The sequence below is a fragment of the Ambystoma mexicanum genome, chromosome 10 (genome assembly GCF_040938575.1).
Source record: "Ambystoma mexicanum isolate Mex_15411 chromosome 10, UKY_AmexF1_1, whole genome shotgun sequence".
NCBI lineage: Eukaryota > Metazoa > Chordata > Amphibia > Caudata > Ambystomatidae > Ambystoma > Ambystoma mexicanum.
The window spans coordinates 1,174,027,953-1,175,181,385 of record NC_090932.1 but is presented as its reverse complement, the minus strand read 5'-3'; the positions used below and the strand labels follow the sequence as shown (position 1 = coordinate 1,175,181,385).

General features: G+C 46.1%; 2 protein-coding genes across 4 annotated transcripts; one reads left to right on the top strand and one right to left on the bottom strand.

Moving 5' to 3' along the window:
* Positions 1-248,238: 248,238 nt before the first annotated feature.
* LZTR1 (leucine zipper like post translational regulator 1) lies at positions 248,239-940,732 on the bottom strand. The gene is made up of 20 exons (XM_069619129.1): positions 940,122-940,732; positions 905,537-905,599; positions 904,578-904,634; positions 886,253-886,332; positions 842,437-842,545; positions 783,433-783,516; positions 724,907-724,964; positions 693,599-693,738; positions 663,389-663,590; positions 639,422-639,532; positions 615,642-615,734; positions 586,198-586,293; positions 585,132-585,318; positions 577,940-578,109; positions 509,530-509,686; positions 478,204-478,330; positions 350,527-350,676; positions 347,139-347,244; positions 273,647-273,727; positions 248,239-250,316 (listed from the first exon to the last, which is right to left on the bottom strand). The coding sequence occupies exons 1-20, from the start codon at positions 940,268-940,270 to the stop codon at positions 250,200-250,202; spliced, it is 2,337 nt and encodes a 778-aa protein (XP_069475230.1). The 5' UTR covers positions 940,271-940,732; the 3' UTR covers positions 248,239-250,199.
* Positions 940,733-941,147: 415 nt separating this feature from the next.
* Positions 941,148-1,130,177, top strand: LOC138492139 (protein DGCR6-like). 3 transcript variants are annotated; one of them, XR_011276147.1, is made up of 6 exons: positions 941,204-941,450; positions 977,505-977,665; positions 982,181-982,281; positions 1,030,890-1,031,030; positions 1,060,765-1,060,866; positions 1,129,574-1,129,703. XR_011276147.1 is itself a non-coding variant. In XM_069619130.1 (5 exons), exons 1-5 carry the CDS (start codon positions 941,341-941,343, stop codon positions 1,129,655-1,129,657), a joined length of 597 nt encoding a protein of 198 aa, XP_069475231.1. In that variant the 5' UTR covers positions 941,148-941,340; the 3' UTR covers positions 1,129,658-1,130,177. The 3 variants fall into 3 exon arrangements, 2 of the variants coding, with proteins under 2 accessions (XP_069475231.1, XP_069475232.1); XM_069619130.1 differs by lacking the exon at positions 1,060,765-1,060,866 and having other exon boundaries at positions 941,148-941,450; positions 1,129,574-1,130,177; XM_069619131.1 differs by lacking the exon at positions 1,060,765-1,060,866 and having other exon boundaries at positions 941,171-941,450; positions 977,505-977,653; positions 1,129,574-1,130,177.
* The last annotated feature ends 23,256 nt before the right edge of the window (positions 1,130,178-1,153,433 follow it).

Genomic DNA, 1,153,433 nt, shown 5'->3' with positions numbered 1-1,153,433 from the left:
TTGCTCGCGTATGCGATTAATTATTTGACCTTGTCATGCTTTTGGTACAATACCACTGTTAGGCAAGTATCTGTGAACCCTGTCTCCCAGAAGAACTCTTTGTTCTTTATGGGGTAAGCCAAACAAGGAACATGAGAAAGGCTTCTTTTCAGTTGTTTAACTGCCTTGGATTGTTTTGGACCCCACTCCCACTTGACTCTGGCCTTTAATAAATGTACCAAGGGTTGAGTGAGCTCTGCGTAGACTTCAATGAACTTTCAACTAAAATTATTAAGTCCAAGAAGGCTTCTTAATTCTTGGAGAGTGGTAGGGTCTTTTCATTTTAATAAGGCTTCCACCTTCTTCGCCTGGGGATTAAAACCCTCAGGTGTGATCTCGTGCCCGAAGAAGTTCACTCGGGCTTGCTGAAAGGACAGTTTTGCTCTGGCCTTCTGCAACTGGGTAAGAATATAGCAGACCTCTGCTATGTGTTCCTCCACAGTTGAGCTCTTGATCAAAACATCACCCACATAGGCTAGGTTTCCCCTTTTGCCCAAATCGGGCATGGCCTTATGTAGGAAGATGTTGATCTCATTGCTGGAGTTTATGTATCCAAAGCGGGTTCGGGTCCACGTGTACTGCTGCCCCCCAAAGGAAAAAGGCAAGCTTGTACTGGTCTTCCTACTCATGGGTACTGTCCAGTAACCGTTGGTCAGGTCAATGGCAGTGTACACCTTTGACCCTTGGATATGGGCCTGTCCCTGATCGATGTAGGGAAGGGGCCATCTTGACATGTGTACCCGTTTGTTCAACTCCCTCAGGTCTGCACATAGTCTCCATTGGCCGTTTGGTTTGAGGATCCTCAGTACCGGGGTGTTAAAGTTACTGTTGATTGGATGAATTATCCCACGGTATTGTACATTCTTAATAATCTGTGTGAGCGACTCCATGGATGCGAAAGGTAACCAGTATTGTTTCACAAATTCAGGAGCCATCTCGCGGTCCTTGGGAATGGTGGTTGAATCAATGGATGTGCGTCCACAGTCATATGAGTCCACTGAAAATATATCTTGGAATTCCAGGAAGACCTGTTTTAGCTTTTGTCTTTGCTCTTCGCTCTCACAGGCATCAGCCAGATTGATCCTTTCCTTGACCATCTGCCTGAAACCTGAAAAACCTCAGGCTTGGCAATTTCAGCGGTATCCTCCAGTTGGGTGGAGAGATCCCTTTTGATGGTATTGACCTGGACAGGGGATTCGAGGTAGTGGTCCTTGACTCTGAATGCTACCTCCACCATCCTAATGTCACAGGTCACCTCTTCCACACCGTAGGGGCAGGAAGAGTACACCAGCAAAATCCCCCCCATGCCTAGTAAAAATCTTTCCTGGAGGAATACCGTTGCTGATGTCGAATCAGTCGTTTGGGATTGGTCCCATGATAATTACCTAAATCAATAGAATAATGTTCTGCATCAACCACCAATCTAATAAAGGTGTCTGGCCCCAAAGTGATACTTCGAGGGTCTCTGTTATCCAGCAATATTTGAATGGTGTTGTGTTGTAGGTCTACTAGAGGTGTCAGATTTAAATATAAACCTTGTTATTGGAGATGGCACTTTATATTTATATATGCGTCCTGATGTTTGTTATGTTAATTGTACTTGTTGAGCGCACGTACACCCGAGGGCATATTGGCGCTAAAGGAGGAAATGAGGGGAATTTACAGGCCGCAGTTATTTAGAGAATCTGTCCTCGCTTAATTTTGAGGGGAAGAGTAAATTGTCGCTCCTATCATGGAATGGTAACCTCTTCTTGCACTTGAAGTTCAACCGCATAATGCAGCAATTGAGTTGACCGGAATGTTTTTTCAATGTTGTCAAAGCCCATGGCGTTACTCCCCAGTTGGGACCAGGCTTTATTATTAATTAGATACAAATTGATTGTGAATCGGTTGAGAATGTCACTTCCCAGATAAAAGGTGGAAGGGACATCTCTCACGACCCAACAATTATGGTCTATACTTTTGTTGCCAATGGAAATCTTTACCATAAACCTGCTGGGCAGGAGATATTTGGGGTTTCCAAACCTACTTCCCATTTGTCAATCAATTTAAATGTGGGAATGGTATGATCTTTCGGGAGTTTCCCGAATAATTCTTTGCTGATGAAGCTCCTTTAATTATTCAGGCATACTGTGGCGAGCACTGGTTCCTCCCCCTCATTTAACAACTGCTTGCCCTTTTTCTGCATATCTGTCAGACTTTGAGCAGATTCTTCCTTGTCTGGATTCACAGGACTCAAGGTTTCTTCTGATTTTGGACTGGGGTAAAATTTTAGGGTGTTCCCTTCCAGTGTGGATTGCCACTTAAAACTGTGAGGAAGGTTGATTTTCAAGAACGGAGAAGGGTTCTCATCACCAGTGTCACAATGCCTGCCCCCGGAAAGCCAGACCAGGCCCAGCAACCCCGGAAGCAGGCATCATGCCACTTGAAGCATGCCCAAAAACCCCAGTTAGTGGCTCTTTGGCTACAGTCCTGGCGCCTATGGCGCCAGGCTCATAAGAATAAAGTCAGTCCTGGCACCATGGGCGCCAGGCTCACTACAGAAATCTTACCTGTTGCAGACCACGCTGCATACCTACCTGATGCAGACCATGCTGCACGAAGCCACAAGCCAAATGAGGCTTAAAGGGACTACTTTACCTCAGGCAGTCCTTTCCTCTCGGGTGGGGCTGTGGAAGAATACTTACCTGGGACTTCTTCCAAGGCTATTTAAGCCACACCCGGACAGCCACACGTGCTTCGCGTTATTCTGCTTGCTGCAGCGTAACGCTCACTGTGTCTTCAGCAGCTCCAGTCTTCAGCCACGCCCGCTTCAGCCCTGGAACACCTGGAACAAGAAAAGGAGAAGGATAAGAGGTCAGAACAAAACCCTTCCCTGAATCCTTGATCCAGCACATCGTCGATCTGGAAGAGAGAAGCCTTCTCAGGTGCATTGCCACGCACCTCGCAGCGCCGCGCTGAACTCACCAACCGAGGCTGCATTCCTTTACTCCATCGCGAATCCAGCATCTCCAGGCCATTCTTCAACACCTGAGGGAGACAAGAACAGATAGGTGAGCAAGGGCAATACAAACTACCCCCAAAGACTTACCTGATTTACCACAGGGGGGTACTGACCTCATCTCGGGACGGCGCAGTCAATTTCGCATCACCGCCGCACCCCGGCCCCTAAGGGGAAAAAACAAGGACAATACAACCTAACCCCAAAGACTTACCTGATTTACCACAGGGGGGTACTCACCTCATTTCGGGTCGGCGCAGTTAATTCTGCATCATCGCTGTACCCTGGCCCCAAAGGGGAGAACCACAATAGACCTACCAGGATCTTACCAATTGCCACTTGGAACTCTTCTGGTGGTTTAAATCCACAACCTGCAAGGAATCTGGCAGAGTGAAGATCAGACTTTTGAACTCTTACGGACAATTGGACTTAGAGTCAATACTGGAACTCACCAATTCCTCCACGCCAGTGAAGTGACTGGTCGTCTACGCGCCCCTGCGCCCGACGCAGGATGGAGAGCTCATCTTTCCAAATCTTCAGGTGAGATTAAGAGGGAACTTCAGGAGTGTTCTGTGGGCAGACAAGGGGAGTGGGAAGGCGGGTTAACGCTCAGATTACGGGAGGTTAATTCCCTTTCTCCATTGCAGAAAGATATTCGTACGAGTCCAACAAACGAAGCTAAGTGGGTCTGTCCAGTCTGTCATCTCGGCTCTACGTGTTACTCTGGTGGAAGCAACAGCGGGCCAGTCCAGATCGACGCCCCTGTGGGAATCAGGTGAGCGTAACAGAACGCGAAGCCTACCCACAAATACCCACCTGGGCGTCATGGAGACCTCGGAAACCGATCAGTTGGCCCAATTATTAGGGGAACTAAGGGCCAAAGTGCATTCCGCCCGCCAGGAAACCAATGCCCTCAGGAGGGAATTGATAGTGTCAAAAGAACGAACTGATGATTTGGCCAGACAGTTATTGCAAAGCCAGGCTGGACAAACACCTCTACCTGGACTCGGGGCCAGCCCAGCTCCGGTGCCACCGAGTAACCCTGTGCAGATAAACCTTCCTGGAGCCGTTCCCTTGGCTCCGCCTGAACGCTTTGCCGGAGACCCTAAAAGGTTTGCTATATTCATGAATCAATGTCGCTTACACTTTTTATGTAGACCTGGAGCTTTCCTAAACGATCAAGCCAAGGTAGCTTTCGTACTGTCATATCTCAGCGGCAGTGCAGCGGACTGGTCCATTCCGCTAGTAAATCAGGATGACCCGATTCTTCGAGATTTCCAAGGTTTTCGAACTAGCATGGAAAGACTGTTCGCTCGACATTCCCAAGGACAGGCTTTGGATAACAAACTTTTATCCTTACGGCAAGGTAATCAGGATCTTTTATCTTACATTGCAACTTTCAATAGATTAGTTGTGGAAACCGAATGGCCTGAAGCCAAGCGAATTACATTATTCCATCGAGGGCTTCGGGGAGAACTCAAGGATGTTTTAGCCCAAGTCGTGAACCCGCCTTTAGACTGTGCTGAATATATAGATTTTGTGGTCCAGTTAGATCACAGACTTCAAACCAGAAAGGCTGATCGAACCAAGTTTGAAAACAAGGTCTTGGTTAAAACCTACGTACTCTCGAAGGGGGTAGATGCCTCAGAACCCATGCAAATCGGGGGGGTTAGAGGACCCTTAACCCAGAAGGAAAGGGAAAGAAGACGGCAACAGCAATTATGTTTATATTGCGGAGCTACTGGTCATTTCCTTCGGAACTGCCCTGTAAAACCACCCAAGAAAACTATAGGAGCAGCAGACGAAAACCACTTGAAACCTGACTCGGGAAACGATCACGCCCGGCAAGCGTAGAGGTCAGCTTGCCGAGCTTAAAGAAGGACACTCTGACCTCGCATTTCACCATACCCATGATCCTTATAGATCCAGAGCAGCCATCACGCATGCACGCAGTAAAGGCGTACGTAGATAGTGGAGCCATAGGAAACTATTTGGACTACGGATTGGTTTCCAGGGTGAATCTACCTGTCACCCGAAAGACCACTACCGATGTCGTCACCACTGTTGATGGAACTGAAATTGCCTCTGGGCCCGTAACTCATTCCACTGCAGAGATGACTTTGCTGGCTCAGGATGGACACCGAGAGGTTATGGTGTTTGATTTAATCAAGGCTCCACAGTTTCAACTGATACTGGGAATCCCTTGGTTGGAAAAACACAATCCCTATATTGATTGGCGAGAGAAGAGACTAACCTTCCCAGAATGTGCTAACACCTGTTACCCAAAGAGAACTCTAAATTCAGTACTGGCCCCAATAATCCCAGCTGCCATACAATTACCTGCTGAATACCAAGACTTTCAGGATGTCTTTCAAAAGGAGCAGGCAAACACCTTACCACCGCACAGATCGTATGATTGTCAAATAGATCTCATACCAGGAGCACAACCACCTTGTAGCAGAATCTATGCCCTCACAGAACCTGAAAATCTCATCTGCGCCAGTACCTAGACCAGTATCTTGCTAATGGCTTCATCCGCCCGTCCAAGTCCCCTGCATCTTCCGCTTTGTTCTTCGTGCCAAAAAAGGAAGGCGACCTTAGAACATGCATTGACTACCGCGCGCTGAATCAGATAACTATCAAGAATCGGTACCCATTGCCTTTGATCCCTGAACTACTAGACCAGGTAAAGAACGCTGGTATATACACAAAACTAGACCTTCGGGGGGCATATCATCTGGTACGCATCAAAGAGGGTGACGAATGGAAGACTGCTTTTCGCACCAAGTACGGATTATTTGAGTACCAGGTGACGCCTTTCGGACTGTGTAACGCACCAGCAGCCTTCCAGTTCTTCATGAACGATGTCTTCGGAGAGCTCATCGATGTTTGTGTAGTCGTTTACATCGACGATATCTTAGTATACTCCCTATCAGAATCCGATCATGTAAATCACGTCCGAGCAGTCCTAGAAAATTTACGCCAGTATAAGTTATACGCTAAACTGGAAAAGTGCATTTTTCACACTAAGGAAGTAGAGTTTCTTGGATTTATTCTGACCCCGAAAGGAATCCGGATGGATACACGGAAGGTGGACGCAATTCTTAATTGGCCTTCGCCAAGCTCAGTCAAAGGAGTGCAAAGCATGCTCAGCTTTGCCAATTTCTACCGCAGGTTTATCCCGGACTTCTCACACATTGTACATCCCATTACAACACTATTGCGAAAGAATAAACGCTTTACATGGACAGAAGAAGCCGAGAACGCCTTCCAAGAGTTAAAAAAGAAATTCACGTCCGCTCCTGTATTATGACACCCGCGCCCAGAGCTTCCCTACATAGTGGAAACAGATGCATCCAGTTCAGCTATGGGAGCAGTGCTCTCCCAAAAGGATCCCGAAACTAACCAGCTGCATCCAGTGGCGTTTTGGTCAAGAAAGTTTTCGGCTCCCGAATTAAATTATGCTATAACCGACAAGGAACTGTTGGCCATCAAGTCCGCCTTCAAGGCTTGGCGGCACTATCTGCTGGGCGCCAGGCATACCATTACGGTCATCACTGATCACCGCAACTTACAATACCTAAAGGTAGCCAAGGCCCAATCTTCATGCCAACTCCGTTGGGCATTGTTCTTCGCAGAGTTTGGTTTTGTAATAACCTATCGACCAGGTTGTAAAAATGGAAAAGCTGACGCCCTGTCCCGAATAGGAATGGGAGAAACAGAAAGAGCTTTAGAACCTGTACCCATAAGTCCTGAACAGAGGATCCTTGGTCTGACATCCATACACTCTCTGGAGGACATTCAAGAAAAGGTCCATCAACTCTTTGATTCCGATGCCTTACAGGGCTGGGCAAGGAAAGGCCCAGAGTATTCTGTCACCAACAATCTACCTTATTACCAAGGCCGGCTATTTTTGCCACTAGAGGAACTACAGAAACTTGTCATTTCTCATTACCACGACACCTTGATGGAAGGACATCCTGGCATTGCTAAAACTGAAGCCAAAATCAAGAAACAGTTTTGGTGGCCCACCTGGCGAAAAGATGTCAAGTTGTTTGTCATGTCTTGTGGCATTTGCGCTCAAAATAAAGGGGAAAAGAAAAAACCTGCTGGATTATTACAACCGTTAGACATACCACCTACTCCTTGGCATACCTTGTCATTAGACTTTATCATGGATTTACCCCCGTGCAAAGGTTATAACACCATTCTAGTTATTGTAGATCTTTTTTCTAAAATGGCCCATTTCATTCCTTTAAAAGGAATACCTTCAGCTTCAATCCTGGCCAAGGAGTTCCTTGAAAATGTTGTCCGTCTACATGGTTTTCCTTCCGTGTTAATTTCAGACCGGGGAAGTCAATTTATTTCACATTTTTGGAGGAAGTGCTGCCAGCTGGCACAAATTGATGTTAGGCTTTCAACCAGCCACCATCCCCAGACCGACGGTCAAACTAAGAGAACCAACCAGACTCTTGAGCAATACCTACGTTGTATGCTACATCAATCTGAGGAGGATTGGAAAGACATTCTTTGGATCGCCGAGTATGCATACAATAATTCTGTACACTCAGGAACTAAACAAAGCCCTTTTTTTTACCATATATGGTCACCATCCTCGAACCTCAGACTTAGATTCTCCCCAGCATTTAGAGATGCCTGCGGTGGACCATCTCCACGCTGTTATCACACAAGCCTTTAAAGAAGCGACTGCACATTTACAAAAGGCTAAGGATAAATACAAGAAGGATGCTGATCAACACCGGAGTGAAGCACCGCAATACCAGGTAGGGGACCAAGTATGGTTAGCCACCAAGTACTTACCACTCAAGGGAACACAGACTTTTAACCCCAGGTACTTGGGACCTTGTTCTATTAAGGCTATTATTAACCCAGCGGCCGGCAAGTTGGACCTGCCTGGTCATATGCGTGTTCATCCTGTTTTTCACGTGTCTCTTTTGAAGCCTGTGCAACCAGGAACTAGACTAACCACCCCACCTGAACCTATCCTCATAGACGGGGAACCCGAATTCGAAGTCAAGAATATTTTGGACTCTAAAAGGGTGAGATCAAAACTCTTCTATCTTATTGATTGGAAAGGGTATGGTCCACAAGAAAGATCTTGGGAGCATAGTGACCATGTGCATGCACCTCAATCAGTGAAAAGGTTCCACCAAGAATTCCCAGACAAAACAAGGCCGAGAGGGAGAACAGCTTTAGGAAGGGCCTTGAGGGGGAGTGCTGTCACGATGCCTGCCCCCGGAAAGCCAGACCAGGCCCAGCAACCCCGGAAGCAGGCATCATGCCACTTGAAGCATGCCCAAAAACCCCAGTTAGGGGCTCTTTGGCTACAGTCCTGGCGCCTATGGCGCCAGGCTCATAAGAATAAAGTCAGTCCTGGCGACATAGGCGCCAGGCTCATTACAGAAATCTTACCTGTTGCAGACCATGCTGCATACCTACCTGATGCAGACCATGCTGCACAAAGCCACATGAGGCTTAAAGGGACTACTTTACCACAGGGACTCCTTTCCTCTCGGGTGGGGCTGTGGAAGAATACTTACCTGGGACTTCTTCTAAGGCTATTTAAGCCACACCCGGACAGCCACACGTGCTTCGCGTTATTCTGCTTGCTACAGCGTAACGCTCACTGTGTCTTCAGCAGCTCCAGTCTTCAGCCACGCCCGCTTCAGCCCTGGAACACCTGGAACAAGAAAAGGAGAAGGAGAAGAGGTCAGAACAAAACCCTTACCTGAATCCTTGATCCAGCACATCGTCGATCTGGAAGAGAGAAGCCTTCTCAGGTGCATTGCCACGCACCTCGCAGCGCCGCACTGAACTCACCAACCGAGGCTGCATTCCTTTACTCCATCGCGAATCCAGCATCTCCAGGCCATTCTTCAACACATGGGGGAGACAAGAACAGATAGGTGAGCAAGGGCAATACAAACTACCCCCAAAGACTTGCCTGATTTACCACAGGGGGGTACTCATCTGGGTCGGCGTAGTCAATTCTGCATCACCGCCGCACCCCGGCCCCTAAGGGGAAAAAACAAGGACAATACAAATCACCCCCAAAGACTTACCTGATAACCACAGGGGGGTACTCACCTCATCTCGGGTCAGCGCAGTCAATTCCGCATCACCGCCGCACCCCGGCCCCTAAGGGGAAAAAACAAGGACAATACAACCTAACCCCAAAGACTTACCTGATTTACCACAGGGGGGTACTCACCTCATTTCGGGTCGGCGCAGTTAATTCTGCATCATCGCTGTACCCCGGTCCCAAAGGGGAGAACCACAATAGACCTACCAGGATCTTACCAATTGCCACTTGGAACTCTTCTGGTGGTTTAAATCCACAACCTGCAAGGAATCGGGCAGAGTGAAGATCAGACTTTTGAACTCTTACGAACAATTGGACTTAGAGTCATTACTGGAACTCACCAATTCCTCCACGCCAGTGAAGTGACTGGTCGTCTACGCGCCCCTGCGCCCGACGCAGGTTGGAGAGCTCATCTTTCCAAATCTTCAGGTGAGATTAAGAGGGAACTTCAGGAGTGTTCTGTGGGCAGACAAGGGGAGTGGGAAGGCGGGTTAACGCTCATATTACGGGAGGTTAATTCCCTTTCTCCATTGCAGAAAGATATTCGTACGAGTCCAACAAACGAAGCTAAGTGGGTCTGTCCAGTCTGTCATCTCGTCTCTACATGTTACTCTGGTGGAAGCAACAGCGGGCAGTCCAGATCGACGCCCCCGTGGGAATCAGGTGTGCGTAACAACCAGTTTGTTCTCCTAAAGAGATGACAGTGATGTCTGGAACTTATTTATTTTTAAAATGGAACTCTACATTCTCAGATCGTTGATGAATTACGTGACAGGTACCATTCAGGCCTACATAATTGGTACTCACTTTTAATTTGATAGGGTGGTTATTCTGTGTCCAAAGGACCTTGTTTACACAGTCGATCAGAGATGTTAACCTCCTCAGGAGATCGTTCCCCAGTAAAAAAGGTGTGCCCTCTGGAGTCACAATGATCATGTTTCAACCAGTGCCGTCAACTTTGTATGTCCAGATCCGCAGTCTCTTTCGACGGAAATATCCTTCCCGTCGAAATTTTGGAGTTGTCCAGAAGTGGTGTGAGTGGAATTTGGTGGCCCTGCCCCGTCCTGAGTTTAGTTGGTCAACGGCCCTTTTTGACAGGAGGGTGGCTTGGGATCCAGTATCCACCAGAGCTGATAATTCACACTGACTTTGCATCTTAACTGGTGCATAAAATCATCCTTCTTTCTCTTCCAAGGTGCAAAGAAAGTGTGAGTTATTTGACAGCCTAGTGGTCATTTTCTTAATATTGAACTCCGACACAGTGTGATCTTAGGCAGTTTTCTGGGTCAGAGTTCGGGAAACTGTACAAAAAACTTTGCAACTCGCAATGGGTGTTGTTGGGGAATCCTCTTTTTCACCGGCTCCTTAGCTGTCCCCCGTTACCTGGCAACAGTTCTCAGAACCTGTTTGGAGAAAGACACCCCCTCCGTTTCACTTCTGTTTGGCTCACATGTTTGGGGTTGAATAGTTTCTGGTTCTGTGTCGGTCTCCATGCTGGTTTTTTGGGACCCATTTTTATTTGGGAGGGATCCCCCTGTTTTTGAAAGAGAAGGTCTGCCTACCTGAATCTTCCAGGGATTCTTCTCTTTCAAAGGGGATAATCCAGAGTTCTTCCACAAAGTGGGTTCTTTTTTGGCCTCTCCTACTTACCCTTTGCTCTTTGGGTTCTAACATTTTGGGGGTAGAAGAGACTCTTTCAGGCTGAGAGGTTTTTAGGGGTTCTGTTTGGGTGAGAAAGGAAACTTCCCAAGGGCTTGACATCTCCCCTCCACCCGGGCCCCCTCCTACAGAACCTGTGGTTTGCAGGAGGTATCCACCTGTCATTTCCCCCCTGGGACATCAGACCTGGGTGTTGGGGAATTCTGGGAAGCAGGGTTAGGTTGAGAGTTGGACTTAGCCCTCAGAATGCGCCCCAGATCACTGGTCAGTTGCTGGACCTGTTTCTTCAGTTGCAAGACCTTGTCTGGGTGGTAGGGAGGTCTCAAGTCATACCTCTGCTGTTCCTGAAAGGGGTAACTGTCCCTAATCCCGGAGTAGCTCGGGTACTGGAAATTCCCCCCATAATTTTCCATCCTGAATCTCCCTTCTCACAGGTTCAGGAATCTAGTGTCCTGGAACCGGGGAGAAAGAGGAGGATTGTTTTGGAAGTTCTGGTTTGGGGGATATCTGGGGGAAAAGTTCAGATTGGGAGGTGGAGTGATACTTCTCTCCCGAGAGCACTTTAGAGAGAAGTTTCCCAGGGCAGTACTGACCTGATTAGTCCCGCCTCCTTTGGCCGTGGGAGTATATACATATCCCAGGATTTGTTGAGTACCCTTGTACCTAGGACCTATATAGGTGGCAGGGTCAGAGGGATCATTGTTCTGGGCCTCCGCCTGACTACCTTTCGATTGGGCCAGGTTGGGGGGGTTCTTTCTGCTTTCCATTTTGCTTGTTGGTCGGAGGGTTCATTTTAGGCCCCCGTCTCCAGATCCAAAGGAGGGGTAGTTTCTACCTCTGCCGCCTTTGTAGCAGCAGGGGCATTAGATGGTTTGGGGGTTTTTACAGTATTTTTACTCTCAGCAGGCTTTTGGACCTCATAAATCCTGGTGGCCTGTTCAATCACCCAATCCAGGGTCCTATGCTGGTGAAAGTCATGCACCAAATGAGTCATTATGTATTTGGGTAGAGCATGGAAATATGTCGTTATGAACTCCCTACTATGGGTGTTCACCTGCCGGGAAGTGTGAGCAAATGTGTGCTTTAGCTCCTGCACAAACTCCCTCGGCGCCTGATCTTCCCCACGCTGCAAGTTATATGCAGCCTTACAGGCCTCTTGTGGGTTCCTATGTGTGGAAAAATGTTTCAATATGTCTGCCTTATAAGTGGACCATTAACTGGTCCTCCAGTCCGGCAAAGAAGATGGAGTACTCGGGTGAGAACGTTAATTTAGCAAATGCTATACAATGATCTGGAATGATGCTATCATCTGCTCATAAAATTCCAGGTGTGCCCATACCGAATACTTGGCGTTCTTGTGATATGGGGTCAGGAAGCTCTTTATGGCTTTGATTTCTTTTATTTGGTCTTTCACAAAACCTTTGCTCTGCTTTGCTTTCTTTTTCGTCCTCTGCACCCGAGTCCATTCACCTTCTGACTCATAGCTGCTAGTGGTACTCCCTTCCCGGTCTTCTAGGCGCTCCCTATCTATAGGACACTGAGAATATCTCCCAGAGCCACGGGATCTGGACTCCTCTCGCCTGGACCAAAGTGAACTCTCAGGGTCACTCTCCCTGGAGATCCTTTTAGGCCCAGGATAGAACCCAGTTTCCACATTCCTCATACCAGGGAGTCTGGGGAATTTCCCCATTTCCACTGAATATACAGAGGTTTTTAGAATGCCCTTCCTAGGCTGAGGGTCTGGCTTTTCTCCCTCAGCAAAGCAGCAAGCTGGTCTTTTTGTAGTCACATCTTCAGCCAATCTAAATCCCTGACTTTCTCCTCATAAGTGTTTTCATGGTCTGAAGTACTTACTGTACTCTTCCTTACTTCCCAGGACACACTGGTCCGGCCTGTGTGGTAGAGATGAATACTCACCAATATCAAACAGGGACTGGCCTTTTTGATCGATTGGACTAGGCATGGGTAAGTCTAACTGTCTCATGTCACCCTGTTCTTGATAGGTGGCATTCATGAGGTTGGTTCCCATTTGTACATGAGAGGTTGTAAATGACTAGCACGAGGCCCCTGTTGGGCCTTATCCCATATCCTGATTGGTCAGGGTGCCTCAGGTCCTGTTTATAATTTTCAATTTCCTTGATGAGGCTCTCACACTGGTTTCTCTATTTATTTGCTGTTGATAGTCGGAGAGCTGGCTTTTTTAATTCTGACACTAAGGCCTGATTAATCTCATTTACCCTGCTCTGAACTACCAACCAATCCTTTGTTTGCTGCACCTCCTGATGAAGGGAGTCATTCTCCCTCTCTCAGCCGTGTAAACTGCATGCATATTCATGGCACTTTTCCTTTAGGAGACACATTTTTGTTTCTCTTGTTCAGCCCTACATTTTGCTGCCTCTAATGGTTCAGCTTCTATTTGCCTCACTCGCTCTACAAGCTCATTCCTTTCTTCTCTAATTCTGGTCAGTTCCTAAGACCCTGACTGTTCCTTTTCTACCTCCATTTTCAACTGATTTATCCAGTGTAACAGGACGCCGTTAACCTGATTCAAGAGGTCTTTTCCCTGAGCTCGCTGCGTCCTCGGTTGTTTCAGAGTACTTACCTGCTGATGTATCTGATCAAAGTCATTTTGGGAATCAACCCCTTTAATAATTAATTGACTATTTTCAGTTTTCAATTGTTTTATTTCTGCGAGAATGTCCTCCAAAAAGACTCTATTACGAGCACACTGGGCATTTAGCTTGTGTTGCAGTGTGCTCAGATTTTCTACACACTCTTCATGTGCATTCTTCCGTGAAAAAAACTGGGTTTCACACTCTGCACTCTCTTGCTGCATTGTTTTTAACTCAGCTTTGAGTTGTTGAACAAGATCCTGGGCCTGTGACAGGTATCCAGCCAGATTCATCCTGCTAGCCTCACTATTTTGCCAACATTCTTCTAGTAAAAGCAAGTGAAAATATAACTGAGCAGTTAGCTGAGCCATTTGTATCTGTTCATCACGAGCAGTTGTGGTTATATAAAATGCTTCAAGTGCTTTATGCAATATCCCGGCTTCAAGCCAAGTATTGCTTACTGAGTTAACCTCCCGCACAATTCGGGTTTTGCCAGTTTCCTGCGTCGTCCTCAACCCATTCTCCTTTCAGAAATGATTTAGTTAGGAGAAACTCCCGGGCAGTGGCACCCCCAGACATTTTTTATAGGGGTTGCCTGATGAGGCCACAGGAAATCTTGGGGTGGCACACCAAAACAAACACATAACTGAATTTCAGGAAATCTATTATGCCGATGTAGTCTATAGTCCACTTGAAAACTATGTATATACGAGAGTTAAGGAATTGCATATTGATATAGTTCCATTTATTATTTAAAAGTTAACTAATTAATTTATCTGATGCACATAAGACTAATACAAGTGACTTAGGGATATTCCAGGACGAAGGAAGGAGAGACAGTTATAGCATGTTCTAGAGATAGGATCACGGGTGGGATCTGATAACTGTGCGCGACTGCCCGGAGGAGAGCGAATAGACCTATTCACTGATGTTAGGGTTGACTGCTAGGGGTGGCTATCATCACTGGCAACTCCATTTAGAGGTGAGACTGCTAGGTGGTTAAAACATGGATGGCGAATAAAGTTGGGTGCTGTGTGAAACAATGACAGCAAGCAGGTGATCACATTATGCATTTTCTATGACTGTTTCTTTCAGCCTTGATCAGTTGTAAACCCCAGAGGTGATTAGTTTACAGTCACATGCACGCATGCTGCTAATTGTATCCTTCCATTTAGGCTAGGGAAAAATAAAGCTCCAATCACACCGTTTTTGCTCAATATATTAATGCAATGATTTACATATTGTTAGGTTGGCTTATTAAAAGAGTGTTATTTTAGCCCTATATTGTTACAAGCATATCACTTGCATTACAGGACTCCGTCGCTAGCCCTGTTCCCATCGCTCTGGCCACTGCCCCACCCCACACCCTGACAGGAGGAGGTGGGCTCCTAGAGTCTTTTATTCACCATTTCCAGCATCAGGGGTGAAAGGAACAATGATGTGCACAGGAGAGAAGAGCGATAGGTCGTGTAGTAGAATGATGGGCATAGGAGGAGCAAGGGAGTGCAATGCTGGGTAGAGGTAACAGGAGAAGCGTTGAGGACAGCACTGGGAACAGGGTTCAAGAAGACATTTACATTCCTCGACAGAGGAGGGCCGGGCAGAGCAGTGTTGCGTGGTTGAAGACATCTCACAGTGTTGGTTGCAGACGACAAGAAGTGGGTGCCATGCTGGACTAAGAAAACAATGGCAGGCATAGGAAACAAGAGGGGGGGGAGAAGACAGCAGCGCGCTATATCCAGAAGAAAGGACAGGGGTACAGGTACCTGAAACCACGATGAGAAAGTACCATTCAGGAAGCAGGGGAAAAGAAAGGGGAATACAATGCAGCATAGAAGAAAAGAGAGTACAGAAAAAAGAAAAACATGCCTGAACTCTGGAAGTAATGGATTGATGGGTGCACATCGAGACAGGGACTACACTGCATTGCCGAGCGCAGGGTGCGATGGACAGGGAGTATAATTCTCGATATAAGCGATACCAGTCAAACGAGATAGAAAGTACAATACTGGAAGCATATGACAAAAAGAATATGTTGTGCAACGCAGGTGCTGCATAGAAGGCGAGATGGAACATCGATTAAAGGGAAGGGGACGGGCGCACGAGATACTGTGCTGTATACAAGAGGCTAAATGGACAGGAGGTGCAGGAAAAGGGGGGCGGCCGCCCTTGGAGCACTACCTCTGGCCACAGAAGAAAGAAAACTCCTTCCTCCCTCCCTGTCTGTTCTCTGATGGTAATAGGCTACACACAGACACACCCTGCTTACCTCAGCTCTGTCTGGTGGAATATCTCAGCGCCGCAGGCAGCAGTGCAGCCCACGACAGTAGTGCCACCAAAGGCACAAATCCAAAAATATTGTCAGCGCTGCATGTGTGAACAACACAGTATGTGCTGTACACGGCACAACCTACAGCCTGAATTTTGGAAACCCGGAAATAAACACAGCCTGTGAAGCGCGAGCCAATTGCCAAAGCAGAAATGCACGCCTCCAGGTTCAGGCTGAATTTATTTCCGGGTCCGTCCGCTCCTGACTCCTCCAGTACATCACGGCCTGCGGCAAACCGTGGCAAAAAAGCAAAAGCAAAAAAAAAAAAAACACACTGAGCTGGGCATGGTAATTTCCATGCACAGTTCAGTGCACACAAAAAAAGGTATTTCATTTTTTTGCTTTTCAAATTTCGTGGGGTGGCCAGCATTTTTATATGGGTGGCCGTGGCCCCCCTTGGCCACCCCTTGGCAGCGCCCCTGCTCCCTGGCTCGCCCAATTCGTACAGTAGCCATTTTCACAATAAAACTTTCTTTATGCAGGGGCAAACTCACCCTGTTCCTGCTTGATTTCCTCACCCAAATACATTCTTACACACTCTTAGTTTTTTACCTATACACCTCGCTCGAACTCAGGAGTCCAGTCCTAGCGGCACTTTAACAAAACAAAGATGACTTTCCCTCCACCTTAAGGCAATTGCATCAAAATGAATAGACTGTCACAATGTACTTATCATAGGTCAGGAATAGGAAGCTTAATCCAGGCCCGAGCCCCCAATTTGTAATGATTTATTGAGCAGCCACCCTCAAAACGGGGAGTTCCTTCCCTCCCCACTCAAGTGGTTATTCAACAAACGGTTTAACAGATTCTTTTTTTAGCCCTATCTCAGACACATATCATGCCCCTTGGATCTCTCTCCCCTGAGCTAACAATGGGCAAAGAACTAGGCCGGTGTATGGGAAATATATTGGTATTTAAATTAACAGTAATAGAAATTAGCATGAAAATATAGAAAACAGCACTTTATCCATGGCATAACACAATCAACTTCTCTCAGCATAAATACATCACAAAAGTGAGTTAAAATGGAACACAATCACAATTGTATGCTTTCTGCCAATTTCACTTCACAAAATAATTACACTGATCAATAATATAATTTTGCCCAAACCTTTGGTTTAAAACAAACACAGGGTGATTTATCACTTTGTTTCTCAGACCCCCCCCCACCGCCGCTTTGGTATATGTTGGGAAGTCTGACAGAAAATTGGAATGCTTTGGGGAATTTTGTATTTCAGACCCCCTTACTGAAAGGCCTCTGTTGGGGAAGCTAGATAAAAAGGTTGGACAAAGACACACCTCTTCATTAAAGGTCGGGGTCAGCTGGACAATAAGCATAACCCAATTAAATGATAGGCTATAGTTTTCAGTGCACAATGGAAAGTAAGCTTTGTTAATTTGGAATTTTAACAAAATTCACCCCGTAGTGTTCTGCCAAATGGGGAATTAATTAAATTGATATTTTTAGTTACATAGGCTAAGGATCTACACAGTTTTGCCACCCCTCCCACTATAAAGTAAAATGATTCAAGACAAGCACACTCCCCCACCTTTTGGTTTTCCAGGGCTTAGTTCTACTTACACAGCAAGCCTCTGTTTAAGGTTCAGGAAAGCCAGCTGCATCTCTGGTCACTCTGGAACGATAGGGCTGGGATCTGGTCACTCCACTCTCAAAGATGGCCTCCCGCTCTCCACCACAGGACCCAGTCAGCTTTGAGGCCTTCCTAGAAATAGACAGCACCACCCAGATGCACTCTCAGCAATCTCCTGTGGTGTCTCCTTACAGCTGTCAGATGGTAGGTTTCAGCAGCCTTCCTGATGGTCTGTCTCTTCTCTCTGTCCTCCTGTCGTCTCTGTCCTCCTGTCGTTCTCCCTTTTCTGCCTGACTGGTTTCTGTGTGTCTCCTGTCCTAGTGCAGTCCCGCTTATATAGCAGCAATGACATCAACAATTTTACAATCTTGGGTAAGAACCCTGCAATAATCCCTGCCACTAGGATCGGACAGTTGCCCACTCTCTCCTCCCAACCCCGCCTCCAAGTCAGGATTGGTTTAGGGGTCTGGAGCACCATGTGGCAATTCCCATTTGTAATCGCCCCTTTGCTCTCCTTTAAACTTTTTTGCAAAAACTAGTTATGTATCACAACTTCATAATTTTACTAGCAACTGCCATACTAAACATATTTTCTTATTTCAATAATCATGGAGAATTAGATAAGCCGACCACCAAATCCGTTTGATGTAGCATGGCCATATGGCACATTTCTGCTGTTTCCATAAAAAGCACAACAGTTATGAAGATGTAAGTTATTAAGCATATCCCTAATTTCATGTTCCACCCGCTCACCAACTCTCACATTTGAATGTTCAGATCAATCAGAAACCTAGTATAACAACTGGCCATTACAGTTCCCAGAGTCAAAGGTGGATGCATTTTAGATTCCCAAAATTGCCTGGAAATTACATTAAAAAATTGTACAAAAATGAAATCAATCCACATTACGGTTGCTGAGAAAAAGGCCTAAATGATGATAGTCCTTTTAAATTAATTGTAATTGTTCATGTGGGACAAATTGCAGTGTCTGCCTTCCAGCCATTTGTTTTCACTGGGCCAGCCTGTAACTTCATCAATCTTCTTTGTGTTGGAAGCTTGCTCTTTGACGTGGGTGCCCCCATTTTCACACATAATAGTCGTGCTCCAGCCAAGGGTGAATTTCCTTGAAATCCCTGCTTTCATAGCCAGCAGGTCTGGAGAACATCAAATGTTGACGCCTTTAACAGCACATTTTCATTGCGGGTGGTCATTAGATCGGAAATGTGACATGCAGGCTGGAAGTGTGAGTTTTCCTTTGTGAAGTCTTGCCGACAGCCAGAAACAGGGTCTGCCTTGGGCTGACATTTTCCATGAAGACAAATTGGCTCTTCAAATGTCACTGGAGCTTTGTAGGTGAAATATAATATAGATTGCTTTTGTCAACACACACATCTTTTTTTATTGTGTATTCAGGTATAAAACATTTGCACAAATCCACATAAAATGTACACATATATATCATCCAATTAAAAAAAAATTAGACAGTCACTTCATTTACAAAATATAAAAGCATCCAAATGTACATACATATGAAAAAAAAGCACCAATTAAAAAAAACACCAATTAAAAAAAGCATGTCATAAATTAAGATACAATACAAGAACACTAATTGAATTCATCTAAATACAGACTATCGTGGTGTGTCATAGGCTTTGACGCAGCTTTTGTGTAATTCACATTTACAAATAAGGCTACAGAATAATCATAACAAACACAAAAAAGGTAGGTAACTATCACAACACTGCCAGAGGAACGAAGAATTAGAGATCTGAAAGCAATTTTACTTCCTCTACAAATTTCATCAGATACTTGTTAACACTGTTCCACTCCTGTGTAATGGCGATTGTAAGGCCCCGGCTATAGCCCGACAAACACCTAAACCAGAACAATTTGCTGGTAATGCAGTCAAGATTTGCCAAATAATTAGTGAGGTAGCATTCATATACCGGCCTCATGGTTGGACGGCTTGTCAGGACATGTCTGGTAGACTCAACTGTGTGTCTATCAAGGCAGATTCTACACATCCTTTCTTCTACCGGGATACCCATTCAGGCACCCTTAATCTCTAGAATATCCAAGCGATTTAATCTTATATTTAAGAATATTCTATGTGTGGCCAAAGAGGGCAATACCTTTAGATAGGTTAGAGGATGTTTATACTTAAAAAAACATTGTAGAGAAAGATTTCAAGGACCTCACGCTAGCAACCTTTTCATGGCTCTTCACCCAGTCCCATTTCTCCACACAATTTTTAGGCATGGCCCCTTCTCCATGCTCCCAACAGGGTGACCAGCCTATTTTTTCAAAGAATGCATCGTTAGTTTCCCTGAATTTATAAAATACAGAGCGGTTCCCACCCTCCAATGAGGGTTGAAGGATGAACAAGAGAGAGCTAAGTCCAGCATATTTGATCTTAATAAACAGCTTAGCTCTATTAAACTCTATAAGGGCGGACAGAGAGATCAGTCCAATCTCTAGTCCAACTGCTTCAATCAGTGTATAGTTAGATAACCCCAGTGTTCTTCTCCAAATAAGACCTTTTATTAGATCAGCCCAGAAGGACCAATCTGAATAGGATGCATCTAGTGCATACAGGAAGGCTGCAGATAATTTCTGTTTGTGTATGTTAAGAATACAGAGAAGAATATATCAGGCAGTCCGCTTCGAGAAAGACATAAAAGCCGCCATAGTTGATAAAACCTTTGCTCTCTTATTTTGCTGTAGTAGCTCATTTGGTCTTGTTTTTCCTGAGGTTACCTCATGGCCCAAATACTTATACCAGGAGACCCTTATGATGTTACCCAAAAGGACACAATATTATAGTCTTTTTACAGCACTTACAACCCACAGCCATAAATTGAGATTTCCCAAGATTTATTTTCAGGCCATTTAACTCAGCATAAGCACAGACCGCTTTAATACTGTGGCAGATACCCATGTAAGTGTTATCAAATATAACCAAATTATCGGCATAGCCGATCCAGCCTACTTCATTATTTCCAATTTTTTGGAATGCATTCAGTTTATCAATAGAGATGCCCCCTAAGTCGGCCATAAACAGATTAAACAGTATAGGTGCTAATGCAAACCCCTGCCTGACACCTTTTCTGACCATGATCAGACCATTTATCAGACCTTAGTTATGCAGCCTGACCCTAGACGTATTGTCTTCATACATCATAGGAGGTGTTCGGGCATGCCCATCCTTTCCAATTTTACACATAATTTGGTTCTGTCAACCATGTCAAATGCAGATGAGAAGTCCACGAATAGCAGGTACACAGGGAGATCGTCACTGCAGTTTGCTTGCTCAGAGTGTTTACCAAAAAGATGTTATCGTTGGTAGAACATCCCTTTCGGAACCCCGACTGTGCTCTGTCGAGGATATTATCTCGGGCTATCCAAGCATTGATCTCTTTAAGGATCAGAGTGCAAAAGATTTTACTAGGCACATCCGTAAGGGCCAATAGACGATAGTTCTCCGGTAGATTACGTTGGCCGTTTTTGAACACCGGTATGATGTTAGATGTACTCCACGAACTGGGAATCACACTGGTCGCTACTATTTTGGCAAAAATTGTTGCAAGAATATCAGCCCAGATTTCAGGGTTGTCCTTGTTAACAACATTACACAGGCCGTCGGGGCCAGGGTCTCTGGAAGATTTCAATTGCTTGATAATAGCAGGTATGTCATCACGGTCAATTATCAAGTTGGAGATAGTCTTTTTGTCAAGGCAGGTCACCTCCCCTTTAAACTTATCAGAGAGAAATGTAACTCATGTTGCACCATCAATACTACAAATAAGGTCATGCTTAGCACTATTGGTAACAGACTTGTAGTTGGCCCAGAATGTTTTGGTGTCACCATCGAGTAATATACGTACCATATGTTGCCAATTAGCATTGTTGTCAGAGGCACGATATCTACGAATCCAATTCCTACCTGTACATATTTTTTATCTTACGCTTCTCGGTGATGAGTACATCAGAGGGTAAGTTACTGCGATCTTGAGTTCTCTACGCAATATGTTCTTTTCCCTACATATCACCTTATTAAATGGACTCTGGGTATGCAATTCCTGCTTAAGCAGAAGATATTTTTCCCCCATTGGCATCATACTGTGCATACACGACGATATCCAAAAGATGTTCTCTTCGGCAGAAAGCGTAGACATATATTCATCATATAGACCTCTACTCCATGCACTAGCCTTGGCCAGGTTCCTGTCCAACCACCCTAATCTATTGCCTTTAATAGTTACAACTACTTCACCAATATTGTCGTAAACCTGCCGCTCCTTTTTCTCTAATATGAGAATGCAGACCATCATTGCATGGTCACTAAAGGAGTTTACAAGGATTTGAAAGTTGGCTAAAAGGGCGAAGATCTGGTCACTAAGGCAAAAATAGTCCAGGGTAGAGGAATATGGACCATTGGCCCATGTAGTACCAGTATATGGCTTAGTGTTACCCAATTTATTCACCACCTGCAGTTCAAGATCAGTAATAAATGTTTTCCACCTCTCAGTTTTTGAATGGCTGCGGCTAAGGGTGTCAGCACTAGTGCTGATCAACTGAGTATCTCTAATGATATTCACATTAAGATCTCCCCCTATGATAGCATTGACATTACCACACACTGCATATTTATCAGTTAGACATTCAAAGATGTTCAGTTGAATAGCCACAGTACAGTCATCCCCGGGGGGGCCAGGTACGTTGATCAGTAAAATTTTGCAGTCCCCCTTCAGCTGTATTTCAACCATGAGAACATAAGGATTGCTCGTCAAGGGGATATATTTGGTAGAGTAAATATCGCTCATAACCAAAATGGCCAATCCTCCATTAGGCCTACCCTTTTCACCTTCTTTTGCATGATTAAAATAGGTGGTATAGCCATCAAAGTAAGTAAAGTGGAGGAGCCAAGTCTCCTGTAGGAATATCATTTCAGTTTTGCAAAGGAGACTATAAGAGCCAGAGGGCCCAAAATATGACGATGGCCAAGATATTATAGTTAAATTACTTAAGCACCTTAAGGTTGAAAGTTAAGACAGGTCTCACCCCCGTCCCACAGCCTCTCCTTGTTACTTTTCGCACAGGGGTTTGATAGAGATTATAGTACTTTCAAGGGTAGTATTAGTACAATCAGTGGAGCTTGTACTAGAGTCATCATCCGTGACTTATGGTACTTTTAGAGGGCAGATTGAGCCTAGCTTTTTGTCTTGATGACCCAAGCAACCATGATGTGTGGTTGCCAGTTTTAAGGACTGCCCTTTTTGCTCTTCTGGCCGCCTCTTTCTTGCACATTTAGAAATACGTTGTTTGTTTTGGGCTACCAGGGGATCAGTTTTTCACCAACCATCAGATTTTGAAATTGCTTTGCCATCAAGTCAGAATCTAATTTCTGCTTCCTTCTCCGCTCTCTATTTGACAAATGACACTCATAATTTCCATCATGGTCACTCCCTGCCAGAATCTCAACTAGTGTAGATTCTAGGTTTATGGGTTCAGAAACAGCTTGATTACTTTTGGGTGGCACATTGGAGTTAGGTATCGGGGGTTCTGCAGTACTACCCACAGTATTACCCTTCAACATGGCTTTCAACATCACAGCATTCTCCTCCACTTGACAAGCTATACTCTGTGACAGTTTCAACATAAAAATTGTAGCAGTGTTGTGCGCATCGAGTTCTTCGAACTTGTTGCTAACGGTGCAATTCACACTCATGATTGTTAAGTGCTATTGGCTTTTAGCACTTATACCAATAGTACCATCAGCCAGACCTAGCAGACAAGGTGAACAGGACAATCTCTCTGAGGCAGGTATGTTAACATTTGCAGATAGATCAACAGGAGCACATGGCTCAATATTAGGAGCAGAAGTATAACATAATGTAGCCTCTGCCGGTCATGCACGCTCTATATTGGAGATTTGACCTTCTAATCTGTAACATAGGTTCAAAAGCAAATTATTATTGTCAAATTCAACCGAGGTAGAGGCGGCCTCATTAAAAGGGACTGCAAGGGCCGCTGGCTCCTCATGTATTTCAGCCATAGCCTGTTGCCTGGGAAAGAACTCAGTGATCTTATTTTCTTTCACGGTCATCATTTCAGTACTCACTTCACCAGTGTCCACAGTACCGTTACCAGACCCCTTCTTTTTTATTCCCTTTCAGTTTGCGGCGAAGTTTCATTATAGGTAGCAATGGACCCAATTAGAGGCCGAGTCTTCTGCCTCAAGATAGTACACCCAAATGGCTCAAAGATAAAATCTGCAGTCACCAGAAGGGGTACAGCACATTAAGAGTCAAAGAGTACAGATATTAAATAAATACCCAAATGGCTCAAAGATACAAGATCAACAGTCACCAGATGGGTAAAGTAGCCGCAAGGACCTAGGAATGATATGATATGATTGGTTATTTATAACACGCTTAATACCCAGAGGTTTCTAAGCACCGACCCGGAGATCAAACCTGTGTTTCTAAGCACGTTGCCCTTGAGCTATCCTCCCGAGACTGGAGGTGTTCGCTCACGATTCACCCAAGTGGCTCAAAGATATAGATCATCAGTCACCAAATGGGGTAAGGTATTAGTAGGTTCAGTGGTTGTGAATATTCAATGAAGTTTCCAAAAGTGTATGCAGTCACTTGCCACTTGTACAGGTTAACAAGTATCCGACTGGGCAGAACAGTCTGTACACCAACCACTTCGACTCAGAGTTAATCTTCCACATATGCTGCATAGGACTTAGCACAGCGTTATAGAGCATGAGTCTTCTGGTCAACACCATGCATATTAAAAGGGGCTCGGGCTAAGGTAGCAGTAGGCACATAAAAACGGAATCTTCCGCAATGTCGGGGCACCCTTATCGCGAGCCGCTCTTTGGGCCCCATTACACGGAAGGCGGTGAGCCATGGCGCTATTAGCGCCATGGCTCATGCCGGTAAAATACCGGCCCCGCCTTGGCGGAAAGGGGATTTACCACCCCATTCCAAGGTTGGAGGGGCGGTAAATCCCCCTTCCGCCATTGCCCTTCCCCATTCCCATTTCTGCCCCATAGGGCTCTATGGGAATGGGGAAGGCGCTAATTACGGCACCGCAATTTTGCGGTGCCGTAATTAGCTCCGAGGTCCCTTAGCGGGTTGGATTTTAACGCCTGCAAAAAGCAGGCGTTAAATCCCCCAACACGCTAAGGGACCTCGTAGTAAGGCGGTAGTGATTTACCGGTACCGGTATTTTACCGGTACCGGTAAATCCCTAACGCCATCCGTGTAATGAGGCCCTTTGTCAGCGATCATCACCAGTATTAAGTTGCTAAGCAGCCCATTCGCATTGTGTGTTGAAAAGCTGGGTAGGGGCAGTGATCTTACCAATAAAGTCTCTGCTCACTGCCACTGTACGCCGAACACCAAACACACTACTTGCACACCGCGCAGCGCTCCGTGCATGTGCAGTGCTTTATTGGGAAATCCTTTGGTTCAGCAAAGCAAAAAGAGGACTGCAGCAAATCCTTCGGGCACTGGAGTTTAGCAAGAGATCCCATGGACAAGACCAGTCTCCACTACTCCACCAATCACACTACTTGCAGACCGTGCAGTGCTCCGCGCATGCGCAGTGTGTTTATTGGAAAATCCTTTGGTTCAGCAAAGAAAAAAGAGGACTGCAACAAATCCTTCGAGCACTGGAATTTAGCAGGAGATCTCACGGACAAGACCTCATATTTTGTTTTCCTGACATTGTTCTGTGAGCAGTGATATTCTTTCCACTTTTGCTTTTTAAAGCCGTTTGTATTTCCACACAAACATGTGTTGGCCGTTTTTGATTTCAATGTTTAAAAATCCTATTTTACATGGAACAGGGATCTTTGATTCCTCCTCCTTTTGTAAATCAGAATGCTGCTTGTCCATTGGTAATGACAGATAGGCCCCTTTCCACGTGGCTCTTTAACTTTACTTGAAAAAGAAAAAACAAAAGCCAGGCCGTTTTCATTTCAATGTTTAAAATCTTGATTTTCTGTTTGGGGCCTTTAAATGCACCTTACAATAATATATACATAAGCGCTGAGTACTTGAGGGCAGAAGGCATAGATGCACCCGCTCTCCTTGCCATGCTCATCTAAATCACTGGTTGTAGCAGGGTTTCGTTCTCCTCTCCTGCTGGGTTCGGGCTTGGTGAATCACTTCAATATTGCAAAGTAGCCTCATTAATGGACCACCTGACCTTTCAATGGAGGGGTGGCCAGGCCAAACCTGCTTTGCGGGTGTAGCATGGGATCTTAGCAGAATGCTGCAAAGACAATTCAGCAGGCAAGGTAACTGTTGCTGAGATGTTATATGTTTAGACCTGCCTGTAAATCATATGGCTTTGTTTCTATTCCCGTTGTAAAATGTGTTTTCAACCTGGGGATGGGTACAACTCCAGCAAAGATGGGGTAGGGGAGGCTCAACTGGTTATGTATGGCGGCAGTGCATGCCAATTCTAAAAAATATTTCATGGTGTAAAGGGTTGTAAAGATAATGTACGTAGTAAAATGTAAAAAGACTTCAGGTGCAGCTGGGAATCTCAAGGCCACTCGGGATCCAAGATAAAGGGACACAAAACACACACTGGACGTTGCCGACCAGTAACCCATGGCTGCACTCCCAACGGGATAGAAATCCCAGGTCAAATATCACAACTGAAGGGACTTGACCAGCTCCTCTGTGGAGTCCGTCATCTCCGGTAGTTGGGAAAGATCAATTGTAATCTTTCTAGCAAATAATGCATACTCATACTGTCATTGTGTTCAACACAAACATAACTTTTACATTGTTCAATATTTCTGTCTGCCGGCTAGAATATAGTAAGGAAAAGAACTAAACTGACTCAAAACAGGTTGAACAGGTAAAAAACAATTGTTTATATAACCAAGTCACGTAAAGACGCACTGTTTGTCGCACAGTGCGGTATGTAAATTATAAAAATAGTTTTAAAAAAAGGCGTTTCAAGCACCAGTAGTTCAATTGAGCTGCAAAGACACTCAGGTTAAACCAAAGAAGAGAATCAGCAAAAATATATACAGTTATATGACAATTTCATCATTGATCATAACTTTAGAATTTTTAACATAGGAAAACACTCCCAAGGAATGATAGGTGTCAACGCGTTTCGGATTAAATTAATACATCTTCAGGGCAAGGTGCGTTAGGCTTTCATGCTTTTTTCATGTTTCATTTTCTTGGTGAGTCCTAAGAGGACCAAAAAACAGGACTCTTGGATTTTAGTTAGGTCCGGAAGATAGTTTCCTCAAGACCAGACAGTACTGATGTGATGGCGGGAAGCAGCCCCCTTTCTTTTCAGACATCTATTTATGATGGCAGCGATGAAGATTGGAAATGGTACAACTCCCTCACATCACTCAGTTTGGGAATCTCTGCCCCCATTCATATATTCACAGTAAGTGAAATAACCACATTTAGTTCAATTGACCTTTCCCTTTAGAAGAAAGTGCACAAGACAAATGCACATTTGCCTGTAAAAAAAAAAGTAATCAACACTGGAAAACTAACCTGAGAGAGGAGAATTTCCAATAACTATGCTGGCAAAGTCTAAAAGGTGTCCACCTTTTAAAACCAACAATTTATAATGAAATATTTCAAGGAAAACAAAATCCAAACAGGAGACGCGTGCTCCGATGACAATTTTATGTGGTCTTGTGGGTCAGCACCTGCACTGGAAGCTTGACAACCTGGGGTGAAATCCCAGTGGCCGAACATGTGAGCGAGCAAACTTTTAAAAAACATTTTTAATTTTTTATTGTGCCTTCGTGAAGCAAAAAACCTTTTAGCCACACGCATAGAAAAAAATAATAAATGAAAAGGAAAACAAAAGATATTAATACATTACAATTTCTCTAAATCACAATTAATTTCATAATAATATCATATTGAAAACAGAAGTTTAGCAATGCTAAAATGTGTCTAAAAAAGGTGGTCATTCATTATAAAATATAAAGATTAAGACTGTTTGAAGAGGTTTTGGGCTTCTTTCCATACAGAAAATGATGCTGCAGTAATTACAGCAGATTCTGCTCCGTAGAGACTGCTCCATAACTGGTCACCCTCAATTGGACCAGAATTGTTGACAAGCTTCGAGTAGTCCTTCTGATAAATCTTTCTTAATTTCGGGCAACAGGTTAAAATATGCTGAGAGTCCTCTACTGTCATCTCACATAACCTGCACAATCTGCCATTGTACAGTGTTTTTACCCACCTTCCTAAATGCTCTTGGGTGGGGAGAATATTGAAGCGCAAATAAGTAATGTACCTTATGAGTTGTGCTGATCCCAACTTTATTAAATAGGTGGCAGGGGATTGAGGTCTAAAACTTTGAGTACTGTAAAGATGGTAGTTCTTTTTATTAGCTAGCTTGTTTAGATTATTATCTATATCCCACGCTCTTATTTTATTTTTAAAACATCTCTGCATTAGGTAAATTCTCTAAGCACTCTATTGTGAGGAACAATCCCTTCAAATATGTTATGACAGAGGAATTTAATTCAGATGAGAATGCACTGTGTTGTGTAAAAGTTAGTTGCTTTGCAAGCAAACCTACTAGTGTATTTGTGTGCAAATGAGGGAATAAAATAGATTAAAGAAGCTTTATGCGCTGCAGTAGCCATATAGCGACTGCAGGGATGTAAGATTTAGTTCACATCGCAAGGCCTCCACAGGTATGCAAATTGGTACATCTAAAATAGTACGTAAAGGTTTATCTTCTAATTTCTCCAACTATTGGATCCGAGTATTGGAAGCACAGCTAGTCCTTACTATATACCAGGTGTTATGCAAGTTTTGTAAATTTTCAGAAGTTCCTCAATATTATAACCTCCTCTTTCCCTAATGAACTTCTTTATCACACCCCATTTTCTCAGTATTTTTGGACCAATTAAATCTTAATGGCTATTGTTATATATGTGGGAGCTGATGACACTTCCAAGATCTTAACTATTTCCAGCAGTTTTTCAGATATAGAGCAGCTATAGGGGGCTTTAGTTTTCCTAGGGCCTATGATATCAATTTCTGTTTCTGAGATGTTGATTTTCCAAATAATTTGCCTCTGCATACATGGCCAAAGCAGCAATAGAACGTTTTAGTCCAATCGGCGTATAATCCAATGAAACAATGTTGTCCACATAGCCAAACCATCGGACCGACGTACCGCTGATGGAAGGAGGATGACTCCTAGCTTGCCTTAGCGCCATGTCTAGGTCCGCAAGATATAAATTACAAAGTATAGGTGCAAGTACACAGCCTTGCTTGATGCCATTGTTAGTAGCTATTAAATCAGTAACTGTACCTTCTTGGTAAGTGCAGATAATAACTGAAGTATTAGGGTAAAGTTCTTTAATAAAATGCAGTAGATATGAGTCCATTCCCCATCGATTAAGCTTGCACCAAAGTTGAGATAAGGACGCCGACTTAAATTCTTTAGCCAAATCGATAAAGCAACGATACATATTTTCGTGCCTAGAGCCCTTAGTCTTGGCTATCGCATAGTGTAGTGCAAGTAGATTATGTATTGTGCCATGTCCTTTTTGCGAAAGCCGATATGCAATTTGTGTACGAGACCCTTGCTCTCTGTCCATTCATTGATCTTTTTTAGTAGAATGGAAAAGAACATTTTCTGGCTCGTATCCAACATAGCTAGGGGCTAATAATTGTTTGTGTTATTACAATCCCCTTTCTTAAAAACAGGTATCAAAATAGAATTGTGCCAGCTCTCAGGGATCTTGCCAGTTTCTAATACTTCATTAAACATCTGCTCCAATAATGTGGCCCATAGGGCAGGATTATCCTTCATCACAATATTTGATTTACCATCAGGTCCTGGTGCTCGGGAGCTCTTTAGCATCTTTATTACCGATAATATGTCTTCTAAGGCAAAGCCCGTATAGTCTCTGCTCAGATTATCTTTAAAATCAATCTCACATGTCATGACATTGTCCGCGTGATAAAGGTCGGTTATCGCTTTACGCCATGTGCCTTCAGTTATGTAATTTAAATTGTGATTTCATTGTCCTGCCATATAATGTCTGATTTGTGACTAACATATTTTGTTATCATGGCTTTGTAATAATCTGTACAACAGTTTCCAGCGGGCACTGGAGGTGGATGCCTTTCAGCCCATTATCCAGTTCTTGTAGCTGGTGGATAATCGGGATAGTTGTCGATTTTTTTCATTAGGATTGTTTGATTCTTTGATATAGCGTTCTTTGCACGCCGATATGCTTTCTTTTCCCTGTCTATAATAACATCAAACAGTTGTTCTGGGATCTTGGACTAAAAAGATTCCCATATTTGGCCATCATATCTTTAAGGCTCCATTTATTTACTGCCAGCCAGCTGTCAATCGCCGGCCAGTTGGAGGACATGTATCTATTCAGGCGAGCAGTATTTGCAGCTGACCATATAATATGATTGCCAGTATTAGTGACTGAAATTTCTGCATTAACATATCTGGTTTTTCGAGCGAAATCTAGCCATAAGGACCACCTGAGCAATGAATGATCACTCGTCCCGGACTCCATTATGGCCAGGGAACTGCACCGCGTCCATAATTCTGAATTAATAAAAACATAATCGGGGGATGAGCAAGATTTGCCATTCATCCAGGTAATGCGCTGTGAGCAATTTGTTCGACTCTTGTTATTGGGACAGATCAGGTCATATGAACTAATGAATTGTAACCAAAGGGAATTACCTTCAATAGAGGGGTCATTAATGCAAACATATGTTTCAAGTGTGTTAATTTCATTATGAGCTAAGAGTCTAGCAGATAACTGTGAGTCATTCTGGTCACCTGCAATAATTACATTGGATCAGTTAGCTGTATTATGCCAATTTGTTGGTAGTTTATCCACAGTGGATTGTATAATCTTAGTCCTCACACTGTCAGGGGGTGGGGGAGTCGTAGATATTCACTATAAGTATATATGAGGTAGGGTACTCTAAGTCATATACCATAGCACCTAATACATAAGGAGCATTCACAGAAAGCAACACAGGTTTTATTTCGAACTGAGTGCGTACGCCTATGGCTAACCCACCACTTGGCCGACCCTTATTATACTTAATCGCGGGGAGACATAAGACAAGGTAACCATATATATTAAAAGGCTACACTGCCCATGTTTCTTGCAAAAGGAATATATCACTGGTTTTAATATGCTAGCTCCCACAGGAATGACACAAAAACGACATATAGCCTCTGGTATTCCAACACAGCCATTGGATATGCTTTTTGGATTGCAAACATCAGTCTATGTTGCCCTGCAAAGTTTTGGGGACCCAATGTGCAATTTCCATTTGCCTCCTTGCTACATTTACTTGCTGCGATATAGAGGACAATAGGGTAGTCCTTTCCTCAGCCATAGAGGCTTGCAGAGCTGAGGGATTAGTACCTCCGTCAAAGTAATTAAAGGTGGTGCTAATCAGGAAATGTGTTACTTTCTCTCTGCACAATGTCAGTTGAAGTCCCAGGGATTTTAATGTTAATACACATGTGCCCAGCAGAGATGCTGCTGCGGGATTTGCTAATTCCACAAGTGGCCAATTGGTAAAACTCTCAACTTTGGGTAGTTCTACATGCAAGATGTCAGCCATGCAAATTGCTCTTAATGGAATTGCACAGAATACTTCTAGTAGCAGTGAATGGTTAAAACAGGGGTTTTCATAACTAGTATCAATCTCCTTTATTTTGACCCACTTGCCAAGGTGCTTGGTACCCAAAGATTCAAACTGTGTACCTCCATTATCATGAGATTAGTCTTGCAATACTTTATCTAGAAGCTTATATGGAGGATCCAGTCCTTGGTCATGAGATGATATGTGTTCAAAGCTGGCCGTGGCAAGTTTCGTACAATGCAGTAGATCGTAATTTGTAGGTTGTCTGTCATTAGCAATAGGGTCTGTTGAGCTTAGACAGCTACCAATAGCTGAGTATTTCTTCAGGTGGAGCCATTGTAGTGTGAGAGGAAGGCGACACCTCGGAAGAAAACCATTTGTCAAGTGGACCACGCAGGTGAACCTGTCTCACTGTGCCATCTTCCTGTTTCCTAATAATTATTGTTTTCCCAATATTCGTTATTGAGCTGCATTCAGGATTATCTTCCATGTTTGCTTTTCCATGCGCCTCCATGGTGGACAATTTCAAGTAGTTTAGTCCTGGCCACAAGGTGCCTTGGTCGCCTTCTTTTCAATTTTTTTGAGGGCAACGTAGGTTATGTGTTTGTTTATGTGAGCAATTCCAAGGGGCCATGTACCAGGGTTTCAGTCAGCGCAATCAAACTAGAGCCTTGCTGATGTTGCTGTGTAGATTGCTTGTTATTTGAATTTGGTCCAGGTTCTTGCGAGAATATCTCAATTATTTCATGAGGGGTATTATCAAACCCTTCGTCATGAGCTGTTAGATGGTCAAAGTACTGCGAGTTGCAGCCAAGAAGTACATCTACCACTTTTGCTAGGATAGATTTTGTCTCTCTCTGTTCTTCTGCCATCCTAGAGCAGAGAGAGAATAGAGCATCAAGAGTCGCTGCCATCCCATTTAAAGTGATTACCGATGATGTGCCTTTATCAGCCTCTGATAGTAGAGAGGCCTCCATCTCAGATAGATCCTCCGAATCACTGTCACAATTCCAAGAGTCAATGGAGGAGAGCAGTTGCCGCAGATTGGGGCTAGCAGACAGGTTTGTTCCAATAATGTTGTCAAAACACTGTTCTGTGTTTGGAAGCTCTTCCGCACCCCCCAATGATTTTCGTTGTAATCTTAAACATAGATTGAGCAAAGAATTATTATTGATGCACGGAGAGCTGTCACTAGCTTCATCTCGGTTGCTGCCAGGGCTACTAGAAGGGAAAGGTAGAGCATCCTCAGGCCTGCTCGCCTTATTGTGGCACTTTTTAAATAATAGAAGCCAGTTATCTTTGGTTGAGCCTCACTATTGATATCCTGTTTGTCTCTTTTAGGGCTGGGTGCTCCCTTATTGTTCCCATTCAACATGGCAGGACTTCGACTACTTTTACTCGCATGGTGCAATGTGCTCCTTAATCCATATTTGCGCTGCTTTGCATTCTTAGAGTTTTTCATATTGGGACCACTCAGTCAAGATGTGTAAAATTGTCTCTCCTGCTATTTCCAGAAATGAAGCGGTATGGCTCCCTTTGGAGTCAGTATGGGAGGTGAGAAAGTTCCCCAGGCACGCAGGTCCTAGACAGCCAACTCAGCGACCCGGTCGAAGTCCCGCCTCCTTCCTCTCCAGTCCACTACCGATCAGACATACCGCACACTTTGCTGATAAGTGAACAGCACTCATCAAAGTACTCTTATAATGCACGGCAGGAAAGTAGGAAGGTTCATGCACTCACCAAAACTTCCCTCCAGTACGCTACCAGTGTCCAAAGAGTTCTTGCAGATGGTCTTCAATGTGGCTGGTTCATAAGAAACGTTCCAAGAAGTTTTCAGGAGCACCAGGCCGAAAGACGTGAAGACCCGCAACACGTAAACACACAGCTTGCACACTGCGCATGTTCTGTGTGTTCGGTGTGTATTTATGTCTTGTGCTGATGCTTCCTCCTCTCGAACACCAGCAAGAAAGAAAATACTTCCATAGCCCAATAATGCAGAGCTCAACACGGGTAACACAGAAACACATAGCTTACACACCGCCAAATAATTTTTAATGCTGGCATCAAAAACACCTAACAGGGGATGCGCCTCTGTACTGCAAACAGTGGGAGGACCCTGCCCACCTACATGTATCCTCGACATGTATCCTGAAAGTCAGCACAGGACCGGAACCAAAGGAAATAACCCCTCCAGTCTCCAGGTTTGCAACCCCTCTTGCCACATCATAGACATATAGTCATGACTCACTTGCCCTCTCATCTGGAACATGGGCTGGGCCTGGGTGAAAGTGGAAAATATAAGGACGCTCAGCCGGAGGGACTGCAATCAACCTTCTTTTATTAATTTCTTACTACAACTGGCGCAACAGGTGTCGGAACACCTCCCTTAACCCCATCATTTGTCGCCACCCAATAGGCGGCAAAGCCTCTCTTAAAGAGACAGCGGCTGGTAACAGTACCCCCGGACGAATGTTCAAACATCAGGCTCAACATTCTTCGACCCATCGCAACAGTCTCTTGGTCACCCATTACGGTCTGCTGTTGGTCATCCATTCCTTCTCCAGCCAGCGGAACGCCAAGAGTGTCCGGTTGATCCACATCTCCTCCAGGCAGGACCCACAATTCGTCCCTTGGCTCGTGAGGTGTCGGGTCTGTTGCCGGAGAGGGAGACTCACACTCTTCTCTCTTTACATAGTGTTTGAAAAGGGAGCTGTTTCTTGTAACAGCCCTATCTCTGTCCGGGGCCGTCACCATCGTCCCTTTTACGGCTGTGACTTGGAGCGAAACGCGGGTCAGTCTTCCTCACCATTGGCTGCTGGACCAAGACTTCGTTCCCAATCTGGAAATCCTTGGGTGTTGCTTTCCACCTGGCGTCTGACTCATGTTTCGTTCTCTCCTTCAACTCTGCATCTTGTTGTATCACCTCGGCATCCATTTCTCCCAGAGTCGAGGATCCTTGCACGATGCGTGTATGTACATCATACCGGACCATCAGTTCTGCTGGGGTTTTGTTCGTAGCCTCATGTGGGGTATTTTGATAGTCCCTTATGAGCCGGCATAAAGCCTGGTGTGGATTGGTGGCTTCAATGCGGGCCCGCTGTAGAGTTGTCTTTATGGAAGCCATGAACCTCTCTGCCATGCCGTTCGCTTGCGGCCAGTGAGGCGTTATCTTCCGATGTTTGAAACCTAGATGTCTTGCCAGAGCTGCAAACTTGTGGCCGTTGAATGGTGGCCCGTTGTCGGACTTGATCACTCTGGGTATACCCATTCGCTGAGCACTTCATCTAGGGTGGCTGCCACTTGTGGGAATGCTGTGGTGGCTAGTCTTTTAACAATGGGAAATCTGGAGTATTCGTCAATCATGAGGAGGAAGTACTCTCCCGATTCCATCTGTCCGTAGAAATCGACCGCTACTCTTTCCCAGGGGCGATCAGGAATTTGTGTAGGTTGGAGGGGCTGGAGGGGTGAAAGTGTAAAATATAAGGACGCTCAGCCGGAGGGACTGCAATCAACCTTCTTTTATTAACTTCTTACTACAACTGGTGCAACAGGTGCCAGATCACCTCCCTTAACCCCAATGTCATTTGTCGCCACCCAATAGGCGACAAAGCTTCTCTTCAAGAGACAGTGGCCGGTAACATCATCCTTACATTGGCCTTCCTACCCCAACATTTGGCTTTAAACAATAGTCTGTTTTACAAAGAGAACTTGAAAAGTACAAATAAGAAATAAACACAATAATCAAAAACGCAATACAGAATTTAATGGGGTGATGGTTTGGCCTGCAGGAGAGTACTCCAGCGTGCAATTGGGGATCCATACGGATGCTGCGTGCAGTGTAGGTTTTGGGGCCATTATTGGTAACATATAGTGCAGGGCTCGTGGGCTGGGGGATGGTTCAAATGGGGTTTGGTGCATAATGTAACACACCTGGAATGCTTCCCGATAGTGATGGCCATCACGATCTGGGAGGGTGAGTTGCAGGCAAAAGAGGATGATCTTCTGGCCCGACAGTATGTCCGTGGTGCATACCATCAACAGTCAGGGTGCGGCTTGTCCCATGGTATTATGGTTGTTGAAACGGCTGGTGTTGCTGTGTTTGAAATCAAACATTCATGTTTGTGCTAGACATATGCCAGGTGTGGCTAATAATGCTGCTGATACTTTATCTTGTTTCAAGAAGCAGGAATTTTGGCTGTGGTTTCTAGGAGCGAGCAGAGGACGACTGCATTCCCAGAGATTCTGTGGAGGCTTTGTGCCCAGTCCCCGCCCCTATGATTGCGGGCTCCTTGGCAGAAAAATCAAAGAGGACACACGAAAACATGTTCAAGGGGGTCTGCAGGGAACAGGGATCCTTACCTAATTTTCAAAGGGACTCACTCATCCCTTTTTTTGCAGGTTTGCAAGGGGTGGCAAGTCCATCAGCGGCCTTTGCTGTGCAGAAGGTCATGTCAGGGTGGAAGAGGATGCAATGGTAACAAAAGAACGGTAGGAGATCCCTGGATCCTGCAAAATGGAGGCTTATCATGAAGAGTTTGAGGTTGGTTTACCGGTACAGTTATGAGGAAAGATTTTTCAGGGCTGCATTTTTTGACGTTTAGGATTGGCGAGCTTGTCGGGTCTTCCACCGCTGATCATGAAGGGAGATTGTTGCAAGCGGATGTGTCAGTCATTAATGGCACATCAGTTCACCTGTAGATTAGGTGTTCAAAAACCGATCAGGAGGGAACGGTTGCAAGAGTAACATTGCATGGGCACGACAATACATGGATCTCCCTGGTATAAGCTACATCTGACCTCTTGGCAATATGGGGGAGGGTGCAGGGCCATTGTTTCTGCACTGGGATGGTTCCAGCTTGTCCCATTTCCAGTTTAGAACCACTTTTGAGAGGGCGCTGGTGGCAGCAGGGCTGGGCTTCTCGGGTTAGCTCCCACTTTTAGGATAAGAACAGCCACCACAGATGCCGGCATGTGCTTGGATAAGGATTTAATTGTGAAGCTGGGACTATGGATATGTAAAAAGGGGTACATATTCCCGCATTTGGCATGTTGAGGTGTGCGGGGTGGCAATGGGGGCATAGGGGCGCTTGGACTGGTTGTTGCTATTTGGGGGAGATGGGGTACAGGGTCTATACTAATGTTATGTTTTCTCTTTGTTTCACTGTAGTGAATGTCAGCACTGAAAGTGGTGTGGGCCATCGGCCATTCATCTATCACAAGGGTAGAGTGGTGGGTTCACCCTCAACCACCTCCTCTGGTGAACGCTGGAGTCTCTATCGTTTCAATTGCAATGTGTGTGTCTGCGGATGTAGCAGGGTGTACAAGGTGTTAGATGAGGAGAGCGTGCCACGGCGGCTGCCGGACGCGGACCTGGTGATTGGTGCACATTGGGGGCAACGATTTGGTTCATGTGGCGAGGAAAGAACTGAGGGAGGGATTGGTGTCCCTCTTCTCTTGGGGGGGCCAGATACTGCCTGTGGGTGATTGTGGCTTGGTCACAGATCGTCCCGCGATCTGGGTGGGAATCAGACAAGGAATCTCGCCCCACCACGGGCGCTTGCAGACTATTGCCAATTAACTGGTGAGGGGTGCATTGTATTTTCACCAGGATGGGGTGCATCTGTCTGAACTGGGAACAGTACTCTTGTGGAAGAACTTTATGGCTTTTAGGAATTTGGCTTAGGTTAGGGGGAGTGCACCACACCAGTAGATCCTGATCCCTGTGGCGGATGGTGGCGGTCCAGGAGGACAGTGAGTTACCCTTTCGGGGGACCTGGTGCCGGAATCGTCCGGTGGTGAAGGCAGGCGGCCTCTCACAGGGGGTTTCGGCCCGGTAGGGGTCATGGGACTGGGGTGGGCAGGATCAGGAGGCAGTCGGTATAGATATGGTGTATGGGGCCTCCTAGTACTACCCCCAAGAAAGGGCATGACAGTGGGCCAGGGGAGTGGCTCACCATCATGCACGGCCCATGTGGGGCAAATGGACCACTCGATACAGGGTGACGAAATTCATGCCAATGTTGTTTTGTTGTTTTATTTGAAATCTATAAGTGATTGCATAACTTTCTTCAGTCATATTTGTGAGTTTGTGTTTACTGTGATTAAATTGCGTGCTGCCTCTGCTCTGCCCAGAGGTCAGTACCCTCTGACTGGGGATAACCCGGTTGGATGGGCTGGGGTAGCAGAAACGGAGGAACAATGGCTTCCCTGCCGCCCCCCCGTCTGGTGCCTCCCCCCTTCCTACGCAGCGCACAATGATGGTGTCCTGACATCATGACCTCAGCATCTGGGTGTGCCATAGGAGGAGGCAGTAGGGGGGGGGGTGGCCAGGGAGGCGGGACTGACTTCCTCAGGCTTGACGGGGGCAGAAGGGACCGTTGGCACAAGGAACCACCCTTTAAGGGTGACCCAAGGAGGTTGAGGTCGGGAGCCCTGCCACCGGTCCTGCACCTCGCCGTGCACGCTGAGGTCTGTCAAAAAGCACTTTTTCCATCCCATCCGCCCTACAATTTCTAAGTTTCGGAGTGGGAGGTGGTGGAGGTCCAGGAGGACGGGGGATTTCAGGCCAGCAGGGGTCATAGGGCTTGGGGGGGCAGGATCAGGAGGCAGTTGGTATACATACAGTGTATGGGGCCTCTCGTCAACACCTCCAAAAAAGGGCATGACGTGGAGGCTGGGGGGCACCTCACCATCATGCAACGCCTATGTGGGGTGGATGGACCACTCGCTGCAGGGTGATGGAATTCATGCCAATGTTGTTTTGTTGTTTTCATTTGAAATGTTTAAGTGATTGTAACTGTGTCGTGGGTCACATTTGTGGGTTGGCATTTGCTGTGAATAAAAGTGGCCTGTTATGTCCAAAATGGACTCAGTGTGTTCCTCTGCTCTTGCGTGTTGCCCCCTACCCAGCCCGCCAATTGCAACTGCATGTGCCTCTTTAACCAGGGGTAGCAGAGGCACTACCAGGTATAAACCCCAAACCTTTCCCCCTGAAAGTGACTGACCATGTAAACTGTCTAGCAGGCCCCCACCGCTGATATGCTCCTAGTTCTTTCAGCTCAAGGATACTGTTAGTTGAATGTTAGTGCTTTACGGGTGTGAATAAACAGAAAAAGAAAAGGTGTGGTGAAGTTATTGTCAGGGGGTAGGAACCCCTACCACTTGCAGTTTCCACTGGATGTCCATGTGAACACATCTCTACCATTACAAACTTGTGGGAACTGCCAGCCCCCTAAACTGCTTCCAGATACCGACATTTTAAGATCATATTGGGCTTGCGTTACACATTCATGGCTCAGTTAATGCCCATGCCTGCCCCCCTCCCCCCACTGGATGTTCTCTTTCTACATACTTCCGCTGTGTTAATAGAAGTCGATTTGCAGTCACTGCTTCTCTTCATCTGGACCCAAGCAACTCAGTCCCTTATTGAGCCACTTTCAACCATTTTAAATCTTTTTGTCTTCCTCTATTTTATACCTTCTCCCTGAAAGATTGACCTGCATTCCATTACAAAAGTTAGAAAGTAAGACAGTGCGCTTAGGTCACTAATTATTCTCAGTATGGGCCTAATGTGTCGAGGTTCAACCCTTGAACAATTAGCACATTAGACTGTATGAGATCAATTTTACCAATTTGTATTCCCAAATACGAAAATAATAATTAAGAATACATACCAGGGTCATGGTTCGGTCACAGGAGAAGGAAACAAACAAAAACATGTTAGAAAACTAGCATTAGAAACACAATTACAACTAAGTATTACTACAAACGATTGTCAAACTTGCTACTAATGTTTCAATTAGCCCACCTAGTTGAGCATTGCAGGTAATAAGTGACCAATTGTTGTTGGCAACCAATAAAACTAAGGTGAACCACCCAAAATCCCTTTAAAATAAGTGTACCAAAGTTGGTTTAACATAAGGTTGGTATTGCAACCATCCAAGGTGCCTAAGCCCTGAAAGGGACTGAAATAGTTAATGGTGACTAATGGCTATTGTGTATTGTGATGGTGACACCCTCAAAGGGAGTGGGGGTATCCCTAACCTCACTTTTAAAAACAAAATACGTTCCTCCTTGTCTTGAATGCAGGATAGGTGTTTTACTTGGCCAAACAAGTGTTTCAGCTCAAGATATTTCGCTTTCATATCTACAAAGCCAATCTCCCAAAATGGTACCCTGTAGTACCAATCCTTGTACTTTTGGTTGATGCAGTCTTTCAAACGATCTTGGTTGTTAAGAGCAAACATTGGGGGGAAACCAAGTTTCCTACTTAAATTAAATACATAATTGACCCTCTGGCCCCATCTTGTGCCAACATGTCCAAAAGAGGTTCTTTGTAGGTTTCGAGGGTGGGAGAAGTACTCAGTTTATAATAATACAATAAGGGGCGCAGCTTGGCATCAAAGACCACTGAGTTCACCCATAACTCTAATTCTAGAGGAAGAGATGGGGTGCTCCTTGAGAGAGAAAGGAGCTCTTTCAACATAGCCATTTCCTTCTGGTCCATCCTCCTAAGATCAGAGTGACCCCAAATCTGTGCTCCATAAATTAGCACCAGCCCTCAAAACCCCCAGAGTGGGAAGTACTGCATTCCCACCATAGTAATTCATGAAGCCTCGCACAGCCACCCCTTGCCTTGTATAATTGAGTAGGGACTTTTCAATATGTTTCCCCCAGTGACCCCTTTCATCAAGACAAAAACCAATAGTGATACCGCTCATAAAGTTGAAACAGGCACAGCCAGACAGGTGTGCCTCCTTCTCCTTTATGAGGTAGCATGGGCTGAGTGAAGGATATGTACTTCAGGAGGCATGTGAACTGGCACAGAAGCAATCCAAACAACAATAGTACTAGGGTACCAAATAAAAGAATGTCAAATCAAGGTTCTATAAAAAATACAAAACGTTAATCAAACTAAAAGGACACATAGCTAATAACACTACTTACCCACCCCTCTAAGAAGGAACAAGGAGAACGCAGACTTTTCAACAAAATGGGTGCACTCTGGGCCTTGAATACAGGGGCAAACGTGCAAGAATTTAAGTAGCAATTTCAGATTCAATAGAAGATGTATTTAAAAAGGTAGGGAGTTGGATATTAAATGTCACAAGGGCCCTTTAAGGCAGGCCAGGGGACCAGAACCATATTGCTTGTTCTAGGTGCCATGTCCAACTCGATACAGGCTTCTAAGTTCTTTTCCACACTGAAGATGTTGTCTGGATGGCTCTAGTAGGACTTCCCAAGGAGCCGTGTCACTGACCAAGACAGGGCAAGATAATGAGTTCCAATGGGTCAGGTCTGCATTGCAAGACAGGTCGAAACAGTGGCTTTGGTGTATCGAGTCAGCTAATAAAACAATAGCTTACATTGGGTCGAGCTGGCATTCGAGGTGTGTCGAGCCAGTGTCAAGATGTCGCAAAGCGTGTAAAAGCAAATCTAAATGTCTAGAGGGCCAAAGGAAGCACAGCAGTTCCTGTGGCAACTTGAAGTGAGCTGAGCATGGTCGAGCCTGCTCAAAAACATCTGGACAGAGTAGACCGGGGTTTGGGCCGCTTCTTGGTTTCAGAGATACTGAGAGACCCAATTTAGGGTCTCCAGGGCAAGGAGCGTGCTTTGTTCTGCACTTCCAAACCAGCAAGGTTGCCAAGGAGCCCCTGTAGGCGTCTTACACCTCCAATGAAAAGGACCATTGTTCCAGTGTTCAGGTAGCAGATATGCCTTGGTTCTCAGCAGTAACCCAAATTGCCCATGGGTTGGTTTTCAGAAAGAGCTTGCCACTTTCTTCTGAACCTGGGGCTTCAACTCTATGGCAGAGGACTTGGGAGCAGACTGTACTTTCAATGATGTACAACATTAATTCTTCTTCCTGAGTAGTCCAAGCCTATTGGACCATTCCAAGACATCTTTAATCGGCAAATCCATGCTGCTGTAACAAGAGTACTTTGCTTTCGTATGCCATACCTAGAGTGCTATGTCTGCAGGAGGTGGGTTGGGGCACAGCAGGTTTAGGAGCCCTAGTATGAATGAAACAAGGGCACACAATAGATACTACTTTGTATTCAAAGAGCACACCAATGACATGCTGCTTTGGATACAATGAGGAAGTGGCATGCTGCTTTGGATACAACCAGAACATACATAAATGCATGTTGTTTTTGAGGCCGGTCATCTGCTTTCAACTCCTCTGGTGGGGTCTCTCCTTTTCGGAAAGTACGTACTCTTTTGTATAACTCGGGCCCCTGCAGTTAACAGTGGTGAATATGAAGTGTGGTGTGCCTGGACAGGGCTCGAGTCGAGGATGCACACGGTCCGCCCAGGTATTTTAGAGGTAGTGTGTAAAACAAGGACCATTGACTGTCTTTTTTATACCGACCTTGGGCAGTCACCAGGTTCGCAGGCCTTGCACTTCACCACTGCACCACATAACCTGATGACACATGTAAGGGTGTCCCTCATTACGCTCACACCAGAATGAATACAACCCTAAGGAATAAGGCAAAAAGGTAATCTTGTAAGGATAACAAGTTAAACTTTACAAATGAGGATGGCAGCAAAGAACTCTGCTGCCTGAACGGTCTTCTCCTGTCCCTCTCCTCGTTCCTTCCTGCCAAAGTGGTTTCAGGCAGGGGTTTATATAGACCTGGCTTCCTGTGGTGGTGTCAGTGGATTTGGATCATGGCTTCATCCCAATCTATCCTTTTTCCATAAAAGGGATGCTCCAAAGCCTTCTTTCTTCGTTGTCAGCAGTTTTGTCTGAGCATGCTGTTCTACATTTTGCTAGTTATGCAAAACACACTGTAGCTCATGCTTTCCCCATTTCCCTAGCTATGCAAAAACACACTGCAGCTTTGCAGACATAGACATTTACAAACCTTGAGGCCCAGCCCAAGGAAAAACTAAACATTTTTATGTACAAACAATTTTCATTCATTCTATCCATATTTCACTCCTACTGCTAACGTTATCTGGGTCCTGTAGTGTCCTCCACACGTAATATTTATAATTTTTATTTCTTGTTTGACTCATATAGAGCACTAAGATTTTACAATGCCTAGAATCTGCCATTAAAAATCTATCCAGCTAATAGTTAATTGTGCCTTATATTTAGCCAATAACTACCTTCTTCAGTGCTTAAGTATGTCTGTTTATGTGATTATGTTTGTATGAGAGAGTCTTCCCAGTGCCCCTCCTCCCCAGTAGTCCATTATAGCATCTTAAAGAGATCTTTCCTAACTCTAAAGCGCTTGAGGGTTCGGGAGGACCCTGGTTCCTTCCCAACAGTTCCCCCTTTTGTTACTTCTACAGTAACAAACTCATCCCCACCCAACATATCCACAACCCCAAAAGTATCAGTTTTAGTTTTTCTGTTTATTGTATGGCAAGGTGCATTAGAACCCCCAATTGATACCATCATCTTTGCACTACTAGGTACTACATTGACACAACATCAGAGACCCAATTGACACGTGCAGAAAAGGACCAAGAAGATCATGATAAAAGGCACCAATATTTGTACTGCTGCCCCCAGCCATGATGGGACGCAATCAAAGGCAAGCAATAGCCAATCCGTGTTCTGATCTCCACCTTCTTTCTTTATTTGAACACCTAGATTGTGCACCGCCTCAATGATGTTGTATAGTGACCCATTCTCTACATCCTCCAGGGGTGCAAAAGTGCAGCAGCTGCTTCCCAACTTTTTTACACACTCCGTCTATGGCTATAGCTGGACTAGCTCCCATTGGATGATCTGAACCCTCTTGGCGTTAGCAGCAGATTGTACCCCAGGAGCCAAAAAAGATGAAAAGAAAGTCTCTGCTGAGCTAAAAAGTCGATACTCGTTATTCCTCTAAGCAGTGCGGAAGAGTCTTTTCAGATACAGTTCGATCTCTTCTTTCTTTTCAGCTGTTGAAATCATTCTTTTTCTCGCAAAATACGAAATTCTTGTGTGATCTGCAAGTCTCTCTCTACTTCTTTAGGTGCTGGAGTGGCTGTTGGCACCTTGACAGGCAGTTATTTTCCCTTCAGGTGTTCTTACGGGATTACTAGTAGTACTGAGTGCAGGGTGGCCAATGAACACCTGCCCCTCCAGGATGATGGGAGGTGAAAGTAGGCTTGTCAGCTACAAACCCAGTAGTAATCCATCACTAATGCTGTAACGTTTTGTCATATCAGGGATCACAAGAGTGCGGTTGCACTGTGTGTTTGTACCAATAGGAACTGTTCCTTCATTGCTAAAACAAAGTTCATAGTCCATGTCTCTATGTATTCACACTGGCTTCTCCATTGCTGCAGTCCATGTCAACCTTGTGATACATTGAGACCATGTTTGCGCACACATAGGGCCTCATCACGATTTTGGCAGTAACGCTTAAATGTGGTGGTAATGCTATTACCACTGCAATTAAGGGTCCGCCAAATCATGGGTTTGGCAGGATTTACCCCCAGCTCTGAGCTGGGGGTAAATCTGCCGCAATTCTGCCGATTTTTGGCACTATTACCGCACGCTAAAACCGCTGGTGGTAGTAGCACTGAAAATTCCCCATTGGGCCCAATGGGGAATGGGGAATTCCTGAATGGGCCCAATGGGGAATGGGGACTTACCGTTCTGCCAAACCCGTGATCCGGCACTAATAGCACCAGGGGGTTTGGCGGTAACGCTAATAGCCCCGGCGGTAATACCGCCAGGGATCCTACCCAACTCGTGATGAGGCCCATAGTCTCTACATTGGCTGTTACTTCTTTGCTGTACTCAATCAGTCCATCTGTCGAGCATGTCACTGTGGTACCCTGCCATTTGTTGTTGACATGTGAGCGACCTCCAAATGAAAAAAAGGTGTTTGTAGACACTTGCTGTATTTCGTTCAGCCATTGGATAGCGCTGGGTATAGATCGATGCTCCTCAACTGCACGCTGTGTGCCTGGAATGTGTCCTTTATCCTACATAGTGCAAGATGTACCAGGTATTGTGCCTCTATAATTGGGACTGGACGTGGAACTAAAACCTTAGGAGCCCCTGACACATGCGGGATGAGTGCACACATGTAACAGCTTTTATTCATCCCATTCCTTCCCACAGTACGCATATCAGAGTACCAGATATTAGAAGAGTCTGAATGCGGAATGTCAGAAATGGCGTCAAAGCCTAACCTCTTATATAAATCATACATCATTCGTACTTCCCGTTTCATTCGTCTAAGAACATCTGTGGCGGTGGCTGACAAAAAGTGAGACATTGGTTGATTCTTATTTATCATAGACATATTCATACTAGCATTATTATCCTTTCTATGTAACTGTCCGCCCCCCTTTATATGGCCACCCCATATAACAGACATACCCTCATACACTCTGACAACAACAACCAGTGTCACACAAAACAATAGAATACCAAGAAAGCATAATGCAGAATTCCTAGAACAAATTATATTCAGTTTATCATTATCCCTACATAACAGAGAGGATTGAATGCGTCAGTCAGGGAAAGAAAGAAAGAAAGCAAGAAAGAAAGAAAGAAAGAAAGAAAGAAAGAAAGAAAGAAAGAAAGAAAGAAAGAAAGAAAGAAAGAAAGAAAGAAAGAAAGAAAGAAAGAAAGAAAGAAAACCTTTTCCTTCCAGGGCCGACCAGTGTTCTAGACCTTCAAAAATTTAAAAATCAAAACATTGAAAATAAAACAGCAATACAAAAATTAAAAAAGATCAGTTATCAGTTATGTCCTTGATCCGTCAATCGACCTTTGCATGCTCTCAATGCCTTGATGAGAGCGACAAGTTCCACTGCCTGGCCTGAATAGTGCATGGGTAATCTTTTCATGATCAGAACTTCATGCTCCCCCCTCTTTACCGCGCACCACTGCCGCCTCTGTGTGCCTCCGTTCCATCTCCTTGTCAATTGTTAATGACCCATCAACATATAGTATATCTCCTTCCGTCAATGCACTGTCTCTAGCTTTAGATTTATCCTCCTCTTCACCCTCGTATGTAGCACAGTCATGCGTTTTCAGGTCATCATCAATGGATGCCTTTGTCAAAAATGTGGCAGGATTCGCCATCCTGCACCTTACTATAGGAATATGAGGTTTGGATATCATAATCTCATATGCAGAGGACTTCTGAGTCGTCAAGTTCGATTTAGACTTTTCGAAAATAGTGAATAGTGAATGTTCCACAAACAAGGTAACAGAGCACCCCATGACAATCTTGGAACTTTTCTCTGTTGCAAATGTAGGCACTGCAAATGTTTGTTCGCACGTGAACTGTCCCTGCATGACTGAGTCAAGCGTCCCACGATAATAAGAAAATGGCTTGTGGCCCATTGTGCTTATTGAGTCAATACTGCAGTCATGAACCGTCCATCAGAGTGGGAAAATAAATACAAATCCTGTGTATAATCCAGAGTTTCTAAAACAGGGGCCGTGCATATAGCTTCTTTCAAGTCCTCAAATTGTCTATTCATTTCTTCAGTCCATTCCAATTTACTGTTTTCTGTCTTCTATCCTTCTCTGACACTTTGGGCCTCATTAGGACCCAGGCGGTAAGGGGTTTACGGCGGCGTAAACAGCGCCGACCCTTACCGCCTGATTCCGAGGTCCCTTAGCGCCATGGAGGTTTTAACACCTGCTTTTAGCAGGTGTTAAAATCCATGGCGCTAAGGGACCTTGTTGTTAATTACGCCACCGTAATTTACGGTGGCGTAATTAACGCCTTCCCCACTCCCATTATGCCCTATGGGGCAAAAATGGGAATGGGGAAGGGTAGAATGGGAAATGGGGATTTACCGCCCCACTCACCTTGGAATGGGGCGGTAAATCCGCCAACCACCATGGCGTAAACGTAGTTTACGCCATGGTGGTAAGGGTACGACCCAGGCGGTAACTTACCGCCTGGGTCGTAATGAGGCCCTTTGTAACAGCGGCCTTGTGTAGGTTGCGTAGTCTAGGATCCATGCGCTACAATAATTACATAATCCCAAAAACTGCTGGATTTCCTTGACAGTACTGGGCCTAGGGGTGGTGTGTACTGTCTCAGCCCTATCTGGTAGTATTTCTTTCCCATTTGCAGAGATAAGTTGCCCCAAATATAGTACCTCCTGTTGACAGTATTGTAGCTTCTTTTTATCTGCCTTGTACCCTTTGTGAGCCAGACATTGTAATAATGCAATAGAATCATCCCTCCTGCACTGCTGTTCATTTTCACTACAAACCAGCAGATCATCCACATACTGGATGATAGTGCTAGACACCTGAATATTTCCCAAGTCGCTATGCAGCACTCTATTGAAAATACTCATACTTTCACAGTACCCTTGAGGCAATCTCATGTACTCGAACCGCCGTTGACCATGCGTAAACGCAGTGAGATACCATGAATCAGGGTGGAGTGGGATTGAGAAGAACGCATTCTTCAGATCCACCACTGTGAAGTACATCGCTGTCTTGGGAATGCTACATAGGATTGTTGCAGGATTTGGAACTACCGGAAACTCCTTCTGCACCACGTCATTAAGAGGATGTAGATCCTGGATCATCCTCCAACTATCCCCTGTTGCTTTCTTGACTGTGTATATGGCCGTATTACATGGGGATGTGGATGCGACAACAATCCTTTGCTCTAAAAGAGGCTGAATAGTGCCTTTTATCCCTTCATCTGCTTCCCTTGACAACGGGTACTGGCGCACCCTTGGGAGAACTGCTCTTCACTTCAAAGTAATCTGTACTCGGGTCACATCTCTCAGTAGACCAACATCATGCGGATTAACAGTTCATAATTGTGTTGGCACATATCGCATGTTCTCCTCAAATAATTAAGACGGGGTCACCCCTGCCATCAGGCGGCACTGTACCTTCCTATACTGCACCATGATATCACAGGGGATGCAGATTTCCAAATTATCTCCCCATTTTGCTACTGTCCTCAAATAACTCCTCATCAGTCATTGTACTGTCGGGTCTACACATAGTACTGTGCGCACTCGCACCCGTCCTGATCTATTCCAATCAGGAGTACTCTTTTGTCTGACACTACTAGTCCTTGCAAATCCAATGACAATATTGTCCCTGCCACCACCTCAGGTGGCACCATGGGTCGGAAAATAAAATCTGTGGGCACTCGCCAACATTTTGTCACAATTTGAGGCACTGCTTTTGCTAGTACCTTGATGCCTAGACAAATATGTCCAGGACCACAGGAACTCCACAAACTACTGACTTTGTTGCCATTGCATTGATTATTACCATTGCTCGAGCTACACACATCCCCAGAGTGGAACACACTAGCCCTTTATCTGTGAATGATATAGTTCTTTTAGTTCACTGAGCAGATACCTCCCCAGCAAGTTAACAGGTGAACTCTCTGAATATAACAAGGGGGCTCGTACTACCTTTCCTCCCACTTTTATATCCAGCTCCTCAGTGTATGGAACCATAGAAATAGCCCCAGTGAATCCCTGCATGTCAAGAGTTTTACCTGATAATATAATGGGAGGTTCCCCTCCATAATGCATAATGCATAATGCATGATTTAGTTGCACCTGAATCTACATGAATTGCTTTTTTCCTGTTTCCGCCTCCACCAAGGGCTCCTGTTCAGGGTGTGCGGTTGTCAATAGGATTGGACACGCAAGTGCTCCCTGTGGGCTGTACTAGTTGCAATAAGTATTTGTCCCGGGGAATGAAAAGGGGGTGCCCCCCGCCATTGTAACTCCTTGGAATGGGGCGTCCGTTTTCTCTGCCGTCCTGTTAAACTGTGTTCCCTCAGCCTGCTGCAGTTGTTGCCCATGTTGCCCTTGCCTGTCAGCCCCATAAGGTAACTGATTTTGCCCCCTAGCCCAAATTGCGGGTGTCCCATTCCTTGAGGCCCTTGGAATTCCAGCCCTGGAGGTGATGGTACATAATTAAATCCCACCCCAGGCCCGTTCCTGCATTCCCTTGCAAAATGCCCTCATCTCCAGCAATACCAGCACTGTGATGTTCCCAATCCTCCTTCCCGGAGCCCTATCGCCCCAAAGCCTCCTGCTCTTGCTTCTCGAAATCCCCCTCTTCCCCTTGGTGCTCCTTCATACTGCTACTGTGGGTTGGGGTACTGTCCCCCTAGCCCATTGTCCCTGTCCTTCTTTGGCTGATAGTGGCGCAATTGTGGCATTCACAATCTGCTGAGTGTCTCCTGTACTTTTATCACTGGTGCTTGGACGACAAACTTATTTTGTTTCTTTTCCACAAGTTTTGCCTCATCCATTTGCCGCTTCTGGGGGGTCTCCCTGTCCCGCTCCTTGATTCTCTTACAGTGGTAGACTGTTATACTTTGTATCTCTGCCCACCCTTTGGCTTCAACTCCCACAATTGTATCTAGCACCTTCTGGACCTCATTTGATAATCCCCTATTTACCATAAAGTAGAAAAATTGTACTGAATGGTCCCATTGCCCTCCTGTCTCAACTCTCCACATCTCCTGTAACTTAAGAATAAACCTAACTGGGTCCTCATCATCACCCATTGTGCACTGCATTAAAGAATGTAAAACAGGGGTATCTGGGTACATCTTTCATAGGGCATCCCATACCCTTGCCCTTACTTCATTAAAGGCTGCTCCATCATGTTCATTATTTGCAAGAATTATCCCAGGGTACGCAGCCCTTACCCATATGTCCCCAACCTGGTCTCGAACTATGGCGACCACTAAATTCTTAAGTTCTTCTAGTGCTAAGGCTACCCCTGCTGTTTGTTTCTCAAATTCATAGATTAATTTACTGGCTCCGGCTGTAAACTGGGGGAGAGCTTTAATCAAAATATTTTTGTCCATTTGAGGCCATGGCACATACTGAGTTATTCCTACTCCTTTATGAATAAAATGCATCTGAATGTCTATTTCATTTTCAACACTTTTTTTTGTATTTTTCTGATCTTGTACTAACAGCATTAAATCTGATCTATTTCTCGGTCTATCCCTTCCTTCTGCCTCTTGCGGCAGGGATAGGTTTCTTGCCCCTTCCTCTCCTAGATCTCTTTCTTCCCCTGTCACTTCATTATTTCTGCCATCTTGATCTTCCCATACATTTTGACTCACTGGTTCGACTTCTTGTCCAAGAACTGTCAATACCCTCTCCCCATCATCTTTTTCAACACGAACATTTCTTTTTGCCCCAGGGTTGAATCTAACCAAAAAATCTCCTGTCTTCCATTTCCTATTTCATGCACCAGTACCCTTATTTCTGGTGGTACTTCTCCAGGTTCTTTTACCCAGACCAACCTTTACCGCAATGCTATTAAACCCTCCGTTCATATCTGCTTGTGAACCCCTTGGGTACAGAGATGTTATGGGCATGTCAGCGCGTGTGGATGGGTTATATGGAGGTGGAGCTGCAAAAGCTCTTGAGTTCTCCTCCCCTTGTTGCTGATCCTGATGATACCACTGGAGGCTTATAGACTGTATTTGTATTGTAACGCTCACCTGATTCCCAATGAGGCGCAGGTCTGGCTTCGAGTGCTGATGCTTCTTCAATGGTGAAGCGCAGGACTCTGAAGATGGACAGGAAGGGCCCTCTACTCTGGCTTCTCCGGCTCGCAGGAATATTCCCCTGTGCATGAAAAGGGAGTATTACCTACAGACTGAGTTATGCTCAAGCCTCCCACTCTCTTCCAACCCTCCACGATACCCTTCCACGATTCCCCGTGAAGTCTCACCTTAGGGTCTGAAAGGACGAGCTCTCCATCCTGCTTCTGATGCAGGGGCGCGTTGAACCCAGTTACTTCACTGGATTGAGGTTGGATGGGAGTTCAGGTAAGCTTTATTATACTGGTAAGGCGCTGTAAAAGTTCTGTTGCAAGTTCAAAAGTTCAAGCTTTAAATAATAATGTTCATTGTCTTTTTTTAGGTGATGAATGAAGATTCCTTTGGAGACTTCTTGCAACAAAGCGCTGATGTTGATGTCTTTTCCCCATAGGGGCCGGGGTTCGGAATGCCGGAGATATGGCGCCGACCCGAAGTGAAACGTGCAGTTCCAGTAAAGATCTGGTAAGTCCTAGATGAGCGCTCAGGTAATGTTTTTGCATTCGCTCATCTAATGTCTTTGTCTTTTTTCCCCATAGGGGCCGGGGTCCTGCTTGGAAGCAGCAAGACCCGAAATGAAATGGGAATGACCCAACAGGGAAGTCTTAGAAGGAAACTGAGCTTTTCCTATTCCCTTCCTTCTCTCACCTCTTATTCTTGTCTTTTTCTCTAGGCTCTGGGAAGTGGCTGTGTATCCGGATGATCGCTGCTGAAGATGGAGGAACCCAGGAAAGGTGAGTGAAATGCAGCGCTGCAGCGATCGTAACGAAATGCTTTTAAAAATGATGTCTTCCCTTTCAGGATCGTCGGTGATGTCTCCGTGGTACAGATTAGCTGGTAGGTCTCTTGTCTCCCTTTGCAGGTGACCCAGGATGCTGACAGGCGTGGCTGAAGTCTAGATGCCGGAGCTGACACGGTGAGCGTCCAGCTGCGAGGAGCAGAACAACGCGAAGCGTGAGTAGCTGATCGGGTGTGGTTTAAATAGCTTTGGAAGAAGTTCCAAGTGCGTATCCTTCCTCCGATCAGGTATGTATCCTTCCCCGACCACACCCGGGTGGAAAGTAGTCCCACAGGTAAAGTACTTCCTATTCAGGCCTCAAGAGGGCCTGGATGTGGCAGCATGGTCTGCATCAGGTAAGTGCACATTAAAACACTTGAACACATGTCTAGACAGAGGTCCAACATGAGCCTGGCGCCCAAGGCGCCAGGACTGCGTCCAAAGGGCCCCAGCTTGGGCCTGCTGGCACTTCTCTGGGGGAAATGATGCCTGCCTCTGGGGTTGCTGGGTCGGACCTGGCTCCTTGGAGGTAGGCATCATGACATGTATACCCTACAGCAGGTTTAGGCATTACGGGGTATATCCCTTACAATGGATCTCTTTTTTTTATCTTCCAGATTTTCCATATCCTCGAATAACTGCCAGAGTTCTAAAATCTCTTTCTTTTTTGTAACTTCTTTCCCTTATATTTTGCTGCTAAAAAGATGGACATTTTTTCTAGTGTGTTTTCTTCTGTTATTGGAGCCCTGATCTGGCAAGGAGCAGGACATCCCCCCTTCCTTTGTTTCAAAAAACATTATCTGCGATATGTTTCTATGCTATCACAGTGCAGTGGCAGGGCCCTATGAATGTGACTTATTTTTTTTCTTCCCCCATAATATTGCACGCAACCCTGATGCTTCATTCAGACCTTATTGCTATGCTGCGCACGCTGCTGCTTGTTACACAAAAATACAGATCAACCCAATTTTCCCCCACAATTTTATTCCCACTTTTTCACACACACACCGCAACTCATCCACCTTCCCTTTTTTACCACAAAAGACAGCAAGAGAAAATATGCAAAAATAATTGACTTAAATCCATGCCCATTCCTTATACTGAGCCACTACTTATTTTTTCCTTATATCCTCGTAGTACCACCTTCTCAGCTTTTTTTACATGCTGAGGATCCCATTGCTTTTATCATCAATGAAAGAATTCCGCGTGGCACTAACTTCCCAAACTATTATGGCTGAGGATCCCTTACCTCCCAGTCTTTACACGCTGAGGCTCCCTTTTTCCATTATAAAAAAGTAGAAAAATAGAAATACGCAACAATTTCAATACATAACCCACCTCCTATCCAATCTATACTTTAACACATCACCTGAAATCCTATCCACTTTGTCATTGACCTCATACTTCATCCATTCACACCTCACATACTGTCATACACATATGTCCCCTTCTTGTTATCTCTTACAAGAGTCTGCTTACATGTGCGTGTTCACTTGTGTTTCCTCCCTTACGGGGTCCATTACTGGCCTGCCCTTCTCTTTGGAGCCATGCCCCGCTTCAGAGAGCTGAGAGGATTTCTATTAAAATGGCTCCTTCTAAAACATCTCAGGAAACACGTGTTTTTTGATTTGGGGGAACGGTCGCTGTAGGTGGGTGTGGGTCTTTCCTGGAGAAGTAGCCTCTGCAAAGTACAGGGAGAAATGGGATAATGTTGGGATAGTCACCACAGGTGAGGGTGTCCCTAATAACACTCACACCAGAATGAATGCACCCCTCTAAGGAAATAAGGCAAAAAGGCGACCTTGTAAGGATAACAAGTTTAATCTTTACAAATGAGGATGGTAGTAAAGGACTCTGCTGCCTGAACGGTCTTCTCCTGATCCTCTCCTCGTTCCTTCCTGCCAAAGTGATTTCAGGCAGGGGTTTATATAGGTCTGGCTTGCTGTGGTGGCGTCACTGGATCTGGATCATGGCTTCATCCCAATCCACCCTTTTTCCATAATAGGGATGCTCCAAAACCATCTTTCTTCATTTTCAGCGGTTTTGTCAGAGCATGCTGTTCTACATTTCTCAAACAACTTTCATTCATTCTATCCATATTTCACTCCTCTTGCTAACGTTATTTGGGTCCTGTAGTTTCCTCCACACTTAATACTTATTTTTTTTATTTCTAAATGCACTTTATCGTACAAAACATGCTGGTCCTATTTTTAACATGCATGGACCCTTGATGGGCAGTGGACACCTGGAGAGGTAGTTCGTGCTGGCCATGGTGACGAACACTGCACACTTAAGCTCCTGAGGTCTATTTTAGATCCCACAGGTGGCATTCCTTCTGGGAAGGAGGGGGAGTTTGACTGATAGACAGCACTAAGATTTTACAATGCCTAGAATCTGACATTACAAATCTATCCAGCTAATAGTTAATTGTGCCTTATATTTAGACAATCACTACCTTCTTCAGTGCTTGCATATGTCTGTGTATGTGATTATGTTTGCATGAGAGAGCCTTCCCAGTGCCCTTCCTCCCCCCTAGTCTATTATAGCGCCTTAAAGAGGCCTTGCCTAACTCTAAAGTGCTTGGGGGTACTGGAGGACCCTGGTTCCTTCCCAACACACACACCGACACACAACTAAAGGTGAAATGTCACATTTTGGAACTGCATGTTCCATGGAAAACATTGGTAGTGGTTTTTGGAGTGTAAAACAGGCAAACCTTTTAATGTTTTCAAAACACTATTAGAAGAAAATTGCCTCCCTTGGTTTTTTGTGTGTGTTGATTTTATTAAAGGCAAATGCCATTCACCCTCTGCAGTTTGTATGGTTATGCAAAGCCAATTGAATGAAATGTGCATATTTCACCTTTATATGCTGATTTCTGGTAATTGTACATTCCACTGGTATAATAATGAGTTCCTCCACTTTTATTTTAGGACTTGACCCTACGCTGTTGCTCCTTTTTGGTTTTAGTGTATTTGGTGGTGCTAGCACCAACTAATGCCAAAACATTGGTACTGTAAGTACTCTAAGAGAGAAAGGGGAGTTAGGTAGCAGTCTCTCGTGTTTGCATGGCAACTGGTGGACGCTTACGGGATGAGGCACAGCCGGGCCTTGATTTGCTTCTAGGAGGGATGTGCTTCTGCCATTTCATCCTGTAAGTGAATATAAGGCTGTAAACGTACTTGTCAGAGACTCAAGCTGGAGCTTAGAAACAGGAAGACCGGAGAGGCAAGGCTAGCCGGAGTGGAGACGGTGGACGCGTTTGGGGAAGGAATCAAAGCACGGGACATGTAGGGAAGACTGGACTGAAAGTGGAGACAAGCAAGAGCAGGCATATGGGCACTGACTAGGAATGGTCGGGTCGGAGAAACCAAGGGTCAGAGGGAATGAAAGTACTGCGTTCTAAATGAGGTGATTGTGATCTGCACGCAGAGAGACAGGGATGGATTTAAAAAATTGGCAGCCTGTTTTTTTGACCCAGGGCAGCACATAGTGCGTCATGTGTAATTATGCATTATGCTCATAGAAGTTCAATAACCTCAATCTTCTGTTCCTGGATGACGAAGCATCACTTTGCGGCCGTTTCAGTTTAATAAAATAAGGTCCACTCCAACAGGGAGTTAAATATTTCCTTCCTACCCAATGCGAGGTGGTATCGCCTGCTCCGCAGTCACGCAGTTGGGAGGGGCTTGAATCTTGGTGTTACCAGTGGCTTCAACTGTTTCTCTCGGGGGCTCCATGCAGCCTGCCTCCATTTCCTGCACCGATGGCAGAGGCAGCACCCGTGGCTGACGAAACCTCATATATCCGAACGTATACACCCTTGGGACCCAGCTCGTATTCCGCTGCCCTGGCAGTGATGTTGCAAACGAGTCTGGTGGAACAGCCTTGCGGCTGCACTGGGGGGGGGGAGGGCCCAGGAAACTCGGGTTACTAGAAAGCTTGGGCGTACTCCCACTGTAGCAATTCTTTCTGATGTGCAACTTTAAAGTAGGCAACAGTTGGTGCCAGTGCACCACTTTTCACCCATACAGGGGTTATCAACATTTGTAATTCACTTTGGTTTCCTCTCACAGTTGAAGGAGTTGGTGCTGGACAACTGCCGTTTAGATGACGGAAAGATTACAGGCCTCACGACAGAGTTTGATCATTTGGTTTTTTTAGCATAATCAACAGCAAAACGTTATTCTGGCCGGATTGGTTTTTGGGTGGTGTCAGTTGGATAGATGATCTATTTAAAGAGGGAAAATGGATGAGTGCTAGAGACTTACAACAACAATTTAATATTGAAAATTTCAGATTTTCAGATTACAGGAAATTGAAGCTTGCTGCTGGTGAGATGGATTTCCAGGCTGGGTTGAATCTGGGTTTTCTTAAAAGAGAGTCATTGGTAGGAGAAGGTAGCTTGTCTAGCCGGGTATACAAGCAGATTGTCAATGAATATAAAGGCAACGATTTGCTGAGAGATGAATGGAGTCGAAGGATAGGCTCTGACATTACAGTGGAGACTTGGACAAAGATGTGTGCAAATGTCAAACTTTGTTCCTTGGGTTTAACTGAAAGAACAAGACACATTAAGATCCTAAACAGGGTTTATTGGACCCCTGAAAGATTATGGAAGAGAGGTTTGAAGGATGATCCGGAATGTTGGGCTTGTGTTCATGAAAGCAGTACACTGGAACACATGATGTGGGATTGCAGAAAGGTGCAAGGATTTTGGCGAGAAATTGGTGTCATTTTGGAGAAGGTCTTGAATGAGTCGATTGGTTTTGACTTTGAAACATTGATATTGGGTAACGATGTTACCTTGGAGCTGCTCACTCAATGCCAAAAGAAGTGGTTATTTAGGGGTGCGATGGTGGGGAAAAAATCATCCTTACGAATTGGAAATCTGATATTACTTTAGAAAATAAGGTCTGGTTAAAGGAAATGCATAACCTGGCGAATGTGGAAAGGTTTTTATATAGGAAACAAGGCAAGAATGGGTTATTTATGAAGATTTGGGGTACATTTCTAGCATTGTATTGAATCTGACAATTGTATAATACATGATGTGAACCATATGACTATGGGGGTGGGGGGTTTATACTGTTTTGTAATTATGTATATAGTTTGTGTAATCTTATTCACATTTCATGTATTGTTGTTATATTAAAATTGTAAATAAAGTTTTAAAAAAACAGAAATCTGTTGTCAGTTGCTAACCTCCAAAAACGTGTTAAATTAAGGAAGGTATGTCGAGTATTTTAGCTTTGAGTGGAATCTATAAGTTGGTGTATGTGCCGTAAATCAGAGGCATATGGTCTGTTCTATAGTGCTGGGTATTAACATTTCATTTCACATGTTTCTAATTAAGGGAGGTAAAGCCTGCAGGGTGCGAGTATGCATAGGTGACGGCAAGGGAAGTAGGATTCTAAAATATTTACCTTCCTCCTTGGCCCTTGATAAGTAGCTAATCATCAGTTTAGAGGGACATGGGTAAATCAGTTAAAGTTAGTACCTGATTAAAGCGCTCTTATACAGAATTATTTGTACCCATGGCATACTAGTTTGACATGCAAGCAAAAAAAGTTTGCTTTATGTGGATGGTCAAATATTCCTGACGTCCGGTTTAACAATGAGCTGGAGGTTTGTGACGATGGATCTCCATATCTTAATTTATTACACACATTGTAGTGTGTCTTAAAGTGGCAAATGAACAGAGGTGCAAAATACGAGAGGTTTATGCTTGCATTATGATAATGGCCATAATATTCAATCTCACTCTGACTTAACTACACACAAGTGCTCAAAAGTTCTCTACTCAACTGTACCCCCTTTCTCTTTACCCCCAGGATGCATGCTACCTCCTTCTCCCTAGCACCACCCACCTTACCCTCTCTCCGTAGCCCCTCTCATCCTTCCCCACACACTCGCTTTGTTTGTTACCCTCTCACTCTCGCCCTTTCTTGCTCATATTTCCTCTTACTCATTATCGATGGCACCCTCTAGGAATTGCTTCCTCCCTTGCTATATTCCCCTTCTCATTCTATTTCACACCTGCAGACCTTATCGCATCCTCCTTTAAAACGTTGCATTCTCTGCCTTGCACCCTGGTGCTTATAAATGCAAAGAACAGTAGTAAACGCCAACACTATTGGCATTGCCAATGCTTGTTTAATGTGTATCTAGCTCCCCTTGGACCTCTGATCAGCTCCTTTGGTCTCGTCTACCATTCGCATGCAGAAATGTTCATCACAATCAATCACAGGCCTGTCCAATTCAATGTCCTTGCAGCCTGGCTTGGAGCCAATTAACATTGTGGGTTTCATTATGAGTATGCCCAGAAGGGTGACACCATTCTGTATTTTTTAATACCTACTGTGTTTAAAATATCACCTAATTTTGAGTTGGCATCACGTGGGATATTTACCTAATGGGGGAATGTAAAGTATTGCATTAAATACCCCATGCAGTACATTCTATGCACAATCCAATAAACATCTCATGAGAGCTCGATTTGCAATTAGGTGATGTTTTAAAAATGAGAGGTATTTAAAATGCCACGTTTTTACCGGCACCACCATATTCATAAACAAGCCCTATATATGCGGGTGTATTTGTTGTTCAACATGGGGCAGAACAAAGATATTCTCTTCGGCGTAACCAGTGCCCTCTTAGGGGTCTGCAACCTGTGGCCCTCCAGAGTGTTTGCACTACAACTGTCAATAGCCCGCCACATTGACTATGCTGACTAGGGCCGACGGGAGTTGTAGTCCAAATCATCTGGAGAGTCAAATGGTCTCGTACTCAGCCGCCATTACCATAAAGCACATTTGAAAATCTGAGGGTGTGGTATGCTGAAAGCTCATGGGAGTGCCTCAGCAAAAGGAGTGTGCATCAGAAGCTGAGATCCGTTCTCCCCTGTCTGCTCATGCTTGGTTGGGTGCTGGTGGTAGTAGCACGTTGCGTCTGAGCTTGTGGCGTGCTGCATACATGAGCAGAGCCAGGTCAGCTGAAGTCAGAGTATTTGAACTCTGGCGCACATGTTAGTGAACAGCCTGTCCTTCCTTATCCAGCACGGCTGGCGTTCCCTTCCCAGGGACACGCGTTAATGAACTGATAAGCAATTTGTAACTAGCTGAGCCTTTATTCCCCACCCCCTCTCACCATACTGCTGACCTTGCTATGCTGAACTCACTACAACAATCAACAGAGGTGCATAATCATTTGTGGAGCCAGACAGAAAGAACGGAGGGCGGAGTTTGGGGGCTGATAGTGGAATATTCTAAACACTTAACATGTAGGAGATTCGAACATGGAACAGCCACATGCAAGCAACAATGTGAGAGCTCACCTTAGACACACACAAGTGAACATGTTTGGGGACCTTTTACATTCTCTTAAGTGCAGACTAGTTCATTACAGCGAATGTGGAAGTGTACGAAAAGAAGTAGTGGAACTATGTTCTCTGCTGGCCGCCCCACTCCCAACAAACTGCATCACCACGCCCCCTCCCATGCACAAAACAAATCCCATCCCTGGCTCCCACCTTTCCTCCATTCCACCCCCACCACTGTGTAAAGTCTGAAAGAAACACCGTGAAACAGAAATGCAAAATGCATTTGAAAGGACCCTCATTAGCTTTATTCATTGTCCCCCACAGCATGCAGCTTTTGCACACACTGCCCTTTCTAATCACCCACCATTTGCACATTTTAACGGGCATGCTAAAGATTAAAGCCACCCCTCCCACCTACCCATTAATTGCACTTACAGCTGTGCCTTCAGTATTTTCACATTAAGTTGTTTAAATGGAAAAGAACGATTCAGTTTACTACAGGAGCAGGGCTATGAAGCTTGGGAATGGACTTTGTCCCAAGCAGGGCACTGAAAAAATAACAGCAACTCAGCAGTTCTATGATAGTTCACTGTGATGTGAGGTTGGAGGCTTGGAGCTGATAGAACATGATCCCAGGCTCGAATCCCCACTGAGGTGATAGCAAAATACAAACGCCCTCCGTTTAACGTTGTACCTCTGTCAGCATGCCCCCCCAATGAAGAGCACGTTTCAACTTCCCCCTACACTTATGATTTAAAATCATTTCGGAACGGTTTCTTTTTAAAATAAAAGTATAGGAACAGTGAAACTTAATAAAAGAAAGTAAAGGAGCAACATTCACAACCGCTCCCGGCCACTTCAACCACAGCTTCCACATTTCTGTAAACGGTTGATTTCAGACCTGCTGTTTCATCAACTGGAAATTGGAGATAGCTGTACCCTAAAATTGCACAGCTCAGGACCGCACAGATGACATCGCCTATCGCACCAGATATTACCTCACTGGTGGCATCACTATCCAAATGACTTCCCTGATGCCCTCTCACTGGTGTTACTGCTCCTCCCTATCTTGCAGCAAACTCGCACAGCACGTCTGATCAGCTCATCCCCATGCTTTGAAAGACTGAGATATGAACTTTTCTACATAGTCGGGGCAACATCCAAATAGGTATGGGATACACGCTGAAGGCCAAAGCATCAGTAAACTAATATTTTCCCTCCTCAACATAGTAGACTGGTTGTGTGTGTGAGAAACCTGAAGGTGTCTCCCTAACTAGTCCCCGGGGATCTGTCATCCAGGTGGCCAGGACACAGCCATTGCTACTGGATCCAGTTCCTGGGGGCGGACCAGTGTGGGAGGATCACCTGGATGGGGGTCCTCAGGGAGTTTAGTAGGAACACCGGCGGGGGAGATGCAGTATTCCCCTTCTCATATCCCCTCTTCCTTATCCTACTAAATAGGATACTCAACCTCTCTACCCCCCTTTTCTAACATGAACACTTTCGCACACCACGAAAGACAACGGAAATACACCAGAGCCGTTTACCTGACATGTCCCAACGCAAGGGTCAGGCAAAGTCAGACAATTGACCAGAATCACACACACCTGACAGCCCTTTCCCTTTCCCAGAGGGATAAAAGGTGGAATACAAGAGCACAAAACAGGCAAGGCAAACCGCACAACGAGAGAGCTAACCGAGCACGGCAGTTCAAGAAGAGGAAAAAAGGCCTCGAGAACCGAGGTGGTGAAAAGGAGAGAAGCAACCTTACTCTTCCTGACCCAGACTCACGATTCCTCTGTGGAAGAAATCGTAAGACCGCAAACAAAAGCTAACGTGTGCTGCAGCAGATGTCAAAGGTACACGAAGCGCCTTCGTTGATAAGCAGGAGAACAGAAGGCACTTGCTACTGTGGTACTGTCCTTGACTCCAGATACAAGGATAGCCAAGAGGTTCATCACAGCTGGTGAATCAACAGGAGAACCGATAATAAACCGAACTGTGTTGAATGAAAGTTGCAAGTTGTAACACTCACCTTGTATCCACAGGGACGCCACCCGACTTGGCTGGATCGCTTCTGAGTTGGATTCACCTCCCCCGGGGACTCACGCTGTCATGGATCTATTCTGGAAGACAGGAGTTCTGTTTTAGCCACAATCACCTTCTCTCAGGGCCCGCTTCCCAAGTGCCCCCCTAGACACCCCCTTAGAGCCTTCCTCACCTTGTATTTCAATATGGAGCGCTCTCCATCCTGCTGTTCTGTGCAGGGGCGCGTTGCGGCTGGGCACCGTACAGCCAAGTTACTTCACTGGCATGGGCCTGGGAGTCCAGGGCTGCTGCGACTCCGCTCTTGAGTAAGTCTTAAGTTCTTAAAGAGTGTGTGTGTCCGTAATAGTAGTTGCCCTGTTAACCTCCTCCTTCACTCGTAGGTGCAGAAGAGATGATGGAGATGTCGAGCTGATGGAGAGGGCGGTGCTCGAGAAGGTAAGAGAATGCGTGGAGCGCGGCGCTATGAGCGTCTTTTGAATCAGGATAACCTGTTTTATTCTTCCTTGCAGGTCGCCAAGAAGTTCCTGGAATAAATGCGGCCAAATGGAAGTGGAACGTAGAGTGGAAGATGTCCAGACTGTTGTTGAATCCAGGAGGCTTTGGTAGGTAAGCATGAGTTGAAAGGCGTTGGAATCGGAAGACAAACGCTTACTTACTAAATTGTCCTCTTCTTTTTTCTTCTCCCTAGGATGTTGCTTGCTGGTGAGGTCGAGCTACAGGGAAGACTTTGGAGCGATTGAGGAGCTGGTTGCTGAACAGGTAAGGAGGAATAATGGTGTTCTTCTTGTTCTCCCCTTGTAGATGCAGGCCAGGGATGCTGCAAGCAGGTCTGGGTGAACGTCACGCTGCGAGTGCAGAACAACGCAAAGCGCGTGCCTCAGCTCGGGCATGGCTTAAATAGCCTGCAGGTATCCCAGGTGTATCCAGGGTGGACCACGCCCTAGACGCCCTAGATGCTAGTCTGTATGGTGCAGTTCCATACTGAACCTTGTGGGGCAGCCATGTTGGTCCATTCCCCAATGGAAACTCCACCTGCCATTGGAGCCTGGCGCCAAAGGCGCCAGGACTGGCTCCAGGACAGCTTAGGGGGCATGATTGGACCCCGAGTCCCAAGGCCAGGGGCTATGGTTGTGACACAAGTTGGGGAAAGTTCAAACAACTGTAAAGGTTGCAGGGGAAAGCCAGCTGAAAGGGTCCGGCATCACATGGGTGCTCGGCAAGAGACTCTAGATGGTTCCCCATCTTTGTCGTAACTGCCAATACCAGAGGCTGTGCGAGGGCTGTGAGAAGAATGTCAAAGTGGTCATACAGAGGTCTAGCAAAATCCACTGTACAGTTGAAAGTCTTTGACCAGCAAGTAATGGAAAGCTAAGGAAAACAAATCCTTCATGGTGAGAGAAAAGATTGGCAAGAGTGAACCCGGCGGAGGGATGCCAATAAAAAGGGCTCAGCCTGATGCTTGTTACGCTCACCTGGTCTCTGCGGAGGGGTTGGGGCATGGTTGCAGCCCTCCCGGGGATGAGGTCGCTCGGATTCGACTTCGCCCTCTGTGCTTATGTGGTGACTGGTGGTAATAGGTGGTGCTGCTCGGGTTTGCTCCTGCGTGGAGAATAGGGGGCGTGAGTATGCCAGCTTGTGCGCCTGATCCCCTTCCAGACCCCTTCTCCCAAACCATGGTACCCGTTGAATGCGCTGTCCCTGGAAAGCTCACCTGTTGATTTGGTTTGGCGAGCACTCCGTCCTACTGCTTCTGGCAGGGGCGCTTGTATGATCTGGACCGAGTTCCTTCACTGGTCCCTTGCACATGGTAGTCCAGTCCTGCTGCGACTAAGCCACTATACTTCAGGAAAGTGTTCCTGTTTGCCTTTGTCTTTCCTCATCTGTTTTTGTTGTATTGTAATGTTCGTTGTCTTGTATTGCTGTCCGTTCCACTTTTGATGTTTCCTCTTTTGCTTTCTTCCCTTGCAAGTGATGTTGCCGGCCCGGCAGAAGCTGTGCAGCTTGAGGCGGCAGCCGGAGGGAATGAGGAACGAAGCTGCATCGGTAAAGTAGCTGGTAAATTGTTAACTAGGGGGCGCGCAGGGTTCAAATGTGGCGCGGCCCTAGGACGGATGTTCTAACCTTGTCTTTCTTCTTCTTCACAGGGTTCGAGTTTGTGGATGCGGAGTGCGGTGCTGCGGCATCAGGATCAAGATCACTGGGTGTCAGGAGATGAGTCTGCAGATGAAGTGATGAAGCACCGGTTTCCTGGAGGTGAGTATGCAGGAGAACACCTGGTTTCAAAGGTAAGTAACTAGTCCAAGCGGCAGTGAGCGTCACGTTGCCTGCGAGTGCACAGTAACACGAAGCACCGGCCTTAAGGATGGAGCAGCTTATATAGCTGAGATTCTGAAGCCATGCTGCCCACCAGGTTCAACCTGCCTGCCACACCCTGCCACACCCAATGAGTCAGCACATGAAGACCAGGCCTAGGGAGTCATACCCGATGAGTCAGCGCATGAGGACGTTCTCTGGAATTAAGGCTTTCAGCTCCTGGAAAGATCTTGTAAAATAAAAACACTCCTACACTGAAATAAAAAACGCTACCTGGTCATTGAACTTCGATAGAGAAGACATTCAAATACTGATCAAAAAATGAAGCTCTTCCAGGGCTGCTGGTCCAGACGGCGTCTCCAACAAAATGTTAAAAGAAAGCATGGAAGGCTGGTCAGACCTAATTTACGCACTTTTCAAACAAGTAGCGAGAACCAAACAAATTCCAACTACGTGGACGGAGGCCTACATCGTGCCTATTTTTAAAAAAGGTGACCGCGGTAATCCTAGAAATTACAGGCCAATTGCGCTACTAGACTCCATTGGCAAGCTCTTTGCCTCCATCCTCTTACGGGATTTAAAGAACTGGGCAGCTCAAGCCGGAATTCTGGACGAGAGACAAACTGCTTTCGTGAGTGGAGTGGGCACCTGCCTTAACCTGTTCCTGATCAATATATTAAAAGCAAAGGCCCTAAAAGGAAAAACAACGATCTACTTGGCCTTTATAGATCTCGAACAGGCGTTCGATGGAATAAATAGAGAACGGCTGTGGGCAAAACTGAGCAGTTGGGGATGCCCTGTGGACCTATTGGAGGCAATCCAGGCACTGTATACCGATACCTCGATCCAGGTTCAAATTACTGCAAATGGAGGTCTATCAAGGCGGATGAAGATCATCCCGAGGCATCAAGCAGGGATGTGCCCTCGCCCCTTTTCTCTTCATACTCTACATGGCTGATATGAAGTCTTCACAAGATCAGATCCGGCCCTTCCCACCGAAGGTAAATGGCATAGAGATACCCTGGATGCTATATGCGGATGACGCAGTGTTCATAGACCAGACGCCGATAGGTCTTCAGCGCAGGATTGAGGCTTTTAATGATTATCTTAAAGCCAATGACATGAAAGTAAACGCAAAAAAATCTATGATTTTGACTATGAAATCAAGCCGCGGAAAGAAATTAGCAGGGAAAATACAGACTTGGTCATTGGAAAAAGAAAAACTGGCAGCAGTCGATACTACGATCTACCTCGGGATAAGAATTAATAGGAACTGTAATGAGCAGGCCCATTATACCCTGATCAGGGAAAAACTAAAAAGTCTGGTTAACCAAGGGCTACTTCTACATCGTAGATACGGGAAATTTTCTCTGTTGCCGATTACAACCTTCTATAAGCAAAAGGTAGTGGCCGTCATTACATATGGAGCCGAGGCCCTTCTAGCCCTAAGATGGGAGGTCTGGAACCTATGCGAAGCCTATTTCTGGCGAAAGATCTTGCGCCTTCCAAATTCGCTACCCTTGGAATTTATAAGATCGGAACTAAGACTGCAATCCATCACTTCAATCATGACGTGGAAATCACTATCGCTTTATAGAAAGTGTATTTTGGACAATCCACCCGTGCCATTCAGAATCCTAGCAAAGCCAGGGGTTTCCAGTAGTGATTCAATTCTCCAAGACTGGAAAATGAGATGTGAAGAAACTTTAAAATACCTGGCGATCTCTGAAGACACCCTGAAAAATAACCCAGATAAGGCTAAAAGAACAAATCGGGAAAAAGACTGGGAGGAAACTCAGGAAAAGAAATTAACACGAGACCTATGTCATAATGTCATCTGGGAACGCAAAGCTCTGAACATGTTACCTCCATATTTGATGAAATTTCCCTCACAGCACTACCGAGATCTGCTTAGGCGCTGTAGATTTAACATCTGGCACTCGAGAGAAATAAGGTGGCGAAGAAGGCAAATTGACAAATCACTAGCATACTGTAGATTTTGCAGAAAGAAGGACCAACTGGAAACTATAAGGCATGTGATGCTAACTTGTCCGAACCTGATATTGAATCGCCTGATGTACATGGGAAATTATACGAGCCTGATCTCGGGGGAGAATGAAGAAGAGTATTGGGAAAGGCTCATCACAGCTGAGAAAGTGGGCCGTACTTTGGACGCATTGAAATTTGTTGAATCCTTAAAACTGGAGCCGGAGGAGGGGGAGTCTGAGGTGGACGCCACCCAAACAACTGGTGATTCTGGCCTAGGGGCGATCATTTAGGGATTTTTTGAACTTGACCCTAATTTGGGGGGCCTCCACCTCTTTGAGGAGGGATTGCTAAAGGAATGTTAAAGGTTTAACTTTGTTTAACCAATAAAACAAAAAAAAAATAAATAAAAATAAAATAAAAGCACTCCTGCACAGAAATAAAGTGTTTCTGCTCACATCTCTATATGAGCCTAGCGCCAAAGGCACCAGGACTGAGTCCAGCCAGGGCCCCTGTGTTTATAGGTCCCAAAGGGACATAAGTGAGTCAAGTGACCCATTACCCCCATCACTAGATGGTGTGGGTTTTGTGTTCTGGGGCCTCTGGCCATGACAGCACTCCCCCTCAAGGCCCCTCTCATGGGTGGTTCCCCCCCTGGCCCTGGTTTAGTGGGGTTATTGCAGTGGAACTGCCTGATTAATTGTGGAGCGTGGAAATGCTCACTGGGTTCCCAGGTCTGATCTCGGGGTCCATAACCTTTCCAGTCTATAAGGTAGTATAACTTGGACCGGACCATCTTCGAGTCTAGGATCCTTTTAACTTCATATTCTGGTTCTCCTTCAACTATTTCGGGATCCGGTGGAGTATCGATCCATGTACCTGGTCTCAATGGTTTTAGGAGGGAGACATGAAAAACCGGGTGGATCTGCATGTGGTCCGGTAATTCTAATTTCATTGCCGCAGGGTTGATCACAGCCTTGATAGTGTAGGGTCTCAGATATCTGGGACGGAACACCCATGGTCCTTTCAGGGGAATGTTTTTGGATGCTCACCAAACCTTGTATCCGACTTAGTAGTTGGGAGCTTCCATTCAGTGTCGGTCCGCTCACAGATTCTGTTTCTCTTTGGATCTGGCAAGATGCTCTGCTGCTTCCTTAAAAACCTGGGTGATGGTTTTGTGTAAGGTCGTTACAGCGGGCATTTCTAATGATTCGAGTGGGTCAAAAACGGATGTCCATGGATGTCGACCATACACTATGTAGAATGGGCTTTGTCCCATACTGGTGTGAATGGAGTTGTTATATGCATATTCTGCTAACCAAAGTATGTCCTTCCAGGTATCCTCGGTTTGTTGCAGCATATACCTTATGTATTGCTTGAGGGTCTAGTTAGTCTGTTCGGTCTGGCCGTCGGTTTGGGGTTGATGGCTTGTAGATAACCGGAGGTCGATTTTGGCAATTTTACAACACCTTTCCCAGAATGCAGAGACAAACTGAGTTCCTCGGTCTGATATCAATATTAATGGGAACCTGTGTAGCCGGACGATCTGTTCCAAAAACATGGTAGCCAGAGTAGAAGCAGTTGGGAGACCTTTCAGGGGAATAAAGTGGGCCATTTTGGAAAACAGATCTACGACGACTAAGATGGTATTGTATCTGTTACAGGAGGGAAGGTCTGTAATAAAATCCATTGATAACATATGCAAGGTGCTGGGGGTACTTCTAAAGGACATAGCAGACCTGCAGCACTTTGTTTTTGGGACTTGTGTTGTGCACAGGTGCCACAGATTGCGATGAACTGGACAATGATCTTTCGCCAAGTTGGCCACCATTAATGTTCTTTATTTTAGCTTGGGTTTTGGCTATTCCTGGATGCCCTTCTACTAATGAATCATGATATTTTGCGATGATTTGATTCTGTAATTTCTTATCCGGGATGTACAATCGTCCTTGGTAGTATGGTAGGTTGTCCACGATCGTATACCGCTCTCCCTTCCCTAGCCATTCCTGTTGCGCTGGTGGACTCATCAAGTGTTGCAGGCCAAATTTTAAGTTGTCTAGAATGGTGTTTGTGGCAATCATGCCTTGGATTCGTCCTTCAGAGATGATGGCCACGGGGTCTGGTGTAGTGAATGCCTCTTCTCCCTCACTCATGCGAGACAGGGCAACCGCCTTTCCATTGCGTACTCCAGGTGTATAGGTGATGATGAAGTCTTATTCCACAAAGAAGAGAGCCCAGCAGAGTTGGCGTGATAATTGCACTTTTGCGGTCTTCAGTTATTGTACATTGCGATGATCCGTGTCAACGGTGACTGTATGTCTAGCTCCAAGAAGATAATGTCTCCAGGCTTTGAAGGCTGCCTTAATTGCTAGCAGTTCTTTATCAGTGATTGCATAATTCAATTCAGGGGCTGAAAACGTGTGAGACCAGAATGCCACGGGATGCCACTGACCTGTATCCGGGTCTCGTTTTGACAGGACTGCTCCCCTTGCTATGTTGCAAGCATCAGTTTCAACCACGTATGGTAGTTCTGGTCGAGGATGCCGTAGAATTGGTGCTGTGGTAAATGCTTGTTTTAACTCCTGGAAGGCTTTCTCTGCCTCTGCGGACCAATTAAATTGTTTATTTTTCCATAGTAAAGAGGTGATTGGGTGGATGATCTGGGAGAACCCGGGAATGAACCGGCGATAAAAGTTGGCGAACCCGAGTACACTCTGTACTCCCTTTATGGATGTAGGTGAGGGCCAGTTAAGGATAGCGTCTACCTTGCGCATGTCCATGCGTACGCCCCATGGTGTGAGAATAAAGCTGAGGAATTCTACCTCTGTCACATGAAAGAAACATTTCTCCAATGTGGCATATAGCCGGTGTTGCCGCAGTTTCTCCAAAACTGCCTGGACATGGTTGACGTGGTCCTCCCTGGTGGTCGAATAGATAAGAATGTCATCAATATAGACAAGAGCGCAGACATCCAACAGTTCGCGGAGCACGTCATTCATGAAAAATTAGAATGCTGCTGGGACATTACATAGTCCAAAGGTCATAACCTGATATTCATAAAGGCCATGTTTCGTGCGAAAGGCCGTCTTCCACTCTTACTAGATGGTAGGCCCCTCGTAAGTCTAGTTTTGTATATATCTAAGCGTTTTTGACTTGATCAAAGAGCTCGGGGTTAAGCAGTAACGGGTACTGTTTTTTTTACCGTGATCTGGTTAAAGGATAGTTCCGGGATTTTTTTTTTATTGTCCCTACGGTTCGGCCATGTGTTTTTAAGCATAACTCGGTAGATCGTAGAAAACTTTCCTATGGACCTTACCCGACTTTTCGTCCATTAACGCACTCGAAATCAGCCGCCATTTTCTGATAATCCTATCATTTCCCCCCATCGCCCTGGCTCACCTGCTTTTGCGGCACTAAATCAAATCCCCCGCCCCTGAGCCTGACATCAGCAGACGCGTACCACCCATTTCCCAACGCCAAAGCACGTTTCGTGTCAACAATCGCTGCGCCTCAGCTAATGAAGTGTCGCCATGGAAATGGCAGGACGCCTCTTTCCTCAATAAGTATAAACAGACCGTTTCACAACACACAGCAGCAGATTTTCGATTCCATTCCTCTGTCTGTGTTACTTTGAGTATTCTGTGACTCGTTTCTGTGCTCTGGTCAGCTACCTTTGCCGCTTCTAGGCCTTGTGAACACCTGTACCATCTCTGTAAATTATTTTACTTTCTTTACCACACAATGGCTACAATAATGCCGTATATGTACGAGCCCGAGTACACCGAGGAGGAACTACTGGAAAGGCAAGCACGCGAAAACGATGGGGATTCGGACGGCAGTTGGGAGGACCAGTCAACGGATGAAGAGCCTGGACCATGTCGCATGGACGGCGTCTCCACCTGGTGCACGTGCAATCGGTGCGAGCTAATGCCAACTGAGGAGGAGAACTGCTGCTGCCGTGAAAATTCCGGGTGCTTGGCCTACATTTCGGAAGGCGAGCCAAGTCCGCAATGCATCACTGAGCTGCCAGAGTTCAGGGAAGCCTGCCTCTCACGGACCGTGTTGAGGATGATGATGGTGCTTATGCACGAACTTCGCGGCACTGTTCGTCCGCGTAATCCGAGTTACGAGTAAGAATACTCTGGTTGTGATGTCAGTGATGCCACTACTATTTCATGGTCATCTCCCACATATAAAATTACATCTACATATCATTCGAACGCATGTAAATTGGTTCCATATTGTGCATTTTCTAGATAGAAATTTTTTCAAAGCAGAATGACATTTTTTACCTGAATCGACAGTGATAAGAAAGTTTTGTCATTTTAATACAGTTTGCATCTTTCGTTTTCACAGGTGGAACAGGCTGGTGGCCTATCGTTGCTTCACTTGGTGGCTTCACGGGAGGCTCGGACACCGCGTTCGGAGAGTAATACCTGCCTGTGCGGTACTTGCCATTAGACAACATTTCCCCAGCGACAGTGGACAATACCGCGGATTTTCCCTGGATGTGCTGCAACCGGAACTTTACAATGTGTAATGTTTATTATTTATGTTCAATTGAAATTAAGATCTAAAATAAAACCCAACATATATTTTAACAATGGTTGTTTTGATTTTTTAAATGAATCTAGTGTGTCTCCACTTTGTTCAAGCGTTGGCAATAAAAGGAAGGCCGTTGGATTTTATTGATACAAAACATGGTTATAGGTAAATAATCAATATGGTTGATCATAATAAATCATCCTTTTGGGCACCGGGTACAGAGATGACCCCCTCTGGCCCGTGCCGCCTTGCCACCACAGGCCAGCCTGCTGCTGACTAACTGCCTAGGCATCCAGGGTCTCCATGGTGAACTGCACCCATATATTCTCCTGGGAGGGTGAGGTATTTATAAACTCACCCCCTGCCTTCCATGTACTAGATCCTGCAGCCTGCCTCTTACATGCAGTTAGATGGCCTCTCCTTGGTGAGGCCCTGCGGCAAACGAGTCTTGTCTGCACGACCACCGCCCCAATCCACCCCCCGCCCTATCAAAGGCAGTTCGCACCGGGCTACTTGTGCTGGCAAGTGGAGCTGTCAGGGAGCGATAAAGGCCAAGAGGTGCCAAATAGCATGTACACTTCAAAGTGGTCTATAGAGCATGGGTTGTTGTTCCCATGTCTACCTCCAGACCCCGTGTCTCCTGCCAAGCATCCCCCCTCACGCTGGACGGCCCCCTGCAATCCACATAAGTGTATCTCCATTCACAAGTCTTCCTGTGTCTTGTCTGCACGACCACCGCCCCAATCCACCCCCCGCCCTATCAAAGGCATTTCACACCGGGGTACTTGTGCTGGCAAGTGGAGCTGTCAGGGAGCGATAAAGGCCTAGAGGTGCCAAAGACCATGTACACTTCAAAGTGGTCTATAGAGCATGGGTTGTTGTTCCCATGTCTACCTCCAGACCCTGTGTCTCCTGCCAAGCATCCCCCCTCATGCTGGACGACCCCCTGCAAACCGCATAATGCCACGACATATACACGTCATTCATTCACAAACACACCCCTGTTTCGAATTCTTTATAACCCACTTCATATTTCTAATGAGCACTTCTTTGCGCTTTGCTAGTCAACCCGTGAAGGTGCTGGTTATCTGCTCTTCGTCTCTGTGAACTTCCGTGACCACTTCGAGGAAACTCGTCAGTTTGCAACCTGTGAACTGCTCCCTGTTCTACGACAAGAAACTACTCTGATCCCTGCATCTAACTGTTTGTTCGTCAAGGTAAGGCCATGTACCATAATCATTTTGCGTCCAATTTCTTTTCGTTCAAGACAGTACATGCAAGGAACTAGTCACATGTTCTGAGTTTACATTGGTATTCATAGAGAATTGTTGATCTTTACTTTTCAGAACTTTCCACAATGCCTGCCTGTTCCATTGGCGGTTGCCCTTCGAAGACCCATAATAAATCTACTATAATGCATGTTTTCCCTAAGACAATAGATCAGATAAGAGAATGGGTCCGATATTGCGGATATCCACCGTCTGAGCTTGAAAGTAGAGTCCTAGAAGTCTTTGCGGACAAGAGGGGTGATCGATACCGCATCTGCAGCAGGCACTTTACCTCTGACATGTACTCCACATCATTGCTAATAAAGAAGAACACACCGCGAGCGAGGCGAAAATTGCTCTCAACCGCTATTCCCACTCTATTCGTCCACATCCCTCCACTGGTGAGTCAAGTTTACGTATTTATCTCTCGGCCTTGCGGTAGTGTGTAGCATTAGCTAACAATAATTTCCCCATTTATGTATCCACTCAATATGAAGGCGGAAGATTCTCCATCCGTGTCGTTATTGCAGTCATCAGCCACTTCAAGCGCCTATCGGGTAATCTTACTTGGCTATTCTGCCACTGACTTGTTTTAGGCATGTAAATCAATAGTTTTAATTTATCGTGTAATTATTTTACCTAATGGTACACCCTTGTACTCGTCCTCTAGTCTTTGTTTTCAGTTATAATTATTGTTATCCAAAATAATGCAAGTACTGTCTTTCAGGGAGATGCTGAGGAGTCCAACGTATTGACGACTACCGTTGATGTCACTCAGATGCTCGAGGTACGTTTCCGGACAGTTCCATCGATGGAGATCATCAGATCTTGCATTCTTGTAGCGTGATTGTTACACACAATGTTTCTTTCGTTTTTAGCCATTGATATGTCCTTCTGTCGTCGCCCTCCTATGTGTCTTCATTTTTCAATATTGTGTTCATTACTAATGAAAGTCCTATGTTTCAGGGAGTCGATGGAGCATTAGTCCAAGAAGAAGGGGGAGCATGCAGTTACGGGTCGGCGCAACAGCTTGCAGAAGTGTGCACCGCAGTTACATCGTCCCTTGATGTTCTTATACATTTCGAGGTATGGATACTGACAGTTCGATCAAGCGAAATCATATGACGTGATTACATCCGCTATACTTCCTTCTTTATTAACGCAAGTACTATGTTTCAGGGAGATGACGGAGCTTCTTCTACAAGAACATCACCCCTAGTAGTTGATGCAGATCTCTGGGTGGTGACACTTCCAACGATCGAGCAAATCGAATCATATTTACATATACATTATTTATTTTAGACAACTGATCATTTGTGCAGGTCTATTTAGATGAGCCGTTGACGCCTGCACAAAGTTTATGTTCTTTTTAACAAAATAGAAAACCATACTAATGCAATTACTGTGTTTCAGGGAGTTACTGAAGCATCATCTTCAATAATATCATCAATGGAAGTCTATGAGGAGCCCCAGGTATGGATCTTGACAGTTCCTTCTAACTAGATCAACAATGCGTGAATAATTGTCATTTGAATGTTCTACACAAAGCGTTCATTCGTGTTTTGCTATTGAGATGTACGTGTGTATTGGTCCCCAAGTACATTTTGTGTTTTCAATATTATTATACATACTAATGAAAGTTCTATGTTTCAGGGAGTCGATGGAGCGTCAGTGCGTGATGGATGTGCTTATCATGAAAATATAGTCGTTGCAGCGCAAGAGGAAGTGGAGACATGCACACACGAGTCGGAGCAACAGCGTCCTGATGTTGAAGTTCGAGGCAAGAAAGTTTCAAAGAAAAGAAAGCAAAAGAAGGTTAGTGTCCTGGTCACTATATTATGTTGTTTTTCACTGTTAATAGTTCAATACTGTAAGTTGTGTTTAAACTGAACATCCCTTTTCCAATCTGTCCTCTAGTTGCGAGTGGGTGTACGAACTAGATCTACACAGACAGTGAAGCGAACGAGAGATGTTGCTTGTCAAACCTTTTGGCAGGGACTTGCGACTGGAGATGCATCGTGCCAATGGGAAGAATATGAAGTGATTGACAACGGAGCTATACCACCACCAGCCATTGATAGTGAATGTCCTCCTGGTAGTTCGGATGCAGTCGGAGATCAATTCACAGAATCCACACCCGCAAAAACTAAGACCGCGAGAAAGTTGAAGAAATTGTTTTATTCACCCATCGCCGGAGAAGGAACAGATGTTGCAATGGAAGAGAATGAAGTGGACGACAATGAAACACCATCAATATCACTGAACATAGCGGAAGACGATATCAGAGATTCTACCTTTCATGTGAGTGACATGTCCTCAACGTTACAGGCCGAACCAGCTGGGATGCAGAGTGACAGTATAAGGAAAGAGGCCAAATTCATTGTATTCGATAGTTGTTTGATTGATATTATTATTCGGATGAAATGTGGGCATTCGGTTGGTGGGGAAGTATGTGGGGAGCCATTGACTAATGTGACTCGTGCAATTCGAGGCACTAACCTTAAAATACATGCCACCTGTACAAAATATCATCCTTTCTCATGGTCTGCACAACCCATGCTGGGGCAACTGCCAGCAGGCAATCTACTTTGTGCAGCGGCTGCACTTTTTAGTGGTTCAAGTTTTTAAAAGTTAGTGTCTTTTTTTCAGTTTGTGGGAATCCATTTCATTGCGAAAACTCACTTCTACAAATACCAAACCGATTATCTATTTCCAGCCATTAGCGAAGCTTGGAGAATGGAAAAAATGTCTATTGATAGTACATTCGCGGGCAAACGGTTCAGGCTAGCCGGTGATGGACAGTGCGACAGCCCAGGATTTTCAGCCAAGTACTGCACCTACCACTTTCAGGACATGGAAAGTAAGAAAATTGTGAGTTCGGTGGTCGTGCAGGTGTCACAAAGTACATCCTCAGTGGCCATGGAGAAAGTTGGCTTTGTAGCATCATTGCAAGAACTACAATCGCTGGGCATGGTTATCGACCTGATAGCCACGGACAGACACGTTTCAATTGCCAAGACAATGAGAGAAGAGTACAAAAATATAAATCACCAATTTGACGTTTGGCATCTTGCAAAAACAATCAATAAAAAAATGTCGGCTGCAGGTAAAAAAAAAGATATGCAAGGTATTTCACAGTGGTCCAAGTCAATCAGCAACCATCTTTGGTGGAGCTCAAAAACATGTGGAGGGTTGTTGGAAATTCTACTGGAAAAATGGCGGTCAGTAATGCTACACTGTACCAACGTTCACCGTTGGAACACAAACCAACATTTCCACAATTGTGAACATGGCCATTTGTCCACAGAGGAGGCACGGAAGAAGAAGTGGTTGATTCCTTCATCACCCACTCACAAAGCCATTGAAAAGATTGTATTTGATAAAACTATAACAAGAGATTTGAGGGGACTCACGGAATTCTGCCACACAGGAGATTTGGAGGTGTTCCACAATATGTGCCTAAAGTACAGGCCAAAACGATTGCATTTTGGCATGGAGGGCATGATAAATCGGACTCTTCTAGCGGTCTTGGCACATAACCATAATGTTGGCCGTCAACAAAGTAGGACGACCGGAACTTTAGGGACGCTTCACTACAATAAGGCCTTCACTAAAAGAAGTAAACAATGGATTATCAAACCAGTGTTTGAGGATATGCAATATGACTTTATTGAGAGACTTATTGTTGATGTCCTAGATAGGCACATACATGGAGTTGTGAACGAACCTGTGCAGGGGACAACTGCATTGCCACCCAACATTGCCTCTGTTCCATGTCCACCTAAAGAAGAGCTCATTGAGAAATACACATCACGGTTTAAATGATTGTAATTTGATTGTCTGTTCTCTCGAGTCTCCTCATGTCGCAGGCCCATTGAATATGTGTATCTATGTAATGTGTAAATAAAAGTGATTGCTCAGTGTACATGCAATGTGTCTCTCCACCGTTGCCCCTCCCTTCACCGTGCAGTAGTGCGAACCACCCGGGTGTCACCTGTGACTTTGCTCTCGAGTCTCCTCATGTCGCAGGCCCATTGAATATGTGTAGCTATGTATTGTGTAAATAAAAGTGATTGCTCAGTGTACATGCAATGTGTCTCTCCAACCTTGTTCATTTGCGCATTGAATTAAACCAAACAGTAATATAAATCATTTTTCAAAATATATAGAATGTCTCCGTATTTATGGTTCTCTGGGGCTGCAAATACACGCACACAAAATGCAAAGATGGAGTGTAAATTTCAAGTCCTGTGAGATGGCCTTACACTGAATGTAGCTAACTAGGAATGTGTGCTCGTTCAAAGTGAAGGTCAGCTGCTTTGATTTTTTGCTCGGGTGCCGGAATGGCCCACGACTCAGTATAAGGTTCTATTGTTATTTGACCTTGACAGGCCGGGACCATCCCGAAATACTTCTTTTTGGGTGTGTGGTGCAATAACGTAAACGATAATGAATATAATTTCAGAAACGAAAGCCATTTAATGTTCGTTCATTAGAAGAAATAACGTCGGCATAGAAGGAGTGGTATTTCGTGGCTGCCCTACGCACAGACACAATGGAAAATGCAAATATAATGTAAGTAACTCTTTAGATGAGTTTATACAACAATTTAATTACTTCTATGTGGCATATTGTTTTGTACCGCGCACTATCTTGAGGAGAACCATCTCCTTTTGCGGAAGCACCTCAAAACCTTCCTCTTTGCTTCTGCTTTCTCTCTCCCTCTCCCCTGCTACAACTGGTCCACTGTCTGCGACCTCGGTCCTGGGCCCTTCCACTCTCCACCTGCACTGCCTCCCTGTCAACCCATGCACTGGGGGACTCTCTCAGTATCCTACAGCCCCCCCTTGACGTATAATACCCAGTTGCACTGTCCTAGCTATGAAATAATTTCCCGACCTAATATATAAAATGAATAATTTTAATAAAGATCTGATGGTGAGACTAATTTCATTTTTTATGTTTTTCAAACAGGTACATCATCCATTATTGTATGTGTCACGAGTACCAGACACCGGCGGATGGCTTCTACAACCGCCAGTTGCTTCTCCGCGTGAACAACGTTACAACCCTGACCATTTTATGGGACGATCGCCAAGTACAAGTATGCCCTTACGCGGTACTAACGGCTAGATGCAACATACAGACCGTTGTGGTGGCCTAGTGCCTCGTTGTTGGAACAGCCATGCGATTATCAGTGCGACCGAAGAGTTTATTTTATCGTAAACCAACACCCTGTATACTGCACACGAACATCGCGTGCCTCAAGACAAACTATTTTGGATCGAGAGCAAAGAAAAATGCAAATCGCAGAATATTCTCAAAACATTTGATGTCAAATAAATGTACTTTGCCAAATGTACAATCTTGCCGTTTGCTTTTAAACCACAGTTTCATATTCCGAATTGTGGCGCTGTATTGTGAGATGATCTAAGACCCTGTGTACAGCAAAGGAACATCGCGTGCCTCAAAACAAACTTTTTGGAACGTGAGCAAATAAAAATGCAAATCGCTGAATATTCTCAAAACATTTGATGTCAAATAAATGTACTTTACCAAATTTACAATCTTGCGGTTTAATTTAAAAGTACAGTTTCATATTCCCAATTGTGGCGCGCTGTGTTGTGAGCTGATCTGTGTTGGTTTCCGGGTTCTGTGTGTAGTCGCGTAGAAGACGCCTGGGCGCGTTTGCCTACGCAGCTCAGTCACGTCACGGATAGAGGCGGGGAATATGAATGTTTTGATAAAGTCTGTTTCAGGGGTGGGGGATTTGATTTAGTGCCGCAAAAGCAGGTGAGCCAGGGCGATGGGGGGAAATGATAGGATTATCAGAAAATGGCGGCTGATTTCGAGTGCGTTAATGGACGAAAAGTCGGGTAAGGTCCATAGGAAAGTTTTCTACGATCTACGGAGTTATGCTTAAAAACACATGGCCGAACCGTAGGGACAATAAAAAAAAAATCCCGGAACTATCCTTTAAGTGCTCTGTAGTCAATGCAAGTTCTCGGGTCTCCCTCCTTTTCATGCACAAAAAAGAGGGGCGAGGATGCAGGGGACTTAGACGGAGGAATGAAGCCATTTGCCAGATACTGATCGAGGCAGGTTTTCGGATGCTGGTTTTCCTGTTCTGTTAGGGCTTAAATCCGGCTGCAGGGAACTTGAGCTCCAGGTACCAGATCAATTTGGCAGTCATACGGTCTGTGCAGAGGTAGGGTGTTTGCTTGCTCTTTTTGAAAGACATCTTGGTAATTCAGGTATTCAGGTGGTAGTGAACAGGTGAGGGCCAGTATGGTTTCTTTCTTCGACAAACCTTTCTTTTAATGAGAATCCCTTGCTATAACAGGTGTCAGCACAGTCTTGGGGAAAGGTCAGAACTCGTTTACGCCAGTCAATCCTGGGATTGTGGGTCTCCAGCCAGAGTATTCCCAATATCATCTGGAACTGAGGAGCGCCAATGAGATCGAAGCTAATGTCCTCTTGGTGACCATCCTGACACAGAAACGTGACCTTCTCAGTGTAATGCGTCACTGGGCTGGATGATAGCTGAGATCCATCAACTGCTTTGACGTTTTCCGAGACCTCCTTCTGTCGGAGAGGAAGACCTATCCGGGTAGCCAGATCTTGGCCCATGTAATTTCCCACAGCCTCACTGTCAATGTATGCCTCAAAGGCATGTATTTCCGACAGTTGATTGTGGTTTACAAGGAGCACAGGGATGACTATATGTGAGGTCTGTATACGTTCCTTTTCACCGCTCGACAAGTGGACCCCTACCATTGCCGGGCGTTGGAGTTTCCCGAGTCCTGTTCTTCTTCTACACCCTTGTCAGTAGCTCCAACTGCTTTCCTGAGTGGTTTCACCGGGCATTCTCGGAGATAGTGACCTGCCTTACCACAGTACAAACAAAGCTGCTGCTGTCTCCTTTTCTCGCTTTCTGCCTTGGTGAGTGGGCTCCGCAAGCCTCCAATTTGCATTGTCTTGGACTGATCGTGTGATTTGGTTTGATTCTCACGGGGCCGCACGTAGACCGACCGCCCCTCGGCCTTGGCCCAATCCATCTTCCGATCCTGCAATCTGTGATCGAGCTGCACTGTCAGGTCGATGTATTCAGCACATCTTTCCGGGGGAATTTAGTACTTGGGCTTATACGTCCTTGAGTTCCCCTCGCAAGCCTTGGTAAAAGAGCGTAGTTCTTTTCTCCTATGGCCAGTTAGTTTGTGCTATCAGACGATTGAAGGAAGTGATATATATTAGTAAGTCTTGATTACCCTGCCGTAGTGATAACAGTTAATTGTCCAGAGCACGCCCTTGAGTATGCCATGCAAATAGTTTCTCCATTTCACGCTGGAAACCTCCGAAGTCTCGAAGCAAAGGATCATCCTGGTTTACCAAGGGTATTGACCAGTCCGCTGCGCTACCTCCCAAATATGAGAGTACAAATGCCACTTGATCATTGGGGAATGCCCCAGGTCCGCACAAGAAATGTAGGCGACATTGATTCATAAAGATGGTGTACTTATTTGGATCGCCTGTGAAGCGTTCTGGTGGGGCCAGGGGAACCCCCCTGCAAGAACCACTTGTACTGGCGTGGGCTGTGGAGGCGCAGCAGGAGGGGCATACCCCGGCAGTGGGACCCGGCCTTCCTGTGCCTGGAGCATTTGCCTTGCTAGTTCATCTGTCGGCTCCCAGTTCCCTCCTTAGGGCATTGGTTGCCTGACTTGAGGCATGAACTTCATCCCGTAACTCTCCCAGTAATCAGGCCAACTGGTCCGTTTCAGAAGTTTCCATAATGCCCAAGCAGATATTCAAAGAGGCTTCGCGTTCTGTTAAGCTCACCTGGTCTCTGCGGAGGCGTTGGGGCATGGTTGCAGCCCTCCCAGGGGTGAGGTCGCTCGGATCCGACTTTGCCCTCTGCGCTTATGTGGTGACTGGTGGTAATATGTGATGCTGCTTGGGACTGCTCCTGTGTGGAGAATAGGGGGCGTGAGTATGCCAGCTTGTGCGCCTGATCCCCTTCCAGACCCCTTCTCCCAAACCTTGGTACCCGTGGAATGCGCTGTCCCTGGAAAACTCACCTGTTGATTAGTCTTGGCGAGCACTCTGTCCTGCTGCTTCTGGCAGGGGCGCTTGTATGATCTGTACCAAGTTCCTTCACTGGTCTCTTGCACATGGTAGTCCAGTCTTGCTGCGACTAAACCACTATACTTCAGGTATGTGTTCCTGTTTGCCTTTGTCTTTCCTTGTCTGTTTTTGTTGTATCGTAAAGTTTGTTGTCTTGTATTGCTGTCCGTTCCACTTTTGATGTTTGCTCTTTTGCTTTCTTCCCTTGCAGGTGATGTTGCCGGCCTGGCAGAAGCTGCGGACCTCGAAGCGGCAGCCGGAGGGAATGAGCAACGAAGCTGCAGTGGTACAGTAGCTGGTAAATTGTTAACAAAGGGGCGCGCAGGGTTCAAATGCGGCACGGCCCTATGACGGATGTTCAAACATTGTCTTTCTTCTTCTTCACAGGGTTCGAATTCGTGGATGCCGAGTGCAGTGCTGCGGCGTCGGGATCAAGATCACTGGATGTCAGGAGATGAGTCTTCAGTTGAAGCGATGAAGCACCGGTTTCCTGGAGGTGAGTATTCAGGAGAACGCCTGGTTTCAAAGGTAAGTAAACTGGTCTAAGTGGCGGTGAGCGTCACGTTGCACGCGAGTGCGCAGTAACACGAAGCACCAGCCTTAACGATGGAGCAGCTTATATAGATCATCTTATGAAGCCACGCCCACCAGGTTCAGCCTGCCTGCCACACCCTGCCACACCTGATGAGTCAGCACATGAGGACCAGTCCTAGGGATCCACACCCGATGAGTCAGCACTTGAGGATGTTCTCTGGAATAAAGGCTTTCAGCTCATGGAAAGTTCTTGTAGCACTCCTGCACTGAAATAAAGTAAAAGCACTCCTGCACTGAAATAAAGTTTTCCTGCTAACATCTCTATATGAGCCTGGCGACACAGGCGCCAGGATTGAGTTCAGCCAGGGCCCCTGTGTTTATGGGTGCCAAAGGGACATAAGTGAGTCAAGTGACCCATTGCCCCCATCACTAGATGGGTCACCAGCCCTGGCTGGTTCTGGTGGCCTTATCTTTTTCTCATAATTGGGTTAGGCTGCCTACAACCCTTTCTCCACCCAAACCAGGCTAGTTCTGGGTGAGCTCTCCAATTCCTCACCTCCCATGGCTGGTTCTGCCCCATCACTCTTATCCAACTTTCTGAATTGGCTCTGGGTGCCTCCACACCTTCTACCCCACCTCTACTGGCTGGTTCTGGGTATCTTCAACCTCTCCTACACACAACCTCCTCTGGCTGGTCCTGTGTGCCTCCACTCTCCCCTATCCCTCTCATCTTGAACACATTAATTTGTGTTACCCTCTCTCTAAACCATTCCCTTCTTAGACTTTGTAACATAGCAGATACATGAGATGAAGAAGGGCATCAGTACAAGACACTGTAAGTTCAACACATTATTTGGGAAGTGCATACAGTTTGGGCCAACGGTAAATGCAAAACAGAGATCTCCTCAGCAGAAAACAATTAAACAATGATGGCCTTCTCTGAATATCTCTTTCTCTTTGTCTTTCTTACACTCACATTAGTGGTTAGATCTTAAGTCATCTGTTACCACAGATTTTGACAAGGTAGTTCACGAAAGGGCTTAGTTTGAATATTCCCAAGGGGTTACATCACCTTCTCTGGTATTACGGCCTCATTGGTGACCTGAATCCTTTTGCTGCTCATGACAGCAAGGGTTTCTGAGGTCCCATAACCCAGGTCTAACTAACTCTCTAATGTTCTGTCCAGCTCTCTGCATCACCTGGAAGACACAGCCAGGAAAGAGGCAGACGGATGAGTCACTATTCAGCCAAGGGAGTCTGTGTTTCCCTTCGGTTTCCTCACTGATGTACTACTAAACTCCCTGGCCCCCTGGATGGAACCTCCTCTCTCCACCTTCGCCTGCCTAGGGCCTGACCCGATCCTCTACATCCTTACCCTTCTGACTCACTGCCCTCTTCCTGGCTGTTCACCTTACTCAGCATCTCTTCAATAAAAGCCTGGTCTTATAATACTAAGGGCCTCATTACACAGATGGCGGTAAGGATTTACCGGTAACAGTATTTTACCGGTACCGGTAAATCCTTACCGCCTTACTACGAGGTCCCTTTGCGGGTGGGGGAATTTAACGCCTGCTTTTTGCAGGCGTTAAAAACCAACCCGCAAAGGGACCCAGGGAGCTAATTACGGTACCGCAATTTGCGGTACCATAATTAGCGCCTTCCCCATTCCCATTATGACCTATGGGGCAAAAATGGGAATGGGGAAGGGCAATGATGGAAGGGGGAATTACCGCCCCGCCAACCTTGGAATGGGGCGGTAATTCCCCTTTCCACCAAGGCCGTACCAGTATTTTACCGGCAGGAACCATGGCGCCATGGTTCTCCGCCATCCGTGTAATGAGGCCCTAAGTCTCTATTATGTCTCCTTCACCTCTCCTCACTGCTAGACAGCTCTTCCTCCTCACTCCCCTCACCCCCAACTTGCTCATTGTAATGTTATTCCTACTCACACTGATATTCTTTACTCCAGAACCTTTTGTCTGGAAAGATATATTCTCCAACCTCTTTTCAATCAACCACCTTCTTTGCCTTCAAAGCCACCTCCTCCTCTGTGATAGCCTGGCTCCTAACAATGTCCTTGTCTGTGTTTCAGTGGAACAATCACTGATTGCAGCTCTTTGCAGTCTGGCTGTGCTGCAAGACTTGACATACAAGTCTGAGAAGGAGGTGTGGTCCAAGAAACATTGTAAGTTATGGACAGAATCTTTGTGGTACTCTCTCAGTGATCACCTAGTAGCTCTGACACTGCTTCTTCCTTTTCTTGCCAGAAGGGCACTTTCAGAAGCACACTCTGGAAAGGAGCAATGATTGCCATTGTGAATTGGGACTGGTTCACACCTTATTTGCCCACAGCAGTTCAAAATGACTGTAATAACTGTTGTTTGGGCTTGGCACAAAATGTGGCGAAAGCTGTAAAGACTTTGCTGTCTGCACATCTGGCTCAGAAGGGCCCTTTTCTCAATGTGCAAATCGACTTTATGCAGCTCCCCAAATGTCTTAAATTAGAATTTCGTTTAGTCATTGTATAGTTTTTAACCAGTGGGGCTGAAGCCTATCCCTTTTGAAAAGATGAGAATTACTGTGGCTAAGGAATTCCTCACAGAATTCATGCCCAGATTTGGTCTCTCTTCTATTATTAATAGTGATAGAGTCCCCCATTTCAGTGTGTAGGTGGTTATGGATATCTGTAATGCTCTTAATATTTTTCAGCAATTTCATTCTGCTTAACACCCTAATCTAGTGGAGTAGTTGACAGCCATAACGGGGATATTAAGCTCCACCTTCTCCAAGTGTGCCAAGAGATTGGACTCAGATGATCCAAGGCTTAACTCATTCATAATGCTTTATTTTGACAACAATGTGAAGGCGGAGGTCCAAGTGTGCCCCTCGTGACCCCCACCTAACTTGCAGCCTGAAGGCAGAGACATGATAGGTGTACATCAATCTTGGACCCTTCACCACCATCGTCAATGTATCGCATATGTGAAAAACGTTACTTGCTCATTCAAACCACACCTGACTGACGATGTGGGGGAGATAGAGTTGTCATCAATCGAACAAGTTGACTGACTACAACCTTGAAAACTAATGATGTCATCACTGTCATTACTGATTTCACAATGTAGGTGCATGCAGACATGAAGCACATAGGTATCCATGCACAAAGCTACAGCAACAAACATTAGTTTATCGCAGATAGACACGAAACAAATGCTTATGACTCATGCAGATAGATGACTGACACACACACACATATATATAAAAACAATAAAAACATATCAAATTCAGTGGAAATACTTTGTTAAAGGGACGTTATGGTTAAGTTGCACTAATAAAAACATATCAAATTTAGTGGAAAAACTTAATTAAAGGGATATTATGGTTACAAGTAAAATCAAAATCCCCCAGAAATTCACCAATAATGGTAAGCTAAGGAACCATAACTTGCGCCACCACTGTGCACTGCTAACACTAACACCCAGGACATCAAAGATGAAATCACAAATGTCATTGATGACATCACTGATGACATCACATGTGAAATTTATTTTTATGAAAAGTCCTTACAAGGGGTTGTGATTATAATGTTGGTAAAACGATGTTGGGGTGATTGGGAGACCTATCATGAACTACTTCATGTATTAAAGAATGTACTTATTTATTTATTTATTTTATTTATGTGGTACACCAAACCCAGAGGTATCTAGGCGCTTATGCTTAAGAAATTGGTTACAGTGTTTATGGTTACAGTTCAGGATGAGCACAAAGTAATTACAACATAGAGAGCAGAAAGTTGAAGTGGTTACAGTAGTTAGATTACAAGTACGAGCAAACAGAAGGTAATTACATCACAAAAGTGCAGTTACCTCATATTTCAAGAATTCCAAAAAGGTTGAGAATAAAAAGAAAACATACCACACAACAGGTTTTCAGATGTAGAGTAGCAACGTCATGGCCAGATTAACAAGAGAAAAACAACTTAAAAACAAATTAATGGCTTATTCCTACATCAAAAAATAAATGTTCATGGTTAGTGAATGTGTTCGAAATAGCAGCAGACACATTCTACATCAAAAGGTGTGTGAGTTTGATTGCTCAGTAATACCGACCAGTCCTTGTTAAGTAAGTTAAAACACTTTTGCATGGTGAGTCGAGTTAAATTGATTGGACACCAACATGTCCAGACCAAGGCAAATCAGCACTCAGAATACAGGGTGAGACCTGTCTATCTAATTCGACTGCACAGGGCTTCTTCTAACATTGGGTGCGCACATGTTTTAGTCAATAGAATCACCCATTTAGTATGGATTTGTGGATGCACTTTTAATCTTCAAGGACACCATCAGGTGTCCAATCAATTTAACTCGACTCACCATGGAAAAGTGTTTTAACTTACTTAACAAGGACTGGTCGGTATTACTGAGCACTCAAATTCACACATCTTTTGATATAGGATGTTTCTGCCGCTATTTGGAACACATTCACTAACCATGAAAAAATGTTGATGTAGGAATAAGCCATTCATTTGTTTTGAAATTGTTTTTCTCTTGTTAAACTGACCATGATGTTGCAACTCTACATCCGAAAACCTGTTGTGTGGTATGTTTGATTTTTATTCTCAACCTTTTCAGAATTCTTGAAATATGATGTAACTGATTATTTTGTTTTGAATATGGTAACATTTATGATTTATATGAATTGTGTGACCATGTACAGCCCTGAGAACGACCAGGGTGGTCGAAACAGGTGTCGGCTGTCGTTTTGACACACAATAAAACAGGCCAACTTGAGCCGGGAAAACTGTGTATCAAATATTCTTTGGAATCCATTTTTGACATTTAAAGAATCCATCATATGGACATTTCCTGAGCACGAGTGGTTATCCATAGAACATAATTCAGATTTATTTATGATACAAACCCTAGTGGGAGGGTTTTGTTTTTAGAATCCTCGCTGCCGGAACATCACCTGCAAATACTCATTTTGTCAATCTTACTGTAATATGGTCCATAGCGCACGGTAAAGGTATCATTCCCACTACTCATTAACTAGCTAACATTTGAAGACTTACTACACACTTGTGCTAGTACAAACAATACATATGAAGACCCACCATGCATACAAATCAGAGGCACAAACAGGGAAACTAAACTAAGGAAGAAAGAAACAGGATCACCAGAAAATATTACTAACATAAAATGTTATCTTTATGTATACAACTGAATTGTATTTGTGAGGCCTGCTTTGTCGCTCTATATATGTGCACCATGAGCTAAGACCAAACCCTAAGGAAAGTACTTTAAGAACATACGACAAGGTTAACATCTAGATATGTAGGAACTTTTGAATTTGAATATTCTGACTGGTACTGCAAAAAAGCACCTGACCTAGATATGTTAGTGAACAAAAACAAGTGGCCTAGATATGTGATGTCATCAATGACATTTGTGATGTCATCTTTGATATCCTGGGTGTTAGTCTTAGCAGTGCACGGTGATGGCGCAAGTTATGGTTGCTTAGCTTACCATAACTGGCACATTTCTGGGGAGTTTTGATTTTACTTGTAACCATAATATCCCTTTAATAAGGTTTTTCCACTGAATTTGATAGGTTTTTATTAGTGCAACTTAACCATAACGTCCCTTTAACAAAGTTTTTTCACTGAATTTCATGGTTTTTTACCAGGATACCCTTAACGTTTCTACATGTCCCTTACATAATAGTGAACCCCTGCCCCCCCCCAACATGATAGCCACAGAGTCCGCGGACTGAGCAACTGTCTGTGGACCTCGGGCAGCATTCACACTGCCGAAAAGCACAGGGGTTACCTTACATTATTATATCCTGCAGAAAACAAATGCATGTAGTCTAAAGTACAACAGATATATGTAGCACATACAGAATTAAATGTATATACAAATTCTGTACTCATGAAACCAGAAGTACAATTTCATAGGTTGCGCAACATAATGGAATGCACCAAGCACAAAAGTGAACTGTGCATCTAACAATATTACCTCAGTGCAACCTTGCGTACACACTCACAAGCAACTCTCAGAAGCAACTCCAAGCTACTCAGAAAAACCCTTAGAAAAAGTAGTAAGTACACTATATTTCTTCCTATAACAGTCAAGTTTGTTGTATCTACATGACTTGTAAGAAATAGCAGTATTATTTTCTTTATAAAGAAATGGCAAGCACCCTGGAGTGGTTGGAAGAAAATTTCCACCATGATGAAATGAGTGATGGAACTAAATCTAATGGTACAGAATACAATTTTTAAAGTGGAAAAACTGATGTAAATTGTTTCACATGTCACTAAAACATGGTTTTCTGTTTAACAGTACATAGTGCAAATGAAGAAAGTGGCCCCGAATTACCACCAAATGAGCGGGAAGATGGCCACAGAGAGCCCCAAAGTCCAAATGCTGCACATGAACTGTTAAATCTGTCTGCTAAAATGGATGAACTGAATGCTAATTTTGCACAGTTAATGACATTTGTGCAAAGGAATATTACAGACAATATTTGCTACCACTGCCCCACCGGTACCTGTGCCCCTTCCCCCTGTCCCAGTCAATCATCCCACCAAATTCCTTCAATCAACGACGCTATGATGAAACATCAATCCCTTCCTCCCATCATGAACAATGTGTAAACAACCCCAATTCCCCCATATATGTTTCCCATTCTGCTACCCCTTACCTTTCCTAATCAAGTCTATTTCTGTGTGCAAATAAATATCTATGGACCTCATTACGAGTCCGGCAGTAACCGAGCCGGAAAAACCGGCAGGTTACAGCTGGACCCGTATTACCATTCCGCCTCGTGATTCCCAGAATCACCGGGGCATTACGACCCCGGTGACCCGGGAATTACAGAGGCGGAATTGTGTAATTCCGCATTCCCATGGAGCCCCATAGGACTCCATGGGGATGGGAACAATGGAAACACTGGTTCCGTCTATGACAGAGCCGGTGTTTCCATGTCCGCCTGCAGGCGGGTGGTGTTAAACCCGCCAGGTCAGACCTAGCGGGAGTGACACCTCCCGCTTGCAGGACTCTTAATCAGCCGGTCTGGAAAGAACAGTGGCAGCGGCTTTACCACCACCGTTCTTTCCGGACCGGCAGGGTCATAATGAGGCCCTATGTGTTTACTGTTGGTGTGTGTGTGTTTTTAAAAAAAAATGTAAAGCCCCGACTGTCTGGGCTGTCCATAACCAAAATGGAGGAACCCCCGAACAGCACACCTGTCCGGACATGTTATGATGCACCTTTATATAGTTTGGGCCCATGCACATCTGATCCCCTGTGCCCTCCGAACGATGCATGTGTCCAGAGATGTCCGTCAAGTCGTGACGCCCTTTTAATTAGTTTGGGGGTCCTATCCCTGTTCTACAGACACCTGGGCACATGCACATCTGATCCCCTGTGCCCTCCGAACATTGCGCCTTTCCGGAACTGTCCGCTGCATGTGTCGCACTTTTAATTAGTTCTGGGGACCCACACCGGTCTGGCGGAAACCTGGGCGCATGCGCACAATGCATCCCGTGCAATAGGTGTCCTATGGACAGCTGTCCTATTCGCGGACGTCTGGGGACGTCACCATGTGACTGCACTTGCGCTGAGCATCAGGAGTATCTGCAGACACTCTCCTTAACCCTGAACTGTTATAAAGTGTATTTCTGGCCAATCCAGGGTGTTTTAATGTGAAACTTCACCCTTGCAGAGGTCCTAGACTATGTCCTGGTCGATCTAGTGACTTTTGCAACATTTTGAGCCCTATCTGGGGCACGAAGTGCCCATGGGACTTGTGACAGTCTGCGGAGAGCGTCCCTATAAAAGGCCATACCCCACTGCTGCTCCTCATTTTGTTGCTGGCTGACCAGGACTGAGCACTTGCTGGAGATTGGTGTTTCTGGATTCCTGTTTTTGCTATACAATGGCATCCATGGCTGCTGAAGGTACCTCATCAGCACCTCCAGCACCACCACCATCTGGAGGGCCTGGAGAGGGGAACAGGGATGGTGATGCAGAGGGGGATCTAGAAGACGAAGAGGATGAGGTAGTGGACATCCCTGTAACCAGCTGCCAGCGTGAGTCTTGGGTGTGGAGGTTGTTTACCACCTTTGGTGTGGTACCCAAGGCATGTGTGGCCACGGTTCGATGCACTGAGTCATGGAAAGCCTGGGCTGTATAGCTACGGACCACCTCCATGCGGTGACACCTAAGGTCTAACCACAAGGCAGCAGTTCAGAGGGTCATCCCTTTCGAAGGCAGTAGCAGGTTGTCTGGTCCTGTCTTGAATCTTTTTGCAGGAGTGATGCTGGTCCACCAGACCCCCAAAGTATGCCTGCTCAATAATCTCTTAGTAGATAAAACTACCAAGCTGGCAAAGCCCACGGGAAAGGGGAATGGAGGAGAAAATAACAACTGCAGATCTTCCCTGGCTCTTAGACACTGGCTTCCAAATAGTTAGACACTGCTAGATGTTTTACTTCTCTGGAACTGGATGGATGGAAGTTTCATCAGTATGAAGTGTCTGTGAAAATCTAAACAACCTGATAATTAGGTTCTTTCCGACGCTTTCTGTCTGCAACTCTTTTGTAAATTAATTTACTCTTTTCCAAAGCCTGAACTGCTCTTCTCAGATTTTGTTCCATAGCTACCAACCTACTTTCAACATCTGGGACCTCAATTTCATTCAACACCACCCCTCTCAAGAAACGTGGATGGAAACCTTGATTTAAAAAAAATGGAGACATAGAAGTTGAATTCTTTGTAGAGTTATTATAGCAGAACTCTGCCAACCAAAGTAATTCCAACCACCCCTGACAAGCCCCAAGATAACATTGTATATACTTCTCTAATTCTTGATTCACTCTCTCGGTTTGACCGTTACCCTCAGGATGATAACTTGTTGTTAAATTAATCTCTATTTTCAACTCTTTGCAAAATGCCTCCAAAATCTAGAGACAAATTGAGATCCTCGATCTGAAATTACTTGACAAGGTAAAGCATGTAAATTTACAACATTTTGCAAGAAGGCCTGAGCTAAAGAAGTTGCTGTAGCCGCTCCTTTGATATGAATAAAGTGACCAGCCTTAGAAAACACATCCACTACCACAAGAATAGTTGTACAACCCTTGTCAGGCGGTAAATCCACAATATAATCCATTGACACAGTATGCCGCGGACGAGGTGGAATCGGAAGTGGAACTAACAATCCTGCTGCTTTTTGATGATCTGACTTAGAACAAATACAAACATCACAAGTTCTAACATAATTCTCTGAATCTTCTTTCATTTCCTTCCACCAAAACTCTCTTTGAAGTAAATCAAAGGTTTTCTTAATTCCAGGATGACCAGCCAAAGGTGAATCATGACAGTTCTTTAATGCCTCTATTCTCAACTCTTCAGAAGGTAAATACAACTGTTTTCCAACAAAAGGTAACCCATCTTTAATGTAACGTTCAGAGTCTTCTGCTGCCCAAACCAAAAGATCTTCTTCAGTAAAAAACTGTAAAATTGACTCACGAAAATCCTGAACCTTTTCAACTCCAGCAATTACAACATTTTTTTCCGCAAGTTAAGGCATAGGTGTACAAAGATCATTCTTTAAACTTCCAGGAATGCACCGAGACAAAGCATCTGCTTTTCCTTTCTGACACCCTGGTTTAAATAAAATAACAAAGTCATATTCCGCAAAAAATAATGACCAACGCAATTGTCTTGGTGTTAAAGTTCTTGCTTATCGAAGAGAAGTCAAATTCCTATGATCAGTCAAAACAGTGACTCGATGTCTGGCACCTAAAAGATAGTGTCTCCATTCAACAAAATCTGCCTTAATTGCTAACAATTCACGATCAGAAATTGTATAATTTCTTTCAGCGGGTGAAAACTTTTTAGAAAAGAAGGCTACCGGATGAAGCTGTCCAGTAACACGATGACGTTGTGATAAGACAGCACCCATTGCACAATCCGAAGCATCAGCTTCTAAGAAAAAAGGTTGTTCAACATCTGGATGTAATAAAATAGGTCCAGTAATAAACTTATCTTTCAAAGAATTAAAAGCTTTCTCAGCTTCTTCACTCCATTCAAATTTTACTTCCTTCTTTAACAATTTTGTTATAGGGGAAATAATGTGTGAAAAATTTTGTATGAATCTACGATAAAAATTAGCAAAACCAATAAAACTTTGCAAATCTTTTACTGTAGTTGGCTGTGGCCAATCTCGTACAGCTTTCACCTTAGCAGAATCCATTTCCAACCCTTCTGGGGATAAAACAAAACCTAAAAATTCCACTTTATCAGTGTGAAATTGACTTTTCTCAAGCTTTGCAAACAACTGATTTTCCCTTAACTTAATCAACACCTTCCGAACATGCTCTCTGTGTTCATTCAATTCTTTAGAGAATATTAAGATGTCATCTATATATACAACAACAAATACATCCAAATATTCTTGAAGAACTTGATTGATGAAAAATTGAAATGCAGCAGGAGCATTACAAAGACCGAATGGCATGACCTGGTACTCAAACAATCCATAACGGGTCCTAAATGCTGTTTTCCATTCGTCTCCCTCTCTCACTCTCACTAAATGATAAGCTCCTCTAAGATCCAATTTAGAGAATATTTTAGCTCCTTGAATTCTGTCCAACATAACTGATATTAAAGGTAAAGGATATCTGTTTTTTCCCGTGATTTTATTCAAGGCCCTATAATCAATACATGTTCTCAAGGTCTTATCTTTTTCGGGCACGAAAAATAATGGTGATGCTGCCCGGGACTGTGAATGTCTAATAAACCCTTTGGCTAAATTTTCATCAAGATATTCTTTTAAATGTTCGTTTTCCTTTTCTGCTAATGCATAAACCCTTCCACAAGGTATAGGTGCTCCATCTTCTAGATCAATTTTACAATCAAATGAACAATGTGGGGGTAATTCATTAGCCACTTGTTTATCAAAAACATCCTTAAAATCTTGATAACAATCTGGCAAAATTCCAGACACAGCTCCTATTATATATTAAGAAAATATTTTCTTGATTCCATTCCTGAGAAAACAAAGAACATTGTTCCTTACAAAACTCTGACTTAAACTCAACCGTTCTCCTACCCCAATCAATGTATGGATTGTGTAAAGTCAACCATGGCATTCCTAATATTATTTGCAACTGTGGTGCATCAATTAACTCAAATACAATTTCCTCACCATGTTTTTCACCAATCCTCATTCTCAAAACACATGTCATCTTAGTAATCAAACCAGATGTTAATTGTGTACCATCAACCGCTCTCACTTGTTCTGGTACTTCCTTAGTTACCACATGCACTCTCAATCTTTCTGCTAAAGTCAAATCCATAAAATTTCCAGTAGCTCCACAATCAATCACACATGGACCTCCACACCTTAATTTACCTTCCCAATATAAGGATACATTAAGAGTGATATGTGGTATAGTTGTCTGAATGGCATTTGCTACAACTTGTCCCTTTCCAGGAAAAGAAGGAAATCTTTTAGGAGCACATGGGCATCTTCCTACAAAATGTGTTCCATCTCCACAATACAAACATAACTTCTCCTTGCGTCTTCTCTCTTTCTCTTCTTTAGTTAAAGGACCTCTGATTTGATTCTGACTTATTTGTACTTTAACTTCTTTTCCAGAATTTTGTTCTATTTTAGGTCGTTCACTCCTACTCCAAGTTCTATTTTCAGAAAAATGTCTCCTCTTTTCTGACCTTCTCTCCAATAATCTTAAATCTAAATGAATTACTAAAGAAATTAAATCTTCACAAACAGTGGGTCTCTCTACAATTGTTGCTAGTGCATCTTTAATTCTTCTCTTAAACCTCTATAAAAGATGGAAGCTCTCTTCTCCTCTGGCCACTCACTCTCTTGCACAAGTGATCTAAAGTGTGTAATATAAGCTACTAACTCTCTATTTCCTTGTCGTAACTCTAATAATTCTCCATCCACACTTAGAGATGAAGTTCTTTTGTCAAACATCTTACGGAATTAATCTTTAAACAGGTTCCAATCCCTAAGTTCTCTTGCATCTCTTTCAACAAATGGAACTGACCATGCTGATGCCTCCCCTGTAAGATAAGAAATTAAAAATGCCATCCTTGCCGTTCCTGTAGGAAATGCTTCAGGCCTACACAAATAATGTAATTCATATTGCATTAAAAATGTCTTTAGTTTTCTATGGTCTCCACTAAATCTTTCTGGTGGCACTAAAGGAGTTGATATCAAAGAAATTCCTGGTGTTAAATGTATGGTCTTCTTATCTTTTTTCTCTTCTATCTCAGGTGTTGGCCATTTAAAATCTGACTCTGGATGCAAAACTGGTGGTTCTTGTTCAAAACATGTCTTTGCCATAGTAGTTCCTGGAGTCTCTGATCTATGGACATAACTATTTAATTCTTCCATTCGTACTCTCAAATGTATTGTCTCCTTTTTTGCTAACTTCAAATCTTCTTTAATCTCCATTAACATTTTTCCTATGGCCCCCAAACTCAACTCTGACTCTGGGTCCATCATCACTCAGGCAAGATTTAAATACGTGGGCCTTTCATTCTGTCAGGTCCTGTCTTGAATCTTCTTGCAGGAGTGATGCTGGCCTACCAGACCCCCAAAGTATGCCTGCTCAATAATCTCTTAGTAGATAAAACTACCAAGCTGGCAAACCCCAGGGGAAAGGGGAATGGAGGAGAAAATAACAACTGCAGATCTTCACTGGCTCTTAGACACTGGCTTCCAAATAGTTAGACACTGCTAGATGTTTTACTTCTCTGGAACTGGATGGATGGAAGTTTCATCAGTATGAAGTGTCTGTGAAAATCTAAACACATAAGTACATAAATTAATATAACTCTTTCTATATATTAACTATTTCTATCGCTATTATTAAACCTATAATCTTATACCTGCTGCATATGCTTGATTGCTGATATGCATCAATATTAAGAGATATTCTTCTTTATTTCTTCTAAGTAATATATAATTCAAAATTATTTTATTCTTGAAAACTTGGTTATTTCTTTTAGCTTAATATGTAGCAGAAAATCTGAATAGGACTTGCTTGTAGATATAAATTCATTAAACCTTCTGAAGAATATGTTTTGCTTTATAATTGAAGTCACTTGTAGTCTTTTCACTTTTCCTTTCTTTTCAGATGAATAAACATATGGAATAAATATTTGGTCTAGTAATGTTCCATAAGTCACAAAAATATTAAAAGCTCAACAGATATATTGCTTCAACTTTCTTACTTGTGATTCTCATTTGAAGGAGAAAATGTTTATAAATATATCCTTGTTTAATTCTGAAGAATTCCGAAGCTTTAAGTATGAATTTGATGACTTGACGATGACTTGGCGCTCTGGAAACAAAATATCAGCTGACCAGATGAACCCGACGCTACGTGCAACCAGAACGAAGTTGAAAAAATAAAGACGCAAAGCGGAAATAACCGCGCTTCCGGAAATAGATATACTAGTTTTTAAACACAGCTCAATGAAAAGCGCACACAAAAGATGCCGACACTCCGACACAACGCCACCAGAAAACGTTAGTACGCAGTACGCCTAACCAGGAAATAAATAACTCAAGAATTGGAACGCACGCAACTCACGCAAGCAGGTCCTTTCCTCAAAATATAACGTATTACTAAAACGAAAGAAACGGAGTACCTGCAATCGAAACAAATTCTAAACAATTAAAGTAAAATCTAAAGCAAATCTTATTCACAAATAACTATATTAAATAACTAGATACCAAACCAGCATCTTTCAATAATATTTCACACAAGCATCCGCGAGTGAAAAATAAAACGTATATTAGTTTCAATAACACGCGCAGTTTAACACAAATAAAGTTCTTTTAAAGTTTGCAGAAAAATACAGTTTTTTAGTCTTTAAGAATTAACTTATTCTTGAGTTAAAATCAAAAGTATTAGCATTGCACATTAAAACTTAGCTTGCTTCATCTGTATGTAGTCCTTGAAGAAATAATGATGACTTCTTCTTAAATGAATTTACTGTAGTAACTCTTCTCTCTAGATTTTCTTCACATAAATGATTACTAAATATTCTTATACTAAAATATCATAGAGCTATGAAAACTGCAACCTTCCTCAATGGAAACTGGAATGAAAGGCAGTTTAGAATCTTGGTGAAAGTTCCAAACTACCTCACAACACTTCTCCTCCAATCACTGTTGTTGAACTGAACCTCCATCTTGGCTTGGGGAAATAGGCACTTCCTGAATAGTTTATCATTAAGGAAACTTATATAGATTGTAACATGTTTAATTCAGAACCAACACTCAAACATCACTCAAACATTACTCCTACATATATATGATATGATGAAATCTCCTAAATGGAAGTTTTCTAGAGTAATGTTTCTTTGAAAATCTGGAAATGTACCATGGGATCCTGACACAGGTTGACATCCACTGTTGCATCCTCAATATCTGCTCCTGCCACCACAAGAGACACTGCTGTGGGGCAGAGGATCCCAGAAGATGCCTTGCAGGCCATACATGATGCAGTTGACCCTTACCTTTTGAGGGTCACTGTACGCTTAAGTACTCTTCGTCCCATTGGTTGCTGCTCCTTCCCTATCCTCTCTTGCCTTGCCTCCCTTGTGTGCCCTGTTTAAAAAAGCCAAAAAAGTCATAAAACACAAAAAATTAAAATATAAATAGTTCTTTTCAGAGCCACCTTTCACAGTATAAAAATAGAAATACCAAAAAAAGGTGCAGGCCCCTGCGCAACCTGCGAGGCCTGCAGACAGCACGGTAGTCCGCGGACATCTAAAAAAACAGTGTGGGGGCAGCATCTAAACCATTGCATTCTTTTGCGTGAGAAAGTGGTGGCTCTGAAAAGAGCCTTTTTTGTTTTTAAAACTGTTTTTCAAGTTGTAAGGTAAAGTAGGCAACACCTACTGTAAAATGCTTGCTATATTTGCAAAAAGGTCTGCAAAGCATTTAGGATATTTTGCAATAAAAAGCTGATTACCAGCATCAGTAAGCTGTGCTCCATCTCTGCGAAAAATATTTGTGCTTTCATTATTGAAAGTCATCATGCCAACATCTCTCAAAAATGCACAAACAGCCTTGTTGACATTGCGCCTTGCTTTCTCCATTTGCGGAACAAATGAACTGGAGCGCAGCCACATCTGTCTCTAGGCAATGCAAGAAAGAATTACTCAGGAGTTTGGGAACATGTCCATCATTTTCCCAAATGTCTCCTTCATTGCAAACTGCAGTGAAATTCCAGTTTCATTCCAGTTACATGGCCTAAACTGTTCATTCCACAATGAACAATAATAATGGCTGGATGTTGGAGTGTGACCAAAGTGCACTCCATCCCACTTGACATCAACATGATCGAGTCCAAGATGTGCAGCCACTCCACAGCAGTGGATCCACACATGCACACCTGTAACCAATGGATCCATGAGTCCCCCAAAATCCACACACTATGCTTCCTGAAAAACACAGCCACAGCCATCTGCACTCCTCTCAGCAAACAGACCTTCTGCCACACTCTCTCCTTGCATACCACACCCAGGAAACCTTATTGGCCAACCCCCTGGGCTCCACAGTCCCATTTCCATGGCTGCCATCCTCAAAAGCCCCAGATGTGGCATGTGCTGTCCGCGAAGTACCGCAGTGTCTGTGGACAGGTCGTCCAAATCAAAAGGGTACTGAGAGAAATGTAACCCAGGGTAGGAGATTTTCCCTATAGTGGTGGCTCTGAAAAGAGCCTTTTTTTAAGGGGTTTGTAAACAAACACCTTTGTTTTTTAGGTATGACATCCTTTCATAGCCTGCATTTCCATCCCCTGGCATTTTAACGTGCACAATCAATCGAAAATGCTCATAAGTCTTTTTAGGGGGGTGGGAAAGGGCAGATAAGAGTTTGGGTGGGTAGGCAATAGCCAACAATAAGTGTGGGACGGGGGCTTGGGGGCAGGAACCCCCCACCCCAAAAAAAACCCCCAAAAAATGATGAGCATTTTTGATGGAATGTGCACGTTAAAATGACAGGGGATGAAATTACAGGCGATGAAATGACATGGAACCGTGTCTTCTTTTTTTGGGCTTTTCTCTTGTTTTTTTCCTTACGGGCTTACATGAACCTCTTCAGAGCATTCCTTACATTATAAAGCAAAATGGAATTTCCAATGTTTGACACATAAATGCCATCTGCACTAAAGTAATTCACACTCTAAGAATGAATGGTCTCATTCTCAAAAGAGAACCTCCCAACACTACACAAAAAATAAGCTATGCCTCTGTTCACAAGACACCTTTCTGCATCTTGCTGAGGACAGAAGACGTTCGGGCAGTGCCATGGTGCTCTAGGTGGTATGTGTGAAAATAGCACCTTTGCACTTGGAAAAAGCATCATTAGTGCCTTTAGCAAGTCCTTCAGTGCACTCTGCAAACTTACTGCACTCTTGTACCCCAAATGCAGTCCTGCACAGTGCACCACAAGAACATCTGGAGTATTGAAAGTGGCTATATCTCTATAAAGTGCAAACACACCTTGCAAATTGCGGCCAGGCACACCACACCACCAAACCTCTACTCCCTCAAATCCAAGGGTGGCAGAAATGCCAGTTATCTCTGCATACCTCTGCATATTGATAATGAAACAATCTCCCACCATCCACACACTGAGTCTCTCCATTCCTCCAATCACAGCCATCTCTACTACACACAGCAATGAAAAAAAGTATTACACTCTTCCTATAAAGCACAACTTGAACACCTGATTGGCTAATCCCCACAGTTCCATTTTCATGCCAGGCATCCTGAGAAGACCCGGATGTGGAACGCGGTGTCTGTGGACCCCGTAACACAGGGCAGCCCTTCTTCCCTTTCCACTTCACACTTTGCAGTACTTCCTCATTGGCTACTGTTAAGCAGTCACACACCTATACACCAATCACATCCAAGAACTCTACATCTAGCTCTGTCATCTCAGTTCAACACTTCAGATGTTCTGTTCAACAGTACAGGTCTCCTGTTATTCCCAAGCACCTGCATGTAAATAACTACTGTAAAACTCTCCAAGATTTCTACTTCCAGATTCATCCACATTTGCATCCATCAACACAAACTACAGGTATGCATATATTGTGTAAAGTACATTTCCAGTTCTTTTACAAATGCATATCAACAGGGTTCCTGCCACTTACCCTGCATAACCTACTCAGTAATCATTCTCTCATTCGTCCCATCTCCTGACATCAAGTGGCAGTTACCTACAATGCTATGTGCTTGGAAAGTTTTGTTTTAATGAGCACTTTCATAACAGTTTCAAAGCACATATTTAAATTTCAGCAGCACTCTGCAGCACTCTCTGTGATTTATTTGTAAAAGAAAAGAAAACCACATTGGAAACGTTTCCACAGCATGTTTAATTGCCAGATCCTATGTGACACTTCAATATATTACCACCACATGCATGCTTTCCCACATCACCCATTCTAATGTGCAAACTGTTATTTTCTTCTTTTTTCTTCTTTCATTCTGTCACTTTTAAAACCACTTCTCCCACTGACAAACCTACACTAAAACTCCCACAATGCACACTCGAAATGAAAACTGAATGTATGTTACTAAAGCATGCCATGTGCATGGATTGACAAAATCCAATCCATTTAAAACTATTCATTGCAACACCATTTGAGGGAAACCAAATAAATGCATATGTACATTTATAGCAGTGCTGTGTGCAATCTTTATAAAAATGAATGAAAGAAAATGGAAACAATTTCTCCAACATATTGCAATAGCACTCACATACCAAGCATGCATGTGTGGGAAAGTTAATAAAATTGCACACACTAATATTCTCCTTTCAAATCTGTACATGCTTCTTGGCCTCTCCATTTTTCTCAGCATGCTAGTGCAGGTCACCATACTGCTTACTTTAAAAAAGGGTGTGGTTGGCTTGAATGCAATGACACTTCCATTACTCTAAAACACAGATTACCAGCAAATCTAACAACTGCCTACTTAATATTAATATTCCTTAAGCCAAAATGTAGTCACTGACCTGTAAAACTATCATTAGTTAGTGCATGATAGACACCAACAGGTATCCAAGTAGCATACACCAACTGGTATGTAACTACATCCATAGCGCTACAATGCTGTTTGTAAAATGGAAAACACTTTCAACATGCCAACAGATGTACATGTTGTACATTTTTCATAATGCTCTACAGTTTTTCCACAATGACCCAATGATTATGCACAAAGAAACAACAAATGTTCAAAAACACACACTAATGTTGTTTCACCCATAGTACTCAAAATGTACTGATTATGAGGGTCTACAAACTTTATTCACTAACATGTAAAACTATCAACCGTTCGAATATGCCAACTGCTGTCTAACTGCACTCATAACACTGCAATGTTACTTTCCAATAGTGTAATAGTTGGAATCCACCCTCCCGAATGGAACTGCTTCAGAACATACCCTTCTAAAGTATAAAACGATCAACAGTTAGAATACACCAACTGGTATCTAACTGCACCCATAATACTGCAATATTAGTTTCCAATAGTGAACACATTTCAATCCCTCAGCATAAATGAAAGTGCTTTCTGCCATACCCTACAAAACTATAAAAGTAGTATCAGTTAGAAAATGCAACTGGTATGTAACTGCACCCATAATACTGCAATATCAATTTCCAATAGTGAAAGACTTAAAATCCACCAACAGGAATGAAAGTGCTTCAAAACATACCCTGTAAAACTGTAAAACTTCCAACAGTTAGAATACAGCAACTGGTATCTAACTGCATCCATAATGCTGCAATATTAGTTTCCAATAGTGGAAAAGTTAAAATCCACCATCAAGAATGAAAGTGCTTCAAAACATACCCTTCAAGACTCTTAAGCTATCAACAGTCACAATATGCTAACTGGTATCTGACTACACCCATAGTACTGCAATATTATTTCCAATAGTGAAACAGTTAAAATCCATAAACAAATTAAAACTATTTGGTGCATGCCCGTATTATGCTGTGGTGGTTGTGGCCAGTCCCTAGACTCTTGGGTATATGGCCTCTGACCTATGGCCTCCGGCCATCCACCCAAGAGTCTAGGGACTGGCCAAAACCATCACAACATAATACGGCCATGCACCCAAGAATCTGGCCACTGGCCACAACCAACACACAACAATTTGCCCTTAACTTCCCAATTCAAACACCATCTGCAGATATCAAAACAGACCGCCAACCCTATTTTCCATCAATGGCAATATCACCATATCATCTAGATTTCACTCCCCTACTCTAACAAGCCCTCTTGCAGTCACCAAATAACCCCAAACACATTTCTCCAACTGCCCACCAAACACTACCTACTGCAATAGTTGTGGGCAAATTCTTGGTTGCAAGGCCGTATGATACTGCAGTAGTTGTGCCAGTGCATAGATTCTTGGGTGCATGGCCTATTTTTAGCCTTTGCAAACATCCTCATATCATCTACATTCCACTTCCCTGACAAAGCATGCCTGTAGTCACACATAAGCCAACCACCCAAGGCCCTGTCCGCAGACTACTGCGGTGTCCGTGGACCGCTGCACCCCTCATGCTCTTATTCCATCTAAACAAATACATGATAGCAACCATCTTTCACTCCCCCATCCTTTCCAGCCCCTCTTCCCAACACCAAATGCCCCAAAACAAGTTTCCCAACCCTGTTCCCCACCACGCTGTCCGCGGACAGCCGCAGATATCCGTGGATAGAACATGGCAGGCGTTTCAGAAAAATATGACGCACATCACACTTTTCACCAACCAATCAGCGGGCGTGTTGAGTTGCCCACGGACAACATCTGCCCCCCGGACCAATCGGAGTCCTGTCTGTGGAGCGAACAGGGAATTGGGTCCACAGAGTGGACCCACGTATCACTCATTTTTTGGGACCTACATTTTGCCTGTTTTAATGATAACTACTGGATGAATGTACACCAAATTTACAAAAACACGCTTTTGAGACCAAGCTGCCACTCCTGCCGCAGATTTGGTGAAAATCCATCCAGCGGTTTGGGTTGTAGGCGTGAGCAAAACTTTTTTCTATTGCTTCTATGGAAAGAAAATGTAGGACCCCCCCATAAATTTGCCCCCCTTGACAAAACCTCACCAAACTTGCCAAATTCAGAGCGGGCCACATACTATTTTTGCAAAGTTTGGTAAGGATTCGTCCAGGGGGAGCGAAGTTATAAGACGCCCAAAAAGTGCTCTTCCTATGAATTGAACAACTTAAACATAACTTGCTACCGCATGCCGTGTAGTATATGTATGTATATATGTATATATCCTTTTTTAAAGCGGAAACAGCAAGATGACAAGAATAAATGTATACAGCTTGCACATGCTTAATTGCGTCTAACATGGAAAGCCATAAGAACAAAGATGGTAGCAATAGGTGCACTGATGTGAATGGGGAAGATGAGACAGACTTCGAATACATGGAAAGGCTGACAGCCTGATTAAGCTAAAGGCAGGCAGACAGAGCTTCCAGGGCAGACATAGTGCACATACTAGTCAAGGACGAGCAGAGACAGAAGTATGCAGTTTACCAAGTAGATAATACACCTGCAGGGAATGCATAATTACAAGCAGGAGAGCTTCATTTTGTGGTCTCTACACATGTCAACTGGAAGAACACGATAATGTTTATTCACTCGAGGAAGATGGAGGAAAGCTGTTCCCATCGAACCAGAGGTGGAAAGATACAATTACTACACAGGTTCAAAACTGAATGTACTCTCTCAGGGCTTAGGGGATCAGAGGTGGCGGCATGATGGGAACACACAGCACCTTCATGATTGTTCCCATCGCCTTGAAAAGGTACCCTCAGCCTGGTAGCTGTCCATGCTTCCAAGGCTGGGAAGACATGTTTTATACAATCCTTAGCTACCGTTCATATTAAGGTACATTATGTTGCAGTGGCCAATAGTTTCTCCACTTTACTGCAACTTTGTATTTGTTACATTTAGAGGTGGTGCTAGGAGGAGCCACCAGATATGGTGATTCAATAACCAGACTAACCCCTATGCATTGTATATGTAGTTTCCCATAACTGACCAATCCCCATCCCTGATAGGATTTAGGGGATGTGGCATGTCTTTGTGACGTCACTTATGGTATAAACGGTGTGACACATGATTAGAGGACAAAAGGTCTAGAAACAATATGCTGTTTCAGTGTGATCCCTGTCATTTTGTTGGATAATAAAGACAGTACATTTTGCCCTATGGTTGAGTCCTCCGTTCTTGCGGTGGGGAATTTGTCAGGCCCAAGTACCCTCTTGCTGGTAATTGGGGTAGCTGCCAAGAGTGTCCCTGCTGCTCCTTTTCAAATGTCATTAAAGCCAACATTTCATCATATAACAATAAAAAAGGCAACATTGTCAATTAATCTGTACCTTTATCTGTCATGCACTCCAGGCCCACACAAGGTATTTGTAGGCAGCATACACTGCAAACACATTGCTAGAGTTGGTACAAATATTCATGGCCTCAGCAATCGTACAACAACCTTGGGCCTTCAATAATGGCCTTAAAAGGCGTTTTCTTTATGATAATGTGGCAGGATATAACATTAAAAAATGGGGCATGTTTTCAGTCATGCAACAACATAGCGGACAAGATGAGGATACGTTATTGTTCCATTTATGTCATAAACTCACAATCGGTAAAGTCCCAAAATGGAGTTTCATGAACAGCGCTCTTTCATACTTTGGGTCTACGTAGTACAAATAGACCTCATAGCCCTCGCTAACCTTTATGGTCCAATAGTGTGTCAGAACTGACGATTCTGTTACCTTGATGCGATTGTCACAGTCTGCCTTATGTAGGGATGCTACCTTGATTTCCGCCTTGACACAATTGGTTATAGTGCTTGAATTAATCAAAGACTCTACCCTTAGTACTATTACATATGGGCAATAAACCTAACAAAAGGCATGTACTGAACATCATTACATTCTAACACAATGCTCTATGCATCTGGGCACATCCCCTCCTGTGGCAGCACATTTTTGAACATTCAGTTGGAGGATGAAAGGATTCTAGATTATTGCAAGTCCCTTGTCAGGTGGATGTGAGGTTTCAGAGGCATTCAACCTGGGTCCATGTCTCCAACTTCCAGCTGGATAACATGTTATCTCCACCAGAAGAATCGGAAACAACTTCATTGCCTTCCATGTCCAATCCTTAAGCCACTATTGGAGTAGGGGCGTCAGCCAGCTCCTCCAAGTCCTCCACTATGCACATAACCACCACTACTGAGACAAAACCCAGAGCTGCTCTGCCTCTTCAAGATCATTTTGCTCCTTCTGAGTTGGCTTTGCGGGCAGCTCCAGCAAATATTGGAATCACACTGCCAGTAAGTGCTAAAATAATATCAATAGGAGAACAGCTACAGCCTGTTTCTGCTCTCAAAGTTTCTGATTTGCAAGTTTATAGTAGATTCAACTTCTGTCCACGCAGAGGACAATGCTGAGACTGAATGTCGCAAAGAGGTTTGACAGTTTTTGTCTCAATTCAATGCATTATGACTCCTCTAGCTTGTGAGGAAATTGGAGGGGACTCACAGGAAAATTACAAAAACATTGTTTGTTCGAAAATCTTACAGCTTTCCATCAACGACTCAGTTATTGGACTGTTTTTGTTGTTGCTGACCTCGTAATTCTTATTTAGTTATATGGTCTCCTCTAACTCTGCCAGAACAGAAAAATCTTTCATCCTAAACGGTTACCTGTCTAAAATGACAACACTGTTGTTGTACAGTGACTTCATTGGTTCTTTCCCCTTTATCTTTGTATTCAGTGTACCAGTCTTTGAGAAATTTTGAGAGCTGATTGACTTTTTAAATTTGCCTGCCAGCATTTAATTTTCTGAAAGCTATCAAATTATACAATAATAAGATTCATGAACTGGTCAAAGACATTGATGATGTTTTTACACTTTTTGATACTACCTTTTACAATTAGCGTTTTCACCTTCAACACCTCTTGCCACGAATCACAAGCTCCAGATTCACATATGTGGACTGAAAGTAAAAATACCTTTTTTCACGTAACATGGCAGCATGCCTGCATTTAGAATGTTTCTGATTTCTGGATCTGTGCTCACCTCCCACAAGATTGAGCTTTGGCATTTCCTGTGGCTCCTGTTCCTTTTAGTTAGCTGGTGTGACATCTGTAGTGATCTTAGATTGTTTTCTGAAAAAAAGAAGAGATAGAAGCCCAAAGAATGAAAGTACATAGGTTACAAAGAAGCCGAGACGAAGATGAATTGAGGGAGAAGAGGAGAAGAGAAGAAGAAATTAATAGGAGCAGGGGATTAAAAGACAACAAGATAGAATATTTATGTCATAGAAGCATAGTGCCAATCTATGCACAAGACCGATTGGAGGAAGAGGGGGGGAGCTGCAAGGAATGCCAAGATCAGCATGGGCTGATGGGCAGGATACAGAAGATATAGTGCAAAGACGTGGGAATTTATACAGACAAATAAGGGATAAAGACAGATATAAAACCCAAGAGAACGTAGAAGGATCTCTATCAAGGGAAACTGAAGGTAGGTCAGATCACGTCATAACAGACGAGTACGGAATTCTGTCTTTAAACAGATTAGATCTCGATGATGCGGAGAAGGACAACAGCCATACAAGCTGGAGCATAGTGATGCCAGAAAAAGAAAGGGAGAATGAGAGGGCGCGAAGAGAGGGCGCATGCAGGTTTTCAAAAGAGTCAAGTGTAGAAAAAGGGGTAAAATGGTCAGATTTAGAGGACCCTAAAGAAAAAACACCAAAACCGATACTATATACTGGGCGACCACAAGCACGATCGCGCAGTATTGGGGATGTATTCCCGCCTTATGTAAGCATGTTAAGGTCATTATCAGGAAGGAGACAAACAGGCAAGAATTGTTCTGCCTGGAAAACAAAAAGTATAGGCAGGTATGATTATGGACTGGAATTTTCACAATTCCCATTATTCGAGAAGCGAGGAGGAAGAACACAATATATACCGTGGCCACAGATGGATGAAGACAATTTAAGATATAAATTGACGAGTTTGACTTCTGGTGTGGGAAAATTAATTTATGAGTTAGAGAGAATGACAACAGGAATTATGCTAGCTATAGGTGACATAAAAGGCTTGCTAGCAGCCATCCTAGGGCAAAAGGCTGATGACATTTGGAAACAAGCAGGATACGCAGATGTGACTGCACAGAAAACGACACATGATGGAGCGCCATTTAATAATTGTTGAGCAGACGTATGGCGGGTGCAAAGAGTGCAACAGCCCGATACAGCAGTTATGGGTGCGATTATGAGTAGGAAAATGGGAGAGGATGAAGATCCTGTTGCTTATATTCAAGATATTCAAGACAGATGGCGGCAGGTAACTCGTGAACTGTGGGATAAAACGGTAGCAGTATTTTACCACATTTTGTGTCAGACACTGCCTGAGGCAGTGAAATGGCAAATGAAAAAACAGGTGGGATTGGAAGCGAAGCCATGGCCAGAAATACAATTGACAATCATGCATCACTTCCGATTACTGCAAGAGAAGAATAAAGAGAAAGCTGAGAATAGTAAATAGGAGAAAGCAAAGTTAGCCCAGAAGAAGGTGTCGAGAATAGCCATAGAGGAAGTATTATTGACGAGTAATAGAGGAGGTGTGACACAGCAGATGCAGTCAGGGCTGCAAAACAATGTAGGCTATCCCAAGAATCAGAGTGGGTACAACCCTTGGCCAAGGGGAAGAGGGAATGGGCCTAGAGGAGTAAATCTCAGGGAAGAAGAGGTTTTAATGGTGGACAGCTGCAACAATGTTGGAATGGCAGAAAGATTTGACATATAGCTAGAACATGCAGAAGCAAAGGAGGCATGAAACAGAATTGGCAAGTTCCAACAGCAGGGATGGGTTATGCTTCACAATATAATACAGAACCAGAGGAATATTAGGCCCAAGATCACACGCAGGCTCAGACATATCACTGCAACTCCAACAAATGCAGCCAGTGCCGCTGCAAATGCAATTACCACAAGGACAACCACAGCAAGTACTCATGCAAACACAACATGTACAAATGCAGCAAGCACAGGCACAGCAGGCTATGTTAACACAATGGAACATGACGCCAGGAGCCCAATAAGCACCCACACCCAAATTGGGGAGTGTGACTGTGATAGAAGAAAATCCATTCACAGGTACAGGGATGAATTTATATCCATGATAGGACAGTCCACAAGCAACCTAATGTGTTCAGTACTATTAGTGACACTCGACCCACAAGAGGAGCCAAGGGTCAGGGAAATGATAGGAGGCAAGACATTTTCATTTCATTGTAGACACTGGAGCCACTCATTCCTGTGTCCGCGAGGGAGAATATCCAATGCCAGGTAGTGACATGAATGCTCAGGGATTTTCTGGGATGATGAGTTTAGTGCCTTTTACAAGCGAATTACAAATCTCTATAGGAGAACACGATATGTCAATGCCATTATTATATTCTAGGCAGATGCCAGTTAACATATTAGGACGTGACTCGGTGACAAAGCTTAAAATGACAATGGGCCTCATTACAAGTAGGGCGGTAAGGGTTAACGGTCACCGGTAACGAGACCAGTGCCATTAAACCCTTACCTCCCTACTACGAGTTCCCTTTGCGGGTTCTTCCATAATGCCTGCTTTTAGCGGGCTTTAAAGACGGAACCTGCAAAGGGACTTTAGAGCTAATAACGGTACCGTAATTTACGGTACCGTTATTAGAGTCTTCCCCATTCCCATTGAGCCCTATGGGGGCTCAAATGGGAATGGGGAAGGGCCCTGGTGAATGGGGAATTACCGGTCCCGCCAACCTTGGAATGGACCTGTAATTGCTCCATTCACCAGGGCGGAATCGGAACGAGTTTGGAGGCTGCAAATAGCCGCGTGGTTACCTCCAAACTCGGAATGAGGCCCAATATCCTTTACCGACTTAGGAATAGTGTGTCCTACTCCAGGGCTACACTATATGAATGTGGGAGAGTTTATATTAAACTTTACAGGCCAGAAGGCATTGTGAGGAGTTCCTTTAGATCTAGAGGTATTTTTGTATGGAGTAACGGTTTTATTATCATGGTTACACAGACTGGTAGACAAAATACTAAGAATACTTGTAGCCGCAAAGAAAACATAATGAGACAATGCAGCAAAGAACCATCCCCGCTGCAGGGGTCAGGATGCAATGCCTGTTTGCCATGGTTGGGAGGCGGCTGCTGAATAGAGGCCCCCAAGCTCCAGGCAGGCAACTCCTGCCAGTATGGCTTTGCACACAGCATGCAACGGCTGGTTGAGGCTCCAGCTCAGTGTGGCTCCTGAGCTGCGGCTCACGACTGCTGCTTCCGGTGTTAGTCTCCCAGCACTGCCAACGGAAACCATGGATTCGCTACCATCACACCTCTGTGAAGGGCTTAATTTACCAAAATCTTTCAAGAAAGGCTTATTGCCATCTGTCCTCTGTGCAAAGTGCGGCTGGCAAATACCTCTGTGAAGGTCCCTCTTCTACCACTGCACTCCGTCCTGCAGACGACAGAAAAATGCCACGTAAAACGCAGGACAAAGCTTGACCAGAAGCATGGGGGTCGGCAAGGAGAAGGAGCGTGTCCTTCTCCGTCTTGCAAACAGATCACACAGACACATGACATGTGACAGTACTCTTGATTAGGTCAAAATACGTTACACAAGCCACTATAGGAATACATCCTTGTAGTACAACACAAATGTACATTTTCTGTTGCCATGCCAACCACAAACACTGCTTCTATACTGTAGGAATGGTGTTGGTGATATTTTGGCCTATGCCAAAATGCACCAACACCAAAAAGGGATGGCTACATTGCCTGCCCCATGGCCTATATGCCCTAAGAATCAGCCTGCCTCAGAACACCATCTAACTCCTCATGAGTTGGTGATTGTATGCTGTATGAGTGCCCCACTTGCTCCTCCAACTAGTGTAAGAACTGATGCCCACAGTATAGTGAATACATTAGGTGATGAGATGCACGATTACCTAACAACAATGAATGCAAGTATTTCTGTCTCAACAGATCAAGAACGGAAGGGAGGGGTCAATAAGAAGCAATAAAGATAATCAACCTCTTGAAACAGAAGAATTGCTAAAACCCCCAAGTCTGTATCCAGGTGATCAGGTGCTGGTGCACAAATGTGTACGGACCTGGAGGGGCCATATGAAGTGGAAGAAGTTAGCCCCACAGCGGTGAAACTGTTGCACCTACATGAGATCAAACCTTATAAAGGCGATACATTGAACCCTCCTGCAGCTGCCCACAGTGAAGCAAGAGAAGTAGTTCCGCGCATGCTGACTCGTTCGATGACCAGAAGCAAGGAAATTAAAATAATGAGCATATTAGTACTTTAAATTAGGGATTCACGTTTTCCAATTTTCCAAATTCAATAAAGAAAAATAGACCTGAAGCTATCCTGGAACTTTTTTAGATAGGATAAAAGAGACAATGTGAAGAAAATCCAGTGTTTGAAAAAAGAAGAGTATTGTCCATCATTTATGGTACCTATTACGGTGACAATACACCCTTTTGTATGCTATTTTTTCCTACATATTACAGTCTTATCCAGCCCTAATATAAAGAGGAGTAAACATTATTATGTTTTTCGGGGATCCCAAGAAAAATTGTATTATTTGGAGAGTAATAATCGCAATCATATTGCAGTTTCTGATATAAAAGTAATTCAAAAGGAGATAACAGATTTGTATATTGAAGTAAATACAAAATTGAAAGGTTCCAAAATTTCAGATTCATTACCATCCAGAAAGTCAATAGGTTTTCATGGAATATTGATGGTGATATCGTTTGGTATTATGATTTGTGTTTTTCTCATTATTATGGCATTCAGAAATTTTATAAATGATAAAGTAGACATGGTAAATGACAATGAGATATCTATGCAGATTGTCAATGAGACATCTATTATTGTTCCGGAGAGAGAGAGGAGATTTACAATATAACGGGGGGTCTATTTCTATTTAAAAGGGATGTTGAGGAGAACCATGAAAATATAAATAATAATCTATGTTATTAGCACATGAAAAAGGTAGAGAGAAGAACGTCAGATGAAAGCGGTTATGTGTGTTCCCTTATACCTTATGCTCTGGGAACATCTAAAATATTCATAGCAATAGAAGAATCAGTGAAAAAGCCACATTGCCTGACACACCTTGCCCTTTGCCTGACAAGAGGGCAATTACAAGGTAGAACAGCATCCATAGTATGGGTGAATAAAAAGATGTCCCAAAGAGAAGACAATTATGTGCAAGATATAAAGGGCCTGATCACGAGTTGGGCGGTATGCCGACTGTGATATCGCTCAACTTATTAGCGTTAGTGCCCACTCGTCCAGCGGTATTACCGCCGGATCACGGGTTGGGCTCTGTTAGTCCCCATTCCCCATTTCCCATTGGGTTCATTGGACCCAATGGGGAATTTTCGGCGCAATTGGGCATTTTTCCAGCGCGGACCCTTAAATATGGTGGTAACACTGTTACCGATGCATTTAAGGGCTACCAGCCAACTCGTGATCAGCCCCAAAGCCAAGAGAAAACCAAGAGACAAAGCACTGAATAATAAAATATGAACAGGCTGGAATAAAAGGAGCAGGAATCAAGATAGAAGAAAATAAGATGCTCCAATGTGAAGACAAGATTGGGGAAGAAAGACAAGAATGCTGGGAAAGAGTCCAGCTACAAATCAAAGGAGCAGTGCTCAATCCTGAAGGATGGGCTGATGGATTGGTTGCGTGTAAAACACTAGCATTAACAGGACAATGAGAAGAAGTTGTGATGAACGCAGAGAAAGAATGCAAGGACCAATGGCCTAAGACTGCAAGATTGTTAACATGGGTCAACGATGAGGGGGGATTCTTGCAAATATGACCCCTGAAGAATTAGTCCCTATGTTCCAGGAACAATGGCACAATCAAAGTTGGGGAAAACCTCAAGTTTGGCCAGGTTTTTGACGTCCCAGGAATGAAGGAAGGAACAGCAGTTCTTATGGATCACTATTGGGCCTGTGAATCAAGAGCATATATTAAATTATCGCCAAAATGGGGAGGAGTGTGTTCATTGGTACTGATAAGTATACCAGCCTTGGTAGTAACCACAAAGTGACTTGCAGATAATACATTTTCCGAAAATGGATGCACATCTGTGGAATAACAGGTTGTTTAGCAAACACAGACAAAAGAGAGAATAACTTCCCAGCAAAATCAGTAGAAGCATATTATGCTATTCCAGATGAGCATAAGCTGTTCAGCAGAAAAGCAGTGATATTTACAGCCATCTTCATGCCAGGAATTCAGACTGTAGTGAATGCCAAGTGGTTGCAGATCACCAGATAGGAGCTGATGCAGATGATAAGCTCGACAATAAAAGGATTTAATGTAATTAGAGAAGAAATAAGGGTGATCAGGCTTATGGCCCTCCAGAACATGTATGTCCTGGACTTAATCACAGCAATGGAAGGAGGCGTGGGGGCGCCATGATCGGATTTTCTTGCTGTACGTTTCATATCTACCCATAATGAAGAAAATGGGACGCTGACAGAAGCAATAACGATGTTGCCAACTTTGCACACAAAGATGGTGGAGGAAGTAGAGCAAATTGAGAATGATGATTGGTTTACATCTCTGTTTTCGTGAGCTCCAACCTGGTTGTTGAATGCCTTCAAGGTACTTGGAGCAATTTTAGTGTTTGCATTGCTAGGATTTTATCTTATCAGCATCATCTTGGAAAAATGCCAGAAGACAGCCAAAAAAGCTATTGGGATGAAGATCATAATTGATATAGGGCCTCATTGCAAGCATGCCGTTCTGGTAACAATGGTGCCGGTAAGCCTAGCGGCACCATTGATACCGGACCAGCACACTCCGAGTCTGCGGGTGGTTGCTGTCCCGGCCGCCAAGTCCCGCCCGCTGGCACCTGCATGCAGACTTTCCAGGAAGCACCGGCACCGTTGTTAACGGTGTCGGTGCTTCCGTCATCCCCATTGAGCCCTATTGGACTCAAATGGCAATGGGGATTAACCTTTTTTCTGGTCCCTGACTTCCAGGAACACCGCAGTCGTAATCCCCCGGTGTTTCCGTGTCCGGTGGCAGCCTGCCGGTTTTACTGGCACGGCCACCACCGGACTCGCAATGAGGCCCATAGACTCTAGAACGGGGGCGAGCAGATGCATAATGAAGCCAGTACCCATTATATTATAAAGAAAAGTACTCTAGCACCTCCAGGAACAAAGTTTTACTATCCTAAGGATCATAAAAAATATGTAGGACTTTGGATTCCATCATCAGGAGATTGTTGCCACATGACCTGGAGTGTAGATGAACATATAACGGATGCAGGTCACCTGGGGGGGTGACAAAGATATGGATTTCAATGAAACGATTGTATGAAGAAATGATAAAGGAGAATGAAAAAGAGAATGAAGAGAGGAATGTGGATGAGGATTTAACCAGAAGGGGGACTATAGAGGAGCAGGTGGACACAGTTTTCCTAGCAACCGTCCCCTCACCACTGTCATACTGGAACAGCAGGAGAAGGGTTACATGTGGAACACCATGTGTTATGCCTATACTGCATCAAGTGTATGAGAGACATTATGCATTCAGACAGCCATATCAAATGTACCCTCGCACTGAAAATGTGGAATGATGCCGCATGGAAGGATGTAAGCATGCATCTATGGGCATCATGGAATATTAAGTGAAATCTGACGAGGGCAGAGTGATTTCATGAAGAAGATATATGAACCTATGCTGAAACAAAATGAAAATACTTAAGAGTGACAATGTAACTGAAGCACCAAGAGAAATATGTAACTAAGGCTAAAGTAATCATGGAAATAAAGGTTCAACTTACTGGCCAATAACTGTAAATACGCAGTAACGCAAGATAGATGAGACATGTAGGGACTTGCTATAGAGGAATATGTAACGTGTCAAGGATGGCCATGATAGGAACTCAACCAAGCTACCTCAGAAACAGACCAAGGCTGCAGAATCCAGAGAGGCTGGGAATCCCCTTGTGTAGAACAACAAGAATGCTACGTTGGCCTAGGATCAAGGATAACTGTTTTAAGAAATAATTGCAAGTCGCAAGGGGAGTTCCACAGATAAACTGTGAATGTGAGACATTCCTCTTAGATTGAGGAAGAAGAAAACATCTTTAACAGCTGTTGGGAAGGGGGCAGCCCCCCCCTAGGTGCTTTAAAGTAAGGCGAGATGCATTTGAGGCACTGTGATGAGCCAGGGGGAAGAGGGGTCAGTGAGAGGGACGCCTTTCCGTCCAGCAGGACCCCACATAAGTATAACCAATTATAGTTTTATTACATGGTGTGGCCCAAGGCGCGGGCGGCATCACCATTTTGCATAGATATTAGTAATCCTAGCTAGAAGGAAAGACTTGCGCAGTAAATGCAGCATTACACGCACTAGGCCCACTAGGCCCAAATCCAAGAGGTCACAGAACTCTCCAGTCATGCCCGAGCTCCAAAGAGGACAGTTCACACCCCAACCCACCACACTGTTTAATTGTTCTTGAAAGTGTTGCAAAGATGTGTTTTTCACCCAAGAGCGATCAGAGACTGGCGCACAGCATGACCTGACCGGTTCCCTGTTACCACGGGTTACAGCCCATATAACTGACTAAACCTTAAAATCCCTGAATTCTATGACACCAGGTGCCCTTTGAACACCAACCCCAAAGTAACAAGTCCTGAAATGTTCAAAGAGGATGGACAGGGCATATGGTTGAAGCGACAATTGTGTTATTTGTATAGGGAGGTGCTGGGAGGGATAAAAAAACGCGGGTGGAGACCTTGGAGATGGATGGCGCAGGGGGAGTGAGTGAAATGTGTGTGTGAAGGTTAGAGTGCGCCAGAACCTCCTGTGTGTCCGTCTTGAGGCCTGCCAAGTGCACAGTATGAGTGATAAAACAAACTGTATGGTAAGAGTATAATTAATTTGTTTTCTGACCTTCGACGTGAGAAGAAGATGAGCCCCGCAGCACCCACGTGATGGATGACGGATGGACTAGGCTGGGACCAATAAACTGCCATCCCTTAATGAATAAAGGTGGTACCTGAATAGGGTCCATCCAGTCAGCCGGGCAGGTTTTCACTGTATGTATTGCATCATCTATGATGATGGTTTCCTTTATAAAATTCTGCTTGTACTACTTTTCAGCAAAACTTTCTTAGCCGCAGAGTTCTTTGCTGTTGCTCTCATCTGCGTGTGACATTAAAATGTTTTATCCTTACAAGATCAACTTGGGCCTTTCTTCCCTAGCGTGTTGTATTCTCTCTGGCGTGACCGTTCAGGGACTTGCCTTCACAGCCAAAGTATTGGATAATTAAAAGTGTATGAAGACCATGCACAGTAGAGTGAGCAAGTATCTAGAGGCCAAGAGGAGCAACAGCATCCTGTATAATTGAATCAAATAACAGTAAATAAGAGGCTGAAATTGACACATTTGTGGTTTCTTCACATGTGACTCAGAAGTTGAAGACAAGGGCAATTCTTTAGCATCTCAGACGATGATATTGGTGTGCTCACACTCGCTCAAATGTTCCAGGTCAGTGAGCAGGCTGCAAAGTCAACTACAGATGGAAGACTTTGGCTTATGGCCAATCGATGAGGGATGATGGATTAATTGGGAGAACGGGATAGTATACCAACCAATCGGTGGGTCTAAGGGGCAACCTGCTATACAATGTTGCATAGACCAATCAGCTGGTATTCTGTCCACTATAAATCAGTATGATACGAATTTAGAGGTAGTTTGAGGCGTGTCCTACAGCTAAGGGACAGCCAATGATGTACTAATTGTTATATGTTCCACATGTAGACATGTCGCCTTAACCAATCCCTTCCTTCAATAGGTTTATGATTTGCAACAAAGTTTGACGTCATAGATGACGCATATTGGCTTATAAGACATCTACGTAATCAAGCTACTGTGTGAGTGTGCATGCATCAGTCCCATGCCTGTCAGTTCTCCCTGCTTTATTAAATGAGAATAAAGTAGTACTTTGCCACATTCCTTGAGTTGGTCTGGCTATTTGGTCACAGTCGTTTATATGTAATTCCATCTAGCACAAAAGACGCTTCAAGGTGCTAAAGCACAGAATGTTTCGGGGAACCTTGATGGATAGCTTATTAATGAAGACCCTATGAAAATAATTGGGAAACAAGAAAAGCATCCTTAAATGAAGTAATACATTCTTTAATGCGCACCTAATTTTCAGGGTATTAGGAAACATATGCAAAGTGAGACACAGTGGACGGGGACTCAGGTTTGCGGCTCTGTGTGAAATGATCTTGTCTGATGTCTATTGCTGCATTACTTTCTGCTTTGCTGCTATTAAACGTGTAATTAATCCACCTCATCAAAATGAAAATCCAAGTCAGAGTCTTTTCCTCATCTCTCGGAAAATGAAAAAACATTTTCCGCTGAAGTTTCAAACTCATGTGGCAAGCAGATGACATGGCCCCATCCGAATACCACATTTGTTGAAGTTTTGGGAACATTTCTGTGGGGAAATAGAAAGTTGAATAAAAGCTGCTATTTATGTATTGGGTTTCCAATTGACCCTAAAAAAACCACACTTTCAGAGCACAGATCTAGAAATTCTCTTGTTTAAATGTTCAAGAGTTTGGCATACACCTAACCCTTACATTTAACTGGTTCACACCACAAACATTTTGAAAATCTGATTAGCCAAACTTGTGTTGAGAGGCAGATGAATAAGTCATCCATACCGTCTGCCCTTCCCCCAGCCCAATACTGCACAGGTGAGAAAGGTTACTCACTAAGGCAACCGTACCACCCATATCACAGGAAGGTACAGCAGGAGACGGACAAAATCGAAGCTCAAGATGGCAAGAGTAAATAAACTGACAGAGTTACAATACATGTACATTAATTTGACATGAAGCAAATGTGCACTCAACATGACGAGCACATACACAAGGTAACATATGCATTTGTACATGAAGGAAATCAACAGCATCTGTCAGACATAAAGAATACTAACATAAGCAAATGTATAACTGAATGCAACACGAACGACATGCGAATATAGCACACTAACCAAAATGGAAGCACCATTTTTTGAATTAAACAAAAGGCCTCAAGGCTTCATGAGAACTCAAGATGCTGAAATCACAGAAATACAGCTCCATGCAGAGCTCAGGCAGTAGCTGCTGACCAGAGCCAAGGTTACCGGGGAAAACAAGGGAGGGTCATAACCTTGCAGAGAACGCATGAGATAGCAATTCCCAGGATGCAGAGGTATACTCCCAGATTAATGTTTAGAAGTGCACAACTGACCATTGTTAGCCGGGTGAACACAAACTATAAGCAAAGTAAGGTCCACGTAGAATAACTCAACAGTGTCCCCAGTGGTAAAAGAAACCATAACACTCCCATTAATATTAGCTAAAATCCTAATGAATGCAGGGTAAAATAAGCGTCTACTGGTGGAAACACTTTCGAGCCTGTGACCCGTGCAGCAGCAGCCTTTAGCCCTCATTTTTACTCGCAATACGAGCCGCCTGAGGCTCTTGCATCTACGGACTTCCTACACGCTTCCTGGAGGAGGCGTGCACTACACCACGTGACTGCATCACGTGACTTGGTGCAACTTGAAAGGCCGGAGGCTACCACCCTTGTGGCTGTAAGCCCGGTGGAAATAAGCCCACCGGCTGTTATACGGCTGTTGTCCGCTGGTGGCGTGTTAAGTGGGCGGGAGACTGCGGAGGCGTTGCCTCTTTGATCCCGGCCCGCGGCGAGTCCTGTCTGTACCGGGACCCGCACTGACGCTCCAGCGCCTCAGTGGACCAACTATAGTTCGGCTATTATCCACCCCCGATGACGCTAATAGCAGAAGGACCTCAGACTAGAAAGAAAACTCTCCAACATCGCCGAATGCTTAACCCATGAACAGGGATGAAATCAACAGCCAGCACAAAGGTAAGCAAAACTGCTGGCCGAGTCTTGCTTGCATCTCTCACCCTACCAGCAGCCTTATCCGAGGCCCACTTAGAACAGCCCTCTGACTGTCATCTACCTAATCCATGCCATGAAGCTTTGAGACACGAATGCATAAACGAAGATCGACCTCCCAGGCGCTCCTGTTCCAAAGATGACGTCTCGAATGCCAACCTAGCCACTGTCACTGCAGTAAATTTACTTGCGAAGCAAATCCATCAGGGAAGGCACAGGCAATTAGAACACTCACTGAGTCAAGATCATCTTGACGCTACCAGTAATGATGTACCAGAGGCTCCCGTGCCGGCTACCTCCCCTCCTGTCCCTGTTGACACTCTGCTGCCTCTTCAACCAACCAACAATAGGGGCGAAGATCCGGCAGTTGAGCCTGCCAGTCCTCCTCTTGTTGTGCCAGCGCATTTTATGCTGAGCACAGCTGCGGCCGCAGCACACTTAACCTCGGACACGACTTGTGATCCCTCGAATCATCTAGCTCCTACAGCGCCTGACGCACCAGCTTCCCAACTCCGGCAGGACTTTATGGTGAGCGACGATGAACTCTTAAATCTGCCAAATGACGAGGCCGTGCTACGCTCTTCATCTTGCATATACGCTGTGAATCCAACAGCTCTATTGGCACAGGAGAAATCTTTGACAACGGCTTCCACAAAAAACCTGTTTCAAACTTTACACTCCTCAAGACCTGTATCTAGCCATTTTATCTCTCTGCCCTCACCTCACTTGGCAGCGACGTCTGCTAAACGCTCAACACAGCTCGCGGGTCAAGGAAACTGTAGTAGCTATGCATGCCAAGCACCTGAAGATCCAGCAACGCTGAGACCTCCGAATGGACTCCACCCAACCTTGTCTTTACCAGTAACAATACACAAGCCATCCGGCTTGGAATCTAGTTCGCTTGCTAGAGCAAGACGCCTACAACGAATTGCAGAATTAAAGTCAAACCTTCAACAACCGTCACCACTACAAGATCAGCAAACTGCTCAAGCAAGCACTCCATTTTCTACAAACAAGTCTTCTCATGGCGAAATTTTACAATCTACTCTACCTCGAACTCTGTCTCCTATCAATTCTAAGTTTCATTTGGATTGCTCCATTTCATCTTCAAATGAACAAGATGCCACTTCAGCAAACATCTTGCACGCGAAGCTATTATGCAAATCCACAATAACGTCCTTGCGGCATCTGCAGTTGCGTTGGCGCCCTTTACCAAACTATATGAAACTTTACAAGGCCAAATATCTGACCAAGGAGCGATGATTCAGACTCTGGTCAAACAAGTAGACAAATTCGATCGCTTTACAGTCTTTCTCCAAACGCAAATGGAGAAAAATGCTGACCAGACAACAAGATGGCAAGAGCGGCTCGGCGACTTGGCCGCCAGACACCACTGTCAAAATGACACTCTTACAGAAGGCCTGTTAGACGCAGTGAAATGGATGAGGAAAAACGCCAACTCGAACTCCATATTGCATACAATACCATCGTGTTCAAAAAGTTCCTCTTCGGTCTTAAAGGATGTCGGACATCAGCCCGACGAGCCAATCCCTGTGACAACCAACGCGAACACCCTTTCAAAACCTGACATCTTTGCCCCAATCCAACTGACGCAACTTACTTACGAGCAACAGAGCGACCAACTAAGATACACTTGTAATGCAAACCCTCTAGGAAAAGACGCCTCTCTCCTGACGAGTCTTGCAGCAAACGCTGAGGAATCACTTGCTCTAGTGAGTTTTCGACCTTCCTCATTTAATATTTTTAGCGCTCCTGCTAAAACGATTACTACAACGAATCCAATCAAGAAAGGCTCAATCATCGCCAAAAAGAAATGTTCTGAAGGCGGTCAAAAAGAATCCCAACAAAAAAATACACGTCAGAATGTAAAAAAATTCATAAGAATTCTGACCACCACAAAAAAAAATGGTTTGTTTGAACGCAAAACTGTTCATCAACAATCAACCTCTTTACAAACCCAAGCGCCCGCCCGGCAAAAAGATCAGAACAAAGTCATGCTTAAACAAACAGCAAAACGCCGACGCATAGACTCAAATATTGAGAGTCCGGACCGTTCGGCTAACGAATCTTCTGTAGATCTATGCGATCTCTCTACATATTTAACTGGAAGTGAAACAAACAACTCCTCCTCTTACGAAGCCACGCCAGCAAAGGTTGCTAACAACCTGGCAGTAAAACAAACTTCAGTGAATGAAAAACTGCACAATCGACGTTCCTGTGAAATTTTAAAAAAGGACTTTTCAAATGCTGAAAAGACTTTGCCTGCATCTGTCAGCTCAAGACTAAATCCAAAGCTAACAACAAACCAGAGAAAAATCGATTCACACTTTCGTTCTAGAGTTCATGGTGATACGTCAAAACCTGTAGCGACCTCATGGAAACTCCGACTTCAAAACATTTTATCTGATGAACACGAATTAAACTTAAATAGAGCTAACGTTCTAAAACTGTTCGCTTGTGTTCCTCAACTTCGGACTATAACGACAGACGATATCAAAATTGTTGAGTACGCAACGGAAAAATCCACCGACCAAGTGCTGCTACATTTAACCTCCTGTGCTGCAAAAAACACCTTATTGCAAGCTGCTGAAGAGTTGCTAGTCTTTGGTTTTGACATTACCTTGGAACCAGATTTGATAAATCAAAACAGAAATCTGACCAGGAAGACCAACGTAAATAAACCTGAAAGAAATATCAGTCGAACGCCCCTACGGAAATTATTATCGCTTCCATTTAGATCTCGACAAGAGCTGGTTCTCAAAACAGGAAACGATGGAGGCAGACAAGAAGTCAGCAGAAGAAACGACCAAAACCACTGACAATGAGTGACACAGACAAAGCTCTGTCTGATCTCCTGGAACACCCGTGGCTTTATGCACTTGTTCAACGATTTTGTGGAACCCTTAGATGAGGTTTTCATGATCTGCCTCCAAGAAACATGGCTTCGCGAAGCACCAACTAAAGATGGATTCAGTATCTTCTTGAATCCCGCGGAAAAAAACTCCAAAGGTCGTCCTTTTTCAGGCCTACTAACCCTGGTTAAAATCTTTAACTGGATGACCCCAATTGTTGCAGTTAATCCGAATACTTTTGTGCAAGGAACGATTATCCGATGTGACACGAAAACTCCCAAGAGCTACAGTCATTTACTTGTAATTAACAGCTATTGGAATCCAGCAAAGATCTCCACCGCAAACTTTATTGCTTCAGTCACAACTCTAATTGACGATGCCTTCCTTAATTTTACTGACCTATCAGTGATTATATGTGGTGACCTGAACTGCAGTTGGTTTCAATTCAATCCTCACAATATGGAGAACAACCCTATACCTGAAGCCGAAGTATCTGAACGAGGTCAACTTTGGTCTCGTGCGCTTTCCTCACGAAATTGTCAGATGGTTAACGGCAACACAAAGGGCGACCAACCCTGCAAGACAACCTGGAAGCGACTCCAATGCAGGAAAACCCTGGACTATATTTGGGCCTCTCAAAATATATTCGAAAGGGTGGAATCACTCGAGGTAATCTCGAAGGCCGCTAGTTATCACGACATGTTATGTTTATCATTACATCATGAGACCTCCTTTCTGTCTGAGACTTATGAAATACCTCTGTCAATAAATGCTGCTGGAAATCGGCTCAAAACCAACGGCCCGAAAATCTTGAAACTAGTCTCTGACCTTGATGATTCTAATGACGTTGAATATGTTCCCCTGCTGGCCGCGTTCTTGCCAAAACACTCGAATTCAAGAGTCTATGGCAACACTACAAAACATCTCTTCAGCAATAAAATAGCTGCAGAAAAAAAATCATTAAGGAAAGACATACGGCTGATAAGAAAGTCCAAACACGATCAGAACGACATACAAAAGGAGATACAAGCACGTCGCCAGGCCTATAGAAACTGGCTTGAATCTCACTCGGTGATCATCGAACAAGACAGAGCCGAAACTATGCTAAACTTAATAATCACCAAAAACTCCCGCGACATATGGGCTATACTAAATAAAGGAATTACAAAAACGAATCCAAACATGTCAAATGAAATTCCTAGCGCGAAGTGGGTCGACTACTTTACAAAAGCATATGAACAGCCGCTCCAAGACACCCAAGACTTTTCCTCTGCCTCCTCCAAAGCCTGGGAAATAACACCCTCACATGAGGATCTGGCACTAGCAATTGGAAACCTAAAAAACTCAAGTGCAGCCGGACCTGACCACATCTCCAACATTACATTAAAAAAACATAAACATCATTGGGCCAAATTTATGGAAACTCTATTCCGACAAATTTCAAAGTCTAGAAAAATGCCTGCATCATGGGCCAAGGCTATAGTGGTACCAATCTATAAGAAAGGAAGTCGAGATGAGCCTTCGAATTATCGGCCCATTGCCCTGCTGGACACGATGGGGAAAATATTCGGATCGTTTCTTCGCTTGAAACTGACGGCTTGGGCTGCCAAAGAAAAACAAACAGATTGTCGACAAACAGGTTTCGCTGAACAAGTAGGTGTTGATGTGAATCTCACCCTGTTATCCATTCTAAAACTAGAAGCCCTAAAAGCGAAGAAAAAAATATTTTTTGCATTTGTCGACCTCAGACAAGCGTTTCATGCAATAAACCGCGGCAAACTTTGGTCTAAATTACGAGGATGGAACTGTCCAGCGCAACTTCTTGACCCCCTCATAGCGTTGCACACTAACACAACAATACAAGTGAAGGTGAACGCTCAAGGTACACTCACAGAGCCGATTCCTACGCATTATTCAAACTCTTCATTTCTGACTTACCGAACTGGCTTGAAACGGTCCATTGTTTCTCTCCAAAGATAAACGGATCCTCCATTAAATGTCTTGTATACGCCGACGACATTGTGTTGATCGACCTAACTCAGATTGGCCTACAACATCTACTACTTAGTTTGAACAAGTACTTAGAGGCCAACGACCTGCAACTAAATACAGACAAAACAAAGATTATGTGTATTGGAAAAAGCTTATCGAGAAAAGATAACAACTTTAAATGGGTAATTGAAAAAACAGAACTAAATATCGTATCATCTATTAGATACCTGGGCATTTTGGTCAACAATTCCATCTGCGAATCTGCATGGACAAGCGATCTTCTAGAAAAAGCAGACAAATTAGGCCGACAAGGAGCCAAAATCAATAAAGATTTTGGAAAATTCTCAATAGCCCCACTATTAACATTCTACCAGCAGAAGTGTATCCCCACCATAACTTTTGGTGGGGCGACAGGGTGGAACATCGAGCATTCTCTGTGGCAACAACTCGAAGGGAGGTTCTGGAGACGAGCTTTGAGTCTTCCAAAATACATTTCAACTGTAGCTCTGAGATATGAATTGACGCAGAACTCTCTATACATGACAATACTATGGCAATCCTTATCGTTTATGAGGAAAATGCTACTTGGTCCACAAATTCCAGCATATGAAATTTTTGCAAAGGAGTCCGAACACTCACAATCAACCATACTTCAAACATGGAAGTTAAAAATAAAAACCATCATGGAAGCCGCCAACATATCCATAGATGAGCTGATCAATCGACCTCAGCACGCAAAAAAAAAACTCGAAACCTGGGACTGGATATCAACTCACGAACTTCGTGTAACTCGTAAAGCCACTCTCCCAGATTTGACGAGTATGCTGAAATTACATTCCCCCCGAAGTATCTTACAACTTGTCCATCACGTTACCACAGGAATCAATTCCTGAAATTCAGACTGAATGTTCTGAATAATAGAGAATCATTATGTCAACGTCGATCTAAAGTCACTCCCTCAGATAAATGCAGGTTTTGCAACTCAGGTGAAGTGGAATCATTAAAACATCTAATAACATCCTGTACAGAGCTTACCATTACCCGAGAATTACATCTGCACTCCTACAAACCCAATCTATATGATGCAGATGAGTGGTGGGAAACAGTTGCGGCTGGGCAAAACATCAAACTCACATGCAGTATAATAAACTTCCTAGACGCAATCCTGAGCACAGATCAAACCTGAGGATACGAGACAAGATTTTATTATGTGTGAGGAAAAAGGAAAAAGAAATAAAGGGAGTGGAAACGACAACGTCAATTTAGCTTTGATTGGTGCATAACAGCTAAAGTGGGAAATTCTTGTAACAAAAGTTTGATACACGTATTAAACGGTAGCTTTACAATAAAATAAAAAAATAAAAAAAATAATAATAATTCCAAACACGGTCCCATCACACATGACCCATGATTAATGAACACTGTTTATTCATTAGAAACCAACACAGATAGGACACCTGCCATACTCCCTGCACGCACACCCAAACACGAGACCGCATACAAGGCCAAGTACAAAGAAATCACCCTGGCTCATGGCATAGGAATAAGATTTGGCAGCCCCTGGACCTCTCTCCCCCTACTCCTGTCTGGCTCATGCTTAGATGACCTGATCATTGTAAAGGGTTGGTTAGCAGAACTCCAACCAATTTGACTGTCCTGTGCCAGGCACTCCTACTAGCTATGTGGAAAACAATAATCTGGTTTAGCGATGATGTGTTTTATTTTTTTATCAATTTTGAGGTGGTCCCAGATGAAGCCATCAGATTGTTATAACCCAATGTTTTATACTTATAGAGTCTATATGTAGCCAGTTCCCTTAACTAATCACCAGTCCCTGTAGGCTTTGTATAACGATAACGTCAGCAATGATGAGTTTTGAGTATTTAATACTTTGTTTTGTACTGAATTATTTGAGAGCTCCAAGATTTTGATGCTTGTATGCTGTCCCTGCTTTAATACGGATGTCAATAAAGCTGGGTTTTTGCCTTGCACTCTGTCTACTTCCATTATTTAGTCTGGTTTTGAAGGTCTCATATCCTCTGAGTAATCCAGGACTTTCCTGGGCTATTTTACCACTTGAGATGAACATTTTCTTTAAATTATGTATAGATATATCCATACATGCACAGGTGGTCCAGAGTAACACCACTCTGCATCTTGAGGATGTGAGATGGGCCAAAAAATGGGAGCAATCAGGACACACCATGGATGGAAAAAGAAATCTTACAAGCATGCATGGAGGAAGAGCACCTTATATATACCTTTATCTTACCAGCATGTAATTGCCCTACCCCAGTTATCAGCTTAAACCCGCCCTGTCTGCAGGCGTACACTCACAATTTTTGAAATGTTGCCCAGGTCCCCCGCTGCTGAAATAATTGGATGATGCTCTAGGCCTTTTCTCACGTTAACAGCTGTCACCAAGACCATGCACATAATAAAAAAGTCAGACGGTGCTCTAGGCTCTCTCTTATACCTAAAGCTGTCACAAAGGTGATGTCTGTGATAATAAATGTGTCTGGGACACTCGTCACCAGCACCTCAAGAATAACAAATAACTTTGCGCATTTTGTTGTGTGACAATATTTAGGCGATTGGAACTTTACATGGATAAGTTTAAACCAGTGTTGTCTGATATTTAAATACATAGGGCCTCATTACACGGATGGCGGTACCGGTAAATCCTTACCACCTTACTACGAGGTCCCTTTGCGGGTTGGGGGATTTAACGCCTGCTTTTTGCCAACCCGCAAAGGGACCCAGGGAGCTAATTACGGTACCGCAATTGCGGTACCGTAATTAGCGCCTTCCCCATTCCCATTGAGCCCTATGGGGCAAAAATGGGAATGGGGAAGGGCAATGGTGGAAGGGGGAATTACCGCCCGCCAACCTTGGAATGGGGCGGTAATTCCCCTTTCCGCCAAGGCGGTGCCGGTATTTTACCGGCAAGAACCATGGCGCTAATAGCGCCATGGTTCTCCGCCATCCGTGTAATGAGGCCCATAGTTTTGGGTTGACATTTGCATTATTTATCCTAATGCATAATACACGCTACACATCTGTGTTAAGAAATGAATGTAGGCAGGTGACTATCATGCAGTTTATTTTGTTGTGTGCCTTTTAGTCCTGAAAGTACAGTTGTAGAACACAGAGCAGATGTTTCGGGCTCACTTTACTTTGGATTCAGGCTTATATAGGCTTCCATTCAGGATGTGAAAATTAAGATACGCGCATATCTTTTTGCTTAACACGTTTCTATGAAGGTTTTTTATATTATCAGGTTGCTTTATTAGGTGACTTGTGCACTTTGCAAGTACAGTATTAATTTATAGTTCCCAGAAATCAAAACTTAACAAATATTTGTACCAGCTGTATCTTGGGAGGTATCTGGTCAAATGCCTCAATTGTAAAGGGGGTTCAAATCATGGCATCACCACTCAGATAAAGTGTGCCATCCTGAGAAAAGCTTTTAATCTCACTGAATCTTATTTGCAAAAATCAAGAGTCCCTACAAGTGGTATAGTTGACAAACGGTATAGTATTCCAAAAATACCCTCCCTCATGGTTCGAGAGACTAAAGTGCTGGTTCATTTATAATCATATTAGTAACCCTTCATAGTTATTTTTCTCTTTGTTTACAAGCTTACACGCTACCAACCCATCAGAAACTTTTGATGCGGCTCAGCACTCCTCCTTGTGATCTCCCTTTCAATTCCACCAGAGTTGGAGGATGCTCCTTCTCTGTCCAAGCTCCCACCATGTGGAGCTCCCTTCCGCTGAACATCCACCGCAATGAGGACTACCTCTTGCTTCCTGGATTTCCCGGCAGCAACCTAATGAACTTCCCTCTCTCACTTACCTCATGACATGTAGGCATGGTCACAGTCTGTGTTTACACAGTTTGCTTTACAGAGCAAGGTAAAGTGCAATTCTTGGAGCAGACTGGGATACTCAGAACACTCTGTCACTCCAAACGCAATGCTCCGTTCTGAGCCTCAAGGTACGTAGGCAAGCAGCACTCAGGTGGATACCAGCCACAGGCACGGCTACCCACTCGCACTCATTTGCATCCATACACTAGACTAATACATGAAGCACAACATCTCTGCCATCAGAATGCAGCGACGACCTACAGAAATATGTGGTCTAGCTGGACACAAAAGGAGTCTCTTGCACTCACGCACTATCCTGACCAGCCCCCCAGCACCCAGACACATTCCTGACCATCATGGGTAGCTTTCTGGGTCACGGGCCTCCCATCTAACTCCTTATCTCGGCCTATTGCGCACACGCATAATATCCCTTATGAGAAATCGCATACCTTGGACACCGGTCTCCTGAGGGCTTTCTCCCCCACAAGCACGTTGGGGCCACACTAATGGTATATAGGCACTATATAAATAACAAACTACTACTACTACTACTCATGACAACTCCACTTGAACACTTTATCCATCTTCTAAATGTAAAGTGAAATTAATGCTTTAGCACACTGTTTCCGGAACCTTTGTTTTAGATGTATTTATACTTAGACATAATTGTTACTCTTGGCCGTCCACCATTGTTGGCTGGTAGTCCCTAGATGTTTCTTATTCCTCTTCTGTGCTTCCCGTAAAACAGAAAATTGGCAGATGTGAGTCAGGAAGTTACTATCCATTGATGACTGTAGAACAGGTACCAATTTTGTATGGAAGTCCAAGGACCTGCCTATGGAGGGCCGACAGAAGGCTCAGGGGTAACAAGGAAGGTCACCCTACCCCCAAAGGGATTGGGGCACTACGCATGGACTCTCCTTTGCAATGCAATCCTCAAACAGCTCCTGTGATGCCAGAGAGGGTTGACAGGGTCAAAGGGTCAAAGTCCTGTCATGTCACCTCTGATATTCAGACCTACCTCTACCCTTCCAGTGGATATAAAAGGGCGCGTACTATGGGTTTGATTCATGGAATACTTTGCACGGATTTCACGCATTCTCAGCATGGCTCTGCGATTGGCTGAGCACGAGACTCCACGCAGCGGGTGGGAGTGACCTGGGCAGAGCCCAGAGTAGGGGGTGGAAAATTCAAAATGAGGAAGAACAAGGGAAAAAGTGGCCGTTAGGAGGGACGGGTCGCAGGCAGTCCATAGTACTCCCAAAAATGCACACGAGAAAGCGTATTCATGGATGTTAGCGCGCAACATCTCGCCTGCGCACTTTTCCATGAATTGGGCCCTATGTCTTATATCAAGTAGGGTTTCAGGTTCTGTGGAAACATGGAACATGAACTATTATGAAAGCAACCGTATAGCGGAGTACAAAGAGGAGGCAGAAGGAAGTGCAAAGGCTGCTGCAGTGCAAATGTTTGTCAAATAAGCAGAGAAGTAGCAGGAAAGCCAGCACTGGAAAATTGCTTCATTTCTGTAGTAACGGTACAGCAGAAACAGCCTCATTGCAAGCTTCACTCAAACATTACAAGCAGAGGCAGTACCAATGAAAGCTTCCCTAAATACCCAGGCCAGGTGCCCTCTCGCACATAGAGAAAGCACTGTTGGGGCAGCTTGCATAGCAAGGGCCTTTTCAGTACAAGCTTCCCAGAAGTATAGGGAACAGGTACAGCACATGTAGCAGTGCAGAATTTCATTGGATGCACAGCAAAGCTTTGGTAAGGGGTATACCCTCGATGTTGTGTGGTGGTCTAGTGTTTTCTTGTATGTGAGCGTCATGACTATGTCATGACGCTCCTTTAATAAAATGGGCTCTGCTAACACGAGGAGGGCAGTGCAGCAGAGCCCCAGGAAGCGGCAACTCTTGTCTGTGTGTCGTTCTTGGGGCCGGGGATACGCCATGTGATCGCGGCCTACTTCTGGTGATCAGACCTTGGGTGCCTCCAAGGCCGACCCCACCGAGTGCTGGGTGCCCCTAGCACCTACATCTGATCCAGTGACCTGGATCGTGCGTGGTGATCCCCGCACCAAATCTACTGCGTGTCCGCAGTCTGTGAACCGTGTTGGGTGGTCCCGACACTTGGTGTGGCCCGCCCCGGTGACCGGAGGTGGGCCACCACATTGGCGAAGAGGCGGTCCGGGTCATGTGCACCCTGCAGTCGCCAGGCGCCTCTGAGCAGGCGAGTGAGGAGCCCACGTGGGCAGAGACTTGTGCCCACGCGACCCCCGTGTTGTGGGGGACCCACCAACGCCCGGCCCCGGCCATCGAGAGGGCTTATCAGAGGGGTGGAGCCGCACGCAGTGAGGGGGTGTGGCCCCAGCAGGCCCGGCGGCGGCCAACAAAGTAAAGGGGCGTGGCCCCAGTGGGTGGGCCAATCAACAGGAAAGCCGTGCTGTTTGCGACCCGGGACCCTTGGCTGCGTGGCTCGTCTGGTGCCGGCACATTCTGCCCGTTGAGGAAGACACTTCGGCGGCAGCGGGGGCCGCATGAAGGCGGCGCATGCTGAGTGAGTCCCCGGCCCCAAAACAAAAAGAAAAGGGGAGGGCGTTGCGGTGCTGGCCCAGTAGCAGTGGGGGTTTGGCCCACGTGGCTCGTGGCCCGGGGGGGCCTCGTGCAGGAGAGAGGCACGGGTCACCTGGTGCTGGCGTGGCCTAGCGGACCCAGCGGCGGCCCAACAGCGACCCCAGCGGCGGCCTGAAAAGGAAAAAGGGCGTGGCCCCAGCGCCGGCCTGGCCCCCAAGGACAAAGCAAAGGGGCAGAACCTAGTTGTCCGGGCTCGCCGCAGGGATCAGCGAGAACGTCCCACTCGGGGCGGATGATAAGAGGAAATCCCTCGAGCCCCGGGCCGCAACTGGGTGAAAATTAAGAACTAGGAAAAAAAAAAAAACTGGCTGTGGTGGTGAAGAGCCTGGGCTGGTCCACAGTGCATGAGGGCCCATCAACATCCGGGCCTGAAAAAAAAAATAATAAAAGGTTTTTCTTCAAAAAGTGGATCTCGAGGCCGGCAGAGCAGCCTAAAAAAAAAAGGGGGTCTGGTTTCAACATGGGAAGCCCATATAAAGAAGAGGAGTGTCATCAAAACCCCCCTCTGAGTTCAGTACACTGCCCAGGCTCGGGGGTAGCGGCTCTATCTGGAGTGCTCATGTGCCCTACGGGATCCCGGCACATGAGGGCCAGGGAACATTGTGTGCGTCATCCACACCAACCGATTACCACATCCCAAGGGTAGCGGCTCCCCAAGGAGCACTTGTGCACCCGCCAAGACGTCCATAAAGGGATAGGCACCCCAAGACCCACCTCCGGTAGCCACGTAGTGTGTCCGACCAGTGGTCATCATGGTGGAGGACGACAATGAAGGGGTATGTCAGGGACAGCTTGCGCCACTACAGCACTTTGACGTGGTGGGTGCGCCGGCCAGTCTGGGAGCCCGGTGGACAGCCTGGGTAGAGAACCTAGAGCTGTACTTCGAGGCGGTAGAGATGAAGGACATCGGCAAGTGCCCGACCCTCCTGTACTCCGCCGGATTTGCTGTTCAAAGGCTATTTAAGACATTAAGGCCCGCCGATAAGTCCTATGATGCGGCCATCACTGTCCTGAACGAATACTTCCGTCCCATGGTCAACAGGGACTACGAACGGTTCCTGATGAGGTGCGCGAAGCAAGAAGAAGGGGAGAGCCTCGATGCGTTCCAAGGGAAGCTGCGTGGCATTGCACTGTCCTATGCCCTGGGTAATTTTGAGGAGGACAAAATCAGGGCGCAGATCATCTACGGCTGCAATTCCTCAAAGCTGCGTAAGCAGGTCCTGAGGGGCCCAGCGTTGACGCCCAAACAAATCCTAGACCTGGGCCGTGCCCAGGAGCTGGCAGAGGTACGTGCCTCTGTCATGGACTCGTCCAGACCACACCTCAAATTGGAGGTCCTCATGCAGCGGGTTAAGCTGGAGAAGGTGTCGCCATCGGCAAGTGGCAAGGAGGAAAGCCGGTGAGGCGGGGAGACTGGCCCAGGAGAGACCCCAATGCCAAGCTATGCCATCAGTGCGGGTGGGATCTTCCACACCCGCAGGACTGCCCGGCGAAAGGACACATCTGTGGGAGGTGTGGGAAGGTGGATCACAATGCTCGGGTGTGCCTCGCTGACACCAGCCAGCATGGCGGGGACTTCGCAGGGGAGTGAGTCGAGGAGGAAAAGGACCCCTAGAGTGGCTGCAGTCCAAGCGGTGGAGGATCAAGGGGGAAGGCAGTATGATGCGGGAGAGGAGGCCGATGAAGAGAACATATTCTTTCTGTCCTGCAGCAGCGCCACAGGCCAATTCGATCCTGGGATCTTCTGAACTTCAACTGCCCACTGATGGGCCCGTGGTGTGCGGACTGGAACACACCTGGTTGTTTTGAAGTGTTAAACAGTGAAGTTTATGAGTAGATATTAGGTGGTGCGCGGACTGGAATGCACCCTATGTTTGCAGTGATGAGGTAAGAACCCAAGGGGTGCTCGGACTAGAATGCACCAAGTTAGACCCCGTTGAGGGTTGCGGTTTGTTTGCAGTGGGTGGTGGTTTTTTATTTGTTATAATAAAGGAGGGATGTTGTGTGGTGGTCTAGTGTTTTCTTGTACGTGAGCGTCATGACTGTGTCATGACGCTCCTTTAACAAAAGGGGCTCTGCTGGCACAGGGAGGACAGTGCAGCAGAGCCCCAGGAAGCGGCAACTCTTGTCTGTGTGTCGTTCTTGGGGCCGGGGATACGCCACGTGATCACGGCCTCCTTCTGGTGACCAGAACTTGGGTGCCCCCAAGGCCGACCCCACCGAGTGCTGGGTGCCCCTAGCACCTACATCTGATCCAGTGACTTGGATCGTGCGTGGTGATCCCCGCACCCAATCTACTGTGTGTCCGCAGTCTGTGTACCGTGTCGGGTGGTCCCGACACTTGGTGTGGCCCGCCCCGGTGACCGGAGGCGGGCCACCACACTCAGTACAAGCGTCACCCAAATGCACATAGCAAGCAAAGAGTCAGTGCAAGCTTCCCCTAACTCACAGGGGATAAGCAGCATGACCCCCTGCTACAAGTTGATATCTCTGCAATGAAAATGTATGCTAGAAGCAGTAAAAGCCAGTGGTAGAAGTGTACCGAAAAAAGTAGTGGAACTGTGGTCTCGGCAGGGGCGAGGGTAGGCAGAAGCATAGTGCAGCATGTCACAAGGTGTTGCAGCCAGGGCATTGCAATAGTTTAAGTGACTAGTAACTAAGGCTCCTATAACAACTTTACACTTGCACAGGGACATGAATGGAGAATATGGTAGTAAAAAGTAGAGGAATAGTAAACAGGAAAAAATAAAAGTAGTGGAACCCTGTGACTTCGATCACTGGTAAAAAAAAAAAAAACACACACACCCACTCGCGCGTGCGCGAACACACACGTGACAAAGACGTCCACTGGTCCTGTGCAATTTCAATGGCATGCTGATGGCAGAAGCTGCTGTGAGCATTAGTTGCAGCAGCGCTCTCCTGGGTGTGCGCACAGTCAAGCAAGCAGAGCAGATCCTTCTCATCTCAGCCTGGGGTTTCCATCGTCACAGTGCACCCAGCCCCAGAACTACAGGACAGGCATCAGTGCCGCCTATTTGCAGAGCCATATGACAGCGACTAAAGCAGCGTTGGTCAGCGCTAGCAGCAGCACAGACCCCTGGCAGGACTCGACTTATCTGCAGAGGCTTCACTAATGACGCAGTGCCAGTTGTGGGCATGTGGCTTTGGATTGAACCTGCACCGTACTAATTAATCATGCCGCATACTGACATTGCTTAGGTTTCTAAGACTCCAGCCCTTGCAAGCCCTCATTGGCAATACAGAACCAGGGCCCGGGCACCTGTTTTTTTTTTATAGTAGCTGCTCCCTCCCAATCGCAACCACTGCAACATCCACAAACGAACGCCCACCACCGCTGCCTACTGGGCATTCCCGGTTACCATCCCAGTCCCGGCCACCTCTGTGAGGATAAGTGTTGGGGTGAAAGGTAACTGCCCTGATGCTAGTGCTGTTTGGCATGTATGGGGGTGTCAGGGCAACTATTCAGTGGCACTTCGCGGTTTCAGCTCTTCGTGTCTAAGCAAATAGCAATACTGCAGACTCTTGGCTGTCTAGATGGGCTTTCCTTGCATCTGGGGTCAGGACTCTGTTGTGTTGGCTCAGACTTGGTCAGTCCTGCTTCCTGAGAGTCCAGAGGATCTTCCTGGAGCTCTGGGCCAACTCACACACAATTTGGTGTTCCTCTCCCTGGCTATTCAGTTCCAGCACCAACGGCAGTGGAGATTCAACCAGCTCTGAGAGGATGTCCTGGTGGCTTACTTTGGAGTTGTTTGGTCCCACCAACTCAAGGGGAGAAGTCATCCTTGCAGGCCTTCTCTAGTCGAGGCGAATTTCGAGCTTCAGCACAGAAGCTGGGCTTCACCAGGCAAACCAACGGTCCGGGATTTGCAGCAGGCGTCTCTTCCGAGTTCTTTTTCGGATTCCTTTGTACAGTGGTCGACTATGCTTTCCAAGCCAAAAAGCCTTGCCTTTTATGCAGGTTGCTCCCATTCATTCCAGCCTAGCTGTCAGTCACCCAGGAGTGCATTCCTGTCTCCTAGGAGTCTAAGCACAGGGAGGTTTGGGCACCTCCCTCGCTTCCTGCCCCCACCAGATACCCTAGAGCCAGAGGTGGGCTTCACTCGCGAATCCTGCAAAAGTTTGGCACGCAGAGTAAATCTCCAGAAGGACCTTTCCACAAAGAAATGGCGAAAAAAGAAGACAGATACCATTTTGACAAAAATGGCACCATTGGGTGCTTTACCACAACTGCAAACGTAGCCTGCGGTAAAAGCACACCACGGTAGTTAAAAGTAAACGACTGCTACCAGCCATTCATCGAGGAAAGGGTAACATAAAATTGTTACATGAGAAGCTAGACAAAGGGGATACTAAGTAACCCTTCCAGCACCCTATTGTAAGATAGTGTGTGCTGGGTCTAGAAAGTTAAAAGTGTAAGTAAAGTCAATTTCACTTCAATGCTCATGGAAACAGTAGTTTATCCAAGAGAAAGTATTTAAACCTTGGGGAAATCTGAAAGACTTCCCAGTGCCACTGCACTGAAGGTGCCTTGTGACACAATGTAAACGATGATGCCTATGGAGTTTGTCACATTAAAAGTACAAGAGAGGGTGGGAAAAAGGGTCTCACTCTCTCCAGGTAAAAAATTCAAGTCCTCAAAATCCAGCAAATTTGCTCGGGGTCTCTAAGGTAGAGAGGAATTAGAACATTTCTGAAATTCTCCGTGACATTTCTATACCAGAAATTGGGGCAAGAATTTTGCCACTGGGAATATTGTTCGCAGCGCATCTTCCAGGAATGTTTCCAGAGGGACGTTAAGGGTTTTCTCGACCGAACGCACCACTATGATGTTGTTTGGGCGTGAACCGGACTCCAAATCTTCACACTTCACCCAGACTGTCTTTAAATCCTTCTTAACTTCCTCAATACCTTTACCGTGTATGGACACTGCATCTTCTAGTTCCCCAACCCTGTTTTCCGCAGCTGTGATCCGAACGCTTTCCTTCTTCAGGCCTGCTCTTAACGAGGATATATTGGTGCCTATGTCATCCAGTTTATTGTTCACCACGGCAAACCCCGCCTGCATTACCACCATGTAAGAGTCAAAATCTTTGTCAATGAGGGCCTGTGTCTACGTGTGGGGGTCCTGGGAGGCGGCAGTGCCCTTTTCAGGTCATGGCATGTTGGTATATACGTCCATTGGCCCCTTTTTTCCTCCTTTTGCGCCTCCTCGGGTCATATCTGGGGGGTGGACGGTGTTTCTGAAGGATTACTGCGCTCTACTGGTGTGGAGACTTTAGCCTTGTTACAGTTCACGTGTCTTTGGCGCCCTTTCACTTGTGTGTTCTGTCAATATTCCTTAATTGGATTCCCTCTCCCTTCCTGAAGGCAGCAGATTGTAATGATCGCCTCTTCACAGCATTCACACACACTGTGTATCAAGGATGTTGGCGATGTGGCGAATATCCTATGAGGGACAGCTGTTTTAAAAAAACATTTGTTCGGTGCCGGGGGCCTTATCCAGTGCTTGCCACCTGGATCATGTGGCGGGGCACTTTCTGTGTTCTGGATAGGGGTCTCTGCAGGGGTGCAGTCACCTACTTGGCTCCTCTGCGATCTAATGGCGGCTGCAGACTCCCTCTGAGCGGCCGCCGGTAGATATCACAGTATTGTTGGATTCCGCGTGAAGTGACCGTCCTGTGACTCAGGAGGCCCGCGGAGAGTCACGCAGCCTGGATGGGCCTCACCGCAGTTGTCCCCCTGTACGTGGTGTCCTGATCCACACTACGTTCCTCTAGGGCCGGCCTGTCTTCTTTTGGCGCATGTTCAGACACACAGCCGTTGCAAGGGAGATAGCTGCCATGCTCAATCTTTGTGCTACGGGCCCGTAGCGCCACAGGTATGAATCAGATGAGGGTAGTAACATTCCAATGGCTATCTGTAATGTTTTTTCATAACCTCGGTCCATCAGTTCACAGGGTTTTATCATCAGGATCTCATGTAGTGCGGAGCTCCGCAAAAAGGCGGCCATTTTCGCCAGCGCACAACAGCGCCCTTTCCCCCACTTTCTTCACTTAGTTAAGGAGAGGTATAACTAGACAGGCACTTCACTAGTGTCAAAATGTACAGTTTTACATTTCCAGTCAATTCTTATTTCTGTTGCAAGTAACTTTAATGTTATTTCAGAGACAGTTTGCCTAGGCATTTCACACAAGCCTATCGTGGTAAGGTTCATTGACCACATTAATGGCACAGAGTGGACCTTTGTTTGCACTTTTCTGCAAAAGGCCCACTCAGTTCAATTTTCCTTATTTCTCCTACGTGGTAGAACAATGCGGCGAAGAACATACGCAACATTGCCTTTACTCTTCACTTTTCCACCACATTGGATTCCTATGGAACCCACCTGCTTTTACCAGCTGTTAATTTCAGTCGGACTCCACAGGATTACATTTCATTAACTCTACCATGAATGAAAATCCATGCTGGTATTAATGCACACCCATTTGTAAGGTGGGCCAGGAAATGGTGCAGACATTGTATGTCCCAAACTCTGCCTTACAAATTTGGCAAAATGAGGCAGAAAGGAAAAATTGTGGTAGACACATTTACCACCATTTATTCTATCTGCTTCACCTGGAAAATGTGCCCCAATTTTACTTTGTTACCATAGTATTTCCCAAATGCACCTTCGCTTTTCATCATATTGACTTTAACTAAAATGGCAGCCATCATGTGAAGGAGCTATTCATTTTACATTACAAACTGGATTTTATCGGAAAACCATTAATAAAGAGCTATCTGTAAGAAACATGCTGGTTTACATCTTGGTTAGTAAGAGGCAAATACACGCATGTAAAACAGCATTTTGAATTGGAAAGAGTGCCAAGGAAACATGCAAAAAGAAGGGGCACTCAAGGAAAAGGAGCCCAAGCACACAGAGGCATGGAGTGGTTGGGCAAAAGGGAGCACTAAGAGGTAAAGGAGCATTGGAGGGGAAGCACATACCTGGACATTCTGGTCAGTTCGTGTAATTGTCAGGAGACCCCAGGACCGCAAAGGAATGAATGGGAGGGAAAGGGCCTGATGCAATGGGCCACCGAAAAGCAATTGCTGCACCAAGGAGCAAAACACTTCTGCAATAGTCAAATGCTGTTGGTATTCTTGTTCAGAAGGGAATTGCCATAGCATTTCAGTGCTGGACTGCCCGTGTGGGTGTGACAAAGACTGATATTCAAATTGGAATTTCCCATATGTGAAAGGTACAGTGAGTTAAAGTGTGGTTGCGGACTCGGGTGGGTACCTTCCCATAGAACAGGTCAATGGGCCTTGTTCGTTCTCGCAGAGGGGCGCCTATGGACTATTTTATTATTTTTTAAGGGACTTAGGTTTAGTCACCCTAAGTTTCCTAGAGTCATCCAGACCTGCATCTGTCATATTCTGGCATGTGTGGAATGTTGTTCTACTTCGTAGATCAACATTCCAGGCGTGTCAGCTTTAGTTGTTGCTGAGGCCTTGCCGGTTCTGTATTCCGGGGTCCAGAATAAAACCCTTTACACCTACCTGTGTTTGGATTTCTTCACTGGTGATGAGGAATTCTGGACCCCCTGCCACACGTGCAGTGGTCGGCGTCTCCCGGCAGGGCTTGGCTGCTTGGTTCTTCGTGCCCCCAACTATCATCAAGAAAATAGAGAGTTCCGAGTGGTTGTTCCCCATGGTACTTGTTAAGAAGAGTGATGGGGGGCTGAGGATGTGTGTGGACCTCCGAGAGTTAAATGCCAGTATTTGGGTGGATCGCCATCCATTACCCAATATCAATGAGTTACTTTTGACCCTGGGCAGAGCAACATGTTTTTCAACGTTTGACTTATCTGCTGCTTACCACCAGATTGATTTACATGTGGACTCAAGACCTCTTACTTCATTTAGAACTCCTTTTTTTAATAAAACATTTTATTGCTTTCCATAACAAGGTCGAAACAACCACAAAACAAGAAAGCAAAAACAAACAAAAAGGACAGCAAAAGCATTACAGAACAGCATCCCCCGTCAAAGCTCTGCCAAATATTAATGTCACCGGCCACCTTCTTTCCTCCCCCCAGGCCTGTTCTCAAGCCAGTCATACGATGACTACCAGCGTCCAGCCCTCAGGGCCCGTATTCTTCCCATTTCCCCCATATTTTGGATGCTTTTGTTGGGCATCCTCTCATACTGTAGATCCGTCGTTCCATCATGGCACACGAGTCCATATCCAGTACCCACCGCTCCAGTATTGGGGGGTCCGGGGTGCCCCATTTTTGTGCAATGTTATGTTTCATTAGGGCTCCCGCAGTATTCAAAAGCAGTTTCTCCCATTTGTTGGAATCAGATTCATCAGGTACCCCAAGGACAAGGACCCGTGGGTCCAGTTCAATAGAGCGATTGTGCACCCTGGACAGTTCTGTGCAGCAAGCATTCCAAAAGATGTGTATCTGGGGGCAAGACTGAAGGATATGAAAAAACGTTCCTTCATCCTCTCCACATCGGAGACTGTTCGGGATTGTTGCCCTCCCCCAGCCGTGCAGGGTGGTTCTAGGGTAGTACACCCTGTGCAGAATCTTAAGCTGAACAAGCCTCAACCTGGACGAGATGGCCACCTCCCGCGGATGCATTAGAACCTGTACCCAGTCCTGTGGAGCTATTTCACCCACATCCCTTTCCCATTTGGTCTTTAGTCGCAGTAATTCGGGGGTAGCAAAGAATGTGATGGCATTATAAAAGATGGATGTGCATTTGGCGGGGATGTTGGCTGGGAGTATATTACGTTCTATGGGTGTGTAGTTGGGGACTACCTCCCCCAGAGGTATGTGGGTTCGCAGGGCATGAATCAGTTGCATAAAGTGGTATTGTTCGGTATTTGGCAATTGGAATTTATCCCGTAAGTCATAGAACAAGATTAACTTCCCGTCCCTCAGGATGTCTTCTACCCTCAAGATTCCCGCTCTCACCCAGCGTGGCAATGGTTCAAGCTTCTCTATTTCTTTCAGGTTTCTGTTATACCATAGGTGTTGTGCTGAGGTAATCTTGTTTGCCCACCCCACAAACACGTGTGCCTGCCTCCAGACGGTGGTGGTGTGCAACCCAATCGTCGGAAGAGAGGGCCGCTGTGGGGATTGGTATAATAGGTGTATTGGATCTGTACCTTGCATGGCATCCAAATCAGCCTTGATGTGAGGCAGTGCCCGGTCCCTGTGAAGCAGGTCATTGACCACTACGAGTTGTGAGGCCCAGTAGTAGGTTTGGAGGCGGGGTACTCCTATCCCTCCCTCCCAGATGGATCTCTGCAGAGTGCTCAGAGCTATACGTGACTGGCCTCCCCCCAGATGAGTTCCCTAAGGAGGGTATTTATCCGGCTGAATTCGGAGGTGGGAATCGTAAGTGGCGCGTTCTGCAGGACATAGAGATATCGTGGGAGTGCCATCATTTTAAAGAGTGCCGCTCTGCCCATGAGAGTTAGGGGGAGAAGCCTCCAATGGCGGACGTCGGCAGCAAATCGGTCAGTGATCGGCTGGAGATTGTGCCTTGTGTAGGTGGTAAGATCACTCGTTATCCAGATTCCCAGGTATTTAAAGCCCTGCCTTTCCAGCTGATACGGGCAGCCTGGCGGGATGGCCTGTTCCTCCCCCTTCACCGGGAAGAGAACGGATTTCTTACAGTTAATTTTCAACCCGCTAAACTCCCCATAGTCCACGAGCATCTGGGTTACCAGCAGGCAGCTCCGAGGCGGTTCAGCCAGATACAACAGAAGGTTGTCAGCGTAAAGGGATATTCGGTCTTCGTGTCCCTCAGGCCATCTGAATCCCGTCCATGCCCCACTCTGGCAGAGCCAGAGAGCCAACGGTTCAATTGCAAGGGAAAAGAGGAGGGGGGAAAGGAGACACCCCTGTCGTGTACCCTTGCCCAGGGGGAAGGATCGGGAAGTCCACCTGTTCACTCTGACCTCTGCCTGTATGTTCGTGTATAGCAGTTTTACCCAGCCCAGAAAGCCCTCTCCAAACCCCATGCGTACCATAATTTCCCAAAGGCTATCCCACCGTATTGAAACAAATGCCTTTTCAAAATCAATTGCTAAGAGGGCCAGTGGAGTATCAAGGATAGGAGCCCGTTCCATCGCCAGGTGGAGTCGGCGCAGGTTCATTCGGGTAGATTTATGAGGCATGAAGCCACACTGATCTGGGTGTATCAGGGTGTCCGCCACTGGTTGGAGTCGGTTGGCTAGGAGCTTGGCTAAGACTTTGGCCTCGCCATTAATTAATGAGATCGGCCTATACGAGGCACATATCTCCGGGGGTTTGTCCGGTTTAGGAATGACTACAATGGTAGCCTTGCAAAGGTCCTGTGGGAGGGAACCCTGATCTCAGGCGTTCAACAGCATCTGGTGCAGGGGAGGTGCTATGTTATTACTTCCTAACTTCTGCCAGATTTCGATCGGGAACCCATTATGCCCCGGGGTTTTCCCCGATTGCAGTTGCGCTAGGGCCTCTGCTACTTCGGCTTCCGTGAGCTTGGAGTCAAGTACCTCCTTCTGTTGCTCCGACAGGGTAGGGATTCCTATGTTATCAAGAAGGGTTGGGTCAAGGGGCAGAATCGGAGCCTGATACAATTCCGCATAGAATTGGGCGAAGGCCTCTGCTATGTCAGTGTCTGACTGGCATCTCTCTCCCTTTGGGGTGAGGATCTCCCGGACACATCGCTGTCCTTCGTCTCGCCTCTCCAGCCAGGCCAGCAGTTTCCCAGCCTTGTCCCCAACCTCATATATCCTTGCTCTGGATTCCCAGTGGGCTTGTTTGGCGTTGTCTAGCATAAGGTTCCGGAGGCATTCGGTGGCCCGTGTGATGGAAGTGTGGGTCTGGGGGGTTGGATCAAGGATATGGTCGTTCTCCCGGTGGGTCGCCTCTTTCTCCGCCTCATCTATCTTCTGAAGCCTTTCCCTTTTCCTATTCGCCGTCCAGGAGATTATTTCACCTCGCAGCACGGTCTTATAGGCCTCCCATATCACCACTGGGTCGCTTTCGCCAGTATCGTTATCTCGAAATACTCTGTCGAGATTTCCGTGAGGCGATCCACCAATTCCGGACATCCCAGATAATAATTGTTCAGCGGCCACGTCCTGGGGGGGATCGTACCTTGCAGCCGCGTCTCCACCACCAGAGGCGAGTGGTCAGAGATTCCCCTGGGAAGTAAATCTGCCGAGATTACTCTGAAAAGTTCAGTGTGCGGAACAAATAGATAGTCGAGCCTAGAAAGGGAGCCGTGGGTGCCCGAGTGGAATGAGAACCCTCTGGTTTCCCGGTGCAGTTCCTGCCACACATCACAGGGACCCAAGGCGGATGCAAAGTTGGATAGTCCCGTGGGAGCATCCGGGTTGCAGTGTCTACGGTGTTACACATCACATCATTAAAGTCTCCACCCAGAAACCACTTATCGGGTTGATACTTGCCCAACAGGGTGGTCAGTTCCACCAGAAGCTCCTGCCCCAGACCCGGTGAGGAGTATACCGAGACGAACCCAACGCTCCCCCCCCCCCCCCCGAGTGTCCCAAGGACCAGCACATAACGACCCCGGGGTCCCTCTCCACTTCATGCGAGGCAAATGGGACGCACTTATGTATAAGAACAAGGGTGCCCCTGGATCCCATGGTGTACCCCGAGTGAAAGGCGGCCCTATAGTTGGTCCGCAGGAAGAAGTTGCAGTGTGAGCCTGCAAGATGTGTCTTGGTAAGCAGGGCCATATCGGGCGAACATCTCTTGAGCAGTTGTTTAACTAAGTGTCGCTTAATCGCGGACCCCATCCCGTTCACATTCCAGGTGAGGACCTTAAGGGATTTGGGACGTGTAGTCACCGGGAGTTGAGATTGGTCAGGTGCCATCTAGCAAGGGCATAAGAAGGGTTGGCGAGTGAAATATGGGGGGTGGAATCCCGGTGTGTGCCGGTATGGTGTAGAATCAACAGTGACTGGTGACTGAAATGCTGTTTGAGCGTGCTACGGTCCCAACTGGGCAGGTACCCTGTCACTCCTTGAAGCCTACAGGATTAAAGTGACCCTGGGGTAACTAAAAACTCTTCCCAACTGTTCCCACCCTCCCCCTCCCCATACTCCACCCCAACTCAAAGTACATGTCACCCTAACCTTGCTGACATTCAAAAACAGTTTGGTTCCAGCACTAAGAGTCCCAACTGTAGTTCAACAAAAAACAAGAGTTTGGAGGGGGGGTGGCACCCAGACGCAAGGGTATCAGTCCCCCGCTTACCGCCCTGTGGATATGTAAAACGCTGTGTGTGGGTGACCGAGGACCTCCCGCGGTGTCGTCCATCAAGTGACCGCTTGCCGGCTGGAGGGTAAAGCCACCTCATGGATCAGGGAGGGCTCCCTCATCCCAATCTTTCGGTTGGTCGAGCGGTGGTGGCTGGTCTGGTATTCGACGCTGCTCCGGTGGTGGTCCAGGGTTTCTGTCTTTAGGGCCTCGGGATGTCGACCAGTCTCCTCCGATGTGTTGCTCCGCCCAGCGCCATGCCTCCCCGGGGTCATTAAAGTGGACCGTTGTCCCTTTGTGATACATTTTCAGCTGTGCCGGGAAAAGCAAGCCATACTTAACACCAAGCGTTTGCAATTGTTTTTTAAGCTTTCCAAAGGATTGCCTCGCCTTTCTGTCTTTAGGGCCTCGGGATGTCGACCAGTCTCCTTCGATGTGTTGCTCCGCCCAGCGCCATGCCTCCCCGGGGTCATTAAAGTGGACCGTTGTCCCTTTGTGATACCATTTCAGCTGTGCCGGGAAAAGCAAGCCATACTTAACACCAAGCGTTTGCAATTGTTTTTTAAGCTTTCCAAAGGATTGCCTCGCCTTCTGTACCTCCCTTGTGTAGTCGGGGAAAAAGGCCAGCCTGGACCCGTTGAAAGTGATCGTGCCCTTCCAGCGTGCCAGTTGTAACAGTGCATCCCGATCTCGGTAGTTTAAGAACCTTGCAATCACCGTGCGTGGAGGAGCACCAGGCAGCGGTCGTCCCGTAGGCATCCAGTGTGCTCTTTCTATAGAGAATTTTTTTTATAAGGATTGCAGGTCAAACAGGTCCGTTAGTAGTTGTTCCAGAAACAGTTCCATGCACGGTCCCTCCTCCTTTTCGGGGATGCCGAGTATGCGAACGTTATTCCGCCAGGATCTTCTTTCGCCCTCTTCCACCCTTGCCTCCAGAGACTTGAGTTTAGTCGAGACGTTGAGCTTAGTCGAGACGCTCTGGAGCTGTTGTTGGTTGGTATGTAAGCCATCTTCTGTATTTGAGATGCGATGTTCTGCTTCTCCAGTACGTGCGGACAGTTTCTGTAAGTCATGCCTGAGGAGGGACACATCCAGGCTTATTCGGTCTATCTTCTGCTCCATAGATGAGCGAGAGTCGGCTATGGCCGCCATGACGTCTTTAAGGGAGAGCGTATGCGTGGGTTCAGTGTCTCCAGAGGGCTGAGGTTGGGAGTCGGCGGGCAGCGATGGAGGTACGGTGTATTGCTCAATCCTGTTTTGCAAGGTGGGTTTCTTCATTTTTTCTTTATCCATGGTTGCCACTCTGACGCACCCAAAAGACCACTGGGTACTGCGGGTCGCGGCTGTGGTGAGCCGCGCAGCGGAGGAGGGCTGCGGCGGGTGTGCCAATTCCCAGCCCTCGTCACCCCCTGCAGCCCAGTCAGTTCCAATTCGGTTCCAAACAGAAAGCACCGAGGGCGGTCTCCGCTCCAGTCGACGGATTGCACCTCACAGCCGGGACGGGGTCGCGGCTCCAGATCTCCTCCAGCCGGGTCTCCCAGCCCAGATCGTTGGCGCGAAGATCAGTTGGTGGCCATCTTGGGCCGAGGGCACCGCTCGCATCCCAAATTTTGACCCGCCAGGATTCAGGACTGCCGGCACGTTCAGCCGTCAAACTTCCTGTGTGTACACGGCGGAGCCTCAGCTTTCAGAAGGTCTGTTTGTTATACTGCTGGCGATCATAAAACAGGTTGTAAATGCAGGATGTATAGAGCGGTGGCGGGAGCCGAGGAGACTCACGTCCGCATTGCCCCGCAGTTGGCCACGCCCCCCCGTTTAGAACTCCTTTTGGTGCCTACCGATTTCACTGCATGCCGTTTGGCTTGGCATCAGCATCTGCTGTGTTTCAACGCCTAATGCAGGAATTGTTTAGTGGGGTGGCTGGTGTGAGTTATTTTCAGGATGACATTCTGGTTTGGGGCAGTTGTCGCAAGGAACATGATGACAGAGTACATGAAGTGATGAGGGTGCTGAGTAAAAAGGGTCTCACGGTGAAATTATCGAAGTGCCAAATTGGGGTGCCTAGTGTGTCGTATTTAGGGCATACTCTGAGTGCTGGTGGCGTCAGTCCGAAACCAGAGTTGCTCCAAGTCATGAGGGATATGCCTGTTCCTATAAACAAAGATCAGTTGAGATCATCCCTAGGTCTAACAGAGTATTACGTGAAATGTATTCCTAATTATGCAGAAAAGACGGCGTGTATGAGAGGGTTGCTCAAGAGATGCGTTAAATTTGAATGGTCAAGCAAGTGTCAGGAAGAGTTTGATTTGGTGAAGGATGAAGTGGACCATGCACCGTGTTTGAGATAGTTTGATCCAAAGAATAAAACAATTCTCACTGTGGATGCGAGTGAATTGGGGCTGGGTGCTGTGTTGGAGCAGTGTTGTGATGGGGAGCATGGTCCTGTGGCATTTGCTTACAGAGCATTGAGGGATGCTGAGGTTAGGTACTCGGTGATTGAACGGGAGGCTCTAGCAGTGACATGGGCCTCCAAGCATTTTAGAACATTTTTATGTGGCATTCCCTATGTGGTTAGGACAGACCATAAACCATTGGTACATGTATTTTCCACCTGGGGTATTGCATCTGTTGCTCCAAGAATAACCAAGATGGGTTGTGAAATTACAAGAGTACAATTTCACTGTGGAATATTTGCCAGGGAGTAAAAACGTTGTGGCCGATTGTTTATCTCATTTACCGGCTGCTATATCGGATTGTTCACAAAGGGAAACTACTGGAGAGGCAAATATGCTAGTGTTATTCCCACAATTCATAAGGATGAGTGGGAATTGGAGAGTGAAAAGGATGCTGAATTAGAGTGGATTAAGGAAGGTCTGCTCAAGGGCTGGGAGGTGGTCAGAGGTAGGGCAGAAGGAAAAGGTTATGTCCAGGTGTTGGATGAGCTAGCTGTGGGGCCGTGGGGCGTTTTGAGAGCTGAGAGATTAATTCCGCCGGTGAGTGTAAGAAGTAAGTTGGTGGCGTTGGTCATGAAGGGCACTTAGGTCGATCTTTGACCAAAAGAAGGTTGCGGGAGGAATATTGGTGGCCATCTATGGATCGGGAAGTTGAAATAATGGTTAATGATTGCGGTGCGTGTGCACTCAGTGATAAGAGTAAAGTGACACATCCCCAGCCTATTTTTCCAGTAGAGGTTCCGAAGGAAGTTTGGTCCAAGGTGGCTTTGGACATCATGGGTCCGTTTGAGTGTTTACAACCGGAGTGTAGGTTTATACTAGTGTTAGTTGATTATACTTCCCGGTGGGTGGAAGTGGCAGCTTTCGGCAGAGTGACAACGGAGTGCGTTATTGCATTTCTTAAAAAGATGGTATACCTGCAAGTTTAGTGACAGACAATGGGGTTCAATTTGTGTTCAAACTGATGAAGGAGTTCTTGGAGCAATTTGGTGTGGAGCATCATCATACTGCTCTGTATAATCCGAGTGCCAATGGATTGGTAGAAAGGGTAAATGGCATAATTAAAGGTGCCATCCAACTTGCTCTTGCCAATGGTCTTGACTGGGAAGATGTACTCACGGAATATTTGTCTACGTATCGTAGGACCCCGTCTGTGGCCACAGGAAAGACACCTTTTGAGTTAATGAGAGGTAGTAAAGCAGGGTCGAGGTTAAGGTCTATGGCATTGGGGGGAGGTGGTCCGTCTCACATGGATCTCAGTGGCGTGCAGCAGAGAGTGTTGGCACGGCAGGAGGTTGTGAGGATGATTCAAGAAAGGAAAAAGGAGTTATGTATAAATGTGGGTGATGTGGTCAGTGTTAAGAATCCCAGATTTGTTCTAAAGGGCAGGAGTGTATTTTTGCCTCCTATGAGAGTTACGAAGTGTGGGGTGGGGTATGTCCAGTTGGAAGATGGTTCAAGGTGGAGTAAAAAACACTTTGTGGTATTGGATGGTGGCAATGGTAGTGTGTTGGTGGGTAACCTTCGAGATACTGAGTTCGAAGGATCAATGTTGAATTTTCATCCTGGTCCACACAGAGCTCAAGGGAGTGTGTCCTCAGAGAAAGTGGTGCGGGTGAGAGAGGTGGTGTCTGATGATTGTGTTGCAGCAAGGGCCGATGGGAATGGGTCATCTGATGAAGGAGCATGTGATAGCAATTATGTGCTCAATGATGCTGTTCAATATGGTTATGGTCGCCCTATTAGGAGGTGTGATCCTCCAATCAAACTCAGAGACTATATACGTTAGTAAAGTTGTTCTTGTTATTTTTACATTTCTACCAAAGTTAGTTGACATGATTGCTAATTTATGTTATTGTTTTCCTAACTTTATTTGTTTTCTGATGGATGTTGTAAGATGTATAAGTGTTAAGAGGGGAAGATTTGTCGTATTCTGGCATGTGTGGAATGTTGTTCTACTTCGTAGATCAACAGTCCAGGCGTGTCAGCTTTAGTTATTGCTGAAGTCTTGCCGGTTCTGTATTCTGGGGTCCAGAATAAAACCCTTTATACCTACCTGTGTTTGGATTTCTTCAGAATCCCTTGCTCATTGTGCTCAGAGAGACACAACTCCACCTCACTGATGAGGCCCAACAAGGCTGAAACACGTGTTTGGGGTTGCTGTTGGTACTTTTGTTCAGAAGGGAATTGCCATAGCATTTCAGTGGTGGACTGCCCATGTAGGTGGGACAAAGACTGATATGCAAATGGAATTTCCCATCTGTGAAAGGTACAGTGAGCCAAAGTGTGGCTGTGGACTCTCGAGTGGGTACCTTCCCACAGAACAGCTCAATGGGCGATGTTCATTCTCGCAGAGGGATGGCTAGGGACTATTTTCTGATTCTTTAAGGGACTTAGGTTTAGTTATCCTAAGTTTCCTAGGGTCATCCAGACATGGACCCCCATGCTCACTGTGCTCAGAGAGGCACAGCTCTATCTCACTGATGAGGCCCAACAAGGCTGAAAAATGTGTATTGGGTTGCTGTTGGTGCTCTTGTTCAGAAGGGAATTGCCATAGCATTTCAGTGCTGGACTGCCCATGTGGGTGTGACAAAGACTTTTATGCAAATGGAATTTTCCCATCTGTGAAAGGTACAGTGAGCTAAAGTGTGGCTGCGGACTCTCAAGTGGGTACCTTCCCATAGAACAGGCCAATGGGCCGTATTCGTTCTCGGAGAGGGGCGCCTATGGACTATTTATTTTTTAAGGGACTTAGGTTTAGTCACCCTAGGTTTCCTAGGGTCATCCAGACGTGGACAACTTGCTCACTATGCTCAGAGAGGCACAGCTCCACCTCACTGATGAGGCCCAACAAGGCTGAAACAGGTGTATGGGTTGCTGTTGGTTCTCTTGTTTAGAAGGAAATTGTCATAGCATTTCAGTGCTGGACTGCCCAAGTGGGTGGGACAAAGACTGATATGCAAATGGGAATTTCCCATCTGTGAAAGGTACAGTGAGCTAAAGTGTGGCTGTGGACTCTCGAGTGGGTACCTTCCCACAGAACAGGTCAATGGGCCGTGTTCCTTCTCGCAGAGGGGTGCCTAGGGACTATTTTTTTATGTCACTGCTGCAATAGCCCTGGGAAGAGCTCAAGCTTTCTTTGGCTAGACCTAAGGATGGAACATCATTTTGCCAGCATGTGTCTGTCAGCATAAATGCACATACTGCAAGTATTATGGGACTTTGTTTGGCAAAAGAAAAATATATGTTCGTCAAGCGTTGCATTATTTTTAGGGGGTACATGGGCAAAACAGTTTCAAAGCCCACCACAATTCCTCAAAACAGTGCCTAAACATTGGTAAACACAATTGTTTTTGACAAAAGAACGAGAACGATGTCATTTAAGTTTTGCAACATGTGCTTTCTGCAATCAGATCTCGATGTCACTAAAGTGAAAGGCTTGTGGGCATAAATACACTATTTCATGCATTTTTTTATTTTTTTTTTATAAAGTCCTACATTGAAATCAAGTTTCTTCAAAGAGAAGCGAAGTTGGGAGAGGACGGGACAATCATAAGTCATTCACAACTAAACCAGTGGCATAGCACAAACTGTGGCCCCCCTGCGAGCCACAGGGAATCCCCTCAGCCCCCCCACACAAGCTCCTCAAAAAAGTATGGGCCATGCCACAGACTCCCAGGCCCACCTGGACCATCACGCATGCGCAGTAAGCATGATGATCGTACTGTTGCAGGGGCACACTGTACAAGGTGAAGGATATAAATATGATTTTTAATCTCTTTCAGCTAGCATAGAAATAAGGGGGCAGTTCCATGAACTCACCTAACAATACAAGAGTAAGGTATGGGAAACTATGAAGTACAAACCAAAACAACATGAAACAACAATGGACCCAGAAACTAAGAGCACACAAAAACAAATATACAGGGGAGGGGATGGTAGGGGCAAGAGTGCAGCATCCTTTATGTCCCCTGTGCAGCTAAAGATGTGGAATTCCTGCCTGCAATTCATGTTCAATGGAGGGGTGAGTCACAGGCCCTTATTTCGAGAGAAAACACATGGGTTAGTCTAGGAATGTTCAAGCAAGTGCAGAATATCTACTGTGGATGGTATAAGAAGCATGGTTCAAATGTCACAGGCATGTCGGTCCCAAAGGATTCTGGGTGATGTTGAGAGGAAGGTAGCCTGGTGAGTGCACAAGGAGGCTTAATTTGATGTTCCCTGCCTTGTTGCAGGGACCCCTGGCGAGGCCTCTCTGTTCTCACTGTAACTGTTCAATGCAAGGCCAGACCACATGGGTGGCAGCGAGTCAATGCAGTGCTGCCTTCCTCAGCCATAGGGGAGGATGGCAGATAGAAGGGGCTCCTTTTCAGGTTGATGGTTTAAGGGACTTTTCCTATGCTGCGCGATCTTCGGTTTGGTAGGAGGAAGGTCCCTGGCAATTGTCTCCTTTTCAGAGTTATTTTCTGTTTCTCCTTAATTTAGCAGGTCTCCCTTTTCAACCTTAGCAGATGATTTAGTTCTGGGTCTAGGAATGGGGAAAACAGACAGGATACAGTGGCACATTCCTCATTTCCTGGAACTGGCAGTGCTTCGTGTGGTCCTATGAGTTGCTGGCAGCCCGTCTAGGGCTGCATTATTCGGCTTCAGGTGAAGCAGGGAGGTAAAAGGGGTCCCCCGCAATATGATGTTGGTAGTTGGAGGGATCTGTTCTGCAATGGTCACCATCTTTAGCTCAGAGCAGAATCGTTCCAGCATATTCTCCTTCTCAGGGAGATTTGCTGATTGCAGGTCTCCCTCCATAACTTTAGTAGATGTTCTTGCCTACGGATGACGGGTCGCCAGAAGAATATTGGTCAGTGGTAAATAGGTATTTTTGGAATAGTTTTGAACCATTCTGCTCACACATGATCAGTTTCTTGGTGCGTAACCTGCAACTCTAAATATTTATTACAAAGCTGGGTTGATTTCTGGAATCCTCTTTCTCTCCTAAAAACCTTTTTTAAAGCTTGCTCCAAAGTTTTTATACATAAGCAACACATATTTTGAACTATTTTGTTCTTTACCTTTAACTAAGCAAGTGGTGACGCGTCAATCGTGCCTTTCATTACACATATGATAGCCTGAGCACCTCTTGTACCACTCATGTAGCAATAGAATACACCCACATGTCATTATTAACATACTTTTCATTCACATGTGCACATATTTCAAGCTTCCTCCCAAATTCTCTTTTCTTACTTTTGCTCCCTATCTTTTTAATTCAATAATCCTTCCCTTATTTTCATTTTCCACCAGCAGACTACGTTTGGTAATCCCAACCGGGGACACAATACGCCCTAAAGCTTGGAAAAGGATAGGCACTTTGAGACCACTACAATGGTGAGTCGGTACATTGTAAAAGCTTACTAATTAATTTCAGAGCCCATTTATTTAGGTGAGCAAAGACACAAATGGCTCCATATTTCTATCACAAATCCAAACGGTAACCCAGAGCACTGTTATTTGCTACAATGATGTAATCTCCTTTTATAGCATGTTTCTTGTATTATCAGATTTACAATGCCATTAAAGCAAATGGCCTGGACACAAGTAAACTTGCAGCAAAAATGATGTATTGTCAATTATGTTCAACACAAAAAAAAAATCAATGCTTAGGGGGATTATTTAGGTATTGTGGTATGATTTGACCTGTTTTGGAGGCCATAGATTTACATTATTATTATTATTATTTGTTTATTTGTATTGCGCCGAACTGCTCGCAAGCATCGGGGCGTATACGTGAAGACACGGACAGACAATGAAAGACAAAACAGTATACGGGACAATTCAGTGCATAGATGGATTAAGCCAGCAGAAGATGGAGAATCTAATCTAGGATTACTTAAAGAGCATGGTTTTAAGTTTTTTGTGGAAAGAGTGTAGATTAGTTTCCAGTCTGAGACATGTCGGTAGTTTGTTCCAGAAAGCTGCTGCACGGGTGGGGAAGGCTCTTCCTAGACCTAGTTCTTTTTAGAATTTTGGAGTTGTTATCAGGCCCTTGGCTTCAGATCTTAATGTTCTGGTAGGGTTGTAGGGTGTAAGTTTGGTCTTAAGGTAGGCAGGTGCTTTTCCATAAAGGCATTTATGGGTTAGACACAAGGACTTGAATTGTATGCGGTCTTCCATTTTCAACCAATTTAGGTCGCGTCTGGCTTTGCTAATATGATCTCTCCTTGATTTTTGTTTGATAAATCTTATCGCCTGATTTTAAATCAGTTGGTACTTGTGTAAGCTTTGCTTGCTGGCACCAGCGAGGAGTGCGTTACCATAGTCCAAACGCGATAAAATAGTGGCTCTGGCAATAGTGGTGCAATTCTTTTCATTGAGAAGGGGTCTAATTGCTTTGAGGAGTCTAATGTAGTAGTTGCAGTTTTTGCTGACGTACATGGCTTGAGCGTCCGCATTGAGTGTTGCTTCCAGAGTCATGCCAAGTGTTTTAACCTTACCAACTACTTCAATGCAAGATTCCTTGATTTGAAATGCCTTGTAGTCAGATGTCAGTTTGGCGCGAGCCTGGGTGGATCCAAATACCATTAACTCGGTCTTGTTGCTGTTAAGGCACATCCAGTTATTGTTCATCCACTCTTTGATATTCTTGTAAAGGGTGTTCAATGTAATACTGTCCTTGACATAGTCACCACTCAATTCCATAACTAGCTGGGTGTCGCCAGCGTAGTTAGTAAAGAACACCTGAAGTTGTTCTAGTAATTCACACAGGAGGCGTATGTTTTCATGATACCTGCCCCCTGGAAGACCAGACCAGGCCCAGCAGCCCCGGAAGCAGGCATCATGCCACTTGGAGCATGCCCAAAAGCCCCAGTTAGGGGCTATTTGGGTGCAGTCCTGGCGCCTATGGCGCCAGGCTCATAAAGATAAAGTCAGTCCTGGCGCCATGGGCGCCAGGCTCATTATTGATAACTTACCTGAAGCAGACCATGCTGCATACTCACCTGAGGCAGACCATGCTGCATGAAGACTCAAGCCAAATGAGGCTTAGGAGGGACTATTTTACTGAAGGAAATATTTTGTTACTTGGGTGGGGCTGTGGAAGAATACTTACCTGGATCTTCTTCCAAGGCTATTTAAACCACGCCCGGACAGCCACACGTGCTTCGCGTTATTCTGCTTGCTGCAGCGTAACGCTCACCGTGTTTTCAGCAGCTCCAGTCTTAAGCCACGCCCGCTTCAGTCCTGGGACTCCTGAAACAAGAAGAAAAGAAGGATAAAGGTTACAGCAGGAGTTTTAACTTTAATCCTTACCTGAATCCTGATCCATTTCGCCACGGAACTGAAAGACAGAAGTCTTTGAAGCATCGCTTCGCATTCCTACGGCGCCGCGCTGAACTCACCTGCTTGGCGGTACTTCAGCATTCCGTCACGCTCTCTCCATCTCGCGCCGCCCTCCGACACCTAAGGAGACAAAGACAGCAAGGTGAGCATGGGGACTCTCTAATGCTATACAAGCTACCCCCAAGGACTTACCTGATTTACCACAGGAGGTACTCACCTCATCTCGGGTCGGCGCAGTCAACTCTGCTTCATCGCCGTACCCCGGCCCCTAAGGGGAGAAAGCAAAGACAATACCAGTTACCCCCCACAAAACTTACCTGATTTACCACGGGGGTCTCACCTCATCTCGGGTCGGCACAGTCAACTCAGCTTCATCGCCGTAACCCGGCCCCTAAGGGGAAAACCACAATAGACTTACCTGAATCTTACCAATTGCCATTTGGAAATCTTCGAGTGGATTAATCGGCAACCTGCAAGGAATCAGACAGAGTGAAGATCAGACATTTGAACTCTTATGAACAATTGGACTTTAGAGTCAATACTGGAACTCACCAATTCCTCTACGCCAGTGAAGTAACTGGTCATCAACGCGCCCCTGCGGTCGACGCAGTATGGAGAGCTCATCCTTCCAAACCATCAGGTGAGACTAAGGAGGGGACATCAAGAGTGATCTGTGGGAAGACAACGGGAGTGGGGAAGGTGGGTTGACACTCAATTCCACGGGTGGTTAATTCCTCTTCTCCTTTGCAGAAGAATATTCTTGCGAGCCAGACAAACTAGGCTGAGCGGGCCAGTCCAGTCAGTCATCTCGGCGCTACACGTCACGCTGGTGGGAACAACAGCGGCCCAGTTCCGGTCGACGCCCCCGTGGGAACCAGGTGAGCGTAACATATGTAGATGTTAAAGAGCAGTGGTGACAGGCTGGCTCCTTGAGGAACACCACACGAGATGTTATGTTCGGTTGAAAATGTGTCTCCCCAATGGACACATGAAATTCTGTTCTTAAAGAAGGAGGTGAGCTAGCTTATTGCTTCATTGGAGCAATTTGCAGTTTTGGCTAGTGCTTGTTGTAATAGCTGGTGGTCTAACAACTTAGGTCTAAAAGCACTAGTAATCCGGTTTTGCCTTTGTCCATAATTTCCAGCATTTTCATTTGTAAATCTAGCATTGCTGTCTCTGTGCTATGTACGGCTCTAAACCCGGATTGTTGTGGATGTAGTAACTCATTTTTATCTACGTATTCCTGTAGTTGAGTTGTAGCGATTTTGTCCATAACCTTAAGGGTGAAGTTGCAATTCGTAATGGGCCTCAAGTTGTTAGGGTCGCGTTGGTCTAAGTTGTTTTTTTTACAAGTGGGGTAATGGTGACTTTTTTTATGTTAACTGGCACTGTTTTATCTCAGAATGACGAATTTACAATTTTTGTAAATAGCGGAGCGAAAATGTCAGGGTGTTCAAGAATAATTTTAGGTGGAAGCTTGTTTTCCACGCAGGACGATGGTTTTATAGATGCCAGTGTTTTCTGCATGGTATCGATGGAAATTTGTTGAAATTGGAATTTCTCTTTCCTCTTGTCAGTCATCAGTTCGACTGAGGGGTTAGGTTGAGGCTTGGTCTCAAGGGCAGATGCAATTTGTTCTCTCGCTTTGGTGATTTTATTAGCGAAAGCTGCCTGAGTGTTATCACATTCTTGTTGAGAAGGATTGAAATTGGGGACCAGAGCCTGAGGTTTGTCAATAGATTTCAGTATGTCCACGAGTTTGCTTGCTGAACTCGCGGATGCTTCAATTTGACTATTGAAGTAGTTCCTTTTGGCTTCATTAATGCAGTTCTTATATGATTTTTCTAGTGACATGACCAAAACTATTTAAAATGGCTCAAAACCTGCCATAATTCCACTACTACCCTTTGAGCCTTGAAATATGTTTTGAACTGAAAAAGATGCTGTTCAAGGTCATATTCTTTTTTTTTAATTTCTTTTTTTTTTTCTCATACAGGTCCTACACTTTATTTGATATATTCTTCATTCAAATCATCAACACAAGTTAATTCACTTAGTGTTATTTCTGTTTTGTTCCACATTCATCAGTATGACAAGTTATTCCATTCAATATATTCTTCTGCGACTTTAGTGGTGACTTTTTTAGTGATAGATGCGTTAATCCTTATATAGAGCATTCATGACAGTATGAATTGTGTTTTTTTACAAAAAACATTTGTGGCAACATTTCTTTGCATGTGCTACTGTTTCGCCCTTTCTTTTTTTTCAACTTTATTTAATAATTATACAGAAAATAATACAACTGAGTAACAACAGAATGGGAACAAGAGATTACTCCATATACATCAGTGAAACAAAATGCAAATTACTACTAAATTAACAGCTATTCAAAAGGAAATCCGAAAACATCCCCACCCACCTATCTCATGGCAAGACGTGACAACACAAAACACAAAAAAACAACAACAACAGGACAAAACATATACCCCTACCAACCCCCAAACCTCAATATCCACAAAATAAACCAAAGCCTACACCTCATCCAAATAAATCACTGAATGACCCCCATCTCTCCTCGTACTCAGTTTCCCGATGTTGTCGAATTGCCTGAGTCTTCTCATACCAAGAGAGTGTCCACATATCTGACACCCAGTTCTCGCAATGTGGCTTCTTCCTGGATTTCCACACCTTCATTGTTTGTTTTATGGCCATCAACAACGCTCTGTCAATCCATTCCGAACAATCCCACATCTCCCCACTTCGACTATCAGTTGAAAGGAAAATCACTGACAGAAAAGTACGAGGCAGTGTCATACTAGTTACCATATCAATGCAATCCAAAACCTCGCTCCAAAAGTCCAGTTCTTGACCTCCCCCTCTTCAACCTACCACATTGAACTTACACAGTAACACTGGGTTCCATAAAATGGCCCTACATAAACAGAGCAGTCACCTGATGTACTCTCTAGTTTCAGGGAGATTTCATGCTCTTCAATGTTGCTGTTTTCCCTCTTCAAATCAGCAGATGTTCTGCATTGGGGGCAAGGGAGGTATTTATTCAGCTATTTTGGAGGCCAGGGATTTACATCACAAAAATTCAAACACAAACCTACCAACATAACCGCTCAGCATTGACATTTTTGTAGGAAAAATATAAGTTTCTCTTAAGGGCAATATTTTTCAACTCTAATCCCACCCGATTTACAAGTACAGCCTGGCCTCTATAAAATGGCTGACCCTCGAACAGAAGAGACTTGCTATAATTCACTCCCGAGTCCTTTTCCTTTCTTATCATTTTCCTCTGTGTTGGCGCTCACCCTCTTTATCTTTAGCATATGTTCTAGTTGGAAGAGCGGGAAAGTATGGTCAGTGGTGGTGACTATGTGATTTTATTCAGAGTTTGTGGACATAGGAGACAGGAGCGGACTTGATCTTTTTTCCCCCTTTCCATACTCAACACAAGGAAGAGGAGGAGTGCCACTACATAGCCACACTTACAGCACGTAGCGCCCGCGGAACTGCAGGCAAGTGTGATAAGCATTGATGTGTGGAGGACCGGTGGGATCGGAGAAAATAAGCCCGTAGTGAGTATAACTGTGCCTCTCTCTGCGCGAATGAGGAACGGACCAAGTCACGTACGTCCTGTTACAATTGCTCCCGGAATTGCAATTCTCTAATCGGTGAACATCCTCTTCTCTTTAGAGGTTAGTTGTTTTACACTACGGTCAAATTGTAATAAGGAACTCTACATTTATTCTATGTCGGCACTGACCGTTTCAGTATACAACTGCACAGCAATAACAATATGGTTAGTACAAACTTAGGCTTTCTTACTTCCGTGAGAGATACAGATAGTATTTAAATTATGTAACAGCTGTCAATAGTTGATCCTCCACCGAAAAAAGAAACAAGTTATAATCACAAACATTTATCAATCGATGGAAACACTACAGGACAGGCCGCAAGAGAAGCCATCTAATGAAAATACTGCTCAAATACACAAGGAACAGGAGGATTCTATCGTTTTAGACAAATCCTTCATCCGCATGTGCTGCGATTTGGAGTACACACCAATATTGCATAGTTGTTTTGAAACTGGGGGAAATACCTTGGAACAGCAGTTCAACCAAGATGAGCTGAAATCCAAATCTAGTGAACCACCTTGTTCAAATGATTTCTTTACCCCTAGAAATGTTCATTTGCACAACGATTCGAACATACTTCCCACAGGGTCCCTCTTTTATATCTGCACTCCATCTGGTCCTAGAATCAATATTAAGGCTGTATGACAACTGTGAAGGTGCGGAGATAGGAGACAAGCACAGGGTAGGCCATTTGCTTAACAGCCACTTTTAATGAAAGTAAAGTAAGGTGGGGTTGGGGAAATTCCTAACTTTTCCTAATCCTAGAAGGGGTTTACCTGCCTCAGCAAAATGAACTAATGTGGATGTCGACTGTCCAAAATAAAAGTTCTCCGTCCTGTGTCCAAAAACCTAATCAACCTCTCACAGGCTAAATTCAATATAATGTGAAAAGGGAAAACATGTCTCTTGGCTGCTTAATTGAAGCATCACTTGCCATTCAAAATTACAAGTTCCAAATCAATGTTCCAACAGAATAAGGTGCTCAAACAAAGTTCCAATTCACCAGGTTGGGATCTGCTTCACTCTTCTTATTTGTTCAGTCTTAAAGGACACTTCTACTTTCCTTGATTGTCACCAATAATCGTCTTGGGGCGGTTCTCCACTTCCCCTATGTATCGTCACAGTTCAGTAAACTTGGTTTACTCGCCTGGCAAGTGTTACCTGTGTTTTCCCAATTCACTGGTAATTCACGTATATCCAGATTATTTCTAATTTTCTATTGGTTTTGCTTCTTTTCCAGAGTGGGTTTACTCTCCTGTCCACTTTGCAAGCTACTTCTCAATTATGATATTAATTTGTTATAGGGAAGCTATCTTCTGGTTCCCAACATTTATTCCACCTCTGCAGGGTCACTGTCTTCTCTCGTCCCCAGAGTCCCTTTTCGCGCAGACAAATACCTTTATTACCTTAGTTTGGTCACTTGCCTGGTCTCTTGTTGGCTTCACAACTCCTCATGCCTCCTTAGTTCGATGCCGACCTTCGTGACCAAGCCATGTCGGGAAAGGCTTTCTGGGGTCTTGGACCAGTTTCCGCCTTGGCAGCTACTTTGTCTCAGTGAACAAGTCACATAGGGAAATGCTACCCACGCATACTTGCCAACCCTACAGATTTAGGCAGTAGGCTACTGCTTTTTAAGCAGTCCTACCACCTATAGATTTCAGTGACAGATCCTACTGCTTTTTATAGTGGCAAGTAATTTATGTGACTATAAGGCAAGCTCCAGGACAAAGCATGCAATACATTAATTAGTCTGTCTGTACAGTGGACTGGTAGGTGATTACTTTGATTGCGCTCAGACCAATCCACTGACCTGACAGCTACGTGACTGTCCTGGACTCTGGCCGGGACAACCCTTAGGTGAACCACCAGCGAAGGCAAGTGGCAGAGTGTAACACCTTCACACAACATCTACCTATCAGACTAAGGCGGGTATCAGTCACCATGTCATTCAGTGTTCAACTTGCAATAAATATGTACTGCCTGGGCTGCTGCTACAGAGCAGTGGTAAACGTTGCCCACCAGCTCTGTGTAATTACCTTCTGTGAAGTTAGCTAATTGAATTTGGTGTTAAGTCACCATTCAGAATTATACATTTTTAACATTTGAACATCTTTCCATATTCTGCTGTTTGATGGGTTGTGCATTTTAGAATACTTCGATGGTGCCAACAATGTATGTTATGTTTTTCCAGTGATGTCATTGTTATGGGAATTATACATTTTTGAAACTTCAAAAATCCTAAATCTTTTTGGTCACAGAATGTTGGCAAGTATGACCACGTCATTAGACTGGCATCTGGTTCAGCAGCTGCTTTGCCCTGAGGTGGTGTAATGGCATGTCCCTGCCACATCTCAACAAGGTGAGAGCTGCACCACACAACAAAGCTGATCTTAGGACCACCTCTCGGGTTCCTATACAGGCCACTTCGCACAAGCCCACTTTCAGAGTGCCCGACCTCATGGGACTTCCGTTGACTAGCCACCTCCGTCTTGACCATCGATCGATGTGCACTTCATAGTTTGTTGCCGGGATTCGGTTTCTCCATCTCTCTCTCTTACCACTCCACTTCTGCTATTTCTTCTGCTCCGACTACAACTTCTCTTCTTCACTCTGCCTCTAGTTCTTCCCTGCTCCAGACCACTGCTGCTACTACCACTACTCCCGGAGTCACGTCCATCTTTCGTTTTTATTCCCCGTCCATTTGATTTTCCACAGTGTTAAACAACTAGAACGTTGAATACAGTTCTTGTGGTTGTTCTGTACATCCATCTGGGGCCTCCTCGTCTTCCTCGTTACAGTATTATGTGGCCTTGGGAATACTTCCATTCTACACATATACATTGGTTGGAGGGTTATATGAGTATTTAGAACAAGGAAAGTGGTAAAAACCTTTTGGCCATGGTGTGGTTACAGGGGTGTTGCTAGGTTTGGAAAAGATCCAGGGCTATGCTAATGTTGGGACTGTTGGGACCAGGGGCTAGCTATAGCCTTTTGGTTGCATCCCCAAAGGTTCTATCCGGGGCTACAACCAAAAGACCTGTGGCTATAGCCCCCTCAGCCCCCCACTAGCAACGCCTCTGACTGGAGCAGTGTTTGTTTGCTTGCTAACAGGGACTTTATCCTTGGATTCACGACACAACATTAAAGACATAGTTCAAGAAAATTCCACAAATTTGAATCCGTGGATGTTAAGATCAACACGTTATTGGAAACTCCTGTGAAAATTAACACAGAAATATCTTAGGGTGGGGCATTACATTTGGACAGATCGATCAATGAGGTTGAACAGGAAACCAGAGTAAACAGTTCATCTCTATTGTTAGAATGTGAAACTAGGCTAAGTTTATGCCAGTTTTGTTTTCGTCAGGTGAAACTGAGGACTCAATGCCAGTAGCTATGACTGAGCAGGTAACCAGAATGGAACATGAAACAACTATGATAGAAGGCCAAGAAAACAAAGAAAGAAATGGGTTACGACTCAGCAGAGGGAAAAACTAAGAACTTGCCTAACAACAATAATAATAGAAGGAAATCCTCAAAGAAGTTTTTTCATTTATTGCACCTGGAAAATAAAATAATAGATCTTAACACTCAATCAGAAGAAACGGTGGAGGGTGATGAACTTGGGGGGGTGCAGCTGCCTCTGAACCTGTTAAAAGCAAAATGGTATGCGCAGAACAAACAAAGAATACCACCACGTTTTTAGTGCCAAAAAATAACAGTGATTGAACTGTGGCATAAGTTGATCTAGGAAAGGATACAAACTTAGTGAAGAGATACAAAGTGTATTCTAACTCTAAGGCGACCAAGCGTATACACGCTCCTTCAGAGGAGCCTTGTTCAGTGCCTAATGTTGAACAAGATAAAAAACAAGGCGATTGATACATCCGCTGGTTTGCTAAAAACGAAACCTGAATTGCCTGCGAGTATTAGCCTAAATGACGTACGAGTAACAGGCCTGGAAAATATTGTGCAGGTCAAGGCTGATCTCCATTTGAACAGAACTATACCTCTCAACATATTTGCTAAAATTCCTGCCGTAAGATTGCTGCATACTGGTGACATTGGCTTGGTTTCTTTACTGGATAACGCAATCAACAGAACAGCCTGGTAGTTTATTTCCATTCCAGCATAGTGGTGAGACTGGTCTGGGAAAAGCTGGATATATTTAGGAACATGGGATTTGATTTAATTGAATTTAACAACTGGGAGAACACCAACTTCTTTTTAGCCTCAAATCCAATTAACAACTCTAAGATTTTGCAGCAACACCCACCCTTAACGATTAAGAGGGTCTTTGCATCCAAAACCTGCTGTGTTACGTACACATGTGCTCAAACAGATTTTGATTCCCTTAAAGATGACTGTTCATGGCTGGCGGCATACTAAAACTAGAGTTTCTTTTTCTAATTTTTTCATGGAATTTATGTGGACATAATCATCTTTTTTAATGCTTCCCAAATATCCTAATTGTTGGATCAGCATATTTTATTGTTACAGGACACAATGGGCCTCATTACGAGGTCGGCGGTAACCCGCCAGTGTGACCGCCGGGTTGCCGGCCACCTCGTAACACCGTTTATGACACCTAGCTTCCTGGTGCCACCAGACCATTGCAAGCTCTGGCTGGTCTCGGTATGCTTACCGGCACCCTTGTTTCTGGACCCCCACACTCTGAGTCTGCCTGCCGGGGCCGCTGCGCCCGACAGGTCTGACCCTGGCCATTGCTCTAAATCTAAATCCGAAAATGGAAACTTTTGAAATCTGCACAACCAATGACACTCTGCTGGTCATAGGCCTGGGTTTGTGGCACAGTCAGTGCCAGGTTTTGATCATTAATCTGTACTGGAACCCTGGAAGAATCTTATGAAAGGACTGTCAATTATCAATAGGAGACATTATAGAAGATTGGTTGAGCAAGCAATGGATTTGAAAATAATTTTATAATTAGAGGAGATTTTAATTCTGAGTGTGCAAAGCGATCAATGGTTGAGCAACGTTTTGGGATTAACAGGAGAGCAGTTTCATTGAGGCTAAAGACAGAGGGAGACTGTGGCATCTATTCACTTGTGTACAGGCGAGTTATCAATGCCAAATCATATCATTCATGGAAGACTGTGATTTGAAGATTTGTCTTCCCTTAAACTGGTCTTCAGGCGACATTAGAAGTATTTGGCAGAGAGGTACTAGATCCTCTTGCCTCGATCACATGTATTTCTTATTAATTCTCAAAGCCTTACGCTTGCCTTTAACCATAATACATACAGACCTAAGTGATCATTCAAATTTAATTTTCAATGTCTGTCTTTCATTTGGTGCTCATGAGCTGAACACTCTACTAGCTATGTTAGTACCTGATGGGGAGGCGTCTGATCAAATGGAACATGGCATATTGTACCAAATTTACAGCCACAATTAAATATTTATACGAACGCATCGATCATATTCATGATATCTCCTCTTTCTGACTCTTCAATTAAACTGTTCTATGCTGTTTAAAAAAAATGTTGGGGAAAGGCCATCTATCAGTTCTCAAGAAAAGTAGGCATCAGTATGATTTGTGCATTGCTGAAGTCAAGAAAGAGAAACAGAGAGCACTTAGGCAGCTCATCCGAGACCAGTTAAATGATTTGAATGCTGCTATGTATAACAAGCTCAAAATCTTGCCTGAAATATAAGAACTACTTAAAAATGATTAAATATCAATTGTATGTCAACGATAACCAGGCAGTGTTAGAGACTTTAAAGTCAGCTAACACTTTCAAGTTCTGGGGAATGACTAATAGTATGACAGGTAATGACGGTCTGGCAATAGCGAGCTGCATCATGGAATCCTCATCCGTATATTTTTATGATGTGAAATGTGCGAAGCCTCACATAGATTCGAAACTTATTTTTCAGAAACAGGCATATATGGAAGCAGTGGGTTTAAACTGGTCACAAGAAGACGTTATTTGGGCTATTACTAAAGCTAAACCATCTAGTGCCCTTGGACCAAATTATTTATCCCGATATGACCAATGCTTTGATTGGGTCGATAGAAGGAAGCTTTGGTGTAAACTTCTTTCCTGGAAAATACCTTTACCATTAGTCCAAATTCTCTGGGCCTCATTACGACCCTGGCGGAAATCGTGGCGCCAAATGCACCATGGAGCACGGCGGAAAGCTGCCGATAGCGCCATGGGGGTTGGCGGATTTACCGCCCCATTCCGACCTTGGCGGGGCGGTAAATCCCCATTCCCCATTTTACCCTTCCCCATTCCCATTTTTGCCCCATAGGGTATAATGGGAGTGGGGAAGGCGTTAATTACGCCACCGTACAATACGGTGGCGTAATTAACAACAGGGTCCCGTAGCGCCATGGATTTCTCCGCCCGGAAAAACCAGGCGGAAAACGCTCCATGGCGCTACGGGAACTCGTAGTAGGGCGGACGGGTCCGCCGCGAATACCGCTGGCGTAAACCCACTCCGCCAGGGTCGTAATGAGGCCCTCTGTCTTTTACGTCGAGATACATCTGTTCAAATTAGACTCACTAAAGAGGGGTTGTTGAGCAGGCCTATTAACATTGACCTTGAGCAGAGCTGTGTACTGGCCCCTGCTCTTTTTAATCCTTATATGTTGGGTGTTGAGAACATATGGTCCCCAGGGAACACCTATCCAGATAAGTTAGGACAAACTCATGTAAACTGGCAGGCCTTTGCGGATGATCTTGTCTTTTTTGATCAGATACCCATAGGCCTCCAAAGAAAGCTGAATGTATTCATGACTTATGAAATGGACCATAACCTATATGTTTATATGTGATCCTACTGACTACAATAACAGAGTGTACATTTAATTGCAGACAAAATACTGAAAACCCCCTAATTATTGTTTGTTTTAATTTGGGGTGATGTCCCCCGCAAGCCTCCTGTTTTTGTACCCTTATAATGCCACCCCAACCCCATTTCAACCCATTTTAACCCCTTTACCCCACTACCCTTTATTTATTTAATTAATTTTTGCTTGGGGTTTTTTGGTGCTATGGTCCACTCTGAAATGTACCACTCTGTAATGTTTTAGATATAATGAGTGGATACCTTAGTGAACGGTCCCAAGTCAAAAACCGTAATTTACACCACTAAAACTAAAACTATGATCTGGAAGGTGGGGGCACCATTGGATGGAAAGGGTCCCTGCATTATGGTTTTTCGTTTATACCATCTCAAACCGATTCTCAGCTACTGACATCAAGGACAGATTGCGAGCCAGGACACAGACTTTGCTGGCTCAGTTTAAAATAATTTGTTAAAACATTTGCAAATATTCCCTGCTTCCTTTATTGCGTTTCCATCTTGCGAACATAGACCCATCCATTGCATATGGCCTAGACATGGCGATGATTCATTTGACTACTTATTTTAATAAAATTTAAGGTATACTATGGAAAGAAAACGTTCAAACTCTCCTTGGCGATCCTGAATGTCGCTATTTGATATGAGATGGGTTATTTCACTTAGCACAGAAACAACTTTCTATTTTTATTTTTAAATTATCGATCCTCCTTCCAATTTATTGTATGAACATTTACATATTGCCTTGAAAGAACACTCTGTTGCCTCTATTAACAGCAGGATGTATACTATTCTTGCAAAAGCTGATTCCGCTGTTGAAGAGCTAATTGCTAATCCGCTCAAAATAAAAGGTAAACGTTACACCACAGATTGGAGGGAAACTATTGAACAGTTGAAACTTTACAAACTTTATAGGGAATATGCAACCTTTGCAAGAAAGTGACAGAACATATCCAAATAGATACGTTTATTTCCTTGTAACCATGTAGGTTACATATATACACGCTTTAAGTTGAATCAACTTCCGACCTGCAAATACTTATGTCCAAGAATTAGTTGGGAAGGAAGCAGCACAGCTTGTAGACTTTGCCATTCTGAGAACGGACAGAAAACTTTTAAACACTTGGTCATATATTGTACTGCTGTGAACGAAAGACAAACTTATATTTTTAGTTAATGTGTTTATGCCTATTATAATTTGATGGGTGAATCATTGTGATCATTGATGATGCAAGGTAATTATTATAGCACTATACAGATACCTGACAAAGATTTATGATCTTTTAAAGATCAAATATGAAATAGGGGAATATTGAATATTTCAGCTTGTATTCTAAACTGGACTTTTATGGAATATTTTAAGATCATTTTGAATTTTATATAGCGGAGTTTGTAATAAAGAATTGACTAGCTTTGCTAAATGTGAAAATCCTTAATTAAGGAATTTTATTGAAGTAATTTGTAAATTATTTATTCATATTTCTGTTCATACCATATTTTTTATGTTTTTCTTTTTGATGTATTGCTCTACTATGTGAAAGGTTAAACTAATAAAGCATAACGCAATGAAAAAAAAGATGTTCTAGTTTGGGGTGGAGGCAGGGCTGTTGCAGTTGTTTCTCCCCAAAACATTACTTGTCAGTGTTTGCCATGCATCATAAAGCAGAATGCTAATTTTTCAAAAAACATATAAATGCAGCACATAGGTGGCAGAAAATAAATCCATGGACTGGGCAGAGTAGACCAAAGGAGCTCTTACAGGCAACATTGTACAACTCATCCCAAACCTACACAGTAGCCCAGGCTTAAACAGAAGGGCAGATCCTAAAACAGAACGTACACCATGATACACATTGGCATATAGCAGCTGATTTTACCCAGGGTGCCTCAAAACGCTGCTCCTGCAAGATCTCTGGCAGAGAGCTTAAGTTCTCTCTGGCAAGACAAAAACGTGAGGTATAGAAGTACATGCAGAGCCTTGACATGATGCACTCCCAAACCTTCTGCTCTTTTTCAGGGAGATTTCATCCTTTTCCTCTGTGTTGACACTCCTCCTTTTTTTAGCTGATGTTCTAGGTGAAAGCAGTTTTTTGGTCAGAATATTGTAATTATTCGGGACATATCTTTAGGTGCTCAGCAGTGCTGAAAGACATACGGCCAAAATCCTGCCATCTCTTGACTGCAGACAGGACTGTCAAAGCAAACAAACTCCAATTTCCAATGCAGGTGTTCTAGCAGGTCATTTTAATTGCAATTGAAGGAAATAATCTGTATGGGCTCCTGTCTGTAACAGTAAGCCCCAGAGCAAGGAAAGCAGTCTGCTTTTGTACCCTTTTAAAATATTTGAAGTAGCCTCATGAACCAGCAACAGTTTATTAAATCGGACATGTTGCAATTTCTCACAACTTGGTACATATTTCCAATCTAGGGAGAGAACCGTATCACGTTTACACATCTTTGTTGCATTTGGCCATGTTTATCATCCTCACTCTGTCTGGGCACAGTTTTATATCGCTGGTTTATTGCACCGGGACATCCTTTAATGCATTGGGACAATTGGAGCAACACATGTGCTAGCAGACCACATCGATTATCCTGTCTGGCACGGTTGTTTGAATCTGGCTTCGGCTTACCTTACTCTACTTTGGTGCCCTGGTGCCCCTTAAATATTAATTAATTACTATCGATTTATTATTAAGTGGTCTGTTGTTTCACAATTGCTGTGTTATTGCTTACTATCAAGTGTGCAGTTGTCTTACACTGCTGGATTATTGCACCAGGACATATTTTTGACTGCATTGCGATGTTTTGAAGCTGTGGGTTTGAAGGATTAAAGCAATGCATTGACCCGAGCACTACGCCGTTAATCCCGCTTGTCCTAAAAGTGGGCATTGAAATTGGACATTTTATTCTCAACAAGCCTGTTGACTGTTACCTTCCCTGTGTACAACGAGGACGATGGGAGGCCTCAGACTATGCGTGCCCACTCGCTCTACATTCAGTTTGGTCATTTTATGGATTTTTTAAAATCTTTTTTAACTCCTCATCATGGTATTCTTATCATTGTGCGATTCTGTGATCAAATTTGGTTTTGAAATTGCTCCCAAACTGATACTGCTTCATATGCACAGAATGAAGTGACTTAACAACTCTGCTTGTTGCAACAGCTGGCAATGGATTGATAGCTCGTTTGCAACAGATCGTTTAATACTATAACTGCTTTTAATTCCGTTATTTAAAACAGTTACTTTTGTGACAGGAATGTTTACAAGAAAAGCCCCTCAGTCCATTTTGCCAAAAGGTGGCAGTAAAAATGACTAGTTACTCACCGTAGTGACTAACGTACTCTTAGCCCATAGTCCCCTTTCCTTCATACTGCATGGGCGTCCCTCCCTACAGACGGGAGATGGAACCTTCTTCCCCTTTAAATTTAGAGGCGCACAGGGGTGTGGGCCTGGGAACATGCGCTCCCCTGACTCCGCCCACAAGCGTCATCCTTCAGTCCCCATTGACGCATAGACAATATTTAACATTGCCTAATGACACCAGTATTATTAGGGTGGAGGATGGTGGGACGTATGGAGGAAAGGGGACTATGGACTAAGTACAGGGTGGAAAGGAGACCCTCTTTAAGCAAATAGGTTCCTTAGAACCGCCTGACCAAAGGCCGGCATCCAAAGAGTAATGCTTACAGAAAGCCAAAGGGGTGGCCCAGGTGGCCACCCTGCTGATGACCTGCCACAGAACAGATAGAATTTCAGAGCGCGCCTGACATCCAGACAGTGCAAGACTCTCTGAGCCTCGTCCTTGATGTCAACAAAAAACATTTCCTCGTTTAGATGGAAAGCAGAGGGTACCTTAGGTAGGAACGCAGGGTGAGTCTGCAGGACCACCTTATCCCTGTGAAAAGTGGTATTGGGTTCTGAGGCCACTGGAGCCGTTGAAAGAGGAGAATACCTCCTCCTCCGACTTTCTGTAGGCCCCTATGGCTGAAAGTGGCCCGTTCCCCTTGATGCAGAAAAGGGGACTGGCGAGTGGCACCGGTGGGACGGAGGCAGGGCTGCACCCCCGCGCGCCTCTAAATTTATAGGGAAAGAAGGTTTTTCTGGTGAAAAAGGTTCTGTCTCCCGTCATTAGGAAGGGACGCCCATGCAGTATGGAGGAAAGGGGACGGGACACAAGAGTAGGGTCTATACATTATATGAACCCATTATGGGCGTTAAAGTCCTAGTAACAGAGATCAAGGGTCTGTTAAGTAATATAGATGGGACCAATGCTTACAACGTTAGTAAAGTGGCCCTTAAGCAGCAAACAAATGTCTTATCTAACTGTGTGACTGTGTCAGAGACTGATGAGATTACACCAGCTGACCGCATTGCAATTAACACCAAATTAAAGTTCCATGGGCGAAAGGGGGGCAGAAACTTTGTTATCCCAGTTATAACACCAGGCATTAGAGGGTGATCAAATTGTAGAGTTTCATCAAAACCAACCTGGTGAATCAGCACCAAATTCTCCAGTTTTGAGTCTGTTTATTTCTGATGGAAATGTTGAAGTTAAATCACCAAGTTCCCATAGGGTAGAGTTGTCTGCTAATTTTACAAGGAACATAACTTGCATTGATGCAGACCTAGCTAAAGTGGTTTAAATTAACATACCATCCGCCAATAGATTTCAGGTTTAGGGAGAGGAGCCTGGATCTAATTCAAATTTGGGCAAACTAGATAAGAAAGCACAAATATCTCCCTTAAGGGAATTAAGGAATCACTATGAGGACCCCGATGGATGGTATGGGTGAGCCAAACCTCGGGTTTGATATGGATGGAAGATGAAGGCCCTGAGGTACTTCAAGGCGGAAGGACTTTGATGCATCTTTTAGATCTCCGGAAATGTCAGTCAGAAAACGTATGTCATTTGTGCCAATAGAAATAGAAGTTAATGAGATAAATCTATTAATACCCTCTTGATCAACAAAATCATACCAAATTGTGTGGGAAGATCTAGACTGAATATAGGAAGCCAGAGTGTACATGAGTCACAGGACCGCCAAAAATTCACCCACCAAAGGCAAACTCAGTCAACTCCATTCCACTGGGGCATGGAAACTTTACTACATCCGTGAACAATAAGGTCATATCAAATTGCGTAGGAAGAACTGGACAGAATACAGCAGGCCAGAGTCTACATGAGTCACAAGACTAAATTATCCGCTCACCAAAGGCAAATTCAGTTAACTCCATACCATTGGGACATAGAAACCTCACTATATCATGGAATACACTGATTCCTCCATGCTCAAATCTAAGTGGGCAAATCACATCTCAGGCTATGGTGATACTTCCATCCATAACCTTATATAATGCCCCCAGACTACCCAATGGAACTAATGGTAACATGGAAATATTACTTAACACATGCATACATTATTTTCGACATACAAGATGTTGTGTTTCAATTATCAGGGTTGACATTGTGAGGTGTGTGAAACAGAGAATGTTGGATTGTGATGATAGGATTCTGGTTTTTATGAAAAATGCTTTTTTGGTGGAAGGGTTGTTATCCATCGAGTTTCGTACCTATCCACCTATCGCCTCTAAAATCACAATCAGGCCAACCTCTATTTCAAAAGTACCAGAGTATGGCACTAATCAATATAGGCCTACTCGATCTAATCCATTAATGCCAAGAAAAAGTACCCCTGAATCCAGAACCCATGGTTGTTTGGAGAATAACACTCTAGATGTGGTTGCCTGACCCCCGCCATGAAGCCTGCGAGCTCTTCAAAGTCTCATAAAATGATCTTAGTAACATTGCAGGATTACATAAATATCTAGAAGATCCTGTTTGGTGCGACTTCACTCGGGAGTACAATGTAGTTTGCTTCCAAGAAACTTGGGCCCTGGAGCAATTTCATTTCCAGGGTTATGACATTTTTCACATACCCACTGCTAAGGGCCCAAAAAATAGACGACCTTACGGGGCATGGCCACTTGGATTAATGTTGCTCTTGATTGGCTCATAGAAATGTATGAACCTAGGTCCCCAGATCTTCAATATCTAAAACTTGATCCACCTAATGAACAACCTATATTACATTTTAATATCTATAACCAGCCTAATAGGAATCAAGCCTTTAATGTAGTTGTGTTGGCAAAGAAATGTATAAAAGATAGGCAAGCCCAAGTTAGGTATGATCCACATGTAGCACTGCTTGGTGACTATAAACTGCAAATCGAACCATTGAAAGATATGGAGGGCATCTGGGGTGATGACAAGGTTTGGGATACCCCTACATTGATTGCTGCTCCAGCGAAGAGGACTCAGCCCTGTATTTTGGATTTAGCTAGAACCCTATTTGGGCTGAAATTGAGGCCATGTAATGGGCCTTTCACGAAAGATCAGCCTGCAAAAGCAACTTGTGATTGTGTATCTCAGAGCGGGAGCCACTAATTTTGCCTTGTAACTACAGCTCTGGAATAAAAATCGTAGGACAGGCCTGCAGGGCAGTTAAATGGGCCACCCTTGATTCACCCACATTTAAAATCAATACATATCATTCATTGCTGTTTGCTCTCAAAAATCTTACGGTTATGGATCTTCCGGATCATGATATTCTAGATATATTTAATAACCTGGTTATTCATATTCAACCATTCATCACCAAACCTAGGCACCTCATAAAGAGGCGTGCTATTAGAACAGACAAGTGGTGTGATGAAGAATGTAAATTAGCAAATTTCCATCTTTTGCACTGCCTGAAAGGCAGCCGGACTGTTAATAAAGAAGATCTTCAGTATTTGAGAGTCAATTACAAATCCTTAAATAAGAACAAAAAATAGACTTCTGTTCGAATCAAGTGGGAGAATTTGCAGGAAGCAACCATTTCTGGTGATATGCGTACATTCTGGGAAAGTGGTGAGGATGGGAAAAATTAAATAGTTTCCAGCATCACCACGAGTACTTGGAAAAACCACTTTTTAAATGTATATGGCCCTGTAGAAATTACATCTATTCCTGGGGCTCCCATCTGGATCCCAAAACAATTCTTCCTGCGACCGTATGTAATATCATCCCTATCCAACTTAGCTATTTGGAAGTTGAGAAGGCCATAAAGTCACAACGAGGTGGAAAGCTTCCAGTCCGGATTACATCTTGATAGATCTTTATCAAGATTCATTTATTGGTTGGGCCCCTATTCTGTGGAGGTACTTTAATGTGGTGCTAAGGATTAACAAGGTGCTCACCTGCTGGCAAAACACTATAATTGTCCCCATCTATAAGAAAGGCGGGAGGGACAATGCAGGGAATTATAGGATTCGGTAGAAATTACCGATAAAAAAGGTTCGACCAATACAAAAAGGTCGAAAATGCATACCACCAAAGGTTCGAACACCAAAAGTTCGAAACTTTGGTGGCATGCATTTGAAAAAAAACACTGTGGTGGCTGCGTGGGTGACCACGCAGCACAGCTAAAAAAAAAAGGGGGCTGCAGGTGTGTCCCCAGCAATACCCCGTTCACTATACTATACAGTATAGTGAGTGGGTGCTTCAGGGGGAAATCCCTGCAGCTGCATGAAAAAAAAGAAGTAGACGGTGCCGGTTCCCGTTGACAAAAGTGAAAGGGAACTGGCAAGGCAAGTAGGGTGTGCGAGGGGGGTGTTGGGGGTGTGTGGGAGTGTGGGTTTTGTCGGGTTATTAATATGTTTGCTCGGGAAATGTACGAACATTTTGTGTTCGTGCATTTCTCATGCAAAGTTTTCGGTCACAAACAAAGCAGCCGCGGTCGGATCACCCAGATCCGAATTATAGGGCCATCTCCCTGCTAGATAGTGTTGGGAAAATGTTTGCTAAAGCAATCTACGAACATCTCTAGGATTGGGTGTTGGACCACCTACAGGCGGGCTTTCAACCCAAGACAAGTACTGTGGACCAGTGATTTAGTTTATCATTGATTGTACAAAAGTATACTGCACTTAGGAAGATTAAACTTTTTTCCATGTTCGTCGACCTCAGAACTGCTATTGATGGGGTACCGTGCAAGCAGTTATGGTTGGTACTGTCTAGAAGGGGGGTCCCGCACAATGTATTAAATATTTTGGAGCAAATTTAGTCAGACAGTAGGGCATCTGTGCCTTGGGGACTAGGAGGCGACCTCACCGATCCCTTCCCTGTGACTAGAGGGTGAAGCAAGGTTGTGCCCTCGCCCCTCTACTGTTTTTAATATACATAGATGAAGTCATCAGTAAGCTGTGGATGAATTGTTTAGATCAGTCAAAGTTGGGGTCCAAATCGATTCCCACACAACACTGTGCTTCTGGCCACATCAAAAAAAGGTTTGGAAACAACTGTGTGTGCATTTATGAATGAATGCTCTGAACTCCAATTGGAGGCCAATGCGGGGAAAGCAAAAAGTTTGGTTGTCCGACATAAATTCAGTAAATACAAAAAGTTTACACTGAATGTTAATGGCCTAGCCCTGGACCAAGTTTCCCATTACAATTACTTGGGTATCAGATTTAATGATTACGGGCAGTGGCCAACCCAGATGCTCAAGTCTCACTCTTCACTTGATAAATATGGAGGGGCAATATTGAGGTTCCTTAATACCCATGGAAGAGCCCCCATGACCACCGCTGTTAAGATGTATAGAGAACAGGCAAAGTCAACGTTCCTATACGGGGCAGAACTATGGGGATATGCAAATAACAACAACCTCTGCCTGGCGGAGAGTGCCTTTCTCAAGCGTATGCTAGGACTGGCCTCTGCTTGGCCGAATCCCTTGCTTTACCTGGAGCTGGGCTTGAGGCCCATAGATGGAGATGTGGGCCTCCGCTTACTTCTATATTGGCTGACAATAGGGACAGTTCAGGAGCTTGTCAATTACTACGTTGCAATGAAGCATATCCTAAGCCTGGAGTGTGGGAAGTGACTCCCGTGGTTTGCACACGTTAACATGTTTTTGCGTGATCTAAACTTAAGCGACCTATGGGATGATCTATCCAGGATTCCAAAAGGTAGTGTGGAAGTGGCTAAGACATTGGCCCTTGAACTGGCAGATGTCAAACCTATTGACGCCTGCAGTGCCCTAAACACCAGCGAATTGTACCTATCTGGAAATTACTCATTAGGATTTCAAACATATTTGATGTTGTGTGTCCACCCTGGCGCAATGCCTGTATTTGAAAATGAGATTAAATATACTGAATACAGCGAGTTATACCTGTGCCTGGACAGTGGACGGAAGCGACTTGTGCCCTATGTGCGGGTTAACAAGAGAAGCAACATGTCATTTTCTGGTCTTCTGTGAGGTGCAGTGCTTAAAGTGGGCCGGGGCCTACCGGGGCCGGGCCCCGGCAGTCTCCAAAAAGTGGGACTGAGCCGGGGCCCTGCCGGGGCCCCCGTCCTACCGCAACATTGGCGGGAATCGCGGGATGCATTATCCCGTCGCGGCTGACAAAAGTGGCAGCCAGCCACAGCGACGCTGTGACTGGCTGCCACTTCCGTCAGTCATAGTAACTGCGTCTGGTGACCACTCGGTCGAGAATTCACCAGAGGCAGTTACTGTCCCTTTGTTTCCCCAGGTCGCCTTTAACCCTCGGTGAACCTGGGGATTCCTCAACATTTTTCGAGGTTATTGCCGATGGACAATTTTGTCCGTAGTCAAAGCTTTATAAAAGATGGCTTGAATTGTGTACTTTCAAAGCCATCTTTTATAAACCCGAAATGTTTAAAAAAGATGGCCTGAAAACTAGGCAAACCGTAGGGAATACACACAAATATATATAAATGTTATATATTTGTGTGCGTACCTTACTATGGTTTGTGTACTATGCAAGCCATCTTTTCTAAACATAGAAATATGTTACTTTGGCTTGCATAGTACACAAACCATAGTAAGGTACACGCACAAATATATAACATTTATATATATTTGTGTGTATACCCTACGATTTGCGTACTTTTAGGCCACGCCCCCAAATGAGGGCCCCTCCTCGATTTCTTACCCCACTTAAAGCCCTGATGAGGTGTATAGAATACTCCGCGCCAGGCTCTTGAAACCGATGTTTAATGCCCACAATGTATGCTATGTTAACCAAGCCCTATCGCTGGTAAGGTAGACAAGCGATTATAAAAAGACATATTGTGTAGCTAATGATGTCCATCAAGCTTTTCTCAAAAGGACTAGATCAATGAGAGGAGACCCGTGTATGGGGGAACTACACAATGCATTCCGATATGCCAGCATCTGTAGAAACAAGTATTGCGGGACTCGGCACTTTGCCATTTTCCACAGTTCGCACTGATTGGAATGTTTACATCTATTGCCTATCTTACACCTTCAACATTGTTTGCACTTTGGCCTTTGGGGTATTCTTTGTACTGCATATGTAAGTGCATAAGTATGTCGTTTTAATGTCGGATTTATGCATCATGTGTTATATTTTTAATGTCATTTCATGTTTGCTAAAACTATTGCCTGTTTCTACACGTAACTTATGATTGCATTTTACGAATGTATTTTATATGTATTTTGGCAAATCACTAATAGTGGAATAAAAAGCCTGGATGAGGAATGCTATGTAGGCCTTACCGCTTTCCAGTGCCAACCAACAGGTCTATCCATGTAACATTTTAGAAATGGCTGTTCATACGACATTCGCCTTACACAGTCCCACTTTTGATCTTTGAGCACAACCATTAATCATAATGAACATTACATGTCTTTATGTTCAATGTTTACAAAAGTTCTTAACTGGATGAAATGACGATATTTTCTGAACCTGCCTGCTCATAGTTTTGCTAATATAATTTGATACAGTGACATTTATCATTCCACATCTTTTGATCTTCAAAATTCAGGGAGTTCTCTTTAATATCATGGATCTTTTTCATTTCTTTATGTAGCCCTATTTACTAAAACGGTCTGCAGTATAGTGTGAAGGGACAGGCGCTATGTACTTGTAAGTGATATGTGGGTACAATACAGCACCTTACTGAAACGACATGTGAAGCAATATTAACACCCTTCTGCACATGACAATAAAACATGCCAAAAGCAACCTGTGTGATGTGCAGGAGATGGATTCACTGCCAAAGTAGAGATGACATTCTGTTCAAATCAGGTGGGTGAGGCTGGATGTTGTGGAGTATGACTGTTTGCAGGAAGGGAGATGCTATGTTTTGAGTTAGTCTTGTTCAGTCTCACTGGCCATGAATGCATGCAGATAGAATGTTTGTGTATGTATGATCGAGAGCTCCGGGGAATGTTGAGTGAATACGATGTGTGGGTGTTTATTGAATGTCAGTTGGGGGCCTGAGCTGGATGTGAGAGGATGGCCGGTGGTTGTCTCTTTGGCCACTTGATTTATGTCTATATCTACCTACCCATGTATCCTGTAAATACCTGCAAGTAACTGGAGATGTATACAAGTACATATGTACAATAAAGCAACCTGGACTAACTGCTATGGCTCCACAGCTGGTCTGTGTGTGGACATTGATATTCACTCCAGGGTATTTATGACACTGCAGTGTTCCTGGGCGGAAAATAAAGTGGCATCCAGAAAACCAGTAATAATAATATTTAGAACCCATGGCCATGTATCCTGAAAATTATAAAAATGGTTTAAGGTATATACCAATGCACTGAAATCATATCATACATGGCAGCCTGTAAATAATGTTTTTATTTCAAACTATTTGTGACATCGCTTCTGACCTTAATAGGAAAATGGCCTCACTACTGCTCTGTAATCAGTTATTACACTTCAGTGATGACCTCACAATGTGTGATTTTTGAGCAAGCATAGAGGCAGAATTCCAGCTACCACTGCAGCACTTAGAGCCATGACAAACGTTACACATTCGTTTTCTATAAAATAGCTTTCTGTGACTTTTTACAGACATGAACTGATAAAAGACTGTTTAAAGGTAGTAGGGGTCATTACGACCCTGGCGCTAAGGGGTTAATGGCGCCGTAAAAGGCTGCAGCGCCGTTAACCCCTTAGCGCCTTACTACGAGGTCCCTTTGCGGGACCCGACCTGAACGGCTGGTCTGGACCAGCAGTTAAAGTTGGGAGCCGCAAAGGGACCTTGATGGCAATTACGGTAACGCAATTTGCGGTACCGTAATTGCCGCCTTCCCCTTTCCCATTGAGCCCTATGGGGCAAAAATGGGAATGGGGAAGGGCCATGGAGAAAGGGGGAATTACCGCCCCGCCAACGTTGGAATGGGGTGGTAATTCCCCCTTTCTCCATGGCGGACTACGGCATGGACCATGGTGCTAATAGCACCATGGTTTAGGGCCAGAGTCCTAATGAGTGCCAGTGTGTTGTAATTGGTTTTTAGGGAGTGTTCCATCTTGTGGTGTTTAAGGTTTCTTCCTTTTGAGGTTGCTGTTGTTAAGCTATTGAAGGAAGGGAGGTGTGTTATAATTGGATATGTGGTTTTGGTGGGTGATGTCATTTGGAGTGTGGAGTGATGTCACTGAAGGTGGAGTGTTGATGTATGTGCTGGGTGTGAGGCTCCACGGATGACAGTTGAACCTGATGAGGCTCCACGGATGACAGTTGAACCTGATGAGCTGGGTGGATGTCCCAGTGCTTTCTTCTCTACATCTGAACTAGAGAATAAACATACTTGTAAACTTACCTTCTGGTTCCTGGCATATGTGGGAAGGTGACCTTGTTTACATCATAGTACGTTTGTTTTGTGCTCTGTTGGAGTTTAACATTAAAGCAAGAATCTGCATGCTGTTGCTTATTTTAAATGACAAAACAAACGTTCTTTTTAGATGCATTGTATTAAACTGTTTAAACTATTTTTCTGAAGCACATTGAGATTTAATCATCAAATTGTAAGACAACAAACATTAAAATGGGTGGGGGGGGGGCAATCCAGTGGGAGGTAATCTGTAATTAATCAATAGAGCAAACATTTCAAAACATCCCAACATTGTCATAAATAAACGTAATATCCCATCCCTCTTAAAGGATAGTTCCGGGACTTTTTTTTTATTGTTCCTACGGTCCGGCCATGTGTTTTTAAGCATAAATCGGTAGATCGTAGAAAACTTTCCTTTGGACCTTACCCGACTTTTCGTCCATTAACGCACTCGAAATCAGCCGCCATTTTGTGATAATCCTATCATTTCCCCCCATCGACCTGGCTCACCTGCGTTTGCGGCACTAAATCATATCCCCCGCCCCTGAAACAGACTTTATCAAAACATTCATATTCCCCGCCTCTATCCGTGACGTGACTGTGCTGCGTAGGCAAACGCGCCCAGGCGTCTTCTACGCGACTCCACACAGAACCCGGAAACCAACACAGATCAGCTCACAACACAGCGCGCCACAATTCGGAATATGAAACTGTACTTTTAAATCAAACCGCAAGATTGTAAATTTGGTAAAGTACATTTATTTGACATCAAATGTTTAGAGAATATTCAGCGATTTGCATTTTTCTTTGCTCTCGATCCAAAATAGTTCGTCTTGAGGCAAGCGATGTTCGTGTGCAGTACACAGGGTGTTGGTTTACGATAAAATAAGCTCTTCGGTCGCACTGATAATCGCATGGCTGTTCCAACAACGAGGCACTAGGCCACCACAACGGTATGTATGTTGCATCTAGCCATTAGTACCGCGTTAGGGCATACTTGTACTTGGCGATCGTCCCATAAAATGGTCAGGGTGGTAACGTTGTTCACGCGGAGAAGCAGCTGGCGGTTGTAAAAGCCATCCGCCGGTGTCTGGTACTCGTGACACATACAATAATGAAGGATGTACCTGTTTTAAAAACATAAAAAATGAAATTAGTCTCACCATCAGATCTTTATTAAAATTATTCATTTTATATATTAGGTCGGGAAATTATTTCATAGCTAGGACAGTGCAACTGGGTATTATACGTCATTTCCAGTAACCCACCCCCTCTCCTCCGCCTTTTTCAGAGCCGCCTGAGCGCCAGTGGACCACTTCGTCATTGATATGATATAATATGGCATTTGCAACGCGCCTATACACAAGTGTTTCAAGGCGTGGCGAGGCAGGGAGGGGGGGGGAACAAGGAGAAGACAGACAACGATCCTACTAGGCCAGGTGTCATTCAGATTGCGCAAGTGCAGGGGTAGGGGGAAGGTAAAAGTGCAAGGGGAAGGGGAAGGGGGGAAGTGGAGTACAAGGTAAGTAGCATAAAATAATAAATACATAGGGCCAGCTGGTGGCGAGTGCAAGGTAAGTGCAGAACAAGTGCTGGGAAGGGGGGGCTGTAGGATACTGAGACAGTCCCCCAGTGCAGGGGTTGACAGGGAGGCAGTGCAGGTGGAGAGTGGAAGGGCCCAGGACCGAGGTCGCAGACAGTGGACCAGTTGTAGCAGGGGAGAGGGAGAGAGAAAGCAGAAGCAAAGAGGAAGGTTTTGAGGTGCTTCCGTAAAAGGAGATGGTTCTCCTCAAGATAGTGCGCGGTACAAAACAATATGCCACATAGAACGAACAAGTACAACTGAACCCGTCTTTAAAGCTACTGTATAGTAATTAAATTGCGGTATAAACTCATCTAAAGAGTTACTTACATTATATTTGCATTTTCCATTGTGTCTGTGCGTAGGGCAGCCCCGAAATACCACTCCTTCTATGCCGACGTTATTTCTTCTAATGAACGAACATTAAATGGCTTTCGTTTCTGAAATTATATTCATTATCGTTTACGTTATTGCACCACACCCCCAAAAAGAAGTCTTTCGGGATGGTCCCGGCCTGTCAAGGTCAAATAACAATAGAACCTTATACTGAGTCGTGGGCCATTCCGGCACCCGAGCAAAAAATCAAAGCAGCTGACCTTCACTTTGAACGAGCACACATTCCTAGTTAGCTACATTCAGTGTAAGGCCATCTCACAGGACTTGAAATTTACACTCCATCTTTGCATTTTGTCTGCGTGCATTTGCAGCCCCAGAGAACCATAAATACGGAGACATTCTATATTTTTTGAAAAATGATTTATATTACTGTTTGGTTTAATTTAATGCGCAAATGAACAAGGTTGGATAGACACATTGCATGTACATTGAGCAATCACTTTTATTTACACAATACATAGCTACACATATTCAATGGGCCTGCGACATGAGGAGACTCCAGAGCAAAGTCACAGGTGACACCCGGGTGGTTCGCACAACTGCACGGTGAAGGGAGGGGCAACGGTGGAGAGACACATTGCATGTACACTGAGCAATCACTTTTATTTACACATTACATAGATACACATATTCAATGGGCCTGCAACATGAGGAGACTCGAGAGAACAGACAATCAAATTACAATCATTTAAACCGTGATGTGTATTTCTCAATGAGCTCTGCTTTAGGTGGACATGGAACAGAGGCAATGTTGGGTGGCAATGCAGTTGTCCCCTGCACAGGTTCGTTCACAACTCCATGTATGTGCCTATCTAGGACATCAACAATAAGTCTCTCAATAAACTCATATTGCATATCCTGAAACACTGGTTTGATCACCCATTGTTTACTTCTTTTAGTGAAGGCCTTATTGTAGCGAAGCGTCCCTAAAGTTCCGGTCGTCCTACTTTGTTGACGGCCAACATTATGGTTATGTGCCAAGAGCGCTAGAAGAGTCCGATTTATCATGCCCTCCATGCCAAAATGCAATCGTTTTGGCCTGTACTTTAGGCACATATTGTGGAACACCTCCAAATCTCCTGTGTGGCAGAATTCCGTGAGTCCCCTCAAATCTCTTGTTATAGTTTTATCAAATACAATCTTTTCAATGGCTTTGTGAGTGGGTGATGAAGGAATCAACCACTTCTTCTTCCGTGCCTCCTCTGTGGACAAATGGCCATGTTCACAATTGTGGAAATGTTGGTTTGTGGTCCAGCGGTGAACGTTGCTACAGTGTAGCATTACTGACCGCCATTTTTCCAGTAGAATTTCCAACGACCCTCCACATGTTTTTGAGCTCCACCAAAGATGGTTGCCGATTGACTTGGACCACTGTGAAATACCTTGCATATCTTTTTTTTTACCTGCAGCCGACATTTTTTTATTGATTGTTTTTGCAAGATGACATACGTCAAATTGGTGATTTATATTTTTGTACTCTTCTCTCATTGTCTTGGCAATTGAAACGTGTCTGTCCGTGGCTATCAGGTCGATCACCATTCCCCGCGATTGTAGTTCTTGCAATGATGCTACAAAGCCAACTTTCTCCATGGCCACTGAGGATGTACTTTGTGACACCTGCACGACCACCGAACTCACAATTTTCTTACTTTCCATGTCCTGAAAGTGGTAGGTGCAGTACTTGGCTGAAAATGCTGGGCTGTCGCACTGTCCATCACCGGCTAGCCTGAACCGTTTGCCCGCGAATGTACTATCAATAGACATTTTTTCCATTCTCCAAGCTTCGCTAATGGCTGGAAATAGATAATCGATTTGGTATTTGTAGAACTGAGTTTTCGCAATGAAATGGATTCCCACAAACTGAAAGAAATACTCTAACTTTTTAAAACTTGAACCACTAAAAAGTGCGGCCGCTGCACAAAGTAGATTGCCTGCTGGCAGTTGCCCCAGCATGGGTTGTGCAGACCATGAGAAAGGATGATATTTTGTACAGGTGGCATGTATTTTAAGGTTAGTGCCTCGAATTGCACGAGTCACATTAATCAATGGCTCCCCACATACTTCCCCACCAACCGAATGCCCACATTTCATCCTAATAATAATATCAATCAAACAACTATCGAATACAATGAATTTGGCCTCTTTCCTTATACTGTCACTCTGCATCCCAGCTGGTTCGGCCTGTAACGTTGAGGACATGTCACTCACATGAAAGGTAGAATCTCTGATATCGTCTTCCGCTATGTTCAGTGATATTGATGGTGTTTCATTGTCGTCCACTTCATTCTCTTCCATTTCAACATCTGTTCCTTCTCCGGCGATGGGTGAATAAAACAATTTCTTCAACTTTCTCGCGGTCTTAGTTTTTGCGGGTGTGGATTCTGTGAATTGATCTCCGACTGCATCCGAACTACCAGGAGGACATTCACTATCAATGGCTGGTGGTGGTATAGCTCCGTTGTCAATCACTTCATATTCTTCCCATTGGCACGATGCATCTCCAGTCTCAAGTCCCTGCCAAAAGGTTTGACAAGCAACATCTCTCGTTCGCTTCACTGTCTGTGTAGATCTAGTTCGTACACCCACTCGCAACTAGAGGACAGATTGGAAAAGGGATGTTCAGTTTAAACACAACTTACAGTATTGAACTATTAACAGTGAAAAACAACATAATATAGTGACCAGGACACTAACCTTCTTTTGCTTTCTTTTCTTTGAAACTTTCTTGCCTCGAACTTCAACATCAGGACGCTGTTGCTCCGACTCGTGTGTGCATGTCTCCACTTCCTCTTGCGCTGCAATGACTATATTTTCATGATAAGCACATCCATCACGCACTGACGCTCCATCGACTCCCTGAAACATAGAACTTTCATTAGTATGTATAATAATATTGAAAACACTAAATGTACTTGGGGACCAATACCCACGTACATCTCAATAGCAAAACACGAATGAACGCATTGTGTAGAAAATTCAAACGACAATTATTCACGCATTGTTGATCTAGTTAGATGGAACTGTCAAGATCCATACCTCGGGCTCCGCATAGACTTCCATTGATGATATTATTGAAGATGTCGCTTCAGCAACTCCCTGAAACACAGTAATTGCATTAGTATGGTTTTCTATTTTGTTAAAAATAACATAAACTTTGTGCAGGCATCAACGGCTCATCTAAATAGACCTGCACAAATGATCAGTTGTCTAAAATAAGTAATGGATATCTAAATATGATTCGATTTGCTCGATCGTTGGAAGTGTCACCACCCAGAGATCTGCATCAACTACTAGGGGTGATGTTCTTGTAGAACATTGCGCCGACCCGTAACTGCATGCTCCCCCTTCTTCTTGGCCTAATGCTCCATCGACTCCCTGAAACATAGGACTTTCATTAGTAATGAACACAATATTGAAAAAAGAAGACACATAGGAGGGCGACGACAGAAGGACATATCAATGGCTAAAAACGAAAGAAACATTGTGTGTAACAATCACGCTACAAGAATGCAAGATCTGATGATCGCCATCGATGGAACTGTCCGGAAACGTACCTCGAGCATCTGAGTGACATCAACGGTTTTCATCAATGCGTTGGACTCCTCAGCATCTCCCTGAAAGACAGTACTTGCATTATTTTGGATAACAATAATTATAACTGAAAACAAAGACTAGAGGACGAGTACTAGGGTGTACCATTAGGTAAAATAATTACACGATAAATTAAAACTATTGATTTACATGCCTAAAACAAGTCAGTGGCAGAATAGCTAAGTAAGATTACCCGATAGGCGCTTGAAGTGGCTGATGACTGCAATAACGACACGGATGGAGAATCTTCCGCCTTCATATTGAGTGGATACATAAATGGGGAAATTATTGTTAGCTAATGCTACACACTACCGCAAGGCCGAGAGCTAAATCCGTAAACTTGACTCACCAGTGGAGGGATGTGGACGAATAGAGTGGGAATAGCGGTTGAGAGCAATTTTAGCTTCGCTCGCGGTGTGTTCTTCTTTATTAGCAATGATGTGGAGTACATGTCTGAGCTAAAGTGCCTGCTGCAGACGCGGTATCGATCACCCCTCTTGTCCGCAAAGACTTCTTGGACTCTACTTTCAAGCTCAGACGGTGGATATCCGCAATATCGGACCCATTCTCTTATCTGATCTATTGTCTTAGGGAAAACATGCATTATAGTACCTTCAGAATTATTATGGGTCTTCGAAGGGCAACCGCCAATGGAACAGGCAGGCATTGTGGAAAGTTCTGAAAAGTAAAGATCAACAATTCTCTATGAATACCAATGTGTTGAAAATTAAATGACACATAAAAGGTTCAATGCAAGGTTCGTTTTGGTTCTTGGAACTATACACGTTATTCACATGCGGATAAGTATTTGAATAACTTTAAAAAAATAGAAAAATAATTTGACTAAACTCAGAACATGTGACTAGTTCCTTGCATGTACTGTCTTGAACGAAAAGAAAACATGGATGCAATTTGATGACTACTAGCAAATAGATATAAATTAAAAAATTGGACGCAAAATGATTATGGTACATGGCCTTACCTTGACGAACAAACAGTTAGATGCAGGGATCAGGGAGCAGTTCACAGGTTGCAAACTGACGAGTTTGCTCGAAGTGGTCACGGAAGTTCACAGAGACGAAGAGCAGATAACCAGCACCTTCACGGGTTGACTAGCATAGCGCAAAGAAGTTCTCATTAGAAATATGAAGTGGGTTATAAAGAATTCGAAACAGGGGTGTGTTTGTGAATGAATGACGTGAATATGTCGTGGCATTATGCGGTTTGCAGGGGGGCGTCCAGCGTGAGGGGGGATGCTTGGCAGGAGACACGGGGTCTGGAGGTAGACATGGGAACAACAACCCATGCTCTATAGACCACTTTGAAGTGTACATGGTCTTTGGCACCTTTTGGCCTTTATCGCTCCCTGACAGCTCCACTTGCCAGCGCAAGTACCCCGGTGCGAACTGCCTTTGATAGGGCGGGGGGGGTGGATTGGGGTGGTGGTCGTGCAGACAAGACACAGGAAGACTCGTGAATGGAGACACACTTATGTGGATTGCAGGGGGGCGTCCAGCGTGAGGGGGGATGCTTGGCAGGAGACACGGGGTCTGGAGGTAGACATGGGAACAACACCCCATGCTCTATAGACCACTTTGAAGTGTACATGGTCTTTGGCACCTTTTGGCCTTTATCGCTCCCTGACAGCTCCACTTGCCAGCGCAAGTACCCCGGTGCGAACTGCCTTTGATAGGGCGGGGGGTGGATTGGGGCGGTGGTCGTGCAGACAAGACTCGTTTGCCGCAGGGCCTCACCAAGGAGAGGCCATCTAACTGCATGTAAGAGGCAGGCTGCAGGATCTAGTACATGGAAGGCAGGGGGGTGAGTTTATAAATACCTCACCCTCCCAGGAGAATATATGGGTGCAGTTCACCCTGGAGACCCTGGATGCCTAGGCAGTTAGTCAGCAGCAGGCTGGCCTGTGGTGGCAAGGCGGCACGGGCCAGAGGGGGTCATCTCTGTACCCGGTGCCCAAAAGGATGATTTATTATGATCAACCATATTGATTATTTACCTATAACCATGTTTTGTATTAGAAATTAACTCCTAACCCCTTTGTGCTGACGGCCATAATTCTGCCCCCTGGCCCTAACGTAAAAAGACTGGTACACCCGTCCAGTCCTGAGTTCACCCGGATCACTTCACAAATTGTACGCCTTGACTCTGCAGCACGTCGAACAACTCACGACTTGAAGATGGCTGCCAGGAACAAGGGGAAGTCAGTTACTATGGACTCGTATGTTTCCACTAAATCTAAAACCCCTACGTACACTTGCCCTCTCACCCCGGACCCGGCACAGGCAACAGAGGGTGAAAAAGCTGACAACCATACCCAAGTAATGGAGGCTATAGCTTCGCTGAGAACACACATAGACACTAAAATGGATGAATTCAGATCCGACATCCAACTCATACACCAAGATGCCAGAAACTTGACTGAGAGAGTGAAAAACGCCGAGACAACCATTTGTGAAACGACTGAAGACACCGTAGCCCTGAAAGCCAAAGTCATAGACCTGGAGAGGAAGGTGGCGGCACTAGAGACAAGATCTGAGGAAGCCGAGGGTCGGGCCAGAAGGGGAAACATCAGAATACTGGGAGTGCCTGAGGGAAGCGAGGGCCCGAATCCAACGGCCTACACTGAGTCTCTGATACTACAGGAGATAGGCGCAGAGAAGCTAACCCAAGGATTCTCAGTCGAAAGGGCTCATCGGTCCCTCCAAAAGAGGCCCCCACCTGGTTCGCACCCTCGCCCCATAATTGCCAAAATACTCAACTTTCAAGACAGAGAGACCATCCTGAGGTACTCCAGAGAGGAAGGTCCAATAGAACGGGGCAACTCTAAAATCGCTATCTACCCTGACTATACCCAGAAAGTACAGAGGGAAAGAAACTCGTTTGTACCAGTGAAAGCAAGACTAAGACAGCTTAACTTGAAATACATGCTCCTTTACCCCTCGAGATTGAAGGTCATCTTCAAGGGACGGGCGATATTTCTGGAAAATCCAACAGCCGCCAACATGTGGCTGGAAGATAACAACCTCGCGGAAGGGACGGACGCTCCCCAGACCGCATGAGACACGACCCCATATAAGGACACGTCAACCACAAGCGGCCGGACCATGGAAGGTAATCCAATTAACAGTCAGCTACACAGAAACGGCCCTCGTTCGGCCTCGCCGCCAGACACCAGCCCTATCCCCCGCGAACAACTTAGGTCGGGCCGACCACCCGCCCAACCTACCTCACGCCCGATACCCAGATGGGTCTAGACGGCTTGAGAGCACCTGAGCACCACAATGACGATGTAGTCGCTGGGCGCAACAGTTTAAGTTTTGTTAATTGTTTTGTTAGTTACACAGTCTACATATCACTGACGCCGAAAAAGGGCAAGAAGGATGTATGCTACGACTCGGAGGGTGTGGACCCGGACCACCTTCGCCTGCTGTACCATAACTCACGACCAGGATCGACCCAGACTCCCGCCGGGGGGTGGCCTGCCGGGCATGAACCACTGCTCCGATGGCGTCACATCTTAAAGTAATGACGTGGAATGTGAGGGGGATGAACTCATACCTGAGGCGGAATCGAATACAGTCCTACCTCCACAGGAAGAAAATATCGATTGCAATGTTGCAAGAGACACATCTCACGGAAGAAGCCATGTCTAAGCTAGCGGACAAATGGGCTGGGACCGGGAGAGGATCACCTTACTCCAAATACTCGAGGGGAGTATTCACCTGGGTGAACCCGAATGTACCCTTCCAATTACAAGGGTTCGAATCTGACAAGGAAGGAAGGTACGTAATAATGTGGGGCACTATTGAACAGACTCCAATTTGCTTAGTCAATTCGTACTTTCCGCAACATGGAATACCTTCGCACCTCAAGGCAATATGCTCACGGATGGCGCACCATCGAAACAAGACCTTCATATGGGGAGGGGACTTTAATTGTGTAATTGATGGTTCTAAAGACAGGTCTACACCACCCCCCCACCCAAGCAACCCCGCGACGTCTGCTTTGGCGGACGCGCTGGAACACCTAGACTTGGTCGACATCTGGAGGGAGCAGCATCCCGAACGAAAGGAATTACTCCTACTATTCGGCCCCACACAAGGTCTACACAAGAATCGACCACTTGTTTGTCGACAGAGAACTAGCCTCACTGGTTGGAACCACAATGTACTTGGGAAGATCAATCTCTGACCATTCCCCATTGCTAATGCTATGGCAAGTCAGGAGGCCTAGACCTCCAATCCCCATGTGGAGAATGCCCACGGCGACCCTCGCCGACCCTGTGTTTAGAGAGGACCTCGCCGAAAAACTTGAGGAATACATTGACATTAACAAAGGCTCAGTATCCACCTGGAGCACACTATGGGAGGCCATGAAGGTTGTAGTCAGAGGAGAAATAATATCCAAAGCTGGGGGCACTCGTAGGCAACTGAGGGCCGAGCTCGAAGCACAGGAAAAGGAGATCTTCCGACTGGAATCCACCTCATGCACTACACCGGAAGTTGAAGGGAGACTGAAGGAAGCTCGAGAGAAATGCCGATCTTCCTGGGAAAGACTGGAGAAGTTTGATTTTGCAACATACACCGCTAAATCCCACAGGGAGTCCGACAAACCCGGAAGACTGCTGGCCTGGTTGTGCAAGCGAGAACACCCCAAACACCTCCCTATGGAGATACTCGATGAAAAAGGGACACGGCACAGGACACAACTGGGTATTAATGAGGCATTTGCCGAATTCTACTCCACGTTATACTCCCATGACACACAAATATCCAGGGAGGATATTAGAGACACACTTGAAGAGATAGGCCTCCCTAGGATATCCAGCGAACAAAGAGAAGCATTAGAATTGGAAATCACGGCCGAGGATGTGACAGCAGCAATCAGATCACTGGCCACCTGTAAGACCCCAGGAAGCGACGGCCTTCCGCCCGAATTCTACAAAACTTATGAAACCACTCTCACCCCGATTCTCCACGGGGTCTATCAGGAGGCTTATGAAAATGGGGTCCTACCTAACACCATGAAAGAGACGATAATAATTCCCATGCTTAAACCGAACTGTCACGATCTTGGCCTTGCGCGGAGGTAGCACGTACACCTACCTCCCCGTTGGGTCTTGGGGCCTGGGAGTGTTTACAACACAGGCTTCCGCGACCCTCCGGGGAAAGAGGGTTAGGGTCCGCTGGTTGGTTAGGTTGGGGTGATTAGGAAAACCGGGTAACAAGGTAGGGAAAGGAAGAGGAGGGATAAGGGAAAGCTGAATGATTAGATGTGTTGCCCCTCCGGGGGTTCTGCTTAAGCAATTAACACTGCACACACTAAGAAACACGCTATCTAGCAGTTTGCATATTACCCACTGATCTACAGAACATATGAGCACCACACATAGGAATCACAATGCCATAAGGTAACAAGGGAAAGCACTTAGCTTCGGGTGTCAGCAGGAGACTCGGGGTTAATTCTCCAGTGTTCTTTCTTGCTGAGCGAACAACGGAACTCCGCTACAAGAACCAAAAAACAGGAGTGAGCACACATACGCTTAAAATATGGAGCGCTCTTGACATGACATACCGCCGGAACCCGGCATAAACATTAGCCACGTTACAGGTACACAAATACAAATAACTCGTGTCTGATAAATGTTAGCCACAGTTAGATCTAACACGAGTGACTGAGCTCCGGCTCGCAATGTAGCGAATGAGCCATGCCGGCGCTCCGTTCGTGAATTAGCTGTGCCGGAGTTCCGGCCGTAAGGACTGCAAGGGTTAAAGTCGGGAAGCCCGACTCCGCGCTTCGCTACTTGGCGTGGAGCTGTGCGGCTTCAAATATCACAATGCCGCCGGACTCCGAAACGCCACTGACTACAAGCGTAATGCACACGGAACGAGTGTCAAGAATTAAATGCACTTATCTGTAGGACTCAGCGGGGCCTGCAGAGTTCGCAGGCGGGGTGTGGCCCCGCTGATAGCTGCCTGCAGGAGCCCGCTGGAAACACGTCTTGCCTCTTCGAATTCCGTAGCGCAAGCAGTGCTCCACGTGTTTCGGGCGCGCATGCGCGTTTGTACTGGGCGGGGTCCAGAAGCCTTCCAGTGTCTCTCCTGCACGCGAGGCTGCTGGGAAATGTAGTCCGGTGCCTCTTTTCCTTGTTTTGGAAGGGCTAGGGGGCTGGTTTGTCCACGCCTAGCCCCTTGCCTGCAAAGGACACAAAGCAAGGTCCTAAAATAAAGGGGTTTTAACCTCTTGCCACCACTTACAGTACTTTGGTGCTGCATGCTCCCTCCAACCACCTGGGGTATCCTGACACGAACAAACCACCCAACAATTGTGACTCCTATCGCCCTTTGGCAATGTTAAATTACGACAGTAAGATTCTTACCACCATACTGGCCTGCAGACTTGCTAGGGTGGTTGGGTCCCTAATACACGAAGATCAGAATGGCTTTGTTCCAGGACGCAATACTACGGCTAACCTGAGACGACTTCAGCATGTCATGGCCGAAACCTGCGAGAGCAAAGAGGACCTAGCGATCTTATCGCTCGTCGCCATTAAGGCCTTTGATTCCATCTTCTGGGAGTGGCTTGTCGAGGTACTGAGAGAGTTTGGGTTTGGCGAAGGCTTCATCAGATGGATCACAGTGCTTTATACTTCTCCCGTAGCAAGAGTAAAGACCGGCGGAATGGTGTCCGAACCCTGGAAAATACAGAGGGGCACCAGACAAGGGTGCCCGCTATCGCCCATGCTATATATATTGGGCCTGGAGCCGATTGCCATAAACTTTAGGAAGCAGTTTTTTGATGCAGGCATCACGGTAGGCAACGAACACAATATAATATCCCTGTACGCGGATGATGTGCTACTATACTTGAAGGACCCCCAAGCCAACGCACCAATCATACTGGAAGTACTGGACAACTTTGCGAAATACTCCGGGATCAAATTCAGCAGACTGAAATCCTCAGCTTTCCCTTTGGCCAGCTTGAGAGGCCTAGACGAGGCAGAACTCCCGAATATAGGGGTGGAGTGGCAAATCGACAAGTTCCGGTACTTAGGAATCAAGGTGGGCCACACCCCGGAGATCACACACGACTATAATACTGAAGCAGCAATAACCAACCTCCGCAGATCTATGAAATTCTGGTCAAGACTCCCACTTGCGATGGTAGGAAGAGCAGCAATTATCAAGATGATAGTTCTCCCCCGTTTTCTATATTTCTTTGCCAACATATGCCACTACGTCAGACCGCCCTTCTTTAAGAAACTGGAGTCACTCATCAGGGACTTCCTGTGGGGCCCTACCAGGCACAAATTGTCTTCAGCTACCCTATCCCTACCGCATAAGGAAGGAGGAATACAACTCCCAGACCTCCAGCTATATTATCTCGCGGCACAGCTCAGCCACGTGACTAAATGGATCTCGGACGAGCCATCGGCTGAACTGGGACTGATACGACAAGCTTCCTCCAAAGTACTCCCCAGAGAAACGCTTTGGAACCCCTTGCAACAGAAATCCGGTGCCCCCAGGATTGTCGAACTGGGAAGGCAGATCTGGTCCAGAACTTGCTACATTAGGCGAGTGAAACACCCCTACTCTCCAGACAACCCCATCCTGGTTGACATATGCAAGACACAAACGGATCTCTCAATAGCCAGGAGATGGGAGGACGTTGGAATTTACACGTGGGGAGATATGTTTGAGGATGGCGAGTTCAGGGACTTCGAATCTTTACGGACCAACGAAGGGCTATCGAGCGGCCAATTTCTCTGGTATCATCGCATCAGACAAATCGCTAAGAAGAACTGGAGCAGCTGGCCAGAGGAACCCACCCCGGACCCACTGTTGCAAGAAATGCACGACCTTACGGATGGCTGGAAACCTGTCTCTCGACTATATAAAAGACTCAACGACAAGCCTAATCCCAAAAGCTCGGCGCTAAAGGCAAAGTGGGAAGTAGATCTCGGAACTGCACTCACAGACAAAGAATGGGAGAGAGTACTTTTATGCCCCAAGAAGGTCTCGAGGAACTCTAGATTTGGCCAGATACAACTAAATGTTCTATACCGGACGTACATGACCCCGCACAGGGTGGCTTCCTTTAACAAACAGGCCTCCTCAGCATGCCCATGGTGTGGGACCGACAAGGCTGATCTCATCCACATGTTCTGGACTTGCACCAAGGCAATGGCGTTGTGGTCCAGAGTACAACAGACCTGCACAGACGCCGGAGTACGCAGATATGCGTGGACACCCAGAGAATGCCTATTAGGGACTTACCCTAGGCCGAGCAAATACAAACACGTCATAAAGCTGATGGATATCGCATGTATACTGGCGAAGAGAGCCATAGCCATGGCATGGAAGACACCAGGAGGTCCGAGGCATGAACGCTGGTTGAGAGAATTAGAAAGATGGACCACGGCCGAAACCAGAGCCTGGCAAGATGGAATCACCCCAGGAGGAGACATGACGAGTGGCACCCTTGACTCTTGGAAGGCCCTCCTGAGAGACATACACTTCAGCGCAGATCATAAGTCCCCCTGAAGAACTTCACCATCATTACTATACCTGAACCCGAGCATTGAAACAGAGACGATCTCATCTCGACCATTGCCCCCCTCACTTCCCGATAAATGGAACTCTTACCGGTGGCATACCCATCTGAGCCGGACAATCCTTCCATATGTAGACTGTCGTTGTTTAGTTTTGGAAGTTTTATTCTTGGTAACTTCATACATTTATAAGTACCTAATACAAAAGCTACAGGAATGCGTTACGAAATTACCCTACTCTAAGGGGATGTAAACTAATATGACGATACGCATTTGGAAACAGTTACTGTTGGTTATTGTTTGGTTTTATTGTTCTTAAATTTGTGTTATATGCTGCGTGTTGGCATCTATGTATATTGATGGTGCCCTGTTAATTTAAGAAATGCCAATAAAAACATTTTAAAATAAATAAAAATAAATAACCATGTTTTGTATCAATAAAATCCAACGGCCTTTTATTGCCAACGCTTGAACAAAGTGGTGTGGTAAGTATTTTTGGGGGAGGAGGCAAGGCCGGGAGGCTTGATGCCAACCCGCAAAATAACATATGTATGTCTGCTGCATATGGGTTCAACGGTTATGTGGATTGAAGGTGGGCGGCCAGCGTGAGGGAGGATGCTGGCCGGAGACATGTGGTGTGACAAGACAAGGCACAGGAAGACTATTCAATGGAGACACACTAGATTCATTTAAAAAATCAAAACAACCATTGTTAAAATATATGTTGGGTTTTATTTTAGATCTTAATTTCAATTGAACATAAATAATAAACATTACACATTGTAAAGTTCCGGTTGCAGCACATCCAGGGAAAATCCGCGGTATTGTCCACTGTCGCTGGGGAAATGTTGTCTAATGGCAAGTACCGCACAGGCAGGTATTACTCTCTGAACGCGGTGTCCGAGCCTCCCGTGAAGCCACCAAGTGAAGCAACGATAGGCCACCAGCCTGTACCACCGGTGAAAAAGAAAGATGCAAACGGTATTAAAATGACAAAACTTTCTTATCAATGTCGATGAAGGTAAAAAATGTCATTCTGCTTTGAAAAAAATTCTATCTAGAAAATGCACAATATGGAACCAATTTACATGCGTTCGAATGATATGTAGATGTAATTTTATATGTGGGAGACGACCATGAAATAGTAGGGGCATCACTGACATCACAACCAGAGTATACTTACTCGTTACTCGGATTACGCGGACGAACAGTGCCGCGAAGTTCGTGCATAAGCTCCATCATCATCCTCAACACGGTCCGTGAGAGGCAGGCTTCCCTGAACTCTGGCAGCTCGGTGATGCATTGCGGACTTGGCTCGCCTTCCGAAATGTAGGCCAAGCACCCGGAATTTTCACGGCAGCAGCAGTTCTCCTCCTCAGTTGGCATTAGCTCGCACCGATTGCACGTGCACCAGGTGGAGACGCCGTCCATGCGACATGGTCCAGGCTCTTCATCCGTTGACTGGTCCTCCCAACTGCCGTCCGAATACCCATCGTTTTCGCGTGCTTGCCTTTCCAGTAGTTCCTCCTCGGTGTACTCGGGCTCGTACATATACGGCATTATTGTAGCCATTGTGTGGTAAAGAAAGTAAAATAATTTACAGAGATGGTACAGGTGTTCACAAGGCCTAGAAGCGGCGAAGCTAGCTGACCAGAGCACAGAAACGAGTCACAGAATACTCAAAGTAACACAGAGAGAGTAATGGAATCGAAAATCTGCTGCTGTGTGTTGTGAAACGGTGTGTTTATACTTATTGAGGAAAGAGGCGTCCTGCCATTTCCATGGCGACACTTCATTAGCTGAGGCGCAGCGATTGTTGACACGAAACGTGCTTTGGCGTTGGGAAATGGGCGGTACGCGTCTGCTGATGTCAGGCTCAGGGGCGGGGGATATGATTTAGTGCCGCAAACGCAGGTGAGCCAGGTCGATGGGGGGAAATGATAGGATTATCACAAAATGGCGGCTGATTTCGAGTGCGTTAATGGACGAAAAGTCGGGTAAGGTCCATAGGAAAGTTTTCTACGATCTACCGATTTATGCTTAAAAACACATGGCCGAACCGTAGGAACAATAAAAAAAAAGTCCCGGAACTATCCTTTAAGCATCTGTAACCATCAACATAAACATTTACACAACTCACAAGGAAAACAGGACAGACATAAGTCACGAGACAAGGGTGGGTGAAGGGTAAGTAATAGGGGTGACACAAACTATCAGGTTCTAGATCGCACACATACTATTAGAAATCAACATTAATGAGCGTATACATATAAATTGTTGAAAGCTTCCCAAATCAATCTATAGTCCTCAATCAAATCTAACATATGACTTTCTTTCCCTAGCTGACAATAGTGACATACTTTGGAGCCTTTCCTCAAGTTGGAGCTTTCCACTAGATTTCCACTTCTTAGGAATCCGTAATAAAGCTTTGTATGTCCAATTTTTGGCTCCAGTAGATATCTTTGAGTCATTCAGAAATAAACCCAGAATAATGGAGTATGTGGTAAAGCTGACTGAGTCACCAACTCCATCCGGCACAGGGCTTCATCCACTACTGACCGATTTTCCCACAAGACCAAAACATATGCGTTTTGGAGCCTGTTTCCTTTTTACAAATATCTGATTGCAGCAGTTTACATACTTTCATCCTCCACTGTGACCAGTACAGACAGTGGATTATTTTCTGCTGTGTGTGGCACAAGTCTAGATCCAACTTAAATCTTTTCACACTTTTGCATATTGCCAACCAGTCAGATCAGATATCGTCATTCTCATCTCCGATTCCCATGATTTCCATTCTGGTCCTTCCGACGGTAATTTAGAGGATTCAGCGAGGAGTCTCTAAAGTACAGATGAAGGGAGAGGGCAGTTCTTTGCCATTAAATGTAAGTAGGTAGGGGCATGAATTTTGAATTTAGTGGAGAGAGGATGGAAGTTACAATTCCCTGTATTAATAGGAACTTTGATCTTACAATATTTCATAATTTGTACTTAAATTTCAAGAAGCCAAGTCTACCAATGCACCATTAACAAGGATATGTTTCAGTTTCCAAATACGTGGCATTGCCAGGTGACCCACTGCATTATCTTATTGTCAGTCGTAATGGCTAGATTCTTCCAAATACATGCCTTCAAAGATAACAGGCATTTTGATCCAGAAATGTGATTTGCATATCTTCATTCTGATACAACTTGTCATACTACAGGGGAAACTTTATCTTGCTGAAGTTAACAGTTTATTGTATGGAGAGAATCCAGCGGTATAGGCAAAACTGATTCCTTTTCTACACACGCACCCATGCAGGAGCAGTCTCTGATGTGTCATTGATCTAGTGTTGCAGGCTTCTCAGAGAAAAAGTAGTAGGATATTTTCTTACATCCGGAAAGCCAAATCTTCCTTCTACTGGCCATAAAAGGATGGACATTGGAACTTTCAGCTGCACTCCCCTCCCCCATAACAAAATCTCTAAACACGTTCCTAATTTCCTTTAGTAAGGCTTGTGAAGAGGCAGAGGCAGCATGATAAACAAATATAGAATCTTTGGAAGCATCTTAATCGTGCCAACTTTCCTCCATACTGTGAAATTGATCATGGACTAACTTTTACAGTCAGAAATCATATCATTGAGCTTAATACAGATGTTGTGTTCTAGCATATGAACAATTTCGCGAGAGACAGAAATGTCTAAATGTACAAAACCATCTTTAGCCCAGCGGAACTCCTTACCAGGAATACAACTTTTGTAACACGTCTGGGTGATTGGAAAAAATTCCGGCTTAGACTTGTTAACTTTAAAATTTGATATTGTATCAAATCTATGAAATAGCTCCAACACATTCTGAAATTAGTGATTCAGATTTGAAAGAAACAGAAGCAAGTCATCTGCATACAGCAATACCATGGACACATAGACGTCACAGTTAATACCCTAAATGTTATTATTTATCCTAATTGCGGCTGCCAAGTGCTCAATAAATATGCTAAACAAGAGAGGGGATAAGGACCAGCCCTGAATGGTTCCATGTTGGATGTTAAAGACAGCAGGCCTGGATCCATTCACCAAAATCTGTACCCTTGCCTGACTATATAATGCATGAAAGAATCACATAAAAACAGGACCAAAGTGGAGTTTTCACAATATACATTTTAAAAGTCTAATTTGCATGATCAAACACCTTCTCTGCGTCTACACTCACAGCCATTAATGGCTCCTGTCAATTTTTATTCTGATGAATAGCATTTATAACTTTGCGCATATTGTCATAGCTAAACTGACCCAACATATAACCAGACTGATTACCATGAATAATTCGAGGCAATATTAAACTCAGTCTGGTAGCATAGATTTTTGCCAAAAGCCTAACATCCACATTAAGCAGTGAGATGGGCCTATAATTAGCACATTTCATGTTATCTCAATCCAGTTTTGGAATGAGTGTGATCAGGGCTAATCAAACTAACTTTGGTAATAAAAATCGCTCAGTAATTGCCAAATAGACATCTAATAGAATGGGGCATAATAAATTACTAAATTCGCTGTAAAATCCAATGGGAACCGGACAGGACCAGGGTTTTTATTTCTTCCTTAATTCCTTATTGCTCCCAGCAGTTCCTCTTCAGTATGCTTTGCATCTAAGGTTTCAGTGTCACATAGAAAAGGTAAGTCAATTCCTTGCATAAACTCCAAATTGATATTATCATACAATGGGGCCATGGTGGTGCCCATAGAGGCTATCTGGGTTCAGTCCTGGCGCCTTAGGCGCCAGGCTCATAGTAGAAATCAGTCCTGGCTCCTAAGGCGCTGGCTCATAGTCATTACTTACCTCAGGCAGACCATGCTGCAAATGACTCCAATCCAACATGAAGACTGAAAGGGACTATTTTTCTACAGGGACTATTTTTTACTCGGGTGTGGTTCTAGGGACTTCTTACCTGGGACTACTTTTGAGGCTATTTAAACCACGCCCGACCAGGAACACACGCTTCGCGTTATTCTGCATCCAGCAGCGTAACGCTCACCGTGCCTGCAGCCTGCATCCAGTCTTCTGCCACGCCCGCCTCGAATCCGGAGCTCCTAAAACAAAGAGGAAAGAAAGGGACAAGGTTAGAAAACAAACTTATTTCTATTCCACACCTGATTCTGGATCCATCTCTTCTCCGGACTTGTAAAGAACATAATTTCTGCATGCGCCGCACCTCCAGCTGCAACGCCACGCCATACTCACCAGTCTTCACAGCATCCTTCGGGTCGGCACTGCCTCCATCATTTCTTTGCCGAACTTCGTCACCTAGGAGACAAAAGAAAACCACAAGGTGAGCCGAGGGAACCAACAGATATAATTCTTACCACCATAGACTTACCTGATTTACCACCGGAGGCATCCTTTTGTGACTCTCCATATTTTCACGTGCCGCATCTGTAAAGAGAGACAAAACAACACGTTTTCCACGTGCAACATTTACCGGACAGCGCCGGGTAATACAGACTCTTACCTGAGCGCCACCAGTTGCCACAAGAGCATCTTTTCACGAGCCAGCTGCAAGACAAGAAAGGAAGGGGGGAACAAGAGTGAACATCTGACATATTGAACTCTATGAACTTAATACTTACTGGTCCTCACCAGGAACCTCAGAGTCAATACTCTCCGGAACTCTCCCGAGCCTTCAAACCAGTGAAGTAACTGGAATCGACGCGCCCCTGCAAATCCACGCAGGATGGAGAGCTCATCTTTCAAGAATATAAGGTGAGATTGCTGTGAGGGCATTTCGGAGGTGATTAGTTGGGGAGGACTGTGTGGGTGCCATCACTTTAATCCACAAGTGGCTAAATCCATCTCTCCACTTGCAGGAGAATATTTCTACGGGTTAAGCAGACAAGATTAGGAGGGCAGATCCAGTCAGTCATCGCTGCACTACGCATCACGTGGGTGGAGACCACAGCTGTCCGGGTCCGACCGACGCCCCTGTGATAGCCAGGTGAGCGTAACACCATCATTGGGAATAATCTCCATCACAGGCTCAGTTTTCATCCTCCCAGTGTCATTAAGAATCTCATGTGTAGTCAACTTTGGAGGGTACGTAGAATAGTGATAGTGAAAACAGCAAGGTCGAACTCATGACCAACAACTTCAGACAATGAACGGAAGTGATCCCTCACAAAGATAAGGTAAGTGCCATTGCAAGAGAACATACCCTGGTCAAAAACAACAGTAAAGAGGGGCATAATCTTACTTACATCTCTACATTATCTGTTCAAAGCAATCACATTAAGAAAATTATCTGTAAACATTGGAGTGTGATTACTACTTACACAATCAATGTTTGCTGAGCCTCAGGGTTTCACTTATAGATGGAATTAAAACCTCAGAAACTTGTTGGCAGATACCAAAGGTGGCACTACTGCTTATCTTAACTCTACAAAACGATTATACACGTTCCCATGCTTATATTGCTCCAATTGTAATACTCCAAAAAGTGTTCCTTGAGCTTAATCAAGGAAATCACAGTGTACTCTCAAGAGTAAACTTTATAAATTGTTAACAGAAATACTCACACTTAACGCATATTAGAGTAGTAGTTCATGAGCAATAGGTCAAATATACCATTGCTTTTAAATAAGTTCATTCAAGTAATAAGTAATTTGTTAAGAAACACTTTTACTGGACACAACACGATTGTATAACCGAATTATTTTAGTCAATCAACATTCTGCTGTAAGTGAAAAGCAATTAATCTCCATTGTAATTCACTTTATAAACATTCAACAAATTACAGTACTCCTGAGCAAAGGGTAATTATTGTAATAATGTCATACCATGTGAGTATTGGAGCTAAAATTAAGCTGTTAAGTTATGCTACCTGTGACATTGCTTGTATTATTTATGCCATCAAATGTCTGTGTTATATATATATGTAAAAGAACAGCAAATGTGCGATGTAGTGAACACAGCTTGAATATATGGACTGGCAATCATTATTCACCAGTATCAAGACACTTCCAGGAACATTGGCATACACTCTCACAAAGAAGGTTTCAAATTCTGTAGGTGAGTCTATGTCATCTTCATGAAGACCTCCACAACAAGCTCAATCGAAGAGAAGCTTTTTGGATCCACCGCATTGACTCTCTTGCTCCAGGGGGGATGAATGAGGAATTTGTTTTAACCTGTTTTTGGTAAATGTAAACAGCTGTACTGACTTTCTTTGAGCCTAACAGACCCGTTATTGTGTATTTTAGTTTTAGATCATTCTAGTGTGATTTATTCTTCCATGTTCCTTCAATTTCACACATTGTTTTCAGCCTTTCACTCACTGTTCATCAATGGGATTAACTGCATCATTGTTTCCTAAGTGTTGCTTTACCCTAAATCATTTTTTGAGGGCTTACATTCATTTCTACGTATGTGCATTTTTTTTTGACAGTTTTCACTGACATGCTTTACAGTGTATTGTTAACTCTCCTCCTTTGTACTGCCCTTGATAGTTATTTTAATTTAATTTTAATTTTTTCCTATTTTGTACGCACACCTACATTTGACCGTTCTTTTTCTTTACTCTTGACCATAGAAGGGGTCAAATTACATCTTCTTTACTTCAATTTCCCTTTTTGTGACCTTTTTCTATTTCAGTCACTGCTCATGATTTTGGTCACATGATGCAGAGACGTCTTTATGTCACCTTTCTCTCTTTTCAGCTTCTATATCTATTTATCAGCGGTGCTGCCATGAGGCATTTTCTTGATCTACTGTGTTCGCTCCGATCATCACTCTTGCTGCCTTCATCTTAGCTGTTAAGCACCATTCTTGGACTATGCGGCAAGCGACTTGCTTGATTTCGCCGTACCATGGACTTCATGTTTTCTATTCATCCTTTTTCCTCCTTTCTTTGTTTAGTTGCATTCTGTGTTCATGTTTGTCCACCTCACAGAATGCTTTTTTGGCAATCTTTCTTTTGTTTTGTTGTGATATCTTTGGGATTTATAATTGTTCTTTGTGTACATATTTTTTACTTTGCCAGAGGTTCACCCCTTCGTGTAGCACAGCAGAGAGTGTGATTGTTAGAAAACAGATACTTCTGTCTCAATAATTGTATCTCTGTTCTTTACTTTGTGTCTCATGTACCATTTCTTCTTGAATGGTCTGCATTGTTCTATTAGTATTTTTCTATGTATCACCACATAATTCTTCCACTTGTTTGTGCTTATTGTTAAGGTGGGTCTTTTGACAAATGTTTTTGAGTTGACTGTATGCAGCTTGACATACATCCGCATGTAACGTGATTCACTGGATTTAAGGATGGTGGGATTTTGTTTTCTTGATCTGGAGATTCTGAGTCACTGGGCCTCATTACGACCCTGGCGGAAGGAATGGGTTAACGGGTGCCGCTAACGGATGCGGACCCGTTAAACCCATTCCGAGTGATTACGAGGTCGTAATCGGCACTTTGTTGGCCATATTGTTTTCCTCTGGTTTTACCTATTTATGTATTGGTTTAACCATTAAAAGTGGTTATTGATGTCATAATTTGAAAGCATGTTATTTTCTGATCAGTAACATATCTGAATGTTAGGTACTATGCCGAGAGCGCAGAAGATGTGTGAGCACAGTCTGTTAGCATCGCTCTTTATATGCTCTGAATTCCTTTTCCAGCATTTGGGACAATAATATAAAAGAAATATTGGAAACAATATTAATCTCAACTAAATGGCCCATAGGGAATGTGTAGGATGTTGAACTGTTTTGGCTGCAAACACAGGTATCACTAGATGTGCGTAGGGTGGTAGTTCTGTATGCTGTTTGGAAAGCTCCTTTCTTTTCCCCAGTGTTGTTGGTATTCTGTAGCACATGTGTCTGTTTTAGTAGATCTGCAACCGTATCCATTTCTGGTAGAAGTCAAAGAAAACATTGGGGTACTGAGGTGGTACAATTAAATGGGATGTCATAGCTTATAATTACTTTTCTGTTTTTGTCAGCTGTTCACAAAATGGCGTGTTACTTAAATCGATTGTTCAGTGTGACGTTCATGACACATGCAATAGTACACTGACACATATGAATCTATAATTTCAATGTAATAATCTCTTTCCATCTAGGGAGAAACCTCTGCCTTCTCCTTCCCTGCATGCCGTATCACTGACCATTACTATCTGACCTGGACTAAGTTTACTCATATGTTGCAGCTGTGGTAGTTCCATTGGTCGTAGTTTCCTCTGGTTGCCTACTCTCAGACAGACATCGGGCATTATCATCCTTGGGGCACTTGCAACAAACTTGCTTGCTCCTCAGTAAGTCCGTTTTTGCCAAATGTCACAGTGACTAGCCCAGCCTATAGACATCCTACCCATGAGCCTGGCAATGTTTCGTAAATCAGGTTCCACACTCCTTAAACATACCTGTAAGCTTGAATTTATCATTGTGAATCCTTGCATTGCCATCCAAAGAACCTCCGGAGGAATCCACCAGGCCACAGATTGGCGATATTCGAGTCATTTGAAAAATCTTTCAGCCAAGCTTGGTGCTCGGTATCTTCATTGATAGGCCACAGGTGGTCTTTCAAAAAATCCTGCAACCCTGTCACTTTTGATCTATTCACCTGCAGATGTGATATTCAAAAACCAAGTTCATTGGCAAGCCTTTTGTCATAGTACTGAAACCTTGCCAAGATTCACTACATTAGTCGGTTATGCCCCAGTAATACGAACTGTTGCCTTTTCAAACATGGGAAACACCAGTTATACTATTCTGGTCCCCAACCACCAGCATAATAAATTATACTACTGATAAGCCACTTTGACTTAAAAGGCACTTGTGAAGCGCGGCATCCGAAAAAAGGCATCCTGGCGCTACTAGCAGGAAAAAGGAAAACCAAAAGAGAAGGGTTTTCAAAGCTTTACGAAAGGCCAAGTGGTTGACAGTAGATCTAAGAGGATGTGTAAGGGCATTCCAAAGACCAGCCGCTACCACAGAAAAGGAACGACCCCCAATACAGTTACATTTCACTGTAGGGACGGCCAGAAGGCAGACATCGGACGAGCGCAAGGTCCGTGCTGGGACATGGGGGTGAAACGTAGCCTGCAGATATTCTGCTCCTTGTACTTAAAAGGCCTGCTGAACCACGTACAATGCTTTGAAGCAAATACGCTTAGCCACAGGAAGCTGTAGTGTGGGGATTCAACGATGGACACTACACGGAGTGAGTGGATAAGTAAGATGCTATTTATTATAGATATAATATAAATAGGCGGACACCGGCCCAAATAGCATCCTCTTGAATTGGTAAAGCCCATCCGGCGTAATGAATGCAGTGAGATTCCTGGAACACTTATGTAATTTAATCTGGTGGTATGCAGAAGTCAGATCCAAAGTGGAAAAGAACTTTGAAGGTCTGATTGTGGAGACTATTTCTTGTATGTTGGGCAGAGGATGTCAATCAGGAACAACACACTTATTCAATTCCTGCATATCTACACACATTCTAAGTTTACCAGATTTCTTCCTTATGACAAGTGGCGACACCCATTCACTAGCATCAATGCTTTCAATAATCCCCATTTCCTCCATCTTTCTTATCTCCTTTCTGACTTCATCTCGCATGGACAACGGAATGTTTCTCAATTTCTGGGCTACTGGTTTATGATTTGGTCTCAACCGTATTTGATGTACATAACCCTGAAGACATCCCACACCATCTCGAAAAACAGCTTGCATGATCTCTGTGTTGTTCACTTTATTCGTGACACAAGCCTTACTCGGTTTACTTCCATCATTACTTATGGCAAACACAGAGTCTTCAATGGTAGAGTCTAGCTTGAACATGCAATTTACTCTAATGAGTCCAATTTAGGAGTGGTGTCCTGCCAAGATTGGTGATGTAAATTTTACCTTTAGCTCTTCTTTCTGTAAACTTCAATTTTCCCCAATACCACCCTATGGTTTCTATTTTCACTCCACCATAAGCTCTGGGGTTTATATCGGTCTCATGTAGATACTCATGTTTCTCCTTGTTCCATAGATGACGTGGCAACAATGTGTACTTGGCACCGGTATCAATCATCATATTTAATTCTACACCATCAACTGAAACCATGGCCTTGGGACTCTCCAGAATTTCCTCATCATCATCACCAGAAATGACAAATATGCATTCTTCACCTTCTTCTCCACCACTATGGCCACTATCCGAATTGCCTCCTATCCAATTCGTAGAGCTATTACGGATTCTGCAGCACTTTGAATAATGACCTTTCCCTTTGCACTTGCTGCAAATAATCTTCAAAGCCGGACAATCTGGATCATCGGCCCAGTGATTGACACTATCACATCTGTAACACCTTCCTTGGCATCTCCTTCTAGAGTTCATGGATTGCTTGTCGGGACTATCTTTCCTGTTTGCGATCACTAACAGCCCCTTTATGACTAGACTTGTATCTCCCTTTATCCGGTTGTGATGACCCATATTGTCTATTAGGTACTTTCCGCCTGACAGGAGTATTGTTGATCATAGATATGGATTAATTTTCTTCAGCAACATTACTTGCCACTTTTACAGACCTGCTGTTAGAATTCTCAATTTTCATATGTTTCATTTTATTTTCTGATTCTTTCACACATTCCTCGGTATGTTCCACTTCCTTCGCCACACGAAGTACTGTGTCCGAGGGTGGGTCATTTTCTGACCAAAGTTTTTCTCTCACTTTGGCACTGTGGCATTCCAGCATAAACTGGTCCCTTAGCCTTTCATCAAGCTGCTCATTAAAGTTACACGATTTAGCTAACTTCCTCAGGGCAGTAATGAATTTCTCAACACTTTCTCCCTCCTCTTGTGTTCTCTTCCCAAATTTATACCTTTCCAAAATAATGCTTATTTTTTTTTCAAAGTGTTTGTTAATCATCTTGACAGCACGCTCATATTCATTGATATCGACACTTTCTTCAATTGACAGTTCTGGCAGGGTTTCATATTTCTCTTGACCAGCTGGGCCCAAACAATGTAACAACAATGACTTCCTTTTCTCTGCACTGCAATTTGGACCACATACAACCCCAGCATAATGCTCAAATGACTTTATCCATCTTTTCCATGGAATTCTGGGTTCATCAGTGCTTGGCATAAAAAAAAAACAGGTGGAGGAACACTGCTGAAAGCCATGATACGCTAATGCTAAAGGCGATGAATGCACTAGGTGCTGACTTGTAGAATGTTGTGTCCCAGTGTCCTTTAAATTGATTAAATGATGTTCATTACAAACAACACTTGAAACTGTCTTGTGTATTACAGTGTACCATTCACGCCTGAATGATGCTATTAACAATAACACTCCATGCTTTTGTAACATAAATTACTGGGCTGGTATGGCAATTTCCTTGAAAGAGTCTTCACTCAGTAGTGCAACCTGTACAGATTGCCTGTGTAGCTTTATACAAATATTGTCACTTAAATGCTTCTATTCCATTCCGCCGGCGTGCAGTTCGTCATTCACTCTTACTTGCATGTATTAAAAACGTGCCTGTGTCTTTAAAAGTCATTGACTTCCGATGGGAAGCCAAAGAAGCAATGCGCATGCGCGCGTGACAAAACAGGAAGATGAGATGAAAACAGTTGCCGGGCGTCGGCTTTGTAACAGCACGCAGGACATCAATCGTAATACATATTCATTACGCCTTCGACCATGAAACAATCGCGCAGGGTAACCGTGTTACCTTCAGGATCACACTCGGGGCCGCTACAACGCTCGGGCATGAGCGGAGCGGCTCCGTGCAAACAGCTGGCCGGCAGGAAACAGAGAAATCCTTGTCGCCAAATGTAGTGTGGGGATTCAAGGATGGACACTACACGGAGTGAGTGGATAAGTAAGATGCTATTTATTATAGATATGATATAAATACGCTTATATATAAATAAGTAATAATGATCGGGAAGAAAGGAGGGAGACTGCCCATGTCACACGAAGCTGGAAACTGTTACTCTTCAACCCGGGTTCCACATTCCATGACACGACCAAAGGGCTTGTGTTACTCCTCCACCAATGGGCTGACCAACAGTAACCATGGTTGAGTCAAGCATGTCTCTCTTCCGCCAGGCAAGCCTCCTGTCATTTAGTTGAGATGTTACAGAAGCCAATGTAACTTAAGCAAGATAGGAGAGATAGGAGAGCAGTGGGAGGAAGACGTAGCCAGCCGTGCAGCCGACTTTTGTAGAATCTGAAGGCGTTTTATCAAGTAAAACGGTTGGGCAAAAAAGAGGGAATTGCAGTAATCAATAGAAGAGAAAACTAGAGCAGACACCGCCAGAGTGTAAAGGTGAGAAGTGATATAGGTAGAAACGCAGGGAAGAAACAAACTGGAAGTAGGCCCACTGACAGACTGCACTGACATGAGGTTCCGTAGAGAGTGAATAAGAGAGTTTCACTCCCAGATCTTTCACTATAGGAACTGGTAAGGGAAAAGAGCCCAAGGAAAAAGGCCAAAAATCACTAGTCCAGAACGAAGAAGCCGAGGGAGGGCCAACCACCAATACCTCAGTCTTTTCACCATTCAACTTGAGCCAGTTGTTGTTCTTCCATTCCCCCATGGCCTCTAAAAAGACACAGAACCTGTCTGTCACCTCCGGGATGGAGAGTTCTAGACATACTAGGATCTGCATGTCGTCCACATAAGAGTAACAGAGGAAGCCGTGAGAAAAGATCAGTTTGGTCAGAAGTTGAATGTAGGTGTTAAAACAGGAGAGATGGCAGACCCTTGAGCAATGCCATAAGTGAGTTCCACCACCTGAGATAGAAAAGGAGGAAGAGAGAGAGTTTGACACTGATTAGTGAAAAAGAAGAGAACCAGGCCAAGACGGTGCCCCAAAGGCCTGATCCCTGGTCAGGGGATACAGCGGGACCCCATGATCGATGGTGTAGGGGGGCGGCTGAAAGAACAAGCAGCAGCAAGGCGCTGATGCCGCCCTTGTCAAGGGTCCGTTCCAGATCATCCATGACAGAGACCAGGACACTCTTAGCCCCACGCCCCGGGCGAAAACCAGATTGGGAGGAAAGGAAGAAAGAGGAGTCTTCCAAAAAGGCAGTAAGCAGGGGACAAACTAAAGATTCCAGAAGCTTCATGGAGAAAGGAGGAGCGAAATGGGCCAGAAATGGGATGGAATAAGAGGATCCAATGTAGGTTTTAACAATGCAATGACCATAACATGCTTATTTATTTATTAATTTATTATTAAGTTGTTTTCAGTTCATAAAACTTTACAACTTTACATACATTCATATCAATCACATATTAACTCATTATACAATATTAGCACAATAACTATTAAATACTCACTCGTTCACACTATAATACAAAAGTGCACTACAAAAATACAATACACTGAGGTGATAATGACCTTAAATCATGGTTATCACATGTTGTCACCAATTTATCATTGACATTTTCATTATTTCTAGGCGGAAATGTTTTCCATATAATCGTATATAGACTGCCTCGGATTGCACATTCAGGCTCCATCTCCAAAATTCCTCCGACTGTATATAACTCATGTTATGGACAAAACGACCATAATTCAACAAGTAGTGATTTCGTCTTTCTGGGCATGAAGTTAGTACATGCCTAATAGTCTCACATTCATCCATATCCAGACACATTCGACAGTATCTCTCTTTTTCAGGAATCTTCCACTGAGAACCAAAGGTAGACTTCACTGGAAGTTGATTGGTGCGCATTAATAATCTAAAATTTTGTACCAGAGGATCAGGACAACGTATTAAGTATCTTTGAGGCATATAATACTCATGTTTAAGAGTGGCAGGGATAATTGCAGCGCTATGGTTTTCATAATGCTAAGGGGGATAGGGCCCCAAGGGAAAGATGACTTAAGTTTGGCAACTGCAGCAGCCACGTCACAAGGTGAAAAAGAAGGAAAAATAGACCAAGTGGCTGCAACTTGCAAATACATAGAGGGCAAAGAGGGAATAGACACAGCAGGGAGTGTGGACATAATATTGGACCTGATTGTGTTAATTTTCTCCATGAAAAATGATAAGGAATCACACAAGTCCTGGGTAGATGGAACCGGATCTGGTGCTGTAGAAGCGAGACCACAAATAACTTTAAAAATTGCCATGGGATGGTGGACAGAGGTCTCAGTAAGTGAGGCATTGTAAGATTGTCTAGCACTGATAACAGCGCAACGGTACTGCATAGTAACTTGAGATAATGCACGTTTTGCAGAGAGAGGGTAGGAAAGTCTCCATTTAGGTTTTAATTTCCTCCGTTTTAGACAATGAGACAAAAAGGTCATCAGTAAACCACAGCTGCGTGGGCCATGCTGAAAGACTCATCCTTTTGGAAGGGGCCAGCTGGTCTGCTAACACTTTCAGGGTGTCAGTCCGTGCACCAAAATCGTCAGGAGAAGTTTCAGGATGACAAGCGCAAACACGTGCAATAGTATCATCAAGTGAGACAGAGTGCCGACCCCACTGAAAAAAAGTGGGAGGATGGAAGACTGGCTACGGAGTCCTAATGCTCCAAAGAAATCGGACAACTAGATGGTCAGTCCAAGTCACTGGGAAGGTGGGGTAAGTCACAGCCTCAGTAGTACGAGGAAGAATTAGGGCTAATGTGTTACCAAACCTATGAGTGGGGCCAGTGACTTGTTACACAAACAGGACTTCTTCCATTGCGGAAGTTGTGGTGAAACACGTATCAAGGATTAAGAGGATTAAGGACATGAGAACTAAAGAATTTGTTACAGGACTAGGGATTTATTAAAAGAATGACAGACTTGCAAACCTAGTATGTATCAAATACGAAGGATCCATGAATAGAGAATATAATTTTACAAAGTGATTAAAAGTTTAAAGACTTCATAGACAACCAAGATCTACAAGAGGATTATGGACTTTCACTCAATAAGAAGATAAAAAGATTAACAAAGTAATTTTCTGTGAAATTAATATAATGAATAAAAAAATGTTTTGTTGGTGCAATGTTTCCTCAACATTTTCGCCATCATTGTTATATACTGAGCAGATTTTCTGATTGAAGCACCAAATGCGACAATAACATTTAAATAATATCGAACCATTTGGGGTGGAGCACTCTGAAGGTAAAACGGTTCTGCAATTTTAAATGTACATGTTTATTAAGAAGCCTTTGGTCATAGTACTGAAATCTGTGACAATGTGTAGTTTGCCAAGACTCACATTAGTCAGTTATGCCCCAGTAACAAGACCTGTTGCCTTTTCAAATTTTCCCAATAGCACCATCCAACGCATTTCCTTCTAAATCTTGCCACCTTCTTGTGAAAACCATAATTCTCTGTTGGTCTAGATGAATAGCATCACTCTTTGAACAACTGGGAAAATGAGAGATCTAGAACCCTGACAAGGATAACAAAGCCATCCCTAGGAGCACCCAATAAGGTCAATCTATGCCCTATGATATCGTCTTTGGTCAGAGTCACTAAACACCGTTGTTGGGCAACTACAGTAGTAATATATTTTACATCCAGAGTATGGGAAAAGGTATATTGGAACAGTGTGCAAGTCACATCAGAATCTGGTAGTATTTCAATGCGTGAAATATGAAGACTTTAGCAATGACACCCCAGTTGGGGGCATACATGGGCGGTACCGGCCCGCCAGCCCGGGCCTAGGCAGCGCTGAGTGAAGCGAATGTGGGGAGGCAACAGGGAGATGCTCCATGGTGCTACACCACATTAAACAAAGACGACACAAAAAAAGATGGTGCCACCCGGGTATGGGCCTCGGGTGTCTAGAAACAGCGAGCGGTACACTGTGCATTCTCAACAACTGTTCTAGCCACCTGATTGCGTGAGCGTCATTCCCCTGGTGCACATGTTGGAACATACTCTCTCAGTAGAAGATTCAGTATTAGATGTATGATCAGAAAATAATAGGGCCACTCTTGATCATCATTTTCACAGTAATGAGGGGTAGCAACCATATATGCCGTTCTAAGAGTGGGGTGGAACGATAATCCTCTCTTGAAAATGTTTCATTGGATGTTATGGCATATACACTGGTTTGTAACTTACCATGTGCTATTGGATCCGCCTCAGATACTTTAAAAAATATAAAGTGTTAGTATAATAAAATATCAACTTACTCATGTGAGGGTTATCTTGACAATTGATTTCATCTGCATATACTATAGAAGTGTAAGGGGTGGTAGGGTCTTTAGGTGGCAATTACTTAGGCAGGTTAGGCTTAGTTTTAGAACACACTGTTTAATACTTTTCATCAGAAACCCACTTAAGAAGGGCGTAGCATGGTGGGGAACTTTTCCAAAAGCACACTCGGCTTCCCCTAGAAGAAAAGAAAACTCAAATAATATTGTACTCTGCAATACCATGAAGCACTCCCACAGTTACCCCAAGCCATACAACAAGGCTATGTTTCTCGCTCCATTGCCAATCTTCTCACTTCTTTTGATGTTACCATGTGCAGCGTATTGGCAGTGTGACGATTTATTTTAAGGCAAGTCCTTGCACCAGGGTTTTGAAATATTTACCTGCATTTCCATATTTAGTCACATCACCTGGTCTGGTAATGACCAATAATGCAAACGGAACAATAGCAGACAGTGGAAGGTGAAAGATCCTTAGATGTCCTCTTGCGGTTTGACACATGTATCCAGGTGTGCAGCCCTTGGCACTTAATAGCATTGAGTTCAGGGTCATCAGGACCTGGTAGGGCACCTTCCAGCGTGGTGTAACAGAGGTGTTTTGTTGATGTACTTTTACATAGATTCATTGTCCAGGCTCCAATGAGTGACATGCTTGTTGTGAGTCCTTTGGTAGAGTTTGCTTGACCTGTGAATGTATAAGTCTGACACATTTCATAGTTCATTATTATGTCAACAGTTAGATGAACTTTCATCTGCGTTAAAGCTAGTGGCGGAGATGAAGTAAGGCACATTTGACGATGCATGAATTTTTCATGTGGGTTAAACTCGGATTTCCTGTTATATGGGACTTGGTACTCATGAGAGCTAATGGTAGTATATCTGATCATTTATGTTAAGTCTCAGTACATATTTTCACAAGGAACTAGTTCTTGCATCAGAAATGTTTCTTTTATCACAACCTTATACACATCACTCTTACCTGGGGAGAAAACAGTCTCCCACTTACACAGCTTCGATTAACTTGGTCACATGTATCACCTCTCACTCACACATCTTTGCTCCATCTGGTTATGGGTTATAAATCACGCTATACACCATATCTACAGTTCCTTATGGGCCCTTCCATTTCTGATCACAATGACTTGTTAATTTCCAGTTCCAACAAACAGGTCTACGCTTGTAATATATTAGATAGGGTTGTTCATATGATATCATGCTTCCCCATGATCCGGTGGCACAGTCAGCAATGCAGAACCACAGCAATGGCAAGATTGTTGTGCTGTGTCATGCCTGCATTAAGTGGCCTGAATAGACAATTGAAGAAACAGGTACACAATGTTTGAAAGACACTTTGAAACAGGGTGTGTGCATCAAGGGTTCCCTACCCTCCAGACTACAGGTCAAGGCATTTAACTTCAAAATCTGAAATCACTGACTTAAATACATGGCCGTATGGCACCAGAACTTTTATTCCAAAGTATCACTGAACCTTCACAAGTGCGCTAGAGACGACAGCACCCAGAATGAAAAGAACTTAAGTTTGGCCCTAACTTCATTTACAGACCGACTAACTGGTAGCTTTAGAGATTGCTCTGTGCTTGATGTTGCAGTGAAGGGGTCAAGGTCTGTGTTTGAAGTGCATCTCAAGTAGGGTATCCAGTCATTCCAACAAATTAAAAACCATCGAATGGCATACTAATGGTGAGTATTTGGGTTAGGGTTGGGGCTTGGGTTCGTTTAGGGGTTAAATTAGGGTTAGGGTTGGGGCTAGGGTTTAGGGTTTGTTTAAGTGTTAAAATAGGGTTAGGGTTGGGGTTTGAGTTAGTTTAAGGGTTACATTAGGGTTAGGGTTGGGGCATGGGCTAGGGTTGGAGCTTGGGTTAGGGCTGGGGGATGGGGGTTGTCGTGGGGGTTGGACAGGGTTTGTGGGACACCTCCCCCAATATACACAAAAACTTAAAAACGTTACAAGGGGCTGGCCAGTGCTGAAATTTCAGCACTGGACAGCTCCGTGTAATGTTTTAAAGTTACAAAAAAGCATTTAAATGCTACTTTTAACATGCAAAAGTGCATTTCCTTTGAAATCAGTCCATGTCTATTGTCGATGGATTGGTTTCGAGGGAAATTAAATATAGGTTTTCAATGTTTTTTGTTCGATACTTTGGTTTCAATGGTTTAGTGATTCGATGCTTCTAATTCAATGGAATCACTATAAACCCTCAAGTAGGGTTCAACATGGACTCGATAATATAGAATCTGCATCTGTCTTGTGTGTTAGTTGCTGTAGTGGATCCATTTGCATTATTTCTGGATTTGGGAGACTCGGAAAAGGGTCTGGATATTGGGCAGTTCTATTGTCTGCCTAGAGCAGTGAGGAGGTAAAGGGTCTAGCAACTTAGCAAAAGGTGCATAAGTGGGTGCAAAGTACAGTCCCAGAGAAGAAAAAGGATTCTGGGCAAGGCTTGACCAAACAATAGCTGTAGTCGCAAAACACAGGGAGGAGAAAGTAACACGGAATAATGGGAAAGGCGCAATCTGCTTTCTGAATTTAGATAAGGAAAATGTTAATATTGTTGCTCGATGCTAAGTAATTGGAATAAAGGTTCATGTTTTACTCCATTCCTGTCTGGACTGAGGTTGATATAAGCAGGACGATAAATGGCAGGAGTACATTTTGTGTTGCCCCGAGAGAAGCAGTTCCATGTCTGCCTAGATTACCAAATTGAATGTGGATAGATTTTTTGAATGTTTTCTTCTAAATACATGTTAAAACATGGAAGGCATCAATGTTTCATAAATTGGTTGTCACAACCAGGACATGGATCAAAAGATGAGACAAAGTCGGGTTTTTCTTTTCTATATTCTTTATATGTTTTTTTGTGGTTTTCTGTGAACGTACTAACATTTCAGTGATCAATTCATCAATAGAGCGTTGCCCACTAACCCTAGTTGTGGGCATCTGGACATGAAGATTGGGAACATTGCACTTGTCGCAGATAACTGTCTGGATGACCATATGGTTTGAATCATTGTATTTGTGTTTAGTTCTCACTTACGTTCTTGAACCACTAACCTGCTCAAACCGTGTGCCAGGCAACAGTCACAATGAATTCCCTGAACATGTTGTGCTTGTCCTTCTTTAGGCTCCAATGCCAGATTGTAGGGAGATTTGTGACAATGTTGGGGTGTGTGTTCTGCTTTGTTTGTTGATTGCAAAGTGTGTGCTTTAGAGCCAACAATTGCAGTGCATTTATATGAAGGGTGGCGACACCTACCCTGTATTGTAAATGACTGGTAATGAGCTCCTCACCATAACATTGGTGCATCTCTTGCACAGATGGCTCTCAAAAGAGCAGCCCCTCAGCATGCCTGAGGGAGTTCAGCACTTTAGGGCCAATATGCCCTTTAGTTATAATACCACTAGATGGTCCCAGTTGCCTGTAGCTTGTGAACACTGAGCTGCAAGCCACTCTCGGAGAGGGTGCATGTGCAGACTCTGAAACAGAATGAGCCAAGTTCAGGTAAATGCAGGAAGCCATCATTCCCAGAAGTTTCATTACCTTATGCACTGTTATGGGCAGGTGAGGATGATAAAAAGAAAGCTTTGCAAGAAAAGCTAACTCTCTTTCCTGCAATGGGAAAGCCATCGACTCAGGAGTGTTTAGTTTGGTATCCCTACAAAATATCCCCACCAAAAATATCGCCATAGGCAATATTTTTGGGGAGGATATTTTGTGGGAGCAGGGGCTGTGGGGGTGTCTCCTGCACATTTTAAAATAATGCAGGGTTTGCAGGGTCCATGAGTCAATATCGCCGCAAAAGTATGGCGATATTTTTGTATCGCAATATTTTTGCGGGGATATTAACACATGGAACCTTTAGTTTTGCTACCAGAAATCTCTCGACGTGGCTGGTACCTAGACTCTACTTTTGTGTATTTATAGAGAAAGGTGATTATTCGTTGGGTGTTCAGACAGCACTCGGAGGCACTGCTCACTGTTATGAGCCAATCATCCAGGCAGGGGTACACCTGCTTGCACTTGTGTACGACAACCATGGATAGGACCTTTATGAATACACATGGTGCCGATGCTATTCCAAAAGGAAGGTCTGTTAATTGAAAATTAATTTTTCTCACCCTGAACCAGAGGTAACAGTGATTGCTGCGGGACATGGAATTATGAAAGGCTGCATTTTTCAGGTATATGTTTGTTATGTAGGTGTACTGTTTTAACAGTGGAATGAACTCCGGAAGGTTGGTCATGAGGAACATTTGAGGTGTGACAAGCTTGTTTGCTGGTCCTATGCCTAATACTGGTCTCATATTTCAATATTTGTTTAAACCAGAAAATACACCCAGTAAATACCTGTGTTTCTCTTATGAGATGACATGCCCTCAATGGTCTCCTTTTGCAGAAGCCTGGTGACTTCAAAGGAGCTGGACGTGTTATGCTGGTAACTGACTAAGTCTGGGTGATACGCTGTACAGCTTTAAGAGTAGCTGAATGCAAAACAACCATTGCAGTGTCCAACACCCTCTTGATGGCGATTCTCCTAGCACACATAGGCAGGTAATTTATCACGCTCTCTGTGGAAGTAACATGGGAGGGGACCTTTATTGTGGAGTCATTGTTCAGAGGAAGCACCCTTTGTGGGTGTTCCTCTTCCACAGCGCTGAGGTCTAACCTAGGCTTGATAGGTGGCTGGTAGGAAAGCATTTGTAAACCTTGTCCCCAATTTCCCTGGGTGGTTTGGGAGACCTGCTGGGGCATACTATAACCCTGTGGCAGTTTACTCCGCAAAGGCCATTGTGCAGATGAAGCCCCTCGGCATTAATGGTGTCCTGTTAGTAGACATAGGATGTTTAAGGTCTCAAACTCCTCCTTGACTTCCGTCCAAGGCATCCTCCAGTGATTTGCCAAATAAGAGTGATTCTTCTAGTGAGTTGTAAAATACTGTGGCCTGGATTTCTGGGGAGAAACCTGCACAATGTAGCCAGGAGTCTCTCTTCAGGACTGCAGCCCCTACTACCAACCGACCTGCTGTCAGTCACATCAATTTCTTTAATACAATTCTTTTGATATCAAACAAGTGGGAGAAAGAAATACAGACATCAGCATATCAATCTCAACATTACTATTTGCTCCAATGAATAAAAAGCATACCGTAATGCCCCCATAAATCACCACTGCCTTCCTTTCCTCCTCACTTAGACAAAATAGAACTCAAACCCCTATAATTCACTGCAGCACCAATTCCTCCTATCCATTTTGTAGACACATTACCCTAACAAAGCAAGTTGAGAAATGTCTATTTGGATTGCTTCCATGAATAGTTACACTTTTGCCAATCCCCCTGGATCTTAACTTTCGTGGGGCACCTTTGTGGTTTAAAATTCCATTGACCTGTCCAATGCCACTCTCCATTCTGTTATCCTGTGTACCTTTTTCACCCTCATGTCTTGGCAAGGTAGTGATGAATGACGTTTCGTACTTATGCTATGTCAGATCACCCCATTTCCTCAGCAACGCCTGTTTGGCGTCCATGCTCAGTTGACAATCCACTGCCCTGCTAATTTCTGTTAATATCTAAGCCCAGTGAGGTTGGAGCTTGGCATACGGCAATAAAGAGTGTAAGAATTTAGCAATTCGCACAGTCTGCACTTTTCCTTTCCCAGCTTTTTCAAACTGTCTGGCGAATAATGGACCATATGTATTTTCTTGAGTTGGACCAGTCTGAACCTATAGCTGATCTCTATCTCCCTGACAACAGCAAGTGACTCTGATCAGACGGTATCATCCAACACTCTCAGGCCTGTTTACAAAGTCTCACTGAGCCAGCTCAGCTGTTCTGCAGAATTGTTCATAATTGCTTGATACACTATAGAGATTGCTTTGTTAGGGGTCACACCACTTGCCTCCCACCTACCCAAGGGAGAAGTCCCCTAGAAGAATGTATATTCCCTTTAATTGTGCACCCATCAGATTTAGGAACGGAAGGTACTGGTTAAATACTCTGCATTTCATTTGAAACACTTACCTTAATATTGCAAATGTTTTTTTGCTGGTCATCCTGAATAACCTCCCCATGTATTCCATTATCTGCCCAGTGTTAACACAATTATAGTTTACACAGCTCTTACAGGGAAGCATTAGACCATAAAAGAGGCATTAATGCAATGCCTGTTATCCCACAACATTTCCCCGCTCAGATCTTTCCATGTGTAAATCGCCAATCTTCCACCTGAAGGAGTACACACAAAATACATTTTTCATGCATGTCTTGAATTCAGGCATGCTATCCCATTCTTTATCACTCCAGTGTGATAGCAGGCCTGTCTCTCTCCACAAAGATCCCCTCATTTGCTGCTGTCATGTGCATCCCCAAGACATGGCAGGCCACAGCTCCCTCCCATACTGACTTGGAAAGCCTTCTAAGCGCTATTCTAGGGACACTGCTTCTATAGTAACTTGCTTTCCATCTCAAGCCTGTTAAGATCTGCCTTCGGGACACTACATGGTATTGATACGATTACATATAAAAACACTGGAAAACTATAACCTTGAAAAGGACAAACCTATCAATCAAGGGAAGTGGTTAGGTTGCCAATCTCTCCCCATTGATGAGGAACCTTTTCAGCAGCATCTCCCAATTTAAGCAGACAAAACCCACCTTATTCCTTGTTATGTGTTCCCAAAATATTTGATGGACACTGTTGCCATCTCTTAACTCAGTCAGGTCTTCATGATCATGCAACACACAGATGTATCCCAATTCACCCAAATTATATGATATATGTCATTTATAACATGACTGTACACAAATGGTCTCCATATTTCTAAATAATATCCATTGTCCTTGCGCCAGAGATGATAAGTTGCTCAGATATAGCAAGAGATCATTGGGATACAAAGACATCCTATCTTCCAAAACTAGCCTGCTGCCAAAACCCTGTTAACACTAGATCCCTCCTGACACCTTCCAACAGAGCTTCAACAGCAAGTGAGAAAAGTGGAGGGGACAGAGTCACACCTTCTCATGCCTCTACTCAAGAAAACCTTTATGGACATGTTTGTTCACCATAACCCCAACAACAGGTCTTGCATATAACATATCTGGCTTAGAATGTTGGGGGACAAAGCCCATTTTTGTAAGCACTGCCAAAAAAGGACCATTCAACAAAGTCAAACTCCTTATGTGACTATAGTAACAATATCACCTGTGATGGGTCTGTGTAATAAAAATTAAATAAAAAATAAAATCTCAAATTCATACTCGTGGATCTGCCTGGTATAAAGCTGATATGCACCGATTCCATTTGACCACAATTCATCTGTCATCTTCTACTTCAACCTTTCTATGTCGACATTTTCTAGGTGTGTGTATATACGGGTAGTATGGGGCAGGTGGAGTGGGGTAGCAGCAGCCAGTTACAGACAGTTTAGAGAATGTTAAAGAGTATTGCCCTGCCTTGAAGCAGGACTTTGAGCCTTGCCGAAAAGAGCAGCTTATCCTCTCTACATTCAAGAACATTTTTAATGGGTTCATGTGTCTGTTGTCGACTTTGACGTGCTACTGTAATCCAGTTATAGAAACACGTTTGATCCATCTGGCTTCTTGTAGAAGTGCACCCCTGACTCTAAAGTTGAAGATGTGGGTTTCCACCACCAGTAGAGGCAAGCCCATAGGGGGTGCCCTGGATGAGACCACGTGAAATATGCAGACAAACCTTTCTTGCTTAATCGTTCCACAAACTATGTTTCAAGAAAAAGTTCCATGGAATTGTTTTCCATCTGTTCCAGTAGCCCCATAAGTCTTATGTTGTTACATCGGCGCGATGGTCCTCTACAGTTATTGCACTTGTCCTTTTAAGGTCCTGTGTCCTCGGTATTACCCAAATTGACCTTTTACAATTGACCTTTTGCACAATTGACCTAATTATAGTGGTCCTAATTGACCTTCTGCACAATTGCCCTTTATATTATTTTAGTTATTTTATATATGTATTGGGTTGGTTTTGGATTATAAATAATATAAGGGGATTGGGTGGGGGGTTGCAGGGGTTTTTGGATTGGGTGGGGGGGTTGCAGGGGGTTTCCCCCCGCATATATATCCTAATTAACCTTTTAAATTAGGTCAATTCTACCAAGGTCAATTGTGAAAAGGTCAATTAGTATACAACCGTGTCCTCTAGGGTGGAAATTCTTTCTTCTGTGGCTGAGGTTCTATCTAACATCTTCCTCATGCCGCAGCCTTAGTACTTTTGAGTTATGTCATCCAGCCAGCATTTGTTCCTCTTGCTAGTGCCTGTGCCGAGATCAATGGAGTCGGAAGACAGATTAGCAGAGGCCCTTGCTGGAAGAGGATGCCACAACAACCTAGAATACATGTGACCTTTGCCCTGTAATAAAACACAAGCTAATTGTACGAGGCTTTCCCAAGTCTATCTGCCTGCGTGGTTAGATGTCTGTGAAGTAGATTAGTGATTGAGAGTGTGGGTGGAGACACTTGAACCAAGGAAGAGGTTCAGGTAGAGAACAGCAGGCTGAATAGGGAAACATAACAAACATCAATGATCAGTGGTGCAAACAAATGTCTGCTCTAATAATGTTTCCAATAGTAAATGGGGTAAAAAGGATAGTTACCCACTGTAGTGACTACTGTTATCCTAGTCCATAGTCCCTTTCCCTCCATACTGATGGGCTATCTGTCCCACTAAGATGGGGCCGTAGCCTTTCTTCCAACTCCAATATAAAACGTTCCCTTTAATTTAATGCATGAAGGGCGTGCCCGCCCACTCTGACTCCACCAACATACCTCATTCGTCAGTCCTTTTCCTGCTCGCCAGCCAACATCATCTAATTGAAGCAATTTCATGGGGATGGAGGGAGGGATGTACGTACGGAGGGAAGGGGACTATAGACTAAGTACAGTAGTCATTACATTGAGTAACTGCTCCTTACCCCTACGTCCTGTCCTATTTCCTCCATACTTATGGGAGATTTTGGTAACTAGTGATTATGTAGCAGAAAAAAATAAAGAGAAAAATGGAAGGTGTAAAAACAACGAATTTCGGAAATAAAGAGGGTAAAAAAACATTGAATTGATGTGAAAATAATGAATTGCAGGGAATAATGCAGTATTACATGTTGAAAAACCAAGAAAAGGCCACAGTTACGAAAGGAAAAAACAGGAGGCACTAAAGGAAGGATTCAGGTACTTTTAAGGTTAGGTGTAGCTAGAAAGCATGTTACGTTAATTAAAATAAATAACTTTAGAAATGTTTATAGAGATGGAATCGTAACAATGTCAAATCCACTAAATTGCACTGTCAGACCATAGAAACTAACTGTATGTAGATAATAGGCACAGTGAAAAGGGACTTGTGATATTTGTTACACCTTTATCTGTGGCTCGTTAAAAATCCATCTCAAGCTGTCTAACTAGGAGCAAACTAATTCTGCAAGACTGCATGGCAAAACCTGGCGGCAGCCCTGGAGCTGCTACCCCTACAATAATGCTTGCAAAAGACGACTGTGTGGACCATGGAGCAGCCCTGCTGATGGCATCCCGTGGGATGTGTCTCTGGAAAGCCACTGCAGTACACTTAGCTCTCACTGCATTCGCATGCATACCCCCAGGTGGTGTCCGTTTCTGTGAGGAATAGCAATGGTTCACTGCCAACACAAGCCATGGAGCAATTGTGGGTTTGGATGCTTGAGAGCCTGAGCTGTGTCCCCCAAAGGTGACAAAGAGGGCATCAGATTTTCTGAACTGTCTGGTCCTGTGTATGTAAAACCTGAGAGCCCTGCGGACATCTAAATAGTGCAGGACAGAGTCTGCAGCTGACTGGGGTTCCAGAGAAAATGTTGGAAGAATAACCTCCTCTTTAATATGAAGGAGAACAACACTTTTGGCAGAAATGCCGGTTGTGTCTGCAGGGCGACCTTGCCCTTGTGAAAGAAAGTATAAGGTCCGGATGCCATGAAGGCCTCAGAATCTTCACTCTCCAGTCGGACTGAGGGCGACTAACAGGGTCACCTTCCAAGAGAGGAACTTAAGATCTGTAGTAACCAATGGCTCAAAGGCAGTGGCGTCACCAGGGGCACAGAGTGGGCCAAAGACGAAAGTAGGGGGGGCACAGACAAAAGTAGGGGGGCGCCTATGAAAGGTAATGAGTGACGCAGTGGCGCAACACAAAATGTGGGGGCCCTCCTGCGAGCCATGATGAGGGCCCCCCCCCTACTCGGCAACAAATCACGGCTCGCACCACACTCTAGGCCGGCCTAGATTATCACGCTTGCACAATACGCACAAGCGTGCTGCTGAAGGGGTATGCCGCACACTGCACTAGGAGAAAGATATAAATGTGTTTTTAATGCAATATACAACACAATTTTATGAAAACATTTGGCTATGAAGCCATAGTGTGTGCAATTGTTTTGTAGCGTAACACCAATCCAATACGTGCAAGTCACCAGCAGTGCACAGGAATATTAATTCTTTGCTATTAAAAATGCCATGCCACAATCAAAACACGTCCAACTGACTGCACAATGTAGACCAGTGTAGACACGTAATAACATTACAGTAAAGCATTCCAGGCCACATTTAGACATACCTCGACTGTTTGCACCAAAATGCCAGTCGAAGCAATAACACTCATCAAGAAGAGAGCAAACATTAAAGCCTGCGTCTCCACGGCCTCTAACAACACGGCCAAACTCTTTACAATCTGGAAGGAAATGGTCAATACTGTTGCAGTCTCTACCTCTCCTGTTCCCTCCCAGGCCCTCTGTACATCTCTGGCCTCACACTAAATCTCAGGACATCCTGTCCGCTATCTCCTGTTCCTCTCCCTCTCTCGGCCTCCTTTGGCCATCTCTACCTCTTATCCTACTTTTTCCTCTTTCTCTCTGACAACACCTGAAAAGGTTTCTAGACAAGTCAGATCTATGAACATTTCATCCAAACAGGTGCTCCTCTGCTCCTCCAGAACCATCAAGGACCATATTGACACCCTCTCTCCAGCCTTGGGCGATTTCTGTAATCACTCTTTTGCCACTGGAACATTCCCCTCTCCTCTTAAGCACTCCCTTGTGCACCTACACCTCAAGAAGCCGTCTGCCGATCCTAACTGCCCGGCAAACTATCGGCCATTCTCCATTACCTCTTTCCTGGGCAAATTCTTGGAAAAGCTTGCCATCTCTCAGCTTACTCTCCACAATGAATCTGTTGGTTGTCGCCATGACCATCAGTCTGGCTTCAGAGCTGCCAGAGGCACGGAAAATGCTCTCCTGAAAACCTGTGAAGATCTGCTCACTAACCGTGATTCAAGCATTCCTTCTGTCCTTATCCTCCTTCTTTCCTCAGCTTTCGACATGGTCAACCACGCCATCCTGATCAATCGACTCCGTGAGAACCTGGGCATCACGGATCAGGCCCTGTAGTGAGTGATCGCCTTCGTATTGGACCACCCCTCCCCTCTCAGGTCCAACTTGGTTCCTTTCTCTCCGCCACCTCTCCCCACCTGTGGCATTCCCCATGGGTCTATCCTCTCACCCTGGTTTTTCAACCTCTACTGGACACTTTGTCTCACCTGATCTCTGCCTTCTCCTCTAACTTTCAGTGTTATGCGGATGACTCAGCTTTCCTTTAGGCTCCCCTCAGCCTCCTCTCCTCTCTCGCTCATTCCTGTCTGTCTATCTACGGTTCAAGGTTGGTGCACCTCCAACGATCTCTACCTTAATGCCATGAGATCCGTCTCATTGGGACCCCTGCCCCTGCTTTCCCTCTCTCACTCTGGCCTCCCACCTTGGGCCCCCTTCCTTCGCCTTCCTGAGAGGCAAAAATCCTTGGTGTTATCTTGGACACCACTCTCTCTTTCTCTCCTCACGTCTCCGAAGTCGCCAAGATGTCCCGCTAGCAGCTGCTCCTCCTCAAAGGGGCTCTTCCCTTTCTTACTTTCCACCAGAGGCTCACTGTATCCAGAGCACTGGCTCTCTCTAGGCTGGACTAATGCAACAGCCTCTTTCTCAATCTGCCTGCCTCTACTCTCCGTCATCTGCAACTAATCCAGAACAAGACTGCAAGTTTTATCCTTGGCCTCAAGCCCAGGGATCATATCTCTTCAGCCTGAAATCTCTCCATTGGCTCGCAGTGGCGGCAAGGATCGAGTTCAAGACCCTTTGCAAGGATTTCTGGGGCCATGGCCCGCACTACATCCAATGCTCTCTTCCAAAATCCCTTCCTTCTCGAGCCCTTCGCTCAGCTACCTCCAACTCTCTAAGGGTTAGACCCTTCTCCAGGCAGATAGTGGGGGGTATATCTCTCAACTCTGCAAGTGCCTCCCTCTGGAATGGCCTCCCTGCTCCTCTCAAACTTGAGGCAGACCACCTGATGTTTCGGAAGCAGCTCAAAACGTTCCTCTTCTCCTCTGCTTTCTCTCTCTCCCTCCCCTGCTGACCTACCTGTCTGCTGTACCGACTGGTTGCTTGGCTACCCTCAGAGTCTCTCTGAGTCCAGGCACTTTCTTGATCGGTTACCCTTTCACTGCCTCCGGGCCTACCATGCACTTAGGGGCTGTAACTGTAACCCTGAAATCCCTTGTTCTCCTTGCACTACCCAGAGCCGTGCTGCCCTGGCTGCACCTACTCAGAGCATTGCTGCCCTGTTTTTCCCTCCCCTCCTCCCTTTCCCCTTGCACTTCTCGTTCTCGCACTTGCACCATCTGAATGACACATGGCCTAGTAAGATTGTTTGTCTTGTCCTCCGTCTATCTTCCCTCTCTTGTCTTTTCACGCCTTATGTACGGGCGCGTTATAAATGACTTATATCATACCATTTTATCACAGATGCCCAGAAAAATATGAAATGCGGCAGTAAGAAATTACTAGACTGGCAGCACTGAAATGCCAATCTATCCCGGTAATTACACTTAGCAGGACTGCTTTATCAGAAATGCCCAGTTAAAAGAAAGTCATACCAAACTGAGGAATGACTAGACTGGCTGCACCACAATGCCTCACTAGCCACTAATGCCACATATCATGCCTGCTTAGCCTGGACATGGACAACCATTATGATTTATCACACAATCCCGCCCCTCCAAACCTCCCCTCTCCCACCCCCTACCCCAACCTCCAAAATCAGCTCCTTGGCCCAGAATTACCTCCACGTCCCTTGTTCTTGTCCAAGAGCTTACGTATGAGGCTCTTTGCCTCATAGGTAAGTACTGGGGTGAGGAAGAGTGGGACTAGGAGTAATGAAGATTACAGGTAGCTAAGCCAGACATTACCACCATGTACCTCTTCCTCACCCCAGTATTTGTGTATGAGGCAGAGTGCCTCAAACACAAGTACTGCCTCATGCATAAGTACTGGGATGAGGAAGAAAAGGGCTAGGAGTAATGAAGATTACCAATAAGTAATCGATGCATTAAACACAAGTAGTAGTGCAACACCATTGAGTTGACTGTGCTTCCGCACCCCCCCTGAAATTTTGCGCTATGTTGACTCGACCTGGCTGACCTTTAGAGCAGCTGCTGGACAGAATAGGACTCAGATGTTAAACGGCACCTGGGTTTCACTGTTAACAAGGGCCCAGAAATTACCAATGTAAAGCATTTCACTGTTAGTACCTGCCTTCAAACGCCACATTTTTTAGGCAATTGAAATTGTGATGTGGGATTAGTACTTGCATGCCAGGGGAGTGATTGGTAGGGTGGAGAGGGAACAGGAGACCGCTCATTCTCACAGTAGTCCATAGCTGGGTGCTTTTAGACTTAAAGGAGAGAGTTAACTGCTTGTAACATTGAAACTGCATTAGAGTAGTCTCATTAAAATGCGTAAAGAAGTTAGATGCCCCCACACAAATACGTTTTCCCCTCTCCACCGCTTGTGAAGTTAGTGCCTCTACCAACATTTGAAGGATTAGCCCACCCAAAATGTAGGTTTTGTTGCACCCCTGAACATAAGCAAAGGCACCCTTCACCATATACACACCCGCACACCCAGCCATCCATACATTTAAGTGTGCACCCTTTCACCATACAGGCACACTCAGGCAGCCACCCATACATTTAAGTGTGCACCCTTTCACCATACACTCACACAGGCTGCCACCTATACATTTAAGTGTGCATCGTTTCACCATACAGGCACACTCAGGCAGCCACCCATACATTTAAGTGTGCGCCCTTTCACTATACAAGCAAACACGCGCAGCCAGCCACCCATACATTTAAGTGTGCGTCCTTTCACTATACAAGCATACACGCGCAGCCACCTATACATTTAAGTGTGCACCCTTTCATCATACATTCTCAAACGCACACGTCATGGGGTTGACGGGAGCCCTATTACTTCAAAAAGAAATGTTTGTTTTTTTTAAGTCACTCTGACTTCATTAAGAAATGATTTCCGGTAAGGACCGAACCATAACGGAAATAATTTCTTTATGAAGGCAGAGTGACGTCAAAAATAAATATTGGGCCTCATTCTGAGTCCGGTGATAACCGTGCTGTTGCCACAGGAGGATTGCCGCCAGACTCGGAATGATTTACAGCGCCCGACTTCCCAGTGCCACTGGGAGATTACAACCCCGGCAGCCCAGAAAGTCAGGCGCCGGTAAAATGTTTTGCCCTATTCCCATAGGACTCAGTTAATTGTTAATGGTGCTGGTGCTTGCATGGCGGTCTGCCTACCATGGCTGCTGTGCTGGGCAGGGTCAGACCTGCCGGCACGGTGGCTATGGCAGGCAGACCTGTAATATGCTGGTCCGGAAACAACGGTGCCGGTAAACTTACCAGCACCGTTGTTTCCAGACCGGCATAGCTGTAATGAGTCCCTATTTCTTTTTGAAGTCATAGGGATCCCCCCGACCCCATGACATGGAAGCCTCGAGCCTAGGGTCTACCATGTCATGGGGTGGGGGAGGAGAGGGAGGGCAGACTTCAAAAAGAACATTTCTTTTTGTAGTCACTCTGCCTTAATAAAGAAATGAGTTTTGTTAAAGAAATCATTTCTTTATGAATGTAGAGTGATTTCAAAAAGAAACAAAACTTTTTTTTTGGGGGGAGGAATGTTTCATTTTTTTTCTCAAAGTGGGACCCACTCCCAGGGGCCCCCTGAACCGTGGGGGCTGCAGGGGCCCTCGGTATGCCAGTGGTGGCGTCACAAGCACTCCTGCAGAGAGGCTTTTGTGCACACCAACTACCCACACCCCACGCAGCTCCCCTCCCTCCCATCAAAATGCAGGTACGAAACAATTCAGTGACTAATGGCCCATCATTAGCAGTTTCATGGCTACATTCTGATGGGAGGGGCTGCAAGCTGCTCGAGCACTACTCGCTTTGAGACAAAAGGAGTATTGCCGTGTGATATGCAGACATTTGCCTCAGTGAGTGTCACAAAACCACGAACAGAGAACATAGTCACTGCGCGCCTTAGGTAGGGGGGGCACAAGGGGGGGCACAGGACTTCAGAGGGGGGGCACTGGCCCCCCTAGCTCCCCCCTAGCGACACCACTGCTCAAAGGGCTTGCCAGTGAGTGCAGACAAAACAATGTTCAATTCCAACACAGGGTGAGGACTTTTAATTGGTGGATGCAACCCAAGGAGGCCCCCCAGATGTCTCTGGATAACTGGATGTACTGTGGAGAGGGTAGTCTCCCCGATGTTCTCCAGGTAAGTGTGGCAGGAGTCGACTGAAGCCTGAGGATGGCAGGTGCAAAACAAAGGATAGCATGCCGTCCAAGGCACTGGTCAGAGGGTTGATGCTTTTCCCCAAAGCCCAATGACAAATCCTCACCCACTTACTCATGTATTGGGATCATGTTGATTGGTTTCTGGCAGCCTGAATGATCTTCATGTTCTCCGAGGATAATCCCAAGTGATTTAGAGTCAAGTCCTCAGGAGCCAGGGTGCTAAATTGAGCAATTGAAAGCAAGGATGCAGAATGTTTCCTTGCTGTCAAACCAGGAGGTTGTGCCATTGTGGAAGAGGAAGTGGACCTATCCCGCTTAGACCTGTGCAGTATTTTTATGCACGCCACTGCGCCACACTGTACCCCTTTGCCAATGGGGAAAGATCACTGCTCAAAATGGAGGCGATGACCCCTGCGTGCACCAAATAAAAAAACTGTGCACGGTCCAGAACCTGCAAAGAGCTCCACACAGACAAAGTGGTGTAAAAGCAGGAATCACTGCTGTCATCTGTAATCTGTCACTTGAAACAAGGCCACAGAAGGGCTAAAATTCGAAAATGCTCTTAAACACAGCTTCCTAATCAATGGCAATCTTCAAAGTGCTCTTTTGGTGCCAAATTCAGTTATTTTCCCCAGTGAATTATTGAAAGGAAAGTGTGCGGAAATCATGGATTTTCCAGGCAGTCAGAGGAATCCAGGCATCACTTTCTTGAAAAATTTCAAAATCCACTATTTCAAGCATGTTTGTGAAGGGCTAATTATTTAAAAAATGTTTAAATCCTTTATACACTGTGCTTATATTTTATATTTGAAATGAAGACTTTAATGTCAAAGAGCCCCGTCTGGGACCAATTCACTATGTAATTCTGATCTGACAGCCTGGCCTGGGAAAACTGACATCTCTGCTTGACACTCCCATGCCACAGGAAGGCTTGAGTGATGCTAATGGTTCTCACATAATGAAAACAAAGAAAACCTCAGACATTTGTCTGCTGGCTGACATAAGGACAAAGGAAGGCTTGAACACCCTTCCTCCTAAAGGAGGAACAGGATGTGAAGGAGGTTTCTCAGTGAGCTTCAAAGGACTGGATAGCTGCTGCCTGAAAAGGGGAGGTTAGAGAGGAGGACTCCATATCCATAAGAGGAGGAAATCCATATTTTGATTAAAAATTGAAAACTCTTTAACTGAACAACCTACAGAGAGATAAAATTGAAACTTGGTAGACATTAAACTAATTTCAGCCTTGTGATTTGAAGACATTAATGAGACTCGCACCATGCAAGGGACCAAAGTTATGACAAATGTCTGATTGTGGCAAAACTATTAATGTTGCAAACTTACAATTATATGTACACGATCCACTGATAAGCGCCCAGAGATGTATCAAATTAGAAATGATTAATCCAAAGTGTTATGGGTAAAATTGATAGAAATCCATAGAATGACTAATACAGCGCTCATAAATATGGGAAGTGAATGTAATTGTGGACAATCAAATATATGTGTCCAATTTTATGAGGGTAAATAATGTTAGAAATGTACATTTGTGCAAAAGTGTGTTTTAGGTACAAAACCAGGTGGGACTTCCTCAATCCTGTCATAAAATTACAGTTCTGTTCAGGCTGCTAACCATAACAAAGCACATGCCTGTAGCCACTTACAACCATGGGGGTGTGTTTTGAAGTTCTGCCCATGCCATAAACTTTGTAATGGATAAATATAGGAGTTCACTACACATAGGGCACACTGCTTCCAGGACACAATGATTCCAGAACCCATCCAGATGTCCACGCAGCACCTTATTGCAGAAATCTCCATCTTGTAGCTGACTCCAGAATTCTTTGAAAGATCTAGATTTCGTTGCAGAATCCAGACTCTAGCATTGCAAAATGATTGCTAGCCTGACCTAATTGCAAACATCCCAAACTTGAAGGGATTTATTTCTGATTAGCTTGGCTTGCCACCCTTAAGGCTTGCCTGCTAAACTTGTATCCTGTAATCTGCCGGTCCAGTAACCAGAAGGGTCCTTCCAAATCCAGTCTGAGGTGCAGTCCAAATTGACCAGAACCGCCTTGCTGATCCAATCCCGCTAGAGGTGCCCTGCTACCGGTAGACCAGATCCAATTCATTGACCAGAGCTGACGGTCCAATTTAACTTCTTCTGTAAGTATTAATAGGAAGAACAGTGACCCATAATATATCTGCATTGTATGATCCCAATCTCAAACCCATCCCATCTTTAATTCAGAACTCCAGGATTGCTAGAACCTTTCTTGCGCTAATTGTCTCATCTGTGTTTCAAAACCATAACTCCCTAGTGATTTTGAATAACTAAAGTAAATCCCAGGAAGAAGTAGAGTATCCACAACGGGACAGGTTACGCTGAACACGTGACTGTAAGATCCATATGTGGCATTCTCTTTTTACTAGTCATAATATAGTGTAATCAAACCCATCTGTCATTTTCAAAAGCGCATTTCTGTTTTCATTTCCGCGCTTATTTTGCAAAAACGTCCCTCACTAAAACCTCTATAACTCATTCAGTTTTAAAGATAGAAATGGAATTCCAACTCTCACTAATACCTAAGACCCTTAGCTACACACACAACTAAACACTGCATCGGAACAGTGTAGTTGACCCGTTTTTCTTCAATATCGCATAGTAAAAGTTTGCCGCAAATTCAGCCAAAGTACACGTACACGTGTCTTTTGCCCATTTCAAAGTGCTTTTTCCATCCCATTCTGATCAAAAGTGTGTATTATTGTGTTTATATTATAGCTCTGGTATGTTAGGACCCGTTAAGTGTTGCTTTCTTTTGAATTTCTATCTATTTATGCCTTTTTTCATCCTTTTGTAATATTTCACATAGCCCTTTTCACCTGTCATTTTCAAAGCGTCCTTTGCCAAAATAAGGTTTCTCTCTTGAGTGGGAGAGGGGATTGCCTATAACTCTAGACATTGTATTTCATTCGTGAAAACCTGCTGATTACTCACATTGGGGTATGATTGCTCATTTGTATTTAAACAAAACTTTGCAAGGGGATCATTAACCTAAACGCTATCTGTGCACAAAACAAAACTGTTCTTTTTCCCTGTGTTTTCTATTTTGCCTCCTTGTAAGTAAATTCAATTGCTTTGCTTATTTCTGAATTGTATTGTCACCCTTTGGGCGATTGCTGCCATATATATATATATATATATATATATATATATATATATATATATATATATATATATAGTAAACCTATGTGTGATTTGAATATTAAACTAAATAAATATTTACCTTTGCAAACTAGCCTGATTCCTGGTTCAATGTGACCTGGGGGGTATTTTGAGAAGGGTGTGATATGAGTGGTATATCATTCAGAATATTGAACTTATAGACAAAAATAAATAAGGGTTTGATTTGCGCACTGCATGCTAGGCGAGACTTGGGTGTGTGTCTTATTGAAATCCCTTACAGACTCACCAATTTGGAGTACCAAAAGTGGCTGGTCACTGTGGAATTATTAGTATGATCTTGCAGTCCACTGATTCCTTCAGCTTGGTTAATACTCTGGTAATTAGCAGAAAGGTGTAGAGGAACTCTCCCCACCCAGGGGACGTTTGGTGCATCACCCAGGGTCTCTGCATCCACGCCCCCCGTCGCCCAAGATGTGTACTGGAGACACTTTTTGTTCTGAAGATCGGTTTTTCAAACAGATCAGTCTTGGGGAGACCACACTCTTGGAACCTGGGCATAACACTGATTGATTGATCTCCCACTCGTGGTTGGAATGTCGCAGTTTGCTGAGGAGATCTGCTTCCCCTTTCAGAACTCCGGACTAATGGAACGCCCTGAGAAGAATGTTGCAAGACCGGACCCATTTCTAGATAGAGATGGCCAGCTGAAATAGAGGGAGCACCTTGTTCGTTTATATAGAACATCGGAGTGTGGCTGTCCATCTGTACAAGGACGAACTTCCTGCAGATATTCGGGAGCATTGTACGCAGCACGTGAAAGACAACTTGCAGTTCCAGGGCATTTGTATTTTGCATTTTCTCCTGATCAGACCACAATCTTTGTAACTTGATGCCTCCCAAAGTGGCACCAGAGCCGCTGAGGGGCAAGTCTGTGGTGATAACATTTGTCTGAGGATCCTTAAAAGGAACACCTGCAAGAGATTGCACTGCTTCACCCCTCACTGGATATACTGTTGCAGGGAGGCTGGCACTGGGATGTACTGCAACACTTTGTCCATAGCCTGCAACCATGAGCTGATCAGGTGGAGCTGCAGGGGCCTCATCTTTAACCTGGCATGCGAAACACAGAGGACGAATGCTGCCATGAGGGCCAATATCCTCTGGCACCACCATGCCGAAAGCACTTTCATGAATCAAAATTGCGCTGTCAGGTAAATATCCAAGATGCGCTTGGATGAAGGGAAAATCTTTCCCAATCTCGAGTCCCACAAAAACCCCAGGAACGTCAGCCTTTGGGCATCAGTGAGCGAGGACTTGCCAAAGTTCACTGAAAGCCCAAGACTGAACAACAGGATGTTGGCTACTTCCAGGACCTCCTGGCTTGACGAAGCCTGGACAGGGAGCTGGCCACAGTGCTCATCAGCTTGTTGAATTCTCTCAGGCTGCATTGAGTCCATAAGGCAGGGTCCGATGTTGGTATTGGTGCCTGCCAATCGAAAACCAGAGGAGATTTCCTAGTGGTACCCATATTGGTGCGTGTAGGTAGGCGTCCTTTAGGTCCACTGCACAAAAACAATCGTTCATCATAACTGAGCCAAGAATCTGAGGTGGAGTGATCATCTTGAACCTCTCACTGACGAGATGGAGATTGAAGCTAGAGAGGTTCAAGATCACCCGCAGACCAGTCTGGTTCTTTGTGATGAAGAAGATTCTCGAATATAACTGCTTCAGTTGTGGAGGCGGGAGGGGACAGGTTCTATGGCCTGCATGTCACACCGTTTGCAGATTTCCTGCAATAGGAGGGTGGAACCAATTTGTATCATAGGTGGAGATACAAGAGGAAGGGGGAGGAAGAATGACGTCTCCATCAAACCAGACTGAGGAGGACCAGACCTGGAGTGTCATTGCTTTTTTCCATCGGTGGTGGCAGCAGCAGTGTGGGCAGAAAAGAATCCCTTGGGGGAGGGTCTTATCTGTTTAATCCTATGGCTACTTGGGGAGTGATCCACATGTCGCATCTTCCTGTCTTGGTAGCCACAAAATCCTCTGAAAGACATTTGTCTGGAGTCCTTAACGAAGAAGGACTGATGAAAGAGCCACTGGCTTGGCTTGGTAGGGAGGGTCAGTAACTTGGCAGTCTGAGTGGATGTCTTGCACTTATTGAACTCCTCATCGGTGGAGGAGTGGAAGCAGTCCTGGCAGTCAAACGAAAGTTTAAGGGTGTGATCCTTGACCTCCTGTGTAAATTTGGTAGAGTGCATCTACGTAATCCTCTGCATGTCTTCACCCATCGCCATTCCACGATTGGCCATGTCAATATGATGGAGGGAGGATACCAGTAGATCCTGAACCACTAGCTTAGCCTCTGCCAACCAAGACCCAAAAGCCTTCTACCTATCAAGAAAATCTGCCAATTCTCTCCTGAGTTTATGATTTCCCCCTTCTAGCACAGCATCAGCATTGGCCTGCCTCAAATGCAGATAGGCGTTAGAGTGGATCTTCTTCTCGTACGCAGTGAGAAGTCTGTCCTCTTTTTCCAGGATGGTAGACAATGCTGTGGTGCCTGAGCCCACAGGCTTTCAGAACAAGGATGCTGACACCACCACTGACTAATGTGGCTGTGGCCGAGAGGCGAGGGAAGGCTTTTCTAATGTGAGAAGCCAGTATTTGGAATCCAATTTTTTGTTTGTCAGCTTCACGGAGTGAGGCTTCTATCAGTGCCTCCATCAGACATTTTTCTGAATTGGTAAGCCCAACCTATTTGAGGAATGGAGGGCCAACACCAGTACACCAGTCTCAAGTTGCGCCCCTTCCTCCAGTAGTACGCCTATGATGTCAGCCAAATAAAGCATTCTCTAGTGAAATTCCTTGGGGGAGAGAAGGATGTCCTGCTCCAAGTCGGTATTCATCCATGTGTCCTGCATGTCTTGGGCTACAGTGTCCTAAGGTGCAGGGACCCCCTCCATTGGCAGAGCAGATGGGGGAACCGCAGGTGGAAGCTCCTGTGGCGGGGCTTGCTGAGGTTGTGGCAGCACTGCAGGCAGCCTTGCGAATGGAGGCACTGCTGCAGGCTGTGGAGACGGGGTGGGCCCAGGCTTAGACATGGCAGAGCCATAGCCTGCATATCCATAAAGGACGCAGTGGCTGTAGTGGCATTGCTGGAGTAGGTACTATGGGTTGATGCATCAGCTCCTTTATAAACCCCTTCAAATAGTCTGCCATTGTTCGCAACCTAGAAGAACCAGTCCTCTAGCGATTGTGAATGAACTGCGACAGGAGTCGAGGTCAGGGCTGTCCACATGTGGGTCACTGTAAGGGGAGCAGGCATGCGATTACTTGAAAGTACCACAGGAATGAGGGCACAGAGGGGTATGCTGGGTAAGCAGTGCTCCGCTACGCCAAATTCCATGCAGTCCGTGCAATGAAGATTTGCGTGAGACCTTTGGCGGCAAGGAAACTGGAGACTCTTGCCCCTTGGAGGTAGCAGCTCACCTGGGGAAGAAGATGTGGGAGACCAACCTTCCACCTCCCCCCCGTTTATGGTCTGGCATGAGAGTCGATGAAGAACGTTCCGCGGCCCCAGATTTTTCCAGCCCATAGGGTGCCAATTTCTTGGATTCACCCATCTTAGTTTTCATATATTCAACCTGGCTCTCTGCCATCTTAGGGCTGAGCACATATATTCACTTTATTTATTTATTTCAATACTTGTATACAGCGCCACATGAACCTCAGAGCGCCTAGAGAAACAAGATAAAAGACAGATGCATGCATCAAAAGAAAAACCCAAGAAACTGCAAGGACATGAATAAAAAACTACTCAAAACCTTAATTAAAAAGATATGTTTTCAGAGCTTTTTAAAAATGGGAGGGACAAGTGGTATCCTGAAACGACGATGGAAGAACATTGCACGCACTTGGTGCCCAGGAGTCAAAACTCAGGACCACCACAAATTGATAATTTAAAGCAGAGCTGACAGAGCAGAATGCCATCGTTGGAGCTCAGTGTTTTTGTGATTAGCTTGATTTGCAGTCGGTCAGAGAGGTATCGAGGGGCAATGCCCAGTATACACTTGTGCGTTAATGTTAGGACCTCATGCATAATCCTATGCTTAACAGGGAGCCAATGCAACAACCGTCTGGCATTCCTGCAGTTGCAAATGTCCAGAATCCTTATCAGGAAAGGGACATGTGTTATAAAACTAACATTACTAGCAACTGCAGGGTCCAGGTTATCCTTCTTGAGGATGGGGGGAGGGGGGGAATCCAGGCTTCTTTTGGTATGGACACAAAGGCTCTTTCCTTGGAGCCCAGAGGCAAAAGTCTTAAGTGACCCTTGGGATCGTGCACAGTGACCGGAGCTCATGGAGTCAGGAAGAGCCGTCCAGAAGATACAGCCGTATCCTTGTTGGCAAAGCCACCGATAACTCATGCCCCCTTAAATAATGAATTCTTATTTTGTAATGCGCTTAAAACCAGAGAACTCGAAGCGCGGGACTGTAATATAAAGCTGTGTTGCTCTGCGCTGTCCTGCTTCCAAGACAAATGTGTTGCCCCCGAGCTATCCACCCTTAGGCATTTGCCTGGTGCTACACCCCATAGGGCCCTAGACCGAGGGGTCGATAACAGCCTCAACAGACCTTGTAGAGCCCTCGAACCGTAGGTCGGTAAGAGCCTCCATAAAGCCCCCAATCGGGAGGTCGGTAACAGCCTTGATGGCCTCTGGGCCACACCCAGTGGCTCTAGGAGGATCAAATGGATCCCTTCCATCCAAATGACCCCTGGGAAGGAATCACCTGGGCAGCGTGCCTGGAAAAGAATATGGCCTACCTCTCTCCAGGACACACTGCATCTAGATGGAAGGGACCAGTTATGTTCAGGTCCCAATCAGTAGTCGAACCATACATTTTTTTAATTGCATTGGTTGATAAAATCAATCTTTACAAAAATATATTACATCCAAACAACAAATTAGCTACAAATCCCAACAGTATTATTGTCAATACAAAACACAAATATGCTTTCACCCTCACATTCTACAAAATTCAAAATGCCTAGCCCCTTACTTGATTATAACAATTTGATCAATGACAAACTTCACAACAGCAATGTTGAGCAGGGTCCAAGTTCCGCTCAACAACCAATTCCCAAAATGTTATCAATCTACACAGTCAACTCTTTTCACAAACTAAATAAAATACAAAATCTGCTGATTATTTAATTCCAGACATTCTAAAAATATATGTTTCAATGATTCCATTTCCTCAATATTTTTACAAAAGCGACAATAAGCTTGGTTCCGAGGCACGATTTCATCATTAAAGAGGAAGATAGACATTTAAAAGGAAACTTCTTTAGCTATACGGCCAGGATACCTTATTTCTTGTGATCCTGTCGGAGCTGTTCGAACAGGGGTTCAACCCAATCCAGTTCATAAACAGCCTTTTTAATCGTATCCGGGTGATCAATAAAAAATTCCTTTAATTCAAAGAGTAAGGACTCACATTGTGTGACAAAATCGGTGAGCACATTGTTGCCCCTCGTCTGAGTTATGGCCTTTAAGTTCTCATACAGTGTACTTGCGGCGGGTGCCCGGATCTTCATATAAACACCCAGTCTCTGGCCACTGCCAGCAAGGATCTAGTCCTGAGCTCATAACGGATAATGGACCCCAGAACACAATTAGGTAGTTTGAAGACAACGCCATAATCTGGACTTTTTACCAAATAAATCAAGCATGGAAGACTGAATTAACTCAATACCATAAATCACTTTAGGGCTGACTTTCTGCTTAGTCAAGGAGTAAACTTTCCAAACTTGTTTACTTTACACATCTGAGCAGCCAAAGCGTCCACTTTGTCCTGCAGATGTTTCCGCTTTCCTAGATCTCCCAAGGCGATAAGTCAGTCATTCGAGTGCATCCTCTGTTGGGGTTAGCATAATACCATTGGGAAGGACCTGACTGGTGGCATTCTTTGAGTGCAATAGGCAAAGCAATTAAATAGACATTGCTACCTATGGTTTAAGGCCAATGGTATCATTTCCCGTCCCCAAAGAAAGGACTGCCTGTGCACCATGCCCCTCCACCCCTGGGCACCTTGACTAAGGAGACCACAGCAGTGGAAACACAATTAGCTTTGAGGTAAAACAGCAGGCGAAAGTAATTAGGCTCCAGACGACACAGCTGTGGAAATGCACCTAGACCTTTGGGTACAAAGCAGGCAAAAAAGCACCCAGATAAAAGGAAGCAGAGTTGTGGAGATGCAACTGGAATCAAGTAAATAGAGAAACACCTACATCTGACATGCTTGAGCAGTGGGAGAAACGCCTACATTTGGGACACTGCAGCAAATGGAGACCCATCCGAAATTGGAACAGCAGTAAATGGGCAAACGCCTACATTTGAGATACTTTAGCAGTGGGAGAATGCCTATATTTGAGAGACAGCAGTACTGGCTGGATAACAGACTATGATGCTAAACGGTAATGAACAAACTTAATTTGCAAAATAAGGTTTGAGTGACAAAAATGTAACCAAGCACTGAGAAAGAAGCACCTCTATTCCATGTGTAACTCATAGGCATACCCCCACTTATGTTATTTTTTTGCTGGCGATGAAAAATATCAGCAAAGGCAGACGACTTCATTCCGTCACAGATGTTTTCCTCACTTGGTTTCATTTGATTATTCCCAAATAAAGTGGAGAAGCATTGCATATTCACAGAGCAATACGAGTTTAAATCTCCTGCCAACACAAAATCCCATGACTGGGACTCGGCTTCCAATCGCATAATACTCCATGTTATTGCTCCAAGAATGAATCCAAAGCCATGATCCCCTTATTGCAATATATGTTTACAATGAAAGTTCTTTCAACCATCGAGCCGTATTGGAAATCCGCTATAACACAGAAAGCACCCTTGATATTCACATTAGCCCTTTTGGCTGTCAGACCAATAGTAGGCTTGATGGCCGTAAGTAGGCCTCCAAAAGGACAGCCCTTCTCACCCTTTTCGGCTAGTTGATCGAATGCCACATAACCATCTGTAATGAAAGGCTGTAATAACCAGGATTCTTGTATTAATATAATGTCATGGTGTCTCATGTGACTACCTACTTCAGGGTTGCAGCATAGTTGGGTGGAACCACAAGAATTCCAACTAAGAAGTTTTAAGATGGGTGTGTCCTATCCGGACCACCCACCCCTGTAGCTCCTATGTGTGGCCCATTCAAAACACCAGACACCCATGACCCATCAACATTGGCTGACGGCTGATTGCTATTAGTAAACAGGACCTGTCGTTTCGCCTCCCTTCTTCCACCCACACTTCTGTCATAGGTCCCACTAGTTTTATACTACACTGAGGGACAACTGGATTTCCAGTTTTGCTGTAATCAGGTGTGAGATCGTAGCCTAACAGCCTTAAGGGACCAGCTTCATGTGAGATGGTCTCATATACTAAACTAAACGGTATAATCAAAGAAACAATGTCCATTTGTTGATCACCACAAAAGTCCACCAGTTCAATGTCCTGACTCAAGATGGAACACAAGTTGGGTACTTCAGAAAATAATTACAGGATATTCAATCAATTTAACAATACAGTGTCCTCATCATGAAGTAATCATTCCAGTCTTAATCTCTTAAAGGATTTTTTAAAGGGGGTGTGGTTACCAACCACACCAACTTCGACTCTACCAACTTCTGCCACCGTGACAGTTAATGGGACATTCGAGGCACACCCCGGTGCCACTTGTCAGTTACTCCCTTAGGCACATGCGGTGCCCCTCAAGACACTGTATGCTGGTTTCTGTCCTGTAGCTGGGCAATTCTTTAGGCCAGGTCTTTTCCAGTACATGATGTTAGTGATTGGGAGAGGCCCCATTGTCGGGGCACAGCTGTTCGAGCCAGACGTTGCAGAACTCCCCTCGCCAGAGGTGTGAGGGAACTTGATGATCGATGGTATAGGGTGCCACAACCCCTCATCATGATCATTATTATTGTTCAATTGCCCTAAAATCACAGTTGAAATTGAGGGTGCATCTGCAACATGGCTGGGTGTCAACAACGCTAATGTAGTCTGACAACCCACAGTTGTCAACTCGGTGGAGTAGCAGGAATATATTCAACTACCACAACGGACCCATCATCTTCTTGTGTGGTAGGGTGATCTTTTTTCTTTTTACCACCTTTCTTCTTACTACATTTTGGGGCAAATTGTATGCGTTCCGCCTGAACATCCACCCCTACCTTAAAATTCCTAAGAAATGTACATGAGGATTTCACCTGCTTCTTCCTGCTCTACACATTTTTGTTTTTCTTTGTTTGAGTCTTGCCCTCTCCATTATGGGGGCCCCTTACAGGGGCCCGTATATATCGATCTGACATCCCGAAAGCTGTAAGTATTTCATCACTCTCAGTAATAACTCATCTGTCATGCGCATCAGTAGGGTGTTTGCCTCTGACTCCTGCCATTCACTGGGATGACTTTTGACAGACGTGAGATCTACCGCCTGAGAGTCGAGGATTATCACCTGCATTTGAGCTACCTTTGTTTTTTTATTTATTTACTGCATTTAAATTGTACAACTATTGTTTAGCAATTTACTTTGAATTAGTGTATACAACAACATTTAAAACAGTTTCTTAACTCAGGATCAAAAAATTAAATAAATTCAGACTAAGTTCAAATTCAGGTCACTGGGCCTGTCTCAAGAGGAATTTCATCAAGGAATTCAACTAGTGCGATTACATTTTTAATTCGAGTTCCTTGTATTAGCAAGTTCCACCATGCCAGAGTATCCAAAGATATAAATTCGGACAACAGATGTCTGAAATATTTAGTGCGCAAGTCTTTCAACTCAGGGCATCCCATCACAATGTGAACAAGGGTTTCAATCTCATTGGTATTGCTCAAAAATCGGCAATGGTTATCTTTAGCCAGACCCCTGATTGCCTAGATCTCGTTTGCAGGGTATAAGCTCAGGCGAACTCGCAGGAATTGGCCCCTTACTCTTTTGTCCAGGAATTGTTTCAGGTATGGTCAAAGTTCAATTTCCAACCTTCTGGAGGCAAATGAGTTACCAGTCGGTGACACTGGCAGTATCCAAGGTTTGAATCCAATCATGAGTTTTAAGCTTGACTTTCACTCGTGTATGATTTGTCGCCAGTTGGTCGAGACAGCTCCCAATGTCATCCAGGCATGTTATGTTCACAGACCAACCCCACAGAAATGGATTGTCAACCTGTTTTGTTACAATATAGATTAGATCCAGTATTGGAGGTCTCGAAGTGGCAAAACATTTACCAAAAAGAGCCAGTCTGTTCCAGGTAACAGTACATCTCAACGATGGGAGACCCAATTCCCGACGAAGAATGGCAATCGGGGTACATTGTGGGACACCCAACACCCGTTTCCAAAAGACACCCTTGAGGCACGTCCACAGGGGCTCTGAGAAGTTAAACATAGCATCGGCTCCGTAAGTTACTGCCGGGATGACTTTTGCCTTATAAAATCGAACAACAGGAAAATAGAAAAAAAGCCAACATTTTCTATTTATTGCGCGGGCCTGGGTAGTTAGTGATTTCATTTTTTCAAAAAGGTGGGATAACATGGGAGCTTCAGATCTTAAGTTTCTTAACCAAACACCCAAGTATTTGAAGGATTCAACATGTTGGATCTTCTCACCACCAAAATGCCATATTGGGCGGTTCTTGGACTCAACAGCTAAGCCAAAGCTCTTGGTTTTTGCCTTTCTTTTGTTGATCTCCAGTCCATTTTGGACGATGTAATTTTGGAGGATTTTGAGTTGCGCATGTCGTCATCGGCGTATAACAAACGGGATAGGTGAACGCCACCCACCTTAGGTGGGACAGATCTTATGAACTGAAAGGCATCAGGCATATCTTCCAAGTAGAAGTTAAAAAGCCCTGGGGCCACTGGACACCCGTTTCACACCTCTCAAGGTCTTAATTCCTTTGGACAGGAGCCCAGCTTGACTTAGTCTGACTCGCAGAAAGGTGTCCGAGTGCATGGCCTTGATGGGGTCCAAAATGGTCGTGGGGCAGTTCTTCTTAATTTCTGACCAGAGCAGACCTCCGTCTACCTGGTCAAAAGCTTGTACCAAATCCATGAATACCATATAGGTTTTAGTATTCCGTCTTCATGAGGTTTCCTCCAGGATTTGCATTAGTAAGATGTTAACAGCCGTACCCAAACCCTTCACAAACCCAGATTCAAAAGGGTCGAGGCTTTCAGTGGATCAGCATCAACTGTGGAAATGGTCCAGAAGGATCGTGCCAAAGAGTTTCCTGATGATGTAGAGCAGAGCAATAGTTCTTTGGGTCATTCTGATCCCTTTTTTTGTGAATCGGCACCACTATCGCTCTCCTCCATGAGCTGGGCACTTGATGACTTTAAGCAATTTGCCCAAACAAAATTGCTATAAAGATAGCCCAGTCTTCTGGGTATTCCCTGACCATAACATTCGTGAGCCCATCAAGGCCTTGAGCACGAGAGATCTTCAACTTCTTAATTCGTTCGATGATTTCGTTGATATTGGTGTTCGTAATCCATGGCCCAGAGTTCTTAGAGTGGACCTCAACGGCCCCTGGAACCATAGTCGAAGTGCAAAGCCTGACAAAATGGGCGATCCAATCTCCTCACTTATAGAGTTAAATTGGTCAGCGTTTGGAGAAGACACGCCCATTTTTATTAAGGACCAAAAAGCTTGTGGATCCTTGCCAGCTAAGGTTTTCAGCATGGACTCATCATTCTGGTATCGTTGATATTTGGATGCGCGGACAAAGTTTTTATAGCTAGAATGAGCCAACCTAGCTTCGCCAGAATCCTTCGCTAGATTCGATTTCTTTGCAATTCGGCACAATTTTTCGAATTAGTCTTCTCTTCGCCAACAAGACTGGATTGAAAGCATGGTTACAGGTCTTAACCGGAGGACCATTCATTTTGCGGTTGTAACTGAACTCCTCTAGTAGTGGTGAGTATTCGACCATAGAAACAGTTTTCTCAAAATTATGGGTTAGGGCTCTGATTTTGTTCGCTGACATCCTAAAACATAATCCCTTGTTACATGAGACAACCGTAGTGGGCGTATAGTCGCCAACAATGGAACCAGATGATCGCCATTCTAATAAGAGGGGATTATGGTCACTCTGGGGTTTTTTAATCACAGGAAAGCTCTGGACTAGGGGAAGAAAATTGGCAGACACATAAATGTAATCCAATATGGAAGAGCAACCCATATTTTGCTATGTCGATTCCACATATCCCGTCTCAAAGGTCTAGGATCGTCGTAGTTCCAAGTTTGTGCCCGATTTGTTTGCACAAGGTCAGGGATATTGAGGTCTCCACAGATGATGATATAAGTTGACTCCTGATTTATGTAGACATCATCCAGATAGGTGGAAATCTGGGCTATAAATGAGTCATTAGAGATCAATGCTGGGTTCCAGTATACCTTTATAATTGAAATCTTGCTAGTTGTACCACCGCCGACCATAAAAGGGTCAGTTACCCATTCAATCACTGCCTTTTGTATTTGTAACGCCCACCTGGTTCCCACAGGGGCGCTGATCTAGTCTGGATTACTGCGGCCTCTTCTAGCGTGATGCGCAGTACCCGGAACACCGATTGGACAGGACCTCCAAATCGTGCTTCCTTGGCCCGTAGGAATATCCGTCTGTAGATGAGAAAGGGGATTAACAGTCTGCAGAATGGTGTGCTAGCTCCCCCCTTCCCCCCTCCGTTCCTCTCTATTCCTCCAAACCCGGTTTAAGCTCACCTTATGGTTTGGAAGGTTGAACTCTCCATCCTGCTTCTGGTGCAGGGGCGCGCGTTCGTCCAGTTACTTCACTGGTTTTCAGAATGGCGCTGGCAAAATCCACTTGACTTTCCTGAGCGATGCGCCGTAAGTATGAAAGTTCAAAGTTCAAGTGAGGCCCCCTTTATGCTGTCTTTCTCACCTGTGATCTGTCCTTTATTTCAGGTGCAGAATGAAGGCGATGCGTTGAGGGGTTAACCTGCCGAGGTGAGTAGTAATGAGGGCGATCCCTCTAGATGTCCTTATCATTCCTCTGAAATGTCTCTAGTCCTTTCCCCATAGGGGCCGGGGTACGGTACCTGCCAACGGGGCGGCGCCGACCCGAAATGTGGAAGAAAAGCCGGTAAGTATATGGCTGTTAATCAGGCTTTCCTTCTGTGTGTCCTTCTGCTCACCTTTTGTTTCTTCCTCTCTCCCCTAGGTGCAGAGATGTGGTGTCCGATGCTGACAGCAGCGAGGGAGCCGGGAGATGTCTCGAGGACAGGACAGGTGAGTGAAGCGTGGCGCTGCAGCGAGCAACGCGATGCTTTTAAATTGAAGTCTTCCTTCAGGGATGCTGGCGAGAAAATTCCGGATGCAGGTAAGAAGCTTGAAATAATCCTTGGTTTTCACCTTTCTCTTCTCTCCCTTCCTTCCTTGCAGGTCTTCCAGGTTCAAGACGGGTGTGGCTGTAATCCAGGAGCAGGAGCTGACACGGTGAGCGTTAAGCTGCAGGAAGCAGAACAACGCGAAGCATGAGCTGCTGTCTGGGCGTGGCTTGAATAGCCTCCAAAGAAGTCCCAGGTATGTATCCTTCCCCAACTAGGTATGTATCCTTCCCTGGCCACGCCCGATGGAAAAAATAGTCCCTATGAAAAAATAGTCCCTTTCAGGTCTCAGGGAGGCCTGAAGCGTGCAGCATGGTCTGCATCAGGTAAGTGCACAAAACACCTCCCTTTATGAGCATGGCGCCTATGGCGCCAGGACTGATGTCCAATATGAGCCTGGCGCCAAAGGCGCCAGGACTGAGTCCAAAGAGTCCCTATAAGGGGCCGCTGGGCTTTTACCCGAGGGCATGATGCCTGTTTCCGGGGGTGCTGGGCCTGGCCTGATGACCCGGGGGTAGGCATCATGACAGCACTCCCCCCCCAAGGCCCCTCCCAAGGTCGTTCCTTCTGGAGGTTTCGGTTTGTTCGGGAAATTCCGATGGAACCTTTTTACCAGCCGAGGTGCATGTACGTGATCACTGGGTTCCCAAGACCTTTCCTGAGGCCCGTACCCTTTCCAATCAATTAGATAGAAAAGCTTTGATTTTAAGATTTTGGAATCCAAAATGTTCTTTACTTCGAATTCTGGCTCTCCATCTATCAGGATTGGGTCTGGTTCCTGGTTGTACTGGTTTCAAAAGTGACACATGAAAAACGGGGTGAATCCGCATGTTGGCTGGTAGATCGAGCTTGACTGCTACTGGGTTAATTATAGCTTTGATTGAGTAAGGGCCTAAATACCTTGGATTAAAAGTTTGAGGTCCCTTGAGCGATAAGTGTTTGGTAGCCAACCATACTTGATCCCCAATTTGGTACGGAGGCGCCTCCTTTCGATGTAGATCCGCATTCTTTTTGTATTTCTCTTTCGCATGTTGCAAATGTGCAGTTGCATCCTTGAAGGCTTGAGTTATCGTAGAATGCAAATGATCCACTGCGGGCATTTCAAGGCTCGAAGGTGAGTCCAAGTCTGAAGTATGAGGGTGATGTCCATATAGGGTAAAAAAGGGGCTCTGACCCGTTCCAGAGTGTATTGAGTTATTATAAGCATATTCAGCCACCCACAGAATATCCTTCCAATTACCCTCCGATTGGTGCAACATACATCGTAAAAATTGTTCAAGGGTCTGGTTCGTTCTCTCCGTCTGACCATCGGTCTGTGGGTGGTGGCTGGTCGAGTCTTACGTCGATTTGTGCCAGCTGACAACACTTTTTCCAAAAATGAGAAATAAACTGGCTAGTATGGACGGGAATCCATGCAAACGGATGATATTCTCGAGGAATTCCTTGGCAAGAACAAAGGCTGAAGGTAATCCTTTCAACGGAATAAAGTGGGCCATTTTGGAAAATAAATCCACCACGACCAGAATAGTATTGTAACCATTACAAGAGGGCAGGTCCGTGATAAAATCTAGTGACAGGGTGTGCCAAGGCGCTGGTGGAATGTCTAAGGGCAGAAGAAGACCGGCGGGTCTTGTCTTTTGACCTTTGTTTTGGGCACAAACTCCACAGGACATCACGAAAGATTTAATATCCTTTCGCCAGGAAGGCCACCAGAATTGTCGTCTAACCTTTTCCTCAGTTTTGGCAATGCCAGGATGTCCTTCCATCAGGGTGTCATGATGACGGGAAATAACCAGTTCTTGCAATTCCTTTTCTGGCAAAAATAAGCGTCCTTGGAAGTAAGGTAAGCCATCCTTGACTGAAAAGTTAGACCCCTTTTTGATCCAATCCTGCAAGGCTGAAGAGTCCAGGACTTGTTTTACTCGTGCTTGAATGTCTTCAAGGGTTTGTAAAGTGGTTATTCCCAAAATTTTTTGTTCGGGAATTATCGGCACAGGTTCTGAGTTTGTGTCTATTTCTTCCATTCCAATTCGGGATAGAGCGTCCGCCTTACCATTCTTAGAACCGGGGCGGTAGGTGATTACAAAATCGAACTCAGCAAAGAACAAAGCCCATCGGAGCTGTCGAGATGATTGGGCCTTGGCAGTTTTTAAATATTGTAAATTTCGGTGATCAGTGATCACGGTTATGGTATGCCGGGCGCCGAGGAGATAATGCTGCCAAGCCTTAAAGGCGGACTTAATGGCTAATAGTTCCTTATCGGTAATCGCATAATTTATCTCCGGCGGTGAGAACTTTCTGGACCAAAATGCTACGGGGTGCAGTTGGTTGGTTTCAGGGTCTCTCTGAGACAGGACAGCTCACATGGCTAAGCTGGACGCGTCGGTTTCGACTATATATGGGAGATCAGGACGCAGGTGCTTCAAAATAGGTGCGGACGTGAACTTAGCTTTCAACTCCTGAAAGGCCTGTTCGGCTTCCTCGGTCCATTCAAAACGTTTATTTTTTCGCAAGAGTGCAGTGATGGGTTGCACCACACGTGAAAACTCCGGGATAAACCTGCGATAAAAGTTGGCAAAACCAAGCATGCTTTGGACACCTTTCACTGAACTAGGTGATGGCCATTTGAGGATGGCATCCACTTTCCGTGAATCCATTCGGACCCCTTTAGGTGTCAGGATGAATCCGAGAAACTCAACCTCGGTGGTATGGAAAACACATTTTTCCAGCTTGGCAAACAGTTTGTGCTGGTGCAGTTTCTCTAGGACGGCCCTGACATGTTTTCTGTGATCAGATTCCGAAGAGGAGTACACAAGAATGTCATCGATATACACGATAACACAGACATCGATGAGTTCCCGAAGGACATCATTCATGAAGAATTGGAAGGCAGCAGGCGCGTTGCACAACCCGAAAGGCATCACCTGGTATTCGAATAGTCCATATTTTGTACGGAAGGCCGTTTTCCATTCGTCGCCTTCTTTTACTCGTACCAGATGATAAGCCCCTCGGAGATCTAACTTGGTGTATATGCAAGCGTCCTTCACCTGGTCAAGGAGTTCAGGGATCAGAGGCAGAGGGTAACGATTTTTAACAGTTATCTGGTTCAATGCGCGGTAATCGATACAAGTCCTAAGGTCGCCCTCTTTTTAAGGCACGAAGAACAAAGCTGAAGATGCCGGGGACTTTGACGGGCGAATGAAACCATTGGCGAGGTATTGATCTAAATATTGACTCAAATGCAGATTCTCAGGTTCAGTAAGGGCATAAATCCTGCTACAAGGGGGTTTTGCACCGGGCACCAAATCGATTTGGCAATCGTACGATCTGTGGGGAGGTAACGTGTTGGCCTGTTCCTTTTGGAAGACGTCCTGAAAGTCTTGGTACTCTGGAGGTAGTTGCACGGGGACATAGGTTACTGATGCTAGATTAATCTTTGGATTTTCTGGGTAGCAGGTTTGTGCACAATCCGGGAAGGTTATTTTCTTCGCTCGCCAATCAATTTGAGGATTATGTGTCTCTAACCAATGGACTCCGAGAATAAGCTGAAACTGTGGAGCCTTGATCGCATCAAACACAACTGCCTCCCGATGGCCATCCGGACCTACAAGTGTCACCTCAGCTGTGGAATGTGTTACCGGTCCAGAGGCAATTTCGGTTCCATCTACAGTGGTGATGACATCTTTGCTGGTTTTAGGATGCAGAGGGAGGTTTATCCTAGAGACCAATTCTCGATCCACATAGTTTCCTATAGCCCCGCTATCGATGTATGCCTTTATAGCATACAACCGTTTTGGCTGTTCCGGATCTATGAGGACCATTGGCACAATGAAATGCGAGGTCTGAGAGCTAGTTTTCAAGCTCGGCAAGCAGACCCCTACGCTTGCCGGGCGTGGTCGTTTCTCGATACAGAGTTTCCATGGATTTTATCAGCGGCTCCTTCCACCTTCCTGGCCGGCTTAACCGGGCAATCTCGTAGAAAGTGTCCTGAGGACCCACAATAAAGGCATAATTGCATCTGTCGTCTTCTTTCCCGTTCTTTTTGAGTTAGGGGTCCTTTAACTCCTCCGATTTGCATAGGCTCCGAGGCATCAGCCCCCTTGGGGTTAGCGTGGGTTTTGGCCCACAACCGGGTTTCAAACTTGGACCGATCTGCTTTTCTGTTTTGCAGCCTGTGATCCAACTGGACCACTAAGTCTATATATTCAGTGCATTCTTGGGGCAGATTTACAACTTGTGCCAGGACATCTTTAAGTTCTCTGCGTAGACCTTGATAGAATAACGTGATTCTTTTATCCTCTGGCCAACCAGTTTCCACAATTAGTCTATTGAAGGTTGCAATGTAGGATAGAAGGTCTTGATTGCCCTGTCGCAGAGATAGAAGTTCGTCATCCAGAGCCTGTCCCTGGGAATGTCGAGCAAATAACCTTTCCATGCTTGTTTGAAATCCTTGAAAATCACGAAGAATCGGGTCATCTTGAGTTACCAGTGGGACTGACCAATCGGCAGCACAGCCGCTGAGATATGACAACACAAAGGCTACCTTAGTCTGATCATTAGGGAAGGCCCCGGGTTTGCATAGGAAGTGCAAACAACACTGATTCATGAATACGGCGAATCGTTTGGGGTCCCCAGCAAAGCGTTCGGGTGGGGCCAGCGGCATGCTTGCAGGTAGATTAATCAGCAGAGGGTTACTGGAAACCACAAGAGTGGGGTTCCCCCCGGAACCGGGTAAAGGAGTTTGTCCAGCTTGACCTTGCAAAAGCTGTCTAGCCAGGTCATCAGTCCTTTCCCTTGTTACAATCACTTCTCTTCTGAGGGCATTAGTCTCCTGACGAGCGGCGTGTACCTCGGCCCGTAATTCCCCCAGTAGTTGGGCCAGTTGGTCAGTCTCAGAAGTTTCCATAGCGCCTGGGTGGGAATTTGTAGGGAGTCTTCACGTTCTGTAACGCCCACCTGGTTCCCACGGGGGCGCTGATCTAGTCTGGATTACTGCGGCCTCTTCTAGCGTGATGCGCAGTACCCGGAACACCGATTGGACAGGACCTCCAAATCGTGCTCCCTTGGCCCGTAGGAATATCCTTCTGCAGATGAGAAAGGGGATTAACAGTCTGCAGAATGGTGTGCTAGCTCCCCCCTTCCACCCTCCGTTCCTCTCTATTCCTCCAAACCCGGTTTAAGCTCACCTTATGGTTTGGAAGGTTGAACTCTCCATCCTGCTTCTGGTGCAGGGGCGCGCGTTCGTCCATTTACTTCCCTGGTTTTCAGAATGGCGCTGGCAAAATCCACTTGACTTTCCTGAGCGATGCGCCGTAAGTATGAAAGTTCAAAGTTCAAGTGAGGCCCCCTTTATGCTGTCTTTCTCACCTGTGATCTGTCCTTTATTTCAGGTGCAGAATGAAGGCGATGCGTCGAGGGGTTAACCTGCCGAGGTGAGTAGTAATGAAGGCGATCCCTCTAGATGTCCTTACCATTCCTCTGAAATGTCTCTAGTCCTTTCCCCATAGGGGCCGGGGTACGGTACCTGCCAACGGGTCGGCGCCGACCCGAAATGTGGAAGAAAAGCCGGTAAGTATATGGCTGTTAATCAGGCTTTCCTTCTGTGTGTCCTTCTGCTCACCTTTTGTTTCTTCCTCTCTCCCCTAGGTGCAGAGATGTGGCGTCCGATGCTGACAGCCGCGAGGGGGCCGGGAGATGTCTCGAGGACAGGACAGGTGAGTGAAGCGTGGCGCTGCAGCGAGCAACGCGATGCTTTTAAATTGAAGTCTTCCTTCAGGGATGCTGGCGAGAAGATTCCGGATGCAGGTAAGAAGCTTGAAATAATCCTTGGTTTTCACCTTTCTCTTCTCTTCCTTCCTTGCAGGTCTTCCAGGTTCAAGACTGGTGTGGCTGTAATCCAGGAGCAGGAGCTGACACGGTGAGCGTTAAGCTGCAGGAAGCAGAACAACGCGAAGCATGAGCTGCTGTCTGGGCGTGGCTTGAATAGCCTCCAAAGAAGTCCCAGGTATGTATCCTTCCCCAACTAGGTATGTATCCTTCCCTGGCCACGCCCGATGGAAAAAATAGTCCCTATGAAAAAATAGTCCCTTTCAGGTCTCAGGGAGGCCTGAAGCGTGCAGCATGGTCTGCATCAGGTAAGTGCACAAAACACCTCCCTTTATGAGCCTGGCGCCTATGGCGCCAGGACTGATGTCCAATATGAGCCTGGCGCCAAAGGCGCCAGGACTGAGTCCAAAGAGTCCCTATAAGGGGCCGCTGGGCTTTTACCCGAGGGCATGATGCCTGCTTCCGGGGGTGCTGGGCCTGGCCTGATGCTCCGGGGGTAGGCATCATGACAGTATTAGAAAGTTCAAGGAGGCTGATTTCAGTCGTTTCAAACCACTACCCAGTTTCACTGCTGTGAGAAGACCCGCCAAAGGGGGTCCAAGGTCTCCCTTCACTGCTGGTGCAATAGTCAACTCAAACACATCCAACGTAAGGAACTTCCTATGCCAAGTCTTAATTTTTAGGTCCAGACCTGAAGGAACCCTTCCCACATTCTGTAACGCTCACCTTGTATCCACAGGGACGCCCCTCAATCTGGCTGGATTGCCTCCGCATTCCTCAGGTACCCGTTCTGCCAAGGATCTATTCTGGAAGACAGGAGTTCTGTTTTAGCCTACAATCTCCTTGTCCCGAGTCCCACCTCCCTTATGCCCCCCAGCAACCCCTCAGAGTCTTCCTCACCTTGTGTTTAGGTAAGATGCGCTCCCCGTCCTGCTGTTCTGTGCAGGAGTGCGTTGTGGCCAAGCACCTTGCTGCCTAGTTGCTTCACTGGCGCAGGCCCTGTAGTTCAGACCTGCTGCGACTCCGCTCTTGAGGTAAGTCTATAGTTCTTAAGTAGTGTGTGTCTGTAATTGTATTGCCCTGGTAAATCTCCTCTTCTCTCGTAGGTGCAGAAAGGATGGTGATGACGTCGAGCTGTTGGAGAGGGCAGTGCCCGAGATGGTAAATGAATGCGCAGAGCACGGCGCTATGTGCGCTTTTTAGTCGGGCTAACCTGTATTGTTCTTCCCTTGCAGGCCGTTGCGATGTTCCGGATGAAGTGCGATCGCAAGATGTTGAACGCAGAGTGGAAGGTGTCCGGACCGCTGTCGAGTACCAACATCGCTTCGCAAGGTAAGCGTGATTCTGCAAGATGCTGGAAATGGAAGCCGAGCGCTTACTAATGATGTCTGTTTCCCTCTTTTCCCCAGGATGTTGCTTACGGGCGAAGAAGAACTCCAGAGAAGACACTGGGACACTCGAGGAGCTGGATTGCCGAACACCTAAGGATGGATATGGTGGTGTTCTTCTTAGCAGATGAAGGCCTGGAATGCTGCGGGCAGGTCACGGTGAACGTCACGCTGCAAGTGCAGAGCAACGCGAAGTACATGCAGAAGTTCGGGCGTGGCTTAAATAGCCTACAGGTATCCCGGGTGCCTTCAGGGCGGACCACGCCCAAAATGCTAGACCGTATGTTCAGTTCCGAACTGAACCCAATGGGGGCAGCCATGTTGATTCATTTCCCAATGGGAGCTCCATTTGCCACATGAGCCTGGCGCCAAAGGCGCCACGACTGGCTCCAGGAGAGCCTAGAGGGGCATGATTGGGCTCTTGGAGCCCTTTAGGAGTATTGTGGTGAGGCCCAGAGAACCCGAGTCCCAAGGCCTGAGGCCGTGGTCATGACACATTCAAAGGATCCTGAAGTAGAGGGAGGAGTTTAGAGTCAGAAGCACCATTGCACTTCCAGGAATTAATTGAGTCATGAGAAACAGCAGCCTTAAAAAGGTAGATACTCTTTGGGAAGGCTCAGACACGAGCTGGTCAGCTTCAGTCGAGTGGGACAGGTCGAACCCCAACAATAACAAGCTCTTGTCCAGTAGCCCCACCATCATAGCTCCTCGTGAAGTTGTAAGGGCCATTCTTGGGGCAGGTTTTGGAGCTCTCCTCCCCTCATTGTGCGGTCGAAGTAGGACCTTTTCCTGTGCCAATAGAGTTTCGTTGCTGTTACTTTTATCGGCCTTCTGCCAGATGCTTGCAATGAGGGCACTCATTGCAAGCATCTGGTGACAAGTGAACCTGGGGCTCAATTGTAAAAAGTCTGACAGGCACAGGCGTTGGAACAGCACTAGTCTCACCCACCGTGAGAAGGCCAGCATCTTGTTTCCCTGTTGCGTCCGCTGTAGATTCCTCATCCAAGTTGGCAAGTGAACCTGAAGTGACACTTGTCAACCGGGACAGTCGGGTTTACGAATAAATCATGCTCCGACAGGCCGTTAGTAGAAGTGTCTCCCGCAATCATGTTAGGCACGGGGGTCATACAACTTAGTTGTATTAGCTATAGCAGGTAAAGGCATTAAAGGCCGGGTGAGGACCCCATGTTCCAAAGAGCGTAACAAAACGTAGACGCACAAGATGGGTTTGAAGCTCCATTACTGCCCGGGCTGGCCAGACACGCGGCAACGGGCTGGAGCGAGTGAGCCAGTGTCAGTATACAAAGAGTCAATTAATCTACTCTGCCCGTGCCTCAGCCACACCCTCCAAAGGGTTGGGTGAAGTCCTATTCAAGGAAGACTGTGTTTGAAGAAAAGTTCTTTGGTTATTCAGGAACCGCTGTTCCGCGCTCCTGAGGAGCATGGCCTCGTCCATCGGCCACCTGACACTCAACCTCACTCTGCTCCTCTGTGTGGTTTTACGGACGAACACTGGTTCGAGGGAGAGTGTCCAGTAGTAGAGCCAGTAAACAGACTTCCCAAATCAGCGGGTCCGTAAGGTCCGTGCACACGTGATGTTTCCAATAGTGACTGCACGTGAGAATTCAATGAGCCGGCAGCAAAGTAATATTTCTGGAAACACTGGTAAGCAGAAAACAAAAGATTGGGCAAGAGTCCGCAGCATACCAGACACTCAACCTCACTCCCTACCTTTGTGTTAATTGACTTTACATTAGATTTTCGAAGTAATCCATCAAAATGTTGGGTGTATCTCTATTTGTAGTATTCCCCTTAGTAGTGTCCATCTATAGTGAGCCTAGTTGCACCAAGCACAATTAGGCCTTTATTGAGGTTTGCAGAACTGGATCGGCCCCATGTTTAGATGGTGTCTTCAACCGGTTGGCAACATTTTTAGGCATCAACCCCAACCCTTCAGTACCATGTTTGCAGTTCGGAGGCTCAGTATTCACATGTTTAGAGGCTGTTGGATGGACCTTTTGAGGGGGTTTTAGTGCATGGATTCTATGCAGGCTCATGGTTGCAAGGAAATGTCTCCTTACACCAGCTTCTAGCAGGTCCACTGGAGCTTGGGGCTGACTGCTAGAGTGGCTCAGTGGCACTCTCCTGTAAGGGATTCGTGGGATGGTCTCCTTGACCTCAAACACCTCATCTAAGGTTGAGGGCTTGTTATAAACTGAGACCTCAGCCTCCATAGTGTATGGTGCTCAAAGCTCGGCCCTTCAATACTTGAATGTTTTTGGCTTGAACCTCTTACACACCAAGCATCTTTGGCGTGGTACCTTGGAAGATAATGTTTACACATATGTGTATCCCTCCAAGGGAACTTGATATGGCACTGTGGGTAACATTTTAAAAGTCTTCTCAATTTGGAGAAAGCAAGCGAGATTAGCCAAGGAGTAGAATGGAATGGGGAAAGATAGGCATGCTCGACCCACTCAAGAACCCAACCCCCAAATTGTCTGTAGTGTACAACGTGAGGCAGATGTCCACAGTCTTATCCAGATATCCATAAGCAACACTCCATTCTGCTCTCGGCATCAGGAATTTTCCAAAGTCTTTTTTCTTGGTATGAACTCAAATGACTATCGAATGGGGGGTAAAACAATCTGAGAAAGCCAGAGCGTGTAGCATCATGGGTACCTGCAAACACAGGGTCAATGCCCTTTTATTTTAGAAGTAAAGAACTTGCAATAATCCAGACCAACCATTCGATGGTGGCCTATGAAAAGCATGGACGTCTAAAGGGTGGCGGGCAAGCTGTGGCCAGGTCAGATGTTTTGGCCTACAGCTCCCATGATACCTCAACATTATGCTGGGAATTATGGGAGATGTCGGCGAAAACCTCTGGAGTGCTGCAAGTTGCACACCACTGGTAAATATACAAAGCTGTGGGACTTACCCAGTGCACATCTCTGTCCCTATTTGGCAGGCGGCTTCTCTCCTTCCCTCCACATCCTCCTCTTCATCCCAGTTAAAAGGGCTTTTTCTTTTAAAGAAACATTTACAATTTCCTAGTGACAGCAACCCATACTGAGCTTTATTTCATGCCAGTCTTCATAAGGTATATTCATAGAAGTATAGTTGAAATGTATTCTAGGGAGTTCCTCACACGAACGGGAGTCCTTGTCCCCAAAGGGGGAGTCTCTCCCGGTGAGGTCCCACTTGCCACAACCGCTAGGGAGGGTGTTGCGGAGCAGGCTCATCTCTCTAGCCTCATAGGGATGGTTCCCTTGGGGAAAAGGGATAGATTCGCGCAATTTGTCACAGGTGTCCCTAGATAGCTGCTGAAAATGTTAAAGAACAGACTTCGTCTGAAGATTTCCAATATAAAGGAAATCTGTGGGAGGAATGTATCCATAAGAAAATAACTTCTGTGAAGAAGGGTCACATTAATTTCTTTTTGTATCATTTGTATTGAACATATGGATTTACAAACATTGCACAAACAGTCTACTGATGTACAAATGTCTTACATTTGAGAAAATACATCCAGGTTGAATTAAGCAAGCATCCTTTAGACACTGGAGTGTAAAATAGTTTACTGCTGCTCCCTTGATGAAAGATCTTGAAATGCAACAAAAATGCAACAAAGGAGGACTTCCAGTTAATACAGGATTGTACAGTACATTATGGGCAACGGCCATTTTGAAATCATCTGCACTATTGTAGTGTGAAGAACAGCAGCAGCAGTAGCGAGGGCTTCGGACACCTGCAGCTTCTTAACAATTATGTCTGCCTCTTGTACTCGGCAGTCACAACAACTCAAATACCAGTTTGCAGTAAAAATGAGGGGTATGGCTGAAAATCACAATGCCTCTTCAGGTAATAACCGATGTAAATTCTGAAAAACAAGTCTTTAAGGAAGAATGATTAATGTCCTCACCTTTCTTAGATCATTCAAACATTTTATAGATATATTCATGAGTATTCATATCATAAAGTCCTTCTAGCATACACAATACAAACTGAATGGTCCCTAGATGCAAGAGCAGGATAGGTGAATAGTCTTGGGACTGGAGAGATTACTCCGATGTGGGCTTGGAAGCTTTCTGGAAAAAAAAGGGACAGGACGATCTAGTGTGAAGAGGAATCTGGTTCTAGAGCGTCAAAGCTAACACAACAAAGTGCCTGTCTTAACTGAATAGTAAGAGTGGATCACTCAATCAGGTAGGTCTTTTTGCTTTACAAGGTGCCATTTAGACGAGGAAGTGTTTTGTCTACACATTTACAGGAGAGGAACAGGGTCAACATGATAGTATTGCTCTATGAGTGAGCTAATGGGGTTAGTAGAAGGGTGAGAGGCTTGAATTCGGGGATCAGGTGATCTACAGTCTTTTGAACATTCGGGATCAACTTCTGTTGTTATTCAGATAGGCCAACATTAAAAGTGCTGACAGTTTCAAATGTTGCATTGGTCAGCATGCCAACACTTGCCTCCTGAAGCTCTGGTGTTTTACAGTGGGTATGCTCTGCAGAGGTGTGCATAAGGTGGACTTGAAGACTATTTCTTTTAGTCCACTATAAAAAGTCAGAGTTATGAGATGTTATAGTTTGATTTAAGGGGTGGGCAGGAGAAATGTGGGAATGGCAGAGCTCAGTTACTGGTTAAGGAGCATTTCCACCTTGTGCTGCCATTTTTCTTAAGGCAATTTAGAACCATGCTTTAAGCTGGCATATTCATGGGGCCTGTTGACTGCCAAATACAACCGTCCAGAGCCATCTTACAAATGGAAGAAGAGGCCTGCATACTTCACCTTAAACATGAGGGGGAGAAGAGGATGGATCCGTAGGAAATCGACTACCCAGTGCTTTAAACTCAATGGAGTACAGGCATAATCCAGGAGAGATCTGTATTCTGAAATTGATGCAAATGCAAGTGAAGAGAAGGGTGTGGTTGGCCAAATCAAAGTGTTGCTGGAGGAGTAAGGAAAGGTTCTATTAATCAGCACAGTCTAGGATGTCTCCCCCTGAGATGGTGATGACAGTTGTCCCTTTACTGTGCTGGGTGCAGAATCTTGACTACCAAAAAGTTTTGTATGATAATCAAGATAGCCTTTGGCTTGCACGGCAAGCATACTGTCACATGGGAACTGGCATAGTTGCAGTCCGTTGGATATTAGCAAGCTTTGGCAAGAAACTGTACAACATTATTAATAAACATTGGCATCTCTTAAGTATGGATGAGAGACTTAAGCCATATATAGGATACAAGTCTGTGATAGTTTACACCAAAGCACCTACGATCCAGAACAGACTTTGCACAACTTGCAAGCAACCACAGAAACCAGCAGGTAACTGGTTAACGCTAGCTCAACATATCACTGGGTTTCATAAATGTGAACATTGCTCAATGTGCATTTACGCCATGGACAATACACAGAAATATGTGTAGAATCTGAGAATTGTAAATATTAATTGTTTCTTAAACTGTCGTAGTAAATTCGTAGTTTACATTATTATTGGCATATGCAGGAAACTGTACATCGGTTCCACCATTTTGTGAGCTGCAAATTGGAATAAGGGAACACCTGAATACCATTGGCAACGAGGATCCGAGACTACCATTGGCGCAACATTGGAACAAAACTCACCGGACTGGCAACAAGAAAGAGAAGATTTAAAGCAATTGACCAGGCAGAATTGTCAGCTAAAGGTGGGAAGAGAGAAAATAACCTCAGAAAAATGGAGGCAAGGTACATTAGCAAGCTTAGGACAACCTTGCGTGGACTGAATACAGATAATAAATTGACATTTTTCTTTGATGCAGAACATGTATGAAATGCATAGGAAGATTATGGTTATACTATTGAAACAACTTTGTATAGAATTAGATGATGAAATTGTATGGACTAATATCGTTTGCATAATCCACCAGCAGGTCAATAATCAATACAAACAGTAGGAGAATAATATTATAATGATATCTAACAGACAATGATATTAGGTATCAAGGAGCAAATATGGTATGCTCATCAGAATTTTGGAAGAACTTATTTAGTATCTGTAAAGCAGAACCAATCACGCAGTATGGGATCCCTCATATTTTTCACAAGAAAAAACGGGATGAAGTTTACCCCATCAATAATAATACCGTAATCTGATGGCAATTTCCTACGAATATATGATTAATTTTCATAAACAACGTAGCAGCTACTTTTCCATTTAAAAGCTATATGTGATGACTCACGGACTGTCACATCACTGTTAGAGTTTGCAATCAGTTGAATTCACCGTTTACACATAACAACATGCGCATACAGCATGAAGATGTCACTGTTACCATATTTATCGTAACAATATGGCAGCGCGTCCTCTACGCGGAACATCAGACATAGCCAGACACAGAACACCTTGCAATAAGTTAGCGATATAGGCAACCATACAATTTTGGAGATCTAGCATAGACCAACCCTTTGAATAATAACTTTTTCACGGGTAGGACTTCAGCTATGTTTATATGAAGAAACTGCTGAACACCAAACTTTAGTATATGATGATCGAGCATAAGCCTATGTGATTACACCTAAATAAACATTTCTTGTACTCAAAAGGGCACACTGATTTGTTTTTGGTAGTTAAATGGCAAGATTCATAATTTGTCTCAGATATCCAGACATGTTTTGAGACACGATCATTGATGGACCCATCATAACCATGGGAACTCATAAGAAAGTGATTTGTTAACTTATGTGAGTACACCTTATATGAAAAACTCATAACCGCACACATACCTAAAGCTTTTAGTTTACACAAGCCAATATATTATCCTTTTTTTTAATAGAATACAGATATGTTTTTGGATATTACAATTGGATGACACATCGATATCATTGAGAACCCATAGGGAAGTGATAAATGAACTTAAAATGAGCATGGAATATTAAGGTGAGATCTTTTTTAATATATATTGGAGACTATTATATCCATTAAGCCTTCCTTGACAAAACACATGAGGACAAAACTCATGGTCATGTAGTCAGCAAACTTTTATGGCAAACTTTAATTTCTGGCTTACCTTAAAATCTCACGCTACTAACACGTAAATGCATGTGTGTATATGACTTATGTAATTAAATAGCACTTTTGGATTAATGATATTTTGATCAAGATTTATTTGGAAGAGCGCTAATAGGGACAACCTTTCAAATGTATGTATGCTAGTGTCAACATTTGGTTGTATGTATGTTGTTTTCCCCCAGGATGTAGCAGCTCCACACAGCTTATACTATAGGATACATATACTGGCAGGCTAGGCGTGGCCAACCACGTCTTACAACCTAAACATTGTCACATGATAATCAAGATAGCCTTTGGCTTGCACAGCACACATGGTGTCACGTGAGAACTGGCATAGTTGGTCTGTGGGATATTAGCAAGCTTTGGCAAAATAAGCTTGATGATAGGTGGTTCAATGTTTTACATCATCGTGAGGTTAGAGTACTTTGGGGAGTTGCTCAAAGGGTTGGAAGAGATGAGCTGTGTTAAGGCTAAAACGCCACACCTCCGAGTCAACCCAGGTTTTGAATCCCTTAAACTGGGGCTCATGATCTTGATGTTCAACATAATCTTAGGAGTATGTTCTCTTATTGTGAACACTGAGGTGAGAAACTCCACCTGTGTTTGGAAATGTTTTCTGCTGTATGTGCTGCATACAAATATTATAAAGACCTTAATAAATGTTCTTGTGGCATGTTCTGATCTAAAGGGTCTGTTCTCATCCCATGAGGCCTGCTTGGAGTGAGCAATTTGGCCTATATTTCAGATTTGTTTTAGCTGTAGTTGTTCATAAAAACATAACTGAGGCATGTGCTGATGTGGGTGGACCCTGCTCCCTATTCTTTCCAAGTGAGTAAACTCAGACAGTCCTTCACCATGCTCCTCTAAAATCTTATTGACACGTTTCCTTTCCCGTAACTGTAATGCCCCTCTTACTTTGGGGTTGAGCCCAACCATCTACGCCATATGCCTGCTCCTTACTTACTTTTAGCACAACAACTGGGCAACTATGTATTTATTTAGTGGACCACTTAATAGAGTGCTAATTTGGTGAATATTTTCTCCTGATTATATCCAACTAAAACATATAGAACATTAAAGTGTGAAATCCTGCTGGAAACAAACTCAGAAAAATAAAATTCAGGGTTACCTACTAAAGCTGCTAAACATTGACATTGAAACTAGCGGCGCAGATGTGGGGGGAGTTACTTAATGAATGCCCCCCCTTATTTATTAAATTTTTTAAATGCCCAGACCCGTGGTTATCACAGCATTTTGTACAGTACAGATGTAGTAGAACACGTAAAGAACAAAGTACATAATAACAGCCTAGGCATGAGGCAGAAGTCAGCTGTTACTCATATTTATATCAAACAACCAGGTCTTGACTTGTTTTTTTTAAAGTAGAGCACGATTGTTCGTTTCTGATGTGAGCAGGTAGAGAGTTCATGAATGAGGGTGTCGTGACTCAGAAACTGACACTGCTTGTTCTTTTGATCTTAAATAGGGGGCGTGTGAACAGTGAGATGCTAGTACTGGATCTAAGTGCCCGAACTGGGACAATTTGGGTAATGTAGTTGTTAAGGCAGATGGTGGCCTCATTGGGAATGCACCGATGAGCGATGGATAGGGTTTTGAATTCCTCTTGAACTTTGATAGGGAGCCAGTGGGATTCACGTCTAGTAGCTGAGATGCGGTCAGAGCGTTTGAGCCCAAAGGCGCTGCAAAGAGCTTTATTTTGGAGTAGTTGGTGTTTGGACATGTTGCCAGTCAAAGTGCCCATAAGTAATACATTGCACTAGGATCAACGCTCGTGCGAGTATGAGGCAGTTACTTGGTGAAAGGAACTATCTTAAACTATCTTAACCTTGCTGTGTAGGCGGTGGAAGATGCTAAGGCATTGATCTGCCTAGTCATGTGAAGGCCTGCTTCCAGGTATACCCCCAGCGTTCTTATTTGTTTCAGAACCGGGATGGATGTATCATCAATACAAAAGGAGGTAAAGGTAGCATGCAGGTGTCTAAGCCGGTGTATGGAGCCAATGATGAGAAGCTCTGTTTTTTAATCAGTTAGGCATACATTGTGGCTGGCCATCCAGTTTTGGATTGTGCTATAAACGGAGAAACAAGTGAAACACTTTTAAATGAAGAAGGTATGGGAAGCGGTATAGTGCATTGGGATCTTGTGGAGGGGAACAAACTTTGCTTCCTCTTTCAAAGCAGAAGGCAAAGGCAGGAATCACTGATGCAGACCCAGTGAGTCAATGGAACAGTTTGAAATGTCAGATAGTGGAATGATCAAATGAAAAGAGCTTGTAGGGGGTACAGCTGCAGATACTACTAACAAATGAGTAAACGTTGAGTTTACCTTTTCCTACCCAACCTGTATCCTCAGATCCTGTGTGTACCTTCTCTCCAAGTCCTTCCAAGTGTTCCCTTAATGTACTATCCTTCAGTTGTGTTAATATTATTGCACCCTATTACTCTATCCCCTTGTTTGACTGTGCTCTGTTGCTAGGATGGTGCTCTATACAACCCGGCACAAACATAAAAAGTACAGCTCCTCTAAAACTTCACAAAGCCCTCCCAACAGGATTAGATTCATCTGCCCCAGTGTGCTCTTCACCAATGGTCTGCAATTTACAGCAGGTAGGCCTTTATGATGTCAAACTGATATTAATAGGTCTTTTTTTTCTGAGAATGCCTTTTTGGATGCTCATTTTAAGAAAGCACCCTATCTGGGTGTGGATGGCTTATGGGGTGAGGTTGGGGCTGCTACACAAGACCGAAGGGTGGGTTACACAGTGGGGTAATCAAAGGAGGGGGCATGAGTTAAGAGGTGGCCTCAGAGTAAACAGTTTGTGAAGTGCAGATTGCAAAGCAATAACCCAACCAGTATATTTTTCTATTTGGTTAATGCAAGACTGCAGGAATCCAGACTGCTCTCCAACCTCGTCTGACAAGGTGCCTGCATGCAAACACCATTTAGGAGCATGGCAGTTGTCTGTTGTGTCCAGGCACTGCCGATGACTTTGAATGAAATGCAGGAAGTGGTACAGTCAGGAGAAAGCTGCCCCTCTGCATGCAGGAATGGTTGTCTTGGCTCAAATGCTGTCCTTTTAGTAGCCAAAGCCAGAGAAAGGCCTGTGTCTCATATGTCAGAGCCCAGTTCTGCACATTGCTTGTCCGATATGTGACTGGCTAATGATTCAATGATGTCAAGGAGCAAAGGCTGGCTCAGGAATCGCAGGTTTGGTAACTTCGAGACCTTGACAGGGAGGAGAAACAAAAACAAAAAGAGGGAGAAATGAGGAAGGATTGCAATAAACCAAATTGGGAAAATAAATGAATGGTGGGATAAAGCTGTAGTTGAGGCAATTCAAGTTGTAAGGAAACCAAGAAGAATTAAAAGCACTATAGACAGCAATGCAAATCTTGCCTTCCTAAAATGTACTCTCTGCAACCATGTGCCTGCCAGGGCACCCTACTCACTGTTGTCAGCGAGGTGATCCAGTCTTTCAGAGAGATTGAATGCATTTTTTAACTATTCTTTCAACTTTTCCGGTTATTTCTCAATTTTTGTTACAAATCAACACACCATTCACGGTACAAGACAATTTCATATGGCACACATACAAAAGCTATGTACTTTTCTGAGAGTTTTGGAAGATATTTTTAATTGATGTAGTTGTAAATATTGCTTTTCAGAACCAATTCATGAAGTTGGATGACATGACCACTTGAAATATCTGGCCCAGGAGAAGGCTTTGCTTTATAAGTAATAAGTTACTTACCTGTAACTCCTGTTCCCCAGCATTGGTGTCTTTCATAGATTCACATGCAGTATGAATATTTCCCGTCAGGGTGGGAATCCTCGGTAACAGAGCAGTTTATTTTATACAATCTCGTTGGCTAAATCAGGTTGGAAAATTCCTCCATCAAGGAGCACCTGGTGGCCATCTTGCGCTATACTCACTCCTTTCTGGGCATTTTCTGTGATCTCATCATTTGGTCAAGTAGTTCCTCAAGGGACTGTTCCATTGCTTCCCTCCAGTCTGACGACTGGCCCTGGCCTGGGAGTAAAATGTTGTCTTCGAACGGCTCATGAGATCTCCTTTTGAGCCTCTGCATACATTCTCTCCCATGATCCTGTCCTGGAAGACTGCTCTGCTGGTAGCCATCACATCGGCTAGACATGTGGGTGAGATTCAGGCTTTTACCTGCAAGCCCCACCTACTTGGTTTTCCAGAGGTCCAAGGTGGTGCTGCGCACTAACCCTTACTTTGTGCTGAAAATTCCTTCAGCGTTTGACCTCAATGAGCCAATGGTGTTACCTGTTTTCTTCGGATGTGGTGTGAGCTTTGACAGTCATTCTGGAAGACCTCTGAGCTCTTTATAACTTTTGGTCCCCCTGGAATAGAAAATAGAAAGCTGGCAGGCCTTTCCCTGGCATGCCCAGGGCTCATTCTACAAGAGGTGTTACCGCCACAACAGGAGACCCCTTGCTGGACATATGCAGGGCTGCGACCTGCAGATCTGTGCACACCTTTACAAGGTTTTACTGCGTTGACAGGGATTCTACAGAGGCGTTCAGGGTCGGCCAGGCAGTTCTGTGTAACCTGTTTGCATGAGATGAGTGTCTCCCGGGGCAAGTGTTTCTTCACAGAGCTTACCTACACCAGTCATGGTTAGGGAATAGTTTCTTACCTGTAACTCCATTTCTCCAGCATTGGTATCTTTCATGGATTCACATGCTTAGAATATTCCCTGTCGTCAGACTGGGACCCCTCGGTACACATATATAGCCTTTTCCAATAGGAAAACTTCCGACACTTTTGTGTCCTATCTACGTCCTTTTAGGACCCGCCTACGCATGCTCCGTAGGCCGTCCCCGTATAAGAGGCCCGCCCCCGCGGTTCCCCTTCAGATTTCGGCCCCTCCAAAGTAGGAAGGGTTAAATTTATCAATTAAATACATTACATTCCGGGGAGGTTGGCGGGCGCATGTGAATCCATGAAAGATACCAATGCTGGAGAAATGGAGTTACAGGTAAGAAACTATTCCCTTCTCCAGCGTTGGATCTTTCATGGATTCACATGCTTAGAATAGATTGTATAGCAGTAACACTTGAGACGGCGGTGAGAATGTAATGTAATATACCCTCAACATACTACACAATGCATATGTACAGTAGGAATAAGTTACCGCATATAACCTTACCCACCTAAAATAAACTGTCATTAAAAAGGTAGACAACAGATTCTCCACAGCGTGGCACTTACCTTACTGAAACAGATGGCGCAGGGCAGCTCTTCCCATCTGCACCTCGTCCGCATGCTGCCTGGCAAGGCAGTAGTGGCGGGCAAACGTGTGGGGCACTGACCATGCCGCAGCTTGGCATATGTCCGTCAACGGAATTCCTGCCCATAAAGCTGTTGAGGAGGACATTGATCTTGTAGAATGGGCTCTAGGATGTCTTTGCAGTGGCCTTCCGGCCTTAGAGTGACAAAACGCAATCGTCGATGAGACCCATCGAGCCAATCCTTGTTTAGAGATTGCTTTTCCTCTCGTCGACGGACCATATGCGACGAACAGTTGTCTAGTAGACCTGAATTCCTGTGTACGATGTAGGTAAAATTTCAGAGCCCTCTTAACGTCCAGGGTATGAAGAGCTTTTTCTGCTGCCGATGATGGTGTGGCGAAGAAAGTAGGGAGAACAATGGACGAGTGTTTGTGATACACTGTCGGAACTTTTGGGACGAACATAGGATTAGTTGCCAGGACTACTTTGTCCTTAAAGAATCTTAGGTATGGCGGGTCTACGACCAGCGCTTGCAGTTCCGAGATTCTTCTAGCTGATGTGATAGCAATCAAGAATGCCAACTTCCACGAAATGAATTTTATGTCGGACGTGGCCATAGGCTCAAAAGGCGGTTTCATTAAGCCTGCCAACACTGTGTTGAGACTCCAAGTCGGGGGGAAACGTTTTTCCGGGGGAAAAGCTCGAAATAAACCCCTCATGAAGTGTTTTACAAGTCTGTCGCTAAATAGAGGAGACGACTGCCTTTTCCTTGTGAACCTCGAGATGGCCGCCAGGTGCACCTTTATCGATGTGAAGGATAATCCCCTCTCCGCCAAGAGGAGCAGGTAAGGTAGAACTTGTTCCGGCGTTACCGACAACGGTTGTAGGCCCTGTTGTCCCCTACACCATTCGCAGAACCTCCGCCACTTATAGGAGTAGGATTTGTTTGTAGAAGGGGCTCTAGCCGCCTGCAGAATTTTTTGACAATCCTCCGAAACGTCTAAAGCACCGAACTCCGAAAAGTCAGGAGCCAGGCTGTAAGGTTGAGACTGTCCGGGTCGTGATGCCACACCGTGCCTTTGTCCCGGGATAGTAGGTTCGGGGCTTTCGGAAACCCTATGGGATGTTCCAGCGACAGGTGAAGCAGGTCGGAGAACCACGGCTGCCTTGGCCAGTATGGTGTCACTAGAATTACCCGGCAATTGTATCTGCGTATCCACTGTATTGTCCTCCGTATGAGGGGGAACGGGGGAAAAGCATAGAGGAACATGTCCGTCCATGGGAAGGAGAATGCCTCCCCCCTGGAGCCCTCTTGAGGTCATCTGCTTGCGAATTGCTCGCATTTCTTGTTGTCTTTGGTCGCAAAGGCGTCCAGAGGGGGGTGACCCCATTTCTCGAACACTTTCATCAGGTGAACTGTGTCCATTTCCCACTCGTGTATCTGGGCCATGCTTCTGCTGAGGGAGTCTGCTTGGGAGTTCCTCACTCCTGGAAGGTGATGAGCCACGATGGAAATTTCGTGCTTTAATGCCCAATGCCATGTTTTCTGGGCTTCTATGGAAAGAGTTCTTGATCGCGTCCCTCCTTGTTTCCTCAGATAAAACATGGCCGTTGTATCGTCGGTCAGTATTCGTACTCGCGAGCCCTTGATGTGTGGTAGGAATGCCTTCAAGGCCCATCGTACTGCTCTGAGTTCTAACACGTTTATGTGTAGGAGTGACTCCGTTGGAGACCAGCGACCCTGCGTTTGGAGAGCACCCATGTGAGCTCCCCATCCGGTTAGGGACGCATCCGTGACTATGGTTCGCTGAAACTCCGGCTCCTGTAGGGGTACGCCGTTGTTCAGATTGTGGAAACTCTGCCACCACTGAAGGGTCCGAAGCAGCTTGTCGTCGTCGATGGCTATCTTGTCTGACCACGATCCTTGAGCCTGCGTCCATCGGTCCGCGAGGAATTCCTGGACTGGCCTCATGAATAGGCGACAGTTTTCCACCAGATGGATGCAGGATGCCATGGCCCCTAGGACCGAAACGTATTTTCTCACTGAGATCTTGGTGTTTCGCCGTAGTCGGCATGCTTGTTGATTGAGTCTTGAGGTTCTGTCGAGAGAAGGTTTCACTAGCCCTAACTGGGTCTCGAACTGTGCCCCCAGGAATACCAGCGATCTCGATGGCTGCAGAGAGGATTTTTCGAAGTTTATGGCGAATCCCAGCTGTTGTAGAAGCTGCATGTTGGCTTGTAAACTTGTGTTGGTCGACGCTGGGGAGGATCCCCTTACCAGCCAGTCGTCGAGGTATGGGTATACATGGTGGCCTTGCTTCCTTAGCCAGGCCGCTACTGGAGCCAGGCATTTCGGGAACATTCTGGGGGAGGTCTTGAGCCCAAAAGGAAGAACCGTGAATTGGTAGTGAGTCCGCCCTATTACAAATCTTAGGAATTTCCTGTGTTTCCGACACATTGGAATATGGAAATACGCGTCCTGTAAATCCAGGGACGCTAGAAAATCCCCCTCTTGAACGGCGCGGATCACTTCCTGCAGAGTGAGCATCTTGAATTTTAGGCTCTTCAAAGATTTGTTGAGATCGCGTAAGTCTAAAATGGGACGCCATTTGCCGTTCGGCTTTTTTTTACGACGAAATATCTTGAGTAGACTCCTTGACCTCTCTGTGATGTTGGAACTAATTCTATCACGCCCTTTGCTAACATGAGTGTTACCTCTTGTTGCAGTATCTTCAGATGGGAATGAGCGGTGAACGCAGGTGGAATTTGCGGAGGGCTGTGTTTGAATTGTAGAGAGTGTCCGTTTCTTATAGTATCCAGCACCCATTGATCCGTCGTTATTCGTTCCCATTCGTCGACATATGCTGAAACTCTTCCCCCCAGAACGGCGTGTTGTATGTCACTGCTGATCTTTATTTTGCTGGTCTCTCGACGACGACGGATATGATGGTCTTTTTCTGGAAGTCTGGAAGTTCCGGCGACGGTTTGCCGTTTGGGAGGCACGTCTGTATCCCTGGGAGGGGTAAGCTGATCTGCCAAAGGATCTGTCTCCAGATGCAGAGAATCTTGAATTACCTGAAGCCCCTCTAAAGGGACGAAAAGACTTGTAGTTTCTGCCACTCTGGAGGGCACCCAATGAACGTGCCGTGTCCTCTTTCATTCCCTTTAGGGCTTCGTCCACCTTCTCACCGAAAAGAAGGTCTCCCTCAAAGGGCATATCTAAAACTTTGTATTGTACTTTTGGCCTGAAGTAGGTACACTTAAGCCATGACTGTCGACGTAATACGACCCCATTATTGACTTGCTTGAAGCCTGACTCCGCGAGGTCCACCGCGTTGTTTATTGCGTGAATTTAGGCTTCCTCACCTTCTCGGACGAGTAACATCGCTGCCTTCCTATGCTCTTCTGGAAGATGATCAAGCAACGGAGCTAGCCTGTGCCACATCTCCCTATCGTATCTGGCAACAATTGCCAGAGAGTTTGCGGCCTTTACTGTGGTCGCACCCACAGATAGCACTTTTTTGCCAAAGGCATCTTGGCGTCTCGCTTCGTTCTCAGGAGTCGTCGTGCACTTGTGCTGGGCCTTCGCCTTCCTCGCCGCTGCCACCACCGAGTCTGGCGTTGGTTGGGAGGATAAACACTTGGGGGTAGACTCTGGAGCCTTAAACTTTTTTTCCAGGCGTCCTTGCCGGTTCTGAAAACGGGTGACGCATTGTCTGCAACCCCTCCTTCCATACATGGTCTAGTATTGGTATCGAGAACACAGACCTCCTTCTCTTACCCATGTGGTCGAACAAAAAACAGTCCTTTTTCTGTTCTTCCTGGGACAAACCAAATTCTTTGCATGCCTTCTCCATCATAGAATGGAATGACGCAATGTCGTCCGGAGGGGACGGGGAGCTGGGCTTCTAGGGGTTTCCAACTCCACCTCTGACTCCCAGGTTGGATCCCTGGAGGGGGATGATGAGATATCCGACATGGCTCCCCTGTCAGACTCCGAATATGGCAGCTCACCTTCCTCTTGTGCCAGTGCTGAGATTGGCGTGCGTAAGTGCGTCGGTTGACGGGACGGGCCCGGCTCGTCGACGGGTGACTGTGGCAGGTTTGCCTGAGGTAGTCTCTGGTCCAACGACTGTAACAACGATTGAAGCGTGGACAGAATTTCCAACGACAAAACAGATTGAGGATTGAGAAGAGGGGCAGATACCAGTATAGCGGATCCCCTCGTCGACGACTTGTCAGCCACTCGTAGCCCTAGGTCTGCTGGGCCAGCTATTCTCTCATTCTCGTCCTCTGAGGACAGCAACACAGCCTGTTCTTGTAGTAAAGTATCCGGGGGGATCGGATCAAAAACTTCAGGCCTCCAGGCCTCCTGTAGAACCCCCGTCGACGAGGCCATCGTCGACGTCGTTGTCGGTGGGACGGTGGATGCCACCTGTGGCAGGGTGGAGGCCGATGACTGGGCCGCCGTCGATGACGGTGACTTAGCAGGTGGTTTTGGCGGTCCCGCCTTTTCCACACTTGGCTTGCTTTTACTCGACTCTCGACTCGTGGTCGATCTATGATGATCGCCCGAGGAGGATTTCCTTTCCTTTGATGAAGATGATTTCTTTGACGAGGAGTCTCTAGTTGAGTGACTTCCAGACGACTCTTTTTCCGTCGGTCGAGATTTCTTCGCCGGTGGTTCCGACGAGGTAGCGCGGCATGATGTTTTCGCCGATTGTGTGGAGCCTACCTCCGAAGGGGGGTGTGCCCCCGCTCCATCATTCAGCCATGCCACCAGTCGTCGACTGCGGTCTTTGAGGGTTTTTTGAGAAAACCCTTTGCATGTGTCGCAGTTATCCGCCGAATGATGAGGGTGGAGGCAATATATACAATCCATATGTCCGTCCCCCCCGTAAACTTTTTTCAAGCCGCACGTCGCGCATGGGCGGAACAGCGCTTTTCCTGACACGGAGGACATTTTCTGTACTCAAATTCCAGTAATGCAACCTTGTACAAAATAGTAAGACAACGCGAGGAGAGCCCACTACTTTGGAGACGGTTGAAATCTGAAGGGGAACCGCGGGGGCGGCCTCTTATACGGGGACGGCCTACGGAGCATGCGTAGGCGGGTCCTAAAAGGACGTAGATAGGACACAAAAGTGTCGGAAGTTTTCCTATTGGAAAAGGCTATATATGTGTACCGAGGGGTCCCAGTCTGACGACGGGGAATATTCTAAGCATGTGAATCCATGAAAGATCCAATGCTGGAGAATGTGGTACCGCTATTCATACAGCATGCAAGTAGATATCCGTAAATTACAAGAGGGTATCCCACTGGCTCCCACCACACAGGCTACATATCTCCAACTGCCTCAGATGGAATGCCTAGCATTCTCTCTCTCATGCAACAGTCTCACTTTCCAACACTCTGACCTCATACATTCCATACTAGCTTGCATCCATCCATTCAGCAAAGAATGTCACACCATACCTCCCTGCCTCCCTTCCTTCCTTACGACACACACACATCATTCACAATCACACATCCAATTCCAAGCTTCTCATTGACAGAACCATGAAACCTGTGAAATAGAGATGAGGCAGCACCAAACCCAGTGTAGCAACCAGGACCAAGAGGAAGCCATATGGCTCTCAACCACACCAGAAGAAGTAACCTCCCAAACATCTAAACACTCCTCCCAAGTATTTGGCAACTGAAAACTAGACACCACATACACTCACCATTCATCACTCATACACTGAAAGAGCATGTAAATACTTGGCATGCTCAGATGCCTTTGGGCCCACCTCCACATGCAGTCATACTGCCCCTCACATATTCCAAGAGCACCAATGCTGCTCTATAACTGCCAGGGACATCAGGGGTCATGCGTGAAGATTCAGGCTAAGCACTAGGATACACAGGGCCAGCAGGGTGCAAACGTTGGACGGTAGTGGTATTATGTGCAATACAAAATGGGTTATCTTTTTTCCTTAATACCCTTTCTCAGAGATCAGCAGAGTTAAGCACTCAAGATGGTGGATTGGGCTCGAACCAGGCCAAGATAGTGGATTCTCTCAGCAGTGATCTAGTTTAGAATAGTGAGGGTAGTTGATTCTGGAAGACCATTCTAAACTGCCGTTCATCATTTTTCTTTGAATAATTCTGTCATGTTTTGAGTAGCTCTCTTTAGGTTTACCCTTTATCTCTTAAGAAGTCAGAAGAAGAAGCACGTTGAAAGCCATCTGCAGTCTACAGTAAACTGGTGGGAGAGCAGCTTGTTGGCGAACATACAGCTTACTTTATTATACTTAAAAGGAAAGCTTTGAAATGTGAAACTAGTCAGGCAAAGCAGTGTTTGAGAAATCAATTACTTTGAATGTTGCCTGGAGTTTCACGTTACCTAATTTACATTTGAACATTTTCGTTTTAGCTTAGTTGAATTTCCAGCTTTTTGTTCATGCAATAATAAACTTCAGTCTGTGTGCCGTGCATGATTACGCGAGTAGCAGTGTTTTGTATCGCTTACCGCGGTCACTAGCAATCTATCTATAAAGTGACTGGAGTGCCGCAGGTAATACGTAGCGAGCTAGGAAGCACACAGAGGCTCACGTTGCCGGCAGCCATACGCCGACAACCTAACGTAATCAAATTTTAAAAAAAGGAATGCAAATACCTTCGTAACACACATTCAAAGGCATTATTCAAGTGACTGTGTAAGCGTACCTGGAAACCGCTCGATTCTGTGATCCTCTACATAGGAGGGACTTCAAATGATGCATTACGCCCAATCGTAATGCTGGCTGCCATTTTGATTGCATTCTGAAAAATGTAGCTAGCGATGTGCATCTCAGGAAGTTAGTACTTCAAACCTGAAAGTAACTTTATTTTCTTTGTTTTAACCTTTTTTCAATTTAAGATAACTTGGTTGGGAGACTGTCAACAAGGTTAACTGGTGTAGGAATTAACTTTAAATAGCATTTTGTCTAGTAGCATATGTTAACTCTTGTACAACCTGATGAGATGATCTCTGTGCTTTGATAATATTTTGAAAAATATTCACTGATGAATTTGAGTGAGTTGAAAGATAAACAATTGGTTTTTGATATCCAGAATTAATTGAGAAGGTTAAAGGACACAATATAATTAAATTCTCCAAGCTAGTAGGGGAGGAGTCACAGGTATTTTTTCAGTTCCTTAGAATTCCATTGAGAGAATGTATTCTGAAATGATTGTGCAATTGTGTTTAACATGCTTTAATTCCCATGGAGGGTGGTGAAAGAAGCAAGAAGAGCTCCTGTGTTGTTTGTTGTTTTGTCCCATCCCCTCCTCCCATCTGATCCGATCCACACTGTAAATCAAAAGTGAGGCGCAGAACAGCTGGAAAGGGACTGTGGGGTTCAGCAGCTTCTATGGAAGGCAAAACAGAAACATGAGAGTATGAAAGGCCCAAGGTGAACCTTCCGTCTGAGCTGATATGTACCCCACAGGTTTCTCTCTAAGTTCGTTGGGGGAGGTCTTGTTAGAAATTAGACAAGAATTAGAGGCAATAAGGAATGAAAATTAATTTTGAAATCAGAAAGTTGAAGGACTTGTGGAAAAGGTTAGTGTACTGCAAGCAAAAGGTACTCTATTACCGGATGATATGGCGGAGCATACAGGACCTCCGGATTTTACTCAGGAGGAAGAGTAGGTAGCTAGGAGCAAGAGTAAAATGGTGGTTACAAGCAGAGAAGGTTACATACCCATCCCTTTGGCGGCGCTTGAGTGCTAGGGGGAGATTCAAGGACATTTTCGGTGTTTGTGACTCAGTGTGAGCTACATTTTCTTTGTCTACCCGAGGTGTTCACTACTGGAACGTCAAAGGTAGCCTTTATCCAGTCATACTTATCTGGGGATGCAGCTGCTTGGTCTGTTTTACTGGTTAGTCAGCAGAATCCCATTTTAGAAAATTTTGAAGAATTTAGTAAAAATGTTTGACAGGTGAATTGTGTCTCAAGAGGTGGATGCTGAGTTATTAGAGGTACGACAAGGAAGTAAGGATTTAGTTAATTACATCACACAGTTTAAGTCGCGGGTGCTGGAGACCAAGTGGCCTGAAGAAAAGAGGGCAACATTGTTTTATAGAGGCCTTAGGGAAGAACTTAAGGACGCCTTGTCAACCATAGTAGACAGACCGTCGTCTTGTGAAGATTTGATTTCTCTGGTCATGCAGTTGGATTTCAGGCTTAGTGAATGCAGAGGGGAGCGTAAGAGAACTTTCCCAGAAGTTAGGCCAAATTTCAGACTTGTAAAACCTAAAGGAGGGGTGGTGAATAGGGAGTTTAGACCTTTCGTAGGGAGCAATGAGGTTTATTCTAAACCAGAGGTCCTTTGACTAAAGAGGAGAGAGAAAAGAGAGCCAAGTAAGGTGTGTGCATGTAATGTGGCAGAGCAGGTCATTTGGTTAAGGATTGCCCCAGAGTAGCTTGCAAGACGCCGCTGTCAACTCCCAACACTCAACTTGTTGCACATTCTTTGCAGTCGGCTGTTCCTTAAATGTATTGTTGTTTTTGGCAGGAAAGGTTAAGGGAAGAGGGCCTGCGATGATAGATTCAGAAGCAACTGGAAATTTCATGGACTGGGGGTTGGCTAAGTCACTTGGCATTCCATTGAGTTTAAAGTCCAGTCCAGAACAGGTTTGAGCAGTCGATGGTACTGGGCTCATTTAAAGAACAATAAGACCGTTCCTCTGTGCTTGGAAACAGAAAGTGGGCACGGGGAGGAACTGGCTTTTGAGCTGATTGATGCACCTCAGCTGTTGTTGATTTTGGAAATGCCCTGGCTCACCTTGCATAATTCGTCTGTCGACTGGGAACAAAGGACGATCAGTTTAGTTTCAAATTTCTGTTAGTTGCATTGTTTTGGTGAAGAGGGCAAATCCAGTGGGGAGCTGTTGGCAACAAGTGGGGGAGAAGGCAGTGAGGCCTTTTGGCTGGCTGAATGTGGCACTGTGGAGGCTAGAATCAGGGCAGTTGTAGGGGAGTTGACCCTGTGTTATGAGGAATTTTGGAGTGTTTCTGATAAAGGTGAGGCTGGGTAGTTACCTCCTCACCAGCCATACGATTGCAAAATTGACTTGGAAGCTGGGGCACCTATTCCCTGTAGTCGGATCTATGCCTTAACCAATAGGGAAAATTAACATTTGAAAGTTTATTTAGAAGAAAATCTTGCTAAGGGTTTCATTAGACATTTACAGTCTCCTGCGCCATCTCCTCTCTTCTTCATTCCTAAGAAGGATAAAACATTAAGAACTTGCATAGACTATAGGGCCCTAAACCGTATTACCATAATAAATTGGTACCCTCTTCTGCTTATTTCTGTAATGCTTGATCAAATTCAAGGCTCCACCATTTTTACCAAATTGGATCTGCAGCGGGCTTATCTCATTAGAGTACGGGAAGAGGAAGAGTGGAAGACTGCATACAAAACTAAATTTGGACTACTTGAATATTTAGTTATGCCCTTTTATTTGTGCAACGCCCTGGCAGCTTTTCAATTCTTCATCAATGAGGATCTCTGTGAATTTCTGGATGTGTTTGTAATTGTATACATCAATGACATCCTATTTTTTTCACAAGATGAAACAGTGCATCAAGAGCATGTAAAAAAAGGTTTTTCAGAAATTGCAGGATAATAACCTTTTGGCAAAACTGGAGAGCTCTCAATTTCATACTGATGTTCTTGAATTTTTGGGATTTGTGATTTCACCTCATGGATTGGAGATGAATGCTCGTAAAGTGTAGGCAGTCTCAGATTAGCCGTCTCCTACTTTTGTGAAGGAAGTACAAAGCTTTTTGGGTTTTGCCAATTTCTAACGGCGGTTCATCACAGATTTTTATTTAAAGGTGTCACTAATTACTAAATTACTCGGGAAGGGAGTGAAGTTTGAGCGGTCTGTGCAAGTGGAATCAGTATTTTTGGATTTGAAGAAACATTTCACTGCTGGTTCAATCTTGATTCATCCTGATCCTTCTCAACATCTCTTCTTGAAGCTGATGCATCTAATGTCGCTGTTGGAGCAGAGACATCTGAAGACAGGACAATTGCATCCTGCAGCATATTTCTCTAGGAAGTTGACTCCCGCTGAGATGAACTACACGATCACTGATTGAGAGTTATTAGCCATTAACAAGGCTGTCCAAAAATGGAGACACTCTCTCTTAGGGGCAAGGCATGCAGTGACAGTACTCATTGATCACAGGAATCTGTTTTTCTCTAAATTTGACTTTATTATCACCTTCAAGCCTGCAAGACAAAATGGCAAGGCAGATGCACTTGCACGACAATTTCCGGGTAGTCTAAAGACTGAATAAGACCTTTCGGCCCCCTTAATGGCAGCTGAACACTTTGGTGTGGTTGTTTCAACTGAGAACTTGGATTTTGGACGTTTTTGAAACAACAGATAACTAGAGAACAAATGCTGGAATGGGTTCGGGGAGATCCCACCAGGAGTATTCAGGACGGTTTGCCGAAGGTTGATGCTCGTCTCTATTTGCCTAGTGTTGACATCAGGGAATTGGCTTTAAAAGAATGTCATGAGACTAATTTAGCAGGACATACTGGTTACAGAAAAACTCTGGTACTCATTTGAAGACATTTTTGGTGGGAAGAGATGAGAAGAGCTGTACAAAATTTTGTGAGAACCTTTGAGGTGTGTGCACAAGCCAAACGGGAATATAATAAACCGGCGGCTTATTTGAACCCTTTACCAGTTCCACCACATCCCTGTCACACAAGGGGCCTCATCACGAGTTTGGCGGTAACCCTTAAATCCGGCAGTCGCGCTATTACAGCCGGATTTAAGGGTCCGCCAAATCAGGGCTTTGGCAGATTTCTCCCCAGCTCTGAGCTGGGGGGAAATCCGCTGAAAATTAGCGCTATTACCGCCAGCGGATTTCCCGCCAGCAGTAAGAGCGCGAAAATTCCCCATTGAGCCCATTGGGGAATGGGGCATTCCCGAATGGGCTCAGAGGGGAATGGGGAATTCCATTACCGCCAAACCCGTGATACGGCGCTAACAGCACCTGGGGGTTTGGCAGTAGGGCCAATACCGCCGGTGGGAATAGCACAGGCGTTACCGCCCAACTCGTGATGAGGCCCAATATCTTTAGATTTTGTGCAATTGCCTAAAGATCAGGGTTGTACATCTATTTTAGTGGTGGTAGATCATTTAACTAAGGCTGGACACTTTATTTCTATAAAAGGGGTGGTCACAGCACCCAGTTTGGCGAACACCTTTTTGCAAAATGTAGCTAGAATGCACGGTTTAACAGTTCAAATTATTTCTGACAGGGAGCCTCAGTTTGTATCAAAATTTTGGATGGCTTTCTGTAAGGAATTGGGCATGGAAGTAAGCTTGTCTACGGCGTATCATCCCCAGTCCAATGGTCTCACTGAAAGGGTTAATCAAGAGCTTGAAAAATATTAGAGGTGTTTTTTACATTCTAATCATAGTTGGCTCGACTTGGTTTGGCTGGTGGAATTTAGTTATAATAATGTTACCAAAGATGCTACTAAAATGACACCCTTCTTTTGCAATCAGGTTAACATCCTCAGTTTTTGAGAGCTGAATCTTCCTTCTTTAATTGTTTCCATTTTGAGGTAGATGAAAGAATACAAGTAATGAGAGATAATTTAGAACAAGCTAAACATGCCTTGCAAGGAAGTAAAGATACCATGAAACGGTTTGCTGACCAGCGTAGCAGAATTAGTCCAGAGTATAGTATCAGGTGGGAGATCTAGTTTTGTTAGCCACAAAATATTTGAGGTTGAAAGGGAGAACCACATTTAGCCCTAGGTTTGTTGGACCATTTGCTATGCAAAAGTTCTTAAATCCAGTAGCTGTTAAGCTTAAATTACCCAGAGAATTAAAGATTCATAATTCTTTTCATGTCAGTTTGATCAAGCTTGTGGTTGAAGGAACCCTTATCTTGCCACCTCCGTCATCTGTTATTTGTGAATGTGAGGGAGAAGAGTTTGAGGTAAAGACTATCTTAGGTTCTCGTAAGAGCAGAGGTAAATTACAATATTTGATTGACTGGAAAGGTTTTGGTCCTGAAGAGAGATCTTGGGAATCGGCTGAAGATGTTCATGTTCCATTGCTTGTGTCCAAATATCTTCAAAGGTTCCCTTTCAAGCCTGGCCCTAGGACAGGTCCTTGCAGAAGGGGTAGTGTCAGGGACATCAGGGTTCATACGTGAAGAGTCAGGCTAAGAATTAGGAAACACAGGGTTAGCAGGGTGCAAAGGTTGGAGGGTAGTGGTATTATGTGCAATACAAATGGTTATCTTTTTTCCTTAATACCCTTTCTCAGAGATCAGCAGAGTTAAGCACTCAAGATGGTGGACTGGGCTCGGACCCAGGCCAAGATGGTGGATTCGCTCAGCAGTGATCTAGTTTAGAATGTTGAGGGCAGTTGATTCTGGCAGACCATTCTAAACTGCTTTTCATCATTTTTCCTTGAATAATTCAGTCATGTTTTGAGTAGCTCTCTGTAGGCCTACCCTTTTTCTCTTAAGAAGTCAGAAGAAGCAAGTTGAAAGCCAGCTGCAATCTACAGTAAACTTGTGGGAGTGCAGCTTGTTGGCGAGCATACAGCTTACTTTATTATACTTAAAAAGGAAACCTTTGAATTGTGAAACTAGTCGAGGAAAGCAGCGCTTGAGAAATCAGTACATTTGAATGTTGCCTGGAGTTTCCCGTTACCTAATTGACATTTGAACAGTTTCATTTTGGCTTAGTAGAATTTCCAGCTTTTTGTGATGTTCGCGCAATGATAAGCTTCAGTCTGTGTGCCGCACATGATTACGCGAGTAGCAATGTTTTGTTTCGCTTACCTCTGTCACTAGCAATCTATCTCTAAAGTGACTGGAGTGCCACAGGTAATATGCACCGAGATAGAAGGCACACATAGGATCACGTAGCCGGCAGCCATACACTGGCAACCTAATGTAATCAAATAAAAAAGGAATGCAAATACCTCCGTAAGGTACATTTCAAAGGCATTATTCAAGTGACTGTGGAGAACGTTTTCTTCTAAGATCCTCTACATAGAAGGGACTTCAAATGACGCATTATGTGCAAAGTACTTTAAACCTGAAAGTAACTTTATTTTCTTCGTTTTAACCTTTTTTCAATTTAAGATAACTTGGTTGGGAGACTAGCAACAAGGTTAACTGGTGTAGGAAGCAACTTTAAATAGCATTTAGTCTAGTTGCACATGGTAACTCTTGTACAAACTGATGAGATGATCTCTGTGCTTTGACAATATTTAGGAAAATATTCACTGATGAATTGGAGTGTGCTGGAAGATAAACAATTGGTTTTTGGTATCCAGAATTAATAGAGAAGGTTAAAGCACACTATATAATTAGATCCTCCAAGCTACTAGCGGAGGAGTTACAGGTATTTTTTCAGTTCCTTAGAATTCCATTGAGAGAATGTATTTTGAAATGATTGTGCAATTGTGTTTAAAATGCTTTAATTCCCACTCAGGGTGTTGAAAAAGAAGCAAGAGCTCCTGTGTTTGTTGTTTTGTCCCATTTCCCTTCCCCCCTATCTGATCCACACTGTAAATTAAAAGTGAGGCACAGAACAGCTGAAGAGGTTCAGCAGCTCCTACAGAAGGCAAAGCAGGAGCATGAGAGTATAACATGGCATACATGCCACATGACCCATCTCCAAATGTAGTCCCCTATTCACTCTCTGAGAGTGCTTACGCCATGCACTAATTGGCATACACAATGTCCCCAATCCGTACAGTAACACTTTCTTCCACTCCATACATTCGGGACCCTTTCATACTATATCCTCTTTCAGCTATCCTTCCAACATCCAGTACCCCTCTGGCACAGCAATACTTTTTGTTAACAGACAAGACCTCTGTAACTCAAAAGGATAAATATTTTAGTCTCCAATCCATGTATCCAGTACTACTCGCACAGCACAAAATCAACATGAGGTACTACTCATTTAGTACAAAATAAACTTCAACATCCTTACACCTTACATATTCAATAGGCACCTGACTCCAAGCACACTACCCCTTACTCCACTATAACCACATTGCCCAAAATACACTGTGGTGCACTATACTCCACCTCTGTCTCCATTACTCCAATCCATAACAACACACACTCCCTAGAAATGCCAAACAAGGCATTTCTAGTATTGCATTCACTTCCTACAGTCCATGTGCTGCTTCGGCAGTGCTAACCTGCAATTAATGTGCTTCCTAAACATTTCTACTAACACACTAATCATCCTTCCTATCTGCTTCACATAGACATTTATGCTACAAGTCCTTTAGCACTTCCGCAGTTCAAAAACCTGCAAATTCTCAAAGTGTTAATGGCTAACACCATTCTAAACTATTCAAAGCTAGGATTCTATGTTTTTGCTAGATTATTCATGGTGTGGTCATTGTGTAGGTCAATTAGATGTATGTAATAGTTGTATAGATGGAGATAATTGTGTATTTGGTGATGAATAAAACACATTATTAAAACCTGATATTATAATCATCTCAGGTTTTTCAGTGTTTTGGTACGAGATTCTTTAATCCCAAAAGGCAGATGCAATGCATTTTGATGTTTGATCAATGACCTGGTTCCTGTTGGGGGATAGCTCTATCCAAAGTGTTTAATTTTATGGCATACACATCCTACATTGAAAATGAAGGTGAGGAAGGGACATGCAACAAAACAAAAAAATAGCCGGATCCATGCTTTATTGCCTATCCCATAGTTAGTTTTTCTGCTGACTCATACAGAGAAAGTCAGTCACATTTCCCTACATTTAAGATCCCTTTCCTCAAGACTTTGACAAAATTGTCTGGTTGGGAACGGTAGCAAATACAGGCAAGAGCCAGATATATTCTTTCAACTTTGCATCAGGTCTCGAGCCAATGGTGCCTACTGTTCATGAACAAAGTCTACTGGTATGGTACTGGAGAAGGGCTGGGAAGAGCACACTGCCAGCCAACAAGTACCAAAGGGGATTTGTCCTGTTGGGGGTACCACCAAAATCATTTGAAAGAGTTGAGGTCTCTGAACAAGAAGAAAAGGCGAGAAGGAACCATGGAAATCCCCTTTACAGACCAGATGGATGCCTCCTAGACAGAGATGGCGTCCTTTCCTTCCAGGAGGCACACACAGTGTATTTCTGATTTAGACCGGGTTCTGACGGATCGACTTCAGAACACCACCATAACAGAGAGGCAGGGAACTACAGAGATGTTAAGCTCCCATTTCTACAAAGAAACATACCTACATTCATAGTTCTGGATCACTTACCCACAAGACCTAAAGCCAAGTTAATTAGATATTGTACCATCTACTCTACATGCCCATTGTGCATTGTGACAACATACGATCGACAGAACACTCATGACTCTAGGTAATTCAACACTTTGATTACTCTGGATAAAGTGGTCAGGTTTGGGTTGGACCAACTCCTACTAAACTGAGGCTATCATTTCCCCAAACAAAATAAGGTAGCGTGCCTGGCTGTCAAATGCAAAATATGAATATGACAGGTGGAAATCAAAAGAAATAAGAGAAGGTTCCCAGTTCTAAATAGGCGATGTGGCCTTTAAGTGCACACAATCAGTCTTTTGTATTGTTTCTTCTGTGTCCGTCCAGGGGCGCTAGTTATTCATGCGGCATGTGATGGGAGTGATGCCTGACTGATCTTGGGGTTTCTACAATGAAAAAAGTGCAAATGCCTGTTCTAAAAGGTCCACATGTCCTTATTCAAAGTTCTCTAACTTACTACTACACACAGAACCATGGATATAGCCCCCAGCTAGCTTGTTGGCTAGGTCAAAGCCCCAAGGCCATAAGCAAACTTCTACCAGCAAGCACTTCCGTCTCCCCCTTGCCTTCAGGGATTACCTTCACACCAATAATGTCACTTCCTTTTCAAGGGCGTTAACACTCGCTTACCAGCAAATGTGTCTTCTCCCTTGCCAGGGTTGTTGCCAGAGGTTATGGTCACCTCCCAGTCATGGGCTACCCTTCTGTGGTTGAGCCCCAAATAGCTCTGGCATTCCCCTTCTGTTCTTTGGTTCCTGCTATGGATTGTATATAGCCCGACAGTATGCTTTTAGCAATTGCCCCTCCCTCCTCTGTGACCTTTTTCAGGGCTTGACATAATGCCCTCAATGTGCTGTTACTTTTTCTCTTTACTTGGGTATATTTTCTATCAAGCAGCTGAGTGGCAGCCTTTAACAGGACGTGGGTTCTCCTCTCCTGCTCTCTGGTTACACCTTCCCTCTGAACCAACGTCCTAACTGTGCCAATTCCTTCTCTTCCCTGCATCCTTTTATATGGCTGTACTTGACTGATTGCCCAACTTGCTTCAGGTATGGGCCTCCAATTTCCTTGTTGGCTGCAGGTCGTGGGATTGGCTCTGCCGTAGTTTCTCCCGCTCCAATTCATGTGTTTTGCCTTCCTGCCATATGTTTCTCAGGTGTTGCACATTTTCTCCCTTCTTTCCATTGGCTAGCTGAGAAACTTGTTTGATGTGGAATGAGTGATTAAAGCCTCAGTTTGCCATCTTGGGAACAGGAAGCAGTGGAGACCCTTCCTGACTTCTACAATGAGCACCTTCTGCCTAAGAAATAAATGATTGGATGCCTGTTTGACCTGAGGCTGCCCTGATATGGGGAACAATGTGTGAGCATATCTCAAGTGATGTAGCAGGGCTTCACAGTCTTAGTGTAAAGTCATCATCACAACTACTCTGCTCCAGCAGCCTATTAGAGTATGGGGAACGGTAAAAGCCTCCATGCTTAAAAAATTAAGGATTGATTATCTGCAGAGAAATGTTTGGGACTGTAGGTGCATGCTCAACAACTGGGGTTCCTTGCCAACATGTACACCTCTGTGCCTAGCTCTATTCTGATCTATCTGAGACCTTATGTGGTACAGGAGGTTGGGGTTAGGGAAATACTCTTGGAAATTCCCTTTGCACCTCTTCCTGGTAGCTCCACACTGCAATTATGGGCCTTATCATCGGCACTTGACTGGGATCAAATTACTAGGCAGAGTATACTTTTCTCTTAAAGCATAATTTATTAGGGGTACTTGTACAATATTTATTTATTTTATTTATTTGCATTTTTAAAGCGCTCACACAGCCCGGGGGCATCGAGGCGCTGTTACAGAATATGTCTCTTAGTTGCATATTTATAACGCGCTTAGTACCTGGAGGTTTCTAAGCACGGACCCGGGGATTGGACCTGTGTTGCTTCGTGTTGTCTTGTTTCCAAGGCAAGCACATTGCTGCTGAGCTATCCTCCCGGGACAATGGAGGTCCAAAACAACAAACTAAACCGGTCTTCACCAAACAAACTAATCAGGATGGATATTCTCTCCAGGGTCAGGGTAGTGTCCCAGGAATTTACCCAAAAGTAAAATGTCCCTCAGGGAAGTGTTCAAACAAAAGTTGCTGATATTTTTGGGCCGGGTTTCCAGTTAATCCCCTGGTGCCGGTTTCCAGAGGTTCCTGAACCGTGCTGTTGCTGGCCTCTAGATGTTCCTCAACCCTCATCACAGTCACAGTCTCGGATTTTAAGGATTCACACACCCTTCGTAAGGATGTCAGGCAGACCTGTTCCTGGCCTGCCATTTACAGTGGCCCTTCTCAAGAAGGAAGAGGTAGGGCCAGAGTTTCTGCTCTAGAGAAACAAACTCCTCAAGTAATTCAATTTCCTGGGGAAAGAGGTCCCAGCCATTTGGCCAAGCCATGATGGAGGGTTCTCTGGTCTCCTGGACCTACCCACTCCATCCTTGCTGGGTCTTAGTCCTCTTGTTTGTCTCTATGAACTGGAGGTACACACCCTACCCTATGCTTGTTCCTCCTCCTCCTCACTCCAACACTTACGTCAAGCCAACCAAGTCTGCCAGAACTTTCCTGGTCTGACTAGCTCTTGGTTTTTCCACCACCTCCTGCAGTCTTTCAATTTCCTCATGTTCCTCCTCAAAGCCCCTCTGTATATTTAATTCATCTTTACTTATTCAGACCACCTATGAGTGTTCAATCTCCTTTTTATTTTCTCTTATCACCTCAGTCTCTAATCTGCTTTCCAAACTCTCTTTGACAAAGGATTGCATGTTTCTCAGCCTTCTACCCAACACCTCCCGATATTTTCCAATCTCTTGATGTTCTGCCATCTACTTATCCTTGTGTACTCCAAACCTCTTCTATTACTAACCACCTCTATACTGTCACCTTCCACCTTACAATTGTTTTGTGTATAGTCATTAATCTCAAAGTTTTTCTCTCCGCTTTCCCACCTTGACATCTTTGGGTACTTTCTTCGATCCTTTCAAACACCACCCTTTGCCATTCTAGTCTCAGCTACAGGCTCATTATTCTCAAGCCTGGGGAGGCACTGGACCCCCTCGATGACGCCACTGAAAATTATCAGAACAAGGCAAAAGATTGTCACATCCGACTGTGTTACAGTACCTTGAACATTAAGTATTTTGAGTGTCTTTAGGCAGATCTACCCGGAACTTCTAGAAAATGTGGGACGGTCTGGTGCTTAAGTGGGGCTGGGGATCGGACCCAAAGGAACGGAATTCCCCCAGTATATATAAATGTGGAGGTGGGAGCAGTGATTAAGAGTTCCTGCAGGGCAAAGAGAATTATTCATCCCACCCACAAGCATATCTCGAGCAGGAGACCCTGCATTGAGTGTGCATCAAATAGCCAATGAGAGTATGTAGCCTTCTTGACAGGTTGTTGCATGCTGGAGAAAGCACTCACAGGGGCATGGATAGGAAGAAAAAGGTGTTGGGGCCGGACCTTTGGGGTCATGGGTCTCATGCCAGTGCCTAGATTAGCGTTTCCACTCATAACCTCACCAAGAACCTTAGGAGTCCTTACCAGACTCCCTGGAGTATTGAAGGACACACTTGTCTTTACTCACTGAAGGAGGACTGCCTGACCAACAGTAAAGACAAATTGTCAGAAAATAAATCTTGTTAACAGGGATAATGGAGAGGTGGGAGGAATATGAAAATAAACATGTACTCACCTGAGGCTTTAAAAGTCTCTTTTGCTTTTGTGCTATGCAATCTAGGAGATCATGCACACTAGCAAAAGCCAATGTAGAAGTTCACAGCAGGAGCCCAATATTTGCAGACTAAAAGGAAAGGCAGTTTCAGAGTGCACACAAATGAGGGGGCCCGGGCCTGGGCAACTATGACAAGGAAGACACTTTGAGGACTAAATAATTCCTGAAATAAGGACTGAGGTGCCCCAGAAGAGTCTTTTGGTTATGGGAACTAGTATAGAAGGGGTAATGCAGTTTAGAATTGAGGTGTTCGTTTTAAGTTACAGTAATTAAAGTACAAACATAACAGGAGTAATGCATGGATGGCAAGCTGCACAGGTCCTTTACACAGAATAGCGGGTATAATACAGGATACAGTTAGCCATTCCTTTAAATGTAGATGCTGAGTACTTTGATGACACAACATGCATATGTAAGAAGTTTGGTGCACAGCCATAGCTCTGGATGAGTGGTACGGGATGGCAAGAGATACAGGTTGGGGGGCTAACAGCACAATGACAAGAGTGACATTGGGAGTGGAAAAGGTACATGGAAAGGCTGACAGTTGAGGTTTAAGGTGCCCTAGCACTGGTGCTGGAGGTGGGCAAGTCTTAGAGTAGCAAAGGCATTGCCTATCACATGTGAAGCATTACTAAAGATGTCTGGTGGCAAAGCACGGAAATGATAGACAACAGGAAATCAGATATACACTAATGTATATATAGAGAAAAAAAGGCTTAGAAACTCAGAAAGCCACGGGCATACATCTACCTACTCAAGAATGACAGTCTTCACCAGTGAACACCCAACAGTGATTATGTTCAACTACTTTCACTGCAAGTGCCCACATCAACAAACAAACTGTAACTGCTGCATTCCCAACACACACACGTCTGTCTTGAGCTGGAATGTATTCTCTATAAACAGGACCACAAAAGACAATGTTTCAAAATAAGAGAACAGAATGAATAAAGTATGGTTTTTGTGAAGAACGTTCTGGCATTCTCATCCAACATTGCCCACCAAATTAAATGGCAAAGTGGGCAAAAGGTACTGTTACTGTCCCATCTTTATTGCCGAAATCTCCTACTGCTTTAGATATTATCATCCATATTTTAACAGTTGGGGTTCTAAAGAGTGAAGTGGCGACCAAACAGAGACTGGCTTAATGGAGAGGCATGAAATGGTTTTCTGTACATCTTCATAACTGTAGGAGCCCTGCAACAGAATGCCTATTGACCTTAAGAAAGGTGCCTCACTATCAGACTGCTTTGTGAATAAAGGGTGAGGCCCTGCTATCAGACTGCCTAGTGTCTGAAGACAGAGGTCCCATGTTTTACAGGCAGATAAGCCTACTCTATGAGACAACTTAGTTTCTGGATGCAGGAAATTCCACCAGGATACTGCCCCCCCCTTTTTACACTAGCTATTTTGGGGGAAAAAGGGGTCCCCCATCAGCATATTTAGTTAATGTTGGACTCTCATCCCGGTTCACACCCTACCGCCCACCAGCTTCCAATTTTCCCATGCCAGGGCCAATACACATTAGATTGCCTATTTTCAGAAGGCAGCACTCCCCCAGGCTGTATTCTTTAAAGGCATGGTTTCCACCATCTGACTGCATGTTTTCTGAAGGCAGGATTCCCCATTCAGACTGCCTATTTTCTAGAAGGAGGAGCTGTCCACATCAACTGCCTCATTTTTTAAAGGACGACAATCCTAATTCTACTGATCATTTCCTAAAGGGGTAGACCTCCCCATCAGATAACTCATTTTCCAGAAACAGAAAGTCACCAAGAGCCCCATTTTAGCACCAAGCAGCATGCCATTCATTTATAGTAAGTAATGGACCAAATATTGTGCAGGTGCTCATATTTGAGACATTTGAACTTGAATTCTCACGGTTTTTAATTTTAATTCCAAAAACAGAACGGCAGCCTGCCACAACACAATTATAAAATCTACACTGACTGGTTTGAGTTCATGGTTTTATTCAGAGACAATCATGTTTGTAATTTGGCTGTGGTCTAAAATAGTGTTCTTTTGCTACTCCAGGATGTTTCAACAGTGGTCGAAGCGAATGACAGGAAGCTAAACAAGAGGAGACAGGCGTCTTGTACGGAGGACTCAGCGGTGGGCTTGACTTAGCCAAGGCCACACTAATGGGCAGCAGATCCCCAGAGCCAGAGAAAAGATCCCACCAACCTTGGTGAACTGGTGCACAATGATGTGCAGGCAGTGCTTCTTCATATCCAGGGCCTGCGTCTTATCGGCGGCTTCTAGTATCTAGGGGAGACAAGAAAATGTACAATGTTAGAAAAAAATATTTATATCAGGTAAGGAAGATGCCTTTAAATGTCTGACACAAATTTCCACAAAAACCATATGATCATTAAAATACAGCAATGGCTGTAAACTTCCAGACGACCCTATGCGGAATGGTAAGGTATATAATCATTCAGGTGTGCAGAAGCATAATAGCAAAACGATGATAAATCTAACAGTGTCCATCGGTCCAATTGTTAGACTTGTGGGCAAACTCAGGATATCCCAAAAAGATGTTAAAAGTACTGGTCATCGTTCCTATTAAGAAACTTGTGCGTCAGTCATTGGCAGGTGGACCCATAATTAATGGACATCTCCTTATTTAAAGGTTATATCAGTCTATTAAGGTGAAAGGCTGGGGGATACCTCAAGGCAATGTGACTGCACGTTTTATAAAAATAAATCATTTGATCACGTATTCCGATGATGTTTATAAACACATACAAGTCTGTAATGCAAAGTCTGACACTCTTCCCTGGCCACATTCAAACCTGTCACGTTCTCTGTTGGTGGTTGAATCAGGCCCCCCTTCAGCACGTTCCCTGAACATGACTAACATGCAGGTATTCCCTGTTAATTTATGAAACATCTGTGTAATGAGTTTTCCAAACATATACTTTAAGGACACCAAGTTGGGATGCTGCATTTACCAGGATGACACGTGTAAGAAGCGCCAAGAAGAGGGAATGAGGAAAAGAGCATATTAAGGAAGATAGACATATGGATTAAGAGACATTGCTAATGTAAGCAACATGCTTTGACCAGCTCCCCTTTATTAAAGGGTTGGGAAGACTGCCAAAGGGAATAGTTTCTTACCTGTAACTCCATTTCTCCAGCATTGGTATCTTTCATGGATTCACATGCTTAGAATATTCCCCGTCGACAAACTGGGAACCTTCGGTAAGCTTATAAAGCCGTTTTCAATAGGAAAACGTTCGACACTTTCGTGTCCTATCTACGTCTTTTGGGCCACGCACGCACGCCCACTAGGACATAGCGCTATAAATGCCCCGCCCCCGCGGCTCCCTTCAGATTTTGACCCCTCCAAAGAAGAATGGGGTGAAACCAAGCACTACAAGACGATTGCATTTAGGGGAGGCCGGCGGGCGCCTGTGAATCCATGAAAGATACCAATGCTGGAGAAATGGAGTTACAGGTAAGAAACTATTCCCTTCTCCAGCATTGGATATTTCATGGATTCACATGCTTAGAATAGAATGCACAGCAGTGATCCTGAAAAAAGGAGGAGGAGGTGTGAATGCAATCCCGCACCCAACCAATCCTGCATATAGCGAATCACGTTTACATAAGATTCAAATTTAAAGTGTGCCACAGTAATTGCACAGAATATCCATATAAAGCCATAACAGTATACATAAACATACATTTATATCCATATATATATCCATATATATATATATATATATATATATATATCCATATATATATATATATATATATATATATATATATATATATATATATATATATATATATATATATCCATACATATATATGTCCAAATCAGCATAGACCCTTCTTGAAAAAGGGCTTACCTTATTGAAATAGTTGTCGCAAGATTGCTCTTCCCATTTGTATTTCGTCCGCATGCTGTCGTTCGAGGCAGTAGTGGCGGGTAAATGTGCGAGGCGCTGACCATGCTGCCGCCTGGCAAATGTCTGTCAGTGGTAACCCTGCCCACAACGCCGTCGACGACGACAAAGTCACCCTGGTTGAATGAGCTCTCGGACGTCCTTGTAGCGGTTTTCCCGCTTTTGAATAACAGAAGGCAATCATCGACGAGACCCATCGGGCCAGTCCCTGTTTTGAAATTGCCTTCCCTTTCGCCGAAGGGCCATATGCAATGAAGAGTTGCTGCATAGATCGAAGTTGTTGAGTTCGATGAAGGTAACATTTTAGAGCTCTCTTGATGTCCAAGGTATGTAGGACCTTTTCCGCAGCCGATGAAGGGGTCGCGAAGAAGGTGGGCAGGGCAATAGATGAGTGCTTATGATAAGTTGTAGGAACTTTCGGGATGAAACGTGGACTTGTTGACAGAATCACCTTGTCCTTGAAAAATCTGAGATACGGAGGTTTAGTGACCAACGCTTGTAACTCCGAGATCCGTCTAGCTGATGTTCTAGCTATTGGAAAAGCCACTTTCCATGACAAGAACTTCATCGACGATGGGGCCATTGGCTCAAAGGGTGGTTTCATTAACCCTGCTAGCACTATATTCAGGCTCCACGTTGGTGGAAAAAGTTTAACCGGAGGGAATGTTCGGAACAAACCTCTCATGAAGTGTTTCACTAACCTGTCGCTAAACAAGGGAGATGACTTCCTTCTTCTTGTGAACCTAGAGATGGCCGCCAGGTGAACCTTTAGTGATGAAAAGGACAATCCGCTTTTTGCTAGTTGTGGTAGATACGGAAGAAGCTGTTCCGGAGTAATCCTCACAGGCTGTACTCCCGTCTGTCCTTGACACCACGCACAGAATCTTTTCCATTTACACCTGTAGGACTTGTTGGTGGAAGGGGCTCACGCCGCTTGTAAGATCCTGCGACAGACCGAGGAAATGTTCAAGGCACCAAATTCTGGAAAGTCAGGAGCCAAGCTGTGAGATTGAGACTGTATGGATTGTGATGCCACACTTTTCCCTCGTCCCGGGACAGGAGGTTGGGAACCTTCGGGAACGTTATCGGGTGATCTGCTGACAGGTGGAGCATGTCGGAAAACCACGGCTGCCTCGGCCAAAACGGTGCCACCAGGATGACTCGGCACCTGTACCCGCGTATCCACTGCAGAGTTCTCCGTATCAGAGGAAACGGAGTGAAGGCGTAGGGGAACTTGTCCATCCACGGGAAGGAGAACGCTTCTCCCAGCGAACCTTCCTGTGGCCACCTGCTGGCATACATCTCGCACTTCTTGTTCCTCTTCGTGGCAAAGAGATCCAGCGGAGGCCGCCCCCATTTCTCGAAGACCTTCGACAATTGACCGGTGTCTATTTCCCACTTGTGGATCTGGTCCATATTTCTGCTGAGCGAGTCCGCCTGTTCGTTCCATACTCCTGGAAGGTGATGAGCTACGATGGATATATCGTGTTCAGAGCCCAGTGCCACACCTTTTGAGCCTCGATGGAAAGGGTTCTGGATCGTGTGCCACCTTGCTTCCTTAAGAAAAACATTGCAGTGGTGTTGTCCGTCAAAACTCTCACCGTGGACCTTCTGATGTGAGGCAGGAACGCCCTCAGGGCCCAGCACACTGCTCTCAGTTCCAGAACGTTGATGTGCAGGAGAGATTCCCTCTGAGACCAATGGCCTTGTGTTTGCAGAGTGCCCATATGTGCCCCCCAGCAAGTTAGGGACGCGTCCGTCACTATGGTTAACCGAAACTCCGGCTCCTGTAGGGGTACCCCTTTGGATAGATTCTGGACACTTTTCCACCACTGAAGAGCTAATAGGAGCTCGTCGTCGTCGTCGACGGTCAGCTTGTCTGACCAGAGGCCTTGAGCCTGTGTCCATCGGTCCGCCAGAAACTGTTGCACTGGCCTCATGAACAGGCGGCAGTTGCCCACCAGAGGAATGCAGGACTCCATAGCGCCCAGGATCGATGTATATTTTCTCACTGACAGTCTGGTATTGATTTTCAACTGACCTGCCAATCGACTGAGTTTGGTGATCCTGTCGAGGGATGGTTTCACTAACCCTGACTGGGTCTCGAACTGTGCGCCCAGGAACACCAAGCTTCTTGACGGTGTTAACGAAGATTTCTCAAAGTTTATCACAAACCCCAGCCGTTGTAAGAGGTTCATGGTGGCCTGCAGACTCCTGTCGTCGACATAGGGGAAGAGCCCCTCACCAACCAGTCATCGAGATACGGGTATACATGATGGCCTTGCCTTCTCAGCCAGGCTGCCACCGGGGCCAAACATTTCGTGAACGTTCTGAAGGGAAGATTTCAGTCCAAAGGGAAGTACTGTGAACTGGTAGTGAGTCCGCCCTACCACAAACCTTAGGAACTTCTTGTGTCTCCGACACATCGGTATGTGGAAGTACGCGTCCTGCAGGTCCGGAGACGCCACAAGATCTCCTTCTTGAACTGAGCGGATCACTTCTTGGAGCGTGAGCATTTTAAACTTTAAGCTTTTCAACGATTTGTTTAGCTTGCGCAGGTCTAGGATGGGACGCCACTTTCCGTTTGGCTTTTTCAACACACAGTATCGGAAATAAATCCCTTGACCCCTTTGGGACGACGGAACCAATTCTATAGCACCTTTTTGTAGCATAAGTGCTACTTCCTGCTGCAACACGCTCAGATGGGATTGAGCTACAAAAGCCGGTGGAATGTGCAGAGGGTTGCTTTTGAATTGCAGGGAATGTCCGTATCTTACAGTGTCCAACACCCATTGATCCGTTGTTATTTGCTCCCATTCGTTGATGTAACATGATACTCTGCCCCCCAGAACGTTCCGATGCCTGTCATTGCTGGTCCTTGGTCTGCTTATCCCTCGTCGACGACGAGTAACCTGCTCTCTTCTTGGGGGCCTGGTAGGTCCCGGTGACGTTTAGCCGCTTGCGAGGCTCGTCTGTATCCCTGGGGGGGGGTATGCTGGCCTACTGAAGGATCTGTCCCTCGATGCCGAGAATCTGGAATTTCCCGATGCTCCCCTGAAGGGACGAAAAGACCGGAAACTCCGGCCACTCTGGAGGGCCCCCAAGGAACGTGCTGTGTCCGAGTCCTCTTTCATGCCCTTCAGGGCTTCGTCCACCTTCTCGCCGAAGAGGAGGTCTCCTTCAAAAGGCATATCCAGTACCTTGTACTGCACCTCCGGTCGGAAGTTGGTGCATTTTAGCCATGCTTGCCGTCGGAGAACCACACCGTTATTCACCTGCTTAAACCCCGACTCCGTGAGGTCCACTGCGATGTTTATGGCATGATTGGAGGCCTCTTCGCCTTCCCTGACCAGCAACATAGCTGCTTTTCGATGTTCATCCGGATGGTGTTCCAGTATAGGAGCCAACCGGTGCCACATCTCCCTGTCGTATCTGGCAACTATGGCTAGAGAATTGGCCGCTTTCACTGTGGTAGCACCTACTGACAGCACTTTTTTGCCAAACGCATCCTGTCTGGCATCACTTTCCGGGGGGGTTGTGCACTTGTGCTGGGCCCTCACCTTCTTCGCCGCAGCCGCCCATACCACTGAGTCAGGAGTTGGTTGGGAGGAAAGGCACTTGGGAGTAGAGTCCGGGGCCTTAAATTTTTTCGCTGGTTGAGAGAAAGGGTGGCGCATGGTCTGCAATCCTTCCTTCCACACATGATCGAGCATGGGGACTGAAAACACAGACCTTCTCCTTTTCCCCATGTGGTCGAAAAGAAAACAGTCCCTTTTCTCCTCTTTCTGGGCCAGCTCGAATTCTGTACAAGCCCTGGCCATCATGGTGTGAAATGACCCAATATCGTCTTGGGGAGACGGCTGAGGGGTTTCCAATTCTGCTTCGGACTCCCAGGTTGGATCCCTGGAGGCGGAAAGGGAGACAACTGACGAGGCTCTGCTGTTCGAGTCCGAATCCATCAGTTCCCCTTCCTCGCGGCGTGGGGCCGAGAGGTTTGCATGCCACAGTGTTTGAAGGCGGTGGTCGAAGAGACGGGCCCGGGTCGTCGATGACCGTCCTGGCCGGAGTTGTTCGAGGTAGTCTGTCATCCAGTGTCTTCAGCAACGTTTGCAACGTGGATAAGACTTCGAATGACAAAAGTGATAGTGGGTTGAGTAGAGAGGTAGAACCCGGAATGCTCCCGGAGAGAAGCCTGGTAACTTGTAACCCCAGATCTGCAGGGCCAGCTATTCTTACATCCTCGTCTCCCGAGGACACCGACAAGGCCTCTTGCTGCAGAAGTGTCTCTGGCAAAATTGGATCGTATACCTCTGGATGCCCGGTCTCCTGCGGGATCTCTGTCGACGAAGCGATAGTCGGCTCCGTCGGCGACGTCTGCGGTCCAGGAACGGTTGCCAACTGCGTCAGCGGCAGAGAAGTAGTCGACGACTGCCCTACCGTCGATGATGGTGGTGGTCGTGCAGGCCTATGCGGCGTTCCCGCCTTTTCCGAACTCGACCTGCGTTTCTCTGTATCTCGACTCGAGGCCGATCTATGTCGATCGCCCCAGGAGGATTTAGATTTTTCTTTTTTTGTCTTTCCTCGCTGGAGATGAGGATGAAGAGGCCTTCTTCGAAGAAGAGTCCTTGGAATGGCCTTCCGATTATTCTCTCTCCGCCGGTCGCAATTTCTTCACGGGGGTTCCGACGACATTGAGCGGCGCGGGACCCCTGAAGATTTTGACACTGAGGCCGCACTGCGCGTGGAGCCCACCTCCGAAGGCGGGTATGCCCCCGCTGCGTCGTTCAACCATGCCACAAGTCTTCAACTCCGATCTTTCAGAGTCTTCTGGGAGAAGCCCTTACATATGTCGCACTTGTCTGCCGAATGATGAGGGTGTAGACAGTATATGCAGTCCATATGTCCGTCCCCCTCGTACACCTTCTTCAACCCGCACGTAGCGCACGGGCGGAACAGCACTTTTCCCGACATCAGGAGAAAAACTGCAACAGTACAACCTAACCAAGTAGTAGACTACACAAGGTGCTCCCACTACTTTGGAGACGGTTGAAATCTGAAGGGAGCCGCGGGGGCGGGGCATTTATACCGCTACGTCCTAGTGGGCGTGCGTGCACGGTCCAAAACGACATAGATAGGACACGAAAGTGTCAAACTTTTTCCTATTGGAAACGGCTTTATAAGCTTACCGAGGGTTCCAAGTCTGTCCACGGGGAATATTCTAAGCATGTGAATCCATGAAAGATCCAATGCTGGAGAGCTTTATTTATTACGAGGGATGGCATTTATCACAACCTCAAATGGTTCAGGGTGGGAAAGAAAATAGATACATCACCACAATGAGCTAGGCATTCACTTTAGCTGAAGTGTAATACATAACCTTAAAAATACATAGAAATCACTGGTGCAGGGGGGCGCTGTTGCGCTTGGAGATGATGGCCGCCTGATGTTTTGCTCCCGCTCCGTGAGGCACCTTCGTTCTTTAATCCTGCCTTGCTGCCCGCATAGTACCCGACCACCCACTCGGGCTGCTGGAGGTACCGGGCGTGTGCTGCCTGAACGCCGCCCTCCGACTTGTCCCCGCTGCGGAGCTACAGCCTGCTGGAGGCAGGCCGGGAGCTGGCGCTGCTCTGGCCCCTCTCCAAGTTCCAGGGGATTGTGCCTGTGGCCCGTGGCTTCGGGGCCTGCCGTGGAGGAGGGGCGCTGTGCCGCACTGTGCTGCCCTCTCCCGCCTGCCGCGGGACAGCAGCGGCTCGTTCAGCGGCCTCGGCTTTGGCCCGGGGGCCGTCATCAGAGCCCTGAGCAGCGCGCTACGCCACCCCCCCGGGCGGCGTGCTGCCTTCTTCAACTCCCCGGAAATCTCGTTGAAGACCAGCCTTCTGCCTTCTGGACGTCCCCGCCTTGGGCTGCCATGGTGAGTCTCTGGGTCCCGGTCTCTTCCCCACCCGCCACGCTGTGACAACTGATCCGGGCTTGCTCCTCCTCACTCCCGGAGGACTTGAGTGACACCTGGGCCCCCATTGCACCAGCGTTTGCTGCAACGGTCCTCTGACTCCACTGCCAACCTGCTCTACCTGGTACACTGGGCTCATGTCCCCGGGGGGAACGGCGGACACTGCTTGGGGGACTGGATCGCTGCGGGGGCTGAGCTCCCTCCTTCCTAGCACCCCCCAGGTGCTGGTGTGCCAGCCCAGAGTCTGCCCCCGGGGTGGCCTCCCCCCACCCACGGAGTTTGCCATCTCTTTTACAATGCTAACAGGAGGACTCCACTGTGGTGCTGGGCTCACTGGCCCCAGTATCCCCACCCACCAGCTACTCCTCGAGACCTGTTTTAACAAACCAGAATGGGGGTACCCTGTGTTGCCCCCCCTCATCTCGCTACCCATTAGCTGGACCCTCGGTCCCACTGAATCTACTGCAACTTGTGGCCTCCCACACTGCGTTCACCACCAATTCAGGACTCCAGGGGCCCCGGCTGCCCCCTGGCGGCCCGCACCTACTGGACTGGGTGCTTGACCGCCCCATTGCTCAACACAGGGAGTGTACCCTCCATCCACTCGACTATATCAGTGCCCATGGCCTCAGCTACTTTAATCTCGGCTGTGGAACACTGATCCCTGGGCCCCGGTCCCGCAACAGGATTTTTGGGGCTGTCTACACTGGTAGTCTCACTCACTGACTACTTGTTTCCACACGCACCTGTTGGCCGAGGAGGCCCCCCGTCCCCCGATCTGTTGGCCATTGGTGACCAGACCCCCTTCAATCTGCGACACTGCATTCTACCTTGACATTGAGGCCTTCTGTACTTCCACGGCGCCCGGGACGGCTGTTTGTCCCCCCCGTGATGCCCAGTTCACAGGTCCCCCAGGCGTTGATGCCATTGGTTTGGATTTGGTTGTTTGGTTACGGGGTTACCATTCCTCTGTTTGGGGGAGGGTTGTGGGATGGGGTGGGGGTATCTGGGTTTTATGTTAAAAAAAGCGTGGTATCCACAGACAAGGTAGAGTACAGGGCATTATGGAACCGATGGTATTGCAGATCTAACCGCGCTGTACACCGCCCATGGGGGCACCGCTCCATCTACTTGCAACTCCTAATGACTGCCCCGGGCCCATTGTGTGAGGACACCGTGACATACATGAGCTGGAATGTGCGGGGGCTGGGTAACCATAAGAAAATGAGGCTACTACAGCTCCAAGCCGAGCGCCATGGGGTTAAAGTCCTGCTCCTACAAGAAACACATTCCTGCACTGAATATCGTGAAAAGCTTGCTAAAATATGGGGCCCTCAGAGGTATTATACCAACTACTCTACCCAAAGCCGTGAGGTTATGACCCTAGTTCACAGGAGCCTTAAGTTTAACCCCATAGCTACATTGATCGACCCCCAGGGTAGATATGTATTACTCTATGGTATCCTGCAAAGGAAGGAGGTGGTCTTGTTAAACATTTACGGTCCCAACGTCGACGATCCAGACTTCTATCTACACCTCACGTCTCTCCTTGATAGTTTCCCGTTGTTACCATTTCTTTGGGGAGGTGATTTCAACACAATATTTGATGTAGACCTTGACAGATCGGTCTCCAGACCCCGTCGGCTATCTAAAGCTGCTTATACTACACTCTCGTCTCTCCCCCGTCTGGCCCTTGTGGATGCATGGAGGTTCCTTTATCCCGACTCTCGTTCTTACTCCTACTCCTCGGTGCACGACTCCTATTCCCGAATCGACAGGTGGCTGGTGTCTGATATACTCATAAGGGGTGTTTCTTGCCTAGTGATCCTACCCAGAATCCTTTCTGACCACTCGCCGGTGACTATCACCCTGTGCTGGGGCCCAGACCGTGGTCGGAACAGACACTGGAGAATGAAACCACACTCTCTTCTCAACCCTGTTTTCAGCTCCGAGTTGGAGTCGGCAATCGAGGAATTCTTCGAGATCAACACCAATACGGTGCTCACTCAGGCCACCCTTTGGGAGTCCTTTAAAGCCTATATCAGAGGTATTGCCCTGTCCAAGGAAATCGGCATCCTTAAAACTATTCGAAGGGAAATTGCCAAATGTGAGGCCACACTGTCCGCACTGGAAGCCCAATGTACCTTGCGTCAATCGGTGTAGAACTGGATACCTTCCGTTCCCTTGCGGACCGCGAACTGAGGTTTCTAGACAGCCCGGGCCTTGTGAGGAAATATGGCGAGGATGAACGCCCAAGCCGCCTCCTGGCTAGACTCCTCTGCCGAGAGTTTAGCGCTCCACCCATCCCCGGAGTAGAAAGACCTGACGGAACCCTGGCCACGTCACCCCAAGATATTAGCTCTGAATTTCTCTCCTTCTACAAATCACTATATGCCCAAGCGGACACTGCCACGACATCGGAAATTGACCCCTACTTAGATAATCTCCCCCTCTCGATCCTTTCCCCTGAGACCATCAGCTCCCTTGAAAACCCAGTCACCCCCGAGGAGTTCTCGGAAGCTATAGATTCACTCTCTTCAGGTAAATCTCCAGGATCAGACGGAATCCCTGTCAAATTTTACTAACATTTCAAATCACTCCTACTCCCTCGCTTAGTGGCCCTTTGGGAGGAATCATCGGAAGTAGGTCAGTTCCCCCCCCCCTCGCTCCGTGAAGCCATTTAACCGTCTTGCTAAAACCTGGTAAACCCCCCACTCAATGTGGCTCCTACCACACGCTTTCACTCATCAACTGCGATGTTAAGATCTATGCCAAATTACTTGCCTTACGTCTTGCGCCCTACATGCCACACATCATTCACCCTGATCAAGCGGGATTTATTCCGGGACGCTCCACCTCCTTGAACCTGAGGCGCCTCTTCAACATCATAAGCAGGGTGAGCCCAAAGGTCCACGCGGTAGCCGCAACACTCGATATGCAAAAAGCTTTCGACTCTGTCTCGTGGAAGTACCTTTTGAGGGTGCTTGACAAATGTAAATTCTGCCCCACTTTCCTTTCCTGGTTCAGGTTGCTCTATTCCAACCCTGTGGCCAGAGTTTGCACCGAAGACTGGTGTTGCCCTCTCTTTCATACAGCTAGGGGGACAAGACAGGGCTGTCCCTTTTATCGCCTAATCTTCGCTGTGGTGATGGAGCCATTTGCGGATATGCTTCGCCAATGTCATGCACACATGGGCCTGCGCACCGCCGGATCCTCGGACATAGTTTCCCTCTATGCCGACAACGCCCTCCTCTTCATCCGCTCCCCGGATACTAATCTGGCCCCGATTGTGGAAGACATTTTCCTCTTTGGTCGAATCTCTGGTCTCAAAGTGAATTGTTCGAAATCCACCCTGTTTCCACTTACTGCCAGCACACCCCCTTGTGTTGATACCCTGGGATTCACATGGGCCCAATCTGTCTTTACCTACCTAGGCATTGTAGTGTCACGTCAGACTGAACAGGTCTTTGAAGATAACTACCAAAAATACCTCACAAAAAACTCACAGTAAAGTCACAGGGCTGGAGCAAACTCCTGCTTTCTCTGGCAGGCAGGATAGGGATATTGAAGACGGTGGCACTGCCCCAGCTCCTGTACAGATTCGCCAACATTCCACAGTGGCCAGGTAGCGGGTTCTTCCAGGCGTTGACTTGTATCCTTAAAACCTTCCTCTGGCACTCGGGCGCGGTCCGGCTTAAACTCAAGACCCTAGCTGCCCCAATGGAGGTTGGTGGCTTCGGGGCTCCTGATTTCCTCAAGTACTGGCAGGTGGCGCAACTCCAATATACCGCATACTGGTTCAACACATCAGATCCCCCACCCCATGTCAGGCTCGAAAGGTTATCAGTAAACGACCGGGACATCCGTTCCTTGGTAATTACACCCATGCAGATGATATCTGACTTACTCGACCCGGCGACCTGCACGTCACTGGCCCCATCTAAAACGTGGCAACTATTGGGCATCACCCATCCTTTCCATGGTAATCTACCACTTTGGAACTTCCTCCCAGAGGTCCCACAGGTGCCTCTCTCTATTGTTCGCCAGTGGGCTGAGGCGGGGTATGAATTGCTCCGGGATGTCTTTGATCAGGGCAATTTCATAGAGTGGCCTGACCTCCCGCTTTCCCTGAGGCGAACACCTTCCGTTTGGCTCCAATACTCATCCCTCCGGAAAATCCTTAAACACAAATAACCGAGCTACCCGGCATTACCACCGGATGAATCTGCAATTACGGAACTCTCCCCACCCTCCCAGGGGCAAAGGGGCAAAGTCTCCAGACCTTATACCTTAGTGCAGACCAGATCGCCCCCCATACTTTCCTAATTAAAACACACTTGGGAGGCCGACCTTCGTCTGGAAATGTCCGACGAACGGTGGGCCCATATGTGCGGACGCATTCATGGGGTCTCCTTCAACTCCCGCTTCAAACTGATCCAATTCAAGGTACTCCACAGGTACCAGTACACCCCAATCAGATTGCACTGTATCTCGAATGACCTCTCCCTCAGATGCCCTAGGTGCGGCTGCGACGACGCTGACTATATACACATGATTTGGTCCTGGCCCCGCCTTACTCAATTCTGGGGTGCAGTATGCTCTACTATGTCGGCGATCCTTGAATACCCCATCACTCCATCCCCGATGAAGTGTCTTTTTCATGACTTCCCAGAGCTCCACTGGGACTCCAGGAAACTGGCTGTCCTCTGTATGCTACTTGCAGTATGCTCTATCCTACTCTGTTGGCTCTGGTCCGCCACGCCTACACATGCACAGTGGCTCAGGGCGGTCACATGGGCTTCGGACACTGAGGAATCCTGGGCGGTACAATAGCCCACCCACTCCAGACCTAGAGATATTTGGTTAAAGTTTCACTCATTTATGACCCCTGCTGATACGGACTCAGACCCTGCATCTCCGGCCCCCTCTTCTCGCCTCTCCTCTCCAGACACCTGAATAGTTTCCTCCCTACCCCTGCACTTACCTTGCATGTATCCCCCATGTGTATAAACTGATTTTTATACATGCTCTGTGTCTCTGTGCTTCCTGCTTTGTTTTGATTATACATCCCTGTGAGTTGCTCACCTGTACCTGTGCTACCAAGCTAAATAAAAAGAAGTTTAAAAAAAAAAGAAATCACTGGTGCAGGCTAACATTCCAGTCTTCAGCCTAAAACACCCTGATAAACTGGATACAGGAAAAATGTCCTGTAGGGCAGGCAAGTTACCTGGAAGTCACTCGGCAAAGTTTCAGATGAGTAAAATGTTCCCAGATAAATCATTGTGACAAACTTAATAGGCAAACAGTGTGGGGCAGGTAAGTCAGTGTTGTAATACGAAACTGCGGATTGTAGTTCAGCCCCCACCTTGCTATAGTCTCTACTACGGACCCACGAGGGTAGGAATCCCAAATCGGAGCCCACTTGTATCTACTCATGGTGTTTATTCCCAGTCCAATGACGATACCGTAGGCTCGAAAACAACAAAGGAGGGCCACCCAGTCACAGAAAACAGTGCCACAGAGAGGATTATGGTGGGGTGAGCCATGGCTGTCCTGAAGAAAAGATAATGTAGGGTGTTGGATTCAACACCCTTCCAGAAACGGCCTGGAGATGGTCAGAAAACGGACACGGAAAGGCATGACCCAGCAGGCATGACCCAGCAAACAAGTGGAGCCAGCAGGAGTATGAACGAGGCCCAGAAAGGAAGACCAGCAGCCAAAAACCCCAACCTGAGATCAGCCTAGCGCACAAGGTTCAGCCAGCTGGTCCTGAAAATGCAGCAATAGTGGGAAAATGGCAAGAAATCCTCCATCAGGTAAGTAAACCTGCTTCTATTGAAAACGAAGAAGAATTGAGTGTGGGAACAGGGTCTCCACTAATTATATCCACACGCAGAGGAGCTGGCGTAAACCAGACCACTAATCACACTGGGGGTGTACAGAGGGCGGGAAATTCACTGACGGGCCCATAGGTCAGTGCTCACCCTCTAGTACCTGTAAAACAAGATAGCTGCACCATGTGAGGTATGGGGGTGCAGGATTCACTTACTCCAACACGACTCAATAAGGAGGACTCAGTAGTTTGGCAAAGGGAAGTCCATTTAATGACAAGTTCATCAAACAGGGAAACAAATGGGAATCAGCATCGTTGCGATCACCTGTCTCGCTCCAACTTCCAACTTCTTCATGCAAACAGTAACTTTTATAGCAAATTCTCGTCATTCATGCAAACAGCAACATTTATAGCAAATTCTTGTCATCATTGACGTCTAACTCTACAAAACCCGTCATGCAATACAATTGGTTAGGAAAGGTAACTTAAGTATAGGTGCTATATCTGTATATGGTAATAGAGCATGCAGATTGGATAACTTATCGGGTGGGCGTCTATGCCCCTCCCTCTACATAACACGTGATAGACGTCACTACAAGTACGATGTCCTATTGGTTCTACTATCTATAGGACTCCAGATAACTTGGTCCATTGCGATTGAGCAGGTTATACCCCTAGACATAAATCCCCATTTTAATTAGCAGCATGCAGAGTGGACACCCAGGTGCCTGGTGTCCCATGTTTCACCCTGCCTCCCTTCCATCAATCAGTATCCTAAGGCTATGTGTCAATTAGTTGGCTGGGTATGGCCTCCAAACTGTAGCCTCTTACCAGGAAAAGTTATGGCATCCTCAAGTTCTGGATGACATCAGGTGGTGGTACCTCTTCGCGCCTGGCTGGTCATGTGTCTGTTCACCATGAATCTGCTTCAGTTTCCAGCTTTTATTGTATTTAATTCTGCTTCGGCCCTGCCACCTGCCTGGGCCTCCCTTATCTTGACCTTCACAGGGCAGGCTGGTATGCTCTGAAGTTTGATTCTTGTTAGTTGACACTCTCCTCCCTTTCTCTGGGTGACCTCGATTTCCCAGGCATGAGCCGCTCTTTGTTGAGTTTTGATTTCGCTCTTCCCTCGACTCTGGCTAGGTTATGAAACCTGGCCTGTTAGGCCTCTGGCAGCCTGGGCCCATTTCTGCTTTACAAAATGGAGTAGCAATTGTATAATGTGCTTCTTGAGGTAGATATATAGTTGCCGCATGCCGCTTCTATTATTCTACTAAGCATAGCAAGCAGTATTGGTTTCTTAGCTTCTTGCGTTGCAAGCCTATTTACACGCGTTTAACTGGTTGGTTACCTTCATCTTGTCTCATAGCAACATTTCCTCATGTTTTAACATCGTCTCTTTCCTGCGTCCATTACATCTATTTTTATAACTGCTCTCACTGGCGTGCTATCTTCGGTAGCCGTTTTGTTCATTTGTGAGTCTGTTCAGACTCTTAAGTCATTTCCACTGGCCTTCCATTAAGGCTCTTTGGGTCTCTGCATGGACCGTCTGTAGGTACTCTTCATTTCGTCTCAGCAGCTGGTACGGCTGTCTGATGGGGTACCGTGCAGCCCAGGGTTGTCTAGTTATGGGCGCTTCAAAAGGTATGGATCTTCTACTGTACACTGGGCAGAGTCCCAGTGCAGCTCTTTGTTGGTTCATCTGCTCCTCATACGTCACATGCCTTGGTGAGTACGCTCCTGGTACCTCGAAATGAGGGGCAGGGGTGCAGGCCATGTCTGGGACCTCCTCTACAGGGGGATAGAAACAAAAGGGCTAGGCAGTCAGCCAATCTTTTTGGCCCCTAAATCTGCCCCTCAAGCCATACCACAACCACAAGATGTTATTTGGCCTTTTGCAGGGTCAGGAACCATTCTGCTTTAATTCAAAGCACTACAGAGGATGCATGGCGGGGCTCATGAAGAGCCCACGTGTGCATAACTGCCATTTTAGGCATGGCTTGTAGTTCCCCTGAACAGAAGCATCTAAAACAAAATGACAGAGTAAAACTAAAATACTTTGCCTGTGGCTGGGAGCTTTATGGGACACCCATGAACATATACTCTGGTGGGTGAAAAAGTGTTACAGTGGTAGGGGGACTTCACTAGATGTCTCCCTGACCACCAACACCAGGTCAGTGATCTCAAAAAAATTAAAAGAGGGAAAAAATCAAAAAGTCAAGGGGAACCTTAAAAGGCCCTACAGGATTCCCAAAAATGAATTTCTGTTTTAACAGTGTTCTTCGGCATGGTATTGGCAAACCGATCATTGGCACTAGAGTAGGCATGCAATGCATAGTGCTTCCTGGAGGTGTGGGTCGCACTTTGAGGGGCTGCTCAGCCTTCTAAAGGCACCCGAAGCTGCTTTCGCTCTATTGGCCACAACAAGCTTTCATCAAGAAAAGAATAAGCAGATTAGCACAGTGTATATATGATAGCAATGAGTGAGCAACAGAGGTCTTTGAGGCCTCATTTCCAGAGTTAGGCCAACAGATAACAAAAGTTCTGTGAGAAAGACCCAGGGATTATTTGTATTTTGTATTCTATTTTATTTATAGGGCGCTTTATGCCAAAATGCTTAACAAAATGATACAGCTGTACAATCAGATGCAGGTAATAACATTAAAAGAAGAAGAAAGGAGATAATCTTTAAGGCGAGAACGGAACAGAGGAAAAGAAGACAGAGTGAAGAGGAAGTGCATTTCCATTCCTGGGTGCAAGCAATGCAAAAGGAACAGCAGCGGGATTGGGCACAGTGGGGATGCAGAACTACGAGAAAGGAGGAACGCAATGGGGAGTAGAAAGAAATGAGTGAGTAGAGATGGGGCAGACTGAATAGATTTAAAGAAAAGACAGAGAAAGTTAAAGAGCAGACGAGATTCAAATGGAAGCCAGTGAAGTGACACTAAGGCCAGGGAAAATAGAAGCACGAGGGGACAGGGAAAAGTGGAGATTTATAGCTTAGTCATAAACAAAGTGAAGAGGATTCATAGCTGGAAGACCAAGCAGAAGACTGGAGCAATAAAACAAATGTAAAAAGATGAGAAGATTCAAGAATCTTAGTGGCATGAAAGGAAGGACTGAACTTTCCAAATGTTAAAAAGATGGAAACAACAGGATGGGGAAATAGAAGAAATGTGAGAAGACAAAGTAAGCGAATAATCAATGATACACAGAAGTTACGGGCAGGCAGACATGGTAAGAGAAGCAGTGGGAAATAGAAGAGGGGGAGGAAGAGTAGTAGCTAGAAAGAAAGAACCTCAGTCCTGGAAGGATTTAGATGTTGAAAATTATCAGACATCTAAGACTGAATGGCTAAAAGACAAGAAGTGAGAGTGGCGTGGAAACATTGGGAAAAGGATAGAAGAGCTGTGAGTTATCAGACTACAAACATGTCTCACATCATACCACCTTTTGCTCTGCTCACCCCTATGTCTCATCTTTTTTTTCATGGACGGGATATCCACACCCACAATTTTAGTTCCATCCATCCATCCATCCATCCATCCATCCATCCATCCATCCATCCATCCAGAGTTAGGCTTCCGACCACACATCAACTCAAAGAGAGTGACACCATTCACTGGATGCGGTGTGCTCCTATACTGAAATACTCTCCAACTCATCTCCTTCCTCCAATCACCACCAAAATACAATGGCATGCAAATTCCATTTATAAGTGTCCTATTAAATCTTCCTACACACCCACTGCTTTGAAGGTGATAAAGCGCTGTCCTTTTGCGTTTGACCTCATTCCTGACCTACTACGAAATTCACCGAAACAAAATAGTGGATCATTGTACGACAATTACTGCGGGCCAATCTTACCTCCAAAATATTGTTCCAAGGAATGCAATAACATTCTTAGAGGTAATATCTTTGATAATACCAACCTCTGGCCACTTTGTGAGAAAATCCATCACAGCTATGACATACACATCCTGCGCACCACAAAGTTTTAAGGGTCCTAACAAATCAATGGTGTCCCACACCATCCTGGGACTATCACCATGGGAGGCACTCCCATTCTCATCACTGTGCCACTATCTCTGGTTTGCTCACACTCTTATCCTTGTCTCAATGAATGTGTCCATCCCTCACCACCAAAAATCCATTCTGAGGAGTGCTTTCGTCCGACTGATTCCAATGTGGGCCTATGACCCAGATCCACAACCTGCTCATGCATACCTTCAGGTACCACCAGTCGCTGTCCTCTACACAACATATTGTCTGTGAGACAACTCATTTTGGACTCTAAAATTCTATTAGCTTTTTTTTATTTTTATTAGCAGTGTTTAGTTTGTCAACAAACTTTTACAACCGTGATGTTACAAATATTCCTTTTTAGAATGCACCTTCATGGTTTACAAATGATCATAAAACATAATAAAATATCAAATTTCCCTTAACATCCTCATATTCCTGCATGCAAGTAATCACTCTTTCTAAAAGAGGATTTGTTCTTGAATATCAACTGATACAAAGCAGCGCAAATAATAACATAAAATCTCAATGGCATAACATCGATCCATTTTCTTAATTCAACATATTGCATACTGTCAACAAATCATCAGTATCATTACCCCTCACTTCTCAATGGAGTCCCCAGGGCTATACCCATCATTTTGCATTTGCAAGTCCCTTTTCAAGAATATTAGTTTTACCAGAGTTAATTCAGAACAATTTTTGAAGCAGCTTTTACTCAAGCAGAAGCTGCAGCTTACTTGTAAATTCTTCATTGATCTTTGCAAGCAACCTTGCCAATGAGAGAATCACATTAATTCGAGTCCCCCACATGCATGTGGACCAAAACCATTCCCTGGATGAATCAGTATTACCCATATTCTCAGTTCCAAGTATTTGAATACATTGATCTTCAAAGAATTGACAGTACATCACCAGGTGTTTGATTGTTTCTTTCTGGGATTAAATATTGCAAAATCTACAATTGGTCTTACCATCCTATCTAATATGAGGGTGCCGTATGCTTGCTCTCATACGTTGGAATCTGATTCAATTTGAATCTTAGGTAAATGTCATGCAATTTATTACAGGGAAATTGCAACAGATATAAGCGGTGAGGTAAATGTTTCGCAGAACATTTTGCACTTTCCTTATATGATGGTAATACATTCTCTTAGCTTTTCTCTCTCATCCCCTTCAATGTTACACCTCTACTTCCGTAACTTCCTTTTCATGCCCTCCTGATAATCAGCATCCTCTGCACATGTTGCCAACCACACCTCCTTCTGAAAAGATTCTTCAACAACAAAATTGTCAGTGATACTTTCCTCATCTAATGTTTCTACATCTTCATTAGACACTACCGGCTTCCTGGACAAGACATCTGCAACTACATTGTTTTTTCCATTTACATGCTCCACAACAAACTCTAACCTGACTAACTCTGAAATGTGCCTGGACACTCCATCCAAACACTTCTAGTTAAAAATGGCTACAAGTAACTTGTGATCAGTGCGAACCACAAACGTCCTACCAAATAAATACACCATGTGATGAGACAGACCAAAAACGAAGTGATCATAGAAGCAAGAGGACTTGCGTAAAGAGAGAAAAGAAGAGGACACACAACTGAGCCCTGTGAAACACCTAGGAGAGAACTGCAGAGCCATATTAACATCATGTTGTTTAAAGTTTTATTCTGAATAACAGGAAAAATAGATGGGATAATACACTTCTTGATTCATACAAAAAAGCTTTTGGGAAATAGTAATGGAGGGTGCAAGAAAATCCAATTTATATGCAATATAGCAAACAGATTTGATTTTTATGAAACTTATAAAACATGTTCAGTGTAAACCCTCACTAGATTCATGTTCAAATTAAAAGGCTTTTTATGTAAATTGATGTTAAAATAAATTAGCTCTGTGCAATTTATGTCTATATGCATAAGCATTATGTCCACTGTCTCTACCCCAGAATGAGAAGTTCAATAAACTATTATGAATGTATCTAACAGTGCAACATTTAACACATTCATCCTGCCCTCATATGTTGCTTAACATGCCAAATGGGAAATTACCCATAACCTTAGGCAGAACACATTTCAGATGAGGACAAATGTTTTTTGCTTGAACAGATGGATATGAATCTTCATGAATGTAACTGGTGTAGTAGAGGGTACGGTTGAAAGGTCAAGCCCATAAAAGCTTTACTAGGAAGGAATTTCTCTAAAATTGATTAATTTATCTAGAGGCAAGTGAGAATATAGAATTCCTAATCGGTTAGCTAAGCCTCCCAAGAGCGATCCCTCACCCTTGAAGCCAAAGTGAATACCATTTTGTTGTAGGTTTTCAGAAAGATTAGGCAGGAGAGGGAGTCTTTACCCCGACCACTACTGACTTAACCCAATGATTCTTGGTGATTCTGCTTCATGTTCACTTTAAAATAACACTCCTTAGAACCTCATCCCCACGCTCCCAGCACATGATTGTTGAGAACTTATGAACCAGTGATTATCTCCAGGGTCAAAGAAAACATCCAATAGCCACTTTTGTTTGATCGATTGTGTGACCTCAGTTCACAGTCTTTTTGGCTGCGCTTCCTGTGCTACTGGCAACATTGTCTGATTGGTAGTGTGTATTTTAGAAGAATAAAAAAACATGAGGCATTCTGAAGCTGTCAGATCAGGAAAAGGCAAGCCTAGTCTAAATCGGGGCTGATTTTGCTGGAGGGTCGATATACTACACACATCTCATACAGTGAGCTGGTCTGTACATGCGAATGAACGGCTGGTAGGGGCATTGGTCCGCGAATTTGAGTTAACAAAAAATAAAAATGGGGTTTGAACTTTTTGTTTATTGCTGTATTTTGTAACTGTGATCTGTGATACACTGCCTTGTAATGGTATTACCACTCTGACTTATTCATGGGATTGACATCATGCTTAAAATAGAAGTACAACTTCAGGTATCAGGATGCAAAGTTAAAAAATTATGTTAGGCCGCGCAACACTTCACCATTAAACTCATGTGATTTGTAGGGCCATATGTTGGGCACTGGTCTTACAGTGGGGACGCAACATACTGGTATTTGGAGAACAGTATTTCATTGGGCTTGTTGGTCTCTTCTGGGAGTCATGTCGAACCACCTGCCAAATGTGTAGGAGCAACTTCTCTTTATTTCTGCTAAAATTAGTTAATTAGTGATTCATCTATGTATAAAGAACAGGATGCAGAAGGGAGTGACTCTAGAAGAAACTATCAAAACAAAATTGTTTTTTTTCATTGGACCGTCATATGAATAAGTGTCCTCACTCACATTAGTAAATCGGATAACTAACCTCGTTTGATATTGTAAGTAAACAAATCTCCTCTTGATGATTTGGACATGATCTGCCAAGGACATTGGGAAGCACTGTTCTAGTTTGTTTGCAAGATTGCACTCTTGCTTGTTTAAATGCTGCACTTAATTACTCATCCAGATTATTATCTGTATTAGAGCGTTACAGGGATAATTGCCCTGTTCTGAAGACTTTGAAATGACTTGGGCATACATCTAGATACTCCTGCCTACCCAGATGGCAAGTTTAAGATTTCAGGGGTCATAGACTCTCACAAATTCAGGATATCTTAAGAATTTACTTAAATTCAAAATGTTCCAACAATGTCAACATTTTCACTGGAGCTGCAGTTAGCGTCTGAATTTTCTCTCCATCTATTGTACATATGTTACCTTCTTTAAAGCAATTTAGGAGAAAACAACAGTGCAAGGGAGCATTTTCCAATGCCTTTTCATGAAGCCTTTGACCAGAATATATGTCAGTATAAAAAAAGGTTTCATGATTGTTGTGCCCATACAGGTCTATGCTAGCTGCACCAATATAAACCAGTATTTGCATATAAGAACATGCTAATGTTTGTTTTGCATATAACAATATTATAAAAGAAATGCTGGCTGTGCCAATATATGCCAATATCCCCACGTAGTAAGTCTTCTGTTGGCTTTGGAAGTAAAATAAATGCCATTTGACAGTAAGAAAACATGTCCAGAGTGGCTGCAGCAATGCAGTACGGCTACATAGGAACACTTGCAATGTTTGGCTTTACTCTTGATGTCAGTAATAAGCTTATTCTGTATATCACCAGGCATTTAAATTCTGCACAAGGTTTACCGTTGTGGCACTGAAAAGCTCTGGAAACTATTACATATGGCCACCTCATCTTTGGCAGACACCTTAAGACAGGGGTGTTTCTCCAGGGAACAGCACATGCAATAGCTTGGATGTCCAGCCTGTTTTAGAAGTTGCTATTGAGAATCAGTTCTTATTTGGTCTGAAATGGTGCGTTTTGCAGCATAATTTGAGAATAAATTAGTTAAAAATCCTCTCATGAACTCAGCAGTGTTACTCCAGAGGACACCGCCAAAAGAGCACTTTCGGGGTATTCCAGAACTATGTGAACATGGAAACAACCATCAAACAATGAGCACCCTTTGACTATGAATTTATCAATACAATCTTGTTCCTGTGACAGTGAACACACTTACTTAACTAATTTAAATGTAAAGATGGAAGTTATATATGTTAGCTTTCAAGCCGACTTGTTGTGTTATAAGAACCGTTATATAAATGATTATGCCACTGTTCTCACTGGTGTCTAACCACTTGTTCCTTCCTGTGCAATTTAAAATTACACAGACATGGACTTTGGTCCAAAAATGGCAATCCCCCATGTTAGAGCTGGATGAGTCAACCTTCCAAGCTAGGAGAGCCAAAAGCTACCACAGTTGCACATTTCCCTGCATATTCCTACTAGATCTCCACTTTACAATAGCTTTATCAAAGACATTGCTGTCCTGTGCCTGTAACAATTTTCATTTGCTTTGTTGTAGCCCTCATTTTGCTAGTCCAATTGTTAGGAAAAGGGGACCCTTGGTAAGGTGGCCACCTTTGTGAGGGTTGGACATACATACATTATTGCACTCGAATGGTCATTACTTTCGGTGGTCTTAATGCTAGAATGTACATAATTTTCAGTAAATAAGGGTGTACCAGTGTAAAATAGCATAACATGTTCCTTGAATTTAAAATAGTATGTGTTTTGAGCTCCTGCTGCAGAAATAGTTTGTGCATCGTTCACATGAGAGGTATGGATTCTATTGGGCGTGCTTTCAATCGTTATCCTTCCAATGCCAAATGATTGAGTGCTGTTAATTGGTAATATTAACTGTGCTTAGAAAGTGGAGAAGCAGACCCACCCTTTGTAAGGCTGTCGAAGCAGAGACCCCACTATTCAAGTGTGCCATGATATGATTGGTATTTTTTAACGCACTTAATACCCGGAGGTTTCAAAGCGCGGACCCGGGGATCGAACCTGTGTTGCTCCATGTCATCTTGCTTCCAAGGCGAGCATGTTGCCCCTGAGCTATCCTCCCAAGACAATGATGCCAGTAGGCAGCTCCCTGCCTGCAGATTGGTAGCCCTCCGCTATGCACAAAAGGATCCACTGGGACAGTGTGCTTTATTACCACCAAACCTTTTCGGGCTAGAGAATAGGTCACGAAAAGTTGATCAGACTTTGGAAACTCACGTCCTTGTGACGTAGAAACTCTGGGCTGTTTTGGGATCAAGCCGATGGAAACGCTCCTCTTCTTTTCAAGGGTGCAAAGGTGGATAAAAGACCGGCAGCCTTATGGTCTGTGACAGATGAAACTCTGATACTACCTTTGGCAGAAATCCTGGCCTACTTAAAGTGAGACCTTCTCTCAAAAGAACCACAAGAAGGGTGGTTTGCAGCAAAGGGGCTATAATTCACTAACTCGCCTGGCCGTTGTTATGGCAACTAAGAAAGCTGTCTTTAAAGAGAGAAGCCGCAAAGAACAGGTATGCATGGGCTCAAAGGGAGCCACCATTAAGAAAGTTAGAACCAGATTAAGACCCCAATCTGAGACCACAAAGGGAGTTGACAGAAAGGTATTCACAAGGCCCTTCAGGAATTGAGCCATAACCGGGATTGTAAAAAATATAAACCTTGATCCGGGGACCTCTTGAACACAGACAAGGCCGCCAAATACCCTTTGACTGTGGTGACCTGAAGGCCTGCTGAGGCCAGAGACAGAAGTTACTCCATAACTGTAGTGGTGGGGGAAGAGATGGGGTCAATCTCACGTTCCCTGCATCATGCCTCAAATCCTCTCCACCTGAACACGTACAGAGATCTTGTAGATGGTCTGCATGCAGCCAGCAACACCTCAAGTACCTCCTAAAAGAGTTCCCAATCATCATATCTCATCCCCTCAGGAGCCACCTTCTGACTGGGTTATGAGATCTGGGCGCCGGGGCAACCGGAGAGGTGGCAGATGGTCCGATCCAGAAGGTCCGAGTACCACGCCCTCCTTGCTCAGTCCGGGGCGATCAGGATCATGGATGCTCGAAACCGCTTGAGCCTCCTTAAAACCGAAGAAATGACGGGAATCGGAGAAAAGGCGTAATGGAGAGGGACGGTCCAGTCCACCAGAAGTCTCCTAGCACGCCGTTCGCTGAGATTTCCCTCGAACAAAACTTTCTGTCTACACTTTGGTGGTTCCGGTTGGACTCTGTGGCAAACAGATCCACTGATGGGGTACCCCAGTGAGAGAAGACCTCCTCTAGGACATCCTGGCACACTTCCCACTCATGTGAGACCATGCTCTGCCTGCTCAGAGCATCCACCAAACTGTCAGATGAACTGCTGAGACAGAGATCCAGTTCTCCATAGCAAGAACCACAGCTTCATTGTCTCTCTGCAGAGGAGGAGGGAGTGCACGCCACCTTGCTTGTTCAGATAGTGCATAGCCACCGTATTGTCTGTAAGAATCAGGAAATGCTTCCCCTCCACAGACGGAGTGAACGCTCTCAGGGCTAACCTGATGGCTCGCAACTGCAGCCTGTTGATATGCCACCTGGCTTCCATCGCTGACCAGAGGCCACTCACCGCAAGTCCTCGCAGTGAGCGCCCCAACCCTTCAGAGAGACTGTCCTGATGCCTACCTCCAAGGGGCCAGACCGGGCCCGGCACCCTCAGAGGTAGGCAACATGTATACTAGGGAAGTCCCAGCCACCCCAGATAGGGGCTCTTTGGACTCAGTCCTGGCGCCGTTGGCATCAGGCTCATAAGGGATAACAGTCCTGGCACCATCGGCGCCAGGCTCATACAAGATATGGAAGGAATAGTGTTTGGTGCAAACTTACCTGGCAGACCATGCTGCAATTTCCTTACCTGGCAGATCATTCTACAACTTCCAGATGAAAAAGGAACTACTTAACCACACGGGAGTGGCTGGTGGCAGGATACATACCTTCAGTGGAAGGATACATACCTGGGACTACTTGAAAGGCTATTGAAGCCACGCCCAGACAGCAAACCACGCTTCGCGTTGTTCTGCTCATAGCAGCTGGACGCTCACCGTGCCTGCTCCTGCTCCAGTCCTCGACCACGCCTGCCAGCATCCTGGAAACACCTAAGGATAGAAAAGGGAAGAAGAAACAGGTGAAAACAAATCTTACCTGTTAAAGCTGCATTCCGGATTCAGCGCGCCAACGTTCCTGCAAAAAGACATCATTTTAAAAACTCACCGCGTCGCATACATCTCGGCGCACTTCTCTTACCTGCACGTGGCGCCTTCGGCTCTGCGACGCCCCTACCGGATCTCCTGCAGCATTCCAGCACCTACGGGGAGACGAAGAGAAGAAAGCAAGGTGAGAAGGGGAAAATAACTAAGAAGCACTTACCCGCCAAGCTAATCCTTCTTACCTTCGGGTCAAGGCCATTCCTTGGGCATTTCAGCACCCCAGCCCCTATGGGGAAAAAGCAAACATCACATTAGTGAATGCAAGAACCGTAGCAAACAAACTATTTTAAACTCACCAGCTTACAGGTCGGACTCAGCTTCTGCTTCGTACCGGCTCCATTTCTTCGGCATTCTCGAACTCCGGCCCCTAAGGAAAAAGAGACAGGAAAAGACAGTAGTGAGCCTACACCAAAACTCACCTGAAATCAGGTTTTCGACGGAAACCGCCCTCAGCCCGGAGTCTTCCATTACCTGCAAAAGAGAAGAGGAATAGTTTAGACTCAAGCTTGCCATAAACATTTACGGTACTTACCGGAACAGACAAGCAAACTCGAACTTACTATCCAGTGACGTAACTGGATCCCAACGCGCCCCTGCATCAGAAGCAGGATGGAGAGCTCGCCTTTTCAATCCCTAAGGTGAGTCTCCACAGGGAATTACAGAAGGGTTGCAAGGAGGGTGAGAAGGGGAACGGGAGATCAACACAAAACCCGCAGAGTATTAACCCTTCTTTTTCGCTCACAGAAGGGTATTCATCCGAGCCAGACAAGCCGGATTTGGGAACCCAGCCCACTCCATCTCCAGGGTGCTGAACATCTCCTTCGAAGAGGCCACTGCCGTCCAGACCACGCCCACGCCTCCGTGGGAACCAGGTGAGCGTTACAGAGACATCGTGACTACTCGGGCCTGTGGCCACAGAAGCCAGTAGGGCACCCCCGCCATGATTTGCTGCTATCTGCCCACCAACCAAGGTCATCGACCACTGCCCTGGAGACCTTGAGGTAGTGCAAGAGGGCTCCGAGGTACTGGGACCACTGGCCTCATAGGAGCAATTGAAGAGATCTCATGTGCAGCCTGGCCTCTAGCACTAGAAAGATACAAGAGGACATAAGGCTTAAAAGGCAGAGGAAGGAAGCTTCTGGTAAGGTGGCGTGGTTCCAGAACCGGTTCACCATCTGCGCAATGCTGTTGACTCTCTGCTTGGTGGTGGGGGGGTGGAGGCCTTCCCCACCCAAGTGTCTAGGACTGCTCCAATGAACTGGAGTGTTAGGGAGAATTCTCATTTATGGCTAATTTCCCTTACCTAGTGAGTCCCTCAGCGGCTCTGCTGGATTTCTGGGGTTTATTTTTTCCACCTGGTAAGAGTGTGAACCTTTTTCCCACTCTTACAGTGTATTTTTTGGGTGTATTGTACTTTTTGTGCTCATGGGCTATGGAGTGTCACCAACACCCTAGGCATCATCTTTTTACTTATGTGGCACACAGCATCTTCAGTACAGTGACACAGGGTTCTCTTTGAGACTTCTCCCTGACTCCATTTTCTGGGGCTGACTACTGTTCCCCAGAAACAGGTAAAGTTACCATTAACTTTATATAGTCACTTTTAAATTACAGACCCAGTACACCCCATTTTACAGGGAGTACTGGAAAGGGTTAAATCCTATTCCTTTTTGTCTGTGTCTCTTGGAGCCTTGTTTCGCTCCCTTAACACTAAAACTTGGCTGGTGGCAGTGGTATCTACCATAACTTTTCTACCGCGATTATACTATATAAATGTGGTACTGTTTTGGGCTATTGTATTAGCCTCGAACATAAACCCGCTTGACCAAATACATTTTCTTTTGGCTCCGGTCGGGTTTAGTCGCCATTTCTTTTTGTTAACATCCTTCTTGTGTTTTACTTTTCGGGCCAAACCAGGTTTGCCTTCTTTGTTTGCCGTCCTTTGTCGGGCTTCTGTGAAGAAGCACTCATTTGGCGTCTGGGTGTCTAGGTGGACTGAATGTGAGGGAGGGGTTTAGTAACCGCCTGCACAGGGTCTCCTTGGAGACACAAGTCGCACTTTGTGTCCATTGGCTGAGTTGGTTGTCCGGGCTGGACAACCCCCCCTGCTGTGTGACTGACAGCCAGGCTGTGTGAATGGGGATTTTGGCATAAAAGGCAGGAATCTTGGGCTGGAAGAACTAGAACTGCAAGAACCGAAGAAGAAGGCGGCTACTGCAACTACCGAGTCCCAGTGAAGCCCTGCTGCAGTTCTGAGCTATCTACCCTTCAACGACAGAAGATCCAGTTCGGAGTCTTCTTTACTTGAGCCTGGTGGGATCAACCAGCTCACCTTTCTACAGCCAGAGAATCCTCTCCTGGGTCGAAATCACTGCACAAAGCTGTAGTGGTCCGGATAGCCATCAGAAGCCCTCTCCTGTTTTAAAGGAGCGCACCTTTTATTCACTGTTGCTTTGCTGCTAATGGCCTCATCCCTGGGTAGTGCAGATCGCTCCAGACGTCCTTGTCCCCACGAGTGAAGCTTTAGGAACCGGGAGTCTGCAGGAACTACCAGGAACAACTGCAGTGGCACCAGATTTCTTCATTCGAATAAGGTACTGTGTCCATTTGGTCGCTCTCTACCTCCAACCTTGAGGAATCAGAGTGAACCCTTTTCCTTTCCGAAGGCTTGTCCTTTCTTCCTTCCCTCTTATAACGTTTGCCTTCCTTTGACAATATCCAAGTACTCCTGGCAACGTTAATCTCAAACTGTGCTAATCGTGTGATCCTCGACAACAGAGCGCTGCTCCACTTGACACTGGCGCGGGCCTATTGACTTTATCTGTCTCTTAGAATACGTAAGTATTGCCTATGATTTTTATTCCCTTTGCCTTGGTTTTTATTCAATGTGCTAAATGTGCTTTGACTATGGTTACAATTCTTCCTGCGGGTACGCTTTTCTTTCGTAAGACCGAACCGTCATTACTGTCAAAAAGTGAGCGCTTCTTAACCCTCGGTAATGTATTTTGTTTCGCAACACTGGTTTGTCAAATCCTAATGTACTTACCTTGAATTGACCTGAACCAAAGGAATTGGTTGTGTGTAGTATATATTAGAGTGTGGCTTTGTTTAATAGAAGTGAAGTGTTTTGTGAACAGATGGTTTAAAAATAAATGTACTTATATTTAACCAGAAACCTTGAGTCAGTGTTTGAGTCACCGTAATTGTAGTAGTTTGTGTAATCCCTATTACTGCTCAATTGCTCTTGAGATAAGTCTGGCTGCTCCGCTACTGCTACCAGTATAACTGCGTAATACAGGCTTGTACCAAATGTGAAATTGTACTGCCATTTGTAGACTTAATTGTCTGTAGTGTTCCCTAAGGGTACTGCAGAGGATTCTGCCTAACACTGGTGTAGAGCAGTGGGATTTTTAAGTATAGTGATTAAACTTAGAGTGCTGCTATTACCTTGGGTCAACTAACCACAAGGCTAAACACCACAGAATTCTATTAACTGGAAAATCATGTCAAATATGGAAAACTACAGTGAAGAGAGCCTCTTAAACTACACTGCTGAGGTTTTGAGAACCATGTGTAGAGAAAAGAGCCTCTCTGGTAAAGGAAAAAAACTGAAATGGTTGCTAAAATATTGGGAAAATAAAGTCTGGAGAGTGGGTCAGAAGGACCTACCCCTCCAGCAAATGTGGATAATGAAGTTTCTGATTCTGAGAGTGTTGGATTAGAAGAAGTAGATGAGGCTTTGTTAGGAGGCCGTGGAACTCCCCTGCCTGCTCAGGAACCACAACCTCTGTCCACAGGGACCCAGTCAGGTCCTACAGTCACGCCTGAATTTATTGCACTTGAGAAAATGAGACTTGAGTTGGAAGTGAAACGTATTGAGGCACAAACTGCCATGAAACATCAAGAATTAAGGCTCAGAGAAATGGAGATAGCTCATGCTTTAGGGATGAAGACATTGTCTGTAGCAAATGCTTCTCTCCCAGGATCTTCTAGGTCTTCCAGTCCTAAGAGACCCTGTATGCCAAAGGAAATGATTGGTATGTATGAGACTAAACTGGATTGGTTAGCAATGTTTGAATACAATCATGGGATTCAGGGTATCTCAGGGAATGAGTTGATTCCTTGGCTTTTCTCTAGGCTCCCCCTGTTGCAAGAGATGCTGTAATGGAGTTGGGGGAGGTGGATAAACAGGATTATGAGTGTGTGAAGCTAGCTTTGATAGCTAGATTTGGGAAGACCCCTTCCCAGTATCTTAAGAGGTTTAAGACCCTCAAAAAGCATGATGGTACCCCTGGGGCTACCTGGGTGTGTGACTGTTTGAAGAACTTAGATGGTTGGGTTAAGGGTTACAAAGTGAACACTTATGAAGGTTTGAGGAATCTTGTTATGTTGGAGTCAATTTATGATGCCTGCTCTCCTGAGCTTAGACAGCACTTGGCTGATTCAAAGGAGATAGATCCTAAGAAATTAGCTAAGGTTGGTGACTTGTGGGTTGCCAACAGGGCTACTCACAAGGATTCTGGGGCAACTCAGAAGAAGGATGAGGGAAAGCAGCCAAAGAAAGATAACAAGGAGAATTCCAATAATTCCAATCCAAAAGAGGGCCCCAAACAGAATCAGGGTAAGCCACAAGGGAAACCGAATCAGGCTAGTGTACCATCTGGTGATAAACCAGGTGGAGGTCAGAGTAAGCCTCCATTCAATAGAATATGTGGTAAATGTTTTGTTTGTCAAGCTACTGACCATGTGAAAGGGAATCCCAGATGCAAGGCTAAACCTTCAGGGATCCACACTGTCTCCTTAGCCTTCTCCGAGGTGGAAGAAGCACTTATGACAAGTGGAAACTTTCAGTTACTGGCTGATGAACCCATGAGAGTCTCAGCTAGTGTTTCTTTAGTGTCCTTGGGTCTTTGGGAACAACAGAATGTAGATGTCTATAACTCAATCCTAGATAATACTAAAGAGTATTATAAAGATAGTGTTCTTGTGAATGGTCAGGAGCCCTGTTTCGCTCACCTGGTCTCCACGGGGGCGCCATATGAAAATGAGCGATGGACGTCTGCACGTGTCTTTCTCTGTCTCACTATTTCTTTCTCGAGCGAGCGTTTGCCTAGAATATTGAACAGAGATGTTAACCAGCTGCGTTGGTTAAGCAAGACTCCCACCTCCCTTCTCCTCCTAGCGCTTCCCTCTGTGCTTATGCCTCACCTTGGGTGTTTTAATGATGGACTCTTCGTCCTGCTTCTGAATGCAGGGGTGCGTTAACGTTCAAAGGCTTTTCTCTGGATCTAGTTGCGTCACTGATCCTGCGGCCTGTAGAGAAATCCAGACCAGCTGTGACTCCGTAGGTAAGTCTTTGTACCAATCGATTCTTGGTACCAGTTTGCTTAAGTTCTTTGTTGCCAAAGTATTCACTATTGTGCTTATTTCTTTGCAGGTGTGGTTTTGGAGGTGAAGAATTAGACTCCTCACTATGACGCTGCGCAGTATTCCTGCAGGTAAGTGTTAGCGCGAGAGCACGGCATCAAAATGTTTTTTGATATGGTTCTTTTATCCTTGCGCAACTAACCTGATATTCCGTTTTCTCTTCTGCAGGTGCGATGTGACTCCGGAGCGGCTATGTGAACCGCTTTGATGGATTGCTGGAAGACCGTAGTCTCCGGGTGAGTATTAGCTCTCCCTTCTTGTGTCTCTTTTGCAGCTGCGGTGGTTCTGGGGAGCGGCAGAAGAGGAGACCGTTTTCGGATGGACTGCTTCTCAGGTAGGAACGCAACTGCTGTTCTGCTTGTTCTCCCTTTCCTTTTCTTTTCTCCAACAGGTGCTGATGATCCGTGGTTCCTGAGGCGTGGCTGATGACCGGGTGAAACTGGAGCTGAGCAGACACAGTGAGCGTTACGCTGCAGGAGTGCAGAATAACGCAAATCGTGTTCTGTCCTTTGGGTGTGGTTTATATAGCCTTGATCAAATAGTCCCAGGTAAAGTAGCCCAAAGCCAGCCACACCCTGGAAGCTAGACTGTATGGCTCAGTTCCTCAGTTGCTCCAAACTGGGCTATGTGTGCCTCCATGTTCTCAGAATTTGTGTTCACATGAGGAAATATTATGAGCCTGGAGCCAATGGCGCCAGGACCGATTCCAGGAAGGCTTCAGATAACGTTTTGGGGCCTTAGAGTGCCCCATGGGAGCCTGCAACTGGGGAAGGCTGGTGTGATCCTGACGTCTGGGGGCATGCATCATGACAGACCCCTGTCATCAGAGAAACTGGATCCAGCATAACTGTGGTTGATGAATATTCTTTCAAGGTAGAGGATGTTGCTAAGGCACCCAGATACCTAACCAAGTTAGCTGGAGGCCCTGTACAAATGGTTCCTCAGTTACCAGCTTTCATCCAGTGCAATGACATGACTGTCAGAATCCCTGTTAGTGTGCAGAGTGAAGTACCTGGGAGAGTTCTGCTGGGTAATGACTTGAAAACTCTTGGAGTTGTGTCTAGTACCCCCAGATCTCCCAGTAAGAGGAAGCAGGAGCTCACAAGGCCTGCAAGGGAGAGAACCTTGAGAGGCTCTCCTGGGGACTTGATAGAAGAAACTATCACCCCAAGTCCACAGGACTTACTTACTGCTATTGCAAGAGAAAAAGAGACAAAGGGGAAACCCAAATCTGCCAGCAAGAAAACAGCAAGCAACCCTGTGCTCACAAGGACATCACTGAGACTGTCCAAAGTCACACATGTGACTCCTCCACCAGCTGAGGCTGAGTGTGAGGTCCAACCCTGTGTGGTTCGACCAGATACTGAGGAATCAGATCTGGAAGAAGATCAAACTATGGTTGGAGATCTTGACCCTGTTGAACATTCTGAGCTGCAGTCTTTACTGGCAGAAGGTGGACCCAACAGGGCAGACTTCAGCAGAGGACAGAGGGAGTGTCATACTCTTGAAGGTCTTTGCCTACAGGCAGCTTCTCTGCTCAATGGGATAGAGCCTGGGAAGTACAAGTTACACTGGGAAGATGGCCTCTTCTACAGTGAACCAACTGAGTCAACCCCTGGAGACTGCAAAAGACTTGTAGTACCTCTAGTGAACCGACTTCAGTTCCTACAGTTAGCCCACGAGATACCTTTGGCTGGTCAATTAAGTTTTAAGAAGACCAAGGAAAGGCTCTCACTTTACTTCTACTGGACTAAGATGGGTTCAGAAGTAGACAAATTCTGTAGCAGCTGTCACACTTGCCAAACCTCTAGCAAGAGTGGAGCCAAGAATGTGGCACCCTTGGTGCCTCTCCCAGTGGTGGGAGTTCCTTTTGAGAGGGTCGGGATTGACATTGTTGGTCCTCTTGACCCTCCCACATTTTCAGATAACAGGTTTATCCTGGTAGTAGTAGACCATTCTACTAGGTATCATGAAGCAATACCTATGAGAACTGTTACGGCTCAGGCTGTGGCTAAGGCCCTACTTGGTATTTTCACCAAAGTAGGTTTTCCTAAGGAGGTAATATCTGACAGGGGATCCAATTTTATGTCCCACTACATGCAAGCCATGTGGAAAACCTGTCACTTACAAGTTCTCTACTGCCTACCATCCACAAACCAATGGACTGGTGGAGAGGTTTAACAGAACTATGAAGAGCATGATAGGTGCTTTAGAAGAACCCCTTTAAAGAAAGTGGGACCTTCTACTGCCATGCCTTCTCTTTGCATATAGAGAAGTCCCTCATGAGGGAGTAGGTTACAGTCCCATCCAGTCAGAGGTTCATTGGCCCTGATTAAGGAGGGGTTGGAGAGTGCTCCTTCCCCCAAGCCAGTCAGAGAGACTATGTGATAGGTCTCTGGAGGAGAATGTCACACATGATGGCAGAGGCAAGTGATAACTTGAAAGCTGGTCAAGCTCTGGCATGGCATGACTAGAAGGCTAACATGGTTGAGCTTACTCAAGACCAGCTTGTTCTTGTTATGGTGCCCACAAGGCAGAGGGCCGTGCAGGACAAGTAGATAGGACCCTTCGATGTTGTGGGTAAACTTGGAGAGGTGAACTTTCTGGTGGACTTAGGCAATCCCAAGGAGGCTCCCAGAGTCTTTCGCACCAATTGTTTAAAGGCTTATGTCTCTAGACCGGAAATAGGAGCGTTGCTTCTAGCTTCAGCTCAGGAGGAGGTGGAGAGTGAACCTCTGCCTGACCTCCTCAGAGGCTTACCTTTAGATGACAAAATGGAAGGAGTTACTCTCTCTTCCAGTCCTGACCAGCAGGATGAGTGCAAGTTACTGTTGAATCAGTTTGCCTCCCTGTTCTCACATTCACCAGGCTTGACCCCTTCGGGTCAGCATGATATCCTCACTGGTGACTGTTTGCCTGTGAAAGGCAGGGGGTACAGAATGTCAGACAATATAAGGACCCATATAAGGAATGAGGTCAACAAGATGCTTGATCTCGGGGTTATAGAGCCGTCTACTAGCCCATGGTCTAGCCCAGTTATGCTTGTCCCAAAGGTAGGATCCAAAGAGTTGAGATTCTGTGTGGACTATAGAGCTCTAAATGCAGTCACAAAGACTGATGCCCATCCTTTATCTAGGACAGATGAGCTGGTGGATAAACTTGGTTCAGCCAAGTACCTCAGCACATTTGACCTAACCTCAGGCTATTGGCAAATAGCTCTGACAGGCAATGACAATGAGAAAACAGCATTCTCCAACCCAGCAGGCCTCTACCAGTTTAAGGTAATGCCTTTTTGACTAAAGAATGCACCTGCTACATTTCAGAGGATGGTCAATCAAGTTCTGAATGGGATGGAGGACTTCTGCATGGCATACTTGGATGACATTGCAGTGTTCAGCCCTACATGGAAAGAACCTATTGATCATCTAGGATATGTTTTGCAGGCTCTTGAGCAGGCCCGTCTGACCATAAAGTTACCATTAACTTTATATAGTCACTTTTAAATGACAGACCCAGTACACCCCATTTTACATGGAGTACTGGAAAGGGTTAAATCCTATCTCTTTTTGTCTGTGTCTCTTGGAGCCTTGTTTCGCTCCCTTAACACCAAGACTTGGCTGGTGGCAGTGGTATCTACCCTAACTTTTCTACAGCGATTATATGTCATGATGCCTACCCCCGGGGACCCAGACCAGGTCCAGCAACCCCGGAAGCAGGCATCAAGTTATTTTGGGCAAGCCCAAAAACCCCTGCTAGGGGCTGTTTGGGTGCAGTCCTGGTGCTTATGGCGCCAGGCTCATATGGAGAGTCAGTCCTGGCGCCATAGGCGCCAGGCTCATAGAGTAGAACTTACCTGATGCAGACCATGCTGCAAGCTTACCTGATGAAGACCATGCTGCAAGAGCTCCAAGCCAAATGAGGCTTGGAAGGGACTATTTTACCTAGGGACTATTTTTTTACTCGGGCGGGGCTGGGGAGGAATACTTACCTGGGACTACTTTGGAGGCTATTTAAACCATGCCCGAAGAGGAGCACACGCTTCGTGTTATTCTGCATCCAGCAGCGTAACGTTCACCGTGCCTGCAAGTCTGCATCCAGTCTTCTGTCACGCCGGCCTCGAGTTTGGAGCTCCTAGAAAAAGGGAGAAAGAAGGAGAAAACGTTAGAACAAGAGCAATACCTTTGATCCTTACCTGAATCCTTTCCCGATCCATCGCGCCTTCGAGCTGGAAGAAAGAAGTTATTGTATGCGCGTCGCCTCGCCTGCTGCAGCGCTGCGCTAAACTCACCGGCCTTTGCAGCATCTTCACATTCCACCGCATCCTGCTGCATGTTCCCGCCGCATTCCGGCTCCTAAGGAGTAGTCAAGAGCAGCCAGGTGAGCCAAGGGAATACACAGAGGAATATTAGTAACCCCCCCATAGACTTACCTGATTTTACCACCGAGGGGTACTATTCCTCTTCACAGGTCGGCGCAGCTTCCACTGCATCTTTGCCAAACCCCGGCCCCTAAGGGGAAACAAAAGGACAGCAAGGTGAAACAAAAGGGACTATCAAGGTGAACCCTCCTCTCCACATTAGACTTACCTGATTTTACCGCCGGAGGTATTATTCCCCGAGACTTCATACTTTCTCTCAGTGCCTGAATAAGGGAGAAGGCAACAGGTTACATATTGACATTATTTATCGAACTGTGTTGGAAATACAAATCCTTACCAGAATATTACCGGTTGCCACGAGGAACTCTTCACTAGGGTCAAGCTGCAATCTGCAAGGAATCGGACAAGAGTGAAAGTCAGGCATTTGAACTCTTACGAACTACATACTTTTTTGGAGTCAATATTGTTCTGGCACTCACCAATTCCTTCGAGCCAGTGAAGCAACTGGTTATCAACACACCCCTGCGCTCAATGCAGGATGGAGAGCTCATCTTTTCAAACCATCAGGTGAGACTATAAGAGGGGACATCAAAGGTGATCCGTGGGGAGAACAGCGGGGGTAGGGGGATTTACACTCAACTCCACGGGTGGTTAATTCCCTTTTACCATTTGCAGAAGAATATTCCTACGGGCCAAGCAAACAAAGCTAGGTGGGCCAGTCCAGTCTGTCATCTCGGCCCTACGCGTCACATTGGTGGAGACTGCAGCTGTCCAGTTCAGATCGACGCCTCTGTGGGAGCCAGGTGAGCGTAACATTATACTATATAAACGTGGTATTTTTTTAGGCTATTGTATTAGCCTTGAACATAAACCCGCTTGACCAAATACATTTTCTTTTGGCTCCGGTCGGGTTTAGTCGCCATTTCTTTTTGTTAACATCCTTCTTGAGTTTTACTTTTCACGCCAAACCAGGTTTGCCTTCTTTGTTCGCCGTCCTTTGTTGGGCTTCTGTGAAGAAGCACTCATTTGGCGTCTGGGTGTCTAGGTGGGCTGAAAGTGAGGGAGGGATTTAGTAACCCCATGCACAGGGTCTCCTTGGAGACCCAAGTCACACTTTGTGTCCATTGGCTGTGGTGGTTGCCTGGGCTGGACAAACTCCCCTACTGGGTGTTTGACAGCCATGGTTGTGAGAATGGGGGATTTTGCCATAAAAGGCAGGACTCTTGGGCTGGAAGTCAGTTGCCACTGGAACTGCAAGAACTGAAGAGAAGCGGAGAAGAAGACGGCTACTGCAACTACCGAGTCCCGGTGAAGCTCTGCTGCAGTCCTGAGCTATCTACCCTTCAATGACAGAAGATCCAGTTCGGAGTCTTCTTCCCTTGAGCCTGGTGGGATCAACCAGCTCACCTTTCGACAGCCAGAGAATCCTCTCCTGGGTCGAAATCACTGCACGAAGCTGTAGTGGTCCGGATAGCCATCAGAAGAGCCCTCTCCTGTTTTAAAGGAGCGCACCTTTTATTCACTGTTGCTTTGCTGCTGCTGGCCTCATCCCTGGGGAGTGCAGATCGCTCCAGACGTCGTCCTTCTTGTCCCCACGACTGAAGCTTCAGGAACCGTGAGTCTGCAGGAACTACCAGGAACAACTGCCGTGGCACCAGCTTTCTTCATTCGAATAAGGTACTATGTCTATTTGGTCGTTCTCTACATCTGACCTTGAGGAATCGGGGTGAACCCTTTTCCTTTCCGAAGGCTTGTCCTTTCTTCCTTCCCTCTTATAACTTTTGCCTCCCTTTGACAATATCCAAGTACTCCTGGAAACGTTAATCTCGAACTGTTCTAATGGTGTGATCCTCGACAACAGAGCCCTGCTTCACTTGACACTGGCGCAGGACTATTGACTTTATCTGTCTCTTAGAATACGTCCTGTGATTCATGTGCCTTGACAAAAGTATTGCCTATGGTTTTTATTCCCTTTGCCTTGGTTTTTATTCAATGTGCTAAATGTGTTTTGACTACGGTTACATTTCTACCCGTGGGTACGCTTTTCTTTCGTAAGACCGAACTGTCATTACTGTCAAAAAGTGAGAGCTTCTGAGCCCCCCCGGTAACGTCTTTTGTATTGCAACACCGGTTTGCCAAATCCTAATGTACTTACCTTGAATTGACCTGAACCAAATGAATTGGTTGTGTGTAGTATATTTTAGAGTGTGGTTTTGTTTAATAGAAGTGAAGTGTTTTGTGAACAGATGGTTTAAAAATAAATGTACTTATATTTAACCAGAAACCTTGAGTCAGTGTTTGTTTGAGTCACCGTAATTGTAGTCCTTTGTGTAATCCCTATTACTGCTCATAAGCTCTTGAGTTAAGTCTGGCTGCTCCGCTACTGCTACCACTATAACTGGGTAGTACAGGCTCGTACCAAAGATGAATTTGTACTGTCACTTGTAGACTTAATTGTCTGTAGTGTTCCCTAAGGGTACTGCAGAGGATTCTGCCTAACATGGAGCCTCTAAACTTGCATCACATGGGACTTCAAGTTCAGCGAGAGGCCCAGCCTGCGGAGAAGTGAGCTGGTGTCCTCTAGGTGAAAACAAAACGCTCCTCCGACTTCCCCAGATCAGCCAGTCGTCGGTCGTCCAGGTGCAGGAATATATGGACTCCGGATCTCCTGAGGTGAGCAGTGACTACTGCCATGAGCTTGGTGAAACCTGAGGAGTTTCTCCCAGGCTATTCCCAGGGATTCTTTGTTCAGGTGGCCAGGGGAAGGCCATCGCTCTTGGATCCCAACCCTGGGGGAGGACGAGCGAGGGAGGATCACCTGGGCAGGGGGTCTTTGGGGTCTATGGGAGACACGCCCTCAGGCGGGGTATTCCTCCCATTCCGAAACACCCTTACCCGGCATTCTCTGTTGTCATGGGATATTGTCAGCAGAGTCCCATCATACCCCAGTACCTTTCTGTAAGGAAAAGGAGAACATGGCATGGGAAAGTAAAACCCAATAGAAAATCCATTCACCCATTACAATATATTCACCCCCTTCATCCAGATGAACACCTACATGGTTTTTCCATGATTTCCAGGAAAACCTACAACTCCCACAATACCTACTTCCATTCTAGAAGTCCAACTACTGGGACGAAGAAGAGGCAGATGGGAGTCATGGGGATTAACCATAGGAACACATGGGCAATTTATTCTTATGGGTAGTCTCCATGTTGTTTTGATAAGGAGGTCAGGCAGAGTCAGGCAGGGAGGAACAACTACTCACACCTGACTCCAATCAACTCTTTCAAAGAGTATACAAGGTACACCCCCAGGCACACTCTGAGCGAGCTGGGGGAGCTGAAGTAAGCAGAGAAGCCAGGAGGAAGAAGCCAGAGCATAAGCAACCCTGGAAGGCTTGGAGTGGTAAGGGCTGCCAGGACACTGAACCTTTAAGCACCAGAGAGGCTGCAGTGCGGTGTGGAACTTGTACATCCCGAAGGCTAACCCAGGGGCAGTTCAGGCTGCCTGACCGTGCCCAACCCAGAACTCCTCCCCTAGACCAGACTCAGATCCAGGCTCTTGAGGGGCAGACGGTGAGACCCTGACCTCAGGAGATATCCCATTTGAACACTGATGCACTCTGGGATTTGAAGTCCAAAAACAGGTTTATTTTGAGAAAAATGAAAGAGGAGTCTGAGCCCGACTAAGGGAGAACCCTGAGGAGTCTGAGCCCTTACCGAGGGAGACCCTGAGGAGTCAAGAGTGAGGAGGTGCAAGAGAGAAAACTGTACTTCTGGGCCAGAGGCAAAGGAGGCAAAGGAGAACGAGAGACCACAGGGCTGAATCCAGGAGGCTGGAGAGAGAAAGCCCCTTTGTTGAGAGACTGCTACTGCCTAGAAGCCAAGCAAAGGGGGATATGCAGTCCAGCTCAGCAGAGAAGGAGAAAGATGGCATACAGTACTACAAAGTTACCAGGGGGCCCTCCCGGGTGAACGGCAGAGTTGGGGAGGCGCAGAGGCTGAAAAATTAACAGCCTCTGACTCCGACATCAAACAAACGCGATAAAAGGAGACTCCTAACCCCAGCCGTGAGTTAATTGAAGCAGCGAAAGTCTGGTCTGTGGTTTGGACTGCTTGCAACATTGAAAGCCAGAAGTCACGTATACTAAAGAGAGTCCATTGTGGAAAGCCAGAAGTCACAAATACTAAGTATCAGAGTGGTCCCGAATGTGTCTTATCAAAAGCCTCTGAGAAAGGTTGTGAAATTGAAGTGAACTTTGCTTTATGAAAACTACAAGTACCAAAACGGCATTGGATGTAATGAACTGTGAATCAAAGTGGTCCTGCTATGGGTCAAGCAAAATCCTGCGCACAGTCGAAAGTCTTTGATTTTCGATCCAGAGAGGGGGACTCTAACCCGACTGAGGGAAGTGCAATAAATAGGTAAAGAAAGCTAGGGGAAGGGAACCCCGGAAGGTTGGAGCCCGATCGAGGGGACCCTTTAATTGAAGAACCAACATTTATTAAGGAACTTTAATATTTGTTGTGTTGGGGGGGCGCTGTTGCGCACGTCTGAAAATGGCCACCTAGGTGGAGAGCTCCGGCTCGGTAGAAATCCTTGAGACTTAAATATCCTTCCGGTCTTCAGCTGTCCAACAACCTATCATAGAATATCGTGGTGGAAGGTCCAGAGAAGGGGCTCTGCAAAAACGGGACTCGCCGGCCCCGGGACAACAGGGATACTCGCGCGAAATCGCAGCGACTGGCAAGCTGCAACGTGGCCGCCCGAGTGCTCCATGCAGTAGCTGCGCGAGCCCAGACCTGGCAATGGCGGGCAGGCCGGGTGGGGGAGGGCGGCCCGCCAACGCAGAGGCGCTGCCCGAGGACTGTGGCGCTCCGTTCCCCAGCCCGCCGCCTGATCGGAGATCTGATCGTAAACATCCTCACACCGGGTCCGCAGAGGAGAGGAGAGGCCAGGCGTGTGCCCGGAGACACGCCGTGAGGAAAACACGCACCCCTCTGGCCCTGAGAGGGGTGTGTGCAGGGAGCCCTGCAATATTGGCCAGCTAGGATCCGAGGAGGAGCACAGCGGGGGACTTCCGCTCCTTGGCCCTCGCAAGGGGAGACGAACTACGGCAACGCGGCTGGAGGGCCCCCAGAGGCAAAACAACTTGTGGCCACAGCGCTGTTGAAGGCGGGAGGCGCGCTGCAGGAGGGGGCGCTGTCTGGACCCCCATGGGCTGGTCAGGGGACATGGTGTGCCCCCACTTAGCTCACCCAATGCCCACTGGTGGGCAGATAGGAGTGGACTGCAGGAATCCCAGTGAAGGGAAGTAGATCCGGAACGAAACAGAACCCTGCACTCATTTGTGCTGCTGCAGTGCGCCCTGATCAAGGTGTGGACATAAGAGCTATTAAATATTGGCCCACACACCAGTCAAATACCTCAACTAGTCACCTGAACATCAGACACATAAGCGGCGGGGGGCTTGAAGGCACAAGTGGTACGAGGACATGGCGGGCAGGCTGGCAACAGTAAGCACAGGGCTCCCGGACCACAGGTGGAGTGTGGAGAGACGTGACTAAAGGCCGTGAGGACCAGGTAGCCGCCACAACATTAAAGGACAGAAGCAAATTTTGTAGGCTACACACTGGCAGCATACCCTTTGGCCACGGGCAGTGCTTACGCTGGAACTGTGAGAGGTCAATATAACGCCTCTGTGAGAAAGAGTGTACATCTGGGGCGAGACAGGTCCCAATCCTCCACCTACACTGAAGCGCACCCCGAACGGGGACACAGAGCAGAGGCTCCACCATTACCCTACATTATAACTGTTGTGAGCCGATACTGGTTGCCGGAGCAGCAGTCATATATACGTGGGAGAGCACAATCCGTTCGGGAAGTGGTAACCTTGTCTAATGGGCCGCACTGAGAAGAAGGCAGCAGGGGGAAGAAAGACCGGCCCAATGGACTCCTTCGCTAGCTCCCAGCCACAGGTGGCACCGGGAGAGGTGGCGCAAACATCCAAAAATCGAGACATAGACCCTTTGGATTGCCTGGCAACAATTGTGCAAAATGGGTTCCTGGCTGTCAACGTTAAGTTGGATGACATAGTGGCAAAGATTGGCTCCCTGAAGGCACGAGTGGAAAAGGAGAGCGCGCGCATCTCGGAAGCAGAAAACAGGATAAGCTCAAATGAGGATGTGATTTCGCAGCATGGCCGGGACATAGCCCTACTCCAGACCGAACTACGCAAGACCCAGAGCAAGTGCGAGGACCTTGAATCTAGGTCCCGTAGAAATAACAATCGCATTGTCGGGGTGTCGGAGACGTTTGGCAAAAGCTCCATGGAAAGACAGGTGGAAGAGCTGCTGAAATCTGTACTAGGGACAGAATCCCTTTCAAACCACTTCCTTGTTGAAAGAGCTCATCGCACCCTTGCGCCACCTCGAAGCCGGGCGCCCCACCCCGCACCATCATTGCACGCCTTCTAAATTATAGAGACAGGGATACGATACTCCGACTGTCCAGAGAAAAAGGAACGCTGCACTTTGAAGAAAACAGAATTCATATATATCCGGATTTTTCTACGACCATACAAACACAACGCAGGTCCTATGAGATGGTCAAGAAACAACTGCGGCTCCATAATGTTCCCTATGCCCTCATTTTCCCTGCGAAAATGAGAATCCAGCACGGATGAAGAGCCCACTTCTTTGAAAACCCTGCCGAAGCCATGTGATACATGGAGGCCTCCGTCCCGCTGCCTCCCAGAGACAGAATCAGAGACCAGAATGCGAGACCTAATCCTGGCAAAGGAAGAGGGGACCCGGCAGACGGATTACACTGTACCTTCCCTGCAGCAGCATTAAGTATATCTAAAAGTCAACAAAGCTGAACTGGACCAAGATCCATTGTTCACCGGGCCGTAGAGCCTCCTACGTGGGCGACCAGATGGCGGCTAAGGACGACAACGAAGCACCCTCAGGAATGTTCCTTATAGTTACCAGGGTCCATCGTCAAGTTGGGGCAGATGATATGGGTGGAGGGGGGGAAAGGGAGAATGGGGATGTTCTGTGTAATTGCAACCGCCTAGACGAGTTGGAGTCTGGGGAGAAAGTATGCATGGTTGGAAGTTGTAGGTTAATTAAAATATGGTCTCGCAGGCACGGGTGCTACTCAAATGTTGGTCACTTGAGCATTTATGGTCAGTGCTGCATGGTACAATATACATTCCAAAAAAATGGGTGACAGGTTGAAGATAAGACTAATGTCATGGAATGTCCGGGGCCTGAACAATCCAATGAAGGCCAGGAAGGTTGGCAATTATGTCACTAGACACGGGCCTCACATTTTAATGTTACAGGAAACACATGCACAGGGTTAGGTTGACGAGAAAATACTGGCAAAATGGGGCAAATTGCACTATTACACGGACTATTCATCGCAGTCCAGAGGGGTCTGCACCCTTGTACACAACTCTCTGGGCTTTGTTGCCAAAGGCCACCTGGCGGACCTGATGGGTAGATATGTACTGGTTTGGGGGGAAATAGCAGGGAAACAAATAACTTTGTTGAACACCTATGGTCCCAATCTAGACAATCCCGATTTTTACTTACACATGCTCGAGATCCTCACCAAACATGATGCGACCACTGTATTATGGGGAGGGGACTTTAATGTTGTATTAGACCAGACCCTGGATAAATTCGCCAAAGTAACCAGGGCACCTACCAAGGCGGCACTAGCTCTTAAGCAAATCATCCCACAACTGTCCCTACTGGACGCCTGGAGAGTGCTCCACCCAACCAGCAAGCGGTACACGTTTTATTCTTCTGTGCATGATAGTGAGTCACGCATAGATTATTGGTTCGTATCCTCAAACATAGCACATGCCCTACAGAATTGCGAAATCCTTCCCTGCACACTATCTGACCACTCCCCGGTGATATTGGAGATCGTTCTGAAAGATGCCCCTAGACCAACAAGGAGGTGGAGAATGCCAAGAGATATACTGAAAGACCCGAATGTTGTTGAAACCCTACATATTGAAATTGACAACTTTTTTACAGATAACATTGGGTCTGTAGATCACATATCGTCAGTGTGGGAAGCTTTTCAAGTTTGGGTGAGGGGGGCCCTAATATCCAAAACCACTGGTCTTCTGAGGGAGGTGCGCCGTGAACTGGGGGGGGTGGAGAGGGAACTGAACGTACTAGAAGAAACTTACAGCCGCACGCATGGCGGAGACACCCTGGCTGCAATACACAAGCTACTTTGGGATTTTGATCGACTGGCAGTAAGGGAAGTACAATATATAGCAGCCCCTACCAGGGCTCACGGAGAGGGAAATAAAGCAGGGAGAATGCTGGCCAATTTGATTAAGCACGAAAAACAAATGACCCAGATTACAGCGATCCAAACGGCACAAAGTGAGATAATAACAAGTGAACAGGGAATAAATGATGAATTTGTTCACTTTTACAAAAATTTGTATGCGAATAGAGATAGGAAATCCCCCGATGAGATTAAAGGCTACCTCGCTACGCTACGCCTCCCTAAACTCCCAGAGGAAAGTAAACTAATACTCAAACAACCTATCACAGCAGAGGAGCTCTCTGAAGCGATAAAGGGGCTCACGTCTGGCAAAGAGCCGGGCTCGGATGGGCTGGGTGCTGAATTTTATAAAGAATTCCGGGAAGAATTGGTACCTGTGCTATTAGAGGTGTGGGGAGAGGCCCTGGGGAAACAAATTCTGCCCCCGACAATGCGCAAAGCCATCGTTACAGTGTTGGCCAAACCTCGACGTCCACCACAAGATATGTCATCCTATCGGCCCCTGTCCCTGATAAATGTAGACGCCAACATTTTTGCGAAGGTACTGGCGAATCGCATGTTACCTATAACGCCTACGCTGGTACATGCAGATCAAAGCGGGTTTATTCCCCATAGGTCCACTGCCATAAATTTCCGTAGGTTATTTGGCATAATGTCACAAATCAACCCGAGTAAGGAACAAGTTACTTACCTGTAACTGTTGTTCTCCAGCATGGGTCTGGCATGGATTCACATGTTCATGAATATTCCCCGTCATCAGGCTGGAAATCCTCGGTAAAGAAAAAATCAGTATCAGTTTCGTTTCTGATCTGTCTTTCTCAGTAGTAACCAATCACTGGTCTCTGGGTCATACTGCCCCCAGCCAATGACTGCCCTCTCCCTAAGCCCCGGCTCTGGCAGCCATCTTCAGATTTGGTAGCACGCAAAGTGGCAGTATGACCAAGTGAAGAGCCGTAGAGGGGCAGGAGGGAGGGTTCGCATGTGAATCCATGCCAGACCCATGCTGGAGAACAACAGTTACAGGTAAGTAACTTGTTCCTTCTCCAGCATGGGGTCTGGCATTGATTCACATGCTCATGAATATAAGAATACATAGCAGTACACATGCACAACCACGGGAGGTGGCAAGGCTCAACATTAAGCATTACATAAAACTCAACATTAAGCATCTCTTACCTCCCCACCAGGCTCACCTTGAGCGAACAGGTTGCGCAGCACTGCCTGGCCGACTCTGGACTCCTCCCTGGAATCCTGGTCGACGCAGTAGAATCTTGTGAAGGTGTGCGTCGATCTCCACGTAGCAGCCCTGCAGATGTCCAGCAGAGGCGCACCAGACAAGAACGCCGTGGTAGCAGCCGGGCAACGGTCGGTTTGCCAACCGATGACAATGCATGATGCAGCCTGAGAGCCATCTGGAAATGGAACCCTTCGAGAGAGCCTTCCCTTGGTCCACAGGTCCAAAGTTCACAAACAGCTGTGATGTCTTCCGAAAACTCTTCGTTCGGTCCATGTAGAACTTCAGCGCTCTAGCCACATCCAGCGAGTGCAAAGTTCTCTCGGCCGGAGACGAAGGCGACGGGAAGAAAACAGGTAGCACCAAGGGCTCGTTGAGGTGGAAGTCCGACAGCACCTTGGGCATAAACGAGGGGTGCGTCATCAGCACCACCCTCGTGTCGTGAAAAGTCAAGTATGGAGGCTTGCAGGATAGGGCCTCGATCTATCCCACTCGCCATGCGGAGGTGATGGCCACAAGAAATGCAGTCTTCCACGACAGGAATTACAGCGGCGCCGAATGCAGGGCTGGAATGGCGCCCTCATGAGCCTGGTCAGCACCATGTTGAGTTCCCACGCCGGGGCAGGGGCCTTCACCGCCGGGAACGATCGGAACACTCCCTTCATAAATTCCTTCACCAGGCGATGGGACCACAAGGACGCCCATCCTGTGGTTCTGGTGTATCGGGAGATCGCAGCCAGATGTATCTTGATGGAGGCGTGAGCCAGTCCAGCCTTGGCCAGCGACAGTAGGTACGGCAGCACTTGAGGGGCCGTAATCCGTAGAGGGTTAATCTTCTGTGCACGGCACCAGACAGAGAACCTCCTCCACTTATGCCCGTAGCACTTGAGAGTGGAGGACGCCCTGGCTTTTGCAAGGACCTCTCTGCAGTCAGCCGGGATATCGTACCCTCCAAACCATAGCACTGCAGAAGCCAGGTGTCACGCGCCACATTCCTTCCTGGCGTCTCTGGCCAAGGACCCGGGTTTACCATAGCCGAGCGCATAGCGCGGTCTAGTCTTTTCCCTTGGCTCATGCTTCCTACTTAGGCCCTGCCTTCTTTCAGCGCTTCGCGTTGCAACCCGTTCCGTCAGCTGTTCTCTTTGCTGCCGCTGTTGTGTACGCTCTCCTTCTCTCTAGTTCTGCTTTGCCTCCTCTTTTCTGGTTTTCACTCTTTGTACTCTGCTTCCCTTCCCCCTGCCGTGCCCCTCGGCGCCTTGCCCAGCATTGCTTACCTCTCTCCTCTCCCGGTCGGCTTCGCATCCTGTAGCCGGTATTTCCTCTCGAGCAACTTCCCACGGAGCTCAGCTTCCATCAGGACTCCGGTGCCTGCAGCAGGGGTTTTTTCTGCTGCTTGCGGCTTTTTCCCCTAGTTGTCCCTCCCGGGACGGGAGTCCCAGCGGGGTGCCTTTACCTGGCCTCCGCTGTGGCTTCGTCTCGTGAGAGACGCGGTCGACCTACAAGGAGAGGAAAAGACTATTGGACCCGGAGATCCATCAGTCCAGACTGCAGCGACCACACAGGTGAGGAGGGGAAGGAAGAGACGAATACTAGAGGTGCCATCGACCCGAAGCCTGACAGTTTGCAACGCCCACAATCTACAATGGCCACCCCTGAGCAGGTACAGGAACTGGTGGCAGCGGTCCAGAATCTCTCATTGGAGATGCAAAATATGAAAGCCGAGAACACCCTTATGAAACAGCTGATAGCCTCCCGGGAGCCACCTTCCATAGATCTGCCTCCCATGGCTCTCTCTTCGGGCAAGTTCGAGGGCTCACCGAAAAGGTTGAGAGAGTTTCTAGATGCCTGCACTGTATATTTTACTTTCAGGCCCTGCTCCTATACCTCCGACCAGGCCAAGGTCGGCTTTATGATTTCTAATATGTCAGGTAATGCCCTAGCCTGGGCTACTCCTCTGGTAACCAGTTCTGATCCTGTGCTACAGGACTATGGGGCCTTTTTGGGGCTTCTCAAGAGTACTTTTGAAAGACCTGAAGTCGCCATGTCAGCAGGGGAAGACCTGCTGGATGTTCGATAGGGATCCTCTGACGTGCAGTCATATATTTCAACGTTTAAAAGGCTGGCCTTGGAGACTGGCTGGTCGGAACAGTCTCAGATAATTTTGTTCCGACGTGGTCTTAGAGAAGATCTAAAAGACGAATTGGCCCGCTCTCCTCGCCCAGAATCACTAGCTGCTTTAATGACAGCTGCCTTTCAGATTGAATTTCGTATGATTGAAAGAAGACAAGAGAAACGACGAAGCCGATCTTTCTTCCCTGGGGGACCCCCTCCTCCTCCTACTTCATCCAAACAAACTGAAGAACCAATGCAGATAGGTGCTACACGCCGCTCTCTTACTCCTGAAGAAAGGAAGAGAAGGAGGGAGCAAGGCCTATGTGCTTATTGTGGATCAGACCGGCACACTGTAAGGAATTGTCCTGAATTATCTTCCAAACAGTCGGAAAACGAACACCCTCGATCCTAGAAGGGACGGGATGTCGAGGGGTGCTGTATAGTCCCTATGTTACCATGTCAATCGGATCATCTGACTCCTCCCAAGATTCTCGCCTCATGGTCATCACTGTACAAATTACCATCGGGGAGAACCAGATTGAGGCTTTGGCTCTCCTGGACTGTGGAGCCGCCGGAAACTTTGCTGACACTCTATGGGTAAATCAAGTGGGAGCTAAGCGCATAGACCGACTGGAGGGACAGAAGGTGGAGGGCCTGGACGGCAAACCGCTGAGCTCTGGCCTTATTACCCAATCTACAGAACCATTATTGCTCAACATCCACCAACACTCAGAGTATAACATTTGACATCATTCGAGCAGCTCATTTCCCTCTCATTTTGGGTATTCCTTGGCTCCGCCAGCATAATCCCTACATTGATTGGGCCTCCAACCATCTAGATTTCTCCTCTACCTACTGCCAAAGACAATGCTTGCAGGGCGTCAATTACCAAACAGTGAGGACGTATTCTAGTAAGCCTGCTGCTACAGTTGGAGTCCATACAATTTCGCAGATCCTGGAGGATTTTGATGCAGTCTTTGCTGACTCTTCTCCTTTGGAGTTACCCCCCCCATAGACCTGAAGATTGTCCCATAGACCTGACACCTAATGCTTTGGTCCCCTTCGGCAAGATGTTTGCGCTATCGGTGAAGGAGAAGGAGGTCTTGAGGAAATATTTGGATGACAATCTTTGTAACGGTCTCATCCGGCCGTCTAAATCACCTGCTGGAGCCCCACTGTTTTTTATTCCCAAGAGGGGTTCCACTGATCTGCGACCGTGTATCGACTACAGAGGTCTTAATAAAGTAACTAAGAAGGACCGCTACCCCATGCCTCTGATCCCAGATATACTAGCTGCCGTCCAAGGTGCTACAATATTCTCCAAATTAGACCTACGGAACGCCTACCACCTTCTCCGCATTAAGAAGGGGGGCGAATGGAAGACTGCATTCAGGACACCTTTTGGCCTCTTCGAATACCATGTAATGCCATTTGGGCTTGTAAATGCACCAGCTGTCTTCCAAAGATTTATGGACTGCATGTTCTCCGACCTCTTGTTTATTTCAGTGGTTGTTTATCTCGACGATATCTTGGTCTTCTCCAATAACTTGCTTGACCATACCAAACATCTTACCGAGGTGCTGACTCGACTCAAATGTAACCATCTTTTGGCTAAGAGAGAGAAATGCCTTTTTGGGGTCTCTTCTGTTGCCTATCTGGGATTTATTCTGTCACCTCATGGGATACAGATGGATAAGAGCAAGGTAGATGCCATCCTTCACTGGCCGGCCCCTACCTCAGTAAGAGGTACAGAGATTCTTGGGTCTAGCCAACTTTTACCGGCAGTTCATAGCAGGTTTCTCGAACATTGTTTTACCCATTACCAACCTGTTGAAGAAATCCTACGGACCGTTCACTTGGAATTCAAAGGCTGAGGATAGTTTTCGTCGTCTCAAGGAGCAGTTCTGCCAAGCACCCATTCTACGGCAGCCTGATCAGACTAAGCAATTTATTCTAGAGACCGATGCTTCGTCTGCCGCCATAGGGGCAGTTCTTCTTCAAGATCACCAAGGCGTAGAACATCCGGTGGCCTATCTGTCAAAGACACTTACTGAGAGTCAGCGCAACTATTCTGTTATAGAGAAAGAACTATTAGCTATGAAAAAGGCATGTGAAGAATGGAGATATCTGCTCCAAGGTAACACCTATCCTTTTATCATAAGAACCGATCACAAAAACCTACAGGTGCTAATGGATTGTATTAACTCCAGACAGGCCCGTTGGGCACATTTCTTTTCTCAATATGATTTCCTAATTACTTACATACCTGGAAGTCAAAACACATTGGCTGATGCCCTCTCCAGGAAGACGTACGGCTCTAAGCATCTCACCGGCTCTCTGGAGAGGATGCTTCCTAGAAACAAGATCGTGAGCACCCTTTCTTCTTTCTTGCAGCAAGTCAAGGAAGCAACAGTTGGTCACCAAGAACCGATTGGCCTAATCAAGAGGGATGGTTTGATGTTTAAGGGACACCAGCAGTGGATACCTTCTAAGGAACTTCAAAACAAGGTCCTTTCGTGGTGCCATGGTCACGAAACAGCCGGACACAGGGGGCAAACTAACACTCTGGAGCTAGTCCAAAGGACTTTCTACTGGCCCCATCTTATTAAGGATGTCAGGCGATTTGTTCAGACCTGCGCCATTTGTAAACAAAGCAAATGTTGTACTCAAAAACCGGTGGGCCTCTTGCAACAAGAAGAAGTACCTACTCATCCCTGGAGCCATATTTCAACCGACTTTATTGTGGATCTACCGCTCTCACAAGGCTGTTCCTGTATCCTTGTTACTATAGACTCTTTCACCAAAATGGCTCATTTTTCACCACTCTCGGGCCTGCCCACTGCAGAAACCATGGCTCAGGTTGTTGTCAAGGACATTTTGCGTCTTCATGGTCTCCCGGACAAGATTGTGTCGGACTGCGGAAGCCAATTTGTGTCCCGGTTCTGGAAGTCCTTATGTAAAAATCTAGGCATCAAGAGGGCTTTGTCATCAGGTTACCACCCGCAGACGAACGGGCAAACAGAGAGGTTAAATTCGACTCTGGAACAATATCTGCGGTCTTATATCAATGCTGAACAAGATAATTGGGTGGCTTTGCTGCCCACAGCCGAGTTTGCATATAATAATTCCAGCCATTCGGCCATTAAGATGTCGCCTTTCTTCTGTTCCTATGGTTATCACCCTCGTTCTATAATCCCTCGCTCACCTGTACATTCCTCACTGCCACACGTGGAAGATGTGTTGTCTCGGCTGAAGGAAGCCCAGAGAACAGCTTCATTAAGCTTATCTGAGAGTCTCCGGGGGTACAAACAACAAGCTGAAAGGCACTGTCGGGATGTCCCCGATTGGAAGGTGGGCTCCAGGGTGTGGCTTTCCACCAAATTCCTCCCACGCTGGTCTCGCCCCTCCAAACTATCTCCACGGTTCCTGGGCCCCTTTTCCATCGCAGCCAGAATAAACCCAGTGACCTTTCGCCTTAACCTACCTCCTTCCTTGAAGTGGGTTCACCCTGTTTTTGATGCCTCCTTATTGCGGAGTGCGGATAATTCCCGGGTTGGCCGTACCTCTCCCGTTCCTGTACCCGGGAACATTAACGAGGAATATGAGGTCTCAAGCATTCGAGATTCCAGGTATCACAGGGGTCGCTTAGAATACCTTGTCCATTGGAAGGGTTACTCCAGTGCTGAAGACTCCTGGGAGCCTGTCTCTCATATCCACGCCCCCATCCTCCTCCGGAGGTTTCATAGGGGGCATCCAGGGAAGCCCGGGGGTTCTCAGTATGGGGGGGGCATACTGTCACGCGCCGCGTTCCTTCCTGGCGTCTCTGGCCAAGGACCCGGGTTTACCATAGCCGAGCGCATAGCGCGGTCTAGTCTTTTCCCTTGGATCATGCTTCCTACTTAGGCCCCGCCTTCTTTCAGCGCTTCGGGTTGCAACCCTTTCCGTCAGCTGTTCTCTTTGCTGCCGCTGTTGTGTACGCTCTCCTTCTCTCTAGTTCTGCTTTGCCTCCTCTTTTCTGGTTTTCACTCTTTGTACTCTGCTTCCCTTCCCCCTGCCGTGCCCCTCGGCGCCTTGCCCAGCATTGCTTACCTCTCTCCTCTCCCGGTCGGCTTTGCATCCTGTAGCCGGTATTTCCTCTCGAGCAACTTCCCACGGAGCTCAGCTTCCATCAGGACTCCGGTGCCTGCAGCAGGGGTTTTTTCTGCCGCTTGCGGCTTTTTCCCCTAGTTGTCCCTCCCGGGACTGGAGTCCCAGCGGGGTGCCTTTACCTGGCCTCCGCTGTGGCTTCGTCTCGTGAGAGACGCGGTCGACCTACAAGGAGAGGAAAAGACTACTGGACCCGGAGATCCATCAGTCCAGACTGCAGCGACCACACAGGTGAGGGGGAGGAAGAGACGGATACTAGAGGTGCCATCGACCCGAAGCCTGACACCAGGCCTGCAAGTTCAGCGACTCCGGGTCGTGATGAAGTATGGCGCCTCCTTCTCTGGAGAGAAGATCCGCCTCTGCCGGCAGCTTGACTGGTGGGGACGCTGACAAGTCCAGAAGGTCCAGGAACCAGATCTGCCTCAGCCAAGCCGGTGTGACCAGGATCATCCTGTATCGGGACCTCTTGAGCTGGTTGACGAGTCGGAGCAGCAACGGCAACGGAGGGAGCGCATAAAGGAATAGGCCTTCCCAGGGGGACGAGAAAGCATCGCACATGCTTCTCGGCTGGGGGAACCTGTTGGCAAACCTCTGGCACTTGGAGTTCGTCGCTGTCGCGAACAGGTCGATCTGGGGTTTTCCCCATCGTCGGAAGAGTCAATCCACTTGATCCTGATGTAGTTCCCACTCGTGGCACGAGCGCAGCTCCCTGCTGAGTGAGTCGGCGATGGTGTTTTTTATACCTGCCAGATGAAAGGGCACCAGAAACATCCCTTGGGCGACGGCCCAATGCCACAGATCCTGGGCTTCCTTGGAGAGGGCTGGGGATCTGGTTCCTCCCTGCTTCCGGATGCAGAACATCGTGGTGGTGAAGATTCTCACCACCTTGCCCTTGAGGGACGGGAGAAAGGACCCGAGGGCCCAGAACACTGCACAGAGCTCTAGGATGTTGATGTGGAGTCTCTTCTCCTCCGGGAGCCAGAGGCCTCTCGCGTGAAGTTCTCCGGTGTGCACTCCCCACCCTTCCAGGGGAGGCATCCGTCGTCACTGTTATCTGGTGGGATGGGGTCTGAAAGTCTGTGCCGGCGGTCAGATGAGCGCAGGTGCCCCACCACTAGATCGCTCGTCGGAAAGTCTTGTTGAGCGAGATCCTGTCCTCGAAGCTGCCCGTCGCTTGGATCCAGCGGGAGTCGAGGAACTCTTGCAGAGGACGCATCCGAAGCCTGCACAGGCGCACGAGATATATGCAGGAGGACATCATCCCGAGGAGGGACTTGATGGACCTCATCCTGGCCACGTCCGTGGCTAGCAGGCGCTGCACCTTGCCCAGAGCTCTCTTGTTCCTGCTTGGATGAGCCAGTCATCCAAGTAGGGGTAGACGTGGATCCCCTGCAGGCGCAGCCGCGCCGCCACCGGTGCGAGGCACTTGGTGAACACCCTGGGTGCCGACTTCAATCCGAACGGAAGGGCCTTGAACTGGTAGTGCCGTCCTTGGGCCACAAACCTGAGGAACTTTTGGTGACCTTTCAGAATGGGGATGTGGAAGTACGCATCCTCCAAATCCAACGACAGGAACTCGCCCTCCTCCAGCTGTCCCAGCACGTGCTGGAGGGTGACCAACCGGAATTTCTGTGCCTTGATGTATTTGTTCAGCCGTCGCAGGCCCAGGATGGGGCACCGTCGTCCTGTCTTTTTTTTTTACTAGGAAGTACCTTGAGTATACTCGAGCCCCGGAGCCTCTTCGGGACAAGCTCGATGGCACATTTTCTGAGCAACGCCCTAACCTCCAAGAGTAGTTGAGGGACGTGATTTTCCTTCCTGACCACGGGTGGAATGCGGGGGCACTTTTTTAGAAATTCGAGGGCGTGCCCCTGGGCCAGGGCATCCAGCACCCAACGGTCGGTGGAGAAGGACTCCCATACGCTGATGAACTACCGCCAGCCGGCCTCCCACCGCGGTGCTTCGGTGGGGGCCCGACCCCGCTGTCGGTTCAATCTTGCTTGGTGGACGCCTTGCCGCCCTGGCCTCCCTGGCGACGATGGCGGGGTCCCCCCCGACTTGCCTCGTCCTCTATAGGCTTCCTGCGACGAGGAGCGGGCCGCTTGGCGGTACGTAGAGGAGCCACCGCCGAATCCCTTGGAGGCACTCTGCTTGCCTCCGGCACTCCAAAAGGACGGCCTCTGTTGCCGGAGGACGCCTAGGGCCCTAGCAGTCCCTGTGTCCACCTTGATGGCTTGGAAGGACTCATCCACCGTTTTCCCAAACAGGTTGTTCCCGTCGAACGGCCTGTCCAGCACCTTGGCTTGCACATCCTGGCGGAAAACCGTCGCCTTGAGCCAACCTCGTCGTCTAAGGCAAACGCTGTTGCCAGGCTGGTGGAAACCGGTGTCGGCAATGTCCGCTGCCATCGTAATGGCATGGTCCGACGCCACTTCGCCTTCTTGCAAGAGGGCCTCGGACCTCTTGTCATCCGGTAGGAAGTCCAACAGGGGAGCGATCTTGAACCATAACTCCCTGTCGTAGCGGGCCACGATCGCGAGAGCGTTGGCCGCCCTAATCGTTGTCACCGCCGACGAGATAACTCGTCCCATTGCGTCCAGCTTCTTCCCTTCGCCGTCTGGCAGGGAAGATGACGTTGAGACCGACGCCCCCCCCCCGCTTTCTTCATGGCCGCCGCTGAGACGACCGAGTCCGGGGTAGGTTGTGCCCTAAGGCACAGAGGGGCTACGTCGGGGACCCGGTACTTCTTCTCGTACTAATCCTTCTTGGCAGGCGTCGTAGAAGGGTTCTTGAGAAGGGTGAGACCCTCGTCCCAGATGTCATCCAGCAGAGGCACGGCGAGGACTCACTTCCTCCTGGCCTCGCGCCGTTTGTAAAGGAAACCTTCCTTTTCCTTGGGGCAGAGCTGAAAAAGCTTGGATGCCCTGGCGATCATTGCGTGGAAAGATCCGATCTCATCGGATGGGGAGGCCCCGGCTGGTGATGGGAGCGCCGTCCCGACGTCACCGCCGTCGTTGTCGTCGTCAGTACCCGTTGTGGCCGTGTCTGTGCCCGTGTCATCCCCAGGGACGTGGGACGTGGGTAAAGGCTGAGCAGGCCGCGAGGGTTGAGAAGGCGGGGCTGGGTGGATCCGTCTTCTCTTGTTTGGGGCTTCCTGCCAGGACCGGCTCTGGTTCCTCCGCCGGACCTGGTACCGGGTCCTTTGTCGGTGGTAAGGGCAATCTCGTCCTTATCTCTGAACATAAGGATTGTATCACCAACAAAATGGCCGCCGAGTTATCCTGCGGCTCCGGAAGAGACGGGAGCGACGGCTGACTAGGACCCTCGCCAGTGCCGCCGTCACTTTCATAGTCACCCTCGTCGGGATCCCTCCCGTGGGGACGGGCCTCCTCGACGCCCTCATCGAGGCCCTCTAGGACTTCTGCCAACTCCTCCTCGGATGTTGTGTCCGTGTCCACAATGGCCACGGCCCCCCCTCTTTTTCCGCCAGGGTCTTCACGGGGGTCTTACCGATAGGTCTGAAAGAGGCTTCCCTCCGCGGAGGCAGGGAGACTCTGGGCCCCGAGGTCACCTCCACTGGTGTAGCCTCCACAGCCTGCACCAGGGCCGCCGCGACTCCCTTGATAGAGGCCTTGGCCGGGTGAATCAATGCCTTTACCGCCCTAGGCGCGTTTGAGGCCTTCAACTTGGGGGGAGGGTCACCGCCTCGCTCCCCCTCGGCCGAATCCTTCGAGAACGACCGGGGCCTCTCCAGAGGCTTACCCGGGTTCTCGGATTTCCTCTTCCCCGAACCAGAGCGCTGGCTTGTGGTTGATGGTGCCGGGGAAGGCACGCCCTGCCTGGCAGCCGAAGAGCCTGACCGTTCGGCGCTCGCGGTGCCCGTGGACTCGCGGTGCTTTGCCTTCTGTTGGGCCCCCGTCGCCGGGGCGCCCTTACAGAACTTAGAAGACCGCTCGGACTTCTTCATCTTCTTCTCACCTGACGGACTCCTTCCTTCCAGCCAGTTGGAGAGACCAAGGTGTCGGTCCCTGATGGTCCGTTCCGACATGTTCCTGCAAAACGCACAGTCCTCCACATGCGTTTTGTCCCCATGAAGGCAGTAGAGACATTTTGAATGCTCGTCCTCCCTGAACAGCTTTCCGGGCGTCGAGCTTCCTTTCTCCTGGGCCATGTTCGGGTAGGCCGCAGAAACTTCTGGAATCCTCCAAGAAGCGTAACTCGACAAAATCTTCACCCTTGAGGGGCGTAGAAAAATCTGTCACGGATTCCCATTAATCAGATGTAGAGACGGTGGAGCTTGAGGCACTCTTTGACCGAAAACTTAGAAATTCTCCTTGAAAAAGCGCGAAAACGCAGCAAAAGCTCGAGAGCTAAGCACGAGGACTCCCAACACTTGAGTGTGCGGTAAAAATCTGTAAATGGCTGCCAGAGGCGGGGGCTTCGGGAGAGGGCAGTCATTGGCTGGGGGCAGTATGACCCAGAGGCCAGTGATTGGTTACTACTGAGAAAGACAGATCAGAAACGAAACTGATACTGATTTTTTCTTCACCGAGGATTCCCAGCCTCAGGACAGGGAATATTCATGAGCATGTGAATTCATGCCAGACCCCATGCTGGAGAAGCAAGCAGTCGCGGTGTCCCTTGATGCCGAAAAGGCGTTTGACTCTGTCTCCTGGAGTACCTCTTTTTGGTGCCTGCGGCGTTTGGGGTGGGCCCCTACTACATTAAATACGTCAAACTGCTGTACACGGCCCCGGGTGCGAGGGTGTGCACGAACAGAACTATATCCGAGCTGTTCGAGCTAGGACGTGGCACCAGACAGGGGTGTCCCTTTTCCCCTATCCTCTTTGCCTTGAGAATAGAGCCCATGGCGGCTGCGGTTCGTTTGAGACATAACAACAAGGGTGTAACGCTGAAAGGTGCCACCCAAATAATATCCCTATTCGCGGACGATACCTTGTTATACGTCCACAAACCAGACAAAAACATCGTCCCCGTCATGGCAGACATCAACGAATTTGCAGAGTACTCTGGATACACGGTGAACAATGCTAAATCAGAAATGTTCCCGCTCACCCCATCCACAAAACGCCCAGCTCGGATGTGCGGCCTTAAGTGGTCGGCGCGACACATCAGATATCTGGGAGTACTGGTTTCTAGTAATAGACAGGCCCTGTACACCGACAACCATGACCGGGCGTTACAAACACTCCATACCAAACTACAGGTCTGGAGGCACCTCCCAATCTCATTACACAGTAGAATTGCCATTCTTAAAATGATCGTACTTCCAAAACTACTATACCTATGTGTAAACATCCCTATATGGCCGGGTAAGGAATTATTTTCCAAGCTTCGATCCATGCAGTGTCATTTCTGTGGAACGGAAAGGTGGCTAGGATTGGGTGGGAAAAGATGACAGAACCATATGAAACAGGGGGAATAGCAGCACCAGACTTCGAGCTCTATTACACGGTGGCGCAGGCGCAGTTCGCAAAGCATTGGTATGACGAGGCGGACAATTCACCCCACACGTGGATAGAAGAGTACACTACTACACCCACAGACGTTAGGTCAGTTATCTTTGATACAAGGCACAAGGACTCATGTGAATTTGATCCTGTTAGCTGCACTGTGAGAGCCTGGGGGGCTATATATAAAAAACTGGAAATCGAGATCCCTTATAACCCCGAGGCCCCATTATGGAAATATCCAAACATTCCCCCCACATTTGACATCAGAATACAGGAAGCCTGGGACCCCGGTACAGAGATGAAGGTGGGAGATATGTATATAGACGGGAAGTTTGTGACCCTTGCAGTATTCTCGAGGGGTATGGGAGCAGGGCTGCTCCGAACATTACAGTACTATCGGATGAGGTCCGCATTTCAAGCACGCTGGCCATCCTTCCCTGCTGAACCCCCCTCCCACCCGTGCATACAACTGGTTACGACACAGGGTGGGCTGGGAATCTCCAAATTGTATAAGACAATACGGACCCACACTCCTACGACCAACTGAGTGAAAGAGAAATGGGAAGCAGATATGAAAGTGCCAATTCCCGAAGATAAATGGGTAAGATACTGTGCGCTTACAAAAAGGGTGTCCCTCAATGCAGGATTGCGCCAAATACAGTTTAAAATATTTAACAGACTGCACTACACCCCGGCCAAAATTGCTAAATTCAGACTTGGTGGTTCTGGCGACTGCCCCAAATGTAGGTCCCTGCAAGCGGGATCCTATCATTTGTACTGGGAATGCGTAGTTGTGGCGCGGTTCTGGGAGAGGGTTGCAGCTACGCTGACAGAATTTACACAAATCCCCCTGCATTTGATCCCCCAAAAATACTTGTTCGGGGATATTGGGAAATGTTCCGAAAAAATTATTGCTATTGCCAAGAAATGTATATTGCAATCATGGAAAAGCCCGAACTCCCCTACCATGAACACCTTTCTACGTGAATTAACTTATGCAAATGAATGTGAGGAACAGTATGTGCTAACCCAACCGAGCACGAGTCGACCAAAGGACATCTGGGGCCCCTTCAAGGCGTATCTATGTGACCTGTCCTCGGACAGAGAATCAGCTATGTAGACTGCAAATTGTCAAACATTTGGTGAAGACATTGCTGTATGTAAGACCATAGGTTGTGTTGATTAAGTGCCACTGTAACTGTTGAGACCTTAATAAAAAGTTGTTTAAAAATATATACATATATTTGTTGTGTTGCATCAGGCCCTCTGAAACAAGACGTCAAAGAACAGGAGTAACAAAGGATACCAGGGATATCCAAGTACTGTGACCTGGCCTGGATAGAACAACGAAAAGTTAGCATAGAAGGTCAGAGCACTGTCGTGTTTATGTGGAGAGTGCCAGTGTAGCACACCTGTCTACATAATCATAACCATAATAAATTCAAAGTGCAATATACATCTATGGAAAAACGCGTCTTTCAAAAAACCAAATACTGGGTGGAAACAAATTGAATTCGACCCAGTAGACGCTCCAACACAATTCAATATTTTTTATTAAAATATATGGATCAAAAAATTGCTTTCATGAATATAAAAACATACAATGGTATGAGTATCCATAAATTCATTAGTCAATCCAACACATTCAATTGGACTGACAAGATACATCGTTCCCATCTAAAACCTCAACAAACCACACTTCAACCATACTGCATTGACACTCAAACAATTCATCACATCACTCAAATATAACAAATATTTCATCAGTAAAAACAAGCATACTAAAAACGCAATTATACAATTTCTACAATTTCTAGTCCATTATAAATATGAACCATGAATTTTAGCACAATTGAGCCAATCTCTTATTTATATAATCTATTCCGACTCGTGCAAATATCACAAAAAAACTGTTTATAAATAACAGTACATTCCCGACCCCTCTGAAATAGGAGACTTTGAATCGCAAAGAGACTTTGGTGCAGAAGGCCCTGATGCTGAGGTTTTAAACTGCATCCTCATCCTCATGCTCATGCTAGAGAAGCAAGAGCGGGTGTTAAGCTCAAGTGTGCCGCCTTGTCCGATGCTCAAAACGTGGGGAATGTAAACTAACGGCTTAACTATCCTGACATATCATGTCTTGAACACTTTCCTTTTGCACATCATTGTTTCCCACACCATTTATATTTAGAAGTAAGGATTGGCAATAGGTTTATTAGCATAGGCCCTTTTATTTTGACAAGATTCCACTAAGACTACGTTATTATTGTTTGTTGGTCATAGCTTGCTTGCATCATTAAATTTAGGATTAGATAGGTGTTTTTCAAACCCAATTGAAGCTCAATAAACACTCTTGAACTATGATAATTTGTGTCTGTTGTCTTACTGTTGATACCATGGTTTCCTTCCAATACCCTTGGAGCGGAGGTCAACTGAACGGGAAACACCTTGAACTGATGGTGCTTTTCCCCTATGAGGAACCTCCAGAACGTCCTGTGCTTTCGATGCATCGTTACATGGAAATAAACATCCTGCAGATATATAGACACCAGCCAGTCCTGCGATTCAAGAGCGTGAAGAATTTCTCTCAACGTCACCATCTTGAACTTGTCATTTCTCAGGAACTTGTTCAAGGCCCTGAGGTCTAAAATGGGACGGAGACCTCCTCCCTTCTTGGGCACCAAGAAATACCAGGAATACCAGCCCGACCCTCTCTGCTCGGGTGGTACCTCTTCCACGGCACCCTTCGACAACAGGGCTCTCAGTTATTCCTGGAGCTCTCGTCTCGGTTGGCTTGGAGGTGGTGGGGGTCTGTCCGGAGGTTTCCTTAAGAAGGGCAGACAATCACCCCACTGCATGAGTTCCAGGGCCCCAGACAGAGGAGGTAATCTGCTGCCATTGGGGCCAGTGCTCCGACAGCTGTACACCAACCAGGAAGTTGTGGGAGGGGAAAATCAAAGCGGGTTAGAGGGCAGAGCAACCCACCTCAGCCGCAGTTTGTGGAACTCTGGAAGCCCCACTGCCCCTTCCGGGGTGCAAGAAACTCTTCTGTCCTTGCCTGGCCTGTGGGAGCTTTGCCTTCCTGCCGTAAGTCACATAGCGCCTGTAGCCCCCACCCCTAGTGGTGAAGCTGAAGGCAGGTTTGGCCGGCTGCGCAGCTAAGCCTAGCGATTTTGCAGCGATCTTTGAATCCTTTAATTTTTCCAGGGAGTCTTTGGCCTTCTGGCCAAAAAGGAATTAATCTTCAAAGGGCATGTCCAGCAATTTGTTTTGGACACCAGGACAAAAGCCTGAAGCCCTTAAATAGGCCTGCCTCCTCAATGCAATAGCCAATGACACTGAACGGGCCACATAGGTGGCCACATCCAGGCCCCTTTGCAGCGACTGCCTGGCCACCTTTTTCCCCATCCTCCACCAGCTGTACGAAGCAGTCTCACATTTCCCCCTCAGCGATATACTGTGTAGCATATTCCACTGCCTTCCAGAGGCTGAAAGAGTATTTTGAGAAACCGCTGGCCACGTTAGTAGCTTTCAGAGCCATGCACCAGAGGTAAAAACTTTCTTGGCCATGGCGTCAATTCTTTTACACTCTCTGCCCGCAAATTGGAGGTTGAAGATGCTGATCCAGTGGAAGTTGTGGCAGCCTGCTCAACAAGCCCTTCCGGGGAAGGGTGAGGAGACAGAAATGACAGCTCTCCTCTTGTCAGCCGGTACTTTTCGGTCATGGTGGGGCTGACGGGGGACGGAGCAGGGATGCTGCCACAGTGAGGCTACTGGGTCAGCAATTGCCGGGTTCAGAGGCACATTCCATTCAGTAACTGGACCCTTGTTCAATATGTCAGTCAACTCGTAGCCATGGACTGGCACTGCCGCAGCGCTAAGGTGTCAGCCACTACCAGTGCCCGAAACTTGGCATGGGTGTGGGAATTCCAAGTCAGGTGACGTGTCCAGCCAGCTGACATTGTGAAGCCCCTGTGCCAACTTGAGCCTGGTCGTCGAAATAGTCAACGCCCCCTGTCCCCATGTATACGGGATCGACTCCCCCTCTTCATCCGGGTCATCAACACCGAAAATGGATGACATGGTACCGAAAACCTTGGTCTAGGAGAGTGGGCTAAAGGACTCGTTGCTGAGCATCGGCGCTGAGGACTTGCCCTTCGGCGCCGATAACATGACTGTTGATGTTGATCAGGGCTGTGACACTGAGATGGCATCATTGACGCTCGGACCTTGAGGTGCGCAGGAAGGCCCCTGCATCAACAGTTTTGGCACCTTTTTTGGCATTCGCGCCCAATGGCTTCCGGATGCTGATGGCATCGGCACTGGGGCTCACGTGGCACGGCTGTGCTGAGTGCCGCTGCTACGTCCTAGGCCTGCTGTTGTGGAGGGTGGGGAGGGGCACGTGTTTTGGAACATTTCTAGCATCTGGACCTTGAAATCTTCCCACTCCTGCTGAGTGGTTGGCCCAGACGACGGCTTACCTCCATCCGTCGAGATTTGGAATCTTGGCGGTGACGCCTTTTTCCTGTGCAATAACAACGAGGAAGAGGGGGTAGAATGGGACCTCTTCTTCATCTTCCACTGATGCTTTTCTTTCTCTTGTTCAGGGATAGGCCCCTTGGTCTTGACCTCAGAGGACCGGATGGTCGACCGTGCCAGAGATTTCAGCCCAATGCGAGTTTAGCAGCCTGCGCATGCACCGGTTTCAAGTGCATTTTAGTGATTGACTCACACTTCTCTGTGTTGTGACCCGTGCCGAGGCACCAGAGGCTGTAGAGGAGGAGCCAAAAGCCTCTACCAGAAGTCCCACTCCTAAATTGTCTATCTGTTGGGAACCAGAAATAGTGACAAAGGCGACACCTGTAATGATGCCTATAACACGAGGAGCCTGTGAAGCAAAGTACCCATCAAGCAAACCTTTCTTTATGTATCCACGAAAAGCTAATCGTCTCTTGGGAAAGATCCCTGAAGAGCATGTGAAGACGGATGAAAGAAGAAACTGGTGACGTCACATGAAGCAAAGTGACACCTCAGAAGAGATGACAAGAGAGGTGAACAGACCATATAGAATCTGAGGACGAAGTGAGAATCAAGTAAACTTTTATATGCAGAATAAAGGTTGTACGTGTGAAGAGCATGTAAGAAAATGAAAACCATTTTATAATTGTACAGATGTGGTAATGCAAGTAGACAAAGTCATCATAAGGCTGGCTACGTAGTGAATAGATGGCGGCGATGCGCCAAGGTATTTATATATATGCATAGGAATCTAGAAGTTCCACATCGTACTTTAGCAAACTGAAAACCCTGTGAACAGAAGACTTGAAGTGTGGCGCAGCAGAATAAGCCTGGCTGGAGATGGAAGAAGAATCAAGGTGGTCTGCCTGACCCAGTGTTAAGGGGTGAGGGAGCCAATAAAATAGTTAATTATCATGGAAAGATGCAATGAACGAGAAGGCGAGAGCCGAGCTCCTGTTAAGGTGCGGCGGAAGGAGGATGAGGGCCAAGTTTTATTCATTAAATGGTGTTAAGCACAATGAAAAAGCTCAAAACGTGGTCTCCAGTCACATGGTCTGATGAAAATAGACTTTAGGCAAGTTACACCGGGACCGGAAGATAAACTCATGCTCACACTCTTATTCCCAGGAGCAGTGATACTTACAAGGCCAAGTTCAAAGGACTGTTCTCATGGCAGACAACTCGAGTGATGATAGATGATGGGCTAATTGGGTGGGGAGGCATGGTCAAGTCCGACCCACTGGCACCTATGGTGCCAGCTTGCATGCTGCTAAAGAGTGGAATATTCCAGAAGGGTACAAGCGTGCCAACCAATTATAAAGGGCCGCGTATAAAAAGGGCCCTATAGTTTAGAGATCCAATAAGACGTTGTGTATTTGATGACACTCAAAATGACTTGTACTAGGGGTGGGCTGAATTGTCCACCTGACAGAGACCCAATCACGACACCAACCCCCATAGAAAGTTTATCTAGATGTTTCCCATTACCCAATCACAACCCCCCATAGGTTTTCTTAGTTTGCCACATAGTGTGACGTCAATTATGACATTTTTTTGTATACAAGTGTATTTTTTATGAAATATTCTGAGATCTTACTCTCAGACATCTGATTATGTCCGTGGTACTCCCTGTTTTCGATCGTTGTTATTAAAACAGACCAAATCTTTTGCCAACCTCCTGAGTCTGTTTTATTATTGATGTTCGAATAATTTCTCCATCCACCCTGTAGAGTGTTACCTCGTCTTAAAGGGCCTTCGGGTTCACGTGGTAGCAGAAAGAGGATTGTTAAAAAGGCCCATCAATAACTAGGTCTTTGGAGTAGTCGGAACATCAGACACCCTCTGCCATCCAGCTGGAGGAACGCAAAGTTTCCTGTGGAGAATGGTCGATATAGTCAATTTGCAAGTAAAGAAGATATAGTTGGGACGGGCCCCTCTTTCACGAAATCCCTCCTGGTTTCCACAGGCGCTGAGCGGACCAAAGGTGACAATGGCCGATTGGAGGAAGGGGTGATCCCAAGAGTCTGGAGCCAAAAGGCGAATGGTGAGCAGATTGAGGAAACTGGCAAACTGTGAAAAATGGGATTGTGGTACCACATAATTAAGTAATGGGGTTGGTTGACATAAGATGAAAAGCGTCAAGGGAAAGAAGTGTTTTGGACAAGGAGCGTTCCATAAGAAGCCCAGAGTCCTAAATTCAAGGAATTCTAGAAGGAGTCGTCCCAAAAACCCAAGTGGGTAAACTAGGCTCCGCACAGATAGATCTGTGAGAGGAGATGATTCAAACTCCTATTGGAGTCATTTAGGGGCTCAGAGAAAAGGAGTACATATTATGATGTGTGTGTAAAGAGTTGATTAGTTGTCTGTTTTGTTTTTATATTTTATGTATTAGAAAAGTGTCGAAGAACGACAAAGATAGGTTGCGTTACGTAGAGAAAACGATATTTATTTCTCCCAGGTTATTGTCGGTGCCGACCATTGATAGATTGAGATAATTGAGAAGTAGAATTTTTGAGTGGCGACTGTTGGTTCACGCTCATATTTGTTATTTTTCTGAAACATATTTTGTGTAAAATCACTGGTAAGTATAGACAGTCAATTGAGACTTGTCCTAATGGGAGAAGTTACACCACTGATGCACATGTGCAAAACACTACCAAAACATATGCCTAAGATCAAACAGTACAGTGCAGAATGGGTAAAAGGTACAGCAGATAAGATGTTCATGCCGTGGCCACAAGGGGGATCATTGGCAAAGGCAGTGTTACAACACATGACCACATACTTGCACGCAGCATACACGGGAAAGGAATTGGAGAAAAGGTTAGCAATTTTAGAGCTTTGGAAAATGTACCAGGAGGAGAGAGAAGATCTGCCCCATGAGGAATGGCTGCTTAACCAGAGCAGGGCAGAAGGCGTTGAGCCTTCTGCTCCCCTTACTCCGCCAGAAGTAAATGGTGATATTACAGAAGATGTAGGACTGTATCCATTAAAGGAACTGAAGGTGGTGACAGTGGTATAGTAACCCAATATATGAACTGCCCGCTTATGGTAGTGGCGATAGTCCAGAAGAGACTAAAAGAAAGGCACAGATTTTTAAGGTCTTGCAGGACTAGGAAGAGAAAAGTGAACGATCGTATAACCACAGATATAGAACAAGAGATTAATAGATGGAAAGGAGAAAAAGGACAAGGCTGATGAGATTACGCTTGTGCAGAATGAGTGGATAGATATTATTAAAGCTTGATGGGAAAAGCCTTGAGGAGGTTAGGCAAAGGCAAGACCAAGATGAGGAAGATAAAAAAAAAGACAGGGAACGAGAAAGAAGACTGAAGGAAGATGAGAACAAGAGAAAGAATAGACAAAGACGAGAGCAGATGTATCAGGAAGAACAACACGGGTGTTGCTAGGTTTGTAAAAGATCCAGGGCTAAGCTAATGTTGGGACTGTCGGGACTCAGGACTAGCTAGCCTTTTGGTTGTAATCTCTGAACTTCTATCCGGGGCTACAACCAAAAGACACAGGGCTATAACTCCAACAGCCCCCTCCGTAGCAATGCCTCTGATGAACAACAAAGAAAGGAAGAAAGGGCGCGGAAGAGCAAATAAAGTATGACAACAGGGAAAGAGCACTCGAAGAACAAGACAGGTTAGAAAAGAAGAGAGAAGACGAAGAGGCTCAGAAATTAAGGGATAAAAGAATGCAAAGATGAAAAGAAGAGGAAGTGCATACGAACGAAGGGAAGAAAAGAGGCAAGAAGAGGAAAGGGTTAGACAGGAAGTCAAGAAACAAAGGGAATTAGACGAAGAAATTGAACGAAAAAGGAGACAGAGGGCACGCGACATTGATCGCATTCAGAAAGAGCTGATGGAACCAAGTCCAGTAATATCATGGGGCAACATAGAGGAGTTTCTCCTGTCGAAAGGAGTAATGCCAGGACGAACTAGGTTAAACTTTGATGATAATTTTGACATACGAAGCATCGGAGATAGGATCGATAAAGTTTATCAAGAGATGAGGGCAACAGGTGAATCGGGAAGCAGAGGAAAAGAAGACTGATTGTTAATTGACCGGTCACAAGGCAAAGAAGGAAGCCCATTTAGTCTTAAGCATAGAGCCTTGTCTTTAGACAGGCTGACTTTGAATAGAGATGAAAAGGATGATAGCCAGACTAGTTGGGGACTAGGCATGTCAGACGAAGAAAGAGAAGCCTTCTGTGAAGAGGAGGGAGAACGCATGTGGTCGTGAAGGATGCATGCTGTCAGAAAAGGAAGTAAGATGGTCTGATCTGGAACAACCTAAGGATAGGAAGCCAGATCCCATAGCATTTCCTGAGCGCCCTAGAGGACGGTCACATAGTGAGAAAGGAGAATCGCCACCATATGTGAGTAAGTTAAGGTCATTGCCAGGTAGAAGGCAATGTGGAACCATTGTCCCTGCTTTGGATAGGCAAACAATGGGAGCTGATTGCGAATTTGGGTTCATGCAATTCCCGTTGTTGGAGAAGGGAGTAGCTAGGCCACAGTATATATCATGAACACAGATGGATAAGGATCATTTAAGATGTAAACTCCCTAGTTTAATGGCGGGTGCAGGGAAATTGATTCATAACTAGAAAAAATGACAGGAGGAAACACTCTAGTTATAGGGCATATTAAGGGTCTCCTAGCAGCCATTCTTAGGGAAAGGACTGATGACATTTGTACACGAGCAGGCTATTCAAGTGTCACGGCGCAGAATACAGCCATTTAATAATTGTAGAGCAGACGTGTGGAGAGCTCTTAGTGTACAGTATCCTGACACGTCAGATATGGGTGCAATTATCACACGTAAGATACAAGAAGGCGAAGATCCACTTGCTTACATTCAAAATATTCAGGAACAGTGGACTTTGGAAACTCGTGAGTCGTGGGGGAAATCAGTGGCAGTATTTTACCAAATTTTATGTCAGGGACTACCGGAGCAAGTACACAGACAGCTCAAGAAATTAGTGGGAATGGAAGCAAGGCCCTGGCCATAAATACAGTTGACCATAGTGCACCACTGTCGACTACTGCAAGAGAAAAATAAGAAGGACGAGGCTAGGAAGCTAGAAGAAGCCAAGTTAGTTACGAAAGAAATTGTCAAAATAAGCCATAGAGGGTGCGGTATTGACAAGCGGAGAAGGGCTGGGAATTCAGCAACAAGCAATGGGTGCATCACAGGCAAATAATCAACACCAGATGGCCCAAGGAGGAAATGGGTTCATGCCGAAAGGCTGAGGAAGGGTACTCTTGTTCAGAGAGGAATTGCCATAGCATTTCGGTGCTGGACTGCCCATGTGGGCAGGACAGACTGATATGCAAATGGGTATTTCCCATCTGTGAAAGGTACAGTGAGCAAAAAGCGTGTGCTGCAAACTTTCATCTCAGAACAGGTTATCATGCCATGTTCTTTCTGGACACGAGCTCCTGCTAACTTTTTTTAAATATTTACAAGGAACTTGGGATTGGTCACCCCGAGTTACCTGGGGGCAACCAGACGTGGACTCCCTACTCACTGTGCTCAGAGAGGCACAGTTTCACCTCACTGATGAGGCTCAACAAGGCTGAAAAACGTGTATGGGGTTGCTGTTGGTACTCTTGTTCAGATAGGAATTGCCATAGCATTTCAGTGCTGGACTGCCCATGTGGGCGGGACAAAGACTGATATGCAAATGGATATTTCCCATCTGTGAAAGGTACAGTGAGCAAAAAGCGTGTGCTGCAAACTCATCTCAGAACAGGTTATCATGCCATGTTCTTTCTGGAGAAGAGTGCCTGCTACTTTTTTTGAAGGCTTTCAGAATATGCAGAATGATTATCAGAATATGCAAGGAGGGCAAGTTAGAAAAGCACCTCCTATATGTTGGACATGTGGTATGGCAGGGCACGTGGTGCGCATGTGTGGAAGCCAAGGGTATGTACAGAAAGGTCAATTCTCAAGAGGGGGGACAGCTTATTCTCCTGCATATAGCCCATAGGCTAGGAATGCACAAGATCAGACGGTGTATCAAGCACAAGCACTGCAAATGCAGAGAGCACAGCAGTCACAGCAAACACCATTGAGTCAACTGCAATTGCATTAACAGAGCGAGCGGCCAGCACTTGGGAAGCCAGGAATGGGGGTAAATGTACAGTCTGCGTTACGAACTTCCCCATTGGCTTGCACCCCCTTCCAAGGTGCAAATGTGCAATAGAACCTTGCAGTTAACTGCTTCAAAGGTTGTTGATGGATCCAGAAGTACGAGCAAGCAGGCTCTACTGAAGTCTCGAATATGCAGAGCATCGTCCACCACTTCTAGGGTGACTGTCTTTACTATGCCAAGTCTGAAAAGCCTATTGATAGTCCTGTAAAAAACCATGCAGTGAGAGGTGACTGGTTAGTTGGACTGCTGCACATGGTCTCAAACATTTACCTAAAAATGGGAGGGAACGGATAAAGCAGTAGTTTGCCTATCCTAAGGGTAAGGCAAGCTTTTTTATTTTTTATTTTAATCAAATGAAGTATTTGACCGTTTTTCAAGCTGTTGGGAAAAGAACCTTGTCTCAACGAGGATTCATTTAAGGTAGCCATGAAAGGGAAAATAGAACTTGAAAAGATTTGATAAGATAAAAAGGAATAAGCTATTCAGAGTAGAAAGCAGGCTTCATCATGAAAAGAAATTGACAGACATCCACATGGAAAATCGGGTAAAAAGAACTCCAAACCTTTTGAGGACATACAGCCGGGGAAGACAGGACAAAACACACAGATTCGGACAAAACAGTAGTTTAAATATTCCCATGTTCTCCTACAAAGTAGGTGTTAAATGAATTAACGAGAAAAGGTGAATACTCAATAGGAGGCACGAATTGCTTCTGTGCACTGTTTTAGAACTTTAAATAATTCACACGGATACTTTATGGGAATGAAATAATGAGATTTAGCAGCTTGAATGTCAGGTTTGAAGGATATATGCAATGAGAATTTGGCATCAATGGAAGGATCCCGGGATTTCTGCCAAGCTTCTTCAGTGCACGGGATATAGTTTCTTATTTGGGAGGAAAACTTAGAAGGAGATGGGTGGGTTTTAACTTAATAGTCAGAAAATGGACAAACACCATAAACATGACTATAAGAACCAGGAATGGTTGATTTCAGAATGTTGTTTGGCACCTTTAAGACCAATCTATTCAGGACCCTACAGAGTGGAAGTAGCAGATTGTACACATTACCATCTTCATATGCGGAATCCCTGTGAAGCAGTGAGGAGGGGGGTCGGAGACTGATGCAAATAGCTCTCCCAGCACCACTGGAGGATCTGAAACGAAATCCTGATATACGCTCCCTATCTCCAACAATGGAGTGGGTACAGGAGTGAGAGTCCTTAGCTACTCCGATGAAAGCTATGTCTGAGGTTCAAGAGAATTAATGTAAAGAAATCACAGCAGGTCTCCAAAACAGACTCTTGAAAAACGGATCCATCATTAGACTTACAAAATCTTTACCTGTGTTCCTTGTCCCTGGGGGTCCAAAAGGTGCACTGCAGTCTGTTTATCCAAGTAGATCACCTTGCTCAGCTCTTTGCTCTGGTTGATAGCAGCTCTTTGCTAGGCTGCACATTGCTGCACCAACTTTGGGGATCAGGGCAAAAAAGCTTCTTTACACCAGTGCCCCAATTAAAATGGCAACCTAAGTTTAGATGCCAGTGAGACTACACAAGGAGTCTGCTTACTTGTTAAGCAAGCAGACAAGTATGTGTCATATATGGACATTGCATTCCTGAAGTTCCAGGTTGGGAGCTCAGGAGAGACATGACCAGATATGTCTGAATGTTTGAATGAGTGCCTGGGATTCACAATTCAATCCATGTCCAAGGTATTGACATGGGGAAAAACGCAGGAAAGTTTGAAGGTGATGACCAACCCTGCTTGATTGGTCGCCAAATATTTGAATGGTGTGTTGTGCCTTAATAGAGCATAGATGTGCATCCAGCGCCCACAAACTACATAAGAATGGGATATCTGAACCATACATCCCTCAAATGCTGGGGCCTGTCTCGAAGCAGCTTGAAGAGAAACGTTCATCAAGACTATGCTGCTTAACTCCACAATCGAATAATAGAGTACTGCTGGACATACACACTCCTGACCTCACTACAGGAACCAGAGGGGAACCACGCTGGTAGTCCCTTCCCTTGACTTGCCTGGTACAATCGAGTTGCTCACCCTGGAGGTCTCTGGGTTACACTGAATAGCACTTGCTAGGCACTGCATGGCTTACCTTGTGCATGGGGCAATGACCCTCTTGCAACTGACTGGTAGTAAGCACTACGCAAGACCCACGACTGCTCAAGTTTCATGTTGCCTGCTTCCTAGCCGATGGGCTTCTGCCTGGATCACATTGTCCACTGAGGGTGCATGCTCTGCGACCAGAGTAGCTGCACTAATCCCAAGCATCTCATTCTTTTCTTGTGCCACCCTTCTGCGCTGGAGGGTCTTGCCTGCACAAGTTGCCCGTTTACGGCTTGTCCCAAACTTTGACAGCTCCATGTACCTCTGCCTGGAGGCTTTCTGCTCAACTTTATCACACTGAACAACGTTGGCCGATAAGAAAGCATTGGGCGCAAGCTAATCAAAACCGTGACTCATGCTGAATCTGCACTCAGTTTGACACCTCAGCTTAATCAAAGCCACTTCTATGGAGTATATTTTGACATATAGACTGTCGATAGTGCATGTATGTATGTATGGGATTTATAACGCGCAATCCTAGCTCATAAGCAACGGAGCACTATACATACCATAAGCCATTAGAGGTTGGCAGAGAAGCTAAAATGGGTAGGTGGAGCAGGGGTGAGGGAATTTAAGGAGAGATGAAGCAGTGTTGATTGCAGTGAACTGTGATTGGACCGTCCAAAACAAGGATATCCCTGCACTTTATGCAGGCAACGCAACAGTGAGAGATCTGTACATGGTAAAGCAATAGTAGCAAAGGTAATGTACGATGCGCCTAGAGAGTACATTTCATTATCAATCTCCACAATGAACCCCAGCCTTCTTTCACTGGACTTCTGAAAGCTCGCAATGTCATTGTCCCTGTGTGCATTTTAAGTGTCCATGCCATTGGAAAATAATGAGAGGATTATGTGAGATTTATAAAGATGCTATTTAAATGTTCCCCAATTCACACAGTAAACTATAATTGTGAAAGGGCATGTTTCCCCCTTTGCAATACATTGCTATTGAAAGGTTACCTTGCACCTACTTTTGGATTGGAGCAAAGTGGCAAGTCGCTGTTCTGCTAGCAGTGTTTTATATCTGAGAAGCATGTTTAGGGAAATGGACAGGATTACTAGACTAAAAATTGAATTAGCTCATCCGAATGCCCAAATGCGAAAGATCAAGGCAAAATACTGTAATTTTACCACAATTTCCTTGATCAATTTATACAGGGGTAAAGTAATTCCATCCGTAATTTATGGTTTGGAAGTGGTGATACATTTACCCGACTGGGGGGATATAGACTGCACAGAAGGGCTTTTTGGGATATAGAGCCTAATCATATATGAAGACTTTAATCGAATTTTGAGGGAAAGCTTGCCAAAAGTATAGCAAAAACAAAGAGGTGAGTAGCTTGGGTTTCTAGGCACAGCAGGCATGGGACTCACGTCTGGGCATACCCGTCCCACTCGGGGTGACAAAGCAAAAACAAAGAGTGGATGGCTGGAAGGTTTAGAATTAATCTTAACCTCTGGCATTGCTCTGGGCAACCCCTCAGACCATCGTTCTTCACCTGCCAAGCCATTACAGAAGGTGAAAGACCATATGCAAATCAGGCTTCGTCCCACCCCAAAAGTGGCAGTGCAGCCTGAACTGCTAGGTTACATTTGCATATGGTTTTTCCCCTTCTGTAATGGCTTGGCAGGCTGAAAAACAATGGTCTGGAGGGTTGCCTAGAGCTGTGCCCATGGTTATGATTAAGTCAAAACCTTCCAGCCATCACCTTTTTGTTTTGCTAAAGTCACCCCGAGTGGGACGGGTATGCCCAGACGTGGGACCCAAGCTATTCCTCACTGATGACACCCAACAAGGCTGAAACATGTCTGGGGATGCTTGTGGTCTCGTGCAGAAGGGATGTGAACTAGCAGTTGGGGCTGGACTGCCCCTTTTGGGGTAGGACCAAGCTTATGGTTTTTCCCCTTCTGTAATGGCTTGGTAGGCTGAAAAACAAGATTAAGTCAAAACCTTCCAGCCATCACGTTTTTATTTTGCTATTGCCAAAAGTACAGTCCAAAATCTTCACACATTGGGATACCCTACTTATGTAGTTGGATTGTAATCGTAAAATCCTGCAAGAAAACCCAGATACGGTAAAGGAAAAAAAAAATGCACGATTGGTGCTATAAGAAGCCCCAAATTCTGAAATGTGCATTGTATAGGAAATATGCTAAAACTTAGAGGCCTTATAAGTCACCTCCTCAATACCCATCTATCTTTCCAGAAGGACATGTAAGCACATGAATAAGTGCTTGCAGTTTAATTTGCTCGGCACGTTGGATAGATGGGGTCCCTGTCGGTGCTACCTAGGGAGAACAGAGGATGCTGTTTATGTTTGACATCCTTTAGTTTGGAATCACTCATACACCTGCTAGTAGAATATAATGCCACCGTTCCCTTAAGGTCTATTGTATTGAGAAAATGGGTGCATGCTTTATAAACCCAGAGATATTCTGGCTTTGACTGACTAATGGCACACAAACCTCACTGATTCTGGCTTTCATTAGATGTCTAGTGACCCTACATGGATTGCTAGCAGAAACGGTATTTGCTGGATATAAATGCAATTAGAAGCGACTGAGTAGAAAGTATTGGGATTGTATTTTTGGGAAATAATACTTTTCCTATTTGTAATGTTTGTCACCCAATTTTATGTGACACATTTCTAATAAACTATATCAAAGCAAAAATGAATCATGTTTGTGCAAATGAATCATGTTTGTGCTGTTCTTGGGTGATGTAGATTTTGTTGTGTGCATGGGTGACTGTACAGAGACAAGTTGCGTTCCTTGGCGTGGTGCCTCTGCTCACAAAGAATGCATGCACTTTGTGCCAAATGCAGCCTTTTGCATGTTTGAAAGCTCGAGTCCAGCACTGCACTGCGCACTTATGCTTGAAAGTATGTGAACACATTTTTGCAATGTGCACCTATGTATGATGTGCTCTAAAGGCATGCATTCATGTGTTTATTCATGCAGGAACAAAAACAAAAATGAATAATTAAACAAAGGAATGGCCCTTCGCAGTTCCTTCTTGCATCGTCAGCCACATCTTTTAATAGTCGAGCTCCCCCTCCTCGCGTTTGTCACACTCAGGGTTCTTTAATCAATATTTCATTGCTTTCTAGATAGTGAGAAATGAGTACATCTGAAATCTTTATGGAGAGGATGTATCCTGGGCCCAGAAAATGAGGGCGTTTGGGCTCAACTTGTAGGGGACAACGCAGCATGTCCCCATTTAACCCTTCTACCTGACTCAGAGCTCACAGGACCCTTTTTCTGGGGCACTTGGTGTTTTCCTCCAGCCTTTGAACTTGAGCAATTACAGAAAAAAACCTTGGTGTAAACATGACTGATTATGCCAAAATGTCCTTGAAGAGGACCAAAGGCACGTGTAGGAGACCCAAGGGGCATGACAGTCCACATCTGCCACCATAATCACCCCTTACATAACAACTCTGCCATTAATGTCTAGCCAAATGTTCCTTGCAGGTTCTACTAGACTGGGGCAATGCACACAAGCACCAAAATGCCTGTCCCTGTCAGTATTAAAGACTGAGTTGATAGATTATATCAAAATTGACTGGCAATAAAACATGGGCTGCTGTGGAAGCCTTTGGGTCATGACTGCTCCTCATGAATGGCGCCCTTGAGATGAATGGGACGCCGATCTTAAACCAGTTTCCTCTAACTTATATATAACAGATACACAGGATATATTGGGATTACAGCCAGAGGCGTAGACCGGGTAGGGCTTGAGCGGGCAAGGCCCACCCAAAATCTGTACATGCCCACTCCACAGCGCTGAGTGGGCATTTACAGATGTCAATGTCACTGCAGTGGGCCCAGCCACATTGGCTTCAGGCCCCACTTGTTAAGACAATCCTGGCTACACCTCTGAATAGAGCCAACATCTATTCACTGAAAATACCATCTGCTGGGATAGCATCCACTCATTACAAAACTGCTCAGCTAAAAAAAGGTAGTGAAGGCTGAAGTGCTCACTGACTGCAGTGTAACCTCACAGGACACTCCTCGTTCTCCGTTTATTCCCGTCCAGAAACACCTGGACAATGAGAACATGGCAGCTTATCCTGGCTATGAAGGGAACAAACTAATGCAGAATACGCCTCAGAAAAAGAACTACACAGCTTCAAGATGTCATTTCAATTGCACTTCCCCCATGGGGCCGCCTAGCCTTCACTCAGAGTCCTATCACACAACAACGTCCCTTTGCTCACAAAATGCATCTTGAACCTGAACGGCCCACACAGCTCCAAAGGTCCATGCCTCACTCGATGTGCACCCCCTGACCTGGTGGTCCATTCCTCACCCAGCAGCACAGCACACCTCTGAACCTCACCCCTAAAAATGACAATACTAACCCTAATTGCCCCAATAGCTCAGCCCCGCCCCACCAATTAGCCTCTCAGAAACCTGCTCCAAGATGGAGGAAGAGGAGCACGCAGCCGGTTACCTGGAGCACGTTCTCCACAGTCACGTTCATTTCCAGGTTCTGCTTGCAGTACGCCTGCAGACGGTTGTTGAAGAAACCATAATAGTATGGAGCTGAAAAAAGGTAACTGAAGAACGAGTTAGGGAAAACGTGGTGACATTCCTGAAAAACACATCCCCTCTGAAATTCTCATGCAAAGCTAGATATGAGAGCACCTTTATGCTGGATTCCTCCTGCCTTTGAACACTGTAATAATGAAGCATTATAGTCAGTAGGGGGGGTTGAGCTGGGGAGAAAGGGTACTTTTTACTGTAGGTCATGAGAGGAGGAATAGAAATGTCAAGCGAAAACACCGCCATGGAAACTAGCACAAGTTATAAACAAACAGAAAGAAGTGGAAAATAAGTTCTATTTTCGTTCTCCTAGAATGGCTGTAAAAAACACGAGCAATTAGTTTTCATCCGTAAAGTTTAATAGAATTTGGAATAAAGTTTTGGTATTTTGAAACGGTGTAAACGGGGAATCATTTTGTGAGCATGTATGATTGCGCTTAAAGGCTAGCAGTTCTGCAAATAAATGCACTATTCTGCTACCTTTATGGCGAGTTTAAACGAAGAATAGTACAGCAATTCTGCATTGTTGGGGGTTCGGGTAAAACGGAAGATGCGTGTTCACTTAATTGCAACGTACGGGCGGTAGCATTAATGGGGGATTTTGGAGTGCTATAACGCTTGCACCGCTGAATGCTCAGCTTCAGAAGGATCCTGCCATCATCCACGCTCCTCTTAGGGGAGGTGCAGAGAGCTACTTCCGCCCATGCTTTCCTCTATGGTATTGAGGATCTGTTGTGTACTTGATTTCCTGGGAAGCTGAGGTGGAAAAGAGTTTCAGGAATCTGGGGGTACGTTGACCCTTTTTAAGGGGGTACAGATAGTTAAATTAATATTCGGCTGAAGCTGTCGAGAGAGACAGAGTTTATTTCCGTAACGTATGCTAGAAGCACGTTGCCTCCAGCAGTATATGCAAGTGTAATATACTGACGAAGGCACGTTATAGAAATGGGCAGCTTTTTCCTATAAATACAAGAACATTTTCTGATTGGTTTAATAATTAAACTGATTAGAAAATGTTCCCAAAAAGGCTAGGTAGAAAGACTCACAGATATAATAGGTGTCCAATCTGCCATCGGGGTATAGGGAAGGGTACAGTTATCAATACTAGAGGAATTCACAGTGATCCCCTTTCAGAGCGTAGACGGACGCATCTCCTCAGAGTCCTTTCATGGGGTCCAAGGATGCAATAGGTCAGGTTTAGAGGTCCGGTCCCCACTATCCAGTCAAAACAGACTTGCTAGGAGTAGCGGTCCTAATCCTCTCAGTGTTGCCATGACAGGCTACCCACCACCTTGCAGAACATGTATTGAAGACAGCAGCAGGAACGATCAGAGTTTGAAAAGAAATCCATGCTACTTTGATACCTTCAAAGGCTACCCTACTAGAGCGGACGATGGGCACCTCAAGGAAAACCCTCGTGAATCACTGTAACCTCTCCCTCAGGCAGTACCCCAGTGTTAGCCCTTTCCGGGGTGACCTTGAGGCACCACAGCCCCACTGCTGAGGCTTTTCTGGTGCCAAGCCTGCATTGGACTTAGGTGCCAAGAGCACTAATGTAAGCTTCTGTTTGGACAACCTCTGGGTTACCCTCGGTGGCACTGTAGTCAGCTGCTGAAGGACCCGACACATCACCTCCTTCAGCAGGAGTCCTGTGGTAACATGTCAAAGAGGCGTGTCACTTATCTTGGCCCTAATGAAATCCTCCTATGACAGTCGAGTAGGTCACTTGAAGGCAACTTCCTAGCACGGCAAGCTTTCCGTGGTAAAGGTGCATCACATGCGGCTCAAAACCTCAGTCACTTGTGACTAGGTATTTTAAAATGCATGCAAGTCCAGACACAGACAGCAAATGGACACACGTTGCCAATGGAAACCTTGCATTACAAGGCATAGTTGGAGGGGTGGTGTGGAAGCTCAAGTTGGCAAAAGAAATGAAAAGTGAATGAGCGACAACAACCTTGCAGGCTTTGCAAACGAGCCTAGTCCCGCTGACACTGAGGAAAAGACTGGTAGACTAAGCCTGCAGACAACGTCAGCTGGGATGAAGCCAAGCACAGCAGATGCGGTGCATGCACTCAGCTGAGCAAAAACACTCTAGTTCCATCGTCTCGCGAGTATAGCGACATAGGACTACTGCAGCAAAGCCTCCATCATTAGGAGTCTTAAAGGCACCCCTCCCTGAGAGATTGAAACAGCTGTGTTCACTCTTGTTCAGTGCAAAGGATACCCTGATTCTACCGGAAACGAACTAGTTTAACTTCTGACACAAGGCACATACATCTCACAATATCGCAAAGGATTAAGAGCCATATACACCTCATCATTTATAATTTCCACACATGTAACCAGACTTCTCAAGTTTCCCAGTTCCATGCATGAAAAAGCCATCCAGTCCAATTTTTTCTTGGAATTCTGGGACTTGTTTTAGTCTTTTCCATTTACAAACTAGGACTACAAATCCCAGAATTGCAAGGAAAAAAACGGGACACGATTGCTTTCTAACACATGGAACTGGGAAACTTGAGATTTCTGATGTAACGCAAATGAACCTTCCCCCACAGGCTTCAATTAGTAGAAAATAATAACATATCACTCCCACACTGGAGACTTCCCATTCAGGCCAGCCGGGAATCCTAATTTCGGAGACCTCGTACAATCGATATGAGAGACTGGTCTGGTACTAAGGGAAAGACAGAAAGGGCAAGCAGCGATACACCTGAAAAAGAGGAGCTTTGAATTACAAGGCGACTGACACAGCCCACCCTCGCCCACCCTCCACACCACATACCTGGATTTAGCAAACACAGGCATGAAGATGGCTGATGATGTAAGGGGCGTCCCTTGAGCTAACAGTGTGCAGGTCCAGGAGCTGAAGGGGTGGCCGTCACTAACTTTTCACACCAATAACAGCTGTGTAGACGCTGGGCAGACCTAATGCCTTCAACTGCAAAGACACAAGACCAGGCATACTTATGGTAGGAGGATGGCATGATGCTTGCCAATGGATGGCATTAGGTCGGATGGAGGCTCCGCAAAGGGAAGAAATGTCACGTGAATATAGGCTTGCTCCTACCTTAACCAAGTCCTGTAATGGGCAAGAGAGGCGAGTTGCGGTTTGGGAGTTCGTACCAAGACACAACCAAACAAGGTAGACTGAGAACACTCACAGAAACCTCCAATAGAGACGCTTGCACCAATTCAAAGCCCACACTCCCAGAGCCTATTGGAAGGAACCAAAACAAGAGCTTCATTTGACTGTTGGGTTCAGAGCTAGGAGAACGCACTGGAAAGGATACAGGGAATCTTCTGGGGGCATGTTTACTTCTCCATAGTAGATATAGCGCAGCATGGATTCAAACGCCTGTTTGCTGGGAACCATTTCCCCAATTGAAATATTCACCTGCCCATCTACAGGCATGAAGGACCGGAACATAGCTTCAAAGTAGCTGTAAGACAAAATAAGAATTTCATATTAATGACATGTTAAGGACTTTTGCATACAGAGATCTAGAATCAATATTGACTGCCTGCTGAAGTCGTCTGCTCTGTACCAATGGTGAGCAAAACAAATACACGACTCACCCAAATCCTATTACTAGGTGACTTTAACTTGGGATTTAATGATGTTGAGGATAAACAGGCCCAGTCTATCCAATCAATCTTAGTCGATCACGGTCTCACCCAAAAAGTCTTAGCCCCTACACATATAAAAGGAAGTACCTTAGACTGGATAGCCAACCGTAACTGCAACACCACCATCTCTAATATCCTACCACAAGCTTGGACTGACCACCACCTCATATGCTTCTCATCCAGCATAGAGCCTCCCAAACGAAATAATATTGAAATAGTACCTCCTATGCCAACGAGAAGTAAAAAAGAAATCACAGCAGAAAAACTACTCCCACTACTCTTACCAGCTCTCACCGCTAGCACTATCAACTCCAACCCAAACACGCTAGTTGAGACAAAGCTTTGGACATGATTGCCCCCATCAAACTTCATAAAAGTAAACGAGAATCTCACCTCAACTCATGTTTCACCCCTCACCTCAAAGAACTATGTATCCAAAAACGCAAACTCCAACCATCTGGAGGCACACACCTTCAGCTGAGAATAAAACTTTACTTGCCAACTTTGCCAAAAAATATAAGAAGGAAATTATCCAAACTAAAAAAAACACTTTCAACGAGAGAATCAGTAAAGCTAACTCTAACTCCAAAGAACTCTTTGCCATTCTCCGGGAAATGGAAAACCCAATTGCTCCCACAATGTCCCTAAAGACAAACTATGGTGCACTAGCATCCAAAATGCCTTAGCAAATAAAATCACAAACCTATAATCCAAAATTGCTAAGAATAAAGCTTCCCTGAGCTTTACTGGAACACATACCATCCTCTTGACAGCTACACCTAGTACAACTACACAAAGCAATTGCAAACCATTCAGGTTTACCAACATATCCATACTGGAAACTGAAAAGGTTATATTATCCCTGAAACCTTCAAACTGCCAAGGTGACAGCTGCCCTGCGCATATTATCAAGGATGCAGCCAGAGATTTAGCACCCTTCATCTCCAAACTAATTGACCCCTCCTTTAGCTCTAGTACTGTACCCACTAACCTCAAAGAATCCTGCCTCTCCTCAAAAAACAGACCCTTGACACAGCCATCCCCACTAATTATAGGCCTATTACCACGGTCCCATTTCTCCTTAAAATTATTGACAGAGTAGCCTACCTCCCGATTCAAAACTATCTGGAGTCGAACCAACTACTAGGATTGCGACAATCTGGATTTAGACCACTACATGGTACTGAAACAGCCTTAATTGACCTCAAGACACAAATCGAAGAGTTGAAGGATCAAGGTAAAACAGCTATGCTCCTCCTCCTTGACCTATCGGCGGCTTTTGACCTGGTGGATCATGCAGCGTTATGCAACCATCTAGCGTCTGCCGCCCATTTCTCAAGTGAAGCTATAGCCTGGGTGCAATCCTTCCTAGCCAACCGTACGATGAGAGTGTTCTCCCCTTTAGCTTCAGCGGACCCAATACACATCACCTGTGGCATCCCACAAAGTTCATGTGTCTCCCCCACAATGTACAATATCTTCACTAAGCCACTCTTCGACAAACTTGACAGATTGGGGGTAACTTATACTAATTACGCGGACGACACGCAGATCCTCATACCACTATCTGGCAACTTTGTTGAAGACACAGCCTTAGTAAACAAGATTTACCTCCTCATTCAGGCATGGATGGCCTCCCACGGCCTCTGCCAAAATGACGACAAAACAGAGATACTGATCTTGGGTTCCGACTCTAACCTAAAAAAACTTAGCCCCAACTATCTCGCTTTCAACATAGATGGCAATATAATTAAGGTGGCAACTGAGGTAAAAACACTAGGTTTCTACCTTGATTCCACTTTATCCCTCAAAAACAAGTTAACACCCTGGCTTCCTCCACAGCGTACACCTGCAAATTAATCAGGACCTGTAGACCCTACCTCTCCAAAACCAACTGCATCACACTAGATAACGCATTAGTAATGTCGCTGGACATCTGTAACGCCCTTTATGCGGGCGCCAATAAAACCGTCATAAACAAAAGGCAAATATTGCAGAGCGCACATTTCTAATGTCAGGAAAGACCACCATTGGTTAAAAATTAGCGACAGAGTTCTTCTCAAGACGTTATCTCTCACCCACAAAGGACTGAACAATACGGCACCTCCTTACATCTCCGCCAGACTAACCAGAAAATCCTCCAGTCCCCATACCAGAGCCGCTAACCATTTCCTTCTAGAAACTCCTAGATTTAGGTAAACAAAAGCGGGTGGAGCTAGATTCCCTGTTAGAGCTGCCCAAGCCTGGAATGCACTTCCCATTGCATTGAGAGCTAATCTACCCTACTCTAGATTCAGATACAAGGTGAAAAGTTGGCTTTGGACCAACGACAACTACCAATATGAACCCTTGCACTAGGCCCTGGATCACTACACATTACTGCCTTGACACTTCTGAAATCTGGACTACAGACTATCTCACTGCCTTCTGTGGGCTGTGAGATACCCTTACCTTGTACTTTTTGTATATATGTACTGTAAATATGGTAACATGACATGCATTGCATCAGCTGTTTGTATCCACTGTATGTAACCTAAGCTAAAGTAATCTTGTACCTGCTGCGCCCAGCTACCCCTGGGTTTGGAGCGCATTATCAAATAATAAAGATAAACATGGGACCTCGAATACCCGACTCACATGGGTCCTCTATATTACAAAAGTGAATCTTTATATTTAAATTGTGCATTTATATTTGACTTATCTTACAAATATATTTACTTTTTATCTCAATGACTTTAAAAACATCTTTAAAATTATGATCAACTGATATGCAGCCCTAAAACCTCACTCTCCTCAAAATTGATACATTAAATTAAACACTTGTGAGCTGCAAACCTTTAACAATGTTTGAATCAGTGTTGAAGCACAGTGGGTCAAATCAAGGACTCCCGCAAATGGATTTTCTTTTTAGGTCCGGCAAGGAAGAGCTTTGGCTTTCTACCAGTGGAATTGCAAGACAATCTTGGGGGCAAGGGGCACTGGTGTCAATGTGCTGCTGACTCAACCATAATAATCAACAACCAGTTTTAATATAGCACTTTATTACAGATTTCTTCCACATACAAGCACTATAATTGTAGCTGTTATTACCCAGTTTAATGGTGCCCATTTCATCAACTTCACAAGGACAAAGGACTATATCAGCCCCGCTGGGATCTAAACCTGTGAACCCCAGACTGGCACTATGTCAGGGATGAGCTTAACTCCTGAGCCATCCTCCCACCAATACACAACCTTCTCTTAAGTGGCTCACAATCAGGGCTCCTCCTCTTCCTTCAATATCGTGTTGCAAGTTCCGTCCATTCCCCTGACAAGGTGCCTGCCAGCACGGTGCTCCTCTGGTCAATAGTGTTGTGGATTTTGGCTTCAACATGTCTCCCCTCACATGCAGTTACCCAGTCTTCCCTACCCAACTTGCATTCTAGCACCCCGCTATTCTGCCAACTACCTTCATGCCATCTTGTGCTGAGGATGTAGGAAACTATTTAGAATACAAGAAGGGGGGCTGCAAACATGAGAACGACTACAGAATTGCCTTACCTGGACATTTTGAGCTAGGCAACTAAAATAATAAATTAATCAGTGTCCTGGTGCAAAGCGCGCATGCACAGAGAGGATGCCAAGATATTCATAAATAAATCTACTGTGTCCACAATGTGCTCGCAGGCACTTCCCTGGAACACATATTCCCTAAAATAGTTGGTCAGACAATGTTTTCGTCCTACTTTCCACTGGGAAAATAGTTGTTCCCACATTAAGTGCAGGCAGAGCAGTGCACTGAGGTTTACAGATGACCAGGTCAATGGCATTGGGCGAAGAGGCCATATTAGGGAGGTTAGGGTTCTAATGTAAGACCTGTGACTTAAGCCCTCCACCCCCATTGTTAAGGCAGAGTTGTATGTCGCGCAGGAATGAAGAGCCTATGTGAAGATGGACCTTATTTCTCATTATTGAGTCATTAGTATTCCAGGCCTAGGTTTATCATGGACAAAACCAACAAGTATCAGCGCACACCTTTATTAGGTGAATCTAAAGCAATTAAATAGATCTTTGAAGAAAGGATTTGGGTGCAAGGGAGGAATACCGGCCCTGGCACAAAGCCATAACGTAACAAACAACAGACCTTGTGTCCAATCTATAGACCCTCTCGTCCCCTGCACACCACAAATGCTGATTACCAGCCAAACAATTTCAAAAGTAAACCATTATTTAATATTGTGATCATCAAAAAACAACACAATTATTCATTATATTCAACAAAGTCGTAGTTTTCTTCTGTAACAGAGTAACTCTTTCAAGCAAAGTCCTTTGTACTCAACAGGTTTTGGGGCGCTGTACCCCTTTTTTAGGAGTGGACTTCTATAGGTATATGATAAAACAAGATAGAACAAGACCAGACCCAGATAACATTACTGTGACATCTGAAAACTATATTCCTATTTACAATAGCCTGTCTTCAATTTCAACAGTAACTTTTTCAATGTGTTTTATATATGACCACACCGTGTCATCATCCTCGTTCCATCACCACCTTATTCCAAGTGACTAATTCTGTTTGGACACAAAGCATTCAAATTGAGGATGCAAATCACCACTCTACACCTTCTACCATATATGGGCTGCGTATGGTTCCATGCAAGGTATGGCGCCTATGTTGTGTGTTTAGAAGCTGCACCCCTACTGTCCAGTGAGTGCCCATGTCAATCTATTCATACTGGTGTCAATCACCCAGTGGCGTATACTCAAAGAAGGGATTCCTCCTACCTTCCAATTCTAGATAGGGAACACCGTAGTCCTAAATACATGAAACAAACAGAAAAATAAATAAAAGGAACTGGTTGCAGTATTTTTCTTCTCCCCAGTTGAATGAACTCTCTTTCAGAGAGACCATCTGTTGTGTTCCATATGCAAATGTTTCTGCTGTTTACTTTTACTGTGGTGTTCCAGAACCTTTAGGAGTTCTGGAACGAGTTCACGGTTGGGAAGACAAGATGGGTGCAGCGCCTGTTGTTCCCTCTGTTAACTTAAATAAAGTACCGGTTTACTCCCTCATCCGGTGTCCGCCTGAATCTAACACCATCATACCTTGAAAGTAGAAATTCCGTTCATACATGCAGGATTTCCGTAAATCCTCAAAGTGTTGTTAAGTGTGGTGTCCACATTGGTTATAACCCAACAAGAGATTTCTAAAATGCAAGAAGATGTATTTAATCCCCCCGTCAGTGAAGCGTTTATATTCTTTAAAGAATAATTCCCCCAGTCGAGCCTCCGGTATCTCCAAGCCTTACCTCACTATGTCGAGAATTAGAACCCTCTCACTCCTCAGTTCTCCTGTGCATGTACGCGCAGTATTCCCTGTGAATCTGGCATCCTGGCAACGCCGTTTGGTCTCGCTTTGCGTGCAATATCACGTGATGTATTTATGATCAAAATCAAACTGTAAACAAAGAGACCAATCATTCTCTATTCTCTCCCTTACCTACTTTGTATGCAATGCAATCTACAAAGAGATGTTTTCAGATTTCCAACATTCGATAAGGGCTGCTTGTCTGACTGTGGGCAAAGAACCTCTAAGGTCCACAAATTGTTTGCCCTAAATCTGAGGAATACCCATCTATGATATGATATGGCATTTATAACGCGCCTATACACAAGTGTTTCAAGGCGCGACGAGGCAAGGGAAGGGAAACAGATGAAGACAGACAGCGATCCTACTAGGCCAGGTGACATTGAGATCGCGCAAAGGCAAGGGGGAGAGGAAGAGGGAAAGTGCAGGGAAAGGGGAGGGGGCAGTGCATAGGATAACAGTAAAATAAATAAAGACAATAAATAAAAGTGTGGCCAGCTGGTGGCAAGTGCAAGGGTACGAGCAGCCATCAGGGGTCAAGTGCTAGTAGGGGCTGTAGGGATACAGAAACTGTCCCCAGGTGCAAGGCTTGCCAGGGGGCAGTGCAGGTGTGCAACAGGCAGGGAGGGGACCTGGGCCCGAGATCAGAGGGTAGCCAGGTAACCAGTGCAGTTTCAGATTCAGATTCAGCCACGAGAACAGCAGGGGAGAGGAGGAGAGAAAGCAGAAGCAAAGAGCAAGGTCTTGAGGTGCTTCCGGAACTGGAGATGGTTCTCCTCAAGTTTCAGAGATGCTGGGAGGCTATTACAGAGGGAGGCACCAGCAGAAGAAAGATCTACCAACAACTCGCTGCATGGAAAAGCGACTGACCCTGAGGGAGTTGGAGGCGGATGAGCGAAGAGCTCGAGCGGGAAGATATTTAGGAAGAGAGAGTTGAAGGTATTGAGGTCCTAGGCCCCAGAAGGCCTTGTGGACAATGCAGAGGGTTTTGAACTTAATCCTTGCTGCCACTGGGAGCCAGTGCAGAGATTTCAGTCCTGGAGAGATATGATCCCTGGGCTTGAGGCCAAGGACAAGTCTTGCGGTCCTGTTTTGGACAAGTTGCAGAGGGCGGAGAGTAGAGGCAGGCAGATTTAGAAAGAGGCTGTTGCAGTAGTCCAGCCTAGAGAGAACCAGAGCTCTGGAGACGGTGAGCTTCTGGGTGAAGGAGAGGAAAGGAAAAATACCTCTGAGGAGGTGCAGCTGGTAGTGTGACTTCTTAGAGACGTCAGAGATGTGAGGAGAGAAGGAAAGTGTGGAGTCAAAGATGACCCAGAGGTTTTTAGCCTCACAGGTGGGCACAGGAAGAGGGCCACAAGAGGCCGGCCAGAGAGCGACAGGAAAGGAGGGAGCAAGTGTGCCGACGAGGAGAATCTCGGTCTTACTGGCATTAAGGCAGAGATCATTGACGGCACACCACTCATGGATGGCGGACAGTTTGAGATGAGGGAAGGAGAAGAGGTGGCGGAAGGGAGCCTGAAAATGAGTTGAGTGTCATCCGCATAGCACTGAAAGTTGGGGCAGAGAGCGGCAATGCGGTGGGCAAGAAGTGCCAGGTATTGGTTGAGCAGCCAGGGAGAGAGGTTAGACCTCTGGTGAGCACCACAGATAGAGATAGAGGAGAGGAAGGACCCAAGTTGGACCTGGGTGGGTCGATCGAAGAGGAAGGAGGTCAGCCAAGCCAGGGCCTGATCAGTGATACCCAGGTTATCATAGAGACTGTTGAGCAGTATGGCATGGCTGACCGTGTCAAAGACAGAAGAGAGATCAAGTAAGATGAGGACACGGGGGGGTGTTGGAATCAAGGTTGGAGAGCAGGTCTTCACAGATGTTCAGGAGAGCATTTTCCGTACTTCTGGCAGTTCTGATGGTCATGGAGACAATCAACAGATTCAGTGTGAAGATTAAGCTGGGAGATGGCCAGCTTTTCCAGGAGTTTACCCTGGAAAGGAGTGATGGAGATTGGACGATAGTTAGCCGGGCAGGAAGGGTCGGCAGAGGGTTTCTTAAGAAGAGGGTGTGAGAGTGCTTCAGGGGCCTATATTTTCTGGAAGGGAAACCAGTCAGGTATGTTCGAATCGTCCCTTGATCGGGACATATTACTACATTGTTTTATGTAGTTTCACCTCAAGATATAAATATTTTTTCATATGGTCCCATTTTAACGCTTTGTTCTTTATATCCCCCAAAATGCTTCCCAATTCACTTCTGGACATATTATCTGCCCAAATATAGCTACTATCCAACATAAAATATTTACATGTTTCCATATATCGGCCCAAAAACCTATACACATTTTTTCACATTGTTTCTTTTAGATACACCAGATCGACTTCTGTTCTTCAACCCAGATTGTTAGTCAGATAGATATTCTCCTCAGTTGTAATAAAGTTTCTAATGACATCAGACCTAATTCTAATTGCATCCATTGCACAGGCACTTAATTTAAAACCCCCAGAGTATGTCTCCAAAGAGACCCCACTAGCCTACTCAGACATTCCTGACATGTGTTAACACCCGTTTCCATGCTATTGTCATGATGCCTACCTCCAAGGAGCCAGGTCCGACCCAGCAACCCCAGAGGCAGGCATCATTCCCCCCCCCAGGGAAGTGCCAGCGGGCCCAAGCTGGGGCCCTTTGGACATTGCACTTACCTGATGCAGACCATGCTGCTACATCCAGGCCCTCTTGTGGCCTGAATGGAACTACTTTACCTGTGGGACTACTTTCCACCTGGGTGTGGTCGGGGAAGGATACATACCTGATCGGTGGAAGGATACATACCTGGAACTTCTTCCAAAGCTATTTAAACCACGCCCGATCAGCAACTCACGCTTCGCGTTGTTCTGCTCCTCGCAGCTGGACACTCACCGTGTCAGTTCCTGCATCTGGACTTCAGCCACGCCTGTCAGCATCCTGGGTCACCTGCAAAGGGAGATAAGAGAGACTTGGTGAGAAAGAAGACCTTACCTGCTAAAGCTGCATCACGGAGACATCACACCGACGATCCTGAAAGGGAAGACATCATTTTTTAAAAGCATTTCGCTTCGATCGCTGCAGCGCTGCATTTCACTCACCTTTCCTGGGCACCTCCATCTTCAGCAGCGATCATCTGGATCCGCAGCCACTTCCCAGAGCCTAGAGAGAAAAAGACAAGAGCACAAGGTGAGAGAAGGAAGGGAATAGGAAAAGCTCAGTTTCCTTCTAAGACTTACCTGTTGGGTCATTTCCATTTCATTTCGGGTCCTGCCGCTTCCTGGCATTCCGGACCCCGGCCCCTATGGGGAAAAAAGACAAAGACATTGAATGAGCAAATGCAAAGACATTACCTGAACGCTCATCCAGATCTTACCTGTCATTTACTGGAACTGCACGTTTCACTTCGGGTCGGCGCCATATCTCCGGCATTCCGAACCCCGGCCCCTAAGGGGAAAAAGACATAAGCGTTAGCGCTTGCTGCAATAAGACAATGAACCTTATTATTAAGCTTGAACTTTTGAACTTGCAACATAACTCTTACAGCGCCTTACCTGAATAGTCAAGCTTATTTGAACTCCCATCAAACCACAATCCAGTGAAGTAACTGGGTTTCAACGCGCCCCTGCATCAGAAGCAGGATGGAGAACTCATCCTTCCAGACCCTAAGGTGAGACTTCACGGGGAATCGTGGAAGGGTATCGTGGAGGGTTGGAAGGGAGTGGGAAGCTTGAACATTATTCCGTCAGTAGGTAATACTTCCTTTTCACGCACAGGGGAATATTCCTGCGAGCCAGAGAAGCCAGAGTAGAGGGGCCCTTCCTGTCCATCTTCAGAGTCCTGCGCTTCACCATTGGAGAAGCATCAGCACTCGAAGCCAGACCTGCGCCTCCGTGGGAATCAGGTGAGCGTGACAGCTATAAAGGATGGTTGGTATTATTTATACTTCATAGACCTCCATGAGGGTCAACAGTGTAAACCCCCATGTATTTTGTCAAAGCCTCTAATAGTTTCCATTAATGCTCGCACCTTGGACTTTATCTTTCCATACATTTTTACTTCAGAGGACTGGGTTCTGTGAGACGTAAGGAATGAGAGGCAGACACAAAGTGGTAGTGTTTTCAACATCAGACATCTTTATTAAAATAAAAAAGGTTAGATAAAGGCCTCTTTGTCCTCATCCTAAAGAGTTTCCCTACCAAGGAAACTAAAACTAAAGATCAGTCTGTGTCTCGTCGTCAAAATGATATATACAATCCTTGTGTCCCTAACATACTAATCTAACCCTTACACTAGATATGAACAACTAAAGGTGTAAGGAAAGTGTCTCTGATGTAGGTTTGGTAAAAAACGTTTAAAAAAAAAATCCAATTAAATAATCCTTGGATCCAGAGGATGGTTCCCTTCCCCTGAATGTCTTGGGTAGGGTGGCAAAAGTGTCTCTTTCAAGCAACCACTTCCTAAGGATGGTGAAAATGTCTCTTTCACACAATAACTTCTTATGTAGAACTTCCTGGGAAACACCCCTGCCAGAAAGCCTTTAGTAGGTTAATCAAATCCCCTAGTAAACTGTCCTGCCAGGTATCTGCCCACAATGTCTTATTCCTCTGTGTATCTCAAATGGATTACCTGGTGTACTCCCCCGACAGAAATCGCTTCCTGGGGCTTGCAGATCCCCTGGTAAGCTTCTCTTCCATGTATCTCCTTGCCAAATGCTCACTGCCTGATGTGCTTATTTCACTTGGGCTTATTTTAATGTTCTCACTGTCTTCCCGTATAGCACCATTGTATTTCTTCACTGTCTATACTTTCTGGGCTTGAGGTACTAGTTGTTCCAACTTCCCCCACAATGAGATCTCATATATGGAGACTTATCTGAGTTAGACCTTTAGACTTCTTCAGCAGTATATATCTACTTTTGGTAACACTTGCTCCAACTTTCCCCCATATTGAAATCCTATATATGAAGACTTGTTCAGGTTTTGTCTTTTAGCTCCTTCACTAGAATGTATTGGCTTGTGGTAGCACTTGCTACAACCTTCCCCATATTTACATCTCATACATGAGGATTTGGGCAAATTCTGTCTTTGTTTTCTACTTGGTCGGTATTAAAAAAAAGGTTCTTAATGACACACATGCCTGACGGTATGCTCCGGGATCCCCAACACCTCTGGGCAGACGCAGCATTGTCTGGTAGAGTTCCCGAACCGTGGCACATTGCTGCAGTGAAGCTTTCACTCTAGGACGGCGTTCTCTGCTCAGCAGACCTTTTCTCAGCTCTCCTGCCAGTTCTGCGTTCGTCTGTCGGTAAGCCTGCTGCTTCTGGACATGACCGTGCCCCCGGTAGCTCTGCTGTTGCTGCTGGCTCACCAGCGGTTTGCTAGGGAGTATTCTAATTTCTGTGCAAATTCCCCTAAATCTTGGAGACCCCCAGCTCTTTTGCTGGAGTAGGACTTTTTTAATTCTAACCCTGGGTTGAGTGAGCGTAATTGTACGATCGTACCAAAAAAAAAGGTCAGATTGTACAAAAAGATCGAAAGAACAAGTTACTTTCTTACCTGGTAACGTTCTTTCGATGGGATGGTCCGACGACGTATTCCATATCTATGACAGTAATCACCACAGCTGTGCTGCTTCGGAAACTTTTTCGGCGTCTGCGTCCTGCGTCGATGACGTCGATGCGCCGCTGTCGAGGACCTCCTTGACGTCCGACGTCATCCGATGTGATAAGTAGGACGCACGACGCCAGTAGCCTCAGTTGTAGTTTTTTCCCCCAGAACGTGTGACAATAGTCAACTGCCAGTCCGACACAAAGCCTTGCGGAACGTAAGCTGCAAACGCAACAGAAATTCTGCAGCGGGGAAGGCAGGGCGGGAGCGATATGGAATACGTCGTCGGACCATCCCATCGAAAGAACGTTACCAGGTAAGAAAGTAACTTGTTCTTCGAGGGGATTGGGTCCTCCGACGTATTCCATATCTATGACAGACTCCCAAAGCAGTACCAAATCAAGGAGGAGGGAAAGAATTTAGAAACAAAATTTAGAATAGCCAATCAAATAGCAGAGCAAAGGACCGCCTTGCCAAAGGCCAGATCCTGCCCTCTGATGGAATCGAGGGAATAATGCCGCACAAATGTATGCACTGAAGCCCAGGTGGCAGCATCACAGATGTTGCGAATAGGAACACCCCTCTGCAGGGCAGTAGATGCAGCCAAGCCCCTGGTAGAATGGGCCCGCAAGCCAGCCGGAGGGTCCTTGCCCGCCAAGCGGTAACACTCCGAGATGGCCAAAATAATCCAGCGGGACAAAGTCTGTTTCGTCACAGCTTGCCCCAAGCGCTTACCAGCGTAACCAATAAAGAGTTGATCGTCCACTCTGACCCGGGACATGCGAGAAACATAAAAGCTCAAAGCTCTCCTAGGATCAAGCCTATGGAGCCTCTCCTCTTCCTTACCAGGATGCGGAGGAGGATAGAATGCCGGAAGAACAATCTTCAGGGCCAAATGAAATTCCGTCACTACCTTCGGAAGAAAAGAAGGACGAACTCGAAGGACAACCCTGTCCTTGTGAAATACAGTGAAGGGTGGCTTAACAGAAAGTGCCTGTAACTCACTCACTCTGCGAGCGGAAGTAACCGCAACTAAAAACACAGTTTTCAAAGTCAACAGCCTCAAAGGGCAAGAATGTAACGGCTCAAACGGAGCACCCATAAGAAACCTAAGAACAAGGTTCAAATCCCAACCGGGCACCAGGAAAGGCGACGGAGGGAACACATTAGTGAGCCCTTTCAGAAACTGTGAAATTAAAGGGATTTTAAAGTAAGAACATTCTTCAGATGAGCGCTTAAAGATGGACAGCGCCGCCAGGTAACCCTTAACGGTACCCACTTGCAAGCCCCTGTGGGCCAAAGAAAGCAAAAAGGACAGAACCATGGGGATGTCACATGCAAAAGGATCCACATTCTGAACTCTGCACCAGTCGCAGAACTTACGCCAACGGCAACGGTACAGAGACTTAGTTGCGGGCCTTCGGGCCGAAAGCAACACCTCCATCACGTCTTCAGGGAGGTCCCAATCCTTATACCTCAACCTTTCAGAAGCCAAGCGTGAAGGTTGAGGGATCCGACCTCTGGATGGAGAACCTGACCCCCCTCCCGTGAGAGCAGATCGTCTCGGTAGGGAAGACGACGTGGAGGGCAGATGGACAAGTCGAGAAGGTCCGGGTACCACGTCCTCCGAGCCCACGCCGGAGCAATGAGGATCATCCGGGAACCGAACTTCCGTAACCTCCGCAGCACTTGCGGGATGACGGGGACCGGAGGAAACGCGTACAGCAGCGGGAACGACCACTCCACCACGAACGCGTCTCCTAAGGCTCCTTTTGGAGGAAATTCCCGCGAGCAAAACCTTTCGCACTTCCGGTTGACACTGGAGGCAAAGAGATCCACTTGAGGGGTCCCCCAAAGGGCGAAGATCTCCAGGAGAATCTCCTGAGCCAACTCTCACTCGTGAGAGATCGTGCACTGCCTGCTCAGAGCGTCCGCCGTCACGTTCTCGACTCCGGCCAGATGAACTGCCGAGATCGAAACTTCCTGCTGGATGGCCCAGAACTCGAGCTGCATCGCCTCCCTGCACAGAGGAAGTGACCCTGCCCCCCCCTTTTTGTTGAGGTAGTGCATGGCCACTGTGTTGTCCGTCAGGATCAGGACATTCTTCCCTCGCACAGTCGGCAGAAAAGCCCTCAGGGCTAGCCTGACGGCCCTCAGCTCCAACAGATTGATATGGAGTCTGGACTCCGACGGAGACCAACGACCGCTGACTGTCAGCCCGTTGGCATGAGCTCCCCATCCCGTGAGGGATGCATCCGACACGATCGTCACCTCCGGCCAGGGAAGCCAAAACGGAGCCCCCTTCATCAAGTTGCCTTCGACGGCCCACCACAGAAGGTCCCGGGCGACCGAGGGCGGCACCTGAATCGGGTCCGACATCCTGCCGGAGGACTGCGACCATTGCATCTTGAGTGCCCACTGCAAAGATCTCATTCGCAGGCGAGCCTCTGGCACCAGAAGAATGCAGGACGCCATGAGGCCGAGCAACCTCAAGAACACGAACGCTGGGAGCGTCTGGGCATGCTGAAACTTGCGCACCATCTGCTGAATGTGAAGAGCCCTCACCTGGGGAGGAAAACACTGCCCCAGGGAAGTGTCGAGCACTGCTCCGATGTACTGGAGCCTCTGCGTTGGCGTCAAATGGGACTTCTTTAAATTGAGGGAGAAGCCCAGCCTGTGAAGGGAGTGGCAGGCGACGGACAGATGATCCAGGACCTGCTCGGGAGAGCTCCCCCTGATCAACCAATCGTCCAGGTAGGGGTAGACGTGAATCCCCCCTTGCCTGAGATGCGCTGCCACCACCACCATGAGCTTGGTGAAAACCCTCGGGGCGGAGGTCAAACCGAACGGCAGGACCCGAAACTGAAAGTGCGAGTCGCCAACCGCGAACCTCAGGTACTTCTTGTGCTTGGGATGGATCGGCACATGGAAGTAAGCATCCTTGAGGTCGAGTGACACCAACCAGTCCTGAAGCTGAAGGGCCTGGAGGACTTGAGAGAGAGTAACCATCTTGAACTTGTCCTTCCTGAGGAGTTTGTTCAAACCGCGCAAGTCCATGATGGGTCTCAATCCCCCGTCTTTCTTGGAAATCAAAAAATAAGGGGAATACCATCCCTTGTTCCTCTCCGCTACAGGCACCAGTTCTATGGCGCCTTTCTCCAGCAGGGCTTGAATTTCCTGCGCAAGGAGCGGATCCGGACACTTCAAAGAGAGGTTCCCCGGTGGATTGTCGCGAGGCCTGTGCCGAAAGGGAAGACAGTAGCCGTGGGTTATGATCTCCAGAACCCACACATCCGAAGTAATGGCACGCCACTCTACAAGATGCTGCGCCAGCCTTCCCCCAACCGGCGAACCATGGGACAAGGCCTCATGACTGAGTAGGAGCGGCTGCGGCGTTACCTGAGGGCAAAGAGGCAACTGCCCGAGCGGCCTTGGCACCACGGGTACCCTGTCGTCCACCTCTGGTACCCCTGCGTTGGCCCCTTTGACTGCCAGCTCCTCTCGCTCTACCAAAGGACGAGTAATAGCGAAAGGAGCCACCCCTCCACTGCTGTCCCCTAGGACGAAAAGGCGGAGGTTGGCGAACTGCAGCGCCCAACGACTTCGCTGCAGCTTTTGAGGTCTGCAACCTCTCAAGGCTCTCGTCAGCCTTGCTGCCAAAAAGATGTTCACCATCAAAGGGCATGTTGAGGAGCCGGGACTGCACATCAGGAGCAAACCCCGACTTCCGCAACCACGCAAACCTGCGTATCACGGTGCTCGCCGCCATGGACCTACTGACGCATTCAGCTAAGTCCAAACCCGACTGAACGGACTCACACATGGCATCCTTACCCATCCTGGACCAAAGCAAGGAAACCATCCCGTTCGTCCCCTTCGGGAATATGTTCAGCCGCTAACGCAACACAGTTCCACAGAGTGTGCGTGAAACGTGACAAGGCACAAATGGAGTTGGCCGCCTGAAGCGCCATACCACCAGAAGAAAACACCTTCTTCGCCCAGCCATCAAAACGTTTGTCGTCCCTATCAGGAGGGATGGTAGGGTACGACGCCTGCTTTGCCGGGGCCGTGGCCGCCTGCACCACCAAACTTTCCGGAGTGGGGTGCCTGGTCAAGTAGCAGGGGTCGCCACTGGCTGGACGGTATTTCCGCGACAAGGATCTGCCCACTGCCGGGAGACTCTCCGGAGCAGTCCAAGCCGCCGCCACCCTACGCTGTAAAGCCAAATGGAATGGCAGAACCGGGTCAGATGGGGGACCAACATCAAGGATGTCCGTCAGATCATCCTGCACAAACTCCCCTGGGGGAGCAGACCATCCCAGATACTCAGACACCCTAGCCATAAGGCGCCGGTATGAGGAATCGGCATGGGAGCCAGGCTCAGGCCGACCAAATTCCACCTCCGGAGAGGTGTCCAGACCACTAGCATCATGCAGCGACTGCCTCAATTCGTCAAATTGACTATGGCCCGAGACAATGTCATCCGGCACCTGACCAGGAACCAGGCCAACCGAATCCTCATCCGCCTCCGAAATATAATCCAAGCGGTGGAAAGGCACCTGAGAGTGCCTGCTCTTAGCCAGAGCCTTCCTAGGGGGTACACCCGAGACCCGGGGCACCTCCGACACGAAAGGCGTCGATGGCGTCGAGCGAATCGGCGCCGCCGTCGAGAAAACCGGCAACGGCGCCGAGAGGATCGGCGTCGACGTCGAGGAAATCGGCGTCGACGTCAGATGCAGCGCCTCCAATATCGGCGGCGTCGACACAGCCCTCGAAGCCGGAGCCCCGAGCGTGTCCCTCGACGACCTGAACGTCGACGGCTTCGACGACTTCCTCGGAGCCGGAGCCTCGAGAAAGCCTGTCGACGCCCTCGACGCCTCAGACGTCGATGTCTTCCTCGAAGACATCACAGGTGCACACGGTCTCGATCGCGTCGAGGACCGGGACCTGGAACGGGTACGGCGAGAACGAGCCTCCTTGTCCGAACGGGACCTCTCCCGTGACTCGTGCCGACCACTCTTGCGAGCGGCGTCTCTCGACCTCACACGGCCGACCCCACTCGGGGGCGCGGACGGTTGAGTACCCTGCGACTCAAGAATCGCCAACATTTTCTTCCCGAAGGAAGCCCATTCCTCCGGCGTCGCACGGTTGGTGGTTTAACCGACGTGCCGGGCAGAGTCCTCGGAAGAGGACCTGGAAGGCGACCGGTGACGGCGCTTCCGAGAACGCCTCGAAGAGGCAGAGGAGTGGCGAGACCGACTCCTAGAAGAAGAACGACGAGACCTCCGACAATGACGCGGAGAGACACCCCTCGAATCATCCGTCGAAAGCCCCGCCGACTTCGACTTCCGGGGCTTGGACACCCGACCTACCGACAATTTCTTCTTACGTTCGCGTAAGGCCTTGGAAGTGAGCGACAGGCAGTCGACACAGTCATCCGTGTCGTGGGCCTCCCCGAGGCACCAGAGGCAGGCGTCGTGCGAGTCAGTCACCGACATCTTGGACCCACACACCCCGCACTTCTTGAAGCCCGGACGCGGGGTTGAAGACGAAGTGGAAGACATCGCTGCGAAGGAATATTCACAAACGAACAGGCTCGAAGAACCAGAAAGAACAGAACTCCAAAGAGTCGAGGCTAGAACCGAGAAACACGAAGCAACACGTTCGCGGAAAAAACGGAACTGAGGCTACTGGCGTCGTGCGTCCTACTTATCACATCGGATGACGTCGGACGTCGGAGGAGGTCCTCGACGGCGGCGCATCGACGTCATCGACGCAGGACGCAGACGCCGAAAAAGTTTCCGAAGCAGCACAGCTGTGGTGATTACTGTCATAGATATGGAATACGTCGGAGGACCCAATCCCCTCGAAATGCATACCACCAAAGGTCCGAACAGCAAAAGCTTGAACCTTTGGTGGGGTGCATTGTAGGTAAGTTAAAAAAAAAAAAACAACAGGGCCTCCAGGGGTGTCCTCGCAACACCCCACTCACTATACTTTACAGTATGCCAGTAAAAAATAAATAAATAAAAAATAAATAAAAGGACCCTGCTGCGCCGGTACCCGATCACGGAAGTGAAAGGGAACTGGCGCCGCAGGGACACAGCGTGAAGAAAAGGTAAGTAGGTTTATGTTCATGTTGTTCGTGGGGGGGTGTGTGTTGTGGGTGTGTCGTGGCGATGTGGGTATTTAGTGATTTGCAGTGTTTGTTCACATGGGAAATGTACGAAACTTTGGTGGTGCGTACATTTCCTATGCTAACTTTTCCATCACTGAAAAACCATGCAGATCCGAGTGAGCCCCTTTTCTCACTCTCTCATGTGTTTTGACCTGATTTGGATTATGTGTTTCCTTTGTTTTTGGAGTCTGACAAATTCCATTGGCATCTACTTTTTGTATGGTGACACACAGCACCTTCAGTGCAGTGTCACAGAGAAATCCTTTAGATTTCTCATAAGGTTTAAATACCTTTTATTGGGTGAACTACTGTTCCCAAGAATAGTAAAGTGAAATTGACTTTACTTCGCTTTTCTCTTTGTAGGTCCAGCACACGCCATATTTTGTGGAGTGCTGGGGTGTTACTTAGTAGCCCCTTATACTACCTACTCATGTAAAAATGTTTATATTACCCTCACTACTTTAAATGGCTGGTGGCAGTGGTTTAATTTTCCTACCATTGTGCTTTTCTACCGCAGGCTGAAATCTCAGCTGCAGTATAGCACCCATGGATGACCTTTTTGTCAAAACGGCCTGGTCTTTTTTTTACAATTTTCTGGTTGTGAGGTCTTTCTTGGGTTTTACTCTGCGTGCCAAGCCAGGTTTGAGCCCTTTGTTAATTTTGCCTTTGGCGGGCTTCAGTACTGAAACCTGCCTCTGTCTCCAGTGTTTCTAGGAATACCTGAATGCACCCAGTCCTGATTGGCTGGCTGGCTGTCCTGTCAGGACAGCCACCCTGCTGTTAGATTGACAACCTAGGCTGTGCATGAATGGGAGAAACCTGCTTAAAAGGCGAGGGTTTTGCGACTAGAGGCAGAGTCGACCACTGGGAAGAACACACGATGAAGAAACCGTGAACAAAGCTTGCTGCATCCTCTTGGACCTTTGAATTGCCCGGTGAAGCCCTGCTGCGGTGCTGAAACTCCTTTTTCTGATCGACAAGATAAGCTCTGGAAGGGACAGCTTCTTTCCTTGGGTTAGTGGGACCAACTAACCATGAGACGAACTCCACTGGACCATCTTCCCCAACTGGCTGTATTACTATGCTGCTGCAGGAACCGAGTGCCATGGGTCGAGAAATCCATAATCGAGTGCAACGTCTGCAGTACCGTCAGAAGCTCCAGGAGTCTCCTAAGGACCCTCCAGAAGCAGGACGACCAGACCTCGAGTCCCCTCACCAGAGTGCAGGACTCAAAAAGTGAAGGAAGCCCAACCGGTGTCCAAGATCCGTGGTGGTGCTGTTTACCGAGCGCTGAAACCGTGAAGTGATCTGAAAAGAGCGCGTAGCTGCCGCCGACCTCCGAATTACTGCCGTAGGAGTCCCCCAGCCTTCCTCCCTCTTGTCCCCACGACTGAGGCCCACGAACCCAGGATCTGCATCGCTGCAACTAGACAGAAGCCAGCTGGGCCACTCTTCTTCTAACCAAAGGTACTGTTCCGACTTGGAGTACTTACCTCAGTGTCTTTAGCTTTTCTGTTCTCGGTTGACACTTGCAGTAGATACTTTGCTAGAGTTGATTTCAGCTCTACCCTTCACAAGTGTAACAGCTTGTGACCCTTCAGTGATTTTCCTTCAACAAACTCTCTAACTTTGTGCAAGACTTTGTTATCTAAGAAGTGCCTCAGCTCCATTGACTGTGCTCCAATTGGCTTTGGCTGTCCTGGCTCCCTGTAGACTCTTCTAGTCCACTTGACTTGTCCCTCAAAGGTGATAACTTGGTTTCAAACTATTATTGCTGGGAAATGTTTTTGTCTAGACTTCATTGCAAGATTTAAGTGCTCACATGCTCTGAGAACCCGTGTAACCTTTTTCCTTCCGTTAACCTTTCCTCAAACCTCAGAATCTACAAAATGTACTAGTGATATATAAATGCCATTACTGTCCTAGTTAGTGAAGTCACCGCGGGGTGTAGGAAGTATGTAAAAAGCATCTCACTTGTATTTGCGAATTTCATTGCTACAGCTCTACAGCTCACATTTACCCCTCTCCAGATAAGTCTGGCTGCTCAGTCACGCTATCAACTTGTGTAGTACAGGACTCTACAAAAAGGTGGGTTACCTAATACCAAGAGGACAAGGGTTGTGTAGTGTCCCACAGGGTTACTACATCAATTCAGGCCTAACGTGGTTCTCTCACAGTGCCTGCAACGTCGTCTGTGGCCTCGCGCCACGCTGGTAGGTACTGTTTGCAAGTGGAAGATTGAAAGCGCCTGCTTTCTCTCCAGCACATTCTGTTCCTGTGCTGCTTACTTCTCCCACGGTTCTGCTTCCTTCTTCCGTTCTGCTTCTCTCTTTCTTCCACACACTTGGGTCTCAGCGACGACTACCCTGCTTGCTCAGCTTCATGTTTCCTTTGATCCACATTAACTCCTTCCTCTTCCTTGTCTCAGTACTTGAGGCCTTATGGGAGTTGGTCTGATTTTGTTTAGGATTTTTGGTTAGTAAAAAAACACCAAAGACAGGAGAAGTTATGTATGTGTCATGTATATATGAGGTGTGAATGGTATTCTGCTCAGAATGACAGTATGCCATCAGAATCCTAGGTGTCACAGGGTTTTCTTCATAAGGGGGAGAAGAATACTGCATCACTCCTAATGGAGTCATTATCTCCTCAAGGTAGTTGTGCCCTCCCACATTATCCTCCATCAGAATACCACCCCCAGGGTCAGGATCAGGTAACAGCTGCCGTCCCCTGGCCATGTGGGAGGAGATCCTCACCGAGGAATCAGTGATGACGCCACAGGAATCATCACAGTTCCCAAACACATACCCCAACATAAAAATTGTGATCACCTTGTAAGGCCTATTCTTGTTTAAGCCCCGATAAATATCAGTTTTTTCTATAAATGTGCCTCTGCACATAATCTTACTTTTACTTTGGTATTAGTATAAATCAGAATAATTGAATGCAACAAGCCGTTATCCATTCCCCAACTGTTCAGTTTTTGCCACAACCACGTTCTGTTCACTGTGTCATATGCTGCAGAAAAATCTAAAAAAGGCAGAATACAGATGACCCTTTCCTCTATTTCCATATTCAGTTTAATATTTTCACCACATTCATGCCTAAATCTTGTTTGAAAGACGGATAAAATCTGCTTTCGTTCTATCAACTCATAAACCGCATCCAGGGGTAGTCCATGAAACATTTGGCTGAACATGTCCAGCAGAACTACGACTCGAAATTAACTAAGGTCTTCTCTCTGACCTTTCATTTAAACGGGGATGAGGGATTAAATGTTGCCGGGAGTGTTCTAGTTCTCACTTGCTCAAAGAGGATCTTAAGGACAGACCCCATTCTTCCACATTATTTTGTATGACAATGTTGGCTACATCATCCGGCCCGAGTCCTTCGAGTTCTTCAGTTGGTGGATATTATCTCTGATGTTTTCATAGGTGAAAGACCAGTCAAAATATTCATTCTTATTTTCTTCAACTAAGCAATGTGTCTTATTGACGGATTAGTCTGTAAGATTGATTTTACTGCAGTGCATTCCCGAAGAGGTTTCCATAAAGCTTTGGTATCTCCCCTGCGCATTACTCCCAGCATCTTCTGCCAGGAGGAATCCATATTTTTGCTCTATACATTTTCGACCAATTTCTATATTTTTGCTTAATTTTCTTTAATGAGGGTATGTAGTTCACATCCCCGAAGTTCCATTTTTGTTCAACTTGCATATGTTAGCGTGAAGCTCTTTTTGCCCAATATTTATATCGTAGTTAAGTCAATCCACTCCCACCTTTACCCATTGCAAACTTTCCCTTGACAGCAGCACACTTTTTATCAAATGAGAGAATGTATCGATCTGAATATTCCCACAACCGCACAATATATTTATGTATAAACTCCTTTCGTTTTTTAATAGGCCATCAACTTCTGCAAGTTTCGCTCTCACCAGACCACCCGGGTTTCCCTTTTTATTACATCGAATTCGCAAATGATTCATGGGCCTGTCTCATCTCCTGACACAGATGCCTAGTAGCTACTCATATCCTCAACTATATCGAACGTAAAAAAGTAATAATCATCTATAAAACCCTTCTTTCCTTTGAATAGGGTATATCATCAATCGACTGCCCATTCAATATGAATGACCACTACTGTTTAGAAAGCTTTGCCACGCTTTGCAGTACGCGTCCCCTTTTGTTTGCAATGGATCTATGTGAATACATTGAAAATAATCACTGTGAATCCAAAAACATCGGTTTGTTTTCCAAATGTTAACACATTTCATAAAAAAAGTGTGCAGGAGACCACATGCAGCCCCTCCATCCTCCACCTTAATACCCCAACCCGAACACCCATCTGTATTTTCAATTAAATGTGCTCATTCTTGATAAAAATCCCATGTTAATTGAATCGTAGTGTTTGCATTCATTGTTTTGGCATGATACCGTTTGCAACGATATAGGCATTGGCAAGTGACAAACTATGGCCCACCTCTCGCTCCATTACATTTAGTTTTCAGGCCTATGCATAGGACAATTTTACTGCAATGGCCCGAGGCCATCCGCCCTTCCAGCATATTTTCTAACTCCATTATCATATTAACGGCTGACCCACCCAGAGGGTTATAAAACACAGATAAGCAAATAAGTTACTCCTTCCAACAGGGTACCTTTTGAAATAACTGCTGCCAGAATTAAATTGCTGCTGCCTTGACCCCCAAATTTATCCAACAAATGTATGTTTTGCTGCAATAATGAGACCCTTATTAGTTCTCCCCCGCATACCCCTTTGGGCAGGACTCATAATACAAGTGTACCCATCCAAAATAGGCTCATCCACCAGCCAGGTGTGTTGCAACATGAGAATATTGAGCTTAAATAAAGAATTAGTCTGTTCATTCACAGACAGAAAGCTGTGGTGACCTTGTGTATTCCATGACAGCAGCAGCAATTTGTTACTAGCATTAACGTTAGGAGTGTGATCTTATTTCTCCTTGCAGTACTTTAGGGAGCCGCTGCCAATTATCCAGATTGGCATCATACTTATCGGGTCTTCTTTAGAACACATGATTTAGAGATAATTTCCTCTGTTCTTGCAATGACAGAAAATAGCTAACCCCCCTTTCAAATGTCCATCCTCTGCATGGGCCGGCTCCTCAATGCACCATTGTGCAGGCTCCTGTTAGTATTGCGTAGAAATCAAAACCGTATTTCCTTAAGTCATAAATTTAATTTAAAATTAAACTATTATTTTTGATTTCAAATGAACAGTCACTTGTGTTGTGTGGACCTGAAAATTAATCCAATCAATGTCCACCATTGCAATAACGCAGAATAGAATTAAGATTTCTAAAATTCTTTGTCTGTTTAATGGTACTGGTGTGCATCCTTAAACAATTCATCAATGCCATATGTCAACGACACTTCATGCTCGGGTGTCTCCATTTCACAATCATACCCTTATCCTCTTCCTCAGCATTCCAAGAGTGTTCTTCTATAAACATAACACTTAGTTCTTCACCCTCCCCTCCACTTTCCAGACTACCTTCTATATTATCCACACCCATTGTTTCCTCTTTGCAGACCATAAAGTCTCTAATGTTCTGCATGTGAATTTTCACTTTCACTGGGATTCTGGTGTTTTCCTCAAATCTAAAAGATCTATCCTTGGCCTCTTATGACGTTGACACTGACATTTACAGTTACCTCCCTCTCTTTCTTTTTATCTTTTACCATCACACTATTTTTAAATGTTCTCCTTTCTTGTGATTTCTTTATTTATTTATTCCTTGTTGTATCCTTTCAGTCTTTTGCTCACTCTTTTATTCCTCTCAATGACTCTGTTCCACCCTTCTTATAAATGACACTCATACGGTTCTTCCCCTGAAACCTACTTCAGCTTCTCTGTGCCAATGCTGTTGTAATCTACTTCTTTCATCTCTTATTTTTTTCCTCATGAGGAATCACTTCTTCTCAGCCTGTTCTTCAATACTAATACATTCTGAATGAATACTACTGCTCTGGCTCCTCTGTAAAGCTTTTATTAAAACTGTAGGCTTTGTAAAATTCTATGACATAGATTCACCAAACCAGGAACGCTGCAAACATGTCTTTCTTTAGAAATCCCGAGCTTGCAACAGCATAGAATGTCCATGTATTGATTCAGCTGCTCACGTGTGCTTACAAATCAAGCTTAGTGTGTTATATAGCCAAGGACCAGCTGCAAGAGAGTAAGTTAAGCCCTGGCTGGAGTTCAGATTTAGCCCTAGGTCAAAGACCTTTGTAAAACTACACTAAATGCATAAATGCTCTCCTTGTGAATGGGAGAGGGCAGCCACAGAGAGATGAGAGAGGCCAGGTGGTTCACATGATAGATTGTACGACCATGTGGAGTTCGCTGCAGCAGAAATAAAAACCTATGTCTCTGAGCTTTTAAATCAACATTCTGTTCCGGTGTTTCATTTTGTCTTAAAGTTATTTTCTGAACACAGGCTGGAATACAAAAGTATTTTCCCACTATTGGCACCACCAGATGGGACCTCATTACAGTTAAGATCCAGTTGGACTAAATGTGCCACTGTCGGAGAGCAGGCAAAGGTTGGGAGTCGGGCGTGGGGCACACTGCTGTTATCAGGACAAGAGGTTTTCCTTGCAGCCACACTTTCACTCACCATCTGACCTCTTCGACACGATTGATTCCTGCAACTGAGGATCCCAGTCGGTGTGAGGAAAAGGGATTTACATCCTGGTGAGGCCCTGTCTCAGAATACTGTTCCAGAATGATATTTAAAGGCTTGATATTATGTAAATGAAATATTATGTAAATGAAATGTTGCATTTCCTCTGGGAAAATATTTTTAATTTGAATATGTAATGCTGTGTTTCCCTGTGGAAAGCATACTGTTAATGAGCCATTGGGAAATGCACTTAGGAATTTAATGATGCATTTCTTTGGAAGCTTACTGCTAAAATGAACCATAGGGCAATACACTATATGTACACAGTTGAAACCATGGAATGGAGGACTCATGAAATGAGTATGTAGACTGCATTGATTGTGGCTACACTGCATTTAAAGTGGGACATTACCAAAGCAGCTTTTGAGATCACAAAAGAAAAGGAGAAACAAAGTAATCGATAAAGAGATGGGATTAAAATGTTGTAAGAGTCAACAGGAATTAGAAAAACATGTGTCTACTCTACTGGAAGGAACACCAGTGTGGGAGTTAATTATTAAGAGAGGCTTGGGGCAGTGTTATTTTTGAAAATATGGCATGAATACACTGCCTACAACCACGATTTGCAATTCGCAGTGTATGGGTCTTTTGACCCAGAAAAAATAGGATACATCAGGCCCCTACAAGGGGAAGTCTACAAGCAATGGCAAGATTTTACAAGACAAAAAACTATGAGAGACGCACAGATTAAAAAACGTATGCCACAATCAAAGAAAGCGCATGCATATGATCAGAAAGATGAAAAAAAGATTGGGATGAAGGAAACCGCGAACTTACAATGAGTGTTAAGGGTGTTTATGTAGCCAGGACCTACCCCTCGGCCCGACACCCGAATCAAAAAAGTTTGAGGATGAGACAGATCCATTGTTAGAATGTTTAATGGTAAAAAGGCCTTCTCCACCCCCCTACCGGGTCCCTGGTGATGAGGTGATCTCCTTGCCACCTCGTGCCAGCAGGATTACAGCCCATGACACTGAAACCACAGAAAAGACAGTGTTAGCATGGATAAAAAATTGGCTACTTGGAGTGGAACAGGTTAAAGTATATGTGCCCAGGAACGAGATACACTTGTATTTGCAATAGTACAAAGGCTGGGCAAACACATGTGGGAGCTGCATAAAAGGTTAAACGTTAAGCAGGAAGTGTATCTCCTGCCAGATAATTATGAGGACATAGACCAAGCAGTTAAGGAGTATAAACTAGAGACAAAATTATGTCCTGCAATAGTGTCAACATTTTTATTATGGATCATAAATGCCCCATCGAAGTCTATAGTAAATCACACATTTCCAATGAGAGAGGTGCCCGAGTTTGATACTGAGAACCTGACCCACCAGGTTCATGTCACTTGGTACCGTATGGAATTACTGTCTTTTACTAAAGATTATCCAGATATTAGACAAAATCCAGAACAGTGGTATACCCAGACAGAGTGGACCGGTTGTTAAAACAGGTCCACTCACATTGGGAGATATAGATCAGTTGTTTTCATGTATTCTGCCATTAGATATATGGCGCCAATGCAGAATGCAAGACAGTTTAGATCCTGTCATGAAGTGGGATGAGCTGACAGAGGCAGCAAATGAAAGGGGGAGGACTGGGGAATTGTCCAAAGAAATAATAGCTATTCCAGCACTGCTAACAACAAGTATCTAGCAAGTGGTTCCCCGCAAGCAAATGAATTGGGATACATTGACTGCTTGCAGACAGGAAGAAGGGGAGTCAGTGGAAAAATATTTTGCATGAAAAGAAGCTTTTACCTCGTCTAGTGGAATGGACATGGCTCTGCCAGAGGGACAGGAAAGCTTTTTGTTCACATTTTGTAGAGGGATTGTTGCCTCACCTAAGAAATGATACACAAACATATGAGTATACATGGCCGACTCAAGCTGCTGGCCAGATTTTGACTAAGTTTAGGTATTATGCCAATCAGCATGACAAAGATAAAGGGGAGCAGGAAAAGAAAATGAAGGAATTAAAAATCAGAGCACTAATGCAACAGCATACGTATTTTCACCCTAGGCAAGGCCAGCAATATTCAGCTATGAATCATTATGGCGATGACTATAGCACAATAGACTACACAGCATAGGGTCAGTCCAAAATCCAATATCTGATCCTGTACAGTTCAGTATACGTCCTTTATCGTGCATGGCTCAACTTGTTGTCACTGATAAATGTGCTTAAAATCTGCTGGGAATAGATTTGCTGAAACATTCGCATGCAACGTACCCCAGTTTCCTTGTCATGGAATGCTGCTCTGCAAGAGAGTGTTGATGTTTTAAAAATCTGCTTTATTTCACCTGCTTTTAGGCACGCCAGATTTATGTTGTTGGTGCATGAAAAGCAAGGTTGTGCGTTATCTGTACTAACTCAACAGCAAGGGGGAAAAACAGACTGTGTGCATATGTTTATTCTACATTGGACCCAGTGGCAAAAGCACTTCCGAATTGTTTACAGGGTGTAGCGGCTGCAGCCTTTTCTATGAAACCGGCTGATGCCATAATATTAAAACACCAAGTTACATTGTTTGTGCCACATGCAAATTATATTTTATTGGAATGAAACGAAAACACAGCACCGGACAAATGTCAGGTTAACAAGATATGAACTGACATTATTAGCTCCAAACATTACCATGTAGCGTTGTGATACTCTAAATCCTGCTACCTTGCTACCCTTCCCATAAGATGAATTTTGAGCAAAACTGCAAAGGCAACCATGCAGTCCCTTGTATTACACATGTATACTACACACATGATGCAGCCAGAGGAAATTGTATGTTGATAAATATTCTTGAGATAGAGCGAACTATTTAGGCTGAGGCCGCTGAGCAAGAGCTTCAGGAATAGAAACAGACTGAGAAATATGTAGATTGTTATTGGCCAAGAAATGTATGATGAGGAAAACATGTAAATTACCACATTTGTATTTACCTTTAATGTTGTTCTATGCTCAGGGTCCATCTTATGTAGGTGCAAAAGAAATGTGTAGGGTTGCTCACTATAAGTGGGGAGTAACACTAAAACTGCATATTGTAGAACTGTTTAGTATGTGTGTCCTGTAACATGAAATAAATAATTGGTTATTTATATTATAAGATTATGAGTACGGGAAGGTGACTTGCGTTCAAGTTAAATTAGGTAAAGAGGTACAACTGTAATAACAATGTTGCCAGAACGCATGAATTCCGGAAATTGTATGGTTCATTCCAAATCGTGAACAGCCGACACGTGTTTTGACACACTGGTCGTTTTCAAGGCTGTAATTTTCATCATTAATAATCATAATGGTACATATTAAAAAACAAATAGACCATCCAATTGGTCCATCGTAACCGAAACAGAGGCATCAAGTTAAAAAATAACATAAAACATTGAGATGATAAACCAACAATTATTGAACATTTTTATAACAGATGAATATCAATGATCATCAAAACCAAACATAGCACAGTTCGGGTTGAAGGTTGAGAAGTCAATCAGTTTGAACAGAAAATTAACAGAAAAAACACAATAAAAGGAGAAGGAAGACAAAAGAAAACAAAAGACACGAGGTCTTGTATCCATCCATATATGTTATATATTCTGTATTGAATTGGTAAAGTTAAGAGAGTATTGTACTCTGCTATGTGACACCAGGCCAGACTTGACTTGCCACCAAAGCCACCGAAAAACGAACAGTGATAAGCTTATTGTTTAAAAAATCTGGTTTACGGGAGTTTTATAGATTCAGAGTCTCACACATGTGACTGAAAATTAATTCAAAATAATAGTAAGGTGGTGGAGCCCTCCAAATAGACCCAGAAAGAGAAGTAAAGCCGCTCTTACCCTAACTCTTAGTTCAAAGTGAAGATTTCTGAAAAAACATGTATGAAAACAGCCTTATCAGCAAGTAGTAAGGGTCATAAAATAGATTACTGCCCAAATATAAAGAGAGTATCAAATAATGTGGGGTATGGAGTACATACCTGTGAGGACAAACGTGTCCTTTAATGGTGAAATCTTCTTGCTCATAAACTGGTAAAATCCAGGAAATGAATAATTGCTGGTTGATAAGATGACTCTATAATAAAGTCCAGTGATTTCGATAAGTAATCTAAATTTGGTTGAACGGAAATAATGTTGATAAATAATATAATAAATCATACCTGAGACCTGCAGTGAAGTTACGCCTGGTCCCAGTAAAACAACCAGTAGTGGAACACAATCATAGCCCTTCAAGATGGGAGCAGACTTGAATAGTTCACAATTACAATTATATACCTAAAGCCTGAGTGTAGAATATACACATCAGATCTGCAATTGCGTGACCAAAACATGCTCAGTGCATCTGGGGAGCCCAATCTAATAAAATCAAGGAAAGGATCCTTACCCGTGTTCGGTAAAGAGAACAATTCAGGGGCCCAATCCCAGCGATGCAACAGTAGCGTTCAATCTTCAATGGCGAATGACCGTCATTATTCAATATGATGGACATGCAGATAGGTCACTGAAGTATTAATGTGTGATGTCAGAAGTAAACAAAGGGGCAGGATCGTGCATGGCTATGCCGCGATCCTGCAAATCATTAAAAGTCGGTAAGGTTGTTATAAAGGTGGTTGGCATTAGTATAAGAAGCAGTTGTAACACTGTCCTAATGCGCGCTGACGAAATAAATAGGCCAGAAGCCTTTGTGTTCTTAGTAAGAGAAAGAGGGTATAATAGCCTTGAGTTAATTCGAAAATGAAATAAAATCCCGGTCTACCTCGTCAATGAAGGTGAAAATTAATCACGATACGAAGATTGATTTACATGATTTTCCAGATGCAGTTATAACATAGACATAATGAATACTGACAGAACAATAGGCCTGAGGCCTCTGTATTGCTGATGAAGAGAACATGTTAACATAGCACAAATGGATTGAGATGTCAGTTGAATCCTAATCTAGTGTGTATTTAAAGAGACAAGCTACATTAATCAATAGTGTGTAGTTAAGATACAAGCTACATTAATCAATAGTGTGAACAAAATTAATTATTAGAATTCTGTAACACCTAATAAGAAGTATGTTAAATGAGTGATACTGTCGAGCAATTTAGCCTATTATATGGAGCCCCAAGACCAAATTTATAATGGGTGGGTAACAATGGCAGACAAGTCAGCTTGATGCCTAGAGTTACAGATCAGCCATTATAAGAACACATTCATTTCATGATCGTAGTTGAAGCCCTCGTGGTACATCTTAAAAAACAGATTAGTTTAAATTCCATCTGTCTTAAGTTGAATGTTTCCACCTCTTTTCCCCCTTTCAGCTTTCATAAATCCAATGAATCTAAGATCTGCTTTGTTATTTAGCTGTAGTTCAAGTTGCCAATGTAAAGCCAAAGGTGATTTGGGTTCAGCCATCCTCAGACTTGCAAGATGTTCGCTGATCCATACTCTCAATTGACGAAGGGTGCTTCCAATATACAACTTTCCACAAACACATATTATGGCATATACAACAAAACATGACTTAAAATTGATGAAATCTTTGATCTTGATCACTGTACCAAAAATATCAGTGAAAGATTGACTGTTTTCATGGGCATGTTTGCATAGATTGCAATTTCCACATTTGAAAAAAACATTGGTTGTCATGAGCTAATTTCTGTTGGAGTTTATAGCATTAATCTCAAGATATGATGGACTTACTTTGTGTTTGATTGTGAATGCCTTAGTGAAAGTGAATTTAGGCTTCTCAGACAAAAAGGGTAAAATATCTTTATCCAGTCTGAGGATGTGCCAGTGTTTCTGAACTAATTTGTATAAGATTGAAGAATCCTTAGAGAAACGCATAACTATGGAGATCAGTTGGGGTGGATCCCTAGACTTACGCTTATCCACCAAGAGATCAGATTGATTTTTTCCAGCGAATTTGGCGATGATGTCAAGTTGATAACCTCTATTCAAAAAGCATTGGGTGAGAATATCACATTCCTTCACATAATCAGTGGTGCAGCTGCAATTCCTTCTCGCTCTGTGAAATTCCCCAGTTGGTATTTTATTAATACTAGCTTGTTGATGGCTACTCCAAGCAGAAAGTACAGAATTAACCTCTGTGGGTTTGCGATAGGTTCTAGTCTGTATACAACCTTCTGCAATGAAAATATGCAAATCTAGGAAATCAATCTCATAACATGCTTAATACCCCGAGGTCCCTAAGCGCGAATCCGGGGATCGAACCTGTGTTGCTCTGCGTCGTCTTGCTTCCAAGGCAAGCGTGTTGCCCCTGAGCTATCCTCCCGAACATTGGTGAGAGTGAGAAAGCCTAAAAGATGTGGGCCTGAGCGACCACTGAATGCTCCATACGAATCTTCACATTGGGGTTGACCCGTATGAAACCTCGGTGTCTTTGTCATTGTTGGAAAGAGACAGGCATTCCCTGTCAGATGGCATCCTAGCATTTGTCGTAAAATGGTGTTCCTTGTAAACAGGGACCTGTTGGTGTCAAATGCAGACTGTCCAACTGTTGCTAATGTGGAGAAAATTAATGAACTGAACCTGATGATGATTCACATGCATCTTGTGAGTCTATCTAAGGATTGCCTTGGAACCAACTCACCCAAAGCTGCACACAAATATCTGGCAGAGGTTGCGATATTAAAAACTCACAAAAATAGAGCGCTGCGGTTGGCAAGATGCCTTTCTATCAACTCATCAGCCTACAAAACACAAAAAAACTCCATTGTGGCATGCTACAAGTCCAAAGTGAAATTGCTGCGTCATGCAGCTCATACCCTTGCAAATCAACAGATGCTTGTATATCTATGCAAGAGAAATACCAGGGAACTGTGGATTACTTTAAGAAATCCCACAGGCAAGGTGGACGAGCGTATGACTGCGACTATATCTGGTCTTGTATGGCAGCATTTCTTTACAGAAAAATATGAGCTGCCAGCAGCACATAGAAGGCTAGAGTTGGAGACTTTACATTTGAAGATCCCGATTGTGTGCCCGTGGGAACTTAGTGACATAATTTGGGCAATTGCACAACTAAAGTTCTCTAAAGCGGCAGGTCCTGATGGACTGCCGCCTTGCGTTTACAAGGATGATCCCCATTTTTGGGCCAGGTACTTACTGCCTCGTTATCAATTAATATATCGCACGGGAATCATACCTGCCTCTTGGCTTATGGCAATAGTGATTCCAATCCACAAAAAGGGTTCTGTTAACGACCCAGCAAACTTCAGGCCAACTGCCCTAATAGACACCGTGGCCAAAATGTTTGCTCGTCTAGTCTTGCAGGAATTGGAGAAGTATGTTACCACTGCCAGAATTCTTTCTAAAGCACAGGTGGGTTTTCGTAGGAATTTGGGCACGCAGCTCATCGATTCTTGCCCATTTATTGTCAGCATCTCGTAATCAGGCTAATGGAACAGTTTACATGGCATCATTAGACCTATCGGCTGCATTTGACAGAGTCCTGCGTACCCGCCTTTGGCGGAAGATGCTATCCTATGGTATTCCATCCAAGCTGGTAGCAATAATTGCCGCACTCCACCAAAATACATCTTACAGGGTGCGTATTAACTTGGAGGGCCTACTATCCGACAGCATTTCGACAGAAATTGGAGTGAAGCAGGGCTGCAATTTGCCTGCGGTACTTTTCAATCTATACCTGGTGGACTTTGAGAAAATATGGGAGGGAGAAAATGTTTTCCCTGTTACTCTGGGCAAATTGCGCTTGAATTGGTTGGCATTTGCCGATGATATCATCCTGTTTGATAAGGTACCCTTTGAACTACAGAACAAATTAAACCTATTTCAAGATTACTGTATGCTCAATAATTTGACTATCACTTCGGCTAAATCCCACATTATAGCCTTCACAAAGAAGAAGAAACCTGTAAGGTTCAAGTATGTTGCAAATCTCAAACCGATAGGCATCATGGAAGAGATTACATACCTGGGTTACCATATATCAAACGGTATGTCCATCGCGAAGTGGCGAACTATATTGACCATCAAACTGAACCATCTGTCAGCCCAGATGAGAATCATTTTCTCCAGGTACTGTAGGTACTCTCTCATGCCTCTGCTACACTTTTACACTATGAAAGTAGAGTCCATCCTACTGTACATGAACTGGGCCTATATCCCCTGGCGGATAAACACGATTGGCGCATGGTTAATACATACTGCAAAATGCTTTTGCCACTGCCAAATTCTCTTTATGAGGACTTCAGGGTAATGTTTCAAGTCGATCACCCAGAATCGATTGTAAAATTTAAAATGCGTATGTCTGAAATCCTGAGTAGCTTGCATATGTTGCAGCAGGACTTGATTGCCTCTCCGGGGAAAGCTAAAACTAGGTCCTATAGGAACGCTTGGGCCCGTAATTCGGTCTTAATTGCAGGCTATACATCATTTGGCACATATGCCAAATTTAGACATGCCCTCTCCCCGCGCCTGCCTTATATCTTGTGTTTTCCGGACAAGAATGCCAGAAGGACATACATGAGATTTCGGCTGGATCTTATCCATACGGGATCCCGCATCAAGAATTGGGCAGGGTGTAAAGAGATGGGAAGCTGGGATCACTGTAGGTTCTGTTCCAACCTTGAGGAGTCTGAAACTCTTGAACATCTGTTCATGTATTGCGACCATTTTGAGCAACAGAGGCTTCTCTGTTTGGGCTTCTTTTTGGTGTCCAAATCTCATTTTGAGCGTAACATGATTTGGCTGCGTTGTATGTGGGGTCAGTCTACCCCAATAATATTGGCAACTGTGAGACTTGTAAACATGATTGAGGATGATCTTTCAACTCTAAACGATAGCTTGTATGCTGCAGAAGGACCTAAATGTGAAGTAGGTGCCTATCAACATCTGTAACTGCCTCTATTGTGGTTGGAACCAGGGTGAATGTAACCATATAGTTGAAGAAGTCTATGTTTCTCATGGTTGAGCCTTGGTATGATCTTTAAGGTATTCAGTACCTCGTTTTGTTTATAGCACACACTGAGATTTAGATATTATTACCATATCAGAACTGGGTATTTTCTCAGAGGCGACGTGACACTCTCACTCACGAACTTAGAGAAGAGATATCATAAATTGAAATGAAATTGAAATTGCAATGAAGTTGAGTTTGCGATTTTGTTTGAATTTTTGTTTTAAATTGTATAGTGATGAATTGTGTGATGAATTGTTGAAGATTGCAATGTTTGTTCATGTTATGTCGCAATGTTTAAATTGTAGTGAATGTATACATTTGTTTGTTTATATTTTTGTTTTATACAAATACTACAATTATTATTTTAACATTGGTTATGAAAAGTGTTTAGGTCATGTTAATTGAAAAAATGTTTGTAAAGGTGTACATTCATTTTTACTACCAAAAACAAATAAAAAAAAAAGAAAGCCCAAAAGAAGAAAAAAAGGCATTTTGTAGCTACCTGAATTTCTTTTGAAGCATTACAACCAGAGTTTATTAAAGTTGCCTCCCTGTCAAAGAGAAATATGTTAGTAATAGTTTGTTAGTTATATATGTATGTTTAGCAAATAACCCGAAGCATTTGCAAGATAGAAGAGTACTGCAGTGAGCATTGAAGCATGTGCAAGATAGAAGAGTACTGCAGTGAGCATTGAAGCATGTGCAAGATAGAACAGTACTGCAGTGAGCATTGTTAAAAATACATAGAGGAGGATTTACCCCGATTTGGCCTGCCTTATACCGTATGGAACAACAGCAATGTATAAATTAAATGCGGCATTCAGTTTTTAGATGTTCTCTTCATGAGGTAGTCATGGGCCGCCCAGTTACCAAAATATGTGTTTTATCCACTGTTAATCACCTACTGTAAGAGTTACCTAAACACCTGTCTATTCTCTGCAAATAGGTTACGGATTGGAGTATTTTCCTAAAATACCATTGGAAGGGGGCAGGACACAACATCCAGGCTGGTGAATGGGTATTTGTCAACATCAGGACTGCAGCCCACGTGAAAAAGGGCATCGCAGGCATTGCTCACCACTAAGACGACAGCGAAAATATTGTGGCTGCTAGTTTTGGATCCACGTTTTTATGCTTAAAAGCAAGCTTCATCCTTCTACCTACACCATTGCCTGATCTGTCTGGTACTAAAAAGGTACCCCTTCTGCTGAGACATTGGACATTTGCATCATTGCCATTCGTCAAAAAACTATTTTGGATCAACAGAGGAATCACAATATCAAGGAAGCTGGAAGCGGATCTGCAAATGGAGAAAAGGAATTCCTTCCTGTAACGAACAGCTACCAAATGGGCAAGGCCACCATTAAGGACTACTACGGGTGAAAATAGATGCTCGAAGGAGCAATTTGGCTCCATAAGATCTGTCTTGATAGAATTTTGCTTTGCTGTTTCACTTTGCATAAGGTATGCCAAAACCACATGTATGGATATTTCAACCCAGAGAGGATTTGTGCATAAAAGAAAAATCGACAAAAAAGGCATGCCAAGGGGATTGTGTCTGCAGTAATGGTAAAACTAAATGTTTTAGATTAGGTGAGTAGTTTATTACTGGAATGTTATATAGCACTATCCTTGTTTAGTATAGTAATTCATGTCTCCAATGCCTTCCTGTCACAGATCACAGGCAACTTTACAATCCACTACAAATGTTTTATGGTTAGGTAAAAATGCTGGTTATAGGTGTAAAAAAAAAAAGGATTGATTGTAAGCCTTTTATTAAAATTGTAGTCTTTGTAAAATTCTGTGACATAGATTCTCCAAACCAGGAAAGCTGCGAACATGTCTTGTTTTAGAAATCCTTAGATTGGAACAACATAGAATGTCCATGTATTGATTCAGCTGCTAACTTGTGCTTACAAAGCAAGTTTAGTGTGTTATATAGCCAAGGAACAGCTGCGAGAGAGTAAGTTGACGCCCTGGCTGCGGTTCAGATTTAGCCATGGGTCAAACACCTTTGTAAGATTACACTAACTGTAAAATGTATAAATGCTCTCCATGTGAATGAGGAGGGCAGACACAGAGAGATAATGAGAGCGGCCAGGCAGTTCACATTTTAGATTATACGACCATGTGGAGTTTGCTGCAGCGGAAATAAAAACCTGCGTTTTTGAGCTTTTAAAACATTCTGTTCCGGTGTTTCATTTTGTCTTAAAGTTATTTTCTGATCACAGGCGGGAATACAAATAAGTATTTTCCCACACCTCAATCTGACAATTGTCCTGAAGAATAACTAATAAAGACCTGTGAACTGACATTTTAAACCATGTGTGGAAACAAATCTACATAACCTACCTATAGCCCACTACTATTCTTTATCAGACAAACGTGTTATGTGTTGCTTGCATGAATGTGTTCATGATAAATTCTTCTTAACCACTCACCGTAAAGTATTCTGATGAATTATGCATTGTGGAAGTAAAAATTTACAAAAGGACGTTTAAACAATAAAACTGTGTGGATGCTATATCCCCTGCCATTCTTTCAAGAAGGGCTATTAGGCCTTTGAGAATCAACTATAAGGCTCACTGTGTAGCGGATGTGTTAAGAGCGGACCCGTCCTTCCCTCACTCAATTCTACTGATGTCCCAAAACCCAACAAATGTGGTTCAGTGTAGAGATTACCTTCTTCAATAAGCAAGTGACAGTGTTGTTGCAAAGGCTTGTAACATCATTTTCCCTTAATGGGGTTAGTGTCATTGAGTTACCTACCTGAATTTTCCAGACTGCAGCAGAGACGGGAGGGAATTAGATGTCATTTGTATAAGGTGTTTGTCAACCTCATCTCATCCACATCTCTGTCAATAACTCCATCTTTAACTCCATCTTTATTTCCCTTATTGGTTTTATTTCTACCCATTTCCTTCTGAAAACTACCAAATTAATCTCTTATAGTTCTCTTTCTTAGTCCTGCCGATGGCTCTAGTATAGGATTGAGGATTGGATCGCCTTCCACATGTTGGATCTCCATAATTAGATGAGGTTCATTATTAACCCCGGGGACAACTTTTTTAGCTACCCCGGCTTCCTTGGGGTGTAGGGAATCTTCTCGATAGGCAAGTCCCCAGGCTTCTGCATCATAGATGTAGGAATATTTATTTCTTGACTTCTTAAATTGTACACCATAAATACAGACTTAACTCAATTAACCATACCTTTCTCCAATGCACAAGCCCTGAATGTCCGTAGGTAACAGACTCGACTTTGGGCGCCAATAGGACTATTTTCCGGCTTCCTCCTCTGTGGGCTGCCTGTACTGCCGAAACATGTGTCCACACTTTTGCTGAAGCAGTTGGTTTTTGTAGTTTCAAGGCCACACGCACTGGTTCCACCGCCAAACTCCGTCTTCACACAGCATAATGCTGCCTCGACTGCCCACAATTGGGCCTGCTCTTGGTTTTTGTAGCTTCCAGGCCTCATGCAGCAGCTCCACCTCCAAACTCCATCTTCACACAGCATAACACTGACTAGACACCCCACCTTTGCGCCCGCACTTCAAATCTGAAAAGGTCTACAATTATTCTTGTCTCATAAATGTATACGATTTCAACCATAAACCTTGCATTGGATAACAAGGAAATGATACAAAGTTATGACCAAAGGACACACCTGAGGTGCTGGGCAAATCCAAGTAATAAATATCACTGCATCATTTATATATTGTTTGGCAAGAGTTCTTAAAATAAATTTTAAAATGTGTTATGGTTAAAAACACTTTTAATTAACTTGTTTCAAATCCATGTTCTCCATGAGAGGAAAGATCATAATATCCAATGCATTTCGTATTATGGATCTTTTGTCAGGGAAAGATGTGTACAAGTATGCAACACATTAAATGGGACATCAAAAATCATAGTAAATGGCAAGCAGATAAATCACTCTGTGCAGTTGCAGAGAAATACCTGAAGGATTTTGACAACTTTGAAATTGCAGTATAATTTCTCTGCTGGGCTGCAGTACAAGAAAGGGGAACAGATAAGTACGTTTCAACAGAACTGGCATGTTTTGAATGAAACACTCATTCTTCATGATTGTGGTCGATTAATTGCAACAGTAATGACAGTCTCTGCCAGACTGCATTGCTCTCTCTCTCAACATGTTATTATAAGCACACATGCAATTGTGTAGTCATTTTAACCCCGCAGCCATCTATCTTTCCATGCAGTTAAGCGCTGGGAAGGAGTCTCCCAAAACTTGAGATCGAGGTCTTTGTCATACCGACATGATCATCTTGCTTAGTCATATCGAACCCCAAAAAAGCATTATTTCCACGCTGAGGAAGTCTATTAAGCAATCCTGCTAAATGATTGGTCACCTTCCGTACCTTACTATATAACTCACAAGTGTAAATAGTCTAAACAAACGGGCAGAGGATCCGGGACATTCTCATTACTGGATTTTGACCAAGTGAGATTGGACGGTCTCCCAACATTTTTAAATCCAGTTGGTGGGCCACGTTTCTCTTGTCTAAGCAGCAAGGTGTTTTTCAGAAAAGATAGTTTCCTCCCTTGTAAGGTCTGCCTGATGTGCCCTCCGCATCCTGGGCAACAAATTCGGCTTCTTGCTTTCTTGAGGCCAACACTTCTGCATTTGTTGATGCATTTTTAAAGTTAACTCCATCTCTCCATGTCAGAATTCCTTGCTCCCCAACCCCGCAATCTCCTCATTCGCTGTTAGTGATTACAGATCCTTTGGAAGCAGAACATGTGAAAAAGTTGGTACACTACTGTCCCCGTTGGCACCCAAATTAGCTTCGGCAGGAGGTTTCGATTCCTCGTGAAATTCAAGGACACTTAAATAACTCAGCATTGGAGCCTGTGGCACTAAGACCACCAGCCACAGATATTGCTTTAAATTTGTCATACTTCAATATGGTTTAGGCCTCTACTGTGACTGTTTCTATAATAAAGGGTTTGTTTACTCAAAGCCAACTTCACTTAATGGACTTGTAAGCATGTGGTTGTACTGGTTGGAAACTTTGTGATACATCAATGAATCTTTAGTTTTATCCTACTGCTTGCCACCACTTTGATTGGAGGTTTTTCAGAACAACTACTGCAGTACGTTTCTGGGAAGCCAACTTCAGTGGACCTGCACATGTTTAAAAGAAAAGTCTAACCAAACTCTAACTTGGTAAAAAGGCAGAGCATTAAGGCTTAGGCTGAAGAGATCAAGACCTTTGTGTAAAGACAGTCAACTTACAAAAGAGCTTGTCAAGCAATAGATTGTCCACACAGCTAAGTATACACATATTTATTTGACAACACAGATGCATTATGGTAGAATACTACAAGTAAAGACCAGATTTACATGTATACAATCACAGTTTAGGTGTCTAGTTGGAACACGTACCACACCACACAAAATAAATATAGTTCAATGCAGTCCTGTTAAAATGAGGCAACTTGGGGGAAATAGGTTAGGTAAGTTATCCCAGCGCTTATAAAATTATAGGGCAACAGCACAATCTCACTACACTTAGTCCACCCCAAACCTAAAAGCAAGCTTTCCACACAATTATGGAAAATAACCAAGTTTTGAGTACTTTGGGCAGTTCTTTGGGGGGGGGAGAAGGGGGTTTAGAAAGTTTGTCAAAGTTTTCCCTTAGGAAATAAACAGGGCACAATTTAGAAGTTCAGTGCAGTAAGTAGTGACACCTTCCGTAATATCACAAAGATAGGCTTCCCATGTAGGGTGGGGGCAGCTACCAATCCTAGAAGTCTAGGGGGGCCCATGACAGAATTCCTATACCTTGGTACCACCGTGAATTGCAAGGCAAGATTAGCTTCAGGGTAGGACTTTACACCCAACAGAACTGAATGGGAGAGTTGGGCACACAAATAGGTATGCCAACTAGCCCCATGAACCTCAATCAGGAAAGATAACCACTAGGCTGCTGGGGAGAACTACTCTCATCGTAAGCCATGGCAAAGGAGGTCAAAGAGTCAGGAGGGCTGGTGTCTATTTTGGCAACTATGACAATTGGATCTGAATGTTCGGGTCTTCGCCACAATGCTGAATACCACCAGGTTGGAATTAAGCTGATCATGAATGACTCTGCTGTCGATTCCATGATGATGGAGGCCAACTATGAAGTCACAGAAAAGATGAGTAGAGGCGGTGACTCTGCACAGGGTCTGCAGGCATAAAGACAAAGGATGTAAGGCCACATTCTCTAGCATGGTTCCCCTTAACGGTAGGGAGCAGCAGAGCTAAGGTGTCCAGGTCAAGCGGTGACAGCGCACTGCAAGTTTCACAGCACAGGTCTCTGCAGTAGATCCAAGTAACAGGAGTCATGCCACTGCAGATGTGTGTCAGATAGGGGTGGGCAAAATAATCACCAGTGAAACGAAATTGGAGAAATTCGCCTCCAAATTTATCATTTGTACCCACTGACACTTTTTAGGTGTTTTAGTTTACTGAAATTTTGTTTTCTTTCCGAAATTTCAATTTTGGCCTCTAAAATACAAAGATTTGTGGAAAAAAGTAAACCACCAAAATATATATGTAATTAGTTTAACAAAATGTTTTTTTAAGCCTGAAATGATTCGTGCCCCCCCCCCCCATAAATCAGATTCCAAGGAAAAATCAAAGTTTCATGAGGGACAAAAGTCTGAAATGGGCTATTTCACTCTGCATCGAAATTAGCAAAGTGGGGAAGTCTTTCACAGAATTCACAAATTTTTCCGTGGAGCGTATTTAACCCATTTGCCCACCCACAGTGCCAGCTACAGACCCACAACTCTTCTGAGTACCGGGTGAACAGCCTTGGTTACACACCACTTGGAAGTGGTTAGGCCCACCAGTTCAAGGGAGGGACGCACTATGGAAGTTCTGCCCTGTCGAAGAAAGAGGAGAACTTCGCCTTGCAACAGTTTGCTTGGGCAATGGTCTTCCTAGAAGCAGTTCTTTATTGTTCCTTTGCTGCCTCTTGTGTGTTCAACACTTGGCTCCAGTGGTCGACTAATGGAATGGCTCCAGATCCTCTCCTGATATGGAAAACCTTGGGCTGGGGGACCGCAGCCCACCTGTCAAAAGACCTAACCTGCAACATTCAAACACTGGGCTGGCTGTCCAATGATGAACAGCCAGCTCAGGCACATCATGACTTCACACATGTTTGGAACGTGTATTGCATCTGTCTGCAGTCCATTATACAGCACAGGCCAGTATCACAAAAAAAAGCTACTTCCGGGGCACTGGTCATAGCCCACAAAGAGAATTGCCAAATATGTCAGTTTCCTACTTTTGTCTGGGATAAAGATGGTCCAAATGGCAGTGAACAACAAAGGGCTTCAAAAACTCAGACAGCCATTTTAAGCACTATAGTTACAATGCTGCCATGTTGCACCAACCGCTGCCTGGTGATTGTTCTGGCAACGCTGGAAGCACTCCACTAGAGGGATGCTGCATTCTTTACGAACCTTTAGCAAGTGTTCTAGTCTTTTCTTGCGACAGGTTCCGACACTTCCAGAAGACAGCTTCCTTACAGCAAGCTCCATTCACACAGTGTGTCACAAACCAACTGAATTACGATGCTCGTATGCAGTTTGTCCAGGGATCTTGCTCCCTTGTTCTGCCACACTTTTGCTCCCCTTGTACACCCCTGCGTTCCTGTCTGCTGCTCCGCTTTGCCTCCCTTCTCTGCTCCTCATCCCAGTCTTCCCCGTTCCCCTGCCACTTACCTGTACTTTGTCCTGCAGTCTCCAGCTACAGCCTGCTTTTTCCCGCTGTCTACGCATGAGAGTGTTTTTCTGCCTATTGGCTTTTCCCTCTTGATTTGGAAACAATCCCCCCTGGTGCCCTTTGTACCTCCTCCTTTGTCATCTTTGGGTGGGAGCGGTGGCATTAGGAAGGGTTCGCCCCTACTTGGTTCTTGCATCTCCTGCATGATCGGATAAGGACGTCAGATCGCAGCCTCAAGGAAAAGTCAGATGACAACCTTGACCCTACTATTGGTGAGATGCCATGCCTTAAAACACCCAGAAAATTATGTTAAAGTAAGTTGCCAAAGAAGGTGCACTGCCACCATCCTGTATGGACTTCATTGTGTATTGGAACATGGTCCATAAAGTAAAAAGAAATCAGACTCTAGTCTTCCCTCCACTACTCTCTGTGGGAAAGTAGCAGTACTACTACCGACATCAATGGGGGACAGGGCCCCCTGCACTGGTAGCCTTAAGACTAGCGAGCGCCCCAAAACAAAGGGAGTTGGGCAAGCAAGGCTAAAAGGACTACACTCACACATTTCAGGCCACAGTCACTCAAACAGTCAGCAGATATGCTAGAGGTCCCATTGAAAGAGAAGGAAAAGCTGAAAAAAGAAAAAACTCTTTCCTAATAACCTGTATGCCATAGAGTCTCTCATAGGACACTAGATTTGAAATTAGAAGTGCACAAGGTTCCTGGAAAGGACAGACACCTCCACGAAGGAGCACAATGTACCTCACTATAATAAATACATCCTGCCACCAAGCAGCGAAGCGCAGAGAGAGACAGATGGGCAACTATACTTGCACTAGAAAATAGGGTGTCTTTCAGGCACTTTGACACTTCTTGACATGTCCGATGGGACAATAGATGAGAGCTAAACAGAGAAAAGCCTTCAGCTTCACTTCACTGGCCTTTTGCTCATTTGCTATGGGGAAACCGGCTAGTTCTTCAGACTGTCAGTACTGGCAAACTGGGTTTCCCTTTTTGTCTTTTGACTTGTTATCTGTTTGGGTAACTTTTTCATATTGCACACAGCATCTTCCAATGCAGTGCAATGGGGATACTTTTGTATTACCCTAAACTTACACCAAAAGGATTTTTGGTTACTTTTAAATATGCCTAAAGCCAAGCAGTTACATTTTTTATCATTTTTACTATATTTTAAGTTAGCGCATTCACGTTAACCACGTTTGGCTACTAACTGTGGCAAGTGTCCAAAGATGGCTGTGCCACAGGGTTTTTTGCTTGTTCTCTGGCCATTTTGTTCTTTGGCCTTCTTCCTGCCTTCTCAGGTCAGGAATTCCCATTTATGGCCATGTATTTACCTGGGAAAGCCGCTGTTTTCGTGGGCTAGTGCATGCCATGTGTGCCTGGGCTCAGGAAGTGGGCTGGGACTGTCTATCTTGTGTAGCTCTGCAGACGACGGAAGACCTGAGGACGAATACTGAAAAGGCCTGGCAACCATTCTTGCTGCTGTCCCGGTGAAGCCCTGCTTGACTATCTGATCTCAGAAGACCCTTGTTGATGTTTCGGACCTTTGGACTGATGGGTCCAACCACTCTCAATGCTTTCGCACGATCCTGCAGCTTGGAGCCTATGGAAGTGTCCCTGAACCACCTGGTGACTCTAGCACCTTTTTGGGCTACCATGCTAGAAGCGTCACCATTCCGCGTTTTGACCTGGAACTCCAGTGGTCTTCAGTTAGGCGTACAAGTCGCCTGCCTGTGAACTTTCAGCATCCCAGCATCGATGGGCCCCGTTATAGGAGGCTTCCCTTGTTTGAGACTACCGAGACGCCTGCTGAGTGTACTGAAGAGCCCTGCGTTAGTGCCTGCTGTATTTCTCTGCTAGAAAGGGTTGCACTCAGCTCCTGGACCGGAAACTTGCTTGCACCCGCAGCTCCTGAGCACCTTCTACTGAATCCAAAGGCGGGGAAACCTACCTCCAGTGACCCCCAAATTTGGTATGCCAAGTCCTTTGGGAAAATAGGAGTAAGGGGGCTGAGTAGTCACAATACTTACCGGTCCCCCCATCTCTTCCATTATAAAGTTTGTGAAGAACTTTGATTTATTATTCCATTGCATTGGTTTTTAAATTCAGTTGAAAAAGGCTTTCTAGGAGGCAGGAAAAGTAATTTACTTACCTGTAAATCCCTTTGGAAAGACTTCTGGAACAATCTTCACACCCACAGGAACATTACCGAACTGTTTACCAACTGTAAAGGTACTCTGAACATTTGGGCACAAGGCCCCATTCAACTTAGGGTTGGACTTCTAAATGTTAGGGCTCCTATTCCTGTGGACTGTTGATACATTTGTCTAATTGCTTATGTTTTAGGGATGTAGTATATTTAATTATGAAATGAACATGATGCATTGTTTTTCTTTTTGATTTGGTTTTAATTAATTCAGTGTCATCTTCCATTTTTTGTATGCCATTTTTATTATGCCTATGTGCTAATTATTTTACGCAGCTTTGCCTCCATTAGAGGTTTGAAAGCGTCAATGACATTTTAACCATGATTGTGATGAATAGTTGCTTATGTTTTGCACTTTTGTGATGCACTTTTCTATCAGTTGCTTTGCACATTAATGCTGCTATTGTATAAGTTATATACTTTTAGCCTGGGACTTTGTTTTCATTGTATGTGCCGTGAATTTGAACAGCCTCTGCCCCATATGTAGTTTTTCAGTGGAGATTAATTTTATTTGTATGTAATGCATATTGACCAATACCTGTTTTTATTATGATTGGTACATTAGTGTTGTGCCTTTTTAACTGTGGTTTTGTACATTCATGCTGCTTTAGGTGTATTGTTTGTACTGACTTGTGGCACGAACACTGTAATTGTTTGTTATGTATCATGGATATACTTTTATGGCTTTGCCAAAATAAAGTAATACAATCATTATCTTTTCCTTGCAGGTATTGATTGGGGTGATGTATATGCATTGAATTAACGGTCTGTATATATGTTTTAGATTGAGAGGGGTGTGTGATATTATCTACTTGATTCATTTTTATTGTGTGTTCTTTGGCCAATAATACAGTATTTTTGGACTGACAGTGTAATTATTGTATATTTTACTTGGTGGACTCACTGTGGACCCTGGACCTCATTCACCTCTTCTGAGACTTAGTCTAGTCCATGGAAAGCCCCCCAGAGCCCCGCCTTCCCTTTCCATGGTGGCCATCTTTGTAAAGGACTTTCCTTTGTATAACGGGACGCTGGACGTGTCTTGTTGAACGAAGGAAAATCCTTTTTTTTTTAAATGGCCTTAAGTCCCTGTTCGAGCCCTTGGAACGGGGACTTAACGCCAAAGTGCTGGTGTGTTTCGGTTTCCTTCTAGAATGAGACCTATGATCTGTGACAATAACAAGGAGCAGTGGGTGCTGCAGGCAAAACAGAAGAGACAGGCATGGACTTAGAAGACATGCTGTTCACGAATGAGACATGTCACGCTGGAGTGCTTCAACAGGATGGCATTTCGGAAGAGTAAACAATCCACCTAAATACAACTAAAGCAGCATGAATGTACAAAACCACAGTTAAAAAGGCACAACGCTAATGTACCAATCATAATAAAAACAGGTATTGGTCAATATGCATTACATACAAATAAAATTAATCTCCACTGAAAAACTACATGTGGGGCAGAGGCTGTTCAAATTCACGGCACATACAATGAAAACAAAGTCCCAGGCTAAAAGTATATAACTTATACAATAGCAGCATTAATGTGCAAAGCAACTGATAGAAAAGTGCATCACAAAAGTGCAAAACATAAGCAACTATTCATCACAATCATGGTTAAAATGTCATTGACGCTTTCAAACCTCTAATGGAGGCAAAGCTGCGTAAAATAATTAGCACATAGGCATAATATAAATGCCATACAAAAAAATGGAAGATGACACTGAATTAATTAAAACCAAATCAAAAAGAAAAACAATGCATCATGTTCATTTCATAATTAAATATACTACATCCCTAAAACATAAGCAATTAGACAAATGTATCAACAGTCCACAGGAATAGGAGCTCTAACATTCAGAAGTCCAACCCTAAATTGAATGGGGCCTTGTGCCCAAAAGTTCAGAGTACCTTTACAGTTGGTAAACAGTTTGGTAATGTTGCTGTGGGTGTGAAGATTGTTCCAGAAGTCTTTCAAAGGGATTTACAGGTAAGTAAATTACTTTTCCTGCCTCCTAGAAAGCCTTTTTCAACAGAATTTAAAAACCAATGCAATGGAATAATAAATCAAGGTTCTTCACAAATTTTATAATGGAAGAGATGGGGGGACCGGTAAGTATTGTGACTACTCACCCCCCCTTACTCCTATTTTCCCAAAGGACTTGGCATACCAAATTTGGGGGTCACTGGAGGTAGGTTTCCCCGCCTTTGGATTCAGTAGAAGGTGCTCAGGAGCTGCGGGTGCAAGCAAGTTTCCCGTCCGGTCCAGGAGCTGAGTGCAACCCTTTCTAGCAGGGAAATACAGCAGGCACTAACGCAGGGCTCTTCAGTACACTCAGCAGGCGTCTCAGTAGTCTCCAACAAGGGAAGCCTCCTATAACGGGGCCCATCGATGCTGGGATGCTGAAGTCGGGCACTCACTAGAAGCAACAACAGAAATGTCCCAAATAAGCAAGATCCATTATTGGATCTTTTTGCAAAATACTAACAGGAGACACACTACTGCCCCTCCTGCAACAAAGCTGGCCATGGAGAATATTATACCTCGAATCGGAGGTCCTGTTCAAGGAGAATGGCATCCAACTACAGAGATCATCCTTATTCACCAAGTTGGAAATCCATAGAATGATAACCATATTGGTACCGTGAAGACAACTTGGGTGGAATGTGTTGGAAGCTGAAGCACTACACAGTGTATATAGCAAATAGACAAAGGAATAGTTAAATGTCCACTCTCACCGTCAGCCGCCATAACGTTGAAACACGTGTTGGTTATATCATGAGTTATGATTTCACACACAAAAATGGATAACATTTATTGATATAACTACTGTGTGGTATATTATTTTGCTCAATCTGAAAAAAGTGGAATTGTAATGCGTTTTTCACCCTATAAAATCACGATTATCCTTGGATGTTTATAATATCCTTGGATGTTTATAAGCGAGTTCAATCTAGGGATATACAAAGGTTTATTTAACCTTACTGCGCTTTGGAAAAATGGTCACAGTGAATCAGATATTTAGATTTTATATTTCGGTAGGGCACCTGTTCAGTAAACCACAGCCAAAGCATGCAGTGAAAATCCAATCTACAGATTGGCGCGGGCCCCACAGTCATTGGTTTCTTTATTTATTTGTTTATTTGTTATGCACCGGAGCCAGCAAGCATCAGGGCAAAGGAGATAAAGACAAACAGCTACAAATACAGAAGGGCTTACAATTACGTGAACAGTAATGTCTTTAAGTGCTTCCGAAAGGTCAGCACATTTCTGCCCATGCGTAAGTCCGAAGGGAGTTTGTTCCAGGCCACGGCAGCTTGTACCACAAACGAACGGCCATTGTCTCTGGCTCGATTGCTCCTAGGACAGACCAGTAGCATAAAGTCCCTGGACCGGGTAACTCTGGACGATTTTTGCAGAGTAAAAATGTTAGGTATACTGGTGCTTGTCCATACAGACATTTATGAGTAATGACATTCGTCATAAAACAAATTCTAACCTCAATGGGAGCCACTAAAGCTCTCTTCTAAGCACTGAGATAGGATCCCATCTCGGCATGCCTTTTACAATCCTCACTGCATCATTTTGCAGTATGTGCAGTTTTTTAGTACAGCTTTTACCAGCTCCAATTAATAGCGCACTGCAGTAGTCGAGCCTATGCATTATAATGACTAGGACTAACATAGCACAGTTGGCCAGAGAAACGTACAGCTTCACTAGTCTAAGCAGTCTCAGATGGTATTTGGATTTGTTAACTACACTGTTAACACGAGCCTCGTCACTCAAGGAAGATTAAAAAATAACTCCCAAGGTCTTAACTTTGGATGCTGCCTTAATATAATGATGATCTATAGTAAAGCCATCATACCGAGCCGCTAGCTCGGTTCGTACGTGTGTAGATCCAAAGTTGAGAAACTCTGTTTTAGCTCCGTTGAGGCATAGTCTATTTGCCGACATCCAATTTTGGATTGACTCATATTTGGGTGATACTCTCAACGTCGTTCTCAGTCTCCACTCAGCTCAATAATAAGCAGAGTATCATCGGCATAGTTTGTAAATCGCTCTCACAGATTGTCCAGAAGACCACAGAGAGGGAGGAAATATATATTAAATAGGGTGAAAGGCATGCCCCGTGCGGCACACCACAGTTAATCAGCTTGGGCTTGGCGCAGGCATTCCCCCAAACTATTCTCGCCTTTGTGTTCTCAAGGGAGGTTTTAATCCACTTGATCGTTCCTACTGAGCACATTCCTTGGTCTGCAAGCCTTATGAGAAGTTTCTCATGGTCCACAAGATCGAAGGCTGTAGATAGATCTAACAACATCAGCACCCCTGCTTTGCTCTTGTCCATGATGTTTAACATTTCGGCTTGTCATCATTGAAAACATATTGGACACAGCTTTCTTCAAGGAGCATGTTGTCTGTGGGTTGCTTCTTCCACATGTGGAAATGTTTTAATCGTCGAGGAAAACTGAAAACTAGGACTAGTACAGGAAAGTATTTCAAAATATTTGTAAGCTGCACGATTTATTGAGAGCCAGGGTCTTTTTTGCCTTTAGATGTGGCCTCAGTTGTTGTACTTAAATCTGATTGAAAAGTTGCGGGCGCACCTCAAGAGGGACACTCATCAGAAGCAGCAACAGCAATGTCCCAAATAAGCAAGGGATATGATATTTAAAATTTAAAGCCAGTTCATAAATGAATAAACAACGCAGAGCTAATCAATTGCATCAACAATTTTTGCTCTCTAGTCCTTACACCAAACATTTGCTTCACGACAAATGCCTATATTAAAAAGATCATACCAGTGGCTCGCGAAAAGAATTGGGCAGTGACTAATGTAATGTTATTGTACATTTGTATAGTGCCTTATATACCATTGGTATGATCTCAAAGCGCTGTCGTATGAACGCCCTCAGGGAGCGTAGTCCAGGTCAGTGGAGAGAGTAGGGTAGTAAATAGTGCTTGGGTGCAATCATTATGTGTGCAGCCAGTGCGGTTTATGTGGTGTGTAGCTGCATTCTAATGCTAGGCATGGTACATGGTTGTGTGAGATCAGTAGAATGTGTACAGCAAGGCTGTTGACCTAAAAGTCTACATTCTGGCAGTGGTGGAGCTTGTGTATGAGATGTGTGCAGCTAAGCCGGTTTCTTTCATGGGGTATAGCTACGTTCTAAAGACTGTTGAGATGTCCATGGAGGTGTGAAGATCTGTGCAGCTAGGGCAAAATTCATCGAGGGGTATAGCTGCATTCTATTGTTTGTTGGTGTAGAGGAGAGAGTGTCTGAATGGATTCCAAGGCCTCTTTAGCTTTAAAAAAGCTGTTAAGACCTTTCTTTTTAACTCCAAGGATTACATTCCTTCTCTTGGATCTTCTGAATAACCAGATTATCTGTTGCTTATATTTCTGTGACCCCTGACTCACCAATATGTTGTGTGTGTTCTGTCCCCTGTTATTTGTGTGCACTGAGGCCTCTGGGTGTGCTGCGCTCGATAAAAAACTTCTTAATAATAATAATACTAATAATAATTGGTGGCAGACCCCTATTCCCGATTACCTTCAATTGCCCGCTTAGCTGACCATAACTATTCTAGAGGTTCGGAGCATTGGTTCTCTGAAAGAAATTCTCTGCCTGTTGCAGAGTTGGTTATGATTACTAGGCTTGAGGTTTTCTTTCCCTGCTTGGCAGAGTCATCAGTGTTGAGTTGCCCTATTCCTAATCTTTACTGGGTTAAGGGAATGGCAGGTCTATGGTCGTTCCTGTGTCTCGCTGAGTGTGCCATTGTTTATTGGATTATCCCTTCTCGTTGTGCAGTTACATCCAGTTCTGTTTTATCAGACTTACAAATACTAAATAGATTCGATGACTGGTGTTCAGTGGACCCAAGGACCAAGGGTCTGCAGTTTGCTTTTTGGGTGACATTTTATCAGTGTGCATCCTAGGTATGAAGACTGGTAAGACTGGTAATCGGTGAGACCGAAGGTCAAGCAGCAGATCAGGCTGTGATGTTAGTAGTGTGTCTGACTGGCATTGTTATTTGCAGCGGGTGTTAGAGTGTTCCTGATCTGGTGTGCGGTAAGAGTACTGATGACAGGCGGCAGCTCACTTGCAGGAGCTTGCCTTGCCAGATTCCTCGCCTGATTCAGAGCACATTCCCTTGAGGTGGAACAGAGCCAGTCCATTTCTGAAGCTCGGCTAGAAGTGCTAGTGGGCCCATTTTCCAGGTAATTGTTTATAGTGGGTGGATGGGTATTCCCGTTATAGTTTATGGTTTGAATTGTGGAATTATTTCAATCATAGTCCTTTCCGAGAGCTAAGAGTGCTGGAGAGTTTATCTGATTGGAGAGTGTAGTGCATATCTGCAAGAGACAAAGAGCAAGTCCAACCAAAGCATAGTTGATACTGTACCCCAGTATGCATTGTATGTAGTGTGTGTGTTTTTAATACATGCTCTATACATTTGAGTATCTCTTTTTTGTACCTGCAACTCTGATGAAATAACACATATGTGAATGTATCATTCTCACCTTGGAGCCATTGGTGGGTGAGGTACAGGGGGGGCAGTGCTGTGGGATGGTGGAGGGGTTGTGAGACTTTGCTATGCAAAGGGAAGGAGAGCTCCAAAGAATGTAGGAGTGGAGTTCATCCTAAAACAAGTCTGTAGTGTAAGGAACTCATGGTGGCAACAGTAAAGGCAGACACAAGTGATCACAGTTCAAGGGTGTTTATTAAACTGTATATGCAGGTTTAAAAAATGGCTAATATAAACCTAAATCTAAGATGGGAGCAATAATAAGGCAGTTCATAGTAGCGTCTTGTCAAAATAAAAGGGCCTATACTAAGAAAAACCTATTGCCAATCCTTATGCAAAATACAAACAAAGAGTGTCGGATAAAGTTCACAAGAAAAAAAGAAGTGTTCACAAATGATAAGTCAGGATGTGTTAGCCGAGGGTCTCCCTTCCCCATGTTTTGAGCACAGAATAAGGTAGGACTCCTAAGCACAGCACACGCTCGAGCTTTCCCAGCAAGAGAAGACAGTTCCGCTATCAGGACCTTCAGTGGTTAAGTCTCTTTTCTACAAAAAGTCTCTTGCCTCCAAGGACCTGATGTGTGCCAAATAATAAACAAGAGCTACTTTCCATAGGCACGTTGGGTGATGACCTTTCACCCCTGTATCACCCTCTTCTGGGCTCAGATCCACCAAAATGTTATTTGCTATATCAGGACCTTCGGTAGTTAGGTTTCTGGTCTCTGAGAGCTTGATGGGTTCAAACTAATAAACAAAAGTTCCTTACTGATTGTATTTAGGGTGATCATTTTTCACCCCTAAGTTCCCCTCTTCCGGGCTCAGACCCCTCTCGAATATCAGCCTGCCTCTTTCGGGTTCACCCTGGCTTGTATTCAAAAGATTACCCTATTGTTGGGGTGATGGCTTCTCACCCCCGGGCCCCCCCTCTTCCGGGCACAACTTTGTCAATTACACAATTCCTTGAACAGTTCTTACGATGCATGATTCAATTCGTTTAGCTTCACAATCATCTGCTGGTCAAAGACTTTCGACTGTACAGAGGATTTTACTAGACCCCTGTATGACCACTTTCTCCCGTTTCCCAAGGCCTTCTGGTAACGGTAGTTTCAACAATAGGGTATAGTAGCTGTAAGGAAGGCATGGTATCAAGAATAGACAGACACAAGAGTTCAAGGGTATTTATTAAACTGTATAGGTAGGGTGGAAAAACACCTAATTCTAAGATGGGAGGAAGCTACAACCATCAAATCAAAATAAGGCAGTCCTAGTGCGTCTTGTAAAATAAAAGGGCCTATAATAAGAAAAACCTATTGCCAATCCTTGCGCTAAATACAAAAGAGTGTGGGATAGGGTTCACAAGAAAATAAAGTATTGTTCACAAATAATGAGTCAGAATGCGGTAGTCGTGGTCTCCCTTCCCCACGTTTTGAGCAAAGGACTAGGCAGGGACTCTGGAGCACAGCACACGCTCAAGCTTTCCCAGCACAAGATGACCGTTCCGTTCTCAGCTATCAGTCTCTTACTCTGTAAACAGTCTCTTGCCTTCGAGGACCTGATGCATTCAAAATAACAACAAAAGTTCCTTTCTGCTTGGGATCTGTGTGATCCGACCACAGCTTCTTTTCCCATACAAACATTTTTTAAAACACTACAAAACCCACAGCCCCACCCAACACACCCCACCCACGCCCCCAACACACCCCCACGCACACCCTTACTTACCTTGCACCAGTTCCCTTTCACTTTTGTGAACGGGAATTGGCACAGCTGGGTCCTTTTCTTTTTATTTTTGCAGGCAGCTGCAGGGGTTCCCCCCTGCAAACCCTGCTCACTATACTTTCTAGTAAAGTGAGCGGGGAGTAGCGGAGGACAACCCTGCAGCCCCCGTTTTTTTTGTGTCCTCCGGGCGAGTGCCCCGCCAACACCCACTCGCCATACTGTAGCGGGGTGCTGCGGGGGACACCCCTGCAATGATTTTTTTTTTTTTAAATGCATGCCACCAAAGGTTCGAACTTTTGGTGTTCGAACCTTTGGTGTCATGCATTTATGACCTTTTGTATAGGTCGAACTTTATTTTTTGGTAATTTCTACCGATACCTTCTGCTTGTATGTTGGGTCATGCCTTTTCACCCCTGCATACCCCTCTTCCAGGATCAGATCCCCAAACAGTTCTTAGCGATATCAGGACCATCGGAGGTTAGTTTTCCTACTTCTGATGGCCTGATTAGATTACTAAACAAAAAAAAGTTCCTTTCGGATTGCACTTGAGGTGATAATTCTTTACCCCTGGGTCCCCCTCTTCCGGGCCTCAGACCCCTCTTGGATATCTGCCTCCCTGCATAGGGTTCACTCTGGCTTGTATTTAAAAATTATTTCTCGGTTGCTTTCACGTGTTGGGGTGATGGTCCCTCACCCCCAGATCCCCCTCTTCCGGGTGCAGATCCTTCTCAACTGTTTGCCTTCCTCGGTCGGGTTCACTACGGCATTCAACACAATTCCCTCTGTAGCATTCACAGTTGAATGTGGACAACCGTCTGCCGGGTTCACTCTTGTCTTGACTTTAGCCTTTGCCCTTTTCCATCGGCATCCCTCCGTTGGGTTCACTCTTGCCAATTACACAGTTCCTTCTACTTTCATACAATATGGGATTCACTTCCCTTAGTTTCACGATCATCTGCCGGTCAGACTTGACTGTACAGAGGATTTTACTAGACCCACGTATGACCACTTTGACCCTCTTCTCGCCCTTGCCAAGGCCCTCTGGTACTAGTAGTTTTAACAATCGGGTAATTGCCCAGAGTTTCTCGAGTGAGCACCCACGTGGTGCCTGGCTCATCTGCAGTTGGCTTTCCCCTTTCACATTAACAGTTCTTTGTACTTTCTGCTATCAGCCGTTTGCTACTTTTGTTCAACACAGTTCGGTTTCTTTATCGGTTCTCCCCTCGACTCACCAGCTGTGATGAATCGCTTGGCTTTCTTCATATCGGGAGTCAAGGCCTGTACCTTGGTAGCAGGCGCCTCCCTCTGTCCTGCTTATCAGCATAGGCACGCTCCGTGTTGCATTGACATCTGCTGGAACATACTTGAGCGATTGTTCACGGTCTTATGATTCCTTCGACAAAGGTTTCACAGGCCTTTTTCGGAAAGGGCAAGGTCGCTTCTCTCCTTGTCACCCTCTCGGTTTGCGCCGTTTTTCTCCTCCTCTTGAACTGCCGTGCCTGGATAGCTGTGTCATTGTACCGTCTGCCTTGCTCGTCTGGTGCTCTCATGCTCCACCTTTTATCCCTGTGGGGAAGGGAAATGGCCGTCAGGTGTGTGTGATTCTGGCCAGTTGCTTGACTTTGCCTGACCCTGGCGTTTGGACATGTCAGGGAAATGGCTTTGGTTTTTGTCGGTCGTCTTTCGTGATGTGTGAAAGTGTTTGTGTCAAAAAGGAGAGGGGATAGTGTGTCTGAAGGGTGAGTTTGGTACGGTTTGTGAAATGAATGGGGCGGATGATGGGAATAGTAGTGTTTTGTTAATGTGGACTTGGAGTTGGGAAAATAATAACCAGAGAGGCGTGGAGGAGAATGATTGAGAATATCGGATACACAGCGGGAGAACAGGGGTTCAGGGAGGTGTAGTGTCTGAATGCAGAAAGTTTTGAATTCCTATTGGAATTTCCAGATATGGAGGGGTCGTCGGATTTGGGGGAGGGTGATTCTTTGGGTGGAAGGGAGGTAAGATGTGATTAAACCTAAAAAGGCCTCAGGGACCTCAACCTCCTCGCCTTCATCCCTGGTATAACACTGCGTCTCACCTGGAGTATTACCCCGAATACAACCCCAAGTTCCCCTACCCAGGTGGTCGTTCCTCACTTGGCTACTCTTAGGGTTGGGATAAGAGAGGGCTAGTTCTGGCCACCTGAATAAGAGATTGCCGGTATCTACACAGGAGAATACCCTCAGGTTTCTCACATTGGCCAGAGTCTCCAGAGTGGGCAACCACGTGGTGTCTGACTCCTCTGTAGCTGGTTTTCCCCTCTCGTATAAATAGTTCTTTGTACTTTTTTCAATTAGCCTTTTGCTACTTTTGTTCAACACAGTTTGGTTTCTTATAGGCTTTCCCCTCGACTCACCGGCTGTGAGTTTGTAGTGCTCAAATATTGATATACTGTGATACCGATCCTGACTCCAGAGACGAGCAAAGCCAAGCGGTTGATCACCGGCTGTGATGAACACTTGGCTTTGCTAGTCTCTGAGTCAAGGTCGGTACCACAGTGGCAAGGGTCTCTCCCCAGCTTGGTTGTCAGCAGAGGAGGGCCCTGTGTACCGTTGACATCTGCTGCAACACACGCTGGCTACTGATCGTGGCCTTACGATTCCTTCTGCTGAGGTTTCACAGACTTGGTCGGAAAGGGCAAGGTCGCTTCTCTCCTTGTCACCCTCTTGATTTGCGCTGTCGTTCCCCTCCTCTTGAACTGCCGTACTGAGTTAGCTCTCTCATCGTGCGGTCTGCCTTGCTCATATTGTGCTCTCGTGCTCCACCTTTTATCCCTGTGGGGAAGGCAAAGGGCCGTCGGGTGTGTGTGATTCTGGTCAATGTTTGACCCTTGTGGTGGGACATGTCAGATAAACAGCTCTGGTGTTTGTCCGTCGTCTTTCGTGGTGTGCCAAAGTGTTCATGTTAGAAAGCGGGGCTGGGGGAGAGAGTGTTTTGAGTATCCTACAGGGTAGGATGGGGAAAAGGTGTTATAAGTAGGGGGATACCGTGTCTCACCCGTCGGTGTCCCATTTCCATTCCCCGAGGACCCCCCATCCAGGTGATCCTTCCGCACTGGTTCACCCCCAGGAACTGGATCCAATAGCGATGGCCTTGTCCTGGTCGCCTGGATGACAGATCCCCGGGGACTAATAAGTGAGACACCTTCAGGTTTCTCACAGTAGAAAAACACAAATATAGTGCCATTTGAAAGGTGCGCATCATTGAAAATGTATCCCGAGTATGGGGACGGATTACAGGTGCTAGGTACTTTTATGGTCACCGATGGGGTCTAAAGTCAAAGGTAATAATTTGGGCGGAGTTAGTCCTGGTATCAATACCAGCCCAGCCTAAAATTTGAGCACTACAATTGTACAAATATTGATATCTCGTTAGAATAGTCACATGGTAAAATAGGTTTATGAAATCAAGATTCAGCTCTTTAAAGGAGTGTGTGGAAAAACATATGCAAAGAGACGGTCTCTGTTAAAAGCTATGCATTGTTTCTGACTTGGTGCTGGCCAGCCCAAAGTACCCTTGATGGATGGCCTGGATACTACTTTACATCCCGCAGCAGTTCGGTTTGAATGAGTGGGTCGGTAAGGAGAGCTTGAGGTGTGATGTGTGTGGTTGGGAGCTCACTGGGAAGAGCAGCATCTGCGGGAAGAATAGCTGGAAGTCCACCATTCTTCCTCTCATTCTGCACTTGGTCAGTTGTCAACAGGGGGTGGAGTGAAGGGAAGCAAGGGGAGAGAAGTATCTGCTTAGCGGCAGATGTGAAGTTGGGGGTGCTGTGGGATGCTGTCAGGGGATTTATTGAGAAGTTCCCCTCGTTTCCGGTGTACTTGTGGGATGCTTTTTCAAACTCCCTCTCAAGTTATGAATGGTACTGCAAGTGTCACATTTTAAAATGCAAATTAAAAATTCTCACACAAAAAACTTGCCACTTGGTCTCTAATTACAGTACAGTATGTTGTCAGGTTTCCTTCCCCTATTCAGGCTATTTTCCCTTATTCAAGTTTCCTTCTCATTATTTCTCTTTATTAATCCTTTTTAGATTAGCCTTATTTGGGTGGGAAGTTTTCTATTGTAGTTGGTTTGGCCTTAACTTGCTGATTCAGAATCCTGGTTCTGACCCAAGGCAAAATGGAGTCTCACAGTGACAGCTCTGATTGGTTAGAAGACACTGCAGAACAACAATGAACATTCTAAACTGTCACTCTGTGCCTTTCATCATCTAAACCCCAGCTGAGAGGACGTGTTTAGTGGCTGCTCCTGCTTTAGACTTGGGCCTGGTGGATTTTATCCTTCAGACGTTAGCAGTTGAGCGGCTACTTTCTTGGGGGTTTCTGGAGAAGCTATCAGTTGTCAGGAATTCGTTTTTGAAGACAGGAAAGTCTGAAGATCCTTATGAATTCGCTCTGGAGATAAGTGACTTTGTTTGTACTGCAGCTCTGTTCATCTTAATGACATTTCCTTGAAAATTCGTAAAAGGTTATCTTTGTACTTGTACTATTGAACTCCCTGAGTGCGCATGAACGCTATTTGAAAATACACGTATTACTTGTAATCTGAAAATATCGTTGAATCTTTGCGCGTGCGAGTGTATTCAACTGCGCGTGTGTTTGCCAGCGCTTGTGCTCCTTAGCGCGAGAATCTGTTCGTCGCATGAGAATTCAAGAGCGCGTGTGCTTTCCAGCGCGGGTGCTCCTTAGCGCGAGAATCTGTTCGTCTCGTGAGAACTCAAGAGCTCGTGTGTTTTCCAGCGCGGGTGCTCCTAGCGTGAGATTCATTCGTCGCGCGAGAACTTTAAAGCGTGTGTGTTTCCAGCGCGTGTGCTTCCTTAAGCGATAATCTGATTGCCGCGTGAGAACTTTATAGCGCGTGTGATTTCAAGCGCGTGTGCTTCAGCACTAGAACTCAATTGCGCGTGTGGTTTCTTGCGCGTGTCTTTTTAAACGCGTGTATTCGATCGCGAGTGAACTCATTGCGTGTGGATTATAAGGCGCATGTGAATAGGCGCGGAAGTTCATCAACACGGAAATTTTTTAGCGCATGTTTTTTCTGCGCGTGTTCTCGTTTGCGCGTGAATTCTACTTTACGTGGTTAGGCAAGCGCGTGTGTTTTCTGCGCGTGGATTTTGCTTTCCGTGCGCGTGTTCTTCAACGCAGGAAGTTTTCAACGTGAACTTCATCTGTATGGAAATAACCCGCGCGTGAGTTTAACACGTGTTTCTTCAAGAATTCACAAACTCAATGGAATTGTAAATAGTTTGAAAAAACAAAAGAAAAGTTTAAATAAAGACAATTTAACTGGACGTCTAGTGCATTTTGGAAAAGAGACAATGAAATAAACTTTCCAGATTTGCCCAAAGTAAGAAGTTGCTGTGAATTTCAAGAGTCTCAAGTAAGAGAGATTTTCAGCTTCTTTACAAGCTTCTCTAAGAAATTTCAAGAGAAGAGCCAGGTATTATTCTTAATTATTAGTTAAGGATTTAAAGTCTTTCCCATTCCTAAGGTTAAGTAAGTAAATAAAGGAATTGTATCTGCTTTTCTTATATCCTCTGCAGGTTCAGCTCTGGGTAGCCTTGACGCAGTCTGCCTGGTGTTGTTTTGTTATCCACTTCCCCCTTTCCTTTGGGGTGTAGTTTACAGAGCTGAATTGAAATCTAGTTCTGGGAATTACATTTCAGGGGGTTCGTTGGGGGTTCAGCAGCTTCCGCGGACACAGGACCTCTCAGCCTGACAGAATGAAAGGCCAATAATTTAGTCCGCCCGAGCTGTCATGAACCCCGACGAATCCATGGAGATGTTAGGATCTTTGATCAGGGAGTTACGGGAGGAGTTGAAAATATCTCGGGATGAAAATGCCTTACTTAGTCAAAAGGTGGATGACTTGAGTGTTAAAGTAACACAAATTCAACAGAGGGGAGAAAGGAGAGAGGATGAGGTTTCAGGGGGCGCTGGTTCTCCACCTGAGTTAGAAAGGGAAGGTGAAGATCATTTACCACAAATACAACGGGCGCCTCCAGTGGCAGAAGGGGTAAGGAGTTTAATTATGCCAGTTCCTTTGGCGCCTCCAGAACGTTATCATTGGGATCCCAAGAGGTTTAGGGTGTTTTTGACACAATGTGAATTACATTTTATGAGTAGACCAGAATTATTTCCCTCGGATGCATCTAAGATAACTTTTATGTTGTCCTATCTTTCTGGGGAGGCATCTGCTTCGGCTGGGTTGTTGGTGAGTCAAAAGAGTACGGTTTTAGGAAATTACACCAGTTTTTTAGAGATATTCCGAAAGATGTTTGCTAAAAGACAGTTATCTCTGGAAGTGGATGGTGAACTTTTAGATCTAAAACAAGGTAATAGAGACTTGATTGCTTATATAACATAATTTAAGTCCCTTGTGTTAGAAAGCAAGTGGCCCGAGGTTAAACACGCCTCGTTGTTTTAGAGGGGCCTTAGAGATGAGTTAAAGGATGCATTGTCTGGAGTAGTTGAACGCCCTTCACTTGTGAAGGTCTGATTGATTTGGTTATTCAATTGGACTTTCGTTTGAGTGAAAGGAAGGCAGAGAGGCGTCATTGTCAGAGTGACGTAAAGTCTCTAGTTAGAGTGGATAGACCTAAGGTAGAGAGTAGATCCAAAGGGAATAATCCATCTCCCAGGGTCCGAGGCCCTTTAACAGTGGAAGAAAAGGCTAGGAGAGATAACAATCTGTGTTTATATTGTGGAAGAGGTGGGCACTTTTTAGGGAACTGTCCTTACACTCCCAAGAAGACTTCTACCTCAGCGGTCAAGGTGCAACAGATCGCCAATACGGTGCAGACAGCGGTTCCCCATATAACCGTAAATGTATCCTTGTTCTTCGAGTTGGAGTGTAAGGGAAATGGTCCCGTAATGCTTGACTCTGGTGCCACCGGGAATTTCATGGATTGGGGTCTGGCAAAATCTTTGGGAATTCCAATTATTCAGAAGGAGGTTGTAGAGCATGCTAGGGCTGCTGATGGTACATATCTATCTTATGGTCCTATTACTCATAGGACTGGTTCTTTAACTTTGGAGTTATCAGGAGGTCACAGAGAGATAATTTCGTTTGAGTTAATTGATGCTCCTTTGTTGAAGATTATTTTGGGTATGCCTTGGCTTACTCTCCATAATCCTCTGATTGATTGGAGTGCTAGGACAATTGACATGCAGTCAAATTTTTGTAAAGAGAATTGCTTTTCAGGAAGTCTCTTAGAGGAAGATGTCAAACAAAGTAATTCAGTGTCTAGTTTTCTGGCTGAGACTGGAATTGGATGTCATGATGTGGGAGCTGTAGTGGGTCAACTTCCCCAGTGTTACAAAGATTTTTGGGACATATTTGATGAGAAAGTGGCAGGAGAATTACCATCCCATAGGCCCTTTGATTGTAAAATTGAGCTGGAGCCAGGAACAATTTTGCCTAGTAGTAGGGTATATGCTCTTACAGAGAAAGAGAATGATTATTTAAAAGAATATTTGTCGGAAAACTTGGCCAAAGGGTTTATTCGTCATTCTAAGTCACCAGCGGCCTCTCCTTTATTTTTTGTACCAAAACCGGATGGAACGCTTCGAACTTGCATAGATTATCGAGCAGTTAACAAAGTCACGGTTAAGAACCGGGATCCTCTTCCTCTCATCTCGGAAATGCTTAATCAAATACAAGGAGCAAATATTTTCTCTAAATCAGATTTGAGAGGAGCTTACCATCTTGTGCGTGTGCAGGAAGGGGACGAATGGAAGACAGCGTTTAAGACCAGGTTTGGGCTGTTTGAATATCAAGTTATGCCATTCGGTTTATGTAATGCTCCAGCGGCTTTCCAATTTTTCATTGATGAGGTTTTTAGAGAATACCTAGATATTTTTGTTGTTGTGTATATCAATGATATTTTGATTTTCTCTTCTGACCTGGATCAACATCAGAAACATGTGCGCTTAGTCTTACAAAAGCTGTGAGAAAACCATTTGTTTGCCAAATTGGAAAAAAGTCAATTCCGTACAGATTCTGTGGAGTTTTTAGGTTTTATAATTTCACCAAAGGGTTTAGAAATGAATCCTAAAAAAGTGCAAGCAGTTCTTGAATGGCCCTCTCCTACTAAGGTTAAGGAAATACAAAGTTTCTTAGGGTTTGCCAATTTTTATAGGAGATTTATCAGAGGTTTTTCTCGACTGGTTGCTCCTATAACGAGACTTTTGAAAAAAGGAGTGCAATTTGACTGGGACCTTGAAGCAGAAAAAGCTTTTCTAGAGTTAAAACAAAGATTTACTTCTAGTCCAATTCTAATTCATCCTGATCTCTCTAAACCTTTTTTTGTGGAGGCGGACGCTTCAAATTTAGCGTTGGGGGCGGTGCTTTCTCAATGGAATGAAAATACTGGTCAACTACATCCAGTTGCATTCTTTTCTAGGAAGTTTTCTGCCGCTGAAGTGAACTACACAATTGCAGATCGTGAACTATTAGCAATAAAGTCCGCTTTTGAAGAATGGAGACATTTTCTGAAAGGGGCAAGACATACGGTAACGGTCCTTACTGATCACCGAAATGTATTGTTTTTAAAATCTGCAAGAACTTTGTCTCCACGACAACTTCGTTGGTCCTTATTCTTTGCCGATTATGATTTCATTGTGACTTTTAAACCCGGAAGTCAGAACAAAAAAGCTGATGCCTTATCCCGCCAATTTCCTGGTAGTGAGGAGAGAGAGATTCTGGAACCAGAACCTATAATTGCTCCAGAATGTTTTTTGTTAGCTGGAACCATTAAACAAATGGATTTTTTGAATGAAGTTCGCCAGAATATGTCCTTGCAGAAGATGGAGGAGTGGGTGAGACTGGATCCAGCCAGAAGTTTGAAAGATGATCTTCCTTTTTTTTGATAACAAGCTTTATGTACCTACTGAAGAGTTAAGAGAAAAGGTTTTGAGAAATTGTCATGAATCCATTTTATCAGGACATCCTGGTTTCAGAAAAACTCTGGAATTGGTTCGAAGGAATTTTTGGTGGGAAAAAATTCGCCAAGACACATTGAACTTTGTTAAAACTTGTGTAGTCTGTGCACAAGCAAAAAGTCAAGTTGGGAAGCCGCATGGTTTATTGGAGCCGTTACCTGTTCCTCCTCGTCCTTGGCACACTATTTCTATGGATTTCATTGTTGATCTCCCTCAAGATAAGGGTTGTACTACCATTCTTGTTGTGGTGGATCTTCTTACTAAAGAAGCACATTTTTTACCAATGGAGGGAGAGGTTACCGCGGAAAAACTGGCTCAAAGTTTTTTGCAAGGTGTAGTTCGACTACATGGACTCCCAAGTCAAGTTATCTCTGATAGGGGATCTCAATTTATTTCAAAATTCTGGAGGGCCTTCTGTAAGAAACTTGGAGTGGAAGTTAGTTTGACTTCTGGGTATCATCCGGAGAGTAATGGACAAGTGGAGAGAGTAAATCAGGAATTGGAGAAGTTCTTAAGGTGTTATTTACAAGCTAGAGAGGAATGGGTGGATTTGGTATGGTTGGCAGAATTCTCTTACAACAATTGTGGTAAAGATGCTACTTCTATGTCCTCTTTCTTTTTGGGTCGTGGGTTTCATCCTCGCTTTCTGAGCTTTGAGGTGTTGGAGGATTCTGGGAATCCTAGAGTGGAAGATTGTTTGTTGGTAATGAAGAATAACTTGGATAGAGCAAAAAAGGTGCTGGGAGAAAACAAATTGAAATATAAAAAGTGCGCTGATTTGAGAAGGAAGGCTGGTCCTGAATATAAGGTGGGAGATTTAGTTTGGCTTTCTACCCGGTACCTAAAAATTAAGGGGAAGAATAAATTCAGTCCACGATTTGTAGGCCCATTCGAGGTAGAGAGAATCATCAACCCTGTGGCAGTACGATTGAAATTACCCAAGCAATTGAAGGTACATCCTACTTTCCATGTTAGCCTTTTAAAACCAGTTTGTTCAGGAACTAGATTTAGAACACCACCTTCCCCTGTGATTTTGGAGGATTCATCTGAGGAATTTGTGGTTAAACAAATTTTGGATTCCAGGAAAGTGAGGGGAAGGTTGCAGTATTTAATTGATTGGGAGGGATATGGACCTGAGGAACGATCATGGGAAGATTCAGTTGATGTACATGCCCCCCGTTTAGTTGCTAAGTTTCATGCTAAAAATCCACATAAGGTAGGCCCAGAGACTGGGTATTAGGAGGGGGGTACTGTCAGGTTTCCTTCCCCTATTCAGGCTATTTTCCCTTATTCAAGTTTCCTTCTCATTATTTCTCTTTATTAATCCTTTTTAGATTAGCCTTATTTGGGTGGGAAGTTTTCTATTGTAGTTGGTTTGGCCTTAACTTGCTGATTCAGAATCCTGGTTCTGACCCACGGCAAAATGGAGTCTCACAGTGACAGCTCTGCTTGGTTAGAAGACACTGCAGAACAACAATGAACATTCTAAACTGTCACTCTGTGCCTTTCATCATTTAAACCCCAGCTGAGAGGACGTGTTTAGTGGCTGCTCCTGCTTTAGACTTGGGCCTGGTGGATTTTATCCTTCAGGCGTTAGCAGTTGAGCGGCTACTTTCTTGGGGGTTTCTGGAGAAGCTATCAGTTGTCAGGAATTCGTTTTTGAAGACAGGAAACTCTGAAGATCCTTATGAATTTGCTATGGAGATAAGTGACTTTGTTTGTTCTGCAGCTCTGTTCATCTTAATGACATTTCCTTGAAAATTCGTAAAAGGTTATCTTTGTACTTGTACTAATTGAACTCCCTGAGTGCGCTTGAACGCTATTTGAAAATATGCGTATTACTTGTAATCTGAAAATATCGTTGAACCTTTGCGCGTGCGAGTGTATTCAACTCGAGTGTGTTTGCCAGCGCGTGTGCTCCTTAGCGCGAGAATCTGTTCTTCGCATGAGAATTCAAGAGCGCGTGTGTTTTTTCTGCGCGTGTTCTCGTTTGCGCGTGAATTCTACTTTACGTGGTTAGGCAAGCGCGTGTGTTTGCTGCGCGTGGATTTTGCTTTCCGTGCGCGTGTTCTTCAATGCAGGAAGTTTTCAACGTGAACTTCATCTGTATGGAAATAACCCGCGTGTGAGTTTAACACGTGTTTCTTCAAGAATTCACAAACTCAATGGAATTGTAAATAGTTTGAAAAAACAAAAGAAAAGTTTGAAAGAAAAGGAAAGAATAAATAAAGACAATTTAACTGGACATCTAGTGCATTTTGGAAAAGAGACAATGAAATGAACTTTCCAGATTTGCCCAAAGTAAGATGTTGCTGTGAATTTCAAGAGTCTCAAGTAAGAGAGATTTCCAGCTTCTTTACAAGCTTCTCTAAGAAATTTCAAGAGAAGAGCCAGGTATGATTCTTAATTATTAGTTAAGGATTTAAAGTCTTTCCCATTCCTAAGGTTAAGTAAGTAAATAAAGGAATTGTATCTGCTTTTCTTATATCCTCTGCAGGTTCAGCTCTGGTTAGCCTTGACGCAGTCTGCCTGGTGTTGTTTTGTTATCCACTTCCCCCTTTCCCTTTGGGGTGTAGTTTACAGAGCTGAATTGAAATCTAGTTCTGGGAATTACATTTCAGGGGGATCGTTGGGGGTTCAGCAGCTTCCGCGGACACAGGACCTCTCAGCCTGACATATGTACTATGCCATCGAACCAGTTACATTAGAAGGATGGGATGCCCCTTGCAACCTTCAAGGTGCACGCTTGTGTGTAGTACTTGCCAAAATGCTCTATGCACTTAAGAAATATTCCTAGATTCTGAATGAAAAAAGGAAATGCAATATCTCGAATGCACCACCCCAAGGAACATAATGCCACCTTTGCTGCAAAACAAGAACAACCCTAGGGAATTTTCTGTATTCCTTTTTTGCCCCATAACCAAAGAAACAAATACAGGAATACAAATATTTGCTATAATAGCTGAGAATACATTTTAAATAAAATACCCAACAAAGTATCAATTTTGAATTCATTAACTGATGCCCCAAGCCTGTCTTCCCTAATCCCAAAAATATTACCATTAGATAAAAACACACCCACGTGTTAAATATACAATTTACTGTATGCATTAAAAATAGCTCTGGTGGTGCGGGTCTAAACCAGGTGCACAATTGATCGAGGGGTTCACCTAGTTCATGAGGCATTCACCAGGCTTAAACTTTGGTCTGCATCTCTTACGAATAGAACAGGCAGGCGCGCTGATGTTACAGCTGAACTACTGGCGTATGAACCCCTATGTGCTTGAAAGAGTATATCCATCAAATGACTCAACGGCTCACGTCATAAATGTACTGTTTACTGAACATATTCACCAGAGTCCCGTGCCTACTGTACCCGTAGTACTGGTACACAAATCTGAAAAATAGCAGGGAATATTTGGGATACATTACTCACCGTGATCGTATTTCTGATGCTTGTATCTGCCTAGATTCACATGCTATGCATAGGCCGACATCCAGTGGCAGTCGCAGAGTATTACATCATTTGTTTTTTCGAAACTCGAAAAGGGGCGTCAACAGGGTGAGTCAGTAATACTATCCCTAGTGTGACGTCCACTGTACCCATGGAACTTCACACGTCGAGGTCCCTCAGATTGTTTTGTTTCTGACATGAAGTAACATGAAGTGTAGCGTGAGTACAGATGTAGTAAAGCAGATAAGAGTAGATACAGCCAGAAAACATCTATGCACCTTCTACTCCACAGGAGAGGAAGGGTGGGCGCATGTGAATTTAAGCAGATACAAGCATCAGAAATACAATTATGGTGAGTAATGTATGCCTTCCGAAGCCTGTGGATCTGCTTTGATCACATGCTATGCACAGATAAGCGAGCAGTGTCTGAAGAAGGTGGTGGGTTGTGAGAGGGTACAGCGGTAAATCGATGTTTTAGCACCGCTTGCCCCATCTGTGAATCTACTTTAGAATGTCTGTCAATGCAGTAATGCGGAGTAAAAGTATGTATGGAACTCCATATAGCTGCTTTGCAAATGGCGTCCAGTGGGACGTTTACAGTAAAGGCCAAAGTAGCTCCTGTACCTCTGGTAGAGTGAGCTCTTTGTGTGAAAGTCAGAGTTTTGTTCGATAGGGAATAGCAGAGCTGTATGCATTTCACTATCCATCTAGAGATGGAGTTTTCTTTAAACGTGATCACCTTCCCTGCCAGGTGCTATGGAGACAAACAGTTGTCTGTTTTTCGTAGCGGTTTTGTTTTGTTTTCATAGTAAAGATCCGCTCTCCTTACATCTAGTGTATGGAGGTTTTTCTTTGACCTTTGAGGTCCTTTTAAATGACCAAACCTGACATCAGGGGCCAAGCTGTCAAGTTCAAGGATTGAGGACGTGGGTGTAAAGTTGTTCCCCCCGTGTTGGGTGAGCATGTTGAAGGGGCACGGGAGCTTGATTGGATTTCACTTCACCAGTTGTGCAGATGCGGAAACCAGGGTTGCCTCACCCACATAGGAGCAACCAGGATTAGAGTTACTTGCCCCTTTTGCATCTTGTGTACTAACCTGCTCAGGAGTGGAGTTGGGGGGGAGGGAGTAAGCAAATTTCCCTTACCAGCTCATCCACAGGGCATTCCCCCTTGTATCTGGGTTGGGGAAACCTCGATGCGAAGTCTGGACATTGTGTGTTTAGGCTTGTGGCGAACAAGTCTAAAGGAGGAAAGACCCAGAGGGAAAAGATATAGTCTAAAATGTCTCTGTTGAGCTGCCGCTCATGCTCTTCGGGTAGGGGTTCTCTGCTAAGCGAGTCTGCTAGAGAATTGAGTTCCCCTGCAACATGTTGATACACTAGGAACATGTTCAGCTTGAGTGCCCACCTACACATTTTTTGGAATAGCATGGACAGACTTGGAGAATGTATGCCTCCCTGCTTGTTTATGTAAAACATGGCAGTGGTGCTGTCTGTGAGGTCCTGTTAGATGCAGCTGGAAGGTTTGTAGGGCTTTGAGCACTGCTAGCAGCTTCAAAAGGTTTATGTGATTCTGGGCTGTGATTTGTGCCCACAGGCCATGAGCTGTGTGCTAAAGGTAATGGGCTCCCCATCCAGAGAGTGATGCGTCTGTTGTACCAATGGCTTCCACTGTAGGGTTGTGAAATGGTTTTCCCTTTAACAGATTTTCCTTCGTCCACCAGCATAGCACTTGAACTAGGGTTAGCGAAACAATCGCTAGATAGTCCCACTGACCGCTTGCCTGAGACCACTGTTTCACTACCCACTCTTGCACTGGGCGCATGCGCAACCGTGCGTGTGGAACTAGATAAATGCATGAAGCCATCATCCCGAGCAAGCGCATTGCCTTGCGTACGGTTATTTGGCGACCGGCTAGCTACTGAGGTATTTGCAGCAGTATATTTTCATTTGACTGGAAGACTAGCCCCTCTTCCATTTTTAATGATAGCTCCCGAGAACTGTTTGGTTTGGCTTGGAACGAGACTTGAATTTTTCTCATTGATTGACAATCCCAGTTGGAACAGAAGATTGATTGTTCTTTGGGTATTTTGCTTGCAGATTTGAGGGGATTACCCTGTTATCAGCCAGTCGTCCAGATAAGGGTACAATGGGACCGATTATCTGCATAGGTGCGCCGCCACTACCGCTAGTATCTTGTTGAATACCCTTGGAGTGGAGGCTATGCCGAAGGGTAGCACCTTGAATTAGTAGTGTTGATTCGCAGGAATTTTCTGTGCACTGGGAACATTGAAATATGAAAGTAAGCATCTTTCAAGTCCAAGTTTGCCATGCAGTCCCCCTGTTTTAGTAGTGGGATTACTTCTTGTAGCATTGTCATGCAACATTTCTGAGGCTTGACATAAGGGCTCAGCAGCCTACACGGCCAAATTGATAAAAGCCAATCGCCCCTTTCTTTCCACGGAAAAAACTTCACCTGGGCTTCGATACTGTCCAGGATTGACTACTGTTATTCTCTCTTTGCCGGAACCAGTACCAGAAACATCAAAAAACAGTACAAAATAATGCTGTAAGAGCTGCACTAAACATCCCAAGGCACAACCATATCTCTACCACTAGAAGAAACATCCACTGGCTCCCTGTCCACGACAGGATCAAATTTAAAATCTGGTCTGGTGTCTCAGGCATCCTGTCAAAGTCCCTCTTGAGTTCATCCTATTGCAGCAGGGCTCCGTGGCCCTTGCACTGCGTATAGATTGCTCCCAAGGATCGCCTTGGTCGCAATTGCTAAAGATTACTGGGACTACTGTACTTTCGCCCACTGCGCGTGAGTCCTTCGGAGCCAGCGAATGAATCTCGGCTTCACGATTTAGAGAGACACGATCAGACATATCTGGTGTCTGGTGCCGCCTCACATTAATCTGCGCTGGGAGTTTTCCAACAAACTCGCGCTCGTCGGACGACCGCTTCATAGAGGAGGCGGAGCATCGCGCCGGTCCCGTGACTGATCACGTGACATTGCCTGCCCACAAACTCAGGGCCAGTCCATCCTTGCGGCGATAAGCCCGACCGCGGAGAAAAGGGCAACGCATCTGGCATTACTGTTTCTGCTGTTTCTGGCTGGAACCGGCTTTTCGGCGCCTCAATTTAGGCGCACATCCTGCACCAAGCCACCTGAGGACATATCCGGCTAGAGAAGGCTACAGCGGCCTACAGCCTTTCTACACTAACCCTGAACAAACAAGCACTTAACTAAGAACACAGGAGACTGCGGGGGATCCTGCCCCTTTGATCCTGTATAAAGACACCTCGACTGGGAATAACTAAAAGAGCACAAAGTGAGAAAATCTACCAACGTCAGGATGCAAACCGGAACTAATTGTAATCTAACGCTCGCAAAAACACCGGAGCCGACAACAAACCTCCCATCCTCCCTAGCCAAAAAAAGACAAGATACACGGCCAAACACAAGGTTCAGAGGGAAGCGTCCTGCAGATCCCATGCAACCAACAATGGAACAAATACTCCAATTAAAAAATTTGAACAAAATTACTACTATAACCGAACCGTCTACATCCATCCAGGATGCACATAACCTAGAAAAACAAACACAAAAACAAGCTGCCAATATAGATCAAACATTCACAGACACATCTAGCGATTTTTGCAAAAATGAAATCCTAAAACAATCTGATATTACAGTACGAATTCTCGCAGAACAGCCAAGCGAAACCCTGTCCCATTCAAAACCAGAGCTACACAAACAAAGAACCACAAGCATAAATGACTGCGACGTGCCGGCGACATTGGACAAAATACATAGCGAAGAATATCCAAGTGAAGCTCTGCCCCATTCGGAACACAAACACAGTAAAGAATCAGAACAACAAACTCAAAGAAAGACAAGTGTAAACGACTGTGATGTACTACTAACATGGGACAAAAGACACAACGAAGAAATAACAACCCAATCAAGTCAGACAAACACACCGGAACTGCAAACGACAAAGAAGGTTAAAAGAGAAAAAGCCAAACAGGCAAAACTGAAATGGCTGCAATCACACAATGCTCAAAAACTACATAATGAATCAAACAAACCTCCTCGGAACACATCCACAGAAAAAACTGCTCAATTATCGATAGACACAATAGAAATCGAATCCATTATGAACAGCGCTGAAAAAATTAGAGAAATCCTCGGAGAACCATCACATTTGATATCTCCATCTAGCACGTCGACACCAGCACCAAAAAAAATTGCACAACCAATTTGCCCTCCGGCTGGAAATCACAATAACCACAGAGAAAGATCATATGCTCTCCCTCCCAAAAAAAAAAACGAACAAAAAGTAACCCAATTTGAACATGAAAAAGAAGATTCCTTTCACACGCCAGCACAAGGAAACGAATCAAACTCCTGAACCCATACATGCAGACAGATACCCTTCCCTCACTGACAACGCACAAAATCTGAGACTTCCTACAACCATGATTGAACTACAAAACATGCTGCTAGCAGTTGTATCCCAATCCATGATACCCTTTCTCAAACTTCATGAAGCCGTAAAAGATAATATAAGAGACCACGCAACGCTCCTCGCAATGATCCATACCAAACAAATGCATACAGAAGACTTTATCAACACGATTGGAAAGCGCCTAGATTTCGAAGCAGAACAATCCCGTACATGGCAACAAAGACTGTTCACCATAGCACGAGATGACAAGGAAGAAAAGATCCAACTTGCAAAAGAGCTCATGGTCCTACTCAAAAACCAGCAACAACAATCGATCCCACAGCAAAAAACAACACAAGACAGCATGCCACGATGCCCGACACCAGAAAAAGTGATCCTAGATCAAGCAATCCACACACCAAACAATCCCCAAATATCCTCATCATCACAACCAAAAATTGCGCAAAAACCATGTAAAAGAAATAAAAAACTAACAGATGATCCTGAAACCCTGATCAGCAACGACACATTCGGTATCTTCAAAGAAACAAGGAACACCAACAAAGTACCTCTAAAGAAACCTACCAAACAATCGTACAAACAAACAGGCTCACGAGCTTTCCTACGAAATTTGTCAATTTCAACGGCGAACCCAGAAAAAATTCAAAAAACAGTTCAACCCTTGTCATCTGAAAAAAGACCTAAAAGCACTGTAAAGAAACCCACAAGAACACACAACGATCAACAACCGTCAATCCTACAGAAACAAACAAAAGTGACATTAAAGTCAGCAAATAAAGATCAAAGCTCCGACTTGGATGATCTAATCAATTTAATGACACACGAAGATCAACTCTCACAAGAAAACAACAGAAACAACCACGAAAGGGAAAGGAAAGAATCCACCCTAATAATCATTGATGAATATAAGCAAGACCAACACTCCAGTAACTCAATCTCGTGCGAAGAAATCTCTGACAGTTCAACGATCAATCGACCTAACACTTCAATTAACGAAATGACCTACGAGGAAATCTCTTCATCTTCACTTTTCAACAAACCAAATATTACTACTGGAAAAATCCCTTCCAAATCATATCAAGAATTTTGTGACACAAACCAACCAAGAGAACACCAAGATCTTCCAGAACCAAAATGTATAAACCCCTTTCAGCCAACGGAGAAGCACATAGTGCAAATAGAAAATGTTACCACCAGATCGAACAAACTAGCATTGAACAGAGCGAACATTCTTATCCTCTTCCAAACAATCCCAAAACTCAACCAAATATGTTCTGGAGATATCGATCTGGTAATTTTTATAGATGAAAACTCTAACGACAAAATACTGCTAAAACTACATAACAAATCAACCATGGATCAAATAACAACATCAAAAGATGCTTTAAACAAACTTGGCTTTAGCTGCTCAACTGGCACTAAGGCATGTAGAGAAGAGATCACCAAAAAAGAAAACTCCAGAAAAACCTCTACAAAGACAAATCAGACAAAACAATCGATGATAATGGACTATAACCACAAAACAGATCATTCTGCTGCTCCCAAACACAGAAGTGACCGCCATTTCAGACGTCAGCAGACCCTAGAAGATTGCCAACTCAGACAACCGAACACCTTGGAAGATCACCAAATTAGACGACAGGACACTCAAGAAATTACATATAGCGAAGACGAAACAGAGACAAGCTACAACACCGATCGTCCAATCAGACCTGAATACGGATCAAAGGACAGTCTAAATTACTCAGATACCGCAGAATTAAGCAATATCTCATAACCATCAACCAACAATCTGGAAAACTGGACCCTATGTTCCTGGAATACACGAGGAAACTCCCACCTGTTCAACGAACCCTCTCCTGAATTCGTTTCCTATCAGATCATATGCTTCCAAGAAACCTGGCTCTCCATTACCCCGAGTTGTGATGGCTTTTTAGCCTTTCTTAATCCAGCCCCAATAAGAACCAAAGGAAGACCGTCTTCGGGACTATTAACGCTAATTAAGATTGACACTACATGGTCTATACTCGAGACAACAAACATTAACTCATGGATACAGAACACAGTCATCAAAATCATGTCAAACAGCGAACCAACCTGCGCTCTGGTGAAAAATAATCGCGAAAGGAAAATAGCAATTATGAACCTATACTGGAATCCGGTGGCTATTACAAACGAAGCATTCTTAGACGGCGTTTTCCTAACAATCGACAATCTCATCCAGAAGCATATAGGAATCGAATTTATACTGTGCGGAGACCTAAATTTGCACTTATGGCAAAAAGATGGACAACCAATGTAAAGTGAAAATCGAACAATTCGTGCCAAAAAATGGACCAAGGAAACCGCGATTCGTAACTTACAACCCATCGATCACCCAAAAGACGAAAAAGGACACCTTCTACCAACCTGGTTTCGAGGCAAATCCTCTGCCGTAATTGACTATATATACCTTTCCAACAACCTAAAAGACTCAATAGAAACTATAAGCATAATAACAACAACAAAAAGTGACCACAACCAAATATCCTGCGCCAACATCAGCCCGAACACCCCATCCCACTTGAAGTCTGTGCAGCTGGAAAGAAACTTTGCATTACTCAAAAAGCAACACTTCAATTTACAAGCAAATTCATTCAAAATTCTTTACCAGACGATCAGAAATTAAATTATCAATGGCTACTCCAACCTCATTACAAAACACTTAAACGACAAACTTCACAGATTCATCAGCATTGCTACAACAAAGAGCTCGCTGAAAGAAAAAGGTCAATGAGAAACATAGTTCGCCAACTATCAAAAAACAAAGACACGGAATCGATCATCAAAATAAAAGCAGCAAAACAAAGCTACAGGAACTGGATAAAAAAATCACAAGATGATGCTACTACAATCTGACGCAGAAGCAATCCTGGAAACCTATAAAAAACATAATCTTAGGGATCTTTGGAACCTCCTGAACAACAACTCTGCACAACAACAAAAATTGACTGGTAACGTGACGGAACAACAATGGATTGCCCATTACACAGAATTATACAAAGCAAGAACAGATGCTGAAAATAATTCACAATCTCAGAACGATAAATGGACAATAACATGTACTCACCAAGACATTTTCAAAATCATCCAAAAACTCAATGCATCACGAGCCCCAGGACCAGATGGAACATCAAATTCAATGTTAAAGAAAAATCCACATGCATGGGCAAACCTGATGAAAAACATTATAATACTCAAACAACCTCAACCAAATTCCAAAATCATGGAAAACGGCAACCATTGTTCCTATCCATAAACAAGGTCCAAAAGATGACCCGACCAATTTCCGTCCAATAGCACTACTAGATCCATTAGGAAAGTTGTTTGCCTCAATCCTCTTGAAAAAACTGAACCAATGGGCAACTCAAACCAAACACTTCGCCACAAGACAAACGGGCTTCACCGCAAATGTCGGGACTAACATCAACCTCCTACTACTAAACTTGATAAAACACGAAGCCATCAATAGCAAAATAAAAATGTACGCAGCATTTATAGATCTCCATATGGCCTTAGATGGGATCTCTCGACAAAAACTTTGGACCAAACTGGAAACATGGGAATGCCCTAACGACATACTGGGCCCAATCAAACAACTCTACACAAATACCTCTATTACAATAAGACTTACACGAGAAGGGCATACATCATCTAAAATAAATGTCATAAACGGACTAAAACAAGGGTGCCCCCTAGCTGCAACTCTATATAACCTCTACACTGCAGACATTGAAACCCACTTGCAGACGGACGCGCTCAACCCTCCAAAAATCAACTCAACTCTGGTCAGAATTATGACATATGCAGATGATATAATTCTACTGGACAAGACACCGTCAGGGTTACAACACAGTCTCAACCAACTAAGTTCTTATATGCTCCTCAACGAACTCACTGTCAATACAAAAAAAACCAAAATCATGCAACTAACGAGAGCATCAAACATCAACAATGAGAAACAACTGAAAATCTATCTCAATACAAAGCAGCTAGAAAAAGTAACAACCTTCAAATACCTCGGCATTCTAATAAATCAAAGTGTGAAAAAGAGTGGACATTAAAACTGGAAGAACAAACTCAATCCTTAGCAAGACAAGGATGTTCAATACAGCGCAAATTTGGGAAATACTCTTTCAAACCGATAATTTCATTTTACAAACAAAAAGTAGTCCCGACAATAGTTTACGGAACAGAGGCAATGATACATGCAATAGACCAGACCTGTTGGACAAAACTAGAGGCACTCTTCTGGAGTAAAATCCTACAACTTCCACCTGCATTTCCTATGCCAAGAATCAGGCATGAATTAGCTCTACAATCCATCGGCTCAACAATTTTATGGAAACAGCTGGACTTATACCGAAAGCTCCTTACTGACGAAAAAACACCAGCAATCGAAATCCTGAGAGCCAAAGAAGGAGCAATGAACAATACAATCCTGAAGAAGTGGAAAGCCAGCCTAGAACAGCGAATGCAAACAGAAGATATTTCATATGAAATGCTTACACTCCGCCCTCAGCATGCGAAAAAGAAAATAATGGACAACGACTGGATAAAAACACTTGAAGAGAAAAAAAAATATTCTCTGAATTTACAATGCATAACAGACCTCAGATCTATCAACGAACTCCCGGCATACCTGACCATCTTCCCTGACGCCAAAACTCAAGCAACATATCTGAGGCTTAGAATGAACATACTTCCAACCCGCTACTACCTAGCCAAAACAAGACAAATTCCATCATCTGATAATTTCTGTCGATTTTGCTCAGATACCGAAAAACCTGAAACAATCTTTCACCTAGTCATGGAATGCACAGCCCTATCTGAGGAAAGAATAAGATATGGCAGATACTACAAGATCTACGAACAAACAATGATAACAGAGGAAAGATGGACGGAGATATTGAACGGCAGATCACGAAAACTCATCCTGACAATATGCCACTTTTTACAAGAAATTCTCAATCTAGAAAAACCGCCACATAATATCTAAAACAAAAGAGAAACTAATTCCTTCCTATTTTAAACTGGCAGATAAATGAAAAGTTTAAAGAAATTAAACTATATCATAAAAAAAAAAAAAAAAAAATCCTGACGATCAGGCACAAATGCATTGCGAACAAGGCACCTAAATACCTTAGTGACCTCATCTGCAAAGTCAATTCCAACAGACCAACTTGCTCTGCCTACACTAACCAATATTGCAATTCCTCAATCGGCCGTACACTAGGCTAAAGAGCTAGGTGGCTAGTGCAGGTCAGATCTGAGGAGTAAAGTTTTTTTTCTGAATGACCAAAAGGAGGTGTCATTTCTCAGTTGGTGGGGGAGGGCAGTCCAGAATTTAGGAGCTAGTGCTGGGAAGCTTGAGCATCCCGATTTTTGTCTTCTAAACCTAGGGGGTTGAGACACTAGGAACATGCTCCGCTTGAGTGCCCTCTTCTAACTTTTTGGGGATAGCCTGGACAGACCTGGAGAGTGTGTGCCTCTCGGCTTGTTTATGTAGAACATGGCAGTGGTGTGATCTAGGAGGACTTGCACCGTTTGGCCTGTTCGATGCAGCTGGAAAGATTGTAGGCTTTGAGTACTGCAAGTAGTTCTAAAAGGTTGATGTGGTTCTGGGCTCTGATCTGTGCCCACAGGCCATGCTCTTGTGTGGTGAAGGTAATGGGCTCCCCATCTGGAGAGTGAGGCGTCTGTCGCAAGTATTGCTTGGACTGGAGGATTGTGAAAGGTTTTTCACTTTAACAGATTTTCCTTTGACCAACCAGCCAAGTGCTTGTACTAGGGTTAGTGAAACAACCACTAGATCGTCTCACTGGCCGCTTGCCTGGGACCATTGTTTTGCTATCCACACCTGCAATGGGCGCAAACGCAATTGTGCTTGTGGATCTAGATAAATGCAAGAAGCCATCATCCCGAGCAGGCGCATTGCTTTGTGTCCGGTTATTTGGCCACCGGCAAGATAATGAGGTATTTGCAGCAGTATGTTCTGAACTATTTCGTTTGAGAAGAAGACTAGCCCCTCTCTTGTCTTTATAATAGCTCCTAGGAACTGCTTGGTTTGGCTTGGAACGAGGCCTGATTATTTTCTCATTGATTGAAAACCCCAACTCTTAGTTTTACACTAATTTTTTTTTAAACAGTAAAACAACCAAATAAACAAAACTTCTTTAACTTTTTCAAAAATTATTATTCTATTTTTTTTAATTTAAAGTGCATTAGCCAAAATTTGACTTTTAACACATTTCATACACAATATATTGACATAAACAATAAAAACAAACATTTGCAATTTTTAAATAAAAACATATATCATAATAAGAGAAAAGAAAAGAGAAAAAGATCTAACCAACACATTTTTTCACAAAACGAAAAATCAAGTTGTTACTAACTTCAATTCCTTTAAAACTCTACCCACTTCAATTGAAAAAGCCATCTCATTACCGGAGGATAGTCTCGCCCAAAAATCATCAGTATTCAAATGAGACTCCTCATGAACAATCTGCCAAAAGAAATGGCCCTGATACTCCAAGTCCCGGAGCACTTAGAAAGTAAATGCTTAGTAGTCTGCACTTCCATAGTTAAGCATCTATCACATATTGTTGCAGTACCCCCTTCTTTATCCCTTTTAGCAAGTAATTCCAGGGTAGGGAGTAAATTTAAACGAAATCTCAAAAAAGCAGATCTAAACCAAAAACTGGGGGACTTCTTAAGATAAGCCGGAAGAAACGATAAACGCTTATCTAACAGTGTCAGGGAGGCTGATCTTGTAGTTCTCCGCATCTTATCAATCGTGTGGATCCAATCAGTCACTTTCAATTTTTCCTTTACTTTTAGAGGATTCTGTAAAAGGGACTCAACATCAGAGTCACAGCCAGACAATAATGCTAAACAAGTTAGTTCTAGCCTACACAAAAAAACATTATTTCCTTGTTCCCGCTCTACATCAATTTCCTCAAAAAGTGAGTTCCTAGGGGGATCAGGAATTGACCTATAGAGAGTAAGCCACTTCTAGGCTAGCCATGATCTAAGTGAAGACAAGCCAAGCTCATATCGTAAGGAAACAATCGGAACACAATCAGGGAGGCCCAAAGTGCGTTTCCAAATCTTTGATTCAATAGCATCCCAGTCTAGTTCGAAGGCTAAAGGATTGTAGTCCGTGCCATATAGGATTATGGGAACTACCTTCCCGATATAAAATCTTATAAGGGGGAGGATGGTAAATCTGCCAAACTTAGAGTAGATTTTTTTCATCTGAGCTCCCAATTTGATCACTTTTAAATCAATAGAGGCCATCAAAGTAAGCCTAGATGGGAAGGATCTTAATTCAGCCCCCAGATAGGTTAATTCGGAGACAACCTCTACCCGGGAGAAGTCTAACTTACAGATCAAAGTCTTCACTATTTTGTTAGGCCTCCTAAATACAAGAATCTTGGACTTTGAGGGATTTATTTTTAATTTATTAGTCCTGGCATAAGATTCTAAAGCAGTTAAACGCTGCAACCCCACTTGTGAGTAGGCCAAGACTACTATATCATCGGCGTATGCTAGCCAATTGATTTTTACATTACCGATGGAAGGAGATATTAACCCTATATTCTGTAGCCAAGCCGCTAGATCCGCCATAAAAAGGATGAAAAGCAAGGGAGCTAATAAACAGCCTTGGCGTTCCCCTTTAGTTATCCTAATTGGATCAGAGAGCAAATCGGACCTGCCCAGTCTGACCTGCATATAATTGTTAGAATGCAGCTCTATTAAGATGGAAAGTAGGCCAGCAGGAATACCCCAGGCATCCAATTTACCCCATAATAGATTTCTATCAACCATATTGAATGCCTGGGATAAATCAATCCAGGCTCCAAAGAGAGCAGGGCCCCCCTTGGTGAAAGACTTCGCCGCAAGACAACTCAAGACTAACCCATTCAGTGGGGTAGAAAGACCCTTTCTAAAACCAGATTGCTGCTTTGGAATAATTCCCTTTGTTTTCGCCCAAGATTCCAATTCACCTAGAACAATACCCATAAAGATTTTACTATCGGCGTCTAGGAGAGAAATGGGGCGATAGTTAGAAGCCAGTAGCCTATCACCCTTCTTGTAAATACCCGGGTTCCAATACAGGTTTGCCACAATCCAACTTGAACATTCATTGGAGTTTCTCAAAGATACTCTCACCATGAGGATCCCCTGGGTGCTATTTGAAACAATCATCGAGGATTTGAACATCTCGTTATTAGAGGCTACTTATTGTATTTGGTTAATCAAACCATTTACAAAGGAACACGCATAATTATCACAATTTAGATAAAATAAAAAGATTTCTGAGCAATTATTCTTGAACCTTGTTAAAACAGAAAATCCACTTAAAATGCACACATGAATCCACCCTAAAGGAGCCACGATATTACACTGCATATTTAACAAACTATATTAGGTCTTTCCAGCACCTGTACCACTGTTATTTTAAGTGTCTGGACACGACCTGAGATCAGTCTATCCCAAAACAATTCCGGACGAAAGCGCTCTGATCCAACCTCAAATCAAGCGAAGAGTAGGGATCTCACCGGCAAGGTATCATCACAGTCCATTAACAAGTGCTTCAGTGATTGTTCCTCTGGGTTTTTGCAGACATCACATAACATAATGGAAGTGTCCCCGAATCCCCTTTTTGAGACAAAACTTCTGTAACATGCAACTACAAATCCTCAGAAGTCCCCAGTGTTCTGTAGTTTTGAAACCAGCTCCTTAAACCAATCACAAATTAGGACACTCCTTAAGTCACATCCTGCTAACGCCTCTTCCTCTTTCTTTGCCGCTCTTCAAGCAGATAAGTCATACTGTCTTTACTCTGTATTATGTGTGGTCTTAAGTGGATTTCACATGAATGATTGTTTGGCGCGCATTAGTATTTGCATTTGCTAGTGCGAGACACGTTGTGTTAGTATCCCTAGTATTAGGGAAGTACGTTACTGGGAAACGAGAACTGCATGTGCCAGTATATTTCTCTAGTTGCGAGAGTGCTCAGCAGCATTCACTGGGGAACAGACCGCCACGGCCGGCGAGCAGGGCGATCTCGGGGAAGAGTTCTGGGGTTGCGAGTCATCTCGCTGGCATCGGGGATCGGAACGCTTTCTAGAGCTTCCCCAGGGCTTAGTCACGGGAGCATAAAGTTCCCATTAAGTTCCCTTTCAGCTCTGGGGAGCCGGCTAAAGGAAAGGACCTTGCGCTCCCTATGCTGGCACGCAGTGCGTGCACCGGCGGTGATTGTGGTCAACATTTTGGAACGTTATCAAGATTCAAACGCGCATTCGAGTGGTGCTGCAGTCCACGGGGTGCTAGCTTGACACGAGCAGGAGGATTCTCTCAGACAAGCAGTCTGCAATGTTCAGACCTTGAAGGCACTAATAACATTTCTCACTAAGTGATATTTGGCTCTGATTTGGATATAATGAAGCATGAGAGTGCCTCACCAGATTACAGTGAGGAAGAACCAGAAATTGACAGGAACCGGTCACTGAGCTTCAAGAAGGCTCTAGGAGACTCTTTGGTGGTGGCTGTGTCACAAGGGGTGCAGCCTATTCAGGAGCGCCTACAGGCTTTACAGTCTGTTCTGGCCGAGAGGGGAGTGGCCCATAAGAAAAGAAAGATCAGCCCTGGCGAGGGCACCTCCAATAGACAACCCAGAAAGAAGGTTGTGTCCAAGGGGGAAGAACATGCCTGGAAGAGCCCCCACTCTTCTACACCCCCCCCCTCAGGCAAAATGACTGGGACCCAACAGACGCCCCAAGAGATGACCAGCCCCTTTGCGAAGCTGAAAGATGCTTTCCTGGGAAAGTCAGCAGTGGCAAGCCTCATACCCCTGCCCCAGGGTTGAAAAATATATAACACGCCAAAGAGGGCGATAACACCTCCGAAGATGAGGTAGAGGGCGACGAACTCCAGTCGGATGGAGATGATGTGGACGACAGCAGCACAATCAATAGCAAGGTCGCCCATAAATCTAAGGGGAATCCATCCGCAAACATTGGCCAGGAGGAAGGGGACAACGCAACGGACATGTTCGACCCAGATAGCATTAGGCATCTGAGGTCGACCGAGTGACTGCCATCCCCCAGAGGGGCGCAATACATGGCGCATCGCATACGGAAGCCTTTGGAGAAGGAGGTCCGGTTCAGGATGAGGGCAGAATACCCCAGACCTGACTTGCCTGGCAAAATAATGGAAACACCAGAACAAGATGCGAAAATTGTCACTTTTGTCACAAAGGCCACAAAAGACGGCAGAAAAGAGGATGACTATGCCTGGAGGAGTTGCTAGGACAATGTCCTGGATATAGCAGGCCGACTAGCTAAAATAATGGACTTGTCCGAAAGAGGAAAAGACATTAGTGAGCCTGTGGAAGTAGACACCCTTGCTAGTTTGAGGCAAAGTGCGGTATGCTTCCTTGGTAATGCCAATTGCGCCCCCTCTTTAGAGAGGCAGCGCAGCCTCTTGCTGAAGACAGACAGCAAGCTGGGATACCTGGCCAGCTATGAAGCGAGCGAGCGAGCCCACACAAGGTTTGCTCTTCGTGGAGCCCTTTGCTAAGGAAATGTCCCGATTCATGGAGACGTATTCAGCCCTGGAAAAGGCGCAGTCCTCCATCCGTAAGATTTTTCCTGGACGGGTTTTCGCAGGGACCGGTCAACACAGGGGCTGTTCGATTTAATTCCACAAGGAAGCCCCAGTACTGGGAAAGTAGACAACACAACGTCTTTTTCCCCTCCAGAGGAAGGGGTCAGCGTGGTCACAGAGGATGCAGATACTACAGACAGCAAGGTGCTGCTGGCGGTAAGTGCGCAAAACAAGCGGTACCCCAGGGTCGGGGGCGGACATTGCTATGTATGGACGAATGGTAAGCACCATCAGGCGATGCTTGGGTGTTCCAGACAGTAGCTGGCTTCAGGCTAGAGTTTGTGGGCCAGCCACAGCAACACTGTGCACCGGCGTAGTTGAGGATGCGAAAGAGGAGGCTCTTCAAGACAGAGCTAGGCGATCTCCTGCAGAAGCGAGCAAGAGAGCACTGCCTGGACAGCCGGGCAGGGTTGGAACAAGTTACTTACCTGTAACTGTTGTTCTCCAGCATGGGTCTGGCATGGATTCACATGCTCATGAATATTCCCCGTCGTCAGGCTGGGAATCCTCGGTAAAGAAAAAACCAGTATCAGTTTCGTTTCTGATCTGTCTTTCGTAGTAATAACCAATCACTGATCTCTGCGTCATACTGACCACAGCCAATGACTGCCCTCTACCTAAGCCCCGCCTCTGGCAGCCATCTTCAGATTTGGAAGCACGTGAAGTGGCAGTATGACCAAGTGAAGAGCCGCAGAGGGGTAGGCGGGAGGGTTCGCATGTGAATCCATGCCAGACCCATGCTGGAGAACAACAGTTACAGGTAAGTAACTTGTTCCTTCCCCAGCATGGGGTCTGGCATGGATTCACATGCTCATGAATAAAGAATACATAGCAGTACACACATGCACAACCACGGGAGGTGGCAAAGGCTCAACATTAAGCATTACATCAAACTCAACATTAAGCATCTTACCTCCTCACCAGGCTCACCTCAGGCGAACAGGTTGCGCAGCACTGCTTGGCCGACCCTGGACTCCTCCCTGGAATCCCGGTCGACGCAGTAGAATTTCGTGAAGGTGTGCGTCGACCTCCACGTAGCAGCCCTGCATATGTCCAGCAGGGGCACACCAGATAGGAACGCCGTGGTAGCTGCGATCGCTCTGGTGGAATGGGCTCTCGGACGGCCAGGCAGCGGTCGGTTTGCCAACTGGTGACAGTACATGATACAGCCGGAGAGCCATCTGGAAATGGAAGCCTTCGAGAGAGCCTTCCCCTGATTGACAGGTCCAAAGTTCACAAAGAGTTGTGACGTCTTCCGAAAACACTTCGTGCGGTCTACGTAGAACTTCAGCGCTCTAGCCACATCCAGCGAGTGCAAAGTCCTCTCAGCCGGCGACGAAGGCGACGGGAAGAACACAGGCAACACCAAGGGTTCGTTGAGATGGAAGTCCGACGGTACCTTGGGCATGAAGGAGGGGTGCGTCCTGAGCACTACCCTCGTGTTGTGAAAAGTCAAGTACGGGGCCTTGCAGGAAAGGGCCTGGATCTCTCCCACTCGTCGTGCGGAGGTGATGGCCACAAGAAATGCTGTTTTCCACGACAGAAATTTCAACGGAGCCGAGTGCAGAGGCTCGAACGGAGGTCCCATGAGCTTGGTCAGCACCACGTTGAGCTCCCACGCCGGGGCCGGAGCCTTCACCGGCGGGAACGATCTGAACAGTCCCTTCATGAACTCTTTCACCATACTATGAGACCACAAGGACGTCCGCCCCGTGGTTCTGGTGTATCGGGAGATCGCAGCAAGATGAATCTTGATGGACGCGTGTGCCAGTCCAGCTTTGGCCAGCGTCAGCAGGTACGGCAGTACTTGGGGAGCCGTAATCCGTAGAGGGTTAATCTTCTGTGCGTGGCACCAGACAGAGAACCTCTTCCATTTGTGTCCGTAGCATTTAAGAGTCGAGGACGCCCTGGCCTTTGCAAGAACCTCTCTGCAGTCGGCCGGTATGTCGTATCCTCCAAACTCTAGCGCTGCAGGAGCCAGGCCTGCAAGTTCAGCGATTTCGGGTCGTGGTGGAGGATGGCGCCTCCTTCCCTGGAGAGTAGATCCGCGTCCACCGGCAGCTTGATTGGCGGGGACGCTGACAAGTCCAGAAGGTCCGGGAACCATATCTGCCTCGGCCACGCAGGTGCGACGAGGATCATCCTGCACCGTGACCTCTTGAGCTGGTTGACGAGCCGGATTAGCAGTGGCAAAGGAGGGAACGCGTAGAGGAACAGGCCCTCCCAGGGGAACGAGAAAGCATCGCCCATGCTCCTCGCCTGGGGAAACCTGCTGGCGAACCTCCGGCACTTGGAGTTCGTCGCCGTCGCGAACAGGTCGATCTGGGGTGTGCCCCACCGTCGGAAGAGGCGATCCACTAGATCCTGCCATAGCTCCCACTCGTGGCACGAGCGCAGCTCCCTGCTGAGTGAGTCGGCGATGATGTTTTTTATCCCTGCCAGATGAAACGGCACCAGAAATATCCTTTGGGCGACGGCCCAATGCCACAGGTCCTGCGCCTCCTTGGACAGTGCTGGGGACCTGGTTCCGCCCTGTTTCCTGATGTAAAACATGGTGGTGGTGTTGTCGGTGAAGATCCTCACCACCTTGCCCTTGAGGGACGGAAGGAAGGACCTGAGGGCCCAAAACACTGCACGGAGCTCCAGGACGTTGATATGTAGGGATTTCTCTGTCGGGAGCCAAAGGCCTCTTGCGTGCAGATTTTCGGTGTGCGCTCCCCACCCTTCCAGGGAGGCATCCGTGGTCACTGTCTCCTGGTGGGCTGGGGTCTGGAAGTCCATGCCCGCCGTCAGATGCGCGCGGATGCCCCACCACCGGATCGCTCGTCGGAAACTCTCGTCGAGTGTGATCCTTTCCTCGAAGCTGCCCGTCGTTTGGATCCAGCGCGCGTCCAGGAACTCCTGCAACGGGCGCATCCGGAGCCTGCACATGGGAATGAGGTAGATGCAGGAAGACATCATTCCGAGGAGGGACTTGATGGACCTCACCTTGGCCGCGTCGGCCACCAACATCCGCTGCACCTTGCCCAGGATGGTCCTGGTCCTCTCCTCCGACGGGGAGGCCAGAAGGGACACTGTGTTGAGCCTCGCTCCCAGAAACAGAGCGTCTTGCGCGGGTACCAGGTGGGATTTGGCGTAGTTCACGGAGAATCCCAGGTCCGTGAGAAGTTGGACGGTCCTTGCCGTGTGAACCACGGCGAGCTCCCTCGTCTTGGCTCGGATGAGCCAGTCGTCCAGGTAGGGGTAGACGTGGACCCCCTTGCGGCGCAGCTGCGCCGCCACCGGTGCGAGGCACTTGGTGAATACCCTGGGTGCCGACCGTAGTCCGAAGGGGAGGGCTTTGAACTGGTAATGACGCCCTTGGACCACAAACCTGAGGAATTTTCGGTGCCCCTTTAGGATGGGAATATGGAAGTAGGCATCCTCCAAATCCAACGACGACAGGAAGTCTCCTTCCTCCAGCTGACCCAGGACGTGCTGGAGGGTGACCATCCGGAACTTCTGCGCCTTGATGAACTTGTTCAGACGTCGCAGGTCCAGGATGGGGCGCCATCCCCCCGTCTTCTTCTTCACGAGGAAGTATCTCGAGTAAACTCCGGAGCCCCGAAGCCTCTTTGGGACGAGTTCGATGGCGCCCTTCCTGAGCATCGCCTTTACCTCCAGGAGAAGTTGAGGTGGCGCGCGGACACCTTCTTTGAAACTCGAGTGCGTGGCCCCGGGCCAAGGTGTCCAGCACCCAACGGTCGGTGGAGATGGACTCCCACACGCTGACGAAGCTCGCCAGCCGGACTCCCACCGGGGTGCTTCGGTGGGGGCCCGACCCCACGGCCGGTTCAATCCTGCTTCGACAAGGCTTTGCCGCCTTGACCTCCTTGGCGACGACGGCGGGGTCCGCCAGACTTGCCTCGTCCTCTGTAGGCCTCCTGAGACGACGAGCGGGCCGCTTGACGGTAGGTGGAGAAACCGCCGCCGGAACCTTTGGAGGCGCCCTTGCCTCCGCTGCTCCGAAAGGGCGTCCGTCGTTGTTGCAGAACTCCAAGGGCCCGGGCCGTCTCAGTGTCCGCTTTAATGGCCTGAAGGGAATCGTCCACTGTTTTCCCAAACAGGTTGTTCCCATCGAAGGGCATGTCCAGGACTCTGGTCTGAACGTCTTGACGGAAGTCCGTAGCCTTGAGCCATCCACGCCGCCTAAGGCAAAAGCCGTTGCCCAACTGGCGGAACCCAGTGTCGGCGATGTCCGTCGCAACGGTAATGGCGTGGTCCGAAGCCACCTCACCTTCCTGCAGGATCTCCAGGGCCTCTGCCCTCTTGTCGTCCGGCAGGAAGTCCAGCAGGGGAGCCAGTTTGTACCAGAGCTCCCTGTCGTAGCGGGCCACGATAGCCAAGGCGTTGGCCGCTTTAATCGTCGTCGCTGCAGACGAGATGACTCTGCGTCCCATAGCGTCCAATTTCTTTCCCTCGCCGTCCGGTGGGGAAGTCGATGTGGAGGCCGCACCCCCCCCGCTTTCTTCCTGGCCGCCGCAGAGACGACAGAGTCCGGGGTAGGCTGCGCCCGGAGGCACAGGGGGGCCGTGTCCGGGACCCGGTACTTCTTCTCGTACCGGTCTCTTCTAGCTGGCGTCGTGGAAGGGTTCTTGAGGAGGGTGAGGCCCTCATCCCAAATGTCGTCCAATAGAGGCACTGCGAGGACCGTCTTCCTCTTGGCCTCGCGCCGCTGATAAAGGAAACCTTCCTTCTTCTTCTCCTCAGGGCAGAGTTGGAAAAGCTCGGATGCCCTGGTGATCATGGAGTGGAACGATCCAATCTCGTCGGGCAGAGAAGCCCTGGTGGGAGGCGACGACGGTACATCCTCGTCGTATACCTCGTCGTCCGTACCCGTCGCTGCCGTGTCAGTCCCCGTATCATCCCCTCGGGTGGACGGGGAGGAGGGCTGGACGGGGCGCGACGGCTGAAAAGGAGGTGGAGGGTGGATCCTTCTTTTCTTGGTAGGGGGAACACCAGAAGGTCCCGGTTCTGGGTCCCCCGACGGGAGAGGTTCCTCCGTCGGCAACGGTAGTCTCGTCCTTATCTCTGAGCATAAGGACTGTATAGCCAACAAAATGGCCGCCGAGTTGTCTTGCGGCGCTGGCAGAGGGGAATCCGACGGGCGATCAGGGGCCCCGTCGGTACCCTCGACGATGTCGTCACCTGCGTCGGGATCCATCCCGACGGGCCGGTCTTCTTCCACGCCGAGGCCGTGGCTTAAGACCTTGACCAGCTCCTCCTCCGAGGTTGAAGCCGAATCTACGACGACGCCCTGCCCCCCCTTTTTCTTCCCCTCGGGGGATTTCACGGGGGTCCTATCGATGGGCACAAAAGAGGACTCCCTCCGAGGTGGCAGGGAGACTATGAGCCCCGAGGTCGCCACCACTGGTGTAGCCTCCACAGGCTGAGCCAGGGCCGCCGCGACAGTTTCGATAAAGGGCTTGGCCGGATGGATTAAGGCCTTCACCACCTTAGGTGCGCTCACCGCCTTATCCTTGAGGGGGGGGACACTGCCTCGCTCCCCCCCTCCGCCTTCGAGCTCGACCGGGGCCTCTCCAGGAGCTTCGCCGGGTGCCCGGCCTTCCTCTTACCCGACCCAGAGCGTTGGCTCCTGGTTGATGGTGCCGGGGAGGGTGCGCCCTGCCTGGCGCCCGTAGAGCCCGACCGTTCGGCGCTCCCGGTGCCAGCGGACTCGCGGTGCTTGGCCTTATGTTGGACCCCCGTCGCCGGGGCGTCCTCAAAGGTCTTAGAAGACCGCTCGGATTTCTTCCTCTTCTCCTCGCCGGACGGGCTCTTCCCTTCTAGCCAGTTGGCGAGACATTGATGGCGGTCCTTCATGGTCCGCTCCGACATGTTGCCGCAAAACGCACAGTCCTTCTCCACGTGCGTCTTGTCCTCATGTAGGCAGTAAAGACAAAAAGAGTGTTCGTCCTCCCTGAAGACGTTCTGCAGCTGGCATCCAGGGCAGACCCTGAACAGCTTTCCGGGCGTCGAGCTTCCCTTCTCCTGGGCCATGACCGGGCCTGAGAAACTTCTGGAGTCCTCCAAAAGCGTAGCTCGACGAAATCTTCACCCTTGAGGGGCGCAGACGAATCCGACACGGGTCCCCGTTGATCGGATGGAGAGTCGGTGGAGCTTGAGGCTCTTTTGACCGAAAAAACGAAGTTTTTGAGAAAAAACGTGAAAAAAATAGCACTAACGCTCGAGAGCAATAGCACGAGGATCCCAACACATGAACGTGCGGTAAAAATCTGAAGATGGCTGCCAGAGGCGGGGCTTAGGTAGAGGGCAGTCATTGGCTGTGGTCAGTATGACGCAGAGATCAGTGATTGGTTATTACTACGAAAGACAGATCAGAAACGAAACTGATACTGTTTTTTTCTTTACCGAGGATTCCCAGCCTGACGACTGGGAATATTCATGAGCATGTGAATCCATGCCAGACCCCATGCTGGAGAACTACAGCAATCTGTTCCTGGTTCACAGGAAAGGGAAGTCGAGGCTGGACATCAATTTGAAGGAGCTGAACAAATGGATAGTATACCAGCACTTCAAAATGGAGGGTATTCACCTTCTTGGGGACATTCTGCGCAAGGCGGACTGGCTGGCAAGTCTTGACCAAAAAAGACACGTATTTGACGATTTCGGTAGCGCAAGCCCACAGGTGCTTCTTGAGAATTTTGTGGAAGGGGAGCACTTGGCAATTTGCTTGCCTCCCTTTCGGTCTAGCCTTGTTGTCCTCTGCGTTTACCAAGGTACTGAGGCCAGTGGCAGAGGCCACTAGAGACAGGGGGATCAGAATTCTAGTCTATCTGGACGACATCCTGATCTTGGCCCAAGACAGGGCAACGCTAGTCAGTCAGGTACAATGGGTAACTGCTCTGCTGACTTCCTTGGGGTTCCTGATAAACCAGGAGAAATCGGAACCGATCCCGAGCCTATGGCTGGAGTTTCTGGGGTTTGTGATAGATTCCAGTAAAGCCAAGATGAAAGGGATACGTAAGGAACTGAGAGTAGCCATTCAGAAATCGCATATTTCGCTTTGGAATCTAGCAAGGATTGTGGGGCTTTTAGCAGCCTCGATTCAAGCCATATTCCCTGGGCCCCTACACACTTCAGAAGCTGAAATCAGGCATTGACAGGCGTGTGTGAAATATCACTATTATGTCCTTTAGACGAGGACGGGAGAGCGGAGTTGGGCTGGTGGTTGCACAACATGGAAGCTTGGAATGGCAGGGCCATCTTCCGGGACGTGCCAGATTTAGTGATAGAGTAAGACGCAAGCAGGTCCGGCTGGGGTGCCAGATGCGGTCACTTGAGTTAAGTGGTCCGCAGAAGGGTTGAAGCTTCATATAAATTGCTAGTAGGTTTGTTCGCGGTGAAAGCTTTTGCCAAAGAGAGCGAACTGTTGCATTGTTGAAGATGGACAACATCTCAGCAGTGCGCTACATAAATAAAGTAGGGGGCACCCAATCAAAGCTGTTGGTAGAGATGGCAAAGGACATCCGGCATTATTGCCTGGAGAGGAAGTCAGTAGTGGCAACTGAGTACCTTCCAGGGAAACAGATTGTGATTACTGACTGAAACTTCGATATCTGGAGGACACCAGCGACTAGAGCTTGTGTAGATCAGCGTTCATATGGTTACAAGGTCTCTGGGGGCCGTGCAGCATAGATCTTTTTGCCTCCAGGTTCAACACACAGATGCCCAGGTACTCCAGCTGGAGGCTGTACCCCGGAGCGCTAGGAACAGACGCATTCCTGCAGATTTGGACACGGGCGCTGCATTACGCCTTCCCTCTGTTCGTCATGTTAGCGAGAACGGTAGCGAAGGTCTGCAGAGAGCAAGCCGAAGTGTTGAAAGTGGTGCCGCTGTGGAAATCTCAAGTGTGGTTTCCGATGGAACTTTCCTTGGATTTTCCAAGAGTGGTTCCATGTCAGCCGAGCCTGCTGAACAACCCGGAAGGGCAAGAACACCCACTAGTTCAGGTGGGAATGCTACAGCTCTTGATGTGCAGAATTTCAGGCAACTATGGGGATTGCCATGGTTTTTGAGAGTCGCTGCAGATTGTATCAGAGACTCATGGGCACCTTCCACCCATGTGACTTGAGGAGCTATGACGCTGCCTGGGCCAAGTGGGAGGAATGGTGCGCAGAGCGTAGCGTTCATCCCGTTTCAGCACCTTTAGTGCAGGTTCTGAATTTCTTGGCAGAATTGGTCCTGGAAGGGTTGACTTTCCACGCCGTAGGAGTTTACAGGTCGGCTATTTCCGCAGGTCACAAGAAGTGTGAGGGCCTGCCGAACGGGGAGCACCCGGCGGTAGTTAGTCTCTTGTGCAGGGTGAAATTGCACAAGCCTCCAGCTGCCAAATACTCAGTGCTCTGGGATGTGGAGGCGGTCTTTCGGCTCTTCAAAGAATGGCCGCCCAATGATCAATTTTCTATTCAACAGCTATCCAGTAAACTGGCAATGTTGTTGTGCTTAATTTCTTGTAGAAGAGTGTCCAATGTTAAGGCACTAGAGGGCCGACAGAGTAAAGAGGCTAACACTTACATGTCTCATTGGGCATGTCCCGTTAATCAGGTGAGGCAAAGTCGGGCACTTGACCTTAACCACATACATCTGATACCAATTAGCTCCTCCATACGGATAAAAGGCGTAACAGAGACATACTCTGAGCAAGGTGAGACACGGGAAGGAGCAGATCTTCCGGGGCGAAGGCATACCCACTGGAGCAGGACGACCAATCGAGGGACCAGAGCGAAGGGTAGGGAAACCCTGAAGATCCCTGCAGAAGGTTGTTGCCTCTGGGAATCCGTGAAAGATACGTGCAGAAAGCCAAATCCCAGACAAGAAGAAACCTGCATTGTTGCCCGCATGCTGATGAGACGCAAAAGAAAGCAAACTAGTAGTGAACCTTTAAGCTACCGATAACTGTAAAGCCAGTGATACAGAGTAGTAAAGTGGTCCAGAAAAAAGAAATAGCCCACTTGAATGTCTCTGCGAAATGTTTGATGTCTTGTTATAAAGTGGCAAAAAGTGACCGAACTCTGAAATGCGCAATGGTTAAGATTAAGCCGGACAAAAGGGGAAGTTAAAAGGCGATTGCTTTAAGAGGAAGATTTCTGATTGTGGTATGGAACTACCAATACCAAGAGACACTGGGGCAAATAACATAAGGAAAAGTTGAAGAGAAAGTCAAAGTGGTCCTGCAGAGGTTTATGGTAAAAGCCTTGCACATTCGAAGGTCTTCGACATCAATGAAAGGTCCGAGCCTGACTGAGGGAGACCAGAAACAAGAAATAAGTTAGGGGAAGGGAACCCCTAATGAATGTGTATGAAGCTTGAGTAAGGGTACCCTTGCAAGTGCTGCGAAAGAAATGGTCAGAGCCCGACTGAGGGCCACCTACGTGAACTATTGATGCCTTGAGAGGTCTGTGCCCGACAGAGGCAGACCTACGTGATTTTATGTTGAACTGTTAAATAACTTTAAGAAAACTGGAATAAGTGAATTTAACATGTATGGCCAAGTGGGGCACGAACCACGTTTTGAATTACCTTTTTTTTTATAACCTGAAGCAGAGTGTGTCATCCTGTTTACGGGGGCCGCCTTACTCCGTGCTGTCCAACGTGGGGAGGAGAGCGGACTCAGTCACCTTGATTCTTTATGTTATAACACATACTTTCCTTTGCATACACATTCCCCTTTACACACTTTTTGTACAAGAGATAGGTCAGGCATTAAGTTTTGTTAGTATAGGCCATTTTGATTTGACATAGACTGACTAGGGATGTTTTCTTTATTATTTGATGGCAGAGACTACTTTCATCATCTTTTCCAAACCCCAAGAATTTAAAAAAGGTTTTGAAACTTGTAACTTTTGCGTCAGTGTCATACTTGTGATACCATGCTTCCCTTACAGAGTTTTAATTCTATTAAAGACATGGAGGCAATCATTATCCCGCCCAACGTATGCATGGCGGGTGCATGGATGGTGCTCAATTAACAGTATATGTTCTGGTGGTTGTGTAATGAGATTGTTGGTTAGCCTGCGTTTTCCCTCCCTAATCAGTGGTTTAGTTGCTTCCTAGGTGACGATGCCAAGAGCGCCTGAGCAAGGGGTTTTCTTGGAGCAGTGGCTGGGGTGACGGAAGGTTGCAATCGGGAACCGGCAGCGTGTGCCGGTGTTTCGTTCAGAGACCAGGTTGGGGCCTTTGGAAGTAGACTTTTCCGGTTGGATTTTTGCTTTGTAGTTATCCAAGAAAGAGTAAGAGGCTTTAGCAGGATGTGACTTAAGGAGTGTACTAGTTTGTGATTGGTTTAAGGAGCTGGTTTCAAAACTAAAAAACACTGGGCACTTCTGGGGATTGGTAGTCCCATGTTAAAAAAGTTGTATCTCGATGTTTAAATGTTTAAAAAAAAAATAATAAAAATTAACGCGTAAAACTAAGTGAAGATTTGAAGAAGCTGCTCAGAAGTAGCATTAAAGAGTTTTAAGCAGAACGCTTGCCTCCGTGTTTTTAATAGAACCAAGACTCCCTGGGCAATAGCAGGGGTAATCTTCATTGGAAGAAAAGGCTGATTGTTCTTTGGGTATTCTGCTTGCAAATGTGAGGGGGTTCCTTGGTTATCAGCCAGTCGTCCAGATAAGGGTACACTGGGATTGATTCTCTGTTTAAGTGCGCCGCCACTACCACCAATACCTTGGTGAATACCCTTGGAGCTGAGGCTATGAAGGGGAGCTCCTTGAATTGTTAGTGTTGATTTGCTATTTTGAAGCGCAAGAATTTTCTGTGCGCTGGGAACATTGAAATATGAACGTATTCATCTTTCATATCCAATGTTGCAATGTAGTCCCCTTGTTTTAGCAGTGGGATTACTTCTTATAACGTTTTCATGCAGAACATTTGTGGCTTGACATATGTGTTTGCAGGACAAAGGTCTAGGACAGGGCACAGTGTAAGGTCTTTCTTTGGCACAAGGAAATATGTTGATTAGATACCCTTGTTTACCTGGTTTGCCGGGATGATCGCTAGAGGGTCCTTTTGCAGCAGTGCTATGACCTCTTGCAAAAGAATGCGTTGTTCCTCCTGCATTGTTTGTCTGTCTCAGCGTTTGGTTGGATGGTCTCTGTATGAGTTCTATGCAATAGCCTCCTGCCACGGTGGAAAGTACCTACTTGTCTGACGTGAATTGAGACATGGAACCTCCTAATGGGGAGGCATGGGAGGAGACCTGGAGCGGGTATCATTGCTTTGGGGGGGTTGGAGCCTCTGATTGAGGAGGCTCTGCCTCTACCCCTAGACCTTCTGTGCCCCCTTTGAAAATGTTGCTGGGAGGACTGCCCCTGCGAGGTACCCCAAGATGAAGTTTGTCCACCCTGACTTTAGTTAGAGGACCGTTGGGAGTTTTGTCCTCGAAATCGGCGTGCATTAAATGCGCCTCTTTGCACAAAAGGAGGTTAGTAAGCTGTCCTAGGAACTTAAGGGTGTCGTACACTTCTTTAGCACTTTTCAGTGTGTCCTCAACTGCTTTCACAAATAAGGCATTTGGTTCAATTGGCATATTACGTAGAGTGGCTCGAGTTTCCAGCTTAAAACCGGATTGTCTTAATCATGCATGGTGCTTAATACGAGTACTCTCTATTATTATACGGCCAACATTATCTGCTGCATCCAGGTTGTTTTTCAGGATGCAGTTGGCCACCTGCTTACCCTCAGCCACTGTTTTTAAAAACTGTTTTAAGGGGCTATGGTACGGAGTCAATTTGTTGTATGATATCACCACATTTATGGCATTTGTAACTTGCCAAGAGCATTGTGTGATTAGCTATTCTTACTTGGTAAGCAGCTGAGGACGCTTCTTTCCTGCCCAGTGTATATATCAATTTGCTCTCCTTGTGAGGGGCTTCAGCAGAAGCTAAAGGCGTGCCCGCCCTTTTTATTGTGGTAGTTACGAAGAGAGAGTCAGGCTTTAATTGACCCCTGATGTATAATGAGTCAGAGGGGTATGGCCTGAACATCTCTTCAATTTGGGGGTTAACTGCCCTAGTAAGGTTGGGCGTGAGTAGATGAGCCTGAATGAACCTCTGGATGGACTGCAGCAATGGTATAAAGTATAATGCAGAGCTCTTAACCCCAAGGATGTCCTCTACAAAAACTTTTCCACTTCTGCTTCATGTGTATCAATCTTGAAATGTTCGGCAGCCTTTAGGAGGTGCTCATTATACTGCAGCTGATTATCCACAGTGGAGTCAGCCACGAGTTGGTCAGCATGGTCCGGAGATTTTATGATGTAGACGTCCTTGTCATCATAATACTGGTCTGTGTCATATAGATCCCATTGGTCTGCTATTGAACCAGGATCTTGAGAGCCTGCAGCGTCAATGTAATAGAGGTCTTGGGACATGTACTGCAAAATACTTGGCTGGGCAGTGTCTAGTCGTGGTCTTTTGGCAGCAGGTTGGTCTTTAGCTGCCTCCCCTTGTGACGGCTCTTGGAGGTTGGACAGTTGATTAGGGTGACTATAAAAGAAGTCAACAAAGCATGACATTCATCGCGCATTGGGTGGAGCTTGGAAAACCTGTGAGAACAGGGATTGAGATACTCTCTAATGTAGAGGGTTGTTTATGCTGCATGGCACCTGAAAGGGTGTCACTAGAGATAGAGAGGGCTCTTTAGCCTTTAAAATAGGGAATTCAGAGAGTATGGGCATCGAAGATTTGATGCCTTGGACTTGAGTAGAGTGTCTGGGACATATTTCTTAATAAGTTCCCTCCGTTCAGAGCTACTGGAAAGGGCCGTCAAAGCATCTTTCGATGCAGGTTCGCCAGTACCTGAGGGTTTGTGTGGTTTATTCGCGGTGTCAGGAACAGACTTCGGCATCTGTTTTAGGGGCCTGTCATGTGGCGAACGTGATGGCCCAGAGGACAGGGATTTTTCAGAGCTTCCCTTCGACACAGTGTGTGACTTAACGGTAGAAATAGCGGTCGACTGTCGGCCATGGGGCGTATGCTTTGTGTGGCGTGCAGTGTGGGTACCTGTGCCACCGGGTGTCGTCTCCATAGAAGAACCGCCAGCATGCCTGATGGGAGTCGTGGGTTTACACGCAGGAAATAGTCAGGTCCCGATCACCCTCAGCGTCATTTAGGATGCTCACACTCCCCTCGGCCTGCATGACGTGATGGGTCCAGTGCTTAGTCTTATGGTCCTTTAGTGTCTTGGGCCGAAAAAATTTGCAAAACATGCAATGCTTTTCGGTGTGGTCGCTGGGGAGACAGAGGTTGCAAATCTTGTGCAAGTCCGTCCAGGGAAACTTCCTGTTACAGGAAGGGCAAAATTTAAATGGGTGGTACAGCCGTCGAAAGGCTAGAAAGAAATCTAACTTTTAAAACTTGTATAATCAAAGGCGTTAGCCAGAAAGATGGGATAGTATTACTGACACACCCTGTCGAACGTCCCTTTTCCAGTTTTGAAAACAAAGAACAAGTTACTCTCTTACCTGGTAACGTTCTTACGATGGGATTGTCCGACGACATTGTCCATATCTATGACAGGTAATCACCACAGCTGTGCTGCTTCGGAAAGTTTTCGGCGTCTGCGTCCTGCGTCGATGATGTGGATACGCTGTCCTCGAGGGCCTCCGTCGAGCCGACATCACCAGATGTTATAAGTAGGACGCACAACGCCCGTAGCCTCGGTTGTAGTTCTTCCCCAGAATGTGTGGCACCAACCTTCTGCCATTATGACCACAGAAAGCCTTGCGGAAACGTAAGCTGCAATCGCATAAGAACTTCTGTAGCAGGTAGGGAGGGAGCGATATGGAATACGTCGTCAGACCATCCCATCGAAAGAACGTTACCAGGTAAGAGAGTAACTTGTTCTTCGAGGGGATTGGTTCCTCCAACGAATTCCATATCTATGACAGACTCCCAAAGCAGTACCAACGTATGGAGGAGGGAAAAGAATTTAGAATATAGAAATTCAGAATGCCCAATCAAATTGCAGAGTAAAGGACCGCCTTGCCAAAGGCCAGATCCTGCCCATGGATAGAATCTAGGGAGTAGCCCATGTGGCTGCTTCACAGATGTTACGAATAGGAACACCCCTCTGCAGGGCAGTAGAGGCAGCCATAACCCTAGTAGAATGGGGCCGTAAGCCTACCGGAGGGTCCTTACCCGCCAAGCGGAACCATTCAGAAATTGCCAAGATAATCCATCTAGACAAAGTCTGCTTAGTAACAGATTGTCCCAAACGCCTTCCAGCGTATCCAAAAAAGAGCTGATCGTCCACTCTGATCCAGGACATGCGTGAAATGTAGAAACTTAAAGCTCTCCTAGGATCCAACCTATGGAGCCTCTCCTCTTCCTTATCAGGAAGCGGAGGAGGATAAAATGCGGGAAGAATGACCTTCTGGCTTAAATGAAATTCCGACACCACGTTCGGAAGAAAGGAAGGACGAACCCTAAGGACAACCCCGTCCTTATCAAACACTGTGAAAGGTGGCTTAACAGAAAGTGCCTGCAACTCACTCAGTCTGCGAGCGGAAGTAACCGCAACTAAAAATAAAGTTTTAAGGGTTGACAGTCTCAAAGGACAAGAATGTAAAGGCTTAAATGGAGTACCCATTAGGAATTTCAGAACAAGGTTCAAATCCCAACCGGGCACCTGGAAAGGTGACGGTGGAAAAACATTAGTGAGCCCTTTCAGAAACGGAGAAACTAAAGGAATTTTGAAATAAGAACACTCCTCAGACGAGCGCTTAAATATGGACAGTGCCGCCAGGCAACCTTTAATGGTACCCACTTGCAGACCCTTGTGGGCCAAAGAAAGCAAAAAAGACAGAACCACAGGAATGTCACACGAAAAAGGATCCACATTCTTAACCCTGCACCAGTCACAGAATTTTCTCCAATGGCAACGGTACAGGGACTTTGTTGCAGGCCGTCTGGCCGAAAGCAACACCTCCAGTACGTCTTCAGGGAGGTCCCAATCCTTATACCTCAACCTTTCAGAAGCCAAGCGTGAAGGTTGAGGGATCTGACCTCTAGATGGAGAACCTGACCCCCCCTCACGTGAGAGCAGATCGTCTCGGTAGGGAAGGCGACGTGAAGGGAAGATGGACAAGTCGAGAAGGTCCGGGTACCACGTTCTCTGGGCCCATGCTGGAGCAATGAGGATCATCTGGGAACCGAAGCTCTGTAACCTCCAAAGCACTTGCGGAATGACGGGGACTGGAGGAAATGCGTACAGCAGTGGGAGGGACCACTACACCACAAACGTGTCCCCTAAGGCTCCTCTTGGAGGAAATTCCCACGAGCAGAATCTTTCGCACTTCCAGTTGACACTGGAGACAAAGAGATCCACTTGTGGGGTCCCCCAAAGGGCAAAGATCTCCAAGAGAATCTCCTGAGCCAGCTCCCACTCATGAGAGATCGCGCTCTGCCTGGTCAGAGCCTCTGCCGTTTCGTTTTCGTCTCCGGCCAGATGAACTGCCGAGATCAAAATTTCCTGCTGGATGGCCCAGAACCAGAGCTGCATCGCCTCCCTGCACAGAGGAAGTGACCCTGCTCCCCCCTTTTTGTTGAGGTAGTGCATGGCCACCGTGTTGTCCGTCAGAATCAGGACATTCTTTCCTCGCACAGTCGGCAGAAAAGCCTTCAGGCGAAGCCTGTCGGCCGTCAGCTCCAACAGATTGATATGTAGTCTGGACTCCGACGGAGACCAACGACCGTTTACGGTGAACTCGTTGGCATGAGCTCCCCATCCCGTGAGGGATGCGTCCGTCACGATCGTCACCTCCGGCCAGGGTAGCCAAAATGGAGCCCCCTTCATCAGATTGCCTTCGACGGCCCACCACAGAAAGTCCTGGGCGACCGAGGGCGGCACCTAAACGGGCTCCGACATCCTGCAGGAGGACTGTGACCACTGCATCTTGAGAGCCCATTGCAGACATCTCATCTACAACCTGGCCTCTGGCACCAGAAGAATGCAGGATGCCATGAGGCCTAGCAACCTCAAGAACTGGAACGCCGGGAGACTCTGGGCATGTCGAAACGTGTGCACCATCTGCTGAATGTGATGAGCCCTCACCTGGGGAGGGAAACATTGCCCCAGGGATGTGTCGAGCACTGCTCCGATGTACTGGAGCCGCTGGGTTGGCGTCAAATAGGACTTCTTTAAATTGAGGGAGAAGCCCAGCCTGTGAAGGGAGTGGCAGGTGACGGACAGATGATCCAGGGCTTGCTCGGGAGAGTGCGCCCTGATCAACCAATCGTCCAGGTAAGGGTAGACGTGAATCCCCCCCTTTCTTGAGATACACTACCACCAACACCATGAGCTTGGTGAAGACCCTCGGGCGGAGGTCAATCCGAACGGCAGGACCCGAAACTGAAAATGCGAGTCGCCAACCGCGAACCTCAGGTACTTCTTGTGCTTGGGATGAATCGGCAGATGAAAATAAGCGTCCTTGAGGTCTAAAGACACCAACCAGTCCTGAAGTTGAAGGGCCTGGAGGACTTGAGAAAGAGTAACCATCTTGAACTTGTCCTTCCAGAAGAGCTTGTTCAAACCATGCAAGTCCATGATGGGTCTCAATCCCCCGTCCTTTTTCGGGATAAAAAAATATGGGGAATACCATCCCTTGTTCCTCTCCGCTACAGGCACCAGTTCTAGGTGCCTTTCTTCAGCAGGGATTTGATTTCCTGCGCAAGGAGCGGATCTGGACTCTTCAAAGAGAGATTCCATGGTGGACTGTCGTGAGGCCTCTGCCGGAAAGGAAGACAGTAGCCGTGGGCTATGATCTCCAGAACCCACACATCTGAAGTAATGGCACGCCACTCTACAAAATGCTGCGCCAGCCTTCCTCCAACCGGCGAACCATGGGACATAGCCTCATGACTGAGCTGAAGCGGCTGCGGCAGTGCCCGAGGGCAAAGAGGCAACTGCCCGAGCAGCCTTGGCACCTCGAGTACCTTGTTTTCCACCTCTAGTACTCCTATGGTGGCCCCTTTGATTTGCAGCTCCTCTCGACCTACCAAAGGAAGAGTAATATCGAAAGGAACCTCCCCTCCATTGCTGTCCCCTAGGACGAAAAGGCGGAGGTTGGCAAACTGCAGCGCTCAAAGACTTCGCTGCAGCTTTTGAGGTCTGCAATCTCTCAAAGCTCTTGTCAGCCTTGCAGCCAAAAAGATGTTCACCATTAAAGGGCATGTTGAGAAGCCGGGCTTGTACATCAGGAGCAAACCCCAACTTCCGCAACCACGCAAACCTGCGCATTACGGTGCTCGGTGCCATGGACCTGCTGACACAATCTGCCATGTCCAGACCCGACTGAACTGACTCACACATGTCATCCTTGCCATCCTGCACGATAGCAAGAAAACCATCCCGCTCCTCCCCTTCGGGAATATGTTCAGCCGCTAACGAAATACAGTTCCACAGAGTGTGCGTGAAACATGACAATGCAAACACAGAGTTGGCTGCCTGTAAAGCCATACCCCCTGAAGAATACCCTTTCTTCACCCAGCCATCAAAACGCTTTTTGTCCTTATCAGGAGGGATCGTAGGGTACAACGCCTGCTTTGCTGGGGCCATAGCCGCCTGCACCACCAAACTCTCCGGGTTGGGGTCCGTGGTCAAGTGGCAGGGGTCGCTACTGGCTGGGCGGTATTTTTTCAGCAAATACTTGCTCACTGCCGGGAGACTCTCCGGAGCAGTCCAAGCCGTTGAGACCCTTCTTTGCAAGGCCATATGGAATGGCAGTACCGGGTCAGTTGGTGGACCTTGGTCGAGGATATCCGTCAGGTCATCCTGCAGAAAATCCACTGGTGGCGCAGACTACCCCAAGTATTCCGTCACCCCCGACATAAGGCGCCGGTACGAGGACTCAGTGTGCATGCCAGGCTCAGGCTTACCGAACTCAACCTCCGGAGTGGTGTCCAAACCACTGGCGTTGTAAAAAGACTGACGCAGGTCTTCAAGCTGGCTATGACCAGACATGAGTTCGTCAGGAACCTCTTCAGAAACCATACCTTCCTCAGACCCTTCACCCACCTCAGAGATGTAATCCATAGGCTGGAATAAATCCCTGGATGAGGGCACAGAAAAAGGCTCGAAATCAGGCCTAGCTGACTTCTGCAGCGTCTTCTTCAGGGTTTCCACCGGTCTCCGGGGCACCTCCGATAAAGCCTCCTCGAAAGGTGTCGACAGAATCGGCGTCGAGCGTGGCGCCGACGGCTTCCACACAGGCCTCGAGGGCGGTGCCCCCAGCGTGTCCTTCCACAGCCTTGGTGCCGATGGCTTCCTCGGAGGCGGAGCCTCGAGAGAGTCATTCGACGGTCTCGGCGCCGAAGGCGTCGACGTCTTCTTCGAAGACCTCACAGGCTCCCATGGTCTCGAGGGCGTCGAGGACTGGGACCTGGAGCGGGCATGACTAGAGCGACCATCCTTGTCCGACCGGGACCTCGAAGGCGTCCGGTGATCGCGACGACCGCTCGAGCCCAAAGGCGTGCGAACGGTGTCTCTAGCACGTTCTCTGCCAGCGTCTTTCGACGGCGCGGACGGAACAGAGCCCTGTGACTGTAAAATCGCCAACATCTCCTTACGGAATGAATCCCATTCTGCAGGAGTGGAATGCTTGTTGGGACAAGCAACCCGCCGACGGGCGGCGTCCTCGGACGAGGACGGGGAAGGCGACCAGTGACGGCGCTTCCGTGAGTGCCTCGAAGAGGCAGAGAAATGGCGGGACCCACTCCGGGGCCGAGACCCCCTGGACATGCGCCGACGATGCAGAGAGTCGCCCCTCGAATCGACAGTCGAAAGCCCAGCGGACTTCGATTTCCGGGGCTTGAACACCTTACCGACAGAAAGCTTCTTCTTACGCTCCCGCAAGGCCTTCGATGTTAACAACTGGCACTCGTCACAATCATCCGTGGCGTGGTCCTCACCGGGGCACCAGAGGCAGGCGTTGTGCGGGTCTGTCAGCGACATCTTGGAACCGCAGTACCGACACTTCTTGAAACCCAGACGTGGGGTAGAAGAAGATTAAGACATCATGGAAATCTTCACAAACAACGGGTTCGAAGAACCGATAAGAACAACTCCGAAGAACCGAGGCGCACCGAGATCTCCGAAGCGAACACGTTTGCAGAAAAAAACGGAACTGAGGCTACGGGTGTCTTGCGTCCTACTTATAACATCCGGTGACGTCGGCTCGACGGAGGCCCTCGAGGAGAGCGTATCGACATCATCGACGCAGATGCCGAAAATATTCCGAAGCAGCACAGCTGTGGTGATTACCCGTCATAGATATGGAATACGTCGGAGGACCCAATCCCCTCGAATAATGTAATACTCTGCGACTACCACTGGATATCGGCCTATGTGTAGCATGTGATCTAAACAGATCCAAAAGCCTCAACGAAAAACACACACAAACTTACCGCAATTGTATTTCTGATGCATATATCTGCTTAAATTCACATGTTTTGCATAGGCAGACATCTAGTGGTAGGTACAGAGCATTGCACATGTTTTCAAAGTTAGAAAAAGGACATTGAGTGGGTATGTTTGTAATATTATCCCTAGTGTGACGTCTACTGTACCCATGATCCGTCACGTGTCGAGGTCCCTACGATTATTTTTGCTCTTGACATGAGGGTGTATGGAGTGTATAAATGGAGAATAGGTAAATTGTGATGAGGTGTGAAACATCTATGATTTGCCCTTGAACCTTCAACTCCAAGAGGGGAGGAACGCTGGGTGCATGTGAATTTAAGCAGGGACAAGCATCAGAAATACAATTACAGTAAGCAATGTATGCCTTCTGAGGCTTGTGGATCTGCTTAGAATCACATGCTTTGCAAAGATTAGCGAGCAGTACGGTGGGTTGTTTGAAAGTAGAGCAGCAAAAAGATGTTATAACACTGCCAGACCCACCTCTGTGTCACCCTTAGAATGTGTACTCAAACAGTAGTATTGTGTGAAGGTATGAACAGAACTCAAGTGGCAGCTTGCAAATGGCATCCAAGGGGACATTTGCAATGAAAGCTACAGTAGCCCCTGTGCAAGGAGTTGAGTGTGCTCTGGGCTTGAAGGGCAATGTTCTCTTGGCAAGTGACTAACAAAGTTGGATACATCTGACAATCCATTTTGAAACGATTTAGAGATAGGATCCCCCTCTATTCCTGCGGCTAGAGATACCAACACAAAAAAGTCTGTTTTTCTGAGCGGTTTAGTCTTTTTAAGGTAATACATGAAAGCCCTTTTGACATCTAAGGTATGTAGACTTCTTTCTGCTGCATTCTTTGGGTTTTAGAAGGAAGCAGGAAGTTCTATGGATTGATTTACATGAAACTTTCAGATGAATTTTGGAGAAAAACGTGGATGTGTGCGTAGGACCACCTTGTCTTTGTGAATAATGACAAAGGGATCTTGCACTGAAAAGCACTTACTCTCCTTATTGATGCGATAGTGACAGAGAAAGCAATTTTATACGTAAGATGTTTAAGACTGGCTTTGTGCATTGGCTTGAAGGGAGCCCGCATGATCTCTGTAAGCACAACATTCAAGTCGCTGCTGGGTGTTGGATTTGAAACTGGAGGGTATCGTTTTTTTAACATCCTCCATGAATGCTTTCACCACAGGCACTTTTCACCAGAAAACTTTACTTTGTGATGTGGTGTTGGCTGAGAGACCCGCTAAAGGCACTCATAGGGAATTGAAGACTAATACTCAGCCTAAGAGATGTAGTAAACAGTGTGCTATATGTGAAGGTCAACATTCAATTGGGTTGATTTTACGTGCTGCACACTATAAGACAAAGCGTTTCCATTGGTTAAAATAGCAGTGTCTTGTATTAGGTTTGCGTGCTTAGTTTAAAATGTCCATACACCTTTGGTTTAGGTTTAAATGACCAAACTCTATGACTTCAGGAGCCAAGCTTCTAAGTTCAGTGTCTGCGGGCATGGGTGGAGTATTGTCCCTTGGTTCTGCGACATGTTGTATGGGCACTGCAGTTTCATTGGAAGACAAAGACATTGTCAGCAGGTGTGAAAACCATGTGTGTCACACCCACATAGGAACTATCAGGATTAAGGTTACTTGCTCCTGGTATAGCTTGTGGACTATCCGGTTGAGAAGTGGAGTTGGGGGAAAAACCATACAATAGTGCCAGAGGTGGAACTATTTCTGTCGCTACCCTTTTGTAGCAGTGTTAAAACCTCTTCTTGTAAAATCAAGTGATTTTCTGACAGCATTCTTCTTGATCGAGGAGGATGGTGGTGAGGTGTTTCTAGGAATTCTACTGAATGGCCACGGTTGTTAGCACCTAGCAATCTGACGTTATCCCCTCCCATGTGTGGCCGAAAGATGTTAGGTGACACCAGACTGGGGACGCACGGGAGGGTACTTGGATTGGAGCGTCATTTGTTGGAAGAGGCAGTAGAGCCCCTATAGGCTGCTACCCTGCCGAGACCATTACCTTCCCTAAACCCTCTTTGTTGACTGCTTTGAAAAGAGGATTGGCTTTGGGGATTGTACCAAGACGAGGAGGCTCCAAAGCCAGACTGCGAGGACCTTGAGAAACCTTGGCTCCGAAATGAACGCTTAGTATTGAAGGTGCCATGATAGATAAAGGGTTTATTATAAACCTGCCCTAGTGTTTTTAGGGTTTCAAGCTCCTTTTTGGTGGAGTATTATAATAACTTGCAAGCAAAGTAGTATTGCTTTCTAAGCAAGCCAAATATGCCACAGAGGTGGTTACTCTCTTACCCAGGGTATGTAATCTTTTGCACTCTTTATTGGGTGGTGCTTCAGCACTAGACAGTGGCACACATGCCCTTTTTCTGCGGGGGTGACAACTACTGAATAAAGCTTTACATGATCTCTATTGTAAAGAGGGTCTGAATGGGATGGTGTAAATACATTTCTATCCTGGGGTTAATTGCACAAGTAAAAGTGAAGGTGTAGAAAGAGATGGGGCAAGTTTCTTTTTTATGGACTGCAAGAGAGGATTAGCCCGACTGATTACCCTCCTCTAATTAAAAATATCTACACGGTTTCCTGAGTTTGAATATTAAAATGATTAGCAGCCCTTTTCAACAAATTGTTGAATAAAAGCTGATCACCAATGGGGTAAACGTGCCCACTTTTAGGCGTATCAGGGGGGGGGGGTTTATAATGGTGACTTCAGTGTCATCCTGCTCATAGTTATCGGGATCTTCTGCGTTCATCATACAACACATCTTCATCCCCCTGATCTTGTTAAGAGTCACGAGAGGCTTGAGTGTCAAGGTAAGGTTGCTCAGTAATGTCCACAATAGTATGTTTGGGAGAAGGCTCATGCCTTGGGGGATTTAGCTAAAGGCTTCCCCATTTGCAAGTCTAAGGTCTTTTTCCTAATTGGGTACTTTTCCAAAAAAGTTACAAAGAAAGAGACCTTGTTCTTAGTGTCCTCGAAACTTTCTTTAGATCAGGTACTTGTCTTGGGTGTTTCAGGTAGAGCGAACACAATAGCTTCAGGGTCCTTTGATTGTCAAGACACTGAGATAAAGGGGAGTTAGCCCTACTATATTCTGGAACCTTTTGTGGGACAGCAGGTGTGTGCGAGGTATGGTCCTGAAACTTTTCTATGGCGTTTTTCCTTGCTAGATCGAGTTTTGTGTGATTTCGATGTGTGTTTCAGCCAGTGCTCCAAATAAGATTTGGAAGTGGGAGTATTTTACTCCCTATTTTTTTAAGGTTGGGATTAAAATGATTTTTTAGGGAGTAAAACTGTCCAAATTCAAATGTGAATATTTTATAAGCGAGTCAAAAATATGTTTTAACGGAAGTGTTTTTGGTAATTTTTTTTTTACACCCAGTTATTCATGCACATTAAAAGATACATGTTTAGTTCTTATTTTATTTATTTATTGGTAATTTGTAAGGCGCCTATACAACAAGTGGTGTTCAAGGCGTCACAAGACAAATAAGGGGGCGGGACAAGGGAGAAAGATACAATAACGGTCCTCCTAGGCCTTATGGAATTCACATTGTGCAAGTGCAGAACAAGAAGTGCAAGGGGAAAAAGGGAAGGGAAGTGAATGTCTGTAACCAATGACGTGTTAAGAAGGGAAGGGAAGGGTGAGGAGGTGGGGGGAAGTGCAGTTGTAACAGGAGGCCAAAGGGCAAGTGCCATTGAAGCAGGTATGCACAGGGAATGGGGGAGGTAAGAGCTAAGGGGGAGGTTGAGTACAAGGGGGCAAGTGCCATGGATAGCAGGTAAGCAGAGGAAAGGGGGGGGACTGGCGGAAGAGGGCCTGAAATCCTGTAATACTCAGAGGAAACCAAGAGGCCAGTCAGAGGATGTGGAAGGGGCCATCAGGGAAGGGGGAGAGAGAAGGAGGAGGAGAAAAGGAATGTCTTGAGGAGCTTCCGGAACTTAAGGAGATCTGGCTGAAGCCTGAGTAGGGCAGGGAGACCGTTTCAGAGGGTAGCTCCTGCAGAGGAGAGGCATCAGCCCCCCCACTCTTTGTTTGGAGAAGCAACGGACTCGCAGATAGTTGGAGCTAGAAGACCGAAGGGCTCTAGAAGGGAGGTATTGAGGGGGAGAGAGATTGATTGATTGATATTTTATTTCTATCGCGCTCGTACACAAGTGTTTCAGAGCGCGACAAGGCAAGGGAGGGGAACAGGGGAGAACAAAAAAGCAATCTTACTAGGCCCAGTGACAGTGAGAACGCGCAAGTGCATGGGAGAGGGGGGAGGGGAACAGTGCATGGAAGGGGGGAGAGGTGGAAAGTGCGAAGCAGAGGAGAAACAGATAAATAACAATAAATAAATAATAAAGTCAACAAACAGTGGTAATGCAGCCAGCAATTTGAGAGTGCTAGGATTAAGGCAGCAGACACAGTAGGTCTGACAAGTGCAGGAAGAAAAAGGGGGGGAGGCTGTATGGGTACAGATACAGACCCCAGTGCAAGGGGTGGCCCGGAGGCAGAGCGGGAGGGTGGCAGGATGAGCAGGTACCTGGGCCCAAAAGACAGAGGGTGGCCAGGCGCACGGTGCCAAGAGAGAACAGATCAGCAGGGGAAAGGGGGAGCGAAGGCAGAAGAAAAGAGGAAGGTCTTGAGGTGCTTCCGGAACCGGAGATGATTCTCCTCAAGTTTTAGAGTGGCAGGGAGGCTGTTCCAGAGGGAGGCCCCAGCCGAAGACAGAGATCTACCCCCAGCTTGTTTCTTAGAAAAAAAAACTGACCCTTAGTGAGTTGGAGGTAGAGGAGCAAAGAGCTCGAGAAGGGAGGTATTTGCGGAGGGATAGCTGAAGGTATTCTGGACCCAGGCCCCAGAAAGCATTGTGGACAATGCAGAGGGTTTTGAATTTAATCCTTGCATCCACTGGGAGCCAGTGGAGAGATTTCAGAGGTGGAGAGATACAATCCCAGGGCTTGAGGCCAAGGACAAGTCTCGCAGTCCTGTTCTGGATTAGTTGCAGAGGGCGGAGAGTAGAGGCAGGTAGATTTAGAAAGAGGCTGTTACAGTAGTCCAAGCTAGAGAGAACCAGAGCTTGAAATACCATGAGCTTCTGGGGGAAGGAGAGGAAAGGCAGAGTACCTCTGAGGAGGTGCAGTCTGAAATTTGACTTTTTAGAGACCTCAGAGATTTGGGCGGAGAAGGAAAGGGTGGAGTCAAAGATGACCCCGAGGTTCTTAGCCTCGCAGGTGGGGGGTAGGAGGAGGGCCAAGGGAGGCCGGCCAGAGAGTGAGGGGAAAGGATGGTGAAGGTGTGCCGATGAGGAGGATCTCCGTCTTGCTGGCATTCAGACAAAGATCATTGGCGGCACACCAATCTTGAATGGCAGTTAGGCAATCAGAGATGAGAGATAGAGGAGGTGGCAGAGAGCAGCTTGAAAATGAGTTGAGTGTCGTCAGCGTAGCACTGGAAATTTGAGCAGAAAATGGCAATGCAGTGGGCGAGAGTTGCCAGGTATTGGTTGAAAAGCCAGGGCGAGAGGTTAGACCCCTGGGGAACACCACAGGTAGAGAGGAAGATAGATGAAAGGAAGAACCCAAGTTGGACCTGGGAGGGTCGATCTGAGAGGAAAGAGGTCAGCCAGGCCAGAGCCTGATCGGTGATACCCAGGTTTTCACGGAGACAGTTGAGCAGGATGGTATGGTTGACCGTGTCGAAGGCAGAAGAGAGATCGAGGAAGATGAGGACAGATGGAATGTTTGAGTCAAGGTTAGTGAGCAGATCTTCACGGATGTTTAGGAGAGCAGTTTCCGTGCTTCTGGCAGCTCTGAAGCCAGACTGGTGGTCATGGAGACAGCCAACCGAATTGGAATGAAGGTTAAGCTGAGAGATGGCCAACTTTTCCAGGAGTTTGCCAAGAAAGGGAGTAATGGAAATTGGGCGGTAGTTAGCTGGACAAGAAGGATCAGCTGTGGGTTTCTTGAGAAGAGGATGCACAAAGGAGTGCTTCAGAGGGGAGGGGAAAGATCCAGAGGCAAAGGAGTGGTTGCAAAAATCAGCAAGGGCCGGAGCCCTTGCTGAGAGAAGGATGTAGCAGGGTCCCAGGCTCCAGAAGCCTTGTGGATGATGCAGAGGGTCTTGAATTTGATCCTAGCACAACCGGGAGCCAGTGGATAGAAATTAGGGCTGGAGAGATGTGGCCCCTGGGCTTGAGGCCAAGGATAAGTCTTGCAGTCCTATTCTGGATTAGTTGAAGGGAGGCAGAAGGAAGATAAGGAAGAGGCTGTTACAGTAGTCAAGCCTAGAAAGGACCAAAGCTCTGGAGACATTGAGTTTCTGGGAGAAGGTAAGGAAAGGGACAATACCTCTGAGGAGGTGTAGCTGATAGTGGGACTTCTTGGCAAGGTCTGCGATGTGAGCAGAGAAGGAGAGCGAGGAATCAAAGATAACACCAAGGTTTTTTACCTCACAGATGGGTGAGGAGAGGTGGCCCATAGAGGACGGCCAGAGGGAGGGAGGGTGACAGCAGGGGTCCCAATCGAAAGGATTTCAGTCCTACTGGCATTAAGGCAGAGATCATTGGCAGCACACCAGGACTGAATGGCAGTCAGACAGCCTGGGATGAGCGAGGAGGCACGGGAGGGAAGATTGAAGGAGAGCTGCGTGGCGTCTGCATAACACTGGAAGTGACGGGAGAAAGAGGAGATCCGATGTGCCAAGGTAGATATTGAAGAGCCACGGTGAGAGGGATAGAGCCTTGAGGGACGTCACAGGTGGAGCCTGTATTAGGAGAGAGAAAAGGGCCCAGTTGGACCTGGGAGGGTCTGTTGGAGAGGAAGGAGGTCACCCAGTCTAGAGCCAGACCCGTGATGCCAAGGGTGTCACAGTGCAGATTCATTAGGGTGGCATGATTGACCATGTGAAACGGAGAGGAGAGATCAAGGAGGATAAGAACAGAGGGAGAGTTAGAGTCAAGGTTAAAAAGAAGGTTGTCACGGGTGTTCAGTAGATCAGTTTCCGTGCCTCTGGCAACTTTGAAGCCTGACTGATGGTTGTGAAGACAGTCGACAGAATCAGAATGTTGAGTCATCTGGAAGATGGCAAGCTTCTCAAGCAGTTTGCCAAGGAAAAGAGGTAATGAGATAGGGCAATAGTTGGCGGGACAGGAGGGGTCAGAAGATGGCTTTTTAAGGAGGAGGTGCATGTGGGAGTGTTTGAGGGGTTGAGGGAAGGATCCTGTGGCAAAGGCGTGGTTACAGAAATCAGTCAGGGAAGGCAATAATGTCCTTGATAGTTCTAGAGGAGCAGTGGAGCACCTGTTTGGAGGAGACGGTCATAGAGAGGACTAATCTAGAGACCTCATCTGTTGCTATGGGAGAGAAGGAGGCGAGTGGTAGGGAGTGGGGGAGGAGAGTTAAGGCAAGCATGTTAGCTGTGGGGCAGGGGAGAGGAGAGTGAGGACCGAATGTCCTGGGTTTTGGAGAGGAAGTGGGAGTCCAGAGAGGTACAGAGGGTCAGGGATGGAAGGGGAGAAGCAGAGACTGCAGAGGGATTGGCAAGTTGCTTTCAGATTTTGAGCAGTTCACTACAATTGTTAGCGGCCCAGATATGCAATCAGACAGTTAAAATAGTAATTTCTTCCTGTGTATTACATGTACTACTGGTCCAAACATATCCATGTAGCTGTGAGGGTAAAAGCAGGGGCGCAAGACTCTACATGTATTTTCCTATTTTTGGTTGGGTGTATTTGTATTCCCTATTTTTATTTTTGGGAGTATTTGCAATTTTTAGGGGTAAAAGTGGCGGACACACCCCTTATCTGTAGGGATGGTTTCAGTGTTTGTGAAACATCCGTCTAGGGACTTTGATGCACGTCCACTGGTGCCTGTTCAGTGCTAGACGTTGGTGCGGAAGCGCAGCAAGCTTATGGTCGGTAGGCCGCAAGGTGTTATCCACCGGCGTGCGGCTTTCTTTCGAAGAATGGCTTGGGGTTCTGTGTTTGTTAAGTGTGTGCGTGTGAGTGTCTGTCGCCAGTAGTCTTCCCCATAAAATTGCACTGAAACTGCCTTTCAGGGCTGGAGACTGACACGCGGGAGCCAGAAGGTTCCCTTGAAATGTCTTTGGCTTCAGAAATGGAACAGTCGATGCCTGGGCCTTCCAGATTCGACTCAAAGGTGCTGGTTGGTGTCTTAGACTCGGCCATCATGGCGTGTGCCGCCCACCATTTAGTGCGTCGTTCTTTAAGAGTTTTAGGCCTAAATAATTTGCACAACGACCCTCTGGGTGGTCTCGAGGAAGGCAGTGGTTGCACACTTGAGTTCTTTCCATTGCTCAATTTTAGTAAAAAGGCAGCTAGACAAAGGCAGTATATATGGTAAATGGAAGTATGCATTCTCTAATAAAGGTAATCTGTACCCCCCACTCTCCTTACTGCAAGGTCGAACCTGATGTAGGCTGAAGCCTGTCGCCGAAGCGGAGGACTCGCCAGCTTCAGCAGTCGGAACTGTAACCATCGAAAGTAGTTAAAGTTATAATGAATAACTGAAAAGTAGCAGCGCCATAGACTCAGAGTAAAACATCCGACCATGATGGTGGAAAAAAACAATCTGAGGGACCTCAACGCGTGAGGGATCATAAATACAGTAGATGCCACACTAGGGATAATATTAAAAACACAGCGAGACGACGTCCCTTTTTGGACTTTGAAAACAACATGTGCAATACTCTGCACCTACCACTGGATGACACCCTATCATTCACCATCATACCATGCTCATTTCCAGCACCAGAACAAATTAGATTAAAAAAAAATCCACAAAAATGCAGGGGGCACAGCAAAACATAATTGATGAATAACAACAAAATACTGCATGCTTAATAGTGCCCACTATATATGACAAAATACACTGGTGGAGCAGATTGAAAACTGATGCCCAGCTGATTGAGGGGTCACCCTTTCAATGAAGTTTTTACCCAGTTGAGGCATTCACTAGGATCAAATCCTGGATCTCACTGTATTAAGAGTAGACTAGAACCAAAGGATGGGTATCCGCTTCCTCGCAGTCATCTGGTGAGCAATTCTAATAAACTACAGAAATGATGTCTCACGGAAAGAACCAGCAATTGTATTATTCCAATTGGGGCTCAGGGAGTGACAAGGGGTTGTGGCAGGCAGATGCACAATTAAAATTCATTTATTAATATATTTTATATTAAAAATATGTTTTCCAAAATACAAATGAAACAATTCATATAAAATCATCACAATGTGTGGCATGGCATAGTCAGAAGAGCTCCCCCTATATGTTGGACATGTGTTTTGACCTGATTTGGAATATGTGTTTCCTTGGTTTTTCGAGTCTGACAAACTCCATAGGTTTTTGGTATGGTGACACACAGCACCTTCAGTGCAGTGTCACAGAGAAATCCTTTAGATTGCCCATAAGGTTTAAATACCTTTTCTTGTATAAACTGCTGTTCTCAAGAATAGTAAAGTGAAATTGACTTTACTTACCTTTTCTCTTTGTAGGTCCAGCACACACCATCTTATGTGGAGTGCTGGGGGGTTGGGGGGTTACCTAGTAGCCAGTTATCCTACTTACTCATGTAACATTTTTTTTTTTTTCAACTTTGTTTTATTGGCATTTTCATAATATAACGAAAGGGCGCAGAACATTTTCACAGATTGTGCAAGTAACAGGCCCAAACCCCCCCCCCTCCCCCACCCCAAACATCCCCACCCCCCCGAAAAAGGAACAAACCAAAAAACTTAGTCCTCATAGAGCCGTTCTGCTGGGGAACCACTATGTGAGCTCCGAGAGTCTGGAGCCCCAGGAAGAGCGAGAGCATTAACTATTAGAATTGGCTGAAGAACTACCATCCTCCCCCGGGCCGAGGGCCCTGTCCGCTCCTTGTCCCTCTTGAGGATCAGTGCACATCCCAACCCCATGTCTGCTGTGCCTCGTACCAGTTTGCGTGGAAAGAGCCCAAATTATTGTTCATCATTGCCGTCAGTTTATCCATCAGGTACATGTTTTTTACCTTTTTTAGCCAGTTCTCCTTCGATGGGGTCTCCGGGCTCTTCCATTTCTGGGCCAGTGCTACCCTTCCCGCCCTTAGCATTGTCTCCCACATCCTAGGGTATCGGGGAATGTCCGAGTCCTCCGGAGGGAAGCCCAGCAGCATTGTCAGGGGGTTCTGGGGGAGAAGCTCATCAGAAACTTCGGCGATCCAGCCCCTCACCTTCTCCCAGTATGCCTGGGCTTTCGGGCAGTGCCACCACATGTGCCCTCTCGTACCAACCTGGCCACATCCCCTTGGGCACGCGGGGGACACTCCCGTGTACATTTTAGCCAACTTCATTGGTTCTCTGTGCCACCCCTGTAAAATCTTGAAGTTGTGTTCCATGTCTGCCGTAAATAAGTTCCCATGGAAGGCTATTTTAAATATTCTCGCCCAGGCGTCCTCCGAGATCTCATCCCCCGCTAAGTCGTTCCAGAACGAGCGGAACCCCCTCCTCTCCCCTAGGTTAACCGTGTTCAGTAGCTTGTACATCCCTGACACCGCACCCTTCCTGGAGGATGCCGAGTCCAGGAGCTTCTCGAAGGGGGTCAGTTGTCTTTTCAGGTTCTGGCCCCAGGCCTGGTCACAAAGAATTCCTTTCAGGCGAATGTATTCAAATATGGAGAGGGACCCCTGGCCGAGGGCGTCCCTCAGTTCCTCATATGGCCGGAATTCTCCTTCTCTGAACATCTGCCCCGCCCACTCCATTCCCATGTCTGACCACAACTGGGCGTTGCGGAACCCCCTGCTTCCCAGATTGAGGGGGTGACCCCAAAGAGAGGACATCGGTGATGGCCATGATGTTAGGTGTGCCGTCTGGGGACCCTCCCTCCAGATCGTCCAGAGGACTCCCAGGGTTGGGTGGGATTTGAGTCTGTTTGGAATAAACTTGCTAGGGGCCCAAAGGAGGTCTCGAATCTTCAGTGGGTGGGCGTCCATGTCCTCCAGGTATGACCAGTAAGTGCCCATCCCCTCTCTCATATGTTCTAGGAGGACGCGTAGTTGGGCTGCCCGGAAATAGAGTTGAAAGTCTGGTAACCCAAACCCTCCCTCCTCCCTCGGTAAGGTCAGGACCCTATTAGCAGTTCTCGGGGTCTTACCCTGCCATATGAATTCCCGCACCGCATTCTGGAGGGCTCTGAAGGACCGGTCAGGAACTACAGATGGGAGGGCGGTGAAAAGATAAAGAAGTCGCGGGAGAATGTTCATTTTCACAGCCGTCATGCGGCCGTACCAAGACAGAATCATAGACCTCCACCTCCTCAAATCAGCCGTGATTCCTGCCACAACGGGATCATAGTTAGCAGGGGCTAGGTTGGTTAAGTCCCGAGTAAGGAGGACTCCCAGGTATCGAATGGATGCCTTTCCCACCGATATTCCTTCCAGGCGTGCGAGGGCGTCCAAGCCCGGGTCCCGGGTTCTCATAGGGAGCAGGACAGATTTGGACGCGTTGATCTTGAGACCAGAGAGACGCCCGTAGGTGGCCATCAAGGAGAGGAGCGGGGGGAGCGAGGATTTCGGGTCTACTAAGTAAGCCAGGATGTCGTCCGCAAACAGGGAGAGCTTAAATTCCACCTCCCCCCTCTTAATCCCCTTAATCTCTGTGTGGGCTCTGACTGCTATGGCTAGAGGTTCCATGGAGAGGATATAGATTAGGGGGGAGAGCGGGCATCCCTGTCTTGTCCCCCGCGACAGGGGGAAGGGCTCCGACAACCCACCATTGACTTGGACCCTGGCCCTCGGGGCCCTATATAAAGCCGCCACCCAATCCCTGATGTGTGGACCAAAGCCCATTTTTTGGAGGGTAAGTTCCATGAATCTCCACTCCACCCTGTCGAACGCCTTTTCCGAGTCTAGAGACAGGACGCTCGCATCCAGGTCTGACCTCTGGGCATAGTGGATCAGGTCTATGGTCTTCCGGATGTTATCTGAGCCCTGTCTCCCCCTAATAAATCCTACCTGGTCGCCATGGACCAATTTCGGCAAGACCCCCTCCAACCGTCCCCCAAGCACCTTGGCCAGAATCTTCACGTCAACATTCAACAGGGAGATGGGTCGGTAGGAGGAGCATTCCCTAGGGTCCCTGCCGTCCTTGGGGAGCACCACAATAATTGCCTCCATCATGGAGTCCGGAAGAGACCCCCCCTCCAGCACCGCGTTGAACACTTTTACCAAATGGGGGGAGAGGGCCGAGCGGAACCTTTTGTAAAAGTAGACAAGAGTACCCGTCCTCGCCCGGGGAAGTGCCCACCTTCATTCCTCCAATCGCACGCTCTACCTCGTCCTCGGTCACCGGGCCCTCCAACCCCTCCGCTATCTCCCTGGACAGGGCCGGGATCTGGATTGAATTCAGGAACCCCACCATCTCCGCCTCCTCCCCATTGTACTCGGACGAATATAATTTCTCATAATATCGGCGGAAGGCTTCGCCAATGTGGGGTGTGTCGTGGCCTACCTTTCCCCCCTCGTCCTTAACCTCTTTCACTAATCGGCTTTTCTGCACCTCCCTCAGTTTCCAAGCCAGAATCCTGTCCGCCCTGTCCCCTTTTTCATAGTACTTTTGTTTAACCAGTTGGAGACTCCTCTCCGTCTTGTGGAGGAGGAGATCCTTCAATTGGAGTCTGTAGTCGTCCAATGCGGTCACCTGCTCGTTGTCTAGGGGAACTGTGGGGAGACCCCCCGGTTGAAGTAGGGCGATTTTCTCCCTGAGGTACCTTTCCTGGCCCTCCCTTTGCCTTTTTTTCTGGGCTCCTATTTTAATCAGGGTTCCCCGTATGGCTGCCTTAAAGGCGTCCCAGAGGGTATGTGGACCCACCTCCCCGTTGTCATTAAGCTCAAAAAATTCCGTGATGGCCTCGAGGACCTCCTGGGATAGGACTTCGTCCTTTAACAGGGAGTCGTTGCACTTCCATCTCCCTCTGCGTTCGTGTAAACCTCCCCTTGCTATTGTAGCTCGGACCAAGTCGTGATCAGACCAGGGGACGGGGTCTACCCTGTGGCCCGAGACAAATGGACGTAGGGTCTCGTCTACCAGGATGTAGTCTATCCTGGAGAACGACGTGTGGATGGCTGAGTAATATGTAAAGGAGGGGGAGTCTGTTCTAGGGAGGGGGATCGTGTCCAACAGGCCCAATTCTAGGTTGACTTTTTGGAAGGTGCGCGCCATGGTCTCGTCCGCAGCCCTAGAGGAATGCGGGCCTGCTAGTTTCCTGTCCAGGGTGGGGTCTAGAACCATGTTGAAGTCCCCCCCCACCACCACCGTGCCGTGGATGAAATATTTGAGTTTGTCCCCCACCTCCTCCCAGAACTGGGCTTGGCCTTCGTTTGGGGCATAGATGGCCGCTAGGGTCAGTGGGGCCCCCTGCAGGGACCCCCGCACCAGCAGGTATCGGCCCCCCGGGTCTTTCAGCGTGGCTTCTTTCTCGAAGCCCACGTGTTTCGCTACCAGGATGGCGACCCCTCTTTTTTTGCACTTGTGGGATGCAGTGTGGACCTCGCCAATTCCCCCTCCCCGCATTTTGGGCTCCTTCCCCTGTGGCCAGTGAGTCTCTTGAACGAAGAGAAAATCCAGGTGTGCCCTTCTAAATTCCCTGCAGAGCAAGGACCTCTTGGTGGGGGTGTTTAACCCACGGACATTAAGTGAGCCCACTCCCAGGGCGGGCAGCCCGTCAGCCATAGTCACTATTTTTCTCTCTCTCGGTCAGCTCCTCCCCTACGCTCTTCCCCGTGTGCTCCGTTATTTCGACTCTGTGTTCCCCTTTTCCTCCCGCGCCCTCCCCCCGGGTGGGCTTGATACGAAACCCCAACTGCCCCCTTCCCCAAACCGTAACTGAACTTCCCCAACTCCCGTGATCCCCCCCACCCCCCGCCCCGGCGTCCAGCCAAATAGTTCTGCCATCGCTGGCTTTTGGCCGAACCACCAGCCTGCCCACCTCGGCCAGGCAATCTGCATTAGAAGCTCATCTCCTTGAGCCCCCTAAGATATCCCGCGGCTATGACCCCTCTGCGGACCCCACCTACTTGCAGGTCGTAGGGACTTTGATAGTAGTGAATCCTCTGAGTCTGCGTCCCTCCGACCAGGGCACACCGAGGTGCCCCCGTGCTCAGTCCCCGGAGTCGTTACGTTCTCCGTCCTTTGAAGGGGAGGGGGTGTTCATTTTCCTGAATTTCCTCGCGCCGGTGCGTTTTCTCCTCTCGCCAGGCGGGCCAGGGCCTCCGGGTCGCCCGTGCTCTGGCCCCGATGGGCCCCTCCGGGGGTTCGTGTCCACTGCGTATTCTTGTATGGCTCCCCTTATGTCCTCTTCCGTGATCAGGGTTGATCTTTGGCCCATGTATTCGAAGGTCAGGGAGAAGGCGTAGCCCCATCTGTAGCGCACTCCCTTTTCCTTAAGCACCTGTGTGAGAGGGCGGCACATCCTACGCCTGGCCAGCGTGTAGGCGGAGAGGTCTTGGTATATCGAGACTTGTGCGTTGTTATAAGTGATTTCCCTGGCCTTTCTTGCCTCCTCCAACACCTTCGTCTTCTCTGAGTAGTAGTGAAACCGGACCAGGATCGACCGGGGGGCCCCGGCCCTGCCCCCCGCCCTGTGCACCCTGTCAAAAGTTGGCTCAGTTGTCATTTCCTCCGTGAACAGGAGAGTAATGATGTCTCGTACTGCTCGGGTGACGTCCCTCTCCGTTTCCCCCTCTATTTCGGGCACCCCAAAGATTCTGAGGTTGTTCCTCCTCTCCCTGTTTTCGAAATCGTCCATCTGCCGGGCCCTCTCCTCGTCCCTCCTCTCAGGGCTTCCAACCTCATGCTATATTGTATGTCTTGGACTGCTATGGAGGATTGGTTGGACTCGACCTGTAGGAGCCTGTCCTCAATTTTGTCCACCCTCTGGTCCATTTTTTCAAATTTTTGGGCAATGTCGGAGCGCATGTCCCTTATTTCCTGTAGGATCGAGGCAAAGCCCCTTTCCATTGCCGCCGAGGAGGGGGAAGCTTCCCCCGATTGGGTCATGGTTCCTTCGCGGGTTGAACCTTTGTCACCTCTTTCAACTCCCCGGAAGCGGTATCTCTGCAAGGCTTCCCTCCAGCTCATGTGGGTCTTCCCTGTGTCCTGTCGTCTAGGTCCCCGCAGCCCCGACGGGGGGCGGGGGGTCCCCTACTGGTCCGTCCTTCCTTGCTTGGGTTGTGACCCAAATGGGGTGGCAAGGTCCGGGGGGGCGGGCACACGCCCCACCTGTTCTCAGGCAGGGGCCTCACACCCTTTTCGAGTGCCTCGTGGTCTTCTGGGGCCTCCTCCGGTCTCCTGGGGTGGGGTGGATCAAGGGGGCCCAACCTTCCAATCCAAATAAAGGGGGGGGACGTTGTGGCTCGCTCCGTGAGTCCTGGGGGGGGCACCCCCGGGCGGGCACACGCCCCACCAACTGCTGGCGGGGGCCTCTCACCCTGGTCGCCCCCGCTTCGGGCCTTGTTGTCTCCGGGGGGGGGCCCTGGTCCCCGGACCCCGCCTTTGGTCTTTTTGCTTTTGGGGGTTCTGCCCCGCTCGGGGCGCTCACCTGTGGGGGGGTGAGTCCCGGCCCGCCGGGGCCCCCCTTGTTCTGCTGTGCTGGGCTCCGGCGCTGGTGGGGAGGGGGGGAGCTGCCCCTCTCCTATCCTTCACTCCCGGATGGGGGAGGGCTCCGAGTCCCCGGGGGCACCGCTCCAGGCCCCCGGGTGCCGCCTCCTCCGCCGACCTGGTCTTCGCTGTCGGGGGGGGGGGGTGCCGCCCCGCTCCTTCTCTTCACTTTCGGGGGGGGGGTGGATGCCGTTTCCCGGGAGCCCCGCTCCGCTCCCCCTGATGCCGTCTCTTCACCGAGCGGGCCGCGCGGGCCGCCCCAGCGCTCTTCGCTCTGGGCCGCTGGGGGAGGGGCGGAGCGGGCCGCCCCACTGCCACGTCCCCGAAGTCCCGGGGGCTCGGTCCACGGCCGGGTCGTCTTCCGCACCCGGGGGGGGGGGGGGGGGGGTACTGATGGGGGGAGCGAAGGTCCGTCGGGCTCGGGTGCCGTGCGCGCCCGGGGTGAGACCGCCTTGCTCGCGGTCCCGAGGCCGCTCCTTTCCTGCTGCGTCTCCCTTCCCGGCTCCACGGGCTCCGCGCTCCGGCTCCCTGGGGAGCTCGCGCTCCGTTCTTTCTCTCGATGGGGGGCCAGGGGGGGCGCCAAGTCGGTCGCCCCAGTTGTGCTCGCGGGGGGGTATCGGGGGGGGCTCAATCCCGTGGGTTACCCGTGCCTCGGCGGGAGCTACGCACTCAGGCAGCCATTGCCTGTGCGCCCCCTGGTGGCCTTCCTCATGTAACATTTTTGTATGTTACCCTCACTACTTTAAATGGCTGGTGGCAGTGGTGTAATTATCCTACCATTGTGCTTTTCTACCGCAGGCTAATTCCTCAGCGGCAGTATAGCACCCGTGGGTGACCATTTTGTCAAAATGGCCCGGTCTTCTTTTTTTTGCCATTTTCTGTTTGTGAGGTCTTTCTTGGGTTTTACTCTGCTCGGCAAGCCAGGTTTGAGCCCTTTGTTCGTTTTGTCTTTGGCAGGCTTCAGTATGGAAATCCGCCTCTGGCTCCGGTGTGTCTGGAAGGGCAGGAAGTGAGGGAGGTTCCCAAACTCCCCAGTCCTTTGTCTTTAGGAATGCCTGAATGCACCACGTCCTGATTGGCTGGCTGTCCTTTCAGGAAAACCACCCTGCTGTTTGATTGACATACTAGGCTGTGCATGAATGGGCGAAACCTGCTTAAAAGGAGAGGGTTTTGGGACTAGAGGCAGAGTTGACCACTGGGAAGAACACCCGACTAAGAAACCGTGAACAAAGCTATCTGCAGCCTCCCGAACCTTTAAATTTACCCGGTGAAGCACTGCTGCTGTGCTGAAACTCCTTTTTCTGATCCACAAGAGAAGCTCCGGAAGGGACGACTTCGTCCCTTGGGTTAGTGGGACCAACTAACCCTGAGACGAACTCCAGTGGCCCCTCTTCCCCGACTGGCTGTACTTCTTTGCTGCTGCAGTAACCGAGTGCCAGGGTCGAGAAATCTGTAGTCGGGTGCAAAGTCTGTGATCCGGCCAGAAGCTCCAGGAGTCGCGCCAGGACACTCCAGAAGCAGCAGGACCAGAGGGCAAGTCCCCTCACCAGACGGCAGGACTCAAGGAGTGAATGAAGCCCAACCGGTATCCAAGATCCGCAGTGGTGCTCTTTACTGCGCGCTGAAACCGCAAAGTGCCACTGATCCGAAAAGAGCCCATAGCTGCCGCCAACCTCCAAATTGCTGCTGCAGGAGTCCTTCAGGCGTCCTCCCTCTTGTCCCCACGACTGAGGCTCAGGAACCCAGGATCTGCATCGCTGCAACACGACAGAAGCCAGCTCGACCACTCTTCTTCTAACCAGAGGTACTGTTCAGACTTGGGGCACCTACCTCAGTGTCTTTAGCTTTGCTCTTCTCAGTTGAGACTTGCAGTAGCTATTGTTTTGCTAGAGTTGATTCCAGCTCTAACCACCACAAGCGCAACAGCTTGTGACCCTACAGTGATTTTCTACAAAAACTCGAACTTTGTGCAAGACTTTTCTTAAGTAAGACGTGACTCAGCTCCATAGACTGTGCTCCAATTGACTTCGGCTGTCTTGGCTCCCTGCAGACTCTTCTAGTCCATTGACTTTGATATTTTCTGTCCCTCAGAGGTGATAACTTGGTTTTAAACTATTATTGCTGGGAAAGGTTTTGTCTTGACTTCATTGGAAGATTTAAGTATACACGCATGCCCTGAGAACCTGTTTAAACTTTTCCTTCCTTTAACCTTTCCTTTCTGCAAACCTCAGAATCTGCAAAGTGTACTAAGGATGCATAAATGCCATTACTGTGAATGAAGTCAACTCCAGGTGTAAGAAGTGTGTAAAAAGCATGAGTATCTACTAGCTTTATTCTGATTCTTGAAAAGTATTTTAAAAGTATATTTGATTGTTACATATATTGCCCTTTTTAAAGAATGCTGATTTAAAAACTGATGTAAATACATAAATAACTATTTATAACTAAAACCTTGAGTGTAAGTGTTACTTGTATTTGTGAATGTCATTGCTACATTTCTACAGCTCACATTTACCCCTCTTGAGATGAGCCTGGCTGCTCAGTAACACTACCAACTTGTGTAGTACAGGCCTATACCAAAAGGTGCGTTACCGAATACCAAAAGGACAAGTGTTGTGTAGTCTCCCACAGGGTTACTACATTAATTCTTGCCTTTCAAGAGCCACCACTGTTCTCTTTGTGAAAGTTTAACTGTTGTATTATGGCCATCGCTATCCCATACCTGGCCAATAGCCCACCATTTGAATTCTTCAGGTACATGTTTTTCTGTTAAATAATGTGCAACTATAGGTGACGTTAAATTCTGTGTTCTTATCATGGATTTATGTGGCAATAAGACCTGAGGCGGCAGGCCAATACCACCCAGGGTAAAGCCCCCGGGGTTGTAGTTAAAGGTCCGAGTGTAGCGAGGGCCTTAACGAAGCCCCGGGGGCATTACTGTGGACGGTATTGGCCCGCCGCTGATGGTTTTATAGCCATTAGTACCCCGGCCCGTTAGACCTGGGTACTAATGGCATTTCTATCTGTTTCGAAAAATGGCCACCGGGAAAGGGAAAACGTAGTATGTTTTCCCTTTCCATGGTGGCCATCGGGAGCGGACGCGCTGTGAACAGAAGTGTTTCCAGCGCGTTCGCTCCCAAAAACAGAAGAAAAAAGAAGGTAAGTGGGGTTGGGTGGGGGGGGGGTGGGGAAGGGATAGTTTGCAGGGGACAGGGGTGGAGGAATTTTTTTTTTACCCGAGCCCCCGGCAGGGGACGAAGGAAGCCTCCAGCCATGGGAGGCTCGGAGCGGGGATTGCCCCGTTTCGAGCCTCCTCATTGGCTAAGGGGCTGCCACGCCCCTCGCCGGGAACTGAGTACCCAGCACGCACTAACGTACACGGGAATACCGTGTGGTATGGCTTGGAAAAGAGCCAATCCACACATAGTAATTGCGGTGTACAGCACGCGCCGGGTACTAATGTTCAGTAATCCTGAGTTTAACTGCTCTGGATATTTTTCCAACGTAAGTCTAGTTACATGGAAATGTAATACCATATAGGACATTATTACTATTACATGTCGTATGACTTTTCAAAGTCCATATTTTGGGATTGACTACAATAGAACTGCATGCAGATGTAGAACCACAATTGCTACGCATCCTGCATGGGAAGTGACCCAAAAGTGGCGTCATCCCCCACATGGATGTAATGGTCGGTGCTCTCACTTTAGACCCTCTGTCTGGATGTGATAGTCATTCCTTTAAGTTCTTTCCTTTTTTAAATGCAAACATAGGACGTTCTAATGTAGGATTATTTTACTGAAGTAAATTCCAATGTCTAGAGATTACCTTTCTTATCTCATTATGGTGTGTGCTGTATGTCATGGCACATACTTGCTTGTCGGGTATTGCGTCTATTTGATCTTCCATTTTTATTCAAAAGATTCTCTCTGGGCTGGTTTCTTGCTCTTTTTTTAGATTGTTTAAGTAATCTGGCTGGGTAAACGCTTTCAGATAAACTAGCCTGCATTGTATTCGACTGAGTGGTAAAATATTCTAAATCCGTGCAATTCTGTCTGGCCCTACGGAATTGGTCATATGTAATGTTATTTCGAAGGGCTTGAGAATGAAAATGATCACACCTCAAAATAGTATTCCTGTCGGATTCCTTACGAAATAAACCCACAATTAAATGACCACAATCTTCTTTGATAACCAGATCCAAGTATGCCATCTCTCTATTGTCAAATTGCATGGTGAACTGTAAATTAGAATTAAGGGAATTAATCCACTCTAGAAAAAGATTATAATCTCCTTTACTGTCCCAAATGATAACAACATCATCTATATAATGTTCATAACAGTTCAATGCTTGTCTTGGATTAGTATCCACCAAAATAAAAAGCTGTTCAAATTTTCACAAAAAAAGGTGTCAAAATTAGGGGATGAAAGCCGCCCCCATCGGTGGCTAATTTATTTGCATGTAATATATGGTTTTAAAGCGAAAGACGTTTTTAGTTACAGCTACCTCAAATAGCTTAACAATGAATTCACTCAAACACTCTCTCTGTGGAATATTGGTGGAGTAGAGAAATTCTACATCCAAAGTGATGAGAACAACAGTATTAGGAGGCAAATTATATTTCTTTTACTTGATTAATAACATTCGGTGTGGCGGCCAAATAAGATTTTGCCGCCAACAGTTTCAGAAAGAAGTCTAAGAATTGCCGAATAGGTTCTAAAATAGAACCACATAGTGATACTATGGGTCTGCTGGGAGGATTGAGGGAGTCCTTGTGGACTATGGGCAATAGATAAAACTACAGGGTCCTGACATTATCAGGAGTCCAAAACTGAAATTCTTTTAAAGTAAGGAGCCTCTAGAACGCTTTAAAAAATGTCAACAATCTCATTTTGTATTGCACTCGTCGGGTCACCTCCTAATTTCAAGTAAAAGTCAGCATTATTTAATTGCCTCATAATTTCAGATTCATATTTAACCACATCCCAAACAACAACCCCTCCACCTTTTCTGCCTTTTTAATCACACCAGACTGGTCATCCTGTAATAGTAGAAGGTGTTCCCACTCTCTCTTGGTGAAATTAAAACTAGAATTATGTTTATGATCACCGTATTGATCATATATTTGGTGGAATTCTTTCAACAGAGCCTTCTCGAATGTGGCCGTCTCTTTAGAAATCATCGGTATTGATGGAGTAAATGTAGACTTTGGCGTAAAAGGGGTGGTACCTTCAATCTCTGGGATCTCATTTATTTCTGAGCTCTATTTCAGCATCCATTGTGCTGGGGTTTGTCATCGGAATGAAGGAGAAACCTTTTTCTAGTACATTAAGATCTTCGGCTGTCAATATTTTTCTGAAATGTTGAATATAGTCGAAGGTTTATCTAACGTCTGTAGGCCTTCCTCTGGGTTTCAAAATATCTGGGCATAGGTGTAGGACCCTGATCGGTGGGAGGAAAAGGAAGATCCTGATGTGGATAATTTTGAAGGGGATAGCCCTGTAGAGTGTAATTCTGAGGCTGAAAATAGTGATGTGTATAGTTCAGTTGCGTATAATCACCCCTGCTTCTTCCCCTTACATTTCCTCGCCCCTCCCACCTGTCCCCCCAGGCTTTGATTGGGTCGATAACCTCCAGTCCCTCTGCAATGTCCTGTGTCCCCTTCATCAGAAGATGAATCAGAGTCACCCTCTTTGTGTATTGATTTTGACCTAACCTCTGACTATTGTGGTCATAACAGTATACTGGTCTAGTATAATCTAGACTGAGGTATGGACACACAGATTCCTTAGTAACATTATGGATATCCTTTCTTAACCTCTCTGTCTTTTTGTTAGCAGTACTTTTTACAAATTCGCTAACTTGTTTCTCCTTGGCATTTAATATAGTGTTTTTTTAAGGGTAAACTAGGTAGGTGAACATTCCTACGTCCACTGATGGTACAGGGAACAAAGGCACCTGAATGCCCATGTGCTTCAAAGGACGCCTATGCCACATTGTCCTCCTGTTTGTAATGATTTTGTAGTCAGGAACAACACATGCAGTTGTGGGTGCTTCTGTAACGCTCACCTGATTCCCACGGAGGCGCGGGTCTTGGCAGGAGGGTGTCTGTGACTCGAAAAGTGATGTGCAGGACTCGATTGGCTTCTGGGGTCGAACCTCTTCGCACTGTGTGTAGAACTCGAAGAGTGAGGTTTCTGCAGGTGAAAGAATATGGGGGTTAATGGCCTGGGTTGTTGAATGTCCCTCTCTCTCTCTCTCTCTTACCAGCTTTTCTGTAGAGCCCCCCCAGGTCAACGTGCTCACCTTAGATAGGTGAATGCTGGGCTCTCCATCTGCGTCTGGTGCAGGGTGCCGTTGCCAGTTCCTTCACTGGTGAAACATTGGCCTCTTGAATTCAGAGGATGGTTACCGTCGTTATCTGCACGAGCGGTGAGTTTCTGGACACCTTTTGTCTTTATAGTCTTTAAATGCGTGGCACGTTAATATAGAAGACTCTGTATAATGCTTTTCCCTTATGTATTGCAGGACTCTTGGGATGGAAGATGTAGTAAAGCGCCTGGAAATTCGTAAGTATGGCAAGCGCTCTAACTGTCTCTTTCCTTGCAGCTTAGTTCGTGTTAAAGAGACGCCGGAGTATTCGCAGGCGTTTTATTGCGACGAGCGCGATGGGCGTGAGTAAATACCTGCTTAATGTCTTTTTCTTTTGTCTTTCAGATGTTGGTTTGCAGCGCCGGAGTCAGCGGAATGCTAACTAAACTTTGTCTTCACAGGCGGCGATGCAGAATGAAAAAATCCGGAATTCACGGCGTGCTGGTAAGTAGAACAATGCTTTTGTCTTTGCAGGCGAAGGTGCAGCGTGAAGACACGGCCGCTGCTGATGGATCAGGTGAGAAAGCACTGTGTGTAAAGTTCGTCTTGCTAACCTGTTGTTTCTTGTCTTTTGCAGGTGCTGATGTTGACTGGATACAGGAATGGTAAGTATAATTCTTGCAGGTTCAGGATCGAAAGAGGAAAGGCTGGAACAGACTCAGTGAGCGTTCTGCTGCAGATGCAGAATAACGCGAAGCACGTTTCATCTATCGGGTGTGGTTTAAATAGCCTTGGAGTGATGAGGCGTCTTCTTCCACGGCCCCGCCTAGGTAAGAAAAGAGTTCCAGTTTCCAGAAGAGTTCCAGTGCTGTATCCAGGGAGTGGAGCTGCCCCACCCAGGTAAGAAAGTAGTTCCTGTTCACAGAGGGCTTCTAAGTGGCTGGTAAGTAAGCAGCATGGTCTGCCGCAGGTAAGTCCACCCAAGCACTTTCACACCAATTATGAGCCCGGCGCTTCCAGTGCCGGGACCGATGGTTTTGATGAGCCTGGTGCCACCGGCGCCAGGACAGGGTCCAAAAGGTCCCAGTAGGGACCGGCTGGTGCCTAGGATTAGGGTTAGGGGCCTGCTTCCAAGGACGTTGGGCTGGTCCTGGCTCCTTGGAAACAGTGATCATGACAGCTTCAACCTCTGATGAATGACAAGGAGCCACCTAGTCGTGAAATGATAAACAGTGTGTCATAAAGCTGTATCCACCTTGTAGATGGAATAAACTGGGACAAAATAGTGGCAACATGTGTCTGAGAAAAGGCAGATGTGGCCGATGAAAAAGGAACATTAATGAAAAATGGTCATGAAATACAGTACTTCAAACTTGATTACTGAAATATAATTTATAGTGGCCTTTCCAAAAACCTCACAACCAAGTGTCCAGGCGTCACCTCAAACCCAGATACACGAGACTTGCCTAAAAAAATCAAAAAATCTACAATTAAATTCAAGGACCTATGCACACGGTTTACTATAAGCAGGGTCTACAGTTCCTGCAGAAGGATAGCTTGCATTACATGCCTGCTAGGATGTGCCCCTGATCTGGCATGCAAAGTCACAGTAAGAACCAAGAGTAGGGTTTTACAATGCTCAAAGGTCTAGAACAACCTTAGCACACCACTAAAAATAGCTAAAAGTTAAACTTTCAAGACAAGCCGACTTATTTTTGTCATATGATGCAACAGCCACTGATGTAAGGTTGTACCCCTAACCTAAATTACTTAGATGCTATATCCCTCTCAAGAAAGTCCATAATCACAGGTTAACTCTGCATAGCCCCCACCCCACCACAGAAATTAAATTAAAGAAGAAAGTCGGACAGAGACTCCACCATGCATCTTGGCTAGACTCCTGTGAAAAAGCTGCATACTGTCTGATACCGTAGGCAGCATACAAAGACAAGCATTGGCAATGCTTATAGTTTGGGCTTTTGTGTAGTAATTTTCTTGTCCCCTTCTCTTGGGGAAGAAGTGCAATTAACTTGTCTCCTCACCAGTAACAGGCTTATTGGCTGGCAGTGCTGGATAGATGTGCATCAACACAGTTGCCTCTTTCTGCCTCTCCTGAGGGGTCTGGGTTTGCTTATCCCTTCAGCCGCCTTCAGTGTTTGTGGAGCGAATGAGCATATCCCCAGCGCTGCTACTGCCCTGTGAATCCAGGCTGATCTCCAAACCACTCTGTGCCATGGTTGGACCAGGTATAGAACTGTGATAGAAGAAGGTACAGAAGGGTAAGCAGGGTGTGCATAAGATAGGTGGTATAATGTGGTGCAGGTGACAAGAGTCACTACGCAAAGACAGATGTTTCCAGGTCATATAGGCACAGGATAAACAATGAGGGTGCAGGAAATACTGGGGTGCAAAATGGAGGAAAGGCTAAGTAATGGTGGCACAGTAGAGGTGAATGATACACTACAGGGTGTAATGGAGAGGCATTGGGCACAGCAGAGCTCTATAAGGAGGCTGTTACAAGTAGGGCGCTATATGGTGCTACATTAAAAAAGTCTGCACTAATACATACAGAAAAGTTAGATGTGCTTGCTGTGTCTCTGTGCGTACTTTACTTCGCTGGCGACTGGAGCAGAACTCCTGCTGCTCAGGTGGAGCCCCCAGGGGGTGGCTGTCCTCTGGTGCAACGCTACAGAAAGTGGAGACTGTGCGGACACTGGCCAGGCTATCTGCAGTGGCAGCTGTCCTCCGCCCGCCCTACAGTGAGCCACAGCATCACCAAGCACTCCTCCCCTTTGATCACATCCCCAAGACTGGGGAGAGCGACCACCACCGACCGAGAAAAAAGGCTGTGATGGTGCGGGCATCACTGTTGATGGTGATGCCGCTCGTCCGTGCATGGATAGTGTTGATGGACTAAAAACAAACAGTTGCCTACATATGGCACAACGCAGCACGGCTCTGTGACACTGAACCCAAACAGTGTGATCAAATGTAAAAAGAAAAATGAAAGACTAAAGAAAGATGCAATGTATGAAACCCCTGCCAAAAAGAAGAAAAGAAAAACATGAACATTTAGCGCCACCATTTTGGAAGTAAAAATGGCTGCCAAATTCAGCCCACAATACAAATGCAAGGAAAAAGTGCAAAAGGGGTGTGGTTTTGGGCGGGAATGGGTGGAATTCACATAGATTTAATCTACAAATGGGTGGACACATAACCAAACAACACCTACAGACTATGTGTTCATCCTCATATGTCCTCTCCATTTGAAAGCCTTACAAGCCCTCATTTCTCATCTCCACTTATTTCAATTACAACAGTTTTGGCTTATAGGTGTCGCTTAGCCCAAAATAAAAAAAAGCAGACAGGAGTCCTATCACTGCTTAGCAGGACTACATGAACTCAAACGGATATCAGCAGCATAACTTTCTACTGCCCGGTTAGGAAAGATTTTCCATTTTGTCTCTTAAGCTTCAGTCATGGAGTTCTCCAGCATATCTGCTGGCTCTTTTGTTCTTTTTCTACTCTTTTTGGTACGTAAGGTACCTTTTCCACCTTACATGCCACTGTAACTCACTTCTTGGGAAAGTTCTGGTCTGTCCTAAGGCTACTACTAAAGGGGGACTCTGTCCCCCATTTCTACCTTTTTATGTAGCACTACTACCTCCCCAATGAGGCTAGTGCAGTGGAACCCTTTCCCACATTTATTTTTCTGTAAGATATGTTTCTCACTCATTTGTGAGCGAGTCCCTGAAAGGCTGCTGGCAGTGTACTACTGTGCACCTTTGTTTACTGCAAAGGTGCCTTTTGGCAACTACAATGGCCAAAATGATATCTTGTTGTTTAAGCCCTGTCTCTACAGACCACTGTCTGTTGGTCATCACCCTCCTTTTCAAGGGTAGGAAACAACCATAAATAATAAAGACTGGTTTAGGTCCCAAAGATCCCAATTCACATCCTCACCTTGAGTGACACAAGTGCTTCTGAGCTGGTTATCCAGGATCGGATGACCACTCACAGTCAGAATAATGCAGGCTTGCCGATAGGTTTACTGGAGTCATCCCCAGCACAGCATTTTTGTGTATTTAGGTAAGTCTAGGAGTCATTGTTCAGCTGAACACTGGAACTCCTATCTGAAGTACAGAGAGGACCTTGAAGGATGCTGGGGCTCCTCCTAAAACGGCCACTGGCCAAGCCAACTCCCCATAAGGTACATCATCTCTCTCTCAATGAGGAGAAGCCTATCAAAGTTGTCTCCCTCCCTTGAGCCAGTGGGTACAACTGGTTCTTCATCCTGCTCTTCGTTTGTGTGCTCCCGTCTCTCAGAGAACATGCAAATCTGTTCCAGTCCAGAAGGCCTGCACATTCTGAGAGGGGACCCCCACATTGTAGCTGGACCCCGATTTGCTATACCTGCTTATCCCTGTGCAGCACCATTGAGGAACATCATCTTCATGACCCTGCTGCTGCTCCTGGCCTCCAGGGTAAGTTGCTTCACCAAAGCTGAATTTCGGACTCCTCGTTGCTAGCAGGTCCTTGTTGGCCCACGTGAAGACTGTCCACTGCCAAATGCATAGTCTGTCCTTCTCCTGTGGTACACCAAGAAGAGACATTCCTTCTTAAGGATACAGCGGTCCAGCTGCAGGCACCATCCGTGACAGAGCCCGGAAGTGCTGCCAGCAGGACTCAATCCTGACTCCGATACACGCCACTGCAACTGCGACCATGGGCCTTCTTCAATGCAAACGACAATGTGAGAAGTCTTCTCTAAGTCTGCTGACTTACCTGAAGTCACTGGTCTTCCTCAACTGGGGTCTCCTAGGTGTGCTTCTATACCCTTTTAGACCCACTGATGAACCACATAAATCTCCACACGGTGCAAACACCATGCTTGCAGCTATCCCTGCCCCTGTCTTTGGTGGTAGAACCTGGATGTAGGAACCTGCTGTGTGGTCACAGTGATTTCCCAAATTGGTGGCTGCACCCCTTTTTCTCTGGAAAGCAGAGTATTTACTTACCAATTTGTAGCACAATAACTACACTTGCCTTTTGGCTTTGCCCTATGTTAGCCTACGATGAAACCTTTGATATAAGTAGAACTGCTTACGTACCTGTGATTCTGGCTGGGCAATTGTTCAGGGACTAAAGCTGGTGTTGGGACAAACTCCCAGAAGGCCACTAGGAGTTTGCGGTCTCTCGGAAGGCCCAACACCTTCCACAGGACTAACGGAGGACTCTGTCAAATGGCAAGTTCAAACTGTGGTTTATTACAGACAGAATCAACAGGGATCAGCACAGCGACAGAAGAAATCTGTGACGTGATACAAAATTGTGTCACTGCTCCGTCACTACTTCGGCCTCTCTCCAAAAACCTATTGACATGTAGGATTGGCTGTCTGGAGCCTAATAACCTATTTGGTCACTGTTATGTGTTATTCTACTGGCTCTCCCATGTCAGGTGGCTGGCCTGGTCCATTCCCAAGTCACTATCTATAAATATGTTGCAGTGTGAGGTTCTTGCCATTGGTTCTTGCTTGTTGCTACCCACCGCTAGGATAATTAACTGTGATTGGCTATAGCCGACATCCCCAGGCCTGGGATCTGCAAAGGTTCTCAGCTCTTGGTGTACCTCTTCAAGGTAATAAGAATGACTATGTGTCTGCATTGTAACTTGTGTGTACCACCTTAATCTAGGGAGTGCTCTTTTTGCCCGGGACAACACTTGCCTCACATTGTAGCATCTTTGTTGCAGTCTTCTGTCTGGTAGCTTGAGATCGGCTCCCTTTCACAGCGCTGGCCGCTGTCCATTGTCTGCGTCAGCCGGGTCACATGTTCGGAGACCATGATTTTGAGCTGTGCAGCTCGGAATACTGAGGAATTATTTGTATTTACTGCAGCTGGTGCTTTTGTCGTTCAGGAAATAGAATGTCACCTGTATCTTGTGGCCTTGGTAGTGGCTACTGTCTCACACATTTTGCTCTTTGTCCAGCCTGAATTCAGCTCAGCTTGGCTCTGGCTGAGAGACTTGTGGCCTGCTGTAAATTTCCTAAACCATTATAATGCAGCTTCTACAGTGTTCGTGCTATACTACATTCTCCATAGGATAGTCACACTTGCTTCTGTCAGGTCCCATAGGTGCTCCTGCAGTTCCATGAGGTTATTCGCATGTAAGCATTTGCAAGCTTTGCTCAGGATCTGTTGCATCTTGCGGTTTCTGCATTGCTGCGCTTGGCTAATGATAAAAATAATCAAAGCAATGACAGTATATAGAACTGTACGCTTGTGTTCTTCATGTATTGGAGTTGGTGTTTATGTCCCGGAGTGCGGATGGCACGTGTGCTTCATGTCGAACGCTGCTAAGTCGTGGTGTCTCCGGTGACGTCAGCAAAATGGATTCTTGACGCTTTAATCAAGACTGTCGATTCAGGTGTCTTTAATTGTAGCTTGCGGCCCCTCGTCCACTCTGGGGTATATTTGTATTGCACCTGGTCTGTAGGACTGGCTGAGGGGGTACCTCTCGACATACTTGTCAATCATCAGCCCTTTGGGGATTCGTCCAAAATAGAATGGGTGATTGCAAGGTTTTCTGGCCTTCTTCCGGGTCATGAATTTTGTAGGAGGCCGAGGTGGGGGTAGACTTCCCCATCCCTCTTCACGGTCATTTCTGATGTCTGTATTGGTGAAACTGCTGGTTTGCATTCCTATTTATAAAGCCCGAAATACAATGAAACCATTCTGTTCCCTCTTTCCTTCCCATTTTCACACAGCAACAGAGTGACACATTTAGTACAGTGTCTATATAACGTGTGGGTGGTTTCCCTTTCAGACAGACTGACACACACCTTGTAATTGAACTTAATCTTAATACACCAGTGAAAGATGGTCTAACTGTTGAGGAAACCATGCAGGTCCACTGAAGGTTGGGACAGAAAAACCCTACTAAGACTCCTTTTTTGGAGGAATTACCATAAAGGATGGCAACATATTCAAGTATTTTAAGCAAATGTATAAATACAAAAATAGTCATATGATCAGCCTTCTGATGTGATCACAGCATGTCATGTATGTTACATCTGAAACAAATTGATATAGATAACGAAGCTCACAGACACAAAGAAGTCTCACACCTCCATAACGGCTCATAATCACCAATGTTGATCTGAACAGAATAGCTTGATTAATGTGGCCATTTCAGTTTAAATATAGGATTAAATTGTACAGATACACGCCTATGCATACCTGGACCGAGCTGCGAGAATGGCCTTGTGTGCAGGTCTAGGGTGACCGTCCAACAGCAAAGTGATGTCGCAGAACTCTGTGCCAGAGCCTTCCAAGCATGCCTTCATATCCTGCACTAGCGAGGTGCCTAAAACATGCCACAAACAAGGGGAAAGACAGACCAAAGAGTGAAAATGTGTTAGCAGATGAGAGAATACAAGGGTCTTCTCACTGTATCTCAAGACAAGTAACTTCTTACTTTTCACATCGAGTATCTTCAAGGACATTACAGAAAAGGTTAATACATTCCCTGCATTGTGCAACAAGTTGGAAGCTGAAGAGAGATTTAACAAAAGGTGTTATCATTTCTGTTGACATTGCAGAGAATGAAGGGTCACGCAATGCAATCAATAAGAAGTTTCATGATGTTTCTACTTGCTCCTCTTGGCTGGAATATGCTGCCAGATACCAAACTGTTAACAGAAACTCAAAGGTGAGTACTGTAAGCGACAGAGCAGGTTCTGTATAAATAGTTGTATCTCTTTACATGATGTCGTAGGCCCGTAACTGCATGTCTCAGAAATATGGACCAACAGTGGTCTACAGTCCATGATCTGTAGTAATGATCCCCTATCAGGTGTGATCAAGACTCCAAATAAGCAGTGAACCTGCATATTCTAGTCCTTACCATCAGGTCAATACTCGTAACAAGGAGAACTAGGGAGTAACAGGCATTCAAATGCCTGACTCTTTACCCCACATGTACTGCTCAGGCATTCAACCTTGTAGATTTGTCGCGGCTGTGGGTTGTCCAAAATGACAGGGTGTTGCCTTGGGGACTTATTTGAATGCTCAATGCCATCCATGATGTCAATGAGGCAGTAGCGAGTTATGTCAGGAAGAGGCATTACAAGGGGTCGGGGGTGCTAAGGGGGCTATAGCCCTGGGTCTTTTGGTTGTAGCCTGGGATAGCTCAGGGGCTACAACTAAAAGGCTAGCTTGCCCCAAGTCCGACATTAGCGTAGCCCCAGATCTTTTCCAGAACTAGCAACACCCCTGATGGCAGGGGTGGTAAGTGCACAGGCCCAATTCGGGTCAAGAGGGATACAGAGACTGGAGTGTATGCTTGCAGCATCATTGTTTAATCTGTACAAAAATGTGTGACAAGGAATCTTGGAAAAGGTGTCAACGGATGTTCGCCCACTGCCACGATAGGCTGCCGCAGCTTGAGTATGCTGATTAAGTGGTGCTAAAAGGACATACACGTAAGGCCTTCCATCTTTGGATTGATGACAAGACCTCATTTATGCAAGAGAGATCTTTGTACGGTCGACTATTAAATAATCAGCTATAATGCAATGGGCGGGAAGACCGAGGGGTAAAATGTAGATTAGACTTAGATGGGGCATTATTGCCAAATGTCTCAGAGGCCCACTACCTCTGCCGATATGAAGGGCATGGAGCAAAACAAGCCACTAGAATGGTACAGGCAGCAGGTAGGCTAGTATGACTGATTGTGAAGCTGGAAGGCCAAACAGCAGATGTCATTCTCAGATCTTCTAAGGGCAGAATTCCATTTTTGACGGTTATAAAGTCTTATTTTATGGGAGCCCTACTCTTTTTGCTCCACCCCTTTACTTTATTTTATGGGGTTTATAATTTATTTTGGTAGTCGGAGGGACTTCTGCTGAAGTCAACCTGCTACTACATCCCCTTTTCACTCTGAGAGGATATGGTCCTGAGTTGCCTATTAGTCTCCCTGGCCCGGGGATGATTCTTAAGCACCGCCTATGTGCCCCCGGGGTGATTATATCACCCTACTTTGGTTAAAGGGGTAGGTTGGTAGCAGCTAATATTTTTTTTATGCTACACGAGGGGTGTAAGCAAATTTACTGCATTAGTAGCCCAATGTACCTTTATGGTCGCCACCAGAGTATTTATGGTATTTGTCCTACTATCTGCCATTTTGTTTTAGGAGGTTTGGGGAAATTATAAGGCAGGCTTGAAAAGCCCTTCTGCCCACATGGAATCTTTGTGAGCCCAAGATGGCAGCCCCCATAGCGATTTGAACTGGTTTACACCAGTTCTTGGTGCTGGGCAGGTCACTACACTTCCAGATGAGTGGGCCTTAATGTTGGCCAATTTATGGAGCTACCTATAGCGGATGGCCACAAAAACCTTTGTTTTAAATCCACTAATGGGATTGATTGGCTGGCAGAGGTCAACCTCTGTGAGTGAAGGTACATAAAATAGAACCTTGTTTGGAAGATCAGCATGTTCGCTTACTGCTGGAAGATTTTGCCACTGAAAACATTGCAGCCGATTTGGAGACCCAGTGTGGTGGTTTGGGGGAAGGAATCATTTTTTTCTGGGTGCCTGTGGGAAGGAACTGCGACCTATCTGGCTTTCCATTATAATCGCAGGTCAGTCTACATGGTTTGTCTTGTTGTTGCCTATGGGCACTTTTCTTAACACTGGAACTCACACAAGTGACATTGCAAGTTACTTATCTTGACTGTGGCATTTATTTTAGGGTCATTGCAGTTCTCCATAAAGACCTGCAATTTTAGTGACTCCCCCTGTTTTATCAGGAATTTTAAATACAAGTATTATTCAGTATTGCCTAGGATATAAATGTTAGCATTGAGTGTTGCTACTGTTTCCCTCGATGGTGTGTAATATGTCCTTCTGGGTCTGGGGACTGTGAATGAATAGCATAGACTTTATTATCCCTCCTGGCTGTGTTGGACATTATGCTCGCATGTTTACTACTTCTATGTGCTATAATTGTATTGTGTGCATATGTATTATGTACCATATTTTAATTTAGAGCATAGCAGGACACCAGCACTTAGGTTCTGTGTGGCACCCTTGGATCCTGAACATGGTGGTGATTACGGTGCATAATATTGTCTTTGGGGGTCTACCCTTCACTTACCCCTGAAAGTCTATGAGTATAGTGCCTGCCACCAGGTATGGGGTTTGCATTATAAGTGGAGTGGCTTAGGCCTTAACTGCCGATTTACTATTTCTTTTATCTACACTATGCTCTGCTTTGTGTTAATGTTAAAGGTATTTATATAGTGCACGGTCACCAACGGAGTTGGTCTCCAGGCGCTCAGGCGAATCTGTAAACAAAAAGGTGGGGAGTGGGTTAGTGGGTGAAGAGGGCGTAGGAAAGTGAGAAGTGGTGTACTGTTGGCAGCTTCAGTTCGGTTTTCACTGTGTGCTGAGCTTGGGTGTGCATATAGGATCAAAGCAAGTCCTGGCGTGTTGTTGTTGCAATATATGTGTTGATTGTAGGTGTGGTGAAGTCTGTGTGGTTTGATGTAAGAGAGGTGGTTGTGTGGGTTTTTGTGTGAATTAAGTATGCAGAAATGTGAGATTTTTGTTAGTGGGTTGTATGTCTCATAATCCCTGTAGTTTAGTGTAACAGGTTGTCATACTAGGTTGGTATATTCTTTCTCGGCGCCCGTTGGCTTCAGTTCAGTTCCCCCCCTCTGCTGTAGAGGAATTACCAGGCATACCATAGACCATAGGCTCCAAAAAAAGTGTAAAGACATGTAAATTCTACAGCGGGGTAGGCTGTAAGGGGCGATTAGGCAAGCGGGGGAGGAACATCCAATCAAAAGAATGTTACCAGGGGAAATTAAATTGTTGATCGAATGGATTGTGTCCTCCCACGTATTCCTCATCTTATGACAGACTCCCAAAGCAGTAATAATTTGCTGGTGGGAGTACAAATAATATTTTGTTGTCATGGACTGAGTGAAGGACCGCTTTTCCAAATTGTCCTTCCTGACTGGAAGATGAATCCAGGCAGTAATGTTTCACAAATGTGTGAAGAGACGACCAAGTGGCCGCTGAACAAATGTCTGACTGGAACACCTCTCCAAAGTGCACCAGAGGTTGCCCTGCCCCTTGTGGAATGTGCTCTCAAATCTTCCGGTGGGTCTTTGCCCGCTAACCTGTAACATTCCCCAATAGCTAGGATGATCCATCAGGATAGGGTCTGTTTCGTCACAGCTAAACCCAATCTAGGGCCTGTATAGCCAATGAATAATTGGTCATTTTGACAGATGTTAGCCATTCTTGATATGTAAAAGCTGAGAGCCCTTTTTGGGTCCAGCCTATGTAATCTTTCCTCCTCCTTTCCAGGATGAGGAGGTGGTTAGAAAGTTGGCAAAAGGATCTTTTGCGACAAGTGGAAGTCGGAGACTAGCTTAGGTAGGAAAGAAAGTTTTACCTTGAGAACAAGCTTGTCTTTATAGAAAACAGTATGGGGAGGTTTACAGGAAAGTGCCTGGAACTCGCTTACCCTGTGGGCTGACGTTGTTAGCAAAACAATTTTCAAAGTTAACAGTCTTAATGGGCATGAATGTATTGGCTTAAAAGGGATGCATGTTATAAATGTTAACACCAGGTTAAGATCCTATATTGGGACTTAGAAAGGAACTGGTGGGAACATGTTAGTAAGACCCTTTAGGAATTGAACAATCAGAGGCATTTTAAAATATGAATCCTCTTCTGAAGAACGCTTGAAAATAGACAGCGCCGCTAACTAACCTTTAATTGTTCCAATCTGGAGTCCCAGATTCGCCAGATGTAATAAAAAAGAAAGCATCATAGGTGTGTAACAAAGAAAAGGGTCCCCATTCTTATTCCTGCACCAACTGCTGAATTTGTTCCAACGGCAGCGGTACAAAGATTTCGTTTCTGGCATTCTGGCCGAAAGAAAGATCTCCATTTCGTCATCCGGAAGGTCCCAATCCCTGTATCTCAAGCTCAGAAACCATACGTGAAAGATGAGAGTCTTGGCCTCTGGGTGGAGAACCCGACCCTCCTCTAGCGAGAGAAGGTCCTCTCTTTGTTAAAGACGTATTGGAGGGCAGATGGACATGTCCAGAAAGTCCCGGTACCACGTCCTCCTGGTCCAATCCAGGGCAATTAGGATCATGGATTTCCCGAACTTTCTCAACCTTCTGATCATGTCAGGAATGACGGGGACTGGAGGAAATGCGTACAGGAGTGGAAACTCCCAGTCCACTACGAACACGTCCCCTAGAGCGCCCCTTGGAGGAAATTCCCTGGAGCAAAACAGTTCATACTTCCGGTTGATGCTGGTCGTGTACAGATCTACTTGAGGGGTTCCCCAGAGGGTGAAGATCTCTGAATGACTTCCCGAGCTAGTTCCCACTCGTGGGAGACTGTGCTCTGCCTGCTCAGAGCATCCGCCGCTGTGTTCTCCTCTCCGGCTAGGTGAACTGCCGACAGAGAGATTCCTTCTTTAATTTCGCAGAACCAGAGCTGCATTGCTTCTCTGAACAGTGGTAGTTGAGGTAGTACATGGCCACTGTGTTGTCTGTCATTATCAGAGCATTCTTTCCCCGTACAGCGGGCAGAAAGGCCTTCAACGCAGGTCTGATTGCCATTGGCTCCAAACTGTTGATGTGTAGTTTGGACTCCGATGGAGACCAATGACCGTTGATTGTCAGATAACGGGCGTGTGCTCCCCACCCCGTGAGTGAGGCGTCCGTCACTACTGTTATCTCCGGCCATGGCTGTCAAAAAGATTCTCCCTTCAGAATGTTGTCCTTGCAATCCCACCACAGAAGGTCCTGTGCTACTCTGCTCAGAACTTGAAGGTGGTCTGACGTCCTGCCTGAGAATTGGGACCACTGTGCCCAGAGAGCCCATTGGAGGGATCTCATTCTCAGGCGGCCCTCTGGCACCAGGAAAATGCAGGATGCCATGAGACCAAGCAACCTTAAAAAAAAAAAAAGGATTGAAGGCCGGAACACCCTGGTCACTCAAATTTGTTGACTCTCTGCAGAATATGTTGAGCCCTCACCTCAGGTGGCAAGGCTTTCCCTGAGAAAGCATCCAGGACTGCTCCAATAAACTAGAGTCTCTGAGATGGTATCATGTGGGACTTCTTGTAATTGAGGGAGAAGACCAGTATGTGGAGAGTGGCAGGTTACACTGAGATGTCCCCATGCTTGTTCGGGTGAACGTGCCCGGATCAGCCAATATTCCAGGTAGGGGTAGACATGAATTCCCCCTCTCCTGAGACTTGCCGCCACCACCGCCATTAATTTGGTGAACACTCTCGGGGCAGAGGTCTGGCCGAATGGCAGAACTCGAAACTGACAATGAAAATCGCCAACTGCAAACATCAGGTACTTTCTGTGCTTGTGATGGATAGGTACATGAAAGTAAGCATCCTGAAGGTCCGATGGCAACATCCAGTCTTGGAGTTGGAGAGCCTAAAGGATCTGAGAAAGGGTAGCCATCTTGAACTAGTCCTTCCTGAGGAACTTCAAGTTTCTTAAGTCCAAGATGGGTGTCAGTCCTCCATACAGGGAGTACCAACCCTTGTTACTCTACCCCATAGGTACCAGTTCTATAGCACCTTTCTCTAGCAGGGCCAAAATTTCCTGCATGAGGAGCGGATCCGGAACTTTGAAAGAGTTGTTCCCCGGTGGATGATCCCGAGGCCTTTTTTTTAAAAAAAATAAAGGCTGTAACCTTGGGCTACGGTTACCAGTGCCCAAGCATCTGAAGTAATGCCCCGCCATTCTTTCAGATGCTGAGAAAATCTGCCTCACACTAGGGTCTTGTGAGTCAAGGCCTCAGAGTGGTTTTGAGGCGGCTGAAGCAGTGGCTGAGGGTAAAATTGTTGCTGCTTGGCCTGACGTAGCACCTCTCCCTCGTACACCATGCAGGAATCTTCTATGACCTCCACGACTTGTTTATCCTCTTTCAACAAAGGAGTAGAATCAAAAGGACTTACCCCTCCAAGAAGATAAACCCAGGGTAGGAGTGTTGAGGCTATCTAATGGCGGCACTAAGAAATTTCACTGCCACCTTGGAGGTCTGCAGCTTTTCCAAACTTTCATCAGGCTTGCTGCCAAACAACCTCGAGCCGTCAAAGGGCATGTTAAGGAGTCTAGGTTGCACATTGGCTGCAAATCCGGACTTCTTCAACCACGCAAATCTGCGCCACACATTACTGGTTGCCATCAATCTGCTGATGCAATCTGCAGTATCCAGACTGGACTAGAGGCATTCACATATTTCCTCCTTACCATCCTCGATAGCCAGAAAGCAGTCTTTTTCTTCTTCTGGGATATGGTCAGCCACCATAGCTACGCAGTGCCACAGGGTAAACGTAAACCTTGACAAGAAAGAGGTTGTGTTAGTTGATTTTAAAGCCATACTACCAGCAGTAAATATTTTTCTCACCCAGGCATCCACTCTCTTATCTTCCTTATCGCGAGGGATAGAGGGGTATGCCAATTGCTTGGTAGATGCAGCAGCTTGAACCACCAAACTTTCTGGTGTTGGGTGCTTTGTTAAGTGCTCTGGGTAACTGCTGGATGTCCTATATTGTTTTGCAAAATGTGTATTTACTGAATCCGCAGTCTCTGGTATTTCCCAATTTGTTGAAACCCTTTGTTGTAGGGCAATGTGAAAAGGCAAAATTGGATCTCTCTAGGTACCCTGATCCAAAATATCTGTCATGTTGTCCTGCTCGAAATAAGGTGTAGGCCTGCTCCAACCTAAACATTCTACCACCTTGCTCATTAGTTGCCTATATGAGTCAACAGATCAATAGGATCTGGTTTACCAAATTCCAGTTGTGGAGATGCATCTATACCACTGGCTGATTTTAGGTTATCATACAACTCTTTTAACCTAGACTCTAGAAATCAACTCCTCTGGCACATTTGGGGTGCCATATTGTAACCCAAATGGTGTATTATCATCTGAAGGCTCATTGTCTTCATAGATTGAGGTTAGAGTCTTAAGAAAATTTTTCTTTGGCAAGGGTTTGAAAACATTTTCCTGGGTTACTATTGGCTTTGACAACTTCGAAGAAATCGGAGTAACCGATTTTGTATGTTTTTTCAAAGGAACCCTCGATGGACTTGATTTCCTGGCTTGTCGAAGCCCTCAACGACTTTTCCTCAGATCGAGACTTTTCTCAATGTAGATCTGGCTTATGGCTCGGATTCGAAGATTTTATTGGTTTTGTCTTAGACTTCCCTTTGCCATCTTGATGCAGATTGACAGGGACATGGGTTTTCTGCTTAGTCTTTGAGGGGGTCGGGTTGCATTCTCAAAGATGTCAAGCATTTCTTTAGGAAACGCATCCCATCGGCCGAGGAATCACTACAGGTGGAAGGTGACCTGTGACGCCGGTTCTTGGCTTTCTTAGAAAAAGACGAGGAATGGCGTGATCAACTTCTCAATCGAGATTTTTTAGATCTTTACCGTCGAGGAAAATCCCTTGACTCAACGGAATTTCTTTTTGAACTCCTTGAAGGAGACTTCGAAGGTAACCTGCCGACTGCCAATTTACCTTTATGCTCCCTCAGAGCCTTTTCGGTCACTGCCTGACAGGAGTTACAGTCAGAGGTACGATGACCGGTATCAAGACACCACAGACATATGCGGTGGCGGTCGGTGATTGACATCTTTGATCCAGAGTCTTGGCACTTCTTGAAGCCCGTCTTAGGTGTGGATGGAGCAGACAGAGAATAACATTTTTGTTTCAGATAATAGTGACTAAGTTCAGTGAAGAATGGAAGCATGCCTTCATTCTTCGAAGCGTTCACTCAGAAAAACAGAACTGAAGCCAACGGGCGCTGCGTGCACTAGTTATACTAATGATGTCGAAAGTCGAACGGAGCCCTCGAGGGACATAGACTCGTCAAGATGGCACACAGTGCCTCCCGTCGAAAGATTTGCCAAAGCAGCTAAAGTTGGAAGCATAATCATCATAAGATGAGGAATATGTGGGAGGACGCAATCCATTTGAAGTATATATGTTTTAGTATACCACTGTGGTGTTTACTTTTATTGTGACCGTTGGGATTAATTTTACCTCCCTGCCAGACTTCCTCCATCCTGATCCACTACAGCTGCTATTAGAGCATGGGTCGGCAACCTTTGGCTCTCCAGAGGTTTTGGACTACAACTCCCATCATCCCTAGCCATTGTAGTGAATGACAAGAGATCATAGGAATTGTGTTTCAAAACATCTGGAGATCCAAAGGTTGCAGACCCCTGCATTAGAGTCTGCCCTTTCCATTTGGGTGACACACTGTTCTATCATTAGGTTAGACGATTACACAACCCTCAACAGAGAGTTGTGCAAACATATTCGTAACAGAGCTTACAGGGACCATGCACAGCCCAATGCCAGCTATCTGGGGATATTTGGGGTTTTGCGAATATCGCTCCATTTATACAGGTTAATAATGAATTCTGTAGAAACATCCTGGCTCTATCAAAGTCAGCCCAATATTCGCCATGCATCCAGAGATGGGATTAGAATGTATTAATGACCCGGTGGCAATTGCCCTTACTCTTTTTGTCTGTCTGTCTAGAAGAACAAGCCAGCATCCCGGCCTTAATGTTTTGTGAATTTTTGGGTACACAATTTTCAAATATCCTGGTTGAAGAAGGTCAAGGAGGACCTCTGTGGTAAGTGCGAGCCAAGTTTTTGGGGTGGGATAATATCCCAGCAGGTGCTAAACATATTGCAAAGGGTTTGTTGTTGAATAGAGTTGAACTGTCTAAATCAAAGAACATGGCCCACACTATCTAAGTGTTTTCAAGTTTACAAGTGTATTTACTGTGGTGCATTAACTGTAATCAGCAATATCATATTTCCATAGCCAGATTCAATGTGCTGAAGTTGGAAACTGTACAGGGCGCTCAGATGGGTAAAGATAATGCAACATGTTATTGCCCATTTTGCCCCTTTATGTTTTTCTGTCCAATGCACAAGGCAGTGAGCCACAAGGAACCTTCGTCTTGACTGAAAAAGATGAATTTCAGACACAGCAGAAAGGTGTTACTGTATCTGTCGATTGACAATGATAAGCCAGTGCCCTGGGCACTACAACATGTTTTGTCCAAAGCTGTTCAAATCAGAACTTGGGAGCTGAAAAACTGTTAGCAGGGGATGCAGTAGAACGCATATAAGAACTACAAGACATGATGCTAGTAGGGTAAACTTGAAATGACGACGCACAGTAGCTTAACAATTATTGAAAAGATGAATAAACATCAGAGAAGTCAACAAAAGTCCCAAATTTGTGTCCACATGAAAGTGGTGTTCTACAGTGGTGTAACAGCACGCAGAGGATTTGCGAGGAAAAGAAGATAGGGTAATGGCGCCCCCTTGGGGGATGGTCTGTACCCTCTCACTCGTAATGAGGAGTAGCAGTGTGGACTCCTCTTCTTCTTCTTCCAATATGGCACCCACTGCTGGAGGAATGAAGTAGTCAAGCCAAGGAAAAACAAAGTCAAAAACCTTTAGCCAAAAATTGACAAATGCATATTCTACAAGAATATAGAGTTACAGTGTGACCCAAATTAACGCAGTTTAATGACTCGGGTTATGCATAAAAGGGCAGTCATAGGTTTGCTGCTGCTCAAAAAGGTGTTTGCAATTGTTGGGTTTGAGATGCTCTGGATTGAAATTCCATGACAACAAGTTATTGTAGAATAGGTGTCCTCAAAATTCCTCGACCTTGAGGTGAAGATACCAAGATTAATGCTAAGTAACCCTAGATGTGTTAAGCAAGATGCTTTGGAAATTGTATTTAGCATCAAGGACTGTTAAAGATGCCCAATGGAATGTGCCACTCTTCAGTCTGTGTGAGCAAGTTTTAGTCTGAACCCTTGGTTGAAGTATTTGAAATATAATGTTTCTTTGGAATGTAGGCAATTGTTAAACACTTCATACAGTGTGCACCGTGAATGTACAGTTTAATATATTCATGAAAGTCTGCAAGTGGTGAAACATGCACAACCACAAAGGCTTTGATGTTGACCACATGGAAACCTCTCGTTCTCAAAGTGTTCTGTTTTGAGCCGTTTGCTCAAAGTAATCATACCAGCCATAGGTAGGTCCAGGTCCCAAATGCAAACATATTGACTAAAATGGGGATTTTCTAATCAGTCAGATCAGGTAATTATCTTGTACGGTCTCAAAGTAAGCCAACAGGAATTCCATAAACTGTCAGATTCACTGCTATGTAATGTTATCTTCTCTATGTCCATTTTCTGCAACCTGGGTGGGCGTATTACATTTAAGCTACTATGGTACCAACACAAGCGAAATAAATAAATAAAATTAGCCCTCCATTAGGTTATCTTTAACTTGGAAAAAGAGATGGCTGGTTCTTCCCACCATCCATGTCTCTTTTTGATGGAAAGCGGTTGCTGCTTTGCATTGCGTGAGGGAGTGTGGCAGGGAAGCAGAGGGTGTAATGACTAATTGAATGTTTTGGGAGGTGGCATACCCTTTATAAACTGGCTATTCCCCCTGATAGGTCATAACATCCCCTTTCACTCTCTTGGGTAGTGCATTACTATTTTGTTAGCTTTCCATGTGTCCTGACATTTTTCCAGAGCCTCACTATAGACTGCAAATCTTTTTTCTATATTGCTTTGGTAGCCCACATGGCTACCTTGGCAGCAGTATCACAGAATTCCCCATAGTGTTCATCATTCAGACAGCGTGTCAATGTTACAGGCGGGTGGCACCTTTTTAAGAGGAGGCACCACAGAAAAGACATCTAACCACAATCATAGTAATTTGCAATCGGCAGGAGCAAAATGGCTGTAACAAGGCCATTGACTTCCTTGCCCTTCTTGTAGGTGCCACAAGGCAGAAACAGCCATATTTGACATCTTGCCAAGATGAGTTCTAAAGCAGAGCTTGAAAACCTTGCTTTGGAATTGAAATCAAGTTCTATTTAGGTGAAGGTCTGCCAGGCATCTTTTTGTGTGCCTGTGAAACAGGAGGGAGGTTGGCCTCCGCTGATTGGGAGACTGTCGAATGTTTGAAAGTCACATGGTTTGTGTTCACGAGATTTTTCATTGTTCTACTAAATCCCCTCTACCTGTGAGACCCCCAGCACATTTTGCTTGAATCCTGGATCTTTTTGTCTGTTCTCCTGAATGAAGGAAAGTGTTTTCCCCCTCATTCATTCTTTTTCACCCTGACTACGGGAACCCTTGTTCATTATGTTTTTACTTTATGGAGTCATGCTTTCCTCCATATTTTGTAAGGCATTTGTGATTCATTTTTGCAGCGCACAGCACATTGTGTGCAGTGTTGCTGGGAGCCCTTTGGGCATTCCTTGTTATATTCTTTTATTTTCCTTGTGAGAACTACTGTTCCCAAGGATAGGGGGATACTTTTTATCCTGCTTACCTTTTCTTTCGTGAGATCAGCACACCACCTTATGGGAAGTGCTGGGGGGTTACAGTGTATCCCCGTTCTCACTGCTCCTGTAACATTTCCATTACAGTGACAACCAGACCTGAATGGCTGGTGGCAACGGACGTGTTCTACCGACTGTATTTTTTACTCACAGGCTGTCTTCACAGCTGAGGCAATGCACAGAAGAGTCACCATTGACCCAAAATGGTGGCTGTATTCTTTTTTCGCATTTCTTGTGTGCTTGTCCTTTCTTGGTTGTTTTTCTGCCGTCCTGGGTGGGGGAGGTCCTGCTTTGACTTTTGTCTTCGGCAGGAATCTTTTTGGGAAGCCCGCCGAGGCTTTAGTGTGTCTGTGAGGACAGGAAGCAGGGAAGGATTCCAAAACTCTGCTGTTCTTTGTCTTCTGGGATGCCTACCTGGAACCAGTTCCAACCGGGATGCTGGCTGTCCTGCAAAGACAGTCGCTCCCCAAAGTTTGAATGTAGCATGAGTGTTCATTGGCTGGGTTCCTGGATAAAAGGCGAGGATTCTGAGGCCGAAGACAAGTCGACCACTGGAACAGAAGTACTGGGGAAGACAACCAGAGATATCTGCAGCACCTTCTAGCAACCGAAGAAGCCTGCTGAAGGGCCGTTGTCCTGACCCAGTTTTCAAATCGACAGGGAAGCTTCGAAGAGGATGACTTTCTCCCTTGGACTGGTGGACATAATCAGTAGTAAGACAACCTTCAATTTGGGCCATCCCTAGACGTGCTGCGACCTTCCAGGGCTGCAAACCGACAATTGCCTGGGGCCTGCGACCACTTCGCGGTGCATCGTCTTGCAAAGGACGAATTCTCCCCAAACCTTGGTGGACTCCTTCCGAACCTCCAAAGGCAGGAATCCCGTCGTCAAAGACCCCTCCCCAGAGTGCTGGATCAAGCAAACTAGGCAAATCGTTTGGATGAGAACCATTCTTTATTGGGGTCTGTGAGAAGGCACTAAAACCACAGATCTACGTTGGAGCGCGAGGAATCTTTTATTGGGGGTCCGGTACCCTTTCTCGACTCTGCTGCTGCGAAATCCATTCCAGAGTCCCTCCTTTCGTCACCACGACCAAGTAACAGGAGACCGGGTGTACAGTTGCTGCATTATGAATGCACCCAGCTTCAACTTCATCACTCTTCAGGTACTGTGGGACTCTTGGTATTAATTACCTTGAGCCATTCTGCAGCTCCTTTGTTGCTGGAGTGCTGAGTCCGGTGTTTGCCCATACACATTCGCCCAGGCTTAATGCTTTTGCGCCTACAGGGAAAGCCAGCCAGCTTCACTGAGCCTTTTTTATCAACAAAAGCTTGCTACTTACTTATAACTCAAAAATCCTCTGGAACTCTGCCTTTTCTACAGTTGTGCCTTAACTGCTTTTCCTCCAATCTGACCTTTAAGAGCTGAAACCTACATTGGGATAGGCTGATACATCCTTAAGAACTCTGAAAGGTCATCACACATCTTGAAAAGTACTGACCTGCTATTGTTGGTGTTGTTCATAATTTTATTCTTACAAAAGAATATTCTGAGTTGCTATAACAGTGGGTTTTTACTTGCCTTTGAGTTGCCTTCATCAACCTTACAGTCTTTATACTGTGATTTACTTACCTGAATTATTACATTGGTTTTCTATTGTGTTTGTATTTGTATTTGTATTTTATTTATTTATAATGCGCACCTAACCCGGGGGTAGCCAGGCGCAGAGGCAGCAAGAGGGTTGCAAAACCTAGTTACATATATACAGTAGGGTGAGGTCCAGCTGCGGTTACAGTGCCGGACAAATCATTAGCTTATTAGCTTTGAAATAGTACATACTTATCTGAAGGTTTATCTTTGTCTTGTGTATATATAAAATGAATAACTATTATGATATAACTACAAGTGTGTGTTTCTTTGGGCCTATATATATTCGAAGTACTTTGTACTTACCTACAGCTCACATCTCCCCCCTACGATAAGCCTGTCTGTTCTGCCATACTACCAATACCTTGAGTTGTATAGGCCTATATTAGACGTGGGGCTCTGTATGCCAATGGGAGTTTCATAAAGTCCTACCCCATGCAGACTTTAGAAAAACAGCCCTAACAGTTTGCGACTGCAGAACAGGGGCGACGGGGACCGACACACCTGTGAATTTGTATATATGTTGAGACCAAAAGGCATTCTTGAGTAGACGACCTGGAACCGCTTCCTGTGTACTTTGAAGAAAAAAAAAAGATGACGCCAAAGATACTGCTTGAACCTCTGTTTCTGGACTCTTAATCCTTCTGACAGCAAAGCCCTGACAAGAAGGAATCATCCCCAGAAAACCCTCCCCCTTGATACGCAGCCAGTGTGTGCTCCCCAAAAGCCCTTGCTGTGTCATCACCGTCCCAGCCACGGTTTCATTTTTGAGACCAAAGGGTGTGGTTTCTGTTGTCCAAAAGTGGTTGCCCCATCAGTGGACTTGACAATGGACATCCTCTGCCAGGCCTTCTTTGAAGGAACCTACATTGCCTTGTCCACAGTGCCAAATCTTGACCGGATCACCTCCTGATCATTTCTAACAGTTAAAATTGTAATATCTGGCTGCTGGAGCTTCCTTCTCCACCAACTTGGGGGAGGTCTCCTGTCATCCTTCACCCTATTATGTGTCATTGGTCCTGTCTTATCACCTGGGGATTCTGCGTGCAATCCTTGCTGCCTATAATCGTAACCAGAACCAGAGGAAAGTCTGAGGTTGGAACCCACCTATACACCCACATCGCCTGGATTTCAATGCACCCCAGAAGCCTCACTTGCACCTGGGGGAGGTACAACTGATTCATGGAACATTTGACAGCTTTGACTGCTGACTTTTTCCTGGGCACCTCAAGCAATCCCAATTGTTAGCATTTGGAACATTGACATATCTGCTATCTTCCTTCAAAGGCCTCTCCTGCGTTGAGTCTGTATTCTTGGTCTGCACCTTTTTCTGGCAAGGTCCCACATCACCTTTAGCCTGAAAACTTTCTTTTAATGCTTTTGGGAGTCCATACTATAACCCGGAGCTGCCTATTGATTTTGTCCCATTATTTTCTAGGGACAGATTTTACAACTAATCTTAAGAATTCTAAATTAACAGACGTTCTTACTTATGCTAAGATAATTGAATACTTGTTTGGATTGTTGTTTTGTGCCCTTTAAGGGTCATCCCACAATTTCTAATCTCGATTTGAGAAGTTAGGACTTGCATCTAATTGCAGAAATGTCCATTATGTGCATCCCTTTGTAGAACATATATTTTCAATTGTACACTTTGCGGGCTATCATTTATTCTATGCTTATGTGAGTAAGCTGTGCATTACTACACACCTTCCTTAAACTCCTGAAAGTAAAGTCTTGGCTGCTCTGTCAGCTAACAGTGCAAGAGACTGTAATAAAGGAAACCAAGCCTACCACAACACTGTCAATCTCTAGAAGCTCTCACCAGAGGACCTTTGGGATATCCCCTTAAAATTCCTGCAGTGGACAATCTCATGCCTGTTGCCACTATTCCTATGAGCAAAATAAATGGGTGTGATATGTGTAAAAGGGGGGGGGCATAAGCAGACCTGGAACATAGGAGACATTTGGTTGAATGGATGGATTCTACCCCTGGTTTATGCTGTTTTGGGTGGTTGGAGAGGAAACCGGTTTGAGACCGGGATGTATGTAGAGATTTTTTAAACCATTATTTGTTTGCTTCCTTAATAGCCGACGTCCATTGTGCCACCCTGAAATTCAACTGCCCTTCACATCGGAAATGTAGAAAGTTAATGTTCTTTATAGAAGAGAACTGGGAGGAGGGGATGAATTACACCTGACCTATCTCCAATATCACCATGGTGAATTATCTTCTCAGTTGCCTTAACCTTGTGGTGCTCTGCTTTAACTGGGTAGGTGGGTACAGCAACCTGGCATTCATTAACTGGACAAGAGAGTCTCTTTGAGGCTCATGTAGATGGAAAGGCAAGAGCTTTTTGTCAGGGTTGGATGGCATTGCTTCTATAAGGTGTCAAAAAGCAGGCAGTGGAGCAGCTGAACCCCATTTCTCTTGTGGTATATCGGCCCAGAAAAATAAGCTCCAACAGCTGGGCATAACAAGTATGTGGGCAATACATTTGATTCCAGGTTAGGCATCCACATGAATGTATACCAAAGAGAAGGGGTTGTCGCGTTGAGCATGAAGTCAGCCATAGAAACTTTTCCCGTGCAAGATGTTAATAGGAAAACTCCACAAGCTGTGTTCGTTCTTTAGAACTTGGATGCTTTAAGTTATATCTCTGTGCACACCATGGAATAATAGCATGTTGATAGAAATTAAGATCTGTAAATGACAGGGAAACCTGCATATACCAAGAAGACTCTTGAAGGTTAAGTGCTATTAACAGCTGGTGACAAAAGCACCCAGAATTTGACATCTCTCCAACAGTTGCCACACTTCCTTCGAGGCAATTGTAAAACTCAATTTACATACATTATAAGCTCACATCCGTCTCCTTTTCCCTATAATTTATTGTGTTATTTTTGTTGAGTTCATGTGAACTTTTCACAAAATTAATATCATTAATACATTAACAAATAAAATCGAAATCACATGATCAAGTATCAAAAAGAACAACATGTTGGTAATTCATACATTAATAAATACACAATCTCAGCAATTATAAAGAAAAGACACTCATTATCAGCATCTTACTATTGTGAAAGCAAATTCGATATAGAGCTACATGAAGGGGGGACTCACTGTTAAGGCTGTATGTTCAGAAGGCTGTGGACTTAATGGAATCATAATCATTTACTTAACATTCTAAGTTGCACATGTATAGAGGTCAAAGTTGCACATGTATAGAGGTCAAAGTTGCACACACTCTGAACACATGCTAAGCAGTCTCCATTTTGTGTTCCAACCTACATGTTCGGTAGAACCTATGCTCTGTGGATATGTTTAGCTGTGGGCCACGTACTGTACGCAGCGGAAGTTGATTAGTATGTAATAACAGTGTTAGCTGTGCACTGCAAAATTGGGGCATTGAATTTGGTTATTCTGAGGCCTCTTATATCTATGGATAACAGTATTACGTGCTTGTATCCTTTCAATTTAGCCAAATGTAAATAGTCGTTTTTCCAATCCCAATGCTCACATTTTTTAATCGAAGGACCTTTTTTTTAGCTCTTTATTAGTCATTTTCAATACCAATCATTGCATTAACAACCATACCACAAGAAACAACAACATACCCATAAAAAAACAATAAGAAAACACTGCAGTGGTTCCAAGGCCTGCCCCGCAACCACACATTCCTCCTTGGTTGTATATCCCCAATTTCCAATCCAGTTTTGATCCAGTCCTGGGTCACTCCCCAGTTTTATTCAACTTTGGTGGTGCGTGTCCCTCCTCCCAATTTGATTACATCCCTCCCCATTTCATTACACCTCTCCCATCAGCGAGGTTTCAGCCTTTCCACTTGTGTGGAGTCCCAAGCAATTACAGAGATTAATCTCAAATGTCCAATGTGCCGTGCTGAGCCTCGGTAATAAGATAATGCACATGTGGCCACCAGATGTCTCTAAGTCTGGCCTGAAGGTGCGTCAACCTACCATATTCTGTTTCCATTTCATTACAATACAAAATATCATCTCGCCACTGCTCCACTCTTGGTGCCTGTAGTTCCCCCACACACCATCGTTCTCTTAGCCAAGAGTAGGAGTAGCCCGACTATCTTCCTCACCCGCCCCGGGAACTGCTTGGTAAAGCCCAGTAGGGCGGACACCGGCATCGTCTCCACCCTTTCCCCTACAATCTCACTCAGTACATCGAAGGACTTCTTTAACAAATAACAGTTTTCGTCGCTATCATAGTGAGGCTCTCAGTCTATTTGCCTGAAAAGACCAATATTCATTGCTTCGAAGTTGCTATTTCTATAGGAATAGTCAGAATTATAATTTGCTCCGATTCGAGTCAGGACCAGACAGGTGGGAGATAGCCTAGATTTCAAGCAGAAGGCACCTCGCCTTTTCAGGGCTTGTCCACTGAGGGAGATCAAGCCCAATTCTAACCTTAAATATTCCATTGGCGTGGAAGATGTCAGATTTGGAATATTAGGACAAAACTGTCCCACCACTCTAGTCAACCACGAGGTGTCTCTCATGGTCAAAGCCTCCAAGCCGTAAAGTACCGCTGGGCAGAAACACTGATTTTTATAGTGTCAAAATACCCTCTAAAGTATAGCCCACAGTCTGTGTTGCAAACATTTTGAACAAGAGTGTGAGCTGCCACGCCTTAATGCTTTTTGCAGCTATTATCTGGAGATAAGCCGCTCGCACGCTCATCTCGAGGCCTAACTCTTTCTTCACGTGCCCGGTATCTAATTATTCAGCGCCACTTGCACACCAAACATTTTGTTTCAAATATCCACAATTGCCCCATGGGTGCTGCCTATAAGAGCGGCTTGGGATTTTTGGCGCTTTTGCTTCTTTCCCATTTCTTTTTTGCCTGAGCAGCCCAGTGGGGCTGTGTTGTTCGTGGTGTGTGTGGCCTGCTCAATTACGGCGGTCGCCATATTTTACAACAAAGTGCCTCCCCAGTCCGGCATGCCTTTTTGCTCCAATAGGACATCCAGAGCAGCATTAAGCCAATCAGGGAGCCGGCCCCCTCACCAAGGCACACCACTATTCAATGTGTGCTCTATTCATTTCACACTTTCTTCACCTGCCCGGCATCTACACTGCTGCAAAATCAAAGCCTCTCTTGGGACCATGAGGCTTCGTCCAAAATTTCTACTGCAACAGACCTTCAGGTAGACCTAGAAGGATCCTATCATAATTATTCAGTGCTCCTTTGCGCACCAACGAATTTTGTTTCAAATATTCACAATTGCCCCGTGGGTGCTACCTATAAGAGTGGCTCTGGCTTCTTTTTCGCCCGAGCAGCCCAGTATGGCTGTGTTTGTGGTGTGTTTAACCTGCTCAAATATGGCAGTCGCCATACTTAACAACTAAGTGCCTCCTCAGCCCGGCATGCCTTTGCTCTGACTGGACATCCAGAGCAGCCTTAAGCCAATCAGGGAGCCGACAGGCTGAGCCAGCCCCCTCACAAACGCCCCTGTCTGGAGCTGGAGGGAGGCCCCTTCCATTCTGCTGCTCCTGCAACTCCCCGCAGTCCATGCTGCACAATGATCAAACTTGTATACCTGCATTTTGGGCCAATAAAAACGCCACTACATTGCACCGGTAAGCACCCCGATTCACCTTCTCCTCGAACATACCCCACTACCTGGTCGACTGCTGATTTCTGCCTTCCTAGATCCACAGCTTGACCGCAATCTGTTTCTTCTTCCAACTTGTTATGTGCATCTGCTGGTAACTACACATATAGCATGCTCTCTGCTGTCTGCTAATGCTAATCCCATAATCCTCCTTTAAGAAGTGCTTTTAAAATCATTACAGCCTTCATTTTGTGCTGTACTTCGTGCTTCTTGGCAAAGTTGTATCTAGGTGTCTTTCAAAATCATTGCATCCTCCATTTTGTGCTGAACTTAGTGCTTCTTGGCAAATTTGAATCTAGTTGTGCTTTTTATTCTGTGCACGGTTTGTCTTCATTTGCACACCTCCTCCTCTGGGCCTGCCTGGCTGCAAGGCCACTTGGTCAGTTCCTGTGCACTGTGCAGCTCCCCTGCTCATCTCTCTCTCCTTCTCTATTCCCATGGCACTCTCCATCTCTCCTATGTATTCTAACTGCTATTTTATCACTTATCCCAGGTATCAGGTAATAATATCGCCATATATATGGTCACCGTAAATAATATCTCCAGGAAAATGTTGTGGCGATATTATTTGGGTGACCATATATATGGGGACACGGGCAAAAAAAAAAGAAAAAAAAAGTTTGGGGGTTGCAGGGGTGTCCCCCGCATGTTCCATGCAATAATGTCGCCACAAAAAACGGCCATTTTTCAGCGATATTTTTGCATGGCGAGATTTTTGTGGCAACATTATTACATGGAACCTTATCCCACCTCTCTCATGAAGTCTGGAAGAAAAATGTCCTCTTTGACTCAAATCCAGGCCTACCTATCGCTGACACTTGCGTCAATGCCACTCTCCAAACCAAGACCCAATAGGCCTGGAGGTGGAGTGGCATTAATCTTCCCTGAGTGGGTCCCTGCTTCCATCATTCATACTTAATCCTATTACTCTTTTGAATGCCTCGTTGTAGGCTGGGGGTTTCGCCTACTCCCTCTCTCTCACCCTCGGCCACTATCTACAGACCTTCTGGCCCCATCTCCCCTTCTCTCTGAATGGGCCGACCTTGCCTTATCCCTTTCAACCTTTTCTTCCAAACTCCCCCTCCTTGATGACTAACATTCACCTCGACTCTCTTGAATAATCCACCTCTCAGTTCCGGGTCCTCTGAGACTCCCCCTCTCTCACTATTGTTCCTTCCGGCCCGACTCACTATGCCGGCCACACTCTTGATGCCCTAATCTCTGGCAACATCCCCATCTCTAATCCGGTCACCACCTCCCTCTCCTGGTCCGACCACTCTCTCCTTTACTCCCACCTGGGGTCCCTTGGCCCACAATCCGAGCCACCACTTGCACTGTCAGCCTCCTTCGCCGTCATTTGACCGATGAAGCAAGTGTCAGTTGCTTCTTTTACCTCCACCTTCATGCCACCTCCCCCTCCCCCCCTCACCCTGACTACCTCTAACTCTGTCCTTGCTAACTTGAACCTAGCCATTTTTAACCCCCTTGACATCCTTGCCGCTGCCATGAGGATCTGCCTAAAACCTGCCACCAAGAACAACAGCTGGTATGATTCGATCTAGCATCTCTGAAACGCAAGAGCAGAGTAGTTGAATGTGTCAGACCTTGGGCTTATCCTCTGACAAACTGTCCTGCCGCCTGCTCCAAAGGCAATACCGCTTCTCTATCCGCTCCAAGAAGCGGGTCCACATCCAAGTCTGCATCTCTAGAGCCACCAACAACACGGCCAAACTTTTCAAAATCTGCAAGGAACTCGCCAATTGACTTGCAGTCTCCACCTCTCTCCTTCCTTCTCAGGCTCTCTGGACTGCCTGGGCCTTCCACTTCACATCCAAAACTCAGAACATCCTGTCCTCACTCTCCTTCACCCCCATCTCTCTCCCATGCCTGCTCGCCTGCCTCCCACACCCCTCACTCTGAGGTCTCTAAAGTGGTCCGCTGTATAGGCCTCCTTCAAATAGGTGCTAACCTGCTCCTGCAGAACCATCAAGGACAACATCTTCTCTCTTGCCTGGTTCTTGCTGACTTCTGTAACACTCCTTCGCCACTGGCTCTTTCCCTCTATCCCTCAAGCACCTGCTTAAAAAGCCATCTGCTGACCCCTTCTGCCTGGCTAACTATCGCCCTATCTCTACTACCCTGTTAGAAAAGATTTCTCATTACTGCACCTTTCCTTCCATTTTAATGGACCCCCAAAAATGTTTGCTTTTATTTTTTGATCCTGACCTGTACTTTTTACAGTGCAGTGAAGCCTTAAGCTTCAGTACACTGTCTTTTGCTCATCTGTTATGGGTAAACTGGCATGTCCTTCAGGCTGTCAGTACTGGGATTTTTTTTCCCCTTAGTCTTCTTACTTAGATACTACTTTTAGTAACTTGTTATCACTTTCGCAATACTTTCTCTTCTCTTTCTGCACCTTTGGCTGACTCGCATCCTGACACAGCCCTTTCTAACCTTCATCTTTCTATCTCCGACACTCTTGATGTACTTGCCCCCGTCATGAGGATCCGCTTGAAGCTCAAAGCCAAGTGCAGCTCTTGGTATGACTCCGACCTCGTCACCCTTACACGCAAGTGCAGGGTGGCTGAGAGGGTGTGGAGGGCAACAGGTGCACCCTCTGATATGCACTACTGACTCCAAATGCACTACCGACTCTGTCCTTGCCAAGAAGAGACCACAGACAGGTGGTACCTGATTGAGCTTGGGAGAGGTGTTGGCGTGATTGTTTAATGGGGGGTGCATGTATGAAGGGGTGAGGGATGGTGCGGGTGTATTGGAGGGAGGGTTGCTCAGTTTGGATTGGGGGCAAGGGTTCCTAGTGAGTCTTGTATTGGCAAGGAATGTGGCCCTAGCTAGGGGTTTGAACAGTTTGGGTAATCTAGCGCGGAGTGTAAGGTTTCTATATGTAGGGCTACATGGGCTGACAGTGTTGGTTTGGTTCGAGCTGGAGGCGTTAGGTAAGGTAATGTGAGTATGAGTCATGTTCATGGGGGTGGATGTTACTGCGGGGGTGAGCAGGATATGAGAGTATGTGGGATTGGCAAGCTGATAAGGTTAAGGATGGTCCTCAGTAGGACTGTGTAGATGGCTGGCAGATACATAGTCTGGTGTGGTAGGGCTCGTAGGCAGTGTCAGTGGTGGGGTGTAGTACACAACCAATTCAGGTCAGTTGAGGTGCTAGACTGGGTGCTAGGTGAGGCGAGCTTACTGCTGAGTGGATGCAGTGTCTATTAGTGTGGCAGTCTTGTTGGGTGCAAGGATTCCGCTTTAGCAATAGGCAGGATTCAAGAGATGGGTAGATTTAACAAAGTACTAAGTGGAGAACAAACATGCAGTTTCAAGAGGAAATGGGCTAGTTCAACAGTACTCTAAGTGGGATCTTACATGCAGTATTAGAGACAAACTAATTTAGGCAATGTAGTAAGTAGGAACATACATGCAGTTTTAGAAAAATAGCCTAGTTCTATAGTGGGCTAACTAAGAACATACATGCAAATTCAGTGAGGTAAGCTAGTTTTGCAGTGCAGTAAGTGGGACCGTACGTGCAATTTTCAATAAGGTAAGCTGATTAAACAGTGTAAATGGGAACATTGGGGCAGTTTCAGTGGGATATGTTGGTTCGTTAGTGCGCTAGCTGGGTCATAAATACAATTTCAATGTCAAGAGCTAATTCAGCAGTGCAGTAAATGGGAACATACATGCAATCTTCATTGAAGTAGGCTATATCAGTAATGTACTACTACTAGCTGAAATCATACATGCCATTTCAATGAAATAAGCTAATTCAGCAGTGCAGTGGGAACATCACATGCCTTTTCAATGAGGTGAGCTGATTAAACAGTGCCATAAATGGGAACATATGAGCAGTCTCTGTGATATGGGTTGAGTACAACAGCGTGTGCGCTATTATAGTGGGCAATTAGATATGCGCATCTGTGCAGGCTCTGAGACTGAACTAGTTCAAATGTACAATCGACACTTAGTACAAACGGCAAGTATCGTGCGTTGCTGGGTACTAGTTGTGAGATAGATGTTGGTAAAGTCAGTATAGCCGTGTAGGCTATTGCCTATTCTATTGAGAATAGGCAATAGATGTTGTTTAAGTAAGCAAGTCGGTGCAGTGTGGTGCTGGTGCAAATTGGGCAGCTGGGAATGGATTCAAGGTGAATGGGCAGCAAAGGGAGCTCAAGCAGTGCTGGTGGGGGTCGCCTCACCCAGTATGTGATGAGCATCTGACTTCCGACGTCACGTGGATTGGGTCACAGCTGGAGTTTCTAAGGTGAAGCTGTAGCGCAGGGGAGCTGGTGGGGGCTCCTGCCCACTCCAGCACAGGATGGGCTGCACTTTATGACTACCTGCACTTCTCCATCCCCACCCCCCTTGGCACTTCACCCCTTCCTTTTCCTTGCATTTGAGCGATCTGAATGACACAAGGTCTAGTAAGATTGTTGTTATTTCCTCCCTCGGTTTCCTTTTCCTTGTCTTGTTGCACCTAGAAACACTTGTGTACCGACGTGTGGTAACTTTTTATCTTTGTACAATGCATTTTACAATGCAGTACAATGGGGTACACTTTTGTTTTTGCCCTAGACTAACACTCAGAGGATTTTTGGTTACTCTAGGTGTGCTAAATGGACAAGCTGGTTGCAGTAGTGACTTTTTATCATTTTTTGCTGCTTTTCGTTTTAGCCTTACCGCGTTTGGCTAATAACTGTGGCTAGTGACCAAACATGGACATGCCACAAGGTTCCGCGCTTCTCCTTTGGCCACCTGCTTTTTTAGCCTTCTTCCTGGCCTGTGAGGCCAAGAAAATCCTTATATGGACTTCCAGTGCCCAAGAAATGCAGAGGCTTTTGGCAGGCTACTGGAGGGCTCTGTGTGTTTGCTGGCAGGATGTGGGCTGGGACTGTCTGGTCCCAATCCACTACTGGTTTCAGTGTGCCTGAGTGTTATGCATGAGTGTTCCCGCCAGTGGTCCCGACTGGACCACTGCTGGGGTGTGTGTGGAGCTAGTTCTGCTATTGGGAGTTTCTGCTCTAACCTTGCTTTTGGGATAGGAAGAGGACCCCTGCACCCACTCTATAGAGATCATGGAGTAACCTGAAGGAGCCAAGACTCCTGTCCAGCTGCGAGACCCGTGAGGAGACCGGTGACCAGTCTAAAGTAGGCCTGGGGACCAACTCCTGATGCTGTCCTGGAAGAGCCCTGTCTTGCAGTCGATCTTCAGCAGTCCTGCGAGGGAGCTGCGACCCGTGGACTGGAGGGAACATCCATTCCTGACGTCTGCTCAGTACCCTGCGAAGAAGAGCCTTCGGAAGTGCACTGGGACCACCCTGTGGCTGACCCGCTCTCAGTTTGGGCTACCGTGCTACCGATGTCGCCGTTCCGCGTTGAGGCCTGGAACTTGGGGACTACAAGACTTACCTCAGCAAAATTTCTGAGTCCTAGAATCAAGGGGATCCGAGATAGGAGGGGAGGTTCCTTTGTGTCCCTGTGCTGCGGTGACCACCATCCAAAACAGCTTACCTGAGCCAAGTCCAGTCCTGAGAGGGGTCCTGTATCGTGTTTTGCTTGATTCTGCCACCTAGAGTCCTTGCATCAGCCAAAGACAGACTAGAAATCTGTTCAAACCTACAAACCCTGTGAATCAAGAGAGATGGCAGGAAAAGCGACCTCGGACCTTCTTCCATTGACCTGCCAAGTCCTGTGAAGAATCGGAGTACGGGGGGGGGGTGGTACAGTGGTTCTTACCTGCCCCTAAACTCCCTTTAAAGGCTTTGCTAACTTTTCTAAAACTTTAACAATACTTTGGCTTTGCCATTGCTTGCTCGTGCCAGGCTTCCGAAAGTTGGGGACACTTTGGTTAGTTAGAATAACTTGGCCTCTAACCCTTGGAATCGTTCACTGGACCCCAGAGACCCTACCTTTATTTTTTCCAGCATTATAAACTATGTCGGAACTTTTCCTGAACTTTTGGGCATAAGGTCCCAGACAACTTATTGATGCTAGTGCTAATTCTCTGTGGACCTGTAGTGCATAAACAAATCTACACTTTCCTTACAGGGTTTTGTTCTGTATTATGCCCTAGTGACTGTATATATGTATTCTATTATTCAGACCCTCCAGTTTATAGCGATTTTGCGATCCCGCAAAATGCAGCGAAAAACGGCAGTTTTTGCAAAAAAGTGCAAAAACAGCAGTTTTTGCCAAAACACCTACAAAAATGTCCATTCAAAATAAATAAATAAACAAATAAATAAATATTTTAAACTCAAGGGACCAAGGAGATCAACTCTTATTTTTTGGACTCAAGAAATGAAATGCGCAAGCACATTTCATCACTAGAGCAAAAAAAAATAAAAAAATAAACAGTTCCATCCACAAAGGACATCTGAATGGACGCTTCTTATATGCGCCCATTCAGAAGTCCTTTTTCACCCCTTTGCGCAAATCAGGGGCATTTCGGCGCATTTAAAAGTGCATCCCAAATTGACACGCAAGATGCTCTTTTAAATGTGCAGAAATTGTAGGCCACTCTATGTGCCCACTTTAAATACGTGCAAGATGGGTGCCACTGCTTACAGGGTCTTAAATGACCCTATTGACTCATGCAATACTTTAAAAAAAAAACATTTCTAAGTGTGACAGCTGCTGTCTCACTTGCATTTCTGTTCCCCAAATGGGGTAGAAATGTGTTTTTTTGGGTTGTGTTTACAGTGGCAGGAACCTTACGGGCCAAATACGATGAAATGCACAGGGAGCCTGTAGACCATTGTCGGGAGAGCGCATCTAACACAAACGTATTCAAGGTGGCTTGCCAGCGCATCATTTGCGCTACAGCTCTGCCCCGTGGAAATGTGCAGGTCACCTTTGAGATTAAGGTGGCCTGCTCATTTAAAAAAATTGCTTATCTAAAAACAGCACATCTTCTGCTCTATTTTTAGATGCCCCATTTTATTTAGAACAAAATCTACAGTTTTCTACAAAAATTGAAAAATGGTCACAATATCTGAGAGAAAGGAGTGAGAGGGGATTGATGGGTGAGTTGTGGTGTCGTAGGCAAGAAAGCGGAGGGAGATCAGAGGGAGAGCAGTGGGTCAGAGGGGGAAGCAGTGGGCAAGAGAGCAGAGCGGAAGTAGTGGGGTGGTGGGCCAGAAATCAGAGAGAACAGAGGTACAGAAAGTGGAAGGAACATGGGCTCAGGGGTAGTAGTGGGCTGCAGATTGGGAGAAAGGATGAGGGAAGAGTGTGATAGAATGGGAGAGAGGATGAAAGATGCAGAAGTAGCATGCAAGAATGAAGGACTGTATACTGCAGGAGGAATTGGGGAGCATACGGTGTGAGTTGGGAGTATGATTTGGAGTTTGGCAGGGACTAGAAAGCGCAAATTGCGACTTGGCAGCGTGACCGAGCATGTGAGTATGTGCATGACTGAGCATGCGGTTCAAAAATACAAGTTGTGATGGGGAATTGGTGAGACGTGTGAGGTGTGTTGGGTGAGAGAGGTGTGTGGGTGTTTGCGGGATTGGGGAACATAGACTGGGAATATTTTCAGCATTACAACTGATAATGATTAATAACGTTAATAATATTAAATAGGCATGCACATTAAACCAAAAACGTAGCCAAACAAACACTGTTCTGCCAAGCCAGAGACATCTAACACTCTTCCTATTTGATATAAAAGATATATATATATATAGATATATATTGACACCCTGGCTCTCTTGTAGCCTTGCACACAGCCTCTTTCCTGCAATGTACCAATCCTGCACCCTTCAGTCAATAGAAATTGTGCTGCAAAAATGCTGCAATAAATAAAGGTTTGTGTCGCAAAATCCTGGAGGGTCTGATTATTAGTGTTGTGTGATACTTCTACCTGTTAGTCATTTTTCATAATGATATTTGGACATAAATAAATAACTGTATTTTTATACATAGTGTTTAAGTGTAATTTGTGACTCCCATTGAGTATACTCATTGTGGACCCTTTACAAGCTTACCACCTCTTGAGACTTAGCCTAGAACACTCGTCACTGCTACCTTGAACTGGTTTGGTTACAGCTCCCAGAGCTGCCCAGTCACAATATAGGTTGGCCTTATATACATCTGTCCACAAGCAAAGCCAGTGTATAGAACATATGCCCTAACATCCCTTCCTGGGTAAACTCTTGGAAAAGTTGGTCCTCCCTCAACTGACCCTCCACACTGATCTTGTTGGTTGCCTTCATGACCATCAATCGGGATTTCGAGCATCCAGAGGTACCGAAACTGCTCTCCTGAACACTGTGAAACTATGCTTGCAAATCTTGACTCCAACTCTCAGCTGTCCTCTTTCTCCTCTATCTTTCCACTGCCTTTGACGCAGTCAACCATTCCATCCTCATAAAACGACTCTGTGACACCCTCTGCATCACTGACCGTGCACTGGATTGGCTGACCTCCTTTCTCAATTACCGCCCCTCCCAGCTGCAACTGGGGCCCTTTCTCCTCCACCACCATACACTCTACCTGTGGCGTCCCCGAGGGCTCTAACCTATCGCAATGATATTCAGTATCTATCTCCCCCCTCTTGCTCACCTGATCTTCTTCTCTCCTCATTTCCAGTGTTATGCCGATGACACACAGCGTTTCTTCAAACTTCCCTCTACTCCCCCCTCTTCCTCCTCTCTGTCCCCCATTCAGGCATTGTGTGCAGCAAACGATCTCTGTCTCAATGCCAGTAAGAGAGATCCTCCTCATTGGGACACCTGCGGTCTCTTTTCCTCCTACCCTTTGGCCACCCTCTTTGGGTCCTCTACCCCCACCATCCTGTGAGGCCAAAAACCTCATGGTCATTTTTGACTCTGTCCTCTCCTTCACCCCTCACATCATGACCTAACAAGAAGTCCCGCTTCTAGCTCCACCTCCTCAGAGGCAATCTTCCTTTTCTCACCTTCCCGCAGAAGCTCAATTTCTCCAGAGATCTGGCCCTCTCCAAGCTGGACTACTGCAACAGCCTCTTTCTCAATCTCCATCTTTTCTCTCTTCGCCCCTTCAGCTAATCCAGATAGGATGCAAGGCTTATCCTTGGCCTCAAGCCCAGGGACTGTATCTCTCCAGCCCTAAAATCTCTCCACTGGCTCCCGGTGGTAGCAAGGATCAAATTCAAGAACCTCTGCATCATCCACAAGGCCTTCTGGGGCCTGGGACCATGCTATCGCCCTCCCTAAAATACTCTGCTGCTAGAGTCCTACGCTCCTCTAATTCCAACTCTCTGACTGTCAAACACTTCTCCAAGCACAGAGTAGGGGGCAGGTCTCGCTTCTCGGCTGGTCCTCTGTTTGGAACAGCCTCCCTGCCCCTCTCAGACTTGAGCTGGACCTCCTTAAATTCCAGAAACTGCTCAAAACACTCTTTCCCTCTTCCCCTTCCTTGTTAATCACCCCACTACGCTGTGACCAGTGGCCTGATCCTCATGAATCTTTCTGGATTCCGGGCCCCTACTCCCAGTCAATACCGCCCCCCCCACTGCACTGCTGGCCCCTGCTTGGTGGCTGCACATACCACCCTTGAGAGTCTCCTGTACTAGCACTTGTTTCTGCTTCTTGGCTCTCCCCAGCACTTCCATCCCGGGCCCTCCTCCAGCACTTGTCCACTCCTCTGATCCCCCTTCCATCTCCTTCCCCTGCACTTCTCCTCAATGAACTTGCACGGCCGAATGCCACAAAGCCTAGTAGGACCACAACTGTATTTTACTGTTTCTTGCCACTGTTATTTCCCCTGTTTGCCTTCCCATTAAGCCTTGTGGTTCTTTGAAACACAATTCTGTTGTATAAAGCGACCTTACAAATACTCAATAAAGTCATTGAAACCCGATTTATCTTCTTGCTCGCAACCAGCTTTGCCTTTGTTTTAACAAAGTTTATTGATAAGTAATTTTCAGCAGCATACAAACATAATTCACTCAGCAACCTCTTCATCCCAACATATGTATTGTCGAAGAGGACAAGGTGATCAGCATATAATAGGCTGGTGATCCATTCCTCTCCCATCTTGGGTAAACAATTAGCCGCACCACGCAACTTCCTAGGTAAGTCGGCTAAGTACAATTTGAACAGTAGGTAGCCAGCACGCAAGCCTGCTTGACCTACCTCTTGATCGGTATCAGAGTTGACATATGGCCTTTGTTGTTCAGTCAAACCCCAGTCTTGAAGTCATAATGCAAAGCTTTCAGAATTTGCAACAGACTCTCTGGGCAGCCAAGATTTCTCAGTTTTCCCCATAATAAGGTGCAGCTCACTCAGTCAAATGCTGGCCGGAAATCTATATACGTTACATATAAAGCAGGCATGGTCTTATGTCGATCCCCACTTATTAGCCTGTCAAGTAGCCTTATATTATGTACAGCGGAAGAGCCAGTTCGGAACCCGTCTGAAAGGGGTCCAAGGCATGATTGTAGTCAGGTGAATAACTTACCGGTTACATCTAACATGGACAGCAGTCTATACTTGGCTGGAGATGTTTGGGCGCCCTTTTTATACACTGGTACTAAAATAGACTGCTGCCATGAATTAGGGATGGTACTTTCAGAACAGACCTTATCATAGAAGAGCTTTACTATCTAGGACCACCCTTCAGGATTTTCCCTAAGTACGATGTTAGCCAGGCCATTTGGGCCCAGAGCGCTGGAGTTTTTATTTTTATGGCGGCATCTTGAATACATTCTTGTGGCGCAACAATGGGTGAAAACACAGTAAAATATTGGTTAAGCGAGTTTATAGGTTCGGCAATACACATATTAATGTTTATGTGGTTAATCCAGGCTTCTTCATTAACAGGATTAAGTATGAAAACTGGTTTTGGAGCCCTTAGCAATGGTCAGCATGTGCCAAATGGATCGTATATTCTTAGTCTTTAGCACAGCTATCATTCAACGCCATGTACCGTTTTGGGCTGAATACGTCAAACAAACTAGCCAAGTATTTATACTTGGCTATCTTAATACTTATAATCATGTTGGGCAATGAGTGTCTAATTTCCTTTTGCATAATCCGCTTAGCGTCCCTAGTTTCTTTGTCGAAGGGCTTTTCGTTCTTTTTATTGGTAATGGCCAATGGATAACTTTTATTAATGCCCACAATAGATACAGGTGTTCTAAGGCAGTGTTCCATTTCATTTGCAGTAAATAACTAACTGTGTAAATTATACAGCTCAGCATGTCATACAATATTGGATGCCATCTATAATAGATTTAAGGCGATTGCCGGCATGGTACGGAACCACACCTTTACACCTATTCATTGCTTTTCTAACATCATCCATCTCCAGAATTAACGTTTGATCTGCGTGGTCACTATTGTCGTTAGGTATGATATTCAGTTCAGCTTAAAAGAAATAGTGCACCAGTTCTATCATAGCTGTCTAAGGGGTGTACGTAGTCTTCGAAGCCAGCAACCAAATACACATGTTGGGCTATGCTTGCAAGATACCTTGATGGTGCTTTGTTTGTTTAAAAGGAACGCTTCATGTTTCATAATGACTCTACAGTAAAGGTTAGATTAGCCACTGCTCCAAGAGGCTAATGTCCCAAACTCCTGTAAACGAGCAAGTTCACACATCGAGTATACATTGCGTACAACCCCATCCACTATACCAATGTTTCTACAAAACAGCAATCATCTTCACTGGACATCTCCCCCTTCGCTCAGCTGTTACTAATATCAATAACGATGGCGAGACAAGGCTCCCAACTGATATACTTTAGGCTTGTAATGGCAACTTTGAGAAGAGACAAACACTTTAGAACACATGCAATAAACAAGTACCTATATCCACTGGCTGATCAGAGTGTACACGCACTGGCGGCTGCTGCTTCCGCCGGACAATCTCCACGATTAGTGGTGCGGACAGGCTCTCAAACTCCTTCATCATGATGACCTGGTTATAGTGGGACTCCTTCACCACAAAATTCAAGCAGTGCTCCTGATATCAACCACAAAAGGAAGTGTCCAATGTTAGATATAACAGCAGAAAGCATGCCTTATGACATGCAATGACAAAGATTAAAATCTAAAATAGACAACAGGTAAGGACACAAGGCTCTGGATGTTGTTGTGCAAATTGCTCCCGTTTAATACACTTCAATTGATAACGAAAACCCCACAATATTATATTATACAAATATAATATTGTCAAAGAAATCTTACACCCTCTTATAAGGCACTTCAATTATACAAATTCCATAACACATTCTTTTGCATAACCTCTGGGTATTAAGCACGTTATAAATAACCTATCATATCATATGTCAATAGACTTTGCCCTATTAAAGTCTTCTGGTTTCACATTTATCTCTCTAGTCCTGGACCTAACTTTAAGCCTCAAAATAATTTTCCTGGCAGTCTCTAAAACTTTACATGTAAAGACATGAAATAGATATTTCAATTCATTTTTACACAATCAACATTTATGTTTCACCGTCTTTATCCCAACCCACGCCCTTTGACAAATTCACAATGGTAAGATACCAATAAACATTGAATAGGAACATCTGCAGTACTGTGGCCATTTATGTGGAAACCCTGGGGCCTCACTCATCATTTCTATATGTTCTCCTTTAATTTGAATTGGTCAATATAACTTTCAAGGCTTAATCATTTACTTGTACTTCTCACATGCACCTTCAGATCCTTTTTGCCTTCCTTTGCCTCCAGTCATTCAGTAGTTCAAACACAGATTTTCTAAGTGCTTCAATACTACACAATATACCCTGGACTAATTTCCCGTTCTCAATTCCTTACGGTTAAGATGGATTTTCAGAACCAGCCATGAAGGAGGGTTCCGAGCGGCCACCCTATTTTAGCGAACAGGGAACATACACTTAAGTAAAGTCACACTCCATCAAGGTAGTTCAGCTGAGCAGTAAGGCTTAGGCCGGAGAAGATATGGGATTGGTGTAATGATAAAATGAGGCACGCATAGAGCACTCAAATCAAGGCATTTGAAAGCGATTCAAAAATGAAAAAATAAACATGGACACTGTATGTAGTAAAGCAAGTTAAAATCAGTTAAGCAATGCAAAGCAATTGAAATTCAAGGAAAGGCAACGTGAAAGCAATGGAAACAGTTTTATCCTGCAATATGAAATAAGGCCCCCAACATCCTTCCCTGCTAAGGCGGGTAGGCCTAGTGCCCATAAATACCATAATTTGCAAGAAGGTTAGGAGTCTTTAAAGTGAATAAAGTAGTGGCAAAGCCAACAGGTGAGTAAAATGTTCCAGTGAAGAGTGAACAAAGGTAAATTCAAAAGATTAGGGGTTCTCTACCAATCACAAAAGTCTAGGGAAGCCAGGGGGAATCCTTGGCAAGTACTCCAATCATGAGCCGGCATGGGAGAGGTAGGGTGAGGACTGTGCACCGGTATAATCCTATGGAGGCAGCAGGGGTGGAAACAGGCATGCAAGCTAGAGCCCCCACTTTTACTCAAATTCTACAAGAAACCACACCCAAGGCTGGGCCCACTTTGTTTGATAGTTGATTATGTTGCCGGTGGTTAGGGAGAGCAGGTACAGTGGTCTCTTTGGTGTTCACGTCCGGCAAGGCAGCGGTTCCGAAGTCTGACCAGATGGTCCCTGATGCTTTGCAGCTGAGCAACCCAGTCACCAAGAGAAGCAAACCACCACAGGTCTGACAACGTCAGGAGAACCCCAGAACACAATAGAAGTGGGCAGCAGCAAACACTGTGCTTAAGCAGCGGCAGGCACCTCATGTGGCAGAGACAAAGAAAATGCTCTAAAAAGGGCGCTCTTCAAGATGGAGAGCAACAGCTGCAAGACTGTCCTTAGGCCACAAGCTGTTGACCTATGAAGTTCCCATCTGAAACTTAACTGCCCTGGGTGGATAGAGCTGGTCAGCCCACAGGGTAATTCCGGAACTTTTCCGAAAGCTCTAAGGGGCAGGGTCTTTGTGCAAAGGTCCAGGCTGGTTGGTCCAACCAGTCCATCAGTGTCGGACTGGGACAAGAAATAGGCCCAGACACCCAAAAAAAAGTGGCCCCCCATCAGCTAAAAAAAGTGGCCAACCCTACGCCCCATGACCCTTGACCTCTGATGACTGCACCAGAAGTGATGTCATTTGACCCCACCCCAAAGTGACATCCCGTGAAGCGGTGAAACACGACCTTTCACCCCTTGACAAAACAGGAAGTGGCATCAAATAGCATTGTTCCTAAGTACACTATGAAAAGAACAAGTTATTTCTTACCTGGTAACGTTCTTTCGATGGGATGTTCCTCCGACATATTCCTTATCTTTGATAGATCACTTCCAGTTTGCTGGCCTCGGAAAAAATTTTCAGTAGAGGGCGCTGCGCGTCGACATCCCTCGAGTCGGTGTCCCTCGACAGCCTACGTATTGGCGCCGACGTCATCATGCATATAAATACTCGCGCAACTTCCGTTGCTCAGTTCCGTTTTGTAGCTTGGAATTATCTGTTCATGAATTGGTTATTGACCTCGAAGGAGCGTAAGCTGCAACCATAAGGTAAGTTTTACTGAGGGGATGGATGGGAGGGGCGATAAGGAATACGCCGGAGGAACATCCCATCGAAAGAAGGTTACCAGGTAAGAAGTAACTTGTATTTGTTATCTTTGATAGACTCCCATAGCAGTGATGTGTAAAAATGGAGGTGGGAGTAAAATTGTCATATTCCCTTTTAAGAGTGAACAGAGTGTAACACAGCTTTGCCAAATCTAGTCTCTTGACTAGAGGAGGAATCCAGATTGTAGAATTTAGTAAAGGTATGTGCGGACGACCATGTGGCAGCCGCACATATGTCTCAAATTGGTACCCCTCTCTGGAGGGCCGAAGAGGCTGCGATACCCCTGGTTGAATGAGCCCTAAGATTTTGAGGAGGCTCTTTCCCTGCCAATTTGTAACATTCTAAAATGGCTAAGATAATCCATCTGGAGATGGTCTGTTTTGTAATTGGCAATCCTAGTTTGTGCCCTGTGTAACCTATGAATAGTTGGTCTGATTGTCCGATCCTAGCCAGTCTGCTGATATAAAAACTCAAGGCTCGCCTTGGATCCAGCCTATGTAGCCTCTCTTCCTCTTTCCCTGGATGGGGAGGAGGATAGAATGAGGGTAAGGTTATTTTCTGAGTAATGTGGAATTCAGAAACCACCTTTGGGAGGAAATTAGGCTTCACTTGTAGGACAACTTTGTCCTTGTGAAACATTGTATGAGGAGGTTTACAAGATAGGGCTTGTAATTTGCTCACCCCCCTGGCCGATGTCAAAGCCACTAATAAGACAGTTTTAAGGGTGAGAAATCTTAACGAACAAGAGTGGAGTGGTTCAAAAGGAGTACCCATCAGGAAATTCTAAACTAAATTTAAGTCCCATAGGGGAACTTGGAACGGTCTCGGGGGATAGACATTAGTTAACCCCTTCAGAAATTGTATTACTAATGCTAATTTGAAATATGATGACTCCACTGCAGTGCGCTTGAAGATCGACAGCGCTGCAAGGTAGCCCTTGATTGTACCAACTTGAAGACCTGAATTCGCCAAATAGAGTAGAAAGGATCGCACCATTGGTGTACCACATAAAAAGGGGTCAATATTCTTTTCTCTACACCATCTGCAGAATGTGTTCCAGCGGCATAGGTATAAAGTTTTTGTTGCTGGCCTTCTGGCTGAAAGCAACTCCTCCATGACGTCATCTGGGAGGTCCCAATCCTTGTATCTCAACCTTTCAGAAACCAAGCGTGAAGGTTGAGGGTTCTGATGTCTGGATGGAGAACCTGACCTCCCTTCTGTGAGAGAAGATCCTCCCTGTGTGGAAGATGAATTGGAGGGCAGATGGACATGTCCAGAAGGTCTGGGTACCACGTTCTCCTGGCCCACTCTGGGGCAATTAGGATCATAGTCTTCCGGAATCTTCTCAAACTCCTGATCATCTGAGGAATGACAGGGAATGGAGGAAACGCGTACAGAAGTGGAAACTCCCAATCCACTACGAACGCGTCCCCTATAGCTCCGCTCGGGGGAAATTCCCTTGAACAAAACTGATCGCACTTCCTGTTGATACCGGTGGCAAACAGATCCACTTGAGGGGTTCCCCAAAGGGCGAAGATCTCTTGAAGGACTTCCTGAGCTATCTCCCACTCGTGAGAGACTGTGCTCTGCCTGCTCAGAGCGCCCGCTGTCAAGTTCTTCTCTCCGGCTAAGTGAACTGCCGATAGAGAGATTCCTTCTTGGATTGCCCAAAACCAGAGCTGCATCACCTCTCTGCACAGAGGCAGTGATCCTACGCCTCCTCTTTTGTTAAGGTAGTGCATGGCCACTGTGTTGTCCGTCATTATCAGGACATTTTTCCCTTGTACAGATGGCAGAAAAGCCTTCAGCGCTAGTCTGATTGCTCTCAGCTCTAACAGGTTGATATGTAGTCTGGACTCCGATGGAGACCAACGACCGCTGATGGTCAAGTCGTTGGCATGGGCTCCTCACCCCTTGAGCGAGGCATCCGTGAATACTCTACTGTTCTCTCCGGCCATGGTTGCCAAAACAGTTCTCCTTTCAAAATGTTTTCCTGACAGGCCCACCACTGAAGGTCTCGAGCCAACTTGTCCGGAACCTGAACGAGATCTGTCATTCTCCCAGAGAATTGCGACCACAGAGTTCTTAGTGCCCACTGGAGAGATCTCATTCTCAGGCGAGTCTCTGGCACAAGGAAAATGCAGGATGCCATGAGGCCTAGCAACCTCAAAAAGTCGAAGGCTGGGAGACGTTGGGCATTTTGAAACTTGGTGACCATCTGCAGAATATCTTGAGCCCTCACCTCTGGTGGCGAGGCTTTCCCCAGGGAAGTGTCCAGGACCGCTCCAATGAACTGGAGTCTCTGATGGTATCATCTGTGACTTCTTTAAATTGAGGGAGAAGCCCAGTTTGTGAAGGAAGTGTCAGACATAATCTAGTTGGACCTGAGTTTGTTCGGAAGATACTGCTCTGATCAACCAATCGTCTAGCTAGGGGTAGACGTGCATCCCTTCCCTCCTTAGACATGCAGCCACTACCGACATTAGCTTGGTGAAGACCCTCGGGGCGGAGGTCAGCCCAAATGGCAGTACTCGAAATTGATAGTGAGAGTTGCCAATTGCGAACCTCCGGTATTTCCTGTGTGTTTGAGATGGATTGGCACATGGAAATCAGCATCCTGAAGGTCCAGAGATACCAGCCAGTCCTGAAGCTGGAGGGCCTGAAGGATCTGAGAGAGAGTTACCATCTTGAACTTGCCCTTCCTGAGGAATTTGTTCAATTCTCTTCCAATATGGGTCTCAGTCCTCCGTCCTTCTTTGGTATCAAGAAGTAGGGGGAATACCAACCCTTGTTCCTCTCCACTACAGGTACCGGTTCTATGGCACCTTTCTCTAGCAGGTCTAGAATCTCCTGCAAAAGGAACGGATCTGGAAACTTAAGAGTTGTTCCCCGGTGGATGACTCTGAGGGGTGCGTAGGAAAGGCAGGCAGTAACCTTGGGCAACTGTCTCCAATGCCCAAGCATCTGACGTAATAGCCTGCCATTCCAATGGTGAGTTAACCTGTCCCCTACTGGTGTTTTGTGAGGAGAATCCACAGAGCGGTTTAGAAGCAGCTGATGCAGATGCCGAGGGTAAAGAGGCACCTGCTGCGGCTTTTGTACTTTTAACCCGTCCACCTCGGGTGAATTTCATTTGGTCTCTTTCAGCCGGCTGTCCCCTTGCTCTACCAAATGCGGACTAGAAACGAAAGGACCTACCTCTCCAAGAGGTTCCTGAGGGGCGATAGGGAGTTTGACGTATTGCAGCTCCAAGGGATTTTGCTGCTGCCTTAGATGTTTGTAACTTCTCTAGACTGTCATCAGCCTTTTTACCAAATAAAGAAGAGCCGTCAAAGGGCATATTCAAAAGTCTGGCCTGAACATCCGGAGCAAAACCAGAATTTCGTAACCATGCAAACCTGCGAATTGTAGTACTTGCCGCCATGGCCCTGATGATACTGTCAGCAGAATCAATGCCAGTTTGAAGGGATTCGCACATTGTGTATTTACCATCTTTAATGATATTCAGAAAAGCTTCCCTTTCTTCTCCTTCCGGGAGGCAGTCAGCCGCTGATGAAGCACACTCCCAAAGTGTATGGCTGAATCTTGCGAGCGTACAAGTAGCATTAATGGATTTAAGTGCCATGCTACATGCAGAAAAGACCTTTTTTGACATAGCGTCAAATCTCTTGTCATCCCCGTCTTGTGGAACAGTAGGGTATGCAGATCTACTGTTCGATGAAGTTGCTGCTTGAACAACTAGACTCTCTGGAGTTGGATGTTTTGACAAATATTCAGGGTCAGAAGCAGACACCCTATATTTGGCAGATAGTTTCTTGTTAACTGCCAGGATAACCTCAGGAGTTTTCCAGTTGGACGATATTTTCCTCTGCAATGCAGTATGGAATGGATAAGTAAACGAGGTTGGCAAACAAGGACGGCGAGGCTCAGCGCAAGGACCTGAATTATAAAGAGTGGTGTGAGGAGCGCTGCGGGTGAGTGTGGGTGTGGGAACTTGGCAAGTCCTCCACCAATAAGACAGAACCAAGTTGATTTTACAGACACACTGCGCGCACACACAAGATAAATTACAGTTGGTATGTGTTCACTGTTACAGCCGAGACGCTGTTTCACGCGATTACGCTTTCAATTGACCTTGCAACTGCATCTTAAGTGGAGCCCAAGATCCTTTTTTTTTGTTGCTTACCACACACATGTGTTATTAATAAAGACTTCCCACTACTCAGCCTCAGTAGAAGAGCAAGTGCTCGAAACACGTGTTAGGCTACCTTTTTGGGATATAAACACATACCAACTGTAATTTATCTTGTGTGTGCGCGCAGTGTGTCTGTAAAATCAACTTGGTTCAGTATGGAATGGAACCACAGGATCTTCCTGTGGGCCTTTAATCAAGATGCCTGTAAGGTCATCTTGTTGAAAAGTAGGTAAAGGTGTAGACCAATCCATGAATTCTATTATTCTGGCCATTAAAGTTGTATAAGGGGTCTCAGCATGTTCCCCTGGGTCAGGTTTGGCTAATTCTGCTTCTGGGGAAGTATCCAACCCACTTGCATCATGCAAGGAATCTTGCAAGTCCTTCAACCTATTTTCTTCAGAGATAAATTCCTCTGGTACAGGTGTTGCAGTTCTCTGCAACCCAAAAGGTCTTTCCTGATCAGAATCCTCACCTTCTTCATAAACGGAGGATCAGGCATTGAAATAATCTGACATTGGAAAAGGCTTAAAACCCATTTCTAAATCAGAAGGGGCTAAGCTTGTGGTAACTGGTTGAGAAAATGTTGACGTCGTCGACGCAGAAGTCAAAGGCTTCGAAGAAACCGAAAAGGGCGTCGAAAAGGTATGAAGTGACCTTGAAGAACTCAAGATGATCGGAATCCTACTCGGAGTCGTCGAGGTTATCGACGACATTCTCGAGGTCATGATGGGAGCCCTCGGTATGACTACTGATTGCGAGGTAGTTACAGTCGTCGGTTTCTCCTTTATCGGCGTCGACATCGGCGTCGAGGACGGCGCCGATTCGACCGATCTATGCGTTGACGGGCCCTTCAATAATGGCGTCGATGACGCAGATTTATGAGTCGAAGAGGCCTTTGACGAAGGTGTCGATGACGCAGTCTTACTGCTTTTTCTCGAGGGTTCGGATTGCTCTCGAGCAGTTTCTTTCGCCGGGTGCAACGACTCGCAGTGTTTCGACTTTTCGGGTCTTTCACCCAGGGTATCACCTTTAGCCGTCTCCGAGGGGGTCGAGGCCGCTTTCTCGAAGACGCTAAGCATCCCTTTTTCGGAATTCCTCCCACTTGGCTGGAGAGCTATGTTTTGTGGGGCAGGTGACCCTTTCAGGAGAAAGAGAAGAAGACGAAGAAGAGGGAGATCTATAAATGGCTCTTTTTCGAATGTCTGGATCTCGAAGAGTGATGGGAACTACTTCGAGACCTCGAACAAGAATGTTTACCGTGCTGGTGAGGAGACGAATGTCTCGACTCTGCCGAGGAAACTTTCGAAGGAGTTTTAGAAGTTTTAAGAGTCTTACCTCTTTCAAACTTCCCCTTACGCTCCTTAGAGGCTTTCGCCGTCATGGACATGCAGTCCTCGCATGCTGAACACTGGTGTTCCGATCCCAGACACCACAAACAGATCCTGTGAGGATCCGTCAACGACATTTTCTTTCCACAATCTCGACATTTTTTGAAGCCAGACCATGGTGTCGACGGTTCAGATGAGGAAGCCATCGAAGCGAGTAAGAAATACTTGAGGAATAAGTACAATATACTTTGAGTAACGAACTGAGCAACACGATTCCGAGGGCCCACGAAGTGCGGAAAAACGGAACTGAGCAACGGACGCTGCGCGGGTCTATTTATACGCATGATGACGTCGGCGCCGATACGGAGGCTGTCGAGGGACACCGACTCGAGGGACGTCGACGCGCAGCGCCCTCTACTGAAAAATGTTTCCGAGGCCAGCAAGCTGGAAGTGATCTATCAAAGATAAGGAATACGTGGGAGGACACAATCCCTTCGGAATATGGTTATGATTTCAATGTGATATACTTTTCATAAAAGAATGGATCACCATATGTATCATTAATATCTGTGTGTATAGATCCATATTGCACGTTTGAGGTGGTTTTATTTTCACCCCAAAAAAATAAATACATTCAAAATAAAACATTTTTTCAAAACAGGCCCAGCATTGGCCTGAAACTGGCCCCCACTCCACAATGACGATTTCGGGCCGAGGGGCCAATCCGACCCTGCAGTCCATGATTCGAAGCACCGAAAAGGGTCTTCAAGATCAATTCAGAGAGACAAGAATTCACTGAGGCTTGTCTGGAGGCAATGCTGGATGTTTTCTACTGTCATCCTCTGGTCTTCGGTGGGGTCCAACCCGACTAGACAGCCCTAGCCCCCACAATCCGGCCAGATGCTCACATTGCTGCTTGGCCAAGGAAAGTCTAAGCTTTGCGGGAAAGGGCTTTCAATTTATGGAATTCCTGACTGCGAGGGTAGGAAGAAGGCCAAAGGACAAAATGGCACGCCCATTTTCTATATATGTTATTAAAAATGGCATTGTGCAGTAAAATGAAAAAGTACACACGAGAAAAAGAAAAAAACATGATAGAAAAATATTAGCTGTCACCAAATGAAACTAAAAGAAAAAAGGATACAAAATACCCCTAATGCACTTCACTGTAGGGTGGGGCATCAGGAATCTTGCAAACGACTAGATTCCCCTGCAATGTTAGCTTTAGGGACTGACCAGTGCTCCCAAACTCCCGAAACAGAGGAGCTAAGCAAGGGAAGTAAAGCAAAAAGGTTTTAGTTACCTCCAAAAGTCAAGCTAGGAATCATATCATAGCAAAAAGACAGTGGGTTTCTTTAGGTCTGCTCAGGGAGACAAGAAACATATTGAGAGTAGGAAAATCTGATAAACCACCTACGATACACATTTGATCACAAGAGCTTGTTAGGATGTCTCAAAACGAAAGTGTTCTTTGCGCAACAGAAGAAAGTCAAAATGTATCTATGTATGTTGGGGGAGATTCCTGGAACATAATACTGGCAGGGACGTCATTTGGGGATCGCAACTGCGACCCCTGAGGTCTCCATTGCTACCCCCGATTTTTTTTTTTTAAATGTCTTTTTTAAATGTAAACTCATTGGCTGGCTGTGGCCAGTGCCATCTGGCTCTTTGTTTCTTGAGTCGCTGGCTTTCTTGTTCAGGCCTCTTTAAATTACGGAAAAAAAACAGGGTGTTGAACTAGTCTAACTCTTTGAGCAGTGACTCCAAATAAGAAAGAATAGGAATAACAAATAATTTGTCTTTCTGGAATTCTGTACAATAATTGCTAGACTCATTAAAGGTTTATTTCGGGCACACTTCAGGGGGTGAGTCCCTGATTTAGTCTGTTCTTAAACACCTCAACTCAGCCTTTCATCCTTCTGAGATCGATAAATGAGTACCAACAGAGGTTGGAAGATATTGTATGTATATTTGTTATATGATAGGTTATTTATAACGTACTTAATACCCAGAGGTTTCGAAGTGAGGACCTGGGGATCGAACCTGTGTTGCTCCATGTCGTCTTGCTTCCAAGGCGAGCATGTTGCCGCTGAGCTATCCTCCCGGGACACATTTCTATTTTAAAGCGCTTAAGCGCAAGTCCTTTATAATAAACCACCATTATCATTTGGCTGTGGATGTCTGCTTGCATTCACAGTAATTTGGTAATATGGGACTATATGAACTATACATATGGAGATCCATTCTTGTATGAAATGTATATCACATTATAGTGCTTTCGTAACCATATTTTTCGTTGTGTACTTATGGTCAAAGCTATGTGATGTCCCTTCCTGTTTTGTCAAGGGGCGAAAGGTCGTGTTCCTTCGCTACCCGTGATGTAACTTCTGGGTGGGTCAAATGACATCACTTCCTGTGATGTCATTAGCGGTTCAAGGATCGTGTGATGTCACTTCAGCTACCCCTGGCATTTGGTGAAATGACGTCCCTGAATACTGGCCTCAAATTAAAGTGTGGGATGGAGGAGGGTTCTGAATTGAGGGAGGGGAGAAAGGATCCTGTGCTAATTTGTTCTGTGTTTATTTGTGTATAGTTTATTTGTGTATAATGCCTAATAAAGAACTGAAAGAAAAAGGAAACAAAAGACAGTTGGTTCCATTGACGTCAATTGAGCAAAAGTTGCACATGGAAATCTTTCCTACCCACTGTAATAAACCTTTATTTGAATGTAAGTTTTTGATCATTCATGATAATTTTTCCCTCAAATTGTAAAAGTCTGCAAAAGGACTGCAATTTCCAACCTTATTGTTTCAATGTTACTTCATCTTCTAAATCTTAGAATGATTTCCCAGATACCACTCATAAATCTCATTAATTGAGGTTTCCACTGTGTGAAAAAGACCCTTTGCACTCACCACCTCTTAGCGTTGCAAATATCTCAGGCAGTTCTTTTAACAAATGTACTCCTGCAACATGTGTATTGCCATGCAACTCTTTTTAAAGCACACATATATTCCCTTATCACAACATCAATGTAAGTGAATCCCTATGGTCTCAGGGATGAAGATTGTTGCACTTAAGCAAACATATCAGAGCCTAAAAGTCCAAACTTCAGAGTAGCTGGCAGCGTCCCAGTCATTTTCTCAATGTTTCCAAATTCTGATTCCCACACACTGCCAGATCTGATCCACTGTGGCAATTTTGCAGCGCTCCCAAGGCTTCTGCGGTTTGGGGTTACACAACGTAGCTTTAATATTCCGCAGGCACACGCTTTTGACTTAACAGCTGTATGGATATTGCATGGTTGGTGACAGAATTACATTTTTGGGCTACAGCCTAGTGGCAGTGAGACATACTCTTTGCCACTCATGTGATCCGTACAGATAGGCCCTATTTCCTCAATAAGTATGTCTGAGAGGCTGCAGAAATGGCTGGTCTCTGTATGACCATGCCCATACCCATACACAGTGCAGTAGGTCTCCATCTGGCTTACCTGGGCGAATCCCCAGACCTGTTCACATCAGGAAGCCTGCATATGTGTGCCCGTGAAGTTTGAATGCAGTGAACTAATCTCTTAGTTACCAGGGCCCTCAAATTCCAATGACAAAGTTAGCTAAAAAAGAATAGACTACAAGTGAAGAAAAGTAATCTTCTGTAGGAAAGCATGACTGACTAACATTGACCCACTGATTTCATGTAGCCAAAGCAGCGCCACCATTATAGACCATTTGCAGTCTGAAGTCTCCCAAGGTGAGGGTTAGAGACCATTAGATGAGATATCACGTTTTAGCTATTGTTGATTTCCATAGTGCCTATTTAAATACAATCACTTTGTGTTGCCTCCAAGAGAAGGTGAGAGCAATCAAGGAACACAAGACAAAGGGAACCGGTATTGAGGATTCACAGCCTTGGACAATTCAAATCACACAAGTGCAAAAAAAGAGGGGGGAATGGGGCAAGTGCTAGGGGGAAACAATACTACAGTGAACAAAAAAGTGCATGCTACCCAGGTCTGCTGAACCACACAGATACGTGCATGTTGTAGGCATAGCAAGGAAATGCCAAATAGACTAAATGAGTGCAAGCAGAAGGGAGAGTCCACCAAGTTTAAAATGATCATATTAGTAGGACAAAACAGTGCCACAAGAGTTAGATTCCGTGCATCAGGTGTCCTGATCTCTTTCTTTCCAATGAGGTCTAATCCAAAACCACACTGGAGACTGCAGCTAACTTAAGATGTGCTATCTTAGTTAGCCATAAGGCTACAAAGGAAGGTTACTACCAAATTGCCTCATTTTGAATTTGGGTGAATTCAATTCCCGTTCAGGGACTTTGTTAAGACAGCAACATCAAGATTGTGCAAGTCTCCTCTGCTGAGGAAGTACCTAGTTGGAAGACTGGCAAAACAATCTGATTTAAATGGAAATCAGACAGAAACTTCAGAAGGAAAGAAAGCACAGCCTGAAGGACAAGCTTGTCTTCATGAAAGTATGGAAGGACCTTTTGAGGAAAGAGTGTGGTGCTCTGACACTCTTTTTGTGGAAGTATTGGCCACCAAGAAGGACATCTTCCAAGCGAGAAGGTCTAAAACACAAAAGGCAAAGTGCTTAAATTGCCTACTCATAATGGCATTCAAAACTAAGTTAACATCCCATTGTGTAACAGGTTATTTGAATCGAGAGTAGAGATCAAGAAGACCCTCAAAATGCCTTTTGAGAATTTCATTTTTAAAGAAAAAAATCTTCTTGGAGAAATAAAGGAAAGCAGCGATGGCAGAAAGGTAATGCTTTCAGGACTGAACGTGAATGTGATCCTCGAGTTGGCTCAAACTAGTTTCTCAGTAACCAGATGGTGCAGCTCTGCAATGGAAGACAGGGGTGCAGTACAGCCCCTGACCCTCTTTCCCAAATGAACTAAGAGGTCTTGGGGAGGAAGTAAAATACTCCCTTTAAAAGTAGAATGAGGTCCAAGAACCACATCTGCCAGGGCCAGTAAGACACCACTAAGATCAGGCTGAAATAGCAAGCCTTCATGTGAAGATGTGCAGAGACCGAGGGATTAGAGGGAACACCTAAAGATTTCCCCCCAAACAAGTCTGGGCTGAACATATGTTTTTTTTGTGTAGTTTTTTAGAAAATGTTTGTAACGCCCAGAGGTATCACAGCATCTGTAAAAAAAGTGATGAAAGAAACAGTAACAAAACGGATGTTCATAGTGAGACAGATGCCAACGACTGAGATCAGTGGAAGGTCTTGCACCAATAGACTCATTGTGGGCAGAGTAGTGCTGGAGCAGACCCGCTGGAGCGCTTAGTCATATCTGTCAAAAAGCCATGTTTTTAGTAGTCTCCTGAATGAGGAGTAGGATGGTTCACTCCTAATGGCCTGAGTTCCAAAGGCTAGGCGCAGTGACAAACTATTGCCACCTGCTCTGACATTTTTGAAGCGTGGAGTGGACAATGAGATGCTGCTGGGGAAGCGCAGGGTACGCATGCGTTGTATCCTTCTGATGGTATTGTTCAGGTGAAGGGGGGCTTTGTTGTAAATGCACAGTTGAACGATTGATAGGGTCTTGAAGTCAATCCGGGCTTTGATGGGCAGCCAATAGGCATCATGGCAGGCTGCTCTGATGTGGTCAGAGCGGCGGAGCCCCAAGGCTGCGCATAATGCTTTATTTTGGAGCGGTTGAAGCTTAGCGATATTGGCAGCAGATGTGCCCTTGAGGAGAACATTGCAGTAATTAAATGTATCGAGTATGAGGGCTCTCGATAGAGTGAGGCAGTTATTGCTAGAGATTAACTTTCTGCTCAGGGATATGAGCTTCAATGTGTAGGCGGTTGAGGAAGCATGGGCACTGATGTGCTTCATCATGGTGAGCTCCGCATCGAGATAAACCCCCAGGTTTTTAACTTGTTTGAGGACTGGGATGGTGACGCCATCAATGTGGAGGGAGGAGTAGGAGGTATCCAGGAATTTGAGTTGTTGGGGAGAGCAACTATGAGTAACTTCATTTTCTAATCATTGAGACAGAGATTGTGTGTAGTCATCCAATTTTTTATAGCACTGTACACATTGTTTATGGTGGCAGAGCTCTCAGTGTAGTTGCCTGAAATTGGGATGAGGATTTGCATATCGTCTGCAAAGTTTGTGTAAGGGATGCAAAGAGTCCAGAATGTCAAAGAGCGGTTTGGTGTGTTATATAAGGTGGGGGATAGGCAGGAGCCTTGTGGGACACAAAGGGGGACTGGGATGGGGTCGGTGGCAGCGTTGTCTATGGAAACTCAAAGTGGGATCACTGAGGAAGGATCTGATCCAAGTAGTAGCTTCTAAGTAGAAGTGGAAGTGGAAGTAAGAGCTGAGGTGTTGGCAGAGTGAGTTGTGATCTACCAGATCAAAGGCTGCCGAGAGGTCAAGGAGGAGGAGGAGTAGGGGAAGGGCTAGGTTATCAAAGTCACATATAAACAAACCGAAATGTGTTCCCGTTGGGTACAATTTAAGTGTGACTTGAGACACATTCAGCATAAAGACATGCACCAAAGAACGAATCATCTAGTTCCTAATGTACATGATGTGGGTGTGCACACATAGTACAAAAAACGTCATGCACCATTATAGTGACAATTTCCACGCGGTTCAAACTCAGCGTGAGCAGCAGATGTGGCGTTTCGGCGGAGTGGAGAGATGACAACTGCCTTCTTCAGGACAAAATGTCTCTTTCTAGCCCCTAAAACTATAGAATTAAAACATACCAGTTGGTTGTTAACCAAAGAAAGACCTCCACTCTCTTCCACAAGCCGGCAAGTCTGACAACTGATCCCAGTTGAAAAGCAGGTGCATCCGCAAAGATCTCATCTTGAGCTTAGCCAAGGGCAACACCAGGATGCACAATGCCATTTGGCCCAAGGACCTCTGAAGCCATCATGCAGAATGTTTGAGACATGACAAATACATGATACATCATCTGTCTCAGACTCAGGAGGAGGAAAGGACATACACAGAGAGAGGTCCAGGATTGCTCCTTTAAACTTGATCCTTAGAGATAGAAGGAAGCAACACTTCTTTATGTGGATAGAGAAGCCCAAGTCATAAAGAGGCTGGAGAGACTGTCCTCCAGAGATGAGGCTCTGATTAGCCAATTGTCCATGTAGGGGTAAATGTGGATCTTCTAAAGCCAAAGAGGTGTTGCAACAATCGTGAGCATCTTTGTGAACACTCTTGGGGCTGCATTCAATCCGAAAGAAAGGCACATGCATTGATAGTGATCGACATCCTGAGTGAACCTCAGGACCTGACTGTGTTCCTTTTTGCTTAGGCATCCTAGGCATCCACTGGTGTAAACCAATCCCTCACCTGGAGAGCCTCTAAGATTTCAGCTAGAGTTGTCATGTGAACATTTTCTAGATGCAGGAACGTGTTGAGATCTGAGAGATCTAAAATTGGTCTGACAACCCCTGCTTTCTTCAAGACTTAAGTATTAGGAGTGGAAAGCCAGATTCCTCTTGCTCTACGGAACACACTCTTTCGCTCTGAGGCAGAGAAGATTTAGAATATCTTGCAAGTGCTCTGGAGAAGACCTCGGAAAGGTAAAGGAGGAATATTCAAAGAAAGACCCTCTTTGATGGATGCAATCACCCAAGGGTCTTGTCTGATGCACAACCATGCTTCGTACAAGGAGGAAAAGCATCTCTCCCACCAGGAATGCATGGTTCCTGGTGTGGAATGGAAGGATATGCACCCCTGACTCAGAGTCAAGCCGACTTGGGTGCTGAGTCTTGGTGGTAGGAAGAGGATACTGCTGGTTTTGCCCTTTAACGAAATGTGTTTTTCTTCCTTGAAAATGAACTAGAAGAAGCAGTGGAGGGATGGCACCCTGGTTTCTGAGGGGCAGAAATGGCACAGAGAGGTTGCAGTAATAATATTTGCCATGCAGGTTTGAAGAGGTTTTCCTGTCATAAGGAAGATCCATGGCTTTATCCTGTATGTAAGCATAAAGCAAAGTATTTCAGTATTTGAGAAGAGGTCTTAAGGTAGGCATGCCTACGCATAAAAACTGAAGAATATATGACCCTAGACATGTTATCAGCGAGGCCTTTATTGGTCTGCAGTTGCTCTAATGCAGCATCTCTGCACACCAAAGGAAAACTTTCCCCTGTGTGTCAGAGGTCGGCAAGTCAATGAACTTTTCTACATCCGCACACATTTTAATGTTGAATCCTGCCAGAAATTAGGCTGTATTAATCTGCCCGAGTAATAGAATGCGATTATCATTTCTTACTTTGAGATTCCCATAATTTAGAATCTTTGTCGAACACTAAAATGGAATTTGGATAGGACCACTGCTGCAGAAACCACTACTGTTTTTATGAAATTTCCCATATCGAATGAAGGCTTGTAGTTCGGATTCCTGCATTTAGAATCCAGAGATTTGGAAATTATAGGCCCAGAATGAGGACACAATCAATTAAGGACGCCATTAAGGAAATCTCCATAGCCAGAGAGGTTTATCTGGTGTGGAAGAAGCAGCCTTGAAAAGAGGATCAAATCGGCAGGTTTCTCGGGAGGCAGAAGATACAGATCTTACATAGCTTGACATTACCAAATGGAATTGCTTTGAGGAATTATCCTCTTCTTCTGAAGTAGTAATATCATCTACCCTCAGCACCTTGGGAGGGGTATGATTCACTGGCGGACTATCCACTGAGGTAGGTACCGAATGCCCCTTTGGACCTTACCCTCGCCCCTTGTCTGAAAGCTTGCAGCCCAAAATGTCAAAAAACTGGTTGGGCATGGCAGATTGCATCGCTGCAGCAGTGATTCATTCACCCAAATCAGCAGTGGGCATTGAAGGCCATAGAGCAGGAGTCTCCTCTGAAGCATCAATAATGAGAGTCTGAAGGAACTTCCTTTTCTGGGGAGAGAACCGACGCACGGATGAAACCTCTTCCCTAAGCGGTGTACCAAAAAGCTCATGAAGCAGTACCATAAAATAATCAGAAGGGTCAAAGTAACTAGCCTCTGTATCAGAACTCTGAATCAGTTTTGGGAGAGTGCCAGCATTGTTTGTTATGCTTCTAATGCCTCGAAAAAGTATCAGTCGGCACTGAAGCCAGAATCTAACAAGCATTATAATCTTTCCTCTTACGGTGGGAATAGTGCAAAGTAGCTGAACTAGAAAGCACTAGTGACAATTTAGCAGTACTGGGACCATGGAGGGAGATAGGCTCAACCTCTGGAAGAAAGGAGCTGGACTCCACCTTCTTAGGAACTTTGTGGTCCTTAGAGTGACATTTGAATTTTCGGGATGGAGCCGAGAAAGGAACACTGCTCTCTGGTAACTTTGTAAACTTGTCTGCCGTGAGAAGGTCTTCCGGTACCAAAGGCCAAGTCTTGTAACTTTACCCTTCACCCTCCAAGAGGTACTGGCAGGTGCATGCACCCAGAGTGAACCCCTAATAGGCCCCTTGGTACTCTCTGAGGGGGCGATCTTAACAGCGGTACCAAAGGCGGTGCCGCGTCTGGGGCTGTGCCCAGTCCAGACATCCTCATACGGCTAGGATGCAAAGTCTCCAATCCTTCCAGGGTGTTGATGGTGGATTGAGGTTTCAGACCCATCTTGAGCATGGCAAATACGCATGTTGTCAGGTATCTGGGTTTGATATCAACACATAAGTGACATGAACTCACCGGGTGGAAGTTCCTGAGACAGCTCACACAGATTCTGTTAGGGTCACCCGCCGAGAAGTACTATCACATCCTATGCACCACTTGAATCCCGTCCTCAATGGCATGTGCGGAACAGGAGGCAATGTTGTGAAAAAAGAAGGCAACCGAATCCAAAAATATGCCCCACAGTTAGGTGATAACACCAAACGTGGAAGACAATTCCCCAAAAAAAGAGAGGTGTACAGAGATGCTCTTCCCACATCCAACATAATAGGCAGAAAAACTGCAACTGGGAAGCGTCGGTTGGTGACACACAGTTGGAGGCTGATCAGGGAGCCCAGAAGGGATGCTCACGTATACAGAACTCCATTCTAAACTCTTAAGTGACAGCATCCTCTTTCGGAGAAGCTTTTTCATGTCCAGCCTGCACTACAGGCTATCCCATCTGGTTTCCCACCAAGTTGGGGAGAAGGGTGCGCAGGACACTGGACTGCCTGTACCTAAGCTCTCTCTTGTACTGGAATTTTTGGAAGAGCAAGTTTTCTTATCCGCTGGAGAATTTTTCACCAGTACCTGCTTTTGCTCCAATTTAAAGACCACATTTGGCCATAGTGGCTAAATGCAGTATCCTGGGCTGATCTCCAGTTTGAATATTCTGCTTCTGGATGTCCATCGTGGGCTTTTTCTCTGTTCTCCTGCTGACCCCACTAGTGCTGCTGGATAAGGCCTTCCATGCTGGGACGTCTATAGGCCATTATACCTCAGTCTTCCCGTTCTACCGCCGAGGTCATCCCATTTCGGTAATGGAAGCTGACTGGAAGGGTGTAGAAACAGCTTCATCTGCCCCCCGGAGCTGTCCTGTGGTACCCTCCACCATCTTCTTCATGGGACAGTCTTCGGGATCACTGGCACCCTCTCCTTGTCCTCTGAGCCAGCAGATTGTGCTGGAATCTCCCTCATCGTTTGTGAAGAATCCTACAGATCCCTCACTGAAACCCTGCCTAACGTCTCCTCCCAGGTGGCCAGGGGAATGCAGACACTTCCTATATTTATATTTAAAAAGTATATAGCGCAACTAAGGCCCAAAAAAAGGGCGTCTAGGCGCTAACAGGAGCGGGTGGGGCAAGTACTAAATGCCAACGGATTAACATGATCCTGGTCCTGATCCTGACCTTGGGGTGGTGTACTGCGGGAGTATCACCTCGGAGGAGATAAGGCACAATATGGTGTGGAGATCCTGTGGATGAGACGCAGTATTTGTCCTCTGAAAGGAAGTGCCTTTCTGGTTTACAAAAACAGATAATGGCATATTGTCATTATAATGTCCCTGACCCACATATAAGATCTATGACCCTAGGTGCAAGTCCTGTAAAATCTGGGCAAACCTGGTCTACAGAAATAACTTTTAAGAATAAACACCCACCTTGCTCCCAAAGGTATAACGTGAAAGGATCTAGCAAAAGTGTCTTAAATCAAATATCTTCCTCTGTAACAACTAATTTGGACGGATAATCTTTTAGGGAGTTTAAGGGAAATACATCTACCCTTAAAATTAACTAATTCTTAAATGAAACAACTTTTTTGAAGGGGACTACAAGTCCCATGATCCTAGGGGTAGGGCTGAAGAGGCATGCAGTAGTCAGGCAATTAAGCCTAAGAGCCCACATCTGAAGGAACCTGGGAGGCATAAAAGGCCCCCTCAGGTGTCAGCAATTGGAAGGAGCTGGAACTGTTACTGGAATGCCATTTGTAGCAGTAGTAGAAGAGAGAAGAAACCATGAGGCTGGCAAAGCAAGCAGAAGTTGGAGAACAAGAGGGACAACAGAACGTGGAGACAGCAGAATTCACCTTCTTGTTCCGAGAGGGTCCTGTTCCCCCAAACTCTGAAGTGCAGAGGCTGTGTAGCAGAAGGCATGCAGGAGAGATGTCTTTCCCCATGTGAGTCTGCTTGCTGCGGTTGCCATGCAGAGAACGTGTTGGAGACCGAGGTGAGGAGCATTTGTCAAGCCATGGGTCTAATAAGCCATGGGTCTCAGGACCGATCCGGTGACACCTCTCTGATGGTGTCACCGGATCGGTGACACCATCAGAGAGGAAGGGTGTGGGTCCCCAAGAAGCCAGAAGCAGTAGAAGTTGTGGAAGCAATGCGACCCGGAGAGCAAGTGTTAAAGAGTCCGGCGAGTGAAGCCTGGCGTTCCAATAGTTCAGTTTAGTTTATTATTTATAGAGCGCACCTAACCCTTAGGTATCTGCAGCTTGAGTATAGTTGATTCGTTACAGGTACAGTTACAAGGAAAGCGGCAAAGGCATGAAGATCTGGTTACAGATTGGTCAGCCAGGCAACAATGGTATTACATACAAGAAGCTGAGGCACAGTCCTCGCTACACCATTAATGAGAGGAGAGTACAGAAGCCAAAGGTGCAGCAGGTAGCTATCTACAGGGTCAAGCAAATCAGTATCACAAACAGTCATAAATAATAGAAGAGTGGACAGCAGAGTGAGTTAAGTAGTAGCTGAGGTGTAAGTTAGTGTTGCTGGGCAAAGAGCCAGTCTTTCACTTTGGATCTGAATGTCCAAAAAGAAGATTGAGCTCTGATAGTAGAAGGGAGTGCATTCCAGCACTTTTGCTGCTAGCACCGGGAAGCTAAACCCCCCTGCAGTTTTCAGTTTATGCTTGGGGATTTTGAGGAAATATAGGTATGAGGATCTAGTAGGTCTCAAGGGTAGGTTCCTCGAGAATTTGTCAGTCAAGTATTTAGGGGCTGTGTTTGACAGGCATTTATGTGTGATGACCAGTGTGCGCAGCAGGATTCCATCTCATACAGGGAGCCAATGTGTGTCCCGTCTGATGGCAGAGATATGATTGGAGCGTGGAATATTCAAGGCAGATCTCAGGGCATTGTTTTGCAGAACTTGTAATCTGTTCCGAGTACGCTCAGTAGTACAGAGGAATAAGGTGTTACAATAGTCCAGCTTGGATAAGATCAAGGCCCTGGCTAGTGTAAGGCAGCTGAACGTGGACAAGAATGGTTTGCATGCATTCATTAGTTTGTTGGTATATGCTGTAGTAGAGGCTGTGGTATTGACTTGTTTTTTGAGTGCGAGGGTGGAGTCTAATTAAACGCATAGGGTTTTTATTTCCTTGGCGACTTTGATGATGTTCCCATCAATGTTGTAGGTTTTATAGCGTGAATCAAGTCTGTTCATACGCGCTTGGGAGCCAACGATAAGAAGTTCCGTCTTGTTGTTAAGACAAAGGTTGTGGGCCGCCATCCAAGCCTGTATTTCCAGGTAGATCTCATTTAGTATTTTGGAGTCTTTGTTGTAGCAACCACTGAGTGTAATGAGGACCTGTGTGTCATCCGCGTAATTCGTGTAAGTGACACCCATGTTATCAAGACGATCAAAGAGGAGCTTAGTGAAGATATTATAAAGCGTGGGTGACACTCAGGACCTCCGCAGAACTCCACAGTGGATAGGTAATGGTTCAGCAGACGCTATAGGAGCGAAGACCCTGGTTGTTCTATCAGATAAGAAGGATTGGATCCAGTTAGCGGCGTTAATAGGGAAAGCAGCGGCCGTGGAAAGATGTTTGGTCAAGATCTGATGGTCGACAAGATTGAATGCTGTTGAGAGGACCAGCAATAGAAGCATAGCCAGGTTACCCTTATCTTTGGCTTCATCCATTTAGATTTTTAAATCCAGGAGGTCAGTTTCTGTGCCGTGCCTGGGTCTGAAACCAGACTGTCGCAAGCCAAGAAGATTGTTATCTTTCAGATGTTTTTGAATTTTAAGATAGGCTGCTCTATCTAATATTTTTAGGAGAAAGGGGACTGTTATGGGTCTGTAATTGGTGAGATTGTTAGGGTCAATGCTAGGTTATTTGAGGGGAGGCATGAGCCATACCTCTAAGATTGTGGGGCACTGAGCAGCTATTAAAAGATGAATGCAGTGATGAATGGTGCAAAGTCTTTTGCTCCGTCCTTGATGATAGCGGCTGGGCAGATATCTTCCTGGCATCTTGAAGGTTTGAGCCCCATGATGATCTTTTCCACTTTGCAGTCACTGGGGAGAAGTGTAATAGCTGGCACGGTGTGGGTTGAGGAGCAGGCGGTTTGTGTGAGTAAGCACTTGGAGTTATGCTGTTCTTTTTGGTCTCGATTTTGGCTTGTAGCAGAGCTATTGTGTCTGATAAGGATTTCTGGATATTAGCACACTAGGCCTTGTCCTGAATGCAGGCTTCTGTGGGAGGGGGTGGGGACTGGAGTTCCCCTAGAATGGAAAAGCGCTCTTTAGTGCCAGATTTTACATTCTGGATTCTGGCATTATAGATCTCTCTTTTGGTATTGATAATGGCAGCTTTACACGTGGTGGCGGCGGTGGAGAACTTTTCTTTGTTTGGGATTGAAGGGGTCTTTTTCCAGTTGGCTTCGGATGATCTTTTGGCATTGTGGAGTGCTTTTAAATTGGCTGTGAACCACTTATTTAAGTGGGCTGCCGGTTTGGCCTTTCTAGGTTTGAGAGGGCCAATTTTATCAATTTTATTGAGAGCTTGTTCTTTGGTGTTGTTGTACAAGTCTACTGGTGAGGATAGGTCCATATGTGGATTATAGGTAAAATCAGTGATAGGCTGTAGCAAGGGTTATAAGTTGTCTAAGGTCTAAAAAAAAAAAAAAAATAATTACGATTATTTCGGGACAAGGATTGAGGGGCCAGGGCAGTGTTGGTGTTATTTTGGGCATCCTTCTATATGGCGAAGGTGATACAGTGGTGGTCGGACCATGCAGAAGGTGTGTTGTTAAGGATAGTAGTGGAGCAGTTTAGGTCTTCTAGCCAATCCAGTGTTCTACCCTTGCTATGGGTAGGTCCGTTAATGCGTTGTTTGAAGCTAAGCTGTGTAATGTCATTGTCTATATTAGAGGCATTAGTCATTAGGGTCATGAATACCAAGGTTAAGGTCTTCCAAAAAAATGATTTGTGAACCCGGTTTGGTATTTTGGGTCAGGAGGTGGGTAATGCCTTCCTCAAAGGAGGTGATGGCCCCAGGGGTCGGTAGATAAAATGGAGTCGAATGGTGCCGGTGGCTGTAAGCGGGAGTTTAACTGAGAGGAGTTCCGCTGAAGGCAAGGATGCATTTGAGCATTCCCTAAGGCTCAAGTGTGATTTGGCTACAAAGGCCACTCTGCCACCTTTGCAATGACCATTACCGAATACCTAACCTAACCTTGATAAAAATGATTGTTGAAAACTTTAACTTGTGAAAACTACATGAAGCAGTGGTCGTGTGTGCCTAATTGTGATTCCCAAAGGAAGACTGAACTCTGTTCTTTACTTTAACGGGGCATTCTTTTCATACAAAGAAGGTGAACAGTTTAAAAGCACATTTAATATTGAATTGGAGAGCAAGCATTGCCCAAGCCAAGAGTCTCCCCATATTAAGAGTGAAACCAGCCTTTCTCCCAAGTCACAGAGCAATCTAACTGTTTTTGTGAATCTAATAACAGTTCAACTGGCCTATGATACAAGTGTGCAAGCATTACCTGAAGCTAAGAGAGTAATGGGTACTTACTTGGGGCGATAACAAGCAGAAAGGTGAAGGTAAAGTTTTGGAAGCAGAACTGGCTTCTTGTAAAGACTATTTTGAAGTTCACCTAACCTATATTGCAGAGACTGTGGAAGACAGAGAGAAGCGAGTCTTAAAGGCAAATCCAGGCTGTTATTGTCGCAGATAGACCAGAAAGGCAAAGAGGTTGCCCCTTTTGAAAAGAGATAATCAGAGGAAGAGTGTCTTGCCTACTTGACGGTGTTGAAGTACTATTGTCATGAATCACAGAGTGCGCCCCTTTTGGGCTTCTTGGTCCCTGTCACAGCGGGCTTGCACTCATTAATACTCCCAACATGGCCGTCCAGTGTAATCCCTTCTCGCTCCATGCGCTGGACGTACCCTTTTCTACTAATAGACCACGCCTTCCAGGGCTCGGCGCGTCTCAATGCTATTGCGAAGTAGCGACCAGACGTGTGCTCCATAGCTCGCGGTTCTTCTCCTTTTTCCAATCCCGCTATCCTTTCCTAGTCCTCCCCCTTCTACTTACCTCCTGGATTCCTGGCTATCGTGCTTCCACTGCCTCCTGGATTCCTGGATTCGGCGTCCCGGAATCTGAACGCATTCTGGATTCGGAAGAGAATCGGCAGCCTTCTTCAAGACCTGGTCCATCCGCAAGAAGGCATCGACCAAGGACACCAGTAAAGAACGGACTCAGGTGAGAAGGGGGGGGGGAACTCCTTGACAGTTTGAGACGCCACCCGACTGAACTTGATATTGATATGGAGGCTGCAGTGCAGGACCTGATGCGTAGTATGCAGGAATTATCAACCGAGGTACAGAATTTAAAGGCGGAGAACGCCGCTCTCAAACAGTTGGTCCTATCCCGGGATTCTGCTACAAAAGAAAGTCTTACTGGGCGGCATCAGGGACAAATACGACGGCTCAACAAAGACCCTTCGTGCATTCCTGGATTCGTGCTTGGTCCACTTTACCTTCAAGCCCCATTAGTTTTCGACCCCCAGGGCCAAGGTGAGTTTTATAATCTCTCACCTTTCCGGGAATGCCTTAACTTACTCCCCTCGTTAACTCTAGTGATGCCCTCTTGGACGACTATGATGGGTTTATACAGGCCCTTAAAAACATGTTTGACCACCCTGAGCAGGTTTACAGCGCCCAGGAACGCCTGTTAGACTTTCAGCAAGGTTCCCAGCATATGCTCACGTATGTGACCCGATTTAAACAGTTGGCTAAGGAAGCTGACTGGTCCTCTAAGGCGAGCTTTACCCTGTTCAGGAGAGGATTGAACAAAGAGATTAAGGATGAGCAGGCCAGAGTGGCACAACCAAGCTCGTCCCAGGCACAAATGGATCTTGCCATGCAAATTGACTTCCGTATCCAGGAAAGGAAGACAGAATAGAAAAAAAACCAGGGGAATCCCTCCCAAGGTATCATTTGAGAGTACTGTCAGAACGGACACCAACCCAAGCCCAGTCACGGAACCAGAGCCCATGCAGATTGGGGCCTTTCGTGGACCCATGCCCTCACAAGAGAGAATGAGAAGAATTCATACGGGCATGTGCATGTATTGTGCCTCGGGTAAGCATTTGGTTAGGGAATGCCTTCTAGCACCCCCTCGGCGTTCGGGAAACGCCAGCTCCCGATCCTAGATGGAGCAGAGCTTCGGGAGAGAGATGTTTGCTCCCCATCAATTCCATCCTTGAACTCTCCTGGACAAAACAATTTGGTGATATTACAGGCCTTTCTATCACCCTCCAAGAATAAAACCTATTCCATTTTGGCCCTGGTAGACTGCGGAGCTATGGGGATATTCATCGATCAAGAATGGGTTACAAAACATCAAATTCCATACGAGACACGAAGCACCATGCAACCTGTGGAAGCTATTGACGGAAGACCCCTCGCATCAGGGCCCATAAGCCTGCAGACAAAAGAGATTCAGCTTTCAATAAATCACCATCAGGAGCTGATTAGGTTTGACATCATTAAGTCAGCTCATTACCCCATGGTTTTGGGTATGCCTTGGCTACAGAAACACAATCCATATATCAACTGGACAGCAGGTTCTCTATTCCTAGGCTCAGAGTTTTGCATGTCTCACTGCCTATCCCTGGAACCTCCGTTAATACGCTCCAAGGAACCAACAAGACATCACTCATGGTGTCTAATGTCATACACGTTCCTGAGGCCTATCAAGGATATGCTGATGTGTTTTCAACTGCCATAGTCCAGGCCTTACCCCCACACAGACCTAAAGACTGCGCAATAGATACAGAACCCTCCACAGTGACTCCCTTCGGCAGGATGTTCATCCTTTCCGATCCCGAGAAAAAGGCCCTAAGAGAATACCTGGATACCAACCTTGAAAATGACACCATAAGACCTTCAAAATCTCCTGCTGGTGCTTCCCTATTCTTTGTTCCCAAGAAGGATACCAAGGAACTCAGACCCTGCCTCGATTATCGCGGCCTAAATCAATGCACCCTCAAGGACCGGTACCCGTTAGCCTTGATTTCGGACATCTTGGAAGCCGTGAGTGGCACTGTGATATTCACCAAGTTGGATCTCAGGGGCGCCTATCATTTGATTTGTGTCTGGGAAGGGGACGAGGACGAATGGAAAACCGCCTTCAGAACACCCTTTGGCCATTATGAATATCTAGTCATGCCCTTTGGACTAGCTAATGCCCTGGCAATTTTCCAACGCTTTATGGACAGGGTGTTTTCTGACATGTTGTTTCTCTTCGTCATTGTATATCTGGATGACATATTGATCTTCTCCAAGGACCCTATACAACATGAAGAGCACGTGAGGGCAGTCTTGCAGAGACTTAGAGAACACAAGCTCCTAGCCAAACCCGAAAAATGTTTGTTCCATGTAACATCCGTTCATTACCTAGGATTTATCCTTAGCCCACAAGGAATCGGTATGGATCCTTCAAAGGTAAAGGCCATACTGACCTGGCCTGCTCCTGCTTCCGTGAAACAAGTTCAATCATTCCTGGGCCTTGCCAATTTCTACCGCAAGTTCATATCTAACTTCTCCGAGATAGTACAACCGACTGTTGCTCTCCTGAAGAAAGACGCTCCCTTCCTCTGGTCTACACCCCAAGAAACGGCGTTCCAGCGTCTGAAGACAGAATTTACACAAGCTCCTATCTTGGCCCAACCCGATACTAGTTGACCCTTCCTAGTAGAAACGGACGCCTCAAATTACGCCATAGGTGCGGTCCTGAAGCAAGAATTAGGAGATAAACTGGAACACCCAATTGCTTATCTTTCACGAACCCTGACTCCTAGTTAAAAAAACAATATTCAGTCCTGGAAAAGGAATTGTTAGCCATCCGTCAAGACTTCACTGAGTGGCAACATTTACTTCTGGGAGCTAAACATCCAGTTCAGGTCCGTACGGACCACCGGAACCTCCAGATTCTACAGTTTTTGGAGTGTAGGAATAGTCGTCAGGCGCGATGGGCCTACTTCTTTGCCCAGTACCAGTTTGTCCTGATGCCTACCCCCGGGGAACCAGATCAGGTCCAGCAGCCCCGGGAGCAGGCATCACGTTCCCGGGGAAAGGCCCAGCGACCCCTGTTAGGGGCCATCTGGACACAGTCCTGGCGCCTTTGGCGCCAGGCTCATAAGGGGAAAACTTACCTGGACTTACCTGATGCAGACCATGCTGCAAGGGATCCAAGCCCTCAAGAGGCCTAGAAGGGACTACTTTACCTAGGAACTCTTTTGCCACTCGAGTGTGGCGTTGGAGGAATACTTACCTGGAACTACTTTGGAGGCTATTTAAACCACGCCCGAAGAGCAGCACACGCTTCGCGTTATCTGCATCCAGCAGCGTAACGCTCACCGTGCCTGCAGCAGCATCCAGACTTCAGCCACACCCGCCTCGAACCCGGAGCACCTAGAAACAAGGGAAAGAAGGAGAAAGGTTAGAACCAGAACATTTACCAGCTTCTTACCCGATTCCAGAGCCATTGCATCGTCAAACCAAAGGAAATACTTTATTTTTAAACTCGCCGCATCACCAGCAGCTGCGCCGCGCGCACCGTTCCTCGCAGCATCTTCATGTTTCACCGCAGTCTCCTGCATGTTCCGCCGCATTACGGCACCTAAGGGGAGATAAAGACAATAAGGTGAGCCAAGGGAACATATAGAGGAATACTGGTTACCACCCTAAGACCTACCTGATTTACCACCGGGGAAACCATTCCTCTCCTCGGGTCGGCGCAGCTCCCACTGCACCATCGCCGTACCCCGGCCCCTAAGGGGAAACAAAAGCACAACAGGGTGAATCAAAAGGACAATCAAGGGGAGCCACCTCCCGCCATAGACTTACCTAATTTTACCGCCGGAGGTATAACTCCTCGACTCTGGTTTTCTCTCAGTACCTGAATAAAGGAGAAGACCACAGATTACGGGATTGGATAGGAGTGATGGTCAGGCATTTGAACTCTTACGAACTGCATACTTACGGCGTCTTGCCGGGAGAGTCAAAATAGCCCTGGAACTCACCAATTGCTTTGACCAGTGGAGCAACTGGTCCATCACGCGCCCCTGCGCTCGAAGCAGGATGGAGAGCTCACCCTTTAAAACCATAAGGTGAGACTTTAGAGGGGACATCGGAGGGGGTCAGTGGGGAGAACAACGGGGGTGGGGGGAATTTACGCTCAATTCCACGGGTGGTTAATTCCCCTTTCTCCATTCACAGAAGAGTACTCCTACCGGCCAGACAAACGACACATCTCGGCCCTACGCATTACGCTGGAGGAGGCCGCAGCAGCCCAGATCAGACCGGCGCCTCTGTGGGAGTCAGGTGAGCGTAATAGAACGCGAATGTCAAGGTCCAGTCTTGAATCTTCCTGCAGGAGTGATGCTGGCCCACCAGACCCCCTAGGTGTGCCAACTCAACAATCTCTAATAAATACAATTACCAAACTGGCAAACCCAAGGGGAAAGGGGAATGGAGAACAAAACAAAAGCAGATCTTCACTGGTCTTTTCTATGAGACTTCTCGACTACTGGTTTTCCATCTGGAACTGGTGTTCGGGATTGATGATTCCTCAGTGTCGTGTCTGTGAAGATCTAAACATATATAATATACTATTACCTTCACTTTAATTAACCACAAAAACTTTAATATGTTTTCAGTTAAAGGAAATATATATATATATATATATATATCTGCAGCCTATGCTTGATAGCTGATAGGCTTAATATAGCTCAGTATCATTCTTTCTGAATCTTTAATATCTTCTTTTACGCAAACTTATAGTCTCAAGTATCTTAATTTATTGTGAAGCATTAATAGTTCAAAATCCTTCAAATAATAGTCTTGAGATTTAAAAGTGTTCTTGTCTGAATATTGATGTCGGAAATTCACAATCAAAAGTTTATATTTTTTCTTGGTAACTTTCACTTAACTGCAGTACAAATGTTGAAGAGGAACACGCTACTATTGACATCTGGAACTAGCGTGCTCATACCTGAACTCCCATGATGAATATAGGAATCCTTGACTGAAGATGTGCTCTCAAATGAAATGAAGCTAACGAAAAAACACGAAGCAAACGGCACCGCGCACTCTGGAAGATGAACCGTGCAGTAGAAGAGAAACCGCGCACACCGCTCACTCTGGAGAGAAGAACCGCGCAGTAGAAGAGGAACCGCGCACACTGCGGACTCCGGAGAGATGAACCGCGCAGTTGAAAAGGAACCGAGCACACGCGCACAACGGAAAGGATCCGCGCACTAGAAAATAAGCACTACCCAAACGGAAGCCAATTTAATAATACTTCCACGAAACAACGTACAAGAAAATGCAACTTCGTCACAACCAGGAAGTATCAGGAGCTCAACAGAGGACGCCCGATACACGTTTTAAGGTACTTTACTCAAACAAACAATCTATGACGAACTTCACGCGCACGCATGAATTCAAATAAACATTCGATAATTTAGCATTGTAAAACACCACTAAAACTTGACTCATGTAAACAATATACACCTAGATTCAGAAATACTATTCCAACTAGAACATTTATTAAGATTAAATGTAAATGCAGCCGCAATTACAGGGAAGCGAACGTTTACTTTACCAGCCGGTAAACAACACGAGCAAAGAGCACTTGAAAGTTCATAGCTTAGTAGGATTACTTTCTCAAACGAATATTGTTTCAAAATAACTTCTTGACTCCAATAGTAGATATTAAATTGATAACAAATAATAAGTGTTAACCACTTATTGACTTAGCTTGCTTCATCTGTATAGAATTTCTTCTTTCAACACTGGATGAGTTCTTCTTGAAATAACTTTCTCTTCTCAATAGTTTTTTCCTTCTTAAAAAGTTTCTAAACATCACTTTAGTTAAATTTTCTAGAGAGCTAAATAACTGCAACCTTCCTCTAAGGAAACTGGAATGAAAGGCAGTTTAGAATCTTAGTGAAAGTTCCAAACTACCTCACAGCATCTCTCATCCAATCACTGTTGTGGAACGGACCCTCCATCTTGGCTTGGGAAATTAGGCACTTCCTGAATAATTTTACATTAAGGAAACTTAAGTAAACAATCAGATGTTTAATTCAGAGCAAACACCCAAACATCATTCAACATTACTCCTACAAATATCTATGATGATGTAGCCTCCTAAATGGCAGTTTTCTAATAAAGTGTCACTTTGAAAATGTGGAAATATGCCATGGAATCCTGACAGCGAAGGCTTCCTACAATTTCCCACCCGGGCGTTATGGAGACCTCAGAAACTGACCACCTGGCCCAATTACTAGGGGAACTGAGGGCCGAAGTGCTTTCCGCCCGTCAAGAGACCAATACTCTTAGGAGAGAACTGATCTTGTCAAAGGAGCGAACTGATGACCTTGCTAGGCAACTATTGCAAAGTCAGGCTGGACAAGCACCCCTAATTGGTTCCGGGGGAAATCCAGCCCCTGTGGTACCAAGTAACCCTGTGCAAATAAACCTACCTGGATATATTCCGTTGGCTCCACCCGAACGCTTTGCCGGAGATCCCAAAAGGTTTGCCGTATTTATGAAGCAATGCTGCTTGCACTTTTTATGCAGACCTGGAGCCTTCCCAAACGATCAAGCCAAGGTAGCTTTTGTATTGTCATATCTCAGCGGCAGTGCAGCCGATTGGTCTATCCCACTGGTTACTCAGGATGACCCAATGCTCCAGGATTTTCAGGGCTTTCAAACTAGCATGGAAAGACTATTTGCCCGGCACTCTCAAGGACAGGCCCTGGATAACAAACTTTTGTCCCTACGGCAGGGTAACCAGGATCTCCTATCCTACATCGCGACCTTTAATAGGTTGATTGTAGAAACTGGGTGGCCTGGGGAAAAACGGATCACGTTATTTCATCGAGGACTTCGAGGAGAACTAAAAGATGTCTTGGCTCAAGTCGTGAATCCACCTCAAGACTGTGCTGAATATATAGACTTAGTGGTCCAGTTAGATCATAGACTTCAGAACAGAAAAGCAGATCGAACCAGGTTTGAGAACCGGGTGTTGGTCAAAACCCCCGCTAACCCCAAAGGAGCCGATGCTTCAGAACCCATGAAAATCGGAGGAGTTAAAGGACCCTTAACCCAGAAGGAAAGAGAAAGGAGACGGCACATGCAATTGTGCCTTTATTGTGGGACCTCTGGGCATTTTCTATGGGATTGCCCTGTAAAACCGCCCAAGAAGGCGGTAGGAACCGCTGATACAAGCCATATGGAGTCAGACTCGGGAAACGACCACGCCCGACAAGGGTCCGCTTGCCGAGCTTGAAGAAGCACACTCAGACCTTGCATTTCATCATGCCAATGGCCCTCGTAGATCCTGAGCAACCATCACGCATGCATGCCCTAAAAGCATACATCGATAGCGGGGCCATAGGAAACTATGTGGACTACGGATTGGCTTCCAGGATGAATCTGCCTCTCTGCCGTAAAACCACCTCAGATGTCATCACCACAGTCGATGGAACCGTAATCGCCTCTGGGCCTGTAATTCATTCCACCGCAGAGATGACACTAGTGGTTCAGGATGGGTATCGAGAGACTACTGTGTTTCATGTAATCAAAGCCCCACAGTTCCAGATAATACTGGGGATACCTTGGTTGGAAACACATAATCCTAGTATTGATTGGCAAGAAAAGAGAATAACCTTCCCGGGTTGTCCACACACCTGTTATTCAAAGAAAATTCTGAACGCAGGCCTGGCTACAGTAACCACAGCAGTCATGCAACTACCTCCAGAATACCAACAATTCCAGGACGTCTTCCAAAAGGAACAGGCTAACACCTTACCTCCTCACAGATCGTACGATTGTCAAATCGATCTCATACCTGGTGCACAACCCCCTTGTAGCAGAATCTATGCCCTTACGGAACCTGAGAACCTCCACCTACGACAATAGTCCCCTGCATCTTCAGCTTTGTTCTTCGTGCCCAAAAAGGAAGGTGACCTTAGAACGTGCATAGACTACCGCGCATTGAACCAGATAACGGTAAAAAACCGATACCCATTGCCTCTGATCCCTGAACTACTACACCAGGTGAAGGACGCTTGCATATATACCAAACTAGATCTCCGGGGGCCATACCATCTGGTACGAGTAAAAGAAGGCGATGAATGGAAGACTGCCTTCCGCACCAAATATGGATTATTCGAATACCAGGTGATGCCTTTCGGGCTGTGCAACGCACCAGCAGCCTTCCAATACTTCATGAATGATGTCCTTCGTGAACTCATTGACGTTTGTGTTGTCGTATATATCGATGACATTCTGGTATACTTCTCTTCGGAATCTGATCATGTGAGACACGTCCGAGCAGTCCTTGAGAAATTGCGCCAGCACAAACTATATGCTAAACTAGAAAAATGCGTTTTCCATGCCACAGAAGTTGAATTCCTTGGGTTTATCCTGACACCGAAGGGAGTCCGAATGGACTCACGAAAAGTAGACTCAATCCTTAAGTGGCCATCACCAAGTTCAGTTAATGGAGTTCAAAGCATGCTCGGCTTTGCCAATTTCTACCGCAGATTCATCCCGGGTTTTTCACATGTTGTACATCCCATCACAGCACTCTTGCGGAAAAATAAACGCTTTATGTGGACTGAAGAAGCCGAAAAGACCTTCCAAGAACTGAAAGCGAAATTCACGTCTGCACCTGTATTAAAGCATTCGCGCCCTGAACTTCCATACATAGTGGAAACTGATGCATCCAGTCTAGCCATGGGAGCTGTCCTGTCTCAAAGGGACCCTGAAACTGGCCAGCTCCACCCAGTAGCGTTTTGGTCCAGAAAATTCTCGGCACCCGAGTTAAATTATGCAGTTACCGACAAGGTTAGCCATTAAGTCCGCCTTCAAGGCTTGGCGGCCCTATCTACTCGGTGCCAGGCATACCAAGCTGTGATCACCGAAACTTACAATATTTAAAAACAGCCAAGGCTCAATCATCACGTCAACTCCGATGGGCATTGTTCTTTGCCGAGTTTGATTTCGTAATCACCTACCGCCCAGGTTGTAAGAAAGGTAAAGCTGACGCTCTATCCCGAATAGGGATGGGAGAGACTGAAGTGAACTCAGAACCAGTACCTATAATTACCGAACAAAGGATTCTTGGCATGACCACTCTACAAACCCTAGAGGACATTCCAGTAAAATCCAGCAACTCTTTGATCCTACAGCCTTGCAGGACTGGGTAAAGAGAGGCCCGAACTTTTCAGTTAGCAATGACCTACCTTATTACCAAGGCGCCTGTTTCTGACACACAAGGAACTACAAGAGCTAGTCATTTCCCGTTATCATGATACCCTGATGGAGGGGCACCCAGGTATTGCAAAAACCGAAGCAAAAATCAAAAGACAATTCTGGTGGCCCACCTGGCGAAAGGACATTAAGTCATTTGTGATGTCTTGCGGCGTTTGCGCCCAAAACAAAAGTCAGAAGAAAAAGCCAGCTGGGCTCTTACAATCATTAGACATTCCGCCTGCACCATGGCATACCTTATCATTGGACTTTATTACTGACCTACCTCCTTGCAATTGGTTTAACACCATTCTTGTTATTGTGGATCTTTTTTCCAAAATGGCCCACTTTATTCCTTTAAAGGGGCTACCTTCAGCTTCAATCCTAGCCAAGGAATTTCTTGAAAACATTGTTCGTGGGATTTCCATCCGTACTGGTCTCTGACCAGGGCAGTCAATTTCTCATTTTTGGAGAAAATGTTGTCAACTGCCGCAAATCGACGTGAGGTTATCAACCAGTTACCACCCCCAGACCGATGGTCAAACGGAACAATACCTCCGTTGCATGTTGCATCAGACAGAGTAATTGGAAGGACATTCTTTGGATCGCTGAATATGCATACAATAATTCAGTTCATTCTGGAACTGGGCAAAGCCCTTTTTATACCCTATACGGGCACCACCCTCGAACCTCAGACCTTGACTCACCCCAACACCTAGAAATGCCTGCAGTGGACCATTTACACTCCACGATTACACAAGCATTTAAGGAAGCAACAGCACATTTGAAGCAAGCGAAGGAGAAATACAAGAAGGATGCGGATCGGCATAGAAGTGATGCTCCGCAATTCCAGATAGGAGACCAAGTATGGTTGGCCACAAAACACATACCGCTCAAGGGAACACGGACCTTTAACCCGAGATATTTGGGACCTTACTCTATTAAGGCCATTATCAACCCGGTGGCCGTCAAGTTGGACTTACCGGCTAATATGCAGATTCACCCCGTCTTTCATGTGTCACTTTTGAAGCCAGTGCAACCAGGGACAAGTCTAACCAAGCCACCCGACCCCATCCTTATAGACGGGGAACCCGAATGTGACGTTAAAAACATCCTGGACTCCAAGATGGTGAAATCAAAACTTTTTTATTTGATTGACTGGAAAGGTTATGGACCACAGGAAAGGTCTTGGGGAATCTAGTGACCACGTACATGCACCTCAGTTGGTGAAAAGATTCCACCGAAATTTCCCGGACAAACCTAAACCACCGGGAAGAACGACTTTAGGAGGGGCCTTGGGGGGGGTGGGGGTGTGGGGGTGTGGGGAGTGCTGTCATGATGCCTACCCCCGGGGAACCAGACCAGGTCCAGCAGCCACGGGAGCAGGCATCACGCTCCCGGGGAAAGGCCCAGCGACCCCTGTTAGGGGCCATCTGGACACAGTCCTGGCGCCTTGGCGCCAGGCTCATATGCGACTTCAGTCCTGGCGCCAGGCTCATAAGGGGAAAACTTACCTGGACTTACCTGATGCAAGGGATCCAAGCCCTCAAGAGGCCTAGAAGGGACTACTTTACCTAGGAACTCTTTTGCCACTCGGGTGTGGCGGTGGAGGAATACTTACCTGGAACTACTTTGGAGGCTATTTAAACCACGCCCGAAGAGCAGCACACGCTTCGCGTTATTCTGCATCCAGCAGCGTAACGCTCACCGTTCCTGCAGCAGCACCCAGACTTCAGCCACGCCCGCCTCGAACCCGGAGAACCTAGAAACAAGGGAAAGAAGGAGAAAGGTAAGAACCAGAACATTTACCAGCTTCTTACCTGATTCCAGAGCCATTGCATCGTCGAACCAAAGGAAAGACTATTTTTAAACTCGTCGCATCGCCAGCAGCAGCGCCGCGCAGCGCTCAACGTTCCTCGCAGCATCTTCACGTTTCACCGCAGCCTCCTGCATGTTCCGCCGCATTCCGGCACCTAAGGGGAGATAAAGACAATAAGGTGAGCCAAGGGAACATATAGAGGGATACTGGTTACCACCCTAAGACCTACCTGATTTACCACCGGGGAAACCATTCCTCTCCTCGGGTCGGCGCAGGTGTCATGATGCCTACCTCCAAGGAGCCAGGTCCGACCCGGCAACCCCAGAGGCAGGCATCATTTCCCCCAGGGAAGTGCCAGCGGGCCCAAGCTGGGGCCCTTTGGACACAGTCCTGGCGCCTTAGGCGCCAGGCTCATGTTGGACCCCTGTCCTGGCGCCTTAGGCGCCAGGCTCATAAAGCTAGACATGTGTTCAAGTGTTTTAATGTGCACTTACCTGATGCAGACCATGCTGCTAAATCCAGGCCCTCTTGAGGTATGAATGGAACTACTTTACCTGTGGGACTACTTTCCCTGGGTGTGGTCGGGGAAGGATACATACCTGATCGGTGGAAGGATACATACCTGGAACTTTTTCCAAAGCTATTTAAACCACGCCCGATCAGCAACTCACGCTTCGCGTTGTTCTGCTCCTCGCAGCTGGACGCTCACCGTGTCAGCTCCTGCATCTGGACTTCAGCCACGCCTGTCAGCATCCTGGGTCACCTGCTAAGAGAGAATTGGAGAGAAAGAAGACCTTACCTGCTAAAGCTGCATCACGGAGACATCACACCGACAATCCTGAAAGGGAAGACATCATTTTGAAAGCATTTTGCTTCGATCGCTGCAGCGCTGCATTTCACTCACCTTTCCTGGGCACCTCCATCTTCAGCAGCGATCATCCAGATCCGCAGCCACTTCCCAGAGCCTAGAGAGAAAAAGACAAGAACACAAGGTGAGAGAAGGAAGGGAATAGGAAAAGCTCAGTTTCCTTCTAAGACTTACCTGTTGGGTCATTCCCATTTCATTTCGGGTCCTGCCGCTTCCTGGCATTCCGGACCCCGGCCCCCAAGGGGAAAAAAGACAGACATTGAATGAGCGAATGCAAAGACATTACCCGAACGCTCATCTAGAACTTACCTGTCATTTACTGGAACTGCACGTTTCACTTCGGGTTGGCGCCATATCTTCGGCATTCCGAACCCCGGCCTCTAAGGGGAAAAAGACATAAGCGTTAGCGCTTGCTGCAATAAGACAATGAACATTATTATTAAGCTTGAACTTTTGAACTTGCTACAGAACTCTTACAGCGCCTTACCTGAATAGTCAAGCTTATTTGAACTCCCATCAAACCTCAATCCAGTGAAGTAACTGGGTTTCAACGCGCCCCTGCATCAGAAGCAGGATGGAGAACTCATCCTTCCAGACCCTAAGGTGAAACTTCACGGGGAATCGAGGAAGGGTATCGTGGAGGGTTGGAAGGGAGTGGGAGGCTTGAGCATTATTCCGTCAGTAGGTAATACTCCCTTTTCACGCACAGGGGAATATTCCTGCGAGCCAGTGAGTCCATCTTCAGAGTCCTGCGCTTCACCATTGAAGAAGCATCAGCACTCGAAGCCAGACCTGCGCCTCCGTGGGAATCAGGTGAGAGTGACAGAACGCGAAGCCTGCCCACAATTTCCCGGGCGCTATGGAGATTTCCGAGACAGATCAGCTGGCCCAGCTTTTGGGGGAATTACGGGCAGAAGTGCACTCAGCCCGCCAGGAGACTAACGCTCTCAAAAGAGAACTGATCCTATCCAAGGAAAGAACAGATGACCTGGCCAAAAGGTTATTGCAGGCCCAGGCAGGGCACACTTCCTTTACCTAATTCCGGAGGTACTTCCACATCAATGGGCTTGAATAACCCGGTACAAATCAATCTACCTGGACACATGCCTTTGGCCCCGCCTGAACGTTTTGCGGGGGATCCCAAGAAATATGCCGTCTTTATGAACCAATGTCGTTTACACTTTCTATGCAGACCCGGGGCCTTCCCTAACGACCAGACCAAGGTAGCCTTTATACTATCTTATCTCAGTGGCAGTGCTGCCGATTGGTCTATTCCATTGGTAAATCAGGATGATCCCATTCTCCAGAATTTTCAGGGTTTCCAGGCCAGCATGGAAAGATTGTTTGCTCGACACTCTCAAGGACAGGCCCTTGATAACGAACTGCTATCCTTACGACAAGGTAATCAGGATCTCCTGTCCTACGTTGCCACCTTTAATAGACTGGTTGTGGAAACTGGATGGCCAGAAAACAAAAGGATCACATTGTTTCATCGAGGCCTGCGCGGAGAGCTTAAGGATGTTCTAGCTCAAATAGTAGATCCATCCCAGGTCTGCGCAGACTACATAGACTTGGTGGTTCAACTTGATCACAGACTTCAAAATAGAAAAGCAGATCGGTTCAAGTACAAAACCCGAGTACCGATCAAAACCCACGCTAAACCCAAGAGTACCAACGTATCCGAACCTATGCAAATCGGCGGTGTTAAAGGACCATTAACGCAGAAGGAACGAGAGAGAAGGCGGCAAAAGCAACTTTGCCTGTATTGCGGGACTTCCGGTCACTTTCTTCTAAATTGTCCGGTTAAACCACCTAAGAAGCTTGTTGGAGCCACTGATAACGATTTGACACCTGATTCGGGAAACTACCTAGCCCGACAAGCGTAGGGGTCCGCTTGCCGAGCTTGAAAACAAACTCTTTGACCTCGCATTTTGTCACGACAATAGTGCTCGTGGACCCAAAACAGCCTCAGCTGTTGCATGCTGTAAAAGTATACATCGACAGTGGAGCTATTGGAAATTACATAGACCGTGAATTGGCTTCCAGGATTAAGCTCCCTCTCCGCCCGAAAGTAACCCAAGATGTCATTACTACAGTAGATGGAACCGAAATAGCCTCAGGGCCTGTAACGCATTCCACTGTTGAAATGACAATGGTGGGTCAGGATGGTCATCGGGAAGCAATCGTGTTTGATGTGATCAAGGCCCCACAATTTCAAGTAATTCTTGGAATTCCTTGGTTAGAAACACATAATCCCAGAATTGACTGGCGAGCAAAGAAGATACGTTTTCCTGATTGTGAACCAACTTGTTACCCAAGAAATCCAGTTATGGGTCTAGCCTCAGCAACTTCCACCCCTGTACAGCTACCGTCGGAATACCAAGAATTCCAAGACGTTTTTCAGAAGGAGCAGGCTAACACGTTACCTCCCCATCGGTCTTTTGATTGCCAAATCGATCTGGTACCCAATGCTCAACTACCTTGTAGTAGGATTTATGCTCTTACGGAACCTGAGAACCTACATTTGCGTCAGTATTTAGATCAGTACCTAGCCAATGGTTTTATTCGCCCGTCCAAGTCTCCAGTCTCCTCAGCTCTTTTCTTCGTGCCGAAAAAAGAGGGCGACCTTAGAACATGTATAGACTATCGCGCCCTAAATCAAATAACGATTAAGAATCGTTACCCTCTGCCACTGATCCCTGAGCTTATCGACCAGGTGAAAGACGCTTGTGTGTACACCAAGTTAGATCTCCGAGGAGCTTATCACCTGGTGCGTATAAAAGAAGGCGACAAATGGAAGACTGCATTCCGCACCAAATTTGGGCTCTTCGAATATCAGGTGATGCCCTTCGGTTTGTGCAATGCACCTGCCGCCTTTCAGTACTTTATGAATGATGTTCTTCGGGAACTTATCGACGTCTGTGTCATTGTTTATATTGACGACATCCTGGTGTACTCTTCTTCAGAATCCGATCACAGAAAACATGTTAGGGCAGTTCTTGAGAAATTGCGCCAGCACAGACTATTTGCAAAGCTCGAAAAATGCATTTTTCATACCACAGAAGTGGAGTTTCTCGGATTCATCCTGACACCTCAAGGAGTCCGAATGGACTCGCGAAAGGTGGACGCCATCCTCAAATGGCCATCTCCTAGCTCGGTGAAGGGAGTTCAGAGCATGCTCGGCTTCGCCAATTTCTATCGAAGATTCATCCCGGAATTTTCCCGAACAGTCCAACCCATCACAGCTCTCCTAAAGAAAAACAAACGCTTTGAATGGACTCTTGAGGCCGAACAAGCCTTTCAGGACCTGAAAACCAAATTCACCTCTGCACCTATATTGAAGCACCCGCACCCAGATCTCCCTAACATTGTGGAAACCGACGCATCCAGTTCGGCCATGGGAGCTGTCCTGTCGCAAAGAGACCCATAGACTAACCAACTACACCCTGTGGCCTTTTGGTCCAGGAAATTTTCTCCTCCTGAAATCAACTACGCAATTACCGACAAAGAGTTACTGGCTATTAAATCTGCTTTCAAGGCTTGGCGTCACTACCTTCTCGGGGCAAGACACACCATCACCGTAATTACGGACCACAGAAATTTACAGTATTTAAAGACGGCCAAAGCTCAATCTTCACGACAACTCCGATGGGCTCTATTCTTTGCGGAATTTGATTTTGTAATTACCTATCGCCCTGGCTGCAAGAATGGTAAAGCGGACGCCTTATCCCGGATTGGCATGGAAGAACCCAATTCGAGTTTAGAACCTGTGCCAATCATACCTGAACAAAGAATCTTAGGCCTAACTTCATTGCAAACTATTGAGGACATCCAAACGCAAGTAAAACAACTTCTAGACTCTTCAGCCTTACTGGAATGGAGTCAAAAGGGTCCTCATTACACCGTTAAGGATGACTTACCCTACTTCCAGGAGCGGTTGTTTCTGCCTAGTAAAGAATTGCAAGAACTTGTTATTGCCCATCATCATGAATCATTAATGGAAGGACACCCTGGTATCGCTAAAACGGAGGAAAAAATCAAACGCCACTTCTGGTGGCCTTCTTGGAGAAAAGACATAAAAGTCTTTTGTATTGTCTTGCGGAATTTGCGCCCAAAACAAGGGTCAAAAGAAAAGGCCAGCCGGCCTACTTCAACCCTTGGATATTCCACCGGCACCATGGCACACCTTGTCAATGGACTTTATAACTGACCTGCCTCCTTGTGCTGGTTACAACACTATCCTTGTAATTGTGGATCTATTCTCCAAAATGGCCCACTTTATCCCTTTAAAAGGTTTGCCTTCAGCTTCCACCTTGGCCAAGGAATTTCTGGAGAATATAGTTCGCATACATGGTTTCCCTTCCATATTAGTCTCGGATCATGGAAGTCAATTTATCCCCCCTATTTTTGGAAGAAGTGTTGCCAAATAGCACAAATAGATTTGCGGCTATCCACCAGCCACCACCCCCAGACCGACGGACAAACCGAGAGAACCAATCAGACTCTCGAGCAATATCTTCGGTGCATGTTACACCAATCCGAGTTAAATTGGAAAGACATCCTTTGGATCGCAGAATATGCATACAACATTTCAGTGCATTCTGGAACCGCGAAACTCCTTTTTATACTTTGTATGGTCACCATACTCGGACCTCTGATCTAGATCCACCTCTGACCCTGGAAATGCCCGCAGTAAATCATCTGCATTCCACAATAACCCGAGCCTTCAAAGAAGCTGCAACTCATTTACAGCAAGCCAAGAAAAAGTATAAAGAAAACGCTGATTTGCACGGAAGTAAAACTCCTCCTTACCAAGTAGGAGATCAGGTATGGCTAGCAACGAAACATTTACCCCTCAAGGGCCCGCGAACCTTCAATCCCAGATTCATAGGACCTTATCCCATCAAGGCTATAATTAATCCCATGGCCTTTAAACTGGATTTACCGTCTAACATGCGTATTCATCCAGTTTTTCATGCATCACTTTTGAAGCCAGTACAACCAGAGACCCGACTGTCCAAGCCTCCAGACCCAGTTCAAATTGAAGGGGAATTAGAATTCGAAGTTAAAGACATTTTAGACTCCAAGGTGTTAAAGTCCAAACTCTTCCATCTTGTTGACTGGAAGGGATATGGACCTCAGGAGAGATCATGGGAGCCTAGTAACCATGTTCACGCACCTCGATTAATACAAAGGTTCCACCGGAGATTTCCGAACAAGCCAAAACCCCCGGAGGGAACAACCTTGGGAGGGGCCTTGAGGGGGGGGGGGGTACTGTCATGATGCCTACCTCCAAGGAGCCAGGTCCGACCCGGCAACCCCAGAGGCAGGCATCATTTCCCCCAGGGAAGTGCCAGCGGGCCCAAGCTGGGGCCCTTTGGACACAGTCCTGGCGCCTTAGGCGCCAGGCTCATGTTGGACCCCTGTCCTGGCGCCTTAGGCGCCAGGCTCATAAAGCTAGACATGTGTTCAAGTGTTTTAATGTGCACTTACCTGATGCAGACCATGCTGCTAAATCCAGGCCCTCTTGAGGTATGAATGGAACTACTTTACCTGTGGGACTACTTTCCCTGGGTGTGGTCGGGGAAGGATACATACCTGATCGGTGGAAGGATACATACCTGGAACTTCTTCCAAAGCTATTTAAACCACGCCCGATCAGCAACTCACGCTTCGCGTTGTTCTGCTCCTCGCAGCTGGACGCTCACCGTGTCAGCTCCTGCACCTGGACTTCAGCCACGCCTGTCAGCATCCTGGGTCACCTGCTAAGAGAGAATTGGAGAGAAAGAAGACCTTACCTGCTAAAGCTGCATCACGGAGACATCACACCGACAATCCTGAAAGGGAAGACATCATTTTAAAAGCATTTCGGTTCGATCGCTGCAGCGCTGCATTTCACTCACCTTTCCTGGGCACCTCCATCTTCAGCAGCGATCATCCAGATCCGCAGCCACTTCCCAGAGCCTAGAGAGAAAAAGACAAGAACACAAGGTGAGAGAAGGAAGGGAATAGGAAAAGCTCAGTTTCCTTCTAAGACTTACCTGTTGGGTCATTCCCATTTCATTTCGGGTCCTTCCGCTTCCTGGCATTCCGGACCCCGGCCCCTATGGGTAAAAAAGACAAAGACATTGAATGAGCGAATGCAAAGACATTACCCGAACGCTCATCTAGAACTTACCTGTCATTTACTGGAACTGCACGTTTCACTTCGGGTCGGCGCCATATCTCCGGCATTCCGAACCCCGGCCCCTAAGGGGAAAAAGACATAAGCGTTAGCGCTTGCTGCAATAAGACAATGAACATTATTATTAAGTTTAAACTTTTGAACTTGCTACAGAACTCTTACAGCGCCTTACCTGAATAGTCAAGCTTATTTGAACTCCCATCAAACCTCAATCCAGTGAAGTAACTGGGTTTCAACGCGCCCCTGCATCAGAAGCAGGATGGAGAACTCATCCTTCCAGACCCTAAGGTGAGACTTCACGGGGAATCGAGGAAGGGTATCGTGGAGGGTTGGAAGGGAGTGGGAGGCTTGAGCATTATTCCGTCAGTAGGTAATACTCCCTTTTCACGCACAGGGGAATATTCCTGCGAGCCAGTGAGTCCATCTTCAGAGTCCTGCGCTTCACCATTGAAGAAGCATCCGCACTCGAAGCCAGACCTGCGCCTCTGTGGGAATCAGGTGAGCGTGACAGCAGGTCCCACTGCACCAAAAGCACAACAGGGTGAATCAAAAGGACAATCAAGAGGAGCCACCTCCCGCCATAGACTTACCAAATTTTACCGCCGGAGGTATAACTCCTTGACTCTGGTTTTCTCTCAGCACCTGAATAAAGGAGAAGACCACAGATTACAGGATTGGATTGGAGTGATGGTCAGGCATTTGAACTCTTACGAACTGCATACTTACGGCGTCTTGCCCGGAGAGTCAAAATAAACCTGGAACTCACCAATTCCTTCGACCAGTGGAGCAACTGGTCCATCACGCGCCCCTGCGCTCGAAGCAGGATGGAGAGCTCACCCTTTAAAACCATAAGGTGAGACTTTAGAGGGGATATCGGAGGTGGTCAGTGGGGAGAACAACGGGGGTGGGGGGAATTTACGCTCAATTCCACGGGTGGTTAATTCCCCTTTCTCCATTCACAGAAGAGTACTCCTACCGGCCAGACAAACGACACATCTCTGCCCTACGCATTACGCTGGAGGAGGCCGCAGTAGCCCAGATCAGACCGGCTCCTCTGTGGGAGTCAGGTGAGCGTAACACAGTTCCACATCACTCATGTTCCAGGAACACAAAACCTAATTGCTGACGCCTTATCTCGACGACCAGGCTACGAGCCCATTGAAGACAAGGCATATCCTCAGATGATTTCCCCCGAGATCTTTGTAGCCCAAGCAGTCAACCTCCTTGAAGAAATCCAAGCTCAGACCCAATCCTCTGATCTGTGGAAGGATATATCTTAGAAAAATCAATGGAATCTAAGGGTCCGGGAAGAGTATCTGTTCAAGGACAATGTATTGGTCATCCCTACAAAAAGGCTACAACAAAGAATAATAAATCTCTGTCATGATATCCTACACTCCGGACATCGTGGCATCGCCAATACCAAAATCAAAGAGTTCTGAGATGGGCAAGAATGGGTGGGGGGGATTAGCCATAGGGATTACATCACCTAGGGGCAGGGAATGGGAGGGATTACAACTGTGCATCCCTCCTCAATTGTCATCCTTATTCGAAAAGCATTACAGACCTTCATTCAAAGCCCATATTTGAAGCTCTTATCTTAACGACCATAGTTTCGTTGTTAAGGTAGTGCTTTCAGTGCCACCTAATAGTACAAACTAAAATACATTCTCTATACCCCCTCAGCAACCGTCCTTCAATGGTCTCTTACTTGTAGACTTCTGATCTGGATCACCTCTGCGGGCATCCATCATTGTTGCCAGCCCAACTGCTGCCTCTTATGAAGCTCCCCTGAAACCAAGTGCCCCCAACCTGGAGTGGGCAATGAGCAATATTTCCTTATCAAATGAAATGGTTAGCAACATTCGTACTGTGACAGAACATATGACTGGGATTGCAATTATTTTGCCACCACTGAAAAACAATAACAATAATACACTAACTATTACAAATAGAACATGTTAATGTGTAGCAATGACCAGCAATCTAGTTGAGGTGCAAATCTACTTCGGGTGAATTTCTACTGGCTTTAACCTAATCTGAGATTAAGTTGTTTACAAAGAACATAAGTGAAGTGGCAAATGGGGCAATTTTTAAGCGCAGCCATAAACATTGCTCAAAACATATAGGAATTAAAGAAAAATGTACTAGCACTTTACGGTTAAGCATAGGCAGCATGTTAGTGCACTACTCCAATGGGTGGTCATATACGTATGCAGTGCACAGAGAGCATGGTGGGAGGATAAGGTTTAAGTTACTTACCTGTAACTATTGTTCTCCAGCATGGATTGACTTGCTCATGAATATTCCCCATTATCCGGCTGGGAATCTTCAGTAAAAGAAAAAACAGTTTTACTTTCACTTTAAAACTGTATTTCTCCACTAAACCAATGACTGTCCTCTGGGTCATACTTCCCCCATCCAATGACAGTCCTCTCCCTAAGCCCCTCCCCTGGCAGCCATCTTCAGATTTGGTAAGCACGTAAAGTGGCAGTATGGCTAAGAAGAGCCGCAGAGGGGCCGGAGGGAGGGATCGCATCTGAAGCCATGCCAGACCCATGCTGGAGGACAATAGTTACAGGTAAGTAACTCAAACCTTCTCCGGCATGGGGTCTGGCATGGATTCACATGCTCATGAATAACAAATACATAGCAGTACAACATTATACAACCACAGGAGGTGGCAAGGCTCAATAGAAGAAATTAACTCTTGATGACAGTGTGTGATACAGTCAGAGAGCCACCTGGAAATGGAAGCCTTGGACAAGGCTTTTTCATGCTTCACAGGACCAAACTTCGCAAACAGTTGTGAAGTCTTCCGAAAACTCTTTGTGCGTGTCACGTAGAACTTCAGGGCACGAGCGACGTCCAGTGAGTGCAAGGCCCTTTCCGCCAGCGACAAAGGTTTCGGGAAGAAAACAGGTAACAACAAAGGCTTGTTGAGATGGAAATCCAACGGAACCTTCGGCATGAAAGAGGGTTGCGTATGCAGTACCACCCTTGATTCATGGAAAGTCAGGTACGGTTGCTTGCAGGGTAGGGCCTGGATCTCATCTACACGGCTGGCAGAGGTGATGGCCACAAGGAAAGCTGTCTTCCATAAGAGAAGCTTGAGTGGGGCCTGATGCATAGGCTCGAAGGGATCCCCCATGAAACTTGTCGGAACCACGTTGAGTTCGCACGCCGGGGCAGGAGCCTTCACCGGTGGGATAAATCAGAAAAGATCTTTGACCTTACATGTTTAACCTGTAGATGCATGTTAACCTGTATATGCACCGCCCTGGTGCTAGGCACTTTGCGAACACTCTTGGGGCTGACTTCAAGCTGATTGGTAGGGCCTTGAACTGGTAGTGCTGGCCCTGCACCACGAAACAGACATTTCAGATGTTTCTTGTGAACGGGGGTGCGGAAATGTGCATCCTCCAGGTCCAACAACGTCAGGAAGTCTGCTTTTTCCAGTTGGTCGAGCACGTGCTGCAACGTGACCATCCTGAATTTCTAAGACTAAGCATTTGTTCAGACGTCGCAGGTCCAGGATGCACCTCCAGCCCACTGTCTTCTTTCTGGCTAGAAAGTACCTGGAATATACTCGGAGCTAAGTCCATCGCCCCTTTTCGTAGCATGACTCGTACCTCTTCCAGAAGCTGAGGCATGTGCTGCTCCTGCCTGGGAACCAGCGGAATGCAAGGACACCTGCTTTGGAACTCCAAGGCCCGGGGCGAGGGCATCCAGCACCCATCTGTCGGTAGTGATCTTCCTCCACTCAGTGACGAACCTTCGTAAACTGGCCTCCCACTGCGGTGCTTGGTTGACAACAAAGCTGTCCTCTGCTACCGTAGGCCTGGGAGCGGGCTCTGTAGGCTTCTTGCATTGAGGATCCGGAAGGCAGGCTGTACGACGTGGAGAACCCTTCAGATGACCTGCTCGATTTTACCCTGGAGGACCGAAAAAGATGACAAGCGTTGCTGTTGGAGAGTGCCGCGGGAGCGGGCCAACTCCATATCTGTCATGATGGCCTGGAGGGACTCGTCGACTGCCTCCCAAACAGATTTTCTCCATCGAACGGCATGTGCATCACCTTCGCTTGGACTCCCTGAAGGAAGTTAGTTAGTGGTCTTCATCCATCCCTGGTGACAAAGGCAGACACTGTTACCCATTTGCCGGAACCCTGTGTCGGCGACGTCCACCGCCCACTGTGATGGCGTGGTTCGATGCCACTTCTCCTTCCTGTAAGAAAGGAGGGCCTTCATCCTCTTGTCAATCGGGGAGGAACTCCAGGATCGGTCCTAGTTTGTACCACAACTCCCGGTCATACCTGGCTAGGATTGCCAGTGCGTTGGCCGCCTTGATTGTGGACGCTGCAGTGTAAATCACCTTCTTCCCCATGGCGTCCATCCTTTTTCCCTCACTGGAGGGACCCAAGATGACGAGGATGGGTTAGCTGACCGTTTCCTCACAGCCGCCGACAACGCCGAGTCCGGCGATGGTCAGGACGTCAGGCATCAGGGTGCGGAATCAGGCACCCTATACTTCTTTCCAGCCTATCCCGCATAGCTGGAGCTGTGCAAGGGTTCTTCAGGAGGGCTATGCCCTCTTCCCAAATATTGTTCAGAAAAGGCACCGCCATGATGGTCTTCCTCTTGGCCTCTCGCCTTTGATACAAGAAGCCATCCTTCTTGCTTTCCTCTGGCACTAGCTGGAAATCATGGAGTTGGGCAAACTCACCTTGTCCGGTGGGGGAACCCTATGTGGGGAATCCAAATGTGGAGACTCACCATCCGCAGCTACGATGTCTTTGTCGTCCTCCGTCGTCCTGGCCGTATTCGTTACTGTACCCCTGTCTGGGTCTGCTCGGGGGAGTTGGGTCCGGACGCAGTGGAAGAGGATGATATGGGGGGCGTCAGATGACACTTCCTCTTCTTCAGCAGAGGCTGACCGGGGACCTGAGGTACCACAGGTACCAGTGCCTGACGCATTCTCATCTGGATCTCTGACACCAAGGTGTGGAGAGTCTACAGAATATCCAAGGAAATGTCCCTCGGCTGAGAAGGCAACACAGGGAAACTAGGCCCTGCGCCGTCTTCCTCCTCGTCCTCGTGGACTGTATGCATGGACTCCTGATCTTCGTCATCCGTGGATGAGACATCCATGGCTTGGCAGACGACTTGGGAGGGTTGTTTCGGGGCCTCCACGCACCCCCCCCTTTTCCTCCTTGACGGTTCAGAACCAGGACCTGTGGCGGTTTCTTCACCCCTTTTGGCGTACCTGCAGACTTTGCCAAATTTTCTGCAGTGGTGGTGCGCCGTGGAAGCAGGGACTCTTTCTGCGCCATGGGAGTCCCCCCTGTAGGATCAGCGCCCTTAGCTGCCGTGCTAGTAGCCGTCGACTGAGTCGCCGACGAGGTCTTTGGCTGTGCTGGTTGAGCTTGCATGGCCTCCTCGGTCCGCGGCTTCTCGGATTTCTCCCATAGCTTAGCCGGGGTAGATTACTTCCTCTTTGAAGAGGAGCTTGATGGTAGGCTGGCAATGGAGGAAGAAGGTGATGCTGATTCTGCCCTATCCACCTTGGGACCCGCTTCCCTGGTGTACGCGGTAGTCTTGCACTTGAGGTTTCTGGCCTTATCTTGGGCCACTATGGATGACGCGCTCTTAAAGGACTTACAAGACTGCTACTCCGACCGGCTGTCCTAGACGAGGCATGACGGGTCAGTGGCCTTGCTGTGAAGCCATGCCACCAGCCTACTATGCCTGTCCGTCATTTTCTTAGAGAAACCGAGGCAAATCTCGCACTCTACCTCCTTATGGTCCGGGTGTAGGCAGCAGAGGCATTGTAGGTGCATGTCCACCACAAACACATTCTGTAGCCCGCATTTGGTGCAGGGCCTGAGGAGGGACCTTTCCTTCTCCTCGGTCATGGTCAGAGGGCACCAAGTAGGCCCAAGATGAATCTTCGATGAATCCTAGCCCTTGAGGGGCGTGGAACTTCACCGACTACGGGTCCCCGTTCCTAGCCCTTGAGGGGTGCGGAACTTCACCGACAACGGGTCCCTGCTGTCGGCAGATGAAGGAAAGAGCACAACGGCTCTCTGAGACAGAAAGTGAACTTTTCTCGTCGAATAACATGCAAAAACGTACAAATAGCTCAGAGAGCAACTTGAGGACTCCCAACAATGAAGCATGCGGTAAACATTTGAAGATGGCTGCCAGGGGAGTTGCTTAGGGAGAGGATTGCCATTGGATTGGGGCAGTATGACCCAGAGGACAGTGATTGGTTTAGAGGAGAAATACAGTTTTAAAGCGAAAGTCAACATTTTTCTTTTTACCGAGGATTCCCAGCCTGACGACAGGGAATATTCATGAGCATGTGAATCCATTCCAGACCCCATGGTGGAGAATGATGTGAATCTTCAAGCTACATATTAGGCAGGCTTCCTGAAGATTTAACACTTGAAATCAGAAGCAATAACAACACCCTGCAACACCCATACTGTCTAGGTCATGTGGGTGTGGAATGTGTATTGGTGTGCGATTTGTCAATACCTAACGAGGTGGCAATTGAGAAGGACCTAAAGGCCAAAATTAGAGAAGCTTTGCAAGCCCAGGAAAGAACAATGCTGCAGTCATTTTATAAACCTGCATTTACAGGGCGCAGCCTACATCGGCAACGGTGCTTAATTTCTGCACCACTTGTAGCAGGCGCACTGGCTGGAGCAGGTATTTTATCTGTTCAACAAAATGGACAACACCTTCTACATTCCGGTAAGGTGTATTACGGCTGTTAGCAGTAGCTTCGAAAGTGCATAACGGGGAAATAAGTGTCATGAACGCCCAAACGTTCAAATATCCTGTTGAGATAGATTTCTTTTTCTGCTTTCCTCCCATAAAACGTCTGCTTCCTGACATGACGTTTTGGAGTCAAGTACAGTCCTGAGCCTTACTTCCCTTGCTTTTTGCTCACTTCTATGGGGAAAATGATACTGATTAAGACTATTAGTACTGGGAGACCATGTCTCCATTAGTGAAATGTGGGCAATTAGGTGGCGCGGAAAGTGCTACCTTTAAGCCGAAACTATTATCATTAAAATAAGAGCTTTAACATAAGAGCTTCAAATATGGGCTCTGAATGAAGGTCTGTAATGCTTTTACAATGGAGCTATCATTTGAGGAGGGATAGACAGTTGTTATTGAATCCCTCCCATTCCCTGCGCGTAACCATGCTAATCCCTATGGCTAATCCCAACCATTCCTGCCCATCTCAGAACGCTTGAGTTTCTGAGCTCTTCTATGGAGGCAGCAATCTTGGATGACTGTCTCTGAAGCTCTCTAGAAATAAGGCAAACTAACGGCCATCTTTGAATAGGTAAGATAATGTGTAGCTTTAAAATAGCTTAAGTAATTTGTATTTCGGGATTTTATTTGTTGCTGCATGTTTTTACTTGGTGTCCTGGCACTCTGCACACACGGGCAGGTTCAGTTTTTCACCTGTGCCATTTTTTCATAGTAATTGCCTGGTGCAGTTTAAGTACCAGCAGGGTTTGTGCCCATTAATGAGTTGCGCTATTATTGAAGATGTTGGTCTACAGTATAGTTTTGCCAGATTTACTAAACATGGTGCAAGCATTCAAGTGTTTAAAATGGAGTGTTTTTTTCAAGGTACATTCTTTGAACCGTTTGGGAGATCTAGTTATGTGTTTCTGTTAGCGGGCTAGGTGACAGTCCTGAGACGTAGTGATTGTGATTGGTTGCACGTTAAGAGTGCGTGCAAGCGAGCATCTTGTAATTTTCGGTTTATGACACCTCAGCGTTGTGCTTAGAGCAAGGGTTTCCGTTCACTTGCAGAATGCTGCATTTCGCTTACTGGGGCAGTGGGCTTGCACAAAGCTGCATTATATGCAAGTAACAAGCGAAACTATGTACAAGTAGTTGTGCAATTTTTGGCTTTGAAGATGAGCAGCAATGTCTATGTGGCGTTGGTTTCTAGGTCTGTTAATTACTCTAGCTGTGAGGTTTGGAAAGCTCCTGTTTGCATGACGAACAGTGTATCCAGTCAATGTTTTGACTTTATGCTATTCCATTGAGTCGCTTTTGAGTCCATTATTAATAGTATATGCACAGTTCTAGACGTTTGGCTCGTTCGGAATAAAGATTTGATGTTTTTAAATGACATCATGCTCTTTTCATTTAGCAGGTGGAGCTTTCGCTATATGTAAGATTAAGATTAATTGCAGACTAACGGAGGTTTGGTAAGTACTATGTTGCACACATGGCTGACCTTTAAGTGATATGGGTTTATCAGTAGCATTGATGTATGGTCTAGGGAGAAGCGGACCATACTTCGCTCTCAACTCACACGCTTTTGGCGGGTGTCACCAGCCTTGTAAAGAGCTGACTCACCCACCAAGCCTCCTGCATGCCCATTCATTTCAAAGGACTCTCACCCGCCAAAAACAAAATCGGGTGTTTTCACCCGCCTTTGTGACACAAATGGTTGAGAGCTATACATTCATGTGATATTGAAGACATTAGGTGTACTTTCATTGAACTTGGAAGTTGATGTCACTGGCTTTGCCTTACTTAATTGGTATTGATGTGATGCATTGTGTTCAACTCGTCAGGCACTGGTGTCTAGTCTAGATGTTAGGTTTTCTCCAAGTCACCAGGTGTAATGAAATGGCACTAATGCATGCTTGATCTGTGATTAACTCCTTTTCATGGGCCAGTGTGGGTACGGCACGAAGTGACCACTGTGATTAAGACTTATACCAATAATGTTTTCAAATTTGTTTTGTTTTTGAGGCATATGAGGAGGTACACAAACCTTGTAGGCGTTGTTTGGTTATTTGGCCACCCATTGCCTTGCTGATCCCTATGGCCACTCCCACTCAGTTTCTGCCCCTTCCCTGCCCTAACCACTTTCTGATGGGAACTCTTTGATCTCACTTTATGCAAGCCTTACTATCAAACTTTGCACTCAAAGTGCCTGCCAGTGTTTTTTCAAAGCAAGCTTCTGAGAGTTAATGACTTAATTGGCGCTGTAAACACGCTACTGGTGTAATACAAATGTCTTAACCAGATCTACTGGTTGAGAATTGTCTTAACCAGATCTGCATTCAGCCACTCGATTTATAAGCACTATGCATGTCCTTCACTGAAGTCCTGTTAAAAACAACCATGGGCTGATATTTGGTAAGCCCACACTTCCTCATCCTGCATCACGAATGGAGAATGCGCTTACAAGATGCTTACAAGATCCTCCTGCGTTGGTACTATCCTCCCCTAATACTCCATCACATGAATCCCACACTTGACCCACACTGCTGGAGACAATGCTGCCAAATAGGCTCCTTCTTCCATATGCGGTGGTCCTGCCCCAAGACTCAAGCCTTTTGGACACAATGCCTAGCGATGATTGCAGACATTACTCAGGTGCGACTGCCCCTAGACCCGAACCCATTCTCCTTGGAGTGCCGATTCGTGGAATATACCCAAGGTCTGGACCTAAAGCCAAACTGTTATCCCAATGCTTACTGGCAGGCAGAAATGTGATAGCCCGCACCTGGAAAACGGCGGAAGGTCCTCTCATGCCCTTCTGGTGGGTGAAAATCTGGGACATCGTGATCGCTGAGAAGGTAACAGCTGCCAGGGCAGGCCTTCTACACTGCTTCCATAATATTTGGGGTCCAGTCTTAGACTTTGACCAAAACTTTCCGGGCCTGACATTCAAGCCCCAATTAGCCAGGAGAACTGTACAAGATGGGGATCCCCAGCGGGAAGGGGAGGAAGGAACTTAAGACCTGGGGGAGGAGCAGGAGGGGAGTCAATGGGTGTTGTTCTTATGCCTCATGTCGCGGATGCTTTAGCTATGGATTGTTATAACCTGCCTGTTTAAAATAAACATATTTAAAAAATAAAAAAACACAACCATGTGCAAAACCAACAGTTCTGGCTTGTGTACAAGTATTAGGTATTTGCCAGGCACTGCTGTTCGATGCCCAGGTACTCGCACCATTTTGCATTTGCTACCATCAATGGACAGTTATTACCACTGCTGCAGTGCCTGCCAAGTGCCTTTCCCATCCCTACGTATAAGACCAAACTGTTGGCATTGTCAATGCTCGTTTCACTAAGCGTTCACGATAGGCTGGTTGAAGCAGATATTTTACAACTGTGTTTTTCTTTTTTGTTCCATACACCTTTGTATTTTACCACGTTAAGAAAGATTGTCTTTTTGCACCTTTATCTCCATATAATCCTGTGGGACCCCCAGTCTTTTAGCTTATTCTTGTACCCTGTCCTGACTTTTGGAGGTCAGTACAGCCTTCTGCATTACTTCTCTTGCCTATTTTGCTAATTTGTAGGGGGAATCTGACTAGTCCCTACATTTGTCAGAATTGAGCTACTTTGCCTCTCTTTTGAAATTCTTGTATTTTTACAATTGGACAGATTACCTTACAGTGCAGTTAGGATACTTTTTATCCTTATAATTTTTTACCTGAAGGCTTTTTGGTTAACTTGAGAAAGTGTCAAAGACAAGCTGGTGGCAGCTGTCTGTTCTATACCGTTTTTATGATCTTTTTCTCTTACATTTGCATTTACCGCAAATGGCTACTAAAGCTGTCTAGCACCCTAAAATGCCACAAGATGGCGTGGAAAGAAAGGAGGGCTCCTGCAGCTATTCAACAGATCATCGTTGGAACCAAAACTTATATGAAGAAGAGCAGCCATATACGCTAAAATGGCAGCGCCATGAGATTTTCGCCTGTCATTTGCCCATTTTGTGCCTTGGCTTTCTTCCTGCCCGCTCAGGTCTGGACTTTCCATACATGGAAAGCCCTTTCCCATGATTGGATAGCCCCTGCTAGTTTGATTGGTGGAGATCCCGACTCCAGTCCAATTTCTAGATAAAAGGAGTACTCTTGAAGTCATTCGACAGATTATGATTGGAGCAAAGACCCCTTACGAAGAAGTGCAGCCCACTGAGGAGCAGAGAGACTGTTGCAGCTGACCAGCCTGGCTTCCTGCCAATTATCGGAGAACCCCAGATCCTCTTTCCTGCCTTCCAAAAGGCCCTTGCCAGTCCTTTGACCCCTGTCCCAACCCCGGCTCGAGGATAAATGTCTGCTGAACCTTTGGAAGTGTCCCTGAACCACCCGGTGGACTGACCAGCTCTGTCCTGGGCTACTTTGCTGCACCAGTTGCCATTCAGAGTTCATCTTTGAAACTTAGTTGATCTTCAGCTAGTGTAACAAGATGCCCGATTCTGCAGTTTCAGTCTTCCTGACTGAAGAGACGCCCTGCAAGGCTTGCTCCTTTGTTCACAGCACGAGGATCGCCTGTCGCCACCGTACCATGGTGGCTTTCATTGAAACCCATCTTCATTGTGTCGTGTATTTATCCTTAGGTCACCTCTACCTTCGAGGTCGTCAAATTGCTGTGCCAAGGGTTTCATGCTGTCAAGTCTCCACAAACATCTCGCAAGAGTTTGGAACCCCCGACTACCTGGACCCAATCCCAAGGCCAAAAGTGATCTCTACATCTGCGGCCCCAGGATCTCCCTTTACTAGATAAAGCCTAGATGTAAGCGGGCCCAGCAGATTCTGGAACCCGTGAAGTGGTTGCTGGAGAGATCGGCCAAAGGGGGCGAGTTTGCATAGCTATTCCTAGCCCACCTCCCCGATATAGGGTTGTATGGGTGTAATGTCCTAACCCTGTCTTTCCCTTTCCTAAGATCGGTTGCGGTTTGGTCAAGGACATCCCCACCCCCCTGGCCCTCCCCTAGAGGGGTGGGATTGGGAGTCAAACTTGTAAGAACTTTACTTACCCTTTTTATTCAACTTCTAGAACATTTACTCACAACTGTTGGCTTTAGCAACTCTTGTTTGCGAATCACATAGTAAACCCCCTTGCAGAGTACATATTGTGGAACTGGTGACGTTTGGGCACTAGGCCCCCAATCTTAGCAGGGTTTGACTATTTAAGAAATAGGGACGTTGTTTTGGGTTTATCTGCGGCTGTTCTATCAATTTACTTACCTGTCTCCAACTGGTTCTAAATTGCTGTTAGCTCGATTTCTCACTTGCTTTACTACAAAAAGTTATTGAAAGTGTTGCTCTTAATATCACCAACTACTGCATAACTATTTGTAAAGGTAAAGTGTTGGTGTTCTGTTAGCAGAACCCCCAATAGTGAATGAAATTATGTACATGATAGTAGTTGTGTGACAATACTTACCTGATGTTTTCATTGATTAGAGTGTACTGTGATGAATCCCTAGATGTCGCCATTTCTTCCCAGGGGAGGACACCTTCCCATGAGGCCAGGCTGGTGAGGTCGCTACCCGATAGTACCCTTGGGGGTGGTATAATGCAGGAGGATCTCATGTGGAGGGACTCACCCTTCAGAGAGGAGTACGACCATCTACGGTAGAGCCCTTGTAACATCAATACACACCCACACACTCTAACCTCTCCTTCCTTGAAGAACCTCATGTAGCAAGTAAACCTATGTACTGCTATCAAGTGGAGATCTATAGAGAACCTGAAAGTACTGCGACGAAGAATAGGCATACAGACATGACGATCACTCTCCAGAGCCGAGAGCAATAGCCTAGTCTCTCGCAAGGAAATCAACATTTGAACACTTTAAAAACCGATGGACAACCAAAAGAGAGCCTGGCTGGTAAGCCATACAGGAGCGGAGATGCTGCGAGACGCGGAAGTTGAAATCCTGAGACCGGAGGACGCTGGCGGAAAAGGGGCGAAAAGCCCTGTCCGATCCCAGAGGAGAAAGGCCGTGCACAGCTCTGGCCATCAAAAGGAACGGTAACACTGCCCCGAGAAGTCGAACCGGCGAGTCCTTGGCGAGTGTGGATACAGTAGTCAGTGGGAAGACGCTGACCCTCCGGAAGGACGGGAGAGAACAGGAAAGACCAGCGAAGCTCACGAGAGACCGCTTCCAGTGCAAACGGGGTCCGGAGACATGCAGCGAGTCCCTACAAGTTAACGGGAGGCACAGGTCTGCCGGCGGGTCAAAAGGGAAGTGAAAGTGTCTCTGTGTGGTCCCTGGGCTAATCCCTATGAAATGAACATTGAGAGAAGGGTCATAGAACCCAAAAGTTAAAGGGACTATTTCTGAATCAGAGAAAATCTTCTCTGTGTCAGTGGTGGAGGCAAAATCACTGACCACCAGAGAAGGGTCATGCAACCCAGAAGTCAAGGGGACTATTTGTGTATATGGGAAAAATCTTCCTTGCGTCAGTGGTGTAGTCATAACAACTGACCACCACAGAAAGGTCACAAACCCAAGGAGACTATTTGTGTATCAGAGGAAATGTTCATTGTGACTAGAGAAGGGTCAGGGACCCCGAAGTTCCTGTGTCAGTGTAAGGAATAGAACCACTAACGATCAGAGACACTCGGGTCGAGGCACTACTTGGCAGGTTAGCGAACCAGGTCTGCCGAGTCAAAGAAGAAGAACCTGGTCTGGGACCCAAGCACAATTGGAACATTATGTGATATTGAACATAGGAGACACCGGAGTATCCAGGGCAAGGGAGCCATTCCCCCTGGGTCTAGTGTGATAGGCACATTGCAACAAAAGCATCAGGAGTAGATGGTCATCCTCACGATAATAAGTGGGACTACGTAAGGACAATCTTCTAGCAGGAAAAGGGAGTCATTCCCCCTAGTGAATATTGATTGAACTTTGCTTTGTTGAGAATACGCCAACCAGGGGAAGGGAGTAATTTCCCCCTGAACAAGGAACATCTTTACCCTTATCTACTTTAGTTACAAGTGTAGATATTTAAGTTAAACAGACATTCTGACAGATCATTCTGACAGATCCTTTTTAGTCTTTAGTTGAGGCAGGGAAACCCCTCATAGAAATAGGGATAGTTAGGCCTTTCTCTTTCTTTTAAAGAAGAAGACAAGTCTTTGTCAACCATCATGCCACCTTTGTGTCAGTCTCCTTCTTCTGCACCCTTACAGTACTCAAAGGCCTAAATAATTGAATCTTTGTGTACCTCGTATACACAAGCAAAAAAACACCACTTGCTACCCAACTTCCCAACACACTGTCAGAGAGGTGAGAATTCTTGTAAGTGATCTTTGTTTACACTTCGCTGCATTAATCACGTGAACATAGGTATTAGCAAGAAAACTATTTTTAATACATATTCAAATCGTTAAACAACCATCTGTCAAACTAATACAACGATGATCTGACTAAAACACAAAACACAAATACACAGATAAATCAGCGTTCTCTTGACATGCTTTAAGGTTGCGGTCAAGACCTCAGCCTCATACATTTTCTGAGGTGTATTGAAAACACCTTGTTTGGGTGGATCGGACTCTAATACGGTCTATTCCAACAATTGTGATGTTAGTATCAAAGTGATTTTAGAAAAACATGACATCCTTTCTTATATCATGACACGTCTACACCAACTTGTGTGTTCGGGAGAGAGACATACACCACAACTGACATATCTTGATATAGGGTGTGTGGTCTGTCCCCTTCTTCAGGACGCTGTCAATTTTTCAGTGTATAATCCAATACACAGACAGAAAAGCAGTCAGTCACGTGATCAGCATGTACCTCCTACAAACATAAACCAATACAAATGACATACTGTCAAAAACTTATATTCAAGTGACCGTGATTCATTCACAAGGCAGCTCAAGAGCTCAACACCCTACTAACCTGCTACTTGCGTAGCTTCTTTCTACGTGTGGGAGTCTAATTTCATGGTTCGGCGTCACAACTTCGCCTCAGTGGGTCATTCCATACTGAGAGATAACGAATAAAAGAGGGTTATATAGAGTCTCTCCCTTCTATTCTAAGCGTCTTGCACAGATTTTATTGTTTGGCATTTACCTTTTAGTGGTACGGAGTGTATAGGGCTTTTTGGTACACTGTGCTGTTGTGGTGTGTAGGCGAAGGATAGTCACCGCCTAGTTCTCTTCAACACGATTGCAAGGCTGCACTGCTACTTGCACATGCGAGAAGAAAAGGGAAGAGGGGGAAAAAAGAGAAAAGGGAGAAGAGAGGGGAAAAAGAAAAAGAGAAAAGACGGGGATTTAATCAGCGTCCCCACAGTGGTGTGTGTTTATTAAGCGTCTATATTCTTTCATGCCCACTTACTTAGGAAACGCACACGGCGTGGTCAGGGTACCCTCTGTGCATTAGTTGCAATCCGGCAGTTGCGGTCCAAAAATCAAGGATCTGCTGCTGCCTCCTGTTAGGCGTAGTTTCAGTGTTGAGAACCTCCTAGGGATCAAAGGGGTAGGTTAGGAGGCCTATCGGGGCAATGATCTGAGCCAGTGTATATATCCAGTGGCTGTTTTACTTACTTCAGGGTGATAAGTACTAGTCTCCCTGTGCATTCGTCTCGCAGGGGCGATCAGGTTCAAACTATCAGCCGCCATCTTGAATTGGCGTACAATTTTATAAATCTGACGCATGGACGTGTACGTGCATCCAAGCGTCGTTGCCATCTTCGATTGGGTGATGTGTAGTGTGGTTAGGTTCCTACGACTGAATGTACGTGCGTTTGGGCGTCACCGCCATCTTGGTTTGGGGCCTCATTGGATTACATTCGAAATGGGCATTGCCCACCCATTTTTCGGTGATCCCATGTGGTGATGGCATTTTTCTCAGTCTTGATGATCATGTACCTATCACAGACGGAAAACTTATTGCATCCTTTATAGATGCTTATAAACATGGTCTCACAGAAATGCCATATATAAAACAAATCCCATGTTTACTATTGCGTCATTGTGATGTAAACACTGACTTACTGTATAGGCATTGGCACAAGATTGCCCATACCCTCTCAGATATTGTTGTGACGAGCGGGAGATTGGGCAGCCCCGTTTGTGTGTCATCATTGCTAATTAAATAGAAAGGCCTGTGTCCCACTTGTGGGATACACAAGTTCCCAATAATGGGCCATCTCTGGATTTGTGCCAGCGTGACCGCCTCCGCTAGAGGCATCTTCTTCAGTTTCTCAGCAGGGAAGCTGATGCCTATGTTAACACCCTTGGAATAGGTGGGTTACAAAAGAGTGGTAACACACTTATAGGGTTGTGAGCGGGCCAACCCTGGACTAATGGAAGCATGGTTGCCACCACTAGGGGCATCTCCCTCAATCTCTTGATGAGGAAACTGATGCCTGTGTGAACACAGATGGAATCGGTGAGTTGCAGAAAAATGGTGACACACTTATGGGGAAACCCCTTGGTCAATGATGGACCTCATTGGTTAATGATAAAATAAATTCCACTCCACTGTTAGATTTAGACCAATTTTGACCGTGTCTAGGTTACAGATCCATTTTTGTTCTGTTTTTCCTGAGGGTTAGATCTCTATCACCCCCTCGTGGGTGGGCTTGAATTATTTGAATCACGAACCAGTACATTTCGTCCTGTGTGTGTTTTGCTGTCTCATAGTGTGCCACCAATGGTTTATCTGCAGTATGGTTTCTTATGGCCGATCTATGTTCACATATGCGTGTCTTTACTGTTCTCTTGGTCTTACAGAAGACCACACGGGCATCTAATGCCATAAATGACCCATTTAGTAAGGCAATTCGAAAAGGTGTTGAATTTCCAATTCCGCCCTTTAAGATCGATATGTTTGATGTTGCTCGTCAGGTGGCATACCGAGCAGTGCCCGCATTTAAAGTGGCCTATTACCGGAGGTAAGTGCCACAGTTAGGTCTGGTCCATGGTTGGATTTTTATCGATCGGTTATGTGTGCAGAAGTTTATCGCGCAAGTTGGGCATGCGTTTTAATGCAAATCTGGGGGGGACCTGGTTAAAAGTCATCTGTTTGTACAATTTTCCAATGTTTGAGAAGAACAAGTTACTTCTTACCTTGTAACGTTCTTTCGATGGGATGTTCCTCCGACGTATTCCTTATCTATGATATTTGTATCTCCAGCTTGCTGGCCTCGGAATTTTTTTTTCCCAGTAGAGGGCGCTGTGCGTCGACGTCCGTCGAGTAGGTGCTCCTCGACGGCCACCGTATCGACGCCGACGTCATCATGCCTATAAATGGCCACGAGTAGCGTCCGTTGCTCAGTTCCGTTTTGTAGAGTAAAGTAGTTATTGTATGAATGGCTACTACCCTTGAAGGAGCGTAAGCTGCAACCACAAGGGAAATGTTACTGCGGGGATGGATGGGAGGGGCGATAAGGAATACGTCGGAGGAACATTCCATCGAAAGAACGTTACAAGGTAAGAAGTAACTTGTTCTTCGAAGGGATTGTGTCCTCCGACATATTCCTTATCTATGATAGACTCCCATACCAGTGGTATGTGATTGGAGGCGGGAGTAAGAGATGCTATATTACCCTTTAAGAATGAACAGCGTGTAACACAGCTTTGCCAAATCTAGTCTCTTGACTAGTGGAGGAATCCAGGCTATAAAATTTGGTAAAGGTATGTGCGGACGACCATGTGGCAGCCGCACATATGTCTCTAATTGGTACCCCTCTTTGAAGAGCTGAGCATGTTGCGATACCTCTGGTGGAATGAGCCCTTAGATTTTAAGGGGACTCTTTCCCTGCAAATTTGTAGCATTCCAGAATGGCTAAAATAATCCATCTGGAGATGGTTTGTTTGGTTATTGGTAATCCCAATTTATGTCCTGCGTAACCTACAAAGAGTTGGTCTGCTTGTCTAATTTTAGCAAGTCTACTGATATAGAAACTCAAGGCTCGCTTAGGGTCCAGCCTGTGTAGTCTCTCTTCCTCTTTCCCCGGATGGGGAGGAGGATAGAATGAAGGTAGAGTAATCTTCTGAGTAATGTGAAATTCGGAAACTACCTTTTGGAGGAAGTTAGGCTTCACCTGTAGCACTACTTTGTCCTTGTGAAAAGTTGTATGAGGAGGTTTACAAGAAAGGGCTTGTATCTCGCTAACCCTTCTAGCAGATGTTAATGCTACCAATAAAACAGTTTTGAGGGTGAGAAACTTCAATGAACAGGAGTGGAGTGGTTCAAAAGGAGCACCTTTTAGGAAGTTTAAAACTAGATTTAAGTCCCATAAGGGAACTTGGAATGGTCTTGGAAGGTAAACATTAGTTATACCTTTCAGGTATTGTATTACCAATGGAATGTTGAAATACGATGGCTCCTCTGCAGTGCGCTTAAAGATCGATAGTGCTGCGAGATAGCCCTTAATAGTGCCAATTTGAAGGCCGGAATTTGCCAAATAAAGTAAGAAGGATAACACCGCAGGTGTACCACATGAAAAGGGTTCGATATTCTTCTCTCTGCACCAGCTGCAAAATTTATTCCAACGGCAGCGGTATAGGGTCTTAGTTGCTGGTCTTCTGGCCGAAAGCAACACCTCCATGACGTCATCTGGAAGGTCCCAATCCTTGTACCTCAACCTTTCAGAAACCAAGCGTGAAGGTTGAGGGTCTTGATGGCTGGATGGAGAACCTGACCTCCCTTCTGCGAGAGAAGATCCTCTCTGTACGGAGGACGAATTGGAGGACAGATGGACATGTCCAGAAGGTCCGGGTACCACGTTCTCCTGGCCCAATCCGGGGCAATTAGGATCATGGTCTTCCGAAAACTTCTCAACCTCCTGATCATTTGAGGAATGACAGGGACCGGAGGAAACGCGTACAGAAGTGGGAACTCCAAGTCCACTACGAACGCGTCTCCTAGAGCTCCTCTCGGGGGAAATTCCCTTGAGCAAAATCTGTCGCACTTCCTGTTGATACTGGTGGCGAACAGATTCACTTGAGGGGTTCCCCAAAGGGCGAAGATCTCTTGAAGGACTTCCTGAGCTATCTACCATTCGTGGGAGACTGTGTTCTGCCTGCTCAGAGCGTCCGCTGTCAAGTTCTTCTCTCCGGCTAGGTGAATTGCCGATAGAGAGATTCCTTCCTGAATTGCCCAAAACCAGAGCTGCATCGCCTCTCTGCACAGTGGCAGTGACCCTACGCTTCCTCTTTTGCTGAGGTAGTGCATGGCCACTGTATTGTCCGTCATTATCAGGACGTTTCTCCCCCGTATAGACGGCAGAAAAGCCTTCAGTGCCAGTCTGATGGCTCTCAGCTCCAACAGGTTGATGTGTAGTCTGGACTCCGATGGAGACCAACGACCGCTGATGGTCAAGTCGTTGGCATGGGCTCCCCACCCCGTGAGTGAGGCGTCTGTGACTACTGTTATCTCCAGCCATGGTTGCCAAAACAGTTCTCCTTTCAAGATGTTCTCTGGAGAGGCCAAACCATATAAGGTCGTGGGCTACCTTGTCCGGAATCCGGAGGAGATCTGTCATCTTCCCTGAGAATTGTGACCACTGAGACCTCAGTGCCCACTGAAGGGATCTCATTCTCAGGCGGGCCTCTGGCACAAGGAATATGCAGGATGCCATGAGGCCTAGCAACCTCAAAAAGTCGTAGGCTGGGAGACGTTGGGCATTTTGAAACCTGGTGACCATCTGCAGAATATCTTGAGCCCTCACCTCTTGTGGCGAGGCTTTTCCCAGGGACGTGTCCAGGACTGCTCCAATGAATTGGAGTCTCTGTGATGGTATCATCTGTGACTTCTTTAAATTGAGGAAGAAGCCCAGCCTGTGAAGGGAGTGGCAGACATAATCTAGTTGGATTCGGGCTTGTTCCGAAGAAACTGCTCTGATCAACCAATCGTCCAGGTAGGGGTAGACGTGAATCCCTTCCCTCCTTAGACTTGCAGCCACAACCGACATTAGCTTGGTGAAGACCCTCGGGGCGGAGGTCAGCCCAAATGGCAGAACTCGAAATTGATAATGAGAGTTGCCAATTGCGAACCTCAGGTACTTCCTGTGCTTGGGATGGATAGGCACATGGAAATAAGCATCCTGAAGGTCCAGAGATACCAACCAGTCCTGAAGCTGGAGGGCCTGAAGGATCTGAGAGAGGGTTACCATCTTGAACATGTCCTTCCTGAGGAACTTTTTCAATTCTCGTAAGTCCAGGATGGGTCTCAGTCCTCCGTCTTTCTTTGGTATGAGAAAGTAGGGGGAGTACCAGCCCTTGTTCCTGTCCGCAACAGGTACCGGTTCTATGGCACCTTTCTCTAGCAGGTCTACAACTTCCAGCAAGAGGAGCGGATCCGGCCCTTTCAGAGGGCTGTTCCCCGGTGGATGTCTCTGAGGGATGCGTAGAAAAGGCAGGCAGTAACCTTGGGCAACTGCCTCCAATGCCCAAGCACCTGACGTAATAGCCTGCCATTCCGTCAGATGGTGAGTTAACCTGCCCCCTACAGGTGTCTTGTGATGGGAGACCTCAGAGTGGTTTGGGAGCGGCTGATGCAGTTGCCGAAGGTAAAGCGGCTCCTGCTCTGCTGATGCAGCCTTCTTTCCTTTACCCCGTCCACCACGGGTAAATTTTCCTTGGCCTCTTTGAGTCGGTCGTCCTCTGCCTCTTCCATATGAGGAATAATAGCGAAAGGACCTTCCTCTACAAGAGGATCCTGAGGGACGAAAATTAGTTTGTCGGATAGCAGCTCCTAGTGACTTAGCTGCTGCTTTAGATGTTTGTAGTTTTTCCAAACTGTCATCCGCCTTTTTACCAAATAGGGAAGAACCGTCAAAGGGCATATTTAAAAGTCTGGCCTGTACGTCAGAAGCAAAGCCAGACTTTCTCAACCATGCATGCCTACGGATTGTGGTGCTTGCCGCCATGGCCCTGCTGATACTGTCAGCAGACTCAATGCCAGTTTGAGGGGACTCACACATTGCATCTTTACTATCTCTGATGATATTTAAAAATGTGTCCCTTTCTTCTCCTTCCGGAATGCAGTCAGCCACCGATGAAGCACACGCCCAAAGGGTGTGGCTGAACCTAGCGAGCGTACAAGTTGCATTAATAGATTTTAAAGCCATGCTACAGGCTGAGAAGACTTTCCTAGCAATGGCATCATATTTTTTATCATCCCTATCCTGAGGAGCAGTAGGGTAAGCAGAAGTACTGCCTGATGAAGTTGCAGCCTGGACCACAAGACTCTCTGGAGTAGGGTGCTTAGATAGGTATTCAGGGTCAGCAGCAGATACCCTATATTTCGCTGACAACTTCTTGTTAACCGCAGGGACAACTTCAGGAGTTTCCCAGTTAGTCAAAATCTTTCTTTGTAAAGCAGAATGAAAGGGAACCACAGGATCCTTCTGTGGACCTTTATCCAGAATATCTGTGAGGTCATCCTGTTGAAAAACAGGTGAAGGCGCAGACCAACCCATGAACTCCGTAATTCTAGACATTAGGGTTCTATCAGGGGTATCAGCATGTTCCCCTGGGTCTGGTTTGACAAATTCCACTTCTGGGGAAGTGTCTAGGCCACTTGCTTCCTGTAATGCATCCTGAAGGTCTTTCAACCTTCTTTCCTCAGAGGCAAAAGTCTCTGGTTCAGGTAATGTGGTCCTCTGCAGCCCAAAAGGCCTTTCTTGATCAGAATCTTCCCTTTCTTCAAAAATTGAAGTTAAGGGGGGATGCTCTGGTCTGTGAAATGGTATAAAACCCATCTCTAAGGCTGAGGGAGCCATCATCAGTGGCCTTGAAAAGGTCGATGTCGTCGACGCCGATGTAAAAATCCTCGAAGGCGCCGACAAAGGCGTCGAGAAAACTGGAAGAGGCCTCGAAGAACTCAAGAGGATTGGAATCCTGCTCGAGGATGTCGACAACGTTCTCGACGTCGTGTTGGAGGCTCTCGAAGTAACCGTTGGCTGTGGAATAGCCGTGGGTCTTTCTTTTATCGGCGTCGATGTCGGCGTCGACTCGATCGACGGATGCGTCGAAGAATCCTTCGATAACGGCGTCGATGGCGCCGATCTATGCGTCGAAGATGCTTTACTTCCCGATGGCTCATGGCGCTTTCGGGTCGACTCTTTCGCCGGGTGCTTCGGCTCGCGGCGTTTTGATTTTTTGGGCTTTTCACCTGGGGTATCACCCTCAGCTTACTTCGAGGGGGACGAGGCCGCTTTCTCGAAGACGCTTAAGATCTTTTTTCTGAATTCCTCCCACTCAGCCTGAGAGCTGTGCTTAGTGGGGCAATTTACTCTTTCAGGGGAACTAGAAGACGATGATAAAGGGGATCTTCTTTGTCTTTTTTTCGAGTGTCTAGACCTCGACGAGTGGTGGGAGCCACTTCGAGACCTAGACCGAGAATGCTTTCGACGGCGAGGAGACGAATGTCTCTACTCTACCGTGGAAACTTTCGAGGAAGTTAAAATTGACTTACCTCTCTCGAGCTTCCCCTTACGCTCCTTCAAGGCTTTCGCCGTCATGGATAGGCATTCCTCACACTCCGAACACTGGTGTTCAATTCCCAGACACCACAAACAGATCCTGTGAGGATCCGTCAATGACATTTTCTTCCCACAGTCTCGGCATTTTTTGAAACCGGACCGAGGAGTCATCGGGTCGGAGGAGGAAGCCATCGAGTACGAGTCGGTTTTCTCGAGGAAATATGAATATATATCGACTGATGAACTGAGCAACGGTATTCCGAGGCACAGGAAGCGCGGAAAAACAGAACTGAGCAACGGACGCTGCGCGTGGCCATTTATAGGCATGATGACGTCGGCGTCGATACGGTGGCCGTCGAGGAACACCTACTCGACGAACGTCGACGCACAGCGCCCTCTACTGGGAAAAAAAAATTCCGAGGCCAGCAAGCTGGAGATACAAATATCATAGATAAGGAATACGTCGGAGGACACAATCCCTTCGAATGATCTTTCTAAGACATTACTCAACGGAGAGAAAGTAGATCTGCACGTCATTCTGTCATCTACGTCTTTTCTTTGTTTTGTCAAGCATATATCTCTGTTCATATTGCGTGCTCGCTTCAACGACTGTCTTTTGGTTCTCGAAGGATATTCACGACTTAAGTTTTTTACTTAATTCATTGCTGTTGGATTTAAAGTCGTCTATGTTACTACAATTAGGCCTAATCCGGAGGAACTGGCCATATGGTAGATTCTCACGCATACTGAGGGGGTGGAAGCTACTGTACAGTAAAAGCGTGTTCTTATTGGTGGGCTTTTTGTAGAGTGTTGTCTCCAAGGTGTTATTAGATCTCTTAAAGATGATTACATCTAAGAATTCTATCTTTTCTGTGTTGGAAGCCATGGTAAATTTTATGGTTGGGGCTTGTTGATTTAGCCAATTGAAGAAGTTCATCAGATCTTCTTCCTGGCCCTTCCACACCATAAAAATATCATCTATATACCGGTACCACGCACCGATCTTATCCCGAAAGGGATTGGTGGCAGCATAGATGATGGATTCCTCATATTGGTCCATGTACAGATTGGCTAAATCAGGGGCAAATGATGCCCCCATACTTGTTCCTTGTATTTGTTGGTAGTATGTTTTTTAAAACAAGAAAAAGTTCTTTGTCAAGGCTAATCTGATACATTCAATAATGAAATTAGAGGGTAACGTAAGGTCTTGCCTATTTTCCAGATATAGAAACATGACTTCCAAACATTCATTCTGTGGGATATTCGTGTAAAGTGCTTCGACGTCAAGTGTGACTAAAATGTCCGTCGTCTCAGTAAGAATTTGATCAATGATGTGTATCATGGCAGTAGTGTCCTTGATATATGAGCGCATGGATGTTATGAATGGTCTTAGGAAGGATTCAGCATAGATAGAGAGTGGTTCTAATAGCGACCCAATTGCAGACACCTGAAAAATTGACAGCGTCCTGAAGAAGGGGACAGACCACACACCCTATATAAAGATATGCCAGTTGTGGTGTATGTCTCTCTCCCGAAACACAAGTTGGTGTAGACGTATCATGATATAAGAAAGGATGTCATGTTTTTCTAAAATCACTTTGATACTAACATCACAGTTGTCGGAATAGACAGTATTAGGGTCCGATCCACCCAAACAAGGTGTTTTCAATACACCTCAGAAAAATGTATGAGGCTGAGGTCTTGACCATAACCTTAAAGCATGTCGAGAGAACGCTGATTTATCTGTGTATTTGTGTTTTGTCTTTTAGTCAGATCATCATTGTATTAGTTTGACAGATGGTCGTTTTAACGATTTGAATATGTATTAAAAATTGTTTTCTTGCTAATACCTATGTTCATGTGATTAATGGAGCTAAGTGTAAACAAAAATCACTTCAGAGAATTCTCACCTCTCTGACAGTGTGTTGGGTAGTTTGGTATCAAGTGGTGTTTTTTTGCTTGTGTATACGGTTTATTCCTCACACACCTTTGCCCCCTTACAAAAAAGAGGAAAAAGTTATTGTGCTCAACTTGTTTACCTCTGTGTACCTCTTCTGGTTAATTTGAATTATTGGAGTGCTCTGTGCGTGTCTCGTAGCCCTAGACCACGCTACCACCCTCCTGCGTCTAAGCCTTACTGCTCCGATACTCTACCTTGACCGAGTCTGGCTAGGCATCAAGTGTCTTGCCAGTTCATAATAAGTCAGTCTCTCACAATCCACCCCAGGGTTGATTCAGAAAATCCATCTTAAAATTTACATAGGTTCCAATTAGCTTTTTTGTACATACAAGGTTTGTGTTTATATCCAACATTCACATTACTTGTTACAAATGTCCAGCAGATTAAAATTACCCACATGTCCAGATTTGTGTCCTGATGAGCAATTGACATCTTCTGCTTCTTTGCACAGCTAGTAAGTGGATAACTGACATATAAGTGGCATGCATGCCCAACTTTCCATCATTAAATCATATGAATGTGTCTAATTTGTACAGACATGTGCCAGATACCACCATGCACATTTTTTCAGAAGTGCTACATACTCATTGCAGTGTCCTAATGAGAAAATTGTATTGTCAGACTCTTTGCTTTGCCTATCTGGCCTTTGGATAATGGGCAAATAGATGCATGACAAATTGTCCACGATGTAACACATTTCCTAACTTCATTACAATCAAATGAACTTACCGTTAATCATTTTTAATTGAAATGCCAATACAAACATTACTGACCTAATGTGCTTAAAAACTCATCATTATCCTCTACGTTTACCAAATATACTTTGAGGAATAACCGCAAAGCACAAGGAGAGTGTTCTTTAATTCCTACTTATTTTATCCAGTCTTAATTTTCTACTGTGCTTATAAAAGCCCCATTTAACATTGCATTCCTTGTAAACACCAACTGACTCTCAAATCATACCAAAAGCCATTAGAAATGTTCCCAAGTAAGATTTGCACCTCAACTAGATTACGGTTAATTGCTGCACATTAACAGTAATTTTCAATCTATTACTTTTTATCATTAGGTTTGTAATCATTTTGCCGCCACCTGAAAGACTGTGTTCTGTCGAGATATGAAGCAAATGCTGCTGATTACCCACAAAATGTTGTGGACCTCTACTTTAGTCCATAAGACCTTTACCAACTCCCAGCCTCCAGCCCACTGCGATGATGCCACCACAACAGGTAATAGGTCATGTTGGTGTTATAGGGCAGGCTGATTGGCTAGATTTCCACAACTTTCCTGACTCAGCCTTCACTGCCATTGCTGTTGCATCACTCTAGCACAACGTCCTTCTTAGCCATCATAGTGGCCCAGAGCAAGTGGCGAGAAACATTTTAGGGTGCTGCAAGCAACATGGTGCTCCCAAGCTACACTTTGGGGGTGACTGCCTTAAGAGAATTTCTGCACAAACACTAGAGGTTGGACTTCCTAGGCCCTCACCAGAGCACTTGTGACACATCCCCCAAACAAATACGTCTAGTTTACTTTACTTACTATTTCTTTACCTATCCTTTAAAAGATTACTTTACTAAAACAGTTATCTCTGACTGCAGCCTGGTAGTTATGAACTGGCAACAATGTATTAAACTGTATCTGGTGCCATCTTAAAATCTGCTTAGAGCTCGGCCAATGATGACTCAAACACAGCTACTGCAGATGAGCCAGGAAAGCTACGAAGACATGTTAACCAAGTGAGCAGATTTGATACCTTAAAAAAGAGTGCTTGATTTTCTTTCTTGGTACCAGGTTCTGCAAAAATGCCTAAACTAAACGTTAGAAAATGAACACCGGATTAGCCGGGATGGGAATACCCACAGCCACAATCTTAGTAAGCTGTTTAAGTTAGCAAAACACACAGTCAGTAAAAATGTTATTACGATTTTAGAACAAGAGCAGAGTAACTTTAGCAATATACAGCATTTACATGTTCTGTATATGATCACCCACAGAGGTTCGCTGACTCCTCAAAAGACCTTGTGAAGCTCACGGCTGGGTTTACCTTTAGCTGGTCCAGCTGCAGCTTGTTGGCATTTTCACACACAATGAGGACATTCTGAAGGTCGACGGAGGCCTCAATGTACTGCACGCAGAGCTGCTCAAGGCGCGAGAGATGAAAGTGCAGTGCCAGCTTGTAAACATCCATGATGAGGAGAACATCCTGCACATGGCCTGTGGGTTACAAAGCACAGCTCAATCCATTATCCACGTGAAGGAAGACCCTGTACTGACAGACCATCTGTAGTATGGGCATCAGCAACACAAGTCAACAACTAAATGTTCCAGTCATTCCTCACCAATCTCAATCCTAAAGAGATGGCTTGTCTGTGAACAGACAGAAACCTACATAATTAAGGAAGTCTGTGTCAATAATGCACGAGTAAACCACTTGTATCATAGATGAGGCCAACCTCCACTTTGCAAGTTTGAATCAAAGTAGGGTTGACTCAGCCCATTATCCGCTCGAAGTCAATACATTTTGTAATAAAACCAATAGCAGGGGTCTGAAACCTGTGGCTCTCCAGATTTGTGAACTATGACTCCCATGATCCCTCACCTTTGTCTATGCTGGCTAGGGCTGATAGGAATTGGTGTTTTTTGTGCAATCCCCTGGTAAGGGTTATACAACCTCTAACTCGAAGGTGGGGCAGTCAACCCAACCCAAAAAGGGAAGCCACAGCTCTCTTATGGCAGGTAGGGCAAACAGGCTTAACTGGAGGGAGGGGTTTAGGTTAACACAGAGGTAGAGTTAGCGCACACGATTACCAAAAGGAAATACACCAAACTAGTAAACTGAAAAATATACACCTTTATTAAGCTATGCATATATATATGTCTGTTCAATAAGTACTTAAAATAACATTACACACAGTAACACACAGTAAACATACCTAGTGTATGTATAAAAACAGTAAATGGCCATACTAGACACAACCCACTCCCATAATATAATGTAGGTCTACTACTTGGTGATCTGTACATTACATATAGAGAGAAGGGATGGAAAGAGAGGGAAACCAAACATTCAGACACACTATAAATAGTCACTACAGGAACACAGATGCTACAACATAACACAGTCACTGTGACCCTAAACATCTAGGAAGTAATATTTGGAAAATGCTAATTTTCATCTTGCAGTCAATGTAGGACCTAGCCGGGGGAAAACAATTTAAACACACAGCCAGTGGTCACCAAAAATAAGATACATTTAGGCTGATGGCACCAGGGCATTACATTTCCAGGGAAAATATATATACAGATACAGTAGAGTCACAAGTGGAAAACAAGAATATAAAATCACATTAAACATCACTGTGCAAACTAAAATTCCAGTCTTTGGACTAAAACTCAATGGACCCAAGAAAGATGTAGGACAAATTCCAGGGGCATGCAAGTACCCTTAAAGTCACTCTGGAAGGGTTTTAGGTGAGAAAATGTCCCCCATATGAATCAGTGGGACAAAGTGAATAGGCAAATCTGTGTGCATGGAGTTAAGTCACAATTCTACCCACAGGTGCATATATATGGTGGCAAACAGCCCCAGGAGACGACAGAGGAGACCCTAAAGAAAAGATCCAGATGCAAGTTCAAGAGCTAGAAGACCTGAGAGGAGATGAAGGAGCCCCAATGGAAATCAATGGGAAAATGCGGTTAAGGGCTGCCTCCAGAAAGCCTCGACCACAGAAAAACTGGACCATAACGATTGATCAGGGAAAACTAAAAAAAACAGCAGCATGGAAAAGAACAACAATCCACAGACAAACTGCAAGAAGGATAAAAAAACATGGGCTTGCTTGCCGGAAGTTCTGGCAAATACCAAGCGATCTTAGCAACAAAAGAATTTGGCCATGCTCTAAAATCGAACCCTTGAAGAAGGACATAACAAGTTACTTCGATCATGTTACAATGGGTTCCTGGAACACATGTGGCTTTTCACATTTAACTAACACTTCAAATGTTAACTTAGGTTCATTTGACCTCTTGTGTCTCCAAGAGACATGGCTTCTGAAGAAACCCTCTATGTACGCTTGTGACATCGCCTTTTCACCGGCAATTCAAGGCCCACTAGGAAGACCTCGAGCAGGCCTGCTAACAGCCATACTTATGTAGAAATCTATTTTTGGAAAAAGCTCTTACAAACGAGGCGCACATACTGGCCACCCTGATCTCCTGGAATCCCTACATACCCACCCACCAAGGGTCACAGGCTGTCAAAGAATTACTTGGTGATCAACACCTACTGGAATCCCAAAGAACAAATTCCCTCCTCCTTTTTGGCCAAAATCGAAAACCTCTTGGATGACACCACACAAAACTACTCAGTAGATCACACGATCATATGTGGAGATTTGAATGCGTCAATAGGTTCCAGAGAGAAAGGTCTTAGCAGACCAAATTACCCACTCAGCAAAGCCATAAAAAATCTTTGGAAGTCGTATGTGGACACAACGGCACGTAGAAAACTGTGGGACGGAATTATGGACGCCAGAGATCTTCAAAACCTACATTGTCTGGGGCGATCAATAGAGCCCAAGATCCTGACCTGGGAACAAGGCGCCAGCAGGGCCACGTTGGACCACATATACTTTTCACGTGACCACAAGGGTTACTTCTTTCAAGGTCATACGGACACTCAACAGTGACCATAACCTCTTAAGGGTAACATGTAACACGGAAAAGGTCAACTTTCAACTCCAACGTCCTCAAATCCAGTCTAACTTTGACGTAAACAATGGAGGAACCCGGCTCCGACTGAAATCATCGGATAGAATGGTGATCACAAAACAATATACGCACGCTAAAGAAAGGGACTCGGAAATCTTGGGATCGACCAAACCGGACTATTGCGCACTGCTAGTCCCTTACCAGCGACCATCAGCTGTTCTCAAACCTTTACAAAACCATCGCCACTCCAACAATCCCATCTTAAAAGCAAAAAGATCAGCAATACGCAAATTAACAAGGAAAGGCAAAAACGTGCCAACAAAGTTCAACATAGACGAGGCGAACGACCAGGAAATACAAAAATTGGTTAAAGTCTTATACAATCCAACTGTATCAAGAAGATGCAGAAAAGATGTTAAAAACTGTTAGTGGGAAGCAGCCAAAGGACTTCTGGTCATTAATAATGTCTGGTGGAACGGCCACACAAGATACCTTACTTAGCAATGTCAATGAAAGAAACTGGATTGTTCATTTCTCAAATTTGTTTGCTCTACCATCTCCGCTACTTCCGAAAGTCCAACTAGACACTGACAACTGGGACATTGAACAGGACACACTAAACATCGAGTGCAAAATCAGCAAATTAAAAGCCTCCCGGAGCTCCAGGTCCGGAGGGACTTGCAAACGCGGAACTGAAAGTAAATTCCAATGCCTGGACGATACTAATAACTGAAATATTCAAGGCATGTGCTAACTCTGACACCATACCTGACTCACGTAGAACATCAAACATTGTCCCGATCTACAAGAAAGGTGATAAAGGGGATCCAAATAACTACCGCCCGATCGCCCTCTTGGATTGTAGTGGAAACATTTTTGGCGCATTTCTGCTGGACAAATTCACATCCTGGGCAGTAAACTCAGAAGGACACGACCGATTCCAAGTGGGTTTTACAAAGAACCTGGGTACAACAACGAACATCCTGCTCCTAAGCATTTTGAAGGCCAAAGTCTTGGAAGGCTCACCCAGATTATTCTTGGACTTTATAGATCTCTCCCAAGCTTTTGACAGAGTTACTAGAACAAAACTCTGGTCGAAACTTGCTGATTGGGAATGCCCAAAGTCAATCCTGGCGCCCATAAAAGAACTGTATACAGACACCTTAATGAGAGTCCGACTCAGCGGAGCGGGCCTCCTCTCTAAGACCATACAAACATTCAGAGAAGTGAAACAAGGGTGTCCTTTAGATCCAGCTCCATACAACGCATATACGGGTGACTACCAACATTAGGAAAAGATGGTCAGAGCTAACCCACCATCAGTGGGCAATGAAAAAATAAGCAGACTTCTTTATGCAGATGATATCATCTTAGTCGACCAAACGGCTATAGGCCTACAAAGAAAGTTGGACAACCTGCAAGAATACCTGCTAGTAAATGACCTAGCAATCAATGCTGGCAAAACCAAAGTGTTGATCCTAGAGAAAAGAGCTAAAAGGAAAAAAATGGTCTGTTCTCGCTCAAAGTAACTCTGATCTTCTACAAATCCAAAGTGGTCCCAGCAATCGTTTATGGAGCCGAGGCAATGCCGACAATTCCACCTGTAATCTGGAAAAAACTTGAAGGTTTTGTTTGGAGGAAAATGTTGCGCCTGCCATCATCCACTCTGGTTGCTTCCATCGGGAGTGAATTAAGCCTGGTGTCTCTAAGAGGCACGGTAGACCTAAATGGCCTAATGCTCTTCCTAAAAAATTCAAAGTTCAAACTCAAAAATGCACGAGATGATCCGGGAAGAACACAAAGGGCTCAAACAAAATGCTAAACTTTTGGTTTTGTAAAAATCTCACTCTACTTGAGGAAATAGGCAGTTCGGAGGAGGAATTATATAACAACCCAACAAAATTGGCAAAGAAATGTAAAGAACTTGACTGGTGCAAACCTTTGGAGGAAGCAGCAAGAAATAAGTTAACCAGACATCAACCAATCAATGCCTAAAAACTGAACGCACCTATAAACTACTTGTTCAAGTTTCCTAACAAAAGGATCTGATCAACCTTTTTGAAAGCAAGGCTAAATGTCTTAAAAACCAACAAAATCCTGGCAATCAGAGACAAAGCAAGGGAGAACACGTGTTGCTTCTGCTCTGAGACAAATGTAGCTGAAACTCTAAGACATATGATTCTCGAATGCACTGATCTGTCATCTCAAAGAAAGACTCATCTAAGCCACTTGTTTTCCAAGTTTTGTGAACTGGACGAAGAGTACTGGTGGAACTACTTAATGAACGGGGCCAACCGGAAACCAGTGATCGCTGTGGGCAATTTCTCAGAAAGCTTGAACTTGGAAAACCTTGAACTTGGAAACGTATAAACCTATAACCAAAAAAGAGACTTACATTCATCTAACCATCGCAACGCCTTTCTTTTTTTTTGAAGACCGTTCTTTTTCTTGAAACATACCCATGGAACGTACTTGTAAAAACTGCTGAAATTCAGTTAAAGCAAGAATAAAAAAAAATTATTTTAAAAAAGAAAGCCTCGACTATAGACAATGGAGACCCTTGAGGGTACGTTTCGGGAATAACTCACCAGGGATAGGCACCCACACTAATGGTGCCCAAAAAGTCAGTTCAGGAAACTTCAAACAACCCAGTGAGCACAAGTCTTCTTTTTAGGTGACATTTACATGATCTGAACCTCCAAGGACATGTTCCCCAGACCAACAACGACCCACACAACTTGAAAAGAAGAACGGTCGCCCTTCCTAGGGGTAGGACCATCAAACTCTAAGCATATGTAATGGCGAGGATGACTCCAAAAAGGCAGGAGACCGCAGCAAAGCAGGTTCAGGTGGCTCAATGAACAAAGGAAGGCAGCTCACAAACAGAAAGCTTTTCCACAAAGAAGACTAATGTGGGCCGACCCAGCGCTATCCAGAGGACAGATAAGGCAGGGTTATGGGGTCTCAATACTTTGCAGGCAACAACTTCCATCACCAAGGTGGGACAGGAGGGGCATCAAGAGAATGAGGGAGGCCCAAGAACAGAGACCAGCCCATGAAACAGGTTCCTGCTAGTATGGTCAGAACTGGTCCTTAAAATGCAGCAACAGCTAGACAATGGCAGGAATCGTCCATAAGGCACTGGTTGCTCACCTAGATATACCCACACGCAAAGGGGCTTGCCTAAGCCTGCCCACCAACCAACAGTAAAGGGCTAGGCAGCCAGCCAATCTGGTTGGCCCCTAAAACCACAATTCACCCAAGACCACGCCTGCACCATATGAAATGGCAAGCCCAGGGCAAGAATCTCTTCTGTACCAGTTCAAACCACAATAGAGGGTGCATGACTGCACTCACAAAGAGCCCACATGTTCAATATGGGCATTTTGGTTCTTTTTTGTGATTTCCCTGAACATAGGAAGGCCACGAAAACAAAATGGCAGACAGCAGGACTGAGAAAAATACACTGGTAACTCAACAACTACCAAAAACATACATTGAGCAGTGAATCTGCTTACACCGCTGGTGAAGCCAAAACGAAATTACAGCTGCCACTTACCCACTCCCTAAAACCAATGTATAGTGATATATTCGCATGAGGGAGAAAACGTGGGCTTGGAAAAGCAGGTCTGTCGCAGGAGCTAGCATGAGTCCATATACTCTAAGTGTTGAAGAGTTGCAGTGGCAGGGGGACTTCAGAAGTTGTCCCAGAGACCCAAAATAATTGAGAAGGCAAAAAGCAAAACGTTAAGAGGTCCTAAAAAGGACCACCACACCACTCAAAAATTAAATGCAGTCTTTGCAGGAATTTCAGTTGACATCTAGAGAGCCAAATGTTGCAGACCCCTAATCTACTGGAGTATTGAGTAGAAGCTTTAGGAATCTGACATGAATCTTAATATAAAAGTGTGATATCATGATTAAAGTTAACACCATAGTACCCACTTTCAAAAGATTTTCTCTACTAGGAAAGGCAAGTGTGAGGCCGATTGTAGTCAGGGTGGGACGGGAGGGCACAGGGTTAGGTAAGCAGTCCCACTAACATCACACAAACAAAGATAGTGCGATTGTTTTTTATGAATAGGACTGATCAATGCCATGTGCCTGTAATAACGCATGCAATCCATTTTCCAAAATGTAATGTAAGCCCATAAAGACGGAAATGGCAGGCAGTCTTGTAGACGGTTCCGTAATGGATTACAAGCATTACCTTTCATTTCAAAGGGACACTTCCTGGAGAAAACGTACCCAAAAGCCCAACCCAAACCACACGCATATATGTCTCCCAAACATAATCTGTTTCCTTGCACTCGTCACCATCATTAGCATTTCTTCAAGTAGAGGTTTCTTACCCAGACGCCAATCAGTGAACCAAAGAAATTAATTCTACAATCATCAGTGAACCAAAGAAATTAATTCTACAATCACCACTCCCTCCTTGTTCCCCTCTCATATACCACCATTCATACATTTTAAGCCCTGATAGTTGCCCAATCAGAGGTTTTTGGATCCCCAGGCACTCTCACCTTTGCGAGGGTATTTGATTTTGTCTGTGTACAGGAACTGCATCAGCACCTCGAATGGCTGAGCTTCTGCATCACGTATCGTCACCTCCAGCATGGGCTGCAGTACAGACACCTTCGCATTGCTGCCAGTAGCATCTGCTTTCGGAAACACACCCTGGCTCTCGTCTTCCAACTCCTGCTTTAATTTCTAATTGAAAAATTGTTGGACCACCACGGCTGATTAAAATACATAGGCATGGTTACTGTTACTCATCTATTCCTGTTACATGGACTTTGATCCCAGATTATGTAATCCATTCCAACCAAGTCGACCCACTCACTTACCGGGCCCTGATACCACAGACCAGAATTTATTTCCACTGTGGACCTCGATTTTATGCAATTAAAGCAAAATCCATATAACAATTCAGAATTTAAAAAACAAAACACCTCCTGTAGCAAATACAGTCTTATGTCTGCACCTGGCCGCCACTCCTTTATTCTAGGAAATGAACTAGCCGCTCTACTGCCTTTGCAATGGATTGAAAAATAACAGGATATAGATGAGCAGAGCAGGTTAGAAAGAATATGGAATTGAAAGAACGGTTTACCAAACATGATCTTTTCAATCTTTACTAGAAATCTAAGCCCAAACACCAACCCATTACTTTTATACGCTTTAAAAAAGGGAATCACCGGGTGGCGGGGCTCCGTTGTTTTAACTAAATAGTAGTGTTCCCGTTGAACAAAACAGGACTAGAAGAGAGTTTCTTTTTTAAGTGGAGCCTGAGAGTCCATTCATGTGCATCACTCAACTTTAGGTGGCTAAAAATCACAAACACAGAGATACAATTTAATATCCTATACCACACCAAAGCCTACTACACAGCACAAGTGCAGAGATAAAGAGAAATGTAATCGTCCGATGTGTAGCTTGCAGAGGGGACAGCTCCCATTATAGAAAAAAGATATGGTACACTGGAAGCCAATATGTAGAACAGTGCAGAGCCTAGTTTCTGAATCCTCCTTTAGTGACTCATTATTTTTTAAATACAAATGTTTCAGGTTCCACACCAAACATACTTACTTGTTTTAGCCTCTCTTTCGCCTGGTTTATTTTCCGCCGTAGCCAGCTACATCGTGCTGTGACCAGGGCTATGTGTCCTTTGACACGCTCTTCCTTCTGTCAGGAAAAAGAAAGGAAGCATACATTTTAAAGCTATACAGTGTGTACTGCTCCATTTAAAGGGAGTGTTGATTCTGCCGATATGGTAGGAAGATAAGTGCAGTGTGAAACCTCTCCCCAGAGTGCTCTTAAATAGCATAGGGCAGAGAAGTTGCATGATCAATTGAGAATGAATTGTAATGGTGGACACATACGAGGGTTAGATGCCTCAGGTGTTCAGGATGAGGAAGTGGAATACAAAGCAAGGGTGCTTCCAAATACTATATCTCGCAGAAAGCAAAGAACGGTTTACTTACCATATTAACCTAAGCAAACTTCCACCTTCCACCTAGGAAGTGGCCAGAGCACCTGCCATAACACCAATTCGTAATGCCAAGTAGAGCAGAGTAACATACCACGATACAAAAGAAAACTGATGACTTACATGCCCAAAGTCGTGCCACGGTAGGTATCAAATAACGGATAATAGGTATAAAAAGAATTTGTGAGGTCTGGACAGAGTGTTCTGGCCTCGAAACATCATGTTTTAGTAGCTTGTATCACATTTGAAAGAAGGGTTGGGGGAAAAGGTTTTAAGAAAAGAACTACAATTCCCATGACAATCGTAGAGAATTTTTTGAGGGCATGTAAGGTGGACCCTCTTTATCCTTATGGAAGAAGCATTCAGATTATCTGCATAAAGTGTCTTGATTTTCACTGCTGTTTTAGGCCCAGATAGGCTGGAGCAGAAACTATATTCAATGTTGCAAGTTGCCACTCAAATGGCTTAAACAGATATAACTTTCAAATCCCAAATTAAGTTGGCTCGAAATGGAGATACAAGTAGACCCCATCAAAATGTAATTTACCAACCTCTATGTGCATGCAAATGAATGTACGACTCCTACATGTGGGAAACGCCATCAGTTATGATCTACAGAACGCAATTTCAGTGCCACAACTGGTCCAACAAAACTCAGAGCAAATTGCTTAATAATCATTCTTAGATACGGTCTTCTTTCCACAGATTCCACATCTTTGAAAAGGGCCCCGTTACAGGATACATTCAGAAATCTTCTACTACTTATCCGCTATGAAGTGCCTGTCACTTCACGGTTCTATGATACTTCATTTTGCTTGGCAAAGGGACTTTGGGTTGGCCTCTCTTAGACACCTCTCAGGGCTCTAATCTTGAGGGCCTTATATGGCGTATGCAACTGTGACTTATCTTGGGAATCGACATCCTCGGTGATGGCCTTTGCCAACAGGTGTGTAATACCAATGGTCCATGTCGGCCGCTTGGGGGCCTGCCTTGCCTCAACTTGGCCTTACTTTCTGCTGGCATAAACACTCTGGGTTTCTTGGGGGTGAATACTATTCCAGGGGGTACAGATGCAGAAGTCCCCTATAGGACTTGTGGAGCTCTGGCTTGGACAAGTCAGGACTTAATTCCAAGGAAGACACTGGGGACTCCTATCGGTACTTGTGAAACCCTGCACTTGTTAGGGACTGCCTCTTTGGATTGGTGGCTGGAGCACAGTGACACTTGTGCATGCAGCCCCAAAGAATTAGAGCCTGTATCCCAGAAGGAGGTTTTAACTCCTCTTGGGACTTGCAAAGCTGTCCAAGGTAGGGGAAGGAACATCTAAATGGTGGCTGGAGCCTGGGACCAGGAGGATTCACAAAAAGTTGATTGCAGGCCTGGGGGAACTCCAACCACGACCAGGGAGGTCATCGGTCTGCATTTGGAGCTCTCTCTCCCACATTAATCTGGAGGCAGGTGACTGGGCTAGATGTCAACCAATGTATGCAAACTCCTTTTAGATTTAGCTAGAGTCACACTTCAAATGGCCCTTCATCATGGATTCTAGGGCAGTGCTGCCATCTGGCCTTCCCATTTATATAAATGGCAGCTTAGGCCAGGGGCCTGGCTTGCACTTGCTGATGATCCCTGCCTAAGACAGCAGCCAGCTCTTTGAATGGATTAAGTACCCACCTCTGGAGCTTGGTCTTGCATGCTCTCTCCTCTTGGCCTAGGCGTTTTTGGGTCAGCCAGCACTAGATACTCTGTTAAGATTTCTAAAGTCAGCCCTGGGGTGGAAAGACTTTAGAAGGTCACCCTAGTTATGGCGAACAGTGGAGACACCGAGAGGTTAACCCAAACCCAATCATTGTAGTGTGGATGAGCAGTCAAGGCTCAGTCTCAGGAGTGGGCGAGAGTGGTCTAGGGCTACAGAGTGTCCACACAGGGCAACCTCCAATACTTTAAGTTAGACAGTCAATGTACAAAAATACAGTAATTTATTAGGTCTTTAAGAAAACATTAGAAGAGGAAAATCACAGGTAAGATTTGCAATCAAGAAGCACACATCACATTTATATACATTCACTTTTAGCTATAATATTACTTACTAATAGTCATCAGTCCAGCCCTAAGATGTATAGGGTCTACTGCCCAAATATCACTGGTTCCAGTTACAGGAGGGGATTTCACAAAGGATGCAGTGGGCTGTGGTGGTATATCAAAAGAATTAAAAGTTTCCAAAGTATTTGAAAATGAAATAAGTATTGTATTTTACCAAAATCAGGTAAGTAATCCTCTATATCCTAGTCCTATGGTTAGCCCTAGGGTAGAATCCTTGACCCAGGTTCGACAACAAAAGGTCAGACCAGAGGGATTTAGGAGACAAGGGGTTTGCAACTAAGTTACCCTATTGAGGATAGGAACAGTTCCGTTTACTTACCCTCCTGACTCCGATCCTTCCTGGTAAATGATGGAAAATGAAGACCCCAGGAGGACAGACCCCCTTAGGACAACTCACAAGACGGATGAAGGCAGGTTCCAGCAACTGCCACCGAGATCAGACGCCGACAAACAAACACGTCTCCAGCACTGCCTCCATTGAAGATAGGAAGCAGACATCTGGGGAGCAGGCGATTCATGGCACCAGCTGAGGACCCACCAAGTTCCAAGGCTCAACTCTGAATGCCGATGGCTGCAGCATGGTCGCCCAGTGGGGAGCTTGTCAGTCCACCGGGCAGTCCGGGACACTTTGAAAGGCTCTGCGGGCACGGGTCCTCGAGCATGGGGACGAGACTAGTTGGTCCCACTAGTCCAAGGGTCGAAGCATCAACGAGGGTCTTCTGAGATCAGGCAAAGGAGCAGGGCTTCAATTGGCCAATCACCAGAGTTGATGCAGGTCAGCTTCAGGAGTTGTCCTCGGGTTGTCAGCGGGCTGCTCTTCTTCGTGGAAATCCTGGCTCCAACGTGGATCTGAAGAATGAGTAGAGTAGTTCTCCTTTTATCCAGATTTGCATCTGGAAGCAAGTCAAGCCTACACACGATAAGGATCTTCCACATTCAAACAGCCAGTGGATGTCCAATCCTTTACTTGGTCAGCCTTACCCTCTATGCCTATGTATTATGTAAAATGTTACAAAAACAGTACAAATATCAATGCTACCACTAGCTTGTTTTAGGCATATCAAAAAAGTCAAACTCAAAAGGTTAAAAGTTAGAAAGATTCTACATATCCTAATTTTATTTATTTATTTATTTATTTATTCACATTTGGTAAGCGCACAGGCAGCCCAGAGGGCATCGTGGCGCTTGTTACAGAAATGAACATGACTTGTTATACATACAGAAAAAGTCATTACTTAGTTGCAAAAGAAAAGTAGTAGCTACAGGAGGGGAGGAGAGGAGAGGAGGAGGAGAGGGTCAGAAGGCATGACTTTGGAGGAGTTAGTTGAACAAGGTAGTTTTCAGTTTTTTTCGGAAGGCAGTGAGAGAGGTTTCTGCTCTGAGCGTGCAAGGTAGTGCGTTCCATAGTTTAGCGGCGATGTAGGGGAAGCTTATTCCACCTGCTCTAGCTCGTTTGATGCGTGGAACCCTAAGTTGGTTGGTGTGGCATTGTCTCGTTGGTATAGTGGAGTGAGATCTGACTAGCGTGTCAGACAGGTATGAAGGTGCAGACAGGTTAATACATTTGTGTGCGGTGGTGAGTATTTTGAATGTAATGCGCTCTTTAACAGGTAGCCAGTGTGCTTCCCTTCTAGCTTGCGCGATGTGGTCCCTTTTAGGTTTATTGAGGGCTGCTCTTAGTGCATTATTTTGTGTTGTTTGGAGTTTATTGAAATTGGAGTTGGAGGTGCCAGCCAATAGCGCATTACAATAATCTAGTTTGGCTCCAATGGTGGCTCTGGCAATGGATAGGCAATTATCTTTAGTTAGGAAAGGTTTGATTGCATTAATGAGCTTAGTGCTCAGGGCGGAGGCAGTGACAATGGAGTTGACTTGCTTGTCCATGGAGAGTGATGCGTCAATGTGGACTCCTAGTGTTTTAACAGAAGGTAGAACTGGGATGACACAATTGTCTATGCAGAAGTTGGTGAAGAGTGGGTCGAGGTTCGTGAGAGTGGATTTTTGGCCAAGGATGAGGATTTCGGTCTTGTCTCCGTTAAGACATAGACCGTTTGTGGCCATCCATGCTTGGATGGTGGCGTATATGTTCTGGAGGGTGGCTGCGTCCTGGTGGTAGAGTCCTGTGAGCGGAAGGAGTACTTGGGTATCGTCTGCGTAGTTGGTGTATGTGATCCCAAGTCCGTCCAGTTTATCAAAGAGAGGTTTGGTAAAAAGAATATAGAGGGTGGGAGCCGTAAATGAGCCCTGCGGGACTCCATACCTGATGGTGGAAGGCTCTGCGTTGGCTGTGTTGGAAAACACTTTCATCACTCTACCTTCGAGGAAGGAGGTGATCCAATTTGTGGCTTGTTTGGAGAAATGTGCGGCCTGAGTGAGATGGTTTGTGAGGATGGCATGATCGACTAAATCAAATGCCGCCGAGAGATCTAGGAGGAGCAGAAGGGCCGGCTTGCCTTTGTCTAAGATCAGGGTAATTTGATTCTTCAGATCTAGTAAGGCGGTTTCAGTGCCATGACCTTTGCGGAATCCGGACTGCCTTATACCTAGGACAGAGTTGTTTTCCATGTAGGCCTGTATCTGCATGTGTGCAGCTTTATCTAGGATTTTTAGAAGAAATTGAACCGTAGTAATGGGCCGATAATTATTAGGTTGGGCAGGGTCCAGGGTTGGTTTCTTTAAGAGTGGGCGTACCCACGCCTCTTTAAGGCTGTCGGGGACTTTGCCCGTCTTGAATGAGGCGTTAATGAATGCTGTGATGATTGGTGCGAGGGGTGCCGCACACTCTTAAATGATGTTGGGGGGGCATATATCTCCTTTGCATTGAGAAGGTTTGAGCTGTTTGAGGATGTGGAGAGTATCCGACTCGGTGATTGGGGAGAAATCGAATTTGGAGGTGTGCTTATCTTTGGCGGTATTGATGGTGAGGGTCTGTTGGGGGTGCAGAGCCTTAAAGTGTTCTGCTATTTTATTTTGAAGAAGGTCTATTTTATTTAACATTGCTTTTTGAATGTTATTGCACCAGGCCTCATCCTTAACAATCTCATCTGTGCAGATTGGGGGGATAGTGAGCTCTTTAAAGATGGTGAATAGCTCTTTTGAGTGGGAGTTGGCTTCCATGATACGTTTATTGTAGGTTTCTGATTTCGCCTTGAATATGGCATTTTTGTATTTTTTAGAGATACTGAGAAAGTCTACTTTGGTGGCATCACAGGGATTGGCCCGCCATGTTTTGAGGGCTTGGCGCTTGCATTGGCGAAGATTTAGTAAGTCCTCCGTGAATCATGAGTTGGAGTGAAACAATTTTTTTTCTTTTTTGTTTTCAAGAGGGGCTGCGGCGTTGATGGCATGGGTGAGGGTGTCTTTGAAGATCTCTGCTAGAATGCTGGGGTCAGAGGAGAAGAGGGGTGCTAGGCAAGGGATGTTGAGAAAGGGACGTATATTGTCTGCTGTAAGTTTTTTGGAACTTCTGGCTAGCATGGCCGGTGCTGGTATAAGAGGTTTGGAGTAGGAGGATATGGGGATGCAGAATTGAAGGCAATTGTGATCAGACCAGGGAAGGGCTGTGTTGGAGTTGAGGGTGGAGCCACAGTTGTGATCAGCCACCCAGTCTAAGATACGGCCTTTATTATGGGTAGGGGCAGTAACTATCTGTGTGAATCCTAGATCTGTGAGGTTTCTGGAGAGAGTGGTGGCTTCTTTGTCAAGTTTATCATTATATCCAAGGTTTAGGTCTCCTAGAAACAATGTTTTGGAAGTTTGTTTGATGTTTTTTCCAAGAAGATGGTTGCCTATGCCTTTGAAATTATTGGCGGGGCCTGGAGGTCTATATATGACATGAATGTTTACTGTGTCTTTGGGGGAGAGGGTAAGTTTGGCTGAGAGGATGTCAATGGAGTCTTCCCCTGTGGTGGGAGTCTGTCTTAAGGCTACGGTGTCTTTAAAGATTAGTGCAACTCCACCTCCCATTTTAGTTAATCTGTCCTGTCTTAAGATCGAGTAACCTGATGGTACAGCTAAGCTGATAGTCGGGCCAGAGGCAGGGTGCAACCATGTTTCTGTTATGGCTAACATGTCTAGGTCTTGGTTGGTAATAATATCATTGACTTCTAAAGCGTGGGCGTTGAGTGAGCGAACATTTAATAGAGCACATCTGAGGTGTTGGACCTTTTTTGGTTGTGGTGGCTTGAGGTTGGAGATAGGGATAATCTTTTTGGTAGCGCGAGTAGGCTTATTAGTCAAGTGATGTCTGACTTTACATTGGTCATGTGAGGTTGGAGCGAGCGTCGGAGATCTGTTAAGGTGCTTGCGGGTAATAGTGTATGGTGGGCAGCAGGTCTTAGCGTGAGTGCGAGACCCTAGGCGTGAGTTCCTCGGTGTTACCTGCATGGGTGTGGAGAGGAAAGCTAGAGGGAGTGTGCGTGTTCTGAGTCTGTGCTGTCTGAGTATGATCTCGGGAGGAGTAGCGTGTGTGGTGGTGTGTCTGAGTTCCATGATATGGCTGTTGTGTTGCCCTGTGGGCACGAAGTAGTCAATAGTGCTAGTCAGTAAGGTGTAGACTAGACCTGTGAGGAGGTACAATGTGTGGCAGGTGTACATGTTGAGATAAGTTAGCGAGAGCTGGTGGGTAAAGGCCTCTAAGCGACCATAAGGCGCAACACAATATCACAGTGGTCTCTAGGCGACCATAAGGCACTACACAATATCACAGTGGTCTCTGGGCGACCATAAGGCACTACACAATATCACAGTGGTCTCTGGGCGACCATAAGGCACTACACAATATCACAGTGGCCTCTGGGCGACCGTAATGCAGATGCAGTTATCAAGTGGCAGCATACAGCAAAGCAGGGCCAGGGCAGCAAACAGGTGAAAAAAACATGTTCCTAATATGAGGCAAGAGCGGGTTGGGTACTTATGCTTGTGCAGAACAGTTCAAGGTCTCTGGTTAGAGGATTAGGAGTAGGTTGTGGAAGGGGGGCAGTATGCTTACCCTGTAAGCTGGAGGGCAAGAGGTTGTGGCTCTAGGCTCGACGGTGTAGACAGGCTGGAGACAGGCACAGTGCCTTTGTGTGTGCCTTCGTGGTGGGCCGGCTCCAAGCCTGCCGGCTTGTGGTTGGCTCCCAAGTAGGGGAGGGGAGCCACTCCACTTTAATGTGGTGTGTGCAATTGTAAACATACAAGAATTCCAGAAAGAGAAAAGGTTTCTCAGTTATGACAGTCTTAGGGACTAGTCAGTTTCCCTATAACAATAAGGCAAGGGAAGTGAAGCTGAGGGCTTTTACTTCCCTTCAAAAACTCAGGACACGTTAAACAGAGCAAAAAGAAGGGTGTCTCCATAGAAATCTACAGGGGTTGGGGGTGAGGTGCAAAAAGATAATATTTTTTCTAACACAGGGTATGGGCCTTGTGGACCCTTCACTTGGCCTGGGACTCTACTGCCATGAGCCCTGCTGGGTTTTGCAGTTGTACTTGGTCAGCCTTACCCTCTATGCCCATGTACTTTAAGTTAGTCAGCAATGGTTGCCTGCTCTCAGGTACAAATACATAGGTCCCTGCCTGCCTTATGGTGGTGGCAGCCGGGACACAGAGGGCCCGAGAAGTGGAGGAGGCACGGCCCTTTTTCGGAAGGGGCACAGGGACCCCTGCGCCTGTGCAACGGTGCCTGTGGGGGAGAAAACAGACCCCCACTGCACGGCGGGAGGGATCTGAAGCCCCCGCTCATCTAGCTGCCGCGCTCAAGTGCCCGACTGTGGAGATCCATGAGCGGGCCGTCAATGCCGCCAGGCAGTGGGAAGACTTGCACTGCTCTCTAACACCTACAGCTCATCATCCACAATGACAAAGAGCTTCATAGCTGCTGGGCAGAGTCATCGTCACACAGGGCAGTGGCCCAGCGGACATTCAGGCTGTGTTGGGGCTGATGAGGACCAGGGGTCACAAGGTAGGAGGCAGAGGCAGTGAGAGACAGCAAATGTTACACCTTATTCAAAACACAATTCCAAGCCCTTTCAGAAGAAGGAGGCCAACACAGGCTGCCCACAAGGAAGAGTCTAATGTGCAGTGCAGTATAGCAGGCACCTTGAGGCACCAATCTTGTATAATCTCGGCACATAAATGCAGGCTGAGTAAAGGTTGGGGTTTGCTGATGTGGAACGCTGGAAGGAACACCCTGAACAGCGGAGCCGACTTATGAATTTCCCAGGGGGGCCCAAATGTAGGAAGTGACGGTGATATGACCGCATTGCACGTAGTCGCCAACTTGGTGCAAGGGGGTGGCGCAGAACAGTGGAAACATTGGCTAGCTTGTACTGCATATACTAAAGTCAAGTAAGAAGGAGGTTTCAGCCTTCCAGTTGCATTCCAGTAGGCCATCACTGCCCCTACTCCACCCATCTAAAATCATCAAGGTTGTAGTAGCCCTCAAAAGGCAGAGCAACACAAGTAGGATGGAAGAACGAAATGCGAGCCCATCCTGTTAGTGTGTCAAACCTCAGAGCAAAGACTGCATGTGCCTCCTACCTTGGAGCACAATCTCACACATTTGGTGCAAATCTCACAAGTGGGAGCATGGGAATCCCCTGCGTGTGTGTGGGCCGCAGACCCCGGATCACATGCTCAGTGTGAAATTCTGGCCAAGGCTCTTTGGGCAAGCATCCAGGATGGGCCTCACACCTTTAAACAATGTGATGTATTGAGTGGGCACCTTACTCCTTGGAGCATAGTATCACCTGTTGCTGGTAATCTCACAACTGAATGTACATTTTCACTCTTGGTCATCTCAGTGACCCCATGTATATTAATGGAGCCAGTCTCCAATCTGGGAAGACAATTATATATTCTGATATCTTACAGGCTCGAGCCTTCTATCCCTTGCCCCATGACGGCTTCCAACATCCTGAGTGGCAGCTTATGGACAGCAGGCAGCTCGGGACATGCCTGTTGCCAATGGAATGTAGCCAGATCTACTATTTAGACACTGGGAGAGTGCCATGAATCCACATTCGTGGTGAAAAAGTACTCAACATACAGAACACAATGATATAGTGTTGCAGTCCTGCTGAGAAATGACAATTCGGTCTGTTTAAATGTAAAGCAGAGTGGCTGGGAAGTGCAGGCACTGTGCCATTAAAAATAAAGCAGCTGTTGTGGGTGGAAGTGCTGCTTCGGTAGCATCAAGAGTATGCAATTCCCCGCGGGGTACTGTTGGTCATTTCCTATTGAAGTATAGCAGCCCTATTGAGAAGTGCCATTAAAAGTGAAGCTGTCCAGTAGGCTGGATCAGTGCTGCCCCATAAAAGTTGCAGAAGGCTCTGTGAGAGGTGGCAGTACTGTGCCAACGGTGAGAAGTGTAGTATTTTCACATTAACTATGCTTAAGCACTTTGGGTTATTGAATAGTGCTGCTACATTCTGAGTAATTCCACACCTTTAAATATATTAGCTCTTGTATAACCACGACAGTGCTGAGTTATTCTGATGATGATGAAGATGATATCAGACTTGCTCACTAGTTCTGGTTCTGTATCATTAAATGTACTTCAGATCTTCAGGAGGATAGCTCAGAGGCAATGTGCTCGCCTTGGAAGCAAGACGACACGGAGCAACACAAGTTTGATCCCTCGGTCTGCGGAACACAGGTTTGATCCCTCGGTTCGCGCAACACAGGTTCGATCCCTCGGTCCGCGCTTAGAAACCTCCGGGTATTACATGCATTATAATTAACCAATAAAATAAAAATAAATAAATAGGCTGAGAAGTGCTAAGCCTTGTAAGAGTGTAGCAGCTCAACTGAGAAGTGCTGATTTTGTCCCATCAAACGTATAGCAGCCCCACTAAGATGAACTAGCATTGCCTCAACAAAAGCATAGTATTACCGCTGAGAAGATTCAACAATTATAGAAGCCCTGTTGGGAAACAGCAGTACTACCCCATCAAGAGTATAGCGAGCTAATTGAGGAGTACCAGCATTGCCCCATTTCAAATATGGCTAGCTCTACTAGAAAATGCTGGCTCCTATAGATTAGCCCAACAGCTCTGCACCATTAGAGTTACAGCAGCCCTGCAAGTACTGTCCCATCGAATGGTATTACACTGAACAAGGATAACAGTATGGCAAGGTCCATACTGGGTTCTATGTAATAATTATGCATTTTGAAGAACAAATACAAAAAAGACTGATTTATTTCGGCCGATTTGTGTGGTCTTTAAAATGCTGAATGACCACATTCTACTGCCCCCCCCCTCCACCCCCCAAGAAGGTGATCCCACCTAACCCCATACCCCCCCCCCTCTCCCACGCTGTTTCCTTCCTTAGAATTCAGGGGCGTTCCCTCCCTCAACGCCTCAGTTTCCCCGCCCATAGCATTCACCCTCAGAGACATGCAAACAGTCTCATTTGCCCCCTCTCTCCACAGATGCAATGGATGCAATGCAAGAGGGGTGCACAGATGTAGCGGTACACGCAACCCAAAACGATTTTTATAATTGCTTTGCATCTGTGCCTCAATTTATAAAAATAATTTTGTGTTGGGTGTGCCTCTACATCTGTGCACCCCTCTTCCAAAGAGGGGTGCACAGATGTACAAATACACCCAAGCCAAAACAATTTTTAGAAATGGAGGTACAAACTTGCTTTGCATCTGTGCCTCAATTTCTAAAAATCGTTTTGGGTTGGGTGTACCTCTACATCTGTGCACCCCTCTTCCAAAGTGGGGTGCACAGATGTACAAATACACCCAAGCCAAAACGATTATTAGAAATGGAGGCACAGATGCAACCTCTTGCTTTGCATCTGTCCTTCAAATTCTAAACATTGTTTTTTACCCAGCTTTTACCCGGGCCGCCAGAGAGAGAGACAGTATGGATGGAACAAAGGGCCTTCCATACTGCGTCTCTTCTCTGCGGCTGGAGGGGAGGGGGATAAGCCCGAACTTCATTCTGCCAGTGGGTGCCCGGGCCCCAGAGCACCCGCGTACTCGGCGCCCCTGGATGGTGGTAGACTCAGAGGGTCGGAGGACTGCAAGACTTGTGCGTCCATAACTGTCTGTGCGCAGATAGTCTGTGCGCATGGGGCCCCATTACACATACAGGTGATCGGCAGTAAGCTGGGCGTGACAAGGGCAGTAAACTGGGCGTGACAAGGGCCATGATAGCTTGGGGCTACCCAACTGGGGCTGCTCGGGGCATGCCGACTGGCAGGCAGGAAGAGGAGAGAGACCCCAACACACTGGAGGGGTGCCTGGAGCACAGTGGAATGTGCCGGGAGCCTGAATAGGTTTGGAGAGATTCTGCACACTGTTAGCCTCGAGGTGGAAGACACTCAAGGGACTGGTTTAGACAATTGCAGCTAGCCACACACATCACCCTCGTCGGTCTGAGGAGGGAGGGACACTTTCCACAGAATGGACCCCACAGGGGGACGGCCTGCTTTGGGGTAACCTAGCGTGGGGACGGACCATGATGGGAGGGAAGAGTAGGCAGCCCAAGATGGATAAATACACAGCCCCAGTCTCACAGCCTCCACTTCCTAGAGCCTCGCCTCTTCCCCAACCGCAGGAAACTCAATCATCTAACTTGGAGGGGAGAATTGCAGAGGTACTGCAGGCAGTGCAGAGCTCTAGAATGCCCCTGGAACTCAAGATCAGCAAAATAGGGGAGGAGCTGAATCTCAGAAGAGCAGACATGCAAAAATCAACAGAGCAAAAAGGTGATCGACTTGAGGGTCACGGCAACAGAGGTGGCGGTACAGACCCGTTAGAAACAAGTGGCCACACTCCTTCAGACGACTATGGTCCTAGAGGGTCTAGCAAAGAACCCAGAGGGCCGCTCGGAGAAGGAATAATCTGCAGATAATCAGCCTCCCTGAAAACGCAGAAGGAGACTCAATAGAATTGTTCTTGGAGAAGAGGCTCCCAGAGCATTTGGGCGAGAAGGGAATATTGCAATGGTTTGCTGTGGAACAAGCCCATAGAGCCCTGCACAGAGACCGGTACCGGGCACCAGACCCAGACAGATTGTGGCCAGAATATTTAATTTCCGGGACCGCAATATACTCCTACAAGCAACCGGGAGACAGAGCCCAATCAGAGTCTCCAACTCGCCAATCATTGTTTTCCCAGACTACACGAGACGAGTACAACAGCAGCGGCAGAGTTCTGAGGAAATAAAACAGATCTTAAAGGACAATCTTAAATATGCTACATGCTGCTGTACTGTAGAGGAGCAGCTTCATGCCTCTGCAGGAAATCCTGCCCCCTAGCTCCCACCTGAGATTGTGCCATGCTTGAAGAAGATCATACATGCACAAAGTGCTGCAGAGAATCAACCGTTCAATAATTACACAGATGCTGAAACGCAAGTCGACTAAGTCATCATAGAAGCTGGCTATACGTAGTGAATAGAATGCAGGCAAAGCCACCATTGTATAGAAGCTGGACATCGGTATCATGAATTTAGTAAGCCACGACCCATGACGAAGGAAGGGAAAACTATGTTGCAGCAACAATAAGCTGAATCGTGGAGCTTCACAGTGAGGTTGTCTTGCCTGGAGTCAAGACTGAAGCAGCCAAGGTCGGCTATCTACTCTGGAAAGGAGCGAACGTGAGAAGGATGAAACATCCCTTGTTAAGGTGCAAAGAAAGAACACCAAGAGTGCCAAGTTCTATTAATTTAAGACATGCAAAATTGACCAAATCGTGATCTTCTGTCACGTGAGCCAAGGATGAAAATAGAGTTCAGACTTGGAGTCCCAGAACACGGTGGTGAGTGCCCACACTCCCATGTATTCTGAAGACAAGGATACTTTTGCAAGGCCAGGTTCAAAGGCAATCTTCATTGCAGAAGGCTTGGGTGATGAGAGATGCTGGGCTAGTTGGATGGGGAGGTAGTGTCATGCACCATCTCCTTGCACCTGGGTTTGGGCTTACATGCTGCTAAGTGAACCGAATGTTCCAGACATGGCACAAGCGTGCCAACCAATTGTAGTAGTTCATATAACGAAGGACTTTATATATATTGAAAACCAATGAGAAACCGTGTATCTAATGTTTCTGAAGATGACATGTTTAGAGGTAGGCATATATTGTACACCTGACAGTGGGCGGCCAATAACAATCCTAGTTCCTATAGATAATCTACTTCGATGTTCCCCTTAAGCCAATCCCGATCCCTAGTAGGTTTTTCATTACTTGACACGTAGTATGACATCACCTCGGATGTATTTTTGATGTATAATCTTTGTTTTGTGAAAAGATCGCTGAGAGCAATCGAGCGTCTGTCCATTGATGTTCGTTATAACTCCCTGTTTTAGATAATTTTTAATAAAACAGTACTTTGCCATCTTCCTGAGTTGGTTTGGTTATTTGGACTCAGTTATTCTGTGTGATCCGATCCATTGCATGCACGTTCCTAAAGGGCCCTGAGCTCAGGTAAAGTAGTCCCCTATGGCTCTTCCAATCTCCTCCACATATGCCTCATCTGTTAATGCCTCAGCTTGCAGCCTCCAAGTGTGAAACACACCCGTCCACCCCCCGTGATCATTGTGGCTGTTAGCGGGTCATGGTCTGACCGTGTCCTTGCCAAATATCCGATCTCCCGAAATTGGGGGTAACGTTCCCTCCCCACGAAAATATAGTCCAGGCGCGAGTATGTGCCATGTGGGTGGGAATACAATGAGTAACCCTTCCTGTTGCCCATCTTTTCACGCCAAAGGTCTACCAAGTCTTGGTTCGACAGGATACGGCCCAGGGATTTGGAGGCCATCGGGTTGTTGGGTAAGATTTTCATATCAATAATAAATCTTCCTGACCTGTGTCAACCCCAGACATTTTTCCTGGACTGGTAGATTATTTTTCCCTATACCTCAGTCAGTGGGAATCTTTTTCCACACTCAGGGCCTCATTACGACCCTGGCGCTAAGCGAAAAACGATGGCGGTAAATGCTTACCGCCATCGTTTTCCGCCAGGTCCGATCATGACCCGTGACCGTTAACTACGATGCCAATAGCGGCATCGTAGTTAACGCTGCCGCAAACTGCGCTAAGGGTGCGCGCACGCGACCGCCCACACCGTACTTAGCGCCATGGCGGAAAGGCACGCAAATGCCGACCCAAGCGGACATGCACCTAACGCCATCATTGAGGCCGCTAAGTACCTTACCGCCATGGTGCAAATAACGCCATCGCGAACCAACCGTAAAGGGCCAATTCAAGTGAATGCAGCTGCCACAGGTGCACAGAAACAGCACAGGTGAAGGCAATACAGACTCAGGGGAGTATAAAAAGAGCACACCCCACCCCTACCCACACCCAGTCACACTCCACAATGATGCCAATACGACTAGCAATGTTGGGGCTGGAGGACCTGATAGCAATGCATGTGCTACTACAACAGCAACAGCAACAACAACAGGCAGCACAGAGGAGACGCAGGAGGAGAAGGAGGGCAAGGCAGGCCCAGCAAGCCCCACCAGCACAGCCAGTGCCACCACGCAGGCAGCCCCCAATCCCACGCATCAGAGCCAATCCAAACAACCTCACTGCTGAGCAGATCCACACCCTGTACCGTTTGGACAGGGACACCATCACCGCCATCGTAGACATGACACACAACGACATCGTCAGCATGATAGAAAGTCCAACCGCCATCCCCCCCCTACTGAAGGTAGTGGCTGTACTCCACTTCCTGGCCACAGGCACCTACCAGCACACAGTGGGGCACCTGCATGGCATTTCACAACCATTATTCTCACGAACACTCATCCAAGTGCTTGATGCCCTCCTCAAGCACACAGACGACCACATCTCATTACCACGGACTGCCCAGGAGATTGCAAACACCAAAGTGGGTTTCCATGCACTAGCCAGCATACCCGGTTGCATTGGTGCCATCGACTGCACCCATGTGGAATTGGTGGTTCCACGTGCCATGGAGGTACCGTACCGCAACCGGAAACAGTTCCACTCTATCAACGTGCAAATGGTCTGTGACTCCAACAAGATCATCACACATTGTTGTGCCCGATTCCCCGGATCAACCCATGATTCCATGATCCTGAGGAACTCCACAATACCACGCTACATGGAGCGACATGCAGGCCCAAGATCCTGGCTACTCGGTGAGTGCTATGTCATGGAAGTGGGCATGGGAATGACGTACCAGTGCATACTCCACCTGGCAGAAAGGGGGGGGGGGATGATGCATACTCCACCTGGCTGAAAGGGGGGGGGGGATGATGCATACTCCACCTGGCTGAAAGGGGGGGGGGATGATGCATACTCCACCTGGCTGAAAGGGGGGGGGGGATGATGCATACTCCACCTGGCTGAAAGGGGGGGGGGGATGATGCATACTCCACCTGGCTGTGAGTAACACAGAGAACGGATACAGAGGAAGGCCACTCACAATGCACTAAACCCCTCTGCATACATAGGGTGATGGCATGCTAAACAGGCCATGGCAGCAATGGGCATATACTGGTTGCATAGTGTGAATCAATTAGTGCATGTAGAAGTGAGCCAAGGTAACAGTTCCATGCCAGCCATGGTGGGACATCATGTTCCTGGACAGACAACATGACTGACACATACATTCTCGCCTACATACAGGTGATGCAGCCTACCCCCTGAAGAGGTGGCTCCTCACGCCAGTCCGGAACCCGCAGAACCAGCACGAGGAGGACTACAACCGTGCACATACACGTACTCGTGTGGTCATAGAGCAGACATTCGGCCTCCTGAAGGCACGGTTCCGAAGCCTCAGCAGGTCTGGTGGGGCACTCCTGTATGGCCATGAGAAGGTGGCAAAGATCGTCATGGCATGTGTCATGCTGCACAATATGTGCGTCAGACGGAATGTGCCCCTGCCCCCTGACGCAGAACTGCAACCACCTGACGATGAGGATGAGGATGAGGAGGGTGCAGAAGGGGCGCCACCACATGGAGGAGGCGATGCACAGGAGGGGCGTGCCATGCGCCAAAGTATCATCAACCACTGCTTCTAGCACACACGGCTGGTGTTCATCGCATGGAGACAGCACTTGGGGCACTGTGTGACTCTGGGGCATGCACACTGAGGACTGGACACCAATAAAGCACACATACGCAATGAAAATGTCCACACGTTTCCTTTTGTGAAACGAATAAACTGTATTTGAACTATGTACTGTCGTGTCACACCCCCTCCCACCTCCCACCTCCCCCCTGCACACCCCCCCCCCCAAACTCCCCCCTTAACTCCCCAACACACCACCCCGCCACCCCCCTGCACACCCCAACACACCCCCTCCCACCTCCCACCTCCCCCCTGCACACACCCCCCCCAAACTCCCCCCTTAACTCCCCAACACACCACCCCGCCACCCCCCTGCACACCCCAACACACCCACTCCCCCCTCCACCCTCCCCCCCCCCTGGAATCCCAACAAAGGTGTGAGTTGGTCTGTGCAGCAGTGTCAGTAGTAGGATTCCTACACTGTCCGGCCACTATTGGCAGCCCCCTCCACTGGCCCCCGGGGCACCCCTGCCTGTGCTGCGGAGGTTCCTCCCCGATCGGCGGATGGGGCTGCTCGGTGTCGAGCTGGCAACCGAGGAGGATCCTGCCTGCTCATTTGGACGCATGGCCCGTATTGTCTGCACAAGGTCAGTGATGGCGTGCCGCACAGCAGCTAGTTCCGCGCAGATGTCCTTTGTGGACGACTCTATAGCTGCCTTCACAGTCTCAGCACATTTATCCATTGCTGCACTTGACCCCCCACATTCAGCAACATGTTCTTCGAGCAGCGAGGAAAGTTGCTGCTGCCGGGTGGCAATCGCCTCCAGAGAATGGTTGGGATTCTGGGCCATGGCTAATGGCAGTGGCATTCCCATTGGGCTGATCTGCCCCTGCAGCGGGGATGGAGTGGCTGGCCAATCGTCATCCTCTGGCTGACCCTGTGTGGCATCCACATGCGGGCTGCTTAGGGACAGGTAGGGGGAATGAGGGTGGCCTGTGGGGCTCCTGACATCACTCTCCTCAAAGGTCCCTGCTTCACTATCGGAGGAGGCAGCAATGGCAGCAGTCTCCCCAAGTGTGCTGCTTGCAGCAGAGGCTGTGGCTTCTGTGGGCATGATTGGTGTGATGTCTGCTGCTGCTGCTGCTGCTGCTGTACTGCCTGCTGGGGTGGCTGTCTGTGCCCTGTCCTGTTTCCCTTGCATGGATTTTGCCTGCTGTGGTGTTTTCCTCGGGACGACAGAGGTGGAGGGTTGTGGCGTTGGCACAGTTGGCCTGGCCCTCTTGGTGGGTGTGGAGGCTGTGGTGTCCTCTTCCTCAAGGTCGGAATTTGAGCCTGTGGTGGGACAGAGGAGGGAGAGTGTTATTGATGGGTCTGCGGACATTGGCCGGGCATTGTTGCGACTGGCATCTCATCAGTTAGTACATGTGGCACATTTCATGCAGGGGAAAAAAGTTGACTCCCTTTTGTGTGGAAGTAGCATGGAGGTATGTGGGTGCCTGCAGTTAGGGTGTGCATGCTGCATGTGTACAGGGTGCAGATCGGATGTATCTGTGGGCAGTCTCCTGCTGATGTGTTGCATTCACACTATGGGCCAACATTGTACTTCACATGAATGGACTTTGCATGCCTTGATTTGAGCCACCTACCTGCATCGCCCGATGTCGGGGCTCCTCTCTCCATTCCTCCTACTCCTTCAATGCTCTGCATTCCGATTGTGGAGGCACAGATTTCCTCCCATGGCTGCAATTTTATAGGGGACTCCGATCCTCCCCCAGTTGCCATTGCCAGGTTCATGTTGGCTGATAGTATGCTCCTGACTCTGAGCCGGAGATCGTCCCACCGCTTGCGGCACTGTTTGACATTGCGGGGTGTCGTTCCCACGGCACTGACCCGCTGAGCTACCAGTGCCCATATGGCCTTCTTCTTGGTTATGGCCGGTCTTGTCAGTTGGTTGGAGAATACCACTGCAGCGTTCTCCTGTAGGGTCTCCGCTAGAATGGTGAGCTCCTCTCTGGAGAAGCGGTCTTGCCGCTGGCGGTCACAGGCTTTTTTCAAAACTTTCGGCATCTTCCTGCAGGTAGAAGGTTGAAGCCGGTATTGGCGGGGTCTCAGGCTCGGATGTCCAGTGGTTTCGGAGGATGGCAATGGATTGTGTTTTTAAAGATGGCCGCCGTGCTCTTTCCCGTTCCGCCGCGGTGACGCTACTTCCGGTTCCGCTTATCTACGGTCAACGCTAATTGCGGTGACCGCTAACTACGGTCACCGCTATGTACGGCGGTGGCGGTGGTGCACCTTGCGCCGCATACGATGCCGGTAGGTGCCGTTTTGGGGGCATTACCGCCATGGCGCTGTTTACATTACCGCCATGGCGTAATGCTCGTGCGCGATGGGTCGTAATGTGGCGCACTTTACACCATCGTCCCACGGCGTTAACGTTCATTACGCCATGGCGGTAATGACGGCGGATTACCGCCAGGGTCGTAATGAGGCCCTCAGTCTTTTACTCTTTTTATGGGTGTCATTTTTAAGACACTCCATAGTGTCTTTTAAAAGTTATCCTCTTTGACAACTTTTTGGCAATAGGTGCCTATTGTTGCTGGGTTGCCCTAGGGGCTCCCCTTAACCTTCTCTGGCTAACCTTGTGAAAACTACAGTTCCCATGGGTAGAAAGGATCTTTGGATCCTTTTTACATTTTATTAGGTGAGACCAGCACCCCCACCCCATGTGGAGTGCTGGGCAGATACCATGTATCCCACTTCTCATTTTATATGTAACATGTATGTTACAAGGACAAACATACTTTTAATGGCAGCTGGCAGTGACCCGTTTTATTAATTCGGTGCACCTTTACCGTGGGCTGTTTGAACAGCCCCGGTAAAGGCACCCATAGGTGCTCATTTGACCAAAATTGCCCCCGTCTTCTTTTTCTTGACATTTCAGTGTTTCTTGTCCTTTCTTGTTCCTTCTCATGACATCCAGGGTTGAAAATCCCTTTGCGTTAACTTTATCTTCGGCGGAACTCCTGTGGATTCACCGCCCAGGCTACAGAGTGTATGTGAAGGCAGGAAGCGCGGGAGGAGTCCAAACCTCTGCAGCCCTTTGTCTGCCGTTCTGACTGTGAGAATCCAGTTCAAACTGGAAGGCTGGCTGTCCTGTAAGGATTGCAAACCCCTTAAGTTTGAATGTTGCAAGGCTGTTTGATTGGCTGTGTTCCTGCATAAAGGTCCGATCCTGAAAGCTGAAGTAATCGACCACTGGAACCAAAACGGAAGAGGAAGATGAAGAAATCGCAGCTGAGACGATTTCCAGCGACCGGAGAGCCTGCGGTGTAATTGGAGCCTGCTGTAGTCCTCCCAATCAACCTGGGAACTCTGAAAAAGACGACCTGACCCAGAGCCTGGTGAGACCCAGAAGACCTGCATTTTGAGCCATCCCACGTTGTGCTACAACCTTGCAGCGCTGCAATACCCCAGGTACCCTGGGACCTTGAGCCATTGTGCGGTGCACGGTTGTCCGAATCTCACTGAAGCTTCGTGGGCATCCTGCTGGATCTCCAGAGGTACGATTCAGGTCTGAAAAGTCCCCTCCTCAGAATGCTGGACCCTGAAAATGCGCCAAATTCACAGAGCCGCATTCAACCGTGAGGAAACACTTGCCTGGAGCCTTCTTACATGATCCCTGCTGCAAAAGTCCTTCCAAAGTACTGTCTTCCTGACAAAGGAATCCATTGACCGGTTTTGGGCTGCAGATCCTGAAGTCTTCCTGATGCTACTTTTCTTCTGTGCTGGGGTACTGTGTTGGCTGGGGTATTTTACCAACCGTAAGCCTTTGTGATTTCTGTATAGCTTTGGCGTGTTTTCTGTGATTGGGAGTCCACTCATCCAGTTCACCTAGGCCACTGCGGAATCCTCCTAGGGTGTCTTCACTGAAGTCCCTGGACCCTCAACTAACTTTAAAATGAAATACTTACTTGTTTGCAGTCTTCCTCTGGATCTCTGACTTTGCCTGCAACTGAACCCTATCTCACCCTGCCTACAGCTGGCACCTACACTACTAGTGTCCCTATACTGCATCTGATCTAACTCATGCTATTGAATAAGGGAAGGACTGGATAAGAAAATGGTTCTGCCTGTGTTCAACAGTTAAACAGTTGGTTGGTAACTGTAACTCAGAGTTAACAGTTACAAACGTTCTTACTTACCTTGAATGTGTGTGGCGCTATTCTGAAAAGTAAATATAAGGTTAAGTTACTCATCTGTGAATTGGTTGTGCCTCTGCCCCAAAAGTAATGATGTTGGTTTCACTTTATTATTCCTGTTAGGATAAAAGTATGAATGTCCCCAATTGGGTCTTGCTTCCCCTGACTTGCTGTTAGCCTGCTCAGAACAAGTCTGCCAAAGATTATACTTACCTTTAAGTTGCTAGCCCCTAAAGTATATAGGTTTTGCTTAATTTGTGTTAGCTGTGTGCCATCCTAAAACAAGTTAAAGGGTTATTCTCATCTCAATCTGTGTTCCACTGATCTTAAAAACCAACTGTAATATAATATTACATTAGGTTTTACCTGCCTGGAATAGCTGTGTGTCATTCCCGAGAAGTATTCCTTTAGGTGTAGCTACACTTGGTCTGCCTGGTGTTTACACAATTAGTGTAAAGAGTTATTGCTTATCTTAGCCTGTGGTCCACTGAGCAGAAAAGCTGTAATTGTATATAGCATCAAAAAGGTCTTACTCACCTAGTATAACTGTGCTATCACAAAAGTAGTAGAGGTAAATACTGTTCCTTATATCTGTGTTCCACTATTCAGAAAAGTATATTTGAAAGTTGGTTGACTGTGATTTCCTTGTTGAGTGTCACTGCATAACTGACAGGGTCTACTACCCTTGAATTACTGTAAAGTAATCTGAAAGTAACTTATGGTTTTACTCCCCAAGAATAGGTGTACCCTATACTGAATGTGTATACAAGGTCTGACATACTTAAAAAATACTGTTAGGTGTTCTAAATAAGGTCTGTGCTTTGATCTGTGTATTTAAAGCACAGTGTTGTGTTTTTATAATGTGTTTACATGCTATATGATAATACTTAATAATCTCTTGGTCTGCTTGTATATAAAATGAACCCTTTATTTTTACATTACTTAGTGTGTCAGTGTTTCTTTGGACCATATGTACAATGCAATTTCTTTGTAATGATTCTACAGCCCTCTCTCCCTCCTAAGATAAGCCTGGCTGCTATGTCTACTCTACCATGAACTCAGATGGTACAGCCTTATATTAAGAGTGGAGACTTGTACTGTCTCAGTTGAATGGTTTTACTAAGCCTTTTGTTGGACTTCAGAAAAACTGTCCTAACAGGGGACCACACTGTCCAAATGAGGCTGGAGCACACAATTAAAATCTCCCCCAATCCCCATATCTGCTCCCTTTGACTATGCCCCCCCCCATCTTGTCCACCACTCGTGGGAAATAAGTATTATTTTTGATATTAGGGGCGTACAAGTTTGTTAGGCACATTTCTCTTCCGTCTAACATTCCCAAAAGGGCGAGAGTCCTCCCGTCTTCAATGCACAGAACTTTGGCTATACGTGGAAGGGGACCTCACCCGCTATGCAGGTCAGTACCCCTCTGGAGTAGGAGGAGTAGGTCGTACCATATACCATGCCCTACCCCCCAAGCTAGCTTTCACTTTCTCATCCTGTTTAGGTGTCCTTCTTGGAGCAACGCCATCTGCAACCCCATCTCTTCAGAAATCCCATTACCTCCATACGCTTGGCTGGATGCTCTTGCTCCCTCACATTCCATGTGAGTATTGTCAACAATCCCATAATTCTGATTGTGGGTCCCCTCCCCCGTGATTTTTTAGCACTCTGTGCTTCCCAGCTCACAGCATGGCTTTGACTTTGAGCTGGAATCCTCCAAACGCCACCCTCCCCCGGCCTCCTCTCACCCTCCCCCTCGATCACCCCCCATTGTGACAACATCTGAAACAAGAAGTAACCTGAATAACTCGTGAGCATCCATGTTCGACTACCTGCCGTCTTGGCCCGTCTCATCATCAGAAGAGACAAACTCTATGCTAGTGCCAGGGGCGCACAGCCTCGCACAATCCTGCAGGGTTGGCAGTCCGTCGGCACATGTCTGGGGTCTTGGTATAAGAACATTCAACAAACAAGTTTCCAAGTATCACTCTCCGCCTTTGTCTGTGTTGCAACAAATCCTAACGCCTCCTTAGATATAGTCTGGTACTATCTTTGCAAATCCAGATCCGGGGTGATCCTCCCTGTTCATCGGGCGGGATCACTCAGCTAGTTGCTCAACCTTGGCATGTAGCTGAAGGATTCCATCCTCCGCCACTGTGACCCTGCTCTCAGTCGAGCTGGAACACAGGCTAAGATAAGCAATAACTCTTTACACTAATTGTGTAAACACCAGGCAGACCAAGTGTAGCTACACCTAAAGGAATACTTCTCGGGAATGACACACAGCTATTCTAGGCAGGTAAAACCTAATGTAATATTATATTACAGTTGGTTTTTAAGATCAGTGGAACACAGATTCAGATGAGAATAACCATTTAAATTGTTTTAGGATGGCACACAGCTAACACCAATTAAGCAAAATCTATATACTTTAGGGGCTATCAGCAACTTAAAGGTAAGTATAATCTTTGGCTGACTTGTGCTGAACAGGCTAACAGCAAGTCAGGGGAAGCAAGACCCAATTGGGGACATTCATACATTTATCCTAACAGGAATAATAAAGTGAAACCAACATCATTACTTTTGGGGAAGAGGCACAACCAATTCACAGGTGAGTAACTTAACCTTATATTTACTTTTCAGAATAGCGCAACACACATTCAAGGTAAGTAAGAAAGTGTGTAACTGTTAACTCTCAGAGTTACAGTTACCAACCAACTTCTTAACTGTTGAAAACAGGAAGAACCCTTTTCTTATCCAGTCCCTCCCTTATTCAATAGCATGAGTTAGATCAGATGCAGTATAGGGACACTAGTAGAGTAGGTGCCAGCTGTAGGCAGGATGAGATAGGGTTCAGTTGCAGGCAAAGTCAGAGATCCAGAGGAAGACTGCAAACAAGTAAGGATTTCATTTTAAAGTTAGTTGAGGGTCCAGGGACTTCAGTGAAGACACCCTAGGAGGATTCCGCAGTGGGCCTAGATGAACTGGATGAGGGGCCTCCCAATCACAGAAAACACACCAAAGCTATACAGAAATCACAAAGGCTTAAGGTTGGTAAAATACCCAGCCAACACAGTACCCCAGCACAGAACAAAAGTTGCAGCAGGAAGACTTCAGGATCTGCAGCCCAAAACCAGTCAATGGATTCCTTTGTCAGGAAAGACAGGACTTTGGAAGGACTTTTGCAGCAGGGATCACGTAAGACGGCTCCAGGCAAGTGTTTCCTAGCGGTTGAATGCGGCTCTGTGAATTTGGCGCATTTTCAGGGTCCAGCACTCTGAGGAGGGGACTTTTCAAACCTGAATCGTACCTCTGGAGATCCAGCAGGATGCCCACGAAGCTTCAGCGAGATTCAGACAATAGTGCACCGCACAATGGCTTGAGGTCCCAGGGTACTGGGGTACTGCAGCGCTGCAAGGTTGTAGCACAACGTGGGATGCCTCAAAATGCAGGTCTTCTGGGTCTCACCAGCCTCTGGGTCAGTTCGTCTTTTTCAGAGTTCCCAGGTCGATTGGGAGGACTACAGCAGGCTCCAATTACACAGCAGGCTCTCAGGTCGCTGGAAATCGTCTCAGCTGCGATTTCTTCATCTTCCTCTTCCGTTTTGGTTCCAGTGGTCGATTACTTCTTCAGCTTCCAAGATCAGACCTTTATGCAGGAACCCAACCAATCAAACAGCCTTGCAACATTCAAACTTAGGGGGTTTGCAGTCCTTACAGGACAGCAAGCCTTCCAGTTTGAACTGGATTCTCACGGTCAGGACGGAATACAAAGGGATGCAGAGTTTTGGACTCCTCCCTCGCTTCCTGCCTTCACATACACTCTGTAGCCTGGGAGGTGAATCCACAGGATTTCCGCCGACGATAAAGTTAACACAAAGAGATTTCCAACCCTGGTGTCATGAGAAAGAACAAGAAAGGACAAGAAACACTGAAATGGCAAGAAAAAGAAGACAGGGGCAATTTTGGTCAAATGAGCACCTATGGGTGCCTTTACCGCGGCTGTGCAAACAGCCCGCGGTAAAGGTGCACCGAATTAATAAAAAGGTTAATTGCCACCAGCCATTAAAGGTATGTTTGTCCTTGTAACATACATGTTACATATAAAATGAGAAGTGGGATACATGGTATCTGCCCAGCACTCCACATAGGGTGGGGGTGCTGGTCTCACCTAATAAAATGTAAAAGGGATCCAAAGATCCTTTCTACCCTTGGGAACTGTAGTTCTCAAGGTTAGCCACAGAAAGTTAAGGGGAGCCACTAGGGCAACCCAGCAACAATAGGCACCTATTGCCAAAAATTTGTCAAAGAGGATAACTTTTAAAAGACAATATGGAGTGTCTTAAAAATGACACTCATAAAAAGAGTAAAAGACTGAGTGTGGAAAAAGATTCCCACTGACTGAGGTATAGGGAAAAATAATCTACCAGTCCAGCAAAAATGTCTGGGGTTGACACAGGTCAGGAAGATTTATTATTGATATGAAAATCTTACCCAACAATCCCCAAAGAACGCAACAACCCGACGGCCTCCAAATCCCTGGGCCGTATCCTGTCGAACCAAGACTTGGTAGACCTTTGGCGCAAGAAGATGGGCAACAGGAAGGGTTACTCATTGTATTCCCACCCACATGGCACGTTCTCGCGCCTGGACTATATTTTCGTGGGGAGGGAACATTACACCCAATTTCGGGAGATCGAATATATGGCAAGGAAAAGGTCAGACCATGACCCGCTAACAGCCATAATGCTCCGGGGTGGGGGGGCGGGGGAGGGAGGACGGGTGTGTTTCACACTTGGAGGCTGCAAGCTGAGGCATTAATAGATGAGGCATATGTGGAGATTGGAAGAGCCATAGGGGACTACTTGACCTAAACAACAGCTCGGTCAACTATTATGGGGTGCTAAGGGAGCCATTTAAAGTGACAAACGGGGGCAAATGCACAGCCGCCACCCACAGTGTTGGTTCCACTTTAAAGGGCTTGGAGGACCGGATTAGAATATTGACAGGGGAAATGACGATTGGTCGCCGTGTGGAGCCAGGCTTCTCTGGGAAAAGGTGCACCGACAACAGGTGCCTGGGGAAACATGATTATGCGCACTATCTAGTGAGGATCCATGGGGAAGGGGAAAAAGCGGAACAACTCCTGGCCTGGCTCCTTAGACGAGAGCAGGTACAGAGTTGGATCACTCAGATGGAGGTGGAAGACAGGATCCTGGTCACCACGCAGGAGGGCATCACAGTCTTCTAAGGGTATTATGAATAGTTGTATGATACCAGGGAGCCCGTGCACACCGAGGACATGGAGGATGTGCTAGACCAGGCTTCATTTCCTTGATTGAGTGCAGAGGCAGCAGCCAAGCTAGAGGAACCTCTTTTGGAGGATGAGAACAAAATAGCGATAGTCACTTGGGAATGGCAAAATGCCTTGGGGCAACGCCCCCCGTCTGAGTTTTATAGGACACACTCTGATCAATTGGTCCCCCGGCTCAGACAGCTCCACGATACAGCTTTTCAGGAGCAGCATCCATGAGGGAAGCTATTGTTGTAGTGTTACCGGGGAGGGATCCGAGGCATAGCCGGTCAGAACGCCCAATTTCGCTGATTAACATGGACACCAAAATACTAGGTAAGGTGTTGGCGACCAGGCTCCTTAAAGAGACCTCCCATTTGATCCACCGAGATCAATGCAGATTTGTATGGGGCAGGAAAACAATGAACCTCAGAAGGCCCCAATACATAATAGAAAAGGTCCTACGGGTGGAGGAGGAATCAGCAATGGTAACCCTGGACCTGGTCAAGGTCTTTGACTCATTTAACTGAGTGGCTTTTCCACGTCCTCGAGAGGAATGGGCAGGGCCCAAGAATGCTAAAGTGGATCGGACTATTGTATCGGGAACCCCTAGCAAGGGACGGGCAAAGTGGTCTTGCACAGCTGGCTATTGGGGAGAGGCACGCACCAGGGTTGCCCGCTATCACCCATTTTATTTGCTCTGGCGCCGGGGCCCATGGCAAGAACTTTCAGAACACAATTTCACGATACGGGGATAGCGGTGGAAGGTCAGCAACATGTCATCTCCCTATATGCTGATGAGGTCCTGTTTAATGTACATAACCCGGGGGTTCATGTCCCTTACATAATGGAGGTGCTACAGCATTTAGATGAATTCACCGGTTTTCAGGTAAACTTGGACAAGTCACTGGTGTTCCCACGGGGCTCGCTAAGCGGTAGAGTGTTGCAGGACCTACCGGAGGTCGGACTCCGCTTGGAGGACTAATCTTTTCACTATTTGGGTATTCAAATTCATCACTCCACAGCAGACACCTTCTAGTATAACATGGGGAGGTGTGATGAATCCTGCAGTGTCCTCAATGATCCCCAGCCTAAAGTCTCCTCCCGTGTGGCCAGGGGAAGGCAGCCGCTACCTGATCCTGACCCTCGGGATGGAGTTCCGAGTGTGGATCACATGGGAGGAGATGGCTGTCAAGGGAGAGTGGTGACTCCAACAAGAGAGAAGCGATGTATTTATCTTTCTTGTGAAGAAGATCCCTTAATTTCAGTTGTTAATAGAATGCTGTCATTTTTTAGAACCATCGTATTGTAAATACTCTAAATGCCACTTGAAAAACCCTGTTCAGTCTTCATGTGTGCATGGTAAACCTAGAACATATCAAACATCTGATGTTTATGGTGATTGTATTTTAAATGCAACTGTTGAACAATACAACTTAAAATCAGGTGAAACCTCAGACTCCAAGTCCCAGAAAGCCTCAGGTACTGTGACGAGTAAGAAGAGCAAGGAGTCCATGTGGAGGAAATGTGATGCAAAGAGTAATGTGCAGTCTAGTTGTCACAAACCTAATCAGCTGCATGGGACATATAAACCCACAAATATCACCAAAAAAGGAGGGATGAGAAAGGCTGCATAGTTCGCAGAGCGGAAAGGGAGACCGGTGGCAGAGGCAATCCCACCGAGAAGAGCTGTGGGGAGAAGAGGAGAAGTCTGCCAGCAGCAGATTGGCGGTGTTCAGGACCTGAGAGGATCTCCAGTGAAGCTGAGGTGAACAGTGTGCAGGGGGACCCAGGGAGAAGCGGTCCTGTGGAGCTGCACTGGTTCTGGCAGCAAATGTCTTCAAAGCGAACGCGTCAGATGGGGGAAACCTGGAACCAGCATTGTCATAAGCCAAAGGCAGAAATGGACGGGGGGAGGGTACCTCATGGACTATTTCAGCAATTACTGGGCAGGATCGGGGGGTGAATGGGGTGGGGGAAAGGTATGTTGTTATTGTCCTTGTTTTATGCTTTGAAAATTTCAATAAACAGATTTTCTTTTAAAACTAGATTTCCAATTTCTGAAGTGAATTGAATCCTGGAATCAATGTCATTCAAATATGTTAGGATAGATCATATATCAAAGATGTGAAGGTAATCTAAAATATTATTTATGTGAAATAAATGTCAAAAGAGATAACAAGGATGATTTGGATGCTCCTAGGTGTCCTACCTTAAGGAGAAGCCACTCTACTGCCTCTAGTCCGAAGTCGTGGGTTATTGATGCTTAAAAGCTGTTTACATCAATCGTAAATACAATGTGGTCTTTATGAAATTCAACATTATCGAGTATCTGTAAAAATAAATGTACTTCTGTATTAGTGGTCATAAAAAGTGATCAATGTATACGCCTAATGGCTGTAAAATACTGTGTGTGTCTGCTGCAACAGGTCTCCTTGGGGTATTGGTAGGATGTTTATGAATCTTCGGGAGAAGGTAGAACTGAACTTTAGGATATGTTATGAATAGAAATAGTTTGGTGTTGAAATTAATCCATTCATGTTCTTCTGCTAGCTTCAATAGTATTGTGATATCAGTCTTGATCTCATCAGTAGGGTCATAATCAAGTTTCCAATATGTACCACTGTCAGCAAGTTGTCTATTGCATTCTGAAAGGTAATCAGTAGTATTCATGAGTACAAGAGCCCCTTACTTGATCCGCAGGTTGAATGGTTATATTATTGTCACTATATAATTCCTTAATCAGTGTTAGTTCATGGGGTTTTAAATTGTAAAATGTGGACTGATTATAGGAAATCTTACTCAAATCTTGTAAAACAGCTTTGTGAAAGATATATATGTATGGAAAACTGATGGGGACATGAAAGTGCCGGTGGAATTGAATTCAATCATATCTTCCTCTGTGGGGAAGAGGGGAGAACTCTCATCCATGGTCTCAGTGAAGAATAGCTGCAAACAATAAGTTTTCGAATAAATCAAAATAGTGAAACCTTTGAGTCAAATAAGGTAGTACTATAAGTGGGATCACAGTGTAAACTCTTCTGTAAAGTGGCTATTTCATTTGGGCTGAGTACCCAATCTGAAAGATTAGCTCAACCAGACAACACCAGAAGAAAATCTATGTATTAACCTTTCAGATAGGGTAAGCAATTATTTTATCCAGCCCCTCTCTTAGGTAGGTTTGCAATAAGGACACATCGATTTTTCTGTTCAAATCATAATGTTGTGGAATTCTCTTCCCAATTTTGTGCGCCACAAGGCAAATGTTTAGTTCAGAAAGGCAAGTCATGGTTAATCCTGCAATTGATTTCCTCACATCTACGTTTGGCTAAATAGTGCCAAAAGTATCATGTGGGACAAATGTTGCAATCACATATATCAGCATGAACCACTGTTGTGGATAACGAGAAATTGAGCAGGAAATGTGTTGGTAAATAAACAGATACAAGCTCACTCACCTCTCCAAGAATGAACTCCAAATCGCAGAACTGACGATTTTCCCAGAGCCGTCCATAATCATCATGTAAAGTGCATTTCGGGTAGCAAGAAAACTGGAAGAAAATACAGATGAAAACACCTTTATAAATCCCTCTAGTCAATAAGAAGCATAACTGAGTGGTACATATTTGTAGATGTAACAAAAACTAGGAGATATGTGCATTTTACACTTTAAATTCTTGTGAATTGTATGTATATCTGTAATGTACATCAAAACATTTTTCTGTCAATTTACAAAAAAGAAAGCCACATGGATTATTTTCTTGTGGTGGGTTTTGGGGTGAATTAATATAAATTATCAACTTTTCATTCTTCTAACGATGTTATCTTCTATTTTATTCCTATGTATCTTAAAGTTGACCTTTGTATTCTGTGATTATAGGGGGTTAATAGACTTTTTTCGCAAGAAAGAATCAAACATGAAATTCGATTAATAATGATAACGTGTTTTAGGTAACTAACTTTCTTGGAAAAACATGACTAAATTCACATTAACTTTTTCAAAGTTGAGAATTATTAGCTTTGTTTTTCAAAAAAACCATTATGCTGTTGCAAGGGACCTCTCAAAGTATTTAGAATAGGTGAAAACATTTGAGCACAGTGGATTTCCCTTCCACATAGTAATTTTAAAACGAGGAATGCTATAGATATAACATGTTCAATCCCAACTGTGCACAAATTAATTCTAGAAGTGAAGTAATTTCCACTGAGACAAAGACCCCTGTCTGGCTTTGCAACTTTGGGGGAGAGTTCCTTGAGCCAGTGGATGATTGGTGGAATGGGGAGGATTCCCTGGTCACTCTCCCGCGGTCCTCTCCACTTGGCAGGCGTTAGTCATGTTAGCTTAAGCTAAACCAATCATGGGGTGGTCCCACCCACCATCCCCAATGCAATACTACACTGGGACATCCCAGTTCTAAAACCCATATTCCCTAACTTGACTTCTAGCACTAAATCCCCAGAAAGTCATCCAAAAATCAGGAGAGAGACAAGGACAGGCTGGCTGTGCAAACCAGTTTTGTAAATCAAAATGGCAATTGTTCTTAATAAAACCAGCCCATCTGGCCAAAGCCCAGTGGGCCAACCACTGCTTAGCTCAAGCCCCACTGCAGAGAGAGTTCAGTTTGCTTGTACTGTAATAGCGTGTTAGCCAATGGCTGAATAGAGTGTTGATCCAAAACAAAACAACAAGTCGATACCTTAATTAGGCTAATAAAGTCATTTATTTGCTTGTTTATATTTGAGCTTTCGTGGTCTTCTCCACTTGCTCAGGGAGGGATGAAAAGAGGCCTTTGAAACACATTACAGGTTGAACAGACCATCTTGGGATTCTTTTTTTTTTAATGTGTGCCTTCCTGTGTACCTGATTGCAGTTTTACTAAAAGAAGCATGCATTAGATGTTGATCGCCTTGCAGACTTCAAGGTTTGAACAGCAGAGGCGTAGACAGGATAGGGCCTGAGCGGGCAAAGCCCACCCCAAATATATAAATGCCCACTCAGTAGTGCTCTGTGGGTATTTACAGGGGTTAATGTCACTGCAGTGGTCCCCACTAGATTACCTTCAGTCCCCACAATCCTAGCTACGTCTCTGTTGACCAGTACACTGTTAAGCGGGGAGGGTGGATCAGTGGAACGAAGGAGAAGAGAAAGAAAGAAGAGAAAGTGAGAAGAAAAAAAAAACACAGCCATCCCTGTGGAGTCCTCTCAGGAAGGTAGGAGTGGATAGGACAGTGCCACTCGTAGGTGCAGTCCAGCAGAAAATCAGCACCCCTGCACAGACCGTACTTTCCTTACGGAATCCCAGACCAAGGCCCCCTAGCACAATCGCGGACATGGGACTAGCCGGGCCGCCATCACTATTCTGCAGCAGGCTTTTGTGGCTAAAAGGGGCTTAACCCCTTATTCGATAAGGAATACACAAAAATATATGCAGAAGCTCTGTCAGCTGGCGAGAAACCATCTACAAGGAGCCCAAACTCAACAAGAAAGAGCATATAACAAGGGAGCCAGGATACGCACTCTAAGTGGGAGACCAAGTAATGATACTGCTGCCCACCATGCAGAACAAACTACTAGCAAGGTGGCACAGACCCTATATCATTTGCGGTACGGTCAATGTCATGACATGTCAAGAGGGGGGAAGTGACCCTTCTCAACCTGGAGCAGACTGCTCACTAAAACAAAAATCAGAAGGAACAAGTTACTTACCTGTAACTGTTGTTCTCCAGCATGGGTCTGGCATGGATTCATATGCTCATGAATATTCCCCGTCGTCAGGCCGGGAATCCTCCGTAAAGAAAAAATCAGTATCAGTTTTGTTTCTGATCTGTCTTTCTCAGTAGTAACCAATCACTGGTCTCTGGGTCATACTGCCCCCAGCCAATGACTGCCCTCTCCCTAAGCCCCGCCCCAGGCAGCCATCTTCATATCTGTTAGCACGCAAAGTGGCAGTATGACCAAGTGAAGAGCCGTAGAGGGTTAGGAGGGAGGGTTTGCGTGTGAATCCATGCCAGACCCATGCTGGAGAAGAACAAGTTACTTCTTACCTTGTAACGTTCTTTCGACGGGATGTTCCTCCGACGTATTCCTTCTCTTTGATAATACGTTTCCAGCTTGCTGGCCTCGGAAATTTTTTCTGTAGAGGGCGCTGCGCGTCGACATCTGCTGAGTCAATGTCCCTCGACGGCCACCGTATCGGCGCCGACGTCATCATGCCCATAAATAGTCACACGCTGCGTCCGTTGCTCAGTTCCGTTTTGTAGCATAAGAAAAGTCATGCCTGAATTGGTTATTGACCTTGAAGGAGCGTAAGCTGCAACCACAAGGGAAGTATCACTGCGGGGATGGCTGGGAGGGGCGATAAGGAATACGTCGGAGGAACATCCCGTCGAAAGAACGTTACAAGGTAAGAAGTAACTTGTTCTTCGAAGGGATTGTATCCTACGACGTATTCCTTACCTTTGATAGACTCCCATAGCAGTGTCATGTAATTGGAGGTGGGAGTGAGTATGTTATGTATCCCTTTAGGGATGGACCGAATGTAATACGGCCTTGCCAAATCTGGTCTCTTGAGTAGTGGAGGAATCCAGATTGTAAAATTTTGTGAATGTATGTGCGGACGACCATGTGGCAGCCGCACATATGTCTCGGACCGGTACCCATCTTTGGAGAGCCGAAGAGGCTGCGATACCCCTGATAGAATGAGCCCTGAGATTTTGGGGTGGCTCTTTCCCTGGCAGTTTGTAACATTCGAGAATGGCCAAAATAATCCACCTGGAGATGGTTTGTTTTGTTATGGGTAGTCCCAACTTGTGACCTGAGTATTCTACAAACAGTTGGTCTGCTTGCCTGATCCTAGCCATTCTGCTGATGTAAAAGCTGAGAGCTCGCCTTGGGTCCAGCCTATGTAGCCTTTCCTCCTCTTTCCCCGGATGGGGAGGAGGGTAGAACGAAGGTAAGGTAATTTTCTGAGTAATATGAAATTCAGAAACCACCTTTGGGAGGAAATTAGGCTTCACCTGTAGGACAACTTTGTCCTTGTGGAAGATTGTATGTGGGGGTTTACAGGAGAGAGCTTGTAGCTCGCTCACCCTCCTAGCAGATGTTAGTGCTACCAATAGGACAGTTTTAAGCGTGAGAAATCTCAGCGCACAAGAGTGAAGTGGTTCGAATGGAGTGCTCATTAGAAAGTTTAAGACTAAATTTAAGTCCCATAAGGGAACCTGGAATGGTTTTGGAGGATAAAGATTAGTTAATCCCTTGAGAAATTGTACCACTAGAGGAAGTTTGAAATACGATGGTTCCTCCGCAATGCGCTTGAAGATAGAAAGCGCTGTGAGATAGCCTTTTACAGTGCCAACTTGAAGGCCTCAGTTTGCCAAGTAGAGTAGAAACGATAACACTGTTGGTGTACCACATGAAAAAGGGTCGATATTCTCTTCCCTACACCAGCTGCAAAATTTGTTCCAACGGCAGCGGTATAAAGACTTTGTTGCTGGCCTTCTGGCCGAAAGCAACACCTCCATGACATCATCAGGGAGATCCCAATCCTTGTACCTCACCCTTTCAGAAGCCAAGCGTGAAGGTTGAGGGTTCTGGTGTCTGGATGGAGAACCTGACCTCCCTTCTGCGAGAGAAGATTCTCTTTGAGTGGATTGGAGGACAGATGGACATATCTAGAAGGTCCGGGTACCACGTTCTCCTGGCCCAATCCGGGGCAATTAGGATCCTGGTTTTCCGGAATCTTCTCAACCTCCTGATCATTTGAGGAATAACAGGGACTGGTGGGAACGCGTAAAGGAGTGGAAACTCCCAGTCCACTACGAACGCGTCTCCTAGAGCTCCTCTCGGGGGAAATTCCCTTGAACAGAACTGATCGCACTTCCTGTTGGTGCTTGTGGCGAACAGATCCACCTGAGGGGTTCCCCAAAGGGCGAAGATCTCTTGAAGGACTTCCTGAGCTAGTTCCCACTCGTGGGAGACTGTGCTCTGCCTGCTCAGAGCGTCAGCTGTCAAGTTCTTCTCTCCGGCTAGGTGGACTGCCGATAGAGAGATTCCTTCTTGGATTGCCCAAAACCAGAGCTGCATCGCCTCTCTGCACAGTGGCAGTGATCCTACGCCTCCTCTTTTGTTGAGGTAGTGCATGGCAACCGTGTTGTCCGTCATTATCAGGACATTTCTCCCCTGTACTGATGGCAGGAAAGCTTTCAGCGCTAGTCTGATCGCTCTCAGCTCCAATAGGTTGATGTGTAGTCTGGACTCCGATGGAGACCAACGACTGCTGATGGTCAAGTCTTTGGCATGGGCTCCCCACCCCGTGAGTGAGGCGTCTGTGACTACTGTTATCTCCGGCCATGGTTGCCAAAACAGTTCTCCTTTCAAGATGTTCTCTGGATAGGCCCACCATTGAAGGTCGAGGGCTACCTTGTCCGGAATCCGGAGGAGATCTGTCATTCTCCCTGAGAATTGCGACCACTGACTTCTCAGTGCCCACTGAAGAGATCTCATTCTCAGGCGAGCCTCTGGCACAAGGAAGATGCATGATGCCATGAGGCCTAGCAACCTCAAAAAGTCGAAGGCTGGGAGACGTTGGGCATTTTGAAACTTGGTGACCATCTGTAGAATATCTTGAGCCCTCACCTCTGGTGGCGAGGCTTTTCCCAGGGAAGTGTCCAGGACCGCTCCAATGAACTGGAGTCTCTGTGATGGTATCATCTGTGACTTCTTTAAATTGAGGGAGAAGCCCAGTCTGTGAAGGAAGTGACAGACTTAATCTAGCTGGGCCTGGGCCTGTTCCGAACATACAGCCCTGATCAGCCAATCGTCCAGGTAGGGGTAGACTTGGATCCCTTTCGTCCTTAGACTCGCCGCCACTACCGACATCAGCTTGGTGAAGACCCTCAAGGCGGAGGTCAGCCCAAATGGCAGAACTCGAAATTGATAATGAGAGTCGCCAATTGCGAACCTCAGGTATTTCCAGTGTTTGAGATGGATTGGCACATGGAAATAAGCATCCTGAAGGTCTAGAGATACCAGCCAGTCCTGGAGCTGGAGGGCATGAAGGATCTGAGAGAGAGTTACCATCTTGAACTTGTCCTTCCTGAGGAACTTGTTCAATTCTCGTAAGTCCAGGATGGGTCTCAGTCCTCCGTCCTTCTTTGGTATGAGAAAGTAGGGGGGGGGGGGGGGGGGGGGGGGGGAAAGAGTACCAGCCCTTGTTCCTGTCCGCTACAGGTACCGGTTCTATGGCACCTTTCTCTAGCAGGTCTATAATTTCCTGCAAGAGAAACGGATCTGGAACTTTTAGAGAGCTGTTCCCCGGTGGATGACTCTGAGGAATGTGTAGAAAGGGTAGGCAGTAAACCTGGGCAACTGTCTAAAATGCCAAAGCATCAGACGTTATAGCCTGCCCCCTACAGGTGTATTGTGTGGGAAGGCCTCAGAGTGGTTTGGGGGCAGCTGATGCAGATGCCGAGGGTAAAGAGGCACCTGCTACTGCTGCGGCCTTAGTACTTTTGACCCGTCCACCTCGGGTGGATCTCCTTTGGCCTCTTTGAGCCGGCTGTCCTCTGCCTTTCCCGAATGCGGAATAATAGCGAAAGGACTTTCCTCTCCCAGAGGTTCCTGAGGGGCGAAAAGGAGTTTGGCGGATAGCAGCTACTAAAGATTTTGCTGCTGCTTTAGAAGTCTGCAATTTTTCCAGACTGTCATCAGCCTTTTTCCCCGAATAGTGAAGAGCCGTCAAAGGGCATATTCAAAAGTCTGGCCTTTACATCTGGAGCAAAGCCAGACTTTAACAACCACGCATGCCTGCGGATTGTTGTACTTGCCGCCATGGCCCTGCTGATACTGTCAGCGGAATCGATGCCAGTTTGAAGTGACATGGCATCTTTGAATCTTTATTAATGTTAAGGAAGGCTTCCTTTTCCTCTCCTTCGGGTATGCAGTCAGCCGCTGATGAAGCACACTCCCATAGTGTGTGACTGAACCTGGCGAGCATACAGGTGGCGTTGATGGACTTCAACGCCATACTACAAGCAGAGAAGGCTTTCTTCGCCATAGAATCGTACCTCTTGTCATCTCTATCCTGTGGGACAGTAGGGTAAGCGGTCCTACTGCTAGATGAAGTTGCCGCTTGAACCACCAGGCTCTCTGGAGTCGGGTGTTTTGATAAGTATTCAGGGTGTAACGCTCACCTGATTCCCGCAGAGGCGCCGGTCTTGACTGGGTGAATGCCGTATCTTCAAAGGTGATGTGTAACACACGGTTGGCTCTTTGGGCTGGACCTCTGTGCACTGTATGTCTGACTCGAAGAGTAATATGTCTGCAGATAGAAAATATGGGATTAATGAACTGGGGTTATTGGGTGCCTCTCTCCTCTTCCCTTTCTCTTCTCCTGTAGAACCCCAAAGGTTAACACCCTCACCTTAGGTAAGTGAATGCCAAGCTCTCCATCTGCCTCGGCGCAGGGTGCCGTAACCAGTTTCTTCACTGGATAAGGGTGCAGGCCTCTTGACCTCAGAGGACTGCTGTCCGTCGTTAACTGCACGAACGGTAAGTTCTGGGCACTTCAAATGTCTTAAAAGTCTTTTGTAATTATATCTCTTGTTTTGCAGGGTTCCGGCGATGGCGGATGGCAGGCTGATGCGAGTTGAGGATCGAACCCGGATGAGGAATAGAAGCGCCTGGAAGCACGTAAGTAAGCGCTTGTAGCCTGCTTCACGATGCGCACTAACTGTCCCTTTTATCTTGCAGGTACAAGTTCGGAGCTTTAGAGAAGCTGAAGGGTGCTGGAATACCCACTGGATTCGGCGTGGGAAGGAGTAATGGCACGTGAGTAATAAAGTTGCCCATTGTCTTTAAACGCACCTTCTTTTGTCTTTCAGATGCTGGAATGCAGTGCGAAGACCTCCGGAGCATGCGAAGAGTAGGTAAGCCTTTGTCTTTCAGATGCCGGAATGCAGCGCGAGGGGTTGGTGACAGCCGATGGACCAGGTAAGAGATGCGCTGCCACTGAAGACCGTAGTGCTAACCTGTTCTTTCTTTGTCTTTACAGGTGCTGCTGAAGACTGGATTCCAGGATGGTAAGCCTTTGTTCCCTTAGGCCCAGGATCAGAAGCAGAAGACACGATGAGCGTTCTGCTGCAGAGAATGCAGAATAAATAACGCAAAGCAAGATTCATCCACCGGGTGTGGTTTAAATAGCCTCCTGTAGTGCTTAGGTGTCTCCTTCCACTCCTAGGTAAGAAAAGAGTTCCTGCTTTCCAGAAGAGTTCCAGTGTTCTGAATCTAGGGAGTGGCTCCTGCCCCACCCAACAGGAAAAGTAGTTCCAAACAGAAGAGGATCAGAGGCTCAGCTGGCAGGCAAGTAAGCAGCATGGTCTGCTGCAGGTAAGTCCACCCAAGCATTATGAGCCCGGCGCTTCCAGCGCTGGGACTGGGCATATTTATGAGCCTGGTGCCACTGGCGCCAGGACTGGGTCCAAAAGGTCCCAATTGGGACTGGTTGGCCCTCGGAACCTGGGTTATGGATCTGCTTCCAAGGGAGTTGGGAAAACCCTGACCTTTTGGAAGCAGAGATCATGACAGTACCCCCCCTCAAGACCCCTCCCATACCGGGCTTCTCCGGGGGTTTTGGCTTGTCAGGAAATGTTCGGTGAAATCTTTTGATTAGGCGAGGAGCGTGGACATATTCAGCAGGTTCCCAGGATCTCTCTTGGGGGCCGTAGCCTTTCCAGTCAATTAGGTAAAATAGTTTAGATTTGGAGATCTTGGAGTCCAGAATGCTTTTGACTTCAAACTCGAGTTCTCTATCAACTAGGATGGGTTTTGGAGATTTAGTTAGTCGGGTTTGAGGTTGCACGGGTTTTAATAGAGAGACGTGGAAGACCGGATGTATCTTCATGTGCGGGGGCAAGTCCAACTTGACCGCTACTGGGTTTACTATGGTAGTGATGGAATAGGGACCAAGGTATCTTGGGTTGAATGTGCGTGGCCCTTTTAGAGGTAGATATTTGGTGGATAACCAGACTTGGTCCCCTACTTGATATTGAGGGGCTTCCTTCCGATGTTGATCTGCTCCTTTCTTGTATTGTTCTTTAGCCCTTTGAAGGTGAGAAACAGCTTCCTTAAAGGCTTGGGTGATTGTAGAATGCAGGTAGTCTACTGCTGGTGTTTCAAGATCTTGGAGGGGATCCAACTCCGAGGTTCGAGGGTGACTGCCGTACAAAAGAAAAAATGGTGTTTTCCCAGTTCCCGAATGGACAGAGTTATTGTAGGCATATTCGGCTATCCAAAGGATGTCTTTCCAAGTTTTTTCAGTTTGTTGCAGCATGCAGCGTAAATACTGTTCCAGAGTTTGATTGGTCCTCTCGGTTTGTCCGTCGGTCTGAGGGTGGTGACTGGTCGATAGTCTCACATCAATTTGAGCCGACCGACAGCAACTTCGCCAAAAATGAGAAATAAACTGACTACCTCGATCCGAAATTAGAACCGAAGGAAAACCGTGTAGTCGGACGATGTTTTCGAGAAATTCTCGGGCCAGAGTTGCTGCTGTTGGCAAGCCTTTGAGCGGAATGAAATGCGCCATCTTGGAGAATAAGTCCACGATTACTAGAATCGTATTGTATCCGGAGCATGGAGGTAGATTGGTGATGAAGTCCATAGAAAGCGTATGCCAAGGGCGAGGTGGGATGTCAATAGGGCGTAAGAGGCCTGCTGGTCTTTCCTTTTGACTCTTGTTTTGGGCGCATACTCCACAGGACATTATAAAATCTCTGATATCTTTTTTCCAAGACGGCCACCAGAAGTAGCGCTTGATCTTTTCTGAGGTCTTGGCCATACCGGGATGACCTTCCATTAAAGAATTGTGATAACAGGAGATTACTTTTTTCTGTAAATCTATGCTGGGTAGGTATAATCGTTCTTGGAAATACAATAAGTTGTCCTTTACTGCAAAGTCCTTTTCCTGCAGATGCCAATTCTGTATGTCTGCTGGAGTTACAAGTTGCCTGGCTTTATCCTTAACTTCCTCTATGGATTCTGTGGCGATTACACCGAGAATTCTTTGTTCGGGAATGATTGGTACAGGTTTAGGGTTGATCAAGTGTTCTTCCACTCCCATCCGAGAAAGGGCATCAGCTTTACCGTTCTTTGTACCAGGTCGATAGGTAATTATGAAGTCAAACTCGGCAAAGAATAATGCCCAACGGAGTTGTCTAGAGGATTGGGCTTTTGCGGTTTTCAAATATTGCAGGTTTCGGTGATCCGTAATCACAGTAACGGTGTGTCGGGCCCCCAGCAGATAATGCCGCCAAGCCTTAAAGACAGACTTCATAGCCAGAAGTTCCTTGTCAGTAATCGTGTAATTGATTTCAGGAGGCGAGAATTTGCGGGACCAAAATGCCACGGGATGCAACTGATTGGTTACCGGGTCCTTTTGTGATAGAACTGCCCCCATGGCAAGGCTTGAAGCATCAGTTTCCACGATGTAGGGGAGTTCGGGGCGAGGGTGTTTTAAGATTGGTGCAGAGATAAATTTAGTCTTCAAATCCTGGAAAGCTTGTTCCGCCTCGGTAGACCATTCAAAACGTTTGTTTTTCTTTAACAAGGCAGTGATGGGCTGGACTATTCGAGAGAATTCGGGGATAAACCTGCGGTAAAAGTTAGCGAAGCCTAACATGCTTTGCACACCTTTTACGGAGGATGGTGATGGCCATTTGAGAACTGCATCGACCTTCTTTGAATCCATAAGTACTCCGCCAGGTGATAATATGAATCCCAAGAATTCAACTTCAGTCACGTTGAAAACACATTTTTCCAACTTAGCGAAAAGTTTGTGTTGACGCAATCTTTCGAGGACCATTTTCACGTGTTTCCGATGTTCAGATTCCGATGAAGAATAAACGAGGATGTCGTCAATGTAAACAACAACACACACATCTATGAGCTCTCTGAGGACATTGTTCATTAAATATTGAAAGGCGGCCGGGGCATTGCAAAGTCCGAAGGGCATGACCTGATATTCAAATAGCCCATACTTGGTGCGGAAGGCAGTCTTCCATTCATCGCCCTCTTTTACTCGTACCAAGTGGTAAGCTCCTCTAAGATCGAGCTTTGTATATATGCATGCTTTTCTGACTTGGTCCAGGAGTTCTGGGATCAAAGGTAACGGATATCTATTCTTAACGGTGATCTGGTTCAGGGAGCGATAATCGATACAAGTTCTAAGGTCTCCTTCCTTTTTTGGAACGAAGAACAAAGCTGAAGAAGCAGGGGACTTGGAAGGACGAATAAACCCATTCGCCAGGTATTGATCCAGGTATTGTCGAAGGTGAAGGTTCTCAGGCTCGGTGAGGGCATAAATTCTACTACAAGGAGGAGTAGATCCAGGTATCAGGTCTATCTGGCAGTCATAAGACCTATGAGGAGGTAGAGTGTTAGCCTGATCCTTCCGGAAAACATCTTGGTATTCAAGGTATTCGGGAGGTAACTGGGGAGTCTCTGAAGAAATTGCTGCCAGTGCAACACCAGGTGGAGGGTGACAAGTAGAGACACATTCTGGAAACTGGACCGTTCTTGCTCGCCAATCGATCAGAGGATTGTGTTTCTCTAACCAAGGTATTCCTAGAATAATCTGAAACTGAGGGGCCTTGATCACATCGAACACGATCTTCTCATGGTGTCCATCTTGACTTACTAGCGTCACCTCTTGAGTGGTATGCGTTACTGGCCCGGAGGCTATCTCCGTACCATCCACTGTAGTAATGACGTCCTTTACAGCCTTGGGACAAAGAGTTAGATTCATCCTCAAAACCATTTCATGATCCACATAATTGCCGATGGCACCGCTGTCGACGTAAGCTTCAATTGCATGTAATCGATCCGGATTATCCGGGCTAATGAGGACCATAGGTATCACGAAATGCGAGGTCACGGAACTGGTTTTCACGCTCGGCAAGAGGACCTCTATTCTTGTCGGGCGAGGTCGTTTCCCTGCTCAGAGTTTGTAACTTTGGTAACTGCAGCTCCTACTGCCTTCTTGGCAGGTTTCACCGGACAGTCTCGAAGAAAGTGCCCTGAGTTTCCGCAATATAGGCATAATTGCAACTGTTTTCTCCTTTCCCGCTCCTTTTGTGTTAGAGGACCTTTCAGACCCCCTATTTGCATGGGTTCCCCGGAGTCTACTCCTTTGGAAGGAGTTGGCGGTTTGGAAAATACTCGAGCATCAAACTTGGAACGGTCGGCCTTCCTGTTCTGTAGTCTATGATCTATTTGAACGACCAAGTCTATATAATCCGAACAGTCTTGTGGGGGATTCACTACTTGGGCTAAAACGTCTTTGAGCTCTCCACGTAGACCTCTATAAAAAAGCGTAATCCTTTTGTCCTCAGGCCATTGAGTTTCCACTATTAGTCTATTGAAAGATGCAATATAAGCCAAAAGGTCTTGATTACCCTGTCGCAACGAAAGAAGCTCATTGTCCAAGGCCTGCCCCTGTGAATGTCTTGCGAACAGTTTTTCCATACTAAGCTGAAAGGCTTGAAAATCATGGAGAACCGGATCATCTTGATTAACTAGAGGGATCGACCAGTCTGCCGCATTGCCACTAAGGTACGAAAGTACAAAAGCTACTTTAGCTTGATCAGTTGGAAAGGCTGCTGGCCGGCATAAGAAGTGCAACCGGCACTGATTGATAAATACTGCAAACCTCTTTGGGTCACCAGAAAATCGTTCGGGCGGAGCCAGAGGTACATTCCCAGGTAGGTTGATCTGCACTGGATTCATAGAGGATGTTGAAGGAAGATTTGCCCCTGATGCGGGTAACGGGGTTTGTCCGGCTTGTGACTGTAGCAATTGTCTAGCAAGACCGTCTGTTCTCTCTTTGGAAATGATTAGTTCCCTTCTTAGAGCATTCGTTTCCTGACGAGCTGCATGCACTTCTGCCCTTAGTTCCCCAAGTAACCGGGCTAGGTGGTCAGTATCCGAGGTTTCCATAGCGCCTGGGCGAGAGTTTTGCGGTAGGCTTTGCGTTTCTGTAACGCTCACCTGATTCTCGCAGAGGCGCCGGTCTTGACTGGGCGACTACCGTATCTTCAAAGGTGATGTGTAGCACCCGGGTGGCTCTTTGGGCTGGACCTCTGTACACTGTATGCCTGACTTCAAGAGTAAGATGTCTGCAGATAGAAAATATGGGATTAATGAACTGGGGTTATTGGGGTGTCCCTATCTCTTTCCTTTTTTGCTCTCCTGTAGACCCCCAAAGGTTAACGCTCTCACCTTAGGTAAGTGAATGCCGAGCTCTCCATCTGCCTCGGGGCAGGGTGCTGTAACCAGTTTTTTCACTGGATCGGTAGCGCAGGCCTCTTGACTTCAGAGGGCTGCTGTCCGTCGTTTACTGCACGAACGGTAAGTTTCGAGTAATTCTACTGTCTTTAAAGTCTTTAGTAATGATGTCTCTTGTTTTGCAGGTTCCGGCGATGGCGGATGACGGGCTGAAGTGAGTTGAAGATGGAGTCCGTGTGATGAATAGAAGCGCCTGGAAGCACGTAAGTAAGCGCTTGTTGCCTGCTTCAGGATGCGCTCTAACTGTCTTTTATTTTGCAGGTACGAGTTCGGAGCGGCTGCAGGGTGCCGGAATACCCACTGGGTTAGATGTGGAAAGGAGTAATGGCACGTGAGTATTAAAGTTCCCCAATGTCTTTAAACGCACCTTGTTTTGTCTTTCAGATGCAGGATGCAGCGCCGAAGGCCTCCGGAGCGCACGAAGAGTAGGTAAGCCTTTGTCTTTCAGATGCCGGAATGCTAACCTGTTCTTTCTTGTCTTTATAGGTGTTGCTGAAGACTGGATTCAGGATGGTAAGCCTTTTTCCTTAGGCCCAGGATCCGATGCAGAAGACACGATGAGCGTTCTGCTGCAGAGGATGCAGAATAACGCAAAGCAAGATTCATCCACCGGGTGTGGTTTAAATAGCCTCCTGTAGTGCTTAGGTGTCTCCTTCCACAGCCACGCCTAGGTAAGAAAAGAGTTCCTGCTTTCCAGAAGAGTTCCAGTGTTCTGAATCTAGGGAGTGGCTCCTGCCCCACCCAACAGGAAAAGTAGTTCCAAACAGAAGAGGATCAGAGGCTCAGCTGGCAGGCAAGTAAGCAGCATGGTCTGCTGCAGGTAAGTCCACCCAAGCATTATGAGCCTGGCGCTTCCAGCACTGGGACTGGGCATATTTATGAGCCTGGTGCCACTGGCGCCAGGACTGGGTCCAAAAGGTCCCAATTGGGACTTGTTGGCCCTCGGAACCTGGGTTATGGATCTGCTTCCAAGGGAGTTGGGAAAACCCTGACCTTTTGGGAAGCAGAGATCATGACAGACCTATGCTTCATATAGAGCATGTCTAATGGAGACTTTTCTTTAGAACCAGTTCTGATATGTAACATTAAGCCAATGGGTAGGCAATTTAAGCGAAACCTCAAAAATGTCTCTAAAATAGAGACTGGGGAACTTCAATAAATATCTTGGTAACACACCCAATTTCTCAGGCTCCTCACTCAAAAGATTACATAATTGATATTTACTCAGCTGGCCTACTCTATTAATCCAATCCATTTCCCATAGGATTTGCAATATGGTTCAAAGCACTAGTATTAAGTTCCTGTAATAAACAGTTACTTTTATCAGATGGATCATTTATCCATTCACTGGAGCCCTGCAATAAACATTCCTTTAAGTCAAAGAACAATATTTTCTTAGAAGAAAATATATTTTAAATAAAGTGCTAGAATTTTTCAATGAACCTGTGCTTTTAAAGAGCTTAAACCAAGTTAATATCTTATGGTTGAGATCAAAATGTTATTCGATAGACGGAGTGCTTTCCTCCATGGGATGACCTCCAACATGAATATGCAAGTCCGAGCACATATACTTACACAGTTTTATTAGGGGCAACAGTGAAAACTGACAATATCTGTTTTTGATCCTTCTCATTTGAGCTGAGAGTTGTAATACTTTTTTCTCAGAAATTGGGAGATGACCACAGTATTGTTCCTGTTGTATATCTGCTCTCAACAGTTATTTTTGATGATTTGGCCGGGTCGAATCTACTGAAGAGTGACCATAGATCTTCAAATAATGTTGTATCCATATGTTTTCCGATATGGGATTTTTTTGTCGTAACTGAGGTTTTCCAGAGTCTGTGTGGACAATTTGCCAAAATTCAGTCACTTTAAATATACGATTCTTAAGCCTCATTTGGCTATCACGATTCAACATGAAGTATTTTTGACTTTTAATCCAGATTTTGTATTCGTGTTTTACTTGGGGTGTTTCAATATGGTATTTACTTACATTAAGGTGTGCATTGTTAAGTTTCTTAAGCGGACAGCAAAGGTTCTTTTCTTACATGCCACTTCAATTGAAACAATGTGTTCTCTGCCTTTTTGTGGTAGTATTCAAATAGATTTGTGTATCTTTATGGAGGGACATGGCTTCTGCAATACATTTATGGTACCATAAAGGGGACAGGGAATAAAACATCTCACAACTAGGAGCAATGCTCAAATTATAGTCTACGTTCTTGCTAAAATTGTTAGGGAGAATTCTCTGTTTGGGCTGAATTTCCCTACCTAGTGAGTCCCCCAGCAGCTTTGCTGGATTTCTGGGGTTTCTTTTTTTCTCCTGCCAAGAGTGAGACTCTTTTACCCTCACTCTTGGACATGTTGAAGTGTGTTTTCTTGGTTAAACCTTGTGTTGAATGGGCTATGGGGTCTTTTACTCCATAGGGCCTCATGTATTTTTGTGATGTGGGTTACACAGCACCCTCTGTGCCGTGACCCAGGGGTGTCCTAGGGACTCCCCAACATAGACTCCATACCCTGGGACTGGCTACTGTCTCCCAGGGCATGTAAAGTCACCAAAGACTTTGCTAGTCTTGAATCCTGAACAGAACCAGTACAAACCATCATATTGTGGACGTACTGGCTGGGGCAATTCGATTGCCCCAGGGTCTGTTAGTCGAGGGGGCACGTCTCCGTCCCCCCTGATCGAGTTTTGGCTGGTGGCAGTGGAAACTACGTTTTATATTCAACCGCGAATATTTTCCTATGGGATTTCCCATTGTTTTAGGCTAACACATTTAATTATTTATTTACGGTAGCCTTAAACATACCGCCGGTTTATATATTTATTATTATGACTCCGGTTGGGACTTTTTGCCAAAACTTGATTCTAAAATGGCGTTGGCGTTCGCCTCTGTAACTCTGACCCAAAGTGGAGCCCTTTGTTCCACTTTTGGCGGGCTTCTCCACAGAAGCCCTCCAAAGTGGTGCCACTCTGTCTGGGGTACTTAGGAGGGGTGGAGGGGGGTTTAGGCACCCTGGACTGAGTTACCTTGGTAACTCAAGTCGCACTCCGTCCTGATTGGCCCAAGTGGTGAGCCGGCCGGCTCACCACTTAGCATGTTTGAGTGACAGCTAGGCTGGGTGAATGGGGGTTTGCTGCATAAAAGCAGGGCTTTGGGGACTGGAACTTTAGAAGTCGCCACAGGACCAAGAATCCGACGAGGGAAGAGCTGAGCCGACCTGCTTCGACGACACCACCCGGTGGAGCCCTGCTGAACCGTCTCACCACTTTTCCCGACGACCGAGGAGAACTCTTAACGGAGTGGCTCCTTCCCTTGACTGGTGGGGACAACCAGTTTTCGCCTTCTTTTCGCTTCTCGAGGTATCTCGTGGCCGCCTTGCCAGTGCCAAGCACCCCGGCAACCGGAACCCCACCACTTTTACCCCAACCACGAAAGTCGATACAACCCTTTGACCGGAGGACTCCGCGGCTGGTTTCTTCCCGGGCAGTGCAACGACCTTCTTCTTCTGCTCTTCTGCGAGAACTTCTTCTCCCCTGACCGACGTCGAGCCTTGCTGCCACTGCCTGGAACAACTGCCACCGCTGGAGGATCCTTTCCGCTTAAGGTACCGTGTTCCGCCTGGCTTCCCTTGCCACCGACTGTACGGGGTAGATTTAGCCCCCGGCTTTCGAACCTGGGAGTGCCTGGAATACCCTGGCTAAACTTCTAAGCCACTCTAAACTCTTTCTAACTCTCTGCAAGACTTTGAATCCCTAATAACAGTGTGATCTTGGGCACATTTTCGCTCCGGCTACTCTAAGAGTGGGCCCTGCCTGGTGGCTTTTGCTCACCTGTGACTTTGTGCTTCTTTGAGTCTATTGCAAGTGTTCTGGACCTTAGAGTGGTGTGTTTAACCCATTTCTGTTTCTTTTTATCCCTTTCTTGAACCTACTAGAGTGTCATCTAACGTTAAGCGCTCACCTCTGTTTTAATTATGTGGTGTTAACTTAGAGTTGTCTAGATAGGAGTAAGGGTTGAAACTGCTTTCATTATAACTGTGTTTTAAGTGTTTTTACTATACTTTGCTAGAGTGTTTTCAACTTATGTGTTCTTAAAAATAAATAACTATATACTTTTGAAACCAAGCTCTGGTCCGTGTTTGCTTGTGCTATTGTATTTGAGTACCTATTGTGTATACTTTACATACTGCCTAACTCTTCTTGAGGGAAGTCTGACTGCTCAGCCACAGCTACCAGGTAAATCTGGGTGGTGCGGACTGCTACCAAGTGGGTTTACTGCTATACCTGTAGTCTTAAATCTTTTGCAGTGTTCCCCAAGGGAACTGCACAGGTTTCTGCCTAACAAAAATAGATTGTTTTTTCGGGCCAGTTATAGCAAGCCAGAGGTAGGACTCTGACCCTGGGACATCATGTTCATGGATCTTTATTATCTTCTTTTACAATTACTCTGACCTCTTGGCCAGCTTCATAGAAAACAACAAACTAAAATAATGAAAATTAACCGTAAGTGATAAGTAAAACTCAAAAGTCGATGGGAAGGGTGTTCTTGTCAGGCTGAATCAAAACAAAGTCCCTAGCCCAAATCCTATATTAGCCTACTACATTTATAGAAACTAACACACATAGCTTAAAGGGTTCAACAAGTGGAAAAATGCTAGACTACTTCTGTTTCAGGTTTTCTCCCCAGGAGAGAAAGTTCTTCAGGTGCCACTGTAATGATTAAATGTTCCAAAACGTCAGATATTTCAGTCTTTCTTTCTCCTGACGGCTGGATGCGGTTTTCACTTGCTTTCCCCCTGTGGGGTATTTGTTTTCCACTGTGGGTTTCACACTCACTTTCTCTTGACTTGGGGTATTTTCTCTTGTTTCTCTCATTTTCCTGCTCAATGGTATCTTCACTCTTATTCCCCTCTCCCGGGGTATCCTCACTCTCCCGCCATCTCTTGGGGGTATCTTCTCTCGGAACAAGGTGATGATTCTCCTACAGGACTCCTTTGGGACTGGGATCATCCTTTCTCACCTCTTCTCTTCTAGAAGTAGTCAGGCTGCCCTGGGGAACTTTAGGTTTCCTAGGCCCTTCCATAGGCTACCACGGGCTGCCTTTCTTCCAGCTCCTCTGGGCTCCCAGATCAGAGGGGTGCAGGCCTCTTCTCCCCCTATGCGCTCCGTTTCCTTCTTCAGCATAGTAGGGTAGCTACCAGGCACACGGCAGCCTTGCTTCCCCCGCTTCGGCTTTTCTCCACCGTTTTCCCCAAACCAATGAGACAGGGAACCAGTGCCCAGCTGAGACAACTTTCAACTGAACTAGCTCATTTTATTTAGTACTTTCTCCACTAGCCGACTCCTGATTGGCTGAAGTGTCCGGCTTCACCAGTGGGGAAGGTAGTGCGTTGACCACCCCCAAAAATAGGTTAGTGGCCAACACCAACACAGCCCAATTATTCCAAACCACTCGGACAAAGTATCTGAATAATACAAACGCACATCTCACAGTAAATGTAGGGCCTATAGGGAGTAAAAAGGGAAGAACACAATAAAACCCCGCCGGAGGCCACCAAAAGAGAAGCTGCATTTAGTCTAATAATCCCAGCACATTACTGTTCCAGGGAAAAAAGTGTCATCAAACCATCACAAAAGAATTACAGCGTGATCAGACATTCTGATAGGAAGAAATGGAATACAGCACTTTTAAAAATACACATAAAAATCACTGGTACATGCTAGCGTTCTAGTCTTTGGACTACAACTCACTGGGTCAAAGATGGATGCAGGTAAAAAGGGCAAAGCCAGCTAAGTAGCTCTTCAGGTGAGTAAAAGGTTCCCCGTGGAAATAAACAGGACAAAGTCAAGTGGCAAATCTGTGTAAATCCCATTTCTACCCCACAGGTGCAGTGTCAGATGCAAAAAGTCTCAAGAGATGCCGCCAGATGAGACCATATATATGTGCTCCAGCCTTAGAAAGAGTTGCAGCACAGCAGGATTAGCCCCAATGCAAGTCAGTAGGAAAACACGCTTTGACATCTATAAAGGCCTTCACCATGGAACACGGGGACACCTCATGGTAAATATCAAGCTTAACCCACTAAACCAGGACTCAGAAGTAAGTACCCATGGTCACGGCTCCCGTAAAAGTCAGTTCAAGAAGCCTGAAAAAAAAAACAGTGAGTACAACTCTTCTTTTCAGGTGTGGTTTCTAGGACCCGTATAGCAAATTACTTGAATCCTAAACAAACAACCCAAACGGCTGGCTCCTAAAACCGCCAAACTCACAGGACTACCCCCACTGAATGTGAAATGACTGTCCCAGGGATCAGTTTAAACCAGTCAAAACCAATATGGAGGGTGCATGGCCGGGCTCATAATCTTCCCATGCGTGTGTGGTTTCCCCACACAAAGTGATTTGTTTCTCAATGGCTATCATTTTGCTATGATGGGCTACTTGATGCAGTAAATCGGCTTGCCCCCATGGGGGAAGTTAAAACTAAACTACAAGTGCCACCAGCGTTCTACCTAAAACCAAAGTAGGGTGATATGATCACCCTTGAGCTGAAATTAGATGCCTAAAAAGCACCCTTGCGCCACAAGGCTTTTTTCAGCTACCATGGGACCATACACTCCAAAAGGTTTACAGTGACAGAGGGGGCACTTGAGTAGAAGGGTAGAAGTTAAATAGGTTAGAGATCCAAAAAATAAAAGGAACAATGCAAAAATTCAGGACCCCCTAAAAAAGAAAACGGAACTGAAAGGAAATTCTGTTTCAACAGTTCTATTTGACCTTAAGTACACCACTGGCATCCGTAGAGTTGCCAATGCCTACTAGAAGGTAGGCCAGGAAAGGTTTGTGAGATATCCCGGTGCCTAACTGTGGATCAGTCTCCCCCACCCACTGAACACAAGGAAAACAGAAACAATCCTAATATCTGACAGAAGTGGTGGGATGTTGGTTAAAGACTTCAGCAAACACAACTTTCGAAAAGTCTTCACAACAATTAGTGCAGGACTTGGGAATAAAACTAAGGAAGATGAGTCTGTGCAGGCAATAACAAACCGTTTGAACCATTATGAGAACAGATGAGCTGAAGGATATCTACAAAGCAAGAAAGCTCAAGGTCAGTGGATGGATCAAGATGGAATAGCTGGAAGCAATGTAGATTTTTCAAGGGGGAGCTTCAGCAAATCCAGCATATGAAGAATAAGATGCGGAGAGCGCAGATCATCAAAGCTTTGACTTCATAATTTGCACAATGGGTGTCTACAGCCAAGGTCAGAAAAGAGCGAAGGCCTCCATTGCTAAAACATGCTATGCCACAGTTTGGGTGTGGTGCGTTAGACCCCATCTGTCAGTGTATACCTTCACAATACAAACTGACGAAAAGCCTTAATTAATCTTCTATTAGGCACTTAACACCGGAGTTCAGTCTAAGCGTGGGACAGGATTCAAACCTGTGTTGCTCTGCGTGGTCTTGCTCCCAAGACTAAAACGTTGCCCCTGAGCTCTCCTCCCCGCCCTATATGTACCTATAAGCCCTTTCTGGTAGTGGGAGACTATGCTAAATTACTAAGGTGGTCCATTAGACTTTCAAAGGCTAGATCTCAGCATGCGGCTGGGACAAGTAACAGGAATACGGAAGGGCTTTTCTCAGATTAGAACATGGCGAGAATCTTGTGGGGGTTAAATTCATCTGTTGTTATCAGTGGAGGGCACCCTGTGAGGGTGAATGTTCAACTGTACCTCTGAGGGAAGGCCCTGTAGTTATAATTCTTTTTCTGGACTGATCTACTGGCCATTATTTCCTGATGAGTCGTAATATGTGGCCTAATCTTGGGTGCAACTCTCATCTGATACTGGAAGACCCTTGGCTACTTCTGATGATCATCTCCTAAAGTCACAATTAAGTCACTCTCTGCAAGTCTCCTCACAGGGTTATTTGTGTGCCAACCTGGCTGGTGGCAGTGTGCACCCTAATTCTGAATAGTGGCATTCAGGGTGTTGAATCTGCATAAGGGTGCTACACATTAAAGGTTAGTGAGAAAATGTCAGATAAAATGTGTTCCCTTTTGGATGAAAGTAAATATATGAAGCCCTATATGATCACGGCTGCTGCCTGCCTTGGACAGGGAGTACAGGGGGGGGAGCCAAATGCAGATCATACCATATACATGAACAATGTTTGGGATATTAGCGCAGAATACTTTCCCAGGAAAGTTTGAATATTACTATAAAAAGTTACAAGTTGGCTGCCAAATATTTTAATGGGTGCTCTTTCCTGAATGGAAGCATAGTTTGTATGTTTTGTGCAGTCGGCAGCCAAATGGATGACACAAGGTGACTGGGTTCAATGCTTTATTTTCCAGATGAAGTTACCCTTGTCCCAAGCGAAAACCAGACCAACTGTGGAAAGTATGGAAATTGTGTGTGACACATGAGGGGTGACTGGGGCAGAGAGCATGGCTACGCTGAGTGTGTAGGAGCAAAATACGCAAGTGCAGAACAAGACACTGACAATGTGGCACAAGCGAGCCAAAGGGGGCAGGGGTGGAAAATCGCTGAGACAACCACCCTACGCCCTTTTGCCTTCCTTATTTTCCTTTTGCTACCGCTGCAATACAATGTTAGATATTGCAGAGTGGAGACTCTTCAGACACGGATAAATTGCTGATGAACAGCAGAGCGAACAATGGCACCAAGCAAAGATGAGAGGGTTACACCACATCAATGTGGAGTGGGCTGCCAGCCGTAAGGGAAGAAGACAGCTCATCACCACTTGTTACAGGCAGTCCATTGCCGGAAGGAAGACGCAAGAGGAGTACATTTTGTCTTATTCTCCAGATCAGGTCGTCCTCAGCCCAAGAGCAAACCACACCATCTGCCTGAACACTCTCAGGCTTCACGAGGTTTGATGTCAAATAGAAGCATAGAGGGTTCCATCGACTGTGGCCGATACCGACACACACACACTCGCGCACGCATGCAGACACACACTAAGCTACTAATGTTCACATTTAACTTTCGAGACTGATCCATTACCTTGTCCAACCCTGAGACAAGTTGTAAAGAACCAGATGACTATGCCAAACCAAACAGACTGACAGCGAAGCACTGCTAGTGCCACAGGTCACTGGACTCCTTGAGTCACATGAGGGAACTAGAGGAAAGGTGTTCCCTTTACCTAACCCAGCAGGAAAAGCTGTGTTGAAAGGCCCAGATGAGGCTTTCCGCCCCAGGAAGCCTTGCTGTTCATGGCTGTGCAGATCAGTCCCAGAGTCGGAAGCAATGTAAAGCCAGGATAGCGTCCAATGCCTATTGTTACAAAACCAAAGAACTATCAATAACTGAACATACATTGTCGTGAATCCATGGAGTCCATTGCTTCCCTGAACTCTGACCGCTGGAACCGGCCTGTTTCTATCCAGTCCCAGAACTGTATGTATTATAAGCAAATAGCAGAGCTGCACCCACCCACATCTTCAAGTGTCATACTCCCTCTGGTTCAGCTTCTTCCCAGTGCACCAACAGAAATCTTGACTGCAGCGCCTCAATTATGTCAACAAATCTGAAGAACCAGAGAACAGTCCTGTCACTGGTTAACAAAGATTGCCAGCTAGGTAAGCCTATTGCGAGTACTGGCCTAAGTAGTTGATTGAGCCCCATACCAAACACTGGGCCTATCTTTGTTAAAGATTATCCGCAAAACAAGGACCATACCCGGCTCAATCAAGGGAAGGCTGGTCCGTCTCTCCCATCTATTCCAATAGGGGATGGCACATGGTTGAGCAGATACAGATTTGTAGGTACTCCTGGGGTCTTGACAGCAGATATGATTGATGAAGAATCTGTCCTGACATTGTGGGTGAACCTAAATAATGGCACAGTCTCAAACCCTAACTCTTGCTATTAAAGTTGACTTACCTGTAAACCCATGAAGATAATTCTGTTCATGGACATCCTCTATCCCTGGCATCCTTGGCACTCCTCCTGCGGCCCATGGCCCATTGACCCTCACACTTAGAGGCCCAATAGTGAAGAATTCCCATGGTGAAGTAACACTGTGGGCCAGAAATAAATCCCTTTGATTTTTAAATGTGTTTGGTCAAATTCACCTTTTCAATATAATGACTGGATGTCCATTGGGAGTCACCACCACAACCAGATACTGCCGGGGTGTGAGCTTTATCCGTCAAAAAAATTAAACTTTTTCTACAATAGCACTTGCCATGGCATCTTCAGAATTATATTGTCTGTATAATTTCAGTGTCAATCAGTGTGTGAGTGCGACATGTGTGTTTGCTGTGTAACCCTTCATTGCAAATTGTAGTGCTTATTTTTGTACCTTTCAGAAATTACCCCCTTTTTACCCAAGGATACATAGAAAGGGATGGAGATCGACCAGTGAGTTAAGTGCTTGTCACTACTTATTTGTGCAGTTTGGCCAACTGTCCTTTTAATGTTGAGAAGCGGAGTACCATTAGGTATGATAATGTTAATAGCGCCCATTTACAGTACTACAAAGTGGCAAAAAGTTAGCAAGTGCTATATAGAAAAGAGGAGAATAAATCATACTTGTTTTGGCCATAGAGTTTTGATTAAAACAATTTTTATTAGGGCGTTTATTTAAAATTTGATTTGTTGCTTGGCAAATCTGCTTCATTAAATATAAAAAAAACGTTCTGTTAATGAAATAAAACATTTCAGAAATCATAGAATTTGGCATTAACATAGTATATAGTCACCAAGATCTCAACATCGGGTATCTTGAACGTGCAGTTTAATTTAATTAATTCTACGAGTAGCAGTGGGTGGATGAAAAATCCATAGATCATAATATTTTAATTTAGATCTTAAAGGTAAATATAAATACAAAAGCAAAGATTAGAAAAAAATGGATTACCTGAAATCTGTACATCTCCCCACTCCGTACATTATTGTCCACCGTGCCTCCAAATATGTACATGGCATCAGCAATAACAGCAGCAGCATGGAAGAGTCGTCCACTGGGAAGCTGTAGAAAAAGCTCAGGTTAGGGAACCTCAAACAGAATACTCACATCCTACAGCTCTCCAGTCGGTTTACAATTGACCAACAGACTTCAAAGACCTTAGTCTCACACAGAATACAATGCCAAAAAAATACTTTTTTTGGAGTCTGGTCAAAGTAGCATGGAACATTTCCATTTTGGAATAAAAGGCAACGAAGGATAGGACTACACAATTTAATATCTACAAGGGCACAATATACAATGCATATATAAAGAATGGCATTTTTTCCCTTGAATCACAGGAAGGGATGACCAAAATCGTCAATTGCATTTTAGATAGTGATGTATGGAAGGCTACCATATAAACAGCAGTGCATTCTACTTGGTTAGCTGCCATGCCAAGTTCAATAGGTACATGTCCAACATACCATATCCCCAAACAGAAACCACTATATACATCAAGTAGCAAATACCACTGTATACCTGTAACAAGCCCTACATATAAAGGGTGCATCGGCCACTTTTACTCCCTACAAATAGGAAATGCTCCTGAAAAATAAAAATAGGGAGTACAAATGCTCCCATCAAAAATGGGTAACAGACCCATCGGAGCATATCCCCCTGCAATCATCCACACAGCTCCATGGATGTTTGGACCAGTAGTACACACATAGCCACACAAAGAAACTATAATTACTGCCTGATCTGAAGAGATAAAAATTTACCTTTTTGATGTGAATGAATAACTTGGTTTAAATAAATATTTCTTACGAAACATTTTTGGTTTACAGCTAAAACATTTTTACTCGCTTACTCCCACTGGGAATGGGACTTACGTTTTTACTCCCTAAAAAATAATTTCACTTCCAACTTTCAAAAATAGGGAGTAAAATACTCCCACTTCAAAATTTCATCTGGAGCACTGCCTGTAACACTAGTGCTGTAGCTTGTCGTTTAAAGGGTTCTAGATTTAGATGCTTTACAACCGATCGGATAGTCCTTTGACAATAACAACTAATTGTGAAAAACAACCTAATAACCACTAACCGAGGGAGTTAACAACAAAGGAACCCTAGACGAGCCTCTGATGCTGCACAATCATCACATTGTCTTATTGAGAGCTCGCGATACCAGTTAAAACTTTGGTTCATCGTGGGAACGTTGTGTTTTATGTGCATCTTTAACAGGGATCCAGCTTCGTACGCAGAGGAAAATAAAGAGACAAAAAGGAGTTATGGGTTAACTGAGGGAAATGTCATTACCTGCAGAGCAGAGAACAAAAGCGGCATTCATATGTCCACACGAGACCATGCATCATCAATGCGAAGATCCCTCCACTGGCTGATGGTGGAGGATAGAATTAAATTTAAAATGGCCTATTTAGTCTACAAATGCTTGAAAGGGCTGGCGCACGGTTATCTGTCTGAAAAATGATGTTATACTATTTTAGAAGGAATTTGCGTTCTGAAGACAAACTCCTGACCTGTACTCCACGGACCAAATGTATCTCAAGAGAAGAGGGAAGTTTTGGAGCTTTTGGCCCCAAGGTCTGGAATCACCTTCCTCTAGAGATTAGGATGTGTGAATCTCTTGACCTCTTTAGAAAGAGACTAAAAACCTTTCTATTTAAATAAAAGAAAACTGAATTTAACTATAACTGTGGTTCCCTACACGCCTGGATTCTCTTCTTAGTGACCATCTGCACCCGAATACGGTTTATTCTGTCTGGTGCGCATAATAAATGATTCAAAATCAAAATAAAAAATCAAGTCCTCAAGGATATGCTTTGATGTTTCTGCTTTCCTTCCATCTTTTCAAACCAGACTGCTGAGACTGAGAAGGTGAAAGTTGGGAGGAGGGGCAGCACCATGGAACAACAGTGTGTACAGACATCTCCTTATATGGGCAAGGGGCTGAGCCACAAAGGTAGTGGGATACAAACATTCAGCATTCACATGAAACACCACCTTCTGTAATTTGAACCTGCATTTTCGGAAAACATGGGCCCTTGCATAACATCTGACCACACATACGGACCTAGATCGCAGATCAATACATTGTCTCCCAAAGTTCCTAACAAAGCCACTACACTAACTAGGAAGTGAACCTACACGAAGGAGCGCCTAACAACTGTCATCTCGGCATAAGAGAATTGCTGCCAGAAGCGTTGGTCTCAGAGCCAAATCTTCAAAATCTTTATCTATTACCAGCATGAATGATCTCTACCAGGTTTACTTTTAAGCTGTCACTTCAAGCCTTTCTTTTGTCTTCTGAACTGGAAGCCCTCAGAAATATTTGAACTCTACTGTCCGAAGATCACTCTGTGCCATTCTGCATATATCCAAAATGTTCATCGGCCAGAGCCAATCAGTCAAATTCTCGATCCCGTACTACACACAACTATTTTCTTATTAGCCATTCGTATGCCTTCATTCATAGGCTAAGGGTTCACTGTATACATTCTGTAGCCACCCTTGTCCAGAAAACCCCAATATCCCATTTCTCAGCTGGAGCTACGTATAAGCTTGGTGATGCGCACATTTCACTGGTACCAAGCTCAGAGTTATGAGTGAGCTAGGATTGATATTAAGAGAAGGAGAATCATTCTGTACAAAGTCGTGATGGTAGTCATCTCAACACAAGCACTTTGCTAGTAAGTAGGGATTCAGGTTAGAAAATACAAAATTCCTTTTAAATATGCAATGCTTGGACATTGATGATGATGTAATTCAGCAAATAAATGGTCCTAAAGTTAGGAAATCGGTCATTTGCGGTAGCCATTTCATCTGCACCATCTCTGGCAAAGAAAGACAAAGTCCCAGGTAATCAACATAAATTCATTGAAATTGTGAATCAGTGCCAGATTGAGGAAACGTTCCAGGGAAAATAAATTTTTCCACAAGTCAGTTACAAATGATAAACATATTGTGCAATATCAAAAGAGCTGTAGTCTTATGAGCTACCCAACACATGACCAAGCAGAGATAGCGATATGGAAAAAGATCAAATATTTATATTCCAAGGTATTCTACAGAATCAACAGAACTCTTCATTTAAAATGCAAAAGGATACAGAGGGCATAACAAGGCGCGCTGCTTGTTCACAAAGCTTCCTACGATATTAGACTGGAAAGATAAGGCTATTGCAGCCTATATGTGAAAAGGCTTACAATCAGACTTTAAAGACGAGCAAATGAGAAGTCCTGTTCCACATATACATTAAACCTTTATCGGATTGCTGTAAGAGATCCATCAATGATTCCACAACATAATGCATGGAAAGAGACATTGCTTTAGCAGTAAAACCTCCTTTCCTACCAACTCCAATCTATTTAATCAAAGAAATCCGTTATCAGAAAGTATGCAGGACAGTGGGAGCAAGACAAAAGAGCATGTCCAAAAACAATTATTGTTTCTGTGATGTGGGAAGAGTGGACATTTTATTCAAATTAAACTCCCCTAATACGAAGATGAAAAGCAATGCCAGGACATTATTTACATGTATAACAGGTTCCACTTGTAATCACCTGTTCACCCACACAAAAACGATTATAAACAATGCTCCTACTTTTTGTGCGATCCTAGTTATGCCTTTGCTAACCACTTATGATCTTGCAATTGGTCGGTGTCAAAATGTTCTTTGGTTTTATTTTCCTCATAATTGTTTACTGTCTTTTTTGGTAATAATCAATTCATCAAAGAGTCCACGCATTACAATGGAAATGATACACACAATGCAGCCACACAAAATTAAAAAATTATGTATGTGTTAGAATACAAAATTGGTGTATTAATGCATGAAATTAGAAAAAGGCTTCCTCAAACTTACAATGTGTTGCATATATAAAAGGTACAATTAAATGGTTCTCGTGTGAATATTGTTAATCATCATCTTTTTCAGACCGTGCTATACTATACTTGGTATGCAAAACAGGGGGGGTCTGGGAAACTCTCTACCAGCAGGAACACAGCCCATTGACTTGTCCTTGGGTGGATGGCCCCTGGCAGAGTCTCAACCAAGTCTTTAGCTCACTGTTCTTTTCACAGAGAACACATTTCCCCACATATCAGTCATTGTCCTGCCGTGGGGCAGTCCAGCATCGAAATGCTAGGCAATTCTCCTCTGAACAAGAGTACCACAGCAACCAGATACACGTGTTTCAACCTTGTTGGGCATCATCAGTGAGGTGAAGCTGTGTCTCTCTAAGAGCAGTGAGCAAGGGGCCCACGTCTGGAGTCCCCTGGTAATTTAGGGTGCGACCCAAAGTTTCTTGGTATGCAAAACGGGGGGGGGGGGAGGAGGGTTCTGGGAAACGCTCTACCAGCACGAACACAGCCCTTTGACTTGTTCTTGGGTGGATGGCCCCTGGGAGAGTCTCAACCAAGTCTTTAGCTCACTGTTCTTTTCACAGAGAAGAAATGTCCCCACATATCAGTCTTTGTGCTGCACAGGGGCAGTCCAGCACCGAAATGCTAGGCACTTCTCCTCTGAATTGGACATCTTGCTCATTGCTCTTAGAGAGACACAGCTTCACCTCACTGATGATGCCCAACAAGGTTGAAACACGTGTATGGGGTTGCTGTGGTACTCTTGTTCAGAGGAGAATTGCCTAGCATTTCGGTGCTGGACTGCCCCTGGGCAGGAAAAAGACTGATATGTGGGGACATTTCTTCTCTGAGAAAAGAACAGTGAGGTAAAGACTGCGTTGAGACTCTGCCAGGGGCCATCCAACCAAGAACAAGTCAATGGGCTATGTTTGTGCTGGTAGAGAGTTTCCCAGACCCCCCTCGTGTTGGTTTATCCCCGAGTTGGTAGTACCACAAGTTACAAGGTGTTTTTGTTATACAATAGTGTCTTCCTGTCAAACTTTGTAGGGATTCAATGTATGGCAATTCATTGTTTTCTAGAAAAACAGAAATGCAGACTTTTTTATTTCAAATGTTTATTGGTTTTTCCCAGAATTACACAAAATCAGCACAATCTCAAACAACATCTACTTCCTTGATCATCAGATAAACATCCTTCGCCTCAGTCATCCGCTCCCCCCGACTTGGCATCCTCTCCCTCTTCCATTGGCCAGCAAGGCACACTCTAGCCACCAACAATAGGCAGTGTGGCATATGAGGTTGGCACCTGCATTCCCATTCACCCTCATCGAGACCAAACAACCCCAGTAGGGGGGCCAAGGGATGAGAGATCCCCTCAACCTCCTTTATCCAACACAGCACCTCAGTCCAGTAAACCTGCACATCACCACAGTCCCACCAAATATGCAAATATGTGGCGTGCCCTCCACGCCCATGCCAACATAATGGACTTAACCCCGCAAACATTCTAGAAAGGCGAACAGGGTCATATTGCCACCTATGGAGCTGATTGATACCATGGAGCTTATACTGGCATGAGATCGATGTCTCAGACTCTGTTCCAGACCCACCTGCCTTTATGAGTGCAGCATACATTGCAGAGATCAGACCCTTCATCTCCAAGTGTGAGTCCAGAATGCTCTCCATCAGAGTAGGCTCCCTTTGTATCTGTGGTTTCCACCATTCTGTTGTGAGAACCTCTTTAATCTGCAGGTTGGAGAATACCAGCAGTTTCCCTTTATGCAAAGCCTCCTCTAGGTCCTGAATCAAAATGAACTTTCCGTCCTGCCACAATTGGCCAACTCTAGCCAGCCAACCCTCAAACCATGCCTGGCACTTAGTCAAATCCGGGATCTCCACCATTGCCCCCGGTGTCCACCGGAGGCTCATAGGCGAAGGCCATGAAGTAATCCGCTGCATCCCTGCTCCTGGATGCCACAAGCTCCATATAACCCCCCCCCCCCCCCCAAGATATAATGCTTGTGTATCCTGTGTGGGATTTACAGTCTAAGGGCCCACAGACATTCACTGACGTGGCGTGTTGCAAATTAAGGTTTTCCAAATACACCCCACTACCTGCCTTTGTCATCCTGCAGATGAGGTACCAGCACCCTTATCTGCGATGTCCTATAATACACCTAAAGGTTGGAGAACCCCACACCCTCTCTCTCCTTGGGCATGACCAGTGTCATATGCCACACGTGGCTTCATTCCAGGCCACAAAAAGTGCAACATACGCCCCTTAGCTTCCTCGAGTAGTGCCTCAGGAATCAATGTCAGGACCATCTGGAAAAGGTACAAGATCCTAGGAAGGAAATTCATTTTGAGAGCGTTGAGAGCCCCATCCAGGATATCCTACGTTTCTCCCATTTTTACATATCCCCATACAATGTTAAGCAGCAGAGGATAATTGGCCTCACAAAGATCCTTCAACTTGCGGGTGATGATTACCGTAAGATTCTCCATCCTTTCGACATCTTCATCAAACAGGAACGAGATAGACTTAGCCCTATTAATTTTGAACCGTGACAACTTCCCCTAATGGTGTATCACCCTCAAAGCGCGGGGACTGAAGTTTGTGGATTTCATAAATGCAATAAAACATCATAGGCATACAACTTGAGCTTCAACGTAATGTCCCCTGCCCGAATCCCTACCAACTGAGGTGTGTTCCAGAGCATCTCAGCCAGTGGCTACAGTGAAAGTGTGAATAGTAAGGGCGTGAGCAGACACTCCTTCCTAGTCCCCCTGTGTAACAAACACCCTGGAGTACTGTTCATTAACGGCCACCCTTGCTGATGGGCCGGAATACAATGCTCTAATGCCGGATAAGAATGTCCCCTCCTCCCCAAACCCATATTTCTGCAGTACCGCATACAGGAAGGCCCAGTCAACCCTGTCAAAGGACTTCTTTGCATCCAAGGCCAAAAGCGTTGGATTTTCCCCTTTCCCACAGGCAACGTCCATCATATATAAAGTCTTTAACAAGGTATCCGCCCCTTGTCTCCCCTAGAGCCGACCTGGTCCATGTGAACCAAGCGAGGCATCAGGGTCTCCAAACGAGAGGCCAGCACCCTAGTAAAAATCTTTGCGTCCACATTAAGCAAATAATATGGGCAGGTAGGACGCACATGACCTAGCATCCCTTCCTCCCTTTAGGGACAACCGATATCAGGACTCCGGAGCCCTCTGCGTCTCCAGGATGTGAATGAACAATCTTACCAAATACAGGCAAAGGGGGCACGTGAAAGATTTATAAAACCCGATTGTAAAACCGCCATTCCCCGGGTGCCTTCCCAGCCTGTATCCTCCGAAATTGCCAAGAGGACATCGTCCATGCGAAAGGGCGCATTAACAACCTGTACCCCTTCCTCCATTAAGACCGGAAGTGTAACATCCCTTAAGTATGAATCCAACCCTTCCTCATCAGCTTGAGTCTCTATGCCATAGAGCCCTTTGTGAAATTTAACAAAACACTCCGCTATCTCCTAAGGGAACGTGTCGACCTGCCCATCCTACCCATTGATCCCGTCAACCAATCTCTCCACCCTCTGGCCCTCATGGGCTGCTAAAAGCCCATACGCCCTGCCCCCTTTTTCATAGAACATTTGTTTCAAGAATTGTAACTTTTGAACCACCTTACCCAGCTCAAGGGATTCCAATTCCTCCCTTTTGGCCCTAACTTCTTGCATTAACACCAACCTGCCTTCCTAAAACCACGCCAGGTAGCCTTGGCTGCCTCCCAAACTATGCAGTAATCCACCTCCCTTGTATCATTTATATTGAAGTATTCCTTCATCCCTGTCCCCAGCTCCTCACGGAAACTCGCATCCTTCCAAAGTGAGTCATTACACCTCCAAAGTGAACCACGGCTTCCAATCCCACTAGAGAAAATCTCATGTAGACGATATCCTGATCAGTTCAGCTAATCGGCACATGGTCACAGGCTTCCACTCGGCCCATCATTTCCCTGCCCAGAAAAATATAATCGATATGCGTAGAGGTACTTTGGGGGAAAGAGTAGAATGTATACACCAGGTCACTTGAGTGGAGCCGTCTCCATACGTCCTGCAGTCCATACACATCATCTAAACAATCACAGAGGACTCCCCTTCCCGTTCACGTCATCTTGTCTCCCACCAACCCCACGGTCCTCCTATCTCGCTTAGTGTCCACCCACATATTGAAGTCCCCTCCCAATATTAGTAAACTCTTGACTTCCCGCATCAGTTGGGCCAAGGTTTCTGCAAAAAGGCTTTCTGCCCTTGATTGGGGCAATTATTAGCAAAAGACATCCAAACATCCCCTCTCATACCAGATACCAACAAAGTGCTCCCACTTTGCCCTCTCCATCCCCATACATCTTTCAGCCTCAGCCTCTTATGTAGCAGGATCCCAACCCCACCCTTCTTCACCTGCCCGGATGCCCAAAACTCCTCCCCAATCAACCCAGATGGACTGCTCCTCTCCTCACTGTGCAACATCCTTTTTTCCTGAAACATCACGTCCTACCCAGCTCTCTGAAACTCCCTTGCGACTAACGTTCGCTTAGTCCGAGAATTTAACCCTTCATCGTTGGAAGAGTCAATCCACTTGATCCTGGCGCAGTTCCCACTCGTGGCACGAGCGCAGCTCCCTGCTGAGAGAGTCGGCGATGGTGTTTTTTTATTCCTGCCAGGTGGAAGGGAACCAGAAACATCCCCTAGGCGACACCCCAGTGCCACAGATCCTGGGCCTCCTTGGATAGGGCTGGGGATCTGGTCCCCCCCCTGCTTCCGTATGTAGAACATCGTGATGGTGTTGTCGGTAAAGATCCTCACCACTTTGTCCTTGTGGGACGGGAGGAACGACTTGAGTGCCCAGAACACTGCTCGGAGCTCCAAGATGTTGATGTGAAGAGACCTCTCCTCCGGGAGCCAAAGGCCTCTTGCGTGGAGATCTCCGGTGTGGGCCCCCCAACCCTCCAGAGAGGCGTCCGAAGTCAACATCTCCTGAAACGCAGAGGTTTGAAAGTCTGTGCATGTAGTGAGGTGAGCCCGGGTGCCCCACCATAGGATCGCCCGACGGAACTCCTCGTCGAGAGGGATCCTGTCCTCGAAGCAGGCCCTCGCCTGAAACCAGTGGGCATCGAGGAACTCCTGTAGCGGATGCATCCGAAGTCTGCAAAGGGGCACAAGGTAGATGCATGAGGACATCATCCCGAGAAGGGACTTGATGGACCTCACCCTGGCCACGTCCGTGGCTAACAGGCGCCGCACCTTGCCCAGGATGGTCTTGGTCCTCTCCTCTGAAGGGGAGGCCAATTGCTCCACTGTATCGAGCTTCACTCCCAAAAACAGTGCTACTTGCGATGGAACCAGGTGGGATTTGTGGTAGTTGATGGCGAATCCCAGCTCCGTGAGCAACCGGACGGTCCTCGCCGTATGAACGACGGCGATTTCCCTTGACCTTGCCCGGATTAGCCAGTCGTCCAGGTAGGGGTAGACGTGGATCCCCTGCAGGCGCAGCCGCGCCGCCACTGGTGCCAGGCACTTGGTGAAAACCCTGGGTGCCGACTTTAATCCGAACGGCATGGCTCTGAATTGGTAGTGGCGTCCCTGAACCACGAACCCGAGGAACTTCCTGTGCCTTTTTAGAATGGGGATGTGGAAGTAAGCATCCTCCAGGTCCAACAACGATAGGAAGTCGCCTTCCTCCAGCTGTCCCAGCACGTGCTGGAGGGTGACCATCCTGAATTTCTGCGCCTTGATGTATTTGTTTAACCGACGCAGGTCCAGGATGGGGCGCCAGCCGCATGTCTTCTTTCTGACGAGGAAGTACCTTGAGTACACTTCGGAGCCCCGGAGTCTCCTGGGGACGAGCACGATGGCACCTTTCTTGAGCATCGCCTTTACTTCCAACAGCAGTTGAGGGACGTGATTCTCCTTCCTGGCCACGGGAGGAATGCAAGGGCACTTCTTTAGGAATTCCAGCGAGTGCCCGTTGGCCAGGGTGTCCAACACCCAGCGATCGGTGGAGATGGACTCCCACACTCTGACGGACTTCGTCAGCCGGCCTCCCACCGGGGTGCTTGGGTGGGGGCCCGACAACCCAGCCGGGTCAGTCTTGCTTGGAAGCGGCCTTGCCGCCGACGGCGGGAACCCCCTTATTTGCCGCGACCTCTGTAAGCCTCCTGGGAAGAGGAGCGGGCCGCCTGGCGGTAAGTGGAGGAGCCACCGCTGGATCCTTTGGAGGCACCCTGTCTGCCTCCGGGGCTCCGAAAGGGCCGTCGCTGCTGAAGCACCCCGAGGGCCCGGGCCGTCTCCGAGTCGGTCTTGATGGCCTGTAGAGACTCATCCACTGCCTTACCAAAAAGGTTGTTGCCGTTGAACGGCATGTCCAACACTCTGGTCTGGACATCCTGGCGAAAGTCTGTCGCCTTGAGCCATCGTCATCGGAGGCAAACTCCGTTGCACAGTTGGCGAAATCCGGTATCGGCAATGTCCGTTGCCACCGTTATGGCGTGATCCGACGCCACCTCGCCCTCCTGCAGAATTTCTAGGGCCTCCGCCCTTTTGTCATCAGGCAGGAAATCTAGCAGGGGAGCTATCTTGAACCAGAGCTCCTGTCGTAGCGGGCCACAATCGCTTAGGCATTGGCCGCCTTAATCGTCGTCGCCGCCGACGAGATGACTCGTCGTCCCATAGAGTCCAACTTCTTCCCCTCGCTGTCCGGCGGGGAAGTTGAAGTTGAAGCCTCCGCGCCCGCTGTCTTCTTCTTAGCCGCTGCCGAGACGACCGAGTCTGGCGTGGGCTGGGCCCTGAGGCACAAGGGGGCGGCATCGGGGACTCGGTACTTCTTCTCGTACCTGTCCCTCTTGGCGAGTGTCCTGGCAGGGTTCTTGAGGACAGCAAGCCCCTCGTCCCAGATGTCGTTGAGTAAAGGCACCGCGAGGACCGTCTTCCTCTTAGCCTCTCGTCGTTGGTACAGAAACCCCTCCTTTTTCTTTTCTTCAGGACAGAACTGGAAGAGCTCGGATGCCCTGGTTATCATGGCGTGGAAAGAGCCAACCTCGTCGGCTGGGGACGCCCGCGGGGGTGTGACGACGGGATGTCCGCTGTGTCATCGCCTCTGTCATCGTTCGTCCCCGTCGCCGTATCCGTTGCCGTATCCTCTCTAGGGTCCGGCGAGGGAGATGAGGGGTCCACCGGTCTCGCAGGCACGAAGGGCGGAGCGGGGTGGACTCTCCTCCGCTTGTTTGGAGGGCTTCCCGACGGGCCTGGTTCTGGCTCCTCCGTCGGGGTGCGTGGTAATCTCGTCCTTATCTCGGTACATAAGGATTGGATTGCCAACAAAATGGCCACCAAGCTATCCTGGGGCTCGGGCAATGGCTGCGACGGACGGGATGGCCGCTCCACTGGGCCCTGTTCGTCGTCGCTATCTTCGATCACGTCAGCAGGGACTGTCCCCTGGGATCGAACTTTCTCGAACCTCTCGTTGAGGTTTATGAACCTCTCGTTGAGGCCTATGGACCTTTCGTTGAGGCCCTTCTCGGTCTCCACCAGTTCCTCCTCAGAGGCTGATTCCGAGTCTGTAATGGCCACCGCCCCCCCCCCCTCTTTTTCATCCGGGGGCTTCACGAGCTGGAAAGAGTATTCCCTCCGCGGCGGCAGGGATACTCTGGGCCCAGAGGCCGTTTCCATTGGCGTAGTCTCAGCCGGCTCCACCAGGGTCGCATCGACCACTTCGGTAGAGGCCTTAGCCGGGTGGATCAAAGTCCTCACCACCTTAGGTGCGTCCTGGGCCTTCGCCTTGGGGGGAGGGTCAGCGCCTCGCTCCCCCTTCGAGATCGACCGGGTCCGCTCCAGCGGCCTACCCGTGTTCTCGGTCCTCTTCCCCAAACCAGAGCGCTGGCTCGTGGTCGAACGTGCCGGGGAAGTAGCGCCCTGCTTGGCAACCGAAGAGCCCGACCTTTCGGCGCTCCCGGAGCTCGCAGACTTGCGGTGCTTGGCCTTCTGTTGGGCCTCCGTCGCCGGGGCACCCTCAAAGGACTTAGAAGCCCGCTCAGACGACTTCTTTGCCTTCTCACCTGGTGTGCCCTTCTCCAGCCAGGTGGAGAGGCGGGAACGACGATCTTGTTTGGTCCGTTCCAAAAGGTTCTTGCAGAACGCACAGTCCTTCTCCACGTGCGTCTTGTCCCCATGGAGGCAGTAGAGACATCGCAAATGCTCGTCCTCCTTGAAAATGTTATATAATCCGCATCCAGGGCAGTTCCTGAACAGCTTGGATCTGGGCATCGAGCTGCCCTTGTTCTGGGCCATGTCCGTTGGGGTAGGCTGCAGATCTTCCGGAATCCTCCAAGAAGTGTAAACTCTACGAAAACTTCACCCTTGAGGAGCGTAGAAGAATTCCAAAACGGGTCCCTGTTATCGGAAGTAGAAACAGTGGAGCAGGAGGCTCGATTAACAGAAAAAAAGAGAAAAAAGCATGAAAACGCAGTAAAAAACTCGAGAGCTAAACACGAGGACTCCCAACACTTGAGCGTGCGGTAAAAATCTGAGGATGGCTGCCAGAGGCGGGGCTTAGGGAGAGGGCAGTCATTGGCTGGGGGCAGTATGACCCAGAGATCAGTGATTGGTTACTACTAAGAAAGACAGATCAGAAACGAAACTCATACTGATTTTTTCTTTACTGAGGATTCCCAGCCTGACGACGGGGAATATTCATGAGCATTTGAATCCATGCCAGACCCCATGCTGGAGAAGGTGATTGTTCTCCATAGCTTCAAATTTGTTCTCCAGGACCTCAACCCTACCTCTGAGGCCTGCAGATCACCTCGCAATGCCGGATCTCCTGCAATATGTCTTTTATGTCCTCTTTGTGGATGGGGCCTGAACATTAATGTGCACCTTGGGCAGTGGCGGTCCATGGTTGCCCACTCCATCGATTGCTGCCGGTCTCTGGAATTGCTGCCAGCTGCCAATAACTCCTTTAACCTTTGCTGCCAATGTTAGCCCATGCCCGAAACCCCCTCAGGTGTGGAAGCTTGCTTGTCGCAGTAGGCACCCTACAGTTAGCCAGCCCCAGCTCACTTAGTCAAGTACTGGTTCAAACCTCTGAGGGTTCTGCAGATCTTTGGGTATTCAGACAGCTGAACAGACACTGCCTCGCTGCTTCCTGCATGTGACACGTGGACCACTGGCCATCCACACCTCAGACCCCCTCCTGGGGTTCTCCAGTTGTCTCTGTGGCCACTCCAGGGGTCACCAGTGCCGCCCAGTCCCACCACTGCTGATGTATGGGGGAGTCTTATTTCCCCCTCTAGGGCGCCTCTAAGCACTGTAGTATTGGGGGTGGGGTAGCAGCACACAGGCCGCCGGGGCTCCATATGTGGTAGTCCGCCCACCACTGATCCACCCTACTGAAGACAAATTCACAAGGGGGGCAGAGACCCAAGTCCCCCCACACTCCACTAATCCGGTCAGTGGACCCATGCTGCCTCCTGCCTCAAGGCGCCACAAGTCGCTGATCTTTAATGGGCACATGACCAGGCTTGTGCCCCGTGTCCAGAGGCGTCCAGCCCAGGACTAAATCCAATGCAGCCAGCCACCCACAGTCAATGCTGGCCTCTGTGAGCTCCCTGCAAGTCCAAGCTCAATAATGCACCACAGGGGGCCAGGACGCAGACCCCGCAGGCAGCTAATCAACTATGAGCCCACTGCAAGTGCAGAGCCCCATGTCCTGCAGCGTCGGGCCCGAGCTCAGGACTGTGAGAATTCCCAATGGTGCCAGGACACAGGCCCCCCACCACTCTGCTAGTCTACTCCACTGGCCCTTCTGCTTCAGGCTCCCCGGGCCTGCCGGACCTGGGTCGTCTGAGTGCACAGCAGGGGTTGGGCCATGTATCCCGCAGTGTCAGGCCCTGACCGCAACTCCACTGCAGGCAGAGCCTCCCGTCAGCATGGCACTTTGTGACCTCTCAGCTGGGCCCACCTCACCAAAAGTCTCCCCGCACTTGCAGCGGGTCCACCGGAGTCAACTCGTTTGGAGTCGGGGGAGGAAGACCTCACTCCCCGTCCGTCTGCCCCTCTGTCGAGCACACTCCGGGCTATATCGCTGAGTGGAGTCACCTAATGCCAGGGAAGCCTCTGCTAACTCGCCCGCTCCAAAGCCACCACACAGGAGGCTGGCGCTGCGCAGTCCTCAGATGCACCTCTGCTTCCAAATCACCCCTGCTCCTCGACCCCACAACCTTGGCGGCTGATTATACACCATGAACTGCTAAAAGTGTGCCTTTCGTTCTATCTCAGGCTGCCATAGGGGACGGTGGTGTGCGGAGCCCCTCTACAGCGCGTCCATGCTGCTCCCCGCCCCCTGGTGGTCTCAAAGATGCAGACTTTTAACAATAGTTTTCTGGTGTGTGAATCTTCTCCAGTTACATATTATCACAAGCTCCCAATGACCGGCTCAGACAAATGTTCTAATAGCTAAATAGAAATGTTTTTGGAAACCAGATACCTTGGGTAAATAACTTAACCCTTCTGTGCGTTTGTTCCTTAATCCGCCATAATTGTGAGATATTATAAACTGGTTGAACGCTCTACAAAAAGGATCTGCAAGTCTGCACGGTCTAAATCGTAGTAATCTCACAACTAGACAGAGGGAACGCCCTCCACGCTGGCAAATTGTCCACACACCCGTCCAAGCCGCGACCCCCCCACCCTCCCAACAAGCGTTCAACATGCAGCTGCACACCTGATGATGGAACGCAAAATAATATTACCTCATATTCCCAGTTCTAAGACAACTGCACTGGTTACCTATCACAGACTGTTTACTATTGAAAATACAATCTCAGAAGGGAGTCCGAAGAGAGACTCAGTGACTGCACAATTCTACGAATGTAAAGAAAATAAAGCTGCCAGAGACCTTGGCTGACCAGACAAATATTTATTCACTTGCAAGCACCATACATTCAGGCCCCCACTCTTTAAGATAGCGTGGTTGCCTGAACAAAGGAAGCCCCAAAATACAAAATAGGGGAGAGTATGATTTAAAAAAGCACCATGGTGTCCCAATGGCTCCCAAATAAGTACATTGGGCTATGTGAAGGCATCATGAAGCAAGACACAGACAACAGATTCCGAATTGAAAACAAACACTTTTATTACCTTAAATGTCAACCCTAACTTGCCCTATGCTAAGGTGAGATTTCCCTACATAAATGAGTCAAATAGTTCAACTGAAGAATCTGTGTGTCCAAAACCTATGCTTGCCCTCAAAACTAATCTATACAACGTGTAGGGATTTCAGCAACCGAAGGAAACAGTGTCAAGCATGAGGTTCTGAGCCTCTTCCAGCTCGCAGCTTCCATTCAGCTCCCTTCCACAAGTATAAAATAGCCCCAACAAAAAGTCTTAAAGTTACTTTTCTTAAATTCAAAGTGACACCATTTTAACCAACACTCTGGGTCCCCTTACCCAAGAACCGAGTAACACAGTTCCAAACACAAAAGCAACTTGAGGCTCTGTTCTCAAGTCTGTAAATACTTCAGATCTCAGGGTTCCCTTCCCCAAGACTGTTTCAGTATCAAAAAAATATCTTTGATCTGTTAGCGTCCTTTATCACACTTACGCCCTCTTGTAGTGTTAGGTTGCATGTAAATATCTTGTCTCTGTTTGATTTAAGCTAAAAGGTTTCAATAAATTCAGCCTTTTAAGTATATTTCTCTTATATGTAGTTTCCACATAATTTAGTATTCCATCTGCCTTTCTTTGGTTCAAGGCTAAAGTTGTATGCTGTTCAAATGCAGCATACGATGGTTTCACTTATAATTAAAGTTTCATTTAATTTCCATAATAAAGTTCCAATGATTTCAAAGATAATTAATTTTTAGGATTCAGCATACGGTTGTTTTTCCGCTTTAAAGTTCAACATATAGTGGTTTTAAAGTTTCATTCATTTCTGAACTGACGATGTAACAGTTCTGCTTACGGGTACAGTTTTCATTCAGTTCAGTATTCAATCAAGTTGGGTTGCACTCATAACACAGTGTTAATTCAATCCTTTGTTTAATAACGCTCCTGGTAGAGTTTTCATTCATTATGGTATACAATGAAGGTTTGTTGCATTGATAAAATGCTTTCAATTTAACCCATTGTTTAATAATGCTTCTGTTTGTTTTTGATAGAGTATTCATTCAGTTCGGCATTCAATAAAGGTGTGTCACATTCATAACACACTTTCGATTCAACCCGTTGTTTATGAATGATTCCGTTTGTTTTAATTGTTTAACCCAGCCCTCGGAGGCTGTCAAAAAAGGTGTTTACGCGACCACTCCGATACAAAGTATTCCTTTAAAATGAAAGGAGTTCAACGGGTTTCCTTACTTGTTAGAAACTCACTGGTTGTGTTCACAGCTTTCCCAGCAGCCTGGATCGTACAACCTTCTGTATGTGATGTCAGCGGTCTAGCTCTTGCCCCTTAGGCACTCCTGTGACGACCTCCTCTCCACAGGGCTCCCTTCACAATGTTGCAGTCTGTTCCACGGAGCCCCAGTTCCTACGCCACGCTTCCATAGACCATAGACCTCAGCGTTTTCTCCAAATGAAGTTTCTCTGCTGCTTGCACAGGCCTTGCTGCTGCTTCTCCTGTTGCTCTTTTTGCTAATGGGCTGGTCTCCTTTTATACACCTGCAGCCCCTTGACAGGCTGCTGGTGTGGATGTCCAATCAGCCCTGCCACAATTAAAGGGACATGCCTGACGTTCACTGCTCCAAGCAGGCATCTTCCTCTTCCCAGTACCACAGTGGTAAAAGAGCATAGTCTTCATTGCTCTTAGTTGCCTCTTCTTTGTCCCAGGACTGTCAGGGATTAAAGGTGGGGAAATAAGGGGAACCGACTTACAATAACCTGTAGAGGTCAGGGAAGGGTTGGGTTGGTCGTCAGTAGGGAAAGGGGGATACCATGTCTCGCCCAAGCGCTCCCCGCATCCCAGAGGACCCTCCACCCAGGTGACCTTACCTCGCTTATCTGCTCTCAGGGTCTAGATCCAATAGCAATGGCATTTCTCTAGCCATCTGTGGAGATGATCCAATGGGGTTAGGAGTGAGAATACCCCTGGTTTCTAAAAGCTACTAATCCAATAAAATGGCTTGCACCCCTGGCAAAGCCAAAACTAGAGTACAGCTATCACCAACCCACTCTCGTAAACCAATGTAACGTGATAAAATTACCCCAGAGCAGCCTCTGGGTGCCCCAACTGCATATAGCGTATAAAGGTACAATAGCAGGGGGGCTTCAGGAGAAGTTCCCCAGGCTACCAAAAATAAGTAAATGGTGGTCCAAAAAAATAAAGGGAAGAAAAGCAAAAAGTTAAGAGGCCCTAACAAGTGGTACTAGAATCCCTCAAAATAGGAATTCTGTCTAAACAATACAATTCTAAATAGATGTGTATATATAGTTAGGGTATGTGTGATGTAATATATTGTGAAATATATTGTGCATGTGTCTGGGACACATTCTACGTTGGTACTAGACCCTCCCTTGCTAAGAATGAAGCCTGACTGCTCTTTGCTATTACCAACTGAAGTTTTGGTTTAACTTGATTGACACCCCATTGTCCACTTAGGATAGATCTCTTCAAAACCCACACCAGAGAATTTTGAAAAAATCTCCCAAACATGTGGTAACATGGCTAGGTTCAAAGACTTAGTGACCTGCCATGTATGAGCCAAAAAACTACTTTCTATGTTTACTGGGTAAAACTAAAACAATATGTTTCTTAACTTTTAAAGCTACTGTTTGCATCAAACACTGGGTTACGTACCTGCACTTGTGCAAGAGAAGCTGTTTTCTACAGTTGTGAAACTTATTTTTATTTTCAGCATACTGCTAGTACTTTTATACTTATCTGCAGGTACATGTTGTACCATTTTAGCAATGTTCCATTCCACGAGTAAGCTACCCCTAATGCAAAGTCTGTTATATTTATTTCAGTGTAAATTGTGGATTATGCTGGCTCACTTAGCTTGCCGTTCTGCAGATTACTGTGAACAAAACTTGTACAAGTTACCAGTCGGTGGTTTGTTGTGTTGAGTAGCGTAAATTCTACTTGCATTGGGTGTTTACTGTGTTCTGGGTTCTCACAGGAGATTGCCAGGGAAAGTGTAAAGGAGAGGGATGTGTGGAGATGCCAAATGAAATGGATGGGTAGACTATGTTTGGCGGTTCGGTCTGCTTGGGGTGCAAAGGCGTTGCAAGGTAGCTACAATGGTGGATCTGGGATCCCAAATTCGGATTATGACCTTGAGGCCACATTTCTCTTTGTGATCTAGTAACAAGAAATGTTAGTTGACAAAAGAGGAGCTTGCATCCTCATTGCATTGATTTGCGGAAGCCTCAGAAGGGCTCATAGTTAGTGCACCTCTGAAAAGGGACTTTGGAAATGTTAGACAGCTCTGCACGGTCTCTAATTTTTAACATTTGGAGAAGCACAGGCCTAATTTTGGCAGTCTCCACTGTCGCACCTTTACTAAATTTGTGAGGTAGCTGTATGGCGCTCTCTGGATCAAAGGTGGTAGGCAAACTAGTCTTGGGTGCGCCGGAGAAAAGTACATGGCCTTTGGAGAAACAAACCATGCTCTGAAGTGTGGTAGGTAAACTAGAGCGTGGCCCCTCAAGTACTTCCTGATGACTAGGTGCATGACGCGATTAGGTCAAGCGTTGGTGCTAGCCTTGAAATTGGTCTTTGGCGTTATCCAAGTGTAGCTGTAGATGTGGAATTAGGGAGATTTTTCATAAACACTCTGGTGAGAGATGTACAACGATCTAAGTAAGAGGTGGGGCAGTGTACCCAACCTAAAAGGAAAACTTTACCTCTCCACAGCAAGTAGGGTGGCAGAGCAGCCAAGCTTAAAGGGCAGGGAAGCAGGCCGACACTGAAGTACAGTGTTATGAAAGATCTTTTGCACTTTTCCCTCCAAAGATTTCTATGGGTCCCCAATCTTTTCACTAGTTTGAAATCCTGTCCTGATATTTTGGAATTCAGCAAAGACTCCTGCTTAACTTCCCATGACTGTTTTGCTCATTCTTACGTGGAAACTGATTAGTCTCCAAGACGGTCAGTACTGAGATCAGTACTGAGAGACGGTCTCTCTTTATGGATTCTTCAATTTTTACAATCACACATATCACCTTACAGTGAAGTGCAGTTTCGATACTTTGTATCCTTATACCATTTTACCTAATGGCATTTTGGTTTCTTTGACAAATATGTCTAATACAAGCTGGTGGCAGCTGTGTGATTTATACTGTTTTAGTGATATTTTGCTCATGGACTTGGCCATATTGTTCTTTGTCCTTCTTAGGTCAGAAGTGCCATATATGGTAACCGCTTTTCCCAGTGAAAGATGCCGCTCTCGTTGGCAAGTGGACTTTGTGTATGTTTGTATGCGAGCTAGAGGAGGGGACTAGGACTGTCTGGCCCAGTCCACATCCTCTGATGTCCGTCTGTTGCTGGATGGATTTGATGATCAGTGGTTGTTCAGGATTGAACAATCCCGGTCTGTCGCATGTTGCAGATCTTTACCATTGGCGGGCTTGGGCTAAATCCCAGCCTAAATCTTGGATAACACAGGGCTCCTGCAGCTATTCGACAGATCATCGTTGGAACCAAGACTTCTACGAACGAAGAGCAGCCCGCTAACGGGGCCGAGGACGTCTGCAGCTGACCAGCATCAAATCCAGTGATTGGCCCAGTGAATCCCTGCTCCTCTGACTGATCTCAAAAGACCCTTGTGTGTGCTTTCACCCAGGTTCCGTGCCATGGGAGCCTTCGGAAGTGTCCCTGTGCCACCGAGGGGACTGACCAGCTCGCTTTTGGGCTACCTCGCCGCAGCCGTCGATCGAGCAGATCCTTAAGACATGCCAGAGCTTCATTTTATGCCACAAGTCATGTATTCGCGCAATCACAGCCATCTCACCACAAAGAAAAGCTGTGCTGGGACTACTTCTAGGAGACCGAGACTGTGAGGTTCTGATGCGAGATACCAGCGATCGCTTGAACTGCAGAAAGAAGAAACTGTTCACGGCACAGGACACAGAAAATCTACTAGTACTTGGAGGCAAAGAGAGGTAACGAAACAGAAAAGCTACGGAAGCCTGGGGAAAAAAGCCCCACTCAATGCTGTACTAGGAGCCTTATCTAGTCAGGGTGACAAAAAAGGACTGCTGAGCGGCATGCTCGGATGGACCCACACTCTGCTCAAGAGCACCAACATACAAAACATTCTGAACAGTTTATTGCGGTGCAAATGGCTGCCGACAGTATAGCTGAAAGTGGAGAGGATGATGGTCATTTAACAGACAACTATAGCTTTTCACAACTAGAATATTGTTGTGTGGTTTTGCAGTTCACCTGCCGGGTGTGTTTTCCGCCATTCATTCACATAGCCTCCAAGTCAGGGTTTTTCATGCTTTTTACAGGCATGCAGAGATAATTCATTTTATATTTCTTTACTCAATGTATGCCTCTTCACTATACTTTTTTTTTTTTTTTTTTAAGAGTAGAGTAGTGCTTGCTGGTGCTTCCAGGAACCTAAGAGATTGGTGATTTAAGACACTACTACTTTTTTTTATTTTAATGATTTTTATTGTTTAAATATTGAGTATGATACAGATGTCAACAATTTACAGACTTTGAATAAAACAAGAACCATAAAGAAATGACATAGTAAATGATTCTGGTCATTTGTAGTAGTATTTCTATATAGCTAAGTCATTTGTTAAAGCCTTTGTTAAAATCACTTACGAATTTCATATGTACTATAGTAGTTATTAACCGCATTAACATAACAAGTAGTCTAAAATTAATAGTAGTATAAGTCTGCAAAGAGTAACTTATATGTAATGAATATAGAGATTAAGGGGGAGACGTACCGGGAGACAGACAAGAGACATATAAGAATTAGGAGGGTAGAGGATAGGGGGGGGAATGGGTATATTGGATTATTTCATCAAAATTAAACTAATCATTTCGAATATTATTAAGTACAAGCATTTCAATATGAGTGTGGAAATATAGATAAAGATGCATATATATGGGTGTAGATTCATGTACCATGAGCAGTTGCATTAAAACAGTTAAGATACCTGGTGAAGTAATACCACTTAGCATTATATTTGGGAATTGTGTTATGATTATTGGCCATGCACATTTCCAGTTTATGAGTGTTACAAATAGTGTTGCACCAGATTTTGGTAGAAAGCAAACTAGAGTCTTTCCAGTTAGCAGTGATGCATTTTAGAGCTATACAGATAAATAAATCTATAGTCTAGCAGAGTCAGATGGGAAATAAGATGTAATAGCTATACTTCCTAAGAATATGTTAACAAAGGTAAAGGGCACATCAACACAGAAGATAAGCTTGAGAAGCATCCAAATTTCCTGCCAAAATTTAACAGTAAATGAACATTCAAAAAACATATGCATATACGTGGCTGGAGATATGCCAAAGACACTACTACTTTATCAAACTGAGAATGTGGATGGAGGAGTAATCTCCATTATTTGGTAAATTTGCAAGCATCCTTTCCTTGCTGCTAGTTTTTTGTGATGCTCAGACCATTTCTTACCCTTACAGCATCCCAATCCAGACATCACAGGGGGGTGCAACTCTTAATGTATGAGGCTCTTTGGGTACCTGTACGTCCCCCAAAGATGGGGGCTATTGCCAAGTCACGCCTAGTCTCCCATGGCAACTAATCTTACCAGGCCAGTCGTTCCCGTACTGGTTGGTGGCAGTGTATGTTACAACAGTGGCTGCATCAAATGCAACCATTTTGCCCCTTTCCTCCTGGATATTGAAAGACTTGAGTCTCAAGTCGTTATTAAATCCAGAATCCAGGCAACTGCACTTGTTACATGTACATTGGTGCCAGATGGAATTTGACAAACCTGTACATTTCGTCCCAGTGAGGTTATCAAACAAGTTCTATTTCAATATTTTACCTGTATATAAGTTTGTTTCTGCGATTGTTTTTTGTTACCAAATCAATTTATCATGAGGACCCATCATATGTTTTTCAAGAGATTTGCGTTCGTCTTCATAACATGTGCACGCGATGACATCAAGCTGCATGGCAAACAAAGTGGCCATCTTGTTATCACACACAAGGCATTTGGCGTGCAATTGAACACGCTGCTAGACTTACTTGTTTTTCACCTAAACATTAGGTACGGTTTTATTGTTAAAAAGATTCCTGAAATCTTTGTTTTCCTTTGAACCACAATAGATTTATTTCGCAGTTTTGTTTAAAACCGCATCCTAACTTACAATGTTCAATATTATCTAATGGCAAATGACCAATATCATTAATTTTGCCATTTGTTTTAGCTAAACGTCCATATATCATTGGATTCTACATAAGAGATGAAACCATTAACCCAGAAACACTCAGAAGGTCAGTGTTAAGAACTTTATACATTAGGTGGATATATTTCAGTATCTGTAGTCAGATGAGATTTCTCTAGTTTATCATCACATTATTCATGTTTCCTCACTTTCGTTATACTAAGCGGATTTAAACAAATCCTCCTGATGAGCCTAATGTCCAAACATGTGTAGAGGATTGAAATGAAGAAAACTCAAGAGGACTAAAAGGATTTAATAAGGATTAAAAGGAGGAAAATCTAAGAGGATTTAATGATGAAAAACTAAAAAGATGAATTGGACTAATGGATAACCAATAATTACCATGAAAGACGTTACCATTTGAGACACAGTGAACTGTGAAATTTAATTTCTTTTTTAGTAATTTGAAAAAAAGTCAATTTAGCACGTTAATCAGATATGTGAATAAACATATCTTATTAAGACATCAATACATTGAGTGATTCAATCCATTTTTACAGTTATCTCAAAGCGCAACTCTTTACGTCTTTTGTTTTTTAAACTGCACTTTGTTATCCTTGTGTGACTGGGTTGAGATCAGCAGTGACCAAGCAAGGTTAATTCTGACATAAGCACACAAATGGCAGAAGGGTTTACCTTAGGAGTGTGGCTGGCTGAGATTTCCTCTGGAATCTACATGCCCTGAGGTTTCCCATGACAATGTCAGCAAAGGTTTGTGTTTGGCAACCAGCGGTGACTCTCTGAATGCCAAATGTTGAATGGTACACAAGTGTGTGACTGGCAATTAGAATCACCTTCTACCCCGGGCTTTGGATAAAAAGGTGACCAATCTGCACCGGAAATTGTAAACTGCTGGATTTGACCATGAAGCATCCAGAGAGATGACTGTCCTGACAAGGACAACAGAAGCTCTGCACCAGTCTCTTTTGGACCTTAAGTGAAGGGAAAGTGAAGCTCTGCCTTTCTGAAAAGAAAAAGGAACCTTGTACAGCTTTCCTCATCCATGAGCCAATAGGACCAGCTCGATCCTGTCTTCAGAAGGTGCCTTATTGCTCCTCCAACTTCCAGGGCTCTCCTGTGCTGCGTGACTGCCGAATCCATTAGTGCCATCCTCTTGGTGTGCAGGCAAGACTGTTGCCCTCGCTAGACACATTCAATGTGCAGTGTAGTGGGAACCTGGTACTTTCTTCCGAGTTTGGAGAACTCCAATGGCATGTCCTGATGACCTGTAACCCCTGGCTAGGGTCATTATTGTTCCGTCTCTGGTTCAAAGATGCTGAGCTGCATTTTCTTGCCTGCACTTCATCAGGGGTCCCTCTGATTTCAGGTAGGGTTGAAAGTCTGGACACAGAAAATTATTCGAGGCCTTACCAAGCCAAGGAGTAGTCTAGGAAGGGATAGGAACAATAGGCAAAGGTTTTACAACAAAGTAGCCAGGGCGGGGAGGGGGGCAAGGAGGAATTATGCATTTTTCTAAAGATAAAGGTTTTTGAGAGCTGTATCAGATGTTTTCAGATGAAATGCACAATTTCTTCACATTCTTTTGGATTGGATTATCCTTCCAACACAAAGCCATGATATATTATTGGAACAGTTTGACTTGCATTGTGGCGTACTGCTTACCTCACTGTCTATGCTTGGCTGTATGACTTCCCAGGACTGGGAGTCTACATCGTAGCAATGAAGCTCATTGGGAAGGGTGTTGTCTGCTGCACCTCCAAAGACATAGAGGTGGCGATCGAAAGCCACCATTGTGTGTCCATAACGCCGTTGAGGTGGGGGAGGGGAGCCACGCAGCAGGTGCTCAGTCGGAATGCGTGTCCATCTAAGCAGGAGGATGAGACAAGGGAGAGCAGGTTTTAAGGTAAACTGAATCCCTTGGTGATAGGTTCCACAAACAACATTTTCTCTTGTGCCTGCAATCACTTTTCAGACTTTACAATTCATTTATTGGTGTGAATATAGTTTGCATTCTACACATTCCTTGTACAGAAATACTTATAAAAGTTTTAAACAAACGTACATACTCGCTGGTGTGACAACTGAACCACAGAGGTAGTAAACAAATAGCATTAAGAGATTTAGAAAAGTGAGCATGCAAGCAAGGTTATACTGCAAAAACATACTTTGCTACTACTTTTACTAAGCCTTCGTATGATCCTTTGCAATGTGTTACATAGTATCAGTATTATTCATGCAAGACAAAAAAGCTGAAATCCTTGCCTGAAATGACTTTGAAGATGAAAATCCCAATTAGATCTATAGAAACATCTCCCACGGACACTGCCTCTACGTTGCGAATTGCACGACTAGTAAAAATAAACTATTCCCAGAGGATGTAGTCACATCTACAGAACTAAGAATGTCCCCACCCTTTTAAAAGGTTACCACATCACTGTGAAACAAGGCTTCCTTTTAACTTGTCACCAGTCTTGCATCTGCATAGTTTTTTTCACTCTTCAGTGACCTGCCAAAAGGTACCTTGTGGCCCACTATAAAAAGGAAGGATGCTAAATCCAGGTTCCACCAGACTTCTGTGGCAATTGGACCCAAGAACAGCAGGCTGACTGTAAAGAAGCTGTCCTCCCAGTAAAATGTGTGCTCCCAGTGGTTTCCCCTTAAGAACGGGAGAGGACCTGATGCCTTCGCCACTTCAAAAGGACATGCTGTCCTCGACAGAAGTCTGCCCGGTCAGGATGGCCAGCAGCAAAGTACTTTGGCACCACAGTTCATACAATGCCCTCCAAATCCACTCCCACAAGTGCAGTATAGAATTTGTGGGTCTATTTCTGAGAGCTGTGTAACAGGCACACCTGGACTCGTTTTGTGCTTTGCACAGCCGCTCTGCTGCAGAAAAGCATTTCTCAGCAGGTTGATCTTTCCTTGCTTGTGATCTGGTGAGAACAGCAGCTGCCAGTTCTGGATCCGGAGACACCAGTCCTAAAGCAATCAAATTGTTTGCAAGACTTTGTCCTGCACATAAACTAAGTCGTTTGCAAACTGTCACCTATCTCTATAGTTAGAATGGCAGTGGGAAACACTTCAGGGGATCACTTGACTGTATAGTGGGCACCGTGGGGCTCTTGTACTGGGTCCTCTGAGGTAAGTAGTGTCTGGTCTATCAAGGCATAAACCAAGTAGTATTGCATTGCATTTTGCGAAATAATACCATAGGTTTGCTGATTAATTTGAAACATGTTTAGCACTCATAACTCAGTGCCAAGGACCTGGATGCAAGCGTTAACCAAGAAAAGATTTTTGTATTTTTGTATTTTTTATAATTGCAAACTGGCTGTAGTTGGGATGATGTTCTATATTCTATTTGGTAAGGTCCAATACATATGTTAACATTTTTAAAGTCCTTTAATTATAATTCTAAAAATGTAAGTTTTTACATTGCGCATAGTTACAATATCCCTACTATGAAGTACTGCATTACGCCCCTGTTTTTCAGTAAAGTTCAGATTAGGTTAGTGTTGGGGATATTTTGGCCCATTGTGAAGGATGTGAAGAGATCTTTTCCAATGAGGAAAACAGTGTGTTAACCAGAGCGACCAAAGAGCTCTCAATGGGTAACGTAACAGGGCAGCCAGTCTTCATAGGGATTAGGCTGGCTGGTTAGGCTAGAAACTACATATAGTTCGGCCCAATATATTACACAGATTAATATAGTATTACACTTAAGAGAAGTAGTTCAAATAAGTACTAGACAAGAATACAAAAGAGTTACACTGCAAAGTATAAAACCCGACAAGGCCCTTCCTACCACTAAAGCCATTATCAAGATAACTACCTGGTGGTATAATACCCTACACCGTATAATGCTCAAAAACAAAAGGGATTCCTAGGTAACACGTAAGTACATACATATTTAGTCAAGAGTTAAAATGCCAAACAACTGCTGAATAGTGTTCCGGACTACCTCCAATAGACACTAGCACAAACAATCCTAAAATAGGAGTAACATAACACTAAACACCTAGTAATACCCGGTGAATTAAAAGGGTTTAAACATAGAAGCAGATCATAATAGTCACTTTGAAATGGTAGATACAATAGGAAACACAGTCATGGGCCAGTGCAGGTCCCAGGACATTCAAAATCCCCATAGGAAACAAATGTAACAGTAGAAAAAGCAGATACTATCCAAAGTTATCCTGTGGCAAAGAGGGAGATACAGTGATTTAGTGTTCTAAATCAGATACCAAATCCCTGGAAAAACTTTAAAATCACTAAGTTGCTCCTACAACTCAAGGACCCCATGGGAAACCTAGGAAAAAAAGGCACATTCAGTAAAGAGCCTTTTACAGTAACTTTCACAGAGTTGTAGTGTAGATGTTCCGAAAAGGTTTTCCATTACAGAACAGGACAAATCCAACAAGACTACAGAGGTTATGGGGAAAATCTAGGAAAATTCAAAATAATTACCTTCATGGCGATTCCAGTACTCTTAGTCCTTGCTTTCGCTTCTTCATAACTGGTGGAGCATGCCTGCAAAGCAGGCTGGATGAGGAAAAACGATTCTCCAAAAGAGAATTCTGTCCAAATGGATTTTGGTTTGGGGCCGGTATGCCCAAGCATCGACTTGTGAGCTAGGCCCGCTACCCATGCATCAACAAACATCACCTCGCAGTTCTGTCCGTTTTCTCCACTGTGGAGTTCGTCGTACAGCCTATGCTTATAGAGGATGGCTGGGAGCGTATTTTTGAACGACCAAGAGCAAGGGCTAAGAGTACCGCAATCACCAGGACAGTCATTTTTTCATATTCCAGCATCCTGCTCTCCCCGATTCCCAACTGGTTGGGAGACCAGACTGTCTAGAGCCAAATATCAGGTGGAGGAAACAGCAAATGCTCAGCTATGTTTCAAGGAAAGAGAATGTGCGGGAACTGTTGGTCAAAGGAAGCATCTTTTTTTTTTAGAAGTTGCGTCCATAGAGTTGTGACCGAGGTGGCTTCCCTGCAGATTTCTGCAATGGAGGCATGTCTCTGGAAGGCCAACGATTCACTTAGCTCTGGTGGAATGAGCGGGAAGCCTTTTAGGCACTTGAAGTTAGAAAACTCAAAAGCTGTAAAAAGGCAAACGATGAAAGCTATTTTATAGCTACATTAGCCGTTTTGCAATGGTAGCTTTGGCCGCTTTGTTCTATTTGTGAAACACCACCATAGGTTATGAAAAGATGTTCAGATTTTCTGATTGAATTAGTTCTGTTAAGATACAATTGTAGGGTTTTTGCGATTTTGAGATTGTTCACACACACCTCTGCTGAGGAAGTGTGAGGTCTGTGATGGAAGAACTGAAGAACAATTTCTTGATTAAAATGAAAATCAGAAAGAACCTCGGCCATGAAAGATGGGACTGTTTCTAGGACAACTATGGAAGGTGATATAAAATAGTTTAAGGGCTTGAAGCTCGCTTATCCGTCTAGCTGTCACTGGGATCAGAGATATCCTTGTCAGAGAACGTTGTTTCCGATTCTCCACCCTCCCCTAGCTCCTCACCTTCTTCTTTCCTTTCCGTACCCTTCTCTCCTTTTCTTCTTGGTCGCTCCTTTTTTTTGTGTAGATAAGGACGGCCACGGAAGGAAGCCACCATGCTACCCGAAAAGGGTGCCTGGGGCCCCCCTCTGGGAACGCCAAAAAGGGGAAAAAGCCCTAAGGCACAAAAAACCCCTGAGCGACCCCTGAGATGTAGTCTTGAGACGGGGCCAGGCTGAAGAGATGGTCAGCGGAGATATTCTGGAGGAGCTCCGGAGGAAGGCAGTCCAAGAGGTAAAGGGTGATCACAGGGAGAAACCCAGTTCAAGAAAAGAGAACCAGGAGAAGTCGGCAGTCCAATAGCAGGCCAAGATCCGGTACACTGGGAAGCAACAGAAGAAGGTGTCCAAGCGGTAGAGTAGACAATCCGAAATCAAAAGGCCGGGGTCCGGTACACAGGGAATCCAGCAGGAAGATGAGAGGAAGCAAGGGAGGAGACTGGTACAGGAAGACAGAAGGGAGAAAAGGTAAGGAACACAGAGTGAAGGAAAGATGGGACGGGGGGTGGGCTAGAAGACTGGAAGGAGAGCAAGGGGGAATGAGAGGAGCGGAAACAAACAGGGGGGAAAAGCTCAGAGCAATGAGGAGCAGGCAAGTAAGAGGAGGAACGGAACACGATAGGGATCGGGGACCGACAGAGAAAATACACAAGCGTGAAAGCTGCAAAAGCACAGAGCATAGAGCACTCTCGGAAAAGGAAACCGTAAGCGGTGCAACGTGTCCGCGATCCAGAAGCAGGAGGCTTTAAGCTTCCGAGTCGTGTCAGCGCGCAACACTAGAACAGTGCTAAAGGAGAACGTGACGGGTGAGCGGAGCGTGTGACAGGCTAGTATCTGCGCCGCCAGCGGCTCCACCCGCCTCGCGGCATGACCGTATTCCCCCTCCTTATGGCTCCTCTCCCTGGTTTACCTGGATGAAATAAATGAAATTTGCGCAGCAGGGAAGGGGCTGTAATATGGGAGATGGGTTCCCAGGAGTTCTCCGAGGATGGGAAGCCTTTCCATTGTACCAAATATTCCAATTTGCCTCTGCGGTACCTGGAGTCGCAAATCTGAGCTACCTCATATTCAGAAAAATTGACTGAACCCTAGAGCAGAATGTAGAGAGTTATTGTAGGAGAATTCAGCCAAAGCCAATAACGAGCACCAATTGTCCTGCTGGGAGTTGGCAAAGCACCTCAGGTATTGTTCAAGAGTTCCATTTAGCCGCTCAGTTTGTCCATTGGACAGCGGGTGAAAACCCAAAGTGAGAGCTCTTTCAATACCCAGCCGCTCACAGAGGGCTTTCCAAAAGCGGGAGGTGTATTGACTGCCCCTGTCAGAGATGATTTTAGAGGGCATTCCGTGCAATCTGAAGGTATCTTGGAGGAACACTTCAGCCATTCTGGCGGCTGTAGGGACTCCGGGCAAAGGGGAAAAGTGAGCCATCTTGGAATATGAATCTACTACCACCATAATACACGTGCATCCCTGAGAAATGGGCAGATCCACTATGAAATCGGTTGAAACAGAGCTCCAAGGGCCTTCAGGTACTGCACAAGGTTTAAGTAATCAGATCGGTCATTGGCGGGAAGACTTGCTTCGAAGACAGACGATACAAGACTGGACATAACGATCCACATCCTCCTTCATTCTCGGCCAGTAGAAGTGTTGTCGTAGATACTCAAGGGTGCCTGTTCCGCCCCTATGGCCTCGAGTTTAGAGTCATGACACCTCCTCAGGGCCTTCTTGCGAAAGGCGGGGGTGGGTAAGTAGAGTCTGCCCATTACCAAGTAGAGACCATCTCTTATTTCATACGCCAGATCCTTAGGATGTCTCTCAACCTCAAAACGCCCTCCCGACTCTTCCTTTACCTGTCTGAGAAACGTGGAAACCACTCCGATACAATTGGGTTGAGGGAACATACGTTCAGGAGGAGAGTCTGATTCTGGTGAATAATCACAACGACGTGAAAGAGAATCTGCCAGCACATTCAATCTCCCAGGGATGTAAGTGATGTGGAAATCAAATTGGGTGAAGAAATGAGCCCAACGGGCATGTCGAGTGTTATAACACTCGAATTGCTTCAGGACCTGCAGGTTCTTATGGTCGGTCCAGATAGTAGATGAATGTCTGCCTCCCTGAAGGAGATGACGCCATTCCACACAGGCAGATTTTATGGCTAGTAATTCAGGTTCGATTACAGAGTAGTTTCTTTGACTGTTGTTAAGAGTCTTCGAGAAGTATGCGACTGGATGCTCTACTCCCTGAATTTCTTGGAGTAGGACAGCTCCTATGGCTGCTGATGAGGCGTCGGTTTCAAGGACGAAGGGCAGATCTTGATCAGGCTGTAGTAAGATGGGTGCAGTACAAAATGCATTCTTAAGGTCTTTAAAGCTGTCTTCAGCCTCAGCAGATCATCTGAATGGGTTCGAGGACTTCTTGAGAAGTGAAGTAATGGGTAGGATCTTCTGAGAAAAATTAGAAATGAACCTCAGATAAAAGTTAGCCAAACCCAAGAATCTTTGGATTTCTTTTACCGAAGAGGGTGAAGGCCATTCTAGTATGGAAGACACTTTGTTGGGATCCATTGAAATACCCTGGTTAGACAGGATAAACCCCAGATAGGGGATAGACGAAGCTGAAAACACACATTTAGCGAGTTTGACCGATAGATGGTTATCTCTAAGTCTTCGGAAAACCTCCTTGACATGGCCTTCGTGTTCTTCAGGACTGTTTGAGTATACTAGGATATCGTCGAGATATACTAGAGTGGTTTGACATAACAAATCAGAAAACAGTCTGTCCATAAAACGTTGAAAAACTGAAGGTGCATTCAACAACCCGAACAGCATCACTTGATATTCAAAGAGTCCGAACGGAGTCCGGAAGGCAGTTTTCCATTCGTCTCCTTGCTGTATGCGGAGAAGGTGGTAGGCGTTTCTCAAATCAAGTTTGGTAAAAATCTTGGCTCCGTGGACAGCTTGTAGGATTTCTGTTATCAAAGGCATAGGATATCGATCCTTCACTGTGACCTTATTAAGGCCTCTATAGTCAATGCATGGCCTCAATTCCTTGGATTCCTTCTTGGAAATAAAAAACATGGAGGCCCCTGTGGGAGACTTTGAAGGTCTTATGAGGCCATTGACCATGTTGCTGTCCAAATATTCTCTGAGATATTGTTTCTCCTCTAATGACAATGGAAACATTCTGCAGAATGGTACCAGAGCTCCCGGAGTTAATTCAATGCTACAATCCTCAGGACGATGTGGAGGTAGCTCGATGGGTTTCTTCTCTGTAACTACCTCCGTAAACTCCATTAGGTAATGGGGCAAGCAATGGACGGTCTTGGTCTCACAGCTGTTAGTAGTCTTGACAGTTTCAAATTTTGGTTCGGGTAAACACTCAGATTTGCAATAGGTGGACTGAAAATTCAGTAAGTTTCTTGACCTGTCAATATTGGGGTTGTGCTTGCGTAGCCAGCATATTCCCAGGATGATGGGGAAGTGTGCGGCTCTGATGTCAAAAACGATCCTTTCTGAGTGTTGTTGTATCGACAAGGTAAGTTCTTCTGTGGTGTGGGTGATCAAGCCAGAGCTCAATGGTTCACCGTCCACCCCTTCTACTTTCTGGTCTTCTTGTTTGGCAATTCTTTTAACACCCTTTTGTTCAGCCCATTGGGTATCTATGAAATTGCCGGCTTCCCCACAATCCAGTAGAGCCAGGGTAGTCACTTCAGTTGACTCTAATTTAAGAGTAACTGTGAGAACCATCAAACGGGAGTCCTCAGAGATTTTGGACGAGGAGACAGATAGAGCAGCATAAGGACTTGGACCAGCCCCTCAGTAGTGAGTCCCAACACTTACCGAGGGCGAGCGTTTCCCAACCTCCTGAGTGGAACATCTGGACAGTCTCGTAACATATGTGTAGATGCCCCGCAGTACATGCACAGGCCGCCATCCCTGCGCTGTTTGCGTTCCTCTGGTGTGAGCGGGGCTCGAGTTGTTCCAATCTGCACTGGCTCTTCCTTGGTGGTTCGTGGGAAGGGTACGGACGTAGCCGGGTGAGTTTCTGAAAGAGGGGGTACATTTATCTTGGTTCTTTTCTTTTCCATGCGTCGTTCCGTTATGCGGAAGTCAATTCGGAGGGTAGCCGTCAGGAGTTCAGCAAAGGATACAGGTCTTTCAATCCTGGCTAGCTCATCCTTTAAGTCTTCTCTCAGACCTCGCCGGAAAATGGCATACTGAGCCTGCTCCTGCCAACCGGCTTCGGCTGCCACCTGTTTAAAGGCGGTAATGTACGTCAGCAGATCTGAATTTCCTTGACGGATATCAAGAAGATCTTCTGATGCCAAGAAAGTGCTTTCTGTATGCAGAAAGGTCTGCTGCATCAAAGCTTTGAACGCGTCATAGTCCTGCAGGACTGGGTCAGGCTGGTTCACAAGCGGGGTGGCCCATGCAAGGGCGTTACCTGTCATATGAGTGATCATAAACCCCACCTTGGCGTGGTCCGAGGCAAAGGTTTGGGGGCGAAATGAGAAGTGTAAATTGCAGGCATCCAAGAACTCTCTGACCCTTTTTGGTGAGCCATCAAACTTGCCCGACACAAGGGGAAGCGGTGGTAAGTAAGTCGAGGGTCGTTCTCTCCCAGTCATCCTTTGCTGTAGGGCGGCATTAGCGGCCTTTAGATTCAGCATCTCCACGCTTAGACTCTTAACTGCTGCTACAAGTTCTTGTACTTGCTGCGGCGTAGCCATCGTGATCTCACTCTTTTGGCGTTGCAAACTGTCACTGGGATCAGAGATATCCTTGTCAGAGAACGTTGTTTCCGATTCTCCACCCTCCCCTAGCTCCTCACCTTCTTCTTTACTTTCCGTACCCTTCTCTCCTTTTCTTCTTGGTTGCTCCTTTTTTTTGTGTAGATAAGGACGGTCACGGAAGGAAGCCACCGTGCTACCCGAAAAGGGTGCCCGGGGACCCTCTCTGGGAACGCCAAAAAGGGGAAAAAGCCCTAAGGCCCAAAAAAACCCTGAGCGACCCCTGAGATGTAGTCTTGAGACGGGGCCAGGCTGAAGAGATGGTCAGCGGAGATATTCTGGAGGAGCTCCAGAGGAAGGCAGTCCAAGAGGTAAAGGGTGCTCACAGGGAGAAACCCAGTTCAAGAAAAGAGAACCAGGAGAAGTCGGCAGTCCAATAGCAGGCCAAGATCCGGTACACTGGGAAGCAACAGAAGAAGGTGTCCAAGCGGTAGAGTAGACAATCCGAAATCAACAGGCCGGGGTCCGGTACACAGGGAATCCAGCAGGAAGATGAGAGGAAGCAAGGGAGGAGACTGGTACAGGAAGACAGAACGGAGAAAAGGTAACGAACACAGAGTGAAGGAAAGATGGGATGGGGGTGGGCTAGAAGACTGGAAGGAGAGCAAGGGCAAATGAGAGGAGCGGAAACAAACAGGGGGGAAAAAGCTCAGAGCAATGAGGAGCAGGCAAGTAAGAGAGGAGGAACAGAACCCGATAAGGAGGGGGGACCGACAGAGAAAATACACGAGCGTGAAAGCTGCGAAAAGCACAGAGCGTAGAGTTCTCTAGGAAAAGGAAACCGGAAGTGTTGCAACGCGTCTGCGATCCGGAAGCGGGAGGCTTTAAGCTTCCGAGTCGCGTCAGCACGCAACACTAGAATGGTGCTAAAGGAGAACGTGACGGGTGAGCGGAGCGTGTGACGGGCTAGTATCTGCGCCGCCAGCGGCTCCACAGGCTCCACCCGCCTCGCGGCATGACATTAGCATAGGTAAAAGCAACTAAGAAGGAGGTCTTCCATGTAAGAAGATCAACGTCGCAAGACACCAATAGTCCGAAAGGCTTCTGCATAATAGCTACCACAACCACGTTAACATCCCAATGGGTAACCGGTTCACTGAAGGGTGGATAAAGATGAAGGAAAGCATCACAGTGACTTCTCACAGCCTCATTCTTTGTGGAGAAACTCACTGGGAGAGTCCAAGTAAGTGGCAATGGCCAAATGGTAGTGCTTGCAGGACTGTATGTGAATGCCTGTAACAGCTAAGTAGGTTGTAAAAGATCAAACATTAACCATAGGAGCCCAAAGAAGATTGATATATCCATTTGCTTTTATATTGCCTCCTAGTACAATCTCTTTCCTTGCTGCGCAAATAATGGCAATGTTGGCTTCAAAAATCCTCAAGTTGGTTTAAGCTAGTTCTTCAGGAACCAGACGCTCAAGTTAAGCGATGGAAGGCAAGGGTTAAGCACAGCTCCCCCTTGCTGGATTAGAAGGTCTTGAGACTTCAGCAAAATCTAAACAGTCAGTTGAAGACGAAAAGCAGGTCAAAGACCCATGTCTGATGGGGCCAAAAAGGTGCTATCAGAATCTGACAGCATTTGTGCACTCCCAAGAAGGTATGAAGAGGAAATGGGGAAAATGCACAGCAGGACTTCGCCAACCATTCCAGACTGAAAACGTCCTCTATTGAATCGAGACTCATTCCCTGCTATGAAACATATGCCCAACAAAGACAGTTGCTATCCGTCGCAAACATATCATATGGCTATCCCATTTCTGAAAGAACGGTTAACAGTCTTGCTGATCTCCCTATGGTGTGGGGCTTGACTTAGCCTGTTCAAGGCATCCACTTTTGAGTTTCTCTCACCGTCCAGAAGGGATGCAACAGAGCGTATTTGGTTCAGGAGACATCACTCCCAAAGTTGGCAGGCTAAGAGGCAAAGAGTCGTAAAGTTTGTTCCTCCTTGTTTAATTAAACACTGCCGTTGTAGTGTTGGTAAACACCTGAACCACTTTCACATGGATAAGTGGAAGGAAAGACTTCAGTCTCAAAGATGGCTTTAGTTCCAAAACATTTATGTTGAGCAGCATGTCCCAAGAATTCCACAAGCCGCATATTGTGGTGAACTTCACAAAGTCCTCCCCACCCAGAAAGCAAAGTCTATTTTCACAGAAATCTAAGGAGAAGGTGGGGGGGAAGGACAGGAGCCCCTCTGTGGAGATTCTCCTCTAGGCTTCACCGAATAAGAGGACTCTGGACCCCTTTTGGGATGGAAATCTTTAGAGTGAGGATTTAAAAGATGGTTAGAATTGGGTAGTAGATGGAAACTTACATCTTACGTCTTACATGATCGTTTCAACCCAGAGGAGTGTTAAAGCCTCTGCACCATCCTGAAAAGACAATCGTTATTCTTTGGATCGCAAGTCCTGAAAGAAGGTGGAACCTAGCACTTTTTGCTAGGAGGTTGAGTCTAGCTTCCTCTAAGGTCCCGATACTGCAAAGCCAGCACACTTTGAGGCCCACTGCTTCAGTACGGGGAAGCCTGAATTTGTCTAACTCATCACCCTCTTTGGGTTACGCCCATCAGAGGCAGAACCACAGGCCTTATTTGGCACTGTGCTCAAACACAAGAAGCATAAACACACTCCCTTTCCCCACTCATTCCTAACCTCCCACCTTTTAGCCCTCATGCATTTCCTCTATGCTTCCCTAAATTTCCTCTCCTCCCATGTACCTGTAGCCAGTTGAATGGTTTGGAGGGCAGGTGAAGTATGGATCAAAGCAGAACAGAAGATTATATGTATTTGACATAGTGGCATTGAAGGGCGTTGGAAAGGCGGTCGACGCCGTAGGGTGGTCTATCCCAATTTTTAGACTGGTGTTGAAGTAGAGTGGGGAACTGCATCCAGTGGGGAGGAATGGGTGCAGCATTGGAAAGTGCCTATGGGGTAGCCGGTTGCAGTCTGCAGAAATCTGCATGTGGGACTGCTGATATGCCTTTCAGGCTAGGGCTATGTGAGATGGGGCTGTGATGTATCTGGGCAATACAATGTTAGTGGTGTCAGATTTGTACTTATGGCTAAGTTCTTGCATGTTATCATTGTAAATTCTGCTTTATTACGTCTGTCTAATCACCATTCTTGCAGATCTGGTCTGATGTCGGTCTTTCTTCTTGAGAGGCCATGATGTGTGACTTATGGTTAATGAGGTTCAGAAAAAGTAGCTTAAATGCTGATGCAGAACATTTAAGCTGCCTAAAAATAGTTAGCTGTTCTCACTCACTGACCCTATATTTGTCTTAAAGTAGGAAATAATTCACAATAATGGATGGCTAGTGACGATTTGCAGGGCCTATTCCACCACTTCTCATTCACCTTGTTTGTCTACTCCACTCCTCTGCCTGGCTAAGTGACTCCCTCTCAAATCTCCAAGCACCTTATACTACACAAACGTCCAACACAGACAGCTACTACAGGCCTAGCTGATACTAAAAGAACATTATCGAGCTATGACAACTTCTCCTCTTTAGTCCTATTACACCATTTGTGAACTGGAGGGCACCAGGGAGTAACATGACACACAAAAAGAGTATGCAGATCAATGTAAACGAGAATATGGCAAAAGCAGGGCTGTTAAGTGGGTGATGGGAGCAGGGTGGCAGGTGTGCAGGGGTGGGGTCAGGCGCAAGGGGCTTTGCAGCAAGAATAGGGGTAGTAACCTTATGCGGGAGAGAGGCAGAGAATGACCTTGCGAGGCGGCCATTTGCAACATTGCTTTTATTTTAGCGCTATTTGGACACATATCAGTGGGAAACCTTATTCAAAGCACTTTAGCTTTCAGATCATGGGCTCCCCCTTCTGAATAACATATCAGCAAATGTCTCTGGCAAACCCAAAGTAGCATACTGGCACACAGGACCCAGGTACTTCAGGCCTGCATCCATCAACATAACAGCTTAAACATCTGCCTCTCCTGCTATCCCACCAACAACCCACACCCATGCTCCCTCCTTGGTTACAGAGCCACATGCAGCAATGGCAATAAAACGATTAGAAGGGCACTAGAAAACACCACTTACTAAGTAAAAATATAGATAGATGTGCATAGATAACCCATTTTATGTTTTACTCTCAGGGCTCTGCCATACAGCAGGTAGAGTAACTGCTTCTTAAGAAACTATGCCCCAAAATGGGTAGGAAGCTTGTGGGCTACTTGGCAGTTCAGCGAATTTAGGAGGGTAAATCCCATAACCATTTTCCTGTGTATAGATATGGGTGGCACCATCCTATACAAAATACCCATGGTCAAATGCACCTTACAATTACGCGGAGAACTCTCAATACACAATAGCATGATATGCCTTGCTAACTTCTTGTGCCATTGTTACTGCATCTAAAGACAGATCTAATACACATACAACCCAAATGAGTTGTACCTATGAGCTGAATGCCCCATATAGTATGTGCTTCCATGCATGAAGGTCTATTGTTCTGCAATAGGGAACGCTTTTAAAAACGTCCAACATGAGTCCACAGGTTGTATGGTTATAATAACGTATGGTGCATTAGTTCATTTGGTTCTACGTTATTACAACTAAGTAAATTACTTTGTGGTAATTCACTTAGTTGCAATCACTTTGAATTGTTTTTTTTCGAAATTTTATTGGGGGATCCCTCCATGCTCCCCATTCACCCTTCACTACCACACCTACCCCAAGCTACCCATTTTACCCCTTAACCCTTAAATACATGTACCAAATTCGAAATAATTTGAAGTGTTTGCAACAAAGTAAATTACCACAAAGTAATTTACTTTGTTGAAATAACAGAAGAGCGTTGATTCATGCAAAGCAAAGTATCCACACATAAATTTACTTGAACCAAATACCTCGAGTCCAGTACAAATCATAGATGCATGCATGCCATGCAACTCCCCTCACCTTTGCCCACTGTGACGATAACTAGGATCAGGGAAGTGACTGGTGGAGCATCCAGTTCAGAGACTGCAGTGACTGAAATGTTTTAAAGCCACATCTCTGTCGGTGTACTGTGTCTATAACAATCTGACATATCCCAAGAATGCACTGCAGCTCCCATTAATAATCACCAACAAGTAAGGTACAAGCATAGGAATCGAAACGGCACCTGAGCACTTGAATGTTGGTGTTACATCATTTTAGACTGGATAGCATCCACCGAGAATATATAGTATGCCCAGGACGTCATCATTTGACTTGGTCTGCTTGCTCCCACTTTTCCTTATCCTCACTGAAGCCCCTTTTGTGCACTCTCTTGTACCTTTGCCACGTAGCTACCAGACAGCACCACCATTGCATCACCTCAATCTTATTTATTTTATTTTTGTATTTTTTTGTTGTATGGTTAATACAATCAACCTTTAACAATCAATTCATAACGAGGCAACAATTTACAATTAGGTTAAAAAAAGCAAAAAGTAAAAATTAGTAAAACAATGAATTCTATTTCTATTCATCACAGCTCAAGTCATAATTAAAATCCAGCATAAAATCCACAAATGAGAACAGAGATTCTTACATTACAGTTCAGAAAATTGACTTGTAAATTATAGATTCAATGATTTAAGGAACCCGACAACTGCAATAACACAGGAGGAAGTGCTTCCAGCCAGACACAAGTGCCAAAAAGCTTCAATACCAACAGACTGAAGTGTAGATAAATATTTTCCAAAATATCATAAGCAAATATCCTCCAGGCATGGACATTCAGTAACCAGATGAAAAAGAGATTCAAGTATACGTGGTGAATGACAAAAAACGTCAGATGGATTGTTCTGAAGAAATGATACAGTATCGAACAAGAGTCCGTTTAGTAAATAGGAGATTCCAACGAAAACATAGGAAGATGAAACTGGTGAGCCTGTCAGGAACGATGCATAAAAAAAAGGTGCAGTAATGCCCAACTTTTTATAATCGGTACGAAGATGGCTTAATGAGGAGTATGAGTGCAACAAATTAACTGTTAGTCCAGTCAAAGTAATTCAAATATGTTTTAGCATATGTTGGAAGATTCACAATATATACAGGTGTAGTATTGATGTTATTAAGTATAAATATTGCATCTATCCTTGATTGAGCAAACCCAGACGCATCCCTCAGTTTGCAACATTTTGTTGAAATGCTCAAATAAAGAGCCCTTGGTTGGACATAGAGGTTTCCACTCCGCTCTGGCCTCTAAATATATTATGCCAAGTTCGTAACGTATGGAAGCAATCGGTAGGGACTTAGGAAGTCGTAGTGTTTTCCACCATAAATGGGCCTCAAGGGCTGGAAGACTCTTACATAGACTAGGAGGATAGTTTTCTATGCTGTAAAGCAGTTTAGGGACCAGTTTAACATCATACAAGGATATCACAGGTTTTAAAGAAAATGTACAGTACCTGTGATCGACTTTTAATAATTGAGAAGACATTACACATTGATGAGATCCTTAAACAATTGTTTCTGTTTACCTATACATGGTTTGGTTTAGATCACAAATCCCAAGTAAGTCATAGATGATACTGTCTTGATTTTTGATCCCTAATCCTCCACGAGTATGAGGTCTTTTTACTAAGTTTAGAGAGTTGTAACACCTTTCTTCTCAGGGTTTACTTTCAACGAATGGGTTTCAACATTGCTAACAAAAGAATTTATCAGGCGTTGCAGTCTGACTGCAGTGCAGTCAATTAATATATAGTCGTCGGCGTATGCTAGGGAGTGTGGTCTCAGATGACCTAATTTGGGCAAAGCCAAAACTGATGATTTTAGATGGTTGTCAATATCTGCAAGATATAAATTAAAAAAGGCAGGAGGCCAGCACACAACCCTGTCGAACTCCACATGCAGTCGGTAAAGGTCTTGAAAGTCCACCCGAGTTATTCAATCCTACTTGTATACGAGTTTTAGAATACAACCCTACAATGAGCCTGAGAAGATCAGAAGGAATTCCCCAATTTTGGAGCTTAAGCCAGAGCTTATTTTGATCGAGTGCATCATATGCCGAGCTTAAGTCAAGACAAGCAATAAATATGGACGGATACTTTGCTCCCCAAGCCAGATGTAGCAATTAATTGACCATCAAACCATTTAGCGGGGTACAAAAGTGGCGCCTAAAACCAGTTTGCCATTTGGCCAAGATTACATTTTCAAATATCCAAGCTTCCAGATGTGATAGAAGAATTGCAGCAAATACCTTGCTTTCTGCGTCTTGGATTGTAATTGGGCAAGATATCGCCTCTTTTATAGATTGGAATGATAAAGGCAGATGACCAAAGAGGAGGGAAATGTCCTGTAATGATTATGTTCTGATAAAGTGTTGACAATACTTGGGCCCAAAGAATAGGATCATTCTTAAATATAACATTGGAAAGCCCACTGGGACCTGGGGCACAAGAGGAACTTAGTTTTAGTAGTGTGCATCAGACCTCTTCAAAACCAAAGTGTTCACAATTAATGTGTCAGGCACCATCAAGCGAGAAATGCAAGATGAAAGACTCATAAGTAGACTTAGAACAAAATAGGTCCAGAAAGTGGGCAACCCAAGCGTGTTCAGGAACTGCGTTAATTCGTATGAAAGATGTGTTGATTCCAAATTGTTCATGAGTTTTCAAAAGGCACTTGAGTTCTTATTTTTAAGACAATTTAACATGGATTCAGAATCCATCTGTAGCCTTTTAGCTCTGGTGTTTTGGGTCCAGTTCTTATACGACTGACGGATCACACCAATACATTTTCAAGCATCATGCACGAGAAGTCCAGGAAAAGATTTAACATATCTGATTTTATTTCTCATTGCTCTTCTTCTCAACACTAGTTCTTTATTGTAAACATGAGTATGTTGTGGAGTGTTGCCCCCTGTTGGTGAACTTTGCCAAAGTTGCATGCTTGCCCTGCTCACCAGAGGTTATCATAAGGGAACTTACAAAGGTGTCAAAGTGATTAAAAGTAAATAATCACATTGCTCATTATGTGAAAGATGTCTCAAGAGACGAGAAAGGATCGTTTACCCGATCCGTTAGGCCATCATGCCATGTGATTCTATTTCCAGCGCAATTAACAATTGAAGTGCTCGGTGCCATTGCGAAGGTTTGATTACCATCTAAATGAATATCAAAACACATTTCTAATATCACTCTGAGTAGTCCGAGTAACTGAGAAATTGGTACATTTGGATTGTAGCCAGGGGCTAACAAAAACATAATCCAAAGTGGAAAATGTATTTTCATTTGATCAGGTAAAGGCTAAAGCTGAGGAAGAAGTGAACCAGTCATTCATCAGTTCTAGCCCGAGGCCATTCATATATATCTACCACCTCCTTCCATTACCCCTGTTTGAGGACCACACTCCTTTCTTTCCAACTTCCTGAAAACGCTCCGGATTAATGCAATTGGAATTTAAGTCACCAACTATTATTAATTTCCCACTCGGATACACATATGTGACCAATCCTCTTAAGAACACAGTTAGACAAGAGAGAAAGGAGTCACATTTTCTGATTTTGCAGTGCCAATAAATGTTTACAATTAGGTAATTAATTAGGTGTTCCATATTTTGTTGTATATGGGTGGCCAAGATACCAATGCATACTTCATATGAGCTCAGAATTGTGATGGTAGAGGATGAACGAATGCCAGTGATGAGGTTGCCAAAAGATCGACCTAATAAGCCTGGTTTAGCTGGTTGGCAAGAAAGATGGTAGCCATCCGCCATGTTTCCTGTAGAGCAAAACAGATGAAGAAAATAATTTACTTCTAGATTTGTCATTGGTAAACAAGTGTCCATGGCATCTTGTATTCCATGAAAATATATTAAGCTGTCTTTTGGAAGTAGTGTTGCGAGTAGCAGAAATTCACTGTTTTTGTGACGCTTTTATTAACCACGAACAGTCGTTTTTACGCTGGGAACTTTGGATCATTTTCTTTAGCGACTGGATTTCGGCAGATGCCATAGATGGTTTTCCAATCTCACAGGCTTTATAAACTTTAGCTTGGGACCATGTATAATGCGAAACATCAGAGCTCAAGATTCTGAAACTTTCCCTTTCATTCATGATGTTAACAAAGATGAACTTTGACTTGAGATAAAGAAGAGAAGATATTTTCTGGCAAAAGTCCCTCAAATAAGATAACATATGGGTGATCAAGTGACTTTTGGTTTTTTTCAGCGATATGATCCATGTTAGATACTTGCAGATTTTGTGATTTTCTTGCGCTGTATAGGTTTGAATTTGGACCTGCCAAAGCACAAGTAGAGGGACTTTTCAGCAACTGTTAAGATATGTAGGGCATACTTTGAGATTGAGCAAAATCTACACAAACTGAAGAATTGAGTAAGGAACAAGTTACTTACCTGTAACTGTTGTTCTCCAGCATGGGTCTGGCATGGATTCACATGCTCATGAATATTCCCCGTCAGGCTGGGAATCCTCGGTATAGAAAAAAGAAATCGGTATCAGTTTCGTTTCTGATCTGCCTTTCTTAGTAGTAACCAATCACTGGTCTCTGGGTCATACTGCCCCCAGCCAATGACTGCCCTCTCCCTAAGCCCCTCCCCTGGCAGCCATCCTCAGATTTGGTAGCACGTGAAGTGGCAGTATGACCAAGTGGAGAGCCGCAGAGGGGTAGGAAGGAGGGTTCACATGTGAATCCATGCCAGACCCATGCTGGAGAACAACAGTTACAGGTAAGTAACTTGTTCCTTCTCCACCATGGGGTCTGGCTTGGATTCACATGCTCATGAATATAAGAATACATAGCAGTACACACATGCACAACCACGGGAGGTGGCAAGGCTCAACATTAAGCATTACATAAACTTAACATTAAGCAACTCTTACCTCTTCACCGGGCCCACCTTCAGGGAACAGGTTGCGCAGCACTGCTTGGCCGACTCTGGACTCCTCCCTGGAATCCCGGTAGACGCAGTAGAATCTCGTGAAGGTGTGCGTCAACCTCCACGTAGCATCCCTGCAGATGTCCAGCAGGGGCACACCAGACAAGAACGCTATGGTAGCAGCGATCGCTCTGGTTGAATGGGCTCTCGGATGGCCGGGCAAAGGTCGGTTTGCCAACTGGTGACAGTGCATGATGCAGCCGGAGAGCCATCTGGAAATGGATGCCTTCGAGAGGGCCTTCCCCTGGTTCATAGGTCCAAAGTTCACAAATAGCTGTTATGTCTTCCGAAAACTCTTTGTGCGGTCCACGTAGAACTTCAGCGCTCTAGCCACATCAAGCGAGTGCAAAGTCCTCTCGGCCGGCGACAAAGGCGACAGGAAGAAAACTGGTAACAGCAAGGGCTCGTTGAGGTGGAAGTCCGACGGCACCTTGGGCATGAAGGAGGGCTGCGTCCTGAGCACCACCCTTGTATCGTGAAAAGTCAGGTACGGAGGTTTACAGGAAAGAGCCTGATCTCTCCCACCCGTCGTGTGGAGGTGATGGCCACAAGAAATGCTGTTATCCACGACAGGAACTTCAACGGTGCCGAGTGCAGAGGCTCGAATGGCGCCCCCATGAGCCTGGTCAGCACCACGTTGAGCTCCCATGCCGGGGCCGGAGGCTTCACCGGCAGGAAAGAACGGAACAGTCCCTTCATAAACTCCTGCACCAGACGATGAGACCACACAGATGATCATCCCATAGTTCTGGTGTAGCGGGAGATCGCTGCCAGATGTATTTTGATGGAGGCACGGGTCAGCCCCGCCTTGGCCAGCGACAGCAAGTACGGCAGCACTTGAGGGGCCGTAATCCGCAGAGGGTTAATCTTCTGTGCACGGCACCAGACAGAGAACCTCTTCCATTTCTGTTCATAGCAGTTGAGAGTTGAGGACGCCCTGGCCTTTGCAAGCACCTCTGTGCAGTCCGCCGGGATAACGTACCCTCCAAACTCTAGTGCTCCAGGAGCCAGGCCTGCAAGTTCAGGAACCTCGGGTCATGATGGAGGATGGCGCCTCCTTCTCTGGAGAGAAGATCTGCATCCGTCGGTAGCTTGATTGGGGGGGACGCTGACAAGTCCAGAAGGTCCGGGAACCAGATCTGCCTCGGCCACGCCGGTGCGACGAGTATCATCCTGCACCGGGACCTCTTGAGTTGGTTGACGAGTTGCAGTAGCAATGGAGGGAACGCATACAGGAACAGGCCGTGCCAGGGGAAGGAGAAAGCATCGCCCATGCTCCTCGGCTGGGGAAACCTGTTGGCGAACCTCTGGCTTTTGGAGTTTGTCGCCATAGCGAACAGGTCGATCCGGGGTTTGCCCCTTCGTTGGAAGAGCCGATCCACTTGGTCTTGACGCAGTTCCCACTCGTGGCATGAGCGCAGCTCCCTGCTCAGCGAGTCGGCAATGGTGTTCTTTATCCCTGCCAGGTGGAAAGGCACCAGAAACATCCTCTGGGCCACTGCCCAATGCCACAGCTCCTGGGCCACCTTGGATAAGGCCAGGGACCTGGTTCCTCCCTGCTTCCGTATGTAGAACATCGTGGCGGTGTTGTCAGTGAAGATCCTCACCACCTTGCCCTTGAGGGACGGGAGAAAAGACTTGAGAGCCCAGAACACTGCTCAGAGCTCCAGAATATTGATGTGGGGTGACTTCTCCTCGGGGAGCCAAAGGCCTCTCGCGTGTAGATTTCCGGTGTGCGCTCCCCATCCTTCCAGGGAGGCATCCGTCGTCACCGTCTCCTGATGTGCTGGGGTCTGAAAGTCTGTGCCCGCCGCGAGATGCACGCGAGTGCCCCACCACCGGATCGCTTGGCGGAAGATCTTGTTGAGCGGGATCTTGTCTTCGAAGCTGCCCGCTGCTTGTATCCAACAGGCGTCGAAGAACTCCTGTAGAGGGCGCATCCGCAGCCTGCAAAGGCGTAACAGGAAGATGCAAGAGGACATCATGCCGAGGAGGGATTTGATGGATCCCACCTTGGCCACGTCCGTGGCCAGCAGACGCTGCACCTTTCCCAGGATGGCTTTCGTCCTTTCCTCCGACGGAGAAGCCAGTCGCGCCACTGTATCGAGCTTTGCCCCCCGAAACAGTGCGACCTGCGATGGAAGTAGGTGGTATTTTGGGAAGTTGATGGAGAATCCCAGATCCTGGAGCAGTTGGATGGTCCTCGCAGTGTGCTCGACGGCAAGCTCCCTTGTCCTTGTCCGGATGAGCCAATCGTCCAGGTAAGGGGTAAACATGGATCCCCTGCAGGTGCAGCAGCGCCGCCACAGGTGCTAGGCACTTGGTAAAAACCCTGGCGGTACATCGAGGTGCCACCGCCGAATCCTTTGGAGGCACCTTACTTGCCTCCGGGGCTCCGAAAGGGCGGTAGTTGTTGCTGTAAAACTCCCAAGGCCCGTGCCGTCTCTGTGTCAGCTTTGATGGCCTGACGAGATTAATCTACTGTTTTCCCAAACAGGTTGTTCCGTTGTTCCCGTCGAAGGGCATGTCCATAACTCTGGTTTGCACGTCCTGGCGGAAATCAGTTGCCTTGAGCCATCCCCGTCGTCGAAGGCAAACACCGTTGCCCAACTGAAGGAAACCAGTGTCGGCGATGTCTGTGGCTACCGTTATGGCGTGATCCGACACCACCTCTCCTTCCTGCAGAATCTCCAAGGCCTCAGCCCTCTTGTCGTCTGGTAAGAAGTCCAGCAGGGGAGCAATCTTGTACCACAGCTCCCTGTCGTAGTGGGCCACGATCACTAGGGCGTTGGCCGCCTTGATCGTCGCCGCCGACGAGATGACTCGTCGCCCCATGGCATCCAGTTTCTTTCCCTCGCCGTCGGGTGGGGAGGTAGAAGCCGAAGCCGTCGCCCCCACCGCTTTCTTCTTGGCCGCCGCAGAGACAAACGAATCCAGGGTCGGCTGGGCCATAAAGCATAGGTGGGTGGAATCCGGGACTCGGTACTTCTTCTCGTACCGATCCCTCTTGGCAGGAGCCGTGGACGGGTTCTTCAGGACCGCAAGCCCTTCGTCTCAGATATCATCGAGCAACGGTACCGCGAGGACCATCTTTCTCTTGGCCTCCCGCCGTTGGTAGAGGAACCCTTCCTTCTTCTGTTCCTCGGGGCAGAGCTGGAAGAGCTCGGATGCCCTGGCAACCATGGCATGGAAGGAGCCAATTTCGTCGGGCGGAGAAGCCCGAGGGGTGGTGATGGAAGGTCTAGCCCGTCGTCACCGCCGTCGTCATCCGTCCCCGAATCCGTCGCCGTGTCATATCTGGGCTCCGGAGAGGGAGATGAAGGCTCTACGGGCCGCAAGGGCTGGAAGGGTGGGGGGAGGATGAATTCTCCTCTGCTTGTTTGGCAGACTTCCCGACGGGCCCGGTTCTGTCAGCTCGCCCGTCGGGGTTAGAGGCAACCTCGTCCTTATCTCCCTGCATAAGGTTTGGATTGCCATCAAAATGGCCGCCAAGCTGTCCTGTGGCCCGGGCGTTGGTTGCGGCAGACTAGATGGCTTCTCCTCCACGTCGTCGCCGTCTTCGCTCTCCTCGATCACTTCCTGAGGATCTCTCCCCTGGGATCGAACCTTCTCGAACCTGAGGTCTTTCACGACTTCAACCAGCTCTTCTTCAGAGCTGTATCCGTGTCCGTAATGGCCGCCGCACCCCCCCCTCTTTTTCCAACTGGGCCTTGATGGGGGTCTTGTCGATGGGCTCGAAAGAGGATTCCCTCCGCGGCGGAAGGGCAACTCTGGGCCCCAAGGTCGCCTCCACTGGGGTAGCCTCCACAGGCTTCGCCAGGGTCACCACGACTCCCTCGATAGAGGCCTTAGCCGGGTGAATCAAGGCCTTCACCACCATGGGTGCGTTTGAGGACTTCACCTTGTGGGGAGGGTCACCGCCTCGCTCCCCCTCAGCCGATTCCTTCGAGATCGACAGGGGCCTCTCCAGAAGCTTGCCCGGGTTCTCGGATTTCCTCTTCCCCGAGCCAGAGTGTTGGCTCGCGGTTGATGGCGTTGGTGAAGGCGCGCCCTGCCTGGCAGCCAAGGAGCCCGACCCTTCAGTGCTCCCGGTGCCTGCGGACTCGCGGAGCTTTGCCTTTTGTTGGGCCCCCGTCGCCGGGGCGCCCTCACAGGACTTAGAAGACCGCTCTGACTTCTTCTACTTCTTCTCACCTGTTGGGCCATTCTCCAGCCAGCTTGCAAGTTGGGTTCGGCGGTCCCTCATGGTCCATTCCGACAGGTTCTTGCAAAACGCACAGTCCTTTTCCACATGCGTTTTGTCCTCATGAAGGCAGTAGAGGCATCTTGAATGCTCATCCTCCTTGAAAACATTCTGTAATCCGCATCCAGGGCAGTTCCTGAAGAGCTTGGATCCGGGCGTCGAGCTTCCCTTGTCCTGCGCCATGTCCACGAGGTAGGCCTCAGTCTTCCGGAATCCTCAGAGAAGAGTAACTCGACAAACACTTCACCCTTGAGGGGCGTAGTAAAATTCCGAAAAGGGTCCCCGTTGATCGGAAGTAGAAACGGCGGAGCTTCAGGCTCGATTGCCCGAAAAAATGACAAACTCTTTGAAAAAACGCAACACGCAGTAAGAAACTCGAGAGCTAAAGCACGAGGACTCCCAACACTTGAACGTGCAGTAAAAATCTGAGGATGGCTGCCAGGGCTGGGGGCAGTATGACCCAGAGACCAGTGATTGATTACTACTAAGAAAGACAGATCAGAAACGAAACTGATACTGATTTTTTTTTCTATGCCGAAGATTCCCAGCCTGACGACGGGGAATATTCATGAGCATGTGAATCCATGTCAGACCCCATGCTGGAGAAAGATGGATACAGTGTTTTAATGTAACATTTTCGTCGTGTCATTTGAGTTTGCCAATTTGTTTGCCCAAAAGCAGGTATACTGTTGCCTAATTCTGTGGAAGTTAATTCTGGGGATATCTCCATTCCAATTAAGGAAATGGATCTAGGGACAGACATACCCTGTATTAACGATAGAAGGTCTTGATGACTAAGTAAATAGCTTTGGGGTGTAATTATTAAGATTAGTGCCACGTCCAGGTTGTGATGATGGCAACGTCTGTGATGCACTTGTCATTGTGCTCACAATGGGAACAGAGCAGTGTAGATTCTCTAATGGCCGAGTAGACATCTCTACGTTCCACCCAGACAATATATGGTTATATTTGGACGAACCATGTGACACACTTGTATTTGAGTTCACATTGGGCCTGTAGGTCATCTCTTGCATTTTTCCTGGACCTACTTAAATGTACCCAATATTGCCATCTTTATCTGCCTCTCTTTCCTTGTTTATAGTTGAAGTTACACTCTATTTGTTTTTACATGGAGGCGGTTTATATCGACCCTCTGAGACAAAACCACTTTGACATGGGCTGTTTAAGAAAAGAGGATATACATTTTCTAGATAGATTATTATTCTTTGTGATAGAACGTATATTTTTGGTTTTCATTTGTTGGTGGCATTTTTTCATAGTAGGTTGTTTTGTGGTAGATAGAAGTGGTTATTATAGGCAGCGAATAAATGTTTGTTATAGAGCAAGAGTCCTCTGTATTGAGATCAACCCAATACAGTAGTGTGAGATACCTGAAGGTGTCTAACACGTTAGTACCTGGGGATCTGTTATGCAGGTGGTCAGGACACAGCCTTTGCTTTTGGATCCATTTCCTTATGGTGGACCAGTGCGGGAGGATCACCTGGGTGATGGGCTCTCATGGAGTTGAAGTGGGACACTGGATGGTGAGACGCAGTACCCCCTTCCCTGCAATACCTTTGCCACATCCTACCACATCCTACCAGGTAGGATACTTAGGAACTCAACCCTCGCTCCCACTTTCTCAACACAAACACTTTCTCACTGACAGCACACTATGAGAGAAAACGGACTAACACCCGAGCCGTATACCTGAAATGTCTCAATACAATGGTCAGGCAATTACTGATCATTACACATACCTGACTTCCATCACGCTTCCCCACACAGATAAAAGGCAGAGCACGAAAGCACACGAGGAAGCAGCAGTTCCACAATGTCAGTTTAATACAAAACCGAAGAGGATTGCAAGGAGGGAAACGCCCTTGACCTTTTCAACGCAAGACAGTTACTTTCATTAACCTTTGAGAATAGGAACCTAAGACCAGGAATAGAGGCTGAAAAATCCTGCATTGTGTGTCTGCGGTACCCCGGGCTCTCCTGAGACGATAGTTAAGGTGGGGATAATCATTTGCCGCTTTGGTACTGTCCTTGGCTCCTACAACAAAGCAGCACCATTGAAGTCAGCACAGCCGGTGAGATGGGGAAACTGATACCAGACCGGTCTGTGTCGAAGCCAAGGTTGAAAGCGGCAACACTGTATAAGTAAAAACCGAAGAGAAACAGTGTATGAAGCGTATATGGCAAGCAACACGAGCACAATTAAACCAGCAGATGAGTGATGGAACTTTGAAGCCAAGATACAATACCGTAGACAGAGTGGTTCGGCACCACGTGGGTGCTCATTCGAAGGTCTGTGCTAGGTATCCAGCTGGCAAATATGACAAGGAATTGTGAAATCGAAGTGGTCGTGCAATGGGTAAACCCATCTGCACAATAGAAAGTCTTCGATAGTTGATGAAATCGTGTAGGAAGTTTGTTCGAGCCCGCGGAGGGAGTTCAGCTAAAAGCTTTTGGTTAAAGCAAGTTTGTGTAAAGTTACGAACATTGTGTTAAAAGGAATCTGAGCCCAACTGAGGGGGATCCGAGATCGGAGCCTGACTGAGGAGGTTCCGGGGTGAAGTGAGTCACCCAAGAAAGAATATTATATGAGCATTGTGAAAGAGGATCTGAGCCCGGCTGAGGGGGATCCGAGGTGAATAGTGAATCGCCATAGAAATGGAGTACTTGTGAAAATCTTAAAGAGAAAGGGAATGATTGTTTGTTTGTTGCATCAGGCCTTCTGAATCAAGATACTTTGTAAGGCAAAGAGACGTGCTCACGGAAGCCCATGATGCTAATGTTTGAACTGCACCCATGTGCTAGAGAAGCCAGAGTCTGTGCTTAGATCGAGTGTACTGCCTTGTCCCGTGCTGAAAACGTGGGGAAGGGAGGCCAACGGCCTGACCATCCAGACATATCATTTTGTGAACACTTCCTTTGTCATAAACATTGTTTCCCACACTATTTGTATTTAGAGGTAAGGATTGGCAATAGGTTTATTAGCATATGCCTTTTTATTTTGACAAGACGCCACTAGGACTGCGTTATTATTTGATGGTCGTAGCTTGCTCCCATCTGTAGATTTAGGATCAGATAGGTGTTTTTCAAACCCTCTTTGGAAGTTCAATAACATCCTTGAACTGTGATCACTTGTGTTTGTCTTACTGTTGATACCATGCCTTCCTTACACTAGGAGGATCAATAGGTGTTAAACACACAACATCATCATCATCATATGTACAAACAGCTGTCTATTTAGATGTAGGTTTAGGAAAAGATGGTTTGTTGGACACAAGTGTGGCCATGATTGGAGCATGCAAATTGATATTAGTTTTGCGAGTAACATCATTAACACAATTAGTATTGTTGGTTCTGATTCCCCACCTCAAATCATCGTTAGAAGTTGTTTGATCGATCACTTTTGTTGGATGACAATTGTTGTTCAAATAGAAATTATTTTGCGGCAATGTGTAATTTGATATTGTCAAACTTGGCTAACAGAGATTCAAGAGCAATTGAATGTGTGTTTGCCTCCAACTATAGGCCTTCATCGAGCGAGACCAAGATGCATAGTACTTGAGTGATCACAATTAGCATTTGGTCAGATGGAGTATTCCGTCTAAACTGCATAGCCGAAGTCATTGACGAGAGTCGTCTGGGTTGAGCGGTCACTGGAGAGGAATCAAAAAAGGAATCTGTACGTGAAACTGAAATGTCTGGAGGAGTATCAGCAAAACTATGCTCAGACAAAGTTGACTTAGAAAAATTCTCGTCGGCCATCCCTTGCGCAATTTGAGGAGTTGATTGAGATGTAGATAAGGGAAGATGAACCTGGGGTATATGTGGATGTATTCAATTTATGTCCACTTTTCGTGGTTCTTAATGGAAGAAAGAAAGATGTTATCAAATTATTTGGTTTTACTTGCATTGATGGTAAGTGACTGCCCAGACTAAGTGCCATCGACAATGCATTATCGTTAGCCAAGGTATAGAATTGGTAGTATGACAGGGCTTAAAAGGGTTGGAGTTAATATCGGGAGAAGGAGGAAGAGGCAAATTCGCTAAGATTTCTGCATCAGAAATGTCTCGAGTTCTTCCACTGCATGGAGGTAATGTTTTTCCACTGCGGAGTTCACACAGGAGGACATTGGTTACTTCCAAGCAGACAAAACAAAAGAGAAAAAACAATTGAATTGTAATGTATCTACTCGAAAAAAGGTGGACGGTATGCACAGTAATAAAGGGCTATGTGCTTGAATCCAAGGCACACACTCCCAGTGTCTGTGTAATACGTTAAAAAAGTAATAGAGGAATCCTTTTCACTCACGCTCCCATGTGACTTAGTAATATAATGATCCCAAACACATTGGAGAGACGTTGAAGGACTATGGGCATAACTTGTACACTCACATTCCCAAACCACAAAAGAAAAATATTGGTCAAGAAGCAGCACAAGGGTTAAAGGCAAATGTTCTACGGACTAGTTGGCAATTCCACACGCCAGTCCCATAGAATGTGTTTAAAGCAGTCACTGGAATTAACTGGATAGATAAGAAGTTAATCCCTCACCACAGCTTCTCGCACCAGCTCCGTCTTCGCCTTCCGACCACTGCACAAAGCGCACACCGCTCCGCCCCGCGCAGCGTTGGCGATTATAACTGCTTCTGCTAACTCTGCCCCTCAGCGTGGACCGCCTCTAAAAGGCACGATGAAAGACTCCACTTCACTGCCTCTAAGCCACACGAGCACACATAGCTGTGTAGAGATTATAACCTCTATTTTATGTCTTGGTGACTAATGAGCTGGTAATAAAATGGCTCTGAATCTAACAGATACATTTTTCCAAAAACACTTTCCACTCCATTGGATGCTGAACAGCCAACTGCTAGGTTTCTCATTAACCACTACATTGGAAATCAAGATGGTGAGAAGGATGAATGAGCAGGAGTGGTGTACGTAGCTTTCTCCCTGAAAGCACTGCAGTAACAGATGCCTTAGCCATCAGCTTGGGCTGGAATCAACCAATCAAAACAGAGTACACATATATGAGAGTTACTAATGAGTGGGAGGCATCCTACTGTTGTGCCGTGGCTGCAGACAACGCGCAGGACGCTCCAGTTGCTGGCCAATCTAAAAAACAAAATTAGGAAGAGCCACTGCTGCCTATAGACTGTTGGTATTATTCCCTTGTGGATGTTTGTTATATTATACCAAGAATAGTACCACTCCCGTTTCCCTGTTGTAATAAAAGATTTACAGAAGAAGCACAGTTTCAGGTGACAGTTTGTCACACTTCCACTCTTGCACCTTTGCTTGGCTGCTTACCTGCACCTTCAAATGGTTTCTGTTGCCTTGAATCTAATTGAAATGTACATTAGTTGGACGGTATGCCCTTTACACGAATCCAAAGGGAAGTGTTACAAAATTTCCCGGCATAGCGAAAAGGTATACCTTTCGCTCATAGGAGAAACCTGGGTAAATAATTGAAGTCTTTTTACTTCAACAGGAATTTATGCCGGTTTATTGAAATTGAAAAACACAAAGCACACACCTCTATTTAAAGGGATACTCTCCTAATGTAGTTGTCTGCAAATTCCAACAGAAAGACACTCCTGCTCCTGAATGTTGTACCAAAATACTATATCTACAGTTTGTGAATAATGCTCCAACTAAAGGATAAACAGTAATCTAAAAAGACTAGCTGTAAACAGTATTTAAGAAAAAAAAATGTAATGCATAAACTGAGTATTCACTCCATATTTAAAGCATGTGCCATTAAATAACTGGTTCTCAATCATAATGTATCCATGATCTTTACTTCAGAGGAACTTATTCGTCATGATATATCAATAATCTTCACTTTAGATAGGCCTTGAGTTTTTTTTTTAATATATATTCGCCACTGCTTCTCTGTGACAATTATTTGAGAAGCTGTGAATGTGAATGATTATATGAACTTTTAATTGATGATTCTGCTGTTTCTGTTTGTTCCTAAGTGGCTCCTGCCTACCTTAATTGTATGAAGTTTGATTAAAAAAAACATTTTGTAATTGCATAAGTCATGGTGCTTTTTCCATTGAATCAGTAATTCTTATGGACATGTGGCACCTATGAATTCAAGGTATTCAAATTTAAATGCAATATTCAGAAACAATCGCTGTTTGTTTTGAAACTCGTTTAAGATAGTTTTTTAATAGATCAGTTATAGAAATAATGTAAGCCCTACTAGAGGTACATGACGCATTATTCATTGTTGATAATATTTCAGTGCTTCTTCTAATTAGGTATGAGATTCACGTTATTAAACTACATGTAGCATATTGCTTTAATATGATAAAAATAAGTTAAGTATTAGATTCCCTATGGCATTAGTTACTCATCGGAACCTGCAAGTCCCACCCTGCTACGTACGCGTCTCGCGATCTGGTAGCGCAAGGTGAAAATTGCTAGGGTTGTGTACATTGCAGCCGAGACATCATGTCTATAATTTAATCGCGGCAAGTACATGTGCACGATTGCCATTTAAAAAAAACATTTTTATGTGTTGTCAACAATACCCTATTTCCCAATATACTGTAATCATATGTTTAGATACGTTTCAAAATGTATATTCTGAAACGATTCCTTGCTATATTGTAATACGGTCTCTACAGTTTGTGAATTCTCTCGTAAATATGGTTACCAAAACATATTTGAAATCACCCGTGAACGTTTTTGTGGAAGAAAAGTAAAACTCCTGGCCATACCACCTGTTGCACAGTGGAGTCGATTTGATCTGCTGGGCTTCAGCCACCTAGAGTACAGCAACGATGTACATGAAAGAGCATGCGATTATTCTTTCCCTTGTGTCTATGATTGAACTATAAGGCTTCTTGCTCGAGTTCATATTTACGGGGTTAAGTGCCTGATGCAAGTTGCGCTTACCTGCGAAAAAATATTTTCTAAATAGATTGAACGTAAAGTTAGTTTTGGAAAATGATGAAGATTCTGCATCATAGTTCCAACTAGAAGCTAGCTCACGTTTCTTTAACAATGTGAACTACGCATGTTGTCCCATTTAAATCAATAATTTATCAGAAATAGAGATTAAGGTTGTAATTGTACTCCAAGAAAAAGTAATTGAACAGCAACACAGTGTTTTCAGTGAAACTAAATGCAAATGAAAATGGTAAAAGGCACCTTCCACAAGAACTAAAGTTACAATTAAGGAATGTATAGTGAAAGCAACATTTCAGAATACTTTGTTCCCAGTAAATAATTTTCATTTAAAGCAGATGGATAGAACCACTTTCAAAATAAGTTCACATGTTCCCTATAACTGGCCAGGGACAAAATCAAAAAGGCATATCTGTGAAAAACACTTACACTTTCTCCTGAAATTCAAATTGAAAGAGATTGTTGGTGATCTTGGCCCCACTCTGTCCAGAAAACACAAACATTTTGTCTCTGCAGACTGCTACTGGAAAGTTACAGCAGGATGGTGGGATCTCGCCACTCTGCTCCATCTAAGATGAGAAAAGCACAGTTCAATAACATTCCCATATCATACACACAGATCAATGGCTTATTACCATGCAGGCCATGGAAATTAAGTGCCTGCCTGACCTCTATAGGCTCTGACAAATTCAAATATCTATATTTGTGGCATGGCAAAGCGTTGTTCATTATAAAATTCCACACTGTTTCACCTATCTGCATCAAATTTTGCATAGTTACCGGTTAGGACCCTCCCGACATTACTGGCTACATTACATTTGGACACCCCACCCCGTTCTCTGATTTCAGCAAAAGTCAAAATTTGTTTGTGGCTTGGCGAATCATTGTTCCTAATACAATTCCACACTGTTTCATCAATCGGCACCACATTTTGCATAGTTACCGGTTAGAACCCTCCAGACGTTACTGGCTACATTACATTTGGCCACTCCAGCCCTTTCCCTGGATTTCAGCACCCTCATACATGAGACGGTTGCCTGAAATCGGCAAAAGAAATCAATGTGATCGTAGAAGGACCGGTCTCGACATGAGGAACAAAACTCAAGGTCCCTATGGGACCTGGAAAACCACGTTTCAAGGCCCTATGATGCACGGTTTCCAAAATATTTGCACCGCAATGAACTGCACAACGAAAGGTTAAGGCGATAGGTTGGGAGGGAGCACAGTACATCCCAGTATCCCCTTCAAGTGTTTCCTCTTTTCTCCTTAGGGTTGCAAGTGTTCAATTTTGTTGTAGTAGCTCAAGGCTTAAAGAGCCCACACACCATGTGGAATCAATCAGAAGGGCAAAACTGCATCTTGTGAATGGCTCCATACTAGAGGGCAGTTTTTCTGAGGGACTGGGAACGCATTTATTTTCACACTATGAGCTGGCACTGACGAGTGCTGTGCCTGGAACAAATGCACAAAAATGGTGGCTGCAGCAGCAGGGCAGGTCTCTGAAAGGGTAAAGGCTTAACTGTTTAGGTTAGTGGTTGTCCACAGCATCTACTTTGAATAACAAAGAGAATGGGCTCTGGGGATTCTCAATCCTCCATGCCCCCATTTACCTCCTTCAGATTGCACTTAGCATGACTGAGATCCCAGGTTGCCAGCTCTTGAAGCGCAAAAGGAGAGGTGCCAAATGAGACTATACATGTTGATTATTTCATTCCCAAAGACAAATGGACTTGCTGGGCGTATGTCTATTAAGGAAAGCAGAGAGTAGCTCTTCTTCCTGGCTGTGGGGACCACAGCCTTATGGGATCCATAGCACTCCCCTAACTGACGCTAAACAGCTTAATTTCACCATCGTAACCAACAAATAGGTGGTGTTAAAGATGTTCATCTCAGCGCAGACAGGAGAGCTGCTCCATTGAGGTCTGGCTCTCAGAAGGTAACCTGCTGCCATGTGCAGGCCCTAAATAAATGGCTCCGATTGATACAGAGCTGATGAAGAGGAGTGGCAAGGGCTTCCCAGCTCTCTTGTACTCTAAAACTGAGGGTAAAGGCGCCTGTGTTACATTCCTCCAGAGAGCCAGCCCAGGGGTGATTTGTCCCTAATGCCTCGGCATGGTCTCTGGAGGATGACAAGAAGGATGAACGGTCATTGGGGAGAGACCAGAAACTTGTGGGAGCACGGAATTTCTCCCCATCATCAGCAAATAGGCCCTGAGTTAGGGCTTTCCCTCGTTCAGTAGGGCTTCTCGCTGCTCACCCACACAGCCTGCTGCGCAAATAGCCTTTGCAACATCCTCAATGCAGAGCTTAAGATGAGAATCGGTCGGATCACTGGAGGCCGGAGATGAAGCTCTGCCCTCATGGTACTCACGTCCCAGATTCGTCTTCAAGGCATGTGCCTGGTGCTACAGATGCCTTGCTCCTCTTCTAGGCCCATGCATGGGACTACATGGTTATTTAACTCTCTCTGCAACCAACATCAGCATCATGAATGTAAGAATAGTGGATTTCTAGACCATTGGTTGCAGTGAACTGTGCACTAATTCGGTTCCTCCCATCCCTTATCTGGCTTGGCTTTTAGAACAGGGCTACATTTTGAGCTGTGGGGGAAGACCAAGTACTGGTCTATTTCAAAAGAGTAGGCTACCCAGGATCTGAGAAGAGATTAATAAAAGATCGTGATAACACTCATCTTGCCTCTGACCCTACCAGGTCAGGGGCTTCTTCATTTGACTGCATTAGCATAACCAGTCAAATCTATACAAGGGCAATGGAACCAGGATCCCATGTACCCACCCACTAGTTTTCTTCCCACCTAGTGAATCTTGTTCCTGCGATATGGTGGTTCGGGGCAACGGTTTGCTTTCCTACCCCAGGGGTGCCCAAACTTCCTGAGGTAAGCTGCTTGTGAGTGAGGGTGCTGGCCCCAGGGTTAGGTCACTAAGCAAAAGGCATCACAGGTCCCTGCATGGAAATTGAGACTCTTCCTTGAATTGGACACTCATCTGCAGGGAGGCTGTTTTGGGATCCCTCAGTCTAGATGGATGTGTGCTTGGTGCTCGCCTGGAACCTACAGTTGTGCCACTCGCCAAACAGAAATGTCCCATTTCAACAGACATTAACCCAAGTAGACCCAAGAGCAATCCAACAAAAATCCACAAATGGCAATACAGCAGTTCCATGCAGAGCCCACAGCAACCACCATGCTCAACTCTCCATCCACATAAAAGGGGCTACGCAAAATGCTGCTGAAAAACAAAAAGGAGACAAATGGCAGCACCGCAGAGCGACTTAAATTAATATATAAACTGGATAACCATAGGATAGCCTTGTGAATTAAACTGTATTAATACTAAATTGGTCTGTAACCCATTCTGTGTTACCAAACGGTGGATTGTATATATTTGGATTTTGCTTTATCTAGTTTGGAGTGACTTGATCTTAATGCAAGTATAAATAACAAAGGTTTCGGGAAAAAACTGTCGGAAATAGACTCATCGAAAAATAAACAGGCGATGAAAGAACACAGAACCACTTGTTTATACATCTGTGTAGATTTTCTAATGCTTGCCAGTCTTCCGAGTTGTTAATTGTAATTTACACCAAACCACTGATCTTAGTCTCAAGCGTTACTGCTCAGGCGCATTACCAAGTGAGAGTTTGCTTCAGACTTTAGTAATAAACCCTTACAGGTGCAATAAGGTCAGCTTCTCAGAACCCTACACCAGTGATGGTTCTGAAAACATTTGTAGCAGGGCAGATGATAAAGTCGAATTTTTTAAGAATCTCATGGGGTAGAACAACTAACACATCACAGAACTCGATCTAAACTCCCCAAAATGTCTCAAACCGACAGGTACATCACACCCAATCGCCCCCTGATGAGGTAGAAAAAGCTATTAGGGCTCTCCAATGGCATAAAGCTCTAGGCCCCAGAGGGTTCCCTAATCTCTTTTACAAAACATTCACACGCTCCCTAGTCTCATCACTGACTGAACTATTTAACGCTATTATAGTTTCAAACTAGGTCATTCCATCACTGGTAGGGACCCTTCTCTTTCAGCCAGGCAAGAGTGCTGCCACATGCACTTCCTACCACCCAATCTCACCCCTCATCTGTGATGCAATGATTTAAGTTAAAATAGTAGTGTGCAGACTGATGCAAGTGCTCCTCTCCAGAATACGGTCCAAACAAACTGGCCAGATAATTGATTGAAGGGCCCTTTATATATTAGAAGGGCGGCTGATGTGAGGGGTTAGAAATGGGAGGTGGACAAGTTTGTGAATGTTGTTCAAAAGATGCCATTTTATTCAATTGAAAGGTTAGATAAACGCCTCACTATCCCTACCCTAACAAGGATTTCCCTGCTGAAAATAAACTAAAGAAAAGGCACCAACAAAGGATATCTGTACCTCACACTTCTACATGAAATAAATCAACATGGTAATGTATAACAGTTCAAAAGGTAGCCAAAAGAATATAACAACTGAATTCGTAATATAGCAACAGCTTCTCCTTATAATCTGGGTGAATTCACTTTCCTAGATTCAAGCAGGATTCTGCTCCACAGTTCCAAAAGGAAATAAGGAAATCAAGGTTTGTAACAAAGTTTCAACACAGTTCTTTGCAACCCTAACTGGATAATAGCAAGTTCTGAGACTCCAGAGTATAAAAGGTTCTTTCTCTTCCTTGAGCAAGAGTAAGATTCAGAATTATCCTCTTCACATAAACAATTAAACAATATTTTATTTATTTATAGTTACTTGTTTATAGTTTAACAAGAACTTTAACAAATCATTAAAATGAATACAATTTCATAAATCACATGATTCCTATTTAAAAGAAAAAAAAGAATGGTTACATCTCTCGCTAAAAATCATAAAATCCATCTAGCAATCCCAACAATTAGTACTACACTAAGGAATTCATAAATCCTTGTTGGTAAAAATGTAACAATTCATGCTTACACAAAGTCTTTGAGCTCTTTTTTGGGTTCGTACTTCTGAGCCATTTCATTTAAATAAAATGTGTTTAAAAAGAACGATTAAAAGTGCATCCATTCATCATAGCCCCAACTACATCTGATACATCCGTTACACAGTTCTAAAAAAGCATTCCTAGACGTTTTTCCACTATTTTCCAGTCTGAGTAAAGTGCAATGTGCATTTGGTTGGAATCTGAGTTGAAGCAGTAATCCCAAAAGAAGTCTGATTTGATTGATTCATAATTGTGCAACCGGGTGCCTAGCAAGCACATGTATATTGGCCCAAGTGCACAACATTCCGTCATTACATGCCTCGCAGTCGCCAAATGCTCAGAGGATTTACATACACAGCATTATCTAGATTCTTTCGGGATTCACAGTTGTGGGCCTTTATTTGTTAACAATGGTAGCGAGTTGATTCTCAGTCTCAACGTAAAGTGCAACACTGCAGGGCTTGGACTAAGATGATAAGGCTGGGGTTTCAGGTAACAATGATTTGCGTGTGCATCCACACCGTACTTACTGATGCCGGTCAAACGAGTAAAATTTTTAACCCAGTCTCAGGTATTGGCCTTTCTAAATATGGAAGCCTTGACCAGGTCGAAGTTAGACCAAGTCTCAGGCCGGGGCATCTAATTAATGGTGTCAAAGAATTCCAAAGTTAAAGTTTCAAAATTCTTTGCACCATTTTTTACTTACTACCCACAACTCTTACCAAAGTCGTCCAATAGTGGGCATGTAGGTGACATTTTGGACTTTGCATATAAGGCTCCTTTCTTTTTGAGCAATAATGTACTTAGTGATATGATCACAAGTTCCAGTTGTAAGTATTCCATAGGGGTGGAGGCCGCTAAGTTTAATGCTGTATGCCAAAACCTCTCCTCCAAGCGATCCAGCCAGTCAAGTTCCCTCAAGGTTATTGCCTCTAACACATACAAAGTCATGGGACAGTAGCATTGCTTGTAAAGAATCAACATGCCTTTTATAGTATATCACGTAGTATTATTGACACATTTTGAGAGGAGACGCATCAGCTGGCGCGCTTTTGTTTTTTTAGTCCCCAAGATGTAATGGTTTCATTTCAAGGCCTAAATAAATACACATAGCTTCCCACATATTCAATCTCCCCCAACTTTGTTTTCATAGCTTTTTTATATACTTTTTTATTTGCTGATAACATGCATTTGGTCTTAGAGAGGTTCACTGTAAGGCCATTTTCGTGCACATAGTCCGAGCTAGTTTAACATGTTATTCATCCCACTGAGGGTGTGGTCGAATAACACCAAATCGTCAGCATACAACAAGTTTTCAATACTTTCCATCCCAATTTTTGGAGGGCATTTAGGACTTGTCAGTAGTCGAGCGAGCAAGTCAGCAAGGAAGAGATTAAATAGCAGGGGAGCCAACACACAACCTTGCTCGACTCCCCTGCTTACACTTATTAATCCAGACATGCTCCCCTCATTATCCAAACGTACTCTTACATAGGTGTTATTGTGAAGAAGTCTAATTGTGAATACCAACCATTCTGGGCATCCTAGCGCCCGCAACTTTAGCCACAACCTGTCTCGATCAACCTGATCGAAAGCAGCCCTTAAGTCCACAAATGTTACGTATAGCGAAGGGCGACCTTTGCCAGCAGTTCTTTTTAACAGTATATCGAGTAGCCTAATGTTATGGGTGGTTGCACTCCTGATTGCGTGACCCAGCTCTGCAGCTCACCAAGCAAAAAGGCACCATACAACTTTCCCGTTAGGTCCAACATTGACAGCAGCCTGTACTTGTCCGGGACTTTTCTGTCCCCTTTCTTATAAATTAGGACCAACACAGACTGCTGCCACAAGACTGGTATCTGATGTGTAATACAGATTTTCTTAAATAATACCGAGATAACGGAGGCCCAGATATCAGGAGAGTTCTTGAGAACCACATCAGACAGCCCGTTAGGGCTCGGTGCTCAGGAACCTTTCAGGTTCATGATGGCCTCTACCATTAGCTCATGGGTGATCTTCACTGGCCACTCAATCGCTGGGTGAGGATCGACCAAAGTGTTTAATTCTGTCCTGTTTTCGCTAGTTTTTAAGCACTGCTCCCAGACGTCACCACCTATCTGATTTAAAGTGTGCATTGGCCCTGTGCCCCTTGCTTGCGAAATAATTTGCCAAATAGTATGTGAATTCCTACACTTCAAGGCCCCCAGCATTTGCTGCCATTGAGCATTCTGGATTGACAAACCCTGATGGTTAAGCCAGTTTCGTATTTGTTTTTTTCTTTTCTTGGCAATCTGAATTTCTCAGTCTTGTCTACCTTAGAGCGTTTAATAGCTGTGACTGGCCTTAGTGCACACTTAGCGTCTCGGTCTTCATATGACCTTTCTCCCCTATGATCATTCTCCCGTACCTTCTGCCAACCTCTTTAGCCAGGATTCGAATTCATCTGGGGTTAATTCCCCTTCGATGGCCATGTCACTATGGAGGTCTTTGGTTACTACTTGCAACGCTCTTTGGAGATTTGCTGTTGACCAGGAAATTGGATTCCCTGCTTGAATACAGACCAGGCCCCCGTTAATTCCAACAAAGGACACACAGGATTGGCTGTCAATTTGCAATAAGACCGCATGGTCACGGTTTACTCCGGGGTTCACCCTAAGCTCCTGGATCTGCTCCAGGACCACACTGCTACTGAAAGAATAATCAAGAGTTGCCCTGGGCCGTCCGTCACTCCAAGTGAACTGCCCCGGAACGTCTCCCTTGGCTCTACAATTAATTATGAACATCTCCCATTCATTCAAAAACGCCAACTATCTCCTTCCCTTACCATTTCCCTGCAGCATTACACTACTGCTTGCCATGTACTTATACACGGCACCCTCAGTATCATCAAGACATCTAGCAATCAAGTTGCCCCCGATTAAAACTGCTCTGTGCTCTTCCCCGCCTTCCCGCTTGGAGAGGATTTCCTCTATGGCTTTGTAAATCATCTCAACTGAGCTCAGTAAGGGGGCAGCATATACATTAAAAATGAGCAGTTTGTCCTTGGCATTAGCGTTCCCCATATGAACTTCCACTGGCATCACATTTTCAGTCAGGATTGACAAAGGAACGATTTTAGATTTAAGGGTGTTAGGAATGCCAATTATAAGACCACCAGAGGGTCTTCTCCTGGGTCCCTTTCTTGCTGGCACATCGTATATGTGGAACACATCTATCGCTATTGAAGAGGTCAATCATGTCTCCTGTATCAGAAGGACGTTGTATTGTGTTCACATCTTAGTGGTCTCGGTGTGCCCCAGCAGATGCATGTGGGCCTGGCGATGCTAGTGTTTCACTTGGGCTCTAATCCCTCCGTACACAGGAAACCCTTCAACCAGGCCCATCCCATTTTGTTTTCAGTATTGAGTGGCTGAGGAACAATTTTGTCTACTAGTCTTGCATGTTTGTTTTTACCAAGGCACTCTTAGCATTTCACACAACCTCCAGTTAGTTCATCATGTCTTTGTCTAGGGTATATCCCAAGCCTTGTAGCCTTTTTTCTTGTTAGCGTATTAATTATGCTATTTCAGGTAATATGCAGTGAATACGCAATATGTTACCACTGGTTTCTATTAAAGGTTCAACTAATTCAAAGTCAGTTGATTTCAATACTCGTAGGTAAGGTATTCTGTGTAAGATGTGGACCAGCTCACTACGGTTCATCAATTTATTTGTTTTGCCGTGGATAGCTGTCGCAATTATGATCTTTTTAGGATCAACCAGAGATTTTTCTTCTGAACCTGTAGGATCCATTGCCATACGATTAACAGTGATCTGTGCCTGAACTATACCCCCATGTGCCTTAGCCCCAGCAACTACACACCAAAAGACTTGCTCGAAGTGCCTTGCGAAGACTGGTATGAGGATCTGATATCATCAAACAGTTTCTTCAAGAAAGGCAGTCTTTTTGTCTTTTAATAACCAATTCCCGTTGTGACCTTTGCTTAAGTCTTTGCTCCTTCCTCCTTGTTTTCTCAAGACTGAGTTTATGGTAGAGTTTCAAGGGTTCACTCGGTCTTGACCCGTTGGCAGGCGCCTGGGCTGTTCTTTTGGGTCATTTTGTAAGTTTCCTTTGCGCCTGCAACTTGCGCTATGCCAACATTCGCTGCTTGCGGGTTAAGAAGATTGTTGCGTCGTCCGCTAAACTACATTCTTCCAATTGGCTTGTCTGCTCTAAGGTGCAGTTGTTTTTTGCTCAACCTACGGGTTTGACTATGTAATTTTTTCGTGGGTAACAGCCTTAGGGGCCTTGGTTTTAGACTGCTCCACAGCTAAATCAGTCTGGGTGCCCCGATGCATTTAATTTTAAATTGATTGTCCAATGATTAGACTATCACACTCTGCAAATTAACTTCTTGAAGAATGGTGCCACACAGTTTTAATAGGATTTTAACAGCAAACTTCATGGGATCGTTGCCATCAACTTTCTCTGTATCACTGTGTGTATTAGAATTGGAGATGGTCGTTTTTTTGTCACATCGCAAGTTTCTGAGCCATCCGTAGGGGGATACAGGTCGGGGGTGATAGATAATCTAGACGACAGTGATCAGAGGTAATTGGCATGAAGGTGATGTAGCTGTGGCAGATTGGGGAGGAAGTACTTTAGGCTCAGTAAGTACTTTTGTCACCCCGGACAAAGTTTGTGCCTGCAGGAACTAGCAAATCATTATCATCAATGCTGCCATAGGTCAGTACATGTTTGGTCGTGGTTGATGAGGGCGGCTTGGTTCCCTGATTCTACCACTTCGGGCACTTTAGCGTTCACGCTTTGGCCAGCTTTGCGATTTACAAAAGTTCAGATTGTTCCTCTGTTTGCTTTGGTGACCACCGCTCCTGGTTTAATCCCTCCTTCGGTACCCAGTGTCACTAGAGATTTAGATACGAATGCCTGCGATCTTGCGATAGGCATTTTGTTATAAGGTTTTTGCGAGTATTTTTTTGCAGCTTTGCTTGTTGTTTTCGCAGGAATCCATGGGGCGAGAGAGAGATTAGTCTTCACAAACCACACTTAGGCATGGTTAGGATTAAAGTCGTCTGCGCCTGTGCTAATGAGACGCTTCTGTGTACAACTCTCCCCGTGTGTTATAGAGAATATGAAAATAGTACTTACAACATGGTGTCCCCCACCAGCACCGATAACACTCTGCGCGCTCTGCTCCTTGGAGCCCTTTATGAATGGGTCGATGCTCTTCCTTGTGAATGGACACGGTAGAAAGACGCCAGCACGAAAAAGCAGTGTTACCCACCAGCACTGGTAACATTCTGTGCAAGAATATTTTCTGAGTTCATCAATAGTAACAATAATGGTCTTGGTCAGGATGATTTGCCACATCTGAAAGTTTATGAAGACATGTAACTACTCTACAGCAGTTTTAAAAAGTTCTTCCTTCAGCACCACAATCAACATAAATTGTCTTTGTCAGGACCACTTTGTAGCACTTTGTCAACTGCAACCTGGCTTACTCCCATGGCGGGCCTACTACCTCCATCACACCTGGTTTACTCTCATGTCAGGCCTACTACTTCAAAGGTTTGTCATCCGGGTATACACCCCTGCCCGAACAGCTTTTCACAAATAGTAAGTGCTTCTGTTGTTAAGATCCACTTACAATAGCTTTACATCAGCTTCGCAATGTTCAGTATTTTGCAACATCAAACAGTTAGCAACTCTTTAGAGAAACACAATTCCTTCTCCTCCTCCTGCTCCTTCTCCTCCTCTCTCCTCCCCCCCTGTCATGAGGATCCGTTTGGAGTACAAAGTCAAGTGCAATTCCTGGTACGACTTCGACCTAGCTACACTTAAATGTAAGTGTAGGGAGACAGAGGAAATGGAGGGCTTTTGTTCATCCTCTGACAAACTAGCCTGTCGCCTGTTCCAAAGGCAATACCGACTCTCTATCCTCACCAAGAAGAGAGTACACATTCAAGCCTGTGTCTCTGCGGCATCTAACAACTCGGCCAAACTCTTTAAAATCTGCAAGGAGCTGGCTAACCCTGCTGCAGTCTCTACCCCTCTGTTGCCTCCCAGGCTCTTTGTAATGCCCTTGCCTCTCACTTTATCTCAAAATCCCAGGACATCCTGTCCACCCTCTTCTGCCCTCCTCTTCCCTCTCCTGTACATGGTGACCCTCCTTCAGCCCCCCCCTTTCTCATCCTTTCCTCTTTTCTCCCCTGATGAGGTTGCTAGACAAATCCGATCAATGAAAGCCTCATCAAAACAGGTTCATCCCAGTTCTTCTAAAACCATCAAGGACCACATTGATACCCTCGCTCAGGCCCATGCCGATTTCTACAATCTCTCCTTTGCCTCAGGATCTTTCCCCTCCCCTCCCCTCTGAAGCACTCCCTAGTGCATGCCCACCTCAAGAAACCCACAGCTGATCCTTCTTATCCGGCTAACTATTGCCCAATTTCCATTACTCCCTTTCTGGGCAAACTCCTTGAAAAGCTGGCCATCTCTCAGCTTAGCCTACGTTCTGATTCTGTGGGCTGTCTCCACGACCACCAGTTTGGCTTCAGAGCAGCCAGAAGCACGGAAACTGCTCTCCTGAGCATCCGTGAAGATCTGCTTTCCAACCTTGACTCTAACATTCCCTCTGTCCTCATCGTACTCGATCTCTCTTCTGCCTTTGACACGGTCAACCATACCATCCTGCTCAACTATCTCTGTGATAACCTGGGCATCACCGATCAGGCTCTGGTCTGGCTGACCTCTTTCCTCTCTGATCGACCCTCTCAGGTCCAACTTGGGCCCTTCCTATCTTGGGTGTTCCCCAGGGGTCTACCCTCTCGCCCTGGCTTTTCAACCAATACCTGGCCCATTGCAATGCCATTTTCTGCTCCAATTTCCAGTGCTATGCCGACGACACTCAGCTCATTTTCAGGCTGCCCTCAGCCACCTCCTCTCATCTCGATTGACTAAGATTGGTGTGCCGCAATGATTTTTGTCTGAATGCCAGCAAGACTGAGATCCTCATCGGCACACCCTCACCTTCATTTACCCTCACTCTCTGGCCGGCCTCCCTTGGCCCTCCTCCTACACCCACCTGCAAGGCCAAGAACCTTGGGGTAATCTTTGACTCCACAGTCTCGTTCTCCGCCCACATCTCTGAGGTCTCTAAAAAGTCAAACTTCATACTGCACCTCCTCAGAGGTACTCTGCCTTTCCTCTCCTTCCCCCAGAAGCTCATCGTCTCCCAAGCTCTGGTTCTCTCTGGGTTGGACTATTGTAACGGCCCCTTTCTAAATCTACCCGACTCTACTCTCCACCCTCTGCAACCAATCAAGAACAAGACTGCAAGACTTGTCCTTGACCTGTAGCTCTGGGACTGTATCTCTCAAGCTCTGAAATCTCTCCATTGGTTCCCAGAGGATGGAAGGATTCAATTCAAAACCCTCTGCATTGTCCACAAGGCTTTCTGGGGCCTAGGTCCAAAATACCTTCAGCTATCTCTCCGCAAATACCTCCCCTCTCAAGCTCTTCGCTCCTCTACCTCCAACTCCATCAGGGTCAGTCGTTTTTCAAAGAAACGATCTGGGGGTAGATCTCAGTCTTTGGCTGAGGCCTCCCTCTGGAACAGCCTCCCTGCCACTCTGAAACTAGAGGAGAACCATCTCCGGTTCCGGAAGCACCTCAAGACCTTCCTCATTGCTTCTGCCTTTGTCCCCCCTTTCCCCTGCTGATCTGTTCTCTCTCTGCACCGTGCACCTGGCCAACCTCTGTCTTCCGGGCCCAGGTACCTTCTCACCCTGCACCCTCCCACACTGCCTCCAGAGCACTCCTTGCACTGGAGTCTGTATCTGTACCCATACAGTCCCCCCTTTTTCTTCCTGCACTTATCAGACCCACCCTGTCTGCTGCCTTAAACCCAGCACTTGCCACTTGCTGGCTGCACTACCACTGCCACTGTTTTTTGCCTTCATTTATTTATACTATTTATTATTTATTTGTTTCTCCTTTGTTCTGCACTATCCACTTCTCCCCCTTCCATGCACTTTTCCCCTCTCCCTCTCCCATGTACTTGCGTGTTCTCAGTGTCACTGGGCCTATTAAGATCGTTTTTTTCTCCACAGTTCCCCTCCCTTGCCTTGCTGCGCTCTGAAACACGTGTGAACGAGCGCGATAGAAATAAAATATCAATCAATCTTGGGGGAGGAAAGCTTCCCTCGCTTTCGCTTTCCCACAGAGCGACCTCTGCACTTAAGGCTTCTGCAGGCACAGACCCTCTCAGGGCCAACTACTGTTCTCCGTTTAACAGGGGGTCCCGGCTTCTTCTCCCTCCTCCAGTTTCTGCTTCTACTGCTTACACTGCTCACTCTGATCCCACTGCTCGCTAATGGCCTACACCTGTGGGGGCATTTTAAGCCTCGCAGTCTCCCTCAGCTGTGGGTCATTGCAATTAACAAGCTGCACTTTGCAGTTTTGTCCTTCTTTAGCCCTCTTCTTCATACCAGTACCTCAGGGTTATGGGACTTGAATTCCCTAAGGCAAAAGTTAGTTTAGAAGGGTCCCATGCCAGGTTTTCTGGGGGAATCACTGCTGATTCATCACACCGACCTGTAGGATTAGATTAGATGCAGCAGCTTCCACATCACCCTGCTTGCTCAAAAAGCTAAAGAAAGGTTTGGATGTACAGCTTAATTCTCCGATCAAGTTTTGGAAAACATTCAGATTTCATACACACAAATCATGGCTAACAATATCTTAACCAAGTAAACATGCAACTCGCGACACATGGGACAGGGCTTTCCACTCTGCCATTCCTAATGCTCCTTCTGTGGAGCACCTAGCTCAATACATTTTTGCCTGGGAAGACCTTGAGGGAATGGATGGCACTCCATGAACTGCAAATATATACCAATCAATTCCAGCTTTATTTCGACAAGAAAGTCACAAAAGCAGTACACAATAAAATAATAATTTACTTACCAAACTGGTAATGTTCTTCCGACTGGATGTTCCTCCAACGCTTTCCTCATCTATGACATGTAATGCCCACAGCTGTGCTACTTCAGAATTTATTTCGGCAGAGGGCGCCCTTGTGTCGATGTCATCGGGTCGATGTTCCTCGAGGTCCTCCGTCGAAGGTGACATCAGATGTTACAAGTAGGACGCACGGCGCCCGTAGCCTCAGTTCATGTTTTTTCCCCCTCTCACAACGTGTGGCATACATGCCTAGTGTCCTAAGCCGACTGCACTTAACCTTGCGGGACGTAAGCTGTAATGACATGGGAAATTCTTGAGAGGGGTAGGCTGGGAGGGCGATGAGGAATACGTTGGAGGAACATCCAGTCAAAAGAACATTACAAGTTTGGTAAGTAACTTGTTCTTTGATCCTCATCTATGACGGACTCCCAAAGCAGTAAAGATGAGTGGAGGAAGGAAAAGAATTTAGACATACCCAATTCAAAAGGCAGAGTACAGAACTGCCTTACCAAAGGCAACATCCTGAGCACGGGACATATCCAGGGAGTAATGCTTAACAAATGTGTGTATAGAAGACCATGTTGCAGCGTCACAGATATTCTTAACAGGCATACCCCTCTAGAGTGCTGTCGAAGTGGCCATGCCCCTGGTGGAGCAGTGGGCACGCAAACCCTCAGGAGAGTCCTTACCAGTCAACCGGTAGCATTCCGAAATAGTGAGGATAATCCAGCTAGACAGGGTCTGCTTAGAAACATCCTGTCGCAAACTGTGTCCAGTATATACCACAAAGAGCTGGTCTTCCACTCCGAGCTTGGCCATACTGCAGAGATAAAAACTCAAAGCTCTCCTAGGATCCAACCTATGGAGCCATTCCTCATCCTTATTAGGATGAGGAGGAGGATAGAAAGCGGAAATTACCACCTTCTGACTCAAATGAAATTCTGACACAACCTTAGGCAAAAAAGGACGGACAAACTCTCAGTACGACCCTGTCCCTGTGGAATAAAGTAAAGGAGGCTTAGAAGAAAGTGCCTGCAACTTGATCACTCTTCTAGCAGATTAATTGCAACCAAGAAAACAGTTTTAAATGTCAAAGCCTCAACGGGCAAGGTTCAAATGGAGCACCCATCAGGAATTTCAAAACCAAATTAAGGTCCCAGACCCGCACCTGAAATGGCAATGGCGGGAACACATTTGTGAGCCCTTTCAAAAACGGAGTCATCAGTGGAATTTTAGAATAAGAGCATTCCTCTGAAGAGCGCTTAAATATAGACAGTGCTGCCAAGTAACCTTTAATGGTGCCCACCTGAAGACCCCTGTGGTCCAAGGAAAGAAGGAAAGAGAGAATCTCCGGAATCGAGCACTGAAAAGGATCCACATTCCTTCCTCTGCACCAGTCGCAAAACTTATGACAACGGTACAGGGACTTCGTTGCGGGCCGTCTAGCCGAAAGCAACACCTCCATTACGTCATCCGGAAGGTCCCAATCTCTATATCGCAACCTCTCTGAAACCATGCGTGAAGGTTCAGAGTCTCGACCTCCGGATGGAGAACCCGACATTCCTCCTGCGAGAGACGATCCTCTCTGAGGGGCAGACGTATTGGAGGACAGATGGACATGTCCAGAAGGTCCGGGTACCACGCTCTCCGGGCCCAATCTGGGGCAATGAGGATCATGTGGGTCCCGAATCTTCTCAACCTCCTGAGAACTGAGGGATGACGGGTATTGGAGGAAATGCGTACAGTAGCGGAAAGAGCCACACCACTACGAATGCGTCTCCTAGAGCTCCTCTCGGAGGAAATTCCCTTGAGCAGAACCTTTCGCACTTCTGGTTGGCACCAGTTGCGAACAGGTCCACCTGTCGGTCTCCCCAAAGGGTGAAGATCTCCTTAACGACTTCCTGAGCTAGCTCCCACTCATGGGAGACTGCGCTCTGCCTGCTCAGAGCGTCCGCCACCATGTTCTCCTTGCAGGCTAAATGAACCACCTATAGGGGCATACCCTCGTTGATCGCCCAGAACCAGAGCTGCATTGCCTCCCTGCACAGAGGGAGTGACCCTACACCCCCTCTTTTGTTGAGGTAATGCATTTCCACAGTGTTTTGCCATCATTATCAAGACATTCCTCCCCCTTACAGACAGCAAGAAAGCCTTCAGCGGCAGTCTGATGGCTCTCAGCTCCAAAGGATTGATGTGCAGCCTGGACTCCGATGAATACCAGCAACTGCTGATGGACAGATTGCTGGCATGAACTCCCCACCCTGTCCCGGACGCATCCGTCACCGTGACCTCCGGCCATGGCTGCCAAAAAGGCTCCCCTCTCATGAGATTCACCTTGTTGGCCCACCACAGAAGATCCTGCGAGACCGAGGGCGGAACATGAAGGAGATCTGACATCCTGCCAGAGAACTGTGGCCACCGAGTCCTTAGAGCCCACTGAAGGGATCTCATCCTCAAGCGGGCCTCTGGCACCAGAAAATGCAGGATGCCATGAAGCCGAGCAACCTTAAGAATGCGAAAGCCGGAAGACTCTGGGCTTGTTGAAACTTTGTGACCATCTGAAGAATGTGATGAGCCCTCACCTTGGGTGGCGAGCACAACCCCAAGGATGTGTCCAAAACAGCCCCTATGTACTGGAGCCGTTGGGATAGTGTCATAAGCGACTTCTTGAAGTTGAGGGAGAAGCCCAGATTGTGAAGTGAGTGGTAGGTGACGCTTAGATGATCCAAGGCTTGTTCGGGAGAACGCGCCCTGATCAACCAATCGTCCAGGTAGGGGTAGACGTGAATGCTCCCCTCTTCTGAGATGCGCAGCCACCACCACCATGAGCTTTGTGAAAACCCTTGGGGCGGAGGTGAGCCCGAACAGCAGGACCCGAAACGGATAGTGGGATCCACCGAGGTATTTCCTGTGCTGGAGATGGATCAACACATGAAAATAAGCATCCTGCAGGTCCAATGACACCAACCAATCCTGAAGTTGGAGGCCCTGAAGGATCTGAGAAAGAGGGACCATCTTGAACTTGTCCTTCCTGAGGAACTTGTTCAAGTAACCTAAGTCCAAGATGGGTCTCAGTCCTCCGTCCTTCTTGGGTATCAAAAAATAAGGGGAATACCAACCTTTGTTCCACTCCGCCACAGGCACAGGTTCTATAGCGCCTTTCTCTAGCAGGGCCAAAATCTCCTGCTCAAGGAGCAAATCCAGAACCTTCAAAGAGTGTTTCCCTGGTACATTGCTGTGAGGCCGTCAGAGAAAAGGGAGGCAGTAACTGTGGGCTATTGTATCCAGAGCCCACACATCTGAAGTAATGGCTCGCCATTCTTCGAGCTGCTGCGACGGCCTGCCCCCCACCGCAGAACGATGAGTCATGGCCTCATAGATGCTTAGAAGCGGAAGTGGCAGTGCCGGAAGGCAAAGAGGCAGCTACCTGAGCTGCTTTGGCACCCCTACCTCGTCCACCACGAGTGCCTCTACGGAGGCCACTTTGACTGGGCATCCCCTTTGACTTTTCAAATGAGGAGTAATAGCGAAAGGAACCACCCCTCCATTTTTTTCTCCTAGGACGAAAAGGCAGAGGTTGACCGACAGCCGCGCCCAAAGATTTGGCTCTCGTCAGCCTTGCTGCCAAAAAGATGTGACCCGTCAAAGGGCATGTTGAGAAGACGGGCCTGCACATCGGGTGCAAAACTGGACTTCCGCAACCACGCAAATCTGCGCATCACGGTGCTCATAGCCATGGACTGCATGGCACAATCCGCAGTGTCCAACCCAGACGGAAGGTATTCACACATGGCATCCTTGCCATCTTGCACAATAGCTAGCAAGCCATCCCTTTCTTCCCCTTCTGGGATATGCTCAGCTGCAAGTGAAATACAATTCCACAGAGTGTGTGAAAACTTCGACAAGGCACAGGTGGAGTTGGCCGATTTCAGGGCCATACTCCCAGCAGCAAATACCTTGCGTGCCCATCCATCCATGCGTTTATCGTCCTTGTCCGAAGGGATGGAGGGGTACGCTGCTTGCTTTGAGGTGGCCGTAGCCGCCTGAACCACCAGAATCTTGGGAGTGGGGTGGGTGTACAAGTAGCTGGGGTCGCCACTTCATGGACGGTATTTCTTCGACAATGGCTTGTTAATCGCCGGAATAGATTCCGTGGAAGTCCAAGTAGCAGCCACCCTTTTCTGTAAGGCCACATGAAATGGCAACACCGGGTCAGTGGACGGACCCTGATCAAGATGTCCGTAAGATCATCTTGATCATAGTGAACCCGAGGCCTGGACCAACCCAGGTACTCAGCCACTCTCAACATCAGTCTCCTATAGGAGGATCCTGCATGCTCACCCGGATCGGGTTTCCCAAATTCCATCTCAGGGGAGGTGTCGAGGCCACTGGCATCATGTAAGGACTGACGCAAATGCACAATCCTACTATCCTCATCAATGAGACATTCCGGAGCATTAGGTGTCCCATAAGGCAGACCAAAAGGCACCACGTCACCATCAGACCTCTCCCCATCACCAATCTCCTCATAAATGTTCTGGAGAGATAGGAAAAAATCCTTCCTAGGGAGAGGAGTGCACCTCTTATCTGAAACAGGCTTCAGAGTTTTAGTAAGAGCCTTTCTAGGAGGTCCAGGAGCCCCAGCGGCGTCTGAGGGTAACTCCAGCCCAGCAGGCGTCAACGGCTCCAACTGTATCGGCGTCGACAAAGTGCCATAGATTTCGAGGGCCTCGAAGGTCCGACCACAGGGAGAGACCAGACAGACTCCTTCGATGGGCACGGTGCCGAAGACGTCAACACCTTCTTCGACAGCTTCTCAGGCTTCGATGGTTTTGTGGGTGACGAAGACCGCGACCTGGAATGTCTCTGACGATCTCGCGATGCCTTGTCCGAATGGGACCTCAACGGTTCCCGATGTTTATCGCACCGCTTAACCAAGCCCGAGGGCGTACGAGTATCGGACCGAGATCGACCCTCGCCGGCTTCAACTGAAGGCACGGACGGGGCAGTGCCGTGAGACTGAAAATCTGTAACATCTGCTCCCGAAAAGCCTCCCATTCTTTGGGTGTAGAGGACTTATTGGGACACGACACCCTTTTCGGGTATCTGTCATTCGACAAGGACGGGGAAGGCGAACGGTGACGTCGCTTCCGAGACCGCCTCAACGAAGAGGATGAGTGACGCGAACCACTCCGGGACCTAGACCTGCCAGACAGCTTCTGACGAGGAGACTCCTTCGACTCGTCAGTCGACATCCCAGCCGATTTGGATTTACGGGGTTTGGAAACACGGCCTACCTTTAACTTCCCCTTACGTTCCCGCAAGGTCTTGGCAGTCAACAACTGCCACTTCAAGCAGTCGCCCGTGGTGTGGTCCTAACCCAGGCACCACAAGCAGACAGTGCAGGTCCGTGATGGACATCTTGGACTCGCAGTCCCGACACTTCTTCAAGCCAGACCGCGGGGTCGTCGGGGTGGAAGAAGAAGACATAGTCGTACAATACAAAGTTGAAGACACAGGGTGTGCAGAGTTCTCGAAGCAAACACGTTTGCAGAAAAAACAGAACCGAGGCTACGGCGCCGTGCGTCCTACTTGTAACATTCAATGACGTCACCCTCGACAGAGGCCCTCGAGGTACATCGGCCCGACGCCATCGGCCCAAGGACGGCTTCTGCCGAAATAAATTCTAAAGCAGCACAGCCGTGAACATAACATGTCATAGACGAGGAATATGTTGGAGGACACAATCCATTCGAGAAGTAAGTACAGCAACATCATAAACACTTGGAACATTATTAACTTACAATCGAGAGCCAATTCATCGCCTACCAGATAAAAACAGCTTAAGAAAAAATCTATTCCTCAACAAACTAATGCCTTGCCCTTTCTCGAATGTATTTTTCCTGCCCAGCTCAGATATTTGCAGGTAGCAGCGGCGGCCAGTGTGTCTGCAGTGTTCAAACACTTAGTCATAACTTCGCATAGTGTCCTGCAGGCGCAATTTATAAACAAGGGCTTCAGAAAACGCTTCCTCACAGGCTTAATCACCGGATAAAGTTATAGATAATGTTGTACAGTTTCATCCTCCTCACCACAAAGAATACATGTTGTGGGAAAGGCTTTGTTCCATCGATGCCAAAGTGCGGCTGTGGGCAGAACTCAAATGCAGAGCTTGAAGTACCCAGCCCTTTCCCATGATCCAGATACTCGTCAAAGCTGACCAGTTTCTTAATGGCAAGATTTCGGGCCAGTTGCTCTGAGACCCTGGATTTCACCAGGATATCACGCTGGGCCATATCCCCGCTGTGGTCTTATTCACTTCCTTGGACGTTGATGTTATTATGGTGGCAGTTAGACCAATACTCCCCCAAGCCCAGGTGACCCAAATAGCTTTTCACATGGGCAACCCAATACAAAGAGCTGCTCCCTTGCTGGGACAGCACATCCATAACCGCCTCTTTATATTTGCGTAGGTGATTATTTGACCATAAAAAGGGCCAGTAGAGCACCGGGCGCAATTTGCCGATCTTCTCAAACCCTTCCAACCGAGTTTCCAAAAGCAGAAGCATGTTTGGGGCAGAAATGGGCAATCCCAAGTTGTTTTTTAAAAATGTGGTCTCCGCCACTGCAAGGGGCTGGGTCTCTGAATGATCCCAGAGTTCAGCCCGGTAGAACACTGCCTGGTGGGCTTGTGCTTTATAAGCCTCCAACGAGACCGGTACTGCCCCATTCCCCTGCTCATTAGTGAATATATATACAGAAGATGTAATGGTCTTCATGAGAATTGGTGGCTCCACTCTTCTGTTGATGGTCCAGGAATTGGACAGCTTTAGAGAGGAATCAGGGTTCAGTATTACTTCTTCTAAGCCGAAAGGAATGAACTATTTCTGAATTCCCGACATCTCAAATCTAAGAATAGGACCTGCTTTCAATTGGTTCCCTGATGATCTTGAATACTTAAGGAGTTCTGGAAATCCATCGAGGTTGAGCGGGACAACTGGAGAAAAAAAAACATCTCTTGGCTGTGGATAGTCCCTGCCTTAAAAATGACACAAAGTTATCTTCTGAATGGGGTTCATGAATGTTGATGAAATGTATGTCATTTCAATGCCCTTTCACTGGCAATTAGAGGTTGTAAGGCTTGGCTAATAGTGCTGCTGGTAGATTCTACCCCTGCACACACTTACCTGAACCTGATTAATTTACTGCAACTGAAGATACAACATGTAAATAAAGCTCCTCCTTTCCTATAATTACCAAAGCAGATGTGCATCGTTACTTGCTAACTTGGGTTATTTCACTGGTGACAAGGCGATCTTGCTGCAACTGCTGCAACGGGGGACAATTAACTAAGCATTCACAGCCCCCAAACTTACATCATGCTGCCCAGCACCCCCTTCCAATGATGAATGCTTTCTGAAAAACTGCTCTGGCTCTTTAACTTCTATGAAGCCATTATGCTCCTACATCAAGGACTCCCACTGTCATCTGATAGATGGAATATAGGGCAAGATTGTCTGAGAGGCAATTAAATTATTCACATTCATGTGAGCTTCTGTGCCTTTACAGCCACTACTGCATAAGAAGGGATACCGGCTACCTTGCATTATTATTGGTTTCTCCACTGAATTGCCAGCAGTGTTGACTGAACACAGCATAGGACTGTTGCACCCTCCCCCCACACCCCAACTGATGAGTGTAATTAGTTCAGTGCTTAAACTTCCCATGCACATTGGGGGTGGATTTCGGTCCTGTGAAGGAGCCTGTGGCGCACACTGCTCTGTGTCTCAGCCCTTGAGCATGCAATTGAATGTAGTGGCAATTTATTGATTTGCATTCCGACTGTGAGGGTTGCCGCTGGTTCATTATGGGTCTGGTGGCCTGAGTCCTGAAAACAAATCTCTAGACATGTGGCAGCAGTCCGAGTTGGTTGATGGCAGTTTTGTGGTGCTTTCAGCTGGACAGCCATGGTGCTCTGTTCCCTTGTTCCCAGAGTCTCCTTTGTGACCGAAGTTCTGAAATGGAAACTGTGGGCTAACCAGCAATCGCTGTTCTGCCTCTTCTGGATGCCTCTTCAAGCCGCCTTATTGCTCTACCCAAGTTACCTTGTGAGGGTTTGGCTAGACAAAGTGTCAATTACTGTGTACACCAACTAGCATAGCCTCTCAGAATCCTCCAACATGGCTGGTTTTGAAAATCCCTTTCAACACCATGGAACCTCATTTCTTTGGGTTTTTATGAATGCCAAGAAGATTAGATGCCCCTGCCTTGGGATCCACAAATCAAATTCCAACCCACTCCCTCCCTTTAGATATTACTGTGCCAATCACATCAGCGTTTGGGGGCGCACCTGACCGGTAACAGCCTGCCAGCCCAAGCCTAAGCAGGCTCAAGCAAAGTGAGGGGCTCGGCGAGGGTTCAGTGCTGTTACCAGCCCGGTACACGCCCCAGACAAAGGGGGATTGCTATTCGCACCCTGGGGCTATGTGCGGGGTGCAAATATATATATATATATATCGAAAACAAAGAAAAAAGCTGATTGCAGCTTTGTGGCAGCACTCCCCTCCTCATAAGAAAATATCAGCCAGATGAAAAAAGGATCTCCCTCATAAATCCTTTATTTTTCAAAGCGGTGGACGATCAACTGGAGACACGCCCCAGACAAAGGGGGATTGCTATTCACACTCTGGGGCTATTGTAACGCTCACCTGATTCCCGCAGAGGCGCCGGTCTTGACTGGGTGAATGCCGTATCTTCAAAGGTGGTGTGTAACACACGGTTGGCTCTTTGGGCTGGACCTCTGTGCACTGTATGTCTGACTCGAAGAGTAAGATGTCTTAGGTAAGTGAACGCTGAGCTCTCCATCTGCCTCCGGGCAGGGTGCCGTAACCAGTTTCTTCACTGGATAAGGGTGCAGGCCTCTTGACCTCAGAGGACTGCTGTCCGTCGTTAACTGCACGAACGGTAAGTTCTGGGCACTTCAAATGTCTTAAAAGTCTTTTGTAATGATATCTCTTGTTTTGCAGGGTTCCGGCGATGGCGGATGGCGGGCTGATGAGAGTTGAGGATCGAACCCGCGTGAGGAATAGAAGCGCCTGGAAGCACGCAAGTAAGCGCTTGTAGCCTGCTTCATGATGCGCACTAACTGTCCCTTTTATCTTGCAGGTACCAGTTCGGAGCTTTAGAGAAGCTGAAGGGTGCTGGAATACCCACTGGATTCGGTGTGGGAAGGAGTAATGGCACGTGAGTAATAAAGTTGCCCGATGTCTTTAAACGCACCTTCTTTTGTCTTTCAGATGCGGGATGCAGTGTGAAGACCTCCGGAGCATGCGAAGAGTAGGTAAGCCTTTGTCTTTCAGATGCCGGAATGCAGCGCGAGGCGTTGGTGACAGCCGATGGACCAGGTAAGAGATGCGCTGCCACTGAAGACCGTAGTGCTAACCTGTTCTTTCTTTGTCTTTACAGGTGCTGCTGAAGACTGGATTCCAGGATGGTAAGCCTTTGTTCCCTTAGGCCCAGGATCAGAAGCAGAAGACACGATGAGCGTTCTGCTGCAGAGAATGCAGAATAAGACAAAGCAAGATTCATCCATCGGGTGTGGTTTAAATAGCCTCCTGTGGTGCTTAGGTGTCTCCTTCCACAGCCACGCCTAGGTAAGAAAAGAGTTCCTGCTTTCCAGAAGAGTTCCAGTGTTCTGAACCTAGGGAGTGGCTCCTGCCCCACCCAACAGGAAAAGTAGTCCCAAACAGAAGAGGATCAGGGGTTCAACTGGCAGGTAAGTAAGCAGCATGGTCTGCTGCAGGTAAATCCACCCAAGCATTATGAGCCCGGCGCTTCCAGCGCTGGGACTGGGCATCTTTATGAGCCTGGTGCCACTGGCGCCAGGACAGGGTCCAAAAGGTCCCAATTGGGACTAGCTGGCACTCGGAACCGGGGTTATGGGTGTGGTTCCAAGGGAGTCGGGCAAGTCCTGATCTTTTGGAAGCAGAGATCATGACAGCTATGTGCGGTGTGCAAATATATATATATATATATATATATATATATATATATATATATCGAAAACAAAGAAAAAAGCTGATTGCAGCTTTGTGGCAGCACTCCCCTCCTCATAAGAAAATATCAGCCAGATGAAAAAAGGATCTCCGTCATAAATCCTTTATTTTTCAAAGCGGTGGACGGCCAACTGGAGAGAAAACAAACAATAACGTGTTTCACCCTTATGGGCTTCGTCGGATTGTAAACATAGAAAACAGGTTTCTCATTTTAAACATTACACAGGTAAGTCTGTCCTTCCTTTCTTTCTGTTAGTTTGTGTAATATATATATATATATATGACAATGCATTACTTACCGTAAAAGCATTTCTGATGGTTGTATCTGCTTAGATTCACATGCTGTGCATAGGTCCGACATCCAGTGGTCACTGCGGAGTATTGCATTTTGTTTTTCGTAGTCGAAAAAGGGGACGTCGACAAGGCGTGTCTGTAACACTATCCCTATAGTGACGTGCGTTGTACCCACAATCCCTCACGCGTCGAGGTCCTTCTGTTTGTATTTTTCTGCCCTGAGGGAGCCTTCTAGACGTGAGTGAGTACAGAAAAGAGAGAAATATCGAAAAGGATGTCTATGTTCCTTCCATCCGAGCGGGGAGGAAGGGTGGGCGCATGTGAATCTAAGAAGATACAACCATCAGAAATGCTTTTACGGTAAGTAATGCATTGTCTTCTGATGTTTGTTAATCTGCTTAGAATCACATGCTGTGCATAGACTAGCGAGCAGTACCCGGAGTTGGCGGTGGGTTATGAGAAGGAACAGTAGAGAAAAGATGTCTTAATACTGCCTGTCCCACCTGGGAGTCAGATCTAGAGTGTGCATCTAGACAGTAGTATTTTGTAAAGGTGTGCACAGAACTCCAGGTAGCCCCTTTGCAGATGGACTCAAGGGGAACATTGGCAATGAACGCTATGGAAGCCCCATTGCCTCGAGTGGAATGTGCTCTTGGCTTGAAGGGTAGTTCTCTCTTAGCAAGAGTGTAACAGAGAGTGATGCATTGAACAATCCATCTAGATTTAGTGGACTTTGAAACTGCATCTCCTTCTCTTCCTGCTGCCACAGAGACAAAGAACTGATTAGTCTTTCTCAGTGGTCTGGTTCTTTCCATGTAGAACATGACAGCTCTGCGTACATCTAGTGTATGCATACTTTTTTCTCCCAAGCTGGAAGGGTTTTGAAAGAACGTTGGTAGTTCTATTGACTGATTTACATGAAATTTCGAGATGAATTTTGGTGCAAACCTTGGGTGTGTGCGTAGAACCACCTTATCCTTGTGAACTGTTACAAAGGGGTCTAGTACAGAAAGAGCCTGTAGTTCACTTACTCTCCTAATGGAGGTGATAGCTATTAGGAAAGCAGTCTTAAGAGTGAGGTCTTTAAGAGTTGCCTTGTGCATGGGTTCGAAAGGAGGGCCCATGAGTCTAGAAAGTACCACATTTAAGTCCCATCCAGGAGCTGGGTTAGCTATCGAAGGGTGTATTCTCTTTACCCCCTCCATGAAGGCCTTGATAACTGGTATCTTCCACCACAACACTTTAAGTTGGGAAGTGGTGTATGCAGAAAGTGCCGCTAGGTGGACTTTAATGGAATTGAACACTAGACCTGAATCCAGTAAATGGGTCAAGTACAGAACAATGTTAGTGGGAGAGCAGTCAACCGGGTTGATGCTCTTACCTCTACACCAGATGACAATTTTTTTCCACTTGCTAGAATAGCAGTGGTGAGTATTAGGTTTTCTGGCTTCCCTGAGGATGTCCATACATCTCTGCGGGAGTTGTAAATGTCCAAATTCTATGATCTCAGGAGCCAGGCTGCTAAGTTCATGGTCTGAGGGCATGGATGCAGTGTCCTGCCCTTGTCCTGTGACAGCATGTTGTACGGGCAGGGAAGTTTCACTGGGGGAGATAGGGACATCTCCATCAAGTGAGCGAACCATGGCTGCCGGGCCCACATTGGGGCCACTAGTATCATGGTAACCTGCTCCTGGTGCATCTTGTGCACCACTTTGTTGAGAAGGGGAGTCGGGGGAAAGGCGTAAACAAATTTCCCTGACCATTGAATCGACAGACCGTTCCCCTTGGACTGGTTCTGGGGGTACCTGGAGGCGTAACTTTGGCATTGTGAGTTCTCCATAGTTGCGAACAGGTCTATTTCCGGGGATCCCCATTGTGTGAAGACGTCTAAGACGATGTCTTCGTGCAATTGCCATTCGTACTCTTCGGGCAGGGGGAAGTCTCTGCTGAGTTTGTCTGCTAGCAGATTGAGTTCCCCTGGTACATGTTGTGATAGTAGGAACATGTTGTGTTTGAGAGCCCACTTCCATATATTCTGGGACAGCTTGGACAGTCCTGGAGAGTGAGTGCCCCCTTGCTTGTTGAGATAGTACACGGCTATGGTGCTGTCTGTGAGGGCCAAAACTGTCTTTCCTTGTAGGTGTTCCTGAAAGGCTTTCAGTGCTTTGAACACCGCTAGTAGTTCCAGCAGGTTTATATGCTTGGATGCTAAGCTCGGAGTCCACGCTCCGTGAGCAGTCTGATGGGATAGGTGAGCCCCCCCATCCTGTGAGGGATGCGTCTGTGGTTAGAGTGGCTTCCACTGCGGGTGTGGCAAAAGTTTTCCCTAATAACAGGTTTTCTTTTGTCCACCACCGTAGCGAGAGAACCAAGGCCCGCGAGACCACCACTAGATCGTCCCATTGTCCGCTGGCCTGACACCACTGGCTGTAGAGCCACTCTTGCATTGGGCGCATGCGCAGGTGCGCGTGAGGTACCAAATAAATACATGACGCCATCATCCCTAGCAAGCGCATTGCTTTGCGTACCGTCACCTCTCGACCTGCCACATAATGGGGGATCTGAAACAGCATGTTTTGGACCCTCTCGTTGGAGGGGAAGACGAGGCCGTCCTTTGTTCGAATTAGAGCCCCTAGGAATTGTTTGATTTGGCTGGGGTCTAAGCTGGACTTCTTTTCGTTGATGGAGAAGCCCAGTTGGGACAAAAGGTCTACGGTCTTTTGGGTATTGGAGAAGCATGTTTCGTAAGAATCCCCTGTTATGAGCCAGTCGTCGAGGTAAGGGTATACCGGGATGGATAACCTGCGCAGGTGGGCCGCTGCCACTGCCAGTACTTTCGTGAATACCCTTGGTGCAGATGCTATCCCGAAGGGTAGTACTCTGAACTGGTAGTGTTTGTTCTCTATCTTGAACCTGAGGTATTTTCTGTGCGCTGGCAACATTAAAATATGAAAGTATGCATCTTTCATGTCTAGTGTTGTCATGTAATCCCCTTGTGATAACAGTGGGATTACTTCCTGCAAGGTCACCATACGAAACTTTAGGGGTTTGACAAACTTGTTCGCTGGGCACAGATCTAATACAGGGCGCATGGTTAAGTCCTTTTTGGGTACAAGGAAGTACACTGAATAAATACCTTCTGTTACCTGAGATAGGGGGACAGCCTCTATAGCTTCTTTTTTCAGTAGCTCTTCTACTTCTTGAAGAAGAATGGTGAGGTGTTCCGGTGTCATGCGTCGGTTCCGTGGGGGTCTGTACTTCGGGGAACCGTTGAATTCGATGCAGTATCCGTGGGCTATGGTGGATAATACCCAGCGGTCTGACGATATTCCCTCCCATGCTGATAGGAACGATGTTAGCCGGCCCCCGACCGGTGATGTATGTGAGGGGACCTGAATCTTCGGGTAATTTGTTGGCATTGGGCGTGGAACCTTTGGGGCTGGAGCCGCGACCTCTTCCTTTGCCACGGCGTTGGCCTCTTTGACTGAACTGGGTGTTGTTACCCTGGTTAGAGGGCCAGTTGGTAGCAGAGTAAAATTGCTGTTGGTTTTGCTGCTGGCGTTGGCCACGAAAGGAACGTCTATTGCCATAGCCGTGTCTGTTAGGGGGCCTAGAAATTTGGTCAAGAGTCTTGATGGTATCAAACTCTTTCTTTGCATGTTCTAGGGCCTCATCAACTGCTTTCCCAAACAGATGTGTTTGTTCTATGGGCTTATTTATCAGGGAAGCCTGGGTTTCCGGCTTAAATTCCGAATTGCGCGGCCAGACATGGCGTTTGAGAAGTATTCCCTGAACCAGGGAACGGCCAGCCGTCTCTACGGCATCTAAGGAGTTCTTTACGATGCCCTGGTTTACAGGAGTTCCCTCTGAGATTATAGCTAACAGGCGTGAACGCAGGGGTTCTGGTGCGTCCTCTGCTTCGCTGCGCAGCTTGCTCCACTGTGCATCTGCTCGCTAGCTAGTAGGGAATTGTTATTTGCAATCCTAGTTGAGAAGGCGGCGGAGGTCGTGATTCTCTTCCCAAGTGCATAGAGCTTCTTGCCCTCTTTGTCAGGTGGTGCCTCACTAGTGGATAGTGGTACCCCCGCTCTTTTTCTTGTATTAGTAACTACGAGGGAGTCCGGAATAGAATGTCCTCTGATGTACAAAGGGTCAGAGGACGAAGGGCTGAAGAGCTTTTCTATCCGAGGGTTGACCCCTCTGACTAAGGCAGGATTGGAAAGGGAAGGAGTTATTCTTCTCTTTATAGAAGCCAGAAGCGGAATAGACTGACTAACAGGGGCTTTTTCTTTAATAACTTTCTCTACAAAGTCTATGTCAGGAAGAGTTTCCCCTGTGTCTATTTCAAAATGCGCTGCTGCCTTGCGCAATAGTGCATTAAGTGAAGGTTGGTCATCTATGGGAGAGGTGTTTCCAATAGGTGAATCCTTGGGAGGAGAAGGGTGAAAGACATCAGGGTCTGAGTGCACTGATGGGGATTGCCAAGGCTGCACTGATGGGGATTGCCAGGGCTGCGAGGTAGCTGTATCTTCTTCAAAAGCTCCTGCACTAGTGTAAGGATCTTCTTCAAACCCCTCTTCCTCATGTTCTTCCTCTCCACCCAAACACTCCTCATCTTCCTGGAGGTATTGCTCCTCTTCAGTGAGGTCATATATACGTCTGTAGAAGGGGGAAACAGCCTAGGAATCTTGACCCTAGGGTCATCCTGGGGCCATTCTCTTGGTCTTTTGTGTGTGGGTGGGTTTTGGGTTCCCAAAAACCTTTCCATTTTCTCCATACAAGAATGGAGTCTTTCAAGGGTCTCATGGGGGACCCCTGAATAGTCTAGAGGGGGGAAATCAGTGTTTTCACCTTCAAAACGCTTAGAATGCTCCCACAACGTCGAAGAAAGGTTTCCGTCGCCCTCTGAAAAGCCCTCCGGTAGTTCAGAAGTGCCCTTAGATGAAGGGGGCAGTTCCTGGCTACTCTTGTGCTTTTTCGGCGTTTCTATAGCTTTTTGTGCGGTATTCGACGTTTGTTTCGTTGTCCGCTTACGTTTGTCTTCGGAAACAATTCTCGCCAGGCTCTCGACAATGAGATTGTCAGTAGAGGGCTCTGGTGTCGACGTTGCCTGCGTTACGCGTTGTTCCTCGACAGCCGCTCTATGGAGCGTTACGTCGGATGATTTTGAGGTAGCGCCCGTGTTTGATGAAAGCCCAATTGCTGGTCGCGGCTGCGTTTGCGGGTGGGGCTTGAGACCCTTACGGTCTGAGGTAGACGCCGGAGTGCCCTGCGTCCCCTTCGGCGCTGATGGATCCTTCGTCTTTGAAGAAGAAGAGCCGTGGGTTGTGTGCTTAGGCCTATGGGGTCTATGTGCGTCCTTGTCGCCGGGGTGTTCATCCCCATAAGCAGGGCGTGAGCCGAGCCCGTCGGGGCCGGGGACGGACGTCGAGGAGCGCGAGCGCTCCTTCTGGGGGTTAATGACTTCCGTAACAGACGTCGAGTTATCACCCTCCTCGTCACTTTCTGTAACAGCGGCGGCGGGTGAGGAAACTGACTTCGACATAGCGTAGTCCGCCCACCTCTTAACTTTTCGTTCTTTAAGAGTTCTTGGTTTCAAGAGCTTACAGGCTGCGCAGCTGTCCTCCTTATGATCGAGGGGCAAGCAACGATTACAGAGCTTGTGTTTATCCTTCCAAGTGTATTTGCCCCTACAGCGTGGGCAAAACTTAAAAGGTGTCCTCTCCATAGCTGAGGCAATAATAACTGGTGATAACAACCCCAAGGGAAAGATAGGGGAGAAAGAAAGACATTCTCAAAGAGAAGATAAAAGTTTGAACCCCCACTCTCCCTACTGTATGTTGGCCGGCGAGGCCAGGCCACGTGTTCGGCAGCGCCGAAGGATCTCCTCCGTCTCTTCCCCTCCGTCGAAAACTTGCTCGGCGGAGAAACAGCTTCACAGCTAACGTCGAGGGGAGGGATGTTTAACAATATAATAAGTATAATTAAGGACCGAGGTCTGTAGTAAGTATTTGCAATGTCTCTCTAGGAGCTCCGCGTAAGGCGACCAGAAGCTGGGCGGAAAAAAACAATCTGAGGGACCTCGACGCGTGAGGGATTGTGGGTACAACGCACGTCACTATAGGGATAGTGTTACAGACCCGCTTTGTCGACGTCCCCTTTTTCGACTACGAAAAACAAAATGCAATACTCCGCAGTGACCACTGGATGTCGGACCTATGCACAGCATGTGATTCTAAGCAGATTAACAAACATCAGAAATATATATATATATATATATTCTTTTACAGGAGATTGACTCTGCACGTTTTGCATGAGCCCCATCTCCCATACAAAAATAAAACCAAGATAGATGCTGCACCTGTAAAGAGAAAATGGAACCAGTCCCTTTTCCACATCTATGGCGGGGGGCAGACGGGACGGAGCGGCAGCATCAGGACCCCCAGTAGGTAAGTGGGAAGGGGGTGGGTGGGTATTGTTGGGGGTTGAGATGGAGGGCAGGGGCAGGTTTGGGAGTTTGAGGGGTAGTGGGGTAAGGAAGATGGGTCAGGGAGCACAAAAAAAAAAAATAGTGGTACCCAACCTGGGGAAGGGCTTGTAAAACACAGGCGGACCACTGTCAGTTCTTGCAGGCGTTTCCTGCCACATTATTGGTTGAGGGTCCTTCCCCGGATGCGAATTCAAGAAGTACCCTGGCTGGCATGTCCCCCCCCCCAATCAAAAAGCAGATGTCTACGGCTAGAGCGCATTACAAAATCTTCAACCCATGCAGCCAGTACCTATGTCCATTTTGTGAACAGCTGCACCGCATTGCAGGCCATTTCTGAGAACTCAACTTCACAAGACCACATTAACCAGTTCAATTAGCATGCACCGAAAGAGCCAAAAGCGGGACAGATTTTCTGAATTGGTAGGATTGGTGGACAAAGCACTACACAATTAAGGACTTGTCAGTTTATCTGCGATAATGGCAATTGCTGTAAAATGCGTTTTTTGCTGTGGTAATGGACCCTCTCAAATGATCGAGCACAGCTCTTTACTGAGAAGGCAATATTTCTAACATTGGCAGGGAAAGATCAGACCTAGTCAGAAGGATCAAAAGAAAGTTTAAAAACAAGGAGTACTTAAATAGAATGCCCAAGTACTTCAGTGAGAACTACATTACATTCGTAGAGAGTGAAAAGATGTTATTACTAAGGAGAATGTTAACAGCAGTTTCGTTGCACTGATTAATGGAGTCACTGCTTGTCTAACTTCAACTTGGAAGAGCAAGATAAACCAATTGCAGCATCAGAAAATCAGAGCTCAATGTAAAAACCGTTTGGTTGACACCAAGAAATAAGTAGGCAACAAGCCCATTAGGCAGGGTCCATCACAAAAGAACACAACAAACATAGTATTCTCAGTTAGTAATAATTGGTTACTTGCAATTCACGGCCACCTACCTCTTCCCAAGTTGTTAAGTCACGGTCTTGCAGTGCAATGGTCCACATATCATTTAACCTGCAACATGTAAAGATATAACGCCATTACACTGCATACAATCATGACAATAAAACAAACTGCCATATCTAGAATACTAAACGCACCATACAGGCAATGAATGGCAAATGCGAATATAAGACCTACAGATACAACAGGCTGTATTTGGGGGGGAAAGAGGTGGGTTGTCAAAGAGACCTGATCTAAGGTGTAGAGAGATGAGATTACAGTGTATCTGGTGCACGAGAACATGTACTATAAACATGTTTGACGTAAAACACAGCAAGAATGAACCAAGAACAATAGATACATATATTTTTTAATCAAAATAAAATACACACCCAGTTTCTCTTTCTCCACTTCAAAAATAAATGGCAAAAACACCAATAGCACAAGTACTAGGCATTGACTGTGTAGAAACAGCCTACAGACATGACACACCGATTGAATATTCTGTCCTTCAGAACAAGATTTTGTACATATTCTACTTTAGCCTAAATGATGGTTCCCCACCGCAAGCCCCCTTTTCCCCTTTATTTAATCCCTTTCCCTAACCCCTACCCAACCCCCCTTTATTTTTCGATTAATTTTTTTGATGAATATTTTTTGTAAAAAAACAATAGAAAAAAAGCCTGGTGGCAAAACAACTCTATACCATCGAAAGAAGTAAATCCAGCAACACAGGGATTGCAATGAAATATATGGCTTAACTATCATTTTTGGATAAGAATAGAATGAGGGTTTACTTACAATATAAGAAAGCTTGTTTTTTAAAGCTACAGCTATTGAGAATTATCTCATTAAGTGCAACTACTAAGAATCCGCCTCCTAGATTAAAAGGGGTAGCTACATGAAATAAAAAAAGCTAGTGTTGAAAACAATGTCGGGTGGACGCTGGAGACTTGGGGACACCTTAGTTTCTATTTTATGAAATGGGATTATTCTAATCTTTAATCAATCCAAATCAGATGCAATTATTTTTTCATTATTCTTCATAGGTGGAGTTGTGCTCTATATCTGCAATTTACAAGTACAATACTTCATCCAATTATTCTTGTTCCCGACACAAAATGATGAAAATACCTCAATTATGCTCCTATGAGCCATAACTGCATGTACTACCTTTACAGAAAGCGGCATGTCTAGAGAAAGACAATTGCAGGTACCGCTGCTAAAAGAATACATTTCCAGGACAAACAGGGAGCGAAAGGAATCATTAGACCGACTAATATCAGGCAGTCTTTGCCAGGGTGGAAGGGTTATGACATTTGAAAGCATAGAAAACTGGACTGGTCTCAAATAGTATGAAAATGACTGGCACAAAGATCTGCAAGTGGCTGTGTGACTTAAGGGCAGGTGAAATGTTATAACTAGACATTGAACTGATCCAGCGTTGAGCAGCTTTGCCACACTACTTGCTAACATGCATCAAACCTGGGTAGGGAATCCATCCACACTTGATGTCTTTTTCTGCAAACACTGCTAATGACTAAGAGTTTTGACGGCTGCTTTAGTGAAGCAGACATCTGGCTTTTGAAAACGGAACCATGGAAGTTTGAAAGGTGAAGGAGAATGTTAATTTCTGCATTTGATTAGTAGTATTGGAACGTAGGTGGAGCCACTATAACAATGTCCCAAGCCATTCAGTCTAGGGGGTTGTTTTGTAAGGATGAAAAAAAACGTGAGTGTGCTTTATTCTCATAGTTCCCAAACCCCTCGTCCCAACCAGCTACCATTCAAGGCCTCACTTTTAATGACTTAGAGAATCCCTATGATTACCAAGCCAAGGTGCCTTTAGTCCATTTCCTAAGGCAGGTTCCTTGCGCATAAACAGGAGTTCATTTTTTACCTGCAGAAAGCAAGTGTTTGTAATAATTTAGACAGATGCACGCTCTTTCAGTCATTTAGAGATCAGGTAACACATGTGTGTTCCCCTTTAGATCGCTACTAAAATGGCAACCTGGGTTTAGAAGTCCAGTGAGATACCACAATGAGGATGTGCTTACCTGACAAGAATTGAAACAAATGTGTTATATACTTGGGGACGGCGTACTTGAGACTTCAGGCTGGGAGATCAGAGCAACCATGAACAGATCTGGCTGGATGTATGAATGGGTGCCTAGATCCACTTCCAAATCCAGATTCCATGTGCATGCCAAAGGAGAGGCCCTGAAGGTTTGAATCGGACCACAACTCCTAGTTGGGTGGGTGCCAAATGTTTGAATGATGCATCTGGACTTGTTTGACATTGATGGTGCATCCATCTCCAGAGGTCCTTGTAATAATAGGGTATTTGATTTGGATATTAATGAAGTTGCTGTGCAAACGGCATAGCAAACAATTGCCTTCGAGACACTCAACTATGAAACAGGTGGCCGGGAGGGTGGGGTGTGACAGGGTGTCATGGGCTTAAACAAACAAAAAGGTATTACATCATTTCCTAAACATAGGTTAGTTAAAAGCTGTAGTCTAATGGAAAGGGAGCTTCAGAGGCAGCAACATTGCACAAAAAATCCACAGAGATGGTGTATAAACGATTGTAATGTATGATTCGGAACACAAGGACAAGGCCAAGGCTTGTTGGTTAGATAGTTTGGAGCATGTCCATTAGGACATGTAAAAGCTATACAATAACTAAATAAAATGCGCTTATGAACCCAAAGAAGGTGGCCGAGGAGGCGTAAAGTTAGACCAACACAAATTGAATCAGGGAAGTCTAGCATGGAGTTACCAAGTGCACCTACAACAGACCAAGGTAAAATCTGAGGAACAAATGGGAGAGCCCTTTAAGGTCACTTGATGGCCTATCAGAACAGGTAACAGCGGGCAACTCACTGATATTCAAAAGGTGCTGAAGGCCCAGCATCAAATAGTGCAGGCCCAGTGAATCCAGCAGACTGAAAGGTGGGAGTGGATAGGTGTTGAATAGCAGGGGGGAAAATAGAGATACCAGTGGGACTCCCAACTCCCATTGAAAATTATGGGGATTGATATGGTCCTATGTGAACACATTGCACCCATTCCGTTAGAAAAGATCAGCACCAAACAATTGTCAAACCCTGCAACTCGTCCCGAAGCAGTTGTAAGAAAAAGACAAAGGCTCTGCTACAGCACTCTACAATTCAACTGCAAAGCACCGGTGGAACATGCATGCTCCAGACCTCACTGCAGAGACAGATGCAACCAACACCTTCCCTTAACTCTACAGGAACAATTGAGTCGCTCGCATTGGAGTAGCACTTGCAGGCCACTTAACTGGTTTATGTTGTGTCGGGGACCGAGTCCATCCTGCAATGGATGGCAGTAGGGAGTGTCTGCAACATATAAGTGATTGTTGAGATGGATTTTAACAATCGGCCCTGTGGACAGATTCTGAACGGCCCCCTTTTTCAGGTAACAGGAGATGACACTAATGTCTAGCCAAACTCTATCAAGGTTGTGTGACTGAGCAGCAAGAGTTAGATTTAGGAGAGTATGGGGGTGGTGAAGTGTTCAGTTAGTTAAGCACACACAGAACACTGTTAATACAAATTAGGCAAAATGTATAAACATGCAATGATATTTATTAAGCCTTAAACTCTCATCAATGAAAATCACAGGTAAGTAAATCTACCACACATTCACTATTAACAGATGTACATCCACCTTGGGGTACTCTTGCTAAAGTGCACCAACACTTTCACAGTTAGATCATATACTGAACTTGTAGTTGTAGTAACACAAGTGAAGAAAACAAAGGTAAGCAATAAAAACCAGTGAGCGAACAAGTAATTCAAAGAGTAGAAAAGCACAACAAACTGCCTTATTAAAATAAGGCCCTATACTTAAAAGTCCTTCCCTACTAAGGGAGAAGGGGTCTAGTACCCTAAAAGTCACAATTCCCAAACATAGCCCTTTGTGGAGGGGTTAGAGACTTTTAAGCAGACAGAACACGTTTCGGCAAAGCCAACTTCTAGGTTTCAGTGTCTCAAGTAGTGAAGAATAAAGAAAGCAATGTTGTTAATGCGCCCTCACCCAATCTGGCCACCTTAGGGGATCCTTGGCCAGAACTCCACCGATCATGAACAGGCAAGGTAGAGCTAAGGTTAGGATCTTGCGCCTGTTAAACCCTTTGGTAGGATGGGGGTGGGAGGAAAATAGGTATGTAAACTCACCCCCTGTACTCCGATTCAGTTAGAAACCATTTCTGAGGACTCTGAATTTGCTGGGCCCACTTACTTCATGCCTTGGTTCTGTTGGAAGGGTTCCAGAGGTTGCTGGTGCAGAGGTCACTTTCAAAGTCAGGATTTAGGTTCAGCTAGTTGGCAGTTTCGTGCTCTGGCTAGACAGTTCCTATGACCAGATAACAGGATGAACCTGGGACGATGATGCGGACAACTTCAGAAACCCCAATAACACAGGTAGAATAAAGGGATGAACGCTGTGTTCATGTGGTAGAAGACAAAATTTGTGGTGAAGACATAGAAGCCTGCAAGGCCCCTCTTCATGCTGGAGAGTTGCAACAGCAGTGGGTGGCATCTTTTCCCTTCAGCTGAGGATCAGTGGAGTCCCAAGTCCAAAGGATGATTGATGAAATGAGGTAGCCCAGGCAGGAGCTTGCCAATTCACATGGTGTTCATGGGATTTCAAAGGGCAGGATTGTTGAGCAGGTAGTCCAGGCTGGTTGTTCAGACTGGTACAGGGGTTGAAGCACTGATGAAGTCCTTCTGGAGATCAGACAAAGGAGAAAAGCTTCGCTGAAACTTGGCTGGAGTCACTGCTGGTTGGCTGCAGTGACTATCTACATGTCTTCAGCAGGATGCTCCTCTTCAAAGGCGTCTTGGCTTCAATGATCTGAAGGCTGCAGGAGTCCTCCTCGAATACTAAATCTGAGCTGGAGTCACACCTGAGCCCACCAATAGCAAGGATCCTCACCATCCAAACTGATAGGGGCTGTTCAATCATGGACAGTCTTCAGCCACCACATCTGCCCAGCAACAGACACTTTGTCGAGGATACTCACTGGGATCAGACAGTCCCACCCCCAACATTAAGCCAGAAAAACATACAGCCACGTTGCAGGGGAAAGCCAATGCTTTGCCTGGTAAAGGGCTTGCCTTACATGGAGTATCCAGTCATGGCCTGGGTTGGGAGGGCAGGAAAAAGGCCAAAGGACAAGCTGGCCAAAGTACAAAGTAAAATCTTGTGGCAAGGCCATTTTACAGTATATGGTTCTCCTAAAAAGGTATAATGCAGTAAAATGCAAAAATGAAGTTAAAACATGTTTAAAAAAAGTAGAAAGATATGTACTGTCAAAGCTCTGTCCTAAACACATAATGCAAATAAAGTTACTTACAACAAATGAAAAAGGAATACAAAATAGCCCTACCGCTGCTACCTGTAAGGTTATCTATGCAGTGTAAAACAAACAAAGAATTTGGTAATGGGAGATAAGGTCCTTATGCACGGACAGCCTTAGGGACCATCAGTGCCTCCAAAATAGATGAGCAAAATAAGGTAAGCAAAGCAGAAAGGTTTTACTTAACTTCAAAAGTCAGGTCAGGTTCAAAACAACAGCAAAAAGATGAGAGGCCTACGGAGGGAAAGCAGCAAAAAGAAAATCTTTCCCAATACTGACCTTCTCATCGACAATTGAACAGATTGGCCACTGCCTATGGTTTGGTCCACAAGGCTGTAATCTCAGCTTTAAGATTAGCTGCATCAACTCGTATTATCATGTGCCACTCTATTCAGTCCATAGACTGTCTAGGGTGTGTGACAAATCAAGGAAATCAGTCACTTCTCCCCAAAGGGGAGCCTTGCTTTGTGAGGTTAGGGAGGTGAGCCCGCTACTCGAGATCCTCCCTAGGGGTAGAGGCAATTGGGAACTCGCCTGGAGAGACCCCCCACCCCCATGGATATAAGGACCCCCGTTCTGATAAAAACTCCCTTTTCAAATCAATTTGCCATCCAATAAAATAAAACCTGGTGAGAGGAAACTGGAAGAATCTGTATACATGTGTTACGGTGGTGCTTCACACAAAAGCCAATGCCTATCAGATACAGAGACGAAGAAGACCCATGGAGTTGTAAAGAACACTACCTGTTATGTACTGGGAAGAAGAAACCCACAAGAGTTATAACGAGTAATACTCAGATACTGAGAAAGGACTTTCAAAGAATGATGGGGAAGACTCAGAGCAGCATCATAAGAGTCCAAGGAGAGGGAGTCAAAGAGAGAAACCTGGGAGTTTCAGACCAGCTGCGCTAGGGACGCGGGTGAACACAGGGAAAGGCTGCATCCCAAGCTGGGGAGGAGCTGCAGAGAACAGGCACCCGAGTTGCCTCTTCGACGAACAAGCTATAGGGAGCTTGCAAAGCGGACTGTAGTCCCAGGAGGGACATGCACTGTAGAAATGGTGGCCAAGCTGGAGAGAGAGAAGAAACTCCTACCAAAGCTGATACTGCTTGCATGATGAGAGGGAGCTGCAGAGAACAGGTACCTGAGCCGCATTGTTCAAAGGACAGACCAGAGAATCTATCAGCTGGAAGGCAGTCTCAAGAGGGACACGCAACCCAGAAGCAGTGGCCAAGACGGAGAGAGAGAGGAAACCCCTCTCGTAGCCGATACCACCTACCAAGAAGTACACCAAAATGTGTCAGGTCAGGGGAGCCGAGCAGACAGACGGTCCTGACCAGTAGGAGAGACGAGAAGGAGGCAAATGCTGACATGGCCCCAATAAAAGGAAGGTAACGGGGGAAAGAGCAGGAGACAGAGGGAGAGAGGCGGTGATAATGATTGGCATAATAAGTCCTGAGACCGAATATAACGTTTGGATTAATCATAATCATCACAGTAAAATACAAAGTGATAAGCAAAGTGAGAATACTTACTGCGCTCTTCATACTCGTCCCAGTAGAGTACAATGTGATATGAAGAGTGAAAATAACTACTGGACTCATCCTTCTTGTTCCAGTAGAAAACAAAGTGATAAGCAGAGTGAGACCAAGTACTGGGCTCATCATACTCGTCTCAGTGAAATACAAAATTCAGAGAAGAGAACTTCTTTACTGGGCATATCATACAGGTCCCAGTGAAACGCCAAGTGAAAAGAGGACCAAGACTGGTACTGAGGAGAAGAATGATTGTAAGCTTCAAATTATAAGTCTCAAGTCAGACAGAGAAAAATGTTTTACTTCCTGTAAGAAGGACACATTAAATGAACCTCCAGTTATCAGAGCGGTACAGAAGATCTTAAAAACCCAATGAAAGGGGAATTTAGGGGGCGTGGCAAAGTCCCATAAGCGAAATGAACGAACTATTGAAAGAGATAGCCATGAACTATCTGAAGATTCTATATTGATAAAACTGATAAAAAACCCCAGGTTAAGGGAGTAGTTTCTTACCTGTAACTCCATTTCAACAGCGTTGGTTTCTTTCATGGATTCACATGCGCCCTCCAACCTTCCCCTCTCCAGGCAAACTTCCTGTACAGGGGGGGTTATCCTCTAGCTGGAGTGGTTAAAATCCGAGGGGAAGCATTGGTTCTTTCATGGATTCACATTCTGTGAATAGATTTTGACGCAGTATACATGTTTGGAGGAGATAACCCAGGCAAACAAAGATTAGAGACTTTCAAATGCTCTGTGTTAATGCGAGAAGAATACATACGTAAGTAGACAAAGGAAATATCCCCAGAAGCTGCAAGGTTTACCTTACTGGAACAGCCGTTGAAGGACTGCTCGTCCCATCTGCACGTCCTCAGCGTGCTGGTGATGTAAACAGTAGTGTCTAGTAAATGTGTGGGGCACTGCCCATGTTGCCGCCTGGCAAATGTCTCTGATGGGAACTCCGGACAAGAGAGCCACAGAGGTAGCTGTGGCTCTTCTACAGTGCGCTCTAGGCCCGGTTTGCAACGGCCTGTTGGCCTTCGAGTGGCAGAAGAAGATTGCTGATTAAATCCACCATGCAATGCCCTGTTTTGAAATTGATTTTCCCTTGTTGGATGAGCCAAAGGCGACAAAAAGCAGTTTAGTTGATCTAAAAGATTTTGTCTGGTCTAGATAATATTTCAAAGCCTTTTTCACATCCAGAGAGTGTAGAGCTTGCTCCGCTGGTGAAATGGTGTTTTGAAAGAATGTAGGCAGAGTTATGGTTGCATTTTTGTGAAACTCTGATGGAACTCTTGGGATGAAATGAGGATTGGTGGAGAGCATCACCTTGTCCTTCGCGAATCATAGATACGGAGGATCTACTATCAAAGCTTGTAGTTCTGAAACTCGTCTAGAGAATGTAATGGCTATTAAGAAAGCCACTTTCCAGGCGACAAATTTGATGTGTTGTAGACAGAGGTTCGGACAGCGGCTTCATAAGAGCTGCAAGGACCAGGTTCAGGCTCCATACAGATGGAATCCCTTTCTTTGGAGGAAAGGTACGAAAAAGCCCTTTTAATAAGTGTTTGATTAGCCTGTCACTGTGGAGAGGGGGTGACCTTGTTCTTGTAAATCTAGAAAATGCAGATAAGTGTACCTTTATAGAAGAGATCGCTAGACCTTCTTTTGCCAATTTTAGCAGGTAAGGAAGAACCCAATGAGGTTTTATGGCCAGTGGATGCAGGTTGGGCTGTTGGGCACACCATGTACAGAATCATTTTGATTTGTGGTTATAGGAAACATTAGTAGAAGGGGCCGTAAGCACTGCTAGAATGTGCTGACAGTCTTGAGGGATGTTCAAATTGCCAAATTCAGCATGGTCAGGAGCCCCGCTGTTAATTTAAGAGAGCCTGGATCATGATGAACAATCATCCTGCCATTCTGGGACAGGAGATTGGCATGAGATGCTGGATGGATTGGATTGTCCGCTGACAGCTGCAGCAGGTCCGAGAACCGGGTCCGCCTGGGCCAGTACGGTGCCACCAGAATTATTTTGCAGTGACCTTTGCAGATCATCTGTATCGTTTTCTTGACGAGGGAAGGGGGGAAACGCATTTGCGAACATGTCGTTCCACGGGAACGAGAATGAGTCCCCTTGAGTTTCGGGATGTGGGATCCAGCTCACAAATTCCTGGCACTGCTTGTTGTTGTGAGTGACGAAGAGGTCTAGAGGGGGATGATCCCACGTCGAGAAAATCTTGGATATCTGGACGTTGTGCAATTGGCATTCGTGTGATTTCGATGAATCCCTGCTGACGGTGTCTGCTTGCTTGTTCTGGATCCCCGTAAGGTGGAAAATTTGAAGCAGAATGTTGTGTTGGATGGCCCAATGCAGATGGTCGGTGCTTCTTGGGATAGGGTGTTTGACAGAGTTCTACCTGGTTTCTGCAGATAAAACATCATGGTTGTGTTGTCCGTGAGGACTCGAACCACTGAATTCTTATTAGCGGCAGGAAGGATTTTAGAGCCCAATGTACTGGCTGCAGTACCAGCACATTTATGTGTAGGATGGTTTCTTCGGTAGTCCACAGGCCTTTGACTTGTTGCTTGTCCAAATGAGCTCCCCATCCCGCCGGGGAGGCATACGTCACAATCGTGAGATGGTAGTTGGGTTGCACAAGGGGCATTCCCTTTGCGATGTTGCAGGGATATGTCCACCATTTTAGTGTTTTAGAGAGATTCCGAGGGATGGTAACTTGGAACCCCGGATTTGGCACCATCTGGTAGCCAGAAACCTTTGCACTGTCCGCATATCTAGCCTGCAGTGGGGAATTAGAAGGATGCTGGTCAATAGGTTGCTTAGGAGAGCCATGTATGTGTGAACCGTGTCTAGCTTGTTTGGCGTGAAAGAGTTCGCTAGGATTATCAATTTTTTCACCCTATGGGAGGGTCTAACAAGACTTTGGTCCGTGAGGAATGGAACGCTCAGTAACAACACATTTTTTGATGGAACTGTGCAAGACTTGGTGTCATTTATTGCGAATCCCAATTGTTGGAGCAGAGTTTGTTTGTCTGAGAGAACACATTGTTTGTTGATATGTTGAACCTGGAACCAACCAGTCATCTAAATATGGGTAGACGCAGTGGGCGTGCTTTCAGAAAAAGGCTGCTACTAGTGGCAGGCACTTTGGGAACGTCATGGGTGCTGATTTTAGGCCAAATGGGAGTACCGGAAACTGGTAATGGCTTTCGACGACCACAAATCCGAGGTACTTTCGGTGCCTTGGATGTATTGGCATGTGGAAGTATGCATCCTTGCTATCTAACGCCGCCAGATATTTGCGGTGCTGTATGGTCTTTATGACATCCTGGAATGTCATCATCTTGAACTTCTGCGTTTTGATGTTTTTGTTCAACCTCGCAAGTCCGGGATAGGCTGGCACTTCCCATCTGATTTCTTGACGACAAAATACCTGGAGTATACTCCTTTTCCTCTTGCCAAAGGAGGAACTCTTTCGATGGATTGATTACTTAGCATTTGCCGCACCTCCAGTTGCAAAATTTGAAGTTGCGGTGTGATATCTTTAAGGGAGGCATTGGGATTTGTGCGCGTTTGAACTCTAACAAGTGGCCGTACTAGATGGCATCTAGCACCCACCTTTCCTTTGTTTCTGTTTACCACTCACTGAGGTAGAACGACACATTTACCCCCCACCTGTCTGCCCTAAGGCAGTCATTGTTGTGCCTTATTTTGCCTGCCTCTTTGAGAGGTGGCTGATCCGTTCTTTCGCTGCTCTTGATGGTACTCGTTGCTGCGCTGGGAGGATTGGTAATTTCTCTTGTAGCCCTGAGAGTAGTATCCAGGTCTACTGTAGTTTTTGTTGTCCTTTGAGGACGAGCATCTTGAATTACCAGAGGCTCCTCGAAAGGAGCGAAAAGACCGCCTGCCCTGTAAAACAGCAACAGATCTAGCAGCGTCCGAGTCTGCTTTCATGGTTTTAAGGGCCTCATCAATATTGTCCCCAAACAGATTTTCCCCTTGACATGGCATATCGATTACTTTGTGCTGTACCTTCTGCCGAACAATCGGTGCAACGTAACCATGCCTGCCGTCAAAGCACTACCCCATTGCCAATCTGTTTGAACCCTGTTTCAGCGAGGTCTACAGCAATGTTAATGCTGTGATTCGAGGCTTCCTCCTCTTCACGCACTAGTGTCATGGCTTCCTTCCTCTGCTGCTCTGGCAAGTGTTCCATATAGGAGCCAACCGATGCCACATCTCGCAATCGTATATCGAGCAACTATGACAAGGGTATTTGCTGCTTTGACAGTTGTTGCCCCAATGGGGAGAACCTTTTTTCCAAAGGCATCCATATTTCTGGTTTTCATTGTCTGGCAGAGTGGCACACTTGTGCTGCGTACGAGCCTTGCGACTTGCTGCCGCTGATATCACTGACTCTGCAGTGGGTTGTGAGGTGAGGCATTTTGGTGTTGTGTCTGGTGCCTTAAATTTTGTAACCAGTCTACCTTTAATTGCCGGCTCTTTAAATGGATGTTTCAGAGAACAGAGGCCCTCCTGCCAAACATGATCCAGGATGGGTATACAAAACACTGCCTTCCTGCGTTTACCCATGAGGTCAAAGAGGAAACAATCCTTTTCCTCTCCAGGAATTAAACCAAACTCTTAGCATGCTTTAGACATCATGGAGTGAAAAGCCACAATGTCATCTAGAGGCGAGGGCTGAGCAGGACTATCTTGGTCAGGATCATCTGTGTCTCACGTGTCGGCTCTGAGTAGATAAAGAGGTGGTGGAGCTTGTATCCCGTGGACCAGTGTCCTGGTCTGTGTCAACCAATTCTCCCTCCTCTTGCTCTCTTCTACGTGGACTATGTCCTCGTGGAGGTGGAGATTTAGGAGGAGTTTGAATTCTAGGAAGTTTGTCTTGGTTTCTAATGGGATGGCATGGGTCCTTTGGACGCTGCAGTGTAACTTGGTCTTCTCCGTATGTCAGAATTGTCTGTGGCTGACATCAAGCTGTTAATAAGGGGGTATTGTGGATTCAGACCGCCCATTCCAGCAGGTGTTAATGGTAGAGTAGGTGTCTGAATTCCTAGAGGTATGTCTTCCCCTCTTGAGGGTCCTTGGATAGGAGGATGGGAAGTGCCTTCCTCAGGATCTGAGTCAGTGACCCCTCGACATTCTTCTGCCAGAGGCTCAAAATCTGACGTGATTTCATGCTGCAAAATGTCTTCAAGCATGATGTCTGGATAACTTATAGGAGACATTCCTAGAGGAGCCGGGTTTTGCACTACAGTGTCACCTGTTGGGGTTTTCAGAATACCTTTGGGGGACAATATACTGTCCTGTATAGGTAATCCCGAAGTCTCAGTCGAGATGGTGGTCGACAGTTGCATAGGTTTTTCTCCAGACGATTGATGTTTTTGGGTCATCTACAAGGTGGTCGCCGACTAGGGATGGCCCATTGACGTTGACAAAGTTATCGTTGTCAATGTCGCTGTTGTCGTTGGAGTGAAGGTGTCTCGCTGACGATTCATGTCCCGGAGGAGGATCCGAGAGACTCTGATGACAAATAGTGTTTCTTTTTCATCGAAGACGAAGAGGAGGCCCTTGTAGCCGATTTGGATCCGTATTTGTCCACTGTCGGAGATCTCCTGGACGGGTCGGGCGTGGGTTTTGTCGACGGGTGTGAACCTTTATACCTCGGTTTTTCTGATGGTGTCTTCGTCAACAATACCTTGGCCGAGTGCTTAGACACAGTATGGGACCCCTCACCACTACCTGGTGGTTTTCGAACAGGAAAGGCATGTTTGGCCTCATCATGATCCGTGGATGACTTGGTCTCACCGGTTTGTTTTTTCGCTACTGGCTCTTCAGACCTGAATCTCTGACGTGATGGTGACCGGAGTGGTAGCTCTCCCACTCCTCGACAACCCCAATTCTGACGCCGGGTACGCTCCCTCACTGAGCCAACAGATTAGGCGATGGCTTCTGTCCTTGTTTTCTTTTGTGAGAAACCCTAGCAGAGGTCACATCCTTCCGCGGAATGGTTAGGGTAAAGACAGTAAAGACATTCTGCAGGTCTATCGTCCTCATACACATGTTTTAGGCCACAAATGTCACAAGGCCTAAATAAGGACTTATTTGGTCCAGGGGTCTCTATGGTTGTAAACAGAACCACGTACGTAGACGTCGGTTGCTACGGATGGAGGAAGTTGAAGAAATATTAATTTTCAGAAGAAATTAATTTTCTCTCAGAAGAGACTAACGCAAGGAATCTCACCAGCTCGAAAGCCGGTTGAAATCTGAGGGGAAGCTGCTGGGTCGGAGCTATACACTTGACGTCCCATTGGTGGCAACCAAAACCACCCACAACGGCATCGATGGGACAACTCAAGGTGTCAAGTTTTTTTCCATAGGAAAATTACTAAATCAAGGCAACGGGATTCCCAGCCTGACGGGGTATATTCACAGCATGTGAATCCGTGAAATATCCAATGCTGGAGAAGGGCGTCCTTCTACTGGGCTTTAGTTGTTAGCTTTAATGGTAGGGTCAGTGCAAGTTTTGGACGGAGGAAAGACTTCATTTGGACTTCACAACTGACGACGAGCACCCTAGTTATTTGTGTTAGATAGGGAAACCCATCGAGCTTAAGGAAAGTTAGTCATTTTTATATTATTTTGAATAAAAATATATTTGAAATGGCAGCTTCTAGTCGATCTCCTCCTTCTTATCCACCAGCGATGCCTGTGTCATCCTACTTATCCGGTGGCCGCCAAATGCGCAGCCTGCTCCTTTAGAGCTGGACTGACATTGAAAGCTCCCTTGGCCTCCAACTCCTTCCCTTTGTTTCACTGAATAACATTGAATTCATAGAGATAATTGAAGATAGACTGTTCAGTGAAGAGGTTGAAGAGAAGTGCACACAACCTGTGAGACTGGAGTCATCCATCTACAAGAGAAGGTTGGTGAGCATAGTTGAATAAATAGGGATGAGCTCTGTTTGAGGCTGAGAGTCCTGCAACTAATCTGAGGAAAGCTGGAACGGAGTTAACCTCATGTGCAGGCTGACATCAAGCCAAGCAACCATTGGACGCTCTTAGCATCTCTTTGAAAGACATTTACAGTCTTCTTTCCACAGTGAGGCTAGTGTCCCAAATGAAGACAATGTCTTGAAGTCTCTCTGTCGGCATGAGGATTGATTTGGTCCGACTCATTCCGAGACGCACCCCATAAGCCAGTTGGAGGACATATTGCCTGATTCAGGTGATGTGGAGCCCTGGATCAGCCATTCAACATAACAAAATGTGTGGGCCCCCTGTGAGCAGCACCGAAACAAACCCCCCCCACCCCCGGCTCCTCACCAAAACAAGAAAGACGGCTCACCAGTGGGGTCTGGACCACCATGCGTGTGCAATGTCCATAATGCTGCAGGGATACACGTACACTGTGCTAGGAGAAAATATGTTATTTTATCAAAGCTTAAATCTTTCACCTAGCGTAGAAACAAGGGGGCGATGGCTGGCCCATGGCACCCAAATATATCGACGACCAGTGGCTCATGAATTTTCTTTTATTGAAAGGGTGTACATAGTTCTCAAAGAAAATGGCATGACCTTTATGGATCACCTTCAGTTTGGCCGGATACAACATGTATTTCAGGTTCGACACTCGTAATCTCCTTTTAGCCTCTATATAGTTCATCCGTAACATCTGCACTTGGAGGTTGTAGTCCAGAAAAGCGGTTATCATCTCCCGTTTGCGGAAGTACCCCAGGATCTTCTCTATATCGCGATAGTTCAGTATCCGGGCTATTATTGGCCTCGGTGGAGCTCCTGGTGGTGGTTTCCTCACCAATGAGCAATGTGCTCTTACCACTGTGAATCCCTGCATGAGGGTGCCGGTGCCAATTTCTTGCTGTAACAGGGACTCATGTATTCCGTCGGATTCCCTCCTCCTCCCTCTGGGTGCCCGATAATTTGCACGTTATTGCGGAAAGCCCTGCCTTCTGCATCTTCGGCCCCGTCTTCTAGATTGCGCACTTCTTGTTGTAGCATCCTGACGTCTTGAGAAGTATCTTTACGGTCGCTCGTATGTTCTGCGACTGTCTTTTCTAGTGTACTTGTGCATTCAGCCAGTGCCCTCATATCTTGTCTCAACAGATTCACGTCAATACTGATAGCATCGATTTTGGCTTTGCGAGATTCCTTCACCGATGCTATGGCCTCTAGGATCTGTTGATCCCCTCTTGCGGGCGCTGGCTCTACGTGAGGTGACCTTGTAGCAGTGGTTTCAGCTGGCGAGGCAGACTTGGTAAAGGCTAGCATCGTCGGCTGCTTAGCCTTGCTTTTCTGGCGCTTTGAAGCCATGGCTTCACTTCTTCTGCAGTCTTCTGCACAATGACTCCCTGTTCAGGTTTCCACTGCGCACAGACCGCACTTTGGTAAATGGGCCTTAGTTACCTGTTGTGCCCCTTTTGTTGCGTACACTTGTATACCGATCCTAGGGTAGCGATCCGGTCTTGCAACCCTGCGTGCCCAAGCGACTTTCGTGTTGGAGCTTAGCTGCAGTTATACTTCTTACTTTTGCCACCCATATGGCTTATGGCAGTTTACGGCCCCTTGTTGTTGTATGATGACTCAGTATGGGTTGCCTGGCGTTGACGTCTGGGCCACTAGTTTGCACCAGGACCCGCAACCTTGTGCCGGCCTGTGTCCAGTTGCCTAGGGAAAACTTGCAGTGTCTGCTTGTCCGTGTGCGTACCACGAGGTTATGTCGGGTGTCTCTCAACCTGCTCCTCCAGTATGTGGCTCTGGTCTTTACATGGTGCTATCCCAATGTCTCCTGTGTCGAGCTACTCCTATGGGGCGCGCAGGACCTCATGTCTTCCAGCCTTGTTTTGATTTATTCAGACTTCCTGACAGTATTACACATTTGCTGAATGTTGGTGCGCTATATATAATTTTTGCGCAAGGGCTGGGGCTGACATTGTAACTCCTATCGCATCGTATCCCAGGTATGCAATGCGTTTCATTTACAGTTGCTCCCTCCGGTATTCTTGATGCTTATCCACCATGTCTAGACCTTCCTCCATCACAACTGCTGTTTGCTTGGGCATTGAGCGGGCCTCCGTGAATCTTGCATTCCTCCAGTTGCCTGCGCTTAAATGTTCCCACTCTGCGATCTGGGTCTGGCCCTCGCTCATAACTCATTCAGCTGCACTTTTCATCCGGGGATGATGCTGCCCTGCTCGCCGTGGAGTCCTGCAATACCTACATGCACGCGTGTTACAGGCCGTGCCTATTGTGTTAAGGCAGCCCACAGTGGGAACCGAGATGCAGTCTATTTGTACTTGCTTTAGTCCCCACTCATTACAATGCTGTGCCTGTTTATGGCATTGTACACTTCCCAGCTAAAAGAATGTTTCTGGGAATGTTGTTGCCAACTTTATTTCCCCGTACTGTTGGAATCCATTTATACCTATGCCAACCCTGTTTATACAACTCTGACGGCCTTAAATTTGCATTGATATTGCTGCTTCGAAGTCCCTGGTGCCATTCACGGTGCAAAACCAACCTTACAAGTATATTCACGCAGGCCTGGCGTCTGCATTCTCCTCCTATGTGTACTGCAGGCCTGCCTCCCCCTTGGTCCTCCTTCCCGTTATACCAAGGCCAGCTTCCTCCACAGTCCGCCTTTAAATGGCAAGGTGCTTCCTCTGTGGTCAGCCCGTGATTATGATGCACTTTTCGTGTCAGCTCCCCCTGTGGTTTGCCTCTGTGTAATCAGACAGGGCCAGCTCCCTCCTTGATCCGCCCTCTCGCCGCTGCAGGGGACATCTTCCGCTGTAGTCTGCCCCTGCTAGTTATATCAATTAATGTTATTGTGTACACCCTGCCAGATTACATGTTACAGTGGGAGGGGACGGGGGGGACACGGGCGCTACCAGGTGTCACGCATTTTATCGTGCTCCCAATTTACTGACGCACTGACCCGCTTCGTTTTCTTACTGTGGGCCCACTGCGGCTCAGTGTACACGTGTTCCTTTAGATAATCAGGGCTAGCCTCCGTCTCATAGTCCCTCTGCCTTAGTCAGCAGTTTGGGCCTTCCTTTGGGGGGCGGATCACCCCCTGTTCCGCGCAGGCATATGGATTCCTCTGACTTCTCTGCCAGCTTCCACTGCACCCGTCTACACCTTGGCTCGCATCCACTTCAGTAGCTCGCTCCGCACTCTGTGTGCATTTGCTACTGTTGCAGGCACAAAGAGGGGCTGTTCTGCTCTGCCTCTGGTGGGGCTGGAATAATTGTTGTGTCATGATGCCTACCCCCGGGGAACCAGACCAGGTCCAGCAACCCCGGAAGCAGGCATCAAGTTATTTTGAGCAAGCCCAAAAACCCCTGCTAGGGGCTGTTTGGGTGCAGTCCTGGCACCTATGGCGCCAGGCTCATATGGAGAGTCAGTCCTTGCGCCATAAGCGCCAGGCTCATAGAGTAGAATTTACCTCATGCAGACCATGCTGCAGAGCTCCAAGCCAAATGAGGCTTGGAAGGGACTATTTTACCTAGGGACTATTTTTTACTCGGGTGGGGCTGGGGAAGAATACTTACCTGGGACTACTTTGGAGGCTATTTAAACCATGCCCGAAGAGCAGCACACGTGTAATTCTGCATCCAGCAGCGTAACGCTCACTGTGTCTGCAAGTCTGCATCCAGTCTTCTGCCACGCCCGCCTCGAGTCTGCAGCTCCTAGAAAAAGGGAGGAACAGAAGGAGAAAAGGTTAGAATAAGAGTAAAGAACAAGTTACTTTCTTAGCTGGTAACGTTCTTTTGATGGGATGGTCCGACGACGTATTCCATATCTATGACAGATAATGTCCACAGCTGTGCTGCTTCGGAAAATCTTTGGCGTCTGCGTCTTGCGTCGATGCGCCATCCCCGAGGACCTCCTCCGACGGCCGACGTCACCCGATGTGATAAGTAGGACGCACGACGCCCACAGCCTCAGTTATAGTTTTTTTCCAGAACGTGTGCCACCAGTTTTCTGCCAGTCAGACACACAAGGCCTTGCGGAACACAAGCTGCAATCGCAAAAGAAATTCTGCAGCGGGGAAGGCAGGGAGGGAGCGATATGGAATACGTCGTCGGACCATCCCATCGAAAGAACGTTACCAGGTAAGAAAGTAACTTGTTCTTCGAGGGGATTGGGTCCTCCGACGTATTCCATATCTATGACAGACTCCCAAAGCAGTACCAAGCAAGGAGGTGGGAAAGAATTTAGAATACAAATTTAGCATGCCCAATCAAATTGCGGAATAGAGAACTGCCTTGCCAAAGGCCAGATCTTGCCCTCTGATGGAATCAAGGGAGTAGTGAAGTACAAAAGTATGTAGTGAAGCCCAGGTGGCTGCATCACAGATGTGACGAATAGGAACTCCCCTCTGCAGGGCAATAGATGCAACCACTCCCCTGGTAGAATGGGCCCGCAAGCCAGCCGGAGGAACCTTACCCGCCAAGCGGTAACACTCGGAGATAGCTAAAATAATCCAACGAGACGAAGTCTGTTTCGTCCCAGCTTGTCCCAAACGCTTTCCAGCGTAACCAATGAAAAGTTGATCGTCCACTCTGACCAGCGACATGCGCGAAATATAAAAGCTCAATGCTCTCCGAGGATCAAGCCTATGGAGCTTCTCCTCTTCCTTACCAGGATGTGGAGGATAGAACGCTAGAAGAACAACCTTCTGGCTCAAATGAAATTCTGAAACCACCTTCGGAAGAAAAGAAGGACGAACTCTAAGGACAACCCTGTCCTTATGAAACTCAGTGAAGGGTGGCTTAACTGAAAGTGCCTGTAACTCACTCACTGTGCGAGCGGAAGTAACCGCAACCAAAAACAGTTTTCAGAGTTAACAGCCTCAAAGGGCAAGAATGTAAAGGCTCAAACGGAGCACCCATAAGAAACTTAAGAACAAGGTTCAAATCCCAACCTGGCACCAGAAAGGGTGACGGAGGGAACACATTAGTGAGCCCATTCAAAAACTGCGAAATTAAAGGAATTTTAAAATAGGAACACTCTTCAGATGAGCGCTTAAATATGGACAGCGCCGCCAGGTAACCTTTAATGGTCCCCACTTGCAAGCCCCTGTGGGCCAAAGAAAGCAAAAAAGACAGAACCATGGGAATGTCACATTCAAAAGGATCCACATGTCACGCCGCCCGTCCTGGGGTCTCCTTACCCGCTACGGCGCTCCCCGTCCTGGAGGCTGTATCCTCGTTTTCGGCTTCGGGGTCCGGGGGCGTCCTGGGTCCCGGGCGCTTCCGGGTCTCCTACGCGCACTACATTGCGCATGCGCGGGCGCCCGCTCTCTGCCCTTCGCGCATGCGCAGTGCGCAGGATGCTCGATTCCGGAGGGTGTGCGGCTCAAGCCTCGTTGTGGGGTGCCCGATGCCTAGGAAACGGCACGGCTTGCGTTGCAAGCCTCCCAGGTCCTGGCGGGCTTATTTAAGGAGCCCTGATCCTTTTCCAAACCGCGTCTCAACGCGGTTTGTTCGGATCGTGTCTTTGCTGCCTTGCTTTGCATTCCCGTTGCCTGTTGCCTTCCACCTTCCTTGTCCTGCCTGGGGAACCCCTGCCTTCAACCTTCCTTGTCCTGCCTGGGGAACCCCTGCCTTCCACCTTCCTTGTCCTGCCTGGGGAACCCCTGCCTTCCACCTTCCTTGTTCCACCTGGGGGACCCCTGCCTTTCTCCTTCTCCGTCTCTCTCCGTCCTTCCTGCTCCAGTGGTTCCGCTCTCCCTCCTTGGTTCCGGTCCCCGCTCTGTCCTTCCTGGTCTCTATTCGTTCTGAGTCCTTCCCCACTTGTTCCGTGCTCCTCTCCTTACCAGCCAGCTCTTGTTGCTTCCTTGCCTTCGTCCCTGGAGGGACCGTGCTGCTTCCAGTCCCCGGACCTGCCTTCCATCGGAATCCCACTAAGGACCCGGACTATCTACTCAGAGGCTCCCCCTGCCAGTGCTTGCACTGTCCTGACGCCACTCAATCAGGGGTGAGCCTACCCGTGGCGTTGGGAGCCGGCTCACCTCCAATCCGGTTCTAATTGGGCTGGTGTTGGGCTGGTTCCCCGCGCCATCTGTCACGCCTATCCAGATCATCTGACAGCCTGGCCTCATCATCAAGGAACCCAACCGGACGAACAGGTACGCAGCGTTCTCGTGACGCTATTTACAACAGATTGAGACGCCTGTCTTCTGACACCTTGGACTCTACGATGGAAGAGGATCCGGGTCTTCGTAACGAGCTTCAAGCGCTTCGTGCCGAGATGGCGGCACTCCGTCAGGAAAACGTAGCCTTGCGCCAAATGGTGACACAGAACGTTGGTGCCATTCCACAACCTGAAGGTCCCATGGCTCACACAGCTCCCATCAAGTTCGATGGAGATCCCCGTCGTGTGGGTGAATTCTGTAATCATTGCCGCATACACTTTCTCTTCCGTTCATCTCACTTTACCAGTGACAAAGCCAAGATCGGATACATATTGGGTAACTTATCTGGTAACGCGCTTGCCTGGGCAACTCCTTTGGTCGTTACTAAAAACCCAATCCTGGATGATTTTTTAGCCTTCGAGAAAGCATTCTTGGATGTGTTTCAATCCCCCAATCTGGCCTCAGCAGCGCAGAACCAACTGATGGATCTGCAACAAGTCAATATCGACATCATCTCTTACATCAGCCGTTTCCGTCAATTGGCAGCTGAATCCTTATGGCCAGAGGTAACACAAAAGACCTTGTTTCGCCGGGGATTAAGGGAGGAATACAAAGATGAATTGTTGCACATACCAGAACCAGATGATCTACAGAAACTTATCGAACAAGTTCTGAGGATAGACCAGAGGTTGACCGAGAGAAAAGGAGAGAGACGACGGTTTGAGAAGGGAAACCTCAGACCACTGACTCTTCCTACGGGGATATCAGCACCTTCGGATGCTACCCAAGAACCAATGCAACTGGGAGCTGTAAGGGGCCCATTATCGGAAGAGGAGAAGAAGCGCAGAAGAAGACTGCGACTGTGTTTATATTGCGGAGGCGCTGGACATTTTCTGGGAACCTGCCCTCTACGTCCTATCAAGAAAGGGGGAAACTAGAAGACCTGTCGTCTAAGGGAAAGGCTACGACAGGTCCTTTCTTGCTTTCAGACCTTTCCAGCCCTGGGTTACAACTGCCCCCTATGCAGCCTGCCGTCTTGATGACTCTAGAGATCACTTTGAAGTGGCTTGATAAGACGATTGATGTCCATGGTCTATTGGATTGCGGGGCCTCCGGAAACTATATTGATGAGGCATTCGCCATCAACCTTGGTATGCCCTTATTCACCAGAAGAACGGTTATACCAGTAGAGGTCATCGATGGTACACCCTTAGCTTCCGGTCCCATTCGGTTGCATACCATAGGCATGCTGTTACAGGTCAAGGGGCATGAAGAAAAGATTGCCCTCGACGTCATCAAGTCACCATCGTATCCTGTGGTTTTGGGACTGCCTTGGCTTTTGCGACACAATCCTACGATCGATTGGGAGTCCCGTTCTTTGAGATTTGTTTCTGCCTTTTGCCTCCGTGAATGTTGCTGCCACAACACCTCCTTGAAGTCTACAACCTTGATCCCTCTAATCCCGGGAGAGGACTCATCTGCCGTATGTTCTCTGTCCCAGATTCCGAATGTTTACGCCGACCTTTGTACAGTGTTTTCGGAACCCAGTGAAATACCTCTTCCTCCTCATCGGACATTTGACTGTCCCATAGACCTGATCCCTGGTGCTGTGATTCCTCATGGGAAGTTATACTCTCTGACTCAGTCTGAAAAACAAGTACTCCGGGAGTATCTGGATGATTGTTCTAAGAAGGGTTACATCGTACCCTCCAAATCCTCCGCCGGTTTCCCGTTGTTCTTTGTCAAAAAGAAAGAGGGGACCCTGCGGCCCTGTATCGATTACCGTCAATTGAATGACATAACACTCAAGGACAGGTACCCATTACCTTTGATTCGGAACATCATGGAGTCACTACGTTCTGCCAATATCTTCACTAAGTTGGATCTCCGGGGAGCCTACCACCTGGTTAGAATCAAAGAAGGCGACGAGTGGAAGACGGCATTTAAAACACCCTTTGGGCACTACGAATACAGGGTAATGCCCTTCGGGTTGTGTAACGCCCCAGCCGTCTTCCAACGTTTTATGGACAACGTGTTCGGCGATTTGGTTGGCATCTCGGTCTGGGTTTACCTAGACGATATCCTGATCTTCTCAGACGATCTGAAGGAACATGTCTCGCATGTCCGTAAAGTACTGTTACGTTTGTCACGTAATCACCTGTACGCCAAAGCCGAAAAATGCTCGTTTCACCGGAATAGCATGGAGTTCCTGGGATACGTAATCAGCAATGCAGGTATACACATGGATTCGGGCAAAGTGAAGGCTATTCAGAACTGGAAACAACCACATGATTTGAAATCCCTTCAGCGGTTTTTGGGGTTCGCCAATTTCTATCGGCGCTTTATCCCGCTGTTTTCACAGGTCACGGCCCCGTTGACACGTCTGACCAGTGTTAAGATACCTTTTCTTTGGGATCAAGAAGCATCGACAGCTTTTGAGTGCTTGAAAACAGCGTTTAGTACAGCTCCTGTTTTGCGACATCCTAACGATGAGATGCCATAGGTCATCGAAGCAGATGCCTCCAACTTCGCTGTTGGAGCGGTCCTACTGCAAAAACATCCTACATCTGGCGATGAACACCCTGTGGCCTATTACTCCCGGAAACTCACCTCTAGTGAGCTGAACTATGCAGTCATCGAAAAGGAACTTTTGGCCATCAAGACGGCGTTTGAAGAATGGAGGCATCATTTACTTGGTGGTCGTTTCCCTGTAGAAGTACGTACCGACCATCGCAACTTGCAGTTCCTACGAACATTGCAGTGTCGCACTGCTCGCCAAGCCCGATGGGCCTTCTTCTTCTCTCACTTTGATTTCAAAATCACATACATCCCTAGCTCCCAGAACCAGAAGGCTGATGCCTTATCTCGATCCTTGGACAAGGAAGAAGTGGGAGCCGGTTTGGACACGCCTATGATATCGCCCAAACACTTTCTACTAACCTTAGCTCCGCATCTCCAGAAGATCATACAAGAGACGTTGAGGGATCCGGAACGTGTCGATCTGCTAAGGAAACCCCAGATCTGCGAACGCGGCGGTTTTCTGTTCTTCCTGAACCGATTATACATACCTTCGACTGCCCTTCGCTTGGACATTCTCCATGGTTTCCACGATTCTCAAGTAGCTGGTCATCGTGGTATCAAGGCTACCCAGGAGCTGATCTCCAGACAATTCTGGTGGCCTGGATGGGCCAATGATGTAAAGTCATATGTGGAAAGTTGTCCTATCTGTGCTCAGACGAAGACACCCAGAAGGAAGCCTTTGGGACTACTTAAGCCTACTGATACTCCTCCCTACCCTTGGCATACTATCGCCACCGACTTCATTGTTGAGCTTCCGCCCTCTGCAGATCATACTTGTGTCATGGTGGTTGTGGATTGTTTCACTAAATATGCACATTTCATTCCCTTCATGAAGATCCCGACTTCCTCCCAGATGGCTTTGGCATTTCTACACAACATTTATCGGTTACATGGACTCCCTGAGAAGATCATCTCTGATCGTGGTTCACAGTTCCTTTCCTCTTTTTGGCGTCAGTTGTGTAGTCATTTAGGTATCCACAGAGCCTTGAGCTCAGGCTATCACCCGCACACCAATGGTCAGACCGAAAGGACAAATCAAACCCTGGAGCAATACTTACGTTGCTATGCCAATGCCACTCAGTCAAACTGGCTTCAGTACCTGGACTTGGCGGAAGTTTCCTATAACAATGCGGCCCATGCTGCCACCGGCATCAGTCCTTTTCTATGCTCAGCTGGACAACATCCCAAGCTGGTTCCTTTCTCACCTGTGGTGCCCAGCTCTGTTCCGTCTGCGGATCACTTGGTCTTCAAGATTCAGAAACAACATGTCCTGGCCCGGAGAACCCTTACGGAGACACGTGAGCGCATGAAGGAGCAGGCTGATAGGGGCCGAACCACGGAACCCGATCTCCAGGTGGGAGATCTGGTTTGGTTGTCTTCCAAGAATCTACCAATTCGTAATCTACCCACTAAATTGGCACCCAGGTTCTATGGGCCTTTCAAGATTGCCAAGCGTTTGTCCTCAGTGGCTTTTCGATTGGTGCTGCCCCACACTTGGAGGATACACCCTGTCTTCCATGTCTCCCTTCTGAAGCCCTATGTGAAAGATGTCTTTCGACGCTCTGGTCCTCGGCCCTCCTCTGTTCTGGTACGGGGGGTTCCTGAGTTTGAGGTTCGGGAGATCTGTGATTCACGGATTCGTCGGGGTGTGCTCGATTTCCTGATCGATTGGAAGGATTATCCCGCTTGTGATCGCACTTGGGAGCCGCACTATAATGTGCATGCTCCCCGGCTTATTCGTGAATACTTCCTTCGTTTTCCCTGGAAATCTGGGGCCCCGGGCCTTTCTGGGAGGGGGCATAGTGTCACGCCGCCCGTCCTGGGGTCTCCTTACCCGCTACGGCGCTCCCCGTCCTGGAGGCTGTATCCTCGTTTTCGGCTTCGGGGTCCGGGGGCGTCCTGGGTCCCGGGCGCTTCCGGGTCTCCTACGCGCACTACATTGCGCATGCGCGGGCGCCCGCTCTCTGCCCTTCGCGCATGCGCAGTGCGCAGGATGCTCGATTCCGGAGGGTGTGCGGCTCAAGCCTCGTTGTGGGGTGCCCGATGCCTAGGAAACGGCACGGCTTGCGTTGCAAGCCTCCCAGGTCCTGGCGGGCTTATTTAAGGAGCCCTGATCCTTTTCCAAACCGCGTCTCAACGCGGTTTGTTCGGATCGTGTCTTTGCTGCCTTGCTTTGCATTCCCGTTGCCTGTTGCCTTCCACCTTCCTTGTCCTGCCTGGGGAACCCCTGCCTTCAACCTTCCTTGTCCTGCCTGGGGAACCCCTGCCTTCCACCTTCCTTGTCCTGCCTGGGGAACCCCTGCCTTCCACCTTCCTTGTTCCACCTGGGGGACCCCTGCCTTTCTCCTTCTCCGTCTCTCTCCGTCCTTCCTGCTCCAGTGGTTCCGCTCTCCCTCCTTGGTTCCGGTCCCCGCTCTGTCCTTCCTGGTCTCTATTCGTTCTGAGTCCTTCCCCACTTGTTCCGTGCTCCTCTCCTTACCAGCCTGCTCTTGTTGCTTCCTTGCCTTCGTCCCTGGAGGGACCGTGCTGCTTCCAGTCCCCGGACCTGCCTTCCATCGGAATCCCACTAAGGACCCGGACTATCTACTCAGAGGCTCCCCCTGCCAGTGCTTGCACTGTCCTGACGCCACTCAATCAGGGGTGAGCCTACCCGTGGCGTTGGGAGCCGGCTCACCTCCAATCCGGTTCTAATTGGGCTGGTGTTGGGCTGGTTCCCCGCGCCATCTGTCACGCCTATCCAGATCATCTGACAGCCTGGCCTCATCATCAAGGAACCCAACCGGACGAACAGGTACGCAGCGTTCTCGTGACGCTATTTACAACACCACATTCTTAACTCTGCACCAGTCGCAGAACTTTCTCCAACGGCAACGGTACAGAGACTTAGTTGCCGACCGCCTGGCCGAAAGCAACACCTCCATCACGTCTTCAGGGAGGTCCCAATCCTTATACCTCAACCTTTCAGAAGCCAAGCGTGAAGATTGAAGGATCTGACCTTTGGATGGAGAACCTGACCCCCCTCCCGTGAGAGCAGATCGTCTCGGTAGGGAAGACCACGTGGAGGGCAGATGGACAAGTCGAGAAGGTCCGGGTACCACGTCCTCACCACGTCCTCCGGGCCCACGCCGGAGCAATGAGGATCATCCGGGAACCGAACCTCCGTAACCTCTGCAGCACTTGCGGGATGACGGGGACTGGAGGAAACGCGTACAGCAGTGGGAATGACCACTCCACCATGAACGCGTTTCCTAAGGCACCTTTTGGAGGAAATTCCCGCGAGCAAAACCTTTCGCACTTCCGGTTGTCACTGGAGGCGAAGAGATCCACTTGAGGGGTCCCTCAAAGGGCAAAGATCTCCAGGAGAATCTCCTGAGCCAGCTCCCACTCGTGAGAGATCGTGCTCTGCCTGCTCAGAGCGTCCGCCGTCTCGTTGTCGTCTCCGGCCAGATGTACCGCCGAGATCGAAACTTCCTGCTGGATGGCCCAGAACTCGAGCTGCATCGCCTCCCTGCACAGCGGAAGTGACCCTGCCCCCCCCCCTTTTTGTTGAGGTAGTGCATGGCCACCGTGTTGTCCGTTAGAATCAGGACACTCTTTCCGCGTTCAGGGCTAGCCTGACGGCCCTCAGCTCCAACAGATTGATATGGAGTCTGGACTCCGACGGAGACCAACGACCGCTGACAGTCAACTCGTTGGCATGAGCTCCCCATCCGTTGAGGGATGCGTCCGTCACGATCGTGTCCTACGGCCAGGGCAGCCAAAATGGGGCCCCCCTTCATCAGATTGCCCTCGACGGCCCACCACAGAAGGTCCCGGGCTACCGAGGACGGCACATGAACAGGGTCCGGCAGCCTGCCGGAGGACTGAGACCACTGGAGCTTGAGTGCCCACTGCAAAGATCTCATCCGCAGACGAGCCTCTGGCACCAGAAGAATGCAGGATGCCATGAGGCCGAGCAGTCTCAAGAACTCGGACGCTGGGAGATTCTGGGCAAGTTGAAACTTGTGCACCATCTGCTGAATGTGAAGAGCCCTCACCTGAGGAGGAAAACACTGCCCCAGGGACGTGTTGAGCACTGCTCCGATGTACTGGAGCCGCTGCGTTGGTGTCAAATGGGACTTCTTTAAATTGAGGGAGAAGCCCAGCCTGTGAAGGGAGTGGCAGGTGACGGACAGATGATCCAGGACTTGCTCGGGAGAGCTCCCCCTGATCAACCAATCGTCCAGGTAGGGGTAGACTTGAATCCCCCCTTTCCTGAGATGCGCTGCCACCACCACCATGAGCTTGGTGAAAACCCTCGGGGCGGGGGTCAATCCGAACGGCAGGACCCGAAACTGAAAGTGCGAGTCGCCAACCGCGAACCTCAGGTACTTCTTGTGCTTGGGATGGATCGGCACATGGAAGTAAGCATCCTTGAGGTCGAGAGACACCAACCAGTTCTGAAGTTGAAGGGCCTGGAGGACTTGAGAAAGAGTCACCATCTTGAACATGTCCTTCCTGAGGAGTTTGTTCAAACCGCGCAAGTCCATGATGGGTCTCAATCCCCAGTCTTTCTTTGATATCAAAAAATAAGGGGAATACCATCCCTTGTTCCTCTCCGCTACAGGCACCAGTTCTATGGCGCCTTTCTCCAGCAGGGCTTGAATTTCCTGCGCAAGGAGCGGATCCGGACTCTTCAAAGAGGCTCCCTGGTGGATTGTCGTGAGGCCTCTGCCGAAAAGGAAGACAGTAGCCGTGGGTTATGATCTCCGGAACCCACACATCCGAAGTAATGGCTTGCCGCTCTACAATATGCTGCGCCAGCCTTCCCCCAACCGGCGAACCATGGGGCCTGGCCTCATGAGTGAGTGGTAGCGGCTGCGGCGTTGCCTGAGGGCAAAGAGGCAACTGCCCGAGCGGCCTTGGCACCTCGAGTACCTTTGTTTCCACCTCTGGCACTCTTACGATGGCCTCTTTGACTGCTAGCTCCCCTCGCTTTACTGAAGGACGAGTAATAGCGAAAGGAACCTCCCCTCCATTGCTGTCCCCGAGGACGAAAAGGCAGAGGTTGGCGAACTGCAGCGCCCAACGACTTTGCTGCAGCTTTGGAGGTCTGCAACCTCTCAAGGCTCTCGTCAGCCTTGCTGCCAAAAAGGTGTTCACCGTCAAAGGGCATGTTGAGGAGCCGGGACTGCACATCAGGAGCGAACCCAGACTTCCGCAACCACGCAAACCTACGCATTACGGTGCTCGCCGCCATGGACCGGCTGACACAATCCGCCAAGTCCAAACCCGACTGAACGGCCTCACACATGGCATCCTTGCCATCCTGAACCATAGCAAGGAAACCATCCCGTTCGTCCCTTTCGGGAATATGTTCAGCCGCTAATGCAACACAGTTCCACAGAGTGTGTGTGAAACGAGACAAGGAACATATGGAGTTGGCCGCCTGAAGCGCCATACCCCCCCGAAGAAAACACTTTCTTCGCCCAGCCGTCAAAACGTTTGTCGTCCCTATCCAGAGGGATGGTAGGATACGACGCATGCTTTGCCGGGGCCGTAGCCGCCTGCACCACCAAACTCTCCGGAGTGGGGTGCCTAGACAAGGAGCAGGGGTCCCTACTGGCTGGACGGTATTTTCGCGACAAAGACTTGCCCACTGTCGGAAGACTCTCCGGAGCAGTCCAAGCCGCTGCCGCCACCCTTCTCTGCAGAGCCATATAAAACGGCAAAACCGGGTCAGTGGGTGGACCGAGATCAAGGATGTCCGTGAGATCATCCTGAACGAACTCCCCTGGGGGAGCTGACCAACCCAAGTACTCAGTAACCCGAGACATAAGGCGCCGATATGAAGAATCGGCATGAGTGCCAGGCTCCGGCCTAAAAAACTCCACCTCCGGAGAGGTGTCCAGTCCACTGGCATCATGCAGCGACTGCCGCAGGTCATCAAACTGGCTATGGCCCGAGATACGTTCATCCGGAACCGTAACCGGAACCAAGCCGCCATCAGAGCCTTCATCACCCTCAGAAATGTACTCCAGGCGGAGAGAGGAAGACCTCTGGGGACCAAAGCAGTGCCTGACCTTAGCCAGAGCCTTTCTAGGGGCAAACCCCGTGCCACGGGGCCCCTCCGACACCACCGCCTCGAAAGGCGTCGAGGGCGCCGAACGAGTCGGTGCCGGCGTCGACAGAAAAGGCGTCAACATCGAGCGAACGGCGTCGACGTCACCTGCAGTGCCGCCAGCATCGGCGGCGTCGACACAGGCCTCGAAGCCGGAGCTCTGAGCGTGTCTCTCGACAACCTAGGTGCCGATGACCCCCTCGGAGGCGGAGCCTCGAGAGAAATCGTCGACGACCTCGGCGCCACAGGCGTCGACGTCTTCTTCGAAGACGGCACAGGATCACACGGTCTCGAGCACGTCAAGGACCGGGACCTGGAACGGGCATGGCGAGAACGGCTACCCTTGTCCGAGCGGGACCTCTCGCGCGAGCCGTGCCGACCACCCGAGCCCGAAGGCGTATGAGCGGTGTCTCTCGACCAGTGCCGACCGACCCCACTCGGAGGCGCGGACGGACCGGTGCCTTGCGATTCAAGAATCGCTAGCATCTGCTTCCCGAAGGAAGCCCATTCCTCCGGTGTCGCTTGCATGGAGGGATAAGCGACCCGCCGACGGGCGGAGTCCTCGGAAGAGGACGGGGAAGGCGACCTATGCCGGCGCTTCCGGGAATGCCTCGAAGAGGCGGAGGAGTGGCGAGACCGACTCCTGGAAGGAGACCCACTGGACTTCCGATGACGCGGAGAGCCGCCCCTGGAGTCATCCGTCGAAAGCCCCGCAGACCTCGACTTCCGGGACTTAGACACCCGGCCTACCGACAGCTTCTTCTTGCGTTCCTGCAAGGCCTTTGCCGTGAGCGACTGGCAGTCGACACAGTCATCCGTATCGTGGGCCTCCCCGAAGCACCAGAGGCAGGCGTCGTGAGAGTCCGTGACCGACATCTTGGACCCACAGTCCCCGCATTTCTTGAAGCCCGGACGCGGGGTTGAAGACAAAGACATCGCCACGAACAGGTCTTCACAACAAACCGAACAGGTCACAACGAACCGAGAATTGAAACAGCAAACTCCAACGAGTCGAGGCGTACCGAGATTCACGAAGCGAACATGTTCGCGGAAAAAACGGAACTGAGGCTATGGGCGTCGTGCGTCCTACTTATCACATCAGGTGACGTCGGCCGTCGGAGGAGGTCCTCGGGGACGGCGCATCGACGCAGGACGCAGACGCCAAAGATTTTCCGAAGTAGCACAGCTGTGGACATTATCTGTCATAGATATGGAATACGTCGGAGGACCCAATCCCCTCAAAACCTTCGATCCTTACCTGAATTCCGGATCCACCGCGCCTTCGAGCTGGAAGAAAGAAGCATTTTACGAGCGCCGCCTCGACTACTGCTGCGCCGCGCTGAACTCACCGGCCTTAGCAGCATCCTCACGATCCACTGCGTCCCCCTGCACGTTCCTGCCGCACTCTGGCACCTAAGGGGAACACAAGAACAGCAAAGGTGAGCCAAGGGAATAAACAGAGGCAATAGTAACTACCCCATAGACTTACCAGATTACCGCCGGGGGTACTATTCCTCTTCATGGGTCGGCGCATTCTCCATTGCATCCTCGCATTACCCCGGCCCCTAAGGGGAACAAAAGGACAACAAGGTGAGACAAAGGGACAAACAAGGGGAACTCTTCTCACCGCAATAGACTAACCTAATTTTACTGCCGGATGGATTATTCCTCGAACTTCATCTTTTCTCGCAACACCTAAAATAAGGGAGCAAGCAACAGGTTACATTCTGGCCTTATTTTATTGAACTGTGTAGGATAAGCCAAATCCTTACCTGAACTTCGTCAGCTACCACGAGGAACTCTTCGCTGGGGTCAAGCTGCAAACTGCAAGGAATCGGACAAGAGTGAAAGTCAGACATGTGAACTCTTACGAACAACATACTTTTCGGAGTCAATATTGTTCTGGAACTCACCAATTCCTTCGAGCCAGTGAAGCAACTGGTTATCAACGCGCCCCTGCGCTCAATGCAGGATGGACAGCGCATCTTTTCAAACCATCAGGTGAACCTATAAGAGGAGACATCAAAGGTGATCAGTGGGGAGAACAGCGGGGGTGGGGGGATTTACGCTCAACTCCACGGGTGGTTAATTCCCTTTTCCATTTGCAGAAGAATATTCCTACGGGCCAAGCAAACGAAGCTAGGTGTCATGCCTGCGCCATGGGCGCATACATTGGCGATCAATATGGACAAATTGTTATTCATTTATCTACAGAAAACTCTTGGATCAACCCCTATTCACTATTTGGACTTTATTTCCCATTTGCAAGACTTTGGTGCTTTTTTTTATTTTTCCCAGAAAACTACACTTACCATAATGCACTTGGCTATAACCATCTATTCCTGGCTATTCCTATTTTTCTTCATCAGAACTACAATCCCCAGAAGCCCTAGGGATTTGCTCTGCTTCCACCAGCTCAGGAACAGAGAGGGAGGTGGTCGATTGTCTGCAGGTGTGCTGAGCCAGGTGCAACCAATTAGCCTGCCTCTGTGCTCGGCTGGGCAGTATAAAAGCTGCTGCCTGCGAGAGCTCAGTCTCTTGCATTGAGAGTCCTTCCGGAACCTTTTTGCTTCGAGCTACAAACTTTGTATGCTGTTTCCTGCTTTCACCTGCTTTTTGTTCCAGTGCCCTGGCGGGCTCCTGTCTTGCAGTCTGCTACACCCTGCTGCCTACAGCCCTAGCCTTTTGGGCTCCCTGCCTCAGCCCTGCTCTTCCAGGCTCCTGCCTTGCAGCTGATCACGCTCTGCTGCCTTCCAGCCTCCGCCCTTGCCCTGCCGGGCTCTCCACATTGCAGCCGATCACGCTCTGCTGCCTTCCAGCCTCCGCCCCTGCCCTGCCGGGCTCTACATTGCAGCCGATCACGCTCTGCTGCCTTCCAGCCTCCGCCCTTGCCCTGCCGGGCTCTCTACATTGCAGCTGATCACGCTCTGCTATTTTCCAGCCTCAGCCCTAGCCTTTTGGGCTCCCTGCTCTGCAGCCTGCCTCACTCTGGCTGCCTACAGCCCTTGTCCTCTGGGCTCCCTGCTCTGCAGCCTGCCTCACTCCGGCTGCCTACAGCCCTTGTCTTCTGGGCTTCCTACTTTGCAGCTTATCACGCTCCGCTGCCTACTACCTACCTTTTTCCGCTGGGTTCTCGGCCTAGCAGCCCTCTACAGTCCTCTGCAACCTTCTACGGTCAGCGGCCCTGCCCCTCAGGGCTCACTCCTTGCTGCCCGGCCCTTCTGGGTTCCTTGCCGTGCAGCTTGCTTTACTCTGCTGCCCTAAGCCCTTTCCCTCTGGGCTCTCTACCTTACAGCCCTGCTCCTGTGGGCTTGCTCATTGCTTTCCTGCTCCTCTGAGCTCTCAACCCTGTTCCTTACTGTTCTCTGCTATCCTATCCTGTTACATGACTTTCCCTTCATTTCCTTCTGCTAGTTTGCTATCAACCTCCTTTTCCTGGATTTGTCTGTAAGTATCTTCTCTTGTACTGTTTGTAGACCCTTTTGTACAGAGCTTGTCTGTTGGTTCCCATCAGCAACCTCTGCCCCTTCCCTTGTCTCGTTTCTACATTACAGACACCCATAGCTGCTGTTCCAAGCCATGAGCAAACAGCGTGGGCCTCTGTTATAGCAAACTGTGCAGAAGGCTAGAGTATTTCCTAAGGTTCGTGGAATACTCTTTTCCTATATCTTCATACACCCCAAGAAGGAATTAATTCTGTACCTTTTTCCTTGATACTCTTGCCTACTCTTCGTTCTCTTTCCTTTCTGCTGTGTGTGTACTTATCTGTCCACTTTAATTTGGCACAACCACCCAAACCCTTTCTGGGTGTCCTGTGCCACTCTTAATAGAGTGCCATCCTTGACACTAGGTGGGCCAGTCCAGTCCGTCATCTCGGCCCTATGCGTCACATTGGTGGAGACCGCAGCTGTCCAGTTCAGATCGACGCCTCTGTGGAAGCCAGGTGAGCGTAACATGTTGCCTCAACGGCGGTCCAAGGGGCTGTGTCTAATTATGCCCAACTGGGTCAATGAATCGCCTGACTTGGCTCCGCAGTCACTGTGCGACTCACACCCTAGGCTTCCGATTCTGTAACACACTGTCCTCATTCCATCTCATGCAGCTCATGGCTGGGCAGTCCTGGATCATCTCCATCTTTCCTAGCAGCCGGCTCACGTTACGGCTTATTCCGCTCACTCAGTCCTTTTTTCGCGGGATGCCGCCATCTTGTGTCTGCAGTTGCCATCTGGTTCAGAGACTTCTTTTGGCTAGATCGTCGTAACATTCGCCCACCAGAGTTAAAATTGGCCTCAGTCTGTGCACTGCACATTCATAATATCCGGGTTGTCTCAGCTGGCGCCTACGCTCGTTGCAGCCACTATGGTAGCCCGGATCAGCAGGAGCAGCAGGGAATGCTACCTACTGCATGGCCTCTTAGCCTCCCCCCCCCCACACAAGGGTGTACATAGTGCTCATAAGTATGAAAGAGTGACGGAGCGAACCAACGAAAAAGTGTTTAGGGGTTTCACCCACCCAGAGAAAATGTTTTGAATAACGGTGCCAGAAGGTTTGCAATCGGTTTTTGTGGGTTAACTCATGAAAAGATGAAATAGATGAAAGTCAACAACAGTGCACAGGAGCATTTCCCAATACATTTTCATGACTTTCCCCACAATATAGGTCAGCATAAAAAACATTTTCACGCAGGCTCTGCCCATGCATTATACATTTCCATGCTGGCTGCACCAATGTATGCCAGTATTTCCATATAAGAACATGATCAGGTTTCTTTTGCGCATAATGCCAGTAATGATACTATAAGAAAACATGTCCAAGTTGGCAAGCTGGATCTGCCCATACATGCCCTCCCTCCTATGCCCCCCCCGTAAGAACATACTCCTGTTGACTTTGCCATTCAAAATGCCATGTCACAAAAAGAAAAGTCCAAACTCACTCCAATGAAGGCCAGTCTAGGCGTATAAGAACACTTATGCTTGCATTACCATAGATGCTTAGAAATGTCATGCCACAGTAAAAAATGGGTAGACTAGCTGACCAAAATGGCAGTCTACATGTCCCCCTTGATGAAAAACATTCGCACCCATGGGCTGGCCGCCTATAACTACGCAGACGACACGCAACTCATTGTCAAGATAGCCACAACCCAAGACCCAAACAACACGCTCAACAATTGGTGAAAGCAAGCTGAAAGTGTTCAGCATTGTCAGTGGCTGAATATTGTGTTTTGTTTGCAATTAGGAGTGTATGGCTCCTTTAACAGCGGGTCCTTCGTTGGATCATGTGGAATCAAGGGACTTTAAAAAACCCTGCCTTTCGTGAAAGTGAGCTGAAAGTGTTCAGCGGGGGTGAGGCGAGGGTCGACAAAGGATCAAAGTAACCCTGAATCAAAGGCTGCCTGGTAACCACACGGTAAGCCCTCCCTGCTGCCATTCATACTGGTGTACATTCATATGTTCAGATACAGTGAACGCTGTGACTTTGTATACTTTCTAAACGGCGGTCAGAAAGTAACCGCTGTCTTCAGTGTTTTTCTCCAGTTACACATATAACGCATAAAGCGCACAAACACATTGCAGAATATTCCTTGTGCCAGATAGTGCAGTGACCGCAGCGTTTTAACTCAGTGCTACTTAAATAATTTTAACTGAAGTTGGATCTGTTTCAAACTGCAGCTGGATTCACCCAAGCAAAGAATCTGCTTCGATGAAACACGGCGGGCGACTGTGGAGAATAAACCCTCTTTGAGCTACATTGTGTTTTTCACTCCTGAAAAGAACAGCTCAACTAGATCTTGTCACCTCCGGAACAGTGATTCATGATTCTGTTCTCTTGACTCAGCAGTGTTGATGACTGTGGAGGGCTCTTGCTCTCTTTGAGCCACACTGGGTTCATAAACTCAATCTAAATTAATCAGATCATCTCATCTTTAGAACAGTACTTTGTGAACTTGTACTCCTGTGTAGAGCAGCGTTGGTCACTGCGGGGGTTCTTTACTCTCTTTGAGCCATGCTGCAAACTTGTTTTACCCATTGAGCATCGTTGGTGACTGTGGAGGGATTTTCTCATCTTTGAGCCACGCTGTGTTTCGAAGTATAGTCTCAATCAATCATTTTGCACATTTCTAGTTTGGCAGTTACATCTACGGCACGACTGGAACATTACGCCTTTGTACCGTGCTTAGATTCTTTTTTGAAAATCTGCTTTCCTTGTTGACGTCCCTGATTTTGTTTTGGTCATTGTGATTAGTGTGAGTAGCCTCATGAGCAGGACCCCCTAACTAACCTTTGGTGTTTGTCTTACGGTGTCTAAATCATTCTTTAATTTTTTTATGTGCTTTCTTGAAAGCCTCTTGAGTTTTTGAGTGTTAGCCAACAACCTCTGCAGCAACTAAAATGACAATGAGGACTGGACTACGTAGCCAAGGACAGCATCAAGTAGACAGTGATGATATAAATACCCTTGCTGAAATTAACCTGTGTGCGAACAATTCTGCTGAATGCTTAAAGTCGAATAATGCTGACTTGTGCGACAAGAACTAAGCACAAGTTGTTGCAGTTTTACAACACAATCTTGAAACACCACTTTCACAGATAGAGTTGGTTACTAATACAAAGGGCCGTCCGGTTAAATCTATTTCAAAGGGCCGCAAAAAGCGCAATGTGAAAAATCTGATTGATGGGTGTGTTGGAACTCATTCCCATCGCTCACCGATTGCTGGTCAGTGCATTTCGGATTATTTTCCTAGATTAATGGGGACAAATAGAGAAATTAAAGCTAATGGTGCAATTAGATGTAGAGTTTAAATGACTTGAGGTTAATTGAATTTGTTGACTCATTGGCACTCCCTCAGCACCGTATGAATGAGAATGTAACCCAACATAGTCAATCTTGTCTGTTACTGGAGGGCCCGCAACAGCGTCCGATGGGTGTTGCTAGCGGGAGACGTGAACACGAAGAGCCCGATTCACCAAAGTGTTTTACAAAGGCGCAATCCCATAGGAAAATGCTCTGTGAATCAGGCCCTAAATGTTTTCAAGTTTCAAGTGATGACATTTTAGATAATCTTAAATCTGATACTTGCCCCCAGAAAATGGGTAATGATTTGGAATGGACTACCACTCTCTCTTCCCTGAACCTTCATTCCCTTTATGACCAATTTAGAAGAAAATAATTAACTAAATATACATGATTCAGAGGTGCGAGCAAAAGCATTATTGACTATATATTTGTCGACCTTGTGTTGCTGGAATTATTCTCTGATTTTGCAGAAACTCGAACAGATTGGAGTGATCATTGCATGCTACATGCCCTATTGCACGTGATCATTGCCTGCTACATGCCCTATTACAACTTCCATTCCCAACTTTTGAAAGGGGAACTTTGGGTCCCACGAATGTAAAAGGTTTGTCCTGGTGGCAACACTGTTCATTGCATTGCTACGAATATCGATAAAGCTGCGCAATTACTGCGCAAAGCAATTATTACAACCACATATGAATGCAAACTTAATATGTTTAATGTTGGACATTAGGATTGCTTCATCGAGTCCTTAGGTTCAGGTGCTAGGTACACCTCGCCTCACGGCCTTGGTTCAAAATGTAAGAAACATGTGCACGTTTATGATGCACAGTTGGCACAAATCAATTCCTTTATGTGGCAAACCCTACGAGATATAAAGTGCCAATCTATCTCGACCGATCTGAAATTTAAATCAATTAAATTAGTCAAAGAAAAATACCGACAATACTGTAAACAGCGGCGTGCAGCATTACTCCAGCGAGATGCTGAACTAGTTATCCAATACTCGTCTAAAAAGGACTGCAGACTTTTTTTTGGACGTTAATGAATGTTCTGACGATTCTATTCCAAAGTATAATATCTTCCAAGAAATTTCCGATATCCTGGCAAACAGCGCACATTGTACCAATCTTTAAAACAGGTCTGAGATCTGAACCCTATAACTATCGCCCGATCTTGCTATTAGACACCAATAGCAAGATCTTCTCTGCAATACTCCTTCAACACCTAGAGAGTTGGGCTGTGTTTCATCTACCAGAATATCTAAATACCAGACTGGATTTCAAAAAGTGTACATCACTAAATGGCCTTATCCTTGGACATATCCAACAGTCTACTTGGGATACCCCAGATTCACACAAGGTTGGGGACCAAGCTCAAGAGTTGGGGGATTCCAAACACCCTTTTGGAACTTATCATAGGATTCCATACCAACTCTTCGGAAAAGATACTATTAAATAAAGATGGGGACATGTCCCCTAGTATTCTAACTGAGTCAGGACTTCGTCAGGGTTGTACACTTGCAGCATGTCTATTTAACTTATACGAGTATGACGCAAATGACTACCTGACTACCTAACACCTGTCCCATTAATAGCTCCCAAGGTGGGCTCGCAAAACATCTCCTGGCTCGCATTCGCTGACGATTTCCTCCTCTTTGATAAATTATGCGTTGGCGTGAGACGTTTATTAAAAGCATTTTCAAAATTCGGCTTTGATATTGGGCTTAATATTAATTCTAAAAAAACATGCATTTCAGCAGTATCAAGAAGCCAGAAAACATGGTTATGGGACGATACATGGATAATCCCATTTTGCCACATGATATACCTGGGATACCTGAATCAGCAACTCCCGGTATTGCCAATGTGAAGAAAGCGCTATATCAGAAGGAGACAATGCTAATCTCTCAAGCATTGGCAATACATAAAAAATATGGCTCCAATTCTACCTGTCCTACACTTTTACCTGGGCAAGGCAGTCCCAAAATTGATCTATGGCCAGGAACCGTTTTACAATTCAAATCTGAAATGCCTAGTGTGGGAAGGGAAGCTATGGCGGGCAGTATTAGGAGTTCCCAACTGTGTGCCGCTTGCAGCAATCAGATATGAACTGGGCCTATCTTCGATTGCTGTTAGGGTTGAATAGAATTTTCTTTCTTTATTTAGGAAACAAATTTTGTCTTTCGCCGATTGTCTGCATGCAAACTTGCATTGCATGAAACCATGCAGATAACGCGTAACAGGAAAAAACCTAACAATGTAATGTCAATTGGGACGCATTGTAGACAAATTCTCGGTCAAATTAATCTGAATATTGAAACCCTAATTCTAAATCCAGGTAAAGTAAAAGATAAACTACTAGATTTTGATTGGATTGTAAACCTTGAGAAATTTCAGTTATCCTACCATGTCACATATAAGTCATGAATATAAAAAAAGAGGTGAGATCACTCCATATCTTGTCAAGTTTCCCGACAAGCATTATAGGTGCACTTTCATGCAATTGCATTGGAACTTGCAGCACACAAAAGAAATTCTTGCACAACGCAGTATAATTGAATCTAAAGAGCTGTTTTGTCAATTTTGCCATTGTGACGGATCGGTTGAGTCAACAAGACATCTACTTTCCTTTTGTAAGGAATTGAACATAAAACGTGAATGCTACTTGACAAAAATGTAGCCCAATCATCAATGGGTTAATGAACAACAAATATGGCATTGATGCTTGAGTGGATGCAACACTTCTGACACTCTAGCCGTAGCTTCCTTTTTTAAATCTTTGAATTTGAATGATAGTTATGTTAATATGAATACTGAGATAGATATGGCAGTACTATAGTATGAAATAATGACTTCTGTGCTTTTATAAAAATATATATTTTATTTTTGATGTATAAGTAATAGAATATTTGATTATACATGATTGTACATGTTTTAGTGATTTTACTTTTCTTTCTATTGAGTAGTTTAAAGTGGTTTATATCTGTTCATTTAATTGTTAACTCTGTTATTTTGGTTGTCTTACTTTGGACTATTGCTTTGTTGGTAAAGGTTATTTAACCATAAACAATAAATAAAATAAAAAATGGTCTCACGTACCTATACAGCTGGATGACAACGAACAAGCTCAAACTGAACCCGGCCAAAACAGAAATAATGATCTCACCCCCAGAGGGCAATGGAACCAACTCAGAACTGGACTGGCCGTCCGGCATAGGAACCCAACCGGAGACTTCAAGTGTGATAAACAACACAGGATTGCTCATGGACAACGGACGATCTCTGGAACCACAAGTCAACACTATCACAAAGAAGTGCTTCTACCTCCCGAGACTACTCCGAGGGATGCTCATCCACCTCTCTTTTCCACACAGAACCCTTGCCAGCATTTTCTCGGTATCGTCAAGAATCCACTACGCAAACAGCCTCTACAACGGAATGCCTGAAATGCTCACCAAATAACGTCAACACATCCAGAACACTGCAGCAAGGATACTGAGATGAAGAGACCACACCACAGCAGCTCAGGAAGCCTACAAAAGAGCATTCAATTCAAGGCCATCAGCATTGCCCACAAATCTCTACACTGACAAGAAGCCGAATTTCTCCAGGCCAAGATCAGCCGCTACCAACTGGCAAGAGACTTAAGATCAAGCAACGACCTTCAAGACAAAACAATACGAAAAAAAAAGGAAATTCCGAGTACTGATTTCTCACACCTAATTGCTAATCTATGGAACACAATGTCAAAGGAAATTAGAACCACAGAAGACCACGTTGCTTTCAGGAAACGACTGAAAACATGGCTATTCAACTCTAGACACCAGCGATACCAATGAGGACCGAAGGTAAATCACCTAACCACCAACCCACCTCTACCCACTACTCCTCTCCTAACCATGAGTCACACTTAGACCTGCAAAGACTAGCCATGCCTCACATTAGACAGATCTGTGAAGACATGCCACGTGTCATATTTAGATAAATCTGGGAAGATTTAGTCGGTATACACGCATTTCACCGCAGTATTTTTCATCGCCGTTTTTATTTCGAAAAAAAACTCATCGTTTTTTTGGGGGGGGGGTTAAAAAATTAAATATATGGTTGTCGGTGTAAGGGAATAAAAAAAATAAAAAAAAACACGGGGGTTTGGGGGGTAACCCCCCCCCAAAATAATAAAACGATGAGTTTTTAAAAAAAAAAACGGCGATGAAAAAACCCCAGATGAAAAATATTGCGGCGAAATAACGTAGAACCATTTACTCATGTACCACACTAGATGTTATTATGTAGACTAAACATTTCACCGCTTTAGATAGATTGGGTAGATTAGCCACGCATCACTTTAGCTGTTAATCTTACAACACACAGAAGCGCAATTGAACCTAATAATTCTTGTTGCGCTAATAGGGACAAATGGGAGTAGCCAATGTGTTGCGCTCAGAGGAACATGTGGGAGGAGCTAGTGCTTAGAGTTCAGAGAGGTGTGTGGAGGAGGGGGTGACCAGTGTACTGAAGCAAGAAGACTTCGTGGGTACTGTTGAGTTGCAGCTTAATCCATGTAATCGCACAATGTTTGTTAAGAAAGTATGAGCAAGGATCCCAGCATTTGGTAGGCCTTTTAGCGCAATGAAGTGCGCCATTTGGTTAGAAGGTCCACGACTACCAGGATGGTATTATACCCGTTACAGGGAGGGAATTCAGTAATGAAGTCCAGGGATATTGTATGCCATGGGGAAGGTGGTACGGACAAAGGGCAAAGTAAACCTGATGGTTTCATTTTAGAAGTCTTGTTGCAGGCGCAGACATGACAGGTTTTGACAGATTGAATTGCGTCCGTTCACCACTTAGGCCACCAGAAATGTTGTTGAATTTTCACTAACGTTTTGGTGATTCCTGGATGACCAGCAGTTAAAGTGTCGGGGTAATTGTGCAGGACTTTGCATTGCATTGCCGGCTCCGGTATGTACAGATGCCCTTGATAGTAAGGTAGGCCATCTTCTATGGTTCTTTGAGGATCTTGGGAAACCCAAACCTGCAACTGTTCTGGCTTTAGTGATTGCTTGATTTCTGTGCATAACTGGTCTAATGGAAGCAACATGGAACTTGTCAAACCCAGCAATTTGCTCACTGGGATTATGGCCATGGGTTCTGGAGCTGCATGGGCATCTTTTCCTTCAAGGCTTCATCCAATGCGAGATAGGGCATCTGCCTTTCCGTTTCTGACTCCCGGACAGAATGTTAAAGTGAAGTGATATTCCGAAAAAAATTCCGCCCATCTAAGCTGACGTGGAGATTGTGCTTGTGCTGTTCACAAATATTGCAGATTACGGTGGTCATGATAAACAGTAATTGCATGTCGTGCGCCTAACAGGTGATGACGCCATTCTTTGAAAGCAGCTTTAATGGCAAGTACCTCTTTGTCGGTTATGGAATAGTTCAGTTCCACTGGGGAAAATATTTTGGACCAAAGCGCCACGGGATGCAATTGGTTGGTTGTTCGGTCTCTTTGAGATAGTACAGCTCCCATCGCTACACTGGAAGCATCAGTTTCAACTATGAATGGAAGCTCTGGATCTGGATGTTTCAAAACTGGCGCTGAGGTAAACTGCATCTTGAATTGTTTAAATGCTTGCTCAGCTTCTGCGGTCCAAGCAAAAGTCTTGTGCCTTCTAAGTAATGAAGTGATGGGATGTGCGATAGCCGAGAAATTGGGTGTAAATCGCCTGTAAAAGTTAGCGAATCCTAAAAAGCTCTGCACTGTTTTGACAGACGTAGGCGAGAGCCAGTTTAGGATTGCCGCCACTTTCCAGTTATTCAGTTGGATGCCTTGTGGGGTTAGTATGAAACCTAGGAGCTCTACCGAGGTTATGTGAAAATAACATTTCTCCAATTTTGCATACAAGTGGTGTTTGCAGAGTTTCACTAAGGCAGCTCTAACGTGATGCACATGTTCTTCAGTGGCGGAATAGATCAATATCTCGTCAATATAGACCATGGCGCAAACATCCAAAGGCTCTCACAGGACATCCATCATAAAGAACTGGAAGGCCGCTGGTGCATTGCACAAGCCAAAGGGCATTACAATATATTCAAATAGCCCGAACTTGGTGCGAAAAGCGGTCTTCCACTCATCACCTTCCTTTATGCAGACTAAATGGTATGCCCCGCGCAGGTCCAATTTGGTGTATATTTTTGCATTCTTTACCTAGTCTAACAGCACTGGAAATAAAGGCAGAGGATACCTGTTCTTCACAGTGATTTTATTAAGTCTTCTATAATCGATGAAAAATGTTAGGTAAGGGGTGAGTTAGTGTGGCAGGAGTTGGGAAGAGGGAGACTATACATCCGCCTTACAAGAGAATCCGTCAAAGAATTTGAGTTTATTTCCTTACAAGCTATTAAGTGAAGGCCTACTTGTCACCCAGTGGGTTGGAATGCAGCTGGAAGCTGGACCTTGCTGGGTGAGTTTGTTGCTCAGAGTACTCATGGCACAGGAGAAACCCTTTGCCGTACGCACTCTTCTTTGGTTGTAGGCAGGGGTTTTGCTAGATCTGGAGAATATTTTGGTTGTAGCCCCTGAGCTATCCGGGGCGACAACCAAAAGACCTAGGGCTGTAACACCCTGTGAGCCCCGCTAGCGACGTCTCCGTCTGTAGGCCAGAAGACTACCCATGTATACTCTTCTCTGTGCGCTGGCAATCAAGCTCCTAAAGCCACTGGGGCCTGAGGCTGTGCACGGACTTCAGCTGGGAGGACGCATAGTATTTTGAACTATGCCTTGTTATGGAAGAGAGGCTTTTTGAGATTACCCATAGTGTCCTTTTTAAGTTCCTCCTTCATTGTGGGTTAGAAGAGGGGGAGCCCATCAAAGAGGAGCTCCCATACCTTCTCTTGTACTTCTTGGAGGAGTTTGCGGCTTCTTAGCCAAGCAACCCTTCTAAGATCCAGTGCTAGGCAAACCCTCCTTATGGTCGCGTCAACATGCCCAGCAACGAACTACAGAATGTCGTGGGCAATGATGTCTGCCTCCCTTAGGCTGGCAAAAAATAGTTGTTTCCTTTCACTGGCTAGTTTCTGACACAAAGGTCTCAATTTCTCACCAGAAAGTATTTTTACATACAGCAAGGAGGAATCCGGGTTTGCTTGGTACAAATGAAGGGAACTACTGCTGTCGAACGTTATGTCCATCGTGTCTACAGCCTTTTCTTCTTTCACAGGGCGTGAGGGCAGTAATGAGAAAGGCTGAGGTAGAGAAGGATGGGTGTTTTCTCAGACACTGTGTTGGAAATGACCACCAATGTTTCTACAGGGGGAAAGGGGCCCGCTAGGAAATATTCCTCTTTTACCAACTTTCCCTCTTAGTCCTATGGAACCCCAAACTTGTTTCTTTTGTTTTTGAACGTGTCCTGACTTTTTGCAGGGAAATGAAGTGTTCAGCTTCACTCCCCTAGCATTTTGCTAATTTTCTTAGCGTGAAACTGATCAGCCCTTAAGACCAGTACTTTGTCTTTTTACCTTTTACCAGTTTGTTAACTTTTTAACAGTGCACAAAGCATCTTACAATGCAGTGCAGTGGGGATCTCACTTAGGATTTTTGGTAACTTTTATATTTGCCTAAAGATAAGCTGGTTTTTGCGTTATTTATAGTATGCACATTCGCGTTTACCACATATGGCTCCTGAACGTGGCTAGTGCCCTAAAATGGCCACGCCACAAGATTTGCACTTGTTCTTTGGCCATATTGTTGTTTGCCAAACTTTGTAAGTTAGGTTCTGTGCCATAGCAAAGAAATTATTGGTCACAAGTGTTATATAAAACAGAATGTTTATTGAATTTCAATATAATTCTAAGTTGGGGCGAGTTTGTGTCTGAGCCAACATTAACCTGGTGGTGGCACAAGCTAATGTTTCACCCTGTTGTGGGCTTTGTCAAGGCACAGCATTCCAAATAGGCAACATTAGAAATAAAGGATAGTACATTCATAACCCCATGTGAAGATTCACAGGTGGTAGTGGGTTAGTAGCATTGTGCTTGGCATTTGTGCATATCATTATTTCTCTCAATAATCAGTTATGGTTGGTACCCTCTGTTTAGTTCGTAGCAGCCTACGTTGACCAGAATTTCACATCTAATTGTTTACCAATATTCATAGATTCCTATATGGGATACATTACTCACCGTAATCATATTTCAGGTGCTCACATCTGCTTAGAATTACATGCTCTGCGTAGTCTGACATCTAGTGGAAGTCGCAGAGTATTACAAGATTTGTTTTCGAAAGTCGAAAACTTACGTCGACAGGGCATGACAATCCCTAGTGTGACGTGTACTGTACCCATGGGCCTTCACGTGTCAAGGTCTCTCAGATTGTTTGTTTCTGACACGAGGTTGCATGAAGTATAGCGTGAGTACAGATGTGATAAAGCAGAAACAGTGATAACCTAGAAAACATCTATGCGCCTTGAGTAATGTACCCCTTCTGGAGCTTGTGGATCTGCTTAGATTGCATGCTCTGCATAGATTAGCAAGCAGTATCTGGAGAAGGAGTTGGGAAAGGTAGAAGGTACAGCAGCAAAGAGATGTTTTAGGACCACGTGTCCCACCTGTGAATCTGCTTTAGAGTGTGTGTCAATAATGCAATGTAAACATATGGACGGAGCTCCATGCAGCAGCTTTGCATATGGCGTCCAGAGGGACGTTTGCAATGAAAGCCAAGGTAGTTCCTGTACCTCTGGTAGAGTGTGCTCTAGGTGTGAGAACTTTCTTGGATAGGGAATAGCAGAGTTGTATGCATTTGACTATCCATCTGGAGATGGCGCTTTTTTATTGATATGTGATCGCCTTCTCTACCAGGCGCTATGGAAACAAAGAGTTTTTCTGTTTTCCTTAGGGGTTTTGTTTTGTTCACATAGTACAAGACCGCCTTCCGTACATCAAGTTTATGGAGGCTTCTTTCTGATGAGTTTGATGGATTTTGAAAGAAGTTGGCAAGTTCTATGGATTGGTTTACATGGCACTTTGAAATTAACTTGGGTGAGAACCTAGGATGTGTTCAGAGGACAACCTTGTCCTAATGCATAATGAAAAAGGGGGCTTGTACCGATAAACCTGTAGCTCTCTAACTCGTTTTATGGAGGTGATCGCCACCAGGAATGCAGTTTTATAGGTAAGATGCTTTAGGCTGACCTTGTGCATAGGCTCAAAGGGTGGCCCTATGAGCTTGGAGAGCACAACGTTGAGATCCCAATCCGGGGGAGGGTTGGAAATTGGGGGCTATAGCCGCTTTACCCCTTCCACGTATACCTTCATGACAGGGACTTTCCACCAGGGCACCTTGTTCTGTGAAGTGGTGTAAGCCGTTGGGGCCGCTAAATGCACCTTTAGGGAATGAAATACTAGGCCGCAGTCTACTAAGTAAAGCATGTAGTGTAGAATGTTAGCTGGAGAACATTATAAAAAGGGATCAGTGATTGTGATGTGCACCATATCACAAATAATTTCCACTTATTAAAATAGCAGTGTCTAGCGTTGGGTTCTCGTGCCTCCTTGAGGATATCCATACACCTTTGTCGAAGGTTCACATGACAAACTATGACTTCAGGAGCCAAGCTGCCAAGTTCATTGATTGAGGGCGTGGGTGGAGGGATGCCCCTTTGGTTTGTGTCAACATGTTGTATGGGAACGGAAGCTTGATTGAGTCGCCCATCACCAGCTTGAACAGATGTGGAAATCAAGGCCATCTCGCCCACATAGGAGCAACCAGGATAAGGGTTACTTGTTCCTGGTGCATCTTGAGCACTATTCTGCTCAGCAGTGCCGTCTGGAGTCGCAGGCAGGGGTTCGGGGGTGGGGGGAGCATAAGCACATTTCCCTGACCAGTTCATCCACAGGGCATTCCCCTTACACCCTGGCTGGGGAAACCTGGACGCGAAGTCTGGCCATTGTGCGTTTAGCTTTGTGGCGAACAAGTGTAGTCGCGGGGTAACCCCATAGTGAGAATATTCTGTCTAGGATATCTCTGTCGAGTTGCCACTTATGTTCTTCTGGTAGAGGGTGTCTGCCAGAGAATTGAGTTCCCCTGGAACATGTTGAGATGTTAAGAACATGTCCTGCTTGAGTGCCCACTTCCATATTTTTTGGGATATATTGGACAGACTAAGAGTGTGTGTGCCTCCCTGCTTGTTCAGATAGAACATGGCCGTGGTGCTGCCTGTGAGGACCTGCACCGCTTGACTCTTGAGATGTTGTTGAAAGGCCTGAAGAGCCTTGAGGACTGCCAAGAGTTCGAAGAAGTTGATATGTCTTTGGGCAGTAGTGTGTGTCCACTGTCCGTGGGCTGTGTGGTGGAGGAAGTGGACTCCCACCCCATCCGGCGAGTGAGGCGTCGGTATTTAGGATTGCTTGAGCTGGTAGAGCGCAAAAAGGTTTTCCTATTAACAAGTTGTCCTTGGACTACCAGCTAAGAGCCTGAACCAGGGTTAAGGAAACAACCACTAGATCATCCCACTGTCCGCTTGCGCTAGACCACTGTTTCGCTAACCATTCCTGAATTGGACGCATGCGCGAGGAACTAAATAAATGCAAGAGGCCACCATCCTGAGCAAACACATTGCTTTGCATACAGTTATCTGGAGACCGACCTTGTATTGAAGTAACTGCAACAGCATCATTTGTACTCACCCCCACCCCCCGTTTGAGGGGAATGCCAGCTCCTCCTTTGGGTTTAGAATAGCCCCTAGAAATTGTTTTATTTGGCTGGGGACTAGACTTGATTTTTTTCTCGTTGATGGAGAAACTCAGATTGAAGAGAAGGTTTATTGTCTTTTGCGTATTTAATTTCCAAATATGAGGAGATTGTCCGGTGATTAGCCAGTCGTCCAGATAAGGGGATACTGGGGAGGACTTTCTGCGCAGGTGTGCTGCCACTACTGCAAGCACTTTGGTGAATACTCTTGGTGCTGAGGCGATGCGGAATGGGAGTACTAAGGTCTTTCTTTGGCACAAGGAAGTTTGTTGAATAAATACCCTTGTTTACCTCGTTCGCCGGGATGATCTCTATGGCCTCCTTGTCGAGTAGCACCTTTAGTCCCTCCAGCAGTATGGTTTGTTCTTCTGCTGTCAAGTTCTTCTGTCTCGGCGGGCGGTAGGGTGGTCTTTGGACCAGCTCGATACAATAGCCGCCTGCCACGGTGGACAACACCCACTTGTCCGATGTTATCCCCTCCCATGCATGGGTGAATTGAGTGATTCGGCCTCCTACTGGAGCGGCATGGGAGGGGACCTGAAACGGCGTGTCATTGTTTGGGAGGGGCTGAGCCTCTCCCAGGTGAAGGTCTGCCTCTAACTCTGCCCCTTTTATTCCCTCTTTGAAAGGTGGATGAGGAACCTTGGCCTGGGACTGGCCCCAGGACGAGGACTGTCCTCACTGAGAATAGCCTGAGGAGCGTTGTGCACCCTGGCCCGAAATCTCTAAGAGTTTGGGGAATCCTGTTGGGAATAAGGCCTGTTAGTTAACTGCCCAAGGGATTTAAGAGTGTCATACTCTTCCTTGGCACTCTTGAGGGCGTCCTCTATGGCCTTCCCTAATAATACATTTGGGTCCATTGGCATGTTTAAGAGGGTTGCTTGAGTCTCTAGCTTAAACCCTGACTGCCTAAGCCCGGCACGCCGCTTAATGAGCATTCCCTCCACTATGATGCGTCCTACGTTATCCGCCGCATCAAGATTGTTCTTCAGGATGTAGTTTGAGATTTGTTTGCCCTCTGAGATAGTTTTAAGTAGCTGAGCCTTTAGTGGTTCTGGAACGGTTTCTATTTGTCGTTCCAGGTCATCCCATTTGTGGCAGCCGTAACTAGCTAACAGTGTAGTATTGTTAGCAATTCTTGTCTGGTATGCTGCAGAGGAGGTGACTTTTCTCCCAAACGTATATATCTCTTCTTGCTCTCCTTGTCTTGCAGAGCTTTTGCCGACACCAGGGGAGTGCCTGCCCTTTTTCTGGTGGTAGTGACCACTACGGAATCTGGTCTGAGCTGGCCCCCAATATACAGGGGGGGGGTCAGTGGGCGCGGGTCTGAATAGCTTCTCCGTCCTTGGGTTGACCCGTCCTCGTAAGATTAGGCATTAGTAGGGATGGTTGGATGCGTCTCTGGTATAAACTGGTTGGCTGACTTCTTGTCCCCCAAGATATCTTCCAAAAAGTCCTTGTCGGCTTGTGTCTCCCAAGTGACGATATTGAAATGTTGCGCCGCCTTTAGTAGAAGTTCATTGTACTGGAGTTGGTGGTTGACCGGCAAACCTGCTACCGGCTGGTCCTGATGGCCTGTCGACTATACTATGTAAATTACATCGTCGTCGTGGTGGTCGTCGTTGTAAAACTGGTCTTGGCCATAGAGGTCTCCCTGAGACCCTGGGTCTGCTTGGTCGTCATAATATGAGTCCTGAGAGGGGTCTTGGTATTGAGAGGTCTCTTTGAATGCTGAAGGCGGAGTGCCTAGAGAAGTGGTGCTTGGCTGTGGCTCAAGGTGAGACTTTTTGGCAGGGGGTGGCTCTGCTGATGTCCCTGGCTCTGAAACAGGACATTCTGCCTAATATTTTATTAAATTGTTCTGGTGTAAAATGGCGTAAGGGTGGGAAGTCCAAAATGACAGGTGCCGGGAGGGAGTGACATCGTTAACAACCGTGGGCTGGGAGGGAGTGTTATCCTTATGGCGCATAGCCACAGAGAGGGAATCTATGGGGTTAGAAAACAGTCTAGGTGTCTTTTGGGGTAAAGGGCATCAAAACCTTGTGCATTTTCGGCGACCTTGCTTTGAGTTTTGAAGCACTGACGTGTTTCTTAATTATTGTTTCTATTTTCTTCAATTTCTTTGGGGACGCTGAAATGCCTTTCGCTGCCTGTTCTTCGGCACGCGAAACGAGGGCGTTTCTATATGCAGTGTCCGAACCGACCTTTGCTTTCGGTATTTGTGAACTGCCATGATGTGAAAGCGTGCGTAATGGACCAGAAGACAGTGAGGAACCTGAGGCTTTATCTCTGGTCGCCGCATGGGCCTTGACGCTCGATGGTGTTGCCGAGAGTCGGCCGTGGGGTATGTCCTTAGTGTTTTTCTGTTTGTGTGTGCCCTGGCCGCCGGGTGTCTTCTCCAAAACAGGACTGCCGGCCTGCTTCTGGGAGTCGGGTGCCCGCACTTGGGGTTCTGACGGACCCAGTTCGCCCTCCGGGTCACTCATGACCCCGAGACTGCCCTCGCTGGAGTCTTCCGTCATGTCTATGGAGGCCTCGGCCTGCATGGCGTGAGCGGGATAGCGTTTTGTCCACCGATCCTTTAGGATTTTAGGATGGAATAGCCGACAGGATTTACAATGCTTTTCGGCGTGATCCCTCGGAAGACAATGATTACAGACTTGGTGGGTATCCTTCCACAGGAATTTACGGTGGCATGAGGGGCAACATTTAAATAGAAGAAAGGGGATGATGGGATAGACATTATCTAAAAGAGGTCCGTATAAAAAACCATCCCTCTCTCTCCCTACTGTAATCGGCCGAAGTTCGAAGAGGCCCGTAAAGGCAGCGTCTGGTCGTCGATCGATTATTCGTTGACGATGTGGGTGTTCGTTAGGAGCCGTCGAGTGGTTGAGCAGTCATGCAACGAGGCAAACAACAAAGGAAAGGAAGACATTCTACAAGTACAACTTTAGTTAATTAAAAGGCATCAGCCTGGAAGAGCACTCTGCATTTGCGACAGACTTTGATGGTGGAAAAAAACAATCTGGAGGGACCTCGACACGTGAAGGACCATGGGTACAGTACACGTCACACTAGGGATAGTATTACTAAACGCGCCCTGTCGACATCAGTTTGAGTTTCGAAAACAAATCTTGTAATACTCTGACTTCCACTAGATGTTGGACTATGCAGAGAATGTGATCTAAGCAGATCCACAAGCTCCAGAAAAACAGATTGTATTTTTTTTTCACATAGATTATTTTACATGTGCATTTCGGTTAATGCTCATTATGAGTTTTCCTTTGAAGCACATATCTGCATCTTATTACAGGTGGGATCGCGTGTCCACCGATTGCACTCTTGGTGGCAACTGGTAGTTTCTTGGGTCTAGTCAAATAACTAGAGGGTCCATCATAACCCTCTAGTTATTTGCTGCATTAGACATTGGGTCCTGAATTTTCAGTGGCTTTAATATAGATTCTCCTGGTTAGGCATTGCAAGATCAGTGGGGTCAGGAATCTGGATGGTGGTGCCCCGTTGTGTGCAAGGGTTGCACTCTGCCCCTGGAACTGACCGGAAGAATCCTTGCACCCACAGCTCCTGACCATCTCTCACTGGAACCAACGGCGTGAAAACCCTACCTCAGAAACCCCAATTTGACCCATCTAGCCATCTGGGAAAACCAGAGTCAGGGGGTAAGTAAACGTATAGCATTTGCCACCCCCTCTTCTCCTTAGAATAAACATTGGTTATTCCGTTCCATTGCTTTTTGATCAGTGTCTAAAAGCAGCTGTACCTGAAAGATATAAACATAATTTAACCTACCACTAACGTTGTTGCTCATCTTCTCTGGAACATTCACCAATACAATCCTACTTAAGACACCTTCTGGGGAAAAGCTTTGTGACTGTCGAGCACAAAGCCCCATTCTTCATAACTGAAATTATGCACTTTTCTTGTGACTTGGTTCCATCTTACTGCATCACTTGCCTTCTTTTGTTGAACACATTATTTAATGCATTCCCAAGAACCTATGGTGACTGTTTATAATTGAGTGTTTAATATTATCACCTGCTTGTTCAATCTTCTAGTCTGTGTTTTGGGCCTAGAGTAAATATAGTATTTTTGTACTTACCAATTATTGTGTGCTTCACTGTGTGGACTCATTGTGAACCACTGACCCCACTCTCACACTCCTGAGAATAGCCATGACTGCTCTCCTCTGCTACCTTCACTTGGGTTTTGGCTTACCCCGTTTACTAGAAGTACGGTGACCTCCTAAAATCTGTCCACAGGCCACAATCTAGAAATCCATCTTAACAGGGCCCACACACAGTTCTCAGTTGGCAGCTGCTGCTAGAGAGCGTACATTTGGTTGTCAGTAGGAGCCACATTATGTCGCTTACCTCACATTTTCCTGGCCTCCCTTTTTAAGTCGGCATAACGAGGAATCCCACTTTTGTCTATCTTGCATGACAAGATGCCAGCCAGCTGGTCTGCAGCCTGCGAGGTGTGTCAGACAGGGGAAGCGTCAGAAACTCATCACATCAGCAATGCGCGTTTAATTGAATAGGGAGTTTCATCTTTCTCTCTCCTCCTCCACAGTCTCCAAAAGAGAGCTTGATGAGGAGGGTTCATCCTTTCTTTAAACCGTAACCTCCCTGGGAGGGTAGGTTTCAGAACCCAGGTAAGGAGCCAGCGCAGAAGCAGGGCCCACTGCTAGAACAGGCCCGATCATGGTTACCACAGACATTACAGAAGGTGAAATGGATTTGGTGAGGACTTCCATGATAATAACCTTAAAAAGCATCTCACGGCCAGAAATCGGCTGTCATGGTGTGCTTTAGGGTGAAGCCTCCCTGAGGTTTTCAGCTATCTTCTGTAAGGGGGAGTTAATCCCTAGAATGGATTATTTTGATTACCTGGGGTGAGATTTTGATCGAACATTGGGGCTAAGGCACATGTCGAGAAGCAGGCCCTAAGATTCAAACAGATGATTGGGGGGTAGCCAGAGCTTTGGGATCGTTTAAAACAAAGCCAATCGAGCTGGTACTAGAAGTTTTTCATGACAAAGCCTCTGTGGCAAGATATGATATTGCGGGGATTCGGCAAAATTTAACCTATCCAGGTGATTGAGAACAGCTTTTTTAAGAGCAATTTGGAGTTAGCTGGTGTTAAAATGGATTTCTAAAGTCTGACCTGTTGGGCAGAGGTTTAGGAGGCCACCCTACTTTAGTGGAACAGGGGAACCTTCTAGATAAACAGACCCATCTACGGTAGCTTGACAGGCGGTCAAGGCTAAGTCTTAGGAGGGGTGTGAGTGATCGGGAGCACAATGAGCACAGAAAGTAAAACTCCACAGATTGCTCTTAGACAGATGTATATGAATAATACATTATAGGCCTTTATAACAAAACACGATTAAACCACAGTATGAAGAAAACAGTGACCACACACGCTTATTCACTATGTAACATATATACAAGATGTATTTAGCCTAATGCTGATGAAAGGGGAGAAAATAACCAAAACCTGCAACAGAAAGGGTTAAGTTCAACAGAGATATCAAATTAGGCAGCTCTTCGTAGTCCATCCCTAATTTATGTAGTCCAGTCCTAAGAAGTGAGGAGCCTTGTGCTCAAACTACAGTAGTGCTTTATCAACACGCGGTCGTGCGTGAAGCGAAAAGCAGGTTCTCTTCAGGGACCTGTAGCTGCTCAGGAAGGGGCTTGATGCGATGAAGAATAAAGTCCTACTCCTTGGGGAGGTCTACCCTTGCTGACAAAGCAACATTCAGAGTTCGGGAATAGCTGGTAAGCACAGGCTAGCCAACCCAAGGTGAGTATCTTTTAAGGGATTCTCGTGCGTAAAAACAGATGATGTGCCAGGGGGCCACTAGGAAGTGATGAAAGTACTCACTGACCCTCGACACAGTCCGGGCCAAACTTTGGCAGTCTAGTCCACTTTGCTCGTAGGTTTCAACCCTGCAGTTACAGGACGCCCCCACTCTCAGTGGCTGCGGGACGGGGCGACTGCGGGGCGGGACAGCAGCCTTTTCTTAGCTCTGGAAGAAAGGAGAAGGATAGATCCGGTGCAGCACATTTCGGGACATGGTAGGGCAGGTCTGCAGGCCCTTACACCGAAAGTCACCACAGCGGAGCGACACAGGGACCACAAATGCTTGCAGCGTGGCGCACTCTCATAAATCACGATCCAGTGGAGCCAGGACAAGTGTTGGTGGGAGAGGACCCAAGACCACAGGCAATCGATTCCCAAAGTCTCGAATCTCAACTCGGGACAGCAGCGTTCCTGGACGGTACTCTGGGTTCAAGCTGGACAGTTCACTGGATGGCCCAGGAACACTTCTGAAGGGGCTCTTTGCGAGGTAAGTAGGAAGTGCAGAGAGTAGTTGCCACTATTCTAAAGGGGCGACGCGCCCTTGCAGGCCTTCTTGGTATGATGCAAAAGCAAGGGTCCGACGGACAAAAGCGGGGTCAGGGTGCCAAACCTTCCAAGCAACCATCCTAGCAAGACACTGGCAGTTCCTTGAGTCTAGTCTTTCATTAAGGATGCTTGGTTCAGTCTGTAGTTCAGTGTGAACTTTTGACCTGCAATGGAGGCAGAGCCCTTCTCTTATCCAAGATTCGTTTTGCACTAAAATCTCAGATAGCCAATAGAAGATCTGCTTGCTTGCATGCACGCCAGGCATCTGCCTATCGTGGCCCATTGGATGCATTTTCTTTAAATGGTAAAGGGTTTAGTTTAATAAAAATGAGTTTTAAAGGTACTCCAGTTTATTCGGGGTAAGAGCGTCCCTGGAGTTTATGAGACCAGCCAATATAAAACATTCAATCATCACGTCCCCTGGTTTGCAGAAGCTGAGCTGGGCACAGCAGTCGTCTCAGCGCATTCTTGTTTCTAGGGCAAGTTTTAATTGTATTCATTTAAGAGATGTGGTGGTGGCTTGGCCTAAGGGGAAAGTGGATCAATCATGTGTGCTCCTTGGGGCGCTTAAAGAAGACTTGGCACATTTTTTTTCTGCCCTGCCTTTTCAGTGATCAGGGAGCACACCTTGAAACCAGTTTTGCAGGGATTAGGTTTTCAATGTTATGAGCCAGCAATACATTATTATTTAATTTAATGTGATCTAGTTTAAAAAAACATACATACACATAGGCACACATATCATAAAAGAAACAATTCTTGTTCCCTGTAGGTGTATTACCCCACTCTAAAGGAAAATATATGGTTAAATATCAAAACATGTTAAAAAATAAACTAGTTCAATCAATGCAGTCAATCCCTTGTCATATGAATTGCTACTTTTCGGGTCAATGTCAATGAGACTCACTAATAGAACAAATAGTTCAGATCTGCTGGGGCAATTAATAGTCTTATTAAACACTCTGAAGGCAAATGGGCCCATCACCTCGTGAAACGACTACAAAGGCATTACTACACTGCGATTTCCATTGTTTATTTTATTGCTGGCCATAATCCATACTATATATAAAGCTAAGTGGAGACTAGCATTCAGAGTATTAAGACACTGATACCAAAACTTGTCTTTCTTAATGTGATCCAAGTTGTGAACATATCTGCCATAATGCTTAATGTAAATTGTGCCCATCATGGGGCATAGCATTAGGATATGTCTTATAGTTTCTGGTATTTTTACAGATTCGACAAAAACATTCAATTTTGGGCACCACACGCTCGGGGCCTTTTACCATCATCACTGAAAGGTGATCAATTCTCAATAACAATAAAAAGAGCCTGGAGATTGTCTGAGGGGCAGAGGTTTAAATACTCTTAAGCCTTCTTATACGTATACAATATACGTGTGACGAATCTATAGCTCCTCAGGCCATCCAAGTGCTCGTAATTGTTTTGCCAGTCCTACACCTTCAGACGCTCTCCCAACTGATATTTCAAATACTCAAAGCCTTCGCCCCATTTGGGAGTCCAACCTATTGCTTTAAACAATATAGTGATTTCTGTCGCCATCTTAGACTGTTTTTTCCCGTAGATGTCCACTCTAATAGTTGACAACAGCAAATTGGAGGGTTATTATAGATTTTTATATAAAGTTCTGCCCTCTTCCTTAATACCATGGATTTCAAAGACAATAGACCAAGTTCCAGTCGAAGGATAGCCATCGGTATCCCCTGCGGTAAACCCAGAAGCTACCTCCAGAACTTGCCTTATATTATCTGAAGCCAATCCAAGTTTATATTAACCAAAGCCTCAAGACCATACATTACCATGGCTACCAGGGATTGGATGTACAGCTGGCTTACTCCCCAGATGGAAGAGCCGCTCTGGTTACGCAAAAATTGGCAAATCATGGTTGTTAGTTGCGCAGATTTTGTTTTACGTGTTTGTATGCAGGTGTCAAAGTTTCCCTTGGAGTCGAATTCTACGCCTAGGTATCTATATGTATAAGCGTATTGCATTTCGTGACTTCTTACATTCATACAGGGGCGACTAATTTTCCCATGGGCATATAAAACCACTTCCGTTTTATCATGGTTTATTACTAATTCATTGATTTCTGCATACTGCCAGAGCCGTTCTGCTGATCGAAGCAGTCCGCTTAAAGTATGATCAAAAATAACAAGATCGTCGGCATAAGCCATTACCAAACAATGCTGGGTGCCCAATTTAGGAGGACAGTTCTGTGCAGCCCGAATGAATTCAGGGATGTCAGATACAAACAGATTATACAATGTTGGTGCAGTAACACATCCCTGCTTTACCCCCTGTTTTGCTTTATGGGCCTAGTGATTGTTCCTCCCCTGTTCAGTCGAAGCTGGACTGAGGTATTACTATGGAGAAGCAGCAAGTAGTGAAGCAGCCCTTCAGGGCAAGCCATTTCCTTTAACTTCAACCATAAGTTCTTCCTATTAACAACATCAAAGGCCACCTTAAAATCAACATATAATGCATACAAGGGTGGGTTATTAGGTTGTAATGCTTTGTCTCTCAGGTTATTCATGACAAATAGGTTTTGGGATGTGGAGTATCCAGCTCTGAATCCGCTCTGAAAGCGATCCAACACCCCGATTCCGTCTGCCCAGGATTGCAATGTCTGTAGTAAAAAAGAGGCAAACATCTTGCCAGAACAGTCGAGCCTAGACAGTAGTCTGTAATTCCCCAGGTCAGATCTATTCCCCTTTTTTAATACGGGCACTAATATTGCAGTCTGCCAAGTCTCAGGTATTCTCCCCTCTCATTACCTTTTCAATCAATATTTTTAGCAAATTAGCCCAAAATAGGGGGTTATTTTTCATTACGATATTAGAGAGGCCGTTTGGTCCCGGAGTACGGGATGATTTAAGTTTGCCAATATTGTCAATAAGTTCTTCCAAATTCATTGAGAAAGGGGGGGTGGACATTCATTACTGCAGTTGAAGATTTAGCAGGCTCCACCTCTTTCTCGTTGCGTCTCTCTAGGAAACCCACCCATTTGTGAGCGCTTATGGGGTTTATTTGTGGGATTTCCCTACTACCCCTGGCCTCCCCAAGGAGAGCCCATATATTCTGCGTGTTTCTAGTACACATGACTTTTACAGTGTTTTGCCAACGTTCAAGCTTTTTTGTTCTCTTCCTTTGTTTCGACCAAGACCAATATTTGTTCTTTAGTTCTCTGATCTTACTATGTATAGCGATCAGTGACCTAGTGATACTGTGTATTTTACGTATTTCACTCTTACGTTTAGCATCGCATATTTGTCATAGAAAGGCGTAGGGTCAGTTTCTCTAATCGCTAGCAATGACTTTTTAGTGGAATATTTCCCAGTGAAAGTGCAAATCCACTTTTCCATGTCTTCAAGTGATATGGAATTGAACAGACTACAGAACTTTATATCTCAGACTTTAATGTACTGGCCAGCTCTTAGTATGTTCTTTTCAGACCACACAAGTCACGTGGCTGAATGATTGACTAGGGTATAGCCTGTCTGGATAATCTCCGGGGACTGGATAGTGTTTTGCATAGTCATACTCAGAGCTTGATGGTCACTCCAATCATTATTTAGAACTTTCATATCTTTAACCATTGAAGCGACCTCTCCACTTGTGAAGATATAGTCAAGAGAGCTGCATGCCACTCCCGCCCTCCAAGTATATTTCTCTGGGTGGTCACGGAGTGTACGCCCATTGATGATTTTGAGGTCCCAGCCATTAAGAAAACTCAATCATCCCTCTCCCTCCCTATCTTTACAGTTATGTTCCATGAGGGAGAATGGATGTAATGACTAGTTATTGACAGTTCCTCTTCCCCCTTTGATTTGACAGTTGAAATGGCCAGCAAGTATGACAAAGTTACTTTTAGCTTCACTCTTCCAAATACTCATCAGCAATACATTGGGCCTCATTACGACCCAGGCGGTAAGTTACCCCCTGGGTCGTACGTTTACGCCATTGTGGTTGGCGGACTTACCGCCCCATTCCGAGGTTGGCGGGGCGGTAAGTCCCCAATCCCCATTTATGCTCTGTCCAGTGAACTTGCATCACAAATGTGTGCACAATTGGGGCTTGCTTTGGGCAGGTGGGACTGGTGGATCCTGCTTTGAAATTGACAGGACCGGACGCTCACTTTCCTCAGTGTACCTGTACTGAACAGTAGAAATGTGCGTGGTACAGTACTTGTTGCGAGGTGCCGGCATCCGTGCAAGCCACAAATTAAAATGTAAGGGTGGAAGTCGTTGAGATTCAGGCTGAACCTTCCCTGTTTTTCGTCTTGTGCCATGCTGTATAGCGGCATACTGGAGAGCCTCTTCTCCATGTTCTGTGGCACGATCCTTGTAAAGTGGCGCGTGTGTTTAGGTCTTAGAACCTGAACATCTCTGGCATGCCTGACACACCCTAGGGGGTTGCCATTATCCCTCCCATGCGCGCACAGGGTAGCATTTTTGTGCTTTTTGCATGGAAGGCAGGTGGCAAGTAGCAGAGCCAGGGTGCAGTTCAGCAGAACTTGCAAGGTTAGGAGTAATTTCCATTCTGGGGCGCAGTGTACCTTGCGAGTCATATAAGAGACCTCAGACCAGGGTCTGGTGGCTACCGCTTGGTTCGGTCAGAATTACTCCCCTCACACAGAGAAAGGCCTGGCAGGGTGTCTCCCCACATAAGGTGTCCTGGAGAAAAGTGGTTGACTTACCTTGGTCTTCAATATGATGAAATTAACTATGTCCTGACGAAGAGCAGTCCCAAGCACCTGCTCCCTCCCATCACAAGCATCCTGAGAATAAGCTGCACATGTACAAGTGCGACATGTGTGAGGATCGCAGGCAAAAAAGGCAAAAGACTGTGCACAGCCACAATGCAACAGTCGGTTTCCATCTGACATGGTAAAAGACTTACGGTTGGGCAGATTAAATTGGGGAAAAGTCAAATGGGTGCATGGCCATGTGTGCACCTTCGCTAGGGATGTGCTGAAATGTTTTTCATTCTGCTGCTTTGCAAAACGCTCTGGTCCAATTCCTGTTTCCAAGGACGTTCCAAAAGAGTGAATGAAATTGGACAGGACGCAAGAGTAAACTCTATAAACAATATCGAAAAGCATTGCAAACTCGAATCATGAGCCTTTATCGTGAACATTTAGCGACTTGTTTGAAGTTATTGCCATCAAAGATTATTGTAGAAAGCAACTGTATCACACTGCAGAATAGTTTCTGCAAAAAACATTTAAAGAGTATATTTTAACATGTAAACTGTGCAGAGATTCTCTTATTGTGTGTTGTTGTATTCAACTAGTGTTCCTTTTCTCCACCCTACTCCCCTCTTGACTATTTTTCTGCAATTACCCATTGGAGAACCAGTACAAATATTGAGAATCCCTGCTACCAGGGTGTGGATTGATCTTCCGGAAGGATAAACATATGGTCTACTAAACGCCCAACAATGACTCTGTCCAAAAAGACTAACAGGTTCACACAAAATAGATACCAAATGGAAAGGTCAACAGCACATTATGGCCCAAAATCTTTTTTTACTTCAACGGACTACACAAATACAAAAATGGGTGCTGAAAGGGACTACTAAATATAAGTAAATTGACTTGTCACTTTTCCTTGTAATTCTTTCTCACTGAAAAACACAGATCACCAATGCCACCTTCAAAATCTTCTCGTTGCAGGAGGTAAGCTTCAAAGTGTTTGGCTAATTAGTTTAACAGTACAACATTGAAAATACTTTTCTCGCCACCTACCTTGCATTTCCATCATATCCAGCAAAGATCCAAAGTTTGTCATTGTATACGGTTGCTCCATGAGCTGATCGTGCAACAGGCAGTCTGCAAAAGAAAACAAGTAATTTTTTTAGTTGGTTATTGGTTTACCTCTACAGATCACAAACTGTATTTTTGTTCAATCTGTAGATGGAATCGCAGAGTGATTTGAGGGCAACCTGGCAGACCTGGATTACCAGTGTGCAGAGGACACCTAGCTTTTTCCAGAAAGGCTGTCTCTGTCTTGGAACAGAAGATCTGTGGCTCTGCCTAAAGTAAATTAACAATTGGGAGTACAGCAATTAACTTAATTAAATGCTACCAAAGCGGTGTTGTTCTTGAATATGAACAATGTGCTTCCTGTCCAGGGAGTTGATCATTGATTTTGGCACCCACATCTTTTCCAACTCAGCAAAATCATTGTGCTTCATCCTGGATGCTTCTCTCTGGCTAGGAACTTTACATGTTAAAAGTAGTATAAAGGTATAATTTCAATCTCTTTTCCCTTAAAACTATAAAGCCATTGAAGCCGACAGACCATTTAAGTCTGTTGACTGAATGTTCTGCTGACCTAAATGCTCAGGATGGCAACTGGGCATTTACAAGACCACTCTATCACAAAGACGTGTGCTACAGGCCGCACCCAGGCAATAATTGGAGTAAAATGGGTACAATCAGATCAGTCCAGTATACCTCTAAATTCAATTTTAATGGCTTGGCTTGCTTCTAAAGCAGTACACCTGTTTATTCCACTATATTTGTCTGGCAAATAAGGTTTTTAGACACTTGTAGGGGTTGAGGTACCCGGAGGGTCTCATGTGTATAGTACTACATTACAGATATTGCAAGCCCCAAGCTTTTGTGGGGGAACGGAATAGTGTTGGAATTTGATTCCTTCAGAAGACAGATAAATACATCTTTTTAGCCATTAATTGTTATACCCCTGAGGTTTGCTTTTTGGTTTCATTTTCTGTTTCACTGCTTTTTTGTTAGTTATATAGCGATGAATGTAGCACTACAAGGTGGTTCGACAACTAGTTTGGGACTGAATAAAATTAAAATAAATCAGTACATTCAATAAACTTCAGTGCAAGATGGCAATTATCCGATTTCATCAGATATTAACTTCCGTCAAGTCCAGATAAAGGCGCAAGGTGTTAGCAGAAGGTTTTAGAGATTATGTTGGTTACTAGCACATCAATTTACACTGTAGGCTGTCTCAAAACTCTAACTGCAAAGAGGAGATACGGAGTAAAGAGGGTGCAGGTATTGGGGTGACTGGCAAAAGGGGGCAGGAAAGGCGGTGGCCTAATATTATTACTTTCCTATGTTCTTGAAAGGAACGCGCACACAAGTTAAATAGATAAACTATGCCACTATATCAGCATTGAATGGAGGCACATATACTTCAAGACCCTGCCAGCACAATGCATTGTAGTAAAAAATCTTCTCTCCAGACCCACAGTATAGTGTACTGCAATGAAAATCTATATTTGGGATTACAGTGCTGTGAAGTACAATACAGGGATTGGAAATATCTGAACACTGGCACAATGTCTACGGATCACGTTAAACAAAGTGACTATATCAAAGTATTCTAAACTCAAATAACAAATCTCCTGACTGGACCAAATAACAACTAATAAAAAAAGCTTAACACCCTAGGTGCTTTGCTCTACATGGCAATGGAGTAGGAGTCCAAGAAAAGCGTTTTGTATAAGGCATCAAGCAATCCTTCTGTGATATACTCAGAGTTGGCCACTACTGCAACCCATGATCATCAAAGTGACAGAATTGTAGGGGGATTTTGGGGGAAAGGGAGCCACATAGGTGGAGGGCCGTGGTGCTACTCCCAATTTATCGATGGAAGATATAACTCAACCAGATTTGGAAGGGTCGTTGCTTTGGGATAAGGGAGATTCTTTAGATGGAAGTGCGGTTGAGTTGGTGCAACCTATAAAAGCGTCAAGAAGCTGGTCTTCCTCGTCCCTTTCTAAGGTATAATACTGTGCCTCACCTGGGGCATTTCCCCGAGCATAACCCTGGGTTCCCCTACCCAGGTGATCTTCCCTCACTCGTCCACCTCCAGGGTTGGGATCTGAGAGCGCCAGCCCTTCCCTGGCCACCTGAATAAGGGATTCTCAAGGTCTACTCGGGAGAATACCCTCAGGTTTCTCACAGAGTCCAAACAAAGCAAAAAGAAAGGGTGTCCGATAGAAGACTATGTGAGAAAAGTAGAATTAGTCAAATCTTTGCAAACTGTTCCGAAGTTGCTCAGACATTTTTGGGAAGTTTGTTGTGAGTGTGCTGCTGATGTGCCAGTCGGTCCAAAGTTACAACAGAGCACAGTTATGTCCAGAAATGCCATCATCTGGGTAGTAATGTAATGTAATACGGCATTTGTATAGCGCCTAATTACATTTTTATGGCCTCTAAGTGCTGTTGGTGAACGCTGTTGGAGGACCAAAATCTGAGGTATGAGAGGTTGGTCAGAGGAAATCTAGAATGTGTGTGTGCATTTTAGCCAGTTCAAGAAGGCAGGGGTGGCTAAGTCCCTGCTAGCGACCCATGTATAGCTGGCTTGGGGATGGATGCTTTGAAGGCTATTGGGAGAGTATGTGAGTCAAGGAGACTGATTATGTGTACAGCTAAACCGGATTTTTATTGTGGTACCTCGCTGCATTTTAGTGGCAGAGGTGATTTGCGATATGAGATCAAGTAGCTGGTCATTGCAGATGTGTACCTTGGGAGGGGTACGGCTATCTTCCATCGAGATGCAGTGCAATGCGTACCCGTGAGTCCTGGCTGATTACTTGTTTCGCAGACAGAGTGCAGGTCCTCTCTTGATGGTCTATGGAAAGCCTTTCAGTGCATGCTTGGTACTTTCTAAGGGTTTCCTCATCTGATTCATCAATGCGGCTGCCTTCCTGTCTGGGGGCAAAGTTCACCCCTGAGGCTGATCAGGTCAGTCAGGACACAAGTGGGAACAGCAAGGTCTTGGGTGCCTTACGACAGGTGAGGTGATCTCTATGTGGCGGATGCTAAAAGAGATAGACTTCAATCCCCACCCACCGGGTGCCTTCCTGGTTGCAGCTCTTTTTCCCTACTTAAGAGCCTCTTCCTTTGGATGCCTTCCTGGTTGCCGCTCTTTTGGCCTTAGCCCCGCCCACCTGATGCCTTCCTGGTTGCAGCTGTTTTCCCTAATTAAGCATCCCTCCAGTCTCTTTTCCTTTGCAGGTGGGGAGCAGGTGCAAGTGGATTTAGGTCACCTGGCCTAAGCCCCGCCCACCTGATGCCTTCCTGGTTGCCAGTCTTTTGGCCTGAGCCCCGCCTTCCTCGTTACCGCTCTTTTGGCCTGAGCCCCGCCCACCTGGTGCCTTCCTGGTTGCCGCTCTTTTTCCCTAACTAAGCAGCCCTCCAGCCTCTTTTCCTTTGCAGGTGGGGAGCAGGTGCAAGTGGATTTAGGTCACCTGGCCTAAGCCCCACCTACCTGATGCCTTCCTGGTTGCTGCTCTTTTGGCTTTAGCCCCGCCCGCCTAATGCCTTCCTGGTTGCTGCTCTTTTGGCTTTCGCCCCGCCCACCTGATGCCTTTCTGGTTGCCGCTCTTTTGGCTTAAGCCCCGCCTACCTGGTGCCTTCCTGGTTGCCACTCTTTTTTTCCCTACTTAAGCAGCCTTCCAGTCTCTTTTCCTTTGCAGGTGGGGAGCAGGTGCAAGTGGACCTAGGTCACATGGCCTAAGCCCCGCCCACCTGATGCCTTCCTGGTTGCTACTCTTTTGGCCTTAGCCCAGCCCACCTGGTGCCTTCCTGGTTGCTGCTCTTTTGGCTTAAGCCCCGCCCACCTGGTGCTTTCCTGGTTGCGGCTCTTTTTCCCTTCTTAAGAGCCTCTTCCTTCAGATGCCTTCCTGGTTGCCGCTCTTTTGGCCTTAGCCCCGCCCACCTGGTGCCTTTCTGGTTGCAGCTGTTTTCCCTAATTAAGCATCCCCCCAGTCTCTTTTCCTTTGCAGGTGGGGAGCAGGTGCAAGTGGATGTAGGTCACCTGGCCTAAACCCCGCCCACCTGATGCCTTCCTGGTTGCTACTCTTTTGGCCTTAGCCCCGCCCACCTGGTGCCTTCCTGGTTATCACTCTTTTTTCCCTACTTAAGCAGCCCTCCAGCCTCTTTTCCTATGCAGGTGGGGAGCAGGTGCAATTCACCTGGCCTAAGCCCTGGTCAACTGATGACTTCCTGTTTGCCGCTCTTTTGGCCTTAGCCCCGCCCACCTGGTGCATTCCCGATTGCCACTCTTTTGGCCTTAGCCCCACCCACCTGGTGCCTTCCCGATTGCTGCTCTTTTTCCCCTACTTAAGCAGCCCACCAGCCTCTTTTCTTCTGCAGGTGTGGAGCAGGTGCAAGTGGGTCTAGGTCACTTGGCCTAAGCCCTGCCCACCTGATGCCTTCCTTGTTGCCACACTTTTGGCCTTAGCCCCGCCCACCTGATGCTTTCCTGGTTGCCGCTCTTTTGGCCTTAGCCCCGCCCACCTGATGTCTTCCTGGTTGCCGCTCTTTTGGCCTTAGCCCCGCCCACCTGATGCCTTCCTGGTTGCCGCTCTTTTGGCCTTATCCCCGCCCACCTTGGGCCTTCCTGGTTGCTACTCTTTTTCCCTACTTAAGCAGCCCTCCAGCCTCTTTTCCTTTGCAGGTGGGGAGCAGGTGCAAGTGGGTCTCTTCCTTTTGCTCTAAACTCTTAGATCAAGGGCGTCTCTTGCCCAGGCGTCTGAAGTGAAGGGCAGATCAAGAAAAGGGCAATTCCTGTTTGGGCATGTTCAGACCAGAAGGACCCAGTGCCCGAACACCTGCCCAGACAGCAGGTAAGCATGCATCACCTGTGTTCACTCCCTCTTTCCCTACAGGCCATCCTCGCTTCTGGTCCCCCATGATGTTCTGTTGTGCCCCCCCTTCTCGCATACATGAGTTGCCCGTTTGCTTGATTCTTTACCCTGCTTCCCCTCGCCGCCTCCAATTCCCCCCCGCCCCTTTATCCTACCTCTGCAGGAGTCTGTCATGATATATTCTGGTTCCACCATCAACGTCTTTTGCCAATGCTTGGATTGAGTTTTATGGACTTCATTGACTCAAGGTGTGTCACCCTCTCTCAACTCCTCAACTCTCATGTAGAACTTCCCCTGCATCTTGTACTCATGGTGGCCCCGAATCATGCTGTTCCGATTTTCATCTTGAATCCTGGCCTATATTTGCTGTTCTCTCGCAACATTATGTGTTACTATTGACTTCTGCAATTGTATTCGCTCTACCCTCTTGCTTCTCCACTTTTTCACTACTCACTCTTTGTTCTCTCCTCCTCTCCCTTTCCTTTTCCTATCTCCTCCTCTCCCCCCTTTTTTCTATGCACTTACTCTATCAGAATTGTCCTTAACCTAGTATGATAGCAACCTTGTTTGTCTCCTACCCCTCCCCTACTTGATTCTCACTCCCCCCCACTACCACTATCTGAAATGTCGTCAGACCTAGTACGTTAGTCACTTGTTTTGTTCCTCCCCTCCTTTTCTGCACCCCTCTCCCTCACCTTTTGTTAATCTCCGGCTCTACCAGAAATGTCGTCAGCCCTAGTACGGTAGTCACCTGTCTGTTTCCATTTCCTTCCCACTCTTCCCCTCCCTTCCTTATCTATGTGTTAGCTCTTGCACTATCTGAAATGTCGCCAGGCCGAGTACAATATTAAATTTCACATTCTTATTGTTCATGGCCGGTAAGAATGTCATTGTATTTTCCCTTGTTCCCTCCCTTGCCTTGAAGCGCTTTGAAACACATTGTGTATAGGTGCTATACAAATAAATGATCATATCAATATTGTGGGAGTTTGGACGAGAAAGCGGATCCCCTATTCTGGTTGATTTGATGGCAGGAATGACGAGGAGAGCTGTGCCTGATCTCAGGTTTCTGTTGGGTCTGTAGGGAGTGAGCTTGTGTTGTAGATATTCTGGGACTGTGTTGTGCAGAGCCCGGTGGGGGCGATGCACATAGCCTTGAAGGTGGATCATCGCCCGACATAGAGCCAGTGCAGCACATGGAGGGCAGGTGTGATGGACTCTAGGGCTTAGGGCCAGAAGGACCCATGAATGTAGCGTTCTGGACCGCTGGAGTTTCCTGAATTGAGATGCAGGGGCAAGGGGAGTTGGCATAGTCTAGCTGAGAGAGGACGATGGTCACGATTGCAGCAACTCTGAGGGTAGGTGATGTAGGGGAAGCTGCACTGGAGAATGTGTAGGTGTAGATAGCATGATTTGAAACTGGGTTGATGTGATAGGGTTAGATCTGCATCCACGTTGCAGCCAAGGTTCTTTACTGTGTTGAAGGAAGGGGGAGAGGGCCTAAGGTGGATGGCCAAGGGGTGGGTTGGGGGAAGAGGGCAGTCTTCCCACATATCATGATTTCAGCTTTTCCGGGGTTGAGAAGGAGGTGGTTAGCCGTCATCCAGTGGTCATGTTCTGTGAGGCGTAAGGCAAAGTCAGGAGCGGGTTGGAGGTGTCCTTTGGGACTTGAAGTTGATTTGGGGGTCATCTGCATAGTTGTAGCAGGTCAGGCCATGTGTGCGGATAAGAACAGGGAGGGGGCGTAGTTAGACGTTAAAGAGCAGAGGTCAGAGGCACCCTGTGGTACTGTCGGTGACAGGGCATGGGGTCGAGGAGAAGGGAGGCATGTATGTAATTTGGGAACTGTTGGCGAGGAAGGAGAATATCCACTTCAGTGCTGCGTCCCTGCTGCCAAGTAAGTAGAGTCTGTCCATGAGGGTGTGGTGGTTAAAAATGCTGCAGAGGGGTCGAGAAGGATATGTGCGGCACAATCTTCTGAGTCCAAGGTTCTTTTGAGATCATCCCAGATGGAGACCATGGATGATCCAGTTCTTCGTAGGGGTAGTGGGAGATTCGGAGTCAAGGAACGATATTGGCCAATTTGTTCTCATTTAATTGATGGCATGGCATATCTGGCCAAATTCAGCCAGTACCATTTGATCGATTTAATTCAAACAAATTTAGCAATCAATACTTAACATGGGGAACAGAGGTTGTGGGGTTGTCCCCCGCTCCCCATTTTCGGTAGTGATTGCCTTGGGAGTAGCGCAGGTGTCCCCGCTTCCTGAGGACTGAAAAAGAAAAGAGGGCGCTACGGCTTAGAATCCGACTCATGTAAGAGGGACGGAACTGACGCCACAGGGTCAGAAGCAAGCAGAGAAGCGAAAGGTAAGTGGGGAGGGGGTGGGGGAATGTAGTGGAGGGGTCAAAGTTTTGCTAGATTTGGACGCTGCTAAATTGGATTTGCGGCTAAATTGACCAAGGTCAATTCCGCCGCGAACAATTCTGCCACAGTCAAATAACATATATCCCAGGAATCACCTAGATCCTGCTCTGGAGAGGCCCCACCTACCTCATGAACTAGGGTTCGGTCCTACCTGGCACTTTGATGCCTTAATTATCAGTCTGGCCTTTTACATGTCTTGCAACACTCTTCAGGTGACAAAAATCTGTTCTCAGCTTGAGCTGAATACAGCTATGTCATTAAGTCAGGCAACACAGAAGTAATCCATTCTAGTGTGGGCAAAGTACACCAGTCTATGAAAAGCAGCAAGAGCATTTTTCAAACCAACGGCATTACCCGCAGTCGGTGCAATCGCTCGAGAGTAGAACATGCCGTTTTCTCTGTAGCACAGTTTGTAAATTTGACATTAACATGGTAAAATCAAAAGTACACACAAATTTGCAGCACCTAGCCTGTCAACGCACTGGTCAGCTCGAAGAATGGGGTTGGCATGCCATTTGGTGATTACACTGTGTCCACTTTAACAAATGTTGGAATGGAGAGTTTGGCTGATTACTGATTTCGTAACCAGGACATTGGAAAGTGATTTCGTAACCAGGACATTGGAAAGTGACAATCATCCAAGGCCCAAATCTTTGCAAGCTCAGTTTTTATGTAGTCATTGATCATACCGGTTGGGCAGAAAAAGGGGGAAACTGTTAAGGCACAGCTCTACAGTTCTGGTTTTGCCTGGTTGTCAGTTGCATGTTGAACTTAACTCCAGCCTTTGAGACAGCGTTAGAGTTCTTTGGAGGTGGTCTGGGAGAATCACACCTTCTCCACTCTTCCTTTTCTGAAAACAAAAGGAGTGCTGTCATTTCTTCATGCCAGAGCAAAGGCTTCAAGCGGTTTACATGGATCCTTATGAGAATCTCCAGGGATACAGTGTCTACTAAGTGACTTTCTCAGTCTGTTTGATGACAGAGTAGGGGACTATTAGGGACGTTTGTCCCTTTTGCATTTCTCCACTAGAAATTTCAATTAATCCCCCAGCAGCACTGTCTTGGTCTTTAAACTGCATGAGTTTTGAGGTACGTCAAGTCTTTTTCAATTTACTTTCCATAATCTTGGGAGCACTGGTGATTCTCGAAGCCTATCAGAGCAGGAGGACTGTTTCTTCGGTTTCAATTTAGCACACACTACCTAACAATGGAGTCCTGAAGGGGTACTTTGAATTCCCTTTTTCAGCATTGTTTTGCAAAATACGTTGTGCCTTTTAGATGTGCGTGGCATAGGCTGATGACAGTGAACGGGATCGTCCATCTACTTTTCAGTGGCCTTTCTTATTCCTCGCATTTTTTACCACAAAATTGCATGTCAAGCACTATATACTCAAAAGGACAGCCATGTGATTCAAAAGTTGTCCTTTGGCCACCTTTTTGTGGATGTCTGATACACCATATAGAGGCATGCTTGGATTATCGGACTAGTGCCTCTGTGTGGCCAAACTGGTCATGTCTGGGATTGGGATGGTCTAGTACATATTCATTTATTTATTTATTTAAATTTATATAGCGCGCAAGTAACCCATGGGCATTGAGGCGCTGTTACTTACAAGAGCTTAGTTACAGGCATAGAGTCATTCAGTGGTACATTATGCATTCGACAAAGCATAGAGCTGACATTTTGGTTGGTACAGTTGGTCATTACAGTACAGTTTATGCATTAGGAACAAATGAGATGTATTCGACTGGTGCGAGGCATCTTATGTGAATAAGATGGTTTTCATGGTTTTGCGGAAGGTGCTGAGGGAGGCCTCACCTCGGATTGTGGGGGGTAGGGCGTTCCAGTGAGTGGGTGCGAGATATGGGAAGCTGGATCCGCCCGCTCTGACTTTTTTTACTAATGGCACAGAGAGCATGTTAGTATATGGTGATCTGGTTGGTCTCGTAGAAGAGACGGGATGGAACCTTTGGGAGAGGTAGTCAGGGGCAGTAAGGTGAATGCACTTGTGGGTCAGTGTCAGAGTCTTGAAGATGATCCTTTCTTTTATTGGGAGCCAGTGTGCTAGTTTTCTAGCCTCCGAGATGTGTTCTCTTTTGGCAATGCCTTGGGCTGCCCGGAGAGCACTATTCTGAATGATTTGTAGCCTCTCTAGGTTTTTGTTAGAGGTGCCTAGAAATAGTACATTACAATAGTCAAGCCTAGATCCAGTGATGGCTCTGGCTATGTTAGTGCAGTTCTCTCTGGAGAGAAAGGGCCTGACTGCGTTGATAAGTTTGGCATGGTATGCAGCTGCCAAGGCTATAGCGTTGACTTGTTTATCCATGGATAGGTTGGAATCCAAGTAGACTCCAAGGGTTTTGACTGATTCTGAGACAGGTATTTTGATGGAGTCATGGGTGAAATGACTGAATTGGGAGTCTAGATTTTTCAGCGTGTCGGGTGAGCCTACCAGAAGGAGTTCGATCTTGTCTGAGTTGAGGCATAGTCCATTGTCTGCCATCCAGGCTTGGATGGTGTTGTAGAGGTTGTTGAGGGTCATGGAGTCAGTGTCATAGTTGCCAGTGAGAGTGAGGAGAATCTGTGTGTTGTCGGCGTAGTTAGTGTATGAAATGCCCATGGCGTCGAGGATGAGAAAAAGTGGTCGTGTGAAGATGTTGTAGAGGGTGGGTGAAAGGCAGGAGCCTTGGGGCACACCGCAGAGAAGGATGGTTGGTGATGCGGATGCTAAGTCCGAGAATACTTGCATGGTTCTGTCTTGTAGGAAGGAAGTGATCCATGCTGTGGCTTCCGGGGAGAATTTGGGAATAGAGGAGAGGTGGTGGCATAGGACGTCATGATCCACGAGGTCGAAAGCCGCGGAAAGGTCAAGAAGTAGGAGAAGTGCTGGTTTGCCCATGTCTCTGGCATCATCCATTTGGTTTTTCAGGTCAAGTAGGCCGGTTTCAGTCCCGTGTCTAGGGCGGAAGCCTGATTGGCAGAGTCCTAGAAGTTTGTTCTCTTCAATGAAGTGTTGAACCTGCAGGTAGGCTGCTTTGTCCAGTATTTTGAGGAGGAAAGGGACAGTGGTGATAGGTCGATAGTTGTTGGGGGATGTGGGGTCGAGAGTAGGTTTTTTTTTTTAGGAGAGGGCGGACCCAGGCTTCTTTAAGGGAGGCAGGGACTTTCCCAGTAGCAAAGGAGGCGTTTACAAAGGCTGTAAGGAAAGGAGCTAGCGCTCCGGCGCAGTCTTTGATAATGGTGGCTGGGCATGCATCACCTTTGCAATTGGAGGGTTTGATGTTCCTCATTATGTTGGTGATGTCTTTTTCTAGAACAGGTTTGAATGAGAAAGGTTGGGGGGGGTCCGGGGCTGGTGGTGGGACAGGGGTGTGTGTGTTGGCTAGGGCTTGCTTTGTGGTTAGTATTTTGTTTTGGAGCAGGCTTAATTTATTTTTCGCTGAGTGAGGAACTTCTTGAGTGGGGATCTCATAAGGTGTACTCTCGCGACCCGTATGTCAGTGCTATTAAGGTTAGCAATGGTTGTTTTATTTTATTCTTGTGTCGCAAGGGTGTAGGTCAACACGGAGACATAGAGTCCCTCAGCTCCGTTTGTAAAGTAAGCAGTAGTTTGTTTGTGCCTACACCTCTTTGCGCCAAATTTCTGATCTGAATGAATCAAAGTACGTAGTCAAGTTTCTTCAAGCATATTTTCTTAATTTATTTGATATATATTCTGCCCATATGGATGACACGTGTTTCGGCGTTTCTTTGACGCCTTTTTCAAATCCGGGCTGTATGCAAACCTAACATGTAATAAAACAAAACACAAAATATAACATATGAAATAGCATTTTAGCATATTTTGTAACACATTTAGTAGTTAAAATAGTGACTTAGGCTGTGTAGTATATCCTTTGAGCATTCTCAAATTACATGAACACCTTAAAGTACAGCACCTCTTAGTTACCTCAAATGGTTGAAAATAAATCCATTACAGTGACTATGTTAGTTTTTAAAATTAAATATGTGCAATCCGAAAAAGAAGTAAGTATGGGATGACATGGATCTAACAATTTTTGGCTGTCAGAAAAGCATGTAAATGTGTTTTCTTACCCTTATTGAATGTAATACAAATCTCCCTTTCTTTATTTCCGGGAATTAATTTTTAAGTCGAAGTATATCACGGTAGTTCCAGGGTTAAATCCCACCTAAAACAAATTTGATTATTCTATTATGCTAACATTAGCCTTTTAACCTTCTATCGGATGGATTCTTTGTGCATGATTCCCTTGCATATATTTAGACATATTTTAAACTCTGGTAAGCATGACTAGTAACATCTTTCTCATTGAATTTATATAAAAAGTGTTGTTCATATTTGCAATCCTCCAATTGCATTACATATCCTTGGTCTCATGCATTCTGTTATTCTAGCGGTCACTAGGAATTACTTTTTCAGTTACAACGACTGGTAATCGATTTGCTCCCCATTTGTGTTTACCAAAACACCCTGTCGCGTGAGTTTGAAATCCCAACAAAAATATATTTTATTTATGCCACTCGGCATCAAGCATGCTGATTTCTACATGGAGCATGCTTGTAGCGGTGGTCTTTCCACCCCTTAAAAGCGCTTACCTACAAAATTCACCTGCTCATGCCTCAAGCGTCGGGGATCCCGTTTTGATTCTGACAAATCCTTGTTCATAAAGAGTTACAGATTGCTAGTCCCTCTTTCCTTTTGTTCATTTGCAAAATTCGGCGGCCATACTTTGGGCTGAGTTTTAGTACGCAAGTCCTTTTTGGTGTTTAAAATGGTCTGTTGCATTTGTGTTTAGTGTAACATTGGTTTGGATTTAAACTTCCGTATTTAACTTGCGCGGCTGATCTGTTACTTATTATTATGTCCAAATTATACAAAAATTAAAGTTGGAGGTAGTCACTATTGTGCAAGGATTTCTCTGCCTTCCTGATAGGAAGGCAGTCTTTGGCAATAATTGCTACACCTCCACCTTTGGAGAGACGATCTTGTCTTTTGATGGAGTATCCAGGTGGTAGTCCGAGGGCGAGTGCCGGGCCAGAAACCTCGTGTAGCCATGTTTCTGAGATCATGAGCAGATCGAGGTCATGGGTGGTTAGGAGGTCGTGGATGTCTAAAGCGTGGGCATTGATGGACCTAGCGTTAATCAAGGCACATTTTAGATGTGGTTCGGTAATGGCTGGGGAGGGGGTGGACACAAGTGGTAACTCATTTGGCACAGTAGCATTCAAAATGGTGGTAGATGAATTGCAAACCAGAGGCTTTACACTGGGGGGCTCATTTTCAGTGGTGGTGGACACAGGTGGTAACACATTTTGTGTGGGTGTGGTAAAGTACTTCATTATCTGCTATATTGTCAGTATTCATAGAAGCTGTAGGCTTTTTGCGGAAGAGTCTAGCCGTGGTCACATGTGGCGGGGGCGGCAAGGTGCGTGAGCATAGCCGGGCATTGCGGGTGTTCGTGGGGAGGGGATAGGACTTGAAGGTGGCCTGCAGCGTGCGGTTGCGCAATCTGAGGTATCTAGTATGAGGGCATGGGTATGCGCGAGTTGACTTGTAGTTCTGACTCTTACTTCCGAGATGCGGCCTGGATTCCCGTCAGGCGGCAGACAAGCAGCAAAGAGCTGATAAGAGCATGGGAGGACTTTCCTCACGGCCTTCCCGGCTCGGCTTCGCCTCTCGGCCCTCTCCCCCTCCATTTAAAGCAGGAGGGGAGGGGCAGGCAGAGGAAGGCAACAAATGGGAGTTCGGGCCCGCGGCGGTGATTGCAGCTGGCTTCTTTGTTGTGTTGGCGTCCATGGCAAGCATCGATGCCATTTCAGGAGGTTGCAGGGCTGTGGAACACGCGGCGAATGGAGAAGAGTGTATGAAACACTCTGATGATCCAAATGCGATCGGATCAGCTCCCAGCTGATCCATGTGTCGGTGAGCTCGCAGCAGAGCTGATAAGAGCATGGGAGGCCTTTCCCCACGGCCTTTCATGCCAGGAAGTGTCTGTTGCTAGAGAAATGTGGGTTGTGTGGCTATGCATTAATGATTGGACAGCCCTTACCTGTTGGAATGGTGCAGATCCTTGCCATTGGTGGCCTTGGATGATCCCCAGTCTGCATTTTATGTAAGGAGCAGAGTTTTGCCGCAATTTTGGAGGTAGCTCACTGGAACAAAGACAATAAGCCCACACTGAAAGACTGCTAAGGAAAATCAGCAATGCTCAAGACAAATACCAGTGAAGCCCTACTGCGGTTCCCGCAACCAGAACTGGTCCTGCATCCTGTCCGAGAAGCCTGCCTTCAGTGGCCGTCAGGATCACCCTGTGGGCTGCGTCTCCATTGCCAAGGCCTCTCTCCTGCTGCTAGGGTTGCCGTACCAAGTTGCAGATTGGGATTCAGCAGATACTCGACTTGTGGTTAAAGAATATTGCTGCTTCTCTCCACTGCAAAGAAGGACCTTTGTGGAGCCCGTTTCCTGCCACCACTACGTTTCTGGCATGATGACCCCCTGGCCACGATTTCTTAGCCACACACTTCTTCCTTGCTGAGTCCAGGATTTCCACCCATGTCGCGGGAGCAGTTGTGGCTGCTTCCCTGCGATTTCTGGTTGATCTAACTCGAAGTCTTATAGAGACATTCCAGAACCAGTGATCAGAACCGGCACAATGCTGGATCCAATCCTGTCAGCATCTTCAGCCAGTCCACCTGCGACTCTTGCACCTCCACCAATTGGAACCAATGCAAAACATGTCCCCAGGGGTGGTCACCTAGAAAATCTGAGTAAGGGGCATGACTGATTAGATGGATTTCTAGAATCTGGCATGGTGGACAGATGAGGACACCCTAGTTCTAGTAAACAAGGGAACGAGAGGTTAGCCAAACACAATCAAGGGAATTGTGGAGAGTGCTCAAGACTTACTCTCAGGAGTGTGCGAATGGGGTCAGGGGCCCACAATGAGTCCACACAATAAAAAACACAATATCTCAGTTAAGACAGGGAAGTACAAAACAACGATATTTATTACTAGCAGGTGTACCCGTGTTTCACACAGTAATTCCTTCTTCAGTCCTAAATTGAAGTTTGTTCCATGAACAAATATGGATAACAATGTTGTGTGGTTGTTTGCATTACACGAATAACAGCACATGGAGGTGACCATGCGTTGTTCCTTATGGTGAGTTTGATTTGTCCCGGCAGGCCCTTCTGACTACTACTGTGTTTTAGAATTGTATTGTATGGAGAGTTATGGGGAGTTACATTTGTACCAGATAGCCCCCTTTGCCTACTGCCATCATTAGTATACTATTATCCCTGAACCAATGCTTCTTTGTAGACCATATTGCTAGCATTTCCTGTAGGAGTTAATGTGAACAAAATGTTTCTAACTCTGGCGCAAGCCACATGAATCGGACCATGAGAAAAGCATGAACTCCGTACATCGATCCAGCTACTTTGAGTTGGAGCATTGAGATTGTGCAGCAACATTATTTGTGTCCCCAGCTACAGCCGAGGCAGCAGCGACCTCAACATATATGCCGTATGTTTAGGGCTGAAGCATGTATAGTGCCGTACCCATACGTGTACGGCTGAAGAATGTAAGCTTTGGATTGCTGAGCTGGCATACATTCATAAACTTCAGTGGGAAATTAAGTTTCTGTAATTATCATGAGAGATTCTTCACGATGTGACGGACAATGTCATTGGGGACACTATTGAAGAGACAGGCACCGTTTCAGGTCACCCACATTACTACAAAAGCACAGCTTTGTGCCACCCGCATGACTTCAAAAGTGAGTGCCGGTAATGTCAGCTAGAATGCTGATAGTGTGGAAGGTTTAGGAACAATGAACTGCTGAAGTTTACATGGGACTACGGCAGAACTACAGCTCTAAGAGCCATATGGCAGGGGTAAGCATTGTAGATCGCAAGAATAAATAAAAAAAATAAATGAAAAAGTATATCTTATACTCTGTACATTGTCTACACTATGCAACCTACCCACATGCCACATTTTTGGTTTGTAGCATGTTGGGAAGTAAGCTGAACATTTCAAACCGACACCCACACATTTTCCCTTTTAAATATAGAGATAGGTCCAAAAACACAAGCAGATAGTAATATCACACAATACTCAATTATCAAGCACATCAGGCTTGCATGAATGTATACAATAACTTAGACAACTAAAAGAAGGTAAGTAGTGATGCAGTAGAAATAAACCAGATCATAAGAATGATGCCCTAACTTTAGAAGTCCCATCCCTATGATGTATGGGGCCTTGTGCCCAAATGTCACAAACCTTTCTAGAAAAGGTGACTGATGTAGGAAGAGTTCTTGTGGTGGAGAAAATGTTCCAGAAGATATTCAACAAGTTATATGTATGTACAATTATATTCCTATCTTTTAAATACAAGCATTTAGATCCGATGATCAAAAAGCGATGGAATGGAATAGCCAAAGTTAATTTTAAGGAGAACAAGGGGAGGTGAATTCCTTTCAATTACTTACCCTCCATGACTATGATTTTCCCAGATTACTTGGTGGGTCGATGGGACAGGGACGGGGGGCACTTTTGGCAGAGGTAGGTTTCACCATTGTGGGTCCCAGTGAGAGGTGCCTTGGAGCTGCGGGTGCAAGGATTCTTCCGGTTGGGTTAGGGAGCAAAGTGCAACCCTTTAAGAAGAAGAATGCAGAAGGCATTGATGCAAACATTTTCAGGACACTTCACCAAACGGGATGGGAAGATGAGTTCCAGCGGCGGCTGCTGCACACGGGCGACCGCAGGCGTCTTTCCAGTCATGGTTGAAGAAGACCTTCGAGAGCAGGATTCCTTCATGCTGGGACACCGGAATTCGGCAAGAAAGAGACCTATACCACAAGCTGATGATCACTGAAGTGCTGGCGACGAACGCTAAACAGGGACATCTCCGACGGCTCTGGACGACTGGATCCTCTGAAATGCGCTGCCGCTGGCTGGTCCCACCAGTCCAAGGGTTGACGCACCACTCAGGGCCTTCGCAGATCAGGTAGTCCCGCAGGCCAAATGCAGGAAGGGATGCCAGGCCTCTTCGGGATCTTCAGTTTGCTGCTCTTTTACACAGGAAACATGGCTCCAATGCCCGATTTGAAGAAATAACTGCACGAGTCCACCTTCTGATCATAAATCGTGGTTGGGAGCCCACTAGTGGTAAGGATATGCAACATTCAAACAGCCAGCAGTGATCCATTTAGGGACCAATACAGGGTTGACTGATGCCACACACCCAGACTATCTGGCACCACAAATGTGGAACAGGGCCAGACGGGACTTGGACGGACACACAAACACACGCACACAACCTTATATGGGATTTCCTGGCAAGGCAGGAAAAAGGCCAAACAACAATATGGTGACAGAACTAGTGAGAAACTCATGGCACTACCATTTTGGAACCGTAGAAACGTTTAGTAGTAACACACCGTAAAAGCTAATATGCACACTAAAAAACTGCAAAAATGGTAAAAGGGTAATTGCTGCCACAAACTTATCAAGGGGCACAATAAAAGTCATCAAAGACTAGGGTGATACAAAGGTATTCCCAATGCACAGCATTGTAAGATGTGTGCCCGGTCAAAAAGTTACCATAAAGGTAAAAAGACTAAGGGGAAACAGTTTCCTGGTTCTAAAAGTCGAAAGGACTGATCAGTTTCTCAATAACAAAATGAGCAAGCGGCCAGGGGATTGAAGCTGAAGGCCTTGTTGTTAAAAAGGTATGCAAGTTCTCCAATATCCCTGTATCATAGATCCCCTAATCACCTTAACCCAAAGCAGGCCCACCACTTAAGGAACAAGTGCACGTTTGTACGTTAAGCAAGTTAATTGCACAATCGTCCAGGGAGGGGCTAGATGAAGCTAAAGTGTCAAACTAACCCAAGTCTCGCTGAACCACATAAACTGACACATTATACACATGTTTGCAACAGTTAAAACACTCCTATATATTTTATTACAATCCACCTCCCACATGTTCCCACATGTGAGTTGGCAAAACCTATACAAAGAAATTCCATCTTTCTCCAATTCTTCCATGATCACTGGCCACTTGTTATCTTTACTTCCATCTCCACATCGTATTCATAGCACACCCCTTCTTGGGATTCGTCCTTGGTAGGTCATGACATCATCTCACAGTTAAGCATTTGTTGTACAAGCATAATTAATTACAACAACTGGCCTCAGCACTTTAACCTTAATTGTAAATGCACATAGTTTGCATGGACACTCTGACAACATGAGGAAAGCAGAAAAAAACATGTTCCCTTTGAACTGGCGATAACCATCTCATCCACCTTAACTTTTACTGCCATCTCTGAACATACTAATCTAGACGGTTACCATTTTAACATGCACGGCACATCTGAGAATACAATGGAAACTCCTGGGTATCGATCACTTCAGTCTCGAGCGTTACTTAAGGAAGCCTTAACTACAAGAGAAGCAATTAAATATCTTAGAGCTATGGAGGATGTATGAAAAAGGCGGGAGGGCCAACAGTGCTAAAATTGCAGAGGAGGGGCCGGAAAAGGAGGGTGCAGGAATTCCTTCCTCACCGCCCCCATATGGGTATTATCCTTTATTGCCCGCAGAAAGGCATGCAGACCCTTAGTTCGAGCCTCTGTTTGCCCCAGCGGCCATTCCAGTGGTTTCAAGACGGACACAGGTAATTTTGTGCTTCCTAGGACATGGATAGCGAGGAAAGTGGAAGGGTAACTCCTTCAATGGTTAGGGCTGCAGAAAGGTTGAGATGAAGAGCGGAAAGGGAACTCCCCCAACTTCTAGGTTAGCAGACAGATTAAGGGTGGAAGTACGAGTGAGAGAGTGAGGCCAGCAGCTGGAAGAGCAGATGGACGATTGAGAATGAGGGAGAAGGAGGCGATTAGGCCTTTTCCTGTTAGGATACAGAATAGGGTGCGAAGAGTGGTAGAGACACATGGGTGGGAAAAAATTAAAGAAGCGCTGAGGCGAGCGGAAGAAGAGGTAGTGCTGTCAGGGCGGCAAAGAAATGAAGAGCGGGAAGAAGGAGGCAGACAGGAAAGGGGTGTAGAATGAAGGTGGAGGCATGGGCAAGTTCTTGTTAGGTTGGATAAATCAGTTACGAAGGAGGTCAATGTGGACATGCAGAACAGAAGTACTGCCACAGGTACAGGGTTTGCGCAGGGAGGGCGGGAGCCGGCACTCTACGGTAATGCAGAGTATGCTTCCTTGCCTGTAGAAGCATCAGGAGATGGGATACCGCGAGTAGAAAATGAAGAGCAATGGGAATTGGATGTTGCACAGGGAAAGCCGGGTGTAATCTCCCTATCTCCCGGTCCAGGAGCAGCAGCAGCAGCAAATCCACCATGGAGTCTTAGGCAGTGCCAGGGTAATTGCATGGCCATAGCAAGTTGCAGGGGAGAATGGAGGAATCTCCAGTAAGAGCAGGTGTAACTCCGTTTAGTTTCTGTTACTCCAGAAGAGTCAGGGAAGGGCTTATTATGTCCCGTGGACACACATGGACAAGAATAACTTGATGAAGGCACTCCCTTTGCTCACTGCCGGAGCAGGGAAGTGGATTTATGCATTGGAGAAACATACCGCCGGTGTCATGTTGGCCATAGGGGATAAGAAAAGCCTATTCATGGCTCCAATGGTAGAGCAATCAGGCGAGCTTTGGATGAGAGCAGGGTATCCGTGAGTTATGTTAGATACAAATACCCATGCTGGAGCAGCTTTACAGGCACAGGTATGGGGGGCCCTGCGGATTATGTAGCCAGATACGCTGTATATACATTCTATTTAAACAAAAACGATGAAATTGGATGATGATCTTGCCGCACACATCCAGTTAACTCAGGAGATGTGGAGGGCAGGCGTGTGGTGATTTTTTACCACATGTTAAAGAACAGACTAAGTTCAGCATGATTTAGATAAGGTGGTAGGGATGGAGGCCAAGGCTTGGCCAGAAATTCAAGCACATATTGTGCCTTTTTGTAAAAGGAGGCAAGAAAAAGAAAGAGTATAGATGGAACAGGAACAAAAGGCAGAGGCCAAGTTTATTCAGAATAAATGGGTGAAGATTTGTTTGGAAGGGGCAGTAATTACTAAATCCATGGGGGACAGCAGGGGCAATTGGGACAACAGGGACATGGTGAAATGGGTATGCCCCCGGTCCAGGAAGAGGTTTCCGAGGGCTAGGGGAGGATTTCCACAAGCAAGTGGGACATTTAGTGGGTTTGGAGGAATGGGGCTGCGGTTTAATGGGTCAGTGGGAAATAAGGAGGGTTCCATGGGATTCAGTGTTCGTCGTGCGAGAGGTTGGGACACGTGTCACGTGATTGTCGAGACAGGTCACAGTATTTTAACATGGGAGCTCAGCAGGTGCAATCCCTGACCCTGCCATATACCCCAGGCTCTGTTCAATTGCAGCAGGGACAGGTTGAACAGAACCGAGCGACTGAGGCTGCACAGACATATGGGATCCCAACAACCATACCAGCACAGGCAAAGACATAGGAGAAAAATCATTGACCCCAAGGAACGATTACGCACTACGCTGGAACAAGTGTTTTTGGAGGGAGTCCTTTTTCACTGCCCAGTGCTAATATGTACCAGGAATAGTGCAGTCCACAGGGGTCTCTGATGTGTCCAGTCCTGTTCGTTACCACCGATCCGGAAGAGGTGAACAAAAGTTCTCATTCATGGTCAATAAAGGGGCTACAAAATGTTGCATTAAGAAAGGTGAGTTCCCCAGGTCAGGCAAAACGATTGACACACAGGGACTCTCTGGGGCTATACTGTTGGTACCCTATACTGAAGATCTATGTATCAAGATAGGTAAACAAAATGTATCTGCTCCTTTGTCGTATTTTACAGATTCCCCAGTGGATCTTTTGGGCAGAGAGATCTTGAGTAATTTGCGAATGTCGATTGCTTTCATGGAGGAAGGTGTAGAATGCTCAACTTTAGGTTTGTATCCTGTAAGAGAGCCAGCGCTTCTGCATGCATACTGTAGCGACAGAGTGATTAACGTGGGTGCTTGTATGTTCAACTTTGTTTCTTTATAGGCTAATGGTTTTGTTGGGTTGGGTCATAAGGGAAACAGAAATCAGACATGGTGGGTATCGATTGAATTCTTGTTTCAGCCTGTTGTGCCACAGGACGTAACACCAGGCACCATTGTTATGATTCTCTTAGAGGCAGTAGTGATCAAGGAGGACAGGGTGGTTCTCTTAGGCACAGATGAGGAAGGCAGAGAATGGCACACAGTGCCGTGCATCCATCCAACCTTATCGCCAAGGGACGTGTCCGGCAAGTAATTGTTCGAAGACACCAAAGACAAAGGCGAGATGGTTTCTGAGATTGGTGTGCCTTGCCAGATAGTGATCGAGCAAAGGGAAGTACAAAAGACCATGTTCATCATTAGAAATACTTCACCACACTGGAAGGAGGATTTGGAAATGGTGCCGGGCCATTTATGGACCAGCAATCCTCATGATGTGGGGTTGCTGAAGAGTGTTGGAGCAGTATGAATAACATTGAAACCTTTGTGATATTACCACGGGTTAAGCAGTATCCCATGTCTTGAGAGGCGGACAAAGGGATTTACAAGACCATTATGGCATTGTCAAAGCAAGGCATCATACAACCTTATGTGTCCCCATGCAACACATCCATCTACCCTTTGAAGAAAGTGAAGGAGTTGAGGATGGTCCAGGATTTGGGCCCCTTCAATAATATTGTTGAGGCAGAATTTCCAGTGGTACAATATCCTGCTACCATTCTCTGTAATATTCCTATTGGATCAAGCTACTTCATGCTGATTGACTGAAAAAATTAAGTTATCTCGTTCCCCTTACACCCAGATTCTCAGTACCTCACAGCATTTGTGTCATATGGTCAGAGATTCAAGCACACGAGGTTGCCGCAGGGGAACTGTGAATGTCCGAGTGTCTTTAAAAGGGTGGTTCAAATGGATTTGGGGAATTTACATGTGTCCAGTACAGTAATCCAATGCGTAGACTTTTTGTTAGTCTGTAGCACTTCGGGGGAGCAGTGTCAAGGAGATTCAATAACGCTCCTCACCCTGCTTGTGGAGAAAGGGTACAAAGTGGACTAAGAAAAATTGCAGTACTGCCAGACAGAGGTAGTATATGTGGGGCAAGTGATATCGCCTGCAGGAAGGAAGGAAGGTAATGCCAGAGAGAGTCACAGCAGTTCAGAATACTCCTCACAGTAAAACAAAAGCAGCAGTTTTTGGGGCTCTGTAACTATTGTAGATCGTGGATCTCCGACCACTCAAGTTACGTGAGGCTTTTAATGCAGGGACTTAAAGAAAAAGCAAAAGCTGAAGGGTTCAATAGACTGGTCTGAGAAAATGGTGACTTGTTTTGAGAAATCAAAGCTGCCATCAGCAATGTGCCGGACTTGCATACCCCGAATTACAAGAAACATTTTATTTGTTTTCTCATTTGATGCGTTCCTGACCTAGCAGACATCGTTAGGCTACAAACCTTTAACATACTATAGCAGACTCGTAGACCCAGTGATGCAGAGACAGTTCCCTTGTGAGCAAGCTTTAGCGGCAGCAGCTTTTGAATTCAAAAGTCTTTGACCATTACCATGGCTTGCCCGGTGACACTGTATGTGGAACTTGCAGTCTTCATGATCTTAGAAAAATCCAAGTCGACTTTGACGATCTTACATGTCTCGGGGGTACACAGTAATTCTATCAAATGCATTGATGCATCCCATGCAGTGTCACCTAGTCAATCCTGTGACATTGTAAACGAGCCAGTGAAACCTGATGGAATTGTTCATGACTGTGCAACCCATGAGGGAGAAGAGGAAGAGACGACGCATGTTAAAGAGGATGCATTGGAGGGAAGTGAAATACCTTTTGTCGATGGGTCTTCAACAATTAATCAGGACACTGCTGAAAGACATACAGGTGCAGCCGTTGTGGGCCCTGTGGATGGGGAATGCTGGGTCAGACTGAAGAGACGTTGGCCTTCGCATTACTCCATGCAAGCAGCAGAACTCGTGGCACTTAAAGAGGCACTAGAGATTAGTAAGGGGAAGACGGTCACAATTTATTCTGACTGCATACTTAATCTCCAGGACCCCTGTTCAGCATGCTGTGCTGCTATCCAGACTAAATCAAAGCGTTAACCCTGTCCGCAGAGTTAGGCATAGTTGAATCCGCTGCGCACACTAAACCAATAGCCCTCGGGAATGATGACGCAGACAAGGCAGCGAACGAAGCGGCATACTTACCATTTAATGATTCCCATCAAATGGAAATCTTCTCCCAGCAGGTACAGTTGCCAGCCCCATACACAGCAGTCCGGGGGGTCCAAATCATAGAGATGCAAGGAAAAGCCCCTATAGAAGAACAGGAGCTCTGGAAAAAGGGGGTGTATTCACTCACCCATGGATTTACTGTGTTGACGGGAAAGGCAGTAATGCCCCTAGAGCTTCTCCTTTTGGCTCTAGAGCAACTACATTACCCACTGCACACTTGACAACAAATTGCAGCAGAGCTGCAGGAGGAATTGTTCATACTGAACCTCCAGGAACAGGTAAGTTGATTCAAAGGAAGTTGTGTAGTTTTTAAATAATGTCATCCTTGAAACACAGGGGAGTCTTGCCTCGGGCTCTGGACCATTTCTAGAGCACTACATAGATTTCAAAACATGCTCGCAAGATGTAACAACTATCGTTATCTCATTGTAATTGTTTGTCCATTCTCCCGGTGGCTTGAGGTTGATCCCTGCGTACATCCTGATGCTAAGTCTGCAGCAACATTTCTGGTAAGAGGTATTTCGACAGTGGGGAATTTGTGAGGTCTTGAAATCAGACAATGGAACCCACTTTTTGAATGTCTTGTTTGCAAAAATTACTTTACTTTTGGGAATCAAGCACAGGTTGTGCTCGGTATACCACCTGCAGGCCAACGAGATTGTGGAAAGGTCAAACGGCTCCTTAAGGCCTGGTTGGCCAAAATATGCAATTATTTAAGAAAGTCATTGTATTACTGATTTCCCCAGCACTGTTTTATTTGAGAAATCAGCTAGGAAAAGAGCATCACCTCAGCCCTCACAAGGTCGTGGCGGTGCATAGGCTACCCACAGCACTCTCACCTGCACATACAGAATCAGAAGCACACAACACCGCAGAGGTCCTAGGTGAGGGGTTTAGGGAGCACCTTAGGGCTTTAACCAAAAGTGTCAAGATTATATCTTTACATGCTGTGTCTTCGTACCAACAGTCTACAGGAGAAAGCGGCAAGGAAACCGACGATCAGCACAAGAAAAAACAGCTCCCGGGAGACCAGGTTTACGTCCAGACCGTCGTACGCCATTGAAATGAACAGCGTCTCCATGGCTGCACGGGGTTGTCTATGCAACTCCGACTGCTGTGAAGGTGGAGGGAAACAAAAGCTGGATCCACGTCAGTGATACACAAAGGGATACCGGTACCCCTCCACCACAACAGGCTCAAAATTAAGTATGTCCTAAGGATTCGCAGTTCATGCCAGTGGAAAATGGGGGTGCAAACAGAAATCTGGGACTTCAATCATTTGGATTAGAAAAGGAAAAAAATATTTGAATTCATAATGTATGTTAGGATATGTTTTTTGTGGTTAATTTTTTATCATGTTCAAAGATGGAAACAAGTGTAAATGGAAAAGATTTAATTGTATCTAGTGTTACAGAATTTCAGGATGTATTGGTAAGATTAAGAAGAAACATTGATATTGATTTCTTGAACAATGGGGATGATTAAATAGATCCAACAATAGATGCACAGGGTTTCGCAGCAGACAATGTATTTGTTACGCTCACCTGGTCTCTGCGGAAGCATTGGGGCATGGTTACAGCCCTCCCAGAAATTAGATCTCCCCCTTCAGGTCTCTCCCCCTGCGGATAAGCTGTGAGCAGCGACAATTGGGGACACTGCTCCTGCATGGATATAAGAAAACGTCAGTGCGCTGATTGATGACTATTGTACCTCTCTAACCCTTCTACCCAAGGTGTGATTTCTGTGGGCATGTACCGGCCCATAAGGCTCACCTGGTAAGTATGGATGATGAGCTCTCCATCCTGCTACTTCTTGCAGCAGCACTTGTTGATGGGATCTAATTCCTTTACTGATCCCTGGTAATTAATAGTCCAGTCCTGCTGTGACTATGCTTCTCCTGGTTGGTGGTGTCTATCAATGTCTCTTGCCTTTTCCCCCTTCTGTTTTCTGTCTTGATATGATTGCTCTCGATGCTGTTGTTAATTCCTGAATAACGTTTTCTCTTCTGTTTTCTTCCCAATAGCTGGAAATGCGGCCCAACGCAGCTGTGGAGGCGCGGAACGCAGCCGGGAGCAGGATTACTGAAACCACAATGTCCAACAACAGGTGAGTGATGGTTTAAGGGAAAGCACGAGGTTTGGTAGTAGCGCGACCTTAGACGTAATGTCTGTTTAGTGTCTAACCTTGCCTTTCGTTTTATTTTGCAGGTGCTGTGGTCGCGGGTGAAGCGTGTCATACTGCGGTGTCCAGATGACGATTTCAGTGTCCCGGAAGATCTGGAGGTGAGCCATGGTGCCAAGATGAAGACGCGCACAGGTGAGGGCTGGATCCCGCAGGTGGTAAGTATAGAGGCAGGAGACAAGATTTCCAAAGGTAAGTTGAATCCCAGGCGGCGATGAGCATTACGCTGCATGGAAGTCTGCTTTAGGGATCAGAGCTGCTTTTATAGCTGTGATCATGAGCACGCTTGGCTTGCCTGCTACTCCTAGTGTGTCAGCACGTGCCAGGCAATACAATAGCAGTAGCCCCACCAAAGAATACACGTGGGGCAGCTTTAAAGATGAAAGTTCCATATTAAATACACTATACACCCAAAATGAAAGTGCCATGTCCATAATAAAAGTATTTCTCACCCAAATGAATGTCTTGTTTATTCTTCTTTATGAGCCTGGTGCCAAAGGCGCCAGGACTGTGTCCATCCGGGCCCCCTGTGTGTGTGACCCTGTAAGGTCTGCGTTCTTGGCCCGATGACCACGATAGTATTGTACAGATATATGAGGAAGGTTGGGAGAGAGAGAGATCAGTAAGATATTGCTACATTTGCTCCCTCATTCCCACGCTTCTCGTGTCCCTAGACTGTTTATCCCAAGCAAAGTAGAGATAGCAGACACACTATGCCTGGTGCACCTAGCATTGTTCTGGGCCCAATGGCAATTTAAAAGGCAATTAGTTGCAGCATCCAATTTGCCTAGCAATGAAGAATATTCAGTTGCAGATCGTAAAGAGCAGAAGAATAGTCGGTGTATGCAAAGAGCCCAATTGAGTTTAGAAATGGCTATTTACCAGAAATCGATGGGAGCAAGGGGTGAAGAGTTGCAGAGCTGGAGGAATGAGGGGGTTCTCACAAGGGGAGGTATGAGTAAATCAAGAATGTGGAAATGTGAAGCAAGGTTATCTGCAGCATCAGGCGTGGCTTTGTGAGCCAGAAAAACTGGTTAAGATACAGACACCCATTTTTCTCTGCGTTTTAAAAGCAATGGCATGCTGCCCGTTGGCACAAATGGGAACTGCAGCCAGACTCTTCGTATCGCTAATCTGGCTGGCGGCACAGCTGTCCTTTTGGATGTTTTTTGGACATGTGGATCTTATGCATATAGGCAGTTGCCTCCAGCCTGGTGAAGTGTGTACAGTTCCATTACACTCTACCTGCCAATCCTTATCCCTGAAAAACCCCTGGCCTGCCCAGTGCCAACATTCACATATGTGCCCCCTTTGCTCCTGTTCCCCTTGCGTCCCCTTCATCATTACATATGGACAAGTAAATACATTTATTCGACGACGGAAAGCAGGAACTATCGCAACGTCCAAGTGTTCCAACTACCTTTCGGCAGCATCACCAAAAGCCTTAATGGACATTCCTAAGCAGTACTGACTGTTTAATCTTCTCCTCTCTTTTGTCATCCAATCCGTTGAAAATGCCAAGTGGCTCCAGGTGACCAGATATGAACTTTTACTGTTTATCAATTCATATGAATCAAAGTTCAGTGTCATCAAAGAAGGGCTACGGGCCATGACGCTCATGACTTCACCGAATTGCTACATCCTTGACAGATATGGCGGGAGGGTTTTGTCACAAAATTGGAGTATGTGCTGCACATTTGTGCCTCCCAATGACTCAGAGAATGGGACCCTGGCGCAAACTATCGCTGCCTTGTATAAGCTCAGAGTGATCATGGAAAATGAAGCAGGAATTACAAATAATTCTTGGTTAGATTTGCTTTTATCTTGGGTGCCACCTTGGATGAGCCTTGCTGTAAAAATTCTACCACCTATTTTAGTCTATTTTCTTATTTTTTGCTATTGTCAAAAGCTCTTATGATGTTCTGTCCAGGTACCGAAAGCAGCTGCCATGATCACTGTGACCCTGTCCAAAAGCTAGAATCACTACCACTTCATCTCACATGGGTATTTGGACTGAAGCGATTTTATATCCTCCACCAAGTTGGGATGACGGTGTGGAGCAATGGGTCGATTGTGGAAATGGTGGGGGGGGGGGGACAATCTGGGTTTGATCAGCGGAGGAGTATGCCCATATTGGGACTGGTATGAAAGACGACTGTAAGGTTCTTCCCTAAGAAGAGGATAATGATTTGTTAGTTAAAGTATTAACTAAAGGGGGGAATGTTGGGGTGGTCAGGAAAGGTCCCCATGATGAAGATGGGTTCACGTTGCACGTGCCATTTATGAGACGGGGTGCAGCGAACTGGGTGCAATGTTGCAATTTCATATGTATCCAGTGTAGGCAAATATGAATGGGCTATGTTACTTAAGTGTTACTTTTTGTTTGAATTGATGGTACCTATTTAGATTTGCACACGCATAGAAAGACAATGCTAAAAACGCCAAAGGAAATATAAACACGATTTACACATGTGTACCACAGAGTGCCCAGAAGCAGGCAACAAAGATCTTTATAACGCGGATGCGAGGAAGTGGGGGCCTGTCCTGAAAAACCCACTGTAAAGGAGAGATATTTATTAAACATGCATGCACACTGAGGAACATACAAAGGGAATATATAAATCTGTATATAGTGAGTTTTTATTAATTCTTTTAGACTTTGCAGCCAGCAGTTTGTGCAGTGAATTTTAGGCTGGAAAATTATTAACCAAGCAGATGGTTAGCCTTGAACAGGACACAATGTGTATGGTTTGGTAATTCTGCAGGAGTCAGATGTAATCTCTTTAAGTGCATTGAAGTTTTGCAGAGGGACCCAGCCATTTGTTTTGACCAGCAGAAAATATGGGGTGAACTAACGCTCGAGGTTGAAGTGATTGATACCCAGGGGTTTCAATTGTATTCTCAGACGTGCGGTGTGTATTGAAATGGTACTCATTTAGATAGATTAAAATGTTCGGGGACGCTGCTTTCCTTGTGGTGTTGGGGTATCCATGCAAACCATGTGCAGGCTCAGGCCAGTTGTTACCTGTAATGGATTATGTTTTTATAACAAATGCTTAACTGTGAGTTGATGTCACAACCTACCACGGATGAATCCCAAGTAGGGGTGTGCTATGAATAAAATCTGAATATAGAAGTTAAGATAATAAATGGCAAATGAGAATGGAAAAATTGGAGAAAGATGGGATTTCTTTGTATCGGTTTTGGCCAATCACAGCCATACTTGTTTTTCGTCCCTTAAATTACATATAGGGTATGGGGTTCCCAACAGTATTTTGCTACTGGTCTCCACTCCAGATTTGCTTTTCCTCCCTTAGGGTCCAGGTCGTGGATGTCCCAAATGTATTATGCTATTGTTTTTCATAGCCATACTTGCTTTTCCTCTCTTAAGGTCCAGGGTGTGGGTTTCCCAACTGTATTTTGCTCTCATCAACAAGGGGGGACATATCACCACCACATTGAATGTATCTCAGACACGCCTTTATGATAAGCTCCGAAAGATCCTTTCCAACCAGGTGTCAGTCTCTCTTCAATGGAACATCAAGCACTCCCCCACAACAAAACATAACCGCAACCCACACGGGCATTGTCAACCCACCTGCATACCTCTACACACACCCAAAACACGCTTCACCTCCTCCAATAGAATACAGTTGAGGCCCACACAAATCACATAATCTGACCCTTCTGACTCTCCCACTCCTGTGACAATTTGTCATGTCATCTATTTTCTCACCTGGTGACTATGGGTTGCTGCTAGGGACCTAGCCACTCCCTAACCACCTTTGTGCTGACTAAAAATGCACAGACACATTTTTAAAATAATTTTGTCACCTCTTATATCTCGGACTACAGTCTTCTGAATGGCGTTCAACCCGACACTATACAAGTGACATATAACATGAAATAACATAACATACTTTTGCTCAGTTTGAGGTGCTCTGCCAAAATGTACCTCATCCGGTGAGCTCTAAGGCTCAGACTCTGCAGGCTCACAGTAAAGGAGCCCACCCTTCCACTAACCCACTCCTGCAGTAGAATGTCAGACTTGAAATTGGTTTCAACAGCATGCAGTTTTCCTCCACAGGTATTCACTTTTTAGGCTGCCTCTGTCACTGTTCTTAATCTGATCGCACACCCTGGTCAGAACTCCCATTAGGCGGTCTGTTTTATTAGATGGCTCTTACTACTGTCCTATATCCATCTTTGTTCCCCATAAAGTGCCATTGTTCCTGTTTGAATCTCATGATGCTCTTCTTTTGTTAATTTACTCGTACACCATGACCCATCCTATTCCTGCTGTTCCCCGGTCCTCTCGACTTCACCCATATATTTCTTCCTTTTTTTAATCTTGATAATCTCATTTATCCTTCTATTACTTCTTCCCTTTCTCCCTCTGTCTTGATTACTGATTGGAGTCCTGGTGGTCTATGTAATAAGACTTCATCTACTCTCTAAATCTACCTAGGTCTTGATCTGCAATGTTTGTGTCTCACTGAGTCCTCTATCAGCCCCTTCATTAACATCTCCTAGTACCATTACTCTCACAACCTCTCAAACTGCTCTTTCTCACTTTCCCTGAAAGTCCAGTACCAGTATAGATGGTGCTTGTTTTTAAATTCCCCATGGATCCCTTCTCCATCCACTCACTCTTTACCAATCTTCACTTCTTTGGGATATAATTTTATTTCTTTTTCCAAACCCCATTGACTTGCCTTTCTAATTGCCTATTGCCTCCTGGTCCGGTCCTGTTTTTGGTGACGACATGGACTCTATTGACACCTCTTCTTTCAGCATCCCTATTTTTTCTATTCGGTGATGTTAATCTTCCAATTCACTTCACTCATGCCACCTACTTCCTGTCTGCCAAATATGGAGTTTTAGGTGCCTCTTCCCCTGTCAACCTCAGTTTCTCCTTGTGTTCCTTCTCAAAACCCTTCTCAACTCTGGTTGACCTGTTCTCGTTAGTCTTCTTGTAACTCTGCAGAAATTGTAATAGCATTCAAATAAATCTCATTCTCCCTCTGATCTTTTTGCACGCTCTCCTCTCCACACTTTGTATGGCCTTCAGATATCTTGTGCTAAGCAACTTCACTATTACTCTCTCATTACTGCTGTTAAACTGTGGCATCATCATCATCATATAAGCCTAATGACCATACTTTCAATTCTTCTCTTTCTTGCTTTTGAATGTTTCTTACTTTGCCTCTAAAACTGAATCTTTGTTCTTCATTCTTCTGTTTCTCCTTCTTCGTCTCCAAATGCTACTCATCTTTTTCTAGCTTAAGCTCTCTTTCTGAAGCGTCAGAGTCTGCTGCTCCAGCATGACAACCCTAGACCTGACCCAATCAGTCCCACACACTTTGGTCATAATCCACAGGTATGTTCTCCTTTTCTTTCGTATTCAACTTCCCTTTTCAACTCCTCCTTCCCTACTGCTATCTTTTAATCTTCCTTTAAGCATGCTCTCATTCTGCCAATTTTTAAGAAACCTTCACTTAGTTAGTCTCCTCTTTCATTAAAAGTACATTCTCTCTTACCTGTTTTTGTAAAGTGGATTAAGATGCTTATTTCTAACTCCGTTTCCACCATTTCCGTCCTGCCCACTGCACTGAAACTGCCCTGCATGTTAAATATTCCTTTACCTCTTTGCGCCGTTGCAAACCGTCCTCCCTTCTTAATCTCCTGGATTTATCTGCAGTGTTTGACATGGCATATTATTCTATTTCCTGTCCTCACAGATGGCTCAAAGGACACGCCCACCTTACAGAGAATGTTCAAGAGTTATTATCGAACTTGTTGGCAGGGCACTAGTGCTGCCCCTCACTCCCTCATCTAGAAATGGTGTTTCCCACCCTAACCCAGGATAGTAAATAGAGACCATTGACACCAACTGTCTATTTGCTAGATTACTGGAGAGCCTAACGGCAATTGCTTTTTTGACCAAGACTCCCTTTGTGACTTTTAAAGCTAGCCATAGAGTATCAATTTTCTTAGTAACTAAAAGTTAAGGGAAATCTGCCTTCCAGACACACTACCCGACTCTCTCTCCTTCCTCTCACACCCTAAAGTTCCTCTGACAGTCTCCTTTACTCTCCCCCTCACTACTCTCCTGCAGCCAATTCCACCCATCACCTCTTCCTCTTCTACGTAAGACTCCATAAGACTCCAACCTATCTCCGTTTGAGGTCTCTCACTTCTACTTGCCCCCATCCTTTGATGTTCTAACTCTCTCCCCCGCACTACTACTCCCTCCTTTGCACCTTCTCCTCAGTCACCCTCCTTTCACTCTCACCTCAACTCTTCCTCATCCAGCTTGTACGTACACTCACCACTCAGTACCACTTGCTGTCAACAACCAATACTCACCTTTTCTTTAATTCGCTTCCACGTTGCCCCCCTCTTGCAGGTCTTTTAGACTGCCACTTGCTCATCCTCTGACCTCACCTGAACAACCCACAATTCCCGGTTTACTTTTGCCACTCTTATCCTCCCACTCGTTCTCCCATTGGATCATTGGCCCTGACAAATCTTGTCCTGTTTTACAAGCCCAAGAGGTGTTACAAACATGGGAAGTTACAAACAGTGGGTTAAGCCCCGCCCCTTTTCACCATGACGGGTGCAACAATGACAGCCCACAGAGCAATAGCCTCCCAGGTAAGTAAGTTTGCTGCGCAAATGCTGCTCGGTGTACAGTCCTTGATGTAGTTTGCCTGCTGCAGTGGCTTGGCTATAGTGTGCTCCAGTACAGAGCGTTTTTAGCGGCATAGGCGCTCCTTTTCTTCATCTGCTGGCACTCTCTCGCTCTGTTGGTTCGGGGCCTCACATAATTTTAGGCAGATCGCGTGGAACGCTGATGGGTTGAATTCTCTGTTTTTCTCTCCCAATTATTGCTGCACTTGTTTTGGTTTTAGAAAGAAAAAGAAAACTTTGCCAGCATCTTTCCCAGGAGGCTTGGAGTGATGCAGGTTGGTACTGTACATGCATAAAACAGGCATTTGGGGAGGGACCAGGAATTGGGGCCCTCTCAACCATCACCAAATAACCCTTTGGGATTGGACTGGCTCTGGCTTCCACTATGGTAGGCCTCCCAAACCAGGCCGAGTGTGTTTCCTATCCCCTTGTGACAAGGTCAGGTTACTGAACTTGTCACACTTAGGATACCTGGCTCTGGGCAAGCATCATATCATGCCTTTTCATACATTAAATTCTTGTAAATACGACACCTTTTATCTTTCAATGCATAGCATTTAAGCACAGTTTGAGAGCAAAGGTCAGTGCAAAGGGCAGGTACTTGATAGAAACCACAACACCTCATTGACCGGGTTGAAAACAGACATTTATTCTCTGAGCTGTGTGTAGAGTCAGAAAGAAGCACAATGCGATTTTTTGTTTGTTTAATCTTTTTATTGTATTTCAAAATCACAAACCAACAGCATGGCAAGCAGAATGACAAACGTTTTTTCCCGGTCCCTTGGCGGGGCCATACATCTAGAAAGAAAAGAAAGTTGTATGAAGAACAGTTCTAAGGAAACACCATATGTGATAAAGCCATGCATTCCCGCCCGTCCCATACAAGGTGGTTGGTAGGGTACCAGTGTGACCCAGTGAGACCACACACATGCCCTCCCAGGCCACCCCTATGCAGACCTTTCTTGATCCAACATACTAGGCACATCACACTCCAGCATGCTAGCGACTGGTCCTACATTCATCTAAACAATCCCTTTGGAGTAAGGTTAACATACATTTATCCATCCCAGTTCTCATTGGGTCACACGGGTGGCCCTACCAACCACCTTCTTATGTTTAGCCCACAGGCTGTGAATCAACACAGCCTCTACGCACGCAAGAGCTCATTATCAACACACAATTTTCCTTGCTCTCACACGGTACTGAACCATACCTACATCTTACTATACTCCAATGGCTACACACTGCTCGGCATCCACACACCCTATATCTACCAATTATCTTCTTCCTTCCTCTTTTTCTTGGTGTGACTCTTCAAATGGCACAATTTGCTTTCATTGTTTTTTCTATGCTTCCAACCATGTCACTAAAGATACATGTTTGAACAATCCTGAAATGTCTACATTTCACTCACTCGACCTTAACCAATGTCCATCCTTGTTTACCCAATACTGTCACCCCATTATCATGTATGCAATGCTTTAAAATATAACTGTTTCATGCTTTCACATCGGCATACCAACTTTCAAATGTCACATAACCACTGCCCCTCACATTGGAATGCTGTTCACAACTCACTGAGGTTCCCACTACACGGGCAACTGTTCACAAACACCAATGTATACCACACTCTGTACAATCACCACAGCCTTGAAAAAGACCCTTGTCGGGTTGAAACACCTGTCGCTTATGTGTTTAATTAAATGACCCTAAATATACAAAGTGACAAGACTCTATTGCTTAGGAGTTCAATTGAACATCCGGATATTAGCAACATCTGGCCCAGCGCCTGGTTGATTCTGGTACTTATCCCAAACCTACTCTAAACCTTGCTAAGACTAAAGGGCACTGTCTTAAAAGAGCCCCTAACTGGCAGCAGGATGCACTACTTTCTATACTTGATCAGCATATTCCAGTGCTCTATCCATTTCGTACTGACGCCTAAAAGTATCACGCTCCTGTGAGCATAGTTTGGCCAGTAGGGTGGGTTCGGAAGGTACAGCGTCTGATTTCCAATTAAGGACCAAGAGCTTGCATGCCGAGAAGAGCATAATGTGAATGAGATTACAAGGCATGGGGTCTTCATGCCATTCCCTCCCCCCTACCCCCATACAGCATATGGTTGGTTGATAACAAGGCCAGCACCACAAATGCGAGCGACCTGCCTATGAACCATGCACCCATATGCCTCATTTTCCGGGCAGGACCATAAGACGTGCCCCATGATACCCAGTCTCCTGCAGTGTTGCCAGCATGTGGGCGTGTGCGTGAACCATCTTGTAGAGTTTACTAGGCATGTAGTACAGTCTCTGAATTTTTTATATTGGATCTCCCTGTACTTGATGTTAAATGAGACCACTGGGATGGTATCGAAAATCAAACCGATCCCCTGAATCAAGTGTAATGTCCAGGTCAGTGGCCAACTGAGTCGCTAATGTGCGATTGAGTCCAACATTGTTGGGGGTACAGATGGTGTAGAATGTACGCAGGTGTGGGAAAGTAGTCATGTTCTGCTCCATTTCGAGCTTGCCCATTGGCGGTCCTGCTTACCTGGATTGTCTCGTCGTATGCACGCTGATCACCCCTAGTAAGGGCCTACATTGGAGCCATTCGGTTTCCCCATCCTCAACACCTGCCTTGCTTCAGGAAAGTCAAGCAGGGTCTCCTCATCATACAAACCCATCACTCTAACATCACAAACAATTTGTGGCTCAGCCCTCACAACAGGAGAGCACCATGCTGATCCACGCCGGCACTGCACGGGTGGACAAGCCAAGCGCTGCCCTCAGTCTATGACATTGCACAAGCATCGGCCAAACTATCGTATGGGTTCTGATACTGTCGGGCAATTTGGCAGTGGAATAGCCAGGACCTCGATGGGGAGTACGCAATAGAAAGAAAAACTCTGTGGTCCTCTAGCTGGCTAGGTCTCCCGAGTTAAGCCATCGTTTGGCCCAGCATACTTGGGCGGCACGCTGATAAGTCCACCATTCCGGTGCAGTCAGACCCCCCACCCCCGTCTGCTATGGAGGCTTGGAGGACCTCCACCTTAAGCTGCGTCTTTCTGGCCCTCCAGAAAAACCTAGATATATATAGGTTAATCTCTTTGAACATGTGTTGTGTGGGGGTGAAGGACAGATAGATCAGTCCCACCGGACCAGGTCCTGTTTGATTTTCTGAAGGATCGGTGGATAATTCAGTTCCATGATGTTACTCAATTCAAGACTGGCGTTCACTCCCAGGTATTTGATATGGTGCAATTGAAGCCGCAATGGGGCAACCCCGCTGGGATCTCATGGCATGTCCATTCTCAATGGGAGGACCTCCGATTTTGCCCAATTAATCTTATACCCTGCCATGAGGCCAAAGTCACATAACAGCTGTTGGAGCCGTGGCACTGAAGTCGCAAAATTTGCTGACATACACATAAAGCGACACTATGTTCCACCTACCCCTTCTGTAGGCCTGACAAACCAGGTTTGGCGCTAAGCTTTGCCACTAAAGGTTCTATAGTAAGGGCATATAGGAGTGGATAGAGGGGGCACCCCTGCTGTGTATCCATGTAAAGGGAGAAAGGTGACACCATTAGCGACCACGAGGCAGTCGGGCAGGTGTAAAGGAGTTAGACCAACTCAGTGAACCCGGGCGGGAAGTTGTAAACCTCTAGCACCTGGAGCATAAAATCCCACTGGACCACGTTGAATGCCTTCTCGGCGTCAAGTGTTACAATTAAATCTCCCGGGGTTGGCTTTACTGGCGATACTGTGGAGCAGACGACTTACATTAATCGGTAGAGTGTCTACCGCGGATAAAGCCAGTTTAAGCTCTGTGGATCAGCATCGCGAGGATCCCCTCGATTCTCTGCGCCAGGCATTTGGTGAGATGTTTAGCATGTGCATTAGTCAAGGGGATGGGGTGGTAAGGCCCACAGTCCTTGGGATTGCGTCCCTGCTTGTGGAATACAACAATGTTGTCTGCCAGCATCGTCCCTGGCAAGTGGCCGCTAACACAGGCACCTGAGATTATGGATTCAAGTACTGGTGACAAGCGATCCATCAGCTCCTTGTAAAAGTCTATGGGCAATCTGCCGGGGCCAGACGCCTTGCCCGCCGAAAGGGACCCAATGGCCTGGGTCACATCAGCAGTGGTGATTGGGGTGTTGGGACTGTCCACTTGGGATGCACTGACTCTGGGCAGGGGACTAGTGCCTAGAAACTCACGTATACAGTGGGTGTCTATCGGTTCAGGCTTTGCGTACAGCATGCTATAGTACTCTGCGAACGGTCTGTTAATGTTATCGTCCCCCGTAAGAAAAATTCCTGCCCTGATCCTTATTAGAGGTAATGATTTGTGCCGCCTGTCTGGTACGCAGGGCAAGCGCCATCAGGTGCAGAGGTCCATCGCTTCCCGGAAAAAGGTTGTGACCAGTCGGTGAATGACTTCAGGATGCGAGAATAAGATGCACATTTCTACTCCGCCCAGAGTCGGGTGAGCTGTGCAAATGTCTGTGGATAGTGAGTGCATTTGTGTTGTTTCTCATTGGTTAGAATATCAGCCCCTTAGTTGTGACTCCCGTTCTGAAGTTTTCAATTTATGGGACCACCTCGAAATGCACTGCCACCCGAGAAATGCCTAAAGCGTCCCAGCAATCGAATGTGGAGTAACCACGGGTCAGATTGGTCTTTCTCGAGCTTCTAGGAGCTCGAGAAAGTGAGGGTACCCCAGGGCTCTCAGGTTGAGGTGCCACAATGGCCTCCTACGTGGATCCTTGGGTAGGCTAATGCGCATGAGCACAGGTGCGTGGTCAGTGGGTCGTAGCTGGGATATCACACCAGGGCCATCTTAAGCACTTTTTGGGTCCTGGGCATGGACATCTTTGGGCCCCCACCTCCACCAAACCAAAGGAATTAAGGGATCAAGAATGCTGGTCGCGCCCCCCGCCCATCGCGCTGACAACCTATAGGTTGATATGCTGTCTCGCAGCATAATAAGCATGTTTACTCCCTTTAAGTTCCCGTACCCTCTTCATTCTTGCTCTAATCAGAATTATATACAAATAGCATTTGAAGACCAACATTAGCAGTCTACAAAGCGGTTACTGTTCTAGTACATACAGGATAATTTGAATCAATAACATCCAGGAAGGTATGCGCCTGTAATGTTAACTGTAACCCATAATAGACAGAGAACTCACATTAGCTGCCTCACAGAATGCAAAAGTGCTCATGCATGGATAGAGTAGACCAATAGGAAGGAAGGAGAAAGCTACACATACTGTAGCATGGATAGTGGATGCAGATTAGAAGCTACCAGCAGGTGTCTTTATACAGACAGACTGAGATTAGAAGTGGGATATGGTTTTCAAATAGGGTTGCCATTAAATATCAAAGGAACAAATGCCTACGGTGTGCTATATAAATATGCTCACTATTAAAGTCAAAGCAACTCTATAGCCAGTGAAAACATGAATAATTATTTTATGAAGATCATACCATGAGAAGGAAATCACTCTGAAGGGCTGATTCATTTTGAAAGGTTTAGGGACTGGCAATATTGGGAGGTTAGGCAATACAAGATTAAACGAGATGCCCAGGATCACACATTGGTTAAGGGTGAAAGGGGTGAAGCTGGAATTTTTGCCAACTCTGCAATTTCTGCATTTGAACACTTTCTTTTCCAGTTCTTACCAGGAACTAAAACAATCACATTTTATAAAAAACAGACTTGGAAAGTACACAAATCACATTACCAAACATGACAATTTTTAAACAAAAAATTATAGAAGGGTTTTATGCAACATGGCAATGGTTCTAGCTTCATTCTCACTATCAAGGGAAGTATATAAATACCAGCATACCAATTGATGTATTTAATCTGGGTTTGTCTTTTGTATTTTAAAGCTTTAAATACTTCCAAAACAACGGCTTGTGACATTTTCCTTTTTAAAAAAGTGCATAAAAACCTTTGACACAAAAAACGGTTTGCTTTTTGGTAAAAGTCAAACGCACAGACCTTAAAATATGCTTGCCTGAGGCCTGCAACATCTGGTCCGCTCACTTCTGTCTACCAACCCTTCCACCCAAATGGCCTACATAAGAAGAAAGATCAAGTAATGGGATAAACGATAACAGCAGCACGCAAGAAGGCAAACCTCACAGAAGACAGCACAGTAATAGAAGATATATTAAATGATTTGACAAGGATCACTGTATCATCTGCTGGCAAATTCAGGTTACAAGCATTAAAACTGTTGTTGCATAGTCTTGAATTTGGATTCGTATTCACCTCTTGGACTAACAGTTTATGCCATTGTTGGAGGAGATTGCCTAAATTTTACAACACCCCATCTGAACAAACCAATTTCTAGAACTGTTAGGGTTTTTATAGCAACCCCTATCTGGTGCAAGTACACTGCTGATAATAGCAGATGTTGTTCTGCAAAACCAAGTACACATGCAGGCAGGTTTATAAACTTCAGACAAAGGAAAGGCTCAGCCAGCCTTGCTGGAATGTGATATTCTAATTTTGCATATGAACACATATCTCAGCAATGGATGCTTCACACACTGAGCGAACTTCTGAACCATTGTGGCACTCAATTTATCAATATGCATTTCACTGTTGCCTATTGCACACACAACATAATTCCCACAGGAAGGAAAGAATGCTACAGAGTTGTGCCGTAAGGAACACACAAACTATGTATACCATGGTGAACACAGACAGCAAAACATCATGAAATTGATCGAGGCAGAATGTACTTGTCAAAACAGAAAGGCATGGTTTTTTAGAGCCTCAGCAGCACCCCATAAAATATCCCGACGTGTGCTATTTAAGACTGGTGAGCAATGGAACCTTACTTCTTCAGATCAGGCAGCCTTGTGGGGCCCCCTCCAAGGTGGGGGCCCTAGGCAAGTGCCCCTTTTGCCCTCCCATAAAAACGTCCCTGTATCACACCCGTGTATCAGGGACGTAGCGTTACGAGGGGACAAGTCAGTCAATTCTAGAGTAACTTAAATGCTGATGCAAGTAAAAGGCGTTACTGTACGGTTTATGCTCAAGCGGCCAAGCGTCGACCAGCTTAAGATCTCGCAAAAGGGATGGGAGAGTGGCCAGCTTGCGCAGTGTAGCATGGTGGGCCATAGTCGTCCCCGGTCGGTCCTATAAAGGATCAAGGACAATGTTCAGGTTGGGTAAGGGCCCCCGTGAAGCGTGCAGACTCTGTAGAGACGCGTGTGGAGGACAGAGTGTCTGACGTGGGCGCGTACATGCTGAGGAGGGTAAGGAGTTGCTGCTGTATGCAGCCCTCTACCAGGATATACCTCCCATCCTTATCCGGCAGCGTGTTGGTAACCTGGAAAGGAACGCGTTTGTGAATCAGTATGGATACCCCTCTTTTACCCTGGCATGCAGAGTGCACCACCCCCAACCTCACCAACCCATGGCACAATTTCTCAGATTCAGCAGCGCTGAGGTGGGTCTCTTAAAGTTACATCATCCTGCATATAGTGCATGTAATTAAGCAGCTGTCTTCTTTCCATGGGGTGCACCAGATTCTGCACATTTAGAGTAAACAATATAAGTGAGGTCATTGTATCGCTATGTGGGAGGGCTAGCAGGCATATGCTTCTATTCTGGACCGCGTGTAGCACACAACACCCTCAGTGACATAAAAAGCATATGCAATAGGTGAGCCCCAACAGAACAAACAACCATTTCATAGAACATTGGGATAAAGGAACTACATCCCAATACAGCGAAAAGCAAGCCCATGCATAAGAGTGGTGGGGGGTGTGGGACCCGAAGATCCTTTCCGCACCTCATGCATACCAATGCTCACATCCAAGGAGCAAGGGCAGTCTCAGCGTGTAATAACTTTGCTTGAACACTGAAAAACGTAACAAGGCCAAACCAAACTGAACTGGGGGGAGGTTGATAGGCCCATGGTGGCGAGCTGAGCTTCACGGGCAGTCCCGCCTAGAGATTGTCAATGAGTCTGATAAGAGGATCTATGCCAGAAGAGAGGAGCGGTCCATCCACCATGTCGCCGGGAGACGTCTGAGGAGCGTTCAAGATGCCCCTCCTTTCGGGAGGGAGCAAGCAGGAGTGTTCCTTTGGATTCACGAAAGAGAAATCCCGAAAATAGCCCCATCGTGTATTGATTGGGCAAGTTCCACGATCATCATGTGGTCTGTCCCTCTTGATCATGTTCCTGGCCTGCAGGCTGTCCGCACACTCTTTTCCATCGACCCTTCGGCCCCAGTTGACGTCGCCACTAAGGCAGCACTGGCTCAGCCTGTACCTCCTCTGCCACGGCGGCAGGGAAACCGGTGGTCACAAAATTGCGCTGCCGCAAGAAGTACCAGGCCTCCTCAAGATACTCAAAGGAGTGCCATTGTTTGTCAAGTAGTATGCACCAGACGGCTGGACATTTTAAGTAGTACCTGGAGTTGGTGCCCTTTAGTGCATCGAATAAGGTGTTAAATCCCTTCCTGCGCCGGGAGACATCGATGGAATAGTTGTTGAACAGCAGAACTTTGGCGCCCTCCACATGCACTACCCCCGCGGCCCGGTACGCCTTCAGTATGGCTAGTTTATGTTGGAAATTGAGTAGGCGCATGGTGATCAAACGTGGGTGCTTTCCCGCCGTAGACCTGGGTGCCCTGTACACCCTTTCAATTATATAATTCCTCGGACCTGGAGATTCGCCTGGAGAAAGGAGTAAATGAAGGATTACAGGTCTGGCCCCTCAGCGTGTTCTGGCAGGCCGGTCATACGAAGGTTGTTTCCGAAGGGACCTGTTCTCCTGGTCCTCCATTCTGGCACACAGGCATTGTACCTCTTTGATTAGGTCATCTAGGTCAGTGACAGCCATTTCATAATTATCTTCGAGTGAGCTGATGCGCTGCTCATTGTCTGTAGTGCGGTCCGCCTGTGCATTCAGCCAGGTGTGAACATCTTGTAGATCCTGCTTGATGTCCTAGACAGTAGTGTTTGTCTCTTGGGTCCGCTGTCCTATTACTTTCATCTCTGTTAATATAGCCTGAAACTGCGCTTGGATCTCCATGTTCGGGTGTTTGCGGATGGAGTGGTGTTCCAACCTTGCCTGTCTCTGTTGCATAGTCAACAATTAGGTCCGGAGCAAACTGTGACATACCAGACAAGTATAGAGTACGAGGGACTGCAGGGGGCAGCCAGGAGCAATGGCAGTGACTATTGGAGTACCTCCTGTGAGCTAGTTGCACCTCTGTCCCGCAAGGCGATTTATCCGGAGGCTACCCATGGCTACTACCCTGCTTACAGCGGACAGGCGGCAGCCCCACTCCAGTGCTTAGTGTCATCTTTGGTGGCGGGAAGCAGATACGTTGGTACTCTACAGCGGGCCCCCGTTATAGTTGCGTGTTATAGACGGGGGTCCACAATGTTTACAGCACTCACAGTGTGGGGGGGGGGCACCGTACAAACTCTTCCCCCTGATGAGCACCCAGAGAGCACATGTCCAAGGCGAGCACCGGTATAATCCCCTCAGGCTCTAGAAGACACAGCAAATCTATCTTTGGCCCAATAGTGTGGTTGCACACTATTGGGCCAGAAGTCCCCTGGGACACCTCAACGTGTGCCCCCGCTGCATTGCGCCATTTCAGGCTCCATGTGGGGATGCAGGCAGGGCTGGACTGGGAACTAAAAGAGGCCCTGGAAATAATTACTGGGGACCAAAAGAGGCCCTGGAAATTAAGTTCAAAGTGGCCCTAAATGACACATTTTCAGCAAGCCCAATGCTTTTCCTATGAGAAAATTTGGAAATACCACAGAAAAGAGGCCCAGGGTGCAGAGGCCCACCGGGAAATCTCCAGAGTTCCATATAGGCCAGTCCACCCCTGGATGCAGGGGAAATTCAGTGCGCTTGAGGCCAGCAGCAGGTGGTGCGAGGCTGGCCGCCTCCAACATCTAGCGCTATGTAATGTGTACCCCTGTGGGCATCAGCACGGCTGGCGTCACCAGTGTTTGCTGAGGATAGTGGCGTACCCCCTCTCCTGTCTGCTTTGCAGCTCGCTTCACCATCAGCGGAGGCAGCGTGGGTAAACAGTAGCCTCGTCGTAGCTGGGACAGCACTCCCACAGTCACGGATCCGCGGCCCGCATGGTGTATAGCGGGGGATCAGTGATTCAGGCTGTAGGCTCTAGCAGGCAGTAGCCACAGCATGGGGTCGGCTGCAGGTACTCACCACAACGGGCCATCAGGGATGCACCAGCTACCTCGTCACGGCACCAGTTGCAGTCAGTCGGGCGTCCAAAATGCTTGCAGCTTCTCCTCAGTCAGCACCTCCATCGGCTGGCAGGCCACTGCTTAACCCGCTATCGCTCCACTACCACTGCCCCCAAGGGTTAGCTTACCATCGTGTGCCAATGTGTGATCCGGGCTGTGAACCTGTGGACCAGGGTCCCAGTCGCTGGCACATGAAAAGCACAGGCCACCGCCACCGTAGTACAGGCGTTTGCAACGTCAGAGTCCATGTCGTCAATTGTTAGGTAGGAATTAGTGCAGTCCAACTGGTGAGGACTACACAAGACTTATCTGCTTGGTATTGGGTAACTCACCTTTTAATATAGGCCTGTATTACACAAGTTGGTAGTGTGACTGAGCAGCCAGGATCTTAAGAGGGGTAATGAGAGCTGTACAATTGAAATCACTAAGTACAAGTAGCCAAGTAACTCTTACACACAAAGTTATATCTGAATATTTATAACAAACAGAAGGTTTAAATACGCATTCTTTAAAATGTTTTATCCACCATTAGAACCCTGGGCGAGTGAACAAACCTTTCCCATTGGCCAATAGCCCTTTCCTTTCTTCAGATCAGAAAGGTGTGTATTAACAGTGATTCGCCACCCTCTAGTGGCCAAAGTGAAAATTACATTTTCCTATGAATACCGTTTTTTTTCCTTTAATAGTTTGTTAGTTAAAAGAATAGCTTACTGTAATTAAGCATTTATTTTTTTATCATGCTATTTTTCATGTTTTTTTAAAAACTTAATTAAAAAATATAATTTGTAAAATTATTTATTGTTTTTTGGGGGATTTAAATATTCCTTGTGGAATATTTAAATCCCCAAAAAACAATAAATAATTTTACAAATTATATTTTTTAATTAAGTTTTTTCTCTTTGGCCCTGGGTTCTAATAGCATTTGTAATGTTATTTTTCATTTTTTTTTGTAAACTTAAATATTCCATAGGGAGTATTCAAGGCCCCCAAACAACAATGTAGTAATACTAAAATTATATTTTTAAATGAACTTTTTTATTTTTGCCCTTGGGTTTTGATAGCTTTATAGACCTCGCCCTCGGGCCATATCGTCTTCATTGGCCGTCATACCTCGTTAAAGGCCCTCGCGAGGAAACAAGTACCGCTAAAGTCAGTAGGGTGCCAGGAAAGCCAAAGTTAATGGACAAAGTCAATTGTTCTGATGCACTTCTTCTTAGGTAAAGTCTTGACAAAGTTAGTAAGTTCTGCAGAAATCACAGTAACTCAAGTGAGCTACTTTGTAGAGAGCACCAGCTGTTTAGGCCAGTGCAGGAGAGTTGGTATCAACTCTAAAGTGGAACAAAAGCACTTCGAAAAGATAGGAAGCACAACTGGTGAACACCCCAAGCCCCAAGTACCGGTGATTCGAAGAAAAATATTCCTGCTGGATTCCTCCTTGCTAGAGCTTGGCAGACCCTTGTTTCTGGACATTCTTCGTGGCGACGAAAGGAAGGATGTCTAGTGGGCTCCTGTGGCAGTACTTGGGAGAGGGACTCCTCAGCTACGGATTTCCTTTGTTTCAGAGGCACTTCGGAGTTTTGGCACCTTTTCCTCGCCGTCAATGAAGAACGAATATCTCTGGTTGGAAGAAGCTTGCTCTATCGGTCCTCGACTCTGGATCAATATTTCCTGTCTCTGTAGGGTCCTCGGAATGCCCACAAAGATTTGGCCAGATTCAGACTTTGCAAGACGATGCACTCGTTAAAGGTCACGGGACCCCTGGCATTGGGCTTCTACAGCTCTGGTGAGGCAAGTCGGGGGGGGGGGGGGGCGGGTTGCGCCAAATGGAAGCTTGTCTTGAGGCTAGTTGGTCCCACCAGCCCAAGGGAGGAAGTCGTCCCATACAGGTCTTCCCAGTCGATATGAAAACCAGGTCAGCACAGCTGCAGGGCTTCACCAGGCACTCACGGTCCAGGAGGGTGCTGCTGGCGTCTTATGTCTTCTCCGTATGTACCTCTCCAGTGGTCAACTCTGCCTCCAGTCCCAAAAACCTTGCTTTAAATGCGATTTCCCATTCATTCACAGCCTATGCTGTCAATCACAGCAGGATGGCTGTCCAGACAGGCAGCCGGCCAATCGGGACTGGTTTCACTCAGGCACACCTAGAGACAAAGGACAAGGAAGTTTCGGGACGCTCCCTCACTTCCTGCCTTTCCAGACACACTGGAGCCCGGGCGGGCTTCAAGGTTGAAGCACGCCAAAGGCACAGTACACAAAGGACTCAAACCTGCATCAACTAACAGAGTAAAAGCCCAGAGGGAAGTAACAAACAGAACCTGCTGAAAAAAGAAGACAGGGGCCATTTTGGGAAAATGGTCACTCATGGGTGTTGTATTGAAGCTGAGCATTCAGCCTGGGGTAAAAATGCACACTGGTAGTAAAAATTAAACCACTGCAACTAGCCATTTAAAAGTAGGTTAGTCTAACACAAAATGTTACATGAGAAGTGGGATAGGGGGTTACTAAGTAACCACCCCAGCACTACACATAGGGTGGTGTGTGCTGGCCCCACAAAGAGAAAAGTTAGACAAGGATCATCTTATTCTTGGGAACGGTAGTTCACCCAAACATTCAGAAAAGTCCAACGACTCTCGAGACGCATTCTGACACTCCGGTAAAAAGAACTGAAAAGCGCTAGCGGGTGTACTACCCTGATTCTTCTGAGCCTGAAGATACCGCCCCAAGGGACTCCAATGCGCCGCTGTCCAAGGGCACTACACATGGCAGGGAAAATATCCAAAAACGAAAACAACTGCGACACCAGAATTGACCTTAACGGAGGCGCGGGAACGGGAATCGCCAGCACATATAATCCGCAATTAACAAGGGGCGCAGAATAGAAGTGGAGCACCACCAAAAACGCTGCATGCGTCAGCCCCGGCTCACACGCCCCTATGAACGTGTGACAATCTGCAGAAGCAAGACACAGTCAGCAACAAGAGCACACATGTGAGTGTATTAGCCTGGAGATGCGCAGCAAGGCATGGGACAAAAATTGTCACTCCAAGCAGCTGAAGTACCAGATGCATTTACACCACTTTATAATACAAGACGCGACGTGGCATAGTTGACACCTGCTGGCCCTATAAACCAGACACTGAGTGAGGCTACCCATGGGGCCGCCGACTCTCAGGACACACAGCTCTGGGGACACTATTGCCCGGATACACTGGGGATCAGTACAACACGTGTCCATGAGGTCCCTGCCTCCTGGAAAGACACAGCCCTAGCACCATTAAGAGTGGAGAGTCAGGCACAGTGTGCGATACCGCCACATGATCATACACCCGGTGTGACTCACGGTCCGGAAGGCAAGATAAGCACTCAAAGAGGCACCACTGACCATTGTCGCCATTGACGTGGTGCACACAGCGGCAAATTGGCGAGACAATGTACAATGCCCAAAGGGGCAGTACCCAAGAGGAAAAAAAATTGTCATAGTTACGTTCACATCGATTGTTACTAAGGCGAGCACCATAAATACCACTGGCACTGACCACGCCAACCCCCACACAACAACTCTGTGGCTGCTACTATGGACCCACAAGCGGTCTTTTCACCCATGCAACAGGGATTTGCCGCTCTGAACGATAGACTCGATGGGATCAACTCGACTGTCACATCAATTAGGAACCAACTTGAGAAAGCCACAACCCGCATCATTGAAGCCGAATCGAGGATTAGCATGACAGAAGACGCACTCGAAACTCCACAGAACACCGTGACTGATATGGCCAAGGACTTGGGGATGGTGAAGCTCAAATGTGAAGATTTGGAAGAGAGATCCCGACGCAACAATGTGCGCATAGTAGGGGTGCCCTAGGACGCACTAGAGGGCCCAATGGAACTCGCTGTTAAGGGACTGCTCAAGGAACTTCTAGGGGACCAGGGGTGGTCACCCATGTTTGTCGTCGAACGGGAGCACAGATCTCTAGCACCCCGTCCCAAACCAAGTGCATTTCCGAGGCCCACTATAGCTACAGGGACGGGCACCTAGTGCTATGCGCCGCAAGGGATAAACAGGAACTGAAGCTGGGTTCCAATGTGATTCGGGTGTTCCCAGACTATACGCTGGCGGTCCAACAAGAACAACGATGATGTCAAGAAGATGCTCCGCAAGCGTATGATACCGTATGCAATGTCATATCCAGCCAGACTGCGTTTGCAGTATTACAAAATATATTTCTTCACCTTCCCAGATGAGGCTGCCACCTTTGTAGAAAATAACATTCCTACACATGCCAAGCAGAAACCTGGCGGCCCTGGAAACAGTGCGAGTGCATCACTGAAACACAGACAATATGGGTGAAGGCAAACAATATGATGCAGCAACTATGGAACAATGGATACAAGGCTACTTTTGTAACCAACCACAGCTTTATAACTTCCTAGTGAAGAAACAGTTATGCCGCTAACCGCCTCAGTTTACTGGCAACGTGAGCAAGTCTGGCAAACTCAACGGCAGTAACATTATGATCTCTGGCCTTGCCTGACACAGAAGCGGCCCCCAAAATGTATGTTTGTTTATTTGTATTGCGCGCCAGACCCAAGGGTAAACGGGCGCAGTGAACAGAATATACGAAGCTTTCAATGTTGCATGGAAATTACAGTGTTACAGCAAATTACAGTGTTGCATAGTTAAAATTTACAATAGTGATAAATCTTGATGGTACATATTTACATACAGATAAGTAACATAACACAGATTAGAGTCTTTCAAACCTTACATATTGTTGTCATTGAGGTGTTTGATAAGATTCGTTCTAAAGTGGAGGAAAGGTTGGTCTGATCTCAGGTTGTGTGGTAGGGCATTCCACCATTTAGCAGCTAGCACAGGGAAGCTTGTGCCACCAATTTTGGCAAGTTTATAGCTAGGAATTTTCAGACAGTTGGAGTAGGGAGTTCTTGTAGGTCTGCTGGAGGTTTTTCTTTTTATTTTGTCCATCAGGTAAATGGGGGCAGCGTTATTGAGGGCTTTGTGCGTCAGGGAGAGCATTTGTAGGTGAATTTTATTGTCAGTGGAGAGCCATTTGTATTGTTGTCCAATGGATGAGATATGGTCCCTTTTGTTTATGCCTAAGGCGGCTCTGAGGGCGTTGTTTTGTAGGATTTGTAGCCTTTTGGTGATGGTTTTGTTAGCGCCACTGTAAAGGGCATTGCAATAATCGAGTCGTGATAGTATTAAGGCTCTCGCTAGGATCATGCAACGGTTATTAGATAAGAAGGGTTTACCTGCTCTTATTAACTTGCAGGTATAGGCTGTCGTGGAGGATAAGGAGTTAACTTGTTTGGCAAAAGACATGGTGGAGTCAAGACAGAAGCCTAGTGTTTTTACTTCACTCGAGACCTTGATACTATTGCCATCTATGTTAAATGTGGAGTAGTCCTTGCCTAGTTTGTTGATATTGGCATGCGTGCCCAGAATTATCAACTCAGTCTTATCATTCAGGCAGAGGCCATGTGATGCCATCCAGGCCTGAATAATGAGGTACACCCTATTCACCAACTCCCTGTCCCTGCTGTGATCGCCAGAAAGCGGGAGGAGAATCTGTGTATCATCTGCAGTTAGTGCAGGTGATACCTAGAAGGTCCAGATCATCGAAGAGGGGTTTAGTGAATATGTTGTACAAGGTTGGTGAAACACATGAGCCTTGAGGGACGCCGCATGTGATAGGAGGAGGGTCGGCTCCTGCTGAAGGGGAGAAGTCTCTCATTGTTCTCTCACTCAGAAAGGATTCAATCAATTTGGTGGTATGCGTGGAGAAGTGTGCAGCAGTGTCCAAGTGTTTGCAAAGGACCCTGTGATCCACCAGATCGAAGGCAGCTGAGAGATCAAGTAAGAGGAGGAGTGCCGTCTTGCCTTGGTCTCTCAGATCGTCTATCTGGGTCTTTAGGTCAATGAGTGCAGTTTCAGTACCGTGGAGTGGACGGAAGCCAGATTGTCTGGCTCCCAGTAGGTTGTTAGAATCAAGGTGTCTTTGAATTTGTGTATAGCCAACCTGGTCTAGTATCTTCAAAAGGAAAGGTACGGTGGTGATGGGCCGATAATTAGTGGGGATGAGGGGGTCAAGAGACTGCTTCTTGAGAAGAGGGAGCACCCATGATTGTTTTAGGTTTGCCGGGATAATACCTGTGGCGAAGGAGGAGTTGATCAATTTTTAAATGAACGGTGAGAGGTCTCTGGCAGCGTCTTTTATTAGTTGCGCTGGGCAGATGTCGCCTTTGCAATTCGGCGGCTTAAGGGAAAAGATGATTTTCTCTATCTCTAAGATGGTAGTTTTAGTGAAGGAGAATTTGTTGGTTGGGTCTTTAATTGTATTGTTAAGTGGCGGTTTGTTTATGAGGTTTAGGGAGTGTTTTTTTAATTGAATTTTATTTTGCAGTGTGGTGATTTTATTTGCTATGGCTGTTTGGATATCTGTGCACCAAGTCTGGTCTTTAATGCAGGTATCTGATGTAGCGATGGGGGACTCAAGTTCTTTCAAGATAGAGAAGAGTTCCTTCATACTTGAATTGGCATTGGCAATGCAAACATTGTAGGAGTTACGTTTCGCTAGGCAGATTTCATTTTTATAATGCCGAGAGATATTAGTTAAATTAGCTTTATTCTCTTCGGATGGACATAGTTTCCATACAGATTTGCATTTTCTTTTGTCTAGGCGCAAGGCCTTAAGTTCTGGCGTGAACCACTTGTTTAAGTGTGGCTTGGGTTTGCTTGATCGCATTTTGAGGGGGGCGACTTTGCGAGTGCACAAGTTTGTTAAGAGGAAAGGGGGTGAGGGATAGGGGAAGATGCATAGTTAAAGTTTGGGGGAACTATGAGGGTGGGATTTGGGGGGGATAAGTACTGTTTGGGGTGTTAAAGGTAAAAAAGAATAGCCACTCATTGATTGTAAATACATGAGGAGATCTATGGGACACTTGAATACAGCGGCTCTGAGTAGAACTAGAGCCGAGTATGGCTGAGAAGACCCGAGCAGAGATTAAATTGTTAAGCTGGAATGTAAGAGGGCTTGGTATGCCTGTGAAGGCCAGGAAAACAATGGCATACATCAATAGGACAGGAGCACAAATTGTATTTCTCCAGGAGACACACCTGCTGGGACACCAAGCTGATAGGCTTGCGCCAGAATGGGGCAACCATCGCTTTTACACATCTTACTCAAGCAGAGCCCGAGGGGGTGATGGTACCAATACACAAATCACTACCATTTACACACCACGTGACAGAAAGTGACCACGGATGGGAGGTATGTGATAGTCCACAGGAAACTAGCAGGCGTTCAAAGTCCTGCTCATCAATGCCCAAAACCTGCCCAAACATAGACGACCCTGATCATTACACCCGGGTATTCCAGAAGTGCGCAAAATACCCCACAGCCCACATAATCAGTGATGGAGATTTCAACACAATACTTGACACAGATATAAATCGGACCCACAGAGCACTCACCAACACAGCCCGTGCGATACACATAGTGGACCTGGGCCTACAAGATGTATGGCGATCGATGCACAGATTGCATCGATCGCCTCAGTGCACAACATACACTCTAGAATCGACATGTGGCTGGTGTCTCAGAGGGCCCTGGACTGGGTGACAGAGGCAACATACTACCTAGAACATTATTAGACCATTCACCGGTATTAATATCTATATCCATTCCTAAAGTCTCCCCACAAAGGCACTCGTGGAGATTTAAAGCAGCTGCTCTATCAGATCGCGTGTACAAAACCAGTATGTCCCAACATATCACTGAATATTTTGAGAACAACGATGGCTCGTTTGAGAGCAAGACGACTCTATGGCAAGCATTCAAAGCATATATCAGAGGCATCGCCATGTCGAAAGAGTACGGAGTACTCAAAGACATCAGAAGGGAACTAGGGAGGCGGGAGGAGAACATAGCCAAACTGCAAGAGCAGTATACGACGGACCCTCCAGCACAGACTAAGTTAGATAGTAAAACCCAACTAGAGGAGTTCAGAGCAGCGGCAGCTAGAGAGATACGTTATTTCGAAAGGCCAGTGGCCGCAAGTCGTTATTGGGAACAAGAACGGCCAGGTAGACTCCTAGCGAAGATGGTAAGAGGGGAACAGGGAAACACGAACATCCTATGCATAACTCGGATAGATGGGGTAGTGGTTACGGATCAGAAAGAATAGGCGGTGTCTTTTACGACTTCTACGCCGGCTTGTACTCCCCCTGCCCCCAAAGCGTAGCCGCAGAGGAGGAGATAGATATTTAGCAAAAATACCCACTACACTTATCCACTGAAACCAAGGACACCTTGGATACCACCTTCATGGAGGCTGAGATAACAGAGGCTGTTAAATCCTTGCCGAACGGGAAGGCTCCGGGTTCTGACGGGCTGGGGGCCGAATTCTATGAAGAATTTGCAGGGATATTGGTTCCCCGACTCCATGCTGTCTTCTGGGCTGAGGCCCTAACTATAGGAAAACCTCCTAAAACGACTCGGGAAGCAATTATAACCCTGCTGCTCAAGCCTGGAAAACGCCCTGAGGAATGCGGATCCTATAGACCGCTATCACTGATATACACAGATGCAGTAATATTCGCAAAGATACTGGCCACACGCTTGAATCCACTGATGCAGCAGAATTTGTATTGGGCAGATATACGGCGACTGATATTCGGCGCTGCTATAACATACTCGCCTCGATCCCTAAAAACCATGCAGGGAGTGGCACTAGCTCTAGATATGCAAAAGGCCTTTGACACGGTATACTGGCAATTTCTATACAGGGTTTTGATTAATTATTGGTTTGGACCGAACTTTATAAGCTGGGTATGGATACTCTACACACAACCCTTTGCCAGAGTATGTGTCAATGGGATCCTCTCTGCGATCCTGGAGCTGGCGGGGGGCACCCGACAGGGCTGCCCTCTGTCACCCCTCCTATTCGCACTGGTCATAGAACCACTTGCAGACCTACTAAGGCTCAGACACAGCAGAGCAGGGATCTCGCTGGCTGGCAAAATAGAGATCATCATGCAGATGATATACTGATATATTTAAAAGACCCTGAAACTAACTTGAGAAAGGTACTGCACACTATCAGGGAATTCGGGGAACACTCTGGTTTGAAACTGAACTCAACCAAATCCGAGATGTTCCCGCTCACGGATGCAACCCAGAAACCCACAGACCTATTTGGACTTGCATGAGCCCCAGACAGGGTGAAATATCTAGGTGTGGAAATAGCACGCACAACACAACTTGTCTGAACCCTAAACTATGGGACAATCACAGATGCGCTTTGTGCTAAACTCGACCGTTGGAAGCACCTCCCAATCTCCCCGATGGGCAGGCTCGATTTGATTAAGATGATCGTACTACCCAAGCTATTTTACCTATTGAACACTGTCCCAGTATGGTCCAGTGATCTGGACCTTCTAGGTGTTGCCTACACAAATTATGCAGATGACACTCAGATTCTCATCCCACTTTCGGGGGATTATGAACAGGATTTGGCCTTGGTGAACAGGATATACCTCATCATCCAGGCATGTCATGGTCTATGCCTGAATGATGACAAAACGGAACCCATCATACTGGGGAACACACAAAATATGAAAAAACTGAACAATGACTATTCATCATTTGTTATACATGGCAACACCATTAAAGTAGCAAAAGAGGTAAAAACATTAGGTTTTTACCTCAACTCTTGCCTCTCTCTAACAAAGCAGATGAGTGTGATGGCCTCTAGCACCACATACACCTGTAAGATGATTAGAGCAGCTAAACCATACCTGTCCACCACCAGCTGCCTCACCCTATCAAGAGCTCTGGTATTATCCAGATTGGACAATTGGAACGCACTATACATAGGGTCTAATAAACACATGCTGCAAAAAATCCAAACCCTGCAGAACAATGCCCTGAGAGCCGCCCTAGGAATCCCAAGAAGAGAGCATATCTCAGATGTCAGAAGACAATCTACACACAACCATAGAGACACACGCACAGGGCTCGACGAAAATCTTACACAGAGTAGCCAAAGTAAATACCAGGAATGATAATACCACCAACCTGGCACTGGTAACATGCAGTGCTTGGACCAGAATGGCAGGGCTACCTGGACACACAGTGCTATACAACCCGAACTTGATATGGGATGCAACCTATCTCCCCCAACACAAGATAAAACACTTGCCACGCACTGGAAAGAAAGAGGGGTGAACCATTTTGGGGGATCTGTTCTCAGATAAACAATTTGTCAGCTGGGAGGAGATTAAAACAACATAGGGGATAATCCTCTACAGAAGCTAGAATACTACATATTGCGTTCTACTATAGCGAACATATGGGAGGCATTCCCAAAAGAACTGCAGCCACACCTAGGATTGGGATATATACTCACCCCGAATATAACTAAGACATCCGCTTCCACACTGTACAAAATTATAATATCGACCATGGCACACCTACCCCAGACGCTAGAGGGAAATGGGAAGATGATCTAGAGCACAACTCCACAGACACTCACTGGACACAATTGTGTGGACTGACGAAGACTATCTTGCAATTCACGGTACCGTCTGATACATTACAAGATACTGCATAAAACTCACTACACCCTGGCCTGGCTCAAGGGCATAAATCCTACGGCAGAGGGAGTGAAGAGGCAGGCACACTACACATGCTTTGGGCGTGTATCCGAATGACTGAATACTGGGCAGACGTGTGCAATGCACTGGATGAGATGTCGGACCAGCCTATTGAATGAGATCCAGGTCTGTGTCTGTTGGGAACAGTGTGCAAAATGAACCCCACATGGCGCAAGTTGCTTAATCTTGGTCCATTACTGGCTAAGTGGGTAATATTGATGCATTGGAAAAGTAAGAACCCCCCACGAAGAGTGACTGGGCAAAAGATATGACATGGGCGAATGACTGTGAGGAAGTATACACAGGTCTGTTTCCCATGAAAAACCACCACAGAGACATATGGGGCAGATATAGGCAATATCTCACCAATAAATGCGGACTCAGACAGATCGTAACCATTATTGTAAAGTGTACCCACTGTGTAAATGTAGACCAATGGCTATGACAGCACTGTAATGTTAATGATAAAATGATGTGAACTGTACAAGTTAAAATACAAAGCCATCAGACTTTTGACCTATCCCAATCGAGATAAGAAATGGTTTATTTCTGTTCAACGTCTGCTGTTTTGTGTCTGTACATGTTCATGGAGAGGAACATGCAACAATATTTATTTTTGTGCCATTTTAGGATATTAGTAATGTAATGGAAAAATGAGTTACAATTGGGAACCTTAAAGTGAAGTCAATTTAAAAATATTTCAAATCTTCAAGCTACAATTCAAACATTCACAACCTGACTCTCCAGCTAGTGCAAGTGCTGTTACGAAACAAATAAATAAATTGGTTACATTTGCAAATGAAATAGAAACACTGCCAAACATACCCCTATAGCGGTATTACAGATAAGCATTCAACTTTTTTATGTAGCACATCGTGCAGTTTGTCCAACTTCTAAACACTGTATTTATTATTACCTGTAACGGATAGTCAGTTTACCAATCTCTGCAGGATGTAAGGTTTACGCGGTCCAGCCAACATTTGATCATGTTATTAGATATAGATTTTAGCATTGCACACTTACCTCTGCACTTTCGTATCGCAAAAAGGGCATGCCATGAAGTAGCGTTAGTTCCATAAAATAAGACATTGGGGGTCATCATGAGTTGAGCTGAGCGGAAAAATACAGCGGTAACGCGATTACTGCTGCATTTACCGCTTTGCCCAATCCCATGTTCCGGGGCATTCATCTCCAGCTCTGAGCGGAGGAGAATGCACCGGCTTTAAGGCCATTTTCGGTGCGATTACCGCCTGCACCATTACCGCCAGTGGTAATAGCACCCCCAACCAATGGACTCAATGGGAATGGGGACTTACCGCCCCCTGCAACTTGGTTTTTGGCGCAAATTGCGCCAGACTGAGTTGCTGTAATGCCAATTGCGCTGGGCAGTATCCTGACGCAATTAGCACCAGGATACTGCCCAACTCATCATAGAACCCATTGTCATTATTCATAAAGAAATAATTTTGATGTCAGAAATTAAAACACATAATACAAGCCCCATTTGACCATGTGGTGTTCAGTTCACCAAATCAGTCTACTAAACCATAGCCAAACTTTCACAAAGAAAGGTACTGGAAGCTTAATAGGAATATTATCACAAATAAATGTGGGTAGCACCAACATACGGACAACAGAGACTCTACCCAGCATTGAGAATAGCAAAGTCCTCCATCTACTTATTTTCTGTATAAGTAGTAAGATTATCCCCATGCGATTGTCAGTAATCATTTTTTTTAAATGATATCTCTGTTTTATCAAAACCTTAAAAAAAAATATATAAAATATATATATATATATATATATATATATATATATATATATATATCCCAATGATATCACATTACAATTCATCCTGAAAGAAGGGAAAAAAAGAGAAACGAAGAAGAGAAAAAGATCTCAATTGAATTAGCTTAAAACGTCCTGATCATGGTTCAATTCTTTACAGAATCAATCCTTTTCTCCATTACACAGTTTCCCGTCCCAAATAACCAATGCTCTCCCCACTCTCAAATAATCGTAATCAAGTGTGTTAGGGCAATGATTAATTTAATGTTATTGCCAACCAATAACCAATCAGAACTCTTCAGAGGACAAGAATTTGTCGAAACAAGAGAAAAGCCCAGGGCAAATCTACCTTAAACTAAGTGTTCCCAAGTCTCGAAGATTCCCTGCACCTTACAAAGGCAGCAACTTCTCTATTCCTTTGTCAGCTCCCTTCTAGGATCCCAGGTTTCCAAAGTATGCAATTGATTCAATCTAAAATCGCATAAATACGATTCATAAATTATAGCGTATTCTATCAAGGACACATATACGTTTGAATTGTTCAATTGAGTTCTCATAACTGTAGTTTCACTCTGACCAGGTTTGTTGCCAAGAGAACTTAGTCACTTCCTGCCTCCCATAATGTAACATTGCAATCCTCCCTAAAGGAGTTTAGGGTGGCTGATCAGCATTTAGCTAGGATTCCATTTAAAGTTTGATACATGGAGCTTTCAGGGGGGTTTCAAATTGTATAAAGTATCATCAGTAATCATTTAAGAGTGTGGACGAAATTGACCCCCAAATAGCAGACAGTTTCAGGGCATCAGTATGAATTCCCAAAGTTCAAAGCAAGATACATAAGGGGAATAAACTCTGGTTTAGTCGGGCTGACCATCAGCATGGAGAATTGTAGATAACTAACGCAGATTTTGACATGTGGCACATCCAGGGATGAAGCCCAATGAATCCGGCAAGACAACATCAGGCACCAAAGGTATCGCACCTCACTTTCTGAGCAGAGCTTTGGGATGGCCCTCTCCCACAGATTTGCACTCTCTACCATGCTGCCCTTTTCACTAATGCAACAGGGTACTCAGAGCCACTACCAGGTTGGTTCCTGGTGACCATTCCAATGCCTACTTGCAAGAAGGATTCCAAGAAGAGCCTTTAAGGATTTTTTTTAATGAACACTTAAAGGAATAGTGACTATTTTGTCTTCAATTTGAATATCACTACAGCTCAAAGAAACATTTGAGATGAACCACTCGCTTGCCTAGTGGTATTTATTGGACCCTTTAACTGGTGCACTGCAGTGTGAAGTCTTTGACCTCATTCTGAGACGTTAGCTCCAGTGTCACATAATGTAAAGTTTCTCAGGCTAAACCTCCTGGTAGTATTCCCAGACTCCCAAGGACACAACAACTAATTCTGACAGATTGCATCTGGGTTCCGCTTCTGCAGGAGAGGCCAGACTGACTGCCTAGACCCCCTTGGACCATAGGCTTTAGGGTTTGAGTGAGTAGGATCCTAGCAGCCTCAACAACAAGGTGTCCTTGGGTCATACCAGTGAGGTACACCCTCACCTGTGGCTCACCCACCAGCGATCTATCCACCCATACTAAGTGACCACAGGACAAGGAGGATTTTTAGAGGCATTCTGCTTGCAGTGCTCTTCTTGCTTCTGAGGAGCTCGATTTCCCTTCTGATTTACAAAACTAGAAATCAATAGGACTGCATTAAAGCTAGCAGCTCAGGATCTAATACTTTGGAGTCAACAAGACGTTAACGCAATTCTGTGGGACAAGGGTCCAAAATGTACGCAAACATGACATTTATTATCAAGCACATTCCGCACAAGCATTCTTTTCACCATCTGCAAATGTTGAGTGTAGGATCAATAATGGAGCGAAAAGGCTATTGGGAACATAGGTAGCTAACAATCCAGAAAAGTATGCTGGAGAAATTCCATGACTGCTTTCAAAATGAATTTGCGGACTACTGACTAAAACTTCCGCTTAAGGGTGAGCCAGTTCAGTATTTGATTGGGGTATGACAAAATGGTCAGAATTCTTCAAGAACATATTATACAAACTGCACAACTTTGTATAGCTTGTTACAATCTTCACACCAACATGGAAATTTGAATCCTGCATAGTTCGGCTACCAGAAATTCAAAACGATATGCCCATTCAAAGCAGAAAGGGGTGCACTCTGATTGTAGAGAGAAGCGTAGAGTTGATTTTCAAAAACAAACCCCAGGTTCCTCACGTATTCCACAGGAATTGGGGCACACGCAACAGTCAATGCCACCATGATCTGCACAGGCAAGGAGCAGAACCTCTGCCTTATCCCCATGCAGACACAACCAACCGCCTTGCACAGCTCCAATAAACCACACCATACCATAACACGGCTATCCTGCAAAGCTTCATTGTGAACATTCAGAACTATCAGGGTGTCATCAGCATACAGTTGATACTGCAGCTCTCACGATCATTAACTGGCCTGGGGGTACATGATGATGTTTAACAAAAGGGATGAGGGTAGTGTAGTGTGGCATGCTACATGGGATATGATATGATATGGCATTTGTAACGTGCCTATACACAAGTGTTTCAAGGCGCGACGAGGCAGGGAGGGGGGAACAAGGGGAAGACAGACAACGATCCTACTAGGCCAGGTGTCATTCAGACCGCGCAAGTGCAGGGGTAGGGGGACGGGAAAAAGTGCAAGGGGAAGTGGGAGTGGGGGGGGAGTGCAGTACAAATAAGTAGAATAGAAATAAAATATTAAATAAATAGGGCCAGCTGGTGGCAAGTGCAAGGTAAGTGCAGACAAGTGCTGGGGGGGGGCTGTAGTGATACAGAGACAGTCCCGCAGTGCAGGGGTTGCCAGGGAGGCAGTGCAAGTGAAGAGTGACTGGGCCCAGGACCGAGGTCGGTGAGAGTGGCCCAGTTGCAGAATCAGTGCAGTGTTGGTGAAGAATTTAGCAGGGGAGAGGGAGAGAGGAAGCAGAAGTGAAGAGGAAGGTTTTGAGGTGCTTCCGGAACCGGAGATGGTTCTCCTCAAGTTTCAGGGAGGCAGGAAGGCTGTTCCAGAGGGAGGCCCCTGCCGCAGAGAGAGATCTACCCCCAGCTCGTTGCTTCGAGAAGCGGCTGACCCTGAGGGAGTTGGAGACGGATGAGTGTAGGGCTCGGGAAGGAAGGTATTTAGGAAGAGAGAGTTGAAGGTATTTAGGCCCCATGCCCCAGAAGGCCTTGTGGACAATGCAGAGGGTTTTGAACTTAATCCTCGCAGCCACAGGGAGCCAGTGTAGAGATTTCAGTCCTGGAGAGATACAGTCCCTGGGCTTGAGGCCAAGGACAAGTCTCGCAGTTCTGTTCTGGATGAGTTGCAGAGAGTGGAGGCAGGCAGATTAAGATAGAGGCTGTTACAGTAGTCCAGCTTTGAGAGAACCAGGGCTCAGGAGACAGTGAGCTTCTGGGGGAAGGAGAGGAAGGGAAGAATACCTCTGAGGAGGTGCAGCTGGTAATGTGACTTCTTAGAGACGTCAGATATATGAGGAGAGAAGGAGAGTGTGGAGTCGAAGATGACCCTGAGGTTTTTTGCCTTGCGGGTAGGAGCAGGAAGATGGCCAAGAGAGGCCGGCCAGAGAGCTGCAGGGAAGGAGGGAGTGGGTGTGCCGATGAGTAGGATCTCAGTCTTACCAGCATTAAGGCAGAGGTCATTGGCAGCACACCATTCCTGGATAGCAGACAGACAGTCAGAGATGAGGGAGGGAGAGGAGGAGGCCGAGGGTAGCCTGAAAATGAGCTGGGTATCGTCCGCATAGCACTGAAAGTCTGAAAGTTGGGGCAGAGGGCGGCGATGTGGTGGGCAAGGAGTGCCAGATACTGGTTGAACAGCCAGGGAGAGAGATTAGATCCCTGGGGAACGCCACAGGTGGAGAAAAAGATGTCAGAGAGGAAGGACCCAAGTTGGACCTGGGAGGGTCGATTGGAAAGGAAAGAGGTCAGCCACGCCAGAGCCTGACCAGTGATACCCAGGTTATCACGGAGACGGTTGAGCAGGATGGCATGGTTGACAGTGTCAAAGGCAGAAGAGAGATCGAGCAGAATGAGAACACACAGAGTGTTGGAGTCGAGGTTCAAGAGCAGGTCCTCACGGATGTTCAGGAGAGCAGTTTGTGGTGGCTGAAATTAAAGTCACCAAGCTGGACTCTCTGACCCCCATCAGCAAGGAATGAAAGATTCCAAGTCAGTGTTGCACTAATGCGTCTAGACAATTAGTAACTCATCAAAGCAGTCATCCACAAATGCAATAGTTAGATATTAATCCGAGTCCTAAACTTCCTAGTAACAATTATTGCAAATGAGGTGTCTGTACATACCAATACACCTTGAAAAAAATATTCTTTCCCCACTATTTTCTCTTTTTCTTTTTACCAAATCACTAAATGGGAGTGTAAAAAACAGTTTTTCTCTTCCAAAAATATATGTATTTCTTCTAAAGGTGACTGCCCTTTACCCTATGTTGGGCTTCAATAGAAGACCTGTTCAGTTGGAGCCATAAAACTGGGTGACATTTGCTCACTGAATGTAATTTAATAAGGCTAAATCGGTTTTTGCATATTGCAAAGTGTATATAAAAACTCAAGCTTAATCACGTATCATTAAACCACCTTCACACTGCCATGCAGCATGATGGTCAGGATGCATTTTTACAGCCTCATCTCCCGGGACATGCAAAGCCAGAAAACCAGCAATTTCTTCTTACCTGCCTTCTACCTTCCACTCTGTCCACTGGCCAGTAGCAAACTTGTATTCGAAGAGGTCATTTTTGTTCTTCAGGTTGGAGTTTGAATAAATGTCTCCAGTGTAACCACCTGGGGAAACAAAGAGGGAACATCAGACTAAAGGTCAAACCCAGAAGAACTGGGTGGTGGCAGAGGGACAGTAAAATAAGGCCAGAGTTTGACTAGGATTACTGTTCACCAGAGGTCAAGGGTCTAAAGAAGCAAGAGCTGTGAAACAAGGACGGATGACGGGATAAGCAAGATAGCACTGGTATTGGCAGAAAAACATATGGCAGAGTAGGCTACTTATTCAGTGGCCCATTCAGGACTAACAATACAGTCAATTAAACAATGCAACAGTTGACTAACTGAAAATACTATGCATTGATGGAACATTGCACTCGTTTTCGAAGTCCCACAGATTTTTAATCAATGTACACAGTGAAATGATTAGTAAAGAGGAAAAAAAGCACAGAACTCATTCTCAAAGTAAAAAGAAAAAAAGGAGCATTTTAAAACTTCATTCACAGTAAGCATGGAATACAGGTCTAGAATTTCAGTTTTATGTAAGAGACCACAAAAACTCCTGGAAGCACACATCAGTTTTTTAAAGGTCCACATTCTAGCTGAGATTTGTATATGAAGAAAACAAATCGTGTAATATGTGTAAGGGTGCGCAGACAGGAGACACAGCAGTGGTATGTTTTCTGGCATAAAAGTTTATTCAAAAGAAAATAAGGGGAAAACCTACCTAGGCCAATTACTAAGGACTCTGTCAGGATATCTGTAAAACGTATATTGTCCACTATCCTGTGTCGAAGATCTACTTCCACCCCTTACCTTACCAACTAAACTAGAAAAGATGTGGGTCTTCTTGATCCAGAAGAATTAATTAGTTACAATTTGCAGAAAACAAAGCATACCGAAACAAAGTTCCAATGTGTACAAAAACAAAGTTCCAAAGCAGCAAAGTTCTCTGGTTCAAAAGAAAGCAAAGTTCCAACTCAAAATCTGAACGCCAAGAGAATGATTCCCTTCTCTTGGTCTCACTCAAGTTTCTCACTGTGGTTACACCACAAGGGAAAGGTCTCCCTTCCCGTGGCTTTCTTTAGGCTTCTTACAATGTCAAGATAGTGCCTTTCTTCTCTTGACTTGTCTCACGCAGTTCTCACAAGACCAGGAAGAATGCTTCCTTTCCCCTGGCCTCTACTTCACAACACCAGGGAGGACACTCTCCCCCTGGTCTCTTCTTCTCTCGTCTTGTTTCACCTTACTTTCAAGTCTCTCGGGTACGGTTCCCAAACCCGTAAGGTTCTTTCACGATAGTGTGGCAGACCTGGTTCACTATAGTGCCAAGTACTGCGACTATGAAGATGACTGATGATGGTAATCTTCCTGGGTGCAGGTCCCAGACCTGGTTCATACCCTTGGTTCATTTCTTGTAGGTTCGGGAAGGTTACTTTGCTTCCCCTAGTTTCCCTCCTTCCCCTGTTTGGCTGGTCACACTGTACCCTTCTGCCCCTACCAACAGTCCCGCTCACCCCTGTACCTTTAGAGTCTCTCTCGGTAGTCTTTGGTTGATCTATACGTCTTTCCGCTCCAGTTTTGGGCTTCTGCAGTCTTCCCCCTCTCCTGTGTGCTGTGGCATTTGGTTTCCCTCGTTCCCCCAGGCAGGGTTAGGCTTTCTGTCAGGTCCTTTGAAAATGGATTCTCCTGGGCTCCCCCCCAGTCCTCAGCACATCGCCAGCGTGGGCGACAGCTGCTTCTGCTACTACTTCTACTTCAGCACAGCATTTATGCTCTTTGCTCCTTCAGGGAGGGCTTCTCTCATGCTTCCAGAGTTTGACGTGCCTTTTATACTGGCTGTGGCCAATAGGACTTCGGCAGACACTAGACCGCTCAACATGGTTTCTATAGCTAATCCTCATGACTCCACACTTCTCCCTCGTCACAGTACTGATCTTAGGACTCCCTTGTGAGTCCTTGGGCTTCTTCCTCGTCACAGTACTGGGAAAGGGATCTTCACTTGGGTAACTCCTATTCTTCCTCGTCCCAATACTTTCTAGGCAAATGGTAAAGAGACTACAAGCTCTGAACCTATTAGGGAATTAGTTGTTCTTAGGGTTGCAGGAAGGGGCTGAGTTCTCATGCAAAGGGGCTACCCCTAGTGAAAAGGGGACGACATCCACAGATTTGTCACATATGTTTTTCAAGGTTAGGCACAGAAAGTCTTACAATGGGATTCAGTAATGTCTTTCAATTACTGATATTGATATTCCTCCACTTAAAGGAATAGTGTGCTCTAAAATATTATTGGCTAAAAAGATGGCCCATAATCAAAAATATATATAAAAAATATTTTTAAACAAAGTCCCTATGTAAAGTATTAAGCAAATGAAGCTCAAACTCAAAAAGGTGAATCATTAGGAGGCATCCATTTTGTGAAATGGATGAGCCTCCTGTGCTTGCCCTTGCGGCACTAATGAAGCAAAAGCCAGCCAGCTGTAATAAAACAAACGCTACCACTGGGTGGCTTTTGCTTCATAGGTGCCAGAGACGAGAGAATGCAGGCAGGAAAGCTGCATCCAGTTAAGTGCTATTTTTTTTTTAAATATGCACTAGCTGCAGTTTTCTTTCTAAGTTTTCCGGGCTGGATGAGCCTGGAAAACTTAAAAAGAAAACTGTAGCTTTTAAAACCTATTTATGTTTGCGGTGGCTTGAGATTGGAGTCCCCTGGGCTCCAAGCTGAAGCTACCGCAAACATAAATACAACGTTGTTGTATTTAAAAATGCTGCGGTTTTCTTTCCAAGTTTCTCGGGCTCCTCCGAGACGGAGGAGCCCGAGAAACTTAGAAAGGAAAACCGCAGCGTTTTTAAATACAAATCACTTTGAGTCTCATGGGCTCCCCTGAGGGAGCCATGGAGACTCAAAGTGAAAGCCACGGCAGGCAGAAACACAACACAGGTGTGTTTCGAAATGCCGCAGTGTTTCTCACTATGGCGGCTTTCGCGTAGAGTCTCCTGGGCTCCCCCAACCCTGAGGGAGCCCAGGAGACTCCAAGCAAAAGCAAAAGCAATGCGAAAAACAACGTTGTTGTATTTGTAAATGCTGCAGTATTTACAAACACAACAACGTTGTTATTCTGTCCCCCGTGTTGGGAGAGCCCAGGAGACTCCATGCAAAAGCCGCCGCAGTCAGAAATACAATGTTCTTGTATTTATGATTTCTGTGGTTTTCCGACCACAGCAATCACAAATACAACAACGTTGTATTTGTAATTGCCGCGCCTTTGCTTTTTGCCTTCATTTTAGGAAGGCAGCCTCCTCAGCTCATGTTGAGCTCTGCTCTGGCTGCAGTAAGCAAAAGCTCCCAGTAGGGGGCTTTTTCTGCTTGTTTAGTGCCGCCAGGGCAGAGCTTAACATGAGCTGAGAAGGCTGCCTGAAATTACAAAATGGATGCTCCCATGTAAACGCTTTGAGCCTCGTTTGCTCAAAAGTTTACATAGGAACTTTCATAAAAAATATGTTTAATGTAGGTTTTGGATTATTGCACATCTTTCAAGGCAAGAATATTTTTGAGTGCACTATTCCTTTAAGAGTTGGATTTTAAATAAACAAATCTCGCTCACATGAAACTGTTAATGTAATATGTTTTCAAAGATGGGCACTAACGGTCTTAAAGTGTGCCAATTTCATAAAATCACTAATGTTATTTTAAAGGACATATTGCAGTGGAAGGTTTCCGAACACATGATTGGAAAGCAGAGTCAGTATTGCATTTTCCTCACAGTCTAAATTGTGTGTTTTGCAGCCTCTACGTAGAGTGAGGGCATTGCAGGGATTCCAATGCATTTGCTAAGATTTACTGGCTCATATACAATGTTACACTACAGAATATGCTCTAAAGGTTTTAACAGGTGCAGACTCCAATGTTGCCTCAAGATCCACTAAAGTTTCTTTGCTTGACTACAGTATGGCAAATGCTAAATAAGTGACCCATATTTCTATGATGCAAGGTCAGCGGTCATCCTTACTGTTTCGCATGCACAATAATGAATGACAAATATTTTTGAGCTTAGATGCCCAAGATTACCGTTGTTGGTGTCCTGTTCCCTCACCCATTAGGGATAGTGACAAAAAGCTATGAGTGACATATGGTACTGGAGGGTTGTGTTCTGGCTTTGGTGTTGCCATTGCATTGCTGGACATAGGCACAAAGTTGGCCATAGTGTGCCCTAAAACCAAGATCTATATTCCAATCTCTATCTTTTACATTAAGTAGGTACTTGAGCTCCCACATTGTTCTGTGTGCGCTATTTGAGAGGTCATCTTTTAAAATAATCACCAATAGATCCTGCAATGTGTGCCTATTCACTGAAGTGTCTATCCACAGGTGTTTCTGTTTTGAGGTTCACGATGATACATCTATGTATGTTTATCCTTTCACACAACTTCTTTCAGCTCTCAACTACATACGTTTCTTGCATCATACATTTTTACATTGGATGAGGTATACAACATTGACTAATTTGCAATTGTATGTCCCTTGTATCTGTACTGCTCAGTTATGTGGGGTTGTGGCAGATCCGGTGAATTGGCATGTTTTGCATCTCCTGGTATTGCATGGATGGGTTTCAGGTCTCCTTTGCTCTTGATCTAAAGAAAATGTATTCCTTGTTAGACATCATGCTAGGTTTCTTGGTTGCTTCTATGGAATTAGGGAAGCTTTTCTTTTTTTAAATGTCTCTTAGCTTATCGCTCATACACATTTTGGATGTAGGTCCTTAAGAATGCTATTAATGTGCGAGAGTGCTGGATGGTAGATGACAATACAAAAGGTATTCATTCTATATCTCTGCTGTCTGTGTTGTAGCAGGCTTTCTCTGTGCATTTTCATTGCACAATCAAATTCCCTGTGAACTCTCCAACTAAACTACCCCCATAGCTCCTAAGGTCTGCCTTACTGTTCAGTCCACACCATCTTGTCAGAGTTTGGCTAGATTATTACACAATAAGGGAACAATACCTCAAGTTAAATTTGACAGAAACAACATTTGTCACGTGAATCCAAAAAGGCCCTCAAGATGGAACCAACGCTGAGTCCAACAGGAGGTGCCCCAAGCGCCAACGTCCATACAGAGAAGACAGTAGGATAGAGTGAAGTACTAGCTACCACTGCCTAGAATCCCTCTAGTGCTAGGTAACGCTGGTGTGCTGCCTATCTAAAAGTCGACAGGATACGGAAAGGAATTATTTACCACAATACTAGTATGCACCTGGAAAAACAAATGATTTAGAGGCTAGGGACCGTCTCCCGTTGGAAAAACAGCATCAAACACGCTGCTTAGAATACGCAAGGTGAGACGTGACAGGCAGTAAATAAAATCAATGTTTAGAAAACACCCACACTAGGCCAGTCTACTCATGGTGACAATACAATTTTAATGACATGTAGTTCTGATCTAATGAGTGTTGATGGTAATTCAAGATAATCAAGGTTGTCGATTTAAAAAAAAAAGGGTTGTGTGATAACCTAAGGTGTAAATGTGATCCTACAAATTGTTCACACGTAGTGTTTCTATTATGAAACTATTGCAGACAAAGAAGGCTTGAACAGACTAGAGGGGGTGCCTCGGGAGAGGTACCCATTCAGTGTGGAAGCAAGAACTTGTCGTTCCTTATAGTTCTTGGTCTACCGGTTTCAGTGATATTTAAGTGAATTTACCCACTTTCTTCAGGACAGTCTTCGTGTCATCACATCTACGTCTGGAATGTTAAGGATGTATATCGGAATGCTCCAACCCTCCTTATCAGTACTGCCACGGGACCCGCAAACAGGTAAGTAACTCTGTATTTAATCGGTGCACATATTTCAGTATGTCCAGAGGCATGGTGTTGCAACGTCTCATTGTCTTTTAAGGAGTCTTTTTTTGCAACCGTTCTTTTAATAGGGGCTGGTGAGGTAGCTCAAATGAGTGCAGGTAGTCCACCTGTATGTAGTATGCCATTGAACCGCTCACTCGCCGTGGACATACGAATGGTCCAGACGTAAAGACCATGGCTAGACCCACATCTTAAATGCCATGTGCCATGTTCATCAAATACGGTGGCCTCTCAGAAACCTCACAAAGGGCCGGTTCTGAAAATCCCTCTTAACAGAGACATGTGTTCGTGCACACACGTACAGCTTGGTAACTATCATTTGCAGCTTGTTGAGAACATTGTGTGGGTACTGTGACAGGGTCCGTGGCTTGACCCCGTCAGGGGGCTACAGGGACCCCTTGCGACCCCGGTGTAGACATCCTACCAGTGTGTATGCCAGAACCTTTTCTACCCTAGAGGCAGGGTGAGGAAGGTGGACCCCCTCCGCCTATCCCCACATACACCACAGCCCCCCCCACCCCCCCCCCCCCAAGTCCCTGAATCCCATGAGAGGGTCTTGCTGGCAACTGTTGTTATCACTCTCCTTTACGCAATGCCTTTCAGCCTTTTCTCTGGACAGAGTTCTCTTTTACTTCTTGCAGAACCCCAACATCCAGAAGCCAATGCTGCCGCGCTGGTGCACAATTAGTGGAGGAAAAAAAACGCTAATAGTCGGTCACTGTTGAGAACAACCAGTTCGCCGGCGCAATCACCAGTGTCCCAGGGTAGATGAAATACAACCTACCTGGCGAATGCTGACAAAACTGGGCCGCCATGACAGCACGAATACTCATGAGCGAAAAGGGGGCGGGCCACAGCGGACTAAAAGTGTAGATCATTGCAGGAAAAGCTCAATCTAGATTGGTCAGAAGAGACAGGTGAGACAGAAAACCAATGGGGAGGAGGTGAAGCTCTGAGAAGGCAGCAGTCTACAATTCCTGTGATGTGTCTGGTGGAGTCATCACATTCCCCGCCGGTGACCGCCTCCCATGTGTCTAGGGGACAGCAGCCGCTACCTGACCCTGTCCCTGGGGGCAGCTATATGAGGGAGGAGACAACTACTGGGGGGAGGTGGCGACTCCATCAGATGAGATGCAGTATTCCCCCCCTTTCCCCTGAGGAAGACTCTATAATACACAAGTTCCTAATGGCTTATTCCCACACAACAAAAAACTTTTCCACTAAATCATTCTAGACAACCCAACACTTTTAAACAGCACCATCTACGAAATCCAGTACAATCGATGGACTCCAACTCCCATAAACCCTCTGGTACTGAGAGAAGGAGGAAGGAGGTTATGCAAACTAAGAGAAGCCTAACAGGCTATTTGTTTTACTGAAGCTAAAGTGCGCAGGACATTTAAAAATGGCATCCGGAGTAATAGTGTGCAAAATATAGTGTCCTCAATTTGTGGACACTCCCGTCCCATGCACTTAAATATACTGAATTGACGGTCAGTCAACAATTGGAATAGTGAAAAGAACACAATTTAGGTACAAGTATAATGATGCCCTACGAGTTATGCGTCATAGTTTTTGTGCTGAACAGGTATAATATTTCTTCAAAATACATTTATTCACATTAAATGACAGGACAAGTTAAGGTATAAAAGAAGAGCTGATCGCATTTCGGGAAGACAATTCCCTTCATCTGGAGCAATAATTAATTCAATTTCACAATTTCTGGTGTTCAATTCTTTCTTCAGACTTCAACTCTACACTCAATCTACAAAATAAATCAAAAAACTACATTTAGTATGTGGCTCACTTACTACGAACTCAAATGAACAATCACATAAATTCTGAATAGAAATCACCTCAAAGGATTGCCAACGTTTTAAGTTGATTTGCTGGAGGACAGCAGAATCTTCTTCACCTATTAACCACGTCTCAGGGCCCTCTCGAATCTTTAATTCTATAGGATATGTCAAAAATGGTATGTTTGTGCCAATACTACTAATAATGGGTTTTAATGGAAATCATAGATTTAATAGAGTGAAAGCTCCACTGCAGCAACATACCTGTCTTCTGTTAATTCTAAGACCCTATATTTGTGAAATTCTGAATCAAAGAATATTCCCCAGACTTTTTATGTTTTCACACCACCTTCATCTAAAAGCAGTATACATGCTCAAGTTAGGTGCCAAAAGTATGGGTTTGTTATTTAGTTTGTTACAAAACATCTACCGCACGCGGCATACCCCATGATCATGGAGATAGTATCAACCAGGGGTTGGCAGTATGCCCAGTTCTGCAGCCTAGATTTAAACAAGTGTGGAATCAATATTCTGTTAATAATGTCTATATGGATGCCCAAACGTTGAGAACTAAATGCAACGACTAACCACAGCAACGCGTGCGTGGTCTTCCCATGTGTTTTGCTGAGGTTCACAATGGCCGTATAACAATAGCGTACATCACCTAATAGAGCGTGGTGATGTCATATGTCAACAAACTTGATGGGTGGCCGTTGATGTGCCTGTCGCACTTGTCTAGACCTGCAAAGCAGATGCCTTGCCGGATCTAAAAGATTGTTCATATTCCATTTGAGGTTACTCACACTTTTTTAAAAACTATTGCTTTACAACATTTAGTAACAAACACCACCACATGCAGTCTAGCACTTCGTGCTGGCAGTCTCCCACATTAGTATTGTTTGTTCTGGCACTCTGTCATGGTGTTCTGTGCACAGTTCTGCACAGCCGAGTGTCTCCATGCCAGTATCTTCTCCCCACTTTCATGTGCCCCTCTCTGCAGTGCTCTAGTTCCTACTTCATGGAGTAAGGTATGCCCTGTGTGTGACATACAGCTGCGTTTGCCTGAATCTTGCATTCTTGGAGACCTTCTTCATGTATCTTAAGGCTCTTGTCCATTCCTGATCAGTGAAGGTCTTCTGGAGTTCCACCTCCCACTTTTGTCGTGCTGGCACTTCCCATACATTGTCATAGAGCCTGGACACCATATGTACTGCATCCAACACGTCGTCCCATGTGTCTAGTGCCCCTCCTGATTCAGCATCTCCAGATAGTTCTGGCCATCAACATTTTGATAGTTTGGACCATACTGTTGTGCAGCACAAATTAGCCTTTGTGTACGTCATAGTTTCCTGTTGGTGTTTGAAATTCTACTTGTTGGCCCTCTCTTCTCAGGTCCCCGATCTGTGCCAAGCATTTGGCTTCCCAGTGGTTCCGATACATCACGAGGGCTTCGGGTCTGGTGCTCGCTAGTCCCTGCATGGAGCAGGGGTCTGGGTTTCCCTGGGTCTTCCACGCCTTCTTCCACAAGGTTAGACCCAGTTTGACGAGGGTGGGGAGGGTTCAGGTCAGAGTATCTCCAACCATATTATTTCTCTCAGTTAGTAGTGTCGTAGAGCTTGCTGAAATAACAGTGAGTCTATGGATGTGTCATCTCCTAACCATCGAACCACGAATTGCAGCTGCCCTGCAAAGTGGTAGCATTCGAAATCTGGCATTTTGAATCCTCCCGCCTATTAGTCCCTTTGTAAAGTATTTAGGGCTAACCTGTTCCCCACCCCACAGGAATTCACATGTTATTGTGTTTAACTGTTTAAAGAATGTCCCGGTATGTTGTGAGGTATGTTGGTGAAGTGGTATAGCAGGCGAGGTAGTACCATCATTTTCAACAGGGCTGCTCTCCCAATCATTCCTAGTGGTAGTGGTTTCCAGAACTCCCCAGCCTTTACTCTTTCTCTAAGGCGACTTGGGTGTTGGCCTTGTGTGTGTATGCTGGGTCGTGGTGTGTCTATCCCCAAATACCAGAAGGTGTGGGGTGCACATGTGAGATCCAAGTCTGGCAATTGGTCTATAACTTGTCTTAGTTCTGCTAGGGGATACAGGGAAGATTTTTCATTATTAACTGAAATATACGATAGTTTAGCGAATGCATCTATTGCTTACATCAAATCTGGTAGATTTTCACGTGGGTTTGCAACAAGTAAGAGCATGTTGTCTGCGTACAGCAAGACCTGGTGTATCATGCCATCTATCTCGATCCCTGTGTTCCCATACTCTACCCTCAGGAAGGCCGCCAGTGGTTCTAAGGCCAATATACAGCATCAGGGACAGCTGGCAGCCGTGTTTCGTGCCCCTATATAATCTCCAGGCCTCCGAGATATGTTTACCATTCTTAACCCTTGCCCTGGGGTCTTTGTATAGTAGCTTAAACCACCTAAGGAAGCCCTCCGCCATTCCAAAGTGGGCCAGTGCCCACAATAGACAGTTCCAGTTCACGGAGTCGAAGGTTTTGACAGTATCGCGCATTCTCCCCATCTATAATTACTCTGGTCTACCATGTGGCGTAGCCTTCGCAAATTCCACGTAGTGTTCCGCCCTGGGACATAACCCATTTGGTCCGTGTGCACTAAGGTGGGTAATACCCATTTTAATCTGCTAGCCAGGGCCGCTCTGAGGATTGTGCAATCCTGGTTGATCATGGAAATTGGTCTGTATGAGCCACAGTCTAGAGGAGATTTTCCGGGTTTCAGATACTTGATTTCCTGTGGGGTCCAGCGTAGAGAGGAACTCTGTTTGGTTGCCTGGTATTACCTGTGAGTGGAAATATTTCTGATTTATTGCAATTGATTGTGAACCCAGAGAAGCCACCCATGTGGGTCACGTCACGCAGGATAGGGTGAAGGTTTACCTGGGGGGTCCCTAATGTATAGCAGAACGTCATCTGCATATAGCGATATTATCTCCAGCTGGCTCTTAAGACTGATACCCCGGTGGGCTTGACAGCACCGAATCATGTCAGCCATGGGCTGGATGGCCAGAGCAAAAAGGATCGGGAGAGGGGGCATCCCTATCGTGTACCTCTATTCAGGTTGAGGGGCGGCAACCTGTGAGAGTTGACTAGGACACTAGCTGTGGCGTCCGTGTAGAGGAGTTTAATATATCTGATCATTTCAGGACCAAATCCCATTTTCCCTAGGATCACCCATAGATACTCCTAGGAAACCATGTCGAAGGCTTTTTGATTATCAAGTGCCATCGCCACAGCCTCCACCTTAGGGTCAATTCTTGCCATGACATTGAATAACCTCCTGATGTTCAAAGATGTCGATCTGCACGGGACAAAGCCCCCTTGATTGTCGTGTATGATTCAGGGCATGAGCGGAAGGAGTCTGTTCACCTAGTACCTTAGCAAAGATGTTGGTGTCTACATTCATGAGGGATAAGGGCCTGTAGGATCCACAATCATTACTCGGTTTACCCGGTTTAAGGAGACCAGTTATGGTGGCAGGGAGGATAGATTAATCGAGTCATTCATTCCATACCTCGAGGAGGCGCAGGGAGAGTAGGGCTGCATGTTCTTGATAAAACTCAGGGGTGAGACAATTAGGGCCCGGGGCCTTACCCTTTGGGAGTTCTGTATTCACCTTCAGTATCTCCTCCAGTGATACAGGGTTTTCGAGATCCTTCCTTGCCTGAGGACTTGGAGGAATCCCCTCGAGGAGGGACTATACAGCATCCATATCTCGTTGTTGCCCGGCGGTATACAAGGAACCATAAAAGCCTAAGAGTATATTAAGGATCTCTTTGTCTGACCATTGGGGGTTTCCCGACTCATTAATAATGCAGTCTACTTGGGTGTGTCTGCCCTCCAGCTTCATTAATTTAGCTAGAGTTCTGCCCGGTCTCTTCCCTTCCCCGTATTTCCTGGCTGCCTGCGGGCATGTGAACTAACGTATTTCCCTGAGAGCGTGCGCCTCGAAGAGCTCCAATTCCGCTCGTATCTGCGCTAGGATTTGCAGACTTGACTGCCTGGAATATTCTTGTTCTAGAGGTTCAAGTTTGGTTTCAGAGCACTGGAGATCCTTTCTTATTGTTGTTCATACTCCCGCTTCCCTAGATATGGACATACCCCGCTAATAGACCTTGAATGCTTCCCATTTTACCCCTGCGGAGGTAGCCTTTGGCTCATTACAAGCAAAGTACGTTTCTATTGCTGAACAAATCTCTGCTTTGAATACTATGTCACAGAGTGCTTCCGACCTAAACTAAGAGGAGTTTCGGGGTCCAGGGAATCTTCCTATGGATAAGGACAATGTCACCGGGGAGTGGTCAGATACGGTGTGGGGCAGAATCACAGCAGATTTCACCCTGCTCATTAGCGAGCTCGAGGTTAGGAACAGGTTTTTCTGTGATGAACCCTCATGGACTGAGGAGTAGAATGTAGATTGCCTCTCTTGTTGCCATGTATCCCTCAGTTCTAGGGATTCAATGTGTGTTAATAGTCTGCGAGCTGCACAGGATTGGGATCGGAGTGCCGTCCCAGTTCTATCCAAAGTATTGTCAAGAATTACATTCATATCACTTCCCCATAAGATTGGAATCCCAATGAAACCCATCAGAATGGACACCACTTTATCAAAGAATTCTGGGGTATCACTATTGGGACAGTAGGTATTAAACAGCAGTAATTCAGTACCAGCTATGATACTTTGCAGTATAACATATCGGCCATCAGTGACTAAATAATTATTTTACAAAGTAAATTTAACAGACTTATGGCTCATTGACATGACTCCCCCAGACTGGGTGGAATAGGTGGTGAAGAATCTATTTGCCCCCAATGTTGGTACTATACCTGTGGACGCCCCTTCCCTGGCATGTCTCCTCCTGGAGTAGTATCTTCACCTCGTGTGTCTCCGTATGCCATGATCCAACGTGACTTAGTGTAGTTCCCTAACATTCCACGTCATTAGTTTCATCTCCATCATGCAACCTGTGACATGTCAAGCGGTATCCTCTCATCTCCGAACCCTATTTCTGTCTCCCAAAAAAAGATCACTGTCCACTCTGTACTCTGCTGCCAAGTAGTTTCACATTTTCTCCCCAAATCTGGTTCAGTAGCGCAACCAGCGCCCAACCTTCCTGGTAGTGTTAACAATGACAAAACAAACCCCCACCCCCACTTCCACCCTCACTGCCGACCCCAACCTGGCAGTGTAATCCCTTCTTCCCCCACCTCCCTCGGCCTACCCCAACATGGCCCGCATTCCACATCATGACAAACCATTAACTTTAGCAGCTGCTATGGGATAAGCTGCTGCCGCTGTGGCCCGCTCCACAAATTCGTTACAATACCACATGTTCAAGTGGGACTGATAGGTATTATGAACTCGCTGTGAAGTAGGGATGAAAACTTGTGCAGTTCTGGGTCTCTATAAATTGGACTGCTTCGTCCGGGACCGTAAAAAAGTACAATTTACCACAGAACTGGAGTGGGATTCACACAGCTCGCACCTGCAGAGCTTGAGAGTACCTGGGCCTATTCCCTGTGTGGATGTGGATTGCAAGTGTTCCTGTAGGATTTCGTCGTTGTGCGTGGTAATGGATGCACAGTCTCTCTGTGCTTGGAAGGTAGACTGAACACGGGGCCGGTGGGTTAGAGGTCTGCAGTCCCGTCACAGTGCTGGGATAGAGGTTGGATATTGTCCCCACTGGGCCCCACTAGGGGTGTTTGTGCCAGTCAGGGGGGGGGTGAACTTTGGAACAGACCAGCGGCTACAGGGCCCTGTGCCAGGTCCACCGCCAGGTGCAAGTAAACACGGTTGGGTCTGGGACCATTGGGGTGCAGGGCCCCCGGCTGCGCAACAAGTATGTAGAATAGGAATCCGATGCAGTTCCATGGTGTCAAGTCTACAGTAATTTTTCTAGGTAAATCCGTCCCAACACCCGCCCCACAAGTCTTCCAGTACTTTGTGTAGTGGCCTAAAGCCACAGAGGGGGGATTGTGCAAGCCTCACTGCCAGGCTCAGTGTTAGAGGGAGCCCACCGGGATACAACAAGGTGGCCCTAGCTTCGAAAAGCAGCACTCACCGGTAGGTACATGCTGCCAGGCAGGGAGCGTTTCCTCCTCTCTCCAGATGGACAACAATCACACTGCACGGCCGTCACTAGAATGGTTCTGCCCCCCCCGTGAGCGGGTGGCGACAACGGGCGTGTCGTCGAATAGCCACAGCCAGGCATCTAGTTCAATTTCATAGCACACAACATGACCCCCAGCCGCCACATCGTCACGGAGCTTCGGCGGTTCCCTCTGCTCTGCTTACCCCAGCACAAAACAGTCCATGGCGGCGGCGAAACACAACACCCCCAATTCTTCCCACTGAAAGTCTAGATGGACGATATTATGTTAGGGTATTGTGCCCTCCATTGATGTTACGCCTCTCTTTGCCCGTCTCCACAATGGTGCAAAGCATCTGGGGCACCAGCCACTGGTGTCAGTTGTCAAGGCACAGTGGAGGCGTTAAATATTGCCACACAATATATCACAGGGGGCAGCTCAGCACACCGTTCACCAGCTTCAGTGCACCCTGGGGGGCGTCGGCCCCCGTCCCGGGACAGTGAACTGCCAGGGTCACCACCAGCTTCACCCAGCCATGATCTGCACCTCGTATCTTACACTGAGGGATCAGATGTCTGCCATGCCGCTCTCCGTGTCAGGCGTCCGAGCACAGCCCGCACCGTTTTCCCGTTCTGATGGTGCTGCTTTCCACCACCACACCGAATCGGCAGTTGTTTCAAGGTTCCACAGCACCAATCTCCCCGGGAAGCCAACACAGTTGCAACCCAGACCTTCCACAAGCCATTTATATTAATTTTGTCTGGGTTTGCAGTGATAATACAGGCTATTTTCGGAGGATTCCTCAGGCCACAATGGAGCAACATCAGATCAGGACTACATCTGCTCGCTGCGCAACAGCGCCCCTTCATTCCAGAACTTGATCTTGTTATTGAAATGCTATCTTGCATTGTCATTGGATGTCCCAAACCCACAAAAACCAACAAGGCCTTGGGAAATATACAAGGAAATCGACTCTGCATATGCAGTCAACATTTCAGTGCAGAGTTGTAAAAATCAGCTGAATTTACAAAGAATGGCCACCCCAGACTACTAGAAGATTACTTGCAACAGCTGTACTTACAATCTTTCCACACCAACATGGTCCAGTGAAATCATAGGCGTTGAGCTCTTTCATGTGTACTTTTTATGTTTCTAGTTCCCCTTTGCCTATGGCCCAATTTCATTTTTTGACAGATGGATGAGACTTAGCCGGCCATTTCTGTTTCAGCTACCGCCAACATATCGCACTCAAAGCATGTATGCCAGTCACTGTTTTGTGCATTCGATTAAACCACTTTATTGAGTTATAATTGAAAGAGGGTGTGTCAATATCTCTATGTGAATTGTTTAGGCCAAGTGGAAAGTACTGCCCCATCACATTTGCTTGTGATATGATATGATAGTTTATTTATATAGCGCCTATACACAATGTGTTTCAAAGCGCTTCAAGGCAAGGGAGGGAACAAGGGAAAATACAATGACATTCTTACAGGCCATGAACAGTAAGGATGTGAAATTAACTATCGTACTCGGGCTGACAACATTTCAGATAGTGCAAGAGCTAAGACATAGATAAGGAGGGGAGGGGGGCCATCAAAGTGTCTTTTTCTCTTAGTCCATTTTATTTCTATGCCATAGGAGGAGTGTGGGGTGGCCAGTGCTTTCACTGTACAATCTGACACAATGCAGTGAGCACAGGTATGCCACTGGTAGCTTTGTAAATTAGACAGAACAGTCTTTGTTCTTACTATTGATAACAATGTCACTATTATCTGTCTGTCCATTGTCCAGATCATGTGTAATGTATTGGCATATTAAGTTTGCTCTTGTGGTAACAGTTGCTTTGCCACATGGCTCATTTTCTTTTCTGCCCTCAGGCAAAGAAGGGATCAGCCAGTGCTGTTGCTTTAACTACGACACAATGCACTTGACTTATGAATGCCCGTCACGGCTGATTTGTGCTTTACTGTTAATTTGTTTAGTGTTTTGGATTTGAGAGCTGGCATGTCACTAATATCTGTCTTGTTAGTGTTTAGACATAGTGGAAAGTATTGCCCTACAAGATTTGCTAGTGTACTAACAGTCATTCTCTCTGCCCATTTCTCTTCTTTGCCACAGAATGAAACCGGGATAACAAACACATGCTTTCACAGCACCCACAGACAGCTGCCATGGAGTGCACATATGCCGCTCAGGGTCACTTTGTGAGTTAGGGAGGTCCCTGAATGAGGTTACAATTGAGTGTATGAATGTTAAAAATCAGCGGATATAGTGTCTATGGTAAGTAGAATGGTATCCGGCCATATTTTCAAAAGCTTATTTTCGAAAGACCATTATCTCTAAAACATTTTGCTGAATTTTTTAATTTTAATTTTATATGTTTTTTTGATTTTGTAAGTAACAAAAATGGTTAAAAAAAACAGGGGGCTGGGGGACCCCCCCCATTTTAAACATAAAATGAAAAAAAAAATGTGAATTTCTTTTTTTTTTTTGGCAAAACTCATTCGACATAATGGCATTCGAAAATAAGCCATTCAAAATACTCACTATAAACCAAGTAGAATGTATTGTTAGTTTTTGGACGATAAAAAGATTGAGGAAGTGGACTCCATTAGTTACCTTGGAGTCATTTTTAACAACAGTTACATAGAGGCACAGGCACAAGTTTTTCTAAGGACCAAGGTTGCAATCTTAATAACACAGGGTCGCCATTTGGATAAAAGATTTGGAAGATTTTCTATCATCGGATTAATCAATTTCTATAGGAACAAGGTGGTCCCGACCATAACATATGGAGCTGAAGGTCTGATTCATATGCCGACAGAAATCTGGTCAATCCTGGAAGGCAAGTTTTGGCGATCGGTCCTAAACTTACCAAATTCAGCTGGTACTGTTAGAATCAGAAATGAGCTTGGTTTCACTTCAATTGAAGCAATTGTGGAATGGAAGGCACTAAACCTATATCGAAAAACACTTCCTCCTTTCTGTGCATCAATATTTAAAGTGATCCACAATGAAATTTCTAAAACCAGAAATAGGGTTCTGAATACTTGGGTCATTAACCGTCAAAACACACTAGAGGAACTCGGGTGCTCAGAAACGGACCTGGTAACAAATCCTTTGAGAATTAAAAAGAAACTCTTCGTACTCGACTGGATCAAAACAGCTGAGAAAGCAAGTAAAAGCAGTTTGGCAGGGAATGTACCTGTAATTCCGACAAAATTGAACCATCAGAGAGGTTATCTGAAAGGATTTCCGGATAAATCATTTAGAGACATCTTCCTAAGAATGAGATTAAACTTGTTAAATACCAACGAAACTAACTACATCCAAGGAAGATCTACCCCAAAAACTTCTGTGCACCAACCGAAGAGACTGAATCAATCAAGCATTTGTTGATGACCTGTACGAGATGGGAGTAACAGAGAGTTACACCTGACCCCAATACTGAATAATCACGCAACACTGGACTTGGAGGATCGTTGGAGGACTCGTATGTGGAGAGCGAACTAAAACAACCATTGCCTTGGTCTCTATGATGAAGGCTATTATCTTAAATTTTGTTTTCAAGTTGGATATGCAGTAGATTATTTGACAGAAGACGTATTCTCTCCTTTTTCTTCTTTTCATGTCTTCCTTTCTTTTTTTGACTGGATGAAGCGGACATAGTGATATTAAATGTTTACTCTGAAAAAGAATTGTTCATTCAATTAATTCAAATAAAAATTTGTTTTAAAAAAAGAATGTATTGCTCCATCCCATTTGCTCAACTAGGCCTTTGCCGCATGACTCATTTCATTTCTTGTCTACAGGAAAAGACATGTTCAGTCAGTGCTTTTTGGTTACCAAACGACACTTTGTCCTTGACAGTCACTCTTGATTTGTTCATTATGTCTAATTTGTTTTATTTGGTTGTAACAGAGCAGGCATGCTGCTAATATTGTTCATGGAAGTGTCTGGGTCTAGTAGTAACTATGATCCCATTACATTTGCTTGCATCATAACTGCCTTTTGCTCTTGGTCCATTTCATGTCTTTGCCACAGAACGTATTCCATATCTACGACAGGTAATCACCACAGCTGTGCTGCTTTGGAAAATTTTCGGCGTCTGCGTCGATACGCTGTCCTCGAGGGCCTGCGACGTCACCGGATGTTTTAAGTAGGATGCACGACGCCCGTAGCCTCAGTTGTAGTTTTTTCCCCAGAACGTGTGGTACCAATCGTCTGCCAGTATGACCACAGAAAGCCTTGCGGAAACGTAAGCTGCAATTGCATAAGAAATTCTGTAGCGGGGCAGGCAGGGAGGGAGCGATATGGAATACGTCGGACCATCCCATCGAAAGAACGTTACCAGGTAAGAAAGAAACTTGTTCTTCGAGGGGATTGGGTCCTCCGACGTATTACATATCTATGACAGACTCCCAAAGCAGTACCAACGTATGGAGGAGGGAAAAGAATTTAGAATATAGAAATTTAAAATGCCCAATCAAATTGCAGAATAGAGGACCGCCTTACCAAAGGCCAGATCCTGCCCATGGATAGAATCTAGGGAGTAGTGTCTTACAAAAGTATGGACCTAAGCTCCTGTGGCTGCTTCACAGATGTTACGAATAGGAACACCCTTGTGCAGGGCAGTAGAGGCAGCCATACCCCTAGCAGAATGGGCCCGTAAACCTACCGGAGGGTCCTTACATTCAGAAATTGCCAGGATAATCCATCTAGACAAAGTCTGCTTAGTAACAGCTTGTCCCAAACGCCTTCCAGCGTATCCAATAAAGAGCTGATCGTCCACTCTGACCCGGGACATGCGTGAAATGTAGAAACTTAAAGCTCTCCTAGGATCCAACCTATGGAGCCTCTCCTCTTCCTTACCAGGATGCGGAGGAGGATAAAATCCTGGAAGAATGACCTTCTGGCTTAAATGAAATTCCGACACCACTTTCGGAAGAAAGGAAGGACGAACCCGAAGGACAACCCTGTCCTTATGAAACACTGTGAAGGGTGGCTTAACAGAAAGTGCCTGCAACTCACTCACTCTGCGAGCAGAAGTAACCGCAACTAAAAATACAGTTTTAAGGGTTAACAGTCTCAAAGGACAAGAATGTAAAGGCTCATATGGAGTACCCATTAGGAATTTCAGAACAAGGTTCAAATCCCAACCGGGCACCTAGAAAGGTGACAGTGGAAACACATTAGTGAGCCCTTTCAGAAACTGAGAAATTAAAGGAATTTATGAACAGGAATATGGACAGCGCCGTCAGGTAACCTTTAATGGTACCCACTTGCAGACCCTTGTGGGCTAAAGAAAGCAAAAAAAGACAGAACCCCAGGAATGTCACATGAAAAAGGATCCACATTCTTAACCCTGCACCAGTCGCAGAACTTTCTCCAATGGCAATGGTACAGGGACTTTGTTGCAGGCCGTCTGGCCGAAAGCAACACCTCCATCACGTCTTCAAGGAGGTCCCAATCCTTATACCTCAACCTTTCAGAAGCCAAGCGTGAAGGTAGAGGGATCTGACCTCTGGATGGAGAACCTGACCCCCCCCCCCCGTGAGAGCAGATCGTCTCGGTAGGGAAGACGGCGTGGAGGGCAGATGGACAAGTCGAGAAGGTCCGGGTACCACGTTCTCCGGGCCCATGCCGGAACAGTGAGGATCATCCGGCAACCAAACCTCCATAGCCTCCGCAGCACTTGCCGGGATGACGGGGAATGGAGGAAACGCGTACAACAGTGGGAAGGACCACTCCACCACGAACGCATCCCCTAAGGCTCCTCTTGGAGGAAATTCCCGCAAGCAGAACCTTTCGCACTTCCGGTTGACACTGGAGGTGAAGAGATCCACTTGAGGGGTCCCCCAAAGGGCGAAGATCTCCAGGAGAATCTCCTGAGCCAGCTCCCACTCGGGAGAGATCGCGATTTGCCTGCTCAGAGCGTCCGCCATCTCGTTTTAGTCTCCGGCCAGATGAACTGCCAAGATCGAAATTTCCTGCTGGATGGCCCAGAACCAGAGCTGCATCGCCTCCCTGCACAGAGGAAGTGACCCTGCCCCCCACCCCCCCTTTTGTTGAGGTAGTGCATGGCCACCGTGTTGTCCGTCAGAATCAGGACATTCTTCCCTCGCACAGCCGGCAGAAAAGCCTTCAGGGCAAGCCTGACGGCCCTCATTTCCAACAGATTGATATGGAGTCTGGACTCCGACGGAGACCAACGACCGCTGACTGTCAACTCGTTGGCATGAGCTCCCCATCCCGTGAGGGATGCTTCTGTCACGATCGTCACCTCCGGCCAGGGTAGCCAAAATGGAGCCCCCTTCATCAGATTGCCTTCGACGGCCCACCACAGAAGATCCTGGGCAACCGAGGGCGGCAACTGAACGGGATCCAACATCCTGCTGGAGGATTGTGACCACTGCATCTTGAGAGCCCACTGCAGAGATCTCATCCGCAGCCTGGCCTCTGGCACCAGAGGAATGCAGGATGCCATGAGGCCGAGCAACCTCAAGAAGTCGAATGCCAGGAGACTCTGGGCATGATGAAACTTGTGCACCATCTGCAGAATGTGATGAGCCCTCACCTGGGGAGGGAAACACTGCCCCAGGGATGTGTCGAGCACTGCTCCGATGTACTGGAGCCGCTGGGTGGGTAGCATCAAATGGGACTTGTTTAAACTGACGGAGAAGCCCAGCCTGTGAAGGGAGTGGCAGGTGACTGACAGATGATCCAGGGCTTTCTCGGGAGAGCGCGCCCAGATTAACCAATCGTCCAGGTAGGGGCAGACATGAATCCCCCCTTTCCTGAGATACGCTGCCACCACCACCATGAGCTTGGTGAAGACCCTCGGGCGGAGGTCAATCCGAACGGCAGGACCCGGAAATTGAAAATGCGAGACGCCAACCGCGAACCACAGGTACTTCTTGTGCTTAGGATGAATCGGCACATGAAAATAAGCATCCTTGAGGTCTAGAGACACCAACCAGTCCTGAAGTTGAATGGCCTGCAGGACTTGAGTAAGAGTAACCATCTTGAACCCGTCCTTCCTGAGGAGCTTGTTCAAACCACGCAAGTCCATGATGGGTCTCAATCCCCCGTCCTTTTTGGGGATCAAAAAATAAGGGGAATACCATCCCTTGTTCCTCTCCGCTACAGGCACCAGTTCTATGGCGCCTTTCTCCAGCAGGGGTTTGATTTCCTGCGCAATGAGCGGATCCGGACTCTTCAAAGAGAGATTCCCTGGTGGATTGTCGTGAGGCCTCTGCTGGAAAGGAAGACAGTAGCCGTGGGCTATGATCTCCAGAACCCACACATCTGAAGTAATGGCACGCCACTCTACAAGATGCTGCGCCAGCCTTCCTCCAACCGGCGAACCATGGGACATGGCCTCATGACTGAGCTGAAGCGGCTGCGGCAGTGCCTGAGGGTAAAGAGGCAACTGCCCGAGCGGCCTTGTCACCTCGAGCACCTTGTTTTCCACGTCTGCTACTCCCACGGTGGCCCCCTTTGACTTGCAGCTCCTCTCGATCTACCAAAGGAAGAGTAATATCAAAAGGAACCTCCCCTCCACTGCTGTCTTCTAGGACGAAAAGAGGTTGGCGAACTGCAGCGCTCAACGACTGCTGCAGCTTTGGAGGTCTGCAACCTCTCAAGGCTCTTGTCAGCCTTGCTGCCAAAAAGATGTTCACCATCCAAGGGCATGTTGAGAAGCCGGGCTTGTACATCAGGAGCAAACCCCGACTTCCGCAACCACGCAAACCTGGCATCACAGTGCTCGCCTCCATGGACCGGCTGACACAATCTGCCATGTCCAGACCCAACTGAACGGACTCACACATGGCATCCTTGCCATCCTGCACGATAGCAAGAAAACCATCCCGTTCCTCCCCTTCGGGAATATGTTCAGCCGCTAATGAAATACAGTTCCACAGAGTGTGCGTGAAACGTGACAAGGCACACACGGAGTTGGCTTCCTATAAAGCCATGCCCCCTGAAGAAAACACTTTCTTCGCCCAGCCATCAAAACTCTTGCCGTCCCTATCAGGAGGGATGCTAGGGTACGACGCCTGCTTTGCTGGGGCCGTAGCCGGCTGCACCACCAAACTCTCCAGAGTGGGGTGCGTGGTCAAGTAGCAGGGGTTGCTACTGGCTGGCCGGTATTTTTTCGGCAAAGACTTGCTCACTGCCGGGAGACTCTCCAGAGCAGTCCAAGCCGCTGCCGCGGACGGAACGGAGACCTGCGACTGAAAAATCGCCAACATCTCCTTACGAAATTAATCCCATTCCGCAGGAGAGGAATGCTTGTTGGGACAAGCAACTCGCCGACGGGCGGAGTCCTCGACCGGTGACAGCGCTTCCGTGAATGCCTCGAAGAGGCAGAGGAATGGCGGGACCCACTCTGGGATCGAGACCCCCTGGACTTACGCCGACGATGCAGAGAGTCGCCCCTCGAATCGAGCCCAGTGCATTTAGACTTCGGGGGATTGGACACCTTACCGACAGAAAGCTTCTTCTTTCGCTTCCGCAAGGCCTTCGATGTTAACGACTGGCAATCGTCACAATCGTCCGTGGCATGGTCCTCACCAAGGCACCAGAAGCAGGTGTCGTGCAGGTCTGTCAGTGACATCTTGGAGCCGCAGTCCCAACACTTCTTGAAATCCAGACACGGGGTAGAAGAAGACAAAGACATCATGGAAATCTTCACAAACAAACGGGTTCGAAGAACCAATAGAACAACTCAGAAGAACCAAGGCTCGCCGAGATCTCCGAAGCGAACACGCGGAAAAAAACAGAACGGAGGCTACGGGCGTCGTGCCTCCTACTTATAACATCTGGCGACGTCGGGTAGACGGAGGCCCTCGAGGACAGCGTATCAACGCAGAACATTTTCCGAAGCAGCACAGCTGTGGTGATTATCTAGCATAGATATGGAATACGTCGGAGGACCCAATCCCCTCGAAATGTACTTACACTGCATAAAAAAAAGGAGACAACCATTATCAAAACATATATTAAATACGTAATCATCAAATATATTGTTTATAGTGCAAACCTGTCGAAAGCAGCGGAGCAGGCTTTACAACGTGTGGGAAGAGAAGCGCAGTAATGTAAAATGTATATATACATATATATATATATATATATATATAGCAATTAGGATTTATAATAGCTATAGAAACTATGGATCTTTGGAGTCTGTGTTCTGAGTAGATTCACAAAATAACATAGCAACTCATAAAGTAGAGACGTGTACTTTTCATTATTTTATTTTAATTGTTTAAGCCTGAGTATGCCACAGGTGGAAATTCAGTTGCTCAGACCAATCGCTCCAAAAAACGAAGGTGAAAGAAAGAGCACTGGAACTTGTTTTTCTTTAAATCACTTATTACAGAAATCTGTCTCTTTTCAACATGCTCACACTGTCGACTTACTTGTTTAGCATTGTTTGCAAAGTAAAATTAGTATGTTTAAAAACAATTGTTATCAGAAATGTTAATTTCATTTTCAAATGTGTCACATACGCTTTACAATTTTCAATTGTATTACTTTCATAATCATAAAAGTTTTAGCCAGCTAAAAGTACATATCCTTAAAAGCACAGCATCAACAACAGTACACCTTGCAATATCAAAACCTAAAAAAATTAAAAACAGCATGTCCAAGTACATAGAAATTCATAACCTTAAATAATCAGATTAATGTGCCTTTTTCACAACTGCAAAGCAGTCAATATAATTGGATAACAAATGTATGACGTCCTGGTCACCTGAGGTTCTAAATAATATTAGTGCCTCTGAGAAAGTGTGGACAAATAATGTTTTCCTAGAGTCGCGATAGAAGGGAGAAAAAACACAAAAAAAAAAAACTTTTGTTTCCGGACCTAACGTACATCAAGTACAAATTGTCGAGCATGCTTTCTGCCATTTTCCCACAACGCTTGCCAGTGGTAATATGTCAAAACAGAAATGCAGAAAGAGCTTTTCCGCAGACAGAGCTCACACAGGACAGTTCCAGAAAGTCCTTCAGGCCTGTTAGCCAGTAGCACAGCCCAGCTTGAAAGGCTCAGGACCACACCCTACCCCAGCAAAACAACTAGAAGGGGAAAAACAACAGTGAAGGGGAACAAGGTTGATAAACCACGCGCCCACCTCCCCAGAACGGAGGAGAAGACAGGACACAGACACAAGGGGAGGAGAGGGGCACACCTACCCTACCCCTTCACCCCCACACGCCGTGACAGGGCAGCTAGACCAACAGAACGTGATTACCACTAATAAGGAAATGCAAGAGAATAGCAGGAGGTGCTACCGTGACTAACAATGGGCTGGGGACGGAACAGCAAGGACCTCCCACAATAACAACTAAATAAGTTTTCCTCCAGCCAAGGGGCAGGCGGCAGCATAAGGGTAATACCCTTTCACCCTCTCCGTCAAGCACAAAGCAGAGCCAAGGTGGTGGGGGGGGGGGGGAATTTTCACAAAAGACAGAAGTCAACAACGGACCTGGCCACAGCAACACGCCGGCGCCAAAAGGGTGAGCACAAAACACTGTGTGAAGACCCCTGCAGATGAAAGAGGGATACGAGCAGAGCATTGCAAGGGGCAATACAACAGAGCGTAGATGTCCAAATCAAGAGGAAAAGGGGCACAGGCTACCCCGCAAAAGCAGGTCTCCAGACCAGACTCAAATCTGATCCAACTGTTGACCAGCGATAATACCACCTCCAGGAAAGGAAAAGCCCAAGGGGAAACGTCAAAAGAGCAGGAAGTGACTCCAACGCAGGCTATGGCGGCCAAAAAGGAGGATATGCAAGCCTGGTTCATAGACCTTCAAAAGAAATGTATGACCACGGTGTAGGATCACTTTGCATCCATCAAAGATTAAATGAGGCAAGCGGTCCAAGACTTACAGACAGACGTAGCCAAGCTAGAAGAGCACACGGACACCCTGGAAAGGATTGCCCAAAACGTGGTGGAAGAAGCACAACAAAGTAATGAGACACAAGAACAACTAGCGCGCCTCACGCATAATTTAGAACTGCAGTATGAGGATCTAGAAAACCGCTCTCGCAGGTCCAACATCTGAATTAAAAACATGGTGGAAATCAGTGAAGATAAAGATCTCAAGGAAGCCGTTCAGCAAATGTTCAAAGATATTTTGGCCAATGGGGACGAAGAGGACATTTTGATAGACAGGATCCACAGGGTAGGCCAAAGTAGGATGGGAGAACCGGGCGCACGCCACTGAGATGTGCTGGTCGCACTATCCTCCCATCCTCAGAAGGAACAGATTCTTCGGAAGGCAAAAGTAATTGACCACATCAGGATGAACGGGGTGGAGATTCAGCTGTTCCATGACCTGGCCCAAGTAACGCTCCAAAAAAGAAGGGAGATGGCTCCGGTAGTGAAAGAACTGGTAGCAAAACAAATAAGATACATGTGGACCTTCCCTTTTGGACTCCTCTTCGTATTGGGAGGGCAAACAACACAGGGCGACCACCTGTGAGGAGGGGATTCATATCCCAAACATCAGAGAAGAGGAGAAAGAGGCGGAGAAACACAAGACAAGGGAGGGACCAGGGAGAAGGCCGTGGGAATGGAAGATGACACACCCAAAAAAGAAACAATGTGCAAAAGAAATGAAGAGAGGGAGAAAATAGCCCCCCAGTGGGCTGTGATACAGGATCCCATCGAGGCGCAGGAAACCGTTTAATCAAAGGGACAGAGCAGTTAAGCGTTCCAAGGAACAGGTAGCACCCACGGCCTGGCCAGGGACCACCATTGGACTCCAGGTAGGAACACATGGGTGAATGTAGGGTTTAGGACCGCCCCCGCAAAGTTATTCCTGAGTTTCCAGAGGGCCAGGAGCGTCAGGCTCACCTACCATGCAACCTTAGGTCCCTAGGTCCTCCTCAGGACAGTTATAGTTGAAGGGTTATTATGTTGGGGGGGCCGTGAGGAGGAAGACTTGGGGGGGCAGGAGAGAGAAAGGATAACAGAAAGAAACACCACTAAAGAACACTAAGAATGGGTGAGCTGAAAATACTAACATTTAATGTTAAACACCGCAGTAAAAAGAAAAAAAGCTCAAATTTCCTCCGGAACTATATCATAATGGTACAAGAAAATAAGGCAAAACTCCACCTTAGGGGCTATAGACACACCAAACAGTCCAACGCGACAGGAAAAAAAAAGCAGGTATCCTAATGGCATTCCGGTACTACCTCAGGATACAGGTCCTGGACGCAAGTAAAGACAAAGCGGGGAGATATATATTTGCAAATGTGTCACTAGATGGATATACAGCAACGCTAGCTGTTACATACGCGCCAAACATTGGACAGGGTGGCTTCATGAGGGAGACACTGGGAAAATTAGAAGACTGTGCAAAAGGAGAGATAGTCCTGGGAGGGCACCTGAATCTGGCCTGGCAACCCAACATTGACAGGAGTAGCAAGGGACACCAGGGGTAGGGGATGCCCACAAATAACCTCTGCCAAAATATGGGAAACTTGGCGATCTGTGATGCATGGAGGGAACGCAAGGGCCAACGAGAAGGGTTCACACATTTCTCTCATGTCCACAATACAATGTCTAGAATAGATTACATTTGGGTCTCAGTGGTACTACTGGGAAGGGTCCAAGAAATAGAACGGGGACCCATCTTGTTATCAGATCACACCCCTCCGTGGGTCAAGATCGCTATACCAGATAGAAGCAAGGGACTATGGGGGTGGAGGCTCCCGCAAGAAGTACTCCAAGATCCAATGATGGAGAACAATATTCGAGAAAAGATCACAGAGTACTTTGATCACAATGACACGAACGAGATGCCACTTGAAACCGTATGGGAAGCCTTCAAGGCAGTGATGAGGGGCCATATGATCGCCCTGAAGGAGACTAGGGACAAGCAGAGACTCGAATGGGAAAGTGAACTGGAGGGTAAGCTTAGCGATATCCAAAAGAAAATAATCAGAATCCCCAGTAATAAGGTGAAGAAGGCCATGAGACACGTGCAGGGCCAATTATAAATAATATGTATGAAACGAGCTGACAAGAGTCTTCTCTTCCTCAAACACTGGTACTATACAAAGGCCAATAAGGCCTGTTAGGCAGAAACCTGTGTAGTTCCCTTAGGGACCACTGCAAAAGATTTAGGACTACAGGTGGTTGGCAGTAAACCCAATTGGTAGCAGTCTGTACCACCCAGATTTACCTGGTAGCTGTGGCTGAGCAGTCAGACTTCTCTCAAGAAGAGTTAGGCAGTATATAGAGTATACACAATAGGTACAGAGACACAGTAGCACAAGCAAACAATGACGAGATCTTTGGTGTAAAAGTATATAATTATTTATTTAAAGACACACTTGTAAGTACACTAGCACAAAAAGAGGTAAGTAAATTCAACACACAGTCACTATTATATATATATATATACAACCCTAATTACTTATTAGACAAGTCTTAGTGAGAAACACCACTTATTTTCAGACAGAGGCGAACGCTTAACATAAGATGGCACTCTAATAAGTTATAGAAAAAGGGAGGGAAAAGGCAAAGGTATGGAAGCACACAATTTCAATACCTTTCAAAGAACCACAGTGAGGCAGGTTAGGCAAAGGCTACTGGAGAGCAAGGAAGTTCAAATGCCAGGCCCACTCTTAGAGAGAGCAAGCGAAATGTGTCCAGGATCACACAGTGGGGTTATGCCCAAAGAGTCTTTGTAGATAGTTCATAAAAGATTGAGATCAAGTCAGGAAATGTTAGTTAACAGGCCCCAGGCTAACCCAGGTTAGAAAGTCAAGGATTTACTGTCACCCCGAACGATCTGTCGCAAGGGAAGCCAGGCGGGACACAGTACCTGAAATGGGAAGAACGCTCCAGCGGGGGCAGTTGTTCCTGGCAGTCGGTATTTCGTCCAGAGGAAGAGGAGGTCTCGACGTGGAGGAAAGCTGAAGGTCGTTGCACTGCCAGGGAAGAAACCAGCCGCGGAGTTTCCCGGTTACAAGGTACTACCCTTTTCTTCGTGGTAGTGGTAAACCGTGGTATTCCGGTTGCCGGGTGCTTGGCACGGGCAAGGCGGCCACGAGATGGTCCAGGAAGGCGAAAAGACGGGCAAATTGGTTATCCCCACCAGTCAAAGGAAGAAGACTCTCCGGGCTGGAGATCTCCTCTGTCGTCGGGAAAAGTGGTGAGACGGTTCAGCAGGGCTCCACTGGTGGTGTCGTTGCAGGTCGGCTCGGCTTCTCCCTCCTCGGATTCTTTAGGTCCTGTGGCGACGTCTGAAGTTCCAGTCCCCAAAGCCCTGCTTTTATGCAGAAAACCCCCATTCATTCAGCCTAGCTGTCACTCAAACATGCTAAGTGGTGAGCCGGGCGGCTCACCACTTGGGCCAATCACACAAGAGTGCGACTTGAGTTGCCGAGGCAACTCAGTCCAGGGTGCCTAAACCCCCTCCCACATCCCCTGTGGTACCCAGACAGAGTGGCACCACTTTTGGAGGCTTCTTGGAGGCTTCTGTGGAGAAGCCCGCCAAAAAGTGGAACAAAGGGCTCGACTTGGTTTGGAGTCACAGAAGCGAACACAAACGCCATTTTGGAACCAGGTTTTGGCAAAAAATCCCAACCGGTGAATTTATATTAATTTAATAAACCGGCTGTATGTTCGAGGCCATTTTAAAAAGTGGTAGCCTTGAACAATGGGAAAATCCCATAGGAATATATTTGTGGTCGAATATAAAAAGTAGTATCCACTGCCACCAGCCAAAACTCGGTCGGGGGGGACTGGACAGTGCCCCCTCGAACAACAGACCCCGGGGCAATCGAATTCCCCCGACCAGTACGTCCACAATATGATGGTTTGTACTGGTTCTGTTCACAATTTGAGACTAGTAAAGTCAATGGTGACTTTACATGCCCTGGGAGACAGTAGTCAGTCCCAGGGTATGGAGTCTATGTTTGGCGGGTCGCGACGACACCCCTGGGTTACTGCACGGAGGGTGCTGTGTAACCCACATATCAAAAACACATGAAGCCCTATGGGGTAAAGGACCCCATAGCCCATAGAATACATACAAAGTCAAAGGAACACCTCAAATGATGTCTAGGAGTGGGTGAAAAAGAGTGTTACTCTTAGCAGGAGAACAAATAAACCCCAAAAATCCAGCAAAGCTGCTGGGGGACTCACTAGGTTTGGGAAATTAGCCTTTACAGAGAATGCTCCCTAACACTCCCCCCCCCCCCAAGACTAAGGGACAGGAGGATTTAATCCACTCCTGGATTAATCTCATACCTCTAGTCGATGACATACATCCTAGAGAGACCATCAGCATTTTGGTGGTGACACCCTGACCTGTGCTCAATGGTGAAATCAAACCCTTGCAGGCAGATTGACCATCTCAATAGTTTTGGATTTTCCCCTTTCATTTGCATCAACCATCTCAAGGGTTGGTGGTCAGTCTGAATGACAAAATTAGAACCATACAAGTATGGCCTAAACTTCTTCAGTGCCCACACAATAGCAAAACATTCTCTTTCAATAGTTGCCCACCTTGTCTCAGGATCCTTCAGCTTTCTGCTGATGAAGCAAATGGGGTGCTCCCTACCTTTCCCATCCAGTTCGCTAAGGACTGCACCTATACCTACATTAGAAGCATCTGTCTGCACAATGAAAGTTTGGCGATAGTCAGGAGCTCTCAATACTGGTGCTTGGCAAAGAGCTTTCTTCAGGTTTTCAAAGGCCTGGTTGCATTCCTCATTCCATTTGACCTTCTTAGGGAATTTTGGAGAGGAGATTACATTCAGTGGAGAAGCTATGGTTCCATAGTTCTCTATGAAATTCCTGTAATACCCAGTGAGGCCTAGGAAGGCTGTCACCTGGGTTTGAGTAGTAGGTGTTGTCCAATTTTGCACAGCTTCAATCTTACTGAGCAAAGGCCTTATTTCTCCACCTCCTTTCATGCCCAAGGTAGACGACCTTACTCTGACCAATTTGGCATTTACTTGCCTTTATTGTCAGATTGGCCTGTCCAAGAGCCTGCAAAACATGTCCCAGGTGGTTAACATGCTCTTCCCAGGATTGGCTGAATACTGCAATGTCATCCAAGTATGCCATGCAGAAATCCTCCATCCCAGCCAGAACCTGATTTACCATCCTTTGGAATGTTGCAGGTACATTTTTCAATCCAAAAGGCGTAACCTTAAATTGGTATAAGCCAACTGGGGTAGGAAATGCAGTCTTCTCCTTGGCATGGTCTGTCAGGGCTATTTGCAAAGCCAATAGCCTGGCGTAAGGTCAAATGTGCTGAGGAACTTGGCTGAACCAAGTCTATCCACCAACTCATCTGTCCTTGGCAAAGAGTGGGCATCAGTCTTAGTGACTGCATTAAGAGCTCTATAGTCCACACAGAATCTCAATTCTTTGGATCCTGCCTTTGGTACTAACACAACTGGGCTAGACCATGGACTAGTAGAGGGCTCAATTACCCCGAGATCAAGCATCTTCTTGACCTCCCCTTTGATGTGGGTCCTTACATTTTCTGACATTCTATATCCTCTGCTTTTGACTGGCAGACAGTCACCAGTGAGTATATCATGCTGTCCCCAAGGGGTCAAGCCTGGTGAAAGTGAGAACAGAGAGGCAAACTGATTTAACATGGCTTTGCACTCTTCTTGTTGCTCAGGTGTCAGATTTGAAGAGAGATTTACTCCTTCAATCTTTTCGTCCAAGGGTAAGCCTCTGAGGAGATCAGGGGGAGCTTCACTCTCTTCTTCCTCTTCTGTTGAAGCTAGAAGCAAGGCTCCTACTTCAGGCCTGGAGACATACGCCTTTAGTCGGTTGGTGTGGAAGACTCTGGGAGCCTCCTTGGGATTGCCCAAGTCCACCAGATAGTTCACCTCTCCAAGTTCACCCACAACCTTGAAGGGTCCCATCCATTTATCTTGCAAGGCCCTCTGCCTTGTTGGGATCATAACTAGAACTAGCTGGTCTTGAGTGAACTCAACCATGTTAGCCTTTTGGGCATGCCAATGCTTGACCAAAGCTTGTCCAGCTTTCAGGTTATCACTATCTTCTGCCATCATTTGTGACATTCTCCTCCGGAGACCTATCACATAGTCAGTCACTCTGACTGGCTTGGGGGAAGGAGCACTCTCCAACCGCTCCTTAATCAGGGCCAATGGACCTCTGACTGGACGGCCATAAAGAAGTTCAAAGGGAGAATAACCTACTCCCTCCTGAGGGACTTCTCTTTAAGCAAAGAGAAGGCATGGCAATAGAAGGTCCCACTTTCTTTTAAGGGGATCTTCTAAAGCACCTATCATGCTCTTCATGGTTCTGTTGAACCTTTCTACCAACCCATTTGTCAGAGGGTGGTAGGCGGTAGAGAACTTGTAAGTAAGTTCACAGGTTTGCCACATGGTTTTCATGTAGTGGGACATAAAATTTGACCCCCTGTCAGAGATTACTTCCTTAGGAAACCCAACCTTGGTAAAAAATACCAAGGAGGGCCTTAGCCACAGCCTGAGCTGTAACAGTCCTCATAGGAATTGCCTCAGGGTACCTAGTAGCATGGTCTACTACAACAAGGATAAACCTGTTGCCTGGGGTCGTTGGGGGATCAAGGGGACCAACAATGTCAATCCTTACCCTCTCAAATGGGACTCCCACAACTGGGAGAGGCACTAAAGGTGCCACATTCTTGGATCCCACCTTACCAGAGGTCTGGCAGGTGTGGCAGCTCTTGCAAAACCTGTCTACCTCAGCCCCCATTTTTGGCCAATAAAAGTAGATTGAGAGCCTTTCCTTGGTCTTCTTGAAACTCAAGTGACCAGCCAAAGGATTCTCATGGGCCAGTTGCAAGAACTGTTGTCTGTTTTCTTGAGGTACTACAAGCCGCTTGTAGTCTCCAGGTGCAGACTCAGTTGGTTCACTGTAGAAGAGGCCATCTTCCCAGTGCAACCTATACTTCCCAGGCTCTTGCCCATCAGCCTGAGAAGCTGCCTGTTGGCGAAGACCTTCCAGAGTTGGACATTCTCTCTGTCCCTTACTGAAGTCTGCCCTGTTGGGTCCACCTTCTGACAGTAAAGACTGCAGCTCAGGATGGTCAACAGGATCCAGATCTCCAATGAGTTCTTGGCCTTCCACTAGCTCTTCTTCAGAGTCTAGCTCCACCATACAGGGTTGTACCTCCCTCTCAGCCTCAGCTGGAGGTGAAGTTACAGGTGTAACTTTGGACAACCTCGGGGAAGTCCTTGTTGGAAGCACAGGAGTGCTTGCTGTTGGATGTTTCTTGGAAGTCTTGGGTTTCCCCTTTACTTCTTTTTTTTCAGTAATAGCAAGTCTTAACTCGAGGGGAGTAGGAGTGATATGTTTCTTTATCATCTCCTTGGGAGTACCTCTCATGGTTCTCTCCCTTGCAGGTCTGGTGAGCTCCTGTAACCTTTTACTAGGAGGTCTGGGGGTATGTGACACTACTCCAAGAGTCTTCAGGCCATTGCCCAACAGAACCCTTCCTGGTACCTCACTTTGTATGCTGACAGGTATCTTCACAGTCATGTCATTACACTGGATGAGAACTGGTAATTGTGGAAGCATCTGCACAGGCCCTCCAGCTAACTTGGTGAGGCGTTCGGGTGCCTTAGCAACATCCTCAGCCTGAAAAAAAAGATGTATCCACCACAGTTATGCTGGCCCCAGTGTCCCTAATGGCAGGAGTCTCCTGACCATTCACCTGGGCACTGTCCTTATAATACTCTTTAGTATTATCTGGGATAGAGTTATAGACATCTAAATTCTGTTGTTCCCACAGACCCAGAGACACTAAAGAAACACTGGCTGAGACTCCAATGGGTTCATCAGCCAGCAGTAGAAAGTTTCCACTTGCCATTTGTACTTCCTCCTCTGGAGCAAAGGCTGAGGAGACGAGCTGGACCCCTGAAGGTTTACCCTTACATCTGGGATCTCCTTTCACATGGTCAGGCGAGCCACAAACATAGCATTTACCAAACGCTTTCTGGAATGGTGGCTTGCTCTGACCTCCTTCTGGTTTTCCACCAGAGGGTACACTACTCTGATTTGGTTTCCCTTGTGGCTTACCCTTATTGTTTTGTTTGGGGCCCTCTTTGGGGTTGGAATTATTAGAATTCTCTTTGGAGTCCTTTTTTGGCTGCTTCCCTTCATCCTTTTTATGAGTTACCACAGAGTCCTTGTGAGTAGCCCTGTTGGCAACCCACAATTCAGCAGCCTTAGCTAGTTTTCTGGAATCTAATTCCTTTGAATCAGCCAAGTGCTGTCTGAGCTCAGGAGAGCAGGCATCATAAATTGTCTCCAACATCACAAGATTCTTCATTCCCTCATAAGTGTTCATTTTGTAACCCTTAGTCCATCCCTCTAAGTTCTTCAAACTTTCACTCACCCAGGTAGCCCAAGGGGTACCATAATGCTTTTTGAGGGTCCTAAACCTCTTAAGATACTGGGAAGGGGTCTTGCCAAATCTAGCTATCAAAGCTAGCTTCAGACATTCATAATCCTTCTTATCTTCCTCCCCCAACTCCATTACCACATCAGTTGCAACAGGGGGGAGCCTAGAGAACAACCAGGAATGTAACTCATTTCCTGTAATGTTCTGGAGCCCATGATTATATTCAAACAAGCTCAACCAGTCCAACACATCCAACTTAGGCTCATACATACCCACCAACTCCTTAGGCATCTGGGGTCTTTTGGGACTGGAACTTCTAGAGGATTCGGAGAGAGAAGCACTTTCCACAGACAATTTTTTTCATTTCTAGCTCATGGTTGAGCTCCATTTCTCGGAGCCTTAGTTCTTGGTGCCGTTCTGTTTGAGCACTAATTCTTTTGAATTCTAATTCAAGCTTAATTTTTTCTAGTTCCATATATTGGGGATTAAGTGTGCGACCTGGTAAAGGTCCAGTAGGTACAGCTGGCAGGGCAGGTTCTGACTCAAAGTGATCAATACTAACATTCATATCAATATCATTGCTGTTATCTACAGTTGCTGAGTGGTAGGTTCCTCTGAGCTACCATCCAGACTTTGGTTTGCTAACAACCTTTCTATTAGCTCCATTTTCTTGCCCTTAGTCAGGAGGTTCTTATGCTTACAGAGAACTATTAAACAATCAGCAGTTTTTGTAGCAAGGGACTCTTGACTATAACTTTCCATAGTTGACAGGTTTAGAAAATAACTTCTTTAGTGCTAAGCTTTGTGGTTAATTGCACTAAGGTATCTATAAGCACACCAAAATGTATACTCAATACAAATCCCAACGCTGCCACCAGTGTTAGGCAGAAACATGTGCAGTTCCCTTAAGGACCACTGCAAAAGATTTAGGACTACAGGTGGTTGGCAGTAAACCCAATTGGTAGCAGTCTGTACCACCCAGATTTACCTGGTAGCTGTGGCTGAGCAGTCAGACTTCTCTCAAGAAGAGTTAGGCAGTATATAGAGTATACACAATAGGTACAGAGACACAGTAGCACAAGCAAACACTGACCAGAGCTTTGGTGTAAAAGTATATAATTATTTATTTAAAGACACACTTGTAAATACACTAGCACAAAAAAGAGGTAAGTAAATTCAACACACAGTCACTATTATATATATATATATATATATATATATATATATATATATATATATATATATACAACCCTAATTACTTATTAGACAAGTCTTAGTGAGAAACACCACTTATTTTCAGACAGAGGTGAGCGCTTAACATAAGATGGCACTCTAATAAGTTATAGAAAAATGGAGGGAAAAGGCAAAGTTATTGAAGCACACAATTTCAATACCTTTCAAAGAACCACAGTGAGGCAGGTTAGGCAAAGGCTACTGGAGAGCAAGGAAGTTCAAATGCCAGGCCCACTCTTAGAGAGAGCAAGCAAAATATGTCCAGGATCACACAGTGGGGTTATGCCCAAAGAGTCTTTGTAGATAGTTCATAAAAGATTGAGATCAAGTCAGGAAAAGTTAGTTAACAGGCCCCAGGCTAACCCAGGTTAGAAAGCCGAGGATTTACTGTCACCCCGAACGATCTGTCGCAAGGGAAGCCAGGTGGGACACAGTACCTGAAAATGGGAAGAACGCTCCAGCGGGGGCAGTTGTTCCTGGCAGCGGGTGCAAGTCGGTGTTTCGTCCAGAGGAAGAGGAGGTTTCGACGTGGAGGAAAGATGAAGGTCGTTGCACTGCCAGGGAAGAAACCAGCCGCGGAGTTTCCCGGTTACAAGGTACTACCCTTTTCTTCGCGGTAGAGGTAAACCGTGGTATTCCGGTTGCTGGGGTGCTTGGCACGGGCAAGGCGGCCACAAGATGGTCCAGGAAGGTGAAAAGATGGGCAAACTGGTTATCCCCACCAGTCAAAGGAAGAAGACTCTCCGGGCTGGAGATCTCCTCTGTCGTCGGGAAAAGTGGTGAGACAGTTCCACAGGGGTCCACCGGTGGTGTCGTCATTGCAGGTCGGCTCGGCTTCTCCCTCCTCGGATTCTTTAGGTCCTGTGGCGACGTCTGAAGTTCCTGTCCCCAAAGTCCTGCTTTTATGTAGAAAACCCCCATTCATTCAGCCCAGCTGTCACTCAAATATGCTAAGTGGTGAGCCGCGGCTCACCACTTGGGCAAATCACACAAGAGTGCGACTCAGTCCAGGGTGCCTAAACCCCCTCCCACACCCCCTGTGGTACCCATACACTTTTGGAGGCCAAACGCCATTTTGGAACCAATTTTCGGCAAAAAATACCACAGTGAATTTATATTAATTTAATAAACCGGCAGTATGTTCGAGGCTATTTTAAAAAAGTGGTAGCCTCGAACAATGGGAAAATCCCATAGGAATATATTTGCGGTCGAATATAAAAAGTAGTATCCACTGCCACCAGCCAAAACTTGGTTGGGGGGGACTGGACAGTCTCTACCCTACACAAATTCATTAACACACAGAAAGAAGAGATACAGGGGAGGTACATGAAAAGGTGGGAGGTAACACTAGGGGGAACTATCCCCAGAGCCCAGTAGAAAGCTCTTTGGAAGAATATACCTAAGCTGACGAGGGCCATCCAATTGAGAGAAATGTGGTCAAAAATGGTGGTTCAGTGGTATTACACACCGGAAAGTCTAAAGTCAATGTACCCACAGGTTTCAAATCTGTGCTGGAGAGGGTGCGCTAGTGTGGGAAACTGGAGGCACATCTGGTGCGACTGTCGGGGGTTACAGCGATTCTGGGATGGGGTAAAACAAACAGATTCATGGGGTGTTGCCGGGTGCGGTCCAATTGGAAGAAAATGGCTCTGCGAGATGTGGAACCCCAAGTCAAAGACATTAACGAAGTCACAAAAAGGGCCTTCATGGCCTCTTGATAGCTGCATGGCTGGCGATAGCCCAGAACTGGAAGCAACGATCTGCGCTGATGACGCATGACTGGCTGCAGAAAGTGTGGGCACTAGTGACAATGGAATGGATAACTCATAAGCTCCAAGGGTCCCAACAGCTATTCCGGACGGAATGGGGAACAGTGTTGACTTATTTACAATCAGACTACTTGGTCCAATGGTGCCCACACAAAATCAGAATATCAGACCTTTTCACAGCATGAAACAGTATCCTGGAATGAAAGGAGACTGTGGCTATTCCGACCGCGGTGCGGGCGGTGGGCAGGGGGGGGGGGGAATAGGGGCAGGCGGTAGGGAATTGATGTTGATGACTTCATGACTACACAGACATGTGATACACTGTAAATAAGCCGCACAGCTGCACGATAATTTAACACAAATAGCTTAGAGATTTTTGTCCCAGGTTAGAGTCATGCCAAAAACAAAGTGTCATAAACAAGCCCTCAGACGATTCCATCACATATGATGCATAATAAACACTTAATAAAGGTGATCAATTCCCACCGAGTGCAATCTGTTTGCCGACTAATTTCCCATTATGCTCTTTTGCATAGCTGTAGCTCTTGCATTAGTATTAATAGGTAGCCATAATAGGAGCGGTTTTAACCAAGTCTTGTACTGTATTGGCTGCAGACCTGTCTCCATGTATATTGAGACTGTGGAGGCACTGTTGTGTAAATCCAACAAAATTTTGCAAAATGCTTTTTTCGTCCAACATGATTGGTTTTAAAGCTATGTGACCCAGAGTTCCGGAGCACAGGGATTAACTTGTTTTCTTATTTTATCGTGCAGGCAGTATTTTCCCCATAAATGTTTGCCATGCAGTTTACCAGAGAAACAGGGTGGTAATTCCACAGGGAGCCCTTTATACCCACAACCTATTTTGTTTATTGGTACAATTTCAGCACATAGACAGTGAACAATATAATTTATAGCATTAAAGATACCGTAAAATGGAACACCAAATTGATAAATTGTGCAAAAACAAATCCCCCAGTATCATTCCGGGAGCCTTGCCCGATTTCAGGGATGCATGTGCCTTCAAACTTTCCATTTCTGAACAAGAGCAGTGCCAGGTGATGCCGTAAACATAATGGAATCAGGTAAAGTTGTGGATTCTATGTAGAGCCTCGGTACCACGATAAAGGCCTTGAAAGTGGCCAAACCAAGTATGAGAAAACATTTCACTGGCTGCTTCATTAAACATGGTGCCACCAGTCCCCTTTGCCACTATACTCCAGAAGGGCATCTGATCCTTGGCTCTAGCCTCACGAGGGACAACCAAAATGTAATCACAGCTAGATTTGTATTTTCTTTCAACAGGGATTTATAGTCTGCCCCTAAAATAGAGACTCTCACAAAATCATAGCCAGCGCAACTATTTCTTGCCTCTTTTCTTTTTTTTTTTAAATATGTTTTATTCAGATCCAAGTTAAACAGTGCATACATAACATTGGCCATGAGGGGTAGCGGTGACAGGATCAGTAACAAGGTTTACATTTTATTATTTGTGATAGAAAATATAGAAGGAAAGAAAATAGTACGAGAAAGAGAGAGAACAGGAAAGAAGAACCTAGAAGAACCCTGCCCCCTCCCACTTCCCTCCTGCCGCTATTTGCACAAAGATTCTTCCTGATAGCAGAGGTTTGCGGAGGATTAGAGGTTTTCCAACAGTGATAAGGTCGCAGGACGTTTGCAAACGTTTACTCTGACATGTATTGAGGATCTTTGCATCGCTATGGGGAGTTGCTGCATATCAATGTGCGTGTGGGTTTCTTGGAGCGCTGCAAGAGGCTCTCCATTTCGTAGATCTCTCTAGCTTCACACAGCCAATCCTTCTCGGTGGGAAGATTAGCGCTTTCCCATTTTATAGTTAGGCATATTTGTGCCTCTAAAAACAGGTTTCTCAGCATGTGGGGAGGACCCGACAGTGTTATTCAACTTTTTCTACCCCAAACAGGGCCAGAAGGGGGGAAATGTTTCCATCGATACCTTCTATGTCGTGGATCCATCCCAGGATTTCCTTACAATAGGTCTGTATGAGCGGAAATTCCCACCATTGATCCCAGTATGTGCTAACCTGATTGCACCCCCTCCAGCAATAGGCACTAGTGCCTGCATACATTTTGGCTAGGCAGTGAGGGGTGAGGATCCTGCAGTTATACATTTTATATTGTACCGCTATGGACGATTTCCAGACTGCCCGGTAGATGGCCTGCCAACCTTCCTTAACGTCTTCCCATGCCAGTGACCTATCCCATTGTGCTCGGGTACGAGGTGTCGGGAGGTGACCACTCCCTAATAGGGTTTGGTAGATTTTTGCAATCAGGCCTCTGGTCCCAGAGTGTGTGTTCAGTATGTTCTCAAATTAAGTCAAAGGGCGTCATCACGTGTCTGTAAGGACCCCTTTCAAATGCAAGAAAGGTAACGGTTTAAATTTGAGGCCCAGCTGTGCTTGTTGAAATTCTTCACTGGATAGGAAGTTTCCCTCCTTCCACATCTGGCCTGCCCTGACCAGCCCTTGCTTGTATTGTGGTTGGAAACAAATGGGATCTATAAGGAGGTCCCTGATCGAGGGGGGCGAGATACAACTCGGGGGTGACGGCCATGTTGTGATTCCAGTCAAGCACGGGTTTCCCTTCTTCCATATAGACATTAGTACTCCCAGGACCGGGTGGTCCAGGACTCTTCGTGGGAATGACCTTAGAGGAGCCCAAAGCCACTCTCCCAGGGTAACTGGGGCAAAATACCAATTTTCTAGGTGAACACACGGTTTGTCTTTGGTTTCCCTAACGTCGTCTACCAGAACCCGGAACTGTGCCGCCCTATAATATTCTTGAAAGTCTGGGTATGCCAGGGCACCCTTCTCTTTGGGCAGAATCAGTGTGCTGTATGCGATGCAAGGTCTTTTACGGTCCCACAAAAAGGCAAGAAGGGTTCTCTTTACTTCTGTGAGAAGGAAATCTGGTAGGATGACTGGAAGGGATTGAAATAAGAAGGAGGAGTCCCGGCAACACATTCATCTTTATCGCTGTAAGCCTACCAGCCCAGGAGAGCTTCAGTTTGGCACAGCCTTCTATGTCGCGTTTGATTTGTGTCCAGAGCGGTTTATAGTTTGTGTGATACAGGTCGTTTAGATGTTTCGTTATGGATATGCCCAGATATCGAGGTTGTTGCTTGCCGTCTTTAGGCCCCAGTTACCTGGATGGGAATCAGGGCCTGTTGCTCCATCTTTCAATGGAAGGGCTACCGTTTTATTTTATTTTTTATTTTTGATGTGCGGTCTGCCTTGCTTGTCTTGTGCTCCCGTGCTCCACCTTTTATCCCTGTCGGGAAGGGAAAGGGTTGCAGGCCTGTGTGATTCTGGTCAATTGCCTGACTTTGCCCGACCCTTGCCTTGGGACATGTCAGGTAAACGGCTTTGGTGTTTGTCTGTCGTCTTTCATGGTGTGCAGATTCGTGTTGGAAAAGGGGGGGTAGAGTACTGGAGTGTCCTACATGGTAGGCTGGGGGAAAGGGTGTTTAAGAAGGTGGATAACACGTCTCCCCCGTCGGTCCCCCACTTACACCCCCCGTCCCCGTGTCCTGGCCACCTGGATGACAGATCCCTGGGGCTAGTAAGTGAGACACCTTCAGGTTTCTCACATATTGCTCTGGAATACACAAGAGACTGCATCTAGCATATAATGGCATCATAAGGACAGATACTGCAATACTTGGATATGTCTGCAGCTGGCATATGATGGAAGTCCTGGATATGATGGCAGGATAGGAGTATGTGAAGTAGCTAGTAGCATACAAGGGTATTATGTGGGTATACAAGGCAGTAGCTGAAATAGAATGGATCTAGCTGGGCACTTCATACAGCTCTTGGTTGTGTACAGTGGGCTTGCAGAGGTATATGTGTCGAGTAGGTGTTGGGCAGTTTACATTTTGAGCATAGTGGTTGGTAGTGTGAGATTTGGTGCGACAGAAGTCAGCTTGAAAATGGCTAGTAGTGCACTGGGCGTGTCACTGATCCACTGGCTGACGTAATGCTTTTATCATCATTTGGCATGTATCTCATGCAGTGGCGAGTTCTAGCAAGGCATTAGAGCAACAGGGTCTGGTGCGGCATTTCAGCACATCAGACTGTGCTTTGGCTCCAATATAATTGGGAGCATTGTGGCACTCGGGACATGAACGTTTTCCCCTTGGGCCAAGTGCATCTGTAGAAGCATGGTGGTATTGGGGAAGTTTATGCATGGAACCCACAGCTGGTGTCTAAGCTGCCAGTTTAATTGCTGGTAGAGGAGTGTCCCTTTTAAGAGGTCTACTATATTGTCCCAGCTCCAGGTTGCGTAGCTGCCATCTTTGCAGCATGCTCTATTGTGCCATTTTGGTCAGTGGCTGGGCTATGGTATTTAAGTGCCCGGTAATTGAATTGAAGGTGCGTCACAAATCTTCAGACTTTCTTGCGATGCCGGTAATATGCCAGAGAAACCTCAAACATCTTGCTGTTCACTTACACTTGCTTCAAGACATTAGAGCGTGGCCTCAGATACTGTCCGATCCAGTTTTTTTGTTCGACATTTCCAGGATTGTTGCACATTAAGTCTTTTGAAACGGTTATAGGTCAAAGGTTCGAATCAAAAGGATCTAAATACAATAGGATCGAATCAAAAGGACCGAAAACAAAAGGGGAGAATTTTAACTTTTTTTGGGGGGGGGGGACCCGACCCCCCAAACTCCTGTTTTTGGTCTAAAAAAAAAAAAATCACTCTTTTCCCTATACGGAAACCCAAAAACAAATACATTTAAAAAAAAAATGTGACCCTTTTGTTTTAGGCCCCATTGACTCGACCCTGTTGCATTCGATCCTTTTGCATTTGATCCTTTGACCGGAAACCTTTTGAAACAACTGTGGTATACCAGACCTTCCTTTTATACCTATCAGTTCACAACATGTGTCTGTGGGGAAAAGCTGCCCCATATTGCCTAGATCCAGGCAAGTAGGAAAATCGTGCCATCTAGATTTTGAAAGTAAGTTGGGGTTGAAATAGAAGTTAAAAAAACAGAGGCTGTATCCGATTAGTTTCATATTTTTTTATGCCTGCTGCAATAAGTGAAGTGGTATTTGTATCAAGTTGGGCGATTTGTTGTGGGTCGGTACAGTGTAATGTTCACATTGCAAAAATGTGGTAGCCTATCGACTGAGTACAAACATGGGCAAATAACTTGTTCGAAGGCATAGATTCCCACCGAGGAGGTTCTCCAACCAACATTTAGCTGACTGTACCCTTCACAGAGAAGAAATACCCATTTGCACAGCAGTCTGGTTCCGCTCACAAGGACATTCAAGCACTGAAATACTGCACCAACAGTAGCCCCAGAAACGCGTTCTGCCTTGTTGGGCGTCAGTGAGGTGAAGCTGTGCCTATGTAGTGTCACAGATGGTACAAAAATTACTCAGGCAGTTCAAGGGTTTTTATTGATGGTCGGCTTGTCTTGAGTCACACCTCCACCCTAGCACATAGGTCCCTAACCACAGGTTAGTAGATACAGAAGGTTGACCCCCTGCTGCCCATTTCTAACTTTTGTAGGCGGTGAGGACCTAATGGCCAAATGCCTTATCTGGCTACATTCCCTCAGGGTCTTTCTTACTTTCCTTACACTATTGGTGTTCTAACAGGATTTTGGGGCTTGCTCATTACAAATGTTCCGTTAGTTTCCGGCTCCCTGTCCTAACACACTCACCTCTCTCTTTCCGACTCCACCTTCTTGTTCACTTCACCTCGCTGCTCCCACTAATCTCCTGTCCTTTCGATGTTCTCACTCTCCTCCTAGGTCTTCATTTAGCCTTTGATGTTAATTCTCAGTTCGCTAAACTATTGTTCCCTTCTTCACACTCCTAGTCCCTCCTCACCACTTCGCCCTCTAACACAACACTACTTGCTCTACACCACTGCTCCTGATCCTACTCTACCGCTCCCTCCATCGCCCAACCACCCTCCTTTAACTCAGTAGCATATGCTTTAGTCATTCCCTACGTTCACCTTTCCAACCACACTTGCCATACAACCGTGCACGTTCACCCAGCAGTACCACACACTCTTTAGCCAATACTCTTCCCCCCACCCCTCCCCCCCCACTCCAATAATCTCCACCTCGGACCTCACCCGAATAACCCACACTTACTACTGCTTCCTTTCATACTACTCCCCCCTCCTTAGATTGGGTCACTGTCCCTAGTCAATCCTATATTGGCTTCCCCTTCCAGTACGTGACAGAATCAGGAAATGTTAAAAATAGGGGGCTAAACCCATCCAATTTCCCCACATGGGTGTGCTGTGGAACTGCCACGGCAGACCGGGAGAGCAATTGTCCAAGTTCATATTGTGAGCCTTTGGTTCTTGGCACACGCAAGTACATACAGTGGTGGAGAGGCATAGAATCCCATTTGAATAACCCTGGTGATGTAGGGTTTCTCCAATTCCAAGTGCAAGCTTGCCTGTCTTCCTGTGGTTACTCCAAGCGGTCTCCAAGTCACTTGCTTGCGACTGCTGTCTTGCTTTGCAGTTCTCATGGTTCGGCGCAGCAATGACCAACCACAGCATCGCTGTGGCATTTGCATTTCGGTCTCCCTCTGGGCTACTTGTTCTCCAAGGCATCTTGCTGCCGATCAATGGTGGTTGGGCATCATGTTAAGGTTTTGAGGCAATGGATCAGCTCTCAATTCGGGATCTTTATTGGTTTGCGGCTCTGAAGTAGGGCTTCTACGAAAAATAGAAAAACACTGGCAAACATCTGGTAAAGGAGGTATGGTTTGAGAGAGTGGTCTGCACAGAAAAATGCTGGCATGAGGGGGAGAGAGGGGCTTGGGGCCCTCGTCGGCTGCCACTGCCATAGCTTTTTAGCTGGCTCCGGACTTCTCCTTACCTCTCCAAGCTCCTGCTGACACGGGTTCTTACCCTCTTTAGACAAGGGTAGTGGTCTTGTCACAGCAAGCAAAGGGTTTACGTCTGTGTTACCCTTAGTAGTTTAGGGTTAAACCACCAAGCTGTGAAAGGTACAGTGAACGAAAAGATGGTTTTAGACCCTCCGGGTGGGACGTTCGTTGTCAGTCTTGGGGCTCTTACGTTTTTGCAAATAGTGTTTTGAGTGAGACACTGAAATGGCATGGGTATAACTGGAATCATGCTATGTGATCACCATAGGCACTGTGATGTGCTCAAGACACCTTTCTGGTGATGCTCAGGAACAGCTTCTGCATACCAGTTGAAATATCTAACATCCAGATATTTTGGAGCGGTCACATGCATAGAGAAACAATAAGTGCCATGTTTTTCTCAATGAAATATTATTAGTTTGTTAATATTAATCTGTGGCAAACATTAAACAATATAACATTTGGCATAATCAAAAATACATACAGGTTTGAATGAGAAAAAAAGGCCACTTTGAGGATTTGGGAATAGGACATATACACTATTTCATTTCTGGGGTAGGGTCGAAACAAATCACTTGTACACCCATGGATACTGGGAAGATGGGCAGACAGAAAGAGAGGCGGTGTGCCTGGGGGTTAAAGTCTAGAGTCCCCCCAACCAAGATCTTGTCAGCTTACCGAATACAAACATGCTGCTTCCGTAGACCACTGCTGAATGATGATATCTGGGTGCCGGGGGACTCCCCGTAGTAAAAGCCCTGTGCAGTGTGACAGAAACACAGGATTATATCTCAACAGTCACTGCAACCATTAACATGACACACACTACGCATACACTGCAAGCTATTAAAAGTGGTCAATGCTACAAAATCTAAAAGCACTTTTTGTAATGGTCTCTATAAACACAAAGTGTGATCACAATTCTGGTAGGTCTTGGAGTCACCACCTTAACCTCTTCCACTTGCAAAGAGCCACCAACTATTCATAGAATGCTGACTCGAGAATGAACAGAGTGCAGAGTCACAGATGCCTCAATGAATGCTCTAACACTTTGTGATGGGTCAATGGTTTTTATTAGGGTTTCAGTGGGATCTATGGACCATTCCTCTCTCTCTTTTGGCAAAGCATCACCTCCCTAAACAGTTTTCCCTATTACTGGATTAGTACACACCCCTACTGTCGAAGATCTTACTTGAACTGGAAGTCAAGACCTAAAGTCAGAATGCCTTCTCTATCTGAACACCCTCAGAAACTTCCTATATGGTCCCCACACCATCAGGTCATTAGTGTTCCAAAGGGTATGGGACTGTGCCTTGCAGACAAACGGCCTAACTCCGTCTTCTACAGTTCTCCTCTCACTTCTCTCCTCCACCAGATCCATCCACCTCAATCCTCTTCCCTCCCTAACGCTGTCCCTCTGATGCGTGTGTCGCTCCTTCTAGGCCTCGCCTCCACCCTTGGATGTTACTACTCCCTGCACTACTCTACTACCCCCTCCTCTAGACTAATGTTCCTCCCTCCAACCTACTACTCCCTCCACTACACTGCCACCACTCCCTTCCGCTGCACTGCCACCACTCCCTTCCGCTGCACTGCCACCACTCCCTTCCGCTGCACTGCCACCACTCCCTTCCGCTGCACTGCCACCACTCTCTCCTCTGGACTACTACTACTACTAGTACTACTACTACCACCATTCCTCCCCAACTTCTACTCAGATACTCTCCTTTCGAGTCCAAGCTACAGAGAACCAGAGCTTGAGATACCATGAGCTTCTGGGGGAAGGAGAGGAAAGGCAGAATACCTCTGAGGAGGTGCAGTCGGAAATTTGACTTTTTAGAGACCTCAGAGATGTGGGCGGAGAAGGAAAGGGTGGAGTCAAAGATGACCCCGAGGTTCTTAGCCTCGCAGGTGTGGGTAGGAGGAGGGTCAAGGGAGGCTGGCCGGAGAGTGAGGGGAAAGGATGGTGAAGGTGTGCCGATGAGGAGGATCTCCGTCTTGCTGGCATTCAGACAAAGATCATTGGCGGCACACCAATCTTCAATGGCAGTTAGGCAATCAGAGATGAGAGAGGGAGAGGAGGTGGAAGAGGGCAGCCAGAAAATTAGTTCAGTGTCGTCAGCGTAGCACTGGAAATTTGAGCAGAAAATGGCAATGCAGTGGGCGAGAGTAGCCAGGTATTGGTTGAAAAGCCAGGGCGAGGGGTTAGACCCCTGGGGAACACCACAGGTAGAGAGGAAGATAGATGAAAGGAAGGACCCAAGTTGGACCTCGCAGGGTCGATCTGAGAGGAAAGAGGTCAGCCAGGCGGAGCCTGATCAGTGATACCCAGGTTTTCACTGAGACGGTTGAGCAGGATGGTATGGTTGACCGTGTCGAAGGCAGAAGAGAGATCGAGGAGGATGAGGAGTCGAGTTTGGTGAGCAGATCTTTGTTTAGGAGAGCAGTTTCTCTGCTTTGATGGGGAAACTGCAATGTACTGTGAACTCTCTTCTTCAGAACATCAATCCTGATTATAATAATATGGATCCTAATTTTAACACAAATGACAAAGAAAGTTTCTGAATGGGATGACCAACTCATTGGAATACTCAAGTACAAAAAGAAGATATGCACTTTACTGTATGCAAAGTTTTAACATAGGGAAACCATGTGACTATTAAGTGAAATATGGGAATTATGATTTTAAAAGATTTATGATGCTTTGTTTTAATATTTTACCTTGTAATTGGTATGCTGGGGGATGGAGGTCTGTTCCATATGAAAATAGGACATGTTACTACTGTGAACATGAGGTTGAAAAAGCATGTGCCCTAATTTAATTGGTTTTTATCATAGGGGTTACAATCCTACCTAGGTAGCCAACCAATTGATTGTATCGGATCAATTCTGGGCAGCAACTTTTGCGGCACACCCCCTGCTTTACATTGATGCTGCTTATTGCATATGGAAAAGAATTCTTAAATTATGATTTCTTTCCTTGTAAGGCCGACTAATGATTATGAATTGATATATATGATTTTAATTGCAATGTATTTTTAACATAGCTTGTAGTATTTTAGCTTTAATTTCTATGCATTTTAAATGTTGTAATGATACTGTGCATAAGATTTTAACTAACGAAAAGAACAATAAATAAAAAAGTAAAAAAACTCCAGGGTAGGGGTTAAGGCACTTCCACCATTCCTTGAAGCGAACCTCCTCAGTGCCCCACTATTGTTTTCCAAATGGTGCTATTCTTGTCAATATGAGAGGCCCATGGACAATTTTCATGACGACTCAAACTAAGATAATCATATTAGCTGTTCAAATCTGTTACTATCAACCTCAATATTCATTTCACATCCCATGGAAAGCGTTGCCCAAAAAGCCAAAACCTTTATTTTGCTAGTGTTATTGTCAAGTCATGGAACTTCACATTTTCCAAAGAAAATGTCAGCTGTTTTCCTAATTCCAACAGGGGTAGTGGCCAGAAGAGCTGCATCATCTGCAAATAGTGCAGAGATTTTGTTGCAGCCTAGCCTCGGAGGATCCATACTGGCTTCTAGAAGGGAAAAAATGATCACGTTAATTTACACACCGAACAACATCAACACTAAAACACACCGCTGGCAAACACCATTCTCCACCCCAAACGATGATGTCAACTCCCCACCCAGTCCCCAACGCACAGCAGCATGGTTCTCTGAATAAAGGAGTTGAATCAATGCATGCAGGGGAGCTGGAATATGTCAATCTCAAGACCTGCCTGTGTTTAATACATTCGACCCCATCAAAGGCGGTGTTGAGGTCTTTTAACAAAAACTGCATAGATTGTACCTTTGAACAACACTGGAGGATCATATAAAACCTAAATGCTTGATCAACAGTACCTTTCCCATCCTGAAAGCCTGCTTGAAAATGGCTAATTGAGTCAGAAGTGCTCGCCCACTAATTGAAATGTTTAACAGGATCTTTGCAAAATGTTACCGGTCAAATCAGGCAAGGTGATAATTTTCCGGAGAATCTCTCCCGCCTTTTTTATACACCGGAATAATCTCTGCTCTTTGCTAGGATTCTGGTACTCTATTTCAATTGATCAATGCATTGAAAAAGCGTTAAGAGGATCGGGGTCCATACTACTGGTTCCTTCTTGAATAGACCCACTGGTATTTTAAAATCGGGCCCCGGTACTTTCCCTAACTTTTGTGACCCAACTTCATCGGAACCTCTTGTAAAGAAAACCTAAATGTCTGGCATTCTTCCATCGACAGTAGGCCTTGGGGTGGATCTTTATTAGCTGGGGCCAAGAAATGTGTACTGGTTTCCTGATAAAGCTTCCTGAAATAAATACCAAGCATCCATCCCAATGCAACTTTGAAATACGGATACCGTCTCGCCATGCTCGTTTCCAAAAGGTCACGGAGTCTCCTGTCTTTACTGCATCTAAATGAATATCCCACTTCCAATGAAAGTTAAGTACTATTACTTTTTCTGATTCATATAGTTGGCCCTCAAAGTTTGCAGTACACCTTTGTCCACTGGAGTGGCCCTATTCCTATGCCACTGGAGTGGCCCTATTCCGATGCATAATCATCTTATTTTCTGCCTCTCTACATTCAGAGTCGTACCAAGGGGCTGTTCTAATTGTATGCTGCTTCACTGACACAATGGAATTGGTGACTAAAGGCCGAAGAGCTTGTATAAAGGGACTCAAAGGCAGCGATAACCTGTCCATCTGGGCAGTCACTGCCACATAAGACTTCAAACTTGCCAAGTATAGTCTTACAAGATGTCTGGAACAATATCCTTTTCCTTTAAATGAGCCCACTTTATTGACGGATGAGATTGCCCTACAATAGAGAATGCCGATACCCTCTCTATATTTACAAAATTCCAGGTATAGCCTCCTACATTTTTATTTACTAAAGAAAGTGGCTTACGGTCATTTTCATATCTATATAGCACCTGAACTTCCAACACCATATCCCAATTCCAGGCTAGAATCAGGATATCATTACTCCTACTGGATCCATTATTACCTAGGAATGTGGCGTTTGCAGGTTGGTCTATATCAACACGCCCATTACAAGCCCTCAGTTGCAAATCATATTAGCCAGGCACCCTCTATAGCCTGACCATGCGCTCTCAACGACTAGGCAGCCTTAAGATCTGTTATCTCCCATGTATGATACTGATCGTCCCATAAACCATCAGGCTCTCTAAGAGGTTCAAACTGGAGATTAAAATCTCCAGCTACCAGGACATTAACCTGCTTCGGGTCACTGGAAGGCAATCTCTCAATAATTCCCTTCAACAATGCCAAAGCATCAAGATAAACATTGTTACTGGGTCTGAGATAAACATTAAATTGGAGGAAATAATGGTCTTCAATTCCCTCCATCTCCGCTTTGTAAAGTTCCAATTAAATAGGTTTATTTGCAACTCTTAGTCAGTACTGGGACGAGATCCCCTTCTCGTCTTCTGTTGCCCTGGCGACCTCCCGCTACTCCCATTCTCCCCATTACCTCTCTGCAGGCTGGGGAACGTTGCAGGATCTTGCGTTCGCTCGGGTGTTCTTCTCCGGTACCGGGTTTCTCCTTGCTTCTCTTCGTCGGGCCCTCGTCTCCGGCTGACCTTCTGCTGTATGCAGAGTGGGCATTTGGGAAGCTGCTTGTGTTCCCAATGACTTTCGGTCTGCATGCTTGTTGATCTTCTGTTCTCTGCTTCTCTAATGCCGTACACAGGCTTTACCACTTGGAAGCTACTGACGCTTCTGGTTGCCTTCTCTCATTGTCTCAGCGTGTTTGTTTCGATGCACTGCCCTCCACGGTAGAGACATTGGGCCTCATTACGACCCTGGCGGTAAGGGGTTAGCGCCAGCGTTAGCTGCGCCGACCCCTTACCGCCAATTACGAGGTCCCTTAGCGCCATGGCGCTTTTAACACCTGCTTTTAGCAGGTGTTAAAATCCATGGCGCTAAGGGACCATGGAGTTAATTACGCCACCGTAATTTACGGTGGCGTAATTAACGCCTTCCCCACTCCCATTATGCCCTATGGGGCAAAAATGGGAATGGGGAAGGGTAAATGGGGATTGGGGATTTACCGCCCCGCCAAGGTCGGAATGGGGCGGTAAATCCCCTTACCGCCATGGCGTTAACGTAGTTAGCACCATGGCGGTAAAGTCACGGCCCTGGCGGTAACTTTCCGCCACGGTCGTAATGAGGCCCATTGTCTCACGCCAACCTGCAGAAGGACTCTGTTTTCCTGCAATACAACGGTTCTCCCATTTTTGGATACGATGGCTCTCAACATCTCACTCGAGCATTCAGCTGCTCTTTGAAAGTCGCAAGCTCTGTGGCTGTTCTCTGGTCCTGCCTAGGACACTCTCTGCTTCGTCAACTTCCTCCACTTGTCCCAGTTAAGTATGTCTGACCTCTTAAAAAGATATTCTCATTTCCTTCTTCATGCTGGTAGGTTCCAGCATTACCTTCAACCAAACAGGTATATGTTTGTAGTACTTCATGCTATGTAGGCTACTAGGCTGTGTGGCTTTGGGAGTTCCTCGCAGGAACAGGAGTCCTTGTCCCCTAAGGGGGAAGACTCTCCCAGTAAGGTCCCACTTGCCCAGGGCCATAGGGAGGGTCGTGCAGAGCGGACTCACCTCCCTAGCATCAAAGGGGGAGGCTTCCTCTTGGGGAGAAGGGACAAATACCTTTGATTCGTCACAGTACCTAATCATCTCCAGACTAACACTTTATGCTCATTATTGGGGTGGCTGTCTAGGTTTTACAAAACCCCCCGGCCCATATAAAGGAACCGATTTCTAGACCTTCACCATTCTGATGCGCAATCTGTAGAAAATGCTGAATGGAAAAGAACGAATGGCATAATTGTTTGAATTTCGGCAGTACGAAAATTACGTACGGCCAAAATAACCGAACAATTACACCATACATTCACATTACAGCGAACAAGGGTAGTGGGGGTTGCGGGTATGTCCACTGCACCCTTGTTCGCTTTAAAGTGAACGGGGGTTACGGTAGTGGCCCCCGCTCTGTGATCATTAAAGAAGTTTTCTTTTTTTAAACGACCTTGTGGCGCCAGTTAACGTAAGTGGAGGGAACTGGCATCGCAGGGAGACAAGGGAGTCAGCCGCACACAAAGAAGTGTGCTGCAGTAAGGTATGTAGGGGGGTTGGGAGAGCGAAGTAGTGAGTATTATTGAGGGAGGCAGAGTACTGTGAAAATGTCAAAGGGGAAACGCGGATGAAAAAATCTCAGGTTTTTCCTCCCGCTGACTTTTCCCTTTTGACATTTTCACGTATACCCTTTTCATGCTATGTCAGTTTCTATAGCAACCGCTATCTGGTCAAGGTACATTGGTGATACTAGCACCTATTAAAACAAAGTACATATACATACAAGTTCATCAACTTCAGGCATAGGAAAAGCTGGCTCGGCCTTGCAGGAATTTGGTATTGTAGTCTTGCATATGAATACATATTTGTGCACACTGTGCAATCTTCTGAACCATTGAGGTACTCCAATGTATCAATATGTATTTTAACTTTGCTATTTCACTTAATAGATATAATCCCCACAGAAAGGTGAATATGCTACAGGAGTTGTGCCGTGGTGAACGCAGAAACTCGGTATACCACAGTGAGAATAGAAGGCATTACAGGGGTAATTCATCAGAGCAGAATGCACTTGTCAGCAACATACATGCAAGAGGTTTAGAGCCTCAGGAGCACATCATAAAACATTCTGTCGCGCTATTTAAGTTTGGCGAACAATGGAAACTGACTTCTGTTGATCAGGCAGCTTTGCTTCCTCTCCCCATCCCCACCTCACAAAGCGAGGTCCCGGGGCACGTGCCCCTTTTAACCTCCCATAAAGAAGTCTCCATCTTTCACTCACACAAACACATCAAATACACACTATACGCTTTCTTTCATTCCAACCACACTGGCTCCTCTCTCACGCACACTCGCAATGCATTATCCTTGCACTCCCTAACCAATAACTCACATGCTTCAGAAATGGCCTCCACACTCCACTTCTTCCTCTTGCTGGTCTCTTGGTCTGCCACCTCCACCATTTCTGATCTCAACTAAGCAGCCCACCCCTTCCTACTTCCCGTTACCCTCTTTATGCTCCCACTGCATTTGGATCCCTTGCTCTGGCCTATCTGGCCCAGTTTTCTCCACCGGGAAGTGCTCCAATCAGGAAAAATGTCAAATAGCGGGCTAAGCCCCACTGCTTTTCTCGCTGCAGAATTGTGATGGCAGCCCGGACAGTACATTGTCTGAGTACACGTTCAGGGTGCTTGCTCCAAGTTCTTCTGAGGCAAGAGCAGTCTGTGCTGGGATCTGTACCCCTTTGTTTAGACACTGGCTGTCTAGGGCTTTAGTTACAGCCCAATAGTGCTTGTGTTTGCTGCTGGGAGAATAGTGCAGTCTGCGTAGGTTCATTTCCTTTCCCACAGTCTCTGTACCCGCTTGATCTTTGCTTCTGGTGTGGCAATCTGGTCTGTGGGAGACGCTGGAGGGTTGCTGATGCTTGACTGCGTCCCCATCTCTGGATTCTTCATGTGGACGGTGTGTAGCACGAGAGGACGTTTCCCTCATGCACAGGCTCAGCACCTTGTTTCGAAGGAAACAGACTCTGGTGAGCATCTTGCTGGAGAAGCATAGTGTGAGACAAGGGTGTACCGCCCATAAACAAATTAGCACAAGGGGGAGCCATAAGTGGGACCCTGTCAACTGCCACCATCCTGCTCAGGGGTAGGTATTTTTCTGGATTTCTCCTTGTTAAGCCTTGCACCCCCTGACTGAAAGGGCTTCCCCATCACCCTCTTGAACAGACCAGGTTCAGCGTTTGAAACACTATTTAGCTGTTATAGCCCAGGTGAGCCTGGTTGGCTTGGCACCAACAGCTACCAGGAGCTACTTTTGGCTACTAGGTCATCAGGTGACAGTCACAGATCTGTTTGACATTAACTCTGTGTGTTTTGGAATGGAGTACATTTAGAAGACATTATAGCATAATGCGCCATATATAAGCGATAAAGTTATGCTTTGGAAATTCTTGCGGCAAGGTAGTGTGGCGGGTCATCAGAAGGACACAGACTCTTGGTAGACATGTCTTAATGTGTGTTTATTAAAAGAAAAGGTTGGATTCCAAGATGGCCGTCAGCACTGTGTAGACGTTCTGACAGCGCTCTCCGGTCCCCCGAGGGGTAGAAGGTGCCCACCACCCCACATACAGGCTACTTAAAGGGACACAGAGACCCCCCCACGACCTGGAGAAAAGGTACATGGCCAGAAAGAGGGGAGAGGCGCAGAGCAGTAATCGGAGGAGAGGACTAGCCCAGAGCGGCGTGTGAAGGCAGGAGAGCTGGGAACCCGACGAAGGTGGGAGGAGCAACGGTCAGCCGGGCCGTGGGATGCTGAGGGAGCCCGGAGTGGGATACAGCGCCAGAAGGAGGTCCGGAGGACCGAATAGTGGAGCTGAGAGAAGTTCTGGCGGTGGGTGCGGACACCGGAACAACGCTTGCCACCAGATGTGAGACCCCTGCGCCAGGACAGAAGTCACGGGCCCCCGGTGGGCACGGGGAGTGCGGGCGGTGGAGGCGGCATCATCGGCCGGGCGGCTGAGCAGCATCCCGTCGGAGACGAGCTGCTGTAAAAGGGGAGAGCCGAGTGCAGTGAGGAGGCACCCGGGCTGAAAACAGCAGGGGGAAGCGGCTGCCACGCTCTGGATGAGGTAGATGGACGGGAGCGGTCCAGGCCAAGTCGCGGGAAAGGAGGCGGTCCGAGAACTCAACGGAGGAGCCCGGTTCAATCCATCATCCCCGATTCAGTGAGGGACCACTCTGGCAGAGGTGGGTGCGCACAAAGAACAGCAGGCGCCCGGCAGGAGAGGCCGGCGGTGGCGACGACCCAGCAGGAGGTGGTGGCTGTGGGGGAGGGACGGCACACCGCAGACAGGGAAGAGGCTTGAGCTCGTGGACCGGCCGGTCTCCCTGTCGGGCGCCGCAGAGGCACTACGGACCCCCGTGCTGAATGAGAGGACGAGGTGGGGCAGATCCTAACCCATGTGTATGTGATTGCCCGTGAGTCCTATTTAGCAGGGGGCGAGGATCCAAACCACGACAGGCGGAGATCTATGCCATTAAGATCACAGGTACGCAATGGAGCAATGTGGGTGAGACTCAAGCGGAGGCCTGAAGGGATCTGCAAGAAGAGACACCCCTGCGGGTGCAGGGCATTGGAAGAGGAGGGAGCAGTACAAGAGTCTCATTGGGAGTGGCAAGATATAGGGGTCTGAGTAATAACCTGGCCTCACAGCTGGCGACTTGCAGTAGGTGGGGAGTGAAGTGTGCCCTCCAGGAAAGAGACAACGAGGTGTGAAGAAGGGAGAGTTTGGGGATACTGTGGGAAGAAAGGTCATAAAGTCTAAAGGAAAAGGGAACAAGCTGGCCCAACCCCCTGGAGATAACCTGGGCATCCTTCATGCAATGTGGCCCGCACAGACCTTGAAAGATGGACTCGGGGGTAGCCAGGAAGGGACTGGAGAGGCTTCTGCTCCTGGAAATTTGGACTTGTTTCTCTTGTCGAAGCAGGAATTTTTAGGGGAACTGCACACTATGCAGGCTAATCTGGCCAAAACGTTCCGTGAACAATTCCAGATCATGCGGGCCGATTTAAATGAAGCTTTGGGAGGGATCAGGCAGGAGATGCGACAGTTAGGAGAGAGGACGGATGTTCTTGAAAAGGGCTTCCACAAAGTGGATAAGGACACTATGAACAACAGTGAAGCTATTGAAAGATTGGATGTAGCAACTCGGAACCTGGAGATCCAGATGGAGGATATGGAAAACAGATCCCGAAGGATCAATGTTAGGGTTCAACAGAATCCATATTAGATAAAGATTTGAAAAGGACTGTTCAAGAGATCTCTGCGGAAATCTTAGATGAGGAAAACCCAGAGATGATTGAGTTGGATAGGGTCCACAGAACAGGGCGGATGGCCAAAGGGCAAGCAGCAAGGCCTCGAGATGTATTGGCTGCTTTTGCCAGATACGCGCAGAAGGAAGCTATCCTCAGAGCAGCGAGGAAGCGAGAACCTATCATGTTTAAAGGGCAGCAGATTGCTCTCTTCCAAGACCTGGCGGGTAGCACACTCACAAAGAGGAGACAGATGAGTCCAGTGCTCAAGATATTGAATGAGAAGGACATCTGTTACAAATGGACCTTTCCGTTTGGCCTGATCATCGAGTGGGAGGGGCGCCAGAAAAGGATAACCTCGGTACGAGAGGGAGCGGATTTGCTTCAAATTGAGATGGTGGAGACCCCGTCAGGCACGGACACACAAGGTCTGAGCAACCGGGCTAGGCCAAAACCACGGGAGTGGAAAACAGTCAGAGAAAAAAGAAGAAAGGGATCAAAAGAGGGAGGAACGCCGCGGAAAGAGAGGCCTAGAGAAGAAGTGAAGGAGAACTAAACAAGCCTCGGCATGGAATAGGGTAGGAAGGGTTGGTGGGCCAATAAAGGATAAGCTGGGGCTGTGGGGGAGCTGGGAGAGCAAACATTTTGGGAACGGAAAGGGCTGGAATGTCCGTATTAGGAGTAGTAGGTGGGCGAGAGAGAATCGTCTACCTAAGGGAAGGGAGCGGAAGGGGCATCGGAAGTGTGGCAACGGGATACTCAGCAAAGAGAAGAGCGAAAGGGCTGCAGGGAGGGACGTGGGGTGTGACCCTTCAAGTGGATAACCCATAATGTTAGGGGGTTGAACACCCCACTCAAGAGGAAAAAGTTGGAGCTTTTTGTTAGGAAAGAGGGGCCGGATGTTATGGGGCTGCAGGAAACGCATCTGTTGTACAAAGACCAGGGGCGGCTGAAGCTTCGTGATTTTGCATGCCTCCAGTCAAAACAAATCGAAGGGGGTTGCGCTGGCCTTCAGAAATACCGTCGGCTTTAGAGTTGGGGAGGTAATAAGGGACAAGGTGGGAAGGTACTTAGTGGTAAAGGGGAAGTATCAGGATGTCCCCTACACAATTGTAGTTGTGTACGCACCGAATGCGGGGCAGGAACAATTTCTGCGGTGAGTTTTGAAGGTGCTGGAAGAACGGGCATAGGGTCAGATAGTACTGATGGGAGATCTCAATATTGCCTGGGATAGGACCGGAAGACAGGGAGGAGGGGGAGGTGCAGTTTTGTCAAAAGACCTGAAGGATAGGATTCACAGGGCGGGCCCGAGAGATGCTTGGAGGGAGCTGAAGGGAGAGGAGGAAGGCCACACTTTTGTATCCGGGTCCATGGATCTCAGTTGAGAATCGACTATATATGGGTCTCTGTGGGGCTAGTGGGCAGGATTCGGGAGGTGAGCACAGGTCCGATAGGGATCGCAGATCACAAAACGGTGTTGGTTATTCTGAACATGGGTCGTAGAGACAAGGGAGTCTGGGGCTGAAATTCCCGGGTGCTATCTTACGGGATCCGGAAATTCGGAGGGAAATCGAGGAGAAGATCAAGATTTTCTTTGCTATTAATAGGAAGGTGGATACTCGGGAGGAAGTAAGATGGGACGCCTTCAAGGCCACCCTTAGGGGGTACCTTATAGCGGTAGCCGCTCACCGCGTAAAACAAATGAAGGCACCAGAAGTGCAATTGGAAGCAGAGGTGGAGTCGGTCAGGCAGAAAGTGGGAAAGACTCAGTCTAGGGTGGCTATGAGGGAATATAGGAGAGCAGTAGGGCAGCTAGAAATTCTCTGAACTAAAAAAGCAGAAGGGGCGTTATTGGCAGTACGGCAGAAATATTACGCGAAGGCGAATAAAGCCGACGCGCTTCTGGCACGCCTCCTTAGGGGGGCAAGGTCGAGAAACGCCATTACTGCACTAAAAGCCAGCTCAGGAGAGAGGGTTACGGGGGCCGGGGAACTCCAGGAAGTGTTGGCGGAGTACTATGAATCCCTGTACACGTCTCAGAATCCTCAGGGTATGCTGCAAGATGAGTTTTTAGAGAAGGTGCAGTTACCGTGCATTGGGAGGGAGGCCCGGGAAATCCTTTATCAGGACATTACAGAGGAGGAGGTGCGAGGAGTAGTTAGGACTTTACCGGCAAATAAGGTCCCGGGCCCGGACGGGTACACTGCAGCCTTTTACAAGTTGTTTATCACACAGCTAGCCCCGCATTTGATCTCGCTGTTTAATAAGTTCAGGCAGACGGGTAGGATTGCTCCGTCCATGGAGGAAGCTAAAATAACCCTAATTCTTAAGCTAAATAAGGACCCGGAGGACAAGACGTCCTATAGATCCATAGCGTTAATAAATATTGATGCTAAGATATACACGAAGATTCTCACAAATAGACTTGAAGCTCATCTCCCACTACTGATACACCCTGATCAGGCTGGCTTCGTCAAGGGCAGGCAAACGTCAGATAACATTAGGCGGGTTGCCCACCTAGTAGAAAAGGCGCAGAAATGTAACACTCCCGCGGTCCCGCTGAAAAAGCTTTTTGACTGCGTGGAGTGGTCTGTTCGGTTTTGGTGATGGAAAAAATTGTATTTGGGGGCGTGGGGGAAAGAGTTCTTGACTATGGTGCAAGCTAACTACCATGCCCCCTCCATTAGGTTAGTGTTAAATTGGACAGTGTCTCGGCACGTACGCTTGCAGAGAGGCACGAAACAAGGCTGCCCACTATCTCATCTACTTTATGTGATATATCTGGAGCCTCTTCTACAGGCATTTAGGGAGGCAGAGGAGATACGGGGCATCCCCTTTGGTGGAGAGCAGCAGAAGCTTGTAGCGTTTGGTGACGATATGCTACTTGCTTTGACGTCACCAACTGCTTCAATCCAAGCCAGCACGAACCTGTTGAGGAAGTTCGGGAGGCCTCAGGGTTGAAGATTAATGCTAGTAAATCCGGACTTTTAAATCTAACGCTGAAGGCTCAGGAGCGAGACGGGTTGAGGGCGAGCTTTCCTTTTATTTGGAATCCGGGGGGAGTGCGGTACTTGGGAGTAAGGATAACAGCACACCTGGCGGGTTGGTATTTGGCTAATTACCCTTTGCTTCTGAGGGAAATCAAGAGAAGCTACCAGAAGTGGAGAGCTCTTAGAGTCTCATGGTTAGGGCGGATAGCCGCGGTTAAAATGGTCACACTCCCGCAACTGCTATATTTTTTCCAGTCGATTCCCCAACCGGTCCCACCGGGGTTCTTCAAGGAACTAGATTCGCTGACCAATGAATTCCTATGGGAAGGGAAGAGGGCTAGGGTGAGCAAACGTTTGCTTATGGCACCTAGGAGTGAGGGGGGGGGGGCTGGCAGTATTACGAAGCGGCTCAATTGCGGGTCATTAGGGATTGGTTGAGGGGCCAGGAGACTGACCAAGATAAGCTGTGGGTGAGGATGGATAGAGCGGTGGCCCATCGCGACCTAGCGGAGGTTCTATGGCTGCCAAAACAACACAGACCTAGGCACCTCTATGAGAGTTCCATAACCAGACTAATGGCGGACGTATGGGATAGATTGGTGGGATCCAGGGGAATCACGTCTTTTCCGTCACCCTTCACTCCTATATTTGGAAACAGGGACTTTACTCTGGGATTGGAGAAGGGGGCATTTAGGAAATTACAGGAGGGGGGTTGTAGGAAACTGTGCGATATGTTTCGATGCAGGGAGATATTATCTTTTGCGGATTGCAAGTGGGAGTTCACTATACATGAAGGAGAGAAATTACGGTATGCACAAATACGGCATTGGGTATTACAACCGGGGGTTAGAATCGGGGCTACTAGAGGGCCGACCAACTTTGAAAGCTTCCTCCTGACTAACGATGGTACAAAGGGTCTAATATCTAACATATATAAGATTCTGGAAGATTGGAGTACAGAAAACAGATTAGCGTATATGCAAAAGGTGGGACCGGCACCTGTGGAGGGAATTTAATAAGGCAGAATGGGAGAGGTTGTGGAGGAAAATACCCAAACTGGCGAAAGCATCCCAACTGCAAGAAACATGGTATAAGATATTGGTTGGGTGGCATTACACGCCGACCCGTCTCCAGACAATGTATCTGGGAACCGCAGGGAAGTGTTGGAGGGGTTGTGGAATGATAGGCACAGCGGAACGTATATGGTGGGGCTGCCCCAAAATTTACCCATTCTAGAGAGGGGTCCGGAAGGCACAAGAACAGACCTTCGGTCCGGGTGATGGAAGAACACCAGCCCAGATTCTCCTAGGCATCAGAGGCCCCACTGGGGTGGGGGAACCCAGGATGAGGGAGAAAGCCAAAGTGATAATGACGTTGGCAGCTATGATGTTAATAGCCCAAAGATGGAAAAGTCCAGACATCCCCATGATCCAAGACTGGTTGCGAAAGATTTGGGAAATTGTCGCCTTAGAGTGGGCATCATACGCCATGGACAATAAGGTGCAGAACTTTGCTAGGGAGTGTGGGGAATTAATGACTTTTCTTAAGGATGAGTTCAGGGCAATGTGGTGCCCGCAACGTCTGCAATTGTTAGAACTACACTATATGGGGAGAGTGGGCCTGGAAGGACTGAGTTTTGGGAAGGGAATGGCCGATGCCTCGGGGAAGGGGGGGTGGGGAGGGAATGTTTTCCTTTTTCTTTTCATGTTGTTGTAAAGTTCAATAAAGAGAGTTTTCAAAAAAAAAAGAAAAGGTCAATGCACACCTCCCCCTATTTCTAAGGGGTATTCCCAACCTAACAAACTAACTAAGGTGCTGGTCAGTCGAACATTTAAAATGAATCTGTCGACTGTCCCAAACTAACCCTAATTGACCCTACCACTATTTTAACTAATGGCAGGAGAATGGCTCCCTTCTCCTGGGTTCTTGCTACTCGCAAAGTTATTTTCAATACTTCATCTTCAAATAGTTATTTGTGACCTCTTTAATTAGTTCACGCAGTTCCTTTAGCACTTTATTACTCTTCTTGTTCTTCTCAACTTGTGGCTTCCTGGGTCCGGTATGGGTATCTTTTCGGTATGGATATCTTTTCTTGTCAGTGTCTGGTATTTGTTGGTTACTTTTTTGTTTAATTCTATTTACAATATTTATTCTTCTCTTTTCCCAGTTAGGGTTCCCCAACCTTTGTGATTCTCTGTTGAGGTTTCTCTCTCTTCTGTCGGATTCATCCTTTAAGATATGCGTTTATTTATCCTTACTCACAGAATTGTCTATCACATGTTCCTTCCTTTGAATGATGACGCTTTGATTGCAACAAGTAGGATTACTCTCAGAGGGATTAGCCTCCAATACTTTATCTCTATGGATTTTACTCTCAATGTTTTTACTGAGACGAGTAGGAATAGTTTCATAATAATTCCCCTTTACTTCTCTTGTTATCACCACTGTACTCTCAATATCTCGACTGTGAGACGTACTCTGCTAATGATCTTTTACTCTCCTTATTCTCTAGGCTATTTCCTGGTTATCTTGACTTGGTTGAGCCGGAATATTCTTATTGTGATTCTCATTCACTTCTCTTACTGATATATTCGCATTACATTGACTGGAAGGAGTATGAATTTTCAGATAATGGTTTTAATTCACTCTTCTTCTCACTGGTATATTCTCATTATATTGACTGAGACGAGTAGGAAAGTTCATATAAAGACTTTACGTCTCCTCCCCGGGTCTCTCGTTTACCCTTTTACCCGATTCTCTCGGGGATATCATCACTGGGTTTCCATTTCGTTCAGCTCAGCTTTCCTCCTTCACTCGCCTGAACTGGTTTCCTCTTCCTATCTCTCTTTCTCCATATCTTTCTTCCTGATGGCTTTTCGGTATCCCAAGTACCGGTTTGTTGTGCGGTCCCAAACACCTAGCAGTCTCAGCATGATTACAGGACCTCCGCTCCTCCACTTGCTCTCTGTGGCCACACCACTGCTTGTGCTCCCCTCCCCTCCAGTTGATAGGACGCTGCACATACACCACCTCGAGCCACCTTTACTCTGGCTTCACAGCAAGTTTGCAGTTCGCTGGCTTCTCTGATCTCCCAGTCTCCTTCCCTGGCAGAAATGACATAGATGTGGGCCTTCCCCAGGCTGTCTCCATCTTTGTCTCTCTCACCTCTTTGTCTTTGTTATGTATCATCTTCGTCTCAGTTAAACACAATTCTTCATTTAAAGGGATAGTCAATGTTTCTGTTTCACAATAACACATGGGTTGCTTCTTCGTACATGTCCTTGTGGGATATAGTTAAAAGAGGTAAACTTAAAATAATCTTTAGAGAGTTCCTCACAGGAACAGAACTCTGTGCCCACAAAACCTTATTGCCTACATGTATACTGTGCATTGATATTTATTTAATATACACACACACACACACAATTATGCCCTCCAAATGGGAATCCAGAAAGGGATTTTTAATGCAGCAGAAGATCGAAGGCTGTTATATAACACTCCGGGTGTTACCAAGCCCATCCGGAGTCTCCCTTTTTATTATGTCCTCAATCCTTCCTTTGCTTCTTACCCACAATCCAACTTTCACCAAATCTACCACTTTGACTTGATCCTTGTCCTATCTTCCTTCTAGTTCTCATTGATTTGCTAGCTCTCCCTTCCATTGTCTCTCGTCCCCACATTCCACCAACCCTCCCTGCATCTCCCTACTCACTGGGCTCTTTTTCACCTTCTCTCCAACACTGTCTAACGCTCATTTTCCTCCCTTTGCCTGTCCACACTTTATTCCAGATTCTCCAAACATCTGCTGCCTGTGGTCCAATCTCTCCTTCTAGTCTACTATCCACCAGACTCTTGTACGCGTCATCCTCCAGCCAATAATGACTAACTCCCCTCATTGCCACTTCTCCCCTTCCTTTAAGTCCTTTCCAGAGTTCGCCTCACACAGGCTGTCAATGTTCCCTTCGTAAATTTCAATTTTCTACTGATTCATGTGCATGGTCCTCTTCAGCTCTTTTTGACTCTTCTCTCCAACCATCTCTCACGTTACCACCTGTTTCTTGTCCTTGTATCAATTAAGAACATTCCAACTATCTGCCTATTTGGCTGCCCTCTTTTAATCTTCAGTGATGCTCCAGCCCTATTGCCTTTCATTTACTCTAGTCCATACCCTCTCACTGACACACACTGCTTGTTCAAAGCTCTTCACAACCCCCCAAATGACTCATCTCTAACCTATCATTGTTCACTTTACCCAACAGCCTTTTTTGCCTCTTCATTTTCCATGCTTCCATGCTACTAAGTGTGCAGCCAATTAGGGCCCAGTGTGCATGCATTAGGGGTTATGCTGCGGCCGTCGGCTATATGAGGCATGCAGGTGTACATAGCCAGTCATAAGATTCTAGATCTCAGAGTCAGTTGACATGCCAGAAGGATGGGTGAGGGGCAAAGTCTGGGGTTCAAGAAGGGAGGTTATTTTGGCATCTGGGTAGCGAGGACAAGAGGTGGCACTGCAGGTCTTTTGGTGACCAATATGGAGGCTTTGGCCTTTTTCCTGGTGTTCGAGGCGCAAATCAATTGCAAAGACTAACTGAGAAAGTAACAACAACAACAAATAGCAAATAGAAATTAATTCAGTGGGTGTTGTCATGTCAATAAATACATGAGAAGGCAATGGATATTGCACATAAGCACATCAACAATGCTGCTGTCTCCAATGTCGTGCAAACGATTTGCCAGTCGCCCGCTATACAGAAACAGTGACCACCATTAGGCATGCAAAGTACGGAGAGCAGCATCATAGTGTATCCACACAGACAAAAACTGTGTCAAAGTCTTCCTTGAAACCTGTGCCAATATGGAACCCCACCAAAGTTCTGGCTAATCTGCACAGTGGCTGTGAAAGGTGTAGAAGCACCTGTAACAGCCAATGAATTCAGTTTCGAACCTTTGCAATGTAATGCCCAGAAGTGATCCGCACTGAGTTTCTAACTCTACATTAAGGGCCATAGGTCAGGCTTCGAGGCATGCACCAACGTAAACGTGCCCCTTTTCAGAGAACACCAAGCACATTTCCATACCTGCACCACGAGCAATCCTTTACATCGAACCTCAGCAGGTCATTCAGCATGATCTTTCTGCAAATGAAAGAGAATCATATTAACACACAGAACTCCTCCAGAACAAAGACGTATCTGACAGAGAGCAGGTTCTAGCCGCAAATAAACTAACAGAAAAAGGCAAGAACACTTCTCCAAACCAATAGTTTCATAACCGCAGAGATCAGTCAACCTGTCACTGGAACAAGTTATCAACACAGATAAGACTGTCCCACTCCATCCTAGACTTCCAGAAGGACCTGAAGACACCATCTTGCAAAATGCTGATCGCTCCACTCAACCCTACCCCTATCCATTCGTAGCTCTTCCCCATCTCTGTTTCTCCCTTCCCATCCCAGCTCCTCTGCTACCCCTGCACCATTCTTGTAATCTCATGGATGTGTCCCCTATGTACAGCACTCTGTTGCCTCTCAGCTATGTTTACAGTTTATAAATCCCATACATACAATGGGAGAAGGAGGTGGCAGCCTTGGCAGCAAACAGGAAGGGATCTAGGACCAAAGGAGGACAGTAAATTCAGTACCCAAAAGGTGGGCAGTCTTGCCATCGAAAAGTAGCAGATTCAGGGCTTGAGAAAAAACTATCTACTACAAGGGAAAATCAGAATGTGGGCAGCTGCCCGCATTTTTTTTAGAATGCCTAAAGGGCTTCATGGCTCCAGTCAACATGGCCGGTATACCTACTTGCACCAATCATACATAGCCGTGTGATTTTTTCCATCATCCTTGGGAAGAGAAAGCCTCGAGAGTGACCTTGATTAAAGCATTTGAGAACCTCTCCCAATGCCACAGTCTGGACCTTCTAATCGATTACCAGTGTCAATGCAACACTGCAGCCTGTATTCTATCCCGCCAAGGACAACTCCAGTTTAGGGTACACAAAGGAGTGAAACGTAACGCTATTAAAAATAAAACACTTACCCATTGTCCCCTCCAAAAACATAAATGGCATCTTTGTAAGCAACAACTGTGTGTTTACTGCGCCTGTGGAAAGAGGAGAAAGATGTAGTGAATCCCCTGTTAAAAACACTTCCTGGAGAATTCACAGCATATTTGAAAAGGAAAGAAAATCGTGCTGTAAGCAATATTAAACCAAGTCTAACCAGGATGCACGACGGGGCATCCAGAAGTATCCCGCAACCTCCCCCACCTTCTGGAAATTCCTACCTAGGGTACCAATGCATCCATAATGATTTTCAGAATACATTAATTTGCGATTAGCATTGACAAACATGCTGCCTTCCCTCAAAGATTGGCTAAACAGATATCAGTTAGATATGGTTGGCATTGGAGAAAGTATCTTTTCACAGGGAATAGAGGAGAGCACTGTGCAGGTACAGGTGGGGCTCTACAAAGGCTGCGTAAGGAGATCTGGACAGAGCCACTGCGAACCACTGGTGGTAGTGTAAATGGTTTCAGAACACAGCAAAGTGCAAGGTACCTCTTGCCACTGGGCACAAACCCCATACATCAGCTAGCCGAATATCCCACCCAGTTTGAGCATAGCCTGCTTTGCGGTCCCAATTCAATGCCAAAGACCTGGTGAGAGTACTAGAAACTCCCTTCGTCTAGCCTGCCATATACTTGAATAAGGACTACTAGAAGTGCAATTTAGCTCATGGCTTCCACTGAGATGCTCATTTGAGACCATTTGTACAATGTCTCTGCTTTTCATTCTGATGTCTTGATGAGTCTACAAAACATGCAATCTTAAACAGGTTTAAATAAATATTATGATTTGGATGCAGTCCTTTATTCCCCAAGGATATAACTTTTGTGTTGTATACCGACCATCAACTAGCACCTTTGCTGGAGTTAGGCTTTGGGAACTTCCAGCGCTAACTATGAAGTGAAGAAAAGGTTACAGAAGGAGCCTTTTAACCTGCATCCATTTATGTTCAGCTAGAGAGGGGCTGTAGTGGGATCTCAGGTTACTGTGTGGTAAGCCACTACTCACCCATCCCAAAGACAAACATATCCCAGTTCACTGCTCACAAAGGTGAGCCGAGGGTTAGGTGTTGGCAAAGACTCACTCCATTTTGTTCTTACCAGTAAACCCTCAAGTCCACAGGAAGTGGCTAGTGCCATTTTTAAACTTGGAAAATCGACAGATGCGACTCTCGCTACTGCTGACCTCTGGTGTTGTGCATAGAAAGGTTTCTCCTGTGTCTTAGTAAAACACAAGAAGGTTGAGCTCGGATAACAGCCTAATGCCTTATAAGGAGACTGTGAAGACAATAGAAGTGTCAGTGTGAGAAATGCGAGCGCAGGGAAAGCCCTGTTTCCAACAGTCCTGTACAATGTGGCAGTCTCTTCCAAGAGGTACCAACAGTACTCTAGATTTCAGTACATTATTAAATTGCTTCAAATGTATTGGCGTGTCATCGCTTTCCAGTCTTGTACGCGTAAAAATAACACATGATTAGGGTGAACAAACTTACTTTAACCCCAGCTGTTTCTTTAACTTTATTAAATATACATCATGAATTACATTTCATATATGTGTAAATAATTCCCTTTAAGATGACTGCACATGAATCAAGGTAGTGGTCACACGTTGTAATGCTTGAGAGCGTTTGCGTCTACATAGGGATATATCTGTGGATGGTAGCAACAAGACTCAAGTACCCCAGATATTTCTAACATTCCAGAGAAGTCCCTACTCTTGCGTTTTATAAACTTCAAATTCTGATTGCCCGATTTGCATAAATTTAATTTACCAACATTTTCAAACTCTGATCTTTCTCACATTTTTTCTCACGCAGGGGAAATGTGCTGCTCGGTTCTAAATGAGCTGCAACTGCTGAATAAGAAATTTGAGGCTCCAGAGTAAATGATGTTGCAATAATTCAGTTGAGGGGTTAGGGGGGGTGGGTGTAGGAGCCCAGAAAGTTTCAACATGCATGGATGCGTAGAAGGGGAAGATGGTCTGTAAAGTGTGAAGTTAGAAATGTGTTTTTTTTTTCGCTACCATGTTAACTTTAGCCAAGGAGGACGAGAGAGAATCAAAGAACACTGAGGTTCCAAGCTCGATTTATCAGGATACATAGAGCACCCAAAGATGAAGACCAGGTAAACAGAAATTGAACACCCACTTGGAAAATTCCGTCTTGAGAATTCTGTATGGCGCCAACCACAGTAAATGACAGTGTTGCATGACAATTTCCGTCCAGAAGATATTGTAGGCACTTCTACTTCGAGCTATTTGTGTTTACAAAGCACAGTATGTTCACTTTGTGCTATCTTGGCACCAAAAGGACTGCCCAGCGTCAGGTCTGGGTCTAAATCCATCTCTCCACTTGTTTCTGAAACAGTAATGAGATGTTCGTTAGCTTTTCTTCCGGATACCCGAACTGGCTGGAAACGTGTTACATCAATATTTTCTGGGTAGACGGCATGCGCACAATGGAGGGAAGAACCAAGGTAATGTGTTCCCCAGGAATTAGGTCCATCCTGCATGAAGAGTCTTGGGCACAAAACACAATGCTTCATGCTGAATCCCATTTGCTACAGGCAGCCAATGCAGTTTGCGAAAGGCTCATAACGATACCGAGTTGTATGGTTTCCAATGTAAAAAATAAATGTGATAGTCGGATTTTGAACTCGCTGGACTGTGTAATTAGCCGATTTTGGAAGTCGCAGGTGCAAGGTATTACAACAGCAAGTTCTCGACGCGACTACATTGTAAACAGAATCACATGCTGCAGTCAGAGATGAAAATAAAATCCCACCTTTTACGCAATTAGTAAAGTCAAAATATCGTATTTTAAGTTTGCGTATAAATCAAAAGGCACAAGTCGATGTGCAATACATTTTAATTTACTATGCGAAATGATTGTATTGTTGTATACAAACAAATATGGGTGTTTTCCACTATGCAGATTTAAGTTAGGCCTGGGTCCCAGTTTCCTTTTACTAGTATTGGAAAAAGTCGATCAAGTTGCAGCTGAGTTGGTCCGTGGATAGAAAGGTGCTGCTGTAATATGAAGCAGCAGCATCGCAGCTTTACCGGCACTGCTACCGTAGGCCACTTCTCAAGGGTCCTCCAGTCCCCTTCAGCAGCACAGCCCCCCTTCCCATTCCTTAGTGGAAGCCTCCTTGCTGTTCATGTAGAAGGTTGAGTTCTTTGGCAAAGCTCATTATTTTAGAATCGAGATCACCTCTTGGAAGCAATGAAAAGAGCTGAAAATGTGCTCGAGTCCTGCGTTCTATGTCCAGTTTTTTCTGCAGAGGTTTAACTACTGCAGTTGCGATTTTTATCAGGATGATCCTTTGTTAGCAGTGTGTGCCAGATGTTCGCCTGTAATGGTGGGCATGGTGATTTACATATTTTTGGTGGCGCTTATTTTCCTCAGTATGGGGCCAAGAGGATGGAGGAGAAAAAGGTTTCGTGTGTTGTCATACCTGCTTTCTTGGGAACCTATCATCATTTTCTACAGTCATGTATGGTGGCATGACGAGCATGCATGCCAACATTATCCATTCCATTCGTGTTTTGGTCTGGTTTTTAACTTTGCATTCTGGGATTTAGAGTCTTGGATTTCCATCCTTGATAAGCCCATGACTACAAGTCTCAGAATGCAAAAACTAGTGTCTCTCAAATAGAATGGATAATGTTGAAACACTCTGAAACACTTGTTTATGAGCGCAATATAAATAAAATATATCATGTATGGAGAAGGTTGAATGGGGCATAAACGATTTCTCTAAACCAGATTATTATGAGCATAGACACCTTTGCAGTCATAGGAATACAAGCATATATACTATAGATTCTAATTTCTGTGGTGTCTAGGCTCATTACAAGGAAAGCTAATAACACTGCCCTCTAGTAGGCATATTGCAAGTAGGATGTGGAACAGTCAAAGTTAAGTATAATACTTAATCTCCCTAAGGAGATAACCAAACTTGCCTGGACACCATTTAAGATACTGGTTAATTTTCTCTAAGGCTATATTTCAGGCGGGGTTAGATTACCCCCTCATACTATAAGGAAGGGTTTTGGCACCCTTCACATAGGAAGACAGGAATTGAATTAAAGATTTGATGAGCAGCAGAAAAAAAGCATCTCCTAATGCTAGGGAACAAGGACCTACTACACACCGTACCGCAAATCTAACTGGCGCATAAAATGCAAAGCTTACATTTTTGTCCATTATGTATGACCCATTTTGCTTTAATGGCCTTCTAGAATTACCCTAATGCGTATGTTTGTACGGCTCCCGTTGACCTAAGAGTCAAAAGTAGCACTTGGTACTAAATAGCTCGGAGCTCCCACAAATTGCGAACCCTGGAGGTACACATACCCTACTAGACCGAATAGTGCTTAAGCTGGCAACTCCCTAGTCAGACAGGGGTGGGGGAGGGGGTCTGAAAGGCATGCTGCTAATCGGGCTACTCTGAATAGGAGGCCCTTCTAGCGTGAAGAGTTTCAACCCAGATTTCCTTCTATTATGGGAACTGAGGACTCTGAAACCATTATATATTGGGTGGCTCTTTCACCTGTTTTCGTCCTGGCAGGTGCTTTAGCTATACTGTACAGACGATTCATACTATTAATTTACTAACTCTCTATCATTAGTTTGCATTATATTATCACGGGATACAAATCACTATTCTACTTATCACCTTTGTGAGCTTTGCTCTACATTTCACGATTTTCAGGGTAATTCATAGATTTCAGCGCAGAGGCAGTGCACGCAAGCAGCGCAGAGAGGTAGCGTGCACAAACGTGCACCAGCCGTGTGCCCTAAACAGCATTCTGGCGCACCGCATATTCATGGAATATCAAAGCCATTTTGAGCGCTGGTGCAGAGAACATCCCGCAGTGCCAGTTACGCCCCCAAGAACGCACCTTGCGCAAGGATAAGGCATTGAAATCCCCAATAAAGCGCAAAGGGCCGCGCTAACCCTGCACCAGTTCACAGGGCAGGTACAGTGCATTTGGGGGGTGCGCTGGAAGTTCAACAAGCGATAGGTGTTGTGCGAGCAGGGTACATGACACTCGGAGACAATGGGAAAACTGCCCTACTGCTCCTCCTAGACCTATCCGCAGCATTTGACCTGGTCGACCACAAAATCCTATGCAATCACCTCGATTCTGCTGCCCACTTCTCCCAAGAAGCCATCGGCTGGATCGAGTCCTTCCTCAGCAATAGATCCATGCGTATCTTCTCTACCACAGCGGCCACAGACCCCGTCCCCATTACATGCGGAGTACCCCAGGGTTCCTGCGTCTCACCTACACTGTACAACGTGTTCACGAAGCCCTTGTCTGATGATCTAGATGGTCTGGGTATCACCTACACTAACTATGCCGATGATACCCAGATCCTACTACAACCATGATTTGGCCTTGGTGAACAGGGTGTACCTCATCATCCAGGTATGGATGGCATCACACAGTTTATGCCTGAATGATGACAAGACTGAACTCATCATACTTGGATCCACTGCAAACCTAGCCAAACTAGACCACAATTACACCAGCTTCAGAATAGACGGGAACCTAATTAAAGTAGCCAAGGAAGTGAAAACCTTGGGAATATACATTGACTCCTCCCTCTCTTTCCATAAACAGATCAGCTCCTTGGCCTCCTCCACGGCCTACACAGGTAAGCTCATAAGAGCAGCCAAATCTTTCTTATCCACCCAGAGCTGCATTACATTAGCCAGAGCCCTTATACTATCAAAACTAGACTACTGCAATGCCCTCTACGTAGGAGCTAGCAAACAGATTATCAACAAAATACAGACGCTGCAAAATAACACTCTCAGAGCAGCGCTCAGCATCCCTAAGAAAGAACACATCTCCAACACTAGGAGAGCCCATAACTGGCTCAAAACTACAGACAAAATCATGCTCAAAGTAGCCTCACTTACACACAAGCGCCTCAACAATGCCGCCCCAGCTACTTAGTCGACAGAATAAGCAAATACTCGTCCAACAGACCTACCAGAACCTCCAACGCTAATCTACCACTGTCCCCAGATTCAAACGCACCAAAATGGGGGGCAACAGCTTCCAAGTGAAAGCAGCCCAGCACTGGAACTCCCTACCACCCCCACTAAGGACACCCCAAACCTACTCACACTTTAGGCACAACTTCATACACTGGATAAAGAACAATGACTGCTAATCCCATCCTACCCAGACCCGGTACACACCTTGTAAATAAGTTTACTCGTAAACCTGCATACACACCTTGTAAATATATATACACTTGTAACCTGCATACTTCCTTGTCTTTATCATGATTGCTGTAACTGTTTTCTACCCAATTGTAATTACTGTAAATACTGCAATGCAATGCTATGTGAAGTGTAACTAAGCTTTGAATAACCTTGCTGCTCCTGCGCCCTCCTACCCTCGGGTTTGGTGCGCATTACAAATAAATAAACTAAACTACATGTATTCTTAGGGGTGCGTGGGAAGTTACACAAGCGATAGGCCTTGGGCGAGCGGGGTACGTGCATAACGGGGGTGAGCTGGAAGGTCAACAACCGATAGGTGTTGTGCGAGCGGGGTACATGTATTCTGAGGGGTGCGTGGGAAGTTACACACGGGATAGGCCTTGGCCGAGCGGGTTACGTGTATAACGGTGGTGCGCCGAAAGTTTCACACGCGATAGGCCTTGTACGAGCAGGGTACCTATATTCTGAGGGGTGCGCATGGAGTTGCACACGCGATAGGTCTAGGGCGAGGGGCGTACGTGTATAGTGAGGGATGCGCGGGAAGTTTCACACGCAATAGGCCTTGTGCGAGTGGGGGGTACGTGTATTTCTGGGGTTGCACGGGGAGTTTCACACCACCCAGGTCCCGCAGGCAGCCCATCCACCTAGGCCATGCCCCGCAGGTAACCCATTCACCCTGGGCATGTCCCCCAGCCAGCCCACAGGTCACCATGCACCAGTGAGCACCCACTCATGTCCCCCTGCACCCCCATCCACCCAGCAATGCCCATTACATGACACAACCCAAATGGCAAGTATGTACATCAACACATGTCCCACACACACACACACACACACCCACACCCACACAATGGGTGGCAATGAATGTGAAAACCCACATTGTGACATGCATGAAACCAATGAGAGAATACCACAAATTGAAGTACGAAACAAAAAATGTATTGAACACAAAATGAAGGGAATCAAATGAAAACACACAATGGAAATAAGAAATAAAATGCAGCATGTCCCAAAATTTAAAAAAATATATGAAATCAAAATCCAAATGAAGATGTGTCCAAAGTCTCCGTCCAACAAAGCAAAGCCAAAGGGAAAGAAATAAGTAAAATCCATTGCTCCATGGTTAAATAGAAAAAGCAATGATGAAAAAAAATCGACTGTTCAACTATATACAAATAACAAATCCAGGGTCCATGAGCCCAACTATGGAAATGAAACCTACAAAAAAAGACTACCTAATAAAGAACTATCTACAAAAAGGTGGGGCATAGTCCAAGCGCCCCAAATGACAGAAAAACATAAATGAAACCCAACACTAACTAACTATATACAATGGCGGCGGGCAAGTCCTACGGCTCACTTGTCGATTTCCCAGGCCAGGGCATCATCGAACTCCTTTTCTATGTCCTGGAGGCGGGCCTATTCCATGGTCTGAGGTTTTGCAGGGATAACGCCATGTCCACCGCCAACTCCCTGTGAATTGCCTTGAGGCACTCGGCCCGCCTCAGCGCCCTGCGCATGGAGTTCTCCGCCCTGACCATAGTGAGCCGTGCCTCTTCCGCCCGCCGCCGCTCTGCATCTATGTGCTGGCCCAACCGCTGCCACATGGAAGACACTCCCAATCCAGGTGCCTCCTGCCCTCCGGCCGATGCCTGCCCCTCTGATGTTGATGGCCCCGAGCCATTATCGCTCCCACCTTGTGCCTGCTGCTGCTGTGCCTGTGCTCTGACTCTTGATGCCTGCACGTCCTCTTCCTGCTGGGGTGCAGTTGTTGGTGTGGCCACCCCTGCTGGACCTCCGACTCCCGACTGTGGCAGGGATGTGTCCTCCACCGGCCTGGCCACTGGGTCAGAGGCAGCTCCACAGGGTACCCAGGTGATACATGGGCAGGAAGATGGCATGGAGTACGACTGGCGCATAGGGGGTTCAGGTGAGGAGGGGGGTCAGAAGAAGGTCCAGCAGACGGAGGAATTCAGTCCTGGTGACCCGTCCCAGTAGGTCGACGCGGTCAAAGTGGCATCCGAGATGACGTGCAGTGTCTTCACGAAAACACTGCAGGTCATCTCGCATACCCTGTTGACGCAACGCCACCCCAGCCAGGACAGGCACAACACGGTCCCGGATTGCCACATCCGCAGGGAGAGGAAGGCCAGTTGTTGTGCGCTCATCCCCTCCCTGAGAACGGATCAGGTCGTAGGCATCCCTGCTGGTGTGGGATGATGCAGTCACAGGATCGGGGACAGGATTACACACAGACACCTCCGTGGCGGCCTGTGCTGCCTCCTGTCCCTGCCCCTGGACTGCACCATTAGCACCAGTGGAACCCCCCCCCCCTCCAGACCCTGTGTGTGTCCCTTCCACGGCCGCCTCCTCAACCAAACACACCACCAACATGGATGACTTCATGCCATCTTCCTCCATCGGACCCTGTGGGGTCTCAGCTGCCCCTTCTGCTGCCGAGGAGTCCACCTCCGACCTCCGCCTCTTGGACCTACCCTCGGCAGCTGCGGCCATGGACGCGGCACCAGACTCCTCACTCCCCAACGAGATGACAACCTGGGAGGGAAGCCGGGCCTTGCATCTCCGGCTGGCGGTGGGATCCCTGCCGCTTTTCTCCACAGCACCGTCTCTGCCCTCTTCATCAGTTGACGTTGCAGACAGGGAGAGATAGAACACATTCATCAGGGCACTGTACAATGGTTTGATAAACACATGACAGTTGTACATGAGTGGCAGTGTCAAGCTTCAGACATGGCATCACACTCCCCAACACACATGTCATTAGAACTCACACACATGAGCACATCAACAGGAATGTTGCACCAGGCAGCACCATCCATACACAAACAACAGCATGAGCAGCCGAAGGTGAGCCTCACCTCACATGCAACACGGGGAGTGCAGAACACATGCACATATGCATCTGTACATCTGCACCACCTGTCACAGTGATAAGATCGCCATCCATGTCACATCTGGCAATCAGCCTCCTACATGTCACTGTCACATGCATCCATGGTGTATCACAGTTGCACACTTGTCAAATAAACACACATAGTGCAAATACATGCAGGTGGAACCACCATCCATGTGTTACACCACAACCATGCCACTGTACATACACAGAAATGTAAAAATGTGTACATCCACACCTGCATTTGGCCAGAATGCTTACCAAGACATACACCATCGATGTGTCTCACACACGAGAGGCTCACATGCGGCAGGCTCATTTCCCTGTGCATACACATGCATACATGGCCCTACACAGACATATGTACAACCTGCTCACTCCTCCCACACCTCAACATGCACAGCGTCCAATCAGAACGCATGTACACTTCCCGCTCGACTCCAGACGGGTCTGCCTCTCAAGGACCTGGAGGTGGAGCGCTGAGTGTCTACGTTCCAGGACTCTCATTTGGTTGTTGGTTAGGCGGACCAGGCACCCCTTGGCATCCGCTGCCTTGAAGAGGCTCTGGGCCTGGTTGAGGGTCCTGGACCTGAAGAACTCCCAGCGCTTTCGGACGTGTTGAATGTCGCGGACTGCCACCCTCTCCACGTTGATGGCAGTCACCATGTCCATCCAGATCCTCTTGCGTCCTTAATTGTCGGCGCGCAAACTTCCAAAGAGGGCATCATACTGCCCCAGGACTTGCTCCACCAGGATACCAACTTCACTGGCACTGAAGCTGGTAGCCCTCTGGCTCTCTGGCTGGGGGTTGCCAGTGGTGCCAGATAGTGTTGTGTCCGACATGGCAACCCCGGAGGCAGGTGTGGGTGGGCAACTGGGTCCTGGGGCTGGGCTGTGGAGCGATGGTAGCCCAGTCGGGAGTCTTCTGTTCCAGCAGGGGGGTCACAGCAACTGCACCCCTGGAGATGGCTGACATGTAGGCACCAAGCAGCAGGGCACGTGGCCAGCAGGCAGGCAGGCAGCAGATGGCAGGTGGGAGCGTGCTCGGGGGTCTGGGTGGCAGGAAAATGGCCTTCTGGGCAGGAGTGTGGTATTCCGTGTGTTGTTGCGTGGCCAGCTTGATACTGAGTGATTTGGCACGTGAAAAAACTGCACGTCTGAGTGTAATTCGAGGAAAGGCCCTTAGCGCGTAAGCGCGTCTGACGTGACGCACAAGGACGTTTCCCTCAACACGGGTGCAGGTTCATTGTACGCGTGCAAAAACTGCACGTCCGGGTGTCACTGCGTGCAATTGGAGGAAAGGGCCTTAGCGCGTATGCGCTTAATTGATGTTGCACGTGTGGGCTGGCTTAAAAAGGTATGTGTAGGACACCATTTTCTTGTATGTGCTTTTTGTGAAGAGCAAGTGGGTGATTCTTGTACTTCTTGTCAGCTCGCACGCGATAACTTCACAACGGTTCCAGTTCGTACTCCCTGTTTACTCAGACAGCGTTCAATTCTTCTTTTGGCGGGGGTGTTTCACATTCTTTTTTCCAGGCAGACGGTGAGCTGCGCACGTATTTTCCAACTGTGGTTGCCCCCGTGTGTCGCGTACCCATTCAGAGCTCATTGTAGGCTGCGTGTACCACAAGTACGCTTATTGTTGTGTTTTTGGGTGCCAAAGCGTAGTGCGGGTTCATTTTTCCACGCACGTGGTCTACCAGGGGTTGCGTGCACGTTAAATATTTTTTTCGGGGTGCTTGTGCGTTGCGTGACCCGTCATCTTCCCCCAGGAGTCACAGACAGCCTTGCTAGAGCACATGGGTACGAATTCCATCTAGTACCCTACCCCTTTCACCCCAATTGCCCAGGACAATTGTTTACTGCAACTCCCATATGCAAAACATCAGTGCCATGGTTGGGAGGCAACCAAGCAGTAAGGGAGGCAAAGGTGGCCAACCTCCAAGAGGTGGGCGCGGTAGGGGACGTGGCCAGGATGTGCAGGGTGGCCCAAGAGGCCAGTGTGTGGAGGACCAATCAGGGACACCTATGCCCCCCCCCCCAATGGTTCTGGGAGATGTAGCTGACCCCATCCCAGCTCAGCCCTTGTTGAACCGCCCCATATTGTCAACAAAACCGGCACAGGATGACTCCCAGGCTGACTTCCGTGTCACCAAGTCTAAGCCATGTGTGGGGGTGAAAGGTGCTCCACCATGCAACGTGGATCTGGGGCAGCAATGTCATCTGCTGCCCCAAGTAGCCAGGGTAAGGAGGCTGCAGGGGCAGCTGCAGCTCAATCCACCCCAGCTCCGAGTCTCCCAGCCAGGACAGTGTCAGTCCAAGTCCTTCACACCGAGGTTGGTCCTGCCAACATCACCCAGCAGCCAATGCCTGCAGTGAGACCTTTGGTCATCGTGCCTTTGGCAACTTCCAGTGCCCAGTCCACATGCGCTTCTGCCCCTACCAACCAGAGCGGCGTAAGCCACTCAGGGTCTGCACCACCTCCCAAGAGGAAGAAAGGTGCTCTTGCAGTACAGGCTGGGACCCCAGACATGGCTACCCACTCCGGCACGTCAAGGAAGCCTAGTTTCAATGATGCAGAACTAGGTGCACTTGTGGGCAATGTGTCGGCCCATGGCCACGAAATGGTGGTGACTGCAGGGTGCAAGACTACCACTGCTCAACGTAGGGCCCACTGGCAGACCATCGCGGACCACATTCGTTCCCTTGGATTTGTGAAGTGCACAGCGGATGAGTGCTCGAAGCGCTGGAATGACCTGAAACGCAGAGCAAAGAACAAGCTGGCTTCAAATCATGCCTCTACTCTGGTGACTGGCAGTGGGTCTCCACCAGAGGAGGAACAACTCACTGAACATGAGTCTGTCGCTGGAACATTCATCACAGAGGATCAGATCCAAGGCGTGGGAGACCTACCAGATCTTGAAGCAATGTCCGGTGAGTGACCATGCATGTGTGTGCAATCCATGTGTATGTTGCTTGGGCGATGTGTTCTGATTGAGTGCCAGGTGAGGCTGTCTAGTCATGACTGCTATGGGCCACCCATGTGGTCCCTCAAAACCATTCCCCGGCCTTGTGTTTCCGTTTCACAGTATCCCTTCTGACCACAGTTCACTTTTTGCACACGATTAATCCACTTGGCCTTCAGCTGTCCTCTTGCCACAACAGTGTTCACACTGTTTTCCTCTTCATTCAGCCTGATTGATGAAATGATTAGCATATTTACCAGACATTTTTGTGGCCTACTGTCCATAATGTGACATACTTCTGTCATAGATTACACCACACAATGTCCCACATTTCTTGAATTATTAGGGGAAAGATTTCTACAATCAGGCTGATTGAGCCATGTTGACCTACACATGGCCTGCACACTATCATTTTGGGGCCCTGTTTGAATGTTGAACATGACAAGTGTATCCTCTCATGTCGAAGTGACCAACCATTGATGTATCCATGTGCCTGCCATCACTGCATCAGTGAACACTGGCTTTGTTGCAGCGTGTGGCACATGCGTGTATTCTCACTCTTTTTTACATGTTTTATTTCATGATGTACATCTCACATGGATGGGTGACACTACTGATTTGCTACCATCTGGGTGTCCTTGTCAAATCTGCCATGGCTATGGTACGTGCCGTCTGTGTGCTGGCATGTGTCATGTATGTGGATTGTCCATGCCACTCACAGGCTAATGTTTGATGCCAGTGCTATCCTGCCTGCAGCACATGTGTTGTTTTCCATCTTGCAGTCATCAGTGTGTGCTTTTTCCCTCCCCGTCCAACTCATTGACAGTGTATGCATGCCAGAGTTATTGTCATGTGGGACATGTGTCATTTATGTACTGGATCTCTGCCTCGTCATGCCTGTGTGTGTGTGCTATGGTGCTCGTGCTTGTTTCCATTTGTTATCTTTCATGTTTTTGCAGATAATGAGGCACTTGATGCAGTTGAGCAGGAGGAGATGGGGAAGACCCAGGAGGACTCACAGCCACCACCGGGCACCAGTGGAGGACGTGGGGTGGTGGTGGGTGAAAACCCATTACTCCTACAGACCATACTGTCCACGGGTGTCTCTGGGTACACCTCCGGAGACCTCTATGAATCAGGTGCTGAATCAGATATTGAGACATATGTGCCGTCGCAGGTGAGTGTTTCTGGCAGGGATGCTGTTCTGTCCAACCCACCTGCACCGGGGGTAGACCCCTCTATGGGGATTTCGGTGTTGGAAAGTCCGCCTGTGGCGGTTACGGATGCAGGGTCACACTGCACAACATTTGCTCCTGTTCCAGCAGATCAAAGGAGGAATGCAGTCCTGCAGCCTCAGGCAGTGCCAGCACAGCAAGGTGCACATCACCTTCCCCAAACAGGTGTGGTGCCCGCCAACACGGTGGCCGTGCGCCACCAGGCAATACTGTGTGGGAGAACTCCATGTACAGTATAGCTGCACAACAGGGGGCATCGTGTGAAATGATGGCTCAGGAAATGGTTAGGGTGGCCACTTCCATTCTCCCCCCTGAAAGGCAGATGGAGCTCCAGCAGCAGGCAACAGACTCCATTTGCCACTCACACAGGGAGGACATGTTGGCGTCCGACAGGGACCGACGGGCTGGACTGGAGACTTTGCGCACAGCCATATCTGTAGTCTCACAGGCCCACAGCGAAGCCCTCAGGTTAGAACACAGGTCCCTCCGAGATACTCGAACTTGAGGTGTCCCGGAGTACAAGGGCAGGACAGCAGCTTGAGCAGCTGACACGTACACTCTCAGCTGAGCTCCAGGAAACCAGGAAACCAGGAAACCAGGAAACCAGGAAACCAGGAAACCAGGAAACCAGGAAACCAGGAAACCAGTCACGCGAGGCCATGCAGGCAGAAATGTGTGCTACCCGTGAGGTGCTGCATGGGGATCTCAGTAACAACATCCTGCAGAACCAAACCTTTCACACCCGCATGCTTGCTGCCATGGAGGAGCATGCCCGGGCTTTGCGTGGTCTGCCTCCCATATCACGCCCACCTTCTGATGTACCACCATAGGGTGATGACAGCGATGGCAGTTCTCCCACTGTAGAGAAGCCGTGCAGACCATGAGCTCATGGAGGTATTTTTTTTTCTCAACATCCACGCATGAGGGTGTTGGGGTGCACCCTGTATCTAGTCCCTCCTGGGTGGTCCCCCCGCCCCGGTCCACACATGATCATTTTATTTTTTTATTATTTTTTAAATATATAATTTATTTTTACAGTGTAGTGCTTTGTGTGGCTCCCGTAGGCATCCACTGTGTATTCCAGCTGGGCACATGCAGGCTTGTCCTGTCTTAGGGTTAGATGCTTGGGTTCCTGACACACACACCCCTCCTGCTTACCCTTTCCATGGGCTTGCAAAGGGTGTGACCAAGTAACAGTAACTTATACAGTGACATTGGGCTCCCATAAGTTGTGTGGACAGTCTGTAGTCAAAACTGTGTATACATCCCTAGTGGGTATTGTTGTAGAAATCTGCACTGCATGGTGGATTTATGTATTGTTCTACATCCATGACTTTTTCCTTATATTCATGTACCTTCATCATGTCTTAACAAGCCGGTCTACTTTGCAGATGCAGTTCATTTTGTATGCAGTACACTGAAACATTTGCCTACCACCAACACTCTGCAGTTGGAAGGGGTCGATGTGCTGCCTTAGTGAGGTTGCGACACTTGCACTACTTTAATTTTTAAATCTCATATATTGCCACTGTTTGAACATGTACTGATGTTTTCTCTTGCGGGTAAGTATTTGTTCATGTGTGTTGTTTTTTTATTCATTATTGAGAGCAAATTGTCTGTTGCCTGTTTCCATTTGGGACAGTGCACTTTGTGACACTTGTGTCATGTGTTGTGCATTCATTTGATTGCTTTCACATTGCATGCCATGCCATGGTATGTTGGGGAGGTATTGGGTGACATGCCACTATTTTGATGTGGTATTTTGCAAGGGGGTAGTCCTTCATGCTGCATGAATTTGTGCCTTTTTGTGACACAGCATTGGGTGTCTTTGAGTGGGTAGGGATACATAAAATGTAGCACTTCCAGGTGAACAATCTCAGGCTGGTATGGTTGTGACAGTTGACTGTCCCTTTTTTCATCATCAATGATTGTGAGCTGGTATGTGCCAGGCCTGTGTGCACTCCGCAGGGGTGGGATTTTAGGTGAAGTAATTTGCCACAAGCTGGTTCCGGGCTGCCTCACCATGTGCCCTTTCACCTCCCATGCGCAGCAGCCGTGCATGTGGTTGGGTATGTGGTGGCACCACCATGTCCACTGGCACGCCCGGTCGTGTTGCAACGTTGTGCAGGGCACATGCTGCCACTATGATCCTGCACACTACTGAGGGCGCTTATAGCAGCTGCCCACCAGAGCGGTCAAGGGAGCGAAAGCGTGACTTCGGCACTCCGAATGTGCGCTCCAATATGCCCCAGGTTGCAATGTGGGCTGTGTTGTATCTTACCTCGGGTGGTGTGGTGGGGTTCCGAATTGGCATCATCATGTAGGCGCTCAGAGGGTAGCCACTGTCCCCTGGGGAGGTGATAATGGTTGTCATTAGTGGGGTTTTCCCATTTCTCAATTTCTGATATGCATGCATTTGCAGAGGCATTTATACTCACCAATTAGCCATGTGTCGCCCTGCCGGCCAGCTGCCAGGTCCCGGTTTAGGGGTGACATTCTGAATATGAAACCATCATGGCTGGACCCTGGATAGTTGGCATATACTGAGGTGATTATTCCCTTGGAATCACATACAACCTGCACGTTGATGGAATACCAGTGCTTGCGGTTCCGACAGATATGCTCAGTGGCCCTGGGTGGACGTAGAGCCATATGGGTGCAATCAATGGCACCTAGGACTTTGGGGAAGTGTGCCACCCCGTAAAATTGCTGGACAACAGCCTGCCTTTCTGCAGGTGTTCTGGGCATGTATATGTGCCTGCAGACTGAGGGGCGTGCAGTCATGATGGCCAAAACCTGGTGTAGGCAGCATGACTTTGTGGCCTGCGACACCCCCTGCCCCCCACTATGGCACTTGTCCGCTGAAATTAACCAGTAGCCAAGAAGTGCAGTACATTGAGCACCTTTTCCAAGGGGCTCAGTGCTTGCGTGCACAGGGTGGGTGATGTGAGGTCATCCTCCCACTCCCTCACCAGGTCTAGGATTATGTGTGGTGGAAACCTGTACCTCCCATACACCTGGACATCAGGCATCCCAAAAAGGCTGGTCCTGGGTAAAAAAATGCAGGGCCTGGCTATCCTCCTCCTGCGGTGTCCCACGACCACTGCTGCAAGGAACGGTATATTCATCGTAGCGTCTGAGCTTGTTTGTTGTTTGCGCGCACTTTTATGCTGCGCGGGGCCGCTTACGCCTGCTTCCTGCTGGCGTACGTGTTTCCGGATTAGCGCGTCTTTTTTGGCGCACGCCTTTCCCTTGTTCGATTCCATGAATACATGTTGTTAGCGCGCGTGTGGGTGTTGCAAGCATTTACCTCCTGTACTTCCCCGTAACACCCACATTTTCATGTGTTGTTCCCCATTCCGCATGTTACGCCCGTGTTCCGCCCACTTTTCTTGTGTGCGCTACACTATGTGCGCTTTCCCTGTGCGCGTAGCGCACGCCGTTTAGTGATGTGTGCCCCTGTGTGCGCCACCCGCGGATTTAGCGCACATCCCAGCTTTTACTAGCGCAGCGCATTACATGAATCGATCAACGGCTGCGTGCGTGGCTTTGGCACGCATGCGCTGCGATTTTCACGCTTGCGCTCCCCTTTTCGGCGCACATTTATTCCATGAATTACCCCATTTGTATACTATTTGGGAACAGATCGGATCACTGCAGGTGCATCAATTTTCACAATATACTGTCACACGATAAGCATAAGCCTTTCAGCCTTTATCTAATTTTTCTCGATCAATCTTTCACTTTTTCTCACTAGATTTGTCTCATTAGTGACTCTACTTACAGGTAAAATATTCTGTTCCAGTTGTGAACAAAGTTATTTATTGAATTAATTGGCTATATAGCCTAATGACAATATACATTTAATTTCTTACACTTTATATTACTGATTGAGAAAACCCAAAGAGTATTAGTATTTACTTTGTCTAAATAGCTCTACTTTATGGAAAATACTATCGGAATTATGTTGCCCTATATTTATGAGTTAATTTGATTATTAATTACGTTTCACTGATTTCGCCCATGTTCTTGAATTTATATTGAGAATATAAGTTTAAGTTTATATCACATTAACAGCCATTAGGATTCGCTCCTGAAGAAGCAATAATCATCCCGAAACGCGTTGAGCCAACTGTATTGTAATAAGAAGGGTTCAAGAAAAGCATGAAATCTCATTGTATTAATTGGCGTTATTGAAATGTCAACCTGAAATGTGGATCCTTAGCAGAGCCAAATGAATTAGATGTTAAATTCTGACTGGTTGATTTTCACCAGTATTTAGGTGTGCAGGGGACAGGGGTATCCTAGTTTTTGGTAATATAATTAATATTGTTGGTAATATTAATTAATATTGTTATAGGTAAGTGTGCACTTGAACATCTCTTTTTTTCCATTTCTGGTCTTCGGCTCACAAAACACTGTACTGGCATTTGAGACTCCGATTCAGATATCCTCAGACATAGATCTCACAGCCTCCAAATGAGAGAGGATCTGATATTCCAATACTCTGAACAACATCAACTCTGAGTTAGTCCTCCATAATGTCAACTCTAATACAAGTGTGTCTCAACCTCCTCCCCCAATATGAAAGGCTTTTTACTCTGATCTCTGGTACCCGTAATAAAGCACATCTGAGGGCCCCTTATTCTGACCTTGCTGACTTTGGAAACCTCCACCAGCTGATACTGAGATTAAATGGGGGGCTCTCTCTCAGAGACCATGCTAGTCTTAAAATCCCTGACTGAGTAACTTATAGCATGAATTGGCAATGACACCCTCTCACCTCGAGGGGCATTGACTCAAGATATATGAAACAGTCAGGAGTAAAAGGAAGCCATCCAGCTCTGTTTCCAGCGAGTGCATTTGAATGGTTATGGCACTCTGCAAAATGGACGAAGGCCAGGGCTGGGCATGGTCATTCTGTTCCGTAGCTAAGGGCCCCGCGCTCATGTGTGTCCTGCAGCAACCAGCTGCCACGTTTGTACCGAGTTACACGGGTTGTACTCATAAGGGGCTGTGCTATTTGAGCATGAAGCTCTTTTTTTTCCTGCCTGTTCCAGCAAGGCCATGCAGTCCCCATCCAACATCCTGTGTCGCTCTGGAGACACATACCCGCATTGTGACCTCATACATGTTTGACTACTTATCACTCTCAGTGAAAGCAATTATAAGGGATGGTTCATGTAAGTAACCATTGTCAAGACGTTCTTAACGTTTTGGTCATAAGAATTACAAAAGGGCATTTCTTTTCCCGAAATCAAACACAAAACACCAGTTAACTGCCCAAATATATACCCTCTTCAAAAATAAAATAGATCACACAAAAAAGGTTTTAACCTCTCTCCTGTATTTTCATGCGTTTTAATTTGACAAACCAAAATGCATTTATTTTCTAGGTTGCATTTTCCTCACATCATATATGCAGCATGCCTTTGTTAAACAACGATAAAACCACCAGGCTAACATTTTATAGGTTATGTTTTGCTGTGAGTCTAAGTCTGGCAAATACATTTACAAAACCAACATGCCACTTTCTTTAGCAGTTTGCTGGACTCCATTCTGGTATTTGTAGTCTTCCATTCAACGTGGGGAAAATAACACTACAATCACTTTTTTTCTTAACATATTTCCCTAAAGATATGAGTACAGTGACGAATTGAAGATATTCGTCCTTCTACCCATGTAATGTATTCACTGTTGCTTATGTAAAGTGCTTTGGCTTAAAGAGCTATATAAAAACGAATACACTCGGCCTAGTAAGATCCTTGTTTTGTTTCTCCCTTGTTCCCCTTCCTTGCCTCGTCGCGCTCTGAAACACTTGTGTACGAGCGTGATACAAATAAAATATCAATATCAACAAGCTGCAAAGACAAGAAACTGCAACATGATCTTGTTAGAGAGAAGGACAGACACACTTGTCAAGTACATAAAGTGGCAAAGAATCCATAAGTGGGGAAATATCAAGTGGGCAGAAGCCACAGCCAAGCTGAGAGCCCCTGGTTCAACAGACTGTGGGATGTCTAAAACCTCCAATCAACAAGTGAGGAAGCATCACAAGGAAGGTTGGCATAAACACTTCTCCAAAGAGAAGATCAAAGCCAGGAATGTTGTAGAGGAATTACAAGAGCTAATGCAAGAGATAAGAAAAGACTATTAATGAAGATCCTGCTAGATACATTGACACAAAGAGGCCATTGAAAGACTGGTTTGATTCTTCTGATGTACCAATGTGCCTGGAATTGTTTCTTAGTGGTAGGGTCAGGGTAGAACTAGACTGGAGGACTTTTCTTTCTTTGCTGATGACAGACAAGCACCTTTATTTCCTTTAGATAGGTAGGGAAACTTTAGAATAGGGAAAGCTAGGCTGTTCTCTATGTAAATAAAAGTAAATTGGAAATGTCCTCAAAGAGTCAGAATCCTTCTTCCAACACAGTACAATATGTTTTTACGATTTGTGTACATTTGAACTTATCTTCATATAACAGTGCATTGTTGAAAGCAACAATGGGGTAGAAGAGGGGAACAGAAGAGTGGTTAAAGTGATTTGCTGCGGACATGGGAAAAGAGGTTGCTGTCCTGGAGACTGAGAAGGCTATTTTCCCTGACCCTTGCCCTGTGTTGATTTTTTTTATCAACTTTTGAAGACTTGCGAAACTGCTTATTCTCAATGCCCCAACACCTACCATGTAAATAGGCCCTCCTTCAACTGCACTATAGGGAAACCCTGCAGTAGAAGCACTTCACTCAGTCTGCCCCAGGCCCAATCCCTGTCCTAACGTTCTTGGAACCTGCAGTCAAAACAGGAGACCTAGGTATGTAACTTGCCTTACATTTTTTAAATAATTAAATAATTTCTCAGCGAATCATTCCTTTGTCAGGCACAATGCTAGTTGGACAAGATGACCAAATACATAAAAATAAAAGCAACCACGAAACTGCTGCAAAAGAAACACTTTACTTCCGTTAGCAAAACACAACCAAATGTTTTGCATTCAACAGTGAGATGTTTTCAAACTAAAGTTGCAAATATACCCGTCACAAACAAAATGCAAACTTTTTATACAATAATTGCATGTGAATATATTTACACATATAAGTCAACTATTGCGGAGTTCATTCAGGTAACCATAAATACAATTCCAGAACTTTGTAAAAAAATAAGTAAGGTAAAAATCATGTCCTAAAATAAATACATTCCAAATTTCCCCTTCACTGGTCTTTAGTACATCCATATTGCCATATGCTAACCAATGTGTTCCCCATACGTGTGCCAGGCTTTTGCATTCCAACAAGAGAAGGTTAATAAATTCCAATACGTTGTCACCACAGTCTGCAGGTTCTTACTGCTTTGAGTATCCATTCCTACCACGCATTACTTCCAATGTGTCAACGAGATTGAATTGTATTGCCATGTAGACCCTCATTATTTGAATAGGAATACACATACATAGGCAATCTAGCATGTTTACTAAGATATTCGATGTACGGTCCACGGTTTGCCATAGTTGACAGGTCCTCTGTTAACAGCTTTTATAACGTTTTTGGACACAGCTTTGAATCTAGTATGACTAGGTTCTGAATACTCCAAGCTTATGCAATGCAACCAAGCGTCTACTGTGTGTAGTGACTTTGATAACAAAGAGGTTTCTTGGGAGTGTGCAAACTTCCGGTGGAGATTAAGGCATCAAGAAATTAAGAGATTAGTTATCTTGCAAAAGTTAAATTCTGCATAGAGATATTCAACAGGAGTTTTGAAGAATTTACTTTCAAGTTCCAATTCTTTTTTTAATTTGTGTGCCCACATTTCTGCACCATATGTCGTAGTGGTCACTATTTCTACCTTGTATATCTTACGAATGGCATTCAGTGAATATCCCCTGTGTCTGAGTGCAATAGCTCTTAATGCAACCCGTTGCTGGATAAACTGTGGTCTGAATCTTTGTTATTTGTGGTTTCCAGTCTAACTTGTTGTCAATGATGACTCCAAATATTGGAACTGTGAGACCTCAACATTCTTCCCATGTAAGAGCCACTGATGGTTAATTCCATGTGGTTGTTTGCCCAGAGAGAGCACCATTATCTTGGTTTTATTGATGTTAATTGTAAACCCATTTCTATCCGAGTAAGTACTAAGAAGGTTGAGCTGCTCCTGCAGTCCCTTGGGGGTACAATCCATCAAGACAAGAACAGCATACCACAGCCCTTGTAAGCTAGTATTCCCCCATCTTATTTTATTATTTTATTTCTTAATCTTATATAGTGCTTTTATCCCGTGCGCTGAACACACAATGATACAACAGTACACAATGGAGGGTATTTGACAAGGTAAACCAAAGAAAAGGGCTCAAAATGAAAAAGCAAACAGTTTAGGAAGACGATAGAAGAAAGTGGAATTTAAGACATTTCTTAAAGAGATGAATAGAAGGACAGGAACGAAGATTCAGAGGACGGGAATTCCAAAGTTTGGGAGCTAAAATTTGGAAAGAGTGAAACCGCGAGGATGCACAAGGAGGGAATCAGATAGAAGAAATTTAGAGGCAGAACGGAGATCACAAAAGGGATGATACAAGAAGACCAAGGGACAGAGATAGGGAGGACCCAGAGCATGAATGTTCTTGAAGACAAGACTTAGAAACTCAAATTCACACCTTAGTTTCATAGGAAGCCAACTAAAACTCAGTTGATAGGGAGAAAGAAAAGAGTCCAGACTGCAGCACGAAGGATTGAGTGAAGTGGCAAAATAAAGTAAGCAGGAAGGCCAACGTATAAGGGGGTGGGGGGAAGATAGATAGATAGATAGATAGATAGATAGATAGATAGATAGATAGACAGACATACACACAGGAAAGAAAATGAACCCGTGGCCATGCTTTATTTGAGGTTATGGCAATGGGGAGATCCACCAAATAAAGATTGAATAGGGTAGGCACCAATATACATCTCTGTTTGAGATCGTCAAAAGTGTTGGTGTTCACATGTAGTGCTCTGATCATATTTGACAAACCCTGAGGAATGTGACAATTTTGGAGCCTACCCCAGACCAAACCTATCCACACTGTGTTGAAGCCGGAGCTGAAAAATCGACAAAAGCAACACAAATGGATGGTGGCAAGTTCCCCAGGAAGACTGTACTGATGTGACTAAGGTCAATATATTGTCAGTAGTGCTGGTCTTTAGACGAAATCCTGTCTAGTTCATGGGAATTATATTATTAGTAAACATCCAGGTGTTACGTTCAGACAAGTGTACGCATGCAAAGATCTTGGCTGGTGCATTCAGCATAGCCAAGATCCTGTAGTTATTAGGATCATCCCATTACCTGTTTTTATACACAGGTACGATTATGCGGTCTGTCCAGGAATTTGCGAGGTGGCCTTAAAGTTGGATAACTTGAAATAGTCTATGCAACACATTTGATCACCATAAGGGATTCTTTTTTAGCAATATTTTACAAAGTCCACCCAGGCCAGGTGCCCATGATTGTTTTATGCTTTGATTGATAGTGACAAGCTGTGATGCTGGAAATGCATCGGAGGGACAGGGCCTCTGTATCCTTGTCCTTTACTGCTTTTTATTGTGTGTTCTGTTGTGTTTTCCACGCAGGAGTTCGTGTGCGACTCCTGGCGGTGCAGCTCTCTTTTGCCTTTGGTGTACAGACCCATGGGATACCCTTATGGCACCCATGGGTGGGGGTACAACCCTGTGCCCCTAGTGTATGTTTTTGGGCACCTGTGTGTGGCACACAGAGCAGGGCATGGGCTAGTGGCAGCTCCTTGCTGAATTTGTCTGGTGCTCTGAGTATCCTCCATTTTGGGATACCCAGGCCCTGTCATTGGAATCAGTAGATTCCCGATGGCAACAAGATGGCCACTAGGGGGCTCCTGCCTTCCATTACCTGTTACCTTGGTTTTCCGAAGTCCCGGGAAGCCCTGACTCTGTCCCTTCCCCGTGACTGACTGTTGGGTGGAAGTTCCATATATGGTAGTGTGGGGAAGTGCCGACCAGACTGGCTGGAGCCTTCCCAACGACCGTATGTTGTGGGTACGCCTGTGGGTGGGTCCTGGTGGAGTGTGTGACGAATACGCATTCTGTGTTGTGGATGTCTAGTATCTGGTGTTTGACACAATGACTGAGACAGCCCTGCCCCAAACTGGTATGAATGCAGTGTGTAGTGTTGAATGGCGTGGTACTTGTCCAAATCCACATTCTGTGTTATGAGTGTCTGGATGGAGAAGAATGGCCTGAATGCACTGTAGGCCGGATTGGATCACTGACTGCCTGAATACCCTTCTGAGTGATTGGTTTCCTGAGTGTGACCCAGCAGAATGAATGGGAGATCAACAGTATAGCTGGGGGCCTCTCACTGCTAGAAATCGTTCAGAAGCTGGAGTTGAAACTGAAGCTTAACCTTGAAGTCCCGCTGGAAGAGAAGTAGTGCTGTTGCTCTATTTCGTCGATCTGAAAGCTTCTGTGTCTTCAAGAACTGACCCAGAGAGGACCTAGTTAGGCGCCCTCTTCCCAAGCTACGAGGGACCATCGTGCACTGCTAACCTTCGCCGAAGTGCCCCGGAAGTTAGCCTACAGAAGACTGTCAGCCAGAGACGGGGACTGCCGACGAGAAACGAAGAGAAGCACCGGACAGCCGTCCGCCGCCGTCGACCAGGGTTTGCAGGTTTGCTATAACCGCTGGAGGCCCGTCGAAGTTAGTTGCCCAGAGGCGGGCACTGCTTGACGCCGTGCCATCTGTTAAGACGGATTTCTGAACTCTGTCCTGGTGGCGCAGAGGTTCAGAAGGCCAACCTAATTACTTGGAACAGGGTAACCTCTGGACAAGCCAGACCAATCAAGGTAGCGATCGCGGCGGTCAAGACTAGGTCTCAAGAGGGGTGAGGGTGACTGAAAGCCCGCAATGAGCACACAAAGCAAGAGCGCTTACAAACTACTCCAAACAGTTGTTTATATCAAAAATAGATACACATTTATTATAAGGCCTCAAAACTAATGACCACAGTAAAAGCAGCAACATACAACGATATTAAACCAACACATACACTATCCACCCAATATATATACAGAATACACAGTTTCACAGCATTAGCAGCACGAAATATGTTATCCACCTGCAGGGGAAGGAAAACAGGCAGTGCGAACCAATGCGAGTGATATGTCCGCCTTCTGAGGCCCCTAACTGGATGGTAGTCCAATCCCTACGAAGAGTGGAGCCTAGCGCTCAAAAGTACCTGCACACGCCGGTGCCAATGGGCAGAAGGTGAAGCTCTTCGGAGGACGTTGAACAGCTCTGTAGGGAGCTCTAATGAAGGAGAACACGGTCCGCGACTCTAGCGCAGCCTCCACTGTGAGGCAGAAGCAGGGCGCGAGTACGGACAAGGGGTGCTGTATTCACAGCGGGGAAAAGCAAAGGGCACTGCAGGAGGGCGACCAGATCCTAGCTAATCTACTCACCGGTCCCCGAAGCAAGCAGGCCCGAGCTTCTCCTCGATAGATGCAGCTTCTGGCAGGTTCTGAAGAGCAGGGAACGTCTCGTCGTCGTGCAGAGTAAAAAGACGTCCCGATCGAAGAAACAAGCACAGTTTTGTCGCCACGGCAGGGCAACGGAACGGCCGGGTGTATTCAAGCCAAACGAGCACCGCTCACCTCTAGCTTAGGACTGCTAAGCAAACGAAGCGTGTGAGCATGCCCCGGACTCAGAATACCACCCAACCTGTCGGCGATTACAGAGCAGGCCTCCTTAGTAAGCTGGTCAGTCAACTGGATGGCCCAGAGACACTTCCGAAGGCTTACAGCAGGAGTTGATGAAGGTGCCGGGAATAGCTGGTCCTGCTATTCCAATAGGTCGAAGCGCCAGTACAGGCCTTCTTGTTCGATCTTAGGTGGAAAGGGCTTCACCGGACGACAGCAATGAGGAGCAGAAGTTCTTCAGGGGGTCACCAGTGATTCCTCGGTCCAGCCTCGTGTTCGCAGGATACTTGGCTCCTGTATCCCTGGGTTCGTAAGAACTCAGGAGATCGACATGGTAGTGGTGTTTCCAGCTCCCTCTTATCCACGGTTCCCTTCGCGCCAAAACGGAGGGGAGCCAATGGGAGATCCGCTCATCAACACACATACCATACGTGGACCAATCACGGACCACAGTGGTCCCAGGCATTCACACCACCCTAGACTCTCTGGCACCCAGGATGTGTATTGGGACCAGACAGCCCATCCCACATCCTGGGGGCACTCAAACGACATGTAGAAGCCCGCGAACGCAACCGTGTTTCGCGGGAAACTACATGCCCAAATAAGGAAGGCCCCGGGTCGCCTGACCCGGGGGAAGGTAAAGGGAGCAAGACGGACAGTGGACTAGACAAAGGAGCCTCGTGGTCCGGCCATTTTGGGTAGCCGGGCCACCCTTTTGTGTTCGCGGCAAAAAGGTGCTCAGAACGGCAAAAGGAGCTCAAAATAAACCAAATGATCGCTGCCACCAGCCCAGTCCCTGAATGACTTGCACCGATCCAAAAACCATCCTATAAGAGTGTCTAGGGTCTGTAGAAGGCTAGAGACCCAAGAGAGCTGTAACTTAGCTTACAGTGCCCTCTTGTGTCGTGTTGCACTAAAATGGCGACACGATAAAAGAAACTACGGGAAACAGCGTTCCCCGGTACTGACTGTCTTAAGGGCATGTCAGTTTCCCCGTAAGAAAGGAGCGAAAGCCCAGAGGAGTACAGCAGAAGGCTGCACTTCTCTGGCAAAGTCAAGAAAACAGGTTGAAAACAATAGCAAAAAGTTTAGGGGTTGCCACATGGAAGGAAAGTTCCCTACAATAACGAAATCTTTCCTAACACTCGCCCCTCCCAGACTATGGACAGGGGGAACTAATCCACCCCTGGATGAGTCTCTTGTTCAGGTCGGTAAAACATTCTGGACAACCCATCAGCATTGCTATGTTGGACACCTGGCCTATGCTCAATAGTGAAGTCGAAGCCTTGTAGACTTATGGACCACCTAAGCAACTTTGGATTCTCCCCCTTCATGTTCATTAGCCACTTTAACGGCTTATGGTCAGTCTGCACAGTGAAGTGGGTCCCATAGAGGTAGGGCCGCAGCTTCCTTAGGGCCCACACAACAGAGAAACATTCTTTCTCTACCGTGGACCATCTGAGCTCTCTGTCCTTAAGCTGGCGACTAATAAAACCGATAGGGTGTTCCTTACCCTTCTCATCTACTTGCGATAGTACAGCTCCTATCCCAGTGTCAGAGGCATCCGTCTGCACGATAAAAGGTCTTTGATAATCAGGGGCCCTGAGCACAGGGGCCTGGCACAAGGAGTCTTTCAAGCCATTGAAGGCCTTCTCACACTCGTCAGTCCAAGTTACCTTCTTGGGTTTCTTCGGAGTTGTGAGGGCAGTCAGAGGAGCAGCTATGGTGCCATAGTCTGCCACAAAATTGCGGTAATAACCCGTGAGTCCTAAGAAGGCTCTCACTTGGGTTTGCGTAGTGGGGGTAGGCCAGTCTTGTACCGCTGGTACCTTACTGGATAGAGGCTGTCTCCTCCCTCCACCTACTTCATGTCCAAGGTAAACCACTGAGCCTTGTCCATTTTGGTGAGGGGCCACTGGGACACCCTCAGAAGAGCTAACTGAAGGACTGCTTGGGAACAGGTCGGGGAGAGGTTCAGACTCCTCTCCCACAACGTCTGAAGCCAGTAGCAGTGCTGCGATTTCGACGCTTGGGCCGAAAGCCTTCAGCCTATTCACGTGAAACACTTTTAGAGCCTGTCCAGGCCTTCCAAGGTCCACTGAATAGCTAACCTCACCCAGGGGCTCCACCACTGGGCAAGGGCCTGACCATTTGTCCTGTAAAGCTCGAGGCCTTATGAGATTCATGATCAGGACTTGCTGACCAAGTGTAAAGTTGATGAGGGAAGCTTTCTGGTCGTACCAATGTTTCACCAGCGCTTGCCCTGCCTTCAATTTATCACTGGCCAAGCCCATCAGAAGTACCATCCGTTTTCTGAGCCCTAGCACATAATCAACTACATTGGTAGTAACAGGGGGAGTGGGCATCTCCCATCCCTCCTTGACAATGGCTAAGGGTCCCCGTACGGGATGACCGAACAGAAGTTCGAAGGGGCTGAAGCCAACACCCTCCTGTGGTACCTCTCGGTAGGCAAACGGTAAGCATGAAACAAGAAGATCCCATTTTCTTCTCTGAGGCTCCTCCAGAGCCCCAATCATGCTTTTTAACGTCCTGTTAAGACGCCCCCCCAGACCATCGGTCTGGGGGCGGTATGCAGAAGAGAACCTGTAGGTGACCCCACATTCTTTCCACATAGCCTGCCTATACTTCGACATAAAGTTGCTGCCATGATCCGACACAACTTCTTTAGGGAAGCCAACCCTAGTAAACATGCCGAGTAAAGCTTCTGCAACTGGCTTGGCAGTTACAGTTGTAAATGGGACGGCCTCAGGATACCTGGTTGCATGGTCGACCAGCACCAGGATAAACCTATTGCCTGAGGATGTTTGCGGGTCAAGGGGACCAACCATGTCGATCCCTACCCTTTCAAATGGTACCCCCACAACTGGGAGCGGTACCAACGGAGCTTGGATTGTCGCGCCAACCTTACCAGACAACTGGCAGGAGGCACAACTCCTGCAGTGACTTTCTACTTGCACCCCCATCTTGGGCCAGTAGAAGTGCATGGATAACCTTTGCTTGGTCCTCCTCATACCAAGGTGACCAGCAAGGTGAACGACATGCGCCAACTGCAGGAGGAAGGGCCTAACAGCAAGGGAAACCACCAACCTCCTATGGTCTCCTTCTGTAGACTCTGTGGGCTCACTATAAAGGAGTCCACCTTCCTGGTAAATCCTTTGCAACCCAGGAGGTTCACCCTCAAGCTGGGAGCAGGCCTGTCTCCTTAGGCCTTCCAGAGATGGGCACTCACGTTGGCCCTTACTGAAGTCGTCCCTATCAGGACCTCCTTCAACTAACAAGTCTTTTAGTTCAGGATGGTCGTTGGGGTCGAACACTTCAGGCATCGCCACCTCCTCGTCAGGCTCGGGCGATTGACCAACTCCCTCCACCGCAGTGGTAGGCGAGCTCGGGGGAATATTCTCTTTCCCCCGTCGGGACTTGTTGACTCCTTTCGCCTTGGGTTTCCCCTTCGGCTGGGGCGGCGTATTGGACTTGGCCAATGCTGCCCGTGCTTGAGACCGTGTGTAGGGTCTTTCGGCAGTGTCTCCTACGAGCCCTAGAGCTCTGAGATCATTGCCCAACAAGACCTTTCCCGGGACGTTTCTCTGAATGCTCACTGGAATCCTAACTGCTGTACCATTTAAAGTTAGATTAACAGGGATCACGGGAAACATACGGAGGGGGCCGTCAGCCAACTTAGTGGGCATCAGAGGAGCTCTGGCAACTTCCTCTGAGTCTACCAAGGTAGAATCCACTACAGTTCGACTGCACCCACTATCCCTAAGAGCTGGAGTATCCACTCCATTGATCAGCACACTGTCTTTAAAGTAGTGCTTGGTATTATCCGGAATCCTAGCATACGCCTCTGCGACTTTAGGCTCCCAGGAACCCAGGGACACTAAAACTACCTCAGCCTCTATTCCGCTGGGAAATGAGTCTGAGGAGAAGGATGCTCCTGTAATCTCTTCTTCCTCGTAGGAGGAGAAGGCCAGATTAGCGGAGTGGACCCCCAAAGGTCTAACCTTACAACGGGGATCCCCCTTCACATGGTCAGTTGCTCCACAAGAAAAACAAGCCCCATTGGGTCTGTTTACGTAGGGAGGCTTATTATAACCAGAGTTCTGTTTCGGAGGCGAACCTCCACTACCCTGTGAGTTCTCGGATGGCTTACCCTTATTTTTCTTTTTGTGGCCCTTATGGGAAGAAGATTTAGCAGATTCCCCACCCTCCACATCTTTGGACTTTTTCCCTTCCTCCTGCTTACCAGGATGAGTTTTGTCCTTATGGGACACTCGATGTGACACCCATAAATCTGCTGCAATGGCCAGCTTCTTAGGATCTATCTCCTTCGAATCGGCCAAATGCTGCTTAAGCTCCGGGGAAGAAGAAGCAAAAATGTGTTCCAGCATGACCAGATTGATCATGCCTTCGAAGGTAGAAACCTTATAACCTTCAACCCAGCCAGTCAAGTTTTTCAGGGACTCAGCTACATACGACACCCAAGTACCACCTTCCTTTTTCTTATACTCTCTAAACCTTTTCAAATATTGGGTCGGAGTCTTCCCAAACTTTAAAATGAGAGTCTGCTTCAACATTGCAAAATCAGCGCGCTCAGCCTTCGACATTTCCATAATGGCACTGCAACCAGAATGGGGCAGTCTGCTGAGTAACCATGCAATCTTATCCGCATTATCAACCTCTTGAACCTCGCATGCATACTCAAACGCATTTAACCAGTCCATAATGTCATTTCGTTCCTCATACACACTGAGCAGATCTTTTGGAAACCGTGGATGAGAGGAAGCCCCAGAACCATGTCCAGGACCCTTGGACCCATTTGCGAACTGAAGCTTGGCCAGTTCCAACTGGTGATCCCTGTCTTTTTGTTTTTCTGCCTGGTCGATTTTCAGTTTGGCTATGCTGAATTCAAGCTCCTGCTGCCTAAACCGCAGCTCTTGCTTCTTGAATTCAAGCATAGCCTCCCCATCAACACTGGCAGAGGAAACGTTAGACATTACATCCTCCCTGTCCTCGTGGTCGTGATGGATCAGTGCAGCGGCAGAACCGTCGGTTCTGCCAGTGAGAGCAGCCCCACCACCTTCTGCACTGTCCTCGGAAGTTATAGCGTCAAGCTGCGCTTCTTGCCACGCCACGATTCTCTGGATCATTTCCAATTTAGTGCCTTGAGAGGAAACCCCTCTCTCCGCACACATCTTCTTCAATGTTTCAGATTTCGAACCATTTAAGGTTAATAAAGTATTCGTTTCCATACTGTTGATAGGACTATGGCCTTTTTAACGTTATATTCAATACTTTACTGCGTGTCCTGGTTGGAATAACCTGAAAACGCCTTAGCTCGTGCGCAACACTGGATACCTTCAGTCGTATCCCACCGCTGTACACCAATTTGTTAAGACGGATTTCTGAACTCTGTCCTGGTGGCGCAGAGGTTCAGAAGGCCAACCTAATTACTTGGAACAGGGTAACCTCTGGACAAGCCAGACCAATCAAGGTAGCGATCGCGGCGGTCAAGACTAGGTCTCAAGAGGGGTGAGGGTGACTGAAAGCCCGCAATGAGCACACAAAGCAAGAGCGCTTACAAACTACTCCAAACAGTTGTTTATATCAAAAATAGATACACATTTATTATAAGGCCTCAAAACTAATGACCACAGTAAAAGCAGCAACATACAACGATATTAAACCAACACATACACTATCCACCCAATATATATACAGAATACACAGTTTCACAGCATTAGCAGCACGAAATATGTTATCCACCTGCAGGGGAAGGAAAACAGGCAGTGCGAACCAATGCGAGTGATATGTCCGCCTTCTGAGGCCCCTAACTGGATGGTAGTCCAATCCCTACGAAGAGTGGAGCCTAGCGCTCAAAAGTACCTGCACACGCCGGTGCCAATGGGCAGAAGGTGAAGCTCTTCGGAGGACGTTGAACAGCTCTGTAGGGAGCTCTAATGAAGGAGAACACGGTCCGCGACTCTAGCGCAGCCTCCACTGTGAGGCAGAAGCAGGGCGCGAGTACGGACAAGGGGTGCTGTATTCACAGCGGGGAAAAGCAAAGGGCACTGCAGGAGGGCGACCAGATCCTAGCTAATCTACTCACCGGTCCCCGAAGCAAGCAGGCCCGAGCTTCTCCTCGATAGATGCAGCTTCTGGCAGGTTCTGAAGAGCAGGGAACGTCTCGTCGTCGTGCAGAGTAAAAAGACGTCCCGATCGAAGAAACAAGCACAGTTTTGTCGCCACGGCAGGGCAACGGAACGGCCGGGTGTATTCAAGCCAAACGAGCACCGCTCACCTCTAGCTTAGGACTGCTAAGCAAACGAAGCGTGTGAGCATGCCCCGGACTCAGAATACCACCCAACCTGTCGGCGATTACAGAGCAGGCCTCCTTAGTAAGCTGGTCAGTCAACTGGATGGCCCAGAGACACTTCCGAAGGCTTACAGCAGGAGTTGATGAAGGTGCCGGGAATAGCTGGTCCTGCTATTCCAATAGGTCGAAGCGCCAGTACAGGCCTTCTTGTTCGATCTTAGGTGGAAAGGGCTTCACCGGACGACAGCAATGAGGAGCAGAAGTTCTTCAGGGGGTCACCAGTGATTCCTCGGTCCAGCCTCGTGTTCGCAGGATACTTGGCTCCTGTATCCCTGGGTTCGTAAGAACTCAGGAGATCGACATGGTAGTGGTGTTTCCAGCTCCCTCTTATCCACGGTTCCCTTCGCGCCAAAACGGAGGGGAGCCAATGGGAGATCCGCTCATCAACACACATACCATACGTGGACCAATCACGGACCACAGTGGTCCCAGGCATTCACACCACCCTAGACTCTCTGGCACCCAGGATGTGTATTGGGACCAGACAGCCCATCCCACATCCTGGGGGCACTCAAACGACATGTAGAAGCCCGCGAACGCAACCGTGTTTCGCGGGAAACTACATGCCCAAATAAGGAAGGCCCCGGGTCGCCTGACCCGGGGGAAGGTAAAGGGAGCAAGACGGACAGTGGACTAGACAAAGGAGCCTCGTGGTCCGGCCATTTTGGGTAGCCGGGCCACCCTTTTGTGTTCGCGGCAAAAAGGTGCTCAGAACGGCAAAAGGAGCTCAAAATAAACCAAATGATCGCTGCCACCAGCCCAGTCCCTGAATGACTTGCACCGATCCAAAAACCATCCTATAAGAGTGTCTAGGGTCTGTAGAAGGCTAGAGACCCAAGAGAGCTGTAACTTAGCTTACAGTGCCCTCTTGTGTCGTGTTGCACTAAAATGGCGACACGATAAAAGAAACTACGGGAAACAGCGTTCCCCGGTACTGACTGTCTTAAGGGCATGTCAGTTTCCCCGTAAGAAAGGAGCGAAAGCCCAGAGGAGTACAGCAGAAGGCTGCACTTCTCTGGCAAAGTCAAGAAAACAGGTTGAAAACAATAGCAAAAAGTTTAGGGGTTGCCACATGGAAGGAAAGTTCCCTACAATAACGAAATCTTTCCTAACACCATCGATGCCCGGAGCCACAACGCTCATTTGCCCAAGACATTTCATTCCCGGACGCGCTCATCCGCATCACCGCCAGCCTTATCCCGCCAGAGAAGGCCAGGCCGTTGACACACAGAGGAGCATCCGCCGGTGGGTTTCCCGCCACCCAACAACCGTAGAGATGCCGGACGACTTGACGCCCTTGGTGGGCCACAGTTCTTCACAAACTCTTTGCGGTCCTAAACTATCGACATCGAGGTGCCCCACACGCCTCATCCTTGCAGGACGTCTTCGACTCGTCGATGAGCACCGCCACGAGCGAAGCTGCTGCCTCCACGCTGTTGTTCACCCTTTCTTCGAGATATCTCGACGATCCGTGGCTCCTGCCTTAAAGGGAGCCGCTCAAGAAGGATCCATCGACGACCCGTCATCGAAACCTATGATTCCAAGTACATTGGGGTTGTAGAACACTTTAGAAGGAAATAAGACTAATTGAACACTATATGGACTGGGCTTGTAGTATATCTTTATTTTACCGCCCAGGTTGGGTGGGGGATCTTAGAACTGTGTCTAGTGGTAGGGGCCAGTATTCTGCCAAATGTTCTAACCAAATGATTTCCTCCTATATATTTTGTTGGTTACCTTTATTAATTGATTTGTGTGACATTTGACCAGAGTACAGTTGATGCACTTTAATGAAATCTGATAGTAATTGTGGTACCACTTAGAACTGTATATATTTGCCATTGTAGATTAACTGAGCACAAAGTGAGTTATTGTAATTGTGTATATAACCTTGAAACTTATTATATAAAGACTGTGTTTTAACTAATACAGTGTGCATACATTCCTTTGTGGGTGCTTGGGGACTACCCTGTACTTAGGAACCAGCCTGCATCACCTCCTGAGAAGCTAGGCCTTGACTGCTCGACCATAGCTACCGAATGGAGAATCTTGGCTGGGGTCCTCTGTGCCTCTCCTCTACCACATAGAGAGCAGGAGTACAGACACCCCCCTCCAGTCTTTACACAAGCTGGGACACCTGTGGAGTATATTGCTAGCTAATGTTTTCAGAGTGATCACTCACAGCGTGGTGGCCTTAGTCCGATGGAGTTGGAGATGAAAGTGACCCAAGCATCAATGGATGCCCCGTTTCCTAGGACATTTTATGCATTGGAATCATTAACTATCTTCCAGAATAATTGTGAATTCTGTAGACTAGAAGAATAAGCCAATAACTACAAGCATTCTCGGTTGAGTTTCCAGTTGTGAACCCTAAGCTCCTTTAGATATTGTGCTTCTGTACCCGTAGAGCTGTAATACAAATACTTAGATCCATGTTGTAATGATGAAGACAGCGCAAGTCACGCCTCAGCAATTATTTGGCAGCGTGGATTTCTTATCGAAGCAATGATGGTTGGCCATCCTCTTAGTGAATATGGCCCTATTTCTGCTGTACGTTCTGCTGCAATCGATGTGAGCCAGAGTTTTTCTAACGGTTACTTCCTAGTCTATTATGTGCGCTCTAGCTAGGCCTGCTGTCCTCGGCTACATCATTAATTATAGTGTCACAATCTATACTGCTAACCATGTGGTTCTCTGTATCAAGGTTAAGTGCGTTCCAATCTATTCAAACCAATGTTTCCAGCAATATTACCAGTCCGGTCAGAATTAGCACCTAGAAATTATACAGCTCACACCGTTCACTAATCCAAAAGAGCCTTGTCCATCATATTGCCACAAATGTAATAACAGTGACCAATAATAAACTGGACATTACAAAGTTTGTCTCTTGGCTGATATCGGACAGCTTCTTTAAATGTAACTTCCCATGAACCACTCAGTATGAAAGACTCATGATGGGACGTCATTTTGTGTGATGCACTGTAAACACTCCATGTGAAAATTAGGGGCCCCCACATCGTTTGGCCCCCAGGGCCCCGCAAATCGTAGGGCCGGCAATGAAGAAGCAATTCACAAATATATACGCAAGACAAATGCCACTTACCTGGCTCCGACAAACTCATCACAGTGGGGCAGCCTCCTCCAGTGGTGCACAGTCTCAAATGGTCCAAAGTTAAGAGTCAGGTACTCGACGCTATCTGAGCAGCTATGATCAAAGTCAACACTGGGGGCTACTTTCGACTTACACGCCATGGAGACGTGGGGGCATGGGAAAGAATAGCCAAAAAAAGACAAATCCTCGGAAAAGCGGTGACGGTTCAGCTGTGCATGGTGGCAGAACAGGAGTGGCTGGGGCTCTACCCCTGACGGAGAAGAGACCCTCTACCTCTGTCAGTAGGTGTGGTGGGGTCTCTCTCCCCTGCAGGGACCTCTTTTTTTTGAAGACGCTACTCTCTCCTGCATGATATTGATTCTCTCTCACACAGGACCACCTCCGCCACCCTTTCTCTATCGCTATAGAAGGGGAGCTGTCCCTTAATCTTGCTATGGGTGATCCCAGCAATATAGGGATGTGAGGGGAGGGTGTTCGTATTCTACGTGTTGCTGAAAAAGGAACCCTCTTAATTGCGGGGAGTTTATTCAATGTCAGACAGCCAGTGCTTTGATTACGGTCCTCACTGACAGGACAGAATGGAAGTGAACGGAAATCAACATAATTTCAGAGCCATGAACATAAAAAAGGGACAACATGGTTCAGCTGACTTGAAATAGAAAGGGGACAAATAAGCTAAAGGGTGCTATGCTACCAAAATAATACCAGAGTGCACATACAAAGAATGGCAACGGCAATGCTGCTGCTCTGACGGGCTCTATGTACAACTCTATATCGTATAGACTGATTCGCGACAACAATGTTTTCCTTCCACAGATCAGCCATTAACATTTTTAATTGTTCGTGAAATGTACACTTTTCGGCCTTCTTAGCACTTATGGTAAATGCAGAACGCATTGTTATGATTTAATCACAAGGACATTACACGGATCTAGAACAGCCTCCATGTAGTCTTTCTTCTCCCCTTGCCGTACCCGGAACTAAAGTGCAAAAGAGTGCTCTAGTGTCCCTGCAAGCCCCGCCCCTTACCGATGCAGAGCACGTTCCTTGATACATTGAACTGGCTTCTCCTAAGCCCAGATCCGCCCTCTGAATTTGTGGACGTTCTTTTCCCTCTATTTAATTCTCGGACCACGCCCCTTTATATCCTGGATGGCTGACCCAGGGCATCATCTGAAAGAGCTGTTCTTAACGCACATCCAGGTCAATCATGTCTGGTTTTCCTGGAGTTTACGAGGAGCCGGCGGATCTGGCGCAACAGCAGGAGCGGCACTACGAGCTTTTGTCTGAGCTCCAGGGCTTGGTAAAGGACCTGCCCAGGTCAGGACTCCCCCCCCACCCTCTTCAATAGATAGTCTCCTATAAGCAAGGACTCATCGTTGTTTTCTCTCTTTCTCATTCTTCTATGTCACGTCACAAACTTTTTTTTAACCGTTTAAACGTTTCAGATGTTAAAAAGGGGCTTTAAGGGGCAGTGTGTGTTGGAAGGGGGGCGTGTCAACCTTGTGTGTGGCCTGAAGGAGGGTCTGGTGGCTCAGGAAAGCTACACAGCACACACCATACCTCACGAGGTCCTAGAAACTTGTACTTTGGGTTACTCAGCATGGTCTCAGGCAAACCTCAACAAGTTTCCAGTGACCATGCTAAAAAAGTAACCCTTTCCTGTATTTGCTTGGAAGTTTGGGACTTGTAGTTTTCCTAAATTTGAAAGAAAGCCAGTGCAAGAATCCATGAGGGAAACATAACTGAATGGCCTTTCTCCACATGGCCACTGGAAACTTGATTGCTCTGCTGGTCATGTTTGTTTACCTAAATAAAACTTCCTCTGGTGTATGTTCTAAATAGATTGCTGTCTACAATACAACCCTTCTGACTGGGGGCCCACTTGATTGTGTTGTGCCTATGGTCGCTAACAGACTATATCTGATTGTGCCACGAACAAGCCTCAAACTCAGAGTGTTTTAACTCTGAATCTAGTGTTACCGCCTGTAAACCCCAGGGTTTACAAGCATTAGCGTAGACAATAACCTCCACCATCCCCATAGTAGCCCGCCCGATTCCATATCTGAACTATGCCAGCCTGGCTAGTACTCATCATGCTACCCTTCTGCATAATGCCCGATTGCACGCCTTGTAGCAGAAATAGCTATATCTCTTTTAGCAATGGACTCGCCAAGCTTGGCTGTCCCAGACACTACCCCGTTCCTTGCCCTACACCCTTCCTGCCCTCCCAGCCTCCTTTCCCCTATAGGGCACCTACAGTCCACAGTACTAAAATCAGCATTACTCTAGGTAACCCTCCACCTAACCTCATCATAGATGACCATTCTGACAATATCCAGAACCCACCAAATATGCTAGATGAGCGCCCTACAGCCCACCCTAACCTCATGACCCGTAACGACAGACTAGGCTATAGACTCCCCACTCTACTTAACAAAGTGGCCAACAACCCTACAACTAAAGTCACTAACAAAAATATCTTTGCAAATACTATGCCTCTCAAAGGAGCCCTACTCAATGTTAGATCCCTTGTGGCCCACCCTACAGAAATTGCTGACATTATCCGCTCAGCAAACTTGGATTTCCTCGCCACTACTGAAACCTGGCTTCATGCCGCAGCAGGTCCCTCTCTAACCCTTGCGGTTCCAGACAACTACTTCATCCTCAGGGCCGACAGACCTAATGCCCGTGGAAGAGGTGTAGCACTTATATTCAAATCATCGCTTGACATTAGATCCGTAACTTCCCTTCCTCTAAACTCCTGTGAACACCTATCCGTTAAAATTCAAACCACTCCTAAAAACACCATTTCCCTGGAACTAATATACAGACCCCCTGGTCCCATGGGTTCCTTCGAGGAAGATATAACTTCCCTCATAGCTGAAAAATCTAAACCCTTATCACAGAATATTATTCTAGGTGACTTTAACTTATGTTACAACGATCCTCACGACACCCCAGCATCCTCCCTTGCTAATGCCCTTTGCGAACAGAACTACTTAACTCCCAACCCACACATTAGAAAGGCAGAACCTTAGACTGACTCGCTGCCCACAACTGCAACATTATCTGCAAGGATCCCCCCAAACCACTTATTTGGACCGATCACTTCCTACTTTCATTTGACATTAGCACCAATAACCCTCTCCATATACAGTGCCCACCTGCACCAGCATGTCTGATGAGAAATAAGCGGAACATCACCGCTGAAGCCCTCATCCCACTGGTTATACCCACTCTAAATATGATCCCCAATTCATCAGACCCTAACTTACTAGTAGACATCTACAATAACGCCATGACCAAAGCTATCGACGTTGTTGCCCCTCTAAAACTACGTAACGGTAAACCCAAAGCTCACCTTAACGCCTGCCAGAACTTAAAATACTAAGAAATAAAAAGTCCAAATTGGAAGCCCTTTGGAAAATGAACCCGACAGAGGAACACAAAATTAATCTTACTAATGCATCCTCCCATTATAAAAAAAGAAATAATTCGCACAAAAAAGGAAGCCTACAATATAAGAATAAGTAATTCTAGTTCCAGTACCAAAGAATTATTCACCATCCTGAAAGAGTTAGAAAATCCCAATCCACCTACGGACATGTCCGTGAAGGACCAACGCTGGTGCACTAGCATCCAAGATGCCCTTGCGAACAAAATCACTGGCCTTCAAACAAAAATTGAAAACAAAAGACTACAACTTTCCAACATCAGCCCCCCACCTAGCCCCCCTAACCTTAGCCTACCCATTACCCCCAACACTAACCATGGCTTCACCTTCAAAAAAGTAACAGTATTAGAAGTGCAAAAAATCATAACCTCCCTCAAACCTTCAAACTGCAAAGGGGACAGTTGCCCTGCACAGATTATAAAAGATGCAGCTAGAGACCTCGCCCCCTTCATTTCTAAGCTAATAAACGTGTCATTCTCTACTAATTCGGTACCCAATAATCTGAAACAGTCATGGGTCCTCCCGCTACTAAAAAAACAAACCTTGGAGCCAGCCATCCCTACAAATAACAGGCCTATCACAACCGTTCCCTTCCTGTTAAAAATCCTTGACACAGTGGCTTACTTGCAAATTCAGCATTACCTAGAGTCCAACCAATTACTCGGATTACGTCAGTCTGGCTTCCGGCCTCAACATGTAACAGAAACTGCCCTTGTTGATCTTAAAAGTCAGATTGACAAAATTAAAGATAAGGGCAAGGCTGCCATCTTACTCCTTTTTAGATCTCTCAGCAGCCTTCGAAGTGGTCGACCATAAGATACTCTGCAACCACCTTTCTTCTGCCGCCCACTTCTCTCCCTCTGCTGTCGCGTGGATACAGTCCTTCCTGGCCAATAGAACCATGAGAGTCTTCTCTCCAGTGGCAGCAGCAGACCCTATCCCTATCACCTGCGGTGTCCCACAAGGCTCATGTGTTTCACCGACCCTATACAACATCTTTACAAAACCCCTCTATGATAAACTGGACCGTCTGGGTGTCACCTACACAAACTACGCGGATGACACCTAGATACTCCTCACCATCTTGGGCAACTACAATACTGATGTAGCCAGGATCAATGAAATCTTCTCTGTCATTCAGGCACGGATGGCCACACACGGCCTCTGCCTGAATGACGAGAAGACTGAACTGCTCATTGTTGGCGCACCGAACAACCTACAAAAACTAAGTCCTAACTATTCCAATATCATAATTGATGGCAATACAATCCTGATCGCCAAAAGCGTGAAAACACTTGGCTTCTATCTCGATGCCAATATAAACCTCACTAAACAAGTCAACTCGATCGCCTCAGCCACTGCCTATACAGGAAAACTAATCGGAGCCTGTAGACCATTTCTTTCCCCTAACAGCTGCCTCACGCTAGCCAGAGCTCTTATACAATCTAAGTTAGACTACTGCAATAGCCTCTACTTAGGTGCCAACCAAGCGATAATGAGCAAACTCCAAGTCCTTCAAAATAATGCGCTAATAGCAGCGCTAAACATTCCCAGGTGTGAGCCCATCTCTGCCACTAGAACTACATGCAAATGGCTCACCATCCAACATAAAATCGATCTAAAATCCCTCTGCCTCACTTACAAAGCTCTCAACCATCTTGATCCCCCACCTTACTAACAAATTCACCATCAGAACCTCCATCAGAACCACGAGGTCGTCCAATACCCTATGTCTTACAATACCCAGATTTACCTCTAAAAGAGCCGGTGGCTCAAGCTTCACTGTCCTCGCCTCCCAACTCTGGAATACCTTGCCACTGAATATTAAGTCGTCCAAATCCTTCCATTCGTTCAGGAAACATGCCATTGGGTGGCTCCTGACAAAAAGTCAACCTTTAAGTTAGCCCCAGCTATAAACTGTACATATTGCACTTGTCTCATTTTGTCATTTGTGGTTGCTATCACTTCCATTGTCTGTATATTCTGTATATACTTGCTGCCTTACTATTATTGTTATTCTATGTACTGTGCCTGTAACTTGTACTAAGCGCCCTTATACTCCCGGGTCCGGAGCGCTATAGAAATAAATAAACATAAACATAAGCAATTCAATCAGTTAGCAAATTGGGGGTTTCTGCTCCCTTGTCTGCCTAGCCCTGTATAATAGTAATCTATTTACACCTGCAAAGAAAGGCTAGTAGTATACACATATTCCTTAGGGCGCCACCGCTCTTCTGAATCACTTTGAATGTGATTTTGCTCGCGACGACAGACCTCAAGGTGTTAACTTATCCGGCATCTTCAGCCAGCCCTGAAATCACCCAAGAGAGCACTGGTGAGAAAGAGGACAGATGGAATCAAGTACCGATTACCCTGCGCCTGCAGATGGCTTCCCTGTACTTATTACTTTTGCTACGTGTATATTTTAATTTCTCTGTCCCTATCACACATCACCCAATCATGCCAGGGACTTTCGTGGACATAGCCGTTAGGTTTTCCAGTTCCATGTGTGGCACCTAGAGTCCTTCCTGACTTTTGTTTCCAATTGCACGCAGCACCTTATAGTTTCGCATTTCCCATTGTAAAGATGGGCCTACAAGTCCCAGCATGCAGTAGGGCTACAACTGCCTCGAGGAGTCATGCATGGAAGTGGGCAACTTGGCAGTTATGTCTGAGGGACTGAGGAGCCCTGTCTCAAGGGCGGCTTTTTGAGACTGCCGGGGTCTTACGATGGCCAGCCGAGGGCCCACTGAACGACCTTGGTTTTGGGTTGTCCAGGTTGGCAAAACTAGGTGACTCCTGAAGCGTTGCTCTCTTAACATTGTTCTGTTATATTTCTGAATTTTAGAGGCCGAACACAAAAAAGACAGATTTTATTTCGGCTGATTTTGTGTTGCCTTTAAAATGCAGAAATGTGAAATTTTGAACCCACCAGCCCCCCCCCCTCAGGAAAGGTGGTCATCCCCTACCCTCTCTCACTTGTTTTCTAGAAAATCGGGGGGGGGGGAGAACATGTTTACCCTTGCACTCTGCCCTTTCTTCACCACCACCCCTCTTCTCATCCCAACGCATTCCCCCTCTCTCTTCCACGCAGACACGCACATACTCCCAAACAACGCCCCTCTACTGGAAATACACTTGTCTCGTGTGTGTGTGTGTGTAAGGGGCATGACAGTTTGATTTAGAAAGACGACTCGGAATTGTCTTTCTAAATTGGTCTTCTTTAAGTGCTTTTTTCACTCCATGTGGTTTAAATACACGTGTACTGTGCCCATCGTCGCACTGTCTTGAAGCTTGGACGAAGGGTGGCCTATTGGGCCTCTGCTGAAGCAAACCAAGGTCTGTGGTGGAAAGGGTGTGGGTGTGAGCAGATGAGGACAATAGAAGTTGGAGCATGGTAGACATAAACAGACTAATGGAAAAGTACAAGTGAGTTGAAGGTGTGTGTATTCTATATTATAATTATTAGTGGATTCATTGACTTTTGATCGGAAACAAAGGTAATAAAAACCCTCCTGTGATGCTGAACAATATTTCCCGAGGACAGTTTCAAGGACAGAGATTTCATGGTATTACAATTATCCAGCCTATGATTGTGTGATGGCCCAGATGTGCTCAAGCAGGCCCTTGGAAGCTTGGAGACTTCTTCACCATAGTAAATAAACGTCCCTCCCTTTAAAAGGGGAAACGGGGGGTGTCAAGCCACCTGACACAAATGCCTGAACCAAGAGTTGGTCGTATAAAAGTGAATACAGTGCACATATGAAAAAAGGGGAAGAGGCAGGGGAAGAAGCAGTAATCTCGATCCTCCAAGAGACCTACCTGCTTGGCAAACCTGATGAGGGATGACATTAAATGATCATCAATGTTAGGTGTGTGTGAGAAACTGTGCTGCATTACTTGCAGGGTTCAACATTTGCACTTGCCACTAGCGATTGGCTTGAGATAGTTGACCTTTGGAGAGTAAGAAATGGTGTTGTATGTGTATAATTGAAGTGACGAGTAACCTTTTATGGTTGGCTACTAACTTTTTACCCCTGATTACTTGGGAGTAGGGTATCCAACTTTAGGAATATGTGCACATCGACAGTGAGAAAATGTGCTCTGAGCTCACAATCCAGGCTTCGATATGTTGATCTAAGGGAAGTTCTCCTTTGTTGCATAACATGGATGCAATCCGTGTATACTGTTGCTTTAGTTGAAGTATACATTGCCTGTTAATTGGGCATTGTTACAGTGCCAAGCACTGTGCCAAACTATCAGGTAAAGGATATTGGCTTTGTAGAAATAAAGGTGTACATGTTTGAATTATACATATGGTCGGCCATGTTTTTTTAAGGCTAAGTGGCTCGATTTTAGAAAACTTTCCTATGGACCTTACCCGAGTTTTCGTCCATTAAACGCACGCGAAAACAAGCACCTGGGAGCCGCCGTTTTCTGATAATCCTATCTTTTCCCCGATCGCCCTGGCTCACCTGCTTTTGCGGCACTAAATCAATTCCCCCGCCCCTGAGCCTGACATTATCAAAACATTCATATTCCCCGTCTCTCCCCGTGACGTTACTGTGCTGCGTAGGCAAAAGCGCCCAGTCGTCTTCTGCGCGACTCCACACAGAACCCGGAAACCAACACAGATCAACTCACAACACAGCGCGCCACAATTCGGAATATGAAACTGTACTTTACAATGAAACAGCAACACGGTACATTTGGTAAAGTACATTTATTTGGCATCAAATGTTTAGAGAATATTCATATGAACTCCGGAAGACATTTATTTTCTTTTATCTGTATCCGCAATAACTGTTCCGTTTCATCTTGGGTCACGCGCTGTTCCATTATGGCACACAGGGTGTTCATTTTCGTAAAAAGAATCACTTTGGAAGCACGGTGAACCGCAAGGCTGTTCCATCAACTAGGCACTAGTCCAGCCTAAAGTTTGTTATGTTACTTCTAGCCACTAGTACAGCGTAAGGGCATGTGGGCCCTTGGCGATCGTCCCATAATATGGTGATCGTGCTCCAGTTGTTGACACGAAGCTGCAGGTGTCTGCTGAAGAATCCGTCCGCCGGTGTCTCAAACAGGTGGCAGTTGCAGAACGGGATCAAATAAATGATAATTAGTCTCACTAGCCGAACTTCATTAATATTACTCATTTCATTCATTACGGCCGATCAGAAACTATTTGCTTGCAAGGGTAGTTCAATGGAGTATGTTCTTCTCTAACATAAATGCGAAAAGTAACGAGATAAATCTAGGGCAACACACAATGATAAACGACACTCTACATGCATGAGGAATGATATGATATATGATATGGCATTTGTAACGCGCGTATACTCAAGTGTTTCTAGGCGTGACGAGGCAGGTGGGGAACAAGGGCAGACAGACAACGATCCTACTAGGCCAGGTGTCTTTCTGATCGCGCATGGGGATGGGCTGTACAAGGATAGTTGAATACAAATTAAATAATAGGGCCAGCTGGTGGCAAGTGCAAGGTAAATGCCGGGACAAGGGGCTGAAGGATACAGAGACAGTCCCGTAGTGCAGGGAAAAGTGGCTGGGCCAAGGAGCGAGATCGGTGACACCAGTGAACCTGCATGCCCATGTGCCCACTACGAACAGTTTTAACATCTTTTACAGTCATCATTCATTCATTTATTCATGCATCCATTCACTAAATCTTCATTCCGGTATAAAAGCGTGTAAAGATTTACTTACGTTATATTTGAAATTTCCATTGTGTCTCTTCGTAATGCAGTCTGTAAAACGGACAATGCTCTTGACAATGATTTTTCGTATACTGACCTAAAACTGAAACTCGGTCTAGTTTCTGAATTTTCTGCCTTATCGTCTCTTACGTTATTGCGCACTCCCTTCAAATGTAGTTCTTTCTGCATGGTCCCTGTCTTAAGGTCAAAAAACAATAGACCCTTATACTTCCAGTGCGACTTGTGGGCCTCATCTGTGCACTGTCCTTCGCATTCTTTATTTGCAACATCACGTAGTATAGGCATCTGTGAGAACTTGAAGTTTAGAATCCGTCTATGTAGTGCGCCTCAATGTGCAAATGCGAACTGGCTTCTCTCCCAAATGCCACGGCCTGCTTGGCTGGCGCGTTCTAAGTGCCCCAATTTTGTCCCCGTTGTCTGCGAGCTTTGCAGCCTAAATTGAAACATTTAATTTTTTGCGGAAGGTCAGGGAAAGTATAAAGTACCACAGGAGTTGAGTTAAAAGTGAGATTTATTGTTTGTTTGTTTTATTTTTTGCAATACGCAAGCCTCCCCTCCGTTAACAGTGCGCAGCATTTACATTTACATGAGATGAGACATGAGAAAAATATATACATACACATATGTGAGGTGAATAGAGAGAATTCAAAGATGACACCCAGCTTCTTCGCCACCCATGATGGTGAAGTTGGGGGTTAGGTTTACTGGTACACTGTACAATAACATTTATTTACAAAAATACAATCCTATTGCAATTATTTAAACCGCGATTTGTACTTTACAATCAGCTGTGCATCGGGTGGGCATGGAACAGTCGAAATGTTTGGTGGCAATGGATCACTGCTCTGTACAGAAACGTCCAAAATTCCATATCTGTGCTTCTCTAACACAGCAACAATAAGGCCTTTCACAAAGTCGAACTGCATTTCATCATAGACTGGTTTGATCACCCATTGCTTACTTCGTTTTGAAAACACCTTGGTGTAGCGAGGCATCCTTACTTTGCCCCTAGTCCTAGATTGTTCACTTCCGACATTGCTGTTATGGGCCAAGACGGCTAGTAGAGTGCGATGTTTCATGCCTCGAAAGCTAAAATGCAAGCGCTTTGGCCTGTACTTTAGGCACATATTGTGGAACACCTCCAAATCTCCTGTGTGACAGAATTCTGTCAGTCCTCTCAAATCTCTTGATAGAGTTTTGTCGAAAACAATCTTCTCAATGGCTTTGTGTGTCGGTGATGATGGAATCAACCACTTCTTCTTCCGTGCCTCCTCTGGGGACAAAGGGCCATGTTCACATTGGTGGAAATGTTCATTTGCTGTCCAGCGGTGAACGTTGGTACAGTGGTGCATCAGTGACCGCCATTTTTCAAGTAGTATTTCCACTGACCCCTCGCAAGTTTTTGAGCTCCACCAAAGATGGTTGGTGATAGAATGTGACCACTGCAAAATACTTTCAAAACCTTTTTTTTTTCCTGCAGCCGAGATTTTCTTATTGATTGATTTAGCAAGATGCCATACGTCAAATTGATGTTTAATATGTGGGAACTGCTCTCTCATTGTCTTGGCAATTGAAACGTGTCTATCCGTGGCTATGAGCTCGATGTCCATCCCCCTCGATTGTAGATGTTCCACTGATTTTATAAATCCTAGTTTCTCCATGGCCACTGAGGATGTACATTGTGTTACCTGCACGACCTCCGAACTCACAATTTTCTTACTATCCATGTCCTGAAAGTGGTAGGTGCAGTACTTGGCAGAAAACCCAGGGCTATCGCACTGTCCATCGCCGGCTAGCCTGAATCGTTTGCCTTCGAATGTACTTGCTAGAGACAATTGTTCAATTCTCCAAGCATCACTAATGGCCGGAAACAGATAATCACGTTGGTATGTGTAGTACAGCGCACTAGAAATGAAATGGAGTCCCACAAACTGAAAAAAAGCCTCTAACTTTCTAAAACTGGAGCCACTAAAAAGTGATGCAGCTGCACACAGTAGATTGCCTGCTGGCAGTTTCCCCAGCATCGGTTGTGCAGACCATGAGAACCTACGATTTAATCTACAGGCGGCTTTTATTTTGACGTTAGTGCCTTTCATTTTACGAGTCACATTAATCAATGGCTTCCCACATACTTTCCCTCTAACGGAATGCACACATTTCAGCATACTTATAATTTCCATCAAGCAACTGTCGAATACAATGTATTTGCTCTCTTTCATTAGACTGTCATCCTGCGTCAACGTTGTTTCAGCTTTTGACGCTGTGGAGATGTCAACACATTGGAAAGTAATATCGCTGCTATCAAGTATTGTTGCGTCTATGGATGCTGCGGCTGGTTCATTCTCTCTCATTTCAACATCTGCTAATTCAACATTGATGGGAGAACACAACAATGTCGACATGTTTTTTGGTGGCAATTTTTTGGCTGGTGTAGATTGTGTAAATTGATCTGCAACTACTTCAGAGCTATCTCCAATACATTCAATAACATCTTCTTGTAGTGGTCCGGTCGCACAGTAGCTATGGTCCAATGCAACTTTGCTGTAGTCTCCAAACAGAGCTAATTCATGTTCTGGCCATGAGCATCTCGAGCCTGAATACGCCTCGCCTCAATTAATAGTTCCTCCATAGTGTACATGGTCTGGCAAGCCACATCTCTCATTCGCTTCAATGTCTGTGTGTGTATAGTTCTGATGCCCACGGGTAACTGGAGGAGAGATTGGAAAAGGGATGTTCAGTTTAAACACAAGATGGGAGTGTAGTAGAATTGACTAGAAAAAAACATAAAATAGTCCCCACCACAAACATTTTTTAAAAGTTATTAACTGTTTGTAACTAACTTTTTTTTGTTTTTTTTTCTTTGCAACTTTTTTGACTCGACCTTCAACATCTGCACGCTGTAGCTCCGATTCGTTTCCGCATGTCCTCGCTTCCTCTTGCGCTGCAACGAGTATATTTTCTGTATCCGCATAGACAGCAAGGAATGAGGCTCCATCGTCTCCCTGAAACATAGTACTTTCATTACTATGTATCAAAATATTGTTAGCATAAAACACGTGAGGACGAACACACAGGTACATCTCAATAGCCAAATACGATTTAAACATTGTGTGCAACAATCAAATGACAAGTATTCGACCAGTGATGATCTATTTCGATGGAACTGTCAGTATCCATACCCCCGGCTCTGCATGGACAGCCATGAATGGTTGTATTAGAGAGGAGGCATCCGCATCTCCCTGAAACACAAAACTTGCATTAGTATGCTTTTCAATATTGGAAACATAACACACACTTGGGGTCGACGGCACAGGTACCTATAAAGAGATAACTGCAAATGATGCATTGTCCAAAAGAATCAAGGAAAATCCAAATATGATCACATTTCATCGACTTATTTCAACGATTCCTTTACATCTGCATCATCTCAATGAGATGTTGTGATTGGGGTGGAAGCTCCGTCCTCTCCCTGAAACACAGTACTTGGATTAGTATGGTTTTCAATATTGGAAACATAACACACACTTGGGGTCGAACGCACAGGTACATATAAAGAGATAACCGCGAAAGATGCATTGTCCAAAAGAATCAAGGAAAATCCAAATATGATCACATTTCATTGACTTATTTCAACGATTCCTTTACATCTGCATCATCTAAATGAGATGTTGTGATTGGGGTGGAAGCTCCGTCGTCTCCCTGAAACACAGCACTTGCGTTTATAGGGAAGAAAGTATAGCAAATGGAATCACGTTATATGATCACGCATGATGGAGCTGTCAGTATCCATACCTCGTGCTGCTGAAGAATATCTATGGATGTTGCAAATGTAGTGCGCACTTCCGAAAGCTGTTGCGCCGATTCGTATACTTGAATGTCAGGCTCTGCATCAAGTGTAGGGGTTGACGCTCCAACGACTGCCTGAAACATAGTACTTGCATTAGTGAGGATTACAATTGTGAAAACATAACATACACCTGGGGTCGACAGCACAGGTACATATCAACGGCTAACCACGAATGAAACATTGTGTAGAACAATCAAACGACAAGAATTCCAGCTCTGATGATGATGCTCGATGGAGCTGTCAGTATCCATACCTCCTGATGTTGAAAAACATCTAGAAATGTTGTAGATATGGCGGACGCTTCAGCATCTCCCTGAAAGACAGTACTTGCATTAGTATGGATAACACTAATATATAACTGAAAACAAACACCAGTGGACGATAACTAAGGTGTATATCAATTGGAAAGCAGTAACCAAACATTCGGTAAAATAATTACACGATAGAATAAAACTATTACTTGACATGCATAAAACAAGTATGTAGCGGATTAGCCTAATAAGATTACCTGATACGCGCTAGAAGTGGTTGATAACTGCGACCACGTCAAGGATGTAGAATGTTCTTGCTTCAGATTCAAGGGATAGTCAAGAAGTTGTAAAGGTCAATTAATGATTGATAATGAAATGCCAATATTGAAAATAACCATGTAAGCCGACAGAATACTTGAAAAATGCTCAATACAGCACAGTTCCCTGTCCCCATATATATATATATACATTGCGTTTGTGGGTTATGAAATCGAAAAAGAATATATTGATAAATGTCAATATTCAAAAAACTATACACTAATATCAATATCGAAATTATTACAAGGGATAGAACACCTACAATATCAATTAATCCATTCGGCTACACACTACCGCAAGGCCGAAAGCTAAATCCGGACACTTGACTCACCGGTGGCGGAATGTGGACGAATAGAGTGGGAATAGCGTTTTCGAGCAATTTCCGTGTAGTTCGCCGTTTATTCTTCTTTGTTACCCAAGAAGTTGTGTACATGTCCAAGGAAAAGTGCCGGCTGCAGATGCGGTATCGATCGCCCCTCTTGTCCTCTAAGACTTGTTGGACTCTACTTTCCAGCTCATCCAGTGGATATCCGCAATGTCTGACCCATTCTCTTATTCGATCGACAGTTTTCGGGAATACATGCATTGTAGTTCCTTCAGATTTCGCATGGGTCTTCGAAGGGCAACCGCTAATCGAACAGGCAGGCATTGTTGATAAATCTGAAAAGTAAATATCGACATTATTATACAATCTTCAAGAATAAAGATTTGATACAAAAGTAAATGAATCATACAATGATCAATGCAAGGTTTGTTTTGGTCGCAGGAACTGTACCAGTTCATTATGTGCAGCTTAGTATTTGCATAAATTGCAGAAATGTATAAAGGATGTGACTAAAATCTGAACATGTGACTCATCCCTTGGATGTTCTGTATTGCACGAGAAGGAAACATGCTTACATCATAGACTGGATCCCCGAAGGATGCAATTCGATGACAATAGACACAGATGAAAATAAATAGATCTATTGATAGCATAGCAATGGAAACTCTAGTCAATAGCAATGAGACCAATGAACATAGCACTATTGTGTACTCTACTCGCAAATAGATAGAAATTTAAAAATCTGCGAAATATGACTAGGATACATGGCCTTACCTTGACCAACAAACAGTCGGATTCAGCAAGCAGAGCAGTATGTTGCAGGAGAATAGGTGGGTGGCTACAGGTAGCAAACTGATGGGTTTGCTCTAAGCGGTCACAGAAGTTCACGGATAGCACGACGACCACCAGATTAGCGTAGATCTCGGTGGTTGCCAGGTAACACGTTCAGGAGTTGACTTGCAGAGATGTTCTCATGAGACATATCAAGTGGTTTATAAAGTATTTGGAACAGGGGTGTGTTTGTGAATGAATGACGTATGTATGTCGTGGTTTTAGGGGGGCGGCCTGCTTCAAGGGGAGGCCTGGCTGGAGACACAGGGTCTGGGGAGGCCATGTGACCGATGGCCCCTTGGCGTGGGACACCTTTTGAAGTGTACATGTTGTTTGGCACCTTGGCCTTTCGCGCCCCGGACAGCCCCCCCCCATGCCAGCGAGCATCCACCAGCGCGAACCGCCTTTGATACAGGGGGGTGGGATGGATGGGCATTGGGCGTGCAGATAAGGCACAGGAAGACTGCTGAATGGAGACACACTTATGTGGATTGCAGGGGGGCGGCCTGCTTCAAGGGGAGGCCTGGCTGGTGACACGGGGTCTGGGGAGGCCATGTGACCGATGGCCCCTTGGCGTGGGACACCTTTTGAAGTGTACATGTTGTTTGGCACCTTGGCCTTTCGCGCCCCGGACAGCACCCCCCATGCCAGCGAGCATCCACCGGCGCGAACCGCCTTTATATCAATATACAGTATATCGCCTTTATATGAATGATAGTATATCGTTGCTTATCAATAACAAATGCCACATAACGCAGATTCTTGTGAGCACAGACCCACACTTCAACCAGTGTATTATAGTGGCCCAAGACCCGAAGGTCTGTATAATCCAATGGTAATTGATAGTATAGATATGTGTGATTCATTTAAAAAATCGAGACAAACGTTGTTAAAATAAATGTGGTGTTTTATTTTGTATCTTATTTTCATGACACAAAAATACAAGACTTTAAAGATTATACAGGTCAGGTTGCAGCACAGCGAGAGAAAATCCCCTGTACTGACCGCTGTCACTCGGGAACGTTTCTCTAATGGCACGAACGGCACAGGCGGGTATCACTATTCGAATGCGGTGTCCAAGCCTCCCGTGAAGCCACCATGTATAGGAACGATAGGCCACCAGCCTGTACCACCTGTGAAAAGGAATGAAACAAACTGTTTTTAAATGACCCAGATAAGTTTAATAAACGTTTGTTGTCAATGACAATTCTTGTAACTAATGGCATTTTACACGGACAAATGCTATCTAGACAATGCACACTATTCAACGCCTTACATGCGTTACAATGATATGTAGATGTAATTTTGGATATAGTAGAAGAACATGAAATAGGAGTGGCATGACAAGCAGAGTATACTTACTCGTTACTCGGATTACGAGGACGAACAGTTGCTCGAAGTTCGTGCATAAGCACCATCAAGATTCTCAACACGGCCCGTGTGAGGCAGGCTGCCCTGAAGTCTGGCAGCTCGGTGATGCATTGCGGTCGTGGCTCGCCTCCCGAAATGTAGGCCAGGCATCCCGAGTTTTCTCGGCAGCAGCAGTTCTCGTCCTCGGTTGGCATTAGCTCGCACCGATTGCATGTGCACCAGGTGGAGACGCCGTCCATGCGACTAGGCCCAGGCTCTTCATCTGTTGAATCGTCCTCCCAACTGCCGTCCGAATCCCCATCGTTTTCACGTGCTTCCCTTTCCAGTAGTTCCTCCTCGGTATACTCAGGCTCGTACATGTAGGGCATTATTGTAGCCATTGTGTGGTAAACAGAGTAAAATAATTTACCGAGATGGTACAGGTGTTCACACGGGCTACAAGCGGCGAAGGTAGCTGACCAGAGCACTGAAACGAGTCACAGAATACTCAAAGTAACACAGAGAGAGGAATGGAATCGAAAATCTGCTGCTGTGTGTTGTGAAACGGTCTGTTTATACTTATTGAGGAAAGAGGCGTCCTGCCATTTCCATGGCGACACGTCATTAGCTGAAGTGCAGCGAATGTTGACACGAGACGTGCTTTGGCATTGGGAAATGGGCGGTACGAGTCTGCTGATGACAGGCTCAGGGGCGGGGGAATTGATTTAGTGCCGCAAAAGCGGGTGAGCCAGGGCGATCGGGGAAAAGATAGGATTATCAGAAAATGGCGGCTCCCAGGTGCTTGTTTTCGCGTGCGTTTAATGGACGAAAACTCGGGTAAGGTCCATAGGAAAGTTTTCTAAAATCGAGCCACTTAGCCTTAAAAAAACATGGCCGACCCATAGGGACAATAAAATTGTTTACTAGAGTATGCCTTTAAGTGTAACATTCCTGATGTACAATCCCACCCTACAATTATGGTCAATTAACAGACAGTGATTGCTCAAAATGTATTTAAAACAAATAACTCTTCAAATTAAAGCGGTCTCAAGTTTTATACCAAGGAAAATCACTACAATGGTCTAGATATAAGAACAATTGATCAGTAAAGAGTTTTGTCTGACTATATTGCTCTCACTACTGGTTGTCAAACATTAATTTCCATAAATCGATTAATAAAAAAAAAAAATTCTAAAAGATACTATGCCTTCTAAATGCACTCCCTCCATAATTGCTTTCCTTCAAAAAAAAAAAAAACGCTGTATACTTCAATGATAGCTTGTCAACAAGAGGCATGGCATTTCTGTTTCAATGCATCCAAATACTTTTTTTCTTTCCCCAATGTCAACTGACATGTATCTATTGGAGCACTTTTCGAACATTGAATGTCCTGCAGGGGATTCTTAAATGTGTATGCAATATTTTCTGAATGTGTGTGCAGCTTTCCATCTATTTCTTTTGAGTTTGACTTCAGCTCTACAAAATCTTCTTCAGTAAAATGTACAACGTTAAGACGCCTTTTAAAAGACCATTTCCCTGTCGCATGACATGTAGGTCTGCCTGTACATTTCAAGCTAAAGGACTTCAGGGCTTTAACACTTTGCACGTTTTTCTATGAATAAGATGAATTCTCCAAGGAAATCTATACAATGAAAAGTAATGCATTCTAGTATATAACTAGATTAAAATAAGTTTATATTTGTTCTTGCAAATTACAGAAACACATGTAACTTGCTATCAATGTTAAGACCCCTCAGGAACCAGAATCTTAAGGTTAGTATAGCTATCATATTTGTTTGCTATCGCTCAGCCATCACCTTTGTCTTGGTGCTGAACTTTTAAATGGCACAAAAATGTCATGTTTTGAGGTCCATCGAATGTGTGTCTCTAAAGTGTAATGCTATGAATGGGATAACTACAATCTACAGATTCCATGAGCATATTTTCTTATATTCCTACTTCTAATGTAGGGTTCTGCAGATGTTGACGACTTCAATTCCCATCACCCCTACCCAGCATAGTCGATAGTGAGGGATCATTTGAGTTGAAATCCAAAATATTTGGGGAGCCACAGGTTGCAGAACCCTCTTCTAATGGAACAAAGTGGGTTAATGTGCCAAAACACAGACTGAACAGCCACCACATTTGTGGAAACCCACTGATTGTGAAGCCAACCAGACACAGCTTTCCCCAGAACCTTTAGAGGTGCTTGTAAAAGCACTGATGGCAACTATAATTGAGGTGAGTAATTGATGGACAGTATAATAGCCTGTATGTCAATCCTGGATCAGAACTAAGCGGAGACAAATGCCTGGAAAGAATTTTATAAATGTCTTGATTGTTTTCACATCCTGGTCAGTGGTATTACATTGGAATATGTGCTTTACCAGAGTATTCTGGGAATCCAATAAAGAATCTCTTATCATACCAACAATTAAAAAAATAAAATAAAGTTTGAGAGAAATACCCTTGGTTTGAAAGGATTCAATGGTCACTAAAGCGTTGTCTTCATAACGCATAGAAGAAGCACAGTTGCGTGTCAAACTGAATTCCACATTAGCTGAGTAAGTATTTAAATAGATATGAAATGGTTTATGTCATGGAGTCCCCCATATCGGGACTATCTACATACCTTAACCATAAAAGTTCATGGGAGAAAAACTAGCTTTGGATGGTGGACATATTCCTTTGGGACTAACGGAGGAGCACCTTTAGTTATTTACATAGGCAGGGACGCCTCTAGCAAGAGGAAAAGCTATGCCTTATCCTTTATGATTTAAATATCATTCAAAATGTCAGTTAAGGGTCAGCCTCCTTCTTCCGACACACCACAGCAACTAAGACTGTTGGAAATCACTTGATTCAGTGTACAGAAAATACTTCATCACGCAAATTCTTAAATCATGTTCGAAGTGTAGAAAGAGGTAACATCCATGGTTACCAAATACCAGCTCTTTTCACGTGATGTAGATGTAATAACATCCCAGTGTCCTCCTAAAAGAACGCAACATACTTGCAAAAGGCTCAAAGTATAAATCCACACATTGGCAACGATTTTCAGTGATACCGTCAACTCCTGAAAACATTGGAGCAACTCTCAATGGCCTCTGGGGCTTATTTGGGCAGTGTGATGAATTGCCATCTGGCAAGGGTATGAACCCTTGGTTTTTTTGGGGTTTTTATTAAGTAATAAAACGATGCAGTTAATTCCATCTCTGAAATGGAAATCTGCTAGATGCCTTTGTCATAAGCCCAATGCCAAAAGCATAGTGTGTACTTGTGTCCTGCTGCATCATTATCCTGATTTGCAGCACCAGCTCCACCAGTGGCACAGCGGTTCAAAGGTCACAGGTGCCCTCTTGACACCCAAGTCTCTGCAGCGCATGGGCTGCATTTAACATATGCACCCCTGTCCCAAAAACTGTAAAGGTCTGGAGATCCTGTTCTCTCTCCCAGGACCCCCTTGTTTTTTTGCATATTTTAAGTACCTTTAGATCTCACCTTAAGTTACTAGGGGAATCCAGGCGTGGACCCCTTGCTCACTATTCTTAGAGAGGCACAGCTCCACCCTACTGATGAGGTCCAACCAGACTGAAACACGTGTCTGGTGTTGCTGTTGGTACTCTTGTTCAGAGGAGAATTGCCTCGCATTTCGGTGCTGGAATGCCCCAGTGCAGGACAAAAGACTGATATGCTTTGGATAGTTCTCCTCTGTGAAAGATGGTAAGCGAAAGAATCTGGTTAAGGCCCTTTTAAACAAGGACTAATGTCTGGCAGAGGGACTCCCAGGACACCCCGCCCCCCTTGTTTTTTTGGAGATCCTGTTCTGCCATACCTGATTTAGGTTATAGTGGACATCATCTTGTTGTGTTTACTGTAACTGCAGCGTGGCGCCTGTATTGGCAGCATGCACTGCAGTCAACATAAAGCTTGGCACTCGTGCCTGTGACGGCTGCAAGTGCGTAGTTTGGATCAACATTTGTGGCTGACCCAGATGCTGCAGCAGTCGTTGAGGGGGAGCAGTAAGAGCGGTAGCTCAGGCGCAACTTACTGTGGCTACACTTTTACCTTAATAAAGGTATGTTTCTGTTCTGCCATGTCACCTCTCCTCCTTTCCTCTCCTCTGCGGAACACAACACTCCTCCTGAGGTATCCCACCCTAATTTAATTGATTTTGCACATGTCTGCCCTGTGGACCCAGTTCAGCTGTGGAAGGATTATGTGTAGTCCTCCTAGACAAAACTCACCTCTGTCCGCTGACAGGAGTGCAACCGTGGGGGGGATTGCTTTTCTTTGTTCCTTTGTAAGGGCAGGCAACCAAGGACAGCCACTCCACAGGACACTGAACTGGTAAAAGAAACCAAGAGGCACATCAATTTGCAGAGAGCCAGGCCTCGCAACAGGGGGCTGCATTTCTGAAGGCTTTTGTTCTTCAAGGGAAGGGCAGAGCTAGAGTAGGCAGGGGGTAGGGTAGGGGGAGTACTCTGTTCAAGGGAAGGAAACTTGCACCATGGTGAATCTCTCTGCCTCTCTTTCTCCTTCCTGGCTCCTCCACTTCCTCTGGAGCAAAACGCTTTGGCTGTGACATCAGAAGTGCATAGTCCGCACATTTCAAGAGCAGGGATTGGACCCCTAAAGTCGGCTAGCTTTAGTCCAATAACATGGGAAATTATTACTATAAAAGAAGGGTTTCTCACCAATTATTTGAATCCTGGACCCTGCTGAGAGAGCAGTCCTTTCTAAAGTTTCCAGTGATGAGGTGAAGGCAGTTGTTCCAAAGGCTGGGAGGCTGGGGCAAGCTCTGTCTCCTAACCATCCCCAGGGACCATTGGGAGTGATCTGCTGCTGGAACAGACCTGCCTCTCTTCCAGCCACGGAGGTACCCAGGACCTCTCTGTATTGGAGGACCCCTGCAGTGGTGCGCCAGCCTCCACTGTGTTTCAGAGCACGAGATAAGGATTCCTGTTGTCTGTAAGCCCCTGGATTGGGATCTCGCAGCACCCTGAGAGTGCAGACAGACAGGTGTTTTTTTGCCGTTGAACTGCTTGGACCGCGTTTCATGAATTGTTCCACACATTTGAGTCAGCAGGACCTTCCGTTGCTGCTTTTTAGCTTTGACCCGATCTTTGCTCAGCTCAAAGAAGTCTGGTTCTGCCGAACCACCAAGAACTGCAAAGAAGGTACTATTGACTAACTAACTGCCAGCTTGGTTCATTACTGGGCCCTAGAGACTGGTTGGGTCCCTTTCCGCACCCTTTATGCTCTTATTTATTGGTTATTTGTAATTCACACTATACAGCAAAAATTGTTTTGATGCACCTCAACATGGGGGATAGGGATGAGGAAAAAAGGTATAAAACAAAATGATCTTAAAAGGTCTTGAAACATTCAGAACGTGCAAGTGCTATAGCATGAGGGCGGGAGAGAGTGGGCGTAGGGGAAGTGCAAGAGAGGGTAGAAGGGAAGAAGCGTAGGTTGTGAGATGATTTGGAACGTGCAAATGCTGACACCTTAAAGTGGGAGGGAGGGAAGTGCAGGAGGGGAAGAAGATGAGGGGTACATAAATAGCAAAACAAGTGAAAAAAACAAAACTGCAAGAACAAGTAGGTAAACTGCATTACGTAAAACCAGACATGCAATTGTGCCAGGTAGGTATGAGTGACTGCAGACTGGAAAAATGCAGGGCTCCATCAGGCATGCAGACAAGCAATTAAGACTAAGCAGGTAAGAGTGAGAAAGCCAATCCGGTGTTTAGGGCAGGCAAGAAGTAAAACGCAGACTAGGCAGTGAAGACAAACCTGTGATTATTAGGGTGGCTGAAGCCAACAAGCGCAGGGCTGGAAACGGGCAGGAGGTTGCAGGTGGCAGGTGGCCGGGAACAACAATGGGAAGTTAAAAAACACCCTCACCCTGTGGAGCAGGGTGCTACATCAAATTATGTAGGCACAGGTAGGCAACATGCAACAGTTAGGGTGGGTGCGCAATTGGGGAAAGCCTCACCACAAGGTTGTGAAAATGATAGCAAGGGAGCAGGTTAAGAAGCAAACTTCATGGTGCCAGGGGCCAACATCAAAAACACAGCAAGAGATGGGGGAGGCGGGCGAAATATGAAAGGTTAAGTGTGAAAGCCAAACAAAGTATTGCAAGGATAATAGTGCAAATAGCAAAACACACAGCCATGGGTAATACAGTGAGGTAGAGTCGAGCATAATTACAGGATTGTTGTAGGTGGGTATGCAGGTGGTGGGTATGCAGGTGGACAGCATCAACCACAAACTCCTGAACATCCGTGAAGACCTGCTCTCTAACCTTTGATAATCTTCCCCTCTGTCCCCCTACTTGATCTCTCCTCTGCCTTTGACACAGTTAACTATGCCATCCTGCTCAACCGGCTTCGTGATAATCTGGGTATTACTGATCAGGCTCTGGCCTGGCTGACTTCTTTCCTCTCCGATCGACCATCCCAGGTCCACCTTGGGTCCTTCCTCTCTTCTATTTGCCTGTACACCTGAGGTGTTCCGCAGGGGTCTAAACTTTATCCCTAGTCGTTCAACCAATACCTGGCACCTCTCACCCACCGCATTGCTGCTCTCTGCCTCAACTTCCAGTACTATGCGGATGACACCCAGTTTGCTTTCAGGGTCCCCTCTTCCACCTCCTCTCCTTCTCTCATCCCTGTTTGTCTGCAATCCAAGATCTCTGTCTGAATGCCAGCAAGACCAAGATCCTCCTCATCAGCACACCCGCACCTCTTTCCCTGCACACTCTGGCCGGCCTCCCTAGGCCCTCTTCCTGCTTCCACTTGTGAGGCTAAGAACCTCTGGGTTATTTTCGACTCCACACTGCTTCTCTCCTCACATCTCTGTCTCTAAGAAGTCAAACTACCAACTGCACGGCCTCAGAGGTATTCTTCCTTTCCTTTCCTCTCCTTCCCCCAGAAGCTCTGTCTCCAGAGCTCTGGTTCTCTCTAGGGTTGACTACTGTAACAGCCTCTTGTTACATCTGCCTGCCTCCACTCTCCTTCCTCTGTAACCTGTCCAGAACAGAACTGCAAGACTTGTCCTTGGCCTTAAACCCAGGGATCATATCTCTCAAGCACTGAAATATCTCCATTGGCTCCCAGTGGCTGCAAGGATCAAATTCAAGACCCTTTGCATTGTCCACAAGGCCGTCCGGGGCCCAGGACCAAAATATCTCCAGCTTTCTCTTCTGAAGTATCCTCCTACCCGAGCTCTCCGCTCCTCCAACTCCTTGAGGGTCAATCACATTTCCAAGCAACAAGCTGGGGTCAGATCGATCTCTCTCTTCGGCAGGCGCCTCCCTCTGGAACAGCCTCCCTGCCTCTCTGAAACTTGAGCAGAACCATCTCAGTTCCGGAAGCAGCTAAAGACTTTCCTCTTTGCCTCTGCCTTCTCTCTTCCTCTTCCCTGCTGATCGCCTGTCTGATACTGCACTAGATACCTGGCTACTCTCTGAACCATGGGCTCAGGTCCCTGCCCTCCCAATTGCACACCTGCACTGCCGCCTGGCAACCTTGCACTTGGGGCTGTAACCCTACAGTCCCCCCTACCTGAACTATCTAACACTTCCTGTCTGCACTTAACCCCTGCACTGCCACCAGCTGGCCGCACTTCCTTGTTTTTTGTTGTTCGATCCTATGTCCTGCACTTGGTCCTCCTCCCCTTCACCCGGCACTTCTCCCCTGCACATGCGCAGCCTCAATGTCACTGGGCCTAGAAAGATCGTTTTCTTGTGTCCCTCTCCCTTCTTCCCCCCTCCCACACCTCGTTGCGCCTTGAAACATATGTGTATAGGCATGCTATAAATAAAATATCATATCATTGGTATAGTCAACATAATGCAGTTACAGGTTGGTAGAATGCAGTAATGAGAAGCCACAACCTATGGTGTGCATAATGCAGTTACAAGTTGGTAGTATGCAGGGACTAAATCAAAATTAGCGGGAACAAGTGCGGGCACAGGCCGTAATGCGGTAGTGCCAGAACAACCAGCGAAACTTTCCTAAATATGCAGGATGGTAACAGGCTGCGTATAGTAACTAGGCAATGTAGTGAGACAGTCTGAGGTGGTGGACAGTACCGCCAGCAGCAGGAGGTCAAATAAAGCGGCCCGGGCCCCAGCAGCTTACCACAGCAGTGATTGTTGATGAACATGAATGGAGCAAACAACGGGTCTGTGAGACATTGTGCAGAGCGTTCGTGTAACAGAGGTAGGCAAAAAGATGTGTCCACAGTCTCTGAGATAACGCATGAATTCAGCAAGGAGGAGTTGCAAGGCAACCCTAGCGGTACAGAGCATTACAGCAAGGCAGATGAGGGCGTTGTAGTCAGCAGCAACATAGAGAGGGCGTAGTCCAAGTAGGTGGGAGGCAGTTCAATTGGAGGAGTGCGGCGTGGCAAGTTGATGTTCACGGAGGTCCAGGTGTAGAAGGTGATTGCAGTGAACATCCCGCGACATGCACAGGGAGCGGAGGAGGTAACCGGTCATTGTAGGAGAGCGGGTGTGACACCGGGGCACAGAAGCAGCATAAAGAGACAGAGATTGATTGGAAGGAGGGAAGAAAGAGATTGGCACTGGATGCCGGTGTCTGGTGTAGCGTGAAGAATAGTGCCAAGGGAGTGAGGTAGGACGGATCGGGGGTAGAACAGCTCCTGCAGGAATCTGAGTAGTAAAACTATAAGTGGATGGAATGCAGCGAACAAGTGCCTTGGAGATATGAGGGCAGAAAGCGTAGAGACCGAGGAGCAAGTGTGCCTCTTAGCTTGGTTAGATGGAATGCGGGTGATGGTAGTAGGGGCGCCCGGACAGGCTGTTAGCCTTTCCCCCGAAGGCCTTCCCATCATGAAATGAGCCAGCTTCTACTGTCCTCCGAAGGGAGGCCTGGTAAGGCTGCTGGCTTGCCAAACGGGGTGAGTTGAAAGAGGCCCTCCTTTCATCAAAACGCGAGTGCCGGTGGAACAATGATGGCGGCGGCCATGAGTGCATCCACTACCAAGTACATGTGCTTTTTCAAGAACATTGTTGCTTTTGCTTGCATCCCACCCCTGATACATTGCCCAGAGTGCTGCATATACTGTCCTTGCTTATTCTGTGTTCTTTCTTAAGGGGTGGGTTTTGTGTAGTGTTTGTCTAGTTGGTTATTAGTGTACATAGTGTAATTGGCCTTTCCTTGATTTTGGACTGAAATACTTAGCTGTTTGGGTTGCTACTGAACCACAGTCACATCCCTCTTAGAGTATAGCCTTCCCTTGCCTGTGTTACCACAAAAGGTGAAGGAGGTATATCTCTTGACAGTGCCCCATTTACCCTTATGATGATGTTGGTTCTTTGTAGAAGTTTGAGAGCTGAGTGGGTGTTTTAGCCTCTACTCATCCTTGTATTCATGCAGGGCAAAAGTTAATTTGTCACAGGCAAGCATTAGAATTGGAGAATGTTTGTGTAAAAAGTGGATTTCACATTTAGTAGGAAGACCTTGAATAGTTAATGATTTAAAAGCTTTTTAAGCTGCTTGTTAATTTCACTAGACCGATTTATAGGTAATTTACGATAATCCGTTCTGTCTCTCAGTTGCCTATGAACTGCATAAACCTAGTCCCAAACACCTTAAACAGCTATTGCATCCCTTTGACTTCCTTGATGATAATTTGCTTATTAGAGAGGAATTGGGATAAAGCTCCAAGCTTGCTGTGGTGTTTGGAGGCAGTTGGCAGATCTTATTCTAGTTTTTCAAGGTCCCAGCTAAAAAGCTAAAAGAAGGTGCCAGTGTTATGTACATTTTGGAAGAATGGACTCAAGAAGGATGTCTAAAATGTATTGTGTGGGTGAGGAATTAATTTCTATATGTAAAAGCTCCTTCTCTATCCTATCCTCTGAACCTTCCAAACAAGCAAGACCTCCCATTCAAAATGTAAAAATACCACACTCTGAACCATAGGGGTGGTGTTTTAGCATAGCACAGCGATATATTGCCTCACATTTTATGCTTCAAGCATTCCGTTTACTCCTACAAACACTCCATGTAGCCATTGGCTTTCTTCGCCCCATCCTGCACCACTTTATCTTGAGAAAGCACCAGTGAGAGGGAAGGAAAGAGACCTGAGGTTCATCATTGGTTCTAGGCACTACTTTTGACTCCCTCAGGTCAACTGGCCCCATACAGACATACCTGTCTGATATTGACTCTGGAAATTTGTATAAATGTTATTGTTATTTGGCATTTATATAGTGCTCTATGTATCTTTGGTATGTCCTCAACGCGCTTGGGGGGTGGGGGGTGTTGAACCCCCTTGGGGACCGTAATCCAGGTCAGTTGAGGTAGTAGGCTAGTATAGAGTGCTTGGGTGCACTCAGTGTGTGTGCAACCAGCTAGTGTGATTTGCTTGATGGAAGCTGCATCCTAACATTAGGTGCAGTGGTAGTGAGAGATCAGTCGAATGTGTGCAGTCGGGTGGTTAGTCTCCGAGACTGCATTCTGGCGGCATTATGCCTGTGTAGGACATTTATGTGTGCATCTAGGCTGATTATAGTTTGTGGATTATAGCTGCATTCAAGCAGGATGTTGAGGTGTTCATGCAGTATTGTTCGTATGTGTGCAGCTAGGCCGAAATTGATTGAGGGATATAGCTGCGCTCTATTGTGTGTTGGTGTAACGTAGAGTGAGTGTAGCGGTAGGAGAAGTGATTGTCTGGAGTGTGTGATTTACTCTTAGGAGCCCACTGTTCCTGGATTAACATTCTGGATCTGGATGAGCTGGCAGTGGTCGTCCTCATGTTTCGCGGTAGCAGCATTCTGAGGTAAATTCACAGGTAGGACTGAAATTATATTTTGCTCGGTCAGAGGGTCGTTATTCTTGGGCTCGGCACTGTGTCACGGGAGTCCATTTTCCGGGTCTCTGGTTGGGGTTTATGGTGGGTTGCAGGGTAGGTCTAGGCAGGATACTTTGTCACAGGACACGAGATATCTCGCACCAATGTAGTCACACCGAGGAAGTGATGCTAAAGGACAGTCTGGACATTTGTCAGCCGACTGTAGCATTTGTCAGCCAGCTGTAATTACTTTCCAAAGTAATGCAATTGAAGTCATGATTCCTGATGTTGGTGGGTTTCAGCACCCCTACATGGTCCTATCGTGGTTTACGGAAAGAGATAGGTTTTTAGAGCTTTGCGGAAGGCCATGTAGTCTTACAGTGGTGGCTACCACCCATCTGTCGCGGCCACGCCAGGGCGACAAGTATTCTGCAGTGACACTGTCGGAGTGTATTTATCACTTGTAGAAGGAGTGGGAACGGTGGGAAGGCGTAAAGGAAGAATCCCTCCTACAGGAACGAGAAAGCATTCCCCATGCTTTTCGGCTGCAGGAACCTGCTGGCGAACCTCTGACACTTGGTCGACGTTGCGAGAGGTCGATCTGAGGATGATCCCATTCGCGGAATTGAAGATCCACTGTGTATAAAGGACATCTAAAGCATAATGGGCATAAAGGTATACTGTGCGTCGGTATCTAGTCATTGCATTGAATGCCTTACCATAGTAAAAAATGAATCGAAAAAACATCTAATGCATTTTTTTCAAAGGTATTTGAAGTATAATGGGTTTTAAAGGTTAAAAAAGCAGGGGCTGGGGGGGGGGAGCCCCCATAAAGAAATATGAAAAATGCATTTGATGCTTTTTTTCAATGCATTATTTTTCTATTGTAAGGCATTTGATGGCCTTGCATTCGATGCAATGACTATAAACCCTGTGCGCCTTATGCATATCTTATATTTGTGGCAAGCTAACTCCTGGTTCTCCAGAGAACTCCTGCCTACCAGGTGATGTCTGATGATCAGGAACTGCTTTTAGCTCCTGGTCATCCAATCTCATCCAATCTCATTTTCTATCCCTGTGGACCGTGAGAAATTTGAGACGTTGCAGGATATATGAAGTGGAGGAAAGAATAAAGGAAGCAAGAGAAGGTGGGGGTGAGTGGGGTGTGTGAGAGGAAGTGAGCCTAACCAGGAAGAGTGACTGGGACAAAGGATGAGTGATGAAAGACTGGGACGGGGGAACTAGGAAGAGGGACGTGGACTCCATAAATTACAGGACTATGCAGTTCTTTTTGTTTACCAAAATTCTTGAACTCTTGCAAAAGCCCTATTCATGCTTTCACCATTAAACAAATGTAACTACCTTGAAGCATTTTAATGGTCCAGCTTTTCAATGTTCAAGCACCCCCATTGGTGTTAGTTTCACTCGTTATTTGATACAGGACCCGTTTTGCAACCATTAGGATCAGCCCTACAGATATGGCGTGTAAAAGCCACTATTACTCCCCACAAAATAGGCAAATGCTCCCAAAAAAAAGGAGTAAGAATACTCCCAACAAAAAAAGAGGAAACCGATACATAGGAGCCTATCTTTCTGCTTTCACCCACCCAGGACTAGTACAATGGGTAGATCCACAGGCAGAAACGCCTGTTATTACTGCCTGATCTGAAGGATACACATTTTATTTTTTAATGTACCTGAATAACTAGGTGAAAAGAAATATTTATTACAAATACCTTTTTACTGTTAAAATATTTTTATGTACTTATGAAATACTACAGTTGGGTCGAGTACATAGTTTCTTACACCCAACTTGAAAAGAAAATGGGGAGTAAAATACTGTCTTCAAAATCTTATCTGGAGCACTGATTAGAATATTTTATAAAAACATCATACTTGTTACAGTGTAAAACACTAAAACATCCATACAACTTACATTGCTATATCACTGATAATGCTACTATGTGCCACATTCACAATTTGTACATATAAACGCGAAAGTCTGGGGGCGTGGCCTGGAGCCGATGGCGTTCGGAGGCTGATCCGCCGAGCTCCGGCCGAGGCGCCGTTTACAGATCCTTTATCCCGGCTCGAGCAAAGCTGCATCAATAAAGGACCACGGAGGTGGAGGAAGCTGATCCCGACAAGCCCTGCTTGCTCAATCGGGGAATCGGACCCCCGTGACGATACCAGCGGCCCCGAACTGCACCCCCCCCGCCTCGCAAGAAATCAAGATGGCGCCGCGCGCCATGTAACGAAGCCGCGGAGAAGCACCTGCGTCGGCGGTTACTGGCCGGGTGGGAGGCAGTGAACCAAGGACCGAGGAACCTGGGAGCGGCGGCAACCTGAAGCTCACACCAGACTCCGGAGCCATCGTCAGGCGGCCCCTTCGCTCCGCGACTGCTGATCCAGCGGAGCCTCTCAATCATCCCCAGCCCGTGATACGCGGACGCCACCAGCGCCGCGAACAGCCCGAAGAGGGAGCACACGGTCCCCGGGCCCACACCTGACTCCTATGCTGCGGCTGACTCGGCGGCGAGACCACAGAGGAGCAGCCCCTGCGGCACACCTCCCCTCCGAAATCTCTTGGCGACCCGGACACCAGGAGACGGGAACACCGGAGCTACGGAGAAAGCAGCGCGGCAAGACGGACCGAGACAGACCCTGCAACAGTCACGAGAGGTACTCATCCACAGTCCCCTGGTACTAGGGGTCACAGACACCTGGTGAGTTGCCTTTACAACCCCACAAGAGGTGAACCTAATCCCACCACCATCACCCCAGTGCCACATGAACGTTAGTAACCCTCAAGATAGGGGGGAAGGCAACGGCCCCTAAGAAACAGAAGCCCCTTTTTTGGACCTATATAACGGGGATTGGGTGCCCACGCAGACCCAAGGATAGGCACTCCTAATCACCCCCTACCATCTCCACTGACCTTGCAGCCCGCAACAACCCTGTGAACACCACCTAAGCCCTAGCAGAACGGACTTGAAATTTCACCCCAGCACAGAGCCCTAGTCACAACACTAGAGCCGCTCCAAAATGGCCGCCAGGAATAAAGCCAAAGCAGCCACCATGGACTCCTTCGTTGCTGCCAAGCCGAAAACACCCACTCAGGCTAAACCTAGCGCTGCCGAAAACACCCAAACAAAAGAGGGTGAATCCATAGACAACCACTCTCAAATATTGGAAGCCATTGCCTCATTGAGGACCCCTATAGACTCCAAAATAAATGAGTTCAAAATTGACATTCAACTCATCCGCCAAGACGCACGCAACCTGACGGAAAGAGTGACGATTATTGAGAACTCAGCAGAAGAAACGGCCAGGGCAGCCGCATCACTACGGTCTGAGGTTGCCGATCTGAAACGGAAAGTTCACGCTCTCGAAGAAAGGGCAGAGGAGGCTGAAGGTCGGGCCAGACGGGGCAACATCAGGATCCTGGGGGTTCCGGAGGGAAGTGAGGGCTCAAACACCACAACCTACGTAGAATCCCTACTACTGCAAGAGATTGGAGCCGGGAAGATGACACAGGGATTCGCGGTCGAGAGGGCCCACAGATCCCTCCAAAAACGCCCCCCCCCCCTGGCTCGCATCCCCGACCAATAATTGCCAAGATACTAAACTTTCAAGATAGGGAAACCATTTTAAGACACTCAAGGGAAGAAGGTCCTATCGAAAGGGGAGTCTCTAAGATAACCATATACCCGGATTACACCCAGAAAGTACAGAGAGAGAGAAATTCTTTCGTACCGATCAAAGCGAGGCTCCGCCAGCTAGATCTGAAACACAGGCTGCTCTACCCCTCACGCCTGAAAGTTATACATAAAGGACGAGCGATATTCCTCGAAAACCCAGAGGCCGCCAACATGTGGCTCGAGGACAACAACCTTGCCGATGGCAGGGACACTCCACATAATAAGGACAGAGCTCCTCAGATTACCTAAGCAGGACACATACAGCACAGAGACAGCACAGCAACAATTGAACCCGGATCTCAGGAGGTAATCCAGTTACAGCATGCTATATGGAAACGACCCTCGTTCGGCCTCCTCGCCGGGCCCCAGCCCAACCCCCAGCGAACAACCCACCCGGGTCAGGCCACCACCAGACCCAACTCGCGCCCGAAGCCCGGATGGGCCTAGACGGCTCGAGAGCGCCTGAGCACCACGACACGAGAGTAGTCGCTGGGCGCACCAGTTTGAGTTATGTTGTTTGTTTCAACAGTTACACAGTCTTCAAATCAATGCTGCCGAAGAAACATACGCCGGGTGTAAGAAATGCAATAAGAAGTACAGATTCAGACCGTCCCTGTCTGCGACCCCCTGAGTACAGATCGTCGTCACTCCAGGCCCCAAGGATGGAGCCCCCCGCCGGCCCCGAAACATCGACCCAATGGCATCACAACTCAACGTGATGACGTGGAATGTGAGGGGGATGGGCTTGTATCTCAGACGGAACCGCATACAATCCTTCCTCCGAAGGAAGAAAGTTTCAATTGCGATGCTACAAGAGACACACCTCACAGAAGATGCCATGGCCAAATTAGCAGACCGATGGGATGGGACGCTGAAGGGATCCCCCTACTCCAAATATGCGAGGGGTGTGCTCACATGGGTAAACCCGAATGTGCCCTTTCAGCTACAAGGGTACGAGACTGATAAAGGTCGTTTTGGGATTATGTGGGGCACCATAGAGCAAATCCTGATATGCCTAGTTAACTCATACTTTCCACCCCATGGGATACCATCGCACCTCGGAATGATCAGTGCAAAGCTGGCTCAACACCGAGACAGAACCTTTATATGGGGCAGTGACTTTAATTGTGTTGTGGATGTTGCCATGGACAGATCAATACCTCCTCCCCAAACAAGAAACCCTGCATCGTGCGCCCTGAAGGAGACATTAATGCAGCTTCACTTAATGGACATATGGAGAGAACAACACCCCACGGAAAAGGTCTACTCCTACTACTCAGCTCCACACAGAGTCTACACAAGAATTGATTACTTCTTCGTTGATAGAGAACAAATGCAATTGGTGGAGTCTTCAAAGTATTTGGGCAGATCGGTCTCCGACCATTCACCACTGATCATGCAATGGCAGCTTAAAGGACCCAGACCCCCCATCCCTATGTGGAGGATGCCTGTTGCGGCCCTCGAAGACCCAGAGTTCAGAGAGGACCTCGCCGAAAAACTTGAAGAATACGTCGACATCAACAAGGGCTCAGTATCCACCTGGAGCACACTGTGGGAGGCCATGAAGGTGGTGGTAAGGGGTGAAATAATATCGAAAGCTGGTGGTACCTGCAGGCAACTAAAGGCGTCCCATGAGGCACAGGAACTGGAGATAACACGCTTGGAATCTTCCTCTAACATCACTCCAGTAGTAGAGATGAAACTGAAAGAGCTCCGCGAGAACTGCCAATCCTCCTGGGACAGATTAGAGAAATTTGACTACGCAACGTACACCACTAGATCCCATAAAGAATCGGATAAACCTGGTAGGCTATTGGCTTGGCTATGCAGGAAAGAACACCCTAAGCATCTCCCCACTGAGATACTAGACGAAGAAGGGACATCTCACAGGACGCAGACGGGAGTTAACAAGGCATTCGCCAAATTCTACTCCAGGTTGTACACTCGCGACAAACAAATTCCCAGAGACGAAATCATCGATACTCTGGAAGAGATAGGCCTCCCCAAGATCACCAATGAACAGAGGGAGGAACTGGAGAAGGAGATCACGGCCGAGGACGTGAAGGGAGCAATCGGATCGCTCGCCACCGGCAGGGCCCCCGGAAGTGATGGCCTCCCATCTGAGTTCTATAAAACATACGAATCCACCCTAACTCCAATCCTGCACGAAGTATATCAAGAGGCCTACGCAGACGGGGTCCTGCCCAACACTATGAGGGAGACAATAATCATTCCCATGTTCAAGCCACACAAAACACCCACTGATTGCGACTCCTATCGCCCTCTGGCCATGCTAAATTATGACAACAAGATCCTCACCACCATATTAGCTGGTAGACTCGCCAGAGTGCTGGGTTCCATAATCCACGAAGACCAAAACGGGTTTGTTCCCGGTCGCAACACCACAGCTAACCTGAGAAGGCTTCAACACATCATGGCAGAGAAAACTATGAAAAGGATGAGGACCTAGCGGTGCTTTCACTTGACGCCATCAAAGCCTTCGACTCCATCTACTGGGAGTGGCTTATCGAGGTACTGAGAGGATTTGGGTTTGGCGAGGGCTTCATCAGATGGATCACGGTACTATATAACACTCCAACCGCAAGAGTGAAGACAGGCAGAACGGTGTCAGAACCCTGGCAGATAGAGAGGGGCACAAGACAGGGATGCCCACTCTCGCCTATGCTATATATACTCGGCCTAGAGCCGATTGCCATATATTTCAGGCAACAATTTTTCTACGCTGGCATCAAGGTCGGCAATGCCTACAACATAATCTCCCTCTACGCCGATGACGTTCTATTGTACCTAAATGACCCCAAGGTCAATGCACCGACCACACTGGAGGTACTAGACAATTACTCGAAATATTCTGGAATACAATTTAGCAGACACAAATCTTCAGCATTCCCCCTGGCTGGCTTGAGAGGCCTAGCAGAGACTGATCTCCCAGCTATAGGAATAAAATGGCAACTCGATAAGTTCAGGTACCTAGGAATTAAAGTGAGCCACACTCCGATGCTCACACACGAACACAACACGGAAGCTGCCATATCAAGCCTTCGCAGATCCATGAAATTCTGGTCTAAACTCCCACTGGCAATGGTTGGTAGGGCGGCGATTGTCAAGATGATAATTCTCCTCCGGTTCCTGTATTTTTTCTTGAATATATGCTTCTACGTAAGACCACCCTTCTTCAAGAAACTAGAGGCGCTTATACGAGACTTTCTGTGGGGTCCCAACAGGCACAAACTGTCCTTGGCTACACTATCTCTCCCACACAAGGAGGGAGGAATAAAACTACCGGACCTTCAGCTATATTACCTTGCGGCGCAGCTTAGCCACATCACGAAGTGGCTCTCGGATGAACCGTCCGCTGAACTGGGACTCCTGAGTCAATTCTCTACCAAATTAACACCCAGGGAAACCCTATGGAGCCCCCTACGACAATCCCCTGACGCCCCCTTGGTCATCTGTCTTGGCAGGCAGGTATGGGCCAGAACCTGGTACATCAGGCAAGTGAAACATCCGTACTCCCCAGACAACCCCATCTTGGTGGACGTGTGCAAATCAGAATCTGACCTATCCACAGCAAGAAGATGGGAAGAGGCAGGCATTTACACATGGGGAGATATGTTTGAGGAGGGAGAATTCAGAGAACTCGAGTCACTGCAGACCAAAGAAGGGCTATCAAGTGGTCAGTTTCTCTGGTACCAACGCATCAAACAAACCAGCAAGAAAAACTGGAACGGCTGGCCAGAGGAACCCACTCCGGACCCGCTGCTGCAGGAAATGCACGATCTTGAGGACGGCTGGAGACCGATCTCCAGGCTCTACAGCAGACTCACTGATAAACCCAACCCCAAGGGAGAGGCACTGAAGGCGAGATGGGAAGCAGATATCGGAATCACGCTCACAAACAGGGAATGGGAAAGGGCATTAATATATCCCAAGAAAGTGTCCAGGAACTCCAGATTTGGACAGATCCAGCTGAACGTCCTTTATCGAACGTACATGACTCCACACAGGGTGGCTTCCTTCAACAAACAAGCTTCCCCGGCATGCCCAAGGTGCGGGAACGACAGAGCGGACCTGATTCATATATTCTGGACATGCACTAAAGCGATGGAACTGTGGTCCAAAGTCAAACAGACCTGCACAGACGCAGGAATGGAAAGATATAAGTGGACACCGGGAGAATGTTTACTGGGCACCTACCCCAGACCAACCAAACTCAAACACCTTGTAAAAATGATGGACATTTCATGCATCCTAGCAAAAAGAACCATAGCCATGGCATGGAAGAAACCAGCCGGCCCCAGACACGAACACTGGTTGAAGGAGATGCAGAGATGGACAGCAGCTGAAACCAGGGCCTGGCAAGATGGAGCCAACTCCACCGGAGACATGGCGAGTGGCACCTTAGACTCTTGGAAGGCCCTACTGAGAGACATATCCTTCAGTGCAGACCACAAACCCCCTTGACAACCCCCAACAATCTGTTACAACTGAACGCTTGAGATACCACTGTGACGATGATCCCTACTCGAGACTCCACCAGTTCCCCGAGACATGCGATCTCTCTTTCCTCACATTCACCCGAGAGACATGCACCACACCTCATGAAGACTGTCGTTTTTGTTTTTTTTTATTTTTCATTGTTTACAGTTTATATGTTTGTATTTGTATGCGCTTAATACAAAACACCAATAAATTACGTTTAAAAAAAAAAAATAAACGCGAAAGTCTATATATTACCAATGAATAACAAATAACTTTAGCACCTCCTTTTATAACCTGCCAGGGCTTCTTTAAAGGTACAGTCCTAGAATAACAACGAAAAACACAAGTCTTAAAAAATGCTGTTTTAGCAGCGCATTATTTTGTAAATATATCGCCACTAAAATGCAATGAAGGCCCACTACGAAGTTCCTAATTCAGTATTGAGTATTTATATTTAGCATCTGAAAAAGGCTTAAGTGTACGGGCTGTCTACAAGGTAAAGCTAGCTGCTGGCTTGCAATAGCTGGAGACCGGAGAAAAGGAGCAGTGTAAAAAGTTACCCACTATGCAATTTTAGAAGTGTGAAAACAGTTCAATTGTCAAGTTGTTGATGTGGACGTATTTTGTGGCATGCAGGGGGGGGGGTTTCCTCCCGCCCCCCCTTCAACTACATTTTCATAGTAAATCTATATTATTTGATAATGCAGCTTTTGGGTGCTGGGGCAGAGTGAGTGCCCCACCCACTGTTTCAACGTTTGTTTTCAGTGAATATACACCTTTATTTAAAACTAGCTTCTATACCTGGCGTTGCTCGGGCTTTCATTCCCTCATAGGTACAGGTAACTGCAAAATGTGGTGCAGATTGATGAAACAGTGTGGAATGTGTAACGGGACATTCTTCCATTCACAAACTCTGCTCATCTTTGATGCTGTACTCTTGGATCCATACCAGCCAAATTCAGCCTTGTGAGTGATCCACAAGGCTTTGAGATGAACTCAGTTGGCAAAGGCAGGTGGTGAATTGTGTTGATACATGGAATGCTGGTCCATTTCCACCCCCCCACCCCTTCACCGGATGTGAAGTATTAGACGTTACTGCCCTCCTGTGGCTTTCATACGGGCTTGACTGAACCTGGGTATCCTGTTTGATGGCAACTTCTTTTCTACTAAACATATCGGCTGTTGCACGAGGTCTCCGGCTCAAGCTAAAAATCCTCAAGGAGATCATTAAGGTATTTGTTTTTATCCAGAGAATATTTCACTGCTTTAATCAATTGCTTTGATACGAAGTCGGTGAACTGTGTTTGGGTTCCTGAAATAAGTGAGCCCAACACTGTATAGTAGGCATCTTGCTCTGCTTTCCATGGCATGCTCCCATCTACCTTGCATACATCAACGTTACACTGGTTGTGTGCTTATTGTACAGAGTGGATTTTAAAGCCTTGTATGGATGGATGCGTTTATGAAATTGATATAGTGCAAGCCTAGCTAGAAAGCAACAGAGCGCTATTCCAGAAAAGGGAGGAGGACAGGAATTGCTTTGGACAGCAGTCCCACCCTTTCTCAATCAGCCATTTCTGCTGTTGAGTCTATGTTGATCACTGTGTTTATCTGAAGCAGCCTTTAGTATGCATTTCCAGAAACGTGCACATATCCAGAAACCTAGGAAAGGGCAAACTGAAGGATACTCCCAATGTAGCACAGCTTTTGGAATAATATTCCTTTATAATATCGATTTTGTTATGCAAGTTTTGTACGATTTTTCAGAGATCTTGGAAATAACTAATTGTTTATGAATTCCCTAAGATCTCTGTAAACCACACGTTCTCCCAGACAAGGTAAAACATTCACCTTGCAAGCTACTAACCAGACATGAAGGATATTTTTTGTCAACCTCAAATATCCACATAAACATAGCACACCATTTCTCAGTCGCCAAGGGTCAGTTATTCTAATGTGGCAGATAGACCTATAAGCAGGCCTAAAATTTTGCCCTCGCCACTAGCAAGATCATAATAATTAACAGGAGTCCAAGACACCCTGCATAGTAAATTAAATATTTCCACATAATTTAAACTGGATAAGATCAATGTCATTTGGACTACATTTTTTTTCTCTGTGAAAAATGTTTGCAGTTTTGTGTAGGGGGCAGAACAGAAGCACAGACAGATTTAACACACAAGACAGTATATTCGTTTTATATAGTATTAATTGGCCTCTTCTATTTCTTTAGCTCCTGCCAGCAACGCCTGTCCTACACAATCCTAAGTGACCTGGCTCTGGCACTAATTGATGGTACTGTGTTTGAAATTGTCCAAGGCCTCCTCGAGATCCAGCACCTGACTGAGAAAAACCTTTATAATCAACGGCTTAAGCTGCACGGTGAGCACCGAGGTGAGGCATAGGGTGATCTTTTAAGAGAGCATGTATATAATTATGTATGAGTTTTGTAGAATACTCTGCATGTCACCACAATCCATTTGGACCGCTTGTAAGCGTGATGGGTGTTAGATGATAGTTGTCAGTGGTTGGACCACAATGATGCCACTGTAGTGCAGTCCCTTGCCTGGCTCTCGGGACATCAAGTTGGTAACCCAGGGGGTCCGGTACATCCCCCAAGCCAGAAGGTGACAGACAGGCACATCTGGCCACCCACCTTGCTCCCCGTCACATGGCAGCAGCCAGTCACATGTAACTCCTAAATGCACTACTCCCTGTGTTTAAAAAGCCTAAATGTCCCACTTGACAGATCCCAGAGAGGGAAGAAGCAAACCACAAAACCTAGCGATTTCATCATTGTACTCAAATTCATTCAACTCCCGCTGTCACTATGTGCAAAATCCCAAGGACATTCTGAAGGGCTAGTACTTGGGCAGGTGGATTCTCTCGCACTGCCCACGCTGAGACACAGGCTGAGAATTGCAGCCGGGATTCACTTTTCTCCACATCTTGGGCTGTAGGCTGAGGCTCGACACATGAGTCCACAAATGCTTCCTGGTGCACAGGTTCACTGTGGGCGGGTGCTTCCTCGCCGAGCGGAGATGCTGCAGCTGGCCTGGCTGATAGTTGTGCTCACAAGCGCTGAGCCAGTGTTTCCCTGGTATGTTGACATACGCGGCTCGCAAGCTAGTGGCCTAGGAAAATATACTATCAGGAAGGCCTGAAAGGGGGTCTGTAGCGAAACTAAGGAATAATTTAAATTACAAAATGATGGAGCAAGTATATACATCTATTGTAGGCGGTTCATCCCTATAACTGTTCACCTATTGCTGTCAAGTTCACTGATCAGATCAAGAAATCGCAGCCCAACAAGCTTTTGTGGTCCCGTCCTGTTTTGGCCATATCAAACAAACTCTGCATTGAACCCTTCCTTAAAATGCTCGACTTTTATCGGGAGTTTATAGTACAAACTGACGCATCCAAAGTAGAACACGGGGCTGTCCTCTAACAGTTGCATGATGACGAAGAACATTCTGTATGCCAGCAGAATGCTGTTGGCTCGCTAACAGGCCTAAGCAACTGTATAGTTGGAGGCCCTGGCTATCAAATGGGCCATCGCCACTCTGAGTATGATCTGACGGGCAGAAGATTCTGCCGTGTCACTGATCATTCATCCCTTAACTTGGATGTCTTTGAGAAGGCATTCTCACAACAGGGTAATGAGGTGGCTTCTCGACCTACAGATATTCTGCTTTTCTGTAGAACACATCAAAGGGAAAGATCAGGAAAACATGGATTTTCTAAGTTTCTCTTAAATCAACCAGGGAAGGAAGGAGTATGTGGGGAGAAGGAACACATTATTTGGATTTGTCAAAGGGCCGCAACCCCGTTTGGGGACTAGGGCAGTGAGCAAACTACGCAACACACTCTCTAGGGGACAGGGCAAGCGGAATCCCACTGGAGGTGGCCCCCACTCCTCTATGGGGGACACTGAATGCCCAGAGAAGAATAACACCCCTCCTTCCCTATCCCATAAGTCTGAAATGTTGGTTACATGGGAAGTGAGCAGGGCAATTATGTGTCACATCGGCACCAATCAAATTTCGTCTTCCGTTGCAGGGAGGAATTAAAGATGTGCGAACAAGCAGCCGAGGGGAGAGCATCAACCAAATAGCGAGGAGTACAGGCTCCATGAGCCACGCAGGAGAGGAGCCAAGCATGAAGCAGACTACTTGGTGGTTGGAATCCAGAGACCACATGGGGAACCCTGTAGCGTTGACAAAGGAGGAACCTCGACTCAAGATAGGGGTCGCTCGGGCAAGAAGCGCCACCACCACCGAAGGTGGAGGTACTGGCGTCCTGGAGCACAGAAACCATGCTCCCAGCAGGATGAGACCACTTGGAGCAATGCCACCAAAAGGGATGGTGAAGTCCATAGCCTGTCAGTGACCTACCTATAGCCTACCAAAGAGGATAGCTCAGCGGCAGCGTGCTCGACTTGGAAACAAGACGACACGGAGCAGCACAGGTTCGATCCCTGGGTCCGCGCTTAGAAACCTCTGGGTATTAAGCGCGTTATAAATAACCTATCATATCATATACCACAGAACGGGGGTGAATGAAACCAAACCAACAAGGGAGGCAGAGAACCCTGTAGCCTGCGAGTGGACAACCAAGAGCATAACCCAGGACAAGGGTGAAATAAACTGAACAAGCGAAGAGGCCAGCGAATCCCAGGATGGGCCGACCGGGATTGTACACCAGTATGGGCAAACAAAAGGGCAAGCAAAGCCTGTAGCATGTGATGGATAGACCGAGAACATACCCCTAGATGGGGTCAGTGAAACAAGAAAAGCAACTGGGCCAGGGCCCACCGGGGCTAAGATGAGCACCAAACCGCTGGAAGGTAAAGAAAATGAAAAGTAAACCAGACCAAGGGAGCCAGGTGTCTACCTGTGGACGTCCGGCGTGACAACCCAGGAGGGCCCAGGAACTAATATTCTTGGACTTGAGAGTACCGAGACTCTTAGTGTAAATCTGTATATCCCTGGAAAAGGGTTAGATGAGGACATCGTTTTGAGCACAACAGGAACTTTGAGAGATATTTTTATTTTGAGTATCAATCTTTAATTTCGAGACACAAGAGTCTCTCCGATCCCTGGGGTGAGGGACGGAAACAAGCCACCACTACTTCCTGGGATGAAATAACCCATAACTTACCCATAGTGTAGTATCCTTCTTTTTATCTTTCCAATAAAATCAAGTATGGTTAGGTTATTGTAGTTTTGGGAGGGAGGACTGAATTCAGTGTGTGCGACATCCTGACCAGCACCGTTTTGTTGCGTTATAGCATAAAGATCTCCTTTTAGAATTGGGGATTGGAACAGGTTTTTCTTTACTTAATAAAACCGTGTTGAACTATGCCTCTTTGCCCGCCTCCTCTGTCTGACCTACCACAAGAATCTTGACCACAAAGTTATTTTGTTGATCATATTATTTGTTAATTATCTTAACATAAAGTAGCAATGGCAGCATCCATTGTTTTTGTTCTAGTTTTATAACGGCACGTGTGCAGGTGGTACCATGAAATGCTTGGTGTATCCGTGACAATGATGTCACAAAGAAATGCCATGCCGTCATAAGTGAACAAACTTTAACATTCTTATTAAATGCCTAGTCCTGAACGTGTGTTGTCATTGTTCAAAATGAAAGTTTTTCAAAATTACGAAATTCAAAAATGTTTAATGAATTAGACATCTGTGCACACACACACACTACACTATACCATAGCATACTCATCTGGTCTGCCAACCTAACCTAAACCCATCGTTTATAAAATGTGTATAATGAAGCCAAAGGTATTGGCTTTGTCGATGCTTGTAGCTGTGTCTGGTGAGTGACATTTTGCAAGTAAAGGATATCCTCCCGCTTTTCAGTTTTGGCTACGGTTTTGCTTCTGTGCTAATATTCATTTTGGCTAATAGACAGAGCTTTTGCACCATGTAGTGATACTGCATAGTTTTGGCTCGTGGGTGTAGCCTTTTAGAATCCCCTAGGGAGGATGCATAGTCTTGGCTCATAGTTGGAATCTGAGTCGCCAATTTTTGGCTCCCGGTGCTGCATTGTTACAAAACTGTGGATGCCAAGGATATAGTTCTAGATATGAGATGTGGCGTGCAACAGGCCATGCACATTGAACAGCACCCTGGCTAGTGTGGTTGTAGAGGATGTGGCGTGCAAGAGCACTGCACTCCTTTTCATATTTTGGTGCTCATTTCGACACGCAGGTAGGTCTTCTCTCAGGTTTCCTTATTTGGGAGAATGCCTGTGTGGCAGTCTTCTTTTCCAAACCCAAAACTGTGTGCATGTTTCTTTCAGTTGGGAGTATTGGCTCGATTTTCGGAAAATAAACTTCTTGGTCTTGCTCTTGCATTGCTGTTTTCTGTAATTTCAGTAACATGGTAGGTGGCCTCCCACCTTTTGGTTTCCACCGCCTCCTTTTTATCATTCAGCATCTTCTGCTAGCAAGGGGATGCAGACCCAGCACTGTCGTCCTCAACTTGCACTACATTCTCTGAGCTGATAGTGTAAGTGGCTGTGTATGTAAGTGTTGCTTAAACTTTGGTTTTGCCTCACCCTCCACCATGACCATAGAATCGGAAGCACTCCTTCCTAGAGTTTCTGCCATCGAAACAGAACTAACATGGCGAGACAATGGGAACCCTCCCTTAGAAGTTGCAGAACTATGGAGGCTATTCACCCGAGCCCGACTGCATCTACACATGCCTACTCAAGAGCACTTGGTGACACGTGCATACAACATGTTATGGCACACCCTTAGTCTGCCTTTTCACAGAAGATCAAAATGAGGAGTAATATTACCGTTTTTTCACAGACTTATCAAAGTATCGCATAGTCCCTTCAGTAACCCTAAATACTACTTAGATACAATATTTATTAATTCTACAGGTCTCAAGCAAGACCTGCTGCGCAAACACAAAGAGGCCCTGCAGTCCTGCAAACCTCACAATGTGGCAATTCTCAAAGCTGCCCAGCAGAGGGAACTAGAGGTAAGATGAATCAACCAAGATGATGTCCGCATTGATTTGGTAAAGTTGGTGATCGTGTTCTCCTTTCCAGGTACATTTTACATTTCTGAAGGGGTTGATATGGAAGAATTGAGCTTTGCTTCAATCCCATTGAACTAGGATGATGATCAGCATTTTGCCTTTCTGGATTTAGAATAAACTTTTGGTGCCCTCTGGACTTCTCCGTACTAATTTATGGGGCGTATTACGCATTTGGACATATACAAAGATGTTTATTGGCTTTGGGGACTTTCGGAGGCTGTGTATTTCCTAGTGATATTGGAGCAATATTTTAAAGAATCCCTTTGCAAAGTGGTCCTCAGGAAATCTGCAGTGATGTCCGCCCGTAGGCCTTCGCAAGAGGCTAAATTATAAGCTATCGTCTGACTTTGCCCTAAATGCTTAACATGGATGATTGAAACTTTGTTGTTGCCCCAAAACTCCCAACCACTTTGCAGTTGCTGCATCCAGCTTCTCTAATCAAGCAACTGGGATTAGGGTTGATCCAGACAATCTTTGTGTGTGTATATATATATATATATATATATATATGCTGTATACATTGTCACTGAACAAAGATGGGGACTGCAGACGTTTTTAAAAAAAAAAAAAAAGAGAAAATTCAACTACACAAGTAGTAACATTTAGCAAACTTCCCAAAACCGTACCAGAAGAAGCCTGCAATGTTGGAAAGAGTCTGTCCCGAGACCCATAGGCGAGTCAAAAGATTTTAATGGCCAAAGCTATCTTGAGCCCAACTGTACACCGAATTATATGAGAGCCCCCCCGCTCAACAAATATAACATAATTTTCAAAGCGTAATATATAGGATCACTTTGGTGTGAAACATATCCTATTTTAATGTAAAGAGAACTCGATCCGTATGAGTAATTGCAAAAAGACAATTGTAATAAAAATGTTTGTTAAAAATGTACAAAATTATAACTTAAACTATCCACATAACACTGCAATCATAAAAGCCACTAAAGAGTCAGCTCTTCAAAGATACAATGCCCTACACATTTCTGCATGTGAAGTCTACCCCGCGCTCACATTGATGGTAGCGGTTCATTGGTTAATGGTTTTCCGGTGCTTTCGGCTCTCGGTGGTAAGTGGGACTAATTTCTTCCTGAGTAGCTCTCCGGCTTCTTATTGTCTTTACTTTCACAAAGGTATGACAACGTGGGTTTCTTTTGTTTTGCACTATGGGTGAATTTCAGATCATCGTTTCACGTTGCTTTTCAGTTGTGTGAACTTGGAGGTAAACAGCAAATGTTTTTAGAAATTTATGATATGGCATTTATTTTGCGTCTGTACACAAGTGTTTCTATGCGCCACAAAACAAGGTGGGGAAGACCGAGAGAAGACGAACAATCCTACTAGGCCTTATGTCATTCAGATTATGCAAGTGTGAAAACGAGGAGAAGGGGAAGGGAGAGGGAATTGCAAGGGAGAGGCGTAGGGGCAGTGCGAACTGGGCAGCTTGACTAAGTGAAGAGGTAAGTGCTAAAAAGCAGGGGGGCTGTAGAGGTTGAGGGGTTACAGCTTACAGCCCCTAAGTGCACAGTAGGACAGGAGGCAGTGCAAGGAACTGTCTATACACGGAGAGATGTCAGGGACTTTTAAAGCACTCAAGTTACCCCTAGACTTTGAAACCGCCACAATATTTGAAAATTGAGTGGACTGAAAGTAGCCTAACCTGTAATATTTAAACATTTATGCAATTCATTATTCAATTCATACAAAAAAATATATCGCAAAATGTAATGGTGTGTCTACAGAACAGCAGTGCCAGATATTCATACGGCAATAACAAACGTATCATCCATAAAATCAACAATTCATACTAAAACCAATGCTAAAACATACTCGGTGCTATAATCCACTATTAACGTGTCACAATATGTTGGCGTACAGAGCCAGACCACACACTAGTGGGAATAATGTATATAACACCTATAAAGAGAGACGGACGTCTTGCCCTCAGAGGTGGAGGTATGAAGTATGGAGGGGCAAATGGAAATGGCTTAATGTATTTATTATTTAACTTTCATAACGTTATTTTACATAAATATTATAGATAAACAGGGAACATGAAATGTGCGTCTTCACTGCTTCGCTTCTCCTCCAACTGTCCTTTCCCCACGTTCCATCTCGTCACCTCCATCCTCCTGCACGAGCATTCTCTCGTGCAACTGCACGGACCATTTCACATGTGAGGATACTACACATCTCCCTTCTTTATATAGAAGAACTCTTTGGCATAATTCTCCTTATTCTACATAGTCACAAAGATATCTTGGCGGTCTGCATTCTCTTCCCGTCCTGGATCTTATCCTGTTACTTCTCTCTTGATAATCATCTGATTCTGTTGCCAAGGAAGTAACTCTCTTAGAAATTCTGCTCGACACCTCACTCTCTCTCGCACATTCTTATCATCTATGTCAACAGTTATACCAGCTCTTCCTCTCTCACTATCCACTTCACCCAAACCAACAGACTTACTCCCCCAACATTGATCACTTATATCCATTACCCTTTCATTGTTCCATACTCTGCCATCTTGGGTCCTAATGGCATGGGAATATATCTCTACCACTCTCACGGGCTTGGACCATTTGCAACCATCTCCTCTCAAATTCACAGGTAGTTTTATCCTCACCCAACCACCTACTTGAAATTCAGGTAATTTCCTAAAGCGTTTTTTATCATGTATTTTTTTGTTGTCGATTTGCCTGTGTCTAATATTCTCCTTTGCTTCTATTTTATCCTTACTTCTCACAAGCTCATTCATCCAACCCGGAAACATGTTTGTATTGGCTTTTCTGCCTCTATTGAGTTCAAATGGTGTGACTCCAGTTGAACTGTGAGGAGTGAATCTGTGGGCTAACAGGATCTCTTTGACTGCTACCTTCCATTCCTTTCCATTGGCCCATGTCAATTTAATGGCATCTTTTATTACTCTGTTGAACCTCTCCACAATACCATTTGTTTGTGGATGGTAAATGGCGCACAATTTATGGTTGATGGCTTTGCCTTTTAAATATGTCTTCATTTCCTCAGATTTAAACTGTGAGCCATTATCGGTGAGAACTATTTTGGGATAACCCTCTCTTTCACACACTTCTTCCATGAAATTTATAACATTGCGTGTGGTAACTTGAGGTAGAAATTTAATTTCAGCCCACCTGGTTAACATGTCAATTATCACTAAACAATAAGTAGCACACCCATCACTCCAAACGGGACCAATCACATCCATAGCTAATTCACTCCACGGACTCTCGGGGACTTCTCTCAGTACCATTGGATAGTCCGCACCCCTGCACACTTTATCGCTCTTTGAGCAAAGGATACATTTTCTAACTTGGTCTTCGATCAGCCTATCACAGCCGGGCCACCAATATGTGCTTCTGATTCTCCTTTTAGTCTTTACAATGCCCTGATGTCCTTCATGAGCCATTGTTATAATCTTCTCTCTTAGGTTGATAGGGGGTATTATTTTGTCTCCTTTCATGAGATAATCACTTTGAAGATATAATTCTTCTCGTACGTCCCAAAAAGCTTTAACTTCTGGAGAAAGTACCTCATTCTTCCTCCATCTCCCCTCTTTGACCATCTTCATAACTTCTAATAAAGTGTCATCCTTCACCATGCTATCGCTCCAATCTTCCTTGGATATAGCTTGACTAGATATTTCACACACAGCTTCTTGATCTCCAAGATCCTCTTCTACATCATTGAGATTGGTCAAACGGGACAAACAATCCGCTGTAATGTTCTTTGAACCTGGAATGTATATAACTTTGAAATTGAATTCTTGAAGTCTTGTAACCCATCTCCTAATCCTGCTGGATACTCTGTCGAGGCCTTTAGTACTGAATATTTCCACTAAAGGTTTATGATCTGTGTGTATGATGAATTGTACTCCCCATACAAAAGATCGGAATTTCTCAATGGCCCACTTGATTGCTAAAGCTTCTTTCTCAATTGTGGCGTAATTCTTTTCTGGTCCTTTAAGTAACCTTGATGCAAAAGCAATTACTAATTCTTGTCCATTATAATATTGCGATAGAGATGCGCCTAAACCCACATCACTTGCATCAGTGGTTATTACAGTCTTCCTGCCTCTAACATAGCTTTGCAGTGCCGGAGCTTGGGCTAAAGCTTTTTTTATGAACTGAAATTCTTTCTCGCTCTTCTTATTCCACAGGAATTTCTTATTCATTTTCATTAGACTCCTCATTTCAACTGTGTGGTCTGAGAAATTCTCTATAAACTTGGCGTAATATTCTGCCATTCCAAGAAATGTTCTTAATTGATCCTTGTTGTCTGGAGTATTCATGGACCTTATAGATTCTGCCAAGTCTTTCTTGGGTTTAATACCATCACCAGATATTACATGTCCTAAATATTCAATCTCCTTTCTGTTGATTTTCGATTTGGCTTCACTCAACACCATTCCAGCCTGGTGTAGTTTGTGCAAAACTTTGTTCAGCCTCATATCATGTTTGCCTTGATCATTTGCATAAACCAATACATCGTCTTGAAAGAAAACTACACCTTCCATATCACCAAGTATATTCTGCATTACTCTTTGAAAAACTGAAGCTGCTGAAATTAATCCAAATGGCATCCTGCGAAATTGATAAAGCCCCTCTGGCGTGATAAAAGCCGTCAAAGGTTTAGAATCTTCATGTAGTTTAATTTGATGGTATGCTGCTCTAGCGTAGAAAAGACCTTTGCAGGACCCAAAGTGGATATTAGTTCTTGTATATTGGGTAATGGGTGTCTGTCGGGAATTACACATTTATTTAACTCTCTCATGTCGACACATATTCTGATTTTTCCTGTAGATTTCCTAACAATGACCAATGGCGAAACCCATTCCGCTGCATCAATTTTTTCAATAATACCTTGCATTTCCAATTTGGTTAGTTCCTCTTTGACTTCCCTTTTGAGAGCCAACGGGACATTTCTGAGTTTCTGGGCCACAGGTCTTGAATCTCTCTTTAGCAAAATGCGATGTGAGAATCCTTTTAAGCATCCTATGACATCATCTCTAAATATTTCATTCTTTATCTTCTGAATGTTACCATTGTATGATCCATCGATTTGGTAAACCATTTCATCAGCATTGTGGTCTAAACGGACCTTGAGTAATTTCTGGTGTGTCCAACTGAGTAGAGCAGACTCTCCACTTTTAGATACATAAATTCGACCACTTGCTTGCCTCCCTTTGAAGTCTAAATTGGCGACAAACCACCCAATCAATTCTATCCTGACTCCACCGTAGGCTTTGGGTTTTACATCAACTTCATGTAAATACTCTGGACCGCATTTCTTCCACATCTCTTCTGGTATCAGCGTATACTTCGCTCCAGAGTCAACCATCATATTGACTGGAAATCCATTCACAACAATTTCAGTTCTGGGACTCTCTATGTGTGTGTCTTCATCGGTAACCATGAATACACATTCCTCCTCATCGTCATCATCTCCAATCCAGTTAGAGGATTGTTCACCATTTGGGTTGGTCCTACAGCACTTTGCTATGTGACCTTTTCCCCCACACTTTCTGCAAATCGTCTTTAGAGCAGGGCATTCCTTATTGTCGGCCCAGTGACTTGGACTGCCACATCGGTAACATCCTCTTTGTCTGGTCCTTCCCCCACTGTCCTGGGGAAACATGCTCCTGTTTTGACGTTCTCCTCCTGACGTAGACCTCCTTATCATGTCGGGTCTGTTCCCTCTCCTAGATTCTACTCTGTCAGGTCTTCTTGTATTTGCTTGATTGTTGTACATATCTCTGCTCTCAAACGGTCTTCGCCGTAAATTGCTGGTGTTGGGTATTGCTCCATCTCTTTGTGGTTTCATTTTCTTTTTCTTGTTGCCTCTAATTATTCCAATTTCTTCATCTTGATCTGATTGTACAACACTAATCGATGAGTTGATAGATATGTCCTTCATTCTATTCTCTAAAGTGGAAACACACATTTCCGTATGCTCCAATTCCTTGGCCAATCTAAGTACAACATCGAGTGTGGGATCATCTTCAGACCAAAGTCTCTCCCTGACCTTACTGCTCCTGCATTCGAGCATAAATTGGTCTCTGATCCTTTCATCAAGTTGTTGGTTGAAATTGCAATTCCGGGCCATTTTCCTCAGAGCAGTAACATACTGTTCTACGGATTCTTCTTTCTCTTGAACTCGCTTCCCAAATTTGTATCTTTCTAGGATAGTGCTCATTTTCTTGTCATAATGTTTATTGAGTTTGGCAATGGCAATTTCATACATGTTCATGTCCCCTGTTTCATCCTCTGTGAGGTCAGGCAAATCCTCAAATTTCTCTTGGCCCGCTGGTCCTAAACAATGTAATAGTAGAGACTTCTTTCTTTCTATACTGTAGTTCACTCCACAAACCACATGTGCGTAATGTTCAAAAGCTTTAAACCATCGTTTCCACGGAAGTGTAGGTTCGCCAACTTCCGGTGGAAACATGTGTGGTGGTTGCACTCCTTGCATGGCCATTATTGATTGTATTAGGTAGACTTATGGAGTCAGTCTAGATTCTGTACTTTGTATGATCTCAATTCCTTTATCTTTTCACTGTGAAGAGGAGGAGTATGAGGAGTAATGAGGATTACTGAAGGATGTAGCGTAGAAAACTTAGTGTTTGATTTTACTTTGTTTTAAATTTCTACTGTGAAGAGGAGGAGTATGAGGAGTAATGAGGATTACTGTTTGCTCGACGTGGAGTAGTGCGTAATGACGATGGAGTCTGGTATTGGCAGCAGAATGTGGTTCCGCTGGGAAAACACGACGTAGTGTGCGTAGATTAGGGCAGGAGATAGATTGGCATTCAGCAAAGAGCAGTGAATAAATTAACTGGTATCGTCAGCTGGGCCCGCCTCCTCTGGGGCACGTAACGCAGTATGCGTAGGAGGAAATAGATTGGCATTCAGCAAAGAGCAGTGAATAAATTAACTGGTATCGTCAGCTGGGCCCGCCTCCTCTGGGGCACGTAACGCAGTATGCGTAGGATTCGGCGGTGAATGAGGCAAAGTACAGTGATTGAATTATGTCTCTCCCATGTCATGAAGAGTGGGCGGGGACAGCACGATCGCAGCTACAGTCGGTCTGTATGTGCTGCAGGCGATCGCGGCTGGGATGTGAACCGCGGTCCTACCTGCTGTGCGGCCGGAGATCCTTCTCAACGGCCACTATTGTTTCTTCGTTTTATCCTCGTCGCCATTGAAGTATGGAGGGGCAAATGGAAATGGCTTAATGTATTTATTATTTAACTTTCATAACGTTATTTTACATAAATATTATAGATAAACAGGGAACATGAAATGTGCGTCTTCACTGCTTCGCTTCTCCTCCAACTGTCCTTTCCCCACGTTCCATCTCGTCACCTCCATCCTCCTGCACGAGCATTCTCTCGTGCAAGTGCACGGACCATTTCACATGTGAGGATACTACAAGGTAGCAGAGCAAAGGGCTCTAGAAGGAAGGTATTTTGGCAGAGATAGTTGGATATAGTGCAGGCCCTGGCCACAGAACACGTCCGTGTGTCACAGATATGTATACTTCTTTGTTCTAATATGACTGTTTTCAGGTATTTTGAAGACTGTGTTTCTGGACCATTACAATAATTATCTTGGACTTAAATCGATTGTATCATCAAAATGATAGGCGTTTTTTGCCTTGCTATTCAGGTTAGGATTTGTATTTGTCTTTCCTCTTTGGTGAATGCAGTATGTTTGTTTATTACTGCACTATTTATACTGATTGAGTTTTCCTTTTTTACTTTACTTTTTCAGCAATAACAGGAGGGTTTGCCCCTGAAGAAGGGACTTGAATCCTGAAATGTGTAGGGAATTGCATCTTTGACCCTCATTTAATATGTGATTTGTTGAATGGCTGACTCTTTAGTATCTTTTATGACTGTAATTATTTTATTTTTGTGTACTTTGTTGGATATTCTTGTGTATAGTTTACTATATCATATTTTTATTTTAAAATGTAATTGGTTTATTTTTAATACTGCAAATGTGCTTATTTAATATTTTGATTGCGTTATACATTATGTATATGCATTTTTCAAATATGTTGTATTTTTGAAAATCATATTTTATTAATTTGTGCGTTATAACATTGCAAAACATAATTGAACATGGGTTAACATAGAACCAATTATAACACATCCCCCCTCTGTCCCTCCCTCGCCCCACACACCTCCAGTTCGAGTTCTCATATACAGTTTGCCCAACGGGTTCTTAAAGAGCATAGCAGTGTTATTACGATTTGTCACTTAGCACGTCAAAGTTTTGGGCCGAGCATTAAGCAGGTCTCAGTTAGTCCAGTGGATGCCGGCCTGTCGCGTCTGGGGGGGAAGCCCCCAGTGTGAGTGTGTCTCGCTAGGCAGGGCGTCCATATTTATCAAAGAAGGGGAGCCATATTTCCTCGATATTTGACTTGGACTCGTCAATCAGATGCGTGGGGAATTCCATGTCGTAAATGGCCCGTACTTTAGTGACCCATGTCTTTTCCCCCGGCATACCGGGGCTTTTCCATTTCTGTGCTAGACAGCACCTGGCTGCCACTATCATAACCTGTAGCATGTGGTCTTGGGTGCCCTCATGACCATCTCCAGTGTCAATCCCAAAGAGGAGGAGCCAGGGGCAAGGCGACCTCTCGACTCCGTCGACCCCCTTGATCCAGGATAATACCTCCCCACAGTACGTTTGGACCACTGGGCACCCCCACTACATGTGGATATAGTCCCCCCTCGCCGTCCTGCACTTCCAACAATGAGGGTCGTATCCTGGTCTCATTCTAGCAATCCTCTGTGAGGGGTAGTGCCATTGGTGTAATACCTTGAGGGCCTGGTGGCGATATTGGAGCGAGGCTGTGGAACGATTGGCCCGCCGACACATTTCCAACCACCTTTCATCATCAATTTCCTCCCTTATGTCCCTCTCCATTGTGTGCATGCTGTTGGTGGATCCCTTTGGCACAGAGAGCAGAAAGAGTCTGTAGAGACGAAATCACTCCCCTAGAGCCCCGACCGGAAAGGAGTTTCTCAAAGTCTGTGAGAGCTCTCCTGAGGGTGTCCCCCACAATGGTTCAGTGAGGACTCCCTTGAGTTGGAGGTAACGGAAGGGGGACAGGGTACCTATTCCCAGAGCCTCCTCCAAATCTCTCAGGGGTAGAAATGAGCCCACTACCCAGAGATGGCCGGTTCTACTGAGGCCAGCCTCGAACCACGTTTGATACGCGGCTGGTTCTGCTATTTTGTCTAAAAGGGGGGGGGCAGATGCAACTCAGTGGGGAAGGCCAGGTTGTGAGCCAGCGGTAGTAACCTCCCTCCTTCCATAGGGACCACAGCACCTTTAGGACTGGGTGGTTCAGGACCCTTCTAAGGATGTTTTCTCTCGGGACCCAAAGCCATTCCTCTATTGTAACAGGTGCAAGGACCTTGTTGTCCATGGCCGCCCATTGTTTTTCTGTGCCTGGGGTGAAGTGGTCGATCAAAACCCTCAACTGGGAGGCTCTATGGTATGTTTCCAGGTCCGGAAATCCCACCCCACCGTCTTCCTTTGGCCTGGTCAATACCTCGTAGGAGATCCTATGTTTTTTGCCCGACCAGAGGAAGTTAAGGAGGGCTCGCTTCGTTTCCGTGAAGAATGTCTTGGGGATCTGTACTGGGAGCATTTGGAAGAGGAATAAGAACTTGGGGTCCTTTTTATAAGATTGAGGCGTGCCATCCAGGAGAGACCCGACCTTGCCCATCTCTCTGTCCCTTCTGACTGCGGACCAAAGGGGGGGAAAGTTGCCTGGAAATAAGCCATCAGGGTCACACGTCACCTGGTACCGAAACCCATCCACCCATAGTCTGAAGGGGAGCCCACTCACATAATTTGCCTCTGGATCCAACAGATCTCCTCCTATGAATGCCACCGATTTCTCAAGGTTAACCTTGTACCCTGATAATTCCCTGTAGCGCGATAGACCTTGGAGCATCCTAGGGACCGTCTGGGACGGCCTCGTGATGTAGAGTAACGCGTCATCCGCGAAGAGGCAGATTTTAAATTGTTTGTCTCCTATTTGTACCCCCCTGATGGCCTCATCGTTGCAGACAGAGATTGTCCAATGTTCCATCACCAGTGCATAAATTAAGGGGGACAGTGGGCATCCCTGTCGCGTACCACGCTCGAGGGGGAATACTCTCGACTCAGTCCCGTTTGTGACCACTCTAGCCAAGGGAGAGGAATAAAGCGCCAACATCCAACCAAGCCACCTCAGACCCATCCCCAGAGTCGAGAAGACCTCCCCCATGAAAGCCCAGCTAACCCTGTCGAAGGCCTTCTCTGCGTCGAGGGCCAATGGAAGTGCGCCCTCCTCGCGAACCACCCTGGAACTGAGCACATGGAGAGTTTTCCGCATATTATCAGAGCCCTGTCTATTTAGGACGAATACCGCCTGGTTAGGGTATATTAAGTGAGGGAGGCAACCCTCCAATCTGGAGGCCAGGATTCTAGCGAAGATCTTGGCGTCTAAGTTTTAGAGCGAGATGGGTCTGTACGACCCGCACTCTGTCTGGTCCTTGCCTGGTTTGGGTATTACGGTGATTATGGCCTGTAGGAACGTCGGTGGGATTGAGTCTCGGTTTCTGATTGGTTAAACAGTTTGGTTAGTGGCTTCACAAAAACAGATTGGGTCAGTTTGTAGAAGTCCGCCGTGTAGCCGTCTCCCCTTGGGGCCTTTCTCGCCTTTAATTTCTTGATGGCGCCCTCCCCCCTCCAAGGCCTCGAGCTCACTCAGACAGCCGGGGCAGGGGGTGATCTGGCAGGTAGATCCGGATGTCTTCCAACGATTCGCCCTCCTGTCTGGAATACAGTTTGCTATAATAGTCGGCGAAGCACTCTATTTCTTCCCGGCCTCCACAGATCCTACCCTCCCCATCTCTGAGGTGGGTGACCCCCCCCCCTCTCCACTCTACAACCACAGGCCCTTTGCGCCAAAAGGGTCCCCACCATGTCTCCCTGCTCGTAATAGCTTTGTTTGGTGTACCTCATCTTCTTGATGACTTCCCCTATGAGGACCGTGTGGAGCTCTTGTCTTTTGCCCTGCATCTCCTCTAGGAGAGCCCCACGGTCTTCCCCGGGAGGCCCAGCCTGGCTCGCAGACCATCCAATTCTGTTCGGATCTTGTTTTCGATCAGACCCCTTTCCCGCTTGCGCCTTGAGCCCTCAGCTATTAGGAGGCCCCTGAAGGTGGCCTTTACAGCCTCCCATACCATGGCCATATCAGTCTCCCCATTATCATTCGTCTCGAAATAGGCCATTTCTTTCTTCATGAAATCTCGAAATATGGGGTCTCTAAGGAGTGTGTCTTTACATCGCCATCGGGAAGATCTCGGGGAGACGGGCAGTAACCAATTAGCTATGAGTAGTTCATGGTCAGACCATGTTATAGCGTCTACCTTCGGCTGTCCGACCTCCCCACTTCCCTCCTCGGAAACCAACAAGAGATCAATTCTAGTGTAGGTCCAATGCGGGGGTGAGAAATAGGTATATCCACCCTGGCCCGGATGTGTTTTGTGCCATACGTCTAACCAGTAATGTTCCCTCAGGAGGGTCTGTATGGCCAGGTTGTCTTTGGAGATTCCCTTGGGTGCTCCCCCCATCGCCGACCACCAGTCCAAATGGGGGTCCATTATGAGGTTGAAGTCCCCCCTCCTCCCCACCAAGTAACGTGGCCCCCTCTGCCCATTCGTCCATTACGCTAAAGATCTGAGTAAGGAAACGTACTTGGCCGGAGTTGGGTGCGTATAGGGTGGCCAATGTGACGCGTTCCCCCTCGCAGGTACCCTTGACACCAAGGAATCGGCCCCTGAACCCCTCTTGGTTTCTACTCCCGTGAGACGGAGCGCCTTGCCCAGGAGAATGCCCACCACCTCCTTCTTGGAACTCCTGTGAGAGGCCCAATAGTTACTACCAATCTCTTTTCCCCTTTATTTTCGACTCCTTCCCTTGTTTGTAGTGTGTTTCCCGTAGGAAAAGAACCATTGGGTGTTTGCGAAATATATTACTCGTGAGGGACCTCTTGTGGGAGTTAAGGCCCTTAACATTCAACGTGCCTATTTTCCCTTCAATCATTATCGTTTTTTATCTTGTGCTCTTTTAACCCCTTTGAGTGTTTGCTATGTAGAACCCGTTGTAGAACAAATATCCATGGCTCGAGCTGGTTCTCCCCTCTCCCCTTAACCCCGTCAACTCCATCCCCCATTCCCCCTTCTGTCTCCCTTACCCGTTTTGTAAGGCGTTTGTCGCTGGCACCCCAGGTGGGGTTGAAGCAAGCAACGAACCGCGAGGGTTGCTACCCTGGCCCTACCATTTCTCCAAGGCAAGTTGCAAAGTGTCACTCTGCACAACAACAAAATAGCCTCTGGGTAGGCAACATAGCAACTTTTGACCTGGGTCATTCGAACAAAAACACCCGCCAACTGCGGAAAAGACATATGGTGGCCAGCGCAGTCCTCAGATCGCTGAGAACCCCTGAGGGTCATGAATTAAGCCTCAGCGTGGTGATTGAGCCTTGAATGCTACACGTGTGATCATGTGCGTCCTCCCCCGTCGGTTGGGGAGATGTCTGGTTTTCTGAAATTTTTGAGAGCCCTTAACTTTTAGCTTCCCTTGAGAGAGAGATCTGGGCCCTGGGGGACACGGTCGTGCGTGATCCCTGTCGCCTCCGTTCTGGTCTCTCGATGTTCCCGCAAGGTCGTCCGTGGCCCTCTGAATGTCCACTTCCGTAACTAGCTGGTACCTCTGACCCTGCCATTCGAACGCCAAGTAGAATGGATGTCCCCAGCGGTAGCGGACCCCCTTCTCCTGTAGCCATGTAGTGATGGATCCGCATTTCTTCCTCATCTGGAGTGTGAGGGCTGAGAGGTCTTGATCTATTATCACCCTGGAGTTCCCATATTGAATGTCTCGCAAGGTTCTCGCCCTATCCAACAACCTGGCTTTGTCTCTATAGTAATGAAATCTTGCCAGCACTGAACTTGGGCCCCTGCCGCCCCCGCCCACTCGATGGACCCTGTCGAGCAGAAGTGTCTCACCAGAGTCTGACCCCAGGACGATCCTGATGATGTCTTGAACTTTGCTTTCCAATCCCGCCTGGGTCTCCCACCTCTGTCTCCACCAGGCCGAAGATCCTCAAGTTCCTCCTCTCACGGTTTTCCATATCAACCTTGAGCCGGAGATCTTCCTCACAGCGTTGCAGCTCCTTCTAGTTTCCATTTGCGTTTCGAGGAGGTCCGTTGATGCCTGGTTGTTCTCGACCCCTTCATTCGGTCCTCTAGCGTGGAGACCTTGGCCGTGGGGTCGGCCAGTTTGACGCCCATATCTGTCCTCATACCTCTGATCTCCTCAAGGATCGTCTGGATATTACTCTGCATGGTATTCATATCTGGGGTCTGCGTGCTTGTGGGACCGGTCTCCGTTTTGGGGTGTCCCGGGATGAACTGGTATTTCGCCAAAGTGTCTTTCCAGCTCATGGGATTAGTCGTCTTGGGGTGCGGGAACCTCTCGGGGCACCCCCTGGCGTCTTCCTAGGGACCAGGGTCGTTTGTGTCGTTAATTTGCCCAAATCCTTGGGGTTATCTTCAGGTGTATAAACTGTGTGTCAGTCCCTGAGCCCTGTTCCGTGGCCCACCACGTTGGTCTCGCCAAGAACACACTCTTTCCCACCCTCCCCTTCCCCCCCGTCCTGGCCCTGGGTCGGTGGAGCACTTGACTCTTCTAAAGTGTCCCTCCCGGGGGGGCGGGGGGGTCTGGGTGGGCCTTGGTTAACGTCTGAGAATTTGGTGTTGGGGGTTCCCCTCCGAGGGTAGGCCCAGCCTGCCTATCTCCTCTGTGCCCCTTTGATGCATTGGGGGGGGCGGGGGTGGTGATTCTGTGTGGCTACCTGCCTAGCCCCCGGTGCTGGTTGTTGATTACAGGGGGCTGCTGGTAGGTGTGCCGGCTTCAGCAAGGCCCCCTGGGCAGACAATGTCGCACTTTCTTACCTGGAGTGGCTTCAGGCAAGCGGTTGGGTAGGGCAGCGCCCCAGACGTGAGGCAGGGTGTTGGCTAGTGGGCCTCCTTGCAGCGGGGGGCCTGGTGTGGCTTTGCTCTGGCCACTAAACGGGGGGAGAGTTGGGGGGCCCAGGCACGCTCCCGCGATGGCCCGAGCTCGCCCCAGTGTTGTTGTGGACTCCCCTGCCCTTTTGATGTTGCTCCTCTGGGGTTATTCAAGGCGGGCCCCCGCTGCCGTCATGTTGCTGCGGAAGTGCAGTCCGCAGGGGTGTGTGGGGGGGCGGGCGTGCTCCCGTGTCGGCCCGGGTCGGCTTGTGTCCGTGGTGCTGGAGGTGGGGGGTGGCAGGGGAGACACGGCCCCCTGGGTGCCTCGATTGTGTGTGCTGGGGCGTGCGGCAGGCCACAGCGGGCCCTCTTCTGGCCGCCTCCCTCGCTCCAGTGGCAATATGCCGCTTGTCACCCGTGGCGGGGGGGCGGGAGAGTGCCGCCGGCCGAGACCTCTGTAGGGCCAGCGGGTCCCCAGGGGGGAACCCGGCCCCGCTGCGGTGTGTCGGGCGCCACTCCTGGTGTGGGCGAGCGCGGATAGGGTGTCCGGCTCCTCCTCCTTTGGCGCGGCGGGCCTTCACGCAGTCCGTGGCTTGGAGCTCCTGAGGAGGTGGCTGGGGGAGGGGGAGGACCGAGGTCCGCAAGCTGCCAGTGAGGGAACGAAGGCATCTCGAGAGACTGCTCCAACTCCCTCACGTTCCTCACCGGGTCCCCTTCAGGAATTCCGTTGGTAATTGGGGCTTCTTAATCTTTAGGGCATGTTACTTTACTTATTTCCCAGGGGCCATGTGGGAGCTTGAAGTTCAGGCAGCCATCTTGCCTGCTCCCTCTGGTGGCCTCCATGTTGTATTTTTGAATTATAAAAATAGGTCGGTTGGTTTGTTTTAAGATGTATTAATGGTGTACATTTAAGTAATATTTTAATAATTTTTACATTTTAAAAAATGATTTATCTTTATGCATATAATTGTGTTTATATAATATTTGATGTTATGTTTGTGGGTGAGTTAAGGTTACCGTGATATTTGATTTTGTATTTATAATTTTTAATGTTGCCTTACCATTGTTATTTCTAATGTTTATAGACTTTAAGTTTTTGTTGGTTTAACATTAACTTTTTAGAAACAAAAATGTCAAATTATGTCTACAAATTCTTTCTTTCCATAATTGTTTATTAAATGGTTTGAAGTACTATTACATTTTGAAATATTTTCTGTTGTTTAATTCAAATATATTAATGTTGAATTTATTATTTTAAAATGCAGTTGTGTAAAACCGAAATGATGAATATTTGAACTTGTTTATCTACTTTTAATGACAGCCTCCACATTGCCCCTTACAGCCGCACCTCACCTCCAATGTTAAGAAAAGCCTTTGAAAAAGAATCAAATTATGATAGGGGCACCGGAAAGTTTGTTATACCCAAATCTGTCCCTGGATTACGAACAATGTGGAGCGATATACAGGGCCTACTGGTTTAGAGATCTAATTTGAAGGTCATAGAATGGGGCAAGGTCGCACTTATTTAAACTCTATACGGTGACCCTCCTGCCCAATAATTGCTTCTATGTTCTTAGAGAGGCACAGCTTCACCTCACTGATGATGCCCAACTAAGCTGAAACACGTGTATGGGGTTGCTGTGGTACTCTTGTTCAGAGGAGAATTGCCTAGCATTTCGGTGCAGGACTGCCCCTGGGCAGGACAAAGACTGATATGCGGGGAAATATCTTCTCTGTGAAAAGAACAGTGAGCTAAAGACTTGGTTGAGAATCTCCCAGGGGCCATCCACCCAAGAACAAGTCAATGGGCTGTGTTTGTGCTGGTAGAGTTACCCAGCCCCCCCCCTCTTTTTACTTATGCATTGTAAGTGATCATATTACAGAGGTACATATGTTGGATTTACAATTTCTCAATATGATTTTGTTTGGGCCATATTTATTTGTTTACTAAAGTAATGTTTTATATGTACAAAACATACTTGAGTTTGTATTCTTCTTTTTTTCTCTGCTGATTTGAATACTGTTGTGTTCTGCCGACTGCTTATCACAAGAACATTGGTACCCTTTCTGATTCCCTTACCTGTTGTTCAGCACTCCCCTCCACTTGATCTGGATATTCAAATGGTGCAGGTTTAACTTGGAGGTTTGGCTACAGGCTTTGAGATTGCTATTGAGCAGTCTTGTGAGGCAGCCTGCCCTCATTTACACCTGTCTCCTTTGTAGGGTGATATATTAATATAATATATTCAAATGCTTATCTCCACACTTTGCCAGTCTGAACACCACATTGCAGAAGGGTATGTGCCTGACTCTCCTGTGGGTAAACTGGGCAGAGTAGCCAAGTCTGTCTGGTTAGGAGGGTAGCAAGGTGCAACAACAAAGGATAATGGAATGGCATATCAGTCTGCACGTGACATCTATATTGTATTACAGATAGGTAACATTTTGGGAGTTGAGTTTGTAGATTAGTGACATTTGCAGAATTAACTGAATGATCAGGTTTCACTTCTTTAAATCCATGTGCAATATTTTCATTTGGGTTTCAACGGCATAACGTCTACCGGTAAGCAGACCTGTCTGACTTTTGTTGTCATCAGCTTGCTCCCAGCTATTTCCTACGTGCCCGTGTGCCATTGACAAGCGACAATCCTTGCAGTTTGGGGTAAGAGAAGGTGTACAGTGCGCAGGTGACTGCTGGCCAATGACGACTTTGGGGTCCTGGACAGCGTCACTAGCTGTCGGGAACCACTGTTCCTGGAGACTATGGTAAGCATAGAAATTACATTGATTACCCTTCCATCGCCTCCTCAAAGATGGCTGACGAGACTTGCCATTCAATTTCACTCTAGACTCATAATCACTCCAGCAGTGGGAGCCTCTGATATAAATCGCAGAGCTTCCACTGCTCGCTGTGTTGCTACTTTCCGTAGCAGGTCTCCAGGATTCTCCGCCAAGTCTCCACACTGCTGCACAATTCTACCATCCTTCCTGGTATTTCTTTCCCGCTTGTTTTCTATGGCTAGCTGGTCTCCATACTGACGTCTTTCCCTAGCGCATCTCGCGCAATTCTAACTCTACCTTTCCGCTCTGTACCCCCTATCCCTGCCTTTGCCTTTCAGTTCAAGACTGCCCTCTCCTCAGGTGTAATTCCATGTCGCGCTTCAGTGCGACAGCTTTGCACTATAGCGCATCTGCGAACGTGGTTGCTGCATTCTTTCGCCACGCTCCTCGCCTTCCTGTTTACAGAAGACATAATCCCATACCAACTCTTCCGATCACCTTTCGTGGCCTGAAGAGTTCAGCATGCGTGGTTGCCACTTTCTTTTGCTGTGCTCCTCGTCACCTATTCATTTCGCAGGAACATTTCCTAACAGCTGTCACACCTTCCTTCAGCTCTTTTTACTATCCCCGTGTTTGCAATATAAGGAAATTGACCTGTTCTTCCATCTTCCGGGGCAGAAAGAATGTGAACGAGGAGGACCACTCTATCCATCTTTCACACGGCTCCAGACCAGTCTGAACACCGGATCCAAACAACTCCCAAGTTTTTTCCTTATTTCTGCATTACCTTCTGTTTTTACCCTCAGCGGTCAGACAGCAACCAGTATTCTCCTGCTCTCTTCGTAAGGACTTTGTCTGCTACCTCAGGTGTGTGGTAAAACAGGTGAACCAGAAACAACGGCATGGTGCAGCTCATTTGATGGCTGAGATTTCAGTTAAGGTAACCAAAAAGGGGCAGGACGCGGGACAATGGTTAAACGAAAGTAAAATGCTGTCTTCGGCATTCGCAGGCTACATATCCTACTATAGCAGTTTTTGCATGCTTTTTTGAGGTTCCTTGCATGCTGGGCCAACAAGCTACTCATTTATACCAAGAGTATTGGAGATAATTAACCCAGCTGTACTTACTGAGGTAAGGCAAGGAGGAAGCACTGGTGTAGATTCTTCTGGTCAAGCCTAAGATGTGAAAAGCCCAGCAATACCTTGTCACCTGAAGGTTCTGGTGAGATGCTTCAGCAGAGCTCTTGTCATTTACCTCAAGTGAGTCCTTTATCTGCTGTGGGATCGGTTCCATTGATTTACAAATGTAAGGTGCAGAAAACCCTATTTGTATACAGTTAATTTGTAGGGTGCCAAAGCCCGCAGGCATCAGGGCGCACAAACACAGGAAACGGCGACAACAAAAGAGACGGGACAGGTGACCAGTGTGGGCAGCAGGAACAGAAGCAGAGCGGGTTCTATTTCAGAAAGCAGACCATTAGTTGAAGAGAACAGTTTTCAATCTGCAGTGAGGGATTGTATTCCTTTACCAGCCTGAGCTCCAAAGGCAAGGCATTCCAGATTCTTGTGGCCTTGATTGGGAAGGATATGGTAGACAGCTGGAGAGAGCAATTTTAGGGATGTTGACCAGCGCCAAAGCAGAGGAGCGCAGCTTCCTCAGTGGCTCACAAAAGGACACCAGTCATTTAATATAGACTGGGACAGTACCATATAAAGCTCTATGGACTAGAGAGGCAGCCTTTAATTCCAGTCAGGAGGCCACAGGGAGCCAATGGAGATATCTCTTCTAGCTTCCTTCGTGATAATGCAAACTGCATCATTTTGAATAGTCTGGAGGGCATGGATGTTTTTCTTGTTAGCCCCAACTAATGATGCATTGCCGTAGTTCAATCTGGACATCACAACCGCACAGGCCACTGAGGAGCAGCTAGATGCCAACCAAAAGGGAGGCAGGTTTCTCAGCAACCTAAGGTAATAAGAACCATTTTTTTTACTGTCTGGTTTATATGAGGGTCTGCACTAAGCAGAGGGTTGAGATAGCCCAGAGTTTGTACACTCTGTGAGACCACGATTGAACAGCCGTGGCTGGAGAATGATTAGCAGCTGGACCAGCTTCCCTCTGCCTCCCACCAGACCCACGCTTTCTCCGGGGAATTACAGAACCAGTGTCTGTCACCTTGAATGATTTTTAACCTAGCCAGGTAAAACAACATGTAACGGACATTGTTCTCCCTCAGAGTATGTTTATTTTCCTCAAAGTTCTGCCTCTGGTGTTGTAGTTGTGTGGAGATCAGGGCGCAGCCATTGCCAGTCCAGATGGGACCACTTCGCCTGGCCAGCTGGAGGATTGCATCGTGGTGTCTAGTTACATAATATCCTTGCTACCACCGGTCTTGGCCGGGCTCCGGGGGATGAGTTTATGCGCTGGGACCCTATGGTCGTGCTCCACTGAGAGCCCTTTAGAGCCCAGGTTATCTTGCAGCCAGGATTCCAGGAAGAGTTCTATTCAACCCCCCTCTCTTCCCCTCCCTCAGGGAGACAGATTATAGAGAGATTATTCCCCCTCGAGCGACCCTCCGCGTCTTCCGCCCTCATTTCCATGGTCTTGGCTGATTGCGTTAGTGCAGAGATCTGTTCCTTGAGTGTTCAAATCTCCGCCTTGGTTGCCGAAACCCTGACCTCTGTCTCCTTCTGTCTCTCAGATGACTTGTGCATTTCAGCCCATATGAGGTTCAGTTCCTCCCCAATGTTCCCAATTTCTAATTCCAGGGCATTCTGAGAACGTTGCACCGCCAGTAAAATCTCCATTTTATTCTCCAGTTTGCCGGTGGGGCTTGGTTGTGGTGTGGGGGACTCTGTGGCCTTGGGGGTTTATTTTATTTATTGGGTATTTATAATGCACCTATACAGCAAATGGTGTTTCAAGGCGCCGCAAGACCAAAAGGGGAGGGAATGGGGGAAACTGGATGAAGAATACAAAAAACGGTCCTACTAGGCCTTTTCATTTGGATCGTGTAAGTGCAGTAACGAGAAATGCAGGGGAGTGCCGGTCAGAGCGGAATATGATGCTAAAATGGGAAGGGAAGTGCAGGATGAAATGAAGAGCGTGCAGGTGGTGGTGGTGGTGGTAGGAGGAGGAAGAGGAGGGTTTGATGGGCGTGCTATCAACATTGCAGATGTCCATTTTAGGCTGTCTCCCCATACCCCAGTCTCGTAGCACCTCTCGCGTCCTGACTGGTGTGATGAGGAAGCCGGAGGCAATGGGGCATGGCGGAGGGCACTATCCGGCTCGGAGCATCTTTTCGATTCACCCCCCGTTGTCGAAACGATGTCCCATGTGCATTGTACAGTGCTAGCTGCTCCCACACGGCTTGTGAGAGGCTACCCTTCCTATAGTAGTACTTGGGATGCTTGGTGCAGGGTTGAGTGTTCCCCAGCTCGTAAAAGGTGACAATTCCAAGATGATGTCAAATATTCTCCTGAGGGGTATAATGCAGGGGGAAGTTCCTGATCTTTACCAACAGTGTATGGGATCCGCTGTGTCTGGGAAGAGATTACTGGCCAGTTCTCTTATCAGCAGGTGGTTGGTCGAATTACATGGAAAAAAGGTGCCCCACGGGATGTGACCAGCAGCACCTAGGTTCCCAGCCTTGTGTCCAATCATATTTTCGGTTGGCAAGAGTCAGTATGTTTTATGGTGCTTGTCAGCCAACATGTAGTTGGGAGCGCTGTAATCCTGACTGTAAGGCTTGCCCTCACCCCCGCAGAAGTGCTAATGTGTGGGATGGTGGCACTCTCTCACCTTGAGGTTGTGGTCTTGCTCACTGCTCCCTTTTCGGCCTCTCCGCTCCGTGGCCTGCTAGTCTCGCTCCACCTTTGCTGCCTGTAACAGTGGGTGCTGCTCCCCGTTTGCATCTGCGTGGTTGCTGCTTGTTCCGTTCCGGACAGGGGGGAGGGGCTCGCTGCTCTGCTTGATGGGGTCAGCGTACCTGTCTCTGTGGGGGCCTCGGTGGGTCATCGCAAGTGCAGCCCCCCTGTGTTGTAGGGCCTGTTCAGTGCCAACGGCTGCTGGCAGCCATTTTGAGATTGTTAGTTTGCACTCGCAGCTCAAGGAGTATCGCAGCCAACAGCGGTCTAAAGGAGACTTTACCGACAGGAGGCGTTTGGTGCCTTCTGTCCAAGAGCTCCGGTCAAGGCAGGACATTTTTATCTGCGAGGTACATGCTTCATAGGCCGAAAGAAGTCAGGATATCTTCAGGCGGCAGCAGGAGCACCAGTGAATTACGGCTGCGTTCTCTGCCTGCTGACCATGCCTCCCCGCAGAGTGTATATACTTCGACTTTCTTCCAATGATTTAAACTCCAAACTTTCCACTAATCCTTGAGAGCATACATTTAGAATTATTTTACATGCACCGTATGATTTAGTTTTCTTATGTGTCTTAAAATTGAAGGCTATGAACCTCAATGTAATCGTCTTTGAATGTTGGCGAGAAAACAAATGCATGCTGCAGTAATAAGCTTGGATTTCTCCTTGAATTATGATTAACAGGAACTGCAACATTCCCACTGTCTCTTTATTCATACAATTCTTTGTAATGCAGCTGATTTTAATTAGCTTGCATTCCTGTCCACTGTTGCTGCTTGATGGGCGTACCAATGCCATAGTAATGTATTGTTCTCCTTGACACTTTTGAAGCACTCCTTCTTTCAATCGTAGTTTCAGAAGTCAGAATGAACATACCTGCTTCACAATATGTGACATAATGTCTCCAGTTGTTTAACGGAGACTCTGTACTGACTGTTTTGTGGTGGTTTTATAGAGCGCAGCAATCGCCCAAAGGTATCGCTGTGCTGTAGAGAGTGGTAATTAACCTGCTGGTAAACGGTTACAGGGTATCCATGGATGAAAGTAGATTACATTTTTAGTTTCTTGCAATAAGACGAGAGTTTGGAGTCTCTACGAAGTTCGCGAGGTAGGGAGTTCCATCCTTTTAACCTTTCCAACGTTTAGTATTTCAGAATGCATTTAGTCAAATGAGCTTAAGAGACGAGACGTAAGAGACGATTTGCAGTGGGATAATGAAGGCTTTTTAAAACAATACAAAGCAATGTGTTTCTTTACCAGCAGCCAATGCAGGGAACGGAGGACTGGGGAAATGTGCTTGGACCTCTAATATTTCATTAGAAGGTTTGTGGCTGTATTTTGGATTCTTTGTAATCTGGCGATTGTATAATCTGGTAAAATGAGTGTGAGGAGTTGGGGATGAGACACAGCACAGAGAGCTTATGATTGTGATCATTAACATTTATTAAATCAAAAAGGGGGTTGGGAAATGCTTCACCCTAATCTAGGAGGCCTTTCCCAACCTCGACCAAACAAATGTCTAAAGCACAATGTACTGTGTCTGAAATCCTATCCTGTCCCTCCCACCTGAAAACTGACTGAGGTGCAAAGGATATTGTCGCTGGTTTTCAAAGTGCTCAAGTGCTCAAATCCGACACAATATAAATCCAACGAAAAAGTTTCCAAGTGGATAATGTTGACAGTTCCAGGGAATGGCTCCCTTCCCTAGATTTTTACCTACACGAAAAGTTCAAACCAAGAATAACCACATTTCTTGTAACCCAAGAGGATAACACTCTTCTCTTGTTGTGTTCACAGTTCTTGAGGAAATGGATCTCTTTCCCCAGGTTTTCTTCACATTCGAGATACTTCAACGATCTTAAGGGCATGTGTATTCCTTGGGATTCTTTTCTACTGTATTATCTGGGTGTGGGTCCCAGACTCGCAGGTCACCTGGTATAATCCCCTGCCAGACTCTTTTCCATATTTACAATAATTCAAACTCTCAAGGGCACATGTATTCCTTGAAGCTCTCCTCATACTGTAACTTTTTACACACGCTTGATTTTGCCTGTTATAATCTCCTGCCAGAACTTGTATGCTTGCTAAAATTTGTTTCAATATTTGCTTCTTCTCTCACACATTGGGTATCGGCCCTTTTTTTCCAAGACGATTTGCATTTACTTTGCTTTCTTTCCTGTGATATGGATTTAGCGACTCGTTCGTCGCACGTTCACAAATCTCTTCACAGGCTTCACTTTGCATCGCTTGTGTAATTTCATGAAACGGCACTCTTTCCGGTAGCCTGTCCATCTTCCCTGCACTTACCGGGTACTTTAAGTGTCTCTGGTATGTCTCCCTTCTACTCCTTTCATTTTGCTGGCTCAGCGTGTGTCCCGTTGGCCACTGCTCTTTTGCCGCCCTCCTCTGTGTCTAGTTCACGCTGTCTCGCATTCTCGGGCAGTGGGCTTTCTGCATTCTGGCTTCTCTTTCCGCCTTCTGGATTCACCTTCGCACTGCTTCCCACGGTCTGCTGCCTCTCAGCGTTGTAACCGGTGCCAGCACAGGTTGCGACACCACTCTGCCTCTGCAACTCTTTCCCACTCCCCACGCCAGGATCAGGTAGCGGCTGCTATCCCCTGGCCACATGGGCAGAAGCTACCTTCGGGAAAGGAACGATGACATCATCAGATTCATCACATGAGGTAAATGGCATTTTTAAAATCCAGCCATAAGGATACCACTGAATTAAATAACACCTGATGTGGGAAAGACAGATTTATGCAATGCACTTTTGGCACAAAAATGCTTATAAAAAATTGTAACATTGATTTACAGAGCAGAGAACCAAGGTCCTTAACAATGGTTGAGAGGATGTGGACATAAGACCAGATGATGCAGGGGAGGTAGCAACATGACCAAGCGACAAGGACAGTTGTGAAGGACCGGAGGTGGGTGTCTGTGCTCCTGCTCTCTATATGGCAGAGAGGCACAGAGGACCCCCAGCCAAGATTATCTATTATTGGTACGTGATCGAGCAATTCAGGCCTAGCTTCTCAGGAGGTGATGCGGGCTGGTTCTTAAGTACAGTGTAGTCCCCAAGCACCCACAAAGGAATGTCTGCACACTGTATTAGTTAAAACAGTCTTTATATAATTAATATTCAAGGTTTTGTACAATATTACGGTAAATCACTTTGTACTCGGTTATCTATAAGGGCAAATATACAGTTCTACGTGGTACCACAATTACTATTAGATCTCTTAAAGTGCATCAACTGTACGGTTAAATGTCACACAAATCAGTTCATAAAGGAAACCAACAATAGATATGAGGAAATCAGTTGGTTAGAACAATTGGCAGAATACCGGCCCCGTTACCTAGACACAGTTCTGTGTGGAGATTCCCCCCTGCCCCCCAACCTGGGCAACCTGTAGAATAAAGATATATCACAAGCCCAGTCCATATTGTTCACAAGAGTCTTCCCAATAGTTCAGCAACCCCAAAGTACCTGGCGTTGTAGCGTTCCTCTTGGGAAATCGACGGCCCTTCTTGAGTGCCCTCCCTTTAAGGCAGGAGTCGCGGGTCGTTGAACCTCCGGCGAAGAACAGGGTGAACTATGGCGGTGAAGTGGCAGCTTCTTTCCTAGCGGTGCTCATCGACATGGAAGCGTAAACGTCCTGCAAGGGAGAGGCATGCAGGGCACCTCAATGTCTATGGGTCTGGACCGCAAAGAGTTTGAAGAACTGTGGCCCAACAAGGACGTTGAGTTGTCGTCTCTGGTCTTTGGGTGGCAGGAAACCCACCGGCGGATGCTCCTCGGTGCGTCGACAGCCTGGCCTTCTCCGGCGGGATAAGACGGGCGGCGGTGCGGATGAGCGTGTCCGTGAATCGAAAGTTCTTAGGCAACGGGAGCACAGCGGCTCCGGTCGGCGACGGCGGCGGACAACAGTCCGGGCGCTTCTCTTTGGGATTCCGTGGCAGTCCCCGTCGGCAGTCTTTCGTAGGTCTGTCTACCAGGGAGCTTTAGCAAAGATCAGCTGGTGCACGATGGTCCCTCGTAGCTCGGGAAGAGGGCGCCTTACCAGGTCCTCTCTGGGTCAGTCCTTGGAGACACAGCAGCTTTCAGATTGATGAAGTAGAGCAACAGCAATTCTTCTCTTCCAGCAGGGCTTCGAGGTCCAGCTCCAGTTTCACTCCAGTTACTCTTCGTAGTTTGGACTTCAGCTTCTGAACACGATTCCTAGAAGTGAGAGGTCCCCAGATGTAGTGTTGATCTCCCATTCATTCTGCTGGATCACACTTAAGCAGCCAATCACTACGAAGGGCATTCAGCAGTCAGTCAGCCAATCAGGCGCACGGTGCATTCAGGCCATTCTTCTCCATCCAGACACTCGCAACACAGAATGTGGATTCGGACAAGTACCACGCCATTCAACACTACACACTGTATTCATACCAGTTTCGGGCAGGGCTGTCTCAGTCATTGTGTCAAACTCCAGATACCAGACATCCACAACAAGAAGTGTAGATTCGTCACACACTCCATTCACCCAGGTCCCACCCACCGGTGTACCCACAACATACGGTTGTTGGGAAGGCTCCAGCCTGTCTGGTCGGCACTTCCCCACACTACCATATATGGAACTTCCACCCAACAGCCAGTCAGGGGGAAGGGACAGAGTCAGGGCTTCCCGGGACTTCGGGAAGATCAAGGTAACAGGCGATGGAAGGCAAGAGGCCACGGGGGCCATTTTGTTTCCATCAGGAATCTACCGATTCCAAGACCGGGCCTGGGCATCCCAAAATGGAGGATGCTCAGGGAACCAGTCAATTCAGCACGGGGCTGCCACCAGCCCGTACCCTGCTCAGTGGGTCACACACAGGTGCCTAAAAACATACACTAGGGGCACAGGGTTGTACCCCCACCCATGGGTGCCCTAAGGGTATCCCATGGGTCTGTACGCCAAACCAAAAGAGAGCTGAACCGCCAGGAGTCCCACAGGAACTTCTGCGTGGAAAACACAACAGAACACACGATAAAAAGCAGTAAAGGACGAGGATACGGAGGCCCTGTCCCTCCGACGCATTTCCAGCATCACAACAGTGGAGTATGATCTAGGAACAGTATAGTGTGGGGAAGTGCTACGTTTTAGGCTGAAGGGGCGAGGAATCCGTGCTGTGGGGTTGTCTTTGAGAGATAGAGGGAGAGGAGAACCGAGAAGTGGTGGCGTAGAATGCTATGCAATTGGTTCTTCAGAAAGCAGCAGAGGTAGGTTGGATTTAAATGGTGATAGATTGGGAGTAGTAGGGAGAGTAAGAGCATTCCAGAGTAAAGGAGCGAGGAGAGTGCAGAAACAAGAGGGAGCACAATGGCCTGAAAGGTGGCAAGGAGGTGAGCCGAGGATGATCATGGGAAGGTAGGGGGAAAGTAGGGAGTAAGATGGGTCGATGGATATGGTGGGGCAAGTCTGTGTAAAGTTCAGAAGATGAGAATGAGTTTATACTTTTCCCTATGTCTCATAGATAACCAGCCTAACTGACGACGGTCTGGGGAGAGGGAGGTGGAGGTGAAGTGGGGGAAGGTTGAAGAGTGTACAGACAACAAAGATGATGACTTTGTTGAGAGGTGAAATAGCATAGTTGTGAAGGCCATAGAGTAGTCTGATTGAGAGAGTACTAAAGTGGAGATTAGTTGCTTAGTGTTTCTGATGTTGAGGGAAGGTACAGAAGCAGTCTTTTTTATTTTCCAGATAATTTGGTGACTGCTTTCACTTGCAGTTTTAAAGAGAGCTTGCTATCTAGAAAAATGCCATGGTTCTTAACCTCAGCATTGGGGGAGGGACATTGGCCAATAGTCGGGACATCATGCAGATGTCCAAATATTGAGTATCGCAGTTGTATCCGAATTAATCTTTTAAAAAATTCACATCCCAGATTTTACTGTTGGCAAGCATGTTTTTTAAATTTTACTGGACAAAGTCTCGTCCTCCTTGAGATACACTAGTATTTGTGTGTCATCAACATAATTAAAACCAGCCACTCAAGCCAACAAGGCCAAAACATGTCTGGGGTTGCTTGTGTTTTCGTGCAGAGGGGACCTGGCCTAGCAGTTCGGGCTGGGCTGCTACCATTGATGGCAGTACCTGACTGATTTGCATATGGTTGGACCCCCTTTGCAATGGTGCAGACGGGCTAAAAAACGGTGGTGTGGAAGGTTGCCCAGAGCAATGCCGGTGGTTCAGATTCATTCAAAATCTTCCACCCATCACTTTTGTGGTTACGAGCCCTGGGGTACACCACATGTCGTATGAAACGAGTGAAGCCACCAGGTAAACCTGTTGTGTATGGTCGTTTAGAAAGGGATTTAATCCATTAGTAATGTGCCACTTATTCCTAGGTTATGCAGCCTAGTCTACAAAATATGATGGTCAACTGTATAGAAAGTCGCTGATGGATCTAATAGAATTAGGACCCCTTTTTCATTTTTATCAGCTTTGATCCGGAAATGATCCATTCCAGAAATGGTGACCAGTTCAGTGTTGTGCATACCTCTAAAACCTAGCTGTGCCCAGTCTAATAGGTTAGCTGATTCCACAAAGATTTCTATAGTGAGGACCACTGTTCTTTCGGTTGCATGTGTTTCCATCGATTCATTTTTAAAAAAAAATGTTTATCAAATATTTTCCAACAAAACTTTTCCATTGAAAACGTTACCATCGAAACTGCTTAATCGAAATGAATAGATGGTAAGGTTTTCAATGGAAGGTCATTTTTTGGATCCCCCCCAAACTCGCAATAAAATAAATGTCCAGTTCTAAATTACTCGCTATACTACTCAAGAGGTAGATGTCCAGTGCTGAAATTGTTTCCATGTGGTTACAATGTAGTTCAGCACTGGACAGCTTGTCTCTAAATTGTAGTATTAGCAAGTGTCGGAGAGTGAAGTCCTTTAATTTTTATTGTGGGGTCCCCCCCACCCCCAAGCCTCAGTTTTCAAAATGTATCCCTATCCCCCACCCAAACATACATACATCTATTTTCCACCTAGGGCCTTTTCAATCGAAAAATGTCAATTGAAAGATGTTTCAATTAACATTTTTCGATGAAAAGGCTAATGGGAAATTTGTAAATGAAAAGACTGTAAGCCTTTTTTTTTCTAGTTTGAATAGAAAAGGGAGTTGATTGATCAATCTGAAGTTAGATATCTCGGTGGGGTCCAGAGAGAGCTTGTTCAGTAATGGTTTAACTATTGCACGTTTCCAGGTGATAGGGACTATGCCAGTGTTCCAAGATGCTTTAAATAGCAATTGGATACTCTCAGCAAAAGCTGAATAAATATTATGCAGAATTTTGGGAGGCATAAGATCTAAAGGAAAGACAGATATTTTGACTGAAGATGGCAGGTTGTTAAGATCATTGCGACTGAGCTCAGAGAAAAACTCCTGCCATCTTGGCTTATGCCCCTCCTAGAGTTGTTTGAGTTAAGAATTCTTAACTCGCGTCTAATTTTATCGGGTTTTGCTTTGGAAATGTACAGATAGTTGATCACCTAGATTTTGGGTGGGAGTATGTTGGAAACATTCAGCACGTTCATTAACAATTGCAAAACTCTGTTTAAAAAATATTGAGTCATTTGTCTTAAGACCATTAAAGACCTTTTTGCTGTTATCCCTTTTTTATAGGCTACCTGAAATTATTTAAGGGACCTGAGGTCATAATCGTTGTTAGATCAACGCCACTTCCTCTCTAAGTTTCTGACACTCTGTCGGATGAAGATCTGGAGTAAACCCTTTTTGTTTCTTTGTGCAGTATGAGTATGGGCAGAAGAGAGCCAACGAGGCCAATTGATCTGTTATATTGGTAATCGAATGCTCGAGGTTCACCAGCAGAATATTGGGGTCCGTAAGCTCTGGAGCTGCAGGTATCCAATTGAGTGGGGGAGTACAATGAGGACTGTTGTAGTGATACCTTTCCATTGGCAGAAGTGTACTTGGGGAGTACAAGAGGCCCCTGCCTCTGATGTCTGAGCAACTGGTACCTGGAAAGGAATACTGTGGTGAACCATCCCGAATGGCCTCAAAGGTGAGCACACTGACATTTCCAAGGTCTGTGCAAAGAGCTAGTTTTAAGTATGGCTTACCTTGTGTAGTTGAATACTAGAAACTGTCCTGGCAGAGAAATGACTTCTAAAAGGAGCGAAGTTCCTTGTTGCTTTCTCTGTCGGTTTTAAGAGTGATCTACTGGCTACAGCGACTCCCTAATAGTTTAAATCAATATTTAGGCAGAATGTATTAGTGACAAAAGGGGGAAAATAAAATAAAACTCATCTCAAGGCGTGTGAATTTTACTTTTGCAAAAATTATTTCATCTGCAATCATGATCACAAGGTACCTGTATTCATAACATACAAGATGTATCACTTGAAGTACCAAACCGGGTTGTTCAAGCAATATACAAAGGAACATTTACATGAAACCAAAGAGAGTCCCAACTAATAGACATCAACATCCCCAATTGAATGTTAAGGCGTACATGAAAAAAACTTGTGAAGTGGCCTGAACACTTAAGTCTGGATTGTGTTCAGACATGCCTCTCTGTCTGTCTAGACCTAGAATCTATCACGTTTAAAATATTGCCACAAGAACAACTTCACAGGCACTTCTGCAGATAAAATCTGTTAGGACTGGTCCTGACAAACCGGTACCCGTGTATCCACTACCGCAGTTGTATTCAAGACCACACAGAGACCTACTAACCCTGAGTCCGTTTCCGAGTCGGGTGGAAAATGCTGACGCGTCTGTAACCATAGTGACAGCAGGCTTGCTGCGCCGCAAGAGTCTCAAAACATAGATTTGCGAGGCTGCGCAGAAAAGTTGCATCAGGCCCAAACATCCAGTTTGTTGGGATGCCATCTTGGCGTGTGTGAGCATTATAGTACTGAGGCTGGTAACTTCATTGTGGCTCCTTAGGCTAATAAAGCCTAAAAGTTAAAACTCTTAGTGGCCTAATCTGAAGTTATTTTTAATTGAAGATTGCACTTGTGTACTCCTACCACCCGGTGGGTGGGGAGCCTATGTTGAGAGCCGGGTCCTCTGTGCATGTTGTACCCCTATAATGATTAGAACTAGCTCGTGAGTATGCTTGGAGGAGCAAAGGCTAGCTTGCCTTGTGTAGTAACATGTAACAGTTTTGGCTAGTTGCATCACTGTCTTCTCCATTGTCAATACGGTCTAAAGGTTAAAGTTCCCTTGATGCTGGTATTTCTTCAAATATTCATCCATTATGGAATTCGGTAGTTCATCAAGAAAAGTCTGTGTGGGACCGTGCAGTCCATACATTGGTAGAAAAACGTGTGTCCAAATTGATGTAAAGATGCACTGAAGTTCAAATGACAAATCTGGGGATTATTCCCAACTATCAGAATTTGTAGATGATGGCGACCTGCTGCCCTATTTCTTAGAGCTGGTTCTAGAAATGTAAGAGTAATGATCAGGTGTTGGATCAGTGGATTACTGGATTATCATCCCGAATCCATGTTTCAGTTAAGAAGAGAAGGTCCAGATTATGTTCTGGTATAAGGTTGCGTATCTGAAACCTGTTCTTGACTGCTGATGTGGCATTCAGTAAGAGAAGTTACAGATTGCTCAGGCTATCCTTGTGACACGTCTCCTGTGCATGTATATATATCCAAGCCTGTAATGCTTTGCTTACTCGTTGAGCAACTGTAGGTGATGCAGGTCTCACTATGAGGTCTTCAGTAGTTTTTGTTAGAGTTTTATTTAATGTAGTAGAAGTTACCTCATCTGTGAGGAGTAACATTTTCCCAGTACACCATGGACCTTATCAAAGCTTTGGTTATACACTTTCCACAATGGGGAATACATTAATTTATGTTGCATTTGGGCTAACTGTAAAGGCCGCAAATTAGCAGTCTATACGGGGAGGTGGGGGGTGAATTGCCTGCCCCTTAATACACTAACTTGAATGTGAAAGAGACCTTGAGTCTTTTTAGTTGGCGGGCTGTTTTCGTTACCCTTGGTTAACAATTAACTGCTTACGATATTCAGGCCCTAGCAATGCTTCTGCATATTTTGCAGTTTATAGATCTGCCCAATGTACACGTTTGTGTGATGTTGCCTGGCTGTGCTCGAATGGAACTGATCCATGTTTGCCTCTCAAAACCCCTACTCTTTACTGAATTATTTTGATCCCTTTTTCCCTTTTCTGTGGACAGCTGTGGTAGCAATCTGCTCTTCCTCTTCAGCCTGAAAAGAGTTTTGACTTTCTCATTGCTTAGGTTATATGGCTGATTTCCCCCCCCCTACACTCTCCCCACACCCCAAAAAACGAAATCGTGTTTCCTACTGCAAAATTGGAGGGCACTAGGGTCTGTGTTCGGTTTTTTAATTCATCTTGATTGGTTCCCCAGAAGGCATCAAGGAATGGCTTCACAGTGTGATTGTTTCATGAGACAGAAAGTGCTATGTAAAAGTGCATTTAGCTACATCGATATCTGCATTACAAATTCCTAGTGTCTTGCCATGTATTAAACTACTGGTTATTGGTTAGGAGTTAAACATGATTTTTATTTGAGGAGAATCCTTTCTTTGTACGGCAAACTTCCTTCTTTTGTGTGATTGCTACAGACTGCTGTATGAAACCTGCAAGTGCACACATTGGATCCTGGCAATGCAGTGTCCTCGTTGTATTGCTTTAAGGGGATCAAATAAATTAACTTCAGGTTGGGCAGTAAAATGACGTGATGTTATTGCACCCAACTCTCCGTGAGGAAGGCAGCAGATTTATTTCTCAATTTACCCTGATCTCAGAAAGGTCTTCGGTTGCAAAGCAGGCTTTCAGGTTTACACATTTCCAAAGAATGCCTTAAGTAGCAGAGCTGTCTCTCCGATTTCCTGCCTCTAAGGCACCAGAACTGTTCCTCGAGTTACACAGCTCTTCCAAAAAGGCCGTGCCCTTGGCATGAAGTCATAACTTCCATGTACCTTTCTTTATTTCGGAATTTAAATGTCTTAAAAGATACAGCGACATACAAATATTACAATACAAAACATACGTATTAAAAATGTCAACAAGTATCCAAAGGCAATAAAAAAGTCTGACTAAAACAAGCGTAAGCTAATTAGCAGAGCGTGCGTTTTATAAACGGCCAGTGTAGAATATTTATCCTTTAACACAAAAAGAATTGACATACTTCAGACAAAACAGCAAAACGTGAAGCAAATCTTCAACCAAGTCCATCACAACTGCATTTCCAATTTTGACCCCATTGCCCTATTGACATATTATGGAAGTGTAATAGTCCTCAGTCATTTAAAAGAGCCCAATTTGATGATATATTCGACATGTTTTTCTAGGCTAGACTGTGCTTTATGTGAGAGATAAAACTCCACTGCGATTTCTCTCTCCTGATTCCTGTCCTCCATAAACTGCTTCAGGATCTCCCTGTCACTCACCCGCTGTGTCTGTGAGCAGGTGTGAAAACCCACTTTTTGCCAACTCGATGTACAACTTGAACAGTGTCGAAGTAAAATGTCGTGAACCAGCTTGTTCATGTCGCACGTGAATCCAATAAACTAATGGATTCACTGTGTCCTGTAATCTGCAGTGGTTGAAGTCTACAGCAGCCCCAAAGTGCAGAAGTCATAGGTTGCCAGCATCAGAGATTTTGCCTTGTAAATTCTGATCGAGCAATCCGCAAGCACACTGCCTATTATCTTCCCAAATCTAACAATGGCGCTGTACATCTGAGCCATTTTTGTAATCTAAATGTTGTTGTGTTTAAACAACCGCTGATGGATACTCCTAAATAACAGAAGGTACACGCCCATTGAAGTTTTCTCCAATACCGACACCAAGCCCAATGAGCCCTTAGGCTTGCCCACACATATCACCTTTGATTTTCCAACATTTAACTTAAGGGATTAATGCGCTCAAAAATATTATTGTCCCGAGCGTTCGGGCATGTGGTTTTAAGCATATGTTGATCGATTGTAAAAACATTTCTTATGCACCGTACCTTAGTTTTCCTCACTTTCACACATGCGAAATAAGTCAGCCGGGTGAGGCCATCTTGTGCTAATGTTATCCGTTGCCGCGTCGCCCTAAGGTGAACTGCCCTTGCGGCACTAAATCGTATCCCCCACCCCTGAAGCTGACATCACTCGACGCGTACGGCCGATTTCACATTCGAATGCACGTCTCGTGTCCACGTTCTCTGTGCGCCAGCTAATGACGTGTCTCCATGGAAATGGGAGGACGCCTCTTTCCTCAATAAGTATAAACAGACTGCTTCTCATCAGACAACATCAGAGTTGCTTTTTCAATCGTTTCACTGTATTTTTTTTTGTGTATCCTGTGGCTCGTTTCTGTACTGTTCAGCTATCTTCGTTGCTTGTAGCCCGTGCGAACAGATACTAGTACTAACATCGCTATCAATTTGAATTTTGTTGTATAATGGCAACAACACAGCCCTACCAGTACGAGCCGGAGTATTCCGATGTGGAATTAGTCGAAAGAGAAAGATGCGGAAATGATGGGGCTTCGGACGACAGTTGGGAGGATGAATCGCCATATCAAGAGCCTGAGCCTAGTTGCATGGAAGACATTTCCACCTGGTGTACCTGCAATCGGTGCGAGGACATGCCAACCGAGGAGAACTGCGGCTGCAGAGAAAACTCTGGATGCTTTTCCTACATATCGGAAGAAGAGCCACCGCCGCTATGCATTACCGAGCTGCATGACTTCAGGGACGCCTGCCTCACAAGGTCCGTGTGGAGGATTATGATGGTGCTTATGCACAAACTTCACGCAACAGTCCGCCCTCGCAATCCAAGTAACAAGTAAGTGTACTCAAATGATGTCATTTAGGCCACTAACATCTCATGTTTGTCTCCTATATTGTCGTAACTTTGATCTATCGCTGCCAAAAGAATATAGTCTTGCTATTCTATACATCACTCGCGATGTGGGGAAATCATAGTGGTCATCGTATGTGTCTTTCACGTACAAACAAACAATAATTCTCCGTGCCCAAAACGTTATGGAATGCATAGTTGTTCACTTTTGTAATGTGTCTACACTTTCGAAGTATTTGTACTGTCAACTATGCCATAGAATACAAGATTGCATTTTCAAAAGAGGTTTGTACACTTATGTACATTTAAATACAGTTTGTATGTTTCTCTTCCACAGGTGGTACAGGCTGGTGGCCTAACATGCGTTTACATGGGAGGCTTGGATACCGCGTTCGACAAGTAATACCTGCCTCTGCCGTTGGTGCCATTCGAGCCGAATTCCCCAGTGACATCGGTCAGTACAGGGGATTTTCCCACAATGTGCTGCAACCTGAAGTATACAATACGTAGTACATTTGTGCCGTCAACATCAGCAACAAAATAAAATACAGCAGAACTTTTCTGAATAGTTGTTTCAATTTTTCAGTGAATCATGGTAACGCTCACTTGTCCTGGCAGGGCTGACTGGGTGGGAACGGCCGAGGTGCCAAACACCATGTACACTTCAAAGGTATCTTACGCGCAGTGGCCATTGTACACATGGCCTCCCCAGACCCTGTGTCTCCAGGCATGCACCCCTGAAGCAGGCTGCGCCCCTGCAATCCGCATAAGACAACGCAATTAAGACGCCACTCATTCACATACACACCCACTTTTCTAATTCTTTATAAACCCCTTGATATTTATCCTGAGAACATCTGTGAGCACTGCAAGTCAGCTTGTAATCATGCTACCTGTGAACATCTGTAAGCACCAGAGGTCAACTCCCGATCGTGCTACCTCAGAACATCTGTGAGCACTGGAAGTCAACTCTTGATCGCTCTACCTGTTGTCCTGCTACTAACTACCCTGCTTGCTGAATCTAATTGTTTCTTAGTCAAGGTAAGGGAAGGTCACCTAATCCTCTCTTTTTGATCTCTAATTTTCTATCTATTTCGAATGAATGTACCCAGTAGTGTAATGTTCATTCATCTCATTGCTATTACCATTGTCTTCTGTTTAATTTGTTCTGTTCTCGATATATAGCAAATAATCATCAGTGTCAATTGGGATAGAATTGCATCCTTTGCGGACCATGTCTATAAGCAGGTTTCCTTTTGATGCATGAAAGTACATCCAACGGACGAGTAACACTGTAACGCTCACCTGATTCCCGTAGAGGCGCCGGTCTTGACTGGGCGTATACCGTATCTGCAAAGGTGATGTGTAACCCACGGCTGGCTCTTTGGGCTGGACCTCTGTGCACTGTATGTCTGACTTGAAGGGTAAGATGTCTGCAGATAGAAAATATGGGATTAAGGAACTGGGTTATTGAATGTCTCTCTCTTCTTCCCTTTCTCTTCTCCTGTAGAACCCCAAAGGTTAACGCTCTCACCTTTAGGTAAGTGAACGCCGTGCTCTCCATCTGCCTCGGGGCAGGGTGCTGTAACCAGTTTCTTCACTGGATAAGGGGAGCAGGCCTCTTGACTTCAGAGGACTGCTGTCCGTCGTTTACTGCACGAACGGTAAGTTTCGAGTAATTCTAATGTCTTTAAAGTCTTTAGTAATGATGTTTCTTGTTTTGCAGGGTTCCGGCGATGGCGGATGACGGGCTGAAGTGAGTTGAAGATGGAGCCCGTGTGATGAATAGAAGCGCCTGGAAGCACGTAAGTAAGCGCTTGTTGCCTGCTTCACGATGCGCTCTAACTGTCTTTTTATTTTGCAGGTACAAGTTCGGAGCGGCTGCAGGGTGCCGGAATACCCACTGGGTTAGATGTGGAAAGGAGTAATGGCACGTGAGTATTAAAGTTCCCCAATGTCTTTAAACGCACCTTGTTTTGTCTTTCAGATGCGGGATGCAGCGCCGAAGGCCTCCGGAGCGTGCGAAGAGTTGGTAAGCTTTTGTCTTTCAGATGCCGGAATGCAGTGTGAAGACCTCCGGAGCGCACGAAGAGTAGCTAAGCCTTTGTCTTTCAGATGCCGGAATGCAGCGCGAGGCGTTGGTGACAGCCGATGGATCAGGTAAGTGAAGAGCTGTCACTGAAGACCGTAATGCTAACCTGTTCTTTCTTGTCTTTATAGGTGTTGCTGAAGACTGGATTCAGGATGGTAAGCCTTTTTCCTTAGGCCCAGGATCAGATGCAGAAGACACGATGAACGTTCTGCTGCAGAGGATGCAGAATAACGCAAAGCAAGATTCATCCATCGGGTGTGGTTTAAATAGCCTCCTGTAGTGCTTAGGTGTCTCCTTCCACAGCCACGCCTAGGTAAGAAAAGAGTTCCTGCTTTCCAGAAGAGTTCCAGTGTTCTGAATCTAGGGAGTGGCTCCTGCCCCACCCAACAGGAAAAGTAGTTCCAAACAGAAGAGGATCAGAGGCTCAACTGGCAGGCAAGTAAGCAGCATGGTCTGCTGCAGGTAAGTCCACCCAAGCATTATGAGCCCGGCGCCTCCAGCGCTGGGACTGGGCATATTTATGAGCCTGGTGCCACTGGCGCCAGGACTGGGTCCAAAAGGTCCCAATTGGGACTGGTTGGCACTCGGAACCTGGGTTATGGATCTGCTTCCAAGGGAGATGGGAAAACCCTGACCTTTTGGAAGCAGAGATCATGACAAACACGTTAAGATTTGCGTGACATCAATCAAGTCTGTATGAGAGTTATCCTAGTGTATATTCGACTACGCTACAGTATTTTGCTTCTGTGACCAAAACAAACGTAGCATAGAAAACGTTCATATAATTCCATCTTTCTCACGCATTCATGTCAAACATTTTTGTAACCAAGTTTACTTTTTTTCTTACAGAACTTTCAAGAATGCCTGCTTGTAGGGTTTATGGTTGCCGGGCACAATAATGCATACATTCCCGAGGAATATAGATCTAATAAGAGAATGGGTCAGATATTGTGGATTTCCGGTGGACGAGTTTGAAAGAGCCCAGGATGTGTTGGGAGACTTGAGGGCCAATCGATTCCGCGTATGCAGCCTGCACTTTACCCTGGATATGTACAACAAATCGCAGTACACATAAAAGCATCGACTCAGAACGTCTCGTAAATTGCTTTCAAATGCAATTCCAACTCTATTCATGCACACGCTGGACCAGGTGAGTCCCGGATGATGAATTAGCTCCAGGCTTTGGGGTACTGAACAGGTAACTGCATGAACGGATTGGTGCTTTTGGTGTAAATGTTTCTTACTAAACTTTGCATATTTATCAGATTGTATTACTTTATAACTATAGCACATTTTGCTAGACATCTGTGCCTGGTTTTAGGAGCAACATAGAAAGTAATTATGGCCATAGAAAACTATGCCATAGTGCCCTTCAAAATAAGCATAATCTTTTCATAATCGGTTGCTTCACATGTCAATTGTTTTAGGAGAGCATACTGACAGAAACACAGACCCTCGCTAGTGACATCACTGACGCGTCCAGTATACCAATGGTGAGCCGTACAGACTTGCAAAAGTTCATATTATTGATAGTTGGATCTTCCCAAATATCTAATGCAAAACTAATTCTCCCTTTTACCACTTTGTGTCAATGGACTGAAAATGAAGGAGCAAGATTCTGCATCCATTTCTTTTCCGGAGTCAACAACAACTTTGAGCGCCTATCAGGTAGTTTAATTTTGCTTTTCTATTACGCAAATGTATTATGCATGGAATTTTAAATGAGGTTAAATAGTTTTCGTATCCTGTCGTTTGTTTACATAATGTTTTATTTATGGGTTTCTATTTATATGTAGCATTATCTGCATCCTATTGTCTGTTCAATTTCACTGTTCTCATGCATACTAAAACAAATCCTGTGTTACAGGGGGATGCTGGTACTTTCAACTACAATTACATCACCCTTTGAAGCTGGTCCAGAGTTTGAGGTATGCGTACTGACAGTTCCCTTGAATGAAAGGAAGTAAATCCTACATTGGATACTATTAGACAGTGACATTCATATAAACGTGCAGTGTTTCAAACTCCTATCATTTCAGTTATAAAGTTACAATTTCTACCCTTTTGCAGAATACAATGCAAAATGCTTGAGTGCAACATTACAATCAGTAGGTTTTGCACTGTGATCTCTGATAGAGTAGACTTGCCATCAATCGGGTGAAATTCGAAATGTCTATCATGACAAAATGATGTACACTGTTTACGAGGGTATGTATGTAAGCGATGTGTGCGATGAAAACTTTCAGTTCAAATATGATTGACTTTTTTTTTAATGATTATTCTATTCAAGGAATGTATACAAGGTCGGGAGTTAGAAGAGGAGGCACATGGATCAGAGGTGGTGGACCAGCTTGCTAGTGCAGTCATTATAGTGAAGAACACGTTTTCACAGAAAATCAAGAAAACAAGGTTAACTTCCAAACAATTTTTAAGTGTTTTGGCCTGGTATTGTCTTCATAACATGTTTTTTTTTTTTTAATTATTTTTTTTATCTAAAGTGCTATATACTGTATGTTGGATTTACATTCAACGTGTTTTTACAACCCATCTCCTAGAGGCCCAGAAGGAACAGAAGTATAAAAACAACAAATGAAACCAAAGATGCTGCTTGCCAAACAGATTTCACCATGGAGCAACTATTATTTGAGGTGCAGCGTGGTCCAGTCTATAAGCGGACTAGAGATGCTTATGTCCAATGGCCAGAAAATGAATTGAATGTGACTGGCGAAGCAAGCAAAGTGTTCATTGTTACAATGTGAAAACTCGACAAGATGAAGATGAAACTGAATATAAGGAAGATGCTTTTGAATTACTCACTGACCACTTCACACAATCTACACCCGCAAAAAAAGAGCCACCCAATAAACAATCGACATTGATGGTTTCTCCAATTGGTGTGCAAATAACGCAAGTGGATCTCGGGTACCGAAGCTTCTACGCAATTGACCAAGGAACTTGCCAAAGATCTCGACTTCAGTGTCTCCAGTTTGGGCGAATTGTCCACATCAGTTGATTGACAAACCACATTCATGCAGGACGATAGTCTAATAAAGGAGCGCAAATACATTGTATTCAACAGCTGCCTAATAGAGATTATACTGATGCTGAAATGTGTCCATCCGGTGAGGGGGGAAAATATGCGGGGAGCCATTGTTGAATGTGACTCGTGTATTACAAGGCACTAACCTGAAACTCCAAGCCACCTGTGCCCAACTCCATGGTACATTTTCATGGTCCGCTCAACCGATGCTGAACAAAGCGTCCGCTGGAAATCTACTATGTGCAGCAGCTTTACTTTTCAGTGGCTCTACTTTTAGTAAGTTGTCCAGTTTCTGTCAATTTGTTGTACTTCAGTTCCTTTCTAAAACGCAGTACTACAAATATCAAAGATAATTATTATTCCCTGCTATTAGTCAAGCCTAGAAAATTGAACAAATGTCTATTGAAAATAAGTTCTCTGGCAAACGGTTCAGGCTAGCTGGCGATGGACAGTGTGACAGCCCTGGATTTTCAGCAAAGTACTGCACATACCACTTTCAGGACATGGTAACTAAAACAATTGAGTTCTGTGGTCGTGCAGGTGTCCCAATGTAAATCCTCAGTGCCCATGGAGAAACATGGTTTTATACAATCCCTCGAAGATCTCTAATCGAGGGGCATGCAAATGGACCTCATAGCCACCGACAGTCATGTTTCAATAGTGAAGGCCATGTGAGAGCAGTTTCCAAACATTCGCCATAAATTTGATGTATGGCACGTTGCCAAATCGATCAATAAAAACAGCTGCTGGTAAAAAAAGGGTTCTGAAAATATTTTACAGTGGTCCCAGTCTTTCAGCAACCGTCTTTGGTGGAGCTCCAAAACTTGTGATGGGTCTGTGGAAATTCTACTTGAAAAATGGCGCTCATTGATGCACCACTGTTCCAACGTTCACTCATGGACAGAAAACCTACATTTTCACCAATGTGCACATGGACCTTTTATCGGAGGAACAGGAACGCAAGAAGAAGTGGTTGGTTCCATCTTCACCTCCACACAAAGCTCTTGAGAAGATTGTGTTTGATAAAACTCTTTCAAGAGACCTGAAGGAACTCACAGAATTCTGTCACACCAGAGATTTGGAGGTGTTCCAAAATATGTGCATTAAGTACATGCCCAAGAGATTGCATTTCGGCATAGACGGAATGCAATATCGAACATTACTAGCAGTATTGGCGCATAACAAGAACATAGGGAGACAATAATGGAGAACTGCGGGAAACTTTGGTATCCTTCGTTACAAATTGGCCTTTGCAAAAAGAAGCAAGAAATGGGTGGTCAAGCCAATATACCAGGAAATGGAATTCGATTTTGTGAAAGAGCTCACTTTGACTGTGTTGTACATGCCATACTCGTGGAATCGCTCATGATTTTGTTCCTAGGACACATACATTGCCACCGAAAGCAGACCTCGTGGAACAGTTCACTTCCCAGTTCAAATGATTAGCAGCAATTTATATGTTCAACCATGTTTATACATTGTACATGACCAATGGAGAGCTATTTAACTTGATTTTCAAAGCTATTAAAAGTATAAATTGTCCAAATAAAGCATCCAAATTGTCTTTTCAAATGTATCATGTTTGTCGTTTTTTTTTTTTTTTTTGCAATAAGTTCCTGTTAGAGGTTGCCATACAGTATAACTCTGTGCTTTCACACTTTCGGCGAGCTCTTGTGGGTCCTTTACTGATCAGGGGAGGGTCAGATGAATATCGGCGTGAAAGCAAATGTGGGGGTCTACAGTTCCCTTAGCAAGCACGAGTCCAAATAGCTGAATAAATACGCGTCCCACTAAGGAATGAGACCTATGATGGATAACAAACTTGGCATTCAAAAACTACTGACTGTAAGCAAAACAACGCATGAAAGGGGGTTGTTGGTGTGAAATAGGTGCATTCTGACCTATATTTTTATTGGGGCATGTTTTAGGGGTTGTTGCTATCGGATGCCCTATCAGAAGGGCTGATCTTTGATTTGTGGCCTTTGGAGTCTTACGATTTCAAACACAGTGGGGGATAGGTGTTAGTGTTACCAAAATATATGACCACTCCAGATTAGGTATTTGAGGTGATGCGGGGGTAGAGTCTGGGGACCAGATGTGTTCAAAGGGAACAGGGGTCATGGGTTCAGAGGACTGCGGCATGGCCGGAGTGGGTTGGAGATTGCCTGAGTTAGTCAGCAGAGACGGATTGTGTTCTAAGGTTGGTCTGACATTCTCATACGAGCACATTTTGTCAGGGCTCGATAATCGCTACTTGCAAAAATGAATAGCTGCATTGCTGTGAGAACAGGAGACAGGCTGAGCTGACAGATGGTGGGGGCTGGCTGTGCGCAGCGCTGGGAGAGTGAGCAGTTCGCCAGAGCGGCAGAGGGATAAAAATAAGGCATTTGGAACTAAACCAAATGAGGTTCAAAGCATACACATTAGTACAGCGTTAATACACTTTTATGAAACATGGGTGATGCAAATAGGTACAGGAGGGGTGGAGGTGTCTCCCACCTTCGCTTAGACATCATTTGACCAGTACGAAAATGGTTCAGGGGGGTGGGGGATATACAGTCTCTCCGCCAACATTTGTTAGTGCGCGCCAAGTTCAGTGGAGATGGAAAGGTACTTGTATGTATGACCTGTGAGTGTCTCACATTGTCCGCAGAGCACATTCCTCCTCAAATAGGGCGCATGCAGATGTGACAATGGGGAGGACACTAACTGGTACCGTTTTCATAAAATAAGTAAATCACTATAAATTTTGCGCGGCATTAATGGATGCCAGCAAATAATTTGTTTGCTTTTCGAAAATATTTCAAATCCCACGTTGGTCTGCAGGGCTAATCGCTCCCATGAGAGTGAAGGTCACTGCGTTCGATTTTTGCTTGTGAGCTGTGCGCACCCACGCATCCTACACAGTAGGTTTTTGGTTTGTGGCTTTCCTTCACCAAAAGCAAGCTTAGCATAGGCACTTCTAAGAATGTTCGATTGTTTTTCGTCCTTGGAAGAAAGGGAGGATTCAGAATGGAATGAATGAAGGGAGGTGTGTAATACAGTCAAATATGATCAGGTTCAGCATTACAAAACTGGACAAAGGAACATGTAATTTCATTTTATGAAAATTTGTTGAGCTGAACGGACACTCTGCGTTACGCTGAGAGAATGGAAATGCTGAATATTATGTACGTTTTACTGTAGATGAGTTTATAGACTATAGTGTCAAGGTTTCACTTTATGACTGGTATTGCTGGCTAACATTGTAATGGGTTGTTATTTGTGGCATTTTGAAACAACATGCAAAAACAACCTGCGTTTACTTGTCTTTGTCCCGGGCACATGGGCCGTCCAGCATTGAAATTCATGCAATCCACGTCTGGGTTCCACCAACGTCAAATTCTACGCTAATATTCTGTTAAAATACGATCCGTGTTCTTTGAATTCATCCGTCAGCTTCCCCATCCCATTGCGAGCTAAACCTACACCATAGCACTAACCTCTCAAGCACATCGTAGACTCCAACTTTCCTCAATGTTTTCTGTGTTTCCATTGTTTCACATTTGTGTTCATCATTAGTTTTCACACGGTGCAGAATGAATGGGTGAATTGATAAATTAGAACGGCTATGGAGACACATTTCTGTTATGTTTTCTACACAGCTACATCCTGTCATTCTGCGAATGTCAGTTTCCAGATACCAGTTGATGGCTTCTTCAGCAGACAGTTGCAGATACACCTAAATGGCTGGATTTCAATCACGCTGTTGTTGGACGATTTCCCCGGGCCGATGTGACCTTTCGCAGTACCAGCGACAAGGAGCAACCTGACATCATTTACGGTGGTCTAGCAACAAGCTGATGCCAAAGCCTTGAGATTCACGGCGTGTCCAAAGCGCTTCTTATACCCAAAGGAACACTGTGTGACTCACGATAAAGATTTGTGGATCGAAACAAAGAAAGACATTTCAAATTTGGTTGAATATGGAAATCAGCGGATGTTCTCAGAGCGTTTGTGAAATAAAAGCACATTATAAATTGCAAAGTATTGTGGTTTCCTGTAAAAAAATAATTGTATTCAGAATTGGGACGCCCTGTGCTGTGAGAGGATGTGTGTTGATATTCTGGGTTCTGCTTCAATTGACATCAAGATGTAGGTGATGACTGGACGCGTTTGGCTACGCTGCACAGTAACGTCATGGAGATAGGCAGAGTATATCGCTAGGAATGGTGATTCCAGCTTCAGGGGCGGGGGATATGATTTAGTGCCGCAGGGGCACTTGAACTTAGGGCGATGGATAAAATGATAAAATTAGCATAAAATGGCCACGCCCTGCTGTCTGATTTCGCATGTGTAAAAGTGAGGAAAACTAAGGTACGGTGCATAGGAAATGTTTTTACAATCGATCAACGTATGGTTAAAACCAACCACATGTACGAACGCTCCTGACAATATTTTTTGCACACTATTCCTTTAAAATCAATCAACTCTTTAATTGCAATTCAACCTTTGTAATTTATGGACTAGAATGTGTTTGCAAAAAAACTGTACATTGGCAGCACAATACGAAAGCTCAAGGTAAGAATGTTTGAACATCTGAGAGCCATTCAAAATAAAGACCTAAGATCTCCCATATCAGTTAACTTAATGGAAAATCATCCAATGATGGAGATATCTAATCTAAAAATATTTGGCTTGGAAAAAACCTCTTTACCACCAAGAGGAGGAAACAAGGAAGACATTTTGAGAAAACAGGAAAGTAAATGGATATGCATCATGGACACATGCACAACTGGTTTGAATTGTGACACAGAGATGTACAATTGGCTATGATTTAGTATTTTGTTATGCTAATTATGAATATGCCACAGCTTATATGACAGAATAAAATGTATATATGTTTTGGTAATGCCTAAATAATGATATCCCAATTTAATTGTTCTCTAATAGAATACAAAGCAACTATTTTCGTTCAGATCTCTTGAAAGAGAAATTTAGCAACAAGAAATCATTATATAAATAATTGTATACTTTGAAAACAAATCTTGGTATAGAAAATGCATTTTTAGAATCATATAAAATATAACTGTAACGCCAATTAACATAAAATAGGAGGGATACCGGCATCCAATTATGAATGAATAAAATAACAAATGTAGAAGTGTTATCCCTAAAAAAACTCAAAAAAACGAAATTAGGACTCCCTTAAACATAAATGGATCGATTCGAACTAGAAACCCAAATAAAATGGCCGCCGTAACGTGAATCAACGCAAAGTCATCACGTAGCGCGTAACAATGTGGCGCTCGGCGTGATGTCTTCACGGCTCACACGAAGCATAAAAACAGTGTTTAGCAACAGAGTTGCTGCGAAAGCATCCTGCAGCACTTTGCTAAACACCAGGACCAGGAAGGACCAAACAGAAAACGAAGGTGCGTTAACTTAGCTCTTCACTATGAGGAAATTCAGTGATGGAAACTTTAAATATATTTCCAAGCCATCTCTAGAAATTATAGAATCAGAAATATTTTTACACTTTCTAAACAAGCCTTCTCTGTCCCTATAGAACCTTTATAAAGAACTATCTGCAGAGAGCTGAAATACAGAATACCATTTAAAAATGTACAACCAATGGATCTAATTGTTAAAAAGTTAAACCATCTTGGATAAAGTGAATGCACCACTAAAATTGTTTATGAAGGAACAAAATAGTGAGTTAAGAAACAATATATTCATCATCAAGAAGTTTTCTTTGTAAAATACAGTTGTGACAATGGTCTTTTTTCCTTTTTATTTTCTTTCTTTTTCTCCCACAACAATGTTAACTGACTAGGATTTACTCTCCCGAAGAACCATTGTAATTAGCAATGGGGAAACGCGTGTCGTGAGTGAGTGGGAATTAAAATTAATCAACTTAAAGAACAAATATTATAATTTGAGAACATTTTTGCTCATTGAATTGTTAAGTGTGGAATAAAACACTTGGATAATGGAATTATACATGTGATGGGAACATGTGTAATTCAAAATAAAAAGCACTATAGAAAAGCAGCAATGTATTGAAGATCTTTTTCCTTTACAAAAATTTGTCAACTGAATTTATCATTCGAATACTCACCGCAACGAATTCAATTTTTAAAGGTTGGCACATTACAGTAAAAACTTTATACCTCACATCAACTTATTTCTAATTGTTTCTGTGTAGCAGCACACATGGATATGAGAATTACTCATGCAGCCAACTATCAAAAATACCAGGAAACGTCCAACTCTATAGTAAGCTGTCGCCAGGGATAAGCTTTTTTCTGGCTGCAAACATTTTCTCAATAATGTCCTGGGTGTTGTAGGTCCAGGGAGCTTTGTTATAGCTTGCAGCCCTCAGATGGTGCAGTGTGCTCTGGCAAGGCAGGATGTAGCCAATGAAGAACAAAAAGAAAACCCAAACCTTTTGGAAGAACTAACCTCAAGACATTTCAAACACATGATTCTGAAGCAGACTTCCCTTAAGTGCTGAAAAAGAAGCAGAAACAATAGAACCGGTAAATTTAATAAATACACAAAATAAATTGAAATTGAATTGCAATGGAGGGCTATGCAGTTTACCAAAGCACAGTTGCTTACCTATGACTGAGTTGCGGGAAATTGATGAGATGTCTGCTTCTGTGTACAGGTAACATGATAGACTAGTCACATGATATAGAAGCACTTCAAAGTAAAAAACATAAAGTAAATGCTATGGTATTCCTTGAACATTTCAAAAGTGAACTGAAGTAGAATGAAATACTACTACACCAAAACCTATTTGAGTATTGCTCATAGAGAAATGTAGCCCATCTGTGAAGTGCTATACTGTCACACTTGTAAATGGCCCATGAATAGTCCTGCAGAGAAGTGCCATACTTCTTTGTAAACAATATAGGACTGGGTGAGAATGATCCTCCAAAAACGCAAAGAGGCCTTTTGTTTCTTGCAAGCAGTAAATCTATGCAAGAAGGAACTCCTTTTTTTGTGAGTGATCTTATACAGGTAGCAGTGTCTTTAGCCCATGTCCAGTAATTGGTCGTCCACCACTTCTCATAGAATTTTGTGATGGATTTGGTGGCTGCAAACGCAGGAGAAAGGCATTTGGAGTTGACGTCTTTGGCTCCTCATAGTGTATATAGAGTGTGTATAAAAGGGATCTGAGACATTTGAGTCTAGGTGAGCCTTTATATCAAAACTGTGACTGGAGTCGAAGGAATCCGCAGGGGAGAAGAGAGGAGCAAGGTGAAAGCAAGAATGGACTGCAACTGGGAGAGAGGGGCTTAGAGAGTATCTCTTGTAGGGCTGAGACAGAATCTTTGGAACGCTTAGAGGAGTAAGGAGAGTGAAATAAGGACAGGACGGTGTGGTGCAAAGGGAATACAAATCTGATCTGTATAGAGTAGCAACAAGGCAGGTTTAGGAGAAATAGTACTAAAAGAGGCAATGATGAGGTCTAGTGCGTGACCACTGTGATGGGTCAGAAGAAGGACGTGGACTCTGATTCATTTTACTGCATTCTTTATTAAAGAAAAAGGATAAAGGTCCAAGTTTCACTATACTAGAAGGCCTCCCTACCTAAAACTAATTGGCTACGCTGCTAAGGTCCTCGTCAGTGAAGTCTTAAATGAATCGATCCACCGTCCAAACTAACCCTCTCTGACCCTACCACTAACCTAATCTTCTTAGCCTTCATGATTGCCCACAGAATATTAGGGTTTTTGTTCTTTGTCATGCCTCTGTCTTTCAGTGTTATATAAACAATCAGTAAGGACAGGAGCATTACTCCCTTCTCCTGTTGGTTTGCTGCTTGCGAATTTCTGCTTGTCTTTTATCAATTCACATGGTTCATTCAGTACTTTCTGTGGTTTTCCCCTCCCTTTTTTTGGGCTGCGGTTTTCTGTTCTTTTCTTGGCTTCCTTTTGACTTTTCCTAGCCATTATGGTTTTCCTTTTCCCCAGGTAGGGTTGTCCAATATTGGCAAATATTTTCCTTTTATACTTTCTCTGTTTCGTGATTTCTCTTTTTCTTAGTTTCTTCTGATTGACCGGAGTATGCCCATTCCAACACTGTTTCTCCTTATCTCTTCTGGATATTTCTCTTTCACTGGGACGAGTACGAGTGCTCCAGTAAAGATTTTCATTAATTTCTCTGCACTTCAAATGGATATACTCTTCTTTTTTTACTGCTACAGGTGTGAGCTTTCCAGAAATGAAACAGCTTCATTGACTTTTAACGTTAGTCTTTCTCCACACTGGAATGAGTATGATTGTTCCAATAATGATTCTTAACTTCAGTGGATTAACATTATAGTTTTTCTCCACACTGGGATGACTATCGGCGTTCCAATAATGATTCTCAGCCCCTTTTCCGGATCTCCCGTCTTCCCTGTTACCTATGACTGGAAGGGATAACGCCACCGGGTTCTTTGTTTCCTCCTGGTCATCTGTCAACTTCCTCAGGTTGGCCTTTCATGTTTCCTTCACATCTCTTCTTTTGTGCCGCCTTAACTGAAGGATCTCTGACTTCCCAGGTACCGTTTGTTCCGTTTGGCTTGCATGGTATCTGCATTGTGAGTAGGACCGCAGGTCCACCACAGCTTTCTTGTGGTCACGCCACCACTCTTCCTCTCGCCGCTTCTAGGACGCTGTGCATCAAACGGTACTTCTCTCCTGCTCGTTCTTGCGAGACTCCACCCATCTCTCCAGTTGGTTCCTGCTGTCTCACAACTTGTGGATGCAGAGCATCCACCCTCTGCCTAACGCTGTCTTGCGAGCCAATTCATAATTTGCAGGCTTCTCCTCTTTCACTCCCGACTCCTCCTCCTCTTTCATTTGCTATGTAGCCGTGGGACTTTGCAGTTACATCTCACCTCCATGACTCTTCGCCACAGGTTGTCCTCCTCATCCCAGTTAATGAAGATTTCTCAGTTAAAGGAAACTTGCAGTTTCCTTGTGACAATAGCACATACTGATAATTCCTTCACATACATCTTTACAGAATATCTTGATGTTATTGGTATGTTCTCTATGGAGTTACTCCCAGGAACGGGAGTCCTTGTCCCCAGGGGATTGGGGGTTCCTCACCCGGTGAGGCCCCACTTGCCTCTACCCCTGGGGAGTGGGCTCACCTCCCTAACCTCATGGGTGGGGGCGGAAATCCCCTTGGGGAGAAGGAATGATTTGCCACACCACGTATAGCAGTTGAAACTGTGCCTCTTCCGACATATAAAACTATACACAAAACCCATCCATTTTGTGCAAAACCAAAAATGTAGTCTAAGCTGTTAGCTTTGTTAATAGTAGCAGGCAACTGATATTTCCATCGGGGAAATTACGAACAATAGTCATGGGCGGGTAGGGTTGTTTACATGTCCTTGGCATGATCATATGACTTCACTTGTTAACCAAACCAGTTTGTGCTCTTCACAGAGCAATTGATCACTGGAGACAAGAGTAAATGAATTTAAGCAATATATCTTATGATATGATATGGCATTTGTAACGCGCCTATACACAAGTGTTTCAAGGCGTGACGAGGCAAAGGGGGGAAACAAAGGGAGACAGACAACGATCCTACTAGGCCAGGTGTCATTCAGATCGCGCAAGTGCAAGGGTAGAGGGGAAAGGGAGAAGTGTAAGGGGGAAAGGGAGAGGGGAAAGTGCATTACAGGGTCAATAGCATACAGGAAATAACAAGGGCCAACTAGTGGCAGTGCGAGTAAGTGCAGATAAGTGCTGGGAAGGGGGGGCTGTGGGATTGGATTGGTTTGGATTTATATCTTGGTTTGGATTGTGAAGTCTGATTTTATTTATTTAGGCACTGGAGCAGCGCATTAAAGATGAACAGCGTATGATGGATGAAAAAATTGTCCTGGAGCTGGATCAGAAAGTAGTGGACCAGCAGAGCACTCTAGAGAAGGCAGGTGTGTCGGGCTTCTACATCACGACAAATCCTCAGGTACAGAGACCGCATGGTTTGTTTCTGGAACATGGTCTAATCGCATTAATGTTTTTACTTTCACAAGCCTAAATCTTTCTCTGCTGCAGTAGTTCATAATTAGTAGGGGCTCTTTATTTTTAACGTTTAACCCATTTCCCAGGACCTCCTAACCCATTGCAAACATGGTTGGGAGCAGGAGTGTGGAGGTGTGCATATTTACACCGGTATCTTTCTGCTTTAATTTTTGCGTACTACAAAAATTCACAAACAGTTGTTTACAGAATAGAACCTAGATTTTTCAAGCTGTTATATAAATAGTTGTTGGGTAATTAAGCCTAGAATTAGTAATCTATTCTAACAGCATCTGCTGTAACATGCACATTGAGCTCATTTCTATGAAACTTTAGGAAGAGGTTGAAAGAATGTTCTTGAGAGATGAGTGAAAGAGTTGAGGATCTAATGTGAATTGGTAGGGATTTCCAGTGTTTAGGGACAAAAAGTGTGAGCAATGGGGAAACTAGATAAAGCGCAAGGTGGTTTGGGGTGACCAGGAGAAATTGACCTTGGGAAGGAGAGTGAACATAGTTTCAGCAATGAGGTAAGATAAGGGCATGTCTGAGAATACATTTAAAGACAGTACATAGAAAGTGTAACATTCAAAGGAGAGCCAGGAATTAAGTGCACCTGTGAAGAAATAGATGTGCAGCAAGTGATACAAAAGATGCTGCAGCTAGAGTTAAAGATGGAACGCAGAGGAGAAAGTCATCAAGCGGGAAGACGGACATGAAGTGCAGAGCAGTAGCTCAGTTGAGAGAGAACAAGTGTTGGATTTGGAGTTTAGTGGCATGAAAGGAGAGAAAAGGATGTGCCTTCCAAATATTGAATAGCTGGTGATGCGAGATGTTAAAAATGTGGAATCCAAGATTATGCCTAGATTGCACACGGGTACAGAGGAGAACATACGTGGGAAGAGCTGGAGGAGGGATCATGGAGGAGGTGGCAAAGAAAAGGATCTCATTTTTCGACGTGTTCAGGGGGAGAAGGTGAGCGTGCATCCAAGCCTGTAAAGCGACAGAGCAGGCAGAAATTGTGGCATGGAGCCAATCAGAAAAAAGATGAGCAGGAGACAAAAATCTGAGAATCATCAGCATAAAAGTCAGAAGGTGACCTGAATGAGGAAACCATATGAGAGGCGTAGAGCGAAAAGAGAAGGGGAACCAAGAACTGATCCTTGTGGGTCATCATGTGAAAGAGAAAAGGAGGAGGAGTGTTTTCTAGCCCAAGAGATGGAAAAGGAACAGGCTGAGAGATTGGTTTGAAACCAAAGCAAATGGAACCAGAGAAGCCCAGCGAGAAGAGGGTAAATAGGAGATTAAAGAGGTCAACAGTGTTAAATGCTGCAGCGAAATTGAGAAAAATAAGTGTTGAAGATAGTTTGGAGTGACAATATGATAGTATTGAGTTGGAGACGCTGGTGAAAGCGGTTTCTGTAGTGAGTATAAATTCCAGATTGGAGTGGCAGACTAAGGAAATGCTAGTCTGGATAAGAAGAAAGCTGGGAAACGACCCGTTGTAGGATTTTGGACAGAAAAGGAAGAAGAGAGACTTCATCAAGAAGAGCAGGATCCAGAGACGGTGTCTTCAGAATTGGAAGTATAGCAGCATACTTGGTCTAAAGAAAATAGTTAGAAACTGGATTAGGAGTGGCAGGGATTACAGATTCAGACTATCTGAAAGATAGTTCTGGTCAGCATCTCTGAAATTTAATATAATCTGCATTGGGCGCTCTGCCCACTTAAACAACAAAACATGCAGGCTATTGTGAACTGATCAAAATGTCAGCAAAACCTGCATAGGCCTTAATCTCTGCCCACACACTGGAGCTAAAATTGAGGCCTTTCCAGTTGATGCAAATTAAAATGTACTGTATCGGTTTGTCTTTAATTCAGTTTAGAATTCACCTTGCTTCAGCTATAGAGAAAGATTAATGTAATTTAAACCAACCGTAACCTGCTCTGAACTAGCATTTCCTCTCGTAACTGTATTTCAATCTGCAAATGGTGTTCTGGTAGACATATCGGGATTGGGGCATTGGTCTACTGAAGGAACTATGCTGAGTAAGTACTATTTTCTTGTGTTGTGACACTTGGCATGGGCACATTAATGCAAGAATGTTGAATTTTGGGCCTGCTGAAAGGATATCACCGGTTTAAGGAAGGCATGGTATCAAAGCAAGACAGACACAAGTGATCACAGTTAAAGGTTGTTTAACTGTAAATATGGGTGAGATAAACACCTAATCTAAACCTAAATCCAAGATGGGAGCAAGCTACGACCATCAAATACTAATACAGTCCTAGTGGAGTCTAGTCAAATAAAAAGGGCCTATACTAAGAAAAACCTATTGCCAACCTTACCGCTATGCTATAAAAAAGTGTGGGATAAAGTTCACAAAGAAAGGTGTTCTCAAAATGATAAGTCAGGATGTTATGGTCGGGGTCTCCCTTCCCCACTTTTGAAGCACGTGACAAGGCGGGAGCATACTTCTAGGCTTCTATGGGCCAAGTTTACAGTTCCTTTTTCCAAAATCAGGGCCTTCTGTGTCCAAGTCTCTTTTATGCAAAGTCGCTTGCTTCAGAGGGCCTGATGTATCACAAACAAAAGTTCCTTCTATTCATTTTGTTGGCCGATTACTTTTCACCCGGAGATCCCCCTCAGCTGGTCTCCGAACCCCTTCACAACCCCAGCATCCCTCAATAGGGCTCAGACCAACAATTCACTGTGGACATCGCTCAGTCGGGTTCAAGTTTGTCACCACAATGCAGTTCACTTAGCTTTTCAATTCACAACATGTCAAAGACATTCGACTGTACAAGGGGTTTTGACTTGACCCTTGTATGACCACCTTGACATCTTTCGCTGGCCTCCTCTAGGGCCTCTCAGTTCTTGTAGTTTTCTCAACTCAACATATCATCCTTGTTCAGGAGCAAGCATTCGTTAGTCTTTTGAATGAGCATAGCCGGACCACTCTAACATTAATACCTCGGTTGTTCACAAAAGACTTTTGTCTGTTGTCTTCTTTTCTTTTACGCAAATGTTGCTACTGCAACTTGGAGATTAACACATTCCTGGCCGCTATCAGTTTCCTCCGACTCACCGGCTGTGCTGAACTCATTGGCTCCTCTTCCCCTGGAGCCAAGGACGGTACCACGATGGCAAGTTATTTTCCCCACCCTGGCTATCAGTGCAGGAGGGCCCTGTGTACTGTTGACATCTGCCACACCAATCGCCAGCTGCAATTCACGGTCCTAATGTTTCTTTTTATCAAAGGCTTTGCGGCTCTGGGTTGAAAAGGGCAATTCCCTCCTTGTCCTTTCGGTTTCCACCGCCTTTCTCCTCTGTTTTACCTGCCGTCCCGGAAGAGCTGCTTCCTTGTGCGTTCGGTCTTGCTCAAAGTGTGCTCTCGTGCTCCGGCTTTTATCCCTGTGGTGAAACGAAAGGACCATTAGGTGTGTAGTTTTTTTTTTTTTTTTTTTTTTTTTTTTTTTTTTAAACCATTGGGTGTGTATAGTTATCGGAAATTGCCTGACTCTGCCTGACCCTTGTGTTGGGACATGTCGGGTAAACGGCTCTGGTGTTAGTCCGTTGTCTTTCGCAGTGTGAGAAAGTGTTTGTGTAGGAAAAGGGGAGGTAGGATGTGGAAAAGGTGTTGTAAGGAAAGGGGTACCGCATCCCACCCCTTGTCCCACTTCGACTCCCTGAAGCCCCCCCAACCCCCCATCCATGTGATCCTCCCGCACTGGTCCACCCCCAGGAACTGGATCCAATAGCAATGGCTGTGTCCTGGCCACCTGGATGACAGATCCCCGGGGACTAGCGGGTGAGACACCTTCAGGTGTCTCACACCGGTCAGGCAGATCTGTTGCACCTTGATTCAGGCATAACCATTTTGTTTTAAATCTAGTTTTGAACCACTCTCCATATTTGTCCACTGTGCACCGGAGACGTTGAGACATTAAAAACAGGAAGGGGGCGGGGGAGTGGGACCCATTGCCACAATTTGTCTTTTGACTAGAAGTACTAGAGACTATTGTGGTTCTCCATATCAGAAGCCTCACAACGGATTGAGAGCTTCCCCCCGAGTACAATAGAAGTATTGCTACAGAAACTCTACCCAAGTGTTCTATTAGTACCCACCCACAGTGTTAGTCGTTTCAGTGGATTTGGTGAACTGTCCATCTTGTTGCATTTTTTGGTAGCATTTTTTTAGGGGGACCGGATATTTTTAATTTGTATGTAGTGTGTGAGGGGTGGTGGAGCATGGGAGGGAGGTGTGCAGGGGGGCTTGCCCCTCCCACATAAAATGGTGTGAAAAATGTGGCAGAACAGTCAGATCTGTTTTATTTGAGATACTGGATTGATTGTGTATTTATTATGCGCTTATACAAAAGTGTTTCAAAGCACAACCTTTTATGGGAGGGGAAGACCAACTATCTTACTAGGCTTGGTATATTGGAGCAATCTACCATTACCTTTTATAATGACTGATCGCGCAGACCAGAATTTCTCTGTTCTAGCATAATGTTTTAATTTGGACATCTGTTTCATTTTTTTATTTTTGTAGGTCATATCATGGAAAATGGTATGTTTACTTCCAACATGACCTTTATAAGAAGGAAATCCACTCACTGATTTAGTCCTAACGGCAGGAAGACATTTCAGTCTGAATTATGTTTTCACTATGCTCCTAGAAAATTGGAGTGAAAATATGAATGTAAGTGAAAAGGAGGTTTGCTGCGATACATGTCATAGAGTTCCCAAAATCTTGCCCTTTTTAAAAAAAAAAAAAAATTTTATCGGCTGGAAAAGCACAATATCAACAAAACGTGTATCACGACTGCCATCAAATCCATCAGTTTTCAGACATTTCAGAATGCTTTTTATTACAGGCACCTTACAGAAAGTAAGACTGTACTACAGTAAATTATCCACTTCCCAATCAGTGGCACTGTACGGTGTGCTGCAACAGATGGTGTAGAGCAGGTGATGATGCTCCAAGCCGTCTCATAGCAGTAATGTTTATTACACCAAGAACAGCTTCTGGACAGGTTTTCACCATCAGCTGAGAATTACGTAGTGGCTCTTGTTGATGGCTGAAGCATCCCCATATCCTAGTAAAAAGTCTGGTCAGAAATTTGATCCTGCAGCTTGTGCACAAGGGCACCAAATATGGTGGCAAGAAATCATGAGCCATTCTTAGCCCTATGACAACTGTATGCATGTTTTAGATGCATTCAACTTCCTTCCCATAACCCCTCCCCCACTCCCAAGAAACCCTCACAAGCACATCTGTACCTCAAACTAGTATAGGGGGCCTCCTGGCATTGCCCCACACTAGAATGCCTACAGCCATATTCATCCTGGTTCAGCACTGTACTAAAGTATCATTTACTGGAGTTTGAATCTGTATTCTAGTGGCCCGTTAACCCACCTGGCTGCAATAAAAGACAACGCCCCCAAACCCTGGGCACCGCAATAACCTGTCTGCGAGAGGTCGGCCGATTTGAAAGTCCCATCGCAGTGTATTGTGCACTTAATGATGTAGACCACTCCATCTAGGTGTTGCTTTGAGCGCAGGATATCCATTTCATTGTCCAGCCCATGTGGAAGTGCAAATACACAGTTAATTCTTACTGTCTGGTCTGTTAAATCTTGCCTTCTATCAGTGTCCCACTGGAAAATGCATGTAAAAGATTTAACATTCAAACCGTTCAATCTTAATCTGGTAATCCAGAACCTGTTAAACAGGTAAAGACTTGTTGTGGATGACATTGCTGTAATGGCATATTTAACGGGCTTATCCAACATGAGGACTTCTCTGGCTTGCTTGCCTTTTGTTATTGACCTTTGGGTCAATGTTTTTTTTAAATATATATTTTAAACATGGAAACTGTGACCAATTTCTACACACGCGCACATATTACGAATTGGAGCCAGCCTTTTCTTGTCCTCTATGCAAGTTAAATCCAATCTCTGTTGTAAGGGATCAAGAGTAAGACTGACAAAGAGGCATGCTGTGTTGGTTATAGACCTTTTACTTATCACACAATAATAAGCGGGATTGGGAGAAATCCTATCTATCCTCAATCCTAACAAGGGTTTCCCTGCCTCAACAAAATTGGTGTCCGGATGTTTAACAAGAGCATCCTCCCTCCTATGTGTCCAAAACCTTAAACTGACCCTTACTCAATATAATGTGCAACTCAGGGATTTCTGTAATTGATATACTTTCTTTCAGTTCCAAGCATAAAGGTTTTAAGGTGCAGAAAAGGAATAAAGGTAGAGGGGTCTTCCTTTCCCCCAGATTTCTTCTTGTGGTTTAAATGTCACTTTATCACAGTTCAGCTTATTTTTTCAACACAGTTTTTTGAATCATCCTTAAAGAGGTATTATTATTCCCTTTTCCATTGATTGTCACTATTCCACAATTTCAAGAAGGGATTTTGACCTCTGAGCTTTTCCGGTCTTTTTCCTACCCCTGTTGTGCTCTCCTACCAGGATATTCGCAGCTTTGTTACTTCTCATTCTCTGGGTTTCAATTATCTTTCAAAGGGGCATGGTTCTTCCCTTTTTGTATTGATGCTCACTGTGTCACAATTTCAAGGCGGGAGTGTGAGGAATTCGACAATCCGCACAGGGAGAGTGTGATCGCCTGGGCTGTTGATTTTTTGATAAATAAAAATGAATGATGGGAGATCAACCTCTGAGAAATGTCTGAGGCCATTCCGCACACTTCATCTGCTTCCCGCACAAAACGCATAGTCACGTGTACTCCGGAAAGAGACAGCCTACAGATGCCGTCTTCCCCTGCCATAATCAACTGGAGTGTGACAGCCACAGGTACATCAAAGCATCTCAAGAAGGGGGAAGGCACACCTTCCTCCAGCGTGGGCAGCCTAATTTAAATATCAAAGGCTCCATGGATCTGCTTTCCTATTGTCATTTGGCTGGTGGCAGTGCATACTAATGAGAGATAATTGAGGCAAGCCTGGAGGAGAGGCTTGGTTGCCGAACAGACAACAGGAAGACGGGGCGAACACCCCTTTGGTATGCAATGTCTCAACTTGAAGCTAATGTCCCCTCTGTATGAAAGGTAGTACCCAAATTGATAGTTTCCAATTGACTGTATGGTAAATCTGGCAGAATTTGCCCAGTACCATTCGATCATTTGGAAACGATCAATTTGGGTAATCACTTCCAAACATGGGGAGCAGGGGTCTACCCCCGCTCCCCATGTTTGGTAGTGATGGCCTTTGGGGGCAATGGGAGTGCCCCCCCCTCCCACTTCTGGAGGTTTGGAAGTGGGGGACGGAAAGAAAAGAAAAGGAAAGCGGACAATGCAGCGTCAGAGCCAACCCATGTAGGAGGGACGGATCCAACGCTGCAGGGTCAGAAGATGAGCAGATGCGGAAAAGGTAAGTAGGGGGTGGGTGGGGAGTGTATGGGGGTGGCTGAGGTTTTTCAGTTTGCCACGGCCAAATCGTATACATCCGTATGAAAGGTTTGTCTGGGTTATAGCAGTCACTGCAGGTGTCCCTGCAGAGCAGACCGCATTCAGAGGGGAGAAGTATGTGATTTGGGGGGCAGGAAGTCTGCTCTCGCCACATACTTCAAGGGAGACCTGCGCTTTAATCAAGAGTCACAGAGGGCTCTGTTAACCGGAGATGCTTTGATCTGCAACAGACGGGAAGATGGGTATGTGTTGTCACCCCTTAACGTCTCCTGTTGCCAGAGCACTCTGGTCTTGGTCTCATGCACAACAGAAGCTTGTTGGTGGTGGGGACCCAGGATTGGTTCATTAAGGTAGGCTTAGCCTGCACCAATCAATGGGCCGATTTGGCTTTAAAAGAGGGCTTAACCCCTCACTTAGCAGATCTGGTGACTTTGAAAGGAGTAAGGAGGATGACTAATTTGGACCTGGGCTGAAGGTACAGTCTTATCTTGCATCTTCCCCCAGTGAAGGAAGGCCAGGTGTTCCAGGAGGGAAACAAGATCCCTCCCCTAAACATCTCCCAGGGAACAGAGGGAGATACCGGACTGTTGGGACCCATCCAGCAGCTCCAGAACCGTTACCAAACCAGCACACTACGTTCCCTGCTAGGTCCTGCCAGCAAGCTTTGTAGGTGGGAAGGGCCAGAGAGTCTCTGGACAAAGGACAAGGCTGTTGCCTGCAACACTCTCCTGATCTTTGGGCCGTCCACCTTGAAAGGAAGGCACAAGCCCTGCGAAAGAAGCTAGGAGGAGGAGTGCCACTGAAGCATCATCCAGCATCCACCTTTTTAAGGACATTTTTGAGACAATCGAGTCCTCGAAACCGCATCCGGCTGCACCGCTGATTGTCACGCCGCAGTCACCAGAGCCACCTCGACCAGCATTCCAGATCTGCCAATCAGCACAGAGACAGCGATTCATGGTCCGAGCTGCCGCGCCGGCCAGCCTGCATACGTCCCTCCAGCCTTGCCTGCCGAACTGCCTGCCGCCTGATACCAACAGCTGTCTCCCGCCACTAACTCTTTCTCAGGAGCTGCGAAGCGCCCTGGAACCGCTTCAATGCTGTCAAGCACCAAGAACTTCTTCAGCACCAGGTACATTGTGGTTCTGCCCCCCTGGTCCTTCTCCGAAGGCCCCTAGAGACAGTTACGACCCTTTGCTGGAACCGAATAACCTGGAACAGCAAGACAGATTACTTTACCAACTACCCTCCTGTTGGTATCCAGAGTGCACCCCTTTCCTTTCTTGAAACTGTCCTCTTTGTTCCTTTACAGGGTGAGTTGTATTTTGATTGATTGATTTATTTTGTACTGTGCTAGAACAAAGTAAATATTTTTATACAACCTTGACTGGACAGTCCCTTTTATCATGGGTAATATTGTATTTTCAGTGTGTTGCAACTACCCAACGATCCATGACCTTGCAGAGATAAGCCTGCCGTTCCATCCACATTACCAAACTTGGACAAGGAGGTCTTATAATTCACTTGTATTCCAATCTGTTCGGATCCCTTCTGGTGCACTACTGGTGTGGGGTTAATTGATGGTTTAGAAACAGATATTCATCCCTGGACCACTGGTGCCTCGGAAGTTGATTTGTCACAGACTCACTGTTTGCCTCGTTCACTATCCTGCCAGGGCTTTTCCGTTCTCCATTCACCCTCCCTTGCATGCAGGAAATGATGCTTTTTAAGTACTAGGTCACTGACCCTTTCTTAACAACTTTCGTATTCGTATAGATTATTTCAGTTCCCTTAATTAGACTCTCTGACGCTGTCACCGGTATGCAGCATTCGCCCTGAAGCACCCTGCTATCCCATTCTCTCTCCGTAGGCTTAACCGTCTTTACTGTCTTCACTGGCGGGTTTGGCGTTCCTTGCGTCTTTCCGTCTTCTCTGCTCTCTGCCGGCTGACTGGAAGTATGTCGGAATAGACGATTGGTTATCATTTTGCCTCCTGCTTCTGGTGCTGCAGCTTCCTATGGCAAAATTCTCTTGGCTCGGGCTCTCAGCGTACCATTTCCGTCAGTCTCTGTGCTGCGTCCTGCAGTCTGCTCGCCACCGGTGTCCCAACCAGCATCGGAACAAGTCGGTTTCAGCTGCAGTCTCTCCCTCTCTCTCCTGTACAGCTGTGTCTATTTTAAACTTCCTGACATCGGTTAGCATTTTCCAAAGACTAAAACGTGGCATTGGCTTACCACTTCTGGTCATCCTCATTTCTCCATCCCTCTTCCTCTTCTCAGTACTATAAAAGGGGGTTGAAGGTAAATAAGGTTTTTGGTTATGAAAACCTGGGAATTCTCCATCTAAATTACAATAAGCCATACAGGAATGTTGTAAAGTCCCATGGGTGTCATTAAGAATAACTACTAAAGGATATTTATGATCCAGTATTTTCCTGCCTCCCTGGAGTTTGTACTCCCCTACGTGGTCCTCCCTCAGATATCCACATCCAGGGTCAGTCGGGTAGGTTTTGCCTTTCCCAGGCCACGTAAGAGAAGCTTCCCTCCAGGGAATCGGTGACTATGTTGCTAGATTAGACACACTGTGCACTGCGAACATGGGGCGAGTTAGGGGAGGGCTCTAGTCTCCTACAGAACCTATTTTCAATAACTTGCAGCTTTCACTCCTCACTTAAGTCCCAAATTCCCATGCATACAGATCAGCCGGCATAGCCTTTGCTTTATACGCCCTTATCATATGGGTAAATGGGTGTACCTTGAAATTCTAAGCAAATGGGACAACCCCTCTAGATGCTTGCAACATCCTAACTACTTGCTTGTCCAAGTGACTTCTGTTCCTTTGATTTTCACTAAAGCAAGAATCTAGTGTGACGGGGTGTGGGACCACTGTGCTTGTCAGAGCCAGTCCTGCCACAGAGGCAGGATGATGGCATTGGTAGGGCCCCAGTCTCTGTCCCCTCCATGTACATGGTTATAAGTGAGTGGCACTTTTATTTGCCCCATACCTGTCGTACAAAATGCTTGCCAGTGTCCCTTCCATTGTAGGACCGACATATCCAGAAGTCCTTGCAGAGGAGGGAAAGCGCAACCCACCAACGAGAGAGCGGGAAGTGAACTGCATAACTGCAGTCTAGCAAACTGGGAAATCCAAACCACACACCCAAGAACTTGCAGATGGACTGTGTTTATTGCAGGCCACCATTGAAGAACTCAGGCGAACCTGCAGTCAATGGCCATGCACACAAGAACTTTTAAGACAGATTGTTGCTTATTGTAGGCAGCCATGGCATAACTCCAGTGCATCTGCGTTGGATTATGGTGCTTCAGAGGCTTTTTAAAGCCTTGCACCAGTATGAGATGTCCCCAGAAAAGAACAAGGTAGCGATTGTCTTGGGGAGCCAGGTGGGTACTTGCATCAATGGGAGGGGGGAAGAGGAGTTTAAATGGGGACAAGGGAGACTTGCAGTTTGGGTTGTTCGAGTGATTTCAAAGGAGGAGAAGGTGGAACGAGAAATCAGGTGGTGGACGAGATTTACAGAGCGCAGGTGCAAGCTAAGTTATTGGTTGGTGAGAGAAAGTGGTACTTGGTGTGTGAGAGAGTGTCATGGAAAAATGACCACTGTCTATTCCGGTGGATTGGTAAACATTTTATTAGTAGAAAGCAAGCAACAAACCAACAACAGTACAAGACTTTGATGCAAGTGTTACAGCATTGTTCTAATTCAACACGTCCAAAACCATTCAATTTAACATAAAATGGATAAAATGTTACCCTTCTCCTTAAGGGATTCATAATAATCCCCTTCAAATGATTCACAGAAGAGTTATCATTGTTTTATCCCCTCTATTATGCATTATATAGAATGTACATCAAATCAATCACAGTTTGTGTCAATGGTACTTGGTTGAACCACACCAGCAAAACTTTAGTTATTTTCAAAAGAACGTGGTGCTAACGTCAATACCTCACTATGCGTTTTGGGACCTGTAACCCCTTCTTCGGGTGAAACTGCGACCTTTGTTCGTGGGCTGTTGGAGAAATAAAGATAAGAGAAGGACTAATCAATCAGATGTCCTCTCTAAAGGATTTAAATCCTACACATTATCATTTTAACAAGGAACTAACCTGCTTTTTGGTTCTAAATTTCAACTCCCCATTGTGATGTAAATCTCCACTTGATGGCAAATCAACATAGATATAACATATCTCTTTTATAGTAAGTAAGATATCCTGTAGTCTAGCAGGTGTTCATGAAAACACTAAAATAACTATATCCTTCTAAGAATCACCTACTTGCCAAATGGTAAATGTCTTTCCACACAGACAAGTTTTCCAAATCCCGGTGTCACAGACCGCCTTCTACACCTCGTTCTGTAACAAACCTAAGTTCATAGCACTTATGTATAAGTCAATAGTGACTCAAAGCCACTGTTCCGAAGCCATCGTTCTCTATTCTCCTCAAATGTTAGCTTGTCTTAATTTGTTCATGGACGCGATGAGGGAACAAAGGATCAGCTGTGTAAACAGCCTCCCATCCCGAATTGCGCATAATAAACTACTTCCTATATGGTCTTGTGACTGCAACTTGGTCACGTGATCACACCTTCAATCGAAGATTTTTATACTGGCATAATAATATTTTGTGGTAATTCGATATATGAACTAAGGCTTGTGTGTTTATAACAATTCTCAGACGAAGCGCAGGAACAGTAGCTATCACCTGTCCTGCATTCTGTAAATACTAATTTCCATCCGGTCACGTGATCATAACTGTGTCACGTGATTGTTCATTACAAAAACCTCCACAGTTATGTATGGGAGCCAACTGTTTATAAAAGATGGTAAACAGAGTTGATATCTCGACTAGGTATTTGGTATTAATGTTGACACCCTGTCTGTATGCCGCTAAAGTTGAAGTTATACAAGCCTCTCATTGAGAAATGTGTCGGCCAACTTTGACTATCTGGTCTTATGTGTGTAGCATTATTGGTGGCAATCCTTCTTCTGATTAATTTTACTGTTACGAATCCCCATAGTCTAATGTCCCATTCCATCTAGCCAGTTAAATTTTGTTTTGATAATGTTTACAACTCCACAATGAATTTATTAACCAAAATCGTCAGATCTTTAATATTTGTAATTCTAAAGTTCCACCACAGTTTAATGTCTGATTATATTGCTCTGATAAGATGGTCAAAGTCAAAGCTAAAGACTAGAGTACATGTTTATAACTCCATTAAGATCACAAATATCCCTCAATTCCAGTTAGAAATGTTGCATCATACAGACACATCCTTCATTTAATAAATCATGTCATAATTTCCAGATTTGCCAGTACTGTCTATTCAATACATAAATTCTACCGGTTAAGTCCTAATCGCTAAACATTCAAATTCTATAGTAAGATCTCCCAATATTCTTTCCATCAGAGTAAATCAAAATAAAAAGAACCACACCCGATTCCAAAAAAGAAACCTAATGTTAGCTCAAATCAAATTCCATATTCATCCCTTTCGGTTCCAAGGAACCTACTCTGTCAATCGATTGTATTTCTTTCTGTTTTAGCATGGTGTTTATATCAACCCCTCTTTTTGGCCATTTTACCTGTTCCAGTGCTACCACTCTCATGTGTGCTATTGAATGGTATTTTAAAATGTTGGGCTACCAGTGAATGTGGTGATCCTGTATAGGAACAAAGCCCCCTATACCAACTGCATACTCACTTGTTGAGACAGTGTTATCAGGAAGGGCAGCATAAAGTGACACATTTAGTGGAGCTGAATGTACTCCCCAGAGGTTCACACACGGTCTGAGACAGGTGTGCATGTTTACAATACAATGACTTCTGTCTGCTAACGCTGCTTTTCCTAAGAAAGCGGGAGCCTAAAACACATATGCCAAAAGGGAAACGCGTCACAAGCGTGAGATGAAGTTGCAACTTCTGGAGGCCCAATTAATCTTGGGTTTGCCTGAATAGCCGTCTGGTTTGGCATACTTAAAGCAAACTTGGGGGGACCATTATTCAACTAAAATGGGGCATGTCCTAGTCACAACTGGCCCACCCACTTTCTTGTTGGTAAGAGTCAACAATTCGGCAGTGTTGCTAAGAGCCAGTTGTTCCAACATTGTCTGATTGGCTCTAACAAACAAATGGACTTTTAGTGACTTGGTAATATTTTTGTGGCTCTGTAGCATGTACTTCTTGTGTTGCTCATGGATGCTGGCTGCAATTTGTAATTTGCCCAGGTCTCTTAGCCTTTTCCTCTTGTCCCTTTCTATTCTGGCGATAGTTTTGTGGGAAACGTGTCGATGGGTTCTAAAACAAGTTAGTTTCCCCATGTGGACGAAGTTCTTCAAACATGATCATATTGTATGATAAAAATTGGCAACAGTGAAAAGAACCAATGTTTGGATACTAGTCATGCTGCTTAGGCCAGTAACTTCCCTGACAGTCTTCATGAAGAACCGACAGGCGATGGTGTTCAATTTTACTGAGAGACAGCCCTGCTGGGCTTGATCGTGGCCATGTTGGGATCACAGCTAAGTGTCTCGATTGTCAAAGTTCTTTCGAGTGCGTATTGAGTGGTCGCTTAAAGTTGTGGTTGTCCCAATTGTAGATTGGATGCTGGTTTTAAACTGTGGGAGACAAATACGTGGTCAATCCACAATGAAGCTGCGACTCTCTCTCATTCACTATTCTCCCCTCTGGCCCGACTCACTCTGCAGGGCACACTCTGGATGTTCTGATCTCCTCGGACCTTCCCCTTTCTGTCCCTCTCACCACTCCTCTCTTGGAGTGATCACTTTCTCCTTTCCTCGCAGCTCAACCTCAATACCCCTCAGGCCAAGCCATTTCCATCACTGCCACCCACCTTCTCGGTCATCCGACTCATGAAACGCATATCAGTTGAGGCTTTCGCCGCCACTTTCTCACCCTCTCTCCCCCCTTGGCTGACTCTCACCCTGACACAGCCCTCTCCACGCTCCACTCTGCTATATCTAATACCCTTGATATCCTTGCCCCTGTCGTGAGGATGTGCCTGAAGCCCAAAGCCAAGAGCAACTCCTGGCATGACTCAGACCTCATTGCCCTAAAGCGCAAGTGCAGGGTGGCTGAGAGGAAATGGCATGCTTCTTGTACATCCTCCAACAAACTGGCCTGCCGCCTGCTCCAAAGGCAATACCGGCTCTCTGTCATCACCAAGAAGAGAGCTCATTTCCAAGCCCGCGTCTCAGCGGCATCTAACAACTCGGCCGAACACTTTAAAATCTGCAAGAAACTGGCCAATCCTGCCGCAATCTCTACCTCTCCTGTCCCTTCCCAGGCCCTCTAAACGGCACCGGCTTCTCACTTCATCTCTAAAACACAGGACATCCTGTCCTCACTCTCCTCCTCTCACCTCCCTCCCTGTACTCCCTGCTCATCCTCTGGCCCTTCTGCAGCCACCTCTCCTCCCTCCTTCTCTGCTTTTGCCCTGTTCTCCGCTGATGAGGTTTCTAGACAAGTCCAATCTATGAAAGTCTTGTCAAAACAGGTTCACCCCTGTTCCTCCAAAATCATCAAGGACCACATTGACACCCTGGATCCTGCCCTGGATGACTTCTGCAACTACTCCTTCGCCAGTGGAGTCTTCCCATCCCCCCTGAAGCACTCCCTTGTGCACCCTCTTCTTAAGAAACCCTCTACCGATCCCTCCTGCCCGGCGAACTATCGCCCAATCTCCATCACTCCCTTCCTGGGCAAGCTCCTGGAGAAACTGGCCATCTCCCAGCTTAATCTCCAAACATAATCTGTTGGTTGTCTTCATGACCATCAGTCTGGCTTCAGAGCTGCCAGAAGCACGGAAACTGCTCTCCTGAACATCCGTGAAGACCTGCTCTCCCACACCCCTTGTGTCCTCATCCTGCATGATCTCTCTTCAGCTTTGACACTGTCAACCATGCCACCCTGCTTAATTGTCTGTGATAACCTAGGTGTCACTGGTCAGGTCCTTGCGTGGCTGACTTCCTTCCTATCTGACCGACCCTCCCAGGTCCAACTTGGGTCCTTCATCTCCGCTATCTTTTTCTCTACCTGTGGTGTCCCCCAGGGGTCTAACTTCTCTCCCTGGCTGTTCAACCAATAGCTGGCACTCGTTGCCCACCGCATTGCCGCTCTCTGCCCCAACTTTCAGTGCTATGCGGATGACACTTAGATCATTTTCAGGCTACCTTCGGCCACCTTTTCTCCGTCCTTCATCTCTCACTGTCTGTCTGCTATCCAGGAGTGGTGTGCTGCCATTGACCACTGCCTTAATGCCAGTAAGACTGAGATTCTCCTCATTGGCACACCCACTCCCTCCTTTCCTGTAGCTCTCTAACCAGCCTCTCTTGGCCCTCTTCATGCTCCCACCTGCAAGGCCAAAAACCTCAGGGTGATCTTAGACTCCACACTCTCTCTTTCTCTTCTCAAATCTCTGACATCTCTAAGAAGTCGCACTACCAGCGGCACTTCCTCCGAGGTATTCTTCCCTTCCTCTCCTTCCACCAGAAGCTCACTGTCTCCAGAGCTGTGGTTTTCTCTAGGATGGACTATTGCAACAACCTCTTTCTAAATCTTCCTGTTTCTACTCTACGCCTTCTGCAACTCATCCAGAACAGGACTACAAGACTTGTCCTTAGCGTCAAGCCCAGGGATTGTTTCTCTCTAGGACTGAAATCCCTGCACTGGCTCCCAGTGGCTGCGAGGATTAAGTTCACAAGGCCTTCTGGGGCCTCGATACCTTCACCTCTCTTCCTAAATTTCGTCCCTCTCGAGCTCTCTGCTCATCCGCCTCCAACTCCCTCGGAGTCAGTCGTTCTCCAAGCAACGAGTTGGTGGTAGATCTCTCTCTTCGGCTGGGGCCTCCCTCTGGAACAGCCTCCATGAAACTTGAGGAGAACCATATTTGGTTCCGGAAGCACCTTAAAACCTTCCTTTTGCTTTTGCTTCTGCTTTCTCTCCCCCTCTCCCCTGCTGAATTCCTGGCTGAGACTGAGAATGCACTGGTTACCTGGCCACCCTTCTGTTTTCGGGCCCAAGCTCTGCCTGGTGCACGCCTGCACTGCCGCCCTGGCAACCCCTGCACCTGGGGACTGTTTCTGTATCCCTACAGTCTCCCCTGCCCCCCACCAACACTTACCCTGCACTTGCCACCAGCTGGCCGTTTTTTATTTATCTCGTTATTTTATTATCCCATGTACTGCACTTCCCTTCCCCCTCTGCACTTTTCCCTTTCCCCCTTCCCTTGCGCAATCTGAATGACACTTGATCTAGTAAGATCGTTGTCTGTCTTCCCTCTGTTCCCCTCCCTTGCCTTGTTGCGCCTTGAAACACTTGTGTATAGGCATGTTATAAATGCTGTATCATATCACTTGACCAAACCACATGGCAGAGGCAAGGATCTGACCAGTTTGAACTCTGTAGCACTAGTTCTGCTGTCTTCAAAACACCCATGAGTTCAAAGGAAAATGTAACCTGTCTGGGGAAAGGAGCAATCAGATCGACTACTGGTAATCGTCAACAAATTCCCTTCACCCACACCCTTTGAAATTGAGAGCTGTAATAAACCGAGTGTTTCCTAGCGTGCCCCCATTAGATATGGTGTCTGGGTATAATTGAATGTGCCTCCTATTCCTCAGGCGAGGGGGCATACCTCAGCAATCCTTTAAAGAGCCAAATAATGTTAACCTGTAAGACAAATGTTTGCCTTTCAGGGCCAACAACTATGTTCTGGCTAACCGCGTAGCCTGTAAAACCACACGCAGTATAGTTCAGTGATGATTTCTCTTCATCCTTTCTAATCTCAATTTACTCCCTTTCTGTGCAGTCGACTCTAATAATAATAATAAAAATTAATAATAATTTTGCATTTATATAGCGCTACAAACCCTCGGGTATCTGAGCGCTGCTTATTATTACCCACGGTGTTTGGTGCTCATTTATCAACCTCGGAAGGATGAAAGGCTGAGTTTGGCCCTGCCGGGATTCAACCCTGCGTTAGCAAGCTCTGCACGGATGTCAAAGCGAGCGCTCTACTCGCTGTGCCACTTGACTCTCCTCTCAAATTCATTCACTAGTTATGTGCAGGATAGGAATACTGTGGGAAAGTAAATGTTCAGAGAACTGAAGGAAGACGGAGTCCCATGAAAACCTAATATGTAATTTTGGCAGCTGCAGTCTGCCAAAATGAAATCTAATCACTGCCCATGGCAACCTTGGCCTACTTAACGAATATTGTTCTTCATGGTAGCTTCTTGTAAAGAGCATCCCTCTTAGGCTGGACCCCTAAAAAGAAGGCTTCCTCTAGATAATGAATCACCAGGCCAGTAAGCGCTGATCCTGTTTACCTACCTCCAGAGACAAGTGTGCTTGGCACCAACACTCTGCTAATTCTGGTGGCACCAACCTTGCAAATTGTAGAGCAGCAGTCAGACAGAAGTCACTTGATAAGTGCCAGGGTAGCACTCATCACCACAGAATCATCTGTAAACTCTGAGACAGTGGCTGCCTTGTCAGATCCATTTGAGGCCTACTGTGGTGAAAAGAATTGATGAAAGGCCTGTGCAGTTAGGACTGGAATGGAGCGTGATAACTCAGTTCACTCAGCTCTGTGTGATGAATCCTGTGGAGTCATCGCTGATTCCCAGCTGTGGGCTCTTCCCATGTGGCCATAGGACGGCAGCCGTTACCTGATCCTAACCCTGGGGGTGGTAGTATGGGGGAGGATCTTATGGGAGGAGATGACTGCCGCGGGAGGTGGTGACTCCATTGGAAGATGTATACTCCCCCCTCCAACTGAAGATCTTGTAATATTCAATTTCTTGAGGACTGCTTATCATCACCTCACAAATCCTCCTTATTGTAGAACCCAGAAACTCCTTCCAATAAGTCACTCAACAGTTTTCCCTTTATAGCTCAAACATGCATAACGCACCTACATGTCCTATTTCTGATGTTTTTCTAAGTAAGCCTCAAGTACTGGGACTAGGAAGAGGAAGAAGGAGTTGATGTGGATTGAAAGAAACCCAAAACTGAATATGCTGACTAGTTGTTTGGTTGAATCACGAGTGTCCGGGACATCTAAAAATGGCATCCACACTCAAAAGGCAGGCAGAACGGTAGAGGACTGTGCCGGAGGAAGTCGATCGAACGGGTACATCCAAGCATCTGCTTGCAAACGCGAGAGTCGCAAACGGGCTTGGTGCGAAGAGACCCCTTTTGGAGGACCGTCTGAACACCGAGAGCTGCAGCAACGCCTCTGGGGGATATTGTTGTGCTAGAAAGCTGTTCGGTTCAGGCCAGAGAGCGAAGCTGACTGGGAAGTGCAGAGCTGAAGGAAACGCTGGAAGAAGGTTAGTAGCATGACGGAGGCTGTCCCAGTGTGGCTGCTTCATCGTGGAGACACGCCACGGGTCCGGGATGCTGCAAATCACTGATGAGTATGCCTAGAGCCATTTTGGACCCCGGGGCCTAGCGACCGGCATGTAAACCAGTACATGTGTTAAGAATATTTGAATACTGACAATGTAAAGAGCGAGTCCTTATGTATGAGATGTCAATATGGGTAAAGTTGGAACAAGTATTACCTTAAGCAAGCAAGGAGAAATACAGTGAAGTGATACAACTGTGGCATATTAAAGGACAGTGAAGTCCTGGTGAAATGAGTACCTCAGGCAGTTGACATTCCATTGATGTGCGGGGGTAGATACCTGGCAGAGAAGTAAACCAGGGGACCTAGGAAGCCCAAAGAGGAAGTACAGGCAGTGAAATGGTTCAAGCAATATGAAATTGAATGCACATTTTGAAATTGTGGGAAGGTACCTGGCAGGAAAGTATACCAGGGAATCTGAAGAACCCATCAAAGGATTCTGGGAAGGGTAGTCCACTAAAGTTATAGAAGGAAATGTACACATGTTGCAAAACACCTGGCAGATACGTATACCAGGGAAACTAGGAAACACATGGCAGAGATCTTGGTGTGTGAAAGCATATGGAATTTGAAATGGTCAACAAGGACGTTTTGATAGTGTGACAAAATACCTGGCAGGGGAGTACACCTAGAAATCTGAAGAGGTTAACACAAGGATTCCCGAATACTCCAAAGTGCAGGAGAAGGTAAAGAAAGCCTTATGTGGAATTTCTCATTTTGAATAAGAACTTTTGTGAAACCAGTACAAAGTAACCAAGGAAGAGTTGAATTATATGGAACGTATTGTCTGCATAAGAACTATATAAAACTAATTTCAAGAACCAAAGCAACTGTTTCTTTCAAACACTTTTGCCATCCAACCCAAGTACTAAGAACTCTTGTTTGAAGAAGCACTTTTTCCATTCTACCCAACTATCTAGGGGAATGGAGACACCCTCTGGATCCAAGGGTTTCTCCTTGAAGAAGACTTTTCTGTTGGATGTAACTATTTTGATTATGAACACTTTTTGCGAACTATAACTCTGAGTCATTTCCTGGCACCCTTAGTTGTCCATTTCTAGTGTGGGGGCCAGATTAGAATGTTTTGAACACAAGGACAGTTTATAAGTTTAATGACTTGACACAGACTGATCTTTAGTACTAGGTTCCTAGGTAGGGAAACTCTCCTTATGAATAGGGACAGAGAAGTGTTTATCCAACCCATTTCTGTTTAATAAAGATGTCTGATAATGAGAACATTACAACTTTGTGTCTGCCTCTCATTTCTGACCCCTCACATCAGACTCGCAATCTACTTTCCTGCTCAAACACCTCAACATACTGGTTGGTGTAGAACACAAAAACAGATCCAAGTGTACGCCTCCTTTTATTGGTGATGACGCAATTGAAATGTTCTGCAGGGCAATCACAAAAGAAATTCACCACCATATAGATGCGCAACATAGAGGTTATAGTAGTAAGGACAATAATCTCACCACATCTGAACTCTTGGCGCTAAAGGAACTCTCTGCAGACTGTACACTGGTTATCAAAGAGGCAGACAAAGGTGGAAATATTGTCATTCTTAATAAATCAGATTATATCAAGATGGCTCAAGAACACCTTGCAACACCTGGTTTCTATCAAATACTCTCTCAAAACCCCACTGCCCAGACTGTCAAAGAACTCCAGACTCTGATTCAACACTGGTATCACCTAGGACTACTGTCTGATGACAAAAAAATCTTTCCTTACTATCCTTAGGCCTGTAATGCTTACCTTAAGTTTTTTGCCCAAAGTACATAAGCCCTTTACGCATCTACCTCAAGTGATACCTATAATAAGTGGCCAAGGAGTGGCCACTGAGAACTTAGCAGAATACACTGACGCCAGTATCAAGGACCTAGCCTGTTATACCAGCTTTTCTCAAGGATACAACACATACCCTGCACATCTTAAAGAATATCATATGGCAATCACATTTCTTTCTGGTTACTCTGGATGTAACTGCTCTGTACACATCTATTGAACATACACTGGCACTTGAGACTATTGACCACGCTTTCAGGATCCATTCAGCCTCACACGCTACTCATGTCCAAATGCTCCAAAATTTCCTTGAATTTACACTCCAACACAATCAGTTTATTTTTGATGGGCAATATCATTCTCTAACTAAAGGCATTGCCATGGGGGCTAAATATGCCCCGCTTTGGTAAATCTCTTTATGGCATAATTTCAGGATTTGTACATCTTTCACAATAATCCATTCAGTCAATATATCGAAGTTTGAAAAAGATATATTGACAAAGTCTTTGCAATATGGTTTGGTAATCAAGTCAAATTTACTGCTTTGACCCAATTTCTTAATCAGAACACCTTTGGTTATCAACTTTACAAGCCACATTGATGCTACTACAATCATGTTTTTGGATCTCAAAATCTATTTAACTGATCAAACAATCCAGACTTGTACTAATCGTAAGGAAACTGCGGTCAATTCAATATGGCAGCAGCCATAGAAAAAGTGTTATTAATAATATACCCCGTGGTGAATTCTTAAGAGCCAGGAGAAACTGCAGTGATGACCACAAATTCCTATCAGAATGTAAGTCGATAGGAACCAGATTCAAAAAAAGAGGCTATCCGGTCAAAATCATCAACAAAGCTCTGAAGGATGTTAAAGAATAGAACGCCCATCACTCTTTCCGGAGAGACTATACAAAAGACTGAAAACCAACAAATATTTTCCAAGTCAGGTTAATTTTATCACTACATTTTCTAGTGACTCGAAACTTATTTACCAAATGTTTAACAAACACAGGGACCTCTTATCATTAGATCCAGACTTGGTGTTGTACATTTCGGCCAAACCGAATATCATTTTTACGAAAGCTCCAACCTTAAGAAATCTCCTTAGCCCATCTTTCTTGAAATCTGGTTCCCCGAAACAGTCAAATTGGAACAGTCAAATTGGCTATCTGACAACACTAAACCAATCGGTTTCCATAAATGTGGTAATTGTAATTTTTGCCAGTTTGCGCTCTCACAAACAAAGGTTTTTACTTGTCATGGAAATTTACAAGTTAATATCCCTGACTTCATTACGAAATATATAATCTATGGAATAATTTGTGTATGCAAGAAAGTGTATATTGGCAGTACAATCCGGGAATTGAGAATCAGAATTGGAGAACATCTCGGCAAGATCAACAGTCAAGACGCTAAGCTTCCCTTTGCACTGCATTGGCAAACAACCTCAGATGGAACATTGCTGAGATATCAAATTTGTAGGACTGAAATGCATCAAGCCACATGCAAGAGGTGGCGATAGACAATTGACATTGCGCCAAGAAAAAGCATGTATGATCTGTAAATTACGTTGTCTCCAAAGAGGCCTAAACCAAGAGCATGAACGCTATGTGTTTCTATAGTTATCCTAGTATGAGTTAACAAGTCAAATACAAATGTATTATGCATGAACCTGCTGACTAGCTCACACCTATGGCCTATCTTTAGCTTTTCTGGACATTTGATACTTTAATAATGCCATCAACAATTATCCTTTGGCGGTCAATCTGCAATAGGTAGATGACACTTGGTGATGCCTCTAGATACATACGGATGATTGTTCTGTAAACTTCTATGTACCAAGTGTGCAGCACCACATTTTGGTATGCTTAGGTATACACAATATTAGATTCTTAATCAGCCCAACAGCCTTTGGGCTCCCATCATAAAAAGACTGTAACCATGTACATATAATTCCACAACACGGCTATCCTGCCGTATGCATTAGTACATTGACACGGCTGTCGAATCTCGGTTCTGTCAATGATCACTACTGTCCCATTATCTGCGTGATCTTTGGTAATATCCACTTTCTTCACTTCAGTTTGTGAGGTGCCTAAACACAAATTGCATGACACGTGTATTTCACTGCACGCTGCTATTGAGCCTTAACCTGTGTTAGTTAGCAAGTAGATAACTCTTTTTGTTTCAAAGGAGCAACGCCCACATACCCGGGATCTTTTTTCCCCGCCCCATTTCTAGGAGCAGCTAATTATTTGTGTTGCATTTAAAAGCTGCGGTAATCAGAGAGCAACATAACATTCGGGTCTACACTTAGCCGCCCTGTGCTACGCTTTGTTATTCTTAGCTGGTCTTTCATTCCCAATCCACCAAATACTCTTTACTGACCCCACCCATGAGAGCAACGAGCACGTAGCGTTGCCTAACAACTACAGCCAAAGACTAAAATGTTTTTCACATCTCTCTGATTGGTCCGAGAGGCCAACGCCCATCCCACCTAGAGCACGCTTCATATGCACAGCTAATTTTTTTCTTAACACCAGTATTGGCACTCCAATTATTTTCTAATATCCGGCCCCCTTAAGCCCATTGTACGAACGGTTTAAGTTTGAGAGCGATCGTTCGTACGGGTGAAGTTTAAGAACCTCACCGACAATTTTTTGTTAAGAGCGTTACCAGGCAACCCGGCATCACGCGACCCATCACGTGATCGGATGGTACATTAGCCTCAAGGGCCCTGGTAGGCTTGTTCAGCCAACGCCTTTCTTTCAGCAGAACGCGATCGGCCACACGGCTTTGCTCTACTTCTCTCACGCATTAAGGCGGCTAATACGGTAAGCGTTAACTCACTTTATAATCCCACCCAGGAAATGCTTCTGGCATTAACATTACAAGTCACTCTCAGTATAGGTGATTCACGTCCAATATTTACTTTTCTTTCCATTTTCAGTTAACTTTGGGAAACCTACGTATCACTTACTATCAGACGGCATTTGCAAATATCTCTCACAGAGACCCTATGAACCATCTGTGACATGTTATACTTTACAAATAGGCAGGTAAGCAGAGAGATTCTATGTCAAGACTAGAGGCGAGCATTATGCTTATTCTTTAATACTGCTAAACACAGCGCTTCAAATCATGTTCATTTTCATAATTTATTTAATTTTTTTTGTACAACAGATATAAAACAAAAACTCAAAGAACTTTCATCCAACATGGATCCTTTAAAACCAGACCAAATTGTGTCCATACTACATTTCCCATGAGGCCCCAGGTATCCTGTAGTCCCAGTCTCAGTCTGGATCACCAATAGGATTCCCTTTCCCAGTATAAGTCCTCCCTCGACTAGGTGCTTTCCTCTTCTTTTTTGCTGCATACACAACTAAATAGAACCTCAGTGTTTTAATACCATGAGTTATACATTGTGTTTGTCAAGCATTTATATGGATTTTATTCACCGTGATGTATGTTGCGCGCAAATAGTTACAATGCCAGTATTCTCACAGCGCACACATTAATTTCGTGTGAAAATTACATTAGCAGTTATTTTTCAGGTAATAGCAAGGATACACGTTGGTATATTTTCGACGCAATTTCTTTCATAAGTTTATGAGGAAGGCGGATCCCGCGAGCGTTATCGCCCGCTTCAGGGGCCCGCCCGCCTCGCAATACTGAATAATACGATCCTCCTCAGAGGCCGCCGGAGCCTGGCATCCTGAACACGGCAGTGGCGCCATGAACTAGGCAGTGCGCATTTGCGCATGCGCACGGCGGTGATTTTGCGGCCTTCCTAACGGTCGAATCTCCGCGCTTAAAGCATTTCCTATGCTTGAGAGTCACTGTGTCCGCGGAACCCCCACGCGGCACCATTTTACAGCCACATCCAGAGGCGACAGACAAAAAAAACAAAAAATACATTTTGTCAGTGGCTTTACATCTGAGAGAGAGAGAGCTCTCCTCAGAGGCTCCTAGCTAATATTTGTGAGACTCCATAAGGCATACCCCATTCAGGGAGCAACCTCTCAAGCCAAGATGATGGCAAGTGACAGAGGAGAGGAGAATTGGGAAGAATATGACGAGCAGGAGGAAGAAATGCAAGAAGAGGAGAGGGACCTTTTACTCAGCTTTAAAAGAGTGTTAGGTGAATCATTGGTTATAGCAGTAGCTCAAGGGGTGCAACCATTACAAGACCGACTACAAGCCCTGGAGGGTTTACTGGGCACCAAAGCTGGCAGTCAGGAAGATCCAGGTGAGGGGACCTCCGCAAGACCTCTGGAGAACACTAACAGGGGGTGTAAAGTAGCCCGGAAGAGGAAGCACTCTTCTACCCCCCCCCCCTGGGCTCTATCAGGGGACTAAGAGAAAAGCCCCAGGAGGCAACTGATGCTTTCCACAGGTTGAAAGAAGCCTTTTTGGCAAAATCAGCGGTGCCCTGCCTTGTACCCCCGACCCCAGAGGCAGACCATGTGGGGAACGGAAACTCATCGTCAGAAGAGTACGATCAAGAGGAGGAAGACGATGAGAGCTTTTTGGGCAAAGAGGAAACTCTTGAAGAGCCAAAAGCAGAAAAGGTTAAAGCCAGCGATGCAGAGGCTACCCCAGACGAGGATATTTCAGATATGTTGGAGCCGGACTCAGACACCCCCGGTCCACAGAATGGACCCCTTCACCAAGAGTGGCTGTTTATATGGCCCAGAAAATAAGGAAACCACTGGAGAAGGAAACGAGGTTCCGGCTCAGATCAGAGTGCCCCAGACAGACCAGAACTGAAAGGGAAAGTCCCCGAAACTCCAGAGTTGGACCCAAAAATGCTTACTTTTGTGACCAAGGAAAATAAAGACCTGAGGAAAGTTATGGACCGCGCTTGGCGATCCTGCCCAGATAAGGTACTAGATCTAACGGGGCCCATTGTGAAAATTATGGACCTCGCTGAAAGAGCCAAGGATACTGGAGAACCTGTAGATCCTTTCATCCTTGCAGGATGGGCGCAGCGAGCCGTATGTCTTCTAGGGAATGCGAACTCGGCAATATCGGCAGAGAGAAGACGATCTATGTTGCTAAAGATGGATAACAAGCTAAGTGATTTAGCCTCATATGAAGCCGGAGAAGGCGCCCAAGGTCTACTCTTTGGAGACACATTCGTGAAAGAGATTAGCAGGTTTGTTGGAACCTATAACGGCCCTCGAGAAGGCACAGGCTTCCATCAGGAAAGTTCTCCCCGGGCGAATTTTTGCCGGGGCCGGTCGAAACAGAGGCTACTCGACCGGCCGATTTAACTCAAACCGAAGGCCACAGGGGCCGAGGGCCCAGTATTGGGAGTCACGGCAGCAAGATGCCTTCTTTCCAAATAGAGGAAGAAACTTCAGAGGGAGAAGAGGAAGAGGCTACTTCAGGCACCAGAATAACAACTCTGGTGAGTGAAGGCAAAACGATATACCCACCTGTGGGGGCAGAACAGAGCTTTTCATGCACAATTGGCAAGAGCTTTCGGCAGATGCCTGGGTACTACAGTCAGCGCAGGGTTGCAGGCTAGATTTTATACGTCGCCCCAAGAAGACAAAACTCCCTCTGTGCTTGCATTGTACAGGGGCAGAAGCGATATTGCTAGCTAAGGAATTGCAAGCTTTGGCGCAGAAGCAAGCCATAGAGAGGGCACATTTGGATTCAATAGGTTTCTTGAGCAACATGTTTTTAGTGCACAGGAACGGCAAAGTGCGTTCTGTCATAAATCTGAAGGAGCTGAACAGCTGGCTAGTGTACAGGCATTTCAAGATGGAAGGAATCCATCTGCTGTCGGACCTTCTCAGGAAGGGGGACTGGTTAGTTCGGTTAGATTTGAAGGACGCCTATCTGGCAGTGCCCGACGATTTCTCCAATTTATCTGGAGGAGTCAAATATGGCAGTTCAAAACCCTGCAGTTCCGCCTAGCATCAGCCCCGTGGGCGTTCACGAAGCTAATGAGGCCCCTCGCAGCCGCTCTCCGGGACGAGGGCATACGAATGATTGTATACTTAGACGACATTCTTTTTATGTCCGAGGGCAAGTCAAGTCCGATGGGCGAGTACACTGATTGCAGAGCTGGGGTTACTCATCAATATCGAGAAATCAGACTTGGTGCCATGCAGGAGAATAGAATTCCTGGGTTTTGTGATAGACACAAGGAAGGCTTCTCTAGAACTTCCCAGCTCCAAGATCAAAGCGATCAAGAGAGATCTGAGAACAGCTCTGAAGAAACCGGTTATATCGCTTCGCAATCTAGCCCGGATAGTAGCTCTCCTAGCAGCCTCAATCCAAACGATATTCCCAGGGCTCTTACACTACCGAGCTCTGCAAAGGCTCAAGATAAGATTCCTTCAGAAAGGATGGAGGTATCATCACCTAGTTCCTTTAGACGAAGACAGCAAGTCAGAAATCCAATGGTGGCTCAGCAACATGGAGGCCTGGAACGGCAGAGCCATATTCAGGGACATGCCAGAGATAGTCATAGAATCAGACGCCAGCAGGTCAGGCTGGGGAGCAAGATGCGGTCTCATCAAGACCGGCGGAAAATGGTCACGAGAAGAATTAGAAATGCACATAAACTGCCTAGAGCTGTTGGCAGGATCCTTCGCAGTTAAAGCGTTTACCAAGGAACAAGCAAAATGATGCATCCTTCTGCGTATGGACAATATCTCGGCAATGAGATATATCAACAAGCTAGGTGGCACGAGATCCAAGATGCTAGCCGAATTAGCCAAGGATTTTGGGCATGCATGTTTAGAAAAGGAGATAGCAGTGAAAGTAGAATATCTTCCGGGAGCAAGGAAAACAGTGGCAGACTGGAACTCCCGATACCTAACAGACTCCAGCGACTGGAAGCTGCACAAATCAGTCTTCAAGAGTTTGCAACAGAAATGGGGTCCCTTCGATATAGATCTCTTTGCATCGAGACTGAATGCCCAACTGCCAAAGTATTTCAGCTGGAGGCTGGATCCGGAAGCGACAGCGATTGATGCATTCATGCACAACTGGAAAGGACCCATTCGCTATGCCTTTTCCCCCCTTCGCAATGCTGCTGAGGGCCCTAGCAAACACTTGCAGAGAAGGAGCAGAGCTAGTGATAGTGACACCAGAGTGGAAGTCGCAAGCATGGTTTCCAGTTCTGATGGAACTTTCTATGGATTTCCCGCAGAGGATTGCCCACAGAGCGGATCTCCTACTCGATCCGACAGGCAATCCTCACCCGCTGATTCAGAACAAGTCACTGAACCTAATAGCATGCAGAATTTCAGGCGCAGATGGTGCCTGCCAGGGTTTTCAGAGCAAGCTATGGACCTTATCAAGGTATCGTGGGCGCCATCCACAATTCGGAGCTATGATTCCGCTTGGCAGACCTGGGTCAGATGGTGCAGGGGGAGGAGTATTTCTCCTGTTTCAGCTCCTATGGAACATATTCTAAACTTCCTAGCATCATTAACGACTAGTGGGAAGGCGTTTAGAACAATAGGAGTTTATAGGTCAGCCATTTCTGCAGGGCACGAGCAAATAGATGGAACTCCAGTGGGGGAACATCCAGCAGTAACTAGACTTCTGAAGGGAGTGAAGCTCACTAGACCTCCATTGCCTAGATATTCAACACTGTGGGACGTCAACAAGGTCTTACAATTATTCGAACAATGGCCGAGAAATGACCTCTTATCGAACAGGCAACTGTCGGCAAAGCTAGCCACATTACTCTGTTTGGTTTCATGCAGGAGAGTATCAGACGTTAAGGCCTTAGAGATTGACAGGAAGATCTTTTATCCAGAAGGCATAGCGTTTAATCTGGCGCAGCATACCAAGACAAATTCTAAAGTGATTAATTATCCCGATTTCCCAGACAATAGCAAGCGCTGCGTAGCGCGGTGCATTAAGTGTTATGAAGCGGCAAAAGTGGCTGTTAGGCCCCATAATGTCACGTAGCTTCTCATTCCGCGAAGAAAGCCTTATAAAGCAGTAGCCCCAGCTACCATTGCGAGATGGGTGAAGGAAGTTATGGAACTGGCGGGCATAGACACTTCTGTTTTCGGAGCTCAATCGGCCAGGGGGTCCATGGCTTCAGGGGCTTTTGCAGCCGGAGTTCCGCTGCAGGAGATCTTGAAGGGAGCAGACTGGTCGAGTGACTCAGTTTTAAGAACCTTCTATTTTAAACCAGTAGCGAATATTGCATCAGCAGTGATTCAAAGCTTTGAACAAGCGTAATGCTCACCTCCGATCATGTCATAGAATGAAGATTGCCAAGGCGCATAGCGCATTAAGTCTTGATTCTATTAAAGACACGGAGGCGAGCATTATCCCTCCCAGAGGGAATGTTGCGATATGAACTTTTTGAAACTGTGAAATTGATGTGGTAATTTTCTTTTGAGAATAGGCAGCGAATTCCCCACCCTAACATATCGATTTTGTTTTACGTAAGGGGAAGCGCAGAAGAACTCGAGGGAGTGACGTTATGTTGTATCCGAGACAATGCAACTATTCGCTACTCATAAAGACAAGAGTAAAGACATCAGTTGATGGAAGATAGACTTTTAATACGAGTTCAGCCAGATCATCAAAAAAGAAGAGGAAAGCACCTAGTCGAGGGAGGACTTATACTGGGAAAGGGAGTCCTATTGGTGATCCAGACTGAGGCTGGGACTACAGGATTCTGGGGTCTCATGGCAAATGTAGTATGGACACGATTTGGTCTGGTTTTAAAGGATCCATATTGGATGAAAGTTCTTTGAGTTTTTGTTTTATATATGTTGTAAAAAAAATTACAAAAAGAAAATGAACATGATTTGAAGTGCTGTGTTTAGCAGTATTAAAGAAGAAGCATAATGCCCGCCTCCGTGTCTTTAATAGAATCGAGACTTCCTGCGCTATGCGCTTTGGCAATCTTCATTGTTTATTTAACTTGCATATTATAATGCATATGTTCACCAGTTCTGGACAAGCGCTAGACTAAGAAATAAAATGTATACATGTCTGATTTCAGATTTCGCCATTGTGGGGGATCTATAATCTACAGAACATTATCTGATTAGAAGTGGTGTGTGATCACACACGATTCACCAGCTCCCTGCACATTTTTAGACAGGTAATCCATAGTACTTTAAAAAACTATACATTCTGGACCTTTAAAGGGATGGAGCCTGCGTTCACCAGGTGTCATCTATATTGTTAGTGCTCTTTGGTAATCATGTATACGCGATCACTAATGTTTTTTTTTCTTTTTGTCCCGAATCCCGTACCCTCTTTCTTCTCCATGCTCCTCTTTGTTTCTTTCCTTTTGGTTCCTTTTGTTCTTTCCTGGAGTCTGCACCAATGCAATATTAGATATGATCTGTCTTTTCTGTGTATCATGAATGCAATGAAACAATGCCACCTCTATTTTAGAGTAAAGTGCTTTTTGCTCTAACACTCAGTAACCCCAAGATTTCAAACGCCCTGAGGGCGGCCCGGTTAGGGTTGAAACGCATGTTGGCGGTTAGTTGTTGACACCACTTTTTTGTTCCAAATTCCTATTTTCTCCTGAAATCCTGAAATCACAAATTGTGAAACTTGTGTTTATAAGAATACATTGTATGACATACGCCTGACTAAAATCATATATATACATATATATATGCCACAAGTGACTTTATAATAGTGTCTTGGTTCTCAATCTCAGTTGACTCTAACAGTCTTTTCGAGGGGATTGGGTCCTCCGACTTATGCCATATCTATGACGGGTAATCACCACAGCTGTGCTGATTACCTGTCATAGATATGGAATACGTCGTCGGACCATCCCATCGAAAGGACGTTACCAGCTAAGAAAGTAACCTGTTCAACTACTTAATCGGTGTGGAGCGCAGACAGTGAAGACCCCGCTGTTTTTGCTATTTTACCTGGGTTTTTTTGAGAAATTACCCATGTGGCCCATCACTGCTGTCGCATGCCACGCAACATATTAACCAACTCTAATTTGGCAGAACCTTGTGAAGTATGCGCACAACCAATCATAGGATAATTTCTCACACTCACCAGCATCTCTCACACTCACCTGCTTCAGCGGACAGCGCATGGAGTGTGGTCCCCACAAGTAGCATCCAACCATATAAATCTGTTGGCGGTATTCAAAGCACTGAAGGCCTTTCAGACACAGCTACAGGGGAAGACAGTTCTGGTCCTGACAGACAGCACCACAGCCATGCATTACCTAAAAAAACGGGGGGGCACGCACTCTCCAGGGCTATCCAAGCTGTCCCAGAACATTTGGATGTGGGCTCTCAAACACAAGATGTTCCTACTGTCCCAACACGTTCCAGGAGAACTCAATCTTCTACCGGACGTGCTCAGCAGAAACTTCCCACTGCCCTTAAATACGAATGGCGTCTGCATGAAGACATCGTCTCCAACGTCTTCGCAGAATGGGGCTTCCCAGAAATCTACCGGTTTGCAAAATGGAGAACGCCCAATGCCAAGACTATGCCTCCAGGTATCCCCAGAAATGCTCCAAGGGGAACGGACTCTGGATAACATGGTCAGGGAAATGTATCTACGCTACCCCTAGCCCCCGACTCCCCTACTCAACAAGATAGTGCACAAGATGCACAAGGAACCAATTACCATGATTTTGGTGGCCCCGCCAACCCTGGTTCGCTCATCTAATGGAAATGTCCCTCTCCCTCCCCCTGTGAGACTACCCTGCCCGTAGAACATGTCTTAGGACAGAGGGGAGACACTACACCCATTCCCGCAAACTCTGAACTTAGCGGCCTGGCTCCTAAGGTCACAGAGTTTGGACACCTTCAACTCTCTGAGAGGCATGGACATACTCGGGGAAGCTAGAAAACCTAACACTCTTTATTGCTATTCCAGTAAGTGGAAGCGCTTTGTCATCTGGTGTAAGACCAAGGGGGCGTCAATCCCATTGACTGCCCGCCTACCCACATTGTGTTGTACCTAACTCATTTGTTAGACTTCGGATTGGTTTTTAATTCACTAAAGGTTCATCTAGCTGCTCTACCTACACTACGTCACAACAGAAAGTGTTGTGGTGGAAAATACCTGTTAAGGCTTTTAAGGAAGGGGTTAAGAGAATTCATCCCACATTTCTGACCCAGCTCCCTGTTAGGCAGAAACCTGTGCAGTTCCCTCTGGGACCACTGCAAAAGATTTAAGACTATAGGTGTTTGGCAGTAAACCCACTTGGTAGCAGTCTGTACCACACAGATTCACTTGGTAGCTGTGGCTGAGCAGTCAGACTTCCCTCAAGAAGAGTTAGGCAGTATACAGAGTATTCACAATAGGTCAAAAGAACACAGTAGAACAAGTAAACACTGACCAGAGCTTGGTGTAAAAGAGATATAATTATATATTTAAAACCACATCTAGAAAAACACACAGGCACTAATAGTAAGCAATTCAAAAACACGGTCACTAAAAGATATACACTCCCTTAGAAGAATATTAGACAAGTCTTAAGTAAAGCCCCACTTATTTTCAGACAGCGGTGAGCGCTTAACGCAGATGGCACTCTAATAATTAGTTTAAAAAGGGAGAGAAAAGCAGAGTATAATATGAAACGCTTGCCAACACTTTCATAAGATCAAAACAGGAGAGGAAGGCAAGTAAAACCGTGAAGTTAGAGTTCAGTAGGCCGGATCCACTTTAAGAGGATCAGAACGAAATGTGTCCAAGGTCACGGTTGAAGTGCACAAGAGTCTTGCAAAGGTTCAAAAAGAGTTGGACCAAAAGAAAGGGACCAGTTAGAAGGTCAAGGCGGCCAGCCCAGTCCAGAAGGTTAAGGGGTTATTATTACCTTGTAGCAATCTTTAGAAAGGGAGGCCCAGCGGACACAGTACCTTAAAGTGGTGAGAATACTCCAGCGGGGGCAGTTGTTCCTGGAAGCGGATGCAAGGCGGTGCTTCGTCCGGGGGAAGAGAGGATCTCGTCGGGGAGGAAGACAGGAGTCCATTGCACTGCCAGGGAAGAAACTAGCCGCGGAGTTCTCAGGTAAAAGGAGCGGTCCTTTTATTCGCGGTCCAGTGGTAAGTGGCTATTCGGTTGTCGGGGTGCTTGGCACGGGCAATTCGACCACAAGATGGCCTGGGGTGCGAAGAGAAGAAGGTAAACTGGTTGTGCCCACCAGTCAGGGGAAGAAGCCTCTCCAGCCGGGAGATCTTCTCTGTCGTCGGGAAGTGGTGAGTTGGTTCCGCAGGGCTCCACCGGTGGTGTCGTCGTGGTAGGTCGGCTCAGCTTCTCCCTCGTCGGATTCTCGGGTCCTGTGGTGACTTCTGAAGTTCCAGTCCCCAAAGCCCTGCTTTTATGCAGCACACCCCCATTCACTCAGCCTAGCTGTCAATCAAACATGCTAAGTGGTGAGCCGGCCGGCTCACCACTTGGGCCAATCACACAAGAGTGCGACTTGAGTTACCAAGGTAACTCAGTCCAGGGTGCCTAAACCCCCTCCGGCACCCCCTGTGGTACCCAGACAGGGTGGCACCACTTTTGGAGGCTTATGTGGAGAAGCCCGCCAAAAAGTGGTACAAAGGGCTCGACTTGGGTTGGAGTCACAGAAGAGAACACAAACGCCATTTTAGAATAGAGTCCTGGCAAAAAATACCAACCGGCAAATTAATATTAAATAAATAAACCGGCGGTATGTTCGAGGCTATGAGAATTAAATAATTAAAGTTGGTAGCCTCGAACAATGGGAAAGTCCCATGGGGATATATTGGCGGTCGAATATAAAAAGTAGTATGCACTGCCACCAGCCAAAACTCGATCAGGGGGGACGGAGACGTGCCCCCTCGACTAACAGACCCCGGGGCAATCGAATTGCTCCGACCAGTACGTCCACAATGTGATGGTTTGTACTGGTTTCTGTTCATAATTTGGGACTAGTAAAGCCAATGGTGACTTTACGTGCCCTGGGAGACAGTAGTCAGTCCCAGGGTATGGAGTATATGGTGGGGTGTCACTATGACACCCCTGTTACTGCACGGAGGGTGCTGTGTAACACACATAGTAAAAACACATGAGACCCTATGGAGTAAAGGACCCATAGCCCAAAAAACACATTAACAGTCAAAGGAACACCATAAATAATGTCCAAGAGTGGGAGAAAGAGTCTCACTCTTGGCAGGAGAAAAAAAACAAACTCCAGAAATCCAGCGAAGCTGCTGGGGGACTCACTAGTTTAGGAAATTCAGCCTAAAGAGAGAATTCTCACTAACACTCCCGGATGGGTTCTAAATGTGGTTTTGACCAGACTCATGGGGTCTCCCTTTGAACCAATGCATAAAGCAAGTCTAAAAGACCTTACTTAGACAGCCTTCCTAGTGGCTATCACTTCTATTAGAAGGGTTGGCAAACTACAGGCCCTTTCTAGACCCTTTTGTTACAGTCCACAGGGATAAGGTGGTTCTGCGCACTCATGCCAGATTTGCGCTTAAGTTCATTTCAATGTTCCATGTGAACCAATCAATCGAACTACCCACTTTCTTCCAGAATACCACTAGCATGGCCAAAAAAAGCCTACACAAACTAGATGTGTGCAAGGCAGTCATGTTTTACCTGGAAAGAACAAAACCACTGAGGAAAACAAACCAGTTTTAGTTTCAGTGGCTGCTAGTAGAGAAGGGGATCCTGTCTCTAAATCAGCTATCTCAAGGTGGATTGTCAAATGTATCACACTATGTTCTACTCTTGCTAAGAGAGAACTGCCCTTCAAGCCTAGAGCACGCACTACTCTGGGGCTTCCATAGCATTTATTGCAAATGTTCCCCTTGAGTCCATTTGCAAAGCGGCAACCTGGAGTTCTGTACACACCTTTACAAAACACTATTGCCTAGACACTCATTCTAGATCTGATTCTTGGGTGGGACAAGCAGTATTAATAAATCTTTTCACTACTGTTCCTTCTCACAACCCACCTCCAATTCCGGGTACTGCTCGCTAGTCTATGCACAGTATGTGATATGTGATTCTAAGCATGTTAACAAGCATCAGAAGACCTGCATTACTCACCGTAATAGCATTTCAGATGATTGTATCTGCTTAGATTCACATGCGCCCACCCTGCCTCCCCGGACGTCTTACTACTTTCTCTCTTTATGTACTCACTCACAATAGCCTGGGCTCCATAACGGCAGATAAAATACAATAGGAGGGACCTCTGCGCATGAGAGATTTTGGGTACACTACACGTCACGATCGGGATAGTGTTAGAGACACGCCTATGCCGACGTCCCCTTTCGGTCCCCGAAAGACAAGATGCAATACTCTGCTGTTACCACTGGATGTCGGACCATATGCACAGCATGTGAATCTAAGCAGATACAATGATCAGAAATGATATTACGTGTGTAATGCATGTCTTAACCATGGACATGTGAAATGGGAACTCAAGAGCCATACGAACTGTTTGACAAAAAATGTAATCTACATTATTTCCTGCCCGTGTAACTTGGTATATGTAGGCAAGACCACCAGACAGATCAGGCAGAGAATATGCAAGCATGGATCTTGCATTCGGGACAAAGTGGCAGACAAAAAATCATAAGGACACAGAACTCAAATGGTTTGTACTACAAGCTGTCAAACCAATAAGTCGAGGAGGCGTTCTGGCAAAGGTGCTCCACAAGCTAGAACAGCGTTGGATCTATTCTTTAACTACAGTGCGGCATGGTTTGAATATTGCCGTGGAATGGAACACTATAATCAGTAAGTGAAAAGAAGCCATGGTTGATTTATACTCCTGCATTAAACACTGTAAAATGGACGAATTTCTGCTTTAACATGGAATAAACTTTAATAATAAATTTGATAGTCAAATATTCAGTACTGAAGGAAATGGTACTCATCAAGGAAAGTAGTCCTATTCGGATACATTTATTTCTTGCCCATTAGTTGTCACAAAGGGTGATGCAGTTGGATCCTTGTGAGTACCCATTCTTAACTACATGTCCCAGAAGGCATTGCACCGTAATAACACAGTAATAGATGTTATAAGCTGTTCACAATATTATGTATAACTATTTGCTACATCCCACTAAGAGGGATGTAATGCACATAGCGGTGGATATAGATATAATATCCAATGTCCCTACAGTAATTAACATGATGCTGGCAGGTATAATGCAAGTCCTCTTTCTACCGCCATTACTCTTTAAGAAAAACAGGTATGGTGATGATGAGCATTTCCTCCTCCGCCCGAGAGTCTGGCGAGAGCAATTACTGCTGTGATTGAATTTAATCGCACGTTAGAAGCGAATTCATTCATTTCAAGGTTGGCACGTAAGGGTAGGGGTCATTGTAATTAAGTACAAGCCACTGTTTGATATATTTCACTGCGCTTGGGTCTGCAGCAATAGACAGGTTTAAATGTCTCCAAGGACAATGCAATGAACAATCTTGACCAGCGGTGCACGGGTAAGTGATCACTTTGGAGGATTGCATCACGCTGATATGTGAGCCTAGCGGAAGTTTGATAATGGTATATTTTACCGCGCTTGTGTCTGCAATAACTGAGACATGTCTAAATGTTTCTAAGGACAACGTTATGAATAATCTTGATCATTGGAGCACGGAAAAGTGTTCCTGTGTAGGAGTACATTGCGACAATATGTGGGTCTTTCTACAATTAGAAATTTGTGATGTATAAGTATTGATCCTTCTTGACACATGTTGCATGTGTTTTATGGTAATGTGTTGTCTAGCCACGCGAAAGTTTACAACTGTTGAAATGAAAACTAGATACACAGGTCGCCTTTCTGCTCTTTGTTTTAGTGACTACAACGCGAGCGTTGAGTCGATATTAATATAGCCACACGTGGCTGGGCCACAAAAAATAACGTAGGTCTATCCGGGATTATCTGCATCAGTGCATGGTAAGATATGATTGAGAACTGTATCAGCACTCATTGCCTAGATACTGTTAATGGGACTGCGCCAAACCAAAATAGGTGTTTATTCCCGTTTTTGTACATCAGCTACAAAGATGTTGATCCTGCATTAATTAGTGAAGAAAATGCTTACTGGATGTTGGCTATGAATGACGAATGAAGTGAGTACCCTTATCCTTCTGCTAATGGTTATATATGCGGTCAACGATAGGCCACTTGCATAGGACCTATGGATATTTACATACCAGGCCCTTGGTTTGTTTTTGCTCTGCAGAAGTTTCCATAATTTGATGTACGCCTAGAAATCGCTTACATGGGAGTTGTCCCAGAATATCTATACTAGCGTCTAACACCCATGTAAAGGAGGTGAGTGTGATATTGGTAACAACACAAGAATGTTACTGTTTTCACATTTGTATTTGTAAATTGGCTAAGATGACAATGATGTACGAAGAGAGTAAATTAGTTTACTATTGTTTTTTTAGATTAAGTTGCTCATCCTGTCTATTTGCGAGGTAACACACAGCTGTTAGTTGACCTCCGTCCTGATGAAGGTTGGCAGAATCAAATGAGCAAGAGATCTGATGCCCTATCGAATATCAACACGAAACGCGTGTCGACTGTTAGATCTCCTGTAATAGATACATAGGGACACACCTGTAAACGGAATGGGTTTAATTTTATGTGTTCGATTGTTTGATATGGTGATATTAGACACTGTTTTTTGAATATATGAGTGAATTTGTGTTGGACGATTGGCTGATACGCACCCGCTTACAGGAGTTGGCTGACAAGCACACAAAGACGACTGTCCGACTATTGATGGATCTGAGATTCTCCGTCAACTATATGAAGTCCAGCTTAATGCCATTGCAGAACGCGCTGTTCCTCGACCCCAGACTGAACATGATGTCTTTGCTGGCATCCTCCTCTGAGGAGACGCTAGCAGTCATTCGCAGAAAGGTGCAAATACTGTCAGATGGCCACAGCGCGGGCCATGAAGTCGTTACTTTGCATGATGTCGTCATGCATCTACCTCGTCCGTCTCTGCAGGTTGCAGATGTGACCCCCTACAAGAATTCCTGGAGGCCCGTGTGCGGAAGTTTCACGGACAAGATCACTCTCAATGAGGAGTTCCGACGGGCGATAGGTTGGTGGGGGGGGTCTGCTCACACATCGGCCAAGGCCATCAACTTCAAAACCCCCCATACCAAGAGATGGTCACAACGGACACCTCCCTACAAGGGTGGGGAGTGCACACCGGACGTCTTCACAGCATAGACCTGTAGCTGCCGGAGGAGAAGGATCTGCATAGCCACATCCTGGAGCTACGGGCAGTGTTTTAGGCCCTCGAGTCATTCCCACCGTCTCTGAAAAGGAAGGTGGTGAGAATCTTCATAAACAAACACCACCATCATGTTCTACATCAGAAAGCAGGGGGGCACTCTATCCCCGGCGCTCTCCAAGGAAGCTCAGGATTTGTGGCACTGGGCCATCGGACACAGGATGTTCCTCATCCCTCTCCACCTGGCGAGAGTCAAGAACACATCGCAGACTACCTCAGCAGTGAACTGCGCTCCTGCCATGAGTGGGTGCTTCATCAAGATCGTGTGGACCGCCTATTCATCTGATAAGGCAGACCCCAAGTCGATCTGCTTGCCACGGTGGCGAACTCCAAATGACAGAATTTTGCCACAAGATTCCACCAGCCAAGGACCTTGGGGGACACGTTCTCCTTCCCGTGGGAAGGGCCGTTTCTGTACGTGTTCCCTCCAGTCCTTGTCCTGCTACGAGTCATCAACACACTCGGACAGTGTCAATGCAAGATGATCCTCATCCCCCTGGCATAGCCGAGGCAGATTTGGTATCTGGACCTTCTCTAGTCAAGTTGCTGGTGGTTCTGGACCTGCTAACCAGAGAGGGAGGCTCAATCCTTCATCACGATCCAGGATCGCTGAACCTGAAGGCTTGGCTCCTGCAGCCTCAGAGTTTGGAGGTTGAGTTGCCAGCAAACTGCAGGGTGGTCCTCGCCAAGGCCAGGGCGCCATTGACTTTGAAGTGGTACGGCCATAAGTGGAAGTGTTTTGGTTACGTGGTGCCGGTCGCAGAAGATTACCCCTCCTGAGGGTCACGGCTCCTCAGAGCCTTCCATACTTGCTGTCCTTGGCAAAAACTGGACTTGCTCACACATCCATCAAGGTACATCTGGTGGCCATCTCCCACTACACCAGGTCCCCGGGGGAGATCCTCGCTGTGGTCCCGCAGACATGTCAAGGAGTTTCTCAAAGGCCTTTTCTGATCCTTACCACCGGTGAAGGATCCTGCCCGGGCAAGGGAACTCGACGTGGCTCTGATGAGGCTCATGAGGGGGAAGGGGGGCCCTTTGAGCCTATGCATCAGGCCCCACTCTCTCTCGCGGAAGCCGGCTTTCCTTGTGGCCATCACCTCTCCTAGACGTGTAGGTGAGATCCAGGCCTTATCCTGCAAGCAACCGTACCAGTCTTTCCATGAATCAAGGGTGATTCTGCGTACTCGCCCCTCTTTCATGCCAAAGGTTTCATCGGAATTCGACCTCAACGAGCCTTTAGCGTTGCCTGTTTTTCTCCCGAAACCTTTGTCGCCGGCAGAGAGGGCCTTGCACTCGTTGGACATTGCTTGTGCCTTGAAGTTCTATGTCACGTGTACAAAGAGTTTTCAGAAGACTTCACAGTTGTTTGTGAACTTTGGCCCTGTGAACCATGGGAAGGCCTTGTCCAAGGCTTCCTTTTCAAGATGACTCTCCGGCTGCATCAAGCACTGCCATGGGTTGGCAAACCGTCCGCTGCCTGGCCGTCCGAGAGCCCACTCCACCAGAGCAATCGCTGCGACGCTGCTCTTCCTGTCTGGTTTGCCCCTGCTAGACATCTGCAGAGCTGCTATGTGGATGTCCAAGCACACCTTCACAAAGTTCTACTGCGCCGATGGGGATTCTAAGGAGGGGTCCAGAGTCGGCCAAGCGGTGCTACCCAACCTGTTTGCATGAGGTGAGTCTGTTCCAGAGGTAATAGCTAATTGCTTCCGTTTGCCACCTCCCGTGGTTGTGTAATGTTGTACTGCGGTGTGTACATTATTCATCTACATGTGAATCCATGCCAGACCCATGCTGGAGAACAATAGTTACAGGTAAGTAACTTAACCCATACTGTGCCAAATAGCCAATGTAGTGGACTGAAAGAGCTGAGGCTTGTCTGGGAGTTGTCGTATTAGGCCCCTCTCTCCCTACATGGATCTAGACCTTAGTTTGCCAATTAAATTCAATGGGAACGGATGAAGCAGTGGAGGAAAGACGGTATTGGTTAAACAGTTTCCAAGGGAGCTGGGACAGGTTGGAGAAAATATACTGTTTTTAGATGGCTGGATTGACCTGTGCCCAAGCTAAAGTAGAATAGAAGTTAGAGGGTAAATCCTATAGTATTTTAAGGAGAAGGTATTTATGTAAGGTCACATAATTGGGCTTGGTACTGTATGGTTTTTTTGATGTACTGGCTCTTTTCTCAAGCAGACCCTTGAAGCTTGTGCCTTTTTCTTCGCTAGGCGTACATTTTAACAGGGGGCAATATTTCAAGTTGCTGCAGCTACTAGCCAGCCATAAAGTCACTTGCCACATCAATTCTATGCATACACACAGCACACAATTTCTTCCTCGCCAAGAGACAAATATTACTAGCCAATGGCAAGTGCAAATCTTGGGCCCTGCATTGAATATCTCCACATAACAAACTCCAGACTTAATATTTGGACTGACAAGCATAGTGAACAAGTCCACAATAACTACGTGGAAGGCAATATGAATGGCGTCAAAGAGGGTAAGTAGAGAGGGGTAGGCCAAGTGTGCCTTCTGTATGCGTTGAAGGTCTTGCACCCTTTCTTGGGAAAAGTTCTAGTGATTTTTGGCTCAGGGTGGTGAGCTTTCGAGGCTTTCCACAAACCTTGGGTTTAATTGTTAGCATAGGTGTGTTGAAACGATGCACGAAGGGAAGCGGAAAACAAAGTTGGTATGCATAAAGCGTATAGTAACAATAGGAACTCTTAAATGAGATTGGGCTTTTATTCTGGGAGCAGTATCCTAAACCGTGCAGGCTGGAAGTTCTTATGTCCCGCTAGCGACTTTGTGGGCATGGTAATAGTGGTCTCGGAAGCCGTATACCTCTTTGGGCGTGATTGGTCTCTTTTAGGCATTATTGCGCATTATTCAGCCTGGTATGCACTCCTCAACCTTGGCTGCAGTTACCTTTTCCTGATGGTAGCCGAGGGAGCTTAGGTTCAACAGATAAGTAGACTGTGCTTATCAGGGTGCCATTTAGGGTATTATTCATTTGAGTTTTTGGTTACGTTCTACATGCCACCTTGAGGGTGCTGCAAAGCACTTGTTGCCTTGCACAGAGTAACATGACATGAATGTGAAATGGCAGACCAAAGCATGGCTTAATGTAATAGGACATCACCTGATATAGCCGGTCAGTGTAACAAATCCAGCATGATGTCTGAAAAATGTAAGTAGGGGTTAAACTAAAACGAAAAGGTGCAAAACTCCTTAAAACCCGTTCGGTTGCAAGATTGATATTGGGAAGGGAGAAATAAAATCAAAAAAGGAAACATACAGGGGAGGCGGGGGTTAGGGTTATGTATGGATGCAGTGATGGAGGGAATGGAAGTCCAAGAGGCGTGTGCATGGGGTTTGGGTGATCCTCCCCCTGCCCCCATTAAAGCAATAGGAAGGTGCACAATTGGAAGCACAATTGCATGTTAACATTCCGACAGAGATGCATTTAAGGACAAAAAGCACAGATCCCAAAAGACCAACATTGCATAACTTGCACCAATAACTGGACATTGCATAGCATGACATAACGTAGCAGGACTGGATAGTAGACGGCCACCTTTGCTTAAATGCGGGCAAAACACAAGTGTTTTTGTTTTTTTAACCAGCTGCCCTTCTGCCCTCTCCCCTTCAACTGGACTCTGTCCAGGAGTCTGCCTCCCTCCCCTGTCAAAAAAAGAAAGACCTTTGATGGTTTATTCAACCACTAACTGTGCGGTTTCTAAATCTCTGCATTACCACCTTTGCATGTTAAACAAATCTTACCCTAGCTTAATATGGAACACCCGGATAAAAGTGTCCTAAGTAGTAGTGTTGTCACGGTTGGACTAATGTAACTGTTTGTTTTTTTTTTGGCTCGCCGAGATACTCTTTTCACCTTTTGCATCTCATACAGAATAAGGATGCTCGTCTTGTACTTGGTCATAAACCACAGGACTGTATTTCCTCTCTTTGAAAGCCTTGCAGTGGCTGCGGCTGAAAGACGATTCATTTCAAAGTCCTTATTGTGTTATACATACATCTTTGGCCGATCTCGGAACTATCACTAAAAGATATAACCCTCCTCAGATCCACCAGAGTGAGGAAACTGTCTATCGCTGCTTTCAGAAAACAACGTTGACGATAACTTGGGGCCTGATTCACAGAAGCGTTTTATAATGGCGCAATCCCATAGGAAAACGTTCTGTGAATCGGGCTTTTAATATTTTGGAAACTCATTATGAAGAAAGCCACCTCATTCTGAAAAGGCTCAAGGCTTCCCTCTTCAAAATGGCTAACCATGCCAACTGGCCCAGGATTGGGGGCTTATGTGGACCCCTCTTCTTTTCGGCCCTTCTTCCTAGTTAACATGCATTTACTTTAATTCACTGCCTGCTCTTATACCCTAGTATGCGGTGTCACCCTGGTTGGTGCGTTGAAGTACTTACCTTACCTTTTTTCTTAGCCATGAACAGTTTACTCTTCTGTACTTTGCTTCTGTTCAGCTGGTGTCCCTTTCCCTTTCACCCTGAAGTCTGACTGTCTTGAGCACTGTGAATGACCTTTTTGTGTCCCCCCAGCCTTTTTCTTTGTATTCTATTACGCCGCAACCCCCTCCACCCCCATTCTGCATGTGGCACCATGAACCTTTCTGCATGCTGCAGCTGGCGTCCACCATAGTTTACTGTACCAGACCTGAAAAAGCATAATATTTTAATGCTGGGAATAGCGAAGTTAGCATTACATGGCAGAATGGTGGCATTGTGGTGATCTCATGAACTTAAACATTGAGACACTGGCGAGAGTTCTAACGTTGTGTGAGGTAGTCCAGTCTTTTCTAATTTAACATGGAATGCTGCCTACGCATCTAGAATAGAGTAGTCTTTCTTTGTCTCTTGTTCATAGGGGTCTGGGCACTTTACCTCTAATCAAAACGCCTAAATTCATAGCTGATGGATGCGGCACAAGTTAACTACATGTGAACCTGATTTATTTAAGATCCTATTGTGTTCTATCCAGTGTCTGAAGATGAAGCGGAATTAAGGCATTTAAGTAGGCAAAATACTAGAGCTGGTGGCTTGATGCATTTCACATAAACAGGTAGTGCCCAAGAGTCCCTTTTTTGCATAGTATATGCTGCATCCTGTGCTTTCGGCCAGTTTGCTTTGCCTTGCTCTGTGTGCCTTGCTGTTATCTGGGGTTACCCCTCTGGGGTGAACTCCTGAGTGTTGCCTGTTTCAGAGTTTGCTTTTATTGTATTCCCAGTGGCTCTGGAGGTATTGTACTAATCCAAATGCTGTTATACGTTTCCTGGAAGTGTAATTGCTTAAGGTCTCCATTTGCCTGCTGTGCATTTCACTAATTCAATGACTAAAGACTTTGCCAAGAAAGCCGACGTTTTTTCCAGTCGGCAAAATAAAGTTGCTGGTGCATTGATGCATTACATCAGGAATTCTCCCACTTTAACAGGTTCCACAGTGATCATTTTTCTGTTTTGCGCAATGTCTATGACTTACTCTGATTTCATGAAATTGGGATCCTACAAATCCTTTAGGAAATGCCAGTCGGGTTACACACTATCTGTCAAAGTTCAAAATACCTTCAGATTATTCTCGAGCAAACAACTCGATGACACAATTATGTATGTCGAGACCGAAGGCAGGCATTATTGTTTACTCTTTAAAGTTAATCCTCAACAACTTCTTTAAATCTTCACTCTGATTTACACTTTAATTTTTTTGGAACCGTAAAGCAACCAGACAAACAAAACTTACTTCACATGGTTTTCACATGGTACTACACATCCCTAGAAGTCCCCAGTGTCCTGTAGCTTTGAAACAAACTCCTTAACCAATCACGTACCAGCAGACTCTTTAAATAATAATCTGCTAGAGCCTCTTCCTTTTTCTTTGCTGTTTTTCAAGCAGATAAGACTACATTTAACAATAGTGGGAAGACAGTATGACTTATGTGCCTTTTATAAGACTGATTGTTTGGTAATTTAACTGTCTAATGGGAGGAATGTCGTGTTAATGTCACTAATATTAAGGAAGCATGGCTGTAAAGTGCGTGTTGCGCGTGCTAATATATTTTTCCTTATTTCGAACACAATCGTACTCTGCATCATTTAGCAAGTAGCGGGGCGAGCAGTCTCGGGAAGCGCTCCAAGGCCACGAGTCGCTCGCACCGGGCGACAAGAGCGCTTCCCTGAGGCTTGGCTGCATCCTACTATAGTGAGTGCAAAGTCCCTTTCCAGCTCCGAGAAGCCGGTTAGAGGAAAGGATCTTGTGCTCCTTATGCCGGCAGTGTGCACGCCTGGTGATGTTCCAGTGGAATTTTCAAATAGAATTCGGATTGTCCGTATCGAACAGTGAGGGTGCAATCCACAGGGTTTTAGCTCGACACAAGCAAAAGGAGGGCTCTCTCACACAAGCAGTCTGCCGCTTTTAGACACCGAAGGCACTAATAACCTGGGGCACTCGGTGACATTGGCTGTAATTACAGAATAATGGAGTACTTCACCAGATTATAGTGAGGAAGAGCCAGAGATTGACGGGGACCTGTCACTGTGCTTCAAAAAGGTCCTAGGGGACTCATTAGTAGTGGCTCTGTCACATGGAGTGCAGCCTATTCAGGAGTGCCTCCACGCTGTAGAGTCTCTGCTAGCTGAGAGGGGAGCGGCTCCAAAGAAAAGAGCTCTCATCCCTGGCGAGGGCACCTCCAGTAGATAGCCTAGAACGAAGGTTGTAGCTAAGGGGGAAGTAAACGCCTGGAAGAGCCTACAATCTTTTACTCTGCTGCCCCCGGCAAAGTGATTGGGGCCCAACAGACGCTCCAAAAGGTGATCGACCCCTTTGCAAAACTGAAAGATGCTTTCCTGTGAAAGTCAGCAGTGCCGAACCTTGTACCCCCTGCCCCAGGGGCAAAAAAGATAGTAGACACCAAAGATGGCGATGATACTTCTGAAGATGAGGTTGAGGGTATAGGACATGATGTGGCATTCATAACGCACCTGTACACAAGTGTTTCTAGGCGTGACAAGACCGGGGGTCGGGGGGACAAGGGAGGACAAATTAACGATCGTAATAGGCGTTGTGTCATTCAGATCGCGCAAGTGCAGGGAAGGGGAGAAGTGCCACGGAGAAGGGGGTGCAGTTAACTCACAAGTGCAGTCAGCGAGTGGCTCAGAAGTGCAGAGAGAAGGGACTGTAGGGTTGCAGAAACAGACCCTTAAGTGATGGGGAGCCTGGGGGCAGTGCAAGGGCAACTGGACATGCAGGAGCCTGTGCCCGAGTTCAGAGGGGGGGCCAGGTGACCAGTGTGCGGAGCAGTCCGGTGCATCAGCAGGGGAGAGGAAGAGCGAAAGTGGAAATGAAAAGGAAGGTCTTGAGTTGCTACCGGAACTGAAGGTGGTTCGGCTCAAATTTGAGAGGGGCAGAGAGGCTTTTCCAGAATGAGGCCCCAGCCGACGAGATGGATCTGCCCCCAACTCTCTTTGAAGAAGCATCTGACCCAGAGATGCATGAGCGGAGAGCTCAAGAAGGAATATATTTTGGTAGAGAAAGCTGGAGGTAGATCTGTCCCAGGCCCCAGAAAGCGTTGTGGACAATGCAGAGGGTCTTGAAGTTGATCCATGCAGCCACTGGAGATTTCAGAGCTGGAGAGATCCGATCCCTGGGCTTGAGGCCCAGGACAAGTCTTGCAGTCCTGTTCTAGATAAGTTCTAAAGGTCAAAGAGTAGAGGCAGGAAGATTTAGAAAGAGGCTGTTGCAATAGTCCAGTCTAGAAAGGACTAGAGCTCTGGGGGTGGTGAGCTTCTGGGGGAAAGTGAGAAAAGGAAGAATACCTCGGAGGAGGTGCATCTGATAGTTTGACTTCTTAGAGACGTCAGCGATGTGAGGAGAGAAGGAGAGGGTGGAGTTGAAGATGGCACCAAGGTTCTTAGCCTCGCAGGAAGAGTGCCCAGAGTGGGGAGTGGGAGGAGGAGGAGGTGGTGTAGTGAGGGGGGAGAGGGGAGAAGAGTGGGGGAGAGAGAGAGAGAGAGTGAAAATTAATGAATCTCAGTCTTATTGGCAGCACACCATTCCTGAATTGTGGTCAGTCTGTTATGAGAGAGGAAGCGGAGGTGGCTGAGGGGCATCCACATAATATTGAACATTGGGGCAGAAAATAGCGATGCGGTGGGCAAGAGGTTCCACGCAGTGGTTGAAGAGCCAGGGAGAGAGGTTAGACCCCTGGGGAACACCAGAGGTAGAGGGAGGGGAAGACCCCAGTTGGACCTGAGGGTCCGTCGGTGAGACAGGAGGTCAACCAGGACAGGGCCTGATCAGTAATACCAAGGTTGACTGTGTCAAAAGCAGAGGATAGATCAAGGAGAATGAGGACAGAAGGGAGATTAGAATCAAGATTAGAGAGCAAGTCTGAATGGGTGTTCAGGAGAGCAGTTTCCGTGCTTCTATCAGCTCTGAAGCCAGACTGGTGGTCAGGGAGGCAACCAACACATTCAGTATGTAGATTAAGCTGGGAGATGGGCAGCTTTTCCAAGGGGTTGCCCTGGAAAGGAGTGATGGAGATCTGGCGGTAGTTAGCCGGAGAGGAAGGATCGGCCGAGCGCTTTTTTAGAAGGGGGTGCACAAGAGTGCTTAAGGGTGGGGGTTCCAGTGGCAAAGGAGTGATTGCAGAAATCGACCAAGGCTGGAGCAAGGGTGTCTATGTGCTCCTCGATTGTTCGGGACGAGCAGGGCAGAACCTGCTTTGATGAGACTTTCATAGATCGGACCTATCTAGAAACATTGTCAGGGGTGAACCGGGGAAAGGAGAAGTAGAGATGGCCTCAGACGGGCCAGAAGTAGTAGTGGTGGTGGTGGTGGAGGAGGAAGAGGAGATGGAGGAAGAGAGGGTTAACAGGATGCCCTGAGTTTTAGTAGTGAAATGAGAGGCCAAGGCCATGCAGAGTGTGACATTTTACAGTCGGATGGAGATGATGTGGACGACGGCAACACAATCGCTAGCAAGATAGCCCATACACCTAAGGTGACCCCAGCAGCGAACGTTTGCCAGGAGGAAGGGCACTACACGACAGGCATGTTTGTAGACTTCGGATGCCTAATGCTTTTGGGGTCAGAGTGGTTGCCATCCCCTATAGTGACTCAATACATGGCACACTGTATACAGAAGCCTTTGGAGAGGAGATCAGTTTCACCTGCTAGGCAAGATATGGAATCGCCAGGCGCAAAAATTGTCACCTTCATCACTAAAGCCACGAAGGACATCAGGAAAGGGGTTAATCGTGCCTGGAGGAGTTGCCAGGACAAAGTCCTGGACATAGCGGGTCCACTGGCTAAAATAATGGACCTGTATGAAAGAGCCTGCCTGCTAGCCAAGGTGTCTGCTTCCACCAGCGAGCCTGTGGAAGCGGACACCTTGGCTAGCTGGGTGCAGAGGACGCTATGCTTCTAACGTCAATTGTGCCCACTCCTCTGAGAGACGGCGCAGCTTCTTGCTGAAAATAGACAGAAAGCTAGGAGACCTGTCCAACTATGAAGCAAGCGAGTCCGCACAGGGGATGCTTTTCGGGGAAACCTTCTCTAAGGAAATGTCCCGATTCGTGGGGACGTATACGGCCCTGGGAAAGGTGCAGTCCTCCATCCATAAGATTTTCCCCGGACGGGTTTTCGCAGGGACCGGCCGACAAAGGCGCTGTTCGGCTGGTCAATTTAATTCCACAAGGAGGCCCCAAGGGCCCAGTAATGCGAAAGTAGGCAGTACACCGCCTTTTTTCCATGCCAGCATGGTCGCAAAGGACACAGATACTACAGACCGCAAGGAGCTGCTGGTTTAAGTGCACAAAGCAAGCATTGCCCCAGGGTTGGGGGGACGGACATTGCGGTGTATGGATAAATGGCAAGCGCTATCAGGCGATGCTTGCGTCTTGCAGACGTTGGCAGGCTTCGGGTTAGAATTTGTAGGCTGGCCGCAGTGCGTACCGGCACAGTTAAGGATGACTTAAGCAGAGGTGAGGCTCCTTGACGCAGAGCTAGGCAACCTCCTGCACAAGGGAGCCATAGAGCAGTGCCCAGACAATCGGGCAGGGTTCTACAGCAATATGTTCCTGGTGCACAGGAAAGGGAAGTAAAGGCCGGTCATCAATTTGGAGGAGCTCGACAGCTGGCTAGTATACAGCACTTCAAAATGGAGGGTATTCACCTCCTCAAGGACATTCTGCGCAAGGCGGACTGGCTGGCAAGACTCGATTTGAAGGACACGTATTTGACTATTCCAGTAGCGCAAGGTCACAGGCGCTTCTTGAGATTCTTGTGGAGGGGGCACAGTTGGCAGTTTGCTTGTCTCCCTTTCAGTTTGTGTTTCTTTGATATCAATTTATTATGCCCAGCGACTTGTTCCTAAAATCCTTTCGGGTTTGTCTCGCGCTTGTGAGATAATCAGAGGAAATGGAAACCAAACCTCCGTTCTGAACAATTGGTTTGTTTCTCACAAATGACTCCGCCACACTTTTCAACACAAAAGCTAGTTCTGTTTAATTATAAAGTACCAATCCTGTGGAAAAAAGCCCATAAGGATAACACTTGTTTCAGCGTCCAGTGCCTGCCTCAAATCAGGGCATTAGTTTTCTCAAATCCCATATTTCATGGCTGTGTCAAGTACAGAAGCCGACGCAGAAGGACACAGTCATGAAATATGGGATTTGTGAGGTGGGATTAAACCTAGGGAAATACATTTAATGGACTAAGCAATGCAAATATACATATGTGAAATATATAATTTTGAGAAACGAATGCCCTGATTTGAAAAAGGCACTGGATGCCGAAACACGTGTTATCCTTTTCAATCTAGCCTCCTCACCCTTTGCGTTTACCAAGGTAATGAAACCAGCAGCGGAAGCCATCAGAGGCAGGGTATCAGGATCAGGACGACATCCTGATCTTGGCTCCACACAAGGCACCGCTGGTTGGTCAGGTCCGCTGGTTGAGCACTCTGCTGACCAAGATAAATTGGAACTGATCCCGAGTCAATGGCTGGAGTTTCTGGGGTTTGTCATAGATACCAGGAAAGTCACTTAAGAATTGCTGTAACAGAAGATGAAAGGGATACAGAAGAAACTGTTAGGAGCAATGCAGAAATTGCATATCTCGCGTCGGAATCTAGTGAGGATTGTGGGGCTTTTGACAGCCTAGATTCATGCCATATTCCCCAGTCCCCTGCATTACAGAGCCCTTCAGTGGCTGCAGATTAGGCATTTGCAAGGGGGAATGAAGTAGGTCCCATTGGACTTGGACGGGAGAGCAGAATTGGGCTGGTGGTTGCACAACATTGAAGCCTGGAACGGCAGAGCCATCTCCGGGGACGTGCCGGAATTGGTGATGGTCAAATACAAGCAGGTCCGGTTGGGGCACGAGGTGCAGCGTTTCGGAACAGGAAAAAGAAATGACCAAGAAAATGGCCGCCGGGAAAGGGAAAACTGAGTAATTTTTCCCTTTCCATGGCGGCCATCGGGAGTGGATGCGCTGGGAACAGAAGTGTTCCCAGCGCGTCTGCTCCTGAGAAAAAGAAAAAAAGGAGCAGAAGGTAAGTGAGGTTGGGGGAGCGGGAGAGGAAGGAAAACCTTTTTTTTTTTTAAAAAAAAAAAGTACCTGCGTGCCCTGCGGGGGACAATGGAAGCCCCCAGCCGTGTGCGCAGAGCGGGGATGGCCCCGCCCCACTCGGAGTCTCCACACGGCTGGAGGCTGCCATCGTCCCCCACTGGGGACGAAGGAGCAAGAAGGTAAGTGGGGAGGGAGGAAAGGTGGGGGGGGGGGGAGAAAAGCCTTACCAGAGTCCCCGCGGGGGGCAAAGGCAGTCTCTCAGCCGTGGGGACTCTCGGAGCGGGGATAGCCCCGCTTCGAGCCTCCTCATTGGCTGAGGGGCTGCCACGCCCCCCGCCGAGGACAAGGCGGCTGGAATCCCGGCCGAGAATCGAAGGTTTCTCGGCCGGGTAACGACCGGCAAGAGCAAATCAAAATGCGTGTTGCATTCTGCTTGACTCTCGCCGGGTACTAATATACTATAAAACACACAAAAAACACCCCTGTGGAAAGAAAGCAAAAACGCAGTCTGACGATGATGCAAGCACTCTGGGTAATGTGGGTGGGGTGAAGGCAAATAAATCACCACATTGTTACCGAAAGAATATGTCTTGGTTGAGAAACGTTTCTAATGGATGGCGTAGCAGTATCTAGGGGTCTCAAGTGGATCAATGGGACTGGGGGGGCCTAACCTGGAAACAAATGCTCAACAACGTTTCAGTTAAGTAACCAAACTCTGGATAGTTTGGAGGAGGTTTAAAGATTCTCCTGTCAGAAGCAATGGGCTTAGTGCTATAATCAGATACTTTAGAGAGACATATTTCGTAGCAAAGATTATAGGTGTCCCATGCAGGGAAGGGGCAACTACCAATGCTACTTGACTGAAGTGCCCTAGACTGTATTCCTATACACAGGTTCCACCAACAAAGTTAAGGCAAAGGTAGCTGTTAAGGGGGACCTTATGCCCCATATAATTAAATGGTGCTCAGGGGACAGAGCTCTGCAAACCAGCCCCTATAATCCTAGACAATGATCCTAGGTAAGTCTTACGCTATTCAGGGCAGCTTCTCTCACCATTGGTTGCTGTGTAGTCTGTCCAGGGGTTACAGGTCTAGAGGTTTCTTTTTGACAACTTTGCCAGCTGGGTCCTTCGGTCTCCGAGATCTGATGGTGCTGAAGACCACCAGGCTGAGCTTGGGCTAAAGGAGGACCTCTGCTTTTGATTCCATGACAGTGGAGGACCACCATGATGCTACAGTATAGATAGGCAGCCAGTGTGACCCAGCTATGGGTATTCCGGGACAAAGATGAAGAACAAAAACTCCAGAGGGGCTCCTGTACTTGACAGTGAGCTGCAGCAGGACAATGAGGTCCAGGTCCCAGGATGAGGGTGCACTGCAAGATCCAGCTAAAAGGAGTCATCCCCATTTCAGATGATGTATTCCAGCTGCAGGCCCATGACCCTGCTAAGGTCCAGGAGGATGATAACCGCAATGCAGAACTCAAACTGGTTAGACCCACCACTGCTTTGTCGTCTTTCATCTTTTGGCTTCGCACTACCAGCTCACTAGCCACATCAAATTCGACCCTGCTCGAAGATTGCCATCAAGCTGCAGATTGTGAAAAGATAGAGGAAAACATACTGAAGCGAATCGTAAAAGTCCTCCTCGCTTATCCCCTATGGCTGGACTTGCCTATAAACTGAATTATTGCAAAAATAATGGCAGCTCTAGCTTCACGGAGTTTTGTTATGTTAAAGCTGTATTTGTGGATAAATAATGATTACGTTCTCTGACCTCATTTTTGGTTTTGGGACAGCTGGCAGCCTAAGCATTTAACTTTGGAGAAGTCCTAAACAGCCTGGTTACTACATATTTCAGCTTACTATGAAATGATCTAGCATTGTGAAGGTTTGTTCCTGCGTTGGGCAACTGAAATGCTCTGGCTATTTATGGGGCATAAGAATGTGGGCGTATGACCCATTAGAACCCTGGAAAGGGGCACTAGCCAATCGGGAAGCTTGGCTCGTGGGCTGTATCCACTGGTAGAAGCCTGTGTTCTGAGCAGCCGGAGTGCTGCTCTGCCTGCGCCCCCTTCCGAGCGCCTTCACCACTTAGCTTTGCATGCCTCACCCATGGGTGTTAAAGTGTGTTTCAATAAAAAAGAAAAACAAAATCTTACCTGGCTGCTCAACGCTGTGCTGTATTTTGAACGTTTATTTTCCTTGTTGAGGACGTCAAGGTCCTCTAAGGAAAATGAACCTCTGAAATACAAGGCAGCAAGGTAAGATTTGTGGTTTTTTTTTTCTTTTTTTTTTTTTTTTTTTAAGAAAATTTTATTTTAAGCATACTGTTAGCACCCAGATATGAGCTACGCGGGTGCTAATGGCAACATACCCCTTGGCAGCAGACCAACTGCAGTGGTAACACCAACCTTTGTTATTAGTGGTAGGGTCAGTAAAGGGTCTGCTATTTGGTTGTGTGATGGGGTATTTCTTACTAGTACAGGCGTTTTTTTTTCTGAAACTGGAGTATAACATTCAGTCTTTGCCTCACCATATATGACAGTTAAAAACACTGTGTAAAGATTAATAACCAGAGCTGTAGTAATAAAACAAGAACATTGCCACTTTGTCACAAATTATTGTTTCTCATTTAAGCAATAATCACCCCACCCCTCCTGCTTCACCTGCCGGAAGCAGCTCAGTGCCCAAGTTGAGGGCCCATTCAAAGCGAGGGACTTGATGCTGGGTCCATGTGCCATTATCAGATGCTGAAACCCGCTTAGTAGTATGATTATTGCTACTAGCACCATAGGTTTACGTCCCTGGGTGTTGACAGGAATTTATTAGTTTGAAAGAACGGGTCTCGTGATTGCTGTGAACTGTTTTGTTTCAAGGAAATCCTCGCCCAACAAATCCGTCATAGAAATGGAAGGCTAGGCTCCATGCGCAGCCCCTCTTCCATTTCCATGGTGGCTCGGACCTTGTGAGAAGTGGCATTGCAAGTGGGGAGGGGTAGGATGGGAGTGGGGAGGGCATGGAAATGCGGCTGGGGAGGGAGAGTGAAGATCGTATGCTGATGCGAGCAGCTGCAAGCTTGCTCAGGACGGGAATGGTTGCCCCCTGGCATGGTGCTAATATTTCAGAAGACCAGACCACGTTCCTTGCATATAGTTATGCTTCTTTGCATCTCTCCGGTTCTCCCCCTCCACTTTTTAATGCCTTTCTTAATTTTGCCCCTTTCTAGTTGGTTTCTGTCTTTCAGTTCTCAGTTTCATATACTTTCAGGTTTCCCAGGATCCTTCTCGGGCTCAAAGCTTTATAAACTTTGTCAGGCCTTACAAGCCCTATTATTATCTAGGTGTGTCATACAACTTCTCACCACCCCTCTCCGGCTACAGGTGCATTGCCAAGGTGCCTCACACTCCACGCGTGGCACTAGGTTCTGGGAATCTGAGGCTTTCTACATCAGCCGCTCAACACTTTGTCCTCCAGCTCTGGACAGACCATCAATTTCAGTCAGCCTCCACTTCTCAAATGCCTCTACTTGTGCTCCGATTGATGTCAAGCTTTCATTTCTTTCAAATTCCCTAGGTTCTGGGAGACTCGGTCCTGCCCCTTTTCCCATCATGGTTCGCTTTCTTGCTTCTGTCACAGGATTGGGGAATATCGGGTGCTAGAAACTTAATTGGACTACTTTGATTTTGTCTGCTATTCTCTCTGTATGTTTGGTGAAGCCAGTATGTGCAGTTGGGAGTTAGTGGCCAAAAAAGGTTAATGAAATGCTGGCTGTGAGATTACACACTGTTTGGGCTTCATCCCAATAGTTTTTGTAATGGTTTACATTTCTTTTTTTCTTTTTTATTTATTTTTTAGAAGAGGTTTTAATTGTACTGTGAGCAGAGTGCTTCGTTGTTATGTATTGCTTGAATAATAAAGGCTTAACCCTCCTCATTGGGGCCTCTGAATAGATTTGTTGTTGTCCCTTGGACGGTGAACTCCCTCTCATTTTAGTGCTCGGTGGGATGTTCTGCTTTACCTTGTATTTGTCTTAACAGTAACACAACACGACTATGCACATGATCGATGCCTCGGAATGCACCAGTAATTAGTTAACGTATGACAAAACCAATAGAACAAATGTCCACGTAAAAATGTACCCTCCACGTATGTGCTAGCTGTGCGTTTCTGCATTGTCATTCGAGAATACCCATTTGATCTTCAGTGACTTTGATTACGATCTTGTTTTCTTTAGCCGAAGATGTACATCACTTCGCTGTTCAACAGTGGCAGATGCTGTTCACTGAAATCTGGGTACATATCCATGTTGGCTTTTAACCCTTTCGCTGCATTGGCTTCAATATTTTCCTATAGAAATCAATAGCACTTATATCTACACAATTTATATGCTTGCAGTGAAAGTGTTACATTTGGTAGAAGAGCACGAAATAAGAGCATTGGCTGTGTACGAGTTTAGAGGGATGATACAGCCTCACGCAGTTCCCCATTCTAGCAACGTCCTTCTTGCAATGTCTCCTTTTAAGTAGCAATTGGATGGTGTTTATAATCTGGGGGGTAAATGTAAAAGTTAATTGACCATCACATCTTCAGGCTCGAACACAGCATGGATGGATACTCAATTACCAGGATGATTGTTATAACCGCTAGTCCACGTATGCTCTAGCTATGTTTTCTACTGGAACACTTATATGGTGAGAAGTGTGCACCCGTCAGTGAGATGGAGTTGATCTGTTTTTGGAGACGTGAAGTAATAGGGCGTATAAAACATTCATTACATTGTGATTATTAGTAGTTGGAAATATCCAAGTCTGTATCACTTGTGTGGTCTGATGAAAGAACTGAGCATTATACCTCCTTCTCTTTAAAAATGTCTTGCAGACGGTGGGTGACCTTGTGTACACTACTGAATCTGCAGATCAGTTGGCTCCACCTGTAGAACAGGGTATTTTAATTGCATTAGAAGATATTTCTTACTTAGTCTGTCAGCGGGGTAGTTTGAGCTAGAGGTCCTGAGGGTTTTGCTTGGTCTGGAAAGATCCGGGGGTTCGTTGATGTCTGGACTCTGGTCTAGCTAGCCTTTTGGTTGTAGCCCCTGAGCTTCTATCCGGGGCTACAATCAAAAGACCTGGGGCTTTAGCCCTCCCCCCAAATCTCCAATCCCCCTAGCAACACACACATCTGGGTCACTGCTTTCCTCACTGGGGTCCAAGCATGGAATGTCGACCGTGAAGTGCCTGGATCTGAGAGTATGACACCACCACTCTCCCACGATTCTGGAAATGCAATTAGTGCTTGCTCGTGAGCTAGCCTCCCCTGTCGCCACTTGTTACTGTTCGCTTGATCGTCATTTATTTTTATTCTTTTTGCCAACAGAGCCAGCCAGAGCTGGGGTGCAGTTTGTGTGCAGTTCAGGTTACTCTTATCTGTTTTCTCATTAGCAGAGCAGTGAAGTTGTACATCTTTTGTAAATACTGGCATGTGAGGGTTTTTGACAATGTTTAAATGTTTGGTAAGCAAATTGATTAATCATGTGATTAAAGGAGGAAGCTGATGGCAAGGCACCTGGTTTATGTACAGGACTGTACTTATGTTTGCTAAATCCACTCAAGAGAATGGTCCAAAATGCATCAGAGGTCCTACCTGGAATCCAGAAATCAGTTTTGGAGAGTAGTGTACCTAAATTATACTTTGAACTTATAAATCGGTGTACAGCGAATCTCCAGACTCTTATTGCACTGGCTGCTGCACCCATGCTAACTGCAGTGTCCGGATTCTCACAGGCAGTGTTGTGGTTAGGCCAGTGCCGCTTCATTATGCGGCTTCCTTAGATTACCAAGGGGTATGGATCAACAAACATTATGGACAATGTCTGTTTTTTTTTTTTTTTTTTTGTTTGTTTTTTTTTTTTATGGAAGTGATCCAGGGAATAGAGAAGGTCAGTTAAACAAAGCATCCTGGACTTCTGTTCCATTTACGATTACAGTATGAACTGGAATGCTGTTTTCCAGACTGTTTCTGTCATTGTATCTCTTGGAATGCACTATTAATGGCCATGACAGTTCCTGGTTTATGCATTACTAGCCTAAGTACCCGGTTTCGCCCAGGATGTCCATTCTCGGATTTATTTTCATATTCCACTTGAAAAAGATGAACAAATATTGTTTGCCACAAAGGTCAAACGCGATACATGTTAATTTCACTAATTAATTGAACACCAAACTTTTATGTACCACTGAATTAAATTCTCACATGAATATCATATTTGTATGCTTAATCTGATTATTTGTAGGGTTAGCAGTGGTGGACATTGTTGCTGCTAAACACACACCGCAAATAATCAGAGTAAGCATAAAAATATGATATTCCTGTGAGAATTTAATTCAGAGGTACATAAAAATGTGGTCAATTAAGTAGTGAAATTAACATGTATCGAGTTTATTGCAAAAGAAATCAATGAAAAGAGACACTCCCTCTCTTCTAAATAAAATTAGAAAACAAAAAAAACGCAAGACCAGTTCACCACAGACAGCGCTTTGATGAGCACTTTCTACAAACACCTGTAGATGGTGCGTGGAACACCAGAAAACGTAATGCCGAACCCCCCCCCCCAAAGTTATTTATCTTGGGAACGGGATGACCTATCAAGCTAGAAATAGTTGCATTAATGTGGCAATGAAATAAAGAATCTCCCATGCAGAATTCGTGACGCCAGACATCACCGTTCATGAGAAGTTACGTCCCCAAGATCAATGCCACATACAAACCCACAAACACGATATATATATTCTGGATAATTTTGTCAGATAAGTGATTGCAGTATCTCCTTTTGAAGCATACATTACTTGCCGCAGGCATTTTTAAATCTCGACTGAAAAAAGTGACATTTTCTGCAATGCTTTACTCTACATCTTCAGCGAGCCACCTCTCAAATGTTCTCGTTTCCCTTTTTTGATATGTTTAAAGAAAAGGAACTGCCTATCCTATATTGCATAATGGGAGAGTGCTTCAATCAGAAACCGTATACAAGAGGAAAGTAAGTGGTTGACGCAGTCCCTTTGCAGGGTGCTTTGTAATGGGAGCAGTGGCTCATTTAGCCATGCATGGTGTGGTTGGGCATATGTGGAACATACACAATCGGGACAGCATACAGGGACTCCTAAACAATATTGTTTGCACTTTACTAGATGGTGCATAATATACATGAGGTACGCAGGCTGTACAGTAATTGCAGGGACTTGGGAGTGGAGCAATGTGGTGGTTGGGGGTGTCAGACTTTTTAAGAGAGGTGGCATTTCGGGGCATTCTTGAAAGCGAAGAGGGAGGTCAAGTTTACGATGGAGTGAAGCAATGAGGAAGTTCCCGTGATTGGGGAGGGTAGGGTTGCTGAGTAGGATACAAAGCAGGGACAGGGTAAATTAAGAGATGGAGTAAGGTGCAAGAGTTGCAGGGTCCGAGTGGATGGAGGAGGAGGCAGCAGTAGTAGAATGGAGTAAGAGAAGGACTGGCAAGTCCATGATTAGCTTTGCAGGTCAGAAGGAAGAGTTTAAATAACCACTGTTGCCTCTTGAGCCAACGTGCATGAATGTGGTGAACGGAGGTGGCAGAGAAGGGGGGTGGGCGGTAATAAATGGTATGGGTTGGAAAGTTTAGAATTGTATTAAGGGGAGCAAAAGAATAAAGTGTGGAGCAAAAGTCAAGGTGATTTAGTACCAGAGTGGAGGATCGTTTTTGTGAGGGGGGGGGGGGGGTAAGCATGTGAATGTTTCTGATGTTGAATAGGTTGAGTCTGGCAGTGGTCGCAGTAAAGGAGATTAATTGGTGGTATTTGAGTTCACTGCCAAAGATAACCCAGAGTTTGCAGTTCTTAGTTTATGGTTTGAGAAGATCAGTGACAAGGACATAGTTGAGGCGGCCCTGGGCATTATTAGTAGGTAGTTCAGTTTAAGTGGATGTCGGAATAGTGCCTTGGCATGCCTTCCAATGCCGGAAGCACAACAAACAGTTCCAGATACGAGAGAAGAGGTCATGAGTAAAGTATGGGAAGGCAAAGAAGATAATCAGCAAATAGATGTGCGAAACTGCCAGAGAGTTTGCATTTTGCAAGAAAAAGGGTTTTGGGGGGGAACCGGGAGGAGTATGAAAGGAAGTGGTGCCAGGAAAGAGCCTTGGGAGAATCCTACTAGGACCTAGGTGTGTTTTGACATTTGAGTTCTAAGAGATGGAAGCGGATTGGTTGGAGAAGGAAGAAATCCAATGAAGTGCAGTGTTGTGGATGCCACAATGACGGTGCAGAGGAGAGATGGAATCAATTGTGTAAAAGATGGTCGGTAGATAAAGATGGGTGAGGCTAGTGGAGATTGATGAGCAGTAGTACGAAAGGCTGCGGATAGGGCAGAGAGGGAGATTTTGTAGGAGAGGAGGAAGTGGCAACTGTGTTTGTAAATATAGACTCATACCTGTGTGGAGGCAATGAGTATTTGAGGAGGTCCAAGGCTGGCTGTGTGAGCTAGAGCAGGTGATGGTGCACAAGGAATAGTGAAGTTGAAAGGGTCAAGGGAGAGCACAGTTGAAATTGAAGACTTGTTTGATGGAGAGGGATAGGGTCGGTATGAGCAAGGACCTGACCTCTGTTAAATAAGGTGCCATTGAGTCAGGTTTGAACTTTCCTTTACACATTGGTGTATGAAAAAGGAGTAATGCTAGATGGTGGAATCTAAGGAATTGTGCTGTTAAATGTCTTAGAGAATGGTGGGAATGGGTGCAGTATAAACCCCTTCTTAGCATAACCACCCATACTCCATGTTAAAATGCGTGCTACTGTTATTTTGAACAGATTGTCAGAGCTGTATAAAAATAAAAGGAAAAGGGGGTTGAGAGTCTGTGGTGTGGGGAACATATATAGCCGGTGGCCCAAATAGGGCCCCGGTTGTAAGCTTAGCTATATGCTGTCCCCTATGGGAAAACTTAGAAAAAAGGACGCAGTCAACAGGGGAATGAAGGTGTGTGTGCGCGCTACAGTACATAACAATGACGGTCTCGTCAAATCGGATAACTGTGAACAGGGGAGTGAAGCAAGGTTGTGTGCTGGCTCCCCTGTTTTTTAATCTTTATCTGATCAACTTTCTGTCACGTTTGGAGGCAAGTGCTCTCTGCTCCCTTAAAATGGGCAATCACAGGATTGCTAGCCTATATTATATGCTGACGATCTTGCAGTGTTTGACCATACATACTGGGGAATTAAGAATTTATTGACTGAACTCGCCTTGTTCTCAAGAAAATAAATGGTAGGTGAACTTGAACAAGACAAAGTGCATGTTGGTGATGGGCAGAAAGATGGAGTAGAATTGAAAGGAACACTGGGAAGCATTTGAAAATGTGAGGAGCTCCATATATTTGGGGTTGGAAAAGGGCTTAGTGGCCAAATATTTTCACATAAAGGAGGCCAAAAAAAGAAGCCCGCCAACTTGCCCTCCTTGTCACAAAATTTGCCAGGAAGACTGCAGGATATACCATGCAGGGTATCTTGATTCTTGTAGGCAGTGTTTCTGTCCCATGCTGCTGTACGGCCTGGAGGCTTTAACTATGAACGAGATTTAATGGCTGGATCACGTGGAAGGGTTCTTTGGCGTACCATCTTGAAATCACATCCTTCCACGCCAATGGAATACTTAAGATTATAGTTGGGACGTAGGACGTTAGGAGCATTATGCATGTGCACATTTGAGAGGTTTGTCCAAGCTATGGTACCATCAAAAACCTTGGATTTTATTTAACTATTGTTTAAATTCTGGGACGGACTCCATGCACATTGCACTTTTTCAAATTTGAACATGTATAGAAAAGCATTTGAAGACTAGTGTATACTCACATAAAGTTTTTGGAAACAAATGGTGCGTAATAGTGGCACCTGTAAAGCTCTTAAGAGAGTTTGCCTAAGAGTCAATGGCAGCAGCTCTGTCCTGATTTGTTTCTTCATGTACTGTAGTATTGTGTACATTTTGCTTCATGAAATGGTAATTGGTGGCTTGTTATATTTTATTACTTTTGCTTTGAATTTTGCATCTGCATTGTTTTATGATATTGTTATATTCAAATGATTTTAGATGTTTTTAGTATTATGTATTAGTTACTAGTGGTGTTTGTGTTGTGTGGTGGATAGAAATGATTTAGTGATCTGTGATTTAGTGATTAATTGGAGGTGGCGGGGCGGAGGGAGAGATTGAAATCAAAATGTATTAGAGACGGGCCCAGAGGAAATGTGGGAAGAATTGTGTGGTGTGTTTCTATGGAAAATGTTTCTGGAATTTATGAAATTAGGAAGTAATGAAGTAAGGACATTTTGGAATATTTAAATTTTGTATTTACTGTTTGTTGTTTGCATGTTTTTATATTGTCTGTCTATGTTCTTAATGTTTCTTAAAATGTTTTGTAAAAGTTTTTAAGAACTAAATACAAATAAAAATAAGTAGTGTGTGTTTATTTGTGTGTGGGGAATTAGAAAGGAAAGAACAAAGGGACATAACTCCCCTGGAATCTCTAGAATAGACTGTTAAAAAAAAGATAGCTTAAGAGAGGTCCGAAGAAAAGCGTGAAGGAGAAAGACGGAGAAACCAAACCAGAGGGGGAGGAGAAAGAAAATAATCACCCCCTGGTGGGGGACACAAGCTCGAGCAACCATCCTCCGTGCCCCCCCCCCACCCCTCTTTGCAGGCTCAGACAATGTTGCACCAGGCGGCATGTGGACCATGGGGATGGGCTGCGTGTCAGGAGTACCACTATGGCAGGTGGTGGCCAGACCAGACAGGCCCAGGGTGATGAAAGGGCCCGGGCAGTGTGCATGTGGTTGCGAGGGCCGACGATGAAGAGCCACCCAGTCCGGGATGCCTCATTGTGGCAGCCCAGGTGAAGAGAAGCCCCGGGCTGCCGCAGTGAGACGGCCCTTTTGAAGTTCCAACAGCCCACCCCCAGTGTCTCGACGACACAATTCAAAGGGGGTGGGGGAGGGTGGGCCGGGAAGGTTAAAAGGCTGTGTACATGGCAGTGTACTTGGAGGCAAGCCCACAGCAACGAGGACGCCACCTGAACTAAAGATGGAGCCTGGGCCTGGTGGTGTGCACACGCCAATGAGGATGTCTGTGGTGTCACTTACCCTATGTGTCCCTCAGACCCCTCCAAGGATGGGTGGGCTAACTGAAAAGATCCAGAGGGAGGGACAGAGAAAGATGCATGCAGAGAGAGAGACTCACAGACAGACCCAGAGAGAGAGAGAGAGAGAGACGCACATGCAGAGGGGGAAAGAGACCCGAGAGAGAGACAGACACACACCTACCTAATGGCATTTTTGATTTTTTTCATTTTATCTTTGACTGGTAATTCAAGACCCAGGGGCATCCCTGAAAAATATCTTCTAAGGGGCTAGTCATGCTTTGGCCATACCTTGCAACTCATTTGATTAATTTGTCTGCTTCCTTTATTGCGCAAGCATTGCAGCTTTTACACCTAGCTGGTGAGTGGATCATAACTGCCAGAGAAAACAGCTTTCTTAATTTTTTCGAAGGGTCTCTTGTCAAGGGTGATCTATTATTGTCTATCTTTATCGTTATGGATGAATTAAGTTTTGTTCACCGTTATGTTCGCGTTTTCCTAAGGCCTTTGATGTCCCGATTAGGTGCATGGCATCTGAAGTGGCTTTCTGTCAGAAGTTCCCTGCTGACGTCTGCTTTCACAGTTGATGACCGTGACATCATTGACGTGGAAAACTGATTTCAGGAGATCCCAGGGCCTTTGTATATGGCTAAATTAACATACATTTAAAAAAAACAAGTTTTTTTATTAGAAGACAGCCTTAAGCACCCGTTGGTGCTCAGGGTATGTGGGCATCAAGTAGGACATCAACAGGCTGTTTGGAAAGTGGTCCTGTACTGGTGAATACCGCCTGCATGCCAAGTAGCCTGACTGGTGAAAGGAAGCGCCCCCAATTTCAGCACGATCCTCCCCGCAATGAGAGACAATAAGGGACTCTCCCGTAGTGGGAATAAGACCAAGACAGAGTGCGGGTGAGCGTAAGTGGGAGTTTATCCAAAGATTAGGGCATGCAAAGAACTCTGCAACCTCCGAGAGCGCTCTGTCTGACAATAGCAAAGACAGGCGTATTTCTAATACAAAAAACGTCATCAGAACCTACACACTATAGGGGGCACAAGTTAATTGGGATTGGGTGGCGTCGACTAACTATAGGTGTTGCTGCAGCGTGGTTGGTCTTGGCGTGAGGACGTCACTGGTCAGCCTCGTGGGTTGGGTTGGGCCTGGCAGGCCAGCTTGAGGTCATCCGAGCGGTGTTGGTATGCTGGGGCAGCCTGTGACAAAGATGAATACCTTTCCTGACTCGTTTGCCCTAGGCCATGCACACTGCAGTTATTCAAGAAACGACATCTAAGTTCATCAATAAATCGCTCAGTAGTTTGTCTTATAAAATAAACGCAACACATGAGGAATGCACCTCGTGAGAGGTCCGGTGGTTGTCGGTTGGGGTGAGATTTACCTGTGTCCCATTGACCGGTATTTTAGGTCGAGGGGCTGGGCTCTGGGGCCTGGGCCGAATGATATATGTCTGTCTGCCGCGTTAGAAGTTATTATATAAATGGGTCTCTGTGTCTTGTCCCAGTGATGGGGGTCGTCATGATTCTTGGGGCGGTCTAGGGGGGTTGTGGGATTTACGAGAGGGTGCTGGTAGATCAGTAGATTCGAACGTGGGTTTATTACCGTGCTGTAAATAACACAGGTGGCGGGCTCTGGCCTTGGGTGCGGTACCGGGGCCTCTGATTCTCTGAAGCGGCTCCAGCTTGGTTGGGGGAGGTGAGGGAGCGCGGCACATGCCTTAGCTTCTTTATCTGGCAGGCTTGGTAGGGTGGGAGGGAGAATGGCCTTGCATATATTCACAAAGGTTTTTTCCTCGTGCGTTGCTAACTTTTGAATGCAGAACTTTTATAATGTTCCGCCTTATTTTGATGTTATTTAAACACACATATATATTTCAATTTCGTTACACATTTCTTTAATACAGTCGGTCCGAGTACCTTTTCATTACCTAACAGTATATTTACTTCATGGTGTGATTATTTTATGTACATTAGACGTTACACGAGGTAGTTCTAGGTTATGGCCTACAGAGATTAATGCTCGCTGCTTTAGGTGATTAAGAAAACATATATGAGTTCAGGTTTCTACATAAATTTGTAAGAACACTTATACAGATAAAGGCTACACATTTGGTCGACATCTTTCTCTGTGGTTATAGCAGCACTAGTCCAGACCTGGGGTGGTATCATGTAACGTTGCATCTTTATAGTTTATTCACAGTTTACAGGATCTGTTTAAACAGAGGTAGTTCGTTAATACCAATACTTGAATTATTTTCTACTTTCTTCAGATAGTGATGCTTCAGCTTTTTTCCCGTCACCCTGGCCTCGCGGACCAGGTCGTGCGGGGTGCAATATTACATTGTGAACGATGAAATGTTACAGTGTTAACATCTCGGGTTAGCTCATACCCGACTTTCTCATGGGAACGCGCTCGCAGCGGATCTACCAGGGCTACTGCGGCGGCGGAGATGCATGAAAGGCCCTCCAAAGGTGGGGGCCTCGTTACAGTGTGCTGAACTCACGCCATGTTTGCTAAACAGGATGGCTTCTAGGCCTAACTGAATTTTGGTATATGCAGGGAACGGATATGTGTGGGCAATGTCGTCGGCGGGTGACCCCTCCTCCACCTGGGCCCGGGTGGCATGAGGGGACGGCCACCGAGTCATGGTCCTCACCTGGGGAGAAGGCTGCAGGTGAGGAGGGCCTCGCGGCCAGTCCTCCCCTACATTTCCCCCCTTTCGTTACTAAAGTAACGAATTCTTTAGCTCTTCTAATCTTCTACATTCTTGCTCCTCTATCACTGCGTCATCCCATGCAGGTGTTCCTTTTCTAGGCATCCAGGCTCTGCATACCCCCCTCAAGCTCTCACCTCTTCTAGCATACTCATCTGGGGTACATGTTAAATATATACAGTCACCAGTTTCTTCCAAGTCTACCCAGACCTCCTCATACCATTCCAGTTCCACATCTCGGGGTTCTTTGATAGTGGTGTGCCATAGTTTATCTACTATGTACTTATCACGGCACATAGGCACTAACTGGTATTTGGGAGTGTTATCTGTTCCTGTCTGTACATGTACTTCTTGTGTCGCCTTAATTGTACCACCAGAGTTGCCCATTGTCACCATCATCATTGCACCGTTAGGGACTGCGTTAGCACAACATCGGAGGCCCACCTGGCACAGGCAGAACACCACGAGGAGGACCACCACAACTGGTATCAAGAACTTCATCGCCATTCCAAGCCATGAGGGAACCCAGGAGAAGATATTGTCGAACCATGAGCTATCTTTAGCCCCACCTTCCAGCTTCATCTTCTCTCCCAGGTTATGTACTGCTTCAATGACGTGAGACAGGGACCCATTTTCTGCGTCTTCAGAAGGTACGAACGTGCAGCACGCACTTCCTATTTTTCGGCAAACACCTCCATCGATCGCTGTTAGCAGGTCCAGAACATACCTGTTCTGCATGGTCATTAGTCGCAGAGCTCGTAGTTCCACCTTTATTATGTTGAACCCCTCTTCAGTGTCATTGGCCAGCTGAATCAGTTCCCACCGTGTGATCTGGAGCCATTTTGCATTTGCTCTTGCTTGGACACTTGAAACTAGTGAGGCAAAAAATGTTTCCACGGAGCTGAACAGGCGATACCTGTCTGGGATCTGTGCCAATAAATCGGATGATGCTTGTGATATGTAGTTTGATGCTCGCTTGTTCCGTGATAGCTCCTCTTCTTTCCCTCCGGAGGACAGGACATAGAGGTGCGCTTCTGCAGTGGGAGACGTCGCATCCTTGTTCACGTTTCCTTGCGTCCTTTTATTTTCGTCGACGTGACTTTCTGGAATCACCATTAGGGCCGAATGCAAAGTGGCCATTGAGCAGCTGCCACTCCATGCCTGGGGAAGGTGCAAGTAAGCCTGATTCCCACATACCCAGTATGTGTCCATTAGTGCTGCTGTTCCTTTTTTCATGTCTGGGATGGTGAGAGTTTTGTTACAGTTTTTATTCGTTCCCATTGCCACTTTTCCTTCTCCCTTGAAACATAGTTCGTTTTGTATTTCACTTTGTAGCTTGAAGGGTTTCTCCATCGCTGTTACCCATGTTAGTTTAGAGATGTGTTCTTTCCATATTGGTAAGCACGTTTTTTCCATCCACCGCAGCTTGTCTGGTTGGACACCTCTCAGTGCTTCCGCTTTGCACAGTACTTCTTCATCTTTCCATTTGTTTTCGGAAAACAGCGTCCCTTGTATTGCAAAGAAAGGTTCTTTAAGACAGACCACTCCAGACGCTTTTGAATAGCACGTTTTGTTGTCCTGTATCATTTTGAAAGAGACATCGTGTGCTTGGAAGGTGTTCTTTATTCTACACAGTGTGAGATGAAGGAGACATTGGGCATCCACAATGGGCAATTCTCTTGGCAACAACACTTTGGGTGTACCTGATGCATGGGGGATGAGCGAACAGACATAGCAGCTTTCATTGGTTGTCTGTTTAGCTGTTGTACTCATATCTGCATACCATTTATTTGCTTGGTGGGGGTGTCGTGGGTCTTCCATCTTGTCCAATCCTAACCCATAATACTCATCATACCCCCTCCTACTTGTCTCTCTTCTTCGCCTACTTCTCTCCCCCCTCCTATACCTTTTAGTTTCGATAGGTGAAATAATAGGTCCCCCTCTCTCATTCCCACCCCCCTTTTCCAATTCCTCATACAGGAGCTTGTGTTCTGTCATCGTAATTACCTTTCCATTTTCCTCAATAAACAACAAATCGCTGTTTTGTATTGGGGCGGGAAGGGTAGTGGGGCTGTTATATATTTTAGGTAGGGGCATTGTGTCATTTTCCATATCTTTATATCTTGATTGTGACGGGGCAGCAGTGGGTGGTGCAGTGTAGTAACCCCATACAAGGCGTGATCCATCCCAGACCAAAAAATCACCTTCTTTATTATACATACTTGTAATTGAATTCGTGCCAGGGGCAAGGGTGGTGTTACTCCCCCCTCCCCCCTCGTTCATCTCGGTAGAGATGAACGCTATGACCCAATATGTCACTAGGCAAAATATTGAGATGAAGAACACAATAACACACATTGATAAACCACATTCGTATGAATATGTCAATCTATCTACTAACATTTCTCTAAATCTAACAAATCTATTAGTTGCAGGCTGCCCATTCGATGCCATAGTAAATCCTGTTTGAAACATAAAAGTGCATTAAGTACAAGCATGTAAACATTTATAACGTTGTGACATTTTTTTTCGACAAAGTATGGGAGTGGGTGAGGGAGGGGGTGTGTCCACATACAAGGTAACTTTACAATCATTACTATCCGTACATTATTTCATATATAAAGAGGAAAGTCGAGAGGAGAAAAAAAACTTCTCTAAAACAAAAAAAAAAAAAACCGCAAAAACCTTCAAAAGTTGTAAAAAATTATATATATATATATACACATATTTATTTCAGTACACTTGTCGTGCGCCAGTCGCGTTCAAGGTTCATCACTTAATGCACACAAAATTCCCATCATTCATTCCGCACAACTTCATTGTCCGCAGTTGCCTGTGCCTCGTCCTGCACCTCACTTTCCACGGCGCTATAGGCTCTGCGTACGTCTGTCAAATGTACCCAGTATCGTAGGCCCTTCACCTTTACTGCTGTGGGTGTGCAAAACACTACCTCATAAGGGCCATGGAAACGTGGCGCATTCCACCTTCGCACAAAACTTCTGACATATATGAGGTCACCAGGCATTAGTTGTAATGGTTTTTCAGGCAGTCTCTCTCTTTCTGTTGTGTTCCCCTCCTCTCTTGTAGAGGGGGGGGCTAGTTGCTTTGCAATTACGCGCGCTGCCCGTGTCAGTTTTTTCAAATACTCTGTGAACTCCTCTCCCAATATCGCTGCACTTCTGTGTGCATCAGAACGTTCACGGAGAGGCGAATGCGCTGTGTGCATTCTCCTTCCCGTGACGATCTCATGCGGGGACAAATGGTGGTCTTTACTTGGCTGATTTCGTAACTCAAACAGGGCCAAAGGCAGGCAGTACATCCAGGTCTTTTTAAGGGAAAAACACAGTTTTGACAATCTGCTTTTTAACAGACCGTTCATCTTTTCCACTACGCCATTACTTTGAGGATGATAAATCGAACATAATTTGTGCTTTATTCCCAATAGCGTAGTCACTTCCTTGAATAGTTCATTAACAAAATGTGTGCCGTTGTCTGAGCGAATAACGTCGCAAATCCCCCAGCGCGGGAATACTTCCCGCACTAGGAACTTCGCGGCGCCCTTCGCATCAGGGCGCGCACAGGGGCCTGCCTCCACCCACCTCGAAAATGGACATACAACCACAATCATGTAGCGAGCCCCGTTACATCTTTCTCCCATGTCTACATAATCAATGTGGAGCTCTCTGAATGGGCCATTTGGTTTTGGTATCGTTCCTCTTAGTGTGCGCAATGTCATACCTGAGTTGTAAATCTGACATGTCGTGCATTCTAAAGCTAGCCTTGTGATGTGTTCATGGAGGCAAGGTGCAAACCAATCTTCTTGTATGTCCGCCATTATGTGTTGCTTTGCATTATGTGCGGGAAAGTGTAGTTGTTGAAATGCTATTTCTAACAATGTAACTGGCATTACCGCTTTTCCTGAACTTTTTTGTCGCCACAATAAATCAGTCGGCGATTTGCTGCATCCCCTCTTAGTCCACAGCAATTTTTCTTCTGCACTAGCTCCCTCTTGCAGCTCTATTATTTCCTGTGTGGGCATCATGTTGTATCCGGTGGGGACCTCTTGGCTTGCTGTGTGGTGCAACATGTACTCTCCTACTACACCTTTCTGTAAATACGAAGCTTCTTTGGCAGCGGCGTCTGCTGCCGCGTTCCCCAAAGATATAAAATCTGTATTTGTGGTGTGGGCTTGGCATTTTACGATGGCCACTGCCGTGGGGTCTTGCAGGGCCTCAATCAGTTCTTTCAATAATTCTGCATGCTGAACCGGTGTTCCGTCTGCTCGTCGAAACCCTCTCCGCCCCCACCGTGCCAACCCGCCGTGTACTGTTGTTGTCATGTATGCTGAGTCGGTATATATTGTCACTGCGCACCCCTTGGCGGCATGCAATGCTTCTATTAGCGCTATTAGTTCTGCTGCTTGGGCTGAATAGTGTGATGGGAGGCGGTGTTGCACTAGTGTCTCGTATTCATCTTCCTCTAATCGTACAACTGCCATACCCACATGTTTCTCTCCTGTCTCCATGTCTATTGATGCTGACCCGTCCACGAAATACACCTCTCCCTCGTTCAAGGCATTCTCAGAAATCACTTGATCCTGATTTTCGTCACCTGTGTATGTAGCGCAGTTGTGGTTCTGCATGTCCTCTACGGTGCACGCCTCTGTGATGAATGTGGCCGGGTTCACTGTTTTACATCTTACTATATGGATGTTTGCGCTGGACAGTATTATTTCATATGCTGTGGCTCGTTGTGTCGTCAATGTGCTCTTTGATCGCTCTAATATTGCAAAGAGTGAGTGTTCCACAAACAGTGTCACAGGACAGCCCATCACTATTGTGGCACTTTTCTCAATTGCGAACGCGGCTGCAGCTAGGGATTGCTCGCACGCGAAATGACCTTGCATTACTGCGTCTAGGGTGCCACTATAGTAAGCCAGTGGTTTGTGCCCTAACGATGTCTTTTGTGTCAGTACTGCTGTCATCAGTGTTCCTTTGCAGTGTGAAAATAAGAAGAATTCGCGCCCATAATCTGGGTTTGCCAGTACTGGAGCGCTTGATATCAGCTCTTTTAGTGAGTTAAATGCTGTGTTCATCTCTCCTGTCCATTCTATGTGTTTGTTGTCCTGCTGTGCCTCTTTTAGTGCCTGTAACAAGGGCCTTGTGTACGCTGCATAATCCAATATCCATGCTCGGCAATAGTTGCACATACCCAGAAATTTCTGCATCTCTTTTACTGTTTTGGGCTCCCCAACTGTTCTAATCGCCTGTGCCCTGTCTGGTATGATCCGCTTGCCATCCTTTGATATCAGCTGTCCCAAGTATAGGACCTCTGTCAGACAGTATTGTAACTTCCCCTTGTCCACCTTGTACCCTTTATTGGCCAATAATGTCAGGAGTGTTATTGAATCCTTTCTACACTCTTCCTCGGTTTGTGCACAAACCAATAAATCATCAACGTACTGAATCACTGTGCTTTCTATAGACAAATTCCCCAGATCTTCATTTACTACCCTGTTGAATATGCTTGGGCTCTCGCAATATCCTTGTGGTAGTCTGCAGTGTTCAAACCTCCTCCCCCCTAGTGTAAACGCTGTTAAGTACCTGCTCTCTTCTGCTAAGGGAATCGAGAAAAATGCATTTTTTAAGTCAATAACTGTGAAGTGGGATGCCGTTTTCGGAATGTTGCACAGTATTGTCGCCGGGTTCGGGACTAAAGGGAACTCCTTCTGAATCACATCATTGAGTGGGCGTAAATCTTGTATCATCCTCCATGAACCTCCCTTCGCCTTTTTAATCGGGTAAATGCATGTGTTGCATGGGGAGTTTGAGGGCACTATTATTCCTTGTGCTAGCAGTGCATCTAGTGTCTCTCTGATCCCTTCTTCTGCTTCGCGTGACAATGGATATTGTTTTACCCGGGGTAGGATTGCTCCCTGTTTCAGTTTTATTACCACAGGCTGAACCCCATGTAATAACCCCACATCATGGGGGCCATTTGTCCATATGTTAGTGGGTACTAACCTCATGTCGTCATCAAAAAATGCATGTGGTGCTCCTACTACTGCCATTAATTCAACTTGAGTTTTCCTAGCTGTAACTACAATGTCGCACGGCATTGCTAGTTCCATCACTATTTCGCCATCTGTCTCAGTGTCAGAAAATAGCTCCTCGTCCGAGAGCTCCCTCAGTGGGATATTTGCATTTGTACACAGTACTGTCCGCCACTCACATCCTTCCATGTCCACGCCAATCACACATATTCTGTTTGCTGACACGTGTACTGCGTGTAAATCCAAAGATAGCACTGACCCGGGAGCAGTGTCGGGGCTTGCTATGGGGCGGAAAAGGAATTCGGCTGGAATCCTCCAATCCATCCTTTTTAGTTCTGGTACTATGAGAGCCAATGTTCTCATGCCCTCAACAAACATCTCCTCGTTTCTTGGTAACCCTCTGATCTCTTGCATGATTGTGTGGCCGTGTATTACTGCTAATATGCGGAGGGGGCATATGCCTGGCGTCGAACATACGATACCGCTCCCTGTGAATGATATTGTCATATTTAGTTTGCTTAAGAGATCTCTCCCCAGCAAATTAATGGGAGAGTGTTCATAGTACAGTAAGGGTGCTTTCACTGTTTTACCCCCCACTGTCACATCCAATGCCTCTGTGTAAGGAACTTCAATTACAGCCCCAGAGAACCCCTGCGTCTCTAACGTTCTATTAGATAACGGGAACCGGCCCTCTCTAATGCATGATTTCTCCGCTCCCGAATCCACCATGAATATGAACTGCTTGTCTCCTATCTGCGCTCCTATCAATGGTTCCTCTGATGCATTGTGGGTCGTAGATAGTACTGGACACGCAAGTGCTCTCTGTGGGCTGTCCTATGCGGGGTGTCTCATTGCCCCCCCTTGATCAAAAATGTTCCCCGAAACTACTGACACCCCGCTGTAAGGTGCGGGAGCAGGAGCTCCGTTAGCTACTGTGGCGAAAGTGTTACCTGGCGTGTATTGCATATTGTCATTATTCTGTGGGTGGTTTTGTGTTCTGTACTGATGTCCGTGTAGTTGTGCGTTACTTCTTTGTCCTACATTTTCTGGTTGTTGGTATTGTCCCATGGGGAGGCCGTAGGGGCTTCCTGGGTGGGGGTGACCGTACTGTTCTATCTCCTGGAACCCGTTGTTTTGTCTGCTCCTGCACTCTCTTGAGTAGTGCCCCCATCTCCCACAATTCCAGCAGCTCCCCTGTGGACCTCTGGGACCCTGCCACCCATTTCCTCCCATTCCTCCATACCCTTGTCCTCCTCTTCGGCCCCTGTACCCACCTCTTCCCCCTCTTGGGGCCCACTCTTGCCACGTTGGACCTCCGTTCTGCTCCTGCTCAGTCCACTGTCGTTGTCCTTGTCCTGCCCAATTTGCTGCTATTCTTCCTTGTATTGCTATTTGCCCCTCCTCTCCTTCCTCTCCCTCCCTCATGAGTGGGAGCCCTGCTACCGCTGCTGCAACCTTCACCAGTTTTGATTGTACCAACTTTGCCTCGTCTGCCAACCTTTTCTGTGCTACTTCCCTCTCTCTCTCTTTGATCCTTTTGCAATGGTGCACTATTATACTTTGGATCTCTGGCCACCCCTTTGCCTCGACGCCCGCTATTTTATCGAGTGCCTTCTGCACCTCTTTTGGGAGCCCTCTCTTAATGATAAAATAAAATAGAGATGTGGATTGGTGCCAGGGCGTGCCCGTTTCCGCTCTCCACATCTCCTGCACCCGGAGAATGTAATCCATAGCATCCTCCCCGTCATTCATTGTACATTGCATTACTGACTGTAAATCAGGGGTATCTGGGAATGTCTCCTGCAGTGCGTCCCACACCCTTGCTCGTACTGTATTAAAGGAAGCCCCATCATGGCGATCACAGTCTAACGTCACTGCCGGGAAACCAGCCTTAGCCCATACTCTGTCCGCTTGATCTCCTACTGCTGTTACTAGTAGGCTTTTCACATCGCCTACTGCCAACGGTATGCCGGCGGTATGTTTCTCAAATGCATATATCCACTTGCTCGCCCCTCCTGACAGCTGGGGCAATAATTTCATTAAATTAGCCTTATCCATCTGAGCCCATGGTATATAGTTTGGTCTTCCCCCCCCTCTGTGTATCAATGGAAGTTGTAGCTTCCCTTTTGCGGTTGCACCCTCCCTTTCCTTAGTCGCTGCGGACTCCAACGACGCCATCTTCCCCACCCTATTTCTTAGTCGTCCCATCCATTCGTCGTCTATAGTCCCTAGCGAACATGCACCGTCCACCTCCTCGCTTTCCCCTCCTACTGCCATACTCAACCTATCACTCTCATCCAACCCTCCTCTGACATCACATAACAAGTCCTCTCTGATCCCTCTCTCTCGTGATACATCACCAATGCTCCCTTCTACTGCTCCTATCTCTATTATTCGTGTCGGCTCTTCCTCAATTCTGAACAGTATTTCCCCCTTTTTCCATCCTTCCTCAATGTGTCTACTTTCGCTCGACGCTCTAGACGTGCGTCCTGATTGTATAGGGGCGCACGCCGTGCGCTCACATATGTCTTTTATTCTTGAGAGTTCATCCCTTGCCACAGTAAGCCTCGACTCTAAGTCACTTGTTAGCTTCTCTATATCCACCCTCTGTGTGCTTCCCTGGGCGCGCTCTCTGGTGCTTTCGTATGGCGGGGGGGCTGTTGGTCTTTGTAATGTACCAGTTGTGGGGGGAGGCACATAAGTAGGGTCGCTATACCCTGCTGCGGGGGCTGGTTTAGGTAATATCGGGTACTAACTAATCACCTCCGTAGGTTGTTCCGTACTTAGCTGTTCCTTTTCCTCTCTTGGAATCATCAGTGGATTATCTGTGGTGGAAGGTAGATCACTATTTGGTGCCGGAGCTTTGGGTGGGGGTACTTCCTCAAACAATCTCCAGAGGTCTAATATCTCCTTCCTATTTTGCCATTGTTTCCCCTTATACTTGAGGCTAATGCATGCTCGTACCATATCAAGAACGCTTTTGTCAAAAGACCCTCCCTCGGGCCAAATCTGGGGCAGACCCTCCCCTTTCAATTCTGTTACCCATTGATCGTGATATTTATTTATTCGTTCAGCGTATCCCGGTAAGCTCTTACAAATATGTGACAAGGGAGTTTCGGCCCCCATATTCTAAATCACTAACACAGCCGTGTCCACCTTTTTTACTTTTAGTTAGGTGTAGATATGTGTATGTATACCTGTATGGCACAGACAAGAGCGGACGTCTCAAAAATTATCACCCAATTTTATTCACTGCGCAAATCCTTTCTCACTTACCATAGCTCATCTCCTTCCCATTCCCATACACTCTCATGGGATTTCACTCGCAACTGATCAAATACCAGTTATGGTCAACACTCTCTGGCGCCACCTCGCGGTCAACCGTTCGTCTCCAACACTCACACGGTGCGCGCACCCTTCACAATGCTTTTCCACTCACACCTCGTCTTTTTTTTTTTTTCCTCCCTTTCCTCCCTGGCCAGCTGTCCCTGTTTTTCTGCTAAGGTTACTATGTTCACGTCTGTACGTGCCACTACTTAATCCCCACTCCTACAAATGTGCTCCCTATTTTATAGTTCTTCTACAAGTATATTCACCTTATACCCTTTTCGCTTTCTCCCCCTGCCCCGTGGAATGGAAAAAAGAAATAGAGAGAGTAGCAATCACTAAAAAATATTCCCGGTGTCTCCCTTTGCCAGACACCAATAACTTATTTCTTACTTCTTCATATATTCCCAGTACTAGTTTAGATAGCACTATGCGGCGCCGCCTTCCACCCCCTTTCGGAGCTAGGTTTCCGTCACTTCTACCACTTCACTTATTTCTTACTCCTAATGGCCATATGCAAAGAAAAGATAAAGAAAGTTTCAAGACCCGTCTTTAGTAGACCCCCGTTATTCTTCTCCTCTACCTGTCCCCGTTCCTCTGTTCACAATTTCCCCTCCCTTCCCCTTTACGATCGCTCGCACTCAGTACTCACGTGCCCGTCTTGAACCGATAGTCTCCGAAACTGGGTCCGTCCAGGCGGTGTCACCGGTAACTCAACGGTCAGCCCCTGGCTCCGGCGAGCGGCACTCAAAGGGGATTTTTTTCCAATCGGGATCCCGTACCCTTTCTCATTGAGTGCGCACTTCTTATTGTGCCGGTCGCCGTTGGCGGGCAGCCTCCCGGAGCCGGCTCACCGTGCGTATCCCTTCTCGACCGGAGATTCTCGTGCTACAAGGGGGTCGTTAAAAAGGAGTTAGGAAAAATAATTTGGAGATATCACGCTATCGGGGTCACCACTGAAAGGAAGCGCCCCCAATTTCAGCACGATCCTCCCCGCAATGAGAGACAATAAGGGACTCTCCCGTAGTGGGAATAAGACCAAGACAGAGTGCGGGTGAGCGTAAGTGGGAGTTTATCCAAAGATTAGGGCATGCAAAGAACTCTGCAACCTCCGAGAGCGCTCTGTCTGACAATAGCAAAGACAGGCGTATTTCTAATACAAAAAACGTCATCAGAACCTACACACTATAGGGGGCACAAGTTAATTGGGATTGGGTGGCGTCGACTAACTATAGGTGTTGCTGCAGCGTGGTTGGTCTTGGCGTGAGGACGTCACTGGTCAGCCTCGTGGGTTGGGTTGGGCCTGGCAGGCCAGCTTGAGGTCATCCGAGCGGTGTTGGTATGCTGGGGCAGCCTGTGACAAAGATGAATACCTTTCCTGACTCGTTTGCCCTAGGCCATGCACACTGCAGTTATTCAAGAAACGACATCTAAGTTCATCAATAAATCGCTCAGTAGTTTGTCTTATAAAATAAACGCAACACATGAGGAATGCACCTCGTGAGAGGTCCGGTGGTTGTCGGTTGGGGTGAGATTTACCTGTGTCCCATTGACCGGTATTTTAGGTCGAGGGGCTGGGCTCTGGGGCCTGGGCCGAATGATATATGTCTGTCTGCCGCGTTAGAAGTTATTATATAAATGGGTCTCTGTGTCTTGTCCCAGTGATGGGGGTCGTCATGATTCTTGGGGCGGTCTAGGGGGGTTGTGGGATTTACGAGAGGGTGCTGGTAGATCAGTAGATTCGAACGTGGGTTTATTACCGTGCTGTAAATAACACAGGTGGCGGGCTCTGGCCTTGGGTGCGGTACCGGGGCCTCTGATTCTCTGAAGCGGCTCCAGCTTGGTTGGGGGAGGTGAGGGAGCGCGGCACATGCCTTAGCTTCTTTATCTGGCAGGCTTGGTAGGGTGGGAGGGAGAATGGCCTTGCATATATTCACAAAGGTTTTTTCCTCGTGCGTTGCTAACTTTTGAATGCAGAACTTTTATAATGTTCCGCCTTATTTTGATGTTATTTAAACACACATATATATTTCAATTTCGTTACACATTTCTTTAATACAGTCGGTCCGAGTACCTTTTCATTACCTAACAGTATATTTACTTCATGGTGTGATTATTTTATGTACATTAGACGTTACACGAGGTAGTTCTAGGTTATGGCCTACAGAGATTAATGCTCGCTGCTTTAGGTGATTAAGAAAACATATGAGTTCAGGTTTCTACATAAATTTGTAAGAACACTTATACAGATAAAGGCTACACATTTGGTCGACATCTTTCTCTGTGGTTATAGCAGCACTAGTCCAGACCTGGGGTGGTATCATGTAACGTTGCATCTTTATAGTTTATTCACAGTTTACAGGATCTGTTTAAACAGAGGTAGTTCGTTAATACCAATACTTGAATTATTTTCTACTTTCTTCAGATAGTGATGCTTCAGCTTTTTTCCCGTCACCCTGGCCTCGCGGACCAGGTCGTGCGGGGTGCAATATTACATTGTGAACGATGAAATGTTACAGTGTTAACATCTCGGGTTAGCTCATACCCGACTTTCTCATGGGAACGCGCTCGCAGCGGATCTACCAGGGCTACTGCGGCGGCGGAGATGCATGAAAGGCCCTCCAAAGGTGGGGGCCTCGTTACAGTGTGCTGAACTCACGCCATGTTTGCTAAACAGGATGGCTTCTAGGCCTAACTGAATTTTGGTATATGCAGGGAACGGATATGTGTGGGCAATGTCGTCGGCGGGTGACCCCTCCTCCACCTGGGCCCGGGTGGCATGAGGGGACGGCCACCGAGTCATGGTCCTCACCTGGGGAGAAGGCTGCAGGTGAGGAGGGCCTCGCGGCCAGTCCTCCCCTACACTGGCCATGCCTCTCACCCAGGGTGCTAATAAGTCAATGGTTTTAAGTATACATTGAAAAGCTGGCAACTCACAACCCAGTCATGCTGGCCTTACACCAGTGCGCTGACCATAAATTTCTCATTGGCAGAACTGGAATTGGATTCATGGATGTCTTCTTCTGCTTCTGCAGATGGTTCCTATTCACGAGATTAAATGGCGATGAAAAGGTTTGTAAGCGGGGTGGATTTCTTTTGACTGGTCTTTTCCTGGATCACATGCTTTGGGGTGTGCATTTAGAAAAGCCATCCTTGACAGATTCGTCTATTGGTGTTGGCACATACTTGCGCTGGTCTTTCAAGTGCTTGATAATGATTTTGGTGAATATTCCTCTGCATCTGTAAGGTTGATGTAACCATACATATTTTTAAAGAGATATAATTGATGCTGTTTCATGATCTTGTTGGAAATTAAACTCTGGTCCTACAGTAGCAATCAACCATTTTCTGCCGGAAGAGCAGATTTGAATCCGGATCCTGTTTCTTCATCAATACTGCCTTCGATGAACTACGCCTTTACCATCTCCTTTGTGCAGAATCTGGGTTGTTGGTGTTTTTTTTATCACTATCAGGTGGCTCAGTTGTATGGGCCAGTTGGTCAAAGATGCATCTTCCACAATCTGCATGGCTATTTGCAAACATTTTGATTTTTATTTTGATTTGCAATGAACTGTTCAATTTGACAAGTTTGTGTTTTAATCGATTTATTTATAGCCGCTGATTATTTTTGACATTGTCATCCTATAGAAGGTTTTAAGGTCTATCGTTGGCAACTGCTTGTCCATGGACTTGGAGAGCAAGATGTTCCCAGTGCCTCAAGTCCCTGTCACATAGCGGCTGTTGCAATGCAGCACTGTGGGTGACTCATTCGGTTCACCATACTGACTGCTGTGAACGCCCAGACTTCACTTTCCCGACTGACAATGCCCACAATGTCTCAAACACACCACACTCTTACTATGTGATTGACCACACTTAATACAAGTTAGCTATTGGTGAAATTCCCAGTAGAGTGAACATGGACTAAACCGGAACAACTGATGCATGCAAAACATAAAAGAATGAGGTATAAACTGATGCAGCTCTGGCTTTTTTTTATTATACACCATGACTGCGGCATAGGGGCCAAACGCACACAAATGGGGAAATCTACTAATAGTCTGCAATACTGACATTCTAGACCAGAGTAATAGTACTTTAGCCCAAAGCATTTGCCACAGGCTCGTTGACATTCAAATACTTGAGTGGTAGGTTAGGGACACATGGTCTGAATGATTCCAATGTACAAGGCTAAGTCTGCTCACCACTTGGGTTTGGAGTTTGTAAAGCAACTACTGATCAAAGGCAGGTGGCAAGGTTTCCCAACAAGCGCTTGGAATATCCTAGCGCCTGATTTAACAGGGCTATGAAATTGCTCCCATTGCTGCATTCCGTTGTAAATCAGATTATAAATCGAGGCTGCCTATGGGAGAGATGTTTCCCTTCATTTCATATTTTAGATTGCCTTCAGGCTATGCAAATGTGGTGTGGGCACAGATTTCCAACACCCATTAATGCCTTCTGCTGTCTGCTTGTGGCAATTTTGTACTCCTAATATTCCAACCCCACGTCTGTAGAGAGGCTTATATTCTGCAACCAATATCAACTTCAACTTACCCAGTAACTCCCACAACCTCCTTTTGACACCAGACTCATTGGTCCACAATGGAAACCTGAGCAATCTGCATATTACATACTCTGGTGTTCAGGTCTATGCACAAACATATCGTGTCTACCTGTTGCACTGTCTCATTGCAGATCTGCATTCTCCCTACTGTCCCTATTCCTTTCCGAAGACCGTCACAAAGTTTCAGATAGCTCTCACTACTAGCTCCTCTACTGAAATTGCCTTTTTTCAGGTAATGTTTTTATGAAGTCGATGAATATCCATCTCCTTCAGCCCTCATTTGAGCGTGAGATTGAAGCACCTGTGGACACTGCGATCTGTGGTACGGCCTGCAACCGCCTTTAGAAGCAGTTTTCACAGCCTGCCATTTTTCGACAAGCCCAAAGCTCCATCTGTGTTGGCTCCTTTGGGCCTTCCCCCTCCATTCCTTCCTCTCCCTGCTCCTCTTCCTCCCCACACACACACACGCCTGTCCCCTCCCTGATTGGCTGCCGTGTCCAGGAAGCACTCTTGGCTGCCTGCCATCGAAGGGTTCAGGCAAAGGGATCCTCATTGGGCATCTCCATCACATGTTTGCCTGTTCGCCATAGGCGCCCCTCCTTGGCCCCTGTCTGCTGCAACAATCTAGTATGGGAGAGCTGATTTCTGCACCCTTTAGCACTTTTTTACCCTTGGTACTGCTGTAGGTCTGCATTTTAATCTGGCTGCTGTTTTGAGCCACTACCTAGCCACTACCTTGCATCTTTTCCCACAGGGATGGTGCCGTGGACCAGTGTTTTGAACCTAGCGGAATTTTGACACTAGCCACTGCTTTGCATATTTGCAGCAGGGATGGTGCCGTGGACCTGTTTTGGCTCTGGTTGTATTTTGAATCTAGCTTCTCCTTGTGCCACTACCTTGCCTCTTTACCCACAGGGCAGTGTTGTAGGCCTGCACTGAGAATCTTGCTGATGTTTTGTGCCACTACATTAGATCTTTCCTTCAAGGGCACTGTTGTGGGCTTGTGTTTTGAATCTCACTGTTGTCTGGTGCCACTGCCCTGCATCTTTTCCCACAGGGATAGTGCTTTAGGCTTGCATTTTCGGGGGACCCTCTGGTACGCATAGCACTCTCAATGGGCTATAGCTGTATCCTGCCAAGGGCACTGTCACTCCCCTGCATACCTCTGCAGCAATTCACTTACTCGACTTCATAACACAGATATTCTCTTCCATTAGAACACTGCTGAGTCCACAACAGAAATGTGGTCATGCTGGGCATATAATTAGTCTCCTTTACTTGCCTACTCTCCTGACAGTCTATCACAGCACCCATGCACTAGCCAGATCTCCATGGTGTCACTAGCAGGGACTTTGCCAACCCTCCCTACCTTCGTGCTGGCTAAATGCACACATGCATTCTAAAAAATCTTCCTTCAAAATCTCATACCTCGGCACTCGGTCCTCCAAGGGCGTTGTCCCCACAGCACTTTGAGGCCATACCAATGGAATGGGATGCTATACAAATGCCATATAACCTAACATTAACTGAATTTGACCCCTCATTTGCATGACAGTACTTTCCCTTCATCATGCATTGTGAACTGTTTTCTCTTTTGCCAGATATTATCATTTCCTACTGCTGCCGATTCACTGCACTTGTCATCAATACATTTTCAATACATGTATTTGCATAAAAAGTACATCTGATGGTGAGACATAACCGACTCCATTAAGCCTTTTGACATGTTGGTAAACTGTTCCAAAACGTTCTCTCTCCTTTTTCCGAAATCTTCCTTTGCTATTAGAGATACATTGTGATACGTTATTGTAGAAACAGTATGCCATTTAGTGCCTCTTTACAAAACCTTGGCAAGTCCATGGGCAATGTGCATATTTACAGTTTTTAGCAGCACCCCAATACCTTTTGCTCTTCACAAGCACTAATAGCACTTATGATCACTGCCCTGCAAACTTGCACCACACTATCAGTCCATCAAATGCCCTTGCTTACTAATCCTACACATCTGAAAATTACTGAGCAGAACCATATACCGAGGACCGTCTAGCACCTATTCTTTGCTAATCCCAACTATGTGAGAATGTATTTAGCAGAACTAAATAACGGGAATTTATTTAGCAGAACTAACAACCGAGGACGTCTCTAGCACCTATACAGTAGTTGGGACAGATCTGGCTGTCGCCACCCGTCAGTCTTCACCAGAGCAATTTGACCCAACAAAACACAGGGAGAACCTTAGGGTAACAGGCCAAAGGAAGATATCACTCTCTCGACAGGCACTGGAAGGTCGATAGAGAAGCACACAGACACTCGAACGCACCACTATGCCATCTCTTTCCTCTGCACCAACAAATGCAGCTGTACACATTCGATTAATTTGGCCTAGCTGCACCCATACTTGTACACCTCCACAATCACCTCAACAGTCTTTAGAATGCAGCTATAATCAGCCTAGCTGCACACATAATCTCGTTCACAAACTCCACTGCCACCAGAATGTAGATACCCAAGTCAATTGGCCTTGCTGCACACGTTTTCCTGATCTCACACAACCACCTCACCGCACCTAGCACTAGTATGCAGCTACACATCACTTATTCCACACTGGCTGCACACAGACTGAGTGCACCCAAGCACGTTTTACTCCATTACTTTCTCCACTGGCCTGGACTGTGGTGCCCGAGGGTGTTCAACCCACAGCGCTTTTGAATCAGACCAATGGTGGAAGACGCTATACGAATGCCCAATAACACAAGTATTGCATTCCATTGCAGCCCAAAATAATATATTTTTACTAAGCACAAGCTCAGTGCTGGAATCGCAGACCCTTTTAATGCCTATAGCCATTAGTTCTGTCTGACCAGGGGTTTATGGCAACTTAGTAGGTATGTATGGAAGATTGATGGATTTAGTGTGCAGTGTTTCCTCCAAAGGACTCTTGGTGCTGTGGGGAAAGTACAAGATAGTGACTTGATTACATCGGATGATAGAAACAATACAGGAAATGGAGGAAACCAGTGAAAACATGAATAAGGAAACTGCATGCCACATGCACTCCACTTCTCTTCACTGGGCTATGTTCTGGCACTCACCCCTGGACCTCTCCTGCCTCTCCCTTTCACTGTCACCACGGTAGCAGAATGGCAGCAGTGCCATCGTCCGCTACATAATCTGCAGATGTGCTGAGATCACCTTTGTTGAGCCACGTGTGGCGACCACAGAACATGCACACTGAAGTAATGTTTTAACACAGTCCGTGCTTAATTGAGTTGAGTTGGAGGGTTGCTTACAGGTTGCATAGGCATCTTGAAGGGGTGTATACATAGAAAAAAACTGTGCAAGAAATCTTAGTCGGGGGCTAAATCTACAAGACCAGAGGTCCAAAGTCTATCCCTAGTATTGTATCGAGTAAAAATCCCAGGTCATCCTGTACATTTCTTTCTGGGATGATGAGAATGGAGCCCCTCACAGGCTCGGTGCTTGATGTTTAATCCCCTTGGGCAGAAGTAAAAGGATGTTAAGATGCAAAGAGTTAAAAAAAAATTCTAACTGGTCTGGTCAGTGCACTGTCAATGTTTTGTAACGCCTCTCGTTTTTTTATCTCAAGGAGCGTGTCCATTCTTCATGAACTTGATTGTCCCAAGGGTTATCAGAGCTGTCATGCAGTTAAGCATTGGTACCACTATCTACGGGTGTGGTCTCTCTCTCTCTCTTCTGGCACATCTGATATTGCAGCAGTTGATAACTTGTGCAGTGTTTATCACTTTCAGCACACCTGTAGGGCTTCTCCAGGGCATTCGCTCTTACATCAGAATAGGGAGGAAAAGTGACCGATGGTTTTCTTACACTCTGGGCGGTCTTAGAGCATCCCCCCAGTATGGATCCTCTGGTGTTTTAGGAGTCCCGAAGATTGTCTGAAGCTCTTATTGCATTTTATGCAGTTGTAGGGTTTTCTCCCCAGTATGAATTCTGAGATGCACCCTCAGAGATGAATCACTGAAGGTGTTCATACACTCTGTGCACGCATAGGGCTTCAGCCCAGTATGGATCCTCTGATGCTTCATAAACTCCAAGGATTGCCTGAAGCTTTTTCTGAATTCTGTGCACTTGAAGGGTTTTTTCTCAGTAAGGCTTCTCTGATGTCTTCTCAGATGTGATAATTGACAGAAGCTTTTCTTGCACTCTTCACTTCTAGGTTTTCCTCCCCGTATGGATCCTTTGATGGCTTCTCAGATCTGTGAGACAGAAACATTTCTTGCACTCTGTGCACTCATAGGGCTTCCCCCCAGTATGGATGATCTGATGCATTATTAAATCTGAGGTTGGAATGAAGCTTTTTCCACATACAGTACACTTGTCTTTCACCACCCATCCTCCCCCCCCCCCCCCCCGGTATGGGTTGTTTGTTGGCATGTTGAATCTGACTTGCCTGAAGATTTTCTTGCACTCTGTGCACTTATGGGGTTTCTCCGTAATATGGAGCTTTTGATGGTGTCTCAGATTTGCGAGTTGTCTGAAGCTTTTCTCACATTCCATGCACTTGAATGGCTCCCCCCCCCCCGTATGGATACTCTTATTTTAGATGTGAGGAGCGAATGAAGCTTCTATTTATTTTTTACACGCGCTGCATTTGAAGGGCTTCTCCCCAGTATGACGTATGGCTCCTGTGATGGCTTAGTAGATGTGAGGGTTGACTAAAGAATGCCTTATGCTCTGTGCACTTGTAAGGCTTCTCATGGGTCCTCTGATGCTTTCGCAGATCTGAGATTTATTGTAGATTTTCTTGCACTCGGTGCACTTATGAGGCTTATTCCCAGTATAGATCCTGGGATGCTGCAAGAGATCTCAGGATAGTCTGAAGCTTGTGCTGCATACTGTGCATGTGTATGGCTTCCCCCCAGTATGGACCCTTTGCTGCTTTATGAAATCTGAGGATTGTCTTTAGCTTTTCCAACACTATGGGCACTTGTTGGGCTTCTCCCCAAAATGGATCCTCTGATGCTTTTGGAGATCTGAGGATTGTATGACGTTTTTCCCACATTCTGTGCACTTGTGCAGCATCTCAACACGATGGATCCTTTGATGGCTACTTGAAAACAAGGATTAGTTCAGGCTTTTCCCGCACTCTGCACCTAATGCAACATCTGACATTACACAATATAATCCTGGAAATCATCTTTAGGGAAATGGAAGACTACAGAAATAAAAATGCTTTCAGACTGGAAAAAGAAAAATGTGATCCTTCTCCAAGAAATTAGAAGTACTGAGGAAGAACTGGAATCCAACCCACAAAAAGTGAAGACTCGCTTAAAAGGGTATACACCAAATTGTTTGTTTACAATTGTTCGAATCACAATTGACCTTTTCACTATATATATATATATATATATATATATATATATATATATATATATATATATATATATATAATATTTTTATTTTTTTTTGCGTTGGATGGGGGGGTTGCGGGGGGTTTCAATTCGGTCAATTGTGAAAAGGTCAATTGTAATTCGAACAATAGTGAAACAAACAATTTGTATACAACCCTTAAAAGACTGGGATTGGATTCAAACTCTTGAGGCAACTTCAAGTAACAAGCTGACACATTTGTCAAGGAATACGCAAAAAGGTAAACATTCAGTTGGAATATTTGACAAAATGTCCTGATAGAAGACTGAGATCAACGTTCTTAAGAGCCAGATTGAATCTACTAAAGACGAACGAGATCCTAGCCATAAGGATACGATCATCAACTAACCACCGCCCTTTTTGCAACAACAAAGAGAAATTGGAAACACTTCGGCATCTGTTACTGAACTGCCCTGGCACAAAAACAATAAGAGAGCGATATTTGGGCCAACAATTCGGGGGCCGACGGACCTACGAAGAGGAGGCCTGGTGGCATCGCCTGATGAGTGGGGGAAAAATGCAAGGCTTGTGATTGCGGTAGCCAACTTTTTTCAAAACCTTGGTCTGGAACAATCCATTATGAAGGGAGCAGATCAATAAACTTGTTTTAAGGGAACTGACAGAAATAAACAAGGGAGAGTTTTCCCTTGTGATGAACTGGATGCAAAAGTGTTATCAATCTTGCAAAAATTGTTTTACAATTAAGTCAAGTAATAATAAAAAAAAATATGCCAGATGTTTCTCCTTTCTCCATTCGGCGCTCTTATAGGGCTTCCCTTCATTATGGTTCATGATAACGAGAATCATCGCGACTCAAAAGCAAGCGATGATTATTTTGCCTCATACTCACACATATGGCTTTTCCTAGTGTTGATTTTTAGATACCTGCACAGATGCAAACTTTTTGTGAATGCTTTCTCACGCTCCATACACTCTGTCTGTCACTCATGTGGAAGCTCTTGTGTAAGATTAGATTAGATTGGTTTTAGTAATGCACATTCCACAAACACCACAGACAAATGTTTCTCATGTGTATTCTTTATAGAGTCTCATATATGTGCAGATTGTTTGGCTTTCCCAAGAAGAAGTGTTTTTGCTACAGATGGCGTTGTTAATATTCTGTAGAATTTTTTTTTTTTCTTCCATCTCTGATATTTATTTTCCGACTCTTGATTTTGGTGTAGGCTCTCTGGGTTTGTCCAGGAGCCTCTGGGTTTTCATGTTCTTGTCTGGAACTCTGAGGAGACCACAAAACCTCAGGGTTTTTCAGGGCAGAGAGCTATGTGAAGCTGATTTCCTCGCCTATCTCTGGGCAGATTTTGGAGGATAGACTGAGCACTGACGGAAAAAAGGAGTTGAGGTCTCCATTGGCGAAAAGATACATAGAAGAACAACGTTTCTGGGTTTTACAAATTCAATGCAGGTAGCTCATTTCGCACTTAATTGCAATTTACATTTGACATCCAGGCATTTCAGGCAATTTGTGCTCATGTCGATGTACATGAACTTATTTTTTAGACTTCACTATTCCAAAAAATGCTTTTTTTAAGTAGAAATTTGTTTAACCATTTTCTAAATTTGAGTTGGCCTGGTTCCAATTCAAAGTTGTCTGAGAGCATGGACCACATTGAAGCTTCTGTCACTGTTGGCCTTCTTTTCTAGAACCTGGTTTGTTCATACCTGTCAGGGGCCAGGTTGTTTGCGTTTAAGGATTTTAGGGTTGTCTTTGGAGTCTCCTTAGTGAACCGATCCATCAGGTATTTAGAGCCAATGTCCTGCCTGCCTGGTGATGCCTAAAGTATTGATGTTGGTTAGGTAGTGAGGAGACTTCAATGCTCTAGAAAAATTTAAAAAATGCAGTCCAAAAATGACAGGTATCCCGATTTTGCATTGCCTGAAGTTGCTTTTTTGTGATCTCTAGTAGAACACCATTACATTTATTGAGTTTTGAGTGGATCAGAGCTTTGATCATTGGGAGAATTTGAGAAATGCCCAGGGCTGGGAGCATCTTCTGTTGTAGGTGCCATGTGAAGTGCAAGGTCTGAAATGTTGCTCAGATATGAATAGATATGGGTCCTCAATAGTGGTCTTTGCATTCCCCTTTAGGATGCTCCAATTATCCTCCCCATTACCAGGTTCATATACTAAGTTACTTAAATGTCCCACTTTTGTAAGCATCCAGCAATGGAACCTCTGTGCCCATCGTATGATATGACATTTTTGTATTGTTCTATCTGGTCAAAGCACAATACCCGATCTCAAATTCAATCAAAAAATCAAAATTGTGCTTGGAGTCTGAATGAACAGACACAATTGTATTAAACCACGAAATTCCATGGCGTAAGAAGATTTACATTTCTAAATGAAAAATACTTATTTTGCTTGCAAATCAAAATGTCTGTAATCTTTCTGAAGCCAGGTCTCTATGATTGCTTAAAATAGAAGTCTATTATGGTCTTTCAATGTATTTATTTAGGGAGTTTGAAAGTGCAGCTTGCAATTTTGGGCTTCCTTCTGCTTGCTCAGTTCCCCATTAGTGCCAGGAGAAGATCAGAGAGGCCGAACAACTGCTTTCGCACACGTGACATTGTGAAGTCCTTTTCCGGCATCCTTTTTAGTGATCTTCCTCCTGTTGAGTCTCGCATTCCCTGAATAAAGTCTTGCGTATGTTTATGCACATGCAGAGCCTCCGATGTGTGGGGCAAATCTGTGGTACTGCCCAGTCTCCTGGTCGCAGAATGATTACTGAAAAGGACAATCTTTCTTAAAATGTTGATGACTCTGTTGTCAACTCAGAGCGGAGTAAACATTATTCAATATCGTTACACCAGCATGCTGGGTACCATTCTAAAGGTTTCTTTCTTTTGGCCCCGTTTGTTCAGACCCAAGTTGCCAGGAGGGTAGGTTGTGGGTACCCAGATAATGCAGGTATTTTCTACCTGTGCCCCAAAGGACCATGTTCCATCAAATCATTATCTTGTAACAGCTTAGTTACAGAAGTTTTGATCTTGGTGATAATCTGTTAATGCAGCCATTGGACCAAGATATGTAACATTAAATATGCAATTGCACACTTGAAAATTGTGATCAGTTAATGTCCTGATTCTTCTCTGGATCTTCTGGTGATGCTGACATTTTTACGCAGACTATTGAAAAAAGTCAATACGATCACATAATTGTGTGTGCTTTGGTGGGTACTCTGGAAATATTTTGAATTAGAAAATAACCACTCGAGTATCTTAAGTGTACTATGAAGCAGTCCAAAACGTATGAAAGACATTTTGAGAAAAAGCTAAACCTCTTCACTTGAAACATTATTTGTATTCAGAGGTTCCTATGCAGAAGGATGCCCAATTACTTGAAATGTTTACCATAATTGAATATACTTGGAAATTAGCAGTCAATTGCACTTAAAAAAAAAAGAAAAAGCCGTCATTCTGAAATTAGCCAACTAATAAATAAAAATAACACAACATCAAACTAATAGGCAATTTAGAAAACAAGTAAAAATGTAATTACATTTGATAATTAAGCTATTTATAGCGCTCTGTTCGTAAGGAGGCACGCACAGGACCTTTATCTAGGCGCAGATGTTAGATCAGTGAAAATGCATTGCCGAGTAATAAAAGGTGGCCAATGTATAATGTGTATAGCCTTGGAAACTAATTGTGATAATGAAGAATATGGACTTCAAAAGTATAGTCATTGGAGGGATCTTCCACCCGGTAAATCCAATTTTATGGAGATCCTGAGACCGAAATCATACCAAACATTTGGCCAGCACTAATGTGATCATGCTTCCTGTTGCTTCAAGAAATGACACATTAAAATACGAAATTAATACATTATCACACAATGAAATACTATACTCTCTGACATGGATAAAGAAATCTGAGTAGAAACAAAATAAATGCATTTCATTTAACCGATAGAGGATGCACAGACCAGGCAAAGTAAAGTTAAAAACCTTTCCGCACAGTGGGTTGGGTTGGAGGAACACCTAAAAGGCGTAGGTTTTTGATGAACACTCAGAATGGGTAACTGTTTTAAAGTACCAGGATGGGCATATTCAAAATGATGAAAGAGCCTACCTAAAGTACCACCTGCCCTTTTCAGGGTTCCCTAATTTAACACACTGGCTCAGGGATGTAGTACCCTGCTTTTTGGCCAACACCACCGTCATGCATTTCTTCCCCCTCACTTAGAGTTTTGGGCTGACACCAAGCCACATTTCCCCCTCCTTGACCAAACAATTCAACCCTTCACAGGCCCTTCGCTCTCCTTCTGGGTCTCTGGTTCTTGCCAGGGCCGGTGGTATAGCCTTTATTAGCCTTGCACGGTCTTCTTGCCTTTTTAGTTCTGGTCTCAGCCAGTGTCTGAGATATAGCCCTTAGCAAGCTTGTGGATTTACTTACTCCTCATGCTCTGAACTCTGCCAGGATCAAATCTCTAGCTTTCAGCAAGGTCACAGCTTTTCCTCTTCTTCTGGATCCTTCCTTGTGCCTCCTGCCGCCAGGTCCCTAGTCTAAACTGTCTCTCCCTGCTTCAAGCTGCGCTCTTACAGATTGGTGCCAGCCCTTTTCTGTTCATGGTCTGGGATTGGCTTGGTGTCTTTCCAAAGTGGTTGGTGTTGGCTGTATTTGTTACTCCTTTAATTCCCCGCTTGGTATTGATCTATTCCCCCTGGTTGGAGTGTGCAGACGAGTGTGGTCTGCCGTGGTGACCTGGTACCTTCTGCTCGTGCTGAAAATTAAGAGTTGGGAGGTCTTTCCTCCATTTCTATTATTTTGCTTCCTCAAAATCACCTTTACAGCGCTGTTCTGTCGTGTCTGCAATGCCTGGTGTGTCCGCTGTGATTGGAAATATGTGTCACGGTAGGAACAAACTCTTGTGAGACTGTTAGATTGTTAAGACTTAAAATTGTGAGGTCTGTAATGCGCACTGCCTAAAAATGTTGACTTTGCTGGTGCTTGACGTCGGCTAACGGTCCTAAGAGCAAGAAGCAGGGAGCAGAGGTTAGTGATGGATGACTTGGACACTGTAGTGATTCCCCCGTACCCGTAGTAAGCTACACTTATTAAGTGAAACTATGTTAACAAAATGATCAACGCTAAGCAACCGAGGTAATTGAATTCAAGCGAACCAAGCTAATCAAGGTATAATGAGGATTATAGAGGTCCTGACAAGAGGCAGAGGATTTGCCCTGGGTGGAATCCACTTCCATGACCGCTGCAAAGGTGCCGTTGGGCGCCCGCACCGGTGAGCATACGTTAACGAAAAATATTTGAACCCTGAACTACTGCAATATTTGGGGCGGATGATGCCTTTGTGGATTGGAAGCCCTGGCCAATGGCCAATGTAAGGAACTCTGTGATGGCCTGATTGAATTAAACAGTGAAATAGGGGGGGGGGGACGCCAGTATGTCATTTATTTTATCCACTTGAAGTCTGCAAAAAATGGTTAATCATTAACAACAACACCTATTCATTCCAATAATTGAGTATGCCTCAAAACATTGTCATGCATTGTCTTGGAGCATCCGTCGAGGGTGCAGGGGGCAGAAAGGAGCTTGGCAATGATTCTGGGCAATACAAAAAAATAAGCAACCGCTAAGTCTTGAAAGCAGGGAAAGTGTGGGGTCATGCAATGGAATTAACCTGGAGGGCCCAAACTCCACTTTATGTAACATGGTGATGGCTAGTCCAGTGCTTAGGACAGTCATCACCAGTGATTAATCAAATCAGGTTATTTCTAGACCTCTAGTGTATGACAGAAATGGGGCTGACAGAGTTTGAAACTGAGCAATTGAACAACATGGTCCGGACAAGGAACGAAGCACAGTTCGCGCCTGCTCAAAAAAGACATTTACCGCTGAACAACATCACAGAGCTTGTAGATGAGTTATTGACCAAAAAAAACGTTCTTCTACAAAGGCCTGTGTGTAAGTAAGAGTCAATCAGGCGAAGGCCCACGGAGGAAAAGGCCCTGTTTGCGCCTGAATCCATTCATCTTCCTGAGACCGCAGAGAGGGCAGGAGCCTTTTCCCCACCTCCCGCAGCGGACACCAGAGCCACCGCAACCCCTCAATGTGCTGCTGGAGCAGCTGTGCCCTTCTACTTAGGCCGCGTCCCGGCCTACCGAGTATCTAAAGGTGAGCACACTTGTGCCTTCGTGTAGAAGCCACACATTGCCCTCGATCCCTCCCCTGAGCAATCCCATGTCCCGAGATCCATCTGCAAACTATCTCGACTTACCGACAACGAGGATGCCTGATCACGTAATGGTTGCGCCTCTACAGCTCTGCTTCCTGAACGGGGCTGTTTATCACATTGCCAAGCAACACCTATCATTTTGTTTCCAGCATTTCCGCCGGCCCGCGGAGGAAAAGGCCCTGTTCGCGTTCCTGGCCATGTGATGAACTCTGCCTCCACGCTACCCAAACTTGTAACAAGGTAGTCCCCAGAGCACCTATCTCGCCTCTTCTGTCGCTCTGCCACTTTTACAGAGTATATTAACTCTATCTGTTTGATACCGCAAACCTCCTACCACTGACCGCCACTCGGTCCAACCCCGACATTTACCTAAGCATTCACCTCGACGTGATGCCAGTATGCCACTGCATCGACCGAACTTGCACAGTACTATTGCTTGCTAGCACAATTTGTGTTGCAAGTACCTATCGTATTGCCTTATGCCACACGCATCAGTGTTGCCTTTAGTATGTCTTGCTGATATCATTGTGTTGCCAGTACCTATCGTATTGGCTTATGCCATGCACATCGGTGTTGTCTTTAGTATTTCTTGCTAACATCATTGTCCCTGGATGATAGCTCAGAGGCAACATGCTCCCCTTGGAAGCAAGACAACACGAAGCAACACAGGTTCGATCCCCGGGTCCGCGCTTAGAAACCTCTGGGTATTTAAGCACGTTATAAATACGCAACTAAGACCAAAAAAAACAATTACGCAACTAAAAAAACAAACCATTCATGTAACAGCGCCTCAATGCTCGTGGGCTGTGTGAGTGCTTTAAAAATGCAAAAATAATAACATTGTCTTGCCAGTAGCTATCGTATCACCTCAGGCCCTGCACATCACTGATCTGCGCATTACTCCTTACCCCTTTCATAGTACCACACACAACTACCGTGACTCCCTACAAGCAATATGTACATTACAGCATACCGGTTCCTAACCATACTGTGCGCCTTATTGCCCGCAGTCCTACAGGCTAAATTAAACCCTAATGACAGTACCCAGAAAAGTCCGACCATGGCAAACCTCACCCGGCCGTTCTGGGGAATCAAACCAACCACATATCTCCCACAGCTCCAGCTGGACAGCCAGCCATGGCACATCAATCCCACTAGATTCCTACCGAAGCTGAACTTGATTACCAATTCCTCCCGTTCAGAATTCACTACAGGCCTGGACCCCAACCCTATGCCACACTCCAATCTAAAGACCATCCATGATCCTATCAAAACCAACACACATTGCTCTACCATAGCTAGAAACAATAGACTCCGCTCTAGACTAACCAAACTTTACGAGCCACCAACCATCACTCGACACAAAACTATAGATAAATGAAGTCATCCACCGGGGACTATTGACGCTATTCCCAAGGCTAACCAAAAAAAAAAGAACAAGACCTAACCTCAAGAAGGAATCCTTTACCTTGTTGCATACTACTAGTTCTCATATCAAGGGTGCCTTAATAAACGCCAGATCTGTGGTCGCCCATGCCATAGATATAACCGATCTAATCCAGTCTGGAGACCTAGACTTCCTAGCTATTTCTGAGACTTGTCTGCATGCTCCAGCTGGACCGTCCTTGCTACTGGCCATACCTGACACATATACCATTGTGAGAGCAGATGGAACAACCTCGCAATAACGGTGATACCACCACCTTTCGAAGTCTAATTTAGGGCTTGGAGTTTCCTCCTCCCCTATTGTGAAATCATGCAAATTACTTATGGTTAAACTAACTACTTCTAATTCTAGCACATTAACAGTTCACCTAATTTACAGACCCCCCAGATCCCATTGGTTGCTTTGAGGAAGATATCATGACCATATTGTCGGATACAAAACTTACCTCACAAATACTCTTGTTAGGTGATTTCAACATAGGCTCTCTTGACCCTAACGATCAACATGCCAAGACGCTATCTGAGACCCTTACCGAACTAGGGCTCACTCAAAGTTAACCAGCCTACCCATGAGATGGGCAGAATAGTAGACTGGGTCACAGACTAAAATTGTGAGACCGTAATCACATCTGTCGAACCTCAGTCGTGGGCGGACCACTACCTAGTCTCTTTCACCAACCTTGACAAACGCTTAGTATCTAAGACTATCTCGCTAGCCCCACCGATTCTGACGAGGAACAAACGGAACATCACAGCTGATAATCTTATGCCTCTTCTGCTTCCTACTCTGAACTCTGCATTTGAGTCTTTAGACTCTGCTGCACTAGTAGACCTATATAATTCCTCCATTACACAAGCATTAGACAACATTGCTCCCCTTAAAATGCGAAAAAGGTAAACCCAAAGCTCACCTCAACACATGGTTTACACCGCAGCTAAAAGTTCTTCGAGCATAGAAAAGACAAATTTAAGTTTTGTGGAAAAACATGCCTTCTAAAGAAAACAAACATAATCTGACTAAAATATCCACTGATACAGGCTTGCAAACCCTTTTTATCTACAAATAGTTGCATCATACTAGCGAGGGCTTTAATCCTGTCCAAACTCGATTATTGCAATGCCTTATATGCAGGGGCCAATAAACAGATCCTGAATAAATTCGAAATACTGCAAAATAACGCATTAAGAACTGTTAAGCATGCCAAGGAGACATCACATCTCTGAAATCGGAAGAAATCATAATTGGCTATCCATGAAGGACAGGATCCAGTTTAAAATAGTCTCCATTACACATAAATGTCTAAATAATGCTGCACCGCAGTATCTAAGAGATGAAATTATTTAAAAAACATCTTCACGCCCTACAAGGACGGTAAACTCGCACTGCATTGTAGCCCCCAGATTTAACCTGAAAAGGGCCGGGGGGCATTAGTTTTCCTGTTCAAGCTGCCCAATGCTGGAACGCTCTCCCTATTCACTTGCGAATGGACCAGACCTTCCAAAACTTTAGGAAAAACACAAAAAATTGGCTAGTGTCAAATGACCTCCGACTACCCCAAGTCCTTACCTGCAGTTGACTACTTATTGAGCACTGTCTGATTTTGCCTAATACTGTTGCCCTTTTTTTCTCATTCTGTATGTCAACTACTGTATTCTTCTTGATTGGTTTTGTCTTGCTGTGAAACTTTAAGACTTGTAATTTACATGTAATGCACCCAGATACCCTCGGTTTTGGCGCGCAGATAAATAAACAAATAATAAATCCTGTGTGCGCGCAGGCAGAGTAGGGAAACTGGATGAAGGTGTAGCAGATCGGAGTTGCTTGAATCAACTCAGCAACTAGAATCTGCAATGTTGTTGAAACGGGCCAGAAAACTAAAGAAACAAAGTCTTTTATTCATGCCACTACTGCTAACTTCTGACCTCACGCTACTAAAAATAACCATAGTTGAGGACAGTCAGATTGTGGGGCCATCAAATGTATTATTGGAGAAATTTAGTTCTGCATTGGCTACCTCCCTCAAGAGTTTGCAAAGATCACTAAAGCTATGGATGTTGACAAGAATTCTTCACAAACCTTTGCTAATATGTATATTAGAAACAGGGATGAAGTTAGACAATGCCGGACATGCCATCCAAAAGAGTGACAGTTTTGAACCCCAGCCCATTTAAATGAATGATGTATTTCATCAGTATAATACCAAGTCGTGAGTTCTCTCCTTATGCAGTTAATCGGACCACGTGCCACAAGCAGAATGATTCAATCCGATCATGTCACAGCATGGCTGAGCATCGATCTCACAGAGCCATCATTGAATTCTGTATCAAGAGTGGCAAGTTCCTCTGAGAGCTTCTATACTACTGACTCCCCAATTTGGCATGAATCCGAGAGTAAGAGTTCTGTAGAATGGAGCAAAAGTCGAGTGAGACAACAAGACAGATGCCAGTGGATAAAGAGAGCGATGGCCTGGATCATCCCAAATCTCCGGTATGCTTAACTGTGGAGCAAAAGAGCCAGAAGCTGTCTACGTCTAACCTATCATGAAGTGGAACTGTATCAAGAAAATAGACATCCCTTGATCAAGGAGTGAATAATGTTGACTTTGATTAAGACTCAATCTTGCCCTTTGTAACAATGGAACAGAAACGGAAGGCTACAGGGAGGAACGGCTGAACTCATAATAGAATGGAGCCAAGCGTAAATAAGGCAGAGCCACTAAGGGAGGCTCAATCAGTGATGTTTTCAAAGATGTCTAATGCAAATTTCCTTTGTGTAATCCTTGAAAGACTACTTTTCCCTAAGGGCGATGGATTAATATTGCACAGATGCAATGTGTTGAGGTTATTTTGTTGTATCCCGAAATTGAGCTCCATTGAAACGAGGGACATAGAATTGGTTGAATTTCCAAAAGATAATCAGCTAGATAAGTTTCTGTTATACGTATCCTCCAGTTTGGTGACATGGATGTTGTTGGAGGAAGTCGAGGGCCTGCTTCCATTGGGTTTTGACCTGAGAGAAATAACCCCAATACTTGAGGAAAAATGGGATAAGCAATCATTTAATGAAGAAGCAGGAATCGGAGAGGTTCAGGGAAGATGGATAGACCGACGGGGGAATGGAGAAATGTCCTCATGCTCACAGATAGGCGGTCTTAGTGGATGGGATATCAGAAAACAAGACCTTGAAAGCAAAGAAAGAATCCAGTTTGTAATTGTGGAGGGGTTGGGTGGGCAAGGCGCTCAGAGAAAATGAGGAGCTGGATTGGCGAACACTTGAGGGAGGGGGTTCCTGACCTGGTTGCTGGAAGCTTTGGCATTGAATACAAGAGGAAATTAACAGCAGGGCTCTTCTGAGCTGGGTGAGATCAGACTGGCGTCTTGGAACACAAGCAGGTTTAGACCTCTTTTTGCTGAGGAGGACTTGCTTTTCGAATCATTCATGATTTTGTTTCTGCCGGAAACGTGGCTTCAAGAAGTGAGCCCTGCTTTTTAGGGGCCTAAATGGTAGACCAGCTTCTGGCCTCCTGAATGTCTTACAGACCGTGGTTACATATGGAAGTGGTCGAGGTAAAACATCCAAATCCATGTATACTAGTACTGGTGATACGAGAATGCCGTTCCAAATCAACCTTATGTACTTGGTATGTATTATGCAACATTTACTAGAATCCAAAGGGTATTAAGAATGAAGATTCTATTGAAACTTTGGTGGATACTATAAATGAATGTTGTGAATGCACTCAGAACTCTAATATTATCTGTGGGGATTTCAACATGCTGGACCTGGGATTGGTAACTAAGAGGAAGGGGGGGAAAGAGGTTAAACTGAATAACATTGTTAAAAATAGATTACTGTTAGGGGGAAGAAGCCACAAGTCTGAATCTGCATTTGCTAAACAGATTGGTAGAGGGGGATATTCCGGGTGGTGCAACTTGGAAAAGTAGTAGTAAGAAGGCTGTCGTAGATTACATCTTTGTAAGTGGGAATTTCTTACCACTAGTCCACAAGATTTGAAGTGATGCCTACAAAGGCAAGCGAACACAACATACTGCAAATGACCTGGGATATGCAAACAATGTCTGTTTAAAGGATCTGTGCGGTAAACCTTGAGGTAACACAAGGTCCCAACTGGTTGAAAATGAATGCATGAAAAATAGCTGAAATACATAAAAGGTCACTAGTGGACAGAGTAGAAGGTTTAAGTATAAATAAGCCTCACATTATTGATTACCCACGATTCTTAATGCATTTTGTATTTTCTTTTTTTAATTCTTTGTTATTGTGTATATAGTTATAAAACGTTTACACAAATAAGACAAAGTATTAATAACATACATATGTAGCAGTAAAATATACAATCGCCATCCAAGAAGGATTTTGTATTTTCAGTTGGAGTGAATAGAAAGGACTTCACTAATGAACATACTTATAATAATTCTGTGGCACAAGAAAAAAGGGCTCTTAGAGCAGATGTAAAATTAATAAAATTGAGCTCAGGGTCGAACAAACTAGTGGTCTTGAAAAGGCGGCACTAAAGGAATAGGACCTGAGTGAAAGCTAATAAATGGAGGAAATAACAGAATGATACAGAGAACATGATACCAAAGTTTTGGAAGAAGAAATGAAGCGAAATATGGCAATTAATTATGTGGCCACACTACCTCAGGCCCTTCAATCAAATGTAGTCTCAGAATCATTATGGGTGGAGCATTTTACCAGACTGTTTTCAATGCCGAATGAAACTGATGAACCATACTGTGATGTAGGGCTGGTAGACTGGAACCTTTCTTTTGATAGAGAGGACCTGTTTACCTTGATAAAAAAGTGCAAGCAACTCAGGGGTTGTGGTGGGGTTGGAGGGGGGATTGGGGCCTGATTATTTGACCAATCTAATGGACAGAAAAGAGATAAATGCCTAGTCAGTTTGTTATATATTCTTCTTTTTTTTTTTTTACTGCATTATTGGAGATCATTGGACAGAGGATTATACCTCCTTTGTCGAAATCATCAATTGTAGTACCAATATTCAAGAAGGGGATTAGGGCGGATCCTAAAAACTACCACCCAATCGCCTTTCTTGATGTTGTTGGTAAATTATTTGCTTCACTGTTGTTGTCAAGGTTATCTGATTGGGTAGTTACTACGGGTAGGTTTGACTACTACCAAACAGGTTTTGTAAAAAACAAAAAAATGGATAAGAGTTCGAATGTCTTCTGGTTAAATATCCTGAAGATGCATAGTTTACTGTGAAGGGGAAAATATATTTAGCCTTTGTCGATCTAGAACAGTAGTTTGATTCCGTGGACAACTTTTATGGAACAAGATAGCTAACTGGGGATTTGCAGTTGGATTAATGCTTGAATTAAAAGCTCTGTACTTCACTAAAAGTTAGGCTGGGTAACATGGGTAGCTTTTCTGACAAGCAGAGGGTAAAAATAAGGCGCCCTCTGGCTCCAGCACTTTTTAACTTGTTTGTAGGAGATGTGGTGGACACCCTGGAGAAATCTAGAACATTCTCTCCACGGTTCAATGGGAGATCGATGGGGCATCTATTGTATGCTGAAGACCTGATCCTCATAGACCAGACACCAATAGGTCTTCAGCGACAATTGGTGGCTCTACAACAATATACAGATGCAAAGAATCTGAGGATACATGTACCAAAAACTAAGATTTGTATTCTTGAATCCGCACCGGGTGAGAAAGGAGGTGTGAGGAAGTGGTTTCTAAAGAAAGAAGAAATTGCCAGTGTGAAATCACTCGCCCACCTAGGGATGTTGGTAAAGTTAAATACCAGTGCAAATGACGGCCCTAGGACAGCTCAAATAAGGATCAAAGCTAAACATTTAGCGGCTCAGGCTGCTATTTTACTTGAAAGGTTTGGATTCTTTTCCTTGATACCGACAATAACCTTTTTATAGAATGAAGGTGGTGGCCATACTCACTTATGGGACAGAAGTGTTCTTTTCAACCGCTCACTCACTGTGGGTTACACTAGAAGTAAAATTCTGGAAACAAGTATTGTGTCTTCCGAGTGGGACCCCTTTGCGGGTGATACAGTATGAACTAGGACTTGCATCCCTATACGCAATGGTGGTATGGAAGTCCCTTGTACTATATCGGTAATGCATAAGTGAATCACCTGTAAGAAGCTTTACCCTGTTGAAGGATGTTTTAAAAAGCTAAAGTGAAACGATTTTAGTGGTGTGGAGATTGGCATGTTCTGCAATCTTATCTGACTTGAATACATCGGAATACATGCCAATCTCCAATCCAGAAGCGGTCAAATCTAAACTGTGGAGGCAGGATTGGTTGGCTACAACTGATCAGAGGTTTTGAATTAATTTGTATCCAACCCAGGAGATTCTGATTGTAAGGAAACAATGGAAGGGAATACATTCTAACTGTAGGTTTTGTGATATGGAGGGTGTTGCGGAGACACTATACCATTTGGTACTATCCTGCCCTGGGTTGTCAGAAAAAAAGGACATTGTATTTGGGAAAGATCCAAGGCATCAACTGCAGATGACTGGTGGTCAATGATGGTCTGTGGAGAAAGCGTGCCAACCGCTATTGCACTGGTCAATTACTTGGAGGACGTCTTTGCTAAAACAGATGTTGTTTAGCCTGGGCAGAGCGGATGAAGGTTAATAGTGTGTTTTGAGATTCAGTTATTTAGATAATACTATTGAGTTTTATTGATTAATTTTTGAATTTTTAAATGTTTTCTGATGTTGAACTTTTCTAAATGATTTAATGAATTGTAATATTGATTTGTTATATTATGTAATAGGTGAAAGGTTAAGATTTGAGCCAAACATTGAAATCAAATAAAAAATATTCCTCCTGGAAAGTAATAGGGTTCAATTAGCCATTCCCCCCCAAGACGGCCATTTTTTTTTTTTAAATCGTAGCCACCCTGTTGGAATCGGGTGGAAGTGAGGACAAAACCACAAATCTCTGCAAAGCAGAGACAGATCTTTTCAGGCAATGTGACTGCTCCAGTTGGGTGAGTGTTAAGGGATTGCGACCCAAGAGGAACCTGCATGCGTAATCGAATGCTGCAGCAGAAACACTTGCTCTACAGTTTTTTTGATTAGTGTTAATGTTTGCTGGAGTTGCACAGAGTTTCTTCCTGGATGCATTGTCTGAAGTTAAGGAAAAGGTGGCTTGTTTAATACAAGCTCTACCTTACTAACATAATTTGCACTGTTTTAATGATGTCGCTTTTACCGTGGCAAGGTGGGGGAATTATATGATGTGTTATGGGAAGAGTCGGCCTGAGGTGGATTTGTATGGCTGTGGGAAGCCCAGGGACTCATTCCACTCTCCCAGGCGCCAGCCAGGCTAGAGGTAAAGGATGCCTGGCATCTGTTCTTCTAAGTTATAACGGATTCCCCTCCCACCACCCCCATCCCTCCTCTGGATGGCACATTACCTGGCTTGTTGGCCATCTTAGCGCCAAGAGTCCCTCTCATTCCCTCATGAAATTTAATTTCTTCACACCGTATAGCATGCATGCAAATGTCCTGCATATGATCCAAGCATTTGCACACGTGTGTCCATTAAAAGTAGTTAAAGGATTATCAATGTAATCCTCCCTGAAGTAGAATTGCGTTATTGGTTATGAATGAAATCGAGAACGGTAAGCATTCCTTTTCATACTAATGGTTGCTGCTGGTTCATGGCTTACACAATATCGGTTTGAAAACATGTTGCAGATGGTGGATATGTGACAGAAAAATCATGCATCATGAACCTGCAGAATATATTCTAAAAATTAAGGTGTGCAACCCTTTGCTTGTGATACAACTTCAATGAGCCGGAACTAGCATAGTCCATTATGAGGTGGTGTGAAAAATGTCTGCATAGACACGAAGTCAAAACTATCTAGAGGAAAGTATAGAATGAAGGGTGAATGAGTAAAATAAATTGTTCAATAAAAAGGAATGTGGTGCCTGCTTTAACCCTGAGCGATTGATTAGTTAAACAAATAATCTATTGCAGTGCAAATGAAAAATTATATTTTGAGGAAACTTAATATTGCTCAAATTTAATTTCTTCCATTCCTGCTTTTTAGGAGCTGACTTTACAGATGAACCTATTGGAATTGATTCGGAAGTTGCAACAGAAAGAGTCGCAGATGGGAAACAATTTCAATTGACGCAGCAAATGGAGGAAATGACGCACTATTGTTTTATTGAATTTGCTGAGGAAGTACTTTGCATATCTTTCCGCCAAAGAAAGTGTGGTGCCAATGCCTGGACCCAGTGCAGGATAGCAGGTTGAAGAACCCATTCAGGAGTGGGAGCAGTGGAGTAGAGTGGCAGTGTAACTGCGGCTAAAAACATGGAGCGCAAGCTAGCTCCCCCAGTCGCTAGTTCACTTGGTTTCAGAATTCTGTTTAACATCATTTGCAATTCTGTAATTGTTCAAACCGTTATTTGTTACTTTGGGAATATGTTTTACTTGTTTGTGCATTTCTGAATCCACAAGTCACTCAAATTGGTTGAAATGCCGTTATTGATGAGGTTACAGAAGTCTATGAATTGTTACAAGGCCAAATGATATTCTGGTGTAGAAATAGTTCATACAAAACTGCCGTTTTTTCGAACTGGTATTAATTCAATTAGAAATAATATGAACATATAGTTTATGAACACATTAAATATGATGGGATCAAATGAGAATCCTGTGTGTTTGTGTGTGAGTATGCATGTATGTGTGTGTACATATATTTCTCAGGCTTCTGGATCGGTTTAGGATCACATGCTTTGTATAGGCCGACATCTAGTGGTGAGTGCAGAGTACTACATTATTTGTTTTCGAAGTCGAAAAAAGAGCACCGACAGGACGTTCCTGTAATACTTACTACTGTTGTGTGTACAGTACCTATGATCCTGCACGTGTCGCTGTCCTCGGATTTCTTTTTTCTCTGCCATCGGGTTGGTTGCAGTTTGTAGAGTTCTGATAGTTATTAACTTAGCGCTTGATATCGAGCTATATTATTACTACTTGACCTAGACATCAGTTGCCGTTGGACGACTCCACGAATGGGAACATTTTTTTCAGGTGACTGCCATCAGAAAATCAGAGAATAGACAGTCAACTACTACTCCCAGGTCTTTAGTGCATTACAGTAGGGAGAGTGTGGGAGATGCATTACATATTAGGGTAAAATACTATAACATGCCTAGTTTCAATACCCCCTTCATTATGCTAGTCTCCCCGTCTTCCAACTTCAACAATGGAAAATACTCCTTGTAAAAGTTTCCCTTCCTGTAATAAGTTTCCTTGGAAGGGCACACAAAGTGTGTAATCATTGCCTTCCATGTATCATCAGGACGAGAGGTGTCCAACCTGTAAGCTCTTCAAAACAGAGACCCTCAAAGATCATCATTCAAAGTTTTGGGTGGCCTTTGCGATGCAGGCTGAGGCATCCATCGAACCTTCTGCCGTTGTGGAAACACAGAGGCCGAACAGGACAATGTCAGTTTCGAAAGCGGAAACAAGGAGACCCATGTTGGGGAACCTTCTGATTCCCATAAGCATGTGCCCAGGTGCGGAAGGTTGTTGCCAGGCCTAGCTATGGAGAGGACACTGGTGACGGTAAGGCTACACACAAAGCATCTCAAGCCCTGGAACACGATTCTTCGGCACAGAGTAAACCTATATTGGTTAAAAAATGAAGTCAACCCTTACTGAGGGGGAGGGCCCTTTACCAGATGCCCTCAGGTAAAAGGGTGCCTCTCAGCACTTGGATTCTGAAGATGTGGACATTGTTTTCCCCATTCCGTCCCCAATAAACACATGTAACCAATGAGAGGTTCTAGAAAACAATGGAGGAATGTCTTCCTTTATAGAATTTCTTGATAAACAGCCCATTCAAAGGAACCACTTAATTTCTTTCGAAACTGTCCCATTCAAAAAAAAAGCTAAACAAACCTACATTAGCAATCGAGGAGGAACATATCATTTTAGAAGTGTAGACTGATGAGGAGTTGAGTACATTGGAGGACGATTGTGACACCTGGCCCCCTCAAAGCAGCTTCACTGGCTCTCCCTCCCTGCCCGGATCCTATTAAAAACTGCACGTATCACCTAGAAAGCAGTCTCACACGGAATATCAACATGCTTAGTGGCTAAACTCCACAACTCTGGAGGCTCTTGCACCTCACGTTGCAAAACTATCAAAAGGGTTAGAATCCAATCTAGACCTCAAAGAGAAGACGTGCAGGCAGTCCTCCTGTCACTCCTGACCATCTGAAACTCAATCCCGCTAGAGACGAGAAATGACCCTACCATGCTCCAGTTCCGCAAAACATTAAAAACGTGCCGCTTTTAACAATACCTGTTAGAGGAATAAAATCCCTCTACCTCCACCAACAATACTGCATTACTATATAAAATGCCAAGTCAAATTGCGGCACAATCCTGTTGTAAATTGCTCCACTGCTCTTGAGCTGGGTTCGCACTGTAAGCAATAAACTGAGATAAAACATGTTGAACCCAAAGATTACCCAATGCCTTCCGAAGACATTATTGATCCCCCTCCCCCATTTTGTCATCCCCAACAGATGACTAAATCCATGACCTTTTTAAAGAGCTGGAGAGCTTTTTAAAATGCAGAGGACACAGATTTTATAGAAGAATTCTTAAGAGAAGACACAAATCGACCAGTATATTCCCCCTATTACTGTCTAAAAAGGGGGATAACTCCTTTTTGGTTACTGCTGTAAACGGTGGGTAACCCCTGTATTGTACAAAGATTTAATCCTGTGCCAGTTGATCCACTACTCGTAAAATGAGTGGAACTCCTCTGGCATCCACACCTTATCAGGAGAGCAGTACAATCCATGCTCTTGGGGAGGGGGGCGGCTCGGGAGAGTTGCTCCCCCCACCGATAAGAGATATGCATTGCTAATGTGTCCGCTCTAATGGCCAGTTCTAGCTGAGTGCAACAGAACCAGATGGACGAGCTAATTAGAAGTCCAAGACCACAGAGGACCCAAATGTTCAAAGTTCAGCAGGAAGGCAAACATTCAGCAAATGCAGTTATAAAGAATGCCCTTAATGCAGCTGAGACTGTGGGCAGACTGATTGCTCAAGGGACCATCATTAAAATACATGCTTGGCTGTGAGTGTCAGGGTTCAGATCTGAATCGCTGGCCACTCTTCTAGACATGCCATTTGCCTTTTGGAGGAAAAGGTTTCTTTTGGGAAAGATGTTGATGAGGCTTTCGAGAAAGCTAAAAAAGCACATGAAACTATCAAACCGCTGGGCCTGATGGCAGGTAAACCATAACAAAAGGGGTTTTCCTGGAAATCTGTAGTTCTTACACCCGAGGTTTCACCATGATGGCATCTCGGTCAACCTACGCAACAGGCTCAGGTAATTGGTTTTCAAACCAAAGCCAGCAGAATCCAACACCATCAGGATTCCATAGACAGTTTAGGCATGGAATAAGCATGGAACAGGCCAAACTCCTAGTGGAGCGCCCTTTGAAACAAAACAATGCCGGCCTGGTTCACGTTACTTCCCATGTTGCCCCTGTCGATTAACATCATATACCCATGCACGGGAGGAGATAGTCTGACGAGAGGGTCATGTCCACCGTAGCATGGGGTTATTGCATCAAATACATCAGAAAACCTCAATCTACCCCTAAAGGACAGACCAATTCCTCCAGAACACCGAAGGCTTCTACAAGCAGAGATCCAGGCACTGCTCGAAAAAGGACCAATTGAACAAGTCCCACAATTGCAGCTACACGGGTGGTGGGGGTATTTATTCTCTGTACTTCCTTGTTGCAAAGAAAAACGCAACAAAAAGACCAGTGTTGGATCTGAGACCAGCAAACAAATATGTGAAACCACAAAAATTCAGAATTACAATCTTACAGGAGGTCATTCCCCTACTAAAGGACGGTGATTACCTGGCAACTCTGAAATATGAAAGAATGCATCTTTCATATCCAATATTCTCAGGTAATTGAAAATGCCTAAGTTTCAGACCGGGTCATGTTCATTGCCAATTCAAAGAACTCCCTTTTGGAATTGTCTCAGCACCTCGGGTGTTCACAAAAGTGTTATTGGTGGTCGCAGCACACCTCTGCCGGGAAGGTATCCCAGTAGAACCTTATCTGAACCACTGGCTTATAACCGTGGAAAGCCTAGAAGTATGTTGCAGTAATACTCCTGACGCAAACAAATCTTTTGCACAGACAAGGATCCTCAATCGAGGAGAGAATCAGCACTAGTCCCAAGTCAGGAAAGAAAATTCTGGGGGCCATTAGCAACACAAAGATTGCATTGTCTTCCCTTAGAAAGAGCGTGTTCAAAACCTACTAATTCAGATTCCCTATTACATAGCTGGTCGACGGATAACTGTCAGAAAGGCTATACGTCTGCTCGGCATAATGACATCCTGCATCTTGATTGTGCCAAATGCCAGACTATGGGCCCAGCTTGGCTCATAAGGTCGTAGAATTTGATCACCTCAACATACCTGAAAGATGCATGGAGATGCGGAGAAGCATGCAAAACCCAATAATAGACACTGCTACTTTAAAAATAAAATATTTATTAACATTTTGCAATGTAAACATAACAAATCCCATTCCCCTCCTCCCTTAACTTGCCCCTCCCTTCCATTGGTACACCAGAGGTCTTGTCCACCAGATGTGTTATGCCCGTTGTTTCCTCCCCCCTGCTATATTTCATGTAAGGTCCAAGATTCTCAGTCTATGCGGGCGTCACTGCAGTTTGAAGTCTCGTTGGACGAATGCCAACACAGATCCCCAATCCTGTTTGACCCTGGCCTGGTCGCCCTGTATGCCATATGTTAACCACTTCAAAGCGATAAAGTTCTCCAGCATGGGGTCTGGCATGGATTCACATGCTCATGAATATTCCCCGTCGTCAGGCTGGGAATCCTCGGTAAAGAAAAAACCAGTATCAGTTTCGTTTCTGATCTGTCTTTCGTAGTAATAACCAATCACTGGTCTCTGCGTCATACTGACCACAGCCAATGACTGCCCTCTACCTAAGCACCGCCTCTGGCAGCCATCTTCAGATTTTTACCGCACGTTCATGTGTTGGGATCCTCGTGCTATTGCTCTCGAGCGTTAGTGCTATTTTTTCGCGCTTTTTTCACAAAAACTCGATTCTTTCGGTCAAAAGAGCCTCAAGCTCCACCGATCCTACATCCGATCAACGGGGACCCGTGTCGGATTCGTCTGCGCCCCTCAAGGGTGAAGATTTCGTCGAGCTACACTTCGGAGGACTCCAGAAGCTTCTCAGGCCCGGTCTCGGAGATGGCCCAGGAGAAGGGAAGCTCGACGCCCGGAAAGCTGTTCAGGGTCTGCCCTGGATGCCAGCTGCAGAACGTCTTTAAGGAGGACGAACACTCTTTCTGCCTTTACTGCCTTCATGAGGACAAGACGCACGTGGAGAAGGACTGTGCGTTTTGCGGCAACATGTCGGAACGGACCATGAAGGACCGCCATCAACGTCTCGCCAACTGGCTGGAGGGTAAGAGCCCGTCTGGCGAGAAGAAGAAGAAATCCGAGCGGTCTTCTAAGACCTTTGAGGGCCCCCCGGCGACGGGGGCCCAACATAAGGCTAAGCACCGCGAGTCCGCTGGCACCGGGAGCGCCGAACGGTCGGGCTCTACGGGCGCCAGGCAGGGCGCACCCTCGCCGGCACCATCAACCACGAGCCAACGCTCTGGATCGGGTAAGAGGAAGGCCGAGCACCCGGCGAAACTCCTGGAGAGGCCCCGGTCGAGCTCTAAGGCAGAGGAGGAGCGTGGCAGTGCGCCCTCCCTCAAGGATAAGGCGGTGAGCGCACCTAAGGTGGTGAAGGCCTTGATCCATCCGACCAAGCCCTCTATCGAAACGGTCGCGGCGGCCCTGGCTCAGCCTGTGGAGGCTGCGCCAGTGGTGGCGACCTCGGGGCCCAGAATCTCCCTGCCTCCTCGGAGGGAGTCTTCTTTTGTGCCCATCGATAGGACCCCCGTGAAACCCTCCGTGGGGAAGAAGAAGAAGGGGGGGCAGGGCGTCGTCGTAGATTCGGCCTCAACCTCAGAAGAGGAGCTGATCGAGGTCTTAAGCCACGGCCTAGGCGTGGAAGAAGGCCAGCCCGTCGGAATGGACCCCGACGCAGGTGACGACGACGACGACATCGTCGAGGATACCGACGGGGCCCCTGCTCGCCCGTCGGATTCCCCTCTGCCAGCGCCGCAAGACAACTCGGCGGCCATTTTGTTGGCCATACAGTCCTTATGCTCCGAGATAAGGACGAGACTACCGTTACCGACGGAGGAACCTCTCCCGTCGGGGGATCCAGAACCGGGACCTTCTGGTGTTCCCCCTACCAAGAAAAGAAGGATCCATCCACCACCTCCTTTTCAACCGTCGCGCCCCGTCCAGCCCTCCTCCCCGTCCACCCGAGGGGATGATACGGGGACTGACACGGCAGCGACGGGTACGGACGACGAGGCATACGACGAGGATATTCCGTCGTCGCCTCCCGCCAGGGCTTCTCCGCCCGACGAGATCGGATCTTTCCACTCCATGATCTCCAGGGCTTCCGAGCTTTTCCAACTCTGCCCTGAGGAGAAGAAAAAGGAAGGCTTCCTTTATCAGCGGCGCGAGGCCAAGAGGAAGACGGTCTTTGCAGTGCCTCTGTTGGACGACATTTGGGATGAGGGCCTTTCCCTCCTCAAGAACCCTTCCACGACGCCAGCTAGAAGAGACCGGTACGAGAAAAAGTACCGGGTCCCGGACACGGCCCCCCTGTGCCTCCGGGCGCAGCCTACCCCGGATTCCGTCGTCTCCGCGGCAGCCAGGAAGAAAGCGGGGGGGGTGCGGCCTCCACATCGACTTCCCCGCCGGACGGCGAGGGAAAGAAATTGGATGCTATGGGACGTAGAGTCATCTCGTCGGCAGCGACGACGATTAAAGCGGCCAACGCCTTGGCTATCGTGGCTCGCTACGACAGGGAGCTCTGGTACAAGATAGCTCCCCTGCTGGATTTTCTGCCGGACGACAAGAGGGCGGAGGCCCTGGAGATCCTGCAGGAAGGTGAGGTGGCCTCGGACCACGCCATCACCGTGGCGACGGACATCGCCGACACTGGGTTCCGCCAGCTGGGCAACGGCGTTTGCCTTCGACGTCGTGGATGGCTCAAAGCTACGGACTTCCGGCAGGACGTCCAGACCAGAGTCCTGGACATGCCCTTCGACGGGAACAACCTGTTTGGGAAGACAGTGGACGATTCCCTTCAGGCCATCAAGGCGGATACTGAGACGGCCCGGGCCCTCGGAGTTCTGCAGCAACGTCGGACGCCCTTTCGGAGCAGCGGAGGCAAGGGCGCCTCCAGAGGTTCCGGCGGCGGTTTCGCTTCCTACCGTCAAGCGGCCCGCTCGTCGTCGCAAGAGGCCTACAGAGGACGAGGCAAGTCTAGCGGACCCCGCCGTCGTCGCCCAGGAGGTCAAGGCGGCAAGGCCGCGTCCAAGCAGGATTGAACCGGCTGTGGGGTCGGGCCCCCACCGGAGCACCCCGGTGGGAGGCCGGCTGGCGGGCTTCGTCAGCGTGTGGGAGTCCATCTCCACCGACCGTTGGGTGCTGGACGCCCTGGCCCGGGGCCACGCGCTCGAGTTTCAAAGAAGGTGCCCGCGCGTCCCCCCCGTGGCCAGGAAAGAACTTCACGTCCCTCAACGGCAAGGACCGTCCAAGTCCTCACGGACCTGGGATTCTCCGTGAACTACGCCAAATCCCACCTGGTGCCCGCGCAACTCGCACTGTTTCTGGGAGCGAGGCTCGACACAGTGTCCCTTCTGGCCTCCCCGTCGGAGGAGAGGACCAGGACCATCTTGGGCAAGGTGCAACGGATGTTGGTGGCCGACGCGGCCAAAGTGAGGTCCATCAAGTCCCTCCTCGGGATGATGTCTTCCTGCATCTACCTCATTCCCATGTGCAGGCTCCGGATGCGCCCGTGCAAGAATTCCTGGATGCGCGCTGGATCCAGACGACGGGCAGCTTCGAGGAAAGGATCAAGCTCGACGAGAACTTCCGACGAGCGATACGGTGGTGGGGCACCCGCGCGCATCTGACGGCGGGCATGGACTTCCAGACCCCAGCCCACCAGGAGACTGTGACTACGGATGCCTCCCTGGAAGGGTGGGGAGCGCACACCGAAAATCTGCACGCAAAGGGACTCTGGCTCCCGACGGAGAAGTCCCTGCATATCAACGTCCTGGAGCTCCGTGCAGTGTTTTGGGCCCTCAGGTCTTTCCTTCCGTCCCTCAAGGGCAAGGTGGTGAGGATCTTCACCGACAACACCACCACCATGTTTTACATCAGGAAACAGGGCGGAACCAGGTCCCCAGCCCTGTCCAAGGAGGCGCAGGACCTGTGGCATTGGGCCGTCGCCCAAAGGATTTTTCTGGTGCCGTTTCATCTGGCAGGGATAAAAAACACCATCGCCGACTCACTCAGCAGGGAGCTGCGCTCGTGCCACGAGTGGGAACTACGGCAGGATCTGGTGGATCGCCTCTTCCGACGGTGGGGCACACCCAGATCGACCTGTTCGCGACGGCGACGAACACCAAGTGCCGGAGGTTCGCCAGCAGGTTTCCCCAGACGAGGAGCATGGGCGATGCTTTCTCGTTCCCCTGGGAGGGCCTGTTCCTCTACGCGTTCCCTCCCTTGCCTCTGCTAATCCGGCTAGTCAACCTGCTCAAGAGGTCACGGTGCAGGATGATCCTCGTCGCACCCTCGTGGCCGAGGCAGATATGGTTCCCGGACCTTCTGGACTTGTCAGCGTCCCCGCCGATCAAGCTGCCGGCGGACGCGGATCTACTCTCCAGGGAAGGAGGCGCCATCCTCCACCACGACCCGAAGTCGCTGAACTTGCAGGCCTGGCTCCTGCAGCGCTAGAGTTTGGAGGATACGACATACCGGCCGACTGCAGAGAGGTTCTTGCAAAGGCCAGGGCGTCCTCGACTCTTAAATGCTACGGACACAAATGGAAGAGGTTCTCTGTCTGGTGCCACGCACAGAAGATTAACCCTCTACGGATTACGGCTCCCCAAGTACTGCCGTACCTGCTGACGCTGGCCAAAGCTGGCCTGGCACACGCGTCCATCAAGATTCATCTTGCTGCGATCTCCAGATATACCAGAACCACGGGGCAGACGTCCTTGTGGTCTCATCGCCTGGTGAAAGAGTTCATGAAGGGACTGTTCAGATCGTTCCCGCCGGTGAAGGCTCCGGCCCCGGCGTGGGAGCTCAACGTGGTGCTGACCAAGCTCATGGGACCTCCGTTCGAGCCTCTGCACTCGGCTCCGTTGAAGTTTCTATCGTGGAAAACTGCTTTTCTTGTGGCCATCACCTCCGCACGAGTGGGAGAGATCCAGGCCCTTTCCTGCAAGGCCCCGTACTTGACTTTCCATGACACGAGGGTAGTGCTCAGGACGCACCCCTCCTTCATGCCCAAGGTACCGTCGGACTTCCATCTCAACGAACCCTTGGTGTTGCCTGTAGTCTTCCCGTCGCCTTCGTCGCCGGCTGAGAGGACTTTGCACTCGCTGGATGTAGCTAGAGCGCTGAAGTTCTACGTGGACCGCACAAAGTGTTTTCGGAAGACGTCACAACTCTTTGTGAACTTTGGACCTGTCAATCAGGGGAAGGCTCTCTCGAAGGCTTCCATTTCCAGATGGCTCTCCGGCTGTATCATGTACTGTCATCGGTTGGCAAACCGACCTCTGCCCGGCCGTCCGAGAGCCCATTCCACCAGAGCGATCGCAGCTACCACGGCGTTCCTTTCTGGTGTGCCCCTGCTGGACATATGCAGGGCTGCTACGTGGAGGTCGACGCACACCTTCACAAAGTTCTACTGCGTCGATCGGGATTCCAGGGAGGAGTCCAGGGTCGGCCAAGCAGTGCTGCGCAACCTGTTCGCCTGAGGTGAGCCTGGTGAGGAGGTAAGATGCTTAATGTTGAGTTTGATGCTATGCTTAATGTTGAGCCTTTGCCACCTCCCGTGGTTGTGCATGTGTATACTGCTATGTATTCTTTATTCATGAGCATGTGAATCCATGCCAGACCCCATGCTGGAGAAGGAACAAGTTACTTACCTGTAACTGTTGTTCTCCAGCATGGGTCTGGCATGGATTCACATGCGAACCCTCCCGCCTACCCCTCTGCGGCTCTTCACTTGGTCATACTGCCACTTCACGTGCTTCCAAATCTGAAGATGGCTGCCAGAGGCGGTGCTTAGGTAGAGGGCAGTCATTGGCTGTGGTCAGTATGACGCAGAGACCAGTGATTGGTTATTACTACGAAAGACAGATCAGAAACGAAACTGATACTGGTTTTTTCTTTACCGAGGATTCCCAGCCTGACGACGGGGAATATTCATGAGCATGTGAATCCATGCCAGACCCATGCTGGAGAACAACAGTTACAGGTAAGTAACTTGTTCCTTCCATATTTTATGCAAGCAGTCTTTCTGTCGACGTCTGCTTCTGTTTCCATTTCTACACCAGAACAAGTGAAACCGCAATAAGGAGAATCATGTACACTTTAATTTGTGTTTTAGAAGGTATACTGTTGTCGGTGTCCCAAAGGCTGCAAAGCTATTCCTTTATGCCCACTTCTTAATCTGTAGAAAACCTCTCGCCCAGTTGTGTGGTTGTTCCCTCCCAGACAGGCTTGATTGTAGGGCACCCCCACGAAATATGGGCTCACCCTCCTCTCCCTGAGCCCCTCTCCAGCAATTTTAATATGTATTGGGAAACATGTGTAATGCTTCCTGTGTTTTGTGCCACTGCGTCATTATTTTATGCCACATTTCCCGGAGTTGGATAGAGCTTGTCCATATTGGAATATTCTCCCAAAGGCAAGCATCACTGGACTGTACCATAATGATGTATGCCACAGTCCAGTGATGCTTCAATTTTTTCATATAGGGCCATTGGATATGTGTTTATATTATCGATGAGTATCTTATATAACAATGAGATTATTTTTCTTGAGCTGGAGTGTGTTGTAATAACTTTTATCTTAAGGGGTTCAGTTGTCTGCTAGCTGCAGCCTTCATCTTGGGATCTGATATGCAATGTCTCGGTTGATAGCACCACAGCCTCTCCCACCTCATCCACCCCTATATGTTGCTTACATACCTCAAATGATTTAATCTCTAGCCCCTGCATCATGTCCCTCAGTTTGAGGCATCCTACAGTTTGCCAGTATTGAAAGGATCCTCAGTCTAATCCCGGGGAGAATTATGAGTTATGAAATCGAGGTGTAAACAGGGATGGGTTGTCCGAAAGGTCCCTGTGTTAGTAAAAAATCCCATGTTTCTGCCACTAGGCCTAATATACCAATATGTACATTGTGTGGTATGTGAACTTTTTCCAGCCACAGGATCCCTGATAGGGGTGTTCCTGCCACTGCCCTAACATTCTTTCCCAAATCTTGGAGGTATCGCCCAAAAATCATTCCTGCATTACTCTTAATTGTGCCACCTCATATTATTTAAGGAAGTTTGGGTGCCCTAGACCTCCTTTATTCCTTGCTATCATCACTGTTTAATTGCTATCAGAGGGGGTTCTGCCAAATATAAATCAATATTATTTTTTTTTAGGGTTTTGAAAAAGATCTGCGGGGGAGGGCGGGGAGCGCTGTTGCGCGATCTGAGAGTAAGACGTGACCGAAGGCAGCTCTGTGGAGCCACAGACATCCTGCTTAAAATCGTACCTTTCCACCAGGAACCCAAGGCTAATTCAACTGGCTTATGTGCCGGGAACCAACCGGGAGTGCAACTCTAAAAACTCCTAAAGAAATCAGAGGTCTGGGAGTCTAACCCCCTGGGTGTCTCTGTGACAACGCGCCCCCCGCCATCTTGCGAGCAGCGGTGAAAGGGCTGGGGACTGTCAGAGAACCCCACCCCAGCAGTGAGTGAGGAAAGGAGCTGGACATACTCTCCGCACCAACCGTAGCACATGAAAGTCCTGCAGGGATGACTGGCAGATGCAGCGGGACCCTGAGGACCCGCTGGATCTCTACGTGGCCTTAACAGCACCAGGTCGGGAGCCGCAGGACAGGAGGGCCGCTGGCAGTTCGCAAGGTGGACTAGGCATTCACAGCGACCACAGAGAAGCTGCAAGTCCACAGTGCAGACAGATGAGGTGTCCCTAACGGAGACAGAAGCCTATGAAGGCACAGAGCTGCACAGACCCGGCATACATTGGCTCGCAGTGGCAGATGGCGCGTACGGACAACTGGAGAGGGGGAGCTGCCAGCAACACTCTCCCTAGCCAGACCTGAAAATTATACTATCAGACTAGATGGAGCATCCTCAAGAGGTGGGGGAGTCGCCTTCATCGCCAAGACCCAACTTGGCTTAAGGACTTCACCTAACCAACTAGTCCCTTCAGAAGAACTCCTATCCATTGAACTACCACTCACGGCATCACGAACAGTAACAATCCACCTCATATACAGACCCCCAATACCTACCTTCGAGGAAGATATTAACTCACTACTTGCCACCAATACCAAACCCAGCTCCCAAATATGGTGCTTGGAGACCTCAATCTAGGCCTCTGATACAAATGACGATAATGCCTTAGCCCTTGCCAACACATTCACAGAACTTGGCTTCTTACATCGTATCGCCAAGCTCACACACAATAAAGGGAGAACCTTAAGACTGGATAGCAGACCTTAATTGCAACGTTAATATCGTGTCAAACACACCTTGTGCCTGGTCTGGCCACCATATCATCTCATTCACCTTACAGAACAGCATTCGAAGCAACCATAGCAACTGCTCAGCACCACCAGCACTCGCCAGAAACAACCGTAAAATTACTACAGATAAAATTGCTGCCACTACTACAACCCATTCTCAACCACTCCACCCTCAACTCGGATCCCTCTTCTTTAGTAGAGCTTTATAACCGAAAGTTACACGATCCCTTCGACTTAGTAGCGCCTTTGAAATTGCGTAAAGCTAAGCCACATGCTCACCTTAATTCTTGGTTTACTCTAACCTCAAAACCTTATGTATCATCAAAAGAAGTGCTGAAACCTCATGGAAGAATCTCCCTTCTGTACTGAATAAAGGCAAATTCCTAAAAGCGTCCAACACCTACAAACTGCCATTAATAAGACTTAGAGTGATACCTGCAATGATATAATCAATAATGCCAAATCTAGTACCAGAGAACTATTTACCATCCTCAGAGAATTAGAGTTCCCTATACCACCTCCTGAAACGTGCACCAAAGATAAGACTTGGTGCACTAACATACAAAAAGCGCTGCTTGATAAAATAGCACTTTTACAATCTAAAATTGAAACCAAAAAATGTAGGCTTTCCTATAACTCCTATCCACATGAGTCCCAGCCTTCCTCTACTAAACCTTGCAACCTATTTCAGTTCTCCCCTCTCACCATTAAGGTTGTAGAGGGTATAATAACGAGTCTCAAACCATCTAGATGCCAGCGGGACATCTGCCCTGCAACTATTATCAAAGAGGCAGCAAAGGACTTCGTGCCTTTCATCACCACATTAATAAACTCATCCTTTGAAACTAGCACAGTCCCAACCAATCTGAAAGATGCATGGGTCCTCCCATTATTAAAAAAAAAACCTAACCTTGACCCTGATATTCCCACTAATTCTAGACCAATAACCACAGTACCGTTCCTGCTGAAAATGTTAGATATGGCAGCATATCTACAGAGTCAGGAACATCATGAAACCAATAATGATCTTGGTCTGTGACAGGCAGACTTTCGACCAAGACACAGCACCGAAACTGCCTTGATAGATTTAAAACCCCAGATGGAGGCGATCTAGTCCTCCTTCTCCTACTAGACTTATCGGCTACCTTTCTTCTTTTCAGTCACAAAGTCGTATGCAACCACCTTTCGTCAGCAGCTCATTTCCCAGCTAAAGCAATCACCTGGATACAATTGTTCCTTGACAACAGAACCATGAGGGTGTTCACACCAACTGCGTCGGCTGATCCAACATCAGTCACATGCAGAGTACCCCAGGGTTCATGCATCTCCCCAACGCTTTACAATATTTTCACTAAGCCACTTTTTGATGACCTTAACCATTTGGGTGTCACCTACAGTAACTGTGCGGATGCCACCCAAATCCTCATCCCCATCACTGAAGATTACGATAACGACACTAAACTGCTTAGCAAAATGTACCTAATCGTACAAGCATGGATGGCTACAGACAGACTGTCTTAATGATGACAAGACTGAGCTTCTCGTCATTGGATCCCAGACCAGACTAAACAAAATTGATAGCCAGTTCAAATCCTTTAATATAGATGGCATCAACATAACCGTGTCTAAGGAAGTGAAAACACTTGGAATTTACCTCTGCTCTTCATTGATGCTGACGAGACAAATTAACAAAATATCATTTGCCACAGCATATACTTACAAAGTAATAAATGCTAACAGACCTTTTCTATCAACCACTAGCTGTCTCTCGCTGGCAAGAGTGCTTATTTTATCTAAACTAGATCATTGTAACACCCTATAACTAGGAACTAATGAGAGAAACTTAAAAAAAATCAGCAAATTATTCAAAACAATGCGCTAAGAACCTCGCTAAATATACTTCAAACTCATATATCGACAGTAAAACGTAATGCCCATTGGCTTTCAATCAAAGACAGAATCTCATTCAAAACCCTAGAACTCGCCCATAAATGCCTTTCTAACACAGCTCCCAAATACTTGGTTTGCAAATTTACTAGAAACTCATCTAACCGACCCACGAGGTCCTCAATTCTACGCTGCCTTCCCAGATTCAAGCTACAGAAAGCAGGAGGGCAGCAGCTTCCATGTACTAGCACCAACATTATGGCACTCTCTGCCAGTACCCCTAAGAGCAGAACCCATCCTCCTTTTGCTTTAGGAAAAATGTAAAAAAAACTGGTTCCTCACGCAGGAGAGCTCAAACCTAATGGTTTCTTCATCCTGTATTTGTCTGTCAACTTGATTATACTGTGATGTAACTGTAACAAACTCGCGCACTGTTTTTTTTTACCTGTTTATCTGTAATGTACAATGTGTAAAATTACGTAATGCGACTAGATTTTTCAGGGTTAGGTGTGCTATAAAATAATAAACACAGTAAGAGGCCTCACCGAATAGCGCAGTGCTGGCCTGCTCTGCGCACTAGCACCGAATCAAGGGGACTGGCATTGGTGGAGACTCCACACAGACTATACGACTCCCCCTGTGCACCAGAGCCACATTCAGCACCCTCTGTCCTCCCTGGGCACAGCTTACAATAGAGGGTGCCACCATATGCGTGCCCCCACCTGCACTGCAACATCAGCTCCAGGGCCTAAACGGGTCCACCAAAGATGAACGGCGATGGAATCGCCCGGCTCAACCAACACTGCGCTTCACGCCACATAGCTAGAGGCACCTCATCAGAGGACCGCAAGGAGGAGATCCATCTCGAATGGTTCGCTGAAATCCGAGGTAGCAGTGTCTGCTGCTCTAGTGAGGTGCTATCTCCCCCCGAATGGTGGGCAAAAGGGAGAAATTGTGAACAATCAGTGAAAACTCATAAGGGGATAGCAGGACGAGGATCCAAACAAGACACAAGCACTGGAACTGAACAACACCCCTGTGAACGGCGCACATTTCCATAGGCGACCAAAACACACACCACAGAAACGCTGAGAAATATACTCCAGGTTACTGGAAGTTAGGCCAATCATCTTCTTAACACTATGGTTAAGGACCAGTCCAAAAAGATGTGACCCAAAGTAAGATGGACCAATTTGCAACGAGTGGACCTACTACCCTTGCCAGCCACAATCCACAAAGCAGCAGAACCCAGGAGGAAGCCCCCCCTCACTGAGGGATGTGATGGTGGCCATTGCCAATTCCCGCTCATCCATGGACGAGATAATCGATGGTATGGGTGTGGAAGTCTCGTTCCTCCAACATGACCTGCAGAAATTACGCTCCCGCACAGGGGAATCAGAGCGGCGCATTTCTGACACAGAGGGCTCGGTTCGAGCCATGGAACAACAAATGCTGAAGGTAAAACGGCTTAAGATAATGGAGTGCCGCATTGATGGAGAGGGCAGATCCAGATGCAAAAAAAATCTGCATTCTGGGGCTCCCGGAAAAGGCAGAGGGGCCGAATATGGAACGGTTTCTCGAACACTGGCTGGCTGACCTGTGTGCCCCTAAAGGAAATTCATACTTTTTCTCCATCGAGAGAGCTCAACGCATGGCATCTGGGAGACCCATCACTGGAGCACCACCACACACGGTCATAGCCAACCTCCTAAATTACAGACACCGCAACACTACTCCAGATGGCTTGTATGAAACGATCAACCACCTACAATGGATCCAGAATAGCTTTTTCCCAAGACTACCAGGGAAGTGCAATGCACCAGACAATCCTTTGATCCACTGAAATGCTGACTACAGTCCCTTGGCATTAATTATGAACTGCTGTTTGTGGCCCAGCTGAAAATGTACCATCAAGAAACCACACACCATTGCACAGACCCGTGCAAAGCTTGGTTGTGGGCAGAGCAGCACCTGGAAGGGGACTGGGATACAGAGGGGGCCAAATCACGCAAGAAACCCTGGATACATCCCCACCCCCCACACCTCTAAATCACTGGCTACACTGGTGACCAATACGCAGAAACTGCTATCCCCCATAACAACGGAGAACACTTGACAAATTCGAATCACAGGAGGTATGTGACACCGCTGCCAAAGGGGGCCCGGGGATGACACAACAGGAGAAACGGCGTCACCTCAGGTGGTGCAATGTGCAGAACCACAGAGCTGCCGAAGCTCCGAATGGGCTGTTCTACTAATCAATACTTAACCTTTTCATGATTTTCCCAGTTGGAACTGATGGAGCCCGTATTTGTGGCTAGCCTGTTCTAAGTTTTTTCCTGAGGGAGTATCCAATGACCTCTCGGGACATGTTTGGGCGACCGATACTTCGGGTTGATACAGAGTATGGGGTGGGGAAGAGTTTGAGGTTCGTTTTCTTCTCTTTGTAATAGTTCCCATCTACTAAACACACACATGTACACATGGGCCACAGGGTGCGCAGACTGAGCAATAACTATATACTTACCCATCACCATGCACATCCCCTTCCCATTGCCGTGATGTTCAGGGGCCTAAAATGAACTCTCTAAAACTTCACATGGAATGTTAACTACCTGGGAACCGGAATCAAGAGACGACTTGTCACTCAATTTCTGAATAGGCACTCCCAAGACATTGCTCTTCTCACGGCAAAAACCCAGCGCTGGCGACATGCACCCTCTTCAGCAGGACAAATTATCGGACAGCAATACATGCAGGCTTCTCCATGGGATCCAGGGGCGTCTTAATATTGATACACAAGTGCCTTCCCTGCAAACTAGCACAGGTGAAACAAGATCCCAGAGGTAGGTTCATGATGGTGACTGGTGAAGTATGGGGTCCAACCATAGGACTCCTGGGAATATACAGCCCCCCACCACAGTGAATTTACTTGACAATATCCTTGCCATGGTCGTAGAAAACTGACCCGATCTATGGATACTTGGCAGTGACTTTAAAGTCATGGATGTGGCTCTGGACCGCACACACTTGCGGGGTAGAAACCCCGATGCTCCCACAAAACTCACAGCTTTCACATCGGCATTGGGGCTAAGAAATGTTTGGTGTGATCTCCACCTGCGAGAGCGGGGCTGCTCCTTTCACTCTGGGGCCCATGCCTCCCTATCTAGACTTGAATATTTTTTTCTCCCAAGGAAGCATGCATATAGGGTAGCCAAGGTGTTTTTTTTTGTTGCCCAGGGTTATCTCAGACCACTCACCATTAGAGATCTCGATACGCACGAACCGGGCCAAACCAAATCCCTTGTGACGCCTGAGCTATTACTATCTGGGCTTCCCGGAGTTAATAGATCACATCCAGACCCATACAACTTAGTACTTTGACCTCAATGAGGCCACAGTGGAAAGCCCTGATGTGGGAGGAGTATAAGGCACTGCTCTTGGTGGAGATCTTCTCCTGGATTGCTGCAAAAACAAAGGCCTGTCAAACAGTGGCTGAGGCAGAAGAGGAAGCTAATAAGCAGCAGGAGGAATACCTGTTGGCAGGCTCTCCCGATAAACACCGAGCCCTCCTCACAGCCAGAGAGAAACTCTGCAATATTTCAATGGACAACGCTAAACAGGCCCACTGGGAGATGCGTACTCAAATCTAAGAATCGGGTGACAAAGCAGGCAAAATACTGGCCTGGCTTGAAAGGCGGGACGAGTGGCAGCAGCATGTTAGAGAACTAAAATACAAACAAGAAGTGACGATGCAGACAGACCGTAAAATTGCGGAGGTCTTTGCAGATTATTATGCCAAACTCTACGAAGGCCCACCCCTACCAATTAACACCGTCCTAGATAAAATTACTCTTCCCTGTCTATCGGGGACCCAACAGGCGCAACTGGATGCTCCAATGATGGAAAATTAAGTTGCTGCATGGCTCCACCAGGAAATGTCGTGGGCGGTCTTCTGCTGGCCGACTGGTGCGGAAGACAGTTTCCCTGTATGCGGAAGACCTGCTAATATACCTGAGCAAACCCATCTCACTCCTGTACTATGGTTACACAAATGCTTGAGGACTAGAGGACTTTCAGTGGCCTGCGAGTGAACTGGGACAAGTCTATACTTTTCCCAGTCCAGGGGATGGAGCAGGCGATTTCCCCCAGGACTCTCCATATGGAATTGAGCATGAGCATTTCCGCTATTTGGCCTTTACAATTGTGACTGATCTCTCCAGATACCTAGTCCACAACCTAAACCCACTCACCGAACACTTGCCTGGGAAGTCTGACACTGGAAGGGACTCCCGCTATCCCTACTCGGCAGAATGTCCCTTTTCAGAATGCTTGCATTAACACGCTTCCTGTACACAGTCCAGAACACCCCTTTACAAATCGCAGATCTAAAATCCCTGTAGGATTAAAACCATCCTGAGAGATCTGCTATGGGGAGCAGGACATCCACGAATAGCTCTCACTATGCTGCAGGCTGCAGCTGTCAATCTGGGAGGTTGGAATTGGACTACCACACATTAAAACATACTACTGGTCATCCTATATGGCGGTCATTAATGACACGTTGCACAGGGATTGAGACTTACCTCACATTCGGGCAGAGATGATGGGACTTCAGGGTGCGGCCCCCCGAACACTAGCACTCCATAGAGCGCAGATATGGAAAGAAGCCCATAAATGTATGGCAGGGGGACGCTGGCACAGCCCCTATGGGAGAATAACAACTTACCAGAGGTGTACAAACTGCCGAAATGGTCACAATCAGCGGAGGCAGGCATTGTAACAATAGGAGATATGCTCACTGAGGGACCTCCTGCCTCCTTTGCAGAACTGAGACACACATTTGGCCTGCCAAACACAGAGCACTATCACTTTTTACAGATTACTCCGGCATTACGCAGACACCTCCCCTGCCCATCAGACATGCCACAATGCTCACCACTGGAATAGAATGTTCTCCTGGAATCCATCAACACTAAAGTCGCGTCGATGCTGTATCAGGTGATCACAGCCTTCTCATCCCCAGAACTCTCCAACCTTAAGGCAAAATGGGAAAGGAATGTGGGGCTGATCGACTGAGAAGACTGGATACTAGCTATGATGTACCCACGCGAGATGCAATCTTGTCTAGACTGCGCTTGATACAGCTCAAGATCTTTCACAGAATATATTATCCTAAAGATGCTCTCTTTCACTGGAATAAAGTCACCTCCCAAACTGCTTACGCTGCGGGAATGGGGAAGGTACATTCATTCACATCCTAATGGAATGCCCTCGAATTCAGAACTTCTGGCTCAAGTACTGCGATAAATTGTCAGAAGTACCGGAAGTGGAAGTACTTGCTGACCCAAAACTACTGTTGCTTGGCATTTGGATAGGAAAAGTGTCTTGTATCGACCGAAGAGTTCATCCCCCCATAACAGGTCTGATCAAGCACAACCTAGCAAACAAGTGGGGTGTGCAGGACTGCCCCAGGTGCACACAGTTGGTCGCCAATGTGGACAGGTGTATGTCCATGGAACTCTGAATCTACACTGCCCTGGGATGCCCGGTAAAGGCCGCTAAGATCTGGCATAGGTGGGAAGAGGGGAATGGATGAACCACAACACACTTGGATACCCAGATCAGGGTGTGTACAGAGACTAGGCACCGGGTATAGGCATACTCGGCCAAATGCTGTGGCACGTGTGAATGTGGGAACTGAATGATGTGTGATGACAATGTGGTGAACTGTTTTATTGTATGTGTTCAGCTTAAAGAATCAATGAAATGTTATATAAAAACAAAAACAGATCTATGGAAGGGGGATAGGGAGAGCCTGAAAGTAATAGAGAATCCTCGGTAGTACCACCATTTATATCGACATGATCTGCCCTAACCCAGGATAAAGAAAGAGTGAGAGAGGGCACCACCTTAGTAAGTCGGTCTTAACTTTGTGCAGTAAGTGTGGATAATTCGCACCATATAGATATAGTTGATTGGGAGTAAATATCACTAGAACCCAAATAAGTTATTCCTAAGATTTCGGACTTTTGCATATTTATTTTGAGCACTGCCACTGCACCAAATTTCCCTATTTAACTAATTAGTGTGATTGTGCTTGCCAGCTCTGCCAACGTCAGCAACATGTTGGCGAAGGCCATGTTCCCCTCCAAAGCTTATCCCCTTAATTGTTTCTGTGCTTTGCATCGTGGCCAAAAAGGGTCTTAAATATAGGGCAAAGAGCAACAGGAAGCGAGGGAACCCTTTTTTAGTTGCACGTTTTATCAGAATTTGCCTGGAAAGGTGTCCATTGATTGATAGCCTTATGGATGGGGAGCAATAATTGACTAGGATCATTTGAATGAATTTGGACCCAAACCCCATGCACTCCAGTGTATGGAAAAGAAACGGCCGCTCTTCCTTAGACGCTGAGAAAGCATTTGATCAGGTAACCAACGGCGCCTGGGCCATTGCAATGGAGGTGTTCTCAATTAGGTGACTAACCCACCTTTACATTATCAAATGTTTGTCTGATGAACCCAGATTGATCTGGGCCTATTAATTTCGGTAGCATTGTGGTCTACCTTTTCATCAGGATTTTCGTGTATATCTTTGCATCTAAAATTAACACTACAGGTCTATATGACCCACAGCCTGTAAGATCCTTAATAGGTTTTCGGGATATGGCTACTTTTGCATCGTCTATTCACAGGGCTATCCTCCCAGTTAACCTAATCCAATTGTATAATTGTGTTAACCAGGGGACTAGTCGAGTCTTGTGTTTTTTGTAGATGATAGCCGGCCTGGGGCTTTATTCCTTTCTTCTAGAAATGTCCATTTCCAGGCCATCCCTTTCCATGCTGGTGATTTCTTTTTTGAAGCAGGAGTTAATTTCAATATTCTCTTTGCTTGTCTCCATCTGGGCTATCTGAGGCATATAGTGTGATTTAGTATTCCCTCAATTACATCAATTTATCTCTTGGGTCTTGGTGACAATTCGCCCTCTTGTTTTTATTTTCAGTATTCTTTAGGCTGCAGTTCAGTCTTTAAGCTATATCACCAGTAACGGTCTGCCTTGTTTGCGCCCACATAATATCTCTGTTTTGCTTATAGCAGTGCTTTCTCTTCTTGATACCTGTGGAGTAGGTCTATTTGGCCTCTAACATGTTTGTATCACTTTGTCACAATTCTGCATAATCTCTTTTAGCTGTTCCTTCTCCTTCTCCCATTGTTTTTCCCTTTGGACTTTCATCGCAATTAATTCTCCTGTTATCGCTACCTAAAAGGAATCCAATACTGTCTTTTGGCTCATCCCTGTCGAAGGATTCTCTGCAAAGTTTATCTGTCTTTTCCCCTATTGATTCTGCCAAAACATGGTCCTTCCATATCTCGCTCAGGAGCCCTGCTCCATAGGCCATTAATACTCCTGGGGTTATCTATCTTGGCTGTAATTTGGACAGGGTCTGACCATGCTATAGAGCCCCGCTCAAGAGCCTTTACCTTCCTCATGAAACGCAAAAGGACACCCCAATGTGGTCTATCCAAGAGCATGATCGATGGACGTGGAAATGATAGGTAGACCCACTTTACTCCCCCTTTACTACTCACTATGTGTCCTGTGGTGCTAACAACTCAAACCTTTGTTTTAAGGCTTTTGATGGAGCTATTATGCCATGTGTCATTCCCATACTCCTGTCTTCCTGTGGAACCCATTCTAGGATGAAATCTTCTGCCAGAAGGACAACCATTTGTCCAAACCTTTCCAACTGAGATAACCCTAAAATAGACACCCTGGCCCATGTTGGGAGTAGATACTGTAGCTAATGTACACATTTGTTATTCATTTCAAGCCTGGACAAACAAGTAGTGGCCTTCAGGATCTATGTACAGGCTTGGGGAATCCTTAAAGGCTATGAGAACCCACCCTCGGCCCCATTTTATCCTGTGCATTAGCTTGATAACTGTGGGTATATGACAGTAACCTGACTACTGCTTTATCGCTTGTCCTAATGTGCGTTACTTGAAACATTAATATATCCGATCTCTTTAGTTTGTTTCTTTTTACTGGGAAATTCATTCACCTAATATTGTATGTTATAAGTGTGAAAGTGATTAGAGATGCATAATTCAGCTCATCCACCTTTCTCTACATGACTCTGCCAAAGCCTTCCACCCCCAACCCCTACCCCAACAAATTCCCCCATCCATCCCAACCCCCCCAACATCCCCAATAACCCAGGTCGGACCCTAGTTCCTATTGACACTGGAGACATCTGGTCCCCAGCCATACCAAAACTAACTCATGAGTACAAACTTTCTGGGTAGAACGGATTCCCTCTGAGTGATTCTAGTGTGCGCAGGATACTGAATTTAGTAGTTCTGCAACATGTCCATGTGCAGAATAGAAATATCCTTGAGTGCAGCTGAGTGGGCTCCTTAATAAGGAGAGGCGCAAGGCATTGTGTTCCACCATCATGCCATCTCGGGGCCAAATTACAGTAAAAAAGTATAGAGAACAATATTAAGCAGTGGACACAGATCAAAAGTCTGTCAAAAAGTCTAACCTTTGCTCTGAGTTTTCTCAAAGTGAAATGGTGCCGTCATGCAAAGGATGCTGGAATATGGAGTTCTGCAAGGAGTCCATATACTAAATGGAATGTATAGATGACTCCGCAGACACAGATAGACACAAGGTAGACCAGGTGCATACTCCACCTAACCGTAGTGATCTGTCATGCAGATTGCATCTCAGGGGCTCCTCCATAGCTGGCAACTGTGGCTGGAAGGGCTTATTTAAGAGGGATGGATGGACAGATTTTACATAGGCCATATGCATTCCTCATTGAGACCGTTATAGTAAGTATCTAAACGGTGAACCCATCTCGCTTCCTTTTGTAGGAGGCTCCTTGTAATATTGGCAGAGCTTCCAATGGTGTCAACAATCCACCACAGCATGTCATCTGCTGTGTGTTGTGCTTCTATATAGTTAGCGACCAGGGGTGCTGTCAGGTTCTTGCACCTGATTCCTAGGCCTGTGCTCACATATTCTTACATGGAGGGTCTTTGTGTCTGACCTGCATAACGCAGACCACACAGACATTCTATTACGTAGATTGCCTGTTTGGTCTTACAGTTGGTGAGGCTGCGAAGGGTCCATATTTGTTCTTTGATTTTGAAATCTTTGATTTTTCAGGTAAACTTGCAAGAGGCGCAATTCCCACAGGGGAAATGGCCCACTTTTGTATGTAGATTCCACAACCCTAATCTTGGGGCGGGTTTTATGAATCTGGAATGTACCAGTTGGTCTAT

What these genes read in the sequence shown, in the direction of transcription:
- LOC138492139 (XM_069619130.1), top strand. Translation starts at nt 941,341, where the DNA reads ATGTCTGGTTTTCCTGGAGTTTACGAGGAGCCGGCGGATCTGGCGCAA. An exon ending in CCCAGCAGAGGGAACTAGAG is followed by an intron (nt 982,282 to 1,030,889) that starts GTAAGATGAATC and finishes TTATTTATTTAG; the next exon opens with GCACTGGAGCAGCGCATTAA. An exon ending in ACATCACGACAAATCCTCAG is followed by an intron (nt 1,031,031 to 1,129,573) that starts GTACAGAGACCG and finishes CCTGCTTTTTAG; the next exon opens with GAGCTGACTTTACAGATGAA.
- LZTR1 (XM_069619129.1), bottom strand. Translation starts at nt 940,270, where the DNA reads ATGGCGTGTAAGTCGAAAGTAGCCCCCAGTGTTGACTTTGATCATAGC. An exon ending in GGATATGATGGAAATGCAAG is followed by an intron (nt 724,965 to 783,432) that starts GTAGGTGGCGAG and finishes TACATGTTGCAG; the next exon opens with GTTAAATGATATGTGGACCA. An exon ending in AATCAAATACCCTCGCAAAG is followed by an intron (nt 578,110 to 585,131) that starts GTGAGAGTGCCT and finishes TGTAACCCACAG; the next exon opens with GCCATGTGCAGGATGTTCTC.